General features: G+C 39.2%; 25 protein-coding genes, 5 long non-coding RNA genes and 1 pseudogene across 56 annotated transcripts; 13 read left to right on the plus strand and 18 right to left on the minus strand.

Annotated features, from left to right (window-relative positions):
* Window positions 1–1,971: 1,971 nt before the first annotated feature.
* lck (LCK proto-oncogene, Src family tyrosine kinase) lies at window positions 1,972–22,475 on the minus strand. 2 transcript variants are annotated; one of them, XM_042500168.2, is made up of 13 exons: window positions 22,343–22,475; window positions 18,228–18,340; window positions 17,541–17,607; window positions 16,602–16,692; window positions 14,816–14,914; window positions 14,565–14,668; window positions 13,839–13,988; window positions 12,586–12,738; window positions 9,241–9,420; window positions 6,282–6,358; window positions 3,349–3,502; window positions 2,638–2,769; window positions 1,972–2,523 (listed from the first exon to the last, which is right to left on the minus strand). In XM_042500168.2, the coding sequence occupies exons 2-13, from the start codon at window positions 18,333–18,335 to the stop codon at window positions 2,327–2,329; spliced, it is 1,512 nt and encodes a 503-aa protein (XP_042356102.1). In that variant the 5' UTR covers window positions 18,336–18,340; window positions 22,343–22,475; the 3' UTR covers window positions 1,972–2,326. The 2 variants fall into 2 exon arrangements, with proteins under 2 accessions (XP_042356102.1, XP_042356101.1); XM_042500167.2 differs by lacking the exon at window positions 22,343–22,475 and adding an exon at window positions 20,105–20,314.
* Window positions 22,476–23,967: 1,492 nt separating this feature from the next.
* fam167b (family with sequence similarity 167 member B) lies at window positions 23,968–27,040 on the minus strand. Its single transcript, XM_042500844.2, has 2 exons — window positions 26,664–27,040; window positions 23,968–25,132 (listed from the first exon to the last, which is right to left on the minus strand). Exons 1-2 carry the CDS (start codon window positions 26,961–26,963, stop codon window positions 24,869–24,871), a joined length of 564 nt encoding a protein of 187 aa, XP_042356778.1. The 5' UTR covers window positions 26,964–27,040; the 3' UTR covers window positions 23,968–24,868.
* A 2,261-nt stretch (window positions 27,041–29,301) lies between these two features.
* On the plus strand, window positions 29,302–39,822 carry LOC121953376 (myotubularin-related protein 9). Of its 2 annotated transcripts, XM_042500426.2 has the most exons (11): window positions 29,302–29,722; window positions 31,007–31,063; window positions 31,434–31,542; window positions 31,715–31,840; window positions 33,774–33,947; window positions 34,026–34,243; window positions 34,343–34,504; window positions 35,346–35,487; window positions 37,527–37,747; window positions 37,859–38,010; window positions 39,476–39,822. In XM_042500426.2, exons 1-11 carry the CDS (start codon window positions 29,538–29,540, stop codon window positions 39,592–39,594), a joined length of 1,665 nt encoding a protein of 554 aa, XP_042356360.1. In that variant the 5' UTR covers window positions 29,302–29,537; the 3' UTR covers window positions 39,595–39,822. The 2 variants fall into 2 exon arrangements, with proteins under 2 accessions (XP_042356360.1, XP_042356361.1); XM_042500427.2 differs by lacking the exon at window positions 31,007–31,063.
* A 347-nt stretch (window positions 39,823–40,169) lies between these two features.
* On the plus strand, window positions 40,170–44,988 carry tdh2 (L-threonine dehydrogenase 2). The gene is made up of 9 exons (XM_042500428.2): window positions 40,170–40,309; window positions 40,450–40,650; window positions 41,252–41,294; window positions 41,577–41,647; window positions 41,761–41,910; window positions 42,005–42,177; window positions 42,296–42,386; window positions 42,467–42,736; window positions 44,045–44,988. Exons 2-9 carry the CDS (start codon window positions 40,464–40,466, stop codon window positions 44,188–44,190), a joined length of 1,131 nt encoding a protein of 376 aa, XP_042356362.1. The 5' UTR covers window positions 40,170–40,309; window positions 40,450–40,463; the 3' UTR covers window positions 44,191–44,988.
* A 1,584-nt stretch (window positions 44,989–46,572) lies between these two features.
* srrm1 (serine/arginine repetitive matrix 1) lies at window positions 46,573–59,546 on the plus strand. Of its 3 annotated transcripts, XM_042500425.2 has the most exons (17): window positions 46,573–46,717; window positions 47,671–47,760; window positions 49,003–49,125; window positions 52,000–52,170; window positions 52,845–52,945; window positions 53,049–53,273; window positions 53,566–53,754; window positions 53,914–54,033; window positions 54,207–54,415; window positions 55,122–55,202; window positions 55,967–56,053; window positions 56,272–56,407; window positions 56,524–56,610; window positions 56,705–57,181; window positions 57,308–57,494; window positions 58,365–58,538; window positions 58,695–59,546. In XM_042500425.2, the coding sequence occupies exons 1-17, from the start codon at window positions 46,697–46,699 to the stop codon at window positions 58,803–58,805; spliced, it is 2,589 nt and encodes an 862-aa protein (XP_042356359.2). In that variant the 5' UTR covers window positions 46,573–46,696; the 3' UTR covers window positions 58,806–59,546. The 3 variants fall into 3 exon arrangements, with proteins under 3 accessions (XP_042356359.2, XP_087943534.1, XP_087943535.1); XM_088087408.1 differs by lacking the exon at window positions 55,967–56,053; XM_088087409.1 differs by lacking the exons at window positions 46,573–46,717; window positions 47,671–47,760; window positions 49,003–49,125 and adding an exon at window positions 49,196–49,485.
* Window positions 59,547–62,314: 2,768 nt separating this feature from the next.
* On the minus strand, window positions 62,315–95,336 carry LOC121953273 (zinc finger MYM-type protein 4-like). Of its 5 annotated transcripts, XM_088087340.1 has the most exons (30): window positions 94,797–94,894; window positions 92,953–93,134; window positions 91,912–92,485; window positions 89,943–89,995; window positions 89,716–89,856; window positions 89,405–89,468; window positions 87,738–87,934; window positions 87,362–87,486; window positions 86,170–86,404; window positions 85,848–86,063; window positions 85,438–85,588; window positions 83,960–84,075; window positions 83,487–83,849; window positions 83,191–83,341; window positions 82,676–82,851; window positions 82,336–82,513; window positions 80,878–80,991; window positions 80,728–80,768; window positions 80,477–80,615; window positions 73,398–73,543; window positions 73,167–73,284; window positions 72,778–73,032; window positions 69,514–69,590; window positions 69,051–69,180; window positions 68,773–68,924; window positions 68,545–68,659; window positions 66,784–67,032; window positions 66,420–66,531; window positions 66,259–66,327; window positions 62,315–65,251 (listed from the first exon to the last, which is right to left on the minus strand). In XM_088087340.1, exons 3-30 carry the CDS (start codon window positions 92,447–92,449, stop codon window positions 65,107–65,109), a joined length of 4,566 nt encoding a protein of 1,521 aa, XP_087943466.1. In that variant the 5' UTR covers window positions 92,450–92,485; window positions 92,953–93,134; window positions 94,797–94,894; the 3' UTR covers window positions 62,315–65,106. The 5 variants fall into 5 exon arrangements, with proteins under 5 accessions (XP_087943466.1, XP_042356198.2, XP_087943464.1 ...); XM_042500264.2 differs by lacking the exons at window positions 92,953–93,134; window positions 94,797–94,894 and adding an exon at window positions 95,131–95,336 and having other exon boundaries at window positions 85,848–86,060; XM_088087338.1 differs by lacking the exons at window positions 92,953–93,134; window positions 94,797–94,894 and adding an exon at window positions 95,131–95,336 and having other exon boundaries at window positions 82,366–82,513.
* On the minus strand, window positions 69,865–72,692 carry LOC148187482 (uncharacterized). Of its 2 annotated transcripts, none has more exons than XM_088087341.1 (2): window positions 70,530–72,692; window positions 69,865–70,383 (listed from the first exon to the last, which is right to left on the minus strand). In XM_088087341.1, exons 1-2 carry the CDS (start codon window positions 70,785–70,787, stop codon window positions 70,369–70,371), a joined length of 273 nt encoding a protein of 90 aa, XP_087943467.1. In that variant the 5' UTR covers window positions 70,788–72,692; the 3' UTR covers window positions 69,865–70,368. Both variants share the same exon structure in this region; 1 of them encodes a protein (XP_087943467.1).
* Window positions 95,337–97,359: 2,023 nt separating the features above from the next.
* On the plus strand, window positions 97,360–102,620 carry adprs (ADP-ribosylserine hydrolase). Its single transcript, XM_042500969.2, has 6 exons — window positions 97,360–97,886; window positions 99,106–99,202; window positions 99,293–99,500; window positions 100,148–100,335; window positions 100,507–100,607; window positions 101,761–102,620. Exons 1-6 carry the CDS (start codon window positions 97,700–97,702, stop codon window positions 102,147–102,149), a joined length of 1,170 nt encoding a protein of 389 aa, XP_042356903.1. The 5' UTR covers window positions 97,360–97,699; the 3' UTR covers window positions 102,150–102,620.
* A 2,595-nt stretch (window positions 102,621–105,215) lies between these two features.
* LOC121954104 (b(0,+)-type amino acid transporter 1) lies at window positions 105,216–117,259 on the minus strand. Of its 2 annotated transcripts, none has more exons than XM_088087941.1 (6): window positions 116,523–117,259; window positions 109,025–109,158; window positions 107,532–107,661; window positions 107,321–107,445; window positions 106,680–106,767; window positions 105,216–106,581 (listed from the first exon to the last, which is right to left on the minus strand). In XM_088087941.1, exons 1-6 carry the CDS (start codon window positions 117,219–117,221, stop codon window positions 106,351–106,353), a joined length of 1,407 nt encoding a protein of 468 aa, XP_087944067.1. In that variant the 5' UTR covers window positions 117,222–117,259; the 3' UTR covers window positions 105,216–106,350. The 2 variants fall into 2 exon arrangements, with proteins under 2 accessions (XP_087944067.1, XP_042357370.2); XM_042501436.2 differs by lacking the exon at window positions 116,523–117,259 and adding an exon at window positions 111,711–112,475.
* Window positions 112,626–114,524, minus strand: LOC148187483 (b(0,+)-type amino acid transporter 1 pseudogene; annotated as a pseudogene).
* Window positions 117,260–117,818: 559 nt separating the features above from the next.
* Window positions 117,819–140,654, minus strand: utp25 (UTP25 small subunit processor component). The gene is made up of 14 exons (XM_042500753.2): window positions 140,616–140,654; window positions 140,144–140,227; window positions 127,099–127,305; window positions 126,068–126,107; window positions 125,371–125,551; window positions 125,044–125,292; window positions 124,239–124,327; window positions 123,713–124,123; window positions 122,795–123,011; window positions 122,503–122,705; window positions 121,438–121,620; window positions 121,014–121,123; window positions 119,848–120,093; window positions 117,819–118,625 (listed from the first exon to the last, which is right to left on the minus strand). Exons 3-14 carry the CDS (start codon window positions 127,197–127,199, stop codon window positions 118,370–118,372), a joined length of 2,286 nt encoding a protein of 761 aa, XP_042356687.2. The 5' UTR covers window positions 127,200–127,305; window positions 140,144–140,227; window positions 140,616–140,654; the 3' UTR covers window positions 117,819–118,369.
* grxcr1b (glutaredoxin and cysteine rich domain containing 1 b) lies at window positions 128,809–129,355 on the plus strand. Its single transcript, XM_088087943.1, has one exon. The coding sequence runs from the start codon at window positions 128,809–128,811 to the stop codon at window positions 129,301–129,303; it is 495 nt and encodes a 164-aa protein (XP_087944069.1). The 3' UTR covers window positions 129,304–129,355.
* LOC121954150 (transmembrane protein 151B) lies at window positions 132,094–140,125 on the plus strand. Its single transcript, XM_042501491.2, has 2 exons — window positions 132,094–132,576; window positions 133,696–140,125. Exons 1-2 carry the CDS (start codon window positions 132,499–132,501, stop codon window positions 135,103–135,105), a joined length of 1,488 nt encoding a protein of 495 aa, XP_042357425.1. The 5' UTR covers window positions 132,094–132,498; the 3' UTR covers window positions 135,106–140,125.
* mtres1 (mitochondrial transcription rescue factor 1) lies at window positions 140,151–142,778 on the plus strand. Of its 2 annotated transcripts, none has more exons than XM_042501493.2 (4): window positions 140,151–140,298; window positions 141,421–141,883; window positions 142,163–142,235; window positions 142,334–142,778. In XM_042501493.2, exons 1-4 carry the CDS (start codon window positions 140,280–140,282, stop codon window positions 142,514–142,516), a joined length of 738 nt encoding a protein of 245 aa, XP_042357427.1. In that variant the 5' UTR covers window positions 140,151–140,279; the 3' UTR covers window positions 142,517–142,778. The 2 variants fall into 2 exon arrangements, with proteins under 2 accessions (XP_042357427.1, XP_087944068.1); XM_088087942.1 differs by lacking the exon at window positions 140,151–140,298 and adding an exon at window positions 140,314–140,551.
* Window positions 142,779–143,405: 627 nt separating this feature from the next.
* Window positions 143,406–148,922, minus strand: bend3 (BEN domain containing 3). Its single transcript, XM_042500797.2, has 4 exons — window positions 148,741–148,922; window positions 147,209–147,263; window positions 146,325–146,503; window positions 143,406–146,186 (listed from the first exon to the last, which is right to left on the minus strand). Exons 2-4 carry the CDS (start codon window positions 147,258–147,260, stop codon window positions 143,955–143,957), a joined length of 2,463 nt encoding a protein of 820 aa, XP_042356731.1. The 5' UTR covers window positions 147,261–147,263; window positions 148,741–148,922; the 3' UTR covers window positions 143,406–143,954.
* Window positions 148,923–159,679: 10,757 nt separating this feature from the next.
* Window positions 159,680–195,568, minus strand: pdss2 (prenyl (decaprenyl) diphosphate synthase, subunit 2). The gene is made up of 8 exons (XM_042500997.2): window positions 195,063–195,568; window positions 187,056–187,190; window positions 178,303–178,501; window positions 171,068–171,142; window positions 168,483–168,656; window positions 166,210–166,341; window positions 163,091–163,126; window positions 159,680–160,120 (listed from the first exon to the last, which is right to left on the minus strand). The coding sequence occupies exons 1-8, from the start codon at window positions 195,308–195,310 to the stop codon at window positions 159,965–159,967; spliced, it is 1,155 nt and encodes a 384-aa protein (XP_042356931.2). The 5' UTR covers window positions 195,311–195,568; the 3' UTR covers window positions 159,680–159,964.
* A 4,096-nt stretch (window positions 195,569–199,664) lies between these two features.
* Window positions 199,665–257,864, plus strand: sobpa (sine oculis binding protein homolog (Drosophila) a). Of its 5 annotated transcripts, XM_088087654.1 has the most exons (9): window positions 199,665–199,750; window positions 202,384–202,701; window positions 219,659–219,779; window positions 220,472–220,681; window positions 225,471–225,622; window positions 227,664–227,687; window positions 239,847–239,942; window positions 247,980–250,035; window positions 252,127–257,864. In XM_088087654.1, exons 2-8 carry the CDS (start codon window positions 202,606–202,608, stop codon window positions 250,032–250,034), a joined length of 2,754 nt encoding a protein of 917 aa, XP_087943780.1. In that variant the 5' UTR covers window positions 199,665–199,750; window positions 202,384–202,605; the 3' UTR covers window position 250,035; window positions 252,127–257,864. The 5 variants fall into 5 exon arrangements, with proteins under 5 accessions (XP_087943780.1, XP_087943781.1, XP_042357153.1 ...); XM_088087655.1 differs by lacking the exon at window positions 239,847–239,942; XM_042501219.2 differs by lacking the exon at window positions 227,664–227,687.
* Window positions 257,865–262,193: 4,329 nt separating this feature from the next.
* On the plus strand, window positions 262,194–309,381 carry rock2a (rho-associated, coiled-coil containing protein kinase 2a). 6 transcript variants are annotated; one of them, XR_015778599.1, is made up of 33 exons: window positions 262,194–263,062; window positions 282,532–282,613; window positions 282,719–282,819; window positions 283,605–283,742; window positions 284,128–284,388; window positions 285,622–285,766; window positions 285,945–286,083; window positions 287,051–287,142; window positions 287,365–287,524; window positions 287,634–287,688; window positions 289,425–289,513; window positions 289,605–289,653; window positions 290,078–290,213; window positions 291,402–291,493; window positions 292,741–292,987; window positions 294,764–294,870; window positions 296,127–296,286; window positions 296,541–296,701; window positions 298,005–298,189; window positions 298,299–298,368; window positions 298,850–298,953; window positions 299,167–299,353; window positions 299,977–300,070; window positions 300,173–300,267; window positions 300,509–300,700; window positions 300,905–301,073; window positions 301,936–302,006; window positions 303,428–303,516; window positions 303,676–303,754; window positions 303,875–304,142; window positions 304,304–304,517; window positions 305,954–306,080; window positions 307,686–309,381. XR_015778599.1 is itself a non-coding variant. In XM_088087145.1 (33 exons), exons 1-32 carry the CDS (start codon window positions 262,964–262,966, stop codon window positions 306,009–306,011), a joined length of 4,188 nt encoding a protein of 1,395 aa, XP_087943271.1. In that variant the 5' UTR covers window positions 262,194–262,963; the 3' UTR covers window positions 306,012–306,054; window positions 307,686–309,381. The 6 variants fall into 6 exon arrangements, 4 of the variants coding, with proteins under 4 accessions (XP_087943271.1, XP_087943272.1, XP_087943273.1 ...); XR_015778600.1 differs by having other exon boundaries at window positions 305,954–306,076; XM_088087145.1 differs by having other exon boundaries at window positions 305,954–306,054.
* A 98-nt stretch (window positions 309,382–309,479) lies between these two features.
* Window positions 309,480–318,065, minus strand: slc66a3 (solute carrier family 66 member 3). Its single transcript, XM_042501399.2, has 7 exons — window positions 317,812–318,065; window positions 314,959–315,041; window positions 313,794–313,863; window positions 313,599–313,656; window positions 313,070–313,190; window positions 310,845–310,886; window positions 309,480–309,981 (listed from the first exon to the last, which is right to left on the minus strand). Exons 1-7 carry the CDS (start codon window positions 317,955–317,957, stop codon window positions 309,881–309,883), a joined length of 621 nt encoding a protein of 206 aa, XP_042357333.1. The 5' UTR covers window positions 317,958–318,065; the 3' UTR covers window positions 309,480–309,880.
* Window positions 318,066–319,130: 1,065 nt separating this feature from the next.
* Window positions 319,131–321,905, minus strand: cimip5 (ciliary microtubule inner protein 5). The gene is made up of 3 exons (XM_042500211.2): window positions 321,602–321,905; window positions 321,404–321,443; window positions 319,131–320,323 (listed from the first exon to the last, which is right to left on the minus strand). Exons 1-3 carry the CDS (start codon window positions 321,826–321,828, stop codon window positions 320,126–320,128), a joined length of 465 nt encoding a protein of 154 aa, XP_042356145.1. The 5' UTR covers window positions 321,829–321,905; the 3' UTR covers window positions 319,131–320,125.
* Window positions 321,906–324,011: 2,106 nt separating this feature from the next.
* Window positions 324,012–375,547, plus strand: LOC121953616 (CAP-Gly domain-containing linker protein 4). Of its 3 annotated transcripts, none has more exons than XM_088087301.1 (16): window positions 324,012–324,140; window positions 331,192–331,323; window positions 333,710–333,849; window positions 334,369–334,462; window positions 335,365–335,526; window positions 337,724–337,842; window positions 344,208–344,456; window positions 352,205–352,340; window positions 353,783–353,914; window positions 359,027–359,122; window positions 360,425–360,619; window positions 361,459–361,593; window positions 364,598–364,721; window positions 371,370–371,434; window positions 371,570–371,648; window positions 371,981–375,547. In XM_088087301.1, exons 2-16 carry the CDS (start codon window positions 331,206–331,208, stop codon window positions 372,333–372,335), a joined length of 2,199 nt encoding a protein of 732 aa, XP_087943427.1. In that variant the 5' UTR covers window positions 324,012–324,140; window positions 331,192–331,205; the 3' UTR covers window positions 372,336–375,547. The 3 variants fall into 3 exon arrangements, with proteins under 3 accessions (XP_087943427.1, XP_087943426.1, XP_087943428.1); XM_088087300.1 differs by lacking the exon at window positions 324,012–324,140 and adding an exon at window positions 329,465–329,623; XM_088087302.1 differs by lacking the exons at window positions 324,012–324,140; window positions 359,027–359,122 and adding an exon at window positions 329,465–329,623.
* A 57-nt stretch (window positions 375,548–375,604) lies between these two features.
* LOC148187485 (uncharacterized) lies at window positions 375,605–443,986 on the minus strand. The gene is made up of 3 exons (XR_015778762.1): window positions 443,862–443,986; window positions 441,647–441,772; window positions 375,605–375,813 (listed from the first exon to the last, which is right to left on the minus strand). It is a non-coding gene; the product is annotated as an uncharacterized LOC148187485 (long non-coding RNA).
* Window positions 443,987–450,199: 6,213 nt separating this feature from the next.
* Window positions 450,200–909,668, minus strand: alk (ALK receptor tyrosine kinase). Its single transcript, XM_042500800.2, has 29 exons — window positions 908,113–909,668; window positions 721,842–721,952; window positions 697,148–697,300; window positions 624,449–624,653; window positions 555,451–555,584; window positions 529,612–529,743; window positions 520,933–521,067; window positions 520,133–520,236; window positions 516,868–517,040; window positions 513,537–513,631; window positions 505,305–505,424; window positions 491,392–491,557; window positions 489,776–489,923; window positions 484,281–484,391; window positions 482,701–482,842; window positions 481,377–481,544; window positions 479,437–479,535; window positions 474,641–474,796; window positions 473,445–473,558; window positions 470,618–470,804; window positions 469,700–469,790; window positions 468,063–468,127; window positions 467,836–467,965; window positions 467,020–467,117; window positions 464,183–464,275; window positions 455,836–455,937; window positions 454,042–454,176; window positions 452,986–453,076; window positions 450,200–452,103 (listed from the first exon to the last, which is right to left on the minus strand). The coding sequence occupies exons 1-29, from the start codon at window positions 908,882–908,884 to the stop codon at window positions 450,994–450,996; spliced, it is 5,340 nt and encodes a 1,779-aa protein (XP_042356734.2). The 5' UTR covers window positions 908,885–909,668; the 3' UTR covers window positions 450,200–450,993.
* LOC148187486 (uncharacterized) lies at window positions 540,452–571,006 on the plus strand. 2 transcript variants are annotated; one of them, XR_015778612.1, is made up of 4 exons: window positions 540,452–540,747; window positions 540,907–540,985; window positions 542,575–542,659; window positions 570,433–571,006. It is a non-coding gene; the product is annotated as an uncharacterized LOC148187486 (long non-coding RNA). The 2 variants fall into 2 exon arrangements; XR_015778611.1 differs by lacking the exon at window positions 570,433–571,006 and adding an exon at window positions 556,193–556,626.
* On the minus strand, window positions 735,718–766,803 carry LOC148187487 (uncharacterized). The gene is made up of 4 exons (XR_015778613.1): window positions 766,732–766,803; window positions 766,338–766,411; window positions 766,138–766,218; window positions 735,718–735,961 (listed from the first exon to the last, which is right to left on the minus strand). It is a non-coding gene; the product is annotated as an uncharacterized LOC148187487 (long non-coding RNA).
* Window positions 909,669–913,771: 4,103 nt separating the features above from the next.
* LOC148187488 (uncharacterized) lies at window positions 913,772–948,588 on the minus strand. The gene is made up of 4 exons (XR_015778761.1): window positions 948,513–948,588; window positions 948,367–948,429; window positions 917,577–917,680; window positions 913,772–914,785 (listed from the first exon to the last, which is right to left on the minus strand). It is a non-coding gene; the product is annotated as an uncharacterized LOC148187488 (long non-coding RNA).
* An 8,707-nt stretch (window positions 948,589–957,295) lies between these two features.
* On the minus strand, window positions 957,296–996,528 carry LOC121953280 (uncharacterized). 2 transcript variants are annotated; one of them, XR_015778769.1, is made up of 4 exons: window positions 996,334–996,528; window positions 994,744–994,866; window positions 960,888–961,040; window positions 957,296–958,716 (listed from the first exon to the last, which is right to left on the minus strand). It is a non-coding gene; the product is annotated as an uncharacterized LOC121953280 (long non-coding RNA). The 2 variants fall into 2 exon arrangements; XR_015778768.1 differs by having other exon boundaries at window positions 957,296–958,774; window positions 996,334–996,486.
* Window positions 996,529–1,001,125: 4,597 nt separating this feature from the next.
* wdr43 (WD repeat domain 43) lies at window positions 1,001,126–1,020,896 on the minus strand. Its single transcript, XM_042500920.2, has 18 exons — window positions 1,020,616–1,020,896; window positions 1,019,574–1,019,708; window positions 1,019,213–1,019,334; window positions 1,015,867–1,015,987; window positions 1,015,157–1,015,275; window positions 1,014,921–1,015,023; window positions 1,014,635–1,014,699; window positions 1,014,004–1,014,163; window positions 1,013,021–1,013,107; window positions 1,012,723–1,012,848; window positions 1,012,039–1,012,188; window positions 1,011,601–1,011,687; window positions 1,010,913–1,010,944; window positions 1,010,644–1,010,707; window positions 1,008,192–1,008,305; window positions 1,005,773–1,005,842; window positions 1,002,434–1,002,495; window positions 1,001,126–1,002,013 (listed from the first exon to the last, which is right to left on the minus strand). The coding sequence occupies exons 1-18, from the start codon at window positions 1,020,820–1,020,822 to the stop codon at window positions 1,001,879–1,001,881; spliced, it is 1,959 nt and encodes a 652-aa protein (XP_042356854.1). The 5' UTR covers window positions 1,020,823–1,020,896; the 3' UTR covers window positions 1,001,126–1,001,878.
* Window positions 1,020,897–1,022,243: 1,347 nt separating this feature from the next.
* Window positions 1,022,244–1,025,279, plus strand: trmt61b (tRNA methyltransferase 61B). Its single transcript, XM_042500083.2, has 7 exons — window positions 1,022,244–1,023,274; window positions 1,023,351–1,023,453; window positions 1,023,605–1,023,795; window positions 1,023,932–1,024,023; window positions 1,024,696–1,024,898; window positions 1,024,981–1,025,064; window positions 1,025,149–1,025,279. Exons 1-7 carry the CDS (start codon window positions 1,022,567–1,022,569, stop codon window positions 1,025,181–1,025,183), a joined length of 1,416 nt encoding a protein of 471 aa, XP_042356017.2. The 5' UTR covers window positions 1,022,244–1,022,566; the 3' UTR covers window positions 1,025,184–1,025,279.
* Window positions 1,025,280–1,025,561: 282 nt separating this feature from the next.
* spdya (speedy/RINGO cell cycle regulator family member A) lies at window positions 1,025,562–1,030,200 on the minus strand. Of its 3 annotated transcripts, none has more exons than XM_042500085.2 (7): window positions 1,030,046–1,030,200; window positions 1,028,609–1,028,905; window positions 1,028,423–1,028,481; window positions 1,028,252–1,028,337; window positions 1,027,952–1,028,123; window positions 1,027,411–1,027,768; window positions 1,025,562–1,026,157 (listed from the first exon to the last, which is right to left on the minus strand). In XM_042500085.2, the coding sequence occupies exons 2-7, from the start codon at window positions 1,028,859–1,028,861 to the stop codon at window positions 1,026,096–1,026,098; spliced, it is 990 nt and encodes a 329-aa protein (XP_042356019.2). In that variant the 5' UTR covers window positions 1,028,862–1,028,905; window positions 1,030,046–1,030,200; the 3' UTR covers window positions 1,025,562–1,026,095. The 3 variants fall into 3 exon arrangements, with proteins under 3 accessions (XP_042356019.2, XP_042356018.2, XP_042356021.2); XM_042500084.2 differs by having other exon boundaries at window positions 1,029,787–1,030,091; XM_042500087.2 differs by having other exon boundaries at window positions 1,027,407–1,027,768; window positions 1,029,787–1,030,091.
* Window positions 1,030,201–1,030,962: 762 nt separating this feature from the next.
* Window positions 1,030,963–1,036,371, plus strand: pcare1 (photoreceptor cilium actin regulator 1). Its single transcript, XM_042500329.2, has 2 exons — window positions 1,030,963–1,034,705; window positions 1,035,366–1,036,371. The coding sequence occupies exons 1-2, from the start codon at window positions 1,031,326–1,031,328 to the stop codon at window positions 1,035,487–1,035,489; spliced, it is 3,504 nt and encodes a 1,167-aa protein (XP_042356263.2). The 5' UTR covers window positions 1,030,963–1,031,325; the 3' UTR covers window positions 1,035,490–1,036,371.
* The last annotated feature ends 105,212 nt before the right edge of the window (window positions 1,036,372–1,141,583 follow it).

Here is a 1,141,583-nt window from a genome sequence, read left to right on the forward strand (position 1 = left end):
CCCTTTGAAACCCGGGCAAATTTGATTTTTATATTTATTAAAAAACATGGGAAGACTGTAAGGAGCAAGAGAAGAAATCACCCAAATACAAGTAAATTTCCTAAAAATAAAAAAAAACCCTTTTTTTATACAGGCCTATTTGCTTTCATATTTTTGTTATTCCCTCTTCCATTTTCCCCCAACCCCCCTCTTTTTATGAAATATTTATTTTGCAAATTTTGTAATATATGCTATATTTGATTTTATATAAATGCTTATTTTAGCACTACAACTTGATGTACCCAAACAATGTTAAACCATAGGAGCTACATAACTGTTCCTGTCTCTGCTCCTCCAGAGCATGTGGATCAAACCCTTTTTTTACTGAGTAATTTTAGATATTTTTTAGTCACCTAGTCCTTGTGCACCAATGCCCCTACCAAACCTTACCACTGAGGCGGGAACTATGCATTAACAAGTGGAAACACTATGGGGGAGCACACTTTGATACAACACTGACACAAGTACCCCATGTCTTAATAAGAAGTAGCAATGCCTTAATATAAATACTTCAATACAAGTACAGAAGTACAATCAAAATGTAAAATTGTGAAAATTTTAATTAATGGTTCCTTTAGTATTAAATTATTAGGCCTATATGATATTTTATTAAAATGGATGCATTAATGCACATTTTGCAATTTACAAATACAGCTGGTAAAGACGGAGCTATTTTTAACAAACTTTATGTAGGGTTTGTTTGTTTAATCTTTGGCAGTGTATCATATCTTATCATGGGTGGATCATGAGACAATGGGCCCTTGGGTACAGATATGCAAAGGGCCCGCCACTTCTCCCACACATGAGCAAGGTACACACAGAATTTTAAGTAGTTCTGCTTCCTTTCTGTTGTTTTGCATGTCTTTGTAGGTGTTAGGCATCTTTTTGTGGTTTTGTGTCTCTGGGGTCATTTTGTGTGTTAATTTTGTTTTTCCTGGTGTTAGTTTTGCATCTATTTGTAGTAGAGGTGGAAATCACCCAAGACCCCCAATATGATAATATTGCAATATTTAGGTCACAATACAATGTAATTGCAATTTTAAATGTTTGCCAGTATGCTAACTATAGGAATAACAACACCTTTATTGTAGCAATATGTAACTTGTAGATTAAAAAAGTGATCGCTTTTATAGTTTTACGGCAGTATAGACTACCAAAAGTTTAATTAATATTTGTAACATTAATCATAAAAATATCAATGCTTGGAGTCTGTGTATCGATGCAGTTTTGACATGCAAAATATCATGATAGTATGCTGAATCGATGTTCCCCCCACCCTGAATCTGTAGTTGTTTTGCGTCTCTTTTAGGTTTTGTTTTTTTTTTGCCCTTTCTTGTCATTTTATGTTTGTTTGGGGTTGTTTTGTAGTTATTTGCTGTCTCTTTGAACTTCGTTTGCAATTCCTTATTATCTTTTTGTATCTCTGTGGTCATTTTGAGTCTCTTACTGGCTGGTACACATTTATTTGATTGACATTATGTATGTGACACTTTTGGCCCCTCCTAAACCTGTTCAGTAATCCATTCATGTGTTTAATAACTTTATAAATATCTCTAAAATGTAGTCCTGAAAACGTATGTGGAAGAATGAAAAAGTACAATAGAAGCACAAAAGTACAGGCACCTCAAACTGGTACATAAGTACAGTCATGGAGCAACTGAGTATTACATTTCACCACTGATGCTCACTATCATTGAAATCAAAATAAATCTGCAGAATATGTTGTCAATGGCACACAAATCAAAAAGTACAGCGCTCTGAATGCAACATGAATTCATTTGATAAATTCAGCTTGAGGCATAAATAAAACATTTTTTTTTTGTTTTGTTATAAAACATATCACCAAATACACAGAAAAAGTACAATGGCTGACGGTGGGTCATTTAGGTGCAGTCGGTTGCGATGCTTTACTCAATGCAATAACAAACAACATCCATGTAAAACATTTATTAAACTGCAGAGGTAAAACATTGCTTAAGCATTTTAATAGTATTTACATTTTAATGATGAGCACCAAGAGAGCAGCGACTTATTCAGCTACATCAGACAGTCCCAGTCTGTTCAAGCAGCATAGCGATCACTCTCCTTCCTGCTGTTGGCTCTGCAGTGATCCAACAGTTCCACACATCTAAGAGGCCACTTTAGAATAAGTCTGGGGCAGAAACTTATAGATATAAAAGCATCTTCAAAAACAAATACAAAATAATCCAGCATCCATCTTCATAGACTGAGCCTTTAGTTTGAGTATATTTATTGTAAGTCTGTATGTCTCTCTGCCCCATCAGGGCTATTCCTGATACTGCCTCTCTGTGGCAGTGAAGAAATCCTCCAGGACGCTCCTCAGGTACTCGAAGGTGGGCCTGTCCTCTGGGTTTTCCCTCCAGCACAGACACATGATGTTATGCAGCCCATCTGAACAGTTTTCTGGCTTTGGCATTCTGTAGCCTCGCTCCAGGTTCTGGATCACCTCTGGGTTGGACATACCTGAAAGAGTAAAGCGATAAGTATGTTTTCAGCAGCTCTTATCTATGCTCTTTGTAACTGGATGACTTCATGAAATAATATTCGAATGGGCAAGAACAGTGAATAAGTATTTACCAGGGTAAGGAATGCGTCCATACGTCACTATTTCTGTCAGGAGGATCCCGAATGACCACACATCCGATTTGATGGAAAAGGTGCCATAGTTAATCGCCTCGGGGGCCGTCCATTTGATGGGAAACTTTGCACCTTTGAACAGGAGAGGAGGAATGGCACACTCTTTAATTTTTGTGATTACATTCAAAATCCTTCCACGAGAAATACACCAACAAAAACCTACAATGTGTTGGGAAGGTTACTGAAATTGAATAAGTTACTACTTATCTTGTTAAAAATGTAATAAGTTAAATAACTATTTTAATTAATTCATCAAAGCAATATAATGTATTACATTTGGATTATCTTTCTAACAAATATTTGAAACAGAGCAATAGAGCTAAAAACATGCAACAACATAAGTGCATAACTGTTGCACTCAAATTTGTCTCAGCAGCTTTGCTGACCTGCATTGTCCAAAAATATGCCAAAAGAAGACATTCCTGCATGGCAAAAAGATGTAAAGCAACACAATATGTAACCCCTTTCTAATCACCAACATTTTGGTTAGTATTTAATTTAATAACAGATTTCCTCTCAGTAACTGTATCAGAACTACATTTATTTTATAATTTAATCACTGTAACTAGTTACTTCCCAACACTGTCTATACGACATTATTTATGGGCTCAAAAGAACATGTGCTATAAGATTTTTAGGAGGTGGTGTTACCCTCTCTTGCTGTGTATTCATTGTCCTCAATCAGCCTCGCCAGTCCAAAGTCAGCAATCTTACAGATGAGCTCACTGGACACCAGGATATTGGCGGCTCTCAGGTCTCGATGGATGTAATTTTTCTCCTCAATGAAAGCCATGCCATCAGCCACCTGCAGGGGGCATCACATCATCAGACAAGCCCCATACAACTGTGAGCTCAAGCATGACCTGAGTTTGATAGATCTGTGTTATGCCTTTAAAACCTGAGTAAATTGACTCTATTTCTGTCACAAACATGGGAAGAAAGCAATGAGCAACCTAATAAAAAATGGCCCAAAAATGAGCAAAAAATTAATAAAACGTTACAAACAAATGACCTGAAAAAATTATTTAAAAAAAGAGAGAAAGGTTAAAAAAAGGGGTGAAAAAAAGAGGAAAAAGTGAGTTCTGATTTTTCTTTTCTTTTCTTTTTTTTTTTTTAAACAAATCAAGCCAATTTTGTCTGGTTTCAAAGGTTTAATGATTGTGAAAGGCATCTGAACGCAACACAAGAAAACTGATTTGGATCCAGGTGTTACAGGGTTAATATTGTGTAATATTTGCGTGTCAGACAAATGAGCAGGTTTGGTGAACTCCCAAATCAGGGAGTTTACCACTTCCCCAGGTCAGTTTCTTATATCCTTTACCTCTGTACTCCACCCAGGTACACACAGCTGCTCTACTTCCTGATACTAAAAGCTTCAGTCCCGTCTTTACCGTCCTGCAGACTGTCTGATTGTTCCAGTGATTGTGTTTCTGATTCAGTGAAATACTACATGAGTCATTTCTACAGAGGCAAACCTCAAATTGATACTAGTGATACCCTAATGCATGAAGCAACTGGTGATTGAGGTATCTAAAGGAAGAAGAGTCAAGATTTCCGCAGAAGTCACCACCCACAGTTAATAAGCATTTGTTTCACTTGTACGCCGACACTTTCTACTTTTTGCTGGGTCACTGTGGTGTACTTTTCAGACATAAGAATCTATCACACAGGTGCGATTGGCCCTGAGGGTCCTGTCAGAAGCGTGAGATGTACGTATGTCTGTGTTTTTAATAAACTTCCACCATAGGTTATGACTTCCCCACCAGACATCTTGACACCTCTTTACCCTCCATTCATTTGATTTTGGTATAATTCAGTCTGAAACCATTATTTTGCATTCATTTAATTAGGTTACCCAGGCTCCCTGTACATGTACACACATCTTAAGCACAAGTCATAAGGACGTGGACAGAGTGTCCAATACTGCGGCAAAGCAATGTCATTAATCACTTAAGTTTTTATGGTCTGTCACATGATGGTTAGAGTTACCCGCTTAGCGCTTTTACCGCAAATGCTATTGGTGCATGACGACTGACTTGAAAGCATCTTTCTGTAAAATATGTTCACCACAAAGTTCTGTGTTAACTCTACCTCTCTGCGCCAAGCTCTAAGGCGTCGGAGACATTGCCTACTCCAGATGAAGACTCGCTTGTCTTGTTAGACTTTGAAATTTAAGTCTGTCTTCCTGTGGTTGAGTTTTCCATTCCCACACCCACAACGTGCTGACATGGGAGTCAAAAGTTCCTTTACTAACATGTAACATTTAAAGGATGTAGATGTGGGCGTGATCAGATTTAGGCATTTTTGGAAATACTCTCATTCACTTTGTGCTCTTAGCTAGATAAGAAAATTGATGCCACTCTCATGTCTGCATGTTAAAAATGAATCCAGAGCCAGTAGCCTATCTTAGCTTAGTTTACGGGGTTCTCACAGCTTAAGACAAGTTATATTTAGGACTTTTTAAGATGTTTTTTTATGTCATCAGATATTAAATTTAAGACAAATTTTACTGTGACTAAAATTGAAAAAAAGATTGAAAATCGAAAAAGCAGTTTTAGTTAACATAAAGGACAATTTTGTCCAAATGTTTATTGTAACATAAAACATTTAAGCACCTTTTGGATAGACACAGACTAGCTCTTTCCCCTTATTTCCAGTCTTTGTGCTGCCAAGCCAAGTTAGCTGTCTCTTGTCTGTACCTTCATATTTAACACACTAATACCAGACTGGTATGAATCTTTTTAAATGCCTCTCAGCAAGAAATAAAGTAAGTGTATAACTCACAATGTCTAAGTATCCCTTTAACTTACAAAACAAAATGCAGAGGTGGACAATTTAGGTAGACTAAAAACTTTACTGTCCTCTAAAACAAGCACTCCCAGGATTCAGTGGTAAAAAAAAATCACTAATACATTGTATTTACTGTAGTCTATGTTATCTGTCTTTTTATATACTTAACATGCTTATTTGTAAGCTAAAACTAATGTCTAATAAGACTAATGTCATAACGAGGAGGGCCACAAATCAAATCCTGTTTAAGGCCCCCAAAACATGACTGCCAGCCTTTGTATTTACAAAAATAACTTTCATATTGGTGACAGTACACAATGTTTGTCACCATGCCAGAGATGTGACAGAGCATCTTACCTTATGTCGATGAAAGGCAGCGAGACAAAGTCAGATAAATAAGCGGAAAATCTGCATCCCACATTCAGTTTCAGGTTTTGTCACCGTGCTCTTATTAAGACATTTTAGCTGAGTTGGCACTGTGGCGAGCAGATAAACAATGTAAAACAAACAAAAAAATGTTGGTGAATTTGTCCCCTATTTAGGCTGCCTGCCTGACAGTAGCACAGTTCATCATGATACACATGTACACCTGCAAACACACCCAGACAGCTCTGTTGTTATTGCATGATCAGTGTTGAGTGTAAGCCTCATTACATCTGTGGCCAGTTTCCTTTCTGTGAGGATCATGCTGAGAGATCAGGAAGTCAAAGAATAAATGAAAGGGAATCTGGTAAATGGAGTATGGAGAAAAGAGCAGAGACACATATAGTAAAAAACAAAAAAAGATGCCTTGCCTGAGATGCCATATCGATCAGAGTATTCATGGGTAAACTGCTTCCCTCCGTTGTTTTCAGGTAATCCACGAGGCTACCTGGAAAAAAAATGACATTCAGGTCTTCATAAAAGTTCTTAATCATGTTTTTATTCACTTAAATGCTAACCGAGTTATATATTATTTATCTCTCAAACAATGTCAACCTCAACAGGGGCAAGCTATTTCTGCAAATAATAAACTAGGTTACTACCACCAGTACATCCTAAATAGGACAGATACATACATTTGTTCTCTGTATTGTTTTTGAAGGAATTTAGAATTTAGGATGATAAATAGGCAGAAATTGAATATATAATAAGTATGTTTTCTTAGTGTGTAGTCACCTTAAAATAAGAATCCTTTTGTTTTTGTTACCTTAAAATGAGTCGACTATATTTACACAGGGAGCAGGTTCTCGTCTACAGAGACTGCCTTGTTGCATCTCTACTTTTGTACAGTAGCCCATTATAGAAAAACCAACCACTGGATCCAGTTGAGGCCATTCACTTGGTCAAGTTTTGACATTTTTTTCACTTTTTTTTCATTGGCTAGTGTAATTAGAATTTGTTTAGGAGAGTAAGAGACCTCTGCAGATAATTTGACTCGTAAAAACTTACCGTCTGGATTTTAAGTTGTCAAAAAAAAAAGGTGAGCACACATAAGCAGGTGCTGTGCTTACAGCAGTCTCTGGCATGCTAAATAGCATCAGTGATTTATGACGTGAAACTGCTTGAAGGTCTGGATAAAAAAAAGGTGGGCAGACATTTGGTAATTAGGGAGAATAAGTGAGTACACAATGCACTGGGCTAGCGACCCACTTCTGACATGCCAAGCAACCTAGGAGAAACACTGATTTGTTACATGACACTGCTTTATTCATTTTTTTTACTGGTTTTAATCCCCCATGCCTTTATTTTTTAGAGGACGAGACCTCTGCGGATAATCCTAGTAATAACCTCGTGAACAACAAACACTGAAGAAATTCTGACTGGGAGATGTTTGGGCTGGTTTTAATCTGCAATCCTTACTGCTATATCCCACGAAATCCCCCAAAAACCTAACACACTGCTCCTTTAAGCCATACGTCGAGAAGACTGAGGATATTTTCCATGGTCAAAAACATCATGACTGACACTGACAAAAATAGACACTTGGACCAGAATAGCAGCTCAAATCAGGGAACATAACACCGTGAGGAAGTACACAGAGCATCAGTCAAGTTGATTCATAGCTTGTGACAGCAGACTTTGTGTTGAGTTTGATTAAGACAGAACAATACGTCTGCACACCAGCCAACCAAGTCAAACCAAAGGAAATACTTTGCGAGGAATGACCGTGCCAGGAAAGAGGAGGCCTTTGCTCCTCCACTTAAGTCCGGAAGACTGCTTTTTGAAGTTTGAGAGCCAGAGAAGCGCTCTTTGTCAAGGTCACAAAGGAAAGCTGGGATGACACGCCTGTTATTTTCCATCATTGTTGACTTCGGTAATAATTATACAAAAAAAAAAAAAAAAAAGCGAGGGGCACAAACTGAAAAGATGGGAACTCCGAGCCATCCTTTCTCTTGACAACAGAGGCAACAATTGTGTCCTGTCCACACGTGGATCCCAGACAAAGAGGCAGCCTCATGTAGAGCCACTGCTGGTGGTTTACAGGCCACTCATACAAGACCATACAAAGGCACTCCATTCAATACAGCTGGAAGGCTGTTGCTGTGTTTGTGACTGCATCTCTATGCATTTTGTTATTCTTCCTCCCAGTGAAAAAGAATCGCAAAGATACTGGATCACCTCCATATGCATGCTACATTTTGGCGCAATAAACCATAACAAGGCATATAGAAAGATGTTTGCAGCTGTCGCCATGACCCCGTTTTATCCCTCGCGGTAATTTCACAAATACTTTGTTTTGTGAGAGGATCCAGTGGCAAGATGCTGAAAAAACTGCCATTGTTACAATATGTTTACAACCACATGTGTCTGTGTTTTTGTCTGTGGATGCAAGTACGCAATACAGACTATGGGAAGTAGCCAAGTATCACCAAGGGGTCTTGATGAACAATAACCTGGTGAATCACCCTCTCCTATTTTAACACCCCTCTCGTCTCAGACCTGCCAAGAGACACTTCCCCTCGGTGAGTAAACACCAGTAACCTGTCTGGAAGGGGCCCTGAAAAGAAGTGAAAGTTCATGTTTGCTTGGAAACATTTTCGCACAGAGCGGCGAATACAGGGGAGTTATGAGGAGAAGCTGAAAATAGCCTATCAGAAGCCAGGCCACTTCAGTAGAGCAGCATGCTTTGGAAGGCAAGACTCATGACTTAGCTCCCTTATTTAGGTTTGCTCTCACAGCTGCATTCATGTCCAATAAACCAGGGATGATTACCAGGTGTTGTTCCAGTAATGTGCAGATCATATCATATCGTTTATCAAGTGCTGCTGTGGTTGTGTGATTAGAAGGTGTACAGCTAATTCAACAGAGTTGCTGGAGTCTGAAAAAACTATGACTCATGACAGTGAAACACCCGCGGCAGGCTAGTCTTTTGTTCAAGCATGTGCTCTGGCAGCCAGAGTCCAATACCAGATCAACATGTTTGATCCTGACCATCTACGACATGCCAATGCCTATAAAACACTCCAGGCGCAGATCTTACCCTGATGCCTTTGGTGTTCAGGGTAACAATGCAGGAGATTAAGAAAACCCAAGTTTTGGACAGGCTTAGACATATTCAAGGTACCTGAACTGAACTGAAAGGAGCTGGTATAATTACAGAACGATTTCTTTTTAGTTTACTTTTCAAGGAGTACTCATTTCATGGAAATACCCTGGGACCAGGTTTTTCTTTTCTTTTGATGCGTTCATTGATATCTGGAATTCCCTCTCGATCGTTGGTGTTATTAGTAAAATGCCTCAGGCTGTGACACATAAAGGAAATCTGCCCACCATTTTCCATGTACTCTGTGACGATATAGATTGGCTCCTGGGTAACAACAGCAAAGAGGCGGACGAGGCGTGGATGCTGCAAGTTCTTCATCATGTTGGCCTCTGCCAGGAAGGCCTCCACCGACATTGTGCCGATCTTCAGGTTCTTAATCGCCACTTTCCTGTCATTATTGTAGACACCTGAAAATATACATTTAGACATCAGTGGGTTTCTGAAAGGCACATAGACTCTAAAGCCATGAGCAGCACAAGCAGCTTTGGTGCAGTGGTGCTTTGAGCTAAATGCTAACATCAGTACACTAACTGCTGCTGCAGGCTGATGAAGACGTTAGCATGGTCCTGGTTCCCTCAAAAAAAGACTGGGATTTTTACATTGAATTTTGCATGATTATTCTGTGGTAAACAAAACTTCATGATACTTGCACGTATTCTTTAGCAAGAAAATCTTCTCAAAAACACCACTTTTATGATACTTGAAGTGTAACTGCATCGACAGAAGTAAAAAGCTAACGTCAGACTAGAAACAAACTCCACCGCGGTCACATGACTTTAACGTAGTCAACACCACAAGTATGTAAGCCGCGTGCAGCAGGTGACACTCTGTAGTCTCATTCAGTCACCCGTTAGCAACCACATTTTTAAGACATTTAAAGGCTACAAATTACTGATGTAATTCATGTCACAGAACAAAACATGAAAGTCATTTAAACTTGTGTTAACAGACCTAAAAAAAAACCTAAAAAAAAAACACTGACTTGAGTGAGTGCTTAAATGTAAATTCATCTCCAGGGTTTTAGGACTCATTCCTGCACAATTCTATAGTTATAGTTTAGTGTGTTAGCATGCTAAATTTAGCTAATTAGCACTAAACACAAAGTAGGCCTACAGAGGGGAGGATGATGTGATTGTCATTTTTCAGGTATTTGGGCACAGTAAACAAAGGCATTGGAATTTTAATCAGATTTTGAAGTTAAATGGAAGAAAAGTTAAGAAATCACCTTGACGGGAAATAAGTTGAGAGTTGTCAAGACATTTAATTTAAAACCACAGAGTCAACGACACAATGGTGCTAAAAGAAAAGGGGACCGCCAAAGTTAGTAAGATTCATTTTTTGGGAACCATGAAAGTCCAAATACCAAATATTGTGCCAATCCATCAAGTAGATGTTGAAATACCAAAACTGAAAAAATGACCTTCATGCTGTATTGAAGAAGACTTGAGAGACCATAAATTTTTTTTTTACCTAGGTAACAAATCAAGTGAGAAGTCCAGTTTTTTTATAAAAAAAAAAATCAGACTTTTCTGGTGGCCTTCTGTATTTATTTACTTAGTTATTTATTCATTTTCATTAAAATCTCTCTCCTCTATTCATTTTGCTGCTGTTACTCTATTTATCTGTACCGTATCCTTCTTGTGTCCTGTCCTTACCATCTTTTAATGTTTTGATCTTTTCATTTGTTCATCTATCTCTTATTCATGTTTTTATCTTCTTGTCTTTGTTTTATCCTCACTGACGTGACGTCTTCTTCTTGTATTATGTCCTATATTATTTTATCATCTTTTATTGCATTTATTCTTATATTTTCTAAAACTTTATTAATTTAGTACTTTAACTGACTTTTGAGATCTGTCTGTTTTATCACTTTTTTTGCTTCATTCTTGCTGACCTTTTGTAAACACATTTTGTTCTTGCCTTTCTGTTTGACTGTTCTAGACCTTTCACTGTTTGTTCATTTTCTTATATATTTATATTATGTATTTATTATTTATTATTATGAGTTCCTGCCTTTGCTTTGTCTGTCAAAACACTAATTATTATTATTATTATTATTATTATTATTATTTATTTTTTACTATTATTATTATTATTATTATTATTATTATTATTATTATTATTATTATTATTATTATTATTATTATTGTTAATATTATTATCGTTGTTATTATTATTATGTGGAAAAATGCATGTTTAAGGCAGCTTTTACACAGTCTAGAATAAAAGTGAACCAGGAGAGTTTTCATCTCACCTTGAATTAGTCATAAACACAGTGATTGTGTCATGTGATCAAATTTGTGGTAAACTAACAACAGTTCCACATTACTCGCGTGCAAACAGCATCTCATTCCAGATCTGGTACACTAACACTCCCCTATATCCTGTCAGTGAAACCCACAGCCAACCAGTTCCATCTTCAGTCATGTGACGCACTGAGCACCTTACACCTCAGACCGTGCATGAAGCGTAACAATGGGAACAAATTATACTCACTACTCAAAGCAGTCCTCCACATCTTTTATCTACAGCTCAAATCTTCTCTCCAGTGTCGCACATTTTCATTTTCACTAACAAGAATAAACACTTTATAGCGGGTGACAGTCACTCCCATTATTCAACCTTGAGCCAATGTTTGGATGAGGATAGAGAAACAAATGTAGTGCCAAGACTGCATGGAAGAAGCTTCTGTAAATACAAAGTGGCTGTGAAATGACTCCCATGGTTGGCAGTGTTTATCTCTAATACAGTGGTTTGTTTGGGAGGCTGAATTGTGCTGGCAATAAATACTGGAAAATGGAGGGGAAATACTTGTCTGATTGAATAATAAGAGGGTAGTGGCACAGATTATTTCAGCTGATACCCTTATGATCAAAACATTTTGCCTTGTTGTTTGACTTATTACTAAACAATGACAATAGAGATTCATGGAAGTATTCTTAAGAGGCCTTTCCTCCAATCCATGAGCTCTTTGGGTATTTAGATTTATGTTGTTTGAGTGATGTTGCGTAACAGGGATAATACTTCTCATCATTCTCCAGTTAACCAGCTCATACAAGCCTACAATTAAGACTGCATTGAGGAAACTGTTCTGCATACGCTGCAGAAAAAAAAACCTGGCTTAAGACTTTCTAGCAGCCCACAGCTTGATTGAGCAACTGGCATTTGTACATGTGGTGTATTGGTGCAAAATGGTGCAAACCCCTAAAAATGAAACTAAAATGTCCAGTGTGCAGGAGCTAGTTGCATCTAGCAGTGAGGCTGCAAGGCAGAAACTACCCCAATGTGCCAAACATTTAGGAGAAACATTGAGGCCGACACAAAAACATGCAAACCTGGACTCTGTGGAATGGACCTGCTCAGTATATTGATATAAACCGTTCATTCTAAAGTAACAAGAACACATAATTTCTCATTTTCAGGTGATTTTAAACTAATGGGGAAAAGGTTTTGAATATTATTGTAGATTTCTGCCAATAGATTGCCCTAAATCCTGCACACCAGACCTTAAAATGATTGAATTTGACTTAAGAAATCAATAATATCCCCATATCGTTGTCTCTGTCACTCACCCATCCAGACTTCTCCAAACTGTCCTGCTCCAAGCCTGCGCTGCAGCTTCAGCGACTCACGTGGAATCTCCCACTCATCCTGCCACCAGGGCTTCTGCGGTGCCTTTGACTGACACGGCTTCATGAGCTTTGTGCACAACCCATCTGCATCACCTGGAAGTCAAAGAGATCTTAGGTTTAGAATTCTGAGATGACGAGCCAACGGCAATCAGCTATCTTGACTGACAGAATAATTAGGATTTTTTAAAGTGTGGTTGTGTGAGATACTTTTACAAAGTCAATGCATTATCTACATGGATGTCGGCACACCCCCAGTTTGGAGAAGCAGGTTGGAGTCACATACAGAAGCTAAGCAATGCACTGCTTTGAATGGGGTCAGCAATTCACCTATTTTAGCCACCTAAAAAAGCAATCAATACCAGTTTAAGTGTATGCTATACTCAAAGTATATTCACTGCTTTACCTATGTGAGGCCTTTATATCACTCTCTTCAAAGCCAGACTCCACTGAGAAAAACAGTGATTTCATGTCGCTGAACAAGGGAGCTGCAGTTAGTTAGTTTGTGTTATGGTACTTTTTAACAGCAGACATTTTGACTTGTTTCAGCAGGAAAAGCACGGTGAAGTTGATAAAATTAACAGTGGCTTATTTCCATTCAGTTTGCAGTAAGCTATTCTTGTGAGCCAGCATATACAATGCCAGGACCTCGCCTAAATGGAATGCGGCTATTATTAATGTTATTAAATACACCTGTGCTTTCGTACTATGACATGTCAAAATGTCTGCTGTGAAAAAAAGGTTAGCTGTATGAATTTGGTGTTTAAAGTGGTAAGTTCGGATTCACCAAAGTCACAGAATAATACAAACCTACTAACTGATCAAGGCAGCAGTACAGCAGCTCCCCTGTTCACTGAGCTCAAATTACCGTTCTTCTCAAAGGAGTCAGGTGGGTTTGAAAAGAGCTTAGATGTTGAACTGAAGCCGTTAACAGCTTCCCTGTTAGAAGGGGTTGTCTGATGAAAAGATAAAGAGGTGAAAATACTTCCAGTGTAGTCTACACTTAAACTGTTACTGATATTTTTAAGTGAGCCTTTTGCAGGTGACTAAGATACATTATGCTGTTGACTCCATCCACAGCAGTGCATTGCATTAATTCTGTGTCAGAATCAGATGACTATGGATAAGAACCTCATACAACCCCACTTCAAAAAATCTGAACTACCCCTTTAATCTCCTCATGAGGCGGCACGCACGTGAGTGATGCTGGACAAGCTCCTTCAGAGAGTTAAAGGATATCTTGGCCGTGATGTAGAAGCCGCCGTTGTCCATGTTGCGTATTCTGTAGTGCTTGACTCCTTCTCCAGAGTTGTGGTCCAAGTCCCTGATTGATAAGGAGAATGATCCTGGAACAAAGAGAAAGCGTGATCTATCATGAAATTATGCAGAGGTCAACTAAAATATCTGAAAATCGAGTTGTTTAAACATGGGTTTGAAGGGCTTATGTGTAGCATTTATCATTTAATCAATACTGTATTCATTTCGGTGACTGGTCTAAGTATAGATTTTTTTTGCTATACAGTACAAAAAAATGTTGATTTATGACACATCAAGTGCAGTTAACAGTCTTTGTTTTACTGCATTTGCAACAGAATGGAATGAACTGAATGTGAATTACAGCAGTAAGGAAACTGAAAAGAAATAGATGATGTGAGTTGGGAAGTAGAAGGGGGTTTGTGTCAAATGGGATTTACTCCAGGAACACTGCCAGTAATAACAAGACTGAGTGATGTAGAGGATGTCAGTCATTCTATGCATTGTCTCACTTGTATAACTTTTTTTTAATGTCTAAAAATGCTACATGTATCACATTTAAGCAAATGTAACAGTGGGAGGTCACACTCACACACACAGGAACTTTCAAGAAGTGGTTTCTTTCAGAAAGTGTTTATGAGTCAGTGCCATGATGACAAAAAGATCACCTGGGGTTGTCTCGCTCTCTCGAATCAAGAAGGAGCCCTGCGTATTCCCAGGAGCGAGGAGCAGCCTCATGGCTTCGTTTCTAGATATGTTCTTAAAGAACCACCTGCAGCACAAACACACAGTATGCTTCACACATTGAGCTAACCACTTCCCTTCCCTCTGGGACACAGAACACATGATATAAGATGGGTGTTGCGGTTGAGTAACATGGTGATGAGAACAGTGTCGTTATGTTTCCTGTATGACATACGGTTCAGTCTCCATTGTGGTCATTGCAACAAAGTTGAATGGGATGTAGCCCTGCTGGCCTGTGGTGAGAGACTCGGCCAGATACCACTCTGGATCATCCCTAGATGTCGAAACAGAAAGCAGTGAGTGTGTTTACAGATCTGTGACGGCTCACAGCAGTCTAGACTTTCAGAATGGCCGAGTATACCTTCAGAAAGCAGTTTCAGCAAGCCCCCTGCAAGCAAAAGGGTTCTTTGCAATGTATGTGATCACTGCATGAAATAAACCGCAAGAGACAGGAGAGGCGCTCTCTACAAGCTACATACAATATTCAACACATTGAACATAAGAAGGTAAAGCACAGCTTTACAAGATATTACCCCCAAATATTAGCAAGAAATTAGCAGAAGTTAAAAGAAAAGCTTCTGAAAATGAGCAAAAAAGAAAAGTAACAAAAAAAAACCAAACAACTAAATGATCTGAAAAAGCACTTAAATAATATCTAAATAGATTTCTGTAACATAATTTTAAATATATAATTATAATAAATATATATGTAATTCTCTTTTTCAAAAATTGTGTTGGTTTGTTTTTTTTTAAAACAATTTTTCTAATAATTTTCTCACTCTGTCTTTCAGGTAATTTTTCTTTCAGAAAGTGTGTTTATGAGTCAGTGCCATGATGACAAAAAGATCACCTGGGGTTGTCTCGCTCTCTCGAATCAAGAAGGAGCCCTGCGTATTCCCAGGAGCGAGGAGCAGCCTTATGCAGGTAATGTCCTGCAATTTGCAGGACATTTCTTGCCAAGTTGCTCACTGCCCTCTTTCCATGTTTTTGAAAGAAATTTGTTCAGGTTTCAAAGGTTTAAACCTCTGAAATTTATTGGAGGAACAGTTCTCCCTAAAATTAGAATTATTAATCCAATTTCCATATTGACTTTTTTTTCAAGGACCCTCCAACCAAACTTTTAAAAAAAATTCAAATTCAATTTATCTATTATTTTAACTGTTCCATTAAATTGTCAAGTTTGTCTTCTTATATCATGATATTTTGCCAAAAGAACACTAAATTTCTGTCACTTTATAAGTAAATATTTTTAAGGTAGTTTTATAACAAAAAAGATACATTTAGTAAAAAAAAAATATATACACCTTAGAAACCCCCCCTCAAAAAACCCCCAAAAACCTTGTGTAATCGTAACGCCTCAATATGTCATTTTAGCCTCCTCAAAATTTCCAGACATATTACAGAGGACATGACCTTTATCTCCTCAGAGGTAACTTTGACCCTAACTGAAAGAAAAGAAACTCCATTTGGTGGACCACCAAATAAAACCAAATAAACCAGTACCCTTAAGATTTTCACAAATGCCATCTTCAAAAATAAAATAAAAAAATTACATTTTTCCAATAGCTAGTTACCCGAACATTTTATAGCTAAACAATTACATTGCAGTTCTGTAAGAACAACATTGATATGTTTGTTTTTATTCAATAGTTGACAGTAGAGAGAGACAGGAAACATCGGGGACATGCAACAAGTCCCCGCTCAGAGGAGTGAATGCATGTTATGTACCTTAGATCATGAGGCCACCGGGAAGTACCAGATTTGATTTTTGGGGCTTTGAATGATAGTTGATAATATGCTCAGGCATTATCTTGATGCATAGATACTGTGGTGGTCCAACACAGTCACATGAGGTTTCAGGTGCCGTAACAGTGAGTAGATAGTATATGAATCGCTCTCTGAAATATTATCAATATTATGAAATATTATCTTTTTATCAAGCTTTGCAATATGCAGCTTACTTGTTGAGGATCTTGAGTTTGTCTCCCTTCTCAAAGCCGAGGTCGCCGTCGTGGTTGGGTTCATAACTGTATATGGCCACCACAAGGTTGTCTGCAAGAGGAATATTGTATGTTTTTGTCAAATGAAATATATCTGAAATACATGGGATTCACTTTTAACTCACAAATATGAGAATAAAAGCTAATATGTGCTAGGTTTGGTGTGTATTTTTGACGTATGGCTGCTGCTAAATGCTCAGTGGAAATGGTGAGTGAAGAGAGTGAGCGTTCTTGCTAAGTCTTCCACGCAGCATGAAATTTGTGATGGTCACCCATTATCGATACTATGGCTGAAGGTGATGTTTACATCCAAAAACAGGAAGAAAACATGGGGCATGGGGGGCTAAACTAATATGGCTAAATTGGCTTTCTAATGTTTGTAATATAACTGTTATTTTATCCAGAAATAAACAATGATACAACGAGGTAAACAACTTGGATTTCTGCATGTTATACACATGCACACTATTGTGTAAACAATAGGGGAAATAGGAAATATTCCATATTGGTAAGGAAAATGCAAAATGTGGTAAAAAATAAAATGCAGATATCAGAATAATTTAAGGAGTAAGTAATGAAAAAAGTGAGAAGTTAAAGGATGTATAAGATACAATACATATACTTGTGACATAAACATCTGAACATAAATCTATTTAAATTTTTGGGGGTCAAATGAAAAAAAAAAAGTATTTTTAATGTATTTCACATATATTTTCACTATGGTTTACCCACAATACACTTAATACTTATATCTTATGTTTGTACTACATTAACCTAATACTGCAATCTTGTTTTTCCACATTTTACTACCACTTAACGTTACTTTGCTTTATTACTACTAGCACCTGTCAATACTGAGACACACACAGACGCACAGAGAAAAACATGCTGTATCGTTACCTGGTAAAGGCGATGTAGGAGGTGAATGCTGTGATGGGTAGTTATATGGAATCAGCTGATCTGTGTACTGTTGAGGGAAAAACAAGATTAGATCCCATGTTATATTTAGGTTTCCAAAGAACAACAGAGGATTCACGCAGTATAACAGTGAACTACTGCATGTCAACATTCGCAGTAAAATATGTGCACATTTCTGGTTCATAATGCACGATGTCATCGATAAAAGTTTGGGTTATTATCCCAGACAACACGTCTCCGCTCACACAGGTGGTTTTCTCCTTTATTTCTAATCTAACGGGGCATCTAACTCACGTGGAGGAAATAAACAACATTGATGGAATAATTAGTCTCCCATTTAATCACACACACAAAAGACAACTTCCCTCGAAGTTATGGAAGTTAATCAACTTTTCTGAAAACATACAATAGCAGATTGTACTTTTCTTAGTAATGGTTATGTAACTAACACAACATGAGGTGAACTGTGGGAGCCGTGTAATGTTCACACCTCCTGCAGTATGTGTGTGTCCTCCAGGTGGTCACTCAAATTCAACGACAATGAAAACCAAAACTCATTCATGTCAAACTTACTTACACACACTCATTCATACATGTATTGATTCATATGCAAATAAAAAAAAAACACAAATACGTGCCTTCACGTACAAAATGTTCTTTGACACTTACTGGATTGCATGACTGTGGAGGTATGGGACAGTTGCAGTGTTCACAGATTTCATCCAGATTCTCAATCCAGTCGTTGTCTGAATAGTCCGAACTGCAGTTACATCCCATCTTTTCTGCAATTTAGAGGTTGAAGTTGTTATTCAAAATTTTTTTAAAGGCATTAATGTTTTTACAAAATAATATATACTCATTTTTCTAATGGCTGATAAAAGTATTGTCTTTCTGCCGACATCTTTGATAGCTATAGTGTCCCCAAGTAAATATGGCACATCAATATGGGACAGTTTTCAGGTATCATGTGCTGCATTTTGTAATACGGAAATGACACTGTTGGCAAGAAAAAGAAGGGAAAAAAACGGCGCTTAAACGCGATGTAAACAGGAAAAAGATATGTTTGAAAAACAATTTTGGCTGCATTGAAACTTTTTTAGGTAGAGGACAATAACAACAACGTAAAAATGTTTGGGTTTCGGAAAACTGCTTCAATCGGATGTGACTGAGGGCCTCGCCTCAAAATGGAGTCTCAGCAGTGAATCACTAAAAACTAAACGCCTATCACCTGTAACAAAGTTTTCAATTTTGGCACTGTTTTGACACTGTAGAATTCTGTCAAATAAAATCGCCTCCAGAACTGTGACAAACAACCACATTGTTACTGCCACTTTCAGCAAATCACATGCGTTTCAATGATCTAATTCTGCCTCAGACTTGAACAGTAGGCTCTATAAAATACTAATCTGGCATAATCCAACGTCTGCACGTGTTCTGTATTGTGTTTTACTGCACGAACCGGCTTTCTCAAGCTCACTCGGCTCCCATTGGGCCGCTCATTGAACAGGGTCAGTGGGCTAATCGCAGCAGCCGTGTGTCCCAGAGGCTCGGAGCCGTGAGAAGAATCTGGAGAGGCCTGACCCGGCAATAACAACCTCACCACTGTACTACTGAGACCCCGAGGAACGAATCACAGGAGGATCACCAGAGTTTTCTTGAATTATCAGCACTCCTACGCTTCTTGGCCGGCAGTCAGGGAGTCACACAAACAAAGTCAGCATTTTCCATTGAGGGGCTACCCTCGTCTTTTTATGACCTGCAGCTGAAGGCCTTTTCAAACAAATACTGACGGTTGTTATTGTTTGCAAAGTGTTATGAGTATGACGCTTATGTGAGGTCTGTAAGAATGACCGAAGCTAGGGCCTTGGCTAATAAATTAGACCTGTCATAAACAAAGACATAACATTTACATGTTAAAAAAAGACGTTTTTTTAGATGTTGCACCAATTTTGTTCCAGTTTTGAAGTTTTACATTCAGATTGTTTTTTGTGCTTCGCATCCGGTCACCATCATTCACAGATATAATCTGTCTAAAATAGACATGTTTGTGTGACAGCTATGAATTTACAAACATATAAATGTCTGCTTTGATCATTTTAAAAATGAATTAATAAGTCACATGTATTCTTTATTACAATGAGAGAGCATTGTATTGTTTCTATATTTAGTCCAATCTTTTTGTCATTTTTTTCATTACATTTTTGACTTTGACTTTTCTTTTTTTCAACTGTGATGATAACACAACCAGTAAATAAATATGTCTTGTTACTACCCTTTATGTTAGAATTATGCAGCAAAAAAAAAAAAAAATAGCTAACTGGCCATTACTTCTTGACCAGTTTTCAAAGTACAATATATTATAATATAAAAAAGCCAAAAGATCAAATCATCTACCAAATTCAAACAACTTCTCTGATTAAAGCAGAATAGTTTATATATCATTTTCGATACTGACAGGGAGATTTTAATTTTGATATCTTAGTCACACCTCTTTTCTTTCTCTATATTCAATGTCACACTGACAGAATCACAAGTTGGAAACTTACCTCTTGATATGAAATGTCTCTTAAAGCATCCAATGTCAGATTTCACATCTCGCCATGGAGATATTCTTTCATGAAGGGTTATCTTTTTAAAAAAGGAGCTATTTAATAATAAGAGAGTTTTTCACCACTTGAGCCACAGTGCGAAGATGTCATCATCCGCTTCTCTTATTATAACTAACTCAGCGCTAGAAGTGCTGATGTGTGTGTGTGTGTGCGCAACACTTTGGAGGAGTGGAGGAGAGCGACCCAGAGAGTTTCCTGTCGTTGAAAGGTTGAGGGTTGCTCTGCAAGGCTTCTAGCAGGTGCCTCACCATGCAGCTGTGTGTGTGAGCAGGGGGAACGTTACAGGCTCCATGGTAAAGGGGTCAGAGGACGGCAGCCTTCCCAAAACAAGTTTCCAATACAGTCTAAAAAAAGGGGGTGATGGTAGGCTGCCAGACAGTGTTGCTGTTATTTTTATGTATTTTACTTTTGTGTGTGACATCTGTGTGACCTTTAAGGTGAGGAGCACAAACGCAGGGTTGAGGTGGAGGTCCAGGGTTGTTAAAAAAAACAAAACCCTGTACGATAGATTATTTAAAACAGCATCAGATTGATCTTAACAATATAATTATTATTTGTGATTTATAATATTTACAGTGGTGCCACACATAAGGCCATTTTGGCGATTTGGGACAGTTGTGTTTCCCTTGTCATGGGTTCAGGCCTCAGATTTAGATAACAGGGATTGTTTAGTCAGTTACACATGTGGTTTGTGTCTTTGTGGCCAGCGAATTCAAAAATAGCCTCTGGCCTTTGTTTTCTCAAGTTAAATGCAAAAAAAAAAAGTTAAAATCAGTGCATGACACCCTCACACATCATCATTTTAAACAGACTCTTTGTTGGAGGGTCACATTTATTCCTGAGAGGAGACGGGAATTTAGCAAGCCTCTCAATTCGCAATGTCGCATTTGTCGCATTTGTCGCACTACTTCTCAGACAACTCTGCTGTGGGCCACAGCTCATCTCTTGTGGTGAACGGCTGCTGCTACAGAGCGCGCACCGGCAGGAAGTCGGTCCAAACATTACAGGAAGTGCACAGACATGTGTGCTCAGAAGACTGCCACACAGCATAGATTAAAGTCTCACTTGATGAAACCACCTGAGCTCACTCTTTTTCCGTTAAAGCACATAACTGTGAGAGTGTACATTTAAGAGGGTGGGTGAGGTAGTTTCACTTTTTTTTGACAGTGATACATGTTAAAGTAGTTGAATGAGCCCATTTCAGTACGATAACACTCATTCTATCCAGAGTTGGAACGTAACTAAGTACAGTTACTCAAGACTACTAAATTATAACTTTGAGGTCATTTACTTGAGTATTTTAATCTCATGCTACTTCCTACTTTTACTCCACTACACTTCAGAGGGGTATTAAAAAAAAAAAATATTGTAGCTTTTTCTCTGCTGCAATTATTTGGTCATTTTATTACTCTACAAAGTAAGATTTTTGCGCTCAAACCATGTTAAAATATACAATTAGAAAATTAATCAGCAACTAATCTTTTAAGTCATTTTTAAGGCAAAAACTTTTCATTGTTCCTGCATCTCAAACATGGGAACTTGTTTATTTTCTGTTTGGTTATTTTCATTAAAGGCATCATGTTTTTGGGGCGTCCATCTGTATGCCCATCCCATTCTTGTGAACGCAATATCTCAATAACAGCTCGAGTAGATTTTTTCAAATTTGGCACAAATGTCCACTCGGGCTCAATGATGAAGCAATTACATTTTGGTGGTCAAAGTTCACTGTAACCTTGCCGGCATCTCATTCTCTTCAACGTGACATCTCAAGAGGGCCCTCAGAGAATATCCTCAAATTCGGCACAAACGTCCACTTAAGACCATGACAGGCCAACCCCACATCAGAGAACTAGCAGGATGAAAGCCCCTTACTGTGTTGCCCTCACATTGCCATGTCTCTGCCAAAAAGTTGCAGAGAAACATACCAAACCAACAGCCAACAAGCACAAGTGTGAGAGGAAATAACTTTCTATGCCAGCAGACGGCGGTCAACTGCAGCAGTCATTCAAACCGGAAACCGAAGGATTGTCATGGTGCTAGCTAGCCAGCTAGCACATTAACAACACAATATTAAAAAGAAAAAAAAAGACATATTTACCGTGCGGCTGTAAACAACACGAACTATCAAGGAACAATCCTGTTAAGACCTCAATGGCTAAAGAAAAACTAACTTACCTCATATGAAAAGTTTGATACGGCCAAGCTCCCTCTTAATTTAAGCTTTTTGTTTATACTTTTCACTTCCGTAAGTCTGCTCGTTCGCTGCGCCGAACAGCCAATCAGAGTAGACGGGCTCCACTGTTGATTTAACATGATGAGTTTGCGGGAAAAAAGCCCACGAGCGTCCACGAGAGATAACGGTGCAGGAGACCGTGTGGCGACTTACCGTCAGCTTGTTGTGTTACAACCTTTCGACTCAAGGATGAACTGACTTAAATTTGGTGATCAAAAGTCACTGTGACCCGAAAAAATGTTTTCCCCACAACTCAAGATTTCATGCGCAAATTAGGACATACAACCCAGAGGCAGTAATTCAAGCTGAAATACTAAATTGATTTTTTTTTTAAAAAATGCACTGACCGAGTACTTTTTTCTGTAATATTTAAATGCATTTTCTTAATTGTACTTAAATACTTTTGCTTAAGTAACATTTTCACTGCAAGACTTTTAATTGTGTTTTATGGTGTGGTATTAATACTTTTACTTAAGTAAAGGATTTAAATACTTCCTGTGACAAATGACAACATTTTATCAGATGCAAATTCCTTGTTAATATGATAGAATAATACCATGGATCAGCTGGCACATATAATTTAGAGATAAGCTTTTGGCAGGCATTGTGAGCCTTTAAGGGTATTCCTAGTTTCCCCTCTACCACAGCTGTCACTGCTTCAGAAATGTGGTTGGAAATCACATTCTCTTACGCAATCAAACTGAGATATCATCAATATGCAAAAAGTTTTCCAACTCTCCTCCCACCCACTTCACAATGCAGGTGCTGGTCTCTTTTATGTGAGCGGATGCAGGTTTTGTTTTACAGCTAATGCTTACTCGTATACTCTTTAGCACAGTCTCTAACCGATTCAAATATCACACACTTTTAAGCTTGTTAAGTTTCACAACAAACTGTCTAGTACCAGTTCCTGCTCACTGGTTGATGTGGTATGATATGGGGAAAAGGTCAAGTGAAACTATCTGCAGGGCACAGCTGAGTGGCATGAGAAACACAAGTCTTCAGAGCTTTATTATGAAAGCATTCACTGGAGAATGAGGCCTCAAGGTACAATACCTCTGTGCATTTTCCATATGATATTCATTTCCAATGTTCAGGTCTAGCGTCATATATGAGGTCATCCGTGTCCTGAAGTATGCCACATTAGGATCATGTCAGCAGCCCTATGCTATGCTCTCATTTCACACAGTGGCCGCACTCTGCCAAGGCATATTTGGTTTCTTGTTCAACTAATTATGTCCAACAATGTCTGTGGTTCTGCACATCCCTCTGGGGCCCCATTCTCATGCTTGGATATTACACCAGGTCGTGAATGTCTCGTGGCAGGAAAGAAGAGACTATTGTGCAAGATGGCTTTAAGACTGAGGATGGATGTGATGTGAGCGCGTGGTGACATGACCAAGATAAGATTAATAGTAGATTGTGCAAAGACACATGCACAGAAGCAGTCCAAAGCACATGTTCCAACCACATTAAAATTCATATTTTAAATGCTGAAAAACACAATTTACAAGCGACATAGATAAGGTAAAGTCTCTTTAACACTGTGTTGAATTTGGAAGAAAAAAACATTTAAGGCATTTTTATTTCATAATCGTTAGTCAAACAGGTACATTCATATTACAGGAGCATGGTTATAATATATTTTTTTTATATTTAACAGAATCAATGCCAAATATCACTTAACAAAAATATCTCAGCTGTTACTAATAATAATAAGCTATATAATAAACCCATTAAAGTTACAATTGGTCACTGTCCAGCCATATATAGTTTCCAATCTGTGCTCTGCAGCGTCTGGATATGGTAATGGAAAACAAAATGCTTTAGGCACAGCCCCCTGGGTCCTGTCACTGCAGCGGTGAGGTTATGAAGATATATTTGGTTTGTGAAGAACAGGAGGAAAAATGCTGGAGGGTGACCTCCCACTTTCTTTGAACATATAGACGGGACGGTATCCTGATGAAAGCTCCAACAACTGGAATATGTTGCTGTATTAAAGGGTATTAGTGTTGGTAATTATTTCCTTTATCTGACGAGATATACCACCGTCTCACTTTTTTATTTCAGTCAACTGTTTGGCGCTTCTTTGGCACAAGTGAATCTGTGTTAAAAACATAATTGAATATAAGATATTGAACATAATGCCCGTTTTACATTTCAGTCTATCTCTAAGCCTTCATCTATCTGCTCCAGTTACAGTAACATGACTGAGTCAACAGCAGAGCAGGCCGGGCTGCGTCCAGCAGGAAGGTGTGTCTGTGTTAAGGGTGTGTGCCCCTACAGGTCTGCACACTGAGGCTTCCTCATGCATGTCAAGCAAAGGTGCACAGTCATTTTCCTGGGCACCAATAGCTGGCATCCACCCTTCACTCTATCAACAGCTCCCAAGGAGGAAGTAAGACTACCAAGCCAACACAAACACAGACAAGGCCATGGGAACATCCTCAGTAACATGAACACGGGCTTTAACACAGTGAGAAACGTCTGGAGTTGATATTCATCTTAGTGAGGCCCAGGTGTTTGAGTGGCGTGGACAGAGCGAAGGCCGCCTTCATGGGGATGTCGCACAGCAGGTCCGACTCCTCGCCACACTCCTCCAGCTCGTATGTCGCATCGTCCAGCATCTCCTTGTGGCGGTCGCACACCTGCTCCACTTTCAGCCTGTGGATTTCCCCACGCAGATGGATCAGCTGACGGGCCAGACGGTTGTCCTGAACCTGCATCTCCCTCTGAGGAGCCAGCAGGTGAGGGGTTTTTTTTGTGGGGGGGTTTAAAAAAAGAAAGTGAGCGTCAGTGAGACACCAGAAAGTATGTGAAGGTTGGATTCATGAGTCTTATCATAGTTTTTAATCCTCTTATCAAAGTGTGTAAATCCCTGGCATGTGGATTATGAGGGCTGCAAACTGTGAGAAAACACACATCATGTTGTTGCACAGACTATTTCTTTGAGCTGTCAGGACTGCGTGAAGTCAGACGTGCTATCTTCTCATTTAGGTCAGGCATTCATGCAGAGCAGCTCACTGACACCTGAGAGGTGACTTAGCGGTATAGTAGGGAAATATGCATCTATTTCACACAAACGCACAATGTCGCCCCCAAGAGAAGGGGACATGCCGAAAATAATGGAGGGTGATATTACCGTCTTTGAAAGACTGTGGTCTGCTCATTTTTTAAGCTAGTGCAAAGGTATCTTGTAAAACTAGACATCCTAAAACTAGAGGGCCAAACACACATACATGAACCAGAACAGGCTCACCAAAGGGTTAAATCTGAGAATAGGTTCTGTGGGTGCCCACCACTCTCCCCTAAATTTGAGATGGCTTGTTCCCAATAAATGTTTTGTTCCTTTCAATCAATGTTCCCCTTCAAATTAAAGCTGAATATCTGTCTTTTTAAAGGTTAAGTGTGTTTGCAGTGTAATTGCAGCCTTCTACAGAGAGTCACATTATCCGCAAAGGTCTCTTTCTCTCCAAAACACACAGATCAGGCGATTTAAACCTGTAAAAACACGGAATTAAGCATTTCCATTTTACAAATCAGTGTTTCTCCAGTGCTGCTTGTTGCAGATGAGTTTCTAACTATGGTGGCTGATGCAAAAAATGCAAAAATGACAAATGAAAAAGTCAAATGGCCCTATATGGAGCCAGTATGTGGTTTGTCCATTCTGGGCAACTGCAGCAACATGCAACATGACATCCATAACTGAAGACCTGCTCCATATGTAGATATAAACTGCTCATTCTCAGGTAACAAAAACATGATTCTTAATTTCAGGTGAATATACACTAAAGAAAACATCTGTAATTTTAAATTATATTATATTTTATCATATTTTTGCCAATATTTCCCCTAAATCCTATACATTGGACCCAGAAGAAAAATGACAACCAGCCTATTAGAAGGGCAATAAATCGCCTAACATGTACAGATAGATAACACATTAAAGCAGGATTGTTGTGGAACTCAAAATATTAACTGTGCCCCTACAAGTATAAACACGTCAGATAATTAGTACTGACACAGTTTTCATCTACATCAGGAAGTTCCTGAAATTCAGTTATGGCTTGTGGTTTGAGTGTACTACCCCAAGATTGTCAGTGCCACCCCTAAGACAAATTTCTGTGGGCGCCGCTGCATATGCATAAAGCAGATTTTGCAAATAACTTTGGTTTGACAGGCTCTTTGCAACATTTTCTATGCAAAGATGAATCATAATTTTTCAGTGTATTAGATCTTGCGTAAAATTAAAAACTTACTCACCAGCTCTTTCCTCAGAAACTCCAAAGCATCATCAATAGTATCAAACCCGCAGATGTTGCGCACAGACACCTCCGAGTTCTCATTTCTCAGAAGAGCAGGCATGGACACGACCTGTCCTCCAGATCCCGGGCTGTCTGCAGGGCAAGTCTCCCTCCACGGCCGGCTCTGCACGCGCTCCTGCCACTCCAGATAGGACGGTCTGCGAGTCTGCAGCTTCAGCTTCTCTGTGAGTGCTTTCACGCTGTCCAGGTCCTCCGTGTCCCCCTCAGAGGACTCTCCTCCAAACTCTTTGAAATCCATCTGCGCAGAGATGAACGCGGTGTTCAGGGATGTGGGGCTCGCTCTCAGCTGGGCGACTGGAGCGCAACAGGTCCTCACCTCCTTTATAGGGAGATAAGAAGCAGTGACCGCCCATCCCGCAGAGGACGGAGAGGCCGGATCATTTAGAGGATCAGTTTTTTTTCTTTTTTTTAATATAAGGAAGTTAAATTTTCTCCAACTTCCTTAACACGTCATAACAAAGTTTGTCACTTGTTGATTGAAAATACAAAGTAAAAGTAACTATGCATTAATAAAGCAGCAGCAGCAGCAGCAGCAGCAGCAAATAAGCTACTGGACAATTATTTTTGGAATTTGGAGGTTTTTCTACATGCAGTTGGTTACTCTCTTTCCACTACATCTATTAGACTACTTGATAATAATAATAATAATAATAATAATAATAATACGTTTAATCATAGCTTAAGTGGTAAAGTAACTTTATGCATTTATGTATAATATGTTACTTTTAACCTCACCAGTGATTGACAAAGTCTTCACATGCTTTACTTTAGAAAAGGTAATATTGAAACAATATAGAAATACTCCATTACAGTTAAAAGATGTGCATTAAAAAGGTATGGGAATATGTGTAATGGAAGTTAAAGAAAGACCCACGGGGAAGGGGCAGGTTAGGGTTGGGGAGCTTTGAATAGATGCAGGTGTATTTTCTTTCTTTTTTTTTTTTGTTTCTCTGTATCTATTGTTGGGCTGTTTAATATGATACAAAAAGTTATTTATTTATTCTATTTGTAAAGGGGATGTAAAATATGTATTTCATTTGTTATTATTGATATTTATGTCTGTCATATTGACAGCAATTATTGTTTGATTTATACCCGCAAGTTGTGTGGAAAATAAATAAAAACAATTGGTCACAAAAAAGACATGACTAGGGTTGACTAGTACACTTCTCACTCTCTGCCATATTTCTCAAATTTATGTTAGAATATTCTAATCAGCAGCAAACCACAGGTTATGTTTCTGTTATGATTAGATGTGCCCCCCTCAGCTGTGCCCTATGAAACAAAAAAGTGCATCATGCTAATGGATAATGTGAGTGGTGCATTATTGCCTAACCTATATTAATTAACAGTCTTATTATTACTGATGCATTAATGTGTAAAGAGCACTTTAAGATTGTAGTAGGGTTTGGGTCTCTGGCACAGCGTCACCTACCTCCAAACACATTTAAGAGAAAAGATTTCTAAAGTAGTCAAAACTCCAGTGACACTTGTAACATGTTCTTACAATGACGTTATTCTATAGCCTATAATACAAGACGTGTTTTGTATTTGAAAACTTCTGCAAAAAGTTAAGTGACTACAGGTAATCAAACTAGTGAGTAAAAGAATATTTCCCCCTGAAAACTAACAAAAAAGAATCTACATAACATAGGAGGACTGAGGTCATATTGAAAAATAAATATAAAAAAACTTGAATTTTGAGAATAAAGTCATAATATTACAAGAATAGCTGTAATTTTGAGAAAAAAAGACCTAATATTTCATGAGAATTGAATGCGAATAAAATTATACAATTTAAGAGAAAAAAAGATGAAGGACAGAATGTCAGGTGAGATTTTTTCCATAAATATACAAGTTATATCACCCAACTTTATGAATTTTTCTTAACTTTTTCTAAAATTGTGACTTTGTCCTTGTAACATTAGGATTTTTTTCTTGAAATAGTATGACATTATTCTCCTTAAATTGGGACATTAGTTAAGCAATGTGACTTTTTTCTTTGGAATTGTGACTTTATTCTTAAAATCTTTTTTTTTCCTTCAGTGTGGCACTAATACTAATACAACTTTCTAAACTATAATGTATCAAATAAACAAACGGTATAAAAATGGTGAAATGTACAAAAACTGAAATGGTGCTTGCACTCAGTAATACTAACACAATAACATATATAGGCTACCTTACTCCTTTGATTTTTTTTTTTTTTTAAACTTCTAATCTTCTTCTTTGGTATGTAGGGTGCATTCATAAGTAGGCTACGTGATTGAATGTAGAGCCTTTAGTTGTAATTAGGGTGTTACTGTTAGCCTAATTCGGCTAAAGTAAAAGACTAAAATACTTTATCCATTCCTGCACTTGGTAAACTAACTAGATTTCAACGTTTGGCTATGCTGCCATCTAGTGGCAATTTATCATATAGCTAACAATCAGATCACTGCAGCCTCTCTCTCTCTCGCCCACAACGTGCAAAAACTTTTACCAGCAATATGTCACACATCTCAGCGCTGCTTTTTCTCAGGAAACGTGCACTTCCGTCTTTTGTCGCCTCAAGCAGCACATTTCCATTACAGCCTCGCGCTCAGGCCCAGCCACCTGTGTGAGGGAGCTTGCAGCAACATTAAGGCCTGGCTATGATCACACAAAAACAATCTATTTATAGGCTCCTTATCATTAAACAAACAGAGCACAACTGCTGTGCTACCCGGACAGAGGAGAGGACGGAGCTCCCGTTTTCTCACAGCGGAGGCGAGGAAGTCATTTGGCCACTTGAGCAGTGAGAAGTTCAGCAGCAGCAGCGGAGAGTTTTCTGATGGAGTTTTCTGAGCACATCAAGACCGCTAATGTGGAGGATGTTGTGCTTCGACAGCCGCTGCACCCGCCGAGCAGAGGCACCCTGTGCATCACCGGACACCACCTGCTGTTCTCGGACAGAGAGGAGGGCAGCTGCCGGCAGGTTTTACTGCTCCTCAGGAACATCGATGCTATTGAGAAAAGGTGATCAATGCAGCAATATACATCTAATCAACAAGTCTGGAGTTGAATCATAAATGAATTTATAAAACATACGTATACAGTTATTTGCCCCCCATTTGCTTCTAAAAAAACCGAATGAATTTAACACGAACAGTAATTAGTGTCTAATAAGTGTGTAATCTGATAATCTATCTATCTATGCCTATATATAAGCAGTGTAATGTAAGGAAGTAATAATTATAAAAGTTTTTATATTTCTGTCAACTTTAACTCTAACTTCACTAGATTTCTCAAATAAGACATATACATTTACTTCAACACATTTCCTCTAAGCATTTTAATAACTTACTACAAAATAGGGAAGGAAAGGAAGAACAGAGAGAGGGACAGACAGATAAATAAAGGGATGGGAGGAAAGGAAAAGATGGATTTTGTTTAATTTGTTAAAAAAAAAAAAGACCTTGTTTTTTGTAATATAAGCTCCATTTCTAACGTGGTGTACGTGTTATGAAGAAAATAAACCACTTGCTTTTTCATCACCAGCATTTAATTGTACTTTTACTTTTAATACTTTATATCATAACATTTCTTTTGATGGTTACATACAGTAAATATCAGATACTGTATGACTTTTACTCAAGTAATATTTTAATTACTTTAAAGTAAGTAAGTAATTTTCTGGTAAGAAATTTGTACTTTTACTCAAGTATGGCTTTTATCCACCACTGATATATACAGCATAGTATTGCACATTTTTGTGTGCACATCAATGAACGGAAGTCAAGTATCAATTAAAAAAAAATGTTATTAAAAAATGATTATAAATTCAAATACAATTTAAAATTTTAGTAGCCTACATAATCATAATAAAATCAACTGCTTTTTCAGTCCAACAGATACATTTTGTCGCAATAAATATGATAAAAGTGAGATGAACAGCCTGAGTACTTCTATCTACTTTTATTTACTTCTTCTATCTTATCTGATAACATAAATCTTTGCAAAGTTTTGCTTTTGGCAAAATGCAATTGAAAATGGCAAGAAAAAAAAGCAATTCATCGCAATATGTTATTTCAGTACTCAGCAAATCACAATAATATGGTATTGCGACTTAAGCATAGAGATAATATTGTATTATGGGATGGGGCCTCTGGTGACTTCTACCTTTATTGATAAGGGTTTATACATTTCTTTTTATTCTCAGGATTATAGTCCCAACAAATAATCTCACTAATCAACACCAAAACTGTCAGTGAATGCCTAATTAATGTCTAATTCCATTATTCCTCAAATCTTTTTAACCAGTGTGGAAAACCTTTTGGCCTACTCCGGCCTCTTCTCTAACACAGGCCGCAGTCAAAGGTTGGACATTATCTGTGTTGCCATGTGTCCGCTGCTCTTATTGCCTGCAGTGCTGCAGGAGGAAATTTGCTAACTACATTACAGCAACTCTTTTTTCTCATCACCCGCCACACATGCCATTTTTTGTGTCGCTTGCTACTAACAGCTTTCTCTTAGCTTCCTGAAACAACTAAATATATTTCAGGGGTTACACATCCATTTTTCAGGCAGGAGAAAGCCACCCTCCCACACACAGCCAGGCTTCGTTTTCTGCTGCGAGTCAAACTGTCTGCGCTGCTTGAGTCATAACACAAGACGTTGAGGGGGGAAGTGGACACAAGTGGTATTGTTTCCAAGAATCATAGCAACATTTGTGTTAATGTGTGTGTAGGATGTCTGGATCCTCAGGGACAATTACCATCAAGTGTAAAGACCTGCGTGTGCTCCAGCTGGACATCCCAGGCATGGAGCAGTGTCTCAACATCGCGCACTCCATCGAGGTATCCCTGAAACACACATGGAGAAAGAAATCAGTTTTTTTCTGGCTTACGATAGGATCTTACATCCTGTCTTTGAATTCAGCACTGTTTCCTCCTTGCCCTTTTCTGTGCTCTCTATCTGATAAGATTGTCTTTTGAAGTCTTATGACAATCTCTCTCTCACTTTCTCCAGACCCTGTCCTGTCTGGACCGTGTGTCGGAGATGTATCCTTTCTTTTACAGACCCGCTGATGTCAGCCTGCAGGACCAGTGGGGTCTCTCGTCCCCTGAAAAGCACTACAACCAAATGAAAGAACTTGTAGGCAACATATAAATCTTTGTATCTTACACATTTGTTTCTGCTGCACAGGAATGTAACCACACATGCATAAACACACACACACACACACACACACACAGTGACACAGGCAGCTCGTCCCAACAGTGATCCAACAACCGCATGACAGGAAAATGCCAAGGAAACTGAATGCAGGGGTCAGGATTCAGGATATCCCCGTTGCTTAGCTTTCATTTGTTTTCTCTTAACTTCAGAATGTTATGTACGCAGCATGAATTCGTTTTTTATTGACAGACACCTTCCTCTGGGAATAGCATGTTGCCATGGTGATGGGAAGACCTCAAGGGCAGCATTGTTGCATATGTTTTATTGGCACAATGTTCCCAGAACATGTAGCATATCTTTAAATTTGTCAAATGGTGTTTTTAAAGGAATAGTTTGACATTCGGGGAAATATGCTTTTTTTACTGTCTTCCGGAGAGTTAGATGAGAGGATACCAAATTCCATAATACCATAAATTCAACTAAAGTTATATTTGAAGCCACAGCCAGTTATCTTAACATAGCATAATGATTGTAAGTTTCATGTAATGTAGAGCAGATGGACCCAAATGCTGGAGGCAAAAGGTTAGGGGATGAGGTGCAGATGGAGAAAAAGGGCGGAGAAGCTCAGGTGAAGGGAATAAGTTGATGAGGCAGTAGAGGTTGCAGGAAGCTGATTGGCTGGCTAATGAGGCTGATGTAAGACAGGTGTGACAAAAAACAGGTGGGAAACAGACAAAGCAGGAAGTAACACAAGACATGACAGGAGATAACCTACAAAATAAAACAGGACACAGGCTGACCATGATGAATACATGAAACTAGGAGAAACACAAACAGAAAACCCTAAAACAAAGACAAAAAGACAACAGAATATGGACAAAAATCCAGGATCATGACAGTAAGCAGGTGAAAACTGCTAGCCGGGCTCTGTCCAAAGTTTTAGAAAAAATGTCTACATTACATTATATCCCGTTTGTTCAATCCGTACAAAAGCCAAAATGTAGAACCAAAAGGTTTTGATTTTTATGGCATTTTATTTGCCGGACTATTTCTTGACTGACAGCAGTGTCCTCCTGAAGTCTTGACGTTATTGAGTCTCCAGAAAACCACTACCTGTAATTTTTACAGTTTTATATGGATTAAACAAACACAATTATCATATGTTCGTTAGTGAGATTTAGCTTTATTTTATTTTGCTTGTGAGCAGATGATTATGATTATTATTTTGCCTTTTTTAGCCAATTTTGTTACATTTTGGACAGAGCCCCGTTTGCTGTTTTCTTCTGTTTTTAGTCTTTATGCTAAACCCTGTTAACCTCCTCTTGGCTGTAGTGTACTTTTGAAGCTCAAAAAACAATCCAGATACAACATGTTAAATAGTGAGCTTTAGAGATGCTGGTCAGTGGATTTTGTCACGTTTCAGAAAGAGCCAGGCTAACTGTTTCCCTCTGCTTCCAGTCTTTATGCTAAGCTAAGCTAAAGATAACGCCCTCCTATCAGTAGCTTTATATTGATTGTAGAGGTTAAAGAGTGCTGCACTTATTAATTTTGTGTAAAATATATGAAGTGACGAATGGAAAATCAAGAGTAAAAGTAAACAAACTTCATTTGCCCTCTTGGATTTTAAGAGAGAACAATTTAGTGAGCAAGTGTAATAGGCAGAGGACGGTGGACCCACCCATGTTAGAGCTGTTTCCCGTAACTTTGGTATTCTTTGATATAAAGCTGTTACAGATCTAAAAATAGAGAACACGAGTGTACTGTGTGTAGTTCGCTGACAAAAGTTTACTCAGGTTTATTAAAAAAACATAAATTCTCAAAATAATGGGCACTTTTGTTTTTTTCATTCATTTTGTCATCATTAGTTACTGTGACAAGCCCACATCTCCTTTCCCTCCTCTGTTTGCAGCATGATCGATGGAGACTGAGCACTGTAAACAGAGGCTACTCAGTGTGTCCCTCTTACCCTCCAGCTGTCATCGTCCCCAAGAACATACCCGATGCCACTCTGGAGAAGGTGGCCAAATTCAGACAGGGAGGGCGCTTCCCAGTCCTCTGCTACTACCACAGGAAGAACGGCATGGTGAGGGGCTCTAATGTGTCTCCACTGCAAGCCTTCAATTCAGACAGGCTGCTAAATAATTCCAATGTAACTTTCCAGGTGATCATGCGCAGCAGTCAGCCGCTGACGGGGGCCAACAGGAAGCGCTGCAAAGAAGACGAGCAGCTCCTCCAGGCTGTGATTGATGGCTCAGACAAAGGTTACATTATTGACACGCGCTCCAGTCAGCAGGCGCTGCAGGCCCGGATGACGGGCGGAGGGTTTGAGTCCAAATCGAGTTATAACAGCTGGAAGAGGCTGCACAGGCAGATGGAGAGGTGTGTATGTGTATGTGAGAAGTGTTCACCTTTTTATGATACTGATCTCTCCTATCAAACTAATCCTCTTTACCTTGTTGTCTTCATATGTGTGTGCAGGGGTAAAGCATTGCAGGAGAGTCTTATTAAACTGGTGGAGGCCTGTGGTGACGAGTCCCATAATATGGACCGTTGGCTCAGCAAGCTTGAAAATTCAAAGTGGCTGTCTCACGTCCAAACTGCTCTGTCGACAGCCGGCCTGCTGGCGGAGTGTGTTGAGAGGTAACAACTACACCCACAGTGTCTGTGATTGAATAAGAGTTGAGGTGCACTCACTTCTTGTCAAAAGTATATTCTAGTCCATAGCGACAGTCTATTGCAAGACTTGTTACCTCTTACTGTGAAATTAAGGGGAAAGTAAAGTTAAGTATCACAGGAAGTAAAAAAGACACAGACATTGGGTGGACATGTATACAGATGTGCGGACATCATAATCAATAATGCACCAATAAAGACAACCTTTATTCAGGTAACCCTTTCAAAAACTGAATTGACATCAGTTTTTTGTGCTACTTTCACATAATTTTCACATGCTATTTGACCCTTTGATATCTGAGCAAAATGGTTTAAATTCTTTTGAAAAACATGGGGAAAAAAGGCAATGACCAACTGGCAAGAAATGTATCACAAATTGCAAGACATTAGTAAAAAGTGATAATTTAAAAAATACCTTTAAAATAAAGGGGAGTATTATTAGAAAACTATTCAAAAATAGAAAAAAAAGACCAGAAAGCTTTAATTATGACTATAATATTTTTATATTTAAAATTATGTTACAGAAAAATCATAAAATAACTACATTGTTATTTTCAGCACCTTTTAAGGTCATTTTCTTTTTGTTTTTACTTTTTTTTGCTTGCTTTCAGGCAATTTTCTCTTAACTTTTTACTATTTCTTTGCAAATTTTTGTGCCATGTCTTTTTAAATTACCCATTGCATTTTCCACATGTTTTTGAAACCCTGTCAGCAGCTAAAATAGAAGAGTTTCTCTAATTGTTGCATGCATTTCCCTTTACCTGTAGAGGAACAAAGATGTACTGTAGTATCTACTGCTTTTGTTCAGGGATGGTCATTCAGTTCTGGTTCACGGCTCTGAAGGGACAGACTCCACTTTGCTCATCAGCACTCTGGCTCAGCTCATTATGGACCCATGCTGCCGCACACTGGAGGGCTTCCTGGCTCTGCTGGAGAGGGAGTGGGTACAGGTGAGCGTGTGTTAAATGACATTAAAATGTCTAATTTGCAAAGACCTGTGGGAAAAAATCTTGGACATTCTGTATGTTATAGGAAAACTAGAATTACAGCCGAGCAGTTGTGTGACGCATCAAACCAGTAATGTTGCAGTTATAGTTTACATCCATGTCTGCCCAGACTCATATGTAGCCATGACAGTAGACAATATTTCAATTATGGCTATTGCTGAAAAGAAGCCACAAATTCTAAAACATGGATGCTTCACTGTATCTTCTAACCCACTACACAGAAGTATCTAGACATTCATAATGATAATGATCAAGGCCAGACAGGTGTTTTTGCAGAATATTATGATGTCAAAGTGAAGCTGACCTTTAAACCTTTTAGATATAAAATGTCATCACTTAATTTTATCCTATTAGACATATTTGTCAAATGTTGCCATAATTTGCGTATGAACTCTTTTCACAATTATGGCTAAAAACATGTTTATGAGGTCACAGTGACCTTGTCTTTTGAACACCAAATTTCAATCAGTTCATTCTTGAGTCACATTGGACATTTGTGCAAAATTTGAGAAAAAATCCCTAAGGCGTTCTTGAGATATTGCTTTTATGAGAATAAGATGGACGCAATATCACCTTGACCTTTTTACCACCATATTCTCATCAGTTCATCTTTGAATTCAAGTAGACGTTTGTGCCAAATTTAAAGTACGTTCCTCAAGGTGTCCTTGAGATATCACATTTACGGCTGGTAGACAACCAAAAAACATTATGCCCTGCATAGAGTAAACAAATCTTCAAATAGTTAGAGGCACACGAACATAGTATGGTGTGATATCACCAAAAACATAATTATTTAGTTTTTGAATTATTATTTTTCAGATACAGAATGGCCTATCTATGATCATTTTTGCAAAGCTCTGTGCTTACAAATAAGTGAAATTCTGAGGGGAAACTAAAATACTTGAACACTATCAATGTGTTCAATTTGTGAAGACAATACACACTGTAATGTTGCTACATATTCATTTTCAGTGTTCCAACTTATTAAAAGCGGCTCATATGGGACACAGTTGAAATTTTATCACTACCTTGTCATTTACCTCGTAGTCCTTGGTTTGTCAATGTACTTCAGTCTTGGCTACATGAAATACTACTTCATGACTTTGTCATCTGTTTTACTGATCATGAGATGTCATTTCCAGTAAAATCAAGAATGAAGGAAGCATTCAAAAAAAACCAACAGTCAAAAGAAACGGTCCAAAGTGAGAGCATATTGAATCTTTGTTACTTTTAACATTTGCGGTTTTCCTACAGAGCTGTCCACCAATTATCAGGCGGATCTCACATGTGGTTATGGCCAAACCTCTTGCTAAGAGGATATTGCTCCACATTCTACCCCAAACAGGAAATGTCTTTCAAAAAGTCATATTCAGTCTGCTGCATGTTGCAGACATAATTTAACAGCCCTGGTGTCTCTGTTTCCAAATGTTTCCCTTTTCCAATAATTCTACCTCCAGTGCAGCATTTCTCAAAATTTTAGGAGAATAACATTACAAGACATGTCAAAGATTATGATTTTTAACTTTTTCTGTCATCATCCTCTTAATATTTATATATTTTTGGGACCCTTCAAAAATTGAACTCAATATTTAACTTAATATTTCATTTTATAACCCCCAAGTGCTCAGTGCTTTTTATCTTTCTTAGCTAAAAAAAATTCTGTGTCAACACAAGGACAATGAAACAGTATTTTGAAAACTGACCAAATAAAAAACATTATTTTATTAATACTAAAATGTATGTTTAATTAAAAACAGATTATAAAATCATAAAGTAGTTGTTCATGCTTTAGAGTTAACTAACTAGACAAGACCGAAGAACAGCGACCAGCCATGTTGCACAAATTAATCAAGAAGGTAAGTAGTAATATTTCAGCTGAGCTTTATTAATTACCTTTTTAATAAACTAGAATTAACACAGAAAATGATTATGCAACAACAGTGCACTGTATTGTACTGCCTGTCTCTTTTTGGATAAATAAGGCAGGACACCCGTTCCAGCAGCGATGTGCCCACTCAGCGTACTCCCATGCCCGTCTCCAGCAGGAGGCCCCTGTCTTCCTGCTGCTGCTGGACTGTGTGTGGCAGCTGTGGCGTCAGTTCCCCCTCGCACTGGGCTTCTCTGAGGCGCTGCTCCTGAGGCTGGCAACTGAGGCCTACGCCTCTGACTACGGCACCTTCCTGTGTAATAGCTATCAGGAGAGGTCGGTCATATTTTTTAAGCCTGATGGGGTGTTGGGAAATCAATGGCTGACTCAAAACAATCTTTACATCTAAGGTGTTAGTGACCTTCCTGTTGATCTCTTCCCTCTAAGGTGTGCTCTCGGAGTGAAGGAGAACACTCACTGTTTGTTCTGGGCCCTGCTGAGCTCCAGGGAGAGGGATTACTACTCTAACCCCCTGTACGAGCCCACTGAGCTGGCTATCTGGCCCTCAGTGCACCCTCAGTCCCTGCAGCTTTGGAGAGGTTAGCTGTTATGTATTCAAACACTTTTCCTTTTTGACCTTTTTGACCATCAGCAGATGCTCATTCAATATTTTAGCCTTTAATATAATCATATTTTTAAATGATTTGGTGTTATTAGCTTACAGTGTTGTTAAGTTTGATGTTTCCAGGAGTTTTATTTATTGAGTGTTTATTTGCACCTTGATGAGAATAGTCACACTGCGGCTATTTGGCTATTTACACCCATCCTTATGACAAATTATAATGGATGCCACTTTGGCTCTACCTGGCTCAGAATTATGTCGAATCAGATCAGAATCAAAAGTATTTGACTATTTATTCCCTTTTCCATACAAAGTTTGAGAGTTTGAATGAGGTTTGGCAGGATGTTCAGGGTGATGGTGACTTCACGTAATACAGTAAACAAGCGAAGTTAGCCCTCAGAGCTAATGCATGCTAACTACGCTAACTACAGACAGGAAATGTGCAAAATGTGAGCATTTTTTGTTGAGTCTAGATATAAAACAAAAGCCAGAAATGGTATTGTATTAAGTTGTTGTGAGCTGTAAATTCACCACTTTTAAGCAGAAAATGACATTATCGCTGCTCTCTGGTACTAGCTCTCTGCCGGTACCAGAAAGCAGCGTGAAAGCATGGAGCGCTCTCTCTGCAGCTTCTTCTGTGGACAGAAACCTCCCCAGAAGTGGACTGCATATTGACATTAAAAACACTGCTCGACTTAAAGAATCTCAGTCGACTGAGGGGACCGGTGATTCAAATTTTCAGCTTTCAGGGGACAGCCCTAGATCCCAATGTATGCTGTGAATGGCTAGTTGGCATCACATTGGATTTTGGATATTTTTTTAGATTAAAGTCATAAATTTCAGAGAAAGAAACTCACAAATGCGCTGCCAGAAAGTCAGGTGAAATAGTATAAAGAGCAACGCAGTCGACAAAAAGTAAGATGTGTTGGGTGAGTTGGTCAAGCGCAGGACTTTTTCATGGAAGACTGGAGTTTGTGTCCTGTGTGAGTCAACATTGGCTTATTACTTTTAGACTCAGTTGACTTATTAGTTTCAGATTTTTGGGTTAATAAAGCTGCTGAATGCACATTGTGTATATAGGTATTAGCAGTATAGCTACATACCTTTTTCCTCTATGTACATACTTATTTTATTACTTATTTATTGTTATTTGTTATTGTATAATTGTGTTATTGTTATTTTCTTTGTTACATTTCACTTTTCTTTTTCATGCTGCTGTAACATTTGAAATTTCCCCCAATGGGGGATCAATAAAGGAATATTCTATTCTATTCTATTCTATTCTAGACTGGTTGGTATCAACATATATTTTGACATTGCTATAGGATGCCCATGAACATACACCTAGGTGCATGAAGCATAGTTGGCTCGGGACGCCTGGGTGCAAATAACATCTACATTTTATTTATTGGCACTGACTCAAGCTCATTTCTCATCCTAAGGTTTTTTTCTGAGGTGGACCCCACAGGCTCGTCACCTCGAAGAGGCTCAGGAGGAAATAAGGAACATGGTCATTGAGTGGGGGAAGCTGGCACTGAGCGGATGCCCTGTCAGTACTTAAAGATGTGAGCCTTGTTTTAAGGAGGAATTTTAAAAATATGCAGTGCCTTTTGACTGTGGAAATGTTAATTCAAAATTCAACCCACTATGTTTTAATATACAGTATTTTTTTTATTCTTTCATAAAACTTGTACAGGAAAAAACACACAAAATTGTCTGTCATTTGAGGCTATTTAACCCTATATATGTTGACACCATGTTTTAGTTTTTAAAAACTGATGGAGTGTTATGTGTTTCTTATTTGCCTATTTTTAATTATTTTCTGACATATATTCACTCGTAGATTTTATCAATAGAAGAAGGCTGTATAACTGACACACCTCCCAGTCCTGTTAAGCTCAGCTAAACACTCATCACAATACAAATCCCTGCGCACTGCAAGTCAGCATGTTTGCACCATCAGAGCTTTGCAAGCTGGAGACTGTAGTCCTGTACAGTCAAGAGCCACGAGCCCTGGTGATTACACGAAGTGGACAAGAACCACATAGCCCAGCATGACTTTCTACACCTGCTTACATATCCAGTGGTTACTGGGTGAACTGAAATGGTGACCAGTTGGATGGTAATCTTTTAATTCTGACATTTAAATGCCTTGACAACCGTCTTATCAGCTTTTATTTTGTAGTTTAGTTCAGAGGAATAGTTTTGGGTTTACTGAGTTGCATCGGCTGGTTTTGGACCAAAACTCATCTGTCTGGGATTTCTGATTTTGTCAGGTAAAAAATGGTTTTCTGTTTCCTTTTTAAGTTTAATTTGTGTGGGAAATATTATTTTACAGCTTGTTTATATCCCAATGATAACTACCAAGATGTAGAAGCTTTGTGTCATCATTATGGTTCAATTTAACTCTCCTAAGGACTGCCACTGGACATGCAATCGGGGGTCTGTGTGCCCACTGCGTCTGCACTGGGCCTGTTTTGCCGAGGTTGTCTCAGCAGGGCGCGGAGTTTGCCCGGTCGCAGCCTCAGCTGTTTGCCCAGACAGATGAGCAGGTGGAACAGCCTGGAGACATGCAGCCCCCAACCTCCTCAGCAAAACCCCCGTGTCCTCATCACGGGTAATGCTTTTTTTTTGTCATGAATTCATAAAAGATGGAAAGAAAGATGGACTTTTCCACAGCTACACAAACACTGAACCTGTGAAGCTGCCATTGTTTTCTACCACGTTCACTGCGCAGCCTGTTTTGTACCGTGGATCACAGAGCAGTTACAATAGGGGTTGAGTGCCTTGCTCAAGGGCACTTTTTGAGGCAGCTGAGAGAGTTATTTACTTATGCTTAAATTAAATCAAATGCAAGAGAGTCTCCCAAGAGAGGATTCATACTGTGGCATCAACGGCATGAATGGAATACTAGACACATGTGCTGTCGTTTTTTTTCTTTGAGTTGTTTTCACTGTACACCAGTGGCGGCAGGAACCCATTTTGACTCATCACAATAGAGTGCGTACAGACAGTGCTGGTGACATAAAAGAGCTAATGAGTGACTGTGGGGAGAATAATAGCCCACTGTCACTTTTTGTCCCAGGATAAAGCTTTTGAGCAAACAAAAGCTGGAGCGTGGCGCACCGAAAACATTGGTTGAATTTTCACACCAAACTCTAAACATTGTCTCGTCTTCTCTGGACGGATAAAATATTCAACTTTGTTTCTGTGCACAGGTGGTCTTGGGCAGTTAGGTGTTGGACTGGCTCAGATGCTAAGGTGAGATTTATAGAATTTACTGAGATACATAGAACCCCAGTAATTAGTCTTTAAACTTGGAAATGCGTTAGCATTTCAGGACCTCCAAGTAATTTGTTTACCACAGAGCTTATTTTCTTCCATAATCCAATTGAAAAATCCCATAGGCTTTTTGATGAGGGAACCAGGGCGATGTTAGCTTCTGGGTTGGTGTGCAGAAAAACTTCCTCCCTGGGGCACTCTATTAAAGCTTGTCAAAATGCATTACACTTGAATTTAATCATTATCTATATTTTCATCTAGAAAACAGTATGGAACAGAGAATGTAATCCTGTCAGACATTAAGAAGCCTCCACCTCATGTTTTCAGCAGTGGTATGCAAAACCAGATTTTTTTCCACTCTCTAAGTTGTTGTTTTGCACACATAAATGCAAACCCTCACTTTACAGAAAGTTACATCCTTTTCACATTGTTTTTTCCGCATCAGGTCCATTTGTATACGCTGATGTGTTGGACTATAAACATCTCCGAGAACTGATTGTAAACTATCGTGTCACCTGGCTGGTCCACTACAGTGCTCTGCTTAGTGCTGTGGGCGAGGCTAATGTGGCTTTGGCACGCAAGATCAACATCACAGGTCTGCTGAATACAAACATCATTTATATAATGAAAACCATTTTTAGGGATTATAATGTTTAAATTTCACTTTGGGTGTTGTGCTGTCCACCTAGGCCTTCATAATGTGCTGGACTTGGCCCTAGAGAACTGCCTGCGCCTCTTTGTCCCCAGCACCATTGGAGCGTTTGGTCCCTCTTCTCCCCGTGACCCGGCCCCTGACCTCTGTGTCCAAAGACCTAGAACTATCTACGGAGTGTCCAAAGTGCATGGAGAACTGATGGGGGAGGTGTGTCAATCTTAGAGCTAACTTACAAAAACTACATAAATACACATGCACAGCTAAAATCTGGTATATCAGTCTGCAAAATTTTGTGACAAGTCAATATTTGTTGTATTTTCTTTAGTATCTCCATCATAAATATGGTCTGGACTTCCGCTGCCTACGTTACCCAGGTGTGATATCAGTTAACACACCACCCGGAGGAGGAACAACAGGTATTGCCTCATTTCCACATGTATTTAGTGCAATCAGCTTGACATAATAGACTAAGCAATCCGGACCTCTGTCTTCACAGACTATGCTGTTCAAATCTTCCACGATGCTCTCAGCACAGGTCACCACGAGTGCTACCTGCGTCCCGACACACGCCTTCCCATGATGCATATCTCGGACTGCCACCGTGCCACCGTGGAGTTCATGCAGGCACCAGAGTGCCAGCTGTCCCTGCGTACCTACAACATCGCTGCCATGAGCTTCACTCCGGAAGAGGTGGCCCAAGAAATCCGCAAGCATCTGCCTCACCTTAAGGTCACCTACAATCCCGACTCTGTCCGTCAGACCATCGGTACGACATGAGTCATACATATCTACATGCAAAACCTGTATGGGACTATACATCTTTGTAATGGTTTCAGTTGGTTAAAACATTATACTGGTTGGCAAAATGGGGTCCAACCAACACTACACTTGCGTAACGACGCCTTCCTGATATCAGCCGACCATCTATGATACGATACAATACAATATGCTAAGACTTGATTGTCAGTTTACACTGACATTCATTTTGCATCCTCAGACATCTCTGCACAAGACGTTCACACACTAATTAGGCATACATTACACAAGCAGCACATACCCATAAAAGCACATCAAACAACCATGACCATGGAATATGTAACATAATATCCTCAGATGCAGATCTTAATTAGCAGCACACTGATTTTGGTTGAGCAACAGGATAGACTGATGTATAAACATTTTTTCAGCCTGTTGTATTTAAATGGAGAGACTCTAAACTGCCTATTTGCTCATGATTACCCACTGAGAAGCTCAGATTACAGCCAGTAATTGCATATAAAGATGAACGATTCATCTCCACCTCCTCCTACTGTACCAAAATGAAGTCAAAATAACCCTGACACGGCCACTGCCATCTTGCGCTGGTGATGTCATCTGGAGCCAGTCTGCACTGTAGCAATCTCCACTGCAGCAGCACCACAAAATCAATCACGAGCAGCACCACTAATCACATGCACATGGATTGGCATACACAGCTGTCAATCATGATGTCAAATACCCTTTTTATAGCATAAAATAACTAATTAAAACCAAACTTATCATCAAAAAGGAAGTGCTGAACATACATCAGTGTGATGAAGACTACCTAAAATGACAGAAATAATATTTGGGACAGATTTATTTGACTTCTACTTCGATATTTCCAGTTTGACTCATGTGTCTCCTGCTAACATAAAGGGGAGCAAGGTATATGACCTATACTGCAGCCAGCCACTAGGGGGCAATTAAGATGTTTTGACTTCACCTTTGGGGAACTGTTACATGGTCCACCTTTGTATACAGTCTATGATTACAACATAGACAGAGGTAGTGACTTCATTCTCTGCTCAGGACGCCAGTACTCCACATAGCAAAATGTGGTTTGCTAATATATTAATGTTTTGAATGTTGCATACAGCTCTTTCAAATTGTTTTAGAAAAGGCTACATCTGTGAGTTTTTTTTTTAAGTCTGATGGTATTTTCTTGTAAAACGGTTTTACTTACCTTGTTTTATTTTGAAATTATTCGTGGAATAGTTGTTGCCATCTATGATGGGATGAAATTAATGTGGTCATCTTGCTTGTCACTTTGCAGCAGACAGCTGGCCTGTGAGGTTTGATGACTCCAATGCCAGGAGAGATTGGGGCTGGGCACCAGCCTACGGGCTTGAGGAGCTGGTTTCGGACATGCTGCGTTCTATTCGAGACAAGAGGACAAACGAGGGTTTACCAGTCAGCTAGCGAAACCTACTCAATAAAGACTGACCAATGCCCCATCCCTGACTTTTCTTCAGCCTGCATTTACCAACGACACATTTCCTCTCTTTTCACTTTCACATGTTGTCAACCAATATCCTCCGTTACTCTGGAGCATTACAGCAATGAGCCGGGGACTGTTTGTAAAGTAGGAATTCTCAGTCAGATACTCTCAATATACAGTGGACAGTGAGACGTCATACATGCACTCAGACACACACATTTCAGTCTTTTTCAGGGAATCATATTCTGTCAAATCTGTTTTTAATTGTTATCATGGTATAAGCATCACTTTACACACGTTGCCTCAGACAGAACAGAAAAGCTTTAGAGATTTCCAAATGTCATGTTAATCGCATTGATGGGCACAACAGTCTGTTACAATGTCTATGAAAATGTTTAATACAGTATGGACCAGTTGCACATTTAGAGTAACAAATCTGTTGTACACTTTGACTCCAGGATCATCTGGAATGGCTGGCTCAGTCACCTCTGAACTGTAATGACTCACCATGTAATCTGGCTGTTTTAAAAGGCAGTCTTTTATAATATAGTCTATTAAGTGAATATTGCACACTGTATACAACCCGACTACCCTTGCTGTGGCATCTATCAGGAAGCCTTTATTTTTGCCTTTTTGCCAGCAGTGTGATTTTGGTTATGAATGAGTACCGATAACAAATGAGGCCTTATTAACTGTAGATTACTTTGGAAAGCAATGTATAAAAAAATGCAGTGTACTTTGAATCAGATCTTGAATAATAAAATTTTTGTTTACCCCAACAGCAGTGATTATTGCATATTGTTGAACTCCATTGTACATATTGTATTTCATATCTACATTTTGGCATTTGGAGAAAAACATACAAACTGTTTTCAAAACATTCAATTCCAGACATTTGTTAGCTTGGCTACAACCTCTTCTGCAGTTTTAATGCAAGTAAAAATAACTGTATCACCAGCATACATTAAGATATCGCATTTTCCATACAAAGAAGGTAGGTCATGAATGTACATGCTGAACAGGATTGGGCCCAATATAGAACCCTGTGGGACACCAGTTCATAGACATTGGTGCATTTATAATTGTCAAATTCTGACCTAACCTACCAAACACATGATCAGCAAATAAAATGATTCATATATAGATTCAACTAGACAGAAGTTTATGAAGTTGTCAAAATTGGCCTTTAAAAAAAACTGATATAAGTGGATGAAGTTAGGTAATTTGAGACACTTTTTGGTAGTTTACAGAGAAAACCACCTAAATTCTAAAGATGACCTTAAGAGTTACTTTTACAATTTATTTTGCATCTCTGTTATATTACTATTAAAAGTATGCTGCCAGGTAAAAAACTTCAGAAACTTTAAACACATCAGGTATGCCTACCTCATTCCAGTGACATGTTCAGTTAAAATGGAACAACCATGTTTGCATGTTTTTAAGTGGTTAAATCCATTTATCAATTCAGTCATGAAATAATTCAATCATTGATGTTAAATAGATATTAATTTAAAAAGACTGACCAACTTTCCTGCCATGCTTTTGTATGATTATGTTTTAGGTCCTTTTTTTTTAGCTTTATTACACTGTTTAGAACATGTTAAAAAAGAATTAATTGTAATATGTTACTTAACTTTGATGAAGTAATTAAAATAGTTAAACAACTTATTACATTTTTACCATGGTAACTAGTAATGTGTAACCTGTAACATTTCCAAAGTGACCTTCTCAACACTGCTGGCTGCTTCTCGTTAGCCCTTTGAAACCTGAGAAACTTGATGTCTTTTAAAAAACATGGGAAGAAGGCAATGAGCAATTTGGGATGAAATGAGCCAGAAATTAGCAAGAAATTAGTAAAAAAACAAACAAAAACAAAAAAAACCAAAAACACCTCAAAACACAAATATGACTAAATGACCTGAACTGCTTAAAATAATATTTTCATTTTTAAAAAATCAATATGGAAGTTATGATAATTTTAATTTTCTAAATCTACTAATTTGTTGCAATTTACGGGATGTTTCTTGCTGAGTTGCTTACAGCTTCTTTTTTAACCATGTTTTTGAAAGAAATAAAACCAAAGGTTAACATACTTGTATAAGATGTTTGATATTAGCTCAAGAAAAGTGATGTAAGTCCATATTACAAAGTGTTAAGGAGCCCAATATGTAAAACCCTATTTGTCCCATTTGACAAGAAGTACCTCTTTACCTGACTTCACTTCTATTAAACTAGGGGAGCGGTCACTCTGGATATGAGTACATTTTGCTGAAAGTCGGCTACTTACTTACTTAAGGTAAAATTTTCCTTCCCTTCATAAGTAGGAGAGGATGCACCCCTCTCCTCTCCGGTCATTACAGTAAGATAGATGTAGTGCTTGTTCCTCTCTGTAGAGGCGCACCCTTCATCCGGTTCGCCGCTCAGAATTTCACCGGAGCCACGCACGTCTTTCTTTACAGCGCCTGCTAATATCCATTTTCTCCGAATATGGACGCGGGATTCTTCCGCGTAAGTGATTGAAAATTATTTCTGATTTGCTTGTGTCTCACTACTAAGATGCATAGCGTTATATTCCTTGATTAAGAGGTTAACATGCTGTGGTTAGATGGAGGGCCATTCAGTCAGACAGTAACGTGATGGCCAGGGCTTCGTCTATCAACTGATGACAGTCTTGGATTTCGACAAGAGCCTTGTGGACTATTTTCAGGGCTTGTACATTTTTACAAAATAAATCTGTCATCCCATTGCTACGTGTAACGACGTATTGCCTACACGCCATAGCCTGTCCACAGTATAGTAGAGATCGACATATTTGCAGGAAATAGACGAGCCGGCAAAGCTAGCAAGCTACTGCTAGCCTTGGCTAAAGATGGCGTCCGGGCGGTTCATCGTTTCTGTCTCTGTGCGGCAGTCACGACCACCGCTACGCTTACATTGGCGAGAATAAGTAGACGTGAATATGCATTGATTACTGTGACTTTTGGTGTTGTGTTAAGCGCCATGCCAGCACTGTCACTAGCCAAGATAGCCTCTAGACGGTGGCTAATATTAGCCCGTTAGTGTCCCATGGAGGATTAAGCAGGCTAGCTTAGCTAATGTTAGCTTGTTGGTATCAATGTCATATCTGACTCAGTTTGACGGTTTAGACTTCACATGGTACCGTAGTCACGTGAACAAATGTTAACTGATGTTTAAGTTTTAAATGTGACGTCTTATGTTAATACACGTGTTATAAGGTTTGCTGACATAACTTTTACCCAGTGTTTTGGTTTCGATGTCAGTATCGCCGGTGTTTTAGAGTGCAGCCATGTTTACGTCACGGTAGACAAATACTAAGCAAACTGTTGTGCAACTGAATGTCTAATGTACGACACATGTTTCAAGCATGTGTTGGTATGCGTGCAGATGCCATTGTCAACTTAAATTAGCCAACTAAAACTGGATTGTTTATTTTTCTTTAGGGAACAAGTGCGGAGCAAGACAACCGTTTCAGCAACAAGCAGAAGAAACTGCTGAAGCAGCTGAAGTTTGCAGAATGTCTGGACAAGAAGGTATACGATCATTCACATTGCGATTATGTGTATTTCCAGTGTTAGTACTGTTTTCTTCCCACACAAATTGTTTGCTTGAAAAATGTAATGACTGGGTACAGAGTTGGAAATTGTGCCAATGTAGTTAGTGGATTCCACCAGCCACTCAATTGTTAACAGTTGTTTTTTGGTTGGTCAATGAGGCAAATCTAGTAGCCAACTGCATATTTTACCAGCATTTGTCTGGTGCCAATTACAGCCCTGACTGGGTAGGTTTGTGATGTGCTAGTCACCGATGTCTCTGTATAGAGATTTGCTTTCGATTGCATGAAACTGAAATGTCTAGACACTGACTACGTTCACACACACACACAAATATTCCACTGTTATTCTGATTCTACCAATATTCTGAATCTGATATGGGTCATGCAAACAGTATATTCCATCTAGGTATTCTGTATAAGGCCTTTTCCCAAATTTAGCATTTTCCAATTAAGATGTGGGATATGCTGGTATTGTTGGATTTTGAAAGCATTCTGTGGAAATGTATACAGCACATTTAGAATATGCATCTCACCTGGGGATTTTGCCGGGGTTTGGGACACACAGCCTCTTGCCTGGTTACGGTCAGCTCTGTGCGTTGTCATGGACGCGTTGTAAACAAACCTGACTCGTAAACAGTTTGCAAGGCTGGTGTAGAGACACATGCCCCAAGAGGAAGGCTTGCATTTCTGGTTGGAAGGAGAGACATATCTACTTTAAACATAATGAAAAACTTGGATAAATCTTTAAGTCATTCCACAACCAGAAACTATAAATCGCCAGAACCATCAAGGAAACATGGACAATTATAAAGTAGCAGCCAACAATGTAAGAAGATGCATAAAAGGACTAGATTACAGTGCACAAGTATTAGGAGTTGATGGGATCACATTTCACTGGAGTTGTACATTTTTTTAATTCTATCTGATGGATTGATGGATGGATTGATATGAACGGTTTTTACATATATGGAAATATAGCAACGCTTACCTTCTTTAGAAGGGCACGTTATTAGGAGTGTGCATGGCTTCATGTAAATGGGAATATTAGCAGGATATTCATTTTCATTAAGCATATAAATATTGTAATAGGAATATTATCTTTTTCGGAATAAGGGCAAAATGAGATTATCTATGTATGTAAACAGAAACTGTAGTCTCAAGTCATTTAATCATTGTCTTTACTAACTGGGTGCTCTCGGTTTCTTTGTTTCACCCATAGGTGGACATGACCAAAGTGAACCTGGAAGTCATCAAACCTTGGATTACTCAGCGAGTGACAGAGATTCTGGGGTTCGAGGATGACGTCGTCATAGAGTTCATATTTAACCAGCTTGAGGAGAAGGTAATGTCTTTGTGTTTATTTTTTGTTTTTTTCAAAACTGTCATAAATTTGAAGACTTTGTTTAGTTAGTAAGGAGGGATATAAGCAAATAATTGCACATCCTAGTCAAATTGAATGGGTAAAGTAACAATTGGTGTAAGACTAATTTATAATGACATAACTATGTTTTGCTGTTATGTGACAAAGTGCCTTTATTCAGCAGTCTTCTAATGATGATGTGATTTATGATTTAAAAGGCCTGAACCAATATGGATGTTATACCTTGCATCAGAAGTATAGCACCAACACCTAATTAGCTCTCTCCTGAGCCCAAAGTCACTGAGCCCAACTCTCCCTTCATGATGCAGTGTGTGGTTTGAGGTGAGTTATATGCAGGGATTACCAATATCATGTCAGTGAAAGACACACCTGAACAATGCCATAATCATGTTCTCCGTAGGTATTTGCAGTGCATCATTTAACTGCCCAGATCCCTTTAAATGTAAATGTAATGGCAGGCTGAAATCAGGGAGGCTTTAAACAATTTGCCACAGCCTATTGTTAAAGAGTAATGGATCCTCCTTCTTTTACATTTCTTTAAAGAGTAACTTGACACCAAGCTGAAACATATTGTCTCCTTGGCCCCCTGTGATTGAAAGTTTCATGTCTTTTGTACCTCTGTAAGGTGTGGTCAGACAAGTTTTCTGTTACCCTTCTAACCACACCTTACAGTGATGTGAGGGTGCCATTAACACACCCAGGTGTTATCTTTACATCACTGTGAACTTCAACCTCTGGGGGTCAACAAAAACAAGATTTTCACCTGATTTGAGTTAAGGGCCGTGTCCACCACAGTGTTTTTTTTTTGTTTTTTTTGTGAGGCTAGCATAATTTTTGTAATGATTTGCCACAGGAGCACTGCAAATATATGGTTTTTCTTTCTTTTCTTTTTTTTCTTCTTCAGAGCACCAGTTGAAAAATGTTTAAATTTGTGCAAAAACACTGTGCTTGTCACTGTCACTTCAGCTGTAATTGCGGTGGAAGAGAGACAATCAGCCTATCGCGTGTTAAACAACAACAGAAATCTCTTCATTTAAAGTATATAGCCTTCTACTATGTCTCATCTTATAACCCACGCAGACCGGCAGGTCCGTCCGCTCTCCCTGCATGCTTCAGCCTCCCCTTCATCCAAAGCAAGAATACTACCCTCTGACACCATGTTTACTTCCACGGATCATAGCAACTACAAGCAGTGAAAGCTTCTCAGCTGAAAAAATGCTGTGCTTCCAAAGTGCTCTCAAACGCTCCTGGCTGGGCATTTCCCGAAAATTCGCGTTCTCAGCAGGGGGAAAAAAACAAACAAACAAAAACGCTATGGTGGACACGCCCCCTTATTCTGTAGGGAGTCTGTTAGATCTCTGACAGCATCCAACATCTCAGTTGAGTGTGATCAGATGTGAAACAACCCACCCAGAAGAAACAATACTCTAATAAACTTCTGTTTGGCGTTAAGTTACTCTTTAAACTGGAAGGCCATTCAAATATCTGTAGTGGTCATGTTTTTGACCTTTGAGTTGTAATACCCCACTGATGTTATGCATTAAGTTTTTTAATATTAAATTGTGCATGTTTTTCATCCCATAGGACATTTGCTACTTTATTTAACAAGACTAATTATGTCCAAGAGTTGCCTTTATTTAATTATGTGTACCCCACTGATATGTCCAACCACTTGGATGTCTGGATAATGGGTAACTTCCATTGCACAGGCTTACATTTTGAAATAGGAAAACAGGTTAATGGAGGGAAATAGCACACGTAACTTACGCATAGTATCCTTCATTAGACACTACTAGGATTCCATCCATTAGTGTACTTCAGTTTAAGTTTTGGCAGATATACCCTCGTAAATGAATTTTATTCTCCCAAGATGCTAAAAAACACATGTATTTGTTTGATAATAGTATATGTGAAACCAGCACTGCACAGAAATATATATCTATTTTTTAATCTTTTCATTTGATCTTTTGCTTGCCATAGCTTTTGGGGTGGGTGGGTGGGTTGGGTTGTTAAAGCTAAGTTTAAAGGGAACTGTTGCATAATGGTAAGAAAGGGTAATTGATTCGAGATTACGCTATCTCACTAATTCTATCAGTTGTTGAAATAAAACTCCTTTTTTTGTGTAACTGTGTACTCATTATTGCTTGTTCGTCTCTTGCAATTTAGATAAATGATATAACATTAAGCTCAAGGTGGTTGAGTCTCAAGCAGTAGGGAGGCGGAAGCAAGCCAAGGGAGCTCCGTGCCCACTGATCCCACGGGACTCACTGAAGACACCGGAACTGTACTTGCAGTGTTGGGTTTTAATGCACTCTGTATTGTGGCTATTTGTTTACCTGCTGAAGTGTAGACTGTGGGGAGACTGGAGATCAAGGGGTGGGCAGGGACACAGAAATGTAAAGTATTTTGGCATAGTAGGGAAGTCAAATAATGGCAAAAATATTTTTTGTGTTATTGATTGTATATTGGGGGGAATAACAATCAGAAATGGGTGTAACAGCAATATTGCATGCAGTTTTTATAGAAATGTCTCCCCTCAGCTAGCTCGCATTCTCAGTCTGATGAGTTTGTGAGTACAATTTAAATCAATCACACATTTATTTTGATAGGTTATTGAGTCACGTATTGGACCCAGGTATGTTAAGTATTCTAGCCAGTGTCTTATATGTTTTGAGTATGGTTAATTGCATAGTCACAGGTATAGTTTAGTGAGGACTAGAAGGTAGGCAGTCCCATATGTGGGATCCTACCCCCCCTCTGATATTTTGCCTTCCATTATTTCAACGGCCATATGGTCTTTTTTTTTTTCCTCCCCCCTTCGTGTGTGTGTTACAGCACCCAGATAGCAAGATGATGCAGATTAACCTGACAGGCTTCCTGAATGGGAAAAACGCCCGGGAGTTCATGAGGGACCTGTGGCCCCTGCTGCTGAGTGCCCAGGAGAACATTGCTGGCATCCCCTCTGCTTTTCTGGAACAGAAGAAAGAGGAAATTAAACAGAGACAGGTGAGCTTTTCCCCAAAGTGAATTTGCCAAAATGTCTGTAAGCTTCAGGAAGGTCACTGGGCTACGGTGTCTGACAATGAGTGGAAAGTTCTGGTAGTCCAGGCAGCAAAATACCGGTGTAAATAATGCTGCATTCACATGGAATCAGGTAGACAGACGGACAACACTGTCTCGACGGCGCAGGAAAAACAGATGGAATAGCGATGTTGTGCTGTTTCGAAAGAATGGAATAAAATATCTCAAAGGATTTTGTCTGTATTATCTTATTCAATAATTATTGTAATTGTCCAAATTGCCCATGTTTACATTACAAGAATAAAAACGAGATGATAGAATAAAAAATTTGTCCCAGAGGGCAGCAAAAAGTGAAAATATTTCTACTTCTGTCCTGCTCTCATCCACTAAAATGACATCTGCTTTGTCATCTGCCTGATTCGATCTAAATACAGCATAAGTCTGACGATGTTTTGGGTCGAAATAGCATACACAATTTCTTAAACAACTTTTTGTAAAATGCTGTAATCACTGGGGTGGATAAAGTTTCCTACGAGAACCATAGGGACGATAACATGAGCAGAGTATTTGGCATGTCAGGTGACAGTATATTAACAGTGCAGACTGAACATGTATTGTTGGTTAAAGTGATTGTTCCCTCATTGTTTGATTTCTTGTAGATTGAACAGGAGAAACTAGCGTCTCTGAAGAAGGCTGATGATGATAAGAAGGAAAAGGACAAGGACATCAGAGAGAGGGCTCAGTCTAAAAGCCCAAGGAGGTAAGAAAAACATTTTTAATGTTGAGATCAGTGGACAGACGATGGATTTGTTGATGTATCCATGAACATCTGAACTAATTCTGTTCACTTTATCTCTGCTCAGGCGGAAGACAAGGTCACCATCACCACGGCGAAGGTCGCCAGTGAAGAGGGAAAGGAAACGTAGTGCCTCGCGTTCCCCAAGGCGTAAACCCAGTCCAGTTGGTAGCAGTTCACCCCCTCCACCTCTGATGCAGCTGCCCACGAAACCTTTGGAGCAGCTTGTGGAGCCAGATACATTAGCAAGAGCCCTGCCAGAACCAGTCATCCAAGAAACTCCTGCCACCTGGTTTGTCGAATACTTTCCTTGCTCAAAATTTACTATTTTGTCTTTGTCTCAAAGTCAGTAGTTGTTTGTGCTTAGTGTTTGGTTTAGTTTTGATTCCACTTTTAATTTTAGGCATAGTATCTGTTTTTTTGTAGTAGTAGTGCATTGGATCTAAAACAAAATAAATATTTATTCATAATTATTTAAATTTAGTTTGGAAACATGTATAGTACTGTAGCTTTGCCTTTAGATTAAAAAAAAAAAACCCACTGAAGGGTAACACGTAAAATTTAAAGTTCTGTCTCTCGTGCAGTGACACAGTTGTGGAGGTGGTGAAAGCAGACACAGTGACTGAAGTCAAAGAGCCTTCGCCAGAGAAGATTCATAAGAAGGAGGAAAGGCCCAGGTCCCGGGAAAGGGAAAAGGACAGCAGGAGGGAAAGACCTCACCACCGTTCTCGTTCTCATTCCCCCCGCACTCGCAGACGACGCTCCCGATCTAGGTAATTACGGACATTTGGGATTATTAAGTTATTGTGGCGCCCTCTGGTTCTTCAAATTTCTCTTGTCTAAAGTATCTTGTGTAAAATCATTAGCTTCAGAGTTCTAAGATGTGAAAAAAAAAAAGTTAAAAGCTTCTCTCCTTCTCTACCCTATTTCAGATCCTACTCTCCTCGTAGAAGACCGAGTCCTAGAAGGAGGATGTCTCCTCGTCGAAGGAGCCCCCCCAGACGCGGCCCCGCCAGCTCCAGACACAGACATAGACGCTCCCCTGTCCGCAGGTCAGTGAGCGCAGCGGAGTTATTACAGGAACAATCATTTCGTTTCACAGCCATATTTCTCTACAACATCTTCCTAATTTGATTAGTAGATCTGGGCCTCACAGAAGATATGAGACCAGCCTTTTCTGTTTTAGAATAAAACACAACGTTTTTAATGTGTTTGTGTCCTGCAGGAGGCGCTCTCGTTCTGCTTCATCTTCTGGCAGCAGCTCCTCCGGCTCTCGCTCACCCAAAAAAGCAATGAAAAGAATATCTAACACACCACCCCGAAAACAGGTCCATCATTCTGACCACCCCACCAGCCCCACAGGGAAGGACAGACGATCACCATCACCACGGGCCAGAAGGGGCAGAGGCTCTGCATCACCAGCCAGGTCATCTGGTACGACCTTTATCATTCTTTACTTGCCCACCATAATTATCACATCTTTGTCTCATACTGACAACCACGAATGCGTTCAGCTCCTCCTCAGCTGTGCTTTAGAATTTAGATTTTATTGTTCGAAATCGTTTGATGCTTTAATTCCTCTGTTAAAGAGCCAAATAAGTCTTGTGCATTTAAAGCCTTTTTTTAAGAGCTATACAGGGTTCCCACAATCATGGAAAACCTGGACAAGTCTTCAAATTTCCCAATCTTATTTTCAAGGTCTGGAAAAGTTGTGAAATTAGTAAAAATAATTGAAAGTTTTGCAAAAGTCATGAAATTTTGTTGATTGTCATGAAAGTGTTACAGTAATCTTCTGGGAATAACCTCCCACATAATAGAACACGACGGCAAATTTATTTTCAGTAGTGTGTCGACGTAGGGTAGCTCTCGTGTTGATTTGTGCCGTTTTCTCTACCACGATGCACGTTTCTTCGTCTTCTCCCTGCATCCCCTATATGTATACATGCTAATGGAAATTATGATTGAATAAAATTTTAATTCAGTGTGTTTAAAGTTGCCAAAAAAAAAGAAAAAAATTCTTATGGGTCCTTGAAAACTCATGGAAAAGTTTTGAAATTTTGTCCATGAAAATGTGTGGGAACCCTGGCTATAATAAAGGAGAAGGATTGTTATAATACATCCTTGATTCTTTCTTTTTCAGGTTTAAAGCGAAAACAAGGTGGAAGGGGTGATTCTCCATCTGATAATGCTAAACCCAGACCGTCTGAAGGGTCTGATTCAGGTAAGCATCAATTCTATACATTTAAAGAATTCAAATGGCCTTTCACCTCACAGCTCACAAAATGTGATGAGCGGTTGTACGGAGTTCCCAGCCATTTCTGCTTGTCAGAAAATTACACATTTTTTTTTTTGCACAGTCCATCTGTTTACAGCAGGAAGGTGCACAGTGGTGGATGTAAATTTAATATACACGGTGTTCATGTCACATTACAAATTGCACAATTTTATTTTTTGTGCCAATGACATGAAAAAATTGTGAAAATGCACTACAAGCAAAGTTTGCTAAGCCAATAGTAGAAGCTTGAGCAGCTGTGCAGAAAAAAATAGAATCCATAGGCTTGTGTGAAAGTCCTTCATTTTAACCTCACGCCAAAAATTATATTCTGACTTTAGCTCCGTTCCTTTTTTTTTTTAGACCATAGCAGATGGATATTTTGTTGCGTTGCCTAAGTTTGAGTTAATCTCTCCCCAATGACCTCTTTACGGTGATCCCATTTCTCAAGCTGCTTTGAAAATTGTGTGTGATAATCTTTACTGATCCCACTTACAGTGTCAAAACAAACAGTAAATAAAACCTCAATGAAACACCTTACTTACACAAGGGAATAAAAATATATAATTAATCACACTATGCCATGAAGACATCTAATGAAAACTCAAGCCACAGGGATATAAATCTTTATCTGTTTTATCTAACTTTGCCATGGCATTCTGTTTCATTGGTTTTTCTAACACTGACGAGACAATCGATGCTCTACATTTCAGAGGAGGATAAAAATGAGAAAGGGGCAACAGCAGATTCGGTGCAGCAGCGACGTCAGTATCGCAGGCAGAATCGACAGTCGTCTTCAGGTTATAAGCGTTTTTATCCCCGTTCTGTCCTCTCCCATACCCCAACCCCCCCCCCCCTCTCTTTCTAACCAAGTCTCTGTCCATGTCACCTTGCACTCATCGTCTTATGGATTTTTGAAGCTGTGCCCTAACCCCAACCTTGGTGTTTATTCCCTCAGCACATACAGTTAAGACTACAATTAAACAGCTGTTGATGTCCTCTGTGTGTTTGATTTCAGATACGGGCTCTTCGTCGTCAGAAGACGAAGCACCCAAGAGGCCAACAGCTGGGCCAGGCGCCAGAAATGGGGAAGTCCGGAGGAGACGCACTCGTACGCCCTCCCCACGGAGGCGACACAGGGACGCCTCTCCAAGGTTAGACACTTACAGAGTACTTGCACATTTTTATCCAAACAGTTTAACTAGATGCTAATTTGAACCTTGTTCTGTGATGTTCATGTGTATTATTTTTCGTGTTTGTACCTCTTTAGGAAAAGACGTTCTCCATCTCCTGGACGCAGACGTCGCACTCCGTCTCCCCCACGACGCCGCAGATCTCCCTCTCCTCCTAGACGAAGGTACAGGCATGTTCATTTTATCTCGAGAGTTATCATTTAAATATACACTGAATATTCAAGACGTTTTTTGACAATTCAATGTGGTGCTTCCCAGGTCTCCCTCTCCACCTCCCCGTCGTCGTTCTCCATCCCCCAGACGATATTCTCCCCCTATCCAGCGTCGCTACAGCCCCTCACCTTTGCCTCCACAGAAGAGGAAGATGTCCAGCTCTCCCACAAAACGTTCTTCCCCAGGGGTCAAGCGACGCCCCTCCAGGTCCCCCAAACGCAGAAGCTCTCCAGCTCAAAGGAGACGCATGTCTCCATCATCCTCTCCACCCAGACACAGAAGGAGCCCCATGTTGCCTGTCAGGCACAGCAGGGATACAAGATCTCCTGTCGCAGCCGCCAGCCGCCTCTCCCCGTCCCCTGCAAACCGCAGTCGCACTGTTAGGGGTTCCACCAGTCCTCAGGGACGTTTTGAAACCTCGAGTGCATCTCCATCTAACCAGCGAAGACAGCAGTCCCCTTCACATAGTGGCAAACCCATTCGCAGAGTGTCCCGCACCCCAGAGCCACGCAACAACCAGAGGTAAGCAAGGCAGATAGCTTTCATCTCCATTATGATTGTGTCTGACCAATCCAGTTTTACCTGTTTCTAATCTTTTTTGCACACTTCTCATCACCCCTTTGAATGCCACCTTTGTCTTTTCTTCAGACCGTCTCCAAGTCCCCAGCCTATGAGGAGAGCATCCTCCAGATCAAGATCTGTTTCCCCTCAACCAGCAGCTCAGAAACGTCCAGCGCCAGCGTCCGCCTCCCCGTCACCGTCACGCTCAGTCAGTGGGTCTCCACCACCAGCCAAAAAAGCCAGCAGTGGTTCTGGCAGTCAGTCCCCAAGCAAGGTACGATATCTCAGCATATTGACTAAATACTAGTGCAATGCTCAGTCGAAACGGCTGCAGAGCCTCTTGGCTTGTTTATCCTACGTTTAATAATATTGAACTTGCTCACATCAAAGCACACTGAATTCAACGGTGCACATTACTGCAATACATCTACTAAATGTAAAGTAGTTCGGATAAACGGTTCTCGATATGCGAAGAATACGCATACATACACAGACAGAAATGCCATGCTTTGCAGTTATATAACTGTGCATGGCATTGTTCACAACATATTATATGATGACGTAGTATATCATAACTTTGTATGACTTTTATGACATTTCATTTGTAAATACTATAATATGACTTATGGCATTTTTTCTTTTAATCCTTTACCATAACTTTTTTCATTGCATTTTTTTTAAACATCAACACTATGGCTTTCTATGAATTCTATTTTTGACACACTACACTGTCTTTTTATTACATTTTTTTTCCCCAACATACTATACTATGACTTTATATAGCACTGTTTTGCCATACTATACTATGACATATTTCATGGCGTTTTTCCAAACCTACTGTACGACTACGACTTTTTTTTTCGACCTATGTCGACCTTATGACATTTTTTTGACATAGTATAGTCAATAGACATAGCGACTTAAATTCAGACCCCTTTTTGCGATTTAGAGTTTAATACTGAAAGTCTTTTAATGTCCTGTGAGCCATAAAAAGATTGTTAAAGATATCCTGGAGATTATGTTTTGAAATAATCTGGAATCCTGATATGGCACAACGCCTCATTGGCACAGTAATATTTTAAATGTTCCTGTAATGTTTATGTATATTCTCGTAAAATATCTTTTTTTTGGTTTTAAATTGCAGAATTCAGATGTTGACAGCAGTGCAAAGAAGAAGAAAAAGAAGAAGGAAAAGAAACATAAGAAAGACAAGAAACATAAGAAGCACAAGAAGCATAAGAAGGAGAAGAGTGGCGGCACGGTGACCGCAGACGGTCAAGAAAACCAGGCTGTGGAGGAGGACGGAGAGTCAAGAAAGGTGATGTCTAGTTTCTGTATGACTTGAAGCTACCAAGGCCTTGTACTTTCTGCTCAAGAGGGAATATAAAAAAAGTAGAAATAAATATATTGTCATGCACCAATCTTACATGTCTGAGTTGAGATGCGTGTATTTCATGCTATTTTTTTGGTTTAGGAATCAGACAGTGAAGTAGAGGACAGCTTGGACGACCTGGAAAAGCATCTGAGGGAAAAGGCCCTGCGTTCCATGAGGAAGGCCCAGATGTCTCCATCACAGATGTCCTGAAAATGAGGGGCTTTCTCACGTTTGAATTTTCCACTCACTATTGATGTTCGTCATCAACCTGGTTCAGCTTTAGAATGTACAAAATGTTAAATCTTGAGTCTTTTTTTGTTTTCTTTTTACTGGTTTGGTACATTCTGAAGAGTGTCTTTCATTAAGAGCTTGATTTGTCAGTTAGTGTACTATCAACTGTAAAGAGGCTTATGTTGTCCATAATTTTAAATTGTTGAGCAGGGAAATGGTTTAAGCTCAGAGGTTTGAGTTTGGCAGGTTTAAGATATTTTCCACAGCCTACAATAGATTCCATTGAGAAATGATTGCATGTGCAGTGATTGTCTCTGATGTGCATGAACCACTGACCTTTTGGAGTGTAGAAGACAACCATACAATAACGTACAGTAACAGACTGTTACTATTGCCTTTCATTAATGGAAACAGTTGCACAGCTATGTGAACTGTCGGAGGCCGTAACAGAATGTCTTGTCCCATATCGTAACTTAAGAGAGGTGTTTAGTGTCGTTTAACCTGCTGTTTTTTCTGACTTTAAATTGTCTTGGTTTAAGACTAAAACAATCTGATGTGAAACAGAGTACGCTTTAATTTTTCCAAAAGGATTGATATGCAATTTTACGTTGACACCCTTGCACCAAGCTAATCTCTGTGGGACTGTTGTATGATTTGTATTTAGTATTCCTGGCTCTTGTCATCTTGTCATCCTTTCAGAATTAAAACCTTTTTATAGGATGTGTGCTTTTGTTAATGTTTAACCTTTTAAAACCTGGAGAGGCATCACTTTTCTTGTGCTACTTTGATAAGTATTTAAACTTTTGGTACAGTTTCTGTCTAAAACATGGCAAAAAAATTGCAATGAGCAACTTGGTATGAAATGCTCTACAAACTGCAAGAAATTTGTAGATTTAGAAAATTATTTTTTAAAAAGCTAGGGAAAAAACTAATCAATTAAATATTTAAAATCTGTTACAAAATGATTGTGATTTTTTTGAAAGCACTTTCCCCAGGTCATTTTTGAGAGGAGAAATACTGTAGTTTTTACACTATTACATGTTATTTCACAGCTACAGTTACTTATCAGATTAATATATTTTATTTAAAAAATTCAATAATCTTTGACATACCTATAAAACAGCATTTTTATAGATTAGAGTACCCAAAATAGAGCTACATTGTTATGATTAGTAGTTGTCCATTGCAATGGACAACTTGTCCAGATCTATCAATCCAAATGCACCATGGATGTATTATAGTAAAGAACACAGAGCTATTTGCTGGGATGTCTGTAAGTAATCACAATGTCTTACATCATCTAAAGAGGACTGCAGTGGACCCACACCTTTTTTTAAATATGCACTGCCAACTCAGAAGGAGGAAGCACAAAGCACATTTCAGTCTGTTATTCATAGTTAATATAGATAATTTGTGTTTTAACAGCTTTTAAACATAAGATGTTACATTACTTATACATGTCAAAAAATCATATAAAAAATTTACAGCTTTTAGTTAGGATTTTGTCTTAAAAATATTTGACGGCACAGTGGACGGTGGATCTGAGTGTCACGATAAAGGTCTGGAGTTTTTCGACTTACTATTTTCAGGAGATACTTAAGAAATTAATAATATTTTTCACATATGTAATGTGTTTTAAAGCACCACTATTCACTGATATTAGTCAGTTATTAATGGAAAATAAATAATCTTCCATTTCATTTTTGTGGAAAAAAAAAAGTCTGTTAAGACTATTATTTGTCATTTTAACTTTTAGGAGACTTTTGTGTTGAGATTATTTGTCCATTGGAATGGACAGAAAACCCCCCGACAAAAACTTTTTATACCTTTGTTTTCTAAAATGCTAATGATTTATGAAGGCATTTACTTTAATAAATTCATCATTATATTTGTGTATGTGTGTGTTTTGAACATAATTGGGTTCTGAAAGGGTTAAAATGTTGCTTGCATGTAAAGGTCAACACACACACACACACACACACACACACACACACACACACACACACACACACACACACACACACACACACACACACACACACACACACACACACACACACACACACACACACACACACACACACACACACACACACACACACACACCTCGACCGACCAGGTAACTTTCAAAATAACGTTATTTACGCGTCGCGTGCATTCGCTTTCTTTCTTGTCTCGTGCCATGATGTGCTCCCTCATTAAGGTTACGGGTTTGACTATAATAATATTAAAGGTAACATTTCACAATCTGCCAAATAATGACAATATCACTCAAAGTCACTTTGCCAATTTAAACGCCGGTGGACGTTTAAACGGTGAACCAGCATGCTAGCTAGCAAATTAGGTGACGTTAAGCTAACGCCATTACCACTAAATACCTAACCAACTGGCATTTTTAACATTTCACATCCACCCCAGTCCGCTTACCTTTGCAGAGGATACGAAGAACCGTCCTCACATGAAGAAAACGCCAGCTGAAGCGAGGAGGTGGCAGAAAATCAGTGCTGCTGTTTGCGTGAAGTCACTGAAAATGACATTACGCATTTGTCAGTCGGCGGGGGTCTAATCAGGTGCTGTGATTGGTCGGCTTCTTCTTCTACTTTTCCTTTTCAGTCATTGATAGTCTACTGCACGTGCACAATTCAATTCAGAGGCATCGCCGGCTTTTTGCGTAGCTGTAACCTATTACTTCCTATAGGTGAGCCTGGGAGACCACATAAGAATAAAACTTAAAACAATCAATTAATAATGTCCTGATCCCCCTGTTAGTTATAGACTTAACTAATATACTCATGTAGGGCGAAAATCCTGCCAACGCTAACAAAATACACATGTTTTACACATGCCCTGCGAGTTACAAACAAAGACAATGTAGTTTGCAAATGAAAAACACAAATAACAAATGAATGCAATTGTTTTACAAATACAAAATCAAACAAATGCACAAATACCATAAAACTTCAATTAATACCCAGGGCCATTACTTGCTTAAATCACTGAACTCAACAATTGAATTCCATTAAATAATTTTAAATATGTAGTTGTGATAAATGGGAAAAAATATTGATGTATGGCTGCTTAGGGCTTCCGTAGTTCTTTCTAGAACATATTTGTTGTACTTGTAAGAGGTGTTTGTTTCTGAAGCATCATGTAGTAGAAATATGTTGTGTATTTGTTTGATAGGTACATTTTGTATTTGTAAAACAAATATATTAGTTTATGTTTTTCACTTGCAAATTACATTGTGAATTATTAAAACATGTTTTGTTTGTTACGTTTGGCAGGATATTAACCTCATATATTTCCTTGTTAATTATGATTTTGCCAAACTGAATCAAAATAAGACAAATGTCTCAGTGAGAAAGTGGGGCAGATCTTAAACACACACACACACACACACACACACACACACACACACAACTTTACACATTCTATGCATCAGTGTTTCAGAACGGCACAGTGCTTTGCTAGCAATAAAAGAAAGGAAGAAATAAGATGAATTTTTAATAATTAATGGCAGTGCAAAATTTTGTAAATGACAACAAAACATCTGACTGTCTTTGGACCTGTTCTTTCCTATTAATCTTTAAATGGGAGCTTCAGAAAGCAGCAATGATATTCAGACAGTAATATTTAATTGGAACCAGCAGCTGACAGTGTGTTACAGTATGTTGTCCAAAGAAATTCACATTTACAGAAGTGTTTGTTTGGATTATGCTAATGCATTGCCATCGGCGAGTGCTTAATGTCAGGAAAGAGCATTGAAAAGATCCATCAACTTCAGATTTGGGTTGGTCTGATTTGTCGTGCTTGTAACTCATTTACACTGTAACAAAGACGTGATTTAAAACAGGATCATGGGGAAAAAGTAATGACGAAATATCATAAGAGTTAAAACAACAAAATAGACCCAATAGCAATGGGCACATTACAACATGTTACCATGTTACCACATGGTATTCTGGGAAGTGGAGTCCTTTTTAATCTCCAAAAACAACTGGTAATATTTTCTTTAAATCTCTACTTGACAACTTATATTTTTAAGTATATTTAATAATCCGGTCCACCGCCTATACGGAGGATAAAAAAAATCCAAATTATGATCCAAATGTTATGAAATGACAGTCACTGATTTCAAATAGACATAAGAGGCATTAATGTTCCGTATGTTCAGATGTGTTTGTGCAAGTTTAACATCTCTTTGACAAGCAGTATGTGGTTGAGCAGCAATGTGTTCCATATTTTGTCAAAGTTTTGAGTCACTATGACTATCTTTATGCCAGTTTACAAAGTTCAGATTCCATTCAGCACGGATGGTCTATTACAGCTTTTATCTGCAACACCTTTGACTTCGAATGAATAGATGGATGAATAAAAACATATTTACCACTGCTTACACTGTGGTAAGTATCTTAGGCACATTGTCATAATACTTGTTGATTGTATGTATGGCCAACAAAAAAAATCACACTATACCATAAACCATACACACCATTAGTTATAATACAGGAAACCCTGGAGACAGAACAGTGACAGTCAAGGGTTCGCATTTAAATTTTTGAAAAAAGGAAACACTGAAAAATAAAAGACAAACATTTAAAAAATATTGTATTTTAGTGTAGTTTTTAAAAAAAATTTTTTTTATGTCTTTCAATAACAAGCTCCTAATTTTTTTTTCTTCAAGTGATTTTTCTTTGTTTTAATGTTCTGTCACTGAGAGCCTGATTTACATGTAATCTGCATACTGAGGAGAGAGCTTCTCTTGTAGAATCATTTCTTCAAGAGTGACATGAAAAAAGTCATTCATAAGACTCACATTAAAAAAACTCATGACAATGCAAAATAATGATAATATATCAAGTTAAAAATGTGTTTTGAATTCCTGTGTTTTACTTTTCTGTGGAACTTTTTTCAGTCCTAATGTTTCCCTTTTCAATGCCAAAACTTACTGTCACTGTCCAAGCAACATATAATTGTGTTAGGTAAAGTATTGTGGTGGCACTCTGAGCTGTCTGCTGCTCATCATAATTTTCACAATTTTTCAAATTAGGGAACAAAGTAACGTGGAAGACAAAAATGAAAAGAGGAGAAAAGATATTGGCACGGTCAGAAAAACGACTTTAGGAGAACTCGATTCCTCTAGAGGGAAGAAGTGAAGGTATATAAGGGAACCCTGGAGGGGGGAAAAAGGTTGTTGGGCAAAAAATAAGGCCACACAGGATGAAGAAAATAAAAAGGGAACAACGTAATATCAGATAACTAGATAATATAAAACAAAAGATGAGAGGCACAGTTTGTCTCCTCTGTTATCACAAGAAGGGTTACACTGATATAAGGTATACTGATTTAACAGCAAATTAAATCAGATATTGGCTTTTGCTCAAGTATCAACCAGCCAATGTCATCCACCTCCCATGTGATGAAGATGCTGCAGTTTGTTAAACTACATATTTCATGTTTCATTCATCAAAACAACACCGGATGTTTGTGGTAAGTGCTTCACTGGAACACTTTTACTAAGTTTTGTGTAGCTCTGCATTAAATCGCCACACTTTCAAATGACAAAACCTGCTCAAAATGCATTGTTTTAGATTGTGGTGAAATTAATCTTTAAATACCAGTATCAGTCTTTAAAACACATACTGTACAGGTAAATTCTCTCCATGTTAAAATGTGCTGATGGAGAGAGGGGCAACAACGATAAAACTGCACATTTAAACCCCTAAATGAACATATGTGACAGCGCCTAATGCATGTAAACTCTCGTTGTCTGCGTCTGAACTGCCTCTCATGCAGTTTGCTGCTCACACCAGTCTATTACTGCAGAAGTGTGTTTTTGAATAAAAAAGTTCATCTGACAGGCTCGGCATGGATCATTATTGATAGTAAATAAACCTACCACATGTGGTAAATGATGGGCATAAATATCACTCTGTTGTGACATGATGAGAAAAAAAAGACTTCATTTACAATGTTCTCTTTAACACTCCCTTTGTCATATTTTAGAGCATCAGATGTTTTATGAACTCATTGTGCATTTATGAGGGGAGGAGATGGCCACTGAGGTTACTAAATACAACTATCCCACGCCATGAATGTTCTTTAAAATTGTCTCTCTGTAACAAACTGTCCTTTCATTGTGTCTTTGTTCTGTCTCCCTGTTTCAATTACCTGTCGGCGTCTGTCTGAATGACTGATGGGCGTACGTACAGCTGTAATTCACTGCGAACTGTCCACATCGGAGGAGATTTCTGTTGCAGAGCAGATCACGAGCGGAGCATCACTGTAAACTGTTGTCGGCGGAGGCTGAGGGCTGATGTTGGACCGCTTTGAGTTCCTGGTGAACCTCTCTGACGGCCATGATGCGTGTGAGCATGCTCTGTAAAGTGGTGCTCTCTAGTGGTTGAGAGGTGTACCAGTGGGAACTGTTGAGGTCAGAAATAGAAATGTTAAAAAAATTGGAAAAATATTTCTCCTTACAGTGCAAACACAAAAACATACCTTTGTGTGCTGTTGTCCAAAAATAGCACATAATAAAATAACATCTTTATTCTATTCAATTTGGATATGAATCAATTATCTTAAACCCAACACCACTGTATTTGAGCAAATACAGTGAATCTGCATGTCAGTAATGATGGAAAGGAAGCCGAATGTAATCTGGATCACTATGATCCCGATCAGGGAATCTTATGTTTTGCTATCCAGTATCAGCTGATCAATTTTACTTTTGTGTTGGTTTTTCAAAGCAACATTGGATTGGATCACCTTTATCTAGATACAAATTTTCCAAGATTACCAAATCCAGATAACCAGTACTCTAAATGGAACTATATACCACAATATAGGGTACTTACTATGTAAAGAAACTACTTTTGACTGTGACACTGTAGTTAATATAAAGTAATAAAAGGAAGTTAAGATTTAATACATTTTCTTTGATATTGACAGATTTTATGGGGAAGTTTTTTTATTGCACTGAAAGGCTTAATATGTAGCCTAATGTGTGCCTTATCTTGATACTGATAATACTTTATTTATCAATGCAGAGGTTGAACAAGTCAAGTGTAAAATATAAATAAATGTATATATATATATATATATATATATCAATTTAAATGTTTTATTGCATTTTGGTCCTGAATCCACACTTCTGCTGGGATCAGGATAATCCTGATTTTTTTGGATCAAAGGTTTTCCAATCCTACGAAAAAGTTCTGAACAACTCAAACGTCAGGGTTTTATCCAGATCAAAACAAAGACAGGATTACAGGTAATCCAATTACAAAATCCTTTTTTCTTTTTAACGATCCCTTTCAAAGGTTTGATCCAGTCTGATGGCTAAAATTCAGTCAGATTACTACTTAACAACCAGGCCGTGGTAAAAAGTGACACATTCTTCTGCGGGTCTGTGAAATGTTGTGGCTCTGACCTGTGAGTGTGCACATTCTGTTCAGGCTGCAGGAAAAACAGGTCAGTTCTGCTCTTCACTGACTCCGGGCTGTTAGAGAGAAAGAGGGATGACAGTATGAGGTGTTTGTTCAGTTTTTACTGTAAGTGCTGTTGTCCTCCTGTTGTTTGTGTGCATCTCACCATCTAGAGAGGTAGAACTCGTAGAGTCTGACAGGACAGTGTAGAGGGTCGGCGACATTTTCAAGCATCTCCAGGTCTCCCTCCTCATCCCCCTGCCTTTTTCTGATTCGCTCTAAAAATTGAAAATGAGTTACTTAATCACTATTTTCACACACATAGTGCTTTTCCAGACAATTAATGAATCTGGTTTTGATGTTTAGATTTACGATGAACATAGAAAGACATTCTTAAGCTGATGTGAGTGCTAAATATGGTCAGTTAGAAATTTTAAAACGCTCCTTAATAGCACAACTGCATAGAAAAAAATACTATTACTGCTAATTTAATGTTTAAAAATTCACATATGGATTACTACAACAGCCACCTGAATGAGGCGTGGCAGTGCTGCTTCTTTGATATCGGAGGTAGTGGACTTTGCCGGCGCGGCTGCAGGGTTTGGAGTGTAGAGTGAAGTTGGTGAAGGAGAGGCTTTGGTGCTGCGCCAGCGTGGTGAAGCCAAAGTTCTTGGTACAGAAGAAGAGCAGTGTGTTGAGTAACACTATGGGGGAGTAGGCACCCAGCTGCTTACACTCCCACAGGTACGATTCAACAACACGAGAGGAAACAGCGCCACCTTGCAGAGGAAAGAGGACATGTATACTGGTAGTTAAATATCTTAAAATCCTAATTATAAATTTAAAGGAGTTTTTGGTATTATCAAATTCAGGTTTATAAGGTCAACCTGGCATAAAAACATTTTAAATTAACTTTTAAAATCACAATATGGTTTGAGACACCCTGTTTTATTAAAGAAGCATTAGTTGATTTTTTTGACCACTTGGGAGCAGTGTAACAAGCTGTGAACACTACAATGAAACGTTATCAACTGACGAGGTTGATATGGTGAACGTGTTGGCAAAGTGTTGCCTAATTACACGTCTATTTAGTCTTTTGACCCAATGCTAATATAAAAATATTCATGTGCAACTTTAAAGTAAATGTAAATAAAGTAATCTGAATCCATAACAGTAATGACAGACTGCAATGAAAACATCTACATAGGAAGGTAATCACTTAAAGGAACTCTTAACAACATTCAGAGCATTAATAGAGCAGCAAACTACTTTTTCCTTGTAAAGATATAGTGGAGTAATGGCGTCCTGACCACAAAATAAAGTCACACAACCACTATGTGTGTTCTAATCCGAGCCTCTCTGTTTATTGTTGTGCTCGCTGGTCTGGACGTACGTGCATGTTATTGCATAAGAGTCCCTGTGAATCCCTGTGTGTGCATCCCACTGGCAAACGAATCACCACCCACTGAACTGTGCCAATACCGTGGTTACCCCTAAAATGCAGTTCTGACCAACGGTGGTGGAACTGCGTCACTGCAGAAGCGTAGCACTCACCCTTCGGTTAACCCAAATGCTAACACAGTAGCTCTGTCAGTACTGTTGCCGTTGTTAGCACCATTAGCTGCTAGCCTCCAGCTTGGTCACATCCATTTTGAGAGCCATGTGCAGCCAGTCACGGCTCAGAATCATAGCTATGCTCTGAATGTTACATACAGCTTCTTTGCTACAAATACTTGAATGGCTATTGCAGAAAACCTTCAAACATAAACAGTATCAAATCACGAGAGGTGATTTTTACGGAAATTAGGAGTTGACAGATTATTAACCTGGCTGATTATTGAGCCGATATTTGGTATTTTGCCGATTATCTGTATCAGCGTTTTATTTTAATGATTGCCAAAAAAATTAATTACAAAGTGCAAAGAAAGTGTCAGCATGAGAGGAACTTTTACGTTGTAAAACCTCAGGAAGCTATTTTTATGTATTCATTTTTTATTTAAACTTTTTAAAAAATGTTGCTGGGAACTTGCTGTATATAATTCTGAATGTTTCAGTTTTGATAAAACATTTGTTAAAGGCATTTAACAAAGTTTGGTGTTGGAGTTTTGTTATATACCAAATTCTACATATTGACAGAAAGATTTTTGTTTTTATTGTAAATGCATATTGGTTTCAAATATCAGTTATCAGTCTCATTAACTACTTATAAACGCTATCAGTATCAGCCCTGAAAAAACAATATCGGGCGACCCCTAATGGAAATCTTAAGGACTTTATGTCAGTGATCATACCACTAGGTAGTAGTTTAGGTTTCCACAGTTGCAGCATCTCACTGATATTGGCGGCAAACTGACTGTACAGAGCATCAGTAAAGATGTTCTCTATACGGCCCTTCATGAACAGAAACTGTGCAAAGACAGGAGAAAAGAGGAAATTAAAAAAACACACAAACAGTATCTGGATGAACCACAGTGACACTCTGTATGTATGTGTGTGTGTGTGTGTGTGTGTGTGTGTACCTGCTGTATCCCCAGACAGAGGTAGAAGATGCTGTCTGGGCTATAGGGCTCTCCATTGGGCCGCCTCACTTCTCTAATGAAGCAGGACAGAGCATAGCTCAGCTCAGCGGAGTCACACTGAAGGACGTCTTCTTTAATATCCACTATATTGGCTGCAGAGGAAGAGACCATGAAACCCAGTTAGTACAGAATAACATGGGTTTTCACAGAATCAATCAATGATGAGAGGTAGAGGTATGCCGAAATAAAACTGGAATATAAAGAGAACTGAGGCTCACTTTCTCCCTGGTGTTTGTTTCGTTGTTGGACCCAGCTCCTCCAGGCTTTAACCCCGTACAGGTGGTTCAGTTTGGAGGCGGCTGGAGTCACCCCTGCAGACCGGTTCAGGGGAGCAGTTCGCCTTCGACTCTGGATGGATTGAAATGCAATGAATTCTGGGTGATGTGGAAAACGGTTGACACAGCTAAAAGGTTGACTGTAAGCTGAAAAATAGCCGTGTTTGAAAACCTTTCGGTATATAAATACATGTAAAACAAAGGTTTTGTGGAACAGTATTTCCCACTGTCAGCATTCACAGATTCCTACAGCACTTGAATGCATCATATCACATCAACAAAGGTCAGCCTGAAAGAAAACTGCCTATAATCTAAAACCAGTGAAGTAAAAGTTTTTAAATCAGAGGCTGATCAAATTCATCTGTGTTTACCAAAAATTTTACAGGTTTTAACAGGGGAATCATACCCGTTTACGGCTGGAAAAAACGTCTCTGGGTCTCTTCACTCCTCGCTGTGGAGCATGCGATTTTTGAGCCAACGGTTCTGCAAAAACAAACCAAAAAAAATTGGAGTCAAACTGTGGAATTCTCAGGATAATGACTTCAGATGCAGCTCAAATATTATTCAAACCCTTTGATGCACCTTCGAAATTGTTAAGCATGCTGTGCACAAAAATGTGCTCATCAAAATCAAGCTGTACAATCGATTTTCTGCTTTCTTTAAATTTTATATTTTAAACCTGCATCAGTCCTAATCATAGATACCAAATATTCATTATTTGTTGTGCTGTAACAAAGAACCTCACCTATTGCCCACGTAACATTTCCACTTATTTATTATAACATCGTCAAACAGAGCAAGAACAAGATCTATAAATGAACATAACCTGAATAACAATTAATAACAACAACAACAACATAAAAAAATATAACATAACATAACAACGGCATACAGAACAGTTCAGGGGAGGCAGTAGCTGCAAATGGTGCTGTAATGCTCCTTGCAAACATGGTTTCCACATTTTTTGCAGGTGCAGAACACAACTCTCCATGTAGGGCAGAGCGTACACTGCCTCCTCACGGGCCGTGGGTATGTGGCTGGCGGTGGTGGTGGTGGTGATGGTGGGGTGGGCTGAGTCTGTGGTGGGGTTGGCTGAGCCAGCCTGAGCTTCTAAGACAAGGCTCCTGCGGCCCCTGGTGGACTTTCCCTGATGCCATGCTGGATCGATGGCCGTCCACACAATGTAGGCATTGAGGGCACTAATGTCCAGCATGTTAAAAAAAAGGGCCAAGGGCCACTGTCTGGTCTTCTTCCTGCAGCTCTATGTAGAGCTCATCTGCAAAACAAAACCGGACCAGAGACTAAGATGATGAAAAATGTTTTTATATAAAAGAAATGCTGAATAGTAAACATCTTAGACAAGCACATAAATTCTGGGGGAAAAAAAGTGTACGTATATGTTTATGGATTGCGCCAACATACCTCACCCATAGTATCCACTCCTCCTTTGCAGCGGTTATAATCAAGTATGATCTGGGGCTTCCTTTTCTCCCCGCTGCTGATCTCCGGCACCCGGTGTTTGGTGCTGAGGAGGACAAAGTTTTTGCCCCGCTTTGGGATGTAGGAAACCAGGGTGTGAGTTGGAGTGAATGCAAAGATGGAGGAAAGGGCCTCTCTTTCCCGTACCCTCAGGAGCTGAGGGGGAAGCTCTGGTCGTTTTTTGCGCATTGTGTCAACCATGGTTATCTTCCTTCGGAGCAGCTCCTCTGCCAGACCGCAGGAGGAAAAAAAACATGTTGCACGTCACAGTCACCCCTCTCAGCCCCTCCATCATGTCCAACATGACCCTTCGTCCTTGGTTTCGTTCAAACAGAAACCCTCCATGCATATGACGTTTGCACGTCACATGTGACCCACATTTTTAAGCCATACCTGGCCGGCTTCATGGACATGTATTGCCGGAATTCGCAGCGTCCCTGGTATGGCACGAGTTGCTCGTACACACAAATGTCCACAGCTGGATTGAACATCAGAGGAAGCTGGGTAGTCCACAGATCCCAGATTTCCCGGACCGCAGCCAGCTTGTCCGCTCCCTGGCGTCAAGGTCTGGACAGCTGGTCGTGGTGGTGGCATCGAGGTCCTTCCACTCGGGACCGTCCTTCTCCCATGCAGTTGGTATATTCAGTGACAAGTTTCGTGATCTCCGTGGTGAAAAATAAATCAAAACTGTCCATTAGCTCACCAACACTGGCCATGGCATAGCAGTTGGGTCCTGGGTTAGTCCTGTGCCTGGAGGGTTAAACTGGAGTGTCACGGAATTTGTGGGTGCCCAGTGGATCTCTCCGTTTTTGGACCTCCATGACAGGTCCAGTGTTGTCTCCCCTTCCCAAACGTCAGATGAGTCGGTGGAGCTGGTGGTGGATGAGCCAGCCCCCGGAAGGTACTCCTCATCGGCTACAGAGTCGAGCTCCATGAACTCGGGATCGGGATCGGGATTGGGCTCGGGCTCCATGATCATGTCGAGCGCCTTCCCAGTGGTGTAGTTCCTCTCCATCGTTCCAGGTAAAAAAATGAGAAGCTCTCCTCCTCTTTACTCCTGTGTACCTTGCTCTAGCTGCAGCTGTGTGAACAAAGTCGGGGTCTGTTTTGGTTCTTGCAGTAGCTGTTGCTTTCACGTGCTGGGAAATGTCTTGTATATGGTTTATTTAAAAGCTGTGCAGGGGCCGCTGTATAGATGTGTGTTTTATGTATTTTACACTGAAAAATGTCGTGGTGCTTTGAACGTTTGCATAAAAATTACACATGAAACGGAGCATATGGAAAAGGTGCCACTTGAAAGCTACCTGCACTTTTAAGCATTCAGTCATACGGTAATGCAATGTGCACGCTGTAGACACGTGCGCGTGCACACATGCACACTCACATACATACAAAAACCTTACACAAATCTAACCAGCATGCACTGCTCTTCAGTCGCCAGTGATCGGTTCTACGCAGAACTGGGAAGGCTCGAATGAACCTATTGCCTCAGACCTTGTGTGGAGAGAGGAGGGGGAGGATACAGTGCGAGTGTGCTCTATCAGAAAAAGTAGGTATTTTCTCCATTTGCCATATATGTTGAAATGACGTCATCCGGGAGAGAAGCCCTCAGAGCACACACTTAAAGCCACAGGCCTCAAATGAAGTAGAGAAATGAGAAGATGCATGTTCTATACTTTTCGAGCAGGATGAAAATTAGTGATTTAAATGGGTTTCAATCTGCACATTTTTGTGCGTAGGGACATTAAGGCTTATTTCAGGCCACGTTGTTTACAATAGGCTAAAAATAAAAAATACAGGAAAAACTTGAGAACACTCAAAAATGCACAACCTTGCATAAATCATCAACAATATGGATAAAATATGGTAGAAATTAAAAGCCAAAAACACAAAAATGTGCGTGGGTGCATCAAAGAGAAGAAGGCATAAAGTAAATAAACTGCTATTGATTATTTCTGCTGATACTGCTATAATATGATTTGTGAAAAAAGAAAGATAAGTGTAAAAAAGTTAGTTTTTCTTCTTCCTGCTCCTGTTTGCTCATGGAATGTGTCGAATATTATGAGTAAAATTGTATTAGGGGTTTTTGTTATTGTTTTGGAAATTCACACTGAAATGGGCAAATAAACCAAATATGAATGAAAGAATGAATGAATTAGTGAATGAGTGAATGAATGAATAGATGTCTCACCAGATGGGAAGTCAGTCTCCAGGTCCATCATCGGAGAGGAGGGAGGTTGATCCTCAGCACTGGTGGTAGGTGGCTCGCTTGTCGACGTGGTCTCCTCTTGCTCAGTATGAAGCTGGAGATCAGTTGACTCTGTGCTTCTTTCTGACTTGACAGTAAATGGCAGGTCGGCTTGTATGGCTTTCTGAGTCTCATCTTCACCGATTATGGGAGCGACCAACTCTGACTTCACGTCTACACCGTAAGAACTACTCTGGTCTGTAGCAAACACACGAAAGTAAATACAAATGAGATCAAATGTGTGTAATAAGTGGATCGATTAATGTAGGAAACATATCTGAAGCTTTATATGATTAAAATATGTAAACAATCAGGACAAAAGCCTCCCTCACCTGAGCTGGAAACAGGCCCGTCTTTCTGTTTTTCCTTCTCCACAGCCAAAGGCTCTGACTGGACTGCTGCATCCTTCATTTCTTTGCTCTGTGGTGGTATCATTATGGGTACTGGAACCTGTAAAAAAACACGAGAAACAAATTCACATTTAATATTTGCTGCAGCAATACTCATTGCAAAGTACATGAATAATTCTGGATTTACAGAATTAGTAATGCAATGGGACGTACGGGCACAGGCATAGCCATCGGAACAGGTGTGTGCTGGGAGTACATGTTCATAGGCACTGGAATGAAGACCGGTACTGGGACTGGAACCATTACAACCTTCACATTCTCCTCTCCTGTTGAGGAGCTGATCGAGGGCAGACACAGAGCTGGAGGAGAGATCATGAAGATGAGACAGAAAGAGAAAGAGACGGGAGAAATATTTAAAATTAAATAATTATATAATAAATAGTCTACAGTCAGACAGTCAGGAAGTTTATCAAGAACTTTTTTTATAATTGAAACATTTAGTTGCAAATTATTTTGAAAAGGAGAAAAAGAAAAATAATTACAAGTTAGACACATAAACATCCTACGTATCACAATAATCCAAATGAAAAAGTAAAAAGAGGAAGATTAATATGTGGCAAATGAGTGCATTTAATGTAATATTTTCACTAAATAAAATATACTATACTCAGTTTTCGAGAATGCAGAAAGAACAGCAAGATGATGATCGAAATGATTCAAAAATACGTTCTTGTTAAAGATGGACACATTTTTTCTTTCACATTTTTTTTCTGTGTTTCTGCTGAAAGGTGCTAACAAAACAAATTTTGGGAGACCAACACATATTTATCATCACCACCATGCTGTGTAAGTCACTCCACACATCATAAAGCACTTCAAATATGAGACCATGGTTAAAAAAACTGGTCACCTCTATGTATAGACTTAAAACTGACAAATGTTACTCATATTGACCCCTCATCTCTTCACCAATGTTTCATATTAAAAGTAGTGTAGCGTAGTGTAGTGTGTCTAAAATATAACACACAGACATGAGTGTAGTGTGTCTAAAATATAACACACAGGCCTTTTGTGTTTTTGAAGTTTCTGGTGATAATTTAAAGACTTATTTTACAGAACAGCTGCAGCACTTCTCTAAAAACTGAACCTGTTAAAAATAGCGTGCATTCAGATGCATCAACAGTTTCACGTTTCAAGGCATCTTTTCTTTGTGGACAACATGACATCAGAGTTAAAATTTAAAACTCTTACATGATACAGATATACAGACAGCAGGGACGGTTATACTGTCCTCAGACAGACAGCAGAGCTTTATGTCTCTGGAAAACACCTTTACTTGAGATTAAACCCTGAACACGTGGAAAACTCACATTTATTTGCCCATCATATGCCCTGACACAGCATATTGTTTTAGACACCTGTGGAACAGTTCCACCCACAATAATAAATAATTTTACCTGTGTTTAACTTTTTTGTCCATGTACTGAATTTTAATTTGTAAAAATGAAGCCTGACCGGTTTCCTCTACTGTCTACATTGACTCAGTGTCTGCTTGAAGAGTTATTTACTGCAGTAAGCATCTTTAAATGACTGTAGCCTTTTTTAAAAATACAGGAACAAATGTACTTGGCTACTTGGATAGTTTTGTTTCGACGGATGTGTATAAACTTCACGTATGTGCTTGTGATAACAGTTTTATATTCACAGTCATGAACATTTTTGAGGTCTAGAAAAAACATCACACCAACAGAATTTTATTTACAAATTAAATTTATTGACATGTTTTGTTTTGTTTTTTTTGCATTTGACAAAACTGAGACAATATACTTTTAAAAACAAAAAAAAGGGTCGTAATACAACAATCTGATCCATGTCAGTGTTATCATAGAAATAAGAAAAAAAAACATGAAAACATGCAGTTACAATGTAGAATTTACAAAAACTTTACAACAGATAATAGGTTGTAAAGGAAGTAAAAAGTAAACCATTCATAAACATGTAATACAGGGCTGGAATCAACTTAAATGTCAACAAAGACAGCAGATGGATGAACTGAAGTCAGGTCTGCATCAGTAGTGAGGTACAGTAAGTTTGTTTACCACCACACATTCATAACAAACATTAAAGTGTAACGCACCAGCACAAATAACAAAACTAGACATCCAGATAAATTCTATTTTCTCCACTCACACACTTAAAAAAATTCAAGTGATTGCAGATTTTTGCCTTATGAATACCTGACAGGTGCATCATAGATGTCAGACTTTATTTCCTACTTTGGTTAACTCATCCTCTGTGAACCTAAACTAAAGGGCATCCACCTAAGATCATCCATGAGGTCTGACTACTCTTCTTGTCATTTCCCGTGACATCCCCCTGAAGTCCATCTCCTTTAACACTTTACATTACAGAAAAATAGCTGAATTTATTGAATCAACAAACATCTTTAATTCTCGCTGAGTTATGATGAAGCACTGTGATAGTCTGGCGACCTGTTCAAGGTGTACCCTGCCTTTCACCCAAATGTCAGCTTGGATAGGTTCATTTTCTGAGAAAATGAGATAATTCACTCTAGTTTGGTGCCTGTCTAGACATTAGTGTCGTAGCTTATCTACGCCGAGGGGAAAATCCTGTAAAAACGAGCCACTGCTTTACAAGAAAATCCAATAACACAAAAAATCTTATCACTGTCTAGTGTGTAGCATTTGGTGGCATCTGAGGCTACAGATTGCAACCTACTGAAATTTCTCCCATGTGCCAAGCATGTAGGAGACCTACGGTGGCTGACACGTAAACCCAAATGACCATGTCTAGAACCAGTATTTGGTTTGTCTGTTCTGGGCTACTGTAGAAACAACATGAAAGAGAACCTGCTCTGTATGTAGGTATAAGCAGCTCATTCTAAGATAATGAAAAACAACAATTATTATTAGGTGATTATAAACTAAATAAAACAAGCTTATTGTATCATACTCAATTTCTGCCAATAGATGCCTGTAAAACCTAAACACTGGACCTGTAACATTAATTCAGTGCTCAAGTGATTTGAAGCTGAAGCACATTAAGCTGCACAGTTGCCTGAATCCAGCTCCACAAAACTGCATTTCCATATTGAGCACATTTTCAGTTTGATTTTCACGGGTTTGCCCTGCTGTATATGGCACGTTTTGAATCTAACGTCAAAACATCAGAATCAATTTGGCTTTGTAAGAAACAAGTACTGGAGTGATTAACAGTGGCATTTTTTTTTCCATAGGCTCCATCTGGGCAAGCAGGTAGGCACAAGTGACCTTAATCAATGTAAAAATTAGGTTACAAACGGTTTAACAGGTGTCATTACTGGTTAGTGATACTGATTGACTTTTCACCGTGTAATGTAAACTGGTATCACATCAACCCCCCCCCAGAAATAAAGTGGCAGCACAGTCCATTCACACAAACAAATCAGGTGAATAACGTAAAAGAAACATTATATTAATACGTTTTAAGACACTTGACAATGTACCTTGATCGGGATCAGCTTTAATCACGTGTCAATATATTGTGACAAATATTAATTAATGAGGTAAAATCTTTTATTTTTTACTAACATGTTACAGTATGGTCTTGTAGGTCAGTGAAGCACTTGAGGAAGTATTTCAGCCTTGTGTAGACTGTTGGCCCATCAGTTACAGACCACGCACAATATCCCCACATAAAATAAATATGCTTTATGGGAAGATACAGAGACACGTCTGTATAAATACTGCTGTCTTATGGTAATTATAGAAAAACAAAACAAAACACCCCTTTGAGTGCATTATTTCACTGCACTACCAGTTTGCAAGTACATATTCATGCAATCACTGTAAACTAATGGGTACTATGCCTTTGCTGTCAATAAGGTTTGTGGTTAAACTCCAACCGACAGCCAGACAAAAAGGAAGTTAAGGTCAGTCAAGTAGTGTAGGTGTGACTAGGACCGGCTAACCCTGTAGCTGATTGATCTTTGTCCAGGGTCAGCGTAGAAGACAACTTCTCATGGCAGCAGGTCAGGAGGCTGTGGAGAGAAAAACTCGGGTGATACACTCGACCCTCTTAAGAAGTCAGTGGAATTGACTTGGAAAAAGAACATTATTGTCTGTTAATGTTATAATAACATTAACAGAGTTGCAGCCATTGCAATTAAAACACTGCACTCAAACAAAAAATGGGTTTCTTTAAAAACTTTTTTTTTTTTTTACTATTTAATGGCAAAATTGATGGATGTCCAATAAAGGTTTGATGGTAAATGCAGTCCCAATAAAGACATTAAATCCTCCATCTTGCAAAATCATTTGTTTTATCACCATCCAGTTTTACTCCTCACATGGACAGAGGAGAACTGGAGAACTGTTTCAGGATTCCCAAGATAAACTGGGAAAGAAAACCAGGACCAGCAGAAGCGAGATGACCACTAAGGGAATATTCTTGTTACCTAACACTATTTTACGTTATTTTGTTGTGTTGCCTCTTAGAGAAATGCTGAGTAAATTCAAGTTGGGCATTTATTGTGAAAGGTAAAAGCTAAAGGAGTGAAGCTGTAGTGCGCTGTTATTGAATATGTGGAGATATGGTTGGTTTATGCTGGTTCAGACTGTTGAGACTGTGTTTTTACTTTGTTACCTGCATAAGCTCATTACACTATGTTTTGGCTGGGCCTTAGCTTGTACACAATGCATCCTGTGCATGTAGGCTCTAACAACAGGGCTATGTGTAACGTGAAATGAGGAATTTATTACTTCAGTTGACTACATTTACCATCAATACTGATTGGACATTCCTGGTGTTATTATATATTTAAAGTGTAACTGAGTAATGTGTGTGTGTTGCAAAGGAGGCTCACCTTATGTGTCCAGTTCAGGAGCAGTTTTGTAGATCAGTCTGGTGTGGTAGAGTTCAAAACAGGGCACAGGACAGAGACTGGGCTCTCCTGAACACGTCTTACAGTAATACGACGTCTGCCTCCTCAATGTCTCACTCTTCTGCACACAATGCTTTGTTTCCGAGTGTTCCCCCTCTTTTCTCTCCGCATCAGTCTCATCATGCAAGTTTACTTCCTTTACTTCCTCCGCCTCTTCTTCTGTTTTCCTCTCTGGCTCCTTGTCCTCGCCCTTCTTCTGCTTCTTCCTCTTCTTCTCCTGCTCTTCTTCCTCCTCCACCCTCTTCCTCTTGTGTTGTGAGCAGACCTTGCAGTCAGAGTCAAAGTCTCTCTTACCCAGGAAATGGCGTCCAGTTAGTCGTGCTGGCACGCCATTACACGGCTGAATTTCTCCCTGAGGTTCCGGTGACGGCGGCGGAGATGTGGAAGCATCTGCAGATGGCCGGCCAGGTTGTGAGGAACTATCTAGCAGAGCTGGTGCAATTATTGAAACAGCTAGTTGTGAAAAATGAATTATTAAATGAGCAAAAATAATTAATGAAAGTGAATTAGATGGTGTGTAGTGTTGTGACAAACAACGTCACAACTACCATTTCCTGAAGGTGAATATCGCCTTCAATCAGTGATACTAAAACTGCATATTACGTACATTATTGTTATTACATGACTTGAGTATTAGCATAGCATGTTTACCAATCATTACTGACTGAAACAGCCAAACTTTAGTATTATTAGACTTGGCCACTTCATTTTTAAAGCATTATTCCATGAGTAAAGTGCAAGTGTTTGCTTCAGAATAGGGCTGGGCGATAAATTGAATTTTATTTTTAGTTGATTTTGGGTTTTAACAATCATGAACAAGATTTTGTTTTTATTATTTTATAATTACCATTTCACTTGGCTTATATGTAGATTTCAAATAAATCCTCTGTTATAAAGGCAGGTTTTTAAAAGTTAAATGAATGCATAATGTTTCCACAGTCAATGAGTAATCATGTTAAATCAATAATCATCATATTATTGACTAAAACAGTGATTTTGATTTTTGCCATAATCCCTCAGCCCCACTGCAGAATGTCACCTTTGTCTTGGCAGAAAACCTGTTATTCTATATTAAATAGAAAATCAATATTAGCCCAGTGTATCACTGTCCACCCTGTGTGGCATGTGAGAATAAGAGCCTGAGCAAGCTCAATATTACATTCTGAAAAGTATGAAATCAAAAGTTGTTTTTGACTTTTCAACATTCTAGGGTTCTAATTTGCTTCTCTGATTTGTGTCATAGGAAAATATGTAGTAGTGTAGCAGCTGTCTCATAGTGAAATCTAAACCTCCACTAGCTGTTTGATTAAGACACTAGGGTTGCAACAATGAATCCATGAAATCGATTATTAAATGTGCTGGCAACGAATAAAATTATCGCTTCGTTGTGTCGCGCGATTATTACGTCAGTCGCTGTGTCGCAGGACTGTTTATATCACATTCAGACAGGAGAAGCCAAGAGGCATGGCGGAGGCAGAGAGTAACTTTTGTACGAAAACTTCAAAGGTTTGGGAGCACTTCAGGTTATGCAAAACAAGGATGTGTGTTAGCTGCAAAATATGCAAAAGTGACACAGCACGGCACGGCACGGCACGCGAGCATGACGTTTATGATGCAGCATCTAAAACGAAAACGAAAGTGAGGAGGAGAGCTCAAAAGCAGGGTAAGAAAAACACGTATGTTCAGTTTTAAAGTAAGGAAACATAACGGTATGTTTTAAAAGCAGTCAACATTTAGTTTTTGAATTGTTTCATATTTGATTTTGTAGTTATTTATAATTTAACATTATTTTGACAGTTCAGGGATGTTCAAGCAACCACCTGTTCATGCACTTTTTGCACTGTTGTCAATGATAGTCTGTTTTTGAACGAAGTGATGGGAGAAAAAAAAAGCTTATTTTATTATTATTTCTATTCTATTTTTTTTAAATCCAATTAATCGAAAAAATAATCAACCTATTAATCAATTATCAAAATAATCATTAGTTGCAGCCCTACAAGACACACAAGGAAAAGTTTGAGAATGATTTTTTACCAAGCAGGACTGAGAATACAACACCGTCACAGTGTGTCTAAGAATAACCAATATAATGTTAATGTTTATGGTGAAAAATCAAGACAGATTTTAAATATAATGTTTCAAATGTCTGTATAAACAGTGAGCAGCAAGTGCACTTAATATCCACCTGGTATTAGGACACTCTGTAATGACTTTCCTGTCAGGAAGTTGCTGGATGTCACATAGTTACATAGGTGAAACTTGTGTACTTAAATCCTGCTGTGCAGCTGTTCTGTGTCCTGTGTAACAAAGCTAAACTACCCGAACTTGTGTTCGTGTTTTTTGTAGTTACCTGCTGATTCGGTGGAAGCTGTGGGCATCTGGCACATGCTTTCTTGGTCCATGGTGAAGGGACGACACAGAACCGACTTGTTCTTCATTTGACGTCGACGGGGGACAGGCACTCGCATGGCATCAGTCTGAGTACTGGCCTGCAGATAAATATTAAAACAAAACAGCAGAAAATAAACAAAGTACAAAAGATCTGATCTAGTTCCTAATCATAAATTTATCTGCAGTGGATTGTGTGTTGCGAGTACATACATGGTCAAGGTTTTTGCCGTCAGCAGAGGTCGGAAGTGCTCCTACAAAAGAGGTATTGAAGTATGACAGCACTGCATTAAGCCCCACTGCAAATCATACATGTCTACAAACAATTAACTGATACGACAATTATCTTCTGATACAACTGACCAGTAAAAGCAGTATCTGCTGACACACTGGGCTGAGTGGCAGAGCCATTGGCCAGTGACACGACATCAGCTATGACAGGATTCATCTTTGAGGAGTGGTGGGGCTGGGTTGGAGCTGGAAGAAGAGAGAAACAAAGCAGAAGGGTTAACTTCACATGTGAGATTACTGATTTTATTTTTCCCTCCATCCATTGCTCACTGGGTGCACTCCAAAACCTGACTGACACAGTGCCATATTGTGCTGATTGGATGTGGTTTTCACTCCACCTGAACTTGACACACAGAACGGCACATGCTGGTCATGCTGACCTGAAACAAAGCTCTGCAGCACAAAAACTAAACACCACCTGAACCAACAGCTTAGTGAATAAAATACACCACTAGAAACATTTTCTGGACTTCTGAATATAAATACAAAAGGTTCTCTGTTGCTGTGAAACAGTTAATTACAGTGTATCTACCACATGCTTCTGTTAAGATTGCTGTTTGAAGCTGACAGAGCTTCAATGCCATACTTTCTGCCTCATATGCTTCCTACACTTTAACTGTTTCCCTGCCCTATGTAAAAAAAAAGCAAAAAAAAAAGCATGTCAACACAGCAGGTGGACTCAGTATGAAAAAGGTGACATCCTGTACTTCTGTATATTAATTTGGATTTAGCAACATTTAAATCTGAATCTGATGGCAGTTGGTGGGTTGTTTGGTTGCTGTCAATCAAGTCAAACTACACCCACACAGTCCTGATGACGCAGATTAGCTGAGTTTGTTAAATTGTTTAAGGTATACTTCGCAAGATTCTCCACATTAGACTAACACAAAAGTATCCCTCTTAATTATCATTTATGACTGAAATGTGCGGCGGTGTATTTATCTGCAGAGACTCTGACCTCTGCCTTCATTTCTTCTTGTTTTGCTATGGTTGTGATGTTCTTGGGCACAGCACACAGGTGATGTCAGGATTTTACAAAAGGGGGTGACCAGGTTTTAGACCGTAAACAGCACACATCTGAGTGGAAGGACTCAGCACAGACAAACACTAACATAGTGTACGGGAGTGAATCTGAGGTTGGCTTTTAGTTTCACTGGTGATACTGTTAGAAACAGTAACCAACAATCCCTGCACTGTGAACCTTTAATCAAGAATATCACATAATTTAAAAATGAGTAATGATTTGCTTAGTTAATCATTAACATTTAATATTTTGCAGGAATACTTTGAGCCAAGACTTAAATGATCAGCCAAAGAAATCTCTTCTAACAGACAAACTTAAAAACCAACTATGACGTGTCCTTGCAACAGATCAGCTCCCACATGCCATGGGAACTAGCCTCGTCTACTTTTCAGTTAGCTGGAACTTGTGATAAACACCATTTTAGGTGTTTTACTTTAACTAGCACATGCTTGTCAGCATGTAGACTCAACATCATCTTGTATAACACTGATGATGACACAATTTACCATATGGTGTTTGTGGGGCCGTTCCAGTACCGTTACTGCTGCTGTGTTGGCTCATCTCAAAATGCATGTTGCAGTACTGCAGCAGGCAGGTCATGTTGCAGAAATTACGGACGGAACCCAAACACTGCAGCTTCTCGGTCATGTAGCCCTGTTTCCTACAACTGTCACATCGACCCATCTGCAGAGGAGGAGACGGAGGGATGAAAAGACAGGAGAAGAGAGAGGATGGAGAAAGATTTAAAAAAAAGAAACAAACGCACACTAAGAAAAAAACCAAAAACATAGTAAGACACTCTTTAATTCAATGGCATGAAATGTACAGTGTCATTTGTCTCCTTACCCCATAGTAAAGTACAGTGTACTGGGACATGCAGTGGGGTCTGCAGAACTCCTCCATCCTGCCTCCATAGTGACTGTGCAGCATCTTCTGCCCGATGCCGGAGCAGTAGGTGCAGGGACGCCAGGGATGATCCTTGTTGCGAGATGTTAGGTCATGTTTGAAAAGTAGTTTACAGCCTGGAACACAGAATGGGTATTTAAACTACTATAAACATACATCTCAGCCCACAAGTCCAATCACACTGATTAAATTTGGCTTTTAGACTCATGTTGACTATTAATACAAAAGCAGGGAAGGCCAAAGCTGTACTTTGTCATAATTTTGGGTCTGATCTTGTCATAATTGTGACTGAAAAACCTGGTCAACAAGCATTAGTGAGACTTCCCGCATTTGCAATTTCGTACTTTTATAATTATCTTTAAGGCTATAATTATTTCCCATTGAGTCACAAAAATACCTGAAAACATTGTAAAGGAGAGGGTAAAAAGAAAAAGGCAATTTCTAGGTTTACTCACTTTCACTGCAGAAGACCAGGTCCTGTTGGTTATAACTGATGGTATCAAAATGCACTTTCTCCTGTTTACAGCACTCACACACAATCAGGATATTCTTCTGGGTTTTATACTGCTCACAGCACTTTCTACTGCAGAACATGGAAATACGACCCTGTGGGAAAAACAAAAACACAGTAATGTCATCATTATTGTTAGTTCATGAGGGTTAAACTTGTCATGCGGCTTGCTTTAAGGGTTAAAGTTGAGTATTTGTATATAGTGAGGGTCTATATGTGCATGTGAGCTGTGCTTCTTACCTGGTGACTGAATAGCAGCGGCTTTATGTTGATCTGATTGCTGCACTGATGGCAGGTCAGCTTGGAGGAGTCACTGGGTCCGCCCTCTGCTGGTTTCAGGGGCTTATCAGCAGGTGCTCTGGCCTGGACTTGACCTGGGACAGAGGGGGAGGACATGGCTGGGTAGGGAGGCACCAGTGGGGGCACTGAGCTGTGACTGTGATGGTGGCCGGGGTAGGGCACTGAAGATGGGTAGTCCTGAGGGATGGGGGGGACTGAGCTGGCTCCAGCAGACGGCCCCGGTTTGGGGGCATCTCTGAGGGAGGAGTCCTTGTGAACGGAGGTTCCATTGGTCAGGTCCGGCTGCGAGGTGTTCCCGGTCTTCTGTAAAGACACGGGGGGATATTGACAGCAATGTAAATCTAATTTTAGAAATCTTTTTAAAAAATCTTTTTTTAGATACAAAAAAGCTTCTTTGCTCCTGTTGCATTTACCCTGTATATAGAAACACAGTCATAGGAGCAGAAGTTACGAATGGTGCCGTCCACCATGGCCAGATGATACTGAGGAACAGCTGACACCTTGCACTGACAGCAGGGGAACGCAGCACCTAAAGGAAAAAGGTAACATTTAAAAAAAACACAAAAAAAACAACTGCTAGTATGTGAGCATGCATGATGTGTATTTATTAATAATGAAACAGCTTTTATTGACTTTAGGTGTAATAAAAGCTGCAGTGATGCAAAGTAGGGTGCCATTTGTAATGTTTTAAATTCAATGATGACTTTTCATTGGTATGTTTCCACAAATCAGTGTGAAGATTATTACAGTCACTGGTTATGCCAATTGACTATTTGATTCTATTTGATTTTATGATTGAAGGATAATCAATGATTTTTTTATATTTTATAACACAGATATTAAGGCAATTTTAACTAAATAACTATTAGAAATAAGATGATGGAAAAACAATCTGTAGAATCTACACCTTACTGTGTATTTAGAGATATTTATCAGCAGGAGTGACAATGAGAATTTTGAATCTTTAATTACAAAGCAGTTTTTTTATTGTCTCTTTTCTGAAACTTGTCATCTCCCTTCTCCATATGTCTGTGTACCATAAGAGTAGTTAAGGTTCTGGACATGATTTGGATTGTGATGTTAAATACAAAATAATTATGTTAAATGGAACATGTTGCTGTAATGTCACACCAACCACAGACACACATTTTAAAAAGAGAGACAATTTTTGTATAGAGGGACATTGCTTTTAAATAATTTTTCATATGTTTAAATATTGAAATAAAATGGTAACACTCTTTTGTAAAATGTTTATTCATGTAACTTAAACTGTATTGCTCTCAGAGAGCTGCAAGGTTTAATTATTCCAAGCTATTTCACGTTGAGCCACACTCCAGATGATTATTTGTGATTGTAATCCAAAATAAACTTTAAATGTTAATAATGATATTAAAAAAGGATAAACAGAAAATATTTTTTTAATAAAAACAAATAAATGTTCTACTATCACTACTAAGAATTTTATTATAAGGGTAAAAAAGACAGTAGAAATGGGTTTATGCACCCATTAACAGTTCAATAATGGAAATTTGAATAACCATGACATTTCTCTTAGAAATCCAAAACATACTTAAAATAGAAAACTGTACGTGTAAATCAAGAGGTAAGTGCTTTAAAGTAAAGTTGCTTAAATCCAAAAAAGCAAATAGTGCAAATCTATTCAGACTCTGGCACACACTGGCATGCTGTTGCATAACCTCCTTCCCCCTGGCGACTGAATCATCAATCATCAATCATCATCTCCAGTAACCACGATTGGCCGATATGAAATTAGAAAGATAATCCAACCATACACTGAAAAGATCTGAAACCTCTTGCAAGTTCCGTATTTAAGACCTCATATACCAGCTAATCTAGGCACATGAGTGCGTGTTTCGGGGGTGCGTCCTACCAGTGAGAACGTGTCGGGGTGGTCGACTCTGTTCCACACATGTAGCTGAACAGTAAAGCTGTATTTTGCCCCTTTGGTCTCGTTCCATGATGGTGGAGGACACTATTGCCATTTTGTGACAGCAGGCACAGGAAACCAGCTTTCTGCAGGTCTGTGGGAAAACACAATTCATACTGAAAAGGATTTGCTACATTTACCTGATGAACATGAGGGTGTTCTAGGTGATGGTCTGATGTTATATGATTTCTGAAACCTCAGTCTCATTATATTACCATTTGGAGCCACTAATTTACAAAAATGGCTAGTGCAGTGTTAATCCTACATGCCCCTGTCATAAATAATGACAATCATTGCTTTAAAAGGAACCAAAGTTTTTAAAAAAAAACCCAATCTTTTACACAAACACATACCTGTCTGTAGGTGCTAATACAGGTGGGTCCGCAGAAGTTGAGCTGAGACCTTTCTATTGTGAGCGTGTGACAGGAGCCTGAGTTGCTATTACAGTAAAGTCCGCAGCCTTCACAGCAGTTCATGGCTAACTGCCGCATCTTTCGCCATGTTACAAAACAAGCATTACTACAGAGTCTGTGCAGACGACCTTGATGGGTGACCTCATGCTCAATCTGCTGTTAAGATGAAACAATTGAAAACAAGAGAGAGAATTAAGACTGTAGCGTTACGACGCAAAATTTTACAAATTCACTGTAAAAGCTAGCCTTTTGTTTTTCTTACCCTATTAGAGACTTTGCAGACACTGCAAAAGGGCTTTTCAGGCTGTCGCTCCACTTGTTTCTCAGGTGGCTTCTCTGGTTTCTTCTCCGGCCGTTTGTCAGTCCACTTATCAGGACCCTTATCAGGCTGTTTCTTCTTGTGTCTAAAGACAGACAGACAGAACTGTCCACAGAAGTTAATGTAGTTGCCGTCGTCTCCTGGAATCGTGATCATGTCCCTGGGCTGCAGAATCTCTCTGCAGACAGAACAGCACAAGGAATAAAGAGAGTCGTCAAAAACTCAGGATGAAAGCAGGATTGGGGTGGCGGTGGAGGGGGGTGGGCAAAGTGGCGAAGAGGACGAAAAATTCTTATTGACAGACATTATTTTTTATTATGAAATCAAGCTTAAATGTTTCAAGGGAACAGTGTGTGGACATAGTGTAAGAAGCCATTGTCATGAAGAGGAGTGTAATAATACATCAAGGAGGAGGTTTCACAGGAGGTTATTTAACATGGGAACCAGACAAATATAAGAGCTCATGTTTTATTTGCCTTTTTTAACACATTTCTAGTCTCCCTGATGTTCAGGCAGATTTCTAGCAACTTGAGATTTGGCAGGCCAATCCTAACCATGTCGAATGTAGAGCATGTTGAAGACAAAAGCCTCATTTTTACTGTACAAAAGACCGCAACCACCTGCTAACATCTGGCTTTTTAAAGCAATGGGAAAGTGTATGATGAGCATTCACACCCAGGTCAAATGACTGCAGTAGTCACAGGTTTTTATCGCCTACAGCGCCTGAATGGTCGAAAACATATGCCTATGGCCTCTGCCATCGCCAACATGGAGACCACTGAGCAGGCAATTCACCAATTATGCCACAAAAGAATTAAATGGCCATACAGTATATTACAACATAACAAATGCAATGATCCAGAGAGGCATTAGAAATATCAATATGGTGGAAATGCCTTGCTCCCTTGAGGCACCCTTTCCACTCCCATTTCTCCAACGGACAATAAGGTCAGAAAAAGCGAAGTACCTTTAAGCAAACACATTTTTGCTTTAAACAAGAACACCCATCATTCTAACTATGAACATTTTTATGTGGTAACAAATAAAACTTATGCAAGCCAACGGCCAGTTTATGGCAGTGAAACGAAACCCTGATTTAAGTTCATAACGATGTGAAGTGGAAACAAAGATGTACCTGTTGCACTGGAAACACGATCGGTTCTTGTTGGCTGGAGGCAGATGGCCAGTCAGACAGACTGTGGAGCAGAACAGCTGCGTCGAACCTTTTCTCTGGAATGCTGTTTGGCCTTTCAGCAGAACCTACAAACATTTACAAAACATGACAAGAGTTAAAAAAAAAAAGAAAAAAAACACATTTCTGCCCAAAGTCCTGACACATTAAAAATGATAATTTCTGCTTCTCATGTCATCAATATAACTCAACAATGTAACAAATATTTATTTCTCTGTCAATGTTATGTTAATTACAATTCATTATTCAAAATACCATTGAAACATTCCATGTTTCCATTCCATGTGCACATCTAATGTAGCAGGTCTTACAATAGTACCTTAGAGCAGCCACTGCAGCGAACACTACCAGGAACAGCGGGCGGAGGTGGGCGTGGAGGTGCTGGAATCAGAGCTGGAAGTGAACTTGGGATTGGAACTGGTGGTCTGAGAGGGAGGGGAGCCATGGCCTGTAGGACAGCACCTCTGCCTGGGATAAAAATGGCTGCCGGAGGGGGAGCTGGGACTGCTGGAGGCACTGGAACGGATAAGAGGATAAAGGTTGGTAAAGTAGGAGAAATTATTTTTTTTTGGATCACTTTTAATGATAACAAACATGCATGGAAAATGTGCAGTTTTTAACCACGGGCTGCTGACACAGATGCAGCTGATAATATTAAACGGACTATGTTCCTTTTTAGTGCCTGAATAAACTATTCTGGTCAACTAGCATGCACAATACCACTGCTCCAGATCCAGAATATCTTAATTGAGTGCAGTCGCTGTTAAATTGTGTTTTTCCAGCTATTATTTGTCTTAGTTTCAGACATTAAAGGGTCTTCTGCTTAAAGGACCATAACAGAGGTTTCCCAATGTATGCAAATGGCATTTTAAATTTAACCCACATAGCCCTAAAGTTTGCTTAAATTAGTTAAATCGTCATAATGGAACAAGTCTTTACTGGTTTCCATTAAAGTTACTTAATTTTAGAGTTTCAACAATGTGAAAACGGTGGAGTGATCTGTGAATCCATCCTGATGGTGCATAAACATGCTTAAGTAAAAGTCTGACGGCAGACCTTTGTCATTCAGCTGTTAAGTTGCTATAAGGTCTGGAAATTCAACAGGGAATGCAAATAATTTCGAGACATGGATGTAAAAAAAAAAAAAAACTGTCAGAAATTTGACAGTTAGTAGTATTGAACAGGCCAGGAAAATTATTTTGATGATTTTAGACTGGAGGACAGTTTTAGCTCCACTATAGCACATTACCATTCTGCTACATGGACCTGCATACTGAGTGGGACTTTTTGGAAGCGCTATTCGGGTTCGTAAAGTTCACAAAGTTGTTCATCCCTCCTAGTAGGATATTTGTCCTGCTAACTGATCCAACTACACAGAAGCAATGTTATTGCCAGGATCATTGGTGCGCCTGCACCGATCATGCATGCAGCCTGTTGCAGTGTCTCCTGCTTACCCATCTCCCCCTTGGTTATCAATAAAGTATTTCTGATCATGATGAAAATTGTTTTATAAGCAAATAAATACATACTGTGAGTTAAAAATGTGTATGTGTGCTTTCTGCCAGGTGATGCACTGAATTTTTAAGTTGGACGTAACACATTTATACTTTATTTTGAAATTTTAATTTTAATTGATAAAATTTTTTTGCCAAAATATGTTTTAAAAGAGCTAAATTATGGCTTGCTATGAATGCTTTGAGACATTTTTCTTTCACCTTCTTTTAGTGCCAGATAGTCATTTGGTCAGCATGGCCAAACTAACCCATTAACTCTTGCGAGCAGGAACTAGACTGCCCACAATATTAACGGGGCACCCTGCTTTGAAGCCTCAGACTTTAAATAACTGCCCCCAGTAGCTTCCTGCCAAATTCTTCTTATTATATAACTTTTAAACATGAACAGGACTCAATATGACCACTACAAAATGCCACCTTTGATGTTAAATTGAGAAAAAACATGTCAAAATTAACAAATAAATAAACTCACTGGTAGGGGGTGCGAAAGTGTTGGCTCCACCTACGGAGTAGACAGAGCTGATCCTCAGCTCTTCCTGAAATGAACACACATGGAAAAAGTGGTTAATTATGCTCTTTCAGAAGAAAGAAAATGTGTAGAGTTTCTGTATAACTCTGAAATACTCCCCTATTATTACGCACACACAGTTTGGGGTGTCTGCCAAACTGGGCTTCAATCCAAATATATCATTACTTTCTGGGTGAATCTTCTCCTATTGTTCAATATGAAAATTAGAAAGCTACACTTGAACATAAACAGCAGACGCATACTGATAACTTTACCTCTTGATGCTCCAGCTCTTCTTTGATCTGTCTGATGGAGCTCTGAGGCAGTAAAGCAGCGTCGTAGCCCTCATCAATGGGCTCATCTTTAATATTCACACTTGGAGGATTGCTGTCCTCCATTGGTGCTGCCTCTGACCTCTGAAATAATAAAGAGAATTCTTAATTACCTGCTTCAAGTTCAAAGATATTATAACTGCAGTTACTTAATCTTTCCAGATCCATACCTCTCCCTGCTGGCTGTCTTCTGTCTCCTCTGTCTGGGTCAGGACACCTCCATCTGAAAGACAGGTAGAGAAGAAAACGTTCAATTAAAACAGTGCAGACTTCATCTAAACAATTCCAGTGCACATATAAAACAAATTTTTAGAGCATTTTAGACTACCTTTCCTTTTCTTGCTATGGAACAACAGTCCTGGCATGTTCATCTCGTGTTTTGTTTTGATAAATTAAAGCTGCCCAATTCCCAAGCATATGCAAATTGAGGCAGCACATATCTAACCCTGACACACCCGGCCGACCTAAAATAAAAAAAAAAAAAAAGTATTGCCTAATGTCTTTCGGTAAAAGTTGCACTTGAACGTGGCACAAAAAAATACACGATAAATAAAGATAAAATATCATAAAATAGAAAAACTAGATAAACAAGGCTACAATTTTCATGTGACGACACAATGTTGTTGAACAGTCTTGTCCTAAACTAAGAATGATAATTGGTACCCGTAACGGTTCACAAAATCCACAGTTCGGTTCGATATGTCACAGTGGTGTCATGGTTCGGTTTTCAATTTAGCAAAAAGTATTAGTTTCCTTGATTTTTAACATTTTTAAATTATTAAAACTAAAATGATAATGTATGATCTTTTATGACCTTGAACAATGGTGGAGCTATACCTGAGTGACCCATCTTCTAAGCAGCATATAAAACAAAAGCCACTCCTTTTAAAATATAAAATGTTTTTTTGTATTATTGTGGAAGCAGTTCTGAAGTTTCTGAAATGCCAAAGAAATATCCTTGTTTTGTTAAAAAAAAAAATAAAATAACTTTTGTATTTTTGTACAAAGCAGGAGTAACGGTCTGGCTGAAATGGGCTCGTGAAGGAATATTGTTGAGTGGCTTAGTTTTTTAAAGCCTGTGTTTTCCACGACAGATTACCACCACAATCAGCTGGGTAAACCTGCCTAAATGCTGCAGAGATAACATTAACGTGTAGTTTGTTATTTCTACTGATCATGTAACCGACTATCATGTAGCAGACCCGTAGGTTATCGGAGGATCTTCTATTTCTGGTCTGGTAATGGCACCACTAACCATATTCCAGCGAGCTAGCTCAATGTGGCGTGCCTCCCAGCGTGTCTCTTAAGTTCCCCATAATTTAAGCTTTATATTTTATATTCCAAATGTAATAGAATTAGTTCAAAGAATCGTTTGTAATGTGTAGCAGACCAAAAGCCCCGTACCAAACGGTTCAGTACAAATGCATTTATTGTTACTCCCCTACTAACTGGGTCACTCATTGCCAATAGACCCAGAATTCAGCACTCCTCCCAGCACATGTTGTGGATTTTCACTGGGGAAAAAAATCATTAACAAACTTCTATTAAATTTGGGTAACTTTTGCTCTACTCCATATATTTTTTAGTCGTGAATTTTTGAAGTTTGGTGAACAATGGTGCACAAACTACAAGCGATGACTAGTCACAGTTGCTTAAAAAGGACAAAGCAGCCTTACAGTATTGCACTTCCAGAGGGCTGATATATTCAAAAGAGGCAGAAAAAAAACTGGTTAACCTCAAAGCAGCAGAGGCCAAAATATCCGGACTTTTTGTCTCAAGTGTAGGCCAACGCCCAAAAATAGTGGATTATACATTTCGCATACTGCGCTCATAACTGTGAAATCACTGTGACATCATCTGGGATATTTTTAAAGACTTCTGGACGCCTGTAAAAGCCCTTCAAAGCCACAGAGAACATTATGCAGCTGTTTTCACAGCCGGAATAGTACTCGCTATGACAAAATAAACTAAATTTGATATGTTAATTGTTGTTCTGTCCTGTTAATGATAACCCCCCCCCCAAAAAAAATATGTTCAGGTGAAGATGTTGTGATACACTAGATAGACACTTACAATATGGCATTGGAGATCAGTTGTTGTTACAGCTCTCTAAACCTTCATATGTGCGTGGAGCTTTACCTCGGCTGTTATCAGGTGTGTGGTCCTGGGAGGAATGGGAGGTGTTGGCAGACCCACTGCTCGCTTCCCTCTCTTCCTCTTGAGCAAAAGATTCGCCTCGAGTTACGTTGTTCCCCACTCCTTGCTGGCCTGTTTTCCTGTTTGTCTTACTCACGTTAACATCCTCCAGGGTGCCCATTGGCAGGGCAAAGTGCCAGTCTTCATCATCTTCTTCCTCTGGTCCATACGAAGGAAGGCCATCCAGTGCATCATCAAATGCTGCCCCTCCACTTCCTCCCCCCCCTCCTCCTTCGGTGGTTCCCATGCTAAACGAGGAGCGTCGCACTGAGGGAGGGGAGGATATGGGTGGAAAGGATGACTCTCCCATCCCCTCATCCATCTTTTCTTCTTGTCTGCTGCCGTTGCTGTCCTCTTCTTCTGCTTGTTGGTGTTCCCCTTGTCCTGAAGTTTCGTCTACTCCCTTAGTCTCATCCTGACCACCACTCCTGGATGAGCTGGCAGATCCCCTGGAGGAGTCAGCAAATTCTCCAAGCCCCATCACTTCATCAAATACTCTGGACAGTTGCTGCTCATGCTGTAGGGGAGAAAAGGGTAAAACTAAGGGAGCATGAACTTTTATCTTCTATTTTTCAGTGTCAGACCTAATAACTGTTCATACCCTTATAATGTAAAATGTAACAACATGTCCATTACTGTTGCCATTTTTTACACTGCCTGTTCAAGGTGGAAATACAGCGTTGTTATGCCACCTCGCTGTTCTGTATATAAGACACTATTGCAGAATGGGGAAACCAAGTTGTCTAGTCTTTAAGCCACAGGAGGTAGTACCAGAGCCATAATGGTGTCTGTTTAAACAGGACAGCCAGAAAGACGGAACCATAGGGAGGACAGGTGTGACGTTTTGACAACATGTTATATACACGACCCACTGCAGGTGATTTAAAAAGCAGCTAAAAGCCATTAGCTGCGAACTCAAAAGAGGAAGAAGAGTGGCTGTAAATGTCTGCACATTGGGAAAAATGACATTTGGGAACGCCTTACCCTCCCAGCAGAGGACGAGATCAGCCGCCGTACAACAGGGACTTTAAATGATCGTTATTGTCATCTTATGCCACTGATGCATATGTTATATTTCACATGAGAAGCAACGCTGTTGTGTTAAAAGTCATGCCCGTCACACCTCTTTTGGTTCTGGAGCAGGATGATGCCACCATTGTTTGGTTCTGTGTAAAAATGCAAAGGAGGCATAAAGAACAGACTTGGTAGTGGTCCTATAGTGCAATCTCTATGTAAAAACAGCTTGGGAAACTTTCAACCTTACTATAAATACCATATAGATATAGCTTAAGCTTTCTATAAAACTTAAACAATTCTTTACTCAGATTTATTCAGAAAAATAAGGACACAGACAACCTCTGACAAAGTTAGGAAACCCAGAGAAGCTGCTATGGATACCAAAGAGTTAACTCAAACAGTATTGTATACAATATTCCTCCTTATTTCCTTATTTATCTAATCAAACCTCCAGCTGATATCACCTCAGACAACAATGCAATGGTGTTTAAGTATTCCTCACAAACCTGATTTGAGCTGCACAGAGGGAGGGCCATTTGTACATCACAACTGTATTTTTCAGATCAATTAAGTCTCACATTAAGCACTAAAAGACAGAAAGGCAGGCATTCATGTATCTATAGTTAACCATAACATCGGAGGTTACACTCAAAGTCATAAGATTCACCTATGCTTTCATGGGAGGGAAAGCAAAGGTGAATCTAATTACATACATTATGTCTCTTCACCAACTAAAAGCCATGTCAGTGAGACAGCATGCAGACAGGTATTGGTTGGGTCACCTTAATGCAATGCAGCCACCTTTAAAGTGGTAAAATATATTTTTGCTCTTCTTGTTATCACATGTCTAAATGCCTGCAGCAAGAAAAGGGTATAACAGTCCGACTACTACACATTGCAGCTCTGTCTTCACCCACTATAGCCATGACTTGCCCAGCAGGTGCCCACACACAGTCTGCCTCCAGCAGCAAACCCATATTTGATGCAACTGGGTGGAAAGCCAACTTCTCCATCTTTTACAGATGGTAACAAGCACAACAATCTCCTAAATTGTGACAGTAGGTAGTGTAAATCACTTTGGTTAGATGGGAGGACAAACATTTATCCCTGAAGTCCAACCTTCACTGAATTTATCCTATTAATGTCCACGTTTTTAAGGAACTGGCTAAGTGTAGTCAGTGTCTGGCTATTATTGATTATAATGGCTACAGGCCTCATGCATCAGTGGTAAAGAGGGGGTGTCCCACCAAACTCCTTTAAAAAAAAAACACCAGTTATCGCGTAATGGCACGTTTGTAAACTTAAACAAGCACACCAAACAATCCAGTTAGACATAGCAGTACTTGATACAGCCGTCGATAAAAATGCAGTTTCAGAGACTTGCATGTTAAATCCAATAAAATCTCCACTTTTCATTGTTCGCAGCAGCAGCAGCAGCAGCAGCAGCCCTCCGCGATGCAAAGGCTCAGTGAAACCAGCAACCAACAACAACACACAGCTGCAGTGCTGGATGAATTAAGGCTCCTGAGTTTCACAAAAAGACCTGCGTCATTTTCTGTTAAACATGTTTTTTTTTGCTAATTATCACATTGCCATGCGGTTAGTCGGAGCTTGGCGTGGTGGCATGCATCAGTGCTGAATAGCAACAAGCTACAGGGTCGTATGCTAACTAGCTCATGTTAGCTTAAATGTGCACATCTCGACCGGAAGCTAGCCTACAATAAGTTAGTGTCTTATTATGTAGCTATAGGAGCTAAACCATTTAGCTTATCGTCTGAGTGCTGTTGATATTCTAGGTTAGGATTTCCTACCTTTAATCGTTTAAGTCTAAATTCCTCCGAGTCCGCCATGTTTTAATTATGCTGCAGACGCCGCGCTTCCAAACATCCACCCACCACTGAGGGTTATGGGTTATGTATGCAAGCAGTACTAACAAAAAGGATGCAGCTGTAAACTAAATTAAAAACCAAGCTAAGTGACTCCGGCAGTGTATGTTCTTACAAATAGAGACATACGGCAACAACCTATTGTTTTTGTATATACTTTTTAAAAATAAGAAACAACGTTACATATTAAGCGGCGTTAAAAAAATAAAGACGACGACGAAGAAGAAGAAACACTTTGGTGTAAAAGCTACAACGTTACCGTAAATTTGGCTGGCTTTTCTTCATCTTTCACACCTGACATTGTTGGTAGTTGTCAGTGAAGGTATCTTGCTCCAGTTAATTGTGTTGTGCAAGCGTAGTCTGCTGTTGTAAATGCGTAACTACACTTTTTTAGTCCTCACATGCAGACCACATACCTAACGCAGCTTTTCCTAATGCCCTCTCCCGCATCATAGCGCTATACTTGTGTCAATACGGTAATTCCAGTTGTAGCCTGACGCACATGATCTATGCGCACAGCAAAAAAAAAAAAAAAAAAATCCATATCCGCCATATTTTCCACCCACAATTCTGTTTAAATCAGTTACATCCATGGTTAACGCCATACATTATTGACATCACAACATAAACAGTATAAAAATATTTTTATTTCAATGTAGCAAATGATTTAGGTCTCTGCACATGTATTTGATCACCCATTGAAACATCATTACAATAAACCTTTTTTCCACAGCAGACAATTTGACTCGGGAAAAGCACCGTTTTTTACGCGAATAATGGCTCAGTTGCTCTTTGTGTCCCAGTAAGCTATTCCAGTGGACCAGCATGCGCAAGACCAGGGCTTCCACTAAATGGAATGCTGCCATCATTAATGTTATTGAATATATATAATGCTTTCCCTACTATGTCTGTCAAAATATCTGCTGTAAAAAAAGGCCAATATGTGGTTATTCAAAATTACATATGTATAGGCCATAATTATGTTAAGTTTTTTAAATCAATATATTACCTGCAAAAAGTCAAAGCCCTCACACTGCATGCCAAAAACATATAGGCCTCCCAAATTAGCCTACTTTTATTTGAAGGTAGGTATTACCTTATTATTTAGACAACTATAGTGAGCAACTGACATTTTTTAAAATATAAATTCAAATTGGAAGTGATTAGAAAAGGCCTGAAGTTACATTCATTAGTTACATCATTTGTGAGCAGTCAGGTAGCTTAACTTGTGTGGTCTGACTATTAGTTGTCACATTTAAAAATAAATAATAATAGTAATAAAAAAGTGTCATGCAGGTTTTCACATAAAATGAATTTGATTTGGTGTTTTTGTGCATAGAAAAATTACAATAAAAATATTAAGAAATACAATTTAAAAATATGTACAATCTAACTGTATAAAATTAAAGAGCTACACAGCAAAATACAAAATTTTTTTTTTTTTTGGGGGGGCTGTCTGCAAAGATTAACAATATTGTGGACTAAAAGAAAAAATGCAATGTACAGAGATTAAGGTCCAAATAGCTATGTTAATGCTCCACCTGTAAGCAGATGTGAAGACATCAGACAGTGGAGGACATAATGACAATGGGGGAGGCAGATGGCAGTCAATCATCTTTTCTGCAGAGCAGTGGCAGCAGCGTACCAGATGGTGATGGAGGAGGAGAAGATGGACTCAATAATGTCCATTGTATGAGTACGCCATCATTATTTTTGGCAGGTTGAATTTCTTCAGCTGCCTGGGATGAACATCCTTTCCTGAGCCTTTTTGATGAAAGATGTTTCAAAGCTAGCTCATTTACACTAGAATGTTTAGACTGATGTTACAGACTTTCTAAAAAAAGACACTTAACTGTTGAAATAAATGTTATACTATAGGCGAAATAAGCAAAAAATAATATTATTTTTGAAAATGTTAATATTCATGAGAAAAAATGGCCAGTCGCTAAACCAACTTTTCTGCACTTTATTAATGACTTTCAACAAAACCCGAAAGGCTAATAAGACATTAAAGTTATTAAATGATTATAATATAATGTAACCTGGCATTATGAAATGTGTATATAATATTTTTTGGTTTGCGTTTTAATTTTTGTCTTTTCATTTTAATGTTTTTATTTATGGATTTATTTGTGTATTTTTCGTTTGTTTTGTTCCTCTGTATATCTATATGCATTTTTGTAATGATCTTGTATTTAATAAAGAACGTTAAAAAAAGTTACAAAGCCCGCTCAAACGTGATTGGTTAATACTGAGTTGGACTACAAATGAGTCCAACTTAGTATTGTTTGGATTGGTTAGGTTTAGCGATGAAGAATGTGATTGGTTAGGGTTAAACTATAAATCCTAAGTAAACCAATCAGAGACGTAGTAAGGCAAAGTAGGGCGGGTCCTACCTTCGCTATCCTAGAAAAATAAACCTAGTGTTGTTGCCCCCAGATTCTACTTTCTTTAGCAGATATCTGTTCATAGAGATAAAAAAAAAAATCTCAACACTTGGGCACCAAAAATAAGCTTTTTTTTAATCCAGAAAGGTACTCGCATTTTTTTATCCACTGCGATATCAAAAGTTATCGCATGTTAATGATATAGATGGACAGCAGACAGTCCACTCTATGTAGGACTATTTCTATGTGCGCTGTGCTGAATCTGTCATCGGGGTCAAACAGGCATCAAAACGTTTTCAGGAAGCAGCAGAGAGGAGGAGTAGAGCCGACATTTGTTGTTGTTGTCGCCCGTGCTGTCTCTCCTCCCTGCCTGACAGTCTGGCTGGCCGACTAGCGGAGTGTTTTCCCAGTGTAGGTCAAAGTCTCTCCCCCGGCGGATGAATGGCAATGACGGCGGTGAGAGCGGTGGCATCGGGGGGCCCGGCGTCTTTGTCCCGGTTTCGGGGGGCGCTGGTGGCGGCTGTGCTGGGAGATTGTGTCGGCGGAGAGTTTGAAGGAGCAGAGGAGGTGCCCATGGAGAGTGTGCTGCAGCATCTGAGCAGCCTGGACGACGAGACCAAGGGGAATGGTGAGTGGAAGGATGAGATTTCATTTTAGTCCGTAATAAATGAAACACCATATTGCAGGATGCAGTGACAGCAGTGGGGGAGACACATGGCTGCTCGCTAACCCCGGAACCTACTGCCGTCTTTACCTGTGCTGCAGAAGAGCTTCAAGTCTCAACTTTAGCTATACTGACCTGCCATTGCTTACAATAAACTGGGGCACTAGTCAGGGTCAATAAAGCATTAACACAAGAGGGTTACACACACTTAAATGTGATGTATTAATTCTGGATGACTCAAATGTATTTATATACCACAATTTACAGCAAAACGTAATAATACAAACAAACAAACAAAAACAGTTGGAAATGGTCACCATTCATGGAATTGCGAGAAGTTTACCCTCAGGGCTTTCTGTAAGAATGCCCTTTCTGGCAGAAATCTTAGCATTTTAACAAGGGATGATTAATCACCAGAAGCCTCGCTACACAATGACACCTAAGTCACGATACAGTGTTATTGCGATCTTAAACATGTTGCTATGCGCTGAGTATTGCAACAACATACTGCAATATATTGCAGCTTATTACGATTCATGCAATTTTTTTTTTTTTTTGCAAATTATGTCCCCGAAGGGTTTCAACATCGGTTTTATCTTAAAAGATATTCAGTCTGTTCATCTCACTGTAGTCATTTTATTGCAGCAAAATGTATCCAGTGTATTGAAAAAGCTTTTTATTTTATTACTCTAGCAGGCTACCAAAAGTTACATTTGTATTTAAGAATTGTTTTTAAAAAATAAAATATGAATTATTTGGCATCCATTAATCCACGATAAATTGCTGATGCAATTATTTTGTGACACAATATGCTACCCCCTAATCCCAGTTTTAATCAAAACCATGACTTTTTCCTGAACCTAACCAAGAAAGGGCCCTCTGACAGAAGACCCTGAAAGCAAACTTCTCCCAACAGCATCAGTACCCAAAATGTTGTCCACACACTCAAAGTATTCAGTTTACAACTGAGAAAATCAAGTTTCACTTCACAGTAGAGAAAATGTGTCCAACACACTTGATATGACAAGACAGAAAAAATGTGTGGATGGATTTCAATTTACAGACATGCTAAAACGCTTGTAATGCTGACATGTGATGCAAGGTGTTCTTATGTATCATGCAGTGTTTATATGTATGTGTGTGTGCTTATGTGTGTGTGTGTGTGTGTGTGTGTGTGTGTTAGGTATCCTCGAGTACAGTGATGACACGGCAATGGCACGCTGTGTAGTCCAGTCTCTCCTCACCCGTACCGGCTTTGATGAGCAGGACATGGCTCGCAGGTATATGACGGCACACTGCTGACACTAACAGCTTCTCTGCAGAGTTTGATTGTCTTTCACGTGCTACGCTCTGGTGTCTCCCCCCTCTAGGTTTGCTAAAGAGTACAGCGCGTCCCCTGGCCGTGGTTATGGTTCTGGAGTGATCCAGGTGTTGAAGAAGCTGTCCTCCCCTCAGCTCAGTGATGTGTACCAGCCGGCCAGGGACCAGTTTAATGGTAGAGGCTCTTTTGGGAACGGAGGAGCCATGAGGGCGGCCCCCTTCGCACTGGCTTTCCCAGATCCTGTTGATGTTAAAAGGGTGAGCAGTGGGCAACCTTTTCATCAAAAACCACACCCTTAGTGACATGCACATTGAAACTATGTACATTTTAGGAATTGACTTGTTTTAAACCTAAGTAATTATGTAGCGTGTTTGCGCTAGCTTCATTTAGGTTTGAGTTGTCAAGTCTTGGAGAATTCGGCCGTAGAGATGTCCACCTTCTCTCCAATATAATGGAACTAGATGGCACTCGGCTTGTGGTGCTCAAAGCGCCTAAAAAAAGAAATTTGAAAAACTCAACAGCAATGTCTCTTTCCAGAAATCGCAACTCGGTAACCCAAGATAATCCACAAACCTTGTTGTGAGCTATGTCGGAACTATTTTCTTTCTACGTAACTACAGCCTCAAACCAAATCACAGTACATAAGGAGGTGTGCAACTACTCACGGACGAGAAGCTCGTTCTCGTAACAGCGTGAGATGTAAAAACTAATGGTGTCCTCCACAGCTGAGCTTTAACGTTAACTGTGCTTAGTTATTTGGCCAGAAACCATGTTTACCTTCACTTTCGGTGTATTTTGTCTTAATTATGACTGACAATAAAACACAAATGTTTGCATTGCAATATCCACTAACTTGTTGGTGCAGAGTGGTTTGACTTCTTTTTCTTTTTTTTTCTCATTGCAGTTTGCCCGTCTTGGCGCCATGCTGACTCACTCCTGCTCTTTGGGTTATAACGGGGCCATCCTGCAGGCGTTGGCTGTCCACCTCTCTCTGCAGGGGGCGCTAGACCTGCCCCAGCAGTTTATCAGCAGGCTAATCACAGAGATGGAGGAAGTGGAGGGCGACGAGGCGGCACGGAATGATGCCAGAATGTGAGCACTACGTGATTAAATCCTTTTCCTTTATGGCTGCTTTAGCACAGATGAGCACCAGTTGTGTCAGTCTGCGGGGGTCAGAGGTGTAAATCGGATGTTTGGGGTTCACTGGCAGGAAACATGGAGGAATTTGTAAAGGTAAACCTCTAACATGTCGTTCCTGTCCAGTCTAAAGGAAGCAGAGAAGCCATTCTGTGAGCGCCTCCACAGAGTCAGAGACCTGATGGACAGGAGCAAGGTCAGCATAGAGGAGGTCATCTCTGAGCTGGGTCAGTATTTGTTGATTTTTGACTTTATCTCGCTCTTTCATTGAGGTTTTATAGAAGGTTTTTATCATCCGTCCATCCTTTTCACATTCTCCGAGGACTGTTTCCAACATTTATATTTTTACACGTAGCTTATTCTGTTTTTATTGTTACTATCTACGACCCAATGACAATATTTACTTTTAATCTGCCAATTTTTTCTCCATTAACTGTTTTTCCACTTTTACTTTTTTTCCAAGTTTACTCACTGAGATTGCTTGTTTTTTCTAAGCAGCCATTTAAAACCTTAAGATATTCAGTCAATGAGTAAAGAGGGTGACTTAAACTATCACATTTTCATACCTGAGAAGTTAGAACTAGTAAATTAGTGCTTAGAACTCACTGAAATTGTAATCTGATTGCTAAAATAGTTGCTCATTAATTTTCTGTTCTTGAAGGGATCTTGAACATTTTGGAGATGAAAAAGGATTCTGTTGCTTTTTATTTTGACAGAGCACCTTAAAGGAGTAATGGAACTATCTTTTGTGTTGTAGCGTTACTAAATCCAACTGATTCGTTTATCATTTTAGTACAGTGGCCCTGAGAGCTCAACACACTGCAAAGACAGAAAACACATGTAAATAGACTCATCACAAGCAAATAAAGAAGCTCCCAACACAATGGAGGCTGTGTCCAGGGGACACTAAAAAGTTATGGACATGCTGGTTGTTGGCTTGTAAAGTTATTGAAGTAAGCTATCTGTCATTGTGATGATTCAGAGATTGTAATAATACACAAAAGGCTTACAGTGAATTTTTCATCCCCAATGATAGATAACTGACTTCAATAACGGTAATAACAAGAACAAGAGCTGCGTGCCTCAGCCTTGTGCATCATTTTTTAGTGTCCCCTGGACACAGTTTTGTTTTGAGCCTCTTGCAGCGCTTTTTTCTAAATGCTGCGAATGTGTTGCGAAATTGATGTTTTTGTGTGTCAAGTTGGTGAAGATGTTTCTTCATTTGCTTGTGTGTATTTGCATGTTTTTTGAAGTTAACTGAGCTTTCAGGGCCACTGTATTTTTGCTTTTTCAGCAGCTAATATTCTAATCTGCTAGATTACACTCTAGTTTGTTTTCCTGTCTTCTTTATCACTCAACTTCTCCTGTTTTACCTTTCAGGTAACGGCATCGCAGCACTCCACTCAGTCCCTACTGCCATCTTCTGTGTCCTCCACTGCCTGCAGCCCAGAGAATGCCTTCCAGAGAACTACGGCGGCCTGGAGAGAACAATAGCGTACAGCCTGGCCCTGGGAGGGGACACAGACACCATAGCGTGCATGGCAGGGGCAATCGCCGGGGCCCACTATGGCATCGAGGCTATCCCTCAGTCATGGATAAAGTGCTGCGAGGGGGCGGAAGACGCAGACATGAACGCAGAGCGTCTTCACATGCTGTACCACCAGTCATCACAGGGAGGCGGCAGCGGGACAGGAGAGCAGAGCACTGAGGACGCATCTGAAAGTCGGTCAAATGCATCTAACGGCACAGAGAAGAAACCTGGAGATTAGTGAGTCTTCAACTGGAGTTTGACAAAAGGACTCTCAAATACACACACACACACACACACAAACACACAAATTACACACTTACACTCGGACTGTGTTGGTTAACTGAGAACTTGTGATTAAGGACTAGCTATTTCAACATCCCAACATTATTTTACGTGTCAAAACAGTTTGTTATTTTCTGAGACCTTCAAGATTGCAACAATAAAAAAACAGAATTTGTCAGGTAACAGGAAAGTGAAGCTGAACAAACAAGAAACATCAAGTGTCATCAGTCAAATTAGCTTGACTGTGTGATACATTTGTGCATTCATACACACGCACACACACACACCTCTTTCCCTTCCCTGCTCTCTCCTCTTTAGTGTTGAACAATCTTTTGTCATGTGAAAGTTGCACTATGAATTGGCCGTTTCTTGTTTTATCCTTTTGGTGGATAACAATTATTTAATAAACTTTTTTTTCTTAAATTCACATACTCTGCACTGGTGTTTATTTTGAATATAAGACTCAAAAAGTAAATTTGTTTTCGGAAGGTCAGCAATATAAAGATCCCTAATTACTTATCTTGTAGCCCAATACAATTCCTAATGCACAGACAGCAAGAGACTAGTTTTTTTCTCTCTCTCTCTCTCTTAAAGACACTGGCAGAGGCAGATGGCTGCAATAGTCAGTTCTGCTCGAGGTCTCTGCATGTTAAAAAGGAAGTTTTCCTTGCCGCTGGTGCACAACAGCGAGAAGTTACAAAACACAACTCGGTAGGAATTCACTTAAATTGTTGCGTTTCTGTAAATCAAAAGAGCGTGATCTAGACCTGCCCTTTTAAAGTGTCCTGAGGTAATGCTACTTTTGTTGTAATTTGGTCACATAAGATAAAAATGTCTTGACTTGACCATTTAAAAGAAAAAAAAAGTGAACATGCTATAAAATGTTATAAAAGATCCACACAAAACTTTTACGGTTTTCCTGTGGGGCGGCGTAGAACTTTGATGTTTCGCCATAAAACAGGAAATTGTTGTAACTTTGTGTACACATTTTTCGATCTTCCTGAAACTTCATAGGTTTGATAAGTGTCTTGCTTTGAACACATCTGAATGACAACATTCACTAGTCGTAATAGCGCCACCTAGTGGCAACTGGAAATCTTTTTTTCTTTTTTTTTTAAAATAATTTTAAGAACTTGTTCTACACAATTAAACTCATACAGTTGAAATTCTGTATGTATGATTGTAAGACCTTGGTTGGTTGAAAGTTCTCAAAGGTCAGTTTAAACTTATAGCGTTAGTAAGTGGCTTTGCATTGAATGCTGATGTTTTGCTTTAGAAGGGGAAATTATTATAACTTTACTGTACATGCTCAAATGTTCTCCAAATTTGGCGTGGTGAACAACAGTCTAGCCCTGAGCAGGTAAATATGCTAATTTTCTGCCTGTGCTAACATGCCTGAGTACCACCCCTTACAAATTTACATATCACATATAATAACGTAATGAGGTGCTGTAATGTACTTTACTAGCTAACGTTAGCTAGCACAGTAAGTTAATAAAGAGTTGAATTTAATCATTACTAACCTGTGGAGGACATGTTGGTCCTTTGCAGGGATGCTGTGCAGACTGTATGGCCCAGACCGTGGCACAAGTAAAGGTGTATGTACTTTACATTCACTTTTTTTTTTCTTAAGTTGAAGTTTGCCACTACTTTTAGAGCAGCTGTGAGCTACACAGGTTCTTCACCAACTCCAAACCCCATATTCGATTGGCTCCTCCTGGGTATGCCTGCTTAGCCATACCTATTTATAGATCTATGTTTATGCAAATTTGAATGTGCCGTCCCCCATGTTTGATTGGCTGACTACACTTTCTGAGGAGTAGCCAATCAAACACGGGGGACAGCACATTCCAATTAGCATAAAGCTACAGTTATATTCTAGTACGGCTGACCATGTCTTGTGAGAAAGAACCAATCAAACATGGGAGGTAGCACATTGGCTGACCATGTCTTCTGGGAATGAGCCAATCAAACAGTGGGGTGCCCGAAAACTCATGAAATGTGGTACGCACTTCCACCTGGCCTTACGGTTTTCCTGTGGTACAGCGTCTATTATGATGTCTCGCCATAAATCAGGAAATTGTTGCAAGTTTGGTGTACATTGCCATCTGCCTGAAAATTCATAGGATTGATGAGGGTCCAACCCTGAACACATCTGTATGACAATATTCACTTGTCGTATTTGTGCCACCTACTGGCAACAGGAAGTAACATATGTTACATTTTGACTTGCACCTCCTAACAGGTTGACCACATTCAGCTCAGAGTTGTTAGTTGAAAAAGCCTTAAGACCTTGATGATTTTCCTTGAATGCCAAGGATGCCAAGGATGATTTTCCTTGAATGCGCACCAAACAATGTTGTTGTAACTTCACTTTGCATCGACCCATTGGCCCCAAATTTCATAGGTGTGATCAGGCTGCAGACCTGAAGACATCAGCATGAATTGCTTGTCATACCTACTGGCAACAGAAAGTAAGCCTTGCCAGACCAGTATTTTTTCATTTACATGAAATTTTCATGGTTTGGTCTACAAATACTGTACACAATGATGACATGGCATTTACGTGCCCTCCAGTGCCACCCAGTGGTCGCTGGAAGTACTACATTCTGTGAAATATCTCACTCCAGGGTCCAAACTCTCTGGGTGAATTATCCAACTTTCACAGAAATGAATGACTGCTTTAGCTGGAGTCCCAACTGTACCTCCGATGTACAAAGGGATGCGAGGGCGCTTTCTTGCTGCCTGCAGCTTTGATTTTTTTCTTTAAGATACTTTTTTGGCTTTTATTGCCTTTATTAGATAGGATGGATATAGTGTGAAAGGGGGAGAGAGAGAGAGAGAGAGAGAGGGGCTAACATGCAGCAAAGGGCAGAGGCTGGACCCGAACCCGCGGCCGCTGCAACGAGGATACAGCCTCAACACACTGGGCATCAGTTCTACCAACTGAGCCAGAGGGCGCCCCGCACCTTTGATTAAAACTGATCTGCTAATCAGTACAAAAGACAAAAAACAGCAGAGGCTGATGGGAATGCCATTAGTTTTGCAGGTATTTGGGCAAAAATACAATATTCCGATAATAAAAATTCTGACCTGATGACGGCCCTAGATGAACAGTTGATTTTCTCACTGAATTATTACAATAGGCCTTTCTTACAGTAGACATTTTGATGAGTCACAGTAGGAAAAGCACAGGTGTTACTAAAGACACTTACAATGGCTCTGTTGACTTAAAATGTTTTAGTTGCCATCAGCCAGCATGCTCAATACAAGGTTCCTGTAATTAAAACAGCTAAACAGAATGAAGCCATAATGTAACAGTGGTGAAGGGACTCTTAATGACAAAGAATGTTGCAATTTATAGTTTGCAACACTCTTTCATAGTTTTTTTCGTACACGTCGGAGCTGCAATGTTGTAACTAACATTGGTACTGCAGCATTTAGTTATGTGCTGTTTTTTTTTTATCAGTTTGTTAAGACAACAGCATGAGCTTTCTCCAGTGTTCCAGTATCCCTGTCAGTGAGAACTCTAAATGCTCCCCCAAAATCAATATGTTGCATCACTCATGCAAACACATTAAAGTGGAAAATTGTTAGACAAATTTTTTTTTTCCTTCTTGCAAAATTTGTGCAAAAACAATTTTTTATGTATCTTTGATCTGCAAAATTTTGAATAAATTTGAAATGAATATTTATAATAAAGTAATAAACTGAAATGGACATGACAAAAACAATCAATAACAGAAATCTTCCGCTGTTTAAGTCCATATTCTGTCAAGCCACCTACACACCTTGCAAAGGAAAACATATATTAGGATTTTAAAAAAATCACTTAAACATCTTTTGGTAATAGATTAACATCACAGATTTACTTCTGAATCATTTTCATGTGTTCTCTTCATCGACTACGAACATCAGCAAATACAGCCGTGCAAAATGCACTTGTGCAAAAAGACAATACATATCAGTTTGCTAAAAGTCAAAGACAGTAAAAAGTGCAACCAAGCATATTAATGAGAAATAAAGGTAAAACCAACTGGTGACTGAATGTAAACTGCAATGTTTCATGTGTGTTGTTGCAAAAACAGGTGGAGTTAAAAAGCACAAGCAATAAAACATGGAAAAACAACTTTCCTTCTATAATCCCTCTGCTGAAATCACAGGTTTTTCTCTGCTGGGGCGACCTCTAAGAAGAGCTGCAGGAACACTGTTAACTTGCTCAGCAGCCCGGGGCAGAGCTTGTAATGGATGAAGGGTATGTAAACGATAGCTCCACTTAAGACAAATATAGTCACATAGAGGTATTCAATCTGAGGGTTGTCAATGATGGGTGCCAGCACAAGGAATATGGCCACAATGATGACCAGTATGGGGAGTATAATGGGAACCTGTGGAGAGAAAAAAAGGCACGATATGATTCTCACCATGTGTTAGCAAAAAGGCAAATGAGTGTATGATGAGGGTATTTTGAGGGTATATGACTGACCCTGTACGGCCTGGGGAGCTCCGGCTTCTTAATTTTGAGATAGAGAAGTCCAGACAAGGTGATGCCATAGAAAAACCAGGCAGTGAAACTGACAACAGAAATAATGAGAAATGTCAGACAAATACAAACATTATTTATTGAGGCTTCCTGCACAAGCACTATTCAACAAAGCAGACCAGCAACAAGCAATCTAAGTCTTGCACATCAGTCGGGTTTTTTTTTCCTCTATTAAAACCGTTAAACCTTGTGCATCCTCTGGTACATTTTTGGCTTCATTTTTATTATTTCAATTATTTTGGCTGTGTTAATGCATAAGGCATACACTTTGGCAAGGTTGTGAGTTTGTTGTTTTTTTTTTCAAAAATCTTTAAAGTTCCACCTCAGCTCTTATAATACATTTAAAATAAACTGTGTAGCTATAAAACACCCTCTTATACCCTAAGGACAAAAATGTTCCAATTGAAAACCCATTAAAAAGACAACTTTAAATAAATATATATTATTTTAGTGGCATTTTTTTAATGGCACGTACATCTGTGTTTTCTGATGACACCGGGGGAGTTTTTTTGCACATGGGTTAAAGGCATGTTGTTGACGTTGACATCAACATTAAATACACATAAAGCAGACCCAGTCATCACCTGAAAAAGTTGACAATACTCTGGAAGTCTCCAGGGATCAGCACCAGAAGAGAGACAACAGTGGTGAAGATCAGAGCTGGAGATGGAGTCAATCTGTGGACGTGAGCCATGGCCAGAATATCTGGCTGCAAAAAGGAAAAACAAATCTGGATGAAACTGGATACAAAGTATAGTCTGTATAGTCTGTATAGTCATAAGTAGAGATTCTCACCATGTGTCCTTCTCTGGCAGCAACAAAGCACACACGGCCACCGCTGAAGAACGTCCCGTTCAGTGAACCAAAAGCAGACAATGCTGCAGCCACAGACATGATCCAGCCCCAGCTTCCGAACACTTTATTTCTGTGGGAAAAGGGTCGATGTTCTCACAAAAGCTGTAACAGCATCCCTCCCAACTGTCAAAACCCACCTGCTCCACATAGAAAGTACATCTTTAAAAGGGTTATTAATAATCTTTAAACTCTTAGGATCTCTGTCATTTAACTGTGTACGTATTAAGTATATAATTATTTTTTTCTAATAAATGCACAGTAAGCGCTACCAGTTGGCTTTCCCCCTAGGTTTATGACAAGAGTTAAATAAGGAGGTGAGGTATTAAAGGGGAACTTAAGCCTGTTTACAGGTCTTGGGAAGTGCTACTGTATATGTGGTAGAGGTTGTATGAAGATTTTTGTGGCTCCAGAAGCATCTGTGCGAAATCTGATAGCATCATTTGGCCGTGAAGACCATAGATTTAACGATGAAAGAATCTGGAGGTGTGGAGTTAGAAAATGTTATCTTAAGAGACCTCTGGAGCCTGCTTCTAATCTCTGCTGCAGGCAAGAAGCTACATTATTCACTTCGAACATAACACTTGATTCTCTGGCATAACTGTCAATGATCATGTTGTATGGTGGGTAATATAGGCACCAGGTTTTGAGAAAGAGAAATAATGTGTGAAATATAAAAAGACTATCTTTGGTTTAGGTAAATTGATTTATATGTATATTTATTTATTTATTTTTTTCAAACAAAGCTGTCCATGTGAGTCTGATTGTCAGAGGAGTGCAGTGCTGAATCCCTGTTCTCCTTTTATGCTCCTTAAATACGAGTAGTTTTAACACCAGAAACAACAAGTTAAACTATCAGCCTGAACTACAGACTGTATGATAAGATGCAAGATATGCCAGCTCCCCAAAACTGAAGCCAAAACATTTGGATCGCCCCCTGGTGGCTGGCTGCAGTACAGGTCATAATCCCCGCCCCCTCCATGTTAGTGAATGGGACATGGGCCAAACTAAAAATTCAAGAGAACACATCAAATAAATTTTCCAAGACATTGTCATTTTAGATACTTCTTATTGTCCTGATGTTTATTAACGTGTTTTTCGTTTTAGTTTAGTTTTAATTAGTAGTTTGATGAGAAAAAAAAGGGGGGGTTGACGTCATGATTAACAGCTATGTGAGTCAATCAGTGTGCTCGCCATCAGTGGTACTTCTTGTAATTCAGACAGGTGTTTGGAGAGCAGCATGACATTGTGGATATTGCTACTGCGCAGACTCTTGCTCCAAATGACGTCACCAGCACAAGAAGGTAGCGGCCGTATCCTGGATATTTTGGCTTAATTTTGTTCTCTTCATCTAAGTGGATAAGCATCGTCCATCTTAGCACAAAAGTTAAAGTTTGGCTCTGTCTATCTGAATTTGTGATCAGGTGCTGTCTTACCCCCACGTTACTGCCACTGCACTGGAAGACATGAGCTCTTTAGGCGTCATTACAGTCAGGTAGCTCACATTCACCATCAGATATAAGCCAGTCACCAGAGAAATGGCTATCACAACTGCCCTGGGAAGATTCACCTGGATAAAAAAGCAGAATTTTCAAGTGCTGGTCAATGTGTACAAGCTTGCATAAGAGGTAGTTGTAACACTGATGCTGGAAGAATAGATTGAGCCAGGAGTTAGGCTCCAACGTAAAATAAAATTATGAAAAACACTAAGCACAATCCAATGACACAGTCCAAACATTAGTAAATGCATATTTTTCATCTGTCACATAACAAGAAAACCAGTGTTTGTGGACCAGAAAAGCCCATATGCTATAGAAAATTAATTTTCTATCAAAAAACACTACGCAAAACTGCTAAACAGTGACAGTGACATTAAAATAGTTGATTAGTGTGCCTACATATTTTAAAAAATGTACAAAGTACATACAGTGAAATTTATTAAAATATGCTCAAGCCATATTCTAGTTTCTTTAAAAACAAAATTCTCAGACCCATTTAAAAGTGGGTAGTGGGTCACAGTTGGCCCATGGGCCATAGTTTGGCCATCTCTGCCATACATGAAGTGTTCTGGAGATCATCTGGAGAGCTACACTTACAGGTTGACAATAGTTATAGACACTGACGCTATTTTTATGCTTTCCCCAGCAACATTTTTGATTTTTTTTTTTACCTCCAAACATTTCCAGTGAAGTAACAGTATAAGAAAGTCCGTAAAGCAATGACAAATGTGATTTAAATGAGCTCTATTAAGGTTCTGAAGCCTCTCAGTAACCATCTGCACAAGCCTGTGGCTCTTCTTTTCTCCTTTCGTTGACTTCACCCTCGTAATGTCTTCCCTATTGCCATACACATTTTGTTCTCTGGGGTCATTCTGATCCTGCCCTGTTTTGACTGTTATTTAAAGCATATTGTATAAACTGTTGAATTTAGGGCCAATAGACCTTGTTTACAAAAATATAAAAAAAAGTTTTGATGGGAAAAGATTTCATTTGGGGTCAGACTGATGCCAAAGGACAACACAACTTTGGAAATGATTTACATAACATTTCTTTTAACAGCCAAAATTCATGACTTCACAAAACTGGTTAAAGGCAATGCTGCAAGTTGATGCATAAGCATTTTCATGTCCTGTAACCCTCAACAATCATTCTTGTATTACATTATCCATTAGAAGTTGCAGTCCTAAAAAATACAGCTTAATCTACAAACAATTACTGAAAAAAACCACCAAACATTTCTGTTATCACATGATAACAATGGCAGGCACACACCTTTATCACAATTAGATAAGAACACCATTGTAGCAAACAATCGCACCTTGAGGCAGTTTGGCCCCACATAAATCTTTAACAAGCTATCACTGATCCGATGACTCAAAGGACTGTTGCATTTGGCAAAGAAAAGAAGACAACACCATTATTTATGCACTTACGCGCACATGCATAATCCAAATCTTTACAGTTTCAGCTCTGGTGTTTACAGCTCCTCTGTAGTTCAAATTGTACCAGCCAGTGTGAAGTTTTCGAAAAAAGTTTTTTCCTAAAAGTACAGAGTAAATTTAAGTGCAATCTCAGCTTTCAAATCAAATCAAATGACTTTCATAAGCTTTGGATCAAACAGCACTGTAAACATAGCAACAACCACAAAGAGTGCACTGATAAACCATACTTGCTTCATGGCTTTCCACCTTTGCCAGGGTCAAATCTAAGGACATGAATATACCGGATCAGAGTGGACTGGTAGCTGGAGAGGTGCCAGTTCACTTCCTGGGCATTGCCAAGGCACTGAACCGCTAATGTTGACCTGCACTTGTATAGCACTTTTCTAGTTGTTCAACCATTCACACACACACATTCATATACTGCTGGACGAGCCTACCGTACAAGGTAGTACAACATGCGTACACATTCACACACCAACAGCCCAGACATCAGGAGTAATTTAGGGTTCAGTATCTTGCTGACTTGAGAGCTGGGAATTGAACCACCAACCTTCCGATCAGTGGGCGACCCACTCTATCTCCTGAGCCGCAATAAAATATGATATATTTTTCTGCTTCTCCTTGGTGCTATACTGCTAATCAACCCAATTTCCCACTTCATTTTCAGGGTATCAGCCTCAGTGAGAGAGATGATGATGAAAATACAGTAGTTGTTATTCACCATTAAAGAGGAAACACATTAATAAAGTGAGAGTTACACACCTAAAGACTTTAATCTACACATCTCAGAGAGCTTGCATGTCCGGTAAAGACACAGTAAATACTGTTTAATGTGTTACTTAAATTTAATAGCTCCACTGTAGTTGTAAACAGTATTATCCTTATCTTGATATCATCAAACAACAGCAGCAGCATTGTGTAACTTACTGTAAAGATCTGTTTATTTGTGTGACTTTTAAAGCAGTAAAATAACAGGTTAACCTAAAATGTATGACCTCATAAAAGTGTAAAGGGTGTACTTCCCTCAAAACAATGCTGTGTTTTATCTAATCTAAATGAAAATATGATCTTCACTGTAGATCGACAGTCTAAGTAGATTGCATACTTGACTACATAATATCTCAGTTTATTACATGCTTACAGCACAACTTTATTTTCAATATAAATGATTAAACTCTTACTTCTGGATGTTTCAACTCCTCAGTTAGATGATTCAAAGTGTTCCAACCATCATAGGACCACAAGCCCTGGTAGAAAGCAAAGCCAATGGAGCTGACACCAACATTTGTTCCCACAAAGGAGTTATCAAAGTTCTCAGTGTGTCCCTGGAAAAGCATCACAACACCTCCCAATATGATCACAGCCATTGCCAGCAATTTGACTGCCATGGAGAGAATCTGGATGGCAGTGGCCAAGCGTACGCTCAGACAGTTAACTATAGTCAGCACAATGATAGACCCTGCAGCCACCAACTTCACCACCAGTTGTGGAGGCGTGCAGCCGCTGTAAAAAGGGGCAACAACGTATTCAGCAAAACTCAGAGCAATTCCTGTGGCACTGGCAGACCTGATGACAATGACAAAGCTGAAGACAAACATGAAGGCCACCACTTTTCCTGCTGTCCGAAGAATGTAGATATATTCTGCTCCAGACTCTGGTATGACTGTGCCCAGTTCAGCATAGCAGAGCCCCCCCAGCATGGCTATCAACCCACAGCAAGTCCATATAACAAAGCTGGCCCCTGGGCTGCCGATGGTGGACAGCACAAACTGGGGGGATATGAAGATCCCAGATCCGATCATGGTTCCGGCAATGAATGACACAGCTCCTATAATCCCCACTTCCCTCTTCAGATTGAGTCTCTGTGTGTCACCCTCCATTGTTTGACAGCTACTGCTGCTCTCTCAAAAGCATGCACAGAGGACACTGGACATGCACATGCCCAGAACTGGCTGTAGATTAACTGAAATGGTCAAAAGGGGGAAATAAAAGCACCCTGGCCTTCAATAGACACTAAACCAAGGTGTGGTGTGGCGGTTTGTCTTCGACTTTGCTCATTACTGCCAGTTACAAGGGAACCATGTTTTCCCTTTATACAGCAAAGACTGTCTGATATTTTGGAGTCTGTGTCCAAACCAGTGGTGCAATTTTAGGGGTCTGTGTAAATAAGTGCACTGGGTTTGCAATCCTAAGGAAAAATAATCTCTAAAATACTGCTTTCTCCCGCTCTGAAATTGTTCTATTGAATGCACATATAGGTGTTTAAGTCCTGTTTGTGCACATGCGCATATTTCAAGCTTGTGTGTATGTAATATGTACATTACAACAGATTAAACAAAAACTATAGGACCTTGATCTGCACTTGTATAGTGCTTTTCGTTTGCTCAACCATTCACACACACACATTCATATACTACTGTACGAGACTACCGTACAAGGTGCCACCTGCTACAAAGATTCTTTTTTTTTTTTAAACATTCGTACACATTCACACACGGACGGCCAAGACATCAGGAGTAATTTAGGGTTCAGTATCTTGCTGACTTGAGAGCTGGGAATTGAACCACCAATCTTCCGATCAGTGGGCGACCCACTCTATCTCCTGAGCCGCAATAAAATATGATATATTTTTCTGCTTCTCCTTGGTGCTATACTGCTAATCAACCCAATTTCCCACTTCATTTTCAGGGTATCAGCCTCAATGAGAGAGATGATGATGAAAATACTGTAGTTGTTATTCACCATTAAAGAGGAAACACATTAATAAAGTGAGAGTTACACACCTAAAGACTTTAATCTACACATCTCAGAGAGCTTGCATGTCCGGTAAAGACACAGTAAATACTGTTTAATGTGTTACTTAAATTTAATAGCTCCACTGTAGTTGTAAACAGTATTATCCTTATCTGGATATCATCAAACAACAGCAGCAGCATTGTGTAACTTACTGCAAAGATCTGTTTATTTGTGTGACTTTTAAAGCAGTAAAATAACAGGTTAACCTAAAATGTATGACCTCATAAAAGTGTAAAGGGTGTACTTCCCTCAAAACAATGCCGTGTTTTATCTAATCTAAATGAAAATATGATCTTCATTGTAGATCGACAGTCTAAGTAGATTGCATACTTGACTACATAATATCTCAGTTTATTACATGCTTACAGCACAACTTTATTTTCAATATAAATGGTTAAACTCTTACTTCTGGATGTCTCAACTCCTCAGTTAGATGATTCAAAGTGTTCCAACCATCATAGGACCACAAGCCCTGGTAGAAAGCAAAGCCAATGGAGCTGACACCAACATTTGTTCCCACAAAGGAGTTATCAAAGTTCTCAGTGTGTCCCTGGAAAAGCATCACAACACCTCCCAATATGATCACAGCCATTGCCAGCAATTTGACTGCCATGGAGAGAATCTGGATGGCAGTGGCCAAGCGTACGCTCAGACAGTTAACTATAGTCAGCACAATGATAGACCCTGCAGCCACCAACTTCACCGCCAGTTGTGGAGGCGTGCAGCCGCTGTAAAAAGGGGCAACAACGTATTCAGCGAAACTCAGAGCAATTCCTGTGGCACTGGCAGACCTGATGACAATGACAAAGCTGAAGACAAACGTGAAGGCCACCACTTTTCCTGCTGTCCGAAGAATGTAGATATATTCTGCTCCAGACTCTGGTATGACTGTGCCCAGTTCAGCATAGCAGAGGCCCCCCAGCATGGCTATCAACCCACAGCAAGTCCATATAACAAAGCTGGCCCCTGGGCTGCCGATGGTGGACAGCACAAACTGGGGGGATATGAAGATCCCAGATCCGATCATGGTTCCGGCAATGAATGACACAGCTCCTATAATCCCCACTTCCTTCTTCAGATTGAGTCTCTGTGTGTCACCCTCCATCGTTTGACTGCTACTGTCTCCTCAAAGGTAATTAAAGTAGATACTAGAAATGCACTTTGCTATATTGAACTTTTTGTACAGTAAGAACTTACTGGGCACCAGAATTACCATTTCACACTGGATCAAGGTGTGGTATACCTTTTTGTCCAATATGACGTGGCTTAGTAGGTAGAACCCATTACAGGAGGCAGGGCCAAGACATTATGATGAATGTCAGGACAACAAATAAAAAGGTTTGTATGCTCTGCAGACCACAGTAAATCTTTTTAAAAATATTTTGCAAAGAATGTCCCAGACATGCTTTCAGTAATTTACTCTTTTCACATTTTCATCTGCTATAGTCATTTGGATTATCTGCTGGGGTTGGTGTTGGTAAAGGTCTTCTCCATTCTTTGGGATAGATGACACAGCTACAGTAAGTACAATGCATACAACAGATTGTTTGGGTTGAAAACAGTAATTCTGTCACTTCTTGTGTGGCTTAAATAAGCCCTTCCTCCCAATCATGGTTGAATTGCGTCCATTAAGAGTGTATGAGCAGATTTTAGGGTTTGACAGAAATTCTCAGTAGCTCTCTGACTTTTGGAATGGAAAGGCAAAGATTTTGCTCGTAAGACATTCAACATTCAAAATTTCTGGAAATCAAGTGAAATGTGTTCCTTGATCACAGTAACAACTCCTGAAGCAGAAGACAGGAATGGTTGCTATCAGAGCTTTCACAGCAGACATTGTCGCTCTTTCAGAAGGAAATCTGCAGGGTTGCATCACAAGAAAAGGAGGCAAGTCAGACCAAATACAACCACCAACAAAATCCCTACTCCTTGTTACCTCAACTCTCTAAACCCATTGAGAGGGATGCACTACAATAGTGAAGTTATACTTGCAACAGATTTGAAGTTTCACAAAGTTATGCAGAGGGACAGGACGCTTCGCCGAACTAGTGCACAACCTCCAGTGTTACAGACCATGAGATAAAATAGTCCAAACAACACTGACTGGTCCCTTACAGGGATGACTAGTTATATAACTGGTCATACAGGTCAAGCACTTTCATGCTGGTCTTAACTGATACCTTGAAAGAAACCAACAAGCTCCAAAGGATGGTAAACTTGGTGGAATTGATTCACCAATATCGGCATTGACCCTCTTTTCTCCAAAATAGCATCATCCTTGGCAGTAATTAGACTAATCTACTTGTCCATCTCAACAAAATTCTTGTTTTGTGTCAATGCTTTGGCAAATGGAAATATTTGTTTCTGAAAGCGGCTCCTTACTTTAGGCCTTTATCAATTAGAGAGCTACAGTCTACCGAGCCACACCTGAAGCTTACTCATCTTTTTTCAAGGGTTGTGGATAAATTTAAACTTGGTAAAACAAGAGTAGACTATGACCTATAACATTACCAGGGAAACCCAGAATAATACTATTTATTTTGTATTTTTCCAAAATAAGGCTTAAATACAACACTGGCAACACTAGCCAGTAATTAGACTAGTCTACTTGTCCATCTCAACCAATAACTCTTCTTCTCTAAAACAATTTAGCTACAAGTAACCTAGCTCTACCTGAGGCTGACTCAGCATTTTTGCAAGGTTTTTGGATAAATCTAAACACAGACTGCTATGACTTGGTTTGCCAACAACACACTGACGACCCAAATGACGTTACCAGGGAAACACAGAACAGATCATTTTTCTTTCTAATTGCTCCATGTTCAATAAGAGGCACGTTATCCAGTTTATGATGGATCTAAAGAGTGTCTCCGGGGGACAAAAAGGGCTTTGATGTGTTATTTAGTGTGCGATTGTTGAAGTTGATAAAATTTTTTAAAAAGAACATTAATTGAATGGTATCATCCAAGTTCTAGCTTCAGTAGTGCTTTGGATTTAATGACAGGGTAATAAACATATATCCCTCATAAGCATTCACTGTTGACCTCTGAGAAACATTTATGACTTAATTTTCCTAGGACAATGCTGTGGAGGACTACCAGTGTCACAGTCACTGTGATACTGTGAATGCTTATTGGCCCAATTAAATAAGTCCTTCAGTGTGATAACTCAAATGAAACCATATATATCCTTTCACTTACCTCTGGACGTTTCAGCTCTTCAGTAACATAATTCAGATTGTTCCAGCCATCATAGGACCACAGTCCCTGGTAGAAAGCAATACCAATTGGATTGATGCCCAAATTTGTGTTCTCAAAAGAGTCTTTGAAGTTTTCCGTGTGTCCTCTGATAAGCATCACCAGACCTCCTATTATGATGACTGCCAGGGCAAGAACCTTGGCCACCATAAAAAACACTTGGACTGACATTGAAAAACGAACATTAAGGCAGTTCACAGTGGCAAGCACTATAATTGCAGCTGCAGCCACGCACTTCACCAGCAGCACCGGAGGGGGGCAGTCTGAGTAAAAAGGAGCCACAACATACTGAGCAAAACTCAGTGCAATGCCAGCAACACCGGCAGGTCTCACAAACAACACAGAGCTGAAGATTAACATGAAGGCGACAACTGGACCTGACGTCCTGAGGATGTAGATGTACTCCCCCCCTGATTCTCTTATGACAGTTCCCAGCTCAGCGTAGCAGAAAGACGCAAGTATCACCAGTAAACCACAGCACGCCCACACTACCAAACTGGCTCCAGGGCTGCCGATGGTGGAAAGCACCGTCTGTGGGGACATGAAGATCCCAGATCCAATCATTGTCCCTCCAATGAGGGACACAGCGCCTACCAGCCCTACTTCCCGCTTTAGGTTGAGTTTCTGTGCCTTGGCGTCCATAATCACAGCAGTCCTAGACGATCTGTTGTCAGATACACCAACGGAGAAACGACTATAATTACTTGGCCAAAGTCACTCTTGCAGCAACTCTGGGAGTTAATAATTACGTGGGTGGGTTTAAAGAAGCCTGTTTTGCTCTGTACATTTTCTTTTAAATGGGTTTTGAAGTGTATGCTGTGATGACCCCAGAATTGGTCATGTCTTTGTTGGTTCTGCTCCTTTCATTTCAGGGGGTTAGATTTACTTGACTCTGATGCAGTACAACCAAAGTGTACAGCCAAGTCAACATATGTAATAGTAAATCTACATTTGTAAAATGTTCTCACTCTCTTTGTGTGGTCTACCAAATGACACTGCTTGTGCTTTGTAAGTTTGTGCTTCACATCCACACTGCTCAGACATTATAAATCACTGACCTGCTTACACACATACCTTCATGTTTTTGCATTTCATGGTCAATTTGCAGAAAATGTTTGTGGCATTGTTTGCCAGAGCATTAGTATTTCAAGTTCTACTTAAAACTCTTCTGGATTAAAATTCCTTAAATATTTACCAAGCAGCCAGCTATATCGCACTAATGACAAAAGGCAACATATCCGTGTTTAACTTGAAACACTTTATATTGTTTATGCCACCATAATAACAGACATAAAAACTGACATTGATCTTTTTTTTTAGCACTTTCAGAACAGGTATTGCTACAAATATGAACTCTTGTAGATGTGGTTAGATATTCAACATAATAAAATACGTCTACTGTATGCTGAATCTGGAAACGTATGGAATTTTTATGCATCTTATCAGTTATCACCAACAAGCTTTATAATGCAATATACCGTTTTATGATCTCTTCACTTAGTGGCTTGATGTTTCTGGACAGCTTCCATCTACAACACATCTAACATGATGTGAGGTAGATGGAATGAGGGTAATTGTTACACTGTCCATATATGAAGGAAAACATTCTCAACATCTCCACCTTCAAGTGGTAAACTTTTCTGATGTCAAACCAGGTACTCCATGATAACGGATCTGCATTCAACATCTTTTTAGCTGGTCTCAATCCGGGGTCATCCTACTGTAATAATGTACAGTAGATATTTGGCATAGTTTTAATAAGTGGTCCATATTTAATCTGTCCAGCTCCATCAGGAAGCTTTATCTTCCCCTCCTGTAACAAAGAGGTGAACAGTCTTATTGGAGTTCAGCATCTGTCCGGCTCGCTGAGCTCCGGTGATGGCAGCTAACTTGTGGACATCGTAGCGGGAGTAAAGGGCAGTGCAGGTGTAGCTGGCCTCCTCCCCTTGACCCCCCGCTGCCAGCATGTTACACACCTCGCTGTAGAAGTGCGGGAAGGAGGGCAATCCATAAAATATCAGGTTCTGGATCCCTTTAATGGTGTATCTAAATAACAGAAGTGAGAGTTACTAAGTTAAATTCAAGATTTTAAAGACGATTCTTGTACCACACAGAAGGGGATTTAACACTTGTTACACAAATAAAGAAGAGTATGAAAGAATAATGGAAATGATATGGCCTAGACTTATAATCTTATAACATGTTTTCTGCACTTTCCAGAACAATAGAGCAATCATTTCTGATGATTGCTTTACACTGACTATTACTGAAATACAAAGATTTAACAGCTTCCTGCAGGCACAACACACAGCCAAAACAATGTTACTGCCTACGGTAATAATGATTTTTAAGACTTATAAAAATGTTTAAAAATATGGTGTTAAAGAGGTATAAAACTTGGTATAGTATTATTTAGTGCCATATGTTTTGGAATTTTGTCATTGTTTCTGTTTTTTTGACTATGCTAAGTAAGAAGGGTATTTATAATAAGCTTAAGCTTCAGCTTACATCTTTTCTGTGTTTTTTTGTTTCCCTGTTAATTTAATGCCTTGATTTAATTTCTTCTTTATTATGTGCATTTGAATTTGAATTTGAATGCCTTTATTGTCATTGCATGTCCACATACGAGATTTACTGTAAAAAAAAAAAAAAAAAAATGTTTCCATTCACTCTGCTCAAACACACTCACATATTAAAATAGATTAATAGATAGAACTGAGAAAACTGTTAACTTGGACTTTAAACAAATTACCACTAACTACTGACAGATATAGTTGTAATTAGGCTCAAATTGTAGTCTATTGATAATACAAACATACAGATTTGTTTTTTTATTACCAATAGACTACAATAAAAAAGCTACAGTGTATGACTGCCATCATGTGACTCAAACCTGATTTCTTTGACTCTGCACAAATACACAACTGACGTAAGGCATTTAACTTTTGATCTCTGAAGATAGGACTGCATATCAGTCTTGTTCACATTATCAGAATTGGTGATGTGTTAACTCTTAAAACAGTAAGAAAGAGCACTGTCTTTAACCCCTTTACTACTGATGGCCTAGGAACAGGGTCGTCCAGTTTGATCCAGTGAATAACCAATGACTTTCAGCAGGGAAACTCTACAGCTACCTGGTAAAGGAGAGCTTGACTAGCTAAGTGACCCCGCACTCCAGTTTCTGGGAGGAAGAACAAAACCCCACCCAACTCAAATACAGAACCCTTCAAATGCTGGGCTACCTGATGAAACATTAAAAATAACTGACCTTTTGTAGAAGTGGAAGCGTTCAGTGAAGAGGAGGAACTGTTTATCCCCTTTCTGGAAGAAGTGTCTGGCTCGGGACACCTCGGACTTGCTGGAATATTCGCAGATGCTGGTGAAGTTTATTTCCTCTTTCTTCATGTAGTTTCGCAACCGGACGTAGTCGAAGTAAGACGGGATGTAGATCAGAGTGTGGGACATGACCGAGTCCCTGTACTGCGGCAGCACTTTATCTAAAAAGAACTGAAACCTACAGGCAGGATTGGGAACAGCAGATATAAAAAAAGCTTTGCGTTTTGTTTGGATCTACTAAGCTTTTGTCTAGATCTGTTGAGCTGTTGCATTTATTAAGATTTTTTTAAATTTAAGAGAAGAGAAGACGTGCTAATGACATAAAAACAAGAAAGACACAAAAGAAATGCCCATTTGACAATTCATATAAATGATTTGTAAAACAGGTGAAAGGACCAACATAACCTAATAAACTGAGAAGGGGAAAAATGCAGTGAGAGAGATATATGTAAAGAATGAGTTCAGGATGATATGTGACACATGTATATGTGTAGATGTTCTGTAGAAAAACAAAAATAGCAGTGCGCTCAATTTCAAAAGTATTTTTGCTTGCGTCAAAGGGGCACAGTAGAGGTGAAAGTCAAATACCACTTGCACTCATAAGACTTCATTTTTTTATCAGTTAGCTAACAAGCTGTCTTCAGCATGACAAAACAGGTTTTGTTATTGACATGTTATGTCATTGTCATTGTTTAGAAAGTGTGCTGATGCATTTGCTTTATGTTATACGAGAGGCTGAAGCTGTGGTGGTAAACGTCATGCCCCTTTTGGGTCCACAAAAGCAGATGCTATTTAAAACCACACACAGGAGCCGAGTGTTGCAGCTGTTTGGTTCATTATTTGGCAGCTTCTTGCTTCTTTATTCGGAGGAATAAAGAAGGGTCTTTAGTCTTTTGGGACTCAGTAGGGGCTGTATAGCACAATCTCTGTGTAAAAAGGGCTATAAGCTAAAAGCTGCAGCCTACAGTGAAGCTCATTGAATCAATGGCAACAAAGCATTTCCCCCGCAGCTTTTAAAACCACCTGTGCTATCTTATAGAGTCAACAAGTTGTCTGACTGTGATGGCAGGACATGGTTCACCTGTGGGAGGACCTTACCGAGCATCATGGTCCATGAAGCTGTCAGAAGAGAACATCTGGAACACATGAGGGAGCTGAACCAGCACCTGGCAGATGGAACCTGTTTTTGGCATGTTTTTTGTGGCAATCTGAGACAAAAAAAACAAACAGGAAGTTAACTTTTAAAAACCTACATCACAACAGCAACGATGATGATGGAAATTATTTATTTGTTTTCAGTCTTGATCACAAAAAGTTAGCTGGATCAGGGCTTTCCTCAGATATCCAACTGACTACAGCAAAAAAAAAAAAACTTAGTGTGTCTGCTGCTCCAACCACTGAGGATTAACTCAGCCTATGAGATCATGTCTGCCTCAGAGTAATGTGTTCAACTAGATTACAGTCTGTACTGAATGTTCAGTCCCAGCAGCAGGTGTAATGTTAACTTTAGTGTATAAAGTACCTGTCCACGGTAGTTGGCGCAGTGCTTGGTGAGGATGTTGTTGATCTGTGGGTCCTGGATGGAGCTGAACACCAGCGTCTGCCTGTAGTGTCTGGCCCAGTTGTTCAGGTTCCACATCCTCACCCTGGAGAAGTCCACTCCATGGGAGTCCAGTGGCTGCAGGTTCATGTGCTTCATCGTGTGCTGCAGAGGAGAGGATGGTGTGATTTTTTTTTATGACATCAACTTATATACCAACTTTTGAAAGGCTTGGTTTGGTAAAGATAATTATTTTTTCTGATGATAAAAAGTGAATATGGTTGGAAGAATTGTATTGTTTATGTTTTTTCTAAAATGCAAAGTCTGTTGCTAACTGTTGCCACTGGACTGGTTAATCTAGAGGAGGAAAAGTGGATCTGTCCAATGTGCTTGCTAAACAAAGTTTGATTTATTTATTAGAATAAACATTCATATTAATTTTGTAAATATGGAAAATGCACATAGACTGGGTTGGCTGTTCAAACACATAAATTATAAATTAGCCTGAAGAAAGCCTGGGAGAAGAGAGAAAAGCGCTCTATTGAGATAATCTGTAAATCTTCAGTAGTTTCTGTTGTGAACAGTATATTTTGGATATTATTTTTTGTTTTGCTTTTAGTTTATTTGGGTTTCTTTTCTTTTTCCACGTTTTGTACATGCAAGACTGGAAGATGTTTGCAAAATGATTGTTTCTTGTAATCCCATGTGGGACGGGCCAAACAATTTGATGTGACACAAAAAAATAAAAAAGCAATTAATGTATGATGAAAATAAAGCACTTTTTACAACTGAGTTTTAAATGTGACTCTCTTAACCAATCAGGATCCAAAAATAGTATCCCTTCAAAAACACAAAGTCAAATCTGAAATGTAAAAATAGTGTTTACTTACTTAATTGCCTAATTTTAACATGTTGTGATTTATCAAATTCTACAATGGCTATTGAACAGCAGATGGCGCCACATCCTCCCTAACCGTAAAAACAAAACACTGCTGAACAGATGCCATTCACAATAATGTGTCGTTTTGAACAGATGTGTATTCTTACCAGGACGTGCTCCCAGTTCTGCATGAGTAAGACATCTGCCTGGTCCACCACCAGCAGCTCGATGGAGGAGAGGAAGTCAAAGTCTCTCTTACTTTCTCCTTCTGCTCCCAGCACCGTGCGAAGGCCCAGTGGAGACGCAATGATGATGTCTGATGAATAAAAGGGGGAGTAAAGACGTATGCTGCTCCTCACGATGGAGACGCCTGATGAGGAGAGATGACAGCGGCAAGACTTCAGACATGGAGATCTAGATTATCAAAAAGAGGGCTGACTTCTGATTGTGAAACTGTACCTATCCTGAAGTGATCGTCCACGTTGCCCGAGAAGATGGCCCTGTAATCGTCTGGTCTCTGCAGATTGGGTGGTTTGTCATCTTCTTCCTCTCCAAACTCTTCTTTGAACCTCTTCTTGTTGTTGACCACGATCTTCTTCCCTTTGGTCTCCAGGAGGCTGATGAGCGTCTGGACGACACGCAGAGCTCGGCCTCGGAATGGAACGAGAATCACGACCTGAAACATTCATAGCAATAATTACAACACGGCAGAAAAAAAAATAAAAATTGAGTTTTTGAAAACTTGTGGCCAACTGGAGATGTTTAGAAAAGTGATAGCGGGTAGCATTAATGTACTGAACGACTATATGATTAATTCCACTCACACAAAGGCAAGGAGTCTTCTAAACAACAGGTAAAACTAATGATTGTCCCAATTTTTGGTAAGGTACTTGGAATTATTTTGTGACAAAGGCATTTTAATAGTAAAACAAAATTTCAATGAAATCTTAACCTGTACAATGTTTATCTTGATCATCAGCCATGCAGGTGAGGCACAGGACCCTTAAACAGAAATGTGCACAGATCTCCAGCAAATTATATGTATTAAGTAAGAATATAATAACAATACCTTTTATTTTTTACAGCACCTTTAAAAGTGTGATCCAGACCAAGATCTAATTCTTATTATAAATTAATTAAATTAAAATTGGCGATGTTTAGAAACATTAAAGGTTTAGTATGCATTTCTGAAGATAGACTATTGCTGATTGAGCGTCATTCCCTGGACGACCTGGAGTTGTTAGTAGGACCGAACCATCAACCCAAAGTGTCAGTATTTAAATGAGACTGAACTCATTAACTATCTTTCTCCAGAATTTCACACACTTTTAAATATAGCTCTTTAAAAGGCTGATTATAACGTGTCCCACACTTTACCTTCGGCCGCGTTAGTCCTTGGTCTCTGGGTTCGTCCTGTGGTTCAGCTCCAGCTTTGGCCTGAGTTTTCTGCTCCCTCAGCAGTGCGTTGTTGGCCAGGACCCCAGAGTTGGCTTTCAGTACGTGGTTGAGCACGTGGAGGCAGTATGCACTGCAAACCTGTGGGCCCTGGTTCAGAGGACAGGTCTCTGGGTAGTAGAGGTCCTTGTAGGAGCCCATAAGAGCCAGCAGCTCGAGCTGCAGTGGGCTGATCTCCTCAGCCACTCCTTTAGGGTCAGGGATCTGGTTCAGATCCTTCCAGCGGGTCTCCAAAACTTTGTGGAAAACTGGGAGGTTTGTGTCTTTCTGTGAGCCGATGGTTCCAAACTTTTCCAGGGGACTGGTACAGAGTAGATTGCCCAATTTTGGCCACTAAATGCGTGGAAAATCAAACATAGTAAAGCACATAAACTGCAGACTTCTTATAATTTATTCTAATAAAATTTTAAAAAAGCAGTTCCATTTTGTCAAATTGTGCACTAATTACCGTGATCTGAGCCTTGGCTTTGCTGCCAGATGTTATCTTCTGCACATCGTCGTCACTAAGTTCTGTGTTCAAATGCTGCACAAACATGTCTGCATACACAGAATAAAAACTGTAACACATGCTTCAATCAAAAATATATTCCAACTTTCAAGTTCACTTATTTTGAAAATATTTAAATAAAAGTACCATTATTTTTATTATTTGTTTTCTATTTTGTTTTTTCAAAAGTATCTTTTATTCCATATTTCAAATCTAACTAAATTCTTCTACAACAATCAGAAATTACATGAATCTACACCACAGTAACTCCAGGATGGAGTTTCTTTTGATTCTTTTACTTTGCTTTCTTTGACCCTTTGAAACCCGAGCAAGAAATATACCACAAATTGCAAGAAATTAGTAAAAGGTGACAAGAATTTACTTATAAATAGTTTTAATAAAAAAGGGGAGATGTATTAGAAAATCAAATTTAAAAAATGAAGAAAAATGTCCAGGGAAATATTTTTTTATAATTATTATATTTAAAATTCTGTTACAAAAATAAAATTATATATATTATTTTTATTTTCAGCATTTTTAGGGCATTTTCTTGTTTGTTTTGAATTTTTTTTCTTTTAGGTAATTTTTTGGAAACATTTTTACAATTTTCTTTGCAAACTTTTGGCCCATATCCCAATAATGTGCCTGTTGCATTATCCCCGTGTTGAAAGAATTAGAACCAATCTGTTTAGGTTTCAAGGGTTTAAAAGTTACCTGGCAGGGAATGTGGGGATATATTTGACAGAACTGTAATCAATTATCTTACCATTGTTATCTTTCTGCTCTGCAGTGCTTTCAGTGTCGTCTTGTCCGCCTTCATCCATGAAGTTGGTCTCCAGACAGAACTGGGACTCATGCTCCTTATCTTCAAACTCCTCAGCTTCTGCATCTTTCTTTGTTATCTCTTCCCCTTCTATCGCCTCAGTCAATGCCTCGTCGGCATCATCAGGTTCTTCTTCTCCTCCTTCATCTCCATCACCTTCCTCGCTTTCATCACCAATTCCATCGCTGTCCCCTACGATAAAAAGCACAACAATATTCAGTCGCCTGCAATATGTTGGCTGATACTGTGTGCTGGAACTAAACAACTCACCTTCAACAAGCAGCTCCTCTTCGTCCTCTTCATCATCAGTGCTCTCCTCTTCACTCTGGTCATTATTGGTGGGTTGGCTGAGAGTTGAAAGGAGCTTCTGGTAGGCTGTTTTCTGCTCTGGCTCCTCCTCCTCATCCTCCAGCTCATCAGGCTCAATGTCAGAATGTTCTGGGCTTGCTGGCTTTAACAGAGGTGAGGACAGAGAGACAATTATTCATTTGCAATGTTAGGATATTGTTAAAGGTAAAACATGACAAAGCTGTCTGGAGTACATCAATGACTGGATAGTTTAAAATGTATTTTATGTACATCTGATCAGACAGGAGGTCCTTGTTGCTGTCACTGATAAAACGTATTCATCTTTATCCAGATTCAGATTCAGACAACTTAATGTATCCCAGAAGGGCTATTCAGCTTTACAATCTACCCAGACCAAACACAAACTGACAGACAGGAACAAGCAGCTCTCAGCGGTTGTAGTAATACATCAGAGACATCAATACATGGGCAAAGATACACACTGGACGTGTGGTCCTGTGCATACTGACTCACACGAGGACCGATGTCCATGCTGCAATGCATAAGTTTGTAAATATAAATGAGACTTTCTAATGAAGTGACAGTTGCTAAAACCATCAGTCTCACATCACATAAACTGCATGACTAATATTATCATGAGTTGTGCAAAAATACTCACCAGTTCCAGTATCTCAGTTCTTTCAGGTCTTGCACTGACTCTGTGGAAAACAGAGAGAGAAATGTTGTCACTTTGACAACCAATGTCTTTGTAAGACCACAAACCTGACTAATTAACAAAATCCATGGTCTCTGTCACTTGTTGATATTATGATATAAAATTACAAAGAGAAAGAAATACACAACATAAGCCTGAGAACAAGGCAGTAAGTCTGAGAGCAGGTTAAGAGATAAGTGCATGCCCATGGGAGCGTTGATGAAGGCCTGAAAGACTCATCTATCTGAAGTTTTTTTTCCTAAAAACATATTTATTAAGTTTATGACTATATTTTTTAGATGCTCGTGTAGTGGAAGATTCATGTTCAACAGAGCAGACAGATCAGAGGTCATATGACACAACCGTCAGACATTACAGTAAAAAAAAAAAAAAGCATACCTGCATCAACTATTGTAACTGCACAGCTGTAAACCCAATCTATTTCCATTATACAATGTGTGCAAAGAGAGTTTCATTCATCTGGTAAAAAAAAAAGCATGTTTCTTTTCATTAAGGCAGCTTGCAGTCAGGGTAGGCAATGAATAGTGCCCGCGTGAAACTAACATTTACCCTAAGCAACTCATATTCCTGTACTTTTCTGCATTTAGAAATGTTTCTTATGAATAAGCCATTATCTACAGTAAAGAAACACACTGAGCACCTTTAAGTGATTATTTAATTTTGTGGTGTCTATCTTCTCAGCTGTGAGGTAACGTTATTGTTTGCACTTTATCGAGACGAAATGAACAGAGCTATCATGGGAAGAACCACAAACTGCATATCATATAACATTTTTGGTAAGTGTATGAAGTTCGGTTTTCGTGAATGGTCTCCCTCGAACAATATTTGTTATATATTTTTTTACCACCACATGTAGCTAGCATTACCCATTATATCTGGCTAAACTTTATCTGAATGAAACTTAGCTAGTTGGCTAACATAAAAGTGGCTTCATTAATCTTTAAGAACAGGACGGAGTTTCCTGTACTGCTTACACATCATGAAATGGATGCTCCTCTCCGAATTCCTTCAAGTGTTTCTTCTGTTTTTTGGATAAATTTGAGAAAAGTTGCTTATTCTGCCTCTTTTTCCCCATGTTGACACTGTGCTGCACGTGCGGTCCTCCGGCTTCTTCGGTGGTGGTGAATCAATAGCGGTATTGCTGCCATCTGCAGGTGTGGAGTGGTATTACAGGTTTGCTCCTATTGAGCGAAATACAGGAATTGTTAATCAGTTTATGTAAAGTTGCAAATTGTACAAAATAATTATGCACTATCAAAACACTAAATCCGCTTATAGAGACCAATCTACTGATCTACTGTCTGATAACTGACAAGCTATATTTTTCAGTATGACTGATTATTAGTTTTAGGTCATCAGCTTTAGAGGCAGTATTATTGTTGAATGGTCTTTGAGGCAGTATTTGCATGCTCTTTGTAGCTATTGCATTATAATAGGCTAAAAACAAAACACAAATACATGCAGAATACCACTGCAATAGACGGCATGCCTTAAATACAAATACAGACACATATCTCTGACATATGACATACACACAACATATCATTAATTGTTTGTGTGCGGATTTTTTTCTGAACTTTTTTTTTTACATGAATCAACATTCAAACAAATGTGAGTTAGTTTTCAAATTTATACAATATGTACAACAAATATAGTTAAACCTACTGCACTTTTATTTTGATTGAATAGCAACAATCATACATAAAAAGAAAATTATAAACACAAAGATTGCATAATTGATCAAAGTTTCAAGACTACGCAAAAATAATTAATTAATTACAAAGTTTGAATCTACAAGTTGAGATAAATCAATCAAGCGTTTTGAATCTTTGCAAATCTGAGTTCTTTTTTAGATGTTTGTTGAATAACAACACATTTGCTGTTAAAATAAAATAGATTTTAAATGCTGGGAAAGACTTTTAATTTCTCAAGAAAGCAAAACACATAGGCCTACTCCATGTCTGCTGTGATGCAGGAGCAGTTCAAGAGTTTGTTGTGGCCTCAGACAGAAAAACCTTGTGCGTCCCTTTGCAGGGTGACAAATGAATGGATTTGGGTGTTGGATTTGTCAGTCATACAATATGAGGGAATGCACTGACGTTTTTTGGAGTAATGTTGACAATAGGAAATTAAAGTCGTTATGATTATGAGGATTTTATGGATTTCATACTTTTGTGCCGAAATACATTTCTTAAAACACAACATCAGTGCCATTTATGACACTAACAAAAAGAGTGTGTAGCTATAGTCCTATCATGTCATCTTTACAGCAAATTGGTAGATATTTGATAAATAACTCTTACTTCGGGCACAGACAGGGGTAATGAAGGTTGCAGCAGAGTGCACATAAGGTTATCAGTGCTGCTTTAAGGGCACTTGTTCAAAGGAAAGACTAGTCGGAGGTCTGCAGACTATCTGCTGTTTGAAAACTAACCTTAATCAATTATTGATCATGGTTATCTCAATTTACTGTTTGCCTGTTTTAGCTGTTACCATGGCAGACGCTCATGTATTATTAACCATTTGGGTGTCTAGTTTTTGTACTCGGGGTATTTTCAACCCATTTTGACACGTCAATGGGGATATTATTGTTTGATAATTGCACGCCACTATGGCTTAGCCTGAAAGAGCATGTCTGGCTTTTCTGAATGGGATGTGAACATGTGAGACAGTCTTGTCTTTCAATGGAGGGGCCAAAAGTGAAACAGGAGAAAGAAAAGGCTGGGAAAACAGTTAGGTTTAGAGTAGCATCTGCCAACAGCGGCCGGGTCTTGGCGGAGGTGTTCAAGGATGAAACGGCCTGGAGCGGCTCAGTGTCGGACTCAGTGGACTCTGACTGCACCAGCAGCCCAGAGACAGAGCAGGGGAGCTCGCCTGCCACCTCCAGCGAGGCCAACAGTCACCTGAATGGTCTGGTGGTGGAAACCACTCTGGATGACAACGGCTGTGAACCTGATGACCTGCTTTTGTACGCCAGTGCCAAGAGAGAGAGGCTCTTCAGCAACAAACGGATCAATATCTGCAGCAAGAATGGGACCATACGTGGAGTGAGGAACAAAGTGAGCGCAGGTCAAGAACTTTTCAACACCCTCTCCAACATGTACTCTGTAAGTAGCTCTGGTACAGGTGGACCTGAGTTGTTATTCTGTTACTACCATTGTTCTGATTGGGTTATTTGAGCCTAAAAAAGCAATTCATTGGTGTTTCTTTATGCATGTGGCCATCTCAGAATTAAAGATGATCAAAAACTATGAATCCCTAATAGAAGTATAAAACTTAGTGAGGTGCTTGTTCAATCATAACCTTTATTTTTCTTCCCTTTAAGGGTTCCCTTCGTCATCAGAAAAGGAGACCCTGGGAAAAGCAGTAACCAGTATGGAAGTAGCAGTTTCACGTGATGTGGTTAACAGGAAGAAACAGACCTGTGGCTGAAAACTGTCCGACAATTTTGTCGACACCAGGACTCCTCACTTAATTTACAAGGGTCTGGTTAAAGTAAATTCACTTTGCTGTCTTCTTTTAATCGATACTATTATTTTATAAGGAGTAGAGCTGTATGGTCCAGTATGTCTAAGTTCCTTTAGTCATATTCATCCACCCAATATGGACAAAAACAATGCAGTAAATAACTATAATTTAGTTGTATGAACATATAGTGTCTTTAAAGTTCATACATTTATAATAGTTTGAACATTTGTTTGTACTCTTATACATGTAAAACATCAACAAAATATATGTAACAGATTTTATACTGCTAAATGGTGCTTGATTATCACAAAGGGCAAGTAACCTGTAGCTTAAACAACGAAACAAATTACCTAAACATGTAAGTTCATTTGACCCTCTGAGACTTCAACTGGGTTTCTGAAAATATTTTTTGTATTTTTTTTTAAAGATATTGTATGTATAACTGATCCAGCATTTCATATGATTTTGATATTTGGTGGAGGCTCTTTCATGGCATAAAGCTGAGTTATATGAGCATGCATGCATTTTTTAAAGTATTTTTTAATAATGTGATTGGATGTGCTTCATGTTATTTTCCATAACTCCATAAACTGTAAGAAACCTTCCTTTGTTTTAAGGGGTAGATGTATACTCATTTTTCATTGCTGTATTGCTGTAGATTTTATGTTTGGTACACACCTTGTTTGTTACATTTATTAAATACTTACAAAAGTTTTTGAGAATATCTTACATTCTGTATAACACAGAAGAGCATTACTGATGTAACAGCCGAACTGCAACTGCATAAGGAGATGCTGCAGTTTTTAACTTTTCTCCTAGTTGGCTCTATAAAAATACTACAGTCCACAGTGGCAATGAATCACATATATTTTCCATATGAAAATGTAAAAATGAAATCGTGAATTCACAGTAATGTAGATCACTGCTGTTATGTGTTTTGCTCCACTGTTGTTTTATCAGACACCTAACATTAAAAGTGATAACCTACGTTCAGCGTAATGAGATAAAGCAGCATTTAAGACGCTTTCTAGTACTTTCATGAGGCTTCATTTAGGCCCCAACACTTTGCAAAGTAGTCTATGGTATTCTCCAAAGCTTTACAGAAAAACATCAAAACTGAAAAAAGTGATAATAAGCTGGATGATACAGAAGGTTAAATAAGCACTACTGAAGCTCACAAAATTAGAATCTGGAATGCTGGCAACAGAGCAGCTATTTGTACTTTAAGGATTTGCATTTTACTGATACTTAATAATTGAGAGGTAAATGTACATTTTACACCAGTATTTTAGTTATTTGCAGATACAAAACATATTTTTTATATATACATATGTATTTTTTTTAGCTCCCCAAGCTAAAACATTTAAATGGTGAGTTTTGTTTTTTATTAATATGCCAACTGTATCCTTGATTACTTGTCATGTAAAATCTTAGAAAATAGGAAAAAAAAAGTTGATCACAATATCTTAATGTACAAGGTGAATTCTTTAAATGTCTTGATATGTCCAACCGTTCCATTTACTATCATATATGACAGTTTAAAAGCTGGAACAAGGTCAATTTTCATTTAAAATATACTTTATAGATTATCAAAATAGCTGTTGATTAGGATTTTATATTGATTAGTAGCTTATAATATTTGTGTACATTTACTTAAGTGACATGTTGAATGTGATGCTTTTACTGCATGTTGTGGAGTATTTTTACATTCTGCTATTACTTGTATTCAAGTAATGGATCTGAGTACTTCATTCACCACTGCTCTTTACCAAACCACAAGACATCCAATGCATCTAACGCCATTTAATTTTTTTTTTTTTTTTTTACACATATAGTGGAGCAATGATTAATAAATGACCTCATTAATTATTTAAGTATTTAAGTTACCACCAAATCAGAGTATGATCCTACATGATTGTATAGTTTGTGATTTTTGTATTGCATTCTAAGCCTAACATTATACTGCTTGTGGTAATTTTATTTTGTAAGGTTTAAAATAGAAAATCCACCCCAAAATCGAAACATTTTTTATTCTGAAGTAGCTATTGAAGCTTCTTTAGACCGTCTTGATTTTATTAAGATATACAGCGACATTTTTTGACTCACAACTCATTAGTTAAACATTTTAAATAAAACTCCTTTGTATGCAATATCGTAAAACGTCAATGAGCAGACAGATGCAGTCGTGATCATGTATAGGCCTATATCACTGTAATGGACCACCTTCAAAATAAAGTCACCTGATCTGCAATTCAAATCTTGATGCTCCGATGTTCATCTTAGCAAAAACTGTCATCTTTAAGATAATGTCTTCACCGCCTCCTCATCACTTTCACTGCACACTTTAAGACTCTATTTTAGGGTGGACTTCCCCTTTAAGTGACAGATTCACGCAACAACATCTCACCGTTCACCTGCCTCAGTCAGCACCACGGACAGCGAACCTGCCAGCTCTGCACACACCGCTAACGGCGCCGTCACCTGCACACACTGATGCACACACACACACACACACACACACACACACAGAGAGAGAGAGAGAGAGAGAGAGAGGGCCCCGAGGGGCAGGGCATGTTCATTTTGTAATGACTACCAGCTAATAGGCTACAGCATAATCTACGATCATGTTTCTGCGGCACTGACAGCTAAACAGCAGAGGGCAGGATGCGGGCTTTCCTATAGACACCTCATCGTTGTTTTTTTTTTTTAGTTTCTCATCCGCCGGAACAACATGCCTCCGTCGACTCGTCTTTTCTTAGGGCGGAGAGCCTCTAAATGATAACAGATGTGATGCACGTCTGGCAAGTAGCTCGTCTCTGCTGAGGGTTTCTGCAGAGCAAGGTAGTGAAATCTCTTCCTCTTCCTACTCCACGCCCTGTCATTATTATCAATAGCTTCCCAGCACCATGTCCCCTCCAGCATCGGCTGCGACAGCGAGTGAGAGCAGTACGACCACCGTGTTCGAGGAGGACACCAGGGAGGAGGTATGATATCCTAACATCTCTTATATGAGAAAATGTCTGTTGTTATGTTTGTTAGATCCTGGCGCAGGGCTTTCATGGATCCATGTGTGCAGAATGTTACACACACCGCAGGTGAATTATTTACCAGGAATCTGGGGTTACGAATAATATCATTGGTTAGTTTGCCAAAGGAACATGTTTATGATCTTGTAGCCTACATTAGAGTAAAATGGTTGGGACACGTGATAGGTAATCCCAGCATCTTTACCTGTCTTCCATCTATCATCTGCTCTTGAGAGCAGGTGGCTCTGATTTCAGGATAACTCATCTCCAGCACTTAAAATGGCATGAAATGTCCACAGAGCTGAAATAACTTTGTATTATCCACTGTCTTTACAAGAGATTTTCAACTGCTAGACTGTTAATATTATGGCTTCATTACCAATCCATGAAATTGAAGTCCAAATCTGTCAATCGTTGTTGTGCTACAGATGTTGCAAGCAAAACGACATTTCAAGTAGGTAGGCAGGTGCACAAATGGGGGGGGGGTCATGCCCCTTAATATTTAGAACATGTGCATTTCTCCCCAGCATTCAAGTAGCAGAGGACTTTTATTCATTGGTGGAATATAATTAAGTACATTCACCTCTGTAATTAAGTAGATTTACTGAAGTGGTATAAATGAAGTACTTTTACTCTACTTGAATATTTTAATCTCATGACACTTTCTACTACTCCACTATAATCACCCGATTCCCCTTAATTAGTAATTACTTTAGAAACTAGGACTTTTGCCCACAAGCCAAATGAAATCATACAAGTGCAGTTGAAATTATTTGTTGATTGATTAGAAAATGGATGCAGGACTTTTGATTGCGACTGTGTATTTTTAGATTGTAAATACTGCCTTCACTATTGCCTTGATTTTGACAAAATAAACTACATTTACACCATAAATTGATGCAAAAAATGCTCAAACTGGTCCATTAAAATTCACCAGAATGCAAGAAATTAGGTGATTGATGGTCAAAATTTTCCAAACTACCGTTTGCCCCCTCAATGTTAAAGCCAAAAGTCCGCCCATGTCATACATTTATATGCTAATAGTTTTTATCACTTCCTCTTTTGTTTTGTCAACAGCAAAGACCCCTGAAGCAATCTCTGAGCAAGTCCCTCTGCCGGGAGAGTTTCTGGAAATGCCTCCTCCTGTCTGTTCTTATGTACGGCTGCATGGGAGCGATGGTTTGGTGTCATGTCACCAAGGTGACCCGTCTCACCTTTGACAGTGCCTTCAAAGGGAAATCCATGATGTACCATGACAGTCCCTGCTCTGACGGCTACATCTACATCCCTCTGGCTCTGCTGGGCATGCTCTACTTAGTCTATCTGGTGGAGTGCTGGCACTGTCACGTGAAGAATGAGCTGCAGCACAAAGTAGATGTGGAGGGCATCTACGAGCGCATCCAAAGAATGCAGCAAGCCAAACCCTGCATCTGGTGGAAGGCCATCAGCTATCACTATGTTCGCAGGACACGACAAGTCACACGCTACCGCAATGGGGACGCCTACACTAGTACCCAGGTTTACCATGAACGTGTCAACACTCATGTGGCAGAGGCTGAATTTGACTACAGTCACTGCGGCGTTAAAGATGTTTCAAAGCAGCTGCTGGGCTTGGAGAAGTCCGCTCTTACTAAGATGCGGTTCACCAAGTGCTTTAGTTTTGCCAATGTAGAGTCCGAGAACTCCTACCTGACGCAACGAGCGAGGTTTTTCACCGACAATGAGGGTCTTGATGACTACATGGAAGCCAGGGAGGGCATGCACCTGAAGAACATTGACCTGAAGGAGTACGTCATGGTGCTGTCGGACCCGGACCACCACCCCTGGTATTTGTCCCACTATGTCTTCTGGTTTGCCTCATTCCTCACGTTCTCCTGGCCTCTTAGAGTCTTCACAGAGTATCACACTGCATACGTCCACTATCGTGTCGAGAAGCTCTTTGGGCATGATTACCTCCCTGTGACCCCATGTGATGATCGACCATATTGGCGTCGTATCCCTCGCGTTAACACCATTGACAGCACAGAACTGGAATGGCATATCCGGTCCAACCAGCAACTGGTGCCCAGTTACTCAGAGGCTGGCCTGATGGACCTGGCTCAATGCCCGTCCAGTTTCAGCGGGATACGTCAGAATTGTGAACGCTGCCACAGAGCTATCAGCTGCTCCTCAGTGTTCTCCAGGAGCGCCCTCAGCATCTGTACTGGTGCCAGCTCCCGCATCCCCTTCAGCGGCAGCCGCTTCTCGTTGGCGCGGCGCTACGGCTCCCAGCGCAGCTGCTTCTGGAGGAGCGGCAGCTTGGATGACCAGGAGAGTCCCAGCGAAAACACCCGCTGCCTCTCAGAGCGCCTCACCACAGACGACGAGGAACCCCCAGACTATGAGGACGCACTTTGCTACCCCGTGCTCATTGTTCACTGTAGCGAGAACTGCCACAACCACAGGTCTTTCCATAGAAATGGCTCCTGCGTGGAGACTTCCTTATGACTATGCAGTCACTGACGGTGGCATTTCTGTAGCATCCAAACACTTTGCAACAAGAGTGTGCAAACAAGTCTTCATGTGAGATACACAGATTTGTGCTGTATTGTCATAATATCTGAATCAAATGCCTGAATCCTGAATGTGTGAATCACCAAAGCAATAACAGTGATTTATGTGTGGAGAACAAAGCGATGGTGGTATGTGAACCTACAAGGATACATGGAAAAATTTCATCTGCCTGGCTTCAAAGCAGACACAGACTGTTACACTGTACATCATTGCCATACCTTTTAAGGTCTCATATGGACCGTACATGTGAAACTGAAGCTGCAGTTACCTCATAAGACCCTTTCAGAGGCCACGGACAAGATGGGCAGGTCGAAACACCTCATTCATTCTCTGAAATCTCAGAAACACAACTGAGCCAACAAGTCATATAATTTCAGCAATAACTGTGAAATTAAATACCATCTTCTCAAGAGTTAAAAGGAGGAATATCAGTGAAATGTGTCAAGTTTATGCATGTCACAAAGAGACATCAGTCAACATGGAAACCTCCGATCCAAAAGAGACAAAGGAACTCTGGATTCTCTCACTCACTGTTATACCAATCTATGATGTTTGAAAACTTGCATTACTTGTGCAAAGCATTGTAATCTGATTTTTTTTAAAATTGTGAATCTACTTTTTTTTCTTTTATCAATATGCCTCATCTACTTTAGTTTGGACTTTCTGCATTCCCCAGAATGCCTTGTGACAAGTGAAGAAAACAGGTATAAGCTTATTTACAGCTGTGTTTTTTTGTTTTGTTTTGTTTTTTATTTTTTATTTTTGGCTTATATTGCCTTTAATTGATAGGACAATGTGAACCCGAAAGCAGGAGAGAGAGAGGGGGAGACATTCAGCAAAGGGCAGAGGCCAGATTCAAACTTGCGGTGGTGCGGCGATGAAGACACAGCCTCTGTACATGGGGCACTGCTCTATCCACTGAACCACCAGGTGCCCCACAGCTGTGGGTTTTATGTGTAGGTGAACAGTGACATAGAGATACTAATAACAGCTGTTCTAATTGAGAGAAATATGACTTGTGTCTCTTACTCAGAGCAAACCTGGTTTGTGGTTGCATCCCATTCTGGTTTATTGAGACGACTGTGGGATGAAGAGTTTGATATGATATGCTTCTTCAACAATGGATTTGACTGCTGACTGTTGATGCTACTGTATATGGCAGCTTTTGGATGATGATGGACTTACACCTAAACTTAATGTTTACAGTTGATGTTTTTGAAAGATTTTGTTCTACAAAGCGTCCGCAGTGGATGTTGAAATTATCTTAATGTGATGACACAATTACAAAGTTTTAATATCTGCAAGGGCACAAAAAAACAGAGTCTGAAAAGCGTTTATTGTTAAGGGAGCAGTGTGTAAGATTTAGAAGTATTTAGTGACATCTGGCGGTGAGGACTTCAGATTGCAACCAGCTGAAACTTCTCCCTGTTAAAATTCCCTCAGGTTTCATTGTTCAGGAGGTTTTTACCAGGAGCCGAAAAATCCTACAAATCAGTGTTTCCCAGATGCTGTTTGACGTACTGCAAGCCCAACACCTAATGTGTGCTCACCTTTTTTCTCGAATAACGTAATATCCAGACTTTCAGGAGGTTTTTACAAAGAGCCCAATTATCTGCAGAGGTCTTCTACTCCTCTCAAAACATTCGTATAAGGTGATTTAAAGCAGCTAAAACACTGAATAAAGCATTTTCATGATAAAAAAAAAAATGGCTGCTAACCTCGAATGGTCCTGTCTGGAGCCAGTGTGTGGTTGTCCATTCTGGGTTACTGTAAAAACATGGCGGTGTAAACAGCGTCCACGGAGAAGGACCCGCTACTTATGTATATATTTAAACGACTCATTCTAACGTAACAAAACACAACAATTCTTTTGTTTCTGTTGATTATCCTTTAAAGACAACATTTATTATGTTATTATATATTTATTATATTCCATTTCTGCCAATAATATCCCCCTAAATTCTACACAGTGGACCTTGAATTCTTGCTTTGACATTTGACACATGATTTGTCTTGACTGACCCAGAAACATGAAAACTGTTTGAGTTCTAACACTGTATGAGCCCTCAGCTTAGCAGACTACAAGTGATAAATAAGAGAGTACATTTTTAGACTTTTTTTTCTGAATCTACTGCCACGATAAAACCTGCCGGAAACTGTGGTTCAAGCACATAAACACGTCATCACATTAATCTTGTGAAGTCTACAATACAATGGAACAGGTGAATCATTATCATTCGTTAAACAACAAACCACAGTGTGAATTAACTGCAAAAAGATCATAAGGTCATTAAATCCATGCTGAAATTTGCATGCTAAGACAATTTGTTAATAACCATAAAATATGAATGTAAACCACCAGCATATGATACATTGTAGTATGAACCCATTTGTGTCTATAGTAAAGGAATAATGCTCCATTTTGTATCTGTGAAACAGTGATTTCACTCTCCAGTGTATATTGAATGTGTTCAGACAAAGAGCACAGCACACCTACATGTCACAATGTTCCCTGAAGAGACTTTGGATGCTAATAATTGATTTATCTGAGGGATCCCTGACTGTTTTAAGATGAGTTTGCAGACAGTATATGCAAAGATGTAAATGCACTTATGTTTACACATGGACATTGTACAAACTTTATAATACTGACTTTTTTTTTACAACATTTAACAGAAACATACTGTATACATCCTAGCAAATAACATGTTGTTCTTACATTGTTTTCAATAATGTGGTTACACAGTATTATGCACTTGAAGTGACACTAGACATTATGAATTGTAGTGAAGCTGAATGTTAATGTAAATTACCTTGAAAATAATAAAGTATTAAAGCTGATATATTGAAAAATGCATAAGATATTGAACAATACACGACCACTTAAAGCTTTGTGTAAAATGTTAAAAATGTTCTCATTGTAATTATAATCAAAGGGGCTGTATAAATAACTTGATTACCTTTTAAAATATGTATTCAAATTCATCTTATGCTGGAAAAATAAAAGTTGCAATAAATGTTTGGGGAAAACCCATGTATATTTAAAAATGTTGCTTGCTTGGATTCTCAGACATGTTTTATGGATATTTACGGGTGTAAATACTCAAATTAATGATGGCTAAATTATTTTTGAAGCTTTTGTTTCAGGGTTCTTGTATATAACTTTTTCACAGCAGACATTTTGATGTTGCATAGTAGGAAAAAAACATGAAAATTGATAACATTAATGATGGCTCTGTTCCATTAAGAGTACATGTAAGCTATTCCAGTGAGCCTGCATGCACAATACCAAGATCTCAAATGGAATGCAGCCATTGTTAATGTTAATGCTGTTAATACACCTGTTCATTTCCTAATTTGAAAAGTTAACATATCTGCAGTGAAAAAGGTCTATGGTACATGCTAGCTCACTGTGGCACTGTCATACTGGGACACCTGAGCAGAACAAAGCCACCGTTAAAGTTCTTAGTAACACCTGTGCTTTTCCTTCTATGACAAGTCAAAATCTACAGTGTGGGAAAGGATTATTAAAAATGTTTCAGGTTTAAATACTGTATGTAAATACAAGGCAGAGCATGTTTGCTCTTTCTGTTACAATTTGAGTTTATATGAATGTACATTACACTTTGAATTGATTTTGCTGTCTAGGGAGTTTCAATTTTACTTTTAAATCCTAAAAAACATGGCATATAAATAATAAAAAATATTGGATAAAATATATTTGAAAATTAGATGAGCACACACTTTCAAAACAATAAACTTGTGTACTCCTCCAACAAAAAAAACAAGATTAACTATTAACCTTGATCATTGCTAAGGGACTGTTCATTATTTATGAGAGGGGAGGGGGTGGTGAAAAATGGGGGGAGGTACTTCAAATCAAGTATGTGTCTCAATTTGCCTTAAGGGGAGTGACATTAAACTTTAAATGATCATATTTTGTATTCCTTTAAGTATCTTCTCACAAGAAGGGTTGAAAGGCATGTTTTCTTTAAAAATCTCGAAAATGACACAATTTATCATTGCCAGAAACTGAAACATGGTTATTATGAAGTTATGTATGAAGGGAAGGTCATGCATTTTCCCAAGTCACTAAGAGAAACTTAAAGTAAAATATCTGTAGCTCCAGAAAGGGTCATGATTTAAAAAAAAAAAAAAAAAAACAACGTAAGTTGCACACCAGTCACTCCCTACTCTGAAAAATAAAGTACAGTCCCTCATCAAAAGAAAATAAGCTATAAAACTATCTATTACGTTGCATGAAAATAAATAAGGCTAAAGGTTGATAATGATAATGTTTCTTTGTATGGACCTTTTCACAGCAAACATTTTGACCTGTCATAGAAGGAAAAGCACAGATAAAACTGATAACATCAATGATGGCTCAGTTTCATTAAGTTTCCCAATAAGCTATTCCAGTGAGCCAGCATGCACAATATCAGGATCTCAAGTGAAATGCAGCCATCATCAGTGTTGATAAATACACCTGTTCATTTCACAATATGAAAAGTTAACATACATGCAGTGAAAAAGGTCTATTGTACATGCTGGCTCACTGTGGCACTGTCATGACCTACCGGGACATCTGAATAGAGTAAAGCCATCGTTAATAATACCAGCGATTTTCCTTCTATGACAAGTCATGTTGTTATTAATGTTTACACCTGTCCTTTTTCCTGTCAAAATGTCTGCTGTGAAAAACTTCTATTTACTTGCTAGTTTGACTTTGGTATCCTGTATTATTTATTTATTTATTAATTCTGGCTCAATTACTATCAAGATTTAAGTAATGGCTGCTCTAACGTTGTTGCTGGTAAAGAGATAGACAAAGAAAGGCTGACATAGTGTGACGGATTGCTCTGCCATTTGTGATAAACATATAACTAGTACTGAATTTGGAAAGTGTCATGCTACAATAAAAAGAAATGCTGATAAAGTCTAACTGTTATGTATAAAAAACATTAAAACTCACAGTGTTGTTTGACGTCCTCTGAACAGCTGGGTCCGGTAATGTCGTCCTCCTCCGGTGCTGTAGGTGGCAGCACATTTATAGCAGCTGGTGAACAAATAACCCGGTCAGAAGTACCGACGAAGAACTGTAGCAGGCTATGAAAGGTTACTCTATAGGTGAGTGGACTATAACTCTGAATGCGCGTTAACAACTCCATGTTTAACTTTTGGCGACCAAGTGAAACAGGCGATACTTTCTTTTAGTTAGCAAGCTCGCGGTGTGTTGCACGTGGACGGAAATAATGACTCCACGAGCTCCCTGAAGGAAAGTAAAGCTAGCTAGCTAGCAGCCGTATCTGCTTCAGCTCGGTTTAAACTTCAGCCTGAAAAATGTCCAACCCAATCAAGCAGAGACACCATTTGCATAAAGGTACAAAAACAGCAACTAATGTTAAAAGCCAGAATAATATACTCAATAACTATTGTAGCGCTACCTTTCAAATCTTTGTTGTTGGCTGAAGACGAGTAGAAATAACTGTCAACACAAAAACATCACTTCCGGAAGGGGAAAAAAAAACAATTTAATATAAATAGTTAACCCAGCTTTGTGCATTTCATGTGATCATTGTTTACACAATAATTATCACAAAATTGGAAAATTAAAAAAAATTATTGAATGTAAATAAATGTATTATTACATGACAAACTGGGGCTAGAAACAACATGAGGCTTTTACTTTGAAGGGTTTTGATTTTGTTGGATAGTGTTGCAGACTATAATCCAAAGAGTTTTAACTTTCTCTTTACAAAGGTGCTTGAACAATCGAACAATAAAGTAATATAATATAATATAATATAATATAATATAATAAAAAAAGAGTCTTAACTTGTTCTTTACAAAGGTGCTTGGACAGTCAAACAAGAAAATTTCATGTGTATCAAATTTAATTACACTTTTTTGTATGAATAGTTAAATTATATATTAAAATAGAACATTATAAGAAAGCAAGTCTAAAATATTAATCTTAATAATTTATTCTTGACCTTGTAAACTAGCAGTTAACATATTATTTTAAGAGGAAATTTACAACATAGACTCCTGGTGGCAATAGCTCACTCAATTATTGTGAAGCCTTGACTCTTGATGCTGAGTGTATATTTTTTATTTTAATAATTCAGTCTGTTAGCAGATATTGTTGATACCACAAACATTTTGATATATATTGACTTGTATACTTAAATTTTCATAGAAAGCTCAGTAATTGAGCACAATTCTTCCTAACCGTCTATGTCTTTCTAGTGACTGGGTGGAGTGCCAACATGCAGAGTTTGGTGGTGCGGGCACTTGCCATGAGGCAGCTAGGACAGCTGAACCCCCGCCACCTGCTGGCTGCAGGATACGGATTGAGGCAGGCTGAATGGTGTCCCAGGACCATCCACACTCGCCAGCTGTGGGGCTGCTCGGCTTTCCCAGCACTTGGCTGTCACAGGCCGGCTCTCCGTGGCAGAGACATTGTCAGGAGTTGGTCTGTCCAACATCTGAGGTTTAAAGGCAACAAGAAGAAAGGTGCTGCTAGGAAAGCACAGGAGGACGAGGAGGAGGATGAGGAAGATAAGGATACAAAAGACCCCGAGGACAGTGATTATGAAGATGAGGTGGATGAGGACCCAAATCTACCAAAAGACTATAAAGACATGGAAAAATATGTGCAGTCCTTTCGTTATGATGTCATCATGAAAGCCGGCCTAGACTTGGCACGCAAGTAAGTTACTGCCTGCTGGCTGCCCTCACAGCTTTGCATGCCATTTTTTTCCAAACAAACAAATATTAATGCTGTCCTAGCTAAATAGATTGCAGTTTTTGTACGACATATTGGTTGACAGTCATAGTTTTACTAACTATAATACTATCAGTGTCATGTTAGTATTTGGGGAAGTTTTATTGCATAAACATGTTGAAATGTAACTTCTTATCAGTAGGGATTTTAAATCCCTCTCCTTTTTTGAACTCAAGTGCAAACTATTTTTTTATCCTTCAACAGTAAAATTGAGGATGCCTTCTATAGTAACAAGCTCAGGCTAAATGGACACAAACTCATCAAGAAAAGTAAATCGGTGAGTGATGCTACATGTTACACATACCTACCCTAAATTTTTAAGTCTTTCCACTTGTGTATTTTCCCCTCATTTGTCATATTTCTGTTTTTATTTAGGTGAAAGTTGGGGACGCCTTGGACCTGGTACTGTCGGAGAACCAAGAAACAAACACTGTTACTCTTATGAGAGTCATCCTCCGGAAGGTTTTGGGAGAATCTAGTGACAAAGAAAAATACAAAGTTGCCGTCAGGCGTTGGAAATTTTTAGAGCTTCCCAAAAGTGAGGCCTTCAAGCAATGAACAATAGGACAGTTTTGACGACCACTTTTCAGGGAAGGCAACAACTCCTGCAGAAATGAATTTCATCAAAAGAGTGACATTTGAATATGGTCTCCAAACAAGTCGGATCTAGAATGGATTACTGATAAACGGTTTTATGTAAAGGTTAACAGTTCTCAGCGGTTGTAGATATTAAAGAGTTGGTTGTGAGAAAATGTTTATCTTTCCCCAGCTATACTGTGAGACTCCTCCAATAAAGGCGCACTTTGGCATTTTGAGATCATCCTGTCTGAATGGCCTGGCCGAATAAGAGCAAATGATGATGATGATTTCTTAAAGGTTAATGAGGTTTCATCAGAATCATTAACTTTGTGGTATGTTTGGCAATTCCTAATATCTTTTTCATTAGCATATTTTTATTGGGGCAAAAATATAAAATTAGCTCTAGTTCTTAAATCAGTTTGGTTCAGAACTCTTGGTGCAGGTGTGGCTCAGAGGTAGAGCGGCTCATCCTCTAATTGGAAGGTCAGCACTTCGATTCCCGGCTCCCCCGGGCAACATGTCTAAGTATCCTTGGGCAAGATACTGAAACCCAAATTGCTCCTGATGTCACGTCATCGGAGTGTGAATGCGTGTGAATGGTTACTGAGTCCATTTGGATCTGCGGTGCTATCTAGGGAACCAGCCCACATCTCCACCAGTTTCTAACAGAGCCACCAACTTTTTGAGTTCTGAACCAAGTTACTTTTGGTTGCAATGTGGGTCAAAATTAGGTGAGGGGAACCAGAACAGAACCTGTTCCATGTTCGTGGAACAATGGTATGTGTGTAAAACTAAAGTCAATATCCAATAAGTCCAGGTTAGATACGTCAACAGAAACAGTTTAGTGCCATAATGTAAAACAGTCCAATTATATGTTGTATTTATAATTGTGATTTTATTAGAAATAGGTTATCATGATCCATTGTCATGTTAAATTGTCTTTATAATATAAACTTCTATAAGAAGGCTTAACATAAGCACATTGTTATTAAAACAGTGGTGGCACAATGCTACATCAGTAACTGCAACGGAAATATATCACATCATTGTGATTCATTTCTATCCATAGAGCAAATTTGTGATCTATGCTATTAGCTACTATCGTTGTTATTGTTTTTAAGGCTACAACATTTATCAACAAAGTATGTTAGGTAAGCTATGACAGTTTTGGCTTATAAATAGAAGCAGTTTTAACTCTTTCTCCATCGATAATAAGACTACATAAGCTACAACATCTACTGCTGTAGTCAAAAGGTAAAATATGACTAAGAGAATAGTACTGAAGAAACTCATAACAGCTTGGCTTCATCCTACATAGGACAGATTGAAAAAGTTCAACAATGCGGTTTCAGCTTATATACTGTGCAATTATTTTTTTAATTCAACAGAGGTGTATTGTAACTAAAAAGTACTGTAACTAGGACACAGTGCTTGACCTCTTGGCCTTCTTAAGAATGTCACACTTCTTTCGATTGGGGCGCCGGCAGCGTTCGTCGATGCTTGGCACACATTCATAGTGCCACACTTCCTCCATCTTATCCACAGGATACACTGCTTCCACGTAGTGACGAATCAATCGCAGGCGGACAGGATCAAGCTGCTTCTTGTTGCAAGCCCCTGAATGGTTGTACTGCAGCCGCAGGTTCTCCTGGGTGAAGAGCTCAGGGAAGAGTCGCACCAACAGGCGGGCAGCAAAGTTCCCAACAGAGAGACTCTGCTGGACGATTTCCCGTACCTCAGTGTCTGAGAGCAGGTAGATGGAAGGTACAGGGAATTCGGGCTTGGATACAGTCAGTTCGTCCAGGGGAATTTTACAAAAGTCTTTGCTACTTTTCTCAGGAGGTAAGGAGGGAACATCTGGGTCCTCCCTAATGCTATCTGGATTGAACTGGTTCAGCTGGCAAAGAAAGTCCTGCTCTGACTCTTGACCGTACACTTTGCGCTGCTGCAGGTAGGATCGCCTCTGCTCTGTGTCACGTCTCCTGCACCTCTCATCAAGCTTACCCACAAATTCCAACATCCACACTCTGTCATTCTTGGCTCGAGAGTAGACCAACTGCACATAGTGACGGATCAGATTTACACGAATGGGGTCGAGCTGTTTCTTACCAAGAGAACCGCTGCAGTTGTACTGCTTCCGTGTGTTCTCATGGGTAAAGAGCTCTGGGAACATGAGCACCAGCAGCCGAGATGCAAAATTCCCAATGGACAAGCTACATTCATAGTTGCTCTTCAGCTGCTCCCTGGACAAGAGGTACTCCTGGGGAACAGTAAAGTCAGGAAGAGGAATCTCTAGATTGTCAAAATCCACAGGTGTAAGCAGCGACTTTTTGGACTTGCGACTTGGCTTTTCGTAATCACCCACCTCTGGAACCTTAATAATAGAAACTTCTTCAGGAAGGCTGGCCAGGTCATAGCTCTCGTCGTTGATATTGTCAGGTTCACTCCCATTCCCGTTACTGTGAGGACCCTCAAGAGCATCCTCCATGTGCTGAATGCACACCTGAAGCCAGCTGTCCTCAGGCACATCGGGAAAATTAGCTTCCATATACTTTCTTATTATTTCCACCTTGTCTGAGTCCAGAATTAGCTGTCCCACGCTACTGTAACTGCTGGAGCCTTCTGGCAATTTCCCCTCCTCAAAAACCTCAGGGAAGAGACGATGCATAAGAAAAATGACAAAGTCCTCAGGTGATGAAAACTCATCCAGCTCCTCTGTGGCTTGTGTATTAAGAGCAAGGTCTGACACAGCCAGGCTGTTCTGCTGGTTATCTAAAGAGACGTGCTCCTCCTGGCCCTGCTCGTTAATGAAATGATAGGTTTGAGGATGCTCAGCCTTTATCCCAGCACCTGCGATTGTCTGCTTCCTGAGCAGCCGAGCGCTCTCCATGTCCCTCTGCGCCCAAAAGCGATTGAACAAGTCATTAATCTGAAGGAGACATTCTTCCTGCCAGACGCTGTTGTTCTTGACCGAAGGGTAGCATACCTCAACATAGTTACGGATCAGCTGCAGATGTAGAGACTCCAGCGTTCTCTTGCTTGCCATGCATTCGTGAGAGCACTCCCTGGCTTTGAACAGCTCCGGGAAGAGATGCACAAGCAGACGACACCCAAGCTCCCCTGCACTGGATGTCTGCTCCATCAGCTGATTCAATTCTTCACTCGTTAGCAGATATTCAGGAGGCGGCTGGAACTCTGTCACCATCTCTGCTGGTTTGATCTGCTTCTTTATTCGCATGACTTCAAGGGTCAACAAGTCCACTTTGCTATGCAGTTGTGTCATGCTTGAATTGAGGGTATTGAGGATGAGAAACATTTTCTCAATCAGTGGATAAAGGCTAGAATCTGTCGAGGAAGCTTGACCTAAAGGGTCTATGGTGGCAAGGGTCTCCAATGGGCCATTTTCCTCCGAACTTTGGAGCTTGGATGAGAGGATACTGCTGTAGTTGAGCTGATTCGCTGCACCATGACTGGCCTGCTGCTCCAGACTTGGGGTATTCCTCTTCTCTGAGATCCTGTGGGAGATGCTGAAGAGAGGCTTTCTGTAGGAGACTCTGGGTTTCTGCTGGACGTAACTTCTTTTCTCTCCAGTTGTGGTGAGGCAAAGAGGCTCATGTCTGCTGCTCTCATCTATCAGGTGCCGCCTCATCTAAACAGAGCAAATGACATTTAAAACACATATAGACTGTAAGAGACACATAAATGTATGCAACAAGTAGAAACTGCACTTTGATTGTGTTGTACACTAATGTTTAAAGTTACATAAAAGAGTCTGAGGTCAGCTTACCTCACCAGAGACTCTGGCTCTCTTGCTGCTGGTGGACTGGTTTGTGTAAGGGCCCATCTCTGCAGATGACCGTTTCCCAGCCTCAGTGGCTCTGGGAGATCCTTCTCCGAGTCCTTCAGGTCGCTCACAAATGGCAAAGTCTTCTGATTCCTCCTTGACATCCTGGACATGCTTGTGTTCTGCAAAAAAAAGAGATTCACGTTTTCTTTGTAAATGTTTTCTGTTTCACATTTAACAATACATTTGAATGACAACAGTGAAAATATTGAAATGGACATCACATAATCAGACATCTTTATTTCTTCACCACATCACGATTGGTATGTCTCTTACAAAGATGCAGTTGACTCACATATATTTAATGATTATAATTTAATTCTGGTGTCTGAATATTTGTTTGTGGTTTTTAAGCTTGAAAACATTTAGTAATTGTTGGTAGAAACATGTCTTGCTATGCTATACTCAAAACATTTTTTAAAGCTTTTGTTTGTAGGATTTGGTGGCATCTAGCAGTGAGGATGAAAAACTAAAACTTCATCCATGTGCCAAGCACTTAGCAGAACTATGATGGCCAGTGCAAAAATGTGAATGGCCCTGTCTAGAGCCAGTGTCTGATTTGACTGTTCCGGGCTACCGTAGAAACAACACAGCAAACTCTGTGAAAGAGGACCCATTTCATATGTAGATATAACTGGTCCATTTTAAGATAACAAAAGCACAACAATTCAAATTTTCAGGTGATTATAAACTACTGAAAAAAAAAACAGTTCTGAATGTTATAAACCATTTCTGCCAACAGATCCTGATAAATTCTACACACTGGAACTTCAAATTAAAAAGTTAGTTACTGTTGCAGGTACACAGATACAGGTTGCAGATGTTACCTTTTTCAAGCATCGCTTCATCTGAAACTTCTCCATGCTCAGAGGAATTCATAGCCTAGAAAAATAAATCACAAACATATGAAGTTGCTGAAAAAATCTACATACAAAATCTACATCGAAAAAATATACATTGCGTACTGTTAAGTCAACATACATGATATGACAGCAGAACTATATTATGAACATACTGTATTTGTTTGTTATTGTGATTTCTACTTATGTATATATTGTGTTGAACATTGTAACAATGCAGTTTTATCTTACATACTAGTTTTGTACATGTACATGTAATGTAGCATGAGGCTCATATTTTTAGATTTTAACACACTTTACATACTCAAGATATTATACATATTTTACTTTTTAATATTTTGCATACTAATTGAAAGGTAATGCTGTACATATTTTTATTGTTCAATTTTACTTATTTCTTATTTTCATACTTATTTATACTTTCTACAGTTCTCTACACTTAACATCAGAGCAGCTTTCCCTCTGGATCAATACGGAAAAAATATTTGTGATTATTAAACAATTAGTCGACTAATTGAGTCCTTTGACAAAAAGTAACTAAAAAACAGTTTTGATAACCAATTAATCACTGAAGTATTTTTATAGCAAAAATAACCAGTTCCAAATGTCAATATTTTCCTGCTTTCTGTTATTGTCAGTAGGTAGGGATTTGGACTATTGGTCTTGACAAAACAAGACATTTAAAGACATTACAATGTAGTCTGGGATCTTGTGATCTGTGCTTTTGACTATTTGTTCAAGACTACATGCTTCATCAAGAAATAAACTGAAATGATATTGAAAGTAACTTCTTATTAGTTGCAGCCCGAGGTGACAGACTGAAGCACCAGACTAACCCTTAACAATCAATAAGTTCTAATTATAATACCAAAAATGTTTTTTAATGCTTAACGGATACACAAATAGCACATAGTTATATACTGTATGTATAAAAGTACACTCTGTGAAGGCATTTATAAATTCTAAACTATTCATTTCAGATGTGGTAGCTGGTATGCTACCATTATGACAAAAAGCATGTGACCAGCTGCAGCCAGGCACATTAACTCATGTTCTGCTAAAGCTCGCGCACTGCCAGGAAGGTTAGACTGATGAAATCGATTGTAATGCCAACTATTTTTTTAAAAAACTAGGTACAATGTCTCTTCCAGAGGCTCTGCTGTGCATGCCACCATACTTGAGTTGCCTCCTGGCTCTCCCCCAGCCTTTATTAACCAGCCACTTCCTCATTCTTCCGCCCATGAACCCTTGAACCAAAACACAACACAAATCAGCTGTGTGACGCGAACTCCTCACAAAGCCCCGCCACAAACTTGTCATTTCAACAATAGCACCGCTCATTAGGAATATTAACGCGCGGGGTTGTTTCAGCTGTGCAACATTTTGTTTGTGAATTTTAATGACGCGGCAATGTTTGCGTGGACCGAGTCCCCCCCTCCTGCTGCTCTGACTCTTGTTAAATTAACGGTAAACACACGCGACCGGCGATTTGAGCTCACCTTTACGAGTCCATGCAATCCTTTAGGACTGTTGACGGCGTGTTGGACATGTCTGCGGACTATCACGACGGTGTATTTGCAGGTAATTGTTGTTCTTGTTGTTGATATTTTTTTTCTCGCTCGGCTTCTGTGCTTTCTCGCGTGACGTGACGGGGCGCGCGCCTGCTGTGTCACTTCCGCACAGCTGTGGAGAGAGAGGAGAAAAATAAACCAAGAATGCAACAGTTATAATACCATTTAAATAAAAAATGTTGTCGTCGAAGTCACGTTATAATGTCATAAATCTTGTAAAAAAAAAATTTTTTTTAAAGTATTTAATTAGAGCTGTCTTTATGTTGAGCCTCACGTGAGAGGCTGGAGTGGTGCAGCTGGGTCTGTTTACATAAAGTGTTGAATTTTATTAGCTTAGCTGCATACCGTTTTTGTCCCAGTGCTAATGTCCTCCTTTGATTGTCTTGAAATATAAACGCTACACCCGTTTATTGCGTACACACATAAAATCAATGGTGGATGCATTTTTATAGGGTACAGTTAGTTAAATCGCCTACATCTTATAAAATAGCTAGAATCAGCTTCTCCTTGGCCAACAACATTAAAATGTTGGCACGTTAATTCACCACTAATAACTATATGTTTGTCCACAATATCAAAAATATAACTCTGACAAAGGACATTTTATCTAAATAATGGGTACTTTTATATTTCCGTCTACTTTAATTAATACCCGGATGTTTTGAGTGCAAACTCTTTACTTGCAAAAGGTATTTTTATTTATTTATTTTATAAGACATAAGCTTTGATGTTTTCTTATACTACTACTACTGATTGCTTGGGAGGTTTGTTGACATTGTTAAATATCATATGAGTGACATATTAATTAATTAGTTATCATATGAGTTCCTGTATGTTGTGATTTCACCATAATAATCATGTAGTAACTTTATTTGAAAATACAACATAGTTAAAATTTCTGTGCCATACCTTATCATAAGTGTTGCTATTATGGTGTATTTATTATCTTGAGTTATAGTAATTGGTGCTGAGTAGAGAAGCAAAACAGCCAAGCCCTTTTTTGCATTGTGGTTTTTAGGTCTGTGAAACCAACATGCATTAACAGGAGAATAAACTCTTCAGGTTACTCAAGACTCATCGTCAGTAGTCATTATTGGACATCAGTGTACTTCACACGTAGCTACAAAATATGAGCTTTGCAAAAAAAAAAAACTTTTACACAGTCTCCAGTCTTAGAAGTTGTTTAGTAAACCAAAACCAGAAGTAGGTAGGAGTGACACCTCTTGTTGCATTCATAATCTCTGTTCACCTTGAACTACAGAGCCCTCATTGTATGGGCAACATCGCCCTCAAGTGGAAAGAAACTGGAACAATAATTTTCTCTGAGCATCTGATCAACCTTGAGCTCCTGGACTGTAGGTAAACAAAGAGGACATCAACAGTTTAAATAGCACAGACTCTACATACACGTCACATGAGGACGTGGCAGCATTTCTCAAACAACACACTTCCTCCATCATAATTAGATTTATATTGTGTTTTTGATGACACATTGGATGTTGATTGTCTCCTCTAAATATACCTTGGGACTGATTTTTAGAGATGACCCTGTCATGTACATAGTTTCTCAAAACTATGTATTTTTGAAGGTAGTGGTCTGTAAATGATATATCAATTCCTGTCCTGTTGTACTGCAGATTCAAACACAATTTGAGAGTTTTGATTTTAAAACCTTATGCTTTTTCAAAAAATAGATTAAAAAAAAATCAGTAAAAAAGCTCTAATGGACACTGGGTTTGGCGACTTCTGTGGGATGCATACTTATGTTGTGGAAAGGCCACACAATATATTGCGAAATGCGTTGTGAAAGGAGACACTATTGCACCAAGCAGTAACCTCTGAGGCAGAAAAACGAAGCCAATGCGGTAATGCCTAAAATTGCACTTCTTCTAATGGCCACTTGAGGCTGGCTCAAAAAACAACTTTTCCATGTGAAAATGTCCAACTTTACAGCAGAAATATGTTGACAGCCTGGTACAAAAAAAAAAATACTTTGTCTATATAGCTAATTTAAACATCCATGACAACTGTACATGGAACATTTTTTTATATGTCACCATTTACATTTTATTATGGCCCAAAGTTACAGATATTTAAGAGCGGGGCCACTTGAGTGACAAGCTGTCTGCCAATAGCAGCCTTAGCTTCCAGGCATATCCAGTCCTCGCCCCTCCACAGCTCCAGACTCTCGTCCAAATGTGGTCCCTTCTGGCTTCAAAAAAAACAAAACAAGATGGCCACAGATTCAAAACAGCAGTCCACAAGCCAATGGGCGACGTCAAGGTACCTACGTCCATAAATTATACAGTCTATGTATTGCACTCTGTGATTTTTTGTGTCAGCTGATTGAGTTTCAGTGAAAAAAATGCACTTTAAAATGAAACTATCATTTTTAAAAATTTTATCATAGCCTTTTGTGTTAAGTTTAGTGTTCAATTTGTTGAATAAAAGAATGTAGGATCTTATTTCCTTTTGTTATTCATTCAACAAATAATTTGTTGTATGTCAGCAATAAACTGAAAGCAGCAATAAAGTGAAAAAAAACCTGTTAATTTATTACAAGTTGTTGTGGTATTCAACAACATCATTGCATATTTTCCTCATATCAGCCCTGAAAAGACAACCGTCAGAACTATACTGGTGTGCGTGCACCACATATTGGAGTGTGCACAAAAAGCTCTGATGTTAGGGATTTTGACTTTTCATCCTCTCTGGCAACACATATCCTCAAATTACAGCTGACAGTCTGTACATCAATAATCACAGTATCATATGACGTGAAGTTCAAACAATACAGAGTCAAAACTTTAGAAATTGCATCTCTGTGATATGAACTTGGCCGCTTGAAAGCGACTCAGTGAAAGGATGAATAACAGAGGAAAATTATTTGGAGTTATACCATACTGTTGCAATCAAGGGGAAATTCTAATTTGCCATGAAGCAGAGCTGGTTACTCGAGCTGGTTAACTGTTTTCCTCTGGTTAACAGGAACTTCAGTCAGTGAGAGATGAACGTAAGACCTCACTGCTATAATTCTGTCTTAATCATTGGCCATTTCATGCACTCACTAGCACCCAATGTTCTGTTCCCAGCCGCAAATATGTCAATACGGAGATGATATAACAAGACAATGTGTGGCTGGTGTGGTTCTCATTATTCGACTAATGAGCTGTCTCCATGGCAGTCTGATCTGTCAGCCAATGAAGCGAGCAGGCCCAGTGCAGGGGGAAGCACGGCCCAGGGTCAGCCAGGCGACGGCTCGCGACGAGGGGCCGGCGTGCGGCACTTAACACCGGGAAGAGCTCGTTAAAGTGTCATTTTTGGCCAATATGCTCGTCTGTGTCGAGGAGGCCAATCAGCCATACTGTTCCCATCGCAGCAGAATGACTTTAATCCATCACCGTCAGCTATATGATGATATTAGCAGGTGTTTACTGAGAGGCCATTCAGGAGAAGACGAATGGAGGCTCTAATATCACTTCACAGTCAGATTCACTCAGTCATTTTACATACTGGCTTATTCCTAATAGGGTCACGGGGGCTGCGAGGAAGCTTCCCAGCATGCACGGAGGCAGGGAAACACCATGGCCAAGGCATCAGTCCATCACTGGGTTTAAACTGACATACAATCACAGTTATACACATACTATATATAAGACTCTGACCTTTATGTCTCTATGGTAATTTGAAATTTAGCTGTATTTCCTTAATTTTGTGAATTTGTTGCAACTTAAAAATGACAACTTGAATCATGTTTGTTCTAAGTGTTAGAAACTTCAGTAAACCAATTTAGTCTGATTAACTTGGTCATGGCAAAAAGGATTTTGCCAGTGATTAAGTTAGGAGATCTGTTTTATTGATATAGTATGCAATCTTCAGAACAAAGATGAACTGACCAGGGACAAAGGGAAACACACAGATGTATATACACAGGGAACTAATCAGGAGAACGAGACACAGCTGGGGTAGGTGGACACAGGGAAAAGGAGAGAAATACAGGGACTGGTTAACAGTCGAAGTTGTGGCAGGGAATACAAGGGTGGAGCAGACTAAAACAGAACAGGTGTGCAGGGAAGACTGGTAACAGGGGAGGGAAAACGAGACTGATAAAAGACAGGTGTGATAGAAAACAGGAAGGAAACAGACAAAGGCGGGGAGAACTAATGCTTTGCTCATTCAAAGTGAAGTTGGAATTTCCCAGTTGAAATTTCTGAGTTCCAAGCGTTCAGGCACACGACACCAAACATAAAGAAAAAACAGGGCCGCCTCCTTATATTTTAATGATATATTAATATTTAATACTATTATAAATAAATGGGCTAATAATAAATACTAATAATATGATACTAAATACTAATATTGTGACATCAATTTACATGCAGAACAAGTTTTACTATATGATAGTAGATGTATTATTTTAATTGAATACATGCAAGTCTACTTCATGTTGCCTTTTAGTTGATTTTCTACCATTGTATTATCATGGCCTCCATGGATGCTACCATTGTTATGTGACGTCAGACCGCTGAAGTCGGGGTACATGGATTCGCCCCAAGTCCACAAGTAGGAGCTCCGACTTTGAGTGGCGTTCCATTGTACTTTTTCTTGCAGGAGATTGGAATATCTTGAATTTCAACTTTGAATGGAACACAGCATTAGGAAACAGGAAAACCATAAGCAGGAAGTAAGAACAGATGAGAACTGTACAACTAGTGGGGGCCAGGTGAAATAATCAGGGAAACACTAAGGTGGGAAAACACACAAAGACAGGAAGTCAAACCGTACATGACACATGAGGAGTGATAGAACAGGAAACAGGAAGACATAACAGAAATTCCCAAAACAATGTCCACAATATAACACAAAACCTAGAATCTTGGTCTCAAGACCACCTTTAAAAGGTCTTCCCTCAGACTCAGCTACTGTTTCACTCAGTCAAATCTCAGTCTCAGACAAAGAGGACTCAGAAATATACTACAAAAATCGGTCAAGCCCTGAATTGCCAAGATGTAACACAATAATCTCTGCAAATAATCTGAATAAAAATGGTTAGGTAAATTTCAGCTCCATTTTGTTTATATTTAATATAATAGAAAACAAAGGACAGTTCCCACCCAAAAACTCACCTCTGCAATGCCTTTTGAGTATTTTATCAACACATTTCTCATTGTACACTTGTACATACACACACATGCAGTGCATGGCCATAAAATAGATAAATAAAGAGGAATTGTCATTTGTTTTCTGTGGGTGTTTTAATGGAAATGCAGATCTTTCAGATCAATTTGAGGAGTGCCTATGGTTTACATGTGCCACACTTTATCATAAGTGTGTCATGTGGTGTGGAACTCGTACTGGTCTCATCTTGGTCTTAAATTGTACTCGCCCTGGCTTGGTTTTGATTTTTTTCAGTCCCTATAATCTTCGGTCTTGGTCATGACTTGGTCGCTATGGATGTAGGTGGTCTTGACTGACTACACTGTCATATTTTCGACTTATGTCATCCATTGTGAACCTGATGATTTTCTTAAAATTTCAAGCATAAATTTGCTTATTTCTGCACCCTTTTCTATCAAGCAGTTTGTAAGGTGTTAATATTTAGTAACTAATGGCTTTATTATTGGGTCAATAAAAAATGAAATGCTTTATTAATCAGTTAGAATTCATTAGTAAGAACAAGTATTGCAAGCATTTTGTTTTTTTTAAACCCTCTTTGTCGTATTTGTGAAACTATCTCTGAATTTAGACAGTAGTATGAGGCAGATTTATTTCGATTTCTATAAATGAGAAAGTTTGCTCTGGCAGTGCTTCGTTTTGGCTTGACTGTTACCAACTTGGTGGCAGGCTAACAATCTTTCTGATTTTACACTCTAACAGTACACTAAAACATGTTTCAGGTGAGAAATAGGCAATTCAGTAACAAAATCTTGATTCATATTTGATCGACGCTGCCTATAGTTTGACCACAGTTCACGAGTAGTAAATGGCAGCTGCCTTAGGGGCTCCTCGGCTCTGATTGGATGTTTTTGGTGCGCTGTGGGAGATTCAAGCAAATTCAATTACCAGCACTAAGAGGAGGCAGAGGAACAGGATATTTTTCACAGCGTATCCATCTCAGGAATTCAGTCACAGTTTCAGCAATATGACAAAATATAATTTTCATAAAAATAACCTACTGTAGGTTTTATACTAATTTATCCAATTTAAAGTGTGAAGTATTTTTTTTTCTTTACGACTTCTTAGCACAAAGTTTTTTCTCATAAATTATCTTTAAACATCCTAAAATTATTAAAATAGGCATTTATACAAGGTCTTTTATGAACTATTTGAAAAGCTTTATCAGAAAGTGGCACCGTTTTGAGAGTATGCGAAGAACTTCTTTTATATTTTTTTAATTAATAGTTTTTTAGTGTGTGCTCCAATCCTTTCTCCTCCCTTGTAAAGTCTCTGTCCTTGACCTTAGCAGTGGTGTGTCTAGACTTTTTCTTTTACTTTTACCCAAGTGGAGCACTGACTCACTGCAGGGGTGGCATGAAGTACCAGCATTACTGTGGGCACACACATCGGCAAAGGTCTAATTTACTTTATTTTTCTTCACCATCCAAACCTAATTTAATCAATGTCTTACAGTGTGTTACATTCCTGTTTGTAGTTTTTTTTAGAAAGATAAATAGACCTTCCAATCACAACACAGCAAAGTGACGCCACACAAATGTAAAATAAAGCTCCTATACCTTATGAAAGAAATTCCTCCAGAAGTAAACAGTACAATAGCAAATATACAATTAAAAAAAATGTGTAAACAAACTTTTTAACAGTTGTATCTATTTATTTGAAGTCAGCATATCAGTTTAAGCCTGAATTGCACCTATAGAGGAAAATTCGGTTTATTTGTCAAAAGTTCAAACTGACTGGGCAGATAGCCAGTCAGAGTGGGGTCGCAACTTGGATGGCCAATCAGATTTCAGGGGTGGCCCATGTTACCCAAGGCCACTCCCTAGACATGTCCCTGAGAGGCGCCTGATTTGGTGCATGCTGATTATTTGCTGGGAACCCTGTTTAAAGTAATATTTTTTGGCTCTCTTGCCTTTCTTTGATAGGGCAGTTGAATATAGACAGGAAAGGGGGGAGGGAGAAAGAGAGAGGGGAGGACGTGCAGCGTGCAGCACAGGGCAAGAGGTTGGAACTAAATCCAGACCACTGCAGTAAGGACTCAGCCTTTTGTATGTGGGACGAATACTCTGTCAAGTGGAACTCCAAGAAATTCTTATGTTAAAGGCTCATTTTTAAATGTTGAGGGTCGTGAGTGCTGTTAAATGTTATAGATTTGTGTTTCACCAGAGAGTTGTAGCATCCCATGATAGCACAAATGTTGTTACATAGCCTCTTTCATCCTGACAAGAATAACCCGCTGAATAGAAACAGCAGAATATTGTAATTCTCCACATCAAAATGATCAAATATACAAAATATCCATCCATCCATCCATCCATTGTCTACCGCTTATACATAAAAAAACTGTTTTAAATGTTTAGTTTGGTAATTTACAGTTTTCTTTGCAAGTTTCCAAAACGCTGTATCTTTCGTGTCAAACTCATGAGCTGACAGTCGTTCTGTCCGCAGCATCCACAGCTGTGTTTGCAAGTGTGTGTGTTTTTATGTATGTATGTGTGAGTGTGTAATGGAATCTGTGCTGACCGACTCTCTCCACTGGACCCTGCTGTAATTACACCACTCATCGTCTGGGGCCGGGCACACTAGGGCCGCTGTTACCCACTTCATGTTTTGCATGTAAACTTATAGTCTTGCCAACTCTTGCTTTCATGATACTCAAGACTCTCGAACTGGGAACTGTAAGCAAACACAGAGTCAGGTTTCTGCTGCGCAGGACATAACGCTGACAAACCACTCTCCTTCCTCGGTCTGTTCTTCATTTGGGCTGCGCAGGAGATATCAAAAAGATTAATGCTGGCGATGTTGTCAGGGAAGAAAAAAGGCTACAATTTCTGTTCTACATTAAACATTTAGCTTCAAGAACTGTTTTTCCTCTTGAAGTCGAAAACAAAAAGCTCATCCCATCAAATCCTCTTCTGCAGTGCCTGGTTGATTTCTACTGGGAGCGTCTGTGCAACAGTTTCATTGCTTCGGCCAGACCTCATCTCTTGAAAAAGTCCTGTTTAGTAACTATATTTGTCATTCTGGCAGTGCCCCAGCCTTCTTCCTTGTTTGGTCCTTTTAACTTTCCATGTAACTTTCCTCATGTCTCCTCACGGCGAGGATAAATATTTCATAAAGAGCCGGAGGCTTTCCCTGGCACATGCTGTACCTCGCTGTACCCAGGAAGCCTGAGCAGCGGAAACCAAAACAGTAGAGGAAGTGGACAGACAACCCAGCAACAGACAGCAGCTTGTTTTTGAAATAGTTCACGCCACCATCATCTTTTGCCCTTCAGCCCATCACCCCCCGCCCCTGCACCCTCATCCAACTCTGTTTATTCTACATCCACTATTCATCCTCTGACTCCATTTCACCAACACAAGGCTACTCTTTCCAAAATGTTACTGAGGTATCTGATTGGATGATTATGACTGACATTTAAACAAGAGACTTGTGTTACAAACCGCTTCAGTGAATGTGACAAGGGAGTCCACACAAGAGATTTAGTAAAAACATTTCTAATTTATTTAACTACAAAAAGGAACCCAACCAAACCCAACAATGCAGGGTGGATGTCTGCTGGAGGAAGGGAGAGAACAAGTCAACACCTGGACCAGCTTTTATATCCTGAGAAGGCCCAGATGAGCCCAATGAAGCCCAAGACCCTCCCACGTCAGCAAGCTTCCTGATGTTATGAGGCTGGCCATGTCAGCCTCATTACATCAGGCAGTAGGTGAGGCGTAACACTTGAAAAACAGCAATACTTTCAGTGAATTGCTGCAGATAATGCTTGAATGTTCTTTTGTTTAGTTTAGTTTTTTTTTCAACCCGGTCACCAGAATAAATGTTGGCATTGTACATTTCTGCAAACCACGGATATGTTACATTTGTTCGTTTCATATGAAACTGATATGTTGAAGACTTGAACATGACGAAACGTCTAGTTTCAGTTTCATGATGTGAATGCTGGTTAAAGGGAGGTTAGGTTTAGGCAAAACCACTTGGTTAGGGTTAGGAAAACATCAAGTTTTTGTCTTTAAATATCCCGTTTGGTTCCTGCAAACATGGCTGAAATGTCCCGAACTGTTATTAAAAAATACCAGTATTTGTTGGTCTTGAATAGTGGTCAACTGCTCTCTGCTGCTTGGCCGCTGTTTTGCTTAGGAGTCACAGCATCCACCATCCCTCCCTGCTGATGAGAAATTCAGATCATTTACATGTAATCTGAACTATGTATGAAAAGTACAAATGTAACATATCCATGGTTTGCAGAAATGTACAATGCCAACATTTTTTCCTGGCAACTGGGCTTAAAATTTCAGCTGTAACCTGCAACTAATTGTAACATTATCAACAGGACCAACTCCTGAACTGAAACTCTTTCCAAGGCATTGCTCTTTTTCGAAGTTAAATGTTTAACCATTACCTGCAGTTCTAGCTCATGGCCTTTGCTTGCACCAACTTTCTTTGTGCAAACTCAAAAGCTGTGTTTGAAACAGTATTAAACAGTGAACTATATACGGGAATAACCAAACGAGACTTTGGACACTGCACTGGAATTTTCTTCCTCCGGAAACACACGACCCAATGCATTTTGGTATACGGGAGTAAAATGTAGGGTACATTGTATGTGCACTCAAATTTGCTGTCCATCGTGGTATTTTATAGTGCACTATATAGTGGATGAAATTAAACGCTGAGAATTCGAAGTGCACTATTTACACGACAGGGAACAGTTTCGAACACAGCTATCGTGCCACAGACATGTTCTGATGTGGTACCAACATGTGCTGCTGTTCTCTCCAGCTACACTGAATCCTCTTTGTCAACCATGCAACCTCAGTCCACTCTATTTTCCCCATCCTGTCTCCTGTGCTCTGTCCTTCAGGTGTGGCCTGGATGTGACAGACAGCTGCCAGCGGTGGCCTGGTTTCACACCTTGGCTGTCCCCCCCTCCGCAGACAGCAGCCTGGGAAACCACAGGCCACCAGGCTGGCGCCAGCCTGTACGGCTTAGAGCAGGGCAGCCGGCCCAATCAATACCTCTGCATTTCCTGTCCATTTGCTCAGGTCTCTTCATTAATAATTACTGCTTGGCGGAGCTTCAATGCGCTCGCTGGCTGGGCCAAGGGGAGAGGCTGTGTGACCTTTCCCCGCCCCTGGGTTGACTTGGATCACATACACAGGCATGGGGACAAACATAATAAGGAAACATAGACGACATTACTCCTGATTCATGCCATTTCCCCCTCTGTGGAGAGAGTGTCACGCCAAACTCCTTTTTTTTGCAGCTGTGCTTATCAGTAGAGGTACATACCCGGTAGAACATGACTTTGAGACATTTTTACAACTGGATTGGAGCTGCTCTTCAATTTGGCAAACACCCACTACAACCAGCAGCTATGATTTCAGCATCATCTGAGGTGTGGAGTAATGAGCAGGGTGAACCAGGGTGATTCTAAAAAAAAAAAATGAAATTTTGTTAGGACAAGTGCTGCTTGGTGCATCATTTGCCGTTCATGGCGCATTTTCCAGACGACAATAACAATCCCTCAAAACATCTTAAATTACGTTCTGCCTCATATGTGCTTTTGCTGATAAGCAAGGTGGTAATAAACTGCCAGATTTTGAAATGCAGCTTGGCGTGATATTTTCTCCACATGGGGAGAGGAACGGTATGTATTAGAGCCAACACAATGCATGACATGATGCTGAAGTAATGTGTTTTTATTCTTTTTTTAATGACGACCATTTATGGATACAGCCATTGCATTTCTGATGCACACTGTCATCCTCAGTAGAGCAGAACAGTCTCTCCACACGTGGGCCAGCACCTGGCTCCAAAGAAGTTCATTTGTCTCAAAAGTGTCAACCGTTCAGTGGTTGTGGTCCTGTTGCCTCTGCAGACAAAGGAACTCTGTGTATGTGTGTGTGTGTGTGTGTGTGTGTGTGTGTGTGTGTGTGTGCGTGTGTGTGCGTGCGAATGAGAGTCCAGGTCAAAATTTGGTGATGGCGGAGGCGATGTTCTCCAAGGCGGATCGAGCCTCGGAGGAGGGGAAAGCCTGGATGGCCTCCAGAGCCTTGTTGCCATGGTAACAGCATAAGTCCACCGCTGAGCTCACGCCTTTCTCCGACTTAACTGCTGCCAAAAGCTGTCGAGGGATAAAAACACACGTTAGTTTGATACGTTTGTCACTCCCAGCTGTCAACATGACAAACTGTTGAGAGCTGGGCAAAAGTTAATGTACTCTTAAAGTAAGGAACTCTTAAAGTAACTGTTTTTTTCAGAAGCAAAGCATTTCTTTTATTGACAGAAAAGCCTTTGTATAACACAATCATGAATTTGCAAGCTCCCCCTGGCAACGCTGGAGGCAGCTTACTACATTTAACTACAAGGTAAAAATTTCAGACTCATCACTGTGAGTTGTTTTTTAAAAACTGGCAGGCCATGAGAAGGCGATGAGAAGGGAAATGCACTTCTGTTTCTGTAGGTTTTATCCAGCATCTCACAGCTCTCCTGTCTTTCAGTTTACTAATAATGGCATCAGATCATAGCACTGGTGCACAGCCAGTTTTTTCTACAGTCCAGGTAATTGAATTGAACAAAGTGCGAAGCGCCGAATTTTAAATTTCTTGCACACCCAGTAATGTCAGAATTGTTCGTGATGACTTGTGCTTTCTTTATGCCTCAGTTTTACTGCTTCAATTTGTGCATGACTTGAATTCCAGTATGATCTTTGTTATTTTATCTAGGTTAAAATAAAATTTGATATCATTAAGACTACTTGATAATTTGGAAAAAGTGTGCATTTCTTTCTCTACAAGGCCTGCGACTTACACACCCAACATATACATTTCATACACGAAGAAGTAGAAAACATCAAGTCAGATCAGCCCCGACCAACAGCTTAAGTATTCAGACTGAGTGAATTTGGGCGTCTCCTTGTGTCTTACTGCTGGTGTGTTGGGACATCTTTTTGCTGTGGGCGTTTTACCTCATGAATTCTGGAGGTGGAAATCCCCGTAGGCCTTTCTTCTTTTAAAAAAAACCTGCAGGTGTCGAACTCGGCATCATCCCGGCTGCTTATTTAATTTTAAAAATATTCTTTTTCACTCTCATTTCAAACCATCCTTAACCTTGTTTTGTTCTGCATGAACTTAATGTTCCCTCACCTCTTTCTACCCTCTGTTCTGCATATTAGGTAACCTCACAAGTTAATAAGACATCCTGTTCTTTCTACATGTACTTTCACCTGATTCTTTTTCTTTCCAGCTTCCAAATGCATTTTGTGCATCTTTGACCTTTAGTAAGTATTCTAGCTGTGACATTTTTTAATAAAACAGAATCTGAATCATTAAAATCTATAACTAGAATTACCACCTTGCTGTTTTACGCCTCTGCCAAATGTCTGTCCAAATGTCTCTCCCTTTTGTTCCCCAAGTAATGCCCAGAAAAGGCTTTTTTGCAGAACATTATGATGTCGCTGTAAGGGCGAACTTTGACCTTTTGAATATAGATTGTCACCACTTCATCATAACATATATATAATATATATATATCTTAGACAATTGTGTGAGCGCTTGTGATAATTAGTGTATGAATACTTGAGTCATGGCCAAAAACATGTTTTATGAGGTCATGGTGACCTTGACCTTTGACAACCAAGTTCCAATCAGCTCATTGTTTAGTCAAAGTGGGTGTCTGTGCCAAATTTGAAGAAATTCCTACAAGGTGTTCTTGAGATGCAGAGTTTACGAGAATAAGACAAACGAGGTCACAGTGACCTTGACCTTTGACCACCAAAATCCAATCTGTTCATCCCTGAGCCAAGTGGATGTTGGATGTTGTGCAAAGTTTGAAGAAATTCCCTGAAGCTGTTAGGCTGAGGTATCACATTCGCAAGAATAGGATGGACAGTTTCAATGTAAGATCAAATATCTATTTGTACAATAAAAAAGTTTAATCACAAAGGCAATTTTTTAATCATTGTTTTAGCATGAAAATGAGTCCTGTTTCATGCAGCAGGTTTTTCTTCTTTTCCTTTTTTAGTTTAAGCCAGTTTCACTTACTGACTTATCATAAGGTATCAGTGAAGGGTCGAAGCTGCTGTACAACAGATGCCGACTTCAAGCAACAGTTTGTCATCCTCACTTCTTACATGTACTCAGTTTTTTTATATTATTTGTGCAAGATATGAATGTCTTCAAATAATATTCACTTTCACCCAATCTGGCCTCTCCTTCTCCCCAAATGATCAATTATACAGCTGGCAAATTTGTTTGCTAAAAAGTTTCTTTTTGGGGATGCATTCTAATTGGGACTAAAAGACTAGCAGACTGAATGCAAAACAGTATAAAATGGGAGTTTCTGCAAACATTTATGGTTATTTATCAGAGTTAATGAGATGAAAGCACATGCTAAATCATGTAGACAATTTCTAGATGCCAAAAATGTACACAAAGTTTTTCTAATTATGCGTTTCCATCTTTGTGCTGAATCAAAGCAAAGTTTTAAGCTCGTGGGCCCAAGGTCTTTCTGTTTCCTCCCCAAAATTTCATCCCTCCCTCTGTCCTGCTCTCAGCTTTCCTCCTCGTGTCCCCTCATCTCTCCTTCCCTTCAAACTTCTCCCCGTGTCCCCTTTTCTCGACAGGTCTGCTGAAGGAGATTCTCTCACAATGCCACTGTCTCAGAGCCTCAGTGTCTCCTCCGCAAATAGGCCCCGGTAACTAATCCTTCCTGCTCTGGTTTCAGACGGGACTAGATAACCCCCACAACACCATCAGACCCCTCCTCTGTAGCTTCAGTCTCTTCTTGCACCCCGATCTGCCCCGCTCTTCCCTCACATGTTGACTTTGGAAAGCTCATTTCTCAACTTTGATATAGGTTACAGTGAGAATACGTCCTGTTTCTCTTTGATGGCTCCGACAGATGCAGTGCCAGTGAGTAAACAGGTGAAAACATTAAGATAAAACAATGAAAAACGGAGCTATCTTACTGAAATGGTACACAAAGGCAACAGTGGGTGCTGTGTTGGCATTAGCATTTGTGAAACACTGAGAAGTTCATAGCTCAATGAAGAGGCAGATTCTTTATAGAGGAATAAATAATCCAGTGGTCTTACCTTTGAGTAATCCAGCTGGTTTCTCAGTGTTTTTGCCTTGCAGAGAAGAGAGAGTAATTATCAGTTATATTACCAAGGTTTCCAAAGTTTAAAAAGGTACGGTTTGATGAAACTTAACAATTTACAGGAACTGTATATGATATTTAAAACATTATTCTTACAGCAAACAAATATTTGCAATGTACAGATACAGTTGGGTAAAGGGTTCCCGAGCAGAGCATGATGTCATGCTACCTTTTAGGGTTAACCGATATTGGTTTTTCAGGGCCGATACCTATACAGATTATTAGTACTAAATGAGGCCGATAACTGATATTTGGAACCGACATGCATTTACAAAAAAAATGAAAACCTTTCTGTCAATATTTAGAATTTGGAATATAACAAACTCCAACACAAAACTTTGTTTAAATGACTTTAGCAAGTGTTTAATCAAAACTGAAACTTTCAACATCATATCATAACAACTGAAAGTTCCCAGCAACTTTTTTTATAAAGTCAAGTCAAAATTTAAATAAAAATGAATAAATTAAAATCGCTTCCTGAGGTTTTACAAAATAAAAGTTCCTCCCATGCTGACACTTTCTTTGCACTTTTTAATTAATTAATTTTATCAACAATCTTTAAAATGAAATTGGCAAAGTGCCAAATATTGGCCCTGACAATCGGCCAGGCCGATAATCAATTGACCCCTACTACCTTTTGTGTGTTGTAATCTGAGCTACTCTGTAGTTAGTTGTTGTAGACAGTCCGGCTGCTTGTGCATTTTAGTGCATGTGAGTCCTTGAGTGTCCACTCCATGGGTTAGTTCCTCGCCACCGCTCTTCACTGTGCAAAAGTAGGATGGGGGCCACGCTTCTCTTTTATGGAACCATCTTCCAGTTTCGATCAGGGTGGCAGACACCGTTTTCACTTTTAAGGGTAGACTTAAGACCTTCCTCTTTGATAAAGCTTATAATTAGGGCTGGCTCAGGTTACCTGGACCAGCCCCTAGTTAGGCTGACATAGGTTAATCTGCTGGGGGACTTTCTATGATACACTGAGCTCCTTTTTCCTTCTCTTGCTCCCTCAATCATAAAACGCTCATGTGTGTTTACTGTATTACGCTAACTCCGTTGTCTCTCCGGAGCATTCCTGTTCCCTTGTTTCCTAGTTTTCCTGGATCCTGGCTGCAATCTTAGCTGCGCCTGATGGTGGTGATAGCTGTGCTGGTGCTGTGACCCTGCCCTTGGTCATGCTTGTGCTGTGGCTGCACTGATACTGTAACCTTTGGCTCCTCCTGATTGTGGTCTTGGTTTTGCCATTGCTGAGGTCCTGTCTGAAGTTACGCCTGTGTTCGTGCTTGACGCAACCTTCTACTGCCATTGTTATGAGCCATGCCTCCACTATCAGTATACGCATGGAACTCTTATCAACACCCACAATATTATCATAAAATGCGTTTAGTAATTTTACACCCATCATTATTGCAATATGACATGCGTCTGTTTCCATTATTGCTGTGCATCCTTCCCCCTATCTCTCTGTCCCCTCTCTCTTTCTCTTTCCTTAATTGTAATTCAGTTGTTATTTATAACATCTTTTGCACGTCTGTCCATCCTGGAAGAGGGATCCCTCATCATCCTCTAACCACTCTTCCTGAGCCCCCCCCCCCCAAATACAAGGGTTCTTTTTCAGGAGTTTTTCCTTTGGTGATGTGTCTAAGGACAGAGGGATGTCGTATGCTGTAAAGCCCTCTGAGGCAAACCGTGTTTTGTGATAATGGGCTCTATAAATAAAATTGGCTTGACTTGGCTTTACTTGCTCATACCATTTACCACTAATATTGTGACAGCGTCATCGCGGATGCATAGCACCCACTTTCCCTCCCAGGTTAACACCGATAGCTCAGCACTGTTCATGCTGTTAGCACTGTTTGATGCCAGCTTCCATCTCAGTCACCTCCACATTAAGAGCTGTGTGGAAACAACCTCTGAATCTTACGTTCTGAAAATAGTAAAGAGCTCCTCTAAAACCATAACATTTTTGGGTAAATCAGACATTTAAACTGGTCTAAGCAGAACTCGTAAAGGCCTCATTGCTTTCTTCTCCTAGTCCTAACAAAATTCTTCATTTTAAATCTTACTATAGCACATCCCAAAAAAAACTTCAAGGTGAAAAGCTTTATTAAATGAAGAATGGAGACAAGCTCAGGGCAGATCAAATAAATAAATATATAAATTCCATGATTTTGTGGTTAACTATTCATTCACTTCAAACCAACTAGAGCATAATTTAATTTTCCACATTTTCAAGGCCAAGGTGTCTCAAAAATCCAGCTTGCTTGCATTGAATAAACTTGGTGCAGCGTCTTGGTGTTGGTACACTCATAATTCTAACTATGCCTTTGACTAAAAGGCTTTTTACTTTTTAAATTTTTATATTTTACTTCGAAACTCTGCACTGCAACTCTTATTTCAATATATGTGTTTTTATATTTTTGGGTTTTATCTGCTGTTTTCCCACTTGCTTTTTTTTAATCACCTTTTACATGCTTCTTTTATAATGTTTTAAATGTGTTTCCTCTCCCCCTGTTGTTGTATTTCAATGTTCTGTGTGAAGCACCTTGAATTGCCTTGTTGCTGAAACGTGCTATACAAATAAACTTGCCTTGCCTTGTCTATTCTCTCACAGGTTATTACTAGAAAAATGGCATCCTGGAGAATGGCTGCCAAGAAGTAGTAGTACTGTAGTAGTACTGCTGCTATAAGAAAAGTCAGCAGTAAGCAGGTAACATCCTCTGGAAAGTAATGAATGTTTGCACCAAATTTTACCAACATCTGTCTGACAGTTGTTGAGATATTTCAGTCTGGACCAAACTGGTGGACAGACTGGCATTACCATAACTGGAGCCATGCCACCAACATGGCAAAAACAAACAAACAAACACACAAAAAAACACAATCCAAACCAAAAGTATTTAAGAAACCCTGACTTTGTCTATGAGATTGTACAAGTTCAGCTAAGACGTGCTCATTTCATGCACGTAATATGGCCACCTGTGACTGAAAGACTCAACGTAAATTAACAAAACATAAAAGCCTAGCTGCTGCAGTGATAGTCATAGATCACATTCGTACCTGCTGCAGCTGCTGACGCCATCTCTCCTGGCCAACGATCTGACGATGGAAAACCACCGGGGCGGCGTTCAAACTGAACGACAAGGGCTCTCCCACGCTGCTCTTCACAAATGGCTGCAGGTCGGAGTTCAGCTACAGAAGACAAAGCACATTTGTCAATCAGGCTGAAATTCTACTTTGTAACTTCCAGGCACCAATTAAACCGACCCAGCGGTGAAAGTGTGAACAGGTGAGCGTGCGCTTTGCCTAGCTACACTCTGAGTGACCCTGTTAATAAGCAGCATGATGAACAGTCTGGTGGAAGACACAGCTAGCCTGATAAAATGGTTGTCCTTCAAAGACCTCATTTCTGTTCGCTCACATGCTGAGACTCCCTGCAGCCGCTGAGGCCTGCAGACAGGCAGCTACAGGGAGCCACAGCAGGAGAGGACGTACTAACACAGCAGCGCGAGTGGCACTAATACATCAAATTTGGTCTACTACAAGAAGATTCAGCCTCTGAACCTTGAAATATGTCTGAGCATTTGCAGAATCTTGTGCAACATTACATGTGTATATTTGTCTCTGATGTAGGAATAATCAGACTCTTCAGTCTATACTGGCAGGACAGCATCAAAATACTGCTTCATTTACAAAGGAATAATTATTTTTACAGGAGCTGTTGGTTTTTACCAGTCAGCATTTTCATCCGCATTTTCTGAGTGCAAATATATTCTCCCTGTCCCCTTTTGGCATTATTTTGTATCAAGTAACTAGCGGTGTAAAGCAGCTAATCAAAAGACAACTAATATTATTAAACTAAAATAAGACTTTTTGTCCTCAGGAGAGACAAAGATTACATTTAAGCCCATGAAACCTTGTTATGAAACACAGACTGTAAAAAAGATGCTTGAAACATTTCCACTTACTCCCACTGTTCAAAAATATAGCCAAAAAATCCTGGATACTGCTGCTGTCAACTTGAACTGCAGACATCATTTAGAACCAGAGTCACTCAGGAAGACACCTGTAAGACTCGATTGTGAGCAGCACCATTGACTGCGATCACATAGACTGAAAATCTCTGAGACTTTCAGAAAGACGCTAGTGTAATAACTGCCGTTCCAGTATTTCCTATCCTGAGCTGTATGATTTGTCAGTCAGAAACTACCACAAGTAAGACAGTAAAGCCCATTTGTGGGAGAAGATCAGTCGGACAATGACTGTTGATGGTGAGTGTTGTGCTTTTATTACTGTACGCAGTGAGCACAGTGAGCTTGTTGTTAGCTGTGTAGTCATTCCTGTGTTAACATAGTGTTACAATAGCTGTCTATGTCAAGATAATGTTGTCATATATCCCTTTCCCACCATTTTAACACCTGCACACAGGTTGTTTAAACACAAGTAAACTTGCTAAAAATTTGCCTATAGTCTGCTTTTCTTTTGCCAGTTGAGCATAGCTGTGTACACAGGTCTGCAGCAGATGAGCATGTGTGTGTGGGTTGTTTTGGTGTGTCTGTTCGATGTCACAGACTAAGCGGAGGTAGAAAGCAGCATGGAAAGAGGTCTGTGATTACTTTACAATTTATATCTCTTATTAATTCAGTCTCTCTTTCAAAGCTGAAATTGGCGCGTCTACCTGGATGTTGTGTTTCCATCTATGCCGATCGGAGCTGGAGGCGATAAATACCTATAACTACTGCAGAGTCATTTGACTCAAAAAGACAGAAGTTAGTGAGTGTTACCAAGTTTATTTGCAGTGAAAATTAGGCTATAGAAACAAACCCATGACCTAGAACACTTTTTTTTATAACACAGCGAGATGAAATGCACCAAAGGGCCAGCCACAACTTCCTGCCCTGTTTGGGAAAACAAGATTTTTAGTTTGATCCATGACCCATCCGCTAATGTGGAGGGGGGGTTGTTTATGAGCTATACAGCAGCCGTCACCAGGGGGCAATCAAGACCTTTTGGCTTTACTTTTGGGGAGCAATCCATCTTTATATACAGTCATTGGTTTCAAATCTTCAGTTCCATATTCACCCAAATAAAGATTTTCTCACTGTATGGCAGAATATTGTGTGTTCCCGAAGGTCCTCATAACTCACAGTGAGAAGCTAACCAAAAAAAATATGTTTTCAGGTCCTTTAACCCAAGACATTCAACTGTGATTATATCAAAAAGTAGCCCACTGGTGTGACAGTTGACTGTTACTGATTTATTGTACACAGACGATAAATGGTATTTACTGGTATTTGCCGTGCAGTGGATGGGATACTCAGATTCAGACTTACCTTGTGGCCCAGTGAAAGGTGCTTGCCGTACTTGTAAGCCCATCTTTGCGAGTCCTTGTCATGTTTGGCAAGCTCCATCGCAGCTTGACAGCTCTTGGCCAGCAGTGACCCATGGGACAGGAAGGTGTGCTCCTCCCACGCCACCACATCGATGCCATCAGTGAGACTATTCTCCTGCAGAGCAAATAGAGGCAGAGACATGGTGGTCCTGAGCGCTCACTGCTTCGGCTGTACAACTTCAAAGTTCCCACAGAGCACATCAAAACTCCTCAGTCAATATAACCCCTCCTCGCTCTATGATTTTAGGTTTCAGTATGGAACTGGAGAGTAACAGAGATTTCACACAGTATTTCACATGAGTTCTTCAGTTATTCATATATGAAAGACCTGATAATAGAAAAACATATAACACTGTAAAATGATCATTAATCATTAATCCTGAAGCATTTTTCAGAATAAACAGGCAACAAAAGATGTATGAAACAAGATTTTGTCTGCAGCACACGGTGACATCACCCATCACTAAAATTGAACTTGCTTTAAACTGCTGTAGAACCCAGCAAGCACAGTAAAATTAAGGGAAACTCTTGCTCACTGGTACCTGACAGCACTGTGGTCAGTCTCAGAAAGACTCTCTTTACTTCATTATTTCACAAGATGTGTCTTTTTCTTCCTATAAATAGAAGCTTGTTACGCCTGGATTCAGAGCCATTCACAAAGCAGTACTTAACTTCTCTGCTGTACACAGCCGGAAAAAAAACTTCCTGATTATCTAATTGCATGCCAAACTGACTCACTTAAATAAACACTGAAAACTGAACCTCTGAGCACTATTTTCTTCTCCTGTTAAAGGGTAATGTTGGCATTATTGTGTATTTTTGTTATTGTGAATGAAAGACCAAAACCAACAATAAATTGCCCGTCCCAAACCTGTCTCTGCTTCTCAGCCCCAAGCCCAATAATTCCTACCGAAGATGTAAATCTTTGTAACAAGACCGCAGATGTATATATGTATATATATGTATATATATAGATGATATAGGGCTATATCATATTTTTATGCTATTTAAAGGGTGCCTTATTCAAATAATAAGATGCGCCTTTATTGGCAGGTTTTACAGTGAGCATAGACTGCTTGTAACACACACAGGGACATGCAGATGGGTTGCAGCTGTGTGAAATAATACATCATTAATGAGAAAAAAATGTAATTACGTTCTCTAAAATGAGAACATAGCAGAGAGCAGAGCAGAGCTCCTGTCTGATTCCACATTAAAAGAGACACTAAGCACATTTACACCATAGACTGTAAAAATAATGGACGTAGCCACCATGACGTTCATTGGTTTGTGGATTCCTGTTTCGAAGCCTCAAGTTTGGCATTTCGGATGTTTCCATCTTAGTTTTTTGGAGCCGGAAGTGACCATATTTGGACAGGAGATTGGAGCTGTGAGAGAGGGGTTGATCTGACTGAAAAGTCAAGGACACTATTGGCAGACAGCCTGTCAATCAAAGCAGACCCGCCTTTAATTATGCATAGCTTTATAGCCTTAATGTAATTAAGGATTAGTTACTTAAAAATGAACCCCTCATACAGTTGTCATGATGAGGGAATTGGCTTCAGAGACCAAAATATATATTTTTTGTACCAGACTGTTAACATTTTTATTTCTATATTATAACATGGAGGTCTACGGGGACTTACTCTGTTTTGGAGCCAGCCTCAAGTGGAGATTCAAAGAGCTGCAGTTTTCGGCAGTTAGTGTCAACTTAATTTGCCTTTAGGTTGCCACTTGATTTACACATAAGGAGCAATGTAACTTCATTGATTATTTCAGAAAGTTAAGTTCTGTCTCGAGTTTATAACTACGGTTTTTAGTTTTGCTGCCTAATTGTCCCATGATATTTGCTGCAGTGACATTACTGCTCTTAGTGCTTTACTCTCAGCAGAAAAACGTTCGCTTCTCCAATTTGGCGAATCCACCATGTAAAAAGCAGTGCACCAGGTGCAGGCACACCTGGCTTTTAAAGGGAATAGGAGATGACACTCTGGTTGAATTCATGTCACACCCAGAACACACCTTCAATTAATTAAGGGACTAAATACAACCCCTTTGCCTCGTGCCTCTTACTTTGCACACAGATTTGTGTTCAGCTAGAAAAAAAGTGGAGAAAGTTGGACATGCCCTAAATGAACTTGTGCCATGCACTTTGCACTTACAGATCCTTTAAACAGGGCCCTGAGGGTCATTTTTAAAAAGGCTCAGCAATTTTCGAAAACAGCTGGTAGTTTCTAGCAAAAGTTATTTTAGCTGAGGAAAAAAGGTGCATTTGTCAGGAGACTGTTTTCATCTGTAGGTAAAGTGCTTTGAAATAATATGTATGAAATGTAAAATGAATTTGCTCTGCCTTTAGTCTCAAGTTGCTGTATTCAAATCGACTTGCGGATATTAAGGGACAATTTCATGTTATTTTGCCATGTATGATGGATTTATGCTTTTCTTTACATGAAAGTGTATCACAGATTATGTATCTCTACCTCCCGACAACAGAGTCGGACTATAAAAAGAAAATTGGTGCTTTACCTCGGTATTAGTGTAATTCTCATGGTAGATTCCTTGAACCACATCACCGATTGCGCTTGAGATCAGTTCAACAACCTGTCAAACAGATAGAAAACATTTGGATTCAAATTTCAATCTTAAGGCATGATCAGATCATCAAACTCCATTTACACACCATCCTCTGTTATCTGTAAGACAAAGTTAAATAATGGGTTTGATCTGCACCACAGTCAACATGTCCATCAACAGCCAAGTGTCCTTGGACTCGAGCACTGAACCGATAACCTACTCCCTCATTATAAATCACTCTGGCTAACAGCTTCGATTAAACCCCTAAAATGTACATGTAAATGAGGTCGATCAAAACTGACACGCTACTCGGTTCATCCGTGACATTTGTAATTAAAAACCACAATTTTCCCCTGATTGAAGCGCGAGCTAACAGCGCTCTCGTCTCAACAGCTGCTTCGGTGAATAAATCAGAGGTGAGACGAGGGTTGGAAACCAGGTGAACTGCTGCAAACTCAGCTGCTCATTATCGGGCCATAGGGGAGCGCCTGTTGATTTTCATAAAGCAGAACTGGGCTCGCCTTCGTTCATTATACTCTGTATTTCGGGAGAAGTCGATGGAGACGGATCAAGTGTCTGTCCAGTCTGAGGGGCTGAAATGGAGCTAAAAGGCAGATGGTGAGACCAAATAAGACTGTGTCCGGAGAGCGGAGGGGTTAATGAGGTTTTGGAGGGATGATCTGACTTCAGGGTCCTTTTTGCTTTCCATTTTCTGCACAAATTATATGAAGATTTATTTCGCTTTTTGCCTTTGAGCATTGCAGATCTATATCTACACTTACAGCATCTATGCATTGGTATTTTTCAGCAAAAGTGGCACAGAGAACTCAATCACCTGGCTATAGACTGCTTCCAGTACAAGTTAATCAATATAACGCACAAGGAAAAAGTGCTGCTTTGGGAGACTGACATTTAAGAACCTTAAAAAACATTTTAAAAAAGGGCCAACAACTTCAAAAAAGGTTAAAAATGGTCACATATTGTCTTGGCCAGGTCAGTGCAGTTTGTTTAAGACTGCAGTTGCCCATTTCCTCTTACAGGGGGCATGCATGACTACATTTTAGCTTACAGAAACACTACCGGCCCTTTATCAACCACCAGATGAGAGGCTGCATCTTTTCAAATGACTCCTTAAAATCTGGATCTAATGAATGTGTAAAAATCTGAACTCTGTCCTTCATTCACAGCCACAGGACAACATGGACAGAGGAGGCCACGCCTGTACAGTTCAGATGAATGAGGTTAAATTTAGAGCTCCTTCAGCTCATCCCAGACATCCTTGGTTCATCACAAAAGTCTGGTGACGCTGGCTTGCTCCGTCAGCCTCGCAGCGCCCTTTGGGTAACCGAATCCGCCGGGGGAAAATATTGAGGAAACCCGAGCTTCGCCCACAGACCTGGAAGGACAATGTGCCTACAGTATTACCAGATGTGGTGTCTCTGCCTGCCTTGGGAAGTGGGGGCCAGTGGGGGTCTTTTTTTGGAAAGTATCAGATAAGCTTTCTGCCTGCCTCCCCCTTACTCCATTCCCAAATCCAGCCAGATCGTGTTTTGCCGACAGGTCTGCGAGGGGGGGAAACCGGAGCCTCACGGTGAGATTGCTTTACAGTTTATACAAGTAGCAGCATAGGTTTCCTCTCAAGGCCACGACACATAATCTCCATTGCTCTCACTGCCTTAAAAGAAAGAAAAAAAAGGCTGGTTTATGAGAAAAACTTCGAAAGCTGCAAAAACTACTCATCTGTCACCCTGTGTATTAAACGGATGTGGGGTTATGACCACACGCGAGCTGCAAGAAAACACACAATCTGTTTAGCAGAAAGTCAGTTTAGCACAGTTTGGAGCAGATACAGAGTTATAAATATCAGACTATTAGCAGATTCTAATGAGTGAAATGGAAATCATTTACAGCCTTTATTGCAGGCATGTCAAACTGGTCCACAGGGGAGCCGGTGTGGCTGCAGATTTTTGTGCCAACCAACCAAGAGCACACAGTTTGACCAATCAACTGTCTGAAGACGGAGATCAGTTGATTAAATGAGTCAAGTCTGGTGTGCTGCTACTTGGTTGGAAACAAAACCTGCAGCCACACCGGCCCCCCTGTGGACCGGTTTGACATGTCTGCTTTATTGCCTTCGGTTAATTCTAAGTTTCTAAATGCTATTTGTATGTCTTGTAAAAAAAAAAAAAGTTACACAATGTTGAATTTTTTTTTCTGTAGCTCTGAGACTAAATGAAATATAATCCCGATGATGTAATCTGGGTTATTTTTATTACCTGGAGGTGTGGAATTTGAAATAAGTGGGCATTTAGGACTTAATCAATCAGTCATGTTAAGATATTATTTCAGTGCAATGTAATCCTATCCTTCAGTTCCCTCAGTTTGTGCATTAAAATAGACTATAATACTGAATATATGAGTATGATTGGAAAGTCTCATGCTCGTCATGGAATCAGGTAGATGGTACACGGCAAACTGGATATCATATTAGTGTATAAGAGCAGGACTGTAATAGTAACAGTACTGTTTAAAGTTAAAATATTTTTACTTTTTGAAGTCCTCCACAACAGAATTTACAAATTTTTTAAACACCTTTACATGAGGAAAACGTGCAGACAATCTGTAGAATTACTGACATAATTATATTAAATAATAATTGCATTTAATATATGTTATTCTCTTCTTTGTAAATAATACAACATCACCATTGCAACATACTGTATCATCATGCGTGTTTTGTTTTACCGTCCTGCCATTCCGTGGGACTGTTCGTTTTTTCCGTGCCATCCAGAAGGTGTTTTCCATCTGCCGTCTACCGTTTGCCTGATTCCATGTGAATGCATCTCAGGCAGTGTCTTCATTTAGGGATCCTGGTAAAAGTTCCTTCTGGGCATTTCAGTATCTGAAACCTTCTTCCCGACCAGGAGAAAAGGCCTTTATCTGGGTGGTTGGGATCCTCAATGATTCCCCTGGCTTTTTTGCAGTGTCTGGTGTAAACATCTTTGATGCAGGGTAGAACAGCGCTGCTTTGTATGTTCAGCTGAGCAAACCACTCTTTGCAGAATTTTGGGGTCCTGTTCGGTGCTGTTTCCATACCACGCAGTGATGTTCCCCATCATGACACTCTCAGTGATGCAGGAGTGGAAATTCCTCAGTATTTGAGAGGCTATGAATTTCCTAAAGTGTTTCTTCCTTGCATTTTTCACCACCAACATGTCCAGGTCAGGCCCTCAGTGATGTGGACAGAAAGGTACTTGAAGCTGTCCACACTCACCACCCATTGATACTGAGGGGGGTTTATTTCCTTTGCTGCTTCTTCCCAAAATCCACTATCATCTCCTTAATTTTGCAGACGTTCAGGAGTGGATTATTGTCCTGACATCAGCAAGTAAGGTCCTCTACTTCCTTCAGGTAGGTCTTTCAAATAAAGATGATTTCCATTTGCATCATGATAGATGTAGTATTCAGGGTTTTTGGAGCTTGACCAATACTAAAGAGACGGCTCAGGAGGAAGAACAGTTGTCTACCAAAGTGAAGGGTTGGTGGTTCGAATCTTTGCCCCTTAAAGGGTCCTTGGGCAAAGATACTAAACCCTGAACTGCTGTGACTGTGCCTGAATAGTTATCTGTGAGCAGGTGGCACCTTGTATGGTAGCCTCAGTCATCAGTAAATGAGTAAATGAGGTGGATTGGTTCCCCCAAGAGCTTTGAGTGGTTACTAAGACTTGAAAAGCACTATTATCACCATTATGCAGTTAACCATTAAGATGAAGAATCAGGATGGCTCGGTCTCTGCTGTTTCAAGTTTGACCATTCTTTTTAAAAAATTATTTAACTTACAACTTGATGGCTCTCAGCAGAGTATTGTCTTAATTCCCATGCTAGTTACAACATGTGTGATCTCTCCAATGATTCATTTTCATTGAATGTGCCAATAATGGAGAGTTAGTGTCTTTGATTTCACAAATAGACACAAAGGTTGATGATTTTATGATTGAAAAAGTTAGAATCTTTCAAGATCCACATTTTCAGGACTTTCATGTTTCTTCAGGAAAAAAAAACTCAACATGAACTCACAAACAGGAGGTGAAGTGAACAGGAATTTGGTAATATATCATCCCACCAAACTTTGGTCAAAACAAATTCCATTCCTGTAAGTGAAGCTCAGATGGACTGATGGACTTTTCATTCCTGTTTACTGTAATCTAATTTCCAGTCTGTTCATGAATCAGTGAAATAGCTTCACAAAAACACAGCTAAATATGAGCATCAGTGCATACCGTGGTTTGCCCTCGGTTCATTTTGTTTTGCTAACCTTTTCAAACACGAGTAACTGCTGGCTATCGGATGTCCATCTCCTTATTACCCTTAAAAACTTCCACTTTGGGGACGTTTCCTGTGGTTGCTTCGGGTTACAGTCACACTCCTTATAAAACGACACTGCGGGATTGTTCAGTTTCAAGCATCACTGTGTGTTAATTTGGTGCCACCTGAGTTTGGATGGCATTGCTCTCACCTTGACACTGAACAACACTACAGGGACAGATGCTCCGAAGCTTCAATTCAACGGATGCCAACTTGCTTGGTGTAAATTCCCACTTAATGTGATTAAATCATCATTAGCTCAAGTCATCAGCGGATCTGCTATCATATCATTCTCAGTGTGTTTTCCCATCTTCCAGGGAAACAACAATATCAGTACCATTACTGTAATCTGTATCTTAGCCAAAGAGTGATAATTATCTCCAATAGTTCTGTTGCAAAGAAAGATCCCAGTGAAATTAGGACCTTAAAGGAAATGACACACCTTTAAAATTAGCGTTAATTTATAAAGTTCCTTCTTATAACTCCTGCTGTGTTTCCCAAACAAGACGCACCATGGATACCTCTTGCATCATATTTTGGGAAGGTGTCTCTTCGCTGCCATAGAGCAGACATAAACCCAGACTATGTTTGCTGAATAAGAGGCAGCAGGGAAGGCGATAAGGGCTGGTCTGGCTGATGGCACATGAGGTGGGGAGAGAGACGGTTATTTTGATCCACCCAGGCAACCGCATTCTGACAGAGCGGCGTGGTGACAGCATCTGTCAGCGAGAGGTTACCAGGCTACGCGGCAGATATGATCTGTGGTGCACTTACAAGACCACCACCACACAGACGCCCAAAACTGAAAATTCAATAAGAAGGATTCCCATGGTGTACATCTCTATGGTGTCTCCCGACTGTTTTCTGTACCTGTATCTGAGTGTTTGGAGGAGTGATGTGTTTTAGATTGCCAGTGTGAACCCACAGTAAAGGTTAGTGAGAAGCAGAATGATATTCACAATGGCTGAACAGAACAAAGAGGGTCGCCTAAAAAGGTCCAAGTACCATAACATGACATCCAAATAAAAGGACCTCACAGTGCGTCCGACAACACTGGTTACAAAATTTTCTGACTTCTGACTGAAGTTGTGACTACGAGTGAAACATTACGAAAATCCCTTGTCATGATTATTCTGGCCAAAATAATTTGGACACATGACAACATCAAAATATGCTTAAAACTATAAAACTATAAAACAATCTTAAAAAATCCAAGCTTTTCAGCTATATGAAATAGCTTCATATCTTTTGCTTGATTACGATGTTTTGTGTTTTTTTCAGGATGGTGTGTATGCAGTGTGTACACAATATTCCTGATTATGATTATGCCAATAATGGAAATTCACCACCATCAACTTGCTGTATCTTTCATTATTATCTTCAATAAAATCGTATATCGTCCCTAATTGTGAACTAAAAGAATGATGTCAATCGTTTTAGAAACCAAAAGAGGTAACAGCCAAGTGTTTCACAAGAAAAAAAAGATAAGAGAAAAAGATGTTGTTTGTATTAGATTAGTTCCTCAGGTCAGGAGGGAGGTTATTTTGTTTTATGTTGTCCTGACCAATCAGTAGAGTGATCTTTTAATCCTGCTGTTGTGTCCGTTGACTTGGATGCTGTGGTCGCGACTGCTTGGAGCAGTTAACGAACAGGTGTTTTGATTCAAAGTTACTCACCAAAACTCACTGTGTCTACGGTTGAGGTCTGAGAATTGTGTTCAAAACATTTCCATCCTCATAAAATGTATGCAAAGCACATTTTACAATACTTCATACTGTGTATTGATAACACTTATGTTTGCTCTCTTGCAATCTTCTTTTTTCCTGCTTTTGTCTGTGCATTGCTAAATTGAATGGCTCATTGGAAGAGCATCAAATGTTCATAACACGAGCCAAGTAAGTACACAATATAAACAAAAATGAAAAAAAAAAGCACCACCAGTGGTCAAAAAACTCCACTCATCAAAGAATTATGTGGAATTCAGAGTTTGTATTTCTGTAGTTCATCTTAACTTGTCATTTTTCTGTTTGTATTTTTCATGACTTAAGCAAGTTAGCTGGCAGGAAAATAATGTCCCCTTTCTTAATCCCACCTTCTGATCTCTGATTGTTCAGTTGTTTCTCTGACACTAATCAGTGCAGCTAAGTAGCCATCTTGCTGTATAGAAAGACAATATCACCATTATGAATTTGACCTGCTAAACTATTATTGGTCAACTGTTTCCCTAACCAGGAGAAAAAGCAGTCAGTAGGGAGAGCAACATTATCTGAGCTGCTGAACAAATCTGATATGTGGGCGGCAATTCAAGGTCTTAAACCAGGCTAATCTTGTTGATTATCTCGCAGGCCCTCAGATTTATCTTGTTCCCATGTGGGGCCCCACTAGGTTGGGAATCACAGGGTTGCATTGTTTGAATGAAAAGGGATCTCTGGCAAGTGTTGTGTAAAAACATCACACATACTCGGCACTTGTGATTTAGGCAAAATAAAAACACAAAGATACCACTATTTTATGTTGTTCTAAGAAACGGACGAATGGGATGCTTTCACCACTTTTTCTTTGAAAATACCTCCCAAAAAGTGTGTGAAATATTGCATTAATTGAAGATCAGTGGGATCTCTGCAACATAAAATCAGTGCAGGCACGAGATGCTGAGTTTGGCTATGGTTTGACTGAGAGAAAAGCTGTAGGGATGAAGGCAGACACTGATGTGTGGAGCTGTAAGTGGTGCTGAGAGCTCATATTAAGACAGCAGTGCTCCTCATTAATATCACTGATGTCAGGTCAGATATTTCACAGAGCTGCGACTGACACACAGGGTACCTCAGTGTTATTCAGCTGGGCGAGGCCAGTGCAAGCGTTTGCTAGCAGGAAGTCTCCGCTTAGGACGGCCATCTTATTCCCAAACTCCATGTCCTTCAGCGGCCCGTCTGACACTGTCCACCCCTTCAGATCGACTATCCCACGATGCACCAGGAATGCCGTGTGAATCAACTCAGTGATTTCTGCCAGGTTCCTTTGGCTATAAAACAGAAAGAAAAAAAAGAGAAGTCATTTAAAAATCTTTTTCTGTGAACAACTTTTAAGAGAGGCGTTCCAGGGGCCTGACAGTTAGAGAGCTTTTTGACAGAAACCTTTTCATTGTCTTTATGCTGGTGAAATATGACAAGTTGGAAACTCATTCACAGCGTCACGTACAGGTGTGCCCAAAGAAATCAATCAAAACAAAAGAATTTGTGGGTTTCATTTCATCCTTCTCGCAAAAGGAGAAAACATCTATTGAGTCAATAAAAAGGCAAAAATGACAATGTGAAGGTTTTTTTTTTTTTTATATTTGACTAAAATATAAAGTACTGCTTCAAATAAAGACAGTTAGCCCTTTGAAACCCAGAACTGCATCAGTTTTCTTGTCCTGCGTTCGAGACTTCTTTCACATGCTTTAAAGCTTTGAAATCTAAGCAAAGTGGTGTGATTTCTTTAAACTTGGTTAAAAAGACAATGAGCAACTCAAGAGATGTCCCACGAATTGCAAGAAATTAGCAATAGGTGACAAGAAAATGACCTGAAAGTTGGTTTTAAAAAATAGAGAGAAAGTATTATGTAAAATGTAAAAAAACAAACAAACTATATTCATATAATTCTAAATATACTTTTCTGGACATCTTCCCTATATTTTAAAAGTATTATAATTACTTATTGACTATTTTATTTTATTTATTTTCATAAATATAATATAAATCGGTATAACTATTTTTTATTTTTTAAATATTTTTATTTTTTATTAACTGAAAATTTCACCAATGTGGAACTAATAAAGGATTATCTTATCCTAAATATATTTTGTTTCTTTTCTTTCTTTCTTTTTTAAAAAAAAAACATTTTTTAAACCTTTGTTTTCTTCTTTTAATGGTAAATTTCAGGTAATTTTCAAGTTACACTGAATTTCTTCCTGTGGTTCTGCATGAAATAAAGCCAATTTGCTCAGGTTTCAAGGGGTTAAGATTGTCGCAGCTCATTCAACCACCATCTGAAACACTTCACGACAAGACAATTCAAAAGATGAAACCACTGTGTATCTTAAAAAAAAAGTGATTTCTCTACAACTACAATTTAAAAACCTTTCAAGTCAGAATCAGCATACTCGAGGGCATAAACCAGCGCATATGTCAGACATCTTACTGCACAGTGTGTCGGGGGGGTTGTGTTAAAAAAAGAAATTAAACTTATCATTAGCAAATAACAGCCATTCTTGATTATGAGAGAAAAGACATAAAAGTGGTCTTTGAATAGCGCCTTTCAGAGCAGCCTTAGGGAGGATATAATCAAATGTTGATTCAGCCATTGGTGGGGGATAATTAGGCCCCTCTCCATATGGAAGGAGCTCGCCACGCTGCGACAGGAGGGATCCATCCAGACAGGGTTGGGTGCGCTGATAGCCACTTACGACCTTCTTTCAGCCGCTTTGAGAACCTGATGAGCCAGTCGTCTGCCTTGCGCTCCAACCCCTTCCCTGTACACACACACAAGCCACCACACACACACATCTTGTAGCCAGGTAATTGCCGTGTTCGACGTCGGCGTGGAAAAGATGTGATTAAAATTCAATAATGTCATCTATTTCGCTTCTCAATCACATCCATTGTCTGGTTGGTTTCTCAGCTCGGTGACGCAGAGCAACAACACAGGCGCCCCGAATGAGAGTTAATAAGTTCAGGGTTTAAATAAGAGGAAATTAACAGATTGACAGTCGCCGTGTTCTCAAGGTGCCTCGGCGTGATGGCTACGCTCGACGGCTTTCAAGAGGAGAACTCATTGTTACAACAAGAGGAGGACGATAGAGAGCGGCGCCTGATCTCAGGTCATGAAAATAACATTTTGAATTGTATTCCAAGGTCAGCCTTACAGTGAAAATTCTTAGTTGTTTCATTTTATCCACTAAAAAAGAATATATAATCTGTGGTAAACCTGTTATCTACTCATGCTTCACATCAATACTTCATTGTGACGGTCCATCAAGGCGAAAAGGCACTTAATGCAGGTCTGACAAGTTGAATTCTCAAAGGAGCAAAGACCACTTGTCATACATAGATCAATCAGCAATGATATGCTGAAGCTCGTCTTTATTCTTCCTCATTAAATATTCTACGATGAAATATAGACATAGTTTTCTTTAGCAAATTCAGTATTACAAAATATCAATTAAAAAGCACTCCTCTGATTCAGTATTGCATTCCTATAACATTGTAGGACTCACGATGGAGACATGGGTCGAAGTCAATGTGGCAGAACCAGTATAATGACTGCTTTCAATAAAAAAGCTGCTGAGAGGTTAAGCAGGCTTGTAACTGTGGCTCGTTCAAAGGAAATCACACTGAAGTCCAGAGATGTGTTTTATTGTGATTTACTAACAAAAGACTGGCAAATGAAATAACTGAAGCAAATACGAAGAAATGTGACATTTGTCAACAGAAAATATCTGAGTCAAAGTCAAAATCACCCTCTTTGTCTAAGTGTCACCACGCCGGTGTTTGAACAGGTACATAATGAGAAACCACAACCCCCCCATGTGTCAGTTACTACCACCGGAAGTGAAAGTAACCAAAGGGAAGTGAGCAGCCTTAACAAATAATAAACAACAGAGGGTAAATACACTATATGGCTCCCACAAACAGAGATAACCTTGTTTATTCAGCGCACCTCTTCCTCGTCAGATCCTGGCGTCTCCATCACCCACAACTCGCTCACGAAAAATGTGGTGTGATTGACCGCGTTCTGGTACAAGCTGGAAAACTGAGACATTACCAGTTCTCACCATGTTAGCTACTGTTGGCAATACCAGTTGATTACAACACATGACCCTTTATTTCACGTAACACCGAAGCTACATGTCCACAGATAGACGTTGGACACCACCGTGTGTATGACTGTTTCAATGGGACACAAATGAAACAAAAGTACCAATAAGGAGTAAATTATTTATCCGATAATTATAAATCCAAGGTGGCAACTCTGCACATCAACAGTAACAAAAGCTGCTGTTGATGTGCAGCCATTTTGGATTTTGTGGTGAGGGTTGGTGAAGTTCCTCTGACACTCCTGGCTTGAAATCTGACTTCAGGGGACATTTTATTATGAATTTTCTACTGGGATAAATACTCACTTTCCTTCTTGCAAATAGAACACACCATGAAGAGACTAGCGAGCTATTATTAGCCAATAGCTAATTTCCACTACTATCCACTATCCTCAAGGGTAGACACAACTGTATGGGTGGAGGGTTATTCTTTTTATATAATTTTGAATTTTTATTAGAATTGTCAGCGTTGATGCATTAATCGCAATGCGATGCAAGTCCACAAACCAACGTGTGACGTTACTGTGACTATGTTCATTCGTTAAATCCAAAACCTACCCTGACTCAGGTGACATCATTCAGGAAAGTTATCAGATTTCGTACAGCTCCCTCATGAGTAGCAAAAGCTTTTATAGAAACTTTTTGCACACCTGTAAGCAGACATTCATGTGTAAAAACAACGGAATTCCCCTTTATTACTAAATATAAAGTATTTTCTTTTGTCAGTCTTTTCTTGTTTTCACAGAAGAGGTTGCTGATATTGACGTAATCCTCTGTCAACTGCAATACCAATATTATCTTGTGATGAAGTTAGTTTTATAGGAAAAGCAACTAAGAGTGTTTATGGAAAATTAAAGGACCAAATGGAAATTGCTGGTTTTGGCGAATCCACCAAATGACAAATCAGGGTATTTTCCTAATACTGCTGACAAAATACTAACAATTAATTTTGCCACAGAGTAACATTCTTCAGAGTGGCCAAATACACACAAAGATATTAAAAGGAATGGGAGAAAAAAAAAGGAATTCAGAAATGGAAGACAAATTTATACCGTCTTGCGGTGCATATAACATCAAATCGCATAACTCTAATTCATGGGGTGAATGGAGTGATCAGAATTCTATCGATCTGGCTTCTATGTCACATGATGATAAACATGTATAAGAACCCCACCCTCGCAGGAATTAACTAACATGAGGAAACACACAACCCTTGACATTGCTTCGATTTTTAGATTTGAAGGTGCTGAACAATGACACCAAGTACCCTCCTCCACAAAACCCAAATCAGTTGAACCCCGGTGCATCCACATCCCAGAGCTGTGCCTCCAATCTAGCACTTCTGATCGGTAGCAGTGGAGCTTGGGGAGGAAAAAGGGGGACAAGGGGGCCGGTGTATAAATAGCTTTGGTGCCCAGTTGCATAGCAACCGATGCCATCTTGCCGAGGTGTAACGCCCCTCACCACGCCCCTTGTCCTGACTGTTCTGTTCCATTTTTCCTCCCTCTGCAGTCTGCCTCGGCATCAAACACAGCCTTGCAGATGTGAGTGCATCCCTGTGTGTGATTTAAAGAGGTGGCCTGTCCATCAGCCGGGCTGCGTGATGTGCTCAGTGGCATGGCTTTCATTTGTCACAAAAAATTAAGAGGTGTGTTGGGTACAAGTTGGACTATCTGCGAATGCCTGCCTGCCTATCTATCTATCTATCTAGATATCTATCTATCTATCTATCTATCTATCTATCTATCTATCTATCTATGTATCTATCTATCTATCTATATATCCATCCATCCATCCATCCATCCATCCAGCCATCCATCTATCCATCCATCCATCCATCCATCCATCCATCTATCATGGTGGTGCTTTGGTGAATCATCAGTGTCAGGCAGCAGAGTGGGAAATGTTTTACAAATGCTGCCTGTCAGGAGGGAGGAGACCGTCCCCCGGAGGTTTCAATCACCCCCCCCCAAACCCGCCCCACCCCGACTCCCTCCATCCTACCATCTCTTCCATCAGAGGTGCTAATGAGCCCAGGAGAGGTGGGGGGATTGCTGGGGGGAGAGAAAGAGAGAGCAAGATAGTGCAAATGAGGTGATCAAGTCATGCTGTGTGTGTGTGTGTGTGTGTGTGTGTGTGTGTGTGAGTTTGGACTATCCATCACACACACGAGCGAGGGAATGCTGCATGTTGGATTTGGTGTGATCCAGTGTCACAGTGATGCGAGTGCCAGGCTGTGTGACACGAGGTGCGTGCGTAATCACTTGTCCTGGAGTGAGACACACAACCTGCACACGCGGCTTGGCCTCACAGCCTGACAACGGCCGGACTCAAGCGCTTCCATGGCGCCCGGGTTATTCCAATTAGTTCTAATATTAGGATGTTTCTGCGCAGACACGGCTCCACTACACACATGTGCCTTGTGCCAGCCAGCAGTAAGAAAGAAGCCTTTCAGGCACCCAGCGCGCAGCCACGCCAAACACAGCAGTCACTTCTGGAAACCACTTGGCACACACCCACAGCCCTGTTCTGAGCTGCGTGCTGGTAGTCAGAGTGTGTGTGTGTGTGTGTGTGTGTGTGTGTGTGTGTGTGTGTGTGTGTGTGTGTGTGCGAGAAAGCCAGGGAGGACCTCGGGTGCTACTTGAAGCATTTTACAGCAGAACATTAATGCCACATTTAACACTTTACATTTAAATGTGTATAAATAAATCTTTATAATGTAGTTTGTCTAATCAAGATATTCCATTAAGCAATTTTCTTTGATTTTTGCAACAAAAATAAAGAATCTACAGCCAGCTAACCACCCTATGAGGCTGTAATGCAAAAGCTGACAACCAAAAAGAGTTTTTTTTTTTAAGGTTACAGTGAAGTAAATGAAACAATAGGAGGTCACGTGACAGCGCAAAGGAAGATGGCCGCTCAGGGTGGAGGCTCCTGCACCATCGCCATTTATTTTGCCTCATTATGTCGATACTCATGATTCTGTTATTTTATTAACGAGTTACCAGACCCAACATCCCCAAACGACTCGGAGGCCTCTGCTTTTTAACCAGAATCTAAAGCTGCGACTCTTGAGCTCCTCCAAAAGCTGTCTGAAGACCAAACAAGACATTTCACGTACATTTGGAAAGATCTGTCTGAAACAGGGAGAGCAGTTCTCTACCAATGAGGAGAAATCAGCTGATGTTTTCCCTGAGACCGCCTGGGGGAGTGTGCTGGTCCTTTAAGTGGGACAATTGTTTTATTTTGTTTTTAATGTCATCTTATTTCTGCACTCTTGTCTTTTAGACATTAATTGTATGTGTTGTTGTCACTCATCTGAAGAATGACCTGCTCATTGTTATGTGCTGTGTAATGAATGACAATAAAAGAAAAATTTGATCACCAAAAAGTAAATGAAACAATTAGCCAAGGAATAGTGTCAGAATAACTAAAAAAAAAAAAAGTCACACAAAATAATTGCAAATGCCAAATGTTTTGCTGCCCACAGTAATTGTCATGCAAATGAGGCCAGCATGTTACATTATTACAAACCAACACTAAACACAAAGTACAGCTGAGGCTGACGGGAATGTCATTCGTTTTGAAACAGTTTAGTCATGAATTAAAGTATGGGACAAATTTACGACGGGCCCCAGCGCACGCTCTTGTGGCGGTCCCTGGTGCATTCTATTGTACATCGTCTCATCACATGGTCAAACAGAGACCTGACACTGGACAACATCAATGTATTTATGACCCATCATTGAATACCTGACAAAAAATATCATAGAAAGAAATTAAATCATTAAACTGAATAGTTTTTCTAGTTCATTTATAAATTTTACTTTTTTTGTAGAAAAGCATATCATTTTGTCATAGACGGCTACTGACTGTAAATATTTATGTCCTTTTTAAGGACCTTTTAATTTATGCTTTATTCTTTTTATAATCATTCCTTTTGAACATTGGTATAACTCTGAAGTGGCAATCTGAATCACTCGCAAGGGCCTCTCTATGGGCCCCCACCCAATGGGCCCCAGTGCAACTGCCTGCACTGTCTATATTTACGCTCATCTATACAATAGCTGCTGATTCATTTCACTCAAACTAAAAAAATGCTGCTGGTGGCACCAGAGAAAAGGGATACTTTGTCGATTTTTAACCATGTGTGTGTCACTGAGGTTTGAGGAGTGTGTGCAGATGAATGGTGTAATGGCGCCCTCCGTGCGGCCAGCTCCCAGAGCCTGTCCAACAGCCGAAATTCGGTGCTGGCATCGGTGTTGCCTTGACACCAACCATCTACACACATTTCCCACACCTCAGTGAAAGTGACCTGGTTGAAAATCTGCAAAACAACCCTTTAAGTCATAAGTATTTATCCTCTGTGGAACACGAATGTCCATACAAAATTTTGTGGCAATCCATGTATGTGTATGTGTAGAGATACTTCATTGGATTAGTGAAAAGTACTATCTGTTGGTGGTATGAGATGAACTGTTAGTAGGATTCACCCTCTGGGGACCATGAATGTCAATACAAAATCCATTTAATAGTTGCTGATATATTTCTATCTGACCTAGAGTGATCAAATCAAGAATATAACATGAGACGACTTTTCTTTTGTTGGTTAATAGCGGCCAACAGCAGAATGACTGTAGTTAACATTAACAATAAGAGAGGGTGAGAGAGCACAGCTTGTATTCTTGTATCGATACTGTAGAAAACAAGATTGAAACTGTTTCAAATATTCAGAATCCATATGCCATATTTTTTGGCCAAAAAGGGTGCAAATATAGGACTTTTTTCAATTAACTACAATCTAAATAAAACCAAATACAATAAAACCCACCCCCCCATCTTGCAACGGTGTCTGTATTGCCCCCACATTCCGTCATATTTGCAAGATGATGTAGTGCTTCATTTACAGGAATTGATATGGACGATAACCACAGAGGACAGGATAGAATTACCTGACACAAGGATTTTATTTCACTATTTATCCTTCAGCAGCCATGTAACAGGGACAAAAGAGGCATCGCCTTTCTTGGTCTGCTTGCCATGCACATTTATGGCCCTACAACGCAATGATACACATGTTTACTGCCCACTGTTTTCCTCCCAAGCAGCACATACATGGGAATGGAAATACATGAAAGCCAGAAAGATTGCCTGTTGGTGTTTGAATTTGAATTACTAGCTTGGTTGCCAATATACTGAACTAACTTGGTGGAAACTAGCTGCGGTGTGATATGAGCGTAATTCCTATGATGCTCTATGAGTGTGATTAAGGTTGGTACACACCATTTATCATTTGAAAATCCTCAAGGGCAAAGTGTTTTTATGTAATGTTTCTTTATGCAATAGCAACCAATTACATTTTTCACAGTCAGTCAGGCTTTGGGAAATTTCCTGCATAGCAGGAAGATTCATCAGTGCATCCTGCTGGTGTTGATATTTGCACCGTTTAGAGCTGCAAAGTTAAACACGCAGAAGGGTTCATGGAGTGTCACAGATGTCAGGAAGTATGAGAAACATCAACAAACCAAAACCAAAGCCAGAGGAACAGCTTCCTGGATAACTGAAGCTTTGATAGACATTTAATGGATCTTATTAGTGTTGGGTAAGATGCAGTGAAAAGGTTGTAGTCTCTAACTTGCTGTATTGTTACTCTAATCAATTCAATGTCAAATAACTGTTTTCCTGAACACCCAGCCTGGTGTGAGTAACTTTCAGTTATTACCTCGGGTAGATGCCGCTGACCATGTCCTGAGCCAGGAGATCGGAGACGGCGTGGCCCGGCCCTGCGGCTTTTGACAACAGCAGTACGACCAGTCCTCTCATCTGAAGGTTGTTCTTGCTGTCGTAGATGAAGCCCCTAAAAGAAAAACCATCAGTAGATCAAAACACAAGAAGACAAACATCAAAAAATTGTCATTTTATCCAACTCTTTATTTTAGGTAATACGGAAAAACAGTTTGTTAGCTGTGTAGGAAAGGCGTTCTACTTAAACATTATGCCTTGGGCCACAGCTATCATCAGCGCTGAGGCAAAATAAGGAAATAAAGGGCAGGGTCTCTGCAGATTAATACACTGCTACGCACTTCTTGTGGGTCAGAAGTGATGACTGAGAGGGATCTTTTTTAGCAGCTCAAGAGGTGTTTGTACTTCTGTTTCAATAACTGTGTTTGAAAGGAATATGACACAATGGGGGAAAAAAGAAAATGCTTATTCACACAGGGCAATTTAAAATATGTGACAGGGGCGTTTCTAGGATATTTAGGGCTTAATCCCCACCTCAGAAGGGGGGTCTGGTCTATTTCAAAAGAAAAGAAAAGAAAAGCTCTGTTTTGATGCTTTTTGTACACTTTGGCACCTTATTTACCCTTGTTTTTTTACTTTCCAGTTTAATTATGAATTGTGAAGAGAAAAATATTAGCAGTTTTTAGCAATTGGTGCTGAGTACAGAATACTTTACAACTGCTATCATGAATGTATTGACTAAAGTTGAAAAAATAGTTAAATGTATTTATGTAAAAAGCAGTAAAATGTAACTAGATAGACTACAGTTATTCAAGGCCAGCAATGACTGATTATTAGATTTGGGGCTTAATGTTTTATTATTAGGCCTATTCTTAATTTATGAAAAACAAAAAAATAAATAAAATAAAATACAATAAATAAATAAATATCATCATGTTATTTCTTTGATTTTTATATACACGTCCAGGCCTCACGACACCACTGTTATATGGGCTATGGTATATAAACAGTATTTGTATTATCAGTACTTGTCCTTCACATTAGTTTGATGGGAAAATGGACTTAATGTCTTGGCCATTCATTAAAGACCAGTTCCATTGTATCGGACAAAGAATGAGAGAAAGAAGCAGAAACACTGTTGCAACCTGATGGCATGATGCAAAGTGAGCAACATAGTGTTATAGGATATTTGAACTGAATTTCGTGCATGATAGAAAAAAATAACGGCAATATAATTGATCAGTTTTGCTGCAGGACTGTATATTTCTTTTCAGCTTGAGGGGGGGGCGGGGCACACACACACACACACACACACACACACACACACACACACACACACACACACACACACACAGAGCCCAGAGGTAGCTGCCTGCGTGGTGGGCAGATTAAATATCTTTTTACTCTCTCTGGGGAGCGGTTAGACAGAGCACCTCTAATCCTGTCCCTATGGGAGCCCCTTGTGCCATGAATCACGCTCTCGTTAGGGGCTCCGAGGCAGACAAGCGACCACGCCCCCCTCCGCTCGATGCCCAGACACCGGCCTCACCAACCCCACCACCGGCCCTGAGCCCCCACCTCCTCTCTGACCCACCCCTGCACCACAGGGGGAGGTGGAGGAACCCGAGACAGAGTGGATGTGGGAGATAAAGCATGAAGAGAGGGAGGGGACGGAGAGAGATGGAGGGAATAGAGGCCAGACAGAAATGAGAATGCCAGAAAAGATGACAGAAGAAATACACTGGTGATTCACAGCGTTCTGGTGCTGAAAGGGGGAAAAAAAACGCAAACACTCTGAAGCTTTGTTCCTTCCCAAAAAAACATAAAACACCTCGCAGCCCCCCCTCCCCAAAAAAATTTACGATACAGCTGACATTATGGAGGGCTGTCTTTCATCGCAGCTCGTGAGATTTATTTATGATCACTGTAAATTTTTACTCAATTGGAAAACAGGGACCAGCCCGGCACACTGATGAATGCAGAAGCATCACAACAGAAAAGAGCAAAAATTATGAAGCTGCTCTCCTCTTTGGGGAGTCCGGTTAAACCAGTGGCCTGAGGGTGGCTGATGATTAATATTTATGTCACTATCCACACCAGCATACATCAATCAATCACAAACGCCCTCCCGCAAAGGGGTGGGGCGAGGATGATGTGGAAAACGAGAGATAGTGAGCGCTACGGAGAGGCAGAGAGGGAGTGGAAAGAGAGAAATGGGCTGCTGTCATTTTAAAGGGTTGTGAACAGGTCACCACGCCTTCTGCTCTGCAATGCCAGCGCAGGAATTCGGGGAACTTTAGCCGCCGTATGCAGGGGCTGGAATTAATGCATGCAAATGTATGACCTCACGTGTGTGGTGGGATATTGATCCTCTGTCTGCTTTTTTTTTTTTTACCTCTAAGTATTGGAAGAATGAATGAATGTTCATGCACTTTTCCTAGGGACAGAATTTATGCAATAGATCCGTCTTTACTGTGCACAGCAGATGCTTTTATAGATTATGCTCATGATATGTTTAGAAAATATCCTTAGAGAGATTTACATGAATTCCAAAAAGCCTGATCTATGGCAGGTGTTTTTTTTTTTTTTGTATGGGAATGTGACTTGAAAACACATGCAAAGAACCTGATAACACTTCTGACTGTGAGCAAAAGGAACACAAAACATATTCTGCAAAAGTTACAGTTTCACTTATGCATCTTCACTTTTCTCCATGCTCTCCTCACCGGTTTGAGGTGGGCAGAGTTCAGCTGGAAAGGAGTGATTTCACTTCCATGCACCAATCGTGGTTTAGCAACATTTTAACAGTCTGATGGCAGTTGTGGGGGTGTTTGCTTGTTAGCAGACCGCTGTCATTTAAATCCAATCAAACAACACCCACTGAGCTCTGATGAAGCAGATTAGCTGATTTGTTCATGAATGGTAAACTCTCCATAAATAATAATTAAAGGTGCCCTGTGGAGTTTTCTTGTAAACAAATACAAGTTTGTTTATGTGCAGTATTACTCAGCAAAATGCATTGTGTGCATTACATCCATTATAATATTTTAAACCTGCGCCATCCAGGCTTAATACTAGAAGTCTTATCACTCCCTGATCCATTGCCACATTTTGTGGCGCATTACCGCCTGTCAATCAGTAAAATAATGTGAAACCATTGGAGGAAATGTGGATGACATCACACACATTTGCACGCACATGAACCGCTCAAACTTAAAGAGTCAGTCATTGAAGTTATTGTTGCAGCTTTGAAATCACATTTTCAAAGGCTTTAAATCTAAAAGTTGATGGTGAAGCAAAGGGATGGTATGCTTTTGCAAAGACCTGTCAAGGCTGTCCATCGGCAGCAATTACTTCGAATATCTTGACAAAGCTTAGTGTCAAGAATGCTTCAGTCTCCTCAGCAAATAATATTTCTTGACATGGATTGGCATCAATTAAAGCACAAATTCAGTCACAAATTCAGATGACATCTTCCAATGAAGAACATCGGTTTTACTGTCAATAACAAGCAAAGAAACCAGAAAAGAATTAAATTAACAAAGCTGAATTTGACTGTTTTTCCTCAAAAATTACTAAAACCAATCCATTTATTATCAAACTAGGTGCCTATTAATGCAGTGATTTATCAATTAGTTGTCAACTAACTGATTAATCACTGCATTTCTAATACAATGTTGCAACAACATTAGCAATGTCACATAGGTATAGCTGGAAGTGTACTCTGATATGGAACAATATTACTAATGTGAAAGCTGAGCAGCGGGGGAGGAGAGACGGGGGGAGATCATACTCGGGCATGAATCTTACCAACTAGAAAATGCCTTGAGAATGGGTGATGTCATTTTAAGGAATTTTAATGGGATAATTCAGTTTTCTTTTTGAGGAGAAACCATATATGACACAGAGTATGGTTCCACGCAGAATACTTTCAAGTGTCTTCAAAGAGACTGGATCTTGGATCTTTGATTTCAACAGTCATTCGTGCCCACGATGTAGCTGAAATACGCAGGCTAGTAAGACACCATTTAAACTAATCTTAATGACATCGTATTTATCAAGATATTGAGGACCGAGCTTGAGATTGCAAATGAAAAGGTGAGAAACTGGTGGAAGGAAACACTAGTCGAAGTCAAACTCTCAAGGACTGTCCTTAAAACAAGTTAAGTTTCTTCTCCCCGGGCCGCAGTCCCCTCGTTGTAACTCCACACTTTGGGGCAAAGTTAGCTGAGCTGCAGTTTTTGAGAATGAAAGGAAAGGAAAAACCGAAACCCAACTCCACGAGGGTCTGCCTGTCTGCTATTGTGGATATTTTTATCTGCTGTGCGTCTAAGGCGGAGACACAGTGGGAAATACGAACCAGCCAACCCAAGCTGACAGTGAGGAGTCAGACTGTCAAGAGGTCTGCCCCCCCACCCCAAACCACCCCGCCCCCTGCTACAACACCCAAATGGATTGTCATATCAGATTTAGGTGTATAGGTTATTACACCCTTGGGCTCCTGTTTCCAACACACCCGTCTGCATGGCGGGATTGAGTTTGAGGACTCTCTCTTCTCGCTCTCCTTCCTTGGTTCTCGAACTTCCTGATTTCTTTGATAAAACATACGAAAGCTGGTGGGATAATATTTGGACAGTGTGGCCTGTTCTAGCTCCTCCTTCATCGATACTCAGTTGTGACTTTGCAGCTGCATCACAATTTAGCTCTATTGGCTTTGTGCAAATATATCTCAGTACTGGATATGAAAACAAACACCTAGTATGTCCATAGTTCTGTTTAGGAACATCTAATCAAGTTGACTTATACCCCAAAAGAGGAGACCATGATGCAGCAAACTGTCTTTGTCTTTTACCCTCATTTGCAGGAGAAATCATGCAGAGAAAAACAAGATTTATTGACAAAACTGGGACTGGTGGCTGGCTTATTCCTGCATATTTTAAGCTTAGTCGTGACACTTTGGTCAATCCTCCTTTGATTTTGTCTCTGAAAGGGAAGCCTTCATGCAAGGACAAAACCAATTCATAACTTTGCTTTTGCCAGCTCTATTTAAAAAATTTTAACCAAATTCTGAATAAAGACACTTTTACAATTTTAGTAATAGTCTGGTGCACCTATTCTCCTGTTAGTATGAACTGTATGTAGTTTCCTGTACGTTATAAACAGAAATGTTACCGACTCTACTTTGGTTTTGGTACTATACTTGAATATTTCCATACTCTGCCATAATAAAAAATGCAAGTTTTACAAAAAAGCAAATATCACAGAAAAGTAAAAATACAAAGAATAAAAAACTGTATATCAGAACTTCTTTTATCTCCAATAAACTTTTGAGTCCTCGGATTTATCTTAAACTAAAATACAGAGGTCAGAGTCTCTGCAGATAAATACTCCACCACACACTTCTAGAGGGTCATAAGTGATGACTGAGAGGGATTACTTGCTTGCTGGCACAGTAAAAATAGTTCAAACACACTCAGTATAAGAATACAATGTGATGTATAACAGCAAATCAATAACTTTGATACTTTAAGCATAATGTAATGCTTACTTTGCGTCTTAAGTAAAAGATCATAATACTTCTTCCACACACACGAACACACACCTGCAATTGCTTCCAAACTACATTATCCAAGATATGCAGCAATGGTAATGATACACACTGTGTTTTGGTGACAAATACTTAATATGAACACAACTTTGTGTTTGTTTAAAGGAAAACTCCACAAGTCAGCTTTAGTAGTTTATATAGGATTGTAACGTATCTTTTCCATCATCTAACTGTGAAATATTAAATGTTCATTATTGCTGTTGGACCAACACATGCCATTGTTACATCATTCTATGAAACAAAATGAAAAGAGAACCACATGCACAGCAGCTGGAGTTACACATCTGGTGCATTCAGTTTGGATATAAACTGCTTAGATTTTGTGTATCCCCTTTGAGGGAAAGACGCCAAAATGCTTTTTTAATCCCGTAACTCTGTTCTGAGTAATTAAAGGTGCCATCCACAATTCTAACGAAATACACATTTTGTTAGCAAATCTCTCCCCACAGTCCACTAACTGTCTGTTCTGTGTGTGTGCAGGTATAAATATAGACCAGAGAGATTCTGAAAGAGCTCTGACGGCTGAGGTTTATATGTTTTGGGTGTTACGTTTAAATATCAACCAACTTTAAACCTTAAGTGCTCCACCAGTCTACACTATGAGGCCTGATCATGCATGTGATGCACAGACAAAAGACTATTTATTTATTTAGCTAAGACAGGGGCTCTGTTTGCACTTTATTCTGTTAATTCAGGTTGCGCACACTGTGCAACAGTAATATATTATTATCATTTATTTATTTTTTCACACTTTTTTTTATTCTGCACTTTAAAACTCATTTAATTGCTTTTTTATTCTTGGGTTTTTTACATATATATTTATATCCTTTTTAACCTAAAGAAGCAACAGGCTAATATCTAACGCTACAAAGGACAAATGATAAGAGGAATTTTTTTTTCTGAACTCAGCAGCACCTCTACCTCTACTGCATCATATTTTCGATGATGAAGTTTGTTGTGATGAGAACTGAGCAAGATTCAAACAAACAAGGTAGCCTATCATCATTTTTGTTAGATGTATACAGCAATAGCCGTTTGAGTCATACGTTTGTTGTGAGGAAACATTTTAGATGGCTGCAATTCATCTGATAGCATCATAAGAGACATTCAACCACTGACAATGCTGCTTGACTGAAAAGAATTGATTTATTGACGACAAACAATTGTTGTTTACCCACATGCTGATGGGATGTTGAAAGGGGATACTAATGCATCTGCAGGTGGGGTCAAGTGTGTTTGGGTCTTGAAAGACGCAACATAAATATAAACCCACAATCACATGACTGCTACCAGATAACCTGCTGAGTTTCACATTTAAGTTTGGCTTGTGATTGTTTTTGAATAAAACAGTGGCTTTTCAAGGATTTGTTTGCAATCATCAGTGCAAAATTAAAGTAAAGATGATGATTAGATGCGAGGGACAAATTAGAGTAATAATGCCACACTCGTGAACTTTGATACTAGTTTGAATCCTCAGGCAAAATCTCCCTCTAGATTCAAAAGTAATATTAACCCCTTGAAGCGACATTGATTTTCTTGTGCTGCTTTCAGATGCCTTTCACACCTTTCCAATTTCTTTCAAAAATATGAGGAAAAAGGCAATGGGCAACTTGGTAAGAAATGTCTCACAAATTGCAAGAAATTAGTATACTTTTTCATTTATTTATTTTTTTTTTTTAACTTTTTGCCTTTATTTGATAGGACAGCTTTCAGTGTGAAATTGGGAGAGAGGAGATGACGTAGCAAGGGGGCGGGGTTGGAATCAAACCTGGAGCCGGGATACAGCCCTTATACATGTAGCGCCCACTATACAAGGTGAGCTACTGGACGGCCCCAGAAATCAGTATATTTTGAAAAAAATGTTTTAAAGTTCAGAGAAAAAAAAATATAATTCTAATAATTACATATTTAAATTGTTCCAGAATTTTTTTCCCCACTTTTTCCAAGTCCTCTTTGCTGTATTTTTTAAAAAACTTTTTTTTTGGCTTTGTTGTGTGGTTTTTGTTTGTTTTTACTAATTACCAGGTAACTTTCCTGTACTGCTTAATAATTTCTTGCCAATTTTGGGGCCATTTCCTCATTTGTTATTGATTACCTTCTCCTCCTGTTTTTTTTTTTTAAAGAAATGAAGCCAATTTGCTCTGGTCTTAAAGAGTTAACTGATAATTGGTATACATTCATGCCGAAATAGAGGGATTCAAACAATAACATATGCCCTTTATTAACAATCCATGATCTTTTTTTTAAATTTTGCTGACAGACAGAGTTTATAAATTTTGCCAGATTTTTGAATGGAGTTTGGTTTGACGTTTCCTCCATGCAGGAGATCTCACTCAGGCCGGAGCTCAGGGGAAAGCGGGATAGTGTGAGCAGTGTTACCTTGCAGTGTTGAGCAGAGGGTGCTGAGTCCCGACCAGCTTCCGGACGTGCATGGCGACATTACTGAGCTCATCGCTGAGCAGGCAGCGGAGGCTCATAAAGGAGGTCGGATATCCGACGATCTTCTCCGCGTCTGAGACCACTTTACTCCAGTTTGACGGTCCTGAGCTGGAGAACAGACTCAGTGTCCTCTGTCCTCGGCTGGACAAAGCCCTGCAGGTCAGTCGCGACCAGGTAGCTGCAAACATTTTCTCTCTGAGTGTAATGTTTGTCACAGTTGTTTAAAGTGCCATTCAGGTACCTGCCACCATCTTTAAACTGTATCTCCAGATTCAGCCGCTGACGTTGTTCCCAAACGACGCCGCATTTGTATTAATTATTAAATTAATTTAATTTGTTGTTCTAATACATCTAATATATTAACATTTTGGGAAGAACTAGCCAAGTTTCACAACACACGACCTGTCACTGCGGGCTGCCATCTTTGACTACGTAATACGTTACGTCGTCGTAAAAACGTAATGACGCACAGTTGTAAATCCAGATACGCCCCGTGTTCTAAAGAGAGGAAAAGTATTTGTCATGTATTTATTTATTTTTGAATGACTTTGCGTTAAATTGTTATGGATGGACATAGAACTTAAAAACAACAACAATGGAAAAAAAAGTTCTACGAGAAAAAAGACAGATGATATTGTGGTATGATAAAAATGGATTTGATAGCCAGAAATAAAATATTTCTAATTTGTTTTTGTTTAGTTTTTTTATTTTAATGGGAATTATTATATTCATAAATGTCAATGGACTCAAAAGAAACCCAAAATACAAGAATTCAAAACAGAAACAGAACATTACATCCAGACAATAAATGGACTGAAAGATAGCAAAGCTGGGAAACATTAGACATTTGTAATTCATTAAATATTTTTGTTTGATACTTTGGTCGATGCCCATATTTAAATACAAATACCCCTATGTAAATAGTTGTACATAGTTTGTCCTGCATGGTTTTTGTCTTTGTTTTTTGTTGTTTTTTTCTTTTATGTTCTGTTTGCAGTGTCCTATAGTTACATGACTGAATTTGTAAATATGCAATATCCATGTATAGAGTAAATGAAAAAAAGCAAATAAAAAAACAACAACATTTTTTTATAAAGACAGCACTTCTGACTAAGGTCAAACCCCTGTGGAAAACTAGCTGCTCTTCAAATTCATAAACTTTTAAAAACAGGCAGTTCAGACTCATTCTAAAAGATACATTTCTGGCCAACAATATCATCATTGTAACAAAGTTCTATATTGACTACACAAAAGTCAGTATGCCAAAATTATTTGTTATATTTATAATTATCATAAAATGATCATAACATTTTATTTAAAATTAATTTTCTAAATTACTAGCATTTTAAGCAGTTTTTGATGTCATTTCCTTAATGTTGTTGTTTTTTTAACTTTTCCCTACTTGTACTTTTTACTAATTTCATGATAATTTTTGGATCATTTATTCTTAAATTGCTTATTGCATTCTTCTCATGTTTTTGAAAAAAAAAAAAAAAAGCAAGCCAATTTGCCCAGGTTTCAAAGGTTTAGTTCTGAAATTATGTGTGACGGTCAAACCCAAAGCTTTGACTACATTTATGTTGTTTTGCCTTAAAAGCAAAACTCTATAGGCTATAACAATTCAAATAAAAGCTGTCCTTATTTTGGGGGCTGGCATAAGGATTATTGCTTGAGTTATTAGCCTATTGATATAGAAGTTTACTTCAAGCAATACCAGGGGTCTTACACCATCAAAGTTAAGTAATCTGAGGGCCCATCTGCTTTCAAGTTGCACTGATGTTATTATTTTTTTACATACCTTATGCTTTGCTTCAGTTATTGTAGGACACCCCATGATATTATATTATTATTTTATTTTAATATCTTCCTCCTATTGATAGATTAAGAGCTCGTAGTGTTGCATAGTTCAGTTAACTGACACTGACACATCAGTGACATTTTGTCACTGCTTGTGTAACATAATTGTATTTTTCATGGAAAGCTGCATGTTTCATATTAAATCTGATTACTGTAAATCATAAGCATGCTTAGTGAGATTTTTGCCAAAATGGAAACACTCTTGTTCAAAATTTGCCTTAGCTCTGTCCTGTCTCATTATGTGTTAATATTAAGGCCAATGTCATAACAAACCACAAATTTGAACTTCTTGTAACTTGGATGCCAAGGTCAAAAGGATTAGAGTACCAGATGAAAAAAAAACATTAAACTATCTATATTAAATTGTGGAAAGAAACCCCTCATGTTTCGGTTCATGCAACACAATCCTTGGGACAATATGACAGTTCCACAGTATTAAAGGGAAGTGCCCCAGCAGCATTTGGTTTAACAATGCTTTCATTGAATCCAACTCTATCTGCTTATTACTGGACTGGAGAGAAAGTCTGTCAAGGACAACTTACATGACATGGAGCTATGGTCTCTATTATGGAATAGTCTTACAAAACAAACACACATAAGCTATTGTATGTTCATGTATTACACGCTAGGAAAACTGTATTTTCACCAATTCATTCTCAGCATCATACCGTCCTAATGGGGAAATAGCTACAGCCACTTTTTTGTGTCTTTCAAAACACATTTTGCTATAGCAAAAATTGCACCAAAATCCACACTTATAATTGCCATTAACAATTTTAAAAATAGCAGTTTTCTTCACATATTCATATTCACAACACCTACTGCTTTTAATAAATAGTCACCCCCTGTGTTTCTCTACAGTGTATAATCAGAAGCATTACAGTTAACAGTATGAAGGAAGAATTTTGTGATGCAGGTGAGCTGCTGTGTTAGCACGGCATGTCAAGTGCTGCACTGTAACACACAAGTCATCTCCCCCTGACCTCGCATCACGGTTCACAGCTCCTGTTTCCCCTGATTTTCCGGCTCAAATGGGTGTCACAATGCCATGAGCAGCATCCCCTGGCACTCTCAGTGGCTCTCCACCTGCCAACTCATTGTAATTCCAGCTAAAGTCGGAGGACAGCATGTAGCTCGCACAGATGAAACAGGTAAATTCATGCCCAAAGCAAAAATAATTTATTATGGATCTGTAACTATTTCATATGCCAGTAATGACCCTATTTTGCATTAAGTGAGTGGCCCCTAGCTGAGGAAACCCGCTGTAAAACATCACGCTGTGACACTGTCACAACATTGTCAAAACATGTCATTTCAACATTTTTAATGAGCTCTGCAGGAGCAAAAGCAAATTAAAACAACTGTACTAACACATACGTCTATGTGTTACATGTGGAGATGTATATACCCAAATATATACTATGTGCATATGCGATCAGTATATTATGAGTGTAGAACCTTTTTCACAGCAGGAAAAGCACTGGTGAAACAAATTTCATTGACCATGGTTAGGTCCCTTTAAGTGCCCTAGTTAACCGTGACAGTGAGTCAGCAAGCACAACACGAGTTCCCTTGAACCAGCTCACCTTAATGGAATGTTTTTGATGTTATCAATTACAGCTGTGCTTTTCTTCTTTTCAGTCTGAAAAAAAAGCAACCCAAAAACTATATAAGCATGCATCTGTGTGTGAGACGTACAGGGTGTGCGAATAAATTTGCCCTGGGACGATACAGACTACGTAATATATCTATGTAAATTACCTACAGCCATGAACACAGGCAGAGGGCCAGAGGGGCCCAAAGTGTCATGGGGGCCCCTGACCTTCACTTGTAAAATATTAAATTCCAAATTAACACTTACTGACCAGGTAGACACTCAAAATGGGGTCGATTAAATTACCTCAAATTACTCAAAGAGACACAAACAAATACAAGGAGACACAAAATGAGCACAAAGAGACACAGTCTGACCATTAAGAGAAACAAAATTATTAAAAAAGACAAAAAAAATAACCACAAACAGACTCAAAGTGACCACAAAGAGACACAAGACAACAAAAAAGCAAGAGATACCTTGGAGAGACATTAAACAGCCATTAAGAGATGCAAAATAACCACAAAGAGGCTCAAAATGACCACAGAGTGACATGAAACAAAAAAAAGACAAATAAGTACCTTGAAGAGGCAGAAAACAAACACAAGGGCACACAAAACGACCACAGGAGACTCAAAAGGACCACAAAGAGACAAAAATAACCATGCAGGATAGGTGGTGGGGACCTTTGCATGTCTGTGTCCAGAGGCCCACTGTTTTATAATCCATCCATAGCGACAGTTATTTATTGAAATAAATATTCAAAAAAGAGTAGATGGCTGACTGTTATGGTAAAACTGCAGTTTTTGTGTTTTAACCTTAGACTGAAAGTTATAATTGACCCATCCGATAATGGGAAAGCCTTTACTAATCAGTTTTAAACCACTGGATTTGAGCTCTCAGATATTTGGAAATGCACTGAAAGTAAGATTAAAAAAAAAAAAGAAAAACTTTCCATTAGCCATGAAAGGCAGGGCACACAAACTAAAAAAAATTTAAATTCAAGTGCAAAGTGTGATGTTTTGTTTTTTAATATAACTTAAATGAGACCTTTGTTCCATCTTTGTCCTCAATCCTCCCCGTCTTCCACAAGTCCAATAACTGAACTCCAAGATTCCTGTAACATTGGAGGGGACACATATGAAACAGGGGGTTTAGCCGTCCTCTGCTGGAATTTGTGAGTATAAATCACTTAATTTCCTGCATTCTTGTGATTTTTTTAATGCACTAATTTATTATTATTTATTATGTCAAGTTATTTGATTTTGTCAAAATAAAAGTGCTACTTACATGTTTTTACTAGGGGGAAACAAATGTTCATGTTGTAAATATTGAGGAGAAATGAATATTTCTGGTGGTTACATGCATACAGTCTTTTTCAGAATAAACTTACAATGTAAGTAGAACACAAATACAAATGTTATGTTTAGGAAAAAAACATCATGATTTGGCTTAAAATTCACACAGGAACTGAACAGCCCCCCCGATGAAAGTCCGGAGTTTGTTTGACCCATTCACCTCCACTCCAGCCTGCTCTATACATACTTTATCACTCTTTATATTACGGTAGTTGGGCGGCATGGTGGCGTCGTGGTTCGAACCTGGGTTGGAACAGGGTTCGATCTATGGGCGGGGGCCCTTCTGTGCGGAGCTTGCATGTTCTCCTCGTCTCTGCATGGGTTCTCTCCAGGGTTGCGGAAAATGAAAAGAATTAATGAATATTACGGTAGTTGCTGGTGGCATCACAAACTGCCGCCAACCAGGGCATATCATACTGCCGCTAAGTGTGTCTCTCTTGCCCCTTTTCCACCAAATCAGTTCCAGTTCTTTAACTCTTTCCAGTCAGGATTCTTGGCACCTTGGTGCTATCTTTTTTTTTTTGTAAAGTGACCTTGAGTTCAAGAAAGGCGCTATATAAAGTCAATGTATTATTCTTATTATAGTTGCTATAATCTGATGAACCAGCCTGTGTTTCCACCAGTTTTGCATGGAACCATTGTAAACATGAGTTGTAATCACCGGAAGGGGTTGCACAGTGGGGGTCAACAGTTGTAGCAAAATTGCAGATCACATTGATTGGGCTCAATTCCACCCCTGGCCCTTTGCTGCATGTCTTCCCCTTTCTCTGTCCCCCTTTCGCACTATAGCTGTCTTGACTAATAAAAGCCAACCCCCCCCCCAAAAAATGATTAAAAAAACACCACTGCATGTTCTTCTTTGTCTGACAATTTCTCCATTGTTGCCTTCTTCAGCCTCTCTTTCAAACCTCTAGAATATGAGACATCGACCATTAATTTTGTCACGGTTCATGCTTCCAGTCAAGGAAATCCTGCTGCGAACCAACTTTTCAGTTTCTAAACCAATCTATTTTTAGTCAAAATGCTCTAAATGGTTTAAAATCACAGGCGAGAACCAGAGCTGAACTGGTTTTAAGGCAGCAGTGTTTGATCACTTGGGTTGTTGCCCACTGCCTCTAAAAGTGAGAAGCTATGTGCGTATCATACTGCCACGAAAGGTGCCTCTCTGTGTGTCTCTGACGCTGAAATCACTGACTAAGTGGCTTTACTTTTTGAGTTGGGAGTGAGTTGGCTATACATCCCTGCAAACAGTATTAATCAGCACATAAACGCTGAAAACCTATGTATGCATAGTACCCAAATGAAAACTGAGACACCCACCATACTTATTTTTGCCGTGCATGTTGTTGTCGGGAGAATAACCAGAATGAGGAAAAAGCAACATTCTGAAGGCCAAATGGAAACTTCATCTCAACCCTTGAAACCTGAGCAAATTGGCTTGATTTCCTTCATAAAACATGAAGGCAACAAGCAATGAAAGAAGAAATGATACAAAAATTTGTGAGAAATTATCAAAAAGTACAAGAACATTGGTAAAAAAAAACAAACAAACAAACAAAAAAGTAATCAAGTGCTAAAAAAAAGAACATCATTTTTATTTTGTAATTATGATACTTATAAATATCATTTTTCCCTGGCTTTATTCTTTTTTTTGTCCAGACATTTTCCCCTAGCTTTTTAAAAATTAATTTTCTAAATCTACTAACTTTTTGCAGTTTGTGGAACATTTCTTACCAAGTTCCTCATTGCTTTTTTCCATGTTTTTGAAAGAAATCCAGCCAGTTTTCATTGGTTTCAGCACAAGACAAGTGATGTCACTCCAGGTTTTAAAGCTCATCACCACACCTAAAAAAGTTTCCTTTGGCCTTGAGAGTGATGAACCTTTTCCAGCCCTGTGATAAATGATATGCTTTTGGCTGCAATTCTATTCTGATTGCAAAGACACAATTTCTTCTTTCTCAGCTGAGAGGACTGCCGTCATCGTGCACCTGCTCCAGATGCTCCTGACTTTCCACTATCATGTTTCTCTCTTAATCTCTGCAACATCCACTTAAGTGTCTTTAAGCAAGGCACTACACCTGCACAGCTGACAGCAAACTGTTTTTTTCTGCACATGGAACTAAACGCACTTGAACTTCCAGACTTTTGAATTTATGGTGTTGAATGACAGAAAAAGTGAAGTGAAAAAAAAAAAGCAAATCTCATTGTAAGACTCCCCTAAAGAACAATGTGGGACTGGATGTCTGTGTGTGTGTGGCACCTGTTTGCTGCTTGCACACTGTCACCATGAGGGAGCGGCGTTAAGTGGATGTGACTGCTCTGATTGCACTCCATGGGAAAGCGAGAAGAAATAGCCTACCTCTGATCATCAACGCGTCATATAATGTTTCAGCGGACGCCCCTCCCCCTGTCTCGTTTTTTCCCCTCACTCAACCTCTCCTTTGACTCACAGAGGCGGCTCACCACTGGGTGCACGGACCGTGGAGGATACGGGCAGAAGATGGCTGACTTAGCCGGGCACCGCGAGCCCTCGGCGGCATCACCAGCGTCACACGGGCCGCTGAAAAGCTACAAGACATCCGCCGTCTGGCGACTGTAAACAGCTGCCTCTTTCTCTCCCCCCTCCTCACCCCTTCCTCACCGCAAATATTGACAGAAGTATCTCAGAGAAAACATGGCAGAGATGGAAAAAGAGGGCAGACCTCCGGAAAATAAAAGAAGCCGAAAGCCAGCTCACCCGGTGAAAAGGGAGATAAATGAAGAGATGAAGGTAAAAAAAAAAGGGAGCCCAGTTTGCATGTGAATACGCGTGGAGTGCTTGTGAGGAGCATGCATGTCTGTGGAAGCACTAGACGTCCTTAGTGGAAATATACGATACACTCAAGTGCAATTGGCTGCTCGATAGTCAAACTTTGATTTATCATTTTTTTCGCACCCAAGTTCTATTGTCATATATCCAGTAGCCTGGGCAGCGCACCCTGCCCGCCTTGCACAATGGATGCGGCACCCATTCACTGCCACTGTAGTAAGTTTTGAATCAATGAGGGAATACAGTGTTCGTTCCTGTCGCTTCATGTCATAATTTCGCCGTTTGTGTGCCCTGCCTTTCATGGCTAATGGAAAATCCAGTGCGTCAGTGAAGGCGTCAACAGTGCCTCTACTATTACTATTAATACTGTTTCACTACGGCGCAACGGAGGGCAGCCAATGTGCATAATTAGTAGAAATCAATGGGGGAACACTCGCCTATCCGCGTTGCTTTTGCGGGTCCGACGTGCGTGGGTTCGCCTCTGTGTGTTTGTGTTTATGTGTGTGTGTTGCCCAGCTGCCCAGAGGCGTGTGATCCAGATGTGCGTCTGTGAGCTTTACGCACTCGACAAGAGCACATTGTCTCCACTGCTCGGCCTGCACGCTTCTATCCCAAATATTCACCCACACGTTGTTTCTATTTTATTTAGGTGATATTTGAGCTCCGCGCGGTTCATTGTGGAGAAAGAAAGTGTTCCTGGCATTTGTGTGTGTGTGTGCGTGTGTGAGGCAGAGCTGTGTGTCCGCTTTGTCTTCATCTCTCTCATTGTTTGTACACATTTGGCTGGAGACACATTTGCACTCTGCTGTTCTGGGTGGATATGCAGGTGATCACATTGTGGAAATTGTGATATTTTTTTTAGGCTGTCAGAGGGAGAAGCGAGGGTTCTGGCTTTGAGCGAGTCCTGAAACAACCCTGGAATAAAGCCTTTTTGTATTTAGACTTCTCCAAAAAAGCAGCCGCGTTCACGTGTCACCGCTGATTCCCTCTTACTGTAAAACAGCAAAAAGATAATATGCATTTAATGGGTGTACATTTTGATGCTTGATTGGTGATTATCACAGAGAATAGCAGTAAAGTACACTATTGCATGATAATGTGGCCCATTAAAATCTATTTTTAGCAGTGCAATCTTCTGTCTTTTAGGTTATTTTCCTTTAGTGTTCCATTCATTTGCAGCTGCATTCAGAGTTGTGCTCGCTCTTTACCCTGAAATGCATCAGAGGTGTAGAGAAAGGGAATTTCTTTCAGCTTGTTAAACTGGGAATTTTTCATTCCCAGTTTTAGAAGACTCCATCCTCCTGTTGTCTGCTCCTGATGACAGGAGGAGGGGGATGCAGGGTGTCAGGCAGAAGAAATTTCCTTATTTCTTATCAGGGGAGCACTTGAGGTAGTCTCAGTGGAGCATTTAGACTGGATGAAATCTTTATGAGCATCATTTAGGCACAATAAATTGCTGTCTGTCCAGGGTTTTATTTGACCGTTTTTATCTTTACAGCCGAGAGCAAATATTACCATAAATCTATTTGGACTGTGAAAAAAAAATCTCCTCTAATAATTTATCAGATTGACCAAGTAATTATATGATGTCAGTCATCAGTCAGAAATGATGTTTTATTTGCAGGTGAGTTTTGCTGTTAGATGATAGATGCTGTGACGCGGGTCATCATTCAAGGTTCAGTGAATCGACTGCTCTTATACGATATGTTTTGCAGAGCAGATGTGTCAGTTAAACATCTTATTTGATGAAATCAGCTTCATTTGTCATTTGATTTGTGAGCACAGAGTGGTAACTGTGATCAGTCAAATTGTGGATCAGAGTTTTAAATGTGAAGATGTACCAGACCACAGGGCCGTAATCATCCATTTAACATTGGAGGGGGACCATTTTTAATTGCCACCCTCTGTGACACCACCCTGACACCCCCGCATTTTTATAAACAGCTAATCTGACCATTTTAGAGCATTTTGAAACAAAAATCTTAGATTAGAGGTTCTCAAATGTTTTGATGACTGAGTGACATTTTAGGGAGTGACGATGACAGCAAAGTTTTTATCCCTTTGTAAATACATGCGTGTCCTTTTGTGTAATTTTGTGTCCCCTCTCTAAATTTAGAGGTTTTTGCGGGCCTGTGAACACACAACAGGCGGAGCTCTCTGAGCTCTTGTTTTCTTCAGCAGTAGGTTGTGATTAGGGAGATTATAATTGATCTGTCGGTCCATTCAGAGCTGATTTGATCAGATTGATGGATAAGAGAAGCAGCGGCTGCGAGTTAATGCTTTGGACCCAGCAGAATGAATAGTTAAGTTTCACTTTTAATGTGCCTGATTTTCTGCGGCTCCATCTGTGCCCAAATTATGCACAGTGCTCCGAGAGTGTGGTGCAATGAATAACTGAATGTTATGTATATTTTTTAACTTCCAGTGAACGGTCCAACTCCAAAGATAGAAAATCAATTTGTGGCAGCAGATGTTTTAATCGTGCCGGGTCGCCACAATTAAATTATTTTGTTTGAAACCCTGCGATTACTTTTTTTTCTAACATACAAATACAGTTGACAGTAACATCGGCTATATACCACTCATATTACATTCTAGTTTTTCTCTTTTTTATATATTTTAAAGAGAGACATTAGTTGTGCCTGCCCATAGCAGTCAAACAACTCCTGCTAGGGTAACACTGCTTGGACAAACCACATGCAGAAATGCAGTACACTGTAATACTAGAACTAGTATAAATAATGATAATAACAATAATTTGTTAAGGGTCCCATATTATGCTAATTTTCTGGGTCATACTTGTATTTGGGATTTCTTCCAGCTTTTTTATGCTTTAATGATCAGAAACACTTGATTGTCATCATACTGTCTGCCTGAATATATCTGTTTTCATTCTTTGCCTGAAATGCTCCGTTTTAGCACCGGTGTCTCTAGCCGAAAAAGTACAGTCTGCTCTGATTGGTCAGTTTTTGCATGTCTTCACATCTATGCTCCTGGCATCTCTCTGCACTATCATTTTAGCCGGCACATGACACTAACAGCACTGTAACAGGAGTTTCTATAGTGTACTTGTGACATCACAACTTCACTGAAGTCCTAACGGCTTGTTTAAAGGCAAAGATTGTCAATTCAGATTGTGTGCATTTCTCTGTGGAGCATTTTTGTACTTACACAGTATTTATATTGCACATATACCTGCATATAATTGAAAAGATATGGAAGTAAGACCTTTTGAAATATGGGACCTTTAAATTTATTTGCTAATGGTTATTTTGGGTGACAGTGTGTAGTTGCCTGTCAATGCATAGCAATTTTTTCCTTCTATATTTTTTATCCATATATGTGGGGTGGGTTGACAAAAATGAAAATGTCAGTAGTAGTAGGGAACTTTTTATAGATATGTCAGTGCAAAAAACAGTAGATATGTTTTTGTATTGTTGGTGCTTTGGGGGAAAAACACGGCTCTCCTATGACAACTCCGGTATCGCCGTCAATACCAAGGGAAGCTACTGAATGGAGCAGCAGATGTGGTTAAGGTGTCAAAACACTTTCAAAGGCTAAACAAGTTCGATTGTAGCTCATTACGCAACCTTGAATTTCATCTCCTCTTGCAAACACACACACACACACACACACACACACACACACACACACACAACTCACATAAGCGGCTGTCTACAGATTTAATTTAGGAAAACACTGATCCACAGATAGAAGTGGGGGACTAGAAAATAGCTGCAGCCTCTCTTTCAATACCCTTGTTGTTATTATGATATCATGGCATTTAATACGTTGAATGGATGTATCTGATATGATATAACATGAGGTTATGGGTTGGTTATGAGAGCATTACATCTAGATACAAATCAGAGTGTAAACCCGAACCCAGCGTGATGTTGTGCAGAGCTGCAGCTAATTAACACTAAAGCATGGTTGCATGATAATAGCCTGACAGTGGAGCCATGTAAGTGAAGTTTAATGTATTAAATAGAAAACTCTCAGATTCTTCTATTTAAAGTGTTCAGTACCTAGTTTGCTCCCTTCTCTCATCTTTAATATTTCAGACTAAAAAGAAACACACATACACACACACACACACACACACACACACACACACACACACACACACACACACACACACAATGTGCCCTTGTGAGGGATCATACTCTAAAAAACCAAACAGTCTGACAGTGTTTCCCTCATCTGGCTGCTTAATGTGTGCCACGGTAAAATAAGCCACGGTGAGTAATCAAGGACAAGGAGGAGTGGGCATGGAGGGGATATGAACGGCTGGAGAGTGGGGCAAGAAACAGCGGAGAAAGGAATGTATACAGCGCTGGGCTGGCTAAGCTGTAAAAACTGTAACCTGAGTGTCTCTACTGGATCAGATATCAAGGAAAGTAGAGGGAAATGAAAGCAGAGGAGAGGGAGAGGCAGAGGAGGAGAGAGGGAGCAGGGGAGTGGAAAAGTGGAGAAGTGGAGGAGGAGGAGGCTAAGGGAAACTTGGCGTGTTGATTCGGGAATTTTATCACGGTGTACAGTGACCTGCTCTGGTTTCTACCCACAAGGTATCCAGTTCCCACCATCATCATTACCACAAGCCCTACTGGCCACGATTTACTGGAGGGAAACAAGGGGGAAGACTGTGGAGGTTTTAAGTGTATTTTTATCATTATCCATGGCTCAATTTATGGCTGAGAAATGCCAGCTTGTGAATATGTACTCAAAGTATCATGACTACATCAAAAACTGTCCTACAAAAGCTCTATAAAACCACCATTTTGTCTTTAGCTGTGTTTCTGGCCGCATTTCTTTTTCTTGACAGTGTAGATAAATACAACATAATATCATCAGCATATTAGAAGTTTTATCCACTTTGCACAATAAATGCATCAGCAGAGACGGGGCAGTTTAAAAGCTGATGGTGCAAATAGCCTTAATTGTACACGATAACGACAACCATAACAGATTCACGTACACATTGAGATGCAAGTTTATAAGGTGCACTAAGCTCATGCAATCTAATACGGACATGTATGGGTGGTTGAAATTTTAGAAACTTCTGTCAATATAGTATAATTCAAAAACACCGGCATTAAAATTAGCAGTGACTCAAAATCTCTCTGACATAGTGGCAACTGAATATGATGCTGCTCTGGTGATCATTAGTCCTCCATCCACCAATAATTTTAAGCTTCAGACTTTTTTTTCCATTTTTATGTTTAGAATGTACATTTTAGGCATCTCATATACATGGATACATTAGCAGACACAACCGTATTAGAAGAACAATAATAGTGGACATATATACTGTAAATATGTAGGACGAGTGCACTATTTCTTCTTTCAGAAGTTACATAGTCTAGTTTAAAAACAGCATTTAATAATGTCTTGGGCCATCGCTTGGCTTTTTGCAATGCAAATGCGTTGATTAACAAGTTATCAGTTTCTGCTCTCAAGATGATTTATTCAGTTATAAAACCAATTCATTTACATTTCTACCTCTTTGCTGACAATATAGTATTTACTTTATTACTTTATGTGTAATGCTATCATGGCCCCTGAAGGCTGCAACATTTATTACACCCCACAGTACCAGTGGATGAATCAGTATACTCAGTAGTGGAGTGGAAGTTGATGAAGTGGGTGTACTACTAGGTAGATGGGTAGGTTACCTAGAAGGAAGTAGGTTTACTCTTCTGTATGTTCCAATGGCTATATGGCTAATGGGTGGGTATGCTGCATTTACCATCCATTACACCACTGAATATAGTGATGATTTTTGCTATTCTTTGAGCTTTAATATCAGAGGGGTTAAAGACTGTAAAGTTTATTCCAAGGTGGATGTCAGAGGAAAGACCACACTCTCATTGACATTTAAAGGGTTTATTCACTTGGGGGAAAGGATGTGCTCAGTAAATTTCATAGATTGGTATTTTAGACTGATGGTGGCAATCCAGGAAAGCCCACAGAGTTTCCTAAATGGAAAGGGTTTGTTCTCTTGGCAGCATGAATGAGCAAAGTAAACTTCAGGGCAATTTGTAGCTTTGACTTGTGTATTTACTGTATATTGGTCTGATGGTTTTATAGAAAATATTTGTGGCATCATCAAATATTTAAATTTATATAAATTCTCTTGGAACAGTGACTCCAGCATGGGGTGGCCGGGGGGGCAATGTGAGGCCACCTTGAAATATCACCACCCCCGCTATCGAAAACAATAACAAAATAATTGGAGGCCCCTGTGTTTAGTGTTTTTAAACTTGAGAGGGCTTGCTCCCCTTAAATGTTTCGTTCCATACAATCGTTGAACTTCAAATTAAAGCTTTTCTTCCTGTGTTTTTGGGGAAAGGGACATCCAGCCTATTATATGAATAATGAATCACCTAATATTTACATACAGATACATAACACATTAAAACAGGATTTCTGTGATACTCAAAATGTTAACTGTTCTTGTATTGATTGATTTTTTTATTTATTTCAAAAATATTATACAGAAACAGGCCGACAAAAAACTAAGTAAGAATTACAACGACAGACATGAAGCAAAATATTTCTTAGTTTATGCAAATCAAATATTTAGTTACATTAACTATAAAATATGAAACTAAAGTTTGTCTGTTTGGGATTCCTTAACTCTCCATATTGACATAGTTTTCATTTAGCCGATTGCTTCAATAGCATTTTCAAATTTCTGACATTCAGCTATGGTTTTTGGTTTTGGTGTGCCACCCCAACATTTTCGTCTGGTCAACCCTATGAAAAAATTCAATGGCACCACTGTCCGGGAATCATAAATGCCTACAACCAATCTTGTAGAGTTCCTGCCTTCAGTTTTGAAGAGATAACCCTGTTATGGACCAAATCTTTGATCAAGGGGAGATTTTGACCCTTTGGTGCCAGTAAACAAAAGGTCAGGGGGTCAACAACCTAATTAGGAATCATCCTTTGGGGAATGTGGATATTGTTCTGTGGTTCAAAGTCTTGCACAGACAGATAGTCAGCACATCTGAAGTCGCCATCCCAGTAATAGTTAATGTTGCCTTTTTTGCCCTTTTCAAACTTGATACATAAAAATCTTAATGTGGTAGCTTGAAAGATAAAATGCACTTCTAATAGACCTCTTTTCTATTGGAGGCTCTCAGAAGACTTTTGAATGAATAAAAGCTGCCAAAAAGAGATTTTGTCTGTGTTAAACCAGATAAAAAGCCTAAACATCCTGTGTAACATATAGACATCTGTAGCTGCCTCTGTGCCTCTACAGCCTCTTCCTCCCAGCTCACCAAGAGCCAAAGTTGGTGCCGATGCTTTGATGAGCCGCCAACCAGGATTAGATTCCACTCTTAATATTACTCCCACTTTCTCAAAGTAGTAGGGTGACACAGAGGACAGGATGGTAGAAAGAAAGGGGAGACACAGAGAGATGCAGTGTTTTTGTCTCGGTGATGTGGTTATTTTACAGCTACATCCGTTTTACTCAGAAGTACATTCAGGTTGGGTTATGCTCCAACTCATTTGTTTAAAAGGAGGATTTTCTTCTTGGATATTTTTTCTTTTCAAGGTTTAAACCTTGTAGTTGGGCTAATTGCTGCAGTTGTGCTTGCCAGTGTTTGCACTTGGAGTCTGTCAGAGCACTGTCACTTTTTGGTTAATTGTCCAAGTATTGGTGTTGTTGCCAATAAATGCAACAGTAACAGTACAAGTAAACTTTTAGTGAATTTTCTGTTTTTCACTTTAGATATACATTTTTGTGCCTCTGTGCTGACTGTGTTTTTGGGTTGTCTGTACCATTCTCATAAACATGATGTCTCAAGAATGCCTCAAGGTAATTTCTTCAAATTTGGCACAAACATCCGCGGACTCAACAATGAATTGATTAGATTTTGGGGGTCTGAGGCCAAAGTTCAAGATCTCTGTGACCTCGTCTGGATCATTCTTGTGAACGTGATTTCTCAAGACAACCTTTAGCCAATTGTTTTCAAATTTGGTGAAAATGTTTACTTAGACACAAAAATGAACTGATAAGATTTTGCTCAAAAGTCTGCTACATGAGCAAGAAAATGTCTAGGTCACTGTGACCTTGCATCTGTCTCATTGTCATGAATGCAATATCTCAAAAATACCTAGAAGGAATTTCTTCAAATTGGCACAAACGTCCACTTAGCCTCAACATTAAACTGATTAGAATTTAATGGTTGAAGGTCAAAGGGCAAGGTCACTGTGACCTTACAAAAAGTTTTTTTTTGGCCATAACTCAAAAATTCATACACTACTGATGACACCAATAACTAATAGCAAAAAATGATGACGTGATGACATTTTATATCCAGGCGGTCTAAGGTCATCTTCACTGTGACATCATAAAGTTCTGCAAAAACACTTTTCTGGCCATTACTCAGCGTCATATCTCAGGAACAGAAGGGGAGACATTTGGTGACACTAATCTTGGGTGCCCATCTTGAAACTGTGCTGGTTGTATAGATCTTTTGTGCTGCCGGGGAGAAGATGTTTGTGAAGCATCCATGTTTTCACAGACATAGATGTAAACTGACAGCGCAACTTGACTATTGAAGTTATTTTAAGAATCATGTGGGACAGAAATACAGTGTGTATAACGCTTGGAAACACCCCACTCGGGCCACATGCATTCACACCTGTAGACTATTTACTGTATCCACTTCGTCTGACCTGCATATGTGAAATTTGGAAGGAAACCTTGGTGAATACACAGAAAGCAGGCAAATACCACACAGAAAGGACAGAATATAAACTATCCCCATGGTTTGGATAAAGAAATTTATTGCCCAGTTAAAACTTAAGGTGGTGAAAATACCATGGAAACATGGAGTGTCTCATTGGATGAAAACACGATTGTGTATAAAGCTGTCAGGACCTAACTTTAGCTCAGCTCGGGAAGTGGTACTAAATCTGACTTCCAGGAACCTTCAGGCGGAGTGAGCACTGCTGTCACTCATCATTGTTCAAGCAGAAGTGCTGTTACATGAGCAAACATGAGCTGTCCTCATTAACAGCCTTCACTGCTTTAACCACCATCTTTTAAAACCTCTGTGGCAAAAAAAAGTCGCAATCTTGAAGTGTTTGGATTAGACTTTAATTACTGTAAATAATCACTACAAATCCTTTCATTGTTGGATGGTGACGCTGAGAGCTCCAGATGTTCAAACACGTGTTTTCCACAGAAACGTTCCTGCAGAAACAGTAATTGGATGCATGGTGTTTTTTGTCACAACAAAAACTTTGACTTCACCTGTAATTGACTTGAACCGTGCCCTGCACCTTTGTGCCACGTCGACCCATTGACCACCCCACCACAGCGGTATTTCATAACAGGCAGATCAATAGCTCCTGTCATTCTTCATTAATAATGCCTCCCCAGCATTTAGTCCAAGCCCGTCTGTGGCAACTCCACTTCTGCACCGAATAGCAGAAACTACATGTTCTGTATGAACAAAGTAAAACTGGCCCTGGAGCATTGCCAGCGCTCTGAGATACAAATACAGCACATCATGAATTTCTCTCTAAAATGCTTAGAAACAGAGTGAATGTGCTGATGAGACAGTAGGAAATCTGCCCCTGTCACTTCTATACTGTGCCACAGTGTCTCAAATATGCAAACAGATACTTCTACCTCAGTCTAAACAAGTGTGTGTCGGTGTGTGTGTGTGGGCTCATTCCCATTTTTATCTCCCTTACTATAATACCACTGTAAGCAATATCCAAACTGCGCTTTGCGTTGGTGTGCTGCTAATTGAATTTGTATCAAGTTATTGAGTCAGTGGACCAACCTGTTGTCTTCAGACTGCGGACTCAGACAGCAAAGTGTGTATCAGCCAGGCCATGCTGTGTCAGCGTGCATGATGAGCCATTCCAGACAGTGGCTCTTCTTCCTCCATCAGCTGAGAAGGTTCACCATGACACTCTGAAAGTTCGTGTTCAAGAGGTGGGAATAGGTTGCACATGTGCAAGTCTCAAGTTACCATTTAAGATTCAGGCAGGTCAATTCAAGGTCTAACTATAAGTCAAGTAAGACAAGTCGAGTCATTGCTCAAGTCAAGCAAGTCACAAGTTGTATGATACTCTCATGACCAGCTTAAATAACAGATAATAGATAACATAACAACTTATCAATCTTTATTATTTTGACTAGCCCCCCTCATGATAGCTGCCTTGTGCCTTGACCTCTGCTGGTCTGCCGAGGTTTGTGCGTTGCACTAGAAATCACCTGATCACGTTACAAAAAGAAAGCGTAACTTCTCAAAATGTATAAAAAATATTTAATATTAAGTCAAAAAGTCAAGTCATTTTGACTAATATGTCTCAAGTCTAAGTCAAGTCAAGTCAAGCAAGTCTCAAGTCCTGAAATTTATGAGTCTGACTCAAATTAAGCCATACAATTTGTGTCGCCCACCTTTGCAATGTGGAGTTATTTAGTCACATCACTCGTTAGTCATTCATTAGTCAGAAAAGAGTCGACTTACGTGACTAACATCAGCCATGATCTCTCATTTCCTAACCCTAACCAAGTAGTTTGTTGCCTAAACCAAACCGCAGCCTCCCCCTGTGTCAAAATAGAACACAAAAGGCTATGCATCAAATCATGACCATGAGGATCATGTTGGCCAAGCACATCACTCGGACGGAGCTGTCAGGGACCCAAATACACCTCAGTCACAAACTGTTCTGCCTGCTGCTGTCTAGCAAACGCCACCTCGGCATCGGGTCCCGCACCTCCCAGCTCAGGAACAGCTTCATCCCAGAGAATATAAGACTGTTGAAGTCCTGAGATCATGGCTTTGGTCACTGTCACTTTACATTATATTGTCACTTTAACTTCTGTATACTCAACTATTTACGCCCCTGTATAAACGTATGAATCCATACTACTTGTTATGCATAAATACTTAACTTCAACATTCCTATTTACATTATGTTTATTCATTGCAGCTACTGCCTACCACATATTTATATCTCTTTATTTCATAATTCTGTTTTTTATATTTTATCCCCATATTTTAACCTGCCCTACTTTATGTCATAGATTCTCTTATTGTTTTTACTTGTGTGATTTTCTTTTTTCTTTATAGCTACATATTTAACTGCATTGTTAGGGGGAGCTTGCATCCCAAGATTTCTAATGGCAACAACTACTCTTGTAATTATTCCACACAATAAATAACTTTGAGGACATTTCTTTCGTTTGCTGCATAGGGTATTTTATTGTGAAAATACACCAGACCTCGTAGTTTCACTTTATTTGCTCAAATTAAATTCTGATTTCAGACACGGTCACCTTTCCACCCACAGGAAATCATGAATCAATACTTCAGTCCTGCCTCCAGCAGTGAGTGAACTGCACTCAAGTTAGAACTTTCCTCTCTCTCTCTCTTCCTCTCTGTGTAAAACATTGTAGGTTGTTCTGGTTGATGGACATGAACTCACTGTGTGTGCAATGTGCTCAAGTCACTTTACGCCTAGTTTGTACTGCCAACTTGTGAAGTTGCCCAGTGCACCTTTGAAGTTGATATGGACGCTAAGTAAAAAGTGTTTTCCGACTTCATTCTTGTTAAATCCCTCTTAGATAGTGATCATCTTTTGCATTTATTTTGTTCATTTGTGCTTTATTCGAGATAAACACAAACAACGAAGGCACAAACACAAACATCTTTATGTTAACCCCAATGGAGGCATGTGTGCAGCACAGCTGGCAACAATGTTGGGCAGACGGTGAGCGTCCGTGACCCTCGTTGCTGCAGTGTGTCCTGCACTGTTTCCTGCACTGGGGGCCTTTGTCAACGCTAGTCTTTTTTTCCACCAATTCAGCACATTGAATCGGCGCCGGCAACAGTGGAGCGTGTCGGCGAATGAAATCATTCTGAATGGCAGTTCAGCCATAGACTTAAAAATATCTAGACAGACCAAAGATGGTACCTATTCAAGTCTATGGAGTCGCTTGCCAGAGACATATGGCAAAAAAGTTTTCTAGCTTCCAGGTTTTCTTATGTGGTATGTGCAAGGAGGCTGGAAAGAGGAGGCGTCACAGCCTCAAATGACATCATACAATTCAGGTACTGCATAGTGAAATCTGGTCTGCAGTTGCCAGGTGATCAACCAATAAGGCCAGGCGGTTGCAGATCAGATTTCACTGCCCTTGTGCTGTACCCCACCCCTTTTTTTAAATTCATTTTTTCCCCTGTGATTCAATACATAGCTCAAGCATGAATACAAATTCAGTTAGTTAACACAAAGGAATTAGGACACTGAAAACAAAACAAGAAAAACAAAAATGACAAAACAAGGACAAAACCATGCAGGACAAGCTATATGCAGCTATTTACATATATACATATACAATATATGTATATACAATTGTGTGACGACATTTGACACGTGACTTCTCTTTCCACCCTCCTTGGATTTGCAGCCCACTGAGTAATAATGTTTCTCCCTCTCACCTCATAGACTTTAGATTGTGATGAGAAATTTTTAAATTGCTTTTCTTGTCTCTTGAAATTTAAAAAAAAATGCTTCCTGGGCCACAGGGGATTTTTTCACTGCAACGCTGTGAGTAGCCACTGGGGACGGAAGGGAAAAATCTAAATAAACAGCTAAAGTCAAGAGGGACGGAGGTCGAAACAAACTTGTTATATGAGTTAAGGTTATTTAAATTAAGACATTAAACTTAGAAATATTTTGTGATAGTTTTTGTTCACTGGTGCACGGTAAATATGGTTTGTTCTTTTCATATTGTGTTGTTAATGTGCTAACTGGCTAACTAGCATCATGGCGGTTTTCCGGTTTCCCGTTTTGAATGATGATGACAGACGACCGCCGTCTGCTGTTATGGAGGGGTATCTCCTCTCATGCAGGTGCAAAACACAAGTGTTTGTTGGCTTTCTTTTTGGTGTGTTTATATGCAACTTTTTGGCTGAGACACAATTTGGAGAAGCAGGCTAAAGTCCAAAATGGAAGCTAAGCAAACTACTGTTGTGAAGGGGTCAGTAACAAAATGTATTTTAGCAACCTAAAAAACGTAAAAAAAAAAAAAAAATCAATGTCTTTTTTAAGTGTATGTATGTATATGTAGCTATATAGAAATAATTTTCACTGCTTTACCTTAATGTCAGACTGTGATTTTTAACAGGAAAATGAAACAGTTATAGTACTCTCTTTAAAACCAGACTTCATTGAGAAAAACAGCAATTTAACATCACTGAACACAGGAGCTGTGGTTCTAACGCTGCCTGGGACAATAACATTGTTTGTATTATTGAGTGACTTTGCAGTCTAAAATGATTGTTCAGATTCACTAAAATCCCACAATAACACAAACTAACTAATTGGTCGGGGCAACTTTAGACCAGCAGCTTCCTTGGTCAGTGTGCTAAAATTGCTGTTTTTGTCAATGGAGTTTGGTGGTTTTGGCGAGAGCACAGAACATAGGCAGTTAATAGCTTTCCCATCTGAACGGGCTGTCGGACGGAAAGATAAAGCTGTGAAAATACTCTCAATAAAGCATACACCTAAACTGATATTGATATCTTTGGGTGGGAATTTTTTGGGAGGCTAAAATATGTGTGGTTGCTGACCCCCACAGATGTAAATTGCAGGGCTACTGTGTCAGACTCCAGCCTGCTTCTCCTAACTGAGGGTATGCTGACTGACATGATACTGTATTGATACAGTATTCACACAATCTATTGCCACAATCTGAATACGCTTTTTGGACTTTTTTTCTCTCATAGTGTAGCACTGGTTTGAAGACAACTTCAGACAACAGATGCACACACTCTCTTCTCTTCTGTATTTTGCAGTTAAATTTAGATCTGCTAAGAGTCTGATGTACTGGGTGGCACTGAACCACTTTGGCATGATCACTTCAGCTCTGACATATCGACAGGAGCTGTTTGTAATTGACATTTAACTACTTGATGCAATGACTGATGACTGTTGGAGCCCTGCTGCCACGATGAGATAATGTACAGAGTTAAATGGGATTGGCTGTAAAATAATGAACTGACTCCAGTCTTGTCAAGTTGATCTGGAGCATACCCACCAAGGGCAAGACAAGGCGGGTCATCTCTGTGGCAACATAATGTAGAGTACATGGCTGCATGGCGAGTGCCCTTGCAGACTGGTAATACGATCCTACAAGCTGTTGTTGTGCGCTAATTGACAGGCACATCTTGTACCTGGGGCTAATTTTGTAAAAATTTGAGCCTGCTGTGTTTATCATTATAAGAAAATTTACAGAAATACATTCAGCAGCAATATGCTGAAAACATTACTTACAGCGCCAAGGACCAATGTTCCCTCTGAGTTGATAGTTTACTGACCTGTTACTAATATTGTATCACGCAGACAAAATAATTACAGCAGATTCATACTCAGTCCCTGCAGTAGTTTGTTTCCAGAAAGTACATTTTCCTCTATGTTTTGGTGTCAAATGATAGCTGAACCATTTACCATAGTTAAGGGTTCAGTGAATAGACGCTTCTGGGAATATTCCAGCTGAGAGGTGTATGGTGATAATGGACTGTGTGCATTAGCAGGGTTATGGTTTTGTTTGGAGTACAGTGTTTATTGACTGTGTTGTGAGAGGCTTTTATGGAGGAAATACTTTTATGTTCCACCTGCATAAAGTTGTATTTATGTGTGCATACCTGCATAAACAATCTCTATAGCACTCTGTAGTGTTGTACTGCTGGAGAATGTTGATATCTTAACTACTCAGCAGCAGCTGTTTAACTATTTGACTCTGTATTAGTGTTCATAATGTGTTGTGAGTGGTTGTTCAGCATGATGGATTAGTGAACTGAAATGCATTGTTGTTGCTGCTGCATAGTGTGTCTACCTATACTTTAATATTTACCCAATTTAAAGTTGGCAAACACTTAAGAGGAATAATGCAGCATTTTGGGAAGTAAGCTTATTTGCTTTCTTGCCAGAGAGTCAGGTGAGAACATCGATACCAATCTTGTGTTTGTGCGCAAATATGAAGATGAAGCTAGCAGCCAATTAGCTTTGCTTGGCTTAGCATCAAGACTGGAAACTGGGGCAGACAGCACATACAGTTTCAAAAATGCAGCTCATCATTTCAATACTTTGCCTTTGTACAGAATCAACAAACAAGATGTAGTGTATTATATGGTGACCTCTGCACTGGTGATGGCTGTGGGCAGAGGCATTATGCTGTCAGGTTGTACATATATATATGTTAGTCCGTCCCACTCTCATAAACGCAATATCTCAAGAACGCCTTAAGGAAACTTTCTCAAATTTGGCACAAACGTCCACTATGACTTAAAAATGAACTTGTTAGAATTTTGTGGGTGAAGTTGAAAGCTCAAGGTCACTGTGACATCACATAAAACATGTTTTTGGCCTTAACCCAAGAATGCATACACTAATTATGACTTGGAGAGACATTTGGTCAGATACTGAATTGGTGACACTTATCTTGGGTGTCCTCCTTAAAACTGTGCTGATTGTATAGATTTTCTGTGCCGGCGGAGGGAAGATCTTTGTGAAGCATCCATGTTTTCGCAGACATGGACAAAAATTTGATTTGCAACTTGACTGGTTCACTGAAGGTTCTAGTTTTACCTTCAGACAAACCAAGGCTAGCTGCTTCCCTGTACTTCCACTCTTTATGCTCAGCTAATATAATCAGCTGCTGGCTGTAGCTTTGAATGAAAGTGGTATTGAGGAATGATTGGTGCCCAAGGGGTTATTCTCTGGAGCTGAAAAGTAAAATCAATGCGGAATGCCTTAAACTTGCATTATTTCAGTTGACCAGCAGGGGGGACTCCCCCTGTTGCAAAGAAAAGAAGCCCTAATGTATAAAAGTCAGTGAGAAAATTATTGATCATTTGACTCTCTGCCAGAAATCAAATAAGTATATATCCCAGTGTATATTGGTCAGTCTTTACAAACCTTTTCTGCACAAACTTAACTCTACTTAAGGTAAAAATGAATGGAAAGAATTGTACTGCATGTGAAGGGGTTTTAAGATATTGTTGTTTACGTTGGCTTTTGTTATGGATTGAGGCCAACTGAAAACAAACAAATCAGTCATTAAATTAGTAAGTACAATTTCTCTGTTCACACTAAACAACAGTATCATATAACTCAACAGCAACCATGATTCTAAAAAATATGTACAGTCTTTAGCATGTTGTTGTTGGGTTACGAGGTTTCGGGTCCCATGAATCAGTGGCCCATTTAACCACTGTGCCATTTTTGGATGCAGAGAAAACATTTTCAACCAATAAGATAAGCTGTAAGAAAGAGGAGGGAGCTGTATAAACTCAAGCCCTTATCTCGGCTGTCACTGTGTCTTTGCTTTCTATTTTACTGGGTTGTGATAAGTTCTCTATGCTGTTAAGCGTGCTGTGATAGGGCTCTTATCAGAGTCTTTATTACATTCTCCGCCTATTTTATTGTGTCGTGATAGGGGCCATTAGTTGAGCTGGATTCTCAGAATGCAGCGCTGCTTAGTCAGAGTTAACCCCAATTAGGGTTGACCTGTACTTATGAAGAAGACCTGGAGGAAAAACCCTGCATTGTCTCGGGGCACAGTTTTAAATGAAGTGCACGATCTGAGTATCTCTGCCTAATTAGTTGATGAACTGTGGTATTGTGGACAAATCTAAGGAGCTAAACTTAAAGTCAAGGACTTGGGAGAAGAAAAGCAAATGCAAAAAAGAAACAGATTGTTGCATTTGCTTTCATAACAGCTGACCTTAAATCTCATTTAGATGATTGTTTGGGTAACATTTATGTTTCACGTCTATAAAGAAATTCAGAAGTTACTCACCTTTAACTTATTACTTAGATATTAGTTCGAAGCTCATCAGAATGATTCCTGTATGAATGCCTTCTGTTTGTATTGCAGAGTTTTGCAGAGAACACCATGAATGAGCTGCTGGGCTGGTACGGCTATGACAAGGTGGAGCTGAGAGACTCCGACAACCTGGAGATTGGGGAGACGCCACAGCACATCTCTGTCCTCAAAGGTAGGCAACTCTAACAAAGAGTGCAACATTTTAGTAGTATATTTTAGTATAATAGCGTACTGTTTTTTGCCTGGCTAATCAGTCAACATTCTCAACTGCTTCATTATCCACCATGAGATTTACGTGTGTGCACTGCACACTAAAAGATAATGAAATTAGTGAACATATTAAGTGCTCATGAGTGGATCGTGAAACATGTTGTACTATGGTAGCCTATGTTGAGCATGACTGTTCTTTGCAGTTGCATAAAAAGCTCTTAAAGGGACCTTACACACCAAAATCAAAAGCACATATTTTTTTTCTTCCTCTTCCTCTTGTATTGCTACTTATTAGTCTAGATTTTTTTCTAGACTATTTCTCCCTCCTGAACTACACCTGCCAAATAAAACAAACTAGATTGAAAGATAGCTCTGCAGGTATGAGGAAAAATATTTATTTTGATTTTGGAGTTGTTCCTTTAACCCTAATTGTTGCCCATTCAGTCTGTATGTTTTTGTGGCTTTAAATATATTTTTTTCCAAACCTACGCTAAAAAAACAGACATGCTTCATCAATCTAATGTCCTTTAGTCTGGTGAAAAGTAATTTTAGGCTCTCTAGTCTCTTACATTATGGCAGGATTTGCAGCGAGTGCAACTGCATCTCATCAGTTGTTCAGTAACTCTTTATTTTGCTCAATTTCCCCCTGTCTAGAAAACTTGTTGCCAAAAATCCCAGCTTCAACAGAGAGCAGCGAAGGCTCTCCGGATCGAGCCAACAGCTCCCAGTCTTTGCCAACCTCCAGGAACGGAGTCACAGAGTCCTCCACCACGCCGTCCACCTCTATGCCCAGCACCAAGGAACATGGCAACCTGCCCATCATAGTCCCCATGATCCCCCCGCCGCTGATCAAGCCCCCTGCAGGTAGGTAGTATTGACACCTGTTTGGAAAGGCAGGAGACAAATTGAAAAGTAGCTTATACAAATGTTTTTTTTTTGTCAGGAATACACTTAATCATGATGAGTGCAAGTAAAAAACTGTAACAAAATCTACTCAAATCCAGAGTTGATACAAAGTTTCAACTGCTTGATGTGTGTTTTTTGAACAAGGCTACACTTTGAGTTTCCAAAAAGATCAAGGTCATTTTCAGCCCACTGTGGATTGTGGATGTAATCGCCCAAATGCCCAAACTCAAAGCACACACAGTCATTTCTACAGGCAAAACACCTAACTAGAAAAACTGACATCCACAGCGGTTCTCCAGGCAGATTACATTGTATTGAAAGGCTAAAGCTACTTGCTGATTCTTCAGCACTTTGCACGGAGTATTTATGCAACGTGCAAACTTTCTCTCTTTGCAACGGCCGAAAACCTCCAAATCAGGCGACTAATGAGCTAGCTACCTGCTGTACACCTTGTTTTCCTCCACCTGCCCAAGTGTCAATATAACCCTATCAACTCTCCGAGGAAATGTCCGGGTTCCTCGGCCAGACAGAGGGCTTCATTATCCCCTGCGTCTGCTGTGGCACAGGAGGTTGGTACGCCCCGGCGGAGGGAGCGTTCGCCTTGGCATCGCCCAAGAGGAGTCCCCGCTGGCCCTGCCTAGGCGGGGAAACAGATGGTGTGGTCCCAGTTAAAGCCCAGCACCAACCCACCACCCGGCCGACACCCCCTTCAACTCGCCCCCCTCCCTCCTGCCTCACACATATGCTGAATTATTCATGTGCCCCGCAAAATCCGACAAAGGACCTTTTGAGGTGCAGGTACGGCGGATGATGGTGGCATTTAGTATGGAGGCTGCATAATTACTGGCAGGTTTTTTCCCCCCTCGTGCAGATGTGAGTGTTTTGAGATGGGCTTGTTACGAGGTGCCAGGATGTGGGGAAAACAACTCAAGATGTCTCTTTGTATGAAAATGTTGAGATTTTGTGAGAGATGTGATTTTTATGTTGGCCTTCGATCTTGTTCATTACGCTGACATTATTCCAAGCAATGTACAATCCCTGATCCACCCACCCAGTCGGCCCAGAATGTCTTGTTTTTCTGTTATCGCTGCATTGGGCAGCAATCCAGATAGACACAAAAAGGCAGAGAGTCTATGAGCAAAGAGGAGAGGAAAGACATAAAATATGCATGTTAGGTCCTCTGTGCTATCTTTAGGGCCTCTGGGAGTTATTCCCTTAATTGTGAGTTAGTCTTTACTTAAAATCTGATGGCCCCGTCGATCCATTAAGCTCAACAAGAGGTGAAAAGCCTGGCCGGCGTGCGATAAGGAGGTGAGCGGGGGTGAAAGACTAATGGGCCTGCGTCTATTCGCCCTCACACCCGCGTAGTCATAATGTGATAATTGGGAGATACTGGAGGGAATCTCAGAGGATCTCTCTCATTGCAAAAGCGGCGGCACTAAAAGCCCGCAGCTCATCACCGGCAGTCACAGTTTACCACAGAAGAGGCATTTCGCTGTCGCTGAGGGTCTGTTAAAATAATTTGTTGCCCACACTGACCACAGCTCCATAACTTTAATTCAAAGGTTAAAACAAGGAGCTGGTTTTGAAGTTTTTTCAGCAGATTACATTATTTGTTGTTTTCAAAAAATGTTTTGAGGACAAAATGAATTTCATTTAAAGGAGAGATGTGTTGATGTCCTGGGTGTATTCTTTTTGACCTTCAAATACACAATTTGAAAGCCTTGTCTTTGTCTTTGTAGGAGAACTTAAAAGAATGCTTCACCTTCAAAATGGCTAATATCATTTACTCATCACATTACCTTGAGTTTATGAAGAAAACTTTCTTGCATGCTTCGACCGTGATTGGAAAATCCAAAAAAGGAGATCACTCCTCAAGAATTAAAGTAAATGGGGTCCACATTTAATGACAGCAAAACTATATCAAACATTGTTTTCAAACTCTCACACAACTTGTGCAGTATAATCCAAGTGATCAATCATTTCTATAGTGGTATGTTCAGTGCTTTCCAAACACATGCATTTTCCTGAAAAACATTACCACATAAAGAACGTCCTGCCCACAAATAAAGTGCCCAGAGTATGAGCTCCTCTTGAGCAGTCTTCAAACGCATGTGTGTACAGGGACACTATTGCTGAGAGATTATTTTAACTCACTTGTTTTCAATCAAAAATTGTGTAAATGCATGTGTTTGGCAAGAACTGAGCATACCAATTGAGAAATGAAACTTGGATTATATTGCACAAATTTTGTGAGAGTTTGTAAATGGGTGTTTTGATATAGTTTTACTGTTGTTAAATGTGGTACCCTATTACTTCAATACATGAAGAATGTTTGCTTTTTATGTATTCTTTGTTCATGGTGGCATGTGAGAAAAATTTTCCTAACAAAACCAAGGGAACACGTGGCAAGTAACTGGTTTACACATGGTCATTTTGGAGGTAGTGTAATCTGTTTTCTAACTGTGTCAGTGACGGAAAGTGTGTCTGCACATGTACTCTCCATGCCACGAACTTTTCGATTCTAGTCGGATCTTTTTCAAGTCAAAATGTTTGAGAATTGGAAACCACGCCTATATTTTCACATAATTCACACCAGGCGGCTGACAAGCTCAATGATGCAAGGTGTTATCTTCTCCTCATTTACACTGTTTTTTGATAGCCTTGCAACAACATGATGTACTGTATATAATTACTTCTCCCCAGATCAGCTGACCTCTGACCCCAGATCAGCCTGATGTCACCTGATAAAAAAAATGTAAAAACGGCTCACCAACTTTTAATGATTGATGAAATGTTTTATTTTTTGTCACATAAATTAATGATTTAATCTATTTAACTTCTTACTGTGCGTATGTATTATTTACTCACTTTTTGTACTTGGTCTGTACCAGACCACCCAATACAATAACTGTCTACAATCACTATGCAGTTTGTTTTATCATTCCATAACCCTGACCTTATAGACCTTTTCATAGCTACTCTGTTTCTAGGGCTTTGACCCCTGTTTATTTCCTTTCAGCTACTGCATTAACAAACAGTACAAAAGGAATAACAAAAAAAACATGTTATCAAGTTAGAAAAGGTCTTTATGACCTTAAGAATGCAATGTCTATTTGATGTGAAATCAATTTATGTCCAACCTTGTCTATATGATATGCAGTATTTGTTTGTTACTGTTATTTCTGGTTCTTTTTCCTCTGGATTTTTTTCATTCTCATTTTGCCCTCCATGTGCCCTCATCATAAGTAATTTGGGACTAAGCAAAGAAAAGAAATAAAGACTGTTGTGTGTAGTAGAGTGTATGGTAGATGGATGGTGGGTTTTTCTTCAGATCAGCTCAGATCAGAGTTTTGTAACTTGTCAGTCAGGAAAAATTGCTCCAAATTGTCTCACAAACATCTTTTCGGATTTACTTGTTTTTAACTCAGATGTATTGTTCTGTGAAACAAGTAAAGTTCATTTACAGAGCACGTTTGAAAACAACAAACATTGTCCAAAGTGCTTTAACAAGAGATTTAATACAACAGAGGAAAGTAATGGGCAAATAAAAACAGTCATAAATAAGATAATATATAAGAAAAAAAAGCAAACAATATCTTAATAAATTGTGGCACAAAACAGCAAAAACAACAGAGTGAAATAGAAGCAAATAAAAACCAGTGTGGTTTTGGTGAGACATGTCATCGTGCAGATTATTAAAAGGCTTAACTAAAAAGATTGGTCATAAGACAGGGTTTAAAGGTGTCAGTGGAGGAGGGAAGGTCTAACTCTTTGTGGCAAAGTATTCCACAATCTAGTGCCAACAACTGAAAAAGCTCGATCGCTCGGTTGTTTTTTAACTGGGTGTGTGGAATAGAGAGCATTGAGTGGTCCCCAGATCTGAGGGGTCAGGAGGTTGAATAGTGAACAAACTTCACCCCTCTGACATTTACAACACAATGATAATAATTTAAATATTTTCTGTGATGCTGATGTAATAAACACACACACACACACACACACACACACACACACACACACACACACACACACACACACAGCAGCATGCATATCAGCACAGAGATCCAACCCTCCGTCTCAGTCTCCTGTGTGAACGCCCATCGTCTCCAGCATCATCAAAGCACATCCTTGTGTCCACCTCAGGTTCTCTAATAGCCACGGAGCACAGCCACAAATAGGCATCTTCCCATGTCCCCGGCTCATCCGGTCCTACATTTACACATGGCAGGCCTTCATTATAAATCCTGCAGTGGTTTTGTGGCTTGAATCTTGAGCGGTTTTTGCCAGCTGGACTGAGTCAGTGGAGTAAATGTTTTTTGGTCCCTGTGTTAAATACATCTAGTTGTTGTATGCTAGGACTTACACTTAAAAAATAATCAATGTCACTCTTGCTTAAGCATATTTTGTGATCAGAATCAGACTACTCTGATCAAAGTTTAAGTCTTGTACCACAAGGTCAATATTTGCTTTAATGGAAGACATTTTACGTGTTAAATAACAGCTCTAGTCATTCTAGTGATTATGTGAAAGCTATAATAAAGCAAAAAGGCTTTTCTGTAAGAACTCGCAAAGGGCAAAGTTGAAGAAGTTTTAGAATGATCCTTTGTGGCGCCTCAATGTTCAGGGTAATGGTACATCTGTATTTTTTATTTTTTAAAGATAATTTAGGAAAGACTAGAAGTTTGTCATCACTAAATAATACAATGAGCTCAATCCACTGCCACTGTTGTTTTTTTCTTTCTAGATGAAGATGCATCCAATGTGCAGATCATGTGCGCCTGGTGTCAGAAGGTCGGCGTTAAACGCTATTCTCTGAGCATGGGGAGTGAGCTGAAGAGCTTCTGCAGTGAGAAGTGCTTCGCTGCCTGCCGCAGAGCCTATTTTAAGAGGAACAAGGTAAAATTCCTTCCTTCTCATCCGCTGGACGTTTAAATATCATGTCCTTCAGAGGCTTTGCAGATACAATGTCACAAATCTGTTGGCAAATACATGTGATCATCATTTGTGAGTCCTAGAGGGTAATATAAGATCAACAGCATGGTTCCAAAATCACATAAACGGCATGAAATAAATGCGTATATTGTGATATATATACCTGTAAGAGTGAATTGTATTATTATCATATGGTGAACAATCTTCGAGGGTAGCATGAATTGGACAGGGTGATGTTCTCATCCTGTTCATCAGCAAAACAGATTTTAACATTTAAAGAAATAGTTGGACAGTTTGGGAAATTCACTGATTTGCTTTACTCTACTTTACTCTCAAGAATTACATAAAACATTGATACTATTCTTATGTCTATGTCTTAAGTAGGGAGCTTCAGGTCGGAGGCCATTAGCATAGCTTAGCATAAAAACTGGTAGTGGGAAATGGCTAGCCTAGCACACTTCAAAGTTCAAAAATCCAGCTTCTTAAACCTTTAAAGCTCACTATCAACACTTTGTATGTAATTTACCACAAAAGGAACAGTGACGTCAATGATTTATTTTTTTTCTCAAAGTCACTTTAGCTATTTCTTAATGAATAAGCGTATTTCCCAAAATGGCGCAGAATTTCTAAAGTCAGTTTTAAGTTAGGTAGCCATGAGAACTTGGGTCTGAGTTAATCCAATTATAACAGTTTGGTTAATTTGTCCTCATGACTGTACTGTATATGAGAACTTAACACTTGGTATATATTGCATTATATGATCCCGACAGCACTCCTTTTCACTTTTTCACCATTTCTTATAGTCACACCTTCATCATTTACTGTAGTCTTTTTGTGGAGAAAACAATTGTCCTACTTGCTTTCATATTACCAAAATGTCACAATACTAAGTTAAAAACACAACAACACACATTACATTATTTCAAAATTTAAGTTACACAGTAAATTGTGTAAAGTCATATTAGTTCATCTCAGGCAGAAAAAAAGCTGTTTTTGTTATTTCTGGCCAACTGACCTAACAAGCCAGTCGCCAGAATTTTTTTTTGCATTGTACATTTCTGCAAACCACATTACACATTAGCTTGCCAGGCATCTCACCTAGGTGACATACCATCTAACATCACCTCCACACCTTGATGACAAAGTCAGCTTTTATACCGCGTCATTTAAGAAACACTGATATAATTCATGTGAAACATGTAAATGTAACATATTTGTGGTTTGCCAAACTGTGCAATGCCAATATTGTTGTCCGGCAACAGGGTTAGACCTAGCAGATCAACAAATCTTAATGTTAACAGACAGCTACTAAAAATGCAAACTTTCACCAATACCCATCTTTACTGGGGGTGAACAAGATTTGCTAGGCTGACGGTTAGCTAACATGATACTATGGCTTATGAGCTAAAATATTCGCTCACAAAACTTGTCTTGCTGTGCTCATGATTTGTGTGTAAAAAGAGTAAAAATAAACTATGTCTAATCGGTTCTGTTGGGATAGCAAAGTTCAGAAGTTCAGTGACTGTATCTGTATGAGAGCAAGTGCAGAGAGACTCTAATATGGCTGCCAGAAAATGTTACATCATCTGCTAAGCTCTTTATAAACATGCACTATATTCTGCTTCTGACAGCCAAATGAAGTTTTCATGACATTTTGATAGTCTGGGAGCAGCAGCTTTATCGGTTGCAGCTTCAGCAATTATTACGCTTAAGTCTGACTCAAGACACCAAAAGGTCATTTTAACTAAAAAATCTTGTTTAGAGCTTAAAAACCCTCTCATTACTTTTTCAGATTTGGCTTGAATACAAAATGCATAATACATTCAGCCAGAAACCGCTGAGAATAAATCATGGATTTTTACTACAGTACAAAAACACCTTCAGGCGATCAAAATGACTTGGTCACCGTGGTGCATCAGACGCAAGATATCAAAGTTGTTATTGTGTACTCATTTTCCCCACGATGACTGTAGTTAAACAATCTCCTTTCTCTCTTGTACCAAAGCTGGGATATATAAGGAATTACGCTGTGAGTATGACGTGTTTTACTCTCCTGCTTGTCTGTCCTAAAGTCAGTTATTCATCTAAACATAATCACTTTCCAAACACTGCACTGGAGCAGGAATACGTAGGGGTGCACTTAGTCTGTTCATCTCAGTTAGTGCAGTTTCTTTTCTTTTCTGACACTTTTTCCCAAAGCATGAGAATCAAGTTGAGCCTTGCCTCTACTGTACTGTTGCTCATACTGTGTGTTTTTCATTTTCTACCTGAACATTTTAGCTCATTTACTTTTATAGAAAGTTTGTAGTTTTTTTGCATTGTACTAAATGTTGAAATGGTGACAAATGATCTGTCTTGTCCTGGTGATGACAAGAAGAGTCTGACACGCTGAAGCCTCGTGGGAGAACGTTTGACAGTTGCAAGAGCTATAGATCTTCATATATCAGATCGGCTTTTGAACTGCTTTTATTTCGTTCCAAGAGCTTCAGAGGAGGTCAGAAAAAAAGCAGATACAAGTCGATCATTTGACACGCACAAAAAGTTGACAAGGCAGCTACGTATCAATCAAAGATCAATCAGGGAGGCTGTTAACATTACATCAAGAGTAAAGCTGATGTGAAGAAAGATCCCTGCTTTAAGTCTATGAATCTTGTCGACAGTTAAATATGTTTATGTTAAGTTTATATATAAGAACAGTAAGAAACACTTAAAGGTTTATCTATTTTCCATACTCTTACCTTATGTTTACCCTTTATAGTGTATTTGTAGTTCGTTAAGTTCCAATATGTCATTGTCTAATTAACTTTGCATTATCTTCTGACTTATCTGACAATATTTAAGGCATTTAAGGCACATGGTTTGAGGTATGGTGAGAAAAGTGTGTGAAAAAGACAAAGATGCAACAATATTCTCTCCCATTCTCTCTGCTCTCCCTTTAATCAGCCTCAGACTTTTGACAGACATTTCAAAGCATGTCCTCTTATGGCAGTGACAGCTCTTCATGCAATTGATAGTTGAAGAAAAGTCTGAATTTCAAAGTGACAGGCTAGATCATATCATGCTTAGAGAAAATCTTAAACCTTATGAGCTCTTGTAGTCAGCCAGTCAACCTATGTTTTTACTGGTGTCTTACAAAATCTTTACTACAAAATTAACTGTTTCAAAATTCCTTAAAAATGCATGGTTTTTACTGTTTAATTCTGATTCAATTAGCAATCAGTCACGGTAGTTTAAACACACTGTTGATTATAGTAACTGTGATGCAATAATGTTTGATTGTTCCACTTCATTTCCCTAACAAAGAATCTTAACCACTGTAAAAAAAAAAATAACAAAAAACCCCTACCTCTCAGACACCATAACTGAATGTGATACTTTGGAATTATTCCTGTAAAAAAATTAAATTAGGATGATTCATAGCCTTTTGAAACTGTAGAACTTATTTTGTATTGAAGCACATATCTGCCAATGAAGGAAATCCATCACATCAGTTTATTTTTCATAATCATGGTTTGCTTTTTCCCCTCATAATTTTGGCATATTATCTCAGAAATATTAAGTTATGAGTATGAGAAAAAAAATAACATATGGTAGAATTTTCTTTGAAGTGGTGTAAATGGGCTTCTAAAATTTTGAGCTGGAAAGCTATCAACTGTTGAGTTTTGGATGTGACCCAGGATCATAGATTTGAAGGCAAGTGTACAATATTTAGCCACCACTCTGACATAAGCACTTTTTCCTCTCATTGTGTAATTGTAGTCACTTGTTATGCTTTAATTTATGTTTTTCTTTTAAATTTATTTATGCCTTAATCTTCATTTCTGGAGAGGAATTGATCTTTCCTGTTCTGTTGGGCTACAGAAAATGCTGTACTCAGGAAAACATTTTATTAACATTTTTGTTTTTTATTTATTTTTTGGTATTTTTAAACAACAGGATATCCACGCCAAAGGCACCCTTTGGCATCTTTATGTGACGTACCTGGCTTTCAACCAACTCTAAACCCATTTGTGGCAATATTTGATGTCCAAAGCAACTGATGTATTATAAAGAGCGATAAGGTCAGTGTTGGGCGGTTGGGTCAAACAAAACAAGTCTTTTACCCAGAACACCTCAGCTGGTGTCCTGTATGAAAAAAAAACGTTTTAACATGACGATATGTAATTTACGCACGGTTGTTTTGCACTGACGTCAGTCACAGGACATATTTACATTGCGTCACCATATTGTTACATAATAAATGTACTTATTTTAACCAAAAACATAATATTTTTGTCAACCTAACCAAGTAATTTTTATTACCTAAACCTAACCATGAGTGTTTTCCACGTGTTACAATGTATGTCAGCTGTGCGCCACATAGAGTCAACAAAGGGTTCCCTCTATGTTGCTCTCATACTCCGAGGGGCATTATAAAGTTTTTTGGTATTTGACAACGTGGGAATGACAATGGCCATATGTCAATACTTTTTCTGTGAAAATTATGCAGAACTAAACTAAGTCTATCTCTGTTGGGATGTCCAAGTTAAAAGGTTGGCAAGTTAGTACGTGCAATTAATAACATTTCGCAATCCAGCAGATGTCAGTAGGTTTATGGTCTTTTTTGTTTATTCTAATTACAATAATGTCTAAACACTGATGTTATTAATAGGTGTTAAATGTGTTGTGAGGCAGCTATAATATTTGAATAAGTGGTGCGCTCTTAATGTATTTAAGCATCTGCAGAGCAGAAACGTACAAGTATAGTCAATCAATTTCATCGATGTTTATTGCTCAAATTTCGAGTACATCACGCACAGTTTATAGCGTTAATATCATTTACATCCACACATTCCTGTTCGCAGCCAGTCAGCCATATTGGATGTTTCCTTCATCCATCAGCAGAATGCACATGTTGAAACATCACAAACACAGGAAAGGCCTGCTCTGCCACAGCGGCTCAGATTCTATATTTTGTCTGGCTCTCTCACATTCATGCAGGCCATTTGTGTAAGCGATACCCACATGTTTCTTTTCTCATGCACCCACAAGGTTGGCCACAACAACACGGCCTGCAGGCTTTCTTTTTTTTTTCCAACTGAAAAAAAAAAAAAAAATTGTCATGGCTGAAAAGAAGTATCTCGTGTCTGCGTGTGCTTTGGATAGGGTAGAGGAGACGTGGGGGTGTAGGGGGCGGGCAACGACTCTGGCATTATGTTGCGTGAAATATCTTCAGCTGCCTCATCCATGAAACCCAATCCCCTCCTAGGGTGACTACGGTTGCTACTTTCTCACATCTCTGCATAACTCTATATAATGCAGTGTTTGAGTGTGTGCTGCGAAAAGATGATTGATAGTTTAACTGGGGCTAATCACTTATGTGCCTGTTTACTGTATGCCTTAAGCTGCTGGATTAGTTTGTATGGAAGGTGCTGCTTCCTTGCCGCTCGCACCACTCAATTATTCTGTCTGTCATCTCACTCTGCCTGCTCACTTTCATTTACTTTTTGACTGTCCACTATTGATCCAGACACATAGCTTGGCTCTTTTTCCACATTTTGTAGAGTGTGTGTTTTTTGCTGGTTTGCATGGTGTGCTCTGCAAAAGCCAGTTTCAGTGGAAAAATACCACCTGAAGGGAAATTTAACAGAAGACTGACAGGTACAACAGCTATGATATTAGACAGTTTTGGTGGGATTAAAGACATTAATTTGAAATGCAGGGTGGAGTTTTGCTTTCAGCTGTAGGTAGAAGCTGCTCAACTGTCACGCTTTTACACGCAGCCGTACGTTTTCTCCTGCTATCTTACACCCACACATACACTGATAAACATGCTTGCTCATTGGACACAGTGCCAAGATTAAGTTAGGCAATTAGCAGTGATGAATTACCTTCTGTGAGGGTGTGAAGCATGGCGACAAAAAAAGGGTTTAGGTTAGAGGATGCTTTGCTTTCTCATTGTCAGTCAGTCAGCCTTATTCCACAGGGATTCATATCATCCACATGTATCATTACAGGGATAGTTCAGATTTTTTGAAGTGGGGTTGTATGGGTTACTTCTCCATAGTTAGTGTATTACATACAGGAGATGGCAGTCGGCACGCCCCCCAGTTTGGAGGAGCAGGCTGGAGTCTGACATGGAATTTAGGCTATGAACTGCTGTGGATTTGGATCACAACAAAACATATTTTAGCCACCTGAAAAAGCCCACCTAAAAAAAAGATCAACATCAGTTTACGTGTTTAGTATTATTTTCACAGCTGTACCTTATTGTCAAACAGTAACTTCCAACATGACAATAAAGGCATTTTATTGCTCTCTTCAAAGCCAGACTCCATTTTGAAAAACAATGATTTGACATTGCTGAACATAGGAGCTGCTGGTCTACCGCTGCCTCCATCTGTGTTATTGTGTGCTACTGTTTTTTAAATGGGTTAGTCCAGATTCAACAAAGTCACACAATAATGCAAACTACATAATTTACTGAGGCAGCGGTTGACCAGCAGCTCCCATGTTTAGCAAGCTAAAAATACTATTTTTCTTAATGGAATTAAGGCTCAAAAAGAAACCCCCTCAAAACAGGCTGTCTGACAGAAGGGTTAAGGGACAAAATACTGTGATTTTTTTTAGCTGAGACTTTTTTAGGTGGCCAAAATTATTTTGCTGGCCCCCATACACATTAGTACATTGCTTAGCTTTCATGTCGGACTTCAGCCTGCTTCTCCAAATTGAGGGCGTGCTGACTGACATCTACTGTTTGTAATACACTGTCTATGGGTTAAGCACCCCAAACAACCCCACTTTAAAAAATCAGTACTATCCCTTTAAGGGATCTGTTCTAAATGCTGCATGCAGGAGTTGCTATGACATCAATTGTGATGAAATGTTGTTTGTTGCTGTTGCAATAGCTCCAACAATCTGCTTTTCTCTGCAGTTTGGTTTGGGTTCAGGAGTTTTTTGGGCTTGGGCCTCAGAAAAAAAAGAAAAAAAAGCTTGCTGGTTGATTGTAGACTGGGGTGTTGTGGCTGAAAAACAGTTAGGGGGAGGACTGATTCTAAATCCTGGTGGAAAGAAGTTAAGAGTGGCTTATCATGTGTCATCTGTAGGGTAATTTATCATATTTTGTCATGAAGAATTAAAAACAATATACACAAGGATCATGCTGATGTAGCATATAGTTATATTTCTATATCTTTCTACATCATACAAACACATGTCTTCTGCTTCCACAATATTAAAAAAAAAAAGCAGACAGCGAGGAGACTCCAGGTTGTGTTTTACAGGTCGTTTCTGCCGCAGCGCAGGGCTTTTTGTTCACACCATGAAATTCCCCCCTGGAGACCCCAGACCTCCATCAGTGTCTTTCCCCGGGAGCTCCCTCCAGGCGCGAGGGGGCAGAGTGCCGCTTCATGTCAGCCCAGAAATGTCACATCACCTCAAACACACACACATACACACACACCCAAATGCCTCCTTCATACACAGCCCCGTGGTTTCCTCCCTGCTCCTGAACACACAGTTTTGCATCTCCATCGGCTGCCAAGGAAGGCACGCACTAAAAATGAATAAGAGAGAAGAGGGTGACTGGGCGTGTATATGTGTGTGTGTAACTGTGTCTTGTATATGTATGAATGTGCTTGTGGAAATTTTGTGTGTGTGATGAAGTGTGTAATGTGTCTGCATATTGCAGCTCAGGCTAGGAAGCCTTGAGGCCTGCCTGACACAGCTTCAGGGCACAGAGAGGAAGGTGATTATCTCGTAGCTGCCAGCCATTCAGCGCAAATAAAGATAAAAAGTAACTCCGGCTAACTAGGCGTTGAGATTGTAAAAGTGGAGCCACGCACGTGAACATGCATGCTTTTGTTTCTTTTCTTAAAGTTGTAGGTGTGATAAACTAGACTCACACAAAAAGGTGCAGTACAGAATGTAGTTTATTTTAGAATTTGCATGCATGCCAAATATTGCACATTTCAGGTATGATGTTATGATGACCTTAAGCAAGTACAGTTTTCCAGTAAAAAATCAGTCACTATGCCAAGAATCTGTTTTTCCAGAATGACTTATATTGAGAATAGCCTTTGCTACACCTTTCAAAAGAGGTATTTGGTACAAGGAAATTGGCCTTACTGCAATAAAGAAAACATTAACAGATGATAGTCAGAGTAATATCTTCAAATATTTATATATTGTTGTAAAAGCTCAAATATGCTCTAAACAAGCAAAATGTGCTTCAAGAGTTGTCATGCTTACCTTGTTGTGAATTGCCAGTTTGTATGCCTCTGCTCCGGTGATAATTGTGGCTGAAGGCATTATGCTTTTGGGTTATCTGTATGCCTGTCTCATTCTCGTAAATGCAATACCTCAAAAACGCTGTAAGGAATTTTTTTTTTTTTTATTTGGCAAAAATGTTCTAGTGGACCCAGTGACTCCTGAGATTTTGGTGGTCAAAAGTCAAGGTGACCTCTGTAAATACAATATCTCAAGAACACCTTGAGGGAATTTCTTCAGTTTGGCATAAACATCCACTTTAAATCAAAGTTGAACTGATTAGAATATTTTGTTCAAAGGTCAAGATCACTGTCTGTGTCATTAACGTTTTGAGAGAATTTCTTTCAAATTTGGCACAATTACCCACTATGGACTCAGCAATGAAATGTTTAGAATTTGGTGGTCAAAGGTCAAGGTGATTGTTACCTCATAAATGCAGGAATTCGTACGCTAATTGTGATCAAATTTCACAAAAATGTCTGATAGGATATAAAGGTAAAGTGATGACATTTTATAACCAAAAGGTCAAAGGACATCTCCATTGTGACATCCTAATGTTTGGCAAAAACACTTTTCTGGCCATGATTCAACAATATATCACAGGAACAGGGAAGACATTTGGTCACATACTGATTTGGTGACACTAACCATGGGTGTTCATTTTGAAACTGTGCTGATTGTATGGATCGTCTTTGCTGCCTGAGGGAAGATGTGAGGGAAACATCCATGTTTACACAGATATGGATGTAAACTGTAACTGCAATTGAGACTGATGTGTGAAGGCATACAACCTTGAGGAGGTAATAACAGTTTTACTTTGAAAAATTAAACTTATTACAATATAAAGTACACTGTGGTTGTTATAGGGCCATAAAGTACCCTTACCCCTAACAAATTAAACCTTTAAAAATTGAAATTTTTGTGGCCCTGATCATGATCTTAGTGATCTTAGATTTTTCCTGTACATCTGTGTAAAGGTCTCCATGGTGCACTGCAGTCAGACTTGAACTGGTGTACTGATAGCTTTTCAAAACATGAAAAGGGGAGACAAACTTGTCTTTTTTTGGGAGTGTGTTTTTTCACATGTCACAAGCGTATAGTGCCAGGACTGCACCTTCATTTCAGGATTTGGGATGAGCCTGGCTGCACTCGGCTGTGTTTGCCTTTGGATTTGGAAAGCTTGCCTACGAGCGCCTTTCTTTGGGAAATGCAGCTCTTTTGGCAGGTGACGGGCACACACACCTGGACATGTATCCGTGCCCAGATGGAAGCTTGTGCGGTGGCAGCTGGTGTGACGTCCCCCTCAGGACGACGGAGTCGCCAGAGGGGAGCTGGGCGGCCGATGTCCTGCTCTGTCGTTCTTATAAGGAACTTCAGCTGGGTGGCAGCTGCAGTTTGCTGGCATGATGGATCAGCAATAAGGAAAGAAAACACACCTTTAAATAGAATAACACAACTGGCACTGAATTTACTCAGTGTTCTAAAGCAAAGATTGACTCTATCTATCTTATCTATCTTATCTATCTATCTATCTATCTATCTATCTATCTATCTATCTATCTATCTATCTATCTTAATCCCCAACCTCCTTTATCTGTGTGTGGCTCCCTGTGTGCACCTCACGCCTCGTTCACAGTGCCAACACCTCATTAGTACAATATGCAAATGAACTGGCGCAGGGCCAGAGGGTCAGAGCACAAACTGGAGACAGAATAATAGCACAATGGTGCATCTTTGTGTGTGTGTGTGTGTGTGTGTGTGTGTGTGTGTGTGTGTGTCTGTGTGCGTGCGTGCGTGCGTACGTGTGTGTGCGTGCGTGCATGTGCATGCATGTGTCCTCAAACACTCGTGTCTGTAAAAATGCGTTACCTGCCTTTGAGTGTGTCCATGGGATGCGTCTGTGCTCACACGGTGAAGACATGGTGCATATGTGTGTTTTTGTGTGTGACAGGGCAAAGCAAATGGGTCAGCCTACACCTACTGTTCATTTAGTGCACTGACAGCTTCTAAATAACCATGACCCCATAGTCTTTGGTTTGGTTTTCTCCAACCTTTTTGCAACAAAGTTAAAAATCTTCCCTGTAACACTGTGAAATGTCAGTGGCAAATAGTGTTTTTGTCAGATTCTTACACTGTATCCTTTCCTGAGACACAAGACGGCATTATTTGATTTATGTCATGCATGGAATGGGAAACCCTACCTGGAGGTGAGGGAAACAGATGGAAGCAGATGCAAACTCAATCAGTCTTTGGACAAAAAGTGTAGAATATACACCAGAGTCGCCCTTTGGTATCATTGAGAGATGAGCAGAGCTGAAGGCCAAATTACCCACGACAAATCAAAGGTTGCAACCAGCAATTTAAGGGAACTTGATAGCTGCTCAGACCAGTGCACTTACCTGTCAATGTTATAGGCTCAGTATGATATGTCTTCTTGGCTGCTGCAAACTGCATGGTGAACGTGTATAATTGAGGTTAAATCTCCATGCCTGATAAGGGTGGTTCAGTGCCCCGTGGCTGTAAAATATAAACCAATTATATCACACTGAGGTCTATATTATATAAAAGTGCATTTCATTTAATGAAACACAATGGAGCAATTTGGCATTGTGCCAGACAAAGCATCTCCAGTAACTGCTTCCTAACAAAAATTGCCCACACCTGGCACAACAGCACTGACTGCCTCAGTTTTCATACTGCGTATAATGACTGACTCAGAGAGTGCAGGAGAAGGTGGCTCCTTTTCAGGTGGCATAAATGTTTTGTATTGTATTATTATAGCATGGGAAATTAAACCCAATACAGCTAAATTTTGAGCAAATGAAAATGTTATCGTAGTTTACCTAAATTCATTGCCATTCCTAAAAAACATTGAGTTACTGTAAAATTTTGTCAAATAATTACCATGAACATGCAACACATTTCTGGCAAGGGTCACTAAAGTCAGGTATTCCCCTTTTCTCCCCTAAACTGTCAAATAACTAATTTTAGTAGTCAACCACAGTATTTTATGTATTTACAGCAATGTTCCAAAACCAACCGGCTTTAACCCACCAAACATTTGTATTTGGGTCCCATGTGGGTACTAAATGGGCTGAAAATGGGCCCTATATGGGCTTGTCCATGGGTTCCATAATGGCACCATGCCAAATGTCCACATGGGTGGGTTTACATGAGTTGGCCCCATGTGGATTCTGCCAGGGCTAACTGCTAATGGACCCAAAATGAGGCTGTTATCTGGGGCCAACTTGGGTAAACCCACCCATGTAAACAATACGCATGGGGCCATTACTGAACCCTGTCGACAATCCCATGTAGGGCCCATTTTCAGCCCATTTGCTCTCCACATGGGCTCCACATACCAATGTTGGCTGTGAAGTTGGGGAGACCAGGGACGGTTGTGACACCTTGAATTACTCCAATCAGAGACAAGCTAAGGTGATTACACTCACTCTGCACATGCTCAGTTAGATTGTCTTGCTTACAAAAAGTGGCCACATTTGAAATTCCCAGAGTAAGTTACCAGCAAAAGTCGTTTTGTTTTTTTAAGTTGTTACTTTTTGTAACTTTTCTATCAGTGATTTACAAGCTAAAAACAGACATAGCTAACATGTGTCAAGCTAGCAGTCAGGCTAGTTGTATATGTGGTGAAAACATGGTTGGTGGGGCGCCCGGTGGCTCAGTTGGTAGAGCAGGCGCCCCATGTACAGAGGCTGTGTCCTCACCGCAGCAGCTGCGGGTGGGATTCCGGCCTTGACCCTTTCGTGCATATTATCTCCTCTTCTCTTCCTTCCACACTTACCTGTCCTGTCAATAAAGGCAAAAAAGCCAGTGGGGGAAAAAAAAGAAAACATGGTTGGTGATACTGGGATGGTTGTAGCATCTTCTTACATTTATATTAAAAAACCAAGAAAAGTAAATGCTAAGTTAATGATAATCAGTCTGGTTAGACTTTTACCCAAGAATGGCTAAGTGTGGAATGTACTTGATTTACATCTCATAACTTAGCACCACCTGTCAGATTGGGACAAACTTCACCGGTGCACGTCTTGTTCAGATTTTAAGTAGGAGCAGCCAGGTGGAAGAAACCATGCTTGTCTGCCTCTTAGTCATTCTGAGTCAGAGATATAGGGAAATTCTGACAGCTAATATTTGCTGCTTACCAAAAAGAATCCCAGAAGTATCTGTGAACCAGTATTAAAATGGCTGCCATCATTGCTGGTCTGTTTGCAACAGCAAAATAAAGTCTGATACTGATTTGAATTTAGCTGATTTAGCACATTTTAAAAAAGCTGTACATCATTTGATTGCATCTGGTTTTAATTGTGAACACACTACATACTGTAGCCTAAACACAATAAGAATAGATCATTTAGGCTATTTATATGGTGTGACTCAAAGACTGACAAATATCTTGGAATAATGGGTACCCTGTTGGAATAGCAGGAGGGTTTCCTATTGTTTTCTCCTTTTCAGCCTTTTTCCTGGAAGACATTTTGACATGTCACAGTAGGAAAAGCAAAAAAATCACTTCAATGTAATGCTGCATTCATGTCATAGCATTTAGACTGTAATTATGAGCAGCAGGGAAAAAGACGATGACTTGCAATAAGGAATAGGTGATTAGGCCTATTGGGAATATCTCACTCCACATGGTGAAAAGAACTATGAATGTGACAACAAACTATTGGCAAAATGGTTACAAATGCACCTCTGCTGGCATTTACATCAAAATAAAATGTTATATCACCACTAGCACAACAGATTCAGATAACAAAGTAGATTAACACAACAAAAAAAAAGATAATTAAGGCTGTTTAACCTTATTCAGTGTGGCAACAAGATTAGCAGTGGGACTAACCATCTTGGAATGATGCGTGCCGTGCCGGACCTTGAACATTCAATGCCATCAGCAAGCTTCCCCTGCAAACAAAAATATGGTATACGCAAATTTGCCAATATTGTCTTTATTGTTTTTTAGCACTGCACCCCAGATGGCTTTTGCCATTTAATTTTCTCTTACCCCAATGCTTTCCATGTACACTCCTCTCCATCCATATGTTACATTTTTTAGAATGTTAAAAAAAACAAAACTAAGAAACAAACAAACAAAAGAAAGGAGAGGGGGTTGCCTATGTCATGAATCAGAATATCCACCACTGTCTGTTGGCACTGTTAGAATACAGCATAATGGAGCCATGGTTAATATTATCAGTAGCACCTGTACTGTTCCTACATTGAGTATATGTCCCATGCGTATATGTCACACGAGAGGCAAATGTTGCTGTATTAATCGTCATGCCCTTCACGCCTCTTTTGTTTCCGCAATGCCGGCATGCTGTTTATAATAACATACTAGAGCTGAATGATGCTGCCGTCATTTGCTTATGTGTAAAATGCAAAGAAGGCAAAAAGAAGAGAGGTGGCAGCCTTCTAGCTGATTCTCTGCATCTGAAGGGCTACTATCTTACTTGCTAATGGCTCCTGCTCTCTGCGCCACACAAAATTTCTTGATTAAAAGCGATGTGATACATATTTCAGAACCTTATATATAGTTCAACGTCTTAATGCTAGTGTAGCGTGGTAACTAAATTTGCTTTTTATTTGAAATGTGTTAATATTTGCTTTTCATCTTAAAGAAATGGTTGTTTGATTGAACACAAACACTTCTTTGGGCAGCACTTTGAATGCCTAAACTAAATATCTCGCAGAGTCCTCACCCATGCACATGCATGCACACGTATTCACACACACGCAGTTTTGTTTCAGATAATCCTGCTTATTGGTTTGTCCACAAACCAATGACTGTTCACCCATTTTACAGTCACCATTTCTGTTCATCTTTCTCAGTGTTGTTTTCCATTTCTGAGTTTCCTTGTTGCCTCTGTTCACCTGTTTATTTTGTCCATTCGTAAAAAGAAGCCATTATTTCTCCCCCCAGGCGAGAGACGACGATGGCCTCGGTGGGAAATTACCCCAGCACAGCTTTACTCAGGACACGCCCAGGCTTGTCTTCAAGACAAACAGCGATGTGCTTGTAAGGACCATAACCATTTAACACCAGATAGAGTTTAAGCTTGATGGCTACTGCACAAATATGTTTTGATGTTGTTCTTTGTTCAAAGTGTATAATTTTCAAGTCATTTCTTCTTGACATGTCAATGGACTGGCTTATATTTGGGCATTACAGTAAAAGTAGACATCAGACAAAAGACTCAGCCCAAAAATTAAGACACAGAACACAAGCAGCACTCATGTTTTACATAAAGTTTGCACACATTTAAGTTTGAGCTTTTCATAACTTTTTTCATGCACAGTCATTTGCTTTGGTCATTTTCATTATACTTTGTACATCATATTCAGTGACTTGTGTGGTGATTTTGTAGGAACTCTCAGACAAGAAAATCAAGGGGAATTGTGCAGATTTACTTGTTTCATTCTAATATGTTTCGAGTATTGGGACATGTACGTTTTGAATTAATCAATGTGAAGTTAGAGAACACTATGGTGGACCCAAAACACAATGGAGTACACGCCACTAACATGCCATTTATATGTTGCTATTGTATATTTAAGCAACATTCAAGTTTATTACAGCTTTGCTCTTATTTCCATAGTTTTAACCATCTTTTCTATGACTGACTTGTTTTTTATATCTAATAATAACATTGTACTCGCCAAGGTAATTGCTGAGATTGGATTATGGACTGTGTCAATGTCACAAACAAGAAGTAAGATGGGGCAAGACACAAGCAGCCAGCTGTGCAGGTTTAAACACAGACAGGATAGCAATATGTGAACCATGAAATTATAACGTTTTAATCATTCATCACAGATTACATACACACATGTTTCTGTTGCAGTTTTACCTCTCAGTAATGTCCTAAAGATAATCTGGCTTAACTATTGGCTCATTTACAACCTGTTCGATCGTCTGACTGCTGGTGTCTTGTGGCATTGGACTTTCTTTTAGCATTGTCTCTCTGTTTCCCAATCTCAGAAATGACTTTGCAAGTCGGCTACAATGTTATTGCAACATTAATGGTAGTGAAAAAAACCCAAAACAGAACAAACACCAACCAACCAAAGTTGTCCTTATTAAGACTTATTTCAACATTTTGGGAATTATGTTCATTTGCCTTTTTGCTGAAAGTTAGATGAGAAAACTGATACAGCTTGTAAGTCTGCAGAGTTTTAAAAGACAACAGAAACAATTTTGACTTCCTCAGTCTGTCAACTGAGATCAACTTAGATCAGAATATGGCTTCTAGTATAGCCTCAATATATCTTTTCATAATGTCTGCGGTAATTTGTAACATTTGCACTATGTTTTTTTATTTGTTTGTTTGGTTAAATGTTGTTTTGTAGGCTATTTTCCTATTTATATATAGACCTTTTTATGTAAAACAGTTGACATCCTGGGATGCAAGAGAAATTTCTAAATTTTAATAAAATCAAAAACAATAAAATCAAATCAATTCAAATCAAAGCTTTATATGATACTACAGCCAGCAACTGGTTAGCTTAGCTTAGCACAAGGACTGAAAATGCTTGGATGCAGCTAGCCAGGGATTGCAGATGGAAATTAGCCAGTAGCTAAATCTGGTTTAATACATCTCTTCTCTTTGGATGAGATTTTTGTTTTTTGCACATGGCCCTTGACAAATAACTGTAATAAACTAAACTAAACAGGCTTAAACCTAAAAACAGAAATGATAATAAAATTGAACTTTTTTGGGGGGATTTGATTTATCCATATAAAAACAGAGAGTGAAAATTACACAGCCTTGACAACTCTGTGCCGATGTCAAACAACCAGCTAGTGAGTTTTATAGGTGCTGGAAAGCAGATTTGTTATGTTTGGACATGCTAACTTCTTCAGTCTTTACACTAAATATGCTAAAATTATCTAATTGGCTGCAGGCTGTATAGCTTCATAATTAGAAAGGAGTTTATTTTCTCATCTAAGTCTCAGCAAAAAAAGAGAATAAACATAAATAAAAAAAATAAACTTTTTCCAAAGTGACAAACTTTTGCCTCAAGTAAAGATGTCCCATGTGAAAAACATCTGACAGCCACATGCCAACAGAAGCATTTTCTCACAGAGAGACAATCCACCAGGTTTGTCTCATCACTCTTATTGCTGGAGTTATTTTAGCCTACGCACACTGTGTGTGCTGTTAAATATAGTGCGGTTAGAGGTTCACCTGGCCAAGTGAGAATGGCCTTTGTATGTCTCATCTATAATGACTGATGGTGACTAGCTGTGATAAAAGCAGCCTTACAGGAGGTGTAGCTCTGGTCTTTGCTTTACAGTTTAAAATTTTCATGCTCCATTCAGGTTTTAATAAAGACATCAGTGTAGCCAGTCTATGACACTGGGAAAGGATAAGAACCAGATATGTTTCCCCTTTTGTAAGCCAGGTAATTATAACCACCATGATAGATATTCCAATAAATGAGGCTGCTGTAAACTGATATTTTGGCTAATCATAGTTACAGGTCCACATGTTGCAGATGTTGTGTTAAGTGCTGCCAAAGTTTAATTTTCTTGTGTAAACTTTAGTTGAAGCTTTACTCTGTCTTTTTCCAGTGGACCAGGTGCTTTAAGATGCTGAATAATCTTGGAATGAACTCAAAGTGCAACACGCACAGTGTTTCTGTTTGCCATCATTGATGGACTTGAGTTGTCAAGAGTGGACACTTTGCTGTAGATTGTTTGGAGTGTGAGACAACCAAGCGACTGGCTCGCTTCAAGCACCTGGTTCATTTCCACAGGTTTAATCCTTGTGTTTTTCACTACGTGATTATAGCGGCAATCTGAGAAGTGTCAAAAGAATCACATATCGACCTTAACAGGGAGGATATACAAGCCTTTCCCTTTATGCACTTTTACTGCTTAAACCTCTTCATTCTACATATAAAACCACTTCAGGCACTACAGCCTCTTATGAAACCTTACAATCTCTGCACCGTCTGAAACCCTCCAGCCTCTTAACCCTCTGCAACCGCCTCCTCTTCGTCCTCTTCATTATCTAAATCCTCCACATCCTCTGCAATCTCTTTAACATCTGCAACCTCTTCCTCTTCTTCACCGCCTTCTTCTTCTTCATCCTGCTCAGCAACCTGTTGGTCCACAACCTACTCCTTCATCTCTGTGACTGAAGCAATTTGATACTCCTTATCTGATCCTTCAACCCCTGAGAATGTCCTCCAATCATGGCCTCACCTAATTTGTTCATTTAAAAAGGTTATATGCTAAAACCAGCTGTTGACCAATTTTGGGATTCTTAAAAGGTAACTTTGATATTTTTTAATCTGGGCCCTAGTTTTGAGTGTTTATAACTAATGCAGACAACCTTTTTTGAAATTGGTCCAGTACGGACCGAGACCACAGCAGCTACAAGCAGTAGAACAGACTGCAGTGTAACCACTTTGGGCAATTGTGCATTGTCAATTTACATCCACTAAAAGAAGTTGTTTTTGCCAATGACAGGCTCAGATTATTATAATTGACAACATTATGGAAAGGACTCCTACAGAGATAGACCTTTTTGTTTAATAATTAAATCCTTTTTGTTTGACCAGAAACTGCCCTGAAATCCTTATCACCAGACCTATCAGACTCCAGTCAAATAAACAGAATTTTTTTGTCATAAAGCATACTTCATTCACAGTTGACCGAAGAAAAATAAATAGGGCTGGAAAATGATTCATTTTTTCAATCGGGATTAATAACAGTTTTTGTAATCATGTTTTTAATAAATTATTTTGCATCACAAAACATTGATATAGACCATTTTGAGAAGGTAAATCAGCTAAGAGACTAATATAAAGTGGCATGTCTTTAAAGGGGAGACTGATGGGTACCCATAGGACCCAGTTTTTCAGATATCTTGGGGTGAAAGGTCAAGGGATCCCTGTGACATGATCATGCTGTGATTCCATCGCCAAATTGTATTCTAACCTTGGAGCGTTATTAAGTGTTTCACATGATACCAGTGTCATCACTCTAGTATTAAAACTCTGCCTGGGACAGTCTTTTAAAGACAGAAATGTCACCGGCTATTAAAACATTTTAAAAAACAGCAACACGTTACATATGAACCTAAAATCATATCGTGTTTAACACATTACGCTGACAGCCCTAAAATTAAATCTCACAAAAACTGTCTTGGTTCATCTTTCTAGTGTTCCACCAGGTCTTATTTGGTTGAAATAACCCCTGAATTCATCCAATTAGGTGTGAAAATACACTGGCTCTGTATACGCAAAAATTTGTTTATTGAATGGAGTCTTGTAGGTTTGACAATACTGTTTTCAGGTCTATTTTTGTTCAAACAAAAAGGATGTTAATCTTTAGCAATAATGTCTATCTCTGTAGGGGTCATTTTCATATATCGTCTGACAGTTACAATAATAGTCTGAGCCTGCTGGTGGCAAAAAAAAAAAGGATCTACATCGGCAGTGCTGAGTTTCCCCTAGTGGTTACATTGCAACCTGTTTCGCCGCTGCCGGCTGCAGCCCTCTTTGTCAATACTGGACCAATTTTGAAAAAATGGTTTTCATTTGTCACTAAGACACAAACCATGGGGAAACAGGACTGCTAAAATACCAGTTACCCTTTAAATGTCATCGGCCTCGTCACTGGGTTGGAGGGTGAAAGGAAGGAAGAATACGATGACTGCTGAGGTGGTTGCACTGGCTTGGAGGCACGATAATTGTTGCAACGCAAACGATTAAACGGCACCGCCAATGCTGGTTCGTTGGCCACGATGGAAATAAATGACCATAATTACATTCAACTGCAAACATCTGTGTAGTGGGGAGAGAGCGAGCGAGAGCGAGAGAGAGAGAAAGCACAACTCCATTAGCGTAATGCGCAGTGAAATTTCACTCACAGTGCAGAAAGTCGTTAAGTGCTCTCCATCTGTCTTTCTGAGTCGAGGAAAATTTCAGCACATTTATTATTTAAAATATCCTGGGCCTACCATTATCAAACTCAACTTGCGAGAGCACCTTTTTGACTTTTACTCAGTCATGGCTCATTGAATTAGCCAGGACTAAATGGGCAGTTAAAACGTGTCGGATTCAAGGGACTGACATCTGAGCACCGCCAACGTACTGTTTAAACAGTTGCTATCTAGTCCGGTCTCTGATCTGTTTTTGCTGTGGTTCGTTATGTTCTCCAGCTGCTTGTCCCGAGTGTGTTAGTGTCAGAATTTCCCTATGAATTGCATTTGTGCAAGTTATTCCTCCTGACTGACACCACAAAATGACTTACTACAAATGCGGAACTGTCTTAAAATGTTCGTCCTTAAAAGATGTCCTCCTTGGCCACTCTGTGGCAGACAATCTGATGTAAAACACAGGATATGCGCAGTACCTGATGTTTTACACATGTAGCAGCTGCAGGTCAGCATGCTATGTATTCTTTTGAAATCCCGGCCAGTGCTACGCTGCGTCTGCCCAAACAGCCCATGTGAGTCCGCTGTCCTTTAGCTGCTGCCAGACAGGATCCTGCCAAATAAACCAATGTTGCCGTGCAGCGTGCAAAAAGAGTTTATCCACCTTCCGGTTGCATCCCTCAACTTATTAACATTCAGCAGGGGGGCTTAAGGGTCTGTGTGATGGATGGATGTCGTTGAGGGGTCTGACAACTGATTAATGCCTTAATTATCTCCAGCGAGGACCTGCCACTCCTCCCAGAGCTGACAGAGTGAGCTGTGTGTGGCCTGACGAGTAACGCCGTGTTCGGGGCTCGCCCACTGCTATCTGCTCTACCAGGGTCACATTCATTTTCCTCCCAAAGAAAAATTTGCACTTTTTGTGCTGGAAAAGGTGTATAACAGTGATGGAACAGTGCAGCACGGTGTTTTGGGATCTCTGCCACTGCAGTGAGCAAGAAAGACAACTTTTCAATTTAGCCTCCTCATGTTTGCTCTGAATACAGAACTGAGCCTGCCCTAAAACAGAACTTATGATTATACGATTTTATTATCCTTTTATAGATGAAAATACTGGCTCTTAACACATTTTACAAATCCCACTGTGAGTCTAAAAAGTTGATCTTAAAGCAGTCTTGTAATTCTTATAGCTACAGTAAAACATAAAGAAGAATAACAAAGATAGCAAGAATTGATTTGGATTTGTTTCAAAAAGAACTTGCTTTTACAGAATTTCATGAATATGACATAGTAAGTGCCAAGAAGACGCATGCTGCTGTCTCTAGTAACGAATAAATTCTAAACAAGAAGAATGACAATTTATTGTCACATAATTGGATATCAGTGAACATTAGGAACACAAGGGAGTAGTGAAAATGAATGCATTCACAACCTACTCACACCATTTTCAGGGATGAAGTTAAAATGTGAAGTCCACTCCTGTGAAACATCACGTACACTGACATCAAGCTGTAGTTTTTCCATATTGAAAAGTTAGTGGAGAGAGAACAATGCTATGTTGGGGTTCCCAACTGTTAAAATTACAGAAACAGGCAGTTGTATTTCACAAAACGATGCACTGCTTTTTGGTCTTTTATGTCTACTTAAAGTGGATTAATACATTTGCCACTGTAACATTTTTTAATGTTGATCTGAGATGGTAGCACAATGCTTGGAAAAGAATGCTGTTGTAAAAACAATATAGTATATTTATAGAGTATACTCTTAAAGACAGTGCATTTATGTTGCTTTTTGTGCATGCCATGCATGCTTTAAAACATGCATAAGAGGCTTGTCATTTTGTGTAGAGAATATAACACATAATCAGCAGTGGTTACTGAAAATGTCACATTATGTTTATTCATCCAGAATAAGAAAATTACTAACAACAAGGTAAATACATTGTCAGTTTTTAGGTACACTTACTCTTTTTTTGTGAAGTTAAAGGTTCTGTATGCAACCTTCAGAGCATTTATATAGCAGCAAAGAACGTAGAATGTAATTGTGTCCTGAGCAGAGAATGAAGTCACACTGTGTGTGTGTTAATCTAAGCTTCTCTGTGGTTTGTTGTGGTGGCTGGTTCCGCCATGCGTGCATGTTAGTGCATGTGCGTACACCATTTTCTAGCTCATCACTACTGCTTTGCACTGCTCTCTTATAGCTGTTACTGCTGATATCCAGAGGGCATCATCGTAGAAGTGTAGTGCCCACCCTTCAGTTCCCTCCTGGATAACATCATTAGCTTTGTCAGAACTGCTGCCATTGTTTAGCTTTGTTTATACAGTTAGCACCATTAGTTGCTAGCACTAGCTGCTTACTCAGCTACTTCCGTGTTGGGAACCGTGTCCAGACAAACTCATACAATGTTAATTTTGCATGGAGCCCCTTTATTAGCTTAAATGACGAAATTTGAAAGTTCTGCATTAAGCTATTGCATCAATCACTTGAAAAATATAAAGAGATTTTAAGTCATCAAGTGAATGCCTCTCAGATCATTTCAGGTTTTGGTTGCAGCCTGATGTGCAAAATAGCTGAAATCTAAAAATTGCAGCAGCAGTTTTGTACTGCTCAAGCGTTCAAACTGACTTAACTTAAATATCTGCTTTCTACTGTAGTTGGCACACACTTCAATACCGAGTGTGGCCATCAGTCTCCAAGGGATCTGTGGTTAAATGAGACTTTATTGCAAACAGAAGGTGTAAATGGGCATTTCTTGTTAGCACAAAAAGTCAAAGACAAAGTCACTTTAATAGCACTTAGCAGCAGAATCATACCACATGCACGTTTACCTCTCTGTAAGAAAACAACATTGGTTTAGACACGTGCACAAACACACACCTAAATTACATCAATCAAATACATGCAGGCATGCACATAAACTAATTTCAAGGTTAAGCGTTTCCTCTTGACAGATTTGTAATAGTAATCAGAAACAGCATCAGCTTTCTTAAAAACAATCTTGTTTTAAATGTGTTTATCTCCAGATGGCTTGGAGGCTGAGCTTCTGCTTACCAGGATACTTCAGAGGAGATTATTTTGTAATTCATCAAAAACAAATTACAAGTCTTTTGTATGCAGAGTGACAGGTGCTGATGCAGTGTGTGTACTGTGTGTGCTTTTTGTTCCAGGTGTGTGACTGGTGCAAACATATTCGCCACACTAAGGAGTACCTGGACTTTGGAGCTGGTGAGCGGAGGCTGCAGTTCTGCAGTGCCAAATGCCTGAACCAATATAAGATGGACATTTTCTACAAGGAGACCCAGGCTGCACTGCCTGGAGCATTATGTAACCCTGGACACGGCACTGGTGGAGAGAGTAAGATGGAGTGTAGTGGAGGGGTACAGCTTCTCACTCCTGAGTCCTGGGGAACGCCATTAACGGACCTTAGGCGTAAAGCTCCCTCACCAGGAGGTCCTTCCACCAACTCTGCAATGGCCCCTTCCACTTCCTCTGCCACCTCACCTTCAGACACTGCTGCTGTCTGCTCCCCATCCTCCTGCTCCTCAGCCAAGATCCCCACACCCAGACCCCACGAGAGCCCCACACTTCCCCCTCCGCCTGTTCCAACTTTGCACCCACCTGTTGGGGTTCCACCTGGTAGCCCTCCCATGGTGATGACACCCCGGGGACCCATGCCCCTACCGCTGTTCATGGAGCATCAAATGATGCAGCAGATGCGTCCACCATTTCTTCGGCCCTCTGCCCACCCAGGTGGGCCCAATAGTCCCCTGTCAAACCCTATCATCCCTGGCATTGGTCCACCACCTCCCTCTAGGTCCATGGGTTCAGCATCAAGCCCCATGCATAGACCCCTGCTGTCTCCACATGTCCACCCCTCATCCAATCCCAACCCAGGCATGATGCCCCCTCACCCTGGTCTCCCCATGCCAGGCCTGCCCCCTTTCCCCCCAGTCAACATGATGCCCAATGGACGCATTCCTCTGCCCCCAATGATGAACTTTGGCATGCCATCCTTGGCTCCATTGGTACCTCCACCAACTCTCTTGGTTCCTTATCCTGTCATTGTACCTCTGCCAGTCCCGATCCCTATTCCAATCCCGATTCCCTTCAGCCCCAAAAATTCCAGGGACCAGCCAGAGAGCAGTGGTACCTTCCGCAGTGCTCCAGAGTCCTCTGAGGCTTCGGGATCTGGGCCCCACTCTCCAGGGTCCTCTGGAGGTGACAGAGGGGAGCAGAAAGTAGAGCCAGCTGGCATGGAGCGTCTCTCTCCTGTACGCTCAGATAGGAGCAGGACGGCATTGGTTGACTTGACTGTGAAGGCAGAGGACAATTCAGGCAATCTGTGTCTAAGCAGCGGCCCTGTATCAGTGGAGGGGGTGATTGATCTAACTATAGGCCAGAGGCCATGCCAACAGCAGGTAATTCAGAGGATGCTACCAGGGGTCCAGGTCAAGGTAGAGGCAGAGGCAGAGACAAGATCTCCACCAGCTGCAGGGTTGGGTTGGGAAGGGAAGGGCTGTCGTGATGGGGTGGACGGTGCCCTCTCACAGGGCCTCCTCAATGCTGCAGAGCTGGAAGGGGCCACACACCCAAACACACTGGAATCACCAGGCCCTCCCTCAAGCAACAGCAGCCCTTATTGCCACGCTGATCCTCCAATGAGCCAGCTGAACCCCTGTAACTCTAACCGTACCCCACCACCCTTACCCAGCACAACACGGACCCACCCACAACCCCTGCCCCAGCTCCAAACCAACCCTGCTGCCCCATGTAATGTCATAGTCAATGGTACGGGATGGCATTCGCTTCTCACCCCTGCCTTTGAGTCTTACCCTGACCGAAGAGATGGTGTTGTAGGAGAAGGCACAGCAGAGGAACAGTCAGCCAACGGTGAGCTGGAGCATGAGGCACTGAAAGAGAACAATTGCGCAGCTGGAGAGTGGGAGCCAGGGAAGCGGGGCTCAGCGCAAGATGAGATGGCGGACACAGTGGATGGTAAGCCAGACCCTGACTCCAACTTAGAGGAGGGTGAGCATGCCTATGCCCTGCCACTGCTGTCTACCGGAGGCTGTGTGGTCATCCAGCCTGTGCCAAAGCCCGGTGCTGACAAAACGGCCATCCTGTCCTGCTCCATCAGTGCCCCTTTGTCAGCAGACGGGAGCCCCGAGCTGGAGCCACCGCTGAAGAGGAGGTGTCTGCGAATCCGCAATCAAAATAAATGAGGTGGGTTTACCCCAGTGGGCTGCCACAAACACTTCTATGCAGTTGTGCAGACTCTGTATTTAAGTATGAATTTACACAGATTTATTCATTGACATTTTGTAATTCACAGTGGGGTACCCATCAAATAATCAGTTGCTTTTGATGCTTCAAATGTCTCTTACTCCCCAGTGTGAATCCTTGAACCATTTGAAATTATCTCCTTTACTTCCAAAATGTTCTTTAACAAGTTCTTTACTTTCATATTTAGCCGCATTGTAAAATTTAGGAAATTCTGGCAAAAGGGTTATTTTATCTTTTGTCCAATGTAGCAAATAGTAAGGCTGATCACTTCATCATAAAATCACATTATGATGCTTGATTGAAGGGAAAACACTGTGTGCATCAAATAGAGACAGTAGTCAAACAAGCAAGTGAAAAATGTCATGTGAGTGCATGTTGAAAATGTCACAACTCCACTGTGCAGGTAAGGTATTTGAATGTTACTTGTGATGACTTACTTGAGCAAACCAGAAGGTATCATACAATATCTGCTGATTCCAACTCGTCAAATACCGCGACTTTGTCGGTGGACCTCCATTTAATGTGACGCTCAAGGTACCCTCCCGTATCTGTTTTGGATGTTCCGGGAGGGAGTGTCAATTAAAGCTTGTTACATGCATTGTGTCTTTTCAAAGTACACTATTGCTTTTGCAGAAAATGCACACTGTCTGCCCATAAATGCATAGTCTTTTTCAAAATACATGTGCAACATAGTCAAAATGTTGTTTTTATATTTATTTCTTTGGTTTAGGCAGCAAAAGCACATGGTCCATTTAGAAAAAAAACATTATGCTTTGGCTTAATTTCACATGGGAAGCAAACAGGGAGCTCCCGAGTTTGTTTGACCCATCTACCACCCCTTCCGCCCACCCTATAAAAACTTTCCTGCTCTTTGTATAATGGTAGTTGCCGGTGGCATCACAAACTTCCGCCACCCAATGTATATCATACTGCTGGAAAAGGTGCCTCGGTGCATCTTAGCCAAAGCCAACACCAATTCTTACTGGGGGAGACAAATGATAATGTTATATCATCTGAAATCTGCGCATATGTATGAAGCCATATTAGTAGAAATGACATTATACAAAAATTTCAGGTGTGTGCGTCTTTTTAGTTTGTTTTGCTGATTTGATTCATTCATGCATTTCTTGCTGGAGCATGTTCATCCAACACATTAATTTTCTAATTTTTTACATATTTCCTCATGAGCCGGCACATTGCTCCCATTTTACAGCAAGATTACTTGTTGCTTCACTTTGACTGGCAGATTACCTCGATGAGCTTCAGAATGGAAATGGGAAGTCTGTCATGTCAAAGGATTTATTCAACACATTAATACCAAATTTAATGATGCACTCCTCGAGTTGTTAATTAAATGAAACTGTATTCAAGAGCAATTGAAGACCAATTCAAGTTGTGGTAACACGAGGCGAGCACTCTGAATTAGAGTAATTAATAACGACAAAAGATGGAAATCAAGCCCCATGCGCCGTTAGTGCTGCTAAAAGCAAACCGGCAGCTGAAGTGAATCATAGAAGTCATGGAGAAACTGTACCATAACCTTCAGATACCTAAAGATACACCATTTTTGATTATTGATAAGGGAGAATGCTAAATCAGTTTGCTGTATCTTACCTTTCCCACTTGTCTGCCATATCACAAGGCATTTATTATGAATTATCTGAAACATGATGTAAAATTTATGCCTCCAGAGAAGCACGCGCTGAATATTTCATTCTTTATTTGCCCAAAAGTGTCCTCAAGCCGATACTGATCACTTGTACCGAAGAGAATAAACTCAAAATAGGAAACACTGCTGACAGTCTGCATTTACTTCTGTTTGATCCTCAGTGTCTCCAGCACCAAAACTGTTATTGTGTGGGTCTTCTATGCACCCTGATGCTCTAAACTGAACCTTTTCTGTTCCCCACTTACCTTGACATGAAAGTTGGGGCTGCCTGCTTGGATTCATGCATCACATTCACCAAAAACAGGCTTGGGTGGTGGTGGGGGGGTAACTCTGTCTAATTCTCCTCCCACTCTGTTTCACAGATGGACGCTCTGAGGACCACAGTGCCATCAACGACACTCACTTGTCCACCCCCCACCTCCAAATCCCACCCCTCCAAACTACACCACCACACACATGAACACTCAGATTTTTCTCGTCCTCACTCATCGTCCAGTCTACCAGCACCACAAATCGCCTTCGACGACTGATGAGAGTCCAACCAAACATGTTGTATCATAGCAGAGTGGACAAGACTCCTTTTGTCCGTCTGACAGACACACTGATGGACTGAACTTCTAAAGAGTTGATGTCGTGGCCAGCAGGATCGCTTGACCTTTGAACTGCAGACAGTATATCCCCGCAACTGGAGGACTTTTACCCTGCTGCTTCACTCCTCATTTAGAGACTCTCAGCCCACACTGCCCCTTACCCACACTCCCTCTAACAAGTGCTCTCCATATTGTCCGTTACAATGAGACGCTGCTGCTGGGAATTTAGTGAAAGGAGCCCCAAAGAGAGATTTCCATCCCCTGTTTCGGTTCAACCTGGTGCCACACCACAGGTACAAAATCTCCAGTAAGTGTTTTTTTTTCTTGTCACTAAGGTATAGACAGATTTCACAAAGAGCCAGAGAGCTGGCAAAAATCTAACCAGCAAAAACAGTGTTTGCCAACCTGACACAAAGTGTTCTGATGGGTGAAGCGAAGAGAGAAGCATAATAAGCATGAATATGTGACTAAGAGTTATTTCAATAAGAGGCTGGAGAACTGTCCTTGGACATAAAAACACAGATTGTTTTTGGATTTACTGAATCAGCAATCTGGAGGATAAAATATTAACCTTCACCAGCAACTAATGGTGTGTGGGTGGAATCATGCAATCTCTGCCATTTTCCTGTAGCACTATTTGCTTGCTCTCAAACTTCACTGATTTGAAATATTTTGTTACACAAGAATGGGACGGAGTTGACATGATAATCATTCCGACTACTGACATTTTCACATCCTGTGTTTAAACAGTAAGCACCAGTACAAGTAATAGGCTGCTGTTTGAGAACATTACGAGGCTTACTGCACCTCCAGAAGAACTGGGATGGCATGACAATGTAGAAAGTCTGCCAAACTGCAGTGGGTACTTGCTACTGCAGGCTAGTACTTAATCTTTTCTATAATACATTACCAGTGGTGTTTCTGTAATGGGCTAGTTTGAGACCGACTGCACTGAATTTAGACGGGGCAGAGGCAAGCCAGCTCTTTCATAAATAATTCTTTTGGGACCTGGAGGAACACTGTTGAAGTAACACAACAGATTTTTTCTACAATAAACACACTGAAGACAAATTCATTTTGGAAATAATTTGAAAAATGTTTAGAACATTGCCTCTTGCTTCTCCACCAGTCCTGCCAAGTTGCTGATTTTTTTTGCCAGTTATTATTTGTTTCAAGCCAAATTTAAAGGAGCAGTGTCTGTAGGTTTTAGTGGCATCTAGTGATGAAGATTGCAGATTGCATCCAACTGAAACTTCTTCCATGTGCCAAGCGTGAACTTCCTTTAGGTTTTTCACCAGGAGCCTAATTATCCGCTGAGGTTTCTTCCTCTACAAAAAAAAAACTGACCTGGTGATTTAAACCAGTAAAAACACTGAAAAAAGCAGTTTCATGCTACAGATCAGTGTTTCTCAGATGTTGTTCGCCATATAGCTGATGGGCTTACCTTTTTTCTTGGTAACTCAAAATCCAGACATTCAGGCGGTTTATACCAGGAGACAAATTATTCACAGGGATCTCTTCCTCAGCAAAACAAACATACTTGGGGATTTAAACTAGTAAAAACACTGTAAAAAACAGTTTTATGTTACAAATCACTGTTTCTGTGGTGTTTTTTGGCACCTGACAGTTGGGCCACTTGCCCAGCATCTTCTAATGTGTACTCACTTTTTTTTCCATCTAATAACTTAAGATCCAGACGTTCATGAGGTTTTTTTTCTGGAGCTGAATTATCTGCAGAGGTCTCCTCCTCCACAAAACAAACTAACCAGGTGATTTAAATCAGTAAAAACACTATCTGATAACTTTAGATCTAGATGTTCATGGATTATTTAAAGCATTAAAAACACTGAATAAAGACGTTTCATGGAAGCAAAAAGTTTTCCAACACTGGGGGAGAGGCTGCTAGCTACATTGGCAACAACAGGAAAACACAAAAAACTAAACTAAAATAAAATAAATAAATAAATAAAAATTAAAAAGCACAAAAATAGTTAATAGCCCTATCTAGAGCCAGTGTTTGATTTGTCTTTTCTGGGCTGCTAGAAACATTGCGGTGCAACATGGCAGACTCCGTGGATAAAACAGCGTGGATATGCTGATATAAACAGCCCATTCTAAGGAAACGAAAACACAAAGATTTTTACTTCCAGGTGATTATACATTAAAAGAAACATACATATTATATTATATTCCATATCTGCCAATATGTCCCCCTAAATCCTACACACTGGACCTTTAAACCCAGCTTTGTTCTTGATTCAGTAGCATGCTCTATGTACAGCATTTTGGCCAGTGTAAGTGAACACAACCGTCGCCCATCCAGTTTGATCTGATCCAGTTACAGCGCAGCTTAAGCCTGCGAGCTGGGACATCAAACAAAGACAGCATTTAGTTTACACTCCTATGGAGGAGGTACATTGTACCAGTGCGAGACAAGGTATTATCATATGCCAAAGGCCTCTGGTGTGTTGAAACAAAACATGTCACCTAGTTTTCAGTGGAAATGGGATTTCAAACTGAAGATCTGACCAGATAATTTATAGTTGCCAAAAAACACAAGCACTTATTTTTTTAAAAAGAGAGGAAGATACAGAACAGAAGTGGATGTCAAAAACAGTATTGCCCTGTTGTCTCTCTTTATGGTTTAAAGGCCTATGATACTGCAAGGAAGGTGAAATACAAATCTGGATTCAAAAGATAAAGGAGTTGCATTAGATGTGTACATTGCTTTGCAGCCCCATCATATCACAGTTTTTTCTGCTGCCTTTGATTTATTTCAGTCATGGTGTGATTCATTCTGTGTCCAAATGAGGCCCAACATTTACTACACATATCCACATATCACAAATATGGCTACACTACCCATACTGATGTCATACACACAACGCAAATAGTTAATGTTAGTGTATGTGTGTGTATGTGTGTGTGTGTGTGTGTGTGTTTGTGTGTGAGAGAGGCAGGTGCAAGCAGAGAGCCCAGTTGAGATTACAGAGTGTTGACTCAGAGTAAGTAGTGTGCAACTCTATCTGTTGCCTGTTAGTCAGGCATTTAGGCTTAGCTTGCCGCTTGCCAAGGCCCAGCTTTGGTGTCACTTTAAGCATTTCCTTGCCCCCGCTTCATTTCTCTGCAAGCAAAGGCAGTGAAAATGCTCTTTTTAAGCTGCCCATTTCTGTCTTGTCTACCTTGTGTTGAATTGCATTCATCCATAGGTAGAGAGCAATTGCACCCCTACTCCAAAATTGAGGTTTCCTTGTCGAGTCGTCAGTCCAGAATCTAGCTAGAGAAAGAACAGAAACCAAGCACTGATGTAATCAAGACACTGGGCACTGTGATGTCTGTAATATAGGGGTCATACAAAACCAAGGCCACAACCAGGATTTTAAAGGTCACACCCCTCACCAAAAAGAAAGTCTTTTCATATGTTATTTTTTCAGTTACGTGTTTGTGTATACTTTAAATGTTATATCTTATAAAACACACATTGTGTGTAGGTTTTTAGAATGTAAAGACCCCCCAGGTTGCAAAAACATACAAAGGACACGACCTCAGTATCCTAAATGTTTGCTGCAATCCTGCTATGACAAAACTGAGCCACTGATACAGCTCTGTCTGTTTGTCTTAAGCAGGACAGGTTCAAAATTATGCTTTGTTTACTGCTCAAAGCTAACACTTTAGCACCCACTGCAATGAGCTAACAGGCTGCTAGCATTCCCAAAACAGGAAGTCAGACCTTGTAACGGTGAAGAAAGGTGTCAGTGTTTTAATTATGTAACATTTGGACATTTTTGTCCTGCTTGCAGTGGCTATTTTTGTGCAGCTATGTGATCATATTTAATGCCACAAAACATACTGAGCACCTTGACATAATTTAGAGGATGAACTCCAAACAGGGCTCCCCATGAGCTTTCCTCTGGTGCCACCCTCAGGACAAAATATCCACTTTGTGCACAAAATATTAAGAGGTAATGGCTGAATGTGGAAAATACACTTAATTACTTTTTCGATGTGAGTTAAATGAAAAAATTGTTTCCACTTTCATCTCTGTCCGATAGGCCTAAATATGAAGCTAAAGCAAGCTACCTGTTGGTCAGCTTAGCATAGCATAAAGACAGGAAACGTGGGAAAAAGCTAACCTGACTCTTATGAACTGACTCTATTAAATAATAATAATAATAATAATAATAAAGTTAAAAAAAACAAAACAAAAAAAAAATTCTACCAGCATCTCTAAACTTCACTTATTAGCACATTTTGTATAATCTTTTTCCAGTCTTAGTTTTTAGCTAAGCTAATTGCCTGCTGGTTGTAGCTTCAGAGGTGAATTCTCCCAAAACACTAGCCTTTTTCATTGAATTTGCTTCACAAAAAGACTAACACAAATTGTTTTGGTGAGATTTTCTAAATTTTAGTCTGATTACTGGCAGATTTCCCAGAATTGTTCTAAGATATTATCTTAAGGCCTACCTGAAATTTCATAGCCTACTGATTAAAAAAGGTGAGTTGGGCTTGAATTACGATCAGGGACTCACCAAAATCATTTATGTATGCATTTTCTCCTGCTTGGCACCATTACACACACACATTCAGACACACACAGACAAAACCACATGCATGTTATGTGTGACCGTAACCTGCACCATGCTGTGTTGACATTGCAAACAGTGTACTGTCCACGTCCAAGACAGATATTGAAGATATTAGAGCCTAACTCTCACGTGGAAATCCTGGACCACTGAATCAGTCTTTGTGATGGCAAACAGACTCGTGACAAATCTCCAGCATTCCTTTTTTGATGGACTACAGGCCTAGTCAACAGCCTGAATTATGCAATGACATCTAACTCTAACCTGAATATAGACGAGTGGTCCACAGACAAAATAAAACATGACATGACTTCATGTTACTTTTCAAAAACAACAGAGAAGTTGCCTTAACTCTTGCTTGTATAATCTCTCCAGTTAAGACAATGATGCTCGCTTGTAAAGAAGACTCTCCCTTCTTTGTACAAAATGAAATATACCAGAAACAATGACTTTGTTATCTTGCTAGTGTCAATGTATAGATGATCAGCTTTTTTCTGTAACTTGTATGGACCGTCACATTTTTGCTAAGAAGAAACCCTCCTCCCAACTTCCTTTTTCCTAAACATCCAATCTGTTCAACGTTTTAACTTGTGGTGGACTGTCGATCTTTTTGTGTACATTTTATAGTATTATTTATTGTTGACAAGTTTTGCATTTGCAAATAATAAAATAAGTGAAGGTGGTTTGACCTGAGCATTCTATTCCAATGTAAATGCCTGGTGAACAGTGAAAAGCTTTTTTAATTATTAAAACGGAGAAAACAGTGATATGAGGAGATGATCTTCTGTCTTTTTCTTATGACGTTGTAACATGTACATAACATGTGGCCAAAATTGCTTTGGAAAATAATCATTTTTTGTGTTGTAACAGTATTTGTTTTATCCAGTGAATTGCTCATGAAGACAAATAAATAAGAAGCACACACAACTCTGTTTCAGATGGGTCATATCTGCTCATTCTATGTATGAGGAAACTGCACACCAACTGCATTATATTGTGAGAAAAACTGGAAGAACTATCATCTTTCTTTAAACATCATTTATTGGGAGATTTTGAGCTGATAATTCACTTCATCACATCATTGACAACGTGGCAGAGATCCACCCAAAACCTGTAAAAACTTGTGAAAATCATAATTAATAACTGTGAATTTCAGCTGTGTCACATCTCAAAAAAAGTCAACATATTCTATATTAAAACCTTTAATAAAAACACTGAGAAAAAGCTGTGCATCTCAATGGAAATATGTAAAGTAAAAATAATTAAAAGCACTTACAGTTATCGTTTACTGTATGCAAACAACAGCATTATAAAAAGCTAGATATGAACCATTCAGTGTGTGACAAAAACATTTAATGACTGAGAATCTACAGTATAATCCTTTAGGTGTGGTAAAAATCTGAGGTGAAGAGCTAAAAAATACCAGCTACTTTTGATTTTTTTAGTGATGCAAAGAAAAAAGAGCGCCGGAAAAACAAAAATGCCATAGCATCTACCAGCCAAATACATTTATGCTAACAACTCTAAAATGTCATTAATAATTAATGCACATGTGATTACTTGTTTAAACACGTTTTAGAATATGAATCATTCATAACTTGTTGAATTTTCGTTATACTGTTTAAATATTGATGTCCAACATGGAGTGAATTGGAAATAATAAAAAAAACAGTAAATAATGAGTGCAGTAATTACTAGTTATCTCTACTGATAATTAACCCACCAGTTAGTAACTAAGCTCTGATTTATATATATATAAAAAAATCAAATTTCTAACAATTTTAATTACCAGCAGAGGCTGATGTAGTGACAACTGGAAATATACTCACCGTCACTGAAGCGACGAACAGTTTTAAAGAAATCCAGTTTTTAAGATCTCAACATAAGCCTACAGTCAAGGGAATATCTGACTTGAGGTGGCAGCGCTGCAGATGAGAAATGTGGATTTAATGGTCTCTGGCTCTATCTTGTGGCTGCTGAAAGTATTGGCTCACTCCTCAGAGGGGAGATAATGGGAAAACGTGTTCTCACAAGGGAGACATTAACTAGAAGTGGACACAATTTAATGAACACACAATATAATGCATCCAATACAACAGCTGTGGGTGAAGCCTACAATGATTGTTTTTTGTTGAGACTGTCAGACAGAGACTGTGTTGGGCTGATTAAACTCATAATATTTTACTACCCTGACTGCTTAGGTAGAATATTTTCTATTAGAGGAAGCAAGCAGGACTGGAATGCATTATATTGTAAAGTGTCACTTATATTTCACGAATCACTTTTATGACACACATCGGCCAAAATATGAGGAGTTTTTTCCCCCCTTGCTATCTATATATCTTTTTATAGATCTATTGACAACATTACAACATATTTTTTTCACAAAAAAACAACATATCAGACTGGGAATATCGATATATCTATACATACATACACACGCACACATATATATATGTATGTGTGTGTGTGTGTGTGTGTATATATATATATATGTATATATGTATATATATGTATATATGTGTGTGTATGTATATATATATATATATATATATATATACACACACATATTTATGGATTTATTTCAGTCATTTTCTTGGGTGTTTTCTTTCATAGTCAAGAAAATGTAATTCAAATGTCATATTGATGAAAAAAACATGTGATTTAGTGCAAACATTATTAATGTTATCTTATTGTTTAGTTTTGAATAATGTAAATGATACATTGCTGTTAGCATTAATACTATTTTTTAAAATTATCAGTCAATAATAAAATTTCTATTTTTATCTTAAAGAAAAGAGATACAACAATATGTCATAATGCTTTTTGTTCATAGAAGACATTTGACATGCCACAGTTGGAAAAGTACAGAGGGATCAAATTAATAATGGCTGATTTCCATTGAGCTGCTTCAGTTTCAGGGTCCTCATATTATTTATCCTGACTCACTGTCACACTGTCATGTCTTGCTTGGACACTTGAATAGAACAGAGCTCTTGTTAATGTTATTAGTAACTCCTGTGCTTTTCCTGCTATGACAGATGTCATGTTGTGAAATAGGTCTACAAAACATGCAGATACTTCCCCTGTGTATGAGAAACATTATCCGTCAGCACAAACTGGGAAATGAGCAATTTAAACCCATAATTTTTAACCTGTTTGAATTCAAACCAATATATTCACTCGACTGATGTAACAAATAAACAAATATTGTGCAAGAGATCTTTGCCAGTGTGAAGAATAATGAGAATTTTCTCAGGCATGAGCACAGTCAGCAGGAGCGCTTTTTGTTTCTCTCTCTCACCTCTGATTGCTGCTTTGGGAATCAAAGGCTGTGTTAAAAATGAGCACATTTGAACAGTTCAATTTACCTGGTGCTGGCATCATTTCAAACAGAAATGTAACCTCTTGTGTGGTCAATCATATCCTCTTTGATCACCAAGTTATCAGTAAGTAGTGTATTTTTCTTATTAAATTGGTGGCTACCACTTTCTGAGTATCATCCCTGTTTCTCATTTTTGACATACTTAAGGAAAATAAGGATAGCTAAATACCACACAAAACTGCTTATTGCATGAAACTGGTATTTTCTGCAGAATGGAAACTGATGTGTCAAAATTTGCATTTAATATTTAACTGTTGAAGTGGTACAGATGACCAAAGCTGATACGATTGCAAGATTGTAGGTCATAGACCACACTAAAATATCACATGATTTTTTTACCACTAAAAATTATTAGATATAAAAATTTAGGTTAGATTGGAATTAATTAGTACCCTTATATAATGAGAGTCATATTTAAATCAGACTCACTAAATGAGTTCAATGTGGTAGTCTATTATGCTGCAAAATTGCAGTTTGTTTGAGTCTCACGCACTTCCTCACTGTGTAGTTTAACACTACATTTCCCAGATATCACCTCTACCCACCTGCTGGATTTTCTGTTTATTACTTTGTATTTCTGTAGGTGGCGCTCATGTTTTTGTTCCGCTACTCTGCCTGCTGCTCATCATTTAATTAACTGTTCCAAATAAAGAAAATGTAAAATGCACTTTCTGTTGGTGATTCAGGATTTTTCCCAGGAAAAAAACGAGCGCACATCAGCTTCATATGCCAAAATTTAATATAATAAAACAACCATTAAATTGGAGCAAGGTGAAAGGATGCATCTATGGTCCAACTGCTCCCTCTGCTGAATGAAACAGAATACATCCCATTTTCTGAGTGCAACACCACCAAACTTCCGCACTTCGTAATTATTCAATCATTGAAAACAGTTATTAGTCAAGGAAAAAACTTTGCTCAGCTCTTCAATATTAGTCTCATACCTTTTGTTACTGAGATCGCTAAAATAATTTCAATTCTGCTTATTTTTGCTTAATTAATTCTGGTGAAATCAACTATTTGTAATTATGTCAGAGACCTCTGAGGGTGCATGTGATCCTGGGCGGATTATCAGACAGTGAGCTCCTGGGCAGATATATACAAAATGCACCCTCACCCACCTCTGTGGTGCAAGACACACTTTATAGTTCATTAGTCTGTTTTCGTGTTGTCATTTTGTCTTTTTGAGTCTTTTGTGTCTCTTTGTGGTTGTTTGGTCTTTTTTGTCTCAAAAATCCCTTAATTTTACATGTCTCATTTAAAATTTTGCCAAAAAATAAACTTTTTGCACCAACTAGACCAGATTTAAAAAACAAAACAAAAGACAAACATTAAATTTATAAATGCATGATAATATTAAAAAAAAACAAACAAAAAACAAACAAAACAAAAAAAAACAAGGCTATTTTCAATTTCAGGATTTAAACTTAAAATGTTTAAAAAATAAAATCAGAGGTTTTAAAATCTAATAATCTAATCTGATATTGTCATTGTTGTGTACACTTTTTCACTCCTGTAATGTTTGATAATTTCATTGGCTTCAACACCGACAACAGGTTATAAGATAAAAAGAAAATAGCCTATATGGTCATTTATAGTGGAGGTAGGCTTATGAATATCTCCCAATTAATAAAAATATGTGTTGCTTTGAAGAAGGTAAATATATATTAAAAAAGAGAAAAGCAAAGTCACACCCGAGCCATCCTCCTCCTCTGATAAATAAAGTACAGTCCCTTACCATCTTAGTATTTGTTCAGTAATAAGCTGGTTTTAATTTTGTTTATAGTTGAATATATAAACAAGTAGAGGTAGGGGTGCAGGAGGAGAGGCCAGGCGGCTTCTGGGTAACTGAGTCCTCCATGTGTTGATGTCAGGGGGAGGAGAGAGACTCCAGACTCAGTCAGTGTGTGTTGGTGTGTAGATGTGAGTGTACGGCGAAAAATTCAACCGCCGGAGGACTTTTCCCAACGAGTCAAACTACTTATTTTGGGGCAATAAAGCCAATAAGAAGGAAAAGCCGAGGAAGACACATGCGAAAATGCGAGAAGAAATCCAGGAAGAGAGTGTGTGCTTATTAAAAATTCAGCGCGGGAGAGCAGACATTATCACCCCCTCGGATGACTTGTGGCAGCACTGAGGATAAACTACAACACTAACGGGCTCCAAACATCATTGAATGGGGTGAAAGGAAGCGGAATTTTCTCCTAAAGGCGAGTCCAAAGCATTTCCAAGCGGCCAAAAACCAAAGGGAAGGGGAGGAGAGGGGGGCAAAGAAAACGCCCTGCTGCCTGTTGCTGGTATCTCCACATTCAAACTTTTATCGCCGAGTTGTAAAAATGCATCTTTCACTTAACGGGAGGTGATAATTCAAGCGTGACGTTATCTGAATTAGCTCAAACGGCTAGCTTACTGCGCTTACTTGGCAAGTTTTTGGGGACATCTCAGCTTTTTGGGGATATTTTCTCTTCATTGTGCACACTATTCCTGTTGGAGGCGATTTGGGTGGGCTGAGTGCCCAAGGCTGCTCCGCTAGGCCCACGGCCATTAGCCAGGAACAAAGAGGTTTCACATGTAAACTCAAACAGTTTGGGAAAGCTCTTCATATTTTGCTCAACTTTTTTTGACCGCCGACGCTGCAGCCATGTCTTTGGGCGCGGAGAGGAGGATGGAAACCCGGCTGAAGAAGCTGGAGGACATGATCAGAGAGCCCAGATCTGCCATAAACCTGGAAAGTTTGCTGGTGAGTCAAGTGGGATACACCTCATAGATTATTAATGATGCCATGTTGTCTGTTCGCTGAAACGTTAGACACGTATGCACACACACTTGGGTAACGTTATGCTATTGACAAATATCTCCCCAGTTATTCATTTCATTGTCAAAAAGTAACCTGCTGCTTTAAGCATTGTTTTTACATCAGGCAGACTGTGATGCTCTATAGGACTATTCTTTATTATTTTTTCTTATCGCAACCATTTGTTACACAGTTCATTTTCTGTCCTGAAATCAAATGTCATTATACTATTTTCTATTTAGAAAAAGCTGCCAAAATAAGAGCCTCATGGTGGACATACTGTAGGCCTGATTAATAGTTAAGACTGAGTGCAGACAGGGCAGTTTGGGACTCTGTGAAGCGTGTCTGCAGATTAGGATTAACTCATGGAGAATGTCTCTCTCCGTGTGTTTATGGAGACTAATATTTCCGGCTAAAACTCCCTCCTGAGTAACATTTTGGGTTCTCCAGACTGGGATTGTCCCACTACCCACAAGATCTACAGAGCTATTTTGGTCTCACTGATAGGTGATCACAAAGATGTTGGCCCAGTATTTTTATTTATTTATTTTTTTAAACTTTTGACTACTGTAACTTATTTACCACAGTAGGGGTGGCTGTGGTGCAACTTTAAAAAAATAAAATAAAAATCATGATCCTCCCCAGAGCTACAAATATTTTTGATGAGCCTCCCTGAGTGATGTGGGAAAATGCATGACCCTCCTTCCACCATAAATAACCATAATTCAGAGTTTCTAGCTGCGATAAATGCCGTGATTTGGGTGATTTTTTAAAGAAAACGTGCCTTTCAAACTAGAGCCAGACTCATACTGTTTTTTTGGGGTCCAATACTGATATAGGGGAGTAACAAATTCCAAAATTGACATACTGGCTAATGTTATAGCCTATATATATGCAATTATCCCCCAGATAAGGTTATCAAATACTTGTGATTAATTCAGGATATTTTACAGCTTAACAATAAGCTTTATTGTAAAAAATGACATCAATGCACTGAAAGAGTGAATTTCATTGGATTGCATTATGTCTTCTTTAAACTTTTAATATCATGTGTTTTGGAATGCATATAAACTGATACAGATATATCAGCCCTTAAAATCATTTGACTGATATATCGGTCAAGCTTTATTTCAAACCTGCGTAAAGGATTTGGGGCTCTGTGGATATTTAAAATGAATACAAAGCACAACCATTTAAAGTTGAATTAAGCCAAATCAGAAAACTCTATTCCCTCCCCAGCGCTTAAAAAAATGATGTGAAGTGCCTCCCCTGTTTACACCACCTCCTCCGATCTTAGAAATTATGAACAGTCCCGAAGACAAAACTCATGAATCTTAAAATGTTTGTATTTATATACCACTTTCTGGTCAGAGGGTTGTCTGAAAACCAGTGTGATACAAATCAGGCTACAGATATGCAATGTATTCAAAAAAACAAAAATACAGGACTGGCTATCTTTGGCATAATGAATTGATAACAGGAAAATGCTCAACCAGAATTCCCCTAAATTCATACATATTTGCAAAACTAAACATTGTCACTGCAAGCCCTGAACTGTCAGCTCAGTAAATTGCCCTTTTATTCATCTCAAACTGTAACACTAAAGCCCATGTAAGTGCAGAGTAATTACAATCTGCACGCTTCATGTGAATTATACTGATTCCACTCTAATATGATTCTGTTTTGCTTCCCACATATATTTCTGGGAAGTGAGCTGGTACATTTCCATCAGTTTGCTCTGAGTTGACGTGGTCAGAAGTTGTGAGATTTATCATTGATTTTTTAGTTGTTGAGCAGCAAACTCGTGCCCTCGTGTTTGCACTTGTAAGACTGAATCGCATTGGTTTATACAGCATTTGTCATGATTGAGAACTGAAATTTTTGACCAATTAATTGTCTACTGATTTAAAAATCAGTTACTTGGTTTGGGTATTTTTTACTCCTCTTTAGACAGTACACTGAATATCTGGATGTCATCTTGGGTTTCGGGAAACAGTTACTACATTTTTTAACCATTTTGTGATATTTCATAGACCAAACAATTCATCAATTTATTGAGAAAATAAAATTGCAGATTACTTGACAAATAATTGAAAATAATTGCAGCCCTAGTGCAATTATCAAGCTATGGATAGACCAGTACCGCTCATGGATTTTTTGCATTATACAATAGGTTATCAGGATTTAGAATTCCCTCTACTGATATGATCTGATCATGTCATACTGATACAAAGGGAAATTCTTCATTCTGCAAACTGCAAAAGTTAGTGCTTTCTTTTGGAGAGTAAAGTTTGATTTTTTGGCAAAAGATACTTTGCAATGGAGACAAGTCTTAAATTGCGGTGCTCTAAAGTGGTTCTGGTGGAAAAGTATAAGGGGTGTACCTCTTGATAGATGCTTTTGGCAAGTTTTGTAATGACCTAAAGTTGCATAAAGCAGTGGAAAAATACATTATACCAATATACATCATGACATTAGGCTGAAATAGGAAAGAAAAAATAGAATAAAATCTGGTGTGTTTTTATAGTCCACAGGAACAATCTCAGCTTGAGTGAAAGAGGTTTGATTGCTCGGAGCAGAGAAAATTGGAGTCATAGATGTTAGTTCTTGTGCCTGATGTCACTGTGTAATAATACTAATTTATGAACATGAGGACATTTTTTTCAGACTCACGACTTTATTTCAGAGCCAGCTCTGTGTCACCACAGCACCTGCGATAACTGTGGAGTGACATCCGTTTTAGTGTTGGTGTTTAAATTTCTGGGCCCCCTAACTGGACCTGACAGAGGGCAAACACACTGTCGGGCCTATCTTAAAAAGCATCACCTCACCCCTTTAAACGGGCCCCATCCAGTTTGGGGCCCTCTGTACACCCCCACCCCTGTCCCCCCTTCCACACTACTTGAACCACTCCTGGTGTGTTCCCTCTTCCCTTAAAACATTGAGCAGAATACTTGCATGAACACTGGTGGTGTTTACTTCCTGCACGCGAGCCGGAGAGATAGAGGTGTTGAGTGTTTGAGACAAAAGTTGAGTGGGAAGCATGCGTAGGAGAGAGCAGGCTGCAGTTTTCCATTTTTAGCAGCCTTGGAGCTGTCGCAGGGATCAAGAAGTTTTGGTGCTCACGGTGGGATTCAAACGAAGACTCATGCACAAACACAAACACTAAGGGCTCAGAAATGTCCTTTTTTGCAGGTGGGATAAAAACATGAATACTCTAAGTGCCGTAATAATTGCTCACAGGCTCATATTCAGTAAACAATGAATCACACATCCCCTGCTATTGTGGCATAGCAACAGCAAAAGAAAAAAGCATCCGAAGAAGCCGCTTTGTTGACTCCCCTAAATTACAGCTTTGTGAAAGAAACTCAATAATTAAATCTGCTTTTTAGTTGACTTGAAATTAGATGTATTAAGGACTTGCCAGGGAGCCGTGGGCTGAGTACCCTGAGGATACGGAAAGCTGACAGTGAGGAATCCGCAGCATCTGTCAAGTAAACTCGGTGACCTTCCTGTAAAGAAATCTGACCCTTTATATGCCGGGACACACAGTATTGTACACTAATATCCCAATAAGGCAGCAGAGATTCCTCTGTAAACCGTTTTGTCATCTGTACTGGACTCTCAAGTCACACCTGCCACCAAAAAGAACCAAATACTAAGCAAAAATCACATGAATAGTGCTTAAATCCTTTGAAATTTAAGCAAATTGTCTTGATTTCTTTCGAAAACATGGAAAGAAGGCACTGAGCAATGACTGAAGGCATAACCCAAAGATTAGCAAGAAATTATAAAAAAATACAAGAAAATTACCTGTAAAATTATTAATTAAAAAACAAAACAAACAGAAGAAAAATAAATTTTAAAAAACTAAAAAAAAAAAAACAAGGAAATGTCCTGGAAAAAAATACTATAAAAAATATAGTAATTCTGTGACACAATTTGAAAAATATCATTAAAAATACATTTCTTTCCTGGCTTTTTTTCCCCTAGTCATTTCCCCCTAGCTTTTATAGAAATAATTTTCTAAATCTACTCATTTCTAGCAATTTGTGTAGCTTTTTCCTTTGTTTTTTAACCAAGTTGCTCATTGCCTTTTTAACTATTGTTTTTGAAAGAAATCAAATCTCTGTGCTCAGGGTTCAAAGGGTTACTGGCACCATGCACTGTTGTGGTATAAACTGTAAATCGCTGTAATGCCTCTATCAGCATTGGATTAAATGTAACCTGAAGTCTCAGCAACCTTCCCCTTGTGCAAACTGTGGTGATCATTATTTGGCAGCAAACCACTGCTGACTGAAGTGTTGGACTAAAGGGCAAGCAAAAGAAAGGGCATTTCTTGAGATAAAGAAAAAAAACTTGATTGCAAGTCACATAAGTTGCCTTTCTGCTGTCCTGAAGGAAATGACCTCACTGAGTAAATAGTTGGCAGCTATATATGGGACTCAAAGTCCCTGCGAATGACTGCACTTTCCCCTTTCACTTTTCAGCCTTATCTCTTTTTCTCTGGCTCTGCTTCGCTCTCAGCCTGCAGCTCTGCCCCTCCTCTCAGGCTTGTTAAACACACTGCAGGTATTTTAACTGTAGCTCCAGTCCAAAGCCCTTTGATACAGCTGCAGACCTGGTACCGCCTGATAACTTAGTGCCCAGCACTTAAGTGTGAACGATACGAGATATGGATAGCTAAGAGCATGTCTGAAATCTTCCAGATCATCTCTGTGAGGCAGTCATTTAACATCATAATGCTCTTGTTTTGCGCATAATGTTGATTAATCACTCCAGTTTTTATTTTCACACATAGCCTCAGTTTGTTCATTTCCCACCTATTTTTTCATCACCCTTCTTCTCATCCAGCATCTCCTGTCTCCCTTCTTTTTTACCTCTGCGCTTTTCCATTTCTTTGCCCACACTTTTTTCTTTACTTTGTAGCTTTTTTTCGGGATGTGGGGAAAACCCCTGTGTGTCTTTTTCTCTGTCCTTTACAGTGATAGTCAACCTGAGTGTTGGCTCTGTCTCTGGTGTGCAGTTGAGTTGCTCTCAGGCAAGCAGCAGCAGCAGTCCCGGCTTCAATGTGCTAGCTGGATAGAAACACTGCCTTATAAGGCACTGGGGACGGTGGCCCCGGCCAATTTTTTTTTCCTGCAAAACAAGCCAGTCTCTCTGCTCCACACCTCCTCTTGGTGAGACAGCCGGGCCTCTCTCTGCAGTCTTTTTTTGGTTTTTGCTCCACTCCAGTGAAGAAGACCCAGTGTCTTCCGGGTGTGCAAGCCCTCAGCAGTCTTAAAATGTCACACTTCAGTTCAGCTATGTATCATCTGGTCTTCGTTAGTGATCACAACTAAGTAACTTTACCGGGGTTTTCCCTGTTTATTAAAGCTATAGATGGTCCATTAGATGTTTTTCTACATATATCTATGATTCGTTTTGTGTCAGGGCTTTAATTTGAACTTCCAATACATACTCCTCTGTACAAAGTAATTTAAAAGTTGTAGTTTGACATTTTTGAAAATTTGCTTTCATGCCAGGAGTTTAATGGAAAGCTTGATACCACTCTCAATATATACATATCTACTAGCAGCCTGTTAGCTTAGTTTAGCACAAAGACTGGAAATGGGGGGGGGGGCTCTGTGTGGCTCTGTCTGAAGGTAACAAAATCTACCTGTCAGCCCCTCTAATGCTCACTAATTTAAAATGTTATATATAGGAATGCGTGATAATATAGGTACATCATCGTATCAGCCGATATTGCCTTTAAAATGAAATATTGGAATCAGCCAAAATGCTCATTTTTCAAAAAATATTCTTTTTATTGATTTTAACAGATAACATGTACACAACAAAACAAAACAAATACACCCCCCTCAAGGCTTCTTCTAGGCCTTTATCCCAGTCTGTTATATGTTTCAAATTCTGGAAGTTAAAAACATGCTCATTTGTGCAGATATGACAAACCAACTTTTTTGTTTTAATAGCGACAAAGTAATCATGTAAAAAACATCAGATAAATGATGTAGCACAGGTAACAAAACAACATATCTGAAATATATACAAGTATGATATTAAGTTTGATACAAGTATGTATGAAGAATATAAATAACAAAAACTAAACAGATGATAAAACAGATATGTAAATAAAGTACATGAAAATAACGATAAATAGGGTCAAAGGCGTACAAATAAAGAGGTAAATTTGGTCAGAGGATTTGGGAAAGAAAGATGCATTATTTTCCATATCATTTATTGGCGGTATGAGTTGTTGTATTATGGAAAATCAGATAATGGCAAAAAAAAATCCAATATCGTGCATCCCTAGTTATAAATCGTTTTTTTTTAAATCCATACAAAAGACAAAGTGTTTTGTTTAGGGTTATGTGTGAATATTATTTGGCCATATGGCTTCATGGAGTCTCTACTGGTTGCCTGTCAACCTCACTGTAATGATAAGGAAAGTAGCTGATTTTAACATGGATCGTTAGTGGATTGTAGTGGATGTAGCATTTTCAGGGCAGCGTGAGTGCCTCCTCTGACATGATCATCGTGAGTTTACTGCATCTGTTCATCCTAAAGTCTTCCTGGAGAACATCTGTTTGTTTCAAACATGTTTTCTATTGTTGACGGGACGCCGGATAAAACTAGCTAATCTGTCACACAACAGTGAGATCACATCGCCTATTTGTCAAACAGTCATTGTATTCTCCTTGTACCTGCTCATTAATTCAAGTTATTGGCTGCCATTGTTGAGCCCTGCTTTTTAGCCTGCGCAAAGCAAAACATCAGCCCTTCCCATCGGTCAGTGTCATCTAATAGGCCGATGACAGCCAACAAGGCAAATATCGGCTGATAGCAGTGTTAACCAGGTGCATCCCTAGTTTTATCTCTAAATTAACACAGGATGCCTCAACATAGACATTACTTGCTAATATATATATCCTTTATTTAACCAGGTAAAAGACTATTTGAGATTTAAAATCTCTTTTCCAAGAGTGACCTGGCCAAGAGGGCAGCTTAAAACAAAGATACAACAATAAATACAGACAAACAAATATAACGATCACACAATACAAAGAGCGAGCACAATCTCCAGTTCAAATTTCAGTTATTGGAGTAGCAGTCACACTGGCCAATAGCGCTATTTTCTCGACCTTTTAAAAGTGACTTAAAATACCGCTAGCTAAACAAAGTTACAATGCTAACTTAGTTCACCGACAAACAAAAAAGAAAGTACCACTGAGTGATAAAGTCCAGATTTCTAAAGTATTATTAAATGTCATTGACAGTGTGATGGTTAGTCGTTGATAATCACACACAAGCACAGACCTACCTGCTGTCAGGACAAAACGAGTTTTCATCCCTGGCACCAGTGTGCGTTCACACGCTACACAGTGATGTAATGATCCTTCTTTTATGGTTTCCATGCAAGACTTCAGGAAGTTACTGCGTCTGACCTAGAAACTGTCTGATGTGTCATTCCTTGTAAAACCACAACATGTCTTTATTTATTAGCAACATCATACTGAGTTAGTAAGAGGTCTTTCTAAAATGTTGTGCTCTGGTTTGACCTTTGCTCAAGATGTTGTATGTTACATTTTAATGTTAGTACTTTTCTGTTAGTGTTGATGTTAATTTTTTGGGCCCCAAAATCATCTCTTAACATCACTATTCCCACATTTTTCTGATGGAGAGTCACATTTTAAAAACAAAATCTGTGGGAAAATAGCTATACTTAAGTTAAATGGGCTGGATTGTTGTTGATCTCCCAGCTGCTGTGCTACATCAGACGGCTGCTGTTTACTGTTTACCTAAAATTTATTTCTGACTGGCATGAACATTATGTCAAATGACTTTAAAAGCAATGTATTTGAAACAAAAAAGTAAAGTTACTGATAGATCTTGAGCATTTTGCTTTTACAGGGTAAAAGGCTTTCCCCAGCCTTCTGTAAAACATTCATTACAAACTGAGCAAAAATCAAAGTCCAGCTCACAGAGGCACATAGATAAATATACACATACTTAACAGCATATTATATAATACTTCGGACAAATAGAACAAGATGTGAGAAGGTCCAAGATCCACCTTACAGGGATGTGAGGAGGAATTCAGAAAATGAGGAAGAAGTGAATGGCTATGCTGTATGTCCAGAAAAAAATCAAATATTCCATCTATTCAAAGTGTTATTAATACTGCGACTATGCTACAGCTGAATTCCCCATCTGGTTTTGTGATAAACTGCTGTAAATCTCATCTATTCTCATAATCTGACATTTGGACTTGATGCAGAGCTGGAATGGGATGTCTTGATGTGTTTACAGTTGAATGCTTCTCATGTGAAAGGAAATGCATACACCCTGAGATTTGTCATAATCTGCTGGATCTTCTTGTCTAGACATAAAGACCGTGGCTGAGATATTGTGGTCGTGCACACAACGGTGCATTCAGAAACGACGCAGCTTGTGAATATAAATAAATCAAACAGCACTCAGTCTAATCTTTGTGCATACTTTTGGATATCGCAGCTCTGATAGAAGATTTAGACTTTTGAAGAACTTCAGTTTCCACACTGATCAAAATGACAAGTGAACCGAGTTATGCAAAGCACACACGCAGTGCACACCTCTTGTTGTTAAATTCTGTTGTCGGCTTGTGCAAAATCTTCATCCAGTTGTGTGAATGTTAAGGAGTTTGTTACCTGAGTCTTGGTGTATTTTTAGTTTTAAATGAGGGTGTGAGTGTGCAGAGAGGAGAAGAGAACAGGAGTCTCCCACGCACAATACATAACCCATCCATCTGGCCACAGCGTTATCATTCCATCACAACGCGCTGCTGAAACACTGCCTCCCACACACATACACGCACTTTCTCTCACGCATACATATGCACAGGCTTGGATATTCATGGACACACATTTGCTTTCATTTTCACAAACACGTTATTCACTTGATCTTAGCAACACACAAGGTGCATTGTGTGAAACCAGCAGCAACGATAGAACAATACGACACATGAGCAAACGGCCGTGGATTCCCGGTGATTTCGTGCAGCTTGTATTTCCTTTAACAAACCCAAACATGAGTGTTTGAATGTGTGTGGTATTAGTCTGGTGGTGTTTCAGTGTTGAAGCTGGCAGTTATATTTCAAATAGTTTGTGCTGATACTCAAAATATTTATACACAAATTTAACCATGTTCATGCCAGAGGGCTGAAACTGAAACCCTCAATTGAAACCCAGCCTAATAACGTCATAATAATGTTACTGGCTTTTAATGGCAAATTGGTCCACTCTATTCATTCAAAGGCAGGGAAACTGAAGTCATTTGCTGCATTAGATAAGGAATTATGTCACAAAAAATAAACTAATTAAAGTGTTTCCTGCTTCTCAAATATGAATATTTCATTTTTATTTACCCTTATGGACCAAATCCACAGGGCTGTACACTACATTATTTCAGTTGAATCAGATGTGGCTATTCAATATGAATATATGACATTTCAGGTTGTTTTTCCATATCAAGTTTTAAAGTTTAAATGAGTTCAGTGGGATGTTCAACAACATTTTTTGCAGGTATTAAACAAAAGCCAGAGACTGTGTTGTAGTAACTTGCTGTGTGCAGAAAATTCACATCTTCTAATCAGACGAGAGAGGATGGTGTTATCTCACAGTCATACAGTGCAATCTCTTCTTCCTCTGTGCTGCCGTATTATGTCTGCTGCAGCCTCTACCAAAGAGTAATTTGACAGTCAAGAGCACTCACTCTACAGCAAAATCTGGGGACCAAAATGTCTCTAAAGTTTGCTGCACAGCACACTGACTACCGCAACAAACCAAAAGTTCTTGACTTGAAGCAATCTCAGTCAACTGAGGGGTCTCCGACTGATAATTCGAATCCCCGATTTTTGGGGAGCAGCCCTACAAACCACAGCGATGTTGCACTAACACTTCCATGTAGATAACCGGTTTTTGATTTCAATTGGGTAGACTGTGTTTATGTCAGCCATAGCTGTAACTTTTAAAGTTGGTCTTTTTTATCTGACGTTTCTGCTGTGCTTATTTTATGTACTTTCTTGCTTTGCCATCATCTTTTATAAACCCAAATCTACCAGCATGGAAGCTAAGCCATGTACTGCTGTGGACAGGGGCTGCAGAAAAACTTATTTCAGTCACCTACAAAGACCCACCAATAACAAATCAGTATTACTTCAAACATGCGCTATATTTGGAATAATTTCATCATTTTATCTTACACCCTAACTGATGAAGGCAGCAGTAGGCCAGCAGCTTCTGTGCTCTAAAACGATTGTTTTTGTCACTAGAGTCTGGTGGCTTTGTCATTACGGTTTCAGTTCTTTTTTTTAGTTGAAAAACAAAATGAACCAATTGAGGCCATGTCTGCTCAGTGCCGTTTCATTTGTCCTAAGTAAGTGACGCAGTGCGGTTTTCTACACACAAATTGTTGTGGACAGACATTGTGTTTCGGCTTGTATGATAGTGAACTGTCTCTTTCTGTTTGGACTGATAATCAGAAAAAAGAAGACATTTTAAGACCTTATCCTGAGCTTTGGGAACTTGTGATTGGCAATTTTTGCTAGCTGCTAACACTTTATAGATTCATTTAGAAGATGATCACCTGGCTCCTTACCTCTTGAAACAAGGCAATGTCTACCTGTGACCCTTTACCAGGGGTTATGGCCTTAGTATCAACATGAATCATGAGCACCTCAAGAATAAAGAAAAAAACTGCAAATTTTTCTTTTTCACGTTGTCTCCTTTAATGGATTTTTTTCAGAGGCTAAATGAGGTGAAAGTATTCATTATTTTGCAACTAAAAAATAAAATTTTGAGATTTTTTTGTTTTCTTTCTTACTCCTCAGATATATCTTGGCACCCCTTCTGGGGTTTCTGACTCTTAAATAGAGAACCTCTAGGTTAATCAGTGATGAAAACAATTGTTACAGTTGATATTTCACACAAATCCTGGCTTATATATGTATTGATTTAAAAGAACAAGGACATAAATGTTGGAGTACAATGTAGTTGGTTTGTATTTAGAAACATAACCCCCCCCCCTTTATCTTTTTTCCTTTTTTGTAAGTGGAACATTATGAGCATTTAGAGAGCCGAGTTTAAGGCAAACACACAGCAGGACGTTACGTACATACAGTTCTTTCTTTGCTATGTATTTTTCCAGGCACATTTTTCAGTATACTTTATAATAAAGCACGGGTGCCAAAACTGCACAGGGCACAGGAGCATGGGACAGAAATCTGTCAAATGCTAGAGTAAGACATACTCTTGTTATTCCCTGTGGAGACATTAGCTGTGCTATTTGTGAGCCTCAGCAGGATTCCTGCCGTTGTGTCTTTCTTGGAGGGTTTACGGGCCATGCCTGGCACGGTCCCCTCACTCTGCCCGGCCCACCGTTTATCCCCACAACTATTTTTAAAACGGCTGGAATTCAATCAAAACATTAACTTTCTGCTCAATCCTTTTAAAGCCGCAGCAGTGCTGCTTGTTTTCTGTTCCACATGCCTAGTGATGAGATGGGTATGAGGGGAGGAAGAGGGATTTTTTTTGAAGAGAAATAATTGCATATTGAGCTGGGACAGTTTGTTAGAGGCTTTGACTAGTTAGTAGTGTTACTCCTCTCTGTGTTTAGCGCCTTTCAGGTGAAACATCATCACATTCCTGACTGGTGGATCCACGTGGCTTTTTATAGGGTGATAAAGAGCGGAGGCAGGCGAAGGGAGAGCGACAGCTCCATAATGTCAACAGCAGGTTGGGTAAATAAAATGGAAAAGAATAGAAAGTGCTGAAACAGGGTGCTTATAAAACTCTTGCCTGCTGCTTCTCTGCAGCTTCAACTCTTTGTATTTTGCAGGAGTTGCTAAGCAACCAGCCATAACCCATTGGCTGGAGTACAGTATAGCAGAGATAAAATGCTCAAGTGCTATCTAATAGATACATAACAACCCTACTGATAAGACTAACTGTACGGATAATGCTCCTATCAGCTCAGGAAGACATTACTGTAAGCCTGTCACTGTGAGTTGTACTGGGAAGTGTCCTGTATATCAAGCCCGAGTATAGGAGCTGACATCATCGTTTGTAATTATTTAGATCTATTGTTCCAAAAAAAAGGAAAAAAAAGAAAGCCTTTCTTGCAGATGTAAGTGAAGCCAGCTTAACTGTGGACGAGGACAGGAGGATATGTCTTTGTCTGGAACAGGTCCAGATCAGTCAGATGCATGAAAGTTTAAATTGTTGATCCAGCTTTACACTTCCCCAGACACTTGTCAGTTTTTTAATATTTATAAATAACCACTTCAGCTGAGTAGCCGAGAAATGTTCTCCAGAGTCTTGTTGGCATTTTTTTTACAGTAACTCTAATGGAAGCAAATTGGAAGAGCTGTGTGCAGCCATTTCTCTTGTGGTACTCCAATGCACTAAACAGCTTATTATGTATGACCTGCAGGGTCTCTGTGAATCATGATGTCTTGAAATATCTGCTAATGCAGTGAAATAAAGCATTTTAAAGGGTAATGCACCAATTTTCAAGAGCAAAATATTACAGAAAGGCCTAGCTGATGCTTCTCAGCCTTTTTTGTGTAGTAAGCCAGCCAAGCAATTGTAACAATGTTCCTGCATATCCTTAAAATGTTTTTTAAACTGTGTAATTCTAAAAAAGGGCTTAATTGGTAATAAAAAAATATCTTAAATCATTCTTTAAAAAAAAAAAAAGCAAAGACATTCATTGTTTCCCATAGAATCTGTGTGTTGCGGTAGCTGAAGATGATGGAGGTGGGGTTGGGGAGAAATTGATTAGTTGATTCAGTGAGAGCTGATCAGATCAATGGATGAGAGGAGAAGCAGAGTGCAGATTGAGTGAATGCAAACTTTTAGACCGAGCACAATGCTAACCATATGCTAGTATTGTGCAATGAATAACCGCACGGAATATATATTTCAATAGCAATGGATGTTATAATTATGGCCCCCTGCCACAAATAAATGAATCTGTGGAAAACCCTGACATTGAAAGTAGGACTTTTTGAATCATTTTGTTTCTGACTTTGCGTCATAAAATCTCAAAATGATTGGTATCGTCTATTTTATCAAATGCTAAATTATCAAACGCCTCTTTGTGACTGACGTCACATAAATCAGTATAGCACATAGACCCAACAACACTTATTTTGTTCCAGCAGAGTATCAACTGTCCCGGAGTTAGCTGTCACTGTACCCCGGACGACATTGGGAAGTGCAAATTTCACAAAAATTGTCTGTTTAACCAGTATTCCCTGGCATGACTGCAACACAAGGCAAAACAAGGTTCAAGGCAATGCATACGAGGGTTCGTGTATTTTAATGCAAAAAAAAAAAAAAAATTCAAGCTTGGCACAATAGAAACAAGGCAGTTAGAGCGAAATTGTCCATAACCCTAAGTAGTTGTCTGTTTATGTTTATTTTTCTTTGGTTATCGCAAAATCAATCCTAAATTTCATTCCATGGGGCATTTAAAAGTCTTAAATCTAACTTGCCTTAGTGTGTAAGAACTCTGTTTAAAATGCAGTCTGATTTGCAAAAGAAAAAAACATTTTTTTCTCATAAAGACCCACAGGCGCCTCTCATCATCACCAGGGCAACATGTATTTATTTATCCTTCCTCCAGACTTGATTCATCTTGTTTAACGGGGAGATGTAGAATTGACAGAGAAAAGCAATAATATGTCAACAAGAGGTCCAGTTTGTAGATATGGAATGTTTTCTACATGCCTGTAGCGAGTCCAAGTATTGCAACAGAGTGTTTACTTTGTATTTCGTGTGGCAACTGTTGACAATCAACGTTTGTCGACTTTATCATGTCCAAAGTTGGAAATTTGTAAAACTGAATCCCCTCTGCCTGCCATGCTGCTTTATTGTGCTTTTTGGGATGGTATCACTTCCAACAGCACAGTGTAACAGAACAGTATGTACATGATTGATTATTAATGGAAGTTTGTGATAAGCAGTGACCTTTTCCTCACAAAACACTTAAAGCTTCTGAACTATTCAGTGTCACTTGATCTCTTTTTGCTGCATTGTTTCCGTGCATTGCCTTGGACGGAAAAGTGGACAGCACCTCAGGTGCATAAGCTCCACATGTGACCTTTTCCAGCTGTGTCCGGCTGTCTGCCTCTGCAAACCATCAACATTTTTGATCGCAGAGCTGAGGGACCGATAGACATGTTGTACTACTGAAAAAAGGCAGTTTGTTTGCTTCAAGAGGCCTGAAAAATGTGGTGGTTTCATGGTGTACTTATTTGCTCCTGAGAAATCAGCAGCTCAGCTATGCAGATTATGATAGTATTCATTTTTGGAGATTGCCAAACTGATTATATTTGATTTTCACCAGCATCTAACAGAGTTCAGCCCGCAACCTAAGGCTGCTGTGGTTTGCATTGGCTCGAAAGTTGCTAGGAAACCAAGTGTTTAAATGACAACAGCAATAAATCAATAACTTAATAAATACACCAGCATTCATTTGTCATAAAAGCACAGACTTACATGAAGATTAAATGTTTGAAATTAAACGTTGGAAACTGCATGATTTATTTGAGGCCTGTAGCATTATGGGAATTATATCTGAGCTATATCATTGCTGCTGAATGCACAGTGACCAGTTGCCCTCCTGCTCTTCAGATACTGTAAACCAGCAAACCAAGATTTCATTTTAACTTATTTTATTTATAAAAAGTAATGTCGTGACATGTTTAAAGGGATACTTTGCCAGCTTATCTTAGGTTTGTATCATAACAGTGCGGGTTGTATGTGTCAGTGCATTGTGGTAAACTTCCCTCCATCTAACCAGTGCCTAGGTCTCTGGCGCGTTTTTGCTGGCTCTCAGGGCGGTTGCTGCTACAGGCATTACTTTTGCATTTTTGTGTTGTCTGCCACCCATGCTGCCACCGCAGACACAGAGAGTACGGAAGCAGATCAAGCATAGGATCCGCTTCTCTCTCAAACTCGGACCAAAATCACATCAAATAAAACTAGACAGTGCTGACTGAATAGAAATCGAAATTATTTTACTGCATCGCCTATTTCTCACCTAAAATGTTTTCAGAAACATGTTCTAGTTTACAGTTTAACTGCAATATGAGATCATTTGTTACCAGCAGGCCACCATTGTGCCAAACGTACAAGTTATGTCACCCACCAGCGGAAGCATTTATTTGTCTGTTGTGGTGCAGTGCCTTCTAGTAGTTAAAGGGTTTTTTTTTTAACCTCTTGAGCAAGAGCAAATGCCACACTCCTTCCTCTCTGTTTTCTGTGATCATGTAGTAACAATTTCAAACTATTCGTGTCTCTCTACTGCATAGCCTTCTTTTAAGAAAAGGCCATTTTTCTAGCAGTGAAATATGAAATCACACAACAAAATCTTACACTCAAAAAAAAGGATAAAGTAAATTAACAATAAAATAAAGAAGAATAGGACATGTATATCATCTGTGGTTTGTGCAGCTGTTGGTTAGTTTCTTCACATCTTGACACAACCATTGTTTTCTGTAATGTAGATACCACAGCAGCTCCATCTTTAAAACAGGCCACAGTCAACTATGAAGACATCTTTGAACATGTAATGTGTGAGCATTACACAGTGAGCAGGTGTCAAGAAGTGACCGGGTGTTGATTTCCAATGTTGCAGATATTTTGGCAAGGTGTACGACAGATAATGTATTGGATGCATTGTTTACACGGTCATACCTGTACTGCAATGCATGTGTAGATTGAATTTTTGGCTGCAGACGAATGCAGAGCAGCAGTAGCATAGAATGCTGCCTTGGAGGAAATGACTTGCACACAGGGACTGGCTTCATGACATAGTGAAATTATCTGTCAGCCTTGGGGTGGGGTGGATCATTTCCTGTATTGCTCGTAGGGAGATCCTCGTGCGTGTATGTACGTGCACACGCACTCGGCAAACCCCACTCCACCCCCCGGCGTTTGTATTTTTTTTCCCTTAAATAGTAGTTTTGTGTGAGGTCAGTCCTTTAATGGGGAAGTGAAATAGAGATGATGAAACAGAGTGTGCAGCTCGCTGCAGACGGACTGCAGCCGAGCGGAGAGCGATGGAGAGAGCAGGAGGATAGGCTGATAAGACGGAGGGAGAGCGGCAGAAAAAGGGCAAAAGAGAAAAGTGGAGGAGAAATGAGTACAGAGGGAGCGAGGGTAACATGAAACAGATTGTGCCATCCTGTCTAGTACAGTGATGATGTGAATGATGGAAGAACAAGACGAAAAAGGAACAAGACATGTTTGAAAGAAACCAGTTAGACCAATGGGTCAAAGTGGGGTTCCTGTGTTCTCTGTTATAACATTTGGCTTGGTCCAGTGTTTCAAACAGCTCCTCATTGACCGTTCAGGAATGCGTAGCTGACAAAAGTTGATAGATGACTTCCTCATTGTAACACACTGTAACAATTATGGCTTTGCATCAGTCTGTCTTTTGCTTATTTAACAGTTTCCCTGCATTGCCCTGGGTCAAACTGTATCCATTAAAAAATGACTGAATGTTACACATAGTCAGCTTGTGTTCAGTGGACCAAACCTGCTGCAGTTGCCAGCTTCTGTTCCTGTTCAGGCTGCTGCAACGCTGCTCACAGAGTGGAGAATAAAGCCACCTATAAAGACACTGAAAAGATTTAGATTTTTAAAATGATATGGAGCCCCGAAACTGCCAAAATGTAGTAATAGTGTATCAGACAAGTCAAAAATCCAACTAAATTCATCAGTGAATAATATTGTTGGTTACATGATTACATGAGTCTCATTTGTCCAGTTGTATGCTCAATGCTTCCTCAACAGATTTTCGCTAAAACCTTGGTATTTAATACAACATTAAAATGACACTTATCCATGCTCTCCTCAAAGCCAGAATCCAATAGTGAAGATTTTTTTTGTGAAAATGCATGTGTTTGGGACGTATTGAGCATACAACTTGATAAATGTGTCTGAGAGTTCATAAACTGACGTTTTGATGTAGTTTTTCCCAATGTTTAAGTGGTCCCCAATCAATAAAACAATTTGTTCACCGTTTTCAGTGGAGAAATGCAAGAAACAAGTTTTTCTTCACAAATTCAGAGTAACATGGCTTCATTTGTTAGTTTAGAAATGGTCATATTGTGGATGAAATATTCCTTTAAGCTGACTTTGTGTACTACAGTACATACTGCTGTAGCATCACTGCCTGCAAACTGACATCAATAGTGTAACATTATCTTCATCCTAAAGTCTCTTGTGTTCATCAAGGACCTCAATCAACATGGCTTGGAGTTACTCAACAATCATTTAACAATATTTATTGATGAGTTCATTTATATTTTCTCTGTGCTGGGGAACTATGATGTGATATCTGAGAACCTTATGAAAATATTAACATCAGGCAAAAGTTACCTGTGCAGTCTGCATGGATCAGGATTTCCTTTAAGGATCGGTCTTGATTGGGTGGTATAGTTCAAAGAATACTGGATTTTTGAGGGTGATCCAGAATGTTTTTCAGTACTTTTTATTTCTTGAGGTGAACAAATGAGTCAACAAACAGCCTTTGCAATAAATAACCCATTTATTACAGGCTTAATTTAAACTTTTGCGGTTTTTCATGATAGTCACTCATGTTGTCAAGAATATTGATTAATTGACACATTAATTCTGAATATTTGAAACAGTTTGAATACTCATCTTCTGCAGTATCAATACTCTGGTACTAGGGCTGTCCGACTCTCTAATTGTTAATGTTTACTGTAATTTAGCTTTTTTTTTTGCGACTAACTAAGAAACAAAAAGTCATTGCTGTGTTTTAGTATTTTTCTATTTATGTTTTAACAAAAAAAATTAAATGCTATACTCTATGTCAATTTTCCCCTGTGGTACTGAAAATTATATTGAGTATTGATATTTTTCAAGGTATTGTATCAAAGTCAGAAAAAATTTCCTATTGTGATAACACTTATAGTCACCACTTACAAATGCTCTACTCATGTGTGAAGCATTATTTTGCTGTTCATGTTCCGTAAGCTGGTTGTCATATCCACGAGACACAGTTTATGTGTTCAGGCAAAATATGTCGAAAGTACCAATGAGTACTTTGAGTACCATGATGAGTGTGGTGAATGCAGTTCATAAACAGTGACGTCAAACTGTGCGGAGGTGAGCTCATCTCTCGTAGACAGACACAGAAACAGTGTGGTCATCATTTGTCGGCAGATAAATAACACAGACATTGAAAGAATCAAGTAGGTCACTGCTGATGGTGAAATGAATCATCCTGCGTCTCTCTCTCTCTCTCTCTTCCTCTCTCGGAACAAAGCCTTCATTTAAAACCATTTGCTTTGCATGTAGTTGCTGTTTACATATCCAAACCATCACGCTGATCACTGTTAAATGAAAAGCTGTGGCAAAGCTGTTATTTTATTTTTACTTTTATTCAGACTCGCTAGGTCTGTAGCAATGATGTGTAACCATTTTTGTTCTGTGCGGTGGTAAGAAAATATACAGAAAATAAACTCTCCTTAGAAATACACCCAGTGGTCAGTAATGTTAAGTTTGAATGCAGCTCTGCTGCTGTATAAAGCCCTGTGGGACTCACACTCCACTGCCTTTATTGGGTTGATTATTTTCACCAGGGACGCCCAATAGCTCACCTGATAGAGCGAGTGCCCACTTACTAAGAGTGTGTCCTTTCCCACACTTAAGCTGTCCTATCAAATGAAAAATAAATAAATAAAGAATGTATTCACCAGTTAGTTTCTTTTCATGTTTTGTAAAGTACAGTCTTTCCTTTTTTTGTAGTGGCACTGTTGCTACCGTGTCACAACATTAAGAGTCAAAGTTACGTAAGATATGACACATTTCCTCTGTATTCGGGCGGCAGCAGATGTTCATTCTGCAAAGTCATTAATGCATTATGTCCAACATTAACCTAAATGACTGGAAACTAACAGTATATATTTGACAGTCAAGGTGTGAATTTTCACATAAATCTGCCCGTTTTGTGATTAAATTTATAAATGGAAAGAAAAAAACAAAACACTTCCTGGTTTGTCACTAAGTAGTTGTCGTGTTTTAGTTGCAACACAGTGACTTGCAGTATGACGTAACCTTCTATGATCAACACACTCATGTTTGCGAAGAATGTGTTGTAACTTGTGCTTGGTACTTGGGTTTTTAAAATGCTGCGTGATAACACACAATCTGTACAAATTTCCTTCTGAGTTTAGCACCACATAGTTTTATTCCTCATCTCATGTCAGTGACATGGGAAAGATGGACACACAATAACAACAATACATACATGCTCGACAGTGATCTGATTTATCTGAACTACTTCATCAGTGTTGTTTTTTTCATGACTGATGATTATTGTTCTGTCTCTCTGTGTAGGACTCCATAAACGCCCTGGTCTTAGACTTGGACTACCCTGCACTACGCAAGAACAAAAACATTGAAACCTTCTTGAACAGATGTAAGTAGTTTTGTGTTCCAGTGATAATGTGACACAGGAAGATGGAGAACAGTTTTTGTTGTAGTAAACTTACAACATGGGAATCTTTTTTCTCTCTTTACTCAGATGAGAAAGTTGTGGGACAGACTCGAGACCTCCAGATGAAGTCTGAAGACTTTGACAGAGTTAAAGTCATTGGTCGAGGGGCATTTGGTGAAGTCCAACTTGTGAGTATTTATAATAATCTCTGCCATGGTTTTCTGAAAGACTACTCATAATTGCAGTGCAGTTCCAACACTGTTGTTCTAGTCAAAGCCTCTGAGGTGAATACCATTTGTAAATCAGCCTAAAGCTGCTCATAATCTGGAAACATCGGTTATGATGGAACTAACTGATATTTCGAGGCAGTCAATGATTATATGCAGTTTACAGTTTTGTGTAACCTGTAAGTCACCATTTGGCCAAAATGTGGCTCAAAATTAGTGTGACAGTGTCCTTAAAAGGTCTCTCAGAATGAAGTTTATAAATTTAGGTCCTTTAAAGGCGTTAAATAGTCCTAAATATGAATTTGTGGGGTCTTAATTGACAGAAAACATTTAATCTAATTTTATTTTTAAATCTTTTCATTTCTTTTTGTGAAAATAAGTCAAAGACCACATTTCTGGTGTTACAAATCTCTAAAGCTACTATTTAACATAATACTGTCTTCTTACTTTATACGTGACTTGCATTTAACTGCTGGCAAAATGTAAATTAACCCAACTCACTCTAATGACCATGCCCCTAGATAAAACCTACCTCTGCACATAAAACTTACAATATTTAAAAAAGAAAACGATGATTTGTCCAAAAATCAGTCTAAAATTTGGCCCTCAAATATCTTGAAAAGGTCTTGTGAAAAGCATTAAAGTGTCTGATACCTGTAGACACCCCGAGAATAAAGTTTAGACTCAAGCTCATATTCTCTGCTCTGTCTTTCAACTGTGATTAACTGGTTATCGCTGCCATGCAGGTTCGGCACAAAGCCTCTCAGAAGGTCTACGCCATGAAGCTACTGAGCAAGTTTGAGATGATCAAGCGTTCAGACTCAGCTTTCTTCTGGGAAGAGAGGGACATCATGGCCTTTGCCAACAGTCCCTGGGTTGTGCAGGTATGACATTTAGTTCACTGCTCAGCGCCTGATTATTATTACTAGTGCTTTTACAGTTATATTCAAAGTTCAAAAGACAGAAGACAGCTTAGTTTTTTACTAGAAGTGTTTCTGCATTGTTCCCTCTTTGGTGATAATGCTATATAATGCCATTTTTTTTATTCTTTTTTTAAAATTTTTAAAACAAAGTATAAATTTTTTTTTTGTGCATACTGTTACATTTTACAAGACATTCTTCATTCTCAGTTATTCAGACAATGTAGTAGTGTTACAGAAATACACACAGCTGTGGCAAACAGATTGGTGCTGGTTTTCATCTCTTGGTGTGTCACCTATACCAGTATAGCTACCTCTAGTAATGTTAGCTTGTGTTTGGGTCGTTCAGTTATGCTGTGCTTTCCAAGATGAGCACTACCTCTACATGGTGATGGAGTACATGCCAGGAGGTGACCTGGTCAACCTCACCAGCACCTACGATGTGCCGGAGAAATGGGCCAAGTTCTACACAGCAGAAGTGGTGATGGCCCTGGACGCCATTCACTCCATGGGCTTCATCCATCGGGACGTCAAGCCCGACAACATGCTGCTGGACAGACTCGGACACCTCAAGCTGGCCGACTTTGGCACATGCATGAAGATGGACTCTGTGAGTTGAATCCCATCAATGAAACCACTGATACTATAAGAAAAAATGCAGATAACACAGTGCTGTTGAGATGTGATCCACAGTTTATAGACACCAATATAAATCACAATTCGTTAGTCCCACAAATTCCGGTAAACTTAACAGTGTGTAGGCGATAAAGCTGTAAAGACTGAAAGCATCTTGATGGTAAAGCTGTACTGTAACGTTTTTGAATTCTCATCGTGAGCATGACAAACTTGTATCAAGTTCATTATTGCTCAGGACTTAAATCAGCTCTTCTAGAACTTAGATGCATTTGAGATTTTAGACCGTTGGATTATTCAGTCAGAGAGCAAACTTTAGTTTCTTCTGACACATCTCATAAACTGGTGTATTTAAATTAATATGTTGCAATTGACTTAAAGGGACAGTTCGCTATTTATCAGTAGAGATTGTATTGGTCTGAGTTGCCGAGTATTGGAGATATCTGCTGTGGAGATGTCTGCTTTCTCTGCAATATGATGGAACTAGATGGCACTCAGCTTTTGGTGCTCAAAGTGCCAAAAAACATTTGAAAAACTCAACATCACTGTTCCTTTCCAAAAATCAAGACCCGGTTACTCAAGATAATCCACAGATATTGTCATGAGCAGTTTCATGTAGTTTTTTTTTGTTTGTTTCAACTTCTACCATATCATCAAATAGAAGGAGGCGTGCATCTCCTCATGAACGACAGGCTTGTGACAGCTTGCGATATAAACATTAATGGCACCTTCCTCGGCTGAGCTGTGACATTAGCTAGCTCACTGGTGCTAGGTGAGCTAGCAGTAGATGTACGCTTCCCTCTGCGCAGTGATATGGTTGATGGGTGTAGTTTGATAGAAAGAAAATGATTCCTACACAGGAAGTGCTCATAACAAGGTCTGTGGATTATCTTGAGTAATCAGGTCATGATTTCTGGAAAAGAGACATTGCTGTTGAGTTTTTCAGATGTATTTTTTTGGTGCTTTGAGCACTACAAGCCGAGTGCCATCTAGTTCCTTTATTTAGGAGAGAATGCAGACATCTGTACGACCAATATTTCCTACACAATGCAGCTCAAACCAGAACACTTTAAAATGATAATTAGCACTACAGGTAAGAGAAAAAATATGTATTTTTGATTTGGGGTTAAACTGTCCCTTTAAAGTTGTCCACAAAAATGCTATAATGTCAAGATTTTAAAGGATATTGATTCCTAGATTTCTGTTGCAGACCGGCATGGTGCACTGTGATACAGCTGTTGGGACTCCAGACTACATCTCGCCGGAGGTGCTGAAGTCCCAGGGAGGAGACGGGTATTATGGGAGAGAGTGTGACTGGTGGTCTGTAGGGGTCTTCATCTTCGAGATGCTTGTTGGTCAGTGAACATATAATGACGTTTACAAAACAAGTGATATATTTGCATAGTAAGAGATTTTATTTCTAGTCTTGCACTTTAAATGCTATGTTAAAATCATCTCAGTACAAGAAACAACTGCTGATTCCAATATTCAAGTGCGGTTTATTGACGCTAACTTACTCTTAATTTCTGTTAGGTGACACACCGTTCTATGCCGACTCTCTGGTTGGTACCTACAGTAAAATCATGGACCACAAAAACTCCCTCAACTTCCCTGATGATGTTGAGATCTCAAAAGATGCCAAGAATATCATCTGTGCCTTCCTGACTGACAGGTAGGAAGAGATATAGTCTCACACATAATTAAAGTGTTGCTGGTGATGACGCCAGACTGGGGCACAGGGTTACTTTTATGTGGAGCAGTACTCAGATGTTATATAACATGTTGATGCTGCACACTTTTGTTTAGCACTGGTTTACTTTCTGATGCTTTAAAGCTGGCTTTAAAGGGATAGTTCAGATTTTTAGAAGTGGGGTTGTATGGTGTCACAGTCCATCGTGTAGAGATGCCTGCTGGAGTCAGACGCGGAAGCTAAGCAATTTACTGCTGCGGAGGGGTCAGCAACAAAACATATTTTAGCCACCTAAAAAAAGTCCCACCTAAAAACGCTATATTGACAATATTTTCACTGCTTCACCTTAATGTCAGAGAGTGATTTGCAGCAACAAAATGATCTTCGGTCTACTTCTGCCTCTAAAAGTTATTTTATTTGTATATTGTGTGACTTTGGTATTTTAAAGAGTTGGTTCAGATTGGCCAGAGTCAAACAATGACACAAACAAACTAACTGATCAGGCAGCAGTAGACCAGCAGCTCCTGTGTTCAGCGATGTAAAATTACTGTTTTTGTCAGTGGAGTCTGGTGGCTTTGACGAGAGCGCAGATGGGGAAATTGCTCTAAATATAGTGTACACTTAAATTGATGAATATTTTTTTCTGGTTGTACTTTTTTTGGTGCCTAAAATAACTTTTCTTGCAGTGCATTTCTTTGCATTCATGTTGGACTCAAGCCTGCTTCTCCAAATTGGGTGTGTGCAGACTGTCATCTACAGAATGTAATACACTGACTATGGACAACAACCACATACTACTTGAAAAAATGCAAACTATCCCTTTCCTGTTTTCACTTCTAATGACTCTCACAGAAGAATATGTATCAATAGGTCATGTTTGCCTCTTGAACTAAGATAAAGTAAGCATTTAGTCATTGCTCCACAACTCATTCACGCTCTTTGTTTTGAGGGAGGTGCGATTGGGCAGAAACGGCGTTGAGGAAATCAAGCGGCATCCTTTCTTCAAGAACGACCAGTGGACATTCGACACCATCAGAGACAGTTAGTATCTCTACAGTTCAACAAGCAGCTTCACCTGGGCATATCAAATGCACCTTTTACGCAACTCAAACTCAGAAGTAGAGTTGTTTAGAACTGCAGCAGGATCAGAGTACAAGACAGAATGATTTATTAGACTGAAACCCAAAGTTTTGTTTACACAGCACTTCCTTTTTCCAGCAATTCACACCTTTTTCCTTTCTCTCCCTCTTACTCCTTCCTCAGCGGTTGCCCCTGTGGTCCCAGAGCTGAGCAGTGACATAGACACCAGTAACTTTGATGAGATTGAAGATGACAAAGGCGATGTAGAAACTTTCCCCACACCTAAGGCCTTTGTTGGAAACCAGTTACCCTTTGTTGGATTTACTTATTTCAAAGAAGACCAGTAAGTCATCTGTTTTTCTAGCTGTATCTTATAATTTCAGCACTCAGAGAGATTTGTTCTTGGCTGTGATCTCAACTTTGTGTTGATTTTGTCCGTTTCCTCTCTTCAGGTTACTAAATGCTTCCAACAATACCTCAGTGGCTCACGATAATTTAAAAGGAGAGGTGGGTTCTTTCACTTCTGCACAAACAACTGCACCTTGAGTAACTCCACTATTACTGTCCACCCAACACGTCACAAGAAATGAATAAGTCAGTCGTAATTTTACATGAGCACACAGGCCTGTTGACATTGTGATCAATCCAGCTTCACACTGTAAGATGTTAAGGATTATGATGGAAATGACTCAGAAAAGGATTTATTTCTCTGATCCCATGATTTATGTGGACTTTGTTGGAATTTCAATGTTCTTAGTCACACAGAAATACTTAAGCAGCTATTAGTGTAAGTGGCTGACCTAAAAGCTAATCTCTTATTGACTTTAGTCCTAATTGAGCCGCCTAATCAATCAACTTGGAGGAAGACAACAAAGGCCCAATTTAACACTCCCTGTTGATACACTGCCACTGGATAACTGGCTTTGTTAATAGTATGAGGTATGGGGTCTTTAACATTTATATTCTTTCTTAAAGCTCTGAGCTCTGCAAAAAATCAGCAATAAGTAAGTGCAAAAAAAACATTATAGTTATTTTGTGGGTTAAAGCTCCAGTTTGTATGATTTAGGGGGATGTATTGGCAGAAATTGGATATAATGAATATAATAGTATGTTTACCTTGGTGTAAAATCACCTGAAGATAAGAATCATTTTGTTTTTGGTACCTTGGAACAATCTGTTTATGTCTACATAGGAAGCGGGTCGTCGTCTATGGAGATCACAGTGATGCACTGCCATGTTTCTACAGTAGCCCAGAACAGACAAACCAAACACTGGCTCTAGATTGGGCCATTTTGCATTTTAGCATAGTTAGCAGCCTCTCTTCAACGGGCAGCGTCGGAAAGTGAAACTGCTTCATTTATAATTTTTACAGGTTTTACTCATTTGCTCTATTTGTTTTGGAGAAAACCTAGTCTGTTTGTTTTGGAGAGGAAAAGACCTCTGCAGATAATTTGGCTTCTGGTAAAAACTACCTGAACAATAAATATTGAAGGAATTCTAACCAGTAGAAGTTTCAGCTAGTTGGGATCTGCAGTCCTCCCTGACAGATGCCACTTAATCCTACACATTGCTCCCATAGTAGTTTTCTTTTGTCATGTCTAGAATCCTTTTTATTATGGGATGTTTGGAAGAGCGTATCTTTATTGTTCAAGTCAAAACAGAAGTACAGTTACATGTGAAGGGGTCAGTCGTAGTGGCAAACACCCAAAGAATTCGATCCCATTTCTGGTTGTCTTCTCAGCTGCACAGTGTCTCAGCATCTTTCTTTTGGTTTACAGTCCGCAAATTAAGTCTTTCAGATAACTCCCACAGCTCTCATCAGTGGTTACATCAACAACAACAACCTGGTGACCATATTGAAATATTTAGCAACTAAAGAGACAAAAGTTTCACTCAGGAGTTAGTGGAGACCAAAACAGACCTAAAAGGAATATTGGACTTATATTCAGTATCTTATTTTAAATAAATAATTATTCAAGAACAAGTACTCTGTATCAACTTAAAAAGTGATGATATATCAATGTTGTGTTTACAGCTTGTTATGTTGCCCCCACGTTGCCAAAACTTTGAGTTGATGCAGATTTACAGTCACACAGTCCTGAGAGTGTCAGTTGTGTTAATTGCTTCATTGCATGACACAGTAGAGTCACAGGAAAGATGGATGACATGCAGTAAGGGTCACTAAACTTGAGCATTTTGATTCGTCACTGGGACATGTTTGATTGGTTGTTTTCTCTCCACAGTCAGCAGCACAACAGAAGAAACTACGTCAGCTGGAGATTCAGCTGAATAACGAGAAGCAGGCCAAAAGTGATCTAGAGCACAAACACAGGTACAGGAGCTGTGCAAATATGACTTAACAACAGTAGCTTGATCATCACCGTTACAACTCGTGCAAACATTGTCCTGTTTTCTTTTTGCAGAGCTGCCACAAGCCGTCTAGACAAAATCTCCAAAGAACTTGAGGAAGAGGTAAGCTAATCTCCCTGAAACAACAGTGAAAACACAGTCAGACACCTGTTAGTGTTGGAGATCACTTGCATATTTTTGGCTCTGTCCTACTTTTAATATTTGCTGGTGCAATGACCCGGTTTCCCCCTCTGGGCTCACTCTAGTTCCATCTTTTTCACCCTTTTTTATGGCCTTTTTCAAAAACTATTCAAGTCAGAATAATAATTTCTCACTTTTCACTTGACCATGTTTCGGTTGAATGCCAATGTGTCGCCGTTAGCCGAATTCTAATAGCTGCATTAAACGTCTATTGGGATCGGATTTGTGTCGAGCCCCGATTGAATTCTCAGGAATCATTTCTCATAAAGCGAGTTATAGAATCGCAGCCCCGTGAAACCAGCCCTATAGGAGATGTTGAACAAAGTATTTAATGATTGGTTTTTAGGTGAGCAGCAGAAAGAATCTGGAGTCGAGTCTGAGGCAGCTGGAGAGAGAGAAAGCGCTGCTGCAGCACAAGAGCCTGGAGAGCCTCCGCAAGGCCGAGAGCGAGGCCGACAGGAAGCGCTGCCTGGAGAACGAAGGTGACATGAGACACGTATACATTTTATCACACACATATTAGATATTAGGGCTGTAACTAATGATTATTTTAGTTACATTTTTGTTAATTAATCTGTCCATTATTTTCTTGATTAATTGATCAGTCGTTTGGTCTGTAAAATGGTAGAAAATGGTAAAAAAAAAAGTTGTCGATCTTTATTTCCAAAAGCCCATGATGACGTCCTCAAATGTCTCGTTTTATCCACAACCCAAAGATATTCAGTTTACTGTTATAGAGAAGTAAAGAAGCCAGAAAATATATACATTCAAGATGATGAAATCAGAGAATTTTGACTTTTTTCTCTTTAAAAAACTACTCAAAACCAATTAAGCTATTATTAAATTAGTTGGCAATCTATTTAACAGTTGACAACTATTATATTTTTTACTTATTTCATTTAATTTGTTCAAAGTTCATAAAAGGGGCTTCAGGTGCTAGAAGAGCTTGAATTTGACATTCAGAAATATAAGTCCAAGAATACCTTGAAAATCTGACATTTTTTGACTTGGTCCTTGAAAAGGACTTAAATATAACGGAGGGGAGAACAGAATGATAAATTCAATCAATATTTTATTGATTTAAATGTTTTAAACTAGGAAGCCAAGAACAGCCATTCTTGCAGTTATTTTCAAATGAGTATGAGAATTTTATGACATAATATTTATTTAAATTCCCTTTTACTTGCAATAAGTTTATTTAAGAAATAGCAAGTATGTGCTATCACAATTTTCAAAAGCTATCAAGTCAACACACACAGTGGCACTAATTCTTTTTGGTGTCAAGTTTTCATAGAGTTTGTTTGTTTAATGCAGTTATGGAATCCAATAAAATCTTATGTTTGACAGCTTCCTGTATGCATTTACTAAATCTCTTGAGGAGTTTTGATGGAAAGTTTACAGACAGACTGATATAATGTGGACATTACTGCCATCACCTGGTCAAACAGACTTTTTAAGCAGTGTGGAAACACAAGTCTGTAGGCCTGTTCTCTTGCCTTGCTTTGTGCATGTTGTATAATTTGCACAATAGTACTCATCACATTTTTACGTAACTGTTGCTCTGTTCTGTGACACCCAAATTCTTCAGTGAGTAAAAAAGGATTAATACTTGAGTATTGTTGTCAAGTATTTTGAAATTCACCATGAAACATTGGTCTGTGTCCTTGCAGTCAACAGCCTTCGAGACCAGCTGGATGACATGAAGAGGAGAAACCAGAATTCCCACATTTCAAATGAGAAGAACATTCACCTGCAGAAACAGGTCGGTCACTGAGCGTTACATCTCGTCTGTGGCCACTGAAGTGTAATGTCTGAAAAACCATCTGCTCAACCGATAAGAAAAGCTAATGACTGTTATAAGCCACCGTCATCCAATGTATTAACAAATGTCAAATATTATAAAACTGAGAGGTTAAATTCATTTTACGTATTATCAAAAGTTGTGAAATTACAACCACTGTGTTGCAGTACACTATAGTTCTCAAAACAAAGGGGGCACTATGGAACCAGAAGAGCTGTCGGAGAGTGCAGATTTCTGCCGAGGCCAACAGTCCAGTTTACAATTATATGCAAATCTGCAAGCGCAACACTTTGCACTGTATGTAAAGATATATTTTAAAACTATGAGAACAAGTGCTCCATAATGACTGCCTTCTGTATAAAGTTTGAGCATCTACTTGTTTAGGCTGCCCCAGAGCATTATTGTAACCTGCGAATGAGGATTGTGAAATAGAATCAAAACAAAAACTTACTGTATTTCTACAATGGCCATGTAATTTTTTGTCACTATTGATCTTTAATACCATCTACTGGATTTTAAGATATATTTAATTTATTCCAACAAGACCAAATGCCCTATTTTGCAAGTTAACGAACTTGAAAAATTATTTTTGTATTTCCCCTGTAATTTGGATCCTCTCCAAAATTTAATACATTCTTCCTCGGTCCACACTACACCTTTTTTAGTTTCATGCAAATCAGGCCTGTAGTTTTTCTGTAATCATGCTGATAAACCAACAAACAAACAAACCGAACCAAACTGAAAACATGACCTCCTTGGGAGATTTAATTAAAGCCTTGATATGGACAGAAATATATTTTAGGAATATCGCCACCTAAAAAAATGTAAGGTTCTATCTGTTCTATCTGAACCTCTATGTTTCCAAAATAAAAAAGTCAAAACCTTAAAAAAACAACAACAAAACCTCACCTCACATAATGTTAATAAATTGTCACAGAAAAAGAATATATGATTAACTCAGTTTTGACAAACATGTCAGATGTAACCTTATAATTCTAAGGTGATGAAATGTCTCTAAGTCGAGAAAACTAAATTGTGTATTATAAACAACACTAAGCCTGTATGTCTTTTTTTCAAAATAGTGTATTCAGATATTAAGTTTATATGTAACTAGACGCAGGAGGAAATACTGTAACAGTTAATAAATAAGAAAAGAGATAAATAACCAAATGAAAGTTCTGAAACTTTTCTGCTGTTGTCTCCATCAGCTGGAAGAAGCCAACACGTTGCTGCGGGCCGAGTCAGAGGCGGCGACGAGGCTCCGCAAAGCCCAGACGGAGAACAGCAAGCAGCTGCAGCAGCTCGAGGCCAATGTGCGCGAGCTGCAGGACAAATGCTGCCTGCTGGAGCGTAGCAAGCTGAGCCTGGAGAAGGAGTGTATCGGCCTGCAAGCCACGCTGGAGGCGGAAAGGAGGGAGCACAGCCAGGGCTCGGAGACCATCAGCGACCTGATGGGTGGGTAACACACACACATTGTAAACAATTTAAGATTGGACTAAGTTTAGTTTTGTGTAGATCTATTTATAAACAATGTGGTGTGATAGTAGTGAGTGAAATGCAATTTTGGTCTACCTTAAGGAGTTACTGATAGCCAGTAGTAACCTGTATTTTTATGAGTCGGAAATCCAATTACACGCCTTGGATAAAAATGTGGTATTTCAGCCACTTGTGTCTGCCCAGCAGCTTACATGGCAGATTTACCGGGGCAGCAAGGCAGGCAAGAGTAATGCGACACTCCCATATAGAGAGCAGCAAAGAGGATTTTCAGGCATTAATAAGGAGTTTGCAGTGCAACATGATTGTAGTCAGAATCCATTAAGCAAACAACACGTTCACTATCTGTGTTTGTGTGTGTGAGAGAGGTTGATTTGAATGTATTTGCAAGAGTTTTTATCAGGGCAGCTTTGTCTGGAGGTGCTTTGCAGAGCCACAGTGGCCTTGATCCAAACAAGAACAAATACATCTGATATTTAGAGATACAAGGCTTAAGCCCTGTTTGTCACACTGGTTGAACAAATCTCAGTATTGAAAGTAAGAAAATAATCTCACCTCTCTCTGTCCTTGAATAAAACAACAGCCAGTGTCAACTTAGCAGCCGGTCAGTGTGCAGCAGCAGCAAACTGCGTTTGTCTAACTGTACAAGGCACTTTGTTAACATCAGGGCTGATAATTTAACCTTAATCTGATTGAGGCAGAACTCAGGCTGTTTTAAACCGTCATATAAAAGCTTATATCTGATTGCGCTAATTGAGGTGAGGTCATACTCTGAGCAAACACAGCGCAGTTCACACACCCAGCTTTCTGCTCAGTCTCTCTATTTGTATCAACATATGAACGTGTCAGCTTACTTCCTTTATGGCTTTTTTGACATGCAGTGACCACATGTGCGCTTACAAATTAATCAGTGTAGCACAACATGAATGAATCTGCAGTATTTTCTCCAGTTAACTGGGATATTTGAGGAATAGCATTCACTTAAATATTCATAAGTAAAATATTGCTTTCTGCTGATTCCTTTCTTTAAGCATGGTGTTGTGTTTATGCATATTAACAAATTGTGGCACATGGTGTTGCTGATAAAAAGCAACACCCATTACTGTTCCAGTCTTGCTGGCCACAGATCAATGTATGCATTTAATCTTGCTGGTTTGTGTTTGGCTTAACAGTAGCAGCTGCCAAGCTACAGCTGGCAACCATTTTGAGCAACTGGCAAACAATTGGCCCTCGGCTGGCTCATATGCAACCACCTTTAAACAAATAAAAGTGGCAGGGTTCCCTCAGTCATGGAAAACCTGGAAAAGTAATTGAATTAGTAAAAATTATTGAAAGTTTTGGTTAAGTCATGGAATTTTGTTGTGTGTTATGATATTGTTCACGTAATCTGTAGATAACTCTCCATGAAATGAAGTGTGACAGCATATTTAATTTCTGTAGCTTTCGACAGAAGCTTCAGTGAAGTAAAGCTTTTAAACTTTCTTTTATGTCACATTTTTGGTATTAAGCTGACGTGTAACTGCATAGTTCCTTATTTACTTAAAATATAAGGTGATTAAAAATGGTACCTATATTCTGGCTTTTGGCAGCCAAAGGCTGATACCTGGTTGTCAGCCTGGCAGCCACCTTCAAAGCATACACAGTATGTTGTATGTTATGAACATATTTTGGGGGTAGTTTTATATTCCCTTTGAAACATGCTTCTTCTTTGAGGAATCTCTCTGTTTTTTCTTGCAGGACGAATCTCTGGCCTGGAGGAGGAGGCACGTCAGCAGAGACAGACTCTGTCCAAAACTGAGACTGAGAAGAGACAGCTTCAAGAAAAACACACCGATTTGGAGAAGGTAAACCAGGAAATCAGACTCAAGATGACTTTTTTTCTTTTAAACCTCTATGAACTATGTTCTTTATGAGCACAGGGTTTAACAATAAGGATTGCCTGATTTCCTGGTGCAAGTAAAACGCCACATCTACGTAGTAAATCTAACAACCTACTTGCTTGATCTGGTAAGTGGTGAAAAGAATTGAAAAAATTGTTTTTTCCTGGTGCTGATGATGGAAGGTGCTCAGGAGTGAGCCATACTGCTTCCCTCTCATCTCTGTTAAGAGTTGCACATGCGCAAGCAGTACTGGTTTGGCATCAGCAGGTAAAAGTTTATGAGCTGAGGTGATAACAAGCATTTAAATTTTACTGGAAACAGGATTTTAGCTAGGTGGTGTTGGAGGATGTATGTTTTTCATGACAATTAACTTAACTTATTTGATTATTATTATTATTATTTGATAACCACTAATAAATAAAACATGATAATGGCTATTATATAGGCAAGTAGAAATTGACTACTGCAAAGAGACTTCTGTCCCACTTGCCCAAGAAGTCAAGTGAAACGCTGGAACATACATTTCAAATACTAATACTAACCTTTTAGTATTTACAACCTTCCTCAGTATTTGGTATTGAGAAGCTCTGTTGTCATATGAATACCTGGGGTTTATTTCAGATATCTTGAACTGCAACATTGAAATCAACATAATGTGTATGAGTTAACCAGTGTCAATGTTAAACACTTACATGACATAGTTTTTCTGCAGTGGGAGCAACGCAACAGAGGACAGATAAATAATCTACTAACTGTTCTAAGAGGCGGCCAGTATGACAGGTTTAAAGACAGATTATTATACAACAGATAATAGCACAACTGACTATTACAAATAAGTTTCTGATTACAGGTAACTTAATGGCCTCAATCTTTATAAAATTGTTTATTTCCAAGTACTTACACAGATCAACTGGTGAGGTCAATTTGCTTGATGAAATAATTCAAAGGGCATATTGATCATGAAGCTTTAAGGACTTTAGAGAAGAAGATTGACTATACGGATGGTTAGTTTCACTCAGCGCTTTAATTCGTTGATAATGATTTCAGATTATGTTGATTAAGTGTGCCTCCTCAGAGCTGTATTCTGCTGCAGGAAGTCTGAAGTTGAGAGAGTGCAGCATTTAGCATCAAACTGTTATGTTATTGTGTGTGTGGTTGGTAGCTAGGTTTTGCTCTCAGGGTTTCATTGTGTTTATCTTTTGTTTTTTTTTTTTGCACAGGAGAAGAGTAACAAGGAGATTGATTTGACCTACAAGCTGAAGGTGCTGCAGCAGGAGCTGGAGCAGGAGGAGGCCTCGCATAAGGCCACCAAGGCGCTGCTGGCTGACAAGAGCAAGATCAAAGTTACCATCGAGGGCGCCAAGTCAGAGTCCATGAAGGGTGAGGTCACTAAGCTTTTCTGTCAGACTCATTTCCCACATACCTCCTTTGTTTACTTCACCTGCCTGCTCATCCTAGTTCCTATCGTCACACATTAAATGTTTCAAGATTTGAACTTTGTGAAATAATTTGGCACCAGTGGACGTTGCCATCAGCATTTAATACATTGTTATTAGTTTTACAGTTTTGCATACTTGTCACTGTTTAAGAACATGGCTGTAACATGCAAATACAATTAAACAACTCACACACAGAGATGGAGCAGAAGCTGGCGGAGGAGCGAGCAGCCAAACTTCGGCTGGAGAACCGAATCCTGGATCTGGAGAAGCACAGCAGCATGATGGACTGTGACTATAAACAAGCTCTGCAGAAACTAGATGAGCTGCGTAGACACAAGGATCGACTGACTGAGGAGGTGAGTGTTTACTCTCTGTGGGGGAACGGCGAGGTGTATGTTTACATATTAATAGCCACCTACGGAAACAAATCTTATAGCTTATGTAACAGTGTGTTGGAGATGCAGAGAAATAACTGTGATTCGGTTGAAACAAAAACAGTAAATAAAGAGAAAACAATTACAATAGCAAATAGGTTCAGGGATATATCAAATAGATCTGATATACCTGAGTATCATTTTTACATGCGATGTGGCGCATGACCATGTTGTCATATGAGAATACTCTTTATGCATTCTAGTAATTTATTAATGATTTAAAAGCAGCCTGTGTTTACGTGCAGGTGAATCGCTCTCACACTCAGACACCCAAAACTGATCAACCCCATCCACCAGTTAAATGTCAATCCATATTTCAGTTCACGTCAATTCAAAATCTAGGAGGATCCCAGAGTGTGTCTTCATCTGGTGGTGGTTCGGTTTGGGGAGGGCAGATGCGGAAAAGACTATCCTCTGCATAATATGCCACAAAACGGTTGCTGCTAAATGTAGCAGCACCGCTAATCTGGTACATCACTCACAACACTGCAGTCAAGCCAGCCTCCACTTTGAAAAAGAAAGAAAACTCGCCCTCACGGTGTTTTGCGGTGTGTGTATATTTGTGTATATATGTGTATATTCTTGGCATTACGGTAAGAACGTGTAAGAACTTACTCCAAAATAAAAGCAACCTTCTGTTGAATGTTATTGCCAATTTCCCTTTCATTCAATATGTCAGTTATTCTGTCAATAATGAAAAAAACATAATTAAATCAAACTAAACGAATACATTAAATAATGATATTTTAAAAAAAAACTACAGCCTGCAAATTTTATTTCAGTGAAAAATTCAATTCCAGTAGTGTGAATAGTTAATCAAACATATCAACAAGGAAAACATTTCCAGAGACCAATTTCAGGTTAAAATGAACGCAGACCAACTCAGAGTGGCACTCAGACAACATCAGGTATTAAAATTAAAGCGCTCTCAAATGTCATATATGAGCTGTGTTCCCTCTAAATCTAGATTAGTTTCAACTCAGTTTTATTTAGGAAGCACAATATCACAAATCACAATTTTACTCAGAGGGCTTGCAACTGAAGAGGCATCCCTTCTCCAGCACGGACACACGTGCAATAGATTCTACAGTTTTGCAATTCTACAGAAAATCTGAAAATATTGTGATACTTATTGTGTAGAAATCTTGAGATATTATCCATCAGCTGTATCGCCCAGCCCTAATTCTAATCAATAAATTGTGCCATATTTGTGTCATTCTTTCAGGTGAAGAACCTGACGCTGAAGATCGAGCAGGAGACCCAGAAACGTAACCTGACTCAGAACGATCTGAAGGCCCAGAACCAGCAGCTCAATTCTCTGCGAACCTCCGAGAAGCAACTCAAGCAGGAAACAAATCATCTGCTGGACATCAAACGTAGCCTGGAGAAACAGAACCAGGAGCTGCGCAAGTCCGTTAACGATTAATAAAAAAAAACCTTTCTAGCATTCATACTCATGGCTTGACATTTTGACACAAAGAGGATGATGAGTAACAGGATGTTTTAATTTTGACTGTAGAGAAAGACAGGACACAGATGGGCAACTGAAGGAATTACAGGACCAGTTGGAAGCTGAGCAGTACTTCTCTGTAAGTCTTTACGCTGCTCTGTAATTACATATGTGGATGGAAAATGACTAAGCGTAACACATTATGGTTCTGGATCTTGCCTGCTGTGTGTGTGGGCTGTAATATGCCATCACAACAACAATACTTTTTTAATTCAGTAGCTAACACAGGTTTTGTCTGTATTAAATAGACGATCATTTTTCATGTATTTCTATAATAAGATAAACATTACTTGAACTGTGTGGAGTAATATAATAGAACTCAAATGATATGTTTCCCTTTATTGTAGTTTCAGTTATTTGGTTTGTACATATTCATTACTACTTAGGAAACTATTTCCCTTTGTGGGACTTTTTGACTTCTCTGTATTTCCAGTGGACATGCACAGCAGCAGGCTGCTGAATTCATAAGTTGCATGGAGGCAAAGATGAGCATCCCACTGTATGTTAATGTTTTACCTCTTACTGCGAGGTGCTTTTGACCTATTTGCTGTGTTTTCCAGACGCTGTATAAGACCCAGGTTCGTGAACTAAAAGAGGAGTGTGAGGAGAGGAACAAGCTCTACAAAGATGCACAGCAGTCTCTGCAGGAGCTACAGGAGGAGAGGTGCTTTGGCTGTTTGAATATGTGATATTTTCCTTTTAATCCACTTTAAAAATCAATGACACATTTGACAGTTCTTTTTCGAAACATGGCGAAAAGCAAGACAAAATAAGGAAGAAGCAGTCAGTTCATTTGTATCTCTGAATAAGACATTTATATTCTGGGTTTGTGATTAATAGTTTCAGCCCTTAATTTGTTTTTTACATTTTTTTCCAGGGATTCATTGGCAGCTCAGCTTGAGATCACACTAACAAAGGCTGACTCAGAGCAGCTGGCGCGCTCCATCGCCGAAGAGCAGTACTCAGACCTGGAGAAGGAGAAGATAATGAAGGAGCTGGAACTGAAGGAGATGATGGCCCGCCATCGTCAGGAGCTATCAGAGAAGGACATCACCATCAGTTCGGTGAGTGGCCTTTACAGTCATATGCTAAATCTGTATCAGGGTTTGAAATGCCACGTGCAAGTCAGCTTTACATGCACCAATGCAACTTAGAACAGCTGCCAACTCATACACTGTCCCTAAGACTCATGCACTTTACACACTCTCTTGCTACAGTCTATGCACACAGCGCCATTTTCTCACACATTGAAAATCACATTTATAACTGATAATGTTACTGAGCTGAAAGAGGGAACTGACAGCACATGAAAAAACAGAGCAGCACAACACACTGTGCAAACAACAACAACAACACTCAGCCGTGGTTGACGCACTGTGTTACAGTTACATTTGTTGACAATAACTAGTGGAGATAATAAAATTTAAAAAAAAAAAAAAAAAAGGTGTATGTAACTTAAAGTAATATGCACAAGCGCATACACACAGAAAAATGTATTTCGAGCCCTATGTATGATTTCAAAGGGTCTGATTTGTAAATCCAATGCATTCTCAAGCTGTTTAAAGACAACAATGTAACAGGCTTTAGAGTTCAAGTTGGACAACAAGTGGCAGCGGTAGACAGCTTAGACACTGCTCAGAATTACCCGTAACACAGTGAATCTGACTGTATTTCCTGCCCCATGCAGCTGGAAGAAGCCAACAGGACCCTGACCAGTGATGTTGCAAACCTGGCCAATGAGAAGGAGGAGCTGAACAACAAACTAAGGGAGGCAATAGAAGGTAACTAAGAAGTTTAAACTTCAACTTCAAATTATATTATAAGCCAAATATTATCATGATTGATGTTTATCTTTTCTGTGTGGCTTTTTTAAAAAAAATCAGAATCAGAAAAGTCGAAGGATTGGGAGCAGCAGATCAACCAAATGAAGCAGGCGTTTGAGAAGCAGCTGCAGTCAGAGAGGACGCTGAAAACTCAGGCACGTCTGCTTTAAACTTCACTACTAATCACACCGTGCATGTGCTTCGTTTTTGCCACTTAAGTACACTTAAACACAACTTAAGAGGTTTTGATTCAAAATTAGAACAGCTAAACTTTCAAGAGGTCCACAAACATTTTGGGTTTAGGCTATTTCTCCAAGAAGCACCTCATCAGATCTACAGCTCTGTAAAAAAAAAAAAAGCTAAAGCATGATCTGTGTTACTTATGTCTGTGTACAGGCTGTCAACAAGCTGGCAGAGATCATGAACCGCAAGGAGGTACGTGGCGGAGGCAGTCGCCGTGGTAACGACACGGACATGCGGCGGAAGGAGAAGGAGAACAGGAAGCTGCAGTTGGAGCTGAGGTCGGAGAAGGAAAAACTCAACAGCAGCATCATCAAATACCAGAGAGAGATCAACGAAATGCAGGCGGTCAGTAGAACAATCACAGTTAACTTTGTACAGTGACTGTGAACTTCTCTTGTCTCTGATGTCCTAAATATAGTTTTCCCTGTCTCACCAAATCCTCTTGATTATCAACTGTTTCTGTAGGCTGGATTAGCAGGTGCATCTTTTCCCCTCTTTCAATATTTTTGACTTCATTTTGTTTCGTGTGATGTTTCATTTAATTTGCAGCAACTGGCAGATGAGAGCCAGATGCGTATTGAGCTGCAGATGGCTCTGGACAGTAAGGACAGTGACATCGAGCAGCTGAGGAACCTCCTGCAGACGCTCAGTGTTCAGTCTATGGACTCTGCCAGCGTCTGCAGTGGGCCGGAGTTTGATGCTGATGATGCATACACAGGTGAGAGCTCTACCACTTAGTAAACCTTCTCCAAATATGTTAATATAACTAACAACAAACCATATTCAGCCATTATATTATAACATTGGTCCTGTTTTTTGTTTTCACCACACCTTTTTTTTTTTTGCCTTTTTTTCCCAGCCAAGATTTATGGAGGCTGAGTTGGCAATTACAAATGAAAGATTTGACAGCCTTTTGGGTGCAAATTCACCCCACACAGCAATTAAACAGAGCGTCCAATCTGTGTTTTTCTTCTCAGCAGCCATTGCTCTTGTCATTCAGGAACTGGGTGTTACGCAGAGGTTTGACATAATATTTTGGGGAAAAGTCAGTAAATTTGATTAAATATAGACTTTGCTTATTCTGTGCCACACAAAACACTGACATGGGGGGTAATTTCTAAGTTACATTAATTCCATTGATAATGGTCTAATGTGAGTGGGGATAAAAAGGCAAGTTAGATGAGGATTTGGGTTTTAAAGGAAATGAATCAAAGTAATTCTGAAAGCATTTTTTATATTGGTGGCTGAGAGTCAGAGTCATCTTTTATTTTCACTACATCACTGTTGCTGCTGTACAGCTCAGCATTTTGTATGTGCAAATGTTTTTTCCTGAAAATGCACTTCTATTCATTGAAGGCCGTTATAGTTTATAAAAAGAATTGGATAATACCTGAAACAATTAGTGAAAATATACAGCTGGTGGAGGTGGAACGATATTGGCTTTATTTCACTGGCAAAAATACTAGCAGCTTAAACCAGAATCAAGGCAGCTACCCTGTTTTAGCTAGTTGGAAAATACTAAAAGATTATCAGTAGAGTGTCCTTACACACACTTTTTCTGTGTTTTTTTTCCCACTCAGAAACAAGGTTGGAGGGCTGGCTGTCTCTTCCTGTCAGAAACAATACCAAGAAGTTTGGATGGGAGAAGAAGGTACAGCAATTGAAGCATAGCAATAAAATGAGTAGAAAGAATGGAATTATGGAATGGAATTGATGGAATTACTTCAAATTTGGCACAAGCATTAACTTGGACTCAACAATAAGCTGATTGTAATTTTGTGTTAAAAGGTCAAGGTCACTATGACCTTGCATCTGCCTCATATATGTGAATGCAATATTTGGTTTCCTCAAATTTGGAACAAACATCCACTTGGACTTAAGAATGAACTTATTAGAATCCGGTGGTCAAGGGGCAAGGTGACTGATTGTATATATCTGTGTGAGAAGCATCCATGTTTCCATCAACATGGATGTAAACTTTAAATGCAACTTGATTGGCGTGTGGAGGCATACAATTGTGTGGCGGTGCATTGAGTCAAACAGAAAAACACAATCGTACACCAGTACAAGTTTCTTTCTTTCACTACACTTAGACTGACGTTTGCTTGATTGCCACACACCTCATTCAAACTTGAGAGAAACGGAGCAAAACTCACTGAAACAGTCTTAATTTCGTTAGTTATTCTGTACGTTTTTCTGTGTTCCAGCAATCACCAACTCTAGTTTGGTTGAGATAAGTCCTTAATTCACCAAGTTAAAATAATGTTGTCTCTACAGGCAGTGAATCTGCGGTCGCTCTTATGCCTCTCAGCTGCTGGCTAAATAGTGGCTCTCATGCCAACCAATGAAAATGAGATAAAATAGTGCAAAAGACCAAAAACAGAGGCAACAGATGATGAGGCAAGATTAAATAAAAGCCAGGCTTAAGAAGATATGTCTTGATTTTCCTAAAAAATGTCCACAGAGGTGGAGTCCCTCAAATGCTTAGGCAAACTGTCTCATAAAGTTGGGCCACAGTGGCTAAACGCTGATTCCCCATGGATTTTTGTTGAAATCTTTGTGATGACCAGGAGGCCATCAGTAGAGGATCTTAGGGACCAGCTAAGTACATATTTAAGAAGCATATCTGAGTAAAAAAGCTGGTGCCAGGCCATTTAGTGATTTAAAAAGTAATAAGAGGATCTTAAAATCAGTTCTAAAACTGGCAGGCAACCAGTGCAGTGAATTTGATCTCTTTGTCTGGTCTCAGTCAGTATTCTGGCTGCTGCATTCTGAGTGAGTTGTGGGCGGCCAACAGCTCTTTTAAGAAGACCAAACAAGATGGCATTACGCTAGTCAAGCCTCAAGGTGCATTCGCTTTTCAGTGTCAGCCTGTGAGAGAAATGGTCTGACCTTAGCAATATTTCTAAGGTGGTAAAATGACAGTTTGGTGGTGTTTTTGATGTGTGGTTCCAAACTGAATGCAAATGTCTATTCTGATCTCATTGTGTTTCTATGGAATGAAGCTGCTTCGATAATGATGAGAGAACAGTCCCTCCTTCATTTAACCTCACCATGTGTGTTCTGCTGTAGTATGTTGTAGTGAGCAGCAAGAAGATTCTCTTCTACAACAACGAGCAAGACAAAGAGCAGTCCATTCCCTACATGGTGCTTGATATAGAGTGAGTATAACACCTAATCCACATCTGCTGAGAAGACAAACCAGGACTCAAGTCAGATTTAGTTTGTTTCACTATTTCCTAGTAGGGGCATTTGTTGTTGAACTGAGATACGGCTGACTTGTTGTGATGAGGAGACATTAACGTATTCTCCTCACACAGCAAACTCTTCCATGTGAGGCCCGTCACTCAAACAGATGTGTACCGAGCTGACGCCAAAGAGATTCCCAGGATATTCCAGGTCTGTCTCTGTTTAATAGTTTCATTTCTAAAAATTTGAAATGTCAACTTCTGGATGATCAAAAGCACAAATTTAGACAAAAATCATCATAATATCTTAATTCTCTTTCAATTTTTACAGATTCTTTATGCCAATGAAGGTGAGAGCAAAAAGGAGCCAGAGTTCCCGGTGGATCCGCTGCCCATCGGAGAGAAGTCCAGCTACATCTGCCACAAGGGCCACGAGTTCATCCCCACGCTCTACCATTTCCCCACCAACTGTGAGGCATGCACCAAGCCGCTGTGGAACATGTTCAAGCCGCCGCCTGCACTCGAGTGCCGGCGCTGCCACATCAAGTGCCATAAGGACCACATGGACAAAAAGGAGGAGATCATTGCTCCGTGCAAAGGTAAGATGCCTCCGATAGAAACTGATCTATGAACAAATAGATTTTTTTCATGCATCTTTAGGATTTGAAAAAGAAATTGTGAATTTCTTTGCAAAACTAATGTTGCTAATAAAGCTAACTAAAGACTATAACTGAAAATTGCTCGTCTCTTCTACCCCCAGTGAACTACGACGTGTCTTCGGCCAAGAATCTTTTGCTGCTGGCCGTGTCCCAGGAGGAGCAGCAGAAGTGGGTCAGCCGACTGGTCAAGAAGATTCCCAAGAAGCCTCCACCACCAGAGCACTTTGCACGCTCCTCGCCACGCGCCTCCATGAAGGTTCAACCAAGCCAGTCCATGAGGAGGCCCAGTCGACAACTCCCCACCAGCAAGAGCAGGTAGAAGAGAGATGATCGTGTCAGAAGGTTTTGCTTTGTGAAAAAGCTTCAAAACAAAAATCTTTCAGTAACTGACAGTCAAAAGTTTTGCTGTGTTCCAGTTTGTTTGAAATATTGGGATATGCAGGAGGTCTTCAGTTAAGCAGAGTTTTTCAGGTTTTCATACACACTATTGACAAGGTTTCCACCGATCTTAAAAAAGTCTTCAAAGGCATCTAAAAATATGGACTTAACGGCTATTAAAATGTCTTAAATTAACATTTCAAAAGTTTTAATAGTGCTGAGACATGGGAAATATAATTTTATGGATCCTGAAAATAATTGGTAACAATTGGTTAAATGGCATTAAAAAAAGTCTTAAAAAGTCTTAAATCTAACTTACCTATAGGTATAGCTTAGCTTCAGGAACCCTGATTGAGAAAGTGACCTTTATTAAAGTCATTGAGAGGAAAAGCAGAAGTAGTGGAGAGTTGTGTCCCATGTTCTAGTTGTTGTTTCAAAGGCTTTCCACCCTGACGAGTTCGAGTAAAAGTATTATACTCGAGTTTTCTGAATCTTTTGGCTCAAAAATGGTCCAAATTAAACATGCTGAAAATATTACCTATTTTATTACCTGTTATCTCCTTGCCACTGCAGTCTTAAAATGATGTGTTGGTTTCATGTATCGTGCATTCAGAGCCACCAAATGTAACAAAAGCAAAGTTGATGTTTCCATACTCAACCCGTGTGAGAGCTAATGGTGTGAACCCCAAAGACTGTTATTTTTATGCAGTGGAGCCGTTCTTGTAGAGGAGTATAAAACCTGCCATCTAGAGTTCAGTGAGAGGTGTTTTTGTGTGAGAAAGTTAGCGAGTGCAGAGAATGACTCAGCCTGTCTCACCATAGCAATACACAACACCGCAGTCTCTTTAAATGAGAACAATGGCAATCCCTACACTCAACATGAATGTACTGTTTTTATGGATACCGGCTTGTATGTGCAGTAATTGTTACCTGGCCATCAAAAATAATCTCCCCTTACAGATTGGAGGACTTCGGTCTTCAGGACTGGCACTGGGCTTTGGATGATATCGATGATGATTGTTCCTCTATTCATTTCTGATGAGCACATATGGTAACACTGTGTGCAGTGTGTGCTGTGCTGTGCAGTGCGTTGATTTCAGTGGCAGTGGAATGCCGTTTCCATGAGGCATCAATTTAAGATTTTAAGGAGAGTGAAACACTGGTTGAGTGTTTTAGGACCCTCTGGTGTTTATTCTCTGCTATCTTTAAAAATGTGAGTTGACCTTTAGTAGCTGAGCACAAGGTCTACATAAGAGTAGACTTTAAAGCTACTGAGGATAAAGGTGCTTTTCTGCAGTCATATAATCCTGCTGATGTCCTTAAACATGTCCCATCTTTTGTGACCTCATGTCCTCTGACCTCAACCCTCACAGGTCAAATGGCTTCAGAATGAGCGAATCCCAAAGTGGCCTCACACAGTGGTACAAATGACGACTTCTCCCACAATGTTCTTCCTTTACGCAGACATTATTCTGTAATCACCTCAATCTCCTAATGTGTGTATGTGTTTATAACCAAAACATGTCTTTTTGCACTAAATGTCCAGACACAGTCCTGGTTTTCAGTTCATGGTGGTACTGGTGGTGGGCTATGTCCACATATGTTGGTCATGGTGCATGTGCTTGTTGGGGCTCCTCAGTTGCTTACTGGAAAGCTTAAATCAGCTTGCCACTGGGTGTTTTAAATGAAAGCAGATGCACTGTCTCCTGGGTTAAAACAGAAACTTGCTCACTTTTAGGATTTTTCATAATTAATTTATTTAGTGGCTGAACTCAATGCAAATGCCTGGTTACGTCACTCTTTCTCATACACTCTTTTGCAAGTGAAAGTATTGGCTTTGTGTGTTTAAAATTAAATTATTTTATCATTGTTTGCGATAAAATATCTAAGGGTAATATAAAATGGTATTACACATATATTTTTCTCTTTAAAACTAGAGCCCTGTGTGTCTGGGGTTTTGGCTTAGTGCAGATATATTGTGTTGGTATACATATATTGCTCTATCCTTGCAGCATTTAAGGATATTTTTACAGCAATTTAATGTCTTCATAATGTAGTCTGTCCACCAGAGAGCACTGACAAGTTAACTTTTTCTGCTGTAAATTGCCCCTTTCTGTATATATCCCAGCCACGGTTCTTTAAAAAAAAAAAAAGTATTTAATTGGTATTTATGAAAAATGGACTTGTATTATTACATATTATTACATAGTACCATAAAGTCTTATTGACAGATGTGTATATGCAGTAGGGTCTTGACTGCAAAGGAACCAAACATGAAATAAGTGAGTTGAACTCATAGATTGGAGAAAAGAAGTGGACTTAGCTGCCGTAGCATCACCCATTGGTTTGTGGACTCCAGTTCTGAAGCCTTGAATTTGGCATTTTGGCTGTCGCTGTGTTGGTGTTTTTTAGAGCCAGACGTGATCATATTTGGATGAGAGGTTAAAGCTGCCATGGATATATATTGCTATGCTTTTATCCTGATTGACATGGCACAGTGGTGGCAGCTGGTAAATTACAAAGTAGCCACACCCTAAAACGTACCCTGCCTTATCATCTATTTTACTCTAAATGGGACCAGAACTTACAAAATACAATCAAAAGGTATTGAAGAAGACTTGGAACTGCTGACTGAGACCATAAAGTTATTGGCAAAATGTTTACTGAGGTGATAAATAAAGGGAGAAATAGCATCATTGTGAAAGCAAGACTCAGCGCATTGAATGGTTAAGTTTCAATTTCATTATGCCTGCTGCTGTGCTGCTCCGTCTGTGCCCAGAGTACACTCTGCGCGCCTAGAGTGTGGTGCTATCAATAACTGAACAGTAATCATTACAGCGGAGCTCCTAATGAACACTCCAGTTTTGAACTTGATGAACAGATGTTGATATTGTGTCATGCCACCACAAATAAATGAATGTGGAAACCCTGGCTTTAAGGCACTTTAGCATTGGCTTCACTTTTCAAACTCGGAGGCTACGTCCACTTTTTTTTCTACAGTTAATGGTTGTGGTTATATTTATATCCAATCTGGACATTCCTTCTTGCAATCCTCTGAACATTTTTGCTGAGACTAATTTTAAATCTGTTTCTTTTCCCCTCCAGTTAACCTTGCTTGGGAGTGTGTCACCTCGTCGGGGTGGTGGGGTGCGTGTTCTCCTATATCAAAGACTTTACAAAGCTCCGTTTGCAGATCAGCACACTGAACTCCACATCACTTCTCCACAACCCACCCTGTCGTGCTTCAGCCTGTGAGAGTTACAAAGTCTGTTTCTCCCCTTTTGTTGAACTCCTTTCCCAGGCTCTCGAAGCGGTAACGACTACCAAAACTCACCTGAACACCTGTGATCTTTTCACCAAGCTGGATTGCTTGTAAGCACATTAGCTGAAGTCTTGTCTCGGGCCCTTAACTAGAGCAGTTAAGTGTCTCTGGGGGCTGGAGTAGCTCGTTCAGCTCCCACAGAACAGAAGAGAGCTCTTATTAGCGCCCGACCAGGGCCGGCAAGAGGGGGATACACTTACCTCAACACTTCTCACCAGGACACACTGTCTGATTGAAGGACCCAACAGGAAAACTCTAAACTCCTCACCACCTTTTGGGGATTCTTGTGGCCAAATGAAAAGACTTTCTTGCGTTTAATGATTGTGAACAATATGAAGGGTTTAATGGGGAACACTACACTCAGATAGAAGATAGTAAATTCTGTAATTTGTTGGCTGAATACAGCTGAGATTGTTGAACTTGATCCCAGATACAGTATCTGTACTTTTATTCAGACTCTTTAACATACTGATTGTAGCTTCTCGCTTCACACGATTCTGCTTTCAGGTGCGCGTCCACACAGGTCACAGAAACTTGAATAAGGTACTTAAGCAAACCAGCTGTGGGGAAAGAGTGTCATATTGCTCCTGGATTTGAGCAAATAATTCCTCGAGTGGCTCTTATTCAGATTTCTGACTCAGGCACGCTCTAAATCACCAGTCTGTATGACTGCATTAATGGTTTTAACAGAATCCTGCTCTGAATGGCATTAGATGAAGACCCTGACATGAGATCCTCACAGTCCTATAATCTTTCAAACCTGCACTGTCAGTTATGAGGGTTAATGTTTACTGAACTCAAGGGGTGCACCGTTAATGCTTTCCTGATCCGAGCTCGGCTCCTTTTGTTGTTTGAATGTACATCTGGGCTTTACCAGAGATGACACGCAGGCATTGTATTACTTCTATCCAAATATACTTGACTAAAGCCCCATTTCATCACCAACTGCTCTGAGTGAACTTGCATGTGTTTGCCTTTTCAGGCCACACACTTAAGTGCTGTCACCCGCAGGCCTCTGATAGAAATGTAGTTTTTTAGTCATTCCTAGCAATCAAAATGACCAATATGAAGCAGAAAAAAATGAAGGTATGCAATCATGTCCCATGAGTCAACATACTGAGCAGCACTATTCCATTGAAAGTTTTTCTAAGTGTTTTGTCCTGATATTTTTGTATTAAAAGTAACCAAACTCTGAGTTTGGGCACATTGTTGTGTATGTGGCTTACATAGCAGGTGGAGAGTAACTATGTGTGTGTGTGCGTGTGTGTGCGTGTGTACCGAGTGCTCTCCTTTAACCAAGAAGCATGTTTTATACATATAAATATACACAGTATATATTTTACATGCCATACAGTGCACATTATATTATTTATACAGCCTTGTCCACTTTGTATTTAAGGGCTCTACATCCAGATTGCATGTTTGCTACCAAACAGCTCTATAATAATAACAACTTCAACAATAAAGACATGGATGTGCCTTTTGGTTTTGAATTATTTTTCTGTCTTAAAAAGGCAAATACAAGAAGTTTTCTGGGTGAGTTTTTAGTGCATTTGACTGAAATTATGACAATGTAAGAAGCTGGAATGTTTACTTTATTAAAATAGTTCGGAAACTCTTTTCAAAATACAGTATTTCATATCCTGAGTAGGAAGATTTAAGTTTTACATGGCTTATGCTGTCATATCTAATAATACTACATTTTATCACATGCATTATGAAAAAGCACTGTTCTCTGCTCTCACAACACGTAATAGATTTTCAGTAACTGGAATGTAATAAAAAGCTGTGTGGGTTCAATACTGAGGTAAAAACAATTTTAAAAAAGCACATTTTACGGGTCAGTACTACGAAAGCCGCTTACATAACCGTTGTTACTCGTCAGTTTTGTTTTGGGTCCTGGCTGTGTCCAGAGTAACTCAGTAATCCCTGCTGAAACAAAGCTGGAAGACATGGCAGTGAATTGCAGGTTTAAAGCTTATTCCTGCTTCTTGGCACTGCTGCTGCGTCTCTGGTAGTAGAGCACAGTGAGCAGCACCCACATGTTGAGGGAAGTCATGACGATGAACCGCACCAGAACTGAGACAAAGAGGGACATTTTATTTAACACACTTATGCTTCAAAACTTACTAAGAATTCAGACACACTAACAAGAAGAAACTGTTTTTGACATCACAAACTAATGAGCAGAAGACATAGGTGCTAAAGTGAATGTCCTTTGGTGTGCTAAGAGTTGACAATGGCCCCAAAGACAAAATGACAAAAACTGACAAAATGGCCACATACGGATTAAAACTGAGTAAAGCAGTTACAAAGAGACAAAATTACAAAAAAGAGAAAAAAAAAAAAAATAGGACCAAATGACGAGACACAAAACGACTACAAAGAGGCACACAGAGAAACGCAAAATGGCCACAATGACAACAGGGACATAAAACAGCTACAAAGGACACAGAATAGCTACAAAGAAACACAAAGCAAACACAAAGAGACATAGAAGCTCCAGAGAGACAAAAACGTCCAAAATGGCTACAAAACAGGTAGAAAGAGACACAAAAAACCCACAAACAAAAAACGGCTACAGAAAGACACAAAATGGACACAAAAAGCTACAGAGACAAAAAAGACCACGGTTGGCTGCACAAAGCATATAAAGAGACACAATAAATGACAACAAAGAGACAAACAAAACAAAAAAATAGCTTAAAAGAGACACAAAATGGGCACAAAACAGCTACAGAGAGACAAAAAAATGACCACAAATGACTGCAAAACACCCACAGAGACACAAACACTGCCTCAAAAAGGCAATGGTCACAAAGGACACAAAATGCTTCAAATAAATCTTTTTAAATAGTTTTTTCAGATGTTTATTGAGATCGTAAAATTCCTATGTGGGATACCACACATCCCACAGTCATTTCTAATTCAGTTTAACTTACCCTGCATGTCTCCAGTTGTCACTGCGGTGGTGTAAATTCGCGCTGAAACAAAGAGGAAGCCGAGTTAATGACATCCTCATTATCAAAGGGAGCATCTAATATTTAATTAATGAAGCGTGGAATTTTCTAATTTATTAAATAAGGAGCAGAGTAAATAGTATTATACATATTCATGAACAGAAACATTACAGTAACAGCTCTTTGGGGAGAAGTAGAAGTCAGAAATTGGTTAGGCGTGTCTAAATGTATTAGGAATGCCAAACTTTGAGGAAAAGACACCCGGGAAGATGATGTTCATTTAAAAAGTGGAGATCGCCTTTTTTGATACGTATTTATTGTATCCCAGACTAAACTGGGTGTTTATAGGACTTTGTTTACCTGAATTAATTGATTCTAATGAGACATTTCCCAAAGGTTTGCGATCCATACATGACTTTGTTATTATCAATATAGAATTTCATGACAGTGTTCACCGGCTTTTCAAACCTGCCGATAATTAAATGCCATAGCCTTTACAATCAAAATTGTTTTTGTTTTTTTTATTATAACAAATTGACCCTTCCTAAGTCATGCCTCCCTTGATTACTGTTGCTTGGTCAGAGAAGCTTAACAAACAGAAACATGGTGATGTTGGTTCCCTTTAGCCAGGTGCTGCAGTATTTACTCGATAGTTTTGGGGTGTCAGGCAATATGGTTTCAAGAAGCCAACAGCAATTACTACAGTATGCAACGGAGAGATATATTCCTAAAGTTAACCGTGGTGAACAACACAAAACAACGGCATTTGAGGCTTCTGATAAACAAAAGAGGAGATGTAGAGATCAAGGATGACAAGACTATCAGTCAATACTGCTTTTGCACTGCCGGGTATGTGTCCTCTTTTGTCCTTCTGGGGTTCAGAAAAGTACTGTACTGTACTGTATTTGTTCCTGAATACCGACAAACCATGGTGACCTTAGCTGAGTCTCTTTACTGCAGAAAGTTATGTTAGTTACTTTGAGGCACTTTGGAGCCTTCTGTCCCTACTCTTATATTTATTTCATCTGTATTTGTGGCATTTTCCAAAAGCTTACAGTTACAGACTAAACTGAGCAATGCCACCAGAGATCATAGCAAAGTTAAAGCGAGATTTGCCGTAGGGGACAACAAAGACATTTAAAAAACGGCCAAATGGAATGAATCAATGGCCTCATAGATGACCGCCACCTACAATGCTGCCGCGGTTAAAAGGAACATTATTAAGACCTCATCCATCGCTAAGTTTTTTCTTGTCTTTAGCTTTTGAGTCTGCCCTTTAGTCCTGTCTGTTGGCTGTATGTATGCCAACATAAAGGACACATGGAAGTGAGAGGGCTCACAAGATTTGAAACGAACAAATCTATTTTCGTCAAGAAAGTATGAACGCGCCCTTATAGAGGTAATAGATGGGCGCAGGGATGCTTTTTTGTAGACTGACATGGAAGTTAACATCGCCTTGGTTCTCTCTTCAAAAATCCAATGGGATTTTCCCTTTGAAAAGCTCAAGTTAGGCTACAGCTATGAGCATATGACTAACGTTGCCACCAAGAGGCTGTAAAGCCCAGTTTGGCGTGTTGATGGTCTTTAGTCTCATTTAGCCATTTACTAGCAACCGCTTCACATAAAAGCGTCAAAAATACATGTAGCGTATTTACTGCGATATTTTAAATTGAAGAACAAACCTGAAAGCCTCTTAAGCTTGCGTTAACCACAGACCTTATATCAGGCATTTCACCAAATACCCATAAAAAAAAAACAAAACATTGACTTTGAGATGAGGGAACCGCGAGTGCTAAAATGCTAACTCATTTACAGGCTCTGGGACTCATTCCTGGAGCACTCTGTTAAGTAGCTTTTCAACATCTTTTAAGTCATTGGTTCTACAGCCCAAAACTACTATTTTGTTTCACTCTCAGGGCTCCTATTAGCAATTTTTCCTTTGCTGTTTTCAATGTTAAATCTCACAGGTATTGCTACCTGTCCACTTACAAACAGCAAGACATACTGGCACATTTAGTAGCTGGAGAGGCAGATATTTTCCTAGGAGCTGGTGGACAGCAAAACAGCTAAAATGTCTGTCAATTTGGACATTAGTTTTAAAAAACAAAAAAAAACGTTATTCCTGCTCTAAAGTTTTCATGTTGAGAAACCAGGAAAGGTGAAAGTCCAGCACCAGTGTGCTTTCATGCCCACACTGTAATACTCACCTATACATGTGTAGGTAGCCATAGCCCAGGAGAGCCCGCTAACCTGGTCAGCGTCCTTTGACCTCCACAGGCATTGCAGTTGGGCAAATTTACTCGCTGCACTGATGAATGTGCACAAGCTCTGAGAAGAGAGTGGTCAGAGAGAGGTCAGACTGAATATAAATGCGTTCTCCATTGTTTCTGCTAGTTTATATAACCTCATGACCCGTGTAACTCTACAACTCAGCTTGAAAGTTTCAAACATTTTCGTTAGCCTGCACAAACTTTTAGGTGGAAAGCAGTTGCAGGTTCACTGCTCTCACCTATTTATATGCAAATACACATTCAGACACATTCATCTCATTAACCAACAAGACCATTTGGCATTTATAAAGTCTGGGTTTCTTCTTGAGATGCACCAGGTGCAATGAGGTCTGGATAACTCTCTGTTCAGATCTCCACCTCATTACTCCTGACTGATGACTTGCCATCTCTTTGCTTTTTTTGTGACATATTGTGACTTATGATTGATGTTGAAGTTGTCTATTACCATAGCCAAATCGATGATCCACTTCTCCACAGTGAGGAGCCTCCAACCACCGACAAACCTGAACACATTAGGTTAAGGCAGTAACACGAGACGTACTGTAAAATGTATCAACAAAGACCGATGGGTCATTGATCGTCTTGACTGCTGAACGAACACTTTCACATCCTGTGCTGTTTGAAAGTGATGAAAGGATACAGCACAGTGTAGATGAGGCTCTGCCGCAGGCATCCATTGTAGTGAAAGATCAGGAGCAGAAGAAAGGCATCTGAGGACAGAGGGCAAATTATAACACACGTGATCAATGGACTGCACTTTTCACAGAACAAGGGGCACTGATATTAGTTCTTACTGTCTCATTAACTCACCCAGGATCTAAAATCTCTGGTCACAAACTTGTTTCTAAAGATGCAAAAAATATCAGAGTCCTGCATTGTTAAGATGTCAGTAACGGGGCTCTTGGGGTGAATACGGGCAGCTGTAGAAGCTTGAGTACAGTAGTAATGGTTACAAATAGAGATCAATAAAGGTCGTATTCGATTGAATGCCCCTCTCAATGAGACCCATGTCAAGTCATTTGTTAGGACACTAAACCTGATTACTGTGACACTAGAACATTTTCATATGACATCAGCTGCTGCCCACGTCAACCATGAGGGTGATCTATTGATTTTCTGTCAGACCCTTGTGTGTGATATTAAACAACAGCGACATAATCATCAAATTGATGGTCTGCTTTGCTATGATAAGATTAGTTACCACATTTGAGGTCTGTCTCCTTTTAATTATTTCACCATACAGGGACTAATCTAGATCCAACAAGAGACATATGATAGATAATTTTAAAATGTAATATTTGGGATATATGTAATATTATATATTAGGCCTGTATCAAATGTCTTTTTTCATTTTTTCATCATATTTTATATTACCCTGTTGTTGTTTTTTGAAATACAAAATTCTAGAATTGATTAATTGGATTAAATGAACTAGTCTATTTTATGAGATCTACTTCCTGTAACAAAGAAATGTAATGTATGATGCCCTGTTTGTCCGCGAAAAGTGGGAATGCAAAAAGTTTTTGACTGTATCAGAAATGTGTTTGAAAGGCTAAACACCAACAAATATGGATCGAAGTAGACTATTAATAATACATATTTTGCAAATTTTCAAATCAATTGTTTTTTGGAATTCTGCAAATAATAACATATATTGTTGTTCTATTGTTTTTTTTTATTTGGTATGGCCCTATAATATATATTTATCACACAGATTTATGATATTTGCCTACAAAGTTATAACCACACCAAAATTTAAACACGACACATTTTAAAAGGATATCATGTAACTTCAGACAACTCACCTTGTGCAATGAGGATAGGATATTCCAGGTATGTTGGAGGAGGGTAGTCATAGTACATCTGATATGTTACAAAAACAATGTACCTGTAAAGTAGATTGTGTCTGGTTATTACTGTGTCATATCATAATCACTACTAACTAAGCTGAAACATAGAAGCAATGTTCAAGAGCAAACAAGGCAGAGACTGGGTGAGTGGCAAATAAAAAAACAAATCACTCAAAGCCTGATGTGAAGGGATTTAAGAAACTCAGCCTTTAATTAAATGTAGTCGACAGCAGAAGATCCAGCTTACCACACTAAAATGTAGCTGGATGCATCTTAGGGGTGTAAGAGATGTCAATAGACTTGAGTATCACAGTATTATAATTTGTGATACTATATTGATTCTCCTAAACACTATCAATTATTAATGTTAAATTTTTTCACCTTAAGAATCCTGCAATCACTTTTATTTATTTTTTATTACTGATATAAGCAAATGTGAATTGCTCTGATGGTCAGATTGTACAAAAAGTAGTGCTGTGCTGTTCTACTATCATGTGGTTGTATATTCTTGATACTATGATAGTATTCCTATTTTTTAAAGTCACAATATATTGCCTTGCTTACAGTATTACAATATACTGAATTGCGACCCATAATGATATGTCTCCTGTATTGTATCGTATCGTATCGTATCGTATCGTATCGTATCGTATCGTATCGTCACGTCACATTCTTGCATAAACACAGCCCTAATTAATTTGTTGTCAGGCTGCTGGTTTGTGGATGTTTCTCTCTGTAGGTACAGTGATGGCTGAGAAATTGATGTGAGGTGAAGTTGCCATAACGATAAACAATCAACGAAATTCAAGTTAAAGCTGCACAAGGCTTTTTCACACAGAAAAAAAAGAGCTCTCACTGACAGTAGTGGTTGAGAGAGATTTGAATTTTGCACTTACATTCAGTTCCAGTGAGTAATTCTATTAATGTCTATCTGAACAAGACTATGGCACATCATCAGAAGCACAACTTACAGTGGCTTGTAATTTACATAAAGAGCAAATTCATTTTACACTCTGATAGGTTGTGTGGTTGTGTTTGTTCTGACTGGAAAGTGAGTTTAAAAAGACAAAGCCACTCAAGTGCCTGCAGACACAGTATAAGTTAAGTCTACCATGGAGCAAAAAGATATTAATTGCACTTTGAGATGTGGTCATGTGTTGTGTGAATGTTGATTTTTCCCACCAGTGACAATGGCAACAGTAAAGTTTGATTACCATAAGGGATGCCAATGTAATATTTTACTAAATGGCTTTTACTTTTAGATAAACATTATACCTAATGCAGCTTTAAGGCTTGGCTATTTCACTGTAGCATGCACAATGACAGCAGGCTATCGCTCACCAGCACAGTAGAGACATTTAGGAGAGTGCAGCTACTGCCAGGCACCGGGGAGAGACAAGACACTGAGAAATTATACAGCCATTGAGACAGAAACTTAATACAATCCTAGTAGAACTTTTATAAAACCCACAAAAATAAAAGTTTGGCCAAGTCTCATTACCCCAACAGGCAATTCTAACTGCAGGTTTGAAGACAGATTTATAGCTTTTTTTGTGTCAATACTTCCTGTTCCAGACTCAAGAACCGACCCACTGCACTGATTTAGCCTCAGGCTTCACACTGCTTCACACAGATGTTAGAATACACAGGCCTAACTGCGGCTACATTTCCTCGCCCTCATTAATTCAACCAAAATCCTCAGCTCTCTAAACAACACGCAGCTGGGGAGTGTAAAGCCCTTGCAGGAGGATTAATTTTTTTTTCAAAGCTTTTCAGTTGCGGACCTCAAAACTCAGTTAGGGATCCTCCAGGAGACAATCTCTACTGTACATGTCCTATTTCACACCTTGTGTAAGAAAAAAAAGGCTTTACATCCTCGTCCTAATCACTATGTATGAGGATGAGAATTTCCTTCATTTCCCCTGCAGACAGTGGCACACTAATACAGGTTTTATAACGTTTTATTTTGTGTATGTTATTAATTGGTAGTAATTAACATTATATATTAGGGATTCAGCAGCAGCAGTTTTAAATAATGTTTACCTCTCTAAAACCTAAGCAAAGTGGTTTGATTCTGTTAAAAAAAAAACATGGGGAGAAGAAGGTGACCACCTTAACAAGACACGGCCCAAAAATTAGTGAAAAAATAGAAAAAAGTTAAAAGAAAGTCACCTGAAAATAAGCACACACAAAAAAGAAGGAAAGAAAGGAAGTAACTTTTAAAACAAATTGCTAAAATAAAAATAAATAATGTTATATATTTTACTATAACCTAATGTTAAATATATAATTACAATAAATGTAGTTTTCTTGCCATTTCTATTTGATAATTTTCCACTGATTCTACTGAAATTTTTGTAACTAATTTTAAAGTCATTTTAAGGTAATTTTCTTATCCCTTTTTTTTATTATTTTGTTTTTCAATTCGCGGGACATTTAAGGCTAAGCTGCTGATTGCCCTTTTCCCATGTTTTCAAAAGAAGTTCAAGCAAAATTTGCTCATGTTTCAGAGATTTAAATGCTTATAAAAGGCGTCTGAAAGAAGAACGAGAAAACTGATGTTGATCCAGAGTTTAAAGGGTTAAAGAAAAATAAATTACAAACATTTCAAAAGGAGTTCGGAGGTGGGATTCGCTCTACATGAGGTATAACCAGTACGGAACAGGAAGTCATTTCATCAGAATTACATCAGAGTTAAATGAAAGTAAGTATTGCACAGAAAACTTTAGCATATGTTTACAATTTCACTCCTTTCCCCAAAAGTTGCATTGTTCATCATCATCATTAACAGCATTCACACTCACATACCCGATCAACTCGAGGAGCAGACTGTTGAGGCTGACTCCACTCGTGGATTTCGCTCTCATCAGTACAAAAATCTGCGGGAATTTCAGCACCATACACACAAACAGTGTGCTGAAATTGGCAGCATGCAACAACATATCGTCCGCCATTGTCTGGGGATGGAATAACAAAATGTGAGCTTTGGATTATCAGATCTCACAGGATTTTGCTAAAAGTGGCACCCAGATGCTGCTGCTGCGCCGAAACCAGTGTCAAGGTAGATCAATTAAGAAAACCTTTAAGTTTTGAACTTTCAAAATAAAAGAAAGTATAGGTTATTTTGAAATCGCGCCGATTTTAAAGTGGTAAAAATCCAAAAGCAAAACATAAAATACGATTGTGGTTTTATTGAAAGTCTGAAAATAGCTACTTTGTCTATACTCTTCAAACAGAAAAATAAATAAACTTTTATTTTGAAGATAAAGTTGTTTTATTTCTTTTACAATTCTGCTAACTTGACAGTTTCCCGTCTGCCGGCATCTTTTTTCACTTCCGCATACATCCTCTGAAACCTGATTGGCCTGTCGTGCTCACAAGTTAAAAAAAATGAACCAAAGCATTTGAAGTCTTCATTTCGGAACTTGCAGTGATTCCCCTCTTCCTTTTTTCTCGTTTAAATCAGTATGCATTTCAACAGTCTGGAAATTACATAAAAGTCCCGAGTCTACTCTGCATGCACATGATGGAAAGCATCCACGCACCATGACTCAAAACAAACTGTCCATCTTTACATGTAATATCTTCCAATAACATCAGTTTCGTTTTGAGTAAGGTCTATTGAGGCCTACAATTTTATGAAAGTGAAAGTTCTCATCTACTTAGTTTTTAGTGGGGGAGACAATACACATCGAAACAAATTCATTTATTTGTTCAGACGCCTCAATTAAAACATGTGCGCCACAAATTGATTTTATATATTGAGGTGGACCGTATGTATATATATATATATATATATATATATACTATGCTTATTCCTTGCAACACAATCTAGTAATGCAGAGCTACTATTGACATAAATGGAGCAGCAGACACCAGGCATACTGAAAGTCTAACTTTATTTTATTGTGTTCGGTATAAAAGATTGCTTTCAGATGCCTTGTTGCAGATGCTCCTCTCAGCCATTGATCTGACCGGATTGGCAGATCATTTATCACAACCAGTTCTACCTGCGCTGTGTTCATGGCACCGCAAAAAAACGTCACATTTAGAGAGAGGACACAGAATGATAAAAACAGCACCATGACAAAATCAGTTCAGACTTTAAAATCTTTATTGTAATGAAACTGACTTTGACTCAGATCATACAAGTTTTTCAAATTAATTGGGGGCCAACATTTTTATTCAAATTAAGGCAAAGAGGCAGTGATTTATAATGACATAACAATATACACAATGGCCTTTTAAAGCTGCTACAGTAGGCTACAACAACCTGAGTCATGCTGCTGCTCAAATAAAGTGCCGATGCATGTACATCATTATGAAAATCACGAACAATTGATGTAATTCCATGCCTCCGTCATGGAACAATGGCTTAGAGGTCCTGGTAAACATATAACAATATGTAGCAGCTATTTTAAGCATTTGATATAAAAAAATATAACCAATTTAAGACCAAAATAAGATATATTCCTATAGCATAAGCAGAAAAGGAGCTATTTTTAAACCCTACTTACTTTTTTTTGCATGTCCCTGCAGCGCTATTTGAGTGCACAGAGAAAAGTAGTGGTGTTACAACCTTTCACTCATCCAAATTTGATCAGGTATCTTGTTAGATTATCAAGTATCCGATTAAACACCTGATGGAGCTCAGATGACTTGAATCTGATCTGCAGGTGTCCCTGTCCATCTCACCTGTCTGTATCAGTGAACAAATGCCTTTGTACTCTGTGCATGTACATTTTTTGTTGCAAAAAAATATCCAACCTGTGGATAAATGAAGACATTTCTGCACATTAAGTACAATATGAAATTGATTGTATATCTAGCAAATTAGCGCATGCAGGAGAGCAAACATCATTTTCTTATTAGTCCTGACTCCCTCCCTGATATGGCTTAATGTTTGTATTGTCATTAAATGACCAAAATAACAAAAGGAAACATGAAATCTAAACTCAGTTAGGCTGAGCTATGGTGAGTGCCACACCATGCCAAACTAGAAAAAACTAGGAAAATCTAAGCTCCACATAAGGACAGCAGTCCCCGCTTTTTAGCGTCCATGTTAAAAAAGACCTAATGTGCAGAGGTCCAGATGATGAGGTTAATCTGTCTTCAGAGCGGTCTAGCAGGGCAGCATCTCTGGATCCTGCTTGCGCTTGTGATTGCCTGCAGACCAGAGTAGCAGCCTGTCCAGTCTGACCAGATCGCTCCCCAGCGGAGTGGACAGCCTGCTGCCAAACATCTGATTGGTGGTGTTGGGGACGCGATCGGAGAAGAGTGACACGTAGCTGGGTAAAGTCTCCTCTGGCTTCAGCTGCCCCTATATACGCACACAGGTAGACTTTTGGACTTTTCATTCAGAAAACAAAAGGGGACATACCAATTTTGCTATTTGGAATGGAAAAACATGCTCAAAAGCTCAACATCTCAAAACTGTTCAGAATGTAAACAGAACCTTATAATTCTAAAATGGAAAATTTGGGCCTTTTCTGCACAGGTTTAAGGTGAAAATGTCCCTAAGTTTGTCAGAATAAAAGTCCTCTGCCATTTTCAGACCACCTTAGAATTTTAAGCTTACTGAATTTGAGAAGACAAGTTGAGGTAATTTTGAAATGTTTCAATCTGTCTTTTTTAAATTTAGTCAAATTTAAGGCAGCTTGGACATTAACTTTTCTTTTTCTCTAAAACAAACAGTTTATTTGTACATGGTGTTGTAAATATTGAGGGGGGCTCGCCCAATGCATCCTCTCTTTAAATTTACATCTATGCAACAATGCAGAATGTTGTTCCCATGCACATTTTAGTGTAATTAAGTGCCATGCTATTTGTGAAAATTCATGAAAAATTCTTATACCATATTTGTATATATTCAGAGGTTATTTGATTGTTTTCTGCACAATTTTCTCCATTGTCTGCATCAGGTTGAGATGAAAATTCCCCTAATTTTGTCAGAATAAAACTCCTCTCCTACTCTCAGGCTGCCTTAAAATTACTGTTGACTTAATTTGAAAAGACAAGTTGAAGTAATTTTGATATGATCCAACTTGTCTTCTCAAATTCAGACAACTTAAAAATTTAAGGCAGACTGGACACTAACTTTTTTTTATTTAAAACAAGAAGTTTATCTTTGCAGTGTGTCCTAAATATTGAGGAGGACTTTCTCCCTGCCCCCACCCTGAAATCTATGCATATGCAACAATGGGCAATATTACTCATGGTTTCCATGCACATCATAATATTACTGAGTGCAAGGATGTTTACCAAAAAAAAAAAACCCTTGAGAAATATAAGACCATATTTGAATATAATCAGAAGTTTTGTGCCAGGAAATATTTCTTGATGAGAGGAGGAGGAATCTCAACATTTGAGAAAGCCAGTTTATATACACATTTAGTCTTACCAGCTGATCATAGTTCCTGAGAAAGTTCCAGTTCTTCTCCCTGTGGACCACAAAGGAGATTGGTGACCTTTGAATTAATATGAACTGCCACAGGTGGTTTGTAATCAATATTGTGGAAAAGTCCTGACATCCCAAACTTGATTTTCACATGTTTTGAGGCAGATGCCAGAACAGTTTGATTACCAGAGTCCCCCTCACCATTCCCGCACTCCTCTCCTCTCACTCCACACCATCTCTTTCCACACCCGGTCCTGTTTGACGGGGTCGCTTCTGTCTGGATTCTGTTTCGCGGACACCGCGTCTCCTTTCGCGGAGCGCGTCCTGTCCGCTGCTGGCTGCCGGGTCGTTGTCGGCCTGGTCTCGTTGGCTGGTTCCGGTAACCGGTACCCAGCTGAGGACACGCGTCTGACATTGTTCAAGTCCATTTTGAAAGGCAGATCAAAATCGTGGCTTGTGCGCAGGTGAGCAGAGTGAGTGTAGAGAAATCACTGCCAGTGCTGAAGCCGGTTTGTTTGCGTTTCCATGGAAACAGTGATCCGAGCACAAATAACAATACTTTCACAATAAAATGCACCTGAGCCATAATTAACACACTTGATGGCTACATCACCACCCACGATCATGATCAAATAAGACTTTATACTGGAGAAATTCACGTGTTACAACAGCTCAAGAGTCAGAGGCAAGGGGAAAATGTGAAATAGCTGACTGAGTGATATAATGACAAAATAAATAAGATAATATAAAAATAATATAATATGAAAATCTATATACACTTTGTACACCTATCACTTTTGGCATAATGCTACAGATGCAATAGAAAACGCCTACTTAATAATATTGCACTGTAAGTCCTAAAATGTTAAACAATAGGAAACTGAATAGAAATGTTACACAGTAACAGCATAAAGAATATGTATAATTATATATAGACTATATGTACATTATGAAGGCTGATATCCTTATACATTTCCTTATATTTATACTGTGGAACATTCCTGGGCAATTTCCTACGGTGCCGTCTTACCACTAAATGTTGCCAATAAAAATTCATTCACATACATGCATATTTTTAACCCACATTTACAGCAAGTGAGAAATTGATTTAGTCATAACATGCACCATTAATTTAGGCTGTGTTCAGTGAGATAAAGTCAACATAAATTTAATTAAGACCATATAAAAAGATACACTTCAGCTTAGCAACACAGCGAATCATAATGGAAGGCTTTGTTAGACTAAATGCATTTATAAGCAGCCTATGACTTGTGATATTATTCGTGTCAGTGTTTGTGACATTGTGCATGCTACCAACTTTTTTTCTTTTCAAAGCTGTAGATTCTTTATTTCATAACTCTAGGAGCTATTTTCACCACCTAACTAAAAACATTGAGGCCTAAGGGCTTTTTTCCTCCCTCCATCACTCATGCTGACACACACACACACACACACACACACACACACACACACACACACACACACACACACACTTGCAGAAGATAACCACAAGGTGATGGGTGTTGGTGAAAGGATGAATGACTCTGAGCTGACCTAAACTTGAACCAGTGGGACTTATGTGAACCAGTAAAGGGCAAGGTCTTTGACGGAGGTAGCTGGATATGCTGAGGGCTCTTCAGGTTGATGAAACCACACTGAGTGTCCACTGTCCAGCCTCCTACACCACTGACTCTGCATGACATCTGCTGAATGGGAAGATTGATTATGTCCCAGTATGTGTATGTAGCTCCCAGACTTTTGCAGAAATAATAAAAGAAGCATTGAACTAAAAAAGTATTTCCATGTACAGTCCACCTCTGTTCCACAGTGCTACTTGCAAATATGGTGTAGTATTTTCTATTTCAGAGTAGTTTCCATTGGTTATTTGGGTGCTCTAGAAGAGATCAATGTATCATCAAAGTGAGTTTCCCAGTCATATTCAGTGAAATAGTTCATATAAAAATTAAAACAATTAAGTATAGATATAGGCTAAATGTGCAGATATTCTCTCCTTGAAAAGACAACCCAAGACAGCTGACCGGGGCCTATTGGTTGTCTCCCACACCAGGCTCAAAACTAAAGGTGATAGAGCCTTTGAGTCTGTTGCACAGAGATGGTGGAACGCTCTTCCACAGGACTTGAGAGCTGTGCCCACTGTGGACATTTCTAAAAAGCAGTTAAAAATGCTTCTGTTCAGACAGGCGTTTGCCGAACATTTTTGACTATATGTCTATCTTTATTTTTATGACTGTAATTGATTGCATTCCTGTTTTCTGTGTTTAAATTGTTATCTTATTGATTGCATACTATATTCTATTGTATTTTGTATTTCCTTTATCCTTTGTAAAGCACTTTGTGAGTCCTCTCTATGAGAGGTGCCTACTTACTTACTTACACATAGACCTACCGATATTTCAGTATTTGGATTTAGCCTATTTTTGCATCCTCAAAATTTTTTACCCTCCCCCCCTCCCCGAAATCTGAATTATTTTCATCAGTACTATACCATGCCGTTGAATCCAATCTCTATTGCATGAAGTTTGCGCCTTTTTTAATCGGACATTTATTTTGAAGACCGGAAACGTACAATAAACGCCTTTACTCTGAAACCCGAATGCCAAAACCGGATGTACCCTAGCCATGGACAACATAGTGGGAATTGACGGAAATTAAATCCGCTAACTTATTGACTATCTAGTCATTTCCCCATGAGCGAATTGAAACGAGCAGCAAGGCCAAGGTAATGTAAATGTTTTATTGTGTACCGTTAGTTGAACAAGGTACGCTGTTTTTACTATTTCTGGTCGTGAAGTGCATTTTAAGCTGTCAGTGTGCTCGGCCCAGTATTTGTGCTGGATAACATTACCTCTGAGGAGCTAACATGAGTGAACATGAGAGAGAAGGCACTCCGTCTCACTCGGTAACTTTTTCCACAATGCATTAGCATAGAATATGTGGCTGCTAACTGCTTATATTTACCAGTTATGGACTGAAATAAATACGATGTAACGTTAGTGTAACGCGAGCCGGTTTGACAAAATATGCTAGCCGGCTAACAGTTTGATGTCGGTTGTCTTATGTTGGGATAAAAAACAGATGTGTCATGCGAGAAAGTTGATTGAATAATCAGTTAAAGAAGTGTTATTAACATTTGATAAGCTAACATAGCTTCAGTTGCCTTCAACGCTTCAAACCTGAGAGATGAGGGAGTGGTCACTGCTGAGTAAGTTAGCATGATGTCTTCATCAGTAAACAAAACATGACTTAACCCTAGCTAAATCTAAGCTGATAAAGGGAATATCCTGCCCAACTGTGGAACAATATCTGTGTATTCATTTGCAAATAACTTGGAAGAGTTTTGTGGTAACGTTGTAAATGAGTGGGATTCACACAAGTGTTTTGAATTGGTCAGAGTGATTAGACCTTATCTAATGATAGAAATAATAAAACTGAAGAGGATGCACGATATTGGATTTATTTTCCGATATGCTGATATATAATAACTCATTTGGCTGATAAGCGATATCAATATTTCCACTTTCCCTTCACCTCATTGTAGTGATCATCAAGTCTCTTCTGTAGTGGAATTAACATCAGATTACGCATACCAGCTGATGGAGACATAAAATACAGTGCTATTCAATGTGTATGATATTCATTCATTGCTCAAAGTACAAAAAAATCCTCCAATTTAGCATTGATGTTTTGTACATGTACACTTTGTCAATTACAAAAAACCAAGAGGAAGAAATTGGTTTGTCATAATTGCAGAAATCAGCATGTTGGCGGATTCCGATATTTCATTTTAATGCTGATATCTGCCAATATTGATGACGTGCTGATATTATCATGCATCCCTAATGATAGACATGACATTTTGTCACTATTATGGTAATGTTATGCTGGGAATAGTCACCAAGTGCATGTGCAAATAAAAATATTTGAGGAGTCTCATTAGGCCAAGTGAAAAACACCTGTGCTAGTGGACCATTTGTGTGTAGAGGCTTTGAAGTTATTATATTTAATGTGATATTCTTTTTCACTGCAGACATTTTGTCTCATCACAGCAAGTAGTGCTTGTAACTGATAACGTTAAAACTGACTGCATTATTATTTTGCATGCTGGCTCACTGTCATGGCTTACAGGGACACGTGAACTAAGCAAACTAGTTAACAACATTTGTTTGTAACATAAAAATGTCAGTGTCCGGGCTGCCTTAACTTAACTTTTTAAGTTGAGTGAAGTAGAGACGGTAAGTTGAATCATTAAAAAAATGACCTCAACATGTCCTCTGACATTCAGTCACTTGAAAAGGTAAAACAGTTTGTTTCTTTTCACAGTGTGAGCATCTCCTGCTATGTTCAGTGAATCATTTCTGCTTGAGGATTTCTTATTAAAGTTGGGTTTTGACCATAGGGTTGCACAGGGCGATGATAACCGTCTCAGAAAATATCACGAGTTCGTCACATAATTATTATCACTTACAATGAACCTGAAAGGAATCAAAACACAAGGTTTGCTTCTGGTAGAACAATCGATTTGTTACTATAATTAAAACTTGAAATAGTTTTTTTAAAATGGAAGTATAAGTAATAAGTCTCCCTTTTGAAAATAGCTAAAATAAAGGTGAGCTTCTCTTTCCAGTCGCATTCTTTTTCAATACGATACATAATGTACATGGTATGATAACTGTTGATTTTCATACCACGGTATGCTTTCAAACCGCTATACTGCTGCAACCCCATGACATCAGCATAGCCCCTTATGAGTTTAACAGATATTTTAAAATGATTGTCTTACTAACTTTAAAGCTTCATGTGCAGGACACATGGGGCTACCAAGTCTGTATTAATTTAATTGGTATTCATGAAAAGTAGTGCTGTTATTATCTATATCTCTCAGCACTAAAGCTAGCACTCCCTCAGCAATTGAACTTGGAAATTAGATTATATTGCTCTCAAAGGCAATCCTAACTCTGGTATTACACTGAACATTAAAACTGAGAAATGCAAACATTTTCACATTGAGATTTTGACTGCACATAAAACTACAATGTATGATATATTTAGTACAGACTGCATTCCATTTAGGTGAGCTAGATACAGGGTCCTGTTATTGTGCAAGCTGGCTCGCTGTCATGGTTTACATGGCCACTTGGAGCTAAGCAATCTATTAAAAATTTGTTTTCTATCAGCTTTTCCTGCTATGACAAGTCAAAATATCTGCTGTGAAAAATGCCAGCTTACTAAGACAGCTACAAAATGCTGAAACAAAGTCAAGACTCCGCAGTGCAACATATACTGTATTTTAGTGACTTGATTTCACATTTGATTTTATATTTTATCTAGGTATTATGGTTCTAGCATGTTTTTATGTCCTGCCAAAGTCCTGCAACAAATGTTGTAACAATTTATGGCATTACATTGTAATGATTGTAGTGTTCAAGGTGGCATTTAAATGATTCGTATACACTGCGCACAGACAAATAGTTTGCATGTCTGAATAAGTAGTCACAAAGCAATGGGTGCCGAAATATTTGAGTTATCACTTTGAAACATGTCACAGTATTGTCTCTCCATTAGCTGCGAGGATGAAAGTAGCGTGACATAATGAGTCTGACGAACAAGGAGAGGCTTATTGCAAAAGTGGGCCATTGTCCCCGGTCACACTGCAAAGTGCTAATCTCCAGACAGACAGACAGACAGACAGACAGTGACCTCAGAGAGTTATCACGAATATCTCCTCTCACTCTTCAATGACACAAAAGTTGGTACTAAACTGACTAAAATGACCCTTTGCAATCTTTTGTCTTTCACATGCCTCCAGTAAATGAAGAATAAAAAAAAAAACCAGAGCCAGTTCATAAAGTTAATTAATTCATATTGTCTCAGGTATTAGAAATAATGAAATTTAGTTTATGCTTGGGTTTTCTTTGTCTTAGCTTGTGGTGTGATTTTATGTTTTAAGAAATAACCATTTGTAAATAGTACATGCTTAAGTGACCATTTACCAGCATGTTCAAGTTTTTCATAGTTGAAGAAACACTATCTGAACACCAATTCTAACATCTTCCACTAGTCTTTTTTGCATGTGATGCTGCATGTTATGTTCAATGAATCATTTCCACTTGAGGCTTTCATTTTAGAGGATTGTAATCGAATACTGTAACAGACATTTTTTTTCTCTATACCGCCATGTGCAGGACACATGAGACCATGGTAGTTGAAAGCTATCATATACAGTGTATTGGTTTAATTGGTATTCCTGGGAAGTTCTGGTGTTGTTATCTATATTTTATACTGCAAAAGCTAGTCCTCCCTCAGCAATTGTGCTTAGAAAATTAGATTATATAGCCCTCAAGGGCAATCTTTACTCTGGTATTGCATTGATTGAGCGTTAAAGCTGGGCGATGTAAACGTTTCCACACTGGGATTTGGACTCCGCATAAAACTGCAATGTGTTATATAATCATTCCTATTGGCTAAAATAAATTAATTACGAAACCATGTCATAATAATCCTGATTTCAGTGTATTTTTTCAAGATATAATCTTGAAGTTGCGTGAATTTTTTAACATGAAAGTTTCCTCTTTAACATTCCTAAAAAAATCTATCATGATATGAATCAAACTACTCAGAATAAAAGCTTAAATCTTTAGCATTGCTGACACCGTATTGTTAGATTATTAGACCGTTATGGATTCAATCAAATGGTAAAATATGAGGTGAGAAGTTCTGTAGGCGCTTGCTTAGAAGATATATTGACATGTCATAGTGGGAAAAGTGCGGGTGTAAATGGTTGAATGACTGATGGCAGAGTTACATTTAGCTGCTTCAGTTTCACAGTCATGGGTGTACATGCTGGCTCGCTGTCAAACTGGTGTGGCTCTCTGGGTCAACTGAGTAGAATCGAGGCATCATTATTGTTATTAGTAACACTTGTGCTTTTTCTACTGTGTGCTGTAGAAATGACTACCAGCATCCCTATTGCTCTTCTCTTATTGCAGTATTTTCTACAATATGATGCATTGTTCTGTAGGCGGATGCAACTTACTTTTTAGCCTACAGCTTCGTTTATGTTATATTGAAACCCCATTATAGATTGCTTTAGGGATGATGTTTTACTGTAGGCTGATGTGGAGGATTGCATCGCCCTGGATCCCTTGTCAAAAACAGAATTTTTCCATTAGGTTTTGGATTAGTGCAGAAAATAAGCTATGTGGTAAACAAATGTGTGTGATACTTGCAGGTTTTGCTCAGCAAGATAATCTTAAACAAATGAACATAACTTTTCTGATTTTTGAAGCTCGAATGCAATTTCCAGAAGTAAAAAGGAAACAAACTAAACCACCACATTACCCACCACAACAAGGCTGTAAAAGCCAAGTTTGGAGTGATGATGTTCTGTAGTCTTATTCAGCCACTTTTTCTTTAGACATATAAAAGCTTCAAAATTAGTTTGTGGGTAACTTAATGAGGCATTTTATGTCATAACACAACACGTAAAAGTCCCTTAAGCTTATGTTAACCATGGATGTTATTTCAGTCAACCAAAAAGCCATTCAAAGTGCCCATTCAAAGGAACCGGGAGATATAAAATGACTCTTTTCTGGGTTTTAGGACTCATTCCACTGGCACTCTATACTGGTACAGTGAATGGAGAAAATGCATTTTTTTTTTTTTAGAAATCTCACAGGTGAAGTTCAGCTTCACCTCTGTCTTCTGAAGCTGGTAGGGAGTCAGTCTTTTTTCCAGTGGGTGCTCCAGCGGGGTGGATGCCTGCTGTCAAGGGGAATTGGACACTGGCCTTTATGGTGAAGGACAGTCGCTCTAATCACAGCCACCACTTTGCTGCCCTTATACTCTGTGTTTGTTTGCACTGTCACCCCACAGACACATTCTCTGCATCGTGGGCCTCATGGTTGACTAGTCAGATGAGGTGGCAGCGGGGTCAGCCGTCCACACGACTGAAAAATGAGAGTGACATTCCAGCAGGGGCGAGTCAGAAGTGAGAACTGGCTGTAAATAGCTCACTGGACCTGGGAGTGAGGGGATCACAGGGTATAATCAGAGCGAAGGGACTGTCGATGTTCTTGGGAGTTATTTTGGGAAGCAGCTTGGTTAGATGTTGTACTGGAACCAGTCTGTGTCTCTTGATTTTAGCTTAGCTGGACTGGGAAACTCTCATGGAGACCAACAAGAAAGAGGATGAAGAAGATGACAGTGAGTGTTGGTTGGTTTGGAAGCTTTTAGGTTCAGTGTTGCCTTTCCAGGCTTAGGCCTGTGTCTGTGTTTGTGCTGGTAGTTCAGCCTGTTAAGGTTTCTGTCCTCCCCCAGCCTCCTGTTTTCCTTTTTAAAATGTCCTAAGAGTAATGTATAAAGTGCTTCAAGATTAGACTAGTTAAGCATATGCTCACAAAGTCTTTAGAAACTCTTAAGAACATCACTGAAGTTTTTTTAAGTACAGACCTTCTTTGTCTCTTACCCTTAGGCCCGAAATATCAGATGATCTTGTTGGTTTTACAGTTCAGATCAGTGGTTCTTAAGCTTTATTCAATAACAAACCCCCTTTAAAGTTTTTTTTTCAACCATTAACCCTCAGACCAACACAAAACATTTTTGGTAGAAACTAGGGCTAGGTATTATTTAAGAAATTACAATACCAGTACCAATATCAGTATCCTTAAAGTGATATCAATACCATTTCAAATCTTCTTTTGATACCTTTTTTTTCTACTTCTTTGGCACCAGACTTCTGTGGATTTTGGTGGCATATTGGCTAGCTGAACTGCTAATGCCATCAAATATATCCAGTCATATGTTGTGTTACATGGAAGAATGCATGCAGAAATTGGCTGTGAGGAAAACCATACAAATAGTCATTTTTTCTAGATGTGAGTGCAGAAAGAATGGAATGCAGATATTTTTTGATGGGAGAAGTTTTGATACCACTTGGTACTTTGTTAAGGATGCACTATATTGCATTTTTTTTTGGTGATAACCAGCTCTGTTAGAAACCCAAAAATGTGAACGTGAATGTTACTGCATTTGTTTCGGCAGTTAAAATTTTTGGCAGTTAATAAAATATAAACATTGAATATGAAATTAAAAGCTCACATTTAAATTTTTATTGAAATAATTATAGTGTAATTCTTATAGGAAGTATGGGTGACTAATAGTTTTCAATTAAGATTTAAAAAAAATCTTAAGGTAAAGAAATACTAGACAAAGAACGTACAACCAGACAAAGAAATACTAGTTTAGATGTATAGCCTAATCCTCATGCATTTACCATACTGCACATGATCACACTATATCTCAGTATGCAGGTGATATCACTCCCCCTTTTGTATAAAATGCTAGAGAGAACACAAATCATATTATGATAATATTGCAATTGTAATTGTCCCATACTGTGTGTACTAACTTTTCGTGTTGCACTTGGAAGCTGCAGTATACAACAGCATCATGGGAGGATGAAAGGCCTATCACAGGAGTGTAAACAGTATTAAGGCTGGTGGCTCTGTGATATATTACTGCATATATATTTCTGTCTAACCAGCATAATTCACCTTGAGATTCATTCAGACCCAATTTTCAGTGTAATACACAGTTACATAAGCCTCCTTTAGAGGAAAATTGAGAAGCTCAATGTTTTAGTAGGATGGTGCCAAATCAACCGTCAGTTGAGTCATGTCTCCTCATAAAATAAGTGGAGTTCTCACTGCTTTGTTGAAATGAGACCTACTTGTGTGCTCAGAATAGGTCTTCTAATATTGTTCTTGCCACAGGCCCTGAGGGGGAGATGACAAAGGAGGATGTTTCAGAGCCTGTTGAGGGACGAACTGTGCTGGGCTGGGCCTCTACTCATCAGCGGCCGGTTATCCACCAGGTGGCCTCTGCACCCATGCCCAGTGACTGTGGTGAGGACCCACACACATGCACACATTCAGTACATACGTGCAGTGGAGCTTTGTGACATTCTCACTGCACCAGTGAACAGACTGTGAAAAACGTACACGCAGCAGCTCTATGAATGGAATCTGAAAAATGTTCACGACCTTGCATTTAAGATGATGATCAGCTGACAACGTGCTAAAAACCTGATCAGTAAGTTGTGATTGCTGAGTGTTTTGATTAGTGTACCACTTGGCCAGACTAATCAAGATTCATGTGGTAATAATCAATGATGATGATGATGATTATGCTGACGGGATGAGATATAAAAGTTCTGAAACTGCACTCAATAACTATTCTGACCAATGATTCCAGTTTTAGGATGGCAGATATCTATTTCTTGCTCCTCATTTAGTATTATTATCATATCAGGGCATCATTTTCAATATAGTGAATAGTTAGACGCAGTTTTGATGGTGGATGAAGTGACGATGCATTTCTTACAGATTGATCTTTGAAATATCAGCTTTTTTTAAAATAGTAAACATGGTGGTTTTAGTTTTTTATTTTCTTATTTTTTAATCTTGTGCATTCCAGTGTGTTTGACAAAGTATACAACTTAAATCCTAGGTCTTCAATAGGTGGTCCGTGACCCCTATGGGGTCCTCAGAGTTACTGTAGGGGGGCTGCCACATTATTGTTAGATGATGATGATAATAATAATAATAATAATATTAATAATAATGAAGTCAGAAAATAAATCCTGAAAATACACATTATCCGAAACCCAACATATTAGCAAAGATAAATTGTCGTTTTAATAAACCCCATTTAATTTACAGTACACAACATGCATACACACAACATTAATGAAACACACAGCATAAACCCTTTGAATTCTGGATCGACATCATTTTTCTAGTGCTGCATTCAGATGCCTTTCACAAGTGTTTAAACCTTTGAACCCTGAGCAAATTGGTTTGATTTCTCTCAAAAACATAGGTAAAAGGCAAACTTAGCGAGAAATATCTTGCAAATTGTAAGAAATTGGTAGATTTAGAAAATAACTTCTTAAATAAAACTAGGGAAAAATGTCCAGAACACTAACTTTTCAGCAGCGTTTTCAGGTCATTTCTTCTTTTTTTCCACTTATTTTCAGTTCATTTTCTGTAAATTTTTTTTACAGATTTCTTGCTGATTTATGGGTAATTTTTTCTTAAGTTGCTTATTGCCTTTAAAAATATATATATATATTTTTTTGGACTCTTTGCCTTTTTTTGAAAGGACAGTGAGAGAGAGAGGGGATAACATGCAGCAAAGGGCCGAGGCCGGAGTCAAACCTGCGGCAACAAGGACGCGGCCTGTCCTTGTTCTTGAAATAAATCAAGCCAATTTGACCAGGTTTCAAAGGGTTAACTGTTCGGCCTAAATCCTTGTGCAATTTTGTGAGCTAGCTAATGCTAAGTCACTGTGCAGCACTTCTCCATAACAGCTAGATGAATTGATTAGGAAACATTTACGTACTATTGAAACACATTTAGCTGTGTTATTATGTTGAGAATAAGAATATTCTTGTGAGCCACAATAGGGCGTTTTATAACTTTTTGAGCAAGAGACTCTATCACACCATCCACCTCAGAAACCAGTGGTGAAGGAGCAGAGGGTGAGGCTGGTGCATCCAGCCATGCTACAACTGCTGCTGACTTAGCAGCTAAAGGCAATTGCAAATGAGAAAAGACCTGAAAATAGTCAGAGAATTGTCTCAAGTACAAGTCAGTTTTATCCATGTAGGAGGTCCCTGCTCCGTCTCTCTTTGAGCTAAGGCGTCCTTTATCTGAAAAACACTGAAGACCCCTGACCTCAGTGATTTATCTATTCCTAAACAGGCAATCGGTATATCAGCTGTAATGGAGTGCAGTGCTGACATACAATCAGTTTTTCATCTCTGAACAAAATGAATGAAATCATGTGGTTATTAGTCACACAAATGGCTCTTAAATTGACCCCCTCTTAAATGTAATGCAGTCGGTAAAGCAAAAGCAAAAGGTTGGACGCTGGTTAAATTATAAGCGTTGGTATTCACTGTGAAAGGCCAAGCCTATTTGTTTTCAGCCTCAGTCGAGCTCTCTAATGCTTCATTTGGTTCGCGGCATGCCATCCGCTGTCACATCTGATTTCATTCGCCTCTGCAAGCACAGCAAGGGCATTTCCCAAGATTACTAATTTGATTGAATCGATTGAGCAGTGTGTTGCAGAAAGTTAATGTATGTCTGTGCTGCAGAGTTTCACTTGTGCTCTCCTCACATGCATATACTGGTGAAAAAGAACATGAGGCTTTGGATTCCCAGGTTTAAGGTGAATTGCATAACAGTTAAAGCGTATCTGTCATTTTTGTCATCTCGCCACCTCCAGAGTTCTCCTTTTTCGACCCCAGTGAGCCGCAGTGCAAAGAGGTTCTTCTGGATCCCAGCACCACCATACCGGAGCTGTTTGCCGTCCTCAGGCAGTGGGTGCCCCAGGTTCAGAAGAACATCGACCTCATCGGCAATGAGGTGACGCCATCCATCATTTTTAACAGTCTGTATGCTCCGATACAAACTCTTCTCTGTTTGTACAAGTCACATTTCACAGCTCTGCTAATTGAATTATTCACAAGTCAATACAAAATGCATCACACAGAATGTGATAACTGAAAACACTCGAATACTTAAGAATAAAATAAACCTCTGCCAACCCACCCCCAAACCTCCACGCAGTGTTACACAAAATAGCTGCAATGCAGTAAGTTGTGCAGGGAAGCACTTGTCTCAAGGGTAAAAGCAGGAGATTATTTTCTCTCACTCTCACTTAATAACTGCTACCCTTGAGAAATAAATGCCTCGTTTCCATGTCAGTTTGCGCAACAATCCTGGTCCAAATGTAAAGATGAGTGGAGTTATGAGAGGCCCAGCTTGCTTGTCATTCATCAGATCAGTGCCCTGCCGTTTCACTTTATCGCCTATTATGTAATACTTCTGCACAGTGACACTGGTGGTCCTTAGTGACACACTGCAGATCTTGTCTTTGCACAGATCCTAAAGAGAGGCTGCGGTGTAAACGATCGAGACGGTCTGACGGATATGAGCCTCCTGCACTACTGCTGCAAAGCCGGGGCCCCGGGCATCGGTTAGTATCACCAAGGGTGTTGAATAAACACTCTCGGCTGGACTGTAAAAGTGCATACACATGTTCTCTGTCTCGTCTGTGTGTTAGTTATCTTGCTACTCTGACCACTGAACACGATCCTGTATGAGCAGCAATTCATTAGCACTTCTTAAAGGAATACTTTACCCCCTAGGTGACCGTTTGTATATAATTTACTCACCCAATGTTGCATTAAATTTGTGTTGAAAACATTAGCTTCACTTTCAGTTTAGCTCGCTGTCAGAAAGGGCTGTACGTTTGGGAAGTACTGAGCGTATGACTGAATGATAAATGAGACTTGGATTATGCTGCACAAGTTGCACGAAACTTTGTAAGCAGGTGGTTTGATAAAGTTTTGCTGTTATTAAACTAAGAATTTCCACAGTTTTTTGAAACAACTTAGCAATATATTTGACAGTGCTGTACACAGGAAGGCCAAACATAAATGGAGATGCCTGACATCCATTACTCAGAGTCTGAGCTGCTCCCATCTGGCTGTCGATTTTTAGGGTCCTAAGAAACAGTCGGAACATTTACAGTCGGTCCTTTATTCCCTGTGCCATAAAGACCATGAACACAGAATGACTGTATCAGGGAACACAGCTATTTTGTAAAATGTGCTCTCTTTCATTATTTCTATAGCTTATTGCTCCTACCTGCGTGTTGCACAATTGTATTGTTTGAGCAAAGACAATCTAATCTAATCTAAATTCTTCTTTCACTAGAGGAATACAAGAAAAACATGTTGTACTTATAAATTCAATAGGGAAACACGTGATACGTAATTATCATACAAATGAGGGGTGAAGGATTGCTTGAAAACATCATCTGCAGAGATGACATATTGTCTGTTGACATACCTGTTTCCCTCCTGTGTTCCTCAGGTGATGCAGAGACAGCAGCCGGCTTTGCTCGGCAGCTCCTCGCCCTGGGTGCTGATCCCAACCTTCGCTCACGCTGGACTAACATGAGGGCTCTGCACTATGCTGCTTACTTCGATGTGCCCCAGCTTCTCCGGGTGGTGTTGCACGCCTCCCAGCCTGGAGGTGAGTGCAGAGCGCCAACCAGAGGAGAGGGGGAGAAGGTCACCCCGATAGACAGTACAGGGCAAACATTTCTATTTTCATACCCAGCTGCAGTGGCAATTAAGACTGCAGTAATGTATCTTTTTCCTGTGGTACACATACTGAGTTGCCAGCTTATTAGGTGCACCCACTGTAGTTTCATTCAATCCATTCTTACATCCCTGCAATGCAGCCGGACTTTATGATTCTCACAGTCAGTTCTGGTTGTACGTGTCACAGAGAAGTTTCATTATGTGATAAGGGTTTCTACATTGCAGTGGATACTCTGGTGTGTACCTGCTGGCATTGTATACAGGCGATGATGTTGCAGTGTGGAAAGACTTGGACACTAGCAGCAGTAGTTTACTGCAGATTGATTACATTTCTTTTAATTATCACTCATTTCACACGAGTATTGAGTCCAATTTGGAAAAATCAGCGCTCAGCAGATAAGGCTTTGTTGATGGTGCTGGAGCTTTGGCGAAACAAAGAATAACAGGAGAAGCATTGTGCACTGCAGTCTGTCTGAAAAAGGTTCCTGACCCCAAAGCTTGCCTCAGTAAATGAATACTGCACAGACAGGAGTGTGTGAATTTCTTTTCTGACATTACACACATATATTTAGACAAGTTACTGCAGAGCATACATTGCTGTTAAGATATCTTTGTTAACTCATGGGCCTAATGATGAATTTTTATTTTATGTTATTATTAGTAGCCATTTATCCATTTAGTATATCAGTCACATTTTGCCAGGGTGCTAAGGTCCTTTTTTGTAATAGATTATATTTTGTATAACTGTGTGCACTATATTTGTTTTCAATCTAGTTTATTTGTCAAGCATAAAAACACTGGCTGTCCAGCTTTCTTTGTATAGAAGTCCATGGTGTAAGTTGCTAGTCTGAAAAAAAAATGAGGCTCTCTGATTGTAGTTAAAAAACTTTTATTAATACATAGATGGACCAATATGTTTCAACTTGAGCAGTTTCCTTCACGGTACAAAAATGCATTGGAGACAGCTTTTCAGTTTAAAAGTCACCAAGAGTCATAGTTGCACTGATTTTGTGTTCAGTTTAGCATTACTGTGCCTGTGATAGAGCACATGATGATTATCACCTCTGGCCAAACAGCTGGTCAAGCTGTGCTCTGTCTAAATGAACATGTGGTTATGATGCCTCAAATACAGGATTTACTGAGCAAATTCAGTAATATATGCATTTATACATGTGTTATATGTTATACATGTGTGGAAATATGAAATAATTACATAAACCCCATTCATTTCACCACAATTTTCATTGCATATCAGAAATCTGATTTTATAACAATGTAACGTGTCATTAGTGAGATCAGTTGTTTTGCTTGTGGTTATATAACAGTGGTTATTGGTTACTGGCCATGAACTGTGAAAAATTTGATTTTAACTATACATATACAGTACATATATTGTACAAAAAAATAAGTGTGGCTACTGAACAGGAGCTGATTAATTTGTGGTTGAATATTGTAGCAACATTTTAGATAGGGCAACATCACAGACCCTGAATGCTCACAGCATGCATATCCAAACACCTGAGAGACCAGAACGATAGTAAGGCCCACTTCACTTCAGCTAAAGTAAGGACCTCCTTTGGCCCTGATAACAGATACTGTAGCAATGACTCAACCAGGGACCTGGAGCCTGTTTACTGATGCAGGTTTGCTGGCATATTGGAATAACTGATGTGTTTTTTTTCCTATCAGCCCAGTTTTTAGGTTTTGAGGTTCTGGGTTTTACTCAGCAAATCTAAGATAACTAAGTAAATCTGATTCATAGACAAAAACTCTATTGTCACAAGTTCTTTCACATTAATTTACTATGGTACTTTGTCTTCTGGTCTATTCATTATGCACCTTTAAGTTTCCGATGTTAAAAAAAAAAACAAAAAAAAACTGCTGTCCCAGCACTGATGATCATGTCAAATTAAGTCTGGCATGTCTTGCTTTGAATCTCCTCTCAGTAATTTGTTTGAATACAACATGTGATGGAGGTGATGTTAATGAAGCAATATTTACTTCATCTCTACTTGGGAAGGATTTAATTTTTTCTTGTTCAGTTTCTAAATGTGAGGTAACTGCAAGAAAATTGTCTATCCCATCAATCATTTTGAAAATCCTCCTGATTGCCCTTTTTTTTGTAGAGGTAGATGCCACCTGCAGTGACTTTGACTTTGGCACCGCCCTGCACATCGCTGCGTCCAACCTGTGCATCTCAGCTGTCAAATGTCTCCTGGAGCTCGGAGCCAACCCTGCTTTTAGAGTAAGTAACATTGTTCTCTCTCTTACATAAAATCGTGCAGTTTTGACCAAACTGATCCTTTCATCCAAACAATTATTACATGTAATCCTGTTCTCCTTTTTAGTATTGTAGTTGTCTACAGAAAGGCAGGCATTTAGCTTCAATATGAGATACTGAACAATCCTAATTAATTTCTGTACTTAACCATCATGACAGCAGGCCTTTCTCCTGACACCCTCTTACATTACAAGCCTGCAGTGCTGCCGCACGAAAAGGTTCTGCTGTCTTTATCACAGATTTTCATAACTTAGAAAAGGGTACAGTATAGTAAAAATTCTAGGAGGGTATCACGACACACAATTACTTGTAATGACTTCATATTTCTCTTTCTCAAATGGAAAAACATTTTTTTTTCTTGAGCAGCTTTATCAGTTCATTTCAGTTCAATTAAAATGTTTTTTTTTTAAGTTTCATTATTTATACAGTATATTTTAGTGTGGCAAGTTGTTCATATTTGTCTGTCCCCTACCTATATCTTTAAAGGGTAACCAAATACAGTACTAAGATTACTGACTGCTAACGATTATTTGTATTATTGGCTATACACTTAAAAAAATAAACTGATTAATTTGATTAGAAATAAATGTACTGTGTATCTGAAGGTGACATCATTAGTTTGCTTAGTTTGTCTAGCCATCCCAAACCTCACAGTATCAAACAAGTGCCTTCTTAAAATTGTATATAAAACAATAAGTTGGCCTATTAACTTATTACTATAAAGTCACCTCATATAATGCAGTCCTAAAAATGAAAAGCTGTTATGTTATTGAACTTTTTCACAGCGTTTTAACAAAAACTGAACGTCATAAACTGAAGTTGTTTGTTTTGCAGCTATTGTATTGGATTTCATTAGACTGTGGGTGTTCGTGATACTGCTCCCGCCCCCTGTATTTACTCACAGATGTCATCTATCAGGACGCACTGGAAATAGAAAACTCACTCCCACAATTTTCCCACCATCAAATTTTCAAAGCCTCTCTTATGCGATGTAATCCGAGCTCCTTTACAGATTTGAATTGATTTGGTGGAGACCTTTGCAAAAGAAACTCCTTATGCTCAGTTAAAAAACATAACAGATTGCAGTTTTTTTATTTACTCTCTCAGGCCTCACATTTATACCATTTCAAATATTCAGTCTTTCTTTGCGTATATTTACTAAATCAGCTGACAGATAACACCTAAAAGGCAACTGCTTGCTATACAAATTTCCCAGACATTTTTTGCACAGATTGCCACTGGAACATCTCTCAGTGCTCAGTCTGTGTGCCTTGTGCCTCTCAGTCATTTAAAGCCTCGGTTGAGGGGTTTGCTGGCAGCCCTGATCAACTGTTACCTTGAACTGAAGGTTGTTCAGCAGATTCCCAGTAGATGGTGATGTGGCATCAAGACTCTACGCTCTGTTGTAGCGCATATATCAAAAATTTCTACCCATACTAGAATGTGCATGTCTCAATGTGCCATTATTATCTTTATATTAACAAAAGGATTTTTCCGATGCAGTAAAGCTGTGTCTGAACAGAAATCGGTGCCTGTGCTTTGTATGCGCTAATTTTCCCACTGGAGGTCACCACAGCACTGCACACCATAATCCAATAATGTCCTTGCTTAAAGAGGAGTGCAGAGGCTCTGTATCTTTTAATGTGTGATTGTAAAACTTAGGCAGCATGTAAAATGCTGGTGCATATGAACCCACTGTCTTTTTAACCCTTCATTTAGAGATCTTCCATGTTATAAGAATTGATACTTGTTCCTAACCATGCCAAGCAATAGTGAAAACTCCATTTAGGAGAGATTATTTTTCTGGCTGCTTTGTTATTTAAGGTTTATCAAGTCTTTCCTGCTTCCAATTAGCCCCAGTGAAATGTTGCTTCTGCTACACAAGTGCTGATATTGCCATTTCTTTTTATTCCCCCAGTAGTCCTCTTGATCATTTTGAAAGGACCAGTATGTTTACTGTGACCTAAGCCAGTAGTTTAGGTACAGATCACTCATGTGGGTGTGTGAAGTCATAACATTGAGTAAACTAATTTGATCATTACCCAAGAGAGTACACTGCAAAATGCACAGACACACAAAGAAAAGCGGCTTGTGTGCAGTACTTTTATATATAAATGAACATCTGTTACATTCAAGCCAAACAAGATCACACAAAGCTGATTAATCCTGTCACAGCCAGGGAAAGCTCTCAGTATACCAGAGGTTTGGTGTTGGATGTTTGTAGCGACTTTTTCATGCAGGCACACTAGCAGGGATGCATTTTCAGCCAAACAGCTAGTACTAAAAGAGATTAATTTTGTTTTCATTTTATGTTTGATTTGTCAGTTTTTGTTATCTTTTCTGTTTGGCACTGCGCTGCTTTCTGTACCTGCGCATGATTCTGATGTTGTTGACAGTTAGAAAGGCAGCTAGGAGTATGTCTGAAGCTGTCACCCAAAATCCTGAGAATCGTCCAAGAAAGGTTTCTTGAAAGGATGCTCCAGATAAAGAAAGAAACTCTGCATTCAGAGGAAGGATTAAAGTCAAAAAGACTTGAAGAGAGTGCTCCTGGGGGTTGGGGAGATGTGGCAACTCACCTGCAGGCATACATTATAAGCATGCGTCCACAGTGTCTATGTTTACATGCATACTAATTATTCCAAATTGACAATATTCTGAATTTGATGCAGGTTAAGTAAAAAGCATTTTCCATTTAGATATTCCAAATAAGGTCTTTTTCCAAATTCAGCATTTTTCGATCAAGAGATGTGGGAAGTTATGTTATTATTCATGTTCAAGTAGCTTTATAGGGCATGTATACAAGTGCATTCAGAATATACTCCTCAGCTGGGTTTTTACTGCAGTTTGTGGCACATGTCTCTTGCCTGTTAATGGTCATGGATAAGTTGTACACAAACCAACTGGTTAACAATTTGCAAGGTCATGGGAGAGATACATGTGCAAAAGTAAAGCCAACATTTCTGGTCAGAAACATACCTTCTTTTTTGTCATTGTCTGCATGCTGTGCTATGTAACCTTCATATCTTGTCCTTTTTTCTTTTTCTTTACTAAAAGCCTAACTAGGGACAGGAGGTAAAAACTAGTAATAGCTATAATCTCTATATGTGAAACATCAGTTACTACAGCATGCTTGTAACAGGCAGAAGCTCCACTATGTTAATTAGCATTGTCCCTATTAAATAACCTATTAAAAATAACATTATGAAAGACTTGCATATCACAGGTTTCTAGATTTGTGCAAATATTGCAGCACTGACCTTTTCAAGAAGAAAGTTGAGGGAGTAAAAGGGGGAGAATGTGTTTGTATGGTCCAACAAATCAACCACTGGTAGAAACTTAAAAAAAAAAGTCCTATTTTGATGCAAAGAAGCAAAATGACAAGCGGCTTCAGCCGTTCCACTTTTCCATCTTTTGACATGATTAACAACATGTCAGTTCATGTTATTCGGTGAATGCACGGCTGCATGTAAACGCAATAGTAGAGGGATATTCTTTTTCATTGGCCATTTAAACATCTTAGTAGAAAGGTTGTCTTTTTTTGGATTAAGGGCAAAAACCAGACTTTTTTGTGCATTTAAATGTATGTATTTATGTATTTACTCACTGCCAGAGGGGGAGACAAAAGTTCCACAATCCAGCTTTAAAGATAAACTATGCAGAAATTGTCTACTACTTTTTTATAAACAGTATCGCCAGTATAAATGAAAGCTAACTACATATTCACTCCACTTGCCATTTTGCCTCCTTGTATTAGCTTTATTTTTGTTGCATCTTCATGGATGTATGCTGCTTACTATGAGGCTACTACTTTGTCCTCACCTGCACTCTGTGTGCCCAGGACCGTCGCGAACATGGCAAAATAGGAAGAAAATAAGAGAATACAGTCAGAGGGCAGGTTCTGTGCAGATATATACACCACCACACACTTCTCGAGGGTCATAAGTGATGAGTGAGAGGGATTACTTTTGTATGAGTGTATACTTTTTTTTTAAATCCTGCATAGTTTATCTTTTAAATCTATTTTCCTTTGGAGTAAAGGTCAGACTTGGAGATGGTTTATTTTGATATTTCTCTTCTCCTGTTCAGGAGAGCTTCGTCACAACTAACCTTGAATTTGAGCAGTGGAAAGTTTGTTTTTTTTATAAGGATGGAAAAGTAATAAAATACTGCTTCTCTTACCACAAATCTTGTGCCATAATAGTTGTGGCAACTCATCCTACTTTAATTTAGTGGCAGGTTGCTGTAGTGGATTGCTTACTTGACTGTTTCACTTTTAGATTTGAAGTGAGACACTGGTACAAGTCTGTTAGTGTGTGCTGGATTTTTGGTGGGTAGAGTAAAGTTGTCTCCATCATGTTTTGCCAGCAGGTACAGCTCCCATGAGGTTTATACAGATGCTGCAGGCGTTGTCGTTGACTTACGATGTCTTATGACTTTGTAAGTAAATAGTTCAATAAAAGTTCATTCCTAACAGCCATGCATTTTGGGAGGAAATCCTTCTTTTACTTAAACTAGATGCCTCTTTATTCCATAGCTGTGTTTGAGGTGAACTAAGATAGGTAAAGCTTACTGCTTGGTATACAACTATACATCATGTGGATGAAGACATGTGGTTTGTAATTTTAAAATTGTAAAATTTCCTAACTGTCAGATTACTTACATGACAGACTGGGTTGACTGGGTTCAGAATATACCATAATATCATTTTCAATCATCCTATCTTTTGACAGTGGACAATACAGTAGCAGATAAGTAGAGCCTCAACAGTGTTGACAAAAACTGAACATTATCTCCATAAAGATAGGATTTATCCCAGGGCTGCATAATTGTATTTTTTGTAATTGTCCAACTATAACTCATAACTTGGCTTAAATATATTATAATATATAATGTCTTTCTATTTACCCTATTATTGTACTGAGTCGATGCCAAGTGTATATTAAGAGTGTAATATTGCAAATACCATATGACTATTTTCTTTAGGGTAGATTTCAAGAAAATGAAACATATGCTCTAACTACCATTGTCGGTATGACTGTAGATTTAATATTGGAAAGGACATGCAGGAGAGTTTGGGGTCCTCTGCACTAATTTGTGCCTTTGCTGCATTAATTCATGGTGTTAATGTCTTTACTTTTTTCAAAGTAAAAGTCCTCCTCTACTGTAGCATCTGTGGTTCAGAGGGAGAGCAGGTTGTCCACTAATCGTAAGGTTGGTAGTTCAAACCCAGGCTCCTCCAGTCAATATTTTGAAGTATCCCTGAGCAAGATACTGAACCTCAAATTGCTCCTGATGGCTGTTCCATCAGTGTGTAAGTGCGTGTGAATGTATAAAACAGTAAGTAACAGGTGGCACCATGTACGGTAGCCTCAATCACCAGTGTATGAATGACTTGAAAAGCAGTATACAAGTGCAGGTCCATTTGCCATCACTTTAATATTTATTCGGGGGTACAAATCTAAACCCATAAACCCCATGTATGGCTGTTATGTAACAAAGGCATTTGTCTCATATCTGCAAGGCTGATGAATAGGTTAAATATTGTAAAAAAATAAATAAATAGGAAGAATTAGAATGATTTCAATACTCACTCAAAAAAAAGAAAAATAAGGAAAATCCACATTTTACTAAACATTTCTTTCTGTGAACATCCCTGTGAAATTGTGCCTCAAAAGACTACACACAGAGCGGCACACATTTATTGAAGCCACTGTTGCAGATTATGTGGTTTGTACATTGGCTCGGTGTTACATGTGAACAACAGGCCTTGGTAATCAAAGACAAGCTCCTTTTTGATGTTTATCAAAGACCAGTTTTATTATTGCTGGAGGGAATGGCTAATGCGAGTGCGCCCCAGTTACTCCAGCACAGTAGAGCAGACAGAGGTTCCCTCGTCTGTCACACGGCTTCCTTCTACCATCACTTCCCCTCGGGTTTGCTGACTCAGTCTGTCTCACCTCTCACTGACTTTACTCTCTTTGATTCACTTGACTAAACTTCCATGTTGTGTGCCTGCAGATCAGCTGCTTTGAAACACACAGAGGGGGGTTTTAGTTCTGGGAGCAGAGATGAGATTAAAGATTCTGTTAAGCCCAGTGTCCTCATTATAGAAACGATAACTAAACTTTTCCAAAATGGCAGCAAAAATAAAAGTTTTTCTTTTTGATGTCCTAGCAGCCTGTCATGAGGTTGATACCACACTTGATATTTATCAATATTGATCATTTATATTACGTTTAGGAAAAAAAAGAGAAAGTTGGATGGATTTCACTTCTTGTTCATCATTGTATCATTGATCTTATGTGCTTTTTCCTTGTCTCTTCTCACAGAATGAAAAAGGGCAGTGCCCAGCAGACGTGGTGCCTGACCCCCTCGACATGCCCTTGGAGATGGCAGATGCAGCCGCCGTGGCCAAAGAGCTGCGGACTTTGCTGAGACAGGCTTTACCCAGACCCAGCTCCCCTCTGCCCCTCACACTGCCAGCCCAGTCCCTTCCTGTTCTCTCGGATAAGGCCAGGATACAGCTCGCCAGCATGGGGATCCGACTAGGTGACCGTGTGGTGATCGCTGGACAGAAGGTGTGTGGTAGGTCACTATCAAAAGGCAAGAATTATCATTAATAATACCTTCATTAATCCTTCAGTGGTTGTATTTAAGTCCTCCTCAAAGCTGTGCCAATATTTTAAATCTATTATATTTTAAATCCTGTCCTTTTTCTTTTGCCATATAATAAAGTGATACTATAGAGGAATGTTTCCCAACCTAATGATTAGCTGATTCAAAAGAGCGCACACATCTGTAGTTACAGGGGGAATGTCTGTGAAAAAAAACTAATGTCCAGCAGCAGTGAGAGAGGGCTGCCATTATTACATTCTACTCACTGTGAAAATGTGTCGCTCATCTTACAGAGCTCTCTCATTTCCACTGCACAAAAACCCGCTAACACCTTCTAACATTTGGCTTTTTAATCCAATGGAAGAGTGTACAATTGGCATTCACACCCGGGTCAAATGGCTCTGCAGTAGTCATGAGTTTTTATCGCCTCCGGCTCTGATCAGCATTGATCGAAACACAACACCCTGGTGAACATGTAAATTTAAGCTCCTTAACTGGCGAGATGCAATGACCTGCCACCACTAATTACTATCCATCTTCACCTAAGCAGCGCAACATCAATTCAAAACATCAATTCAAATCAGTCTACGCCAAGTTTGAAGAAGAGACTGAATAAGTAAGAGAAAAGTAAAGAGAAGTAACTATCATAAAGTTTTCACAGGCCTCTATCCATGCTGTTCTCTACTGTTTACCTGTTGGCCGTTCGTCTGTGATATCGAACGTTACACACCAAAAAAAATAACACACACATGCATACTCATCAGCTGCAGAGCCATCTACACAGCTCTGCTCTACTGGCAATGAGAAAGCAGTCAAAAGCCTATTTTTAGTGGGTCTGTCTGTGTTTAAAAAACCTGCGTGCATGCGCTAATTTTAATGGGAAAAGCAGTTAACAGTGAAAATGTATTGCTCATCTAACAGAGCTCCACACTCCATTTGAAGCAGTGATATCAGATACTTAAGCAAAGTAAGACTCTGATCAGACAGGCCATGTTTAGCAGCTTGCCCTGTCTTTCTTTAAAAATATTTTAAAATTATTGTCGTAACCACCAATAACCACCAGGTAACCACCTAATTGTGTCCTTAGCTTAAATGCTATTTTGCTGTGAAATAATTAGATAGTTAACACTAACCATGTACAGTGTTCCATCATCTGGTTGTTATTACCACCACAGAAGGTCCACCTTTCAATTCATCTGACTGGACAATGGGGAAAAAACAGTGATGATGCTGGTCCCCTTCTCGCTCTTAGTTAAGTTTTCCCAAATTGAGGCGTCGAGGGTGCTCCTAAAAACACAAGGTAGAGGAGCTACATGCCTATAAACATCCCAACCACAGCAAAAATGCAAGAGATAACAGGCGGGGGGCAATAAATACACTGCCATCCACTTTTAGGGGGGCATAAGTGGGTGATTTAGAGAGATTACTGTTGTATGAATCTGCTCTACACATTGTTTTATTCTTAGGAAAATCCTGCACAGTATATCTGCAAATGTGGAGAGGTTCCTACAATTGACTGTTTGCTAAGTGCTGCCCTTCAAACGCAGATTAGCCATTCATAGCATAGCATTGGCCAGCTCTGAAAAGGGTCGGATAAGTACAGGGCTTTGCTCCAGAGACTCTGCCGCAATAGTTTCAGATTTCTTTCATTTTCAGGCTGGTTTTGTGGAATTCAAGCTAAATGTTATAATAATACTTGTTAACTGAAGATTGGAAGGAGATATACATTTCACCCACATTCCAAAACCAAAATCCAACCCTGGAAAGTGAAGGGTTAGATAGCTAGCAAGGTAGTAATGTTACACATGATTTGGCTTCTTTTTTAATGATTTCAACAGTGAATAAAGAGCTACTCTGCTGCTTTTATATTGGAACAGTGAAGGGAAACAACCAGCTGTGTGTCATCGCAGTGAGTGCAGATTAACAGTGTTTGGCCTCCCCCAGAGCTTCCCACTCATCCGTTGATAGAGGTCCAAGAGCTGGCGGCATGGGCGGAAGACAAACATTTGTGATCTGGAGGCCTTCGCTTCTAACTGTCTTCGTCTCTCTAACCTGCTTTCACCACTGAGTGAAAGACACAGAGCACTGGGCTAAACTGGAAGCACACAGGCTGACTGAACCACTGGTCCTGCAGTTATACAAATGTTCAAATTAACAATGTTTTTCTCTGTGTATTACTACAGAGGCAGTACAGGAGGGGGAGCAGACACACTAATGCACACACAGCACAAATGTGCACTCAGAGGCACAGAGCAGATTTGTGCATCAAATGGCTGTGGTTGAATTCCCGCCCTTTTTTCAGAACTGGAAGAGAATGCACTGATCTTTCTTTCCATGGGATTATTGATTGAATTGACATATCTTACAAACACCTACTGTAGTCTACTAACAGTAGCACATGAATTTAAAGTGCGCTGCATAAATATCACGGAAAGCAATGACATAGAAAGATACACAAACGGTGTCATGTCAGTAGCCACATCACACAAGTGGCATGCAGCTGTGCAGTGGTTTATCCTTAAAAAAATTAGGCTTTGGCTAATGTTTTTTTTACAATTATTTCAGCCTTTGACCAAGAAAAATAGTTTCCAGTTGCTAAGCAACACCCTGCTGGCATCCTTCCAGCGTTCAGGGTTATGTCTGACAGATAGAAGTTGATGATATGCCAGAATGAACTGAGCATGTTCAAGTTCATCCAACTCAAAACTGTGATTCTGATAAATGTTTGGTAAGAGTGTTAGTTGTTTTAAAATGCTCAAACTCTTCCTCTTTGCCTGCTGATCATCCTCTTCTCTTTGCTGTGATGGTTCGTTCTCTGTAACGGTGAAAAGTGCAATTAGCTCAAGTGTTGGAAAACTGATAATGTATAAACAAAAGGGTACACTGAAGTAATCACATTAGTAGTGTTATTCTACTCTTGACCAATCACCCTGTAATCACCCTATATGTTTTAACAATTTCTGTAAAGCCTTTGAAACCTGCAGAGATATCACTTTTCTTAAGCTGCTTAAACATGCCTTTCACAATTATTTAAAACTTTGAACCCTGAGGAAATTGGTGTGATTTCCTCCTTAAAAAGAAAAAAGGAAATGAGCAACTTGGCAAGAAATGTTCCACAACTGCAAGAAATTTGTGGATTTACACAATTATTTTTAATAAGCCAGGGAAAGAAAATTTACCCATGAATTTAGGCAAAGAAATTCATCAAACAACCAATTTATTTTTGCCCAATTCCTTCCTGTGATGCAAAGAAATACTTTATTGTAGCTGCTCATCCTCACCACCCAACTTCGGTGTGGTGGTGTAAGCCATGTGTAATCCCTTTGACAATAAGCGCTCTTTGAAAGCGTTGGAGATTTAGCCCCATAGGTCAAATAATTTACAGTTTTGTAACTATGTCGACGGCACAGTTGGACTTTGACAATTTGCTACGCAGTGCTCTTGCTTCAAAATGCAATGAAAACCCCAGAAATCCGTGCAAAATTTCACAAAAACTGGCTTTTTTTCCCCCAATGACTGATGTGTGCCTTTAGCCATCAGGCTGACCGCGCAGGCTCAGTCCATCCTGAATTCACTGAATGATCCAACAAAGCAGGTGAAAGAGACATCCACTGTTGTGCCATTGGCACAAAATCACCAGACACCACTGTTGCAGCCGTTTGTGCTTCAAATTAATGAGTACGTGCTCAGGTGCTCAGTTAAGCAATATCCGTGACATCCTTTCTCTCATCACTTGCAGCTGACTTTGCACTTAACGCTGACATTTCCAGTCTCTGCCAGAAACCCCAGATACATGAGATTAATGTGACCAAAAGTCTGGAACTATTTGGACAGATGAGCTCAGCAAAGTCTGAGGTTACTCCAATCCTCAGTGTGACTAATTATAGCGCTCATCTTTGCAGCTGCATCACTCATACTAAACACCGACCCCTGTGTCCATTACACTGCCTGCAGACACCATCTCTGTCTCTGCCTGTATGTTGTGTCCTGGTAGTGGCTTCAAATATTATCATTTGTGCACCAACATAGGTGAGGAAAAAAACGTGACCGTGGTTTTCCATCATTTCTGTGAAAAAATGAGGAATTCTCTGCTCTTTTTGGAAACGGCTTTTTCCACATTCCTTCTTCAAACCTTGACACATAGAAGTTTCCCTATGTTAGGCTCTACTCTGTGCTTTTGGCCCTGGCAACAGTTGTCGTACACTTTCATTGTGCCTGTGCTGTAAGTGTGTAGCAAGATAACTACCAGAGTAATGAAAAAAAAGGCTAGATAATGATATTGGTAATAGTACTTAAGGGAAATGAGTTAAGTTTCATGTCAGCTCATAGACTATAGACCCCAATAATACAGTGACCACAAACCATCCACATTTTTAAACATGAGCTTGTTGGCGACATTGTTCATGATTCATGATTTTCGGGACTTATGTTCAAATGATGAATGTGTCCAATTGCCTTTGCGAGTCCTTTGGCACAGCTGCTACCCATTGCTCTTTATTCAAGCTGCTTTTTATGCCTCTGTGCCAGCGATAACTGTGGCTTGAGGCATTATGTTTTCAATTTTTTTCAAATTTGCCACAAACGTCCACTTGGACTCAATGATGAACTAATTAGATTTTGGTGGTAAAAGGTAAAGGTCTCTGTGACTTCACTTTCTCATTCTCATAAACACGATATCTCATGAAGGTCTGAGGGTGTCTCCTCATATTTGGCACAAACGTCCACTTGGACTTAATTAACGGATTAGAGCTCGATGATCAAGGGTCACTGTGACCACACAAAACAAGTTTTTAGCCATAACTTAGGAATTCATACATTAATTATAACACAATTTCACACCAGTGTTGAATAGGATATTATGATGAGGTTCTACAAGACATTTCATATTCAAAAGGTCAAAGGTCAACTTCACTGCAACATAATAATGTTTTCAGGTCATTACTCAAGGAAATGGTTTTGAATTAACAGCATTTTTTTTTTTTTTTTAAAGTTTTGAATATTCATTGTTTTGGCTTTTTTAAAAAAAATTTAAAAAAAAATATATTCAGAAAAAGACCAAAACATGTCAAACATGCAACAAACTTTGCTCAAAATATTTATTGAAAATCTAGTGCTGCACTGCATTACTGTTGACAGTCATTTGAAAGTTGAAAGTCAATATGTTAATGTCATTGATTATTGTGATAACAATATTACTTGCAATTGATAGATATATATTTAAGTGTACTCAGTTTTCTGCTGCTTTCAGTATACTGTTAAAATACAACAAATTGCTAGTTGGATTAAAACACTGACAGAAAAAAACATTTCCAGTCAATTCTTTTATTAAACCAACTGAACATTAAACTTAACAATAAAAAACTATAATAAAAACAAATTATATTTAATAAAGTTTAATAAAGTGTGTTTTCTACTGATAGTCTCCTACAACTAACTAACTCAAAAAATACCTGAACACAATTTTTCGCAATGTGTTTATCATGCAAGATAACATCACAATAACGCTAGCAACACGATATTGTGAAGTCCTAGTATTGAACTAGTTGGCCGTGTGATTATTGAGTGAGTAAATGTAGCAAGCCCTTGCAGTTTAGTCATTCGCCAATGCCTGGGAAATGCATGTTTAATAATGTATGGCTTTCAAATGTTAAATAAGCATTTTTTTTTAATAATGCCTGTCTTAGCACAGTGGAGTCAGAGCCTTAGTATTGTGTCCTGTGATTGCCTTATACGTTTACCTTTTTTAAACTAAAAAAAAAAAAATTATGAGAAAGTTTTGAAAATTCATTGGTAAAAATGTGTGCAAACCCTGACTGTTAGAACACAGTGTTCTGATTTTCAGTCTTGTGGCATAAAACAATTATAATCATTCTACAATTTTTGACAGAGAGCCTGACAAATGATGCGTATTAGATCAGAGTGGCTTTTTGTACTCTAGGGGCTGAGGAGTTTATTAAATTTGAATGGAGCCCTAAAAATGAGATAAGAGATGACAAGGTGAAATGGTCAGTGTAAGCCACCTTTTAACGTGTATAATGCAGTGTGAATTATAGAAAAAGTTGAAAATACCCAAACAAGTGAGTCGTCCTAGGCTCAGAGATAGTTGTATGAATTAACTCCACCTGTCTGTCAAGGTAAACACTGGCTTTAAGGATTTTCAAATTTACTATGAAGATGCTGTGCATGTACCTTTCAGACAACTGCACTTTGCTGCACATATTTTGAAGAAAATGCTTAATGGTAAAAATAGGACAAGTAAGGATAAATGGAGAGCAGCAAGCTTTAAAAGCTACAAGAATCTTCAGACACATCTGCCTTCATATTGCAAGCTCTAACTAGCATTACCAACATGAGCTTTAAAGGAGCACGGTGCACTATAACACACGTTTTTCATAGCCAGTCTCTCTGTGAAGAGCCATATTCAGGGTTCCCATGCTCATGAAATTCCTTGAAAATTTTAAGATCACTGTTTTGCTTTGGAATTAATAAAAAGCTTTGGAAAGGTTTTAAATATGCTTTATTTTGGCCGTCTTTTAAACTAATCCATAAAACTCCCGAAACTTGTCGAACATTGTGCAAAATCCGTTATTTAAAATCTGTGATGCCTGACTGTTGATTGGATCTGTGTTTTTTTTACCCCCTTAAAAGTAGCGCAGCCTTGATATTTTGTGAAATAGCCATACATACCAGTATGGTCTATTATGCAGCTGGTTGGTGGCAGGAATGTCTAACTTGCAAGTTAAGATAGTAAGTGCTAGCAGTTTGCTTATCTGTAAATTACCAGGAAGTGTGTGTTTATACACCTACTCATTTGTAGAACTTAAATAAAGTCATGGAAACAAGGTTAAAAATTAAATAATGGAACATTTCTGGAAGAGTTTTGAAAATTTAGGAGTAAAAATGTGTGGGAACCTTGTATATTAAAGAGTGCCAAGTCCATGATTATGTACTGTGTGACACGTCCATCTGCACATTAGCAGTCAAGTGGTCCATTACCCTCCATTTAGTGTCAAAGGAAAGCTTACTGACTTGCTGCCAGCCATCAGGAGCTTAAACATGAACCCAGGAAAAGAGTGATTGTGATGATTGCTTGTCTGACAAAAATAACCTCTCATTATAGCAGCAGCTTTTGTTAACAGCCTGACTTTCATTGATTGCACAGAAATGGTGACTACAAGAAAACCACTAACAACCATTATCAGTCCCAGTTATCTCCATTTAATCAGGGCTCTTAAATCCCTGTATACCTTAGTAATTTTTTTGTTTGTGGTGGTAGTCTGTGCTGTGTCCAAACTGAACTCACGTAGATGCAGACATGTAGATGATAAGATACTTATTTTTGGCCAGTCGGACGTTTGCGCTGAAAGAATGAGCCGTTAATAGATTTTTGTTGTACGCTGAGAGCAGAATCAGAGTGTGCCAAGTTGTAGAGATTGGCTAATCAAAACTCTTATTATCTTCTCTGCTCTTTCTGGCACAGTCTCATGCTTTGATCTCTGTTTTCCCTTTTAATTGTTTGTCTCTTCTGCTGCTTTAGTTAACACGGGCACATCAAAATGTTTTTGAGGCTCTGCCCTTGACATAATGCATGGATAAAGATGTAATGATTTCACACACACTGTTCTGTGCACCGTCCAGGTCTTGTTTTTGTTTTGCACACCGTGTTTATATTTGCCTTGACTTTCTTTGGTATATAATTATGTGTTTTCAGGTTGGGAGCCTGAGATTCTGTGGCAGCACTGAGTTCTCTGGAGGCCTCTGGGCCGGAGTGGAGCTCGACAAACCAGAGGGGAAGAACGATGGCTCGGTAGCAGGGGTTCAGTATTTCACCTGTCGTCTCAAACATGGTAGGTCGTGCCACAGCCGAGCACATTGACTCACCCACTCGCTCTATCAATTACCTCGACCATCATTGACTTTATAGGACTTAATTGGTCCAAACAGGTTTTGGTGGTATCTAATCTCACCCCATAAAATTAGATGTGCACCTTTTGTCAATTGTCAGTAAATTAAAACTGTTCAACTTAATATATGCAGTGTTACTTTTGCTGTTGTTTATCCATTCGTCTTATCATCACTCTGTTTATCTTGACTGTGTGTGTAGAAGTAAAGAAGTAAAAAAATAGAGTATATATAGCTTTTTTTATGTAGCACTTTTTAAAAACACAGTCAGCAAGTTAACAGGTTGTTAGAAAAAGTAAACGTTAGTCTGTCTGACATTGTACTGAATTGAATTTCTTGTAGTCGGACTGACACCTAGATATTTCGGTTCAGAATCGAGCTTTGATGTATACACCTCAGTCAGACCCAAACTGGTCTAGGCATTCCGCGCATGCTCTGATTTGCTGTGTACAACATATTTTAGCCACTTAAAAAAATCTGTGTCACTTTAGGTTCACACTATATTTGAATATTTGCTCTGCTTAACCTCACACAAAGGCTGATGGAGGCAGCGGTAGAGCAGCAGCTCTGCTGTTTGGTGGAGTAAAATCCCCATCAGAAAGTACTGTCTTTTGGCATGGTAAAGCAGTAAAAACATTCTAAATATAGCAAATACTTAAACTAATATTGACTTTTTTAGGTGGGCCTTTTATAGGTGGCCTAAAACCAATCAATATAAGAAGGGTCTGCTCAGTGCCGTAGGATCATATGTACGGGACGCAGCGGTTTTCCAACCCAAAGTTATGGTAAATAAACATTGTGATTTGGTCTATAGCTGAAAGGGGGCATATCTCAACCTTAATCTCCTCTTAATCTCAAAATGTAAATGCATAAATAGATCTTACAAAAATATGGACATTATGGAACACAGCACAATGAGAGACAGACAAAACTACAACAAAAACTTAATAGACAAAGAAGCTCATAGAAAGGCTCTCCTGTAAAGGTGGGTTTTTAGTAGCCACTTAAAACAGTTCAATGATTTAGCAAGTGTGACGGATCAGGAAAATTGCTCCAAAGTGTTGGGGCAAGCACAGTAAATGCATATCACCTTTTGTTTTGCATTTAGAGTGGGGGATTGATAAAATTCTGACACTTGAGGATTGGAGTGGTCGAGAAGTAGAATGAGGAACAAGGAGATCAAAGATGTAACCGGGGGCAAGATCATGCAGTGCCTCAAATAGGGTCTTGCAGTTTATTCTAAATTTTACAGGAAGTCAAAGGAGGGAATCAAGAATGGGCGTAATGTGGGACCGACGGCAAGTTCTTGTTAAAAAAGCCTGGCAGCTGCATTTTGAACCAAACCATTTAGAGTAGCTTGACTGAAAATCCAATTTTTCTTTCTCAGGAATCTTTGCTCCCCTGTCCAAGATAAGCAAACCTTTGGAAAGACATAAAATCAGCACCAGGAAGGCGTCTACGCCCATACGCCCCCCTCGTCGCATTGACGTGTCTTGCATCACCTCCAAGATAAATACAGGTAAAGAACAACAACACTTCACATTGCTGCTCTATTAAAATCTGCATCTGATATGTTGGGTATTCAGTCAAGACATATACTGTAAATTTAAATGTAATACTTTGGTTTTTGCTCTTTTTCTTTTTACAGATTTAAGTTACAGATATTTTTTTCATGTATATGCACACAACAGAGCTGTTGCCCTTGAACTGAATTTTCATTTCAGTTTCTGTTAACTTGGCTGTACATCCAACCATTCTTAAGACCACAAACCACATGAAGCCAGTCCAGGCAAAGACTCCTGCATCCAGCATTTACACTCACAAGACATTCCAAATTGCTGACGCATCAGGTGGTTTGCATAACTGAAGAATATCTGCACAGTCAGAAATTGTCTCAGGGAAGCTCATCTGCATGCTTGGCGTCGTCACCAGGGTCTTGACCTGATTGTGGTTTGTCATCATAACTGACTTGTGTGTGTGTGAGTCTGGTTGGATGTGCTGCCAAATTCAGGGAATGGACATTGGAGACATCATGTGGTGTTGAAATAAGCATGCAGTTCAGGGCAGCAGCTCTGGTGGACAAATTTTAGAAAGATATTTCTTTTGAGTGCATTAAAAGTCTTAGATCTTTACTTAAAGTCTGTGTAAAGTGAATTTGTTTCAAAACACATTATAAATGTTGGAAAATGATTGTTGAAAATATGTTACAAAGACCCTTTCCTATATAGTACTAAATTGTGAAAATTAGATGGTTGACTGTCTTTTCACCATTTTCCAGTTTTAAGATTTTTTGGGTGGGCCTAAAACCGTAGCTCGATGAAACACTGGAGCTATACTCAGCATAACTGCCCCTGACAATGTAGCAGTATAAAAACGAGAAGCATCATTTGCATAGTCCTGCTATTGGCCGTGGCCTACACTCCTCCAGCAGACACGCCCCCAGCGTTTCAGATCAGAGAATACTGAATACTGATTTTGAGACCTTCTTTTACATACCTGGCGATTTCGTTGGTGATTCAAATATGGTCAGGTGTTTAATAACACCTCTCAGAACGCATTTTAATTATCACTTTGCACTGACTTTGAATGAAGACGAATGTGTTTAAATGTTTGTTGGGTATAAAGAGGATACATATGATACATTATACAGGAATTGTAAGGTCTACTTGATGAGAGAGCTACGGATGGTTGAGCACTGCACCTTCTTCGCGAGGCTCACAAGTTTTCGGAAGAATAAGTTTGCCTGCGGTGTTCTGGCACACAATGCCGTAAATTAAAAAAGACTTGAAATTATCAAGTCACGGCATAAACTACAAAGGCTGTTGAGCTGAATAGCCTGTAGGACGCCGGGGGCGAAGAAATGTGTGAACCTTTGTGAACACAGGTGAAAAAATGTTACAGTGGCAACTGTTTCCTTCTGTCACAGGTAATCTCATGTACAGTCCCCTGGATGAGACCACTGGATACATTATTAGAGGCCACATATCACATAAAAAAGAAGAATTGCAAAAGCTCATAGAAACACAAACATTTTGGAAATAACAGTATTAGTCTGATGAATGGCTTTCTTATATTGTTAGTAGAAAAATAATCCTTCCAGTGTGCTCACTTAGGGGAGTTTGGGACTTAGAGTAAGAGCATCAATAGAAACAGCGGCTTGTGGTTGGTTGTCCATTTTTTCATTACCTCTGAGATGCTGTCCTTAAAAATTGTTGGTGGTAATGGTCCCTCATTCTGCACTAACTGGATTACAACAGTGTCCGCACTGTTTGTGACATTCTGATGATCCTAAAACACCTGTCTCTCTCTCTCTGCTGTATAACTCAATGTAGTCAACATGTACAGTAAATATATTATTAGCAAAAAATCCTCTAAATTATAGGGGCAAAAGTGCTGAACAAAATGTCCAGAGAATATTCCTGGGATTGATTCTACATTTTTCTTGGCACGGTTTGAAGTATGGAGGATCCACTGGGAGACACGCTCTCCTGAAAGCAATAAAGATAAACAATTGAGGAGAGTCTCAAAAATTGCATTTCCAATCCTCTAAATATCTCCTAATGTAATTTCTGCTCTGTGATTCATTGAACTAAATGTGTTACGGGTTTATGACAAATTCATCTGTGCTTGTGAAACCAGACCTTTGCAGGTTGTTACAGCAAGCCACTGGACTACTTTACCAAACCAAATAAGTTTTTTTTTTTGTTTCAAAGCGAGATGAGAGCGTTGTCATTGTCTGTACACAATGACTGACAACTTCAGGGGGCATCCAGTGACAGCAGTCATAATCAGTAATATAAAGGTAATGCTATGTGATAGTCTGTAATTGAGATTTGTAAGTCGCTTTGCTTTAACTTTACATTTTCGTCTCCTAATCAGGCAGATAAACAAGAAAATCTCTTAGGGATAATTGGAATGATACAACAGTAAGTACATCAGTAAGCAACTGAATCTTAAATATGCATGAACTATGAATTTTTTCAACAAAAGGAGTATTAAGTTCAGGAAATTAAATGTGTTTGATGTGATTAAAAAAGTTTTTGTAGCTGTATTGATAGTAGTAGAACATTTAAGATACCATGTGGGTCATTGCACTGACAGTTCTCATGCTGACACAGTGGGCTTTTAGCCTACTGCTGAGAGACTGGCCCCCACAGTGTCCAGATGAGGCCACTTGCTGGAGTTTTGTGCCAAAATGGAGGCTTTCGTAACTTTCCTATGAGCTAAGTCACTGCATGGCTGGATTTCCGGGCTTTCATATTAATCTTCCTTGAATACTTTGAAAAGTGGATTCTTAAACAGTGCCAAAGGACAATGCATAAATTCTCTGACTGGACCTTGCTCTCACAGTCCTTGGATGCCCATTTCCTTCACTCCTGACTAATGTCCTCTCATAATATAGTCCAGTCACCTCAGAACATTGTCTTGGTAGATTTCTGTGGTTCTTGCGCCCTCTTTGGTTCACAGCTGTATTATATTGAAGTAATATTCAAAGGGTTTGAAGGCCAGTTGATCTGGACGTGAGTGGAATAGCATACCTCAGAGAGGTCTGTGGAATTCTGTGATTGATAGTCCAATTAAGCAAGGTTTAATAACTAGGCCATAGACAGGCTGAAATACCTGGCAGCCATTCATCACAAGGCGCATGTGAATGTGTATGTGCGGCATGCAATGCATGTGAGGGCGTGTGTGTCAGCACCTCCATGCTACCCAGGAACCAGCCTAATTTATGGCCAAACACTTTCAGAGAGCCTTTGTCAGCCATTTATAGCCCAAACAGTGGGAGCCACCTGTGTTTTAGTGTCCCATTGGATCGGCAGTGCAGACAGTCCGCTCGTGTGTATCTATAGATTGGAAGGGTCATTGTGGAAGTGTCTCGCCTGGCTAACCAGCAGAGACCCACACAGCAGAATGCCAGGCTGGCCCCTATTAGAGTGTGTCAACTGTAGCTCAGACCTCAAAGGGCGGTGGGAACATAGACAACGCTCACAAAGCATCACTGCTTGATTCATAAAGCCTCCGTTTGTGCTGCAGTCTGTCACTTGAAGCGAATGTCACTATGTGGACGGGATAGATAGAGCCAGGAGGTCCCTGCAAGCTAAAGGTCAAGTGACAAGAAATGTTTGGTATTCTGAGTTGAAATGTAGTCTTTGGAGTTCAAAGGAGAGACACAACTCTGCCTCTAAGGGGAACGTTTCCTAGCTCCCTCTAAATGTGAACTGAAATGGCAATCCATAAATCCCAGGCTGATTTCAGATTTTTCCAATGCCATTTTCAAAGTGCAATATAAAGTTCAAACTTGGGTGATATGTTAATTACTTCAGAGCGATGTGAAACAGTTAATGTGGGCAGATTAATGTGTAACTTAAATGCTCATTAGAGGTGATTACTTTTGCCTTAAATCTGTCTAGATACGTGCATGTTGATCTTTATTGCCTCTAATAGAACAGAGTCTAAAAGGCTTTTTCTCAGTTAAACTGAAAATTTAATTCAAGTCAACAAACAATATAAAAAGATTGAGGTTTTTAAGTTTTGGTGCTATAGTTAAGAACATAATTATGTTTACTTCTGCAAGAAATGCTAGTCTCAATGTATGCTATTTGAGTCGGTACCAAGACTCCTTTTGAAGAGTTTTTTTTTTCTTTTTTATTCGTTGTCATTTGGGCTTTTGTGTGGGTGTAAAGGCTTGTCTCAGCATATTTAAGTGTTTTTATTGTGTGTTGGAGTTAAAGAAACAGTCTTAGTTCAATCAAGAAAAATTGCCTTTGAGTAATTCCTGTTTCATCGCTACTCAACAATGTCATGCTGTCCTTTATTTGCATTTCATCACTCTCCTGCTCTTGGTGTTTTATCTTGTCATTGTAGCCTTTTTTGTCTCTGCCTTTAACTCTGCCACTCATGGAGTGCTTCACTGTGTTTTCTTAGTTCCTCGTTTGTGATTCTCTTTAATTCCCCAAACTTTGCCTGCTGCCTCTCTGTATTAGTTGGGTATCAGTACTCAATACGTCTCAAGATATCAATGGAAATAACCCGATACCAAGTAGTAAACTTCTCCGGTCAAACCATACCGACATTCAGTCCTTTTTGTGCCACAAGGGCTGATTTCGAACAATGCGCCAAAAAGTTATCCATGTTGTCACAGTTCGACATGCAACCTGTTTGCCGCTTGCTGACTCGTTTGGTACATGATCTAATAGGTCAACTGGAGGAACGTTCATTAGCAACTATATATATTATATGGCCTTTATATCATTCATAACAGACTCTCAGTATTTTCTTGCTAGAATTGCTTGCGGCTCATGTAAAAATAGATCAGACGCTGAAACTAGTGCTGCAGATCGCTGGCGGACAGCAGTGTTTGGTTCTGCAACATCTCCACTGTGGACAGCCCACTTGGTTAACATGGGCGCTGTAAGGAAGCAGGCAGCACTCCACAGAAAATCAGCGTATGTGTTCAGAGTGAATCCTGCGTAAGATCCTAGTTCAGCTTATTCCAGATGTAAAATTTAAGAATATAAATGCACATTTTCATAATTTCAGTCATCCAGACCTTACTGTGATGAATATTGATGTCTATGTTGAAACTTAGTCACTGTGTCTCTTTTGTCTGTGTGTGTGTGTGGGTGGAAAGGTTTGTCTCCATCTGTCAAAAAAACCCTTGATAATCAAAAAAGTCCACCTGGTCCCCATCAGGGCACAGAGGGAGACGCCTCAGTGACAAAGACAGGTACTGCAGTTACAGCTGAGTGGCCTTTAACGCACTATATATCAGAGAACGAGGTGTGGGAGTGAGTTACTATAATCTCTCTTTGGTTAAAACGATGGAAACTGTCAAACTCTACTTCCACACATCGACTGTCTCTGATCATAAGTGCGCCTTAATACATGAATCCAACATCATAATCCATTCATGGGTAGTCGAACAGTAACATCAGTGGCTTTAGAAAAAAAGTACTGTATTTCATTTCATTTGTCACTATAACACAATTTATGATAAATGCAGAAAATCCTATTTTATTGAGTGCTGTGAAACACAAATAATCTGAATTGCTGATATTTTCCACAACCTGAAAACACAACATACTTGCAGCTATTCGGCTTTAGTTTCATGCACAGTGAACACAGTCCCAGTAATCAGTTAAGGCAATGAGGGACTGATTAACTCAGAAGCAATGACACAATCAGCTGCTTCAAATGGGATTTCTGTGTATTGTTGCCCAATCATGGAGGCCCTTTGGCTAAGGCTTACTGTCGGAAACAAGTTTTACCAAAGGTTACAAAGTTTTTTCCCCGTCACTCTCTGGTTTCCAATTTGTTTGTAGCTGAATCTTCTCTCTAACTTAAATCAGTTTGGCACAGATTTAATCAATTAGCCTCTAAGAGTTGGGCATTTAATGAACTTATGGCCTGTGAAGGTCTGTGAAAGTTAAAAGCTTAATGAGGTCCTGTGTCCAAATGGCTTCTTTAGAATGAAATTGGGCACCCCCCCCTCCTCTATCTCATTCTCTCCAATTTGAAGTGGTTTAGCATGTTGGCCGGTAATTGGACCTTGATAACAGGACAAGCAACTTGAACAGACTGTGCTCCGTTGATTTGTGCTGCCATAGAATCATGTGACACAGCTGCTTGGATTTCTGAAGAAACTACAGTGGTAATTGTCTGGATCTGAGTGCTGTTGGCGCTGTCACATTCAGAAGAGGAAAATGGAAAAAATGAATAATGGGCTGAGATTCATTATTTCAATGGAATTACAAAAGTCCCCGAAAAAAGCATGAATGGATGGATGATGGGTTCAGCATTAAGAGGGGAGGCACACAGTTTGTGCCGTGTGATTTTAGGCGACAAAATTGATATCAACATTTACAGCTAGTGTCCCAAAAGTGGGGCCCACAAGTAGATGCAGTGGTTAGGTTTTATTAGTTCACTTTTGATTGTGTGTTCTGTTTCAGTCACTTGTTTTGGGTTCTTTCCTTAAATTGCTTTTCTGTGTTTCTTGCCACTTACTTCCTCTGTGTCAATTTCACCACAGGTGTTCTCTCCCGCTCTCTCTCCTCCTCCTCCTCTTCACTGGACTCTCGGCATGGGCCAGGTGCCCGGCCTCGTCCACTGCCAAGGCAACGTCTTCCTCCCAGACAGCGACGGGAGCGTGCTTCCTTGAGTCCAAGAACCACGCCGTCACCGGCGCTCCGCTCTTCACCTGACACCAATGCACTTACTACTACAGGTCTGTATTGTTAGACTTTATACACCGATAATCCAAAACACAAAAACTACCAGTTGGTGAAGTGAATATCATTGATCATTTCATTACTACTGGGAAACCTTGGGTGCTGGCATTCATATGGATGCCATCTGACACAAATTTCCACCCAAAAACTGTTACAGACCAATACCCTCTCTCTTGGCAATTGCATTCCTCAACGGTAGTGCCCCCCCCACCAGCATGACAGTGCATGTTTCTAAAAATGTTTGAGGCAAGAAATGGGCAATGCAGTAAACTTGTTTTTTGTTTGTTAAGCACTGCCTAGTTTGACTGTTTGATCGTATTACATTTCAAGTTTGATATAGAGGTAGAGAGAAGGATGGGTGTACCTTTGGATGAACTCCTAGCATAGTCTGTGGTGGTGGTGGAGCCATGGTTGGTGGGCACTATGAAAATGGGGAAGACCAGCTGTAGTTCAAGCAACAGCGCCAAGAGCCAGCAAAACATTGCCAAATTACGTAAATTACATTTTTTATGTGCAGTAATATGGGATGCCATGAGGGGTGAACTGGGTCTGCAGCATTATTTGGGTGGATGGAGCACATAGATGGCATCCACATAAAAGCCAGGACCAAAGGTTTCCCAATAGAAAATTGCATTGTTACTAGATGATTAATGTTAATCGCTTTACCTGTCAGTGGTTTTTAATTTTTTGGTGATTGGTGTATACTGTATTGTGTAAACACTTAAATACAGATCTGCATTATTTCGGATTTTTTTCATGTTCATACAGATCCAGTGGAATCAAATTCAGGGCAGTAATGATCACATGAGTAACACTCTTTGTTCATCTCTCCCAGGTCTTCGAAGTCGAACCCCCTCAGCTAGTAGCTCTGTGTGTGGAGGCCCTGAGTTGCGCCTTGGGGAGAGGGTACTGGTGGTAGGCCAGAGAACTGGTGTAGTCCAGTTCTATGGAAAGACCAGCTTTGCTCCAGGTCAGTTGTTAAAAGTTGTTGCCCTCTCTGCAAAGATTTGAAAGTTGAAATCTCTTTGATATTTCACCATTAATCCACTCTTTATTTGGTAGATGCTTTGCAGCGATGCTTTTCATCTGTGTAATCAGGATGGCACTTCAATCATTTGCCTGAATCATTAGCACAAAGATGTTATCCAGTCTAATTTCCATAAAAAACATCAACTTATCTCTAATGTGAATTGTAAATTGTGGTAAATTGCATTATTTGAAAGGTGAAAGATGCACAGTCACATTGAAATGCTCTCTGAGGTTTAATTTGCCAGGAATATTCCGTCAATTATGCACAATGAATGTATATCAACATCATTTTGTCTCATAACTTTAGTTGTGTTGTTCAGATGTATGATTAAACCCCACATTCTTAAAAAAATGAAATCATTATTTTATAATTACCAACAAGTTACAATACTGAAACAGTAGACTGCACAGTTCTTATATAATGAACTATATGAATAATTTGACCTCTGTTTACTTGCATACACTAAATGTGTTGAATCTTACGTGAAGCTCCAAGAGGGCTAAACTGTACTCTCTGGAAAAGTTTCAGCTTTATTAGTGGTGGTTATATGGCATTTAAGAGTATTGCAAATATCTAAAATAAGGCCTTTAAGGACTAAAATATTAAGTGTCCCTTTTAATAAATCATGTCTGTTCAGATGTGAAGAATTGGAATTGCGGTAGTTTTCTTCAATGCTTCTCTAAATGCATCCTGGAAGCAAACTGGTGAGCTTGTGACTTTAATGAATTAAATCCTGGTGATTGCACAGCTTAAGGTAACCTTGTTGTCATCACAAGGTTAAAAATGAATTGAGTTTTCTTTTTAATTTTTTTGTATTAAAAGAATCAGATTTAGTCAGGTTTCTCCAGAAACATGAACACAGAAAGTTAATATGGCTGACTATTTGTGTACATATTGCTTATATTCAATGTTTTTTTTATATTTTCACAAGTTTCTGGATAAATGAATAATCAGGATCAAGGATTTTGTCTTCAAATGTAAAGTTTTCCTTGGTTTCCATGGATTGAAAATTTAAGTTTAATCTCTATTCTTTTTGTAGTAAGAAATATCAATTGTTTGCATGATTATTAAAACATCTGTGCAGTGTCGTTATTTCAAAGTTATGTTGGGAGAAATATCTCCTCACAAGTCATTGCAGCGGCCAGCCTTGAGTTGGACTGAAGATACTTTTGAAAAATAAGAACTGAGATAGTTGCTGTTGAGCAAAAGCCATTAAAACCCAGACAGAAGGCAGCTCACAGTACATTAACATTTTGACAGTAGTTCTGCCCAGTCATGGTTCATGTATGAATAAGTACTTACATATCTCACACCGCTGAGGATCATGTTTGAGGGGATTTCAGCCTTAAGTTCCCTTTGATGCTCTTAAATCAGTGCTAGCTATGCCTTGTTATCTCAGCCTGAGAGCAATGAGGCCTTCGTGTTTACACCAAAAGCAGCTCTTCTTTCTGAAATCTTCTCACTAAATTGACTTTTTTTAACATTGTGTCTATTTCTTTATGTGGCACACACATCTTATGATGTAACACCCTTTGGATTCTGTATTGTCAGTCAACAGCTAATAGCTCTGCTGTGTACAGTAACAAACATAATGCAAACATAATTGTCTTGCTGTGTTAACACATCAGATATTTACAATTGCTAACATTAAATGACTAGTACACTACTTTCTTTGTTCATGACTCAAACATTTTTTAAATACCTCACCTGCCAATACCATGTGTATACCAATGCGTAAACCCCATGTTATGTGGAATTTGTTGAAAACAAACAAACAAAAAAAAAACTTTTCAAATTATCCTTTTACAAATTTTCACACAGCTCATGCAGTATAATTCAAGTCTCATGTATCCAATCATATGCTCAGTGCTTTCCAAACACGCTGCATTGCCTTGCCATCAGCGCTTTCTGACTGGGACTGGAAGTGAAAGCATAGACAAGTTTAACTTTTAGTCCCGGTTAAAAAGAGCTGACGGCAAGGTAATACAGTGTGTTTGGGAAGCACTGAGCAAAAGACTCGATACATGGACCTGGATTTTGTTACAAAATGTGTTTAATATAGTCTTACTGTTGTTAAATGTGGTCATCAGTGATTTTAATTCATCAATAAGCATTGCTGTTTTTGGTTTCATGGTTCACTGGGAGCACGAGAAAAAATGTTTTCTTCGCAAATCCAGCGTAACACGGTGTGAGTAATTGATAAACAAATGGTAATTTGGGAGGTGAAGTATTCCTTTAAGGTGGATCTCTCTTCTTAGGCCATTTGATGTGTAATCAGTGGTGTAATGTAACTAATTAATATACTTTGTTGCAGTACGTAAGTATTGTTTGGGAGTATTTGTGTTACTTGAGTTTTTATTTCTCTGTCAACGTTTGCTTTTACTCCACTGCATTTCCTAAATTAAATAGATATTTTTACTCCAATACATTTCCCTTAGCATCTTAGTTACTTACTATAAAATAGGAAGGAAGGAAGGAACAAATAGACAAATGAAGGAATGGGAGTGAAGAAAAAAATGAATTTTGTCCTTTAAATCCTGAGTTGTAAAAAAGACTTTGTTTTTCTTCAAGTGTAATGTACACTCCCTTTTTAAAATGGTGTATGTTACAAAGAAATCAACTTAAAAATTAGCAAAGTTCTGACTGTTTTTTTATTAACAGTATTTACTTGTACTTTTATTTCAATACTTAAGTACATTTAATATCATAAAATTGCTCTTCTCACGTAAGTACAGTAAATATCAGATACTTTTAGACTTTTACTGAAGTAATATTCCAATTTACGACTTTAACTTCTACCAAAGTCATTTTCTGGTAAGATATCTGTACATTTTACTCAAGTATCACTTTCAGGTACTTCATTCACCACTGTCTGCATTTATCTTTCAATGGTTGCTTGACAGAATGTTTTATTTCTGGTTTGTCTGTCTTTCTGTCCTTGCAGGACTCTGGTTGGGCATTGAACTGGACAAGCCAAGTGGTAAGAACGATGGATCAGTGGGAGGAGTGAGGTACTTCACCTGCCCACCAAAACATGGTGTTTTTGCTCCTCCGTCTCGTGTTCAAAGGTGAGTGCAGGCCCTTTATATAGAGTTTTTTTCACTGATGACTGATGGTCCCCGTTGATTCGTGCCAGTGGTCACCCATAGAAGCAAAAACAGATCTGTCAGCTCAGAGCAGATTTTTTTGAGGAATTTGACAATATGTCCCGAAAACCCGGAGGTTGTGTTTTATTGGCCTCATCGATACATCTGATGACACTAATGAGTTCCTTTTGACAGTGGCATTTGTGCTAGTGTTGACACATTTGAGCAGTCCTCTGTACTTGTGATTAAAGGGAGTCTGAGTTGTCAAACGTGAAGCCTGGGGCCATCGCCCTGCATGACTCCTCACATCAATGTGCCATGTGGTTATATGAGCCAGGTGCCATCATCCCTGCCTTTAAATACATAAATAATAAGAATGCGTTTTTCATTTGTTTTGGTCAGCGATGTAAAGATGTTCTATTTTCACAACAAGGTATGAAAACTGTAAGAGAATACTTAATCTTGTTGCTTACATTTGCCTTTTAAGTTGGTGGTAGTGTTTGTGGTAGGGTTTTTAATGACACAAATACATTGATGTTTGGATAGTATTATTTACTGAATGACTTTAGGAGGAGAACGTTTTAATCAAATGAGAAAAAGAGTTAGGGCTCAATATGTGATTGAAAATTGGCCTCTTTGTGTGAGATGTTTTGGAGGACAGCAGTCCAGTTGAGCAAGAGTGAGAGAGAGAGAGAGAGAGAGAAAGACTTTTAGAAAAGGGGTTGAAGTGATGGAGAATATTTCCATCCATAAATTGTTATTTGTTGAAAATGTTACTATCATATATTGTTAGAAGTTGAGTTTCTTGGAATGGAGAAGCCAGTGGGGAGAAAACATTTAAATGGGTTGCAATTCTGACAAAAAACATTTTGCAAAGAGTGGTGGGAAATATACTTGCCCTGACTGTATTGCAATATGAGAAGGATAGAATAAAGGATAGCAAAGGGTGTTAAGGCATTACTTGTCTACAAAATAACTTCATTTCACAATTGTACAAATGCATGTTGTTACTTTTTTACATGCATAATTATATTCTCAAGGAATTTAGTTGGACGGAATTGAGGCATATCATTATTCTCAAGTGAGATCCTTGATTTTTTTTTTTTCTACAATATGTCTTTTTGCTACTGAAAATAATGAAGTTATATTCTGTAATATTCAGAGACTGTTTATTTAGTTTGAACCATTCTGCATTCATATAAACCAGAGTTAACTACTTTACTTAATACAAGGGCTCAATAATGAGGAACAATAGAGGCCCAAGACTGGACCCCTGGGGGTCACCACACTGTAACTGCCCTTTGTGAGAATGACAAGCCAATATTTTCTTTCACAAACATATACTTCAGCAATACAATTTCTGTGTCAAGAGAATCTTATTTCTGCTCTTTACAGAATAATAACAACTATTTGATTTCATGTATCAAATACTTTTGATTGATCCAGAAATATGGTACAAATAAATTCATCATTATCAAGTGCTGTTGAGATTTTATCCGTCAGGTGAAGCAAAATATGCAAGTGGAGTGGTCTTCAGGAAAGTCACGTTGATTCAACAAAAGGCTTGTCTACACAGACAGTGTTACAGCTTCCTTTATTAGTTGTCCTTCTAACGCGTGTCTGACACATTGCATTTTACTCAATACAGCTGTCTACACAGTCTGGATAACAAAACATGTTTTTAAGCTTCAAGACTTATTTACTATATACTTCCTTTTTACACCCATAAATAAAATGGTTGTGTGTTCAGCTCTGAGCACTGCCAAGACACAAGTGACCTATATGGCAGTGCTGTTGCTGAATGCATCTTGTAAAGACTGCAATGGAGGACTGAAGCTGCTGCTCTGCTAATGTGCTGCTTTCATTTTGCAACCTGTGTTGAAATTGTGTTGGTTAGTGTAAGGCCTCAGCCGCATCGTTCAAAGATCTGACGTTACCTTAACCATGATGTGTCATCTGTTGAAAATACTGTCACAACAGTGTTACACCTACAGTGTTATACTCTGTGGCGTGCATTATCTGTCAGATAAGCTAAGGTGAATTCTCTACCCTGTCTCATACCATTGTTTTGTTTTTGAATTTCTTTTAACACCATATTTCTCTTTCCAGAAATGTCTAATATAGCATAAGTCAGCAGTATGCCATGCATTTTATTTTCACTTTAAAGTCAATGGTTCAGTGACAATTCGTTTTTGTCCTGTTATTTTAATAGCTTCTGGAGTGCTTTGTTCACGCATCACTTAAATGACTGGTCTTGTATACTTGTAGTGAATAGTTGATTGATTGATTGAATAGATGATTTTTTAGCACTAGAATAAAATGAGCAATATGTATGTTAGTAACTTAGGTTACAGTAGGAACCCATTTTTAGGGATGTCGTCTAATCTTTAAGAGGAGCATTTTTTAAGAATGTTTCCAGGATGTTGTACCTGCAACATCAGATTTTTTTTTTTTTAATTTTTTGTTTAATCAGTGCAACCTCAATTCAAGCAAAGTCTTTGAAATTCTGATAAATAACCTTCTCTTTGAGAAAGTGATACTGAAACAGTGTTTTGTGTTTTCAACATCTGCTGGAGACTTAAGATAGGGACCAGTCAATTTTGGACTGGCTCCATTGAAAAAATCCTCTTAGCTTAAATACACTCGTCTCTTGAGGTGTCTAATCAGCCTCTTATAAGGCTCTCTGGTGTGTGCAATCTGCTCTGGACATGCATTCAAGCCTGTATATCTTGGCTGAACATACAATTACAGTAAACCTATCAGCATGCAGACCCACAAAGCAGGAAAACTTGAATTATACACATTTCGTTGGGATGAGTTTTTGAAGCCGAGATGTTTGCAATAATGATGTGTGTCAGTAAATAATAATCTGTCTCAGCCGTGACTTGAGTTTTAGAGGAATGTGATGCTTTAGAGTGATATGAAAATATTTATGGATTTGTGAGGACATTTCCTGTCATCATATACTGCTGATGCCTTGTAGTTTCAATTCATGGGTGAAAACAAAAACGTTTTTGATATCCAAGGTAACAAGACTGTTGATGTATGTTTAGTACTCTGAATTAATTCTAGCTCCAGGGTATGGGTGTATGTGTGTATGTATGTACTGTGCAGTCCATTCTTAATAACAAACAAAAAAAATGCTGCAGTGAGCTTTATTGAAGCGCTATTATAGAAATGTAAAACAGATAATAAAATAAATCCGCAGTTGGTACTTTTCCTGCTTTCCTTTCCTTTTAATCACACCGTTCCAGGAATGTTAGCCACTGTTAGCTGTTATCAGCTGGAATGGTTGTGTCTGAAATACAGATGGAGGAAACATGAAAGGAAAAGCCAACATAAACAGTCCTGACAGAAGGCCTCAACACTTTATGGTACAGAACTCAACTGGAGCGGTGAACACTATTCTTTTAAAAGATATGTGGGAAGAGAGCACTTGATAACACTTAAAACATATCTAAGCTCAGCTGATAGTTTGATACTCTTTAAGATTAACAGCAAAATAATACGGATGTGAATGGGTTGCCACATACAGACTTGGTACCCGTTGTAGTACAATCTCTGTTAATCCAGTTTGTACAGTATAATGATACATTACAGAAAAAAACAACATTCATTTCACATTTCTTTCCTTTCCCACTGGGAAAAAAAAATATTTACACCCATCAACATTTGCCCTTTGTATTTAAAAGAAAAGCTCACAATCAGAATTTACTCCAGGGAACGGTTATTTATCAGCTCCAGCTGCGGCCAGTGATGACGTGATGCAATGACAAGCCGCGGCACAATAACGTAGGTCTCTGTCATAGCAACACTCAAACATTGTTCAAAATTTAGTGTGCACTGAGTTTGAGAGAGAGACCAAATAAGTAAGACAGACAAAAAGAAGATACAACTGTAACATTCTCACTGGCCTCCATACTGCTTTATGTCTTACTAAAATGCTTTCCGGCCTGTCCGTGTTGTCAAATGTGACACAACAGAAAAAAAACAGAAAGGGATGATCATCTGCTGGGAGTGGGAAAGGAGTCTAGGCCTATTTCTAACGGGTTTCCCCACATTAAAAAAATATAAAATAAAATAAAAATACACACACACACACACACTAACTCTGAAGGAAAAAGAGTATTACTCCTGTGTGGCATTACTGTTCAGAGGCAGTGTTAGGACACAAGAACGCAGAAGTAGAAGAAGCAGAGTTCAGAGTTGAGAGAAGGGGCCTGAGCCTCTATTGTTACTGATTAAACAGTGAGTTTACACAGACTGAACTCAGTCTCTCCATCTTGTCTTTTCTGCACTCCCACAGTTGCATATTTAGTATGACAAGTTTCTTCAGGTTTCATTCAGGTTTCAGAAGTGCTGTACACTTTACTTACCATAAATTTGGAGAGTAGCCTTAGATTGGATTTACACACTACACAGACAGTGTTAACTCAACATATGTGTCAAATCCCAAGGTGGCTTTTATGGAGATTATGTAATCCTGGGGGTATGGATACCAGTGTTTGACATGCATATTTACAAGCCATGTTTTTTACCGCAAGGCATTGTTTTGTTTTTGCTTCACATTTTCTGCAAAAATGTTGACCTTTTTCATTGGATGGCACATTAACAGCACAATACCTCAGGTGTATAATGTGTGTTATAGCTGAATGAAAGCCATTACATTTTAATAAGCAGTTGACATCTGAAATACTGACTGTGTTTATTCTAAAGGAGAGCAAGGTTCTTTAGATGTGAGGAATTGCTGGTTAAATTAACACATTCTACCTTTATACCCAGGCGTAATTAGTCTCTTCACCTTCCTTTGCTGATTAGGCTTCATCTTTGTGCGCCCCCCCCCCCATTCTCTTCATCGTTCTCCCTACTTTCTTAACCTTACGTTTGTCTTCTCTGAGATAAAAGCTGCTTTTTCAAAAGTCAGCGCCTGTGTTTTTTTTCCTTCTATGTAGTATATGTCCTTTTCCTCTTTCCTTTTTTTTCTTAATTAACCCCGAGGCTCATAGCATGCTCAACTGAGTACATGGTATCCCTCAGAGAATCTCTCATTCTCTCCATCCAGCAACTTGTTTCTCCCTCTCTTCTTCTGTCAGCAGCTATCTAAACCCATTAGGAAAATGCTGCTTTCATACCCCCCCCACCCACACCCTGTTATTTTTTTTCTCTATTCCTCCGCTCACATCCTTTTGAAAAAAAGGAAACAACTTTTTCCTATTTTGCTCATGTCTCGACATCGGCACTCTCCTTTCTCTCCCTCTTAATGGCTTTCAGAACTCCAACGTTATTATAGTCACATAGCGGCTTAAGAAAACATCAATAAGTAGGACAGGCACTCTTGTGCAAACAGCGGAAATGGTCTCTCTTTCCTTGTTTCGGCTGTCAGAGAGGGGACCATCACCAGATGCAGGCCCAGTCAGCTCATTCATCTTTTAACTCTAAAATGTTATGCATGTATAGGTGTAGATTTTAGAGGGTTGCGGAGGTGACATGTCACCCTCAATATTTTTCATTTTCCCCATGTCAGCAGGGGTTCTCTCCTGTTTTCCAGCTTTCCCCCACAGTCCAAAGACATGCAGGTTAATTGGCGACTCTTATGGGCTGTAGTTGTGAATGTGAGCATCAATGGTTGTCCATCTCTGTGTGCCTGTGAAGGTCTGGCAACCTGTCCAGGGTGGATGCCATCTCATTCCCCAAACAGGATAAGTAGTTACAGATAATGAATGAATGAAAAAACTAATCTAATTATGAAACTAACTGTCATATAGGACGTTTATATTGACAAAGTAAGACATTTCAACCTTAAATTGATGCAGAAAAGGAGCAAACTATGGCACAACGATTAATGGTAAATGTGGCACTTGTCATTTTGACCACTCAAAGCCGTTTTACACTACAAGTCACATTAATCCATTGACACACACACATTCAAACACTGGTAGCTAAAGTGATCGTTCAAGGCGCCACCATTCACATGCATGCACACAGTGGATAGAATAGCCATCAGGAGCATTTTGGGGTTCAGTATCTTGCCAGAGGATACCTGGGCAAGACCCACTCTACCTCTGAGCCACAGCCGTGTTGAAAGTGTTTGATGCTCAAATTTCTGGCAGAGGATCCCCAAACCCTCTGTACGTGTCCTGAATAACTGTTATATGCACTAGAACAAAATTTCACTACTTAGGAGAAAAGTGAAAAGCATTTTGTAACCTTGTTAAGAAAAGTTTTACTATTATTATTATTATTATTATTATAAATAATGTGTTTTTCCTGCAGGACGGGAGAAGACACAATCTATTGATAACTAATCTATTGTGCTGGGCATGTATGGTTAGAATGGTCTCAGGTGCAGGTGGGACCTGACACACACCTTGCAGGAATAGGCAGGAAAAGATAACAGGCGCAGGTGGTAATGGTTAAAAATTGAGCAGAGGTGGGCATGAGCGAGATTAGGACAACAGTCCGGTGTAGGGCTGTATAGTAAAGTTTGATTGAGATAAAGCGAGTCAGTGTCAGTGGAGGTTTTGCACAGCAGGTTGAAAAGTCAATAAAGATATCTAAATGTTACTAAATGTTCCTACAGATATATCATCCAGTCATTTACATATTTCTTTTTTCTTTTTCCACTCTCAGGATCCACGGATCTGTTGACTGCCTGTCAGAGCTCTCCTCCTCACGCCTCAGTCATCCTTTCAGCGGTGAGAGTTCTGCCTTCTTTCGATTGAGATAAATTTGAAATGTGCCGTTGCATTTATTATGCTGTGAGTGCTTGTGAAGTCATTCTTTTACAAGAATGTGTGTGGGAGAGCTTGACTCTTGTGATTGCCATGCAGGGACAATGCGTCGCAGTTTCAGCACATCATCGGCCATCGCCACCCCGAAGGAGACAAGCAGAAGAAGCCCTGCTACCAGGTATGGTTTCTTTTCTCTCTCTTTCTGCAGAGCAGTAACATTTCACCCTTCCAAAGCTTTTCAACTTCATCCTAAGCAGCGGCAGAATCAATACTGATAAGTAGCAGTGGTATTAGTCAGCAAAGGTTCCTTTTTTAAATGGCCAATGCATGATCATGGTTAGAATGAGAAAGAACAGGGAACTGAAGATCAATCTCTCAAACATCAAGCTGCCATCAATCTCCCACTTACTTGTGTGATATCCTTTCACACTGCATACTTTTTCTCATAAATCTCTCTTTTGCTCTATTTTTTTCCCCTGTGCTTCAACAATTCATCTTAAAACCAAAAAGAAGTCGCTCCAATCCTCACCGTCGGCGCTGGAGCACTCTCAGCGGAGTTTCCGGGAGCACGGCAGGATCCAACCCCTCAACTGGCTCTGATGGACAGGTCAGCCTCCACGTGGGCATGCAGGTGCTGCTCAGCAGTGCCAATGAGATGGCGTTTATCCGTTACTTGGGCACAGCAGACTTTGCCCCAGGCCTTTGGCTGGGTCTGGAGCTCCGAAGCCCAAAGGGCAAGAATGACGGCTCTGTAGGCGGCCGCCGTTACTTCACCTGTCGATCTGGCCATGGCGTACTGGTCCGTCCCAGCCGTGTCACCTACCGCGGCATCAACGGGTCACGCTTGGTGAATGAAAACAGCTAAGGACTGTTTGAGCTGGGTTGGGGTGGATTGGGAAGAAAATTTGTGATGTTATGACTTTCTGTTTCTGATCTATTCAAAGCAAAAGTTTTAGGTTTTCTTGTTCTTTTTTGCATTGCGCAGTATTTCTCATTCATATAGTTAGTCCTCTAGACTCTTCCAGAGGTTACAGTAATAAAACCACGTATTAATAGTTCAAATTTAAACTACTAGATTTACTTTTAGGAAAAATATAGGAGGCAAAGACAGCACTTTATGAAATAAACTTTTAATTCTTATTAGAATTTGTCTCGGCAGGATACAGGGAGGGAAAAAAGTCTTAAGACATAAAACACTGCACTACTTTTAATCTAATTGCACTGAGAAACTATATCAATCAATACGATAGATCAGAATAAGATAAAATGGATGGTATGGATGTGCACACATGAAAAACTATTTCTAATACCAAAAGCTAATTTTGATCACATCAAGAAAAGATTTTTATCAGATAATTTAGGTGGTTATGTAGCCTACTCTCTTAACCAAAAGTGTGCATGTGTTGGTGATAATGTGCGCGTCTGCGTGTGCATGTGTGTATTAATTAAGAGCACTTTGAAATAAGAGAGAGATTGATCGTTTCAGGGTCGTCATACGGCTCACAGATAAATGATGGAAGTTGAGTCTAAACTGGATTTTCACTTTATGAATCAGCGTGAATTAAAAACGATTTAATTAAGCAGAGACCTCTGTGAACCTCCATCAGAATACAACTGCATCAACAGAAGTAGTTTCCTCCTCTTACGTCCATCAGTCTCCGCCACAGAGTGTCCATTAACCCTACACAGATGAATAATGGTTATATTGTGCTTTGGACAGCAAAAAAATTACCTATTGCTCATTTGGCTATGATTCTGTTACCGAAAGCAGCAGATTGTTAATGTCGTTTAGGCAGTGATGTCAGTTAGGAATAACTCCTATTCCAAAAAAATTAGAACGCTGTATAAAACGTAAATAGAAACAGAATTCAATGATTGGCAAATCTGTTTTGGCCTATATTTAATCAAAGAAAGTATAATGACAAGATCTTAAATATTCAAACTGATGAACTGATTTATTTTTTTTGTAAATATACAGTCATTCTTACGGAGCCCCTAAAGGGACATGGGGAGAAAAAGAAAGACAGGAAAAAAAAAAAAACCTGGAAGGGAAAGAAAACCCCATTTGGTTTGTAGTTACCATGACAACGGATCACATGCACAACAGAAAGTATCACATGCGCACCAGAAACGTATTACGTGCGCTGATACTGTTTCTGGTGCGCACCTAATACTTAATGGTGCGCACATTATCTGTTGTCATGGTAACCACAAACCAAATGTTATTTTTTTCCCCTACATATTTTTTTTTCTGTCTGTTTTTTCTCCCTACATATTTTTTTTTCTGTCTGTTTTTTCTCCCCATGTTTAAACCAGCAACCCGTTCCAAAAATAAATTTTAAATGTGGACTCGTCAGACCCACAGCACACTTCGTATCAGTCCATCTCAGTGAAGTCGGCGATGTCTCCAGATGTTATTTAAATATTACTTTCACTTTGGAAAACTATTATTAATAAATACAGTTTGTTGCTGCATCTACAAATGCAAGTTGAGATGCACAAAGTGTTCCTGTGCCAATGTAGTGGTGTGTTGTATACAGTCTTGGCGGTTATTAAAGCAGTGCGACCTAAAGGATCAAAGGTCACAGGCATTGGTTTTCAACCTTGCCCCTAATGTGCAGAGATTTCTCCAGATTCTCTGAATATATTGATGATTTTATGGATTTTGGATGGTAAATTTATTAAATTCTTAGCAATGGTGGTTTAAGAAGCATTGGTTAAACTGTTGGACTACTTCCTCGGGCAGTTTTTCACAAAGTAAGGAGACCCCTTTTATACAAAATCCTAACCAGTCTTTTGTTGCCTTTGTCCTAAAGTTTTTTGGAACATGTTTCGAGCATCAAATTTAAAATGAGTGCATATTTACAAAAAAAACCCAAAAAACAAACAACAACAAGGTTTAACATTATATATCTTGTCTTTGTACTCTTTCCAACTCAATATAGGTCAAAACTCATTTGCAAACCAATGCATTCTGTTTTTATTTATGTTTTACACAGCATCCCAACAGTTTTTGTTACACTGACTATTAAATAACACATTAATGGTTCTGCTTATACATGTAATCCAGCTGGGAACACACATGAGGATTGAAAGCCAGAGTATAAACCTGATTTGTGTCTGGGGTTGAGGATTCAAACTTCTTTCCTTATCACTGAGCATCAGAGCTGTCAGAGCTGTCACAATAATGTCACATTTTCAGTTTTTACAACCTGAATTTGGAAATATCTGAATGTGACCCTGTAGTTTGAAATGGCAACTGTGATATGAGACCTGACAGCTTTTCAGTACAGTTTGGTATCATTACATTTTTTTAAGACCCGATTGCGGAGTGGTGGATGTGGCATAAAATGCATTTGACGCTTATTTAAGCAGCTTGACACAGAAAATATGCACTCATCCAGAAGTTTCAAGGATAGAGTTTGCTATTTGATTAAAGCCGTCTGGGCAACTCGGCAGAGAACAAGCTATCGATTTTGCATGTGGAAAACAGGTCCACTATTCAGCAAAACACTCATGTACCATCCAATTAAGGTGTGTAGGCTACAACAAGAGCCGTAGAATCTCCAATGGCCTCCTCTCATTGATCCGTCTGCCCCCTGTGATTGAAAAGCAGCGGTATTCAGAGCCCAAGGTTGTCTGAAATATCTGCCACAGATCCAACAAATGAAATGAGTGAGACTTTTTAAAAGAGCAGTCTCTCCAAATTCCTACTGAAACATTTGATCCACACTTTCTTTAGAAATAGCTTCTCATTTGCATTAAGGCGATCTCTGTGATCATTTCTGTGGCATTTGTTAGTGTTCCTCATTCAGATCTCATCTTTGGATAACTCACATTTTGGTGTATCCGCAGTCCCAGATGTATTACAGCATGAGTGATTTTTAAATTCCACTGATGGGTATGAAAGTGTTTTGGCGCTCTGTTCTTGTGGGTAATGGATTGTTTTCCCATAAAATTCCTGATATGTATTTGAAGTGTGAATGGGTGAGAAAGGGATTTGGTCAGATGCATTTACATGTTGTGAAAAATAACAGTTATTTGTAAAGAAAAATAAAAGATTCTATTCTAATTTGACTTCTTGTGTCCATGACTCTATTTCTTTTTTGGCTCTGTGCCGTTATCGAGTGTGGTTGTACTGAAGAAAAAGAGGTTTGCTTGACTTTCTTGGACTGTTCATAAAGTGCTGAGGAGTGTTTCCCTTAGGGAATGAAAATGAAAAGGCACAAGCACTTTGAAATGGTTACACGTCTGTTCACTTACCATCTGATTCCACTGGGGCTCATCTCAGCCAAAGCTGAAAAAGCCTGCTGCTGGAGTGGCATTGTTTGCTTACAGCCAGCCTGGGCACACAAATTCAAGTGTTAGTGTGGGTGACATATTCTATTATGCCATGATTGTAGAATAAATAGATGTTTGAGTTGCTGCTATAAATTTTTCTCTCCGCTTAGTGCTACGTATTTTCGTAGTCCAAGCAGGAGAATCAAAACCAAAGGAAAGGATCCAGGGAAGCAGTCTTCGTCCAAACTTCTGAACAAGAGACTGATTCCAAGATGAAAAAGTAATGTCCGGCATAAAATAAGTAACCAAGATGGAGCAGCACCGCGCCAATCACTAATCTCAAAAACACCAATGATCGCAAACTTAACACCATGAGCATCCTATGGAAAAACAAACAACCACACAAACAAACAAACTGAAAAAAAAAACCCCAATCTTTATTGTAGCACAACCTCATCCCTGAAAACAAAAGATAAGATACATGACAAACTTGTACATTATCACATTCTTTATTCTTATGTATCACTGTTTTTTCTGAGTTTAAAGTATTATCTCCCCTGTCTGATAAGAATCAGATGGTGAAGTTGAGCCAATACGTTACATCAGATAATATAGCTGAAGGACAGGGTGGAGACTTGAGAGCATTCTCCAAACTACATTTACTCAAACTTAAGTAAAGTTTGCCTGCACACTGTTGTACAAAAATTGTCCAATACTGGTTTGTCAAAAGAGGAACTGGAGAGAGACGGAGAAAAAAGCTGTACTGTGATGTGTCTCTACAAGCGAAAATATGTCAGTTTCAGTTGTTGCCATACTATAGCCTTGCCTTCTTGGTAATTTTTTCAACATGCATTATTATGGTGTTTTTGGCCTTTTCTTCAAAATTCTATGCTATGGCGTGACTTTACTAACTCTTTTATGCTGTTTAGAGGTGTTTTCAGCTGTTTTTGGGACATGTCATATTTTGACATTTTTGCCATACTATAGCCTTGCCTTCGTGGTCATTTTTTCAACATGCACTATTATGGTGTTTTTTGGCCATTTTTGAAAAACTCTATGCTATGGCATGTCCTGACTGGCTCTTTTATTATGTTTTGAGGTGTTTTCAGCTGTTTTTGGGACATGTCATATTTTGACATTTTTGCCATACTATAGCCTTGCCTTTTCGGTCATTTTTTCAACATGCATTATTCTGGTGATTTTGATAGTTTTTGCAACATTCTATGCTATGGCGTGTCTTGGCACGCTCTTTTATGGTGTTTTGAGGTGTTTCCAGCTGTTTTTGGGACATGTCATATTTTGACATTTTTGCCATACTATAGCCTTGCCTTTTCGGTCATTTTTTCAACATGCATTTTTAAGGTGATTTAGGTTGTTTTTGCAAAAATCTTTGCATTGGCATGTCTTGGCACGCTATTTTCTGCTGTTTTAAGGTGTTTTCAAGTGTTTTTAGGACATGTCATATTTTGACATTTTTGCCATACTATAGCCTTGCCTTTTCGGTCATTTTTTCAACATGCATTTTTAAGGTGATTTAGGTGTTTTTTGCAAAAATCTTTGCATTGGCATGTCTTGGCACGCTCTTTTATGTTGTTTTGAGTTTTTTTCAGCTGTTTTTGGGACCTGTCATATTTTGACATTTTTGCCATACTATAGCCTTGCCTTTTCGGTCATTTTTTCAATATGCATTATTCTGGTGATTTTGATAGTTTTTGCAACATTCAATGCTATGGCGTGTCTTAGCACGCTCTTTTATGCTGTTTTGAGGTGTTTCCAGCTGTTTTTGGGACGTGATATTTTGACATTTTTGCCATTCTATAGCCTTGTCTTTTCAGACATTTTTTCAACATGCATTATTATGGTGTTTTTGGCTGTTTTTGCAACATTCTATGCCATGGCATGTCTTGGCACGCTCTTTTATGATGGTTTTAGGTGTTTTCAGCAGTTTTTGGGACATGTCATATTTTGACATTTTTGCCATACTATAGCCTTGCCTTTTCAGTCATTTTTTAAACATGCATTATTCTGGTGATTTTGATAGTTTTTGCAACATTCTATGCAATGGTGTGTCTTGGCACGCCATTTTATGCTGTTTTGAGGTGTTTCCAGCTGTTTTTGGGACATGTCATATTTTGACATTTTTGCCATACTATAGCCTTGCCTTTTCGGTCAGTTTTTCAACATGCATTTTTAAGGTGATTTAGGTTGTTTTTGCAAAAATCTTTCAATTGGCATGTCTTGGCATGCTCTTTTATCCTGTTTTGAGGTGTTTTCAGCTGTTTTTGGGACATGTCATATTTTGACATTTTTGCCATACTATAGCCTTGCCTTTTCGGTCATTTTTTCAACATGCATTATTCTGGTGATTTTGATAGTTTTTGCAACATTCTATGCTATGGCGTGTCTTGGCACGCTCTTTTATGCTGTTTTGAGGTGTTTCCAGCTGTTTTTGGGACATGTCATATTTTGACATTTTTGCCATACTATAGCCTTGCCTTTTCGGTCATTTTTTCAACATGCATTTTTAAGGTGATTTAGGTGGTTTTTGCAAAAATCTTTGCATTGGCATGTCTTGGCACGCTTTTTTATGCTGTTTTGAGGTGTTTCCAGCCGTTTTTTGGGATATGTCATATTTTGACATTTTTGCCATACTATAGCCTTGCCTTTTCGGTCATTTTTTCAACATGCATTTTTAAGGTGATTTAGGTGGTTTTTGCAACATTCGATGCTATGGTGTGCCTTGGCATGCTTTTTTATGCTGTTTTGAGGTGTTTCCAGCTGTTTTTGGGACATGTCATATTTTGACATTTTTGCCATACTATAGCCTTGCCTTTTCGGTCATTTTTTCAACATGCATTTTTAAGGTGATTTAGGTTGTTTTTGCAAAAATCTTTCAATTGGCATGTCTTGGCATGCTCTTTTATCCTGTTTTGAGGTGTTTTCAGCTGTTTTTGGGACATGTCATATTTTGACATTTTTGCCATACTATAGCCTTGCCTTTTCGGTCATTTTTTCAACATGCATTATTCTGGTGATTTTGATAGTTTTTGCAACATTCTATGCTATGGCGTGTCTTGGCACGCTCTTTTATGCTGTTTTGAGGTGTTTCCAGCTGTTTTTGGGACATGTCATATTTTGACATTTTTGCCATACTATAGCCTTGCCTTTTCGGTCATTTTTTCAACATGCATTTTTAAGGTGATTTAGGTTGTTTTTGCAAAAATCTTTCAATTGGCATGTCTTGGCACGCTCTTTTATGATGTTTTGAGGTGTTTCCAGCTGTTTTTGGGACATGTCATATTTTGACATTTTTGCCATACTATAGCCTTGCCTTTTCGGTCATTTTTTCAACATGCATTTTTAAGGTGATTTAGGTGGTCTTTGCAAAAATCTTTGCATTGGCATGTCTTGGCACGCTCTTTTATGGTGTTTTGAGGTGTTTCCAGCTGTTTTTGGGACATGTCATATTTTGACATTTTTGCCATACTATAGCCTTGCCTTTTCGGTCATTTTTTCAACATGCATTTTTAAGGTGATTTAGGTTGTTTTTGCAACATTCTATGCTATGGCGTGTCTTGGCACGCTCTTTTATGATGTTTTGAGGTGTTTCCAGCTGTTTTTGGGACATGTCATATTTTGACATTTTTGCCATACTATAGCCTTGCCTTTTCGGTCATTTTTTCAACATGCATTTTTAAGGTGATTTAGGTTGTTTTTGCAAAAATCTTTCAATTGGCATGTCTTGGCATGCTCTTTTATCCTGTTTTGAGGTGTTTTCAGCTGTTTTTGGGACATGTCATATTTTGACATTTTTGCCATACTATAGCCTTGCCTTTTCGGTCATTTTTTCAACATGCATTTTTAAGGTGATTTAGGTGGTTTTTGCAACATCCTATGCTATGGCGTGCCTTGGTATGCTCTTTTATCCTGTTTTGAGGTGTTTCCAGCCGTTTTTTGGGACATGTCATATTTTGACATTTTTGCCATACTATAGCCTTGCCTTTTCGGTCATTTTTTCAACATGCATTATTCTGGTGATTTTGATAGTTTTTGCAACATTCTATGCTATGGCGTGTCTTGGCACGCTCTTTTATGATGTTTTGAGGTGTTTCCAGCTGTTTTTGGGACATGTCATATTTTGACATTTTTGCCATACTATAGCCTTGCCTTTTCGGTCATTTTTTCAACATGCATTATTCTGGTGATTTTGATAGTTTTTGCAACATTCTATGCTATGGCGTGTCTTGGCACGCTCTTTTATGCTGTTTTGAGGTGTTTCCAGCTGTTTTTGGGACATGTCATATTTTGACATTTTTGCCATACTATAGCCTTGCCTTTTCGGTCATTTTTTCAACATGCATTATTCTGGTGATTTAGGTGGTTTTTGCAACATTCTATGCTATGGTGTGCCTTGGCACGCTTTTTTATGCTGTTTTGAGGTGTTTCCAGCTGTTTTTGGGACATGTCATATTTTGACATTTTTGCCATACTATAGCCTTGCCTTTTCGGTCATTATTTCAACATGCATTATTCTGGTGATTTTGATAGTTTTTGCAACATTCTATGCTATGGCGTGTCTTGGCACGCTCTTTTATGCTGTTTTGAGGTGTTTCCAGCTGTTTTTGGGACATGTCATATTTTGACATTTTTGCCATACTATAGCCTTGCCTTTTCGGTCATTTTTTCAACATGCATTTTTAAGGTGATTTAGGTGGTTTTTGCAACATTCTATGCTATGGTGTGCCTTGGCACGCTCTTTTATGCTGTTTTGAGGTGTTTCCAGCTGTTTTTGGGACATGTCATATTTTGACATTTTTGCCATACTATAGCCTTGCCTTTTCGGTCATTTTTTCAACATGCATTTTTAAGGTGATTTAGGTGGTTTTTGCAAAAATCTTTCAATTGGCATGTCTTGGCATGCTCTTTTATCCTGTTTTGAGGTGTTTCCAGCTGTTTTTGGGACATGTCATATTTTGACATTTTTGCCATACTATAGCCTTGCCTTTTCGGTCATTTTTTCAACATGCATTTTTAAGGTGATATAGGTGGTTTTTGCAAAAATCTTTGCATTGGCATGTCTTGGCACGCTATTTTATGCTGTTTTGAGGTGTTTCCAGCTGTTTTTGGGACATGTCATATTTTGACATTTTTGCCATACTATAGCCTTGCCTTTTCGGTCATTTTTTCAACATGCATTTTTAAGGTGATTTAGGTGGTTTTTGCAAAAATCTTTGCATTGGCATGTCTTGGCACGCTCTTTTATGGTGTTTTGAGGTGTTTCCAGCTGTTTTTGGGACATGTCATATTTTGACATTTTTGCCATACTATAGCCTTGCCTTTTCGGTCATTTTTTCAACATGCATTTTTAAGGTGATTTAGGTGGTTTTTGCAACATTCTATGCTATGGTGTGCCTTGGCACGCTTTTTTATGCTGTTTTGAGGTGTTTCCAGCTGTTTTTGGGACATGTCATATTTTGACATTTTTGCCATACTATAGCCTTGCCTTTTCGGTCATTTTTTCAACATGCATTATTCTGGTGATTTTGATAGTTTTTGCAACATTCTATGCTATGGCGTGTCTTGGCACGCTCTTTTATGGTGTTTTGAGGTGTTTCCAGCTGTTTTTGGGACATGTCATATTTTGACATTTCTGCCATACTATAGCCTTGCCTTTTCGGTCATTTTTTCAACATGCCTTTTTAAGGTGATTTAGGTGGTTTTTGCAAAAATCTTTGCATTGGCATGTCTTGGCACGCTATTTTATGCTGTTTTGAGGTGTTTCCAGCTGTTTTTGGGACATGTCATATTTTGACATTTTTGCCATACTATAGCCTTGCCTTTTCGGTCATTATTTCAACATGCATTATTCTGGTGATTTTGATAGTTTTTGCAACATTCTATGCTATGGCGTGTCTTGGCACGCTCTTTTATGCTGTTTTGAGGTGTTTCCAGCTGTTTTTGGGACATGTCATATTTTGACATTTTTGCCATACTATAGCCTTGCCTTTTCGGTCATTTTTTCAACATGCATTTTTAAGGTGATTTAGGTGGTTTTTGCAACATTCTATGCTATGGCGTGTCTTGGCACGCTCTTTTATGCTGTTTTGAGGTGTTTCCAGCTGTTTTTGGGACATGTCATATTTTGACATTTTTGCCATACTATAGCCTTGCCTTTTCGGTCATTTTTTCAACATGCATTTTTAAGGTGATTTAGGTGGTTTTGCAACATTCTTTGCATTGGCATGTCTTGGCACGCTCTTTTATGCTGTTTTGAGGTGTTTTCCAGCTGTTTTTGGGACATGTCATATTTTGACATTTTGCCATACTATAGCCTTGCCTTTTCGGTCATTTTTCAACATGCATTTTTAAGGTGATTTAGGTGGTTTTTGCAACATTCTATGCTATGGCGTGTCTTGGCACGCTCTTTTATGCTGTTTTGAGGTGTTTCCAGCTGTTTTTGGGACATGTCATATTTTGACATTTTTGCCATACTATAGCCTTGCCTTTTCGGTCATTTTTTCAACATGCATTTTTAAGGTGATTTAGGTGGTTTTTGCAAAAATCTTTCAATTGGCATGTCTTGGCATGCTCTTTTATCCTGTTTTGAGGTGTTTTCAGCTGTTTTTGGGACATGTCATATTTTGACATTTTTGCCATACTATAGCCTTGCCTTTTCGGTCATTTTTTCAACATGCATTTTTAAGGTGATTTAGGTGGTTTTTGCAAAATCTTTGCTATTGGCATGTCTTGGCACGCTCTTTTATGCTGTTTTGAGGTGTTTCCAGCTGTTTTTGGGACATGTCATATTTTGACATTTTGCCATACTATAGCCTTGCCTTTTCGGTCATTTTTTCAACATGCATTTTTAAGGTGATTTAGGTGGTTTTGCAAAAATCTTTGCATTGGCATGTCTTGGCACGCTCTTTTATGCTGTTTTGAGGTGTTTCCAGCTGTTTTTGGGACATGTCATATTTTGACATTTTTGCCATACTATAGCCTTGCCTTTTCGGTCATTTTTTCAACATGCATTTTTAAGGTGATTTAGGTGGTTTTTGCAAAAATCTTTGCATTGGCATGTCTTGGCACGCTCTTTTATGCTGTTTTGAGGTGTTTCCAGCTGTTTTTGGGACATGTCATATTTTGACATTTTTGCCATACTATAGCCTTGCCTTTTCGGTCATTTTTTCAACATGCATTATTCTGGTGATTTTGATAGTTTTTGCAACATTCTATGCTATGGCGTGTCTTGGCACGCTCTTTTATGCTGTTTTGAGGTGTTTCCAGCTGTTTTTGGGACATGTCATATTTTGACATTTTTGCCATACTATAGCCTTGCCTTTTCGGTCATTTTTTCAACATGCATTTTTAAGGTGATTTAGGTGGTTTTTGCAAAAATCTTTCAATTGGCATGTCTTGGCACGCTCTTTTATGCTGTTTTGAGGTGTTTCCAGCTGTTTTTGGGACATGTCATATTTTGACATTTTTGCCATACTATAGCCTTGCCTTTTCGGTCATTTTTCAACATGCATTTTTAAGGTGATTTAGGTGGTTTTTGCAAAAATCTTTGCATTGGCATGTCTTGGCACGCTCTTTTATGCTTTTTTGAGGTGTTTCCAGCTGTTTTTGGGACATGTCATATTTTGACATTTTTGCCATACTATAGCCTTGCCTTTTCGGTCATTTTTTCAACATGCATTTTTAAGGTGATTTAGGTGGTTTTTGCAACATTCTATGCTATGGCGTGTCTTGGCACGCTCTTTTATGATGTTTTGAGGTGTTTCCAGCTGTTTTTGGGACATGTCATATTTTGACATTTTTGCCATACTATAGCCTTGCCTTTTCGGTCATCTTTTCAACATGCTATATTTATGTGTTTTTGGATGTTTTTGCAAAATTCTATGCTATGGCATGACTTGGCACGCTATTTTATGCTTCTTTGGGGTGTTTTCAGCTGTTTTTTGGACATGTCATATTTTGACATTTTTGCCATACTATAGCCTTGCCTTTTCGGTCATTTTTTCAACATGCATTTTTAAGGTGATTTAGGTGGTTTTTGCAAAAATCTATGCTATGGCGTGTCTTGGCACGCTCTTTTATGATGTTTTGAGGTGTTTCCAGCTGTTTTTGGGACATGTCATATTTTGACATTTTTGCCATACTATAGCCTTGCCTTTTCGGTCATTTTTTCAACATGCATTTTTAAGGTGATTTAGATAGTTTTGCAAAAATCTTTGCATTGGGATGTCTTGGCACGCTCTTTTATGCTGTTTTGAGGTGTTTCCAGCTGTTTTTGGGACATGTCATATTTTGACATTTTTGCCATACTATAGCCTTGCCTTTTCGGTCATTTTTTCAACATGCATTATTCTGGTGATTTAGGTGGTTTTTGCAACATTCTATGCTATGGCGTGTCTTGGCACGCTCTTTTATGCTGTTTTGAGGTGTTTCCAGCTGTTTTTGGGACATGTCATATTTTGACATTTTTGCCATACTATAGCCTTGCCTTTTCATTCATTTTCAACATGCATTTTTAAGGTGATTTAGGTGGTTTTGCAAAAATCTTTCAATTGGCATGTCTTGGCATGCTCTTTTATGCTGTTTTGAGGTGTTTTCAGCTGTTTTTGGGACATGTCATATTTTGACATTTTTGCCATACTATAGCCTTGCCTTTTCGGTCATTTTTTCAACATGCATTTTTAAGGTGATTTAGGTGGTTTTTGCAAAAATCTTTGCATTGGCATGTCTTGGCACGCTCTTTTATGCTGTTTTGAGGTGTTTCCAGCTGTTTTTGGGACATGTCATATTTTGACATTTTTGCCATACTATAGCCTTGCCTTTTCGGTCATTTTTCAACATGCATTTTAAGGTGATTTAGGTGGTTTTGCAAAAATCTTTGCATTGGCATGTCTTGGCACGCTCTTTTATGCTGTTTTGAGGTGTTTCCAGCTGTTTTTGGGACATGTCATATTTTGACATTTTTGCCATACTATAGCCTTGCCTTTTTGGTCATTTTTTCAACATGCATTTTTAAGGTGATTTAGGTGGTTTTTGCAAAAATCTTTGCATTGGCATGTCTTGGCACGCTATTTTATGCTGTTTTGAGGTGTTTCCAGCCGTTTTTGGGACATGTCATATTTTGACATTTTTGCCATACTATAGCCTTGCCTTTTCGGTCATTTTTTCAACATGCATTATTAAGGTGATTTTGATAGTTTTTGCAACATTCTATGCTATGGTGTGTCTTGGCACGCTATTTTATGCTGTTTTGAGGTGTTTCCAGCTGTTTTTGGGACATGTCATATTTTGACATTTTTGCCATACTATAGCCTTGCCTTTTCGGTCATTTTTTCAACATGCATGTTTAAGGTGATTTAGGTGGTTTTGCAACATTCTATGCTATGGCATGTCTTGGCACGCTCTTTTATGCTGTTTTGAGGTGTTTCCAGCTGTTTTTGGGACATGTCATATTTTGACATTTTTGCCATACTATAGCCTTGCCTTTTCGGTCATTTTTTCAACATGCATTTTTAAGGTGATTTAGGTGGTTTTTGCAACATTCTATGCTATGGCATGTCTTGGCATGCTCTTTTATGCTGTTTTGAGGTGTTGCCAGCTGTTTTTGGGACATGTCATATTTTGACATTTTTGCCATACTATAGCCTTGCCTTTTCGGTCATTTTTTCAACATGCATTTTTAAGGTGATTTAGGTGGTTTTTGCAAAAATCTTTCAATTGGCATGTCTTGGCATGCTCTTTTATGCTGTTTTGAGGTGTTTCCAGCTGTTTTTGGGACATGTCATATTTTGACATTTTTGCCATACTATAGCCTTGCCTTTTCGGTCATTTTTTCAACATGCATTTTTAAGGTGATTTAGGTGGTTTTTGCAAAAATCTTTGCATTGGCATGTCTTGGCACGCTCTTTTATGGTGTTTTGAGGTGTTTCGAGCTGTTTTTGGGACATGTCATATTTTGACATTTTGCCATACTATAGCCTTGCCTTTTCGGTCATTTTTTCAACATGCATTTTTAAGGTGATTTAGGTGGTTTTTGCAAAAATCTTTGCATTGGTATGTCTTGGCACGCTATTTTATGGTGTTTTGAGGTGTTTTCAGCTGTTTTTGGCACATGTCATATTTTGACATTTTTGCCATACTATAGCCTTGCCTTTTCGTTCATTTTTTCAACATGCATTTTTAAGGTGATTTAGGTGGTTTTGCAACATTCTATGCTATGTCGTGTCTTGGCACGCTCTTTTATGCTGTTTTGAGGTGTTTCCAGCTGTTTTTGGGACATGTCATATTTTGACATTTTTGCCATACTATAGCCTTGCCTTTTCGGTCATTTTTTCAACATGCATTTTTAAGGTGATTTAGGTGGTTTTGCAAAAATCTATGCTATTGGCATGTCTTGGCACGCTCTTTTCTCCTGTTTTGAGGTGTTTCCAGCTGTTTTTGGGACATGTCATATTTTGACATTTTTGCCATACTATAGCCTTGCCTTTTCGGTCATTTTTTCAACATGCATTTTAAGGTGATTTAGGTGGTTTTTGCAAAATCTTTGCATTGGCATGTCTTGGCACGCTCTTTTATCCTGTTTTGAGGTGTTTCCAGCTGTTTTTGGGACATGTCATATTTTGACATTTTTGCCATACTATAGCCTTGCCTTTTCGGTCATTTTTTCAACATGCATTATTCTGGTGATTTTGATAGTTTTTGCAACATTCTATGCTATGGCGTGTCTTGGCACGCTCTTTTATGATGTTTTGAGGTGTTTCCAGCTGTTTTTGGGACATGTCATATTTTGACATTTTGCCATACTATAGCCTTGCCTTTTCGGTCATTTTTTCAACATGCATTTTTAAGGTGATTTAGGTGGTTTTTGCAAAAATCTTTCAATTGGCATGTCTTGGCATGCTCTTTTATGATGTTTTGAGGTGTTTCCAGCTGTTTTTGGGACATGTCATATTTTGACATTTTTGCCATACTATAGCCTTGCCTTTTCGGTCATTTTTTCAACATGCATTTTTAAGGTGATTTAGGTGGTTTTGCAACATTCTATGCTATGGCATGTCTTGGCACGCTCTTTTATGCTGTTTTGAGGTGTTTCCAGCTGTTTTTGGGACATGTCATATTTTGACATTTTTGCCATACTATAGCCTTGCCTTTTCGGTCATTTTTCAACATGCATGTTTAAGGTGATTTAGGTGGTTTTTGCAAAAATCTTTGCATTGGCATGTCTTGGCACGCTCTTTTATGCTGTTTTGAGGTGTTTCCAGCTGTTTTTGGGACATGTCATATTTTGACATTTTTGCCATACTATAGCCTTGCCTTTTCGGTCATTTTTTCAACATGCATTTTTAAGGTGATTTAGGTTGTTTTTGCAAAAATCTTTCAATTGGCATGTCTTGGCATGCTCTTTTATGCTGTTTTGAGGTGTTTCCAGCCGTTTTTTGGGATATGTCATATTTTGACATTTTTGCCATACTATAGCCTTGCCTTTTCGGTCATTTTTTCAACATGCATTATTCTGGTGATTTTGATAGTTTTTGCAACATTCTATGCTATGGTGTGTCTTGGCACGCTATTTTATGCTGTTTTGAGGTGTTTCCAGCTGTTTTTGGGACATGTCATATTTTGTCAGTTTTTCCATACTATAGCCTTGCCTTTTCGGTCATTTTTTCGACATGCATTTTAAGGTGATTTAGGTGGTTTTTGCAAAAATCTTTCAATTGGCATGTCTTGGCACGCTCTTTTATGCTGTTTTGAGGTGTTTCCAGCTGTTTTTGGGACATGTCATATTTTGACATTTTTGCCATACTATAGCCTTGCCTTTTCGGTCATTTTTTCAACATGCATGTTTAAGGTGATTTAGGTGGTTTTTGCAAAAATCTTTGCATTGGCATGTCTTGGCACGCTCTTTTATGATGTTTTGAGGTGTTTCCAGCTGTTTTTGGGACATGTCATATTTTGACATTTTTGCCATACTATAGCCTTGCCTTTTCGGTCATTTTTTCAACATGCATTTTTAAGGTGATTTAGGTGGTTTTTGCAAAAATCTTTGCATTGGCATGTCTTGGCACGCTCTTTTATGCTGTTTTGAGGTGTTTCCAGCTGTTTTTGGGACATGTCATATTTTGACATTTTTGCCATACTATAGCCTTGCCTTTTCGGTCATTTTTTCAACATGCATTATTCTGGTGATTTTGATAGTTTTTGCAACATTCTATGCTATGGCGTGTCTTGGCACGCTCTTTTATGATGTTTTGAGGTGTTTCCAGCTGTTTTTGGGACATGTCATATTTTGACATTTTGCCATACTATAGCCTTGCCTTTTTCGGTCATTTTTTCAACATGCATTTTTAAGGTGATTTAGGTGGTTTTGCAAAATCTATGCTATGGCGTGTCTTGGCACGCTCTTTTATGCTGTTTTGAGGTGTTTCCAGCTGTTTTTGGGACATGTCATATTTTGACATTTTTGCCATACTATAGCCTTGCCTTTTCGGTCATTTTTTCAACATGCATTTTTAAGGTGATTTAGGTGGTTTTTGCAAAAATCTTTCAATTGGCATGTCTTGGCATGCTCTTTTATGCTGTTTTGAGGTGTTTTCAGCTGTTTTTGGGACATGTCATATTTTGACATTTTTGCCATACTATAGCCTTGCCTTTTCGGTCATTTTTTCAACATGCATTTTTAAGGTGATTTAGGTGGTTTTTGCAAAAATCTTTCAATTGGCATGTCTTGGCACGCTCTTTTATGATGTTTTGAGGTGTTTCCAGCTGTTTTTGGGACATGTCATATTTTGACATTTTTGCCATACTATAGCCTTGCCTTTTCGGTCATTTTTTCAACATGCATTTTTATGGTGATTTAGGTTGTTTTTGCAAAAATCTTTGCATTGGCATGTCTTGGCACGCTCTTTTATGATGTTTTGAGGTGTTTTCTGCTGTTTTTGTGTTTTGTCATATTTTGATATTTTTGCTATACTATAGCCTTGCCTTTTCGGTCATTTTTTCAACATGCATTTTTAAGGTGATTTAGGTGGTTTTTGCAAAATCTGTGCTTTGGCATGTCTTGGCACGCTCTTTTATGCTGTTTTGAGGTGTTTCCAGCTGTTTTTGGGACATGTCATATTTTGACATTTTTGCCATACTATAGCCTTGCCTTTTCGGTCATTTTTTCAACATGCATGTTTAAGGTGATTTAGGTGGTTTTGCAAAAATCTATTCTATGGCATGTCTTGGCACGCTTTTTTATGCTGTTTTGAGGTGTTTCCAGCTGTTTTTGGGACATGTCATATTTTGACATTTTTGCCATACTATAGCCTTGCCTTTTCGGTCATTTTTTCAACATGCATTATTCTGGTGATTTTGATAGTTTTTGCAACATTCTATGCTATGTCGTGTCTTGGCACGCTCTTTTATGCTGTTTTGAGGTGTTTCCAGCTGTTTTTGGGACATGTCATATTTTGACATTTTTGCCATACTATAGCCTTGCCTTTTCGGTCATTTTTTCAACATGCATTTTTAAGGTGATTTAGGTGGTTTTTGCAACATTCTATGCTATGGCGTGTCTTGGCACGCTGTTTTATGATGTTTTGAGGTGTTTCCAGCTGTTTTTGGGACATGTCATATTTTGACATTTTGCCATACTATAGCCTTGCCTTTTCGGTCATTTTTTCAACATGCATTTTAAGGTGATTTAGGTGGTTTTGCAAAATCTTTCACTTGGCATGTCTTGGCACGCTCTTTTATGGTGTTTTGAGGTGTTTCCAGCTGTTTTTGGGACATGTCATATTTTGACATTTTTGCCATACTATAGCCTTGCCTTTTTGGGTATTTTTTCAACATGCATTTTTAAGGTGATTTAGGTGGTTTTTGCAAAAATCTTTCAATTGGCATGTCTTGGCACGCTCTTTTATGCTGTTTTGAGGTGTTTCCAGCTGTTTTTGGGACATGTCATATTTTGACATTTTTGCCATACTATAGCCTTGCCTTTTCGGTCATTTTTTCAACATGCATTTTTAAGGTGATTTAGGTGGTTTTGCAAAAATCTTTCAATTGGCATGTCTTGGCACGTTCTTTTATGATGTTTTGAGGTGTTTCCAGCTGTTTTTGGGACATGTCATATTTTGACATTTTTGCCATACTATAGCCTTGCCTTTTCGGTCATTTTTTCAACATGCATTTTTAAGGTGATTTAGGTTGTTTTTGCAAAAATCTATGCTATGGCGTGTCTTGGCACGCTCTTTTATGCTGTTTTGAGGTGTTTCCAGCTGTTTTTGGGACATGTCATATTTTGACATTTTGCCATACTATAGCCTTGCCTTTTCGGTCATTTTTTCAACATGCATTTTAAGGTGATTTAGGTGGTTTTTGCAAAATCTTTGCATTGGCATGTCTTGGCACGCTCTTTTATGCTGTTTTGAGGTGTTTCCAGCTGTTTTTGGGACATGTCATATTTTGACATTTTTGCCATACTATAGCCTTGCCTTTTCGGTCATTTTTCAACATGCATTTTTAAGGTGATTTAGGTGGTTTTTGCAAAAATCTTTGCATTGGCATGTCTTGGCACGCTATTTTATGCTGTTTTGAGGTGTTTCCAGCTGTTTTTGGGACATGTCATATTTTGACATTTTTGCCATACTATAGCCTTGCCTTTTCGGTCATTTTTTCAACATGCATTTTTAAGGTGATTTAGGTGGTTTTTGCAACATTCTATGCTATGGCGTGTGTTGGCACGCTCTTTTATGATGTTTTGAGGTGTTTCCAGCTGTTTTTGGGACATGTCATATTTTGACATTTTTGCCATACTATAGCCTTGCCTTTTCGGTCATTTTTTCAACATGCATTTTTAAGGTGATTTAGGTGGTTTTTGCAAAAATCTTTCAATTGGCATGTCTTGGCACGCTCTTTTATCCTGTTTTGAGGTGTTTCCAGCTGTTTTTGGGACATGTCATATTTTGACATTTTTGCCATACTATAGCCTTGCCTTTTCGGTCATTTTTTCAACATGCATTTTAAGGTGATTTAGGTGGTTTTTGCAAAAATCTATTCAATTGGCATGACTTGGCACGCTATTTTATGCTTCTTTGGGGTGTTTTCAGCTGTTTTTTGGACATGTCATATTTTGACATTTTTGCCATACTATAGCCTTGCCTTTTTCGGTCATTTTTTCAACATGCATTTTTAAGGTGATTTAGGTGGTTTTGCAACATTCTATGCTATGGCATGTCTTGGCACGCTATTTTATGCTGTTTTGAGGTGTTTCCAGCTGTTTTTGGGACATGTCATATTTTGACATTTTTGCCATACTATAGCCTTGCCTTTTCGGTCATTTTTTCAACATGCATTTTTAAGGTGATTTAGGTGGTTTTTGCAAAAATCTTTGCATTGGCATGTCTTGGCACGCTCTTTTATGCTGTTTTGAGGTGTTTTCAGCTGTTTTTGGGACATGTCATATTTTGACATTTTTGCCATACTATAGCCTTGCCTTTTCGGTCATTTTTTCAACATGCATTTTAAGGTGATTTAGGTGGTTTTGCAAAAATCTTTGCATTGGCATGTCTTGGCACGCTATTTTATGCTGTTTTGAGGTGTTTCCAGCCGTTTTTTGGGACATGTCCTATTTTGACATTTTTGCCATACTATAGCCTTGCCTTTTTGGTCTTTTTTTCAACATGCATTTTAAGGTGATTTAGGTGGTTTTTGCAAAAATCTTTGCTATGGCATGTCTTGGCACGCTCTTTTATGCTGTTTTGAGGTGTTTCCAGCTGTTTTTGGGACATGTCATATTTTGACATTTTTGCCATACTATAGCCTTGCCTTTTCGGTCATTTTTTCAACATGCATTTTTAAGGAGATTTTGATAGTTTTTGCAACATTCTATGCTATGGCGTGTCTTGGCACGCTCTTTTATGCTGTTTTGAGGTGTTTCCAGCTGTTTTTGGGACATGTCATATTTTGACATTTTTGCCATACTATAGCCTTGCCTTTTCGGTCATTTTTCAACATGCATTTTTAAGGTGATTTAGGTGGTTTTTGCAACATTCTATGCTATGGCATGTCTTGGCACGCTCTTTTATGCTGTTCTGAGGTGTTTCCAGCTGTTTTTGGGACATGTCATATTTTGACATTTTTGCCATACTATAGCCTTGCCTTTTCGGTCATTTTTTCAACATGCATTTTTAAGGTGATTTAGGTGGTTTTTGCAACAATCTTTGCATTGGCATGTCTTGGCACGCTCTTTTATCCTGTTTTGAGGTGTTTCCAGCTGTTTTTGGGACATGTCATATTTTGACATTTTGCCATACTATAGCCTTGCCTTTTCGGTCATTTTTCAACATGCATTTTAAGGTGATTTAGGTGGTTTTGCAAAAATCTTTGCTATGGCATGTCTTGGCACGCTCTTTTATGCTGTTTTGAGGTGTTTCCAGCTGTTTTTGGGACATGTCATATTTTGACATTTTTGCCATACTATAGCCTTGCCTTTTCGGTCATTTTTTCAACATGCATTTTTAAGGTGATTTAGGTGGTTTTGCAAAAATCTTTGCATTGGCATGTCTTGGCACGCTCTTTTATGCTGTTTTGAGGTGTTTCCAGCTGTTTTTGGGACATGTCATATTTTGACATTTTTGCCATACTATAGCCTTGCCTTTTCGGTCATTTTTTCAACATGCATTTTAAGGTGATTTAGGTGGTTTTGCAACAATCTTTGCATTGGCATGTCTTGGCACGCTCTTTTATGCTGTTTTGAGGTGTTTCCAGCTGTTTTTGGGACATGTCATATTTTGACATTTTTGCCATACTATAGCCTTGCCTTTTCGGTCATTTTTTCAACATGCATTTTTAAGGTGATTTAGGTGGTTTTGCAACATTCTTTGCTATGGCATGTCTTGGCACGCTTTTTTATGCTGTTTTGAGGTGTTTTTAGCTGTTTTTTGGAACTGTCATATTTTGACATTTTTGCCATACTATAGCCTTGCCTTTTCGGTCATTTTTTCAACATGCATTTTAAGGTGATTTAGGTGGTTTTGCAACATTCTATGCTATGGCATGTCTTGGCACGCTCTTTTATGCTGTTTTGAGGTGTTTCCAGCTGTTTTTGGGACATGTCATATTTTGACATTTTTGCCATACTATAGCCTTGCCTTTTCGGTCATTTTTCAACATGCATTTTTAAGGTGATTTAGGTGGTTTTGCAAAAATCTTTCAATTGGCATGTCTTGGCACGCTCTTTTATTATGTTTTGAGGTGTTTTCAGCTGTTTTTGGGACATGTCATATTTTGACATTTTTGCCATACTATAGCCTTGCCTTTTCGGTCATTTTTTCAACATGCATTTTTAAGGTGATTTAGGTGGTTTTTGCAAAAATCTTTGCATTGGCATGTCTTGGCACGCTCTTTTATGCTGTTTTGAGGTGTTTCCAGCTGTTTTTGGGACATGTCATATTTTGACATTTTGCCATACTATAGCCTTGCCTTTTCGGTCATTTTTTCAACATGCATTTTTAAGGTGATTTAGGTGGTTTTGCAACATTCTATGCTATGGCATGTCTTGGCACGCTCTTTTATGCTGTTTTGAGGTGTTTCCAGCTGTTTTTGGGACATGTCATATTTTGACATTTTTGCCATACTATAGCCTTGCCTTTTCGGTCATTTTTCAACATGCATTTTTAAGGTGATTTAGGTGGTTTTGCAACATTCTATGCTATGGCATGTCTTGGCACGCTCTTTTATGCTGTTTTGAGGTGTTTCCAGCTGTTTTTGGGACATGTCATATTTTGACATTTTTGCCATGCTATAGCCTTGCCTTTTCGGTCATTTTTTCAACATGCATTTTAAGGTGATTTAGGTGGTTTTGCAACAATCTTTCCTTTGGCATGTCTTGGCACGCTCTTTTATGCTGTTTTGAGGTGTTTCCAGCTGTTTTTGGGACATGTCATATTTTGACATTTTTGCCATACTATAGCCTTGCCTTTTCGGTCATTTTTTCAACATGCATTTTTAAGGTGATTTAGGTGGTTTTTGCAAAAATCTTTGCATTGGCATGACTTGGCACGCTCTTTTATGCTGTTTTGAGGTGTTTCCAGCTGTTTTTGGGACATGTCATATTTTGACATTTTTGCCATACTATAGCCTTGCCTTTTCGGTCATTTTTTCAACATGCATGTTTATGGTGATTTAGGTGGTTTTGCAACATTCTATGCTATGGCATGTCTTGGCACGCTCTTTTATGCTGTTTTGAGGTGTTTCCAACTGTTTTTGGGACATGTCATATTTTGACATTTTTGCCATACTATAGCCTTGCCTTTTCGGTCATTTTTTCAACATGCATTTTTAAGGTGATTTAGGTGGTTTTTGCAAAAATCTTTGCATTGGCATGTCTTGGCACGCTATTTTATGCTGTTTTGAGGTGTTTCCAGCTGTTTTTGGGACATGTCATATTTTGACATTTTGCCATACTATAGCCTTGCCTTTTCGGTCATTTTTTCAACATGCATGTTTAAGGTGATTTAGGTGGTTTTTGCAAAAATCTTTGCATTGGCATGTCTTGGCACGCTATTTTATGCTGTTTTGAGGTGTTTCCAGCTGTTTTTGGGACATGTCATATTTTGACATTTTTGCCATACTATAGCCTTGCCTTTTCGGTCATTTTTCAACATGCATTTTTAAGGTGATTTAGGTGGTTTTGCAAAAATCTTTGCATTGGCATGTCTTGGCATGCTCTTTTATGCTGTTTTGAGGTGTTTCCAGCTGTTTTTGGGACATGTCATATTTTGACATTTTTGCCATACTATAGCCTTGCCTTTTCGGTCATTTTTTCAACATGCATTTTTAAGGTGATTTAGGTGGTTTTTGCAAAAATCTTTGCATTGGCATGTCTTGGCACGCTCTTTTATGCTGTTTTGAGGTGTTTCCAGCTGTTTTTGGGACATGTCATATTTTGACATTTTTGCCATACTATAGCCTTGCCTTTTCGGTCATTTTTTCAACATGCATTATTCTGGTGATTTTGATAGTTTTTGCAACATTCTATGCTATGGCGTGTCTTGGCACGCTCTTTTATGCTGTTTTGAGGTGTTTCCAGCTGTTTTTGGGACATGTCATATTTTGACATTTTTGCCATACTATAGCCTTGCCTTTTCGGTCATTTTTCAACATGCATTTTTAAGGTGATTTAGGTGGTTTTTGCAACATTCTATGCTATTGGCATGTCTTGGCACGCTCTTTTATGCTGTTTTGAGGTGTTTTCCAGCTGTTTTTGGGACATGTCATATTTTGACATTTTTGCCATACTATAGCCTTGCCTTTTCGGTCATTTTTTCAACATGCATTTTTAAGGTGATTTAGGTGGTTTTGCAAAAATCTTTGCATTGGCATGTCTTGGCACGCTATTTTATGCTGTTTTGAGGTGTTTCCAGCTGTTTTTGGGACATGTCATATTTTGACATTTTTGCCATACTATAGCCTTGCCTTTTCGGTCATTTTTTCAACATGCATTTTTAAGGTGATTTAGGTGGTTTTTGCAAAAATCTTTGCATTGGCATGTCTTGGCACGCTCTTTTATGCTGTTTTGAGGTGTTTCCAGCTGTTTTTGGGACATGTCATATTTTGACATTTTTGCCATACTATAGCCTTGCCTTTTCGGTCATTTTTTCAACATGCATTTTTAAGGTGATTTAGGTGGTTTTTGCAAAAATCTTTGCATTGGCATGTCTTGGCACGCTATTTTATGCTGTTTTGAGGTGTTTCCAGCTGTTTTTGGGACATGTCATATTTTGACATTTTGCCATACTATAGCCTTGCCTTTTCGGTCATTTTTTCAACATGCATTTTTAAGGTGATTTAGGTGGTTTTTGCAAAATCTTTGCATTGGCATGTCTTGGCACGCTCTTTTATGCTGTTTTGAGGTGTTTCCAGCTGTTTTTGGGACATGTCATATTTTGACATTTTTGCCATACTATAGCCTTGCCTTTTCGGTCATTTTTTCAACATGCATTATTCTGGTGATTTTGATAGTTTTTGCAACATTCTATGCTATGGCGTGTCTTGGCACGCTCTTTTATGCTGTTTTGAGGTGTTTCCAGCTGTTTTTGGGACATGTCATATTTTGACATTTTTGCCATACTATAGCCTTGCCTTTTCGGTCATTTTTCAACATGCATTTTAAGGTGATTTAGGTGGTTTTTGCAAAAATCTTTCAATTGGCATGTCTTGGCACGCTCTTTTATGCTGTTTTGAGGTGTTTCCAGCTGTTTTTGGGACATGTCATATTTTGACATTTTTGCCATACTATAGCCTTGCCTTTTCGGTCATTTTTTCAACATGCATTTTTAAGGTGATTTAGGTGGTTTTTGCAAAAATCTTTCAATTGGCATGTCTTGGCATGCTCTTTTATGCTGTTTTGAGGTGTTTCCAGCTGTTTTTGGGACATGTCATATTTTGACATTTTGCCATACTATAGCCTTGCCTTTTCGGTCATTTTTTCAACATGCATTTTTAAGGTGATTTAGGTGGTTTTTGCAAAAATCTTTGCATTGGCATGTCTTGGCACGCTATTTTATGCTGTTTTGAGGTGTTTCCAGCTGTTTTTGGGACATGTCATATTTTGACATTTTTGCCATACTATAGCCTTGCCTTTTCGGTCATTTTTTCAACATGCATTTTTAAGGTGATTTAGGTGGTTTTTGCAAAAATCTTTCAATTGGCATGTCTTGGCACGCTTTTATCCTGTTTTGATGTGTTTCCAGCTGTTTTTGGGACATGTCATATTTTGACATTTTTGCCATACTATAGCCTTGCCTTTTCGGTCATTTTTCAACATGCATTTTTAAGGTGATTTAGGTGGTTTTGCAACAATCTATTCAATTGGCATGTCTTGGCATGCTCTTTTATGCTGTTTTGAGGTGTTTCCAGCTGTTTTTGGGACATGTCATATTTTGACATTTTTGCCATACTATAGCCTTGCCTTTTCGGTCATTTTTTCAACATGCATTTTTAAGGTGATTTAGGTGGTTTTTGCAAAAATCTTTGCATTGGCATGTCTTGGCACGCTCTTTTATGCTGTTTTGAGGTGTTTCCAGCTGTTTTTGGGACATGTCATATTTTGACATTTTGCCATACTATAGCCTTGCCTTTTCGGTCATTTTTTCAACATGCATTATTCTGGTGATTTTGATAGTTTTTGCAACATTCTATGCTATGGCGTGTCTTGGCACGCTCTTTTATGCTGTTTTGAGGTGTTTCCAGCTGTTTTTGGGACATGTCATATTTTGACATTTTTGCCATACTATAGCCTTGCCTTTTCGGTCATTTTTTCAACATGCATTTTTAAGGTGATTTAGGTGGTTTTGCAAAAATCTTTCAATTGGCATGTCTTGGCACGCTCTTTTATGCTGTTTTGAGGTGTTTCCAGCTGTTTTTGGGACATGTCATATTTTGACATTTTGCCATACTATAGCCTTGCCTTTTCGGTCATTTTTTCAACATGCATTTTTAAGGTGATTTAGGTGGTTTTTGCAAAAATCTTTGCATTGGCATGTCTTGGCACGCTCTTTTATGCTGTTTTGAGGTGTTTCCAGCTGTTTTTGGGACATGTCATATTTTGACATTTTTGCCATACTATAGCCTTGCCTTTTCGGTCATTTTTTCAACATGCATTTTTAAGGTGATTTAGGTGGTTTTTGCAACATTCTATGCTATGGCGTGTCTTGGCACGCTCTTTTATGATGTTTTGAGGTGTTTCCAGCTGTTTTTGGGACATGTCATATTTTGACATTTTTGCCATACTATAGCCTTGCCTTTTCGGTCATTTTTCAACATGCATTTTTAAGGTGATTTAGGTGGTTTTGCAACATTCTATGCTATGGCATGTCTTGGCACGCTCTTTTATGCTGTTTTGAGGTGTTTCCAGCTGTTTTTGGGACATGTCATATTTTGACATTTTTGCCATACTATAGCCTTGCCTTTTCGGTCATTTTTTCAACATGCATTTTTAAGGTGATTTAGGTGGTTTTTGCAAAAATCTTTGCTTTGGCATGTCTTGGCACGTTATTTTATTCTTTTTTGAGGTGTTTCAAGATGTTTTTGGGACATGTCATATTTTGACATTTTTGCCATACTATAGCCTTGCCTTTTCGGTCATTTTTTCAACATGCATTTTTAAGGTGATTTAGGTGGTTTTTGCAAAAATCTTTCAATTGGCATGTCTTGGCATGCTCTTTTATCCTGTTTTGAGGTGTTTCCAGCTGTTTTTGGGACATGTCATATTTTGACATTTTTGCCATACTATAGCCTTGCCTTTTCGGTCATTTTTTCAACATGCATTTTTAAGGTGATATAGGTGGTTTTTGCAAAAATCTTTGCATTGGCATGTCTTGGCACGCTATTTTATGCTGTTTTGAGGTGTTTCCAGCTGTTTTTGGGACATGTCATATTTTGACATTTTTGCCATACTATAGCCTTGCCTTTTCGGTCATTTTTTCAACATGCATTTTTAAGGTGATTTAGGTGGTTTTTGCAAAATTCTTTGCATTGGCATGTCTTGGCACGCTCTTTTATGCTGTTTTGAGGTGTTTCCAGCTGTTTTTGGGACATGTCATATTTTGACATTTTTGCCATACTATAGCCTTGCCTTTTCGGTCATTTTTTCAACATGCATTTTTAAGGTGATTTAGGTGGTTTTTGCAACATTCTATGCTATGGCGTGTCTTGGCACGCTCTTTTATGATGTTTTGAGGTGTTTCCAGCTGTTTTTGGGACATGTCATATTTTGACATTTTTGCCATACTATAGCCTTGCCTTTTCGGTCATTTTTTCAACATGCATTTTTAAGGTGATTTAGGTGGTTTTTGCAAAAATCTTTCAATTGGCATGTCTTGGCACGCTCTTTTATGCTGTTTTGAGGTGTTTCCAGCTGTTTTTGGGACATGTCATATTTTGACATTTTTGCCATACTATAGCCTTGCCTTTTCGGTCATTTTTTCAACATGCATTTTTAAGGTGATTTAGGTGGTTTTTGCAACATTCTATGCTATGGCGTGTCTTGGCACGCTCTTTTATGATGTTTTGAGGTGTTTCCAGCTGTTTTTGGGACATGTCATATTTTGACATTTTTGCCATACTATAGCCTTGCCTTTTCGGTCATTTTTTCAACATGCATTTTTAAGGTGATTTAGGTGGTTTTTGCAACATTCTATGCTATGGCGTGTCTTGGCACGCTCTTTTATGCTGTTTTGAGGTGTTTCCAGCTGTTTTTGGGACATGTCATATTTTGACATTTTTGCCATACTATAGCCTTGCCTTTTCGGTCATTTTTTCAACATGCATTTTTAAGGTGATTTAGGTGGTTTTTGCAACATTCTATGCTATGGCGTGTCTTGGCACGCTTTTTTATGCTGTTTTGAGGTGTTTCCAGCTGTTTTTGGGACATGTCATATTTTGACATTTTTGCCATACTATAGCCTTGCCTTTTCGGTCATTTTTTCAACATGCATTTTTAAGGTGATTTAGGTGGTTTTGCAAAAATCTTTGCTTTGGCATGTCTTGGCACGCTCTTTTATGCTGTTTTGAGGTGTTTCCAGCTGTTTTTGGGACATGTCATATTTTGACATTTTTGCCATACTATAGCCTTGCCTTTTCGGTCATTTTTTCAACATGCATTTTTAAGGTGATTTAGGTTGTTTTTGCAAAAATCTATGCTATGGCGTGTCTTGGCACGCTCTTTTATGATGTTTTGAGGTGTTTCCAGCTGTTTTTGGGACATGTCATATTTTGACATTTTTGCCATACTATAGCCTTGCCTTTTCGGTCATTTTTTCAACATGCATTTTAAGGTGATTTAGGTGGTTTTGCAAAATCTTTCAATTGGCATGTCTTGGCACGCTATTTTATGCTGTTTTGAGGTGTTTCCAGCTGTTTTTGGGACATGTCATATTTTGACATTTTTGCCATACTATAGCCTTGCCTTTTCGGTCATTTTTTCAACATGCATTTTTAAGGTGATTTAGGTTGTTTTTGCAAAAATCTTTCAATTGGCATGTCTTGGCACGCTCTTTTATGATGTTTTGAGGTGTTTCCAGCTGTTTTTGGGACATGTCATATTTTGACATTTTTGCCATACTATAGCCTTGCCTTTTCGGTCATTTTTTCAACATGCATTTTTAAGGTGATTTAGGTGGTTTTTGCAAAAATCTTTGCATTGGCATGTCTTGGCACGCTATTTTATGCTGTTTTGAGGTGTTTCCAGCTGTTTTTGGGACATGTCATATTTTGACATTTTTGCCATACTATAGCCTTGCCTTTTCGGTCATTTTTTCAACATGCATTTTTAAGGTGATTTAGGTGGTTTTTGCAACATTCTATGCTTTTGCATGTCTTGGCACGCTGTTTTATGATGTTTTGAGGTGTTTCCAGCTGTTTTTGGGACATGTCATATTTTGACATTTTGCCATACTATAGCCTTGCCTTTTCGGTCATTTTTTCAACATGCATTTTTAAGGTGATTTTGATAGTTTTTGCAACATTCTATGCTATGTCGTGTCTTGGCACGCTCTTTTATGCTGTTTTGAGGTGTTTCCAGCTGTTTTTGGGACATGTCATATTTTGACATTTTTGCCATACTATAGCCTTGCCTTTTCGGTCATTTTTTCAACATGCATTTTTAAGGTGATTTAGGTGGTTTTTGCAAAAATCTTTGCATTGGCATGTCTTGGCACGCTCTTTTATGCTGTTTTGAGGTGTTTCCAGCTGTTTTTGGGACATGTCATATTTTGACATTTTTGCCATACTATAGCCTTGCCTTTTCGGTCATTATTTCAACATGCATTATTTTAAGGTGATTTAGGTGGTTTTGCAACAGTCTATGCTATGTCATGTCTTGGCACGCTCTTTTATGATGTTTTGAGGTGTTTCCAGCTGTTTTTGGGACATGTCATATTTTGACATTTTTGCCATACTATAGCCTTGCCTTTTCGGTCATTTTTTCAACATGCATTTTTAAGGTGATTTAGGTGGTTTTTGCAAAAATCTTTGCTATGGCATGTCTTGGCACGCTCTTTTATGCTGTTTTGAGGTGTTTCCAGCTGTTTTTGGGACATGTCATATTTTGACATTTTTGCCATACTATAGCCTTGCCTTTTCGGTCATTTTTCAACATGCATTTTTAAGGTGATTTAGGTGGTTTTTGCAAAAATCTTTGCATTGGCATGTCTTGGCACGCTCTTTTATGCTGTTTTGAGGTGTTTCCAGCTGTTTTTGGGACATGTCATATTTTGACATTTTTGCCATACTATAGCCTTGCCTTTTCGGTCATTTTTTCAACATGCATTTTTAAGGTGATTTAGGTGGTTTTTGCAAAAATCTTTGCATTGGCATGTCTTGTACGCTCTTTTATGCTGTTTTGAGGTGTTTCCAGCTGTTTTTGGGACATGTCATATTTTGACATTTTGCCATACTATAGCCTTGCCTTTTCGGTCATTTTTCAACATGCATGTTTAAGGTGATTTAGGTGGTTTTTGCAAAAATCTTTGCATTGGCATGTCTTGGCACGCTCTTTTATGATGTTTTGAGGTGTTTCCAGCTGTTTTTGGGACATGTCATATTTTGACATTTTTGCCATACTATAGCCTTGCCTTTTCGGTCATTTTTCAACATGCATTTTTAAGGTGATTTAGGTGGTTTTGCAACATTCTTTGCTATGGCATGTCTTGGCACGCTATTTTATGATGTTTTGAGGTGTTTCAGCTATTTTTGGGACATGTCATATTTTGACATTTTTCGCCATACTATAGCCATGCCTTTTTTGTCATTTTTTCAACATGCATTTTTAAGGTGATTTAGGTGGTTTTGCAACATTCTTTGCTATTGGCATGTCTTGGCACGCTCTTTTATGCTGTTTTGAGGTGTTTCCAGCTGTTTTTAGGACATGTCATATTTTGACATTTTTGCCATACTATAGCCTTGCCTTTTCGGTCATTTTTTCAACATGCATTTTTAAGGTGATTTAGGTGGTTTTTGCAAAATCTTTGCTATTGGCATGTCTTGGCACGCTCTTTTATGCTGTTTTGAGGTGTTTCCAGCTGTTTTTGGGACATGTCATATTTTGACATTTTTGCCATACTATAGCCTTGCCTTTTCGGTCATTTTTCAACATGCATTTTTAAGGTGATTTAGGTGGTTTTGCAAAATTCTATGCTATGGCATGTCTTGGCACGCTCTTTTATGCTGTTTTGAGGTGTTTCCAGCTGTTTTTGGGACATGTCATATTTTGACATTTTTGCCATACTATAGCCTTGCCTTTTCGGTCATTTTTTCAACATGCATGTTTAAGGTGATTTAGGTGGTTTTTGCAAAAATCTTTGCATTGGCATGTCTTGGCACGCTCTTTTATGATGTTTTGAGGTGTTTCCAGCTGTTTTTGGGACATGTCATATTTTGACATTTTTGCCATACTATAGCCTTGCCTTTTCGGTCATTTTTTCAACATGCATTTTAAGGTGATTTAGGTGGTTTTGCAACATTCTATGCTATGGCATGTCTTGGCACGCTCTTTTATGCTGTTTTGAGGTGTTTCCAGCTGTTTTTGGGACATGTCATATTTTGACATTTTGCCATACTATAGCCTTGCCTTTTCGGTCATTTTTCAACATGCATTATTAAGGTGATTTAGGTGGTTTTTGCAACATTCTATGCTATGGCATGTCTTGGCACGCTCTTTTATGCTGTTTTGAGGTGTTTCCAGCTGTTTTTGGGACATGTCATATTTTGACATTTTTGCCATACTATAGCCTTGCCTTTTCGGTCATTTTTTCAACATGCATTTTTAAGGTGATTTAGGTGGTTTTTGCAACATTCTATGCTATGGCGTGTCTTGGCACGCTCTTTTATGCTGTTTTGAGGTGTTTCCAGCTGTTTTTGGGGCATGTCATATTTTGACATTTTGCCATACTATAGCCTTGCCTTTTCGGTCATTTTTTCAACATGCATTTTTAAGGTGATTTAGGTGGTTTTTGCAAAAATCTTTCAATTGGCATGTCTTGGCATGCTCTTTTATCCTGTTTTGAGGTGTTTTCAGCTGTTTTTGGGACATGTCATATTTTGACATTTTGCCATACTATAGCCTTGCCTTTTCGGTCATTTTTCAACATGCATTTTTAAGGTGATTTAGGTGGTTTTTGCAAAAATCTTTGCATTGGCATGTCTTGGCACGCTCTTTTATGCTGTTTTGAGGTGTTTCCAGCTGTTTTTGGGACATGTCATATTTTGACATTTTTGCCATACTATAGCCTTGCCTTTTCGGTCATTTTTCAACATGCATTTTTAAGGTGATTTAGGTGGTTTTTGCAAAAATCTTTGCATTGGCATGTCTTGGCACGCTCTTTTATGCTGTTTTGAGGTGTTTCCAGCTGTTTTTGGGACATGTCATATTTTGACATTTTTGCCATACTATAGCCTTGCCTTTTCGGTCATTTTTTCAACATGCATTTTTAAGGTGATTTAGGTGGTTTTTGCAACATTCTATGCTATGGCGTGTCTTGGCACGCTCTTTTATGCTGTTTTGAGGTGTTTCCAGCTGTTTTTGGGACATGTCATATTTTGACATTTTTGCCATACTATAGCCTTGCCTTTTCGGTCATTTTTTCAACATGCATTTTTAAGGTGATTTAGGTTGTTTTTGCAAAAATCTATGCTATGGCATGTCTTGGCACGCTCTTTTATGCTGTTTTGAGGTGTTTCCAGCTGTTTTTGGGACATGTCATATTTTGACATTTTTGCCATACTATAGCCTTGCCTTTTTCGGTCATTTTTCAACATGCATTTTTAAGGTGATTTAGGTGGTTTTGCAAAATTCTATGCTTTGGCACATCTTTGCACGCTCTTTTATGTTGTTTTTTGGTGTTTTCAGCTGTTTTGGTACATGTCATATTTTGACATTTTTGCCATACTATAGCCTTGCCTTTTTGGTCATTTTTTCAACATGTATTATTATGGTGATTTAGGTTGTTTTTGCAAAAATCTTTCAATTGGCATGTCTTGGCACGCTCTTTTATGATGTTTTGAGGTGTTTCCAGCTGTTTTTGGGACATGTCATATTTTGACATTTTTGCCATACTATAGCCTTGCCTTTTCGGTCATTTTTTCAACATGCATTTTTAAGGTGATTTAGGTTGTTTTTGCAAAAATCTTTCAATTGGCATGTCTTGGCATGCTCTTTTATGCTGTTTTGAGGTGTTTTCAGCTGTTTTTGGGACATGTTATATTTTGACATTTTTGCCATACTATAGCCTTGCCTTTTCGGTCATTTTTTCAACATGCATTTTTAAGGTGATTTTGGTTGTTTTGCAAAAATCTTTGCATTGGCATGTCTTGGCACGCTCTTTTATGCTGTTTTGAGGTGTTTCCAGCTGTTTTTGGGACATGTCATATTTTGACATTTTTGCCATACTATAGCCTTGCCTTTTCGGTCATTTTTCAACATGCATTTTTAAGGTGATATAGGTGGTTTTTGCAAAAATCTTTGCATTGGCATGTCTTGGCACGCTATTTTATGCTGTTTTGAGGTGTTGTCAGCTGTTTTTGGGACATGTCATATTTTGACATTTTTGCCATACTATAGCCTTGCCTTTTCGGTCATTTTTTCAACATGCATTTTTAAGGTGATTTAGGTGGTTTTTGCAAAATTCTTTGCATTGGCATGTCTTGGCACGCTATTTTATGCTGTTTTGAGGTGTTTCCAGCTGTTTTTGGGACATGTCATATTTTGACATTTTTGCCATACTATAGCCTTGCCTTTTCGGTCATTTTTTCAACATGCACTATTCTGGTGATTTAGGTGGTTTTTGCAAAATCTTTCTATGCTATGGCATGTCTTGGCACGCTCTTTTATGCTGTTTTGAGGTGTTTCCAGCTGTTTTTGGGACATGTCATATTTTGACATTTTGCCATACTATAGCCTTGCCTTTTCGGTCATTTTTTCAACATGCATTTTTAAGGTGATTTAGGTGGTTTTGCAACAATCTATGCTATGGCATGTCTTGGCACGCTATTTTATGCTTTTTTGAGGTGTTTCCAGCTGTTTTTGGGACATGTCATATTTTGACATTTTTGCCATACTATAGCCTTGCCTTTTCGGTCATTTTTTCAACATGCATTTTTAAGGTGATTTAGGTGGTTTTTGCAAAAATCTTTCAATTGGCATGTCTTGGCACGCTCTTTTATGATGTTTTGAGGTGTTTCCAGCTGTTTTTGGGACATGTCATATTTTGACATTTTTGCCATACTATAGCCTTGCCTTTTCGGTCATTTTTCAACATGCATTTTAAGGTGATTTAGGTGGTTTTTGCAAAATCTTTCAATTGGCATGTCTTGGCACGCTCTTTTATGCTGTTTTGAGGTGTTTCCAGCTGTTTTTGGGACATGTCATATTTTGACATTTTTGCCATACTATAGCCTTGCCTTTTCGGTCATTTTTTCAACATGCATTATTCTGGTGATTTTGATAGTTTTTGCAACATTCTATGCTATGTCGTGTCTTGGCACGCTCTTTTATGCTGTTTTGAGGTGTTTCCAGCTGTTTTTGGGACATGTCATATTTTGACATTTTTGCAATATTATAGCCTTGCCTTTTCGGTCATTTTTTCAACATGCATTTTTAAGGTGATTTAGGTGGTTTTTGCAAAAATCTTTGCATTGGCATGTCTTGGCACGCTATTTTATGCTTTTTTGAGGTGTTTCCAGCTGTTTTTGGGACATGTCATATTTTGACATTTTTGCCATACTATAGCCTTGCCTTTTCGGTCATATTTTCAACATGCATGTTTAAGGTGATTTAGGTGGTTTTTGCAAAAATCTTTGCATTGGCATGTCTTGGCACGCTCTTTTATGATGGTTTGAGGTGTTTCCAGCTGTTTTTGGGACATGTCATATTTTGACATTTTTGCCATACTATAGCCTTGCCTTTTCGGTCATTTTTCAACTTGCTTTTTTATGGTGATTTTGGTGGTTTTTGCAACATTCTTTGCTTTGGCATGTCTTGGCACGCTCTTTTATGCTGTTTTGAGGTGTTTCCAGCTGTTTTTGGGACATGTCATATTTTGACATTTTTGCCATACTATAGCCTTGCCTTTTCGGTCATTTTTTCAACATGCATTTTTAAGGTGATTTAGGTTGTTTTTGCAAAAATCTTTGCTATGGCGTGTCTTGGCACGCTCTTTTATGCTGTTTTGAGGTGTTTTCAGCTGTTTTTGGGACATGTCATATTTTGACATTTTTGCCATACTATAGCCTTGCCTTTTCGGTCATTTTTTCAACATGCATTTTTAAGGTGATTTAGGTTGTTTTTGCAAAAATCTATGCTATGGCGTGTCTTGGCACGCTCTTTTATGATGTTTTGAGGTGTTTCCAGCTGTTTTTGGGACATGTCATATTTTGACATTTTTGCCATACTATAGCCTTGCCTTTTCGGTCATTTTTCAACATGCATTTTTAAGGTGATTTAGGTTGGTTTTGCAACATTCTATGCTATGGCATGTCTTGGCACGCTCTTTTATGCTGTTTTGAGGTGTTTCCAGCTGTTTTTGGGACATGTCATATTTTGACATTTTGCCATACTATAGCCTTGCCTTTTCGGTCATTTTTCAACATGCATTTTTAAGGTGATTTAGGTGGTTTTGCAAAAATCTTTCAATTGGCATGTCTTGGCATGCTCTTTTATGCTGTTTTGAGGTGTTTCCAGCTGTTTTTGGGACATGTCATATTTTGACATTTTTGCCATACTATAGCCTTGCCTTTTCGGTCATTTTTCAACATGCATTTTTAAGGTGATTTAGGTGGTTTTGCAAAAATCTTTGCATTGGCATGTCTTGGCACGCTCTTTTATGCTGTTTTGAGGTGTTTCCAGCTGTTTTTGGGACATGTGATATTTTGACATTTTTGCCATACTATAGCCTTGGCTTTTCGGTCATTTTTTCAACATGCATTTTTAAGGTGATTTAGGTGGTTTTTGCAAAATTTTTGCATTGGCATGTCTTGGCACGCTCTTTTATGGTGTTTTGAGGTGTTTCCAGCTGTTTTTGGGACATGTCATATTTTGACATTTTTGCCATACTATAGCCTTGCCTTTTCGGTCATTTTTCAACATGCATTTTTAAGGTGATTTAGGTGGTTTTTGCAACATTCTATGCTATGGCATGTCTTGGCACGCTCTTTTATGCTGTTTTGAGGTGTTTCCAGCTGTTTTTGGGACATGTCATATTTTGACATTTTGCCATACTATAGCCTTGCCTTTTCGGTCATTTTTCAACATGCATTATTCTGGTGATTTTGATAGTTTTTGCAACATTCTATGCTATGGCGTGTCTTGCTTGGCATGCTCTTTTATGCTGTTTTGAGGTGTTTTCAGCTGTTTTTGGGACATGTCATATTTTGACATTTTTGCCATACTATAGCCTTGCCTTTTCGGTCATTTTTTCAACATGCATTTTTAAGGTGGTTTAGGTGGTTTTTGCAAAATTTTTTCCATTGGCATGCCTTGGCATGCTCTTTTATGTTGTTTTGAGGTGTTTCCAGCTGTTTTTGGGACATGTCATATTTTGACATTTTTGCCATACTATAGCCTTGCCTTTTCGGTCATTTTTCAACATGCATTTTTAAGGTGATTTAGGTGGTTTTGCAACAATCTTTGCTATGGCATGTCTTGGCACGCTCTTTTATCCTGTTTTGAGGTGTTTTCAGCTGTTTTTGGGAAATGTCATATTTTGACATTTTTGCCATACTATAGCCTTGCCTTTTCGGTCATTTTTTCAACATGCATTTTTTAAGGTGATTTAGGTGGTTTTTGCAACATTCTATGCTATGGCATGTCTTGGCACGCTCTTTTATGCTGTTTTGAGGTGTTTCCAGCTGTTTTTGGGACATGTCATATTTTGACATTTTTGCCATACTATAGCCTTGCCTTTTTGGTCATTTTCTCAACATGCATTTTTAAGGTGATTTAGGTGGTTTTTGCAAAAATCTTTGCATTGGCATGTCTTGGCACGCTATTTTATCCTGTTTTGAGGTGTTGTCAGCTGTTTTTGGGACATGTCATATTTTGACATTTTTGCCATACTATAGCCTTGCCTTTTCGGTCATTTTTTCAACATGCATTTTTAAGGTGATTTAGGTGGTTTTGCAAAAATCTTTGCATTGGCATGTCTTGGCACGCTCTTTTATGCTGTTTTGAGGTGTTTCCAGCTGTTTTTGGGACATGTCATATTTTGACATTTTTGCCATACTATAGCCTTGCCTTTTCGGTCATTTTTTCAACATGCATTTTTAAGGTGATTTAGGTTGTTTTTGCAAAAATCTTTCAATTGGCATGTCTTGGCACGCTCTTTTATGATGTTTTGAGGTGTTTCCAGCTGTTTTTGGGACATGTCATATTTTGACATTTTTGCCATACTATAGCCTTGCCTTTTCGGTCATTTTTTCAACATGCATTTTTAAGGTGATTTAGGTGGTTTTGCAAAAATCTTTGCTATGGCATGTCTTGGCACGCTCTTTTATGCTGTTTTGAGGTGTTTCCAGCTGTTTTTGGGACATGTCATATTTTGACATTTTGCCATACTATAGCCTTGCCTTTTCGGTCATTTTTTCAACATGCATTTTTAAGGTGATTTAGGTGGTTTTTGCAAAAATCTTTGCATTGGCATGTCTTGGCACGCTATTTTATGCTGTTTTGAGGTGTTTCCAGCTGTTTTTGGGACATGTCATATTTTGACATTTTTGCCATACTATAGCCTTGCCTTTTCGGTCATTTTTCAACATGCATTTTTAAGGTGATTTAGGTGGTTTTGCAAAAATCTTTGCTATTGGCATGTCTTGGCACGTTCTTTTATGATGTTTTGAGGTGTTTCCAGCTGTTTTTGGGACATGTCATATTTTGACATTTTTGCCATACTATAGCCTTGCCTTTTCGGTCATTTTTTCAACATGCATTTTTAAGGTGATTTAGGTGGTTTTTGCAAAATCTTTGCATTGGCATGTCTTGGCACGCTCTTTTATGATGTTTTGAGGTGTTTTCAGCTGTTTTTGGGACATGTCATATTTTGCCATTTTTGCCATACTATAGCCTTGCCTTTTCGGTAATTTTTTCAACATGCATTTTTAAGGTGATTTAGGTTGTTTTTGCAAAAATCTATGCTATGGCGTGTCTTGGCACGCTCTTTTATGCTGTTTTGAGGTGTTTCCAGCTGTTTTTGGGACATGTCATATTTTGACATTTTTGCCATACTATAGCCTTGCCTTTTCGGTCATTTTTCAACATGCATTTTTAAGGTGATTTAGGTGGTTTTGCAACATTCTATGCTATGGCATGTCTTGGTGCGCTCTTCTATGCTGTTTTGAGGTGTTTCCAGCTGTTTTTGGGACATGTCATATTTTGACATTTCTGCCATACTATAGCCTTGCCTTTTCGGTCGTTTTTTCAACATGCGTGTATAGGGTGAGTTAGGTGGTTTTGCAACATTCTATGCTATGGCATGTCTTGGCACGCTCTTTTATGCTGTTTTGAGGTGTTTCCAGCTGTTTTTGGGACATGTCATATTTTGACATTTTGCCATACTATAGCCTTGCCTTTTCGGTCATTTTTTCAACATGCATTTTTAAGGTGATTTAGGTGGTTTTTGCAAAAATCTTTGCATTGGCATGTCTTGGCACGCTATTTTATGCTTTTTTGAGGTGTTTCCAGCTGTTTTTGGGACATGTCATATTTTGACATTTTTGCCATACTATAGCCTTGCCTTTTCGGTCATTTTTTCAACATGCATTTTTAAGGTGATTTAGGTTGTTTTTGCAAAAATTCTATGCTATGGCATGTCTTGGCACGCTCTTTTATGCTGTTTTGAGGTGTTTCCAGCTGTTTTTGGGACATGTCATATTTTGACATTTTTGCCATACTATAGCCTTGCCTTTTCGGTCATTTTTCAACATGCATTTTTAAGGTGATTTAGGTGGTTTTTGCAAAAATCTTTGCATTGGCATGTCTTGGCACGCTATTTTATGCTGTTTTGAGGTGTTTCCAGCTGTTTTTGGGACATGTCATATTTTGACATTTTTGCCATACTATAGCCTTGCCTTTTCGGTCATTTTTTCAACATGCATTTTTAAGGTGATTTTGGTGGTTTTTGCAAAATCTTTGCATTGGCATGTCTTGGCACGCTCTTTTATGATGTTTTGAGGTGTTTCCAGCTGTTTTTGGGACATGTCATATTTTGACATTTTTGCCATACTATAGCCTTGCCTTTTCGGTCATTTTTTCAACATGCATTTTTAAGGTGATTTAGGTGGTTTTTGCAAAAATCTTTGCATTGGCATGTCTTGGCACGCTATTTTATGCTGTTTTGAGGTGTTTTCAGCTGTTTTTGGGACATGTCATATTTTGACATTTTTGCCATACTATAGCCTTGCCTTTTCGGTCATTTTTTCAACATGCATTTTTAAGGTGATTTAGGTGGTTTTTGCAACATTCTATGCTATGGCGTGTGTTGGCACGCTCTTTTATGCTGTTTTGAGGTGTTTCCAGCCGTTTTTTGGGATATGTCATATTTTGACATTTTTGCCATACTATAGCCTTGCCTTTTCGGTCATTTTTTCAACATGCATTATTCTGGTGATTTAGGTGGTTTTTGCAACATTCTATGCTATGGTGTGCCTTGGCACGCTTTTTTATCCTGTTTTGAGGTGTTTCCAGCTGTTTTTGGGACATGTCATATTTTGACATTTTTGCCATACTATAGCTTTTCCTTTTCGGTCATTTTTCAACATGCATTTTTAAGGTGATTTAGGTGGTTTTTGCAAAAATCTTTGCATTGGCATGTCTTGGCACGCTTTTTTATGCTGTTTTGAGGTGTTTCCAGCTGTTTTTGGGACATGTCATATTTTGACATTTTTGCCATACTATAGCCTTGCCTTTTCGGTCATTTTTTCAACATGCATTTTTAAGGTGATTTAGGTTGTTTTTGCAAAAATCTTTCAATTGGCATGTCTTGGCACGCTCTTTTATGATGTTTTGAGGTGTTTCCAGCTGTTTTTGGGACATGTCATATTTTGACATTTTTGCCATACTATAGCCTTGCCTTTTCGGTCATTTTTTCAACATGCATTTTTAAGGTGATTTAGGTTGTTTTTGCAAAAATCTATGCTATGGCGTGTCTTGGCACGCTCTTTTATGCTGTTTTGAGGTGTTTCCAGCTGTTTTTGGGACATGTCATATTTTGACATTTTTGCCATACTATAGCCTTGCCTTTTCGGTCATTTTTTCAACATGCATTTTTAAGGTGATTTAGGTGGTTTTTGCAAAAATCTTTGCATTGGCATGTCTTGGCACGCTATTTTATGCTGTTTTGAGGTGTTTCCAGCTGTTTTTGGGACATGTCATATTTTGACATTTTTGCCATACTATAGCCTTGCCTTTTCGGTCATTTTTTCAACATGCATTTTTAAGGTGATTTAGGTGGTTTTTGCAAAAATCTTTCAATTGGCATGTCTTGGCACGCTCTTTTATGCTGTTTTGAGGTGTTTCCAGCTGTTTTTGGGACATGTCATATTTTGACATTTTTGCCATACTATAGCCTTGCCTTTTCGGTCATATTTTCAACATGCATTTTTAAGGTGATTTAGGTTGTTTTTGCAAAAATCTTTCAATTGGCATGTCTTGGCACGCTCTTTTATGATGTTTTGAGGTGTTTCCAGCTGTTTTTGGGACATGTCATATTTTGACATTTTTGCCATACTATAGCCTTGCCTTTTCGGTCATTTTTTCAACATGCATTTTTAAGGTGATTTAGGTGGTTTTTGCAAAAATCTTTGCATTGGCATGTCTTGGCACGCTCTTTTATGCTGTTTTGAGGTGTTTCCAGCTGTTTTTGGGACATGTCATATTTTGACATTTTTGCCATACTATAGCCTTGCCTTTTCGGTCATTTTTTCAACATGCATTTTTAAGGTGATTTAGGTGGTTTTTGCAACATTCTATGCATTGGCATGTCTTGGCACGCTCTTTTATGCTGTTTTGAGGTGTTTCCAGCTGTTTTTGGGACATGTCATATTTTGACATTTTTGCCATACTATAGCCTTGCCTTTTCGGTCATTTTTTCAACATGCATTTTTAAGGTGATTTAGGTGGTTTTTGCAAAAATCTTTCAATTGGCATGTCTTGGCACGCTCTTTTATCCTGTTTTGAGGTGTTTTCAGCTGTTTTTGGGACATGTCATATTTTGCCATTTTTGCCATACTATAGCCTTGCCTTTTCGGTAATTTTTTCAACATGCATTTTTAAGGTGATTTAGGTTGTTTTTGCAAAAATCTATGCTATGGCGTGTCTTGGCACGCTCTTTTATGCTGTTTTGAGGTGTTTCCAGCTGTTTTTGGGACATGTCATATTTTGACATTTTTGCCATACTATAGCCTTGCCTTTTCGGTCATTTTTTCAACATGCATTTTTAAGGTGATTTAGGTGGTTTTTGCAAAAATCTTTCAATTGGCATGTCTTGGCACGCTCTTTTATGCTGTTTTGAGGTGTTTCCAGCTGTTTTTGGGACATGTCATATTTTGACATTTTTGCCATACTATAGCCTTGCCTTTTCGGTCATTTTTTCAACATGCATTTTTAAGGTGATTTAGGTGGTTTTGCAAAAATCTTTGCATTGGCATGTCTTGGCACGCTCTTTTATGCTGTTTTGAGGTGTTTTCCAGCTGTTTTTGGGATATGTCATATTTTGACATTTTTGCCATACTATAGCCTTGCCTTTTCGGTCATTTTTTCAACATGCATCTTTAAGGTGATTTAGGTGGTTTTTGCAACATCCTATGCTATGGCATGTCTTGGCACGCTCTTTTATGATGTTTTGAGGTGTTTCCAGCTGTTTTTGGGACATGTCATATTTTGACATTTTTGCCATACTATAGCCTTGCCTTTTCGGTCATTTTTTCAACATGCATTTTAAGGTGATTTAGGTGGTTTTTGCAAAAATCTTTCTATGCTATGGCATGTCTTGGCACGCTCTTTTATGCTGTTTTGAGGTGTTTCCAGCTGTTTTTGGGACATGTCATATTTTGACATTTTGCCATACTATAGCCTTGCCTTTTCGGTCATTTTTTCAACATGCATTTTAAGGTGATTTAGGTGGTTTTGCAAAAATCTTTGCATTGGCATGTCTTGGCACGCTCTTTTATGCTGTTTTGAGGTGTTTCCAGCTGTTTTTGGGACATGTCATATTTTGACATTTTGCCATACTATAGCCTTGCCTTTTCGGTCATTTTTTCAACATGCATTTTTAAGGTGATTTAGGTGGTTTTGCAAAAATCTATGCTATGGCATGTCTTGGCACGCTCTTTTATGCTGTTTTGAGGTGTTTCCAGCTGTTTTTGGGACATGTCATATTTTGACATTTTTGCCATACTATAGCCTTGCCTTTTCGGTCATTTTTCAACATGCATTTTTAAGGTGATTTAGGTGGTTTTGCAAAAATCTTTCAATTGGCATGTCTTGGCACGCTCTTTTATGCTGTTTTGAGGTGTTTCCAGCTGTTTTTGGGACATGTCATATTTTGACATTTTTGCCATACTATAGCCTTGCCTTTTCGGTCATTTTTTCAACATGCATTTTAAAGTGATTTAGGTGGTTTTTGCAACATTCTATGCTATAGTGAGCCTTGGCACGCTTTTTTATGCTGTTTTGAGGTGTTTCCAGCTGTTTTTGGGACATGTCATATTTTGACATTTTTGCCATACTATAGCCTTGCCTTTTCGGTCATTTTTTCAACATGCATTTTTAAGGTGATATAGGTGGTTATTGCAAAAGTCTATGCATTGGCATGTCTTGGCACGCTCTTTTATGCTGTTTTGAGGTGTTTCCAGCTGTTTTTGGGACATGTCATATTTTGACATTTTGCCATACTATAGCCTTGCCTTTTCGGTCATTTTTTCAACATGCATTTTTAAGGTGATTTAGGTGGTTTTGCAAAAATCTTTGCATTGGCATGTCTTGTACGCTCTTTTATGCTGTTTTGAGGTGTTTTCCAGCTGTTTTTGGGACATGTCATATTTTGACATTTTTGCCATACTATAGCCTTGCCTTTTCGGTCATTTTTTCAACATGCATTTTTATGGTGATTTAGGTGGTTTTGCAACATTCTATGCTATGGCGTGTCTTGGCACGCTCTTTTATGCTGTTTTGAGGTGTTTCCAGCTGTTTTTGGGACATGTCATATTTTGACATTTTTGCCATACTATAGCCTTGCCTTTTCGGTCATTTTTTCAACATGCATTTTAAGGTGATTTAGGTGGTTTTTGCAACATTCTATGCTATGGCATGTCTTGGCACGCTTTTTTATGCTGTTTTGAGGTGTTTCCAGCTGTTTTTGGGACATGTCATATTTTGACATTTTTGCCATACTCTAGCCTTGCCTTTTCGGTCATTTTTTCAACATGCATTTTAAGGTGATTTAGGTGGTTTTTGCAAAATCTTTTGCATTGGCATGTCTTGGCACGCTCTTTTATGCTGTTTTGAGGTGTTTCCAGCTGTTTTTGGGACATGTCATATTTTGACATTTTTGCCATACTATAGCCTTGCCTTTTCGGTCATTTTTTCAACATGCATTTTTAAGGTGATTTAGGTGGTTTTGCAAAAATCTTTGCATTGGCATGTCTTTGGCATGCTCTTTTATGCTGTTTTGAGGTGTTTTCAGCTGTTTTTGGGACATGTCATATTTTGACATTTTTGCCATACTATAGCCTTGCCTTTTCGGTCATTTTTTCAACATGCATTTTTAAGGTGATTTAGGTGGTTTTTGCAAAAATCTTTCAATTGGCATGTCTTGGCACGCTCTTTTATGCTGTTTTGAGGTGTTTCCAGCTGTTTTTGGGACATGTCATATTTTGACATTTTGCCATACTATAGCCTTGCCTTTTCGGTCATATTTTCAACATGCATTTTTATGGTGATTTAGGTGGTTTTTGCAACAATCTTTCAATTGGCATGTCTTGGCACGCTCTTTTATGGTGTTTTGAGGTGTTTCCAGCTGTTTTTGGGACATGTCATATTTTGACATTTTTGCCATACTATAGCCTTGCCTTTTCTGTCATTTTTTCAACATGCATTTTTAATGTGATTTAGGTGGATTTTGCAAAATCTTTGCATTGGCATGTCTTGGCACGCTCTTTTATGCTGTTTTGAGGTGTTTCCAGCTGTTTTTGGGACATGTCATATTTTGACATTTTGCCATACTATAGCCTTGCCTTTTCGGTCATTTTTCAACATGCATTTTAAGGTGATTTAGGTGGTTTTTGCAAAAATCTTTCAATTGGCATGTCTTGGCATGCTCTTTTATGCTGTTTTGAGGTGTTTCCAGCTGTTTTTGGGACATGTCATATTTTGACATTTTTGCCATACTATAGCCTTGCCTTTTCGGTCATTTTTTCAACATGCATTTTTTCAGGTGATTTAGGTGGTTTTGCAAAAATCTTTGCATTGGCATGTCTTGGCACGCTCTTTTATGCTGTTTTGAGGTGTTTCCAGCTGTTTTTGGGACATGTCATATTTTGACATTTTTGCCATACTATAGCCTTGCCTTTTCGGTCATTTTTTCAACATGCATTTTTAAGGTGATTTAGGTTGTTTTTGCAAAAATCTTTCAATTGGCATGTCTTGGCACGCTCTTTTATGATGTTTTGAGGTGTTTCCAGCTGTTTTTGGGACATGTCATATTTTGACATTTTGCCATACTATAGCCTTGCCTTTTCGGTCATTTTTTCAACATGCATTTTTAAGGTGATTTAGATGGTTTTTGCAACATTCTATGCTATGGCGTGTCTTGGCACGCTCTTTTATGCTGTTTTGAGGTGTTTCCAGCTGTTTTTGGGACATGTCATATTTTGACATTTTTGCCATACTATAGCCTTGCCTTTTCGGTCATTTTTTCAACATGCATTTTTAAGGTGATTTAGGTGGTTTTTGCAAAAATCTTTGCATTGGCATGTCTTGGCACGCTCTTTTATGCTGTTTTGAGGTGTTTCCAGCTGTTTTTGGGACATGTCATATTTTGACATTTTTGCCATACTATAGCCTTGCCTTTTCGGTCATTTTTTCAACATGCATTTTTAAGGTGATTTAGGTGGTTTTGCAAAATTCTTTCAATTGGCATGTCTTGGCACGCTCTTTTATGATGTTTTGAGGTGTTTCCAGCTGTTTTTGGGACATGTCATATTTTGACATTTTTGCCATACTATAGCCTTGCCTTTTCGGTCATTTTTTCAACATGCATTTTTAAGGTGATTTAGGTGGTTTTTGCAAAAATCTATGCTTTGGCGTGTCTTGGAACGCTTTTTTATGTTGTTTTGAGGTGTTTTTAGCTGTTTTTGGGACATGTCATATTTTGACATTTTTGCCATACTATAGCCTTGCCTTTTCGGTCATGTTTTCAACATGCATTATTCTGGTGATTTTGATAGTTTTTGCAACATTCTATGCTATGGCGTGTCTTGGCACGCTCTTTTATGGTGTTTTGAGGTGTTTCCAGCTGTTTTTGGGACATGTCATATTTTGACATTTTTGCCATACTATAGCCTTGCCTTTTCGGTCATTTTTCAACATGCATTTTTAAGGTGATTTAGGTGGTTTTGCAAAAATCTTTGCTATTGGCATGTCTTGGCACGCTCTTTTATGCTGTTTTGAGGTGTTTCCAGCTGTTTTTGGGACATGTCATATTTTGACATTTTTGCCATACTATAGCCTTGCCTTTTCGGTCATTTTTTCAACATGCATTTTTAAGGTGATTTAGGTGGTTTTGCAAAAATCTATGCTATGGCATGTCTTGGCACGCTCTTTTATGCTGTTTTGAGGTGTTTCCAGCTGTTTTTGGGACATGTCATATTTTGACATTTTTGCCATACTATAGCCTTGCCTTTTCGGTCATTTTTTCAACATGCATTTTTAAGGTGATTTAGGTTGTTTTTGCAAAAATCTTTCAATTGGCATGTCTTGGCACGTTCTTTTATGATGTTTTGAGGTGTTTCCAGCTGTTTTTGGGACATGTCATATTTTGACATTTTTGCCATACTATAGCCTTGCCTTTTCGGTCATTTTTTCAACATGCATTTTTAAGGTGATTTAGGTGGTTTTTGCAAAAATCTTTGCATTGGCATGTCTTGGCACGCTCTTTTATGCTGTTTTGAGGTGTTTCCAGCTGTTTTTGGGACATGTCATATTTTGACATTTTTGCCATACTATAGCCTTGCCTTTTCGGTCATTTTTTCAACATGCATTTTAAGGTGATTTAGGTTGGTTTTGCAAAAATCTTTCAATTGGCATGTCTTGGCACGCTCTTTTATGCTGTTTTGAGGTGTTTTCCAGCTGTTTTTGGGACATGTCATATTTTGACATTTTGCCATACTATAGCCTTGCCTTTTCGGTCATTTTTTCAACATGCATTTTTAAGGTGATTTAGGTGGTTTTTGCAAAATCTTTCAATTGGCATGTCTTGGCACGCTCTTTTATGCTGTTTTGAGGTGTTTCCAGCTGTTTTTGGGACATGTCATATTTTGACATTTTTGCCATACTATAGCCTTGCCTTTTCGGTCATTTTTTCAACATGCATTTTTAAGGTGATTTAGGTGGTTTTTGCAACATTCTATGCTATGGCGTGTCTTGGCACGCTCTTTTATGATGTTTTGAGGTGTTTCCAGCTGTTTTTGGGACATGTCATATTTTGACATTTTTGCCATACTATAGCCTTGCCTTTTCGGTCATTTTTCAACATGCATTTTTAAGGTGATTTAGGTGGTTTTGCAAAATCTTGCTATTGGCATGTCTTGGCACGCTCTTTTATGCTGTTTTGAGGTGTTTCCAGCTGTTTTTGGGACATGTCATATTTTGACATTTTGCCATACTATAGCCTTGCCTTTTCGGTCATTTTTCAACATGCATTTTTAAGGTGATTTAGGTGGTTTTGCAAAAATCTTTGCATTGGCATGTCTTGGCACGCTCTTTTATGCTGTTTTGAGGTGTTTCCAGCTGTTTTTGGGACATGTCATATTTTGACATTTTGCCATACTATAGCCTTGCCTTTTCGGTCATTTTTTCAACATGCATTTTTAAGGTGATTTAGGTGGTTTTTGCAAAAATCTTTCAATTGGCATGTCTTGGCACGCTATTTTATGCTTTTTTGAGGTGTTTCCAGCTGTTTTTGGGACATGTCATATTTTGACATTTTTGCCATACTATAGCCTTGCCTTTTCGGTCATATTTTCAACATGCATTTTTAAGGTGATTTAGGTGGTTTTGCAAAAATCTTTGCATTGGCATGTCTTGGCACGCTCTTTTATGCTGTTTTGAGGTGTTTCCAGCTGTTTTTGGGACATGTCATATTTTGACATTTTGCCATACTATAGCCTTGCCTTTTCGGTCATTTTTTCAACATGCATTTTTAAGGTGATTTAGGTGGTTTTGCAAAAATCTTTGCATTGGCATGTCTTGGCACGCTCTTTTATGCTGTTTTGAGGTGTTTCCAGCTGTTTTTGGGACATGTCATATTTTGACATTTTGCCATACTATAGCCTTGCCTTTTCGGTCATTTTTTCAACATGCATTTTTAAGGTGATTTAGGTTGTTTTTTGCAAAAATCTATGCTATTGGCATGTCTTGGCACGCTCTTTTATGATGTTTTGAGGTGTTTCCAGCTGTTTTTGGGACATGTCATATTTTGACATTTTTGCCATACTATAGCCTTGCCTTTTCGGTCATATTTTCAACATGCTTTTTTAAGGTGTTTTAGGTTGGTTTTGCAAAAGTCTTTCACTTGGCATGTCTTGGCACGCTCTTTTATGCTGTTTTGAGGTGTTTCCAGCTGTTTTTGGGACATGTCATATTTTGACATTTTTGCCATACTATAGCCTTGCCTTTTCGGTCATTTTTCAACATGCATTTTAAGGTGATTTAGGTGGTTTTGCAAAAATCTATTCAATTGGCATGTCTTGGCACGCTCTTTTATGCTGTTTTGAGGTGTTTCCAGCTGTTTTTGGGACATGTCATATTTTGACATTTTTGCCATACTATAGCCTTGCCTTTTCGGTCATATTTTCAACATGCATTTTTAAGGTGATTTAGGTGGTTTTGCAACATTCTATGCTATGGCATGTCTTGGCACGCTCTTTTATGCTGTTTTGAGGTGTTTCCAGCTGTTTTTGGGACATGTCATATTTTGACATTTTTGCCATACTATAGCCTTGCCTTTTCGGTCATTTTTCAACATGCATTTTTAAGGTGATTTAGGTGGTTTTTGCAAAAATCTTTGCATTGGCATGTCTTGGCACGCTCTTTTATGCTGTTTTGAGGTGTTTCCAGCTGTTTTTGGGACATGTCATATTTTGACATTTTTGCCATACTATAGCCTTGCCTTTTCGGTCATTTTTTCAACATGCATTTTTAAGGTGATTTAGGTGGTTTTGCAAAAATCTTTGCATTGGCATGTCTTGGCACGCTCTTTTATGCTGTTTTGAGGTGTTTCCAGCTGTTTTTGGGACATGTCATATTTTGACATTTTGCCATACTATAGCCTTGCCTTTTCGGTCATTTTTTCAACATGCATTATTCTAAGGTGATTTAGGTGGTTTTGCAACAATCTATGCTATGGCGTGTCTTGGCACGCTGTTTTATGATGTTTTGAGGTGTTTCCAGCTGTTTTTGGGACATGTCATATTTTGACATTTTTGCCATACTATAGCCTTGCCTTTTCGGTCATTTTTTCAACATGCATTTTTAAGGTGATTTAGGTGGTTTTTGCAAAAATCTTTGCATTGGCATGTCTTGGCACGCTATTTTATGCTGTTTTGAGGTGTTTCCAGCTGCTTTTGGGACATGTCATATTTTGACATTTTTGCCATACTATAGCCTTGCCTTTTCGGTCATTTTTTCAACATGCATTTTAAGGTGATTTAGGTTGGTTTTTGCAAAAATCTATTCAATTGGCATGTCTTGGCACGCTCTTTTATGATGTTTTGAGGTGTTTCCAGCTGTTTTTGGGACATGTCATATTTTGACATTTTGCCATACTATAGCCTTGCCTTTTCGGTCATTTTTCAACATGCATTTTTAAGGTGATTTAGGTTGTTTTGCAAAAATCTATGCTATGGCATGTCTTGGCACGCTCTTTTATGCTGTTTTGAGGTGTTTTCAGCTGTTTTTGGGACATGTCATATTTTGACATTTTTGCCATACTATAGCCTTGCCTTTTCGGTCATTTTTTCAACATGCATTTTTAAGGTGATTTAGGTGGTTTTTGCAAAAATCTTTCAATTGGCATGTCTTGGCACGCTCTTTTATCCTGTTTTGAGGTGTTTTCAGCTGTTTTTGGGACATGTCATATTTTGACATTTTTGCCATACTATAGCCTTGCCTTTTCGGTCATTTTTTCAACATGCATTTTTAAGGTGATTTAGGTGGTTTTTGCAAAAATCTTTCAATTGGCATGTCTTGGCACGCTATTTTATGGTGTTTTGAGGTGTTTCCAGCTGTTTTTGGGACATGTCATATTTTGACATTTTTGCCATACTATAGCCTTGCCTTTTCGGTCATTTTTTCAACATGCATTTTAAGGTGATTTAGGTGGTTTTGCAAAAATCTTTGCATTGGCATGTCTTGGCACGCTCTTTTATGCTGTTTTGAGGTGTTTCCAGCTGTTTTTGGGACATGTCATATTTTGACATTTTTGCCATACTATAGCCTTGCCTTTTCGGTAATTTTTTCAACATGCATTATTTTAAGGTGATTTAGATCGTTTTTGCAACACTCTCTGCATTGGCATGTCTTGGCACGCTCTTTTATGCTGTTTTGAGGTGTTTCCAGCTGTTTTTGGGACATGTCATATTTTGACATTTTTGCCATACTATAGCCTTGCCTTTTCGGTCATTTTTTCAACATGCATTTTTAAGGTGATTTAGGTGGTTTTTGCAACATTCTATGCTATGGCGTGTCTTGGCACGCTGTTTTATGATGTTTTGAGGTGTTTCCAGCTGTTTTTGGGACATGTCATATTTTGACATTTTTGCCATACTATAGCCTTGCCTTTTCGGTCATTTTTTCAACATGCATTTTTAAGGTGATTTAGGTGGTTTTTGCAAAAATCTTTCAATTGGCATGTCTTGGCACGCTCTTTTATGATGTTTTGAGGTGTTTCCAGCTGTTTTTGGGACATGTCATATTTTGACATTTTTGCCATACTATAGCCTTGCCTTTTCGGTCATATTTTCAACATGCATTTTTAAGGTGATTTAGGTTGTTTTTGCAAAAATCTTTCAATTGGCATGTCTTGGCACGCTCTTTTATGATGTTTTGAGGTGTTTCCAGCTGTTTTTGGGACATGTCATATTTTGACATTTTGCCATACTATAGCCTTGCCTTTTCGGTCATTTTTTCAACATGCATTTTTAAGGTGATTTAGGTGGTTTTGCAAAAATCTATTCAATTGGCATGTCTTGGCACGCTCTTTTATGATGTTTTGAGGTGTTTCCAGCTGTTTTTGGGACATGTCATATTTTGACATTTTTGCCATACTATAGCCTTGCCTTTTCGGTCATTTTTTCAACATGCATTTTTAAGGTGATTTAGGTGGTTTTTGCAACATTCTTTGCATTGGCATGTCTTGGCACGCTCTTTTATGCTGTTTTGAGGTGTTTCCAGCTGTTTTTGGGACATGTCATATTTTGACATTTTTGCCATACTATAGCCTTGCCTTTTCGGTCATTTTTCAACATGCATTTTTAAGGTGATTTAGGTGGTTTTGCAAAAATCTTTGCATTGGCATGTCTTGGCACGCTCTTTTATGCTGTTTTGAGGTGTTTCCAGCTGTTTTTGGGACATGTCATATTTTGACATTTTTGCCATACTATAGCCTTGCCTTTTCGGTCATTTTTTCAACATGCATTTTTAAGGTGATTTAGGTTGTTTTTGCAAAAATCTATGCTATGGCGTGTCTTGGCACGCTCTTTTATGCTGTTTTGAGGTGTTTCCAGCTGTTTTTGGGACATGTCATATTTTGACATTTTTGCCATACTATAGCCTTGCCTTTTCGGTCATTTTTTCAACATGCATTTTTAAGGTGATTTAGGTGGTTTTTGCAACATTCTATGCTATGGCGTGTCTTGGCACGCTCTTTTATGCTGTTTTGAGGTGTTTCCAGCTGTTTTTGGGACATGTCATATTTTGACATTTTTGCCATACTATAGCCTTGCCTTTTCGGTCATTTTTTCAACATGCCTTTTTAAGGTGATTTAGGTGGTTTTTGCAAAAATCTTTGCAATGGCATGTCTTGGCACGATCTTTTATGCTGTTTTGAGGTGTTTCCAGCTGTTTTTGGGACATGTCATATTTTGACATTTTTGCCATACTATAGCCTTGCCTTTTCGGTCATTTTTCAACATGCATTTTTAAGGTGATTTAGGTTGTTTTTGCAAAAATCTTTCAATTGGCATGTCTTGGCACGCTCTTTTATGCTGTTTTGAGGTGTTTCCAGCTGTTTTTGGGACATGTCATATTTTGACATTTTTGCCATACTATAGCCTTGCCTTTTCGGTCATGTTTTCAACATGCATTATTCTGGTGATTTTGATAGTTTTTGCAACATTCTATGCTATGGCGTGTCTTGGCACGCTCTTTTATGATGTTTTGAGGTGTTTCCAGCTGTTTTTGGGACATGTCATATTTTGACATTTTTGCCATACTATAGCCTTGCCTTTTCGGTCATTTTTTCAACATGCATTTTAAGGTGATTTAGGTGGTTTTTGCAAAATCTTTGCATTGGCCTGTCTTGGCATGTTCTTTTATGCTGTTTTGAGGTGTTTCCAGCTGTTTTTGGGACATGTCATATTTTGACATTTTTGCCATACTATAGCCTTGCCTTTTCGGTCATTTTTCAACATGCATTTTTAAGGTGATTTAGGTGGTTTTGCAACATTCTTTGCTATGGCATGTCTTGGCACGCTCTTTTATGCTGTTTTGAGGTGTTTCCAGCTGTTTTTGGGACATGTCATATTTTGACATTTTTGCCATACTATAGCCTTGCCTTTTCGGTCATTTTTTCAACATGCATTTTTAAGGTGATTTAGGTGGTTTTTGCAAAAATCTTTGCATTGGCATGTCTTGGCATGCTCTTTTATGCTGTTTTGAGGTGTTTTCAGCTGTTTTTGGGACATGTCATATTTTGACATTTTTGCCATACTATAGCCTTGCCTTTTCGGTCATTTTTTCAACATGCATTTTTAAGGTGATTTAGGTGGTTTTTGCAACAATCTATGCTATGGTGTGCCTTGGCACGCTCTTTTATGCTGTTTTGAGGTGTTTCCAGCTGTTTTTGGGACATGTCATATTTTGACATTTTGCCATACTATAGCCTTGCCTTTTCGGTCATTTTTTCAACATGCATTTTTAAGGTGATTTAGGTGGTTTTTGCAACATTCTATGCTATGGCATGTCTTGGCACGCTCTTTTATGCTGTTTTGAGGTGTTTCCAGCTGTTTTTGGGACATGTCATATTTTGACATTTTGCCATACTATAGCCTTGCCTTTTCGGTCATTTTTTCAACATGCATTTTTAAGGTGATTTAGGTGGTTTTGCAAAATCTTTCAATTGGCATGTCTTGGCACGCTCTTTTATGCTGTTTTGAGGTGTTTCCAGCTGTTTTTGGGACATGTCATATTTTGACATTTTTGCCATACTATAGCCTTGCCTTTTCGGTCATTTTTCAACATGCATTTTTAAGGTGATTTAGGTGGTTTTGCAAAAATCTTTGCATTGGCATGTCTTGGCACGCTCTTTTATGCTGTTTTGAGGTGTTTCCAGCTGTTTTTGGGACATGTCATATTTTGACATTTTTGCCATACTATAGCCTTGCCTTTTTCGGTCATTTTTCAACATGCATTTTAAGGTGATTTAGGTGGTTTTTGCAACATTCTATGCTATGGCATGTCTTGGCACGCTCTTTTATGATGGTTTGAGGTGTTTCCAGCTGTTTTTGGGACATGTCATATTTTGACATTTTTGCCATACTATAGCCTTGCCTTTTCGGTCATTTTTTCAACATGCATGTTTAAGGTGATTTAGGTGGTTTTTGCAAAAATCTTTGCATTGGCATGTCTTGGCACGCTCTTTTATGATGTTTTGAGGTGTTTCCAGCTGTTTTTGGGACATGTCATATTTTGACATTTTTGCCATACTATAGCCTTGCCTTTTCGGTCATTTTTTCAACATGCATTTTTAAGGTGATTTAGGTGGTTTTGCAAAATCTTTGCATTGGCATGTCTTGGCACGCTCTTTTATGCTGTTTTGAGGTGTTTCCAGCTGTTTTTGGGACATGTCATATTTTGACATTTTGCCATACTATAGCCTTGCCTTTTCGGTCATTTTTCAACATGCATTTTTAAGGTGATTTAGGTGGTTTTGAAACATTCTAAGCTATGGCGTGTCTTGGCACGCTATTTTATGCTTTTTTGAGGTGTTTCCAGCTGTTTTTGGGACATGTCATATTTTGACATTTTTGCCATACTATAGCCTTGCCTTTTCGGTCATATTTTCAACATGCATTTTTAAGGTGATTTAGGTGGTTCTTGCAACATTCTATGCTATGGTGTGTCTTGGCACGCTCTTTTATGCTGTTTTGAGGTGTTTCCAGCTGTTTTTGGGACATGTCATATTTTGACATTTTTGCCATACTATAGCCTTGCCTTTTCGGTCATGTTTTCATCATGCATTTTTAAGGTGATTTAGGTGGTTTTGCAACATTCTTTCAATTGGCATGTCTTGGCATGCTCTTTTATGCTGTTTTGAGGTGTTTTCAGCTGTTTTTGGGACATGTCATATTTTGACATTTTGCCATACTATAGCCTTGCCTTTTCGGTCATTTTTCAACATGCATTTTTAAGGTGATTTAGGTGGTTTTGCAAAAATCTTTGCATTGGCATGTCTTGGCACGCTCTTTTATGCTGTTTTGAGGTGTTTCCAGCTGTTTTTGGGACATGTCATATTTTGACATTTTGCCATACTATAGCCTTGCCTTTTCGGTCATTTTTTCAACATGCATTTTTAAGGTGATTTAGGTGGTTTTTGCAACATTATATGCTATGGCATGTCTTGGCACGCTCTTTTATCCTGTTTTGAGGTGTTTTCAGCTGTTTTTGGGAAATGTCATATTTTGACATTTTTGCCATACTATAGCCTTGCCTTTTCGGTCATTTTTTCAACATGCATTTTTTAAGGTGATTTAGGTGGTTTTTGCAACATTCTATGGTATGGCGTGTCTTGGCACGCTCTTTTATGATGTTTTGAGGTGTTTCCAGCTGTTTTTGGGACATGTCATATTTTGACATTTTGCCATACTATAGCCTTGCCTTTTCGGTCATTTTTTCAACATGCATTTTTAAGGTGATTTAGGTGGTTTTTGCAAAAATCTTTCAATTGGCATGTCTTGGCATGCTCTTTTATCCTGTTTTGAGGTGTTTCCAGCTGTTTTTGGGACATGTCATATTTTGACATTTTTGCCATACTATAGCCTTGCCTTTTCGGTCATTTTTTCAACCTGCATTTTTAAGGTGATTTAGGTGGTTTTTGCAAAAATCTTTGCTATGGCGTGTCTTGGCACGCTCTTTTATGCTGTTTTGAGGTGTTTCCAGCTGTTTTTGGGACATGTCATATTTTGACATTTTTGGCATACTATAGCCTTGCCTTTTCGGTCATTTTTCAACATGCATTTTTAAGGTGATTTAGGTTGTTTTTGCAAAAATCTTTCAATTGGCATGTCTTGGCACGCTCTTTTATGATGTTTTGAGGTGTTTCCAGCTGTTTTTGGGACATGTCATATTTTGACATTTTTGCCATACTATAGCCTTGCCTTTTCGGTCATTTTTTCAACATGCATTTTTAAGGTGATTTAGGTGGTTTTGCAAAATCTTTCAATTGGCATGTCTTGGCACGCTCTTTTATGCTGTTTTGAGGTGTTTCCAGCTGTTTTTGGGACATGTCATATTTTGACATTTTTGCCATACTATAGCCTTGCCTTTTCGGTCATTTTTTCAACATGCATGTTTAAGGTGATTTAGGTGGTTTTTGCAAAAATCTTTGCATTGGCATGTCTTGGCACGCTCTTTTATGATGTTTTGAGGTGTTTCCAGCTGTTTTTGGGACATGTCATATTTTGACATTTTTGCCATACTATAGCCTTGCCTTTTCGGTCATTTTTCAACATGCATTTTTAAGGTGATTTAGGTGGTTTTGCAACATTCTATGCTATGGCGTGTCTTGGCACGCTCTTTTATGCTGTTTTGAGGTGTTTCCAGCTGTTTTTGGGACATGTCATATTTTGACATTTTTGCCATACTATAGCCTTGCCTTTTCGGTCATTTTTCAACATGCATTTTTAAGGTGATTTAGGTGGTTTTGCAACATTCTATGCTATGGCATGTCTTGGCACGCTCTTTTATGCTGTTTTGAGGTGTTTCCAGCTGTTTTTGGGACATGTCATATTTTGACATTTTTGCCATACTATAGCCTTGCCTTTTCGGTCATTTTTTCAACATGCATTTTTAAGGTGATTTAGGTGGTTTTGCAAAAATCTTTCAATTGGCATGTCTTGGCACGCTCTTTTATGCTGTTTTGAGGTGTTTCCAGCTGTTTTTGGGACATGTCATATTTTGACATTTTTGCCATACTATAGCCTTGCCTTTTCGGTCATTTTTTCAACATGCATTTTTAAGGTGATTTAGGTGGTTTTTGCAACATTCTATGCATTGGCATGTCTTGGCACGCTCTTTTATGCTGTTTTGAGGTGTTTCCAGCTGTTTTTGGGACATGTCATATTTTGACATTTTTGCCATACTATAGCCTTGCCTTTTCGGTCATTTTTTCAACATGCATTTTTAAGGTGATTTAGGTGGTTTTGCAAAAATCTTTGCATTGGCATGTCTTGGCACGCTCTTTTATGCTGTTTTGAGGTGTTTCCAGCTGTTTTTGGGACATGTCATATTTTGACATTTTTGCCATACTATAGCCTTGCCTTTTCGGTCATTTTTTCAACATGCATTATTAAGGTGATTTAGGTAGTTTTTGCAACATTCTATGCTATGGCATGTCTTGGCACGCTCTTTTATGATGTTTTGAGGTGTTTCCAGCTGTTTTTGGGACATGTCATATTTTGACATTTTTGCCATACTATAGCCTTGCCTTTTCGGTCATTTTTTCAACATGCATTTTTAAGGTGATTTAGGTGGTTTTGCAACATTCTATGCTATGGCATGTCTCGGCACGCTCTTTTATGCTGTTTTGAGGTGTTTCCAGCTGTTTTTGGGACATGTCATATTTTGACATTTTTGCCATACTATAGCCTTGCCTTTTCGGTCATTTTTTCAACATGCATTTTTTAGGGTGATTTAGGTGGTTTTTGCAACATTCTATGCTATTGGCATGTCTTGGCACGCTCTTTTATGCTGTTTTGAGGTGTTTCCAGCTGTTTTTGGGACATGTCATATTTTGACATTTTTGCCATACTATAGCCTTGCCTTTTTCGGTCATTTTTCAACATGCATTTTAAGGTGATTTAGGTGGTTTTTGCAACATTCTATGCTATGGCATGTCTTGGCACGCTCTTTTATGCTGTTTTGAGGTGTTTCCAGCTGTTTTTGGGACATGTCATATTTTGACATTTTTGCCATACTATAGCCTTGCCTTTTTGGTCATTTTTTCAACATGCATTTTTAAGGTGATTTAGGTGGTTTTTGCAACATCCTATGCTATGGCGTGCCTTGGCATGCTCTTTTATCCTGTTTTGAGGTGATTTCAGCTGTTTTTGGGACATGTCATATTTTGAAATTTTTGCCATACTATAGCCTTGCCTTTTCGGTCATTTTTCAACATGCATTTTTAAGGTGATTTAGGTGGTTTTGCAAAAATCTTTGCATTGGCATGTCTTGGCACGCTTTTTTATGCTGTTTTGAGGTGTTTCCAGCCGTTTTTTGGGACATGTCATATTTTGACATTTTTGCCATACTATAGCCTTGCCTTTTCGGTCATTTTTTCAACATGCATTTTTAAGGTGATTTAGGTTGTTTTTGCAACATTCTATGCTATGGCGTGTCTTGGCACGCTCTTTTATCCTGTTTTGAGGTGTTTCCAGCTGTTTTTGGGACATGTCATATTTTGACATTTTTGCCATACTATAGCCTTGCCTTTTCGGTCATTTTTTCAACATGCATTTTTAAGGTGATTTAGGTGGTTTTTGCAACATTCTATGCTATGGCGTGTCTTGGCACGCTCTTTTATGATGTTTTGAGGTGTTTCCAGCTGTTTTTGGGACATGTCATATTTTGACATTTTTGCCATACTATAGCCTTGCCTTTTCGGTCATTTTTTCAACATGCATTTTTAAGGTGATTTAGGTGGTTTTTGCAAAAATCTTTGCATTGGCATGTCTTGGCACGCTATTTTATGCTGTTTTGAGGTGTTTCCAGCTGTTTTTGGGACATGTCATATTTTGACATTTTTGCCATACTATAGCCTTGCCTTTTCGGTCATTTTTTCAACATGCATTTTTAAGGTGATTTAGGTGGTTTTTGCAAAAATCTTTGCATTGGCATGTCTTGGCACGCTCTTTTATGCTGTTTTGAGGTGTTTCCAGCTGTTTTTGGGACATGTCATATTTTGACATTTTTGCCATACTATAGCCTTGCCTTTTCGGTCATTTTTTCAACATGCATTTTTAAGGTGATTTAGGTGGTTTTTGCAAAAATCTTTGCATTGGCATGTCTTGGCACGCTCTTTTATGCTGTTTTGAGGTGTTTCCAGCTGTTTTTGGGACATGTCATATTTTGACATTTTTGCCATACTATAGCCTTGCCTTTTCGGTCATTTTTTCAACATGCATTTTTAAGGTGATTTAGGTGGTTTTTGCAACATTCTATGCTATGGCGTGTCTTGGCACGCTCTTTTATGCTGTTTTGAGGTGTTTCCAGCTGTTTTTGGGACATGTCATATTTTGACATTTTTGCCATACTATAGCCTTGCCTTTTCGGTCATTTTTTCAACATGCATTTTTAAGGTGATTTAGGTGGTTTTTGCAAAAATCTTTGCATTGGCATGTCTTGGCACGCTCTTTTATGCTGTTTTGAGGTGTTTCCAGCCGTTTTTTGGGATATGTCATATTTTGACATTTTTGCCATACTATAGCCTTGCCTTTTCGGTCATTTTTTCAACATGCATTATTCTGGTGATTTTGATAGTTTTTGCAACATTCTATGCTATGGCGTGTCTTGGCACGCTCTTTTATGGTGTTTTGAGGTGTTTCCAGCTGTTTTTGGGACATGTCATATTTTGACATTTTTGCCATACTATAGCCTTGCCTTTTTCGGTCATTTTTCAACATGCATTTTTAAGGTGATTTAGGTGGTTTTTGCAACATTCTATGCTATGGTGTGCCTTGGCACGCTCTTTTATGCTGTTTTGAGGTGTTTCCAGCTGTTTTTGGGACATGTCATATTTTGACATTTTTGCCATACTATAGCCTTGCCTTTTCGGTCATTTTTTCAACATGCATTTTTAAGGTGATTTAGGTGGTTTTTGCAAAAATCTTTGCATTGGCATGTCTTGGCACGCTATTTTATGCTGTTTTGAGGTGTTTCCAGCTGTTTTTGGGACATGTCATATTTTGACATTTTTGCCATACTATAGCCTTGCCTTTTCGGTCATTTTTTCAACATGCATTTTTAAGGTGATTTAGGTGGTTTTTGCAAAAATCTTTGCATTGGCATGTCTTGGCACGCTCTTTTATGCTGTTTTGAGGTGTTTCCAGCCACTTTTTTTGGGATATGTCATATTTTGACATTTTTGCCATACTATAGCCTTGCCTTTTCGGTCATTTTTTCAACATGCATTATTCTGGTGATTTTGATAGTTTTTGCAACATTCTATGCTATGGCGTGTCTTGGCACGCTCTTTTATGGTGTTTTGAGGTGTTTCCAGCTGTTTTTGGGACATGTCATATTTTGACATTTTTGCCATACTATAGCCTTGCCTTTTCGGTCATTTTTTCAACATGCATTTTTAAGGTGATTTAGGTGGTTTTTGCAACATTCTATGCTATGGTGTGCCTTGGCACGCTTTTTTATGCTGTTTTGAGGTGTTTCCAGCTGTTTTTGGGACATGTCATATTTTGACATTTTTGCCATACTATAGCCTTGCCTTTTCGGTCATTTTTTCAACATGCATTTTTCTGGTGATTTTGATAGTTTTTGCAACATTCTATGCTATGGCGTGTCTTGGCATGCTCTTTTATGCTGTTCTGAGGTGTTTCCAGCTGTTTTTGGGACATGTCATATTTTGACATTTTTGCCATACTATAGCCTTGCCTTTTCGGTCATTTTTTCAACATGCATTTTTAAGGTGATTTAGGTGGTTTTTGCAAAAATCTTTGCATTGGCATGTCTTGGCACGCTCTTTTATGCTGTTTTGAGGTGTTTCCAGCCGTTTTTTGGGATATGTCATATTTTGACATTTTTGCCATACTATAGCCTTGCCTTTTCGGTCATTTTTTCAACATGCATTATTCTGGTGATTTTGATAGTTTTTGCAACATTCTATGCTATGGCGTGTCTTGGCACGCTCTTTTATGGTGTTTTGAGGTGTTTCCAGCTGTTTTTGGGACATGTCATATTTTGACATTTCTGCCATACTATAGCCTTGCCTTTTCGGTCATTTTTTCAACATGCATTTTTAAGGTGATTTAGGTGGTTTTTGCAACATTCTATGCTATGGTGTGCCTTGGCACGCTCTTTTATGCTGTTTTGAGGTGTTTCCAGCTGTTTTTGGGACATGTCATATTTTGACATTTTTGCCATACTATAGCCTTGCCTTTTCGGTCATTTTTTCAACATGCATGTTTAAGGTGATTTAGGTGGTTTTTGCAAAAATCTTTGCATTGGCATGTCTTGGCACGCTCTTTTATGCTGTTTTGAGGTGTTTCCAGCTGTTTTTGGGACATGTCATATTTTGACATTTTTGCCATACTATAGCCTTGCCTTTTCGGTCATTTTTTCAACATGCATTTTTAAGGTGATTTAGGTGGTTTTTGCAAAAATCTTTGCATTGGCATGTCTTGGCACGCTCTTTTATGCTGTTTTGAGGTGTTTCCAGCCGTTTTTTGGGATATGTCATATTTTGACATTTTTGCCATACTATAGCCTTGCCTTTTCGGTCATTTTTTCAACATGCATTTTTAAGGTGATTTAGGTGGTTTTTGCAAAAATCTTTGCATTGGCATGTCTTGGCACGCTCTTTTATGCTGTTTTGAGGTGTTTCCAGCCGTTTTTTGGGATATGTCATATTTTGACATTTTTGCCATACTATAGCCTTGCCTTTTCGGTCATTTTTTCAACATGCATTATTCTGGTGATTTTGATAGTTTTTGCAACATTCTATGCTATGGCGTGTCTTGGCACGCTCTTTTATGCTGTTTTGAGGTGTTTCCAGCTGTTTTTGGGACATGTCATATTTTGACATTTTTGCCATACTATAGCCTTGCCTTTTCGGTCATTTTTTCAACATGCATTTTTAAGGTGATTTAGGTGGTTTTTGCAACATTCTATGCTATGGTGTGCCTTGGCACGCTCTTTTATGCTGTTTTGAGGTGTTTCCAGCTGTTTTTGGGACATGTCATATTTTGACATTTTTGCCATACTATAGCCTTGCCTTTTCGGTCATTTTTTCAACATGCATTTTTAAGGTGATTTAGGTGGTTTTTGCAAAAATCTTTCAATTGGCATGTCTTGGCATGCTCTTTTATCCTGTTTTGAGGTGTTTCCAGCTGTTTTTGGGACATGTCATATTTTGACATTTTTGCCATACTATAGCCTTGCCTTTTCGGTCATTTTTTCAACATGCATTTTTAAGGTGATTTAGGTGGTTTTTGCAAAAATCTTTGCATTGGCATGTCTTGGCACGCTATTTTATGCTGTTTTGAGGTGTTTCCAGCTGTTTTTGGGACATGTCATATTTTGACATTTTTGCCATACTATAGCCTTGCCTTTTCGGTCATTTTTTCAACATGCATTTTTAAGGTGATTTAGGTGGTTTTTGCAAAAATCTTTGCATTGGCATGTCTTGGCACGCTCTTTTATGCTGTTTTGAGGTGTTTCCAGCTGTTTTTGGGACATGTCATATTTTGACATTTTTGCCATACTATAGCCTTGCCTTTTCGGTCATTTTTTCAACATGCATTTTTAAGGTGATTTAGGTGGTTTTTGCAAAAATCTTTGCATTGGCATGTCTTGGCACGCTCTTTTATGCTGTTTTGAGGTGTTTCCAGCCGTTTTTTGGGATATGTCATATTTTGACATTTTTGCCATACTATAGCCTTGCCTTTTCGGTCATTTTTTCAACATGCATTATTCTGGTGATTTTGATAGTTTTTGCAACATTCTATGCTATGGCGTGTCTTGGCACGCTCTTTTATGGTGTTTTGAGGTGTTTCCAGCTGTTTTTGGGACATGTCATATTTTGACATTTTTGCCATACTATAGCCTTGCCTTTTCGGTCATTTTTTCAACATGCATTTTTAAGGTGATTTAGGTGGTTTTTGCAACATTCTATGCTATGGTGTGCCTTGGCACGCTCTTTTATGCTGTTTTGAGGTGTTTCCAGCTGTTTTTGGGACATGTCATATTTTGACATTTTTGCCATACTATAGCCTTGCCTTTTCGGTCATTTTTCAACATGCATTTTTAAGGTGATTTAGGTGGTTTTTGCAAAAATCTTTGCATTGGCATGTCTTGGCACGCTATTTTATGGTGTTTTGAGGTGTTTCCAGCTGTTTTTGGGACATGTCATATTTTGACATTTTTGCCATACTATAGCCTTGCCTTTTCGGTCATTTTTTCAACATGCATTTTTAAGGTGATTTAGGTGGTTTTTGCAAAAATCTTTGCATTGGCATGTCTTGGCACGCTCTTTTATGCTGTTTTGAGGTGTTTCCAGCCACTTTTTTTGGGATATGTCATATTTTGACATTTTTGCCATACTATAGCCTTGCCTTTTCGGTCATTTTTTCAACATGCATTATTCTGGTGATTTTGATAGTTTTTGCAACATTCTATGCTATGGCGTGTCTTGGCACGCTCTTTTATGGTGTTTTGAGGTGTTTCCAGCTGTTTTTGGGACATGTCATATTTTGACATTTTTGCCATACTATAGCCTTGCCTTTTCGGTCATTTTTTCAACATGCATTTTTAAGGTGATTTAGGTGGTTTTTGCAAAAATCTTTGCATTGGCATGTCTTGGCACGCTCTTTTATGCTGTTTTGAGGTGTTTCCAGCTGTTTTTGGGACATGTCATATTTTGACATTTTTGCCTAACTATAGCCTTGCCTTTTCGGTCATTTTTTCAACATGCATTATTCTGGTGATTTTGATAGTTTTTGCAACATTCTATGCTATGGCGTGTCTTGGCACGCTCTTTTATGGTGTTTTGAGGTGTTTCCAGCTGTTTTTGGGACATGTCATATTTTGACATTTTTGCCATACTATAGCCTTGCCTTTTCGGTCATTTTTTCAACATGCATTTTTAAGGTGATTTAGGTGGTTTTTGCAACATTCTATGCTATGGTGTGCCTTGGCACGCTCTTTTATGCTGTTTTGAGGTGTTTCCAGCTGTTTTTGGGACATGTCATATTTTGACATTTTTGCCATACTATAGCCTTGCCTTTTCGGTCATTTTTTCAACATGCATTTTTAAGGTGATTTAGGTGGTTTTTGCAAAAATCTTTGCATTGGCATGTCTTGGCACGCTATTTTATGCTGTTTTGAGGTGTTTCCAGCTGTTTTTGGGACATGTCATATTTTGACATTTTTGCCATACTATAGCCTTGCCTTTTCGGTCATTTTTTCAACATGCATTTTTAAGGTGATTTAGGTGGTTTTTGCAACATTCTATGCTATGGTGTGTCTTGGCACGCTCTTTTATGCTGTTTTGAGGTGTTTCCAGCTGTTTTTGGGACATGTCATATTTTGACATTTTTGCCATACTATAGCCTTGCCTTTTCGGTCATCATTTCAACATGCATTTTTCAGGTGATTTAGGTGGTTTTTGCAACATTCTATGCTATGGTGTGTCTTGGCACGCTCTTTTATGCTGTTTTGAGGTGTTTCCAGCTGTTTTTGGGACATGTCATATTTTGACATTTTTGCCATACTATAGCCTTGCCTTTTCGGTCATTTTTTCAACATGCATTTTTAAGGTGATTTAGGTTGTTTTTGCAAAAATCTTTCAATTGGCATGTCTTGGCATGCTCTTTTATCCTGTTTTGAGGTGTTTTCAGCTGTTTTTGGGACATGTCATATTTTGACATTTTTGCCATACTATAGCCTTGCCTTTTCGGTCATTTTTTCAACATGCATTTTTAAGGTGATTTAGGTGGTTTTTGCAAAAATCTTTGCATTGGCATATCTTGGCATGCTCCTTTATCCTGTTTTGAGGTGTTTTCAGCTGTTTTTGGGACATGTCATATTTTGACATTTTTGCCATACTATAGCCTTGCCTTTTCGGTCATTTTTTCAACATGCATTATTCTGGTGATTTTGATAGTTTTTGCAACATTCTATGCTATGGCGTGTCTTGGCACGCTCTTTTATGCTGTTTTGAGGTGTTTCCAGCTGTTTTTGGGACATGTCATATTTTGACATTTTTGCCATACTATAGCCTTGCCTTTTCGGTCATTTTTTCAACATGCATTTTTAAGGTGATTTAGGTTGTTTTTGCAAAAATCTTTGCATTGGCATGTCTTGGCATGCTCTTTTATCCTGTTTTGAGGTGTTTCCAGCTGTTTTTGGGACATGTCATATTTTGACATTTTTGCCATACTATAGCCTTGCCTTTTCGGTCATTTTTTCAACATGCATTTTTAAGGTGATTTGGGTGGTTTTTGCAACATTCTATGCTATGGTGTGCCTTGGCACGCTTTTTTATCCTGTTTTGAGGTGTTTCCAGCTGTTTTTGGGACATGTCATATTTTGACATTTTTGCCATACTATAGCCTTGCCTTTTCGGTCATTTTTTCAACATGCATTTTTAAGGTGATTTAGGTGGTTTTTGCAAAAATCTTTGCATTGGCATGTCTTGGCATGCTCTTTTATCCTGTTTTGAGGTGTTTTCAGCTGTTTTTGGGACATGTCATATTTTGACATTTTTGCCCTACTATAGCCTTGCCGTTTCGGTCATTTTTTCAACATGCATTTTTAAGGTGATTTAGGTGGTTCTTGCAACATTCTATGCAATGGTGTGTCTTGGCACGCTCTTTTATGATGATTTGAGGTGTTTCCAGCTGTTTTTGGGACATGTCATATTTTGACATTTTTGCCATACTATAGCCTTGCCTTTTCAGTCATTTTTTCAACATGCATTATTCTGGTGATTTTGATAGTTTTTGCAACATTCTATGCAATGGTGTGTCTTGGCACGCTATTTTATGCTGTTTTGAGGTGTTTCCAGCTGTTTTTGGGACATGTCATATTTTGACATTTTTGCCATACTATAGCCTTGCCTTTTCGGTCATTTTTTCAACATGCATTTTTAAGGTGATTTAGGTTGTTTTTGCAAAAATCTTTCAATTGGCATGTCTTGGCATGCTCTTTTATCCTGTTTTGAGGTGTTTTCAGCTGTTTTTGGGACATGTCATATTTTGACATTTTTGCCATACTATAGCCTTGCCTTTTCGGTCATTTTTTCAACATGCATTATTCTGGTGATTTTGATAGTTTTTGCAACATTCTATGCTATGGCGTGTCTTGGCACGCTCTTTTATGGTGTTTTGAGGTGTTTCCAGCTGTTTTTGGGACATGTCATATTTTGACATTTTTGCCATACTATAGCCTTGCCTTTTCGGTCATTTTTTCAACATGCATTTTTAAGGTGATTTAGGTGGTTTTTGCAACATTCTATGCTATGGCATGTCTTGGCACGCTCTTTTATGCTGTTTTGAGGTGTTTCCAGCTGTTTTTGGGACATGTCATATTTTGACATTTTTGCCATACTATAGCCTTGCCTTTTCGGTCATTTTTTCAACATGCATTTTTAAGGTGATTTAGGTGGTTTTTGCAAAAATCTTTCAATTGGCATGTCTTGGCATGCTCTTTTATCCTGTTTTGAGGTGTTTTCAGCTGTTTTTGGGACATGTCATATTTTGACATTTTTGCCATACTATAGCCTTGCCTTTTCGGTCATTTTTTCAACATGCATTTTTAAGGTGATTTAGGTGGTTTTTGCAAAAATCTTTGCATTGGCATGTCTTGGCACGCTATTTTATGCTGTTTTGAGGTGTTTCCAGCTGTTTTTGGGACATGTCATATTTTGACATTTTTGCCATACTATAGCCTTGCCTTTTCGGTCATTTTTTCAACATGCATTTTTAAGGTGATTTAGGTGGTTTTTGCAAAAATCTTTGCATTGGCATGTCTTGTCACGCTCTTTTATCCTGTTTTGAGGTGTTTTCAGCTGTTTTTGGGACATGTCATATTTTGACATTTTTGCCATACTATAGCCTTGCCTTTTCGGTCATTTTTTCAACATGCATTATTCTGGTGATTTTGATAGTTTTTGCAACATTCTATGCTATGGCGTGTCTTGGCACGCTCTTTTATGCTGTTTTGAGGTGTTTCCAGCTGTTTTTGGGACATGTCATATTTTGATATTTTTGCCATACTATAGCCTTGCCTTTTCAGTCATTTTTTCAACATGCATTATTCTGGTGATTTTGATAGTTTTTGCAACATTCTATGCAATGGTGTGTCTTGGCACGCTCTTTTATGGTGTTTTGAGGTGTTTCCAGCTGTTTTTGGGACATGTCATATTTTGACATTTTTGCCATACTGTAGACTTGCCTTTTCGGACATTTTTTCAACATGCATTATTCTAGTGATTTTGATAGTTTTTGCAACATTCTATGCTATGGCGTGTCTTGGCATGCTCTTGTATGCTGTTTAGAGGTGTTTTCAGCTGTTTTTGGGACATGTCATATTTTGACATTTTTGCCATACTATAGCCTTGCCTTCGTGGTCATTTTTTCAACATGCATTATTTTGGTGTTTTTGGCCATTTTTGCAAAAATCTATGCTATGGCATGTCCTGACTGGCTCTTTTATTATGTTTTGAGGTGTTGTCAGTTGTTTTTGGGACATGTCATATTTTGATATTTTTGCCATACCATAGCCTTGCCTTCTTGGTCATTTTTTCAACATGCATTATTATGGTGTTTTTGGCCAGTTTTGCAAAAATCTATGCTATGGCATGTCCTGATTGGCTCTTTTATTATGTTTTGAGGTGTTTTCAGCTGTTTTTGCGACATGTCATATTTTGACATTTTTGCCATTGCCTTGCCTTCTCGGTCATTTTTTCAACATGCATTATTTTGGTGTTTTGGGCCATTTTTGCAAAAATCTATGCTATGGCGTGTCTTGGCACGCTATTTCATGCTGTTTAGAGGTATTTTCAGCTCTTTTTGGGACATGTCATATTTTGACATTTTTGCCATACTATAGCCTTGCTGTTTCGGTCGTTGTGTCAACATGCATTATTCTGGTGTTTTTGGCTGTTTTTACAAAAATCTATGCCATGGTGTGTCTTGGCATGCTATTTAATACTGTCTTGAGGTGTTTTCAGCTCTTTTTGTGACATGTCATATTTTGACATTTTTGCCATACTATAGCCTTGCCATTTCTGTCAATCCAACATGCATTATTATAGTGTTTTTTTTTGTTTTTGTTTTACCATTTTTGCAATATTCTATGGTATGGCGTGTTTCGGCACACTCTTTTGTTTTGAGGTGTTTTCAGTTGTTTTTTGGACATGTCATTTTTTGACATTCTTGCCATACTATAGCCTTGCCTCATTTTTTCGACATGCATTTTCCTGGTGATTTTGGCCGTTTTTGCAAAAATCTTTGCGTTGGAATGGCTATGTGTTTTAAACTGTTTTTGGGACATGCTATATTTTGACATTTTTTGCCATACTATAGTATGGCATCTTTGGTTGTTTCTTTTTATTACATGTCTTGGCACGTTATCCTATTTGGTTAACAGCTGTTTTGGGGACATGTCATATTTTGATATGTTTTGAAATACTATACTATGACGTTTTCTGTAAGTTTTTCACAATGCCATACTATGATGTTTTTGCACAACATTCTACGGTAACGTGTCTTTACATGCTATACTATGTTTTTTTCAAGTGTTTTTTTTTTTAAATTTCATATTTCTACATCGTTTTCAGTCGTTTTTTCAACATGACATTTTATCATGTTTATGGATCTTTTTTTACAATATACTACACTTTTTGTGATTGTGGATGGCATTCAATGCTTTGATATTTTTTCATTGTTTTTGACGAAATACTATATTATGTTTATTAATGATTTTTTGTGACAAACTAGTGCATGAGGTTTTTTCATATTTTTGAGGACATGCTTCACTATAACGTTCTTTTGTGATATTGGAAGATGTACTATTTTATGATATTCTATCATGATTTTTGATAACATACTTCACTATGAATTTATTTCATTACTTTGGTAGACATACTATACTATTACACTTAATCAAATTTTTTGAACCACTATAGATTGCGGTCACACAATATTGTGTCATTCAAAAATTTGTTAAAACATCATTTTAAAGCTCGTTGTTCAAAAATTGGTTAAAACGTCATACTATAGCACGTCTTTCAAAAATCTTTAAAAATGTCATACTATAGCATGTCATTAAAATATAGATCAAAATGTCATACTATAGCATGTTTGTGTGAAAACTGATCAAAACGTCATATTTTAACAATTGATCAAAATGTCATATCATTCTTTGTCATTCAAAAATTGGTCAAAATGTCACACTACAGCACTCCCTTCAAAAAATGGTGATAACGTTACACTACAGCATTTATTCAAAAATTGATCACACTGCATATTTCAGCATGTCATTAAAAAATTATCAAAATGTCATACCGTACCATTTTGTTCAAAAATTGGTGAAAATGTCATATTTTAGCATGAAATGTTTTTCTATAGTATGTCATTTAAAAAATTCTTAAAAAGGGTCATACGCATGTTGTTAAGGATATCACAAAAAAAATGTTGTATAGTATGATACTGATAATAACTTGAAAAAAAAATAGTATGTAGTATGTCAAAAAAAAACAGTGTGGAATCACTGTAAATAGTACATCATTACAATTGTTAAAAAAAAAGTTAGTACTCCATTTTGGAAATCACTCACAACATTAAAACTCATAACACATTACTATGTCATAAAAAAAGTTATGAAGTAATATGTTAAAAAAAATCAGTATATCACACCATATTTTTATAGTATAGTGTGTACCAAATAAGTCATCATATAGACATTGAGAAAAAAGTTATTTCACTGTAGACAGTAAATATCACAATTATATAGTATGAAAAAAAAAATCTTTTTTATAATTTGCCATATAAACAAATAGTAGTAATAGATTTGAAAACACCATTAAATAGTCACACATCACAGAAAACGTGACAGTAGAGACCCCTTTAACCCAGACAGTGCGCAGACATAAACAGAGTGATGAAAACCACCGATGATAGTTAGAATTGTTAAAATATGTCTATTTAAACAAGTGGATTTCAATTTATCTGCAAGAACAAATTCAATGGCTCGGTATTTGCAAGCTTGGTTCTTTTAGTTACTTAGACCTGTACACTTTCTGTTCTGTGTATATTTATTCATAGAAATGTTTCTTTTAGAACCTTATCAAGACTTCATACAGAATTAAAAACCTAGCAGTAGGACCAAACCGTCTATAGCCACTTTATTTGTCACACTTTGACAATATATCAATTCAATACAAAAGCTCGACAGTAGCGTCTACCATGTTCAGATTGTGTTGTTAAATCCAGATATGTTTTATACTGAGATCATAGTTAAAGGTGTTGAACTGGACAATGTTAAATCAGGCATTTCTATTCTCTCCCCCTCTATTTACAGTCATGAGGAGGTTAAATTAGAAAGACCTTTGAAAAACATTCAGTATCAGTACCATCCCCAACTATGACCTCAATGCTAAAACATACAGTTTAATTAACAGCATTGACCGTAAAGTAAAGTAGTCATACTTTACTCTATTTTCTGAGTCATTCTAGAGACTTTTATTACACTGAATGCCTTTATTATTATTATTATTATTATTATTATTTGAGAAAGCAGCTCTGAAAATAAAAAGGTTTATATACTGTGTTACATTACTGTTGCTAATAGTGTGTCTGCTTATGCCAATGACCTGTAGATGTCAATGGTGACGGTGAGAGCAGCTTGCAGACAGCAAAGTTGTACAAAACACGCCGATGCTCCTGAATTCAGCGTCTCTGCATGAGGACGTTTTTGTTGTCCGAAAATCATAGCAGGACAAATGCCACGTTTTTGTTGTTTTGTTTTTTTTTCAGATTGAATAAAGCTTTTTGAACAATGGACAGGCTCTCCTGTGACACTGTTTTGCTGTTTGACTCTCAAACCCCTGTACGTTGCAATACAACAGCTTGTTATCGGGTGTTTAAAACAGGATGAAGGGAGAAGTTGAAACAAAGCTCAGACATATTGTAGCACAGTGTGGTGAGTGCTTAGCTGCACCATCAGCACTATGTACCAAGTGCAGAGCTGATCCCTGATGGGAGAAAAATGATCCCAGTAAGGCCATAAAGAAAGACTCCAGTCTGCTTTTTAACATGATGGAGAGCAGCACCAGCACAGCTGGCACCCGAGGAATATAGTTTGCTGTCACTAGCAAATACATACTGGCAGCTGCTCAAGCCTCTACATGTAGACATATTTACAATGCAGGGATAATCCTGCTGGGGTCTCCATTCACCCTGTCAGAGCTTATGTGCAATAATGACCAGCTCACTGTACATAATCCTCCTTATTACACTACTACTTTACCAAAGTAAGCTGTATTGGTTTGACACAAAATATTTATTTAAAATGATTTTATTTTTTTTAAACCGGCACTCTTCAAGGCTTCTTACACTTATAAGCAAGACCCAAAAACATAAAAGTACCTGTAACAGAGTCCCTCAAATTGAAGCAAACGCTGCCTGTTAAAATGCAGCCTCTAATCCAGGGGTCTCAACCTCACATTACCACTGACAAGGTTGTTCTCTTCTATAATGAGAACTCCAGCTTTTTATCTTTCTCCACCTCTTCCACATCCCCACTGATCTGTATGTTTAATAGATTCATGCAGCTTGACATAACTTTCAGTGATTGGCAGATCAGAGCGAAAGCAATTGCATTAAATACCATACAAAAATGACTGTCCTCCTCTCTTAAAACCTCCTGTCTGCCCTAGCAGCCTGGTGGTTAACCCTTTGAGAGCTGAGAAAATTCCCTTAATTTCTTTCAAAAACAGTGGAAGAAGGGAATGAGCAACAAAAGCAGAAATTACCCCTAAAAATGCAAAAAAAATACTAAAAAAGTGAGAAATAATTAAATACATTACAATACAATTATTATTGAAAATAAAATAATTAAAATAAAAATGAAAATGGAGGGGGGAAAAATCAACAAGGCAAACAAGACGTTGAAAAAGTGCTTTAAAATGTATAATTCTGTAACATAATTTAAAATATGTAATTATATGGTTTTCCCTAGCTTTTGAGGTTTTTTTAAACCTTAAATTTTTCCTTAGCTTTTTTGAAAATAAATGTTATAAATCTACTAATTTCTTGCAGTTTGTGGAACATTTCTTACCCAGTTGCTTATTGCCTTTTCCCCCATGTATTTTTAAAAAGAAATGCACAGAAGTTAAGAGGTTTAAATACCTGTGAAAGGCATCTGAAAGCAGCAAAAGAAAAGGGATGTCACTCCAGGTTTCAAAAGGGTTAAAGCACACCACATAACCGTCAAGTCTCCGATTCTCTCTTGCCATCTTTTTCTGCCATTGTTGCCTGTCAAATAAATACAAATATTTTAAAAAAATGGCACAAACTGTCCTCCAGGTCAGCCTGTTCTTTTGGTTTAGAAAGGCACTTTGGTTCGAGTGTGCTTTGGGCTGTGTGACCATAGAAACCATGGGTCATTGTAACTGTGAACTCACCAACTCCATTGTAGAAGGTCAGGGAAACACAACCTTGACAAAACAATATGTTCTGGGGCAAATAATATCATACTCTTGTCTCTGAGTCATTCTGGTGTACTGCATTAGGATTATCTTTTACATTGCTGTGCAGGAGTCTGTGTTTCTAAAATCTCTACAACTGAGGTGCAAACCACTGGCTGCATGCAGGGGCGTAGCCATCATCTCAGCAGACTGTTCAGGAATAAGCCGACTTTTACTGAGTGATTTATCAGCCTCTCACATTCAATTGCGCCTCTCCTTAGCGGCTAAAGAACCAAATAACCACAAACAGCCACAACACAGCACCCGGGGACCCACTCAAGTTCTTTAAAATTTTCAAAATCAAATGTTTAAGCTGCCTAGTTCTGGTTGAGTGACACAGAATGACCCTCAAGCATCTGCAGGGTAAGCAGCCAGATGATTAAGTGCCCAGTGGAAATTAATCTCAGAGTCGTCTTTATCCAGTTATAACCTGTCCTCACCTGTGAAGCCTCAGGCTGATGGTCAGTGCTGCAGACTGCTCTCTGTCCTGACCGCTGTGTGCTGCTTTCTCCCTGCTCTGTCTATTGCAATAATACAGATAATTAAGAATAGTAGTTGTGAAATAGCTGTGGAAATTAATCTCAAAGTCACTTTTATGCCATAGATATGTTTTCTCAGCCAATTATAATTTCTCCTCACCTGTGAACAGGGCTGTGGGAAGACGTTTCTATTTGGGGGTGCTGAGTTTTTTTCTAAAGGCATATAACCCCTTTATATTGTAACATTCAATTATAACATGCGCCACTGCAATATGGATCAGAAATATGTCACCACACACACTCACAAGAACAGCTTACTCATAGTTTACTCGTAGTTTTAGAGGTTAAGTCAATCACAGCACTGCACACAAATCCAAAACACAGTATTTTAACCTCAAAAGGTTCCCTCGCGCAGACACACACAAACACGCACGCGTCCGCGCATATACGCAGACACAAACAAAAAGTGCCTAGTAAAAAAAAGTGTGCTAGTCTTTAAACTATTATGCGCCTGTTTTGTAAAAAAACAAAACAAAACAAAACAAAACGGGACCATCAACACACTGCGCACAGCAGACAAGAACATACCCAAATTCGCAGTTTCAAGCGATCCTAAAAGGCCAACTTGCACAGTATAAAACAACAGCCAAACACATTTTTGCAGCGCAATTATCCGCGTAAAATAACTGCGCAATAATGGTGTTAAACTGCACGGCGGCAGCTCATAACAGAGCAGACACTGCACCATGGCTGGATTTATGCTTCACTTATGTTATTCCAAAAGTGGCTTAGAGCTCAGAGGTTGATGAGAGAAAGTCACTCATAAGTACAATAATGTCCAAACTGTCCAAGCTGTCTGTGTGCACACTCATCAGCGACACGTGAGTGAGTCTACAGCAAGCCGACCTACAGTAGCCTACGGAATACCCGTTGACCATAATACGTAGCCTTATTTTAATAACTAGTGATTATTAAGTGTTTCTAATTAATTTTAAAAACTCCCTTAAGTCCTATGTCTTTGAAAAAAAAATCCTTTATTTTTTCATTTTAAAGAGTGTTGTGATGTTAGCCTTCTCCAGCAGAGGATGCTGCACCCCTATGTCCCACGGCCATGCCTGTGAAGCCCTTGCATGACCACCAGTGTTGCCTTCTGGTCCACCTTCTCCTCCCTGCTTTTTCTATTGTAGTATTAAAGAATAAAATATGCGTGCAAAGCAACAGTGAGCGCACATTTTGCGCAGAAATTAAGGAGGAGTGGGTCTATCCCTAGCATGAAGCTAGCTAGCCAGCCATGGGTAACAATAACAGCATTCATGCTCACAGAGCTATATTGACCTCTAATTAATTTGACATCACTTAGCTGACATTATCAACAGGCAACAGCATGAGTCAACTTACACGGTTTGTTTAGAAGGAGTGCGAGTTTTTTGCCTTTCGCTGGTAGGTTTGCTGCGCGTTATTTGTGGTATTTTAGTCAAAACCGACAGTTCAGAGCACAGCTGCCAGCGCACGTCTCAACTGCGTCACGTGATCACAACAACACAGCGCGTGTACTCCGCTGCCCAATCATGGTGCGTTTCAAGACCGCTCGGAAAAACGAGGTACGACATGTTACAAATTAATTGAACGGTTGTAAAAAGTGCGAAGGACAGAGGACACAGATACAGGAAGTGCGGGGGACATGTCCCACGCGTACCCCGCTTCCGTTAAGCGCCTGACTGTATGAATAATGGATGAAGCTACCGTGATGTCACCCACTGGTTTTGGGTGACACCAGGGTAGCTTGGACTGCCATATCAAAGCTTTTAGCTCGGCATTTCAGCTGTCTCCAACGAGGTTTTATGAAGCCAGAAATCCACATTTGGCTGGAGCTTATGAGGAGCCAGAGGTGGATCTGACTGAGGGGTCAAGGACACTATCAGCAAACAGCCTGTCATTCAAAGCAGCCTTTAAAGTTATGCATGGCTTTTAGCCTTAGAACAATGAAAACCAGTAAGCTATTAAAATAATAATAATAATTATAAAAAAAAAAATACAATTGTCATGAATGGAGAAAAGGAGAAAATAGCTAGCCAGAGAAATTAGCTGTAGAGACCAAAATAATTTTTGTAGCAGCCTGTAAACATGTTCATTTCTGCAGTATTTTTATTTGACTCGCTTCCGGAGCCAGCCTCAAGTGGCCGCTAAAAGAACTGCAGTTTTTGGCGCTTCCCACTTTGGCCTCATTTTTCAGCTTGGAGATTGGTGCTTGGTGCAAAGATGTGATGTGGTCAGATGTAACAATAAATCTTAAAGATTTTGGCGCCATCCTAGTTTAAGTTTGCTCTTGTCTAGTAATGACAAATTTAAGCTTAAAGACTGAATTAAAAGTAGGCTAACCGATATTGTTTTACAGCCTGTAGTATAGTACATTGAGAGCCAAAGAATATCATCTCTTTGCCATTTAATTTAATGCATGTTATCAACTTAACCTCAAAATACATCAGCAAATACTGTTTGCAATATGTCAAATGATCATCCTCCTCACTTGTCATCAAGTGTAATAAGTGAGGACACATAAAGTGAGGAACTAAAGGAAATTGTATTTATTTTGTTAAATAATTGTTGGGTTTAGCTTCTCTCTTAAGTTGCCTGTCGTTGCTTTAAAAAGCTGTTGCAACATTAAATACTGTTTAAAGAACAATTACTATCGGCATAAAAGCAACAGAAATTCCACCGTTAACAGAACAGCTACAGCTAGGACACAGTGACACCTTTTCACAGGTGTCATTGCAGGTTTTAGTGTGATGCCTCATGTACGGGTTTATGCCAGCGTGTGGAAATGGGCTCTTTTATCTCGAAACATAATTCTTGGATTGCAACACTTCTTGAAACTGAGGTCAGACTGAATGTCAGTGAAAACTAGTCCAGCATCTTTATAAGCACTGTTTGATTTCCTCATGAATGTCTAGAGACTTGTACTCTCCTTGCCCTTTTGTTTCCTTGTTTTGCAGCTCTTCCATACTCTCTTAAGGAAGTCAGGCTCCTCACTGAGCCATGGCACTGCTTTTATCTCTATAAAATGTATCGATCACAACACAAAATTAATTTGATATTTTTTCTTTTGTCATGATTGTTTGCTCTGCCTGTTTTTAGCTGGATTTATGTCTAGTGTGTGTTTTTTCTTATTCCTGTAAGGGGCAATAGAGTCAAGGGTAGTGAAATACATACAATTAAAAAGACTCCTCAGCTTGCGTCAAATCTGCAGTTAAGCACAGCAGGGATTCTAACACGAGAGTCTCAGACACCTTTTAATCTACCTCCTACAGCTTGCTACACCATAAAGACTGACGTCCTAAATAGAAGTAAAGGCAATGCATTAAAAAAACACCTTTTTAGAGAGACTGCAATTCTTCGTCTTAATGCTGTTTAATATGTACAGAGAAAAATAACAGGCTTCTTTGAATGAATGTTGATCTTTAAATTATGAAAGCAGCAGGCTGCTTTGACCCTGTAAGAACTGGATGGGAGGTTTTCTGCATCGGGCTGAGGACATGAGGTCAACAGCTGAGGTCAGTAGTAATGTGTAAAATAAGGAGGACTACAATCACGCTGATTACAGAGTCTGTGGTGTGTAGTGCGGTGGAAAAACCTCTGTAATAACAGCATAAATCCTGCCTCTGACAAACTCAATCGGTAGGATTAGTTAATCTGGTAAATGTTTTTTCCCACTTTGAGAATCTCTGTTTTTTTATTGTGCATAATCCAATCACAAGAACAGATAGAAGTTGTCCAGGACACTAATGTTGGGGTGGGTAAAGGTACTTTGTCACGCAGCCCTGCTGTATGATAGAACATTTCCTGCCTCATTTGTAACACAAATACAGTCTACAAATTGGCCCTTAATTATTGCTCTTTTCGCCACAAGGAGATTAAATTTGTCAAATAATACACTTTAGAGACTTAATAGTTTAAATGAGGCAATTTGAGGATGTCAGGGAGACCATTGTTTCCTCTTAAATTATCTGTCTGCTGAGCTTTAATAGGGTTTGGTGGGAAGGGTGATGGATCGTTGATTAATTGACTGTCGAGACTTTTAATATATGAAATTAAATCAATCAAATAAAGATTTGACTTTTAAGTTTAAACAATGTTTTGTTTCCTATTGCATTATAGTTGTCAGTATAATGGTGTATTTTGAAACACGGTTCAATAAATAGCATTAGCAAATAAAGCAAACAATATGACTTCTTTAAGACAAGGTAGCCATCTCATCTGCCTCTCGTGTCTTTAAGAGGATTGTGGTGGGGACACGGGAAAATGAAGCAGACAGTGTGAAGCATAAGTCAGTTATGTGTTTTTTATATGACTAGGCCTCTACATCTTTAAATATTCCATAGGCTATGCAATGCAGTCAAATAATATGCAATGTGTTGCTGTGAGCTTTAAGTAAAAAAAAAAGTCTTTGTAATTGCTTGGTATAAAGTTTTTACATTAAAAAAAAAATCACAATTAATCAATTATTTGATCAGTAATGTTAACAATGATCTTTGACGAAAGGCCTTAGAACTTATAACCCTAGCCAAGACACACTTAACTGAAATAAAAAAAACTAGTGGTGACGAGGGCCAAATGTCGCATCACCTCGTTTCCTTTGTCGCAGACGGAAAGTTCGACTTGAGCACGTTGCAGGGACTACAACTGATGGCCAACAAAAAGAGGTAATTACTCTTCATACCAGCAGGTGGTGGTAGTCTGTATTTGTCATTTAAAAAGGGAAACAGGAAGACAAGATTATTTCAAGATGTCAGACAGCCAGTTTAGCACATTAAAAACACAGCCCAGTGTTGAAAGAACAAATCATATTTACTGTCCACTGTCAAACAATAACACAAACTGTTTCAAACTCTTTCTACTAAAGTGCGTAATGGCTAAAAATGATTCTAAATTATATGACAAGTTTATCTCGATCTCAAGAATTTTGTCATTTGTGTGTGCTTTCCTCAAAAATCATGTCAACACGGCAAACTAGTGCTAACAGTGTGGGGCACTGCAAAAACTGGGGCAACAGAAGTTCACTGGCAGCTCCGCTTTGACCAACAGCTGATTGTCGGCTTGGTGTGTCAGGGCCTTCAGGGGGTAATAGCGCACCGTTGATGCACTAAAAGTGCTTGTTTTTGCCACTGACAGGTTCAGATTGTTATTTTAAGTGTCTGACAACATTTTGAAAAGGACTCTACAGAGAAATAAATAATTAATTGTTTTTCTTTTCAACGACTTAACATGCAAGACCTCAAAACGAGACTCCTCCCTGGACAATAAACTAGATACACAGTCACATGGTTTTATGCCTCAGTCAAGTTGCACTTACAGTTTACATCCATGTCTGAACACAGGATACTTCACACCCCTGGCAGCACAGAAGGTTTATCCGATCAGCACAGTTTCAAGGTGGGCACCCATGGTTCTTGAGTTATGGCCAAAAACATTTTTAATGAAGTCACTATGACCTCATTAAACCTGACCTTTAAACTGAATCAGTTCATTCTTGAGTCCAAGTGGATATTTGTACCAAATTTGGCACAAACCTCAAGGCCATCTTCAGATATTACATTCACAAGAATGAGAAGGATGCAAGATCTCAGTGACCTTGACCTTTGAACACTAAATTCTAGTCAGCTCATCATTGAGTCTACTCTGTTTGTGACAAATTTGAACAAATTCCTTCAAGGCATGGCATTCACAATGTCACCAAAATCTAATCAGCTCATCGTTGAGTCCAAGTGAATGTTTATGCAAAATTTGCAGAAATTCTCTCAAGGGGTTCTTGAGATATCACATTCACAAAAGGTTTCTAAGGACGGACAACCTGAAAACATTATGCCTCCGGCCTCAGCTATTGCCGACGCAGAGGTGTAAATACAGACCTGATCAAGCTTAAGGCAAAGAAAATTTTACTTATTTATCAGTCACTTGCAATAACAATCTGAGCCTATCAATGGCAAAAACAAGGACTTTTTGTGGACGTACATTGACGATAAATAGAAGCGTGGTTATGTTGCGGCCTGTTTCCCGACTGCTGGCTGCAGCCCTTTGCTTAATATGTCCAATTTATAGGGTCCAAGTTAGAAAAATAACCAGAGTTGCCCTTTGAATCACTCTAAGCTTAACGCCGAGGTTTAACACGAAATGGGGTCCATTATACCAGTTTCTTAAATAGCTGGTGCACAGACGACTCATTTGTTTTAATGAGCTCCACCACTCTAATCCATTACTGCCAGCTTTTACCAATACCACTTTGTGTCAATGTCTGCACTGCCAATAACTTTTAAAGCTACAAACTAGAATTCTAAAAGTAATAGAGATGTGGCAAATAAAGATTTAATCCTGCATTTTTAAGCCCTTTTCGGTTTTTAAGCATCAAATTATAATGTGATTATCTATTTTAGTAAATCGAATTAACTCGGCCCCTATTCAGTGCAGTAGACGGACAAATGCAAAAACAGTTATTATATAGTAATTTATTAATTTTGGAGAATGTCTTCTGAAGGGCAATTTACAGCTTTTACCAGAGCCATAGTACAATACTTTATAATTACAACATTTACAGGTGCAGTTCAGTTTGTCCTTTTACATCAAACAATGGACATGAGCTGTGAGGGGAACACAGAATTAATGCATTTACTGTAACACAGGTGCTGAAGACATAGCAAAATACTTTTCATTGGCCAATATTTACCTTGCTTGTTGACTTGGCCCACAGGAATGCATTAGTCTTCATCAGTCGCTGGGCGCCGTGACACACACGTCAACTCGTCATTGTGTTACAGCAGAAGGACTGACAGGATTGCCAAATACAGTCAAGCAAAAGCATCAAACAGTGACACATATTGTTGTCATTCACCAAATTATCAACACCACCACGTCTGTGTCGTGGTGTCGTAGATATACTGTTTATAACTGTCCCGGAACAGAAAAAAAGCAGACTTTAAACACAGACAGTGAAACACCATGTGTGTGAAAATGAGAAGACCCCAAACTGGTCTCAGCTTCCATTCACATGTGGAGCAAAAAGCAGTTTGTATTCAAACTTTCCTCTCAGACTCATTTGTATTCTGCAACAGTCACCCTATAATAGAAAAGATAAAATATGCAAATTTAGGAACGTAGAGTGCTTCGAGATGGCAATTTGAAGGTTAAGATTGATTCAGCAATATCCACTATGTTTCTACATCCAGACAAAAAAAAAAGGAAAAACATTTTTTTAACAAGAAATGAATTGATAAAAGGTTACTGAAAAAGCCATAAGAAAAGAAAAGCCTCAACTTCACTGTCTCAAAGCGCTCTTTTAACAGAATGGAGTTGTGAACAAAAGGAGAGTCCGCAGAGCAGCGATTTCAATAGTTCCCGGGGCAACGGCTTATTACAAATCTTCAGCAATAGTAAAGAGTTGAACCTTTGAATGTTGCTGAGGGTGGCTTGTCTTTAATCTGGTATATTCTTCTGTCAAATAATCTCCCCAACCTGCGTCACGGCTCTATTTACCCATCTGCTACTCCACATTAAAGGCCACGGCAAAGGCCACATCTGATTTCCTGCATTGTGTTGCCACAAACTGCACAGAATAATTAATGTCATTAATTTTTGGGGTTGTTCAGTGTCTCCTTTCTTTCTTCTTGTAATTAGCAAAAATAAAGTTAAAACCAGCTGATGTAAAATGAATTTGTTCTGGGTTTGAAGAAGCATGTTCATGAATAATTTATAGAGCCACTTCCAAATAATAAATAAACAAATGAATAAATAAACAAGCAGGCAAGCAAACATCAACAAACACATTTTCCCAGTAATTTTTTTTCTCGTATAAATGTCTCTGATGTCCAGTTCTGTGATATTTTTTAAAAATAGTCAGGTTCTTTACCACACTGTTGTTGTCAAAAGGATGTGGAGAAGGAACAGTGTGAGGGTTCTGCGATAGAACAAACACATGTGGCTCTCAGCTGTAGACACCTTTGCTACAGTCAAACTGGTCACCAAAGTTTGTGACGTTAAGTCTTAAGTTTGGCAAAATATAGAGATTTGAATCCTCCTTATCATCCATCGTCATAGACAAGAGACATCCTCATCTGTCTATGAAGACATGGCACATGTGCACGCTGGAAAGTTGTCCTCCTGTGCCATGAACTCTATCTGATTCCTTCTCAGTATTCTCACTCCGTCATGATCCCTCCAGTGTAGAAAAAATACATTTTTTAAACTCTTAAAACTAGCCTTTACTCTTCATTTTGCCTCCGGAAGCTTTTTTAGTTCTCTGATGTGCTTAAGCATCCGTTGGGGATTTCAACACACCTCCGGGGTTCTCATGGGAAAAGCCTGATGGACTCATCCAGCTCTGTTTCAGGGAGAACTGGAGGACAAAACCAAAATGGTGGGATGGTAGGGGTGGTGTAAAAACGGTCTCTGTCCTGACACAGTGTTTCCTGCTATGTGTCCTGAACACACAGTCTCCAAAGACAGGGCCTGGGAAAAAAGACCAGCGACGCAGGCATTTGGGCTAAAGCACGGTGGCATTGTGGCCCTCCATCCTGGGCAGCCTGGGGTCCTGTACTGTCCCCATGGTGACTAGAAGTGGACGGCTGTCCTCAGACATACCTGACCGACTTAGGGACACTGAGGTGGGAATGGGGGCCCCTCTCTGGTGGGCTGCTGAGGAGGACATGGAGATGCCCTGCTGGGGTGTAGGGGGTGGAGGAGGGGGGTTGGGGTTACCGTGGGTGGCCTCCATTGGCAGACCCTGCTCCTGGTAGCCATAGCCGATGTTCCCACAGGGGAACCGTCTCAGTCTATAGAGGGGAACCGGGGGCAGGGCGGCTGAATCTAAAAGCAGAGGTGACTGGGCAGCCGGAGGTGGCGGTGGGGGTAACAGAGGTCTGCAGAGACCCTGCTGCTGCTGCTGATGGTGCAGCAGCTGGAGTTGGTGCTGCTGTTGAAGCTGATGCTGCTGCTGGAGCTGATGCTGGAACTGCTTGTGCTGATGCTGGAGACCCAGCGCCCCCGCCACCTCAGCTACAGTCCGGCCAACATGCTCCTGCCCCTCGCCGGGCACCCTGCCGCTGCTCCCTCCCGCTCCCCCCACCCCTGTCTGCCTCTGCTGCTGCTGCTTCCTCTGCTGCAGGAACCACGAGCCGTACGTTGGGTTCCACAGGCTGGTGCTCTTCCCGTTGTGTCCCTCCTTTTCCGGCGGGTGGCCCTGGGTGAATGCAAGGTTAATGTGGCCCCCTTCTGGGCCTGGCTGGGTGGTGACATGAGGTCCCTTGGCAGTGAGTGTAGAGGTGGCTGTGGAGGTGACTGTGTTGGTGGTTGTCATGGAGATGGAGGTCTGTGTGTGAGGCTGCTGGTGCTGGTGGAGGCATGGCGGAGGCTGGGACGATATCTGTGCTTTGGCCTCCGATGCTGTGCTGGTCACCACAGCGTGCTCCCCACCTCTCCGGATCTCCTCTGTAGGATATGATGGAGGCGGCTGTGGAACCTCCCCATCAGGCACCTGGGCATTCACTAACACAGTTGGGGCTGAAGGGTCATCAGAGTGTGTGGGCACACGCTCCTCCTCTTCAGGGATGGGTCCATACTCTACAGGCAGGGGCATAGTCACCACATCTGGGTCCTAAAAAGGGGTTAGACCATCAAGGAATCACAGCTTTTTCAGTTTAACCACTTCCACAATCATAATTTGAATGAGACACATTAAAAAAAGAGGTGAGAAAATTCAGTCAACAGTTCCTTCTGCTAAAATGAAAACTGTCAAGTTTTCTCAACTGTACCTCATTAAATTCATTCTATAAGTTAACCACAATATTACATGAAAGTACATTTCTTTATTTCTTTGTCTGTTGTATTTCCGCTTGAGCACAAATAGTTTCTTTGAGCAAAAACCACCACTGTATAATTTGGATGTTTGAAAGGAGAAACTGAACTGTGTATTTTCATTGCTCTAAAAGACCAACAGAGATCTAGCATTAGCTGACTGCCTGACATATTTACAGATTGTTAGGCATAATTCTCAGTCAGGTACAGGCCTCAGACCCACTTCCTTTTTGGTTACCTACCCATCTAGCAAGTAATACACTCACCTCATCAACACCAACAACAAATGGTTAACTGAGCAAGTGCTTAGCATATCTGAATGGGACATTACTTCAAGTAAAATGGAGTGACAGCAAAACTGTGTGTTAAATCACGGGTCAGGTTGCAGGACTTGCATCATCCAAGTCTATTATATTAGTCTTGGCGATAACTAGGGGTAAGGGGGTGTTTTGGTACTGAGCTTCTGCAGGTTTGCAATACTGGACCTGCAGAACTCTGCTCTGGAGAGATAACAACAGGCAAGCAACTAATACACGCTTGGAGTTGAATTTTTGGAAAATAAACACAAATTTAAACCAAGCAGTATTGCAAAATCATATTGAGTTATTTCCTTCAAATCTCTGAGCCCTAATTTGTTTGTTTGCATGGCAGCAGAATCCAACAGAGTGCTTTGTTCAGTTACCTGTAAGCAGTAGTCAATTCTCTCCAGGATGGTCGAAAAGTTAGGCCTGTCTTCAGGCTGATGCTGCCAACTCTGAGTCATTATGCGATACCTAACGACACACATGAATGAGTAGACACACAAAAAATACTTAATGAAAACATTTTCTCCCGCTCCATGCAGATGTAGAGAAAACAAAAGGAAAACAGGCTGACCGGCACCATCTCTCCTGCTGATTTTACAAATGCCAAATTGATCTCTTTTGACTAAATATCCTTAATAGCGGCCCCCTACCGGTTTGAGTGATTGTGTTAAATAGGCAATGCAAAGAGGAGGAGACAATAACAGTGAAGTTAAATCCTGAGATCTGGTTATAATTGTTGAGATGATTTCAACTGTAGCTGCTGCTTTCTGTAATCAGTATGTCCTGTTGTGAGACTGTTTCACAACTTCATATTAACAGAACCAACAGAGGCATGCTTGGTTTTTTAAAGAAAAGAAAAACCCACATTGACATAGAACATGTGAGGCAGGTTGCAAAATGATGAGGCATAATCTGCAAAGCTGAGGCCAACAGGTGTGAAGAAAAAAAGCTGTGAAATCACAGAAAGGCCAAAGTGTGTGTGTATGACTGAGACAGAAAATGTGAAAATCTGCCCATATATATGTTTTAAAATAGAGTAGGCGTGAGAGGCGGCATCTGAAAAGCGAGTGAAAATACAGTGTGATATGGAAATGGTTTTTGAAGCTCTCTATCAGCAACCCATGACTTCCCTCAAATTGGGAGGCAAACATGAAAGAAAATTGTTAATGTGGTTTTCATACTGAAAGCACAGAGCGCCATCTCCAATAAAATGTTCTGATGCCTTCTAAGTCATGACTCGTTTACGTGTCAATATCAGCAGAATCAGAGCCTTTCATGTTCTCCTATGCTGCCTGTATATACACTATCTATGCATCCTTTTGTGTTGTTTATGCTACGGAGAAGCTTAATTGAACCTCATGGGATCACCCTTTTCTTGCAGTCATGTGAAGCACATGAATACATGCAGCATCTGTGTGTGGATCTGCACTTACACCGGCCCAGGGCAATTTTTCGGTGGATCCATTCTCCCACCATTGGTAACAAACTCCAGCACTTCCTGGTTGCTGCGACTTGGATATGGCATGTAGCCCAACGAGAAGATCTCCCACAGCAAAACCCCAAACGACCTGCAGATGATGCGAGGACAGATTAGTTCCAGCAGGAGGAAGACAGAGGGTGAGACTAAGGACAATCAAGTCATAAATTATCAGCATCATCGGAGCTGAAGCTGTAAAGGATGAGAACAGAGGACAAGAGCAAGATAGAGACAAACATATGGCTCAGGATCAAAGGCGTTGAAGGGCAGAGGAAGGTGAAAAGCAGAACAGGAGAAAGAGGGCAGGTTGGGACAGCAGACGTCTGAATGTGAAAAATAGGCGGTGACATCACAGTGAGGGCGAGCTTTAAGCCTCGTTTCCACCAAGCAGTCTGGTTCAGTTCAATTTGGTACACATTTGAACATTTTTTTTTTGGTTTCCAGTGTGAAAAGTTGTGAATATTTTTTTTTACCATCCACGTTTTTGGTCACCCCTGTCTTGGTGTACTTAGCACACAGATCCGGTACTAAAAGGTGGCGCTAGAAACGCAGCAGTCTGTTTTATTGCTCATTAAAGAATCAAAATTTTTGCTCAGGGCTGTTGTTGTGGCTGTTTTGAAACTGATGTAACCACTACTAACTACCCTGACAAGTTTTTCATACATTAGACAACTATAACTATAAAATGAAATGTTTTGCTGCATCTTCATCTTTACTAGTTAAATAGATAGCAGCTTTAGACTAAGAAAAAAATAAATTATTGTGCCAACTGCTAGCAGGTATCAACAACTTTTAAAGTTAACGTGCATAACATTACAAAATTCAGGCACATCCTGTTTAAAAAGGTGCAGAAAAACTAGTCCATGCATTTGTTCATTCTAGGCCGGACTACTGTAACTCCTTAGCATCTCCATATTTAAAAGTAGGTATAAGACTTTCTTCTTTAATAAATCTTATAGTTAGGGCTGGTGCAGGCTTGCCATGAACCAGCCCCTAGTTAGGTTGCTGTTCAGACCTGGACTGCCATGAAGACCTCCTTAACACACTGAGCTCTCCTTTCCTCCTCTCTCTCTCTCTCTCTCCATCTGTATGCACTCGAGTCAGGGTCATTTTTTCTCAGATGTTTCTCAGTGCACACGTTGATGACTTGAAACCACCAACAAACCTTAAATGTCAATACAACAGCTTTGACAGCTCCGTCTGTTTTAATTGTCTCTCTTGGATGACATACACTTTTATGAATGAGTGGATCTTCAAGCCTTAAAAAAAATAAATATTGATTTTGACCAAATTATGTAAACTGCATTTACTCTGTTTTCTCACTTGAAGAAAAGACATGCCAGTGCTTTGTTAGGTTATGTTATGTTACACTCCAGCAGCACTACAATACTGCAGGAGAAAGTCCCATTATTTTATGGATTTCATTTAGAGACTCTCACTCCAACATATTCTTGTTTGCTCTGAAAATGTTGGCATGTAACCCTGATCTGTGGCCAATATATGACGTGTACATGTCTGTATCACCTGTGAAAACAAAGAACAGCCAGAGCTGGATGCAGTAGGTGACAACAACCCCGACTATATTTAAGAGTACTGTCTGCTGTGGAAACACTGAATGGATCTAGGGTCTAGGTACATGTCCGTAGGGGTTACTTTTGATTCTAAAGGTACTATGCCAAAAGTTTTTGGTGGAAACACTGCTTTAGTTTTCACTGAGGTCAGTTAAAGAGAAGTGTAAAGAGGTTCTCACCATGTGTCTGTTTTGGATGTAAAGATGCCCTCCATGAAGGCCTCAGGTGGCATCCACTTCACTGGCAGCATGGCACGCCCACCCTTCCTGTAATAGCTTGCTCTAAACACACAAACACAAACACAAACACACACACACACACACACACACACACACACACACACACACACACATTTTGAATGGTAAAATGCTTGATGACTAACCATGGGGCAAATAATCTTAATATAGTTTATTTGTTTGCCCACGCATAATAAAAAAGGGAACAATTGTAAAATGAAAACCAGCATCTGTATTTTGCAGCACCATCACCATGGCAACAGCACTGCCCTCAAAAGCAGAGTAAAAAAAAAAGGAAAAAAATCTAACATCCAGCAATTAATTCACTGTTTGTCAGCGGCTGTATCAGCACTCTGATCCAATCGCATTTTCAGCTCCCGAACACGTTGGTGCGAGAGACCCTCTACGAACTCCTTATCTCACTGAGAGGGAAGAGGGAATTTTTTTTGCAGGGCCAAGCCCCGTCTCAAACATTTTTAATGCCATCTTGTGCATGCTGATGGTATGGTTGATTTGTGCTCTATCTGATTGTTGGTGCTGATAGAGGTCACTGCTTGGTTCATCTCGCTCTGCTCGAGGCACACAGCGGGGACAGACATGAACTGGCTGCCGCTTGGCCTGCCATCCATCAAGGTGTCCACAAGGAAAAAACGGACACACATCAACATCCCAGTTAAGTGGTGTCAGCTGTGTTTGGCTCGGAAAAGCATCGTTTGGCATCGTTGCAGTTGCAGAGGAGTGAATCTGTTTGCCCCAACTGATTTTGTCAGAAAAATTACACTTTTTTTCCCTAAGCAGTCGTTTGTAAACATGACAAGTGCTTCATAATAAATAGGACCGTTCTAGCCTATCGACAGGTTTGTGACTGGAAGGTTGCCAGTTCCAGTCCCTGAGCCTTCTGGGGGAAGTAATGGAGTAGCAGTAACAGTCTCTTTCTCTTCGCCTTCAAAAACTAGACAAGTGAAGCACCAACTGCTCTGTTGGAGCTGCACATGGCTGTGCAGAGAAAGACTGTAATTATAGTGGGCAGCTCCCAGGTGTGAATGTGAAGCAGGATGAGAAAAGAGCATCTTGCTCAGTTTGTGTTCCCTAGATGAATAAAAGCTTAAAAAAATAAATAAATAAATAAATAAAAAATAATAAAGAAAAGAAAAGAATGGCAGACACATCAAAAACAGGGTGGCAAAGAATAAAACAGCCTGAATAAAATATGGTACAGCAACTAAAATAAGATTGCAGTTTTGGCAGCTTGAGCTCCTCAGATATGGCATCCGAAGCCTATGGGCATGGGCTGCATGACCCATCACATTTTGTCTTTAGTTTGTCTTCAGTTTAGGAGGATTTCAAGCTGATTTCATGCTGTGCTCTTGCTCTCCGGGGGCAAAAATGTCAGAACTACTGTTAAAAGCCAAAGCTATGCATGTCTTAAAAGTAATCTGTAAAATTCAATCCAAAAATTATATGCACCTAGTGCCAGGAAGCTAAAAAAAGATGTAGCCAAGCCTCTGCTTCTTAAGGGAACATGGTGAGGCAAGTCAACACCATCCAAAGACAAAAAATATTTTTTTCTTACCTTCTGAGTATCAAGCTTTTGTTTGGCACGTATTCTTAATTTCTCCTTGCTGTTTGGGATAAGTAGGACCTGGTAAGTTTAAAAAAACTAAGCATTGTCTTTGAAAGGTAAGTACTTTTTGAAAAAAAAAAAAAAAGTTTTCATATTCACAAGTGCACAATAAAGTCGAAAACTGTTCATTTCAATGCCTGAGCTTAAACTAGGAAGGGACTAGGAATTCGAAACTATGCAGCATTTGTTCAGTATTTTGTCACTGTATGGGTTAGTGGTCACTGTTTAAGTCTCAAACTGTTAGAAACTGTTCATTTAAATGCCTGCGGCCGCAGTAGTTCAGTCTATAAGGACATGGCTTGGGAGCCAGAGGGTCACAAGTTCAAGTTAGAGACCCAGTATGGAGCATGGACTAGTAGCTGGATATGCTCCAGTTCACCTTCTGGGCACTGCTCATGTTCCATTGAGCAAGGCACAGAACCACCAACTGCTCGGAGCGCATGTCCATGAGCAGCCCTCTCGCTCAAACATCTCCATTTAATGCATTTGTATAGGTCCTGTTTGTGCATGTGTGTGTATTCCAAGCCTGTGTACGTAACATGTAAATGACAACAGAGTGAAAAAAATTGAATTTCCTCTCGGGGATCGATAAATTGCGTCTTCGTCTTGTGAACATGGCATAGCAAATAATGCAACATATCTAAAATTCTTCTGATTTGTGCATTTGGTAACTCTGAAAAAGTTTTCCTTGCTCCATACTCCAATCAAGGAATGTCCATTTTGTATGTGGAAACAGTTTGTAAGAACTAACTGGTGTGTGTGAAATGCTGCAATAATACAATAATAAAGTTCCAGTGTCCTCAAACGAGTACTCCCTGATTAAGAGCAATTCCGCGTGTTACTTTTGCTACAGCTGGTCAAATTTGTATGCCATATCAAACTACAAGCATCATTAAGCATAAATAAACAAGTTTCAACTATGAAATCTAAATAGATTTTGTGACTTGTCCACTTTTGTGTCGTCTTTGGCTTTGGACTGACTTGGCAGAGATGGCAACCATGTTGTTTTTACTGGATTAGTGTATTGTGCTGTCCACAAATGAGGATAACAGGTCTAAGTTAAGCAGAATAAAGTACAAGGTGCTGCAAACCCAAAATGTAACGTCCTCAAATGAGGATGCAGGGTCACAGGAGGTTTTAAGGGTATACAAAGCAGGAATTTCCAGTAAAAAGTAATGTATAGACACATTTAAAAGTAATTCCTCAAAATCATCACTTAAGACCCACTAGAAGTGTGTGGTGGTGTATTTATCTGCAGAGACTCTGCCCTCTGCCTGTATTTTCTTATTTTGCTGTGTATGGCATGAGCACAGCACATAGCTGAGGTCAGGACATGAAAATGTAGCAGCCAGATGCTAAACCTGGAGCAGCACACATCCAAGACAAGGCTGAGAGAGTCATGGACACAACATCCAAAAAAATACAACAAAGTGAAACGCCAAGTGGACAAAGCTGGGGTTGGCTTTCACTTTTAGTGTTGATGCGGTTTACAAACAGTTGCCAACATTTTCTACATAGTTTACCTTGAGGTTTGTTACTTGCTTAAATAAGCTTTTTGTGTGATATTTACTATAATGGAAATTCTAGTTGAACAGTTCAAAGAATAAGAAACAACTGCATTTTCAAACAGTATCGACTTAAAGCACACAACAGGAGCCAGCACCAATCATTTCGTTTAGCCAAGAGCTACAGTTGTGTGTCTTCAGGGGGGCAGTAAGTAGAGATGAATATAGATGATATGCTGTCAAACAGTATGGCTAAAGGGGAAGTATTTACTTAGCAAACTATTGGCATTAGAAGTTAGCCTTGAAGAAAATTACACATAATCAATAAGGCAGAGAAAACAATCACTAGTTGAGTTTGTTTGCTTGACAGATTAGCTACGAACCACCGCAGGGCAGTCACACAGATTCAAAATCTGTCACTTAGAATTACACAATCAATTCAGTGACAGGAATCAGTTACATCCTCCACTTTTAGGTCTACAATTACTAGACTGAATCCTTGCACCTTCCTCTCTATCCCAGCCCCCTTCCCAGTATACCTCCTGTCTGTCCCAACAAAAAAGTAGGGAGGAAAGCGATTAGACTGAAGAGTTGAGGCAGTGGGCGCTCAGGGGATCCTCTGTTTGTTGCTATGAAAAGGCTGATTTCAGGGATGAAGTCAAAAACCAAGTGGCCACAATCTCCTAAATTCTTTGTTGTTATATAGTTATAGCCAGGGGTGTCATGATCCATCTATCTGGATCAATGTATCGATGTAATGACCAGCGATGCAAAAAGTAATGCGAAGTAAAAACATTGACCCATATCACGTCTTAAGGATATGCCTGTATTTTGAAATTCTGTGCCCCACAGGAGGATAATGCTATTTACCTGGGATTAAATCAGCAATTTGGAAAATTTGGGCATTTTGGAGAAAATAAGGGTCGACAGACAAAGCAAATGTTGTTTGTTTGTCAGTGATGATGGGATTAACAATGACATACCTGCCTGGACTGGCATATAAAACCTCAAACTTCAGGCTACAGCGACATTAGACGTTCTATTTCAACAATGTCAGACTGTAAAAACGTGACTCAAAGTCAACCGTGCTGTTTTGTCGAGAAATGCAGTGACTAACAAGCGGTGAGTAAGAAAAAGTAAAAATATGTGTAAATTGTTGATCTAAACTCTGCTAGCTACAAGGCTAATTTATACAATGTAAATGCGCTTGAGATAATACTCTGTGACTAGAAAAACAAACAAACAAACAAAGGTTTTGTTGCTGAACCTTACTGGAATGAATTCTATACTTTTGTTAAATGGTCTTGTTGTTATCTATGTTTTATGTCTGTTGGGAGAAGGTTGCCTTCAGGGCTTTAAGCCAGATACCTCTAAAGTTTTAGGGTAAAGATCATAATTTTAAAATAAAGAAGTTAACTCATCCCATGTGCTGTCTGATATCTATTAGTGGAGTCAGGTTAAAGTAAACTATGCTGCACTTCACCGGTTATAATTATTTATATTATTGATGGGATGTTTTATTCTTTATGGCCAAAAGGTAGAGTGAAAGGGGGTGACGGCTTCTTCTGTAACAGTTTGTGTTTAATGATCATATGTTATCGTTTTTATATCGATCGCAGGCCTCTGAAGTTTTTATATCGATCGCAGGCCTCTGAAGTGAATCAAATCGAAATTGTATCGTCCAAAAAATGGACATAATATCGTATCGTAATGAAACTGATAACGTACACCCCTAGTTAAAGCCACCACTTTTCTGTGACCTCTGCAGTGTTCAAAAACATCACCAGAACACATGAAACTTTTACATATCGCTATTCTCTGCCCATTTGAAAATGCTGGAATAATTTAAAAAGATTGAGGGGAGTAAAATTGAGAGCTGAACAGTAGATCGACCTCTTTTTTTTTTTTAAAGTATGGGGTTTATGGTCATATTTATTACCACTGCTAACACTACCAACACAGACTGAAAGCTGAGCTGCAGATTAGGATGACTTAAATATAGTCCCGGGAAATCTATGGCACAAATGGAGATGTTTTTATATGTGTGCATATTTCGTGTGTGAGCCGTTCAGTGTGCAGTAGGGAAGCTAGAAGATAGAGAAGCATTAGAGGCAAAAAACTAACACTAAGAGACAGAGGCGCCGAGCAGACTGTGTTGAATGGAGAGTAAGATAGAAGAACATGCACCCGAGGACACAATGTGGAGCCTAATACTTGTCTGTCTGTTCACTGAGTTGGATGTCTTTGTTCCCTTACTGTGCATGGGTGTGCGTGTGTGTGAATGTGTGTGTGTGTGTGTGTTTGTGTTCACCAGGCTGACATCAATAAATACAATCTTAAGTCATACTACACACGGCTGTTAATAGTGGTCATTTAAGGCAAAATAGCAATTCTACTCAGAGCACAGTGAATTTCTCGTCATAGCAGTGGCTGTTTACCCCTGGATAATATCTGACAGTTTTTGTTTACCCAGCTTTTTATTTACCACTGCATCGCCGGTGTGCAAGCACGTATGTGAGACTGCAAGGGAATTTGTGCGTGAGAGAGGAAGTCCATGGAACACCACGTGCGAGCACGCCTGTGGCTCTGCTCCCAGAATATAAAAAGCTGACATTAAGCCTCGTCCTGGTCCCTCACTGTGACGCCTGTCCCCTGGGACAGCCACAAAAGGACTCCCATGTCCCTCCGTCACATAGCAGGAGGGCCACATCATGAAACAGCAAAAATAACACACCAACGGCGTAGCGCGCAACACTGCCATCCCTCCCTCTCCAAATAATAATGATAAAAAAATAAAAATTAAAAAATGTCCCAGCACCACAGCTCCAGGCAGAGAGATAAAAACAAAATCGCATCGCGGCACCTGAAAAACTGACATCAGCAATTAAATCAAGCGCTCCTAATGTGGCTCCCCAGGGGTGTTGTGCAACAGTCTTTTCCGGATGCTCTGAGAGTGACTTTGCTCTCGTGTGACTTAGCATCAGATGATTCGAAAGTGCTGCGTTGATATAGCTGAATGTTGTGACATATTTCCCCTGCTCTAATTTCTTACCAGATGAAAGGCTTGGGAGATTTCCCTACTGGATTGTGCATTCATTTAAATGGTGTCACGTGAAAATGTGGTAGCTATATTAAAAGTTTGAGCTAAGAGTAATGAGACGCTGTAGGGACTACAGATGAGCTGATGTGGATTAAAAGAAGGCATCAGTATGACAGTGTGATAGAGAATAAAAACACTTGCACAGCTGTGATTCAAAATTTACCAGTTTAAAAGTCTCCATGATAAGTGCCATGGCCTTTATCAGTTGCAAAGAAAAAAAAACTTTTCTTGGCACTTTACTGTAATCAGATTTTATATGTATATGTATATATTCAGAGTTTACAGGTTACAATTTTAGAAAATTTCCATGATTTTTAAAGGACCCATGATGCATTAGTGCTGCATTTTTCAAGATGATCAAATTGAAACTCTATTCAAATAGAATTTCAGCTAGCTGGCATACATGAAGAGAGAGCCAGAGCACTGAGAGAAAATGAAGAAACGTGTGATCTAAAACAAAACGTAAAACACTGACGCATATAAAAGCTATGTTTCTCCGTCAGCTACAGAATGGAGGGTTATCTACGCAAGATTACTGTAACAATTTCACTAACACAACAAAATTCTAGGATTTTACCAAAACCTTTAATAATTTTCACAAATTCCAGGACCTTTCCAGGTCTGAAAATATGACTGAGAAATTGCATGACTTTTCCAGGTTTTCCATAAACATGAAAACTCTTTATTGTATGTTTTATATGCAGTTACAATGCGGTTAAAAATAACTTCTGCACACAGCATGCTCATGCCTATCTGGCTAACCAATTGTCTTTATACCAAATGATACTAAAGGGGATAAAGAGGAAAAAGATCCAACATTGTTTCTCTCACTGAGTCCAGATTTCACTGGATTGTGTTCACTCACTGCTGTTTTGGGAAACAGTTCAGGTTTCACTTTCAAGCCCTGTGGTTAAGGAATTGTCCACATCCAGAATTTTACTTTACTTTACAGTTAATAAAATGAAAAAACTATTGAAGTTAGCCATAGGACTAGTCCACACATACATGTGGGATTTCTCTCCTTTGCTAAAAAGAAAAAAAACAGAATAAATTGATGTCCACACAAGTGCTGTTTTCACTTATAAAAGTTAGTGGTCAGGCTGCCTTGAAATTTTAAGTTGACTGAATTTAAGAAGACAAATGGAGGTCAATTGTAATGATTCAGCCTGCCTTCTCAAATTCAATCAACTTAAAAATTTAAGGCAGCCTGGACACTGACTTTTTTAGTTAAAGTCTGGGTAAAGTGGTAATTAAACAACATTCAGAAGTAATGCTGGGTGTTCTTAAAGATGCAACAGACTTGAAACTAACCCAGAGAGGGCAGTGAAAGCCTGCCATTAAGTTACACTAACCATAAGATTATAGATAATACTCGTAGGTGTTGTTGTTTTAATATTCATATCGGTGTTAATTTTATGCAGTAATTAATACGCAACACAATAAAGGTCATACTATTCCTGGGTTTTCAGTGTAAAATGCTAAATAAATGTGATTTGATTTTGAAACGTAATAAGTTACAGAATTCCAATTACCCTCTTAAAAAAGAAATAAGTAATGTTACTATTTTAAGTACTTTATCAATGTAATACAGCTTAATACTTTTGATTACTTTTCTAATAAATGCTTTAAAACTGGGCAATAAAGCTGAAAAATGTCAGCAAATAGGTTATGCTAAAAGTAGGCTTTCCCCACAGGGGTAAAAGATACAGAGAAACAGAATGAATGTTATCTTCTACATGAACTTTTTTTCCTGAAAATAAATAAATAAATAAATAATAATAATTTTAAAAAAATAATGTATTGTAATTTAATGTGTAAATTCAGATGCAATCCTGTTGTAATCCCCAACATTTTGATTGGTAACTGTAATTTAATTACATATTTGTTCTCATTAACTTTAATTGATTACAGTTGCATATATGTTCTTATTTAACTAAGCATATTACATGAGAGGGAGTGCTTTAACATTATTTGTAACTCAAAATCAACTGAACCTGGTCTTGGCTTTGAGCCAGCCAAGGTGGCCTTGCCTGTTGTTTTACATCAGTGAGTCAATAGTACCTGTAAATGTCTCGAGCCATCCCAAAATCTCCAATCTTGGCTACGCGGCCCGATCCTTTGCAGGTCAGTAGGCAATTTCGAGCAGCAATGTCCCTGAAAGATGAAAAAAAACACATGCAGACTGTCAGGTCGCTGCATGTACTTGCTGCTGGATTGATGGAGATCGGTCACATTATTCGAGCTTCACAGCTTTCAGTGATGTAATTTTCGATATATGGGAGTTCTATATCAGTCAATATTGACATTAACACAGCATTGCTGATGCCTCGTCTTTTCACTATTTTAACAAAGTTCTTCATATATTTGCATGTATATGAGAGTTCCATGTATGAACACCTACAGATGCCTTCCTGTTGGATCTGAAGTTGAGTTTAACTACCAAGTTGCCCTGGGCAAGCTGGTAAAGTGTATAGTTTCCTACATTGCCTTTATAGCTCTGCCCACATGGTGCATCCAGAGAAAAAGATTGAAATGTTCCACTGTATTTGCAGGCAGAGTAGGTTAGAAGAGAAAATTCATAAAATTCATATTTGCACTGTACTGGGTTGGTTAGTCTTTGAGAAAATACAGTAGTTCACACAGCATGCTCTGCTCCTGTCTGGGGAAAAGAAAATAGAGCTCACACACTGTATTCCGCTCCCCAGGCGTCTAACTTTCTTATCATCTTTGAAATGACATCGTGAGCGCACTGCTCCTCATCACACTAAAGACAAGTGTGCACTAGGGACAATAAATACCCAGAATTTAACATCAAAATAACGTCATGTGACACTGTGCTCACACAAGATCATGACATGGGGCACGGCTGGCAATGAAAAACTAGCATTGATGCAAGCCGCAGCATCGAGCTCTGTGAGCGCACAGACAGCGAGACATTGATGTTTAGCCTCCACACTCTGATCAACTTGGATGTGAAATGACACAATGAGGATGAAGTAATAGTTCAGACTGATTTAAACTGAGGGCTTTTTCAGACAGTGACTACACTATGCATGGCTGACCCAAGAGCTATTCAACTTGTAGTACTACTTCAAGTTTGATATTAAATAATTGAGTATGAAATAAAAAAACATTGTGTCTCGGGCATCCATTTGCTTCTCATTTCAAGTCCAATTTAGACTGAAGCAGCTAAATGACTGTTGGTAAACTGAGTTATGAAAGCAGCTACAGAGAATTTTCTAAATTGTGTTATTGCTGCACAACATTTCCTATTTAAGAAGTGAATGAATCAATCCATTTAGCAGTGTGTTAGGAAACTGAATCATTTCTATCATAGCATGACAACAATCAGCATATGGGAGTGCACACACAAACAATTTAACATGTTCCCTTCTCACGAGGTGCTATCGCTGAATCCAAGTAGTCCTTGTTTAATGGCTTGGAAGAATTCATGCAAATGATTTGCTTTTGCTTGTAGGCAAGGACGAGCCTTGAAATGCAGCAGTAGCTGTCACAGACTGCTAGCTGAGGGCTTCAGGGAAGGACACAGTGCTGTTATACATGCAGCACAGTGATGTGAGCGCATGCTGTTATAAAAACAATGTTAACTGGCTTCATACTGTCGACTTTATTTACTGCACATTTTAACTGCAGCTTAAAGACCCATTTCAGTGCAGCATTAAAGAACACCCGCCTTTTTTTTCATCTGTTTTAACACCTGAGATTGCATCAAACTACCCGACTCTCCTCAGCACAGTGCTTCTTTTCAGGGGGCTATCATTTCCAATGTGAGTAACAAGCCTGCTGTAAAATAAAGAGAGAGTAACGTAACGTGAGAGTAACATTAAATTATCCACAGGCCAAAAATGCATAGAAACATCAGGTAGCCAGAGTGCGTTATCCTCAGGCAGCATTCAACCTTTGATTTAACCTGTTGGAGCACACCACAGCTCATCATCCAACCCTGTAATCCCTGTAAGAGCAGCATTTTCTGAGTAGCGGGCCGTCTACTCCTCCACCCTACCTCATTCACCTGCCCTTTACTCAACCCCGAGTAAACACACCTCCATAAAAATTGAAATTAGCTTCAAGGACAGCGTTAGGATGAATTTTAATACGAGTTTGAAGGCAGAAAAACGGGCTGTATAGAAGCTCACGAGCCTCCGGAGAAGACTCAGCCATTAGGTGGATTGATGGGGCTTTACTGTGCCACGTTGGGGCAAACAAGGTTTAATAGGCCTTGTTTGTCATTGGCCAATTCCTGGGGAGTCAAAGAGAGACGTGAAGGAAGAGGGATGCGCTTTAATTGTCTTGATGCGATTGTAGGAGCAATTTTGACCTTTTCCCTTTTTGACATGACTTTCCTCACAGAAGGAGATCTTTGCGAGACAGACTCAAGAGGAGGATTTATGAATTCTTTGGTCACGTCCTCTGGCTCACCAACCGCTGTGAATATGGATATAGAAGGGGACTTGTGCGTTGGATACAGACCGTAAAAAGGCAAGCCGGCTACCCCATCTGGCTGCTCTGATGCTAAACTCATCACTTGTCCTTTCTGCTATCGTACGAAAGGCAAAAGGCATGCAGAGTCCATATGCTATGCTTGGATGGAAGTGGTCTACGCATAATTCAGACTAGAAGTCAACAAATGAATGTGAGCAAGTCTGTGTCTGTTGAGTTTTGCGTTGCACATTAGCATTCCATATGTATATGCATACCCATATGTGCCGTATATTGTTTGTTTTCCTTTGTGTCTTGCTAATCTCTTTAGGTAGGAGGAATACAGGCCCACAGAATACAACACATCCTTTTATAATCAGGTGCTGTATTTGTTTATGCTAACTCGCTGTTAGTTTTGCATATCTGTATGCTAAATATGTGGTTATCTGATTAAGTACCTGTGTATAAACTGGTTCTCCTCCAAATATTGGCAACCCTTAGCGATGTCTCTGGCCACATTGAGAAGGTCCACCATAGTCAGGCTGGAAGGGTGCTCCTGATCACAAAGAGAAGAGACGGGAAAATATCCACGATGCAATGTTAGTGAATACATTAGAGGCAGATTTGGCAAATTGGAGGTGACTACAGTTACACTTAGTATGTTTACATACACAAAATATTCCAGATTTTGTCCTTTCTCCAAAATAGACAATATTCCTACTAAGCTGTCTACATGTCTAATGAAAGTGAATATTCCACTAATATTCCGGTTTACATACAGCTGTGCATACTGTGAAAACAATATTAAGGGATTGTGGACTGTATTAAATAGTCTTATTAAAAATGGATCCACACACACAAGTTATCCTCCTATATGTTACTGATGATGGAAAAACTGTAAACAATATGTATGATGTGGTTACTGGATTTAAGAACTTTTATTAAGTGTAGGACCAAAACTAGCAATGAAATCGACAATGACCCACAGCCAAAACAGGGAGGACTGTAACAGAATTATGCTGAAATATTCTTTGTCAATAGCCATATACACAGCTTAGCAGTTTTTTTATAGGGGCAAAACTGGAATATTTTGTACATGTACATGTCAGTATGGGTTTTAAAGAAAACATGTTTTTGAATCTGACTTATCTAACATGGATCATACTGCGCTCAATTCTGGGGCTCAGTGGGGACACAGAAGTTGCAGCTCTAGGTGGTAAAAAAAACAAAGAAATGCACGATTCAATGACAATGTGCACAGCAGCGTGTCTCACCAGCCGAGGTCTGGTCTCCCTCAGGAAAGATTTGAGATCTCCTCCGGCCATCAGCTCCAGCAGGATAAACCTGGGCATGGCCTGCAGACTGACTCCTATACAACGCACAATGTTCTGGTGGCTAAACTTACTGCAGGAACAGAAACACAGCAGGGAGAAGTGGATCAGAAATGCTTTTGTTGGCACTTTTTTTTAAAGACAGAATTTTGTTATTTTGTGGCTCTCACCTGATAATTAGAGCCTCCATGAGGAAGTCCAATTCATCTTGCTCAGAGCAAACTTCAGGAAGGGTCTAGTGTAAATAGCAATGAATGGTTATAAGTTTGATTTACAGAAGTTATTGTAATGTGTGTGCAGTGCCTTTTTTTTAATGGCATACAGTTGTGTTGTAAGGCCTTTCAAGAAGTATATCAGTGCTGGACATATGATCTTTTCATAACACTAGGCTGTAATAGAAAAACGCAAATACTTTTGACATTGGTGCTACGTGACCAGAGAAAACAGAGGAAAAAAGCTGTGCCAATTGCTTTTTGATCAAGAGGCACAGAGCCTACAGCAACCAGAATGCACAGTGCCGCAAAAGACCAGGTAACCCCCTCGCTCTCAGGTGACATAACGCAAACTTGTCCGTTTGACACAATAGCAACTGGCTGGTAACAAATAATATCATATTACAGGTAAACCAAAAGCTAAAATATGTTTCTGAAACTATGAGGTGAGACCAGAAATAGGCAATGCAAGAAAAGAATTGTGGTTTATATTTGATCAGCACTGCCTAGTTTCACTGTTTGATCTCAGTTTTTTTAGCCTCTGTTTTGACAATAAAGGAAACAGTATGGTACCCACTTCTTGTTCACAATCTCTCGCTAATACAACTAAACACAGTGCTAAAGATGTTTCTAAAAACCTTTTAGACAAAAAATAGGCAGTGCAGTATAATTTATATTTGATTAGCACTGCTAAATTTTACAGTTTGATCAGAGTTTGGTCTGAGTTTGAGAGAGAGAGAGAGAGAGAGAGAGAGAGAGAGAGAGAGACATATTAATTTTTCAAAACTGATCCAACTCTGAAAAACAAATTCAAATTAGAAAATAACAAACCTGAACATACAAAACAATACACATATTTAGGTCTGAACATCACTGCCACTGGAAACATTAGAATGGCTATGAATGAGCTGAAAGAGAAGGGAAGAAGAGCTTTCTACACCATCAAAAGAAAAATTCCTTTTATCATCCCCATTAAGACCTGTTTCAAAAGTAGAAGATTGTCATAAACGAAGACAAACAAGCTCTACACTACTACACTAAATGTTTCGATGCAACTAAAACAACATGTATATAATATGTGTCTAAAATATATTTCTGTTATGTATGTAATAATTTAATAATCTGTTCTTTTGCTTTGGCAACAATGTAACAAACATTTATGCCAATAAAGCTGATTTGAATTTGAGAGCAAGACAGAGGGAGAGTGAGAGAAGAAGAGAGACAAAGAGCATGCCTGTCTCTAGATGCACCTTCATACTATTTTTTGTCAGTGGTTGCGGGTAATATGAAAATGCAGAAGTAAAGCTTGTAGTTCGAGCAGCGGCCCTTAGAGCCAGCAAAAATCTGCCAAATGACATCTTTTTTTGTGTCATCCGGCATAGTTTTGCTTTGACAAAGGAGAGCTCGGCACTGGTTAGATGGAGGGAAGTTCAGCACAGTTCACTTACTCATACTGCCCAACATTGTTTTCAAACAAAGCTGGGTATCAACAAAGTGTCCCTGTGGATTTAATTTGATTCAATTAAAGTCTGACCTTTGAAAAACAGAAAAAGAAAAAAATAATTTTTAGTTCCAGAAACTAGGTGACAACTCACTTTGACTGCCACTTGCAGTGGACTTGGTTCACCTGGTATCCCCACTGCCAGCCCTTCATAGACTTCACCGAAAGCACCATGACCCAGACCCCTGGAGATACGCATTTATTATTTACAATTATATTAATATTTTACACATTAAGCTGAAACATTTACACAAGAGGGAAAACATACAAGAGCTGAGATTCCTAGATTGACTACAGCAGTAAGACGTATCCTAAATACACCTGTGTCCAACGAATGGGAGCTAATGGAGCTAAGTATTATGTAAAGATGCTAAGCAGAGGTTTCTAAAGTAGTTGTTCACCAGCTTTTTAGCCTCAAAAGGCAAATTACTGTCTCCGTGTGACATCCTGCCACAGATGTCAAAATGCAGAACGGTGAACTCTGACACCAAATTATACTTTTGATTTCCCCCTTTGCAGCCTTTTCACTTGATTCATGACTTAAATAAATCTAGATGCTGGGAAAATATTCATGAGTCCACAAGAAAAAAGAATTACTCACAAAGATTAAGAACCAGAATGATAAACTGGTGAACTCCAAACACATGAAAGACACATTAAAAATTGAAAGAGCTGTGCAAAAGATTATTTCCCAGCTGCTTGGATCACTGCATTAGACCCATGCACTGAGACTCCACACTTTAATATTTCAGCCTTTGTTTAAACTGCTTCTTCTCACACCATGCTGTATTTATGACTCCACACTACTTAAATAGAGACTTTTACATTTTTATTACAATTAGAACTGCCCATTTTGTCATGCAAATACTGTTATCCTTGAGTCAGAAATTCCACCTTTGATGCAAAGAGGTTATTTAACTCATATTGAATTTGTTCTTTTCTACTGATGGGATCATAATGTCTTCAAGTAACGAGAAAGTTGGTCGCAGACTTTTAATCTCTGCTCTTTTACCTGGTGAGGGAGATGTTACGCCGCGGCACTTCCTTCAGGTCGTTGACCGACGCTGTCTTTCCAGCGAAGCAGTAGTTGGGGTTGTAGTCGGTCATGATGGTGGACGCCCGCAGCTTACTGAGCTTGCAGTCTGGACTCTGCAACTCCAACTGAATAGACTGCAGCTCTGTGTGTTTACGTCTGTACACTGTAGACATGAAAATGAAGGAGTTTCATTCCAGTGCTGAGATATCCGCAATTTAGAAAGCAAACAAAACCTTGAACCTGTCTTCTTGTAGAAAATTATTGCTGGCAGCTAAAGCACACAAAGTGGAAAGCTTTTACAGTTATTATTTCTCTAAAGACCTTTTGCTTGTACAACAGCAATTTTTCATGAAATAGAATATTCCTTTGTGTCTGTGAAATATTGATTCCTTTCTATCTGATGCCAGATTTGCCTTTCTGAAATATTCACACACATAATGGTTCAGAATTGAACCCAAAATGTATAAATATATCACATGTGTGTTATCAGTATGCACTGAACCAACTTACACCTCCGTCATTGATATTGCAAATAAATGCACATCATGTAGAAAAGCCTGCTGGATAGTGACCCCCCATTTTTCTCCCTCTCTTTCTCTCTCTTACACATATACTCTTTATAATGCTAAAAGCCTCAACCTAAGCTGGGAACACATTAGTGGCAGGCCGAATTGTTTATGTGTGTATGCTTAGGTGTGTGTGTAGGGGAGTTATTTATTTACCAAGTGCTTTCTAATGTACGAGCGCTGTCAGCCGCCGGCTAAGCAGCCATCCATCATTAGCACATTTCATTCATCACAGAGGTAGTCCCACACCTCTACGACTCCCGCCTCGTCTACTGATGTGTGTGCAAGAGTGTAGGTGGGAGTTTGGATGTCTGTGAGTGTGAGAGTAAGCGTGGGTGTGTGTGTTTGTCTGTGTAGAGGGGATGATGGCTCAATGAGTGCATATGTCTGGCTGTAATAGCCTGTAAGCAGTCGAGCAGACGGATGTCTACGCTGGCCGCAAGGTTCACTTCCCGTTCTGACAACAACCTGCTAAGGGCCGTCTGAGAGACACCAGGACAGACACTGGAGATCTGTGTGTGTGTGTGTGTGTGTGTGAGAGAGAGAGAAAATCTGTGTGTAATGTGCAAACAGAAGACAGAAACAGAAAAAACAAAGCTCATGTGAGCTTCTCGGGCATTTAGCAGCACAGCTCTGCTCTGTGGTCACTTTCTCCATTGTTATTTTGGTGGTTGTCAAGTTAATTGTGTTAAAGTGACAGTTCATACTAAAATCAATATATATATTTTTTTTCCTCGTACCTGTAGTGCTATTTATCAGTCTGGATTGTTGTGTGAGTTGTGTGAGATGTGCACTCCCCTCTGAGTGGTGATTTGGTTTGCGGGTGTAGTTCATTAGATACAAAATAGTTCCTACATTAAAAACTGCTAACAACAAGGTATGTGGATTATCTTGAGTAACAGGGTCATGATTTCTGGAAATAGACATTGCTGTTGAGTTTTTCAAAAATGTATTTTTTTTTTTTGGGCATTTTGAGCATCACAAGCCAAATGCTATCTTGTTTCACTACATTGGAGAGAAGGCAGACATCTCTCATCTCATCTCAAATTGCATATGTATTTGAGCTGTAAATTTTATACCAAAAAGTAACATTTCCCATCCAATCTCAGATTGTTTGTTAGTTTTACAGTTTCATAAGAAAAAGAAAATATTAGAAAAAACATACATTAATTTCTTCGACAGAGCACGTTTTTCTCTTTTTTTCTGTTCCCTAACCCCTAAGATTAGACCTTCAACCACAGACCAGGCTACCTTGTTTGGATCCACTTCTTCAAACTAAGACACATTAAATGCACTAATCCAATAGTGGCTGATAACCTCCACCAGCCATGTCAAAGGGTTTAATACTTTTCTAATCTACAACAACACCCTGTTGGTCTGCTTAACGAATTGTGGGCCTCAACAGACAAAGTATCTCACCCTTCTTGATTGACACTTTGTATATTCTTTTCCTGTGTAAAATAACTCTAGCTGTTGAGTGCAGTCGCTGGTGGAAATATTGCCTTACAAAGACTGTGCCAGGAAAGAAATTGCTTTTCCAGCACCTTCAACTGTTACAATATTAACTGACATCCAATGACATATCTGGGCGAGGAACGACTTAAGTCTATCAAAGAAGCACCCAGTGTAGCTTTCCAAAGTTTTACTTAGAAATGTTGATATACTGTGAACATGACATGAACGCTTCAGAGTATTACCTTGTGTATAGCATTGTTCCTGTAGGGTTTAAAAGGTCATTTGCACAACAAACTATGTGCAATCTTAAGGCACTATTGTATATATAACTGTAACCCATTTTGTTCCTCCCAACATTTATACAACATTCAGAGCATATCCATGATTCAGTCTGATTCAGGGTGTCTGCACAGGATTCTCAATAGGGGTTTGCTTGAAGCTAATGGTCCCTATATCTGTATTATTATAAATCAAAGCCTCACATGCACATGCTGCCAGACCAGCTACCACAACAAACAGGGAAACTCAGATTACGACACACACAGAGATAGCTTGACTTAATTCTTTACTGAAGAAGTGATAAGTCCACTATATTGTTATATGTCAACTTTAGAAACAGTGTTGCTGTATTAATGTCTAAATGTCGGATACAGCTCCTTTAAATCATGAAATCGCTCATGCTCTAGAATCATATCTGCAGACTGATATATAGTTTTTTTGAAACCTGTTACATTAATTTCTAAGTACCACATATTGTCTATTTATTTTCCTTACTGACTTACTTATCATGACTCCAGACACAGCCAGCAGCAGGGCGGCGATGAGGGCCGAAGTGCCCACAGACAGACCCAGCGCCAGGTGGGACAGAGATGGCTGGGGCGGCAGCAGGGACACCTCTGCGAGACAAGAGGAAACAACAGCGTTCCACAGTTGTTATCTCCCCCAGAGGAGTATTAACATTCACTTCGCCACTCTGATCCCCCACTTAATTAATGATGTGAAAGTGATGACACAACAGAGCTTAGGAGCAGCGACGGCCGCTGCATGTCAATTCCCTTTTCAGTAGCACGGGGAGATCTCATTTCACTTGTCTAAGCTGAGGAACAAATCTGCACACCGAGAGACACCATATTGAGATTGTGACCTTTTATGACCTGGCATCACAGAATTATCTGCTACTTGTCATTTACTGAGAAACAGATTTGCAAATCATAGGGCAAGGAGACACTCTTAGGTCATTAAGATATCATTGAAATGGTAATAGCCTGGTTATTTTGCTTCAAATTATAAAGTGACAATACACCATATCAATTCATTTCAGATATACAGTTACTCATGATTCATCTCAGATTACAAATAATAATTAAAGAGGCAAGTCAAGGTCCACAGGGGTTTGTCTGCATTCCTTTGTTCCTTTGACAGAGAATGTTTGAAAATGTTTCAGTCAAGGTTGACATGTTTCAGTGGGCAGAGCCAGTCGCATGAACTTAGGCCCATTAAGCCCATTATGAATATCATTCAAAATCCATTTTATAATATCACTACGCAAGTATCCAGGTGAAGCCTTTTAGCCTAAATCCTTGACATGATAAGATAAAGAGCTTTTATCTGACTGCAGCACAAAGATAAATCACAGAGCAGGACTCCACCAGCTAATACCACCATAGCTATATCCATTTCCATTAACAGGTTATCTTATCCTACGGATTGATTATTATTATGAATGATTAAGGCACTATTAAAAAAACATTTCCTCAGATAAAGATTCAATAAAGTACAGAGCCTCCCAGGCTTAATTACTTCTGCAGATTAATTCATTATCTGTTCACTGAGTCACAGTCTATTACAGGTACAATTTCATTCAGCTTAACTGGTTTCCACGTTTGGATTCATTTCACATACTTGACTGTGAGATAGAAATAGACCATGGTTCTTTCTTACAAATAGTAAAGTATGTGGGTAGTACTTTATGCCAGACCTGTAGCGTTGATGCAGGACACCTGGTCTGGTGCCAGGATAAGGTCATCATCACAGTAGCAGACAATACCATCCCCTGTCTCGTGGCATTCACCGCTCTCACAGTGACTGCAGTTCTGCACTGGGCTGATGATCACCTCGCCATCCCCCTCCATAGCTTCAGAGACACACAGACACAGACACAGACACAGACACAGACAGACAGACAGACAGACAGACAGACAGACAGACAGACAGACAGACAGACAGACAGACAGACAGACAGACAGACACACACAGAGTGCAGAGCAGAGTTTTCAAGAATAATCAGGGTTTGATTAGACATCTCCAGGTTGTCTCCTGGTGAAATGAGCAAAAGTTCAATAACACTGTAATGTAATTTACTGGAAAATGATCCTAATTACAGAGTGTATGAGAATGGCTTTTTCTAAGTTTTATTCTCACCACCATTATTACCCAGCATACAGCCTACCCAGTTACACAAAACATAGAATAGATTATAGCATCAATTATAACAATTTAATCAACAAACATCCTTCCATGACCCGTAAGCTTCCCACTTCTAATATTGTTCACTGATTCAAATCTTGAAAACAAAACCGCAAATCAGTCTGATTGTCAGATGTGTGTCCTGAATAAATCTGATCAAACAGAGGTTTGTTGTCAAATGGATGGGTTGTTTAAAAGCCCTTAGTTAACAGCACAGTCAAGAAAATACTGAGCTTTACATGAACGGAAAATGTGGTGAATACTGAAGATGTGATGTCTAAACATAATTCCATCTGTTAAAGGTCCAGTGTGTAGGATTCAATGGCATCGACTGGCAGAAATGGTATATAATATATATCATTATGTTTTCAATTGTTCAACATCACCTGAAAATAAGAATCAACAGGCGGGTTACCATTTACCCTCAAACTGCCCAAATTAAAATTGCTTATATAAAGTATAAGCCATATTTTGCAGAACTGCAATGGAAACACCTATTTTCGCTTTTACAGGTCACATGGTGCTATGGCTATGCACTTGTTGGTTGGAACTGGCTCCCTCAGGCATGATGCAGCAGGTGCTACAACACTTTTTAAAGGATCTGTGGGAACCCTGACTTGCACCCATGAAGTTAAGGTTAACTTATTTTGAATTAGATATGCAAGTTTACTGCATCACATTGTTAACTTATGTTACGTGCATAACATCAGTTAACTTTCCGACATAAGTTATGTAACAAGCTTGCTTACGTTAACCCAAAATACGTTCAGTGCCTAAAGCTAACCAAGTAGTTTGGGGAGTTATTAGCAAATGACCAGTTCTATTGCTTGATCTCCTGCCACCACTGTACTAATTTGGGAAATGTTCTTGTGGCTTGTATTAAAAAGTGGGACCAAACGACCTACATAATCATATGGGTTGGAGAACTTGTTTCAGCCAGTACAAACTACATGAGGTGAATCAAGCCTCAGTGTTTAATCGTGTTGTGTGGAGGGCTGAGAGCTTGCAGATTTTCATTCCAGCCTTCTCTAACCCCAAACTAAATGACTTCACTGATTCTAACTGAAGGTATGTTCATCAGTGAAACAATCTGCTGTGGTCTTGGCTGGAAGAAAACCCACAGACTCACTGCCCTCCACCACACAAGCACTCATACCTCCATAAATTGTTTTACAAACATTTTTACAATGCCCATTACTTAATTTAGATTTAAAAAGAACCAATTCTCTTAATTGTAATCTACAGGCAGCGAATCAGTCTTACATGAATTCGTTACAGGGCTGCTCTGTGAGAGCTTGTACTGTTTAGTAAGCAAAGCAAATGCACTCATCTGTGGAATCTATTTTCTCTCATCATTCTGTTATCAGCTTTATAAGTACGAATACATAAATCTAACCTAGAAACAGTTGAAAGGTTTTGAAGGAGGAATACAAATGTCTCCAGTAGAGACATTGACTGCATACTAATGTGTGGGTGTGATTCTCTGTATTGTGGATATTTATACATGTTAAATACTCCATGTTACTGAAGTAAGGAAGGTGATAATGTCTTCTTTACTGAATTTTACAAATATTTCTTAATGGTAAAATTGCAACAGTGAAACAGTTGCTCCACTATCAAAGCTAGTATCACTGCACAGATAAATATTTCTCCTCCCCTTAAGCTTTTTCAGTAATGATTTGCTGAAATTACCATGCACATGAAAAATTGTATTGTCTCTTTTAGACAGGTGGAGTGAGATTCATTGAAGCTCTCTTGGCCTCTAATAACATGAATGTTTTCTTCTGCGCCTACCAGCATCAAGTGACGGTTTTATGATTATTTGACTGTGCAGCCCTATCTCTTTTCTTCCTTCTTCCTTTGAAGCTGCCTGTATTCAGTGGATTAGGGCACTGCATTGCAATCCAATTGCCACTGTCAACATTATTGGTATGATTTTTGATCCTCTTTTGTGTCTGTCAATGCACACAGCAGGTTTGTCCAGCATCACCTGCTGTTTTTATTTGAGCCAGAGAAACCTGCCTGTGCAGTTCCAGCTGAGGAGGAAATTACTGGCATAGCCGTTTGTGATTACAACTTCAATGTAAAAATGCCCTTAGATGTGACCTTTACACAGATAATATTCTTTTATGTTATCAAATTACAGATATTACTACCTGATATTCCTGCCTGGGTGCTATGATAATGATTCTGGCCTTGTGGTAATTCATTGGTTATAAATCATGTCATTCTCTTGCTCCTTTCATGCACAAAACTCATATTTCTCAAACTCTAGTTTCAGGAAATGAACAGTTTCTTTTTGGCAGAAATATAAAGCCTTTTTTCATAAAACTATAAAACCACGTATAGACCATTTCAAGTTGTCAACTTCCTGTCCAGCCACTACTGCATGAAAATAGCACATAAACACTACACTTAGGACCTCTACTGAAATGCATACTGTGGAGAATGGTTATATTAGTTCGAGGACCTTGCTTCTCAATGGTAGGTTGCGACCGGGCACAAACTTGATGTCAGAAACAAAAGCCTACAATTTTGCTAAAGAAACAAACCAGGACAAAGCACGGATTGCATGGTACAAAGAAGGAACTGGTCTGTAGAACTCATTTCATTACCAGTAAGTTTTACAATTTTTAGGATAATGAAAATGACAAGACAGACACAAAACACACACAATAACAAATACTCCTATCTCATTCTGTAGACTCTTAGCCAACAATTGTTAGCTTGAACATGCTGAAAATAGAGGCAAGTAATGCTCCTCTGCAAGGCATGTGTTAGTTTGTTTGTTTAGGGAAGTGGTGGACTTTAATATCTGAAAAGAAGTTTGTACCTGTAGAAGTTCAGTGTCTCATATGCTGCTTTCATGCAGTAGTAGCTGGAACAGAAGGCTTACTGGATTAACAGAGTTGTCTTTCTAATGTGTAAATTTCTTTTTCAAAATTTTATGAAAATGGGTGCAATAGGTATTTGTATGTTTTTTGCCTGGCCAGCACTATATGAAGACAAAGTCTTAAGATTTGTGATCTTTTTATTAACTTTTGCTGGTAAAATACCCACAATAGAGGATGCAATTTCCTTCTTTAAAGGTCCAGTGTGCAGGATTTAGTGGCATCTAGCTGTGAGGTTGCAGATTGCATATACAAGAATTACAGCAGCTGACATGAAAATGTTAACGTGCAAAAAGTGAAGGCCCTATCTAAAGCCAGTGTTTGGTTTGTCTGTTCTACTCTGCAGTAGAACAGCAAGGCAAACCCCATGGTAGAAGGCATGCCTGTTATGTAGGTATAAATGGCTGATTTTAAGGTAACAAAAACACAACGATATTTATCTTCAGGTGATAGACTAATAAAACATAGTTCTAAATATTATATTCCAACACATGTCCTTAAACCCAAAATACCTTTATTAACAACATAGTCCAGTGAAGCTAAAAACCAGCTGGGGCCACAATAGACAGGAATGACAAAAATGTGTAGTTCAATAAAGAGCAAATTCAGTGTAGTTTGGAATATTACACTTTTAGCTTCATTTGAAGCTGAAATTCACTGTGGTCTTTTTCCTCCAGAGGAAATGAAGAGAGGTCGATGACAAATTGAGGACTGTGGCTGTTGAAAGCGACACTGCCGCACCAGACAGCATCATCCCTATTAAAGCTCAATGGGAAAAAGATATCAGTGCGTACTTTACTATGGCTCAATGGAAGACATTTTTAAAACCACTTCAACTTCTGCTTCCCATTTTCCCTTTTTTCTACTTCTCTATATAGCTGAGTGAAGAGGAAATCTTACATGATGTATGGATAGGCCATCACTGCAGCCGAACATTTCAGTCAGACTCTGCTTTAGTACCTGTCATGTTCGAATGTAGATGTAAATGTAAATAGAGCAAAGAAGGGTCAACAGGTCTATACTGGATGGATTTATTGAGCAGTTCTTCCTCTCTATCTGGAAGCATTTTAATCAAATAATCTAGGTGTATCCTCTGCCATCTCTCCATGGCTGCCCATATCTGCTGCACATTTTTACAGTTTCCTTTTTTATGTGATGGAGTTAGAAACTTATTCTCACCGTGTTGTACAAATCTATATTAGTTATGTGTTGCGAAAGCTTCCACTGTACCGCGACAAAAATTCATTTAAAAATGTCAATAGCAGAAACAGTTTTTCTCATCATTTCTGTGAAGTACAAACACATTAACTCTCACCTACAAACACCACAAAGGTATCGCACATTGAATACAAATACTTGGCCTGCGGGCGCTGACTGCTTACAAGTTTTTCTGTCTCTTCTTTCACATTAACATTACCTTTCAGAGGGTAGAGGAAGGGATCTCCCTCTGGGCCGAGGAAAGATGTGCCATCGTCACCATCGTGTTTGGGGTTGTTATCTATGGACGTGTTGCCACCTAGAAACCAGGAGGACAGTGACAAAACCTCAGCACCATCCTTATATTAATTAACATGCTATAATTTATGAAAACATTTAGCACATTGTCACATATCACGCACACAGAAACACATTTTATGTCATTTCATCTGTAATCTAATCCTTAGTGACACTTGCTTTGACTGTCCTCCCCTTCTACCCATACTTCAACTTACATATTTCATCCTTGTGCGTCCCAATGCATTCTAATGTTAGTTATTTGCATTTTGCTTACCACCCACTTTCCTTTTTGCTTTATTATTTATATTTCTTATTATTTATATTTCTTTCTTTTCATGCATTATGCTGCATATTTCTCCCTGCTGTTATGACCTAGTTATGTACTGAGGATCATTAAAGTTTATCTCACTCAACACTGCTTAATGATATGCACTCAGCGCAAGGAGATACACAACCTGTTCTCATTCCACCACATAAAATTTGTCAGTGGACCTTAATGTCGAAATGTGATGCGCTAGGTATCTTCATACTTCTATTTTGGATGTCCAGGGATGGCATGTCAATTTATGCTTGTGATATGCATTGTGTCTTTACAAAACACAATTCAGTTTTCTACGTACAGTATTTTTCAATATACACTTACGCACGAACCATACTGCCATGTGAGCAGCACTGCTCAGACAAGGCTGCTGCTCAGCTGCGGCAAATCTAGGTTCAATAAGAGTCTTGCCAATTTTTACCACCTGACACACCTGGTTTCCAGCAAAAATAGACAGTGAAAAGGTGTATTAATGGTCATACTGATTTAATTCCACCTTTCACAACAGTTTCAATCTCTGTCTGTCACAGACATGAAAACATTTATGAACTCAACCTTTCCCCTTTCTGTTTCAAAATTAAAGCCTTTTGATAATGCTTCTGTGGAATGGCTTCTGTGGAAAGAAGGTGGCTTTTTATTGTGAAATCTTTGCCAATTTGTTGAAAATACAGTGGCTTACATGACCTCATAAATTCGTGAAGTGTCATCTTTTAATCGTGTAAGTACAGTAGTTACAGCAGCAGACAGCTCTGCAGCAGTGCCACAGCAACAGCACTGCCAGTGTGAACACTGCAATCGTATGGGTCGCAGCCGTTCAGCAGGGTAGCTGTCAAGAGCTGCTCAGGCATGCAACGTGGCCCCGGCATAATAAAAGCAAATTAAAAAAAAAACAAAAAAACAACACATCATGGTTTTGCACACATATGAAGCGAACAGCGGGCTCCTGGGTGAAAGTCCAGGATTTGTTGGACCCAACCACCTTGCAGCCCTTCCAATAAGGACTGTCTTTTGCTCTCAAGGAAGTTGCAGGCAGCATTATGAGTTGGTGCTGCCCAGTGCAAGTCATACCAATGCAAAAGAAGCCTAAGTCTGCGTCTCATGCTGACGTCCACTGACAATGCAGCAGTATTTGGCGAGTTGGTTGATGCCCGCTGCCTCTAAAACACCTCATGTGTATCATACCGTTGTAAAAGAAGCCTCTTTACGTCGATGTCTGACGCCAACGTCACTGACAAAGGGGCGAGTTAGAGTGAGAACAGGCTGAGATACATAGTGTCATACTTTGACAAGGTGTTTAAAAGATCTAATCCAGAGTGATTACAGTTGAATGAGTGGTTAAAGGGACAGGAAATGCAGCTGTTTCTGTAATTCAATCTGATCCTTGATCTCTATAAACCCTGTCACCCTGCCACATTCAGGATAAAACACATACTACACTGAGGGCCTGTCTGTGGGTCACATCTGACAGCTCAACACATTTTATTTATTCAACTTTTTTCCTGGACGTTCCAGAAAAAAACTTGCAAATCTCTTGGACTAACCTCTGTAGCCTCCACCGGCGCCCCCGGACATGCAGCCACCCCCGCCGCCCCCGAAGCCACCGCGGGTCTGCCAGAACTTTTGACAGGCCTGCCCTCCCTGGCCTCCGAGCACCAGCGGCCTGCCACCCTGACTGACAGGCATGCTGTCGTTCCAACCTCCGCCTCCACCTGTCACCAAACACAACGCACCTTTGATATGATGTGGAGTAATATGCTGTGTAGCGAATCAGTGTGTGTGTGACAAAAAGGGATAGAAAGGTAGACAGTGAGCTCGTAAATGGGTCAGTGTGGTGGGAGAATGATGCTAAACTGCAGAAAAGCATGTGGCATGTCTATAGAAACACACACAGTATCACATATATTCACATACACATCCACAGCACCCCCCTATTAGTGATAACAGCACTGGTTAAAGCAGAGACCACAAAAACATAAAATCCTTTAAAAGAGACCTGGTAACACAAGATTAAAGTTATAGCTAATAAAGTTAAATCTAATCCCTCCCATATTCCCTAACAGTAGCCAATTTAATTTTCCCCTTTCATTCCTATGCCTCTCTGAAGCCTGAGAGATACAAACAAATGAAAAAAAAAAAACAAAAACACTCTCCACGCTGGCAACAAAAGCCCCCAGACACGCTGAATATTTCATTTTTCATTCACCGAGTTTCCTCAAAAGTAAACCTTGGGCTCTGTAAAGATGTAAAAATCAATATCTTATGTTTTCTGGGCTGTTCGTCAACTCTGAGCACATGAATAATGCAACCTGCAATGTGCATGGATGTTACATTACACTGGGAGTATGGAGCATGTAGCTCTGCCCAGCAATGACGGGGGACAAAGTGCTGGATATGAATAATCATGAGTGGGGCCATGCTGTGTTTTGTTTTTTGCCAAAACACAAACACTGGCGCATGGAGGTCTGTGAAATGTATGCGTTAAGACAGAGGTAAACACCTTTAGGATAAATGAATGTGTTTACAAGTGCAGGTAGACATGCAAATAAACACTTCCACTTCGGGCTATCTGTAAACTCAGCTTATTAGTTTGTGTGCATGAGGCAGAAGCGAACACAATACACAGCGCCTTTCTCATCAGAAAATGGGGAAAGATAAGCCATATACACAACAGTTCTGTAATAGGGTATTAGTCATCTGCTCATCTTATACACACTCGCTACACTGACTCTCCCTGGACTGCGCTGTCTTACTAACTCTCACATAACTGCAGCCAAAAACAATGCACTCAGTATAGTGTATTTCCCTACGCATGCACAACACATACAAATGGCAACAACATGCATATCAAAGCTGTGTGAGGCGTACCTGCAGCATTTGACTTCCCGCTGCGTCCCTGTTGGCTGGGGTCATAGTCCATCTGTTCCAGCTGGGTCTCTGATAGACTGCTGTAGCCCCGGCCGCCTCCCCCAGCAGCGATGATGAGGGGGATATACACCTCTTTTTCCACCTGGGTAATTATTGCTAACACTTAGATTTATGTAGTGGTATCTGCTCTTCAACGGAATAGTTCAACATTTTGGGAATATGCTTCTTTGCTTTCTTGCTGGGAGTTAAAAGATTAATACCAGTTGATGTTGTTTGGTAATAATATCACTGGAGCCACCAGTTGGTTAGCTTAGCCTTTACCTTGGAGAATTCTGGACTTATGCGATCACATAGTACCTGTAAAGCTCATTAGATAATATACTATATCTTGTTTGGTCTATTTGTTAGAACAATTAAAGCTAGCTATCTGGCTGCTTGTTGAAGTTTCATATTTAATGGACAGGTGTGAAAGTTTTAACTGACATAATTATTATCTGTCGTCATTTGATGTTTATTTTCACATATTATGTATGTGATTTATTTAATGAATACTGATTTGACACTGGAATTATGTCTTTGTTTTAGCACTACGCCAAAACCATGTTTACGTTCTATGTTGCAGGGACATATTTAGTTGAAACAAGTTTTGCACTCCCCTTAAAGGCTTATGAAATTGAAAGCAATTTTGCATTGCCCACTTTGAAGGTTGGCTTTTTTTGTAATAAGTGGACTGCTTTCCTCTCAGTTTTGTACAGCCAGCAAGGTATGATGTACATATTAATGGTCAGATTGCAAAGGTTTATATGCGATGCAAATGCATGCTTATTCCGTACATTGATTGAAACAGTCAGATGGTGGATTTTATGAAGGTAATGTTGACTGAAGTGCGATTGAGACAAAAAAATCCATCAGTAACGAAGAAACATGGTGTCGCGTATTTCCTGATGTGAGTGATGTAAGTGGTTATCAGTCTTCTCATCTGACTCTAACTCAGCTAATCCGTATATTTCCCAAAATGTGAAACTATACCTGTAAATGAATACTTTGGGTTATTAAGATTGTCAGCTTATCATAAATCATCTTATCTGTTCAGTTATGAGAGTAGAGTGCAGAGGTAATTGATGAGGTGGGTGTACTAAGGTAGATGGATAGGTTACATCAGAGGAATTGGATATACTGTCCTATAGACTCTAATGGCTTTTTCGTTGATAGGTGGGAAAACGTCCAGAAAAGATTTGGGTGTACCCTGTGTACTTGGATATTCCCTCCACTACACCACTGAAAGTGTGTCACTGGTGAACTCTTGGCTCCAGTGCTTAATGATCATTGACATAATGAGTGACAGCAGGCACCTAATGTCATCAGCTAACAACATGTTAATATCCCCCAAAACTGCATTAAAATGTGTGTCCTACATCTAGCAACATAGAAACTGGGCTGATTTTATTTATACAACACATACTTTTTTCACTGGAATATCACATCACACAAAATTATACAAATTATGTGTAGTTCTGAAATGCAAAGTTCAAAAATATCTTCCTGTCCCTGAGTGCGTCATTCCCTCAGCAGCTCCTTACCTTGAACACATATGTAGCCCCGCCACCTCCTCCTCCGCCCCCTTTCACTTGGGTTTTGTTCACCATCGGGCCGCTCTGTTCCAGGCAGATCTTATTCAGCATGCCGTTGGACTGCAGGGAGGGAGAGAGAGAGATGTCAGCTCACCAAAGAATTGCTTTCATGCATGTCAGTTGTGAGAAGGCTGAGCAGTTGCCAAACCCCAGCTGCTGGGAGTCTTGGCTTTAGCATTATAATGGTGAGTAAATACCATGCAGGAATATCCAGATGCACCCAGGAACTGAGAGGCGAGGACCAATATTGCCTTTATAAGACAATTCAAGTGAGATTTGAGCATTTACTGATTTCCTGTTTACATGAGTGTACATCTGTCTGACTATTGTAGAACAGCTTCCTGTTCACAGTGACGGGTTCATGTTTGTGACTGAATAAGACATCTCTGGGGCTGATTTCTATCCTGTTTAAAACCTAATTGGAGTTAATGAAGCTGATAGGTTTGACAAAAACTAATTCAATATGTACTCTGTATAGTTAATTATGTTGCAAAGATGTGACATAAAAAATGAATTAACTTGATGTTATAGGCACTGAATTCCCATCATGGGAACTCAAAAGTCTGCTATTAAGGGAGGCTTGTTTTTGCCACACCTGCCTTTTTTTTAACAGAGCATAATCAATTATGTAACATTGAGGGGGACCATTTTTAATAGACATCTTTTGCAACCAAATCCCCAAGGCAGATCTGGGGGGGAATATCTCCTATGCAATTTTTTTGGAAGCATAATGCCTAAACTGACTATTTTACAGGATTTTGTAACCAAAATAATGGATCAAAGTTTTGATGACTGGTACCCCATTTCCACCAAAATTAGCTTTGGTTCTCAAACTGTTTGTTTTTAGGATTCTTGGAGCCTTGATGCAGCTTGATACCAGTTTTAGGCGGAACCAATGTAATCAAGTATGTGTCATCAATGAAAGGCATTGCACAATGAACTGCAACAGTAACCAGTAGTAGCAAAATCAAGATTTAAATTGATAACCAGTACACTTTTGTCAATACATTCATTTATTTTCTGGTGGCCCGCTACGATAAAAAATCTGCAGCCACAAATTGATTTTGTATTTTTGGAGCTGGACCTTTCATTAGGGGTACTACTAGAAAACAATACCATTCACAAAGTATAATATGAACAGAAGTGTATGTTATATTTTGCCCCACATGATAATTACTGTATGAAGATTAAACAGCAACCCTTTTTAATTTCTAATATTTGGTTATTTTTGTTAAATCACATGGATGGTTATATAGGGAAGACTGCAGTGACAATTAATGCATACACAAACAAATTGTGAAATTCCATGACTAGGCCAGGTTTTGCATGACCATAGGACCCCAGAATAGCATTCAGTTTTTCATTGCACCACACTCCTGGAGCGCAGAGCATAGACAGAGCAGCAGTACCCCAGGTGCAGTGAAAGTGAGACTTAACCGTAAATTGCTGGTTTTAAAAGTTTGCTTTCACTCACAGCAGCTCCTCCTTTCATCAGTCTAGTGTGATCATCTCTGAGCAATCCATAAATCAATTATTCACCTGGCAACTTAAACTCCTTGAAACTGCTGCTGAGGGAAAATGGCGAGTTTCGCCTCAGCTGCATTCACAGACCAACAAAAAATATGTATGTTTTTACTAAAAACAAGCATGGACCAACTATTAATGAGAATACTGAACACTCTTTTCTCTTTTTTCCCCAGACGATTACTTGCTGACTTTTTCATTGCTGCCTTCTCCTTCAACCTTTAGAATGTGACACGCCCACTGACATCACATTTTGCTTTTCAGGTCAAAGAAAACATGCCTTCTTTTGGTTCCAGCTGAGAAACAACTTTTTTCAGTTTCTGAACTAATTTCTTTTAGTTGAAATGCTTTAATTCAAAATTAGGTGCAGGTAGCAGAGCGGAACAGGTTCCCTGTCGGTGGAAATGGGGTATGAGTGCCACTTGTCATGTCATACTATATTATACTACTTTTTATGACCTTTTTTTGACATAGTAACAATTTACAAAAACATAACAATTCACAGTGATGTAACCAACATAACTCTCATATTGCATTCTAGTTGTCCATTTTCTAATACATTTTAAAATTATAAAATAGAGACACAGCACAAGGATTGACATTTATTGTAACTACCCACAGCAGTCCAGCAATTGCTTCCGTCGGGGTATGGCAACACCACTTGGACAAACCAAGGACAGAGCTGCAGTAGACCTTGATATAAGAATCAGTAATAATAATAGTAGTATAGTGTTTTTTCCATATAATTTTAATATATATATATATATATATATATATATATATACATATATATGTGTGTGTGTGTGTGTGTGTGTGTGTGTATGTATACATATATATGTTGCCTAGTTCATATATTTAATACATGCATTTTCACGTTTCTCAGTCGATCATTGGCATCTCTACTTCATCCCAATAACAAAAGTCATGTTTGTCATCTTAAATGTATGCCAAAAGAATGAAAAATGACTATACTATCATTGTGTGTTTGTGCGTGTGTGTGTGTGTGTGTGTGTGTGTGTTTTTGTTTGTTTGTTTGTTGTCTCAGAAACACAGCCTCTATATAAAAATGAAACTGGACATTTTATTGACAATTGATGTTAGATGCAGGGCCTTTGCCATAGCTGAGGTTCTGTGAATTGATGTGTCTGCCTTGTGTGTGCTATCATGCTGAACTGCCTGGAGCCAATCCAACTCTGAGAGAGAGAGGGCTTAAGTTCCCCCCGTCCCACCCCTCCCCACACACATACTCTGTCTGAACCTCACTCATACACACACAAACACACGCCACAAGTCGCTCATCTCTCCCTCACCTCCCTCATCTGTCTGAACTGAGCTCTGTGGGGCTGGGAGGGAGGCGGGAGACAGGGGCGGGGCTTTAGTGACTGTGATTGACAGGTAGAGGGGATAAAAGGCAGTGCATTCATATGTTCTGAGAGTCTTCCTCACTCTCTCTCCCTCTCTGTTCTGTCATTGCAGCTTCTAACTCAAAGGTTGAGTTTGTGTCTAAGAGAGAAAAAAAAACAATACAAAGGTGTGTGTGTGTGTGTGTGTGTTTGTGTGTGTGTTTGTGTGCGCTTGACAACCTGCGTATGTATGTGTGTGTGCATGGCAGAAAGAGAAAGACACAAACGGAAAGAGAGGGTGTTTGTAAGGACAAGGGGGGTATCATTTCCCCCACCGGAGGGAAGGCTAGGTGTGAGAAAACACTGTTCTACAGCACAAATCACTTTCAGAGCGACCCTTTGGAGAGAGTCGCTGCCTCTTGCTGTCAGAACTGGGGGGAAATAAGAGGAACCTTAAACGACTTCAGACTCACTTTGGAACAGCCCAGTCCCTCTCTGCTGTCTGCACTGAGCACTTGAAGACACACTGTGTTAAAAACTAATAACCGAATGACAGTGGTGCGGACCCCTGCCTGCTAAGCTACTCATTCTGCCTCTTGAACAAAGACACAAAACACAACAGGCACTTGAGCTGCCTCGTGTCACGCTATAAGTTGAGTTTGATTCCCCCAGTGACAACGCACTATCCCAAGGACACAAAAATGCCCACGCAACACACAAACTAACAATGCATGAATTACACAAAAAGCATTTTATGACTAAATTTAACCACTGAGTTTTTATTAAACATTAGGTCCTTTCCTCATCTTCAAAAGAAAAAAAACATTAATACACAGCAATGATGAGTGCCAAACTTTGACAACTAACCCCCTTTTCTCTCTATTTTCAGTGGCGGGACAAGTCTTAGTTTAAATAGCGGATGATGGATGGTTTCATTGGCGGACCAGAGGGATTGTGAGGGTTTTAGTCTCAGTGTTGTGAACTGTGAGGGGAAGCATGCTGCGCTGCTGCCAGTGAACTACAGCATAATGGATGACAGCCACCCCTGGCAAAAGAACACAAGTAATCTTTAGAGAGACGGCAGAGAGATCACTGTGAGCTTCCAACGCAGATTTAAACAGTCGTTGGTGGCCGTAAAATGTTAAGATTTAGAGCATGGATATCCAAAATGAGGTCAAGGTCCATGGGGAGGATTATTGGATTCCTCGAATTTCAGAATGTCAGAGTTATCTTATTATGGTTCGACTAACATTAAACAGCATTGTATGTCTGCTCCAGCATATCTAATCTGAAAGGACAGGGAGATATTTCTGAATTTTTTTATGATTGCGTTCCCTGATTTTGCATAAATTTGATGTAATAATGGAAATTAATTCATGTATACGCATCTTTTTGAATACAGCTCAAATTTTGCTACAGTAACATCAGTGTTGTGGTAGTCACGCTAAGCCAGACAACAACCTGCCACACAACACAAGAGCCACAGACAGCGAACTTAACAGCATGAACACACGTGCATCTTAGCTTGTTGAATCAGCCATCAACCAAGCATTCACCAGCAAACAGTGCACTGCTAACATCAGTTTGCAGGCTGGATAGCTGCAGCACATTACAGTAGAGCTGCCTGTGTATGTCACTTGGGTTCAATTAGAGGCTGTTGTAGTCCCATAGCTCTAACAAAAACACTGCAAGATAGTTTACAGTGTCCCGTTCCTATAGTGAAGTCTAACACCAGCATTGTATTTTCCCCTAGAATTTTCACACCCTTTTATTAGGGATGCACAATGTTATTGGCATGACATCAGTATCGGAAGATAAGCGCCTCAAAATGAAATACTACAGCAACCCGGAAATGAACATTTCTGCAATTACATCGACACGTCACCCCAGCCCTAGTCACAGCTATTGCAGGGAGAGCATCATCTAAGTTGTTAAAGTGTGACTAATTTTACAGTTTTCTTTAAAAATGCTACACTTAACAATTATGTTTTATGTGTAACCTTAGTTCAAAGTTCAGAGTTGTACTTTTTGTCTGCATTTCCAAAATTTACTCATACATCAGCAATTGACCAAAATTAGTTGAAAAATATTGGCATGTTACATATAGGGACAAATCCAATACCGTCAATCCCTACTTTAATTTATTAACACGTCTAAGTTACACTAACATTATTGTTGATAAAAAAAAAGGGATGACTAAATGAGATTTCAGCTGAGCTGAAAGTTTGAACATGACAAAGAATGCAGACTAAAAATTTCTCTTCCACTGCTTTTTAGTCATACAGTGTCATCATAGTATAATTCTGTTCAATTTAAAAGCAACTTTAATCTTCAAACACTGCAATCATTTCAAGAAAACAAGATTTAAGACAACGCTTGCATCCCCGCATGGGTCTATAAAGGAGAAATATGTTTGTCTCCTAATTCAGAAAGTTGAGGCACTGCCGGTTTTACAGCTAATTCAAAGTAGATCCATAAATCGAATGAGATTCATTCCTCATGTTTATCTTGCATTTATGACATACTATAAACTGTATGCTCTCATATGCTACTGAACAAATTTACTGCATGACTTACATTGGGGCATGCGTCCTCTCCTTTCTGTCCCACCAGGACGTAGAGAAGCTCACCCTTCCTCAGCGGGAAGTCTCCTGTGATGTAAACACCATGTGACCTACTCATGGCCAACACGCTTCGACCTCCGGCTGCACCGTAGGCTGTGATCCTGGGGTTGAATAGAAACAGATGACACACAGAGCAACTAAAAGCACACAAATGAACTCATTAGCAGGATAATTATCCTAATGATACAGTAAATGAATGGCTGATATTTTTTTTCAGTGTTTCTATGAGGTTTTGAGGAGTTTTTATTATGTGAGAAGGTGATGTATACTGTAACCTGTACAGCAGGTGTTTATCAGAAATAACCAGAGGTGGTTTTATGAGTGGAAACACTTTCACTGTCTCAATAAAAGCAGTTTGATCTAGCATGGTACACATACACAAAACCCGGCACAGAATGCAGAGAGCATGGCCACACAAACACACAGAGACAGATGCACGCACACGCACACACACACACACACACACACACACACACACACACACACACACACCTTCACAGCAGAAGACACTAATTTCAAATGCTCCACTTTTCTTGCCAGGAAAAAAAAAAAACAACTTGATTGGTTTTTGGTAGCGCTTCGATATTTCTCTTCCCCCGGTGGTCGTGCTTGGTGGGGAGAGAGAGGGAGAGCGCTGCCCGGTGCTCAGTAGCTACCTCAGCTGTTTGCCTAATGACTTTTGGGAGATGCAGAGCGCATATTCATCTCTGTGACCGTCTGTCAGCTTCATTTACAGGCTCCGCCAGCTCAAACGGGCCACATCAACACTACAATTCTGCTTTTTGTGCAGAGACAGAAGGTGTTTTTCTAAAACTGCGGGACATGTGTTAAGACAGAGCTGTCCATGCTGTTGTTAGTCGGGTATTTTAAGACTCAAGAGTTTTGGCTGAGCGTAGCACTATGTGTGTGTTTTTGTTTTTCTGTTGATGTGGGAGGCTCGGAGCTTTCAGAGACGTTTTTTTTTTTTTGTTTGAAACACCCAAGTCAAATCCAAGTCAAACGCCTCATGTTGTCATCAATGCCCACAGGAGGCATATTGATCCCTGCAGTGGATTTTACAGCATTAATCCAAGAGCAGTGCACAGTTTGAGGTGTTGAGGCTGATTCTTGAGGTGTTTCGAAGCCTTAAAGACCACCAACGTAGATGTGGAGGTGGTTGGTTTTCAGGTGTGGAGTGAATCACGTTATTTAGCTGCCATTACACCTGCCTCTGCTCCCTCCTGCAAGAATCTGATAGTAGCACTTCTCTGTTTGCATGTGGAAGCCTGACGTGCTGCTGATGCACAGAGGAGTAGCGGTGGGCACGAGGAAGAGTCTGTATTGTTGCGAAAAATGTGTTGCGCAGCACTGATATCTAAGAAAGACAGTGCGTATTGTGTTGTGTTTGCATGTTAAGTGCCCATGAGTTAAGTGAACACTGCTAATGATTGGCCCTACAAAGCACTGAGGCCCTTAAGAAAGAGATATAATTGTTAGAGAGTGGGTGTTGTATGGAAATGAGTTGTACAAATAATGGTGTGGTCTGATGTTTGCATGCTCTGAGGCTTCATACTCTGGCAACAGCCCTACCTGTATGTGCCAGTTTCCGGGACCCGCCACATCTGAATGCCTTTGAAGGGCCCTCGGGTGCCGACTGTCACGTTGACATTGCTGTTCCTGTAGGAGTTGAGGCACTGAGTGGGAGTTGGGCCTTCAGGGCCCGCAGCCCCACAGGTATGAAAAATCCATTTCTTGGCTGCACATGAAGATGGGAAAAAAAAAAAACCAAAAACATTTAGCGCTTCATAGCGCGCACAGCTGCATATTCTTTATTCAGTCACACACGCACTTAAGCAGACTTAAAGATGACAGAGAGGCTTAAATCCGGACCGCACCACAGGCTTATTACAGTCCAATTTGTCCCACATTCATTCCACTTCAACATTCCCCATCGCAACACTTTCACATCAATAAAACTCATATGTGCAAAAATAAAAAACAATTATTACATATTGGGAAGGCAAGCTCCAAAGTGGGAGCTCCTCATATGAGCTGCGACTATCATCACATTCGAAACTGCAGCAGGGGACGCAGTGACAGGATCACAGGTGACAAACATTTCTCCTCATTTTCTGTGTAATCCCATGTGTCGGCGCTAATTGGAGTTCTTTTCACTGTAATTAGCACGAGATTAGTCTTGTCAGATGGACGTGGAAGGACTTAACGCTGCAGTACTAAATCCTGATTTAAGGCTTGTGAACACAGAGCAGCGAGGAAGACACCAGACGGTGAAGCACCTCTCCCTCTCTCTCTTCTTTCTCCCTCTGCCCGGTTACGAACACTCTGAGACTATTTATCATTAATTTAAGAGAGGGGCTGCAATCTGACGCGAGCTAAAGTCAAAGTCATTCCTGCAACAGAACAACTCACATGAGCCTCTGAGTCGCAATGCGATTGTAAAATTGTTTGTAATTAGATGCTTAAAGAACTAGGTTTTTATTTCTATTTTTGTCGACAGATACAGTAGCAAACCAATTAAATGGTGAATGAACAAAAAGGAAGAAGAGAAGGTAACATGAGACTAGTCTCTGGAGTGCAACTTGAACCTATGATGCTCCCACCACAACATCTTTTGCTGCTAGAGTTGCCTGCTATGTAGTGCCTATTAGAGTAAAAGCCCAGGAACTGAGATCCCAGTATTTACAAGGATCTCTTGCCAAAATCCACTCGCTCTGACTGAGCAAAATAACCGCAGGAAGCTGGTATTTTTAGTGAGTGCTTCTGTGTGTGGCAATGAGCAACAAAATGAGAATATAAGCCATTTTCTTATTAATTATCTACAGTTGAATTATGAAGAGAAATTGTGCTTTCGCTGGGAAAGAAGTAATGAGTTTTCGGGAATGTAATAATTTCAAAGCCAGGAGAAAAAGCATCCATCCCTGGTGCCTGTTTCTGTCGCTGCCAGTCCGAATGATGACTAGCATTACCGCTGAAACCTGGATGGACTGCATGTCGAGCATCCTATTTGTCAGTCTGATCCTTGCGATTGGTTTGGGTCCAAGGGCACCCGGTAAGTGATCCAACATCAGTGGCTTCACACCGAGCTCCACTCTGTCTCTCCACAAACATCTCCTCTGAGTTTGGTAAATTGTTGCCAGCAGAGACAATTTCAAGCAGGCCAATACTTTGAAAAACACTTTAAAACACCACTATGGTAAGAAAACGATTTGGAGTTCAGTCTGGTTGTAGCAAATGCACTCCTACTGTACGGAAATAAATAAATAAAACAGCGTTGTGGGGTTACTGGGGCTCTGTCTGGCTCCGATCCAGTAGGAGTAAATTGATCCCTCAAGTCAGTATTTTCAACACCCAACAAGGTAAAAAAGAGTTAAGACTGCTAGGAATAAATCCATCACTGGAGCAGAAAATCCTCCAAAGCCAAATGGTGCTTTAGACGTAAATCTTCCTGTACTTAATGGGTTACACTGAGATGGCAATCAGTTAATGCCAAAGACAAAAAAGCAAAGGTAAGATAAAAGTTTGAATGACTTAACTTGGTTTTTCTTATTTGGAGAAGTGAGTTCTTGGCAATCTGACATGAATTAGATCCCTGATATGTAAAGTGAGCTGCACTGTAATATCCGACAAATTTATTTCAATTAAAATCTAGGCAACTGGTTGCCTTGAAAAATGCAAGTACATCTAACTGTTAATCTTAATTTGTGTTTACGGTATATCTAATAGTTAAGTTTACTTAAAATTTTGCTATATTTACTTGATTTTGTGAAGTTGTTGCAACTTAAAAACGAGACGTTTGATCAAATCATCTTTCTAAATTTTAGCAACTTGACTAAACCAAGGTTATATTTCTGTAATCTGCTGTTTGCACACTAGTCAATCACATTTGTATTTTCTTAAATATGTTAACAAAACAGAACTTGCAGATTTCTTAACTTTATCATTGGTGAAATCCTTTGTGATGATCAAGTTAAATCAGACTAACTTGGTTTACTGAAGCTACTATCACTTAGAAAGAACAAGATGATTGGTTTTTTTTGCAAATATAACAATTACATATAAAGTATACATGGATTAAGATTAAGTTATATTTACTTTGCTTTTTCAAGGCAATCAGTTTCCAAGATTATTTTGAGTAAGATCAACCTCAGATTTCAGTGTGGACAGTAGCAGCCGCTGGTGTCAAAAATAGCAGAGCATTCCATTCGATTTCTTTTTGCCATCTCCCTAGGGTGCAGTTGGTTTCACACTTCAACCCAGCTGATCGATCTTGTTGGTCCATCAATATGATTGAGTTCTTACGCACGCACACAAGAACACACCACCCAACTGGCGTAATGAGCCATCTTGTGATAGGCACTTGGCAGAACAAACAAAAACAAGATGAGCTCTCACAGATGATAGTCTTCTCTAATAACTGGTGTGCACACTCATCAGCCTCTCTGTCCAGCAAAACACACACACACACACACACACACACACACACACACACACACACGCTCACAAACATCCCTGGGGAGACTCGGACTCTGCCTGACTATTATATGAATCTCCTTGTCTGTGAACTTTGCCACTGGTGGTATGCCATCATCATAACAAACACTGGCCTCCATCAAAGAGAGGGGCAACTCTGTACGCTGTCATCAGTGAGGCATTGAGACTCGCAGTGTAGAAAAATGTCTCTGATTGGATTGAAATACTGACAGCAATGTTCCAGCAGTCTTTATCTCCTTTGAACATTATTAAAGTGAAACAACAGTAAACATGTCATTCATTATGAATGACAAAGGCAGTCCTCCGGCCAATCAGTAACAAGTAAACAAGCATTTCATCACCCTGTTAAGCTTCTGAATGGTTTTTGCATTGCCAGAATGAAGCAATGAGACTTTCAGTTTTTGTGAAAAATGATTATCACTTGGGACAGAAAGGCATGTTGGGTCAAACTGACATTTTGACTGAGAATGAACTTGAGGCATGACTTCTTAAATACAAATGTTTTGACTTTATGGTTTCTGTTCTGTTCTTTTTACTGGGAATGTAACGATGCATCACAAGGCAGTTAAAAATCGATAAATAGTAAGTGAGATTAAAATCGGTAAAATGAAAATTTAACAGCAATAATCTTTTGCACAGCATAGGGCATAATCTACGTGCTACGTCACTACGTGGTCAACGTCCTACGTGGTCAACGTCCTACGTGGTCAACGTCCTACGTGGTCAACGTCCTACATCATGTCTGAGACAAGAGACGCTCGCCAACGTAAATAAGACAAACCAAAGGCCCTGCAACATGCGATATTGAAATAGAAGATGCACCCTCCAAAGTAATAAAGGCGAGAAGAAAACAGAAAAGACAAAATTGCAAACATTGCAAAAGGGTGTTGAACTACACAAATAGTACAACTAACACGATGCAGCATGTGAGCTGGCATCACGAGCTCCGGTCAGTCCCACCTATGCACGTAACTCCATAACGACAACTACACCGCCAAACCACACCGCCAAGATTGTGAATGTTCAGACATGTATCTATTGCATAGTTTGTTTTGCATTTATACCCTACCTCAGAAATAAAAAGGGATACTTTAGTTTGATATAGAAAAGAAGAGAAAATGCAGTATTTTGTATATTTTTTGTTTAGATGTTTAGTATTTGTTTAGTATCATGAATCATATTGAATCATGAGTTGAGTGAATCGTTACACCTCTATTCTTTCCCCAAATGAAAAACAACTCGGAATATCAGAACTTTAAAGACTGCACTAGGGTCTTGTTCAGACCCACAGCCTCCCTGCATGAAAAAATGCAGTACTCTCTTTTATTTAAATGGAGTCTGTCAACACAGCATGGGTACCATACAAGTGTCAACTGCCGGGGCTCAAAAATGAAGCGCCAAGTGCCAAAAACTGCAGTTCCTTGAATGGCCACTTGAAGCTGGCTTCATAAGCGAGTCAGTTGCCATAAACCTCCTTATTAAAATGAACAAATTGACACCAGAAATAAACATGTTCACAACCTGGTACAAAAAACAGGCGTGGACTCTATAACAAAATTTCCCCCCTTACCTTACTTATCAATTTAAATTTCATTAAGGCTTAAAGTTACGCACAATTAAGGGTGTGGTCAGCTAGCATTACCTTGCATCACCTCAGCTAATTCAAGCCATTCAACCGGACTTCCTCTACAGCTGCAAGGGTCCTGACAAAAACTAGGAAATATGACCACATTACTTCAGTTCTAATATCCTTGCACTGGCTAACTGTCACTCAGAGAATTGATTTCAAAATCTCGCTGCTCGTCTATAAATCACTCTGTGGCTCAGCACCCAAATGTATCTCTGACATGCCGGTAACGTATGAACCTTCTAGGACATCAGGGGCTGGCCTACTGACTGTCCCAAGAGTTAGAGCAAAACATGGTGAAGCAGCTTTTTGTTATGATGCAGCACAACCCTGGAATAACCTCCCAGATGATGTCGGATAAGCCCTGACTCTGACCACCTTAAGTCAAAGCTAAACCCCCCCATTATCCATTATTTTTATACAGCCTATGGTTAGCATCATAGGGTGTATAAAAATAATGGACAATGCCACTTAGCCCCGCTGTAAAAAAAATGAAAACAAAATATCCTGGCTGCTGCTACCTTTGGAGCCAGAGTTTGTGCAGTAATGATCCTAAGTTCCTGCCCATACATTCATTCGACCAATTTCGAACAGCGCCGTTGACTGTAAGCTCACAGAATGGCACACACAATTCTATGCATCAAATAACTAATTAAAACCAAACTAATCGCAAAAATCAACACTAAAACCTTCCTTATGTTGCTAACAGCAACCTAAAATGAAATAATCATCTTTGGGAAAATATTATTCCAGGTGTAACTTTGAATTTTTGTTTTTTTCATTCACTGACATGGAGGGGGCGGGATTAGTGAACTATATTGCAACCATCCACCAAGGTGCGATCAAGATGCTTTGGCTTCACTTTAGAGGAGCACTCATGTCATCCATCTTTAAATACATATTATGGTGCAGACGCATTGGGGCACATGAAAAACAATGCAGGGCCACATAGCAAACACAGATAAAATGGGCTGGCCTTTGGTGCAGTGCAACATGATGTCATTCAGCAAGGTGCTGCACTGGCAAATCAGGTACATGCAGGGCCACATTCCTGGTGGAAAACTTTGTATATGACTGTCATGTTTCTGCTATTTACCTTGCAAGTGTTGTGACAAAAGATGAAAATTGCAACTAAAATAACTTTCCAGAGTTTACAGAGTTAATTCCTGTCTTTAATCATTATAAGCTGCTGTACAGTGTTTTGGTGTATGATAAATTGACAACTTTGGAGATTTGTTGCTCACACTGGACTTCCGGGGTCGAATTTCATTATCTCACTGGTGCCTGAGGCAACATGCCCCCATCAGCCAAGCCCCCTGCATTTTTTAAACACAGGGCAGATTTTGATCTAAATGCCTGCTAAGACTTATTTTCCTACAGGTATGCCAGAGAAAAATCTTTGGGGTTTGCATTAAACCCCAAAACAAAACAATTTGTTAGTTTAGTATTATCTACATAATTTATATCCACATGAAAAATGTTTGTCACAGATCAAATAGGGCGAAATAATCCTGCCACTCAAGGAGAACACTAAAAGACAATTATTATTATCAGACTATGATTTAGCCTTAATTTGACATAATGTTTGGGTAGTTCATGTCAGTTTTTAACAATCACAGTCAAACACTCTCACTCAACATCTTCTGCTTGTTTCTAATCCTAGTGTCAAGTGCAATACTCTTCATACATTTAATTATTTCTTTTAACATTGTATCACGTCATCTGGCATGTATTACTAAACAAAATTCAATTTCTAAACATACGGTAAGTTAAAAAACAACAATGCAAAGACTTTTCATTCTTTGCTGCTTTCCTCTTATCATGTATCCTTCTTATCCAGTGACAGTTGTCCTCCTCGGGCCGACCATTAGAAAGATGGATCAAGGCTGGCACGCCATGAATGGATCTGAATGCTAAGTACAAAGCTTATGAGGCACCCGAGTCCAATTAATTACCAAAGCCTGTTTTGTGTGGCACTGCTCGTTATCATTCTCATATCTGTCTTTGTGACTAATGTCCCCCCCCTCCAAAACCCAAAGTAACAACAACTAGCTAACTGAGTGCCACAGGCCAGTGTTTATGAACAAGTAAAAAACGGAGCAACAGACTCACATCTCCGCTCTGCAACTAATAAGCGGGCGCGTTATGGCCAATACTCCTTTTCTGCATGGAGTGTTTAGGGAGCAACATCTGCTGTCAGTAACTTTCAAGAGCCAATCAGAGTGCTTCAATCACCATCCCTGCTGTCTATGATTTGCTGCCAGTTTTTATCTGCTCCCTAGAACTCGTGTTTTTGGTGTTGTCTCCTGTTGCACGAACAGAAGTTGATCACCTTGATATGAAAATGTTTTTTTTTTTTTCAAAGAGGCTAATCAGTAAGCGATATGTGGGGGGGCACACCATCCCCTTTTATAACTAAATAACCAAAATGCATCCCCCTTGTTAACCTGCCATCCCTCTCAGTGTCACTAATAGCATGACCATGATCCAGATGCCATCCTATCAGGATCCAGACATATAACTGATAAATTATTGACATTATTAAGTTTTGATAGTCTTTCAATTTTAACCTGCACAGCATTTCTAGCCTTTACGGCACTGGTTTAGCCACCCAGGAAACACAGACCCACTGCATGCATTGCCAATCACATCTGTCCATTCCGATATTCATTGCAACTTGAGTCAGTGACAAGAAGAGACGAGAGGAAAAAAGTTGGAGGAAAGAAGCGAGGAATAGGCAAGTCTGAGAAGTAGTTTCACACGTCACCCATTGGTTTGTGGAATCCAGTTTTGGAGTTTGGTATTACGGCCAGCACGATTTTTGGAGCTAAAATTGACAAAATTTGGACATAAGGGTGGAGCTGTTTGGAGGTGAGAGGTGGATCTGACTGAGAGCCTAGGAAAACATCTCGCAGACAGCCGTTAATTATGTGTAACTGTAAGCCTTAATAGAAATTTAAACAGGTGAGATCTAAAAAAAAATACAGCCTGTACTACTGTCATGTAGGGGAAAAATAGCTATAGACATCAAAACCATTTTTTACCAGGCTGTAAACATGCTTATTTCAGCTGTAAAATTGGGCATTTTAATATGAAGGTCTGTGGGGATTGACTCACTTTGGAGCTGGCCTCAAGTGGCCATTTCAAAAAACTGCAGTTTTTGGCAATTCTGCATAGGCTTAATTTCTCCTGATGGTTGTCTCAAAAAACAGAAAAGTGGCCAGCAAAAGCAGAGCTTTTAATCAAGAATGGAAATAATCACACATCTTCGTTCTTTCCATGGGCACTTCAAAACCAGAATGTCTCATATGAGTAGGCGATATGACACCATCCCCCTTGATAGAAAAACTACCAAAATGTGTGATCCATGTTAATATGCCCCCCCTCTCCATCCCCTTGTATCACAGAGAGTGCAGGGACAAAGGGGTTGTTCAGTTGAATATGTTAGTCTGCCACACTCATTGATCCTTTATCTGAGCAAATTTTAACCGAAGTTCAAATCTGACACTCTGGCCCAGCTAAGACTCTGAAATATAAGTAGCCTAAAGCCCGATTTATGGTAGGGCGCTCATCACTTATGATGAGTGTCGCTGACAGAAATTAAACAGTGACGCCCTGTTTTTTTGTTTTTTTTTTTAATCTAATGCTTTAATAGAAGCTTCTAATTTGTCTCAATAAACAGAGATTTACCCATTCATTTGTATAGTAAAGTGTAATCTGCTCAGAAAGCTGTTCAAATCAAACAAATATGTGTTTTTAGCTTATTAATCATATCGACACTGATTGATCTGCCACTCCCAGTTTGTCTGTGAGCAGCAGTTTCCCCTCACTCAAAATGCTAGGCTGAGAAATAAAGTCTATGAATCAATAAATAAATACTAACACTGTTGATTTTTTCCCTAGGAGCTAACGTAAACTTTTCTGGTTCAGTAAATGTCTGCTGTCAGTAAGCCTGGTGACAAAATATGACGTCCCTGACATAACAAAATTCTCTGGATGCTCAGCATGAAAGGAAAGTTTTGAGCGACACTTTTTACTGTTGAAAATACGTCATTTCTGTGGAGCAACACTCATCAAAAGTGTCGAGCACTCTACCATAAATCAGGCTTTACTGTGCTGTGCATTGCTATATCCATGGTGCTGTCCGTGGTACTGAAGTACTACACAGATCTGTAATTTGAGTCTCACCCATTCTGTCCCTCTTGGATCTATAATCAAGGTGTCTACAGGTATCAAGACATTTGATTTAATGCTTTTTAAGACCTTTTTAAGATATTTAAGACTGATTTTTGGACAAATCCCTTTCTTATTCAGTCATTACAGGTAAGAAGTATATATGTGGTCACCTACAAAGGTAGGTTTTATTTAGGAATATGGATTTTAGAGTGAATTATATATATCTACATTTTGGCAACAGGTAAATTCAATTATAAAGTAAAAAGACAGAATTAGGTCCAGTGGTGGATTTAAAGAATGAATGTGCATTATTAGTTAACTAGCTGATAAAGCTACGCTACCAATATACACCAAAAATACCAGTCTGATGACTAGTGTTATAATTATGAACAGTATTATTTTATTAATGTATACATAACTAATCAGATGCTGGCATAATTTGCAGTGAAATATCATGTCCTATTCAAATGTTTCTTTATAAAAAACAAACACAAAATTAATGTTAACAATAAATGTGCAACGCTCATAATGCATGATAAAAAGTGTTTTGGCTACTGAAAAATGTGTTTAACAATTTCAAATGGCTCTTATAATATCCTGTTTTTGTTAAGTTTTAAATGTTTCTAGTGAGTCAAGTAGTCTAAGTTTAACTTCCTTTTAAACATCAGGGAAATCAGGTATTTGAAAAATCCCTTGTTTAAGGATTTGTAACATCACAAATGTGGACTTTCACACAGAGGAGCTTGACTTATTTTACCAAAAACAAAATTAAAAGATAAATGAATGGCTAATATTGTACATCCTATTTTACTTTTGCTGAAAGGTGTCCATATGATGATGTTTTGTTGCATCGTGACAAAGTACTGTGGATAGTTCTTTTGTCTTAAAAGAACCTGAAAACACTAATCTTCATCAATCACACACCCACACCCACACCCACACCCACACACCCACACACACACACACACACTGTACATAAACACACACAGTGAATGGCCAGAAAAAAATAAGCCTGGAGCTCATTTTGAGGTTAGCGATGCGTTCCTTTCCCATCAGGAGAGGTAATCACAAAAAGAAAGGGAAGCAAGCTCATCTAGGTTGCCTTTTTCACTTCCCCCCAAAGCAAATGATGAGTCAGCAGTGAGAGGCTGGTGCCACACAGTAGGGCAGTGGTGAGAAATGAAAGCGTCTGCTGCCAGAATAGTAAGGGAATCAATGGAGATGAGAGGAAAGAACAAGAAGAAAGAGACAAATGAAGGTGAAATCAGGGTGAAGGGGGGAAAGAAAGAGCAAAGGAAGAAGTGGAACAACAGACTGAGATCAGAGGTAGCGCTGACAGAAAGACGGTGGTAGGTGGTTGGTGGTAGGGCAGTAATGTGAACTAACAGACAGTTAATAACAGCTTTTAAATGGGGAAGATGGGGAGGGGACAAAATGGAGAAACAAAAAGGTACAAACTGCGCTACAGGCCCAGATGAGGGGGCAGAGTGAAGGGAAAGATGAAGGGGAGAGTGAGAGGAGACGAGAGACGTTGATGTTTGGTGGGGTTAATCATCGAGCGTGTCGGGGGAAGAAGAGAGCCTTGTTGGAGTGACAGGTCTGCTGAGCCAAAACCCTCATCAGGCTTGCCGTCCTGCCCTGCAGACGTCAAAGCATCAGCTCCAGAAGGGGAGAAGTGAGACGCCCGGCGAATGTTAACCGCCCGTGGCTGTCTTTGAAATGGCCATTGTGTAACTGCAAGTTCAACTTCTTTCCCCCCGAGTTAATATCTATGATAATCACAAGGGCGAGAGCGGTGTGATCTCACAGTCCCATCTCTCTCTCAGTCTGCAAGCTTTATTGTAACCACACTGAGTCTTACCTGTGTAAGCACATTAAAATAGCCCTTTTGCTGCTGTCCTTGCAGCCAAACCCAGGTAGCAAACTCCCCGACTGCATATGATATACCTTTTATATCAAACTGTATATGAAAAGCTTCCTCAAATGCCACATTCTCTGCTCAGCACAAAGGATTTTCTTGATAAACTAAGTATCCTTTGTTTGCTGACTCCTGTGGCTCCAGTTCAATGCATAATCCTGTAACATTATCAAATAATGTAAGCTGGCCAAACATCAACATCTGATGTTTACTGTCCCCGTTTGAACTCGGAAAGACAAACAGAGCGTTCTATGTTCAAGACTAAAGCGTGACCCACATCATAGGCATTTAATCACACAACTCACTGCACAAACATATTAAGGCCCTGACACAAAGTTAACTGGTGCATGTTAGTCTGCATTATTGCTGTGGTTGACCATTACCCCTACTTTCTGTATGCACTGTTGGCTCTGGTTGGTTATTAGTGTCTGATGAAATGTTACATCAGCAATGCAGGCAGTGAGAGAGAGAGCCATCTGTTTGGCTGTCAAGACTTCAAAGAGTACTCCTATAGCAAGCACTTTTATCATTTTATGTGTAGGGCTGACTTTTGGCCATTTAGTTGGATATGTCAAAATGATATTTTGACTGGTTAAAATGTCAGTTCAAGATACCTGAGATATGACATGTTACAAATTTCACATGTAGAAATTATATTTTGACTTCTCAAAACTTATTTACCGATATCTTTGATTTAATTATAGATATCAGTAATTCCTTATTCACTGGTAAACATGACAATTACAGATATCCATGGCTGAATTTGCTCATGTTGAGAGAAGATTGTGACTAGTGGAACTATAATTACCCATTTCAGATATCAACAATTGCATTTCTGACATGTCCGGCATACCAACAAACCATTTTGGCATCATATTATTAAAGTACCACAAAGCCATACGTTGACTTTTACACTAGCATATTTATTTCAGATATGCACATTCGTCATTGATGATATCTACAGTGACATTTTAATAAGTGGAAATTCCTTTTTTATTATCTAAAACACAATTCTGACTAGTTATAACAGAAATTGTAGATACCTAAAATACAACTGTTTCAATTACAAATACAAATTTCTGTTTTAGGGCGTCTGTGGCTCAAGCAGTCGTTTACCAGTCAGAGAGTTGGTGTTGTTTGACCCTGACCCTTGACCCTGCCGTCTACATGTCAACAACATGTCAACAACATGTCCTTGGGCAAGATATTGAACCCCAAATTGCTCCAGTTGACAATGTTATATACAGCTCCTTAACATTTTGACTGGTGAAAACCAGTTATAAAAACCATAAACAACATTGCAACTTGTAAAAATGACATTGCAGATTAGAACAAACCAATCTATAATTTCATTTGAATAGAAGTAAGTGGTAAAGGAGGATTTTTTTTTATAATTAAGTTAACAATAATTACAATGAACATTCCCACAAGTGAGAAATTAACTGTGGTATATCTTATTTGAATTGCTACTAATCATAAGTCCATTATTGATATGTTGGCTTGGATTTCTAACTAGTCAGAAAGCCATTGTTAATAACCACAACTGATTTTACTGCTACTGGTTAAATGTTTAAAAGGACTTGCCATAGTACTCCACCGATTTAACCTTAGCATTGCCAGGCTAACATCAACAGATGTAAAAAATCAAAATCAATGCAGCACAAGCAGAAATTTTATTTTATTTATTCCACAAATTATTTAAGCCTTGTCAAACCTGGCAACTATTTTACCCACAATGCAACCCAATTGTTGACAAAGAGTTATGTCAGTGGCAGCCAATGTAGCATGGAGCCTTAAGCAGAGTTAGGAGGAGGCTACTGAGTTTCTTTTTTTTTATTTTCAAATTTGTAGGCTTCAGACCCAACTGACGCTGACTCAAGTGACATCACTTGAGGACACTTATCAGACTACATGCATTTTGGAGCTGCTGAAGGCTTTACATAATTGTGGAAGTACTTCCTAAGACCTGTAAATGGAATTTGATGTGTAAAATTGGTAGCTACCCTTTAATCATTCAGTAATTTCTCCCAGTTAGTACAATTGCTTTTCATTAAGACCACATGCCAACACCAGCGCAAAGCTGTAAACTAGTGTAAAACATAACAGTTTTACCAGTTAGACCTCTTTTAAATTGTCCTCTGAGCATATAATAAGACAAAAACAAACTAATGCTGGCATAAAAATGGTCCTCTGGTTTGTTTTGTGCATCGTAGCATCTTGTTCTTTGGATAACCAAATACAGACAACTGAGTAATTACTTTTCCTCGTGTAGGCTCAGGAGCTATTATATTGGCTCTGTGTGCGTTCAAGGACAACATGACAATGCAAAGCAGTGGGTTTTCCAGGCCCTACGGTGTGTGAGTGTGATTCCTCTAACCAGTTTCAAATGGAAGGCGAGCCTCGGCACCCTACAAAATTGATTTGCTGGGCTTTGACAGCGTATGAATGTCATAAAAGCTTTTTATGCCGCCTGGGAGAGAAAACAAGATATAGATGAATGCAATTACAATCCTAGAGTGTGGGAACACTGTCCAGACCAATCATCTGTTTGCACTGGAAAACAAGTCCTCAAAGTCACTGAAACTGAGGCAAAGTTCATATTCATTCAACTTCTAAATGAGTGCTATGTCAACACATGCTTAGTGGCAATTTACTTCTGTGAAAAAGGAGATCCATTTAAAGAAACGTATGCCTCAAAAAAGATTTACTGGACAGTGCTACCCTAAAATGGTAGTGGCTGATATCTCAAAGTCCAGTGTACCCCCACACTTCAAAGCAACTGGCTGAAGAAATGTGTTTCAGAGCAGGTTTGATATGAAAGTAACTCTAACTTATGACTATAAATATAGAAATGAATCGCTGCTTGTCTTTACCCTTTTTGAAGCAGGGAAGTGAGAGAGTGCAAGGTGGAAAATGTCAAGTCTTTGTAAGTGGCTCCATTGACATTCTCAGGAGACAAATTGGAGGATTTTAGACTTCAAAACTGCCCGTCCTGCTCCATTTAATGCCAAAGGAGATCTCTGCAGCACTTGCTCAGATGTGGATGTGGCGCAAACCAGCAGGGGGCACACTTACTTTGTTGCAACCCACATATGGTGCCATGCTCAGTATGTGTAGAGTAACTGTGAATCATTAATGCATGGAAGCATGTGTGTGTGTGTGTGTGTGTGTGTGTGAGCAAAAAAGAGTGCAGGAAAGACAAAAACAGACAGAAGCGTCTGAGCATCACTAACTTTTTCAGTATAAGCAGGTATTCAAGTTCACACTTACAGTAATCAGTGGTGGGGAAGTTCATCAAAGGGCTTCCAATGGACGGGGGTGTAGTCCTGTTGATTGGTGTAAACGGCAGCCTGGTTGAACTGGTGACCACTGGTGGAAACTCACCGTTGGCTGAAAAAAGAAATACAATGCATTTACTGAAAATACACTGCTTTATTCCTTTCATATGCAGCAATGAAATCCTGTTGCTGTTACACTGAAGAACAGTGAAAGCACAGTAGCTGCAGACCGCTCACTGGCACAGAAAATGTGGAACCACCAGCAGGGGTCATTCTTTCATTTGCACCACCAATGGCTATACAGAGTTAGTGAAATGCAGAACATCCAGCTCCTCTCCATCTCTCCCCCGTTTCTAACCGGTCCTACAGCTGATGGGTAAGCACATTCAGTCAGGGGGTTTTGTTGTAATCAATCAAGCCTCCGGCCTCACCGCTTTCCCTGGACTGAGATCATAAGCTCACTGATACCTTGATCTCTTTCCCCCTCAAATCTCACCTGAAATTAAGTCTTCCAGGCAAATAATGGCTGATTGAATACTACCGTTTGAGATAGAGAAACAGTTTTTCTCTAAAGTTGTTGATGTTGGGGAGACTAAGTGTAACTTTTATAATGTTGGATGTAGGGCTGGGTAATAATGACTTTTAAATATTATTGCAGATTTCGCAGGCTGTATCGCCATATACAATTTACAGTATATCTTAGTATTTTTAAATATCTAAACTATTGTAGACTGCTACAGTAGAACATTTTTAAATGAACTACAGTTTCAATAAAGTTAGTTAGTCTGCTGTCATATAATATATTCAAATAAAGTACTGTTAAAATCAAGTCAATAAAGTACTGTTATTATAAAGTTAAATAAGGTACTGATATACAGTTATAACAAAATGAAGTACTGTTAGAGTAAAGTTAAATACAGTACCGAAGTACTGTTATAACAAAGCTACAGTACTGTTGCAACAAAGTTACAATACTGTTATAATAAAGCTAAATAAAGTATTGTATAATTAAGTTAAATAAAGTAGTATAGTATAGTATAAGTACTGTTATTAAATATATCAAAGCAAAAACTACTGGTGCTACTTTTTCAAAGCACCCAGCTCTTCTCAGACAGGAAGTGTTTATGTTGTTGCTGTGAACTCAAAGCTTTTGGTCAACAGTAGTTGTAAGCACTTAGCTGAAAGTTAAACTGTTATGGCTTTGCCTTTAAACATGAGGATTTATTCACTGTGAGCTGAAAACAAACTAACAGCTCTCCAGTTCATATATTAATAGCATTCGGAAGTCGCACTGGTGATCCATGATGGTTAAATGTGATCGCTGAAAATGATGTGACATGTTATACTTTTCGCAATATTGCCATTTAATATATCCCATTTGTAACAAGCAGCAATACATTGAGTATATTAGACATAACGCCCATCGCTAGTTGGATGCTGACGTGGAAAAAGTCAACTGTTCAATCTATTTTTTAGAAAACAGAAGCAGGAATTCCCTGTTTCTTGGGTGAACCACTGAAGAAATTGCAGAGAATGTACAATTCCTTGTAACTATGTGTGTAAAAGGGGCACCCAGTAGCTCACTTGGTAGAGCTGGCGCCTCTCTATGTCCTTGCCGTAGTGGCCGCGGGTTCAAATCCATCCTTTGCTTCATGTCATCCCCTCTCTCCACCCTTTCACTCCAAAAACTGTTCTGTCCAATAAAGCTATAAAGCCCAAAAATAATCTATAATGAAAAACTATACAACTATGAGCACTTTTGTTTTTTCTGCTCTGCAAAGATTTCACTCAGAATCCAAATATGTTAAACAAAGCTGCTATGAAATGTTTCTGCAACTCTAACTTTGTTTGCAAAGAAAGGCCATGTTTTGCTCAAGAGTTCTTGCCAGCGTCTTGCGTTTTTGATGTAATGTTCTGAGGAAAAAGCCCTCTGTAGCTCTGCTGCCAGATGACCCTTGTTGTTTGCTATGAGAGCAGAAGATGTGAGATTATTTCAGAGAAGTCAGATAAGGTTCACTGTGGTTTACTGAGCTGATACTGCTGCCAACATGTGATACTATGACACTAAACAAGGGCAGGAGCTCAGATCTTGACCAGCTGCTATTCTGCAAGTCCTGCCTGATTTATAACTTTATAACAAAGCTGGATAAAGTATTTGCCGCCAAAAGGGGCCACACAGGAGAGCTGCCTTTAGAACAATAGAAATCACTAGATATGCATTACAATGTTTCGGTCTATCCACACCAATGAGGGTCTCCTTTTAAAATCTTTTCATTAAACACTTTCAATGTGCTCAGTGTCGATACTTGAGGCATGCAAACAATGCACTTTAAATGAGATGTGTGTATGACCCTCATATTAAACATTATATCTGTTCTGCATATGGAATAGACTGTTGAGGGGAACATGGTTTCAGGGCCTATTTGCATTTCATACAGCAAAAGAAAAAAGCTTTCTAGTTGTACACAAGTCTTATAGAGCAGCAGAATAGCATGCGGTTTGTTTACACTGTGGCTGCCTGCTATTCTCCATAGGGTTGCCCTGGATGGCAAACAGCAGTAAAGGATGATTTAAGGGCTTCACAAGAGTGTTGTTTCTCACTTCCTTTGCTCTTCGAAGCCTCAAGTACTCATGGACTAAAAAGTTGCGGCTTCAGATAGCAGCAACGACTCACTGATGAGCAGGTGGTGCTTCCAAAACTTGGGAAAACAGTGAGCTGAATGTCAAGCAGAAATCCAAGTTTCCTAATTGTGATGAGCCAATGTGTTGCCCACACAGTCTTGTTTGCCACCTTGGTGAAAACAAATCATGCCCGCTCTTCCCCGTCATCATTCTGAAGGTGTCAAGGGACAGACACGAGACTTTTCATCTTTATCTCTGTAATCATTTTACCGCAAAAACATTCCCTCTTCTCCGTCCCGGTTCCCTTGTCACCTCAGGCTGAAGGCTCACCGTTTATGACAATATGGCAGGGGGCTCCCTCAACAGCTGAAAGGTTTAGAAAAGCAACTGTGTGGCACTGTTCCATTTGGTCAGAGAAAACCTGTTTTGACTTAGAGCAAACAAGTTGACATTAATATTATTTTGGCTTGAGCTGAAAATATACCTTTGGTCCACTGGGTGATATATATCATTAAAAGGCTGTCTTAATCAAACTTTCTAAGCTTGTGGTCTCTACTGCAACTTTCTCGGAGTAGAGAAATCTTGTAATCGTCCTCAAAAGCTTAAAAAAACCCTTCAGCACTGCTTACTTAAAATCTGCCAGCTAGAAAATCAATAGCTCATTCCCTAGCCCTGTAATCCTCAAATAAATATGATCGTCTAAGTCTCCATTGCTTGGGCGCTTTGATACAGATAGAGTTTATGTGCAGATTTGATGGATCACATACAGCACACGGATGACCGCAATGTGTTTGATTGCTTGGGCGGGCAGCCTGTCTCTTTAAGTGAGACCCTTCAGATGTGCTCACACAACAAGTTCAGCAACTTTTTTATGTCTTCAACAAAGTTGCTAATAAGGCTCACCCCATTGTTATTCTGAGCATGGGGAAACGCTTTACAGCAGGGCTATGGAACAGACAGAGCTGGAGCACACAGCATTGGTATGCTGCTGCTGCAGCAGGAGAGGGGCTCAGCAGGTCCACCACAGAGCAGCGTGAACCAGAGGGCAGGGCAACAGCCGGCGCGGCTGTCACCGTTCATTAGCGGGGCGCCGTAAGCTGCCTGAAGCCCACCAGAGGCCAGTCAGAAAAATAGAAGAGAAATATCCACCGCACAGACGTATCATGCTAACAGTCAGTATTATTCATTGTGAGAATGTGGGATTCAAAAGCTGGTCTGCATACAGCAAAAAAATGTTGTCTGTGTTTGGGAGGATCGACCATGCTGCCATTATGTTGGGGTCAGGATGTGTGGACACTTAAACCATTCCACAACGAGAAATCATGGATTACCAAAACAGACAGTTGACATGGACAGTTATTAAGCAGCAGCCATCAATGTAAGAAGATGCGAAGGAAAAAAAAAAGGGCTGACGGGATCACATTTGATGTACAGTTGATGTATTTGCATTTTGGGCTACTGTAGAAATAACACGGTGGACTCCTTGGAAAAGGACCAGCTTTGTATGTAGATATAAACGGCTTATTCTAAAGTAACAAAAAAATCCTATTTTCGGCTAATTATACACTAAGGAGGAATTACAAAAATAGAATATTATATATATATATATATATATATATATATATATATATATGATATATATGTGTGTGTGTGTGTGTGTGTATATATATATATATATATATATATATATATATATATATATGTGTGTAAATATATATTAAATACAATATTATCCTTGTGCTTTTATATCCTGAAAGCTTGTAATAGCTTGTGGGCAATCCATGCTGCACCCAAACGTGGTTCAATGTTGCTCACCTCATGCAACGGTATGTGGTAACTGCTGTGTAGCCTTCAGTCAAAAATACCAAATTCAAATTAAGAAAAAAAAAACTGATAAAAAATATATCAAATATATGTTAAATATATCAACTTCCTGTTTTAAGCTTAAGTTTGTACATGTTTCAGCTCAGCAAATACAAATGAAGTTCATTGCTAATGTTTGCCTGACCTTTGGTATAGCCCCCCTTTGGAGAAAAAAAAAAAATGCACCAGCCGCCACTATGTGTATGCTTCTGCGTGAAATCTAAATCTAAAAGCAGCTGATAAATCTGGGAGAGACTAAATTCGAATAAACTGCTTTAATTAGAGCTACTACTATACAGTATGCCATCACTGTGAATACACTGAAGACTGTACAGCATCTGTGCTTACTGGTCCATGGTTTGTCTCCGTTTCTTAACACTCGGAGGTGCGGGGTATTATTACTGAAACAAACACATTTCAGTAATGTGTCGCTGTATTACACACGTTACAATGACAGATAACAAAGCCAACCAACCCATCAACGCTGGAATAAAGAACTAACTGGACTTTCAATTGTAAACGAATAAAACTCTTTGTGTATGGCTACGTATGGGTAACACACACAAAGAAATCTTACTATATCCATTCAAATCTCCCAATCTAAATTTCGAGGAGCGTTGCATTGAGTATCCAGTGCTGTCAAGAACCAGCTACTGTGGGAGCACAGTAACAACATTCTGCTGGTGAGTCTCTACCGACGCAGCTCAATGCGTGGGAAAAGAAGTGACAGCGCAGGGCAGAGACAAGAGAATGAACCTGTGGTGCTGTCTAACACATAAACTAATTTATTGTTGCTGGTGAAGATAAAATGATAAAACTGACAGCCAGGTCCAACACCTGAAGGGCAATGGATGCATCATCAAACACATGTGCGTGCCAAAACTATACATCAGACTAAAGCCCGGAGAAAATGCTACGGATGGCTGGTCCTCTGCATAATGTGTTCACAGTATGTTTTCCCACTGAATCATATTACAGGCCTGTGTAATGATGCTCAGGGATCCATCATGCTAATCACTCACAGTGATCACTCTTGGAAATGACGTGTTTTGCTGAGCTTCAGCATCTCCCATCAGCTAGTTCTGATTGATCGGCGATAAAAAGTGACTGTGTCAAGTGTGGCTGTATGTAATGGATACCTGGCCAAGATTAAGAACTTGCCATCTGGAGAGTGAGCGAAACGGGGGGATAGATGATCCTTCAGAGCTGCCATACCAGTGCCGCCGCTGCTCCGGAGGACATAAAACATAAATTGGTGTGCAAATATCTCTTGGAAAATGTCATCTCTTTAAGTGAAGAGGCTCTGACTCAATAAGCCAGTGTTGATGCAGGGCGATCTGCTCCAGCCTCGACCGACAATTTCTAATATGATATTCGGTTGATGAACTCACGTTATCTGATTGTATTTTACAGTTCAGGCAATAGTGTTGAGATTATATCAGTAGTTGATGAATAAATTCATCAAAAACATCATCTGAAAGTTAATACAGAATAGCTTATGTGTGCCGGTCACATTCGCCATATCATTTTTTCAATTTGAACGAAAACTGCCACCTAAACAATTTGCTATAATAACTAATTAATCCCAATGGAACATTTTCAACATTTTATTTTTGAAGAAGTATTTCACTTCTAGAAAGATGGTCTTTTTAGAAAACTAGACTGTCTATACAGTAGAATGACACAAATACTTGATGTACTACATAGTACATACTATCAAATAATACAAATTTGGTTAAAAATCTGCAAAGCATCCCTTTAATATAGTCCTTGCAGTGACGATCAGGAATGTGTACGATGAGCTGACTAATCGATTCAACGTCCGACTGTCTTTAGCACCAGAGATATTAGCCGATACCCAGAGGAAAGTGGGAGGAGTTTGGATTGGCTTGTGAGATTAACCAGTGGCTCTAATCATCAACAGCTCTCCATTGCTCTTTTACACACATGCACAGCACACGTGTGCTCTCAGATACAATGGATGGAACCACACGTGTGTTACGTGAGCAGTACAAATTTGCAGCTGTCCACAGACATCAGCGCTGTAAGTATGTCCAAGCTTCACACTCACTGGACGTCTTCTTGCTTGGCTGAATAAGAAAGGTGCTTTTTGGTCGCCAGCTATCTGCCTGGACATATGTGAGCATGCGAGACAAGTCAGGACATTAAATATTCAGTAAACAAATGTTTATAATGTACAAAGAGCTGCGCACTTAAGCGACATTTAAATAAAATTTGCAGGGTTTCCAACACATTTCTTTTTGGTGACTGCAACAACGAAATCATCCGCAGTGACAAACAGACTTTTGGACCTTGACTGGTTATTAGGAGCAACTGCTGTGGAGGGAAAAAAAAAGGAACTCATGGAGAGCTCCGCCTGCTGTGCTGCGTTCAAAGATCTGCAAAAACCTCTGAATTTAGAGAAAGATGATACACAGGCATTAAAAAGATGCCAAAAAAAATAAATCAAGAAACCCAGATTGCCCCCCACATAAACTGTCATTCTGTGGGACAGGATGATTTGGTTATTGAAAAACATGAACGATAATTTTAAATGGCTCTGATAATATATGCAATATTTTTACAGACAATGTTTAATTTCATTGGTTAAATAATGTTCAATTTCAACTGTTTTCTGACTTTTTTCTCACTTTCAGACAAGCCAACTGGTCAAATTTTAAACTTCCATTAAAATGTCAGCAAAATTAGATGTTAAGAATATCCCTAATGACGACACCCAACCAAGACCTCTCACCTTCGACAAAAAACAGTTAAATAATCAAGCCAGCATCTCAAAGCATGAAATGAAAGCAAGAAAAAGTTAGACTGCATCAGAGTGTGACCCCTTGCCCCTGCCTCTTGAGTTTAAAGCTTGGCCAGGGTGAAGTCAGTTTAACAATGCTTCATTTTAACACTGCTCCCACTGTCAGAGTTATACTCAGGTATGACATTATTATTCCTGTCACAGCTCAAACAGGTTCCTCCAGATGAGCAGAGATGGAGGGAGGCCATGAACTCCTAACCTTTCATTCTCCTGATGCCAGACTTGGTTGTCATCTTACTCCTGTTTTGTTCTCATAAACCATCTGAATTATAACATAAAAATATGTGGAAAGGTGATGTGAGGCTTGACCTTTAAAAACCTGCAATACACTCAAACATACTGTAAATGCTTATCAATCAGTAAGCTATGTTGTGGCAGATTTGAAGTGTTCTGAAATTTCAAGAAAGTAATAATATATCATTGCTGTAAAGTTTTGTCAATGCATCTTCAAGAAATGCTGCATGACACTTAATAAATATATAATTTCTAAGAGAATAGAAGATGTGAAAAGGACTTGCTAGAATTTTTATTTTATTCATTTTTATTGAGAATTGCAAAAAGTTCTGTATAATGGCTATGCCAAGGGAATTTAAAATGAATAAATGATGGAAAAGTGAGACCTTGATGAATAATCCAAAGTGTAAAAACTGCCACTCAGTCAAATCTTATGTCTGTTAGCATGAACATAGGCCAGACCTGCATTGATTATTACTTCAATTGCTTAGGTCACATTGAATGTTTACTGAAGTCTCTCTAAAGTCCATAAAAAGAGTTTACACCTTTCAGAATGATTCCCCCATTGTGCTTGTCATAGTCAATCATTCAGGCTATCAGTCACACAATTCCATTAACTCAACCAAGGTCTGATGGAGTAAGAGCGGGAAAAAAGAGACTCAACATTTTTGCAGTACTCACATGCCAGGAAGCAGTCCATACTGAAAGAGATGTTGTCAATAGAGATGGCTGAACCGGGTCCAGGTCCATCTTCTGTGCTGAACTGCAGCCAAAACCTACGGAGGGACAGAGCTGTTTTAACTACCTCGAAAGCTGTGAATGGTTGGATGGCTTCTGACGGAAAGGATGTGAAGAAGAATTTATAGTGCTTTAAGAAAAATGTCATTGAGCTTTGGCTTTGGAGGGTGTGCATTGTACGCCTTATGACAGCTCAGTCTGTACTGTTAAGAAATGTTGGCTCTTTCAGCAGATACAGAAAAACTATTCAACTTTTCAAGGGATGAAATATATTTTTGGGTTTCAAATGCATATGCACAAAATGATGATAATCAGGCATAACTATATAAATATGGAGGGACCTATATGTCTAAACTCTTAATGAATAGTCTGGCATTCTGGGAAAGGTGTGCTTTCTTGCGGACAGTTAGATGAGAGGATTAACCTTACTCTAATGTCTGTAAAACAAATATGAAGCTACAGCCATCAGCACCCCAGCTTGACTTAGCACACAGACTAAAAAGTGGAGGTAACAGTAAGCCTGGCTCTGTCCGCAGATAACGAAATCCACCTACCACCCCCTTCATGGTTCACTAGTTAACATGTCATATTCTGTTGGATTAGCTATACAAAGACCAAGAGAAAAAACACTAATTTCCTTTTTTTTTAACATTGTATTGTAGCATAATGCATATAGTTCCATATTTTTACACACTTTACACACTCAGCACATCATACATATATATAGTTTCAAATATTTTCACATGCTGGTGCTAAGTGTTCTTATTATGACTGTATTTCTCTTTCATATTTTATATTTTTACCTACTTTGTGCTTGTACTTCAATCAGTGAAGTATTTCTGATTCTGATTCTCCAGTCTATATCCTAAGCTACCAAGCTGCTCACTCTGAGCTCATATTCAGCTTTCTGACGTTAAAGTGGTGTTGATCTCCTCATCTAACTCTCAAGGCAAGAAAGTGAAAGAGGGTATCTCCTAAATTGTTGAACTATTTCTTTAATGGTGACCTAATAGGCTTCTCCTTATTTTAGCTCATAATGTTACAATGTCGATGTTCATAAGAAATACAGCCAAAATTTCAAATAATGAACTAAACAAATGTAAAAGTTATCCCTGTGGGCAAAAACCTCAGGTTTAAGACTGTTTTGAATACTCTGTTTCCAACATTTTTTCTACTTTGGCTACAGTATGACATTAGATCATGAAGGATTTCATTTTTTGGTCATCTGCTCCAGGCACACAGTGTTTACATCACACAGCCTTCACTGCTACATGAAGCTACATGCTAATATCAGGGAAATACGTAATCTTGGTTAATGACGGTGTTAATTTCCCCTTGATTTCTGGTTATATTGCTGCCAGAACATGTCTGCTTATATTTAGAAGCTTTGATTTTTTTTATTTTTAGGGGAATAGAATGCTGCTACACACAGATATTAGCTGGTACACTGCTACATGTAGCTACATGCTAACTCCAGGTCAGTGGTGTAATGTCATAAAGCATAAATAACACTTTTTTACAGTACTTGAGTACTTTTTGGGAGTATCTGTACTTTAGTTAAGTTTTTACGCCTGTCAACTTTCACTTGTAATCCACTATATTTCCTGAATAAAATATATATACTTACCACTAAATTTATATTTAGTAGAGTAAAATTATTTTTCTCCAGTACCTAAGTATTGCTATTTACTAAGGATTCCGGTTACTATGTTACAACAAAATACAATTGGGAGGTGTGGCAAATCAGTGGGCCTAGTTTTCAAAGTAGATAAGAGGTTATTCACGAAAGGACAAGTGCTAACAAGTGCACTCAAAGCCGCAGTTACGCTTTCATTTCCAACGAAGCCCCGGCTGAATGTCAGATCAGATGCTTCATGCTAGCGGCTACATTCCACTCGACGATGAGACAGAGTTCATCATGGAAGAAGAAAATAGTGTCCCACAGTCGTGAAGAAAATCTCGTTTTTCTTCAGTTGTAATGTCCCAGAAGTGTTGATGAGTTAACACACACACTGGGCTTTTTTGTAAGGGTGGTTTAAAGAAAGAGGTGCCAAATGGAAAGAAGGCGAATACAACTTTTTAAGCACAGACATATGAGTAAAATAAAGTTGAGGTTTTTTTTTTTTTGTTTTGTTTTGTTTTTTTAATTGAAGCATGTTCTAGTCAAAACCTTAAATGCAAGTATGAAGCTAATAGTGTGGAGTTACACATTTTGTCAAAAGTATAAATGGCTTTATGATTGCAGAGTGCTCTTAGTATCTCATGATGTTGTTGTTAAATCATTACATTTTTGGGGGTCGGGGGGGCTTTAGGACCAGGCTGCTGTCTCTAGCAACTGTCAGTAACATAACCTCAAGTAAATATGAGTTCTAAATCCAACACCATCAGTCCTTCAAATACGAACGTGTATTTGTCAATTTTAACATTTAACAGGTGGATTTGTTGGAAAGACTTGATGGCAGTAATACTAACGCTCCATTCGTGCTGTCAGCCCACAGGTTCTCCTTACAAAAACACTGACATTCACAGTCTACATATACTGTCTGTTATGTCCTGACTTTTGTCAGCACTTCAGGCTGCATTTCTGATTATATTTAAGCTCTACAAAGGTCAACACGCAGAGACTGGCAGGTTCACCTTGTGGTTACGGACATGACATTCTAATTAAGAGCACAAGCACAGCTGACTACATAACCCAGGAATCAAAAATTAATCACTCTCGGGGGAACAGGATTATCCAACCTCGAATGGCAAAAAAACCCCAGTCAGGCATATAGAGATGAAATGCCTTATCTGGGGGTGCTCTTTTTTTTCTTGCTTCACTCTATTTTGTTTTAACTTCTTTTTTTTTAAGGGAAAATCAAGGCCGTAGCTAATTGGGAGGCAAATAGGGTGGGTCAAACCCTGTGTATTGATTACCATTCTCTTTATCACAGGAATAAAAAGAATATTTTGTGCAACTGTACACATGGCAGGTCCATAGTACAAGTCCCTGTGGGATTCATTAATTTTTCAGAGATATTACGTTTCCCAGAAAACAGTATGTAAATGTTATAAATCTGCAATTATGAGAGGGGAAAAGAAGGAGGAAGAGCTTCTCGGTTCTGTTCTTTAGACTTCCTTTCCTGACGGAGCACTTTGTGTGAGTGTGTTGGGAAATCACTTCTGTGCTCTTAAACACATCAAAGGCAAACGCTTTCAGAGAGTCCAAACATGAAGCTTGATATAATTAAACTGCCTCTTATATGTTGAAACAGGTGAGTGTTTTTCATACCAGTCTGCCAGCCCATAAAGAGGAAGTATGACGAGTTTCCAGCCTCTTTCAAATTTGGGTTCGCTGGCTGAATGCCACAGTCTGCGCTGCTCCTCAGGGCCTGTGCTGTTCTCGGCTATCCACACAGACAGCGACCCCCGCTGTAAGCCTCCAGAACACAGCCAGAACCGCACCTGTTGAAATAAGGTGAAATTCTGAACGAACAATGTGATTAAATCAACGTGTAATATGCTGTAAAAACAAATAAACAAATCATATCAAGAGTGCTCATTTTCAAAAACAGTATAGAAACATGACAGCAACTTTAACTTCTTTTAAATATGTTTGAATTGAAGATAACCATCCGGGAGTTTCATCAGTGAGGGATGCACTTAAAACTGCATTGAGCTCAATCAGCAAGAGCCATCTGTTCAGTTCTAATTATTCGAAGATTAATAGAATTCAGCCAAGATCATGATTTGGGTTATTTTGCTATCTGCACTGCTCCTGCATGCTTCAGCACAAATCAATCTCATTTCGCTGTTTCCAGGAGGGACATGGTGGGTGTAAACCTGCCTCAAATTAAACAACACACAGGCCATAGCAAGAATTAAATAGTAAAAAGAAGTCTGACTTTAAAGCCTGCTAACAAGCAAGGGGATATGACCATGTCCCTCTACAGCGTTTCACTGGAGCCAAGAACATAATTCTTGCTTCAGCGTTTAAGTGGAACAGATGCTGTCTTAAGCCTGATGAAAAGTACACGTGGAGGCGACACTAGCCCAGACAACTGAATTCGATGCTTCATGTCGAGTGCTTGCATTGTGCTTGTCGACGGCAGGTTGTGGTCCTTATCGCAAACCGTGGACCACATGGTGACCATTTAAACATCAAGATTACAGCAGGCGCCGCACAGTGCACGCTGGGCACGACATGAAAGTGAACGTGGGCTGTAGCTAATACCCAAAACTAATATCCTCAACATAGTTGTCCAAGAGCAGACAGGCTAGATTGAACAGCAGCGGTTCAGTGTAGGGAGAAGGATTTAGAGTGTTAATCTGGAATCATGGCTAATCTTTGGCAGCGTGCCAGGAAGCTGGAGGCAAAGTCTGCGATGGTGCAGTGCTGCCGCCACTGCTGTCCACAAATATCAGACACTTAAATTCACACCTGAGAAGCTCCTACATTTTTGTTTTCTGGTGTTTCTCTCTGTCTTCCTCTGAGCCAGTTTCCTCTGCGTGTTTCTCTTGTCGAGACTAACTTTATTTCCCCCTTCAGTCCCTCGCATTATCTTGTTTTTTGACCTCTCAACCTTTCCTTCACCTTCTCACCTCCATCCCTCACTTGTGTGTCAGCTTCTCTCACCTCAAATACCGCCCTGCCTCTGAGTGCGCGAGGTACACATGCAGAGGGCCAAAGGTTGCTGTGCTGAGTCATATTAAAATAACTAACATAACTCTGAATGCTAGCTGCAACAGCATCAATCAAAACTTCAAGTACACAACACTTCCTCCCACCGGAGACGTGCTCTATGAGCTTCATGATGTAAATAATGCATGACTTCTAATATTTTCACAACTAGGTCAGCAGATACAATGCATGATTGACGAGGTCAGCCTCCCTGTCTGTAAGGATCTCTCAGGGAATGCAGCTGACAGTGTTAACCTGCTGTCTCGGCACATTAGCGTTTGATATTTGAGCTGTTTTCAGAGAGCAATTAACATATCAAATGAATCAGTAAGTAATTCATTAGGATTTCTACTCCTACAGCAACAGCAACCAAAACTTGTAGTGGAAAACGCTGCCGAAAAATGCAACTAAATGGTGCGCTATGCAAACTCTTTTGTTTTTTACCCTCTAAATGTCAACACATAGCCTACGGTACATTTCAAATGTGATAATGATCTTACCATTTTTTGTAATGTTAGCTGTTGTATAGTAAGTGACCAATTAATCTGAGCGAGTGGCTGTGTTGATTTCCTGTTGACAAGTGGAGCACACAGCAGAGAAATTTAAAGCTCGGCAGGCCCTGTCGTGTCTAGTTGCGGACGACAGTCGCTATTGGAGGGTAAGTTTTACCCAAAAGTCAACTGGGCACACACACACACACAGACATTCACAGTTTTATGTGACACTATTTACAGTTTAATTAGTGTGCACAGGACTATAGCAAGAGTGATAATTTGTATCTAAAGGTCTTGGAGGGTGCTGCTTTTATTTTTTTTTTACATCACCTTTTCAAAACCAAAAACTACACATGCTAATGTAACAATGCCATTGGACATTACACATTTAACAAGTGCAATTGTTTTAAAAAATAGGTTAAAGAAATACCTGATGGCACAGAACATCAGCCCCTCTGAAACAGAACATGTTTTGTTACATAATATCATGATATAATAATTAATGAGGAACTCTCCTTTTTACTTTTGTTGCTAACCAGGTAGTAGCTAATGGGGATCCAAATAAACAAATCAATAAATAAATAGATTAGGGATGCATGCCGCACCGAGCTCTACTTCCAGCTTGCAATCTGCAGCATTAAGTTTGGCATCTGGTTTTATTTTTTCCATGAACCGTGTGCAAATCTGGCAAGAAAAACACTGATAATCTATTAATCCTAATCTAATAATATATAATAAATAATAATCTAAGTATAAAATATGCATCTCATGCTTACACATTCCATATATTTGTCACAGTTGTGTTGAAAAAGAGAGCGAGAAAGACTAGCAGACACACACGCGCAGACAGAGACAGAGCTCCCTGTGCAATTAGAAAATAGCAGAGGAGCAGAGTCACTTGTTGACTGGCGCTGAGAAATGGCTTCTTGTGTGAACGGCAAGGCAACTGCTCATGCAATAATTGACATATTGGGGTGCTCACACATCCAGTGTGAACCTGGCATAGGGAACTGATTAAACAGTGTGTCTTCCTGCTCTAATGCAAGCTTCAAATGTTAGCATGCCTGGCTTACTAACTTACTGTCAGCATTATTCCAAAAGCAAGGGGCACGTCATCAGCAATCAATGTTATTATCTTAGGGTTACAGATTAGTAAGATGACTGTTCAGGACTGGAACATTCACTGCGTGGAAGCCCAGGTGGTAATAATCAGGGTGGCAAATTTGGCACGTTATCACTGAAAGCCGCATATGTGCTGCAGTGTGAGAACAGAGAGCTTGACAGATGTAGCAACAGGAAGAGGGTTGGGCCTGAGATCTGATGGTGTTTGTGTGTCCTACAGAGTGAAGATTATATTTACAGCGTGGGGAAAACACACTCACCGTGCATGGGGAGTTTCTTAGAGGAGGAGGGAAAAGAGGACTCCTCAGAATCGCTGAACTACGTTGTCCTTTGGGCTGGCCCCCTTCCACACTGAATGTTGCACCTTCAATACACAAATTTAACACACAGAAGAAGAAAAACAATGTCAGAATAAAAGAAAACCGAATGTAAAATTGAAGTCTTACGATACATATGGAAGTTTGACATGTGATTGTAGCCTTAGGAAGCTGTGACATATTTGATTTCTCCCACTGCTCTTTTTGATGCATAACTTCAGTTACGTCAAAATAATTCTCAAAGAGCAATGTCTGAAACAATAATCCTACATAAAAACACCAAATATGCTATAAAACTGGAGTTTACCATTTATAGTTTCCCCACACTACCTCTGAGACTTCTGTAAATAGTTGAGAACAAAAACAAGCCTCAGCAAACCAAGGCTTTAAATTCTCATGGAGAGACACACTCGAGTCACTGCACTGACGATGAACTGCAGATGTAGGACTCAGAGTCTACATGCTGGAGCTTTTACACCCAGTGGGATTCTGTTTGTAGCAGCGCACTGAGCTCCAAACAAGACAACACGCCTGTGTCTGACACATCAGAGCTTTTGGTTATGTTTCCACATTTACAAACTGTTAGACTCAAATTTTCAAAATCATGGTTTCAAAAGTTGCCCCTTTGTAGTCCATTTTAATGAAGCATTAACACTACTGAAAACACACTTAAGAGGGCATGCACGTGTCAAAACTTGATCATAACAGTGTCCATGATGTCACAAGTGATGTGCATGAGCCACCTGATGATGGGCAGATCTGTCTGGTAGCCTTGGCTGGCGACTGGAGTCTTCTCCAGGAGAGACCACGGCTGGTTATAGACTGCCAGCTGCATTCGCCCTCCTCAAAAGAGCAGTAGCTGCCATTGAGAAAGTGGCCTGGAGAGAGACAGGAGAGAGGATACATCAGGGGAGGGGAAGAGGAGATGAAAAGGAGGGGTGGGGGTGGTATATAATGAGTGGACAGGCCCGGCAGGTGGGTGAAAGAAGAGAGAATGGAGCGAATGCTGACAGCCAAAGTGCCAAGGAGAAAAAGGACAGGGGTGGGGTGGCGGGGACTGGGGGATCAAGGAGTTGAGCGACAGTGAAGGCGAAGAGGTTGAGAGGAGAGAGGCACGCGGGGGGTGCAGACTAATGGCTCACGGGGCTCAGTGTGTTGGTGGAAATAAGGGTAGAGGTGCAGTAGGTAGGGGGAGGCGGGGCGGGGGGGTGGTTCAGAGTGACTATAAACAGAAGCAGGAAATGGAAAAGGCCTGAAGAGTCCAGAGGGAGAGATAGGAAAGAGTAGAGGAAGAGGGAAGAGGATCTGAAGGGGAAATGAGAAAGCTGAGGTGGTGACATGATGTGTTTTATGGGGTGGCAATCAACTTGAATCACTTCACAGAACAGTATGACTCTCGGAAGCATTTCCGGCACTGCCTACAATTTACAAAGTTAAGTCTCTGCAGCCGCAATACAGCGAAAATAGTTAATTGGATTGTCTAGTGGATAAAACTCATGCTTGTCTAACCACGAAGAGATGTCTCTGACTCTTTAATTCCATACTGTCTTCATGCAAACAAGGTCTCTCCTTTAATGTTTGATTTAGTAACTGACAGAAAAAAAACCAAATTCAACTTAAGTAGTGCAAATATTGAAACACCCACTTTTTTACCAAAGGCACATTTTCGATTGAATTTTTCACCTTCAAAACTATTTTCCGGTCCATCTGCTCTTACAGATAACAGAGCTCTATATATGTACAGGACTCCACATCAGTTTTTAAACTAATATCACTAAATCCGAGGTGCTGAAATGACAACACTGGAAATACCTGCCATATAAATAAATCAAATATTTTGGATTACTTCCAAGTGCTACTTTATTTTTAAGTGTTAAAATTCGACTGAGAGAAACATACTATAGGTTCTATAGATCACATTGTATTTGACAAAAATTTGACTAAAAGTAAAGATGCAGCAATCGATCAGCTGGTACCAGGAATGATTTAACTTGATCAACCATGATTAGTGATGGTCATTCTAAGATATATCCAATCAAATTTACACACATTTACATGGATTACCTTGCAAACAGCAGCAAAGACAGTAACAATAACAGTCAAAGCTGTGGCAACTCCTTCTCAAAAGTTATTATTCATTACCATGCATGCTGTGTGTGGTTTGAAAGCTAACATTACTGTGTTATGCTAACTAGCAGACTGGGGTATACCACCCAGATCGGCATTAATCACAGAGGTAACAAGTAGCTCAAAGGGTGTAGCATAGCTAAAAGATACTAAAACACACAACGCTGAAGTTGGCTTCCAATTTAGCAGTTCAGGGGAGAGTGAAGGGAAATGTAACTTTCATTGCTTAATGACCAATTCTTGGCTTTTTTGCACATTTTACTGTTGCAAAAACATTTTAGACATCAACGCTTAGCCTCAACGCTGTCTGAAACCTTTTATGTTTGCCAAACCCTTGCTCTATTTGTGAAAATGCAAAAAAAAAAAAGTAAGATTTCACTGCATTTTACACATGTGAACCACTTTGAACCTGGTCCAGATCGAAAACCATTATACTTATTAGGGATGTCCCATTTGGATCGGAATCAGGCCAATCAGTGCAGTTTTTGATTGATCAGCATCAGTGATTTTGAACATGCACCCCACTCAAACCTTTGTTTATGTCTGCTACACACAGTTGTATTGAAGAGCAGTATTTGCAGAAAAAATTCAGATTAAATTTCAATGCTGCTACTCCAATAAGTAGAAACAGTTTTTTTCCATGTTCAACTTCAGCTGCTACAACACTAAAAGTGGAATTAAAATGTTTGTTGTTCATTTTACTAGAACTAGTTTCACTATAATATTGTCATAAGGAGAATTATAATCATTTTTTATTTGTTGTGACTGGGAGTGTTAAAGTTCAGCTATAACACTACATTGAAGTGGAATTGTTATTATAATGCTCGTTTATAATGTTCTGTACTTTTATTACAATGCTACACTAAGTGGATTTGAAAGGCAATTTCTGAAGACAGATTTCAGTTCATTTACTCTTTTTGTTTAAAGTAAACCCTTAAGGAACTGTTTGGATGCAGACATTTCTTTTTCTTGTATTGCAGTGAGGAGCAATTCATCTTTCAAGCATCATTGGATTGATTTTAAAAAATTTAAAGTACTTTCAGTATGCATTGTGCAGCTGTATTATCCAGATAAATGCAAGTATTGCATTGGGATTCAGTAATGGCAAATACTCAATATCTAATAACTCGGATCAGGGGCAAAAAAAAAACAAAAACAACTTGATCATTCATGCCTAACACTTACTTGTCAAATCAGGAATAGATTTTCTAAGAGGCTGATAAATTGATTAAAAAAAAAAAAACACAGTTTCAGATTTGTGAAACCTTTATTCTCTCTGTGAGGATTTCTGAAACAGATCGAGATCACATACCACCTTATTTAGACGTGTCACAACAACAGGGAAATATCCTCTGTTTGTCTGTTTTTGTTGTTGTTTTGCATTTTCAAAAACAGAATAAAGGTTTCACAAATCTAAATCTGTATTTTAATTAATCTTTGGCCTCACTGGGAAAATCTAGTCCTGATTTGACAGTTCTAATTATAGCGTTTTTGGATCTGAATCTGGTTCAACATGTGACATTTGAAATGTGATTTTTTTTCTTTCTCTAGATTTTCACAAACAGAAGATGGGCTTTACAAATATCAAAGTGTGTTTCAGGCAGCGCTGAGGCTTTACCCTAAATGTACAACATGTTTTCGCAACAGTAATATGTGCAATAAACAAATGATCGGTCGCTCAGAAATTAGGATATATTTCCCATAACTGCCAAAAGCTCAAAATCTACCATTTACAACTACTTGCAACAATTTGCAACCAACTTCAGCGTCGTCTAAAACACTTCGCTTCTTAGTTGGGGAAGTATAACACAATAAAAACACAAATATGGGTGGTCTACTCTAGCATACTGCTGTCTGTTAGTCGATATGTCAAGATAACTAACAGATGCAGAGGTGACGCGGTTGATGCAAAGTTCAAAATATACATGTTAAACAGCTAATGCTAACATATCAAGTAGCTAAATGGAAAATGCTAAAACGCTTAGCTTGTTAGTCTGGGAGGTATTATTCAACAAAAATCGAGTATGGGTGGTCTACCTCAGGCTGTTAGTTAGCCAACTAGTCAAAGTAACTAGCAGACTACCGGAGTTAGCTGATAATAAACTCAAACATTTAACGTGGGAAAGCTAATCCTAACCGTTTCATGTAAGTGAATTGAAAATGCTAAAACGGTTCGCGTCATATTCCGGGAGACATAACTTAATAAAAACACAGAAGAGGTTGGTCTTACTTAGTTTTCCAGTTAGTCTTTTTAGTGTTCTTACCAGGTGTGGTCCATTTGATAGACTTTGTGGTGTGTGTCGCTAAAGCAAAACATTTTAATGCAAGTGATTCAAATCGGTTACACAACATCACGTGACAGGGAGCTGTCAATCAAGCGTGACATGACCACGCCCCCACAATCCTGAGAGATGGTTTGAGCTAGAAGCATACACTTTTACAATCTGTGGCCAGAACTAGGTTTTCTGTAAGTCATAAACATTTATTTTCACTCTGATTTTTGCAGATGCTTAATGAAACTCTCATTTTTAATATCATATGTTTCATTTTCACTTATTCAAGTTTCCTTTGATTTTAAAGAAAGTTCCAAATATGTTTCTTTATACTTCTTAATAAGAATGAAAATTGGAATCAGCCAAAATCTGAATCTGCATGTCATATTTAAAACACCGACAACAGCCAAGAAAATTGCAGTCAGTTCATTTCTGAAAAAATAGGCATAAACTTGACTTTAATTCAAAGGCAAGGAAAGGCAAATTTATTTATACAGCACATGTAATCTCTAAAGCAACCCAAAGTGCTTTACAGATTAGTCAAGTCAAAATTCATTGAAGCCCATCATAAAGCATGCCGCAAAGGGCTAGACAAATAGTAATTTTAATTCAATTTCAATTTGATCTATAAAGTCAAATATCACAAATCACAATTAGCTTCGGAGGCTTTACAACAAACCAAACCTTGCTAAATATATTGATAACATAAATGTAGGTGTTGCTGAATGCTTAAAAGTCATATCAGACCTCAGCTGATAGTGAGAACACTGAGGTGGGTTTCATTCAGTGTATGAAAGTTTTTACCTTAAGTTTGCTTTATGTTCCTTTTATCCCGAGCTACTGTCTGTGAGTGCCCATTATCTATAAGATTCTCTAAGTGCCCTGATAACAGTGTGCTTTTTGGAAATGGCACCATCAGGATAATGGAACTGAAACTGGCCTGAACAGAGATCATAAAGCAGGTATTCTTCAGGAAGAAAAGGAGGAAAATGCCTCCTTTATCAATGACACTAGTTTTAGAATGATTTTTTCTCACTATACAAAAGGCTTTTAACAGGTTTCAAGGACCCAATATCATGAAACTGACATCATTTCATTTTTATTTTAAAGTTATACAAAGAAAAACAACATAAAATTACATTTTTCTGGTGATGTTTTTCTCAAGCAAATGCTAGCTTCTCTGGACATTTTGGATGATTAGTAAATTTCATGTTCTAATGTGTCTTGTGATATTATGGGTCATTCTTCTTGTTACATAAACCAGTTGGTGCCACTTTGATGTTCTTCATCCAAATCACACAGATTCAAATTTACATCATATGATAGCTGCTCATGACATGAATAAAGAAGTGATGATGTCCCTTCAGACACATCTGCACACACACACACAGCTGTACCACTGTACCACTTTGGGCCTTTTACTAGCCAGGCTATCTTTTACCATCCATCCAATTTAGCCACTTTCAAATGGAGTCAACCTAAAACACTTTGATTAAATGAGGTGTGAGTAAGGTCGACATAACAGTGTCATTACTATTTTATAAAAACCGACATGAGGATTACTCAGTCTTTATGAATGTTAAGTAGAGTGTCATTCAGTTAATAATGTCACTTCAGTACAGTGTGGACACTTCTCTACCAGTGTCTGTCATGACAACTTGAAAACAGCCTTTAACTAGAATTACTCCTGTGCTGTTGCTTGCCTCTGCAAACCAGTCAAGTTGCACTTACAGTTTACATGCACGTCTGTGAAAACATGGATGTTTTACACAAATCTTCAGCCTGGCAGCACAGAACAACAATCAGAATAGTTTCAAGGTGGGTACTGAAGGTTAGTGCCAATTCAATATCTGACCAAACGTCAATGAGAGAAATAATGACATTCATGTTGTTGGTTTAAAAATACTTAGAGTTAAACAGCTAAACATTAACATGATATTTATAGCACTACCATTAAATATAGGTAAAAACAAATGGTTTATTTGATGATTATATTTCAGTATCACAACTTTAAACAGAAAATGCTTTATTTTGAAGTGCAAGATGTGACCCGTTGAACTTTATTGTTTCCACCACAAAGCCAGATGCAGGAGTCCATTTGTTTACTCTTTCTTCTTTGTAAAACGGCAGCATATTGGTCAGTAAAATGTTTTTTGTAGAACATTAAGATGTCATAGTAAGATTGGCCTTTAACCATTTGACATGAAATGTCATCACTTCAACGTTCTATACCGTTCGACATTTGTGTGATGTCTGCTAGAAATTTTGTCATGTTTTTCAAGTGAATGCCTGAGTTACAGCCAAAAACATGTTGTGCAAGGTCACATTGACCTTTGACCAGCAAAATAAAACCAGTTTATCCGCAAGTTAAGGTGGACATTTGTGCCGAATTTGAAGAAATTCCCTCAGAGTCTTCTTGAGATATTGCATTCACGAGAATGAAACAGATGCCAGGTCACAGTGACCCTGATCTTTGCTCACCAATATCTTACAATTTTATCTTTGAGTCCAAGTCGCTGTTGGTGCCAAATTTGCAGAAATTCCCTAAAGGAGATATCATGTTCACGAGAATGAGACAGACACGGTTACAGTGACCTTGACCTTTGACCACCAAAATCGAATAAGTTCATTGCTGAGTCCAAGTGTTTGTGCCAAATTTGAAGAAATTTCCTCTAAGCATTTGTTAGACAGATATACAAATCGACAGACAGACACAATGCCTTCGGCCATGGCTATCGCCACTGCAGAGGCACAAAAATATGTCATGGCAGACTCCATATAAAAAAGTATGATTACAGTGGTAAATTATGGTGTGTTATGACTAATTACCTGGTGAAAAGTGTTAAAATGCGTAAACATATAATTCAGTATTATTACAATGTCAAAAGTGTGTTTTGACACTAAAAATAGTACAGGCACCATTGTTGGCCTGTCTTGAGAAAAATACTCTGGTTCGAATGTGATGTATGTATGCTAAATCAGTCAAAGAAGGACTGGGCAGTCAGCATAAGCAATATTAGCCTCCATAGATATATGGGGGAAAAAAGACATCACAGCGCTTGTCCTACTGTGCAGAGATCTTTGGTAGGAGCGGTGATCACTGATGGCACTCCAAGAAAAACAAAAGAATCCTGAACATTGCTACTTTAAATTTCTGCATGCATCCACCTTTGATGCAAGCAGCATTCCTCTGTTGTTGCAGGGAAACTGTAGCGTCGGTGCGCAGCGGGGTGTCTGCAGAATGGAGACCGGCAAAGATCAACCGGAGGAAGCTGTGACTCTCAAAGAGTGGAGGATGTGTTTGTGCATAATGATGCAGGGGGTAGGATGGCGAGAAGGGAAATCCTTGGGGACCTGATTTTCCTTATATGTCGGGAATCTTTGTGATTGACACAAGCAAAGTTTGTTCCTCCTGCCTCTCTTTGCTTTTTTTCCCTGTTAATGAGCCTTGGCACATCTTATGAAGTATTTAAATAGATCAAGATAACATGTGAATAGATCATAGAGAATATCAGAGAGGGAACACTTTGTGATTTGTAAGGGAGGGGTTAATTGTGACAAGTGATGGAGATGTAAACGAACAAACAAATACAATTAGCCCAAGGTGTCAAGGGGGGTGGAAAAGGGACACGTGGATTTATCCACCAAGGATGTAATGAGAACAATAAGATACAACATTGGAGGCAGGGGAATTTACTGGGGTTTGTATTATTAATAATAAAATTATTTTTGTCTTTCTACCGCATAGACAACTTCGCTTTATTAAAAGGTCGCCTTTCCAGCAGTGAAATACTTCTCTTATCAAAAAGGATAAAGGTTATTTCGAATTTAAGAACAGATTGAGAGACGGGAAGTAATTCAAAGCAAATGACAGCTGGCCTTCATGCATCTGTGCACTCTCAGCTTGATGACGGCCCTCAGCGGAAAAGGTGTGTGTGGAGATGTGGAGAAAAGAACTTAAACATTTCCCAGCTGACTCACAGCAGTACGGCTTTACACACAAGACCCATCAGTCTGTGCAGCTAGATTTTCCCTCCTCTGTTTGTTACTACTATAAATAAACGATTATCAGTCGTATTATGGTCTTATTATTGATGTAATATGTAATCCTTTGCTGTAAATTGTTGAAGAATGGAAAGCCGTCTCTGTGTTTTATTGATTATTATTTGTGCTCAAATGTCCGAACCTGGCTCCTACAATCAAAACATTACACACGCAGTACATTCAAATGCAGATTATCCCCCTGGGTTTGCCTCTCAGGCCAATTAGCACTGATAAGTCCTCCTTCAGTAGGGAAGAGAAACTGCGCCTGGCTGGGAATTTCACCCTCTCGTTACCCTCTTATCTCTCAGCTACCATAGTTAGCCAACCTATAAGCACAAGGGAGCAGCCATCATTTTAATAAGCACCACAAGGGAGGCTGACCTGCACTGTGGGCAGGAGCAAATTAATTTTGGGTCTGGCTAATATGGGTGAAAAACTCTGAAATAAAACTACAACATTACGGGGTAAAAGTTTTGAACTGTGTATCTATTTATCTTGAAGACAGTGTAGAAAAATAAATAAAAATACATGCATGCAGGTTGGACTAAAAAAAGATCCTTGCCACTCTCACACACACACGCACTCACACTCACACTCACACACACATAAACAGCAGGGCCTCGGGGACTTCACTTGTGAATAAGATGTCAGCATACTTGGCTAGTGTTCCTCCTAGGCCTCGAGAACAGCACAAAACAAATGTGCAAAGAGATAGAAATAACAACCATGGAATATGTCAAGGGTGAGAAATGCTAGCCAAGCATAGCTACGCTGCCTTTTTTTCTTTTTACCCCCTCGCCTCTCTGTCGGGAAAGCTCGTGCAGACGTTCAGTTGTTGCTCTGTTGGGCAGGATGAAATGGTTTCATTAAAGACGACTCACTACGGCTGACCAAACACACACAGCTTTGTTCCAGAAATGGATGAGAGGACACGTGAGCTTTGTCAACAGATGTGCTCCTGTATCACTTTGTACTCACGACATAGGTCGCCTTCGTCGTCGCCAAGCGGGCAGTCTGTACTGAAGTCGCAGAGTTTGTCCAGCGGGATCCCAGGTCCCTGGTGACAGTGGTATTGGCCCTCCAGTGTGACGTTAGGGCCCGGGGACGAAGCTGGAAAAAAGAGGGGAAGAGGAAAGACAACTCAAATTAACCTTTTGATACCTGGCAACATCACTTTCTGGTTTTGCTTTCAGCAGCCTGGGTAAATTGGTGCAATTTTTTTTTCAAAAACAAGGGAAAAAAGGCAATGAGCAACTTGGTAAGAAATGTTCCACAAACTACAAGGAATTAGAGGATTTAGATTTTTTTTTTTTTTTTTAAAGCTAGGGGAAAAAAGAAAAATCTATGGGAAAAATACATTTAGAACCATCATGATTACATATTTAACATTATGTTACAGAATTATTATATAAATTTAATAATTTGTAAAATTCCCTCTTTTTTAACATTTGTTTTCTTTTTTTTGTTTTACAGATAATTTTCTTGTATATTTCTTTAACTAATTTCTTGGATTAGGTTGCTTTCTTTCAAAAACACTGGAAGAAGGCAATGAGCTACAAAAGAAAAAATGACCCCCCGAAATTGCAAAACATAGTACAACGAAAAGTATAAGAAAATGTTTCTAAAAAAATTAAATGACCTGGAAGAAAGTGCTTAAAATATATAATTTTGTAAAATAATTTAAAATACCTATTTATGATTATTATAAAACATAGTTTTCTCTAGCCTTTCTCTTTTTCCCTAGACCTTTTCCCCTGCTTCTAAATTCACCAATTTCTTGCAATTTGTGTAATTAGTGGAATATTTCTTAACAAGTTGCTCATTGCTTTTATTCCCATGTTTTTGGAAGAAATTACACCAATTTGTTCATGGTTAAAAACGTTTATATACAAACAGTATATAGTATACAGTATACAGTTGTGAAAGGTACATGAAAGCAGCCAAAGAAAGGGGATGACACTCAAGGTTTCAAAGGGTTAAACATTCCCCCACACAGACATAGTCACTCTTGTAAACCAAAATATTTCCACAGCAGTCGGAAAATTTGCTTGTTGGGAAATAAAGCAACAGAAAAATAGCACTAGATTATGTTTTGAGTTAACTTATAGAGCATCACTGCTAGATTTATATGTTAGACACAAAACACAAATCAGTTGCTCGGGGGAAATATTACTTACAAACAGTAGAAAATATACAGTTCCTGCATAAAAGTACATCAGTCAGTGACACTGGCTAATATAACCCCTGACTGTAAACCCTGTATGACATGCGCAGACTGCCTGTACCATCATAAATAACTTGGCCCTGGCTGTATAAGCATCTGGCTGTGAATCCAGTACACATCCATCAGACAGGGGAGCACAAGCAGCAAAAACAATGACCTAGATTCTGTAGCAGGTAGCACATGGGGAGGGAGTGCACACACACACACCCACACGCTCACACCGATACCAATTGATATCAGCCGTCTCGACAACTCAACTGTAACCCGGGTACATTTGCATATCTATGCAAATCAGAGAGGTGATATCTCCGGGTTGTGGAAACTGACTGCTCACCTCCATCAGAAGCTGATCACAGTAAAGAGAACAAAAAAAAAAAAAAAACTGTCCGCTGATGGAGATCTCAGCCCTCTCCCTCTCTCATAAGGAAAAAAAAAAAAAAAGAGAAGTGATTCTTATCATGAGTGACTGGCTCCGCTTACTGTAGCTTGCCCTTGATCCATATTATGTAGATTTGTTCTCTATTCAGAAGAACTTGGAGTCAGAAGTGTGATAACGTTGGGGACCATGACAGGACAGGCAGCGTGTAGAGCAAATGCTGTTAGCTGAGCTGACAAGATAGACAGTAATGCTCCACTAATTTGAACACAAAGTTCCTAATGAAAGTACTCTTAGTTTCTCAGTTTGCATTTCCGTGTGATGTGTTGATACACCTTTAATACTGTATGTGCAGGCCGAAATGTCGAGGGGTTGACAAATGGGACGTGTTCCCCTCAATCTTTAGGAACATGTGCATTTGCTCCTGCCAATAAAAACATGCAAATGACTTTTATTTTGACAAAATTGAAGACATTTACACCATGAATTGATGCAGACAAGGCACAAATTAGCAGAAGTGGGACCAAGTCATTGCTTTGCAAGTCTCAAGAAGGTCTTTGCATACAAGTCCTAAGTCAAGATAGGCTGTACAAATAATGGCCTTAGCTACCATGACATCACCCACTGGTTTGTGGACAGACGTTTTAAAGCCTAGAGTTTCGCTTTCGGCCATCGCCTTGGTTTTTTTGAGCCAGATGTGACCCTATCTGAGCATGAGGTTGGAGTTGTGGAGGAGCGAGGCCTGGATCTGACTCTCAGACTGTGGTGAAACCTTGCAGACAGCCTGTCACTAAACAAAGCAGATCATTTGGGAAATTTAGTGTCAACATGCTGGGAATGAATAGCGTTAATGTTTGTTGATTCTGGAAATTAATTAATGCATGCCACAAATTTTTTTCAACATACTTTTTTACCTGGGCTTGGGAGGTATGAAGAATTTTCAAGTCAAAGGCTCAAGTCCAAATGAAGTCATGAGTTATTGGTGTTAAAGTCCAAGTCAAGATGTAAACACTTTATGATTTTGTCAAGACGAGTTTAAAGCCATAAAAGTTGAGACTTGAGTCTGACTTGAGTCCAAGTCACGTAACTCAATTCCACACCTCTGCAAATTGGTGGGAAAAAAAAAATCACCCGAATGCAGGTAAATAAAATGTTTGATGCTCAAACTTTTCTGGCAGAGGACTTGTAAGACCTAAATTTCAAACCCCCAATGTGGAAACAAAACCCACTCCCTTATTCAGCACCAACACTTCTCTCCATCTCAGACTTCTATTAGTGACAAGCTCAAAGACACGTGGCAGGACAAGACAAAGTACAGCATAAATCAACGCTCAAACATTTATGATGTCATTTGTCAGGTGGAAATAAACAAAACAACAAACAATAAAAACATCAAACCCCATTAATCAGCGATATTGGTTCTTGATTTTTCATTTAGTTGTGTACCTATCTTGCAACAATCAAGACAAGAAAAAAGATATTACTTTATGATATAAGTAATTATGGTTGATTAAAATAGAGTTAGCGTATGGATAAATTAAAGTAGTTAATTATACAATTTAATATGTTGCGGTGTACTTTAGCAGGTTTGATGCAGTTACAATTTAAGATCAGCCGAATCCATTTCACAGGGCCAAACGTGTAGGAGCACTAAATGTAATTTATTGTGTCACATAATATGTGTCAGCTCAAACTAAAGCAAATGTCAACTTAATCACTAGCTCAGGAAAGGTGAAATATAAAAAGTTTAAGCACACACATAAAATAGTAGGTTTCAGTAATCACTACAGTAGTTAGTGCCACTCTAGTTGCACAGAAATTACTGTCTTGTTATACTGCAGTAGAGGGCAGAGATTTCACAGCTATGCCTGATTCACAGCACACTTCCCTCCTTTCTGTCACCGCAGCTGAGAAACCTTGGGGCCCAGTGGGAAACTGGCACAGTCAACTCAATGGATTAGAAAGAGGGGGTGGCATTTTTTATTGGACAAAAACACATTAGTCAGGGGCCTCCCACAGTCCACTATAGTGGCAGGGCCTTAATGGCTGCAGAGAGACACATTAACATGTCAGTGAATAATCCGGTTCAAGTTCTTTGAAAACATATTAGTCTGAGTAAATGACTTTGATAATGAATGCCCTTTTTCATCAGTGCCATGGCACACACTATGAATCCTCTTTTTACAAACTAAAGACTGTGAACAGCGCATATGCTCTCACGTGCCGAAATACAGCCTCGCAGACACGTGGCATTTACAGAAGAGCACAGAAGGAGGCAAATATGCCATTTTTATTCAGATGAGGTGAGGCGGAGGCTTGTTTGTTTATGACCAACTGTGGGGGTATAGATGCGGTCTTGCCATGCGTATTGAGTCATGTTCGGCACATGTATTATGCATTCCTTGCGCTCAGTGGCTTCCTCTCTGTATAATGTTGACACCGCAAGCACAATGATTTATCAAGAGGGGGAAAAAAGTTAGCTAGAGTACGCTGGAACCTTTGGGCAAGGTATGCAAATTCGACCATTTATCTTGGTTTGATGACACTGGAGTAAAAAAAGTATCACATTCACGATGTCGATGAACTTTAAGCTCCTGGAGCAGGTAAGTGCAGCCAGACATGGCCGCTGCACTTCTGGCCTACTGCAGTTCTTAAATCACACTTGTCAGATTGTGTAAACAAGTGGGTCAGTGGGGGATGAATTGCCTGTGGGAGTAAGTGAGTTTTGTTATCCGTGCGCTCAGGGGGTTGGTTTGGCTTTGTGAGGGGAATGATGTATGAGTGGCGAGGAGCTGGAGAGGTGACTGGAGAGGGCACGACGGCTGCTGATAAATGACAAAACAGATAGGCAAACATGGAAATCTAGGAACTTGTTGGATGCAGCTAAATGGCTAACAACTCTCTGTGCATGGCTGTTTTACATTACAAAACTGAAAACACTGACAAAGACAGGCTGAGGTTACTTTTCCTCAACATGTTAATGGCTTTGTTTCATCTTACGCCGGTATAAGACGTTCATGAAGATAATGTAAACAGCTGTGCCGACGGTGCACAGTTCACTTAAGATGAGCTCATTTAGATCAAGTATCAAGGTATTGTACCTGATACACTACTGACAACTTAAAAAGGAATATTGTTTCAAGTGTATACGACAAATGTTCAAAGGTGTAAGAAAAGAAAACAAATCCAGAAGACAAGACAGTAAAAGAAACCTTTCATCCAGCAACAAAGCGAACCGATCCAGAGATCAACACCGAAGCTGTATTTCAGTCACAAGGAAATAAATGCTGTAGGACAGAAAGCTTTCATATATTGATTCATAACAGTCTCTTAACCCTTTGAAGCCTGCAAGTTGGCTTGATTTTTTTTTTTTTTTTTTAAATGAGCAAGAAATGAGCAAGAAATTAGTGAAACGTATAAAAAAATTACATGAGAAGTAGTTACAAATAAATAAATAAGTAAATGATTGAAAAGGAAAGTTTAAAAAACAAGGAAAGACCTGGCGGAAGTGCTCATGCTATTTTTTCTCTCTAGCCTTTTTTTATTTTGTTTTATCTTTTGTCCCCAGACATTTTCCCCTAGCTTTTTAAAAATAATTTTCTTAATCTATTAATTTCTTGGAATATTTCTTAACAAGTTGCTCATTGCTTTTATTCCCATTTTTCTGAAAGAAATCAAACCATTTTGCTCAGGGTTCAAAAGTTTTAAGTGCTTGTGATAAGCGTCTGAAAGCAGCACGAGACAAGTGATGTCGCTCCTGGTTTCAAAGGGTTAAGCAAACACAATCTATTTTCAGTTCGCACGCTCTTGTGTTTTCTTTCCATAACTGCACATTATATTTGTGATCAAAATCTGCACACAATAACGGCAGTATCTCATTCCGATTACCGCCTGTCTGCTTTGCAAGGTTTCATAACAAAATACGCTGCATTCCAAAATAATGTCAGCTGCATCGCTGTCTTCTTCAAGGTCCGCTGGGTTTTAGAGTCAGATTTTCAGGTCTACGCTGACATTGATCTTCTGTAGAGACGATGAGACAGACATCCTGCTGTTTACTGCACGTCTCAGCCTTGTTGCTTTTGTCTAAATGTCAGGAAGGAGTGAAGAGAGCCAGAGCCATCAGTCACCATCTGCAATGTTTAGGTTGCCAGGACTGATTGTTAACAACTCCCAGTGGGTAATTGCTGAACAATTAACAAGTAACCGGATAAGAGGTAATTAGAGCATGTAAATGCTATCACTATGTGCTGTAAAAGCTGCTTTCTCCTGTTTTTACATGTCTATCATTGGTAATGGCTACTCTCATTAGAGAGTGTTCTGGCAACTGGTTTTATTCCCTACATGCATTCCTTTGACATGACATGGAGAATTAAGTGTCCATTTGCAGTCGCCTTTAAAAAAGCTACATACCCTGTACTTGGTAGCAATTATGTAACTCGCGACAATTATTAAAGGATAACTATTGTTCAGCTTCGGCCCTATTTATCCATGTTTTTGTGTCTAAGTGACTCATGGAAACTATTTTTCAAACGGTGCAGTGTGAACCGAGACAGCCATGAAACAGGCTGCAATGTAACCACTCGGCACAACACCATCAATTTACGTTCATGAAAACTATTTGTTTTTTCCACCGGCAGGATCAGATTGTTATTGTAAGTTTGTTAAAGAGTGAGATCCTCTTCATTTACGTCAGTATTTTTCAACCTGAACAATATTTTCCCATGATTTTGTGTGTAATGGAAGCAACAATTTTTGAAATCGGTCCAGTATTGAGCTAGCGCACAGTAGCTGCAAACCAGGCTGCAATATAACCATTTGTGCAACATCACTTTGCATCAACCAAAAGTTACAACATTATTTTGAAACATGGGAAGAGGGCAACAACAAAAAAGAAAGAAAATGACCCAAGACAGTGCTAAGAAATGCTATACTCTTTTTTTCTTTGACATAACTCCCCTAACTCCCCGTTTTTATCTCTTTATCCACGCCCCCCCTGGCAATTTTCAGATTATTTCCTTGGCACCTTTTAATTATTTTTTGTAGTTTGCTGGACACGTCTTGCCAAGTTGCTCATTGTGTTTTTTACATGTTTCTGAAAGAAATTAAAAAAAAAAATCTCTCATTTCAGAGGTTTCAATGCATGTGAAAGGCATCTGATTGTAGCTCAAGAAAACTTATGTGGATCCACTTGTTAAAGAGTTAACAGATACAGCTAGCATAATATTATGGCCCAAATATTTTAAAATATACTTATATAGGATGTTATTGAATGTGCAGCAGTTTAATCATTTACACCTTATTACCTTATGCAGGCCCAATTATGCAAAAGGACAGAGCTATTTTTAACTTAAATATATTCTTCTCAAGTTTTTCAATGTCAGCTGAGCATATTTTGAGTAAGTTTTGTTTTTTTTCTTTCTCTTTAGAAAATCCCTTTTATTAGATTACCAGCCAAGTCGCCCTAATTTTTCGAGTTTCATTAATGCCATCTGCTGCTTACAGGATAAAAATCAGGAAACGCTTTACTTACAAGATCAACAGCAAAACAGGAATCAAATGACAGGCTGAAAATAGACAAGATGCCCAAAGTTTCTTTCCAACTGTAGTGTCTGGAATGCTGTCAAGACTGTTAAAACAATACTGTAAAATCTGATGAATCTCATTAATAATTAAATTCATGAGCAAAATCAATATGGAGGGTGGTGAGCGCTGGCTCTTTACAGTCAGGGAAAGAGGCTCAGAGGTACATAGAGTGGTTGTCATTGAAACAAAGTCGTTGTATACTGGTTTGGAGTTAGTTCCCTTTTCCACACAAGCTGAAATCAATTCAACAAATAACATTTTTGCATAACCGCATCATGCAGGTCACGTTTTTAAGATTCTACTGATAGAGATGCCTCACTCGGTGCAATATCACAAGATCATGCAAAGCAACGTTCCCATTTGAATAAAACTTTTGCTATGGCCTGGTGGACATTGCATGTAGATTTGAATACAGACAGACGTGTCCTTGTTGGAGTGGAGCTGCAGCCCTGATTCATGGAGAGGGTAGACGCGTACTGAAATTAATATGGCTTTTGTTTTCCTACAGATGAGCAAGCAAGTCAGTCATATTTTTAAATCCCTCTGTGTGCTTTGAAACAACAACAAAATAAACTGAAGAGTCTGAAGAATTGCCTGGATTGAAAATCTGACTGTGTGCTTTGTGTGTATAGAATGGAAATAAGCACACAAAAAGAAAAAAGACCTTCACAGACTTGATTGAGTCCAGCATACAAACCAGCGGTACTTAGAACTCATGTAACCTTTTCTGCCCAGTCATTACCATGTATTGTTTAATCTCACTTGCCGAGAATGGACGACTGTTCTCTTGCCACCACACAGAAGGCAGAATCTGGAGATATTTGTGTAGATATACAGTGGTTGGGGTGCTGAAGATGGATGCGGCTGAGTTTCCCATTGGACAGTCGACAGGACAAGAAGTATTCGCTCATGAATTCAATTAACTGCACACAGCCACGCTCGATTGGTCAGAGCTCAGCCCAATCACTATCACTATCTGTCATGGTCCCTGTTGGAAAGACAATGGCACACACAAGAGCAGACTGCTGCAGATAGAAAATGAAAATAATACCTGTAATGTCTCTTTTATACTGCAGAGATGTAATGTGCTATTTTTGCAGGTTGAACAGGTTCATTGTTCATGCGATGTACTCATTGGTATAGTACATGAAATTAAATCTGAATATTTAAAATTGTTCACTTACATGCCTTAAAACCTGACTCATGCATTGTGTATCCTTTGCATTGTATTCAGGCAATTAACTTGAAGACCAGAGATAAGTATCTTCTCCTCCTGCCTTTTTAAGTTATGTAAGCTCATGTCTTTTTGGTGTTGAGGGCTATGATTGTGGCATTAAAATACACTAAGGAAACTGATATTAAAGCTAGTGGCCAGTTGCACAAAACACCATAAGTAGAGGTTGTCATTAAAGTTAGAGTTAAGATTTCCTTAAAATAAAATCAGTTGCTCTTATGTATTTGCATTTTATCTCTTATCTTGTTATTTTACTTAAGACTATACTTCTTTTATCCCTTAAAGTTGCACCAAAGCCTCAGCAACCAGAGTCAGAAGAAAGCTGATTTTAAAGGCAGTGGCCAGTTGCAAAAAACACCTTAAGTAGAGGTTAAACACCTTAACTTGAGGTAAGTCCGAGTTAAGGTTTCCCTAAAATAAAATTGTTTGCACTCAACAACCTTAAGGTTACCTTAATTTTTTTCATTTATGGTTATTACTTTTTTCTTATCATGGTCTTAAAATTAAGGCATCCCTTAAAGTTAGCGTAACAGCTGAACAAAATACTTCAGCAACCAAAGTAAGGATCTGTAAGCAAGGATCTATCTTAATTATGTATAGTTTTTTATCTTATCTTGCTCATACACTTTAAGGCATCCCTTAAAGTTAGATAAAACATTGCACAAAAGACCCCAACAACCACAGTAATGAAAAAAAGTTAAGGTACTCTATCATAACAGCAATATGGCAGAATTTCTGGTGATGAATGAAGAAAATTAATGCATCCCAAGAAGAGCGTTCTGTGACTGGGAGTACCTGATCAATACACTTCACTGAGCAGTTCATTTTATACTATAGATTTTACCAGCAGTCAAAACACAATTTATTTGACCATCTTGCCATTCTTTTTCTATTTATGGTCCAAACTCTGAGACAATAACAGGTGTTACAAGTGTGACTGCAAACAAAGTGTCTCCATGGAAACTGCAGAATTTTACTGTTGTAAAATTGCTGTCAATGCCATGAATGCCTAAACAATTTAACTCAACTAAGGTGTTTTGTGCAAGTGACCACAGGTGTCTCATCAGAGGCCATAACATCCCTTTTTGTAATCAAACACATCCATTTTGTGCATCCATATTGAAGTTAAAACAAAAAAAAAGAATAAAAACAGGTTATACTGAGCTGTTTAAAAACCCTTGCCTACCTAGAGACAGTAATACAGGTTATTGATTTAAGTGCTATGGTGGCCCTGTTAAAGAGTAGAAACAGCTCCACAGATTGGATATTTCTTCGATCCAGCACCTACACTATTGGACACTGGCATGTGCATGTCTTTTTTCCCCTTACCACTGTTTTTTATGTGGTCCTATTACAGTAGATACTCAACAAAGAATTTGAATTTCTTTTTATGTGGGGATGGACAGTGGACAGCCAATCAACATATAACTTGGTATTTCTATTGATTCCTAACAATAACAGAATTGATTTTTTCAACATGGGAATATTTTATAACCACAAATTCAACATCTAATTGTAGTGAAAAGAAATGCACAAAACAAATAAACTACATCTGTACCCGCCCTGATACTAACCTCATTAAAGTAAAAAATGCCATTATAAAATGTAAACATAACTGTTTTACAAACCTTCTCATTAAAATTTGTGTAAGCCTCGAAAAAAGCATGACCCCAAGTGCTTTCCCACAATGAGGTACTCAGACTTTAAATAAAAAAAGAACACAGCTGTTTGATAGGGAGCTTGTGCCCTGAATTCAATTAAAGGTTTTATTTTAATTAATGTTTTTTTTTTATGTGCAGCAAATATTTTCTCTGTTTCTGTTTTAGGAACCAGTGTTGTAGTACTTGAAAATCGGCCTCAGCCTTGAAGGTTTCTGTCTTATCTCCATCTCAACAACATTTTTATTCAGTCTTGTCTTTGTCTCAGATAAAGAAGTCTCAAGAGTTTATGTCAGGACTGGTCTGTAGGGACAATCGCTAAATAGCCTGTGCAAAAAAAGAGAGAGTTCCAGCTCTTTGTTGTTTGCATTTGTCTGTTTATAAAAAACAAACAACAAAAAAAAAACAAAAAAAAAAAACAAAGGAAAATTCCATATAAACCTTTACAATACCTTTTAATTATTTAGCCAAGAAATGTCTTCATTTGTTTTCTGTGGGTGTTTTTATGGGAATGTGGATGTTTCAGATCAATTAGAGGAGTGCCTATGGTTTATGTGTTTCAAATTTTATCGTGTGTCGTGCAGTTCAGTGTCACAGTCTGCTCTGCCTCTCTCCTGCTGCTGTGAGATATTTTTCCACTTACTCCACCCCCACCTCTCTCTTCACCCGGCCCCTCCCCCTCATCAACCTCATCACCTCCACCTGGTGCTCCCAGCTGCTCTTCATCTCCAATCAAGCCAGTATTTAAGCAGCAAGCCTCACTCCTTGCCCTCTTTTCCAGATTGTCTTCGCTTCCATACTGGACCTTCCAGCACTCACTCTCGGACTGTTTTCCTGGTTTCGACCCGGCTTGCCTCTGACCACCTCTCCTCGTCTCTGCCCCAATAAACCAAACACGTCTCCAATCACGAGTTTTGCCTGTGCACTTCCTGGTGCTTGTCTGCCTGTGGCTGTGTGGTGTTCAACTACTCCGTCAAGAGAGATCGCTTTTCTTCCTGCTGTCTTCAAACCCTCCCGCCAAGCAAAACAACTCCTCTGTGTGAGTGCTCTCCTGTTTATTGTTTTGAGAATGCTTCACTTGTCATTGTAAGCAGAGCATACAGAATACATTGATGGTACATTGATTCCCCGCCTGTCCTTGTTGTTCTGCTGCTTGCTCCTACTGGATTTGTCTGCTCCGCTGCCTGCCTGCCTGAAGCCGGCCCCTGCTTCTTCCTTGACCACAAGCCCTACCTGCCCCTCTCTGGAGTTCCCGCTTTTCCTACAAGATCCCTGCGGTAATTGTTCCCTCAACTTACCTGATACATTCACCTGCTAGTCCGCTCCACGTTCACCATTTCCCCTCCCGAACTTTGAAATACAACCTGTGAACGTGAGCTCAGTCCCTCTACGAACTCTGCTCGACCCCAACATTGATAACTGTCCCTACTTACCTGCAGTCTGATTATACTCGCCTTTGCTCCATTAAACCTGCCAAAAGATTAAATAAAAGTCATTACCAACTACTCTCCTGCTCTGATGTGCTGCAATTGGGTCCCACCACACCCTGTTAGTTTATGACTGTCCTTGACTGGCCTTGGCCTTGACCTAGTCTCAACTCCTTAAAGTCTTGGTCTTATCTCAGTTTATTACAAACAGGTCTTGGTCATAACTTGGTCTTGGTTTAGGTGGTCTTAATAACAGCACTATTAGCAACACTTTTATTTTGTTTCCTAACTAATCATACTGACCAAACATTTGTAGAGTACTTCCTTGTACAGTGGAAACCATATGTAGCCTGCAGGCATCGAGGTACACGGTTGTCATTTTTCTCAAATGTGGTTTAAGAAATGAAATTCAAGTTGACCCTAAATCCTGCTACATCTTTTTGGCGTAGAAGCGGGAGTTGAGTCTCTCAGCTTGGGGAAAGAAGGTGCTCTGTAGTGTTATGTACAGAACTACCACCGTTTTGTTTTCTTTGAGGCATTCCCTGACCTCCATACCTCCAAATGTGTTTCTGTGTGGCACTGCCTGACCTCCATACAGTCATCAGACTCTGATCACCTGCACCTGAGGGTTGTCTACAAGAGCTTGAGCCAAGCCTCTCCCTCTCTCTCTGGCTTCAGCCACCATTCCCTTTGTTTAGACCTAGTTTATAGTTAACTTGTAAAATTAAGATTATTGTGAGTGATTTGACGCCTCTGACTGCTATATTGCTTCCCCTGTGTGAGGGATGTAACATACCTATATATTTTGGCTTGATTTAGTGGTGTGCTGTTGAAGCTATGGACCTGAGCTGCTTTGTTTCTCCATGACGAGCAGGTGGGGAGTATAGTTTTCTGAGTGTATTACAATAAGTACCAGGAATACTCCTTGGTTTGGTCAGGAGAGTGGGCCAGCTGGGCTGATTTTAATCATCCTCCCATCGGTCCACTAATTTGTTTTTTTGGCTTATTTTGGGGTGGTAATCCTGAGGGGATGCTCCAGACTTTTAACTGTCTGGTGACGCCTCGAGCTTGGCAAGCCACTAAAGATAGTTGCGGACCTACTGTAGAGTTTGAGACTGGGATGATGGAACTCCATTACTCCTCTTTGCAGCTGGGGAAGTGACCCAAGAATCCCTTGGTTTCATCCCAGCAGAACTAATGTTCGGCCATACAGTTTGTGGCCCTTTGAAACTTTTGAAAGAGAAATGGATAGACAGCCAGCCCTCTCTTACCAACCTTAGATTTTGTGTGTAACTTTAGGTCTAAGCTTAGCAAGGCCTGTGCAACAGCCATGCAAAACTTGGGAGAGGCCCAAACCAGAATGAAGGGATGGTATGATAAGGCTAAACACCGGTTGTTTTCTCCAGGTGATAAAGTGCTTGTTTTTTTGCCACTTCCAGGGTCTTTTATTTGGGTCTGCCAACTTGTGAGGATGAGGATGAAGATGACGAAGCTGTTGCCGTTGTCAACTAAAGAAGTCTCAGGGTAGGCTGCCAAATTCTACAATACTGGCCAATTTAGATGTCCATCTTTCCTATCTAGATTCTCCAAAATGCTGACATCATTGTGGTAATAGTCTTTTTTTCTGATGTACCTACATGCACTAGTGTCCTTATGCATGGCATTGATGTTGGTGATGCTGCCCCTATTAAGCAGCATCCTTAGAGTAAATCTTGAAGCGTGAGATTTTGTGGAAAGATGTAGATTACATGCTAAAACATGGCATTGCTGAACCTAGTGCTAGCTCATGGAGCTCCCCTTGCCTCCTTGTTGACAAGTCCTATCAGACACCTAGGTTTTGCACTGATCCTCATAAGGTAAACTCTGTAACCAAGCCTGACTGTTTTCCACTGCCTTGTTTAGAGGCTTGTATTGATAAGCAATGGATCAGCATCTTGTGTTACCAAGTTAGACCTCCTAAAGGGTTACTGGCCCTTAAGTCCCCCTCACTGAGAGGGCATGATAAATCTCTCCTTTTGTGACCCCAGATGATTTTTGTCAATACACTGTTATAGCATTTGGAATGCGAAATGCACCAGACACTTTTCAGTGTCTGGTAAATTGTGTTGAGAGGTGTTGCAAACTGTGAGGCTTACCTCAGTGATGTAATCATTTACAGTTCTCTGGTCTCAACATGTAGCTCAGCTTGAGAAAGTGTTTGAGCTACATCTCACTTTGCTGAGGTCACTGATGCTCTGTAGATGGGAACCAGTGAGGTTCTAAGCAGTTTTAATTACTCGCCTTCCTGTCCTGGGACACGCACGAACCATGCCAGTTTATGTTTCCAGTTAGTATACTTTCTATTGCTCCTTTGCAGAAGTTAACCAGGAATCTTGCTCTGGAATTTAGTCTTTCTAAGGAGCGAAGAGCCTTCCTCTCTTGGTGATGACCAAGAGAGGTTCTCAGTGATGGTAATTCCAAGGAACCTATAGCTGTTCCCCTGCTTCACCTCAGCTCCACTGATGTAGACAGGGTGAGTGTGTGTGTGTGTGTGTGTGTGTGTGTGTGTGTGTGTGTGTGTGTGTGTGTGTGTGTGTGTGTGTGTGTGTGTGTGTGTGTGTGTGTGTGTGTGTGTGTGTGTGTGTGTGTGTGTGTGTGTGTGTGTGTGTGTGTGTGTGTGTGTGTGTGTGTGTGTGTGTGTGTGTGTGTGTGTGTGTGTGTGTGCGCGCGCGTCTGCCTCCTTTCTAAAATCAGTCAACTCAACTCTTAGTTTAGAGTGTTAGCAAGCTAACATTTGCTAATTAATACTAAAAGTATGATCCACACTGGAGTTTTAGCATGTATTTAGACATATACCAAAGAATTCAAGAGAAAAAAATGCAGTTTTGAGCAGATTGTGGAGCTACACAAAGTCGGATGATTATCAAAGTTATTACAATTCATCCTGGATGTCTGCAGTAGATTTCATGGCAATTCAATTGCTGTTGAGACATTTTACTCAAAACTGCAAATGTGAACATCATGGTGGCCCAAAAGGAAAAGTCGGGGGATGGCCAAAGCCATTTGGATTCATCCTTGCGAGTAGTAATGTCTAAAATAAAAAATTATGTCAATCCATTCTCTAGTTGCTAATATACATAGAAGTAAAGACCAAACTGGTGGACAATCTGACTGATCTAAACACTGCCATTTCTAGAACCACACTGTTAGAATGGCTAAAAATAAATGAGACTATGATACCAAAGCCTTCACTGTGACTGAACAACTACCTTGCAGTTATAATAGTTCACTTGATACACTTTCTTGCTTACACATTTTGTACGCTGCGGGCTGGTGGTCTGACTTCATACAACACTTTATATCGCCACATACTCAAGTTCCAGGACAGTAAGTCCAAGACTGACTGCTGGGGATGATCCTTTATGCTACTATTACTTTCATCTGCACTTCGTGTAGTCACTTCCTTGAAATATACAAAAATCTGACTTTCACATGGTGCATTATCATTTCTCTTTATGAATCACAAAAGCATTACATGCTGGCTTTTCTCACCTTTGAGGCTTCATGTGTAACTACCCCTACTAGTCTATGAAGTAAACATTATTATCGACACAACATGTGGAGTGGCTTTGACATCAAAGCCTCTGTCCCACAGACAGGGTAGTCGTAGTGAGATTGTAGCCTTTGTTTGGTTCCATCAGAATCCTACCGGAGGGCTTTGATTCCTCAGTGTAAACTTGTCCTTGATGTTCCAGTTTTTTTTTTTGGTTTGATTACAGGGGAGCAGGTTTGGATCAATTTCAAACAGGAAATCATTTCACTGCACTAAATTTGAGGTTTGAAATATAAAGGCTGCATACGTTTAATAGATTTTTTTCACCTCAGATGGATGACTTTTGCTCCTCCATTACAAAAATGACAAGGTTTGTCAATGATGGGTTTTATTGAGAGGTAATTTCAGTATTTTTCCAACCTGAACCATATTATCCTGTTTCTTTGTCTAAGTGACTACAGGAGACAGACATTTTAAAAACTGAAATGGTATTGAAGGAAACCACTGCATATGGCAGTTGTGAAACAGGCTGCTATGTACTGTAAAGTAATTAGCAAATGCACACAGTCAATGTATACCACTAAAAGTGCTTGGTTTTACTACTGACCGAATCAGATATTTATTATAAGTGCCAGAGAGACTTCTTTGTTGAAGAGTAAGATCTTCTTGGTTTAATTACCAAACCCACCAGACTCCATTAAAACAAACTAATTTCATCATAGCAAAACACACTTCATTCAGAGTTAACAATAACAAGATAAAACTGAACCCCCCTATCTTGGTTCATCTTGCCACTGTTCCAACAATCACCAAATCTGGTTTGGTTGAAATAAACTAATTCACCCAGTTAGATGTGAAAATATGTGGCTTTGTACGCGCTAAAATTGTTTTATTGTAATTCTTTAATCTTTGTAAAGTGTCCTTGAGTGCTGAGAAAGGCACTTATAAATAAAATATATTATTAAAATTGCTGTTTATATAAATGAAGTCTGGTGGGTCTCAGGGGAATGGTGATTTTGAGATAGTTACGATGGTATGACATTTTCATGGTACAATAAACATCTAAAAAATCAGTTTCATGCTAGGCAGCATAACAGCATAAAACTTATCAATTAGAATGACTATATATACACACACACACACACACACACACACACACACATATATATATATATATATATACATATATATATATATATATATATATATATATATATATATTATATAATATATATATATATATATATATATATATATATATATATATATATATATATATATATATATATATATATATATATATATATATATATATATATAGGTCTCTGTACAGTTGCATTCCATTTGATACCAATTCATGCTAATATCATGATATACCTCGAACCAGTGAACTGCTGAAACCCTATTTCGGGGCTGTTTCTATTGGCTCTCACTCCTTAACAAAAAGGACTGTGTCTGTAGGGGTCTTTTCCGTAATGTAGTCAGACACCTAGAATAACAACCTGAGCCTTTCAGTGGCAAAAACAAGCACTTTTAGTGGTTGTACAATGACATTGCACTACTGGATCAATTACATTGTTCTCATTAGTCACTTGGACACAAAAACATGGAAAATAGGATACCTAGTTACCCTAAAACATCACTGATTAAATGATTACTTGCTTAACTGGCATATGTCAGTGGACACTTTCTAAGAACATAGATTCTGCCAATGTTGAAGTTTGTACTAGCTGGAAGTCAGTAAAGGTCATAGAAAAGTTAGCTAGTCTTCTTAAGAGCTCCCAACAGAGCCCATGGAATATTTCTGTTGAACAGACTTCAGTGTACAACACAGTAAGCCTGTCATTTGAAGTGAAAAGGATGGAAGTGAGTCAACGGCCAGAAGTACTATTTCATGCCAGCGTTCTACGCACAACTATCCCCACTACAGAATGAAATGAGACGGCTGCATCTTAATGACTGACTTTTCCTCAATGATGCTTAGTCCATAACACCCAGAAATTTCCACCTCTGTGCCAGGTCAGGGTTGATTCAGACATCTGTTCCATTTGGCATATGTATACTGGGAACACTCTACTTGGTGCCCTGGGCCATTTAACACTTGCTCAATATCTTAAAATGAAACTGCCTGTGTAGATTGCCTTGGAAAGGTGCCTGCAACAGAAACCGGGTTTGTGTTGAGAGGGTGCTGCTCGCGGAAAGGCCTCAGGCAAGAGATTAGAGGTAGAATGTGATGAAGCTTAGTACTGCTGGAGAGGGTCTTGTCTCAGCAGGTTGTATCTTCGGTTAATTGATGAGCTATGTTTTTGTTTTTTGTTGTTGTTTTCTACTTGCTCCTACTTTTTCTATTATTGGACAATGTCTTTGGGCTAATGGCGTTTGACCTGCAGCAAATTTTCAAAGGACTAAACAGCATCCAGAGCAATCTAAAGACCCACAGATCCAACAAGAAGAAGTAACAAATATCCATCAAATTAACTCAAAGTAAAGCTGTGAGGTAGATGAACTGCTAATTGCCCTCAGGGCTCCAATAGTGCCTCATTTTTATAATGTTCTTATTTTAATGTACTTGTGAAACAGAGATGCCACAATCCTGTGATCAAAAATAATATTTTAGTTTTTTTTTTGTTTTTTTTTTAATTTTAACATAGGCCCACAGGCAGATGGTAAAATCCATATTGAAGTGAATGACACAAAAATAAAGAATGAATGAAAACAGGTATATTGAACTATGTAGAAAACATTGCCTATACTTAGAAATGGCAACACGGGTTGTGGATTGTAGCACATGTGGTGGCCCTGTTACAGTAAATGCTCAGCAACAGTGATTTGAATTTCCATTTATGTTTGAATGGATAGTCGGTCGCCAATCAGCACATAATTTGGTATTTCTATTGATTCCAAACAATAAGAGAATTGATTTTTCAACACAGGCATGTTTTATAACTGCAAATTCATGGAGTGTAGTCAAAGTGGTGCACCAGTCAAACATATTACATCTGTATCTGCTCTGGCACTATCCTCATTAAACATAATTAGAAAATGTAAACATCACTGTTTTACAAACCTCATTAAATCTGGGAGAAGCCTAAAAAAACATGACCCCAAGCACTTCTACACAATAAGCTAAGCAGACTTTAACTAAAAAAAGAACACTACTGTTTGATGGGGAGCTTGTGCCCTGGTTTTAATTAAAGGTTAAGTTTAATAATGTTAATATTTTACATGTGCAGCAGACATTTTATCTCTGTTTCATTTTTAGGAACACTGATTCTATATTCAAACATTTAACCTGTGCTACAGTGGGGAAATCAAGTGCCAGTGAAGCATAAGCTGTAAGAAATACAGTGGTGGGCTGTTACAAAAGCAAAGGGGGGACAGAGCTCTCCCTTAAGGTCTCTCTTTATTAAGAGCTTTACAGTGTACTGAAGTAACGATATGACGGAAATATGGACAGTGTGCCATGTACGCCCTCATGTGTGCTGCTACCCAGGAAACCAAAATTTTGCCTTTTAAGTCATTTGACAGGAAAACTAAATATCCACCAGTTGAACTACCTTTAAGAACAAGGGTTAGGATAAGGGTTAAGTTATATACAGTCGACTAAATGCTGCACACCTGCATCCAATAATCAGCAATACATCTTAACCCAGTAGGTCCTTCGATTTGAATAAACAAATGCATTTGGAATACAAACGCATGTACAAAAGCAGCACCCTATCATGATTGGCTATCTGCCCAATCAGTTTGATCTGTCTGACAAGTAAACTGAATTTTTGTTTATTGGTGCAATTCAGTCTTAAACCTGAGAGGCATGAATGTGCCAGATAGTGTCTAGCCTGACTAAGTTTAGTCACAAATAAACTGATATAACTGATAAAAACTTTGTTTACACAGGCTTATTTATTTAAATTTTTTGGCAATTCAATTCTGTTGGCAGTTTATAGTTGCTATTGTACTATTTACTTTTGGAGGAGGAATTTCTATAGTAAAGAATGAGAGCGTTTTTTTTTGTTTGTTTGTTTTTTTGGTGTCACACTGCTATGTTTTGATTGGTACATCCATTTATGTTTTCAATTAACTTTAAACAGGAATACAAAAAACACTGCAATGTTAGCAATTAAAGTAGGCATGGGTAGTTAGACAAAAATGGTAAATTAAAGCTATGCTGATGCATGTGCATTAGAACTCACACTTCATGTCACCCCTGCAGAAGTCAACCCGGTAAAAAAAAAGTCTGGACACACCACTGTTGGAATAACAACATGGACACAATTATGGGGCCACACATACTAACAGAAAAATAAAAAATAAAATAATGCAGGTTGAGGATTCAGTAACTTCACTTTAGCACCAAGGACAGCGCACATTCCACATCAGACCATGTTTCCTGACTGATCATTGAACTGTTCAATATTAGCACTCAGCTTGTGGTGCTCAAAGCACAAAAAAATATGTTAAAAAAACTCAACAGCAATGTCTCTTTAAAGAAATATGACCGGTTACTCAAGATAAACCACAGACCTTGTTGTGAGAAGTTTTATGTTTTAACTATTTTCTCTCTCCTGAACTACACTTGCCAAGTGTTTCACTGATTGGAAGGAAGCCCACATCTACTCATGGATGAGAGGCTTGTGCTCATGAAAGAGCAATTTTTAACATTGAATGGCATCCTCTTGAGCTGAGCTACAATGATTGCTTGCTCCGAGGTGCTAGGTGAGCAGTAGATGCAGTAGATGCATGCTTTATTCTGCTCGATGATAGTTGGAGGGTGAAACTGCTAACAATAAGGTCTGTGGATTATCTTGAGTAACTGGGTCATGACTTCTGAAAAGAGACATCGATGTTGAGTTTTTCAAATGTAAATATTTTTGGCACTTTCAAGCACCACAAGCTGAATGTCATCTAGTTTTTTTTGTATTGGAGAAATATGCAGCAAATATTGCCAACACTCTGCAACTCACACCAAAACAATCTAGACTGATAAACAGTACCACAGGCAAGAAGAAAAATATGTATTTTTTACTCTGGGGTGAACTGTCCCTTTAAGATTAGACAGAATGGTTTACCAACCAGAGACAGGCAGTACAGACATCAATCTACAGCTTCAAATTCAAAAGATTTTGGGAAAATCCTGGCATCTTCACAGAGTAGCCTAGTGTATTTAACTTTATAGCCAATATACAGTATATTGTAAAATTTACCAGTAGCTCTCAGACTATATGCAATATGTAACTATATACACTATATTTCTATATGATTTCTGTATAAGGTTTTTAGAAAAGCTATAAAAATAAAATAAAATAAAAAATAAGTTTGCATGCACTTACCATGTTTTGAATATTTAATTCTAAATTTAGGATTTAAATCTCTCTTGCACACAAATGAAGAAACAGCGCAAAACGCCAGCTGCAACTTAAACGTGAAAGGTTTCAATAATTTACGCCAAAGGCCTAACAGTAAATATTTCAATAATCACTTAGTTTATTCAGCAAATTTAATTTAGTACTGACGACTCAAACAGACTATAATCAAAAGTGCTGCTTCAGTATGGACACTGCCAAGGATAAATTCTGTTAGTTCATAAGATCAATTGCACAGGCTGTTTTGTGTGTCAGAGGAAAATTACACCTTGAGCTCACAAGGATGAATGTAACATTCCCATTATTTTCCACACCTGCTTGACATTATTGAGTCTGCACACGTGTGCGCCCGTAGAGCTGATGAGTCTTTTAAAGATTGAAAATGAAACAATGAAATCAGTTATCACTCATCCTTATGGGCCACTGCGTCACTGCATGACATCCCTCAGAAAAATTTTCCAATTTTGACATTCTCTTGATCTCATAAACACACACACTGTTGTGACAGTATGGGGTTTTTAAATATATATTATCAGCCTGTGCTTGTTACCCGATAACAAAAGAACTCCAAGGATGAGTTTATTTTATTCATGCAGTCAAAGTGAAATTGAAAACTCAATTAAAGGCTTATGCTGGAGATGTTCTGCGTATTTAAAGGCGAGTCTCAGTGCCATGCTATGACACTAAATGATCTTTTTTTTCTTCCTGGACTAAACCCCCCCACCCCCCCACCCCACGGTCCATCCATCCATCCACATGTGTAACACGCTGTCCACTCCAGCGGCTCTCTCCAAACCCATTTCCCTCATTGCCTCAACAGGGCTGTGTGTGATTGATGGGCCTAGGGACACCCTCACGCTGCTGTGTACCTAATCGCAGAGTATAGACTCGCTGTAACGCTCCATTAAGGGCCTGCAGCAGCAAGGTGTAATGGTTAGGGAAATGGGCCAGGGAAGGGAAGGTCACCGGTTCAAATTCCCACGGGGTTCGCCGCTGCCTTGTCTCGTCTGCACGTCCAATTGGAAAAATGAATTGTGACACTTTGCAGGGTAATGCACGAGCACAAATAGGAATTTGCTCTTCAGTGGACAAACATAGTTATGAGTGTAAAGGCAAATGTGACCTTCCGCCTTGCCACAATGCTATGACAGAGGCAAAGTCAAACCTGCTATTGACACAATCTGGTAATGAGCTTGTCAGTCATCACAGTCGTCTCTGTTTACTTGCAGGATGAGAAACTGTAGGAGGTTAAGAGTGTCATTGACAGGTTTGTCGCGCTTGAATAATTACGTTCTCTGTACGGCTACGGCGCGACCATCAGAGAAATACCGGCAGAAGGCGGGATTCTAACTTCCTGTCAGGAGGATGAGCTGCAGAGATAGGCATATAACCACACAAGTCACTTTAGGGGCAACAAATTGGATTGCTTGTTGGCCCTGTGACTGATGAGTTAATTAAAGTGGAAGGGTATGGAGAAAGAAGTCAGACACTGCTCCATTTATTTATCCCGTATTGACTATATCTCCGCGCACTTCACTGGCTTGAGTAATCGCCGCCTTTCTGCTCAAGAAAACAACTAAGAGGGAGGAAATGGACATTGTCAAATTTCCAATTCGGATTCAACGGATCACATTTAGAGTTGATTAAGGCTGAATTTATGTGCACGGATTTAGATACATATAAATCAGCCAAAAGTAAAAAGGGGAATATTACGACTTCTGACTGTTAATATTGTATATCTCAAGGCGGACATGCTCAAAAGACAACAAGTAATAACACACTGCAAGGTTGGGAATGACATTAATCATTGGCATGTTTTTCTCTCTCTCTGATTTGAAAATCCTCCGTGCTTTTCTTACTAATTCTTACTTACTTGCTGCAGGAAAATGTTATGCAACCGTACCATTGAGAAAATACAGAACATTTTGTGTCTGCAGACTTCTGTTGGAGTTAAAACTTCACACATTTGGGACTCAATCGAACACAAGTTTGGATCAGACTTTATGCCGCCCACCCCGAAAAACCCGACAACACAGGTCGTTAATAGCAGTAATTAGCCAATTTTGAGTGCAGGGGCCTGGAACAGATAAAGCAAACAACGATCTTTGCCAGGAACTGAGTGTGAGAGTCTTAATCGAGCACCCTGGCTTCATGTTCTTTTGCTAGGTAGCTTGGAAGGTAATTTGAGCCCAGGTCTGTGACAGGTGCTGGAGGGGAAAGTGGGGGAGGTTTAGAACACTGCAAAATGTGGTGAGGCCACACGGCGAGCGTGCCGAGACGGATTAGGGCTTAGTTTGGGAGTGGGATGTGTATAGAGGGTGTTGTGCTGGGGACCCAGGTGGTGCCTGAGGAGAGTACAACAAGTCTGCGTACTTTTTCTCTCTGCTAGCCACGGCTTATGTGCTGCCTGGCAAGAGGAACACAGTGAACCCAGAGCTGAGAACAATTAGACACTGTTCAAGTGAAGCTGGATTTGCATGAGCAACAGCTCGGATCTGTCCTTACAGTGACAACATAGACAGTTAGACAAAGAGTCACTGGAGAGCACGGTATCGATTTGTTTGTAGTTTCTTTTGTGTTTCTCTTTGTTTTGCACTTCTAGCAAAGGCTTTTCTCTTCCAAAGTGACTCTGGGGACAATTTGGGAACCTTTTCTCACATGTTTGACAACCAAATCCAGATAATTTAATGGGGGAGTCAGGTGTTGCTGATTTGTTGCTGATTTGTTGCTAGGGTTGGCCAGCTGTGAGAAACTCAGCTGCATCAATTGTTCCCTGGAACTCAGTCCTCTGACCTGACCTCAAGTCCAAACATCCCATCTGAACCGAGTTTGAAGAATTAGAGCTAAGCAAATCTTTCCCGTCGGACGATGATCCTCATTCATCCGCAGCTAAATATTGACCGAGCGTAAAAGCTATTTCATTGTTGCAGAACTCAAAGAGACTCTGCCTCTGTAAAAGCAGAGGAGATTACATTTGCTGGAATGTGCATCTCTCTGAATACACAAAGAGGCCTTTGGGGACAACTACCTTTTTTAAGATGATCTGTGCAGTTCTATAGAAAAATAAAAAGCCTTTCTGTGTGTGGCATAACAAGCAGTGGAACAGAGCGGAGGATGTGCACAATGCTCATCCGTCTGTCAGTGTTTTGTCCTAATGATCCACCCAGAATCTCTGGCGATAAACAAAGGCAACTGAGAGTGATGATAGGAGACAGGTAGGGGGACAATTATGTCCAGGTGTCCAGTTGCACCATCTATGTCCCTGTCCTACAAACAGGAAGAAACACACAAAGCCAATCTTCTCTCTTGGTTTCATGTTCTGTTATTTGATTGAAACCATTTTTAGGACACCGCAATTAATGAATGCATAATAATAGGACCCATTTGACAGAATGTGTGGGTTTCCATTATAATCTCTGTTAATCTACAAATCTGGTATTCCTGGTTTTTGTTTTAATATAATTCAGTTTGCAGCGGGACTGGGGATTATTTTTTAATGTCAAAGACAAGTTTGATAGTTCATTCAGCATTTTCCCTGTATTGCAGACACAATTTAGCAGAGTACAATATCGACGACTCCCCAAGGACCCCTGGGAGTCCCCAGACCCTTGGTTGTGATCTGGACACATGGTCTAATTAATATATTTACTGAAGATATATAGTGTTGATATGAATACAAAGAAGTACTCTGCCAGCAAGCCATTATAAATTATATATTATAAGACATATTTGCCAGTGCTGGAATATAACTACCTGTAAGTACATTTCCTTAAATACTGTACTTAAGTACACTTACGAGGTACCTGTAGCCTACATTTCAGTAAAGTATTTCCACTTTATGCTTCTCCATTCCTCTACCCCACTACAGTTTGGCTGTCAATATTGTACTTTTTACTCCACTACATTGATATGACATTAGTTATTATTACTATTACTGTGGTAATGCTGCTTTTACTTAAGTAAAAGATTTACAGTACATCTTCCACCACTGGCTTTTGCAAATAGTTTCAGAAGACGTAGTTTTATAAGGACAGGGTTGCGTAAGCTACATTATATCAATGTAGGGATCTCTTTTGAGTGCTGCTGCCAATTTTCAGATTTAATTTAGTCTGCTACTGGAGGAGCGCCTCTCTAACTCATCCTTTACTTTTTAATTCCTTTTTATGTGAGTTCAGCAGACTCTAACATGGTCTGGTAAACAAGTTGGGTAACTTTTCTTACACAAGCCTGAAATGGAGCATCTTCAAAACTGCACTCACTCATTCAGAAAATCATGACTATTTCACTGTGTAGCTGCTTGAAAAATACTGATATACTATATCAAATAAACCCGGATATTTTTACACATGTACAGAACAGCAATCCGTTCTATTAAAACAGCTCCGGCTCGATGTGACATTTGTCTACAAAACATCTGTCAGAGGAAACAAGGAGTTTTATCTATATTTCCTCAGTAAAGCACACTTGAAATGTTTAAACAGGGGTTGCTGTGCTTCTGCATGGAGCTCAGAGGAAATTGAATCAGTTGCATTAATCCAATTTTAGGAGCTTTCGAGGTTGACAGAGAAGGATATTATTTCAGTCTAGCAGTCTACGCATTTCATTGCACAACATGGCATAATGAAGTTAAAAATCACAGAATGTAGCAGTGCAGTTCTCAGTTTGGTGTGTTAGAGCTGCTTTGGGAACTCGGTCACTCTGCAGACATGTGAGACACATTTAGTCCACATGCATAGTGCAGAAAGTGTGACAGGAAACACAAAGAAAACAAATAGAAGGATCACCTAATATAGGTGTGTTTCAACCACGTCACATTTGATTTTTGATTCAAACAATATTTTTCATAATTGCTAAAAAATAAAGATACTTTTAACAGATGAGTGACTGATTTAGTCTTTGAAATGGCAAAAAATGAAAAACAAAAAATCCAGAGATGACAAATACTAATTTTTAGCTTTGACTGACAGTCAATGCAAACTCTAACCCTAACCCTTACCCTAATCCAATGATGTAAAAAAGATCAAATCATGGAAAAAAGTTTAAGCAGCATGCACATCCAAGAGTGATGAAAACGAGTTGCTGGACTACAGAACAGCCCGAAACGTCACGTGTGGAGGTAATCAAATAAAGTTTTATGGGAGCATGCACTAGTGTGCAGACTTTATTTGTTCTTTCACAAAATGATCAAATCAATCAAAAGTTTACATTTTTGAAGCTGTAACTGGCGAATGTAGGAAATGATCACTTGATAAAATACTTATTTATATTTTTTAAGAGGTCATTTTACACAGGTCCCTCCAAAATGTTAACCTTAATGAGCTCATACTGCTCAAACATAAAAGTAATAACAAAAAAAGCGCAGGATCGCCATTACCTTGAAATCATTTTTTTAAACGAATGACAAGGATGTTCCAACTTACCCATGGTGCAGTTGGTGGTGAAGTGGGGCTCGATTGTGGCCATGTCATCCTGTGGAATCCGCTGATCGTAGCTGGCTGAGACCCGAAAAGGTGATCCTCCGTGGGTCCCCAGGGTGAGGTGAACCACTGCCCAGCTGCCGAGGAGAGAAAGCAGGAGTAGGGTCAGTGTGAGGAGCATACACCACGGCTGACAGAAAAACCCACACCCGCTGCGGGGGTTTGGGGTTAGAGTAGCTCGGGCCTGCTCCGCCTGAGCTCCTAAAGTCTCAGAGGAGGGACTGTCCAGAGCTTCAGCGGAAGCCGACATGTGGGTCTCCTCACTCCCTTCCCCTTTGGGAGGGTCCCCTTCTTCTTTTGTCTGTTGATGCATGCGCCCCCTATGAGCCCAGACCGCCTTGGTGCAGTGGAGGTTTAGAGGTGGCCAGGTGCGATGTGGTGAGAGTGGCTGCTGTGGAGTCAGACTACAAGTTAAAGCCCCTTCTGCAGCAGGTGTGTGGTCAGGAGACAACAAAACACTCAGGTCAACTTCTTGTGTGTAAGCGAACTGGAGTCACGCGCTGAATGCTGTTCTTCCTCTACCAGCCACTGGCTTCATGTAGTTTAACTGTCTCTAATTTTATTAGGCAAATTGTGCTGATTTCTCTTTGGCTCCGAGCTCATCAACAATCTCTCTCTCTCCCTCCCTCCCTCCCTCTCTCTCCCCTCCCCCTGTCTCTTGCCCATCCCGTATCTCTACACACAGCCATGAAACCACATACAGTGAATGCACTGTAAATACCTACTTCTCTAATGACATACACACACTGCCAGCACATGGCCACAATAGCCACTGATTACAGCACACACCCACTTGGATACATGACATCACAATAACACAAGCTTCATCGACACTTCAACAGAACTGTGTTTTGCCTTGTTAGATTTGTCACTTTTTTTTGTTGCTATCCATATTATCACGCTGCTGCACCACTGTTTTCATAACCTGTAACATCAACACCTCAGATATAAAACAGAACATATTTTGACAGTTTTGATGTTACAGTGTATCCTGATGCTTCCGCTCTTGCTCAACAGATGATGTCCTCCTACTTCACCACCTTTAAAGGTGTACTATGCTGGACTGTTGGTTATTGTTTGTGAACACACTCGCCAGCGAACGTAAAAATTAAAAGCCAATCCAAGATTCCCTCTGGTTTGCAATTATCACCATTTTTATTTTGTTTCAGTGAAAATAAAATCACCATTCCTACTAAATTTCCACTAATTTTGCAAAATCGATATCTGACCAAATAATTATTATTTCATTTATTCATTCATTTTGCATATCCTGCAGCCATAGCCCATTTGTTTTAAACAGCTAAGGTTGTAGTAGAGTATTGTCCTGTGGGTATTTCAAATTGACAAATAATGTCCTAATTTAAACCTTTGCTAATCTGAAGATTTTCTGAGGTCATGCTATGATGCAGAATGTACTGCAAAATCAATGTAACCAATATAAACCGGATATATTCACCACAATTGGAATATAGCAAGAAAATAAAAATAAATAAAAGTTTATTTCTCTCCCAAGACACATGTTTTCTCTCCTGGAAGTGACATAATTATTTTTTAGTTTTCAGCCAGCCACAGACCCCCAGTGACAACCTAATTCTCCCAGATCTCAACAGGTCCCTACCTTCGATTATGACAAGTGCGCTGGGGAATAGAAAACTGTCTGCACCACCATGTTATTTTGGGGTTTATTTTTTGCTTTGTTTGGGTAGAATTTTGTTCGTAAAAGTACAGCAAACGTTAATGCACACATGCACACACACAAGCCTCCACTGCACAAACAGGCTCTGAGCTTTTCTGATTTCCCCAATGTCTGTGCTCTGACTCAACAGGCTTTGCATTACTACCTTTGCCAGCTTCCCATCTTATGTTTTTTTTCCTTCTATCTTTTAATGTTGCACTGCTTTCCTCTTTTCCTCACCCTCCCTCAACTGCTCTCACCTCTTTGCAGTCCCTTCTTCACTAAACCCTCCTGGCTCCCTCTCTCCCTCTCTCCACCCAGACAGACTGGAGAGGAGGTATGGACCAGATGGGAAGTGATGTTATAGCACCACGGTACACCGTTAGAGAACAGCTTTGCAGTGTGAGCCCTGCTCCCTGCCATACACTATAATAGAAAGGAAATGAAGCCCCAGATAAGGGCTGCCACTGTCTCCTTGATAACCTTGAAATGATTTGCAGACTGAGTCATATACATATGGTCTCGCTGAATTCACTGCCGGCTGAGCTGAAGGGTCACATTTAGACATGGCCTTTCTGTCGAATGAGTACTCAGCGTGATGATAATGGGACTGTTACTGTACTGGAATGTTTGTCTCCTTGTGCATAAATAATGCAGGCATATGCATTGTAGCACCATGTAGCCCTAAACCCAAATACACACAGATGAAAGTGAGCTGTATTTAAAGGTTCCATATTGTGAAAAGTCAGATGTCTTGAAAAATAAAGCAAGCACAGGTGCTATATAAACACTGTGAAAGTATAAAAATGCTTAGGCCACAGAGATGTGCAAACAGTTTACAATCAGACACTGTTTCTCTAAATGAGCCATCAGGATTTCTATAAATTTGTGATGTCACAAGTATACTTTATTGATCGTCTGCAACATAAACATTGTAAATACGTCCTTTTGTATTTTTTGCAGGCTGTTCTTACACACTGTTCCTACATTTTCCTATGAAAAGTAGTAAACCCAAATTCATATATAACTTTCGTATTTTGAAAGGCTGTGATCACATGACTATTACACTGTTGCCTTACAATGTAATTCCAGTGAAACAGAATTCAAGCAGACAGCATGAGAAAAGTAATGTGTTTTTTGAACATTAAAGCATGTACACATATTGTAGTGGAAACCCAATACACATTTATGAACCTGAATATGAGCATAATGTGGGACCTTTAATATGAAACACACAGGGGAATTTATGAGGTGTAAGAGTGTAAATAAAGAAAGTCGTGCTTGGCATTGAATATGCTTAATCTTCTGATAATAAAAGGACAGCGCTGTATATGGCGCCCAATCTAAAATAATAAATGTAAACCTGATCTCTATCTACTCACGGTGTAAAATTGAACACAACTCTCCCGGACTACTGAATTATTTTCATGTCTTATCACGCTATGTCTGCGCTGGCGCTCACAGCACTGATTAACTGAGCAGCGGATCAGAGCGGAGCTGCCAGAGCACATCACTCAAACATTTAAACCTAATTAGTAGTATACCATGCACGGCACAGTGGTGCTAAATATAAATAAATAAAATGGAAATGAATGATAAAGACTCCTCATGCGGGGATTAGATATTCATGACTAATCTGAATGCGGATGCTAATAATTCTCATTATGTGCCTTTGTGTCCTAACGGCCGGTTGGTTGTTGAAAATCACCTGACCTTTTGTTCAGACTGCTGTTTGGTGAAAACATCTCCTTCAATGATGGGAACATTTTTTTCCCACCATAGAAAAACAAAACAGCTCAGGCCAACTAATCTTTGCTGCCAGTTGACAATTCTCATTTCATAATGCTATTCATTTATGCTCCCATAGTGCTCTGCTCTGGCTAATGTAGCTCCTTTAATTTTCAATTGGTGTGTGTGTGTGTGTGTGTGTTAGTGAGGAGGTAGGGTGCGTATGTCTTAACCACGTTAAGGCTGATTTGTCTTGTGGGTTCTGGTTTGCATTAGCTTTGAGTCTCATCCATCAGGACAAACAATGCATGAGGAAGTGTGTTGCATATTCTTTTCAAAGTGGTCCCTAATGCTGCGAGTCCCGGTTGGTGTCAGACTGAGGCTACAGCAGACACAACTTTACACCTGCCTAAGTGTCTGTTTATTCTTCTTTATTCTTTTTACTCATGTCCTCAGGTTAGAATTAAGAATTAGGTTAGGGATGAGCATGTGTATTTTTGTTTCTTCCCCGGTGTGATAAGGCCTTTATAAGAGGAACCAAATTGATTAAAGGTCCTCACAAGTGCAGAAATAAAAGGATATGTGTCAAGTAAACTGTCTTGAAACAGTTTGAAAATGATTCATAGGTGACTGTTATTTTCCTTCTGACTTGCTTGTGCTGCTGAGGACAAATTACACTTATTAAAGGAGTAATCAACCACCTTGAAAAAAAACCCAAACACTTTTTCCCTGGAATAAAGCGTGAATTGTCTTAGAGCTGCTGAGCTTCGTGAACATGTGCTTTCTAGCTTACCAGGGCTTAATTGCATGCTGAAGAAGGATGTGGGGTTAAACAGGAACCATCTCTAATTTCAAAATTCATACATAATATTCCGATTGTTTGGGACAGTCAAAAAATATAAGCAAACCCAAACAACTCTCCCATATCCAAACATGGAGTGCTAAAACTCAAATTTGTGATTTCATAGAGTATAAAGTGTTGAGCTGCTCACGTCATAGATGACATTGAGGGGAAGGTTCTAAGTACATGAATATATTTTTTTATTTTAGAACTGAAAAAACGATATAATAAAACTCATTTGGGTATAAAAAGAAAACAAACATCCTGTCCATCCGAAAAATCAGGTTCCTATTCATTGTCTATGGCGCTCCAGATTTTATACCTAATGACATCACAAGTTTGAGACTTGTTGGGTTTGGCTTCAAGCAAGAGTAGCTCACATTCACAAATTAGATTAAATTTTCTGAGGCCATGGAAATTACATTTTGGAATTCTTAATTTAGGAGGTATTCCCCTTTGCCCAGCCAACATTTGCATGTGGAGCCAATGTGGGTAGTAATTGGGCTGAAAATGGGATTGTCCTCGGGTTTCATAATGGCCCCATGCCAACTGCCCACATGGATAGATTTACTCAAGTGGGCCCCACATGGGTTACACAAGGGCAACCTGGGTACCAAGTGGGTATGGGCTCAAAATGGGCATCTTAAATATGCAAATCCACCCATGTGGACAGTTGGCATGGGGCCATTATGGAACCTGTGGACAATCTCATTTAGGATCTATTTTCCAGCCTTTTTACGACTTACAATGGCCTCACCTTCAAATGTTGGCTGGGTAAGACAGAAACTGGGTCTTTATTTTCCAATTGGTTTGTATATTAGTAGAGGATGTATTTTCATTTTTAAGGGCTCTGTACACCTATGGTACACATCCTCCAGTGATTCCCCTTACTTTGGCTGATTAGACGTCTTTTCAGCTCTGTGTGGGTTCACAGACGGTTTGATTGACATCTCCTAGACTTCTCTGTTGGCTTTGTTAATAAATGAACACCTGTGGAGTTGTGCAGGGACTGAAATCACCCCCTTCCAAAGCTAAGTTTGTGTTTATATGGAAAACTAACATGGAACCAAAAGCCAGTGCTGAGTCAGTCACATAAGTGTATTCATTGTGTGTTCACTGGCTGTGCTTCATTGATTCCCATCACATGTTGTTTTGGTTGGTTAATTTTAAGTCACTGTTCAGAAGTCCGTAAACAATTACAGATGGCAAATTTAATCAGGAGATGAATATGAAGAAAAAAACATGTAAACAGAAGTTTTAAGTAAAGTTCAGCCTTATGGGGGCGCTGTAACTGCAATGAAGCCAGTCCTGCAGTCAGCTCAGCAGGCCAAAGGTTACAGCAACTTCAATAGTGTTTTGCTGAGACTGTTTATGTTGTTTGTCCTTACAAAGCTGTCATCGGGCGTCTAAGATTAATCTCGACGTAACTTGATTAAATATTTAACATCACTCATGACATTTTCCTGGGGATTCACCCTGAATGACTGTACTGCTGAACTACTGAACTGCCACAATGCTCCCAGCGATATCAAACATGGGGAGACAGAACTGCAAATGTGTCAGCAATTAGTTAAAATCAAAACAAATTTGTAAAATGCCAAAGCTAATTAGTTTGAGATGCGGTTGCCTGATTGTGCCAAAAATGATCAAATACCGCAAATAGACACAGAGGGGTCACAAAGCTGAGGGAATTACAACAAACAGTCTAGGAAATGTAAAATCTACACAGTCTCATCCAAATGGCCCTCCACAAAAACAAAACAATTGCCAAAATAAATGTTGGCATTATACATTTCTGCAAACTGCAGATATGTTACATTTGTATGTTTGAGCTATGTTTTAGTGTTGAGCTATGTTTTGTCACCACAAATTCCTCTGTTCTTGAATAGTGGTCTCACACCATCCACCATACCTTCCACCTCCTGATAAGAAACTCTGCTCATATTTAATCTGAATCACTTTAGAAATGTTATGATTTGATACAGGGGCGTAGCACCAAAGTCTGGGCCCTATGCATGAGCAGTCTCTGTGGACCCATGTGCTTACTCTCTTGACCCATGTCTCCTTCATGCACCCTGAAGTCACTTTGTTTTTTTCCCCGTCTCCTTTCTTTCTGCTCTTTTTCCCACCAAAATGAACATGACAGTGTCGGTGAGTAACTAGTTCCATGTAACTAGTTACAGTAATTAAATTACAAAATAAATGTAGTTGTAATCAGTTACAGTTACTAAAAAAACATAATTAAATTACAGTTTGTAATCAAAACTGGTTACATATGAAAAACAAACCTTTTAGTAAAAAGTTTATATGTTGAATAAACCATTCACTCTGTTGCTTTACATGTTTTTGCTGTGCAGGAATGCCTTATAGTATATTTTTGGACAACGCATTTAGACCAATTTGACTGCAACATTTATGCACTTTAATTTTTTTTCAGTTTTATTGCCCCGTTTAAAACATTTATCAGAAAAGTCATTAAATATAATAAGTTACATTACTTTGATAAAGTAATGAAAATTTGTATGCAACTTATTACATTTTGAACAGGGTAACTAGTAATCTGTAACTTATTACACTATAAAAATAACCCTCCCAACAATGCAGTTAAACCCATTACCAGTAGAGCAGAGTTGTGTAGATGGTGCTGCAGCAAATGAGTATACCATTCTGAGTATGTTGGGCTTGTTTTAGTGCATCCGTTAAACGATATGGACAGGCTGGAGAAAAGGTAAAAAGTAGACAGCAGCAGAGGAGAGGTCTGTAAAACCAGTGGTTACTTCTCTTTATGTATCTCTTACTTGTCCCTTTATAAAATTGTGTCCAAACTAATTTAGATCAATGTTTTAACGCTGCTTAGGTGGAGATGGACGGTTATTAGTGGTAAGGTGTCATTACAACATGCCAGTTAAGGGACTAAATTTAACGTGTTCACCTGGCTGTTCTGTTTCCATCAATGCTGCTTGGAGCTGGAAAGCATAAAAACCTGTGACCACTGCATTGTCTTTTGATCTGGCTGTGAATGGTGATCATACACTTTCCCATTACATTAAAAAGCCAAATGTGAGTGAGTGTTAACAGTTTTTTTGTGCAATGTAAAACAGGCTTTAGCCTCAGAAAGCTTTTCATGTTTTTTATGCAAAGTTCAGTCTTTCAACCAATTTATTCAGCCAAATTTAATATAACTATTGCACTAATTATTCAGAAATAATTGCAAAAAAACAAAACAAAACAAACAAAAAAAAAAAACCCAACCCCTCTAATTCTTGCTTTACGAAGGCTCCCCTCCAACTGGGGCCCTGGATAACCAGCTCTACTCTCCCCCCACTACAACATCTTTGTTTGTATGAAACATAAAAATGTATTCTTGGTTTGCAAAAGTGTAAAATGGCACCATTTTCTTTTGGTGACTTGGCTGCACAAAATGCAACCTGGTGATTCTATGATAAGATACTTCACATTGTGTGTATGGTATGAACAAAATTCAGAGTATGTTATTGACAAAGCCATTTAACTCTACTCCTTAGGCTCAGGTTGTGCATGAAATGAAAAAGGTTTTCAATCATGCCCAAAGTCCAAGTAACTTGTTGAATGCATTTGCAGTAAAACTAAAGAAAGGGAGGATAGAAATGGAAACTGCTTTAAATGGTAATGGAATTTTTACCCCCTAAGAGACATCGCCATAGGTTTCGATCATCTGCCTGTTTTAAATCGAAGTCGTTTTTTTCAAAGGGGAAAGATGAAATTGATTGAAAATGATGCCGTGTATGACTGGGTGTGCATAGAGGCGACAGGGGTTAAGGACTTTGGAGGCGGGTGCTGCTGGCACTGCCGTGATTGCTGCTGGATCAGGATCTCTACTTAAGCCACATTGATTTTGACTGTCAAATGGTATAATGCACAACAGGCGTAAGCCAATATGTCAAGAGAAGTACAGATTAGATTGAACGGCCTGACATGGCCCGGCTGAATGAGTGCCACTTCCCCAAACTAAGCGGGACACATTTGAATGCTATCTGTTGGGAGCAAAATCAGTTCCGCCATAATGCAACTGGAATGATAGGGTAGACGAGGTAAGCTGGGTTGACTTGTATTGGGGACATGTTTTTGGCAAAATTCAGTGTTTGTTCAGCCAGAGTGGATTAAAAAAAAGCTTGAAAGATCTTTTCTCATACTGGCTCAAACTGTTTTTGAATATTTGTTACTGGAAAAAAACACGGAATGCCACTTTCTCAGAAAACTACACAGTTTGGTCTCATCAAACATATGCCTCACAGACAATGAATGACAAAACAATTTCATCACAGCAGTTTTTAAACACTCTGAACTGGGAAAGAGTGGTTTAATCGACAGTAATCGTGAGGCTTTTACATCATTTTGCAGACTAAAACTTGGAATTGCACTCAAGGCAAGCATTAGCCTTTGTATATTCATATGAGTCACACCTGAAGTACAGCTATCTTGAATTTATGAGCTAAGCAAATTATTCTGTGACTGAAAAATGAACAATCTGCCAAGAGCAAATTACAGAGGATGAAAGCAACCCCAACCAAATAAACAAACCTAGATGAAAAAAAATGGGAGTCCACCAGGGATTCATGTCAGTGTGTCAATTTCACATGCCCTAAAAACATACACATAAAACTGAAAGACAAGTTCAGCATAAACCCAGACCAAGTGGATAATATAACCTGTCCAATTTATAACTTAGGAAATTTACCTCTTGCAGTAATTCTCACACATTTAATTCCAGCAGATGGTTACTTGAACATCTTCACAGAGGCAGGTATATATTAAAAGGTCTAATGTTAATAGTGTGTTGAATGGACTTGCATTTATATAGCACCTTTCTAGTCTTCCAATCACTCAAAGGGCATTCCACTTTATACCACATTTAGCCCACTCACACATGGCAGAGGCAGAGACAACCATGCAAAGTGCCAATCTGCTCATCAGGATCTAATCTAATCTAACACACATATTCGCAGAGCAATTTGGGGTTTAGCATCTTGCCAAGGACACCTGACATGCAGACTCGAGCCACAGCCAACCACTGTGTTTCTGATGTAACTTCAAACAACTGGTGTTTTTGCCATAGACGGTGTAAAAACAATGGATGGCTTTTAGAGCTAGCCTCAAGTGGCCATGAGAGGAACTGCAGGTTTTGGGACATCTGCGTTGGCTTCATTATTACCCCCTAAAGGTTTGCCCTTGGTTTTTGCATATGGGCAGCATAATAATCTGGACTTCACTCACTCAATCACTTTCCATTTGCACACTAAGTCTGTTGCTGACTTGCCACTAAACTATATCAACCTGTGTAACCATGTTTTCCGATGTGAAACTGATTATCAAAACAACGATGTGCTCACCAGTGGCACTTGCAGCCCATTAAAATACAAAACAAAAATATATAGGCTACACACACACACACACACACACACACAAAGGACAGAAAAAGAAAACAATGTGACATACATAACTTGACATGATATATACTGTAAATAAAACGTAGCAAACTAGAATTTTGCAGCTACTGTCACTTCAATGAATATAATTAACACGTGTTGTGGAGAAAATCTACCTTCTGTTTGCTTATACATAACCTAGATGATGATGTAGTATGACGAGGGAAAATAAGGAAAATTTGCAGCGTCCAGATGTACAACATGTGCAACATTAAATCTACTCTGACTCATTTATATGCGGCAATAAAACATTAACACTTTGAAGGGAGGTGAACACATTTGTAAGCCCTGCATAGAGTAATCTGTCTATAGAGAGTAATGAAAACATTAAGAAGAAGCTGTAGGAAGGGTATGAAGCAAAAGCATTTTTTTTTCTAATTGAAACCCTACCAAAGCAGAAGAAAATCTAACACTGATGAGTACATATTTCTATCTTCACTATATTTCTCATATACATCATCTAATGCTAAGAATGTGTTTTGTACTTTAGCAACAGGGTCAACATATCCTTTTGCAGCAAGTCATGAAATTGGAATGCTAAACTTTTCTATCAAAACTAAATGAAATTCTGCTGCAAATTAATGGAGGTCAAACGGATATTATATTGGCTGGCTTTAAAGGCTTAGATCAGGAGCTCTGGAATAATTTACATGAGAAATTACGAAAGATACAGTGAGGGCTATGCCAAAACTAATGGAAATAGAAGACTAAGATGTGCATAATGGCAGTCCATCAAAAGAATGACAGCTCTACAATAAAAACACCAGTTTCCACTTTGTGAGCTTTCGTCTACAGCCCTGTAGGTTTTGCTAATAGATTTTGCTAATGTCTTGAGTCAGTCCTGTATCAGGTTCGATGATTGCTTGAGAAGAACGTCTACTGTTGGACATTCCATCATGAATAAAATTGAGCACAGCGTTAGCTCAGGCAGGCCACGGTTTCAAGCACTGCTACTGCCGATATCAGCTGATATCATGCAAGCATCATCAGCTGAGGGCCAGCTGATTCGCCTCTAAGCATCTTATTCGCTGAACTCGCTTGCGACGCCTTATTTAAGCTGCTCTAGCCCGCCTGCTGTTCCTTGTTCCCTCTGCATGCCACTTTTGCGCCCTCCTCCTCCCCGCCTCCGGCTTTGTGCCATTCTGACTTGATCTATGATGTTGTGTCATTGACGCCTGCTTTATGGAGGGTTTTGTTCTTTTCTTTTTGCTGCTCCTGCAGCTCTTCCTGCCTCAAGAACGTGTGCTGTTCTGGCTTAGTGCTTTCCACGTAAGCACGTGGAACGGCAGGGGGTCCCCAGAACAGAGCGATATCGCCAAATACTAATAACTGCAATAAGCTAAATCTAAAAGCTGCTAAGAAGTGTTTTTCTTGAGTGGTCCTGACTGCACTGTCTGAGTGGAGCACATTACAATGGGTAGGGGTTAACAGGAAGCACTGACACGACTTTGAGAATTAGAATAGTCCTAAATGAAATGAGTCCAATCTGCAGGGCCAATTTAAAAAAAAAAAAAAAAAAATCAGTGCATCAGTAACTATACAGACTCAGTAATGCTCATGCGGTGTCTGGAAACCAATCAAAACTAGAGGGGCAGTGAAGCAGAAGACCCCAAAAAGGCTAATGGAACAGGATCCCGCATCTTGCTGTTCACTGCTGACTGGCAGGTTGCTTCAGTTGGCTGCACATCTGCACCCTGACATCGTTTGTAGAATTCAGTAACTTAAAAAAAAGTATCTGAAGTTTAGAGAAAAAAAGGCAGCATTTAATCTAAAACAGAAGAACCCCAAGAACCAGGGTAAGTCTGGCCATCTGGATGAGCAAGAGTTTTAACGTTGGCCCAAAGATGTGTGGGCCGGCAACACTGATACAACAAAATAAACAAATGTCACATTCTGTTTGATTCCGCATTACACTGGCCAGCTGGCTGTATACAAGTGTGTTGATCTGTGTTTGTGTGTGGTGCAGCTATAAATGCATGGGATCTTATAAAAACCTTCCTCAGTCGCTAACTTCACTTTGGTACATTTTGAGCTCACACACTAAAACTGATTTAGGTTACATCCACACAAATACATCTTCATTTTAAGACAGTGTTTTAAAATGACAACGATCTTTGTACACACATTTAAGCATTGTTTTTTGGAGGTAATCCTGTCCATGCTATTTATAAAGTCTCGGCATGCACATGCCAGTGCAGACAGTAAGCAGATTGTTTTTAGGTGGTTAATTATTTACAGGATATAACACAAAGAAAAACAGCAAAGTAGAATCAAATATTTCTTTGCTTGGACAAACAACAAGGTGGAATGGTTACTGAAAGTAATACAGGACTATACACTGGTCAAGGCAGCTGAAAGCATAGATTGGAAGTTGCCCCAAAGCAAATACAGCCAAATATTAGCATTATCCATGACCAGAGAAAATCATTATTATGGGGAAGGGGTACCCACACAAGAAGGATTAAATCTTTAAAGGTATGAGAGTTTTAGCTATGATGTTTTGCCTTGACACATCCTGAATGACAAGACCCGACCGGATTGGGACGTAAATGTAGTCCTCTGCATCATCATTGTTTTAAAAAGTCTCCATTTCTATCCATTCCAACTAAGACACAACCCTGGGGTCTTCAAAATAAAACAGGGCCGGGGGCATTTCAAAGGTGTCTGCTTTAGGGGTTCAAATACGCCATAGTAGTGTTAATGCTAAGCATTAAAGGTAGCCATAGCATACATTGTAGCATACAAATGCACTGTTGTTGTTTTACAACAACAATGTATTTGTGTGGATGTAGCCTAGATGGTACATTGTTTTACATATTTTGGTCGTGAGTAGCTGCAGCTCTATCATGACTGGCCAGTCTTGGTCATTTTTCTCTCCTAAAGTAAACTCAGAGAGAAAGCATAAGGTTACTTATTCTGTAACCCCTGTTCTCTGATAACACCAGTTAGGTGTCTCACTATGGGGAATGCTCTCTTGGCATTATCCTCAGAAGCCTCTGTATCTTTACCCAGTAAGCCATCAAGACAGAGCCCCTTGCCTCCAATAAGAAAGGTGATTGAAGCAGGGTCAGTCATCATTCAAGATAAGCCCACTTCTTTTTCAGTTTATGCAAGTTGGGTTCTTCTCGTAGACACCCCGTTCTTATTATCTGAGAACAGGGGTTACAGGATAACTAACCTTAAGTTCTGTAAAACACTCCTTTCAGCTCTCACAATGGGGCTATACTGACGACTCTATTGCCAGATAAGCTTATCTGAACAACTGCCAACCCAGGTGGTTCAATTTTTTCCACAGAGCCCACACTCAGGACAGTACACTGGGGAGGGCACACTGACATACAGTTTAAAAAACTTTACAAAGGCCATGGTGAAGTAGTGTAGTGACTAAACTGAGCTGGGGGTTAAGAGAAAGAGATCAGAAGTTAGTGATCCCCAAATAAGAAGCAGACTTGAGTCTGAACAGACAAAGAAAAGACTGTTGTGAGCAGCAAATTTTTCCTCTGAAGCACAGGAAAACCACGTGGCTTTATTTTGATGAGTGCATCTTAGCAGCCATGACAGTCTTGAATGATTTCACTCTAGTAATCTTGTGTTCCTCATTGTGGGGCACCAAAATTAATGTTTGATGAAACCAGATCACAAGATCAATGGTCAGTGGCTGGAACCGCCACAGTTTCCAAACAGGGGAAACGTGACATCAAGCATGAACTGTGCCAAACCTATGACTTGTAAAATAGTAGATTACAGTTGGGTCATTGGCTTGACACACAAAAATGGTACTAATGACAACAAGAAATACAAATAAAGCTAAAAGCAGTAGCTCATTTGACTCACCATTTCCACATCTGCTGACACTGTCATTTGCAGCAACTTGCACTGAGTAGCTTCGCTCACAATTAACATTGCTAGAATCAAACAAAAGCATTGTACTCGCATAATCCCTGTGACTAATAATCCTGTCTTCACTAGGAACATCACGTGTGATAGGGAAGTTCAACACATCCACAGCTATGCTATTCATCACTGTAGCTGCTTGCTCTCTGTCTTTCCCCCCTTTGTCATCCAATTTCATTTCCTATAGTTTCCTCCATTATCTTCGCCACAATCTGTTATATTACTTCATACACTCTGTCATGGTTAGTATCTCCCAGTGACTCTTTGGGTCTGTGTTATCCCCCCTACACCGCTACTGTACTGAATAATTCAGAGGTTACAACCCCACAGTTGCAGTGATCTCTAATGATATGGTGCTGATTGAAATATCACTGCAATTGTGAGGTTGGAAATATCAGGACTTGAGGCTTCAAGGAACCATGGAAAATGCTTATGTAGAGGAACGGAAACATGCCTTCTCTTGTCTTCATACAAAAACTGAAAGGTACCATTTTGTTCACATTTAGAAAACTGGCTTGGATACTATAACAAGTCTGCACATTAAATGCATATTACTTCTATTAAATCCTGTCACTAATGCAGTTTTTGCTGTCCATCCTCCTGGCAGGCTCTCTCCATGACTGACCCTCAACTCATTTGTGTTTCCTTTGCGTCAATGTCAAATTAAACTACATATCCGATTTAATAAGGCTTCAGCTGTACCTTACATGGCACATAAAGCATGGAAGACCACTATAAATTACTCATTTCAGTGATGAAAACTTTGCCTCTCAGACGTAAACGGCTATGCTATTACAAAGATGAAAGGCATCGGGGGGGGGAGAGATCACATGGCTCCTTGCACTTTTTAATTATGGCCCAAATTCAATTACTTTGCAACCTCATACTTTACAGAGCCACAGGAAATTGCTCCAATCTAGTGACAGCACTTGTGATTAAAACATGTTCACTTTGTAACATAAAAATGCTCCTGTTAGAGCTTTGGACTCACAGGAAACGGAGGGTGGCTCAAGACAACAGGATACAGTTACCCTCTGACTAATCTATCATCTGTCAAAAGAGCACATTATTTTTAAGATGTTTGATTTGTATGCTACAAAAACCAAAAAAAAAAACAAAACAATGCTCTGTTAGTGTCACTGCAGCCAGCACAGGGGACACACTGAGTACTGGGCAATGCACTGCGGAGAATGTTAATAATAGAAAAGCAAAGCTTTAAGATTGCTTGCAACTGGTCAACAATCACTCTATGGAAAATATTGTTTTGTAAGGAAGAAAGTGCGGAAGGCAGTGTTTGAATCTGTCTTCTGTTTTTGATGTAGACAACAGACCAGTGTAGGAGGATGAATGCTACAGTGCTTGCAGCACAAAGGACTAATCTAGACTGCTGCAGCTGAAGCTGAAGAAAACAAAGGCCTTTATGAAACAAGACAGCACAAAAATTGACCAAGAAAACACAAATCCTATATCATCAGATCAAGATGAAGACCCTTTCAAACTTACATTTCAAAATAAACTGTTCTCAACCTTTTTGGTTTGCGATCTGTTAAAGTGGAAATAGACAAGCCTTTTGCTTTTACTTATCATTATGAAATAACTGTTGATTGTACAATGTAAAGGCTATACAGCAATGACATAATCTGTGTTAAATTTGGTTCACTATATAACGCTTTCACTATGCATCTCTCTCTGCTACTGGGTATGATCTCCCGGGAAAATCAAGGCTTGATTTAAGGTTCGAAGGAAGTGTGTCGACCATTATGCAACCAAAACAGTAAGATGATGGTGTTTTTGTTTTCCCCGGTAGCTACTGGTATCTATACCCAGTTATCAAATAGTATTAACGTAAGTTCTTTCTAGATACTATCCTCAGAAGCAGTACTGGCAGACGTTCGAACAACCAAAGTAACACTGGAAACTCTTGATAGCTTTCGGCTTGTCTTGGCAACAGTGGCTCAAAATATGGCCCCTTATTACAGCGCTTGTTCCAAGGCGGGAACATTATGCCATTATGTCACCACGCTATTCTGTATAAAAGGTATTATCATGGAATGGGGGCAACAAGGTTTTAAACTGGTGCAGGAGGTAGCAATAGTGCCACATCAAGGTCTGTATGAAAGGGACAGTCGGCAGAATGGTTGAGACGTTGTGTTATACATGCTACCCACCGCAAGAGATTTAAAAAGCAGCTAGCAGCAGTTAGCAGCTAACTCAAAGACGAAGAACAGCGACTGTAAATGTCCACAACTTGGGAAAACAATAAGATACCCTCCGAGCAGAGGATGTGATCAGCTGTCATATATAAGAAAAAGTAAATGATTATGGTTGCCGTGGTATGCCATTGTTATTGTTTAGAAAGTGACGCCTGTACAAAGTCACGCCTCTTTTGCCTCTGATGCCAGCATGCTGTCTAAAATTACACACTGGAGCAGCATGATGCTGTTGTTCTTTGGCTTGGTGTTAAATTGCAAAGTTGACGTAGAAAAAGAAACTGTGTAGGGGACCCAGCAATGTGTAAAAAGGTCTTCTAATATTACTTGGAAACATATTAACCTGTCTCAACCAATTCAACCAAAAAGTACATACTTGGGAACCTGGGAATGTAAAATTATCTTGTAACTGCTAGAAAAATACCAAAGATTAGAGGGAAAATTTACTTTTTTTTTAACAGGTTTCTCTTCAGTTAATCATCACCTCAGATTTATCTCGCAACTACTTGCTGTGAGCCACTGAGCTAAAATGTTGGATAGACTTGGATACATAGATATTAGTCATGCTGTGAAAAAATATCTATTCATTTGGCTGAATAACATTTTTTTCCTTTTTCTAACTTCTTTTTGCTGTGAAATCAAAATGCATGGTGTGTGCCTTAGATTTGTATTTCACAAGGTGACATCAAATTTATACAAATTCAGTATTTCTTTGGAGATGTTAGTCTCTATGAAATGTGTTAATTACCAGGATATGGGTGTTGCACTGACCTCTGTGTATAATGTTAATGCATGAACATTTCATGGAAAGAAAACAAAGGAGTGAATTTTAAATAGGCTGAATGCTTTGAGCTATAAAGTAATAACTGCACTGCATTTCCATGTATGATCATGATTTCCTTTTTACTGAGGCTCGAATTATTCTGCCCTTTTTCACTTAACTTCAAATGTGTATTAAAAGGGAATATGTGAGCAGTATTTATTTGAAGACCTTAGGCCAGGGGTTGTGTAAAAGGAATGTTTTCCATGTTTACATAGAAACACAAGGGAATGGGTGTTTGGGTGGAAGCTTGGAAAGCAAAAATCAATGTGAATGCAGTATGATCTGGTTTTAGTGAGGATGGGCGGCAAAATGAAATATTAGTTGCAGTAGCGACTTGAAGTAAGTGCATCTTCTTTCATGTTACATGTAGCCTCAGATTACTTGAAGTACAAAGATGTCATGCCTCATCTGAAAGGCATGGAAGGGTTTTTAATTAGCTGAACAAAATGTAGCCACAATGTGCTTCAAAGAAGCAATAACCTTCCCTTAAGATAATGTGCCTTGTTTTCCCAACACATGTAACAGGGCACGAAAATTTTTTTTTTCTTTTTTTAAAAGGTCCTATAAGTCAGACTTCCATGTCTTTGTATTATACAAGCAGGTGTAGTTGTTATATTAATGCTGTAAAGACATCAAAACAATCAATCCACAGAGAATTGCACCCAGTCCGTATTCAGAAATGATGCCTTTAAATGAGTCATCAGTATTTCCTCGAAGTAGTGAAGTCACAACTATACTATCTTTGTTGCTACAGTGCTGTTATAGTCATACCCCCAGCTGACAAGAATGAAAGATGTCAGGAGCAGTAATGCAGACAACTTGCAATCACTGACCAATCAGAGCAGATTGGGGTTTTTTTGGGGGGGAGGGGCCTAAAAGGGACAGGTGCTAAAACGAAGCGTTAATATATAAAATGTGAATATCTTGTATTCATAGAGGGTGAATACGATATCTTCAGGAAGGCAGTATGAGAAAAATAATGTGTCCTTTGAACATTAAAATGTGAACATATTTTACTAGAAACTCAAAACACAAGTATGAACCTGAAAATAATCATAATAGTGGGCCTTTAAATTACTTTAAGTTAGAACATTTACATACTGTGAATTTAAACAGGTTTTAGTGTGTAACTGTTCTCTGTTGCCCATCTATGTTTATGTTGTATATGCAGGGTAAGTAGTGTAAAGTCAAGAATAGTGTTGCAAAGTGATGGTGACAGCATGCAGTATGTACAACATCGACATGGCTGGAATATCAATGTAGGATCTGTATTCCTGAATGGGTCATGCAGCTGTGTCGAAGCTGTTATGCATGGATGAAAAACATGTTATTAGTGCAATTACCAGTTATTATATAAGTCCACGCTACTCTGAATGTTTTCTGGTTTCTAATTTCAAGTTCAAGTAAAAAAGGCAATTGGCTCCAACTAAAAATGGGATGAAAAAAAAAAAAAAAACTGAAGCAAAAACCTTACAAAATGGTGATAAAATGGTGGTCTGGAGTATTGGACCCTTGGATGCAGCTTAATTGAGCATTATTTGATGGAAATATGATGGTATTCTGCATGAATAATCACATAAACTGCAATCATGGACAAATAGGTGATTGAAATTCTCCTTGCTCCTATGAGTGCAACTTAATGTTTTATGTACAAAACTTATTAGCGTTTACATTTTTCATAGGATAATGACTTGGCGGCTCCACCGAGATCCTTTTGTGCATTTCATGAAAAATACAATTAATCAAAGCGAGTTAAGGGCGACTCCCAGAACTCAACTACTTTGCACTTATTAATAAATAACGGTAATTTAGAGCTGAAATTTTGGGTTGCACAAATAAAACTAATTGAAGTTGTGCCAGTGTAGTTGACACACTGTGCCTGTGACCATCCGAGCCTGCCATGGCAGGGAGTGCCTATTTAATTCGGACAGCAAAGTGCAATTTAAGTGTCCAAAACTATGTTTGCATCACTGCCTACAAAGATTACATCTTAGCACAGATACTAGGTCTACTGGAGGAAGTGAATACACACACTGCTCCAAAATCCCTTTAATAAATAAAATGTTCAACGTTCTTCAACCATTAGACATTTAACATGCATATTAAAATGTGTTTATATGTAGCTTTGCCAGTAATACTAGTATAGCAGAGTCTCAAAGTTATATTCTTCTGTCATGGGTTACTCGTCTGTGATCAAAACTGTCTTGCAAAATGGATAAAGCAGGATATTTTGCTTGATTAAATCTCTGCAGCCAATCTGAAGGCAGCAGGGCCTGTATGTTTGTTCCAATTATAGCTTCTAATTTGAGGGATGTGCAGCATATTACCAAAACAGTTCCCAATTACGTTCACCTCGTGTGGGTACTGTGATTAAATTTGGTGCAAATATGGGCTGCTGCTTGATGACGCATTCAGCGCCTGCATGAATCATCTCCCTCTTTCCAAGAAATGTTTCCAAAAGTGGATTCTGAAGTATCTTTCAGCAGAGCTAGACCTGTGGCTGAGATGAAAAACTGGCAGAGCGCCCGACTGACACGGTGCAGCTTTTATGATATTACTGTACAGACACTATATTGGGTGTCTAAGCTGTGACCTTGTTGCTCCCTGCAGCATACAGTAATGCTCAGCACAGTGGTCACAGAGTGTCAGTCTGTCACAGAATGACATTACCCAACCCTACCCCGAGGGGAAACTCTGAATCAGAGCCTGGAGTTGGATGGTAGGTAGCTGGTTGGAGGTGGAATGACACAGAGCAACGATCAATAAAAGGTGGTGGAGGATGGTTTCACATCAGAATCCCAATTCTTATCTCCTAAGATTCAAAAATCGATTAGCATATTCCTAAAAGTCGATCCATTTTTTTTTAGTTTTGTTAGAAAGGCTGGATTAACAAACCAAGAGACAAAACTCTGTGCTATAAACACATTGTGCAGTCATCATATTAGAGGTCTCCATGGGTCTACTCAAAATCTAGGACTCGAGACCTGTTCAGGTTTGGGTCCACGTTTAATTCTTGTCAGTTGGGATGATTGTATTACCGCCAGTCTTAGTTCTGTTTATGATTACGTGTAATATCCAAATGGATCTGACAAGACCTGTGATCAGCACTGATCACCAGACAAATATATGAGCACTGTGTGCAACTTAATTAGGCTGATTTAAAATCAGATTACAAGAGTGAAAGAAAGGTGAAAAAAAACAAAACATTAAGCAGCAGTGACAGCGAGTTAGAGGTGGAGCAGGGTAAAGATGGATAGTGAGCTTGACAATATTTACAACTTGGCTAAATTTAATGAAAAAAAGAAAAATGTTTTTGATTGTTTTGGTCAGTGGATCCTTCAGATTAAAGGCATACAGTATAAAAATTGAGAATTGTACATGTTCAGACTTTTTAACCATTTTCAATGTAGGGAGTCTCTTGTTTACTTGTGAATCTGAGGGAATTGTGAGGGAATTATAATATTATAATTATATTATATTATAATTATATTTGTATGGATAATTATATTTGTATATAATTGTATTTGTATGGATGATCTAAGCAGCATAAAACTATCAAACACTGGTCGCTGGTTGATGTTAGAGCAGCTTTCAATACAACAATATTAACGACAGAAACTATGAGAATAAAAATAGACAACTGAAACATTATCAAATTTTATACACAGTAAGATGGATAAAACCATTATGTTGTATCTGACATGAAAAATATTTTGTCAGTGCAGAAAAGGATTTTACTAACAATGTTCATTATCAGATTGTTGGGTTTGCAAATTGTGAGCTAAGCAAAGTGTTATTCCTAGATAGCAAAGGAATGACCTGTCCTACTCTTCCTATGGCTAGTACTTGTTGCCTTTGTTGGCTGGATTGGTTAGGTAAGAGAGGGATTTTTTAGGGTAAGAATGTCAGGGTAAGCCAATCAGAGGCAGAGTAAGGCAGGCCATTTCTTCGCCATACTAGGATTTGCATATTCACGCCGGGTCCACACACTCTGGACAAGTTTCTGGTCTGTCCTTTTGGACATGCACTGGGTCAGTTCTGCAATATCTTGGGTAGAAACATGTTGAAACATCAGAATTAATTTCCCAGTTACATCAGAGCTCTGGCCCCTCATTTTGGATGTGTGACAAACTCTGGATCACACATTATGGTGTACTCTGCTACACACACAGCTAATAATGATGTCAAGAGGAGGAACAATCGACAGTATGTAACCTACATTAGGACTCATTGTGGACTTCCCAATGTCACTCATACTGTGGTCCCCAGTTGATGACTTCTAATAAAACTGATGTGAGTTTTCCTCAACTGTCATCACAAGGTAAAATGTAAAGGTAAAATGTAAAAAAAAAAAAAAAAAAAAGAGTTTCTATGAGACTCAATGTACACAATGATGCTTGAGGACTTGAGGATTAATTTCCACAGCAACTTATATGAAAACCAGCAGCACAGGCACAGGAGTGCATGCTTTTTATTTGACCTCTTAAACTCTGTAGTAGCTCGGTCGACCTAAGACTTCCATTTATATTGAATAACTTTACATGACTCACTTACAGGAAGTGCTAATATAAAATGTCGCCCTGAGCAAAAAGAAAAGGTCTGGGTGGCCAATTGGCAAACAGAGGATTCCACAGTCTGTCAACAGTCAACATAACCTTTACTAAGCACAATTACAATGTTCTAGGAGCCTTATTAAACTAAGCTGTATATGTTTTTTTGCAGCAACATCCTTCAAGGGGGTTTGGTTGTTGACTTCTATGTGCATGGAAACAGACAAATATAATTGCTAGAATGTAACTTTATCGAATGACTTCCAGACAACCAATACAGTAATTATTCATACATACATGATATATTCTTATCTATTACTCAGCTACAAAGTTGGTTGTAACTGCACATATGATTATTCTGTGCATCTTTATCTTCTAAATTAAAACTGTTGGTGCACATCACTGCACACAGAAAATGTGTTGACAGGGCTGCAGAAATTTGAATTCATTAAAAAAAAGGCCTATCACCTGCTGTTGGACACATATTTGGTTTGCCATGTATTTATTTTTAGGGATCAGGCACTTCCACACACTTTGGTTTCATCTTGGGGGAAGCTGCAAGACTACAAAACTGACAGTGCAACATGCAGTTCCATTAATCCTGCAAAAGTATAATCTAGAAAAAACTTACAACTACACAAATTAGGAAACTTGTGGGGAACTTGTTTCTTCTGTGACTGAAAACTGAAGAAAACCATGGAAGATTGTAATGAAATGGGGTGTATTACAGATTTCATCAAAGCAAGCTCTAAAAGATAATTACATGTGTTGTTCATTGTATGTATAGTTTTTTGTTTTTTTTTTCTACCAGCAATTTTACGGAGCGCTAAAAAAAAATGTGGTCGGTAATGACATCGGAATGAAACATACTGTGCAGAATAAACAGACTAGGGATTGGGTTTTATTTCATTAACCTCCTCCAGAAGGTTCTGTGTGGTAAAACAAATTTAATTACTGCCTTCATTGGGATTGTTCAGTCCCATAGACATGTTCTGGTATGTGCAGAGCGGAGTCCCATAATAGTCTCAGCTCAGTCTCATTTTCATGTTGGAGTTAAGGGAGGAAAAAGGGCATTTGAATTTCAGCATTAAGGGGTAAAATAGTTCAGATTCTATCAACTTTTGAAACAATTAAAGCTTGGGACAGTTTCATTTTGTAGTTAACTTCCACATCTATATATTATGTCCCTAAAACCACTCTTGCTCTCCTTATATTATGTTTGTGGCAGCATTTCAACCTGAAGCCGTCCTGCTGCGTATCACGCAGACACACCAGGTTCCATACAGACATTCACCAGCTTAAAATAACATCATGACCGGTACTGTTCTCAGCTGACGCCATCCAACGGCGTATCATAAAAACACAAAAGGTGGCTTTTGGCTTGGATCTTACTGACAAAGCAGTGGTAATTGATGACTTAAAACGGGGTGGCATTCATATATATTTTGCCTTTTCCAGATTTCTGACTACCCCAGCTTTGAGTAACAGAGTATAAAGTTTGCAAAACGCACAAAAAAGTTATTAGTTGTAACAATAATTACTTTTGGGAGGAAGAGCACGACAATTATTTGGTTAATTTGTCTGAATGTTCTGGAGAAGAGCACTTTTTTTGTCTGGCATAATCTCTTCTGCAAATAGCTATCACGAACGCTACCTCTGCCGTGCTCTATCAAATCAGCCCGTGTGTCTGAACCCCTTTTACACTGAAACCAAATGAAACCTCTGTCATTCAAATACAATGAAACTGGGCCAGGGTGACTGACATGTAGCACAGTAAAAGAGAAAGCCTTGCTGTGAATAGGCAGGGAGAACACTTTGCCATGAAAACTTTATGTAACTAGGGGGAAGATGAAAGGAATAACAACTCTATTTTGCCATAGCCTTTGTCATTACAAACAACGGTTCGGCAGTTTTCTGTCTCCCTAATTTGCCCGGTGTGTTTGGAAGACTAGAGAGAAGCTAAGTTTAACCCCTGCTTCTCAGAAAGGCCAAAATGAAGACCTTGTTGTCTTTTCTGATCATTAAAGTATGAAGTGCGTGCATGTGTATCGGCCCACGTACACGCACGCATATGCTTTGCAATGACTGCATAGAATTTAATGAGACACGTAAACCTCTTCAGGGCTTACAAGGTTTAAAACATCACCCTTACAAAAAGACAATTTATCTTTCTCTTTTTGAAACATCTCCCATATTTGAGGCTTGTGTAAATCCAAGATATGCTGTTGGTAAAAGGATTGTTCATGCAAGAGAGGGAACACTAGGAGCAGGCTGCTGAAATGTTTCCATTGTTAAAATGCACATGAAAGACAGTGGTCTAACCTTCCCGCTGAGTGCAAAACTGATCCTGCACAGTTTTAATTAATTCTTTCGGCTGCTGAAATTGTGTTGATTGCTCACTTCCTCAAACTTTTTTTTACACCCGACTCTTCTTTCTGCTTCTCTTTCAAAGAGTAAAATCCCCTGTGAAAAAGCATATAGGATGTCACATTTATCAGATGCATATTCTGTATCTACTGTATATGGCTGTGTTTGGTGTGCACAGTTGTACAGTAGTTTTATTAGAGAACTTCTGGTTGAGTATCTGTTTTTTTAATAGACTCATGGATAATAGTGCTATTTATGGGGCAGTATGTAAGACTTCCCATCTGTCCTTAATATGACACAAGCAAACATCAGCATTAACAAATACAGTTTGATTGTATTGTTTTCTATTGAAATGTCCTGGCTGGCTAAAAGCATGCTTTGCAACGTGTCATTCTGAACTGAATGTTTATCCTGTGCCCTCACTAAATCTATTCCTGTTGCTGGCTTTGAAAGCTCCGTAATGGATGAGAAAACTTGATTCATGAAGGTGAAATTAGGAATGATCTAAAAGATATCTTCTTATTTCAGTATAAAAACCTAAAAAAAAAAAAAAAAAATGCGGCAGCTGGCAATAGGGAGATTGCCAGGGGGCTAAAAATTTCTGGTAATGACCATCAATAAAAACAACGTATACTGTATTTGCTGTTGGCAAAATTTTATGTAATTTGCATGAAATATCACAATGTAAAACACATTTTCTGTTAAGCTGTCTTAAAAATGGTTACCTCTAAATATGATCTTGAGTGCACAGATAGATAGATACATATATATATAATATACGTTTGATGATAAAATAGATATATTTAATGGATTTAGTGTGGACAGAGAGTGACCCTTTCTGTTAGGCCTACATATGTACAGAGGGAATTAATGTCAATGGACATTATGACAGGGCAGATTTAAATATGTTGGACTTGAAAAGATTTTCCTTGTCCAAAAAATTAATTACTGAATAATGGATAACCTGGTTACTAGTTAAGGCAAGTAACACTAGCAAAAATAGCTCTATAATCAGTCGATTCTCATTACTAACCCATCAAATTACATTTCTTGTAAATGTTTTTTCAGACACCGGAGCAACAAGGCACCCTTTCACTGTGCTTTGATATGCTGCCAGACAGTGTCCGTTTATAATGATACCACAGGGTGTGAGTTTGAAACGCTGCTGGTTGACAGTGCAGGGCAGTATGACATGCTGCTGGAGGGTGCCAATTTATAAGAGGCTGGATGGTGCCAGTTTGAACGCTGCCGGTAACAACATGATATAGAGCTGGAAATTCCCTATAGGACAGGTGGAAGGGGTGGTGGATGGGTCCAACAGACCCTGGACTCTCACCCAGGAGCTTGCTGTTTGCTTCTCCTATGGATGTTTAGCCAAACCATGATGTTATTTTCTAAACATAACTAGGTGCTTGTGATGCACAAGGAAATTAACGTAAATATGAGGTGTTTAACTTAAATTAGTTTATTTTGAAAAATACTATACATCTAACGGGCAGAAACTGTCCATTTCCTGTGAAAATGCAAGTGTATTTTGGAAAGACACAATGCTTGTAATGAACATGGCATTCTGAAATAACAGCAAGAGATGCAGGAGGATACCAAGCGCATCACATACAGACATGAGAGTCCACTAACCAAGCAGCTACATTTGATGAGTAGGGTTGAGAATGTGTTGGTATAATGTACTCTGTGGCTCTGAAAGAGCTTTGTCAAGTCAGAGGCATAACCCTGTTGTCAGCTGGGGTCATCAGATCGGCTTGGCTTTGAGGACTACAAATTTTAATGAAACCTGTGTTAATGATAGAAGGTATAGATTTGTTTAAGACATGATTATTCACAAGACAGTAGTAAGGGTGTAGAATCTATTGTTTTTGGAGTTTGAGCTTGATACTAAAAGTGATAAAACAATACTATAGAAATGCAATGCTTAATCATTGAAGTGTCCCTTACATCACACACAGCAAGTCCAACATATTTCTTAAAAATATTAACCACTGCTATAGAACAGATGGTAAATACATTCAAAAACCATGTAAGTGGTATGTAATTATAAACTACCATGACTCTTTCTTCTGGGGTTCAGAACTATCTTTAACTTATGTCCTGGCATAAGCTGCAGTGATGCTTTCCCCTGCTGGGTTCAATAGACTTCATGGTTAAATCAAATGGTGGGCACCAGAAAAAAAACACATGGCTCCTCTCAGAGGACTGCCCTCCATGCCGGGCTGCTTTACATTCAACCCCAGTGGTGAGGGAACACTCAAGCATAGTTTAGCGGTAAGGACGTGATACCCATAAAATATGCTCGGTCCCAGAGAAGATTTATCAACAGCCTCCCTCTCTGCTGCTGCCAGCAGTAGATTACATGTCAAAAGTGGCACAGTGAGCAGATATTTCAGCCAATAAGTACGGGTGGAGGGAGAGCGGGGCTCGTCTCGGGAGTGACATTCCTCGGTCTCGCTGAGAGAAGGGCTCGGGCTGACCCCTGATCCTATTGTTCTTAAGAGTGATGGCTGACCATAAACCTGCCTGACACCATTGAGATGAAATGTAGCAACAGGGAAGGCAAAACAGATTACAAGCTGGAGGGCTAAAATACTCAGAATGGAATCTTCTCGCACATAACTGCAGTGATGGACTCCATCTTGTTGAACAGAAGGAACGAGCCAATAGCAAAAAAAAAAAAAAAAAAAAGAAAAAAATCTCAATGTCATTTGAAGTAAAAGCATCTTTTTTCTTCTCCAGGCTCACTTTCAGTATTCACATTGGATATGAAGACTAATGCAGACTATTTGGTTATGATTAAAAAAAAAAAAAGACCTACTCAGTTAGCCTGAGTCCAACACACTCATTTAAAGGCATTGATCAAATCATGTCAGGACTGCAGCTAAATTGCTCTTTCACCTGGATCAAAAGAAATCTCATAGCGTGCCAGCTCTAATATCAACTGAACACAAATGCCTCTCTCTGCAGCATGTTAATATTAAGCATTACAAGATTATTTAATTGAAAAATGCTCTTTACCAGAGTTAGGCATGCCTTAGACCAATCATCTGATGTGGTGCTACAACCCAATTATTGGAATAAATGGTGGCATTGTACATTTCTGCACACAATGGGTATCAGTTTTATATGTAGCGTATGGGTTGAAACTTTAAGTTGCAATTTTTGTTGAAACAATGCTGGGGTTAAAGCATGTTTAGATTTTACCACCATGTTAGGGTTAGACAAAATATGGCTGCTTTTATTGCTACAAACATGGCTGGAAATGTCCCTAACTCTGGTTAAAAATTACTTGCATTTCTTGCAACAAATTTGGCTGGAAATGTCCTGAACTCTTGTTAAAAATTACTTGCTTTTTTTGTACTACAAACACAACTGGAAATGTCCTAACCAAAAAAAAAAAAAAACGTGTGCTTTTGTTGGTCCTTAATAGTGGTCTGCTGCTATCTTTTGCTTGGCAGCTGTCTCTTATTTTTGTCACGCCATCTACCACATCCACCTTCTGATGAGAAACTCAGCTCATCTGACTACGTCACTGAAGAAATGTTGATACGTAGAAAATATACAAATGCAATGTAAATCAGTTGTTTGCAGAACGCTCAGTGCAAACATTTTTTCTGGCAGCCTTGCAGAATAATATGCAAGCTGTTGCATTTGTCCTGAAAAATACTTCAGAACATCAAAATCAAACACAGAGTAGCCTTCTTTCATCAGACATTCAGCAAAGAGCAGTCAACATATTAAACATTCTCATAGTAGCTTTATCTTAATATCAAACTGAATATTATGCAGGACATTAAAAAAAAAAAGGTCCCAAAGGCCAAAATACTCCCAGTATATTATGCATTGAATGATTTAACATTCAAGACTATGTGTCCTCCATGCTTGGGCATGTTTCAGTCAAAGCTGAAGAAAATGTTAATTGTTGCAAACAGCACTTTAGGGAGATAAAATCTCCTTCATGCACGAACAGCCTGCTTCTTCCACGGACCCTGTCTCATGACCCTAGTGGGGGCAGACCCTACAGTGCTTTACTTAGCTCTGCTTGGGGAGCAGTGACAAGTCTGCAGTTGTTTATTCTGTTCTCCTGTGGAAATCTCTTGGCTTGTCACTTACCATCAAAGGAAGAGGGTTCCTTGCACAAATGATCTCAGAAAAACCAGCACTGACTCATGCATTTGATGTGTAGTGACAAGGCTGCAGTTACAGTATTTCTTCTGCTCCCTGAAGCCCTCATGGATATCTTCAGCCTGTCACTTCACATTGAGGGAGGCGGGACCTATGGCCATGTGATCTTTATGAACCACTGCTGACACCACTGTAACTGTATCAGAAATGCTTCAGATGGAGCCGTTCAACAGGTGTCACATTTTGAATTGCCTTCAATTGTATTAGGTGTGTCCTCATTCGAAATGATTGTTATGCCAACATCACTGTGCTGTCACTTTTTAAAATGTCCTGTTTTTACGACTGATGAACCTCCAAGAAAATTAGTATAATGGATTCATTATCTTTCACGAGGTATCTTAGAAATGTTTGACGAGACACTGCACAGAAATATAAAAATATGCTGCCCCGACCACGTGAAGCACTTTTCAAAACAGCAAAAGAAAAACAAAAGGTGAAAGGTTCCAAATGTGATGCAGGCGCTCGATGCAATTCAAACTAAAAAAGAGACAATAGTTCAAACTTCTTTGTACTTGCAGAAAGATAAGAATCAAAGGGATCAACTCAAGCCCACGGGGAAAAGCGTGCACTCATAACACACTTCAGGAGCTAAAACCAAGAATTGTTGGAACACAGAAACACTGTTTGAGAATAACTTCTATGTGTTGCTTAACACTTCATTTAGTTCAGCGATTCAGTATCTTAATTAAAATACACAGAGAGGGATGGAAGCTTTGAAAAACACGTTGTTAGGGAGGGAAGCTTTTAGGATTTATTACCACAATACTTTGAAACCTTTGGTCTAAATGTGGGTCTTGATAAGCCAAGAGCTTTTCCTGATTGTCGGTTGCACGCTGACACGGTATAATGTACACTATAATAACTTACTGCCTCTTTTTCACAGAATATAATTGGCCCTTTCTTCAGTACTTAATATGTTATAAAGCTAACGTTGGTAGCTTTAATAAAACATAGCTTTTTTTCTTATTTGTTGAATAGTTAATATATCAAGACAGTAGTACATAAGATAGATAGTTTGTAAAGAAAAATCACATTCCTCCGGCTCCTTCTATTGCTCCTAATAGCATTTGAAAGAATTCACCACATCTGAAGGAAAACAACCAATCAGAGCAGGAAGGAGTGTCTCACCCAGCTGTCACTGCTCACGACTACACTCCAATGTCAACAAGGGCATGCACGGCAAAGAAAAGTAAACAAGACCAAACTGACGACGAAAGAGAAGACCCCCCACACACCACTGAAAAAGCAAGAGTTTACCTGAAAAACATCTAAGCAGCTTTAGGGAGCTATGGGATCTGGAAGGACTGAAAACAGATGCCAGCTTGTAATTACTTGTATTTGCTGTATACACTGTACACTTGCAAATGCCATTAGAGGAACTTGGCAAACTTCCGGTTTTTTCACTTTGTTTATGTGTGTCCCTTTTTCAATCATTCCGCGCCCTTCCTCTAAATTTAGATGTTTTTGCTGGTCCGTGAACACAGCGCAGATAAAACTCATCATGAGTTATTTTTATCCCTTAGCAGCAGTTTGAGGCATAGATAACAGATCAGTTGATCTTGTCAGAGCTGATCATATCAATGGATGAGAGTTGAAGCACAGTGCTGAGTGAGTGAAAGCAAACTTAAATGAATGGTTGAGTTTAACTTTCACTGCGCCTGGTGTTCTGCTGCTCCGTCTGTGAAAACAGTATTCTCGGTGCTCCGATAGTGTGGTGCAATGAATAACAGCATTACATAAATATTCAAATATTGCTCCTAATTAATGGTCCAGTTCTAAAAATATACAATATATTTGTACTAGCAGATGTTTTAATTGTGGGGGTCCATCACAAATAAATAAATGTGTGGGAAATCCAAGGATTATCTGTCCCATGTACCACAGTGTGCATGTAGTTTCATCGAATATGACAATTTTTTTTTTCTCAAATAGTCACCTACTGTAGCTTTAATTCATAGTTTGTAATATAATACTACCAACATGTCTAGCGTTTGAATTAAATAAAAATGTTATCATTCAGCAGCAGCACCAGTTAGTTCTAGTGATCTGACATTGACGTGTTCTTGAGAATCACCACATAAAATTTTATAGTGTCCATTAATCTGCAGATTGATTGCATCTTTGCTTGCAACCCATAATTTGACTGTATCCAACACTTTTAATCTTTTTGCGCTTTTACACGACACCCGCAACATCTGAAATATCGTCTCAAAAAAAAATCTAAATATGTAATTTGCATGTTCCTCAAAACAACCGTTTAAAACCACAACATTAATGGCACTTCAAACGACCTGAAAAATAAGGTAATAATTTGTCACATTCATACCACATATTTATGGGCCCATCAGACTAATGTGTTTCAGCATAAGCCTTCAGTCAGACTGCTAATGGAAGCCGTTTGTTGTTTTTGGCAGAGCACCAGGCCGCAAGGTCACCCAGAGGGGCCTGCCCACCATGAATCCTTCATCTCATTTATGTGGAGGATCCCTCTCTCTCTCAGCGTTATAAATAATAAACTCTGATTTAACTTCATGCGGTTATTGTTGACAACAGGAACAATTTGTCTTTTTCAATCACACCACAACAGGTCTCAGGTATTAGTTTATCAATGACACCAGGGAAAACTCTGATAATGACAGTCTCTTCCTCTGAAGTAATTCCATTGTCTGGCATTCAACCAAACATCCCAGGATTAATATTGTGTGAAAGTGTGCATATTAAAAGCTATGTTTCATGTCACTTTAAATTTGATGTCAATCCCTAGACAAGATTTGATTAGATTGCTGTCTGAAGGTTCTGTCGCAGCTCTTGAAAACTCATTTTTCTGTGACAATCTTGCATATTTTATGAAAAATAATCCTTGGATGTGAAACTCTCATTGAAAGATTTCAAAAGAGCCTCTTAAGAGTGCATGGTGCCTTCACACAGCATTGAGATGGATACCATAAACAGAGCACACATCACATTTCTCATCTCTCCCACCTATGCAATAAAGCTAAGCTGTTGTTTTCTCCTCAAGGGCATCCGGCAACTTAATGTTTGTCATACACATAACTTCTGCTACAAGTTACACAAACCTTACACACACTAAAGGTTTTCTGTAAGTGAGTTCAGGTATCATTTTATTCTTCTGCCATCAACATTTACCCTCAGTCATCATTCTCGAAACACTGACAATCACTTGCCTCTGTCCTCACACACGTTCCTCATCAATGCACCAGATCGGCTGCTCCCAGCCCGTCACAGCCGACTGATCCGCCGGGATCCATCACTGACCATCAGCCTCTCTCCTCATTCTTTCTATTGCTCAGCACCGTTCCACACATCTCTCTGTCTCTCTTACCACCTTACCATCTGTCTTTCCATCTTTTGCACACCACATCCATGTCTTTCTCTTCACGAAAATACCCAGAATTCTGTGCTGCTATATAGCTGCAGCGGTGTAATCCAGTCCAGGTTACATCAGTACTGCAATCAATCACGCTCCCTGTCCTGCTGCCTCTCACTCTCCTGAAGAAGGACTGACATGTGAGCTTGTCAGCTTACTGTCGTTCACCCTAACTCTTACAGAAATGAGGTCTACACTCTAAAAACTGAGATTTTTTTCTAATGCTGAGATTAAAAATTATTTAACTAGATTTATTTCCTCAAGCTAATAAAGGCACAGATAACCTAGAATCAAAAATACATATTTTTCCTCTTACCTGTTGCGCTATTTATCAGTCTAGATTGTTTTGGGATGAGTTGTCAAGTGTTGGAGATATTGGCTATAGAGATGTCTGACCTCTCTCCAATATAATGGAACTAGATGGCACTCAGCTGGTGGTGTTCAGAGCGCCTAAGAAATATATTGCAAAAAATCAACAGCAATGTCTCTTTTCTGGAAATCAAAACCCAGTTACTCAAGTTTTATGTAGGAACTATTTTCTGTCTCCTGAACTACACCCATCAACTGTCCAGATGGAAGCGTGTATCTTTGGCTAGCTCACCTAGCACCTCTGGGCGGAAGTCAAATTCAGTGTAGAAATAATACTTTGTTGCGGTACTTAGGTATCTTTTGGGAGAATCTATACTTGAGTTTTTATATTTCTGCCAACTTTCACTTTTACTCCACTACACTTCCCCCTGAGCATTTTAGTTACTTACTCCAAAATGAAAAAGGAAGGGAGGAGGGGGTGGATGTATGTATGAAGAAATAGGAGGGAAGAAGAAACTGGATTTTGTTCTTCCAATTCTTTAAGTTAAGATAAAATTCATAATTCTAAGAATTCTGACTGCTTGCTTTTTATTACCAGCATTTACTTGTACTTTTACTTTTAATAGTTAAGTACAGTGAACATCATGAAATTACTTCTGATACTTAAGCTAAGTACAGTAAATATCAGATACCCAAAGACTTTTACTCAAGTAATATTATAGCCTAATAGGTGACTTAAACTTTGACCAAAGTTATTTTCTTGTAAGACATCTGTACTTTTACTCAAATGTGGCTTTTTCATCATCCAGCACTGCCAGTGATCTTGCTAACATTACAGATCAGCTGAGGAGGATGCATTTATTTTTCACAAGCTTGCCCTTCCACAAGCACGAGCTTTTCATCAATGACCACATCTTTCTGCACTGTGATAAAGTTGGTGGGTGAATTTCTGTAGCTCATAGATGAAACTGCTCACAACAAGGTCTGGATTATCTTGACTAATGGGGTTATGATTTCTGGAAAAGAGAAATTGCTGTTGAGTTTTTCAAATGTTTTTCAGCGCTTTGAGTACCATGAGCTGAGTACCATCTAGATCCATTATATTGGAGAGAAGTGATACATCTCCAAAACTCTGCAACTCACATTGAAACAATTTGAATTGGTAAATAGCACAACAGCTAAGAGGTTTTCATTTTAGGGGGGTGAGGGCTGTCCCTTTAAGAAGCCTTGCTACAAGTTTATGAATGTGAATATTGATGAAAAACAATGTCAAAGTGAGCTAATAATGCACCACAAATGCTGATGTTTTTTGAATAGCCCTCTGGCATTTACAGCATCTCTAAACCTTCGATTGTCTAGTCAGTCAGAATCCAAAAACCAAGCTTCATAATGATACCCCAATGAAGAGTTATCAGGACGGTGCATGAGCCAATGTTCTGTTTTCTGAGCTCAGCTGCCGCATTATTGATTGGAGAGGCTGACTGTCTAAATCGAAGACAAACAGCTTTGTAACTAAGTCTGAGAGGAAACATTATCAGACTCTGAACGCTCATTCTTAACAGAAATAATGCATAATTCATAGAATTTATACATTGCGTGCATATCAATGAGAAATCAGAGTAGATAAGATTTTCATTGAACACGAGAGTGCCCCAGCTGCTCATGAATCATATGATGCTGTGGGCCTTGGCAAAGGTTTATATATACATTAAAAGGTTTGTGATGAAACAAAGTGCCAACACAAGTCAACTGTCACCGACTGTCACTAACATTTTAAAGGCAGTTTGCTGGGGTGAGACGGGCAAGTTGCATTGCCACATTGCAAACAAAGACAGAAAACTGACATACTTCTTTCCAGCTGTGAGCAAGCATGAAACTAAAGCTCCATAAAGCAAACCTGTGCTCTGTGCATGATAATTTTAAACTTCAAATGAAGGTATCTGTTTGTGCTCTCATATGCTGCTTGTAATGCCAGCTGCTGAAATCTACACATATAGTAATTAATGAAGAATATTTCAAGGCTTTAGAACAACAGTGTCTCCTGGATGATTACAGTTAATTTACCTAAATGTGCATCCAACAGTGACAAACAGAACAAGACATTTTCTATCTCACCTACAGTGGCAGTGCCTAATTGAATTGTTGGAGTTACCATTTCTCATAGTATTGTTTACAGGAATTTAAAAAGCACAACTGGTGGACAGACATCGTGTTAAGTGGTATTTTACCATCAGCTATGGATGAAATAACTTAGTTGAGCTCATTAAATTTTTGACCATGCTGACTGCTGATGCGACTGGCAGCCTTGTGACATTTTGTGATGTCTACATACTTGACCATCCAATTCTGTTAATTGTGGCCACAAAAGTTAAGTTCTCTCCTTCACTTCAAGTGGTAATTAACATGTGTTGCAGAGGTTACAGTGAGGAAGGAACAGAAACCTCCCCAAATTTAAATTATTGTGGCAAACACTGAGGCTGAAAAATGAACCCAACACATAAATGCTAAAAGCTGCAGTTCTTTAAATGTCCACTAGAGGCTTGCCCCAGAAGTGAGTCAATCCCCAAGGACCCCGATGTTAAAATGTGCTGCCTTACAGCAGAAATAAGGAACTCCTGACTGATATTGTTTCCCCAATTTTAGGGCCAGAACTAGCCACCAATTTGTTAACAGCTACTTTTTAAACCTCTTGCGCAGAACATGCTGTCAAAACATCACATCCGTCCTGCCAATACAAACACTGTTCTTGTGCCGTGTCTACCTCTCAAGGAGGCTTAAAGGTGAGATTACTCTGAAATCCACGATCATGCCTCATATACAGAATGGCAAGGTGGCAGAACAGCACGATGTTCCCACTCTGAACTGGCAGTGTAAAAGTGGTTATAGTGTCCTCAGCCTCTCAGTCAGATCCACTGCTCAGTCATCCACAGTGCCAGTCTCTCGCCCAAATATGGTAACTTCTGGCTCCAGAAAACATGACGGCAACAGTGGTGATGCCCAACTAGAGGCTTCAAAACAGGAGTCCACAAACCAACGGGTGACATCACAGTAGCTACAACCCTAATTTTTACAGTCTATTGTTATGATGTGCTTAAGTATATCAGTTATATTCTCCTGATCAAACTTAGTTTGACAAACAGAGAGCATGCTTTAGGGAGCAAATCAGCCAAATACCATGCATAGTACACACAAGACTGCACTGTGCCTTTAACTAGTAATACTGTATGCCTACTTTGGTACTTACTTTGAATAAACCCAATCTGGTTATATATAGATACATACTCCTGACCTTACTCCGTCAATAAACACAGAATTGTTGTTGTGTACTGACCCAAAGGTTTTGCAATTCAGCATTCAGGACCAATATCTGCCCCACACCTCTCTCGGGCACACACAGCTCTTCAAAGCTGATTCACAGGAAAAAAAAAAAAGGAAAAAAAATGCCTGCAGTGTGCCTGTTGAATCATGCTATAAAGCACAGCTATTTTACAAATGTGGCAGACAGCTGAAAAAAGGCAGATCAGAAAAAAGAAAATGTTTCTAACTTATTTTTCTTACCCTTAACTCCCACCTTGTGACCCCACAACTGTTACTGTGAAAATTACACGTGAAGTGGCATAAAAGACATTTCGCTCTAAGTTTTGTGTTTTTACATGTTGCTAAAAATATGCTTGATGACCCATCATGTTGCAGCTACAGGGGAGAAGCTCAGAGCAAGGTAAAGGCGCGATGATAGCTCTGCACTGATGTACAATGGCCTCGAAATAACAGGTTATTTTAAAGCAACAGTTGCCCCCTGTGGTTCTGTTCCAACAGGGAGTTCTCTGGAGATGTTAAAGAGTGACTAAGCCTCTGCTAAACAAACCAGAGAGCTCTTGACTGGTGTGGTGAGAAAGGAATTATTTTGTTCTTGGAGCTATAAGGAGCTATAGTGTTCATTAAACAAGCACTGCTACGTTTGATTATGTTTTTCCATCACTCTTTAGTTCAGCTGATTAATAACAAAAATGTGCACAGAAACTAACTCATATGCTTCATTGTCATCTAACTTGATTGGATATTTTGGTTTATTTATATCTTGTGGATGTTTGATGTCATTATAGTATATTTATGTAAGGTGATGATGAGTGGGGAAGGCTGGTCATGCCGTGTGCTCTACTACCACTAGCAGGCGCCCAAGTCAGAAATTTGACACTTTTAAATCCACATTGAGGTTTTAAGAATGGCAAGCAGCTAAGAAAAGCAATAGTAAAATGGGGAATTGGTTCCTTTCCAATTATTCCTCTTTCTCTGAGTGTTAAAATGGAAGTAATACATTATTGAATGCAGGGTGTAATAGTTAAGCTCAGTCGGGGCTGCTCACTCTAAAATGAATTGGGAAACAGACAGTAACATTTTAGCTTAATTTCAATATATCAGAGCCTGTCATGGTGAGAGCCTGTGGTGAATAGGTGCAATATGCAGCTGTAGAACACTCGTGTTAACTTATTCATTTTACAAAGGTAAAACATGCAGCACAGCCCTTCTGCAGTGCACCAACATGATGAATGGTGATAGAATAATGAAAAAGACTGCTTGTAGTGCATTGGTGGTTATAGATATTTCTAAGTGTTTCTGTATTCAGTAAGGATAAAAAGTAAATCAAATATTGATCAATACGTTGTGTACATATAACAGCCTTAGGCACCACCCTATGCATGATGGCTGAAAACATTTGGTGAATAAAGCATGGTCTACTGGAGAGGGGTTGTGCAGCATTATCATATACATTTATATTTATAATTATTTATATATTTTGATTGATGTGCACAATGGTTTGCATCTATAGTTATCTTACACATTTTCACATATCTAAGAGTAAAGACAAAACATAAGCCTTATTTACGCGGGACTATTATACTTGGGAATCTCTATTAATTTGCAATCATTAAGGAGGTTATCTGTGATCTAAATCCTGTGCGAATCTGCCATGTCCTGCCATATGTCACAAAACACAGATGTCGTGGAAATAAAAGTCCCAAGTGAATTGCCAACTCTGTAACTTGAAGTCCTATATATATAATATTTCTCCATACATATCTTTTTCTTGGCTCTTTCTTGGTCAAAGTATGTGGAGGCTCTTGGGGCAGTTATCAATGACAGCATTTTGGGTATATATATACCAGATTCTAGTAGATCTTTACTTATTGTACATACAGTTTTTGTTTTTAATCCACACTTTCTTTGGCGATGAAAATATATGTTCCCCATGCCAATAAAGCCCATTTGAATTGAATTGAATCAAACCACGTTACATTAAAATATAGTGCAGCTGCATAACACAACAGGATGTTCAAGGCACTGCGGTTTTAGTTTTAACATTTTGCTACTTTTTATTTGAACAGAACACAGCCCAGCTCTAGTTGTGTAGTGTGTCTGTGTTGTGTGTGCAGTGGAGCTACAGACATCATATCCAGGGAATAATGTCAACTCGCATGAATGCTCACTCATAATGTCTTGCAGTCATTGTCTGGGCCTGACAATTGAGACATCAGCAATTCTATCACTTGATCACATTTGACCAATTGCACAGCAACACACCTGCATCGTTCGCCTGTCATCTCCCCCCTATCATTAACACATGATTCCCTTTCTGGCTTAAGTACATTCATGCTGCAGTCACTGCCTATAGTCTTCGCACATGCCTCTTCTTCATCAGCCTATCAGTGTCAGCAGAGTCACCAGCCACCACCACTACTAGTGTCTGGACTCCATGGGGGTTATTTATAGTGACTGTCTTTTAAAACATGATTCACTTTCTGCACGTAGTATGTTCATGCTGCAGTGCTGCTCGGCCCTTCAATAAGGTTTTTGTCAAAGCAAACTAAAGACCTACCCTAATACTACTTTACCTATTCATTGACTATGTATCTATACATTTGAGTCTGTTTTACTAGCTGGTATAATTTTATTAATTTTACCATATTTATTTATTATTCAACTTTGTTTCTATTATTGTCATCAATGTATTAATTTATCTTTTATTTATTTAGATATTTTATGGATTTATATCTTTTTCTCTTTAGATTTTAACCTGCTTCCGGCATTTCGTCTGCTCAGAAATTTACTTAATTACAAAGTCTTGCTTCGGTCCATGTGCTTGTGTGCTTTTGGAGTGTGTGGGGGGGATTTGGTTTTATTGTATGAAACACTTATAGGTTTCTTTGTATAAAAAGTGCTGTACAAATAAAGTCTGACTGATTGATTGATTGATCAGCCTCATAAGCCTATCAGCCTCAGCAGAGTCATCAGCCACCACCATCACTAGTATCTGGACTCCATGGGAGCATTTATCTTGCTCCTTTATTACAAACCCTCTCGTAGAGTCTAAGCATTAAAGTACTTCTGTCTAATTTAAATCATCACATGTAATCTGCTTATCTGTACACCTGCAATCTATATCAAACAATATCTTGACCTCACTGATCTGTCTCACTAGATTGAAATACTAGTGCCGTGCGGCTGCAGTCAAGTAACTGCGTGGCATACAAAGTGCTAGATTGGAGCAGATTGTCAAAATTAGATTTCACTGGACAGAAATCTTTACTCAAAGATTGAAAAGTTGTTATTGAGACAGCGATCTTCCAGGTGGGCTTAGATGAAGCCTCTGTATAGGGTTCGCTGAGTCATATGATTGTTTTTGCAAGCCAGAGAAATAACAAGATTCTTGTAAATCTTGAATAGTGTAGCGCTTCTAAATTTCTCATGACAAACTGGCCCTCCTTGTATAATTTACCTATCTTTGAACTTACAACGGTTGGACACACTGCATACAGAACATCTTGAAAGCAAGGTAAAAAAACTAAGCAACTTCTTACTTTTTGAAACTGCACAAGCAAGACAGGAGCGAGAGTTGTTGCCGTTAGAGACTCACCTTGACAAGAAAGTAATCCCTCCACACAGGGACACGCACGGCCAACACACAAAACCAGTTCCTGTGAGTGTGGGAGTCTCAAGTGAGGGAATACAGCTGGAAGATGCTAATAATGGTTGACATCAAAGGCCCGTTCGTCCTCATACACATTTTACAAAATCCGGTGAAGGTTGTGAGTCATTCAGACCTCGGAGAATGTTGAAACAAGTGCTGCAGATTGCCAGAGGTCAGGAGAGTACAAATCAGTGCATTGAAAATTCATCCAGTGTGATGTTATTGAATATATATGATAATGGCCAGGCTGACCCATGGCTGACCTGTTAGGGAGGGGACATGAGTTCACAGTATCTGGAGAAGACATTTCTATACAATACTTGACTCTGCAAAGATGTTCAGGATCTTTTTTTATGAAAGCATTTGTGTTGTCTGTTTCAGGCTATGTGGTGGAGACACCTGAAAGCTGCTTGACATCCTCTCTGATTCGTTTTCTTCATATATGTTCACATGCTATGTATAATTTAGATTGTTTGTACTTTAATTATATTCTGTCAGTTATTCGGCCTACTCTGAACACATACTGCACATCTCTCCATGCACCCCTCCTCAGTTGCTCGACCTGAGGTTTCTTCCATTTCTTTCCTCTGTTAAAGCTTTTATTTTGGAAGGGAGTTTTTCTTTTTCTGAAGCAAGGGTCAAAGACAGCGGCGCCCCCAGAAATTATTCATTAGAGTGGCCAGATGGGGCCACTGGAAATTTTGGGGTGGCACACCAAACCATAATTCATGATTCATTTCAGTAATTCTATCATGCTGTTTTAAGTATAAAGGCTAGTTTAAAACTATGCCAATACGAGAGGTATGAAATTGCATACTAATATTCTCTGGTTCTTTATTTCACCGTTAATGTCACAAATTATTTGATGTGCACAGACTTATACTGGTACATTTAACATTTAGAGTTCCACAACAATCCTGTGTTTATGTGTTATGTATTTATACACACACGCTTCAATGTTCAAATTAGACTGAGTCCTTTTCTTTAAAAAGAGCTCTAATTTGAGAGAGTTTGGTGATTAAAAGGAACACAAAATGTACAGGGAATTAGCCTACTCAAGTTTAAAAACACCACACAGAGACCTCTAATTATTTGATTTGGTTATTTTTGTCCAGGGGGGCGGGGTTGGGGTGGCAATGGAGAGGGCCTGGCAAGCCCTTGGCAGCACCACTGGTCAAAGAACAGAGAGTATTGTATGCTGCACAGATTGTAAAACCCCTAAGGCTAATTTGTTATATTGGGCTATATAAATGAAACAGACTTGACTGGAAATTGTTGCTATAAATGGCTTTCATCAAGAAGAAAAACGGTCTGTAATAAAGCAAATTTAATAAAAAGTTGGATTCCTCTTTTTCTCCCCCCCTTCCCTTCACTTTTCTGCTAAAGCCTCTGTCTTAAATCCTTTGTGTACGAGAACTCCCATTCTGCTGAGGTACACTTCTCCACATGCACATAATACAGGGTCTGTTTAAGAATTTTCCTCAACACCTGTTTGTTTTTTCCATTTTGTTCACACCACTAAAACTTTTCTTCAACACCTGTTTGCTTTTCCACTTTTGTTTACATCACTAAAACTTCCAACTGTGAGGAAATTCATTTTATTCGCTCCGCTACAACCTGATAAGGTGTGACTTAACAATCCCATGGCATAGCTTCTAACTCACATCAAATACGTAGTTCTGATAATATTGCCTCATAGGGACAATCCCAGAATCATTTGAAAAGTGATCCCTTTCTCCTCTCTTACCAATCAGTCAAAGTGATAAGACATGTTTCATGAAGAATAGAAAGTCAACATTGATGTGAGGAAGGTAAAATCTGCAAAGATCTGTCTGTCAGGATCTGCGCTGATGAATATAAGCATGAAAACTCCTGGAGCGATAATACTGATGGACTGCCAGTCAATAGCGATATTGATGTGTTACTACTGCAATGTCAGTTTGACTTTCCAAAAGACAATTCTGAATAAAGAACAAGGGATTGCATAAAAAAATACTTCATATACTTTCAAATGATGGAAATGTACAAACTGAATAATTGTACTTCAGTCATTTTGCTGTTCTTTTACATACTGTATGTAGTTGATTTAGCATTTGAGGTATTTTCTGTATTTTTGTTGCATTCACTTACATCTTTAAGATGAAACCAACACCAATCCAATTTTCCTGCTACAGAAGAGAGTTTTTAGAATTGCAAGTTGATCAGATTATCAAAAGCCAATAAAAAACACATTATTTATTAACTTACATGCTTTTAATTTGATCTAAAACCTGCACAGATAATGTACAAAGCACAAAATTACTTGCTTCCAAAACTGTAGTTAGAAGCTGTTTGAAATTAGAGAGAGCCAGCATGAACTCAAGGGAATTAGTATGTTTTTTAAAAAAAAACAAACATTAAAAAAATAAGAGTAGGGACAAAGTGTAGTTCACTATGCAATTTTTTAAAAAAAAGTTCAAAAATAAGTTGGTGAACATTTTGCATTGGTATTTTTTGTCTTTGTGTAAACATATAAAACTGAGGTGTGATTGTTATTGTCCATAGTATGTTTTAGAATCTTGTTTTTGTATTTGTTCTTTTTTTTTTTTTTGTAGAGTCTGGACCACATACTGAAAGGGCAACCTAATATGTATGACTATGATGTATAAAAGAGACAGTTATAATAAGCTTAAGCTTCAGCATTCACCTTTCCAAATATGATATATATATATATATGATATAGTCCTTTGTAATTTGCAATTTGCTTTTCCTTTTTCATTGTTTTGTATTCTTTTTTGTGTGCCTTCTATTTGGAGAAATGGACCAAAAAATAAATAAGTATATAAGTATATAATAAGTACTTCTACCGCTTCTATTACTACTACTACTACTACTACTACTACTACCACTAAAGGTAGTAGTGAATACAAGGTAAAGACAGCACAGCATTGTTAACATTTAGTAATGAAGCATTTTAATTTTTCTGTTAAAGTTGCATGCACACAGTATAATTATAATGTGTGAGACATTACAGTAATTTAGAGTTATGTTTTAGTCTCAGTTCACTGTAGGTAGCTAAAGTCTGACTCTGATGTGGTTGGGAAAGTGGTCTGGTTTATTGTCAATAATTGCAACTGAACACCATTTTAATTTAAACAGTAAACTAGTTGCTAAATGATTTATAATTGACATGAAACAAACAATAAAAGGAATCAGCCATTAAATTTCGGATTCAATATGAATGTTTTACTTTCTGCTCGTGTCAGCTGTATCAGATTTTATATGTGATGCAAATGGGCTTTTTATTCCTACTCGTTTCTGATTTGCAGCCTCAAGGCATATTGAAAAATTTGCTGATGGCCAATGTTAGGCCTATAACCATATCCATTTGTATGAAGGATAACAATATGAGTGTGTGTAAAACCATGAATGTGGTTTATGAATGAAAGAGGCTAGCTGTGTGAATGCAGGGTGCATCAGATGCAATCAGTGGGAAGCTGATAAGGCTATTGTTCTTGCAGATGCTATTTCACTTCAAATAATTAGTGAGAATGCAGTAGCAAAGTGTTCAATGTAACCAGACACATCAAATTCACACAATGAACAATCCAACAGCAAAGGCTTCCATCTGCTGCCTGATATACAGAGACTGAGGATGGACTGTTTTTCGGTTTAAGGATGGTTAACTAGCAAAAGTGCTTGTGGCAGCTTGACCTTTTGAATCAGACCGAAGCTTAGAACAGTTTCACCTCTGATGATCGTCGGCACGCCTCGCTGCCTGAATACTGAGCGAGCTTCAAAAGAACTTTTGATGAGTTACAAAGACATCCGCCAAGGGAGACATGCAGTTGCCAAATATCGCTTAGAGGACAGGTGCATCTGCTTCGCCGAAGCTCTGTGTAAGTAAACAAAGCAATGACAAAGAGAGTGGGAGGAGGCACGAAACGCCGGGAATGAACACGGCGGGTAGAAAAAGGGGATGGAAGAACAGCGGGGCTGTGCGTGTGGCGTCCTGTGGCTCTGTAAAATGAAAGGATCACCGGGAAAAGAAAAACGTATGTTCACTGAGGTGCAGCTGTTGCTAAGGTTTTAACAGTTAGAGAGACAGGTCCCCGGCCATTTCACACAACACTGGATTTTCTTTAGTGTGCCTTGACAATTGAGCAACGGCTGAAATGCAGGGAGCAGTGCTGCTTTAAAAGAGGTTAGCATGTGAGGACTCCAACAAGACAAGTGTAAGATGGCAGGCCACCGGGGTTCGTATATGAAATTCGGTCGAAACAGGTATTTGAATGGTGCATTATTTGTGATCCAAAAGGAATCTCAAGACTCCCTTGGACTACATAAATGAATAGTGAAAGGTCTCTTGGTTCGAGTAATGAATGTGGAGAGGAAGATTCAGATTCCCTAGCGGGGATCTGGCGGCTGAGGATTTTTGGCTGACCAGACCTGTCGGCTCCTAATGATGAAAAAGGTGGCAAGTGTGTGTTTGCAAATTGCACATGATGAGGTTCCCTTCTCTTGAAACATCTTCGTCAGATGAATTACACATCCCGGCAATCTAATTGAGGTAGCCACAAAGGCAACTCTGACAAAAAACAGTATTTACCACGCAAGTCGTTACATGTCAGAGGCTGCAGAAAGGTCCATTTATCCTGTGTTAGGCAGGATCTTGCACTGATATTTAGACTCCTGCTGCTTGGAATCAACTTAATCTTGTTCCAGATCCTATAATTGCAAACAAAGCTGATTATTCCACTGTTGATGCTCATCTGCTAAATAGAAAGAAGAAGAAGCTTGCTGTGAGGTTGCATGCCATACTCGCATTGATTCACACCTCCGACCCACAAACAAAAAAAAAAAAAAAAAAAGAGTTCAAGCTCCCTCTTAAGGATTGATCCTGGGGCACACTGTGTTGTGAGACCAGTCTTTTTATAGGTGGTATATTCTCCAACAGTCAAAGCTAAACACCAGTGTGACTGAAGTACTTTCAGGACAAGAGCCGATGAATTCATGATGAAAATGTGTTTTTTTATCAGTTTTGCTTTATTCACAGCAACTCTGCCTCAAGGCCTACTCAACTCCTTCTGTTTCTTTTGGGAAGAAATTAGTCTGAATTCATGTTTTCATTTAAATATTTACTTTTGGTATTGCTCTAAAATTGTCTTTGCAAAATGTGATTTTGTTTTATCTGCCATAATGCCTTCAAACAAACATATAGTACTAAAAAAATATGACTCATACAATCCATTAAAATAAATTCTAGATTGTGAACAAGCTAGTCTTTAATTCAGTGTAATAAACAACGTGCAACCCCAATTTTAAAGGGATGCTGGGCAAAATGTAAACAAAAACAGATAACAATCATTTGCAAACCTTGAATACGGTGAGAAGATAAGATATTTGATGTTTAAACTGATGGACTTTATTGGTTTGTTTCTGTAAATATACTCATTCTAAATGTTATGCCTGCAACACATAACAAAAACTTGAGACAAGAAAAACAAAAGACTGGAAAAGTTGTGAAATGCTAAAAGAAGAAAAAAGAAGAAGAAAAAAACAGGTAACCAGGTTAGCTGGTAATTAATGACAGTATCATGATAAGGTATGAAAGGGGCAAACTCAGAGGGCTCAATTATTCAAAAGACAAAAGCATTTGCACAATTGCAAGAAATTTAAGATTTTAACATCTACAATCCAGATTATAACCAAGATATTCAGAGAATCTGGAGATATTGCATTGATTTCCTGTGACCTCTCAGGCTGTACTGCATTACAAACTGACATGACTGTAATAATATTACAACATGAGCTCAGGGACACTTTGAAAACCATTGCGGGTGGACACGGTTTGTTGCTGTATCTACAAATGTACTGTAGTGTAAAGTCATATATCAACAACATACAGAAATGCCGTTGATTTCTCTGAACTGGGATCATCTAAAATGGACTGACAAAATGCAGAAGTGTGTTGTGGTATGACGAGTCCACATTTGAAACTGTTTTTGTAAATGATGGATGTCCTGTCCTCTGGGCTATCGAGAAAAAGGACCATCCAGATTGTTACCAGCACAAAAGTCAGAGCCATTATCTGTGATTGTATGGGGGTGGGGTTAATGCCCACGGCATCATGGATAATATGCACGCACCATGACAGCTGAAAGGTACATACAGGTTTTAGAGCATCATATACTGCCATCCAGATAAGGTATTTTCAAGACATGTCCTGCTTATTTCAGCAAGACAATGCCAAGCCAATAAAACTTCAAAAATCAGTGCCCTAAGTTCCCTAACATTTACTGAGTGTTTTTTTTTTGTTTTTTTTGAGTAAATGTGATGTAGCACAGTGGTACTTATGTCCCTGTCCCTACTTTATTTAAAAAAAAAATGTTGCAATAACAATACAGTTTATCAGTTTGATCATTCAGTATCTTGTCTTTGTACTGTATTTAACTGAATATAGGTCAGAAAGGATTTACGAATTATTGCATTCTGTTTTTATTTTTGTTTTACACAGCATCTTAACTTTTTTTGAAATTGGGGTTATAATACAGTATAAAGTATAAAGACCAGTCTCGTATTTTGCTACCGCCACTTTCAAAAACAGGCTTTAAAGATTAATTTGGCTTCATCGGAATGTGTCTGCTCACGTGTTCTCTCTTCATAAATTATTTTCCATGCTTACTTTGTTATTGTTTTTTATTTGATTTGACAGTGCAAGTAAAAGCAGCTGTTTCCTAGGAGAAGTTGTCAGATACCAGTGGCCGGTACACAAACACAAAGAAAATTGAGTTCAGCATTGGCAGTGGGTGATATTTTCAGATTTAACAAGGTGAATGCAGTCCTGTTTTCCTTCCACACCTTTCCCTGTAGTTATCAGGGGGAATTCATGTAATAAATTGTGCTATCAAAGGAGTTGCCATGCTTTCATCTTTGCTAAAACAGGCCCCTGGGGCTGATAGGTGATGCAGGGTTAACATGAATAGAGGGGGAGGTCTGCGAGTGCGCATAGTGGGGGTGCATAATTGTGTCGGAGAGGGCAATAGGATACTGAGGAGACGATACAGCAGGACGGGAGGGAAGGCTTATGTAAGGCCCACGTGGGAAGAAGGAGCAGCATGGTTCTTCCTGAAAACGCTGTGAGCCTCTCCTGTTATCTTTACTTTTACAGACTTTTCTATTGATGATTACTCTGCAAACACAGAAATAAGCCACTGGTTTCCTAAAAAAAATAAATAAAAATAAACAGAAGTTGTTCAGCAGACCTTTCAATCCATAATCCTCAAAGACATATTCCCTGCGTGTACAAAAATATTCCCTGTGGTGTACAGATAATCAGAGAGTTCACCCACCTCACGAGATTTTTCTTCACACCTTGACCCAAACAATGATAGGAATAATAGCTGCTTACTTGTTGGGTTAATGGAAATAGTGGTTTATCTGCAGTCCAGTCTCCAGAATAAGAGTTGGTATTGTACATCCTTTAAAACTAAGAATATGTTAAATACATACATTTTTTTTTTTTTTTATGTAGCAGATATGTTTTGTTACATTTCGATTTTCAGTTTTATGTTGTGAGAAGTAAAGTTAGGTTTTAGGCACCACAATCACTTGATTAGGGGTTAGGAAAAGGTCATGTTTTGGCTTCAAATACCCAGTTTGTCGTGATATCTCATTTAAAAAGACCCAGTTTGGTCACATCAAACTCAGCTAGAAATGTCCCGCTTTCTCATAAAAAATACCCAGTTTGGTCAAAACAAACAAACATCCTGAATCTTGTTAAAAAGACCAAGTTTGATAGCGACACACATGGCTGGGGATGTCATCAATGTCAATATGTCAATATCTTTTTTAGAAAGATCTGCTTTGGCTGCACCAAACATGCCTGGAAATGTCCCATTGTTTCATTTGAAGAGCCTCTATTGGCCAAAGCAAACATAGCTGAAAATGTCCCGATATCTTGTTCAAAAGACACGTTTGGTTGCATTCCATAAAGCTGGCAGCCTAAAGATTTCATACCATCCATTCATATACATGTAATTATTATACGTATCACATTTACAAATGTACCATGTCTAGGGTTTGCAGAGATGCACAGTACCAACATTTCACTCTAGTGACTGGACTGTTATCAGTGATTAAAATGTAATCATCAATACAATCACCTGAAATTGCACCAAAGAAATAAACTAGTTGTAGTTTACTTTTGGCTTTGTAGTGGGGCATCAGCAGACTCTCTGGTTTGTACTCGTGGCCAACATTGAATGGCCTTGAAGTCTCACTCACCATCTGTCTGTGAGCATCGTTCATGCGACAGTTTGCTTTTATTGAGCAATCAACATCAAAGAGACACAAAAGTGGGATGATATTTCCTTATTTTTAATGGTTCCTTTGAACCCATGCTGAAAGGTGCCACGATAATACAGCACTTGGTGCTGGAAAGCTGCTGAAATTATTGGGAAATGACACTAAAGCACAAAGTCCTTTGTTGTTAAGGGGAACAACACAGATTTTCAAAATTCACACGTATTATTCCTTGGGTCTAAGACAGCCCAAAAATATTAATGAACATGGACAACTCTTTCTGAAATTACATTAAAAGTCAAATTTGCAATGTCATAAACAGACATAAAGTATATAGTCTGGAGCTGCTCCATGGACAGTGAATGGTCAGAGATGTTCTGGAGGACACTGAGAGCAGGCAGGGGAGTGCTCTGAGTTTATTGGTATATTTTCTGTCTAAGAACTTGGGACATTAATAAAGATCATTTGTGTGTAACGAAAGAAAACAAACATTTTGCAAGGCACTAAATTCAGGCTTCCATTCATTGATAATGGAACAGCTCCAGACTTTTTACTTGATAACATCACACGTTTTTTGACTTAATTGTCTGGTTTTAGCTTTAAGTGAAAGCTCATGTTCACGAATATTAACTCAACTTTATTAGGCCATGGAAATAATGTATTGGTATTGGTATTCTTAATGATGTTCACTGTAGTGTGGAGGAAAGAGACTGGGAGGAGGGGAAGTTGAGGGTATCTTTTACTTTCTTGAGGAGACAAGGCCTGGCTGTACGTTTATATATATATATATATATATAAACGTACAGCCAGGCCTTGTATACCTTATATATATATATATATACTAATATTTCATGACAGTATGTAGTATTATTTAATAATAGCATTGACTAGACTTCAACAGGAGCACTATAAAACATTCAAAGCATTAATATAGCATCAAACTACTATTGGTATGTAAAGATATAGTGGAGTAATAGCAATCTGTGCAGAAAATGAATTCATGCTACCTGTGTAATGTTGTGATCTGAGCCTCTATTCTTTGTTGTGTTCGCTGGTCCGGCCACGTGTACATGTTAGTTACATGTGAGTCCCTGTGTGTGTATCCCACCGGTGTTTCCCCAGGTGCGCTCTGCCTAGTTTGAAAAACACTTGTGAAAAAAGTGCATCCCACTGACCAGCCAGTCATGTCTTTATGCTTATAATACAATATTGCTGTGTACACCTAGCACCTACCCTAAAGCCCCCTTCAGCTCCTTTAAGTGTTGTTTCTAGTGTTCAAGAAGACTCATAATGTTTTTTTTTTTTTTATTTAAATGATGAAAAATTACTATCACCTAATGTCAATCCTGCACTTGAAAGGCAGCCTATTTTGTACAGTGAACAACAGTAGTAATAATTACCCTGATCAGATTTGGATTTAGAGTTGTGTTTGATCTGAAGCATTTTTGCAAACAAGGTAACGTTGTCATTTTGATGAGTGCCACCAATACAGCCCAAAACACTGCGCTCTTATTCTGAAGCATGTTGTCAATCAGCCTTTGTGTGATTTTGTCTGCTCTAGCTTCTAAAAACACTCAGATTTTGAGCATCTCACTCCTGTTTATATTGTTTGCTAAAGTGCCTCATTGAATAACAAAATGTAGTTTCTCCCACATAGGGGTGATTGTTGTATAGACTTTGCAATCTCATTTTTCATCTGGAAAAAAAGTAGAATTACTTCCACATGGTTGTATGCATCTGCCAACCAGTCAATTTGCATTTAACTTCATATCTTTTCAGACTCATATGTAGCATCAAATTCTTAGTCTCACACTAAACAGTTCATTCTTCAGTTGAAGTGGACAATTGTGCCAGATTTGTGGAAACTTCATTAAGGCTCTCTTTAGATATTTCATTTACAAGAATGAGATGGACCCAAGGTCATATTGACCTTGACCTCAGACCAACAAAATCTATTCAATGCATTGTTGAGTCCAAGTGGGTGTTTGTTTTAAATTAGAGAAACTTCATTCAGGGTGCTCTTGAGATATCACATTCATGACAGACAAGGTCACACTAACTATGAACTTTGACCACCAAAATCAAAATAGTTCATTCTTGAGGCCAGGTGGACGATTGTGTCAAATTTGAGAAAACTAAGGATTTTCTTGAGACATCATGTTCATAAGAATGGGATATATGAACATACAGAGGGAGGGATTACCCACAAGTATATGCCTTCAACCACAGCTGTCACCAGTACAGAGACATACCAATGCCTGTGTTAGCTGTGTGGTATATCCCATGCAGTGACATGTCCTGTATATGTATGCATCATTATTAACCACACGTCGTATCATATAGCCCCAGAGTCAGAGAAGCAAAACCATCAAAGCGCCCCAGCATGTCACCCAATTGCATCACTTCATCCTTTGCTTCCTTCCATCTGGTCTCCCTCTGAAACTAAATCTAGTTTCTTCTCGTCATGCCTGTGTGCCATTATCAGCATTGTGTCTGAAAATGTGCCACGGCGACACAGCATGCGTAGCTTTCAAACTAAATACTGTTTCTGCCACTTTCAGGTAGTCAAACTGCGCCATGTCCTATCATGTCAAAGAGGAGCTACAGAGTGCTTGGCACTGATTGAGGCTAATTCTCGTAATGGAGTACTGATGAGCAGCTGGATATTTTTATGCACTATTAATTACTGAAAGGTTATTATGTATCAGGGCCTGGTCTCCAATTGCCGATTTCAAGTACTCATTAAAAAAGCTGTGATTGTAAAATCCTCAAACTGTAGATAATACGTCCCTTCAACTGGGAGTTGTTTATTCCCAAGCAGTATCCATACATCTGAGGAGACCAGTAAAAAATGTTAAGTTTTTACTAATTACGGCCATGTCAGTTGGGTGGTAGACATGGCGCCAAGGCAAGTAATTACATAAGTGCGTAGGAAGATGTTTCAGCAGCCTATTACAGTAACACTGGAGAATTGCTAAACTGGTATTATTATCCCATACCTGTTTCTTTTGCATAAAAAACTGACTTTGATAGGAAAAAAGGGTCAAATCTGTCTTACAAAACCAAAGCAGCCATCTAAAGGGGATGGAAGTAAACAGGCAGTCATTATTTGAACCACAAAGCCAAAACTACCAATTCCCTATGCCAAGCATTAAAACAGCCTCAACAGCCTCTGGGCATAAAGCAACAACCTCATACTTTAAGTAAAAAATAAAGCAGGAAGTGCTTAAGTGCAATAGACTTTTATACGGTTTGTATCAATTACCATTTCTAATTAAACATGGATTCATTATCTACTGTTAAGGGAATTATTTATTGGAAGTTAGAGGCTGGCAGTAATTGCATCCCCTTGTTTTATCCCTGACCCTGGTGGTAGGGGAAATAAAGCAATTTAAAGTGAAAGACCACAGAGACACATTATCATTATTACAGTATATTATATATAGAGACACTGTTCTAACATTATACATTTAAAGCTCTTAACTTATAGAGACATGGGGGCAAAATAACAAGGTGTTTTCTCCACAGTGTTCACACATGCTACAGTAAAGCCCTCTTTGAATAACTGTGCATTTTGGACAATAACAGCTCAAAGAGAAGACTGACTGCCAGTTTATATGGGCTTCAGAGAAAAAGCTCATTAAAGTCGCAAAGCCTCCGTGAGGATGAGTTGTCTGAACTTTGCTTTGATTCTGTGAACACCACCAGCTCTGAAACCATGTTTCATAATCGCAAGTCCCCTTTCAGATTTGGTGCCTGTGAAATATTTAAACAGGATGTGCTGCTCAAGTTTATGCCCTTGCCACATTTCCTCTTCTTGTATGTTTGTACAGTGCGTCACTTTGTCTACATGGCTTAAGAGGCAATCAGAGAAACATGATTTCTGTTGTCTGGTGGCATCATTTTCCACAGAAATGCTCCCCATTCTTTTAAAAAACAAAGGATGGCCATTGTAATTCTAGATGAAAACTGTCCAAAGCGAGGACTCTGGAGTATCTAGGACATTGTTTTTGAGAAGACAAGTTGCTTTTTCATGCTTTGATCAACACAAACCAAAGTTACCACCATGTAATTGAGGCTGTGTGAGGCTGATTCGTATCACTTTGACACTTAAAAACTCTGCACCACGTCTTCAGAGAGACTAACTTTTAGGTTCATAGGTTATTTTTTAAGCTATGCATGAAAGAGAATCATGCACTGACAATAATAACGACATATGTTACATTTGCAGTACCACCCCTCGTCCCTTCTACCCCCCATCTTCTCATAAAGTCATCTATAATGAATGAGTTTGACTGTCAATGAATGTTGTAACCAAATCTATTCTCTCCCCGTTTGAGACTGTGTGATTCCATTTACACACTAACTGGGGCATTTCATCAACACGTCAAAAGAAGAACTACTTCATGCTCAAAGAATAATTAGTTGGCACTTATCACTTTGATCCATTTGTACAGATCTAATCTGGCACAGAAATGAATGACACCCTCGTCGAAGGGTGGCTGGTGTCTTTATCGCTTGCATCTACTGTAATAACCTGAGGTGCTGGAATATCAGATTAAACCGCTCTTTGATCCCGTCACTTTGTTCAAAGTCAGTTGGAGGGAAACTGAGCTAGTGTGCACAGATTTGCAGAACTACAGAATTAGTTTCATCGAGGATCAAAACCCAAATCAGCACTGCTGAAGAAAAAAACGAAGTTGGAGCCGGTTAAAAAACCAAAGCTTTCCGCACTCAAGCAGACAATGTATTCAGTGTAAGACATCAGCACTCTTTGGAAAGAGTCCTTGCAAAGAAAACAGGAAAGCAGTGATTTTTTTTCATGAAGTTACATCTTGCCATATCCTTGCATGTTTTGAATAATCATGAATTAAACAAATAAACCATGATTTGGATCAGTGGATTTAAGTCTTCATCACATCTTTGTGGCAGGGCTTTACTGCACCATAGCGGAGAGTATTAGATGGTTAGATAGTTTAAATCACCTTAAAAGCAGTGGTGCCTCCAAGGGGGCAGAAATGGGGGGCCCCTCTTAAACAATTTATAACTGTAATTTAACGCCAACGTTGTCTTTATGAGGCTGTGTCAGGCTCATTTCTTAAGTCTGATGGTAGTGGTTTCCTGTGAAACTAGACAACTTAAGGCATCAATTCAAACCTACTAGGGCTGCCCCTTAAAAGTCAGAGGCTCGACTCATCAGTTGGAGACCCTCAGTCAACTGTGATTGCTTCAAGTTGAGCAGTCTTTCTTTTATCGTGCGTTTTTTTGTACTTCATTTGGTTCATTTATTTTGGACTTTTACTCTACTCTTTGCAGTTGCAGACATGCAGGCAGCAGCACAGAGGGGGACTGCATTGTCAGGTGAAGAAGTGGTGAATTTACAGCTCACAGCAAGTTAATATGATACATTCTTTGACTTTTGTTGACAATACATTCTCTGGCTTTTTGAGTACCTTAAACTCTCATCTCAAGATATCTGAACAAAAAAATGGGTTCTCTGAGTACCCACAAATCTCCCCTAAACTTGAGAAGGCTTGTTCCCTGTAAATGTTTTGTTCCTTACAATCAACATACCTTACATCAATCTTTCAAATTAAAGCTGTATATTTGTCTTTTTAAGGAAAAGGACAGCCAGCCTGAATAACAATGAATAGGCTAACATGTACAGATACATAAACACAGTAAAACAGGATTGTTGCAGAACTCAAAATCTTAACTGTACAAGGATTACTGCAACAAATCAGATTATTAATAACATTAACTGTAAAATAAGAAACCAGAGTTTATTAGAATGCAATTCCTTAATTTTCCACACTGACTACAGCTAGATTCTAGAAACTTCAGTTATGGCTTTTGGTTTTGGTGTGCCACCCCAAGATTTTTAGTGGCCCCATCTGGTCACCCCTATGAAATATTTCTGGGGATTATTTAGCTTAATTATGCCAGGAATAGAGCATAACTCACTCCATGAAATAGATTAATCCATACTGGTTTCTACTTTTTCATTCAAGGTCAAAGATCAGCAAGATATGGGCTGAATTTAAAAAGAAAAAAAACATTGACCAAAAAACCCCCAAACTAACATAAAAAACAAAACACTGTGGTCTCAACAAACATGGTCTCAAACATTGCCACTTTTTAATGCCCTCACTTTTAAACCCATATTTCCTTTTATTTCCTACTAAATGGACATGGCTGTTTACCACATTCCCTAATTACACAGCAATCGCTCCACACTTTTTTAAGCAAGTGCACTGATGCTTTTTTTGTACTTAAAAATATAAATAACCCATGACAGCCCATATGATCATGATGACCAATGTGGCTGAGACACATACAAAATTTACAGCGTTCAACAGTGCTTCTATTTTAATACAGGCATTTGGCCTCAGCTTATCTATTAGAATTACTGGGTGTGATCAATTTAAAAATAAAACACAGATCATTTAAGAAAAAAAAAAATTCTTAAATGATCTGTGTTTTATTTTTAAATTGATTTGTATGTCCAGCACACTAAAATTTTGATTAATTCAAAAATGATCAGCTGAAATAAAAAGAAAAGTTCAAATCTATTTGTTGTTCAACTTGTGTTACTCTTTTATAAAGTGAGCTACTGGTGTTATATCTGGCAGCATGATACATTTGTGATATTAGCCAGAATCAGAATTTGAAACCATTTTGTTTGTACTTCTTTTATACAGATATGTCTGAATGGAGCACAGAGTACTGGAAATTGCTATTCAGCTCTGACAAGCAGCAAGCTTGCTGAGAATTCTGTGTAGATCCAGCTGATGCCCAGCCTACGCACATGGTCCTCACAGCTAAGTCATAACCCCCTAATGCACTTTGAGAGTTTAGAATGGGCTCCGTTTACTTCATCATCTGGGCAAGGACCAAGCACAAACCTCAAGACCTCCACCACTCAGCAGCAGGAGAGGTGCAGCACCTCGGAGAGCAACAATAGCCACATGAGCTCAACACCTCGTCCAGCAAGCTACTGCTGCAACATAAGCACACTCAACATACTCTCTTCTACACAATAACCTACACACTCCTTAACCTGCCTCCACTTTGTCACAGTGGACTCGCAGATCCTTGCAATGTAGTTTTTATCATCATCACCTCTTTGTGCATCCTTTGCCATGCTGGCACTCACTCAAGCATGGCCAGTTTCCATTTTCATCCTATGAAAATTCACAGCCAATTTGCAAGCAATGTAATACCAGGTTACTTGCTCCTAAATAACAGGGTCAGCATTTCACCTCCAAGTCAACTACCTACTAACAGCAGGGCCAAACTGATGAAACTCAGAGAGGCGGTCAAAACAATACTGCTATTTTATAAGCTTTGGTTTGCAGCGTCTGCCTGTAGTTTATTTTAAAACTGGATCAGCTCAGTAGTAGCAGGAAAACAGCCACTTCGAAACTATTTGTAATGTTTTTATTTGGAGAGACTAGGGGTGATTCTTATCATTTTTAGTTTTGATATCATGACCAAAAACCTCTCAAAATATATGCATGAAATTTCTGAGTGTGTTACTAGTATCTGTGTTTTACTTGTTGACAGAATCAAGAGTGAGATTTAAAATGTTGATTGAAACAATAAAAGTCAAATGTTTCATCTGCTACCATATGAAGGAATGATTGTTACAGCAATTCAAAGCTATGTCTCTTTTTTTTTTCTTTTTTTTTCGCAGTTTCAGATTTTCACAATTGCTCCTTGCTGCAAAGCCCCTGGTCTCACCTACAATTGGCATTGTCACTAGTTGCACTGTCTGTGTTTCATGTGTCTCTCAGCTTTTTGACTATGCTTAACTAAAAAAAACAAAAGTTTTTGGGAGGTTTTGGACCTCAGGTTATCTGTGCATATTGTGTGTTTGACCAATGCCTGGATTGAAACAATAAAAGAATAGAGACTTGATTGAGTGACATACAAGAGGCTTGCAAGCTATCTTAGCAGAGCTAAATCGGCTTGGCTGTATACCAGCCTGAAGTGGCTGTCCTTACAACACTAGAATCATGGATTTTGGATTCTAGATTGTCTGAACTGTTACAAATTCTTGGAGTTGGCGAGATCATGAGCACAGACATTGATTAAAGAGGTGGGGCATGCTGGTTTGGCTGAACCTGGCATGTTGGCACAACTACAAAATCTGAACTTTGTTTGTACTTTTACGTTGACACTGTTTGGTCAAATAAATATACATTGCACTGAGCAAGCAAGATTGGGCCAAAGAAGGCTTTTTCATTTATGGAAGAGGAAGAAAAGGACATAAAAAAGATTGCTGAACTGATCGCAGGAATCTCAAAACAACAGAGACTAATACTGGAATAACTTCTTGTTCCCTTTTGTTGGCATCCCAGCATTGGTTTCCATTTACTATTGTTGCCTAAACATAACCAGGTGCAGCGTAAACCCACCAGAAGATGATGACTTGAGATGAGATTGTGTTGGACAGGCTGGGGATATCTGCTCAGCATGCCAATGTCAATAGATATCTCTGTAATGCAATAAATGGACGTCTTTGACATTAAGTCAAAAGTGTTACGTCTTCACATTCTGTTGGTAATGTTCATATTTGAATGTTTAAAATGTAAATTTTGGCCATATCTTACATATTGCTCCTTACAGCTTGACAAATTCATCACATCGTTTGTTTTTTTTCCCGCTGATGTGGGAGTCTAAAAGCGGAAATCATTATATGCACATGTGCTTTTCCAGCTGCTGGAGAGGAGCGGGTAGCATGGATGCCAGGGGCCATGTAGTGGAGGAGCAATTGAGTGCTTGGAGATAATGAACATATGTGTGAGTGCAACTCAAGTGGCAACTACTTGTGGGGAAGTAACCCTCAGGAAGAGGGGACCATAACGACCATCTGTTTCTCTTCCAGATATGAGCTGGTGTGAGAATATCAATGGAAATATCGCTAAATTGTGAACAGTGACAGCTGGACATTTAGTTTGGTCATGGAAGATCAACAATAAGTAGAGGAAATTTACCCGAAAATATTAACCTCATTGAGCAGAAGCTTTCCGTGAAAATTACATATTCACCGACACTTTGTTTGCCAGAGACTGTGTGTACTAGGAAAGTCAACAGGCTGGGCAGGATAATTAAAGGCTATTTTTTTTAAACTAGATTTTGACAACCTCACAGCATTATTTATTCAGTGGGTCCAGTAAAAGTCAAGAAGAAAACATGAAAAGTTTTGATCATGTTTTCAACAAACCTTGTATGACTGAAGTTCCAGGCTTTCTGTTGTTAACTGTGGTGGAAGTTTCAAGTTCAACAGAGGGATTGTTTTGCTAATTAGGACGAATGTTAAGAGAAGAAAACAAAATGAAGCTACTTAATTGATGGGGATGAATTTTGCTCAATGACTGGTTGAAAAATCTGATAAGACATAGCAGATCATTATTGTACAAGAAATTGTGAGCAATTAAAAAAACCTTACGATGCCGCAATACTGTATTGCTACAATGTAAGCAATACAGATCAACACCAACACTATGCAAACCATTATTATAGTTGCAATACTGCTGTTAGATCTGGTGACTTTATTGTTCTGCAAAGACTCTTTGTGTTCAGAGATGCAGGTTTTCAAGGTTTTGGAAGAGCGACCCCTCATCTCCCCTGTAGCAGCCCTCTGAGGCACCTCAATAACCAAAGTGCCACTCTAGCAGATGGTAATGCTGACTGGAGGACAGCCTGATTGGAGGTGATTATACATCTGGAATGGTCCAACAAACCTGGGAATCAGACTCCCTGCAGACAGCTGCAGAAAGAGTCTTTTTTTGAATTGCAAAACAAAAACCTGGATGATGTAACATGCCCCTCCCCCAGGCCCCCTCTCCTGTCTTCTGAACTATAATGGCCTGTGCATTTATGAGTACCAACCCGCTCATCCTGAAGCAGCATAACCGATTTTACAGGTGCCAAGGGAGAGGACAACGAGAGAAGTGAAAGTTCCCATTTCATTCACCCCCTCACTGTATGTAAAATATGGAGTTTTGGGCTAAAGGTTGGCTCACTGGTGTTCAGGCGGTTGCACAGGACATCTGTTCTCTGGCTGTCAGCCAAAACCAGTGTGTTTCACAGTTTGGTGCATGTGGGAATGACAGCTGATTTTCACTGCTGTGCTTCAATGCATACAGATTTTAACTCAGCTGATTGTTTTTCCTTTGCATGTACTCTATGTTGTGTTTATAATGAATGAATGATGAATAATTGACTGTCCCTGAGTGAATAAACACATAGTGGATTGATATCACCAACTAAATACATTCTTAATGCATCATTGTTGGACTAGCTGATTCAAAAAAAACAAAACAATTTTTCTCCTCCAGTAGTCCCTCTACGGATGAATAATCATGTAGGGTTCCTTAAAACCTAAAGGCCAAGAGCCAGTTGCACAGAATGCCTGAAGTTAAAATGTTCCTCAAAGTCTGATATTAGGTTTACTTAAAATGAAATTGGCTTCACAAAATACCTTTAAGGTTTCCTTACAATGTTGACTTAAATATTAAAGTTTTTCTCCTAATCTTGATCTTATCCCTTGAAGTTAGATAAGCCGCTGAACAAAAGACCTTCAGTGTCACAAGTGCAACAAACAAATGTTCACTATCGAAATTGTAGAAAATCTCAGTCAATGCAGTAAGTGCCTCAACAGTTTTCCTTACATAAAGCAACCTTTTATGTGATTCTGTGCAAAACCCTTTATGCAAGTCCTTCAACTAAGGAGATATTAAGTCTCAAGTGTTGTACTGAAATTGTGTAGGATTCTATGTGTAACAGGCACCAGATATTTGTGAATGTTAACGTCATACACGTCACGACTCTTCTGAAGTGAAAAATTAGCTAAAGAACAAAGGGGAAAATCTGATCTATTGGGTTTCACATGCTACGTAAAGCCGACATATACCCAGTTAGCAAGGTGACCGAACTATGGCATGACCTGCAGACACAAGTCTATTCTGAGCACAAACAATATGACTGTTGGGAAATTAAGTTTAAAGTAAAGTGACCACGTTTTCGATAGCTTCTTATTTGGACATAGTTGTGCTGTGCACACTAAATCTGCCACTGATGAGTCACACATAAAAAACTATGTTCATCCAATTTGGGCTGAGATCACAACATACAGTTCTTCCCAAAAAACACCAGTACCACACAACTATATTTGTCACTGGATTTTGCCAAATGAGGGCTCAAGAAAGAAGACTAGCTTGAGGCAATGTTTCTGTGTGCATTCATTTGTGCCTTCAAAGAAAATAAAACTGTGAAGAAGGAGAAAGATGATCAGGTTAACTTAAATGCACAAATAATAACATCCAGTTAATATATATGGAGCTCGTTTTCATCATCTGAGAAATATTTGATGTCTTGTCTTCACATCTCCTATCTAAAGACAGCTGCAGATAATGTGATGGGAAAGTCAAACAGCATTTAAAATCTCTGGGGTATCTGTAATGGCTCAAAGACTGGGTCACACTGCCTCTTTGACCAGGTCAAGCTTATTGAGCTACTTAAAGAGCTGTGGTTTAAATTGGCCCTAATACAGGCATTTGGCCTCAGATCTCCAATCGTCTGGGACACTTAAATTGGGCCTAAAGCTGCATTACAAGAACAGACATGGTTCACCTCTATGATCTGAAAGAAAGTGAGCATCTCTTCACAGATGCATGGAGTGTGCTTGTTGGCTAGTAGCTGGCTACAATAACTAATACATTTGAGCTGTTACAGTTGCTACCAGACATTAGTCTTACACACTAACCAAACACTGCCTTTGTAATTTTGACATTTTACATTCAAATGAATGCCCAGTTTCATCTGACCTGCATGACGGCACCCGAGTGATTGCAAGAATGTTGGTGACATAAGTGTAACACTGGTGTTGAGTTTCATATTTCCACTTCAGTTTGACACTTGACTAATGGCTGCCTGGTGTGATGCCTCGGAGCTACAGCTAAACTATTCAATATTTCTAAAGCAAAAATGCCATTGAAAATGCTGAACATTTAGTCAGTGTCAAAAGAGTGTCAACAAGTTAAATTTACATTCTATACTGGAATATTGACCTGAGTCTCTACAGTCTCAAGTCTGCAGGCTACAGGGCAGTTTGTCAGGTAACAAATAAAATATGGTCTTTGAATAGAAAAATACCCTCCCTTTTACTGAAGCTGTTCAACAATGAATCAAGCTATTTCTTTCCACATAAAACAAATATTGTTTTAAGTTACACAAGCAGTGTGGCTTTGGGGAGAGCAGCATGTTATTTGGTGCATTGCTTTGGTCCAGACTGAAATATCACAGCAAATACTGGTTGGATTGTCATGGAATTGTGTACAGGCATTCATATTCCCCGGAGGATGAATCCTAATGACTTTTGTTGACCCTGACTCTTTTCCTCTTATGTCATCATAATGTTGATATTTTTGTTATTCACAACATGTCTATACAATTATTGGATTGACTACATTTACATTTTGGTATACTGTAAGCATTCATGTCCCCCATGTTCCCCCAGCATTTTTGATGCCCTGACTTTTCCTCTTACAGCATCATAATGTTGACATTTCTATTATTTATAAACACAATTATTGGATGAACCATCACCAGATTTTGGTAACCTCTAGGCAATTATGTTCCCCAGGGAGTATATCCTAATGACTTTTGTGATCCCCTGACTTTTTCCTCTTATGCCATCATGAGGTGGACATTTTTGTTGTGAAGAAAATGTGTACACAATTACTGGATGGACTGCCATGATATTTTGATATATTGCATGTATTCATTTTCCCAAGACGGTGTATCCTGATGACTTTCAAGATCATCTGACGTTCCTTTTAATGCAACAGTAAATTGATATTTTTTGTGATTTGTGAAATGTTTTCACAATTATTGAATGGACACATTTTGGAATAGCCAGTCATGACGTCAATTTGGAGGAGATGTTCATGATCATTGTCAGCTCTTTTGTACCCCCGAGTTATCATCAAGTGCCACCATCAGGTTAAAATTAATGATTGTCTAATATTTTGATTCACCTTTCCATCAGGGTTTTCTCTACTAGAGCATAGCCTCTCAGAGCCAAGTGTGGCAGTAGAGATCATCTTATTAATTTATAGCACTGCTTTGCTGCAATGTGAGAAATAAATTCTAAATTTTGACTTCAACCATTTGATTTTATTAAGTTTAATGTAACTTTACTTTACCACAGGACAGACAGCACACTTTCATACAAAAGATATGATAAACTGGCCTTTCATCATGCTGGAGTTCTTAAGGTTACAATAAATGTCAATATCTAACAAAGACAAAATGCACTTTTATATTTCAATCAATAGTGAGATTTTTTTTCTTTGACAGCACAGTTAAAAGAGTGAGAGGAGATGAGCATTGTCTGCAAATGACAAAGGACACTGAACAAAAGGCTGGAAGGACCAAGTCTGCAAAAGTTCTGAAATTGTTTGCGTCGGCATGTATACACTTTTTATTGTAGTTTATAGGTATTTATTCTAAACAAATCTGCTCTAGCGGATTCCACTGATTAGTTCCCTCAGCGCTCCATGACACATAGCTGCCTATCTCTTGCCTGTATTGATTTTTATAGAGGGTAATAAATGTTGTCTGACTTAGCCAAACTCCAGGTCACTACATTAAGCTATAAAAAGCTTACAACTATCCTGCTGTGGGATGGGAAAACACATAAAAAGACACAAGAGGATCTGCAATGAAATCTGTCTACATATTAAATCCAGAATAAAAACGTCATGGTGAGTGGACAAAGCTCTTGTCCTCGCGGTTTATGTTTAAATAAGACCCCTTAAAAGATGGGAAACCACTGTAAGAGGAACTGGTGCTCTTTTGTGTTGTACTTAAAATCTTTTTACCTTCATGTCGTGGAGAAATGAAATACATTTCCTGTGAAAAGCCATTTGCCAGTGGCTTTATTTACAGTAATTACAGCAATATGAAATATTCATTGATCTTAATTTTCTTTATTTTTAAATATGCTCATGCATGTGACAAATTTTTGTCTGAGCAACTGTGATTTCTTTGATGACAAGGTAATACCATATACCTGAGATATATAACACTATTGAGATGAGGGCAAATAGGAGAAAAAAAATGTTATTTCCGTCTCAGTATTTGCTTTGGTGCAAAATGTGCACCACAGCAATAAGCTTTTTTTGATTAAGGTGCTAAGCTTTTAATGTCTGGGCTTGAATTTTCCTAGTCCTTTTGCCATAGGTGAAAACTCTTGTCATAAAAAACTAGGCCACTGTTGCTCTCCCCAAATTTCAACCTCCTCTACTCTTGTATAAAAAACTTTCAGGAACGCACAATGCAACTTTGGGGAAATATGATTAGAGATTCTGAGATGAGACGGAAGGCCTATGAACACAGGGGGAAGGGTGGGAATAAAAACCATATCCTTATGTAACCTGTCTGCAGAGAAGAAGGGGGAAAGATGAAGAGAGTGTGCATGAGAGGCAGAGGACTGTGGAGTATGCAAGCTGAGGATGACAAGACATAACTCATCTGTGGATAGAATGTTTTTTTTTTCCGCCAAGTGCCTATATGAGGCTCAAATGTTTCATTTCTGAAGGTTTTTTCTTCTGAAGTACCATCGAGAGCTGCCACCAAAACCCCACAGAGACGCCGTCATAATATTCTCTTGAGAACATTGTGTTTGTCGTGTATCAGAGGAGAGCTGAATGAGATAAATAGGTAAAAATGATGTAGCATAATGTTTGAAATGTGGCTGTAGGTAAATACATACTGCATAATCAGATTTTAATGTAAAACGTATGTAATGTCTGCATGTGATAACAAGATTTCTTTTTTTTCCCTTTTTCTTGCCCTGTAGTCATGGCTGGTTCTTTTTTCTGTGCCAATGTGCCTGTCATCTTTTATCATGGAATGTTGACTAATGTGCAGAAAATAGCAGGCTTAGAGAGGGAGAACGTATTAGTCAATGAAAATAACGCTGCCGCCTCCTTTCTCTGGAAGCTGGTATAAAAGGAAGCGGGAACAGTGGCGTGGCAGTGGTGGCCGATGCTATAACGAGTCTCATTTACATTTGAAACAGCGGAAAAAGCCAAAGAATGCAACTGGGGAGACAGAGGAAGGCGAGACAGAGAATATGTCAAGAAGTAAAAATGTATCCTCTTAGATCCCCTCTCAACCACTGTGCGTGAGCAATCACCCAGCAGCATGCACAACGTCCCCTCTTTCCTTTGCTGTGGCTGAAAAAAAAAAAAAAAAAAAAAAAAGAAACATCATAGTGTTTTGTTTCTTACAGGTCCCATAACTGATAATTATAATTAGTAAAAAGTGTCTTTTTACTTTTTACTTAGTGTCTTAGTGTCTTAGTGTCTTTTGTCTTTTTTTTTTTTAAATGCCCCTTTAGAGCATTCTGTGTCCCCTCTCTAAATTCTGATGTTTCTGTAGTTATAAATCTCCTTCTGGAATCCAAGTGCCGAAAAACTTTCTTGAAAATGTGTGAAGAGTCTACTTGCATACTTAATCATAAATTTAAGCAGTATGCCATACATACTCATTAGTATGTAGGGTGCGGTATGTCAGTATGCTATTTCAAACATGTGTAGGTGGAATGGATTACTGTATAAGCTGTCTGATAAATGTAAATCTATAACACAGATGATCCCTTGTTTTAAGTTACAGAATAAAGCGTTTAAAGAGGTTTTGCTGAGAAAAGTCCTTAGCAAAAGCCTGCTGAGTTTTGGTTGGAATAAAAACCTGTGGAGATTTGTGTGAAAGTGTTGCGTCTGTCAGCATACCACATACCATATGGCAAATAATAGCTCCTTCTCTGTCCTTGAGTACTTATGTACAACACCATTGGCAAAAGAAGCAGTAAATCCAATTTCTAAACTGCCTTTGTCTTTTTTAAAAAATAATCTCCAACAATGGTCGCCCTCCCGCTGGCAGCAGTCCCAGATCCAGAGCTATAAGGGTGCCATCAGCCCTGGTTGTGTGGTGACCATAGTGCCGAGAGCTGGAGGTCAGCTCTGGCGAGCACTAAGTGTAGGAGCGGAGGATTTGTAAAGGCCTGCCAGGGATGAACGCGCCGCTTTTGCCAATGAGAGGGTCCTGAGGTGACCCGTCTCTGTAGTTTTGCTTCAGTGATTGAAGGACCCAAAAAACATGGCTGTAAGAGTCTCTCAGAGGGGTACGTGTACTCCTGTTTTATGGATTCATTTTACTGTGTGCTGTCAGAGAGAAAAAAAAAATGGCACTGAAAAGATATGAAGTGGCACTTGGATCACTGCATAAAAAGCAGTATTATACCTAAATTAGATGACCCTGTGGCAATCCATGATTAAAGAAGCATTTGACCTGAAGTAGACCTCAGCTACAGTGAGTTAACAACGGTAAAGATGACCTTATTATTTTTACATTTTGTAACTTTGTTTGGAAGCTGCCGACTGTAAACAGGCAAAAGTAAACCAATAGCATGAGAGGAAAAGTATTTCAACTGGAAATAAGGTATTATTTAAGTGGTTAATGTCACTTCAAAAGCATATTTATCCAACGAACAAGACTGAAAGGACTCCGCCCCTCTGCCTACTATTTCCATTAACAGATGCGACCAGAGCATACTTCAGAGAACAGCTCTTTGATGGAAATAAAGGTTATTTTGGTTTGAAAGGAATTGAAACATGTGTAATTGAATGATCAAACAAATAAATTCACCTGGTTTGCACCCGTGAAAGCACCCCAGCACATGCTGCCAGACAGTGATCAAAACCATGTATTTACTGATATAGCAAACAGGTCATGGACAGGCGGCTAGTGTGAGTTAATAGCATCTTTCTTCATTGGTCCCTGCCTCATACACACTCCATATTGATTTCTTTATTCAAATTCACAAGCAAAGTAATGCAGCAGTTGGCGATTATTCAACTTGCTTAGTGTATCTGCTGCAAATACACAGTCGCATATGATGTCATTGTTGAGGCTGCTTTATATTTCATTCATGGGACTGTAAATTGAATAATTAGGTTGGAGGAAAGGATAATCCTTTTTACTTACACGGATTACAGCTGTTTCAATTAGAAATAAAAAAATGCCGCTGTGCTTTTGTCTCCAGCCAACTGTCTCCATTGTGTGGGACAACTTTCATCATGACCGTGACAGTTACAATGAAGACTCCTAATTGTTTGTGTGCATGCAGATTGTACCTAATGTTAAGCCTTGTTTTGGTTTATGTATTTGTGTTTTTTAGACAAAGGCTAGATTTTATCCTGCAATCTGTAACATCCAGTAAATCATGTTCAGTTCATTTTTTTTTCATGCTTCAGTGATGCTCCAATAATTCTTTTTCTCATACACTTTTACTCATGCTTCTTTAAAGAGGACCCATTATGCTCAGTTTCAGGTTTAAACTTGTATTATGGGTTTTGACTTGATCGTGTTTTCCTGTGCCTTAACACCTGTATTCACCTTCTGTCTGAGACACTCCATCTTAGTGCCTGCCCTAAGCCTCCTTCCTGAAAACCCTGATTGGTCAGCATTTTAGGGTCTTTTAAGTTGCCTCTGCCCCTTCATTGCAGCCTGGAAATGAGTGAAATGGGGTATAGCAGCACTTTCTACCATGAAAAATCACAAATAAAGCTTCTAAACCAGACATGTTCCAGCTGGAATATAATCAGACACAAAGGAAAAATTTGCAACATCGACAATCAAGATTATGTGATTACCTGATGTTAGCAAGTAGCAACATGTTGCAGTATTGTAAACACTTGCAGTAGGCTAACATGCCTAAGGCATATAAACAAATCTGTCAAGACTGATGTCACCTTGTCTTTGGCGTAGAAAAAAGCATTGGAAAAAAAGTATTTAGAATTGTATGAAGCCTAAGCTTTTTGCTCAGGGATTACTTTTACCATACATTAATGTCACTATTGGAAAATTTCACCATGTATAATATGAACATCCAACATTGTAACATTAAATATACGACAGAAAATAAGGAAAAGCACAAGCCCCCTTTAATATCCAGGCTTATATAGGGGAGACTGTGCAGTGCGGTTGAAATTACACTATATATCACTTGCCATAATGCTCCGACTGTATGTCAGATTTGAGCGTGAACATTTCCCACCTTCGAAGCTCTGTTCCTGGCATTACACAAGCTATGGATCAGTTTTAAGATGATGCTGCTCCAACGCCGTGCTTTAAATGACATCCAACACTTTCCACACAAACGCATGGCTGAATTTTGTCACACTGGGTGTTTCTGATACTTACACTCATTGCGTTGAGCATTACATTAATGCACTTTGCAACTGAGACAATTTGGTGCATAGAGTGTTAATGTAAAGTAAATGAATTCATACAGTATATGTGTAAGTGCACATCCTCCTCTCCGTGCATGTGGATATGTGTGTAATGGACAGAGTGTGAGGTAATCTTATGAGAGCATATAAGAAAATATGGCGAGTCCTGTGATAAGATCTAGCAGTGGTATAATGCATTACATGTGACTGCTTCAGCCACCTCGCTTGCAAAACAAAACCACCCTGATAATTTACCACAGCCAGATACAGTACACAGAAAGACCTCATACATACACACATCTCGCAGCGCTCCCCCACCTCTCCTCCTGTCTCTCTCTTTCACTGCTGACTGAGACACTTGGGGATGCTGACATTCACTGTGAGAGCTGACACTGTTTGATGAGTCAAGTCCTTCGCAGCCTGTGTTCAGAGGTCCTAAATATGCTTCCCTCAGGTATCGTTATACACTGTATGATGAAATCTGAGATGGGGTTTGAGGGAAGGAGTAATAAAAGGCCAACAGTAAAATCTAGTTGCATAGTGGTAGTCAAGAAGATTCTCCTCGCTATACTGGAGCTTTAATCAGGGACATTATCTGGTTCAAACCAGTTTGACTTGTTCTCTTAAAAGTAAGGTTCAAATGAATTAATGTTTAATGTGTTTAAAGGGATACTTTTCTGATTTTCAACCAGCTTTTTATCAAAACAACGGGGTAGTATGTGTAGATGAACTGTGGTAGACTTGTCAAGATATCCCTCATCCCCCGTCTAAACACTGGTGTTTTACTGGCTCTTGCTGCTGTTGCTCGAACTACAGGCTATACTTTCACATTTTCGCATCGCCTGCCACCCATGTCGCTGCCACCATGTATAAAAAAAGTCCACAGCTGATCAATAGACACACCTGCCCTGTCTCTCAAACTCGGACCAAAATCTGATCAGTCAAACTAGGCAGTGCTGATTGAAAATAAATCAAGAATCTGTTACTGCACTGCTTAATTCATGCCTGTACTGTTTCAGAAACATATCTTATTGCCCTTTTTGCTGAAATAGTAAGAGTTTATGAATAGGAAGTGAGCACAAACTCCTTCCTGCACAGTGAAAACTGCGGCTGAAAAAAAACTGAGTAGCGTTGATCAAATATGAACCAGGATTACTGAGTTGCAAATTTCTCGCCTCAAATGTTTTCAGAAACATGTTTTAGGTGACTGGCCGCCGTCAAATGAACGGGCTCACATTACATCACTCACCACTGGGAGCGTTTATTGGTAAGACGCATTCTAGTAGCTTTTCTACCTTTTGAGCAAAAGCGAATGCCTCCGTGCATTTTCTCTGTTTTCTCACCTCATGTAGCACCACTTTCCAAAAGTATTTGGACCTTTCTATTGCATTACACAGCCTAGTTTTCTGTGAGGACTCTCTTCATATTGGTGAAATACTTCTTTAATGGACCAAACCTGAGCTCCATTGGCACTCTGTCAATGTGGCATTCTTCTTCAGACTTCTTGTTTGAAGTTATTTGGTTTTAAAAGAAGACCAGAGCATTCGTTTTATATTCACATTTCTCCAGCACAGTTTTGGTTCTTGACCTGTCTAAAATATTTTTCTCACTCTAAAAAACTGTCTAGGTCTTTTAACTTTCAATTCACCCTCTTTCAATACAGCACAGAAAAGCAAACACAGTTTTCTATTTTTCAAAGCACTTGCAGAGGATGAAGCATTAGCCATTGAGAATTGGCTCACAAAGGTTTTTTTGAGCTTGGACAATTCCATCAGACGTGTTGCAACGTTGACGCAACGGAGCGACTTTCAGGGGTTTCAAAGCGAGCGCTCCCTCTGTGGCTGATGGCTGAAGTGGAGCTAGAGTTTGAACGCTTAATCAGACATCTCTTGATTGGAAATTAGCTGTAGGAACAGTATTTACTGGGGCATTCCTAATTTATTTATCCATTTTTTCCCCATTAATAATGCCACTGTTAGGAAGACTCAACAGAGATAATGAATAGTTCTGCTACTGCAGGATTGTGTGGGCAGCTCCCAAACAGTGCCTATTATTCCAACTCCAGTGGGAACATACTTGTGATATGGATATTTTTGTTTTATTTTGACATGGCTGCTGCAACCAGTTTATCTACAAATGAATGAAATGGAGCCTTGCAAGCTTTAATCTATCTTCAAGTAAAGAGGACCTTGTTAAATCACCACAGTGTACAAGGATGTTTTGTTTTTGCTCTTGGCTAACCCTGTGCTAAATGTCCTGACTACTGAGTCGGGCAAACATGTCAAGACAGAGGATTAAAATTCAAAGGCAAGGTTAAGGGTTGGCGATTAGTAAGTGAACTTATTTTCCCAAATGTCCGCGGGTGGTTTTTCTCGCTTTTGTTATTGCCTCCTCTTTTTATTATACCAGCATCCTCCGTCGGAGTAGAAAAAAAAACATGCAGGGAGTATGTCTGAGTGAGTCTCCAAACGGTGGAGATGGCGTGGGTGGATGGCAGCCTCTGACTACAAATGAGAGCACACAAACGCACAGTCTAATCCGTCACACATGTAATGAGCGCGTCCCTGCTATGCTCACTTAAGAAGATTGGCATAAACACACACACACACGCACACAGACGCACATTCACTCCCACACAGAGATGGCAATAGAGACGAGAGATGTATAAAGCATGTCATCCATATGATTCCAATGCCCATAAGATATTACACACACAAGTAGCATGAAACATGTCCGAAGCGTACTGAGAGTTGATCTCTGTAGTCTGGCTTCCTGCACATTAAAATCAGAGTACATCTGTGCTAATAATGACAGGCCACACATGGATGTGACCTTTCATATTCAGCATTCAAAGCAGAAACTTTTAAACTAAGTAATGCCTTGGCTTCTGTCTCCCTGTTGCTCTCAGCGTGAGACACAGATCTCTGCAAAGCCACACTGAGAGGACCACAGACCTGGTGTTAATGAAGGATTAGTAACACACGAAGGTTACGGGATTGAATGAATTGTTACCGAGCCGTGTTTTAAACAACCTACCCTCCCCTCTTACCCAGCAATTTCCCTCTTTTTCTCCCTCTCTTACACAATCTCCATATAAAAAGGCTTTCAATGAGGGCGGCGTCATTCGATCCCGCTGAATGTTTTCTATATCTGCCTCTAATGGAACACAGTTACCCAGGCTTGAGAACAGAGCATTCACGATAAAGCTCTTGGCTGGCACTCAAGTATGCACGTATACAGGACTGCAACCCAGGGAACCTAAGCATTATGCTTTAAGATGCCATAAACAAAGCTGATGCTAGGGGAAACTTTACATTAAGATAGTTAAGAACATCATGCATGAATAGACAGGGACATTTATATGGTGCTTGCTTATCTGTTTTGTCAGCTTTGGTTAATTTTGCTTTTGATAGGCCGACACCCATTAACCTGTAACTACGAGGTTAATTATTATGGAGGAAAACGTGAAATACATAAACTTGTCTTTTATTCCAGTGGTCCATAGAGCGCCCCAAGATTGCGTCCTAAAACCGGGAAATGAGTTAGCATGTCAGCACCTCGGCTAGAAGTCAATGGGTTTTTTGAATGTGTTTTTGGTAAGATGCTGTGGTTAACACAAGCTAGGAGAGTTTTTGTTCTACGACATAAAATACATCAGTTAATATCCCACTGATGAAAGCTGATGCTTTTATGTGTGTTAAAGAAGGTGGTTGCGAACAAAAAGCTTAACAGTACTATAGAATGTTATCAAGTCAAACCACGCTGAACACGGCTTTACAGCCTCAGAGTGGTGGCAACGTAACCAAAGTGTACTTCATATATAGCCTAACGTTAGCTTTTTACTTCTGCCGATTGCATTTTGGTCAAGCGTATTTACATTTTAACCAAATAACAACTAACCACTGACAAACCAAATACACAGATAAAATAAGTGCTTACCCTGTGATGCGAGGCAGCGTGTCAGTGGAGAAAAGGGCAAGTGGTGCTTTGTCCCTCTCTATGAGCCATGTGGTGTATTGTCCACTTTGCTTTGGGTGGAGGAACACAGCCATGTCCAGACTGCAGGGACCCTGCCCCCCCCACAGCCAGGGACTCAGCACCCAGGGGCCGCCATAAGCTGAACTGTTCACCCAAAGGAACTGACCTGAGAGAGAGAGAAAAACAAAGAACTGTATATCAAACAGAGCCTTGCCACAGAAATATATAAAGACATTGGGTGTGACACTTATCGATGTTGCTAAACGCAGATCTGAAGTAATAAGAAAGCCTGAAAATGATCAGCAATTATAATCTCATGAACATGACATGGTATTACAGTATGTACAGAATCCAGATGAGTGATGGGCTATGATTTCAAACAGTTTGAGGCAACGGCTGAGAATATCATTTGATGAAAATGTATGAAATAAAGCTGCTTTGGAAAAAGAGCAGTCAATGACATCCCTTGCACAAAAAAAGAGGGGGTAGCGGGTGAAAAATCAAAGCAGAGTTTTTTTCTGGCTTTGATATGAAGTCCCATTTCACTTTCAAACTTATTGCGCTCATTCAAGCAGGAAGTTCATCAGAAGCTCAAAGTTGTGCGTGTGTGTGTGTGTGGGTGGTGAGGAAGCACAGAGAATCTCAACTTGAAAGGAGGAAAAATTCATTTTTAATATGCCCAGTTAAGAAAAGTAGTGTTGATGAGGGAAAGCTAAGAAACGCAAAGCAAAAAGAAGGAAGAACAGCTGATTCTTTTTTTTTTATTTCAAATCATTCTCTGGATGCACTCAAAGTGAGCTTGCCCTGTTGTTACGGTTTATTTCGTTTGTCTGTGTAGGGATAGTGAGGTGCGCTTGCTGCAGCAGTTAATGTTGTAGAAATAAATCTGGACATCTTTTTTAAACACGGCATTGGTGTTTTTTCTTTTCTTCCCTTTTTTAGTTGGTATCCATTACCAGGCTGCATGCTTGCCTCTGGATAACAGTAAAACCAGCCTCCCAGGGGTCAGATTAAAGAGTACTTCTCTAACTGGGACATGCGTGTCTCCTTGTGTATGTCAGCTGCTGCACTCAAACAGCCTTTTGCCATTAGTTGTGTATGTGCAATCTAAATACTGGTACTTGAATCAGACAGAGGAAGGAAGGATAGGGAAATAGCACTGTACGAAATCAAAAAAAAGAATATCATAGAATCTGGGTCTCATAGTCAGTTTGGAAAAACACAAATTAATGTCATGTGTACTGTATGCAACTGTACTGTCATTATGCATGCTTGCATGTACAAAGTGCAGGGTTACAACATCTTTCTAAACATTAAATTCAAGTACTATTTTTGAGGACTCTCTAGGCCCAATTCCCTCAAATTTAATGAGCCAACACGGCTTAGTTTGAGACACCGATAAAGGTTAATTAGCTGTTACAAAACTAAGTATTTAATAATGAGAATTAGACAGCAGTTAGTTCTGACCAAGGAATCTGACTTTTGCAATTTTTGCGACCTGAAATGCTTGATTTCACAGCAGCTTTAGTAAAAAAAAAAGCAATCCAAGTTGTTTTATATTTATTATATATATATATATATATATATATATATATATATATATATATATATATATATATATATATATATATATATATATATATATATATATATATATATATATATATATTTATCATACCAAGTTATTTTTTTTTTAAATTACAATTACATAGGATGCACATCATGATATGATGTATTTTCTGAGCCAATATTGGTATTAAAAAAACCCAAATATTTTAAAAAGTTTCATGGTTCAAAGTTTTCTTTGTTGTCTACATCAGAGTCAAAAAAATTAAGAAGGCAACAGAGAGTTCCAACAAGGATGAAACAGATTCATGTGATTGTAAACACAGCAATCTACAGGAAGAATGCAAAACACACCAGCAGATTTAGCATCAGATTAAAGCGAGACCACTGTATTCCTCCAAGCTTTGTCTGTTAGCAGCTCAATAAACTCTACTGAAAAGAGATTTTACCAATTTTAAATAGTCAAATTTGCCTTAAAGTTGTGGTTATTGGGAGAAATTACATGGTTGAGTAGAATTAATGGGGGTTGGCTGAATTTAAGTTAATTTTTGCAATGGCAACACTGCAAAATCCTGGAGGTACTGTAGAGAGTGTAACAGCACTGGGACTTTTACTATTGATGTATCACTCCACTTTACAGGTATACTGAGCTGATAGTTACGTTAACTGGTATTTACCCCACATTAAAGGTCGTCCTAACAACTTTTGCATCCCAGAAAGGAACACCTTTCCACAAATAACATTTGGCTTAAATCACAAACGGTCATTGGAAAGGAAAATGGGAAGAAAAGAAGCCGAAGATCTCCCCACATACTGACTAAGCTGTTAACTCATCGGCATAACACGTATGCTGCCAAAGCGGCTGTCAACAGACTCTTATTTTACCGGTCGCATAATAAGTGAAAACATACATTTAAATGCATAAAATATTTGTGTCACTGGAGCCAAATAAAGCATTAAATAAACAAACAAATCATAATCTGTTGGCACTTTAACTTATTAACGGCACTTGTACAACTAGTGTATAATGGCAATATCACACTTGAGGTTGGTGTGTGATTATCTTTGGCTGTGATTCTATGACCGAATCACAGCCATGCTGATATTTAGCACAAAGGCACTCCCTATCGTGTGAGACTGCCTAAATAGCAGGCTTTACAGAAGCTCACAGACAGCAATTAAAAAAAAAAAAAAAAAGATTTGAATGTGTGAACACTTCTCAATTGTGCTGCGTAGGTGGTGGCAGGTGGTGTGCGAACAACAATAGAACTGTGGGAAAAACACAAGCAGAAACCAAAACTCGGCTTATTTACAAGAAAAAAACCAACATAAATTTCTATTGCTGCACACAACATATAAATTCAAGTACTTTCAAAATTTTTTGAGACCTTGATTATTATTAGTACTTTTCTAGGAATCCTAGAACGTGAAATCTGATATAATTAAGAGACTATATTTCCAAAAATTCTTAATTGCCTATATTGTCAAAATAGCTGTAAAGGTAAAAATAAAGACAAAGTCAGCGTTGAATGTGAAAAAAGTCAACAGAGGACTTGTAAACATGGGAAGAAGAAATCATTACTCCTTCCTTTTGTCCGCCCCTGATATCCAATGCTTTCCCTTATCCCCCGAGGTGGCTGAAAAACTAGTGAATTTGGAGGCCTTTCAATTTGGAGTGCTCCAGTTAAGCCTCATTTGCTTTTGCTCTCCCGTCCACATTTGCATGCTCCTTCCGAAAAGGGTCCAGACAATTTGGCAAGGACAGTCCGAGTGCTTACAGCAAGTTTGCCGGCAATGTGGACTGCATGCATTTACCACGCGCCCGGCAGCGATTTAATATAAAGGCTTTAAGGCTCAGTCTGGAAGAGCTTCAAGCCCGGAGGCATAAACCTATTAACTCTTGTTTCCAGGTCCAAATAACATGAAGAAATACCTGTTTAGAAGCAATTATCGACAGGGGTGCAAATTATAACGGCAAACTGGAAAGGAGAGACTGTAATTCCATTAGTAAGTTTCTGCCTTGGCTTCACCTGTGAAAACTGCTGACTAACGGAGCTTGATGCCCTCATTTACTGCATCACGAGTCCTGGTTCAACTGACTGTCTGCCCCAATCTGCATGGTGCAACATGATCATTGGTCAAGGTTTAGCAGTATGGAGAGACAGAGGTGATCATTCAACAGCTGATTTAAAACCAGCTTTTCATTAAAAAAAAAAAAAGGAATTTTTTGCTAGATTATCTTCCTCGAGCCTTTAATGACAACCTTTGGGGATTCGCTGAAAGTATGCCCATCCAGTAATTTATTCTGCATCAAGATTGAAACTATGAAAATTACATCTTTCCTTAAAAAGTATTCTTAATGCAACTCTGTTGCAAGAAAACTGTCAATAACGACTAACCCACTCCAGCACTTGTATTCTAGCAGGCCTGTTCTGCTACACTTAATGGACTTTGTTGAAGGCAATTTGTCATTTATCTGTGAAGTTTAGACTCCATCAACAGTGCTTATAAAATGCCACTTGATTATTGCTTCTACGAGCAAGAAGACAAGCCTGGAAAAAAAAAAAAAAAAAAAAAAAGAAGCAGAAACATTTCAATCCAAACTGATAGTTGTATTCTGTATCATTGAATCAAGCTGGTAAACACTTTTCTTGCTCTCTGTGCGGTTACAGATTCAATCAAGTCGGGCTCTTGTTGACATAGCATACCAAATCAGGCCAACTGTTGGTGAGAGCAGAATTCCCTCAGATAATAAAATTGCAGCGGAAGGCCTGAGAGAAGGAGAAAAACAAACCATTCAAATTGTATTCTCTGCCAAATCCTCTTATAACATTATGAATTTACCCAAGGCCAGTGCAAGCTTTTTGGGGTCCCAACAATTTGACTGCCTCGCATGTTAATTTACAAGCCATTCACTGGCGCAACAGAGTGACAGCCTCCACTACGAGACATGGTGTAAAAGTATGTCCGTCATGATGAGAAAGCAGCCCTCCTGTGAGGGTACACTGCTGTTGGTTTCTTCTTCTTTAAAAGAATTTTCTGCTACAGTGATTTTACTTTTAAACCTGCAACTGATTTTTTTTTACCACTTGGAGGTGATGGAAACAAGTTGTGTCAAAAACACTGACACCTCGTCACCTTTTAGGTTTAAATGGTGAACTTCTTAGCAAATAGTATCTCTACACATCTAGCAGTTACGCTGTAAGAGCACCAGCTCTCTGAGCTCATGTTTCTCCAGTATTAACTCATTTTTAGCTCAGGTTTTGGTCTCTAGAGCTGTGGAGGAGCAAGGGATGGATGTGGATTATTCAATGTGACCACAAGTCTCAGCAAAATGTAAACGGGTAAGGTATATAAAAATGTACCCCTGTACAGTTGTCAAGAATTAAGAAATTATCCTCAGAAACCAAAAAGTTCTTTGTACCAGGCTGTAAACATGTTGTATATTTGGGCACATTAACATGGGAATCTTTGGAAAATGACTCACTTGTGGAGCCAGTCTCAAGCAGCCATTTGAGGATGTGCAGTTTTTAGCAACCAGTTACATATTTACACAACTAGCAATCATCTGGAGGCCTCTTTTGGTCTAATGTCCAGTTTCTTTTAGCTGTGATTTTAGTCTCTACCAAAAGTGTCAAAATAATCAACCATGTCCACTAACTAGTCTCTACCTCTGTCTGTGTTTGGTGGTGAGCAGGTAGTGTATAGAGGCTTTTTAGGGCTTTGTTTGACAAAAATGATGCTATGAGAGCAGGGAGAGTGAACCAGACCTTTAAAGGTAAACAGCGAGCTGATACTCTCCATAAAACTCCATAAACCTGAGGGCAGCTTCAGAATCAGCTAATAATTCTCTGTAAGTTCATCAGTACAAGTGATCCCTTTTAAATTGCCCACATTGATTTCACTTTGCCATTTGATGCATTGATACATCTTGATTATGCATGCTTTGAATTGTTGAGGGGGTGTTTTAATGGTGAAAGGAAGACAGTAAGTATAACTGCCTTTTTCGTCAGATTTAAAACTATTTTAATTCATCAGTTTATTTAAGGATAGTAAGAGTAAAATATAGAAATCATACTGAAACATATTGCCTTCAACATTCTTTGGCATAAGAAGCAAAATCATCAAGATGATGGCTTAGTGGATCCAATCCAGTCCTTTGGGGACAAAGCCTGTATAACAATTTCTGTTGAAGTCAAATTCAGCGATCATAGAAAAATCAACTGAAAGAATATGAAATAATGAAAATAGTGCAAGGCATGTCTCCTTCCCATGGTTATTTTCAATGCCAGTGACTAGATAGTTGCAGGAGCATACCAGTTACTTATGTTGCAATATCTGTAAAATCAATCACTGAAAAATTAGTTAGATTATCCACCAGCTAAAGCCCTTAAAATCCATACAAAGTTTAATATAGTACAGTATAGTGGTATGATGTGCTTCACTTCAGATTTAGACTGTTTAGTGTTTGGTGAATGACCAGAAGAGCAGGTATAATGTACAATTAACAGCTGCAATGCAAAGTGTTTTTGTTCTTGTAATAACCAGCTCTCACTGCAGCACTGATCATTAGATAAGCAATTAGCGAAGTTAAAGCAAATTGTGCATAATTACTGAAAAATATCAGATTATGTCAAAAAAGAAAAACAACAACACTAATTTGAAAAACAAAAGAACATGGGCCAGTGTTTACCGACAGATTACCCAATATGAATGCAGCTCCCTCTCAGAAACAGCACAGAAACCATGATATGGAACAGTGCTTAAAAGCATAGTAAACATCTGGAATGGGAGGTACAAAACACTGCACAATTTATCTCTGATTCATATGAGTGATTTCAAATGCTTTTATTGTGTGTTGTGCTTTGTTTTAAAAAGGGAATACACTATTGTAAAAAAATATTGCGGTACAAAGGGAGAGGAGTGTAAATAGTGAATACTTCAAAATTGCATGCACATGTGAAGACAGACAATTAGCCTTAATTTACACCCTTTCTTCACATAACAAAAAATACAAGTTGGAACTTATTGAAATTCTTTTGAACAAAAGAGTAAAAAAAAGGCCAAGAAATGAAATCAGCGAATGTAAAAAGACTTAATCAAACTGTCTGGGAATAGACCAGCCATTCTGGACCATCCTAATGTGGTCAATTAAATGTGTATTCAGACTTCAGTCTCATTTCATTGTTCAGAGCTTCATAAGTAGAGGAAAGCTTTGGTAACCACTGCAGACATGAATACTATTGTCTTATCTTCATGGCTTCGCTCTTCTGTCACGAGGAGAGCAACTTATTTGTTCCAAGGTTTGTTTTTCTATTTATTTATATATCATTACCAAATGAATCAACATGAAAATTGAATGTAGACTGGAATGTGAGCTGGGAATGTCAAGATTTGACTTCTTTCTTCTTTCTTCCATAAATGAATCTCTTTAAATGATTCATTATTTATGTATTCATTTATTTTTTGTTCTGTACAGCAAGTCCTCCAACCCATACGACCAATTAGGTCATTTTTTCCTAAACAGCAGGAGCGAATGTTTAAATAAGCACCCCTATCGGTGGCAGGGGATCGACACAAAAGTGAACTACATGACATTTAACGTTCAGATTTTGAAACAAAAAGAAAAGTTTACTTAAAATAACTTTAGAAAAAAGATAATGGTTTAGGTTAAAATAAGCATGTATTTTATGTGACTAAGAAAAAAAAGTTGGCATTGTATGTTTCAGCAAATCACCGATGGGTGAGACACTTGCCAAGCTGCAGACTCCTGTTCAAGAACAACAAATATAACTGGTTTTGTTTTACAAGGAGCTTTTTTGGCACCATATATTTTAGTGAACCATTGCTTTTTTTGCTTTTGAAAAGCAATTGTTTTTTACAGGAGACAACACTGCATATCCTGAAGGACAGTGCCATTAAAAGCTGGTATATTTAAGCCAAAACATGATTTTCTCCCAACCATATCCAAGTGTTTTTTTCATGCATAAACCTAACAATACGTTAACCACAGTGTTGCTAAAACATAAAGAAAAGTAAAGTTCCAACGTAAGTTCCAATGTATAAACTACATAATAGTGCATAAAATTAATGCATCCGAGGTTTGCAGAATCATACAATGCTAACAATTTCCTCCAGCAACTGCACTGGTACATGTCATGTACATAACGTTATGTGTATTATTTCAGTTACATAAAGACGGTTCTTAATTAAACCAAAACCATGCCAGTTTTTTTTCGGTGATTAGGTGCAATGTATGCAATGCTGAGTACAGTTATAAAACAACAATTACATCATGTCAGGTAACGTAACTTAAAATAACTTCATGTTGAGTTTTTGTTTCATATGGAACACAAACAGCTGTCTCCTGGGTCAAAGTCCTGTGTTTGTCTGACCTATGCATCCACCCTGACCTCCTTATGGAGATGTTTTCGCTCTTCACACTATGCCACCTGAATTCCTCCTTTGCTTCCGTCAGAATTACTACAGCCACAGGGTAAAGGGTAAATGTAAGTAAATCTAAATACGGGTTGTAACAAGCTGCTTGTACAACCTATTCTGTCATTTCTGGGGGGAGAACTGTCTCATGTTGCATAAATAGCAGTACAGATGAGACACTGAGCATTACAGTACTCTGTATTGACTTTGCCTTCAGTATACAATAACAATACAGTATTTTCTATATAATACATTTCTATGTTTCTGTTCCCTCTCACCTAATCACATTTGCATGATGGTGTTTATCATCTTTGATTTGATACAATAAGTTGATTTGTGTCAGGATTTCCACAGCCTTCCAACATGATATATTACTTATGCTGGAGTTATTAGGCTGCAGTGTTTGTTTGTTGAGCAGTTGTTAGTCCCAGGAACTCTGCCAAATGTGCCAATCATGTTCATTTTAGTCGTTTCTGCTGGTGTGATTTTTTATTTTTCATTCCAAGGCACTCAGCCATATCAGGACCACCAGTCTGAGTGATTTACTTCTGTTTTTTTATTTGTTGTCCCTGACTGAACAGCTGGAGGAGCTGATGTGTTAGTGGCCTTGCTTAGCACTGACAAAAAGATCTTGATGTCAACAGCAACATTGCCACAGAGCAGGAGAGTAGACGGCACTGAGCACCGAAGTTCAGCAGGGTGCTCGCTGAAAAGAAAAAAAAGAAAAAAACAGGAAGTTTTTGCTTTATATGACTCAGGAGCAAGGCTATTATGAGGGCACTAGTCCAACACCTCAGCCCACAAAACCCATGCATAATACACAAATATCAGTACTCCAGAGAACAAAATTGTTGAATATTCAAAAACAGCCTTTCTTAACAATCTGTCCTTGGGAGTAATTTGTTGCTCAGTCAACAAGGTAACTACCAGTAATTTCTTTGGTCAGCCAAAATATGCTAATAATAGTAAAGTAGCAGCAAATCCTGAAATCTGAGTTTCATTTCGGAAAATCAACAATAACCCAGCACAGGTTGGAGTTGTGTTGTTCTGTAGCAGCACCTCCTCATAGCTAAACAACAGAATGGGTCATTTGCCAATGACAACATATATGACCACTGGAGAATACCAGCAACAGCTGCAGGTTGCCTTCTAGTGGTCACACTCTTAAACACGTGCTTAACATTGTACAACTATAGCAGTTGGGAACTGAAGCTATCCGATCACTGATCTAATTTCATTGCTACCGAGTGAAAACATCATATCATCATCATGAGAATACACCCTTGTTTTCAAATTCCCATTGCACATCTTTGTCATCATTTCTTCCACAGCACCATCCTAATCATTTAAACAGTGGGCAGCCTTGTGCCAGGCAGACAATGGCAAGCTGCAAAGAAAAAAACAATGAGGATATTTACTAATATCATTTTATATCAATCACAGGCCCCTGAATCAAATCAAAACTGTATCTTCGCTGACATTGTGATATCAGCAAATATAGCACCGTTGTCCAAAGAATTGGACAATGATAAAACTTGCTATTTGCACACCTGCTATGTGATTAGGTTAAAGCAACAAAAGTATTTGGTTAGGTTTAGAAAAAGGATCATGGTTTGCATTAAAATAAGTATGTTTGTTGCAGAATTAAATTATGCACATGAGATAAGTGTTTTATGTACAAAACATAAGTATTTTATGCAAATTAACTTACATTTGTAAGTTAAAATAACTCAAAGTTGACTTTTGGCTTCACATGCAACACAAACAGCAGTCTCCTGGGTCAAAGTCCTTGTTTGTTTGACCCATCCATCCATCCCAACCTTCTCCATAAGTGGACTTTGTTGCTCTTCATACTTCGTCACTGAGTTCCTCCTTTGCTCCTGTCATAATTACTGCAGCCATCAGAGGTCACCGACTAACAATAAACCGAACTATGAGTCGTATAAGCTGCTTACACTGATGACCCATGCGCCCATTTTTCTGGGGAGGACCAATAGGGTTACTATTTTCCGATGAATTACAAAAGTATTTAGCTTCCTATTAACAGCTTACTGTGCTAACACCACAAAAAGTGCTAAGCATGGGTAACAGTGCTGACAGAGCAAATGGCATTAACCAGGGGGGAAACCAAAGAGCGGATGCAACAGTTCAGGGATGCAGTGCATAGCAGCGACAGTGAGCTAGCTGGTAGGATATACCCTAGCACTAACATGCACGCATGGACAAATAGCTTACAGAAACAAACCACAGAGACATTCATATTACAGCACTCAGAAGGAGACTTTCTCTGTTCAGGACACCAACACTTATCTGTATTTTTACAGAGCAAATAGTGGTTTTCTGCTATATTAATACTCTGAATGTCACATACAGAACCATTAATGCCAATTCAACTAGTAATGAGACTCAACACTATGAGCAAACCATCACTTAGCAGCCTAAAAGTGGTGTGTGAGATAAAACATGACGTTTGTTTGTTAGCTTTTTGTTTGTTTGTTGTTATGACATGTCTGTGCTCCAATATGACATCCCGTTTATACTGCACTCATATTTTAGCCACTTTAGCCATTTAATGAGATGTCTGAATGGCTATGTTTGCAGTACTTTCCCCTCTGTGATCCCATTATTACAGTCCAAGAAGTCAGCATCTGGTTTAATGACACTAATGAATTAGACTGCACAATAAAACTAGAATGTAAACCTCTGCCACTTCACATGTCAGACAGGCCACTGTCCTCTGCTAATTACTCCAGTCATAATTAACCAAATATTCAAGCTGTCCAACAGTTTCTGTGCTTCTATGCTCTCATAATTCCATTTGTCATTTTCATGAGCCATTAAAACTGTTACTGTAGCATGCGTAGTGGCTATTTTCTAATTTTCATACACACTTGTCAATTAAATTTGTAAAGGTGGGAAAAAAAAGAAAAACAAAAAACACTGAGAAAGTGTAGTCCCTGCAGGCAATACTCATGGTATAATATACTTAATGAATATTTTTTTAATGCAATGGGAATGATAACCAATGTGGATATCATTTAACAAAATTGTCAACCAGGTGTGAGATAACAGACATAAAACTGTGAAATGGAGTTCATCTTCAAAGGCACAGGTGTCTGACAGTGATTTTGACAGCATCTAAAAATTGTCTCATCAATTCAGATATGAACAGAATCCATAAACAGTTGTAATATTGCTTTTGGCTTGGCATAATGTCAACTAATTGTTTGCTCATGAAAACATTAATATTGCTGTTTGAAAGGATTCAAAGATATAGCTTAAACATCAGTTTGAAACAAAACACAAATAGGAAAACTCCAAAATAGTTGAGATTTCAGTGTTTCCTACAGACGACGACAATGATAGTAAACTTGCGTTTTGTTTTGTTTTTGCAGGTCAGTAAAACAGAACAGGCAGAGCTGTCCATTACATTTTTTTCCTCAGCAGCAGTTTGTCACTCACAGGGTGGATATTTGATATGCTGATCACTTTACAGCTGATCAGATCGATGGATGACAGGGGCAGCTGCTGGGAGTGAATGCAAATGTTTAAACCCAGCAGACTGAGTTAAACTTCCCATGCACCTGCTATTCTACTGGTCCATCTGTGCCCAGAATATGCTCTGTGGTCCAAGAGTGTGATGCATGAACAACAGAACTGTATATTTCAAAAGAGCTCCAAATGAACTTTCCAGCTCAACATACAGAACATTTGTTTGTGACGGCAGAATCTTTAATCATAGCAGGCTGCAATAGTTACATGAATGTGGGGGAAACCATGGATTTATATAACTTTTGTTTAAAAAATTCTATTACTGACATATATATCTATTGCTGTAATCTGGGCTGGAACAACAATGTTATCTTGAACATCTGTTCCATAATTCAAGTCAAATAGGCTTATTAATTTTTAAACAAATTCCTCAAAGAAAAAAAGAACACAAATGCAATACACTGATGAGAAATAGAAGTGTCAGGTGCCATATGTTGATTAGAAGTATTCTAACATAATAGTAAATGTGAATATTAAGATTATAATCTATGTGCATTGCATCAAGCAATATACTGCCTGTACTTTTTTCAGTGTTTTTAAAACAACAAATCATGACTCTGTGTATGAAATATAAATTATTTGACTCTCAAAATCAAAGACACAGATCCCCGATGCAGTTCAATAATACTTCAATAGACAGCAGTTCTACCGCCCAACCACCAAAATTTGTTTCACAGCAGCCGCATCAATTCTTGTGTTGATGATGCCTCGAGCAGATTTCAACCAGTCTGTGCACGATTCATTAATCACTTCCCTTGAAATATACTGCAAACAAACAACAGATCAAAAGAACTGTTCGACCGTGGTTTTTATCCTTTAAATGCAACTTATCTTTAGAATGGAGTCATTTTGTCTCTGTCAGAAGATTTAACAATTACTGTGTTGGCCAAATACATATAAAAACAAATTTAATTGTTGATTTCCCATCTCGGTATTTAATGACTGCACTATTATAAATTGATTAAATCCCAAACTGTTTCTTTCTTAAAGACATGTCCTACTGTGATGCCACTGCTGGTACAAAGTGTTTATAATTTATTGCGTATTTTACGGGAGTTAACACAAATGTTTTGCCTGCAATACACTGTTTTCTTTTGTTTGTTTTTTTTCCCTGACAGTCAGAAAACTATCGATCATCCTATTGAAGGTACTTGTAATTGGTTAGTTAAACATATTCTAACAAAAAAAGGTATTGTTCTTTGTAGGTTATTTCAGCATAAAAGTTCTCATCTATTGCTTATTGACTTGACTACTTAAAATAAAAGCGATAGTTTTGATCTTTTGAAGTGGGGTCATATGAGGTACATACTCTGAGTCACTGTATTACACACAGTGAATGTCATTCTGCTCACCCTTAGATTGAAATAGCAGGTTGGATCCAAACATGAAGGCTAAGCAATCTACTACTATGGAGGGGTCAGCAACAAAACATATTTTAGCCTCCTAAAAAATCCTACCAAAAAAAAATCAACATCAGTAAAAGTGCATGCTAAATTGAGAGTATTTCCACTACTTACAGTTTCTTTCAGGCAGCCTTTAACAGCTTTAGTTCCACATCTATGCTCTCATCAAAGCCACCAGACTCTATTTAGAAAAACATTAATTTTAGCTTGCTGAACATTGTAGTTTCTGGCCTACTGCTGCTGCAATGATCAGTTAGTTAGTTTGTGTTATTGCGTGACTTTGATGACTCCAAACTTACCCTTTTAAATGCCAGAGTCACAAAATAATACAAACAGAATAACCGAGGCAGAAGCCCCTGTGTTCAGCGATGTTAAATCACTGTTTTTCTCAATGGCATCTGGCTTTGAAGAAATAATATAATGGCTTAATTTTTCTGTTGGAAATCGTTGTCTGATAGCAAGTTAAAGCAGTGAAAGTATTATTAATTTGGCATTAACTTAAATGGATTTTTTTTTTTTTTTTTACAGTTGGGAGATTGTTTTTTTAGTTAAAATATGTTTTGCTGCTGCTCTCCATCCATAGCAGTACATTGCTTAGCTTTAATGTCAGACTCCAGCCTTCTTCTCCAAACTGCCCACAATTTAATGTTGAAAGGTGTCTATAAATGTCTATTATACATTTATTTGTCTATAGATGTTATTTCAGTTATTCAAGGTTGAAAAGTGAAAATTTAGTGGTAGTCTAGCATAGATGAAAGAGTAAACATGTATATGCAACAAAAAAACAAACAAAAAACATTCATAATGTAAATGTGGGGGTATGCTGTATTTTTTTCATTTACAGGTTGTTATATGTTTTTAATGTATTTAATTATTATTTTTAAATGTGGTCTACAATCGGGATATATGTAGTTGATAAATCTTGGTCTATAAAGCTTGGAGATGATGTTTACATGATGTCTATTGCTCATTGGGTAGAGGTGTGCCGACTGACATCTCCTGTTTGTAATATAATGTCTATGGATAAAAAATTCTGAACTATCCCTTTAATGTCAAAATGGCTCTGACAACAAAGAAATCATGCACGGTGTGGAGAAAGTGGTCAGTATCACCCGAAAACATGGAAACTGCAGTTTCCAAAATAATACATCCACAGAGAAGGTGAAATGAAATGCAAGATCTAACAAACTTTGGCAAAAAAGTTATTTACCCCATAGCGAAAATGAAAGACTACTTGGACCCTCACTCAAGTTGGTAATGTGGGCGGAATTTGTTATAGTTTAAAACTCAGGATAACCCAGAGACCTAAATCTTTCCACTTTCTTTCACTCATCTTTGTTTTTAGCAGAGAAGAATTCCCAATACAAACTGCCCACAGCAACAACTACTTTTTTTTCCCAAATAGAGGACATATTTCTAACAATGCATTGCAATTTAATAACCAAGAACTTTTGTAATGATTCAGAAAGTTGGCAGAGAGTCTTGTAGATTGCATTGTCCCTCCCGTGGCTGCCTTCATACACAGTTAGTGCTAATGTTTTTATTCATGTGGATCGGAGAGAGGGAGAGTAAGATGGACACAGGGAATTGAGACAGTAGACTGTTTGCACTGTGTTGTGTTGCCAGTGCCAAGTAAAGTAAACAAGCAAGTAAACAGAGAGCCTGAGCAGTGATTTAAAGAGGGTTAGTGGTGGCTTCAGCCTGAGGGACAAAGTGTCTGGGTCCGGCAAGCGGACTGATTAAGTGGCCTTGTTTATAGATAGAGCTGATACAAACGCTGCCAAAGGGTCTCTCCCAAATGAGTGAATGATGCCACGGGCCATCCGCTGGGCTGTCAGCCACCACTGAGCTGTGTTGCAACAGGTGCACAGAAGAGCTAAACACAAACGTGGATTACTGTAAATGGATGATTATGTAATTTAAGTTTTTTCTTGCATGTATATTTACCACAGTCAGAAGCCACTACTGTCAGTTACATTGCAGCTCCCACTGTTTTGTAACTTCCATAAACAGTCAGCGCAGACATCTTTTGATTCAAAGCATGTGCTGCGTGTTTTTACTAACAATTGTATCAGGCGCCCAAGCATGCAGTTACCTGGGAATATCTGCTTTCTTTCTCTGCACTACCAATATCTTCATATTATATTCTCACTGAACTGAATTTCCATTGCAATGCAACAGCAAAGCTTGTGATATTATAAAGTTACAAATTCTGCCAAAAGGCAAAACACTCGCCCGCCATCGCACAGCCCTGGGTTGAATTCCCCGCAGTGGCTTATTTGAGCATTCAAACTGACACAATTGGCAGTCTTCGCAGGTGGGAAGCTGCTAAAGCTCCTCACTGGCGTTGAAAATAAATGGCTAGTGACACCATGTGTTTGTATATAAAGACCAGGGTCCTTTCAGCCTCTGAGCCAAGAACTGCAGCACGGACCTCTCACACACTCATGTGGGCAGTTGCACACTGTGGTTTGCTGCTTGGAAATTACAAAATAAATAAATAAATAAATAAAATAATCCTTCATACTTTTTTATCTGGCGTCGGAACCACCAACCACCCCTGAAATAAGCCCACTCCTCCAGCGTCTATGCTCTGAGCTGATTGAGCTTCTGATTCATTAACACTGAATTAATCTTGAGCCGTGTTATCAGTCCAGTTTAATTAATAGTAAGTAATCAGAGGAGCTCCATTGTCCCTAACAAAGCAAAGGAAATTTGTCTTTGACATGGCTCACAAGTAAATAACAAAACTCAGCTTGCTATTGTTTTCCCATTACAACTTTGTGAGACTGCAACACACACACGTCTGTACTTCTATACCTGTCAAAACACTCACTGACATCTGTGGCAGAACTTGGGTGCACCCAAAACACCCTTTAAAACACATTTTCATAAAACTGAACACAAGGTAAAAAATCTTCCAAAAATCTAATGATAAAGGTTGGTCTATAGTAGGGGTTAGCCTATTGTCATTCCGAACTTTTCCAAACACCTTTTGCATGTGCACGCGCAGGTGGACAGAACTGGTCACAGTGTTATTATATGCTGGACTGCACCTGCTGCATCTGCCCAAAATGCACCACATGAGAATGTTGAAGGAAGGAACGAACCTGTCACATGTGCATGATATACGGCAGGATGGTGGCAGGTTGAAATGGTGCATTTAAAGACGTAATATAAGGAGCCCATGGGTAACTAGTAGGGTAGATGGGAGTGGAAGTGGATGGATCGAACAAACCCGCACTTTGATGCAGGAGTTCAACATTCGCTTTCCATTTGAATGTGATAGGTTTTTTTCTTCACCTACCCACGTGCCTCGTTACCCTAATCCTACCCACACGTGTCAGCATGGGTGTTTCTTGACGTCTTGGTAGTAGTTGCCATGTGTGTCACCCCACAATGTGCATTTGTTGACATAACTGTATCGGCATCCAGAAACTTAAACAGTAGATGCAGAAGGACACCTAAAATGTCATATTTAGATGTGAAAGTCCACTGACAAAGCTGCAATATGTGACAATCTGGGATGAGAAAGTGCTGTAGAGGTACATCATCAGTGACCAGAGTTACTCTTGCAGTGCAGAGCGTACTCTGGTCACAGACGCGCAGCAGAAAGCCAGGTGCAGTGAAAGTGAATCTAAACCATTCATTGCACTGGGTCTAAAAGTTTGCTTTCACTTACAAACAGCTGGTTCTTATATCCAGTGATCTGATCAGCTCTAATTGTATCCACTTGTCGACTATCGACTCAAAACTCCACAAACTGTAAATACAAAAGTGCTATGTCCAGCATTAACTGCTATTATGCATTTCCTAGTCCACTAACTTCAATTTAACTATCACACCAAGCCTAACCCCAGCTCTTACCCAATTTCAATAAAATTTCAATCAGTTTTTTCTGTCACATGTTAACATAAGGCACATTTCTGGTGATATGCAATTCCACCGGTTCTTTCTATCTGTGCATTATAAAACTTTAAGAGATGGATATGCATGATTGGAGTGGGTAAGCATCCTTGTGGCCCAGAGATAAATGCTCTTCCTGAGCCTCTCAGTCTTGGCCTGGTGTATCTTGTATCCTCTTCCTGACCTCAGCAGGGAGAAAATGCCATCATTCAGGTGACTGGGATCATTAATAATTCCTTTGGCCTTATTTTTCAGCATTTGGTATAATCATACTTTAGGAAGGGTAAAGCAGTGCCTATAGTATATGCAGCTGAGTGAATCACAGTTTACAGGGCCTTGCAGTACTATGTGGTTTCCATACCAGGCAGTGATGTTCTCTGTCAGGTTGTCTTAGTGGTGCAGGAGTAGAAATGCCTCAGTATTTGAGGGGATACCTTGAATTACCTCAAGGATCTAAGATAAAACAGTCTTTGCTTTGCCTTTTTCACCACTGAGTCAGTATGCAGCACCCAAGTCAGAGTACTTATCCGTTGATACTAAGGCAAACGCAGTTCCTTTCCTGTTTCTTTCCAAAGTCCACCAGTATCTCTTCAGTCTTGCTGACAATCAGGAGTTGGTTCTCGTCCTGACACTAACCAGTTAGGTCCTCCACTTCCTCCAGGTAGGCCTTTCAATATCATCCCTTACCTTGAAGCCTTAAACTAATTCTAACGTAAACCTTAAGACCTAGACTGAACTCCCAAACAGGGCTTTGAAGGTCTGTTCAAAGGTGAGGAACTGAACTTCAGAGGAATTGATCTAGAAGGAAGGGGTACAAAGACACTGAAAAAAAAACAATTGTTGCAGCCGAAGGGATTTTGTTGGACAAATAAAATTCTGTTAATGTCTTGAGTATTAACACTGAGTGCTCCGTGTCAGTAGTCTATTATTGCTGATTATTCAGAAAAAATCTTCAATAGCAGTTAGGGCAATGATTGCCACCAATAATCTACTCTCACGTAGCAAAGAGTACATAAGATTTTTTAAAACACAACAAACTCAACCAAAATAATTTAGATTTTCTACTTCTAAATCACAACAAACTTATATCCCCATTACATATCTCCAAGCTTAATTTGAGCAGTTTATTTGGCAAGCCAATCACGGCTTAGCACCAGCCGCTCCCTGAATATGGATAACCTCAGTCCATAAACACTGGTAACATTTCCAGGCATCAAACAGCCTTGTCAGAGAGCTTTCTTTGTCACACCACTGCATTGTTTTGATAGGGTGAAGTTGGTATTTTAGAGCTGCCAGAGGCCACCTTTTCACAGTCAAAGGTCCTGCAAGATTATTGCTACTTGTTGGGTCTACCATGCACTCATGTTTGTGTCAGAGAATTTCAGTGCAGTGTGTTCTGAGAGAAAGTCAAACAGTAAACATTTCATTTCAGCAGGAAGGTCATCAAAGCGCACAGAATAACCCCTCGCTCGCTCAGAAAATGACTCAGAACAAAGTCTGAGAGCGTGCTCAAATAGTGTGGCCAAAAAAACTCATTAAAAGGAATGTACTAAAAGGTTCCCATACTGACTGGACACTGACAAAAGAGAAAGGGAAACTTCAGAGGCATATGAGGGTATGGGCGGGATCGGTTTGCACGAGTTACACGATCTTGCCTGGCAAGCAGGCTCAAGATCCAACAGCTGAGGGAAATATATAAAGAACTGGGACACGTAATGCCTTTGTAGTCGAGACAAAAAGGAATGAATACATAAATTAGTAGATCCTCTGAGCGGAAAAAGCACCCAAGTGCTTATGAAAAAAAAAACCCTTTCGGCAACAGATATCCACCCAGCAAAACTAGTAATCATGAAGTCTGCGGGAAGGTAGATAAGATAGCTTGTTGATTACTCCCCAAGTGAACGCCGATAGTATCTCCTGGAGTGAATTCCTTAGGGCTAGGATATTATCTGATTATGGAACATTAGAGGGAGATGAATGTAATAACTCCATTAAGGACTTTTGCCATTTTTCTTCCGCCTTTGTCTTTCTTATCCCTCTTTCTGTTTCCGTAGAAATGGGAAAAAATCCCTAATGTGCATGTGTATGTGCAAATGTGGAAAAAAAAGAGCGTGCAGTCTGCATTTTGTGTGCATGTTTAATTAATTTACCCAGATTAGAATTAATGTGTTTGCATGAGCGCGAGTGCATGAGAGCACCACTGTTCCACCTGAAGGCGGTTTTGTTCCTTGGTGTTGGTTTATGCGTATGTGTTATTATGGTCTGGGATGGCTGGCAAGGGACTGGCAATAGACTGAAGGCCAGCCAGCCAGGCAGCTAGCAGCCTCTCAGCTATGTAAGGGGAGTTGATGGATCACAATCCACTGGGGAAAGTCAACACTTCCTTCCCTTGCCAACACCTCCTGCCTGGCCTGCTTGCAGGGAGAACTCCCTAAGCTGCTCTCAACAAGAGGCCTGGAAGCTCTACGCCAGGGCCGCAGCCAAGAACCACACACGGGGCCAACCAGGTAGAGTATCTGAGCGCTTGCATTGCAGCAGGCTGTATGGTATCTGTTCAAATGATAGAGTGTGTGTCTGCTACCTGCGTGCCTGGGTGGAGATATGGAGTGTGATGAGATAAAAAAAGAAGAAGAAACAGAAGCTTGAAATAATTATGTATGAGACCCTAAAAGTTTAGCATATTATTTGATTAAATACTTTAAAAAATAAGAAGCATGTGACACATGACCTCTTGTATGTTTATGTTAAGCTCTGTACATTTTCATGGATACATTGTGCACAAAACACCTTGGCAAGGTGGTGTAGAGAGGCATGCCCAAAAGAAGGGCCCACATTTACCAAAAAAATTTAAAATAACAAATTTGAAAAATAATGTGTGTGCAGTGCAACCTGACATACGATAATGGCAGGGCACTGTCCTGTGTTTTTGGCATGGAAATTGACACCCAGACAAATGAGCTCAGCAAGACGATTTTGAAGTTTTCCAAAAGTCATCCAAGGTATTTAAAATAGTTTGAGTAATCTTATGGAATATAATGCAAATTAAATTTAAGGGCATGCATTAAGTAATGTGTAGATGATTATAGTTCAAAAGTAACCCTCCTAATAGATGACTTTTGTGGGGTTTAGTGATGCCACAAAACTGAAATTTTTCAACAGCAAAAAAAAAAAAAAAAAAAGAGGCACAAAGTTTAGCCATACCTTTAATTTTCGACAGAAGTTTGCCTTGTCTGATTGATACTATGTGGAGAAGGGCTGGGGCGACGCATCGATGTAATCGATTACGTGAATACGTCGATTCACATAATGTGCGTCGACGCGTTGGACTGTTTTACACAGCGCGTGTAATGAGAGCATGAGCAGCGCCGGGCGAGCTGTTTTCTCTTTCGCCGCTCATGTTATCAAGTTAGACGTGCACATTGCTCGCCCGGGCAGCGCTTGTCAGGTGCGTCTGCAGCACATCTAGAGAAATGATAGCTCGCCGTTTGTTGACTCTGTACCACTGCAGTTTAAAGTCTCTCTTTGTCACAGAGATGAGGAAATACAAAGATGTTTGGTTTACCTCAACTTCCTTGCTTTCCTTTCAAAACAAAAGCTATCTGACTGTGTCTCTGTGGACAGAATGCCATCAGCTGCTGATACAATGCATTTTATTTTGAAACATTTACAGGATGGGGTTCTCAGCTGTGGAAGAGCTTGCACAACTTTATAAATGAGTGGAATATGTGCTTATAAATATGAAAATACAGTAGCAATATGCCTTAAGGCCCAGTTAAGGCTGGACTTTCGGTCAGGGAGGCAGACACCGTTTCAACTTTTAAGGGTAGACTTAAGACCTTCCTCTTTGATAAAGCTTATAATTAGGGCTGGCTCAGGTTGCCTGGACCAGCCCATGGTTAGGCTGACATAGGTTTAACCTGCCGGGGGACTTCCCCTGATACGCTGAGCTTCTTTTCCTTCTCTCAATGCCACCATCGGAAAATCATGCATGTCTGTTAACTGCATTGCCGTTTGCAAGCTTAGCTTAGCCTCAGTAGTTTAGTTTAGCCTTACATCTGTGATAGCCATGTGGTACTGTCACTACCTGGGGCTCGCGATAACAGAGCCTTGAACTGCATTGCGCTAATCCCGTTGCCTCTCAGGAGCATTCCTGCTCCCTTTTTTCCTAGTTTTCCCAGATCCTAGCCGTAACCTTGACTGTGCCTGACCATGGTGATAGCTGTGCTGATGCTGTGATCCTTCCTTTGGTTGTGCTCGTGCTGTGGCTGTACTGATACTGCACCCCCCGCTCGCCCTGATCGTGGTCTGGTCCTGGTTGCGCCGATGCAGTGTTAATGCCTTTGGACACCTCCCTATCAACATATGCATGAGACTCCTATCATCACCCTCAACATCATCATAGAGCAATTAATAATTTCACACCTATCGTTATTGTAATATGACATGCATCTGTTTCTATTATTGCTGTGCCTCTCTCCCCCTCTCCTCCCCTCTCTCTTTCTCTTTCCTTTTTGTCATGATTGTATTTCATTTGTAATTTATGACATCTATGACACGTCTGTCCGTCCTGGAAGAGGGATCCCTCATCATCCTCTACCGCTCTTCCTGAGGTTTCTTCCTTTTTTTTTTCCCCCCCGTTACAGGGGTTCTTTTTCGGGAGTTTTTCATTGGGTTATGTGAAGGTCTAACGACAGAGGGATGTCGTATGCTGTAAAGCCCTCTCAGGCAAACCATGTTTTGTGATAATGGACTCTATAAATAAACTTGACTTGACTATTTTGATGCAGAAAGAATGAACTAGTTATAATTATTTCTGTTAGAGAAAACTTATAGTGTTATTCAAATTGCACTAATTTTACTGTAAAATGTTTTGTTGAACTGCTGGATTTGAGGTTTGTTACTGTAACAAAGAGTAACTGATTTGTTACTCCACCTGAAAGTGACTTGAATTTTACACTGTTATACTTATTTTGCTGTTGGATTGCTAAACGAAGATTGAACTACATTCCTTTTACTTGAGTGGAACAAGGTCTTGCATTAATTTTATTTGGAGAGACTTTATATCAGACTCTAAAACACAGATTACTAGTTAAGACTGGGCCATTTTTTGTTGGTGAATAATGGCCTGCAGTGTATGGCAAGTTTTAATATGTTATTTTCAGTAAATTTGTTGTTATATTTATTGAGTAATAAAAAAAAAAAAGTAGGTAAATCAATTTAAAAAATAATCGATAGATTAAATGATAAAAAAATAATCGTTAGGTTCAGCCCTAATATGGAGAAAAACAACATGGAGATGTGAGCATTTCTTTCACACATCCGTATGTCATGTTTTCTGTGGCTAAATGCTCAATTTTGTAGGTGTTTTGCTGTTTTTTACAAGAACAGACTGGGTACTCATTAAAGAATGAAGCTACACTTTCTTTCCCTGCCTTGTTGTTCTTGTTAAATTACACATTATGGAGCGAAAGGACAAAAAAACATTCATACAAACAAAATGATTTGTCTGTGAACGGCATTATCAGTTCAAACTGAAATGATGAAAGTCAGGCGGTTACATTCTGTGCCAACCAATTATAGTTTGGAAGCAGCATTTGCCTTATCATTGACATTCTGACTACTCTCTTGCTCTGTTGCTCAGGCCTCATTATTGCTCCTGAGCCACAACATTAACTTCAAGTTCCACAAAAACAGACTCTGGTGAAACCACCAGAGGTTGCAGTTGTTACATGCTGGTACATGCTAGGCAAGTGTTGGTCAGAGGCCTCTTTACTCTGCGCGTGCGGCCAACGACTGGCCTCAGAAACAAGAAAGCACAAAAGTGCAAACAGAATACTTCAGAAGTGCTTACAAGTCATGAGCACTAATCAGCAATTCTTGTTCCATATGTAGACTGTGAAAGTTAAAAGAGTGGAGGCAAAACATTAAAGAGCAGAAGCCTGGTCTGTGACTGTGGACCGCGAGTGCAAAATTTCACAGTAAAACAGCTGAAAGCGTGACAAGAAATTCTTACATCTTGTGTCTCCTAAAAAACTGGTGCCAGGAGAGTGGGAGTGAGCAAATGATAAATCCACGAACAGGCCCTCTGTAACACATCCTCACAATTCCTTTTTTTGTAGTTGTGATGCCACAGTAATATTTAATTTGTAGATTAAAGTCGTAACTAGTTGGCATTCATTGGAGTGCATACCTCTGCCAGTGCAGTGCAACTGAAATGTTATGCCAACTGCTGGATTTTCACCAAAGGTTTATAGTTTCTGTCATGCCCCATTACAGACTTGTTCAGATTAGTACATGAAAACATGATGACCTCAGGCATGAATGCTCAAAATATAGCCAAGCATTTTAACTGAATGAAGTGAAACTACATGGCCAACAGTAGGCACAATTTTATCAATTACCTTGTTTTTTACATAAATTTGATACATTAACTCAGGAAGAAAAATCTCTATTTTCCGGAATAAATGCTATTATTATCTCAGAATTCTGAGAAAGATTTTGAAGGGGAAAATTATGGTCTTGTTTTTTCTGAGATAATAATCTATTTAACAGGAAAACAAAAGCATTTTTTCCCCACACAATGTCTTCTGAGAAACTAATTGTGTTACTAAAAGTACCCCCCACCCCCCACCCACGCAGTGAACACATTATGGTTTAGTAGCTTTTGCCAGTGTTACCAATATTTTCATCCTTTAATTCTGGGTAAAAAAAAAAATCAATGGTTTCTTTCAAAGTACATTATAAATGTTATAAAATACTGGTTTAAAACATGTGAAAAGACTGGGAACTGTAGTAAATACTGAATTGTGGATTTTGACTGTTAAACAGCTTTTCACCATTTCTGTGTCCAGGATTTTTTGGGCAGGCCTAAACGCCTGCTCCACGATGCACTGGAGCAATCATTGACATTATTCCTCCCCAGCTCTATAAAAACGAAGAACGAGCCACTGCAAAGCAACAGACTCTCATTAGCAGCTAGAAACATACACACCCCGAGACAAAGAATGAGAAAGCAGCAAGTGATTTTTGTTCAGCAGCTACTAGTGGCTAACATTAGCACAAATCACACACCTAAAGCAGCCCAACGTGAGTAGTTAATGCTGGAGGCCAGGTAGCCAATTTGGGCTAAAACAGCAGAGAGGTCCATTTGTGATGGATACCCTGCTTGTGTTTATATGATAGTGGCATTTGACACAGATTTATGTATGTTTTAGACTGAAAGAGCTAAGAGAGCTTGAAGAACATTTGAATGACACTAATATGCAATAAATGCAATGCTATGAGCTCGAACATTGGTGGCAACCGTAAAGGATATAAGGGAAAAAAAGAACCACGCTTTGGCTCTACATTCATATGGAAGGCAAACACCATGCTCCAGGGTATGTTGGACTCATCCACCCCTAGTGCCCAACCAGCAGGGACTTTCAACTCATTATATTATGTTGTTATCTGTATTGTTTCTTACTGATGCCGTCTGGTGACGTAACATACTGCTGCAAAAGCTTCTGTCTGTCCGCATCAACAACTGACACAGCCTGTCTGCGTATCATACTGCTGCGCCAGGTGCCGTCTGGACAACTTGTGGCATATCACATCACAGCAAAAGGTTCCCTCCAGGCGCTTTACAAACTGACGCCATCCGGCAGCATATCATACTGCTCCTGGCGTTGCTATTCTATGCCAAAATCACTGACGAAGTGCAAATATTTGACGACTTCAGAGTAAGAACGGCCTAGACAACATTTTCTTCTTCTGTTTTAATGAATCAGCTTACAAATCTCTATTATGAAAGAAGTGATTTCATCTCGTCCAGCCCAGTTACTACTGTATCAGTGTTCAAAAAGAGTTATTTGTGCTGATGGTGATGTAATAGAGGTCTACGTCACAGAGTCTTACTTTATATGAGCCTGGTATTCAGGTAAAAAATGTGGTTTCCTGGCACCCGTGCTTGTAATGGTATCAATGCTTTCCCTACACACCTAGCAGTTTGAAGAAATCCCGCCAACACCAATTCCAGGGGGTGTCATACTGCCAATGCCACACGCACTCCTGCAGGCACCTGCTGGTGCCGAGGAAAAAAGCGAGGGGACTGCAGTAATTTAAAGCCATTCTTCTTCACAGAGCAAAACCAAAGTGCAAGAGCGCTCAGTCATGCTCAACAAGTCCCTCTGTTTGTTATCAGATGGCAGCCATCACTACGGGTGACAAATTTGCCGCCACATATAAACACATGGGGTGGTGCTGAGAGAGGCACGTGGGTGTGTGCTATGCATGAAAAGACATGCATTACCATAAAACACCCTGTTCTTCTAAACACCTGATTTACACACACATGCAATCAGACCTATTGGGGGAGTAAATCGGAAACACACAGCTCACGTCCTCAGCTCCTAAGTGAGTGGCAGATTGTTTGGGAGGTCATTTAGCAGTGCTTGTGGTTGCACACACAGACTGGTGCGGTGAAATCTTTTGGGCATACTGTGACTGTATTGTCCAACAAATACGTACAGGTAAACACATCCATGATCATGCCAATTCAGAGACAGCTTTCAATAAAAATAAAATACACACACAAATGTGTTCACTTCAAAACGCTCACCCGCCCATTTGCGCATGCAAGAAGCTCAAAGCACCCTCACACACACACACACACACACACACACACACACACACACACACACACACACACACACGCACACACACTCGCACACACAGCAAAAGCTAATTTAATTAGCTATCCCGCCAAACAGGCGCTTCTTTTAATTACTTGTGGCTGCACCCAGCAAAGTCTCCCACAGCTTGCAGAATAAGAAACCCACCATGGATTTCCTTAACTAATGACTGTGGCATATATGTTGACTATAATGGAACATTGTTGAAGAATAGGACAAGTCAAAAGCTGCAACATCCTTCCAAACAATTTGGTCCAAGAAGATATATGGAGTCAGAAATACACAGGCACACAAAATCTGCCATTTCTTTCAAGTGAAGCCAAATTCGAACATACCTTGTGGCTGTGCTGGAGAGGACAGGGTCTTTAGTGAGTGGGCTTTTGCGTTAATAGATCACAGAAACGAGCAGATATGAAATCAAAAGGAAGGGGTAAGGGCAAGCAGAAATAGAAAAAAATCTATCAGTTTTGTCATCAAGCCTTGTAGCACAAGGCGGCCCAATTACAGACCCAAACAGGTTCCACATGATATGCCAGAGTGAACAATGATTACAGCTTGACTGTAGCGGTGATGGGTATACTGGTGGAGTATCGATCCCCTCCCTTTTTCTTGTCCAGGCCAGCCACTGCTGCATTTAGTGCGTCTGAGTAGCTGCAGCTTGCACACACAAAAAAAACAACTGTATACAGCTTTTATGAAAGTTGAGAGGCTGTTAACTGAAATTAACCCAATACTTGAGCAAGCAATGTTCAGCACAACTTGGCATGATGAAAAAAACACCTTTTTTAAGACACAGACAAGCTTAAAAGTTCACAATTGAGATAATAACTGACACAACCTAAATGTCTCTGAAGTTTGAATTAACCACAGGCCTTATATCAGGCATCTAACCAAAAAAACAATCAAAGAATCCATTGACTTTGAGACTGGGGAAACATGAGTGCGGATATACTAGCTAATCTCTGGGTTCTATGACTCAGTCCTGGGGCATGCGATTTCAAATATAGCATACACTTAAACTGATATTAATAGGATTTTGGGTAGATCTCTTTAGCTAAGTTTTGCTACAACACTTTCCACATCAGTACAGGCTCAGCTTACATACTGGTAGATTTGGTTTATCAAAGACTCTGTCAAAGCAACACAGTACACAAAATAAACACTACAGAACTGTCAGATAGGTCTTACCACCGTGTTTAACTATTTATTCTTAAACATTATAGTTACAGCTAAAAATGAAGACAAAAATAAACAAGTTAATTTATTTCATAAAACACAGTTGTTAGCACCACATCATGTTGATTTGGTTTGTAAAAATACATTTTTTAACCCCCTCTGTTTAAACATCATTAATTAAAATAGATGTGTAAATATGCAACCTGTACTGAATATGGCATGTGTCTCTGATATAGGACAAGGGAGGAGAAGCATGGCCCAGAGCTACAAAGAGTTCATCAACATGGCTCATAAACAAGGCACTGGCCTGTTTTGTAATATATTCTGTCTTTACAGGAGGCTATATATTTCTTTATACACTAGCAGTGAGCCAAGCCTAACCCTGGAGGCCTAAATCCATCTGTGTTGCTCTCTGTTTTAATGTGCTCCTCTGAGAGCCACTCATCCCTCTCCCTCTCTCCTCTCTGCATCTTTGCTGCCGTTGGTCCATTTCTGTTTGTGGGAAAGAGAAACTGTAATTGCCATGGCAACCAAGCCTACTTCCACTGACGTGGATACTGCTGGGTTGCAACCAGCAATAACAATCCAGGGCATCCACAGAGCCCAGAGTGTACTGAAGGGCAAAGGTCAGATGGAGTGAAGAAGCTGGACAAGCTCTCCACTGATAATGTCCTAAATCTTTGCTGTGGTGGAATCTCATTGTGATTTCTATTCCATAAATGTTCTCTACACTCCAAGTCCCTATGCAAAACAGCCTGGGCTAAAGTAATTTACCAGTACAAATACTGAAAAAAACATAAAGCTGTTTATAAATATCAGGAAATGCAAAGTATTATTTTCCCCAGAGGTTAAAGTGCTGCATTTGATTGGTGAGCCACTTTTTGTTCTGTTGCTGTGTTTGCCAGTCATGCAGAACAATTCCTCTACCGAGTGATTTTGTACAAATAGAGAAAGATGTTAATTTATATGGATTACCCAAGCCCAGCAACAGTCAGAGCAGGAGTGGTTTTCAATGTCTGTTCATAACCTGTCGAAGACAAATGCAGCTTTCCGACATGAGAGATCTGTTCAAATAGGATTCTCTGTTTCTTCTGTTTTCTACATATACAAGGTCTTGTCTTGTTGCATCTCACAGCTTTTACGTCTTTTTTGCCAGCTGGCGCAACATTTGTCGGTAATATAATCAATTAATTCCACCACAGTGACTAAGGGTGGGAAGTTTTTATGGCTTCACTTGGTTTTGAGGAATTAAAACTGAGGTTTTTGGTCAGTTATTGCTCTAGCCCAACACTGTGTACCCATCAGGACCCCAAGAAGTAGCTGTAGTTCAAGTACCATGGATATTAAAAGCCAATCCCTTCGAACCACTTCTTTTCAAACACCTGTTGCGTCAGATCCTGATGCATCCTTTAGCTTCTTTAAGAGATAATTTGGGCCACATCATAATTTGAGTCTGTGCAATGGCCATATTTTAAAAGGCAATAAAGTCTGAGAAATGAGACTGTATGTACTGGTAAGTGGAAACTACCATTCTGTGTCCCCTCTCTAAATTCTGACCTTTTTCCAGGTCATGTATACAGCGCAGGCAGAGCTCTACAAAAGTTCATTTTTTGTTTCTTCAACAGCAGTTTTTGACTAATTGATTTGTTGATAAATTCACAGCTAATCAGATAAGATTGATGGATGAGAGAAGTAGCTGTTTGTGAGTGAACGTAAACTTTTGACCCAGCATAATGAACAGTTAAGTTTCACTGTCAATGTGCCTGATGTTTTGCTGTTCTGTGTCTCGCCCCTAGTTTGCTCTGAGCCTTGACAGTGTGGTGCTATAAATGACAAAACATTATATATCATAGACGAGTGCTCCTAATGAATGGTCCAGTTCCAAGAAAAGAAAATCTGATTGTAGTGGCAGGTGAGACAATGTGCATGTAATTAACAGAAACTAACACCAGTCCAAAGTGACACGTGAGGAGCCTCTAGAGTATCTAACATTTTACTTTTTACATTTTATGTATAAGGCTGCTGACTGAGTGTTGCCATTTAACAAATTGGAAGTGAGAATAACTTGCAAAAACTCATTTTCAGCATTGGACAAAGGTATGCATTTAGATTGGAGGTACTACTACTTCCACTGAGGAAAACTGCAATTTAGCTAATTTTTTTTTCATCAGATCGTCTCTTCTGCCTGCCATTTTGAAGTGATACTGTACTCTTGATTGCAGGCGCTATAACACCTTTGGCTTGGGGCAACAGCTCAGCTTGGCTTCAGACATAGACTGGCAGCAGAGACGCAGCTAGCAGGGCATAGATCTATCCTCTCCGTTTGGCATCCAAATCTGTGGTATTTCCAAACAGTTACACTGTCAGTCTGGCATTTAGCACAGCAGTTGATGGACACTAATAGGGGCTTGGCTGCTCCACTATTACCCTAAGAGAACTCTTGTCAGCAACTATGTGATCAGTTGCCCGATCGAGGGTGTCTAACTACATGCTTGATTGATCCAAGAGGTCTTAAGGCAGATCTGTTACACAGCTGTTTTATCTCATTTGGAAGCCAAGGTTTAGATCAGCATGAAATTTAAAAAAATAACTATAACCAGTCCTTTGTCCGTAGTCAATATGGATTTATGCAGATTGTTTATGAACATATATGATGCAGTATTGCACTATTTGACATTTGTTTTGGTCTCAAGATTAGTCTCATGATCACTTTATAAAGGTCTTGTCTAGGACACATTTTGTTCAGTCTTGTCTTCGTCTCAGCCAAAGATGACTTCGGATTTTATTTCAAGACCACAACTGCCAGGATATTACTTAATAGTCTGTGCAGAATAAGGAGTGTTGAATAATGATGATTAAGTTGATTTGGGTGTTTTTATGAAAATATGAATCTTTCATGTCAATCAGAGCAGTGCCTACAGTTTGCATGTTCCAAATTAAATTCTTTACAGTGTGGGACTCACACTGGTCCCATCTTGACCTCCAAGGCTGAAAATTTAAGCTAATACTTTAGCGCCATAAATTGCAGTTCATGGATTGGCCAATTTGGGCAAAGATAGAGTAAGAAAAAAAAGGTTGAAATGTCCAGCTTTTACTGCAATAAAATAGTCACAGGGATATCTTTATAACTCATCCATTTCCATGTTATGAAGACCCAAAGTAACAAATATTTATGGTCCAGACTAATTGAGTGACAGGCTATCTGTAAGGCCTCGCTTACAGTCCATAGTCCATCCCTTGCTCCTCCACAGCTCCTACCTCTCATCCAAATATGGTCACTTCTGGCTCCAGAACACCAAGTTGGCGACAGCTAAAATGTCGAATTGAGGCTTCAGAACTGCAGTCCACAAATCAATGGGGAACATCACGGTAGCTACGTCCATTAGTTATGCATTCTATTGTCTTGACTTGGTCTGGCCCTGCTTTCGTCTTCGTCTTGGCTTGTTCTTAACTCCTCAATGTCTTGGTCTTGTCATGGTCTATATACAAAACTCGATCTTCATTAAGGTGGCCTTGACTACAATACTGATGTGCTCTATGCTGTATATTACAGAGGTCCTGCATTGTTGTTATCATCAAGCAGCATATTGAACAATCGGTGGCAATGTGACTGCATCCACAAACACTGACCATGTTGTTTTACTTTCATGGCAACCTAAATGAGTGGGTTGCTTTTCTATTTGTAAGGCCCAACAGCAGAAATTTCCAAGTTTGGGTAACTAAAACTACTTGGCCATGGTAAGAGAAAGTTTGTCCTCACAGTTCAAGAAACAGATAGTAACTGTTCTTAGGAGATGTGGCCATGTGTCTGTGGCCTATTTTAAAGAAGAGACATGGTAGTGTAGTTTTTGTATTAAAGTTTAAGAATTAATAGATAGACTATAACATTATGTCATCAGTAAGAAAAAAATAGAATATTGCCAGCCTTATCATCATTAAACATGGTCATATGATGGCACAAACAAAACTCATAATTATACTGCAGCAGCATTGGAGCAGATAATACATATGGAAAAATATGCATCACATATTTGAATGGAACTGCCAAGGATTAGGAACTGAGACTTCTGGCAAAGAAGACTTTTGCCTCACCAGCTTAACTAAAAGGTGTTGCAGTAATCAGGCTGATACCAACTTCATTGCTGTTCTGCAATATCACCTGCAGAGCACCTTTTTGAAGTTGATGGAACCAACCGCAACTACCTCACTGACAGATTGATTTTTAGTAGCTTCTGGCTGCAGCTAAAAATTGACAAACCCACACTACCTCACATGGCCTCAGATTGTTCAGTGACTTCAGCAACTTCACATTTTCCTGATCGCTTACAGTGTTCCTGTGAGATACCTCATTGTGTAAAATGGTCATAATGTTTTTGCAGGAGGCTGATAGGGTTGCTGATCAATAAAAGTGGCTCACTGATTACTTGGTCATTTGCTGAGGTGAGTGGTTTACAACCTTCATCTCCCATCAACACAACTTTGCCACCAAATGAAACTTTAAAATGGAAGATTGCTTCATGGTAAACTTAAATAAACAATCCAAGATCAAGAGTATAAAGTTTTCTAATCAATCACAACACCAGTCAGAATGACATCACTTCAAATGGAAAGGAGGGTCTAATCCGTGAAATCAGCTGCCGTTTGGCTCGAATAAAATCCTGAAGATGGCTGTGAGTCAGTGCCCTTTTGCTGGAGGGACACCAGGCTATGTCAGCCTGCAAGATCCAGCTGTGCATTGATTCTGTGTGCTGTGACTCAGTAGTGGAGTTAAACAGACAGGGTTGGAGTGACAAAATGTATAACTTATTTACATATAGTATGTGCTCCGCATGCTCTGCTCTCTGCTCATATCTGCTTGGGATGATGAGATGGAGATGATCATTTACACATTTTATCGTCTGTAGATCATAAATGTCTTTTCTCTTGGCTGTAAGCATAAACAATTACTTTCAAGTGGTCCATAATGCCGCTGCAAACACTTCTTACTAGGTCTTCTAAAGGTCTCACATGAAACCAATCTTAACATATTTATACTGGCTTCCCCTCAAATTCAGAATCCTATTTAAAATCTGTGTGATCACAGATGTCTTCTGATCAGGTCCTCTTGGTAGTTCCTCAGTCTGTGCTTAAAATTACCAGAGACTGCGCCTTTGAGGTTGTGGCTCCTAAAATTCTCAAAGAGCAATTCAAAGTCTGTTCTTATAAGCAGGGCAGTGCGATATGGAGAATATCAAACATCACAATATTTTGGACCAAATACCCAGAAATTGTGATAATACTGTATGGCTGACTACTGGTGCTTTCACAAAAATATTTACACAATGGCACTTTTAATAAATATTCAATGGTCTAGTGGAGGGTATACACAGGTATATGTTGTATTCCCAACTATTTTTCTGTCTGTTTACAGTTTACCCACCTATCAGTCAAAAAGCTATCGGAACATGGAGGTAAGTATACCCACCCCCTCCTCAGTAACCTACCCATCCGCCTAGGTTTACACCTACCTCTTTAAATACTACTACACAACCATAAATAATCACCAGTAATGTGGATATAATGGAAAAAGTGGGTAAAGGCAAATGATTAAACAGTTAGAACAGTCTGGTAAGTTCAGAAAATTAAAACCGGGTAGATGTAACACATACAATTATACAATAATCAAAATCTAGATATTTGCCAGCCCTACTTAAAAGTTTATTGCTCGGATCTGTTATTAAGTTGTAGCAATTGAAAGGTCTCATATAAATAAACAATACAAAGTAGGCAAAAACATTCAGTGCTCCACGCATGAAATGGAGTGATTTAAGTGGAATATTAAGTCAATTTTATCATTAAACTGTGATTTTTAAGGGGAAGGTACTTCATTCTTGTCACCTTAAAGTATATTGCTGTTCATTAACAAATCTGAATGAAGAGGCTTTTACTTTTAGTCTGGTGTTCCACAAAGTCAGTGAGCTTTGGCGTCACATTTCAAATTGCAATCCATTTAGAGGTGGTGAAATTTTAATGTTTAGTAATGTAAATGTCTTGCCTTTTATTTAATTTACTATTGGCTTTGCTGATAGACAGCCAGGCAGCCAAGTTAACATGTGGAAACATAGTGGCAACACTGCTGGCAAACTGGTATCAGCTGGTTAGCTAATGTTAGCCTTGGCTATTGTGTACTGGTCCAGGTGTGAGTTAGCTATTGGCGTTGCTCATTTGGCAATTACCCTATTCAACACTGTCTATTGTGGCAGGATGGCATTGCTGCTGAAACTTGGTAGTTACCCTCAGATTCCCCTTCATGTAGCCCCAGTGAGTAAGCAGCTTTTTTTGTTTGTTTTTGAGCCGAAAAACCCCTTTAGTATTGTCAACTATGTTAGCAGCAATGGTATACCATTGATATCCCTAGCTGAAAGTGCGAGATTCATGCCAACATTTCTAAGTGGGGTCCAAGTGGGTAGTAAATGGGCCAAAAAATGGGACTGTCCACGGGTTTTGCCCACATGAGAGAGTTTACTCAAATGGGCCCAGATAATAAGCCCATTTTGGGCTCATACCCACTTGGTATCCAGGTAGCCCTAGCATAACCCATGTGAGGCCCACTTGGGTAAAACCACACATGTGAGCAATTAGTACTGGATCATTATGGAACCCGTTGACAATCCCATATTTGACCCATTTTTAGGCCCATTTACTACCCACATGGGCCCCACATACAAATGTTGGCTGGGTAGTGTTTTCAGTGAGCTCTCTGGCATTGAAGGACATTTTTCCTCCTACTGAACGTCACTGCCTGACCACCATCTCCTGGTGACTCCATAAAAAGCACTGCTAAATATTGCCCGAGATAGGAGCCATGTCGTGAGTAAATTAAGTTCATAAAATGCTTTTACTCCCAAAAGTAGGACCAGAAATGTGTCACTGATTTCCTATTCTGAGATGCTCGATAAACACTATCAGAACTGATTTGAGACATGCAAAATATATGGCTTGACAAATTAATCCATCTATTTTTGGTTTAATGTTCTTTTCTTTATATTCTTCTTTGTGTACTTGGTGTTCTTGGGATCCTCTCTATTTTCCTCAAATGTCAGATGTAAGTAGGGCACCCACTGTTATCTGCCAAAGATGTCTTCACTCTCCATCACTGTCTTATATACTCTATCCCCCTCTTATTTCTGGCATCCATCTTTCTCCCTGCCACATATTATCTTCAAATCTCTCCCCTTCTAATCTCTTTTTACTCCATCAGTGCCTGTGACAATTTTTCCTACTCTCTTTTCTCATCTTGTGTCTATGTGTCTCATTTGTCTCCCACTCCCTCCCCTATTTCAACGCCTGCTATTTCACTCCATCTCCCAGAGAACTCCAATCTCTGTTTGTGTCCAATCTCTTTTTGCGTCATTACCAGCTCCACTCCTCTCCCTGTCCGTCTCCCTGTCCCACACAACTTCTGTTTCTGTCACCGCTGGCCATCTTGTCGATCTCTCCTTCTCTTCCCACCCTCTCACTTCCATTTCCCTCTCTTCCCTACTGTTAACCAACCCAGCACCGGGGACGGCGTCTTGCTGTGTCTCTGCCTTTGAAGACCGTGAAAAAAAGGGAGCCCTCACTGGTATCGAAGAGATTTCTGTTTTCTGTCAAGACTGGCCATACACGCCGGAGGCACTTCATAGTATTTCAAAGAGTGAAGCAATACAATGATAAGCAGAATAAGAAAGCAGCACAGCAGACACAATTCATGCAGACAGCGTTGCATGGGGGAAAAAGGTGCTCATGGCTAGAACAGTTTGACATCTCTGCAGGATTGCCCATTAGACTGGTTGAAAACACTTTTAAATTGGAGTTTGCTGTTCTCACAGGCTGATACCTCAAAGATTGTTGTGCTGGTTTTGGCTTGCATCCCATCGACAATCCTAACTTAGGGACAAGAAAAAAATATCTGCATAGCTTTTTGGCTAACTCACAATGCTTTCCTGCTGTTTAGTAAAGGGCCCTCAGTTCATTTCAACATCAGGTACACACCTGTTTTAACAAATACTTCGTCATGCTCTGCTGCCTTAAGGCATGCACCTCGAGGATAGGCAACAACTGCTCGTACTTCATCAACATCCTCGCGCCCGGGGCTAGCAGACATGTACCTCTCACCCTCTGTATGCTCTCCACGCTGTGTGTACTACATCACCTCTGAGCCGTTATTCCCACCAGATGCATTCATCACGTGGCCTACAACTTTGAACTCGCCCGGTGCTTGTGCCTTCAGCTTTCCAACCTGCATCCTCGCTACCAACAATTCACTTTGACAATACTGCCTGTAGTGTTGAGAAGCAGACTTTTTTTTCTCCCCACTTGCTCTCCATCTAATTAGTGTCAATGCTCAATTCCTCTTCTCCTCAACACGGCACTCGCTCTCTTCCCACCCACCATCAAAGCTCTCAGCACAATTAAGCGTGTAAAGCGAGGCGAGGAGGAAAGAGAAAAGGAAAAAAAAAATAAAAGGCAGACGTGCCATCTTTGAAGTGCAAAGTGAGATGGGGCAGGTAACCCTTGTGTGGGAGATTTGTCAGGTTTGCAGCACTGCTGGCGAGTTGTGAATATGTACTCCACAGCCTTAGCGCATTTATTCTGATGTTTTATGCTCAGCCTTATGTGTGAGTTGAAGTTAGGCAAAACCAGTGCAGAAGTTTGCATCTGTGTTGCGCTGGGTTGTCGACACAATTTATGTTTGAAGCGTCATCTGTAGATGCAGATAAGTGGGGATAATGACTGCAAAGAGTATCAGGGGATGGCAGGATTGTACACTTGTTGAAAGCTCAAGTACTCAAATGGTCTATCAACTGACAGACTTAATTTGAACTCCCCCTAGTTGAAAACAACTTGTTTTTCGACAGACACGCCACCGTCAGAAAGAACAAACTGTACAGGCATTTCCTTTCTGCTTGGCTCAGAATTTATAGGCCATCTGGAGGTGTACCTTCTGTCTCTCTACGTGAGGGCGACGGAGATGTTATAGGAGAAGAAATTAAAAAACAAAAGTACAGCCTAACTTGGCGAGCCGACCAAGAAGAGCTGAGTGAACTGAGGCCTTTTAGACGGTCATGTAAAATGCAAGAATGAACTTGGGATCATGACTCGGGTGAAAGTAACAGAAAGAAAAGGAGCAGGGGAGTGACAGAGGAGAGAAACAAGGGGAGGAGGGCAGCCAGACAAATAACAGGGGAAAGGGAGGTCGAGGACTTACCCAGCAATCTTGGAAATCACTCACACACTTCCCCACACACTCACACGGGATAAAGCACTGGCTTTGGAGCGCTGGCATCAAAGTGGACGATAAACTGATATCCTGTATGCTCAACCTAGGAGATAATCTGGTGGGAATCGCTGCTAAATAATGGACTCTAGTGGACCAATGGAGATTTTATGTGTGTGTGTCTTCTTAATTGCAACACTGCTTCACACCCACGTTTATTGCAAGAGGCAGATGGGTAGAAAAAGAATGTGGGCTATATAGAGTACATGAAGACCCTAATCAGGATTAATGTACAGCATTTAGTGTGCACAAGCAAACCGGAGGGTTCATGTAATTACTGGACTCTCTCTCAGGCTGAGGTGGACACAAATCAGCTTTAAAAGGTCCAGTGTGTAGGATTTAGGGGCATCTACTGGCAGAAATGGATTATAATATTCAGAACCATGTTCCCACCAGCTTGTATTCATCTGAAATATTTTTTTGGGGAGGGTTTTGCTCTATGAGGAGCCATTTTTGAATCAATATACAGAGCTGTTCCTCTTCCACAAACTCAGCAATTTTGTTCTACAACGGGTTGTTTGTGTTTTTGCGACAGCACCCCTAGTTTTCCTACATGCTTAGCGTAAGGGAGACATTTTCATGTCAGCCTCCGTAGTTCTCCTGCATGCTTGGCACATGGTACAAGTTTTCATGGTGACTACTGTGAGTCTCCTACATAGTGGCACGAGGTAAATGTTTTTGTTGCTGCTATAGCTTTCTCCTATAAGTTTGACATAAGATACAAGTTTTTGTGTTCGTCACAGTGGTTTTCCTATGATTGGCCCAAAGCCGAGGTCTCAGTTCTGCAACCGCACCACTGGATGCCACCAGCTCCTACAAACTAGACCTGTAAATGTGTGATTTCACATGCCTTTATTTTCTAAAGATAATTCTGGTAAATCAAATAAAGGTGTGCTTCTGTGTGCTACTGAGTGCTTCAATCATTACAGTGGAATTGCAGAGAGTCAATGATCCTGCAAGACTGAGAGATGGAGAAGACTACTAGTCTCAGCCAAGCTGTGTGATGAGTGTGTGGGAGGCAAAAGTGTAAATAGGGGTTACACATGGGTCTGTGATTAAGAGAACTCTTCAAATCTTCAGATCACTTTTAATGTGTTGTTTTCATTATTTCTGCTTCTTCTGGACTTAAATTGCTCACATGTGATGGAAAAAGAAAATGGCCTCCTCCGCCAACCATTTGACTCTCGACAGGATTGCTAAACTGAGAATACTGCCAATTTATGAAAAAATGAACACCAGCAACTCTTTGGATGTCTGGAACTGAAGCATGGTTAGTGATCCATAAAATCAATCCTTGGGAGAGGCAGGCTCGGTATCAAAGCAGCACCTACTGACACAGTGAATTGGCCACAATACAAAAGACTGACTCTAAGCCAAGAGGTTGCACCACGAGGAATCAAACACTTGTTGCAACATTTAACAACAATGGAGCTCTTTTTTACCGACTGTACAGACACAAAAACATCCAAATAGTTGTTAGTTTATTCAGTATTAGAGCAGCTAAGTGGATAATAGTCTTACTGTGTATAACGGCCTTGATTATGAGAAACTAATTAGCTTAAATGGGCCAAATTGCTCACTAACAGGTGAGCACATACACCCTGTGTTATTAAAGCATGCTTCACAGCATTGATTTTAATAGCAGCTCTTTTTTTCACAGCACCAATAAATGCACACACACTGCAAGCTTGGTGCCAGTACACAATATTTTTCTCACATCAAGCCATGAAGACATGCATTTTCTGTGCTTGGTCACACATTAGGCATCATTTAAAAATCTTGGCACACAGTAGCTCAGTTGGTAGAGCGGGTGCCCCATGTGCAGAGGCTGTGTCCTCGCCGCAGCATCCGCGGGTTCGAATCCGGCCTCGGCCCTTTGCTGCATGTCATCCCCACTCTCTCTCCCTTTCACAATATATCTGTCCTGTCTCAAATAAAGACAAAAAGTGCCACCCCCCCAAAAAAAAAACTTATTACAAATCAAATAAAAAATCTTGATACCAGTGCAATGACAGTAGCCTTAAAGCCTTAAAGTTATATGGATACGGTTTAGTAGGGCTGGGTAAAAAAATCGATTCATCAATGCATTGCAATATGTTTTTTGCCGAATCCTGCATAAATATTTATTACTTTTGTTAAGTTCAGCTCAGGCAGAATGTGCCCTTTTCTTTACTTTTTAGTACTTAATTTATTTTAGTTTTATTTTTATATAATTAAGAATAATGTAATGGTAAAAAAAAAAAAAAAAGAAAGAATTGGTGTCAGTTTGTTCTAAATCAATACAGATAATGCAAACGCTACTGAACACATATCAGAAGGTATTTGAATTAATTATCTGGGTATTTCTGACATTAACACACATTACTGAATTGATATCGAAGCAACTGGATCAATATCAAATCGAATCAAAATCAAATCGAAACGTGAACCAAAGAATCAATATTAAATTGAATTGTGAGGTTCTTTACAATACCCAGCCCTACAGTTAAGCCATATTTTCAAATGCTTTGAAAGGGTTGAGGCTTTTTGATGCTAAACTGCCAACTCAGTCAATCAGAGAACCCCAGTGTTGAGTCCTAAAACCCAGAAATACATTTGCATATCCAGCATATCCAGCCCCACTATGCACCAAGATACACTGACTGGCCTTGGGACAGTCTCCTTCCTAAAACAAAGCTATGTCTTGCACTCAAGTGAATGGCTCTACACTTGTGACTGCTTTCCAATGCCTCACTTAGCTACTTGCTTAGACTTGAACTTAGAGGTGAATGTATGTGGTTTGTACTATAGTCTCACCCCTACTATTGACATATCAGCCTTATTTTATTGTTTACTTACTGTTTCACAGGCGCATTGAAGCTGAGTTAAGTTACTGCTTACATAGACTGAGCTTCCCTGCTGCTTCCCGTTAAAAGCTTTCCACTCGTGAACCAGTGGGAGAGGCTTTTATTAAGAAGAAGCTATAGAATTAACAGAGCTTTGTTAGCAGTGCTATTCTTTAATAAGCAACTAGTCTACACAATAGGATACATGCATATTTGGTCAAAAGACTAGTTAAAAATAAAGTAGAGTCACAGCTACAGTGAGCTTGTCTTTCCTGCCTCTTGTGCAGACCAACACTCCACAGCAAGTCCCAATACACAATATACATGTTTTTGGACTGTTTAAGAAAAAAAGCACCCACACAGACACAAGGAGAACATATGAACTCTAACAGAGCAGCACAAGCCAGCTGGTGGATTTCACCATTGGATATATGTCAGAGCACTGTAATGTTGCAGCTCCCCCGTGTGAAGCCAGTTTTTTATACTTTGTATAATACTCAGTAAAGATGAGTTAAAAAAAAAATGCATCATTTTATTTAAGTGTATCATATATATTTATATTCAAAAGTACAAGTGTGAAATGTAGTTGAGTAAAAACTACAATATTTCTCTCTGAAATGCAGTGATACAAGTATTTAGTCGCGTAACATCAAAATACTCTTGTTAAGCACAACAGTACTTAAGGAGAAGCTATTATCCTTTTTTTTTCTTATTAAAAAGTGTAGACACAGTGCAGAGACGCCAAGATACAGAAGACCCGGAAACACTGACCAATCAGAGCACACTAGGCTTTTACTGAAGAGGAGCTTAAAAAGCTCAAAAAGGACGAAAATTAAGTGTTTTTTGAACACAAAGGATCAAACATGTTCGCCTAAAAACCCAAAATACAACCTGAAAATGAGCATCATAGGTCCTCTTTAAGTGCAATACTTAAGTAAATGTAGCTTTTTAGTTACATTTAACCACCCACAATATTGTCAGAAAATACCCTAGAGTCCTACATTTGTAGTCATATTGTCCTTTATCACTAAACTTCCATATCAAAATAATGATAAAACCAGCAGGTCATAAAATACCTTATGAGTTACTATAAATGCCCAGGGCAAGATATGCATAGCATATGCACAACATGAATGCAAACTGCACTTAATAGGCACAATCATGATGGTATATGATAAGTTACACTGATATTCATTACAAAAAAAGAGAAAAAAGTGCTTTGCATCATATTTATAAAGAATCAACTGGGACTTCCTATAAAATTAAAAAACAGAGGGGATTTGGATTCAACATTTTAAACTAATTTTATATACGTTTTCTGTTTAGTTTCACATAGACAACATGTGTTGCATGATTAAAGTTCTTATTCTAAAAAAACATGTTTTGCCAGTTATCATCAAATCATACCCAGTGTAGCAGTATGAACTGAGTTGTCAAAGATTTGGATGAAAAAAGTTTGTGAATTTTCAACCATTGGCCTGTTGCTGCTCTTAATTCTGCAATGGCCGCTTTGTCATCGGTACACAGCCGAAGCTTACGGAGGTCTGTATCTTTGGTAGTGATTTTTTGGTTTACTGTCATGAGTAGTAGTTCTATACAAACTGAATTAGATGTGAGTGTTTCATAATCAATCATACACCTGTGCACAGCTTCACAACGACCGATAATGTGGGATGATGCAACATAAAATAGCAAGGGCACAATAACACAAGAACATAATGTTTGTAAATCAAAGTAGAAATCAAATCAGACATGTATGAAAGCTCCGAAGAACACAGACTGCCCAACTTAAATCAACAGATATTTACACACCTGCTGCCTGGATCACTTCAAAGAAAAAGAAAAACTGAAGAAGTGATGCATTTTATGTTTTTGGCAGAGGAAGACGAGGTAAACAGTTACAGTTTGGGGAAAGGACAAAGTCACAAAGAAACAACCTTCTACAACAGAAAATCCAAGAACGCAGATGATAAGAGTACAGGCCTCTCTGCACAGAGATGTTTTTATCTTGTTTTAGGATAAAAAATCACTCATTTTATACAAACTTTATAACTGTGCATAGTTGAATTGGTAAAATTAAAGCAAAATGGAAAAGCAATAAAGCGCTATATATTTCAGATTGATGAAAGTAGAGGTATAGAATTTTGATGTTGTAAACTAGCAATATACAGACAGTGACAATGTGGTTATAGCATAGTAATAACAATTTGAATGCTTCAAAAGCCAATAACTATGAAGGTCAAAGCACTAAAATATGGCATTTTACTGTGGCATTTGACTACAGTTGCCTCTTATGGTGTCTTTCTTTCTCTCTTCCTCTGCACCAGGTCATTTCAGTCTTCCTGTCCTTTCACACGAGCATCATTATGTTCATTACATCTCAGCGGGTGGGGTAGAGTCTGTGTGTGTGTGTGTGTGTGTGTGTGTGTGTGTGTGTGTGTGTGTGGTAGAGTAACCGTTAGAGCTAATCAAGTAGGAGGCTACCCGTCTTTATCAAACCATTTGACACTAATGCCATTAGGTGAGATGCATAGCTATGTGAGTTCATAAAATTAGGGACAGGGCCAGGGGCTGAGCTAGCACAGACGCTAAGACTCTCATCCACAAGCAGCGTGATGAGATTAGCATGGTGCGCTAAGCGCTGACAGGCCTCATCAGTTCACATCAGGAGCAGCAGGATGAGCCCACTGTGAGAGAAACCATACCACCCTCGCTGGGCTTACTGTGGGGGGGGGGTTACTGTGTATGTGTGTGTGTGTTTGTGTGTGTGTGTGTGTGTGTGTGTGTGTGTGTGTTGGTGAGCAAGAAAGAGAGAGTCTGAGCAATGGTGAGCAGGGTCAGTCGCTGTACGTGTGCAGAACTATAAAACCTATCAACAATCAACGTGTCCCAACCTCTGCATGGGAAGGCCAGATGTTCCACAGGCCCCTGTGCCAATGCCATTAAAAGCCGAGCCAAACACACTCGCAGATCCATGTTACTGATGGCGATGCTGATGGGTCAAATTGAGTGTTACAAGTTCCAGCAACAAACGGACGACCTGCCTCGAACACTGATTACAGCGGACAGGCACTGGAACATGTTCTGAGGAGAGCAGACGCTTGGACTGAGCTCTGTGCTCAGGCCAGTTCTGTCACTCTGGGACAATGTGACCTTGTATAAGCAAAGTACATTAGCAGTTGTCAAGGCCAGGAAAAGAGCTGCTGCTGCTCGCTAAAGCCAAAGAAAGGCCCCGCTGCTTCCTGTTGAAGGCTGACGTCGAAGGCTGCACCACAGCAGCAGTCAAAAACAACCACAGCTCCAGGGACTCCTACCACTGCTCTCTCTACTACCATTCCAGTACCTCAGCATGAAGTTTAGGAAATTTTATTATACACAGAAAAGTGTAAGAAAAGAAAAGTATACCCCCAAAGCATACATTCCACTACGATCCATTAATACCCCTGACAAACAAACTTTATAAAAGTTCATAGGATGCTACAAATCGCAGCATATTGTGTCAGTCCAACTTTGCTGTAAGGGTGTAAACACAGAAAGAAAAACGCACCAATGTATGTCCAAATACTTGGTGTATTAATAAGTGCAACACACGTTTAAAAGTGCATTAAAGGTCCAGTATGCAGGACTTAGTGGCATCTAGTGGTGAGCTTGCAGAACTGGAACTTCTTCTGTGTGCCAAGTGTGCAGGAGAACTGCGGTGGCTGATGCAAACAAATTTAAATGGTTCTATTTAGAGCTAGTGTTTGGTTTATCCTCTCTAGACAGCTATTAGGGTTTGGTACCATTCACATTTGAACCAATGGTGCTGGTACCTCAAATCTGATATAAGTATCAAGCAGTACTTTATATAGAACTTTACTCTGTAGGCTAAAAAAAAAAAAAAAGTAAATTTTAAACAAGCTCAGTCAACAATTGTGTTCCTCTGCTGTTTTCTAATCACAAATATAGCATTCTCCGTTTTTTTCTTTTTGGGTGTGTATATGTGTGAGTCTGCGCAGTAGCAATATCCACAGTGGAGGAGACACAGCTGTCAATCATGGTGGAAAATCTCATTTTTGTAGAATTAAATAAATAATTAAAACCGAATCAGCAAAACTATCGCTTGAGCATACATCAGCGTGATGAGAACTACCTTAAATTACCATCTTTAGGAAAAATTTAGATACAACTGACAAATAAGTGGAATAGGTATGTATTTCAAAACACAATCGGACTCAGCAGTGACACTAGTCTTTTACTTTAGATAAAATAGAAAAGAAAACAGATCAAACAGACCTGCATTGTCTTAGCCCCAAAGCACCCTGAGGCCAGGAAGCCAGCCACAGAATGCTGTGGGTGGTTTCCATGCTTTGGTGCTTTTCACAGCGTTCTCACCTTAGGTGCAAAAATTTGGCAGCGCTTGAAAAGGTATTCAGTAGTACTGCCATAACTCAGTCAGTACCCTAGCTACTGTACATTTTAAAAATAAACTATTTGTTTTAACTCGTTAGTGTCTGGGCTGCCTTAAATACTTAAGATTGAATTTTGAAAGATAAATTAAATAAATACAAAACCCCCTCAACTTGTCTTTTCAAATTCAGTCAACTTAAAATCTTAAGGCAGCCTGGACACTAACTTTTTTAAGTCAGAGCAAACAGTTTATTTTTTACAGTGTAGAACAACATGACAGACTCTTTGGAAAATGGGCGGCTTTGTATGTAGATTTAAAAAATAAATTTGCAAGTAACAAAAACAAAATGATTCCTATATCCAGGTGATATATATACACTAATTAATATGTATTTATTAATATTATATACCATTTCTGCCAATCGATGCCCCTAAATCCTACACACTGGACCCTATAGAAACAATGTAGACTGAGAAATGAAACAGGTGGTGGGGAGACATAAAAAACGTTATTGTTAATAAGCACAATAAGCACTGCACCAACTCTGACTTATCTAGATAAATATGCACAACAATCTTGAGCTAGAAAGCCCCTGGTGCGCTGTGGTGAATCTTCCATCCCCTAAAAAGAGACTTTGCCCAAGACTGAATCTTATTACAATTTCACCGTGTAAATCCCTGAAAGATCCGTGGGATTGCTGTTTAAGTTAAAAAGCAGCCGCGAGAACATTTGTATTCCTCGACAAAACTCCCCGTAGGTTTCACTTCATTTGGACTACCTCTACAACCAGAACAGAGAGAGCAAGAAGATTTTAACCCCGACCGCACATGTCAGTACCTGCTGCATCAAACACATCTAGGGAATTTAGACTGATAACTTTTTAATTGCAGGTTTATTAATGCTTAATCACTGGACAGGTAAACTGTAATGAAACATCCATCCTGAGATGGGATATGCAAATGAACTTCACATAACACAAGCTCAAATGATTGGGACCTTGCTCCCTGCTTCAACAGAAAATGGACAAAAGACGGTTGCCGAGAGGAGTGTTTTCCCGCCTCAGCTACTAATCAAAGGACATCAACTGATAAAGAACAAGGACTGACTACACTGGTTATGTTATGTTTGAAATGTGTGATATTTCTGGATTAAGCGCACAAACAGAATAAAGAACTATTATTGTTGGTTTGATTTGAAGAACGACTGACACTTTGACAACACTCAACGTCTATTAACTCAGTAGTTTGACAGGCTGTGCTTTCAGTTATGAGACGGCGGAGCGAAAAGCTTTTGTTTGCAAAGGGCTCATTAGCTCAGTAACCTTCGACACAGATGTTTGTGAAGCATTAGTTCTTTCAGCCAATCTGAAGACTGACTGAACTCCCCAAATTATGTGCCACCGTCTCTTTATCTCACTGTCAGCTGATGTCTGGTTGTTTCGGTAAACATGCAAACAAAAGCACCCCAATTCTGCCTTCTCAAAGAACAACTGCATACTCATTTATTTTCTGCATCGCTCTAAACCGATATAGTTGACTGTCGAGCCGGTGCTGCTTTCTTTTCCCGGCAAAATACACGCTGTTTGTCAGTCCTATCCGAGCCCTCTGTCTTGAATCCATTTGTTCTTTGCCTCATAAATTTCTCTCAGTGTCTGAAATCGACTTCCTGGATGTGGAAATTCCATCTGGAGAACAGTAAGTCACATTATTTTAAAGGCAGAAAGATGTCATTAAGCTTTACTCGGAAGGAAAAAGGCCACCATTATCCATCTTTCTTAGTATTCCTCTCCAGCGACAAAACTTAGTTATCTACATGTCCTCTCTATATTTACTCATCTCCTGCATGTACATACAGTGTATGATCTTCACAAAAAGAGGGAGGGCAAACTAAATGGAGCTCCTCTGCACAGCTAATGACTTGAGCAAGAGAAATGGATCCCTCCTCACTCTCATGACTAACGGAACATATGGAACAAGCACAGATAGACCTGATGCCTACCATCGAAAACTGAGAGAGAAACTTTGAAGAGACTTTTAAAAGATTAAAGTCTGGAACCCTCTCAAATCTAAAGATGGAGGCAGAGTTTAGGTCACAGACTATAGACTGGGGATCGGTTCTCTTGGACTGTTGAAGAGGAGGAGAAACTGGTGAAGTACCACGATATAGTAGAGAAGGGAAGAAAAGTGCACAGAAGTCGCTGTTGCCGTCAAAATTCCTGGTGAATACGCTATACGCTATAGCTAGCTAACTAACCACGGTCCCAAACACAGTTTCTTTCTTTCTAGGGTAGAGAAGGCCCACCTCGGAAGAAGAAAAAGAACTCCTGTAACGGAACAAAGGAAGGAGGAAGAAACCTCATCAGAGGATGATGAGGGATCCCTCTTCCAGGATGGACAGACTACATGTATGCTAATATTTGCTTTGTATGTTTTAACTGAAGAGTGCTAGCTTCAAACATATGCATCTGGCTGCAGCAAGGGGGCACATCAAAGAGGCACACTTGTTAACTCTATAATTTCACCAGTTTTTCCTCCTATTCCACATATCAAGAGATCCAAGACTTGCTCACATTCTTGCGTCTCTCCGGAGTCCATGTTTACTGTCTTACCGGTTTGCTGCTTCCTGTTCAATGCTGGACAGAGCACACTTGGCTGATCTATCTAAACATTTAGACAAGATAAGGACCAACTTAAAGTGTGTGTCAGAATGAGATTTATGTCTACGTTACACCAAACAATCCAGTTCACAGCTATACACAGAGTGGGTGACTTTAGGGTGGATAAGGAGTAACACCTTCCCCCTTGTTCCAAAAAAGAACCAAAATGCATCCACCTTGTTAACGTGTGCTTATTCTAGAGCTGAGTTCAGACCCAGGCACTACTAGCTTTAGACTCTCTTAGCTTTCTTATATCAATATTGTTTTTAAACTCCAAACATTAACCAAAATACATCACATTACAGGGTGAAGGTCACTAAGCCATGGTTTAAAGAAAACTCCTTCAAATTTTGTAGTATGGTGGCTACAAAGATGCATGCTTGGTCTCAGGGGGCTGTCCCGGGTTGAGAAATGCATAAAAAAGCTGGAGGACACTTTATTATTATGTAGTGAATTAGGGAACAAAACTAAGCATCCCCAACAACACAACAACACAACAACATGGTGCAGGAAGACAGTGAAATATGTCAGAAGAACTGAGGTCCTTTGACACACAAAGGTACCATACAGTTAGCAATGGACTTCACATGAAAACATCACAACTTGGATTCATTTTATGAAAACCTGTTTTGACTGTTGCTTGTGGTTTCGGAAAATCAAACTCAATTGAATAGTGAAGACTCTAACCAAACTACTGATGTGTAACACTGTCGTCTTCAGTGGGTTTTAAGATTCTGGGGGGGAGGGGGTTGTTTAATGGGGTCTGTCCCCCGTTTAAACCAAACAAATCGAAAAGCCATTTGGTGTAAGGCCGGAATAAGTGGAAGGAATTCGGGATCCTGCTTGGGTTATGAGTGATGTTTCAGCCTACATGTTTTGTCAGGTCAGCAGCTTGTTTTGGAATGAAGAGCACTGCAGAACAAACCCCTTGTGTTTAACTGGATTTAGACCTGCAAGACAGGTGTGGAGCTGGTCGATAAGCTTGTAACGGGTTGACTTGTTCTTGTAATTGGAAGAGCTGAAAGTAGAACCGAATTACTGGGGATATAAGTGAAGCTTATCAAATGCCAGGCACAATTTTCTGTCATCTCCTCTGTCTATCGGTATCAGAGACATCTCTTTCATCTCAGATTCTTTTCTGCATCCCATCTGGTCTAGTTGGTCCTTCTGAAGCCGACTCAGACGCATCATATCTCTTTGCTTTTCCTTGAATACTCCCCCCGACTCCCCCTAATCCTTCTTCCAGACTTATCTCACTCAGTCTTTGACAGCGTCTCTTATTTTAATATCATTTCATTATCTTTTTAGCATTCTTGCTCCTCCACCTCCTTCAGAGTGCCCTTTTCTGATCCATCATTTCCCATCACTATGCTGGCAGTGCTATCATGAATAATGAGGAAAAAAACAAGGAGAAAAAACAGAACAGTGAAAAAGAGATGGTTTTCGAGCCGAGTCAGCTCTCATAGCACTGATGGTATTGCCTCTTGGTGGATGTGGAGCTTTGGAGGAATGAGCGTGTACATTCTCTACAACACTACAAGGGAGGATGCTTGGTGGTAGAGATGGGAATACAATAAAGTAAATCAACTAATTTCACTGTATGAATATTTGCAATTCGTGTCCTTATAGAATTAATATCTGCGTGTCTTGTCTATGTGCATGCGCCATGGATGTATTGAGAGAACTGGATACAGCATTATATGCGGGACCCTATTCATTCCTATGAGAATTGCTCAGTGGCACATGAAACCAAAATGGTTCAAATGGCGCATGTAGGGGTCATTGGCACTGCTTGCTTACTGTTCAGCCCATAAAGCACGTGCAATAAAGACTTACCGCAGCTAAGCGCGGCCGAGTGGCTAACTCTTGTGGACAAATGGCTAACTTCAGGTTTGCCGCCTTTAACTTCAATGGCAATACAATTTTGGGTGGGAGTGGGCCACTGGGTTTGCCTACCTACTTTTGAGACATTTCACACTCCAAGGAGGACACACTTGAGCCAAAAGTGGTGGGTTTAGTTGTCCCCCTTATCGTGCAGTTCTTTGAGACTTTTGAAATGTTGTTTGATCAAATGGATTTAATTTTGATGAGAAACTCAGGGCACATAACATGAAGGTGTAATTACACTGTTTGGCTACTACCTGGAGCGTATATGGTATTTCCCTTGTGCCGAAGCATGTAGCGTAAATGTGTACTGTATGTCTGCATGAGTAAACAAAACCAAACAAAAACCTGCAGCTGAATCAAACAACACTGCTTTCTGGTTTTAAATATTAGCCTAATCCAAACACAAATACGCATTAATATCTTTGTGAGCTTGTCTGTGTGAGTCACACTCACCAGCACACGGGTATGCTGACTGCCTGCTATCAGAGCTCTGTGTCACTGTGGAGCGTGGTAAACCGGCTTTTCTGATCTAGCCAGATTAGCTGTGATCTTAGCAGATCCCATCTGATCTGCGCTGCACAGTGGTCTCTAAACATGCTCCTATCTCCTTTTAAACACCAATTCAAAGAGTGGCTTAGACTACGGCTGACAAGCTCTTCATAAATAATGCAGCATACAGCGCATGGAGGAATATTAACATAGTATAATATTTAGGATATATAATGTACCAGATCTTCTCCTGTATTATTTTGTTCAACCTGGCATTGTTTTTAAGTGTCTGGTTATTTTATATACATATACATATAGTAGTAGTGTCAAATTTCGGTTAACCAGAACCACCACTGACTTTTTTCCTTGTAAAGTTGTCATACTATCATCCTTTAGAGTCCATGATATTACAGTAATATATAATTTAGGCTGGTTAGGTTCAGTCATATTTCATAGAGAGGGCGCACATTTGGTGTGACAGGTGGTGGAAACAAACATTGGGAGTTGGTCAGCCCTTTCCTGGAAAAAAAAGGGGCTACACAAACACACACATGCATACACAGACATAGAGTTGGCCTACCTTCGACTGAACTGACACATAAGTAATCATTGTGACATGAGCCGTGCACTCCAGAAAAAAAAGTGCACTAATTTCTATCTGAGTTCTTGAATCGAAATTTTTCCCAACTGAAAAATTCAATTTCAACACCAATTTAAAGTCCACATTCCAAGACTCAATACATCATCAGGGTCCAGCCAAGTCCATTCAGTGTCAAAGGCTGTATTTTTCAGCCTGCTCGTCCACATGCAGGCTGAAAAATACAGCCTTCTTTTGACATAAGCAGAGTGTCCTTCTCAAGTCTCAGTATCCCAGATTCCATAGCATGCCAGTCAGTTGTTTATTGGAGCATTCAGGAGATGCACATCAACTTGTCAAGTCAAAAATCATCCCATGACCATGTGGTATTTACTGGACATTTGTGCTCCAGTGGACAGAGATGAAATTTGAACCATTACAAAAAACTGTAAACAATATATCTGAGGCAAAAACCACTGAGTCTTCTTGTTTTTTCAATATATTGGTAATCACCAGGTATTACAGATACATAGAGGCTCTATGTATGTATTTATCATTAATAAATACACTGCCAGCTGTCCATCAAACGTCAAATGTATTTTTGACGTTTGAAGATGTTTACATTCTTTACTGCACAAAAACATTCCATTTCCCTCATTGTGCATATGTGAACGCCACAAGCATGAAACATGCTGCTGCTCTGCGAGACTGCCGTCACCTAAGTGATCGAAAGCGGGTGAATACCAACCCAAGGTTCACCCTTGTTTTGGAACGAGCTTTATCCGCTTGGCGTTTCACCTCAGTTTGGTTTAATTTTTTTCTTTTTCGCCGCTACATCTGCTATGTTTGGTAGTCTGAACGGCATCTGAGCTCTGAATTTTATTAGCTGACGCCCATTCTCATCCTGAGAATACCAAAACATTAAAATACATGCAGAGGGCTGAGTCTCTGTAGACACAGTCAGCACCACACATGAACAAGAGCCCATACGTGATGATTGAGCAGGATTACTTTTGTAAAGGTCGCTATTATGTTTTGAAGGAAAAAGTTTCTGACTATACCTTTACTTTCAAAGGCTGACTAATTCAACCAGTAATTCTGGTTCATGTGAAGTTATTCTCTCATTTGGCAAGACGGAGAGGGTTCAACCTTGCCTTCAGGTCCTCTCAGGGACCAACCTTTATGTGTTACATCCTTCAGAGAACTCTGTAACGGGAAAGAGCAGCTGTCTCTTTTTATCTCTAGATGTCTTTCACTCAGCTGAACTCTCATTTTCATTCGGTGTCTGTTTTTCTTACTCTGGTTGTCTTCATCTCTGTGTTTGCTGGTTTCTCTTTCCTTCTCTCTCTCAGACACACACAAACACACACATACGCACACACGCGCGCACACACACACACACACACACACACACACACACACACACACACACACACACACACACACAAGCAGCAGGATGTGTAAATATAATACAGATTTAGCTTTTAGTGTGTAAACACAAAACCTATTTAGGATGCCATCATTATTATCAAAAGGATCATGATGTTCAAAGATGTTCATACCAAATTACACATTCACTGCGTTGTACCAGAACACTAAGCGATTACCAAGCTGGTGGCATTTTCAGATTTACTTGGGGACAAGTACCGAACATGACTCAAACAACCTAGCAACAAATGATGTGTATAAATTATTAGAATGACTGTACATTTTAAAGGAATTAATGTTTCCCAAATATCTGATGGCCAGCACTAATGCTGACTTAAACTGCTTTACATCCAGGCTGCTCTACTTTCTACTAAACTGAAAAATAATGTTGTTTTTTGTGCCTGGTTGCATGAAGCATTAAGAAAATATTCTTATCGGTCATGTTGTTTCAAAATGCCCATGCATATGTCAAGGCGCAAAGGTGTTCCTTTTCTCTTGCACAAACAACAGAAAACAATATTAGGTACAAAGGAATATGTTAAAACAAATCTGATATGTGAATGATTTCAAGTCATTGCTTCAGACTGGAAGATCATTTGACTTTGTGTTATAAGTTTGGCTTACTTTTTCTCAATTCTTTTCCCCACATGCTTCTATAAACACAAAACAATAGTGAGGTTTTTAAACAAAATTTGACTTGAGAAGAGTGTACGTTGCCATGGCAACTTTACAAAATTCTTGGTAGATTTACAAATCACTCACTATTTTACATTATCTTACAGGTAGTGCAGGAAATATCCAGCCTATTGTCATCTGAAGTCGTCAAATACATACCGCCGCTTTTGCAGTGATTTCGTTACATGATCCTGACACCAAAAGCCACCTTTCACGTCCACATGATATGCCGCTGGATGGCATCAGCTGAGAATGCGGGTGGATAGGACTGTTAATGGTGTTATTATGTGCTGCTGGATGGCCAAACAGCACCTGCCGTGATAGCCTGATACATGAACGAGTGGTGTCAAGTGAAAACGTGGCCAAATGGAACCACATGATACGTGGCTAGACGGCAACAGGTTAAAACACTTCCAGTAATGATATAATATAAGGAGCAAGAGGGTGCCTATAGGGCAGGCAGGAGGGGCAATGGATGGATCAAACACACATAGAATTCCATGTGGGTGTCCAGTGTTGGTTGCCATGTGCTTTTTTTTTTTTCTAAACATAACCACATGCAACATAATCCCAACATATGCTTGTGTTGACACAGTAACGGCAACGTAAACAGCAGACAGAAAAGGATACCTGGAGCATAACGTGTCGATGTGGAAGTCCTCTGCAAAGCAGTAATATATGCTGACTTGGGATGACAATGTGTTGAAATATATTGCATGTGTATTTGTACATCTCTTACTCGAATTCTAGCATACTGATGACAGTTAGCCAAACGCACCTGACAGACTGACTATAATCTCAATCTGAGCCTGTGTACGGAAACCATTGTTCTCAGAGCTGTACTAGGCAGAGTGAAAACACATCACAATTATCTTTAATTTCTTGTAAGACAGTGACATACAAAAAAGGCTGTTAAGGACCTGTCGACTCATATTTACTTTTTAAAATGGATATTTTCCTCGACATTTTGGCCTCTTGTCCACACACAAACTGAGTTTTGGTCACTAAAACAGAATTTTCTGAAAGCGCTTTTTACGATTGGATTAGATGCATTTGTATGAGCATGTGAGTCTTCTCAATTTGTGCATGGCCATTGTGGCTTTTTGTAATAAGAAAAAGCAAGATCAGACTACTGGTTTATTTACGTTTTATGAGCACTGCTTGGTCCAATGACTGCTTTGCACTTGCTGCATCACTTCATGGACAAACTGAGCCATCTGCTACATCCGCCGTTATTTGTGCATTTGTGCAATGTTGCCGGAAATATTGTAAAATGAAGGTTGTGTGGACTGAATTAAAAAGAAAGTCTCTCAAGTCTCTATTGTGCTAAAACTTTCCCTTTGCTTTTGACAAAGTACTGTATTTAAAATAGACACAACGCAACATAATCACACAGATGACATACAGTTATCTGTGTTTGTTCGCAGAAGAATTTCTGTGCTAATTTAAACAAGCAAAAACAGTGTTATTCTTCAAAAAAAGCATGTGTTCTTTATTTACTTTTAGTTCACTTCCTTCTGTTCCCTGCCAACAAATTGGCAACAACGTATCAGACCCTTAGAGTCAACATGGTTAGAAAACAAGCTATGTGTTTGAGCCTTTCATTTGGCATAAGATCTCTGGAAGTTGTGCTTCAAAGCTCCTTTTCAAATAGAAGAGGGAGAAGAAGAAGAATATAAACATGGATGCATGATTAAATCCTGAAATGCATTGGTGAAGTACAGCAAAAGACAGGAAGTGATTTTTTGAGCCCAAGGCTGAATTTAAGCAAAAGGCGATAGAACCACGCTGCCTTCCTTGCAGTTGAATAAGCACTGTGAGTCCACAGGAGTGTAAATGTAATGCGAAACTTGTACAATACAGGGGTTGGTGAAGAAGTCATACTGGGATGGTGGACAAATTTAAAAACTGCAGCAGAAAAACAAAATGTAACCTTTGGCTACTGGTGAAAAGCCTGTTGCTCTCTTTTACAGGTGTGTTCATTATGGGAAGGGGTGGAGTGGAGTGTGAGTAGTACAATACATCTTACATGTACAAAGTTTCTGTCAGAGCACAGTAAGCTTCAGTTGGGAACATTGGCTTAAGGTCAGAACATAAGAGCTCTTTTTACACTTTGCTTACACCCACATGTTTAACACTATGTACATACTGTATGTTCTTTGTCAAGATGGTTAACTGCATTTGCATTCTTTCATTATGAAAATGGTGTAATTTAAGTAAAAAACATTTACTGAAATGCCATACTCAAAGACCCCCTCCAGGCAAGTATACTTATATTAATACTTATATTTTGTTAAACATGATTTTCCCACTTATTAGTTAAATAAAAAAGAAAAATTTAAAAAAATAAAAAAACTGGAAAGAAACCAGAAGCTCTTTCTGACTCATTGAAAAATTGTGATCTGGCCTTTACCTCGGCAGGTTTTGCTTTTCATTTTCTCCAAGAAAGAGCAGTGCGCATCAAGAAAGCTAGCATAAGCGTACCTACTCAGATATAGAGTCTGCTGTGCACCAAAAATGGCAACTAACTAGACGTATCAGAATGGTAAGTAGGCTATAGTTAGTGCCTTTTATTTGTTTATGCCGTTTTTAGCTTGTTAGCTTGCAGGCTAACTGGCAGTGGCTGACACAGCAATAGAGGTTGTGAAACATACAATATCTGCTACAATGGTTTTTTGGTAGATAGTGAGGGAAAGCTTGAGGGATTGGTTAACATAAAAAAACTGCACACTCTTAACATGTCTGCTGTCAAAACTTTTCCTATGCTAATGCTAACTCTGCTCCCTGTACTTACAAGTCTGCCCAGTGCTGAGTTTTAGGCATTCTATAGTGTTTCTATTTTCTGCTACATTTTATCCTGCTTATAAATCAAGGTCATTTAGAGATTTAGTACTTACTTTTCACATCAGGATTTTTAAAAATGTTTTTAAAATCAAAACATTACAACTCTCTGTAATACAAACTAATAATATCTTTAGTTCAGGGAACATTGTGCTGCATATTAAGTACATTTCTTTTTATACTAAATGTACGTTTGGTGATTATATCTAACTCTGTGTAAGATTTCTGACTACTTACTGAGATTTGCTCTTCACACAAGGTTCAGGCTGCTCTCAGTCAGTGGTCGCACTTAAACTTACAAAAAGTAATGCACTATAAATTGTATCTAACCAATGTAATCATGAGCTAGGTGGCTGTGATCACGTTATCAATACTCTGCAGGCCGTTGTCTGTCACGTTACACCCAGCCATGATTCCTTTCCAAGCTTAACATTACCAGTAATGGCCCTAATCCATTAAGATACCATACAAACTGTTGTAAGACAATGCATAGGAACCTCAACATGCAACTGGCTTGTTGGAGTCATATCTAACAGTTTGCAGTTAAACTTACACAGTGTATTTTGGAGCAAACTGTGAGTAAGTTTTAAATTTGGATATTTTTCTCCAACCCAAACTCTAATGTGCTTGTCATGCTTGTCCAGCATCAGTGACGTGGCCTTGTGGGTAAATCTCAAAGGAGTCAAAGACACTCACTGTCGCAGCTGCAAGCCAGAATCTGAAGCATCTGACAGAGGCCCTGTGGGCACTGTGACTGTATTATGACCACCAGTGTGGTCAGTGTTCATTGTTGTCTTATGACCAGCAGAGGACAGAGTGTCCTCTCCTCCTTTGGCTTTTTTAAAAACAGTATACAAGACAACAAGATTCACTGTGAAGAAAAATACCATGAAGATTTAATCCAATGTTATCTCAGAGACAGAGGTTTACCATGCTTTTTCAATGTTTAGAAATAAACAACTATTTATCACAGACTTTACCCAAATATTTTCTACAATCCTTGACCAATACTACATGGCACCCTGATATGTCTCTTTGCACTGAATCCCAGCACATGTCAACATACAGGCTTAAGAATCCAGCTGGACTTTTCCATGCATAACAAATAATTCTTATTCACTGGACAGGAGCCCAACACAAGAGAGGATGGTCTCTTCCACACGGAAAAGTGCATCATCCAAAAAAGCATTGTTTTGATTCAGGTATTTAATAAATAATCTGCAAAGGTGTTCTGAGGGAAGAAAAACTGTCTCTAAGCAGCATTTGACTTTTTTTTTTGGTGAAGTTGATGACAATGAATAACAAAACCAGCCAAGTATGACAAATGAATTGTGTGCCTGTACACACACACAATCAAAGGCACATACACGCAAACCCGTGTTTTTAATTAATTCAACCATGACCATGTAATTCAGCAATGAAGAGAAGCGCAGTGTTAATGCATTTTTAAAGTCAAGAGTTGCTCCTTTCTCTGTTAACTAGTTTTAAACCCTTCCTTTGCTATGCCAAACACAAACAACTCTCCAGAAGTTTCCATTATAATAGTCATTTTCAATTACTTACACCAACTTTTAGAAAGTAGAAAGTTACAGTTCCCCTGCTTCCTATCACAATTCAACATAATTACAATCCCCAACAACATGTTGCCAGCAATAAATTAGTATTAAGAAACTGTTGAATTAAATGTGCACGGAGTCATTCTGCAGTTAAAAAAAGAAAATTAAACTATTTCCAATGTCTTTCAGAATACATTATTTTTAATTAAGTAAATTCTTATTGATTACTAAGTAAGGTTAGGTAAGGTTCAGAGAGAAAAAAAATCTTACACAGAAAGACACAATGACTTCTGGTGCTTTGTTATTGTTTGAATTATTTGTGTAGTCTATAATAGTACATGTGTATGTAAAGTAATCTTTTGGCATTGAAAAATGTCTTAAGCTGACAAAATGAATCATTTTTATTCGCAAAATTTATCAGATGAATGAGAGAATTTCACTAGCAAAAAGGTGCTACCAGTGTGTCAATGATTTATCCTATAAAAATGTTGACGATCCCATGACTATTCCTCCAGCTTCACTATGAGGTTAAGATTAAAAGTACTGGATAGCTATTAAATTTGATGCACACATTCGTGTCCACTGTACTAAACTTTGCGCATCAAAAACTTAACACTGCGCCATTGTGAGATTTTAGTGCCTAGTTTGTGCCCTTTATACATTCATTTATGTAAGAGTTGCCCCCCACCCCCCTCAAATTTATTTTTTGAAATTTTTCATGCTTTATTGATAGACAGAAACAGATACAAAAGGGAAGCGAGAGCACAGGACCTGCAACAAGGGGTCTTTAATTTGTCTTTAATTTCAAAATAAAAGTTTTGTGCTGTTTTCATGTTTTATGAAAAGGAATAAATGCTAATGGTCTAAATATTGAGGGGGCATGTTTCCTGTGGTCTACGACATTTTAAATATTGGTATTGTCTCTTCACATGCCTATTTACCATACACAATAAACCTACTGCAAGCCTAAACCTTCTCCTCTACTCTTTGCATTTCAGCTTACCTTCTTTATAGGCTGGATCACATATGAAATCTACTCTCCTTTCTTTTGATATTTGTCTGTGGTGTCTTTGGAGCCGCTATCTCCCTACCACTGCATCTCTTATCAGTGTTGTTATTATACTGCTTTATGTGCCGAACAGACCAGAAGGGAAGCCGTGTGTTTTTGGAACCATTCCAAACCATACTGCCATACAGCTTGAAAACCCTCCATAATGTTCATCTTAAAAATCACTGTGTCAAACATTAAGTTTGCATTCTGTTGGATATGATGAAACAATGGTGTCTGAATAGAGCAGCTTGTTTTCTTCCTCCCCCATCTTTTCTCATGCATTTAGTGTGCTTGGCTTTCTGTCTGCAGCCATCAAGAATTACCGCCTCAGGGTTGTATGTCTCTGCAAACTGATCAAGTTGCAATTACAGTTTACATTCATGTCTGTCCAGACTTATATGTAGCCATGACAGTAGAAGATGCTTCAAACATGGATATCACTGCAAGAAAGCTACACATTCTGAAACATGGATGCTTCACACACATCTTTTACTCACCAGCACAAAAGATCCATACAATCAACACACTTTCGTAGTGGGCACCCTAAATAAGTGTCACCAATTCAGTATCCAACCAAATCTCCCACCTTCTGTTCCTGAGGTACAACATTGAATAATTGCCAAAAGGTGTTTTTGCAGAACATTATGATGTCACAGTGTAAATGTCATCACTTCATAATTTTAATCTTATTAGACTTTTGTGTGAAATTACTAGCATATGAAACCTTAATATATGGCCCAAAACCTGTTTTGTGAGGGCACAGTGACCTTTTACCAACAAAATTTAATCAATTCATTCTTGAGTCTAATTGGACGTTTGAGCCAAATATGAGGAAATTCCCTCAAGGCCTTGTTGAGATATTGTGATCACAAGAATGAAACAGATTTGAGGTCACAGTGACCCTGACCTGACTGTGACCCTGACCACCAAAATCTAATCAATTTATCCTTGAGTCCAAGAGAGTGTTTGTGCCAAATTTTGTTGAGATTTTGTAGTTTTGAGAATGAGACGCACTCAAGGTCAAAGTGACCTTGAAATTTGATCACCACAATCTAATACGTTAATCATTAGGTCAAAGTGGATGTTTGTGCCAAATTAGAAGAAATTCTCTGAAGGTGTTCTTAAGATATCGCATTCACAAGAATGGGATAGACTGACGGCTGGATGAACGGACAGACCACCCTAAAACATAATGCCTGGGGACACAGCTGTCACCAGCATGGAGGCATAAAAAGCTCAAATGTTACCTTGAAGTTTCACTGGAAGGACTTCATATAATGCTGTAGATCTATAGTGCAAAATAAGCCTTCAAAAGAGGTGAGAGGTTTAAAAATGTAGAGCTATATCTTTATCTGGGTTTCATTTATCAAAGAGGATGGCACTTCAGCAGCTTTGCTTTGAAAATGATACTAAACTGGCAAAGAATGGGCTAGGCTAAGGGGTAACATTTGTCACTGGGCTTATGTGCCTTAATCTTAGCTTCGAATGCCTGATGTGAAAAACTGAGGAAGGAAAAAGTGCGAGAACTGCAAGCTCAGAAACACACAAGGGTCTCTGATGTGAGATGCTTCAAAGACCAGCAGGGGAACTGGAGCAAAGGTAGAACCCTGTCCAAGATGGAGGATGAATCAGACCCTCCACTCACCTCAGCAAGTTCCCAATGAAGGCAGAAATGCGTCTGATCACAGCCACGGGGAGCCGCACACTGCCACACATAACGTTTTAGGGTGTGTGTGTGTGTGTGTGTGTGTGTGTGTGTGTGTGGGACTACATGCATGCTGGGTGTGTGATCTTGTGCATGCTCTCTCACCAACTGAGGAGCCTTCAAGGATACACCATCAAAAGAATCTAATTAATCAAACCTAACAGCTGCGGCAGAGGTGGAGCACCAAACAGGAATTCTAAGAAGACCCCCCCCGAACACGCTGACGCTCCACCCAACATCATTTCCCCTCTTGACCTCTAGGAATTCAGTCCTCTGAACTGCTGCTGGCTCCAGTTTGCTTCAATCGTACAAATGGGTTAAGCTCCTGTGCACAATTTAGCCAAGCCCAGGTAATTCTGTGGATGGATGTGGGTCTGAGCCCACTTACTTCAACATTACACACACACATCCTCTTGCCCTCATGTTCAGGTCGGGATCAATATGCTGATTGATTGAGTAAGGACAGATATCTTGGCAGCAGGCGGGATATGGGTATGGGATTGAGTATGGAGGACACTGGCCCTCAAGAAACCCATCGATCTGACCTTTAAGGATCGATGATCCACTCGAGACTAAGTGAGAAGCATCTGGCACTTAAAATAGGTTCACCTAATATCCGAGTAAAGAAATGCATTTCCGTAGCCTTATGGCAAATAAATGCAGGAGTAATTGACTGACAGGGTTCTGCTTACTTTTACGGTGCTTGGCAATGAAAACTTCTGTAGTACTTATTCAACATGCTACCGCCAAGTGGCCTGCAATGCCTAGAAATCAAGTTAACTGTCACAATGTGCTGGATTTTCTGACAAAGCAGTCATTTTATTGTGACTTAATAATGCATATCACTTGGGGAAGCAAAGTCAGATTTGCTGGATAATTCTATGTTCCTTCCCCCTTAAGGTATTTAAAACAAGCGGAACCACAGGAGGTAGGCTCAGTCACAAAACGATGCACACATACATACTGTACATACTTACACACACAACATCCACGCTTTGGGAGAGATGTCAACAACGCAGCAAAGGAATACTAATTGGACAGTCTACAGTATCCTAATTACATCAGAATGAACAAGAAGATAATGAGTTTTTTTCACCCCGTCTTTGAAAGGTATGCTGTACTTGTAATTGCTTCCTTCTGTTTTATTTGTCTTTCAACTGTAGTTCATTAAACATGAGCGAGAGTGAGACAATAGAGAATGACAGCGTCTCCATAGTGAACTCAGGTAATTATTATCCCTGGGGATAGCTTACCCAGAATAGTGTCAGCCTCTGATGGAGTCGAGAGCTGATCAGTCTACGGAGGTCAGGGAAGGATACGAGAGGGCAAGGCTGGGCAATATGGAGAAAATGAAAAATCGCAATGTTTTTACCAGATACCTTGATATCAGTATTATAAGGCTGATTATTGGTGCTTTCACACAATGAGATTTTTGATTAATAATTAACAGTTATGTGGATACAATGAGCTGGTTCAGGCAAATAATAGTACTGGAAAAGTCTGGTAAGTTCAGAAAATTACACCACTTTACTGTAAAGCAGCCTGTAAAACCAGGAAAATACAACACCAGTGATATTATGTTACCCAAAATCTAAAGCACTTTTCTAACATGTACTGCAAACCTGATATTATCTAGGCATTACCCACAAAACCTATATGTAAGAACACAAATGTCCAGATCAGTTGGATTGGACATTAAAAAGACCAAACCCTGCCTTGTACAAAGTCTGTGTAATGTCTGATTGAGACCATGTGTGACTAGTGCATGTAATTGTCTGAAGAATTTACAGTGAGTTGGTGGGTGTTTTTATGACATTTCTGTCGTCCAGTTCACGCAAGGCCAAAGGAATACAAATATCCACGGGGCAAAAGAAGGGTAATTTACACAAAGATGGCGATGACAATGTCTAACTGGTGAAATGCCGATATTTGGGAACTTCTATCGGTCAAGGCAGAAGCTACACAAATTCAAAGAATGGCAAGAGACTCAGTTGTTTATGACCAAACTAAAAATCAGCTATGTGACTGCAGTGTAATTCACATTTTGTCCTGCCTCCTGTTAGTTGTACCCAGGCATCAACTCTTGCTTAAAGCAAATTTTTCTTTTGTTTGTTTTTTTTAAAGATTTTTTTTTTTTTTTTTCTCTTGCCTTGTGTTCTACATATGTAAAAGGGTAACTCCAGATAATGTCCAGACCTGATTCTCCGGACATTGTCTGGAGTTTATATGAGAAAACGGCCTAATTTGATAGATCTGTAGTCTCATATTACAATGTCTGTAAAACATCGATATACCACCCCAACCCGTATTAAGGTTTCCATACAAAATGATGCATTATCTTAGCCTACTACTGCAAAAATCTACAACTCTACAAAGAATATCAGTTTCAAATGAGGCAGACACAAATTTCTTGTTGTTTCCTCATAGCCATATAACGGTGACAAGGTCATTGTGATATTATCGAGTGCCAGGGTGATTAAGTTGCAACATCAGACAGTCAGTGTAGTAATGTATTACTGGGACTACACAGCATGTTAAAAGTGAGGGGCTCAATGTGGTGGCGGTGCACTGCTGACCTTGCTTTATAGTGCAGGGCAGTTCATTAAAGAAGCAGGGTCGAACACAGGCCATTTGTTGGATTATTGACAATTGTCAAGTCCGCTGACGAGATACTTGATAACAAAGACGGAGGGGATGCAGCAAGCTCACCGGGGCCGGGGCTTCAAGGTTAGTGGGTGCATTAAAAACTGGTCTTGCAACACCTCTTCTCCATGATGCAGTAACCTCTAGGCTCAGAAAAGCCCTTAAGGTTTCATCATTGATTAAAAGAGAAAAGCAACCTTGGCTAATCTATATCAACTCATTAGCAGTGAGTTATCAAGTGGGCTGAGGCTTCTGAGAAATGAAGGTTGAAAGCGAAGGGCTGGTGGGAGCCCTGAGGTTCGACTTCAGACACAGAACATGCCATTCATCTTGGTATGTCTTAGCGAGGTACATTTCACATGCTGTGTTTCACATGTTGCTCCGCTAGTCCTTTTTTAGCTTGTCTATACTGCTGAATGATTATACTGACCTGAAGTAGGAGGAGCGAGTGTGAGGGGGCGATATGCAACAAAGGTCATGAGCTGGATTTAAACCTCTAATGACAAAATGTGGGCTGTGTTTAGTGTTAAGTATCATACAGTCTCCACACCGTTCCGTTCGTAACTTCTCAACAGACTATTATGTAATGTTATAGCACGGATAGATTTAGAGCCCTATGACTTTGAAGAAGTTCAAAACCTGAAAAGAATCAAAGACTGATATAAAAAATGAAATAAGCAGTAAAACGTAATATCATGGAAAATGCCAACCATTATAAGCATTTTTTTCATGATTTGTTATTATTTACAGACACACTGCTTCTTTTTCCTTTGCTTCACCGGTTGGTGGACCTTTGTCTCCAGTGTTAGCCTTGGCTGGTTTGACCACGGTGACGCAAGTGACGGTGCGCTTGACCGCAGTCTTTTTCTCTTTTTCTCGGTCAGCTAAGCTTGAACAAGTAGCGTCCTCCTTTGTTGCTCTGGTGGTCTTGAGGCAGCAACTGATGTTTTTGCATCAAGCTAGCCGTCACTTGCATCTTTGTTGTCAAAAAAGCTGCTGCTAAAGTTGAAGTGCCCCTGATTCTAACTTTAAAATGCATTGAAACAGCCCAGGATACATATATTACTATGTCAGCGTTTTAAAATAAAGTGGTAACACAGTATAAATACCTATATGAAAGTAAGACTAATTGGATTATATTCACAGGAAATATAAAAGATGTTCTCATTTCCGTATAAATAAAAAAGGAGGGAATGTCTTGTTTAATCAGTCTATGGTTACACAGACTTAAATTCAGAATATATTATTTTTAAAATGTTAAAATTGCATTTACAGACCACATAATTAGAAACTCTTCCTGATAACAAAATGTGCTTAAATAGTGAAACACAGAATTCAGAATAATTCAAATGGAAAATACAAAATTGAGAAAAAAATAAAATGTAATCTGGACAATATTTAAACAGATTTCAAAGGATCGTAAAGACCTGGCTGACCATGCCTGAAGAACTGGTCAGAAGTGCAAAAGACTTTACATTTTAACCCGCAGAGGTCAGTGCTTTTACTCCATGCATGAATTAGTTTTAACGCAGTGATCCATCTAGTTACCTGGCCCTTAACCTTCAACACTAGCTGCGCTGTTCTCTTGTTACCACGCTAATCGGAGCATCACCTCTCTTAGAATAGCTTCCTCTGTACAAACCACATTTCCCTAAGGTATTCTCCGAAGAAGAGGCTTTCAAGTGTAAAGTGCATTCCTCTCATTAACCCTTAATCTGCAAAAGGTGCTCTGGCCTTCTTGGCATCAAACTGCTACATTGCGCTGTACGTTAGAGTCCATTATCTCCTCTTAATCTCCTTATAATGACTATCTGACTCCCTACTGTTAAAATGTGTGCACACACTCAAGGCTCACAGTGAACTGGAGGCAACAAATTGTCCTTACGGAAAAGAGTAAGTGGCCTCATTATACATTTAACTTAAACAGTTTATATCTGTATGTACATTTTTCAGTGACATCATTCAGAGCACCTTTGGTTCCCTGGGTATGAGCTGCACTTTTAATAGCGTGTCCTGGTTACACAAGAAGACGAGATGGGATTTGGAGCTGTTGTTGTGGGGATATTTGGAGTGGCTACAGAGCGTAAGCCTGAACACATCAACGAAACAGGAGATATATATTCCTGACTTGTTTTAATGAAAACATTTTTCTACACCCAACACTACTGAAATCATAGCAAAACCGAATAAGATGGGAAAAGAAAAAAAAGGTAGAGATAAAGAGGTAAGATGAGTTGCCAGGTTTTCTGATGTGCAATCACAAACATTTAGCTCCCTTATGTTTGTGGTTAGTGTTTTTCCTTCGATTTTCTTGCAAATAACTTGGATTTTTTTTCTCACAGTGCATTGAGATCTGATGTCTGTGCTGTCTCCGGAATTCTACATAGTTCTGTTTAAATGTGTTGGAGCTGGAATTGCTACCTTTTTTTGTAAAACTACAAAAAACCAATATTTTATGCAGTAGTGAATAGAGTGTGTATATATTACCGCATTTCTTTACTTCAGCCGTTCTTCTATCTCCATATGGACCAGATTGTCTAGGATGGTGCATTAAGAGTCAGAGCACATTTCAGGCATCTTCCTGCCACACTATATGCATTATAGTACAGAGCATTTTACAGAACACTAAAAATCATGCCCTGCTTATTTTTTTACTTTCACAAGGGAGGATGTGTCCTCGCAAACACTGGCTTGTTATGGACAAAAGGTCATGGGTCAAAAGTTTTCCTCCACTGGTCCAATCTGTGGTCTGAGTGTACCGAGATTTGTTTCAGACTTGTAAGACAACTTGTCAATTCTTAATGCCTTGCTGTTCTTTTTTCAGTCTCACACATACACAGGTCCAACAGGCCAAGTGTTGCCATGGCGGTAGCCATTTTATCCCGTGTCCTGTTTTTTGCCATTCTTAACAGGTCAGGTTTGTGGATAGCAGGGCCAATCCCAAAGCACAGTTTCGCTTTAAATGCCAGGGCTATTATTTCCCGGGTCCAAAACATATAAGTAGAAAAAGAAAGTAATAATTCATCATTATTTGCTCAGATAAAAAGGGTTATGGGTGCAAAAAAGGCAGTGGATGGCATTGCTGTCTGTGTGGCAAGTGGACCATTGATCTGTCCAGATGTAATCATACTGTGCAGAGGTGAAAGCAACTATACTGTCACAAGTTTTCTTCTGGCTCACAAACTTTGAGAATCTTTTTGTAGAGATTCTAATAAATACCGATCACCCGCAGTGTTCTTTACCAATTTATATCTCCTGGACTGTGCAAGGACAAAGTAAACCCAGGCCTTTATGAAAGGACTTGGGAAGGTATTCCCAAAAGGCCTCACTGTGGCACTGAAAAAGGCACTTTAAAGTTTGTGGGCAGCTATGCTCAAGTGCCCACCCGCTGCAGCCTTCATTTGCTCCATGTTGCTGTTTGCTCTTTCTTACCAAAGAGCAGATATGTTGTGACTGAGCCAAAACAATGGCTCCACTTCACAGTTGGCTGAAAAGGGAAATGGTGAAGAATCGTCAGCAAGTCGTGCATGCAAAGACTGCCAAAGTAAACCTTACGCCAGCCAGCTGAATTCAGTGACTACATCTTTTCTTCTATGTGTGGGTGTTTTTCTATGCATGTATGCCTAGGCCTGGTCAACCACTGAAAGATCTATATATCTTCACCAAATTTAGCACCTGAAGGCTGCAGATGGGACACGAGGTACTCAATACCATCCTGGCATGGAAATACAGGCAGTTATAAAAAGGAAATGGAGCGTGGATAACACTGCATTTTATGGTGTATTGAAATAATGGGTGCTGAAATCTAACTCTGTAAATTGTTAACAGTTCTGGTTCAAAAACTATTTAGGTGTGATGCATGCTGAATTATGTCACGAAAGTCCCAGGAAGCCCAGTTCTTGACTTATTCCTAAACTGGTGTGAGAGGTCAAATCTTCTTTAAAGCACCTCCATCTATTGTAGAAGGCTGAAATCCTCTTACCCTACTTTAATCAATGAGGATCCAATACAGTCTGATAAAGATTACAAGCACCTTGGCATTGTGCTCCACCATAAGCCTAAATAGGATCTGTGAACTGACCCATAAGCACTAAGATATAACAAAGAATGTACTTTTTCAAGAAATTGCTATCTTTGAATGTCTACAACAAAATGCTCCAAATGTTTTGTTGTGCTTTGTGTTTTATCCTTCCACTTCATCTGCAAGTTTGGCAAGGCTACTGAGGCCCAGAAAAGGGCAGTCAGTTGCCAGTGAACTTTTAGGGATTACTTTACCAAGTATGAAACATATACAGACAGAATGATGAAGGTAAACATTGTGATTAAAATCTTTTATTTGTTCCAGAAGCCTTTCAAGCTCTGCAATGTACTGTACTGACAAGTACTGCATTAGCTGGCACATTATCCACCATCTCTCACTATTTCACCCTATCTCCTGACTTTCAAAATTCATATGTCACCCCCAAGATCACTGAGGTCTGCTGACCAGTTTCTTCCTGATGTCCCAAGATCAAGGTTTAAGTACAGAGGAGACTGCGCCTTTTCAGTGGTAGCCCCCAAACTCTGGAACAAGTTCCCTCTACATGTTAGGCTGGTCCCTAAGCTCGAAACCCATTTTTATTCGCTGGCTCTTACTTCACTATGAGTGTTAACCTTCCTATTTTATTGTCTTTTTGGGTTTTAAACTGTTGCTTTTATCGGTTTTGCTATTTTTTTTCATTGTACAGAACTTTGATCAACTGTTAATTTTATATTTGCTTTATGAATATATTTGATTTGAATGCACTGTGGCCACTTCTTCCTAGACACATAAGATGTCCCCCTCGTCCTGGTAAAAATTTATGAGAATGTCTATTTTGTCAACAAGTATGTCTATTGACATTGAAGTATCTGATATTTACTGTAATTTGGAATTAAGGGAAATTGTGTGATATTAAATGCAATTAACAATAGAAACTAAAAGTACAAGTAAATGCTGTTGGAAAAAAAAAGGAAGCAGTCAGAAATTTGAGAATTATGATTTTTTCTTCTTAACCTTTACACCCATATTAACGATGGCCACGCACAATTGGTTTGAATAAAAATGAGGTCTTTTTCACAACATAACGGATTAAAAGAACAAAATCCAGTTTTTCCTTCCCTCTTTCTCTTCTGTCTTTTTCCCTCTCATTCTTGTATTTATCTGCCCCATATTTTGTAGTAAGTAACTCAAATGCAGTAGAAGTGAAAGTTGAGAGAAATATAAAAACTCAAGTAAAGATAGCCCCAAAAAATACTTTCATCTTGTGGCAATCCCCCCCCCCCACCACCACATACACATGGGCATGTATATGTCTATGATGACTTTGTGATGCTGCTGCAAACCAATTTCCCCACAAGGACAAATGCAAGTAGTTTTCAATCTATGCAAACATCTATCTGTATGGCATGTTATCAACAGTTAAATTCACGCACTCATTCACATTTTTTATATATCAATATACTACAGCCCAGCCTGTGAAATACGTTATTATTAGACAATTTTCCCATTTAGACAATTTCCAGTGTTCAGCGCTTTTGTTTGCCTTCATCATAGATTAGGACAGTGGTTCCTAACCAGTGGATCGTGGTCTAAAAGTGGGACACAGGTCCATTTTGAATGAACCGCAAGTGACTCAGAAATATATTGTTTGTAAAAAAAAATACTATATTTTGAAGTGCAGTGAATCTTCAGCACAGAGCTTTTATTTTTAAGTGCAGTTTGTATTTATTACTGCAATAAGTTTTATTTCTTTGTGTCTTAAGCCAATACATCATTTATATTTTTTTTTTAAAGAAAATTAGATATGTGGTAATTTATCTAATGTGTGGACCTTGAATTATTGACTAAGGAGAAATCTGGACCCTATTGCTGGACCAGTTGGGAACAACTGGTTTAATAGCTTGTACTAAACCGCCCATTCAAAACCTGCAGTTTAACTACAATGTTGGCAGAATTATTTTTCATATATACATGATAGTTGCAGACATTTTGTTGGAGAGGGGAGTTATGATTCTAGTTTAGAGTCACAGCTCAAAGTACCGTAATTCACAACTTTATTTTTTATGTGTATGCTATAGTTTTTCAGATGTTCATTCCAGATGCCTACTTTGCCCCTTCGAAGCCTACAACAACTGGTAAAGCTACTGTTTTAATGCGTAGAATGAATTCTATCCTGCCAGTGTTTGCCTTAACATTACAACCACTGTAGAATAAGAACATTAGCCTCTGTAAGCCGAAGCTCCCTCTACATTTTGCTTTTTGTTATCCGGAATCCTATAATGCTCAGCCCAGCTAAGAAAATCCAGATGACTCCCTGAGTTGGCAGATGACAGACAGCCCCGGGGCCACTCCATTACAAACAAACAAATCAACGGCTGCAGCAAACGGCATTCTACTGGATATCTCCCCCTGCCAGTCAGCTCCGAGCTCCAACTCTCTATGCTTCGCTATTCTGTGTGTGAGAGCGAGAAATCAATGTGTAATCATATTCACACTCCTTTCTGGCAGCAGACATTGGGGGCAGACATGGAATTGAGATGACCCACTCTGTGCAGAGAGGACACAGGAGAAGCCAAACACATTCACATCATTTTCTGTCTTTGTCTCGCCTCTTCCACAGCGTCCTGATTCTAAAACCTCTAGATTGTACTCGTCAGAGGTGACTCATTTTCAATCAACTCGATTAGTGTCACAGAAGACGCATTTGGCGCTGAGCTAGTTATTGCATGGTTTGACTGAGTGGATATGTATTCCTTGAGCATTACTTCCCTCCCCAGTCACTGCTGCATGTCACCACCTGTTAGCCAGCCACTATAGTAAAACACCAACGCAAATGTGTCAAACCATCTAGTGATTACTGTTCTGATTTTTCTTGATCCAAATGTTAAGCATTGTCTTTTATGTTAAGTGCCTTGCCAAGGGCACCGTTGCCTTATGCTGCTCTCATTACTTACTTTACCAAGAGCACTAATGTGGCTAACCACCCCCATGTATCAGCCTGAAGGGAGGAGGCCAGGGACATCATGATAATGACTGACAATGATTGCACTGAACTGAAGCCACATTTCATTTCATACATTCATCAAAAAAAAAAGAAGAAAAAATAGGTCATTTAATCACAGCCAGAGCGTAATGGGATCTACAGGAGAAAGAAAATCCTCAGTGGGAATGGAACCTTTGTTCCAGGAGTGGTATTCTATACAAAAAAATGTATTAATTATCCACTGGTGGGCATCACTATATATATTAGTGATGGAAGAAGTTCTCAGATCTTTTATTTAAGTAAAAGTAGCAATACTACTTTGAAAAAATACATTGTTATGAGTAAGTAACAGCAAAAATAGTAAAAATTTATTAATGCCTCACTCTGTTTTTTTATCAAACCAAATATGAGACAGGAAGTAGCTAGCTAGCCACCCCATGGTCCCTCTACCTCACTCAGCGCCACCTTGGACTGCTTCCAAAGGAGCAGAGCGGACAGCAGCTCAGGAGACAAACCGTGGGACAGCGACTATAGCAGCTCAGATTTGGTGTATGCAACCCCCCCCCCCAGCGCTGGGTTTAACAGTGGGTTGTTGGCCAGCTGCAATGCCAGGTCTAACTTGTGTATAGGCAGCAACAGAAAGTTTGCTGATATGATGAGGAGCTGAGACTGTCCTGTCCCAATGCCCTAGGGTTTACACTGGTTGGGGCTGCTGCCAACTCCCCTCCTGGCAAGTTGGTCTGTAGTGGCGGTGAGTAAGGGGGAGGTCACAGTGATTCTAAGTTCTCGCTAACGTTAGCTACATGAACACAAACTTGAAGCTGCATCTGTGAACCTTTGCCTCCAGTTAGCAAAAGATGAAAATATAAGCAACATTTTATTTTTTTTATTATGATAAGGTCATTTTCCTTTTTTGGGTTGCTTTGCAGTGTAGGCAGTTGTAGCTAATGCTGAAATAGCAGTTTTCTAGTGTAATGTAATGTAGTTTTATTTAGGCAGAGACATTAAAACATAAACCTTATTTAGAACAAGGAGAGATGCATTGTACCCGATTTTCTCTGTAGAATTCTCCACCACTGAATGAGGGTATTACTTTCAATAATAACTTTAAAGCTGCAGCTGCTTATTGTGCTGATAATAACTTAATATACCACAGGGTAGCTTAATCTATAACAATACATCATTGTTGATTAATATTTTGTATTAATAATCTTAACCTGCAAAGAAACTAGTGGCTAATGGTGTCATATAAGTATAGGAGTAAAAAATATAACGATTGCCTCTCAAAAAGAAATGCTCAAATAACAAAAGTAACTCAAATAGTACTAAAGTATAGAACTTGTGTGAATGTACTTAATTACATTTGATCTCTGCTCTACACAGCATAGAGCTATTAATACAAAGCCTTGATCAGGCTTCGTTTTTGGTAGCTGTACTTGTACTTGATCTAGGTAACCTCTGTGATTTGTCAGTTTGTGTCTTCAGTGCCTCACGCTAATGACCAGCATCTCTGGATAAAAGAAACACTGTCCATATAAGCTTCAGAGTAGAACATTTTACAAAGGCTGATGAGTCAGATACTGTAGAAAACAGCTCTGGCAATTCCACACATCATAGACATTAAGTATTCATCCCTTATTTCCATGCCTTTTAAACTGCAAGCACCAGTGAAATGTGTGGAGACAGCAGCTCGCCCAGCTCAATTATTCAGAACACGCCAACTGTATTGTGGCTAACTGAGGGCTTGAACATGATTATGCACATATATTTCCTTTGTACTCCACATTGCCAGCCTTCAGTCATGATCAGCTTCATTTTCTCTTTTTGTCTTTTGTACATATGCGTGTGACTTTAGCCATGGCTGTTACAGGGTCAGGGAGAAGGCTGCAAAGACTCGATGTCCCCTTTAATCACATTGCTTCACAGATAATCTCTTTAACATGTGTGGAATCATATGCATCTTTAGTAGAATCCTTCCATACTTGGGGATTTAGCATCCCTTCAGACTAACTCATAATCATTTTAGGTTGTGTTAATGATTTTGTTTTTTCAACTGTGGAGTATTCTTGGTTGCTGGAACATTACATTTGCTCTTATTATAATTTAAGAGTTAACAAATCCATATCAAAAGCATGTATGGGAATAGAATGAGATAGTCAACATTGTTGGTAAGACCAAAAATCAAAGATTAAATCTGGCAGGGACAATTACTACTGAAAACTAGCATTCCTCGCTTGGTCAAAATGCCTTATTGTGGTTATATTAGGCTGTGGAAATGGAGACTGTACTTTGTACCAACGGCTCAAAACCCTGAAGCCCTGTTAGTCTCAAGAAAAATGCCCCATTGGACCGACAAAACATTTTTCCGACTGCCTGTTATACCAAAACAAACTGCAGTTGCTCTCAAGTCCCATTTCTCCAAAATTACACACTCAGTTAGATTAGTTAGACAACTAGGGATGGGGAATGAAACCTGGTTCTATTGAGTAAATGATTCTGCTTTTTTCAAAACTCGTAAATCAATAACGTTTGAGCTTATTGATACGACTATTGAGTCCCGTGGGTCCTAAAACGTAACAATACATCTTGAGTCGAGTCATGTCATTTAAATTCAATCACTGATCCGCATACATTGAATGTCTAATATATTTTTTGAATACAATTGAATTACCAGCAAACAGGTATTAAACCAAGCAAGAACACAACCTCCATGGCCAAGCACAGCAACATTGTGCATCAAATTAAACTTGATGCAGTAGGACTACCTTTGGCAGTCTTTGGGTAAAAAAAAAAAACAAAAAAAAAATGATGATGTTTATGGTTTCATTGTGATGGCTCAAGGTTGGCTCAGTAAAATGACTAATAGGCAAAGGTAAAGAACACATCATCATTATGTGTTCAAATGTAACATCAAGAGAAAGAAAGTTTAGTTTTTGTAGAGAAACTTGAATAATACAGTTGTTTGGGTGATAAATATGTTTTTTCCAGCAAGATAAAATGGATAGTAGAGATGGAATTCCAACCTGTATAATGTTATATCATGAGCTGAAATCTTCTAATAATACATAATTAAAACTGCTGATGCCAAGATTTTTCAAAATAAATATTTAAATCAAAAAATTAAAAATTTAAATTAAAGAAGTCGCTTCACCGCACTAAATAATAGAATAGTATCAATAGTGGTATCCATAAGGACTCAAATTGTTAAGGAGCCTCGATAATGGTATCAAAATTAATGATCCCCATCCCTATAGAAGACCCGATTGGTTTAAAAATGTACATTTTTGTAAATCACAGAATTGTTGCATTTGTCAATAATACTGTGGTGAATGTGTGGTTAGGTTATAGCACAAAAACCATTTGGTTATGATGAGGAAAACATTATAAACCATTTGCAAATAAAGGTAAAACACAGTTTGTGCCATGAAAGCTGCAAGACAAGCAGACATGGGTTCGGGAAAAACACCCACATACGTTGGCTCAGACGCTGCTGGGAAATGCCGTAAAGGGTTGGTAAAAACACCCAGGATCGGTGGCTCAAATGCTCCTGGGAAATGCTGCAAAGGGTTGATAAGTACACCCGGGACTGGTGGCTTACACGTGGTTGGGAAATGCAGTGAAGGGTTGGTAAAACACCGGGAATTAGTGGCTAAAACTCTGCAGGGAAATGCCACATAGGGTTGTGAAAAACTCCCAGGCTCGGTGGCTTAAATGCAGCTGGGAAACACCATGAAGGGTTGGTAAAAAAAAAAACAACACAGATTTGATGGCTAAAATGCTGAGAAACACTGGAAAGGATCAGCGAAAACACCTGGGATTGGTGGCTCAAATGCAGCTGACAAACACCAAGAGGGTTGGTAAAAACACTTGGGATCAGCGGCTCAAACACTGCTGGGAAACTGAAACACACTGCAGGGGGTATGTATTTGGAATACATGGAAAATACTGTACACACACACAAAAATACATTAAATTCATTGCCAGTCAATGATTTTTCTTGATTTAACATGACAACTGAGAGAAATAAAGAGACTTGTATTTTTTGTGCTGCTGGGTGTTAAACTGTTGCTTTTTTTAACACTAAATCATGAAGCCTGTTGGTGATGCCTTAGCCACAGAGCTGAGCCAACACACGCACGCATGCACGCACGCACGCACGCACGCACGCACGCACGCACGCACACACGCACGCGTCCTCTGACCTCATTTACAACTTAAAGTAGATACACAGGACAGACATCAATCATTTATCCAGTCCATTCACACCAACTACTTTTTCTAACCAGTCAATATATTTCACTTTTCCAATTTCATCCAGCACTCCACCCATCTGGTCTCAGACTCATGATAGGGAAAAAAAAACATTTAAGAAAATAAATAGACCCCTCTGTCTCCCTCCATTTCACCATCACCTCAGGAGATAAGACGACAGAAACTGTTTTCTCATCTCAAGGTATGAAAATGAATGATGCCGGAGGATATGGGAGATTTGAAGGCGAGAGCCTATACAAGATGTTGCAGACTACTGGCTCAGTAAACTATATTCAGCTCTTTACCTGAGAAAACTTCATGAAAAGTAATATCTCAATAGCACTTTAAAAAAACATGTCACAATGCTTTATTCTTGTGGTATTCAAATTAAAGGTTGGCTTAGAGCAAGGTTGTTTTAGTGCCTGTTTAAGTGCCTGTTTCAATATAATTAAGCAGGCAGCTTAAAGTAAATAGAGAAGTACCCCATAATGTACCACCGCCAAAACAGCTTACCACTACAAAACTGACAAAGGTGCCAAAAGAGCGATGGATGATGCATTTCTCACCAAGTTCAACATGAGCAGAGATTATCAAAGTATGAGAAGACTGAGAGAGTTTGTTGAAAAATGAAATTCCCCTGCAATGGGGGAACGTGATACCTTCGGTCTTACCTTCCTCCCACCCCTGGGGGCTTCCTGCCTTCTTTTCGCTTTTCTCACTCCTTCCCTCCCGCAGGTCCCCAGCAGCCACTATGCTCCATGTGAACTCTGGGACACCCTCCAGGTGCTGGTCACATGATCTGCTATTGCTAGGGCAGCGGTGATCTGAAAAAAAAAAAAAGGATGCATGAGGATGCATCTTTTTAAGACGGTTATTTTAACATATATTCTGGGAAACACATCCCTCAAAATATTCTAAATTCCTATCAGATATTTAGCAAGCTATCATACAATGCATGCATTAGCTAGCAAACATCTCATATATTCAGACTATATTCCACTAGCCTTACATAAAGTTAGGATCCATTAATGTTCCCATCAGCTGCTGCTGCATAAACATATTATTGTAAAACTATAACAATAATAGTTCAACAACAACACAACACTTCACTTGTAAGTCAGGACATACACGATAAAGTAATGTTAATTTCAATATTCCAATTTGCACTGGGTCTGTGATTGTGCAAATGAATAATATATTGCTAAAAAGAGAGAAATAAGGCTAATTTGGGAGTGCTAATTGATCAACCATCACTCATGTCAGCTATCATGGCTAAGTTATGTGCAATCAATTAGCTCATTATTAGTTCATTATTCACCCACTGACCAATGACGGTGTGCACAGGTGTTTTCAACGAACATAAATGTCCTTGGCCTATTACATTATTGTTCTGACAGCCCATGTGAAGTCTGATTAAAGTGTTTATTATGTTGTGCTACATTATTTAGACAGCAGATGCTTACATTTATTGCATATTCAAATAGTATACTTTATAGCTGTACTTGCATATAATAAATACTATGATAAACTAGGAAATGAGCTTTCAAATGTTAATATTTTTTGTAAGGGGGGGAGGGGCCCTGGGGAAACAAAACTGATGGCACCAGCAAAATATTTGTATGAGCGCTTAAATAATACCAGGCAAAGATGATTGGAAATATATAACATAGCACAAGCATTTCAAAATACTTTTTTACTCTAATTAACAAATGAAACTTTTAATTACATATACTGCCAGGGGGAAAGAGGTGTTCATCTGAATAAACATAATGTTGCCGCAGTTGTATTTTTGGTCTTCTTTGATTCAAAGTCATTTTTTTAAGAAGCTGGGTGCTGCTTCTGTAACTAGACAGTCAAAAACTTTTCAAACTGTTGAAAAATCTGTTTAAAAAAATACAGCTTTATTCAGGATTTGACCAAAACTTTAAAAGATAGTAGAGGTAACAACATGATCTAGGAGGGAGATGTTTTGTATTTTCAGATTAAATTGCCCCATACTTTTGGCTGCACAACATCATTTTGTGTCAGCACACCAAATAGAAGCAGGAGTAAGAGCTTTAATAGCAGCATCACTCTTGGTGCATACGGTGCATACTTTTTCAATGGGAGGAGTGGAGGGGGGTTATACAAATGCAGTGTTCATTTAAAAATTGCTGCTGTCAAGGCTAGGCCTGGGTGTAATAGGAGTTAAGGTATTACTGCTGTAATACCCTCCCTAAAAATTTGCTCAGGGAGAAAATTAAGGGTCAGCTCTCCTCCCACTCATCCTCTATCTGTCTCCATCTCTATCTTTGCCTCCATCTGTCCTTCCCTCCCTGTGGACAGACCTCATGTAGACTCATCCCTATAGCTCAGTAAATCGCTGTTTGAGGGGGCTTGGTCACTTTCAAATGACTTCTCACTCTGGCTCTGGAGGAGAGGAGCCAGAGTGTTTTATAATCATCTTTCTATGTTTACCAGTTTCTTTCACAGTTTTACTTTTCTACAGTAAAATGGTCAGAGACAGGCTGGGTTGGTTGGTATATTCATTATACAGTACACACACACACACACACACACACACACACACACATATCTATATCTATATCTATATATATATATATATATATATATATAAAAACAGTGGGATAGCATTGATCTCACAATAAGTCATAGTGAATTCCTAAGTGCTCTGTGTATTTTCAAAAACAAAAATACATAACAGCATTATAACATGCTGTGATTGTGAGGTGTATATTGTTTGTATATTAAATTACATTAGGAAAAAAAATCAATTTCTAATATAAGAGAGGACTGATAAACACAGTCGCCATTTAACACAGTGCAAATACTCATCATGTGGCTAATTAGCATACTGCTACTCTCCACTACAAGCTAGTCAAAACCAGCGCAGCTGCTCAATGATAATAAAAGGACAGCTCGCGCTAATAAACAGACTAAGATTATGCATTTACGTGTCATAAAAGCAAAGAGAGAAATGCATAAATATTACCTGTAAACACAGTAAGACAGTGGGGTGACGATGGGAATTAGCATTAGTCACAGGATAAGTCTGGATAACTTGAATAATTAAGCTAGTTTTAAACCAAAAGTGAACATTTAAGTCTCTGAAAGAATCATTGCAAAATGAAATTGATAGTAACTTGGCTTAAAACAGATAGCTAAAGTTGTTTTGGTTTGTATATGAGCTATCAGAATTCCCCCATGCAGTCCATTTTTCATGGCCAAGGATATGATGTTAGCTGTTAGTCCCTCAGGCTGTGGCAGGCAGGTACATACTTAACTGTCAAAGGAGCTGCTGTCCCTTCACCTATTAGAACTGCCAGTTTCTCTTGTTAGGTTAATGTGAGGACATTTCGAATTTTCTTGGCTATTTCTCTAAAAAAAACTCTCAAAAAAATCTGTTACTGAGAGGAACTTGTTACAGTGGGAAGGAAGTGCATTTCAGTTTTAACCTCTCCTGCAGAGCAGTTACTACATACACGCTCCTCTCTGGACAGCCATGTCTGCACTGTGGCTCCCTGTTTCTACTGCCAGGTGATTTTCACTCAGCCTGTATTTGGTCAGAATCAGTGTTTGTTTCCTGTCTGATAAACTCACAAATATTCAGCCATTTTATAGTCTCTGGTTAGGGTCAAATGACAATTTAATTTACTTTGTGTTTTAATCTCTACATGTATTTCTTTTGTTATCTCTCTTGCTTTCTACCTATATGTATCCATCAATATTTATCTCTTAGGCTATCTCTATATTGATATCTTTAGAAATAGCTATCTATATCTCCACAATATTTATCTATATTTATTTCTATAAATACCTCACTTTATATTTCTATTTTACCTTTCTATGTCTCTAACTCTAAATGTATCTATATTTCTATCGCTACATATCTATTTATATCTATACGATTATCTGTCTATATCTCTATATCTCTATCAATATTTATCTTTATCAATATCTTTTTAGTTATGTTTTAAGCTATCTCTCACTATCTCTATCTATATTTTGCAATATCTACCTCTTTACCTATCCATCTGTCTCTTTCTGTTTCTCTAGCTACATATTTCTGTCCCTCTAACTAATATTCAGTAATAATTACATTAAAGCTATGATCAGCATGTTATGACATTTTTGCAGGTTTTGTATGTCCAAGTAAACGAATAGTGCAGTTTAATTCAACAACCGTGCACCAGAAAGGTGACAGAACCACGTAAATGCAACGTTTTTCAGAGCAGTGTGACTTTAACTAATCATGTTATGGTCCATAAATGAGACCATGTGCATAAATCAGTGCAAAGAACAATAAACCTGACCTATGCCTCCTTCAGCTTTTCCAATTTTCCCCTAGGATTACCTAAAAAGGCGATTCAAAGATTGCACATAGCATTTGGACTACAAATAAAGCATGCACCACAGGGACATTTATAACATTTGGAGATGATATTGATTTGACATGGCAGTATGGTTCATCTGTTGAGGATGCTTGATGCGGCTGCATGGACTGCATGTCTACATGTTAAATAACATATACTACGCAGGCTTTTGGAAAGTGTCAAAATGAAAAATCAGTACAGCAAATGGTAGTTATTGTAATGGAGATAATTCATTAATTAACTAATTAAAGTACAATTGTTTTGATTATAATAGTATAAGCACAGCTTGCTGGTATTCTATCTGTCAACTGCACCAAGGGTCTGAAAAATGGGGAAGCTACAGGAAGCCCGGCTCCCCTGAAAGAGACATGAGCTCCCCAGAAAGCCTCATTTGAGAAATTTAGGGTGAGCTCTGAAATATCGTTATTTTTGGTGCCACTGGTGTTTTTTTTTGTAAATATATATTTATTTTTCTGTAAAGCCAATTTAGGTTCATGAAATAAGTAGTATGCTAATAGTAAAGCACTTGTTTTGCAGGCGTGTTTATTCATGCATAATAAAATATAATAGTTTGTGTCTAATAAATACAATGCAGCCTATTCCTGCACACACCGTGCACTGTCGACATTTGAAGCTGTGGGTTCAGAACTGTCCTGGAATGCAAACCTAGGTTTGATGTGTTTAACAAAGTAACAGAAACCATTGCCTGTCCACTGTGCATAATATTTTTCATTGTTTCTTGGCAGAAGGTGATAAAAATACAGCAAAGGTGAATATTTTTTTTTCCATTTCATTGTTGTCCATGATTGAATACCCTCTTTATGAATTAAAATGGTCTGAGGGTACATTTTTGAACGGAGGCAGAGGCATTCATGTATGTGTTTCCATGTGCATCCATGTGTACCCACCGATGAACAGATCAACCCACAGCCTGCAGTTCCTGCAGGTTGACCACATCTGGTGGTTCAGCCCAGCCACCTTTTGCATGTGGGGCCCAAGTGGGTAGTATATGGGCTGAAAGACTAGCCCTTTTTGGGATGTCCATGGGTTCCCTCATGGCTCCATGTCAATTGCCCACATTTGTGGGCTCACCAAAGTGGGCCCCAGATAAGAGACCAATTTTGGGCACAAAACCACCAGGTAACCCCAGCATAACCCATGTGAGGCTCACTCTGGTAAACCCATCCATGTGGACCATGATGGAACCTGTGGACTATCTTATAAAGGTCCAATTTTTAGCCCATTTACTATCCAGTGGGACCCCACACACAAATGTTGGCTGGGGGTAAGCTTTTTAGAAAATATTGCGGTTTTCAGGCAGGTGGGTCAAACAGTAACAAAGCAGCATTCAGAGTAATTATAAATAAGTGTCAGACAAATTGCACAATAATCCACCTTACACCTTCTCTTCCCCTCTCTCCTTCTCTCACACTGCACTCTGCTTTTTGAAGAGGACAATCTGTTGAAGTCAGACAAATTTAAATCTTTCCACTGCAATATAAGTAAGCCTTACACTGTGCCTAAACAGCAAGCAAGTGCCTCTCTGTCAACACTGAATCCATAACATATGTATTTCTGTAACATCATGAAACAAACCACATAGGTTATCAACTGTGTGCTCAAGATTGTAGGCTTAAGACATAACCACTTAAAAGCTAGGTAAGTACTTGCTATCAATTGTACTTCTTAAAATGGAAAACACACATTTTACATTGTTTTATTTTCTTGAATTGACATCTAATATAGCCAACAGCAAGTAGGTTGTAACCAGAACGATACCCACAGTTCTAGACTGGGGATACATACACATGATATTTTGTCTAATATTTAGAAAAAAAATTGTGTTCACTTCCATGAGCAGTAGTGTTGAGGGAGGCACTTCTATCATACTTAAAGTGGTCAAGATTAAAAGACTGGTCTCATCAGATCAATATAGTGCTCAGGTCTGCAGTGCTCCAGCTACAGTCTATGTATAGGCACCATAACTGGGAAAACTTACTTCCTCAGCATTTGTTGGACAGTCACACTGTGCTAAGGTGTTGGAAACGTTCCCATATTGTTCCTGTCTAAGAAATCACAAGCAATTTCACGTATTGATTTCAGAGCAAGAGCACTCACCTCCTCTGTTTGTAAAAGTTTTGTTTTTAAATTTTTTTAGTTTAGCCTGTAAAACCCTGATACTACTCCTCTTACTACAAAGCCTGCACTATCTCAGTGTTAACAGTGCTGCTGTTCTTCAGATAAAAGGATTTCTAATAGACCACAGAGAGCATGTACCAGTGTCACGCAGGGTGGCTGCGGTCCATCTTGTGTTTGAGTTGCATTAATAAACTAATGTTAGAATAGTGCTCTGCAGAAGACACTGCTTGGGCTGACAATCTCTTAAGTTTGAAAGTTTGAGTGCAGTGTTGACTGTTAATAGAGCAGCATGGTGAGCTTTGGCTGTAAATACACTAACAAGGAACTAAAAAAAACCTAAAAAAAATCTACACCAGAGAGAGAACTTTACTCGATCAATCAGTAGTAAGTCAATAACGCCCTATAGCAGATCTGTCAATGCACACAAAAAGTTCTGTTGCCCTACTGCAGTCTACCTGCTGAGTGCATAGTGTTGTGCTGAACATGTAGTTTGACTCTTATTTTAGCATCTTGTTTCAACCTTTTGATTCTTTTTGTACTGGTTTTGCCAATCGTTATCTAATTATTACAATTACCAAAAGTTGATTTTATCATTTCAGGTAAAGTGCCATACAAATTCTGTACTTTGTGTGAATAGTAACATTCCTGTCCAATAGTCTATTCCACTACATCCCTAGTACCATCAAATATTTCTCTCCATTAACACAGATCTCCTTAATCTCCTTAAATATTCATATATACAATATTTAACATGTATTATTAGACTAAGAACATGGTTTGAGCAAGTTATTAGCGAATTAAGACGCAGGACTGAATGCTTAAAAGGAGCTTTACCTAATGAGGTGGCATCAAGGCTGCATTAGGCTACCCTTAAATTTCATGACTGTCCACTTGAGAAGGCAGCTGCTTTTAGAGGAATCGCAGTGGCAGTCATTCCCAGCCACTTAGTGCCAGTAAGGGTAATGGTTTCCATGCTTAAAACTTGTCATTTGGCAAAAAAATATTGATTCCTTTATCTCATCGCCACTGGGGACCTTGAGGGGCTGATGAGATGTGGAGAAACTGGAGAGTCCAAGGTTGCAGTGAAAGCTCATTTCCTTTGGTAGAAATGAGCTTTCCTTGGGTAGAATGATGCAGTGTGTTCACTTTAACCTGAACTGAGGCTTTAGGCTGCACTGAGCTGACATCAGCACGGTTATTCTCATATATGACTTATATTAACCCAATCAGCACAATAAATGGCGATCATACCTTTCTGCAAACCAATATGTAACATTTGTACATTTTATATGTAGCAGATGTGTTAAAACTCTGCAAAAAGGGTGAGGAAAATATCTTGTTTTGTCTTAAAATACCAGCTTTGTCTTGGGCTCTGACATTATTATCAGAAATACCTCCTGTACTCCCTAAGCTTAATTTATTGATAAACTTTGAATTTGTTTCAAACAGCACTTCACCTGGAAGTCAATTCTGCAACACAGCAGCCTACACAGCAAGCTGTGCTGTGCATCTACTGGCAACTACTGATTTAGAGTGGAGAAGAAGATTTGCTTTGTGGTAAACAGTGCAACATAAGTCATAAGCAAAATGTCAGCCATTTGGCAATATTTTACACTGGAAAGTCCCACTATTAGTCACATATTTTTTTTAGACTTACCATAGACTATTTATAAAGATGGACAACATGACATCTTCCCAAGAGTGAAGCCAAAACTTCTCGATCGCCCCAAGGTGGCTGGCTGCAGAATAAGCTTTAAACCCCAGCCACTCCATGTTAGCAGATGGGACATCGGCCAAACTAGACTTCAAACTAAACATCAAATACAGTTTTCCCAAAGATGGCTTCTGTAATTTTAGATAGATCTTATTGCATGTATGTTAAATTTTCTATTGAGTTTGGTTTTAATTGGTTATTTTAAGCTATAAAAAGGGGGTTTGATGTCATGATTGATGGCCGCATGTGCCAAGTGGTGTGCTGAGTATCACTGATGCGACTGGTGTATAGGCGGTGACTTAATACCGCAGATACTGCATACACTCTGGCTCCAAATGAAATCACCAGCACAAGATGGCCATGGCTATATTGGGGATATTTTGGCTTCATTTTTAAATAGCAGGAGTGAGTGGTGACATCCATGGTTTTGTCCATCTTTATATAAAGTCTATGTGACTGACAGTCATACTAAATAATAAAGACACTTTTTGGCATTCATTGTCTAGATTTAATGCATTAGTAATGGATTGGTAGCAGGTATTGGCTGATATGCAACTTCAGGCATCAGAATCTATGAAAATGAAAAAAAATGATTTTGGAACATCTTTGTCCCCACAACCACCGCAGGATTCAAGATGGGGCATATAAACAACCGGTTTTGGTGTCACAATAGCGGGTGGGAATGCCCTAAAGTTTCGCAAAAGAACACCAAACTCTGGTCTGCAGTGGTCTGCTGCGGGCAGCCATCTCTTCTAGGTTCCACAACTTTACAGCATTCCCTCCATCTCCTGATGCCAAAATAAGTTCATATATAATCTATAATGTGAGCTACGTCACTGTAGAAATGCTGATGTGCTACATATAAAATGTACATATTTTACATATTCATCCATATTGCAGAAATGCACAATGCCAACATTTTCTTCTGGCTACTGGGCTGCTCACATTCATGCAAACAAATACACTTTTAATTCAAATTTGTGGTGACTGCACCATCCCCCCAGAGGTACTACATATATTCATATAGCTTTTAATAACATATCAATCTATCTTGTGCTGAGAATCAAAATATAAGTCATAGGCTTTCATTAATTTGTGTGTTGTTGGTTGTTGTGTAATGGCTACCAAAAATAGTAGAATATTTACAAAAAACGGGTGACATTCATACATTTGCATACTTTCCACACTCAAAGAAACTTGCATTGGCATAAGTTTCTGAGCTGTCTCCTCACATTTTTCCTTCCTGAGATATCATACCAATTTTCATGCATGCAGAAACGCACTTGGCACTAGAGCTAAGCACTTGTGTGCGCTGCCAAATGGGAATGAGAGATATGATTCAACTGTGATGAGCAAGATCTGGGTCCGTCACCCAGTTTCGCCCACCTTATGCATGTGCCTGAGAGCTGATGCTTTGCCAAATGACCAGGGACACAGCTTTTACGGCCCGTTCACTCACAATCACGCCTTTGATTTCTTTCAATATCCTCTGAATATGTAATCACATCTTTCTTTTTTTTGGCATCACTGAGCATGGGTTCCTTCACCTTTTGATTACACCATTGCACATTTTAATCAAAGCAACTAGAGGAGCTATTTGAAGACATGGCAGGTACCATAAAATAAATAAATAAATTAAAAAAAAACATTTCCCCACATGGTTTGAGTTTTCTCCCTTTTTGTGTGAGCCAAAAGGTATCCTTGGTTGCCCCCTAATGTTTTTGGCAGACTGCTGTTAATTAGGAGCGGGTCACGACAAACATTCTTCCATTCTCCAAAGTTTGTTTTAATATTTGATTTGTCCCCGAGCACAGAGTAATTACTGGAAACACTGTTTGAAACTGAACCAGGTGCTCACTGTGAAACTGTAATATCTCTGAGAAGAATTTATATGCTCTCATTTTAGAAAACCTACTTGTGTCATGAAGATATCTTCTGATAATAATTCTTAAATGTTGATGATACCTCAGCTGGTATATGTATAACAGGACTATAATATATAATATGGTAAAAGTATATACGTTTGCTGCGCCTAAATATATATTTCTTTAATATATATACAATTATATGACAATTCAGAAGCCCAGATAGCTTTAGAAAAATGAAATACCAAATACATACTGTCACACTATAAAGGGTACCTGAATCCAAATATGTTATTTCGGGAAAGCACAGATAATGCGGCGGAAACAGAAAGTAATTCTATCCTAAGTAAAAATAAATTCATAGGTGTGTGTCATCTGTGTTTCAGCCATTATGTTTCTTCAGATCTATTCATATCATTGTGAATGACCACAAGACAAAAATGCCCATTATGTTTGCAACACAGGAATTTGATTTCACTAACTAAGAGGTTTCAATTACTACACATTATTGAAAAGTGATCACTATTCTGTGGTCACCCCACACAGCAGTAAGTGAGCTGGGAACTAACGGCTAGGGATGTGTGGGTCAGGTTTTTTTAAAAAATACTGACTCAATGAGAGCCAACTTTATCTATTATAGCAGCAAATTTATCAGCACTGAAGCCTGAGAAAAGGACAGAGACCTGACTGCACGCTATAGCACTCTCCAATGTGTGTGTCTGAAAAAGGGAGAGAGGGAAAGAGAGAGAGACAAAGAGAATTGGGTAGAGAAGGTGGACTATCGCATGCAATGTTTTTAGAAATAATTAATAACTACAAACGCTGCTTTGTCCCTTTTTAACCTGTGCGCCTGGATTCTATTTAACCATTAAACTTCACCAAATTTGTCAGTGACATAGTCCCTGACAAAGGGTCATAGGGTCATAGGTCATAGGGTCATAGTTATAAAATGTAGCCCTAAGTATAGAATGTCCCAGGAACCAAGTCCTAAAACCCAGAAATGAGTAAGCATTTTCGCATTCCCAATTCCCTAATTTCAAAGGTTATTCAGTGTTTTTTTGAATGGGTTTTTGGTTAGATGTCTGAAATGCAGTATGTGTTTAAAACAAGCTTAAGACACTTTCATATTTTTTTTTTTATTCTATGACATAAAATATGTTGGTAAATACCCCACTTGTGAATTTGAAGTTTTTATGTGTCTTAAAAAGGTGGTTGCTTTCAGCCTTGTTGTGGTGAAAAGGTTAAGTCAGTGTTGTTTGTTTATAGCCTAATGCTAGCTTTTTACTTCTGGCGTTTGCACTTACGCTTCAAAATTGCTAAAAGTGATTTTTATTTGTGAACATTATCTTGTTGAACAAAATGTGTAGCATATTTTTTTTTGTTTGCCACAGAGCAAATTTTCTACAATAATCCAAAATTCAAAAAGCTTTTTGACAAGAGAACCAGGGTGATGCTAACTACTACTTGGGCCTCCATGAAAACGTCATCCCTGGAGCATGAGGACATGGAAATATTTTTTTCTAATTACCTTATATGCCAATATTAAATCAATTTGATGATTTCAATGCACAACACCAGGGTTTGATGGTAATTAAAGACAATCTTGAATTCTAGTGACACTCAGTTGAGACCACAGAGCATCATGATCTTTACAGATGCAGATCTACAGAGAACGTTCGAAGATTGCAAACTGTGAGGCTCCAATTGGCCAATTACTGCCTCCTACATGTTTTTTCTTATAAAGAGGGCGGATGATTGATAAGTTACTTTAAAGCTGGAACCAACTGAACGTGACCTGGCCTCCATGTGAAAGAAACCAGTTTACAAAAGAGAAAAAATGAGAAAAACATATCGAAATAATTGCCTGTAACTCGTCTTTTTACACACATAAAGTTCAGGGTAAATATTGTTAATATAGGCATCTGTGAACGTGCTGTGTGCAGTTTGATGGATTATTCGTATGTGCTTGTGATTTTAATATTTCCACTTGAATGCAGTTGAGGTCATTAACAGAGCAGCCTCCCCTTTGTGAACAGTGCTACATAGTAATGTAACATTAAAAAAAAAAAAAAAAAAATCTGTGTGAACAAGGCCTGTGGATAGTGACCCTGAACCCTGGTGAATTAATAAAAAGTTGATAATTACATTATCAACTTATGGTTAGATATATGGACATGACCTTGATCATTTTGCTGAACTCAATATTGCCTGTCGTTTTTGCATGAGTGTTTGTTTGCAAGAAAATGTCACCAAAAGTTAAGCCAACATGATGCCTGGAAAAAAAACTGTGTTTTTTCCGACCATTATTAGACTTGGGCTCAGCGATTCTCTTTTCTTTTTTTCAAAGAAAAATAATAGAGCATAGTTTATCGGTAGCCTGCAGCTGCACTTCCCTGGTGGCCGACTGCAGCACACCGACAAGATTATGGCGGTAAATGCAGTGTTCTTGCAGCTTTGCTAAACCTTGTTTATATAGTCACAAGAGGCATCATTGGGTTATGTTTTTGTTGGCTAAATTGTGTATTGAAGGAATACTCATAAAATGACCAATTGTACATTAGTGCATTTGTTAGTCATTAGCCATAGAACTAGTGATTACAACGTTGTGTTTCTTGCATGCCTCTACAGAAAATAGCAAGCATATTTATTTATTTACTGATTGATTGGGAACACATTTAACAACAGCACAACTCTATCTATAAATTATACAAATAAATTCATGTTTGTAATTTTCAGTGGAGGTATACAATAAAAACAAAGTTTCCTCTTATGGATTCAAGGAAACGGCATTGGCATGACTAACTAATATTCAAATGGTAATTTTGTAGGTGAAGTCTCAAACTCTGACTCTTTGGTCTACTCCTATTAAAGGTACTATATTGAAACTGTCTTATATACATTAACAGTTGTTAATTACTTTTTTTAAATGTATTTTACTTTTTTCATATTACAATTCCAAAGTCTAAATATCTTTCAAATTAAAGGTTCATTGCTCTTTAACAGGGTGCACTAGCATTGTTATGCAATCTTATTAATACTATATCAGTCATAAAATGGTCTTAAAACAACAATATTGTTTATCGCAATTGAATCTTGGACAATATATCATTCCAAAAAGTTGTTATTGTGACAGCAGTAATTATGCAGAACCTTTCCAGAGTTGCCAGTGGTTGTGTCAACAGGGGTGTGTGATTGGTTAATGAGCCTTTCACGACTATACAACACTGACCTCATTTAACAGAGCAGTGATGGAGCGATGTGCCATGTGACACAGCCAAAGGTCACTGAAATGCTGCAGCCATCTTAATTGTGTATATAAATGGACTAGTCAGCTCCCCATAGTGCACAACTGTGTGATTACATGGTTTTAAAAAAATGAGAAACTAAATTTGCACGGGAGTGCTTTTGACATCAAGTAAATTACATCTAACGATGTATGCCTTTTGTGGAACTGTGTTGACAAATTCCCCTATGAAAGCCTTAACTGAGATGATGAATATGTTTATATCCTGATTACAATGAGATTGTGTCTGACTGGGTTTATTTGTGTATCCATTCAACTCTTTATGGCCTAGGCATTTCAGGCAAATTCATTTCCTCTCAAGGGAGATGGAGCTGTCCTGTCAAACACATACAGATGAATAGATGAGTGGCAGGTGGGTTTTTTTTTTTTTTTTTACAAACACTATAGTATGACAAAAACTCACTGCACAAATTCATAAAAAACTGCTTGTTTTTTTAGCTTCTTTTTCTTTTGTGAGTTGATATTAATCAGCTGTGCTCCTCTTTTGCAAATCATTTAAACTTGCTATCCACTCCCTGCTTTTGTGATAAAGAATGGGTTTGGACATGATCCAATGCAAAAAAAAGGAGAGACGTCTAGAAGTATTATGGTAGATGAAGTGGTGGCTCAAGTGCACGTGACAGTGTCTGATTCAAGATCACAGGGGATCAAAGCCAAATGTCAGGCTTCCCATTCCCTGTGAACTCGCGCCTTCACCTTATCCTTAGCATCTCCAAAACTACAAAGGCGGCACACGCTGGCAGGGGGTCAAGAGAAATCCTTCACAACAGATCCTCTGTGGCCTTGAAGATATCTAAGAAAGTACTGACAAAACCCACAAACCATGAAAAAAAGTCTCTAGCCTTACAGAATGTTCCAAACCATTACCAATTTGATGGTTTCCCATTGTTCCAGTCAATAGCAACTCCGAGCCATTGTAAGCAGCAGCAGTATAAATTCCTGTCAGAAAATTCTGCTAATGTGGTCACTGAGTCTCCATTTAAGACAGACGTCTCTTTTTCAAATTTATCCTACACGCTAAATTATCTAAGCACATGCGCAAGTACACTCTTAGAAATAAAGATGCTCACTGGAACTGTACAGGGTTCTCTGGCTTGTCCCGATAGGAAAAACCCTTTTTTAGTTACTGGTAGAATCACCCAGAACTCTTTTAGAGGTTTCCACTGAGATCCCAACATAAAGGGTTATATTACTTAAGTTTGAAGTGTGACCACATCCTACTGATTGGAAAAAATGCAACAAGTCAAGTGAAAAATCATCAGGCAATAAAGAGCATGCAGTGGTTTCAGTCATAGTTGGTTCTTGGTATAGGTGGTTTTGGGTAAAAATAACATAATCAATGTTGTGTAAAGCCCTTCATTGATGACACATCCTTAATTTCAATAGTTCCACGCAAAAACAATTTGGTTGATTGCACCAATGTTTCAAGAACTCTGAATGGAACCAGTTCAATAACCGGAGATAATTTGGTGGAAACAGGACATCTGGTGGTTCTATCAAGAACCTTTTAACCTTCTAATGGTGTTAACAGGAACCCACCCAGGGAGCTCTACAGAAAACACTTTTATATTCCAAAGGTTTCATCCATGGACTGTATGTAAAGATGGACAACATGACAGTTCCCCAAAAGTGTAACTTTTCAATCTTGATCGCCCCCCGGAGTCTGTCTGCAGTATCACTCATAAAGCCCGCCCCTCCATGTTAGTGAATGGGACAAAGGCTAAACTAAAAACTGCACAACAAATACATTTTTCTCAAAGAAGAGTTTCTGTCACTGAAGGTAGGTCTCATTGCCCTGATGTTTGTTCAATAGTTTGTTTTTATGATAAGTCAGGTTTAAATGAGTTATTAAATTCTATAAAAAGGGGATTTTCCACCATGATTGACAGCTATGACAGCCAACCCATAAGTTCACATTCAATAGAGCTACTCTCAATGGCATCACCAGTACAAGATGGCAGCAATGGTATCCAGTATATTTAAGCCTCACTTAAGCATAGCATGGGTAAGATGGGGTGCATGGTCCATCTCTATATGCAGTTTATGGTTTCATCTAGAACCCGCCCAGAGTGGATCTAAAAATTAACCACATTATCTATAGATATCTCTCCCAATAATCATGGTTTTGGATTAACACGTAAGCCTGGGGCCAAAAGGAACCAAGTCCAGCAACTTCATGCTTCATGAGGCTCCTAAAGGGTTGGAGCAGTTCTGGTCCCGCATAACCCACAATAGACACAGTAACATTTTTAGTGGATGGAGATTTGAAATCACTAATATAAAAGCCATTACTATTTCAATGGTGCAGAAGAGCTGGGAACTGAAATTTAGTTTCAAATTATAACCAAGTAAGAAATGTCAAGCACTAGGTAACCGTAAAACAGAAATAAATAAATAAATAATTATAATATTGACAGACCAGGTGGTATTTTATGGCATGAAGTTATAGTAAATATATAAACTATGGCAGAACAAATGAATTGATTAGGGATGTCAGATACAGCTACAGTTAAAAGTATACTTTGTAACAAGGGTAAACATTTGAATAATTTAGAGTAAAGATCTTTTAACAGCATTCTTAAATAACTCTTTCTTCCAAAAAGGGTTATTGGCGTAAAAGAAAGTTCTAAATAGAAACCTTAATGCTAACTAGAAACCTTAGTTCTAAATAGAAACCTTAGTCTTACAAATGACCCTTTCTTTGAAAAGGATTCTGGGTAAATGGTTCTGGGTAATACCTCAGCCCTTCAGGAAGAACCCTTTCAGAACCCTTATTTCTAAGAGTGTAGAAAAGCATCTGTGGCTAGAGTGACTTCAGCAGTGTAGACAGCAATCAGCTGCTACCCATGAAACACAGCGAGAGGGTGTGCTGGATCTTGTTAGAAAACTTTTTCCCTCCGTGACTTTGTTTGCTGCTTGTCTTGTTAACATTAACTGTGCATGTTAGATTCCAAAAAGAGCAGATGTTTCCATTAATTTCATTATTTTGCATTTTTTATCATTGCATTCCTGATACATTTAAAGTAGCTGTCAGACATAATCTCTCAGTTAGTGGAAACTATGTGAGACTAATGCTGTAATATTAATGAGACCTTCGTGTTTGAAGAATGCAAGCAAGACACAGAGGATTGGTGTTAAAGATTTGCTGTCTTCTCTGTTCTATTAATGCTGCGGTATTTGAATTTCTAATGGCCCTTGGATATGACATTAAACAATGGCATTAAATCTGTGCTCCCTGTCTTCCCAGTACATGAATATTATCAAAAGGTTAAGAACCTAAAGGTATAATATAATATAATATAACAGCAGGATTTTCCCGAAAAAAAAAAAAACAATGTCCCAGCCCCCCAATGTATCATTTCATACAAAAATAATCCCTCTCAATCATCATTAATAACCCACTACAAGTGTGTGTTGGTGTATTTATCTGCAGAGACCCTGCTTTCGGTCTGTTTTTTCTTATGTTCTCCTATCTCTTGCTTTGTTCAGGACGTTCATGGGTAAAGCGTGCAGGGGAGGTCGGGAATTTATAAAAAGGTAACAATCAGGTGCCAGATCATAAGAAGCTTGCATCCAAAAGAAAGTGGACACAGCAATGAAAACATGCAAATATGGAGAGTGAATCTGAGGTTAACTTTTATTTTACTTTATTTTTTTTTTACTTTCTCTGGCAGTATAGTTTACAAAGAGTAGCGAATAATTCCTGCTCCCTATACCAGGGCTTTACATTGACCCATGGCCAAAAGTTACTCTTTGGCCAGGAGATATGGCGGGTAGGTGGACCCCCGTGGCTTCTAAGTGTTATCAGGTCTCTCCTGAGAATGAGACTGCATGTCTCCATTATGCCACCATGTCGCTTGTCGCTCTGTATTTAAGGTATGATTGTAGAATGGGGGGACAGAGTAACCTGGCTTTAAGCTATGCCTGGAGACAGTAACAGCACCGAAAATATTCTAACTTATGACCTACTAGGTTATACATTGCGTTGTAGCATAAAGCACAAAGTTTTATATATTTATACTTTACACAATCAGCTCATTATACATATTTATAATTCTAATATTTAACATACTAGTGCAATTTGTTTTATTATTACTGTATTTCTAGTTTATGTTTGTAACTTTGTGCTGGTGCTTTTTTTCTACTTTCTATAATTCTCTATGTCTGGCATCACAGTGACTGCAATAAACAACTAAATCCCCCCTGGGGATCAATGAAGTATTTTTGATTCTGATTGTGATTATCTTTTAGTTTCACCTTTTCCCCACAGAGCTAGCAAAATAAATATAATTTTTACACATTTTATATACATATTTATATATTTTAATGATGTTTTTATTCTCCCTCTATCAACTATATATGAAAATAAAAAAGTAAAGACAGATTCTGAACTTAATGTATTTAAAAGATATTTCCTTTTATTCATTTAATTTATTTTTTTATTCAGATACACTTAAGGAGGACTGTGTTAAGTTGTGTGAAATTGTCTCCTCTGTAGGCTATTGTTTTTACATAAGTGTTTATTGGAGCCATCAAAAATGTTCTTCAGCCACCAAATACTGTACAATGGTTAGGGGCCAGTGCCTCGATATAGGCTACCTTTAAAAAGATGACCCTTTTTTTTCTTATTTGTTTAAACTCACACATGCAAACAAATGCTCATGGGCACTTGAGTCAAGCCGTCCTGGCTGCACAACATGAAAATGCTGCGCAAATGAAACAATGTGCGCTCTGGCAGGGGTTGGAAGTGCTGAATGATGCGACTCCAGGAGGATGCCATATTTAAGCACCTGCACCACTGCTCTATCTTTTATACCTCCCCCCACCTTTGCAAATGTGTTTTATTCCACTGCTGTGTCTCATTACACAAGAACAGCACTACCAGCTGAGTGAGGCAGATGTTCTATTGTAGAGCACGGCAACTCCTCAAGTGGCTAGCATCCATCTGAGTGCCTCTGTTACAGCTGGCAGCCACAGCTGAACCAGGACAATCTATCTCGATGAGGAGAATGGGTCTGGAGCGAGAGAGGTGGCGTATGGAGGGGTTATGCTAAACAGAATATGGCAACGGGCTACAGTGCTGATAATCCCCAAGGGGGATACACACTGTAGATGGGAGGCAGGTCAGAGGGCTCTGACATGACTGACACACAGCGGCAATGCAGCTTACCCGCACTGAAATGCAAATATGGACGATGGCTTACCCTCTAGCCCCTGTAGCTAAAGGCTGTTAATGGAAGCGGTAGGGTGGGAGGGAGCGAGGGGGAGTATGGTGGCGTGTGTCCAGTCGGTCTGTGTTGGCTTTTGAGGTAGGAAATGATGCCAGGGGACAGCAGATGCTGTAGGGACAGCTGAGATCTATCACCGCAGCCTAAAGCCACGTTCACTGTGCCATGTTGCTAAGACCCGTCCTCTCAAAAACTTTTTTTTCTCAGCGTCCTCTAAAGCTGGAACACAATGTAAAACCACCAAATCTGGGTTTCTTTCAAAACTACTGGAAGAAAGCGAAGATTAATAAAAGAACTGACCCAAAAATTAGAAAATTACCTGAAAATTGGTTAAAAAAATCTAAAACCTAAATAATAATAATAATATCATAAATAAATAATAAATAAATGACCCAGAAAGTGTGTTTTTTTTAAATAATTCAGTTTAACTAATTTTAAATATGTATATGTGTATATGTATTAAATATGCTATTAATGTTTTTTTCTTAGACATTTTCCCCTAGCTTTTTTTTAAATACTCTATTTTTTCAAATAATCTAAATAATCTAATTTCTAAATCTACCATTTCTTTTGCAATTTGTAGAACATTTCTAGTTGTTAATTGTGCTTTCCCCCATGTTTTTGAAAACAGAAGTGTCTATGAGCACCACAACAAAAGTCACGTTGCTTCAGGTTTCACAGGGTTAAAAGCTCCTTCAAGAAGTATGAAGCATCAAAATGTTCTCACTATGATGAGCTTGTTTTACTTTGGCTTGAGGAAACATTTGGTCCACATATGTAAAGAAATACAAGGCACAAATATGCCCACACGTATGTTAGAATGCAATGACATATAAAATATTGTACATGGAAAACATTCAATTTTTTTCTTATGTTCAGTCAACATTCTGGGAAATTGCACATTTGTGGTAATGGCCATTTAATTTGTTTCTCTGCACTGTGCCATTATTCATCTGGAGTGTTTGCAGTCATCTGGCTTTTACTGCCCAGATGTGATCCTTCCTGCTCCAGCCACCCACATCACACTCACTTCACTAATCACCATACTGGAAAAAAACAAAAAAAACCTCAAATCTTCTCTTCTGGTTCGCTAACATTCTAGAGATGACAGGTCAGAGCTGTCGTCATATGAAATTACAGAAAATGTACTCAGCTGACGGATTGATTGATTGAAAAATCGTGGGGTGATCCGTTGTCTAACTGACACCAATTACAGTGAGGTCCACTGCAGGCTGTCACAGCCACAGGCAGCTGAAGCAAGGTCCCAGGGTTCCACATTCAAGGATGTGTTTCATAAACAGTTGGGTGACAGTTTGGTGCTGGCGGGACTGAATCATCACTTACAGGGTGACCTCCCACCCTGCAAGAGGGTGCAAAAGGGCAAAAAAAATCACGCTGGAGCTGTCGCCACCAAGTGATGGGAATGGGCTTGGAGAGCCTGACATGACACGGATGCACACATGCGCCTCTGGGCTCACTGACTGCGATGCTCGTACCCTGGGCTGGAACGCTGGGCTATCACTTTTCTTTTTTCTTTATTACCCACTTAGACTGCTTTTCTTTTAATGTCAATAATATAATATTGTAATATATCAATCTCAACCATATATCAACCATACACATGTTGTATGCAATATATATATATATATATATTAGGGCCGGGACTCGATTAAAAAAATTAATCTAATTAATCAGAGGCTTTGTAATTAATTAATCGAAATTAATCGCATTTTAATCGCATATAAATATTTGGCCAGAGAACAGTGAGGAGCAATTTATTTTTCCAAATGAATTTGAGTATACCATTGAATAATGACTGAATACATAAGCTTAAGCAACAAAACATTGTTTTTTTTTTTTTTCTAGGCCAACAGACCAGTGCAATTTTTCTAAACACAATACTTAAGTTTCAAGTATATTCAGAACCCTGACTATTAGAGGCCGTAACACACTTTTAACAGCTACAGCAACACTTTTGATCTAATCAAATTCAATTTCAGTCCTCTCCAAGTACTCTCTCAGTACTCTTTCTAAATAACCTTGGACAAAACAATAAGTTAAACAGTTCAACAAAAAGTGCAAGTTGCAACAACAACATAATAAATAGTTCAACATAAAGTGTACCAGTTAAAATAAAATAAAGTGCCAGTGATTGATCCCTCCTATTCTTCCAGTATCCTGATGAAAAATAAAATCTCTAAGATACCTCTAAGATTATCCACCTCTAAGATTATCCACCACCTACCGTCATGAACGGTAGGTGGTGCGCTAGTATAATCGGTCCCCCGGAAACTCATCAAGTGAGAAAGGTTCCGCGGTGCAAAAATTGGTGTGATTAAAATGCGTTAATTTTTTTAACGCATTAATTTTTGTGTAATTAATTAATCGTGATTAACGTGTTAAAGTCCCGGCCCTAATATATATAGCACTAATATATTATATATAATATATAATATATTAGTGCTGGGCCGTTAACGGCGTTAACGTGCTGCGTTAACGTGGGATTCTTATCGCGCGATAAGCAAATTATCGCGCGATAAACTATTCACTAAGTTGGGTCTATACAGTGAGCAAGGCACCAATTTCACTTTGTTGTTTAAGCGCGGATGTATACCTGGTCGAATTACGCGGAGGGGGCGTGAACAAGGTGGAAGCTGGTCTGCCTGAGTGACTGGTGGAAAAAGGAGAAGCAGAGACTGGAGCCGTGTCACAAAGCTACTGACTGTTAATGATCTTCTTCATGACCTCTAATGTAGGCCCACAGTTCAATTAGGGTCATGTTATCAGAGGCTGCGCCCTCTGCTGTTCATTCCAGTTAGCAGGAAAAAGCTTTTTCCACATGGAGACAGAACCTGTGTTCCTAAATGTCTGTGTTTAACAAAATAAAAAAAAGTTAAACACCAAAGTAAATCTTATGGAACATTATTTTTCTTTACCAAGTATTATAGTAGAACAGCTTTCTCAAGCAGTTTGTGATGCATTTTCATCATTTAGATAGATAGATATTATTTTGAATGTCTTTGGCAAAATTCAAATCTACAATTTTAATCTAGATTAATCTAGATTAACTACAGGATTGCAGTGAGATTAATCTAGATTAAAAAAATTAATCTATGCCCAGCACTAATATATACATATATACATATACATATATACATATATACATATATACATATATATATATATATATATATATATATAATATGCAACAAAATATGAAAAACAAATATCTTGCCTCTGTCACAAGTGTTTAATAACCATATTTGAGGGATCATTGCATTTTATAGATGTACAGATAGATGTATATATGTATAGATAGACAGATGCATAGATGCAAATATATCTAAACATACATAGATGGATAGAATATTGGCAGATCAATATCTTGACTTTTAACTCCCTAATATTGGTATTGGCATGAGAGCCCCAAGAGCCCAGTAGTGGTCAAATCTACTGTTAATCCTTCAACATTATATTTACATTAAGAAAGACACATGGAATCTTAATGCTAGTCATGGAAAGTAACCAAGAGCATTTACTTAAGTACAATTAGTTACTTGTACTTGAGTATTTCAGTTTTTTACTACTATACTTCTACTTCACAAGATACTAAAGTGAAATATAGTATTTTTTTCCGTCATTACAATTATCTGACAGTCAAAGTTACTAGTTAGTTTGTTACTAGTTACACTGTTTCAACACGAGAGCCATTAACGGCTTCAGTTATCTATCTATGCTGTCGTCAAAGCATCAGACTACATGCAGAAAAACATAGACCTCACTAAAGACAGGAGCTGCTGGTCTACCTCTGCCTTGATCAGTTAGTTTGTTTGTATTAATGTACAACTTTGGTGAATCATAACTAACTCTTTTAAATGCCAAAGTCTTTAATAACACAAATAAACTAGATAACAGAGGCAGAAGTAGACCAGCAGCTCCTGTCTTTCGTGAGGTAAAACTACTGTTTTTCTTAATGTAGTCTCGCTTTGAAGAGAGCTACATAACGGCTTCATTTTTCTGTAGGAAATCGCTGTCTGGTGTACACTTTAAGTGATGCTGTTTTTTTTAGGTGGCTACATTATATTTTGTTGCCGACCCCATCCACAGCTTAGCTTCTTTGTCAGACTCCAGCCTGCTTCTCCAAACTGGGGGCGTAACAACGTACATGTACTGTTTGTAATACACTGAAAAGTACCCTGTACAACTCTTCTTCAGAAAATCTGAAGTAACCCTTCAAAGTAAAAGATCCGAGCAATTCTTCCATCGCTGGTCAATACAAACTACCCACTTAAATGCGTCTTGCAAAATATGGCTGATTAATGCAGGTACCGGAGACACTGATCCTCACCAATGAGATGCATGAAAAACCTCAGAATCCTTAACCAGAATCCTAATTCCAAAGTTAAAATTATTACTAATATCAATTCTGTGCACACAACACTAAACTGAATGTGCAACTGGTAATAGAGGAAGCGGCAGCTTGTTATTATGCAAAGATAATTATATTTAGTACGTTTTAGAAGCTGAGCAAAAGCACTAACACAAATGTTTAATAGTTTTACAAACTTTAGTAAAGTGCTTGTGATTGTATCCGTGACATATGGCTGCATCAGCGGCTAAAAGTCAAGTCAGATTAGTAAACTGTGAGCGAACATTCAGTGTAATCCCACAGCAACCGCCCACTTGAGTACATCTTTTCTTAGCATGAACGTGGCTTTAAAACTTAGTATTCTGTTAAAAATGTATATGGCACACATCAGAGGGACGGCTCTCCGATGCTCTCAGGGGTTTTATAAGTCAGGATCCATATTAGAAGCAAATAAATGATGAATATTGTAATTTCAAAAAAAAAACAGCAGATCCTCAACGATATCATCTGCTGTTTTTCACACCTCACTCTAGTTTTAGTTATAGAGGATTAACGTATTATCTCTCCCACTCTCCCACTTTGTTTGGCTTTTAAAGTTGATTGAATATGCAATATCTGTTCTTGTTTTTCATTCAGCTTCAGAGGACTAAATGTTTTTTTTTCAACAATTGAAAAAATTGTTTTTAATGCCTGAAATTATACGAAAGAAAAACTTTTATTATTTGACATGACTATCTAATATTTTAGCCAAACTTTGCCACAATTTTAAATTGCATTTTTAAAAGACTCTTTTTTTGTTAAATAAAAGTTTTATATATTTATATTTTATATTTAAATTCATCTAAATGGAGTCTGCCTCAAAGACCTGACTTGACTTTGTTGTTGGAGTGTTTCTTCCATTTGTTACCGTCATATTTTTGCATCTGAGGTTCAGTTTTGTTTTGTTTTACAACTGTATTACCTTTATTTACAACATGAAAAGGGAACACTGTGGGAATTTCAGACGTAACGTGGACAAAAAAGAATTTTAAGCAAGTCATCAGCAGGAATGCCTGATAACTTTTTTCCATTGACCATTCAAAATAATAATATTGATTAGTTAAAATAAAACTATCAAAATGAAAGTTATTTTTAAAATTTCAAAATATTATTCTTATTCTATAAAAATACTGTTGCATTTCTTAATGTCACAACTGACTGACAAATGTGCCAACAAGCCCCACTCACATTTGACCCAACTTTATGATCAAATTCTGCCAGCTACCATCACTCGTCACAGACTTTCAGATCTCATATCAAAGTGTAGCTGATACCTTTGTCTATTAACTAGAAGCAACACATTTCCAACATCTATCTAACAGTGTTATAAATCAGTTAGTCCACAAACCACTTTTTTTCTTACTTTTTATACTATAAAAGTGAAATGGTACCCTCATCAAAATGTTAGTGACTTTAGATGTTTTAACATAATAGGTGAGTGCAGGTGAAAAAAACAAACATTTTAAAATTACATTTTTGCTTCCGTGACTTTCAAAGGACGAGAAAAAAGCTGCGTGCCAACCAAACCCAGTCTCCCTGTACTTTATATCTGAACTTGTTAATTTGACTGAATAGATTGGAGACTGAAGGCAGCAATTCAAAAACAACAAACAAAATTGATTTTTATGTAGAATTAATGATTTTATAATTGGATTAATCATAGTTGTATTTTTGTGCGGAATTACCCAATCCTGTTTTCTTTTTTGCCCTCATTGTGATTATTTTATCTTTTTCTTTGCTTTCAGTTTTTTATCATTACTTTTAAAATTTGCATAGCTCTACATTAAAATAACTTTGAATATTCTCATAAACACAGTGTTTTATTAACTACAATAAATCTGTTTTTTTTAGCTTTCCAACAACTATAGCAGAATATACTGGATCATTTCATGACACACTGGATGTAGGCCTACAATATACACTATTTTCACATGCTTATTTTAGAGGGGGCCAGTAAAGAAAAAGAAAAGTCATAATGTATTCCTGATGTAGTTTATTACTTTTACCACTGTAATCGACCTGATTCCCCACAGAGAGTCCTTCTGACCAATGCTTTAAGCTCTGTTGCGGTTTCCAGATGTGTGTGTAATGGAAACTAGAATTTGTATTTATCTGGGTCCTTGACTGGTTCACAAAAAGGCTGACCAACAGAAACCCAGTTTTGTGACGGTGCCAGTGCTGATGGTAGAGGGCAGGCGGGACAGAGACATTTATGTGTGCTGATGGAGAGCTGATGCCAGGTGTCACGGCCAATTGGGAGCAAAGGATCTTTGGAGGACAGAGGCGCCTTAGCCTGTCCGTCTGTGTGAGGAGAGCCGACAATGTCTGACTTACCTGACATGGGCACAGAGTTGTTGGGAAAGCTCAGGTCGTCCTCGGCTACCCAGGAGAAGCTCCAGTACCCTCTAGGAATGCCAGCAGCAGCTCTACCAGCCAACGGCTCACCTGCAAAAGCAGCAAATCCACATCTTACTTTCAGAGCACACGTTGCAGTGACCTGAAGAGACCTGAAAAGAACTATTAAAATGTTAAGGCATTCAATGAAATAACGATTACTCCTTGCTGGGTTTATTTGGGCTGAATGGGTACCATTGATTTGGCTTCCATGCTGAGGTCCCATTAATTTGATAGTCAAACTCACTCATGGCTTCACGAGCCTTATCGTCCAGCCCAATCGCCAGAAGCAAATGTTGGCATTGTGCTTTTCTGAAAACCACTAATTTTGCACATTTCATATGTATCATATTAATGTTTCTAAAGTGAGGAAGTGAATAAGCTGGCCATGTTACACCTTGGTAAGATGCCCGCCAAGCTGCCAAGCATCGCAAAGCACTGTTTGAGACCAACAAACCACACAGCCTTTTGATTTTCAATGACCTGTTGCTGTGTTTCCAGCTGCTTTTTGCCACCAAATGTGGGTGTGTTTTAGCGAAGAGTTTTTCTGTTTCCCATAGCTTTCTTTTTCACCTAGTGTGGGTGTTTTTTAGCCACCTGTTGCTAACTAGTTGCTGCACTTTTTTAATGACCCATTGCTGCGTCTCCAGCAGCTATTTTGCTACTAAACATGGGTGTTTGCTTTTTTTTTTTGTTGTTGTTTTTTTTTTTAGCATACCACTGTTGTCTTTCCAGCAGTGACAGTGCCACAAAAGGCAGCTGTTTTTACCAACATCACTGCATTCCTAGCTGTGATGTTGAAATGTAAAGAAATCACAAGTTTCATCCTATCCACTAGGGGTGAGGGGGAAAATTGCTACATTGTAGTATTGCGATATTTTGCTTTTGCAATACAGAAGTGAAGCATCTATTTTTAAAAATCATATAAATAATTGCTTTTGGAAATACAAATTAAACTTTTTGTAGCCTAATAGAAAAACTAAACAGAAGCATCTTGCTGCAATAAAAATAACTGAAGTGAGATGAACAGCCTGAAAATGTTATCTTATTGGATAAAACATATTGAGAAAGGTTTAGATGGAGACATCTATTGCAATTGCAATAATACTGTATCATAACTTAAGCATCATGATATATTCACACACCGTGGAGCCTCTGGTGATTCCCACCCCCCAGTATATGCTATATGATAACATACAAATTGATTCTGATGATTGGGTTTTATCACCTGTAAATGTTATGTGATGTCAGAGTAATGTATGTTCTGTACTATTTAGTGCTGTCCAGAAAAATAAAGAATTGCAAAAAAAAAATAAATAAATAATTGAGAACAACATCAACTTCAGCATTTCCAAGTCAATGTAACACAGCGATGGCACTGAAGATTAATAGCTGAAAAACTTGAGCAGTGACATCGTGAACTTGAGTTATGGTTTTAAAAAAAGTCCCAGGGCCTGTATGAATTGGTTATTGGATATCGATAGACTGCATAATTACCCGAGGACAAGTTTGCCCAATTTTGTTTGACTCTGGCCTCACCTTCTAAACTCAAGACTAATTGTCACAAGATTGAACAGAAGTCTGTTACTGTAAAGCAGATGCAACAACTTTCTCTTAAACTTCTGTACCCCCACACTGCCATCACACACACACACACACACACACACACACACACACACACACACACACACACACACACACACACCATCTTTCTTACTTTGTCCTTAGTCCATGGATAATTGCTACAGTCACAGACCAATACACCACTGCTTAGGAAGGAGGCTTCTACATAAATCCTGCAGTCATTTTAAATGAGCCTTAAAGAGCAATTAATTGCAAACGCTGCCTTTCATGGTATTGACCAGAGCACATTGTGGTTTTGGCAAAAGAAGGCACACGCCATTCATACTTTGTTGTTCATTGGTATGACTTCCACTCATACACAGCAGATGACCTGAAAATGGTTCTTGTTTTTATTTAACAGCCCTTTCCATTAATCAGTGTCAGAATTATTTTAGATAAAATTCAGCATTTTTCACACTAGGTATTGGCATACTGTTTCAAAAAAGATATAGTTTTATGGGGTTATTATCCAAGGACTTAAACTTTATTTTCCACCCTCTGCTAGCAATTAATTTCTTAGTCTCTTATGTCTGCTTTACCAAAGCGGAGCAGAGATCTATGCCGACTTTTCCGCTGAGATATGCAAATGCTCCAAGCAAGCCTATATGCATGCTAAAGCGTCGACTTGCACAACTGATACATGTCAATTCTACAATGCTTAAAATATTCATACAGTGGTTGTTTTGATGTAGGTACCAACACCTAGATCCTTCTAGGTGTGAAGAAGAATGTGAGTTAATTAGCATGTAAGTAAGTAAGCCCGGTATGAGAAAGAACTCTTTAACCTTTTCTAAAGGGTGGCTGTCTGCTTTGGGCATTAAACAAACTGTGATGTGAAATGACATCTCAATGTTTACAGCTTTGAGCTGTATATGACATTCAAAGCATAACTATAGCGCTATATGCTATGTAGAGATTCAATGGAGTGACGTCATCCTGTGCAGAGAATGAAGTCACGCTACCTTTATGTATGCCGTTATAAGAGCTTCTCCTTTTTTATCTTTTTGGGAGCCAGTCAGGTGGCGCATGCATAACTGATACAATTCCAGGTGTGCGTATCCCCCAGGTTAGCTTATTGCAGCCACTCTGCACCCATACTGCAGTTAATGCTGATAACTCCGTCCACTATTACCTCTGTCAGCACCGCTGTTGTTAGCCCCATTTGCTCTGCCGACATTATCACCTTTATGTTGAGAACCCTGTGCAGACTCTAAAATATGCCCTGCATTCATGTGATACTGAGAATAGGAAATGAATTGGAAAAATGAGTGCTGGACTAAGACCATTCGAAGAGTTGGGAAAAAGTTTCACACAGGAGTTGCCAAGTTGATGTGATATATGTGATATACATTAGTTGCTAGCCTTGATTAGTTAGGAAAGTTATTTAATTAGCATTAGTAATCTATAGTAATGTTTTATTAGTTTTAGGGGATGTCATGGTGCAGAAACAAGTCTGGGAAAAAAACACTTAGTTTAATACTTTTCATACTTAAAGGCTTTAAAGTTAAGTCAGTTCAATTCAACTTCGCTTCGGTCTTTAAAGCCCAATATCACAAATCCCAATTTGCCTCAGAGTTCTTTACAGCATAAAACTTCAAACTCTTGTCAACATCTTGCTTAAATAATCTGAGCAATAAAATACAACACAACCTCTTTGTAGCGTCCTTTTTGTTTCACATTATGACTTGAAGCTTATGAACACACAAAAGTCAGAAGAAGGACCTCCCAACTCAGGAAATGGGACCATCGGAGAAGCATGTGAATATATGCTCTGAATGACGCTAGAAACAAAGCAATGTGTTAACAAGATCACAGAAGTGTCAAGCAAAAATATTACTCTAATTTGCCAATAAGAGTGGATAATGCAACAGCAAATTGTCATGACTGTGCCGATGTATCACGGCTATAAAAAAAGATCTTAACCAAAAGAGAAGGGAACAAAATAAAGGACTTATTACAGTGTCAAGAGACCGGTATCAATAATTGCCAACTGGTACAACCAAAGCATAAGAAAAGGAATTAACTGTGCAATAGTACTTAGTAGCCCCTTCCTCAGTCTAAAAATGAGCTGTTTCAGTTCGTGAAAGCAGGCTATAAGTCATAGGCCTGGACGAGCCTTCAAAAGGTAGACATCACCTCATGCTTGTTTCCTCACTGATGGCCCGGAGAGAGGAACAGAGTCTGGCTCGTACAGAGGGCCTGGATTAGGGGTCAACAGCTGTTGCTGCAGGGGTAACTGGCCGGCTGGTGGGATACTGCATGAGTTGGCAGGCTGTTGAGAGAGCTGGCTGGCTGGTCAGCTGCCTGGGAGCTCTACCTGCTGATTGGTTGAAGAGCTTTCAAACTTGGAAAGCCTCTGAGGGAGCTGACTGGATGTTGTGAGATCTGGCTAGCTTTCTGAATGACTGACAGCTGGGTCTGGAAAAGCTGGCTGGCTGAGTGGCTTTCACAGTAGAGGATATCACAGGAGCGGCATCTGATATAACCAGGTCGAAAAGGCCTGAGGCAAACATGAGCCTCAACATGAAGCGCTTTATTTCGGCTACCGGTCAATCAGTCTATGTAGCAAACCTCCCCTACTAAATAAAATAATTAAACTGTCAATGCAAGCAGTCAAAAATGAGTCTAACAAGGTCACTAGCGCACCCTCAAATGGTGAGGACATCATACATCTTAAGGGAGTTCAGTGAAGAACCATCTTTGCATTACAAAGGAGTGGGTAGGGGTGTTTAAGGTGTCTGAGCAGGATGTGTCTCCTGGTGATGCTATTTTTGGACATCCGCAACTGGGAGGAGACACCAGGGCAGACCCAGAACATGCTGGAGGGAAGTCAGAGCCTACTGTATCTTGGGCGGCCTGGAAACACAACAGAAGACCCCAGAAAGAGCTGGAGGAGGATGCTAGAAAGGACGACTTCCACGTTACCTGGCTTTGCCCACTACCGATTTAATGTAAACACAGAGCGGAAGAGAGATTTGCATTTAAATTGGATTTGTCATTTTGTTATGAAGTCTCACTGTTGACAAACAGTCAAACAAAACTAGAATTATCGCCTTGCAGTTGTATTCCTCCGCCAACCAGTTAAGTCGCAGTTCACATCCATGTCTGTCCAGATTCATCTGTAGCCATGACAGTAGACAATAATTCAGATATGGATGTTGTTGAAAAGAAGCCGCAAATTCTTGATGCGTCACACACATCTTCTACCCAACAGCATAGAAGATCAATACAATCAACACAGTTTCAAGATGGATATCCAAGATTAGTGTCACATTTTCAGTATCTGACCAAATGTCTCCTCTTCTGTTACTGATTAATGACGTTGAGAAATGGTGTGTTTTTGCAGAACATTATAGTGTTGTAGTGAAGATGACCTTTCAAATTAGGGATATGAAATGTCATCAGTTATCATTTTATCCAAGTAGACATTTTTCTAAAATGTGTCATAATTAGCGTATTAATTCTTGACTTATGGTCAAAAATGTGTTTTATGAGTACAGATGGACCTTTAACCACCAACAACAAATCAGTTCATTCTTTAGTCCAAGTGGACGTTTGTGCCAAATTTAAAGAAATCCCCTCAAGATGATCTTGAGACATAGAATTCATGCGAATGAGTCAGATGCACTGTCACAGTGACCTTTACCTTTAATCACCAAAATCTATTTCATTTAATCGCTGAGTCCAAGTGGAAGTTTGTGCCAAATTTGAGGGACTTCCTTAAATGTGTTCTTGAGATACTGAGTTCATGAGAATTAGAAATAATTAGAAAGACCTTAGAAAGGTCCCAGTGACTTTGACCTTTGACTAACATAATCTAATCAGTTCATTGAGTTTGAGTGGAAATTTGTGTCAAATTTGAGTAAATTCCCTTACTCATGTTCACAAGAAGAGAAGACACACAGAGAGACATACTGAAAAGCTAAAAGCATAATACCTCTGGACATGGATGTCTCCAGGCAGAGGCATGAAAGACAATTGGCAAGTAACTGCAGTTTAATTTTTGCCAGAACTTATACATGAGCTGTGCAGGTAAGTAAATGGACATAGCGAGTTACCTTTAAACCAAAACAACCTTAATGTTCACCAGAGTGATATAAACTTTACATATAACAAACCCTGGGAGAGTGAATTTGATGAATCTCACTGCTGAGTTAGTTTTTGAAAGTCTGTTGATGTCTTCAGCTCTTACTTGGTGCTGCCAACACTACAGGCCATCAGGAACGAAATATGTAGAAAACAGCCAACACAGCTTTACATCAATTCATACAATGATGATTGAACAAATGACTTGCAGGCAGTGATTCACTTTCATATATGACATATCAGCACTACTGTGCAGCCTGCCATTAGAATAACGCTATAAACGCTATTTAATTTAATGTTCTGCATATAAAAGTGAATGTAAAATGTGCAAATGAGAAGATTCTTCTTATTGGGCTGAATTTCCTTTGACGGTCTTTGATAACAGTGGGAATAATTGTGACGTAAAATAAAGCCCTTCTCTGATCCAAGTTTTCTTTCACAAACTGATTCCAAATGTGGCAAAATTCCAATCAGAATATTCAAAGCTAAGCCAGACCTGAAATCTCAGTTGTGGCCAAGTGATACAATTTGAGCTCCAGCTAACTACAAAATAGTAATAATGGAATTTTCTTTTATTGGGGTATCATTTTTAAATAATAAAGAAATTGGTGTGGTGGATTTTTGTTTCTACAGCTGAAACTTATTTATTCATCAAATCACAGCTCTGAATCTGAAGCTGAGCTCATTTTTTGGGAAAGCTTCATAAATCAGGGCAGGTGCAACTTTAATTAAGCTTTCTTTTCCATGCTTAATCTAAAAAGATAGCATGCCAACACAACTTTATACAGAGATTTGTTTTCCCTTGTGCCTTTAATAATTTATTGGTTTGGTTTTTGCTGTTGGGTACCAATGAAAATCCTTTTGCTGTGATAATGTTGTTTAAAATGTAGTCATGGAAAGCACTACATTTGACAACCTGGTCCTCCACGCAAGTATGTGCATAACAAACACACATACTCCTGTGCACATAGTCAGTCGCCCATGTGCAATTCGCCACAACAGCGGAGAGTTAACTCAGCTCAGTGAACAGTCTAATTCTGTCCCACCCACACTCTGAAATCCTTCAAATGCTTAGTGGATTAATCAATGAGGCTTGACTCAACCTGTCACTTAAACATGACTGTGCACGGACATGCTGTACATCTCTCTCAGTCTGTTTCTGTCTCTCAATCACTCTCAATCACTCAAATGTCAACAAATTTTGTTTTAGTAAAAGTAGAGTGGATAGTTCCTGCAAAAATCCTTAGAAATATAGGACACTGAAGCACAAGGGGGAGACATATAGGACAATGTGCAAGGCAGGGGAACCTTTCAGAAGGGACAGTACTATACATGATGTATGTGGTGCTTGTGGGCTTTGTTTCACACTGGTGCAATGATCCAGAAATGAGCCAATTACCCATGAAAAGATGTGGGAGGGTGAATGTACAGGTAGGGGATCTGTAGGTCTCAGTAAGACCAGGCAACTGGTGTGGTCGTCTGGACTCGGATGGATTCCGACATAATTGCAGTTTGAACAGGTGTTTTTTTAATATGTATGTCTTGCTGGGTTAGAAGATAAAGCTTAAAGGGGTAGCTCAGATTTTTTGAAGCGGGGTTGTTGGGGGTAATTACCCATAGACAGAACATTAGTTGTCAGTTGACACATCCCCAGTTTGGAGAGGCAGGCTTGAGTCTAACATGGAAGTTACTGCTGTGGATGGGGCCCAGCAACAAAATGTATTTTAACCACCTTAAGCAAAAAGTCCTACCTAAAATAAAAAAAGAATATCCGTTTAAGTGAACCCTTTATGTAGGGTAATTTTGCTGCTTTACCTTAATGTCAGATAGTAATTTCCGCTCTCTTCAAAGCCAGACTACATCCCTGAACACTGGCTCCCACTGCATTCATCAGTTCATTTTTCTGTGTTATTGTGTGACTGTGGTGTCACGAAAGTCACAAAATAGCACAAACTAATCAATTCATCAAGGCAGCAATACCAGAAACTCTGATGTTAAGTGTGGTAAAATGTTGAGAGCACACATCTGAAGCAGTTAAGGGCTTCCCTGTTGAAACGTACTGTGTGATATAAAGGAGGTGAAAATACTCTTAACATGCCACACAATCAAACTGATACTGATCTCTTTTTTAGGTGCGACTGTTTTTAGGTGGCTAAAAAAGTTTTGCTGCAGAGCAGTACATTGCTTACCTTCCATGTGTGACTCAGTCCTGCTTATACAAACTGGTTGCGTGCAGTCTGACATCTGCACTATACAATAAACCGAATATGGATAGATACCTCAATCAAAGACAATCCCAAAAAATCCAAACTATCCCTTTAACAAAAGGCGTTAGGAAATGTGACAAAGCACAGTTGGAGTATCAAGCCATTACAGCTAATTAAAAGGGAAATGAGAAAGCCGCCCATTAACGCTTTTGCATTTTCATACTCCTCGGCCTCCTGCATCACAGTTGTCCTCTTCCTCTTGCCCCTTAATTAAAGATTTATCTTGGGATACATACATTACTGCCTAAATAAATCGATTACCTGTCCAGCTCAGTGACGCGTCATTAAATGCTCGTCAAAGTCTGCCAGCACCACATCAGGTAGCTGAGGCCAGGGATTGGCTGCTCTCTCTCTGCCACAAAAGACTGCATTGATTTCCATCAGAGGAGCCCTCATGTCCACTAAGCACTCTGACTTTCATTAAGACCTTCACAGAATTCCACACACGTTGTCAACCCCCCAAAACCTGCGTGTGTGTGTGTGTGTACACAGTCACACATCCACTTTTCTCCTGATCACACTTCTCACTGGAGACCCCCACCAACAGAGCGGTAACCAGTTCTCCAATTAAACAGTCTTTAAACAAGAGTGTGATGACAGTAAATAATTCATAAATGTCTCATCTGCATTAATAGAGGTGTCAAGTATTTCTAATTCCCAAAGTCTCATTCTAACAGCTAGCGTCCGAGGTTAAACAGGGTTAAATAGAGGAGGCAGATTTAAAGTGTTCCTGTTAATATGCCACCATCCACGCTTGTTGTTAGCTTTAAGAGGGGGATAAGTTGATTCTAAGAGGCTTTCTGCATTTGTCATAAGATGTTGCTACATGAATTTTTTTTTTTGGCATAAACCCCGACTTGTAAACAAGCGGGGATTTTGATTCAACTGTAGGTTGCAGCTTATTAACGGCAGTGCTGCCCGTAAACCCTGACTTAAGGCCTCCTATAGTGCAACATCCTCTCTGCGGGAAGAGGCTGCTGTATCTCCAAAAACCTCACCTCTGCTGTCACTGAGTTTTAAAAGCAAGTCAACAGCATGGATTAAAACCTGAAGAAAGCAGAAATGACTGACTGGATGAGCAATAATGGGGAAATTTTAGAACTTTTAAAAACAAATTTGATTCAGTCTAACACAATAGTTTAACATTTAAAGGGACGGTTCATCCCAAACTGAAAGCCTTAATATTTCTCTTTTTATCTGTAGATGGCACTCGGCTTGTGGTGTTCAAAGGGCAAAAAAATGCATTTGAAAACTTCAACAGCAATGTCTTTTTCCAGATATCATGACCCGGTTATTCAAGATAATCAGACCTTGTTGTGAGCAGTTTCATGGAGGAACTATTTTCTTTCTACCGAACTACAGCCATCAACTGTATCACTACACAGAAAGTGTCTGCATCTAGTCATGACAGAGAGGCTCATGCTAGTGACAGTGCAAAGTGTAAACATTAATGCCAATCCTTCTTGGCTGAGCTGTAAAGTTAGCTAGCTGTAGGCGAGCTAGCAGTAGACACATGCTTCTTTTCGCGTGGCGGGTGTAGTTCTCGATTTTCATGCCATCAAAAGTACAAATGCTCTTCTGTTAATAAAACTCATATGGAATGGCTGTATTAAGAGTGTTTTATACATAGTGGACAGCATGTACTGTCAAAGACCTGTTCAAGTGGTGAGGATAACATTACAGGACTGTAAACAGTAGCAATGGCAGAGAGAGACAGCAGGGAGAAAATAGAGTATTTCCACTAAGTGAATTCAGGGTGAATTTCCAGCAAGCCAGAATTGGTAATTGTTCCAACAGTGGACTAACTTACTAAATGACTAACGAGACTACGATGGTTTTGGTGAGTTTTATTTTGTTTCTGTTGAGTTTGAATGAAGAGTGTTTTTGGATAAGTTAACACAGCAATTAAGGTAATCTTAGGTGAGAGAGAGACTTGAACTCAGAAGGTGCATGGTTATTTTTCTCTATTTAGAGAAAATAAAATGAAGAAGAAAATGGTACAAAAATATGACCTTTATGATATTCTATTAATATTTTGTTTATTTTTTAGAGCCAATAGAGCTTGTGCAAGGGAGTGATCTCGCCAGTCGGGGAGAGTAGCTCTGCATACCATTATGCTCAAATACCGTATTGCTCGCTAAAGGGTCAGCGAGATATTAACCCTAGAAAGAAAGAAACTGTGTTTGGGACCGTGGTTAGTTAGCTAGCTATAGCAAACAATAGATACCATCCAAGCTTGGGTCCGACATAAAACTGCTCAGCATCTGTGAATTATCTTGAGTAAGCGGGTCATGATTTCTGGAAGGAAACATTGCTGTTGAGTTTTTCTTTTTTAAAGATTTTGGGGGCTTTTATGGCTTTAATTTACAGAAAAGCCTCAGCATGAAAGGAGCAGAAAGAGAGAGGGGATGACATGCAGCAAAGGGGCAAAGCCGGAATTGAATCCACGGCCTCTGCGGCGAGGACACAATCTCTGTACATGGGGTGCCTGCTGTATCCACTGAGCCACCAGGAGCCCCTGCTGTGGAGTTTTTCAAATGTATTCTTTTGGTGCTGTAAGCACTACAAGTTGAGTCCCATCTAGATCCATTATACTTGAGTGAAGGCAAACATTTCTACAGCTGATATCCCCAAGACTCAGCAACTCACACCAGAACAATTCAGACTGATAAACAGCACTACAGATAAGAGGAAAAATATGTAATTTTGAAATTAGGATAAACTATCCCTTTAAAAGTTCCCCTCTTGCTGAATAGAGGTCATGAATAGTGGCATATGAACTGTTTGCTTTAGATGTTAAACATGCAGCTCCTGTAAATGAGCCGCTAATGCAGTATACTTCGCAACGAGCCGACAGTTTCACAACATATGATGAAATACCAACTATGCCAAACACCATGCGCTGAGGCAGCATCACAGGAATGCCTTCTGACAGCACTTAAGATGCTCCCCTAAGTAATGCATGTTCATTTGACATGTGTACCCGGAACTCAGAGCAAGATCAAGCACTGTTTTGTCTCTCTAGGCGAACACCAAATAATTTTATCAAAGAAATGGATCATAAGGCTTCAGTCTGAAAGCATTATCTAGGGGAAGAAAGGGCTGCACGGTGACAATGAAGATGTCAACTGGGCTTCACTGATGCTCATTAAAGAAAATGATTTTGCTGTTGTACACTGATGCCTCTTTTTTTTCTTTGAGGCTTTGCTACGGCAGTCCGCTTTCAAACAAACAGCAACACCTATTAACGTCGCAGGCAGCCCAGCATTCACAAATAATGCATAAAAATGTCTTGTTCGCAGATACAGAGGGGCATCTAAAGTTGCAGAAAAACTTTCACGGCCTCATTTGCTATGCTCGGTAAAATAGTTTGTGGCCACAGGGTGTCTGATTTAATGATGGAAGCACTAATTTAATTAATTATGTAAGATGCTTACCCCTTTTATGTATATGTTTATTGTACACGGCCCACTGTGAGCTCCTGCATTTCCTGCTGCAGCAATGCAAGATGAGACCCCTCATATTAGTTTAGGCTCTAGCAGCACCACAGAGGCAAGATGGCTTTTGATGCACTGAGTCATACTCACAGTATGCTCAGAATTCTGTTTTCAGCCATCATGTAATGATGGTGGCTTCTAGCAGACCACTTATCCTTGTAAAGGCCAATGTGAAACTACAGCTGCTTTAACAAAGCCAACAGTTACCAAAGAGAGAGACAAACTGTCCAAAGGTACCGCATGAAGGGAGAGACACAGGTGCATGCCTGAGTTGTGAAAACAATAGAAAGTTTTAGCCGTTATAAAAGCCTGTGGATATTGAAGTCCTCTATTCTCAATCAGGGACAAGACAATTTCCCTCCAACTACGTGTAACTCTGACTATAGCTCACACAGGGTCTACATACAGTAAAGTTTCCTATGTAATGGCCGGTAAACAAAGTGCCTTTGGGGAAACTTTACTTCTTGAACCTGCTGTTTGAGCTAACACATAACAGAGCTCATCAAATCTTCCCTGACTTCAAAGTGTTTTGACCATGATGTACGGGTGTTTGTTTCATTACATCATCAAAGAGCCCACGGAGCAAGATCTGAGTTGGCCTTACTCAATGACTGAGGCATTGATTAGAAGCTCCTCTACTACCCACAAGACAACTAACACGATAGCGTGTGTGAGTATAATGAACTGGCTAGTTTGATATTTCATGCACATAAAGTATGAATCATTTATCAAAGAGCAAGTTTCAAAGCCCACTCTGTGCACAAGAGGTGATCATCATAAAGGTGAAATTCCTGCAGTTTTACCGACTGAGCTATTACCAATCTCTGGGGCACCGGATCACAAACACTTACACTATGAGAGTGAAAACAATATGGGGGTGAAATAACACAGACACCAGAACTTTTTTTTTAGCTATTGTTTTATGCATGCTAGAGTAAATATAGCAGCACTGCAGAACAATGCACCACTGCTCCGCTCTTTGCTCTGAGCTAGCTTTGGCCCATGCAGTGCTCATCACTACACAGTTTGTTTTTTGTGCAAATCTCCAAGCAACCAAATGTAGGATGAACTATGAACAAAACACACAGAATTATTCTCCTGGATGAGAAATGTTCAAGTCTATATTTCTTATTCAGTGCTCTGTCACTGTAAACTATATACATGAAACAGCTGAAGTGTCCCCAGTCTGACAGCCAAAGACAAACTCCATGATCTCTAATGTAACGCAATGAAACAAGTGATAAATATTTCCCTCAGTATGGGAATGGATGCTTCTAAAAGAATTCTTGATCATGATCACTGAAAATTTCACATCCTCAAACACATCACATGGGTTCAAAATCTAGCAGTCACACCATGCTGACCAAAAAAATATCCAAACACAACGGCAGCCTCCAGAAGTTTTCTCAGTGCTCATTATGTGACTAATTAAATCCAAATAATCATGAAAAATTCATTCAGCTGTGATCTGAACTGGGGTGATATATGAAGTGAGAGGCTGGTGCAGGGTGAGAAGGTGGGAGGGAAGGGTCAGGTAGCTGCAGGGCTGGAGTGGAAACGTGAGTAGATGGGTGCAGCAGCCCAGTCACCAGAACAGAAATTTAGGGATGTGTTGCATTTGTCCATTTCATTTTTGTCATATCGCATTTCTAAGTTGATATAGTTCCCATTACAAATACATGAGCTGATTTTGTCATTGGGAGGTGGAAGGTGTGAATCCTGAAACCAGATGTTTGTTTTTCAGAGGCAATGCACCATCTCCAGCTGATTGCGGCACCAAAATCCAGTATTTTAAGCTAAAACATGATCTTTTCAAACCACAACCAAGTGATTTTTGCATCTGACACAAACCACACGCTAACTAAAGTGTTGTTGAAATGTAAAGAAATATTAAGATATAAAGTTTGAACATATTCACATCATGGGTCTTCAACAAGGAATCCCCACTGTTTAATCTGTTTTGATTTTTTTTTTCATAAAATAAAAGAAACCCATTGATTTACTGCTCCATCTCTCTTTCAGCAAACACCCCTCTACCAAATAACGTACACTATTATCTGTGTCTGTTCGACTGATTAAGTCTTCATCTAGATCTGTCTTGGAATGGGTGGGATTTAAACCAGAAGTGGGTGGGGCTTAATCAGAAGTTAAAATTTTAAGTCTGAAATTTTTATGGGTTGCAACACTTTTTTTAACTATTCTAAGAAAAACCTTTGAATAAAGCCTCAGATCATTTTTTAACTCGAGGAAAATAACTATTTTGTTATCCAATTGAGGAGTTCGCTTCATCACGTGTAAAGATATTAACACATTTTACTCACATGATCCTTGTGTTTATATAAAGTTCACATCTGTACTAGTTTCATCCGAGTATTCAGCTTGACCCTGGCACAAATGTAACATTTCTATGGTTTGCAGAAACATACAATGCCAATATTTATTCTGACAATTGGGTTGAGGCTGTCAGGTGATATGGATAGAAGGGGATGTCCAAGGGCATCTGGTGAATGGACGGAAAATGGCATAAAAGGGCCCCGGGGGGGAATGGGAACGTGGCTGAAGAGATGCGTCTGATAGACAGTGACACCTATATAAAAGAAAAAGAAAAAGGTTCATGTTCAGTCATGCACAAAGAAGAAAGGTGTCAAGGGCAAAAGTGCAAAGAAAGTACCTCTAAAGATTGTGACATCCTGACAGGCTTTCTCACACTAACGAATATTAGAATACAAGTAAACAATAGCACCGTTAAGTATAATCATTGTTTATTTGCACCAGAGGGGCAAAGACATCAAGGGGGCAGCGGCTCGACTCTTTGAAGCCACTGCGTCCCGCTTATCCCCGGCTGCTCACCAATCAATCACCTGCAGCTACAACAGCTGATGCGACGCCCACGTCACATCAGAGTGAGCGAGCCCACAGAAGAGAGAGAGAGAGCTGCCAGTCTTACTCAAGTAAGAACAGGTGGAACAAGCCGCTTACTGTCCAGATTAAACTGTACGAGACGGGCAGGTGGACCTCAAACTAAAAATGAAAATCATTTCTGGAAATAAATTCAGTTCAAAACAAAACAGAATTCAGCAAATAAGTGTTAAGGCTCACTTTAGTGTAGGAATCAACCCTAATGAGTAAAGCCAGCTGTGTGCGGCAGACTATAAAGATATCATTTTCATATTTTCATAATGACAGACAGACATCAAAAATCCTGCTTTGTGCTCATAAATATTTAAAATGTCATTCCAGTGCATATCATCAAGGCAATGCCTGTTGTGTTAAAAATGATTATATATCTGTGTGTGTGTCTCTGTTCCTTTGCCTATTGATTTGTTCCCAAAACAGTACACTTTGCAAGGCTTCTTTCTGACTCTTTCAGGACACGGATACTCAGTTTCAAGCTCAACATTTTTGCAGTCTGTTGCATTTGATAGGAGCTGAAGATCAGGAAGAGGTCATTTTTAAATTTCACTTTGATTTCCAGCATCCTCCTGCTCTCTCTGCTCTGTAACCAGGCAACAACATTAGAGGGAGACACACCGTCACACCCAGGAAGCGAGCACACGGTGGCAAAAAAAACAGCATATTTCATGTCTCATGTTTCCCATGTTGCAATGGTCGTATTTACATGGCTGCAAGGACAACGTGATTGGAACATTCTCACTCATTCTATGTGCCAGTGCCACAGTGTCAGCCTAATGAAAGGAAAACAAGCGTGTGTCATTTTTTTTTTTTTTTTTGTCAAACCAGTTATGAAACCAACTTATAATGCCAGTGTTCATATTGCAGAAGATGCATTTGACATCTGATGGGGATGTGATTTCTATCTTGGAGCAGCTTTTTTCTACCTGCAGTATCAGTGCACTTTCTTCCAAACCACTGATTGTACATCATCACTGTCGTACATCGTCGTCTACACAATCCTCTGCTTAGTGTTGTCAGGTACTATTTAGAGAATGAGAAATCACCCAGTCAACTTCCCCTCTCTTTTTCCTTGGGGCATGCAGTAAATCATTTCAAACAATCAACCGTTTCATCAAACTTCTCCTCCATCATTGTGAAACAAAAGAAGCCCACAAGCCAAAGAGTGGCAGCTTCATGTCTCCAGCACGACAGTGTGCATCAGAGAGATCAGGGGGACTCACTTCTTGATTTTTGGCAGTTAGTTGCAACAGCGAGAGCAGTGAACACAGTGGGAGTTGTAATAATGGTTACACTGATGAAGCTGAGTGCTGTGAAAAGACATATGTCAGTATCATATGACTCGCACAATGGACAATAGGGCTGGGTATTCAATCATCCTGAAAAAAATAGTACTAATTTGTAACCTTACTTCTTCTGTCAAACCACTGGATCTATTTTGTATCAAGATCTAGAAAAAACAGTCTTCCTATGGTTTTGTTTGCAGTGAATCAGCACAAGATCTTTTCGATTTAATGCGACGTGTGATTGTTCCACTACCGCTGCAGCTATAAATCCATACAGGCTGTGGTGTGCAGATGTCCAGTGTGGTGTATTTGTTACATAATGTACACAATAATATACATAACTAATTGAAGTACATAAAGAAAGGTATCAAATGATGTGCTCTTCTGTAATTGGTACTACTGTAAGGGCACTAGATACACTAGACTGGTACTAGAGTTGTAATTCTTTAAATGATACCCAGCAGCACTTGACTTCCCTGTTCAAAAAAGGACAACCAATTTGAATATTATCAACAGATAGCCTATGGTTAAAGGGGCCTGGTGCACCTGATAGTAGGCTCAGAGGGCTGTTATAAATCCATTAAATGGCTGTTATCAGTTGCTGTCAGCGGCGGTTTCGTTTGTTTTCATTTTCAGTCTGGCTAGGTTTTGGCATTGATATAATGTGGTAAGATATATTTTAAGAAATGACCATGGTTTGGTTTAAAATAAATATATTTGCTACATAAAGTGACGTGGTGTGACGTGGTGTGACGTGGCGTGACGTGAACAACAAAAGCACAAACACCAGTCATCTGGATGAAAGTCCTGTGCTTGTTTGACCATTCCTCCACCTCTACCCTCTCCCCACATTGGCTTTCTTGTTCTTTATAATAACTGACTTCCTATAATCACCTGACTTCCTCCTTTGCCTCCGGTCACAATCACGATAGCCACTAGAGGTTGCAGCTTAACAATAAACACAGCCACTTAATGGGATGATAAGGACCTCCTGAACCAGAAGATGTCCCTTTTCACCCTGATATATGAGGCTGATAATCACTGACAACACCCATTTAATAGAGTGATAACCTACCAAGCAGGTGAAGAAAGAAAAAAATGAATTGAAGTTTTGACTAATATATGGCACTAGACTGCAAATAGCAGAGGCTTATTCTAAGCACATTCTTTCAAACTAATTGAGTATAATTTTCCCTTGTAAAGGTTCAAGAAGTGAAATGTGCTGAGCTTGGTATAATCATTACACACTTGAATATGCTTTGCATATTCTGCTTTGTGCATAGAGGAATCTTATCTCATCAAAATAAGGAAACTGTAAATCAAGTAGTCAGTAAAATTGCAGCTTTCTGCTCTTAGAAAACAAGTGAGCTATTTTGGTATTTGTGTTGGAGAAGTAATGTGCCAAATGTTAAATTCACTCCCTGGAACACCTACACATTTCCTCTCTCATGTCCCCCCATTAATTTAGAATATTCACTTTCACTTCTAGCGGAAGCGTTGTGTGTGTGTGTGTGTGTGTGTGTGTGTGTTTGTGTGTGTGTGTGTGTGTGTGTGTGTGCGTGTGTCAGTGAAACTGCATTACAGAACAGTGAAAACATTTGTAACATGCTGGCAAACACATTCTTAGACAGCTTTGACAGTTTTGACATCTTTGCTGCAAAGTCACAGATCAAGAGAGAAAACATTATTTAAGAGGAGACACTCAGCTGCCTGTCCTGACAGTCTCTCAGAAATACAGTGATGTGAAGCCACAAATCAAATACTGCCACACAATATCCACAGACATTAAAGCCTCTCCCCTCTTTTGCCCCCTGAAATTTTGCAATATCTTGGCCATGTCGCATGCGTTCTGCACGAGGCTCCACTAACAAACACAATCCATCAAGAAAGAGCTGCCGCTGTATGAAAGTGGACATGATTTACCGCAACGCCTCCCCACTCCCCCTATAATCACTTGAGTTAATGTAATGCGGGCAGGCTTTTAAAAACTGGAATGGTACTCTATAAATCTGGTCCGTCTCTTGACCTGCCATCTTTCCTTCCTCTCTTGTTTTCACCCGTTTCTGCTTGTTTGCCCTTTCTATTTCCCGCACACACACATAATATCCTTTTTTTGTTGCAGTCAGTCCTTCCAACTGCCTCTTCACACCAGCAGTCTCTTTCTTTCGCCATGAAATCTGACTCTTACCTGCTCCTTATTCTGTGTGATTCCCCTCCACTACAGAGAGGACAGCCACTAGTAGTAAATCATCTCTGTTGCCTCTCAACAGTTTGCCCCTTGATGTCTCTTCAGTGGAGCTTTGTGTAAGTGGGTGTCCCACACTGCCCTCTGCCTACTTTAAACATGCCTACTCTGTGCTGATTTTCATGTCTGATGTGAATATATATTCACTCAATGCAGCAAAAACGTGCACTCATGATGCAACATTTTCCTGCTGAATTACAGCAACTATAGACTATTGTGTTGCAGTATTGTAATAAAATCCAAATATTAATGATGGAATAGTAATTTGTAAAGACTATTAAAAGGAAGTCTCGTAGATGAATCTGTTAGCTGACTCTTTAAGGAATGAGCATTTTAAAAAATCCAATCATTCCCTGCAGATTATTCACTACCCTTCTCCATGCTGACATGAGAAAAATGACCTTTTATTGTAGGAATATAAATATATATTTGGTTACAGAATAGTGGGTGGATTAAAATGGAGTAATTACTCATAACTCAATACAATTGGTGTAGGCAGGTTTCCTTTCACAAGTACAGCACAGATGAGTAATGTATTCTGGAGCTGTGCAGTGGTTTTAGTTCCACACAGTCTCTTATTGCCTTGGCTTGCTGCTGAAAGGAAGAAGGGACACACATATCTTTCATGTTTTGTGTATATTCAGCCCAGTCACCAGAAAAAAAATGTTGGCATCATATGCTTCTGGAAAGCACAAATACATTACATTTTCCCTTTTGATACATATCATTTCAGCGTTTCTAAAGTGACATAATATATGAGCTGACTTTGTCCCCAAGACATGGAGTGGATGGCGTATCACCATAGGTGGCTGCCCAGCTGCTGACCGCTGTTCAAGACCAACAAACAAGAAAACTGGTTTTGATGAGTCTTTGTTTTGTTCTCATCAGCTTGTTAGGCTCCAAGTGTGGATGTTTTAGCAACCTGTCTATGTGTTTCCATCAGCTTTTTATGCTCCAAACGTGTGTATATTGTAGCAATTGTCAGTGTTTGTCTTATTAGGCTCAAAATGTGGATATTAGTGTCGCAATCTTTCGTTTTTTCCAGCAGCTCTTAAGGCTCTGAAAGTGGTGGTTTTGTAGCGACTCAGCGGTATTTTAATATCAGCTTTTTAGGCTCCAAAGTTGAATGTTGTACCGACTTGTCAGTGTTTTTCCATCTAATATTTAGGTTTCAAACATGGGTGTTTTGTATCAATCTGTCTGTGTTTTTTCCACTGGCTTTCTGGGCTCCAAATGTGGCTGTTTTGCAGCAAACTGTAAGTGTTTTTCTATCAGCTTTTTAAGCTCCAAATTTTGGAGTTTTGTAGCAATCTGTCAGTGTTTTTTCAGTGGCTTTTTAAGGCTTCAAACATGGGTTTTTGTTGCAACTCCTTGGTGTTCATCCATCGACTTTCTAAGCTCCAAACGTGGCTGTTTTGAAGTGATTAGTCTGTATTTCCATCAGCTTTTCAGGCTCCAAATGTGTTTTTTTGTAGAAACTTGTTGGAAACAAGTGGTTTTTGAGCCAAAATCTGACCGACATGACCATTGTATCAAGCTGTAATGACCTGCAAACGTGTCTGGTTTGCAGAAATGTATGATGCCAACACCTTTTCTAGCTACTGGGTTGGAATGTTTGATACATCGTCACTACAAAACTGCAATTTTTTGACGGATGGATCAGTCTCTCAAAAACTCTTACTTTCTCCACAATGCGATTGTCCTCCTGCTGCACCTGGTTAAGCTTTCAGGATGCCTCCACTCTGCATTAACAATTGATGCAAACATCAATTTCACATGAAAACACGACAGTTGAATTTGCCCACAGTCCCGGTCTGTCGTTAGGCCTACTTTGTGCTACATTCTTGCTGATCTGAGTGGAAGTGTGTCTGTGATGTGTGTTAGGAGAGAGGTGGTTCAGCAGCTGGAGGATTTGGAAAAGAGTGTTTTTGTGTGTAGACATGTGCCCTGATGTCTTTATATTTGTGTGCAGAAAAGTTGTTTTTGGAATTTCTTTGGTAACAAGTTCACGTAAGTATGCAAGTCTTTCAAACTAGCCCCTAAAATATGATTCTACAACCCTAACAAGCTTAGTTTAGCATGTAATGTCTTTCTCTCCTTGTCTGAATGTTTTTAGCTGATCTCTGCAAGATTTAAAATGGTAAAAAAATAAATAAATCTGAATGCAATTCTGCTTTTGCAAATGGTCACTAGCAATAAAAAAGTCACAGGAAATGACAGGGACAGCTTAGTGCTGCAGTAAGCGGAACAATGTCACGTCTGCCGAGAGTAAAAAGCATGACCAGGCTCTTCAAATCCAAATGTTAAGCTTGGCAACTCCATTTCTATAGACTGACTGTTGCTGACAGCCTGTGCTGAAACCAAATATCTTCATAATATAATTACAACAACCATAGAAACCAGAGCAGCACAATGCTCATTCCATTTAACAAAAAACACCAGGCTATGGAGGGGGAGTACAGCATATACCCACCTCTGAGGGGGATTTACGATGGACTATATCTGCCTTATAATAAGAAAAGATACCTCCATGCAGATCAAAGCATTATGTTACAATCTTTCATGTAATCTATGGCATTAACTGTGCAGGGAAGACTTTTGTTCCTCGAATTTAGCCTTCAGGCAGTGCCTCCTCCCTGATGCTGGGTGGGTAGGAGCGCTGTCTCCAAGGCAGCCATACCCGCCTGCCAACATGGTAACACATGACAGCTACAAACTCAGACTACATTACACCACTGTTGCAGTAAAGACCCAATGAAAGTGGCATCATGCACCCCCCATTTAACATGGGACATGAGTGAATCACTTTGCAAGGCATTGTGGGATTCCAGGTTATTTTGTGCCAGTTGTCGGAGCAAGTGGTGAATTCTTTATTCACACACTGCCAACTGATATGCTAATAATACTAGTAAATGCAGAATTGATTTCCTAAGTTGTACATTTTCATACATCATTTGCATTCAGACCTAATTTGTGATCCAACCAACTTATATAAATAAGCTAGTCACAAGATACATGTTAAAGGAGACCTGTATGTATGCTAACCCAAAATACAGGTATGAACCTTAACATACCTGTATTTTGGGTTTCTGATAGAACATGTGCCCAGTCTGCTCTGAATGATATGTGTTTCAGGGTCTTTTGTATATCAGTGTCTCTGCACCATCATTGCAGCTGGTAGAATAACTATAAGGGAGTATCGTGGCACCTACCACAGGAAAATCACCAATAAAAACCTCTAAACTAATATTGTCACAACAGAATATGATCCAGCAGGAATGTGATCTGAAATGAGGAGAAATATACAATATCAGCAGCTAAGATTACATATTCCCCTGACTTTAGCATATAGCTATATATAGCACTGTACTAGATGGGGATTGACTGTGCATGGTGGCTCTTCCTCCCATAAAAATCACAGTATAAGCTTCTAAACACAATCAGACATGTGGGGAGAAACACACATTTTCAGCAAGCAAGCTTACATGTTTCCCTAACTTGAGCATGTAGCTACATGTAGCAGTGTAGCAGCAAGGAATGTCTGTGTGAAGCGGCACTTTCTCCCATAAAAATCACAATAAAAGCCTTTAAACACAAGTAGGCACATTTCCACAGGAATATGATCCAAAATCAGGGAGAAAGTAACAAATCTGTGACCAAGATTTCAAGTTTTTAATGACCTAAGCATGTAGCTGCATGTAGCAGTGAATGTAATGTAAACATTTGCAGTGGCATGGCTGGAGTAGATGACCATATGAAGAAATCCATACAAGCTGATACCAGCTTCTCTCAAAAGCAAGAGGAAAAACCCAGTCTGCAGCCTGAGGTATTTTCTCACAGGGAGCACCTCACTATGTGAAACTTTGGTCATGTTATATGTACACATCTATAATTGTAACATATGTGACAGAAAATAAGGAAAAGCATATAGCTGTTCATTTGCACGTCTCACTCACAAAAACACAAAGAAATGTCCCCATACCCATTTCACAGCTTACATTCTAGCTACACAGTTGTTTAAGCCTAAAGGATAATAAACTCTGTCAAACTGTCAGTCATGGTGCAACCGCCTACTGCTATGAATTAAACTCTACAGAAATAATGTTTCACCTGACTTACAGACAACCATACCGTACAATTTTTCACACAAATTTGTCTTTAAAGCTCTCCTGACAACAACACACAAATACCCCCACCCTACACAAAAAAACTTTGCAAGAAAATAAGTGCAATGTCCACTTAAATGACCACAAGGTTTGACCAACTCAAAAATGGCCTCCCCATAGAGATGGCATACTACAAGAAAAATACATATCAGAAAAAGCAATTCCTTGCAAAAAAAAGAAAAAAAGAATCAAACTCACCAGATGTAGTACTGGGAATTGACAATCTGGCCTAGTTTTGACTTCCAGTTTTGACTTCCAGTCCTCTGCTCAATGTATTGGTCCTAAAATAGTCACACTGATTCCCTTGTTCACTTTAGATCGGCTAGATGAGGTAAATTCATCAAAAGGATCTTAATGCTCCCACCTAACTCCTCAGTCTACCTTCCCAAACATTTCCTTGTTCTTCCCTCCCCAAACAATTGAAATCTGTGTTCCCAGGCCACGCCCCCTTTCACCTGTGATCCTGAAACAGCTGACCTGGAACAGGTCACATGACCAGTGACATCACCCGAGGTTTAACTTTTTGAAACTTGAGCAAAATAATTTCTTTCATGAAGATGGGAAAAATGCATTGAGCAACCTAAGAAGAAATGAATGAAAATGACCAACAAATTTGTAAAAAGTAAAAGAAAATCACCTGAAAATTGCCACAAAAAAGTAAAAAAAAAAACAAAACAGGAAATTACCGGGAAAAAAGTGTCTAAAAATCTAATCATTCTGTAACATCTCTTTAAATTTGTAATTATGACAATTGTATATTTTAACCTAGTTTTTTTTCCCCCAAAGTCATTTTTTTCTCTTAATAAAAAAAATCTAAATCTAAAATTTTGTTGGACATTTCTTAGCAAGTTGCTTATTGCCCTTTCCCCATGTTTTTGAAATGCATCTAAAAGCAGCGCAATAAAAGTGATGCCAATCCAGGTTTCAATCTGTGGTGTTTTGTTGCAGTCATGGGTTTATTTGTTGAATACCAAACGACATGCGCCGACAGTAGGCCAGCAACCATCCATCCAGCGTCATCTTCAGATAATGACCAGCCAGTCTCCAAATAAGGGCTTTCCCCAAATAACAACAGAGGGTCTCCTGATAGGTATGAGGATGAAGAGGAAAGACTAACTGCAAAGTAAGGGCCCCACCAAGTGCCCTTTGACCCCCTTTGGAAAGAACGGTGCCACGGTTCTTACTGCTTCACAATTAAAGAAAGTTGATCTTGAGCATATTATCATGTTTAAAATCTCATCGGCTGATATTTGAGGCAGGAAACGGTGTAATGGCTGTTTATTTTAACTTCAGTGATACACTGAAGTTTGTTATTTATGTTGTCTGAGCTGAACAGCTGGACTGAAAATGAAACTAAATTTTTTTCTATTGAAGTTATGCATTTTGTTCAGTTTCCAGTAAACAATTTGCATTTTGCTCCTGCAATAAAAACCCAGACTTAATTTATGACGCCGTATTTCTAAGCTGTTTTATTAAAATGTATTCACTCTCACAGAAGGTGTTTTGTTGAACTGAATTATGGTTGTTTTTTATGTACAGACATACAGTTTTTACACATTGGTGTTATACAGGGTTTCTATGGAGTTCACCAATCAAGCAATTTAAGTACCTTCAGGCATAAAATGTCACTCAACTGCAATTCAAGGTTTTGTTGTTTTTTCTGTTTGTTTTTTTAAAACAGTGTACTCTCCACTGTGAAATGCATTTTTAAAAATGATTACATTTATAAAGAATGAATGCACGGGTGTAGTGCTGCCGATGTACACCGCAGTCACTCTGTCTCTTTCCTTTACTTCAGATGAGGAAAAAAATATTTGCAGTTTGCAGCATAATGTGCAATAAAATCAGCCAATCCATCGTTAGCGCCATTAGCTTGTTTGCTCTATTACATGGATTCTGCTGTCATGCTTAATCTTCCACTTAACCCCATTACAACCTTAAAACCTTATATGTAAAAAAAAACAAAAAAACAAACTAGTATAGTATTTAATGGCCAGTGGACATAATTCTGAGTTGGGTACAGTCCTGATGAAAACTGCACCTGGACTGTGGGCTTATTTGCTACATGATAGTTGTCAGGGAATACAGAGCTCACATTCTGACAGCTTGTGTGAGGGCTATCTGGTAACCTTCATGATGTTTTCTCTTCATCGGGGCCATCCATTATTCTAACCAGCACTATGACAGAGATGAAACATTAATGCCACATTAAAATGCAAAATGCATAAATTCAAGCGTGCACACACACCAAACACGCACAAACACTGAAAACATATTATATAAAAGGCCATAAATTGATTTTGACATGGCTTTGACACAACCACGTTTTTAGACGCACGCTCACGGAATTGGATTTACTCTGTAAAGACAATATGGATGGCTCTTAAACAAGCCTGTTTTCTCAGTGATAACATGGGACTGTACTACACTGTGCTGCCATGGAACAACGGCCTCTTGACTGTAATAGAATGGGTAGGCTTATCTCAGTCTCAAAAAATCACCTAGTGACGCTGTTGCTGCCCTTCTGACCGATGTCCCTCAGGGCAGGTGCACAGCAATCTGGCGGCACACTTTCTCCAAATCAAGATAAATGATACATCCTCCACTCTGACAACAAAATACCAAAACTGCACTCAGCTGCTGACCTGGCGTGACTCAGGCGTGACTCAGGCGGTAGTTGAAAATCAAACACCTACTCAACGGGAAAATCTCATCACCTGCCAGAATATAGAGGGCTTTCCCTTGATACACAGCTCCTGGGATTGTTTCATTGTCAGGGTTGTCAACGTTGCCAACTAGAAGATCCTCATCAAACCTGGATTTGGATGGAATCCCACCATTAATGGATCTTCCATATCCCCCCTGTGTTGATAACCTTGGAACAGATAGTGCGTGTCCACAACCGAGGACAATTGAAAAAGGTCCCCTCATAATCTTTGGAACCACAAGACAGAATTAGGAGGAGCTTGGATGACCGTGTTTCTCATCAATGGACCCAAGGCAATTTTCTCTGCAGAAGAAAGCATTCATCAATGGCTTGCTTGGTGGTTTAAAGCAAGATCTTCTCCACCACGTATTCAAAGATGTCCTCAGCCGCAGAAACAATCAGGACAACGGTGGGTTGACCCACCAACTTGATAGCAATGTGTCTATTGAGGGATTTAAAGAATCGGTCGTATTCAAGACCTGAATTCCAAATAAACTATGGGTTTTCAAGTGACACAACTACATCACTGGTTGTTGGTTTCAATGGATTATTTTACTGCAGTTGCCATCAGTTTTAGGTTTCATTATCATGATTTTGTGGTATGCAGTAATCCAGCAAATCTGTCCATGAAGCACTAGTGAGAAAACATGTTAACCCTTCAAAACCCGATTTGATCAGTTTTCTTGTGCTTCAAACACCTCTTGCAAGCTACCTGACCCTTGACACTAAGCAAATTGGGTTTTTTTTTTTTTTTTTTAAAAAACATGGAAAAAAAAAAAGGCAATGACCAACTTGGCATGACATGTCTCACAAATTGCAAAATGATAATCAAATTATCAAACTCTGGGATAAAATGTCCAATATATATATAATCATTCTAATTGTACATTTAAAATCATGCAACAGAAAAAGAATACATACATATTTTTATTAATTTCATGCACTTTTTGGGATAATTTTCTTGTGTGTTGGGTTTTTTTGTTTCAGGGGTTTCTTTGTGCTTATTTTCAAGTAATGTTTCTGTGACTTTTTACTAATTCCTTGCTTTATTGCGGCCATGTGTTGTTAAATTGCTCATAGCAAAGAAATCAAACCAATTTACTCAGATTTCAAATGGTTAACTACCAGTATGGACTTTAAATTGGGATAAAATATTACATTTGAGCCTACTTTCCCATAAAAGCTAAATTGCAGAAAACTAGATAGGTTACATTTTTCATTTCACACATATAAACTAAACCAAGGACTTGAGTGGGACAGAAAAAATACATACTAGCCACTGTGCAAGGTTAAAGTGTTAAATATCAAATGATAAGACGTTGATAGTTTGTCTGTATAACCAAACAGTATGATAGTTGCGTACCAGAGGCAGATAGCCAGACATTCTGTGAAATCAATTGACTCTAGAAAATTGCTGCTCTTCTTTTCAAATCGACGACAAAAGCTCCTCAATGTGAGCTGCATCAAGTCTGAAGTACTGGCTGGAATATTGCTTAGTCCAGTCAGAGCTCGATGACAAGAAGTAGTGCTCTCCCTGTTCCTTGTCGGGTTTAAGGATGAGGTGAATCCACTACTGAGAGTGTCAGTGGTACTAACAATGGAAAAAAAAGAACAGCTAAGAACTTTTCCTTATCAGTGGTGATATAGTTAAACATGATTGATTCCAAATATATAAAAGCTGTGTAATACTGCCAATTATAAAATATTACTCGAAAACACACATGGTGGCCCTTTATGGTTTTCACTGTGACATTGCGCTCCTGTGGCTGGTGTCCACAAGCTCATTGCAACGGGCAAAAGACGGCACAGTAGGATTTATTCACCCTCCTGATGACAGAGAAGTGGTCTTCGCTGTTATGCAATGCGAACAAGCAAAACAAGCATCTGCCTCCTGTTTAAAAAACACTCATCTTGCTCTTTCTCCCACTTTCACCTCTAACCTGTTTCCAATAGTCATCGCCTGTGCATCAAAATAAACAGAAACAAGTTAGACAGTTTGTGCAGTCAAAATCTTTACTGTTGGCCTGAAGTCCTTGACATTTTTATTTCTGTGTTCCCTCCATCTAACATGAATGGCAAAAGACGTTTTAAGAGGTTGAGGAAAATTATATCAATTATGAATACATAACTTTGACACTCATTTGTGATGGGAGAAATCACAACGGTTAGAAAAAAAAGAAGAAAAAGCTCATCCCCTCTGTTGCAATATTGCTCATATTATATCTGGACTTTTTTGTGTGTTTTATCTGACAGAGTTTGCTAGCTGTATGTTAGAAAGAGGTGAAGAGAGACTGTCTGAAACAATATGCTCTCAATTTATGCTATGGACACCACACCTGTCACTGCCTAAATGTAATTGGCTTGTTGTATTGGGAATTATCATGCCATTTACACATATACTGCATAAAAAGCAAGTGCAGCCAACAAACAAATCAATTTTAGCCACAATGCATTTGCAGTGTATGCCAGTCAATAAAGAGGCTGTTTAATTTGGGTCAAGTGCTGGATGGCATGGCCTTGGTCAAATGGACTTGCACTTGCATCAATTGCGAAGCGCTTTTCTCGCCATCACTACTTGTCACACTCACTCATTCATTCATACTTTATAAACTCTGGCCAAGGCTACCAAACAACATGCCCCCTACTAATCAGTTGAAAAAAAAATTATACATAATTGCACACCATCAAGAACAATTGAGCAATTTGGTTTGCAGGAGCTGAGGATCAAACCGCTAACTATCCACCCAGTGGACAACCCACTCTACCTCCTGAGCCACAGCTGCCTACGTCAGTCATTTTAAAAAAAAAAAAAGTTACGAAAGATGCGATGAGTTAAAAATTCTCATTATTATATTATTATGAAATTGTTTATTCTTTTGTCTACATTTAATTATTTATTTATTTTCATTTCAATGATCTGATCACATTTTAAATTTTCTTTGTAAAAATATTTGTTCAACATTTGTTGCTGTTGCTATTCCATATGCTGTATTTTGCACTTTTGTAATCATGTAATTGCATTTTAAATTTCTCTGTGAAGACCCTCTGTCAACATTTGTTGTTTTTTTCTCTCTCAATAAACTCTTCCTGTCTGCATGGGCATTCAGTGAAAACCAGAATGGCATAACAGAATGTACACAGCATGTTCCCTCTGGGAAAACAGCACACTTAACATAGCATGACTAATGCAGTTATTATGTCACAGCGCACAGATATATCACTACTGCCACGTATTAGGAAATACAGTCTATGTCAGATCAGAGGGTTATTTCGGCCTTTTCAATTCTGCATTGATCCATAATCCCATTACCTGCCCCACAAATTCTTGAAGAGTTGTGTGTGTAGCGAGTGTCAGTGGGGTATTTCATATGTATGTGTTTGTCAGTCTCTCCTTGCAACCTTCCCAATATTGATCAGTCCTACTGCACCATGCCTCTCGCATTAACACAGACCGAATACACAGCTAAAAAGATAGGTCCTCCATGGCTGGCCCTGTGCAACATCCCCCATTAGTGTCAAGTGTCATCAAACACATATGATGCAATCCATTTTCCCTGGCAGAGTCCTGACAACACCTGAGGAGAAAAATGTAAAAAAAAAAAAAAAAATTTAAAAAAAAGATTCATTTGCCAATAAAAATAAGAGAATTATTTGTTATTGCACTTAAGTGATTGATGTGGTTCTGTATTGGCATTGCAAAGCCAAATTGACTTTTATTGGATCTAGAGGGAACTGAATTTTGACGTAGTAGTCACCAACTCATTGAGCCAAAGATCGACATTAAACTGGAATCAGCCTATTCTCAAATACTGCCGCTTTGTCAGTGCTTTTGGCATAAGATCTCGACACCCAAAGCCACCTTTCACGTCCACATGAAACGCAGCTGGATGGCATAAGCTGAGGAAAAACTGCCCATGTTGTTATTATTTACCTGTGAACAGCAGCATGATACACAGACAGGGCGCCATCATGTGAGAACGCAGCTGTACAGAACCTGTTGTGTCCACGAAGACCACAACACCAAAAACGACCTTTCATGTGTGCATGAAACACAGAACATAAGGAGCGCAAGGGTGCCTTTATGATGGGCAGGAGGGGTCCAATAAACCCCAGGCCCTCATGTGGGAGTTCGGTGTTCGCTTCCTGTCTGAATGTAATGTTTTTATCTACACCTTGTCATGTGCCTTCTTCCCCTAATCATAACTATCAATGCCAGCATGTTCATTAGTTGATGTCCCAGTGTTGGTTGCTATGGACTTGTGTTGTCTAAACATAACCACGTGCCACAGCATCCCATCATGTGCATTTGTTGACATCATGATAGCACCATCCTGGAACATACGCAGTAGATGCAGAAAGATACCTAAAATGTAATATGTAGACGCAAATATCCCCTGCAAAGTGGCAATATGTGACGACATAGGATGAGAGCATGTTTCCATGTAGAAATCCGCCTTTTTTAGATGTGCTTTTGTTGCCTAAACATAACCATGTGCACCCTGAATGAAATATGTCGGAAGTACACTGCAGAGCGGCAATATGGGACAGGATGAGAACGTGTTGGAATTAGGCTGTGTTGCACCTTAAGTCGTGGTTACTATTGTTGAACAACATGCACTTGTATGTACACAAAGGAATGACTCACACTGTGCCTGCAAAATGGCAAAATGAGGCCTAACAGGCCACAACAACAACAGGAGGCTTAAACCACTCCCGTCCTTTCCAGACACACTGTGATGTTTAAATGGTATCCTGCTACTTCTCTAATTCCAATGGTTCCCTCCACACACCCGCTGGTCAGACATCGTGTGTAGTAACTCATCAGAGAAGAGACTAGGCAGGGTGAAACACAATTACCTTGCCTCCATCTGTCTGCATGTGAGCTCTCTGCCTCTACATTTGCACACATCAGCACACACACACGCTCGCACACACACACACACACACACACACACACACACAAACACAACGCATTATCACCCATGCACAAGCCACAAACTTCCAATGTTTGCCTCTTCTCTCTCCACGCCGTCACCCTCCAGATTTAGAGCCTCCCACTGTCATTACCGTCATGCTGACCCCACTCCAAGCAATCTACACCACCCCTCATGTCCCTCTCAACAACCCCATCATCAACATCACACAAATCACTGCACCTGGCTGCTGCCACTGTAGGCTGTAATCCAGTGTATCCAGCAATAAACATATTTGTTTAACCCAGTTTGAGTGGAATTTGGGTGACCACTATCATCATACAAGAAATGCAGCCCAACGTGCTTTACAAGAGAAAAATTATAAGCACCAAGTGCTTCACATCAAAACACATCGACAAAAAGACATAATAAAACCTCCATGTAAAAATAAAATAAGATCAGAATATCATCATATCATGATAAGTATCATACATTTCTGAAACAATCCAAAATCTAATGGAAAAATCCCACAGGCTTTTTGATGAGGGAACCAGAAACCAGGATTCACCTAACATCCGCTTTGGCCTAAAGAAAAACATCATCCATAGGGCACTCTTATGGGGACTGACTGGCTCCTGGAGCCAGCCTCAAATGGCTATTAGAGGAACTGGAATTTCTGACACTTCCGTGCTGGCCTAATGTTTTCAATCCAAGAGGTTGCTGCTTGAAAATAGTAAAGAGTAAAATATGTTCCTTATACAATCCCTTTTGTGTCCAAAAAAATCAACAACATTAATTACAACAGACATACAGTTTTTATGGCTATGCTTACAGCAGTTATCACTCCATTAGGCAGGCTGGAGTGCTTGCTTTTTTTTTTGCTTGGAGTGCAACACATTAAGAACAATACTCCTTTCCTCATAAGAGGCTTATATGATTTAGGCAACAGAATAGTAAAAGTCTTTGTATGGAGAGCGGTGTGAGATCCAGACATCACTTCAATTCAGCATGCATCTAAAATACTGCCATTAAATTCTTTCTTTCTCTTTCATTCATGCCTACTTGTTAATACTTTACAGGTCATTAAAAGAAGCAGATGGTGCATAGTGTGTAAGTGGTTTATCTCAAATAAAAAGTCATCCGAAAGCGGGATATAAAGCCTTTGATAACCTAACTTTTGGAAGTTGCCCCCCGAGCTGTTGTTTGATGATTTATTTGTTGCACTCATACAGGCTGCTATTATCAAATGAGTCAGCATATTAGCTCACAAGATCCTTATTTATAACTTCACATTTCCTGCTTCTTGGTGTAGCTCATACATCAGACGTGCATTTAGTTCCTGAAGTCTTTCTGAAGTGTTTCTCAACATGATAATTGGTGCGCGATGCACCCGCACTTCACGGTGCTGCAAAAAATTCTTCTTTTCACAGCTACGTAGAAAAGGTGCCATTTCAGACAGAATGAGACTAATTTAAGTGTGATTTTACATTATGTATCAAAAGTCAGACAATATATTCAGGTGTTAGGATATGACTGTTTTGGATACAGGATAAATGTCTGCTCTAACAAAATATTTTTTCTTTCCTTTTTAAGATGCAAGAATGAGACTAATTCTATCACGACATGTTAGCGAAGTAAAAGGAGGTTATCAGGTGCTTTGTGGGGTGTCTAATCAATAGTTTGTTTTTTATCCCTTGTGAACAGTAGCTGTTGAGCTGTTGATATGGCAAAGGGTTAAATGATGTTTTAATAAAATGTCTCCACACACACAGGGACATAAAGTGTCCCCCCTGAGGATCCCTTAAACCAGGCGTTAGTGAAGGAAACTGACGAGAAGGCATGGCAGCAATCCTTTGATCAATATGTTCACATGAGCCATGATTAGGGTTATTTTCAGTGGAAAATTGCCCATGATTGAACGCGTATGCACATGTCTACACTTGTGTGTGAGAGAGAGATTAGGCCCGTGTATGTGTGTCTCCTATGTGTATGCACAAGTGACCTAATACATCAATCACGCACTGGCAATAGCAATACTGACAAGCAGTCAAAGACAAATCCAGCGGGATTCCTCCTCACCCCCAAAGCACAGTGAATGTGACACTGGGCTGTGATTGGGGAGCTGGAGAAGTGTGTGTGTGTGTGTGTGTGTGTGTGTGTGTGTGTGTGTGTGTGTGTGTGTGTGTGTGTGCGTGCGTGTTGGGGGGGGGGTTGAAATCACCTTGCCCAAGGGTACGGCCTGCACAGATCAATATCTGGGAGAATTGATGCCAAACAGTAGCAAGGCGGTACATGTATAGCGTGTGTGTGAGTGCAGTGGCCCCAAGATGTCAGAAAAGGCTGAGGATGAGCAGCAGCTCCCCCTGTTGGATGGAGATGACTGCTGAAGTGAGTCATATCATGGCCTCAAACCGGGATGCTGGTTTAGGATGAAAGACAAGGCTGTGACCAGATAAATTACACCAAAATGTCCAGCAAACCTGAGCAGATAACCCACTTTAAAATATAGTAATTCAAAATATATATAATTTCAAGAAAAAACTTTTTCTTTTTTAAAAATATATATAATAATTTATTCTCTGACTAATGCATTTACTGAATAATCATTGTATTTGGATTTTTTGGGGTTTTTTTTTTACTTGTAAACATATTATAGAGATACAGTTTGTACAATATAGGCTGAATTACTAACCCCTAATACTAAACTTAAGTACAGAAATATCAGCAACATTTTAAGTATCAAACTTTAAGTATCAAAAGTGAAAGTACTGATTTTACAGAATGGTTATAGGACTTTTATGACTGATGCATTAATGTGTGAGTGGCAGTTTTGTTGGTGGAGGTGTCAACGAAGCATTATGTTGTGTTGGGCAATTTAATTTACAAAGTCCTCAAACTTATGGAGATATTTTCTGTCAATAGTTGAGTTCTGAAAACCGAAATTTGTGGCAAAGTAAGAATATTTCAAAATCAGCTTCTTAAAATTGGGTCAGAAATGCTTATCTGTCTCTTGAAACAAGGGGGATTAAATGAGGTTGCTGCACTAGAATGATTAAAAAGTGTATTTTAGAAAACAGTTGAAATTAATTAATTTGCACTGAAAGCAGGGTGAAATATTGTCATTATTGTGGCAGATTTTTATTTATTCTTAAACCTAAAATAAAACTTAGAGATCTCAATTACTTCACTGTTCGGTGAACTGTGTTTTAGAAGCAGATCACATTATTGTTGTCACTGCAGGAGGAGAAAAAAAAATGCTTTCAATTGTTTCTATAAATTAATCTTTAAAGCAAAAAACATTTAGTTTTCAAGACATTGTTATTATATTTCTGCTTGTTAATTGATAGATCATCATGCTGCTGCCGGTGCTGGTGTTCTCTCAGTATTTGGTTTGTATTGACAGCATTTTGGATCAGGACTAATTTTCCTTGGGCCCATTCAGAGGAGGTCTGATTATACTTGGCTCTCCTACAGATTTGGCCTCTCTTTTAAAAAAGAAATTAATTCATGTACACGACTCATGTAGACCTCTAGTGCCTGTGTCAACATCTGAGGGATTAAAGGAGCTGTATAAAGCATATCTACGATTCAGAGTCTGAGGCAGCATTGTCTGCACATGGTTCTCGACATGGAGGTGGCTGAGCTGGCAGCCAGCAGCTAACGATGCTGAACCCAATGAACAGCTCTAACAAAGGCAACAGTGCTGACAGTGCTCACTTGGGAGTGAACTAGAGACTGGGCGCCACGCTTCTGCAATGACGCTGTCACATTAGCAGCAACTGCCGTATAAGCGAAGTGCAGATAAGTTGCGATTAGGATTCACATGCACTAACATGCAGCCAGATTGTCTACCACAACAACTAAGCGATCTGAAACACCAAGCAGATGGTCGTCCATCGCTCATGTCAGGTTGTTGGTGAGCGTCTGTCACCCAGGTTTTTAGGGTGCTACTCACACAGTTGGTACTGGTCAACTCTCGTCTGCTTTTTTCTAACAATTCAACATGTTGAATCAGCATCAGAGCAGGCGGAGCCCGTCCGTGAATGAAATCATTCTGATTGGCAGTTGGGCTTTTTGCACAAAAAGGGAAATAGAGGTGAGGAAGGAAAACAAAAACTGCATTTACACTTCCTGTTCAAGGCAGGAATATCATGGCATTTTGCCTCCTTGCCTTCTGTTGACAACTTCCGATTGCGGAAAGGGGCGATTGATTGTTCTCACCTCTGAGCCTGAAATGGAGGTAGTAACAGCCCCAAAATGAGGTCTGTGAAAAACATAAAGCCAAAGAGACTTGACCATGCTCGGGAGTTTCAAAAAGCAGCTGTTAGCATAATGGCTAATTCAAAGTAGAATGGCGGCCATAAATGTCCACAAACTGCGAAAAAAATGGGGTTCAGGAGTTCCTTACTGTCCAAGCAGAGGACAAGATCAGCTGCCATAAAATAGAGAAGGTAAATGATTGGGATTTAGGTGTTATACCTTTGTTATTGTTCATAGAGTGCTGCCAACGTATATGATTTTATGCCATGGCAGAGTGGCCACTTGTGTTAAACCTCATGACCGCCATGCCCCTTTTGATCACAAGAATGACACCGCCATTGGTTGGCTCTGTATAAAAGTTCAGGGGGGTTATGAAGGGGGGACTTCATTGCAGCCCTATAGCATGATCTCTGTGTGAAAGCGGCCAAAGTCAAAAGGGCATGAAATCGAAACAGACTTATTGTGTTTGGTATAGTTACTATTTTAGCCACTGAGCTCTTTGGCAGAGAGTCAGTGATTGTTTGTATAATTGTTCACTAACACATGGTACACAACGTCAGGTTGTGTTGTTAACTTGCTAACTAATGTCTCTAATCTGTCCTACCAGTCTTCCAATTTCTTTTCTTGAATGACAAATACAGACTTCTGCCCCCTGCTGGTTTGGAAGGTTATTTCCTCTCACACAGGCGCAGAGCATACTTGCTAGTTTGCTATTGGCTGTAATCTTTGTGGCGTATTCAAGAGCAACCTTTTGGCAAAGACACAGACGACAGGAGCAAACGCACCAGTTGGCCTTTGTTGCCACTAGCTCTTTGATGTCTGCTTGGTGAATCTGGGTCTTAACAAAAAAAGCTCAGATTACAACACACAGAGAGGGAACATGACTTCATCCTCCTCTCAGAATGTCATTACTCCACTGTATTTATACATAGCATAGCTCTGAATGTTGCACACAGAACCGTTAGACCTCCATTGTTTCTTATATTTTGCATAATCCTGAATAAATGTGGTAAATCAAATGACCACAGGTAATATTCCAGCAAAGAAAGCCTGCACACATTGCAAAGATAGTGAGAATAGTAGGGGGTCTTCCTGGAAGGAACCAGAAGCTCAGTGGGGTACCCCAGCAGGTTAACCCAGCAATGTGTGTATGTCATGTTTGGTTTGTGTGTACAGCATGTTCACAGATGGATACCGCTTTAAAAGAGGATGATTCAGTGAGAGCTTTCAATGCAGATAAAAACCTGATAGAACCCGAATTGGGCTTCGGAGCATTTACATTTATTTTCTGCAAAATGTGCGTTTCTTTGCCCCGCAGAGATCTCCCCGCCACAGACATCCAGCTAGTATTTATGTTCGGCAGCAGTCATAAAACCTCCAGCCCGTCCTTGCACACCTTGGACCCATTGATGCATTTGATAGGTGCTGCCTTCGGTCTAACATTATTTGGCTCATTTTTCATCTTTTTTTGCTCTCTCTCTCCTCATAGCAAACACAGCCTGAGAGCCAGTGTGTGTGGATATTTGAGAGAGTGAGCAAGAGTAAGAAAGGTGGAGTAAAGGAGTGTGTGTGTGTGTGTGTGTGTGTGTGTGTGTGTGTGTGTGTGTAAGCCTGGGTGTGTGAATGTCAGTCAATGTCAGCGAGAGTTGAAGTATCTGGGCGTGTGTGTGCATACTTGTACATTTATCTATGTGTAAGCAAGGTAGCAGAGCAATATTTCACCCGGCGTAAACTGTCTTATAGCACGACAAGTGTCCTTCCCTGCCTTCCCTGCTGTGTTGTGATTGAGGGGACTGTTAAAATAACCATGCTACACTAAGGCAGCACACATAAAGTGTCCACGAAACAAGACAAAGCTGCAAGCCCTTCCACACCAGTGAATTTAACACTGAACGGCACTCCCCAATCGAGTGCCACATCCTTAGCTCTTCTCTTCAGGTGGCAATTTTCATCGGGTTGCAGTCAACAAAAGACAAGGTCCTCTGCAATCCCATGTGTGTTTGACTCATGCAGCTTCAGCACAATGGGGAGCAGAGCAAATTGAAAGCAGGTAATCAGGGGACATTGGTAGTCTATTCTGCAAGACTCGCACCCCAAGAGACGCAAGTGGACAAATGGAGTGTAGGGCAGAGGAAATAATAATCAGAGTTGTTGTCTCTCTCTTTGCCATTAATCTGATATGGGCCTGTCCCAGAGTGGAAGCTATCAGCTGAACTACTTTATTTGTGGCGGTGGGTCACCATTTTCAACCCCTTTATTCACAAAGTAATCACTTTGAGGTCTTCCCCAAGCATTCAGCGTGCATCCTCCGTCTGTCCTCATTGCTCTGTCGATGCTGAAATAAAATCCCTTTCTCTAAAATGATATGCTGAGACCCATTCCTTGGGTTCATTTGTAATTTTGGCGTTTCAGGAAGAGAAATGCGACACAGGCCCCGCTGAAGTGATTAAAGCCATATTGACAACTGAATTAATTCCTGATTGGCTGGCACACAAGGGTTGGCCTCGGTTATCCTGCCTCTCAGAGAGAAAGCAATTCCCCTTAAAGATTTTTCTGCCCATTATTTCCCCACTTCGTCTCTCTCACCTATGTATTCCAGCTTTTTGTCTCCCCTTTTTTTTTTTTTTTGGCGCTAAAATCCGTCTACAGGCATGAGCTCATTTCCCCAACCAAAGGGCATCGAAGGTTGAGTCATATAATTCTACATTTATCTTAGAAACAGAGGGAGACAGCGTATGAATCACTTTTATGGCCCCTGGTGTGCATGAACCATTGTCGCTACAGCTGCTATAATATCTTGTCATTCACACAACGCTGAATGCCACTGCACTGCTGCCACTTTCGCTGTGAGTGCTTCCATGTTCCAAGGCAAGAAAATGATGACATCCCTCCTTGCGGTAATGATAACATTTGGAACCCAGGCCATGGGGAAAGATGGATAAGAGACTGTCAGGCTGGCAGCCATTGTCAGTCAGCTGCTGTCACAGAGAGAGGGCAAATGCCAGGACGCCTGATGCCTCGCTGCATGCCACTCTGTATCTGACAGCTGCCAGCGCTGCCCAAGAGCAGGGGAGGAGTCAGGAGGGAGAAGTGATGGGAAAGTGTTTGAGGTGAGCTGCCATGTCAAGGCCCGGGGGATGGAGATGAGGTGGCTGACGGAGACACATGCTTGTTAACCACTGGAAACATGTGCGAATTGGGACAAACGGCCAATAGCCGCCTGAGACCCCAGCATTTGTTTGATATGCATTTCTCCAAGCTATTTGGAATAAAAAGGACCACATAAGTATGAAAACCAAGCATTGTCTTGAAATAGTTTCAGAAAAAAATGATGTCCTCACAAAGCAAAACATTCTCATCCCAAGTCTTCTTATATCGACAGTCTGTCAGCGGGCTTTTGCCTTTACATATTACGCTCTAGGTATCCTCCTGCATCTGCTGTGGACATTGTGGGATGCCAGGACCAACACCAGGATGTCACCAAAAGCACATGGTTAAGATTAGGCAACAAAGGCAAGGCAAATTTATTTATAGCACATTTCATACCCAAAGGCAACCCAAAGTGCTTTACAGATTAATCAAGACAAAGTTCATTGTAGTCCAATCACAAAGCATGCCCCAAAGGGCTGTACAAATAGTAATTTCAAATCAGTTTCAATTTCAATTGATCAAAGGCACAGGTGTTCAGGTTTAGAGGAAAAAAAACATCCTGGTTTGGCTCTACATTCATATGAGAAATGATCATCGGGCTCTTCCTCACTGGGATGAAAGTCTGAGCCTTGTTGGACCCATTAACTGCCCCTTTTGCCTGGATTACAGGGACCCTGCAGCAGTTTCTACTACGTTGTTACTGGCCTCGTTTAAGCCTGATACCGTTCAGTGGTGTATCATATTGCCACGACAGGTTCTGTCTGGCTGTGTTATCATCCGATGCCACCAATCCATGTAACACACTGCCGTGCCAAGTGCCATCCGGCAGACCGGCAGCTTATCATAACACCACAAAAGGTTCTATCTGGCTATTACAAACTGACTGCTGGTGACGTTTGGTTTTGGTATCTTTCACCGAAATTCTCGACAAAGCCCTGGTATTCACTGACGTCAGAATGAGAATGGGCTGCATATGGGGACAAAGGGTTTATTTTTAACAGTCACAAGTGTGGAATAATGTATAAGACTGATTATTATTTTAGTGCCTAAACTCTTTTGTGTAAAAGCAAAATTTCACATGGTTTTGTGTGTGCTATGTGTTAGTGGTCACTGTGCAGGCCTAGAACTGTCCAAAACTGGTCATTTCGACATCTGAACATTGCATAGCAAATAATGCAACATGCGTAAAAGTATCATTCATTTTGTTACTCTGAATGAATTTGCTTGCCTTATACTCCAGTGTAAGACTGTCCTTTTTGTCCGTTGGAAGTCTGTCACACCTAACTAGCCTGTGTGAAACTGCACGATACAATAAGTCCCATTGTCCTGTAATGAATACTTCCTAATTAACAGCATTTGAGCTTGTTACTTTTCCTAAAATTGTTCACATTTGTGTGCCATATCACACTACAAACAATATTAAACATAAACAAACAAATTTCAACCGTAAAATTTGACCAGATTTCATACCCGGTCCACTTTAGTGTCAAAATTGTCTGTTTACTGACTTGGCAGATTTAGCTACTCTTGTTTTTTTACATAGCTAAGTGTGTTGTGCTTTTGCTGCCACTAGATGGCACATAAATGTGTCCATCAACAACAACGATGACAACAGGTCTAAGTTAAGCAGAAAATAGTACAAAGTGCAGCAAACCCAAAATGCAATGTCCTCATATGAGGACACAGGTCACAGGATGATACAAAACACTCAGGAAATGTAGTCACTGAATGTCGTACTATATGTTGGTACTACTGAGGAATACACATGTGCAAATCAAAAGCACTCCATAAAAGCATGATCACTCGTCTGTCATAACACAACTCAGCATGCCTGGCTGCAGAACAAAGCGTTTTCCCTTTAACCTGCTTCAATTACCTTGCTGACAGAGGATAAATGGCTCCCCTATTACTGCTGTGGGAACATTGAACCTTCTAATACCCTGAATGGGAAGGGGTAAAGCATTGGACCTGGGTGTCAAAGAGTCTCTCAGGGATCCTTTCAGACTCGCTAGACCATCTTTGAAACCAATCAAAATCAATATCACCTCAAAAGGTCCTCTGAACCTGCAGGCAGGATGCTAAGGGGGAAGAAAATGCATTAAAAAAAAAAAAAAAAAGCTAAATCAGGAAATTCACCGCTTCTCTGAGCAAGTTCACACAATAAAAATATCTCTTAAAGCCCTGATAAACAGTGCTGACTATCAACAGCACTTCACAAAACCTTTTGTGATTTATTTTCATAATTTCTCAAGAGTGATCTCCGAGGCTAAAGCACACATTTCTCTACGTTGTTGATGAGGGACTATTGGATTCTTTATTCCTGTGAGTGGCCTGAAGAGAGATGCATTATGGCAAATGAAAGAAACCAACAGCTACACACCTTGTGATTGTCAACAACACATAATACAGAAAACTCGGAACATAAATTGCCATGCTGACTCCCATTTTCCTCATTTACTACCCTATTCACCATTTAACTCCTCAACACTTTTATCCAGTGGCAACTGTGCACCGATTTGGAGCTGCACTTTGTGCTAACTTTGCATACAAAAGTACAGCTCAGTCAGGTCAGCCGAGGCATAATAAAAACACCCAGATGTCCTTCTGTGAGGCTATGCTTATTTTTTACTCCCTTCGGTCACTCCATCATTTTATCTCACTGTGTTTTGCGGGTGCAGCACAGCCTCTCTGAAATCTGTGCATGTCAAGCTTTCACTGCAAAGTCAGCATGGGAATATGTGAGTGTATTATAGTGAGGTGTAGAGAACAGGCAAAAACACTTTTTTTTTGTTTAAGAGCATTGTGAGTGTGTAATTTTCAAATCACTGCTTTTAATAGAGTGAATCCAACCTCCCAGTGGCTCCCCTAGATTTTTTTTCTAATTTTATACTATCAATACTAATTATCTTAAGTACATAGACTAATTTAGGTACAGTTAACATTTTGAGTTCTATGGCAATCCAGTTTTAACGTGTTATGTATCTATAAATGTTAGGCAAATCCTTGTTCATCAAATATACTGCTTGGCTTTTTTCATATACAAATATATAGCTTTAATTCGTCCATGGATTGTAAGGAACAAAAATCAGGAAAATGTACTTAAAGTATAAAAAGTAAAAGTACACAATGCAGAAAAATCTAAAACAAAGGATTAATAAAAATATTCCCCCCCAAAACTCAAAAATTATTTTAAATAAATTACAAAAAAAGACAAATGTTTAGCAGATTAATTGGCAACTAATTTTCTGTCAACTGGCTGATTGATTAATCAACTAGTCATTTCAGCTGTACTTGCATAAATGATTTGGTTACTTAATTTATCACAAAATATCATTTCATCATTTATTTTGTACAAAAATCTGAATTTGTAAAATGCAGAGAAACTAAAGCTGTCAGATAAAGGCAGTTTAGTAAAAAGTGCAATATTTCCTTATGAAGTGGTGGAAAAGTATACAGTTGCTTGAAAAAATACTCACTCACAGTACAAGTACCTCAAAAAACAAGTACCTAACCCCTTTGGAAATGGCCAGTTGTTCCCTTGCCGAATTTAAATTTGAATTCTGAGTGTAGTTTAGTCTGTTTCTGAGCGTGCTGCAGCCTCTAAAAGACAGTAATTTAGACCTTGATTGTCCATGGGCCCCCTGACTCCCCCCTTAGAGACACCACTGCTCCATTAACCATAAAACAAACTTTCACTACTAAGTGGCGCTTTTAGGGTGACTCATCACAATTAGATCACAATATGAGCATTTAAAAAAAAAACAAAAAAAAAACAAACACTCAATTGCGTTTAAAGATAATTTGCATAAATCTTTTTTAAATTGAATAGCTTAAGTCATCTATCTATTTTGACACAAGTCACTGGAAGCACAGACAGAAAAATGCATATTAATTTTTAATTTTGGAAAAGCAGTGATTCTAAACTGTGGAAATGAGGCAGATATCAGCAGTCAACTATAAGTTTCTGGCAACAGCAAAGCAATATGTGTTGTGCATGTTGGAATCTAGCGAAATGAAAGGAATTAATCACCCGCATTTGTTCCAAAATGTTTTTGGGTGCATGATTTATATTCCGAATCCGTTATGGGAGGGAAACAAGCGCATCTTGGAGTTGTGCGTGTTTGCAAAGCTGGCTGTTTACTCAGCATCAGCAAGAAGTTGAGAGTAAACAACGTGCAGATGTAAGGCTTTAGAAATGAAACTGATTCGTTACACAATCGCATGTCTGCTCACCAACCAGCTATCTTCTGTAATTTAGCAGTGCAACACATACATGGCACGGACTCTGAAGTGCCAAATGCTTACCCAGCATCCAACACAGCTAATAAAAGAGAGAGAACATTCATCCCACCAGTGACACATTAAAACAATCACAGATTCTGTTTGAAGAAAGATCCTCCAGGACAACACACAACGCTCCTCCCTTTGTGCATCTGAATCAAGCTGGCTGTTTACTGAAGCATGCCCAACTGACTTTCCCCTGCTCTTGGCACCAACAGTGGGCATCCCTTGGTGGGAAGTGAACACAGTCCAGCACCCGTGATGCTGCCGCGCCACATCCCCAGCTGCCAGCCTCTCGCTAGGCCTAACCGCCACCATCTGACTGCCTTTTGAGTCCAGCGGCTCTGCGGCGGAGAGACTGAATCCTCAGCGAGAGTCAGTAGGTACAGCGGTCCCGTTGCCCTTCTCGCCAGAGCTCGACAGTCTGACTTGTCTAACAAATTGCTCTTAGCAGCTGTTCCCCAATCTGCCTGCTGAGCTGAGTGTTGCACGCCACCGTGCCCCACTTCCCCCCACTGCTGTGTTTCAGCTCAGACACCATAAGCGCGGACATACGTGTAGCACCCGCCAGCCACGAGTCACACAGACACCAGTTCGCCATGTTCGGAGAGTGTATAGTTTCCAAACAAGGGAGACATGTGACACAATCTGCTGCTATTCATCTGAATGCAAGTATCTGTACTGTAATCTATGTCAGAAAATGATACACTTGAGCTGCTGCAATTTGCGTAAATTGTACACACTCACACACTGCTTTGTTTCGCGTCTTTACCACAAATTGCCTGCTGCAAAACAAATGAGGGGTTGTTGTCAAGAACGGAAATTGTGTTTTTCAGAGGACTCACAGACAGGATGGAAAATAGGAGTTAAAAGACAAATGACTATACGGCTGCTTCACCCTGCAGATCAAAAATGTTTAAACGGGGTCACATAATAATGACAGCTCACACGCTGAAAAACCAATATTTAGTCAAGCTATGGCGCCACGTTGTCAACAACAATGTTTTTCTCACTTCAATTCATGGATCGGGCATAAATAATGAGACGGAGGACCTCAAAGCAAGACAGCTGCCGGTTCTCACTCTATCCCGCCATGATGAATTTAATGTATGGTCCAAATGAGTCCCAGCCTGCATCCACTGATACATTTTAATGAGATCCCTGAAGGATGGTATAGATGGATGGCATTCCATTATACTGTACCACTCTAAGACCCTAAAGCAAGTCTCCTTCTGAGCACTTCCTGTAGTGTTTTCCAGCTGTACCCCATTTTACTCGCTCTATCTTATCCCACATGATCTCCAACCCTCTATCTCCTGTTTGTGTCCATTCCTCACTGACCTCTTCTTTCCCACAATCCCATTTCTTCCTCCACCTCATTCCACTATCTATTTCTCCTCCTCACTAACAAACCATCCCTTTTGTCCGATCCCATCTCTCTCTGCTTCCTTGTCTCTCTCTTTCTTTTTTTTTTTTTTCCCCCAAGAAGGTGACGGTTAAAGTACTTTGGTCTTAACTGCGATGGCTTTTGGCGTAAACTGGTTACTGCAAGAAACAGGTGTTTAATGCTCAGTGGTGTTTCACATGGCAGCCTGTGGACAGAGGGGAGATCCCACCCAGCTGATTTAATGGGCCTCTGCCCGGGCTGAGTGATGATGCCTTAAAGATTTTCTGGCAAGGTGATCGACTCAGCAGTGGCCCTATTTTTCAACAGAATACTTTAACTGAGGCACTCTTGTTTGCATTGGTTTTTATTTCTATTATTTATATACCACAGTATCATTAGTAAGCTGTGATCCCTGTTCTGGGATTAACAACTTTTTTTTTCACTGGGCTCAATAACAACCCTAATACCATTTTTTTTTTTTCATATCTCAGTCAGTCTATTAATATAACACTCATTTGTTTTGCTTGCACAGTACATTTAAAGTACAGTACTTACAAAACAATACATTCAAATGCCTTTTACTAGCATTTAAACCTCTAAAACCTGAAAAAATGTTTTTATTTGTTTTTTTTCCAAAAATATGGAAATAAACATAATGAGAAACTTAGCAAGAAATGTCCTGCAAACTGCAAAAAAAACTGAAAAGGTGACAAGGGAAATAATCTGACAACTAGCTGAGGGGATTATATATTACCAAAAAATGAGTGAAAAATGTCCAAAAAATATATTTATAATTATGTTATATATTGAAAATTATGTCACAGAAAAAAAGACTAGAAAATATTTAGAAATGATTTCTTGCTGTTCTTGTTAAATTGCTCATCAGCATCTTCCCATGATTTTGAAAGAAGTCAGGCCAGTTTGCTCAGGTATCAAAGGGTTAATTAGTTACATGTTTTCCAATTAATATTTCTATTCCACTACACTACAATTTTGGTTATGTATTTAATTTATTTATTTTTTACAGTAAGACTGGGCTGATTTTCTGAGCTTGTGAAAAGTTGACCTCTTTTTCAGATACATGGTTCTCACAGACTGGCCAAGATACAAATATGATGATTTTATAGATTTGATGCATTGCGATAGATGAAACTACCCCAGAGGGAGGAGTTGAATTTAGCACATTTACAGCAGTAAAACACAACATACACGAAGACTGTCACGATGGTTGGGATTAGGCACCAAAGTCAAATTCTTTCAAATTATCAAAATCATACACTATCATAATCAAAAGTTTGAGCTGCCAAGCTCTGGTTGAGTGACACAGAATGACCCCCAAGCATCTGCAGGGTAAGCAGCCAGATAATTAAGTGCCAAGTGACAACAGCTGTGGAAATTAATCTCAGAGTCACTCTTATCCTATAGACAACGTGACCAGTTATAATCTGTCCTCACCTGTGAAGCCTCAGGCTGATGGTCAGTGCTGCAGACTGCTCTCTGTCCTGACCGCTGTGTGCTGCTTTCTCCCTGCTCTGTCTATTGCAATAATACAGATGTATAAGGGGAAAAAAAAGGTCAGTAATTGTGAAATAGCTGTGTAAATTAATCTCAAAGTCACTTTTATGCTATATATAGATTTCTAGATTTCTCCTCACCCGTGAATGAGCCCTGCATCCCCTGCACGACCACCAGTGTCGCCTTCTGGTCCACCTTGTCCTCCCTACTTTCTCTATTGTAGTATATTGTAGTATTAAAGATTAAAAAATATGTGAAAAGCAATAGTGAGCACAAATTCTGTGCAGAAATTAAGGAGGAGTGGGTTTATTCCTAGCATTAAGCTAGCTAGCCAGCAACAGTTAATAACTTTTAGCTAACGTTATCAACAGGCAACAGCGTTACTCAAGTTACATGGTATTGTTTGAAGAAGGAGTGCAAGGTTTTTTGCCTCTTGCTGGTTGCTTTTCCGTACATTATTTGTGGTTTTTGAATTAAAACCGACAGTTCAGAGCATAGACTGTAAATAAAGATGGACGGCGCGCCCCCACTTACCCCCGCTATGCTGAACTGAGGTTAAAATATGCCGGGCACGAGCGTTGCCATCTTGCCAGGGTGATGTCATTGGGAGAACTGCATCGGTGCGGTTAGGGAGTTCCCGCCCAAACACCCGTCTGACCAATCGTGAACAGCTCTATTGAATGTGAGCGCACGGATTGGCTGTCACAGCTGTCAATCCCTTTTATATAATTTAATAACTCATTGAAAACAAAGACTTGAACAAACACCAGGGTGATGAGAGCTACCTTCAGTGACAGAATCCACCTTAAGTTAAAATGTATTTGGCGTGTACTTTGAGTTTTTAATTCAGCCTATGATCATTCACTAACACAGAGGAGCGGGTCTTAGGACCAGTATGGCAGTCAGACCATAGTCAGACACCAGGGGGAGATCAAGATTGAATAAATTCACTTTGGAGGCGCTGTCATGTCGTCCATCTTTATTTACAATCTATCACGTCGCAATTGCGTCATGTGATCACAACAAGACAGCGTGTGCTTGCCGCCCATTCGTGGTGCGTTTCATAACCGCTCGGAAAAACGAGGTAGGACATGTTACAACTGAATTGAACGGTTATAAAATAAAGTGTGGGGGGGAGGGGGCAGATGAAACAGATATGGTAAGTGCGGTGGACATGTCCCATGCGTATCCTGCGTACGCTACCGCTTACTGACAGTCACCATGTGATAATTTCGGAGTGTTCGTTCACACTGGAGGCATGCAAGAAAAAGACAAGCTTTATTCATGAACTGAATGTAACATGGGGTGAGTAATTGATAGAGAAACATTCATTCGGAGGTGAAGTTTCCTTGAAGTAAGTTTTTGAATGTAGAACTTTTATAATGGCTATACTTTTACTTTATTCTTTTGTACTGGAGTACTGTGGTATGAATACTTGTTCTACCACTATTTGTTTGTGACAGTGGGTTTAGCAGAGCTTCTTGGCTGCTCCCTGCTGTGGCTGCTTTGCTGTGAACTAAAACAGTAAAGCTGCGGGGCACAAAAACTAGGGGGAACAGAGTTATTAAAACCCACAGGTAATAGATAATTCTCTTTGTTTCGCTTGTCGCTACAAGCTTTCATATTACACATGGTCATTTAAGCCATTGTTTTGAAAAAAAAAAAAATATTGATTAGTGAAGCTTAAAAGATGGATTTCCTAATTTTGTTGGAGCCCAAATTACTCTGCAGCTCATTGTTTTGAAGCTCAAAATGATTGAAGACAGTTTCAAAGCATCAAAAGCAAGTTGGGGGGAAATTTGGGGATTTGGCAGTGCTATCAGACACTGCAACAAAATACGAGCAGAGACATCAGGAGAACTGCATTTGAAGTTGAGGGGTTTGTTACTGAGTACTACTTGGGGCCAGATATACATGTCAGGGGTGGAGAAATTCTCATTTTTGGAGAAGAAATATTGAGCAGGAGCCCTTTGGTGTAAACAACTTCTATACTTGTGAGAAACTTTACAAACTTTAAGCCTCCCCCAGTGCTCGATGCCAACCGTGTAAGCACAAATTTGTGTCTTGATGCTTTCTTGAGCCCTGGCCAACTCTGCACAGACATGGGTCAGCAAGCCTTAAAGTGATTTTTCACTTTTATGTACATATGAAAAGACAACTTGCGGTGACCTGGCATGTAGTACAAACTCTGATCTCTAATTGGTTGTTCCTGGTATCTGTAATGATGTTGTTCCCTTGGCCCCGGTCTAATGCTGAAAGCTCGTCAGTTTCCCCTGGAAATATGAAAAATAAAGTTGCCTGGCCAAACACATTTTAGACTTCCTTGGAAGCAATTTGCCCATTTTCAGTAATGGACACAGAGAGCCGAAAAAAGACAGAACGTTAATTATGACTCAACACATCAGTGGCAGTTTACAGCCCATGAAGGCCCACCACATTAAGTGGTTTAAAAGATCAAATTGTTGTACTGAAGCAGAATACCACTTAAAAGTCTTTATGGAGCTGCTGTGCAAGAAAAAGACAGTCTTTTTTAATCTAACAAACTTCCCCTTCTGTCATGTTTTCTTTGCAGATTTTTGAGCTGGAAAACATTCCTGTCACCTTTAGCTTCACAATGTTGAAAAATGAAATATTTGAAGTGACAGTAGGGGAGCGCTCGTCGACACCTATTCACTTGGAAATGCTGCTGTCCCGTTGTGAGAAAGGAGCTTATTTCATTGAATTCCTCCCATCATTTCTCTTAGACGCAGGGGTCAAACCTGTCCCAGCCTGTCATTAGTATCCTCTCCCAAATGTTCTCTGTCAGCGCTGTTTTCTGTCATCACTATGCAGAGAAAAATATGGCAATGCTTTGTAACAAAAGTGAAGGGCCCTGTCTAAAAGCATAGCCTTTAAAAAAAAGAAAAAAGCATTTTTCTTGGCCATTACGTTTCTCATCATTCCTTTCTTCATGCTTGTCATACCTAACTTACCAGTGGACTATTTACTATGATCTCCTGTTTCCTTTTTAACTACGTTCCACCACGATTTAATATCTTCTATCTTTTATTTAAAATTGGGACTGACAACCACAAACTGGGCCAAAGGAAAACAGATTAGATTAAAGACTGACAAGACAAGTTCAAACATGCCACTGAGAAACCACTGCGGACCTGAACTGCGCCTGTCTAATAGCTGAATCCCAGCAGGAACAGCCCGTCTATTACATCCATTTGTTTTTATTTGACTGCATCAAGCTCTTTTAAGGTCTCTGTTAGTTTCTATATATGGGTGTGTGAACTGTCAGGCTTTGATGTAAGCCGTCCCGGGAATGAGTAGTTACCGCTGTCATTCATGAGTTTTTATAGAGCCGCTGTAAACAGGAGGAATTCACTGATGGAAATTACAACCAAACAGTGGAGACATCAGCGGAGTTAGTGCTGTTGTTATTTCTCTGGATTGTAAAAATGCTTTCAGAATATGAATGACGCTGTGATGTTGAATGATGGCTGAGCACACATAACTTTTAAAGTCCAGTCAGACTTACTAACTCTTGACAATGGGTCGTGAAAAATTTCAATGAGCAGTGGTGGATCTTCCTATTTGGGGTGTAGGCAGCTGTCCAGGGCACCACCCAGAGGAGGAGCACCAAGCCCTTTTTTGTTTGTTTTTTCAAATTCGATAAGGGAAAATTATCCAACGAGCTAATGGTAACAAACAGTGTGGTCAGGGTGCCACGTCTAGTCCTGTTAATGCACTTCACCTTAATTTGTCAAAGATGCTAATGTTGTAATATTTATCTACAGTATAATCTAAAATACAAGGTTACATGTCCCATACCCCAAAAATCTTACAAAGACAAAGGAGCTTACAGCTACCCTGAAATATTCAGTGGTATACAATTTTATCTTTCTCATATCCATAGATATCTGAAAAATATCTGTTGCAGGAGCTTCTGGGTATTGTCAGTATACTGTACATATCCTATAAGATACCATTCATACTGTATATATATTTCATGAATATTGCATGAATAGATGTCATGATTCTGTATTTTTGAGGGTCCAATCCTGTTTACGGACGTGTGTGTGTGTGTGTGTGTGTGTGTGTGTGTGTGTGTGCGTGCGTGCGTGCGTGCGTGCGTGCGTGCGTGCGTGTGTCAAGGAGGTGATCTGGCAGCTCTCCAGCTACCAGTCCACAGTCTGCAATGTGGTCTATGCTGGACTATGTTATCAACTAGTTAGTGATACACAATGCTGGATAATAATTAAATATTTTCTCCATATTTTACTATGCAAGTATATTATGCTAGTTTGCTACATAAGCAAAATGTAGCTACTTTATATCTTTTCAGCTAAGGGGAAGCTAATATTTGAGCATAAACACTAAACTGTTGAGTTCAGGGCTCACAGTTTGGTACAACCTACAACCAAACACATTTAGAAAAGTTAAAATTTAATTGTCTGGTTTTTCACTAAAAATGAATTGTTATTTATTATTTAAAAAAAATATAATCTTAAATTTACAAGAAGTTATTTTCATCTATAACCTACAGATGGCTAAAAAGTGAGCTGGCAGATTCCACGCTACGACAGCTGAGCTACTGCCGTCCAGTAAGATTTACAAAGAGTAAGTGTCATTTTTATTTTCTCTAAAGCTCTATACTACCCATTGAGCGCCAGATGCCATTTAGATTTATTTTTTTTTAGCTACATCTGGTCGGCTTCATTTAGCCCCAAAAGTACTTTAATAATGGACTTTGACAGTCGGGCTGTGTTTAGACCATCCGACTTTTATTTTATTTTCAGTTTTATTTTTTCAGTCGCACCATTAAAAAAAAGAAACTCTACAGAAACTCTACTGGGTGTATAGAAATACCTCACAAAAGGAAATACAATAAATTACAAGTAATACAATAAATTACAATACATTGATATGTGGCCCTAATTTAGCCCAGAAAAAGAAGCTAAAATTTGTCTTTGTGTAGACTTTCTGTTTTTGTCCTAATTCAGCCCACAAAAAGACCTTGAAAATTGGTCTATGTTAAGACTGTCTGACTTGTCCAGTCCTTGTGTAGCCCAAAAATAGACATTAAAAATTGGGCTGTGTTTAAACTTTATGTTTTTGTCCTAATTTAGATGCAGCAATGAAAAATGATGGAGTTTTCTGAACATTTTGATTTCTATTTAAACATTTAAATATACAATATAAATATACATGCTGCTTATGGACATTGTTTGAATGACCACTATAGCTCCTTTTAGGTCAATTCCAATGTTATACATTTATATCCTGATGCTACGGACCAGCAGATTTTGAACATTCCAACCGTTAACTTTCTGGAACTTTCTGGACCGTTAGTTCGGCAGACCTTTAACTTTCTGGACATTAGCTGAGTGGACGTCACCTCCACTGTCAAAACAGGAAACACAAAAAGTACGAAATTAATGCACAGAAAAAATCTAAGTAAAATTGTATAGTCAGTTATGGTGAAAGCAGTTTCTTTGATTAATCTTAACTTAATTAGTCAACCATGTAACATGGAAACCATTATTCCTCAAGTGTAGATATTGATTTTACATTTTGATTTTGCCTATTCTGTTTGCGTAGAACGTAACATGGGTATTTACGCCAGTGTAGCAACATATAGTAGATTCAACAATTTTAAAAGTAACGTTATATTATTTACCTGGGCTATTGATTTATTTGGTCAAAATGGGACATAAACTCCGTCCATATAGCCTAGCGACATCAGTTCATTAAAAAAAACAAAAAAAAAACATGAACATCTCTCACACACACTACCCATTCATAAGTTCCATTCGAAGAATAGACGATAGCATTTTACTGCAGTCAGTTTAATTTAATATGAATTAACAGCTGTGGGTATTTTATATGACTGAAAGAATGAGTTTTCTATTATGACTCTTAATCAGCAATGAGACAGTGGTTGACGCTTCAATCTGGAAACATTTAATACGTGCGCTGGGGTCAGCACAGCAGCATGGACAGGAGTGTGAGACCAACAAACCTAAAGCGATGGCCTATAAATGCTTCTCACGGTTAACACATCTGGTACCTATCAGTCATTAATAAGTCACAAATATGTCCACAGGGATATGTCCAGAAAATATTGTCATAGACATTGAAGTGTCATACCTCGAGTGCACATGAGACATTAAGTGTAATCCCTTCACAATTGTTGCCATATGTCTAACATAACTTGCAAGGTCAAACACTTGACTATAAGTAGGTTAAAGTTCACATAAGATAGATAAATATATAAAATAATTATAAAACACGCATGATTATAAAAACTCTTACTCTTACTGTGTCAGTTTTTTTAAAAAGACATCTTTGACCAATGTTTTTTCTTCCACTCTCAAGATGGCATCCATTATTGCAATCTAAGCTGTAACTACTAAAATTTGACCTTCAGAGTAAGTGAGGATGCAAGCTGCATGGTCACTTAATTAGCTACACCTACAATCTAATGCTATTAAATAAAACAACAGCTCTGCATAAATTCTACCTTAAAGGGGAACAGCCATTAAAAAAAATAAGAAGAAAAAAAAGATATTATTCAGGAGGCTATATAACATGATGGAAGAAATACTAGAACCTGCTCATGAATGCGCATATTGCCACAGCGTGCCAGGAAAGAAAAGCCTTGAAAGGCGTTGTATTAATTAATCTAAAAATAAAGCCTTAATTGGTATTAAAATGTCTTAAATAAATCTTTCCCATACAGTGGCAGCTCACCTGTAACCTGCTTGTTGGTGGTCTGGCAGTGGAGGCTACTACCCAAAAAAAATCTTTTTTAGATATTTATTTAGTTTATATTCCCCCTTTTTTGTTTTTGTGTTCAGCTGATGGGGTGGGGGATACATAAAGTTTTATTTTTCTTCAAATTGTACATAATTTTAAATAGACACATTCTCTTTGTTATATCAATAAATTTTTTAGAAGTACTTCTTTATCAGTTGTCTCATTTGAGAGAAAAAAACAACCTCATTATCAACCATGAATTTATGATTACACATTCACTGTTTTAGAAATTTTATATTATATTGTCAGTAAATTTGGGTAAAACACAGCCATTGCTTATCCTGTACAAATGCTCTCCATGAAACACAGGTGTAGGGGGGGTAATTTTAAAATAATATGAGGTCCCTCAGTAATAAAAGTCCTGTGTGAACGGGCCCTATTGCTGTGTTGTGTTTTTGGCCGCTGTGTCATGACTATCCCTTTATATCTCTTTATTCTTTGTCTTACTACCAGTCCACACTCCGAACATGGTCCACACTGGACTTCTGGACTCCAACCCAGCACCCTCTGGTTCCCGCACCAGACTAAGCTACTGCCGCCAAACTAGATCTATGAATAGTAAGGGCCATTTTTATTTTCTTTAAGTCTGTGTTGTGTTTTTGGTTGGCTGCCGTGCCGACCGATCTGTTTGATTATTGACCGTGGCCGCTAATCCAAGACTATCCGTCTCTCATCTCTGTAACTATCCCCTATCTGTGGTTTTACCTTTCTATCTGTCTATCTCTATTCCTCATCCCTCTTTATCTATATATGGCAGCCATGCCCTGACTATTTCTCTAGATCTCCTCTCTATCTCTCGATCTGCTGTGAGATGGAAGTGTCATTTAAATTTTACCACCATAGAATTCTGAGTTTCTATCTGCGTTCTGGACAGTTTTGAGATATTGAGCTTCAAAGGTTTTTGTTTTCTAAATAAAAAGTCCAAAAATACATATAACTTTTATGAAATACATCACATAATGTTAAGTTGTCACAGAAGAAGAAGAATAACAGTGCTTTGTGTTGTGTTTGAATGGTCTGATTATCTGTCACGGCCGCCATGCCATGACTATCTGGTGTCTATTGTGTGTCATTTTTATTTTTCATGTTTGTGTTGTGTTTTTGGTTGGCCGCCGTGCCGACCAATCTGTTTGATTATCTGTCATGGCCGCCATGCTGACATGGCTGTTTGGTTGTCTTTAATTGCTGCTGTGCCATGACTATCCCTCCATATATCACCCTACAGTGTATTTCCCTCGTCTTTCCAACTATATCTCTTATTATCTCTATCTCTGGCTCATCTCTCTTGCCTCTTACATAAGATATATAATGTTTTATTTTCTTAAACTCCGTCAAGTGTTTTTGGTTGGCCGCTGTGCCGACTTATCTCTTGGAATGATCTTGTATGGCTGCCGTGCCATGACTGTCTGTTATGCTTCTATATTTTTTTTTAGCTTAAATCAATATTGATACAATAATATCTTTTAATATTTAATCCCTCAATGGGGAAATTCATTTTTTCACTCATGTAATCCTTACATACACAGATACACCAAAAATACACACATTGAGATAGAGCTGCTACATAGTGAGCGTTTCAAGCAATTAGGGCTTCTGCTCTTCTTAGTTTTCACCATTTCCAAAACCCATACTACCACGACAAGCTGTTGGACCCCTAAAGTTATGAATTTTACACATTACTTCTGACAGTGTAAAGATATAATTTGTCAAAGATACAGTGCGTATTCTTCTGGATACTGCATCCCTGACAAATATAAACATATCCGTCCTTGGATAGCTCCGTATTTCGTATGTCTGATATATTAAAAAGGATACATCAAAGATGCATTTGATATATAAAGCTCATTAACAGATTAAATTGCAGGATATTACATGTATATCAGGATATCAGAGATTCATTATACATATGAAATTACATCTGTCGAGTATCAGATCCATTTATATCTGATATCTTTAAGATGATACGTCAAAGATGCAGTTAATTTTTTTATGAAAAATGCGCAAAAGATCTATACAAACATATCCAACCTTGGATAGCTCCGTATTTTCCTTTAATTTTTTTCCCAATATTGTAAATTTCTTCCGGATTTCAGATCAGATTCCTGCTGTTACATGTTTGGTTGTATTTAGAAGCTTTTATTGGGGATTTTTCATCGTAGAAAGTACCACAATTGCACGTTACAGTCATTTCCCAGCTGCAAGGACACTGCTACACGTAGCTTCAAGCTGACATCCGGGACACATGTAATCATGGTTGCAGATTTTGCTATTTCTTTCCGATTTCAGATTATATTCCTGCAGGAATGTGTCTAATTGTTACAATTTTTGGTTTAGGAGCTTTTAGTTGGTGATTGAATGCTGCAATGCTCTGTTATAATCATTCCGTGGCTCCAATGATGATGCAGAGAGGCTGAAATAAAGAAGACTTAGAAATGCCAACCAATCAAAGCAGGCTAGGCTTTTTTAGGAGGGGGCTTAAAGTGACAGGCGCTAAAACAGTGTTTGAGGCAGAGGGTGAATACAGGTAGGTCAACACAGATAGAATGTGAAAAATAAAGTGTTTTATGAACATTAAAGCATGTAAACATGTTCTAGTAGAAACTGAGAATATGAGTATGAAGCTGAAAATAAGCATAATAGGTCTTCTTTAAGCTGTCATATAAATGTACTGGAGTAAAAAGTACAATATTTGTCTCTAAAATGTAGCAGAATAGAAGTATGAAGGAGCAACAAATACTCAAACAAAGTACAAAACTGTACTCAAACATTATATTCCATCACTGATTAAAACATTTTTAACATTTCAGGTCAGCTGTATCAAAGTGCCATCTGTTTCTATTACAAATGAGAGGGGGTGAATTTATAAAACTGAGATCTTTGTAGAGTTGCCAGTTAAGAAAAAGTCAGAGTTAAACATTTGTAGGAATGAGAACTCTCTAACAGTCGTGTGCTGTAACGCCCAATTATCACCGTGAGCAAAGTCACCCATGAACGGTTTTGTAGTTTAATTGTATCCAATGGGAATGAAGACAGTTCTGATTCTGATGTTTTCACTTTTTATTTTTATGACTTACTCCCCGTGGGTAGAGAACACACACATAAACAGGGTGAGGCTATTTGTGTCTCACATTCTCCTCTCTGCCGTAGCATCTGTTCTATTGCAGCTTTAAATATTGTTTAATCACTATGTCTCACAAGCCATGGAGCATCATTGTAAGGGTAACACATTACCAGAAGAATGCTGTTTCTACTGCTTTCCTTGAATTAACACTGCGTTTTACCTGAGAATTACCCTTGCGAACAAACACATCATACTATGAAACTCCTGAACTATGCATCAGAGACAATACAGCCATTCTGAATCCATTGTATAAGCAATGCATTGAACCTGGAAAAAAAAAAAAAAAACTTGACTAGATTGCTCCTTTGTCCTTTGTGTTCACACCATCCTCCGTACCTAGACAAGACTGGTCATGATTCCTGAGCTATTTTAGTCCCTGGCAAAAAGACAAGGTTATGCAGAATGTACAGTATGTAATGTGTCATGTGCAAACCAGATGAAGGTTGACCACTGCCACCTTCCATACCTGTCGAGGAGGGCGACAGGGGTTAATAGGAAACTAACCTGTAGTGCCAGGGAACTTCTTGTCCAGGTTTCTGGGCGAGATAATAAGGCTGCCTGTCACAGGTAATTACTGTCATCAAATCTGTGAATAAGTTTTTTTCACACAGTAATGATGTATTATTCCAGAGTCCTCCGCATATGTCACACACACACACACACACACATACATGCGAACGTGAATAATAGGGGACTATCTAAGTGTACTATCCAAGAGGGAACCTTTATTAGCAGTCATTTTAAAAATACAAAACTAGAATTGAAAATTTACTTTTGAGGTCTTCTTTCACAATATTACTGCAAATGTGATTTTTACAATTTTTTAAAGAAATTGCCAAGAGGGGACCTGAAGCCTTGAGACGCCTGCCTATCAAAGGGGGGGACATCCATATACTGCAGTCAAACTGGTTTATCCTGGTTCTCTCACCTATAGAGTGCTTCTTTTTCACTAAAACTTCATTTGTATCTTTAAAAATGGGTATGTAAACTTTATTGCTTGCAATATATCAACATTTTTTGTGATAATAAATATTACAGAAATAATACTTGCCAAAGCAAAGTATATCTTTTAAAGAAGGCTCCCATAATCCTGTGAATTCAGTTTTATCTTACTATTTACTGTTAATAACTTTATTGTTGTCTTTGTTTTATATATGTATATATATATATATATATATACATATATATATATGTATATTTAGACCAGACCAATTGTAACTACCAATGTATCACCAAAAATTCAGAAAAATAAATCTATAAACGAGTAACATTATACATAAAATGATCAGCAATATAATTACTTATTTTAATAAATAATATATTTATTTTAATTAATTAATCACTATAAAATGATTTAACACAAGTCTGTGACTAGACCTTAAAAGCTGTTTGCTTCCAAAAGAAAGAAATCACACTGTGACATGACAGTTGAGCTCAGGTCCAGAGAAGTCAGTGGCGTTTCTGGATTTTGTTGAATCTGGCTTTCACTTAGCATAGTAGAGTCTTAAATTGCATTTATAGATGCAGTGATGAACTGTGTTCACTGTCAGTGGTTTTCAGTGTCCCCAGGCTCATTTGTGATATCATGTTGGTATTTAATGCAGTGCAGCTTTATGGGTCAAAGGTCATGGCCATTCATTTTTGGTTTTTAGCCTTGTCCCTTTTATGCAGAGATTTCTCAAGGTTCTCTAAATCTTTTCATGCTATTATGGCAGATAGTTAATGGATTTGAACAGCAAATATCTTGTTTTGTAATGTATTCCTTTGTGTTCACAATAGTTTTTCAGTGATGGATGAAACACCTGTGTTTGTTAGTGTATTTTAGCATTATCTAATCTAGACCCCATTCAAAGATGTTTGTTTTTTTAATGACTACAGTCTGTAACACATACTACACACACTGGCATGCAGCATTGTCACAGTGCACAGAGAGTGTGCGTGAAGTGAAAGGCACATAATAAATGTTACGATAAGTTCACAATGACACTCAGCTTTACAGGACTTTACATTCTAGTATTGTAAACTGAAACTTTTCTTTAGCACTTAAAGTTTAACTGGTATGTTAGTGTTTTTGATGGGCATTGAAATGGTGATGAGCCACCAACAACTCATCCCAAAACCATCACAACAGGATACACATCTATGAATGGGCCTTCATAAGTCGACTTCTGTTTGTACTCTTTGAACTTTGCACTCTAAAAAGAAAAAAAAAAATGTCCACACTCCATTTCCTTTTGTAAGAAAACTAAAAAAGGAGTTTTAAATTAAAATTATGTAACATCAAACTTTGACTTGACCTTTAAAATTGTTCAATTTCCAAAATACTTACCTGACCAGTTTTCACAAGTAGTGAATGTCAATCAAGTTTTCAATATACTTGTGTTCTCAGTCTGTACTTAAAGAAATGCAACTTGTTTGTTGGTGCACATTACAGAAGAAGGTCCACCCTTGAGTAGGATATAATGACATGAGTCCACTGTTGGCTGGTACATAATGTCACAAGTTCCTTCTTAGATAGCACGGAGTGACGTTCACACTCAACCATGTAAAGCACATACAAACATATTTAATAATACTTGTGAAAAAAAATCTCATCTGAATAATGTTACATTTCTTCTTCAAATATGATTTGTTAGTATGTTTGTGTAACAGAATATAAAGGCTCAACTTTAGTGGCTGGCTTAACCTTTTTATGGCTTGATACTGTATTAATGGGAAATTATGCCCATTTCTAAAATACATACATATTACTTCTATGATCTAAGGCAGTCTAAAAACATTAGTAAACATGGGCAACTCGCTCCCATATCCAAAAACTGGAGTGCTTGTGATGTCATGTGATATAAAGTGTAGAGTTGCTCCATTGATATGAAATTGTGAAAGATTTTCTAGATGACACTGAGAACAGCCAGAACAATGTTATAAGTATATGGGAACATTTTCTGTTACAGAACTGACAACACCAATATAATAAAGTTCATTTGGGTTTAAGGGATAACAAACATTCTGTTGGTCCCCAAAATTAGGCTCTCGATGAGCAGAAGGAGCAGCTCCAGACTTTATACTTCATGACATTACAAGTCTGAGACTTCTTTCTCTAGTGTCTAGATCAGAGATATCACACATACTGGCTGATCCCTTGGCCATGGAAAAAACATACTGGAATTCCTACTTTAGATGTTCACCTTTACAATGAAGGGTTTCCCAGAAAGGACCAAAACGATATAAAGGTCAGCAACAGTATTTGCTGATTAATCATAAAATAGATTTATTATCAGACTTTACTGAAATTCCCATTAAGAGTTATTACAAAGCACAGGATCTCTTTTACAATGTATAAAGGCGTGCTTTCAATGTATATGCATAAGAATGCATTTTCTTTGTTGATCAACATTACAGAAAAAAGGGCCACACATATAGAATAAAAGTTTAATGTATCCCAAGTTGGCTGGTACATAATGACACAAGTTCCCTTTGGATAGGACAGAGTGATATTCACACTCCACCATAGATTAATGAAAAAGAAATAGAAAGGTGCATTTTTGTAAAGAGAAAAATATCTAATACAAAAATGTATCTATTCAGTAAAGCTTCTCATTGTTTAGTAAATTGGCACCAGAAATGTTGCCATTGTAGCTATTTAAAATAAAGGCTATAATGTGAACACAATTATAACTTGTCTTAGTATTCACTGTGACGTGACAGATGAGCTCAGGTCCGAGGGAAGTTGGCAGTGTTTCTGGATTTTGTTGATATTCTGGCTTTCACTTTGCATAGTTAAGTCTTAATTTGCATTTATAGATACAGTGATAAACTGTGTCCACTGTCAGTGGTTTTAGTGTCCCCGAGCTCATTTTGTGATATCCTTCAGTCATGTTGGTATTTAATGCAGTGCAGCTTTATGGGTCAAAGGTCATGGCCATTCATTTTGGTTTTTAGCCTTGTCTCTTTTATGTATTTCTCAAGGTTCTCTGAATCTTTTCATGCTATTATGATAGGTAATGGATTTGAACACCAAATATCTTGTTTTGTAATGTGTTCCATTGTGTTCAAAATGAATAGTTTTTAGTGATGGATGAAACACCTGTGTTTGTAAGTGTATTTTAGCATTATCTAATCTAGACCCATTCAAAGATGTTTGTTTTTTAATGACTACAGTCTATAACATATACTACACACACTGGCATGCAGCATTGTCACAGTGCACAAAGAGTGTGCATGAAGTGAAAGGCATAATAAATAATATAATAATAATGATAAGTTCACAATGTCACTCAGCTTTACAGGACTTTAAATTCCAGTATTGTGAACTAAAACCTTTCTTTAGCACTTAAAGTTTAACTGGTATGTTAGTGTTTTTGATGGGCATTGAAATGGTGATGAGCCACCAACACCTCATCTCAAAACCATCACAGCAGGATACACATCTATGAATGGGCCTTCACTAGTTATATTCTGTTGACCCCATTCAAAGAGGTTTGTGCAACCCAGAACTAAGTTTTTATTATTGTTATATCTATTTTTTGGTTGTTTTTGATAACTATAGCTGGTAACACAGAGTTGTAAATTGGTTGGCAAATACAGGGCTGGTATACAGCATTGTCACTATGCGGCACAGAGAGTGTGCATGAAGGCATGTGAGATTGCTAAAATAAGTTTACATTGACACTCAGCTTTACAGGTCTTTACATTCCAGTGTTGTCAACTGAAACAACTCTCTTTAGCACTTAAAGTTTAACTAATGTTAATGTGTTTCTGATGGCCATTGCGTTAAAAATTCAGACAAACAGAGCCACTGAGAGCCAAGATGCCCTACTGCTTTGAGGGCCACTTAATAAATAATTACCTTTCAATTATTTCAGTGATATTACATCCATGTGGTTCTCATGTCACTTCCCCTCAGATGTTTCTTCATGTGAAAAACATGTATAACTCCTTTTTGAATAGCTTGTAGTCAATTGTGCAATTGGCGACAAATGTGGAATTCTGCTTGTATTTCTACTCTTTTACAGTTTAACATTATCTTTACCCAACATCCACTTGTTTAACACAGGAAAGAGGAAAAAGCCATGTTTCAGTCAGATACAACATCTAGGATATGAGAAGTAAGCAACCCTGAAGCCCAATGTGTAATGTCCTCACGGCCATAACGACCATCGTCAGCTAGAAGAAACCATCCCCCGCACTGCAGGGAATCAAGGCCTGACAGATTTTCACAGGCTGACTTGCAGAGAATCAAACCCTCACCCACTGCAGGTCACTCACTTCTCAGTGGCAGCAGTCTCACTGTTCAACACTCAAAGTTAGGATCTGAGAATCATATGGGTGCTGGTCACTCCACCTCTTCAGTGTAGAAGAAATTACATATTTTTGTCCACTTCATCAACTGAAGGCCAAGTAAATATAAAAATATATCTATAAAACTGTGTGTGAATGTAATAAAGACATTGCTTTCTAAAGAATGCACAAAGCCACTGAATCAAATGTACATAGATCATACAGAGATGAATAACATTTTTTTCACACATATGAATAATCGGCCTCTTTTAGGGATGCATCTTACTCTCCATAAATGTGGTAATTTTACATGTCGGTATCATCTTTCTGAAGCTGGCAATACTGTATTATAGGCATCATTAATAACTTGTTAACTGACTGTTAATTATACTTTTGTCAATACTCCTTGATAACCAATGAAGAAATGATAACTAATTAACTTTACCCATTATAAGTAATGTTATAGATTGTTATTTTATTAGTCAAATACCAAGACTTATACAGTCTTGTATAAATACATAAACTAAGTATTAATGGTTTCCAACTAATTTGTAAACCTTTGTAAAAACAAAAAAGTAGAATTATACAATATAAATATCTCTTGGATAGATAGACCAAATATTTATAACACTTTTGTTAACTATTAATAGTTGGTTTGAAAACTGTTTATAAACATTGTTTGGATGGTTTCTATAGTTGCAACTGCTAATGGTAATAAACTGTTAAACTGTTAACAAATACCATGTAGCAGATCTTGAAATACTATTTGGAAGACCATTATAAAGTTGCAGTTGCTATTTAAATCTTTTGAGTCACTTAATAAATAATGTCTTTCTAAGCACTTTGTAAAGTATACATACACGTTTGCCCTTCATTAAATTTTTAATAGGTTTCAAAAGTTGCAAAACAACAATAACCCACTACATTTATCTTTGGCTCAAAGTTGCATGTCAACATTGACTTTCTGTTCATATATGTGTTTAAAATGATAATCACACAATCAGGACACAAATATGTACTCTTTATGTAGCCTCACCTATAAAAACATTTAAAAGGGCCAAATTAGTTTTACTCCATACAATCAATAACCATTGACAACATTTTAACTATCTAAATAATGTTTGTAGATGCTTTACAGAGTATCTAATTCTGTAGTATTGTTTTACCTCTTTAGTTAAAACAGAACCTTTTATTATAATTAGAATAATGAAATGTAAACTTGAGGCAATAACCTGTGCAACATCAAAATGGTATGTCATGAAATAACAGATGTAATCATTAGGTAACTGAATATGTTCAACTACATAAATATCCATAATAGTACAAGTTTTGAAAAAAAAAAACCAGTATTTAAAAATGGGAATTAAAGTGAGAATTGTATGCCTACTCCGTACAATTTCAGGGTGTTCTTCCCAATAATCCAGGGATGTTGTACTAACCAAGATAAGCAGTGTGTGCTACTTGTTAAACCCAGGATGGGGGAATAAGCCACGTTTCAGTCAGTCTAAATCAGATACAGCATCTTGGATATGAGAAGTTAGCAACCCCTTAGCTCAATGTGTCATGTGCTAACGACCATCGTCAGCTAGAAGAAACCATCCCCGCACTGCAGGGAATCAAGGCCTGACAGATTTTCACAGACTCACTTGCACAGAGTCAAACCCTCACTCACTGCAGGTCACTCACTTCTCAGTGGCAGCAGTCTCCACTGTTCAACATTCAAAGTTAGGATCTGAGAATCATATGGGTGCTGGTCACTCCACCTATTCAGTGTAGAGGAAATTACATATTTTGTCAGCTTCATCAACTGAAGGCTCATAAATCTAACAATATATCTATAACACCATGTGATTGCTTACTTAATAATGCAGAGCACCACTGAATCAAATGTTTAACATCTTAGAGAGATGAACAACAATTTTTTTCACAAACAAATGAATATTTAACCTCCTTTAGGGATGCATTTCACTCCATAAATGTGCTGGTAATTTTACATGTCAGTGTCATCTTTCCTAAGCTGGCTGTTAACAGACTGTTAATTTCACTTTTGTCAATACTACTTGATAACTAATAAATAAATTGCAACTACTGATGGTACGCTGATACACTGATACACTACTGATGGTATATTGTTAAACTGTTAAAAAAATACCATGTAGTGGATCTTGACATATTATTTGGGAGGCCATTTTAAAGTTGCATTTGCTGCTTTAAATCTTACAGTCACTTAAAAATGCTTTGTTTCTCAGCGCAGTGTTAAGCATGCATACACGCTTGCCCCATTAAATGTTTTATAGGTTAGAAAACTATTTATTTTCATATATAAGTTCAAACTGATTTATGACCAAACCTTTTAAATTTATATCACTGCAGCTCAAATGAAAAGGGTTCAGGAGGTGAAAAATGGACTACATAAATTCAACATTACAGATCAATAACAAAACCTATGTTACAAAACTACAATAATCCACCATGTTTTTCTTTTGGCTCAATGTTGCATTCTGACATTTTATTTCTGTTTCCTGAATATGTTTAACATGATGATCAGACGATCACTCTTACTCTTTAGTTTTGTTTTACTCCTATAGTTGAAACCAAACCTTTTATTATGATTAGAACAATTAAATGTTAACTTGGCACAATAAACTATGTAACATCACAATGGTTTGCCATGAAATTCATGTAATTATTAGTGATTAAATATGTTCAAATATTTAACTATCCAGTAAAAAAAGTACAACTTTTTGTATCAGTATTCAAGCTAGTGGGAATTTGGTGGAGAATTATATGCAATCTGTAAACTTTTAGGATGTTCTTCCCAATAATCCAGAGATGTTGTAAACCAGCTAAAATAAGCACTGTGTGCCACTTGCTTAACCCAGGACAGGGGACAGACCCATGTCTCCAGGCAGTCAGAGTTGGATGTAACATTCTAGCTAATATAAATTAGCATCTCTGAAGCTTAATGTGGAATGGCCTATTGACCATCGTCAACAACAAAGAAACCAACCCCCACACTGCAGAGAATCAAGGCCTGGCACAGAGCTGCACACACTGACCCCTCACTCTCTCCAAGTCACTCATTTCTCAGAGGCAACCTTAAAGGCACATGGGTGCTGGACACTCCACTCAGTCAATGTGGAGGATTGTTTAATGCTTACATCATAAACTAAAACCCTTTAAGGAATTTGAAATTCTTCATATAAACCAAAACTGTGTTGAATAATAATAAGTCCCTCTGGTCACTGCAGCATGCACACAGAGAGATGGCAAATCATTTAATCCAATACAAAATGAGTAGTCAGCCTCTGTTAAAGACAATCCATAAATGTGCTGGTAATTTTGCATGCCAGTACACCCATTTAAAAACTCTCAGTTCCCTCTCCTACAACAGAAGACTTTAAAAGGTCGTACACAGCAGACAATCCAATCCAAATCTCTCAGCGTTATTTTTTTATTTTACTTGAAAGTGAATCCTATTTTGATCCTAGTTCTGCAGTTTTGTATTGTTGGCTGTTTTATATTTCTTTAGTTGTTTTAGTAGTTGTAGTTGTTTTGGTTTTCTTGAGATCTAGTAATGTGTATATACAATTTTGTCTGTCTAATGCAGATTTAAGATTAATTTAAAACATTGGAGAAAATATAAAACAAAACAAAACAAAACAAAACAAGAAGTGTCATTTTGTACAGGCCAAGAGGGGACAAAGTGTGGACTGACTTTCCTTTTTTAGAATTTAAAGTTAAAGTACAGCCAAAAGTACAGCCAAAAACCTATAGAATTTGAAATAGTTCATCTCAGCAGTTGAACAGAGGGTTTCAGAGGTTAATCATTCCTCTAACTGACTTATCCCTGTAACTGAGACAAACTGATTGCTCTAAAACCTCCCATATTATAAATACCATTAAAGATTGCTCTAGTCATTTTATATCATGGTGGGTTGTCAATGTGTTTTCAACACAAGGTAAAAAGGAGCACACTCTTAAACAGCAACTCAAAAACTTATTCAGGTGCACGATTAAAAAGCAATGTACTGAAAAAACTAAAATGATATTTCTATCTCCAATTCCTAAAAAATAAATAATTTTATTATTACATTTTGTAAGATTATTTTCTTTGAACAATAATGGATCTAACTTCTTTTTTTGCTATTCTTTGTCATTTATCCATGTTGAAATGGGAATGTCACTTCTATACTATATATCTAAGATGGAACTTGTGTCATTATATACCAGCCAACAGTGGACTCATGTCAATTTATACAACTCAAGTGTGGACCTCTTTTTCTGTAATGTGGAGCGACAAATAAAATGGATTCCTATAGATGGGCACACATACATTGGATTTCAAACTATAACAATAAATGCCAAATTCAGTTGATTCCTGTGAATTCTGGGAGACCCTGCAATTTTGTCAAATCACTGCAACTATACAGAATTCTTAACTATTTAAACCGGTTAAAATCTGATTTTCACTGTTTGTCTGCCCACAACTAATCCACTCAGTTCCTCAGTTGCCCTCTAAGTATTTCTGAGTGGCTCTGATGTTTTACAAAGAAGACTTTGGACCAGCAAAGCTATTTTTAAATTATTTGCTTCATTTTATGCAAATATTGGCTCTGAAAAGGCATCATTCAATGATGATGAAACTTTATTCCTTTTTTAAAAAAAAAATAACATTTTTGTTTTAATATTCTTTTCCCAATAGAAAAAAAAAACTTCAAATCCTCAAAAAATAAAACCTAAAACTTGCATGGCATTTTTTTGCTTGTAAAAACTGTTAAATGGAAGTTTTGAGTACGTCCATCCATATTCTCAAGTGATGCTAGCCACGCAAGATGTATGCAGATGTGCCTCGTGCTGTCTGGCTGTCTACTGACGTATAATAACAATGCCGCTGGCTCTGTCCGGCTATGTTCTCATCTCACATCATCCTGCCATGATCCAGATTGATGCAGGTATGCCAAAAGCACTGACAGAGGGAATGTATTTGAAAAGTTAACAATGAGAATGGACTGGGGTAGCCCCTTTTAAACACAGTGTCAAGCTATAAAAATGGTAAGACATCCACAACGGCTGAGCCTTTATATTCAGTTACAAAATACATACTTACAGATCCTTTTAGAAGCAAAAAAAAATTACATGATTTAGTTTAGATATATTTACAAGTAACTTGTGTCATTATGTACCAGCCAACTGTGGACCCCTGTTGCTTTATACTACACAAGTGTGGACCTCTATTGCCTGTAGAGTAGATCAGCAAATAAATGCATTCCTGTGATTATAGAGAAACAAAACATATGTACATTGTAAGATTGACAGAAATCTAGTGCTTCTAGTGCATCTAAAACTCAAAGGAGTTTTGGAGGATTGAGCTAATCTCAAGGTTAAGTTAAATTCTGATAATAAACTAATTTAAGCAATTCATTAAAATTAGTAAAGATCTTGCTGGTATTTTCTCTCCACATTTTCTTCCTACCATTATTATTATTATTATTATTATTATTATTGTTGTTATTGTTATTTCTCCTTTCTTTAGATTTTAAAATATTTCCTTGCCCTCTGGGGAAGCCGTAGTAAAACAGTGTCAAGCTAGATGGTTAAGCCATCCACTAAAACTGAGCCTTTATAGTTTGTTATAAAATATTAGTTATAATTATAATAATCACAGTCATTGTAATCATAATTGAGGAATAATTTTTGAATTATTTAGGTGAGATTCTTTTTGTGTAAGTCTTATCTATCTCATTTTTTATTTATTCTTTACATGGTGGAGTGTGAACGCCACTCCATGCTATCCAAGAGGAACTAATTGTCATTATGTACCAGCCAACAGTGGACTCATGTTGCATTATCCTATGTTTGACATGTTTTCTATAATGTGCACCCACAAACAAATTACATTTCTATGAGTACAGACTGAGAGTGTATATATTGAAGTATATTGAAAAACTGATTGACATTCAGTGCTCGTGAAAACTGGTCAGGTCAGTATTGTCAGGGACTGAACAACTTTAAAGGTCTAGTCAAGGTCTGATGTTACATCATTTTACATAATTAAACCTAAAAAGAAAAAATCTTACTGCTGATCATTTTATGTAAAGGTTTATTCTGCTTGGATTATAGTTTTCTTGCTTTTTTTAAGGCTCTAAAATACTGATTTCTCTCCTGCCTTCTGGGGAGCCCTTTATTTTAATACAGTATAGAGCTTAAAACTTATGAAATCACCTAAAGCCAAGCCTTGAATTTTAATGCAAAGACTAATAACAAATCACGTTTCAGGAGACTGGTGTCTTTATTAACCCTATCATGCTATTTGTATCATATTTGATACATTACATTCTGTGGCCTTCATGTCACCCACATTAACATTACTAAAGCCTGTTTAACGGCCCATCTGCAGTCTGAAAGGCTGCTGTGGAGAGGAGTGTTAAAAGCGACGTGTGTGAATGGGTCGTTCAAATACCAGCTCCAACCAGGAGGGAGAGCTCTGAATATGGATATAAACACTCACACACACTTTGGTCCCCTCTTGGCAAAATCTGAAAAATTTCACCAGAGGCCATAACACATGATTTTATGATGATTTAGAGCATGTCCAAGTGGGGACTTAAAAAATGTCCCCTGTTAGTTTTGCCGTTCCCTGTTGGTGACTGTGTAACGATGAGTATGTTCCCTGTTATATATATGCGCGAGTGCACACACACACACACACACATACACCACACACACACACACACACACACACACACACAGTGTGTGTGTGTGTGTGTGTGTGTGTGTGTGTGTGTTTTTTACTTACGGTTAAGTAAAAAAATGTACGGTTAAGTAAAAAAATGTCATTTTTTGTTTTTGCTCTTGCTTTTTTCAAGACAAAGTCACCAGCAGGCCATAATAACCAATCACACCTGCTATCAAAGGTAGTTTTAATACCCTGCTGTCATTTTATCCATCCATGTGTCTCATCGCTATAGGCTGCATGGATATTTACATCTATCTTAAGCAGCAAGGGTATATCCGCCATCATCCTTACGCATGTATGTGAAATGGAGACAGGTGTTATCATCCATAAAGGTTTTATAACAAGACAGAATGCTGTCATATTCTCAAGGCTTTATGCAAGATAATAATGAGTCTGCATAATGCAGAAGTCCATCAAAAGTAGATCTTATTGTCCATATGTGGTTATGCGTTATATGGGAGTCTGAATGGTGGTTGTAGCAGAGAATCTGTTTTTTTCTTTTTCTGTGGGGAGGGTACTCTTTGTTTACTTCAAGGTAGTTGGAACAGCATCTGTTTATTCCAGTGCAGATTTTAGCACTTAAAGCTGCAATAATAAATGTAAAATGGATAAAAAAATGTGTATGCGAAAGGCTGGTGAGCATAATAACAACCTCACAGAGAGAACTGTGACCTGACTCTAAAACTCCTGTCAGCTCTATGGAGCATTTCAGCTTTTTTTTTTTTTTTTTGTGGGGTGGGGGGGGGTTTGGTTTTGCTACTGTATTCACTCATACTCAGGCAGAAAGACAAAGGCAGATACATCAGATAGGTGAAGATTTTTTGAGCTAAAAACAAGTACAGAGCTAGATAAATCCATCGGTAGTTGGCGGAGAGCAAATCAGAGATAAAAGGAAGGGAAATATTGCACTCACATCATGGCAAAAAAAACAAAAAACAGACTTCAAATAAATGCTGTACATGTGAATTAATTCAGTTTACTTACTAGTTCATAATGTCAGTTTAAAGGAATGCTTCATCCCCCGAATGCTTCAACCCCAACATGATGACAACATGTTGAATTCAGGAAGTAAATATTTTTATCCAGTGCCTCCACAGTGAACAAAGAATGCAAAAATGGAGAAATTTCTTAATGAATTGGAGTAAAATGGTTAAACAATAGCAAAACTATATCATATCATCTGTTTGCAGACTCACAAACAATTCATGCAGTGTAATCTTCAAGAACAAATGCATTTTCATTAGCATCTATAATTTTCTGATTTCGATCTCGTTGCTCACCAGAGGTGTGAGAGAAAAAAATCTGTATAAATTCAACAAACACAGGGTGAGTTATTGATATACAAATGATCATTTTGGGGTTGGAGTATTCCTCTAATTAGTGAGCACTTGTCAGTGTTGTTATTTAACTTGTCTTCATTGACTTGTTATGCAGTGAATAGTTGGAAGCATGTCTGTAACAATATGATCTTTGGAAAAAAAAATGCATTGATAGCAAAATAGGCTTAATCACAATATTACCTCCTTTTTAAAACATTCAAATACAAGGCTGGTATTTTTCCTCAATTTTTCCTATTGTCAATACATTAAGTAAGAAGACCAACCCCAAAAATGCATCTCTCAATACATTCCAACTTTATTACCTTGTTTTTAGAATAGACCTAAAAACAGGTCACAATTATATGATCTCCCTTTTAAATGAGGTGAAGTCATTTTATAAAACAGCAGGTTATATCAGTTAACATTACAAACAGGAGTAACTAGTGAATTTGTTGGGGATTCTTCTTTAGTCTTGGAATATTACACATTTGGTGTGTTTGCGGCTATTTATAGGAGCAGGACGGTGTGATTTGTATTGAAAGAAATGGGTTCATGGTCATGAATCCAGGGCAACATTGTAGCTCAATGATGTGACTCTGATACTTTTTAGACAACAATGAAGCTCTGTGGCACAATGGAATGAGCAATATTAAAATGCACTGGCTGCAAAAATAGTCCATTGTTGATTAAAATTAAATTTAAGATATATTTAAATATTTTAGAAAAAGTAAATTAAGTATAAAAAATGATACTTAATTTACTTCCAAAGCAATGCATTATAAAAAAGACAAAGAATAAACAGTGGCCATCTTTTTTTTGTCCCTGTCATTTCATAATTGATCATAGTGTCTGCATTCGGGTTTATTTGTGTTTAACCTACAGCGCTTTGACCCAGAGGACAGTGTAATAAATCCACTGATTGGTGCCACTCAGCAATGCCCTTAACATACCCTGCCTCTGTTATGACAGCCCTGTCGGTAAAGCATTGCACAATTTCCTTTACTGTCATCTGGAGGGGTGTCCTTGTAAATTGTCTAGTTTCTTTCACTATTTCTCTCTTTCTGACCCTTGGATCCTGTGTGTATGTTCATGCATTCACACATGACGCAAGTTTGCACGTACAGTATACACACATATGCATTATTTACCATTTTGAAAATCTCCTCCCCCTCTCTGCTAGTGCACCCTGATGGTTTTCTTTTTTCTCCCGTAACATCCTCCATACTTTTTCTTTCGTCAGCAGAGATTTTGTCTCCCCCTGCTCTCTGTTTTAACTCAGAAAAACAAGCTCCCACTCATTTGTCAGTGTTTCCTTATCTGCAGCCACACTGTGTTCTGCAGGACCTCTCTACAACTCAGGTTACTTGGATGGGTGGGGTAGAAGTTTGTGGCGGTGGTGGTGCGGCAGGAGGGGGGCTCATGAGCTAGTACTCCAGTATCAATGACCTCCACATCATCCCAATGAATCTCTCACAAACAGAGACTCTGCTTTATATATATATGTATATATATATATATATATATATATATATATATATTCCTGCTAAATGCATATACATATTCTACGCTTCAATGATGGAAAACAATTAGGCCCAAGAACCAAGCAGGCGCTTTCACATTACACACACTTACAATCACTCACGCTGTCTTTACAGCACTGCATCTTGCACTTATACACTATCAAACAATAGAATGTCCTGGAGGTATCTTCCTAAGCATGAATCACGCATATCAAAGACAGTAAGTTTATCCAGATGCAATGACAGCTCAAGGGTTGAGTTACATGAATGAAATCTCCACTCTATACAAAAAATGGTTTGAAGGTGATTGCCTTCAGCAACCATGTAATCGCTTCCTGCTTAGCACCTCTGTGTGGGAGGTGATTTTTGACTTCTCATCAGCCTTTAATCATAGCTGCCGATTGTTGCCTATAGATATTTATAGAGCCAAAGACTTCCAGTGCAGGCATGCCGGTATTAGCATCTGCACATTTACAATAATGTACACAGAGAGACATGTAGGTGACTGTGGGGTGCAAGATGCCCAAGAATGTACAGTAAGGGCATGAAATGCAGTGATATAGGGCTTGTTTACTACCTCTGTTTTCTGTTTGCTTGGCATTTACAGGTGTCATGTTTGCTGAGTGCAGAAAATTAATGGGTAAAGCTCTCCCCTCCATCAGCAATGTCATTCTTGGCACTGGCTCAAACAGCACTACTCAGTGGCCGGTGCTAGAAGAATGGAGATGAAGCAGACAGAGGAAAGGTGCCCCGGGAAAACACATTTTTAAGCCATGCTAGAGGCATTCTCGGACTGTCAGTGTCAACAGTTAGGTGAAACATCTCAACTAACTGTTGGATGGATTGTCATGAAATGTTGTTGTTCGGACAATTGTGGTGTCTAGTGGATCAAACCTAGACTCCTACCTACTTTTTGAGCTATTGCAACAACTGTTTCCTGTCCTCTACTCTGCTTCTTATTGGCTTACCCTAATATTCTTACCTAACCAATCTCACTTGTCATGCCTAAACTTAACAAACCAAACCAACAAGGGCAAAGAATCTTTGTCAATTGGAGGCAGAGTAAGAAGGTCAAGCCTTCACCGTAGAAGGTAAAAAAAACAAACTTTCCTGTAGTAAACCCAATTGCCAAAATAAATATTGGCATTGTACATTTCTTCAAACCACAGGCATATAGCATAAGTACATTATTTTGTAGTGGACACATTGTAACTTTACATTTCTTTGCATTCCAACAGTCCTGTGATAAAGGTGCTTATGTTGGGGCGCAAAACCCACTTGGTTATAGATGGAAAAACATCACAATTTTAGCTTATAATACCCAGTTTTGGTGGCATCATCCCAGCTGAAAACCGAGCAATATTTTGGCGAAAAAAACAATAATTTTTTGTGGCACTATGCCTGGTGAGCACACCACCAGAAGTTGCTGAAAAACACCAATGTTTGGTGGCTAAAAAAGACATTCGAATGGGTGAGTGGCTAAAAAAACAACCAGTCTTGTCAGTGTCACTGGTCTGCATCTTGGCAGACGTCTTGCCTAGTTGTCACATCATCCATCATCCACCTCCACCTCCTGATGACCCAGTCGGCTCATTAACTATATCACATTAGAAACATGGATATCATACATAATGTATCCATGTTCTACAAATTTGTACAATACCAACATTTTCTTCCAGTGACTGGGCTGCATATTTTATACTGTAGCACAACATGAGGTTGATTTTTGTGAAATATTTCCCAACTGTTGGATGGACTGCTATGAAACATTCAGACATTCATGGTCTATACAGCTACAGAGCTAAACTGCTCATTTTAATGCGACATACTGCAAACAATTAAGCTAGTCTTAAGATGAAGTAAGCTGTGGATCTTTTATAGTGTGCTAGGACTAAGCAAAGCAGGAACCAAGTCTGAAAAATGACACCATCATGAAGTGCCAAAAACTGTATATTCTAATATGGCTACTTTAGGCTGGCTCCAGTTGCTAGTCAGCTGCCAAAGATGTCAAAACGCCCAACAGCACACTGTTTGCAGCAGAAATGAATATTTTTACATCATTGTGGTAAACTGTTTTAGTCTCTACATCTAATTTCCCCATTCATGACAACTGTGTGGGGGTTTAATTTTTATACAACTCACTTGTTATGCACAATCAAGGGCAGAGCCGCTTTGAATGAAAGGCTGCCTGTGAGGCGTAGCTACAGTCTATAACTCAGATCCTCCCTGCGCTCCTCCACAGTGCCAACCTCTTGACCAAATATGGTCAATTCTGGCTCCAAAAACCAAGAGGGCAATGGCCAAAATGCCAAACTCAAGGCTTCATAACAGAAGTCAACATACCAATGGATCACGCCTCAGTGGCTACATATTTTATATTATTTTTACACAGCTACGATGGTGACTCACCAGCACATAGAGTATATTACCTTTAAATCCACACAGTAAATAGCCGCACAGAAATAGCCTTCCTCTCTATCAATCAACCACTTTCCACACACACACACACACACACACACTGCATATATATATATCGTTTATTAAACCAGGTAAAATACTCATTGAGATTTAAAATGCCTTTTTCAAGAGTGACCTGGCCAAGAGGGCAGCTTAAAACAAGGTTACAACAATAAATACACACAGACAAATACAACTATCACGCAATACAAAGAGGGAGCACAACCTCCAGTTAAAATGCAAAACAGAACAATCAGAAACAAAGACTGCAGTATTTCGAGGTAGCTTAACCTTCCAGTTTAAGTGGTGTCTGGCTGAGCTCACTCACATCATGTTACACATGCTAAAGATTACCTGATTAACATCAGCATCGTGTTAGCATTCAGCAGAAGGCACAGCTGTGCCTAAGTAAATGGTAAATGGACTGTACTTGTATAGCGCTTTTCTAGTCTTTTTGACCACTCAAAGCACTTTCACACTACATGTCACATTCACCCACTCACACACACATTCACACACTGGTGGTCGAGGCTACCATACAAGGTGCCACGTGCTACTCAGTAATCATTCATATGCACTTACACTCCGATGCAATTCAGGGTTCAGTATCTTGCCCAAGGATACTTCGGCATGTTACATGGAGGAGCCAGGGATCGAACAGCTGACCTTCCAATTAAAAGATGACCCGCTCTACCTCTAAGTCACAGCCGCCCTAAATGCAGCCTCGCAGAGCTGCTGGCATGCCGATAAACTCTGTCTTTTTTTTTAAAAAATAAACCTAACATACAAAATATAATACTGATATTTAATGTAATTAGAAATATAGATACTTAATATAATTCTGAATATTATGTCATTTCTGCCAAGAGATCCCCCTAAATCTTACACTCTGCTACTTAAAAAAAAACAAAACTTCGATTTTATGTTGCCTTTTAGTAATAACTATTCTGAAACTTATAGCAAAGTTGATACCAAAGGTATTAAAATATTAACCAAATGTTGACACACAAGTGTGACAGCTTCTTATCCCAGAGTGAACTTCCTCTGGCTCCTCATTTGAGTTGAGTTTCAGTTCAGTTTTACTCTCACGCTGAATTTTCTAGGCTTTTTGTATGAACCAGCCAGAAAGCTCCTCTGGTCCAAACGTTAATTAGCCCTGATAGGCATAATAGACTCGTGGGCATCACAGAGTCTTGCTGATATGAAGCTGAAATCCTTTCCAGCAGGACTGACACCTTACATACATGGCAGAACAAAAAAAAAAAAAAAAAGAAAGAGGAAAAAGAGAGACGGCACAAAAGCTTTGACAAAAAGGAGAGCCTGGATTGTGAAATGTCTCATTTGCGCTTGCAGCATGTTGTATACAGGCCAAGCTTATAGGTACAATCATGATCAGATGCTGAGGGAGTGAGAGACAGAGTGGGAGAAATATGATGAAAAGCTCTCATCACAGTCTTCACCCAGTCAATGCAAGACCGTCATCCAGCAGCCAGAGTATTATCTGTATAATCCAGCTATCATTTACACCCACACATTCACGGCTGGCCAGTGGACACATCATGGATTTACATGGATTAGGTGATGATAATTTCTGGGAGATGATGATGGCGATGGAAATAATGACAAATGAGGTGACTGTGGTTATGATATATTAATGCTGATAAGGAGTGTGTGCAATATGCATACGTACAGGTTGTGTGCTGATGCATGCCAGTCTTCACCTTGTGAAATGGAGCTAAAAGTCACTGTAATTGGAATCTTAGGACTTGTTTCTTTAAAGATTTAGACCACCATTTAAAGCTGCTATTTACTAAATTATTTGTGAGGCATAATTATTTTACAGCAAAAAAAAAAAAGTAGACCACTTGGCAAACTATACCGGTGTATTTTACATTGTATATTCCCATTTGGGGTTATAAAGAATCTGTTACACATCCTTTATTGATGTAAATAGAAAAAAAAAAAGTAATTTATTCACCATGTTGCTCAAAGAGCATCACAGGCAGCAAGTGGCTACTATGACGGCAGAATGTTTTCTTGCATGTCAATCAGTCCATTAGTTAAGGTTGTGGTTGGTAATTATATAAAAAAAAGATTTTTTTTCTTATCTGATGAAACTGTCACTGTATTCACATAGCACTAAGGGACTGTGCGTCATTTAATAGACTAGGGGGTTGGCTGGGGTGTGACTACATTGTTTTTTGTAAATAAATGGTGTGATATACTCAAAAATAAAAGTATGCATTTGGAAATACAAGGCAAAAACACGTTTTTCTACTTCATACACAGATGCAGCCTGCAATGCCCACACACACACCCACACACACACAAACACAATTGGCCCCAGCTGTTTAAGCGTGCAGCCATTCTCACTTGCCCTCCCTTTAATAATTCATTTGATCCAGAGGGGAGTTTTGCGGCATATTCCAGCCTGATATGTTCTGCAGCCGCCTGCAGGGAAACATCGCCCGTGAACACAACATATATACGTGTATGTGTACATACAGTATGTTGTAATGTGCATGCAAGTGTGGCTCTGCAAGTGAAAGCCAGAGAGAGAGAGAGAGGCGAGGGGGCACAGAGGATAACGAGTGTGGGGAGGAGAGGTGGAGAGGACAGCGTGCGGTGGATGTGGAGCGGCATGCTGCGCCACGGTGCCATACCAAGAGTGATTAAAACAACGCCTCAGGTCAGTAGTGGATCGGGACGACAGGGAAGAATGGAGACAGCCAATCACCATCTGCTAACAGTGTGCTGACTTTGCCCGCCCCAGCAGTTAAAGAGACACTCCTACAGTCCCCCGGGGCATGTGGCGACATGTGGCCTACTTTTTTAGTCACTTGACTGACACACATGTCCACGTGCACATCTTTAGGTACACACCTCATCAGGCATGAGTGTTACTGTTGCTATTGCAAGAGTGAGCATCTCAGCTAATCAGAGGTGTTTATGAGGGGGTAATTATATGTGTGTGAATGTATGTGTGTTTTCTGTGTAGTCCTATACTGATTTCGGTCATGAAGAGGACAGTGAAAACATGTTGCTAACTCTAACTCATTATAGAGTTTTAAGGTTCAGAAATCAATCCAGTTGAGTTAATGGAAATGATGAAAGGGTCCTTGCATGTACATTTGCATGTACTTAACAAGAAATGGCCCACAAAGCAGCAAAAAAATAGTAAGAAGTTAAAATAAAATTACTGGGAAAAAAAGTGGAAAAAAGTGCTAAAACTAAATAATTTCCTTTCTTTTTCTGTAACACAATTTTCCGTGTATATTTAATTAACCTTATAATACATATGGACATATAATATTATCTAAATAATTTTTATCTAGTTTAATTTTTTCATTTGCTTGTCACAACAGATTTATTTTATTGTATTTGTTATTTTTTTATTTATTTAATTTTAATTTAATTTTATTTTATTTTATTTTTTGCAGTTTGCTGGACATTTCTTGCCAAGTTACTCGTTAAGTTTTTCCTTTCTTTTTGAAAGAAATCAAAACAATTTCACAGATTTCAGGTTAAAATGATTGTGAAATGTGTCTGAATGCAACACAAGAAACCTGATGTAGATCCAGGTGTTAATGGGTTAAATTAATGTGTGCGTGTTGTACATGCAGAATGTGGGTCTAGTTGCAGAATAATGCAGAGTGTGACGCCAGCATTGCCGACCAACTACATTTGACGCCCTCAGCAAGCTTATTACTATCAAGAACAAGAGCCAATGAGAAATCAACGCAAATAAACACATCCATCCATCTATCCATCCATCCATCCCTCCATCCATCCATTCATCCATCCATCCATCCATCCATCCATCCATCCACTCTTTCGGGGCACAGATCCCATGCCCCAGCAACACTTTCCAGGTCCTCCCAGGGGATACCGAGTTGTTCTCAGGCCAGATGAGATATATATTCTCTCCAGTGTGTTCTGGGTTTGCCCCGGGCTTCCTACCTGTTGGACTTACCCGGAACACCTTTATCAGGAGGTGCACAAGAGACCTCCTGACTAGATACCCAAACCACCTCAACTGGCCGCCTTTTGATGTGAAGGAGCAACGGCTCTACTCCAAGCTCCCTCTAGATGTCTGAGCTCCTCACGCTATCTCTAAGGCAGAGCCTAGCCACCCCTCAGAGGAAACACATTTTGACCCCTTGTATCTGCGATCTCATTCTTTGGGTCACTATCCATGACCATAGGTGAGGGTTAGGGACGTAGATCGGCCGTTAAATCAAGAGGTTTTCTTTCCAGTTCAACTCCCTCTTCATCATGATGGTGCGGCGCAACGTGTACGTCACTCCTGACTCTGTGCCAAACCGCCTGTCGATCTCATGCTCTATTTTACCCTCACTTGTGAACAAAACCCTACTGGGCCTTCTCAGCTTGAGGCACTCTTTCCCAGCCCAGAGGGGACAATCAACTATTCTCAGCAGAGAACTATGATTTCAGGCTTGGAGATAGCTGACAATAATAACAAAAAAAAAAAAAAGAATACAGTATTTGCAAATTTTTTTTGCTTTTTCATTTTATCACACTCCAATGCTCTCCACATACCATCCGCTTCACTTTTTTGACAACTGAATGTCAAAAAAAAAAAAAGGGCGCCCCCTTTCTTGGTAGCACCCTGTGCCGCCTTTAGAAAGATCCACCACTGGATGCCAGCACTGTGCTGTACACAGCTTTTTTGTGAACATATGCAAATATCTTTCACACTGTTAACATGGGAGATGGCAGCACTTCACTTGAGGCAAAAGAGGAAGACAGCAAAGCACATTGTCTTAGCACATTCAGGCAATTGTGCCGAATACTCTTATACACAGTGTCACTCTCTAAGTGTAGTGCGCACCTTGAGAATGTCACATTTGCTGACTCACGTCAAAGCAGGCATTCTCCCTGCGTGCACTGAGTGACCCTGAGAGCACAATGGGAGTTTTGTCTGAAATGTTGTTTCAGATGAAGCAAAATGTGATTAATAATCCATTAGCAGAAGACGTGCCAGCTTTGCAAAGTGGAGGCAAACAGCAGATGAGCTGCAACAGTACAATAAGGTTAGGCCGAACATACTGAGGGTAGAATAGGCTGCATGCATGATGTGTTTGTTCCAACAGACTTGATCTTAGTTGGTTCCTCAGTGGAAAGATATTTATAAAACATAAGAAAATACACTTTTTTCTTGCCCAAAAAATGTCTCCATTGCATGTGTACAAAAAGTCTCCACTCAAACTGCCAGTGGAACTTTCTGCTCAACTGGCGGACTGATTGATAACCTTTATTAAAGACTTGGAAATAATCCGGTGGAGAGATTCAACTCTGAGAAACAAAAAACAAAGCAATGACAACTAAATAATAACTTAGAAACATTTTGTGTAATAGCAGTAGATAGATGGTAGTCTTTACTGTAAGTAGGACTTTGTAAATAAATAAATACCCTTGTTGTTCCATGAGGACCAGCCAACCTTTTCATACAGGACAGTGAAATGCAGTTATCACCTGCAATAAAGTGCTGTGCAGAGTGAGCTGGGGCCAATCCCAGCATGCACCAGGCAAGAGGCGGGGGCAGATTTACAGGCCATCACTGGCCACCCAAAAGTAAACAACCAATAATTTGCTTATACATTATTAATGTCTTCAAAATTTAACAGCTCCAGTTAACCTGGCATTAGCTGAAAAGCCTTAATGTGGGAGCAGGACAATAATAAAATGCAACATACCTCAATACCTGATATTAATTATGAAACTTTGCTGAATTTGAATTGAGAGAATTAAAGCTAATGACGGAGGCAAACTTTTAGAGAAGGCGAATTTCAGTACCTTGGACAGTTACCCAACCTGGACAGCTGTTAGTTGGCCCAGGCCCTGTTTCAGCACCATGGACAGCTGCACTGCCCAGTGGTGCCTTCAGCACCACAGGACACAGTGCACACACATCAGACACAACACCACAGCTATCCTCCTGATTCCAGGTTCATTACCACATCCAGTCAGCATAAAATTCACTATCAATCCCTGTATCACAGACAACAACAAAAACATTGACTACTGGCTATTTCTTCACCAGATAAATAGCTCCTTTTGGCCCGATCTCATCTCAGATAAAACTTAAGGTTCTCTATTCTCCCACTGCTTTGCAAATCACATGCCTTTCTCAGAAAAATATGAATTTCATACAGTTAGATCAGGTGAATTGGTAAAATGATAAAGATAGTCCATTGTACAAATTGGCCTGAAAACAAAGCTAAATAGTGTTTCGCAGCACTTTGGTGTCCTAATGGACCATTTACCTGTGCCCTATTATAGTCTTCTACAAAGGACCACCATTAAAGGCAGACAATACATCTAGGTGGGAAATAGATTTCAGATCAGCTTAGTTTAATATTCCACTGTTCAGTCTGCTTGTCAAAAGAAAGGTGTGTGCGTGTGTGTGTGTAGTATTACATTGCGTGAACCTGTTAACATGTGAACTACATGCATGTAGTATTGGGAAGACAACCCAGGTTTTACTGACAAGGTAGAGGAATATGGCCACAGTTGCTCTCTCTTTTAAATCAGGCTTCTGTCTGATCTGTGGAGAGCATGGGCTGCAGTATTTCGGGGGGCAGAGTACAAGGCGGGTCTGAATTCTGTCCACAAAGCAGCACAGGTCTGCGAGACCTGGCTGCACTATTGATTGAACTTCTGAGACGGCACTTCCAAACGTGAGGGACATGCCAAGAGCTGCTAGGTAAGCAGGAGAGGAGATTTGTGTGTGGAAAAGAAACAAAAGGATACACAGGGTACTGGATGAGACGTCGCCGTGGATACATGTTGTTCAATTGAGAGTGAGGCAGATTCAGAAAGTGGGAGATGGATTGGGGAAAATGCATGTGTGTGCGGGTGTGAAAAACAAATGGGTGTGGTTCAGGGAAAATGAAACTTCCCTCAATAAGGTTGTATAAAGGAGACCATATAATACATCACACATACCAGTGGTCCATGAAATCTCATTTCATTTTGAGCTACGATTCACATGCATGTAAACAGAGCGAAGGTCGGCTTGAAAATGAGAAAAGCACCACGCAACAACAGAAGACAATTCCACACTTAAAATCCTCCACAGTGTTCTCAAGGTCTGCCAAAGGCAAAATCTAATCTGACAATTGGAGGAGGCAACATTAAAGGGCTGAGGTAAACAGATCTTTTACTTTAAAGGCAAAGAAAAGGTAACAGAGATTCTTCTACTTTTTAACATTTTGCCTTATCAAGTGAAAATAGGGAGGAAAGGGCAAGGCACAGGAGAAAAGGTGAGTCAATGAGCGATAAAATGTAGAAGAAAAGACCGGAGTCTTAGCAGCGGAAAAAATATGAAAGTGTACTTGCCTGGGAAATCAATTTAGCTACATTGATTTTGTTCCTTTTATTTTTATTTTTTTACTGTCTTTCCGTCAATGATCTCCACCCCTTACCGAGAACAAGAAAGCCTTTACCCCTGGGGTATATTTTATTCTTGAAGATGGAAACTGTGCAGGCTCCAAAAGGGAGCACAGGTGGATAGAAGATTTATACATCAAGAAAGTAATCCATGCTGTGAGAGTGGGAGCGCCAATACAATGTTTTCTAATTATGATACCGTTAACTATTGATTTCAAAGTTGATGTCTTTCCATGTTTGTGCTCTGCTGCCTGTTTCTCCCACTCATCACATGTATTATGTGCCCACAGATTTAATGTGCAATGTGAACAACTAAGACAAGCCTTTGCCCGTTTTTTTGAAGGATGGTTTTGCTTGAGCCCTCAGTCAGTCAAATGCAACAGAGAGCAAGAGGAGAGTGACCTAGAGGTGATGCCTTCTCCTCACAACTTCCTGTACTATTTATAACTCTGCACTAGTCTTTAACCTTTTGGGGTCACATATACACACACTACAAAGCAATACTAGCTAAGATGGTGTCTTTAAATATACAAACACAGTTTTCAGAACGTCATACACTTGTATCATGATCATTAGTATCCCTAATTTTATACTAGCTGTCTTATGACTATCAGTTAGAATATACAAGCTACAATATATCTGAAAGGGGCTTTTTTCCTGGTGTTTTCAGATTAGAGATTATGTTATATGAGAAAACTTTGTTGTTTACTGATATAAAGTTGTCACTCTCGAGATTTGGTGACACCAGTGGTTACCAAACAAACTCATGTTGTTGTAATGAAGAATTCAGTCAGTAATAATTACAGTCGCAGTCTAATTTCATGCTGCACGGAGCACAAGTAGTTTTCCAAACAACAGCAGGACACAATGGTTAGTTAGTTACCTTGCTGAGGAGTTGGAGGCCTGCAGCTCTTTATCTAACAGCTCACTGTGGCGGCTCCAGACTGTTTCATTACTCCCCGCAATACTTCAGACTAAATGACAAAAATGACTGTTGTCTTGTTTTGTCGACACATTTTTGATGAATGATTACCACATTGCGGTTTCCTGTGGCTGCATCACGATTTATATTGGTATAGCTGGCAAAATGTTGGTTTTGAGTTAAAAAGGAATTGATACAGCTCTGATGTAGCTATAGGGAAGACAACGTTAACAGTGAGGCTGGTATCAGTGATATTAACAGAAAAGGTTATGTTGGATTATAGGGATCAGTTCCTGTGAATCCCTTGTGCACGTGAAGGCAATCAAAATTCAGTGCAAGAATGGCGGAGACCGCCACTATCAATAAAGATTACCACATGGAGATAATTACTGAATATAAATCTGTTAAACAGCTATTGCTGACCATAAATTGTATCAAAAATAGGGTTTGATTATATTGTAAATGTTTCTAGTATAGAGAGGCAGGTCTAATGCACAGTGGGTGACACTCCAATGATTGTCATATACAACTCTCTGAGGGGCCAGGGCTGGGATACTCATATTGCTTTGCCTGGGGGCCACTTTTGCAAAATAACAGGGGGCCAGATTAATAAACGGACACTAATAAAATCTATCAGATAAAATGAATAAATTAGGCAAATCCAGTCACAGCAGCCTTGCACAGGTCAGGTGTATGCAGTGGTGTTTCTAGGATTTAGGGATGTTCAAGGTTTGGGTCAAGGGGATCAACCCCTGGCAATTTTTCTAGTATGAATTAGCTCTATTTTGGTGCACTTAATTTACATTCAAAGTACAAAAAAAGAAAGAAATTCCAGTGTGAATCATTTTTATTTTAATTTTGAAATAGAAAACCATTAGCTGGCCACCCAACACCCTGGCCAGATTTGGCCTGCAGGCCAAAAGTAGAGTATCACTGGGCTTGGGGCTATCTGAAGTGGTAGGTGTGGAGATTACAGAAGATAAGAAATTTGAAACTAGAGCTAGACAATACATAGAAAAACAAATATCACCATACTTCTGACCAAATACCTCTACATCGATATTGTGATAAAATGAAGGGTTGACTTTTGGTGCTTTTACAAAACATGACATTTTATGAATGAAAATTACATCGTTAAACTGTATTGTAGCCTTTACAACTGGTATTTAAATTGTACAGCCTTAATTAAAATGATGCAAAAAAGCTGGCACCTTTCCATTGAGTAAAGGCTGTGTCTATGACTGTGCCCCAAGATACAAAAATACTGGAAAAATGTCTCTATAAACCTCAGAACATGTTGGGAACTTGTACTCAATCCAGTACATCTTCTTTTTGGTCTTCCCAGCATGCAAATCAATAATGCACATAGCAAATTGTTTAAAATTCTATGCAAGGAGGAAAAAATTACTTCAATGGATCCCTTTTGAGGCTCTAACAATCTCAGGTTGGCACAGGAAAAGATAATAGTGGAGCACTGGACCTTCTGGCTTATACTCATAACAAGATGTGGCAGCCCTTTCTCAAATATGTAAATGTGAATGTATCTGCCATTTCACTTTTTGTATGAAATGAGATGCTAGGGCCCATATGGGGGCTGCTGCTGTGTGGTGATAACTGACTCTCAGAATGATATACAGTGTTGACAGATAGGGGCTGTAGAGAGTGGTGTTATTTATTGTCTATGTGCTGAGCTGAATAGTACTGAGTTTTATTATTTCTTTCTGTATGTTGGTGGTAAATGTAAATTGCACTGTGCTTTTTTTCTTTATCTGTCTTGTCAATATATGTATTTTAGAACATGAATGAAATTAAAACATTTTTTAAAATTATTTTCTACATTTTCCTTATTGAACTGAATCATAGGCCCACATCTACAATTTTTAAAATGGCAGGCAGGCAGATTTGACTGGTATTTTTGGATTATAACATCACATAAATCTATTAAGGCAGAAATTGAAAGTAAAGGCATTAGTTTAGTTTACAAAACTCAATTAACAAAGTCAAGACATTCTTTGGAAAGTTTAAATCGCTTTTTTTTCGAAGATTATATTACCTTTTTATGTCTGGGAAAAGTCAGAAATTGAAAAGGTGAGCGTCTTTTGCATTTTTATAACACTGTCTCTTTGACTTGACTTGATGTTTTTTGTTGCCTCGGGTATAAAGTATTGCAGGGCTTACTGGAATTAATAATTGTACTGTCTTTGATTTTTTTTCCTCTCTCTCAATATTGTTATAGTGCCATGTTTTATTCTTTTCTCTTCTCCCTCCCAAAGGTCCTTGAATTGGACATCCTGCAGCCTTATAAGCTGCTCCACTTGGGTTCAGTTCTCATCCCTCTCCCCATTCCTACTGCGGTTCTCCTTAATAGCATGTGCTTAACATGAGGGTGGGAGATATATGGAAATTAAAGGTACCCAAAGTGGGTCATTAATTTCCCTTGAGCTCCACTGACTTATTTACATCGCTGAAATATGTCATTAAAGAAACATCCATACATGGAGGCTGGCTCAGACACGCCTGAGGGATTGACGAGGCATCAGCCAACGGGGAGGCGCGTCTCTTTGATTGATCAGTTAATTTGTCCTGCACTAAGATTCCTTGCATGGTTTGACCCACATTGATATATGTAGCCTTTTGAATCTGCAGGATATTTATACGAGGAGGGAGCTGCCAGAGAGAAAGGGTGCCCTGCTGGCTTGATTTCCAGGCCTTCAGATTTCATTCTCAAGGATCGATTAAGCTTTCCTTTCGACTCCCTCCACTGCTTTGGCACCTCTAAGCGCCCGATGGGAAGCTCTGAGCGAACGCTTGGCTTTTCATCCTCGGTTTTCCGAGCCAATCCCTGGCTTGGAAGCTCTGAAGGTTCTGGTTCGTATCCTGACTGAGGTAAATATGCAGGTCGCTGTGTTTTGACTCGAATTTCTGGTTTCCTCAGGAGGGAACTGCCAACCCCCCAGCTTGCTCTCACAGTGATGAAAGGGAAACAAATTCAGAATGAGGAGTCTGGGTTGCGGGAGTTGTTCAGATCAGCTTGCCCTGGGTGGATGTTTGTGTGTGACAGGGAACAAAGAGAGAGAGAGAAGAGTAGAGCATAGAGATGTGATGTAATTAGGGCAATAAAGACTCATTTACATTCCCTATACCCATCAGAGCTGGCTTTTTAACCATGCCAGCATCACGGCTCGAGGGTTGGCGATGTGGGTCCACCATTGTGGTCCAGGCAGAAATATTTAGACAGCCATTGGATGGATTGCTATGAAATTTTGTGCAGGTATCCATGGCGCACTGATGATGAATCCTAATGACTTGGTGGTGATTCACTGACTTTTTAGCACCCCCAGCAGGTAAACATTTTCACTAATCAGTGAAATATTTCAACATCTACAACATACCTGTGTTGCAGAGCTGGCTTTATGCTCTTTGTCATATATATTATTGTTGAGTGAGGATCTTGTCATTAACTGGAGAAGAAGGAGACTGACATTTTCAGCATTTTTTTTTTTTTTAAATGACTGTTCAAAAGAAATAAGACAATGGGTCTACCACCAAACTCGAAGCATAGTCAGTCTAAGCTAACATCCTAATATGCTCAGTGCTAGCAAAAAAAACAAACAAAACAAAACTAACACAATAACTTGCTGATATTACGTACTTATAATGTTTACGCAGTTGTATCAGGGTGGCCACACCATCAACATTTTAGATTTTTTTTTTTTTATACTATGGATTTCTCTGTTTCCTTGGCACAGAAGGAGAATAAATAACAACAAAGAACAACATAAATAACAGTATTAAAACATTAGTATTGAGCATTGGCCAAATTGTTTTTTTAAACAATGGGATTGGGAATCATCCCAAAATTTGCATCCCTAGCTCAGTTAGAGATCGAATTTACACTTTTAGTAATTATTTTACAGGATCACATATTCTTTCATTGTTAAGACCACTGCTCAAGTTGTTCTGCTTTAGATATATAATTTATTGATTGTTTAATAATTAAAGATTTATTTGATTGTTTTAACACATGTACAGCAAGTTACTCAAATCAAATTAGTGCATATTCTTATCTCATTTTTTTATCTAGGTTGTTCATTTGCATTTTTTTTGTAAATGCATTACTTTGACTGCAAAGCTGCAGCAAACAACTTGTTTTTTTTTCTTTTTGTGGGTGTGGGCACAGGGGAGCCAGGGGGGAGGTGCTCGCCTAGCCTACCAAATGTGCCAGAACTGCCACTGATGACAATGATGCATTAGTATCTGAAATCTTAAATCACTACTCACCATAATGTAACCTATTGACTATTTATCAGACAGGAAGTAATGAATGAGTGAGTGATTTAGGATACATCCGTCGTCTTGTTTTCATATGAATATGAATAAGATCTTTTTACAAAGAGATATCGATCCCACTGGCACATTCAGCTAATGCACAACCTAGTAACTGACTGAGTGGGTTCCAATGCGTTTCTGTTATGACTGTCATAATAAATACTTAAGTACCCTCCCACAAATATTTTTCTCCAGGGCGGCACTCTGATTATGATTACTGCATAAAACCTGGCGGTAAAATAAATCAATCGAACATATAATCCTATCCTCAATCTAGAAATTACACAAAGCACAACATTAAAAACACAAGGGTCACACTCTGTCACCACCACAATCTGGAAACAACAGCCAGCTCTGTTTCAAAAGCCACCCAGCTTCCTCTTTTAAATTTCAATTAACATTTGTAAAACTGGGTCAAACAAATGGCTCACGCATCAGACACTTTGAAGAAAAAAATCTAATTTGCGTAGACCTCCTAGTGTCAGTATGTGCTGTAACACTGTCAAAGTGCCAATATCACCGTATGCTTGCAGTAGTGCTACAGAGAAGAAAACACATGCAAGCACAGTTGGTGGAGGCATGCCTATTGAATTAAACCCGACATCTTCCTATACTGACTTCCCTGTCTAAAGGAGCAGCCAGACAGAGGAAAGGCGTGATGGGAGGACAGGGCTCCCTGAGGTAGCTCTTGGCTAAGTTCATTATGGCACATAGTTTGGGCCCTACAACGATAGGCCAAAATTGTTCACGTGTAATGAAACCATAGCAGAATCCATTTCTGGAGACAAATAATCCGGGGGCAGCCCCTCTTCACCCGTCGCTAGCTCTTCCTGGTGGATAACATCTTGACTTGTTTGCCAACAGAGACAGATGGACGAGGAAAGAGAGGACGATGCATAGAGGAAAAAGATAGAGTGAAGGAAACAGAGAGAAAGAGAGCGAGCACTCGTAGGAGGCTAGCTCATGGGGTTACTGCTGTCTGTCTTTGCTGGCACACACATTTGTCCTGACGGGGAGGTGAAAGTCTGGCAAGGGTCTGTAGAGTGAATGCCTGTTGGATGCAGTTAGCAGGCGGCAGCGACTTGATTTCATGGGAGTTCAACAAATGGTTAGAGATCAGTTTTTACAGGCTGTGGAGAACACAGGAAGAATTGTTTCCCAAAAATGCTCATAAGAGAAGCACAAACACATTTTAAACCCAACAATTTAGGAGCCATTTGTAGCAGCACAAGAAAAAGAAGGTGAGCCATAAAATGTTTCATTTATGCACCTTTGCAGACAGCACCTGTTACCATTCTGTTCATGTAATTGCTTGCTGCAATCAATCCTGGAGAAACAAGCGAATGATTTGTTGCCTTTTATTGTGCAGTGATAATACAATAATAGAAGTATTACTTGTGTAAAATGATGCACTTAAACAATAAATTTCTTGCTGTCACAATATGTTAAAATACTGATCAATGCAGACAGGAACGTAGTCATAATTCTGTTTTCATTGTTGATCTTCTTTCCTAAAGTTTAAAATCTTGCTACATAGTCATGTACTTGCAAGGATCAATAGAGGCGATCCTAGACATTGGGCGGCCTCTTGGCAAAGGGCCCCACTAAGGCCCCATGCTTTTTGCTTAGACATCATATTCTCAGTCAACTCTCCTGCTGCTCATTGGGCAAGTAATGTAATCAGTGTGTGCCCAAACTCCAGGTAACATCAGTGACATCAACTAAAAATCTATTAATATTATGTGATAGAGTCCCCCCCCTTTTTTGTGGTTCCCTTGTCAAAAACCTTTGGGATTTTTCCATTGGGTTTTGGATCGTGAAAAACAATATCGGTGGCAAACCATCAAGACACTTACACATTTTGATAAGCAAGCTAATCTTCACAAAGAACACGACTATTAGGATTTTGAGGCCTAAATGCAATCACCCTGAGTTAAAAGCTAATATTAGGCTATCACATTTGCATGACTTAGCGTTACCATCAAAACAAGGCTAAAATAATGTTTGGCACTGTGTGATGGTGTTTTGTAGTCTCATTTAGCCACCTGTTAGCTTCCGCCTTTTTTTAAGATGCATAAAAGCTTCAGCGTTCACTAATGGGGTATTTTCTTATGTATTTTATTTTGTAGAACAAAATGTGAAAGTCTCTTAGGCTTGTGTTAAGCACAGACCTTATTTGGGCTTCTAACCAAAAACTTACTGGCTTAGAGACAAGAGAACTGAGGTGCTGAAATGGAAACTAATTTCTGGCTTTTAGGATTCATTACTGGGGCACTTTTGGGGGGCACAAACATTTGCCTGGTGTGCCCGTCCTTATGGTGTGGCAATAAAGTCCACCAAGGCCCTGGACTTTTCGCTTTGACACGAAATTCTCTACCACGATCTGGTTGGTCAACTCTTGCTATTCTCTACATTGCAGAGACTTATAGTTTACAAATGTAGTGACCATCGTCTGACTGAGTATGGATTAAAAAAATAGATAAATAGATTAAAAAATTAAAAAGTGTAATTGGTGTATGGCTGAATCTAGGGTAACACAAGTGAAACCATCTAGCGTGGCAAGCCTAGTTTATCATTGTCATTGCAAAATGAGCCAATATCATGTATTTTCATACATTTCTTTTGTCCCAGGAGGCATAAACATTTGCCTGATTTGCCTCTCCAGACAGTGCATCCCTGCTTATCAAGAAACACTAAATATATGCATCATACTTTTGTAGATTTTCAAGGCAAAAAATGAGAAACACTGCAGTCTAGAAGACATTTCCTCTTAGATAAAGTGTATGTGGTCCCACAGTGAGCTACAGCAACTTCTTCACCTTTGACACAGTGGATGGGCATACTGGTTAGACACATCAAACAATCTAATTACTCCAACAGCTTTATCAGGGCTGAACACCACTGCAATATGTTCGCTGAGCTTCTCACTTGTCCATATCTCATGTTAAATTATCTCCGATTGAGATGAAGTATTTCCCTGACAGATGTCTGTCTAATTGAGTGTTGCAGCTCCAGTTGGTGTGGTTGTTGCTTGGCTCTATGCCTCTTTCTGCCTCCATGGCTTGCATGACGCTGCAAAAAATGTAACGACAGAGTGTTTGACTCAAACAGGAGCACAAATACACACTGCTTTTTCCCCCTTTGTTTGCTTTGCCTCTTCTACGGGAGACGCAGCACCCTCTATAATATGATGCAAATTATCCCTCCGACTGGTTAATGCTGTGGTATCTCCTATAGTGCACGCTCACGTATGGCAGGAATTTTGTACGAATATGAGTCCAGTGGATGCTTTTTGCCATTACCACGCTCATCACTCGTCCACTGATCCAATTACTGTGCATCGCCCCACAAATAAGTATCAGTAAGCCTGGTGTATCTATTAGATTCCATCAGACCCCATTTTCATTATATACGGTATGCTGCAGTATTCGTACACATTGGGTTTACATTGTTATTCAAAAAATATGTAAAAATGCACATTTGCCAGCAATCTACCATCTCGACTGTCCCTCAATGAGTGGATGTCACTCAGTTACCTGCAACTGAATTATTGAAAACCTGACATTGATTTGAACTGAGAATTTTTAATAACAAATAAAACATAATATATATGTGTAGACACGAAACAGATATGCATTTCTGTCTCTAAGCCAGTTTTTGCACAACGTGGTGATTACAAGGATACGTCTGGTTCATCGTAAACTTGGTTTTACTGCCAAAGTTATGTCCATTCTTACTTACAGATTATTAAAGTGCTGAGAATCTTTAGATATTCCATATTTTTCTTGCTATCAACAAATCCCATGAAAAGACCAAACCAAAAATGAACTGATCCTTCTAACAATTCCGACTGTTTATCCAAAAACCTGTTATGTCTTATTCCTCTGTGCTGGAGAGCTCCATTGTTGTCCAAAAGCTATTAAAACACATCAATGAGCCACACTGTTGCACCGGGTGTCATGTTCCTGCATTACAATGAACACACACACAGTGTAGTTTATTTTTAATCAACCATACTCACAAACCGATCTCCCGTTGCAATTATTCACTAGTGCACCAAATCCAGCTCCGAAATAGTCCTCAACAAAAGCACAATTTACTCCTGCTTGAGTAACTATCCTGTCAAAGGCAGTCCAGGAAAGTCAGTAAGTACTGAGAGATGGACTAAAGCATTATCCTTTAACTGCCGAGGCCTGAGAGCATAGCAATGACCCGAAAAAGACATCAGACAAGGCAAGAAACATGACCAGTCAGACAGCCCATAACAACTCCCTGAAATAATCAAATTTATGTGGAAGAGAGAGAGCAAAAGCGGAGGGTAAAATTACTACCCAAATGTAACAACTTACAGATCCATATCCCTGTTCAACTTTGACCTACAGTACTTGCTGTAGTTTTGCACACACATTTCAGCAAAGGATTTTTCAATACTTTCTCATCCTAAGTCGTCACATGCCATGGCTTTGTCAGTGGACTTCCACGTCTACTGATTAAACTCTAGGTATCTGTCTGTGTCTGCTGCTAATGTCAACAAAAGCCAATGCTAGCACAAATGGTTAGGATTAGGTAAAAGAGGCACTATACTTATATATTATATAACAGCAGTGTCTTTTCCCACAAATCAAGACCCTGTTACTCGAGATAATCCACAGACCTTGTTGTGAGCAGTTTCATGCAGGAACTATTTTTCTTTCTCACTAACTACATCCACCAACCAAGTCACCATGCAGAGGGAAGTGTGCATCTACTGCTAACTTAACTAACACCACTGAGCAAGCAAATGTTACGGCTCAGCCAAGGAGTTGATGCACGCTTCCTTCTGTGCAGTGACAGAGAGAAGATAGAGAGAAAATAGTCCTTTCATGAAAATGCTCACAAAAACATCTGTGGATTATTTTAAGTTACCGGGTCATGAATTCTGGAAAGAGACATTTCTATTGAGTTTTTTAAATGTACTTTTTTTGGCCCTTTGAGAACCACAAGCCGAGTCCCATCTAATTCCATTATATTGGAGAGAAGGCAGACATCTTTACTACGGATATCTCCAACACTTTGCAACTCACACCAAAACAATCTAGATTGATAAGTAATACAGGTAAAAGAAAATTATGTATCATTAATTTTGTGGTGAACTGTACCCTAAACTGTCAGTGTTAACAACCTGCGTGATTGCCTTGACCTCTTATGTTGTATGCAAATGTTGTTGAAGCAGTGTCTGAACTCCAAAATTGCAGCCATCACTTTGGTGGGTATAATGCTTCCATAATGGATATAGGTAATGGGGAAAACTGCAAAAATAACACCCAAGCTGAATAAGCCTTTAAATATCAGTATTTATTTCAGTCTATTTCACACTGCCACAATGCCAAATTGGCTTCCACTTCAATGCATCAAAGCTGACTTTACCACCACAGTTGGAACTAAATAAAAAAAGTGTATGTGTGACTGCAGATTGGGGTTCACAGTTAGAGGTCTGGCGATCACCTCAAGAACTGGCATAGCACACTATTTGGGGATTTATCTCCCCTGTTCCCTGTCATGCACTACTGGATATTGTCAACAATAACAAACTGGGATGACTCACACTGACTGATTCCATCTGAGTATCTGATCTCAGCCATCTATGATCTTTAGCTTCCATGTCAGCAGTCTGATCAGCATCTGTAGAAACCTCTCACGAGCATCTGTCACTCACATACATAATATCATTTGGTTGTTCCTGGGTATCTCTAGCTTCAGGTGGAAAAAAATAAGAGAAAAAGTCTGGTTACATTTGGGTAAGAGCCTGAGGTGACACATCACATTATGTCTAAATGTGACAGGCTAGGCCTGGGATGAAAGGCAATGAAAGGTGAATGTTTCTTTTCTCCTGTGGACATCTGGCCATCACACGTCTGACAGGTAGCAAAAAGCTCTCATTATTTTTGGCTTAGTAATTTTGCCCGCTGCTCAGCTACGAATACAAATCTACCATTTATGACAGGAAAGTAAAACTACAGCTGCATTGGACTTACACTTGAAGATATCCTCTGTTTGGAATACTAAGATATGACTGCATTTTTAAGGTTCAGAAACAGGTGAACCATGTCAATTTGTTTGGTAGATAAGTATAACCTTTACGATTGAATAAAAACTATCATCTTGGCTTGTAATAGTGACTGATTTGATGTGAGCAGTGTGTTCACCTTTTCCACTCCATGAGCAAAATAGTAAATCATCCATTCTTTCACTAAACTTCTAACAGAATGATGATTTCTTATTGATTTCATTTCTTGACTTCAATTCTACTGTGGACAGAGGAAAGAAGAGTCTAACTTTTTGTGTAAGGAATTATAAACTGCAGTGTTACTGCAGCTATTGTGCAGATTTTTAAAAAAGGATAAACCTTCAGGTGGAGATTTCCCTGGGCAGAGGGTGACTGACAGAAAATAATCGCCCATTTCTCCAAAGTCCACCAAATTAGCTATAATTTCACCATTCAATATAATAATTAAAATTAATCCGCTCTGAGGCAGTTTAATCTTTTGATTAGTCAATTCAGTTCAGTGCAATTCAACTCAATTCAGCTCAATTCAATTCAATTCAATTCAATTAATTCAATTCATTTCAATTCAATTCAATTTAATTCAATTCAATTCAATTCAATTCAATTCAATTCAATTCAATTCAATTCAATTCAGTTCAATTCAATTCAATTCAATTCAATTCAATTCAATTCAAACAACTTAATCAGTCCCACAAGAGGCAATTAGTTGCATGCTAAAACTACAAAGCAAATACACATACAAAACACACATAGCAGCATTCACAGTATACAACTAGACGTAAGTATAAGCAAGTATACCAGGAGCCAAGGAACAGGGATAAGAATAAAGTGCATACAGTAGAATATAAACGACACCATAAACAAGGGAATTTAAAAGTCTAACTGACGAAGGGATAAAAGAATTTGAAAACTGACCTGCAGAGACATGCCCTGGGGAGGTCAGGATACTTAGTGCCTTCCGTAAGATTTGTTTGTTACAGTAAGCGGCAGTAAGGTCTCTCTGTTTCACTCCAATGATTTTAGAACAGATTTTTACAATACTGGTCACAACAAACAAAGGCACATAGCTAATTATTATGCAGAATGATGTAATCAGACCTTCCCACGTGCAACAAAAGGAAGCTAGGCTGTCAAACCTCGCAGTCGGATATTTATCTAACAGTTGTTTTTTTTTGGCATTATAGGTATTCCATACGGCATTGATATTACAATGGCAGTGCAGGCCTAATCCCCTAAGAAGAACAAACTACTCACATTTCTTAATGGACACCAATGTTGACTGTCAGATCAGAGGTTTGATATTTGAAGCAGGCAGGTGGCGTAGTTGTTAAGTTACTGGAAGTCAGTTCAGATGTCCCCAGTCAACAAGAGGAAACACAGAGTGAAATATTCGAGGCAAACTGATTGAAGGGATGTACATTTTTCCAGCTTCAGGGAATGTGTTTTGTTTTCGGGAAAACACTATGGGCTTTCGATCCAATGGGACATATTATGGACTGTTGGGATTTGGGAATATAGGCTGTCAAAGCAATAACATGGCATCAAAAAAATTAGATAGCAAGCCTAAATTTCTTATTTGATAAAGTTAGCACTAAAACCCACTAGATATGTCCTCCTGTTCATGTATTTTCATCATCTACTGAGTCTTTGGCAGGTCCCATACAAAGAGGGTTTATCCCACATTATGGGACGGCAAAAGACCAGACTGTGAAAACTCAAAGCAACAAGTTGGTCTTGTGGGCACTCTATAAGTTAATTATAACATGGTTCAAATTACAACATAAAGTAACATACTAAGTCACTGAGTAATGTATCGATGTAATGGAGCAATGCAGGAGAGAATGCTCAAATCACTTATAGTACTGGTACTAACATTGGTCAGGTTTCCTAGAAATGATGTGCAAAGTCTGACCCAGTTTCAAGAAAATCAGCAAAAGAAAATACTAATTAATTTACGTCTCAATTGATATACGTGGTGTAAATATATGAGAAGTTTTTTATGTGCAGATTGTAACTGTGCATAAAAATAAGTGGCACATAATGGCATTGGGTCCAAGCTGTTTTATTGTGTTGTTGTTGGAATTAAAGTGATCCATTTCTTTAACTGCTTTTCCTCTTAAGGGTAGTGGAGGGGCTGGAGCCAATCCCAGCTGACTCTGAGCGAGAGGCGGGGTACACCCTGGACAGATTATCACAGGGCTGACGCATAGAGCCTGTTTAGACCTCCTATTAACATGTGTCTTGAGTGATCAGATCACAAGTTGACAGCGCTACGTACAGGTGTAAAAGACCATTAAGGACACATTGTGATCAGATCACTCAAACCACTTGCTGGAGTGGTCTGAGACACGTTTGACCACATCTTCTTTGATGTAAATGCTAATACATCTTGATGCGTCCCTGACAACAACTGTGTCATTAATGCAAGGTAGTTGTTTAGGTGACAAGGGGCTAATGCTCTATAACTTGCCCTTTTTACAACTTGTTGGTCAGAGTTTTGCATGACAATCCATTGTTTTGCTCTATAGAAGGAGACATGTTGATTTCTGCTGCGAACTGCTAACATGACCAGTTAGCATGTTAGTGAGACTGTGGATGTCATAATTGTGCTCGTTGACTTTTAAAGGCAAGTGAAATAGGCAGTGATGAAATCTGAACAAAAGTGGTCTGCTGGAGACACAAAAAACAATTCAGGCACAAAATGCGTATTCAGTTTTCACAAAAAAAGCAAACAGACATGCACCGGGGATTTATATAAGCTAAATTACAGGGGGAAAAAAACACCTTAAACTTCAGTATAACCCAAAGATGGACTGAAAAATGTGACGATAGGCTAATTTAAGGTTTTGATAGTCGCTGTGTTTTACATCTGACCTCTTGTCACAGTAAGTTCTTGTTTCAATCATTGCAATTATGCTTTCCAGTCCACCTCAATTATGATATATATCCCAACTTCACTAGATACTTTGCTCCATAGCAAATGACATAAACGACCTACTGAGGCCACAGTATGTTAAGCTACAAAACAGTCCATTGGGATATAAAAGTAATACAATCATGTAGTTGGTTACACAGCACTCACAGTCTTATCTACAATGCTGAGAATCCATTTGCTATATGGCCCCCTCCTTCCCTCCTCCGCCCTGTTTCTGACCTTGTCATATAATGGAGTTGTGCCGCCTTGTCAATTGGGCAACATTCGTCCTTTATGGTGCCACCGCCTGCCTTTTGTGGGTAATCTCTTGTCTCTCCATGTTCATCTCATCTACCTGACTGGCTTTGGCAATATCACAGTGGGACTGTGGAAACTGATCTAGCAGCACCTATACTCCCACTCTGTGGCACGGAAACAACACATCGCCCTCCCTCCAAGTCAGCTGTGGAGGAGGAAACGTACTTCAGATATTATTGAGTAATTGTTATTTAAAGGCATTAGGAGCACTGGTGTTAACTGAGCCCATTCTAGACATAACTGCTTTGAGAATGAGGCGAAAATTAACCATCCATGCTACTAATGATAATAACACAGTGAGTAATTTGCAACCAAAAAGACAGTGCAAGTCTTCTATTTTGCTGCAGATTTTTTACATGATGATTCCATTTTTGCAGAGCCTGTAAGATGTCTGAGTAACCGTTCACACTTTTTGGAAAGCTGGCAAGTCAATTGTGCAATGACTCAGAGCTTGCAGGCTCAAGAGGCCAGGGTGAGAGAAAAAGAAATCCTCCAAACAACTTACTTCCAACAGCCTGTTCCTCGCCAAGAAAATCTGGTTTTGCCCTCGACTTATACACAACAATTAGTCATTAATAAATATAAATGGCCGTGTCTTGCCTCAGGAAATAACCGCCCCTAACATTAACCCCAATGTAATAAAATCAGGCCCAGCCAGCCTCTCACGTCTTAGCTTGATTGTTGAACTTAAGAGTCAAATTCTCTGATGGATTTTTAGTCTGCAGCCTTGAGCTGAATATGTTTGACTTTGGAAACAAGCTTGTAACTGTGTGTTGTATGTAGGCCGCCTAACCCTGAATTATAAAATATGTAGCTCAAGATTTAAAGTGTGTGTGATTGTCTTTCAAGTTTGTAATAGGCTGTGGTGTGAGGAAAGAGGAGGCTATTCTATTAAATGAATCATCTCAGTAGTCATAGTACTGAAGCAGCTTATCTAAAAGTCCCAAAATATTTTCATACTAACAATTAACAGCGAACAAGAGACCTTGTTTGTCTTTAGTTTGTTTGCGACAGTGGATGCCTATGTGATCTGCATGTAAGTGCAGAGCATGGGACATGAAAAGGAAACAATAAAGATGTTTTTTTCTTGTTTAAAAAAAATCCTGCACATTGTTCTTTTTCCCAGGCCTGGAGAGACACTCCACATCTCGGGCTCAATTTCTTGTCGACTCCCTTCTCTGGAGCAGAAAAAGTAATTTTCTCAATCATAGAATGAGTTCTATCCTGACTGTCAAATTTTTCTATTGCACAGTTTCTTCTTTGAGTTTAGGCATTATATTAATACACGCTCTTTTAGGCAGGACAAAAGAGTTGGATGATTGCTAAAAGTGGGGCAATTAGACTGATGTTGTGCAATGGCCCATGCTACGGGACGTCAGCCGTTGCGGGATCATTCCTGATTTTGACAGCCAATACTGAATGCTTTGGGATTTTGAGGCTTGTCAAGTAAAGTACAGCTGCATTATGGTATGCCCAGTTCTTAAAGAATATTGTTATATTGCTTCACAAGGACCACAAAAAATGTCAGAAAATTATGGAATTATACATTTACCTCGAAATGCTGATACACCAAAGATACATAGTAATTTTTTTAATTTGATGCTAATAGCAGAATAAGCACTGAATGGCTAACGCAATCTTTACGTTTTGATAGTCAGAAGAATTGGATGGCATAACAGAAGGATATCAACAGAGAGAGTAAGCTATACATGCAAGTCTAAAGATTTAACCTTCAAGTGTAAAGCAAGTCCCAAGTTACTGTGGAGCGAATCAGGAAAGTCAAGATCCTGCTTTAAGTCAAGCAAGAAAAGTCAAGCCATATGAAATCCTGATGTTCTGGACAAACTTTAGCTTTCTAGCCAACATCAGCCTTCAATCTAACCCACCAATAAGCTAATAAGTTAGTTAAAAACACAAATATTATTGTCTATGAGGTTAAATTTTCCTTATTGGCCACATAAAAGCGGAAATATTAAATGCTATAAAAAGTCTTGGCACTACATATTAATTAAAACTACAACTCACACTATGAAAGTTAGTAATCAACAATATACAAATGTCCATGAAATGAAATGGACCTGCTATGCAAAGAGCTGCAGCAAAGTATTGGGAGCATCAACCGATATGTAATTTTCCTATGTGCAGATTGTGGTTTCATTAATTGCCTTGAATACACTTTGGACAAAGGACAAAGACACATTCCTGTATCTTTCTGTTTGGGTTTTGTGGTGATGGATGAAGTTGAGTGTTGTGGTGGACGTGCCACTGATTTTTGAGCTGCAGATATTGCAAACAACTGTTGTGTTTTTATACAACCACCATCAAAAACAAAATCAAAAAAATGTTTTTGGATTAGCCCCTCCATGATAGCTATCTCATGCCTTAACCTTTGCTGGTCTGCCGGATCCTATGAGGTTGACATCAGGTTAATCCGAACCCTTACCCAATCATGTTTCAGAATAAAAAACTTCACAATATCTAGAAAAAATAAATACTGAAATAAAGTCTTTCGTTAAATGAGTCTCAAGACCTCAAATTTGCGATTTGAGTCTGACTTGAGTCCCTCCATTCTAAATATCAACTTTATGAACTTGGCCCTTTGTACAGCTTAGATTCATATAGCAAAATAATACAATATGTTTATCACAAGTTCAGTAATTCTACATTAACAGTATTGATTTCAATGCAATATAGTGACCCAAACGGCACTCTTGACACTTTTTGAAGTGGGCCATATTTACCCAATAACACTTTCCCCTTAATGAAAGCAATGTCTTTGTGGTTGACAGTCACACCAATTACTAAATGCAAAGCTTCCCTAATCAAACTGATCATTAAGCCTGGTTCCATTCACCAAGACCTTTTTAATGACTCAAGCGCAAAGATGCAGGAACAAGAAATTCTGAAACAGCTACTGTTTTCTTGGCATCCCTGTAAATACTGAGGAAGTTATCTGATAAAACAGCAACTGCTCTGCAGTATGTGCGCTCCAAACTCCAAAATGAAAATATGCAGCAGGTTTATTATTTTTGGCCTTATTGTTTCTCTGTAAGTGGTGCTTTTACATGTTTAACATCTCCCTTCAAAGGCACAAAATTCCTCCAAAAGCATCCTCCTGCTCACTGTGTAAATCTTGTAATTGGCCATTATTTCTGGGCAAAAAGGAATACGGCAGTCTAAATAAATTTTGCATACAGCTGAGCCACCTAAGATTTTGATTAAAAGACAGCCGGACATGGAAATCGATAAATTAATGAAGTACCACTTAACATGGTGGGCTGAAAAGATATTCAGTTTCTGCTTAACGTATGGAAATCAACTAGTTATAACACGGAAAGTACATCTTTGGCTTGCTTGTAATGAGCACTGGAGTGAGTAACTTAACACCTTAGAGATTTTACCAGTTACGTTGTGTGGGCACACATTTGGCTAGGGAAGAGATCCTTCTTGGCACAAAAATAATTAGTCAGGCCTCACATGTAACAATGTTACAGGAGAGAAACGTGAGCATAGTATTCACATGAGAATCTAAATGAGACTCACACATACAGGTGTACCAACATTCATTACACATCCAGTGTTTCTGCATGGTTTTAAATGCATTAGTGTTCATGCTACTGCTAGAAGTTACTGATGATTCTCTGCCATAAGAAACAACCAAACACTAGGCATTTAAAGCAACAAATGTCAAACCTTCTCTTAAGAAACAATGTGTAAGATTTAGGTGGATTTATTAGCAGTGAGGATTGTACTCCAACCACTTGAAATTCTCCCGGTTCATTCAGTGTTTTCATTAGGAGCCGAATTGTTTACAGAGGTCTCTTTTTTTCACAACAAATTGACCATGTGATCAAAACTGGTAAAAACCTTAAATAAAGCAATTTCACGTTATAAATCAGTGTTTCGCCGATGCTGTTTGGCATGTTGGAGACAGGCTGCCTGTCTGTGCTCACATTTTTTCTATGGTGACTTAAAATCCAAACGTTCAGGAGGTTTTTACCTAATTCTCTGCAGTGGTCTCCTCATCTCCATAACAAGCAGACCCAATGATTTTAAACCAATAAAAACACAGAATAAAGCAGTTTCACGTTCAGAGTGACTGTTTCCACAAAGCTATTTGGTAGAGCCTAGCACCTGCTCATCACCTTTTTCTCTTATCCAGATGTTCAGAATGTTTGAACCAAGAGCCAAATTATCCACAGCGGTCTCCTCCTTGCCAAAACAAACGGACTAGTGATTTAAAACACACGAAAAAGCAGTTTCACATAAAAAGAAAATCTGTGTTTTTTTTGTGTTTTTTTTCCTTACACTCTTATAGTGGAGGGGCTGCTTACTTCCATAGTTGACACAAAAACACACAAAAAAGCAAATGGTCCTATCTAGACCCAGTGTTTGGTTTGTCTGTTCTGTCCTACTGTCAAAACATAGCAGTGCAACACGGCAATATCCACAGACAAGGCCAAGCTCCCACCCAAGGAAAACACACCTATTCTTATTTTCAGTAAATTATACACTAAAAAAAACACAATTATTTTATTATCTTCCATTTTTGCCAATATATCCCTCTAAAACTTACACCCTGGACCTTCAAGTGGGTACCAAGTGATTCACTATGTGTTATAAAGCTAGAGCACAACATAAAGCTAATTTATTGGTTATACACACCTTTGAATTTCAACCAGATAAACCCAAATAGTTGTTACCTGGTTTGATTTAAGCTTTCTATTGGAGCTTTTACTGTCCTTTGTTTCCTTTCTGAAATAGTCCATTATTTGTGAAAAGCTGCAGTTGACACTGCTAGCAGCCTGTCCATCCTCAACTGGAAATATCCCACAAGTCCCCAAGCACTCAGAAGTGTCACAGCCACAGTCTGATGTAAAAAAAGAAAAAGGCGAACAAAAAAATCGAAGAGCAGTTGGTCAGAACGCCTTGAATCTGCTCAGACACTAGCAATAGCCGGTAACCAATTACAGCCCAGTGTAATTCAGCCCTCTTCGCAGACAGTGTGGAGCCCTTAGCGATAAAATATGCATCATCTTCCCACGGCCCAGTCTCTCGGACAGCCAGCAGAAGGGTCGGGTAACCTCCATACATCTGCGTGTGACAGCAGGCAGAGTCTGACTCGGTGCCAGAACCACAACTCTCCGGGGAAATCATTAAGTCGAGAACTTGGGCCCAGTCACAGCCTGTTCACTGCTGATAAAGGGGTCATCCCGTGCCCGGGTCCTGTCCTGCACCCTCTCCACATGCCGTTTCAAAAACCCATCAGGCATACGATGATTAACTTAGACGAAGAAAAAAAAAAGATTAAAGGAGAAGAATATCATGAAAGAAAGAGAAGCAGGGCTGTGCGGTGTCTATATAATCACACAAAGTGCTACAGTTTTACTGACTGGGATATAATGGCTGCCTTTGAAGGAATAGCAACAGGCCGTCGCTTTGATGTAGGACTTTCATACACATCACTTTTTCAGTTATTTTCCTCAGAGTCACAGTGACACCTATCACAAGCCATTTCTGACTCGGACAGATTACATTCATTATGGCATTTATTCTGGCTGATGGAATTAATAAGCCCATCCTGTTAAAGCGTACGATGCCAGGCAGCATGTCAATTTGCACCGTGTTGAAACAAATTAAGCTTTCAACATTGTCATGCCAAAGATAGCCTTCTCCATTTGGTCATTCAATAAAAATATGTTGCAATTAAAATGATCCATTATGAGCGTAATTACGTCGTTAATGCTGACAAATCCGCACACTGCAGCGGGATAAAAAAAAAAAAAAAGGAGCCTCCTAAGAAAATCAGGGGGATCAAATCAGGGGAAAAACTGGATCTGCGCCCGACTTGACTTGAGAAAACTGATTATTAGCTAGATAGGTGTCACGCTCTTGTTGAAGTGTGTATGCATGAGATACTCAAAGTTTCCATGATATGATGACAAATAGATAATCACAGGGAGGGGGTGAAACAGCAACAGTTTGCAGCATCATTTATCCTGCAGCCACTGACAGTACGTTGATAATCTGCCATTATCTGTGTGGTAGGCCTGAAATAAAATCTGTACATGTAGGAGGAGGAACCGATTCTGTTCAATGACCTGATTTCCCAAAGGTGTGGCGATGGATGGATGGGAAGAGAGGGATGTGCAGACACACAGCCAATTAATAAGGAGCCATTTAACCTTCCTACTGAGGGAGAAAAGATGGGTTAAACGCAGGAGAGGCACAGAGTGGTGAAGTGATTAAACAGAGTGTTTGGTGCCTATTACTGTATGCACTCCCATTTGCAGCCATCTCTACTCCCCCCTACTGATAACCCCACAAAGAAATAATGAGCCTCGGTGACTTTATGCTATGGCACGGTTTTGTTCTAGTGACAGAGGAGTCATTTCTGTCCACAAGTTTGTTTGGTTTGTTTCAGGGAGAAAAACCTCGACAGCACAAAGGAGGAAAAAACATAATTAAGCACAAGTGGAGAAATCGGTTTGATGGTGGTTTATCTCTCCTTTAAAGAAAGATTAAAATTATGTTAAGAGTGTGCGCGCAATAAGTGCCCAGCCAGTGAACAGCATTTAATGGGAGCAAAATAAGTGTTTGGCTTTTGGAGCCGTTCTGTCTCAAGAGAGGAGACACTAACATGTTGGACATGCTGAGGCCCTCGGCTAAAACTACCAGATACAAGCATTTAGCATAATTTTCCAGCCATTGAGACTCTTGTGAGGTCTAGTGTGGTCATTATGTTTGAATGCAGTCACATTAACCATTTGACCCTTGTATAACTGCACACTATGACATTAATGTCCAAGGTAAAAAATAATATCTTATGTTTTTTTCATTTAATCTTAGTCTTTTTCTATCTTCCTTTTGCAAATGAAAAGCTAAATTCATAAGCAATAAAACACTTGACTTGTATCACCAGGAGCTAATATGGGCATATGTTAGCAAACTTACACTAAGTATTGCTGTGTAACTGACATTGCTAAATCAGTTCACTGACTTTTTGAATCATCTTTACATGTGCTACCATTCAGGCAGCTCTCATGCACACGTCATATGTATGCCTACGAAAAGTAATGAACCAGAATTTGTATACAGCTCACATCATGAGACATTCATTTGTATATAAACCACTGTACTGGGAAGGCTGCAATCATGTGACCAATGCACTCACTCAGTAAACACACAAGTAACGAGCAAAGGTCCACGTAAGGGGGCAGTTTGTAATGGTGGATAGGTCAAACAAACACAGGATTTTCCCCCAGGAAACTGGTGTTTGTGACCACATGACTACAGGATAAATACAGGTGTTCTGGCAAAAACAATATTACAACAATGCTTTCTAAACAATAAAGCATGGTTACTTGTTCATAACCAAACATACAGATATCAAGCTGAAAATTACCATTATAATTACCCTTTAAATATACTTTTGAAGGGCAACAAGTTATTCCCAGCACGTAAAGTATTGTAGTGTGGTATGAGGCTAAAACCTGATTAAAGCACATCCTCATAAACATCTCTTAAAGTAGCTGTGACTGAATAATTGTCAGTGTCACAGTTAGAACAGTGTTATGTTGCATTAATGTGAATATTACTTCCAATCAATTATTCCCTACTTAATTAAAATAATTGAATACCATGGACTATTGACAAGAGGATTAGCTGCTGTGTTTATTGCTTGTGTTGTCACGCTGCCTGAATTCCTTACCCAGGTGGCAAATATCAGAGTTTGCAAAACCATCCTCTGCTTGTTATTACCTCGCAGCCCATCCCACCCCCCAGTCAGCAGCTTGTATTTATGGAATATAAAGCATGCAGCGAACGCAGCATTATGGGACTTGAGCGGTTCAGCTTGTGCTTGTTGAAATAACATATCCAATACTGCAATGTGCTACAGCTTCAGGCAATGGATAATTGAAAATCGGTTGAAGCCAGGTCTTATTCTTCCGTGATTGTTGTTTTGTTGGAAAGACGTGTTTTAATCCCTTCTCAGGTCCAACTGCTGAAAAGGCAAGCTCGGCAGTCATCTACTGAATTTTTTAACAGAATCAATCGCAATGATGGCAAACGGTAGGGAGAAAAAAATCCAGGTTGAAAATAACTAGGATTATCGCTCAAGAGTCTGTGTACAGAAAGATAGATAAGAAAAATTGCTACAGCTTTTGGTGCTCGTGTTCCTTTTGGATTGAGTATGCACTCAGCGTGTAGTTTACTCTCAACTTTTCTTCATATTTAGTTGTTTAATTAACTCCACACCGCCTACAGGAACAGCAAATATGTAAGGTTACACAGTTCAGCATTCAACTACATGAAAAACATTTTCCACGGATGCTCTCATGTATAATAAAATGCATCGCTAATGAAGTAAGTGATTTCTCCTCACACCTCCTTGTGATGTACACTTAGGTTTTGCCCTCATTGCTCTTTGCAGTGCATGCCTGGAGAGCTTTGTGCACCTCATGCTTGGCTTCATTGGGGGCCGGTGAAGCAGTAAGTTGGAAAGAGTAGAGGAAAGTCTTGTTTACAGGATCTTCCTCTTGGCTGTTGGGGTGCCTGTGTGCCTGGGGGCAGGGCAGACGTCCTAATCATGGCAGCCTGGGAACTTGTTGATCCCACTTGTAATAGTGTGACCAATTCACAGAAAGCGAAGAATGGGAAGATTTAGTAAGAAGAGGTGGAGCGCCAAACATTTTCACATGGCAGCCCAAGCAAGATGCCTGACAAAGCCTCCTTTTTTAGTCTGCTGGCAGTCAAGTTTTCACTATTATCACACACTTCTTATGTGTTTGTGTGTACAAAAAGAAGTAGTTATTTGAGGAGGAGAACAGGAAGATGAGACAGGGAAACACATTACAGCAGATGGCGTGATGAGGCAGGACTTATTCATTCTGGAGTGCACTGGGATAACTAACGGCAAAGAACACAACTCTCTATTTTCAGCTGCTTGTTTCTGCTCTCATGCTTTAACAGCCCCTCTCTCTTCTCCTCGTCCCTATTTTCCTCATATTTTCTTTATCACACACAGGCAATTCTCTGCTTTCATGTCGTCCATCTCATTTTCTTGGCAACTCTTGTGCTCCATCTTGAAGGGCGCATTTAGATCTGCGCAAAATTAAGTCCCTCCACCACAGATTGATCCTCTCTGAGATTGTCCCATTTCTGACCTGATAGCTTTCAGTGTGCTTGAGGAGGATTTAGTGTCTGTGGATGTTAAGGGGTTGTATTCAGTGTTCAGGCTAAGTTGGCTTCTCACACCATTCTTTTCAATCTCATGAGCTGATAGGGAAAATAACTAAAATTATAATTGCAAAAAAGATTTTAGTATTCAGAAATGTGGTGTGTAAAGGCATTTATGACCTCTGTAAGACCAGCAGGAACTCCAACAGTGTTACAAGAACTTAAAGGGTAGGTTCACAATTTTTCCAAACTCTGTTAGAACTCAGTAGTCAGGTGCCCATAGGAACGCCGAAACCGTTTTTGCTTGTTGTAATCATTCCCTCTGTTTAAAGAAGCCATTTAGAGCAATTTGATTAATCCCTGTTTATTTGAAGCTCATATGGAATCTGGTAATTGCTTTCTCTTGCACTCCTTTATTCGTCTTGGATGAATTTCTAAACAGGCTTATCAAGAAAAGGCCAAAAGTGTCAAGCAGCCCTCCTGGCCTTTACTTACAAAATGTTACTCAAACTAACACATTCTTACCAGAAAGAGATGCAAAGGACCTCAAAGAGATGTAAAGGAATGGCAAATAGACACAAAATAATGAATGAAACAGGCAAAACAACTTCATAGGGACACAAAATGACCAAAATAGACAAAAATACCTCAATAATACACAAAATGACATCAAGAGACCCAATTGATTACAAAAAGACACAAACCACACAGAGACCTAAAACCACCACAAATTCTGTGTGTCTTGCTCCTGTGTATAGGAAAGGGGTGGGGCCCTTTGCATAGCGGTGCCTAGGGACCCACTTTTTCATGATGTGCCCATGTTTATCTTAGCCACGTCAGCACAACACACTCCCTATGCTTTCGTCTCTAAAAAGACCATGATTTGGGTTGAAATAAGTATTTTTTTTATGTAACTTTATTTACGGAAGTAAGTTAACAAGTATGACATGTGACACATATGTCCTCAACTACATTGTTGATAAAAACTCAACCTTTACTTATGATTTCACACAGGACACAAACAGCCATCTTGTGGGTGAAAATCCTGAGTTTGTCTGACCAATCCACCATCATTTCCTCCCCTGTCTATACGTAAACTTTCTACCTTTTTATACCTTGTCATTGCTATGGATGGGTTTACATTGGCGTTAGTGAGAGCCCATTGTGTTAAAAAAGATGCTAAAAAAGTCTCTTTTTTTTGGGAATCAGAAGCCAGCAGCCCCTGACCAAGCTGCCATATTGGATGCACTGAATAAGAAGATATATGCTTGCACTTTGATGGATTTGTCCAGATTGTAGCTCTGTCTTCTGCCAAATGCATGCTGGGAGTCTTCCATGGCCTCAGAAAAGAAAAAGGTAATGGGCAATGACAGTGCCATCAATGAACACTCTCTTTGAAAATAACCACTTAAGAGCAAAGCTTGTGTCCCTGTTGTTGCAGAGCTGTGCCACATAAACATTTTTACTCATAGTCTTTATTATATCTGACATCTGACACCTTCTGTCCTTCAGAGATCAAGATTGTGCTTATTTTCTTTTTTCTTTTTAAAGATTAATTTTCCAGCTTTTTGCCTTTATTAGATATTACAGCTGAAGACAGACAGGAGAGAGAGGGAGAGAGGGAGAGGAGGGATTGTAGGATTTGGCCCAGTGGTGGGAGAAGGAGACATGGACTTAAAAATCTTCACCTGGTGCTTTGCTTTACTGCTGTCACCAGCCAAGTGCAAAGTGCAGTCGTTCAAAAATGAGTCATAGGAAAAATATGACAAAAATGGAAATCTTCAAATTATCATAAGGAAACTTATGTCAATCACGTAAAAGCAGAAATGTTTATTGATAGCTTGTATTATTATTGGCTAGTGTACAGTAAATATTTGTTCTTTCAACACTGGAATGTCCTCCAGTTTCCCTTTTTGAGAGATGATTACAGGCTGCCGCTGTCTACTGGTAATGAGAGTTATGTCCTCTCAAACAGGCGTAGAACCTACGTGCTGGTGGACAGTCGGTTCTAGACTTTGTGGTGTGTTACATGTGCAACTTTTTGGCCAGGCAACTTGAGGCAATGCAACCATCGGTTTTCAATGCCGCTAGTTCTTGTGTCGGCTTGGTGTGTCTGGGCCTTTAACTAACACTAGCTGAGCATACTAACAAATTTGCTAATGCTAAAGCTAAAGCTACCCTTTGTGACTCACAATGACACATCATCAGTGGTGAAGAATTGCAACAGTTTTGTTGGCATAGCACAACATAAGTAGCAACAATGCCACAGCTGGCAAGATGGAATTAAAAATAGCACATTATGTTCTCTGGATGCATTTAAGAGTTATATGAAACCTACTTATTAAAAGGCATGAGGTAACCCCATAACAGGGATGACACACAACAAAAGGCCCAGGGTAACAATCACACCTGTGCTGCTGCTAAGTTGCATGCTCAACCAGTTGAGCTACCGAGCGCCCTTAGTGCTTATTTTAAAGGTGAATTCCTCCAGGGTCCCTGACAGTTTTATATGTTCACACATTCAGTGTTTCAGCTAGAAATTATTGCAGCCTAGTCTATTATTCAATCACTTTTTATGTTTATTATATTGAGCGAAGAAGTTACACAATCAATCATTCATGTAGGCTGCTGAATAAATCCTGTGTCTGGACTGCAATCTGGCAATGCTGGTAAGTCCAATGGCTGTAATGCTGTTTCAGGTTATTTTATTTTATTTTATAGAATAATTCAATTTACCTCATAGATTATCTAATACTGAAATTTGTAAGGACAGAATGTTAAATATATTCCACAATTTGGGTAATTTGCATAAATGCTAAACCAAAAAGCCAATTCCCCTTAAAGTACTTTCTCATGAGATTGACGTTGATTAAAGAAGCAAGAACAATATTTAATGGTCATACGGCTATATGAAAACTGCGCTTGCACATAACTGGATATTAAATAATGTTAATAAAACAGACAGACAGCTGCTGTAAAATATGATCACAGTAGTCAGAGAGCGGAGATGATTCAGGGGAGGCTGCATAAAAATGACTACTGCACCTCCGGTTGTAGGCCTGTCCATGTGTGATTTAACGAGATAGAAAATACAAAATACAAAGAATGGCGAGGAGACATCTAGTGAAAAACGGAGAAAAAAATGAAAGGTCTGGTGCAGCAGCAATTAGTATCAGCCGGCAGAGTCATGCATCTTCGTATAAGGAAAAGCTGACACATGGCTCAAAATCTAAATGACATACCCTCGCTGATTTCAATGCATAATTAACATTTAACATTTACAAGGCTTCCTTATTTGGTGTTAAAAGATTTATGACTAGATTTACACTTAAGTGAGACAAGCAAGTCCAGAAGGTACTTAAACAGGCACGCAGCCCATCTACCTCTTAAAATCACAGAATACAATCATCTTTTGACAGCAACATCAGCTGCTTAGTGCTCTTCACTGAGGACACGTCTGTGCCATGGGCAGATTAAGAGACAATGGCCCCTGGGCACAGATATGCAAAAGGCCCCACCAACTCCTCCATAGGTGCAAGACACAAAGACTTTGTGGCGGTTTTGCCTCTTCTTTGGTTCTTTTGCTTCTCTTTGTAGTCATTTTATGTCTCTGAGGTAATTTTATGTATTTATAATCATTTGTGTCTTTTTGTAGTCATTTTGTGTCCATTTATAGATGTTTTTCCCCTTTTTGAAGTTATTTTGTGTCTTTTTGGACATCCTTTGCATTTTTTTGAGTCTCTTTCTGGTTGGTATGTGTTGCGGTTCATTTATACTCCCTAAATAAATGAAAAAAGATAAGTCCGGATCAAATGCAAACATCACTGCCTTCATACTTTGATGTGTGTCTTATGATAGCATAGAAAAAGCCAACAGATAGCATCAGAGTGCAGAGTCAAAAGTTTCACACAACAAACAAGGCAACAGTGGAGGAAGTCATAATAACGTACCATTTAACAGAGGCAGCATAGTAGATGGTGGCAGTCTGTGAAGCCATTAAATACATCGCGCCATGTGGTCGCAGAATTCTTTTCACTATATTACCAATTAATTTTGTTCTGTTTGGCATTTTTCAAATGTCTTCATCATCTCTTACGGTCTTATCTTGCCCAAAATACTTTACACTGCCCACATGATCTCAGTTGGTTCTGCTGTGTTTTATCCATAGCCATAAGCTTTCAAAAAATTTGCACAAATGCAAATAAACTTCACATACCGAAGGCTCCATCTGTGTCTGTATACGTATCTAACACTGAGCATGAATGGGCCCTTAGTTTGAATAACATTTTGCAATTGACCCCTTTGTAAACTCAAGCGAAACCCTTTGGGTCCATTGGCTTTTGCCTGGTAGGCACGTTCAATGATCCATCTGTGGTCCATGCTAATACCAGGACAATAGTTTAGAGGTTGTATTTATCAAGTTAGGAATTTAGTATTTCACAAACACAGCACACCTACAGACAGTTTAGCCCACCTGACCTGCACGTTTTTGGAATAATGCCCAAAACTCAGCCTAAGAAAATATGCAACATACAAACCACAAACACAAAAAGAAGGTTCAGCTGCAAGAATTTAACCTGAGTCCTTCATGCTTGAAGCCAACACAGCTATGCGCCAAACCACTGCCAAGCGTTAATGATTCAGTTTACCGATTTTCCCAGCTGGTCCAGGGTTTAAAGTTTGACTGATTTGTGTTTCATGCCAAAAAAAGAATTCAGTGTGTCTCCCACATATTATTTTTACTCAAGGTAAAAAGGTCTCATTTTGAGACTTTTCAACCAGGTGACTAAAACTCCACTGAAGGCCAGTCTGATGAAACCCTTGAGCAGATTTGTGCTGCATACTCTGCTCCATCTATGAGACAGAAATAGGAATTCTGGGAAACATTGGCCCTTAAAATGAAGAACTGAGGTGCTACACATTACTGATCACAAGTTGAAGTGAATAAATCAAAAGTGCAATCAAAGCGGGTACAGTTTTCCTGGCTGTGTTAAAAGAGGAAGCCCTGACTGGACAATTAAACACATCAATAATCAATAACAGACCTGATCAAGGAATCACACCAGTGACATTTAAGCCACAAGTCTGCTATGCTAACCTTTAGACTACAGCCAACCCCCTTAGCAAAGCACAAATTGTGTTGGCTACCGTCCTGCACGACACAAAGAAATGGTGCAATGCATTTAATCAAAATGCCATGTCAATAAATAAATAAATAAATAAATAAATAAATATAAAAGATGCATTGTGCTTGACTTCCATTAAGTGATGCTGTTATTCTGTTACATATTGAGCCGATTCAAAGGTCAACTTAATTTCACATCTATGGATGATGAAGAGATGGACATTTGTAGAAATCATCATAACCTCATGAATATTATTAATGCCATTTTTGTATCATTTTGCATAATCAGATCTGGGATGGTGTTGTATTTTTACGGGAGCAGATATTTATTTGACCCCGGAGAAATTGATAAAAATCAAATATGGACTTATGCAATTGTGCCCCCTCCCTTTTTTTTCCTGGACAGCCAATTCTGCATCACACACACACACACACACACACACACACACACACACACACACACTGCTGCACCAAAGCAATGATGAGCTCCAGTCGCACTAAACATGAAATGAATCCCTGCTAATATCCCACACGGGAGTGATAATTAGACATTTTATGGAAATTTTCAGGATGTTGCTTATTGTGCAGCACTAATGAAACTAAATAACCTTAGTGAGGTGAGCGGCAGAAACTCACACAAGGAGCGTATGGCATTATTAAATGATAGCGAGGTATAGAATCCCTTATGTCTGCAGCTTCATTGAAAATAATGTTCATGGAGCAATGAGTATGATGGGTTTTTAATGCCGCTAGGTATTTGCGTGTCTCTACTTTCTGCTGACTTAATGCTCTATATTTATGAATCTCTGATTACAGCTACACCATGCCATAATGTAAAATATAACACATTATTCTGTCAGTCTGATGCATGTACAGTATTACGGTGAAGTCTCTGGATAATTACCAGCACTGTAAAGGGTTAAGAATCAGCCTACCTGTTAGGCATGTTTGTCAAAGCACTCTTGAGCCATAAGTACACTGAAGCTGCTTAACTTTGTCGCTTAGCACTCTCAAAGTGTGATTAATGACACTTGATGAGGAAACATTAGCAGCCTATCGGAGCCCTAGTAGTTGTTTTTTTCCCCCCGTTGAGCACACTGCAATTTAATGAGCAGCGAGGAAGGAACACAACAAGAGAGAGATGATCGAGATGGCGCCAATTTGCACGTCAATGGTGGCGAGCTCAGTGCTGTAACGAGGACAAAAACAGACATAGATGAAGAGTCAGAGAGGAGCAGGAAGCTGTTGCAATTTCCATGTTTAATTAAAGTGACCCTTGTGTTTGTGATTGGAGCCAGTACAGTATTTGACAGGCCACAGTATGCACGAGCAAATAGTAATTCATGGATAAGTTGACTAATTGACTGACTTATTGATTGGCAAATTAAACCAGCAGTAGCTGGTGAAAACACAGAGCCCACTGCTCATTATTTTTGCTCGGGCTGCCTGTTCCGGACTCACTGAACGCTGGGGTCCCAGATTCATTTTGACAGGGATTTCAGGGCTCCTCTCAAAGGGGCTAGTGCATATCTATGCAGCATGTGGCTACCTGCGCTCTCATGCTTCAGTAACACAGTTAATGGGAGCTTTAGCCTTGCCAGATGAGAAGTGATGTGTAAAAGGGAGTGTGGTCATGGTAATGCAAACAGGCCCTACTCATCACTGGACTGACTGCTGAGCATGTCCCTCTGCTGTCGATTTCTCCGACTTTCACTTTGGGAGAAAATGTATCACTGTTATGCTAACACCATGTGGTGCCTGTGCAAGGACTAAATGGGTAGTCTTTGCATTTTCATTATCTTATCAACTGCACGATGTATGGCAAAGCAACCAAAAGACACCGCAGTTTAAATAATGCTGCAATAAATGCTGCTGTGGGGATAAAAACAGTACATAATGTCTTCGGAAGTTATTTTCACTCCTTTTGTTATGTCTTTTTCCTCCAAATGTCAGAAGAAAATGATGCATGATTGCCTTTTTAACTGCCGAAATACACAAAATTGTATAACAGCTCATAACACTTCTGTTGTAATTCATTTTCACTATCAGGAAAACGCTCAGCACCCATGAGCTGACATGAGCTGCATACACGTTCTTATGGTTACCAAATAAACTTGTTTAAATATAGACTTAAACACCACTTACAGTTGCTTTTTTTGTGTGATCACTTACAGCAGTACAAACCCTTATTTACCTCACCCACTATCTTTTCAGGTGGTCTCAGTTCACTTTAGTTCAACCGACAGCTTCCACTCCAGCTTAAATGAACCAAACCAAATGTGTAAACGCATCACAGGTTGCTTGAACCACACCAGACAGGTTACATGTGGAAGCACCTTTGGATTTGCTGGACCATCAAGCAGCCCAGTTGACTCCAACTACTATCCTACTGTCAATGTGGTGATAATATGTTACATTTTCAGTTGATTCCCACCATTATCCTACTATCAAGGTAGTGGTATATGTTAAAATGTATCAAACTTTCACGTACCCTAACATTTTGCAGAAATATTTGAACTTCTCTTTTTCATTTTTTTACAATTACTTCAGTCAGTTTTCCTGTTTACATCCAAGTGCAGAATCATAGACAACGATACAATTGTCCAAACGTGTTGTTATCCCAATATCAGTTAATGTAAAGATTACGCTGTTTCCCTCCCAAGCCAGTGTGACTGTTCAGAACAGCTATTAACACTCAAGGTGGTTGAACATCATGTCTTACAACTTGGTTGGTTTTGACCATATTGACACCTTTACTGAGGGTTGGAAACGAACAGTTTTTTTTTTGTCCACCTGACACGGTGGCTGGTGGATTCCAAAAATCTAACCACTCAGTAGATCAACATTGGGTTTTTTTTGGCTTGTGAGTAAAACAAATGTAGCAGCCACCTGCAAATTTTAACAACATTTGACTGGTGCCAATTTCCAACCTTGCCTTTATGTGTTGCAAAATACGCAGAAAAACACACATTAAAAGCTTTTTCATACCAAAGGCTTTCGTCCGAAAAATGTGTACGTAAATATGTAAAAACTGATTTTCTGGATTCTTATGAATGCTTGCACACCCCTGCAGAACACTTGTGGCTGGGAAAAAACATCTGGACGGACCTCTGCCTGTGAAAATATGTTTTACCAATACAATTCCTTTTATACCTCGGGGTTATACTTGCTGCCCCCGCTTGATGGCAGCATAGCTTATTACGAAAGAGGCTAAATAATAGAAGAATAAATTTCTGAGGGGAACGGCTTCAAAATTAGGTTTCTCAACACTCAATATTGCATGACAAATGCCGCAACAACCACCTCACCAACCACGTAAAGGACAATACATGACTTGAGATCAGCCAGCAGCTGCTAATGTTATATACTGGTCAGTGCTAGCCACAGCAGTGAGCATTAGCACCAAATTTGGGTACAGATTTGTTTATATATTGTGTGGTTATTGCAAGAGCATCAGACATTTTCTTTTGAATATGTTGCAGTTAAGTGGAGTGGATACTCGTTCATGAAACATGCGTAATACAGAATATGAGGATAATTTTGACCTTGTGTGTATAGTAGTCCTATGAAAAATTGCTATAGAGGGCTTATTTCTTAGGAATTAGAGATGTAGGATACTACTGTTGAAGTTGCAAGTCGAGTCCAATCCAAAAAAAGAATTCAAGCCTTCACAGAATTAATTAAGGCTATCTGCCTTTAAAGTTGTTTTTCACGAGTGCAACGAAAAAATGCGGTGTGGTAATATGAAAAATTCTCATGCGGATTTCAAGTATTACTGCACCACATTTTCACATCACACTGGTGAGAAACGGCTCTCAGGCATGCAGCTTTACAAAATTGTGTGGAAGCCAAAATTCTTGTTTGGTCTTGGTTGGCTTGAAAGGTAGCATCCTACCACCGTGATGCCCAAGAAATAATCTTCGCTCTGGGGTTTCATCGCCCTTGGCAATCTAATGTGACCGCGTCTTCTGGGTCCCTTGTGAAATGTGAAGTAAGTACCATTACAGTCAGTACCAGTACCAAGATTTCATTCCCTGACAGACAGTCACAGTCCAGCTGAAGATACCTTGTATTGTCAGTTTCTCCTCACCTCTCACATTTTTCTCTCTACCTTGTTACTAAACTCCAACTGGCACATGATGAGCCCCGTCAGTGATAACCTCAGTGCTGAGGATGCTATCAAGAGACGGGAGTATTAAGAATGAAAGACAGCACAGAGAAGGAGAACAGTGAAGGATGCTGAGCTGAGCCAATGTTGTTCATAACTCCTCAGAATCTCACCTCAAATGAGCTCACTGGGGAGAAATGGAAGAAATCCTACAACAACCCGCTGGGACATGTTTCTAACACCCTTCACTTCACTGGCACAACCTTCTGGATGGTGAACACACATGGCACTCAAACCGCCAAAAGACCAAAGTGTCGGGGAGGAGTGAAAGAGGGGTAAAGGGAATCCAATGAGGACAGGAAATGCTGCAAGCAGTCTATCTGTCATCAGAGATGTTAGAGATAGCAAGGAGATGATTGCGTGGAGCAGTGAGGAAGAGAGAAGGCAAACTAATCGGCCTCTGTCTATTCATTCCTGACACATTGCTTAACCAGAGTTGACAAGCTTGGAAAAGGAGAGGGAGAGTTTGATGGGAGAGATAGCTGAGAATGCCTCAAAAAACATGAGCGGTTTAAATAATCGGACGGAAAGCCCTATTCTATTATTTTTCTCAATAAACAATGCATAAGTTAGAAAAAATCTGCTTGGCTGCGTCTGTACTTGTGTATTCCAAGTTAAGGTGTGTTGTAGTTCCTTTTCTGCCCCGAGGCCGTTAGCCACACTGCAAAACCAGGAGCTCATAAATGAATGGCTTTAACAAGACTGGCGGCTAATGAAAAAAGCAGCGCCTCCACAAACCAGAGCGCCGTTTCCACCACTCAGGAAACAGTTGCATTTAGGAGTGCTGGCTGCGTTAACATCCAATTGCAGCTTAATCCGTCTGCCTCAGAGTTGTATTTTTTATTCATTCATTCAATCTACTGCAAAGATGTCCAGGACTAGGTTTTTGTTTTGTTTTTTCACCGTAAAGGACAAAAGTAAAAAAAAAAAAGAGCAAGGCTGCTGCCACCTCAAAGGACCAGTACACACACAGATGGTTATTACAACGTATGGCAGGACGGGTCTGCCAGACAGCAGATAGATGCGTCGGCAGGAAAGCAGCAAGAAAATAGCAAGTCTACGACACGAAGCCTAGTACCTTAAATGGAGATCAGGCTGCTTTGAATTCTGAAACAATCTGGATGCGCTCTGTGGGTTTCCAGCATCCATCAGATGGAAAAGTTTTTGCCTATGATTGATTGGCAAGCATTTCAGATAAGGGCTGTACTTGGCATGGAGTGTTGGCTGGCAGTGATGAGGCAATCAGGGCTCTCGCCTTGAAGCAGACAGAAAATGCTTTGGCATAATTTAGCTGCTGGACTGACTCAGGATGAAAAGAGCTTCACAGGCCAAAAGGTTGGCTCTTTTTATTGACACGAGTGACAGTCAGCACAAATGAACAGGGAGAGCTTATCTGATGCCGTCGTCCTGTACTTTTAGAAACACTGTCATCAAGTTTATCGAGGAAAATACTTAGTTTAATTCAGAAAAAACAGTAGTAGCAGTTTTTAGATCATTATTATGATTTTTTGAGACTCCCCTGCAGTTGCTTAATTTACAAATGTACTCTTTTTTCTTAAAACAGGAAATTATTGTAGCCAGATTTCTCCTTCTGTTTCAGCAAATCACACAAGCACAGACTCAAGGGTGCAACTTAATGTGATCACATAGTATTACATGTGCAATCTGCAATCATGAACAGGAAAAAAACGGAAAAATGACAACATAGGTCAACTAAACAGCGTGTTAGGACCCATACTTATGGTTATTGTAAGGTTGTACTATTTTGTCGCTGTTTTAATTAGTACAGGAGCTAAGAGGAAATTAATGTGATGTAGCGAAAAAATGCCAAAGTTTTTGTGATGAACTTTTCGAAGAAGTCCCTATATGGTGGGCAGGTCAAACGAACACAGGACTCTTAACCAGGAGACCAGTGTTAATGTCCCTACATCAATGGTAGCTACTTTTCAATAATAAGGTAGCCTAGTATGCCGGTATGTATAGCAAACTATGCTGGTGATGTCTTTAATGTGCAGTATGTGACAGCACATGATCACATGACATGACATTTGTTGTTGAACATTTCTCCTAAAAATTACCACATCATTTTGTTGTCTAAACCCAAACAGGTAGTTTTGGAGCCAAACTGCAATTGTTTAAGGATTTGATTTGTGTTTAAATGGTACTATATGGCATTTTTGGGTCAGCCATAAACATCTTTTGGAAGTCAGCATAAACCAGCCTGTTTTGTTGTTTAGATATGACAGAGCATTGGCATTGCTCCACTTGCTTGTCAGAGATCAAGTTTACTGTTAAAACCTGGATTTTCTTTCTTTACATTTATATTCAACAATAACTATTTTTAAGTGCATTGAAAAAAAACTATGCTGGGAAAGTCATTTAAATATAAATCACAAAAATACATTTGTGAATCCATTTGTGTGCATTCATTAGTTTCAGGACTAATCTGACACCATACAGCTGAGGTATGTTCACTTTCTTTAAAAAAAAAAAACGTACTTACTCTTGAACTATTCTAGTCAAATTGAGAGCCAGCTGTTCTGCGTTGTGAGATAAAAGCAAATATGTGATTGCACCACATAAAATGATGAAAATAATTTATTCCTGCCACAATCACGGTGAAGGAGACATAAATATTTCATTGGATTTTTCTTCTTTAACCTTGACTGAAGCCTTTTTAAACTTTAATCAAGGTGTTTTCGTTCTCCTCAAACTTATAACTGCCAAAACCTCACCCCTAACATTAATCAATGTAATTTAATTGCCTAAACTTAACCATTAATGGCTTTTGGAAATTAATGTATAATTCATGCTATTGTCACCCAATTCAATTTGTGGGAGGAACATAAACAACACTGAACTGCATTTGATTTTGCGTTCATTTAATGAAACTTAATGGGCTGTGTTCAGTCTTCAGAAAGCAACATCAGCAGCATGTTGAAAAGATCGTAATTGGCCTCTGCTTTCTGACACTGTGTGTGTGTGTGTGTGTCTGTGTGTGTGCGTGCGTGTGCATGTGCATGTGCAAGTGAGACTGTTGCAAAACTTGGATGGTCGTGATGTTTTTTCATAATGCATACAAAAAAAGAAGTTAAATTAAGGGCTTTTGTGTGTTGTTCAAATAACAGAGGAGAACTTAAAAATAGATTTCTCTATGGATATTTATTCCTCAAAGGGGAGACAAAACAACTAGTGATCTGAGGTGTTACTACCCAATGCTAGAAGTGTTTGAACTTAAGTCTTTTTTCTCTCTCTCTCTCTGGAATTGTGCTTTGAATTTAGGTCACAGATGTCTTTATAGCCTAAACCAGTCCAGTTAATCTGCATGGGCACAGGGGAGTTAAATCCACAAAAAAAGAAGGGTTACGGCTATGCACAGGATTCGATTTGGGCTCCCTCTCTCGCCGACTGTAGACCGGATGCCATGCTGCTTTTTATAACTCCGACTCATGTTGAGCCAATGTTCAAATAGCCTTTTTGTCAGCGATTCCCGGCATTTGAGCATTCAAACCTGAGCGGTCACAACATGAGCGTGACTGCGGGGCTGATCTGCAAAGACATCAGTTCGTGTCAGTGACAGCAACATGTCAGCTTCCACTTCCCCTGTACATCTTTCAAAGCGAGCTACAACAGCGGGGATGGCATATTTCTTGTGCTCCTTGTCCTATTCTGCCATCATCAGGGTTTCCAGGAAGCAGCTGGAAAGAGTAAACACATGCCAGCCGAACCCATGACATTTGAAAGTCAAAATCATATGAACAGAAACAGATAGATGAGAGCATGTCAGGGTAGTGTTTATTTAAATATACCTCGAGGAAGAGGAGGGAGATGCTTGGAATGTACCAGGTTGTATACGTAAAGGATTCGGCAAGCTACCTGGGCGCTCGTCATTAAAAATATACAGTAGACGCCTTTGCAGCCTAATTCTGCAAACCAGGCTGCACCTTTGCTCAGAATGACAGACAAAACAAGAAGAGGGTAAAAAGTGAGAGTGAAGAACCAGCAGAGGCAAGCTGGAATTTAATTGGCTGTTTGTTTTTCATCAGTCTCAGAAGAGACAATATTTATGAGTTTGATCTTTCTTCCCGCTGCAAAGTAACAAGACTGCCCGGTCGAATGCAACGTGCAATGAATTGTCCTCTCTTTTTCCTTTGCAGTAGCTTGACATTTGCACACTCTGCCGAATTTGTCCCAGAGCTTCTTAAGGTTACCCCAGAGGTGAGGTGGGTGCAAGCCTCACCTGTTGCAGTGACAGTTACAGTACACCAACGCAGATGGCAGCACCTTTTAGAGAAACCGGCTGTTGTCAAAAAATGTGAGAAAACCTTTAATAATGTGTGCGGGAAAGTGTGGTGTCACGACTCGCCGCTATTTGCTACGTTTTGATCTCAAATACTGAAGCACTCAGACACAGTTGTTTGGAATTGTACAAAAAAGGGAACGACTATCATGCCTAAACTAGCATCATTTGCATTCATTTAACTGTATAATGAGCCGGAGGGCCAGGTGGAGACAGAAAAGAAGAATGTTTAACCAAACCAAATGCTGGGAATCAGATTAAGATATCCGAGGAAAAAGGCTTGCATAATAGAATACCCAGGCAGATAAGCAGTGCTATGGAATTATTGATGAGGTTTTGCAGTGTTGATGCAAATGTTTGGCTAACCTGACCTTGGGTTAATCAGAATTTGAGAGATGCTGCTGTGAGGGATAAGTCCCTGTCCCTACGTCTCAATGTAGAGCTGATGATTCACACATACCTGAAAGACTTCCAATGCCGCTTTATTACCATGGATATGTGCCGATGCTATTTAAATACAAATAAAAGCCAGCTTTCTGTCTGAGGCGATGGAGGAATGCCATCCGTTTATTCAGTAGACATAATATCTTTTGGTTTGAGATGATTGAAAATATAAAGCTTGTGTTTTAGAAAGACGCTTGATCACATTTTCACATTTGTGCAAAAGTATTAGTCTAGTTGTTGAGGATCTTTGACAAAAACGTCTGTCTCGAGTCTCCTGATCAGCAGGGACCTTTGGGCCTTTTTAACTTGAAGTAATACTTCATACTTTTGCTAGTGAGAAACAAAGAATAAGCCAGAGTAAAGCACAAACTGGCAAATGCACTCCCACACATCCGCCCACTCGCACCCAAGTGCACCTTCAGACGCCCACGGACGCTGTGTGACGCACAGTCTTCAGGTTGACTCGTGCAAGCTCTCTGATTTAACTCAGTAACACTTGACCTACTGTGCAGTCCAAACAAAAGTGCTGCGAGGGTTCAGCACACAAGTCAGAAACCAAAAAATGTGAACATCCTGTCAGCATGGAGACAGTGGGCATTGGGAGGTGTACTGGCAATAACACAAAGACTGCAGGACATTAGGGAGAAAGACAGGGTTGCATATACACCTAGACACGACACCGACATACATATGCACCTGTCAGCACCTAGGTTGTCTAAAAAAGGTTTTAATGAAGTAACAGCTGTTCCTCACACTGTCCAACAGAAGGGCCTTGATGGCAGCCTTGAGGAAGCGTGGATAGAGTTAATCTTGCATGCTCCCACTCGGCCAAACACAAAAGACTTTTCCACAGGGCAACTTTACCTGAATTGCCCCATCCCACACACCGCGGCAGCAGCAGCCCCTCAGGTGCCTCATATTTCCACTATACCTCTCTATGAACCGGGCATAACTTCAGGCAGGACTCTCGCTTTGGCTCAAAGTTTATATGTATGTCTGTCTCACAAAAGTTTGATTCCTGTTACCTGAGGCAGCGTGAGAGTGAATGTGATGTGCTAAAAAAAATAAAAAAAATTAGGCCACACACTGCGAGAGACCAGACAGAGTGAGTCGCACTCTGCATGTGAAGCGCTCGGAGCAGTTTATGTGATTCAGCTGAAAGAAACAACAGTCAGGAGTTTTAAAAGATAGCAAATCTGTAAAACGGCAGGCCTGTACTGAAAAGAAAATCTCTTGATCACTGGCTCCTAACTTCGTCAACTTGTGTATTGTAAAAACACATGCAGTTACCTTTCAGCAGTTTTTTTTTGATATAATGAGAAGTCTGATGTCTGACGGGTTACTGCGAACCCGCAGATAATCGCCAAATCTCAGGTAAAAGCCAGACTCACTCTGGTACTCTTTTGCTGGGCTATCCAGCATATTAAAAAATGTGAGAAAATCTAACAGTCTAAGACAGTGGTTCTCAACTTTTTTTTGTCAAGGAACCCTAAATTGATACACATCAGGTCAAGGACTTTAATTTGATAAGATTTTACTTCTGGGAAAGATTTTGATTGTTAGATATGATTAAAACCAGAATTTTATAGTTGTAAACAATGCCGGATCTTCCTATAGGCAACACAGGTGCCATGTGGGGCACACTTACTGTACAGTGTTTCCCACAGCATGATAGTGTGTGTGTGTGTGGCAATAGCTCCCTTTCCTTGTGTGTCCCTATACACTTTGCCCTTTGCAGCAGGTGGAGCTTTCTATGAGTTCCTTTTTCTTCAGTTTGTCACTCGTGGGTTTGATAACTGATCTGTTAAAATGTTCACAGCTAATCTTATCAAATCAATGGATGACAGAAGCAGCTGTTGGTAAGTGATGCAAACTTTTAGACCCAGCAGAATGAAACATTAAGTTTCACTTTTGATGCACATGAAATTCTGCTGCACTGTCTCCACCACAAGTGCACTATAATTAACCGAATTTATATGTCTTCCAGTACTAGTGACACTAATAATTCCTAATGAACAGTCCAGCTCAAAAAATCTATTTGGTGGCAGTAAGAGAAAAGGAAAGGGCAAAAGCCATCTGGTGCACAGTACTAACAGAAAAGACAAAAAAGAAAATGAAGTTTGCAAATTTGCACATATCTTATTCTTGTATTGTTTGTTATGTATTGTTTTTGTTGTTAGCCAAGTTGTGTATTTGTATTGATTTCTTATTAGATCTTGAAATGCAAAATAGCAGAGTTGAGAACCCGATTAAAAAATGCAATTAATCGTGATTAACAGTTGAATGTTTGCAATTAATTGTGATTTTAGAAAATTAATCGTTTGATAACTCGACAAAAAATATTTAAAAAATGGGGGTGGGGATCAAAATAGTGAGTCTTATGACTCACATTACTAAAGGAATGACCGGCAGAGTGAGCAGAGCAAGGTGTGCCATTCCTGCACTTTTCGAGGGAAGCACAAAGTTCCTTCCCTGACCTCTAATTGAGAACCACTGACATGTACATTAGAAGTAACTTCTTGGAGGAGTTCTCAGAGGCTGTAACTGATTTTTAAAATGTTATTATCATATCCCTCAAAAGCTACAAATAGTCTTGCCAGCAAGGCCAACAGTTAGTAACCTTTGGCTGCCTTCATTTGTCAGAGGACCAGCACCTTCCACACTGTACACGTCCCAGTAACTGGCACCTTTGGCAAGCTAGCTAGCAAGCTAGGTGAGGCTGGTGCTTCAGTGGTGGGGGAGCAGTGTGTGTGTGTGTGTGTGTGTGTGTGGCTTCTTCGGGAGGAGCAGAAAAGCAAATCTGATATGGTACGGTTTCCAGTTTTTATATAGATATGTATCAATAAACTTTTTAAACACTTGTGCTTGATTTTACTTTCGCCATCAAAACGTTTTATCGTTCTCCATCAAAATGTGTATGTTCTCTGGCTTTTATCTAATGACAGATACTCCTCAATAAAAACCAATATAATAAAATCCAACTACATAATGAGCTCCAAGATTGGAACTGTTATAAACTTTGCATCAGGTAGAAGCATACAAAAATGCCTGGGGGAATATATCCAGATAATTCGTCACTCGTACAAAGCTAATTACTATTCTGACAATAAATCTTGATAAACATGAAACGTGTCAGCAATTCTGTGTATTTTGCAAGGACATAAAAACAGAGGCAGAATGAGAGATGTCTGGGCAACTCGTCTGTTAAAACATCAATGAAGTCCCAGTCTTCAGCACGGCCTTGAATACTCAGAGATGTGTCGGTCGTACTGCAGAGTGCAGCCAGAGATCAACACTGAGCTTGTTGCACTCCCGGAGAGCTCCGGGGCACCTGCGCTCTGTCCTGCTCTCCTTCAGGTGTGATCACACACTGGTATCTTCTACCACAGCCTGCTGGGAGCATGAGAGCAGGGCACGCAGGGGTGATTGTGGCAGAAAAAAGAGACTCACATTGAGGCCTCTGTGTGCACTGCCTCTGTAAGCCGCTTTGGTCTGCAGCTTTGCACTTTTTCAAAGTGCTGGCTTGCGCCATGGATGCTAAGCTTGCCACTCCGGGGCCAGCAGGCAGTCTAGGGATATACAGTATACAGTGACAGAGAGAGAGAGACAGACAGACACACAGACATACAGAGAGAAGGTATGAAGGGAATGAAAGAAAAAAGATCACAAGTACCTCTATTAGCCGAGGGGCATCGGTGCGTCTATGAAACACTGAGCTCCACATACATACAGAACGCAGACACACACATACACATGCTCCTCATCTCCCAGAATCCCCTCTGGCGAAATCTCCCTAGTGTTCATAATTTGATTTCAGATCCGTGCCTCAGCATTCACTGTGCATATGGGTGAGCAAAAACGAGAAGCAGCGCTGGCTCTCTTTTCCTGTGTTCCGTCTGTCCACATCACTCACATTCTCCCAACTTCGCACCCCATATCTCCGCTCGCTCCTGATGCTGATGAGATTGAAAACGAAACGGGCCTATTCTTATTTTGTCAGGGAGCCACTCAGTTCTTCCTCTTTATCTTTCTGTTTGCAGCGTACAAGGCCACGCTCTCACCCTCTTTTCTCAAAGGATTAGACATGCCGAGTGTTGAGGGCCTTTGCATACAAAACGGCAGGGGATAAGAAGAAAGAGACCTTAGTCTGGACTCCAGGGCAGTGATTGGGTACCAAGTTTAACAGAAAGTCAAAAACAACAAATAGGAGACGGTTATTTGTGACAGCTGCTCATTGACAGAACACGGCTGAAGGACACTGTTCATATCTGGAGGCGTCATTACAGGCAGATAATTAACTGTTTGGATTTTTCAATGTCAAAATTCACTCATTAATGTTCTGTTTTTTTTTTTGTTTTGTTTTTCAGAAATGATCAAAGCGCTTGAAGCTGCAGTATTGCCAATGACTTAAGTTGTTGCTGAAAAGATGTTAGAAAATGTGTCAGTACATTTTTTTAAATCAGAAAATTATTTAAAAATTGTTTGTTTTTTTTTTAAAAAAAGGTTTTCCTGTATCAAACCTCTCATCAGTTTATTGATTTAATTAAATTACATATACCACATCCATTTTTGGGGCTATTTTAAAATATCACTCATATGACTGTATTCATTTTCTATTTTTGATACCTAATATGTGAATACATTTGCATGGACTGATGTGAAATTTATGCAATTTGCCCGTGAACATTCTTTTTAGTGGGGCTTTATGCTAAATTAATAGAGTTGTGTGTTGCACATGGTTCTCAACATGGAGGTAGTGGTAAGGCGTCTGCAAGAAGGCCATCCTAGTATTAGCAGTAATGGCCATATGAGTGCAGTTCAAAGTGGTGGCAATAAACTCGCCACTGGGGTATGCACATGCACTATCATGCACTCGCAGCCACACCAGCTTACATGACTAATCACAGAGAAACTCAGATTACAACATTCACAGAGGTAGCCTGACTCATTATTTGCTCAGGGTTTCCATTACCCCACTATATCTTTCCTATCAAATAGCTGTTGCTGCTATATTAACCCTTTGAAACCTGGAGCAACATCACTTTTGTTGTACTGCTTTCAGATGCCTTTGAACTCTGAGTCAATTAGTGCAATATATTTTAAAAAAAATGTAAAAATGTCTAGGAAATGAAAAAAATCTCGGAAAAAAAACAATATTTATAATTATCACATTTAAAACGTTTCTTTTTTTAACTTTCACTTTCACTTTTAACTTTAAAATGATAAATTTTAAGCACTTTTTCCAGGTCACATCCATGGTTGTTTTTTTTTTTCCTTTTTAAACTTTTTTTTTTACTTTTTTGGGGGGGGGGACAAATTTTCAGCTAATTTTCTTGTACTTTTAACTAATTTCAGGGTCATTTCTCCTTTCGTTTCATTGCCATCTTCCCATGTTTTTGAAAGAAGGTAATAAAGGTTTAATGCTCTGAATATTGCATACAGAACATTTAAAAACTAAAATCCAGCATTTACCAGGAAAAAGTTCAAAGTAATGCTCAAACAGCTGAGTGAGACCTAGACATAAACATTAATCTTGTCCAGTGCAGGGTAGTGTACTGAGCCTCCGCAGCAATGCTGAATCATCTGAAAGCCTCCAGCTGTCCTGAGCTTGAGCACATCAATCCTGGGAAAAAAAGGCAGCGACCTGACAAAATCAGAGGCAAGATATTGAGATCCTGTGCACACCGCTTAATTCCTCCCTCCATCTTCACAATGTTGCTCGAGTAGCATGGCGGAAAATGTGAAAAAAGCCACTTCAGTTATTCCGGTTGCCAGGAGTAGTTGCCCAAAGGTGTTGAATGACTCCCACCCAATGGCCTTAACATCCTCAGTAATGAAAGTATTTGAGAAAACAATTTAAAAAGCCATTCTCCACGACACTGAAAACACCTCGGCTTCCCTGCTGTTTGCATTCAGGCACTTGAGCCCTTTTGAACCACAACTACAAACAACCAGAGGGACCCAAGACACATGCGAGGCCACTGTTGGTATTCTTTTATCACCTTTCAGTGTCCTGCAACCTTGTACACTGACACAGAATTACTCTTTCTCTGGATGTCAAGCTGGATGTCAGCTCCACCAGATGTCTGTGGGGCTTTGCAGCATCTTCCTTACTGTAAAGCTGATATATGAAAGGCAATTACAAGGGCAGACATATTGTTAAGATCACAGATGACACTTTGATGTTTTGTCTCCAGTGGGATGTAGACACAGGCCTTGTTGAGCAGTGTGGAGATTGTTTTCTCCGACTTAATGCCTTAAAAACCAATGATGAAGCAAAAGACTTTAAGAGGACTTGACCTCCCTTTTGCTGTCTCTGCAGTCGATGGAAATCAGTCAGTAACAATATTCACTATACCCTGGGGATACTGTTGCCTACAAATTCACCTTTGAAGCCAACACTGAAGCCTCACTGAGCTGAGAAAAACAGACCTGATGGTACATTGAGGTATGTAGTTACAATGGACTGAACAGAGTATATGATCATTATGTGTAGTGTGCATTTAATGACTTAAATTGTCTTCTACAGTCGATTTCTAGGCTCTTATACGCGGTGAATGTTTTAGAAAGAGCTGGCACGGGTCTAGTTGGTTTGCTTAGCACTCAGTAATCATTCAAATATTTGAAGTTCCTCAGTGGAGACCCCCTGCTGCTTCCACACTGGATTTTAAAGCTACACCCATTCCAGCAATGAAAACATGATTATTTTTCACATACTTCAAAGTCTTAACTATGTGCAAACGGGGACTGTGGAACTGTGGAATTACTGCTTAATGAGTTAATGGTTAGACTGTCAGGTACAGGGCATCACTAATGTGACTTTGAGTGAGTATGCAAAGTGACAGAGGAAGAGCTGATGGCGGCATTAGAAATCTGACGTGCAAATGAATTCATTTTCTATTTGAGGTACAGGAAGTTACATCTTTTCTGACAGCGAGTTTGATTTAGAAAATAACAAGAAAAATATCCACTACTCTTGAACAGTGGGCTTTGGCAGGCTCAGTTTTCTTCCAAGCCAGCCCAAAGTTTGCATCTTGTAAACTTCAACAACATGTCAAACACCGTTTCAGGATGGGAGCTAAACAATGAACTGGCATGTCCATTTCAAAAAAGGTCCCTTGAACTCCTGCAATATATCTGAATTAAAGTAGCCCAGTGGAAAAATTGTGCTGGTCACAATAGTCCTTTCTTTGTCTTCTTTTTATTTGGTGTTTTCTAAATTCTGATCTGTTTATCCTAACGCCCCAGACCAGGAGAAAAAAAAAGAGTAAAAGAATATAACTGCAGGAGTTATTTTGCTGTGCTCATAGGCTTCTCAACTCTGAGAACAAATATAATACACAGAGTTGTGACTTGAATATGATCACTAAGACAACTTTCTTTAATTATGCAGGCTCATTCAAAAGTCAGTCAAGATTCTTTTGTATCTTACTGTCATCTCAAGAAGGGATTCATTCAGACAAATAAAGATCTGTGCAGTGAGAGAGGAAAAAGGAGCATTTAAAGATCTTGAATTAGGTTTCTGGCTGAGACAAGATGAAGGCTATTTCTCAGGAGCTGAATTTAAAAACCATGAGAAAATGCTTTAAACCTCATATTGATGTTAAATTGAGCTCAGTTCTGTTTAGGAAAAAAGGGCTGGACAAAGAAAAGATCTTAATTTGAATTTTCCCTCAGTCTGGGAGGTTCTACAGGTACCCACAGGTCTCCCCATAACTTGAGAAGGCTAGCTCTCAGTCAATGTTTTGTTCCTCACAATCAATGTGCTCTTTCAGATTAAAGCTGCATATTTGGGCCTGTTTAAAGAGCAATCAATCTCCTAAAATATGTATAGATACACAACACATTTAACAAGATCATTGTGCAAGCTGCACTGGTATCAGTCTTTGCACATCTGACAAACTGTAAAATAACAAACCAAATTATTTCAGTATGCAATTCCTTAACTCACTATATTGACATGGTTTTCAACTAGCCTATGCACTTAAACAGCATAACAGAATTAGTGAGGATTTTTAGTGGCGCTCTCTGGCCACCCCTATGAAACATACATAAGGGCGCCACTGCTCCCGAACAGCTAGAAATTGCACCACCTACAGAACATACTTTTTTGTCTTGGTTGTGTTAAAAAAAAACACACACACAAAAAAAACACATAGCCATAAGTGCTTCACACCATTAACAGCCAAAAGAAGTGACTGTATGGGCATCAAGTCTGCATTTGGCTTTTTTTGCATCTACTAGCACTTTCTGCTATTTTAAATGCAGTAACACCCAGTATGTGTTAGTATGGAGCCAGATCACATGCATGTTGTATACTGTCATTTGAAGCTTTGGCGCATTTCAGTGCCTCATGAGCTTCATTTAAAAATGTAGTAAAACTGTGAAACTAGGCTGTAAAATACTTTTATATCCATTCATAAAGAGAGCTGATCCTTAGTGCACAACTATTTTACATAGCATACACCCTGAAACTGTTGGTGTGTGTCTGGGGCTAAGGCTTAAGGCTGGGACACGCTTCTCTAAGCTGAGCATATTGTGCACGACTGTCAGAGGTGTATAAATGGCTTTTTCTTCCACACTTGTACATATGTGAGCATATTTTTTCTTTTGCATTTTAAAAAGCAGCTCCCAATGTCACCCGATCAGCTTGCCTGATGTGCAGGGGTGCAGCATATGTTGTTTGGAGGTGTCTACTCTGCGCTGCACTTCTACATGTAGACAGTAATTCTAGTTTGTACCCTGGAACATGTTTTTATGCAGGTAGCATATGAGCAAACCTGCCCCAAGTGCTTTCAACCAGCCTTTGGGACTTATGGTTACCGATAACTTTGTGCAGACCCACAAAGATGTATCTCCGGAGAACCATATTCTCAGCCTTATTCCTACTACAGCTCCACCACTGGGATTTTGTGAATTGAAATTCTGTCTCTTGAAGGATTTTTCCACATACAGTGCCACCCGTACGCTGTTTCTTCAAATCAACCCTCGCTGAGACGTGCACCTGCAAATCTTTTTTTTTTCTTTTCTTCACCAGGTGCAACTGAACACCTGTAACAGCAGCTTCTACAGGTTCATATCTGAAGCCAATTGGATTACCATGAATAAGTAGGCAACATTTATTGAAAAAATGTTTTGTCATGGTACCTAACAGTAGCAGCTGGAGTGACAAAGATAGAAAGAGCATGTCCTACGCTGGAGGATCTTTGCTCATAGATCAGCATACTGTGATCCACATAGACAGTGTTTATATGAATGAAGAGGTTTGTGACACATGCATGATTTTGCACAAATCTGATACCCTAATTTCATCATGCTCCACTTTTGTCCCATGTGTGGTAAGCATTCAGTTATTTAAAGTACATGCTACATATATTGGGACATTAATGGCTCTCAAAATGCCAAAGTGAATTAGCTTCTTTGTATAAATGTACAGTACATTTTTCACATATCCATCTGTTTTTTCCACACTATGTCCAATTATCTCTACTTAATGCGTCAAAACAGCTTTCTATTGATTGGTACTCCAACCCCCATGCTTAATTCATTCCATTCAGCTCTGGTCTCAGTTTTTAAATAATAGCACTCCTCTCTTCAGTTATTAAAAAAAAATCTAAATGGGCAAAAGGGTAGGTGGGGAAAATGCTATTTTGTCTATTTTTAGCCTCATTGGTGTGCTGTTTGCATCACATAATGCAATGCTATGGCCAAATACTTCCTCTGTGCTGCACCTCATGTACCGCTGTTTTTTTGTGTGTAAAGATTCTTGGCCCAGTATCTTGTGTGTCAAAGGCTTTAAAGCAGCTAAAGAGATTATAGAGCACGCCGCCTTGAGCCTCCAGTCTAAACCTCAGTCTGTATCCAGCAAAAGCATTCAGACAAAGACGCTGCCGTTCTAATGATATCACAGCTCTGAGGGATATGATAGATCTGTATCAACAGACAAGACAAAACAGCAATACAGCAAACACTTTCCATGTCTTATACGTACAGAATAGCCTTAATTAACATACTAATGCTGGCCTAAAACAGCAAAAAAGACCTTCAAAGATTCAACACAGTGGCAGATCTGCCTTTAGGCCACAAAGGTGACTGCCTAGGGCTTCACCCAGAGGCCGGGGGGTGGGGATCCGAGTTTGTCCAGACTCATACATAGCCTTGACAGTTGATAGGGCTTCAATTGTATGCAACAAATCCTAAAATTTGGATGCTTCACACACACCTTTCCCCCAGCAGCCCAGAAGATCAATGCAATCAGCAGTTTCAAGATTAGTGTCACCAATTCAGTATCTGACCAAATGTCTTCCCTTCTGCTCCGGACTTATGACATAGAATAATGGCGAGACAAGCTGTTTTTGCAGAGAATTTTGATGTTATAGTGAAGGTCAACTGTAACATTTTGGTTGTTAGATGTCATCACTTCTTTATTATATCCTGTTTGACATTTGTGTAATATTTTGTCATTAATAGTATACATTTTTTTAGTTATGGCTAAAAACATGTTTTTTAAGGTAACCGTGACTGCTGACCTCCAAATTTTAAACAGTTCATTCCAAGTGGTTGTTTGTGCCGAGTCGGCGGAAATTCCCCCCAAGGTGCTCTTAAGATGGACAAGGTCACAGTGACCTTTGACCACCAAATTCTGATCTGAGTTTTTGCCAAATTCGAAGAGATTCCCTTCAAGGTGTTCTTGAGATATCACATCCGTAAGAATGGGACAGAGGAGGTCGAAGTGTCGTTGACTTTTGACCTTTGACCACCAAAAGTTCTATCATTTTGAGTGTATGTTTATGCCAATTTCCTTCAAGATGTTCTGGAGATACTGCATTCAAGAGAATAGGACTGACGTACAGGCAGCCAATCTGAAAACACAATGCCTCCGGCCACAACTCTCACAGACACATGAAAATGACAAGGCAATGTGCACTTCCCCAAAAAAATGAACATACTATTCTTTTTTTCCCCATTTATTTATTACTGTTGTTTGTGAACTAGGTTGTTTATTTGTGTTTTCTCATATGCTCTTTTTTCCTTTTTTTTCATTTGTATAATTACATCAATAATTATAACATATATCTTTTTGGGGGTCTGTATTGATGTCAGGGGAAGCTGCCTAGGGTGCTGAATATACTAGGTCCTGCACTGATTCCACATATAAATAAAATAGCGGCCATAAACATGGTAATAAATTTGCTAATGTGGACAATCTCATAACACTGAGGTCATCATGTGCCCTTCGCCATTTTCCAATCAGCAGTGTCTATGATATTACATGTGACATGTGCAGGAATAAATATATGATGAAGCACCTTACTTAGCTTGATCAGTGTAATTTTGAAGACATAATAATGATTCATCACCAGATTGGATGAATAATTGAGCAAACTGACAGAAAAGTGGTCCAGGGCCCCCATAGCAGTGAAATTAGACCTCAACTCCACGATGACACATACCTCACAGCAAATTATACAAATGCTTTACTTTCCTCCCTGCAGAGTCTGAAGCAAAACTGAAGAGCTCATGCATGGTTTTTCAAAAAGATTGCCATACATCATCACAGAAAGATAAATCAGTAACTGCTCCAACAAGAATATTTATGGGCATCTATATAAGCAATCATGAATTTATTGAGTATAAAAGCCTTTTCACTGTGTCCCTGAAATGTCCGACTGCTGCCAGAGAATTCCACCTTGACCTTTTGATTCCCATCTCCGAGCTGCTGCTGGTGGACAGTAAGTGCTCCATCAGTCTGTAGTAACAGTGAGCAGCAATGCGCTGCTCCTGCTCAAAGTCATATTCATACCAACCATGCATTTCAGAGGTTGTGGAAACTAGCGAGAGCTTTTTATTAGCCATTCCTATGGGCACAATTTACAGGCTATCCAGCAAGTCTAAAACAAAGTCCTATAATGAGCTCATAGAGAACAAATGGGAGGAGGTAATGGCTGTGTGGGTAGATGGCATACATTTAAAAATCATCCCGTTTAATGGGAGATGAATTGTTATTTTTATGGAATCTAGAAAGTAATGTTGTTTGTAATTGAAGCACACAGTGTAAACAAAGGGTTGCACCATTGGTTCAGGTCAAGAAAAGTAGTTTTAAAACTGGCAGACATTTGCTGTTAAATTTTAAACAATTTTTAACAACCATCAGGTCAAAAAAGCTTGTGGCAAATTAAAAAAAAAAGCTCCATTTTATGATTAAATGTGGCTAAGTATTACTAGATCAGCTGTCTCTTACCCTAGAAGCCAGTTATTTCCAGCCACACTTTTACCTTTCCTCTGCCCCTTAAAACCATTGATCCGCTGACCATCACCCATAATGCAATTGGGGGAAGAGATTTCCCACACAGCCAGATCATAATACTACCATAATAACGTCTGGTTCTCTAGATGTCTTAACTGTGTCTGTGACAAGGTCTTCAGAGACACAAGACTGAATAATGTGTTTAAATACTGCTGTCACATTAGGTGCAGCCATATATTCCAACACTGGCACATCCCCCATCTATCTCCCATAAAACATGGCATTTATGAAGGTAATGCGATGCCACTTTGTTTAGCCATTGGAAAAAAAAGAGTTTTTATGGTTTGCAGGGGAATCACGGATTGTTAGCTTTGTAGGTTTTGCAGTTAATTCCCAAGTGGCAGGTGTGGGAAATTAGCAAGCCTGATACAAATCAGCTCCTGGGCTTTTATGGAAAATGGAAGTGTAATGGAGTTAGATTTAGTGTTGCATGTACTTGGTCATAATGAAATACACCTGATTGTAATATATTCCCTGAACATGTAATTCATTATTTGTTGCACCTTGAACCATCGCTGCTGAGAATTTCTTTTCCCCGTCGTTTCTACACGGCAGAGAACAGGTTTAAAAGAGGTCCAATCTGATTACTAATGGGTTTAACACTGGTATTTCTCCTCGCATTGTGGTTCATTTAAAGGGACAGTTCAGATTTTTTTTGTAGTGGCACTGTATAGAGGACTCATTCATAGTCAATGTATTATCTACAGTAGATGTCATCTGGGATTGCCCAGTTTGGAAAAGCAGGCTGGAGTTTGACACAGAAGCTAAGCAACTTACTGCTGTGGATGGAGGCCAGCAATAAAACATACTTAAGACACATAAAAAAAAGTCCAACCCAAAAAAAATCTGTATTATTTTAAGTGAATGCTATATTTACCACTTACCACTTTACCTTTTAAACGGGTATAGCTGTTAAAGGCTTCAGTTCCCCATCATGGTCTCATCAAAGCCACCACAAAACAAACAAAAAACAGTTAGTTAGTTAGTTTGTGTTGCTGTGTGATTTGGTTGAATCCAAACTAACCCTTTTAAATGCCGAAGTCACACAATAGCACAAACAAAATAATTGATTGAGGCAGCAGTAGACCAGCAGCTCCTGTGCTCCTGTTTTTCTCAGTGGAATCTGGCTTTGAAGAGAGTCATTTAATGGCTTTATTTTACAATTGGAAATCATTGTCTGACATTAAGGTAAAGCAGTGAAAACAATCTCATTATAGGGTAGACTGATATTAACTACTTTTACTAATATTAACTACTTTTAAGTGGCTAAAATACATTTTTTAAGCTGGCCCCCAACCACAGCAGTGGGTAGCTTAGCTTCCAAATTGGACTCCAGCCTGCTTCTCCAAATTGGAGACTGTCTGTAACATGCTATTTTCAAAAAATCATAACTATGCCTTTAAGCACTGAATGCATGCGGCGGAGACTAGTCATAAGAAATGATGCATGTTCAAACTGAAGTCAAAGAGTGTCCATCCAAGGTGTTTCTTAACAACTCCAAATTGCAATCAGACAGATGTCAAAATCAACTTTCAGCATCAAACGCTTGGCACTCAGCATCATCTGAAGCTTAGCTGGCACCCACAACAAAGTGTCTTTTTATGTTGAAAGAATACAAATGCTTTGTCGCTCTATGATTATCTCCCTCACACCGCCAATCACTGTGTTTTTATTCTCACCTCGCGGCTCTGCGGAATGCAAATCACTCAGGACTTTTTGAGACTGATTTGTTTACTGTGAATAAGTAAAAGGACAACATCTGCAAAGCAGGATCATTATAATCTTAGAGGTTCGTCAGTACACAAGGTCCCTTTCAGATTTAGGATCTTTCAAAGAGCTGTTTTTTTTTTTTACTTGTGTGCAATGCTAATCAGAATTGTTTGTGTTCGTTTGTACTGCCAATCATCTGTCAAGATCATCTGTATTATCCTTTACTTAAGTGTATCTGCCTGTTTGACTTTTGGCATTTTGTCTAAACTCAAATAAGTACCACAATACTGTCGCCATGTGCTTTTTAATCTTTTTGTTTTCACCTCCACTATATCTCAACAAAGATACAGTAGATAGCATTACTGCGCCTCTTGTCTTTGTGTTTGATGAATCAAAAGTAACTCTTTAATGAATGTAAAACAGAACCCAGTGTGCAAACAGTATTGGACATTGATTGGCAGATAGCACCTTACTTGGCTCTTACACTGAAGCTGATGAAAGCGTGATTCGTTTGGATGACATTCAGCTTGTTGAGCTGAACACCTCGACAGAATTAGATCTGACAGTTGCATTTCTGTAAGACTGCAGAAACGGGCTAATTTAATCCCATCCTGTTGTCGACACAAGCTGTCCCAAACTAAGTGATTGATCCGGGGGAAATTTCGAAGGGTAATTAATTTTTCTCAAAGATTCCAGATAAATTCTGTGACAACACATACCCAGCTCTAAAGCCAAACTCATGGCTATTTCCTCGAAAGAATAAAATTTTTACTGTCTTTATGCTATTTTACTCAGACAAAGCCCAGCCGTGAGATTATGTGTGAATGAGAAAGGCTATAATTGAGGCCACGATGGCTGAGTGTGAAACCCAGTCAGACTCCAAATGACTTCCAGAGGCTTTTGTGCTCATGGGAATGTGGCAGTGTTCGGAAACAAAGTAAGAGCCTTCATTGTCTGTTGACTGCTGGACAGGAAATTAGGCTGGGCATCAAAATCTGCATGCCGGGATGTTAATTGTCTCTCCCAACACTCAAACACACAAGCTGATTTTCAGAGGATTAGTAGCCTTGTTACAGATCATATATCCAACCTCTTATTAAAAGCGGATTGGCCGCTGTGGCAGTGTTCCCAGCCCGCTCGGAACAGGACAGGGTTGCCTCGGCACCGAGCCAGCAGAGTAATATTGTTTGGTACGGGGACGTAGGGAGGGCATGTCTTACCTGTAACATTCAATTTAATTAAATCATCACCCTGGATTCTGTTGGACAAACTGGTGTTTATTAGTATTGTTGCACTTGCTCTCACACTTTATGGAGCAGATAAGTCAAAATGAGGTTGCTGTAGTTGCCAAGACATTCCCCAAAGGTGTACACGCTGCTCTCTTATCGAGGCTGTGCAATCTGTTCAATTTGCTGTGGGACTGAAAGTTAAAGCTGAGATGTTTGTTGGTTTTTATTTTGAATGTGAAGGCACGTACACTGGGCAGTTTTGGACAGTGTAGTCTTATTTTTGCTATTTAAAGCATTTTTGGGTGTCAGCTTGGCTTATGATTTGGTCCTTCACAGCAAAATGCACTATGGGTCCGTCTCGATACCCGCACTTGTAGCATGTTTGAGTAGTCAAGTGCAGAGTTGGAGTGGACCGGGCTTCTGGGGCTCCAGTTCCAAATGTTTTCTCAAAAGTGCCAATTTTGTTTTGTTTTTTCTTCTAGGATTTATAGAATGTCTTCAATTTTAAGAAATATAGTTACTTTTGCATACAACTCTGGAGAAAGACAGTTGATTGTTGAGTGTCAATCCCAGGTCGTCAGATACTGAAACTTTGGTTTGGTGGTTTAATCCAATCACCCACCCTAAGTGTCTTTTGGCATTTATTTATTTATTACAACCTTTGTATGACACTCAACAATCAACCTTATATGGAAGTAATGTAATGTTAAAGAAATCTTACATAGCTGAGTAAATGTTTTTCTGTTGGCTCAATATTCTTTTCATAGTTTTGAAGACCACATTAACTTGGCACTGTTGAGGATACTTGATTTAAAACCAGAGCAGCCCAGATTATTATGGCATGGATTCAAAAATAACAGAAGGTTCTTTCTGTTAACTCTACTCCAGCATAGTATAACAGAAAAATTGTTTTTTAAGATTTGTAATGCTGTTTATGTGAAATTCTATACCTACCTGATGATTTTAGCACCCTTTTAGGTGGCAGGAGTGAATGTTATTCGTCCTTAACATTTGTTGTGTTCTGGTTTCGGAAATTATAAGGACTGTCGGAGAAACATTAGATACAGAACAAGGGAATTGTAAAAGGAGGAAAGGTCATGACATCAGTCACAGAGTTCTATTTTGGCATTGGTGTCAGACTTTGGTGTCACTTCTATTAAAGTCAATCGGGTGGGCACCGCACATCACACAATAAACGTTCATATCTGAGTTGTTTCATCTTTGACTGAAAAAACACACCTTAAACACATTTGGGCACACATTTAGGTAAAACGTGTCAGTCAGAACACGGAATGCGTGATTTTTAATCTTGTGGGAAGATTTTTCTGTCAAATTGAAGATATGATGGCTTACATGGTGGGTTGCCTTGCCCACCCCATTGCTTTAATTAAAATAGCACCAAACTCTGGCTCCAATGCAAAATTCGAACACTGTCTGAAGACCTTTTCCTCTTTCATAGTTTCCTTGATACAAAATAGGACGCAGGCTCTGTAGGATGATTTTGTTTGGGCAACTATCATGTTTTGTTTTTTTTTTCAAATTATGCACTGATTTTTAGGCATTCTGTTATCTCGAATGGCTTTTGAAAAATATGCATATAGCTACCATAAATGGGAAAAAACAACCACAGGGAAGCGTGCCCCCAGACCCCCCTAGGTTTGGGCTGAGCACCGAATGTTTATAACATCTGACTCCACCCGGGGTCAAGTGCCAGCATGTCTTTCCGGTAATTGCTGTGTTGTCCAAGTGTCTGTTTAAGCTACAAACGCACAGTAGTTTACTGCACTATTCTGTATTAGTTAATCCTTTACCCATGGCCTCACATTTCAAATCAATGCGGTAGTTTTTAACATATTCTTCCCTTAACATATTGACGACAAACTTTATCACCTTGCTGGCAGAGGTAATAAAGAATCCTTTAAATCTGATTTTGGAGTCTCTCCAACAAAGGTAACTGTGCCCTCCTCATGTGCTGTAAAGCAAACTGCTGTTGTGCTGTACATAAATAAGTCTATGATGCCCTATGTGTTGATAGTATCCAATGCCATGTAGGGACATCGGACTTGTTCATGATAACATACTTCAATAATTGTGGAAAAAATGAATGTGTTTATAGTGTGTAGTGGGTGTTTGGTTCTGGATGACTACGGACACACGCACACACATGCGTACAAACACACACACACACACACACACACACACACACACACACAGACACACACACACACGCTTTTCCTTTAATGGAAAGTACAGCCATGATCAAATTGAGAAACTCTCCTAACTTCACTTAGTGGCTATTGTATAGTAATTGTATAGTAATTGGATGCATTCTTCTGTGTAATAACAGTGGGGAATAAATACCAGTGTGTAAAATCACCTGCAACACAGGTTTCGGGAGTGTGTGCACACGTGCCTGTGATGTTTGTGTATCTGAACCATTTGTAAGCGTTTGTTTGCACACATGTGTGTCCAAGCCTTACAGAGGAAGGAGAAGTGTCCTCCTCTCCAGAGTGTCAGACTGACATCAAAGCCATGCAAATAGAATCGATGCAGTGTGTTTGGTATTGATTCGACTCCTCGCTGGGAAAAAGATTTGTGTGTCTCAGCGTGCGCATGTAGATGCAGTTGTTTGTACACCTTGTCCCCCACTTCCATGTCTTTTGCACAGCATTACGGTGAGCCTGTGTGAATGCATGTGCAGTGGGGCCCGAGCTAACTTAATGATGTTTAAAGGTCATGTAAGCTTTAGCAAGCACAGAGCAGAGACTCCAGAGATTGCACAAAGCCCCACGCAGGCACACAGCATGCTGTTCAGCATGTTGTCCCTCCTCATGTTTCAGTCTTTTCAGGTGACTTGAACAACAAGAAAATAATTGTAATCTCTGTAAAGATTTTGGATGCTGCAGAAGAATAGAAGCTCTCCTGTTGGCTGTTTTCATTCACCGGTCACATGTTGCAAATAAAGAAAATGGAAATGAGGTGCAACTTCACCCCAATGTAAAAAAAACAAAAAAAAAACAACCCCGAAATAAAGTCTCTGATAAAAACAAAAGCAACATTTTAATGTAGTCTGGGTAAACGCTCAGCTGATTTCAAAGCTTCCTCAAACACACTCAGACACTGCATATTTGATCAGCGCTCCCAGCGATGTGGTAATATTTATATACAAATCAGATGTACAGTTCTTATATCGATTGCTGTGGGTGAAAACGTTCTCTTTTTGCCAAAGAAAGAAAAAAAAATTGGGATCAGAGAGTGAGCACAGAGTTGTTCAGCGGTGTGGAGAGGAAACAATGAGCAGGCGTGATGATTTTATTTTTTGACAGCCTCTAACTGTGTAGGCGGGAGCGGCTTAGGTGAGCAGCTGATGTGTTTCTGTGGGGGGGGGGGTATGCTGAGATGAATGAAAGCTCAGGAGACCTCAGCAGCTTGAGCTCAGGGAATCTCATCTATTTTTGCTGCTTAGGTCTACATTAATCGATAAAGGGTTAAAAAAAAGATGGCTTTGTTCCGTTTAAGTTTATTTTCTTCTCCATTCGCGATGTTGAATGCATAACTTGCCCCGAAAAGTCAGTCCAAAGATAATTTCCCTTTGAAGTAACTTCACATTGGCTATAATTGTAATAGAAAACCATCATTTCTAGCATCAATACCCGCCAGCACGCCACTTCTCAAGTAACAAGCTCTCTCAACAGCTCTGGATAACTTTTGCTATTTTGATCAATTTGACCTTTTGGAGGATTCAAACACCATTTGAACACAGATTAGCAGCAAGGCGGGGTTATTAAATGTGTTATCAGCGCTTGCACAGGTTGAGCACATCCTGTGCATATCCAGCGAGGTAGGAAATAATCACTCTTGGTGGAATTTATCTTCAATTTCCTCATTTCCTGCTCTGTCTGACTGGAGGGGGGAGTGAAAAAGAACCTGGCGTGACGTTTGATCCCGCGCAACATGGGGAAATTGAGATGACAAAAAGTGGCATCGGCACTCAGAAAACACAATAAGCGTGGGTTTCTCAGGCTGGCATTTACTCCGCATTGTTCTTGGAGGCACATTAAGAGGACATATGGGTGTTTATGGCTGCTCTGAACCCCTAATGTTACAGTGAGAGGATGTGACATGGTATTTGAAACAGAATAGTGCAGAATCCCTGAAGCCGATGAAATGCACACAAGGCCGTACAAATGACTCATGGTTCTTCACAGCACCGCGGGGGATAGCTGGCGGAGAGTTAAGTGTCCTTAAAGGGACATGTTAGGTTTTTGGCAGTTGCCTTTTGGCCAGCTCACCTGTTAAATTACCCACACCGCAGGAATAAAACAGGTGCAGTATTTTAGCTTCATGTGTCATAGAAATACATGCCACTGAGATTTCTACCTCCACTTCAACACTACTGATGTGAACGTCATTTTATTTCTGAAGGCTGAGGCACTAAAAAAATGCATGAAAAACTATTTCAGTGAACAATATGGCTGTTACTCTAAATAACCCCCACACCTCACTGTCAACAGTTTTCATTTTAACTGTTTCTTTAGTAAATAATAGTTCCATCAGGGATATCTACTGATCAGCAGTAAGTGAAATCAAATGGATTTTGGGAACCTCCCCTTTAAAGGTCCATTGTGTAGGATTTAGAGGGATATATTGGCAGAAATGAAGCGAAATATAGTAAGTATGTTTTCTTTAGTGTATAATTGCCTAAAATAAGAATTGTTGTGTTTTAGTTATGTTAGAATGAGCTCTTTATACAAACATAGGGACCGGTCCAGTATGTGGGGATGGCTGTGTTGCACCGCCATGTTTCTACAGTGGACAGTGGACAAACCAAGGTTATTAGCCCCTTTGCAATTAGCAGTGTCAGAAAAACACTGACTTTTAACGTGAAATCGCTATATATATATATATATATATATATATACGTGTGTGTGTGTGTGTGTGTGTGTGTGTTTTTAGAAAGGAGGAGGCCTCTGCAAATAATTTGGCTCCCCGTATAAATCTCCTGAACATCTGCATTTTAAATTATCAGAGAAAAAAAGGTGAGCAATGAGCAGTGAGCAGTTGCTAGGTTAGCGCCGCATATCCAAAATGCCAAACAGCATAGGAGAAACATTGATTTGTAATGTTAAACTGTTTTATTCAGTGTTTTTACCAGTTCAAATCACCTGGTCCATTTGTTTAGGAGATGAATACATCCCTGTTCAGAATTTGTTCCAGTAAAAATCTCCTGAACAATGAATACTGAAGGATTTCTAATTCTGAGAAGAGCTGGTGGCAGTCTCCAATTCTCACTGCTTGATTCCACTAAATCCCCCTAAATCTTACACACTTAACCTTTAAATGATGAAAACATAGATGTATTTGCTGATTATCTAGAGGCTCATATGTAGGTATTGTAGCATATTATTAGCATATTATTAGCTTCTGTTCTTCAGCCCTTTACATTCTATAAAATACAGGGAAACAGTCCAGTCATCTTTCACGTGAATTTTACCTCCCACACAAAAACTGCCAGACTTGGCAATACATCATTTACAATGACTTGCCATTTAGCATTAGAGCTGCAACAAATTGCATTTTCTCAGTTCCTAGATTATGCCCACAATCACTCAACATAGTGTATGGTACAGTCTTTTCAAGGTGGTGTGTACTATGAATTATTATTACTTAATAACTGCCAATGCATTTTACTGTAAGCAATATCATCAAGTTCCTTGCAGCCTATTCATTTCCTTTACAGCAGAGCGGTGAGCTAACCTCAGCTGATGTGGGAACAGCCAATAAGCTTAATAAATGATCAAAGTTTAAAGCTGCGCTAATCAATATTTTTATGTTAACAATACATCAAATATGTGTAAAATGAGAGTTGCTGCTTTTAGTGACAACCCCACAAAGAATTATCACTCTACTCTGCAGTTCCCCTCAACTCTATATGGAGCTTTTTAGCATTTTTCAACTCATTGTTTGGATTTACAGTCAGCATCTTTACTGTTCTGGCTCAGTCTCATCGGTCATGCCAACCTTTTTGCAGCAGGGAGCCATTTCCAGCGAAAATGCTCTGATAAACTTACAGTACACAACCTGTCCAGCATCAAACAACAAACAGACAAAGTTTGCAACCATCTGGTGAACATAGAAGATTTTAGCAGCAAAAGAGCCAGACATTTTTTTTTCTTAGGAGGTGATTAAGACTAACACAGAGAAGACAGACTAAAAAGAAGAAAGAATATTACATATCACTAGAAACATTATACTTCGTGATTTCTGTACTTCCTTCGCATCTGCTTCTTGTGTAGACTGTAAGTAGGCAACTTTTGCCTAATATGCTGGCTAACATTTCTATAAGTCTACATTAGCTATATCAAAATGTGTGATGTGCAGCTTTTTGTAATGTTAACAATCATTATACTGCTGTAAAATTAGCGTCTAATAAACTTTTTGTAGATGTGAGCAGTAACAGAAGAGGATTTCAGATTCTAAACTAAGTAAGATTCCAATCAAACAGTAAAACTAAGTATTGCTGTTTAAATAGACCAAGATTCTGTTTTGCTTATTTCTCTACTAAAATGTCTTGCTAGTGCACTATTGGACTGTAACATGAGAATTTGCAAACAGAAAGTTGTGCCATTCTATTGTAAAACGGGTGCTGAAAATCAAATGATTAAACTTAGCAGTGCTGATCAAATATGAACCAAGATTCTGTTAGTGTCTTGCTTATTTCTTGCTAAATGTTTTCAGAAACACATGTTAGTGTACCGTTTAAATGTAATTCAAGATCATTTGTTACCAGCCAGCTGCCATATTGTTTCGCGTGTCAAACAGCCAAGCTCGTATTAGATAACCCACCAGGGGAGGGTTTATTTGTCCAGTGCAGTGCAGTGCATTTTGGTAGTTAGACATTTTGGGATAGAAAATGCCACAGCCTCTTTTCTCCAGTCACATAGTACCAATTTCAAAAGTAATTGCATCTTTGTACAGCACAGAGAGCCTGGTTTTATGAAAAGACCATCTCTCCACAAGTCAAATACTTGTGTAACAGCGAAATACAATTTTAGAGAAGTAGGTGGTCCTGGTAGTCCTAACTTTAACTATTTTATATTCACAGTATATATATAAATATATACGTAGAAAAGTTAGTCCATCACTTGTATGAGCCTATGAAATCCTTTGTGTCTTAAGTCGTTATTTGCAAAGTAACTCCAACTATTATTTAGGTGTAATCAGTCAAGCAGTCAAATGTTTATGTTTACCTTTGTTAAGCTTTGTCACTGTCATGTCATGTTTAACTGTATGTCTATTTCTGTGTATGCACATCAAGAGCACAAAATTGGTGTCATGTGTTAATTATTTACTTGGCCATAAAGCTGATTTTAGAAATACCTTCAGAGTTTCATTAGTACAGAACTACTTTTTTGACCCTGTTCACCCTTTGCCAACATCAGAAAGGCAATATGCTTACCACTTTACCAAACAGATGTGTTTTTATGTTGTTAAAAGCTTTCCACTGATCTGCAAGATGTACTGGAAAGACTTTGGGAACAAACATTTTAAAAAGCAGTCGCATAAATTCTTTGTATCAACGACAGTGCAGTCTGAAGTATTTCATGTTTGTTGTTGGATAATGCTGCCTAATTAGTGCTTGTCAGACATAGAAGCTGTGCTAACTCATTAAGTTGATGTAATGTTATGATTTTAAAAGCAGCTAGTACAAAAAAATATTCTACCTACATAAGATCAGTGCACAGATGTAAAGGCATCCAGTTGATAAGAGGTTGAATGCCATCAAAGCTGACCTGCATTTCAATCTCCCCAGTCTGATTGATCCTTCAATCCAATTGCCATATAAAATCAGTTTATATAGTGTGAAATAACTCAGTCTCATGTATGAGCTGAGGTTGTGAGAATACATTAACTCAGTTATATCATTAAAATGAAGACCATGGTAAGTCTGTTATTGCTGCCATTACAGCACGCAGAGCATCCTGACATTACTTTGTTTACATCCAGTCTTCAGGTCTTGAGTCTCGCCTCTAGACGCATTGTTAGAAAATGAGATCTGAATAAGAGAAATACACCAGAGAGAAATCTGACCGCAACCGCTGATAGACGAGAAATGATTTATGTTGCTTGTAGCTGGTGGTAAAGAAGAATCATGACAATCTGCTCTATCAGTAATCACTGTGGCGAGATTGCGTGGAAGTGTGATGCATGTAAGTGGCTTAATAAAATTATTCTGATAATCATAATCAGTGTGAAAATGCGGTTGTTGGGTTGCCTATTGTCTCTCTCTAGAGAGGCTAATATACCCCCTCTATCAGACACACACACATGAAAACACACACACACACACTAATACACTTAGACTTTTTTTGGACTGTTAGCTGGGGCCATACATCACTGGATTGCACAGCTGTCCTCTGCCGCACCAGTAAATTGATGCTAATGCAATTAGCTCTGTTGCCTTCATCTCAACTCCACTCCGAATCTACCGGGAGTGAGAGGAGGTGTGTGTATGTATGTGTGTGTGTGTGTGTGTGTGGGCGGAGAAAAGATCTAGAGGAAAAGAACAGACCTCCGGATCTAATTAGGGGAAAGGCGTTAGCGGGAAATGGGTTCGGAACACAGTCAAACGGCCCATATTTCAGGAGCGAGCCATACATTTCACGGACATGAATATTGCAACGGCGAGGTCAATAATCAAAGTAGTCTTGATTCTAAGAGCTGTGTAAATACCATCAGGTGAATATACGGCGACAATGAGTCACTGATGCAAGCTCACCAAATATTACATGGAGGATTAGCATGTGAGTGTGTATTTTAGGCCCGTTGGTTGGCAGCTTTCGTGCCCTGCAGCGTCACACCATTTCCACCCTCAAAACATGAATTATGATTAGCATATATGGAAACTATGGATTATTATGACTGTCTTGCGGATGAAAACAAGACCATTCATCATGGCGTTGATACAGGAAATGTGAATATGAACGTGTCAGAGGGCTGAGGGAATGGCGAGCGTGCACAATGAATGAAAGCAGTGGCTTTGTGGTCGCAGAACAGAAAAAAGTGAAAAATGAGAAAACAAAAGAGAATAGAGGTAAGAAGAATGTTTGAAATGCATTTAAACATTTGTGTTTCCCTCCCAAAGCCTGGGCTAAAAAGGTTAGCTATGCAATTTTGTCAAAGGCCAGATTTTATGAGCTGAAAATTTGCCTGCAGCATGGAGCAGAATGAAATTTTATGATAATGTCATTGACCATCAGAGTCTGTTAATGGTCAAGTATGTGGACACAGGCAAGGAATTTCACTGTTGTTTGTTTTTTTTTTTTGTTGCTCTAACATTCACAGAATAAACATACAGCTAAAAACAAGGGTGACAAGGCTGTGCAGTTAGCATTAGTTGACATTCAGACACAATGGTGCAGAGTGCAAATAGTGCTGAAATAAATATAGAGTGATTATTATAACAGGTTGCTTTATACAAGAGCTGAAAATCAACATAGCTATAAAGTCTCTGTGCAGCACATCAGTGTCATGCTCTGCATTAGAGTGAAGATAAATCGCACTGTCTTTATTAAATATATGTACATGAGCCACTTAGATTTGACAGTATATGCCAGAGATGGGACCAAGTCATCATCTCAAGTCTCAAGCAAGTCTCAAGTCTTTGGACTCAAGTCAGGAGTCAGGTCCCAAGTCAAGACTGACAAATTCAAGTCATAAACTGAGTTTCTAGTCCTAAACAATTCATAATGTGATTAGCGACAGTACAAATATATAAAAATTCACAATCATTAATGCTTTCTAAAATGTACTCTTATTTATTAAAAAAAAAAGTTTGTTTTAAGTTGTTGCAGCCCTGTCTGTAATTTTCGGCCAGCATGTTTTTTTTGTTGACTGCTGCAATTTTTGTATTTAAATTAAATTGTCTTTGAGATCATTTTTTTCCCCAACTGCCGCTCAGTAACATTTTTAATATAAAGGGAAAGGTTGCAATCTGCATTCACACCCAGGTTAAATGACTCTGCAGTAGTCACAGGTATTTCTTGGCTGTGGCTCCATTTGGCAGAGATGGAAATACAACACATGGGTGAACGGGCTAATTTTTGCCCCATTACAGGTGAGGTGAAATGACACGCCACCAAGAAATACCATCCATCTCCACCAAAGCAGCGCTCATACATCATAAAAGAGAGACCAATTAATTAAGACGTGTAAAAGAGAAGTAATGATCGTAACATTTTCATCGGTCTCCATGCTGCTTTCTACTTTTTATTAACCTGTTTTCTTGCCAGCCATGACATCAATTATGACACATCAGTTAAAAAAAAATCCTGACACCAGTTAAAAAACAAACAAACAAAAATGCATGCTCATCTGCTGCAGAGTCGAGTACAGCCCTCTAGTCTACTGGCAATGTGAAAGAAGGCTATAGCCTGTTTTTCGCAAGCTTTCCCAAGACAAGTCTACAAATGTTGATTTTGGTGGAAAAAGGGTATAACATAATGTTCATTGAATCAAACAAAGTGGAATTAAGTGTCAACTTACTGGGGGTAAATAACATTAATATTGGTTGAGACAGGAAATTGATTTATTAATGGCACACTTTTCAAATAACATACTTTATAATCTTTGTGTTTTCGGAAAGGTATCAGTATTTTCAGTCAAGTCAAATGGCTCAAGTCCAAGTGGAGTAACAATTCATTGGTGTTAAGGTCCAAGTCAAATTGAAAGCCTTTTTTGAGTTTGTCAAGTTGGGTCTAAAGTCATCAAATTTTTGACTAGCCCACGCTTCCAGACTATGCTGTATATACAGCATGCTTGGATTATGCTTGGCAGATATTTAAATGTATACAGTTAGTATTTACACGATAAAAATTATATATTTACTGGTAAATAGAGTTGCTGGTGTTATTGGATTTTTCTGCAAGCATTGTTTCGAGGTATTTAGCATCCAACTGTTTTTGATTCTGGTTGTTTTGGTGTACAATGTTTTGTAGCACCTACCAGAGGTGAGAATTTGGAGCAAGTTGTGTCCAGGGTATAAAGGGTCTGCAGTGATTTTATAAAAAATCAGCTGAGGAATGTGGTTGCGGCTGTTTGCTCCACCGTACATTTCAGTCAACGCTGCAGCTTTTTCTGTCCCTGCTGATGCCACAGCAGTCCAACGATGCCTCATGATATGATCTGAAGTTGGCTTAATTCAATTAAATGCGGTATTACGGGCCAGTAATGCTCAACCAGGAAACCACTCATAAATTAAACAGCCTAATTCATCTCCTCTTTTCCACATGCTAAATTTAATTTATTCAAAATATTCTCTGCAGTGGCAGCCAGAGCCCCTGAACAGTAAAGAAATGGCAGCTCAGTCATCCAAAATATTAGGCGTCTTGGCTGCTCGTGATGGATTTTTTTTTACACTTAGTAATTACATTTTTAACACAACTTCTTCCCAAAAACACATCAGTTTTGTTGCAAGTTTACGCTAAACGTGTCCTTCTTATCACTGTGCCACCTTCTCTCATTTGCCTCCCAACTGGCTTAAAAAAAATCCCTCTCACAAACACTTGCACAGCCATGCAAACCTACCCCCCCCACCCTTATCTCAGAAAATTGTGATTGCCAAAACCCAGAAATCTATTTGAAACGTGGGTTTAAGAAAAATAAATAACACCTGTCATCTTCGCCGGCTCCCTCCTCCTTCAGAAAGTGGGGCATCTGTTGAGGTGATGTCTTTATAGTGGAGCTGCGTGTCTGATTAAAACGGATGGCACTCTGTCAGGCGCTCTCTGTGTCCTGAGCAAGTTTTTAATTAGTTTACGATAAGAGACCTTTTCCTTTATTCCCTCCAGTTATTGAGCTAGATCATATCAACAGCAACAAAAAGGAGGCAAGCGCATTTGGGAGGATGCCCGGCTTTCTTCGAGAAGAGTTTTTGAGGTGTAAAGGGAAAGAAGTAAACCCCAGCTGTAGGCCCGTGATAAATCCATTATGTTGCTGCTGTGAGCGCTTTGACAGTCACGCGCAGGTTTCATCACTTCATCACCCTGTCTTCACCTGCTATCAAGAGACACACTAATCCTGACAACAGATGTACCGTCTCATTTACGCTCTGTCATTCATATGTAATATCAGGGGCAACTAACGAGTATGATAAGCTTATGAATCTGTGCTGCATCATAATTGGGTGTGTTAAAGCATGTTTTTAAGTGTGAGGGAGGTTAATCTCGATGGTGAACTGGTCAGTTGACATGCAGCTACCCATAGTTGTAGATCTGCTTGGTTCCAAATCTTTACGCTCATATTCAGGTGCCTTCATCTGTGCTGACTTAGTAACAGCTATTCACAAGAGCAGGGAAGAAGTAAAAGTGCTGCTCTGAAATATCATCCCTCAGAATATTCCAAAGGGACATGATATCGATCAGTTAAATGTGAGCAATCATAGTTGGAAATTGCACTTATTTTCTCTGGATCACTTTGGCGGACTTTGACTACCTATAGAGAAAATGAATACCCTTTGCTTAGCCAGAAAAAAAACCTGTAGTTGTGCCTGTCAAGCTTTCAAATATAGCACTACACCTGTGCAATTTACAGTGATAATAGTGGCAAATTCACCACTTAAAATTTGTAGTAATTTCGAAATACATTTTTGGGTGACAACTGTCAATTACACTGTCTGAAGCGACAACTGTTGCTGGTAAATTTTAGCTTTATTCAACTAGCAACTGAGCATTAATTCTGTGAGTTGATTGAAAACTCCATTTCAAGCTGACTTATCAATGCTCCAGGGTTTCCATATTCTTGGGTGTGTCAATTATGAATGGGTACCTCTAATGTCCCCAGTAAAACAATATAATGTTGTCCTTGGAAGTAATGATGGTCATGATATTCTAACCTTCTATTTCTACTAGCACATGCAAAGCCCTTTATTGGACTCTATGGGTAATCCTGCATGCATCTGCCCAGAGTAATTGGATAGAAGTAATCAATCAATCAGGACATGCCTAACTGAATATGTGCAAAGCCTACGGTATATAAGGCTGCACATGACGCTGTTCGCCATCTTACACCCTCTTCGCCTGTGCTAACAGAATGACGGTTACAATATTGTAACCCCAGCTTTATCAGCACAGGTAGAGCCCTCTACTAGACTCTAAGGGTAATACTCTCCTCCAATTTCAAGCATGTATTTACACATTGAGATTTGCATAATTATAGCTTGCCAATCATGACATGCCCTACTTGAACATGTGCAGTATATATAGGAGCCGTATGAAGGTACCCTCTATCCTACGGCCTCTAAAGCAAACAGCATTGAAGCAACAGGGCACCCAAGGAAGTTAAAAAAAAAGAGAAATCACAGTCTCAAATAAAATCACACCATTGGGGTACAACACACTGCCAAAAGGCTCAATAGCTGGTGCATGTTATAGAACCAAAAAGTCTGTAATAGAAGACCATAAACAAATGCTTTCTATATGCAAATGTTTTATTACGTATCAGTAACCACCAATGTGAGTGTACCTAGAAGTTTTGTCAGGCTTGGCACACCTAAGGAGGCTGAAAAAAAAAAAGCATCCAAAGAGAATGGACATCGGCCCTTTATTTCCCTTTATAGGTACATTTCACATGTGTCATACCCCATAGCTTCTTGGGATTGAAGAGCAGGCCCCAGCCTTTGAATAGCCTTGAGGGCACTTAGTTAGGGTGCCTAGTTAGGGTGTTCTCCTTATGCTAATAGAATTAGGGTTACAATATCATAACCTAACCTTTCTACCTCACACGTTTCGCCTTCTGCTATACTCAGTGGGTACAGTGGGTGGAGTCTGATGAATGAACACCCTGTCATGACATAGCATTACCCAAGCCACACTTATCCTGACTGGTTAAAGGTTAGTTATTGCAGCCTGGCTACTTCTCTTATCATAACCTGGGAGTCTGGTGTGATACAACTGACACAACCATTTTCACCTGTCCTGTGTTGTTTCAGTTAGCACTGACCCAGGAAAGAAGTACAACAGTGGGCAAATTCGCCATTCACTTAAGATAAAAAGCACAGCAGACAGCATAGGGGTCTGCATGTATCAGGTTTCAAGCAATTCCTGTTTGGCTGGAAAGTTTTATCCAAATTTCAGTGGGCAAATGCATGCTGATTAGAGGAGAGTATTACCCATAGAGTCCAGTAAAGATAGGAGCCTGTCAGATACACTAGGTTACTATTGTACATAGTCAGAAAGTCAGGTACAAATGCTAACATTAACAGATTATGTTAAAGCTGAAAAATACCGTTTAATACACTCCTTAAATTTTCACTCCTGCCCCATGCACACCACTTTAGCAGGAAGAGGAGTCCAAGGTTTTCACAGACCCACCATGTCTTCTTATTGTTGCTATGATTGGATAATCACAGTCATAAATGTCGCACTTTTGTCCATGACACTTTACACTTTTCCTTTCTTTCACCAATTTAACACACACTTGCACACCATGGCAGCAGGGTACCTAAAAGATGCTTGCCTAACCACTGGGAGCAATTAGAAGTTCATCTCGCCGAAGGACACTTGTGACATGTGGACAAGAGGGAGCTGGGGATCAAACTGCCAACTCTGTGATGAGTGGATAACCCGCTCTACCTGCTGAGGTTCAGGACATGGACATGGAGATTAGAGTTTTGGCTCTCTGAGTTTACACATAACAGGAGAGGGAAACATGTTCACACATTGTTGTGAGCCAGAACAGTATAGGCTCATACTGTATGTGTAATATACATACACTTTTTATGCTAGACTCAAATGCAGAGTTACAAGATCAAGAAGTAGATGCAGATTTCAGAAGATTACTTTAAAAGCCTTTGTAATTACAATAAAAAAAACATCAGACAATAGAGCCTGGGAATAAAAAAAGAACACTAATTAAAAACAATAATCACTCTTTGGGAAGAGATCTAGACAGACTATAATAGCTCACAACAGTTGGAAGAGGACTGATCTGATGGAAAGACAAGATGGGAGGTTTCTGCAGTTTGCAGGTTCCACAACTCAGCAAATACTGCAACAGTAAGCGTAGGCCATAAAGTCAACTCAGCAGGTGCAAGCAATGTCTCTGTGATTGCTTACAGACTTTCATTGGCTGGCCAGCACTGCATTCGCACATGTAAATTGCTGCAGCTCATCTCTGAGAGGTGTATAAACTCTTAAAACAATTTTTTTTTACCACTGTAATGAGCGTATGTTTGAGCTTGTCTTTCAGCTAAATTGTAAATTACTGCCAAACAAATTCTCCGAATACTCTGTTCTGTGTGAGGCCAGCTGTGGGCAGAGCATGAATAATTGACAGACTTGGATGTTTAGTGGCCTCTGCTTGATTAGCATTCATAAATGTAAGGCGCTAAAATATTTCTGTGACCTATGAAGTAAGTCAGATACCTGGCCATGCACAGAATACCCAGGCTTACTTAACATTTTATCTCCAGAAGCTGAGAATGAGTCGATAGCACAAAGCAAATACAGTTTTATTATGTGTACGGTGCTAAAGTGGGGGTAGGTGTGTATCAGGAATTAGTATTTAAGAAAGCGTCACACACATCTGATTATTGATTCCCAAATGCACGTGTTCAGTTAATTAAGAAATATATGTAAATTGGCTTTTGGCAGGCACACATTGCTCTGCAGCTTGGAACAGTCAGTCTCCTTGTGTCGCAGGTAAGGAGATGCATTGGAAGGATTACCAGACAGACACCCTGGGGGAGAGATATGGTGTTCGCAGCGGCCTGCCAATAGCTGTAAATAGTCTCGCTCTGCCAGAACGTCACAGTTGTCTCCTGTTCCACCGACAAATGGCTCCAACAAATGAGCGCCTCATGCAACATTTATCCCACACTCCCCCCTCTCCCCATTTTGACCCTGAATCTAGCAGCTCAGAGGCTTTGACTCACAAATCATACATTTTCCTCAAAATACCGTTAGGAGGTTAGGGCCGCCTTTTTTATTTGAGATATTCGACCCTAGAGTGATCCTACAGAGTGGAATGACCCACTTGTTGCCTAGTTACCAATTAAAGAGTGTGCATACCAACCTGTACTCACTAGGTATGTCACAATACCAGAAATCCAGCAGTCAATAACAATACAAATAAAATTCCACAATCCTTGCAACCCATTGCGATGCCATGGTAAAAAAGAAAAACAGAACTATAAATCTCACGTACTTAAACAGACACTGCTCTATAAAATAGAGGCTATTTATCCTGCCCTTCCACCACCACTGTGATTGGATGGCTTGGTAAAAAGTGACAGTGATGTGCGCATCTGAAGTGGAACATTTTTCAACTCACAGCAACCATGAAAAAACAACAACCATAAACCAACCAAATTCAAACACTTTGGTCAGTGACTTTTGGCATCAGATATCGACACATGCTTTAGTGGTGGAATGAGCCGCACCGGGCCTTGGCATGTTTTGATGCTCCAAACCACTGCAGAAGTAAAAACTGTGGAAAAGTCTCCATTGTGTTTGTGGGAGCTGAGGTGGACGGTTCAATAAAAACAAACTCCCAACTTCGGGAGTTTAGTTTCCCATGTGAAAACAAAATGCTAGAGTTATTTTAACAACAACATAGTCTGCTACTATGTATCGCATGCTATACTAGTGACACATATGTCATGTGACATTACATTACATAAGTAACAGCCGTACATTTTTTAAGCCAAATCATGTTTTTTTTTCTAAACCTAATGTGTTTTTGTTGCTATACCTTAGGAAATTAACCTAAAAATGAATTGTTTTGAAAAAAGGTTGAATGCATTTAACATGGAAACTGCCCGTGAAAACTCAAAGTTTACTTTAACATACACAAGGCAGGTGACAAGAGTGATTGCCATGCTGTCCCTGAACATCCAAAACTGACTCATGAGGGGTACCTAGAGTGTATTAATTTGACTCTTAGGGCCACTTATTAAGCGTTGGTATTTGACAAGTTGGGAATGAGAATATGTTGGCCAAATGTGCAGCACTCAGTGCCCCATCAGGCTACTACCATTTGTAGCAGAGTGTAAATACATGGTACTCTCATTAAAAAAAGTCAACAAAATACGCTGTCCTCAAGAAAACACTTTTCTTTTTGATGAGTCAAGGCAGAGGTCTTGCTGCAGCTGCACTTATCGCTGTTTTCCATGTGTTGTTGTTCTTTCATGCTAGTAAGCATTCTTCTTCCTTTGGCATATAATGGTACACAAGAACACGTAGCTTGTAGCTATTTGTAGCAGCAAAAATGGCATCCCAGGTATCTAAGGTACAAGAGAAAAATGAGCATTGTCACGTTTCCACAATTTTATCATGAACTTGGTATCATTCTTGTGGTATCCCTAGTATTCATTAACAATTCTGTTGAGCTTTCAATTACATGTCTTGGTCTTCATCAGCATGTGGTGCTTGCACAATTGTCATGACTGAAGTATGGTAGTTTGGTTATTTGATAACAGTTAAAAGAAAAGCTCTGGAAAGAGACTGTAAATAGATCTTGATTGAGGAAAAATGTTTGGAAAATACTTTATTGATACTATAAATTCTAATTTGTGCTTTTAATACTTGGTGTTTTATTTACTATACTTATATAGTTTAATCTGTTTTATTATGTGTGCAGTGGTGCAGTATCTAAAATGAAAACATAACAGAAGTAATATTTTTTAATGCATATCCTTAATGCAAAATGCCACATTGACATTTACATGAATATATTCAAGAAAAATACACTATGGTAAACTCTCTTCTCCAGTACTTCAAATACTGTGACTTTAAATGAGATTTGGCTTGTTTACGCTGGTGACAGTCACCCTATGAGCCCCTTCTTTGTCTTTCATGACTGTATCTCTCTCAAAAGGCAATAAAATGACAGAGGAGGAGGTGACTGCCCATTCTCTTTAATGTTATTTCCCCTGGTTTCCCCGTCTATGTATCACCGCCTCAAAAGCAGATGATTTCAGTCGATTTCAAACTAAATGCAGTGTCTTTTATTGGCGTCTGGGGTGTGTGGTGATTGCAGCGTTAAATGGCTGTTAAACCAGCCATTGTACCGGTGCCGTCTGGAGATCTCCAGATAGACAGGTGCTCACAGAATACCCCAAACATCAGCAGCCCCTCACTTATCTGTCTCCTAATTAGGAAAGCAAATGCATTCACAGTTTTCCACGGGCTTTATTCACAGTGGGGAATTAGTTGTCAGTGCCGCACTGGAGAAACCAGGGAAACAATACATATCAATAAGCCCTACTTGGGTTGAAATGGCTCCTGTTGGTCGCTCTCTCAGATGCTCTGTCTTACTTACAGCCAGTGAAGGAGGGTTAAAGATTTTTTAATGTGTGATACCTCAAGCTGGAAGCTGGTGATAAACAGCCAACTAAAAAGCCAACTGTTGCAGCAAGTGCTGGAGCATCATTTGTCATGCAGAATGATGTAAGTTCTCTGGTATCTGGGTCACTATTTTTTGTTAGCACTGGGTGAAAATCCAGAATATTCTTGAAAGAACAGGATTATGGTGTATTTTTATCAATTAGCGTGGAATATGCCCTGAAATGCAGTGGGAGAAGTGTTTATTTGTGCCTGGTAAGGCCAGAGGAGTACATGTGATGCATTTCCAGCCTGTTTTCATTCCGAACTCGTAAAATAGAGCTGTTTGTCAGTGTTTTTGGCGAAAGAGTACCACACCAAAAGGCAAATTTTGTGGAAAAACACTGGATGGCGTCAGGCGCGAATATGAACGGACAGAACTGGCTGCAGTGTTATTATACATTGGCGGATGGCCAGATGGCACCTGCAGTGTCCACCCAATACGTGCATGGGCAGAGTCACTTGAGAATGTGGCAGGATGGAAGCTGTCATGTGTGCATAGAATGCTGCAGATTAATATAAGTTGGGCAGGCGGTGAGGTTGGTATGGGTTTAACAAACCTGGACTGTGATGCGAGAGTCCAGTGTTTGCTTCCTGTTTAATTGTAATGTTTTTTCTTCACCTTACCCTGTCTCCTTCCCCTAAACCTATCCATGCAAGCATGTGTGTTTGTTGACATCCAGACATTAGTTGCCATGTGCTGTTGTCACCTAAACATAACCACGAGTAGCCTCATCTTACCATGTGCACTTGTTGACAGCACCGTAGCGGCATCCCAGAACATAAACAGCAGACACAGAAGGATACCTACAACGTAATATGTAAACGTGGATGCGGACGTATGAGAACATGTTGACATTTCTCACAAACAATTTACTGCCAGGTGTGTTAGATTTACCATCCTCCATGTGCTAAAAAACACTGCAATTTTGTTGTGACAGGTTGTTTCAAAAGCAACCAACAATCACTCTATTTGCCAAAGGCAAGGCCACTCGGCTGACCTGCTTTGTACTGCACTGCTCGTCTCTCGAAACTCCTCCAGACGAACCCTTCTGTTTATCTCCACCTCTGTGCTGAGTCACAGGGGACCACAAAGTGATCACACTGTGTTCCTTCCATATGCATCGCTGTAAGCTTAAGGAACCATTCCCACTGGGGCGTGAAATCCCAGCGCAAAATCCCAGCACACCCCTCATCCCTTGAAGAAGCACTTTGAGTGTATTTGGTCAGGGTCATCTGGAAACTCGGGGCAAAACACAACTGTTTCTTCTTAAAAGCCATCTGGCAGATGCACAACATTCGGCGGCAGACCTCAGTAATATTTCATGCTACCTGGACAGCAGCAGCATCACTTGACTTGGGCTTAGAATAGATCAAAACTCCGACGGGCCCAGATGTGTGTAACATTTTACACGGTTGGGAAAAGTCATGTAAAATTCAAATCTCAAGGTACCCCCAGGTAAAATTTGAATAATTCTGACAGACGTTTGTAATGATGGCTATCATGAAATATCTATTACTTTCCTCATGTTTCCAAGGTGGGGTTTCAAAGTTAATGAAGCCCAGTGGGAATATGTCAGTGGGACCAATGTGCATCATATGTGCATCACCACTGCAGTAATTTCAGCCACAGCTTGAATGAGGAAGCATAGCCTCTTGCGATTCAGTGTGTTTTACCCATGTGGGAGCATGTCTTCACTGTGCTGTTATAATATCATGCCATGTTATGCTCCCTTAATCAGACTTTGAATCTTTGGGAGTCACTGACTGTGCCTTCAATGACAGCACGCAGAAGAACGACCTGGGACAGAACCTTAAGACAGTGAAACGGAAATTTGTTCACGTTTGTTATTTCCTGTCCTCCTCAGCACGTTTCCTGCTCTGCCAGTATGACTATTGTCCCCTCCTTGGTGAATGGAGATATGACAGGTATTGTGGGGACACCATCTTAGTTTCCAGTAGTCACTGAAGAATTTACTCACAGCAATAAGACACCCTGAGCAAACAACCCCTTTTTTTTATTGTTGGGCAGGAATAGACAAAATGAGTGCAGCCACTGACTTAGGGCTGAGACACACGGCACTTTTGTGCACCCTCAAATCCATTGTTGTCGATGTAGACGTGTGGATGTCACACTCAAAAGCCATAGCAACACAGCTTTGGCAAGCAAATGTTATAAAATGCCTGTTTTCAGGGCTCAACAGCTGAGCCCTGAGTAATGCAGTAGCGTGCACCTAGTGTTTTACTTGTGGCAACTTGCCATGATTAAATCATCTGCCACCACATATTGATGTTATTTTTTTGGAGCTGGATCATTCATAAGAAGCACAATTGGAACATAAATACCATTCAGTTACTCTGAGAGCGCAGAGTGTAATCTAGACACAAACGGAGCAGCAGAATGCCAGGTGGGGTGAAAGGGAAACTTAACTGTTCATTGCACTGTTCATTACTCATTGTGAAAACACTGTGCACTTTATGTTATGTGACAAGGAACAAGCGATCATAGCTGACAGATATCTTTCCTTTCTTCCATAAATATCATATGGTAAATATGGAGGAGAGGTTGATTAGTATAATGTAGGGCTACCCAGAGCTTTAATTATTATAAAATAAAATAAAATAAATAAAATATAACACCTGGAAGATGAGTCCCAAACCTAGGATTTTTGGTAAGTAGGCTATAATAAGGTGCTGGTTATGGTCACATATCAACATCAGGCGCAACCTGCCTTCAGAGCCTTAAAAGTTCGCACAAGAGTAGCACCCAGTGCCCGAGCATACGATTTTCAGGCGATAAAAGAAGAAACATGTCAGTGAGCCCTTAACCAGTGCGCATATTTAAAGGACATTGAGCACATTTTCAAAAGCACCAAAGTCGTATTACCTGTGAATATCTTACATTTTTTCCTTCATTGTTTATTTTACATTAGAACATGTATTCCAAAAGAAAAGTGTGAGTGCCTTTACTCTCTTAAGAACTCGTACAACTCAGGGTCAGGTACTGTTACTTCCTTGAACTTAAAGCTAACTTTAACACCTTGGTGACTGGCACAAACAACAGTCATATTAATATTCTGAAAGTCTGTAATAGAGTACATGTTGACATCCACATGGCTGTGGATCAACTATAGTATAGAGCTCATGAAGATGTTACCCCAGTGAAGACAGTATATGCCTTATTGGACCCACTGTAACTGATGAAGGTCTCTTGGTCACTTGAAATATATACATCAAACTGTTGAGCTGTTGTTCAATAAAGAATAAAAAAATCACATATGATGTGGAAGAAAAGACAAGTTCTCAAGGCAGAATTAAGGATCCTGAATAATGGATCTCAAAGCCACAATCATCAAAGTCAAAATCTGTCACGCTGATTGTCAAAGGGGTGAGAATCCCCTTATGAAGTGCAATTAGAGAAGGGAGGAGGAAAGCATTACTTCTGGTGAATGGATTGCACACAAGTAACTTAAAGATGATAGATCTACAGCTGAAGTTTACTCAGTCCCAGGTCCAATCAATCTCCGTCAGCGATACCCCTAGAGTCAGGGCGGTGCACAAGTGCACCAAGGACAGAATTCTTGCTCGCTGCCACCAAAAATGCAGGTTCCTGGGTTTTGAAATCAGTACATGTGCTAAGCAGGCAGGTTAAGGGTGAGAAATTCATGGTCCAGGGTTAGAATGGAAGGTTGCCACAAAAAAATGGACTCAAAATTAACCACTGAAATCCCCATCTACCAAAGCAGAGACTGAGGTGTAATTCCAGACAACAGTATCTCTAACGCATAAGTGACAACACCATTTGCAGTTCAGGTCGATACCCCCTTTCCATCAGCATGCAAAATGTTCCATTTAGGTTCCCCCACCTAATATTGAACCACTCGGAGCATTTTAAGCCTCCCCAATTTTCCGGAACCTGAAAAGTTGGTTCTTAGTTGGAACCAAAATATACCAAGTTTATTCTTAACCTAAAGTGTGGAAACTTGAAGACATCAGTGGACGTGCCATATTTTACAGGTTGGAAAGACAATATGGACAAGGCAAGAAGAGAGAGTTTAAGGGAGAAGTCATCAAAAGAAGAGTGTCCAGTGGTCATATTAAAAGTCAGACTCATGCTGTTCTTAAACTAATTAAACAAGCATGATATATTCAGCTTGAAGTTCAAGTAAAGACACAAATAAGCCATCTAAAAGGTCTTAAACAACACAAAATCATTTTGTAGTTGCCAGCAGATGTTAGCTTATCACAAAGGCATTGGTAGTGGTGTATACCAGCTAATAAGTACAGTGATTGCCAAAAATATGTTTAAAGTAATAGTTTTTAGATAAAACAGATATCTGTAATAACACAACAAATAGTTCATTTCGTTTAATTAGGGAGCCAGTGTTTAGTTTGTCTGTTGTGGGCTACTGTAGAGGACCATTGTGGACACTGTGGGAAAGGATCCACTCTGTATGTAGATATAAACAGCCTATTATCAAGTAACAAAAACACAGTTATTCTTATTTTGAAGTGTTTATACACTCATTTACACTAATGAAAACATGTTATGCATATTTTATTCCATTTCTGCCAATTGATGCCCTAAATCCTACACACTGGACCTTTAAATGATTGCACAGGCACGGGGGAGGCGTGTGCTCGCTGAGTGCTTTCTAGTTATTGTTGAGTTTTAAAGCCGTGCTTGATGCACAAACAAGACACCCCAGGTGTTTTTAAAGCCACTCCTCCCCTCACTCTGCTTATCAAGGCTTTAGAACATAATGGCTTTGTGGAGTTTGCTCGTGTAGTAATGGCAGCTGTAACCTGAAGACAATTTGGCTGTGTAGGGGACATCAGCTTTATGATCATATTTCCAAAGACTGCCGGATGTTATTCTCCGCTTCTTAAATCTTTCCACCAATATGTTCCGTGTCGTAAAGAGGTGCGCCTCCCCACTCCCATGTCATAAAAGCAAAAAGACTTTCCTTTTATGTTACGAAAGGGGACATCATTGGGTAAGGGAAGGTGATGATATAACCATGGCTGGATTACAGACTCTCTTTGAGAATCAGACGGGAAATTTACACAGCATCCTGAGTAACAAACCTCATTCTTACATTTGTATGTCTTGTCAGATTAGTTGCTTGCTCACATTGTACAGGATTCAATAAAATATTGATACAAAAAGATGTCATGTATAGGATTGGTTTTGGAATAAGATGTGTTGGCACAGTCAAACACCACACTGAAAAAAACCCAGATATTGCAAAATACATGCTGATCTGCTTAATGCATTCATTTAGTCCAATTTGAGGACTCTCAAGCATCCTTTTCCATCAAACATCCCCTCCACAAAATGGTAAACAGCCCAGTTATGCATCCAAAGCCGCTGGGAGGCTAACATAATATGCTAACAGAAAGCCGCTCGCAGAGGCTGGCGAATGAACTGATGGATGGTGTGACAATTTATTTCATAATGAGCTACATAGTTGCAGTAAATCCTCAATGGGATGGCTTTGAATCCTTCTGAGTGGCAAAATTGATCTGGACAGGAACATGATTGTGTCCTTTCACACTGCAACCACATTATAACCAATTATATTCTTAAAAATACTGAAAATAGGGGTGTCCCAGTAGCTCAACACAGAGCGTGTCCAATCCTGACAGTCTCTCCTCTCTCTCACTATCACAATAAAGCAGAATGCCAAAAATAAATAAATAAATAAATACATGTTAAAACATTCTGCTCAGCAATTTGGTAGAGCACACATTGAGTCACTGTATCTTCATAAAAAATGTGTTAACTCAGTTTAGCTATCTCTACCATTTGGTTTGGGTATGTTACGCTAAAAAAAAATCAACTAGATGTCGCTGCAGTCTGCCTTTTCAGTTGCTTCCTACACAAAGTTAGAAACAAAAAAAGTCACTCCAGACATGAGGGCTCTGTGCAGTGGGATTATCAAAGGTAGGCATATTTTTTCAACATGTTAGATTCAGAGGTCGTAGTAAACAGATAATAAAAACCTAATAAGGGTCAATAAGGGTGTTTCCTTTTATGGTAAAATGCAGTTAAAATTGACTATTTGCTACAACTTAAATAAAACAAAATTCATTCTTCTTCTTATTATTATTATTATTATTGCTGTTGTTGTTGTTGTTGTTGTTGTTGTCTTACAAATACCATGCAGTTACATTGTAATCCTTTGGTTGAGGCCTATATTTAAAAAAGGAGCTTTTATTTAAAAAAGAAAAAAAGAAAAAGAAATAGTTATTATAAACCCAAGGATATGACAATCTCAAAGAAAATATTTTTCCACTAAAAAATACAGATTTTGAATTTGTAATATTCAAATACAACCATCACCTTCATTATCTTTGGCAAACATGTATCTACCCTCTGGATTGCTTCTTGCTTCCTAAAATATCTCTCAAAATTGTTTCTTTTGAGTTCCTCCTGACTCTGAAATAAGCTGGTTGCTAATGTTACATTATTTGGATTCTTCTTTGCTCCAGCAAAAACAGTTCTTATTATTTTAAGTGTCACTTTCCATCTTAAATGTAAGCAATCTTAAATGGTTTTTTTTTAAGGTGTAGTAATGTCCTTTAAATTCCACCAGCTGAATGAATTTTTCCCTGCTTGTCATTTTTTTTCTTTTTCTTCGACAACGCCTTCAGCTTCGGAGAGTACACAAAGAATGTGAGCGTGTGGGATGATTTCAAAGACCACAGTATGTAATCAACATAACTGGTAAAAGTGTTCCATGAAAGTAGTTCAGAGTTGAAAACCACTAAATATGCTAATGATGTTTTTTTTTCATTCTGTCTAGCTTTGCTTTTAATCGATTGATTAATTAGGCATAAAAGGAGGCTCCCCACATGCACAATATCTGACCATAAACACTTTTTTTAAAATTATGCACCTGTATATGTTAATGTCTGCTTGCACACAGAGTGCACCATTACTTCCCCTCTCTGCTGTGCCCGTGTATCTGCCCAGCCACAAGAGAGGGGCGTGCACGCGCCAGAGTGTGTGTGAGTGCATTAGTGTGTGTCGCTAAGCATGTACCGCCTCTGCCTGAGATCAATTAGACCTGTGCGCCGGCCAGCAGAGGAAATTTTAATTATGCCTGCAGATGTCGGCGGAGTGGCACAGAGGCTGTCAGCTGGCTGAGAAAGCCTCAGAGGCACGTACTGTATTTAAGGAGACTCTCTCAGCCCATGATACAGCCATTAGGCTCTGCAGCGTCAGAGCAGGAGAGAGAGAGGCTGGAGCTGTTTCCGTGATCCAGAGATGTTCTCCGTCATCAGTGGGAACATCTCGTTGACGCGGGACGGGTTGAAGATCATGTCACACTTTTATTCTGACAGATGTAAGTCAGGATGAAAAAACAGCTCGCATCATGGCGATTAAACATTAGTATTGACTCTGTACTCTGATTAGTATAATGGTCCTCATTAGTCACTCATTAGCACAGAGTCCCCATTTTACATTGGTAAATAGCAAAGATTGGAAATTTCAAAGCAAAGTCACGTTCTCTGCCTCTGCCATGTACAGAATCTTATCTGCTAATAATAATATATAAAAATCTTTTCTAATTGTCCCGTTCGATATTTAAAAAAAAAAACAACTAGAAAAGAAACTAAAATATTTTTAGGGTCATGATAGATGTAGATGTTTTAAGTGTTAAAGGAACAGTTCACCACTAAATCACAAATCTATCATTTGCATCTTACCCTATCAGTCGTAATAGTTTTGGTGTGGTGTTGGAAATGGCAGGTGTAGTCCTGCAGAAAGATAATAGTTACTATAGGCTTAGGTGGTATCATGGTATGGCGGTATATCAAGGTATTTAGAAATCACAACAGTATGATTTTCAGTACTGTCAAAAATACAGACACAAATCTTTATGTTAACCTATATTAGGAGGGGCTGTGTTGAGGATATATTTTATGTAGTGCACATTTCGGTCTCTGGTGGAACAGGCAGCTGAGCTAACAAACACAGCAGCTGTGAGTAGTGGGGATAACATTACAGGATTGTAAACAGCTGGCCCACAGCAGGGGAATACAGCATATTTTTACATTAGATGTAGATAATTAAGAGGATTGAAGGGTTTATTTAGGCTTAAAAGAGCTGGTGATTGTTCAACACAATGGACAAACTTACTTAACAACTAATTATTGGCTTTGATGAGTTTTTTTTGTCACTGTCTAGTTTCAGCAAAGTGTGTTTGAAGATGACTCAACAAGACAAGCAATATTTTGTCCAGTTAGAAAAAATTTAAATTCAGTTTGTATGGTTTTCTCTGTATAATTTTTTTTCTTTTTCTTTCCTCTTCTTTTTTTGGTCCTTTGAGCACCACAAACGGAGTGCCATCTAATTCTATTATATTGGTGGTAGACATCTCTACGGCCAGTATTTCCAACACTCTGCAACTCACGTTAAAACAGTTTAGACTGATATAAAGCACTATGGGAAAGGAGAAAAATCCTGTGTTTTTGTTTTTGGGGAGAACTGTCCCTTTAAGTGAAATGTCTGAAATGATGGCACAAGAACATTTTGGTTGGATACGCTCTTTCCCTTTTGAGGCAGTGTTTACAGATTCACAGCTGCCCTATTTGGATGGAGGATCTCCCCCGAGAAAGGCAAAATTAGCAAAATAGCACTCTCCTTATTATCATCTCTGGATACAAGGTAGGCTGAAGTGGCTGCCAAGAATGTCTGGCAAGCATCGTTGTGCAAAGATATAAAAGCGTACACATAAAGACAAGGGATGCGTAAGTGGCTGGAAAGTTTTAATTCCACCAGCCTGTGGAGAATTGCAATGCCTGTGCCTTTTGTTGATGAGGGCCAGGGGGAATAAGGCTAGCTTAGCTTATACGCCACCTTGTTTTCTGTCACACACACTCACACAGTGACTGCACGCAGCCCGACTCTGCAAAAGCAATCTAGGTCATCTTTCATCATCTGGTTCTCCTGCTCAGGCAGAGGGATGAGATCGGAGTTAAGTGGACACCAAGTGTGTGCCGAAAGTCAGTGTGCAGAGACTGAAAGAGTGAAATCCAACTAGTGGCTACAGCTAATGACAGTGCGATGTCATCCCATGCAAGATGTGTCCATGTTTAGCATGAAAAAAGAAACACTGCGGGCTCTGAAATGGTGTTTCTGTGCAAGCTGTGCGTGATGTATTTTCCATCATACTTTTAATACCATATCAAATTGGCTGAAATTATGTAGGGACACAAGCTACAGTAATGCATTACAATGGCACACTACAATGTGTCAATCAAAAGTCTACACAATGTATACATCTGAACCATCTACCTCATTATCTGTCATCATAAAGTTTCCGACATGCTTTAATGAAGAGCATCTCGTATAATGAACATATCATGCGGCATGTTCTATTCTTTTCTTTGCTGCATGTTTGATTTTCACATATATAAAGAGGAGCCGAGCACCATCTGTACGTTTGTAAGTGCCAACACAATAATCCAATAATGTGAAAGTAAATTAAAGATTTGACGCACAATTTCACCGTGTAAATAAGTTTTGAGGAGTAATGGAAATCTGCTGGCATCTACACGTTTCTGATGAAATCTGCAGTTATAAAGATATTCACACTTTAATACATTTCACTGCCATCACCAGGGTGGAAAATTGGAGAATTTATGTAAGCTAAATTAGAGTGGCACATTAGATTTTTTTTTCATTTAGTATAAAGTCATGAATTAATGAAGCACAAGGAATGGCTGAGAAATATGTTTCACAACTAAGGTGAATATATACATTACATAAATACATACACATTATGGCAAGCTTTTTTCCCAATTATGCAAGTCAATTGTGTAAGAACTTTAAAAAAGTGACTTTTCTTGATAATAACTACATAGGATAAATACATAGGATAGACAAACATAATTAAAGTAGGCAGTGGGGTAAGCAGTTTTGGGAGAAAAAAACAACAACAACAGCAGCAGAATTTGAAAATACCAGCCCCTCCAAAAGAGCTCCTGGCTTTGAGGCCTATATTAATAGTGGACATACATGGCACCACAACTTTAGGGTCCGTCCATGATGCCGTTCGGCCCCAAAACACTTTTCCTCATAAACCTACACTGGGAAAAAGAGTCGTCTGTAAATCAATGGGTACAATTTTTTGTGTGTCAGGACCCCTGCAAAATAATATCAAGATTTGATCCCTTCAGTCCATTAACATCTGGAAAGTCTAGAAGAGCAACAAGACATATATTTTTTCATCCCTATTCAAGTTAGTGGTGTGCTAAAACAGTTTGTCATCTGACTGGCGTAAGTTGGCAGCTTGGCTGCAGTTGGCCATGCTCGCCGGCCGTAAGTCTCTAGTGCGCCTCCTCTATTGGCCCTAGTACACCGTAGATCTGAGTACTTGCCGCTTTCTACTACCGCAGAAATTGAGCATTTTTGGCTTCCTGTGCCACTGAGCTATACTTTTATAGAAATAAACAAGGTCCCAACTTCAATGGTGTATCCATGTCTCTTCATACATCCATGGAAAATAAACCCTCCTCCTGCAGCTCTTCTCTCTCTGTTCTAAGCCCCTCCCACCAGAAAGCCATAGATGTTTGCACATGCTACATACAGTAACCAAGTGTTTCCAATACACTGATTTATTTAGTAGTTTCAATGTGCAATTTTCTCAGCCTCTCATTGCCCTTCTCTTTTTATTTTTCTATCATACCCCATGAGACAAGAATTAGCTAGCTAGCCCTCTGCTTCGCTCTCCACTGTCTTCTGTCCATCTCTGAAAAGCTTTGCAGATATTGACACATTTTGTTTTGTGCTATCAAATCAGGCTTTTACCATCAGAAGGTATGTGCATGCACATAATGGGATAATAATAATAATGGGAGCGCCCTCTCTCTGAAACAACCTGTAATTAGCCAAAGTCTTTCATACGGGCTTGATTTTCTAAAGCCTGAAAACAGAGCCAAGTGGTGCTGAAGTCTAGTAAACTAATTAAAATACACTGAAAAGTTATCATGGAATGTATGCTCAATAATGCCAAAGTAAAACTGCCTTCCCCAGCTTTAACACTTGAAATGAAAAAAAGGACTTTGATGTAAATTACTCACCATAGCAACAAGGCAGAGTTATATTTTAACCCATGCCATTTATTAGTACAAGTCACTTCCACTGTGTGTGCTACTTGTCCCTTTTTATTTTGCCTGCTGTTCCTCTTTGTCGGTACAGTTTGTCTGTGTTTATGCATTTTTCATTTTTTTCCAGACTGCTCCACTTGACATGTTATACAATTCAGCTGCTTTATTTTTGATTTTTGCACCTGCAGTTTGGGCGCAGGTGATGTGGCCTCTTTGATGCTGTTGAGTTCTCTCATGTTTCAACACTTTCATATCAAACTTATTTTTAAATATGACAGAAATGTGGTAAATTGCTATCCACCCAAATCTGACCCACCTTTAGAGCTTTTTATAAACCCTGCAAAGTTCAGAAAAAAAGGGATTTGTAATATATTGTCTACCTTTTTTTTTGTTATTGTAATAAACTACATTATTGAACATCACAATGAATGTTTCCTTAAGTTACCAAGTGTTTTATCCACAGAGACAGACACTTTGATGCTACAGTGTGTATAAACTCTCTCTAAGAAAGCAGCGTGGTCACCACATGTTCGGTTTGCAGTTGAATTACGGCTATTACATGAACGCCGTTCTCTCCTGGGTGCAAACAGATGAAGGTCCAGGGAGCGTCTGGGGGGAAATTACATATTGGTTTTTCTGTGCTATGGTGCCTCATTGATTCAATATTCACAGACACATTGAGGCGAGCAACGAGCTATATCAAAGCCTGGACACTTTTGTGCCTTGCCTCCCCAGACGTTATGGCTCCGGCATGTTACTCTAAAGTTCTGGCTTTCTCTCAGAGCCAAGACACGTATTGCTTCAAAACTAGAGGTTATATAGGGAGAGCAAGCAACCTTGATCTTTTTTCTATGTGTGAGATGTGCTTGCTGAATTTTTCTTCAGTCATGTCTGCTGTGATATCCCTCCGAGGTTACGTTTTTGATCCCATTTGTTTTTATGTTCATTAGCAGGATAATGGAACTCAATAAATGCAATTTCTGGATATTTGGTGAAACATTAAAATGTGGTTCAAGGAAATGTCTGGACCTATGAATTACCTGTGGACACTCTAGTTTATCTAATTAACTGTTTGAGTACTGGAATAACAAGACTGTATTCCCATGTGCTGCAGAGAAAGACAAATCAACAAAAAATAGTTTCTAACAATAGTAGCCACACAGTCCTCTAAGTAAAAAAGTACACTTTTTTTCTGGCTTTGCTAAAAAAACACAACAAACGGTTATAAAATAAAAGCTTGCAAACTTTGTAGCGGATTATAGAACATAAAAGTGCCATCCAGTTGCTGCTTTTGATGTTTTAATAACTTCGACGACAATAAACGAAACCTCCATGCTCCATATCTCATTTTCTCTTTATGCCATTTGCCACAATCATTAAGTTTACCGGCTATGTTGTTCATAACCCACAATCTTCATCTAATTACTTCATTTACGTCATTTTAAGTGTGATTGCTAAGCAGGACTGAAAATAATCAAATGAAATTCTGAGAAAAACTTCTGCCTTTCCAAAATGTGACCATTGACATATCTCCGTTATTTAAGCATTTTGACCGATTCAAGGAAAAGTCTGACATTTCAGGACAGATTGCAATTGTGAGATGAATGGATTGATGCCAACAAGTGTATCAGTTTTGTTTCATTATCAGGGGCACACATCAAACAGGAAGATTGGGAGTCTCCCGCCAGAAAATTTAAGCACTAAATCCTTAATTTTCTGCATTCTGGTGTATTTTAATGCACCTATCCCACCCATCAATTTACAATGTAAATGTTGCAAATTTTGTCAGAATAATATTCAGTCTGCTACTGTCATGTTTTTGTTGGGGGTAAAAAATGCAAATCTTAATATTGAGAAGGACATGTCCCTCGATCCTCATGAATCCTACATCTATGGATGCTACTCTCATTCCAGTACAGTAAATATAAAGCTGACTTAGCTTAACTTAATTTATCACAAATATAATCTATATTTTATTTATTCATTTATAGGTTTATTTTATTTTATTATTTTTATTTTATTTTATTTTTTTAAAAGCTCAGTAACCTCCTTGGGTCTTGTCAATACTTAAGTTACTGCACCTGTTGTAGTCATCCAGCACATAACCCTCCATAAAACCACAATGCACACACGTTTGGAATTTTTGTTTTCTGTATGGATTACACCAAATAGGCATAACACGTTAACCAGTGAACTTTAGGGGTGTTGGTGCAGAGATTTCCTTTTTTTTTTTTTTTTTTAATCGAGCCAAGCTATTTATTGTAGAGACGTTAGAATGGATAAAATAACAGGCAGATAAAACTGTTTAAATGTTTTTCAAGACTACAAAGTTAAGAGGACAGTGCAACCTTGACTGAGGTATGCACTCATGCAGTGCTTTTTCATTTTCAGTAAGCGCAAAACCAAAGATCAAAATTCTGAAATTTGCTGAAATAGCGGCCTGGTAGACAAATCACTAATGCTCAGAATCCAACCACTCTCTTGCTGAAATGTTTTTCTCTCACAAACTCAAAGGGTGTCTCAAAAGACAAAAAAATATAGGAAAAGAAGCCTATTCTCCCTTCAAGTGGAGGAAGCAAATGTCAGATAATTAATGAACCTGGGAACTTGTGTATTCTTTAAACTACTACAGTAGTACCTCAGCAGTGTATGGGCCTCAGATTTACATGCTGCCTTTATCTCAGAAAAAAACAAAGGAAAAGAAAGATGAGAGATCTACAATGTTTTCTGCTGTTTTTGAAGTTTTACTTTGAGACCGCATGAATAACTCAACAGTGTTCATTCCAATAAGGATCACTTTTTTCTTTCCCCCTCTTTTCTTATCTCACCCTCCAATCTCAAGACTGCCTTACCTTTCATCTCTCTCTTCTTCAGCACCTGTTTATTTGACTATCTGTCTATAGCTCCCTGCTTGCCCAGAGTTTTGTCTCACTGTTCATCATACCAGACTGCATAGGCAGGCTCATATATAGCATACACACTGAGACTGAGGCCAGTCGGACACAAGTAGGATTTTACTGAGCCACAAAACGCATAGGAGCAGATTATTTCATCTGACATACAGCTACAATCTGTCACACGAAAGATAATGTGAGGTCAGTCAGTGTATCACAAAGGACACCATGAATGCCCTCATAATACATTATAGATGTGGTCTTCGTAGAAAGTGTTAACGTTATTGAGTTTACTAGATTTATGAGCTTTATTTGTATTTGTGTTACTGTTACACTACATTCCTGCATGTCAAAAATAAACATTTGAATGAACTTATCAAAAAAGTAAATGGAGAAGTAAATATGGGCATTAACCTTTATTTACATGAGCTAATATTAGCTTACTTAGGATCTAGCTAACATTTAAATGAAGGGCCCAATATGCGTGGTAAATGGGCTGAAAAATGGGCCCTACATGGGATCGTCCAGGGGTTCCAGAATGGCCCCGTGCCAATTGTACACATGGGTGGGTTTACCCAAGTGGATAAGATGACAATTTTAGGCCCATACCCACTTGGTACCCAGGTAGCCTTAGCATAACCCATGTGAGGTCTCCTTGAGTAAACTCGTGGGCAATCAGAATGGGGCCATTTTGGAACCCACGGACAACCCCATGGAGCGCCCATCTTTGAGTCTATCTACTACCCACATGGGCCCCACATATAAGTGTTTGCTGGGAGAGATAGTATTGAACTGATATTACTGTCTCACTTCACTGACTCTTTACTCATCCTGCTGTTACACAATGTTGTAACCCTAACCCCTAACCCACTTTTCCATTATTAAGTAATTGCTTGTGGTCAGACTCATAAAGTCACCAGAGTACCACGTCAGATGCACAGAATGTTTAGTTATACTTAGCTACATTAGCAGATCAACAGAGGCTTCAGCAGCAAACCCCCTGATCATACTGAACTAGGCTAAACATGTGTTTTTTTGCTTGTGAATTCAACTTTGCATTTCGAAGGATGTGTGAATTTGTTCTTTAAAAGTTACAGCGCTTCACTTTGATACCATGTTTTACAGTAGACTTCAAACCTCCAACCATTTTCTCCATAAACAGTTTGTCTTAACTTAAATTCAGAACACCCTGTGGTCTAACAGCTGTAATATCTATGCATATCATGAAACTTACTGCTAATGTACATGTTAATATGAAAATCATTTCAATTACTGCAGAAAATGGTTCATTTGTAGGCAAATTATTACCACTTTTAGTGGTGAAAAGACCCAACTGCAGATGAAACGGTAGCAGTTTAAGCAGTCATTCATCCTGGGGAGATAAGTAACCCTGCCAGATGGAAGACAATGCAAGAAGATGTAATTAATCACTGTGTTCCCGCTGGGTCAAAAGAAGGGAAAAAAAGGACTGGATTTGCAGTTTTACTACTCAGTGTTAAAAAAGGGTCGACTAAGACACTGGACGTGAGGCTGTAACTCATTTAAACGAGGCTGTGAAGTGTTTGAATCTTCCTACACATCGATTTCTCATCATTTCGCCTCAGATGTGCTTTGACCATTGTACGTCGCTAAAGATTTTTTCTTTGCGATTCAAGTTTTGTCCTCATTAGCAGCATTCGGACCCGAGCCTGCTTCCTTCGAAGTGGCTGCGTTCCAAAACCGCTGATGGAACAAGTGGGTGCCTATGATTTGAGCTATTTTCCTATTCTGGCACGACAATGAGATCGGAGAGAGAGAGAGCTAGAGGACACGCTTAACGGCCCCCTCGAGCGAGTTTATGACCTTTTAGTGATAAGAGGCTTGTCTTTGTGCCCAGCAAATTTATGAGAGGAAAGAATTAGTGCTTTCTAATGTTACCTGGCTTCTGTTTTTTTTTTTTTTTTAATCCACAAGATTTCTGCAATAAAGGCGGCATATGCACAGGAGACGGTTTGCATGTTAATTAAAACACAACTCATTTGACTTATTTGAACTATGATCAGTCCGCCTTATATGATAATTAAGCCTATGAGATTACACAGAGTGCTTGATGCTGAAAATATTCACACTAAAACAACATAACCAATCTAAAATTAAGCTACGCTCACTGCTTAATAGTTCCAGCTGGGGTCGAGTTTTTAAAAGGACTCGTACAAGAAACGAAGGAATTGCTTTAAATAACTCATCTTAATGACACTGGACTGTAATGCTGTATGTGTCGTGTCCTTTACCTCTCAATTCATCTCCTGTGTCTTGTAGAATGAGACTATTAGTATGTCATTCAAGGCAAAAAATTACATCTCTTTCTCTCCAGTTAGCTCTTGATTACTTCCCATTTCCTTCCTTCCAATCATCTTCCCCGCACATCGCCCTCTCCCTCATTAGTTATTCACACCGTCCCCTCATTCTCCTCGAGACGTCCCCTGCGGATCATGACCCTCAGTCCATTCTTCATGGAGACATATTGACTCTTTTGATGGTCTCGCGCGCCGCTCTACAAAAATATTCCCCCCTTTTTATTCAAATGAGCGAGCCTGTGGAGAGGGCCAGTGTGCGGATCAATGCACAAATCTCAACAATCTCTCCCTAGCTGCACATGTGTCAAACACCGTGTCGTGGGGGAGATTACTCCGTAGCACAGAAGCCCGGTGTCTCTCCTCTTTCCGGCCTGCCAAGGCTGTGGGACACGTGGTGAAAATCGATCATTACACTTGGGTTGGTGGCAGGAACCTCAGCGCCCCGCCTTTGGCTTACAACTTGCTGGCATGCACGGGGATGAACCAGATGGCGGGTACCCAGGGCAGTGAGCTTTGAAACCGAACATGCATGGCATACACTTTAGAGTGAGCAGCGAAATCTCTCAAAGTGTCACAACTGCTTGCATTAATGCTGAATAAATGATGTTGCGTGGCAGCGGTTGGCAATGTTTGCAATTACACTAATGACAGTAATATTCCGTGGACTCTCAGGGCATTTTAGATTTAAACTTTTTGTGCAACTAGATCCTCATTCACACTACTTTGTCATTGCAAAACATGGTCACCAATAATGGATTTTCCAGGAGCGATTGTACTGTGGCATGTTTTTTTTTTCCTTTCGCCTTGAGCTGTTTGTGCGCAGCTTCACCCACAACAGCTCTTCTTTTGTCCTGAATGAATGGAAACTCAATATATATTTTAGAGCTATTCTCCTTTCTCTCAGCCTGACCAAACACATCCTTGGTGTGGGGCGAGAGACCTCTCTCTGCTGACATGTCTTTCTTGAAAACAGAAGCACAGATCGCTACAAAGCCAATACAATCTATCTCTAATGGCTTCCTCCCCTTTGATGGCCCTGATGTTTAATCAGAGTAAGAGCTGGGTCTCGCTTCTGCTGGCATCCATTAATTTGGCCTCTCTTTTTCATTTGTTTGGGTTTTTTTCTTTTACTGCCCTAAAAGCCAGCTGGCATTCAGCGTCGGCCTGATTGAGTCCTGTTCAATACGAAAGCAGCAACCGGGTTGGAGATAAATGACTCACAGCCACAACTGGTCAATGCCTACACTCACAGGCCCAAACACACAGGCGGGGTTTCACTATCTTAGTCCCGACTGTCTCATCAAAAAGATGATCCTGCTCCTCCTACTTTTTTCATTTTTTAATTAACTATCATCATTTGTTACTTGGAGTTGGCGTGCATTTGTCTTTATCTCCAGAATTATCAATCATGGCTGTCACAGCCATCACAACACATTCACAGTGGACCAATTTCAACAGAAAGACCAGATTAGTTTCAACAAATACTGTGAAAAAAGTTAAAAACTGGACATTACATGAGCTTTTGTACCCCAGAGAGGGTGTACATTCATTTAACAAGTGAACTAAAATTTGTCATTGTCATGTTTGGCACAGTTCTAAAGGGGCTTGTCACAAGTGTTGCCAAGAAGCTATCCAAAATTCACTTGTTTACTAGCAGATACAACAGCAGATGGAACATAAATCATTGTTTAAAAAAATGCGTGTAGTGCTATAAGAGATCCAGAAGGAGAGAGATCAATCTTGTGTGAGTGGGCCAGCAAAGATTAGGTAAGACGACATCGAAATTATTGAAGCTACATTCTTTAATTCAGCAGTGGCTGTATACAATATGGTGCGGCTTATGAAATGTACCTCAGCTTTGTGATCGCAGCGCTGACAGCCATCAGTCATGAAAGATGAATGCACTGACAGCTGTACAGTACAATACAAACTGAAGGAGGAGACGGAGGAGAGTCACTTACACTCACAGCAGCCTCTCATATTTAGTGTGATTAGATTATTTAATTATTAATAATATTCATCGAATGGGACGCCTTTTTTTTTTTTAAATCAAAGCTAAAGCTGTTGTTTGGTGCCATATGTAAACATTTTTGGACATATGCTTTTTTTTCCTTTGTTGCCAAGAGTTAGTTGACAGGATCTGTACCACTTTTTTGTTTGTTATATATGAAGTTGGAGATAGGTAGTTTTTTGTTTTTTTTTCACGAGGTTATGCGTCAGACTATTTCTTGGATGGCAAATCACAGTTTTTCCAATTTCTAATGATTTCTTTAAATATGGATCTGAAGAGGATTTGATTAGCTTGGCTTAGCATAAAGACTGAAGCCAAGGGAGAACACTTAGCCTGGCTCTGTCTGAGAGTTATATGGTGTAATTATTGTTATTATTATCATATTTTATTTTGGCAAAAAGGTGGCCATAAAGACTTACAGGTTATTTATTTATTTTTTATACACTTTGAGAAAGCCAATCCCATTCTCATTCCCAGGTCGGCAAATATCAATGCTTTGTCCTGCCCCTCAGTGTGTGATAGTGACGCATGGGGCTCTTTGGCATATCTACACATTGTAACATGTGGTTTATGCTGTCAAAGGATCTTTTTCAAAAGTTGTGTTGTCAAAAGATCATGTTTTTCGGACAGTTCAGTATCAATGTCAAACTCGTGTCTACACTGCTGAAAAGCTGCTGAGAGGAGTCATGTAGGAGAGGAGAAAAATATTCCAAAGCATGGTATGCTTGTAAAGTATGTAAAATTATAATTTCAATAAGGTTGAAAACACAAGCAATGTGCTTAAACATCTTTATTTATCAACACAAGCTTAAATTCTAGAAGCACCATGTATTTGACACTACACACAAGTGTCACTGCTACCCAACCAAACAGCACCTCCGTTACTGAGGGGAAATATCCTATGTTATGCTAACAGAATCGAGCAGGCAGTCTTAGATTTTATCTCCAGTCATTTCATCAGTTTAAAATAATGACTCACATGCTTTTTTTTTTCTCTCTGTTTCTACACTGCATTCAGAGATAATGAAACCTCTGCATTTTCCGCACAGAAAATTGATAGGAATTAATCCAGGAATCGATAAAAAATGGGTATACGAAAAACAGAATCGATAATGACACTGGTATCAATAAAATCTTATTAATTCCCATCCCTAGCTGGCAGTAACTGTAACATCACTCTAACAGATACTCAAGGTAGCATGAGTCATACTGCAATATGTAACACTGCACAAATTCCCATTAACATGAATCAAACCTGTTCAGACCCTCCACCTTGAATGAGTCTACCGTGTCTGAAAGTAAATCCATGCCCTCAACCAAAGATCAGAACACACACACACACACACACACACACACACACACACACACACACACAGTGGCACTTTAGAGAAACTGTTTTTCATCATCATTTCAACTCTTTTTAGTTGCAAATATGTTTGCTACTTCAGAGTCATTAATGAGCACTCTGCAGTAAATATTGCACAGCTAAATGAGGATGGCTCCTCATCAGTGGAAAAAAAAGTGTCTGGGGCAAAAGGGAAAGGAGCTAGACTGTGTTCCAAGATACATCAAGTCAAGAACCTGTCAACCTCTACTTGCTGAGGAAAAACACTCCTCCTGTGTCATTAGCTCGAGCCGGTCTTCCCACCATGCCAGGCTTTTTCTAAATGGGCCGCTGCCCTGACCACATGAGCGCTGCTCTGGGACCATGTCAAAGCCGTCACACTACATAGAGCCACGCCATCAGTTCCAAGGCTGAGTCACCGGAGCTAGTCCATTACGTGACTTGTCATTGCTGTGTGAAGATGGACCCAGTCACTCGTGTCATTTAATGACGCCCTGTGGTATTTTGGCACAGAGCAGAAGAAGAAGAAGAAGAAGAAGAAGAAGAAGAAGAAGAAGAAGAAGAGTTGCTGGACGCCTTTGTACAAAGCCAAATCTCCCGTGCCCCGTTTTATCTTTTTGTGATACGTCGGAGCTCGATCCATGTCACATTAGGCTTACACAATCCACAATACAGAATGATAAAGGAGAAACAAAACTGACTATGTCCAAGTTCACTTTGTAACCTTTACATAATCTGTCCTTAAAGCCTGTCTCTTTTTTTACACAGCCTGCCTCAAGGCAGCCGCATTCACCATCTTTTCCTGTGATAGTGCAGTAGCCAAGCATTTTTATAATGAAATGCCTGTGAGGTGACAGATAAGGCCCCTCTCATACTTGTCAGTCAGCGGCTTTGCCCCGTGGAAACTTGAAGCGTGAATCCAGAGTACATGACAGTTGAGTCAGGCTTTTCTTTAGAACGGCAGGCGGGAATGAAAGATCGAATCGTATGTTTCTCAAAGTGCTTGTGTCACCACAGTGAGATTACATATTGGCCCATTCACTAACCCTGACACCCACTCACCGCAGTATCTGATATCACCTCATGATGCATTTGACATTAGCATTCAGACGGTCTAGTTTGGAAGGGCTGTAAAAGGAAATAAGGGGGGCTAACTTGAAACATCTGACCTTTTTGCTTATACAAGATGTTACCTAACTTACTGCATGTAGCTTAAAAACATACCTTAGCATCTGGCTAATCACAGCTAGTTTGTGTCTATTTCAGAGATGCACATAACCAAAAGGCAGACAACAGAAGGGGCATTTTGGACATAATTGGACTGACAAACCAGTGCTAGTTTAGCTGGTGATTTACTGTGGCACCTTGCTGATGAGCTTCCCTGCAGTGCTTCTGCAGCTGCAGCATCCACCCATAGCTTGCTTTCTGGCAAATTTCTTCTGAGGAAAAGATGGTTCTTATCTTCAATGTATTTTCAGGTCAGCAAAACCTTCACATTTATGATAAGCAAAAGTCTGCAGTGCAATCAACAGCAGCATCACCCAGTGTTTGAACCATTCCCCTCACCTGGCCCCGACTGCCCGCAGCATTGCTTTGTTTTGACCCTGTGTTCTTTTTCTACTTAGCGCCACAAGAACAACCACCAAGGTCAGGGTGTAGTAGGAGAAAAGGTGTGTGTGTTGCAAGAGAATATGTGTGTTGGAGTTTAAGGGGTGCTGAGGCCAGGGTCGTGGCTTGATTTCATGGACTCGGCAAGGTCAACTTGATGTCGTCCAGCTGGCACTGAGCAAAAAAATCAGAGGTGGTGATTTTTTTTCTTTTTTTTCCCATGTTGCACTGCTTATGTGGCTGCTAGCTGCTGGCTCCAGCTCGCTGTTCCAGCAAGATCAGACAGAGGAGGAGGAGGCTTTGTGTTGCCTGAAAGCACCCCAGTGCTCCCTAGTGGACATGCGCACATGAATGAACACACACACTCTGACACACACTCACTCACAAGCATGGACATGAGCGCACACTGGGGCACACATTGACACGAGCTCATGCACAAAGGGTCCTCTCTCGCATTTAAATTTGTATCCACGCTTACACACACACACACACGCACAGACTGTATGCAAGCATAGTCGAGCTCTTGCACAAACACAAACACAATTGAAATGCTGATGTCTGAAGACAAGAGAGATGGGAAATGTGCCAGACCTTTCAACTCTGCACAATTCACACACAAAGGAAAAATACACTGCAAACCTCAGTGCCAGTTTATCAAGAATTGCAAACTTAGAACATGCAAGTAAAGAAAAGACACGCTATCGGTTTTATGAGGTTAGATGGCAGTGGACTTTTGCAGAAAGGCAGGATATGTGACTACCGTTAGGCTTTGCAGGAAGGTCAAGGGTCCCTTTAGATAACAAAAGTCCCCTGACAAGCAATATATCTAAGGAAATGAGGAAGGAATGGATTGAAACGAGCCTGCTAAAGGTCCTTGAATGTCCAAGGCCAGAGAAGGCAAAGCAAGTAGTAACTTTCAACTGCAAGGCAATTCAAAGGGCTTTACATAAGACATAAATGTATTAATAGTATTTAGTATAAATACAGAAAATAAACACATGATAACATAAAAAGACAATTCAAAAGACACAAACACAGAGAGAACTGATAAAAACAAGATAAAGCAGAATAAGACTAAAAGTGACAGTGCAGCAATAGAGAACAAAAGAGCCAGTGGCTTATACAGTGAAGGTTAACAGAGAGGTGTGGGGGATGATAAAAGCAGCTGGAAAGACAAATAATACTAAACCCACAACCAATTGTTATAATGGAGTCCCATTCCAAGGAAAAGCAGTAAACTTTGATTTTGAAATTTAAAAAAACAGGATCTATTAAAAACGTTATGACAGGGGAGGTTTGGCTTTTTTTTGAAGAGTATCATACACTCACATGTGCCACATGTACAGATATTGATTGCTGTAATTGTGATGTAATGAAATCTAAAATCTCTTAAAACTTGATTTTAAATTATTTTAATAATCTTTTTACCTTTGTACCTCTTGTCTGCACTTTTGCTATTTTTAATGATTTTTGTTTAAAAAATTGTAAATCATTTAGTAATTAATTTTTGTATTTCCCATCTTTACATCTCTATTTCTTTTATCACACAGCTGTATCATCTATTATGTTTTACACTTAATCGCTCTGTAAAGCACTTTTATTTGCCCTGTTGCATTAAATGTGCTACACAAATAAAGCTGCCTTGCCTTGCCTAATTGTTGCTCAGTTCCATACTGTGGCCATGAACAGGTTTCCCTTGGACTGCAACTACATTACCACTGTAAGAAATGGGTGACAAAAAATAAAGCCCTCACTCTCTGCAAATTGTATTCTAAAGTTCAGCCAAAGCATATATGAGACGACAAACTGACTGGGTATCTGAGTTTGTCTCTTTAATATTGCCTATTTATATTTCCTGGACAGTGTTTTCTCACTGAGCCTTGGAGGAGCAATCAATCCTGTTATTTGCATGGCCGGGAACACCAGCAATAAACCTACACATGCCCTCCAGGATGGGGACATCAACTTGATTTAGCCAACGCAGACTACTGGAGCCTTATGTTAGCTTTGGCTGAGTTGAATGTGTTCTTACACAGAATGAGGACTATGAATTTTACCCCACATTGGAGTTGTTCTTCAAAGGAATCTTTGACAACCTGTATGCCTACAGTGACAAATAAAGTACATAAGGCAAGTAACACCCCTTTAAAGTTCTACCAACCTGGGACCAAACTATTGAATGCTTTCAATCAAGGATGCCTCTGATGGTTTCTATTGACAAATTAGAAACAAACAGCTACAGTTAAAATAATTAAAAGTTAGCTAAAATTAATATAGTTAAAAGTACATTAGTAAAGAATGTTCAGAATCAATGCGGCAGAGAATCAGACATCCTAACTTTAAGCCGACAAATGCTCCAAAAAACACAATCCTACATCTCCCATAATGCAGCTTTTCTTTTGTTAGATCTCCACTTTTAGGTAAACACCCACAGTTTTAAACACATACACACTATTACACAGCCCGTCTGGTAAAAATCGCCACGTCACCGTGACAAGTTGGTAACCCTCATGACATCATCAGGGTATTTTCTCAGACAAAGCTCATCCAGAGCTAAAGAGGACATGTTAAACTGGTGGACAGTCCCTTTATAACCTTTTTTAGTAGTGACTTTGTTCACTTTCTAAAAACAAAAGTTTCAACCCTACCTTCTTTAATCTTGCCTCAGCTGATATGGTTGGATGGCTGGGTTGTGTGACTATTACTTGACAAAGCTTGACCGAAACTATTTGTAACCCTGCAAGCAAAACCCAGCTAAAAATGACTGAGTCAAAGTCGAGACTTCATCAAACTTTTTCCTCACTGCACTCCTCTCTGCTCCAGCTGAGAAGATAAGCCGTCTCGAGGCATTGGTGAGTTCAAAACAGCTGCGGCAATGCTCGGGATTCACTTCCAGCGATCTCAGCAGCTGAACAAGTTGCGCTTCCATCCCTTGAGCCTGTCAGGGCCGCTGAGCATGCTGGAGCTTGTGCTCCGATAAGCCACAAACAGCGTCTCTCATGGCACTGCTGCTCTGCCTCCACATCTTTGTCTGCGCACCCTCTCCCCAACTCACACAAACACACAGCCAGTCACGCCATAGGAATGGTAGTGATGATACTGAATCAACATGCCAGCCTCCACTAGGTGAATGGGCGGAGCAGGGATGTGGGGGTTTGGAGGTTTCAAGGGATAAGTGGGTTCAGTGAGAAGCTGCTCTTCCTTGCCCTTTCATGGCGAATCATATCCCATTAGGTGGTTTTGTCCTGTGATGAGGATGCTGCTGGCGCTCCTCAACAATCCCATTACAGATCATAAAGGGAGCTGGGGATGTGGCCTGAGAGCACTCAGGCTGCTCCTTTAAGGCAGCCAGGCTTTGTGTGTATGGCAACTGCACCACATCTGTTAATGTCTTTTTAACTCCAGGTGAATGAGCTTTTCTTCAGACTGTGCGTTCCTGTCTGATGCTTCGTGCTCAGTGGTTAGCGTCACAGGGGCCAGTTTGATTTTGCTCAAATGTGAGTTTGGCTTAAGATGTGTGAAAACCGAGGGCAGCTTGACAACAGAGAAAGGCTTAGCGGTAGTGCTTCACTGGACTGGAAAGACAATTCATGTGTTATGCTATCCTTAAAATGCTTCCTTCTTTCCTTCTCCACACATAGTGTTTTAATGAGTAGTGTAATGAATTACTAATGAAAATTCAGTTACCCATGAAAACAACTAGTTTTAACCTTACTTTTGTCGCCACCCACCACTGGTTTCACGAGCAACAACCAATCATATCCCAAAGCAGAGAGCTTGCTTGGAAGATGGAAGCAAAAAAACAATTTAATCTTCATTTTTCAGGTCAGAAACAATAGAAATGACTGTTGACAGGGATTAATAAATAATGGTAATACTTTTAAAAAGAGTAACGAATCATGAGTAATTACTTAGCGGGACAGCTTGGAAGTCTTCCTGAAGGACCTTTGAGGAAATACAACGCACTCCTATCTAAATGTATATTTTTAATAGCACACTCATTAAAGCGGCACTAATCAATATTTTTATATTATACTCCATTAAATTGTGAAAGGGGTCACTTGTAGTGAAGAACCCAGAAAGAATTACCATTCAACTCTGCAGCTCCTCATCCACTCTATGGAGCCTTTGAGATTTTTAGTTTTGGATCATTGTTTTGGGGGGTATCTGGCCAAAAAACTCTGATCTTATTTACCTTGTTAGATGTTGTAGCAGCTATCTACTAGCTACAGAACCAAACAGGAGACAGAGAATGGTAGCAACTAGTTGGTAAACCATTTAGCAGCTAAGGAGACAGATATTTCCCTTGAAAGTGTGTGGAGAGGAGAATATATTTAAAAGGGAGTAAATGGACTAAAATTCCTCAGGTGTCAGGAAAAACACAAGTTATCATAAATAAAATTAATAGCTACAGCTTTAAAAACCAAAGAAACATTGCTCCAAACTATGTCTAAGATTCATATTTACATTGTTCAGCAGCATCCGATAAGAACAAGATAAAAGTTATATATATAATAAGGTTATAAAGTCTTAGAGTTCACAGCCAACATATGCCCACAGCTTCACATATTATCTGTTTCCTCAGCTGCTACATTTGCTGTGCCTTATGTTTTGCTAGTTTAAATTCAGATACAAATCTAGAAGTTGAGACTATTTGAGACCTCAGGCGAATTATTGTCACAAGAGTATTTACTTCTGTCTGCTTTCAGTCACCTTCCTCCCCTCTCTTCGTCAATTCCTCTGAATTGCTTACTGACAGGAAACAAGTGAAGGACAAGAGACACAAGCAGCAGGAAACTACAGATGGCTACAGAAAGACCTCATTTAGCAAAGACGATCACACATTTTTTTCTTTTTCTTTGGAATATATAAAAATATGAAAAAGATGATTTATTTCCTCTTCTCCTAATGTATCGTCTTATATGTTGTACGTTTCTTTGTTGTTCCCTGTTTGAATAATACACTGGCAGTAAATATATCCAAAAATGGCAATTAGTTTCTCAGTTTTTCTGAGCTGTTTGAAATATGGCTGAGAAGTGAAACAATACTGAGCTTTGAGCAAACAAGCATATGGGATTTAAGGTCAATGTGCAATCATGTTATTTTATAATACTTAGTACATATGTGGGTGGACCTAGTATCATGTAGAACATCTGTTAAATGCATGGCAATACAATAGCCCTTTCACAGTTAGAGTTGGTGGATTTTAATTAAGACTGGACTGGTGAGGATTTGATTCAACTTTAAAAGCTGTATTTGTGGCACGGCCCCTATAAAGAAATAAACATTTGAAAATAATTTCCTATTATATTAAAGTATTTATCATAACCCTATATAGCTTTACAGTATATACTATTTAAATAAAGCCTATAACGAATGGTAGCTACTTCTGCATAAATTACACATGTAACACAAAATAATTAATATAAGCTTTGATACTCATATTACCTTCAAGTTTTTCACTTTTTTATACATTTGAAAGTATTGGAATAGAGAGACAGCGCAGCATTTAACATTGATGTACCCAGATGTGGAATGTATATTTAATCATGCACTGTGGTTAAGTACAAATTTGACGTAGTTGTACTATTTTTTTCTTCATACCACTTTATACTTTCACTCCCTTACATTGCAGAGGGAAATATTGTGGGCTACTTTTTTATTTACTACGTTTATCTGGCATCTTTAGCTATTAGTGTTTTTAAGCATTTTTTCTGCGTAAAAATAAACAAAAAGCCTTTAAAAAGTATGACTTTTTTTCTTTTTCTTTTTTTATATAATATAAATATTTATACAGATTAAAATATTAAGTACAGCTGAAAAACAAGTAGATTCATCAATCAGTTGACAGGGAATTAATTGAGAGCAATTTTATCAAACATTTAGTCAGTTTAGATTTTTTGGGGGTGTTTTTTGCCAGTTTTTTCTTTCTTTCTTTCTTTCTTTCTCTTTCTTTCTTTCTTTCTTTCTGTGTCTGGTACTTTCAATACTTCAACCACATTTTCCTGATGATCTACTTTTACTTAACTTTTTCAATGTGGTATTTTTATTTGTAGTATTTTCACAGTGTGGTATTGGTAATTTTAAAACTTAAGTAAAGGAAGGGAATACTTGCTCCACCACTGATTGTACCTTTCTGCAACAGCTTCTGTTGGGGTATGGCAACACCACTTGGACAAGCCACATGCAGAGCTACAGTACACCTTAACACTAGAACCAGTGCCATAATAATGGCAATTTGTTTAGTTTTAGTTGAATATTTGTTCATATTGTGTACCCCCATCATATATCATAATTATTGCCTTGGTATGTGGCGTACAGATATATCTTCCCACAAGTTTCATCCTTATATACATAGGGCTAAAAAGTGCATCTTGTATATAACTTTGCTCAACAAAAGGTGACACAGCATGCTTGCAAAGGTAGAAAATAGCTAAATTGGGCCTATGTGGCATCCTGGCATTTAAATTGGCAAACACACAAAAATAGATATCTACCCAGCGTACAGTGTGTAACTTCCAGAAAAGTATGTCCACTCACTTATGCACATTATTTATTTCTCTCATTATGGAAGTGGAGCATCTTGGGGTGTGAGCTTCACAGTCTGCTCCTGTACTGTATGCATTCCTCACCACACCTAGCTCTAAGCTAAACTCCTGCGTCGAGGCCTCTTGCAAGTATTGCCATTAATCAAACAGGCAGCTTGCGGGTTTTTTGAAAGAACAAGAAATTGGCATAAATAACTAAAACATCAGAGGAAAGAGGGGAGAAAAGACAGTGCTGAATAAGAAGCGAAAAGGGAAAATCGAAGCCAAAGTCACCTTGAGTCCCTGCTAATTTACAAAACAGTGACACAGGCATTAACTACAATGAGGGTGATTAATATCTCAAAAGGCATTAGCTGCTGTTTACATTGTCACAGTGTTTATCTGTAGCTCCCAATTTGGCATGCTTCACATTTTCATATTTTATTTTAAGTGTGGCCGGCTACAGAATGCCTAACAGCTTGTCTTTTTGGGCAACAGTTGCGCTCCCCGAGCTCTTGAGATGGAGCCAACTGGTGTGAGGGCCGGTGCACACACAGGCCGTGCATTTCACCAGCAGCTCAGGCAGCCAAATAAATGATTTCTTCATTTCCTTTAAGTCATGAAGAATCAGCCGTCTCATTACGCCGACAGCAACCCTGCTCAATGTGACCATCGTGAATGAATTTGAGCAGGTTAAGGGGCCATCTCATTAAAAGGCATTCATTTTCATGCATCCACATTGGGCATGGCGACACTGAGAATTGCTGTTTTGTGGACTCGGGGGCCATTGGAATGGAAAGTGCTACAGTTGCAAAGCTTCATGGGGGCCTACATGTAAGTGGGAATGTGGTAACTGTGCAGGGCAGTAATGATATCATTGCACTGCACTCAATCAAGCAGCACTGACTTTTGAGCACTGCTTCAAGGTGTTTGTATTCCAGATGGTGTGAATGTCTCATTATTCAGGTTTGTAAGAAGGAATGAATCAAGAAATCTGGCTACATCCAATGAAAGATGTGACGCACTCTCAACACTGCTACAGTACTTATCACAGATTGACAAAGACTTAAGAGCTGCCACAGAGCAGGTTCTTCCTTTAATTTTGAATTCCTCTCTCTCACCTAAACATTTCATCTTCAACTTCTCTGTCACGAATAAAACCTAGTTAGCAGCAAACACCGAGACCTCTGCACTTGATCATGCTCAATATCGACTGGTCTGCTGGGGTGTCGCGACACGCCACAGACTCCTTGAGTGAACTGATCATATAAATGCATAAATAATAAAGTGGCATGTCGTTCTGACTTCCTATCGATTTCCCCATTAGCAGCTGATTGATACAAGCTTTAAATGTCAGGAGTCTCATTGATTACCACAAGTCCAAGCGCTCAATCGCAATGTCATGTCACTTTTCCTGTGGCTCTGCAGCCTCCCACCTGGATGGGCTAAATTAAAGGTCAACAGGTGCTCAGTGTCATCGAGCTGCATTTAAGCTGTGTTATCAACAAAGTGTTTACACACACACTGCAATGTTTGCTGCTCTGGTTAACTGCATTAGAGAAAGACACCACTCTAACCTCTCCACACTAAATGCCTGAAATGTTCCATTTTGATCCAAGAAAGTCTAATTCTACAAATGACAACACTAAGAAAGCATGCAAGCTGCCAAGAGATCAAACCATAGTCTGAACTGATGTTCAGATAGCACTAAAATGTACTGATAAACATCAATTTTGGTAATTAATCTTTGGGGTTTTTTTGTACTTTTAGTTGGAAATAACAAAATATTTAAAGATGTTACACTGGCCTCTAGGAGTTACTAACATTTCTAGCATTTTAACTCTACATGTATAACTATTAATTCAATAAATGAAGCTACAAATTATTTGAGAATGAAAATAATCATTAGCTGCGACCCTAAATTCAAATTCCATGTTTTCACAGGTTAGTTCCAAATTATGATCAGATTATATTCAGTGCAACTGGACTGAGTAGGGTCATGTATTTCCATTGGTCTCAGGGCTGTGTGTCAAAAACTGCTGTGTGGTACAGCAAGATGATTTTTCTTCTTTCTTCTTGAGCTGGTGAAGATAGCCTTTCAGCAGTTTAATATCAATGATTGATTGTCAAAAACTATTTTAGTCTGACTGTTGTTGGGTCCCTTTTGGATTGGGTATGTTATTTTCAAGTGTTTTTCACTGGCATGAACACAAACAATTATCACAGCAAAAACTGCCTCTACTAACTGAGTAATTAGAATAATATTAATAACTAAAAAGTAATGATGAATAATTAGAAGATAACTTGAAATTAATCCCATGTGTATTAATTTACAAGTTTCTATAATTCTATACTGTGAACATTAAAGATATAAATACAAAAAAATGCAATTATTTGGTTAAAAAAAAAAAACCAAGGCAGCTCTCACTCTTTGACATCCTTAGTAACACTACTGTAACTAATCTTGAGGCTATTATGCTGTGCAGCAGCAGCTACTGTCAGGAGAAAAGGGGAAAGCATTTGGGATGTGGAAAACTAAAAATGTACTGATCTCTCAAAGAGGAACCTCTTCCAAAAAAGGGCCACAAGCAACACAGGGTAAACAAAGTACCAAGCGTGTAATCTAACTTTATAAATTTACTGTTGACTTTTTTTTATGAATCAGAAGAAATTGCAATATCTTCCTAATGGCTAAAACATCTTTAAGCTGGGATTGTGTTTGAAGCCTCTCTAAGGAAATGGCAGAGCGGGAACGCTCAATGGGAGTGTGTGTTTGTGTTTGAGCTGAGGGGAGACAAGCTTCAACACAGTTGCTCCTCTTAAGCATGATGGTAGCAGTCTTTCACTTCAGGGCTTCAATCACATCCCGTTAGGCATGTTTATGAAGACGGTCTTTGCTAATGGTGTGCCGAAGCACATGGATGTGTTAAAGAGCTCAGTGGCAGGTATGTGCAAGTTAATGAAGCAGGGGTCCCCACTTCCTCCCACCCGTAACGCCGAGATCGTTTAATGATTCTCTTGCAACCTATTTATGGCATCGCTTGGTGAACATAACAGAGGTTAATAAAGTAGAGGTCAACTCTTTATCACACCTGCCCAGCACTGTTTTCCCCTCTCCTACACTATAACTCATAGAAAGCATTTCTCATTAATGATCTCCCCCATAGGGCCCATAGGGCGAGTAAGTATAAATGTACTGTGCAGAGTTTAATGCCTTGATTCCCGTAGGCATGTTTGCTTGATTGTCAAATTATTCCGGGTGCCATGGCTGGTATTTATTTCATGCTAATAGCCAGCATCTTACCGGAGGCTGGAAAAATAAGTGTAAAATGCACATTATACAGAAAAGAACGCCGAACACTGGCCAATCAGGGGTGTAAAAAGCTGATAGAGCAAGACAATACACACCAGAGCCTTGAGTTGAGTCATTTTATATGGAGGAGGGAGTGTGTGACATTGGCAGAAGGGAGTATGTACTACAAGCAGGGGGAAAAAATGGAGGGACAACAGATAAGTGTGCGTGTGTGGGAGCGCATTCTTGTAGTTGCCACATAGTGAGGACTGTAACACATTCTTAATCAACTGAGTGAGGACATTTTTGGGAAGTGAGGGTATTAAATTTCTTTAAAGGCCTTTTTGAGGTTTTTAAGACCTCGTTTTAAGGTTCATGTTAGGGTTAGGGTAAGGATTGGGGTCAGGCATTTAGATGTGATGGTTAAGGCTGGGGTAAGGGGCTAAGAGATGAAGTACATCTTTAAGTGTCCCCACAAAGATACAAGTACAGGGATGTGTGTATGTGAGTTGTTGAGGTTTGTTTCTGTCTGTGCATCAGCAGAGTGTAAACACAGTCGTGCCTTGTAGAAAACTCATAATGTAATAACCGCTTATGATAATAACTGCAACTCTGCAAACACGCAGCACAGTAATCTAGTAGGGAAGCAGTGGGAATACAGTGTGAGGCTTATGAAGTCAGTGGAGTCCACCTGCGGTGTGCAGACTTCTGTCTGTCTCTGTTACTCACGACAACTGTCACTTTCTTTCCCTCTGAACATCGAATCAAAGGAGGCAAAAGCTACTACATCTTGACAGCTTGAAAAGGGAATGTTATTTGGATAATCCTATTAGGTATAAGGCATTTACCTGTATTTCACATTCACTACACCACTGGTCATTTCCCACTTTTAACCATCCATTTTCTGTATCCTGCTAAGAGTTTCAAGGACTGGAGCTAGGATTTAGCATTATAGCTGAAATAATGATCACAATATTAATGACCGTATCTTCCAGTTTTTATATATATCCTGATAGCATGATACAGTACATTAATGCAAAATCACATAAAATTAAAAAACTGACTGACAGTCTTCGACGACCTGTTCCACACCTATTCCAAAGTCAAGAAAGTCAAATAGGTATTTAAAGCCATTATGTGCTTTAAGGTTTAATTACAGCTTGCTTGGACGTCATAAATATGTAGAGTGATAACATGATGTGATATTATCACAATAAATATTCTGCTAACGGTCAGTGAAGTATGATATTAAATTATCCTAACCTAGCTGACACTGGGTAATCAATCCAATTATACAGGCTTGACCTGACCTGCATGTTGATGTTATGGGTGAGGTAAGGTGATAATCACCCCATGTCTACCTTCTCATGTTATTTTCACACAAAACCAAAAAAAGCATTTTTTTCATTTTCAATCCTCAGTTTCTCCCAAATTACTAATGACACAAATATCTTTTTTCACAATAAAAGCTGTACAACAAATAAAAGAACACATTGTCTGTGCCTACTGTTATGAAGTGTCCACAAAATGTCAGGTGATTGTTACACAACTGGAAATTTACCCATGGCCACGAATAAAGAAGCCTCAAACCTTGAAACTTACTTTGATGTAAAATGCTGGTCTCCATGTACATTTGAGCATTTTAATCACACTTCTAAGCCATGGCAAATGATGATTACAGCTAGGCAGTGATGTAATGTCACAAAGTAATATTACTTAGTCACAGTACCTAAGGATTTCTTTTAGTTTTTACATTTCTGTCAACTTTCACTTTTACTCCATTACATTTCCCCTAAGCACCTCAGTTACAAAACAGGGAAGGGAGGAAGGAGGGTAAGTCAGATGGATGAAAGAAGGAGGGAAGAAAAAAATGGATTTTGTTCTTGAAGATATCTGCACTTTTTCTCCAGGTGCTTCATCCAACACTTCAGTTAGGCATGAAAAAAATTTCATGTCTATCCTGGCCAAAATGACTGTGATTCATGATATTATCCAAATAATCATCGAAATATGCTTAAAACTCTTAAAATGAAAATATTCTGCAATCACTTTACCTTACATTTTGAATTAAATATTTTTTACTACACCAAAGACAGGACACACTATTTTTTTCTTCCAGTGAACATCCTTTTTAATGAAAAACAAGCAATCTAACAATCTTAAAAAGACAGATTTTTCATCTATTTGAAAAGGCATCCTTCTTTACAAAATATGCCAATGCTTGATTAGAATCTTTTGTATTTTTTAAGGTTGATATGTATGCAGCCTGTTTCTGCAGTCTCTTTTAGTGTTGATTGTCCAGCAGTCTCTTTGGATGCTGCTGGACGTGATATTCACAAATATCCCCATAATGGAAACTCACCACAACCAACTTATTGTTAGGTTAGTTTTTTAGAAGACTTTTAACACTTGCGTCACCTGATAGCTGTAATTATCATGTTATAACCTACAAAGATAATACTGATACACATAAAACAAATATGACAGAGACAAATAGAGAGACCAAGTTTGTCACATTTATAGATAATTATTAATAAAGCATGTCTCCACTATGCACAGATATCGTGTGCAGTAGAAGGCAATGCTGGTTTTACTATCCAATCAGAAGATACAGAAAGCGTATTTTCTGAGTTATGTTTTTATTTGTACAAATAATGCAGTTATGTGTCTGTCGTCTGAAAAAACATCAATAGATAGATGGATAGATAGACAGGTAGATCGATAGATATTTTTGGCTTCTCTCATAAAACAGCAAAGACACATAACATAACAAAATACCCCAATGAAAACTGACAAATGCACAGTGGTGGTTTCAACACTACCCTCCATCATACCACCGGGTCCAGTTCACCCACTGATGCATCACAACTATCTTGACCCACACTGAATCCATTTTTAATGCAAAAGTAACAAATCCAGCAGAGGTCCCGATCAAAAACACATCCCCTACTGGCCTCCTGCTGCTAACACCAGCAGCTGTGTTGGTTGGAATGCCTGCTGGGAGCTGCAGCGGACATGTTACGTCCCTCTTGAGTAAAAGAAGAACTACATGTAGGAAGAAGACAGCAGTGCGTGGGTTATTTTTTTCTGTTTCTGCTTAGATTTGGCCACAAAAACAACTTGTTTAGGGAAAGAATGTGCTGAAGCGACAGATGATGTAATATTTCTCAGGAGGACAGTCTTGCAGAACAACATTGAGATTTGGGAGCTGTGCATGTCTCAGCTTTAACCCAGCCAAAGCTTTTTGTACTTCCAAACCTTTGTTTGCAAAGAGGGGGCCTGCTGAGCACAAAATTTTCCAGTCAGTCATACAGTTACACACATGCATTGCTACACACTACCCAGTACACCCAGTTACTGGTCACTGAGCCACTCCACTGGAACAGTTTGAGGGTTCAGTGCTTTGCGGAAGATCATCTCAGTGGTTTTGATGGGAGCAGGTTGCTCTAAAAAGACAGCTACTGTAAAAGGCATGACTTGGTTCGCACCTGCAGACACCACCAGCTGTGCTGTTGGAGCGCCTGCTGGGAGCTGCACGGGTGGTCCACTCAGATGCTTCTCCAGCACAGTTTCCGGTGTATAAACCATGTTTTGCATACCTTCATCTTTGCATTAACAGCCACAGCTGGCATGAGGCATGTGATCTGTATCTCATTTTTAAAGAAAAATGCACAATAGTAGCGTAGCAACCAACACAAAATGTAAAAACTCACTACATTAGCTGCAGTTATTGCATTCTGAGTTTGTGCATGTGCTTCTATGTGCACACGCACCTGCAGGGGGGCTTCTTCCATACTAGATCAGCTTCCAGCTGCTGCAGCCTCTGCTTTGCTTTTGTCTGATAGGTTCCGTTGCATTTTTCTGGGCCAGCCTCCCTCATCAAAGTGATTAAGCAATTACACTGATTGTGCCGATGCTCAGAAGAACGAGGGAAGGACCCTCGAGTATTGAGTGCTAAAGCTTTCTTCGAGATAACGGCTTAATTTGTGCCTAATCAAAATAAAGCCTGTTCTTTTAAATCTCCAACCTTCCTTCAGCTATGGGTGGCTCGGGGAATTGAGAAGGTAAAGAGAAACCAAGGAAGATGGGAGCCCTGCTGGGGCCGTTTTTTTTCCCCAGCTTGAGTATCATTTGGGCTTTATGTAATGTACAGGCATGTTATTATCAGGCAGTGAGGCCTCTCTCTTTCCCTCCAAATGAAATAATAATTAACTTTTCAGAACTGATAAGTGTAGAAGCCTTTAAAGATGGAGCATATGCCCAGCATGGAGCACAACTGGATTTTATCAAAGAGTTTGGGAATTAAATCAACATGCGGCGCCTTTCTCTGTGCTGTTGTGGGCATCAATAATGAAACAGGAGTCTGGAGAGTCCCCTGGATCACAGCAACAGACCTAAATGCATGGATTCTCTTGGTGTTGTGTTCTCCTGACACACACACACACACACACACACACACACACACACACACACACACAGTCATAATTTTCCCATCAGCCCATTACAAATATCTGGTCTTCCCCCATGTGCTGACACTTCTTTACCCGCTCATTTCACCATGAAAGCCAACCACAGCATCTTTAGACACACTGGATTCAACATCAAAAATTAATCACAGCAGAACTCAAATCACAAGCGTGACGGAGCAACAAGAATTAGGCCCGCTGAGTCGTGCATGTGTGCGCGCGAGGGAACAACATAGGAAGAAGTGAGAGAGGGAGGGGAGAGAGTTTCTAAAAAAAAAAAAAGAGCTCACCCCTGGAGGATATCTGGAGGAATAGGCGGGGGTCTGCAGCGCGTATGGCAGCGGTGTACCGGTCCTCTATGCCGGGCACCTGCGCCTTTTTCTCGGGCATGAGCCGGACCCTGAGCCGCCCCCCCTCTGCGCCGAGCCACCACTCCAGAATAGTTGTGAGGTCCATTTCCAAGGTGAGCACCGGGGCCTCCTCGTACACAGACAGCCCCCCGCATCCCGTCCTCACTATATCCTCTCCTATTTCCACCACAACTTGGTTTGACTTCCTGCTCGCTTTCGTCAAGCCCAATTTCAGAACTTTGGACAGCGGTCGCTTGTAGAAGAAGGGGAGCTGTCCATCAGCGGACGCGTTCCTCAGCGCGGAGTCCGCAGCGGATTTGGGGTCCACAAAAGTAGATATTGTTTTCTGCAAAGGTATGCAGTGCATTTTCAAGTTTGCGCGCACCGTGTAACATCCGCTAAAAGTCTGGCAGTCGCCATTCAGGGGTCTTTTTATGAACTCCGCCAGGTAATAGCGCAACAGAGAAGGGACCGCAAAATCCACAGCGAGGGTTTTCCTCTTGAGCCTGGAGTTTAAGGTTTGGTTCAAGTCTCTTTTGCCGCCTGTTTCGCCGCTGCTGCCGCCACCGCTGGTGCCTCCACCGCCGCTGCTGCTGTTGCTGAAGCCGGCGGTGGGTAGATCCATCCCCGCTGTGGTCCTCGGCGAGGCGCACTGCAGCCCAGCGAAAAATGCCGCAGAACAAACAAGCAAAAACAATATCCTGGTGTCCATGGTTAAATAATTTGAGTGTCTCGTTTTAGGAGAAGCGCCCCTTAATCCCACCGTTCACCGCTTCCTCTCTCTGCTCCTGTCACATACGCAGCGCAAGATCACAAAGTGCGAATCGATGATCCTGCGGGTCCTGCGCCTCTTCGCCGGTGCGCACCAGGCAAGACGTAGAGAAATGGCTTTTTTTTTCTTTTTTTTTTTACATTTGTTTCCCGCTGACTGTTGCTGTCCTCCCTTCTTCAAAAAAAAGTGCCATGTCCCCGTCTTCAGATCTCCGCACACGCACGCACACACACGCGCACCTTTAAGACAATGGCTTTTATCGGTGCGAACCGAGCGGAGTGGCTCTCCGGGACGCTGATTGATATGCCGGTCGGGTCCGCTCCGGTGGCTTTGAAAGACTCCCTGTCTCTTGGCACAGTTGTGACGGCGGTACAAGTGGTCTCTCTGTCAGCAGCGGGATGCAGCGTCGCGCTCTCTCCCCCTCACTCAGGAATGCACAACGAGTTTGGAGACGCCGAGCAGCAATAAAAGTTGAAAATAAAAAAAAGAAAAAATCTTGGCTAATTGAAAAAAGCCCGGCGGCTGTGTCTTATCTGCTGAGGATTTCGGTGCTCCTTTGGTCAGCTCCGATCGCCTCGGCCATGCCAGCACATGCGGTAAAGTCACTCACACATCCATTTGACGTCAATATAAGCCGTTTTTCTCTGACTCCCTTGCGTAAAAAAAAGCCCCTCAGCAGTCAGCGCAGGAGCCTCCGCCGTTTCTGGACGCGTCTGAAGCGCCCTCAGCGCAGCCGTGATGGTGCCCGTGTCTTTATTGAAAGTAGAAACGGCAGGAGGTACAGCGGCACAGCTCCACAGTTTGTCTCTCATGATTTTTTTTTTTTTTTAATGAATCACTGAGTCTTTGTGTGTCCGGAAATTGAACTGGATTATGCGCACTCTCCCCGGTTGTGTGCAAAATCAAATAGTTTCAGAGGGAGGCCGTTTGGGTTGGAGCCCATTTGGCTTTGTTGTGTGTTGTGTGCAGGGGGCCAATATGTCCTTAAAACATCAGGGAGCTCTCGTGCCATCTTGCCAGTTCATTTACTGCGTGTACTACTTCCTTAATTGGGAATCAAGGGGTCAGTGTTTGGGGCAGGAGGGGACAAATGCCAGAAAGTACTCCTCTCACCCCCCCCCCCACACACACACCTAAACTGTCTCTCTCTACCCCCTCCCCTCTCTTTCTCGTTCTCCAAAAGTTGTGCGGATGAGACACCCGCTAGATGGCGTCAGCACATACTTATGGTAATTCACACTCTCCAATTTCACTGACAAATCCATTAATGCTCTAATTGCTCTGGATTTTTTACACTGTCTCATTAGAGCCTTATCTATAGAGGAGGATAAGGGCCTTATGTGGAACTTCTATACGAGTAGAAAACTCATAGAATCCAGGGAATAAAGTCTGAACTGCCAGACGAAAGTGAGATTGCAGGGAATAAAATCAGATGTCTGGATTTAATGTTTAGAGCAGCAAAGTTGGAGATAAGGCTAAACCATTTCCTGGTTAATGGGGAGATGTAGCTCTCTATTTTGGCTGAACTCAGGTGTGGAAATATGAATTTATATTTGGATATGTGGTTCTTCTGCTCCAATAGCTTGATCCTGAAACGTGTATTGCCTTATATAATCTTTTTTTTTTTTTTTCGGTAACCACAGATGCCACATGGCTTAATACTGACCTTATTAATCAGATCAGCAGTTTGAACAATCCACAACAACTACAGTTTCCAGTGTTATTCTGAAATTTTATGTTTCAGTGAGATCCATCCAGTCAAAGTGGGCTGCTGACTCAGTTTTTTTTTCTCGGCTGCATGTTATGCAACTTAAAAATGAGCTTCGCACAGTGAGGGTTACAGATTTGACATTTTAGAAAAGGATCGGTACTCGTTGTCAGCAGATACGCTGAGTTAGGATATGAGAATCAGCAGAGAAAAAATTAAATCAGTGCAATGCTAAGTGTCACCATCAAATTTATGTGCTTTCCATTATTCTATGGTCAATTGTTACACTAAACAAATCAGTTATTATTATACACTTTACAATGCATCTTTAAGGAATTCTAATACTTTTTATATCAGTTACTCATTCCGTGTTATGTTGAATTGAATTTCTAAAGAAAACAGTTTTCTCGCATGCCTCCATGATAAACAAAGAATCCCAACACTTTTTGATGATAGGGGGTCTGCATTTAACAAAAGAAAAAAAAACCATCTGTTTGGGGCAGCTAAATCAAAGATAAGGCTAACCATTTCACTCTATATTTTGGCTGAACTCAGGTTTGGAAATACAAACTTAGAAATGTGGTTTTTCAGCTCCAAAATGCTTGATCCTATGTCGTGTTTTGTCTTATATAATCATGTTTAGTCTTGTTTTTTGTTTTGGTTTTTTTGGGGGGGGATTGCTGTCAAAAAAAGTAGTGACCACAGATGCCACATGACATAATACTAATATATTACTCATATCAGCAATTGCTCTAATAATCCACAATAGCTAGTTTCTTCTGAAATTTTTTTGTTTCAGTAACATTCACTCAGTCAAAGTGGGCTGCTGACTCAGTTTTCAGCACCACAGAAATCCTCGGCTGCATGTTATGCAACATAAAAATGAGCTTCACACAGTGAGGGTTACAGATTTGACATTTTGGAAAAGGATTGGAACTAGTTGTCAGCAGATACTCTGAGTTAGGATGTGAGAATCAGCAGAGAAAAAGTTGAATCAGTGCAATGCATCCATCACATTTGTTTAAAGATATGTGCTTTTTATTATTCTATGGTCAAATTTACATTCAAAATAAATATGCACTTTTATATGTGTCTTAAAGGAACACTTCACCCGCAAAATGATCATTCCTAAATCTATTTCTCACCCTGCGTGATGTTGAATTTGTGAAGAAAATGTTTTTCTTGTATATCTCTGGTGAATGTAGAATCCAAAATCTTTTTAAAAAACTCGAATAATAGGGGTCCGTGTTGAACAACAGAGAAACTACATAAAAACATTTGTTAACAAACCCTCACACAACTTGTGCAGTATAATCGGAGTCTAATTTTTCAGTCGAATGCTCAGTACTTTCCAAATGCATGCATTTTCACTCATGCATTCCACTGCCCAGGCGTGCTTCCTGTCTGTACGTGAGACTGTTTATGCAGAGGTCTTTTAGAGGGTGAACATTTTAATGTGGAGCCTCATGCACACCTTCAAAAAAATTCTGGACAGGTGCATAGGAGGAAATTGTCTACAGATGAGAAAAAAGTCCATAAGCCTTTTTTCCATAGCGTTATCTATATCAGTTTTCAAATCTTTTTTTTAAATTCAACTTGATGAAGGCCTGATGACTGAAACTCTGTTGACTTAATTAAAAAAAAAGTGTTTTGCAAGCTATAGGACAGTGTGTCAGAATTCTCTCTTTTTCTAAACAGTAAAGTTGAACAAAATGCATGCGTTTGGAAAGGACCGTTGTACGGACCGTACAAGTGAATACATGAGACTTGGGTTATACTGTATGAGTTGTGCAAGAGTTTGCAAACTTATGTTTTGATAAAGTATTGCCGCTATTAAATGTGGCCTCATTTGCTCCAATTCATCAAGAATTTTCTCTGTTATTGGATTATTCGTTCACCTTGGAGACATGTGAGAAAAAAAACGATTTTTTCATGAATTCGCATAATTTGAGGCGAGTTGCTCATTTTTAAATGATAATATTTTGGGTGGAGTATTCCTTTAAACTATAGTAAATAACCAGAAGACCACCATATACCCAAATGTATGACCAAGAAGGCCTTGGTTGAAGCTGATGAAGTCATTATTTGGTAATGATCAAATAAAAAAGTAAATAAAAAAAGGGGGAAAAAGAGAAAAAAGGATGGTTGCTGTCACTGCATATGCTGACATACTCCCTCCACTTATCTCCAGCAAACAACTGATTCCACTTTTGTAAATGTTAAAGTGCTCTGCACAATATATACAGTGCATTTAATTGACATAATCCCATATTCATTGTTATGGCTACTTTCACTGCTTGCAGCGTTAGCGTCATGCTGATTGCACAACATTCGTTCTTGTTAATGCCACAAGAAATATACCTGTGATTGTGATTAATTATTAACAATGAACAACTGAATTGTTATAGCTCTGCACAATATTCCCCCATTCTTTCTCACTAATCAAGCACCATTAATTTGCTTTTTCTTTTCAAATGCATTACCTATAACCACTTTCTTCTCCCCTGATTGAGGAACAACCTGTTCTGTTTTTTAAGGCTTAATTGAGATGCACCGGCAGTAAGTGAATTATTAATATATTTATTATTGATTGATAACTGCCTTGTTCCTGTATAATTACTTCCCAATAATGGAACTGTCCTTTGCAGGGGCTATTCTTCGTCCCTATTCTTCTTTGTGCTTGCTTCGTTAATTTGCACTCTATCGCCATGATTGGACAAGGTGGTATTGGTTTACTTGTGACAGGATTGTACAAACACACACTTGTGCGTTTCTGCTCAACATAATGCTGAAGTGTTTGAAATTCAAGGTTTGTGCGCCAAACTTGAAGCTGCAGCTGCATTATCATCGATCCCTTGTCTTGTTTTCTCCATTTTCATTTTCCCCTGATGCACATGTCTGTCCCTCATGCAAATTCCTTTACTGTAGGCACAAGATGAAAAACAGTCCAACAGATGAGCGCAATCTTCAGTCAGTTTGCATCTTTGCCCTCTGCTACTGTTCTAACACAGGTTAGTGCGAAGAATTCAACCCAGAAGCACATCAGTGAAAAACTTTTTTCTCTTTATTCATCATGCATTCTACCCAATATCTGAACAAATTATTCAGAACAAGTTGTTTTATTCATAGTTGGAGAAGGTGAGGAATCATAAATGGTGTGGGTGGGACTGAAAAAGGCCAGAAAGGGGCAGGAGAGGGGAGGGAGAGACAATAACACAGACACTATGAACTCCATTCAACAATCCAATCTCCAATACTCAAGAGTGCCGCATGATATGCGTGATATCGTACATCAATACTGCAGGTTCTCCAAGGTAACTGCTTGAGTGGAGGTGAGCCAGGAGTTTCCCAGCTAGCGTGTGGCTAAACGCAGGTTTGATTATTTGGGCGAGGTGGCAAATGAACTGTGGAAATGGTGTAACTATTCACTGAAACAAGACAATATCTAGAGTTATTAATAATAGATTACACACATCGGTAATGTTGGCCAAATTGATTTTTAACTAGCAGGAGCCAAAGTAAAGCATTATAGCTCGGGTTCCATTTTTCACACTAAATTGATTTTGATGAACAGATATTTATGTGCATAATTGTGACCCAGATGAATTCATTTGGAGCACTTCAGGCTAAAGAGAAAGAGATGGCTGGAGTATGCACGCGAACCAGATGAACGGCACTTTGTTAACAGCTATTGCTGTATTCTTGGTAATAGGCATGCACTTTGAAAGCCATTTACCAGACCGCCAAGGCAAACTTAATTACTTTCTGATTGATCACTCATTTCCACTTTCCAGTCCTTACGCAGTAAAATGAAGCCTTGGATATCCGTTACCCTCAGTGCAGCTAGCTTCGAGCACAAGCTACAGTATAGTGTCCATTTCATGTGAAACATGTTTGGTATCCAGCTCACAGGTCAGCGAGTGGAAAAAGGTCGGTGGGGGAGTGGTGGCGTGATAAATTACACACAGATAAGTTCTTACAAAGACCCTTCCCCCCTCGAGGACCACTTTTCATGGCGCACGGTAAAGCTCATAAATCAGCAGCTGAGTCCCCACAAATAGCGACCCTTTCAGCCAGCATCATCGTACTTCACAGCCCCGTCTGTCCACCTGCATGTCTCATCAGTGTTGCAGCTGCACAAGCAAAGATGGATGCTTTATCATAAAAAAATAAAATCAAATCCCAAAGTTCTGCCAGAGTTGTCAATCTGCCTCTCTTCCTCCTTTCTCACAGCTTCAAAGCCATTTTTATCTTTTGTCTGTTTTTTTTTGCTTTCATGCATGCACAACACGCGTCTGCAGTGATTGAGGAAGGAGCCGCTGGAGTCTCGCGTACCCGAGCCATGCATTTTACAACTCGAGGCCGACAGTCCCGCTTCCTTTAGCATTCCCCACCTCATGACATTTTTCTCTTAGTTCCATAAATCAAACCCCCAGACCTGCCGAGTTGAAGAATAGAAATAAGGCTTTTTTTGAAGAAAATAGGGTGGAAAAAATGAGGCTTTTGCACTGAAAGTGTTCAAGATTTGGAGAGTTTCCTGTTGACAGCTGTAATAAGAGTTTGGGGCGGTCATCTCTTACTGGTGCACGCTCACAGGTGCAGGGGGTAAACTTTTGATAAGTAGCAATTCCCTGGCTAGTGGACTTGAAAAATGTCAGCCTTTTAGTTTCGGTCCACTGAGCCTTCTGCATGACCAGGCCTCGCATTAATCATTGCACCGCGAGGGGTGAGCCAGACTTTAGCCAGGTAGTTAGCATGTCATGAGCAAGGCTGATTTACAGAGGTGCTTCCCAAAAGCATAACTCTAACTCTGATTTGGTCGATAAAAAAAATAAACAGAGAAACACATCTAAAACATTTTACGACAACAGAATAAATTAGAGTAAGGGGACAAAACTACAGCAGAGATACTCAACCTGCCTTGTTTGGGAGCCACTTTTGCAAAATGACAGGAAGCCAGGGGCCAGTCACAGCAGCCCCATATATGTTTCTTGGATTTTAGGATATTTGTAGGACTTGATATTTGTAGGATGTTTCAAGAATTCTAGGACGTTTCTCTGATTTTAGGACGTTTATGGGATTTTGGGACATTTTGTCAGATTTAATAATGTTTCTAGGCTATTAGGACATTTTTAGAAATTAGGTAATTTCTCGCAGTTTGGAACGTTTCTAGGATTTAAGGATGTTTCTAGGACTTTAAGACTTTCTAGGATTCTAGAACGTTTTTTAGGATTTTAGGATGTTTCAAACATTTCAGGACATTTTGAAGATTTTAGGACGTTCTTAGGGGTTGAGAATGTTTCTAGCATTTCAATACATTTTTGAAATTTTAGGATGTTTGTAGGATTTTAGCATGTTTCAAGAATTTAAGGACATTTTTTGGATTTTAGGACATTTCAGGATTTTCGTATGTTTCAAAGATTTTCGGACATTTCAAGATTGTAGGACTTTTTTTTAGGATTTTAGGACATTTCTCAGATTTGAGATCATTAATGGGATTTTAGGACATTTCAAGGATTTTAGGATGTAATTAGAATTTCAGGACATTTCTAGGACTTAAAATTTTAGGACATTGGGGTCTGTTAAATGTGCAGGGAATCCTCCACTGGCACTTTTTTTGATAAATTAGTTGTATTTTGATGCTGTTTTATGCACGCTGGCACCTTATGTATACTGAAAGCACAAAGACAATTCCCAGTGTGAGTCATTTCATTTCTGTTGGGAATGAGAAAATGGTTGGGGAGCCCTCAAGCACCCTGTCGGGGGCTAGATTTGGCCCGCAGGCCGTAATTTGATTATCACTGGTCTGCAGTCTTCCTGCCTTATGCAGCCACACAGTGGGAACAGTTTGACCTGCCAAATGATTACAACTTCAGCAATTCCATGCATAACAGAAAATATGATCCAGACAGCTATGAAAAGTGGCTACAGTTAGTTAGACTAATGGCACACATTAGTCTTTATAAAGGTTGAGTTCATATGCCAGCTTCTCCTCAGCAAGGTGTGAAAAGGCGCCATGAATTTTTAGATTCATGCAAAGTGGATAATCCATAAAGGGGTTGCAGGAGTATGTACAAGTTCTGCTTCAAGACTTTTCTGAACCGACTCAGCCCTTTGAAAATTCCCTTTTTACTCCTGCACAGAGTGCTCGTGTTTGCCAAACTTCATCTTCTAAACCACACAGAAGACAGGCCGCTCCTCTGTCTGCCTCTAACCATATGGTAATGCATACCTGCTGGTCCCCTGGTTATTTCTAAACACAGCTCATAAAATGGAAATACAGTGTTTCAAAACTTGAATTGCATAAATGGAAAAAGGTGTTTTACATGTCAAAGTCAATTTAAAAGTCATTGGGAGTACTCCAAAGCACGTGTAAACAGTTGAATGAATCTTCAGTGTCTCTGTAGGATGTTCTTGAAGTCAGAGAGAATTACACATCACTTAAATAACCTTGTTCTGGGATTGGAAACTCGATTTTTTTAAGCATAAGTTATGTACACCTGCTTTAAGTTGCCAGTTTTTAAGGTGCACCTAGCTTAAAGTAATACAGCCTGATGGAAAAGTCCTGACTTATTGCACAGTGTAGATATATATATCCTACCTTCATAAAGCTTATAATAAAGTTCAGTTTGTGTTGAAACTGAATTCAACACAAACCGTTGAATTCAGCCTATTCAAGAATTGTTAATGATGTAGTTAAATTTAAATTTTCTCTGTATGCATGAAATTATTATTAAAAGTTTGTTTTTCTTTATATTTCAGTATTATTCAGTTGTTCAGGTAGGGCTTTTAATAATAGGATCTCAGAACAGCTAAATGAGGGCAGGCCTATTTGTCTATGTCCTTGTAGCTTCAAGCATTTAGAGTAGACAGTTATCTTTAAAGTAATACTAACAAATCACCACTTGTATAATAATTACTTACCCCACGTCATTTGTGAAGAACACTTTTACTCTATGCCTCCAAGGTAAACAAAGAATCCAAAGAGGGAGAACATTCTTGATTGATGTCAATGAAGTTACCAGGGTCTGTGTTGAACAAAAGAAAAAACCACATATAAACAGTTGTACACAAACTTATGTATGTTATGTATTATCTATAATCCAAGTCTCATTTAATCAGTCATATGCTCAGTACTTCCCGAACACTTGCATTTCAGCTCAAAACAGTACTTAAACTTATAATGAAAGCAAAACTTATGTATGCTTTCTTTAAAGCGGGACAAAAACAGTCATTTTACCTCGCTAAACAGTGGAGTTACTGGTTTACTGCTGCCTCAATCAGTTAGTTTGCTTGTGATATTGGGTTACTTTGGTTTTTAAATGGTTAAGATGTTTTATTGTTTCATTTGGACAATTTTCAAGGTTTCATTATCAAATTGCCTAAAAATATGAATGTATAAAATAAAAATTGAACTCATGTTGAAAAAGACCAGGTATGGCCAAACCAAAATTGGTACAATAACATTGTTTGAGTTTCAGGATAGTGGGTGGTTTTCACTGTTCTTGTTGAATATATATAGTTTTTTCAACCTGGGAGGCTTCAGCACCGCCCCACCCCCCAAACTTTTGGTCCCGGCAGCGTTTAGAAGGATTTGAAACTGCACTACGACCATTATGTTGGGAAATTACATTTACATAAAGTGTCATATAAATTAAATTTACAGAAAGTGTCATGAAATAAAATAAGAAAATGAATGCACTGGAAACATCATCATTTAAAACAGTGGACACCTTTTACTTAGTTTGGTAAATGGACTTGCACATGTATAGCCCTTTTCTAGTCATTCGGCCACTCAGAGCCTTTTCACACTACCTGCAAAATTCACACTGTTAGCCTAAACTACCGTGCAAGGTGCACCTGCGCTTCAGTTTTAAACACTCAAACACCAGTGGAACAGCCATCGGAAGCAATTTGAGGCTCATACTTTCAAACGGGTACTTGGACATGCGGACTGGAGAAGCCGGGTATCGAAACCACGAACCTTCCAATTAGAGAACAATCCTACTCTACCTCCTCAGCCACAGCCATCCTTTTCTGGTTTATGAAAACAAATTTAGTGAAGTCGTATTGGGGAGATCTTCTGAAATCTGTTTGAAAGACTTGAGCCTTTACCAGAATGGTAGGCCAGGTAGGGTCAATTCAAGGGCAGATAATGGGCCCCTGGGCACAGACATGTAGAAGGCCCCTAACACATCTCCTACATAGGAGCACAACACATGGACTTCACAGTTGTTTAGCCTCTTTTAATTTGTGTCTCTTTGTATTCATTTCACATCTGTTTGTGAATTTGGGTTTCTTTGTGGTTGTTCTGTCTTTTTGTAGTGGTCTTGAGTCTCTTTATGTCTCTTTGCAGCTGTTTTTCATCTCTTTTTCAGCAGTTTTGCATCTGTTTTTGTTCTTTTGTGTCTCTTTCTGGTCCTTCTATAGTCATGTTTTAAGGTCATTTTGAGTCTTTTTCGGTTGGCACGTATCTCTTCAAGTGGTATTTGCAGGTGAAGGTCAGGGGGGCCCCCTGACACATTTGGCCTGTTCAGAAATCCATCTATGCATCAACTGAACACAAGAGTAGTGTAGGATTCACAATTCTTAGAGCAAACCAGGGACAGAAAGTTGGGCTTTCTGAGTTTCTGTTGCATCAGTTTTAACCTCGCCTATTTTTAATTGCCTGCAAGTCCCCCCGCTTTACAAAAGTACAATACTTAATTGCTGGAGTCCCATGATACTTCCGTCTTACACTGCAGAGTGGCTCGTGACCCATGCTTACCGAAATGCATTTAATCAAATGTATTACGCTTCTCTAGATAATTTCATTTAAACGTGAAATTTTTAATCAGAAGTTTGGTGCAATCGCTATACTTCTGCCGCAACACAATTCCATTAATCTCCATCACTGCAAATTAGGAGATTATTCACTAAATTGATTGGAAATGATATGGTGGAGCTTTTCATCATTTCAGCTTTATCCCCTATTTCTTTACACAAATCATCTTCCCCCTTAAGGCTCAGAAGTAGGAGAAGACGCTGGAATCCGTTTGTGTTTTCCTTATCACTTTATCCTTTTGGCTGGGCACCTCATAATGAATTCATTGCCTACGTTCGTTTCACTGCTTTCGGGCTTTATAGAAAATGTTTAAAAATTGACAAGCTGACCACTTCCATAGAAATCCATCTTTCCCCCGAAAATGAATTTCTACAACCACAGGCCTCTGAAATAATGAAAAGGATGTAGGTTAAAATGGGAAGCAGTCCGGGCACTCGGAGGGTCTTACAAAAGGGAACTCTCACACACACACACACACACACACACACACACACACACACACACACACACACACAAACAATACCTCGGGTGCTTATCACCAGCCATGGGATTAGATCTCTACGGTTTTATATGCTTAAAGCTTCCAAATGCTGCTTTCTTCATGTCAAGGCTTATCCCTCCATCTACAAAAACACATTTTTCAAAGGCTGGCTGGCGTTTCCTTTATTCCTATATCAATAAGCACAGTCCTGCCTTTGTATACCGGAATGCGTTTAACTCAAGGATCATTCATCACCCGTCTGGAAACACACTGCTGATCTGAGGCAGTGCACGCCTGGAGCTCACCTGAAATCCTCTGAGTTATATTGCAAGACAAGTGTTTCCTTTACTCATCCTTATCCTGCATTAATGAATATGCAAAGACGCATCCAAGTGATTCATTATATCAGCATCTGATCCAGTCAATGCATCAGTCATCCAGGCCAATCAAGGTAGTTCAAGTAGACTCCGGGATTCTGGCCGGCCATTCAATCACATCACTGGATGGATTGGGAAAGAAGTCACTGTTGGAGCTCTCCTCAATTAGTTAACCATCGACCTGCCGGACCCTAATGGGTCCTTGGCGGTCGTCTTCCGCGCCATATTTGATGAATTCCAATTCCGGAATCAGAGACGGAGCAATTGGGTGGGTGGATGGCGAGCACCAATTCAATCTCCTTCACGGATCAAGCTGTTGGGGAAAAGGATGGTAGAGGAGAGGGCGCCATCGGGGCCGAAGGGCGATTTTTCACCGGCCCCTTGTCAATAGGATCCAGCACTGTGCTGCAGGATGTCAGCATTGAGAATGATATATTGGCCGAATGGAGCATGATACAGGGCGCGCCCAGCATTTGACTCTGTGACATACATCACCCGGGGAGAGGTTAGAGGTGAATTAATAGTGAATTATCTGGTGTCAAGGGAGCAGTGGGAGGGTCAGTGTGGAGGATGGATACAGTTCGGAGGAGGTGAGCGCGGGACAAAATCTGCACATTTGTTATGCCTTTGGAAAGAGCAAACCTTATATCAATGACTGGAGTTGTAAAAAAAGAAAATCACAGAGCACGGTGGCATTTGGGGGTACAGCGTGGGGGGAAGCAAGTGCCAAAAATAGACTGCAGCAATGCTACTCGACTGTGTATCTTCAATGCACAGTCTTCTTTCTCTTCTTGGGAGACGCATCACTTTATTTTCTCTCGCTCCCCCTTCTTCTCCTGTTTCCTGGGAACAGACGTGTGATGCGCCGTGTTCGTCCATAGGAATATAAATCACAGTGTTTGTTTAGTATTCATATCTGAGAGTTTTCATTACTCCCTCCTCCCCTCAAAAAACAACTGCAGAAGCACAGCTGCAGGAATGTATCTCCAATAAGCGGCATATTCCAAATGCAGTTGCAGTTACTTTCATGCAGAAAAAGAAGGGACAGGCAGGCTGGTCAGGAGTTACAGCATGTGTTGACCATCGTGAGCTGGCAGAAAAGAAATTGCCCTCATTTCAGTATCTTGTTTTCTCCAAATTGCTACTAGTAAAGGCAGATGCGGCCCCCAAATCAACTGGCCTTGTGTCCCAATGTTTCAATTTCTTATAGGTTTGTTTATTGCTGTCTTGGCTCCTGCTACTTTCTCTGCCTCCCTGCTTTCCTCACTGAGTGCAAGCGTCCGTGTGTGTGTGTGTGTGTGTGTGTGTGTGTGCGTGCGTGTCTTCAGCCTGCTCTGTACAGCATGCATTCAGCTTACTGTTCAAACTCTGACCTACATGCAGAAGCTGGCCTCAGATGAGCAATGTTACTTTTTTCTCCTACATTTGGGAGAGAACAATGTAGGAGACATCAGCCATCTCTCTTTCATCCTACATTTTCACATTTTCAATACAAGATTAGTCCGCTATATAAACATCGATTCAAATTACTGTTAAAACTCTGACCTACATGCAGGAGCTGGGCCCAGATGAGCACAAGATGTTGACAATTTAACTTTTTTCTTTCCTATATTAGGGAGAAAACAATGTAGGAGACATCAGCCATCTCTCTTTCATTCTATATTTTCTACACAAGATTGGTCAGCAATAAAAACATAGATTCAGTGTTAAGCTGCCTGCTCAGAAATCTGTACAGTGAGAGAGCATCAGTGCTCCAAAACAAGCCACATATTGCAAAGCAGTTCTCCATACATTGTCATCAGAGAATAAACAGTTGCAGTCAGACACAGCTGCAGGAATTGTAATTGAAAGCCATTTAAATGTGCCTCTGCCTGAAGTCTGAATGAGGGATTGTTCTGACAGGGAGAACCTTTTCCTCAGTTTTGCCTCAAGCTGACCACCTGGCTGGCATTTAGCATTACTTATCAATCCTTTCACTTGTGTGTGCATTTGTGTGTGTGAGAGTCCTTGCAAAAATGTCCTATGCATTTTGAGGGAATGCACAGCAATTCCTATACATCTAGTATGTCACGAGATTAATAACTGTTATCTGATAAGAGCAAAGGTGGAAATAGTCTGACATTATTATGTGCTGAAGAAAGTCTTCGGAAAGAGGTCTGGGAGGACAGAAGGGTCAATGAAGTATGTGACTAAAATTTTTAAGAGCACTTTAAACTGGCTATAATCAATATTTTTGAATTAACAATGGATCAGGACTACTTGTGTCTAACGCATAGAAATGAAACCACACTTGACTCTGCAAGTCCTTCTAGCTCTGAAGAGTGATGTGGCCCTACCCCTTTTTCACATGCACCATTTCCTGTTTTTATTTCTCTTCACTTCCACAGTGGTTGCTGTTTATAGAGAACCCCAGGAATGAGCACTAAAACCCAAGAAAACAGCACCTCCAGTTCCCACATCTCGAAGTCAATGGGTTTTTTGAATTGTTTTTTTCTTAGAAGCCTGATATAAGGTCTGTGGTTAACACTAGCTTAAGAGACTTTCACATTTTCTTTTACATCATAAAATACGTAAGTAAATACCCACAAACATTGAAGTTTTTATGTGTCTTCAAAAGGTGGTTGAAAATAAGTGGCTAAAGGAGACTATAGAATGTAATCACGCTAAGCTGCGCCAAACACAGCTTACAGCGTTAATGTGGTGGCGACGTTAAGGCATATGACCATATATTAGCTTTTTGGTGATTGCATTTAGGTCTCAAAATCCTAAAAGTGGTGTTCTTTTGTTCATCTTGCTGAACAAAACATGTAAGTATCATAAATGTTTGTTTGCCACAAAGCTTATTTTCTATAGTAATTGAAAATCCAATGGAAAAATCCCACAGGTTTTTTGACAAGGGTACCAGGGTGAAGCTAACTTCACCACTGGCCTACAGAAAAATGTAATTCCTGCAGCACTCTATTATAATTACAAGTTACAAGTATTACAAGTCACAACATGCTACACCAGATTAAGAAGACAATCTTTGGCATTAGTTACGTTCAGCATTAACAAGCTTACAACAAGTTCAACTAGCTTACTTTGTGTTGTATTGTAGCACACCTGAATGTTTCTGTTGTGAAAAGTATAAAGACCTCTGATGCCATGAAGCAGATAATGAAGTTATTATTATTATATGCATTAGTAAGAAATAAATACCCATAGCCTGGATGTCACCATCATGGCTTTTTGGGGCCAGAGGTTACCATAATTGGAAGAGAGGGTGGAGCTGTGGAACCCGCTGTGTAAACAACTTGCCAATAACAAGGCAGCCATGCGCTAAAGCATATCCTGCAGTTTAGTCAATTTTACTCTAATTTGGATTTTTGTTTCTTCATCTGGAATCTGATTTATCAGCATGAATTACACATCTTTTCACCAAACTATGCATTATATAAAGTTTGTTATACTTAAATGAGATAATTTAGAATAAGTGGACTACTTCTAATAGTAAGTAAAATCAAATAAGTCTCAGTTAGACACATTTTATGAACACATACCTCTGTTTTGTCATAAAACACGAATTCCAAAAATTCTGACCTGCTACTATGACTATTGTATCAGTCACATGACCATCTGATCCCAGAGCTGTGTGGGAGAACTGATCTAAATCAACAATGCTATGTAAATAGTATTCAGTGGTTGTCAGTCTGCTTTAGATGAAAGTCTTTTCTTTTCTTCCAGTTCTACTATTCCGTCAAGCTCTATGTTACAAAACTGGTCACATATTTACTCAAATATAGATACAAGGTGATCAGCAGCAGAACACTTCCCTGTTGCTAAAGCACATGAGGCGGAGAGCAACTTCTAACTTATTGTTTTGTTTTCTGCAGTTTTACTATCACTGCTCGCAAAGTGTGGCTTTTGGATGCAGCAGTTAACAGTTTTCAGTAAAAAGCTCCAGAAACCAACTGTACACCACCTGCTCAGCATCAAACAGCACACACAAAGTAAGAGACGAGCTGGTGAACACAGTGGAGCATTTAGCTGCTAAAGAGCCAGATATTTCCCTCTGGAGTTGGTGGAAATATTGGACTTACATTAGTCAGGTGGCCAGAAACACAACTCTAAATAAATAAAGCTATCTGCTGGATGTGTAAATAGGCAACTGTTCACATAGCTTGATTACACTTGTCCTGTGTGGCCAAAAAATGTCAGTTATTAAGGGGTTTAAGGACTCTTCCTTTATGTTGACTTAAAAGTTAAGTTTATGATGTTCATTCTTGGCTTTGGAAACAGCAGCTAGAAAACACTCTTAACACTATAAAGTAGTTTTAAATGCCCCAAATTAACTAAACCTTCTCCACAGTGGTCGTAACGACAGACAACCTTTTTATGGAGAAGAAACACAAGACGTAGTGGCAAAGAACATATATGCAGATAGAAGACAAGCCCCCTTCCTGTTCCCTAGGTTACAAGAGAAAGGTTACACAATGGTACCTACAGTATATTCACACTCAAACACACAGACATGTAGGCCTACTGTATATACATACATAAATATCTATTACTTTCCTCAAAATGTGCAATTACATTTCCACCTCTTTTGACAAAATTTCAACATTTTCTGCCTTTGCCCCCTATTTTCTGGCACCATATTGTCTGGCTGTTATTTGGTCTGAATAAATAATAGCTATCCAATCATGAAAATACCCAATGTCTTTGATATAACACATGAGCAAACAGCAAGCAGGTTTTTGCTGCTGTCAGGCATGTAAGATACCCTATTCATGACAGCCACGATACATTAAGCAGACAGTGTAGTTTGTTTTTAAGGCTGAACGACTTGTGGTTGGGATGGAAAAGCCCAGCAGCAGTTATACCATCGTAAGACATTAAACCTTTATGTTGAAATGACTAAGCAGCAAGAATAGCAACCATGAAAGGTCAAGGTTTTCCAAAGGAAAACTTGGATTTTTTCCATCCATTCAACCATTCATTTTCTATTATATTAAGGGTGTGCAGATAGCCAACAACAGAGGCTGACATACTGTGGTCACCAACTTTTCACAGGGTCAGCCATTCACACTCAGTCATACCTACAGGTGCTTAAGACAATGCTTACTACTGCGTCATGGACAATACATTAATAGTCACTCTATGTCTTCAGCAAAAGAGATATTTCAGTACATAAACTGCACATTGTTCTGTATTAGTGTTTATTTACAAGCTTAGGAGGACATTGGCCCAGTCTGAATGGAGAACAATTACAACAGCAGCCAACAAGAAAGCTTGTATTCATCCAAGACTGTTCTTTTGTTGGCACCCTGAATGGACGATGTCCTCATTCAGCTTGTGATAGAACTATGAATTATTATTATGTCTGCAACAATGGCAGTGCTGGAAAGTAACCAAGTGCATTTAACCAAGAACAAGTACCGTACTGAAGTACTATTTCGAGGTACTTCTGCCTTGCTTAAGTAATTTTATGTTACTTTGTATTTCTACTCTAATACATTTCAAATGCACATACTTTTACTTGTTACATTACTATCTTCATTTGATAAGTAAAGTTACTTTACAGCATTATACACAAAACATATGATCAGTGTATAACATTGTGCATTGTTAGAGATTAAAACACCCAACAGTAGCCTGTATAAAGTAGAAAAATTAGCATTAAAGTAATGCTTACATATTCCTGCATCAGTAACAATTATCCAATTATGTAATAATCTAACACTGACACGGGCCTCTGAGCATGATGAGTACATTTACTTGATACTTTCAGTACATTTTGTCACTCACACTTAAATAAAATTTGGAATGAAAGTTTATGACCTGCCACCCATGTAAAAAAAAGTTGAGCCAAAACAAAGCATTGCCAACTGGCCGGAGCAAACATTCTCATTTTAGAGCTAAACAGAAGACTAGTATGTCTCTGAAAACAAAACAGAGAAATATGCAACCAAGTTGGACAGTGGGTCAGTCAGTCGTATTTGATTGGCACTGCCTAGTTTGTCTTTTTGACTGCAGTTTATGAGCAGTGATTGAAAAGACTGACAATTGTGTTAGAGACTCCTCTCTTCTGATTGGTTGTTTTTCTTTTGCCATGCTGGATTGCAAAAGAATCCCCCTCTCCTGGTAGTGCTTGCTATTGTTGTTAGTCAGAACTATCTGACTAACTATGAGTCTACCTGTCTCATGTATTTCTCTCTGGATGTAGTTACAATTTGAACATATATGCAAAAAAGTTGTTTTTATAAAGGTTGCCAACTGTAGCTCTAACACCATACTTCCCACAAAGCTTTTCACAAAGCTTTAATGCAACACTGTGCATGCAAATCCTTGAATTTCCAATGGGCAAACCCCTGGTGTTGATGGTTGGTGGACACAGCTCTTCCACCTTTATCCTTACCACTGTAGCACCCCAGGGCTGTGTTTTGGGTCCCCTGTTGAACTTTCTGTTCACACAAGACTGTAACTACTTTCAACTCCAATAACATCATCAAGTTTGCTGATAACTCAGCTGTGGTGGACCTAATCACGGATATCAATAAAAAGGCCAGCCTGGAGGAAATAGAGGACCTGACCCGCTGGTGCTAGGACAACAACCCACTCCTGAACATCAGCAAGACTAAGGAGATGATAATGGACTTTGGGAGGAAGGAGGGAAGGGAAGTTTTAAGTACCTTGACATCCACATCACCGAGGGCCTGACCTGGACGCTTCACACTGACTCAGTGGTGAGAAAGTCAAGCAGAGACCGTTTCACTTCAGACACCTAAGGAAACTGAATGTATCCCGTGAGGAATTTGTATTTATGCACCATCAAGAGCATCCGACGGGAAACATCACTGTCTGGTACGGAAACTGCATCCTCCCTCGAAAAAAGGGGACTATAGCAACTCCACTTTTGGAATTAGTTTTGCTGTTATTTGAGCTCTTGATAGTGAAGCGAGAAGGATGTAATGCAACAGAGGTCCAAAGCCAGATTCAAGGGCATTGTGCTTACATGGCGTATATACAGTATCTAACCTGGACATGGTGCTCCCATCCTACCACCAACCCAACCTTACACCCACGCATTCACACATCCTGAGAAAAATTGCCTCATAAAGCTGCTGCGACATGTACCACAGCAAAACTGCAGCACAAATACAACCACAACAATTTCTACAGCACGGAAATCTGTAGCTCTAAATCTGTATTGTTTGTGAGCTTTACCAAAGATGCACCCGGCTGTGTTTACTAATAGCCCTCTTCTGCTTGCCTGTCGCTCCAATCCTTTTTTTGCTCTCTTACTGTCCTCAGCTCACCTCCCCTGGTCAACCCTAATGAAGCTATCCAGTCGGGAGATAAAGTGGTTAAAATGTCCTGCGCTCCTTGTTAGTTCCTGCGAATCAGGCACTCGCACATCAGGAGGGGAGTAAATGGGGGAAACGCTACCCTCCTTAACCCTCTCCCACTGTCGCCCCTCCTTTGTGCAGTTTGAAGTCACCAACAGAAGTAAATCACAAGGGGGCCAGCAGGAGATTTAAATGAGTCGATTAATCCCTGTGCTAATAATCACTTTATTAGGAATGGTGGAGTGATGATTAGAGCTCATGGAGGGCGCCGTGTTTTTACCATGCTGTTTTTCACTTTAGATAAAAAACAGTGGCGGCATGTAACTAAGTACATTGACTCAAGTACTGCACTTAAGCGTGAATTCAAGGTACTTTTACTTTACTTGAGTATTTTATTTTCATGCTAATTAATACTTTTATTCCATTCAACTACATTTCAGAGGGAAGTATTGTATTTTTTTTACTTCACTACATTTAAAACATGACGGCTTTATCTACTTTTGAAATTTAAATGTTCAGATAAGTGTATAGAATAGTTTTTTTATATGCAAAATTAAAGTACTAAACAGTTTATACAGGTACAGCTACAATGATTAGTTGATTAACTGATCGGTGAATTCACAGAAAATTAATTGGCAAGTATCTGATAAACTTTTGTGGGGTGTTATTTTCAATTTTGTTGATAATTTTGAGTTTTTTGGATGTTTATTTTTCTTCTTTTTAGGCAATTTTTAGATTTTTTATAAATATTTTTAAATTTAGATTTTTGAAGTTTTGGGTGATTTTGCTACCGTCTTTCTTATTTTGCCCCCGCCCCCCAATATTTTAGGGTGGTTTGGGTTTTTTATGTATTTCTTTTTTAGTTTACTTTTCATACTTTTTCGTACATTTCTCGTACATTTTCCTGATTATACTTATTTACTTTTACATATACCATTTTCAGTACAGGAGTTTTACTTGTAGCAGTATTTTTGCAGGGTTGTATTAGTGCTTTTACATAAGTAAATCTGGATCTGAATACTTTTTCTACCACTGGATAAAACACCCATGGGAGCATGCGATATAGATCGAAGGAGTAATGCAATCAGTGGTGGTTCATACCGTAGAAGCAAAAGAAATAATGCAGAGGATACGATGGCCATTTTTTCCTCAACACAAAAAAGTAAGTAAGGAGGTTCTGTTCCTTGTTTTTCTTGGTTGTGGGACAAGTTTTTCACCCAGAGGGAGTTGATTCATCTTTGTTGGCAGTGATATACCTCTCAATGATATTCATTTGCCTCAGGGTTTGTTTCATAATCCTGTTTACTTGTGTTCCCCTCTCAGCACCCCATCTTTCTCCCACTAATGTGACTCATGGTTTTATTTGTTCCGTGTTACTCTCACTCTGCCTCTCTCTGTGCGCCTGTCCCACCACTGTCATACTCACTTTGTCTAGCCCAGCATGGAAAATCAGTTCATTCATACGGTCAGGTTTTATTTCCTTTAATACCCCCTTAAACCAAGGGGAAGGTCAGCGCTCCCTATAATATTGCATTTATTCCTGCTCTATTCCCCATTAATTCTTCAGCTGTGGTCCACCTCTTCTGAAGCTGTCTGACACAACAATGTTCATGTGGAGAACTGAAAGAGGTTACAGACTCCATTAGAGGCTCTTACATAATTTGGTTATGTCATCATTTAATTATATTTACATGCTACTTTGCAAAGTGACGGCAGAGCATTTGGCAGACATCTCGCCCGTGTCGTTCATTATAAATCGCAAACGTGGAAAGTTGCCATCGCAAGTAGCGCTCGACCGCAGCATCGCCGTGTTGTTCGCTTTATAATTGAAATGATTCATACACAAAGAAGCGGAGCAGACTGGGCGGAGGCCGTTGCGTGCCTCTCGCAATATGTTGTAGATTTATTGGGGCTTTAAATCTCTAATAGTGACTTAGAGCATGTCCTTGGATGCACATTGAATCCAAGTGAATTATTAATGGCTTGCTAATAAATATGTTCACCTCTTCCTTACAAACTGTCTTGTGAATTAGGTTTGAGTGAGGGCAGACGGGGGGTAAGGAGTGAGTCGGCGCAACAGGAGTTTATCCGGCAGTAGTTAAGAGTTCACGCAGGTCAAGTGGACGGCGCTTAATGGAGCATCGAGACTCTGACACTGTTTGTAATTTACGGGGTGGGACAAGTATTTGGATGCTTTAATTAAAGGGGCACTCACCAGATTTTACACATGAGTTTACTTGTCTCGAGGAGAACTACTCAGGCTTTGAAATGTCCTCTGTGGCCCTAGAGGAGGAGAAAATAATACTGTTGATGTCATCAGGTGATTGGGTGAGGATGCTATTGAGGGGCATTACAGAAGTCCAGTGTTTTGGAAGATTGACTCATATGACTCAACTTTTTTGGGGATGGCGGTGTTTGTTATCAACCCTCTGTTCCATCGCCATGGTCCAGACTAAAAAATCGAAACAACTATTGGATGGAATGACATTAAATTTTGTGCAGATATTCATGATCCCCAGAGAATGGACCCTAATGACTTTGGTGATCCATTCACTTTTCCTCTCAGGCCACGATAAGGTTGAAGTCCTTTGGTTCAGAGTGAAATGGATGGATTTCCATGATTTGAGCTAGACATTGAAGTTCCTCACAAGATAATTTGTCATTCCTTCAGATCCCCTGACTTTTCACCTGGCATCATTGTGAGGTACAAAACTATTCCTATGGAAAATTGCTCAGTGGCACATGAAGCCAAAAAGTTTGTCTTCCTTCTGTAAAATTACACAGATCTTCCATTCCGTTTTTGCATTGCTGGTCCTGTAGATCAAAGTGCACTATTCATCAGCCATGTGGCTAACTAAATAATAATAATAAATCAAATCCCAATGGTAAAATAAGTCATTTTCTGGGAGTTGCTGACACGCAAAAAAATGTATCCAATGATTAACAAATGTCTCTTTTACAATGCAAGTGCATGGGACAACGCTTTTTAAAGTCACATCATGATAACCCTGGAAGTTGTAATTCCGCTGTTTACCACTATGTCAGACTGGCTTCAAGACACGGCACTCCTGGGGGGCTTAGTCTACACAGGAGGCGTTGAATGAGCACCAGAGGTAGATTGACAATAATACTTAGATACCAGAAGCCAAGATGGTGCCAATTCATTCTGATGCAGCTGCTCATCTAGCGCATACGCCAAAATAAAGTTTTCCTGGTTTATTTCCTTGGTATGTGTGCCACTAAATGAGCACAGTAGTGTTTCATAGCCCTGCTGTTGAGTTCCCACTCGGCTCATAGACTTCACATGGTGATGATATCGCAGAATTTTCTCAGCACAATGGAAGTTTTACAAATATAATATAAAAAAAAATTTTCCTGCAATATCGCGAGTTGCCACTGGAAAAAATTAGAGGCAAGGCTGGGCGCCTTTCCTGGGGTCCTCTTTCATGATGTAATTCTATGATAGAAAGTCTTTTTGGAGCCCAAAGCCACCATATACATTCCCAGTACAACCACTATGTCAAACTGTCTTCAAAGCCCAGCGCTGCTCCTGGGGCCTTGTACTACACAGGAGCTTGAACAGTAGTTTAGCAGAGAAGCAGCTTCAGTGCTCTGCAGGGTACGTTCAAGCACAGTTTAGAGAGTACGTCACCTGCACTTTGGCAACACTCAGAGGCCAATACAAAAGTGCTGTAGTTGTTCACGCACAACAGAAGAAAATAGATTTAAAGCGAAAAAATATAGGGTTGCGTTTAAGCGTGTCTAGCAAAAATAAAATGCAAGCCATTAAGCAGCCTCGTCCGTAGACAGCTGTATCAATTATAATAGAAGTGCGTCTGTTGTAGGGAAAAAAAGAGTGAAGTACTTTACCCTGTACTAATATACAGTGCTTACAGTACTAAATATGGGAGGCTTTCATTTAATGTCCAGATGCGTCTGCCAGCTTTCCTGTCATAAGTAATGATTCTGTTCACAAATATCTGTATTCTCTGGTGTATTGAGAATAAAGAAATAATGTGTCTCCATTTATGCAATTTTTGAAGCAATTACCAGAAGCCCAGCTAATGTAAATGGGTTTAATATTTAGGGGAGCAATGTTTTTAACAACAGCCATTACAGAATGCCATTTGTCGGTTTGATTAATTGCTTAAATAGAGCCAAAGCAGAAGCTCCCACGCCAGTGAAGCTGCACATCCTGAGTGCCCTCCTGCTCGCAGCACAAGAATCCATGTCGTATATATTTTCCCCTGCTGAAAGTAGGCGTCATACATTCAGAACATTAAGCTGTCCTTTTCGGTATTGGTATGAGGAAGAAACTTTAATAAATGTAAAATGTTTCCATCAAAAACACAAGGTTACCAGTTAAATCAAACGCTTCAATGGTACAAAAGTGCTGGGAGGCAAGTTAACTGAGCAAGTATAAAAGCTTTTGTGTGATACTGTGAGGTCATGGTGGTGTACATTTTCTTTACTCAGACATTTTATTATGTCTGTGTGTGCCGGATTGTCCCTGATGCATTCAGTATGACCCTCATACTTGTATTTATTTCTGTAATTTAGGGCCACTCATCACAAAGGCTTTCAAGACATTGCAGAACAATACATACAGCTTTTATAGAAAAAAAAAAATAAATTAAATAAATTAAAAACATTCTGGTCTTTCACTCTTGGTCTTTTTTTACAGATACTTCATATTAACCCTATGACACCTAAGCAAATTGGCTAGATTTCTTTTAAAACCATGGGAAACAGTTATAGTTAGTTAAAAAGTTAGTTAAGAAAAAGGAAAGGAAAAGAAAAGGTTAATGAACAGAAAAGGTAACAAAACAAAATGACAAAAAATAAGTAAATATATAGAATACATAGTTAATAATAATAATACTTTATTGTTTTATTTTTTTCACTCTTTAAAGAAATTATTTACTTCTAATAATATCTCCCTCAATCTCAATCTCTTTAAAACACCACAAAACATAACAAAAAAAAACTCATTTCAGGTCACATTCTTGTCACCTTTTCCTAATTTCTTTCTAATTTCATTTGTGGCACATGCTTAGGTTTCAAAGGTTTTAATGCACGTGAAAGGCGTCTCGTTGCAGCACAAGACGACTGATGTCATTCCAGGTTTGGAAGGGTTACAGTGCAATTGTATTATTTTTGTGCAGGACATCTTCAAAGACATTTGTGGATGCCATGAAAAACAAAAAGTCCTCGGTTTGTACGTCTACGTCAGGAGATCCATTCCAAAACGAAACACTGAATGAGTGTCTAGACTTAATTTGACCCCCTTGTCGTCCTGCTGTCCTCTGACTTCCTCTCAGTGGCTGCCTTCCAGGGCTAAAGAGGTTTTATGGCTGGACAGAAAGGAGATCTTTTCATGTTAACCGACTCTGATGGAGGTCGACTGCAACAATATCATTACTGCACAATGAAGTCAGATTGCGGGCGGGCTGTTTTCACTGGATACAGTTACTCACTTGGCTGTAAACCTTTTGTTGTCCCCTGAGGAGTCCCGCACTTAAGCTTTTACCAGAGTTGCATTAGGCCACTGTGTTCCTACAAGCAGACTTTGCATTGCAAGAGCAAGACCTGCAGACTTTACAAGGCTGACTCTGCACTTCTCCCCGGGGATTTAAGGGTTTTAAACTATAGCGCAGTCACATTCAAGCGTGATCCCTCCTTAGCCCCTGTAACAGCTCAGCCGCCTCTTATTTCACATCACGTTCCCCCCACGGGGGCGACTGTAAACAAGCCTTTCGGCATCACTCCACCCCAACACGAGCTTCCTGACAGAGAGGAAGACAGCCGCTAGACAGACAGCGTTCTCCACTGGGGGAAAAGGGAAAACAGCAGAGACCCGGGGAAGTACACCACCACCAGCATCCCTTCAGAAGCAACCCTTTGTGCACAGATGATAAGAGGTTTTTCATGCACGGGGTTGACACACGCATAGAACCTACACGGAGGCAATGAAGGCATGCCTCTTGCGGTTTGAAGATGCAACAGAAAACAGAAGAGTCGTTTGATCCGATTCATTTAACATCCCCATTTTGAAGACAGTCTCTCACATGTTTGCAGAGGAGTCTGTGTTGAAAGTGTCAAGTCGGCCTATTCCCACAGAGCATGTGTATAAAAATGGTAAAATAAAGTCAGTGGCCGCAGAATTCCTTCATACCTGCCTAAAAGACAGGTTCTTACCCAAAGTTTATACTTTTACAGCTTTGGAGAGATGACGATAGAGTACTTTTGGGAGTATTTTGACTTGATCCATGTAATCTCAGTCTCTCTATCTCACCCACATAAACTCCTTTAAAACCGCACTACGACAAGTCCATTCAGACCACTTTTCCCGAGCTATATCAACTTTCTTTCTATCACTTGCTTGTATTTTATAAAGTGTGAGACACTCTAAAAGCTCTGCTTGTTCCTCAAGAAGTCCAGAGAGCCTTTTTGGCACATTTTCAGCCTGTTTTCCCCTTCTATATATTTTTTTTTGTCCAATCACACTCGGCTATTTTTCTTATTTACTTTGAAATATTGCTGTCACCGTTTAAATTGAGCTATATCAACAAATCATTACCACATAAAAAAAAAGTTCCAAAAACTCATTTAGTTTCATATTCAGCCTTTTTAAGACTTACTTTAATTAAAACACAGCGGGATATTCCATGTGTTTGCGGTGCAGTTTCTCGTGAGTCTTTTAGAAATGACAATCAAAAGCTTGAAACAAGATAGAAAAGGAAGATGACTGCACCGGTATCAAGAAAACAACACTTGATTTGACAGAAGTAATATAACTTAATTTCTTCTGAAATACAAAGGAAGTTATTTCAGTCTCTGCAGATATTAAGCACTTGTTTTTAAGTACAAGGCCTCAATAGATTAGACTTCTGGGAAATTTTTGCATTAAAGTTGACACACTTGTGTGCCGCACATCATTTGTGATATTTTATAAACAAAGCGACACTTTGTATGATAATGTCGGCCCAGCCTTCTTTCGAAGGAATCCTTTATACATTTCTGATGCAGCTGAAGTGTTTACATTCATCCATTCAGGCAGAAATACAGAGAGTCGACTGAAAACATGAATAATTACCCAATCCAATAGTCCTGCAGTCAATTGGAGTTTGTAGTTGTTGCATTGGATTGCGTTTTACTGCAGACTGTTTGTTTTTTTTGTCCATCCCTGTCTCTCACGCTTTATAGTTTAAAAGAAAAGAAAACAGTTTTGTCTCAGCAAGGCTTTATGTTTTTCCTATGACTTTAAAATGATTACTGTTTGGGAGTATCTTTTTTCTGGGATTTCTCACCACAACTGCAGACAGGTGATCATAAAATAGCATTTAGTTTATATTTCTTGGGGATCATTCTTTCATATTTGTTAGATTATGTCGTGATACTTTTATGAAAACAACACCTTTTTTTAGTATACTTTGATGTGAATGCCAACCGTACAGAAGAACTGTTTTATTCTCTTTTTTCACTGCATATAATTTATTTTTCTAAGTCTGGCTACTTTTATTTTTCTGCCCTAAGGTTATTACTGCTGCAGTGGTATCCATGCAGCCTTTTTGAAATCATTTTATTCTTTCCCTGCTGAAAAAACCCATCTTAACCAGCTTAAGATGGCTGGTTCTGCTATACTTCCACATGGACTCATAATTTATTCTATTACATATGGTGGGAGTAACTTGAATAAATGATTGCAGATAGGCTACATCACCAGCGTTGATGTTCCAGTGATGTTCCCATAGGGTTAAGGATGAAATGCATGATACAATTTAACAATTAACATCCCATCATGCTCTGTGGCACGTATAAAAGGACTGAGTAGACCCAACTGACCTCAATTTTCTATCAAGATGGCAAGAGAAAGGGTCGCTGAACGGTGAGACGAGTGTGACAATTAATGGAATCGTGTGCTATGGCCTTCACAGTCACCACATCTCAACCTGACTGAACACCTACGGGAGACTTCAAGGTGCTTTCACACCGGTAACCTGTTCACTGTAGTTCTGAAAACATTTATTCTGAAAAATCTTATTTTATTGTCACAAACAAATTTCCAGTGTCGGAATAAAATCATGAGAGTTTTGCTACAGCTGTGGTGCACTCCTGTGATCTTGATCAGAAGGCGGTCGTAAAACTCAGTCTGTGCTTCCTTAAATCAGTCTTTTTTTGTCTTGATGTTTCAAAAAAAATCCAAAAAGTTATCATCGCGTTTTTAGTTTTGGCTCATGTATTGTATATAGTTATAGTTAGTTAAATTTCAACAACAAATTGAGAATATTTTTTAAAAAAAGTCTGGGTGAGGAGTGCTACTTCACACTTGTGGGTTTCAAAAACAGGTGTTCATTTGATTCAAGGGCATTACTGACCAAAAAAAGAGGGAGAGGTTAGACTTGTTTTGATAACAGAGCTTTTGTAAAATAGTGTGCCTTAGAAGTTTTTGATTTTGACTTGACAAAAGAAAAAACAACTCTAACCTCTCCCTCCTTTTTAGTACAAATTTATGCACTACAGAGTGCAAGAACATGGAGTCTTGGTTCTCTTGGACTACTGAAAGGAGAAGAAACTGGAGGACCTGTGGAGTGAACAAGAGCTGCTTTTTAGCATGCCCTTTCACTAAAGATATATATATATATATATATATATATATATATATATATACATATATACATATATATATATATATGCACAAACTAATGTTGCCTTCATTTGTTGGGTTGGCTAGGTTTCGGCATGAGGAGTGAGATTGGTTAGCGTTAGGGTGAGAATATCTGGATAAGCCAATCAAAGGCAGAGTAAGGCGGGACAGTTAATGTATTTACCCTAATAAAACTTCTGCATTCAGGACTCTGGGTAGCTAATTAGGGTTAGCCACTTTGTCAGTGGACTTTTGCATCTATATATTATGCTCTAGGTATCTTCCTGCATCTGCTGTAGATGTTTCAGGATGCCGCAACCAATAGAGATGTCAACAAAAGCACATGTTAAGGTTTAGAAAAAAACCCCAAAAAACATCATGGTTTGACTCTACATTCATACGGGCAGCAATTACCAGGCTTCAAGGTGAAAGTCGAAGGTTTTTTGGAATGATCCACCACCACTCCTACCCGACCTAAGGGTACCTTACTGCTTCTTACATTATGTTGTTACTGGCAACCTGATGTCGTTCAGCGGCATATCATATGGCCACATCAGCTTCCATCCGGCAACATTATCAATTCAACAACACTATTTGTCATTGTATCATACTTCTATGCCAGGTACCATCCGGCTGAATGGCAGCATATCTTAACACAGAAAAAGGTTCTGTCCACCCTCATTACAAACTGACACCACCCGTCAGCATACCATGCTGCGGCAAAAGGTGTCTTTTGGCATCAAAATCGTTGATAAAGTGGTGGTAATTGATGACTTTGGATGGACAGTGGGTTGGCATACCCAAAGGCTGTAGCAATTTCTAGCCACTGTTTTCCTATTCCACTCCATCGGGTACCAATGGAAGGACAGGTCAAAGAGGCACTCTTCACTCCATGACTCCATCAGTTTCTCCTGCTTTTCTACAGTCCAACAGAACCGAGATCTCAGTCTTTGCAGTATCTTATAGCCTATGACTTAACACTCTGCGACTTATGGCACATTGTCATTTGATGTGAGAGGGTGTCAGACTTCAGTCTTTTAAAAGTCTTTTCAAAGTCATCCAGTGTATGGTAGGCATTACAGGGACATTAAATATTGCTTTGTCCCCAAAGCTGTCACTCGTGTGTATTCCAGGTCTGTTGCACAGTAATTAACCTGTCTGTTTTATGTTTTATACAGCTGATTATTCTCACAAGTGTGTCATTGGGAGACAGGTATTAGTGTCTTTGGGACGAGGTCTGAGAATATGCATCATCATCATCAACATTTCTGTCCTGTGCTAACTCTGTGAAACAGCAGCTGCTCCGTGTTGTCTGACAGGCAGACAACTGATTAGCATTTACATCAGCTGTTTATTGCTCGAACAGCTAGATGATAGCTATTTAACTCCGATCTGTTTCTCTACCTTTGTAGTGCGGCAGCTGCTGGAGTTCACTGGCTGAGGGATGGTCGGAGAATGTGTGGTTGGAGTTCTATTTAGATATCTTTATTGCTAAAGGCGGTTGTCTTTTGGGTTTTAGTAACTTAACTCTGAATTATCACCTTAATTATTACCTGTAATCATAGCACACCCCCAGTTCCACTATCTTATTCTATCTGTAGACTAGAAAAATGAGGTTGTGTATCTGGTACAAAATTGTTCCCGGTCAGATGGCAAAAGTTGAAACATGCCCCAAAAAATGGACTCATGAAAATCAAGAAAGATGCATTTTAAACGCTTTCAAACCTGGATCGATATCAGTTTTCTAGAGCTGCATTTAGAAATCTTTCAAATGGTAATTAACCCTTTAAAACAGAGCAAATTAGTTTGATTCCTTTCAAAAACATGGAGAGAAAAAGGCAATGACCAACTTGACAAGAAATGTCCCACAAATTGCAATACATTAGTGAAAGGTGACAAGAAAATGAAAATGTGAAAATTATATATATATATGTGTGTGTTGGGGTTTTTTCAGGTCATTTTCTTGTTAGATTTTGGTTCATACTTTTATTTATTTATTTATTTATTTATGGGTTATTTACACTGCTCACTGCAGAAGTTGCCCATTGCCTTTCCCCATGTTTTTGAAAGAAATCAGTCCAATTTAATTAATGAATGTGTGCAAACTATTGGTTGTTGTATTTGGACTGATTGTTTTTGTAGAGTGGTTTTAAAATATATCTCAGTTTTTCTGAAGAATACCTATATGCATATCTAGTTGGATTTTTTCATACGAGAGGCAAGCAGAACGATTATATTTAATTATTTACTTTAACAGTTTTATTAAGACTGTTTGATTTATTTTAGGGAAACTTTAAAGCACTTTAGTTTTACACTGTTGTGAGATTTATCTGGGTTAATAAGAGGCTTGAATATTGAATCTCATAACTGGACTCCATTATTTTCTCATTGATGTTTGACTTCAACCGCCCTCACGAGAATGCGTTGCAGAGAGGAGAGTTGTGCCTTCACATAGTTGCATCAGCTTAGAGTTTGAAATGGGAAAGCAATAATATTGTTTGGTGGATGCGTTTTTATGTATTCTGTAATTAAGTTGAGTAATTTTAGAGCCTCTGTTTTCCCAACTAAGTTACAATGAGGACTGTTAGCAGCTGTTTGCTCCAGTTTCCATTGAGTCTCTGCAGCAACTCCAGCATAGTAAAGTACATCAGATTTAATTACGAGTGTTGGGATTGACAGGCATTGCTCTGTCTTAGAATATCTAAAAGCAACTGAACCTCTTTTATGATATTTTTAAAAGATTCAGTGAAATATTGTTAGTTGTGACTGGCTGTTTCTATAAGGATGATTGTGTATGTCTTATATTTCCAGAAATCACATGGGTGTGTGTATATATATCATAGATAGATTTTCATTATCTTACAAGGGGCATCTTGTTAAAAACACCTTCCAGATGTCTGAGTTAGACCAATTGGAAGACTCTAGAATAGGAATGGGCATTATATCAAATATACTTGATGTATAGCAACTCAAATAGTTACATAAAATAATATAAAATGGTAACAGTTTTAACTAATGCGTTCAACAATAGCATGAGCAGGTGAGGCATGTGTTGTATCAGCAGAGCTCCGATTGCGACTATTTAGTCAGATTATATGACCACGGAGTGCCAGTGCGACTCGCAAATCTTTGTAATATATAAGCAGCTCACAGTGGCTCTGCTGTCATGGTTTAACTTTCTGCTAACTGCTAAACTCTAACTGCTGACTGGAAGTTTCAGGTCCACAGCAAAAACATCGAAACATCTGGTCCTGGTAAAGCCTGGCGCTTCAAAATATAAGCATAATGGGTTATGCTTTGATTTATTAAACAATTTTTCTATTTAACAGTACTTTATTTCACTTTATTATAACAGTACTCTATTTAAGTTCATTATACAAGTACTTATAACAGTAATTTAAATTTATTATAATAGTACTCCATTTTACTTCATTATAATGGTACTTTATTATATCAGTACTTTATATAACTTTATTATAACAGTACTTAACTGTAGTATAATGATACTTTATTTAACTTTATTAAAACAGGTCTTTATTTAACTTCATTATAATGGTATTTTATTTAACTTTATTATATCAGTACTTCATTTAACTTTAACTTTTTTAAACGGCCCTTTACTGCATGTCATTCCCTCTCTCTCCCCCTTTCACACTTACTAATGTCATATCTAATAAAGGCAAAAGCCAAAATAATAATCTTTAAAAAACAAACTAAAATCCAAACTACTTTAGTCACTACTTTATTATTGTAACTGTAATGCATTTAAGAGTTTTGCATTTTAGTCATCTACTATAGTTTAGAGGAGTTCCAAAATTGAGATATAAATCATTCATCGCAATACAGCCTAAAAGTATCTCAATATTGTGTTTAAGGTATATCATCCAGCCCTATTATACATATTGCATATTAACTACTTAAAATGAATTTTATTTCTTCATAGTTTTCAATCCATTCATAATTGTGTCATACTGAAGTTTCAGTGTTAGACTGGACTGTTGCCTAATCGCTTCCTCCCTCTACACAAAAACCATGGCAGGAAAGAGATATACAGGCAGCTGCACGGTGACTAAAGGTTTTCTATTCCGCTGCCACATTAACCTCTAATCTATATAGCTCTCTCTATTTTTCAAGGCAGTCATGTAAACATGTAAACTGTCTTATTATCCTAGCCTCTATAAGTGTAAGTGCTTTACCTTCTAACACAGACTGGTATGGGCACTTGCAATTTAAAGTGAGGTAGAAAAAAGTGTATGTTCACATGTTATTTCCTGATTGAACACACCAGTAATCCATCTATTGTTTAAATGCACAAAAGAGGAAAAACACATGCTTAAGTTAAGCCTATCTGTGCACCCAGCTGTTGCATATGTATTACATGCCTTAACACTGGCTCACATTATGCCTGTCTTTCATTTAAATGTAAGCTGCAGTATCCTAGCTGAGATATATTCTCATTATTAAGCAGGGAGGGCTGACAATAAAGACCCCCTCCCTAATTTCCAGAGGCTTATACCTGGGATTGCAGGTTGAACCTGATTGAACCAGCTGAACCTATCCTGATCCTTCACTCTTCCTCCTACAGTGGCATTCAAGGTTCAGCACTGCCTTGTCTGCGCTACCCAAGCTGTAAATTGTTTGCACTTTCTACTTCCATTAATCGATGCCTCCATCTCCACAGACTGACATGCCCACCCACGAGAGCCCCACTGTCAGGATTCCACCACTCCTCTGTAGTACCATACACTGCATATGAAAAATTCATTACCTCCTGGCAACCAGCAAGGTTAGCCTATAGTGCATGTTGTTACTAAGACAGACACAAAACGTGGAGAGTGAGAGCGAAAAGATGACAATGGCGAGATCTGGATTATTGAAGATGTGTAGTGGACATAAATTCATAGTTAATCATCTTATTATGTTTTCCTGTCCAGTCCTGTTGAACTAAATATGCAGAGATTTGCCAAGATTGGAGATTCGTATTGACTGTCAGACAAAAAACTTGCAAGACCACAGGGACTGTCCTTTCTCTTTTTCCATAAAAAGTGAACATAGTGGGCCTTGGGAGGATGTTTGCAACCATAAATCACTGCAAACTGGACCAATGCACAGTTTCTCCGCTACAATAACTCAAAAAAACCCAATCTGCCTGTAAAATCTACTTTGACTTTATTATGTGTCGTTTTTAAAGCTGCGATTTAATGGGATACACTGTAATGAGTTGCTGTAAAAATGACATCATGATTTTACAGTAAGCTGGCTGCTTATCAAAAATACAGTAAATTGTTGTGAGCGGCAATGCAATGCATTCTAGACAATAATTCTAATACTTTTTTTAGCAATATCCAAGGCATATAAAACTAAACAGAAATATGCCATGTGCTTTTAAGTGAGGATTGGCCAAATGCAATATTGTGTCCAAAAATTCCCACTCAAACTGGTTTTATAATGAGTGACAATCTGGAGCTTTGTCACAACTCTGCAGTGCTGATTTGACGATACCATAAAGAAAAGACTAAGCACAGTCTAACTGTTCAGGGAACAAGTGAGATTACACTTGTTACTTGAATACACACATACACACCGATATGTTGCCTGAAAATGCAGATGAAGATGTGTTTCCAAAAAATTCTGGCCCTGTTTTATCTCAAAATATGAGGCAAAATTGTTGCTTTCTTCATCTGTTGTTCAAGCTGTCATTTAAGGATTCCAGGGAAAACACAATATCAGACAGTCAAATTTGCTCAGTGAACTACAGGAAAAAGAATGGTCTTACTTGGAGTTCCTGGGGCAGATATAAAAGCAGTGATAGAAAAGGTTAAAATTGATGTTTTTTTTTTTTTGGGGGTGAAAGACTCATACAAACATATGAGAGAATGAAAACTCTGTGCAAACAAAGCATCAGCTACAATGAGACAGTTCCCCGTTAAGGGAACACTGAAGCAGAGAAGGTGTGCTTTTGCCCATTTCAGTCATTCCAGTGTCTATCAGGGAGCACTACAAATGCACCATGACACAGACATAAATAAGGACACTTGGGAAGGCAAAGTCAAGCAGAAAACACTTTAATTCAGTGTCTTCTAAGCCATTGAGCTTTGGTTGGTTTATCAGGACTCATCTGGGGTAGTTGACCCATTAGGTTAGGAAAGAAAAAAAAGCACTTGCAGTCTACTTAACTTTACAGGACTTTTTTTTTTTGAGTTGATCGATCAAAAACTAAATTGTAAATTATTCTTATTTGCAGAGAGCAAGATTTTCAGTGCTTTGTTCAAGACTTGGGCATAATCCCAATGCAACCCTCACTTGGCCCTTACCTACCCCTTTTGCACATTCATGTCTTGCTTTAAGGTTTCTCAATTCTTGTTGGAGTAGAGGAATAGAGTATAAATGCTACATGGCCCATGGTTTTTCACATGCACACTTAAAACTGAATATTATGAGAAATCATTGGCAAGATTGCTGTGGAACAAGAAAATATCATTTCAATGTGTAATGGTTATTTTCTGATAACAACTATAACAAATGAAATTGCTAGTATTCCAATATCTCTGTAATTAATTAGCTAACTGGTTAGCTAGCAAATGTTAGCCTACAAAGACCCTACTAGTTGTCTGGCAATGAAGCTTTTTTTTTTTTTAATCTGATGACTTTTGTGATCAATTGTGAATGAATCACAAGCATCCTGACATAGTTTTCATACATGAATTGTAACTGGGCCTTGATAATGACACAGTTGGTCAAGGATCTCAAAGACCTTGAGGTCAGTGGCATCCAACTGATTTGGAAACAGACTGTATGTGTCATTGTGGGATATAATTTAGCTTCTATGCCGTTGGGAGTATCAGCATCAGTTTTTTTCTTTGTCAACTTCTGTAAAATATGTGGACCCACATTTGCAGCTGAGCTGCCTTAAAAGGACCCAACCAAACTGATCATTCATACAAAGATAATGTCCAGGAAGATGATGTGCACCAGAGCAGAGGGGAAAATTTGAATTTCTGATTCAGTGAGCTGTCTCACTACCATCTCTGCCAGCCTGGCTTGCCTCCTTGCATTAGGCATGATCTCTTTGAAGGTATTATGTCCTATGTTTTGGCTTCATGCATCAAACATCTAGTCACAGTTGAGAAACAATTCACATATTTAGACCTGCATGGAAGAATAAATCAAATCAAGTACCTTGGCAATGATGCATATGATAAACCACGTGGGGAATCTGCTGGGAATGACACACTGTACAGAACTGGTGTTTCCTAACATTGCTGCCAATTGGGAACAAGATTAGTAACCCAGCTGATAATGATGTGCAGCAACTTGTCTTGCAGCTTCGACAGATGGTGGAGTTCATTTATGCACCCACCAATTCTTCTTGACAGATCTGGACAGATCCCCTGCTTAATGGTAATAACAGAGGACTACTTTTCCTTTCAAAATAAATTATTCCCTGTTCATCCTCTAACGCCAAAGCACCATTACATCACTGAATACCCACAGCAAAAAGTCCAGTTTTAGCCACTTACTCCTCTGTGGACACTCAGGTTTGAGAGCATACACACAAATTTTACAAAGAAAGTGTGCTTTAACTCTTGCTAAAAGGTGTCAGCTACTTCAAAATCAATTGTGTGGTGGCACTCTGGTCCTGGACTGATTTTTTTTAAAGCACATTACAAAGATGGTATCAGAGAAGCTCAATATGCACGAGTGAAAGTGACCAAATAGTCAAGCAAAGTGATGAGTGAATCATGTTTTGAAAAGCTATTCTTACTCAAGGAGATTCTGTCAGCTTCATCATAGAAAGTGCTTTCTCTCAAACGCTCACTGACCAAGGCCTTCATTGCCTTTGCGGGACAACGCAAGGAAAAAAATTGTGTTCTGTTAGTCATTTGACTATCCTTGCCCAAGTTTAAGTTGAGTGGTTGTCAGTACTTGCTCTTCACCACTCTTTTCCTCTCTGTAAAATTATGTCATCAACTTTGGGGGAGGAAGTGAGTAACTTCCAAAGTACTGCCTGGTCTTCTTGGTGTAAAAATGGACCAGTTGCTGCAGAGATTTCTTTGCTAGAATGTGGAAATTATGGGTGATCCTCAGAACTGGCAGGTAGCACCTGGAGTTGACCTGGAGGCAGACTTACTCATGCCCAGATTTGTAACCTGCTCAACAGCAAACAACAAAATGTTGATAAAGTCTGTAGTGTATGATTTCATGAAGTGTTTTAAGTCATTATAGCTTAAATAAGCATTTTGCAGATCTGATTAATAGCAAGGAAACCCATTTCTACAACTTTTTTCATCTCTCTTGGCTGAGGAACAATATGAAACTGGTGTTATTACTCCACAAATGACATCCTCCTCTCCAGTACCTGTCACTTTGGACACCATGAGCCCACCGAGCTTTTCTTCACCTACAGCAATGACTTGGCCTGAGACATTTCATATTCCCTGGGACCGAATGCCAAATGAATTATGCAGTGCAGTAGCAAGTGAAAAAAGACAACTTCTCTCTGATTGCTGCAAAACAATTCTCAACCTCGTTGATGAAACATGAGGAAACATGAAAAGAATTGAAGTAAAGCAGAATGGCTTCACTGTCACTATCAAAACTGTCAAACAGCCACCAAAGAGCTTTTCCAATTACAATTATAAACCTTAAAAAAATTAATGAAATCCAGCACTACTCCCTCTTGAGACAAATCTTGTGTTTGCATTGAGCATGTTAAAAGAGACAACAATCATGAAGGTGACGGACCACAGGAGCAACAGACATACCTTGAACACATGACACAGAGGACCCATTGTACACAATGACATCATGAACCTTAAACATGTTCTCATCCCAAGTCGTCACATATCGCCGCTTTGACTTTTTGTTTACATATTATGCTCTAGGTATCCTTCTGCATCTGCTGTTGAGGCCGCAACCAACAGCTGGATATCAACAAAAGCACAGTTAGGATTAGGCAACAAAAGCACAAGGCAATAAAGGCTGAGGTGGTTGGGTTTAGGCAAGAAAAGCATCTTGGTATAGCTTCTATCACACGGGAAGCAAATAGCAGGCTCCTGGGTGAAAGTTCAAGGTACCTTGGACCCATCCACCACCTTTACCGCTCGTAATATAGGGACCTTCCAGCTCCTCATATCATGTCATTACCAGCAGCATTTCAACCTGACACCATTAAGCGGTGTAATATATAGCCGCGACAGGCTCCGTCTGACCGCGTTACCAATGACACCCGTCCGCATTTCAAACTTTCACACCAGGTGCTGTCTAGCTGACTGGTAGTGTATTATACCACCAAAAAAGGTGGCTTTTGGAGTCAGTACCCGACAGTTTTAAGGAGAGAGACACCTTGCGTCCCAGGGCTTCACTGTCAGTTGAGGGAGAGTCTAAGATCCTGAGCATCAACAGCCCAGCGTCAGGTGAGAGAGAGACCCCTACCTGGAGAATGGGATGATGTGTACTTGCAGAGCAAAGACAAACTTTAGACCAGAGAATGTGCACCAGCAGAATGAAACAAGTGGAGCTAACAGCTTTGTTTGCATGTCGATTATTTGCGAAAACACATGAATGACACAAAGCACCACCCTTCATAGACCTCAAAAACAAATGGCCTATTTGTGCTTAAAACCCCACTGTGCACATTTTGAGAAGCTTATCTTCACTGGTGTAAATAAAATGCTTCACCAATGAAGGAATACAGTAAAGCCCTAATTGATTTATTCAAGAGCAAACCCACTAATGAAGTTGTCAAAATAATCCTGTCACTTGAGTGACCAGAAAATGAGAAACACTTTGTACAATGTAATGCAATTTATTTCAACAGTGTGCGATAAATCCTAATGTTAAAATGATAACATTGCATTTTTGAGATGAGTTGATCACACACATCTCTGGGGTTTGTGGTTGTGTTAGAATGATTCACATTAACAGTGGTTATAATGTTGTGTTCTCCTCCAAATGGGAGTGGTGGTGGACTAAATATTAGAGACACCCATGAGTATAACGCAATGTAAGCTCACCAGCCCTCAAAAGGACAAGAGCTGGATCAATGCCTCTCTGACACAATCACAATGAAAAACTAAATCAAGCTTTATAAAGGGTTATCACTTGAGTATACTGAGGTGTCCGACTAGTATGCACAGGATGGTGAGCATTGAGGGTGAAGTTGTGTATGAGGGCACCCGGCCCACCCTTTTGTCTGGTTTCGCAATGCTTTTCACTGCCTACTCCACACTCAACCCCTGAACACCAGGAGGAAGCTGCATGTGCGGCAGAGTTCATTCAAAGGTAAGCGTTGAACTCTCATACACTGCTCCCTCTTCACTACAAACCATTATCTTTTATAGATGTGGATGTTGAGGTCAGCACTGCACATTCTCTGTACTGTGAACTGTACACATTCCCTGATCAATATTTTGGCACATCCAGCACAAATCACTCATGCACAGCTTTTGCATTCTTAAACAGTTATATCACAGATATTTCTTGGAGTTTTTTTTTTAAATATATTTTTATTGTATCTTTTACACATTTATTTTCTTGACTTTTTTGTATCTCTATTATTTCTTTCTCTCTATCTCTCCATCATCTCTCTATCTGTATTTCTCAGTAGCACTGTACTGGCAAATGTGCCTCAGGTAAATTGCAGTTGCAACCTGGCTGCCAGAATTTTATTGAAAATGTTAGGGGTTTTTTTTGGTTTTTTTTTAACAACAGTGCTGACTTTTTTTTATTATTGATTAAAACTCAGGTTGCTTTTGATAACACAATCATCTAATTTAATGTATTCTAAACTAATGGCCTGAGGCAGTATTTAATATGGCTATGAATAATATTGATGTCTGAATTCTTATCTATTCCGTAAACTAGCCAGCAGGTCAATGCTTTATACTAGCACATTAAATCTTTATATTTAAATGTGACCAAGTAATACTCAGACACAGGAGACCCAGATACAGCTCCTACAAACATACAGATGATATTTTACAATGCATTAAATCAGGGCTCTTTAACATTTTTAAGGTCAATCTCCCTTAGCTGAAAGATGGAGTAGGGACCCCCGACTACATATAATGTATAACACGGAGTTGCATATTAAATAAGCTGTGCCCACAAAAACAGGCAGTGTGACCTCAAGTGCCATGTGCAAACATAACCTTCGATGATGCATACAATACTAAGCTATTGCAAGAATAATTAGCAGCAGATTTATTTATTTATACACCATGTTTGTTTCTAAAGTAGACAGTATTTCAGAGTCTTTTGCTCAAAGAGTTACAAAACACTTAGCTGTGGCTCACAAGAATGTCTTGGAAAACACTTGGAATAATAATAATACAGCTACCTGGCCAATATGTTTTAATAGTATGCAACTGTTAGCTTTGTATACAAGTTAGCCCTGCTGTTATAGTGCCCCAGAGAAATTTAGTGTATGCTTGCTAACATGACTGCACAAGGACTCATGGATAACAGTTAGCTGCAATGTTGTGTATTATAAATCAAAAGTTTTTCTTGTTCTTATTATTATTATCATCATTATTATAATTATTATTATTATTGCATGTTAATCTGTATTTCTGATATATGTTAATTTTTGGAAAAAAACAACCAAACAAAAAAAACGACCACTCAAATTAAATCACCAAAACAATAATTGAATAACAAAATAACACTAGACTGAACCCTCTGGGAAGTCATTATACACATCATCCAATTTGAATCACACCACTCCACACTTACCCACACACAGTTAGCTGTGGTGACTCAAACTGCAAAGTAAGGCAAGCATTCAAAGTGGCTGCTCTATTACTCAGTCCCTCTTTGTCAGAAAGCCCCACAATATAATACACAAAAAAAGCCCATAGTTGAATTTGGAAAAAGGTTCACCATAAACTAAGAAACTTGGGAATAACAGTGGGTGGCTTTTGTAACAGTTTGTCAGCTGTTTTGAATACTTAATGACACACATTAAAAACACATGCCACTGACTGGATTTTTAAAAAAGGACTGTAGGTTAATGACATCACAAACTCAAAACCATCACTGTATGCTAAAACATACTGTGTTTCTTGGCTGATGTGCCTAAAAGCAGTCACTTTTAGTCCCTTACCAAACATGAAGAATCTAAAAAGTACAAAAAATGCATGGATAAGTAAGCCAAATGAAGTCTTAAAGTCATAATCTTAAGGAAAGTTAAAGGAGCCTACCATATCAAACACCAAACAAAGACTGGCCTCAGCTGCTCTCTCTTACATTTGTCACAATGCAGGAAGCAGATCCCAGGTGATACTCTTCCTCTTTATAGACTCCGCCCCTTGTCTGGGTCCTGGTATTGATCTAAGAACCGCCCCCTCCAGTAAAGGACCATTTCATCCAAATTAAAAATTATATATATATGGCATTTTGTCATTGTAAGTGACCTCTGTCACACTGTCAGACACGTAGTAAAGTGACGTTTTGTTAATATAAAAATCAGACAATAGCAGCTTAAGTTGGAATGGAGGAGTACATTGTAGATGTGTTTAGGAGGTTTGATTGTCAATAGATGGACAATACTGAATATTATGCCAAAGTAATCAATCACTCTGCAAAGTAACAGTAGAGAACATAATTGCAGTTGTGTCATAGTGACCCATTGTCCCACTTTAGCAAAAATAGAAAATAAAAAAAAAGAAGAAGAAAACTCAGATGTCAACATATTCACATAATGGCATTCATTCTGTATACTTAAAATTCATTTTCCAGGAGGCCAAGTCAATGGATACATTCATGTCTGTTCTTTATTCCAGGTGACAGACAAATATATATTTATATATTTATCATGCATTTCATCCCATCCCTACTTGAGATAGACAGATGAGAAAAACAATGGTTTAAAGAATTTCTCAGCCATGGCATCAAACACAGCCTGACAGCTCCATAATTAGCAAAATAAATAAATTGATCAGCTTTTTGTGAGTGTACACTGTTAATTCAACCTGTTTGTCAAAATGTTGCAGTTGGTAAGCACAGGTTACAATAATATAACCGTGGTTTGTTAACACAGGCAGAGCCCTCTACTGGACTCACTAGGTAATACTCCTCGAAACATGAGCATTTGCACACTGAGAAAGGTATAACAGTAGCTGGCCAATCAGGATGTGACTACATGAATATGCCCACACTATATAGGGATGCATATGAGTATTACCCAGAGTCCAGTAGAGGTTAGAGCTCACGTGAGATAGAACTACTTAGTTAGGTTTAGAAAAATGATCACGTTGGGGTTCAAGTAATTTATTTATGTAATGTTACAAAAAAAAAAAGTCAGTGTTTGACGACCATGCATAAGATGCGAACATTTCCGTTAAAACAATATTGACTTTTGGTTTCTCACAGGAGAAATCTGGTTTGGTTTGACCCATCCATTTCCCCTCTGGCCCACCCTACATGGATTGTCTTGCTGTTAGAATTAGAGTTAGCTTAGTGCGTCTCACAAAGACAAGACAAAGTGGCGTCAGTGTCATGTACTGAGGGGCATGGCAAAGCAGCAGCATTTGACACCAATGGGATGAGAACAGGCTGACTAATTTTATTTCAAGCAACATGTTGAGACAGAACAAAGAACAGCTCACTTATATTTAATTTCATATTTCATATTTGACATCTTGTGAAGAGAAACTATTTACTCTGATAATATGATTCTTATTTGTCACAGTGAGAAGTTTGATTAAAATGATGTTGAGAGTATTGTTATGTAATAAGACTCCATAGTTGACAGGGCCACAGTTGGTATGGCAACAAGATATCACTAAGGGTGGCAGCTTTTGTGCAATCAATTGGAAATGCCAAATGAAACATCTAATTTGGATTTTACAATATCCTCATCTTTTGGATTTATGATACAAGCCAGTGTCATGATGCTGAAATCCAAGTCTGCATTACTTTCTTTGGCTTTACAATGCTTGTATTCATGTCATGGTCTTTTTCTATCAAAAGATATAAAACTCAGATCACAGAACAACCCCATGACCTCCTCCATATCTGATCTCTGTTAGAGTCCATCCAGATCCATCACCTGATGTGCGTGGATGAGAAGTGCAGCATTGGAGTTGTGACCACAGCATATGAATCAGTCCTTTCAAGAGCTTTTCTCTCTTGTGAAACACAAACATTTAAGGGGGACCTCTAGTGTAGCATGTAGCATGAACAACCTATTATGTGGCAGGTCATCCTCACATATTACCTGTTCACTGAACATATGGTTCCTTTTGAGCATGCAGCTGTGTGAGCTATGGCTGGATTTGAAAGTGTGCGCAGTTTATTGTAGCAACGCGGCTCGGAGCCAAAGGCCAAGTGATTAGGTGTTGCTGTGCTGTCATTGTCATGTTTATAAGTGCATTGCTTTGAGTTTTTATTATTTATTTTCGCGATGCACTTATTGGTGATATTGCGGTGTTATCAAGGCTAAGCTTTTGTTAAGGTTATTTTTAGCGCAGTGCAGTTGGTAGGACGCACAGAAAAAGATTTACTCTATTTTTGTACGTATTTAATGTGCTTGAGATCAGGGGCATCGTCATAGAAACAGTGCTCTAATTTCCTATCTACCAGGGGCTTTAAATGGAATGAAGGAACAGTTAAAAAAAAAAAAAGCAAGGGTCAGTACATGAAGGTACGGAAGCGCTGAGGGGCAATGAAGGGAAATCTGATGTTGTATAAACCTGTAGTTGCCACTTTTGGCCACAGTGGCCGCTGTTTAGCAAAAGTTAGTCTCACTCTTGCATCTGTCGACATACAACGCAATATCTCTGCCTTTGGGAGGTAGTGCACATTAATTATCTGACCTTATCATTTATTATGTTCCTTTCCATGCTCTTAGATCACAGTGTGCTGCATTTTTGCATCATTGTCCTGAATCTAAAGATAAACTTTTGGAATCATCTCTTCCCTACAATCAGTGAGGCAAACTCTGTCACAGTCTTCAAATGAACACTCAAATCCTCTGGCTTGGGAACATTTTGGTCTCTTTTCCCAGATATATGAATCTACATTTGGGAGCCTGGTGGAAACTCATCCTCTATTTGCTGTGAGATCACACTAATCCAAAGTCTGCTATCTGCAATCAGTGTAAGCGTGTGTGTGTCGTGATTTACACACTTACCTGTCCGACTGTCTTTCTTCTGCCTAGACTAAGGACGACTGCTCCTATGTGTGTGGGTGCTGCCTCCTACATAGCAGTTGATATGAATGCAGCCTGTGATTCTGTGTGTGTTGAAAACTATCACCAACACAGTGCCTCTTCTTGACAGTTACATTCACAGAAGCTGGCACTGGCCAATGTCCCATCTGTCCCATTTGAAGCATATGAGACTGGAAAAACATGTCTAACTGGGTTTTTTTCTGCCTCATATGCTTTAACTCACACTTAACGTGTTCATTTAATTTTTTTGCTCTATCGTACACTTATTCATCATGGTAGAGAATCTGTCTTAAACACGTAAATTGCAATGTGTTTAAGCTCCTTAATGCGTTCTTTTTTTTAAAAAACACCAGTCAATGTTCCCTGCACTGAGTTTTAAAGCTAGAGTGATGATATTGTATCATATGAAATGAGAAGAGCCGAGGAATCCAGTGGTATAAAACCATGTCATGCTAGTGTCGTTGTTTCTTAAGTAGCAATGATGTGTAGTTGATGAAGGAACCGCCGCTGACACCAACTTGGTTGCATAAGAATTAATTTATTACAACAAAGTTCAGCGTCCACCAGGCACCATGGTCTGCCTGGGAGAAGATTCGGGACCAATGTGAATCTCTCCCTTACAACTCATGCATGTCTCTTATATAGGTACAAGCATCTACACATTCATCAGTGAACATTCCTCACCTATTGTACCCCCAAGGGCCACAGTCCATGTCATGTAAGCCTAGTATCAATATTCTACTCATCTGACTCCGAGACGTAATCATCCCTAGACCTCTGACCTCAAGATAAGACCCATACAAACAAAGCATAATACACCTCACTAGCTTCTTGGAAAGGAGGGCGAATAACGCTCCAAATTTAGGCTAAAGTTTGGCAATGGAAAAACGGTTCGGCCATTTAATAGGGATCCCTTGACCTCTGACCTCAAGATGTCTGAATGAAATTGGAATCTATGCGTACCCATGAGCCCACTTTAGTCCCATGCAGTTTTTTTTTGCTGTCTTTTCACTTCTAATCAAGAAAATCTAGTAAATATTACTTTACCTTGCCAAAACTGTTTTGTAATGCAATATAATGCATATGATGGAATTCAAAACATGTGATTAAAAAATGTAATTGATAGCAATTAATTATAGAAATTCTGCAATTACTTGCGATAAAAAATGTATTGTTTCCACCATTACTTTTTGCCCTATTATTTTTGTTGTGTATGCTTTATGTCCAAGGCTGGTACTTCTGTTTTTCTTTTTTGTGTGATTTGTTGGATCACATTATCATTTTCTTACTGACATCCTGGTACTTGCTTTTGATAAAAGGCTATATTGAATTATATTTGAACTTGAATTTCTGTAAACTTGGCACCTCCGTCAAGTGCACAATTTGAAGCAGAGCAGGTGGTTAGAAAATTATTTCACAGCTACACCTCCACATAAACTGGAGCTGATCCTAGAGAAACTCAAGCTGAGAGAGCCAAGAAGTTGATAACCAAAAGTTTGATTTATTAGAGCAGACTGAATAGGGTCTAATGGAGAATTCTTGTCAAGGTGTGCATTGTGTAAGCTTTAACACATATTGTGAATGTTGGCATCAGTTGATTATTTCTGGTGGCCCTTGGTCATTAAACAACATGAGTCAAAGTCCCAACTGATTCTTTTGATTGAGAGTTAATGACTTCCTGTGCTACACATGTGCAACTCCACTCTGCATATACATCATGCTCCTTACTCCTGTTGCAGATAATTATATAGCTATTTGTTAGCTGCATGGCTGCACTGCTTATTCTGCCTGACCTAATGTAACATTATGTTGTTATTTGTCAACTGTAGCATGTGTTCAATTATTGTTCTTCAGATTATTAACAATGGAAGGTACCAGTTTGAAGCATTGAAAAGCAAGGGACAGGTTAGTATTTAATCTCGCTGGTTTGTCTGACTAATGACGGCAGCTCATTAGATTAAATTACATCAGCTAGCTGACAAGGATTCCAGCAGCAATTGGCAGTAATGGATCATTACAGTTCCTGAAATTCCTGAGTTGAGCGATCATTAGGCTGGAGAGATGACCATAATAATTACATATTGTACATTATTAGCCATTGGCTGTAGGGATGGCAATGCTGGTCTGTCCAACAGTCCACACTGATGTTATCGTGACAGCTACTAGGCTAATTAAATGACCAACAACATTTTATACAGGAATTAACTGCCCTGAGGATGAATCCCAATTACTTTGGTGATCTCCTGACTTTTCCTAGACTTGCGCGAACATGAAGTTGCCTTTATTGTGGTTTTAAGTGAAATGCATGAACAGCTTTTAGATGGTTTGCCATGTTTTTGTTTGAGCATTGATGTCCCCCTCGGGATGAATTCTAACAACTTTTGTGATCCCTTCTAGCACCATAACCAGGTCAATATATGTTCAATACTTCAGTTTGTCATCATATGCTTGAACTGTTAGCATGCCAACATGTTAAGGTAAGATGCTGACTATGGAGAGAGCCATTACCACGGCTGAAGACTCTTAGTCTTGTTCTCTCGTGGATCAACAAGCTAGTAAAAGGGCTTTTTTATGGCACTTTCGGCTGCGGCTGGTCAGACAATGCCAATGTGTGTTTCCATTGTCAGTTCAAACACGCCAAGCCTGGATGTGCCCAGCTGTATAAATCATGCAACTGTGGTGTAATTCATTTGTAGCCGAACAACGTGTAAGTATCAAACATTTGCCAAAAAGCTTATTTTCTTCAGTAAACTAAAATCAAATAGAAAAATCCCATTGGCTTTTTGACAAGGGAACTGTTGAACAACAGAAAAACAACATCCTTCGGGCACTCTATATGTTACAGTAAACTGACTGCATTGCGAGAGTCACAAAAAATATTCTATGGATGGATACTTGAACAGACCTATAAAGAGGATGAATCTATGTAGATCACAGTTGTTGTAGGTCTCTACCTACCTACCAACCTACCTTTGTATTTCATTATAGTTAATACTGTCATTATATAACAATGCAGACATTTGAAGCAGAATGAGGTAATCATCTGTGGAGAAAGCTTAGTCATAAGATAATGAGACAATCCTGATTAATGCTTTAAAAACCAGTACTTTGTCAACCAGTGTTCCATTTTAAACACCCTCGCATCAGAGCGAAAAGGAGCCTGGACTTATTATGAATAAGAAAAAAAAAAAAACCTCTGGTAATCTCTCACCCCTGATGGATTTTAAGCACTGAAACAGAACCAGAGCAGCACATCTAAATGTGTTATGATAAAATCCCAACCCAGTGTGAACTGCTTTATTGTGTTTCATACAAGCACTGAGTGCTGATAAAATATGCAGGCACTGTCTATTGTCCTTTTGCAAAAGATTTATTAACTCCAACTCTTTATGTAGACTGCAACGGCCGCAGACAATATACCGAACCTATGGATTTTTCACTGTGCCCTTTTCCTTTCCCAGCATCGCTGTGCAGCAGTCCGTTACATTATTAAAACTCACTGCAGATGATAAAAGAAAAGCCACATCAAATGATCACTAATAAAGCGCAGTGCTCTAAATGGCACATAATTTGAGTAGGCAGCAGTTTATCCCTGGAAGCTGTATTAGTGTGTTTCTGCAAACAATGGGAGCTTGAGACTCGTGAGAGGGAAACCTGCAGGAAAACAGTCTGAGTGTGAGATCAGACTTTTCGAGGGCAATGATGGCGAGAAGAATAAAGTAACATTTTTCTGGTGCCGTACTGTGGATAAGTGCAGCTCATAATGCTTCAGAGTAAGGACGGGACCACAGGGGCTAAAGATAACACACTTTCCTGTGTCTACCAACTTAAAATGGAAACCAAACCACCTTATCAGCCCTTCCTTTTTGTCCTGAATGGGCATAAAGCCACAAAACAACATTTTCTATTCAGGTACCTCTCCTCCTTTGGCCCACTTGTTATATATTTAGATATTATTTGCAAATCTCAAGTGGACCTCTGTAATGACACCAGCAGGCATGGCCAAGAGACTCATGACGCAAGCACCGAGCCTCTATTGGTGATGAATGTGGCAGGAGATGCTACTTTGTGTCTTCCAGCCCACTTCTGGCTCTCTGGTGACATAAACGCTTGAAAGATGATGAATATGTCTTTGTATTCAGTGTTTTACTGAGCCGTTACTGCTGAGATTTTTTTTTTAATGACATAGTTTAGTCTAAAATAAAAAGTCGGAATGGTTATATCATGCCTCCAAAATGGCCTACGCTCAGGCAATATTGCATTTCTCAGCGTAATATTTCTTCATTTATCACGCTGAGTGCTCCTCTCTACGGGCAAATCAATGAAGACCTCGTTGTATGCAGATCATCTTTTATTTTTTGCTAATAATGTTCCCCAGGAAGTCCTTACATGACAGAGGGATGCTATTCTATTGACAGCATGACCCAAATACCTCCATTATTCCAGAAATCGAAGGAGAGAGAGAGAGAGAGAGAGAGAGAGACAGAGAGGTGTTAAAATAGAAACAATATTGAGAAAGTCAATTTGACACATTTGGAAAGTCTGGCAAATAACAGCCATGGCACCAGATCAGAGAATTTTTCAGATGAATCAAGCATTAGATAGACAATCACATTACGCTGTACAGCCGTGACATATTTCAGGCTATAATCTATATGCAAATATTCTACATCTTTTTTTCACTGCGCCCTTTATGGGTCAGTGTGAATGTTAGCGAAGGACAGTTCTAACATTTTCCACAGAGGTGACTATACTGACCTTCAAGCCTTTAATACCAGTCTTCTCTCACTATTGACAATGCTGGCCAAGTTTCCATCTGCTGAATCATCACTGCTGCAGTATGTATTTTCATCAATTATATATCATTTTATCTCTGCACTTCTTCACGGCCGCCATAATAAATGTAAATGTCAGAGCGCATGAATAGCTTTCTTTCTCTGAAAAGTTGCTCTGTGAAGCATTAATCCTGTGATGACAAAGACTGAATCGATGTGTCAAATAAAGTTGCCCCTGTTGCCGTGTCTGGGACGACACTATCAGTGTCACATCGGGAATCTCACTGTCGCTAATCCTCTCTTGCAAGTGTAAATGTTTGATGAAAGCCACTTCGCGGGAGGGGGGGGGGGCTTCATTTTCACAGCAATTGCACATTAAACATCCAACTGTTTCCCAGGGTTTTCAGAGTCTCATTTTGAGTGTGTGTGTGTGTGTGTGTGTGTGTGTGTGTGTGTGTGTGTGTGTGTGTGTGTGTGTGTGTCGCTGTGGGTGTATGGAAAGCCAGCCTGTGAGTGAGTGCTGCTCACATTGGCAAGACTCTCCTCATTTGTATGAAATATGGCAGCGTTAATGATTCATAGTTTACAAGTTGGGCTCTTCACCGACACTCCGATCAAAAATTACTATTTTGAAGAACAAGTGCAGCACAAAAACAAGTCTACATGTGTAACTCTTATTCAAAAAGAAAACAATGCAATGCTTAAAAATACTTATAGTAATGATAGGGGATTTGTCAGTATCCCAATAAGTGTAGATACTGTAGAGTAGTGCTGTGTTTACGTGAAGCCTAAGGACAAGTTTGTTTATTCTAATGCATTAAAACCATAGCATATTTTCTGTAAACTCTAATGTTATTGACCCTGTCTTCAGTATGGATGCATGATAATATTGGCACATCAGCGGTATCGGCCAATATTGGCTTTTAAATTAAATATAAGCATCAGCCAACACGCTGATTTAATGCCAGTATGACAAACCAACATTTTATTTTATTTCTTCTTCTTTTTTTTTTTTTAAAGGGAACATGTACAAATATAAAATATAAGTTGAAGATTTTTTCTTATTTGGCACAATGAATGAAAATTACAACATTAAAAAGCATTGTATTTCATGACCCCATCTGGTGGTGAGACATCATCACTAAAAAACAGACTTCATGATTACTAAAATTAGGTGGGAAAAAAGGATATATTGACAGTGGTATTGGTTATCATCCAATGAGTTGTTATGTACATATGCATATTGGATATTGGCAAAAATTCAATATCATGCAGCTTAGTATTCAGAATAACTCATATGTAGCATCTCTGGAATAGCAAACAAATTGCAAGAGCACTGTACATTTCTGCAAACCATAGATAAAAAAAACATTTGTACCTTATAATAAAGCAAATAAGTCAAAACTTGCTTTGTTTCATTGATCAACACTATGGTTAAAGTGTGGTTATGATAAGGCAGGTTAAGAAAATGTAATATTTTGGCTTTAAATGCCCGCTTTTTGTGAAACAATCATGTTGATATGACACAGACAAAATGTACAAATGTATCTGTGGTTTGCAGAAATGTACAACTTCAACATTTTCTTCCAGCAACAGGCTTGACATAGCCTGAAGAATCCTGAAGGCTGTACAATATATTACTGTAAAGTTATTTAATATGATGTTGGCACTATCACAGAATAACATTTTTGCTTGGGCAAGACATTAATGTACGCTACCAATTTGCAGCATCAGGAAATAATGTGGCACCTTCACCTTACCCAAAGCTACTTTATGTTTTTTCTAACAAGTTAGGACCACTGTGGTGTTCAGTTTCTTGCTCTTTAGTACACAAACAGAATGAGCTGTGAGCTGAACTACAAACCCCACAATTAATTAATGAGCAACCTAATCTACCATGATGCCACTGCCAATAAGATGCTCCTGGATGTTCCCAGATCTAGACACAAAAACAGTGGCAACTGAAGCCTTGTGGCAGCATCCCTTAATCTCTGAAACACTGCTCCAGACACCTTTAGGTCATTGCTGAAGACCCAACTCTTCTTGTTGGTGTTCACCTTGACACCTTGACCTCATGTTCTGTTGCACTGCAACACAAATCAAGTTTGACTTGACTGAGATTTAAAAAAAAATCTCCCATGATAATAACCTCAATGCAACAACACCAAAGTGTTTTCATCTTTTGCATCTTAGTTGCTCTTTGCATTGCATTGTGGGTCTTGAATGGTGCATTAGATTACCTTTGGCACTGGCCTCATTGTTGTAAGTTACTGGGTCTGTCCTGATTCCTGCTCATGCAAGAGTACTATTAGTGGAGAAAGGCAAGTGCATCTATGTCTAAAACGTGCCAACGCACAGTCCACTTTTCCTTCATATCCAACGCCAAGTGTATCCCACACTTCACGGATTACAGCACCACACCAGTCTTGTTGTTGGCAGCAGTGAGCCTATTAGCTGCTTTTAGGACCAACAACAGACATGAAGAAGTTAAAGGTTAGGACATGATGGATTCAGCCTGAAAAATATAATACACAAACATTACGCAGTTAATGGCACAAACAGACCTAAAATTAAGTCTTTTTTAGGGTGGTAAAATGATATTGACTCTATGGCAATTTCAAAGCAAATTAGAGTAGTGGTGTGTAAGATTTAGAGGCATTTATTGGCATAGTTAGTATACAAAATTTATAACTGTTTTCATTAGTATATAATCACATAAAATAACAATTGTTGTGTTTTGTTACCTTAGAATGGAGTGTTTATTAATACATATGGAGCAGGTCCTTTTCCATGGATTATACTGTGTTGTTTCTACAGTAGCCCAGAATGGACAAACCAAACACTAGCTCTAGACAGGGCCGTTTGCATTTTTGCATCAGCCACACACAAGACCTTTAAATATTATGTTTTTATTAATAATTTTGAGAAATACATCCCTGCCCTAGAACTTTTATCAGTCTAACATTTGAAACAATATGATGTAATGTCTTTTTGATGCAGAATAGAGAACTTGATTGTACACAAGAGTAGAAGAGGCGTTGTTTGCAGCCGAACGCCGCCAGTAACATTTCCTCTCTCTCTCTCTGTCTCTTCTGTTGGATGATTAGGAGTTCAGATAACTACATAAATATAGTAAATTGACCGCATTACCACTTCACGCACAGATGGCCCTAGCAGGGATAGACACAGAAGTTAAATAGTGGAGACAGATGTTTGGAAATGTAATTTTTTTAAAGGTGGCTAAAATATGTGTTGCTGCAGCCTGGACCACAGCAGTACATTGCTTGGCTTTTGTGCCATTAAATTTGGTTTATTAAAGACGTAAGCAAAGCAACACAGTTCATAAAAAAAAAAAGCCCAACAAGAGACATAACTTTATATCTTCAAATGGTACTGTTATTGCCAACAACAGAAAGTTTGCTGATTTTACATATCTCTATAATTCGAAACAGTAGCCAATTTTATACCCAAAAGTGACTTTTCTTGTCAGCGCAACAACATTTTGGGGTCTACCTGCAACCACATCCTTTCTTTTTGGCTTCAAGTGTATTCTAATCTATATTGAACTGTAGCATACAGTGGCCAGCCCTTAAATGCAAAAGTCTGTCCCTGACTTAGACCCCTAAGACACCTGTGTTAAAATATTCACCTTTGCAACTGAAATAAACATGTTTACAGCCTGGCATTCGGACTTGGTCACTATAGCTAATTTCAACCTCAATGACAACTTTAGTAGGGGTGATTTTTTTTAATACCCATTTACATTTTTTGAGCCCCATATTTATGAACATGTAAGGGGGTGGTCGCTTGGGTGACAGGCCATCTGCAAGGTGTCACGACAGATATAGATATAAATATAAATGAGTTCAATGTGTTGTCTGATAAACAGGCACCTTCGATGTTCTGGCTAGCTGCTTCATCCCTCTGTCGTCACGTGCACATATTCAGAAATACAAACAAATTGGACACAAAACTGATAGACTTAACACTGTTTTGTGAATAAAATAAAATTGCTACTTATCAAATAATTGATAAGATGGAGATGGATAAAGAAAAGAATGGATCCAGGTCAATTGTGCAATTTAGGTGAAATGGCTCCTCCCAAATTCAAAAAATACCGCATGATACTGTTACTTTAGATACCATGAACGTTAGTTTAGCAGTTATGTGCTGTGTTTTAGGAATACATAGCAGTTTTTATAAAAAAAATCATTGGAGCGTAATTTAACAGTTTTTCTTGTATATTAACATTAAACTACTGTATTTTAAAATAACCTAATACCACTGAAAATCTGCTGTAAATTTACAGCAAAGGTTTACAGTGTACAATATGTATCCTGTATTAATGATAATTAAAGAATGTGATGATAATAATAATCATAATAATAATAATCATAATTGATAGAGATGACACAATATTCAATATTCATTTTCAAATATTTGTTAACATAAAAACACGTCACCAGTGCAACAGTCAGTCAGTGAGTGACTCAGTGAATGAGGGAGTTGGTGAGTGCATGTTTGAATGAGTGGCTGAGTGAGATAGTGGTGCATGTGTGTGTGTGTGTGTGTGTGTGTGTGTGTGTGTGTGTGTGTGTGAGTGTGTGTGTAAAAAAAAAAAATCATACAATGTCCCACTTGAAGTCACTGAGCATCTTGTTGAGTGTGAAGATGTGGATTCACTGGCGTTGCCTTCTTTTTGACCATCCCGCCACTCTTCTTGCTTTGTGCTGGGATGGCTTGCTTTAATGGCCCTCTCAGGATTGAAATCAATGCAGGTTCTAGGAGAATGAAGTAGAACACCAAAATACTCTTCTTTTAGGTCACATAACTCTATGAAAATGACATAAGTCAAAAGTCTTGCAAGGCTCTTTTTGTCAATTTGGAAAACACAGAGCTACTTCCAACCACATTACATTACACAGTTAAAATATCTTACGGCAAAAGCAAGTGTTTTAATATTAATGTAGGCTACTGAAACAAAATACCGAAGTGCTAATTTAAGCTAACTAGAATAATGCCTTTAATAAAAAAATAAAACCTTCAATGGCTCTTTTTTACCAGTGTTGAGAACAAAACACAGGTTACTCTCACTATCATATTGTCACTGTATTAGTCAGTGTAGTTGAATTATCTCTCAGCAAAAGTGAGTGTTGTTTTAATTTTAATGTGAACTGAGGCAAAATATTGACATGCATTTATAAGCCAATGTTAGCTTAGGTTAGCTACAGTTTGAACATTGAAAATACGAAGTGTTTCAGCAGCTTTGTACAACACTTATAAATGGCAGATAATTTTAATAGGTATAATGCTATTTCCTAGCAGAATAAAAGTGGTAAAAAAAAAATGCTTTATCAGACATCAGTGATGAAAGGCTGTACGGGCTGATATCTCCTCAGGCAGAAATCCAGTGTTGTGTGACTCCCTTAGCTATGAGATGCGCCCACACTTTACTCCTCACATCAGTTAATTTTTAAATTTCAATTCCCTCCTTTTTTTCTTTCACCTTCTCATAATGCTTAGCTGTTAACTGTAAGTTTAACTATAATACATACATGGTAAGTTTACAGTACATTACTGTAAATAATGGCAGCCTCTTACACTGCTGTAGTTACATAAGAATATGTAACATATAGAACAAATGTGAAAGATAACACAAAGATGAAAAAAGGCGTACGGTGCATTAACAAAAAATACGAATAAAATATGTAAAACAAAGCATGAAACATTTCAAAATTTACTATTGTGGATCAAATAATTTGAGCCCTATTGAGACTTTTATCAAGAGCCACAGGATACCCTCATTAATCAAGAGTGTCCCAGTGAGCTTTGATAAAACATCCTCATGCTTGCAGTCTTACCTGGCACTTGAGCTCCGTGGTGGAAATGTGTCTCGCAAGTAGGCACTTGAACGTTCAAAAATACAAGTATAGTTGTGGGTGGAACTGGAAAATGTAAATGTGGGTGCAGAGGATAAAGTCAGTGTCAAACTGAAGTGAGATGAGCAATTGGAGATCAACACAGCCGAGCGTCATAGCCTGACATACCCGCTATCAATAAACTTTTTTTAAGCCTCAATATTCTCTCATTGAACCCAAGACATATCAGACAAAGTGAAGTTACCTTAAGACTATATTTTTCGGAATGACTGACTTTGTGTACAAAATCCAATCTAGTCTGAATCCAGCATCTTGCGATCATTAAAGAAGACTGCAGCTTTAGGCATTTTAATAATTTCTTCAGCATTCAGCTGTTGTGGATTGTGAATAGAGAAATGTCAGTATTACCTCAGATTTTGTTACTGTGCCCAGGAACCGATTGTCCAATCAAATCCAAACAACAATCGCAACAATTGTAACTTGCTTAAGGATTCCCTTGCCAGAGTGGAAATGTGTTTTTCATTGCAACCCAAGGCAAAGTAATGATAACAATGAGTCAGGGCTCATTTGAAAAGTGGAAATACAATGTAATTTCCTCTGTTGCGTTGAACACGGTGACGTATAACAGTCATCTAATTACCTTCAGCACAATTAGGCCTCAACACTTATACACCGCACTTCTTCATCTTTTAGTTTCTGTAATTGCGTCCTGTGTTGGCTTTCGATGTCATTTATTTGCCTTATGCTTCCCGTCTCTTTGGCCATGGGAGACGCAAATGAAAGCTAGCTGAAGATTAATTGTCAGGTTGTGTTCATTAGTTCCTTAACGATTTTCCAATCATCGCTACGGTGCAGTTTTACGACACTCAAGGCAATTGTGGCAGGATATTAATGTGGCGATGACTCAAATCGGAAGAAGTTGAGTCCTTCTTCTATAGAGCAAGAGTTAAGTTGTTTAAAGAAAGAGGTAGAAAAAGAAGTACAAAGGCCATTTGTATATCTAAAACCTCAAAGGTTTTCCTACCTTGCCTAGAGTAATGTCTGAAATAAGATCTTCTCTTACACGTAGCGCCAACCTGTCACCCCTGGCTGGATGTGACACAGTGTCGGCTCAAATTGCGTTGTCCTTGACTAGAGACAAGTCCATCATGCAGTACGTGAGGAGAGCAACATATTCTGCGTTAGTCCCCTGTCCTGTCTAAGTCTCCGCGGTGCCGCTTGTTCTGATCCCCCTCCTTCATCAAGCCTCTGCTTTGAGCTGTCACTCTCTCACTAAAAGCAGAAATGGGGGAGCTAAGTTGGACCAATCATGGCAGATAATGCGCTTAAATCAGCCAGTGGGTGTGAAAGCCGACCACTTGGGTTTCAGCTCCTCACTTCAAAGCCTCCAAATTTGCCCGACTCTCCTCATTAGCTCTGAAGTATATACTACAAATACTGCTTTCAGTGGTTAATCAATCGCATAATGAAAGCCTTAATGCCTTCTTGTGCCTTTCGGCAGTCTGGTACTTGTTTGTTGTAGGTGCTAGAAAAAAAAGAGGACCAAAACTTCAGTCTGAGTGCAAATGCACAGATTTTTTTCCATTCAGTCTTCATCCTAAATGTATTAATCTTTTAAAATTGACATGTACTATATAATCATACCTTTGTAATAGGACACAGCACAGCACGCAGATAAGATCAGGACTTTATAAAACATAGTGATCAGGTGTCAGACCATACGGCATGCATCCAAGAAGAAGCTTCGAAACTTTGACTTTAGGGACTGTTAACGAACTGTAATTCCTGCCCAGTATAACTTGGAAATTGTTCTGCTTTTACATGTTTAACACGGAACAAGAAAATAAATATTTCAAGTTTCTGAAGAGTGGGTATAAATCAAAATTGATGAATGTACAAAGAATTATGAATCTAAAGCACTGCATATCTTTTACAGAGCTTCACAATGGGATGTTAAGCTGTCTGGCCCGCAACTTCACAGTTCTGAATTCTGACTTCTCTAATAGCAGCTGCAGCAGGTGTCTGTTTTCAGCAAAAAGTTCGAAAACACTGTACATTACACATGTAAATTAACAAGCCAGCAAACTGGAAAGAAACACAACCTCAGCCATTTAAACCAAACTTGACAAAAAGAAAAGAACACACAAACAAACAAACAAAAACACTGCTCGTATTCTCACAGGGACACGCCTTACCATTCCCTATGTCTAGACAGGTTTGCCACTCTCGGCCAACGCGAGCACGAACAGAGCTGCAGAGCAAAACCAATCATATAATCCCAAAACAAAGAAAAGAAACAACAAAAGTAAAACAACTTGCTGTAGTGACAGTGGGGTGTAGCGAGAGATTGAGACAAAAATATATAGAAACAAAACCTTGTAGAATTTAAAATAGCAGTTGCATCGGTGAGTAGGGGCAGAGAAATTCGGAGCGGACCTTCACTGTGATGCACAGCGTGGCCTAACAGTGCCGCAAAATGCACAAAATGCTAAAATTACATGTTTGGTGTAACATTGAAATTAATGCAAAATTGCATACCAGAAAACAGATCATGGTTTAGCAGTTTAGCAGCCAGACTGTGGCTTGACCTCAAGCAAGCAGAATAGAGAACAAGAAAAGAATTATGCATTAAGTGGCTTTAAGCAGACAGTACCACCCCAAATCTGCCAGCAGAAGAGAGTCAGCTCTGCTGCAGGAGTGTATGCAAGTATAACATCAATGACACACAATTTGAAAATACAGTGCAGTAGAACTACAAGCATATGTATCTTTCAATCACTTGGAACTGCGAACTCAAATTGACACAGTGTCAGCAATGTCAGAGTTAGGCATCCTTCTGCATCTGTTGTTTATGCTCCGGGATGCCACTACCATGATGTCAACAAGTGCACATGGTGGGATGATGTGGCAGGTGGAACTACGCATGCAACAACAAGGATGGTTAGATTTAGGCAACAAAGTCATGGATGGTTAGGATTAAGGGAAGGAGGCACATAGTAAGATCTAGAAAAAAATCATCACTTCCATACAGGAAACAAACACCAAACACAAGCGTCAAAGCATGTGTTTATGGGACCAATCTACCTCCCCTCCCGCCCCCCCTATAAATTTATTTGTGGTATATTGCAAACTGAAAAGCTGTATGGAAATGGTATGCAAATAGGGAGTTGGTGGAGACCAAAAGAGAGCTAAAAGAGTGAAAAATGGACCATCAACTGTCAGATGGCCATAAACACAACTTCAGATTAAACCTAATTATGTTGCTCCATGTCTGCTGGATGTGTAAATAGGCCACTGCTTGCTAACATTTCAGCCACAGCAACTTTAAAAGATCTAAAGCTTGTTGACCCCCAAACTGTCATCTCTTTAAATATAGATTAAGGAATTGCTCATTTCCTCTGGTTGTAGCTGAAACACCCTCAAAAGTGAGCAACATTTCAAAAGTCCTTCAACACTCTCTTCCTTTTGCTAGAACTACTAACTGTGGGGATGACTCATTACTTTCACCACTCTTTATTTGGCGTGCATTTTACCTGTCTGAAAGTGATGGTGAGTCAGTAATGTTGTCCACAGACCTTTGTGACAGCATAACTGTCATTTTTTTGGCTGCATGTTCTATAGAAATAGCTAGAGCAAATCATTCAGCAGCAACAACAATTGGGTCTAGTGAGTGTCATCAGTTCTGGACTAGATGAAGAACAAATCGAGCCATGTGGCCTCGGTGAGTGGATGATGAGGACACTCAGTGGCTATCATGGACGCGGAGTGGCACCTGGACGTTTGACTGCACAATTGTGGCGTGGGAGGTGGAGTAGTGGCCTACTGTATAGGCATGATTGTGTGTGTGGGTGTATGTGGGTGGGTGGGTGGCTAGTGAGGTTGATGGCAAATGGCAAAGACATTTATCACTCTAAGCTGGATCTCCGAGGTCACAGTGTAAGAAGGCAACTTGCTGCCCAGAGCTCATGTGCTTGTGTGTGTGTGTGTGTGTGTGTGTGTGTGTGTGTGTGTGTGTGTGTGTGTGTGTGTGTGCATTCATGCTTGTAAGTGTTTTACCCTTGGGTATATTATTTTCATGCTAGGCATTCAAAACACTGTATTTGAGGGACTTCAGTTTTTCTAATTACAATGAGTGTGCAGTTGTTACACACATATTGCATATTGTGGTTTTCATCAGTAAAACATATCAGAACTGTTATCAATTTCAGGGATGATAACTATTAATCTATGTTCAATTAATTGATTATTAAGAATGAAATGGAACATGTGAAATTCAATTCATCAATCAATAAGCTATACAATGCTGTCAGAGTATATGCATTATGTTGCTGTGAGCCTTGATCTGGTAGTGTTTGGAATAAGCATGTTTTTATGTTTTTGTTGGGTTTTTTTTTCAATGAATGATTGACTTATTAATTTTACCAAAAATCAATTAGGAACAGTGCTTACCACCCTATTAACTAGTTTTATCATCAGTTCCAGTTGGATCCAGTATTCACTCTAAATGTCTAAATGGGAAAAACGTCATTCTCCAGTTGCATACTGTGAAATTGAGCAGCAACTGATCTTAGAACCATGATTACTGCTAAATTCTAGTAACTGGCATTGATAGCTGTGTCTTAGGTTTCAATGAACCAACAACCATGGTGCTGAGGGGCATATTATAAAGTATATAGTTTGATATAAGAAAAAAATCAAATATATTGTTTGCCTGTATTTTTAGATCAGTCATGCACACTAAGGTGGGACAGAAAAGGTTACAGCTCTAAAACTGAACTCCTGCAGGGCTGCCTGAAGGCATTTGTCTTGCCATTTCTTCTGTGACCATTCCACTTCAAAATATCTTTCCAGTGAAACTCCATCCTTTCAGTGCAGTACACACTGACCGCTCAGAGCACACACAAAACACACAATACAGACACAGCAAGTACTCAAGATACAGTAGCCAGGACATGCCTATCCAAGAAGCGGATCTGATGCCGAGATACCACTCAGGGGTGCTACACAGTATGAATTTGCACGCAAGACTATACAGGTGCATTTGCTCACAGGAGCTACAGAAAACTGTTCAGACGTACTCGCACTGGGGGAACCATCAGCCGCTAGTCCAAAGAATGTGCTCTCCCCCACCTCAGTTTGTCTCTGGACTACATGTTCCAAAATATCTAATATTTTGTTTGAAATGGTGTCGGACATCAAGTTGTCTATTTGCTGAAACCACTCACGCCCCTTGGGCAAATCACATGTCTGTTCATCATCCGCTCCATTATTATGCCCCTGCAGTGGAAGTCTTTAGTGTCCAAGGAATTATATAAATTTAAAAAGCAGCTCCAAAACTGTCCTGGCAATTTTCTGCTATTTTTCAGCCTGTCATTGCCCTTTGCCCCCAACTATGGCAAATCTCTCCCAAAGTATAGCTCAGATGACCCTGACCTTTGCATTTTGACCTGACCTGTTGAAGTTGTCACTTCATTATAATAGGAATAAAAAATATAGGGCAAAAGGAATATAAAAATAAATTGGCATATTTTAAAGGAACAGTTTGCATGATTTAGGGAGATTAACTAGAAACTATTGGTGAGGATTACAAAATGTAAGCAACTAAAACTTATCCAGGTTAAAATTCTGTTGGTGTTTTACCTCCTGAACAAGGCCAGCCTCTTATAAAAACAACAGACAAGGTTATTAAAACTGGTGAAAAAAACAACAACTCTGAATGCGTGCTTTCCGATGCGCTTGTTGCAGAGGGGCTGCTAACTACTGTTGCTGACAAAAAATGCAAATGGCCCTATCTATATCTAGTGTTTGTTTTGTCCATTCTGGGTTACTGTAGAAACATGGTGATCTCCTAAGACGAGGACCCACTCCCCAGTGTAGGTATAAATGGCCCCTTCTGAGTTAACAAAAACATAATTTGTATTTCCAGACAATTATACGCAAAAGAAAACATATTCATGCACACTGGACCTTTAAACTTTTTTTTGTTGATCTGACTAAAGAAGCCAAGGACACTATTGGAAGACAGTCTGTCACTCAAAGTGACCCACCATTAATTTTGCATAACTGTAAGCCTTAATAAAATGTAAATGGGCAAGTAATCCAAAAATGCATATCCCGTGCAGATGTCATGATAGAGAACATTTGCTACAGAGACTAAAAGCATTTTTGTACCAGACGGTAAACTTGTATTTCCGCTGTAGAGTTTTAACATGGGGTCTATGGGAATTGACTCACTTTTGGAGCCAGCCTCAAGTTGCCATTAGGGAAAGTGAAGTTTTGGGGTTTTGTGTTTTGGCTTAATTTTTCAACCCTTGAGATTACTGCATAGTATTGGCACAAATCATATGCTGTCACATAAAAGAAACAAATCACATACTTCCCATGGAAAATAACTTAATAATGGTATTGCTGCCTTATGTTTTGCAACCCACTCATTGGGTCTACAACTTCAAACAAAGCTGTCGCTGGGCCAAAAAGAGGTAAAGCTGGCTCACTTCAACTTTCCTTTGGCTCGTACACGATAAAATCACTCCAGCTTTGTTAGAAAGCTGAAGTGGCAGCAAACCCAAAACAAGATGAATCAACCTCAGTTTTATCTAACACAGCTAACCCAGCATTCAAACGTCTGGTCTAGCAGGACCCTGGAAAAATAAAGGTGTGACTCTGCTTTGCGGAGACAAAGCATGGAGGGAGATGACTTAACTTGCACTTACATTTAGAGGGGTTTTTTTTGTTTGTTTTTTTTTTTGTTCAGAACTTACAATCAGAATCAGAACTTAACTTTGCCAGTTAGCAGAAGGTGACATCTAATTACTGTCTAGTTTGAGACCTGGCAAACTAGTTGACTGCTGTGAAAAGCTGCGATTGAACCAATGAGATCATCTGTGCCTCCAGAACAGATCTAAAATTTGTTTGTATAACTAAAACTCCAATCTGCTGACACACTGGCATCCCTCCAAATCAAACCAAAACAACACAGCTCCACAGAATGTGTCACAAACAAGACATATTACTAATGGTATGCAAAGAATTCTGCATTGAAAGTTATTTTCCAATTAATATTATTATCGTAACACATTGTGGCAGATGGTGGTTACTCATTATGTTTTATTTCACCAGCACAGAGAAGCCTCATGCAAAATATTTTAAACAATAATGAGAGAATAGTTTTGTATGTTTGGTATAGTGTGTGTTTTCGTGGATATTTCATTTGTTAACTAGGCTCAGTTGACCTGAGGTATAAAATTAAGAGCAAGATGGTGCAATTGCTCTCTTCCTCTTTATGAGTTCTACAATTGTTTGCCTTTTTATGTGCAACACCAAGGGGATTCCCTACTGTTATACAGTAGCCCAATTTGTTAGCATTAAGGATTGTCATTTAAAATGTAAATTGGGATCATAGCTAAGGTTATGCTGCTGTAGGGAATGAATTAAAGATGAGTCTGCATGTTAAAGACGACTCTTGGAGCTTGAACAGAATGTAGTGCGGGAGGCTGTGATATTTTATTACTGTAACAACTGTCTCCTTTGAAACCCATTTAAGTTAAAGGGAGTTTTACCTCCTTTTTTCCCTTCAATTCATGAAATTTTCATGAATAGCAGCAAAATTGAGCTCCTTGCCAACGGAAGAAACGTTTTGGCCCAGAATCAAAAGGTGCCATCTGCCCGAGAGCCTTGTGTCAGCAGTTTAGCCGTATCACACTATCTACCACATCTCTGTGATCAAGACATGGCTGCAGCTAAAAACGCTCGCCCAGAATGACGGCAGGGTACAGAAACAGTGGGTGGAGAGAGATGCAATCTCAGCTCGGCGAGAGCTTTGATGTGAGCCAAGACGTCCGTCGATTACAGCAGCTCCGTCTTTTGTGGTAGAGGATGTTTTGTCCCTTTAGGGATGCACCCTGCAGAAACCAGCCGCTGTAGAAAAATCTGCTTTTTTTTTTGTGACGCAGCACGGCTGGAAAATCTTGATGTATTTGATGGGATGTTTGTGGAGGAGGGGGGCTGGGGGGTCTAAATGCAGAGTGTACACTGTGGCTGCCAGTGTCAATGCATGCTGTCTGATGCTCTAGGCTGTCTGCCATTATCCCTGCCAGTATCATCGCTTTGAGTGGGCGTAATGAGAAATTACCATATGAACACAGACATACACATGATCATTATTTATCATGGTATAAGGAAATGATGCTTTTATTTTTAGCTACTGCTCTCTGGATGCTTCCCTGTCACTTCTTAACAGGACCCCTGCTGACAGATATGTAGGAGACAGTTTCAAAAGGAAACCGTGTAACAGGCAGACTTCATATTTACCACCAGCAGTGACAGCACTGCCCCGGGAGGTATTTGTCCCCGGCCCAAATAGTGTTAGTCGCCTGGAAAAACAACAGCAACACAGAGCATGTTATTACATTTTCGTTCGGGGCCAACACACAATGCTGACAGAGACAGTAGCGCTTTGGCCCGGAGCTAGCAGCACACTCATAAATAACACTTCTGAATCACTGACTTGCTGCTGCATGTTCTCCAGCTTTCACCACCACAACCAAGGCAATTGCGGTCCAATCATGGAGTGTATGAGTGTGTGTGTGTGTGTGTGTGTGTGTGTGTGTGTGTGTGTGTGTGTATGTTAGTGGTGGTGGGTAGAGGGTGTTTCGCGGTAAACTCCCCCGGGGAAAAACCTTAAATCGTTGCGGTTAATCCTGTCTGAGGCATTTAGGATAAGCACATTATATTTCATTTCAATATGTGAAAAGAAATGCCACATTGCCGTTGCATCTTCATATCTGCTTCAGCTCATGTTCAATTCAATTCAACTTTATTAATCCCCGTGGAGGAAATTGATTTAAAGGCAAGAAGAGTGCCTCAGACAACAAGATAAGAGACATAAAAATGGAGTCATGGTGGGTGAAAGAGAGGCGTAGCAAGTGTATTTTACTAAACTAACTTCATGTGAAGACCAGGGTGAAGTGTGCGGCCGCTGTTTTCAAGGATGTTAAAATCTTTTTTTTCCAAGCCAGCTGCCCAAAATAATGGGTTTCAGTCATGCTTTGGCATACGCAGATAGTATGTATGCATGTTTTTACTCGTGTTTGTATTACATCATTAAAACATGGTGAATTCAGGGTATTTTTGGAAAATAGCAGGCAAAACACTTGGTATTAAAGTAGATTTTTTTGCCTCCTGGTAAGTAATCACAGACAGTCTTTGAAATATCCTGTGAGAGACAGTGATTTAGCTTTTCCTGCCCAGCCATCATTGCTGTGAGGAAAGATTGGCTTTAGAAAAAGACATTTTTCTTTTCATGCCACCTCTTTGTGTAAACAGGAAACAAAGACACGGACAATCAGAGAACGCTGCCGTGGAAGTGCAGCGCGCTCTTGCTCGGTGCTTTGAAAGAACACAAAAACGAGTCCAGTTAGAAAGCCAATGGTACTCTTTTGGAATCAATGATACTCCATTTTACCCTAAGCTTTATGTATTTTTTTTTACAATAAAATCAATGTGCTTAAACTGTAATATGAGAGGATTCTTCCTGGTATTGAGCCTCTGTCAGAATTTACGCCTTTTGTGTATTTGTTATCTCAATCATCTCAAAGTTTAGAATCCTTCTGGAACTGATTATTTTAATTATCTACATCTCGTCAGAGATTGACATAACAGGAAAAATCAATAAAAGATAATGATCCGTATAAGCACACTGTACACAACCATGTTTAACGACCCAAGGGGTCAATTAGCCCAAATGATAGACAAAAACAAATGTATTAGGTAGCTAGTGGGATTTTATTTTTCTTAGTCTGTGGAATAAATTTAAAGTCATGTCTCAAAACCTTGGCAAAGGCAAACAAAATTATATACATAGCACCAGTATAGGATGGGATTTCTTAACTGTCATATTGACATAGTTTTCAACTAGCCTATTGCTTCAACTGCATGATAGAATACCTGAAATTTAGCTCCAGCATTTGTTTTTTTGTCTGTCAACCCAAGATTTATGGTGGCCCCACCTGGCCACCCCTATGAAAAATTGCGGGAGATGCTCCTGGAGTTTTTGCTCAGCACACAGGCAGAACATTTTTGCAGCTTATGATGAACGCAGTGAAGCAGTTAGTAATTATAGAGATGGATATTTCCAACAGGTGTTGGTGGAGACCAAAACTGAGCTAAAAGAGAAATTATTATTAGACTTACATTTGTCAGGTGGCCAAAAGTAAGACTCTAAATGAATGCTAATATAGTTTTGTGTTTGCTGGATGTGTCAATAGGCAACTGTCATTAACACATTCATTGATAATATAATACAGTGTTGTGTTTACAGATTGTTTAGAAGCCACCACCTGCCCAAAAATATAAATGCAGCTATAAATTTGGTTATTAGAAAGCTGTAACCAATATATCTAATATGTGATGAGCTAACATTAGACAATAATAATGGTCTTTTCTTTTTAACTGATTTTGTATGTTTTCACTGTTTCCAGTCTCAGGTGAGTGTAATTACTACCTACCAGAACTGTGAAAATACAAGCTATTCAACAGATGTAACCATGTCAACATGTAGGACTAAATGCATCACTGCCTGCTGTGCCTGATCTTTTCTTCTGAACAACTACCCACATGTGATCTCAAGCTGTGAAGTCCCAACACCATCATTAATATTTATGAACATTTCAGTGCACTTTATTTAGACAACACTTGCAAATCCTCAAGGACCCAACTTTAAATGGAATATGTGATTCATCTGCTGACAATGGTAACAGCATGATGCCATGATATATCATTTAAATATAATGTAAAAAGAAACTTTGAACATGCGTGCAATGAGCAGGAGGGAAAGTAAAAGACAAAAGGCATATGTCCTATTTGGTCAATTTTACAAAAGAGCTAAAACTGCCAAAAAGTGTCAATTAAGACAAATTTTCTTTTAATCAGAATTACAAACAGCTTTAGTAAAAGATACCTGGCTTTAATCAATGTATAATTGTGTGTTTTCCTTACACACTGTATACTCTTCTGTAGATGATTGTTGTGACCTCCCACCAACACAGTTTTAACATCCAAATTAGCCGCTTTTCTATATAGGTCACAGAGCTCCTGGGAGCTTTGCTCAACCAGCGCCACCAGCATCGTGACATTTTTCTAAGCCACAAGGGAGCTCCACTGAAGAAAATGGGCTTCATCTCAACCAGTGCTGGACCACAAGGTAACATTAGGATTTACAACAAGGGCCATCAAGAGATCAATGATTCATCACAGTTTATTTCCACATGCATAACTCATGACCCAGGGGCTTCATTAGGCTCTTAGAAACTTTTACATTGTGTGCATAGACGTTCCACAAATAGTTCCTCATAAGAGCATTAAAGACTGTCACATGTGAGTTATCTTTTCTAGTCCTTATGCTTTAATTCACTATTTGTTAGAAGCTGTAACATTTACTCATTTACTGTCGGTGCTGTGGTGTTTTTTTATTTACTGTAAAAAAAAAACAACAACATGTGCTTAAGTCAAGGATTGAAAGCACATTTTAACTTTTAATTAAACAAAGCATTCATTCATCACAACCTTTACCTAATTATATAGGGGAAAACTGCAGACTAATTGTCAAACCCACTGTAATGTCAGTGTAAAGTAATGCTAAACAAGGGAAGAAAGAAAAAGAAGCTGCGAAATAGAGACAGAATCAGATGAGTATTGTGACTGACACAGCGAAGACTTGTTCCTACTATACCTCTGATTTGGAAAAATGCCTTACTGATAAACTGGCAAACCTGCTTCACTGAAAAGAGCTCTGCCAAAACCCACGGTACACTACCTGCCCAGCACCACACAGCAGACGGACACAGTCAGAGACTAGCTAGTGAACATAGTGGAGTATTTAGCAGCTAAAGAGCTGGAGATTTCCCACGGGAGTTGATGGAGAGCAAACAAAAAAGTGAATGTTGGACTTGCATTCAGAACATGGCTAAAAATGATCAATTAAAATGTTGTAATTAACCAGAATCATCCATTTGTCTTTGAGAAAAATAAATACTTTCTTTACTATGTATCCTAATAAAAATAATGGTACTATTCACAAGTTGAAGTACATAAAACATTTGTTACAAACATATATGTTTGTATGTATATCTATGAAAAATGTTGTTGAACATTAATATAGCAGCATTTGCTATGTAGTAATGTAATGACGTCCTTAGCAGAGAAAGAATTCACACAACCTCTCTGTGCTTTGTAATCCGAGCTTTTCTGTTTTTTGTTTTGGTAACTGAGCCAGAGATGCTTGCATGTTAAAGTGCATGTGAGTCCCTCCTTTCATGATCCACTGGCTAGCTAATCGTCCCCATTTTGAACTGCATTCATATAGCAGTTATCACGGATCACACCGCACTGACCCTCGGCGCTCAGAGGACAACCCCCAGGTTAACACTGTAAGCTCTGTTAGCACTTTTGCCATCGTTATCATTGTTCGCACTATTACAGTGGCTAGCACTGCTGGCCGCCACCATTTCAGCTCAGCCACCTCCATGTTCACTTGTGACATCAGAGGTGAGAGCCGTGTGCAGGCAATCCCGGCCCAGACTCTGCATGCCATTTAGCACCTTTAACTGATTTATTAAATGCATTTACAGAAATGTCTGGCCAGTGTCAGACGCCATTGTATGACGTACCAATGGCTGTGAGGTATTTAGACACAGTCCTGTGGAGATCTCTGACCTATGTGCTCCCTCTGGACAGCTGCTGTCTCTCCTTTTATGTGACTTCATCAATCCTTGCACTTAAGTCAGGAGCTGTGGCCACTCTCACGACAAAGGGGAGGTTTTAGTCTGCCCGCCTGGACCTGCAGGATGATTTGTTGATCGTCATCTTGGAGCACATTTGTTCACCCAGAAGGGTACTTCTGAATGTGCTCAGCACAAGATGGACCCATGGCATCGTGTCTGGGATTAAATGGACCAACTTGACCCTTTGCAGTTCTGATGCACTGTGACTCACAGGTTCCTCTTTGTCATCAGCTACAAACGAAGGGTTTCATACTCAGACTATGTGTGTCCATTTTGGAGAAACAACATTGTTGGCTGTTTATTGCAACTTGGAGACACTGCTGTAGATATAAAGTACACAGCACAATTCAGTGACTGACCCTGGATCAGTGTAGAGACTGTAAAATCATCTTATATACCTTCTGGGTGGATATATAAACTGTAGCCGTGTCCAATTTCAGGGAGCTCCTCATTAGACAGACTGACAGTCTGTAGGCTGAACCAGCACTTTGTCTCCAAATTAGTCGGTTTACAGTTTTAAGTGACTCAGCAACTAAATGAATGATCAGGATGATTCTCTGTGTCTAAAATACAAATGTTTACTTTGTTGTGAATTATTTCTATTTTGTAAAAAGTAAAAAAAAAAAAAAAAGCTCCAAAGAACCTCAGTAATTGATAATGACTTGTATCTTAATGCCAAGAGTCATTTTGCAGAGGCAGCCGCCACGGTTTCCACTGCTGCAACCTCAGAATACGACCTACCCAACCACTTAAAATGGATTTGTGATCATTTCATACTGAATTTCAGAGCCTTCAGGTCAGTTAAAGCTGCACAAAAAGAGAGCTACTCTGTGTTCAATTTGTGCACACACACTACCTAATTCTGCTTTTGGGAAAGTAGTGGTGGGAGGATTGTACTGTGTCATGCATATTCAAGAGCACCTGTTTGCATTGCAGCAATACACATTGAGGAAAGTGAGATTATCTGTTATGCCACACTAAAAAGCCAAAACACTGAGTGTAACTGCCTATCAGACTGATAACAGTTTTCCCCTTGAAGGCCATGAAAGAGCAGATTTCTCCATGCAGTTGGTAGAACTTTCACAAAGCTTCAATTCAGCTTAGCCAGCGCAACACAAAGAGATACATACACTTTTCTTTTCATTTAAAAGCCCTTTGACCAGCAGTGATCTGGAGGTGGTTTGTTATCTATTCAATGGTATCACATTGATTCCGCACTCAAGTTTGACAAGCTATACATACAATAGTACAAAGCATCAACACTATGATGCAGGCCATTGAAAAGATACTTGTATAGCAGTAACAGGACTGCATACTAAAGATAAGTGCTGTTAAGTTACTGCTAATAAAACTGTGACTAAGTGGGCGAGACCACCTGACATATTTCTAACCATGCTTGTTTGAACACTAAGTACCATCACAATCTGTAGCATTGCCAGCGCTCCCTAGCCCAGATTTCTTTGTGTTAAGCACTGATCTGGTGGCAGCTTTTGAATCTCTTGTCACACTTTCCCACAGAAACTCAACACGTCTCACAAATATTTCAGGTTAAAAGCTTACCAGTTACAAGAGGGTTCTTATCAACCTGATGTATGTTGTATGTATAATGTTTGTTTGAGTGTTTGTTTTTTTCCTATAAGTTCGGTGTCAGTTATTTGATGCCATAAAAAGGGATGTAACATTATGAATGACAGCTGCGTATGTCAGTCTGTGTGCTCATGATCACTGGTGCTGCATTTGATTGGTCGGGCGGCGGAAGGTCGATATTGTGGAGATCGTTACTGTGCAGACTCTAGCTCCAAATAAGGGCATCAGTGCAAGATGGCAGAAGCTGATAGCAGAAATTCTGGTGTTATTTTTGTACAGTGGGAGGAAGTGGAGACACGTTGTCCAAATTTTTTTAAAAAATCATTGGTTAAAATGACATGTAAGCATGACAGAAACAATGGAAGCTCAATTAGGATCCTTTGTTTTGGTGGACTTACGAATTCTGTGGTTCAGCTACGTCACACAATGAATAATGGTTAATGTTATGACCCCAGAGGTAGTATAAAGAGGACATTGGGGTGGAGGATGGATCAATAAAACTGAAGACTTTCACCTGGAAGACCTGTTTGTGTCCAATGAGAAACCATAAATTAACACTGAGTTATTTTACCTTCACATATCTGTCACATTACATATTTTACTTGTGTACAGTATACAACAAACTTAAATTATATTTAATAAAATTATTATCTCTTTTTCCAAAACTTAACCAAGTAGTTTTGGTATTCATGAAGCTATAGCCATTTCACTACATTAACTATGAGTTTGCGATTGTTCCAGCATGTACCTTGGTCACTTTACGTGCCACCATCACATATAGAAGGTGTGGTCATTTCACTTGTTTCTGCGAAATGAGGTTGGAAAAAAAAAAAGTGTACTGGAAGTATTGAGTTAAATGGACAGCAGCTTTTAGCAATCAAAAAACAAATAAAAAAGCTAAATAAAAGCGATTGGAAATAATTAGCAAATAAAAAGTACTGTTGAAGATTGATGTTTGACATGATTCTGTTGTACTCTTGAAAATACTTTTATTGAAATGTAAACTTAAAAAAAGGAAACCTTACTCTTAAAAAGTACAAATACAGCAGGATGTGTTGAATCAACAAACAGAATTATTAGTAAATGAAAAGTGCCAAGCCATTGCTCAAACAGCCCAAAATTCAGAAGCCACATTAGTCCCATTGGACTAGTTTTTCCCATTGGACCAAAAGCCCATTCCAAAGTCTCATTTTCTACAAAAATACATGCTACATGCATTCAGTTTACCAGCGGCATTTGAGCTTCTGGTGATGTTTTTCACTAACCCATCCCTGCTTTGCTAATGATTTTTGTGCCACATAACATGGGTGTTTTAAGCCAAAACATGATCTTTTATTAACCATAACCAAGTGGGCTTTATGTGTAAACCCAACCACACATTTACTACAGCAATGGGCCTGCAATTTGGGGGTAATGAGGTGTTGGAGAAATGGACTTTTGGTCCAACTGGACATTAATTGGACAAACGGGGATTCAGAATTTTGACCCTTTGGACAAACAGGCATTTCCCAAATGGAAATGGGAACAGATTTACTTTTTTTTAACAGTAAACTCTTAAGAGCTATGTTTTTTGAAGAGACTAAATTATGAGAGTGTTGGACTGGATCACATTACTGGAGTGCTTAATTTAACAAATAGGAGTTTCAGGCCCAGTCTTCTTCCATGTGGTAAGTACTTATATATGCTGTTTATCTTGGAGCACTAAAGCGTACATTTGGAGAATTCATGTCTTCAGTGCATCCAAGTCAGTTTTCTGAGTAAGAGATACATTTATTGATTCCAAACTTGTAGTGTTGCGATTGCTGATATTAAATGAAGCTTATCCTAAGTATACTCACTGCCTCCCTGTCACTGTCAGTTTAGGTTTTGTCTCTTGACACAGCTGTCTGCTTCGTACAATCCTGGGAGACTTGTTCATGTTTTAGAAATCCTGACAAATGCTGACAAAACTTTAAAAGACATTAGAAATAGTATCCTGCAGTTCAGCTTCCACAAGGATTTTTCCCTTCAAAGTAAAAAAATTGGTACCGACCTCCGCAAATGCAGAGCAGTAGATGTGGGTTACCCACCGCTTAACCTCACTGGGAGCTGATCTCCATATCAGCTCCTTCATGTTGTACTTGCTGTTGTTGTGATCCAGAAGGTTCCAGGCAGTAAAGAAGGGATGAGCAGTGAGAGACTTAGTCCCACTCCTGCTGCTGTACATGGGGGCTTGTCAAACTTAGTTTACAGGCTCGCTGCTGACTGAGGTCTAGCCTTAAGCTAATAAAGTAGCTACAAAACCTTCATGAATATATAATTCACCTCCTGACTCCCAGTGCCTAAACCCATCTACGTATTGTGGTTAAATGAGAACTTCTTTCATTGTTCAACAGAGTTTAATTTAATAGTCTCATTTCGCCTGAACTTAAATTAAACATGGCAGTGCTGAGCTGCTCGTTGTCAGGCAAATATGACTTAATTCTGACCCAAAGGTCGCTGCCATCGTATTGAAATGGGATGCATTTTCAAAATGTCCCAGACTGTTTATCTCTTGTTTAAATACAAGAATATCTCATCACTCAGCCCTCACTGTGCATTCAGGCGAGCCTCATACTCCATCATACTGCATCCCAATTACATTAAACTGTAATTAAATGATTGGATGGCTCAGCCTGTAATCCCAGCTAAATGGTAACTTTTATCTTGAACCTGATTTTAATGTACAAAAGAGGCTAATGCTTATGCAACGTACATTTGCTTGGATCTCCAGCTTTTCCTAAATGAAGAAACAGCCTTGTTTTAAAGGGGCACTCTACTAACACCATACATAAAGTTCATTTGAACTGTCATGAACAGTTTAACATATCCTCTGAAAACACAACTTTGGGCCTCATTCACCAACCATCTTAAAGAAGCCATTTCTTCTTAAACCCACTGCTACGGCCACGACAATTCTGACATTCACCAGTGTTTCTGGAATTAGTTTTTTGGGTGAGAAGAGAACCTACTTACACTCGAGCACATTGCGCACATTTTCTGCTGCCATGTTTGTGAAAAATAATTATTTACAGTGATTACAATAATAGATTTTTTAAATAATTCATACTGTTTTTACAGTATTATTTTCATTATTTCACCAAAAGAATTATGCTCTGTTAAAATAAACTCAACAATTCAATTCACATCAGCTAAAGTTAATGAGAATTATGTCATATTATTTAAGAGTATTTTTATACAATGGTTTGTATGGTATCCTACATAAAGGCACACACAATAGTTCATATCATGTCCTACAAATCATGCCCAGCGATGGAGTTACATCTTCAACGCAAAGTTAGGTTATTAACAAAGTTATGGAGGTTAGATTTAGGCAAGTAAAGCTACTTTGGCTAGGTTTATGGGAAAGAAACATGCTGAAGATATTAAAATGACTCAAAGTTCAGACAGTTCTGAACACTGGTCTCCTGGGGAAATTCATGTAATCAAGGATCCATCTACTGCCCCAACCCGACTCCTTACTTGATCCCTTGGGACCGCTTCCTTGTTTACTCCCATCAACACATGCATCATACAGCCTTCCAAAATACATGGCTGACAAACAAATCACTGGCTCATGTTTACATGGGATATGTAGAAATTTGGATCCATTACTGTTCATAATGGAAAGTTTATAAGAACAGCCTGATTAATAAGTGAATGAGCACACTAGAATTGCACGTGGCACAAAAAGTGACCAAGAAATAGTCCACCTTCCACCCACTCTCCCCCGCTCGCTGCCACTCTCTCAAACACATATTTGCACACCTTGAAGAACTCTGTGGTTCTTGTCTCTGTCCTTAGCCCTGACAACTGCACTACATACATAGTTGTTTTGTTTTTTGTTTGTTTTTTATAAATATGACAGTTTATTTGGCATTCACTTCCTGCAGTGGTACCTCCCCTTCAGAACTACTGAAGTGATTCGAAGTGTACATTCTTGACTTCATTCTTTCAACTTTCCTTCTTCAGTTTCCGTGTGCTCACAGCCCTGCTGTCTCATGCCCTTTTATGGGGATTTGCAGGGCATTTAGCTATGCTAATTACGATCATCTGGCACATGCATCCTCTCAAGCTTCGGTAGTTATGGGATTCATCATTATAAAAACACAAGTGCATACAATTCTGTGGTTTAAGAACACACCATGAATATGACACAGAATTTCCTTAGCACCTTTGTTAAGAACAGAAAATTAAGAAAAACTATTAGTCCACATGTCTTAGACTGGACTCGAGACTACAACTTAGGCACTTTGTCAGCTAAGCAATTAGTTGCATAAACTAGTTGCGCAGCATAAGATTCACATCATCTCAAACTCATCAAGCCATTCAGCCCCTCCTTGTGCCCTGTATGCACTTTCATATTTTCTTTCACTATTAAATCTCCGATATCTATCCAAGTCTGTTTTCCTCCTGACCTTCATCACTCATCTGGCTCATTCAGACTGGCAGGATTGAATGGTGACTTTTGTTTGCTTTGAGCCCATAATGAAAAAGATCATAATTATGTCAAACCAGGAGACTACTGTCTTTATGCAATTCATTCATTCATCCCTCGCCCCCTTAAACAAGCAGAGCATGATAGCTGCAAGCAGCTCTCCTCAGAAGTAATTTTGTTTGAACTAATGAGCGGAGAGAGAGGAGCCGCCTCGGCGTCTGCTTTTAAACGCCTTTGATGAATGACTCCTGTCCCAGTGGCTCGTGCTGTCATTAGCTTGACACCAGATAGAAGTGAAGTCCTAAAAGAAAATGGAAAATTGATTTACCTCAATTTTCATCCGGAGCAAATAGTTCATCCCCGTAATCCCACGCGACGGTGCACAGAGCGATTAGAAAACTGCCAGCGTGTGCTTCCTGTCGCGCTCATGTGGAAAGACACCATTCTAATCAGCAGTTATGCCATCGTTTCACCGTGCTGCACCACTATTAATGCGATATGAAAGACAGTCACCAAAGCTGGAGTCTAATTTGGGCAAGGTTTCAATGGGACTTATTTTGAAAGCGAGTTCTATTTTAATTGTATTGGATTTGAACATATGTTCTGAGCTTAGGTGAAAGAAACGATTGGGATTCATGAAAAACCTGAATATTTTATTTCCTGAGCCTGGACAAAGTGCTTGTATGATTCCACGGCTATATTTATCACATATGTGGAAAGAAAGGCCAACTTTCAGGCTCTGCCTCTGTCAGTACTTCCTTCTTTGGGCCTCTATGCACCAATGAAGCAAAATCAGACGGGATTTCAAATATCTCTTACTTAAATATTACATGGTGCAGGTCTGTACAGACTGTAATGAAAATTTGCACATATATATATATGTATAGGTGCACCTGGTCAGTCATCAGCAGCTTGATTCAGTAAACATGAAGTCAACTACTGTCAGGCTAAATCATTATAAGTCCAATAGCAAGCACTACAAAGTATACCCAGCTGGCAGGGAACATCCCTACAACATTGGCTAACATTACCTTCAAGTGGCAATGTTTTAAAGTGAACATCTAATGTTCAAAGAGCTTTTAAAGGGTGCTTATCATTTCAAATAATATTTCTTTAAGGTTAAAAGCTGAATGACTTTTTTTTAAATATATTTATAAAGATTGTTACCCTAACTTTAAGAAGAACATTCACGGAACTTAAAGAAAACTTGTCGATGAAAACGTTACTAAAACATTGCATTGGTTCCATTGTACTGTTCTCAGAACATTTTTAGAACCAAAATTTGCTAGCTGTGTAGTCTCAAACAAAAATGCAAGTATATATTCAAACAATATTGGAATGAAAGGGGGGGGGTCAGATCATATCCAGTTCTTCATTTAAGCTATTAGAATGGAGTGATTTAAGTTTAAAGATATATCTGCACTCACATCAGAGTAGAGTTTGGTCTATATTACCCCCAAAGCGATTAGGTAACATCATGTCAATGCCACAGAATGCCAAATCTGACATAGAATGACTGCCATCTGAAAAGTGTCTGGCAACAGCTGATTTAGGATCAGCATGACGGATGGCACTTTTATGTTCATGCCGTGCCTTATGCCTGTCCAGGTAAAGCCAGACATTATTAAATCTGCGTTTTCCATGCATTGCGCAAACTTAGGCTACATGTCATCAAAGACCACAGTGCAACCCAGGTCGCAGTCTGATGTTACCCCTGCAGAGAACTACATAAAGTTAAGACTGATCTGCCTAACCATTAAAGGGTTCTTTAACCAATATAGATTTTTCTCCGTCGATCTGATCTGAACAGCATATACTATACTATACTATATATTAAACAGGCATTTGTGAGACAAAATTTCATGCTTTCTCCAAAACTTCCTGGGAATATTTATTTGTCCAAAACTTTTCCAGGCCTGGAAATTGCTATTTACAAATTCTATGACTCCTCATTTTGTTTGCATTGTACCGACAGATGAGAAGGGAAGGACCTGCCAACTTTTGCACACCATTTGGCTGATGAAGGCTTTGATGTGCAAAATGTTTATGAGTGACATCCTCAATAGCAACAGTGGTGGAAATAATACAAGCTTAAAGTTTCTATTCACATGTTTCAGTATATTGGGTTATGTGAGTGTGAATGACAGGAATACTTGACCCACAAGATGATTATTTATATATCCATTATTCATGCAATGTTACCTTGAATTTGTAAAGAAAACTTTATTTTTCTCATGTCTGACATTTTTGGACACTTGAGGGATGGCATCGTGGGTAGACAAGATAGTAGACCTTGTTTTGCAACACTTATTAATCCCATTGAGACTCTGCTAAAGGTTTATTTTAGCCTCGCAGGAGACGGCTTGTGAGAGTTTGGTTTACTAAGAAATGTCTTACTCATCTTTTCACATTGGCCATTGCATACATACTGGCTCTCATCCTTAATTGCCCTGGTCCAAAGGTCTAAAAGTATCTACCCTGTTTGCAGCAGAATGTTTTGAGGTTTTACCAGCTTTGAAAGAAAAAAAACTTCACTGCTTGAGTTGCATTTTAACAACCACCTCACTCATTAGGAATAGCTCCATCTGAAACTTTAGGTACAGACAAAAGTTGCATATAGATTTTAAGCATACACACATTTGCCTTAGGTCTGTCCCTAGTCGGAAAGTTCTGGGCTAGAAACCATTTGATGTGGGCGTTAGTAGTGGTGAGCTGGGTTGCATGAGGACAACAGAACAACAATGGAGGAAAACAGCGGCAAACAAAAAGAAGAAAAGAAGAGTGAGGCTAAATGAGCAGAGGATAACATCTACCATACAGCGACAAACACCACAATTGTTTTTTATTGCACATGGGCTGAATTCACCATCTGTTTCTTCTTTTCTGTTCTGACTTTATGGATGCTGGATATCTCTGCCTGAGGCGGGATGCCATTTCAGTGCAGACAGCTCATCAAGACAAGTGACAAGTGTTGAGGTGTGAATGTGACCAATGCAGAAAGCGGGGCTAAAAATATTCTCAAGTGTTACAATGTGAACTTGCACTTTTGCTTTGAAGAGCAAACGAGCGCTTACATAGTATTTGTAGCTCTAAAACAGCAGTGTGGCTTTTAATATCATGTTGATCTAGAAATTTCAACATTTTTTAGAAGTTCACAGTCTTCCATCTGCCTACTGCGGTGCAGTCTTCTCATTCGGCTAAATCAACCACCTTGCAAGATAAATTAGTGATCTCAAGACAGGCGGTTCATTTTTGGCAGCTTGAAAAGCTTTCAGCAAAATACTGTCAAAAGCAAAATGTCTGATCCATTAGCTAAGTCCAGTTCATTCAGTGTTAATGCTTAATATGATGCCTGTGTCTGTCTTGTTACAGAAATAGCCATGATAACTTCTCTAATGGAGCCTTGCTAAGTTTAATTTAACTTCTCACCTTCTTATTCTTTACTCCTTATTACTTTCGCCTCAAGTTCGTTTTTTCCTTCCTGTTTTCTTCTATTATCCAATTAGTCAAACCCATATTGGATTAAATCATCCAACCAATAAACCAACCTCTCTCTAATGTATGAGGGATCCAATAACTAAGCCATGTGTTCTTTATTATAATACAACTAATAAGCTGTTCACATAATCTGCTGCCTCCAGCACACAATGTTGTTATAGCCGCATGTCAATCACTTATTGTTTATAGTCATGCTTGTGTCAAGACTCCAGGAAAGGCACTGTCAGTCAGTCAGTCAGTCGATCCAACACTATCAAAACATATTAATCAGACTGCTATCAATGTCACTTTAAGCTGATAGGCGATTATGTTTAATGCACATAAAATTGCTTAATTAAGCTACTGAAATACAAAGACAAATACAAAAGAAAAGACATAAGTCCATAGTTTCAAGATGATGGTCTCACGTAGTAAATATTTCAGAGATTTCCATATTCTGCAATACTGTGGAGAGGTTCAGACTAATGAAAACATCACATCAGTAGATGAATTGGCTCATAGCAGCACATTTCCTATACAAGTAATTATTTAAAAAAATAATGGCCAACTTTAAAGTGGCTACAACTGTGCAACTTCTCCTATTTTAGATAGGTTAAAGTACCCAAACTTAGCCATACCTGTCCAAATAGGTAAGCTAGTCATTAGCATAGCGTGGTTCCAGCATAGATGTCTTAAGAGACCTGTATACAGCATTGAAGGCAAGGCCCCATTCATTCCTATGAAAGTTGCTCAGTGGCGCATGAAGCATAAAAGCCATTCGCTATTTCCCAAAGGATTGGTGCTTCTTCCACATCTCTGGGCCCATAGAGCAGGTGCTCTAAAGACTTCTCTAAAGTTTCTTTCCTAATATAAGTCTATGGCAAAAAAAATTGGGCCCAGTGGCATGACATGACCGAACCTTAGTACCACTGTTTGACCACTATGAGAACTGGCTACAAAGCTTGGCACACTTCCTGGGGACCTGGATTCCAGACACCTCACAGGTCTATTCTTAGATTTGTTCTGTTGTTCCACCAAAGAAGTGAAATAAAATGTTAATTCAGTCTGATTTTCAGGCTGGCTAGCTTAAAACAGGGTTATTCAAAACAACCCTGGCTGAGGGGCACATCTGTAGTTATATATATATATATATATATATATATATATATTTTTTATTTTTTTTTTTTCAGGTAATTTTTTTGTTTATTTTTGGTTTTTACTTTTATTTCTCTCATTTCTTTAACTTATTGCTTTTTATAAGTTGCTCATTACTGAAGGTGCTAATTGCCTTCTCCCCATGTTTTTTGAAAGGAATCAACCCAATTTGCTGTGTGTGTGTTTTCAGCAAATAGAATTGCAAATGCTGCAATAAGCATATTCAGTCGTAATATTCTGTAGCCATATGCATAGTGCAAAAGTCTCACCTCCAGCCAATCTGAGCTAACTGTCACACCTTAACAAGTTGTGTGTAGTGTGTAGAAGAGTTGTTTTTAGTCTCTACCATCCCAAGTGCTAGCAGTACCATTACAAACTTGACTGAAAATATTATTTCAACATTGGCATTTTTTTTTCTTTTTATCATAAGTAGTGTTAAAAAAACATTCCATATAAAGTTAATTCAAGAGACCAGATTTGGAACATAAGAAGTGGTGCTGACAGTGATAGGACTGAGTGGGTATCTGACAGAATAGGCTGGGAAGCACAGCGATAACCTACTAAGACTGTGGAGGGCTGTGGATGAATGAAAATAAAACGTCACATGTATCTTTTCTGTTTTAGTGTTTCTTTGACATCCTAACTGGCAGACTTAAAAACTGGTTCTCTGCCCAGCGAGGTTTAACTGAACCAATTTCTGACACCCCACAGCTCTGCCTCTGAGAAATGTTTCTGAAAGTAAAAATCCAATTTTCTGTTTTCCTGGATGACAACATCTGCCCATCCTGTCTGTCTGAGAGAGAATTGAGATGACACTTCTAAATGGTATTTTCATAACTCAAGTTCAGCAAACAAAACTCACTGGAACACCACCTATCTAAATAATCTACATCTATATATGAGTCTCTGCGTGATTTATTTACACTCCACCTCTTCGACGTCTCCCCCCTCATCTGTCTTCTGTCTCATCTCCTATGGGAGAGTGAAGGGAACATCAAGCAGACATGACTGAGATGCCATATCTCAGCGGATTACAGAGTTTTGCAACCTGTCCACCCCCCCATCTGCTTCCTTAGTCTTTCATAAAAGATCAGACTAATCTCTTGTTAAGGCCTGGTTTGTACTCATGCATTTGACACAAACCCAGTTGATGACTGACGCTGCTGTCGCTGAGAGTTCCATTTTCTCCTTTGTCCAAAAAGATTTGCTAAGCCCTGTCCCCCTTAGTTACTGTTGCTATGCCTATCAAGCAGGCCTGTTGTTTCACTGCAAATAAGCAGTTTATAATAATAACGGTGATAGATTTACCACTCAAAATTCCACCACCACTCACGACTCATTTTTTAAACAACTGATTTCAGACATCAATTGTATAACAAAAGCTTGTTGCTGGTGGCTGTCGATTTGCCCGCTGGTAGAAGCACACCAGGTTGGGATTTGTAAGAGTAAGATTGTTAGGGTACGACAATCACGGGCAAAGTAAGGCAGCATAAGGCAGGCCATTCCTTTGGATCCTAGAATCTGCAAATTTACACCCTGGACAAGCCATCACACCTGAAGACATACTAGCTAAATGTAATGGATTATATCATGATTTTTTTTTTTTTTTTTTTTTGGTGATAATCTAAAAGAATTGGCTCCATTTCTGATAACAGACTATAGTCCTCACCCTCTGCTGGTGATCCAGCAGACTATTTTTCAGTTATGTGTAGTAACGTGAGTGATGTCAACTTCTCTAGAGTTTTTGTGTGTTTTTAAAAGCAACATGATGCTTCACTTCAGCCAGTGTATGGTTAACATGGTTTAAGCATCGGCATTTCTCTGTAGAAATCAACAGTATTAAGAGATTTACCAACAATGAGCACTCACCTAATTGTTCACTCAGCAGTGCAGCCAAACCACAATAATGAAATACCACTGGCAGTTTTGTAAATTACAGTAATAAAATGGAAACTGGCATTGAGGTTACCAACAAGCTAGAAACACCAGCAAGCACAAGTGCAGCCATTACTGTACCATCTCTCCCGCCATCTGCTTTCTAATCTCCACCACTACCAGGGCCTAGGTCACCATTTTCATCAGTAGAAGCTAACAAGTCGACCTCTAGTGCATGGTACCAAAACAGGCAACGGCTTGAGTATGAAGAAATGCAACATAGGACCGAGGAGATTTCATTCATCTGAGAAACGACGGCTGCAGCTATATTAGGCCTAGCGCGAGCCACCAAATTGTAGTAAATAGGCCACAATAAAATTAGTCATAGAATTTGTAAGTCGTTTTCCTGAATCATTTTAGCTTTCAAGGGGTTAAAAATTATTAGGTGTCTTTCTCAGTATGTTTGACAATAACAGGTAACAGAATAGAAGACAAGAAGACAAAGAAAGTGCAATCTTTTATGCATTGCAGTGTAGAGCTATAGTACTAGAGTTTAAGTAATGAGGAAAAATTTCAGACTATTTCATGTTAACATAACCTCCAAACAGTATCTTTTACTTATAACATTACAAGAGGTAAGATTTTTAGGAAAACAGCCAATCAATGTGTTTGGCCAACATAACTCTACCTCAGGTTAATCTGGCATCAATTTCATAAAGAACAGAACAGATATGCTAATTTTACAGTAAGCTAATGGATTTACCAGACAGCAGATGTGCCAGATTTAAATGCATTTTTTTCTTCTTACGAAATCAGTAACTCCACCAAATGATGTAGTTTGCTAATGATGCACTCCTTGGCCCTTGAGGTAATGCAAGATTGCAGCCAGAATTACAACCCACCAAACCCATGCTCCAGAAGTCACAAACAACTCTCAAGTCTATGTGCTCGAATCCCAGTTCAAGTCCCAAGTCCTAAACTTTGACTTTTGAGTCTTAAAAAAAGTCATAAAGTGCTCTTCCCCCAAAATAATGCCACTTTACAGACAGAGCAATAATATATTCAATTTCCATTGATTTAGTAGGTTTCTGTCCTGTCTTGTATTCAGTTCATCCCATATTAAAAAAAGTTTAAATTTTCTTCCCACATTGGCTTGGTGAAACCTATCAAGTATTTTCAAGTCAAAAGGCTCAAGTCCAAGTAAACTCATTGGTGTTAAAGTCTAAGCCAAGTTGCAAGTCTTTGATTTTGCCATCTCCAGTCCAAAGGAATTACATTTGTGACTCAAGTCTGACTTAAATCCAGGTCATGTGACTCCAGGTCACACCTCTGTCTAGATCCCTTTGTCAATATATGATACTGAATGTCAAGGTGATTTGTTTTTTAAATGTGCAAAACCACACTGAGATAACCAAAGGGCTAAATTTGGTTATCATGGAATTGATGTCATAGATAAGAAAATACATTAAATAGAAAAAAGTAACAAAAAGAAACAGTGAATCCAGATTTCGAGTCACTCATGTTACATATATAATTATTTTATTCATTAGTCTGAAAAAAGTGTTGGAACTGAAATCTCTCATTTAGGTTTTTCACCTCCATCTGTCTGGCTGTGTATATATCACCTAAACATCTGCCCTGATTAGAATAGGAACGGACACGACACTTCAGATTACCATATGAAATACAGTAGATGCGTCGTTTTTGGCGCCCCTGTGACCTTTAATCACCCAGCCAAATGAGTGTTCCTAACACCTTATTCATATGTATGATTCCATCATTATAAATGAACAAAACTCTGTGCACATTTATGGTCCCGAACAAGTAAAAAAAACTGTGGCCTCTCCTTTAGTGCCACCATCAGGACAAACTTTAGCAATCCCTGTATAAATATTGTCCTCTGCTGAGCATAATGTCATCTGTAATAGTAACAACCAGCCGAGATGATTAGACCTTGGTGGAGGTCTGTATTCTATTGAGTGCTTTCTTGCTTAGCTTGTAAATTTCTATCATGCGTCAGTGGTTTATTCTAAAAATGGTGGCAATTGAGGCTTGGTAAAAGTGGTTTCAATCAGCATTACTGCAAGGCACTGATGATCAGAATCAAATTCATGCAGTGATAACCATAGACCTTGTCTCTGGGTGATGAGCAGGACCAATAGAAAGCCACAGCAAGAGCTCACAAGGTTATTGAACCCTCCCCAACACACAAACACACACCGGGAGACACACCCGCACACCCACATGCACATCAATAGAGCGACATGTTGTTGGAGCTGTCCTCAGGCAGCTGGAGGAGAGAATCTTTTCATTCTGGTCACTGTGTAACTTGACCTTCTGCATTGTGGCAGCTGGTCTTTTTTTGGAGGCAGTGGCCTTGGGTATTGTGCTGGGACTGTCTCATAATGTTGTACGCCATTTAAATTAACTGTTAAACATTATTTATTTAAACTCTACTTTGTTCCAATCCAAGGGACATTTTTCCACACAGAAAACCGGAATAATATGGACATCTTCTGGTGTCTAATGAATTAATATACTGTCGAAAAACAGATTTTGACAACATTTATTTCAAGTTTTAGTATCCAGTTAGAAACTAAAATGTTTGGTGAATATAAAATTACACCAAAAAAAAAACCCCAAAACAAAACAAAACAAAACAAAAAAAACAAAACAAAATAATAACATGAGAGCCTTTATCATAGACTGTATTAATAATGGATGGAGCTACTGTGATGTTGCCAGTTGGTTTGTGGACTGCTATGCTGAAGCCTGGAGTTTGGCTGTTGCCATCTTGGGGGTCTGTGGGAACTGACTCTGTTTTTGAGCCAGCCTCAAGTGGCCGTTAGAGGAACTGCAGTTTTTGGCACTTCCACATTTGCTTCATTTTTCAGTCTTGGAGGTTGCTGGTTGGTGCTCATAGTTACAATGCTAATGTTTAGTATACGTGCTTAAAACAAAGTGCGGCATCCTATGTCAGAGGTTGATGGGCACACCATTTGCTCATAAAGCACTAGACAAATTAAACCTACACCTGTGACTGAGCGACATTGTCATCCCTGCTATGCTACTAAATAACAAATGTTAAAAAGAATTTAAAAAGGGCATTTTCTGACAAATTGATTATGGCTTATGTAATTTTTGTTATGTGAAATGTAGCTTAAATGTATATCAGGAAAAAAGTTGGGGTAAGTAGTGATGGCTTCATTTTTAAATGAAGCCATCACTACTTAAAATTTGTTAATGTCATTCTGTGTGACCACCCTTATCTGATAAGCAGCCAAGGCAGCGAGAGCTGCTGTTTGCAGTCTGACAATGAGCTCAGTGTTTGAATAAAATAAACTGGACTAAGTGACGAGAGGGAGGAACGTGTGAGACGGTTTCAATATGAGATAAACACTTTAGAAAAATATAGTCTAGCACCTCACACAATGTGATAGAATGTAGTGTTCAGTAGTGTTCAGTAGTGTTCAAGTAGTGTTCAATTAAGATTAAACAATAAGCTTAATTCAGAGGTATGGAGTAGTTGATATCAGCCAACATTCATGTTTTATTTAATGAAACTTTTCCGATCTTCTCTCAGAGCTTCCAGGCTGATGGTGGTGACAAACACTGAAAAAGAGTGTGTCGTCACAGTTTGAGTTGGGGTGTAAAATCAGTGTAATTTTTGTGTCACCATGATGGTCCAACTTCAAATGTCAAGGGCCATCACTGAAGATTTCACTTTAACTTTGACACGGACAAACTTGCAACGTGTGTGTGTGTGTGTGTGTGTGTGTGTGTGTGTGTGTGTGTGTGCGCGCGCGTACGCACGCAATAAACACTTTTAGAAGTTTTTGGAAGTGTTTGCAGTTGCAGGAAATTACTTTTGGCAACATTTTAGCAGATACAGAAAAAGGGGAAATAAATTGGGTATGGTGTTGGACAGTTTTTGAGTGAAAGCTGAAAGCATGAGGTTAAGTAGGAACTAAGATGTTGAATTAAATGAGTAAAATTATTCACCTCTCTGCTGATGTAGTGTGATACATAATGTTATAAATAATCGGCCTTCAGACTGAAAGTAAATAATGTCAAACCTTTCCTATTTATGACCTTACGTCGGTACTACTCTGCATTACCAGAGAAATGTGATGAAATATGTAAGATACTCTTGTCAAAATGTCTCCGAGCACTAGATGAGATAAATTTCCCAGGTAGCGGGAGGCTGTTCTTTCTCAAGTCATGCATAATTCTCTGTGGACGGCGGGTGGAGTAAGTTTGCTGCAGCCACCATCGCTTGTCAAGACACTCAAGAGGCTATTTGTTATTCCTCGTCTGTGAGAGGGACTGACATTTCCCATTGGCAGTTGAAGCACATCTAGCGGTGCCCTCTGCCCCCTTCATCTCCTGTGGTTTGCTCAGCTGAAATGGGACAAAGCTCGCAGGGGCTTATAGAAATTCACAGGGGAACTCCGGCGGAGCCACATCCAGAGGTTTTCTGACAGATGTGCCATGGTATTGTAGGACTGCGATTGCCTCCGGAGACTGGTGGATCACCTTATTACATACATTTACACAGGAAATGTAAGCATGAAGATAATAATATTTGAAGCCGGCAGGCCAGTTAAAACTTTCCAGGCTTCCATTTGGTGCATGGATTGAGGCTGAAGACATCAAATATTACAGCCATATATACATATGGATTTATGCTTCTATAGGCTTTATTATTGAATAGGATTAAAGTTTTCCCATGACATGATCTGGGTATTGGTGCCAATTTTGAGTTTAATCTATTTTCACATTCACCCTGCTTAGTTCAGTCAGACAACTCATTTTTTAAAAAACTTTTATGGCCTTTATTTGATAGGATAGCTGATGTGTGATGTGTGATGACAGGAAAGAGGAATGAGAGAGTGGGGATGACATGCAGCATAGGACCGCCGGTCGCACTCGACAGGACATATGGTCTCAGATTATGGAGCGTGCGCTCAACTGAGCTACCCAGCGCTCATGTTTGAAATGTTTCTTTCAACAGCAGGGCATACTTATAGTTTGGGCACCAAGACTTTAGCCTCATCACTCCCCGCAGATACAGTACATGGACAAAGGATTGGGCCACCTACACATTACACCTACAGGAGCTTTTATGACATCCCATTCTAAAGCTATAGGTATTAATATGCCATCTAGTAACTAAGTCCACTATTCCAACAATCACCAGTTTGGTGAAATAAATCCTTATTTTACCTAGTATGATATAAAACACATGCAGTTATTCCCCACAGTCTCTCTCTGTCATTGCTGGCCACCAGCTGTTTATTTTTCAATGTATGTAATGTTCATTCATTGTGCAAAATAAGATAAATAGTCTAATTTAGGGTTTATGTTTTTATATTTGTTAATTTTGTCAATTTTAAAAAAAAAAAAAAAAAGCTAACAAAAAATCAGCACGTTGGCCGACTCTGACATTTCGTCTTCAATCAATCAAGACTTAATTTATATAGCACTTTTCATACAAGCAAAACTGTAACACAAAGTGCCTCATACAATAAAACCAAAGAGGTTAGATAAAACCAATTAATAAAAGATAAAATATATACATATAATATTAATCATGAATAAAATAAAAAAAAAAAACACCTAATATTTGATAAAATGTTATTTTAAAATAACTAAATAAAAAAAGGATAACATATTAAAAAATAGATAAGAATGTTAAAATAATAATAATAATAATGAAAAATAATAATAATAATAATATAGTGTCTGGTAAAACAAACTAAAATGTATAAATAGTCAATAAATAAATGGGTAAAATTGAATTAAAAGTAAAAAGGTAGATCTTGAGTTTTCTTCTGAAAATTTCAACGCAATTATCAGCCAATACCAATGATGTGCAGAAATTATTGTGCATTCCTATAAAGGGGACCATATACACACCTTTTTAAATATTTTCTTTATTTAGTTATTTACCTAAAAGCACTGATGTTTCAGCCATGCATTCTCCTGTGCATGCCCCTTTTTTATCTGTTGGACTTTGTGATTTTTCCCTCTACATCAATATTATAAGTTAAGTTGTCCCCTGCCAACAACAGAAGATGAAATTTAAAAGCATAGACACACTGACAGCGGCCATGCAGTCACATAGACTATAGGGGCAGTACAATACCAGGTGCACTTCAGTAGACCACTTCAAGGAGATGGAGGACAGTATTCTCAAAAAGAAAGAGAAAACAGTACAGCTAGAACTTCATACAGCCATGCTAAGTGACAGTAAGCCTCCTAAAGAAGCAGCAAAGTCCTTCGAGATCTGTTGGCCCAAAAGAAATCCCTAATTGGAGGAAATTATGCTGAATTCTGAGTCTGTGTTCAATGGATCTTGTGCTTCTTGTAATAGACAACAATACTGAAAAATGCCATCCTCCCTGACTAGATTGTTGAACACAAAATGCCAAACACGTCAGTAAGACGAGAGCAGATAAACTGAAAAACTGTACATGGTGCACAGAGAGAGTGAGTTACAGAGTTTAACAGGAGCCCAGCAGCTTATTTTTTCCCTGAGGCCACCTATCAGGTAAATGTGGCCAAGTGTATCGGAGTACGCCATGTATTGGAATTGTCATTGGTTTAAGTGTTCTGCACCATATGGTGCCCATGCCTTTATGGTCCCTTAAGACATTTTACAGCAACAACAACCAATATGATCACATGGCAAATTATCATGAACAGATCCACAAAATTCAGAGAGAAAACATTTTAAACACTCTAATTAACATAATAGAAATGTCCTATTGTGAAGGACACAGGGCACTCATTTTCCCACAAAGACAAAACTCTCATTAAATGATCCACTGAAAAATCGTTCCGTTTGTCCATTCAGGGTGTTCGATTTCATTTGACATTTTTAGCTCTCTTTTCTTTTTTATGAAACCCTTTAAGTCCTGTAAGGTGATATTTTTCAGACTATTTTTTAACCTGAGTGTGTGTAATTTCTTGTGCACACAGGGTATTAACTTGTGGAGACAAGATAATGACCTCAAGGTAATAACTCTGACACAAGATGATAACTTTTTCCTGCAAGTTCATAAGTTGTGCACACAGTTACTTGTTCCCTCTAGATAAAATGTTGTTCCCACAAGATAATAAATTGTTTCCTAAATTTACACACACTCACACACAAGAAAAATCATCTTTTTGGACTTTATGGACTCTGTATTTTATAAAAGTACAGTACGTTCTCTTCATACCTGCATGCAATGTATCAACACAAGTGTTTCATTAAGCTCCAAGCTGTTACCTTGTTAGAAGGTCGGCTGATGTAACTCATCCAGATGCTTCACAGTGGCTGGAGTGATACTGTTCCTCCTTGATTAGACTTTTTGCATGCCATCAGCATCATGTCAAGAGGTCCAGGTCAGCTCTGTGACAGCGAGAGAAAAATGTGATGACAAAACAGCCTGCTTTAAAATGTCGTACAGTTAAAAAGTTTGAACTGTTGTAGCCGGGCATTGAATTATGCATGCATTCATTATTCATGCACACTCATAAATGCATTATTCAATGTGGAAAAAGTCTAGTATTCATTCACACAATTATGGCTTTAGTGGAACACTGACATTTTCTATAAGAGTTCATGAATGGTTAACCAATGATATTGGTGGCTGCGGGTAACCAGTCATCTCCAATCATTTGGAAAGCGGCATGGTTTTTTCTTCTCTCAGCTGAACTCGTCTAACCTCAGTTAGAGCAGGAGCTCTGTTAATAGGCCAGCATTTCGTCTCTCCATCATCTCCACACTCTCATGGGCCAAGAGGTGGTCAATAGCATGACAGGAAAACGTCTATCTTGGGGGCTTTAATCAATACATTGTACGGCTCTCCCTCATCATAGAGACCCTCAGGGCAAATCCAAGGTCAAAAAGTATGGAGCTACTACCCAGTAAATCTGACACCAGATGAGTCCCATGGTGATTTGCACCAAGATGAACTTATACAGGCTTGAACAAAGAGTCAAGGGTTTACATATGGATGCTGGCCACGAGAGCATTTCAGAAAGGATACAGAACAATAGCACAGGGCACATAAATTCACAGTGAAAAAAGAGATGTTAATAGCTACAGAAAAGCACATAGTAAAAATACTACCTTGAATAAAATAATAAAATAAATCCCTCCAAAATTACTGCAAAAAAAGCATATTAGAACTGAACAAATTACAGACCAACAGTGTGCTTACACTTTGGCAAAAGTTTGGCACAAATTTGTTTGTTTGTTGCAACACTCTGCTTGCAATCATGTCAAGCCATATATTAGTGGTATAAATAATATGTATAAGTGCTGAAAATTAATGTACACAATGTGCAAGACACAACATGACATTACACAAGTCTGAAATATCAAATAGGACCTCAGCCAGATTATTTGTTTCACAGCAAGAAAATAATTAACATTTTCTAGACACCCAACAGCCTCCATATGGTGGAAATATTGTTTAATTACCTTCACAATGGCTGACTGCCCTACTTGTAATTTTTCTTCCTATCTTTGTGCGTCTGTTTTGTCAATTTTAATTGAGTTGTCTTTATAAAGACAGAGAAAATGGTGAAAATGCACAGACATGAGTTAAAAAAAACATCATCAATAGTTTCATTTTAATTGCTTTTAAAGGCACATGTGTTGAATGGAATACTGTGTAGATAGATACCTTTGAGTGACCAATTAAAGTACACAATAAGTGCAGACCGTGTCAATTTTTTTCAATATGATTTTGCAGTTCAGCAGTAAAGAAGTGTCACAGGTCACGAATAGAGGGTTTGACCTAAAACACAGAATGAATAGATGGGAGCAGCAGGATGATTTGGGTGATTTAATGTTAAAAAATAAACTTACAGCATCCAAAAACAGGCAGGCAACCAATGAAAATTAATAGTAACTTGGAAACAACAGGCAGGACTGACTATGAGCTGACCAAAGAAAATGGGAGCACAAGGACTAAATACACACGGAGCACAGGGTGATTCCACACAGGTGGAGCTAATGACTGATGCAACACAGGTGTGGTAGAAAACGGGAGGGGGGGCACAAAGACAGGAAGTGAAGCGAGACATAACACATGAGGTGAGCAAAACAAAATGAGGCAGGAAGCACTAAACACTAACCATAATGCAACAAGAAAAAAAACCCAAACCTAGAATACAAATTCCTCATGACAAATGAATATGAGAAAACAGAAAACAAATGCAGATACTAATATAACCAACTCAGATATATTGTTGGTCCATGGAGGAAAAGTTTGAAGGACTGTGACAAAAAGAGCTGTCAGAAGGGAGCTTGGAAGGAAACAGTTAACCCTTTTGCATCAAGTTAGCTCTAGTTCTTTTATTATTTTTTATTTTTCTGTTATTATTACTATACTCAAATGTAGGCTATATTTAACATGTTACACATTATATATATACTTATTGTTAGTCTTGTCTATGTATATCTATGTTGTTCATTGTTGTAGCTTTGCATACGTATATTTTTATATTTTTAATTTACAAACTAGTTTTAGAAATTGTATTGTAGCAAATTTGATATTTTACACACTTTACACATAAACACATTATCCATATTAAAATTTAAATATTAACATATTAGTGCTAATTGTCAATTACTGTATTTCTTAGATTCATATTTTTACACACTTACATACTCAGCATACTATACATTGTTTTTAAATATTTTGATAAAAACAGCAAGACATGAACTATTAATGAGAACACCGCATGCTCTCTTTTTTCACAATTTCACTTCTTTATTATCTGTTGTTGATTTACTGAAATAACTGTGGCTCTCTGCGTTTGCTATAGTTGTTTGTTAGAAGTGAGAAGATCATCATTAACTGGCTGTGGCCATAGCTGTGGACCCCTGCCAGGGGAGTAAGAACTCCATGCTCCATCACCTCCATCATGGCTGACTCACTCAACTGTGTGCGCTCAGAGTGTAGAAAGCCTGGATGTGAGTTGCAGTGTAACTGCTGCACTTTCACATATTCTCTGTTGTGCTTATGACTGAAGATGGTTGCTATACAGCCCAGACTCTTTCAGGGAAGTACAGAGATCACCAGGTGAATGCATGATAGATAGTTGTCATATATTGTATGAAATGACCTGGGCCAAAGAGACCATTTGTTTGGCATTCGACACCTTCCGCTTGTCTTGTCAGCCTAAATCAAAAAGCGGTGCTGCATCACCAGAGAGCATCCTCTGATTCATAAATTCAGTCCATTTTCCAAATTAAATTCTGATATTGTATATGACCACTGGCAGGCAGGTACACTTACTAATAATAATGAGGTAAAATTTAGGAGCATACATGACCAGCAAAAACAAAGCCAACAACAACAACAACAAAGATTATTTCAAGGCACTAACTCTTTTTAATATTTTTCTCCCTCTGCACACATTAACCTTAACTTCACTCAACTGCAAACTTTTATTTCCTGTAAAACCTGTGTATGTAATTGTGGATGTTACTGTAAAAACCTGCCAATAATAAACCTTTTTTTCACAGCAGACATTTTGATTTGTCACAGCAGGGAACTCAAAACGAGGAACTAACATAGCACTAATGATGGCTCTGCACCAAACACACAACACAATGAAATGCAGCAGTTATGTCCAGCTGTACTTTTCATGCTATTCAACATGTCAAAATGCCTCCCGTAAAAAATAATAGGTTAAAAAAACTCTCCATCTACAGTAGGTGTCAAATAAATCCTATCCTTAACTCCCAGATGTCTTTTTTAACTTTCTCGTCTAAGTCTTTTGTTCTAGAAACATTGAAAACTGACCCAATTTGGGAAATATCTGAATCAGGTCACGGATTCGCAAATTCTGGGATCGCAAGGTAATTGCCACCTTACTCTGCTTCTGATTGGCTTATCCTGACATTTTTACTTTAAACCTAACCGATCCCACTTCACTCGCCTAAACCTAACCAATCCAACCAACAAAGGCAACGAGTATTAGCCACTCACAGGCAGAGTAGGCAGGGTCAATCTTTTTCTATCCCAGTATTCTGAATTTGCTAACAGGCCTTTAGGTAGTCTTGGTTGCTTGTCTCAACCACCTCTTGGGAGTCAGTCCCGCATGATTTAGCCACATTTCGAAACACTTCCGTTATAGTGCCCTTTACAATGGCTCTATTGGTACCATTCACAACTTCTGACAATGGTAACATGAAATAACAATTTCAGTGTGTCAGGGTGGCTGAAGTAAAGCTCAGGAAAGCAACTGTTTGTTGCGCTTTATCTGAGGTGGGGCTAACCAGATGTACTTCTACCAAACTAACCGGTTAGTGTTTATCTTTGCATCTGTCCCCTCCGAAACCCCCAAAAAACAGTCTTTGAAAGCATTTCTGATAACAAGACTTTTGTGTCGCTTGAACGAGTGCCAAGTACTCCTTACTACAGGGTGCAATTTGCAGCGTTACTCAATATGGATGTAGTCAAACGTTTGACTCTGCAAACGTTCAGTGCCGCCCTTCCTATTTGATTTATTCAATGGCACCACCTGATGGCGGGCAACAATACTGCATTAGGTGCTAAATTAAGAATGCTTCACAATCACTCTAGTACATTTGTAATATAATAATTGCCTATGTATGAAAAATAAGGATGGAATTCCAATTTGACCTCTTGACTCTCTGGGTAAGGAGCAGAGCACAGCTCGACTTGCTGGAGGCCTCTTGGGAAATGCTGGATGGAGCTTGGCAGCTCACAGTCAATCACGGGCCCACAGACCACACTAGAGGGTATACTGGGGCTGGAGAGGTCGTCGTACCAGGTGCAGGGAAAGCTATGGCCCGCAGATCATGCTGAAGGCTTCACCGGGGCTTGAGAGGCAATCATAGCAGGTGTAGAGAGAGCAAGGGCCTGTGGAGCATGTTGGAGGCTCCACACAGGAGGACAGCCAACGGCGGGCACTTGGTTGTAGGCATGGACCTCGTAACCTCCTGCCCTTCTGGTTCTGGCTCTATCCCACAGCCCCTAATCAACCTCCAGTTGGGTTTACTGACCCAGGCTGTGCCCTTTTCCCCAGCCAGAGAACTAGAAGGAAGGCAATAGTGCAGCAGGGTTGTGCCCTTGGCGCAGACTATTGTCAAGTGTGCACATAACCCCTGGACTTGGCTCTTTGGACTTATCTTTTTTTCAGGGATTTCAAAGAGCAGGATTTGGCAAGAAAGGCAGTAAGTCCATAATAATGCATAAATGTAGCTTCCATATTTTGCAGAGATCTACCATACTGCACCCCATGGTCCCCTGCCCCACTTCCCTATTAAACTACTTACCCACGAGGAGATCAGATAGCAGCCATCAAGACACATCCTTGTTTAGTGGCTGTAGCAACTAGAATTCAGCTTGTGCAAACCCAGACTCACCGCCGAATCAGCAAACTTTCTGTTGCCTTAGGTTAGGTCCAGTGTGGCACTGTGACCAGTCCTGGGTAAGTTCTGCCTGACTTTGAATTGCTAAAACAGATCCATTTCTGGAGGTACTGTCCGCGCTCCTCATGGCAAAGTAGTCTCATCGGCAGAGGGGGGATGCGGGGTGCACTCACTAGCACAGGTAGAGATTTTAACGCTGTAGGATCTTGCCAGTCAATGTGACATCAAGGCTTTCGTCAAATAGAAGTGAGTAGGAAGGGTGGCATTCAACATACATTGACTCGACCCATGTTAAGCACCGCCACAAATTGCACAATGCACTACGGTGCTTCTCAGCGACTGTGACAATACAGCCAAAGCTGTAGTGGGCTCGATATTGTTCCTCAAGGCATACACCTGCTGGTACTTGATCGTTTGGAAAATAGCATGGTTCATAGTGGGTGTTCTTCCTCCACCGGCCACAGGGGGAAACAATGAATCTTCTTGTAGTCTGAGAAAGCTAGAACAACATGACGGTACTGGATACTGCAATACAAAATAAATATATCCAGGATTAAGAGATTCTGCCACACCAGTTATGCTGTGATATCTAAAACCTTATAACATACCTAGCTACATTAGCCCTTTGTGAAAAGTACTGCAGAGCCACAAAATATTAGCTTCATGGCAATATTGATTTTTTTAAATCATTTTTTCCCCCAATCCAATTAAGAACCTTTGTTAAGTTTTTATTGGATTAGCCCAAAAACGCATTCTTTGGTAGTTTCTCAATTGATTTTTCAGAAAATAGACCATCTCACACAGTATATCAAAACCACTATTAAATGATAAATGAATTGGGAAACCTCATAGAGAATTGTATCCCTCTCATCCACTCACCATGTAAACACTTTAAACATGTGCATGACCTCAACAAGTTTCCCACAGGATATTGCTATGCCTGTAATGGGCACATTTTTAAAAAGCCTCAGTATATTGGTCCCTTAGAGAGTCTCATTATTCAGCAAGGACCTCTCACCCGTGTGCCCCACTCCCATCAGACACAGCAAAAAAACTTTGAAAACCCATTTATTCACCTATTTGAGCAAAGTTCACATTTTCTTTTTTCTCAGTTGCCCCTGTGACTATGGGTTCAAGGCAGTGGACATTAGGGCATGCCCGGAAATTAAACACACAAAAAGAACAGTTAAAACAAGACGGCTGCAACAAATGTGGAAACAATTAAAAAAAAAAAAAAAAACAGCATTCAAGAGACTTTACAGGAGTTCATTTAATCCCAAGCGTTTCTGGGGGATAGCTGTAGAGGGAAGAGCTCATACAAACACTTCACTGTACATAGAGATTTACATTGTGTGGGGACATGATGTATGGGCTTGGCTGGTAAGCCCGCCTCTGATCGAGCAGTATTCTGTACAAACAGTCGCGGGCTCTGCATCCCAACTCCACACCTGCACCGTGTCTGCACCTGTGGGCTCCTTTAAATAAAAGGTGCGTTCCAGATGGCCTACAGTGTTAGAATAAACCGATCACAGAGTGCTGTCTCATCTACTGTTAAGCTGCTCGTACATTATACTCTAATACTATTCATTACATAACATAAAAATTTGGAATGCAGATAGCTGTGTAGGCAAACTGGAACACCACCAAATGATCTTTGTAGTCATTTTAAATGCAAACTCATCAGGTTGTAGAGTTGGGATGCAGACTGACAGAAAGCAGAAGAGAACTTGCATCAATTTCATTTTGCTGAATGTTTTCCTCAAAATGCTGCCGCTGTTCCTCAGATGGGGAACAGACACGGGCCATGACATCACTGCCGTTGTGGCCGAGCTGAGTTGTGGCGAGGCGAGGGGGGCCGAGCTGCCCACATGTCGACACCATGTGTCCTTTGATTTTGTAAAACCATACTTTGTTCTGATAATAAAATCAAAAGCATGAAAAATAAAATGAAAGTATATATAACTCTTTCAGGTCCATTTTTGTAATGTATGATTGGCATTTGTTCTCACTCCTCTTCGCTCTCGTTTCCGTGATCCATGTCTTCCTCTCCGTTTGCTTTGGAATCTGTTCTGCTGTCGTCTGCTTGTTCCTCTTCGTCCTCATCCATCGCCTGCTCTGTAACCTCCTCCTCTTCCCAGTTCTAAGAAGGACCAAAAACATAACATCTCAGTAGGGGCTGGGCGATATGGCTATAAAATGATATTGCAATATTTTTAGGCTACATTGCGATACAAAATATATATCTAGATATTTTGAGATCCCAAAACTACTGTAGACTTACTAAATACAAAATAAATAAATGACCTTAAGTTAAATGAAGTAACTATATCTCATGTGGAACAAGCTGCGATACACCGAATATATTAGATATATCACCCGCCCTTATTCCCAGTGCCCAACTCAAAAACGGACAGCCTAATAAAATGTCTACAATTTGTAACACAGTGCAAACATTATTGTTTGGCCAGTTCTTCCAAACTGTTGCAGCAGCAGTTTTATAAACTACTTTGATCAGAGCACTTTTAGGATGTGTCTGACCGGCCACTTTCTCAGAACTTACATCAGAGTCTGCATCGTCAGGAAGAGCTTCATCACCAGAGGCCTCTTCTTCATCGGATGATTCTGTAAAGGGCACACAAAGCAAAACAAATCCATCAGTGCATACTGTAGAACTATTTTTACTACATTAAAGCTGGTACAACCCCTCCCACACGAGAACAGAAACAGAGTGAGGAAAAGGAAAAAGCCCTCTATGCTTTCATTTGTGTATAAATATCATGTGAGGCAGTAGATATTTGCATGTAAACACCATAGCAGGGCCATTTGGTTATGACAATACTGACTGTGAAGTGCACGAGAGAAGAATGCCAATTTGCTGAGGGTATTGGCCCCATTAGGTCAGCCACGCATCATCTGCTGCAAACAGGGACTTAAGTACAACTAAATATTCTATTGTATGTCATACCTGTAAATATGCTCATATGCTGTAGAACATAAAAATGAGGCAGAGGTAATTATCAAGAGCAGAAAGACTAAGAATTACATAGTTAAAGTGGATCATGTCATTTTTTGGTATTTCAAACTGCCTCAGGGAGGCGGACACTATGAATTTCTGGGTCACAATGAGAAATTCCATTACGCAGACTAACTAACATGAAAAGGGCAATTCGTGTTGGGAAACATGATTGGTTTGTAAAAGAGATGTACCATAACACAGTAAAGGATAAAACACTTTAAGTTAAACATATTATAGTTATTTTTGACATTTAAAAATCAATTCAATGCTCAACATCAGTTAGATTCAGGGACATAAAAAGAAGTGTTGCAGCATGTTGCAAAAAAGCTTTTTCTGGTACAACATGTACATTATTGTGTCTGGCAGCCTTACTATCTGCAACACCCCTGGGTGCCTACGGTTCATTTACAGAGGCCTAAATCTGATCCTGTGTTCTGAAAAGGGCTGTCGTGATAACCGCAGTATTGCAATACTGCACTTTTGACAAGTCAACCACATGGGGACGTCAAGCAACCGCCACGACTGCTATGTAAAGCTTTTTTTCTTTTTTTCCATCAGAGTGACGCAAATTTACACAGTTACAAATGCCAATGCCAGCAGCATGACAAGGCGCTGAGGGTCTATTCTGCTCCGAGTGCTGCACGTGTGCCGCATTTTTTCCTGGTTACAGAGAGTTGAAAAATATTTAAGTTTGGGTAAAATGCTGCAGCCGCTCATCACTGTCACTTTTTACACAGCTGTCCAAACACAAAGGAGGAGGGCTGGACAAATACCACAGAGCCCAACCGTCACATCGCTGGACAACACCAGCCATGGACAAATTAAATTAATGATGTAGAGAAATTCATACTCAACACACAAACGGTTCTGTCCTCTGTCTCTACATGCTTCAGTCTTCATTTTACTCAGAGCAGGAATTTTTTTCTTTTCTAAAATATTTTCAGAAGCATTTTAGTGTCCGGCTTAGCTGTAATAGCGAGAGTTTATTAATAGGAAGTGGGATCCACACTGTTTCCTGTGAGATCAGTTAAACTGAGCAGCGCTGATGGATTATAAACTCAGATTCGGTTTCTGCATTGCCTATCTCTCACCTCAGTTGTTTACAGAAACATGTTTTAGCTTACTGATTAACTGTCATACAAGGCTGCTACCAGCTGGCCTCCAATGTGTGAAACGGACAAGTCTGCATTGTGGCGTGCATCAGAGGGTGCATTTATTGCATCTGTTACACACTGCGACGCAGCGCATTCTATTAGTTGCAGGTTTTCTACCTGTTGAGCAAAAGCATCCTTTTACTGTTTTCTTTGGTCATGTAGCACTAATACACAAGTATTTGCACACCTCTCTACTGCATTGACAGCCTAGTTTCATAAAAAGACCATTTTTCCAGCAGTGAAACACTTCTTTAACCACTGCAGGGGAATTCTCTCAACCTGACTAATTCTGACTAACATTTCTGCAGCATCTCTTTGTGCCAGTTCATGCTACAGAATTCACAATTTGATAGTCTTCAAGAAATGCATTTGTGTCTGCATCCCCAGTGGTTTGGACCTACCAGTGTCCAGTGACGAGCTGCTGGCAGCGAGAGGTGTGGGTTAGGTGTGTGTGAGGACACCGAGAAGCAACGGTTCAACACAACAATGGCGGCTACTAAGTAGGTAAGATGCTGCAAGAAGCATCAGTTACATCAGAACTGGAGAGTATTTTTCATTGAAAGAAGAGAAAGGAATGACACTGAAGGCTTTTCTCGATGGAAAAGATGTTTTCGCTCCTCTCCCGACAGACTGCTCATCCAATCACCTGCCAAGTATTTTTTCACAATGCCTGGCCTTTTCCAAACAGCTTCCACTGACGGCTTCTCGGATGGTTCTTTGTAACAAACCATCTGGTGCTTCAGGTTACTACAGAACGGTTAATCAGTGTATAATTAAGCTAATTACCTATACGGACACAAAACAGTACAATTAGAGAGTGCAATTGTTTGCAACTGAAAACATCAATTAATCACAGCCACTCTGAGTGTACGAGCCATCCACACAACCTGACCACACTGTGACTCTCTAACTGTCCTGTCACAACTCTGAGGCTTCCTGTCAGATTCCCATGTCAACCCATAATAAGCCCAGTGCACAGCAGCATCCACACAGGACTGTAACAACCTCCTGCTCATCAACTCTCTTTATGAACTTTTTTCCCCCTAAATGATCCTTCATATCCTGGACCACTGACAGGGGTATTGAAACTCAAAGCAGAGCTTAATTATTTCATGAAAGCCAATTTTCTACGTGGTTCAATAAAGCGTCTTATACAGTAAGGTAATGAGAAATGAGAGTGAACAGAGCAGGGCCTTGTTGTTCCGCTCAAAGGGGAGGATCTGAACGCTGCTGGTCAGGTTGCCAGGCAACAGGAGTCATGTTTGCGTGCGGTGCATCGCCAAGAGTGGCTGCATGATGGGCAACATTGGCTTCATAAATCTTAACTGATTCAGCCTGCATGGAGAGGCCTAAATGACTAAATTCGACAGGTTTATGAATGCCAGTCAAAATCATCAGAAAACAGTCTGTCAGGGGCGGTGACTTAAAGAGAGCATCAGTGTGACCTGTTGCTCCACAGTCGCTCCAGTCAATCACACATCTAAAATGTCAGAATGAGCTAGAGACCAAAACAAGATTATGTTTTTATTTCAGTCAGCTGCCACTCACGCTGCTTACCACACTCAATCATCACTGAGACCGATGCATTAACCAACGCTGTGATTCTGCATGAAATTCAATGGGCTTAAGAAACTGCTATGCCACCAAGGAAGAAGGTTTTAAAGAACAAGAGCAGCTGGGAAACAGACTGCACATAAAGAGGGACACAGCAAGAAGAACAAATACTTACCTTCCTCATACACCAGCTTAGCTGTGTGGTCAACATCTGTAACTGCCTTGCTGCTGTCACTTGTCGCCACCTAGTGGTGAAAGGGGAGATGGATATTTGAGATCCCGTGAAGGATCTGAACATTGTTGTTGCATTTTTAGTTCTTTTTGCACAAATCACTTTCTAACTCTTTAACTTGGCAACAGAAATGTTCCACCAGTGCCATCAATGGTATTTTTTGCTTATTATCATGTCATGTCTTGGAGTATCTTTGAATGCTTTACATCCCTAAAATCTGTTAACCTACGTTAAAAGATTATGTAAACCAATAAAACACAATAATTGATAAAAGTATTTAAAGAGTATCATTACAAAAACATTTTTTTTATCAGACTCTACAAAATAAAAACACATATTGCATTTAGATGTCGAAACACACAAACAAAATATTTCTTCACACTTCATAAGTTATTTCAACAATTTACATAATTTAGTTTTTGAGATTTGCTCATTTTTCTGAGCAGAGTGCAAAGCGCTCTGATGGATTTGTTTCTCTAGCACCATTGTGTGGTTTTGCACCACACGTGACGCAGCGCGATGACATCATTGGGATTGTACAACGTGATTCCAGGAAAGACAGAAGCTTTAGCTTTCTGCTGCATGAAGACATTTTCAGCTATTATGCTTTTTCCCCCTTTATTTTAGATTGAAAGAGGATTATGCAAACAAGGATCCCATTCTGGTGTAATTACGGCAAGATACCACATTTTCACTGCACGCAAGGTAAGGTAACATAGGGTGATGACAAAAAAATAAAAATGTTCAAGTTATTATGGTTCTACTTTTAGACCTATTTCAACAGGAACATGCAAACAACAATCTCCATCGGCAGCCCAGGAGATGTTCGTTTTGAAACGTTTTTTACTTGAATGCATCTTCACATAGAAAAACAACCATGTGAAACAATACGGAGACATGTTTAGTTTTTCAAAAGGACATCACCTTGAAACCTCACATTGCTGCATGTTGTGCTATTTAAATGCTCAGCAGCGAGACAAAAACTTGACTGGCCACGTGTCTACACATCAGCCTCAGTCGTCAAAGCCCAGAGGCTCTCATCAGTCCTGCTGTTGCACACCTGATTCAATTCGGGACTCTATCATTTCATGACACCTTTATTTGATTACGTGTGTAAGAGCAGAAGTGGAGCAAAAGCACTGATGTCATTCCTTTGTGAAGGAGGGATAAATAAAGATCTTGTGAATCACTATCTGCCAGAGTTGCCTCCAGCGATGACTTCACTGATGCGAATGGCAATTTCCAAGATTTGTTGTCAGAATGACGCATCGCATTAAAAGGAACGCTGTGCTTTTATGCAGCAGGTTGGGGATTCTGAATTTGCACTCGGGCAATATACATCTGTGCCTGAATTCGCTATGTGGATGCGCAAAGCCGATCTGAACCTACGAGGAAGAGCGTCTGTTCACGAGCCGGCTCACTACCTTCTCCACAAGGTTAGAAGCTGTCAACTTTGCATTTGCCGAACTGATAATCGCCCCTGTAGGTCCTTGTCCTTGTAAAATCTGCAGAGGCATCTTTGTCTGAATTTATTGTGATGCTAATGTCAGACCAGGGACGTAGGTGAAAACCTGTTCAGAAGAATCTCTGTCCACTTTCATAAACAGATCACTCCATCTGAGGCGTAGCGGATTGAACTATCTCTGCAAGGTCACCAGTATAAACTTTGCATTGTTGGAACAGACAATTGCCCTTGTGGGACAGATGTGCCTGAGGACTGGTTTGGAAAACACAAATCGTAACTCAAAGTCAAAATAAATACCTGTAGAAATGTGTTCAGTTTTTCCTAGCTGAATTTAAATAAACCGTGTGCAGCTAGTCAAGAATTGGGGGAAAAAAAAAAAAAAACGTGCCGGAGATACTGTGTAAACTGTCATGTTTTTTAGTCATACATAATACATGGGACAAGGACCCTGTGGATTTTCCTCTCTGGATTCATAGTTGTTTGTATGTACGTATGCAAACACAAAATGATCTGCTCAATTTTCAAACCCCTCTCACGTTTGTCAGCATTTTCAGACTGAAATTTCTGGCAGCAGCAGAAGAGCACAGAGCTACTCACTGCACTCTGCACTGCGCTAGGTGAATGTATACTGAACATAACAAGAGAAAGACATTAATCTCAATCACTAGGTAGCAAAGATTGTTTTGATACGACAGTCCCTGATCTAAATGCCAGCACACAGCTGATGTTTTAGAAGAGTGTTTTGTACTTTCAAGGTGCTACTGGGAACTACATCATGACCAAGGAGGGAATCTAAGCAACCCCTGCCACCCAATCCCTACCTATAGCATCAAAGAGTCCGGTCATTGAAAAAACACTGAGGGGGAGAGACACTGTGCTTATTTGTGTACGTGGTACCTGTGTCATTAGGAGATACAGTTTCCCGTGCAGCTTTGTGAGCTTGTGGAACATCTTCACTCGGCTCTCAATCATGTGATAAAGCACTCCCAGCTGGGTAACCAGGTCTGGCAGCTGTTGGGAAACACAGATGGATCAGCTGGAGGTAAAAACATTTCCACGACAGAAAATACACAAATGAGACAGCACTCGATGATGAGCAGGTTTCCCTCTTTAACCATGGCTTTGTTTTCATGGAAACACAAGGTTAGACAGTAGACTTTACCTCACATTTGGAACTTTTTGCCTGATATCAGACAGAATAGTCAACTCATTTCACTCTCTTTCCACCTTCAGTTTGACATAGGACTGGGCAATATATCGACATGATATTGATATACAAGTCATTTGGCCGATAACCAGTACCAATGTATCCTTTTTTTTTTTTGTTAAACCCACCTAATCTGATCATCAAGTCTCTTCTGTAGCGGAATTAACATCATATTATGCATACTCTTATCATGATGGCCCACCAGCAGATGGAGAGATGTTTTTCAGTGTACCTAATATTCATTCATTTTGCAAACTAAGAAAAACACTTTTAGGGTTGATGTTTTGAACATGCCCACTTTGTCAATTAAATAAATCAACAGTTTGTGATATCAGTAGCAATTATTACTAATATATGAAGTACAATGACATGCCGATATTATTTTGCATCCCTCATTTTGTAAATTTTGTCTTTTCCTGGTTTTAAAGGTTATGTTATTTATTATGCAGTAAAGTGCAGTGAGTTTCTGAAAATCTCTTTGTATCAGTATTTTGTGAAAGCACTAATAGGCAACACCACAACATTGTCACACTGTTAATAGAAGTACTTGGCCAAAAATATTGTTATATTTTATTTTCTCCGTATATCCAGCCCTAGTCCGACACTGCCTCTGCCAATTTCCATTGGGGAGGGAGACACGATTAGAGACCAATGTATCCTTCTGTATACATTGGACGTATGTATCTGACGTCGTTTAAAGTCCATACTGATGCGTAGCCATGTCAAAATATTGATATTACTAGGGTTTTAAGAGGGGCGTGACATCACCTTGACTTTGTGTTGTACACCTAAATGCAAAAAAGGTGATCAGAGATCAGGAAGTATTTCTGTGAGTAGTATCTGAAATATGTATTCCAGGCACTTTTTTCAGTTTTTGTATTAACAAAAATCAAATGTACTTTGAAACAAGAAACTTTCAAAATTCTTCAAATACTTTCTCAATAATCCATAAAACCTAAAATCAGGACATGTTCAAAACAAAGTATAAAGCTGAAATGTGTATTTAACCCTAGAGGGCTTTTATTTTGAATTACAGGTTCTAGGAACTGGCAGCGTTCATTAATCCACTGACTTTCGAGCACTTATTGTGATGGACCCACTGTTGTGGTCCAGGCAAAAAATGTATACATATACATGTTAAAAATACGGAATCAACACAATTACAAACAGCCACACAGCAGATGGGAGGTGCTTTCTCTCGAGCTGAACCCACTCATGAAGCTCTCCTCAACACACGGCCTTCACCCACAACTCCCCTCTTATCAGTGATGTAAGTTATGCGCAGCCATCGGCCACTATCTGATGCAAGTTCTATTGATATCCACAGTTTGTAAAATGTCCTATCGGCACTGACTATTCAGCCATGCAGAGAAGTTTGCCGACCTCTACTTGTAAACAGCTCAAGTCACCCTCTGCGCTCATTGGATCGATTTGTTTTCCACCGACAAATCAGTTGAGTCATGATGCCAGACTGTCAGCTCTGTGGAGTGGGGGATTCAAAGGTCTGGATCCAGAAAATAATACTCAGTCACAGACAATAGTTCATAAAAGGTTAAAGGGGAAATGTGCTGGTGACCAAACAGTTAAGTTTTTCTCTTGTTTAGATCAACTTGAACAACAAATGTTCCGTGTGTATGACCTTACAGGTCAGGGATATCTCACTTGAAAATCAAAATGTTAGCTGACTAACAGTGCCGTGGTAAAAGGTCACAGGGTGCCCAGAAATCAATAGATTTTCTCGTCTTTCCAGCATCAATGTAAATAGTACATGGCAGCTGGTAGCGGAGATATTTTGGTCGTAGTCACACAAACGCACAGACGGTCGGAGGCACTCGCATAATCTCTGCTGTGTGGCAGAGGCAATGGCTGTAGATCTAAATATGATTAAATATGAATGTCGACAAAGGGAGGAGATACGCACAGAAGGATGCCGTGTGTTTGTTTGTATGCTTGTGTTATTTAAACTGCCGTGTGCGGTGCTTAGGGGAATCACATTATGCACTGTTTAGACCGTGGAGAGCTTTAAGTGTGCGTCTGTGCAGAAAGCATTACAGTACAAGTCAAACAAGCACCAGCAAACTGGAGTCTGGTGGCTTCATGTCAGCAACGCAGGCAGAATGAGATGTTGGGTGGTGGACTCACCGATGCCAGGTATGATGTGTGGTGCATGAGTACAGCCTTGAGCCACCGCACCATTAAAACTGCCCTGTAGGGATGGAACAAATGAATATTCTGTCAAGTGGGAACCAGAACTGCATGACTGTATATATCAACATGATAGTGCTCATTGTTTTTATAACAGAATGTAGAAAGCATGAAAAATCAGTGCGTCTATTAGGGACTTTTATCTGACGTGTACAAATTACTGTCAACTGAAGCCAATGAGATGCATGCGTCAAGCTTCAACTTACGAAAAAGGGTGCCCTTGGAGCCTCTTTGTGATCTACAGGAAAGGAGATGAAGGGCTGATTAAAAACTGCAGTTAATCATTAGACAAAGTTAACACAACTTCACTTATAAATCCAGACAGTGGCAAAAGATCTGGGCAGCTTAATGCAGCTTAGAGAGGACAGATATCTTAAGATTAGACAAAACTAGAATTACTGCCTCGTGGTTGTATGCCTCTGGACCAGTCAAGTTTCACTTGCAGTCTAAACTGATGACACTTAATTACAGTCCTCAGCCAAACCTGGCTCCTGATAGGGTGCAGGGTGGCCATCCCAAGCCATTTTATAATTTGCGATAAAAACGTGGTTCACACTAAGAATTGTTTTTGTACTTTTAATATACATAAGGTGCATCCAAGATTAGTGTCACCAATTCAGTGTCCGACCAAATGTCTCCTCTTCAGTTTCTGAGTTATGAAGTTAAAGCAAAAGTGTTTTTGCAACGTAATGATGACACAGTGAAGCTGACCTTTGACTTTTAGATATATAATGTCAATGCTTCGTAAGCGTTTTTGAGATACCGCCTTCATAAGAATGAGACAGACTGACAACCCAAAAACATGATGCCTGTTGTGCTGAGGTATAAAAACTTTTAAAATATTACACATAGGAGCATGCAGTGGTTTGTGCACTGCACGGAAAATTCACCCACCTCTTCCACCAGAGGTAAAACAGCAGGGAGGGGTAACCGAGCAACTGTTTTCTTTATCACCATGTCTTTGCGAGTCTGAAGAACTTTCTGTTGGAGAGAAAGAGAAAAAGCTAAGTTAGGATTTGACAAATTTTAAGTAAAAGCTCGTGTTTACTCTGAGATCCAGGACATTCAGGTCTTGCTTAATTGTAAATGCTTCTACAAGTTTGAGGCTTCTGGAAGTCTAAACATTCAGACTGAAAGATGTCTTAGGGGGAACAAGAGTAAAATTTTCACACACAAATCAATTTAACTCTGCTGGTAAAACTAGTCTTTTTTAAACTTTGAATGGCAAATGAATCTTAGGGCAAAAAAAGCTAGGCTATTCACCTGGGTTTTTCATTTATCAAAACTGAAGGTTTTATTTCAGAGCTCAGACTCTGGAAAGAAAAAACTTACGTTTAGGATGTTGGCATCGTGGCTCTCCAGGCCCTGCACCAGCAGCACTGCAAAATTGTCTGTCTGTAAAGAGGCCTTCTCTTTAGGAGCCCCCTTCTCGCTGGAGACTGTAGACAGATCGATTTCACCGAGTCGCTCCGCTATCGACATCTACAGGAGAGCAGAGGTATTTTATGTTAACAGTAATCTGTTCACACATTAAATGCATCCATCTTGCACAGGTTTAACACTAACAACACATCACAGAGAATGAACCATAAAGCATGAAAAGCCAAACAGCAACATAACACTATGCTTTACGTGTTGTGTTCTCACACTTTAATAAGTCGGTTTTTATTCAGTGTGATCACATTTTGAAAAGGATTTTACACTGGACTTGAGGTTTTCTCAAGAAAATGAACTGTCTCTCAACAAAAACGACAGCAAAGAGGTCTCCAACTCTTGCAAAATAAAAGAAGTAAACTGATACAGCCATATATTGTCTCCAAACACGATGCTCTTTTGTCATTCTTAACACATATCTATTAAGAACATCTACCTACTTATTATGACTGGTGTGTGACTAATCCTTGCACCGACATTGTGGTGCAAACATTTTGTGTTCATTGAGTAGTCTGAGCCAATAACCCAATCCTAGATGTAGTGAGCCACTATTTGGTGCGTCATCATTATCTGTGAACCCACCTCTTTGGTGTCTGTGTCTTTTTTCCTCTTCTCTGATCCCTGTGGGGTTCCCTTGATTGGGGCTTGGTGACCAGGTAGCCCTGGGACCAACACTTTGCTCTTGGTGTTGACAATAGGCGTTTTCACCTGGAAAACAAAAAAGAAATGTCAACTTTTTGATGTTCAGTCACAGCTATAGTTTTAATTTCTCTACAGTGCCAGTGGATTGGCAAATAAGAGCACATATAGTCTGGAGAACTTGCCGAGGCTGCATGTGTCGTGTTGCCTTATATTAGAGAAAGTAAGACTTGATTGTTACCTTGGTAACGGTGGTCTCCATGGAAAGGGATAAGCTGGTCTGAACATCCCGGGTCAAACAGATGTGTCTCTCTGCTGTGTTGATTTCCTGTACAGATAGGTGAAAGCATGGGAGGTAAATCAAGAGTTTGGCAAGCACAGTTTTTTCAAGGCTGACAGCATTATTTCTCTGAAGCTACAAAAGCTGATGGCTTTTAAATTTCTAAATTCACCAATGCAGACTAAAATCAAGAATTAGGATTGTACACTTGTTCGGGGCTACAAACTGAAAGTGCCAAAAACTTCATCCAACAGCTGACACAGACTATTATTATCCAATATGAGGAATACAAGTCACATCCTTATGTCTCCGATTTCCTGGAAAATGCAGGGTGATGTTTTTGTTCTGTTGCTAATAAAGTACAAGAACAAACACCAGGATAATCATGTCTTTAAAGAGGACATGGAGAAGAAGTGCCATCATATAAAGATACTTTCACACTGCCACATGGTAACTCACCACCTCCAGTCACTTCAGTGAGGGAGAGGCAGCAGAGGGGAAGCGGTTTCCAACGAGGTACAGATTTTGTTCTGGCTTTGGCCAATCAAGTAACGGATATGGAATCAGAAAGAAGATGGAGGAGCTGATAACGTTGGTGTCTGAATATGCAGAATTTTGGTGCTCGCAACTTATAAGGACTTGCAGAGGAAAAACTGGCCTCGGAGTAACATGTCCACCAAACTCTAATTAATTTCAGTGATTTCCATTGTCTTGTTACTGTATGCAGCTAAGAGCTACTTTGCACTTCTGCTAGTTTCACTAGAGCAGCTGCCTGTCATCCCCGCCAGCAGCCACTTTTAAAAAACCTTTTGGGGGAATGTTACTGCGCAGTGGTGTAAAAGCAGCTTAAGCTGTAAAAAAAAAAAACCATGGCCGTCCAAGCAAATCTTCGGTGGTCTACTTCTCGTTCTTGTCAAGTCAAGTCATAATCCTAGTATCCTTACCACTTTCTCCATCACAGGTTGCAGATGATTGCCGTAGGCTAGCTGCACAGTCCGCGTATCAGCTCCAAGGGCAGCCGCTAGCAGTGGGATCGGCGCCGGAGAGTCCTTTGTGTCTGACATCTGCACCGTACACGAAGGTGACAACGGCTTCTTACAGGGCCTGCAGGGACACGTGTTTAGACGGGTAATAAAAAACTGAATAAAAAGAGTCAGATGAGATTTCCTATTGAAGACAAAAATTGAGAATTCCTGCAATGAGGAGTGAATGTTCCTTTATCAGTGTCATCTGTTGGCAGTGTAATGTCCCCTAACAGCCATTAGGGGGCAAACACACCAAACATGAACAATCAAAATTGCTTTGGGCCTCCAAGGAGACGCATAAAAAATACATCTGTTTCAAGAATGCAATTAAAAGATGAGCTGTAACAGAGGAGCAGCCCAACAATTTCAGTTATGATGCTTGAGACTGGTTTAGTTATTTACATCAAACTTCAAAACAAAAGAGTGGACTACAAAAAGTTTCCTGAACAAGAGAGCATAATTGTTTTTCCCAAGTGCTCCAGTGTTTCATACAGTCACCTTACACTGCCATATGTTACCTGATACAGCACTTAGTGTTTTAAGGCCTTACCCATTTAAAAAGTGCTCAAAGAGATGCAGCTGCCCGTCCTTACACACCACCGCCAGCCTCACCGCCTGCGCAAATCAAATAACACACACAAACATTTGCATGAGGTAAACAGGTTACATAAAACAAGCAATATGTCAGTATAGCTCAAACATAATTACACCGCAGGGAGGAACATTTTAGCAGGGCTTGAAGCTAGTGCTTAAATCCCACTCTCTCTCAAAGAAATATACTCATTACACTCCCAATGTGCATTAAGACGTCTTAATTTAACATTAGGATATCTGACCTCTTCCTTGCTGCTGGACGTGACAAGATCGATGTGTTGTGGCTCATCCGTCAGAGTGAAGGACACCACTGAGTTCTTGTCCTTTCCGTCTTCTCGTACTTGCCTGCAGTGAGACAGTGTCATGTCAGTTCCGTGACGATAAACATGCAATCAAAGCCGGACATTTCAATTAATGTCCAACCACACAGCACGACTAAAAGAGAAAAACGGCTTCTGGCTGTTATTTTTGCACTCACCAAACACTAAGCAGTCGATCATGTGCGGCACCAGACAGGAAATAAAGACCGTTGCTCTCAGGAGGTCGCAAGGTGGCAAAGCGCAGGGTCGTCACAGCCGTGGAGTGGCCTGTGAACTTCTGCAAAGGGAACAATGACAACAAGGAGCACAGTTGAATTAATTCAACTGGAAACGTAAGTTTGACTTGTTAATAACTTTTAGTAATGGGCGAAGGTTAATTATATCATTTTCATGATGTGTTAAATGTAATCTTGTAAAATGTAGTGTTTGGTGAGAAACTTGAATAAATACAGCTGTTCGCAGGGGAACCTTATTGATGTTTTCAAAGCAATATAAAATAGACATTTAAGAGGGAATTCTGGGATTTTATGTATAGTAAAAAGACTTTTAAAGCAGCTTTTTAAAAAAAATGCTTTTCTTGTGAAAAGTTATTTTAAAGGTTGTTTCACAAATGTGTACGATTGAACTTGTGCTCTTCAATTAAAACAGTTTAACAGTTTTTTTTTTTGTTTCCCCAACACAAAAGGGAAAATAAATAATGACAAAAATAAATAAATAAATAAATAACGACCAAAAAAAACCCCAAACATTTGTGTCAGTAGCAGCTATTGGCTAAATTGTTATTTTAAACAATGGTATCAGCCTAGAATTTTACAACTGGTGTGCCCCTTAAATCTTCATATATAAATGTCAATCAGCCGACACTCACCCTGTAAACCTCCTTGGTGTCCAAGTCCCACATCTTGATCACATGACCGGCTGAGAGCAGCAGTTTTCCATCAGGGCTCACACTCAAACTGGTCACTGCTGCCCGATCCGCCTTCCACTTACTGTGGAAATAAAGAGACAACTATTGGCAAATATGTTTATGCATTTAAGGGAAGCTTTTTCTTCTAACAGCATTTTTATGGGATTCCATTTCTTCCGTTGTTGACATTATAAAACAGGATCAGGAGCATCAAAAGAACCTGCTTTGTCCTCCATAGTCACATCCAAGAAGCACCTCCACTCCTGACTTTTTATTACGGCATTTTGCTCTTTTAGATTTAAGTGAGGAGCCTGAAACTTTACAGCTACAATCAACAGCTTGCTATTTACTATTGCACTCCAACTGATAGCGGTAAGAAACGTACAAAACACTCTGCAAAACCATTTTGTGGACCACAAATGGGCTTTAGTGAGCATCAAGTCAGGATTCATGGTGACATTACGACTCATGATTGTACCCGCCGACTGTGCCGCTACTAAATCACTGGAGAAAAGGCGTTTATGATGAAATACAGTGATACTAAATGCATGATGGTAAAGCCTTCAATGTTAAGGCTTGTTGGTGTATTTCAGTGTGTGAAAGTTAAGTTGTCAGCTCCTGGTGTCTGTGGCAGAGCTGTATTAGGCTGCATCCACATTCTGATCTCTCAAAGTGTGTTTTTTCTACATGAGGGGAAAGCTGAAACAAAGTAAGGAAAAGGGTAGTTAAGAGGTTACAACAGTTCCATATTTAAGAAAGCGACTTTTGAAAACATACACTCTTTTTAAGCCAGCTACAAGCACTTTTTTGTTTGAGAGGTGATGGTTTGACAGTATGAAAGTCGCTGAAAGTTCACAGCGATGATAACAAAAACTGATGGGAGCGCCAGGAGAAAAGTTGGTAGTTATTCATAGTTGAGACATCCTTTGTTTTTTGATCAAAACAGATATCGCTGTGAAAAAGAATAAGTTAACTCAATCAATAACTTATGGCACTCCATTCTGCAGAACTGACTTAATGAGAAATGTCTCCCAAAGCCAGTCTGTTCTTCTCTTTGAAGGATTTTCACCCACTGTCCCTTCCAGTACTTTAGAAACCCTGTGATGTTTTTCTCCTAAACATCAAACGGGTTTTGGACTTTTTAAAACAACTTTTATTAACGCTGAACTTCTACTCAAGCAATCTCTGGAAGATTTGCTTATGTGCTAAGAAGTACTGTCTTGTTTGAGTACAAGCTTATTAGTATGCAGTCCTGTAACCATGTGTCACTAGCCCTTTCTACAGAGATCACACTATAGAGCCAGAACTAAATCCCGTATTTATATTTCCTTTGCATTTTCACACAGAACCACACCACGTCAGCATCATGCCGCTCCAGTGTGTGATCATTGCTCCACTGCAGTATCAAAAGAGGCATGATGGGCATGACATGTAACAACAGCGGCGGCCTCTAGTGTGCATGAATGTTAGCAACGCTTTCTAAACAATACCAATGGCATAACATGGCAATAATTATTGTTTATCTCGATCTCGTCCTCTGCTCCGAACAGCCGTTCTTCCTTTTTAAGTTACGCTAAAGCTATGTTTTAAATCTCCAGCAGTAGGTCGCATGTATAACATGTCATCAAAATCTCTCATCCTAGCCACCCACGATCCTTAATAATGTTACAACCTCTGAGGCAGCTTTAAGGTAAGACTACACCGTCCCCTCATTCTACATTTGTACCTTTTAAACAGAACGGCGAGGCAGCACAATAGTACAATATTCCTGCCCTCAACAGGCTGTGTGTGTATAAAGGGCTACAGAAAGGGTGTCAGTTTTTTGAGAGACGTTTTTTTTTTTTTTTAAACCTGGATGTGCTCAAAAAAAGTCATTTCCATTTGACAGATTTAATGATGAGGACACCTGCCAATCAGTGTGAAACAGGTATTTTGTAAAACATTCTCATAAATACGACAGAACCAAATTGTTACAAATTAGTGAGCTGCAGTTAAGCAGGAAGAAATAAAAACTCAGGGTTAAAATGGCTCACTATACCTCTAAGGTCTCTATTTATTGAAAGCTGCACTTGGATTTTATCTGTTGGTCCATGTTTGGGATGAACAGGGGTCTCACAAATACTGTTCTAAAGCTCTTGACAACAGCTCCAGACTAACATGCCTCCCTCCACAGTTATCTTACACACGTCTGTGACTGGTGAAGTTCAGTGTTTCTTCACTATTTTTTAATTAACTCCACTTGATTGAAGTGGAGTTCATTTTAAAAAAATGCCCAATATATCAAATTATGTTTCAGAATTGTGAAAAAAGTGTTCTCTGCTCTGAAATGCTGGGGACATGAGCACTGAACAAGCTCACATAAAGAACAAGCCGCAGTGCAGCTACAGACTCTCCTTAAACCAAGTCGGTACCGGCGTGTTTAGAAAGATTTTTTTCTCCACCCAGACTTTAACTGTACCATGCAGTGCACATGTGTGGATCTGCATTCATTATGTTTATCCACTCATTTATTCAGGTTGCTCCTTTGATTTGTCAACTGTCAGTACATGGCTCATAAGATGGGATGCATTAGGATCTGTCTGATTTCACACAGCCAGTTGATTGACAGATCAATCACATTGCACGTTTGCTATGCTGTTATTTAAAGCATGTTGTATTGCCGGGTAAAAAAAAAAAAAAAAAAAAAAGTTCTTTCAATTTAATCTGGCACTGTACTACAGACTGCAGCACTCTCTGGATGTGATTTTATTTCTCTCAATAAATCTAACAGCATCTTCTTTAGATTTTAAACTTTAACTTGATTTTTAACTTAAAATATACATCATAAAATAAAAATGTGACTCAAAATAGCAAATGTGCTTTAATTTAGTTGTGTCTGAACAGATCAGGAGAACACCTGCATCATTATTTTGTTATAAATATCTTCAAACCTTTCTAACATTCAACTAGGGTATACAGTATGATGGTAGTGTCAAACGGAGAAACAAATGTAAGTAGTTATTGTTCTCCTCTCTCTGATGTTGCTGACCAGATTTCAACTAGTCCTGTAACTTAACACTTGCCATCTTTCTCAATTTGGCTTCCTGTTCCACCAGTAGCTTCTGACCTCGAGTGCCGTGCAAAACACACCTCAATACAGACTCTCTGTTTCAGTTTCACAGAAAAAACTAAGCATCTGTATTTTTGACTGTATTAAATAACAAACAAACAAAAAAAACTTGCCCATGCTAAATACCCTGGTATTTTATAGTACTTTGATACTGCCCAAGTCTAAAACTATACCTCGTATAAAAAACTAGATACTGACCTTCTCGTCTTTCCCGTCTGCAGGTCCCACTCTATAATGTTTGTATCATCTGAGCCGCTGTATAATAAGCTGTCTTCAGGGTGCCACTGGACACAATTCACTCCTCCACTATGACCTCCATCCTGCAGAGACAGAAAATGATAGTTCAAAACTGGACATTAATGCAGAGCTAATGCTTGTCACACTGGCAAAAACAAATCATATTTACTCAAATTCTAGGTTCAAGATTCTCCACATGCCAGGGAATCCTTTTGGGATATATGACACAACTTTTCCCAGTCTGGAAAGTAGCATCTTATATCTAATTTCCCTTTTGTATGATGCAGGACACAAGCCAGAATGAGAGTATGTTACGACTCACCAGGGTACAATGCAGTGCTCCCTTTGCTGTGCTGTAAATGAGGACGCTGCCTGCGGCTGTGCCCATTGCCAAGAGGTCTGCTTTCTCCTCCACCTGCCCTGCCTCTGATTTCCTCTTCTTCCTCTGTGGCCCCTCCTGAAACACAAATCATATTCAAGTCATGTCTACCCAAACATTATGAGCTAAGTACAAGACTGGATGCACGGTTCATTTGAAGGCCATTTCTCTACTATCTTAATCACTAACCCAATGTCTTTATCACATGAAATTATATAAAGATACAAATCAAGTGATACAAAATAAGTTTGTTACAGTTTGACATTACACACCAACGCATTGACAGCTGATAAGAACAAATGTCTTTCTTATTTATTAACACCTCAAAAAAAAAACGAATTTACTCAACTATTAAGTAATGTGAACTTATAATGTAAAATATGGTCACAAACACATGCCAGGCAACACTAAAATACATAGTTATGATTCAATGCTTAAAATGATTTCATTAACTTTAGAGATTTGTTTGAAACTGTGGTCAAACTGGCAGCAGATACACTGAGGTAAAACTTTTTGAACCGCTCCACCGAGAAGTGTCACGGTGGCACGCGCTTCTAACGCTTTGGTGGGCTAATGCTAAATTAAATAACACGTTTATTCGCTGTCCTAATAGTCCAAACGGAGTGGTAAATAATTAGTCGGATAAATGTAGCTGCTTTGTGTATAGTTTGGAGTTAGTTAACGCTGTAATAGCAAATTTAGACATTGTCCGTGTTTCTTGAACACCATGTGGGGCTAACATGTGCGTCCTGCGCAGCTGTTGGAAGCTAGCTAACTGCTAACGTGGCTAATTACCAAGTCCGTGTCGGATACATGAAAGCGCTGGCACACAGTCTAAGGTATGTAGCTTAATACACACTTTCGTTTGACAAAAGTGAGACTTTTGTGGTTTTATTATCTGCACTTGTACACGAGAGTCCCTCGCGCACAGCTTGCTCGGGCCTCACGAGCCTACTAAAGCTAATGCCAAAGCAGCTTCACGTACCTTGACTGTCCGGCATGGTCCCCAGGCTATGCAGATACAAGTGGCACTCAAATGGGCTGAAGGCACGTATTCTTGGTGAAGTGTTTTGCTATCTGTGTTCCAAATGCGCAGTCTGCCATCCTGGGCACACAGCGCTAAGTACTGTCGTGATTTTGGTGAAAAAACGCAGGGTAGCTGCAGCGAAGAGCTGCCACCATCGGCCGCCATTTCTGAGCCTCTGCTTGCGTCTGCGTGCGTGGTTTACACAAACCACGTGTGGAGCTCTGAGGACGTGCGCGTTAGCGACGTCAGCAGCATTGTCCTCCCATTGGCTGCTGCGAGACAGCTATGGATGTATTGATAAAATCAAGCATCTTGTCAGTTCACAGTCAGGGTTTACTCATTACCCCTGAGGAATAGAAATCATAGTATGTACCCACAATGCTGAGTCTCGACTGGCATATCAAAGGGATACACTGTTGCATTAAAACTAATCTGGATCCTTTCAGGTTCATAAATAATGTTACTTGTTGCAGTCATAGTGTCCCTGCTATAAGAATTTAATGACCTTTATGATAAAGGTCACCAACTTCTTCCACTCGGTCAGATGCAGATACAAACAAGCACATTGCAAGAAATTCCACTTTGGGAGAAATTTTGTGCCATTACTGTTTTAAATATCCTTTGTACACTGTAACTGTGTTTATGGTGATGCTCTTGTCCGTTTATATCTGTGTGTTATATGTTTTGAGTGTACAGACTGTGAAAACAAATTTCCTGTATAAAGGACAAGAAAGTATGAACCTAAATCTGTCCATGCATCTCTCCACTTGCTGCTCTTTTGTTGTAGTTTGAATAGCAAAGCAAGTTTACATCTCACAGAACTCAATATTTACCATTTATGGCTGCTGTAAATATCGCATTTTATGTCACATAGTCTCAATAGAAATAACAAGACTGTCTAAAGAACTGATGCCATTATTCCAATGTGTTTTACAAGAAATAAATACTAAATAATACTATAAATAATAATACTATAAATAAACACTCTACAGGCATACACATCCCTTTGTTGGATGTCCACATTCCTACTTTTCAAAGACTTGCATCAACAACATACATATTATATGTATGTGTTGTACTATAGGTTAGACACCCAAGGTGAAAACATTATTTTATCATGCACTGGTCAATTTTGAGATGAGATCTGTCGGGTGAAAAAAAAGTTCAAACTACACATTAAAGTTTTATTTATGTTCTGGAAATTTATTCAGGAAAAAAGGTGCATATTTAATTAGATCTCATATTTGATAGAAAGACACAATTTCTATTTAAATATCGTGTGGTTTGCTTTCAACCTTGACATTTTTGCAGAGCCATAGCTACATTAGCCCTCTACAACTGGGCAGTTTCATAAGGTGTGTAATATTTATATTTGATCAAATGATCTGAGTTTTTGCTCTGTAGCTTCACTATTTCAAATAGTGGTCCATGTACTGCCGGTTATTGGACAGAAAAATAATAACAAAAGCAACAGAGCGATATGAGTGCTGTTTTTTCCAGTATAATGTCTGTTTGAGTGTGAAATGAGAAATATATCTTTTTAAAAAGCATAGTTACAATGTCGCCCTCTGCTGGTGGACTTTAATTACTACATGTGTCGCTCAGTTATGACGTCGATCACGTGTGTTTTCCAGCATGGTGACCTCCGGCTGAAAATATAGCCCCTATAGCCCGGCTTACTGGAAACGAAGACGAGCGAATTGGAAGTTGTTACTATATGAATGACTGGATGGAGTGACTGGACTCTCATCTAGGTTTGCCTATATGTTCACGTTGACTTGTTTATGTCGCAGAAATTCGTATATAACAACTACAGCTGTTATTTACTGGGTTTCATCTGCTGTTAATTCACTGGAGAGGAGATCAGGACACAGCCCTTATTTTATTTATTACGCTATAGTTTAACAGAATGACTGTGCAAATGCCCTTTGCTGGACTCCTGTTAATGCACAGACTGGTGAGAGTTAGCACACCCGCTCAGAGGCATCTCTGCAGCAGAGACATATTTGCAAAACTCCATAAATGTAGGATGGAGATCAGAGCTCTTTCAACTGCTTCTGTGAAATGTAACGAGAATGAGGGAGACAGCTCCTCACCGCTGACCTCCAGGCAAGGGCTGCTGTCTAGAGGGAGGCGTCCCCTGTCCCCACTGGAGAGGATCAGTAACCTGCTGCCTAAGGAAGCCCTGAGCCCCGAGGTGATGCAGCTCCGAGAGCAGAAGCAGCAAGAAGACGAAGAGGACACAAGCATCCAGCACACACAAGAGGATATTGGACCCCAAAAAGAGGATGATCATGCATCAGATGCAACCAAAAAGACAAAATCCTCAGACACTCAGTTGAACGTTCTTCCAGGGGAGAGCCTCCTTGTGTTCGGGGAGCTGCTTGTCGCTGAGTATCGTAAGAAAGGAGAGGTGGCATTCAGGAAGATGTTTGAACTTAAGATGAAGGCCATTTTGCACAGCAGCTGGGGGGTGATCGAGCACAATGACATAGTTGGAAAGCCTGCAGGTTGCTTCCTGAATACACACAGAAGGGCTCCCATCCTCATACGTCGGGCCACTCTGGAGGATTACGTGCTGTTAATGAAGAGGGGGGCGGCCATCGCCTACCCTAAGGTAGAGTTTGTGCGTCATCATCTTCCAGAGTTTTTGTCCAACACATACTTTGTTATGTCTCTTTCTCTTTTCCCAGGATGCAGCTACTATGCTCCTGATGATGGATGTCACAGAGGGAGACTGTGTGCTAGAGTCAGGATCTGGGTCCGGGGGCTTGTCTCTGTTACTGTCCAGAGCAGGTGTGCACCTTTCATACATCATCATCGTCCTCCGTTATTAAGACTGAGATGGAAGCATAGAGAGTCAGAGTTTAGATCTTGCACGCTATAATGACATGTCTGTTTGAAGGTAACAGAACTGACATCCGCAGCATGTTTTTGTTTCTCCCAGTTGGCTGTAGGGGCAGCGTGCTGAGTGTGGAGGTCAGGCAGGACCACCACAGGAGAGCGGTGCTCAACTACAATCGCTGGAGGTCGTCTTGGAGTCTGCGACGAGGAGAGGAGTGGCCCGACAACGTCCAGTTTCACCATGCCGACCTCAGCACTGCTTCCTCGCTCCTCGCTTCACAGGGATTCCACTCGGTCAGTGTCTGTAAACACAGACTGAGAGTGTTTAAACTAACCACAACACAGAAACACTTGATTATATGCTTTAAGAGTCCAGGAATTAGATTTTGTGTCACTTACTCATTCGTTGGATGGATTCTGTGTGTTGTAGGTTGCTCTCGACATGACCTGCCCACAGCTGGTTTTACCCACTGTGATTCCACATCTGCACCCTGGAGCTGTCTGTGCTGTCTACGTCGCCAAGTGTGTATCTCCAGTGCCTCTCTGTCACCCCTTAAACCAGACCTAAAACAAATATGGGCGCAAACATACTTCAGACTGTTTGTACTCAACAAAACCACATTTCATTTTCACGCTGTATTTTGTACAAATTAAAGGTGATATAATGTGCAAATTAGAGCGCTTTGGAGTTACTGCTAAGTGATTATTTTTCAGCTGCTGGCTTCATATTTACCATTCAGACATGATGTCTCGGCAAGAAAGTATAATAACTGTATTGTTCCCCAAATGTCTTTAAAGTGTGATGTGTTTTTAATTAAAAAAAAAATAATTAAAAAAAAAAAATATATATATATATATATATATATATATATATATATATATATATATAAACAAAATGAGTGAAATACAAAGAAAAAGAAAACAGAAGGTATGACATCCCATAAAACATTTATGGTGTTCAGCTGTGTGCATGCACACTCAGTAAAGTGCTGTCATTAATGGTGCAAGTTGTATTCAGATCATTTACAAGGCGCAAGTTAGATTTGTCATTTTTTAAATGTACGTAAGTAGAATTTGCAAATACTTAACTTAAAAACACTCCTTTATAAATAAAAGTCCAAAATTCTGTTTTAGATTGGGTTGTGATGCTGCAACAGAGCAGACCTAACAGCTCTCTGTATCTCTGTAACACAGTCTAACACAGGTCGTGGACCTGCTGGAAGGGCTTCGATGTACATCGCTCCCTTTGCTGTGTGAACGCGTCATTGAGGTTCCAGTCCGAGATTGGTTGGTGACCCCGGCCCTCCAGAAAAACGGGAGGTACTGCGTCAGGAACACTCCGGTGCAGGATAAAGACCAGAGGGAGAAGGGGGAGACATCGGATAAGTCTGACAAAGGTGATTTAAAGGAACGCGACAGGCCACTGTGCTTGTGTTTAATTCATTGATGTTTAGTTGAAATTTTACCGTCATATTTCAGAGATGATGACCAAAGACAAACACCCAGCCTTTGGGAGTATTCCATATCTTGGCAGACCTCATCATGAACAAAATAGCCACACAGGTCAGATATTAAAGCATTTCCACTCAGTCTAACAGTGTGTATATGATATGAATAAACACTCATTGTCTGCTTTTCCATTTTCAGCATTCCTGGTGAAACTGAGGAAGTTTGTGCCATAGCTGTTCTGCCCATGAGGAAACTTTAACAAAAATATTATGACATAATTAATAATGTCCTCACTGTAGATCATTTAAAAAATAAATGGTCAAAATGTTTACTGTCGTCTTTTTTTATTATTATTTAATGGCTAGATTGTGATTGCAAAGTCAAAATCCCAGACTGTAAATTATCAGTAAAATTAGTTAAATTTGCTCTGTAAATATAAATCAGTATGATCCTGCACACAATAATTGCATGTAAAGAGCAACATATTTGCAAAAAGAAGGTTGTCAAGCCTGAGGCATTCAGGCATATGTTTCCCATTGCTGTAATGAAACTTAGCTGAGTGCATAAAAGCAGATTGTAATAAAGACTCTCAAAAACACAAACTTCAGCTCAAACCTTTATTGAAAACTCTAGAGGCGGTGTTGGATCATTAAACAGGCACATTGGCAACAACACTAAAAACACACCCAGTAGAATCCCAGTTTTTTTAAGGACATGTATCAGAGGCTCAACTTTGATTCAAAATAAACTAATTTCTTGACAGTGTCATTTGTGAATAAGTGTGGAAAGAACCCGGAAGTGCTTCAGTACATAAATATAATAAATAAATATATAAATAAATAGCAAGAACTCAGTGCAGGTTAAACACATCTTTACAAAGGCTTTTTGGTGTTTCACATCAATCTTACTGCATGTTTCTGTCACAGTATAATGCATGAAATGACAATAGCTCATACTTTGATGGTAAACTTTGTTCATACCGCGGTTATGTTGAATCAGTACCACGTTCACATAGAAAGAAGTGAACAAACTAGTGAGTTGCACTTGTGATTTAGACCTTTACTTCACCATGAAAGTGGTGTTAAAGAGGTGAGACAGCGACACACAGAACAGTTAGGTCAGTGCTGCTGAGGTAGTGCGACGCTCTACTCCTCGCAGATCCAGTCCATGGAGGGGTCATATGTGGACCCACAGGGAGACTCATCCCCTGACACAGACAGAGGATAAAAAAAAAGTAGTTTAGCACAGCTGGAAACATGAAATATCTTCTGAAATTATATTATTAAGAGTCATCGCACTAGAATTAATCCTAAACCTCATTTTCAAGTTTCCTTTCAGTTGAAGTCTGTATCACACACACAGCATCATCTTTTCCACTTTCACTCTCTAATCCTGCTTTGTAAAATATCTGGCAGGTGTAATCCAGCTAAATCACATCTGCACATAATCCAGACACAGTAATTTAACAAAGTGACCTCTGATTAATAAAGCTGCTGCTTGAGACAGATGTCTTCATAAAACTACAAATCCATCACTGATGATTTTTTTTTTTTAAGCAAACAACATATGCACCATAAATATAAACTGTATTATGTTTTATGATCAAACATAAAAACGACATAGTTCTTGGCTATTCCTGCAAATTTCAGAGCCTCTTATAACGATTAGTCAAACAAAAGCAGTCATTTTTCAAGCAAAATGATAAACATTTGGCAGCTTAAATGTAGGGCTCTCACGTATTTTCACAGACAAAATTTCAAAACTTTTCCATGACTTCTCAAGGACCCATAGTAAAAATTTTAAAAAGTATTTCAAACATATCAGATTCAAACTCTTTTCAAACATAACTGCAGCTTGCTGGCATGCATGAGAGGACGGCAGGAACTCTGACGCTTGTACGTGATGGCGAACGTCAAAAAAACGTCACACATCGATGCATATTAGAGCTACGTTACGCCGACAGTTACAGAAAATACGTTTGCCGTTACGTTAAATGACGTGGAAGGTTATCCATGGAGGGTTCCTGTAACAATTTCATCACACACAACAAAGTTCAATAACTTTTTCAAAACTTTCACCAATTTCTTTACATTCCATTACTTTACTAGGCCTGGGAAATGTGACTGTGAATTTGCAGGACTTTTCCATGACTGTGGGAGCCCTGTAAATGTAAATGTTTGCTGCCTTTTATTGACATTTATTATTGTAAATGTAAATTATGATGAACATTTTTAACATTTTCACATTTTATAGACTAAATAAATAATAGATTAATCACAAGAATAATCAGGAAAGTAGTTATTTATTGCAGTACTACCCTACTGTACAGGTGTGCAGGAGGTTCTTGTAATTTCTATTCTTTTAGTTATAATGCTTTCAGGAAACACCTCTTAATTTAAAAAGAGTCCTGAGATTTTATGATCATTTCAGCCTTTTGCTTTTGGGAAATATCATACCTACTGGGAACCTCCTCGGCACAGCAGCAGCGGGAATTCTGCGCCTGGCTCTTAGTCTCCATCGCCTTCCTGTGAGGGGCTGCAGCCCTCGGCGGGGTGAACTCCAACCTCAGTGTGGAGGTGAAAGGGTGTGGAAAGGGCGGGTTTGGACTCTGTGCAGAAGAGCGTCTGGAGAGATAAGAAGAGCCCGGGCCATTATCTATCCCGGAGCTGCGGTTACACAGGGAGCAGGAGACCGGAGAGGCCGAGGGCCCGCGGGGAATACGAGTGCAATCTCGGTCCCCGTACTGCCGCTGAGCGCCGCTGTGGTGCTCTGACCTCTCACGCTGCCATATAACATGAGAGGACACAATGGCCATCACCTGGAGGACAGAGATAGGGAGACACAGATCGAGAAATGCATAAATACAGCTCCATCAGACGAAAAAAAAGACAGATGTCACTTCTGGCATTAAGCAGCACAATAAAAACTGCACTGTGCAGCAAAAAGACTCCCAGAGAAACAGCATTTATCAGTCTCCTCAGGCAATTACACTCATGTGTACCTCCTCGCAGCAGCGCCTGCTGACACCAGCTCTGTACTCGACTCGTGCCCACAGCTTGTCTCGCTGCTTGAGGAAGCGGGGAAACTGCTTCCTCCAGTTCGTGCCCAGCGCCCATGGAAATATCTCGTACTTGCTCTCTTCATCATCCTCCTCCATGGTGTTGGCAAGATACCTAGAGATGTAACACAGGAGTCAAATTACAGTTTTTCCCAGCTGTTGTAGTAAAGGCAGTGACACACACTTTTATGAGAATAACAAGAAACAAAAGCAGATTTCTTTTTTTCTTTCTTTGAAACTCACAGTGCAATGAAAAAGTTCTTCCTGGTGTATTCAGCGAGAGTGAAGCGAGCCCTTTTGAAGTACACGAAGGTCATGGCTAAAAGGTACTGATGAAATAGGGAGAAAAGTTGTAGTGAGAAAGCATCTTAAAAATCATCTTACTTTTGCATAATCATTTGCTTAGCATTTTACCTTATCTGTCATTTTACAGCAACGGTCCATCCACAGAAAGTCATGGATCAGCTCATCATCTGTAACCAAACATAATTATTTAATATCAAATGCCACACATTTTCAAATTCTTTTCAAGTTTAAATGTAAAACTGATCATTTTTGTGCTGCTGAATTAATGTTTTTTTACTGAGACTATTTATGTACCCAAAAGGCTGAAGAACGATGCCATTTCCTGCCGCTGGATCACGATTGTTGGGGGTAAGGTCATTTTAGCCAAACATGTCTCATCTCGATGCTGGCACGACTGGCTCTTCCCAGGTGGGCCCCGGGCATCTCGGCCATTGGCTCTTTTGAGCCGCAGACCTCTTCTGTTTGGGAGCGAGTTTGAACCATTGGGCTTGACTCCAGCATTTCTTGAGGGGGAAGGTTGGCACCAGCTATGTGTGTGCTTCATCATGCTTCAGTTTAGATCATCTGCAGTGGACAGGTGTATGGTGTGTTCTGAGGAGGAGAAGGAGGAGAGGCATGAGGTCGAAAAATGTACATCATCTGTGTATTTTATCTGTAATTTTGTTATAGTGCTTATCAGGGTTCTAAAGCTTAAAGACAGTGGGATTTAAGTCACTGAGAATTGAATTTAAGACCAATTTTACAACAGCCAAAACTGAAGGAAAAGAAGAACCAAGAACCAACATTTGAAACCAATAGTTACATAATATAAGGGAGGCTTTTGCCCAAATATTCATTGTAATATAAAACATGACTTTTTGGTGATGTTGGTGAAAAGGCATTCTTTGATATTTTGAAAAAAAATTCAGAAAAAAATGATGTCTTCTATGTCTTCTCCTTTTTAAGACTTTTGAAAGCTCTATTTGAGACACTTTAACACCAATAAGGCCTTATTTTTAGATTTGTGGATTTAATTCCTTGTTAAGATTTAATCTACGGAAACCCAGGGTTGTTCTATATACACCACATATATTGTTCCTGACGTGTCTACTATTTTATTTTATTTTTTGTCTGGGTGGCAGGGGTCCTTATCCAAAGCCAGGGCCAGAGAACAGAGGGTGCCATATGCTGTAAAGATTGTAATGTCCTTTGAATTTTGATATTTAGCTATATAAATAAAATGGGCTTGACTTGCTTAGCTACAAACCCAAAATAAGGTTCCTTCATTTTGCTTGTTCAATATACACACCATCAGGAGGTAATTTACAACTTACATTTACTCAGTACGTCTAAATGACAACCAGTTACTAAGATAGCTGTCAGCCACCAAGCAGAAAAGCTGACAACTCACAGTTCATAGGAAGCAAACTTAACAATAAACTTAGCAATGGGGTCTTAGATTAAAAAAAAACCTGCATCAACTAGGTCCTCACCTCCGCGGTTCTTGACTTCGGCTTCAGTGAATAGCGCAGAGATGAGCAATTAGCTAGCTAACATTACGTTACCTTTAAATGAAATGTCCACAGACTTCAGTTTCACTAACACTTGTATTAGTGACGCGACGGGACCGAAACTAATAACGCTCAGCGCGAAAGTATATATTTTCATTGAGAACAGGGGAGAATGCTAGCTATTACAACGCATTAAAAAAGCTAAAAAGTTATGAGCTATCATTCAGCTTTTCGTACTAACCAGAGAAGAAGGTAGTTTGGGAACGCGCTTCTGGGTCCGCGCCAATCATTCAAAGCAGTCCGCGTGCACGCGGAGGAGGAGACCGTTCACGTTCTTCTTCGTCTTCTTTTGCTTCCTTCTTCGCCCCTCCCTCTCCGGTCAATGTAAATGATGACTTGACAGAGATGATAGAGACAGAGGTACAATAAACACAAAAAAGGAAAATGCAAAACGATCAGTAGTTTCATGATTGTAGTGCAAGAACATGTTGGGGGCAAATGGGTTACACAGGACATGGATGGTGTAAAACTGTCAGTTTCCTGTAACACTTCCTGTAGCACCTTGTTGCCATTCTAATTTAAACCATTTTAATTTTATTATTTCCTTTGACAGAATTATTAATAAAGCCCAGAGGGGAAAGATTGGCTACTAAAATCTTCTTCTTCTTCTTCTTCTTCTTCTTCTTCTTCTTCTTCGTCTTCTTTCATTTTAGTGTGTACTACTAAGAGGCAGGTTATTTTAGATATTGGCTCACTGTTCCAGTGCACTGATGCTAGATATAGAAGTTAAAAGAGGATCAGTAAATCCCCAAAATAACTTACTGTAGAAATGTATGACAAAGGTATTAAAGCCAGTTTTTAGATAATACATTATCAATGTTTATTTACATTAGGGGTATTGCATAGAATATAACTATTAGTAACTGGTATCTGAATAAAACTGTATCTGCATAAAGGCCTTATTTAATTGAAAATATTATTTTTCATTATTATTATTTTTTATTGTCTTTTTGCAATGGGAATGGCTAGGGCTAAATAGGGAGATATTGTTTTGCAGGCTATAAAAAGCCACCTGAGGCCAGCTCTCATTAAGTAAATAAGCTTATAGTCTTACAAGTAGGTGAGTGTTATATGCCTTTGCATGACATATGTGCACGCTGAGGAGTTCACTGAAAGCCTCAGTAATCCTCTCAGCTGCTTGTCCTTTGTAAGGTGGAGGAGGATGTATTTCTGAGCACGCTACAAGGATTTTAATTTTTTTTTTACAAACATGACCATCAATCTGTGGAATTATTTTCTATGACAAGTGGGAGAGATTTGCAAAATGGATGTGTCAGTGTTTTGTTTTGGTTGCATCCTTGTGGAGAGTGATCTTACACATCTCGACAACCTCGGCCATCTGAAAATGACAGATACAGCAGGTGGCTAAGGACCTTGGCTTTTCTTTGCATAATTCACTGCACTGCTGTGTTGGCGTCTTGTAGAAGACACACATATCTGCTTGTATTGAAAGCATTCAAAATGGGGTGCTCACCATCCAGAGGAAACAATTTTGGGACACTTGGTCCCATGAGGAAGGGAAGAATGCTTCCCCATGCACCTCAAGAAAGCCCCAGAGATTCCCACTTTGAAGAGGGAGAGAATCATACTTCAACTGGATCAACAGATGGAGATACAAAGGAGAAAAAGGCAGCTGGACAAAGCCAGGTATTTCAGAAAGAGGCTCATATGACACCGCAAAAAAAGAGATATGTGTCTGACCTAGCTCCTGAGGCAGTAAACATGGATAAAGTTGGGAGTCAAGGAATAGACAACAACACAACTTCACAGAGAAAGGACAAAACTGTTGACAAGCAGGATATAACAGAAAAAAAGCCTGGCAAAAAAACAAAGAAAAATAGCAGAGGTATTAAGGGTCCAAAAAAGAAAGACAAGGACAAACCATTTACAGAACAGAAGGTGGACTTCCCAGAACCTTTGGTAAAAGCTCACCAAGCTGCTTATGCCTTCTTGAATCCCAGCATAAACAAATATGATGATTTACTGGGACTTCTGGAACAGGCAACCCAAACACAGGTTTCTGTGCAAACTATGGTTGCTTTTATGGCTCTACGCTATGAGGAAATGATTCAGGGGCTGGAAGAAATGGCAGATGAGGGAGAAAAAGTTTTAAAAGAAAATGGAGAACATCTTGCATGGCCAAGTCAAATGAAAAACCTCTCATCTTCTCCACCTTTGAAGTCTGGCTGTGCTAATATTGAGCCCCCTCCGGATTTGTTGCAGCAGCTGCTTCAGTACACCACACAGAGAATGCGAAATGTGAGCCAGACGGTTGGTGGAATTGGGGACTCTGCTTTAGAGGAGGCAGTGGAGTACTTTGCCTCTGTCTCTGAGCTTTTAGAGGAGAAACTGAAAGTCAAACGTGCAGTAGAGACTAGGCTAATGCAACTCTTATCTCGCATTGAATTGGCCTCTCTGCGCAAGCCTGGGCCAGAGGATTCGGCTCTCTTTAGCGAGGACAGTGGTATTGGAGCTGAGAATGAATCCCTTGCTGGATCTGAAAGACGCCATAGACGAGAGAGTTGTGCCTCCACTGGGACACATAGAACTACTAGTGCCAGTCCTGTGGGATACACCTCGATGGACATTAGGCAAGAAATATCTACGCAAAAGCTTGCAAGTCAAATAAGTCCAAGTCTTTCCCTAACTTCACTCAACTCATTAGGTTCTGCATGTACCATAATGGCTAATTACCACAGAGACTCATTGCTAGGATCAGTCTCCTTAGATTATGGGGAGGAAGAAGACAATGATGACGATGAGGATATGGATAGAGACATGGAAGATGTGCAAGTAGGGTTTAGAAAGCGATCACATTCTTCACCTGTAGATCATGAACAACAATACCCACGCCGCCTACCCCCAAAGCGAATAGAGAATCCTCAAAATGTGGAAATGACTCTAAGAATGAAAAATGCTATAAGTGGTAGGATACAGTTTGTCCCATCACAGAATGCTAGTGCCAAAACAAAGGCAGTTGGGAGCCCAAAAACCAGTAAACGCCAGTGGACAGATGAGAAACAATCTCCAAAAAGGCCTCAAACAACAGCACCTGTTCGGAGGGCAGTGGTAAAAAAGACCCCAGTTGCTAGAGAGCGACGCTCCCAGTCAGCAGAATCCCTGCGGAGCAAAGGAGAGGATCCAACTCTGCTTGAACTAGAACGGACCCAGAAGGATTTAAACCACAGGTTGCAGAGGATGAGTAAAAGCAAGGCAGGTGGAAACATGAAGATTGCTCCTTCAAAACAAAATCAAGGAGCCTCACCGGCACAATCTCCAGCAATAAACCGCAAAAATTCTTCACCTAAGAAGAACAGCAATCCCAAACCACTTGATGACAAAGCAGCCCTCACAAGGCACAACGGTACAAAACAGGATGTAGTCAGCAATGTGGAAAAAGATAAACTAAATGACAACAAAACATCCAAGGGTCCTATAAAAGCCACCCCACCCCCTAGCCCTCCTTCATCACCACGACCATCTTCGGGCCTTTACAGAGGCAGGAACTCAGTTAAAAGACTGATTGATACCTTCAGTCAAGGAATAGAAGATCTAGAGGGTCCTAAAGTTCTGGGGCCTCTCAAAGGAGTTCGGAAGTGTGGGGTGCCTGTGTTACCTGGTTTAGGGAATGTAGAAGCTGTCCTTAGTACTGGAGTAACCAGCTGTAGAACTGATTCCACTGCTTCTGAGAAAACCAGTGATTTAGATCTGGATAGTCTTCCTCCTCCTCCACTCGAAGTTTTAATGGACAATTCATTTGAAAGTGCCCAGAGTCTTTCAACTGGTGTAGCTGATGAAGGGGCAACAAAAATCGGAAAATCGCCCGTGTTAAAAAGGGCTGCTGTATCACAACGACTCAAGGCTTCAGTTCAGTCAGTGACAGTGCTGCCAAGTAAAGGAGGCCTGCCACAAGTTTCCAAAGTTTCTACCCTTGGTAGAGCAGATCAACAAGGTGCATCTGCTTCACCAAAGGTAAGTCAACCAGACGTCCAAAAGGAGGCAGACCCACCTGGGTCTGAAAAGGATTCCTTGTACCACCAAGACAGAAAAACCATACACCTAAGACACCCTTCAGACTCACAGAAATTGTCAACAAGTAATGTAGTAACAAATCCATCAGTCAGTCAAGAGGAATCAGCAGACATACAAGATGGTGGCAACCTTTCAGTGCCTGGATCTAACACGAAAGTGTCTACAGTGCCTCCTTCTTCAGTGGTCAGGAGTCAACCATCTGTAGCGGCACCTGTGTATAGGGGGCGGATGTTACCATCCACACCCTCTACACCAAGCAGTCTACATCGAAGACTTCCCAGTCCCCACAACTTCAAAAGACAACCTACTCCACCCTCTTCCTCTAGCCCCCCTGTTAACAGGAAACTCCCCACACCACCTGCAGTTCAAGGGAGGCTCCCCAGCCCACCTGTTGCAAAGCAGAATATTTTAAACTCAAATTCACCCTCCTCCTATCCTTTCAAAGCACCGTCTCCACCAGCTTCACCAAAGGTACAAAGATGGTCAAGGGAGAACAGCAGTGAAGACTTATCTAGTGCTAGGATGATTAGGAATGCACGTTCAGTCTTCTGCCCTGCATCCTCATCCCTATTTGAGGCTCAGCCTTGTCCAGTTCCCAGTCCCCCACAAGCATGGACCTCTGCTGGGGTTGCTTTTCTCCCACGTACTTTGGGGAGTCGTGGAAGGTTTCCTGTATCTGTTCAAGGACCTCGACCCTTCATCCGACGTAGCCATTCAGATCGAAGGCCAAGCCTAGGTCTGCCACCAAGATCACCAGGCATCTCAGTGGCTGAGACTTGTGGGAGTGAGCCAGCAATATGCTCACAGGGGTGAGTGTTTACCATGTTTTTAAGTTAAACATCACAAATAAATATGGCTTTTTTTCCCATCTTTGGGAATTATTTGTTCTTTAACTGACTTTTTCTTTCTTTCTTTCTTTCTTTCTTTCTTTCTTTCTTTCTTTCTTTCTTTCTTTCTTTCCTTTAATAGCTGACACACACACATACAGTTAAAATCACCAGAGCAGATAGATTTGACTCTTAATAAACATCAGTATCAGACACGACTGAAATGAGCTCAAAGATGACAGAAAAAGCAACAGTATTATTCCACAAACATGATGGCCCATCTACCTGAAGTACACAACATACTAAATGAATAGACTGTTTTTACTGATTCATGGCTGGGTCAAATGTTGTTGCCTTACTCGGCTGAAGCATATCGAAAGATATAAAGCTAGTCTTTTATATCTTTTATATCTATCTGTGTTTAATTCTCTGCATTTCTGTGTTCAATGCTACATTATTTTAAATGATGAGAATATCAAGGACTACTTGTCAAAATAGTTTGTAGTGACACTCCAGATATCTAATTTTGGGGAGTTTGCACCTATGTGGTCTGACATGACTTCTTCCAGAGTAACTGAGTGAACTCACTTCCTGGCCCACATCCCAGTTGCTAATTACAACATTCTCCATTCATTCTGATAGGTTGGACGATGAACTGACCAGGGAAGAAGAATTATGGGAGAGCCAATCAAACCTTAGACCGACGCTACGCTCTGCATCACACCCTGACCTGTGTGTTGTTGGACAAGCTTTGCAGAGAGACTAACGGCGCCAATGACGGGCTAGTAGGATTATGGATTAGCAGGCCTTACCAAGGACTTAAGAGGACAGTGTTTATTCCAATACGAAGAGAGGAACAGCTAATTCTATCCACTTCGCTCTGGTAACACTGCTCCAAAATGCTAAAGTTTTGGGAAAATGGTGTTTACATTTTCACTTTTGGGGCATAATCAAGCTCCTGAATTTTATTTTTGTATAATATGTATATATTAGAAAGAAATACATATTATGCACAATTTCATGTTTACGGTATGGAACTCATAACCTGGCTTCATAACAAAACTACAGATACAGTTGTTTTGGAAATGAGCCGTGCTCGACATGTTGTATACTGTAAATTTACCTTCAGTTCATTCAGGTCAGAGGTTACATCCTCCATATTTAAAATATACTGTATGTGGTGTCTTGGCACAAAGGTATAAGGTGTCTTTCTTTTATTAATCAAAAAAAAGTCTATAAATACTATAAATATTAAAAGTATTAATAAATAGTTTCGTAGTTTTGCCCCATTACTGACAAATTAGCCATATTTTTGAATGAACTGAAAGTAACTTCATTATAACAGTGCCATGAACCATTTGATGATTCTTATCTTATTACAAATCAAACTTCTGTTTTTTTGTGTTTTTTTTTAAAATTATTAATCTGCGCAATTATATCATCATGTTATTAAATATGATGGTCATTCACCATTTTTTAATTATTTTAGTGAGATGTCATTTCTCTCCATATTGTCATATGCTAAAAAGTAAAATAACACCGCTCTCAACGAGCATTTGAAAGGTATTTTGAGTTTTTCTCAGTTGTTATTTTTCTTTACTCATGTTTTGTTTTTACAGTTTTTTTAAATAAAAAAAAATGCACTCAGTCATAGACACCTTTGCATCTCTTTTATTACTTATTAATATTAATTGTGTCCTTTGTTACTAACTAATAAGCCAATTGTTTAGCTAATACCTATAGTGCTTCACTTTTCCCTAGTACGAGTAAAGCTCCAAATATTGGATACTTCAGCACTCACAATGCAACTCAGCAGTAATAGTCATTATGCTGCATTCCATTTAACTCAGGAGTCGGAGGTCAGAGCTGCGAATGACAGCACACCTGAGTTGACCGTGTTCTAGTACAACAAGCCAGAAACCAAGCTGCTGTTAGCAATACCAGTTACAAGGTTAGTCCTTGTTAGCAACACCAGTTGATAACAACTCATGACACTTTATTATTTTGCGTATTCAAACACCGAAGTAAGATGTCAACAGATAGAAGTTGGACAATTCTGTATGTATGACTCCTTTAATGAGATACATATAAGAAGTGCAAATTAATAGTTTATTGATTTAATGCAGGTTTAACTGTTGATATGTGGATTAACAGTATTTTTAGATTCTGAGGTCAGGGCAGGTGAGGTTTCTCCAATTTTTTTTTATTCTGACTTTAGGGAGAGCTCCAGTTGAAATTTTGAGCTGGGAACTCAACTTAGAGAAAAAAATCCATTAAATCCAATGTTAATGCACCGCTTTGGTATTAGACCCTGATCAGGTAAACCTGGAAATTAGGAAATTCGGACTTCCGAGTGCAAATGTAAAGCACCATTAGACCCTGCTCCTAAATTCTACCTCACCTTTTTAACTCCTGTTTGCATTGCAGGCTTGATAATGACACCATCTGAATTATTTTCTTAAATTTTAGTAAAGCCCTCTACAGAACCTCAAAATGCATTACTGACTAGTAGCTTGCTTTATAGCAAGTCATTTTTTTTTCGTGGGAAAATACTTTTTGGTTTTGAATACCCATTATTTGCTAACATTAGCTATTGAGAAGCAGGTGACAATTTCTAAAAAATATTTATGAACAATTTTATGTGTGAGGATGATTTGCCAACGGTGCAGTAATGTTACTCTCTTGTTCAAGCATATCAAAACATATTTATTCTGCCTGTGTTCCATCAGTCGTATTTGCAAATACCATTTGTTGTCAGCAGAAGCTTATGGAGGCTGAGGCCTTCAAGTGGAACAAATCCATGACGAGACACAGCACAGCCCCCTTTAACAACAACCAGTTAAATTACTGTCAGTGTTCCAGAGAAAAGGTGAATACAAGGGTCACCCTATTGTACAGGGAGAAGCAATGATTGTGATCCAGAAATTCACTGGGCAGTGGTAATTGCAATGCAGACCTTTAGTCCACTGACAAAATCCTCAGCTGAAATCCAGACATGTGGTTGCAGGAGTCTGTAAAGCTGGAGATGGTTTGTTATAAAATGTCTCTTGAGATGTTGTAGGGGAACATATCCAACATTTAAGTATCCAAAACATTTACAATCTCCAGTTATCTTGAAACCAGAAAAAACAACATGCCAAGTTGTTCTAAAAACATAATTGAAAGTGGATTACAATAATGTCAGTACTTTGTTTCAGGCTGATGAAGACACTGGAAGTAGAATTGTTTCCAGTCCAGCACCTCTGACTTTACTGTTTTTGCCTTTGAATAGAAGCATTATAAAGAGGCTGCACTAGAATGCTAACAGATGGAAATCCTTGAAATATAATTGCGTTGTTACACAACAGGAACTCCTCAAAATAATGAGTAAATCCCAAATTAAATAGTAACTGTCAAAGTTTTGAAAGGGAAATTCTCCCTGATTCTTGCTTGATATATGAATTCAGTTGCTCAACAGTCTGCCAGACTTTATCGTTATTTTATGCTTCATAATGTACCACACATTTCTAATGGGTGACATGTCTGTACTGTAGGTGGGTCAATAGTGCTTGCAGTCTTTTACAAGACAACATGCTGTTGTAACACATGCAGAAGATGGCTGGACAGTCTTGCTGGAATGAACAGGGACGTTCCTGAAAAGGATGTTGTCTGGATGTCAGCATATGTTGCTTCAAAACCTGTATTAACCTTTCAGTATTAATTGTGCGTTCACAGATGTGAGTAACACATGATGGTATGGGGACTAACACATCAAATGAGGATGGTCCTTTTCCTCTTTAGCCTGGAGGACACAGCACACTTTTTCACTTTGTGTCAGTCAGTCTCAGATGAGCTTGGGCTCAGAGATGTCGGCAGCATTTCTGGATTTTGTTGATATATGGCTTTGACTTTGCATGGTAGAGCCCTGAGACCATGTTGTAATATCCTTTATACAATCATGATGATTTTTAATGCAGTGGCACCTGAGAGATCAAAGGTCACAAGCATTCAATGCTGGTTGCAATGCAAAGAGAGTACTTTTAAAAACGACATTAAGAACATCCCCCCCCCCCCACACTTTATCTGGACACACTTCTCACCCAATTGCATTTGAAGCACTGTTGTGTGTGTTTGAGCTGACAGTTGCTGAAGAAAGCTGCAAAGATGATAAGCTTAATACAATCCTGTTGATAAGTTCCCATCATGGGAAATAAAGCTGCCAGATGATGAATACTGAGATGAATACAAAGTTACTGCCTGTGCACTGACTTGACCCCGGCAGTCATGATGCTCTCTCTGCCTGCACATGTCAGACACTGGAGCTGTTCCAAGGTGGCTTCTCCTTAGAAAAAGACTTCCCTCGTGCAGCAGAGAGTTTTGTTGCCCTCCTCAATGTGGAAAAAACAACACATTACCTTAAGATCAGCCTCTGTGTTTATATTGAGAGCCAAGTGCAGTGTGATACATGCAAAAACACAAATTCTTTCTTTCTTTAGAATCAATCTTTTCTGTTGATAGTAAATTCTATCTTCATAAATGAAAATTTGAATTCCATAGTACAATTTAAGGTCCACTGTGTCAGATTTAGGGACATCTAGTGGCGAGGTTGCAGATTGCAACCAACAAAACTCACATGTGCCAAGCATGTAGAACTAAGGTGGCTGATGCTTAAATGCAAATGGCCATGAGAGGACCCGCTCTGCATGTAGATCTCATTCTAAGGTTACAAATACACAACATTTTTTTTAGATAGAGGTGATTATACACCAATGAGAATTATAAATTTTAAATTCCATTTCTGCCAGTACTATATCCTCATAAATTCTACACACTGGATCTTTAAGTCTGTACTGTTTAACACATTAGTTTACACATGGAGTTACATACATCCTAAAATTGAATTCAATGTTCTTTTCAGTATTTTAATACCCTAAAATTGTATTTGTTAAACATTTATTCATACAAGATGATAAAACAAGTTAAAAAAAAAACAACAGATAAAAACAACAAACAATTAAAAAACACAAGCCTGGAAAACACTAAAGGACTAAAACCTAAAAATTGATATCAGAGGGCAGAGGGTCAATAGCAGAAAACTCAACAGTAAAACAAAACTGCGGATAAAGTGCATCATAAGTGCATCTATGGAATGGAACACAATTCCTGTGCAAATAAGCCTACTTATGTGCAAGGTGCAAGGAATTAAATAATAATTATTTTTTTTTACTATAAATATAACTTCCACTAAATGTAAAAAGAACTTGTGAAAAAAACGACAAAAAAAAACCCAACAACTCATATTTGTCTTTACCTCAGCTAAAGCAACCCTAAATGAGCTGCAATAATCTGACTGCTTTTCTCAGTGTAATTCAGTAGACATCAGGACAGGCTGCATGCAGCTATGAGGTTTCACTGCATGCAATAGGACCTGTTCTCCACCAGAGGAGTATCTTGCCCCACAATCCATCTCCCATCATCCCTCTGCAGTCATATGAGACCTGGTTAAAATGCACACACACGGATTGAATGCAAATGTAATGCAGCATAATCTCACTTTGTTTGTTATGTGTAGATTATGTGACAACACACCATTATCTGTAAATTATCTAATGTGTCAGACAATACACTGAATTAGATCTGGTGTCTCTGAGGCACAATTCTCAAATGTAAGGATGACGTGGGTAAATAAATCTGCTGGATCTGAATCCTCTCCTGAGGGACAAGAATACAAACGCTGGGATTATACCAAAGGAATTACACAGAATACAACAATCCTTATACTGACCAGGGAATGTTGACATAATTTATTCATAATGGTGTTGGTTATATTATTTGTCTTTTTTCCAACTCTATATCTTTCCATATTTCCTCAGAGAGTCAGAGAGAGGGCTTTTATGATCATGTTGTGTTGCTTTTGATGAAGAATTATGCTTTTACTAGAATATGCACAAAGCTTATTTTCCATTTTATATTTGTTAATGGAGCCTTAGTGGTTCTGTATTTTACTACAGTGTGACAGTAGGTTAATATATATAGGTTATATTCTCGCCTTTGGAATGTCAGTAAAGATATTTCTCTTGAGGACTGATGACACATTAATTCATTTTGTTGGGTATGAATTTATTTATTTAGAATAAAATAATTTATCCACAAATCTCATAGATAAATTATAAATGTGCACACAAAGATCACAATTCCTCTCAAAACATAACGGATTTATAGATTTACTTTCATGCTGCTGTTTTTGACTCTGTGTGAATATGGCCCGCCAGTGTTCACTGGTCCAACTTACATTTATTGTTTCTGGGCTTGCGAGTCTCAGTGCTGTTGTGATAAAAGCACCCCACTGGTCTTCATTTATTGCCTTAAAAAAAATGTAATGCTGAAGGCAAATGAAATAACAAGTGGTGGGAGTTTAACAGCTGCTTTATGTGTGTATTACTCAACCCTTTCTGAATTTAAGCTGTTTTAAGACTGCCACTGGGATCTATTGTTGGTCCTTGTTGGGAAAAATGGGGGGGGGGTAACACATCAGAGTGCAACAAAGATACACTCCTACAGGTAAAAATAACTTTCCACTTATGTGATCTTATCTTATTTATTAATTAATTTATTTAACATGTACCCAGGCTATAGACTATATACTATATACTATAGACTAAGAATCCCAAACTGCGTCAGTAGCTCTGTGAGGCATTGCTAGCTAAATGCTAATGTCAGTGTGCTGACATAATGTTTGCCATGATTTTTGACTATGTTTAGTGTTTTTTTTTTGGTTTTTTTTGTGCGAATCAGCTCAGAGCAGAGCTGAGGCTTATGGAAATGTCATTAGTAGGTATCGGATTTTATTATCTCTTGTTTATGAAGTTTTTAACAGTGTAATTTTTCATGATGGTAGCCTATTACAAGTTATTCATGGCAATCATATTGTTGTTGAAACATATAGTAAATAAATAAATAAAATCACAGATAAAAGTTTAAGAATCCTATCAATTCATTTTCAGTTACGTAAAACAAGGCTTATTAATGCCATGCAAACTGTATTTGTGGCAGAGACCAAAGCAAAAGAAAATACAAGGGTTCTTGCCTAAAGCAAGAATATGTTAATTTTGCCAAACAGCAGCCACTTTTAGTCTGACATCATCATCAAATGCAAATGACTCTGTAACCTCTTAGATTATTTTCAATATCCTTGGGGTGTTATCAGTGACTTACAATGTGACATAGCACTCAGTGACTAGGTCTGCCTGGTATGGGCCCATCACAGCATGTAAGCGTGGAATAAGATAATGCCTCAGTGATGGAAAAAAGTAAATAGACTAGCACGCAGATATGAGCTTGTGTGATCTGGTATATTCAATTTTTGCCAAATCCTGTTGGGAGTGCGGCTAACATATCTTCTCAAGAAAAGCTTTATATGCAGTTTCTATCTTTTATCTTTAAGTGAAAAGATACCGTCCAGTTTGTTTAATACTGATGCGAAAACGACTTCAATAGAAAGTTCCAAATCAGCTGCAACCATCTTGGTTGTTTTCTGAAAATGCCTCAATGGTGCTTTTCTTTACGGTCTTCATCTTAAACATGCTCACGGAAATACTACAATACCCATGAGTCTTGGTCTCTATTGCCATAAAAAAGCCAGTCAGAGCAAATAGTTTCAGAAAGCTGTTAAAATTGAGAATAAAACACAGTATCATCATTGCTCTGTAATCTAGATCTGACCCAGAATTTTAAAATCTCCTAAAATTGTATTATACAGTTGTCTTTTGCACTAATGATTCAACCAAGAGAGTTTCATGACCATCTAAGCTATGGAAGTGTTACCACTATCAGATAACATTGTCCATGGGAAAAATTATTGGGAACTTTATTATTCAAACCACCAAACTTCTATGGTGCATTTAGTGATGCAAGACAGATCCTGAAAGGATCAATGTAAAAATTCAATGTAAAAATTTAATGTCAGTGTAAAAATGTAAAAATTCAGCAATTTCCCTCAAAATGGTTGTACATGCTTGGAACAATAACTTGGAAAAAAAGCCATTGCCAGTGACTGGAGGTGCACTAGTTGTAGTATTCAGTCTTTACTTAATATGGTTTACTGTTTAATACAATATGTGAACTGCAGTTTTTGTCTTCTACTGGGAGATGTAATATTGTACTTGCCCTCTTAATGCATTGCTGAATGGAAACAGTTTTCATTCCATCCAATATAAAATGCAGAATCTGCCACATTATCCATCAGAGGTAACTGATGAGTTAAATTATGTATTAATGCTGTCCATTATTTTGGTTTATTTCTCTGGTAATGAGATGAAGCTAAAGTGATATTTACTGAAGGGGTTCCTCTCATAATTGCCCACTCCACAGTGTTATTGCATGTTTGCACAGCCTGTCAGGAGGTGAAATCAACATTTGTCTTGCTCTCCAGCTCTTCAATGGATGTCACGGTTCCAAAATTTGCATTTGTTGTCTGGATCTGACTGGCTCACATCAGTTCACATAGGACAGCACCCACAATGCAAAAACAAACACAGAGGGTGCACAGACAGTGACTAGACATACAGGAAAAATAAATTGATAATGACATATAACAAGAATATTAATTATAATAATATTCGATTAGTAGAAGTTGGAATTACGCAAAAACATTTCTAAAACGGGCTCACATTGTACAGTGCATGCCCAGATTTACTGTAAATCAGTTGAAGTGTGAAAAAACAATAAAAGCTGTTGTGTTGTGGTGACTAGTCGCCATTTTCAGACCATTTACCTGGATATTAATGAACATCTGTTTCAGATTGGTCTTTTTTAATGTAATATAGCATTTAGCGATGGAAAACAACTGTGCACTCATGCTCCAATGAGTCATCAAAGATGGCATCAGCTATCATTACAGGAGATCTCTGACACAACAGTAAACCAAACAGTCACTTCCTCTACAACTCTCTCCATCTTGCTAAGCTGGCCCAGATTCCATTCATTACACAAAATCCGAGACCAAAGCAAATACATAAGTCGACAGTGTCTCTCTTTATCCCATTTACACAGCCTGAGTCCTCCGGCTGGCTCACAGCTACTGAACCCTCTGGTCCAGCGGGGCTGAGGAAAAACATGACCCACCAGCTGCCATGGATGCCTCTTATCAGGCCCTGTGTGTGCCCAGTGCTGGTCCGAACATGGCAGCTCCCAGATAATACTATCTGATAACTGTCTGTGTCAAATGGCCTTAACCTGAAGGTGAGCTCCAGCTGGGCTGCATGGATGCGGATGCAGAGATGCAGAAAACATGGCCTAATGGGAGGGGTGAGCATGGCGAGCATTCAGAGATTTTTTGGCAAGAGGGCTCGCTCAGACGAATCATCTGCAAGCCTGCATCACTGATTCATATCAGATAAAATAATTTTTGTCTATGCATCTACTTTGGGCAAAAGAAATACATTTTTTACATTTTTGACAAATTGATGCCATTACATATGCTGCAGAAATGCTGTAAAAGCTAAATGTAAACACATGGTCACACACTGGCAGGAAGTCTATCTAAATGTGAATACCTGCAGTACCCGTGTTTGTTGACGAGCAATTTACAGATTCAGCTGTTTATCTGTCAGTATATCAAGATCTCTGAAACTGGAAAAGAATAATTAAGTTACATTTTTGGCTCTGTTAAACAGTTTCACTTTTGCAAATGAAAACTCCCGTTTGGTGCCGTGTACAAAAAGGTAAGGCAATGTAACATAATCCAGTGATATGGATGTGGATGTAAGGGCTCTGACACACCAAGCAGACAGTTGGCCACCGGTCAATTTTAGGCTGTCGGTGAGCATTTGTCACCTTAGTTTTTGCAATGTGTCCTGCCCTGTCAGCCCTTGTAAGCTGTTTTTCGGACAATCAACTGACTGAAGTTAGTAGGTTTCGAGATTGAAACAAACATAGAGAGATCATACTTTTATCCATTGAGCTCTTAAGCAAAAATGTTTGTAATTGTTTGTGTTTTTGTTCATTAGCACACAGTATCCCTTGTTCTTTCAATATTGGGTTGTGTAGTATTTTTTTTTTTTTTTGAATGATGAATACTGCCTCCCGCCACCTGCTGGTATAGAGAGTTATTTCCTCTAACACAGGCACAGAACATACATGCTAGTTAGCTGTTGGCTGTAGTCTTTGTGGTGTGTCCAAGTGCAACTTTTCCGCACAGGCAAAGGTGTATCAATAGTCTTCCTCGCCACTAGTTCTTTAATGTTGGTTTGGTGTATATGGGCCTTAACAGGAATGTAGCTCTTGGTTGGCTATCCTTCATGTTGATATCGGGAGGAATAAGAAAGTTCAAGAATTATTGTTCAAAGTCAACCATCCTAAGCTAGGTTTAGATCAGATATGCCTCTTAGCGGGTGTCCTATGTGTAGGTTTTAACCTAACCCTCCTCCCTCCTTATGTCGTACTCTGCCTCTGTTTGGCTTACCCTGATATTCTTACCCTCACCCTAATTGATCTCACTCCTAATGCTGAAACCAACATTTACTAAGCGGATGGAAGTTTGGGATATTAACAAGTTGTCATTAGGACAAATCTGCATAAAAGACCAAAACATGTCCTTGTTTCAACTGTCTCAGCTCATGTCTGGACAACCATCCCTGCAGAAAGCATAATAACTGTTGCTTTAGTCTTCCTTTAGATGTTTGCTAATAAAACATGACTACATTATCTTATGTTTTAGCTTCAAGCTAAGCTCAGTGGAGCTAAGAGCATGTTTGAATCTGAGGATGGAAGACCCCAATCACTAAATTTATGTAAAACCCACTAAAATCCTAATTCTAACAAAATCACACTAGTAATATTCATCCCCTCAACTGAGCACTAGTGGTTGAAATGTAGGAAGCAGTAGTTGTTTTACATAACAGTGATCCATGAGACTTTTTCATTCACAAATACAAATGAATGGAGGAGGTGAGATGATGCAACATCTTTGAAATATTAATTCTATTATGTAAACCACATAAACAAGAACATCAGTGGCTTTTAAAATCGTAATACATGTCTGTCTTTTCAAAGCATGTCAGTCTCAAGCTTTTATTATATTAATATGCGAAAGCATTCACCAGAGAAATCTTCATACTACTTGCATATACCACAGTCTTTCATCTACTGTATCAGCTGCTTCTTGTTTTGTTATCTGCGCGCCCTCAGGCCCCGACACTCTTTCATCTCTTAACAATGTAGCTCACACTGAGTCTCATCATGTTAATTTTTGCTGATTGCTTGCTTGGGAACATTCAAACTGGTTTGCCCCATGTGTTGATGTTCATGTAAATGACTTGATTATTAGATTATTTTCCTGCAGTATCAGGTAGATGCATGCATTTTAGAGTTGTTAGGGACTGTACAAAATGATAAAGGTTGGAGGGAAAGTAAAAAGAAAAGGAGGGGTTATGTGCTTTTTGTTTACCCAAAATTTACTTTGGTGTGTGCAGTGGATTGGTCAACAGCTAATTAGGACTAATGTGTCAGTTTTGACAAACCCAGGTATTTTGATCTATATGGAAATTTATGATCAAATGCTCTTTTTATCTGTGCATTTGATATGCATAACTTGCTACTATTATAAAATGTATGATTCATTTATTTGAGTTTAAATTAGAGTACGCAATGATAAATATGACTATTTTTGAGAAGTTGCATTTTTTTCAGAGTGAAATAATGATTTAAAAAAGAAATGATAAGTAAAAAAAAAGCATGCTAAATGATATCCAAAGCAGAACTTAAAAAAAAAAGGGGTAATTTTTTGACACTTAGTAAGAAGTCTGGCCTCACTCTCAGAGCATCAAAATACATAATATGCTAGGGCAGTAGTTAAATTAATACATAATTTAACTCATCAGTCACGAGTCTTGATGTCTTTATAATGTCCCCAGTGTTGACGGCGAGGCACCTTAAGCTACTGTGTGAGACGCACTAGGCTTTCCACCAATCTCATTATAAACCCATGTGTTTCAGACAGACTCAGAGCATCAAACATTGTTTCTATATTATAATAGAGTTGCTCAGGGGGGGCGGGAATGAGAGTTGGACAGACATTGACAGAAGAGAGCAGTGTTTGCGACCAACTGTCACAGTTTAAAGACAAGAACCTAAGCAAGGAATATTTACTGGGCAAAAATGCAAGACTTAAAAGAATCCAGGCAGTCAACAAAGTATCAAGGGGTGGCAGGGAGGTGGTGAAAGTGGACCAATATATATACCAGGGGGTAATGGCGGAATGAGGAACAGGTGAGTGATGATGAGCAGTTGAAGTGAATCTACTGATAAGAGGGCCGGCAGTGGGAGTGGCAGGGTCTGAAATGGCAGCAGAGTTAGAAAACAATGTACAAACAAACCAGGTGAATAAATAAATGACAAATAAGAGACGCATAATTCAAAACCATGACACCGACATTTTTGATCTTTTCCGAGCTGAAACCAAATACTTTTGTTGACTTAACCTGACCACTGACCCATACTCAGTGCCACATTTGTGCCACTCACAACCAGTCGGCACTTTTTGTGACATTTGTGATCTTTTCCAAAACATAACCACCAAGTTTTGTTGTCCATACATAACCGCAGACCCCTTCTGTGTCAAGATACGATGCAAAAGGCCACCCTTGTTGTCAGTTTCATAACATCCAGGGCATCTGTCCAAGTGTCAAAATAAAACAAGCAGTGATGAGACCCAGCTGTTATTAAAGGTGCAACTCATTCAGATGATTTGGGATATTAGTTACAGACACTTTTTGTATTTTTCTATCTGATGGTCTTTAGTGTTTCATTTTTCAATTTTAAAAAATTTGTCTGAATCATTACACTCCAGGAGTATGTCTAATAAATACAATGTTTTTTTGTCTTTTTCTTTCCAAATGCCACAAAAATCTCAAAATGCTATACAAACAAACAAACCAAAAAAAAACTGAAAACCTGAAATGACACAATCTTGGGAATCTCTTACTTAAAAAAACATGTATAAATACTATATTTATTGGATTCAGCCCTCCTCCACACTCCGATAATTTTGGTACAGTTCCTTAATCACCCTAAACTGGCTTTAATTAAAGCCTTGGGAAGTCTATATCAAGCCAGAAGACACTCTTGTTAGAAAATTTAAAGCAGACTTTAATATTAAGACCATCATATGACTGTGAGTCTAAAACATTTTTCACTCCTCCGCGCTTGTATAAGTTACATATATGGTCCTGTGATTATTGAACGCTCAAAGCTGGAATTTTAAATTGCATTAAATTTGATTACTATGTTAATGTTACTCATCTCCGTGTGTGAGAGCCAATCACGTGTCACCATCTTGTGGGAGATTTGCAGACTCTGCTTTAATATGTACTGTATATATGCACTCAGATAGCACTGGGAATCATAAAGCTTCTAGTAGAGAAAGCACGGCTGGGCACATTCAGCAGCCAGGCAACTGTAAATACACACACACACACACACACACACAGACACACACACGCGCGCGCTGTGTTGACTAGATTTTGGCTGAATGTTGTTATTACAGTTATGCGAGGCTCCTGCAAATAAATGAAAATCTAACCCCAGAAAGCTTCTTTCTAACTTATGCAATATGTGACTTGTTTTTTTAATAGATGGTGCTGAGTTCCACGGGTTTGTTGGTACAGAGTTCCCAACAAAAAGCCTGCTGTATACCGAGCCAGTGTTGAATTTCGCGGGTCATTTGCATATAGATAGCACAATCAAAGATCCACAATGACATGAGAATCTGAATTTCTAGATTGCTTAAGTGTCAAAGTGATGATTGGATAAAAGCTGATGATTAACAGAAACAGGTTCAATCAGATGGCTGTGCGATAACAAGCAATGATGAACACAAATTTCAGGGAAAGAAAAGGGCAAACAGGTCAGCTTTATTGGTATTCAGAGCAATGAGGAATCGGCACATAAGGAATAGATCTCTAAGCTTTAAGATGCCCTAACATCCTTAAAGACAAATTGTGCGTGTGTGTATGTTGTAGAGGCTATTAGTTCAGAGCGTGTGCATACATCTCTGGGCTTTGTACTCACTCACTGCATGAAGGCTGAGGTCCCAGCACAGTGCTGGCATGCTCTGCATCTCAATAATACCATTAGCATTCAAGGTCTGTAAACTCTGCTGGACTAAAAATACTGGCAGACTAAGAGTGAGCTTGATTAGGTAAGTGCAGTTAAAACAGTTTACTTGCATGCTTCTTTCTTTGGATGAAGCCTCTAGGTGCTTATCTTTACAGACTGAATAAAGCGACTCAGCTTTGGCATTGCAGAGAATCTACATTGTGTTTATTTTACCACTGTGCTATTCAAAGTGGTACCATAACCTTGCAGGAAAATGGGTGTAGTAGTTTTCCTGTGCACCGGGTGGCAGTGTTAGCAAAGTGATTTTTGTCATGGCATCTTACACATCTTTAATGTTGATGATTATTTCCAGGAAATTATTTTCTGCTCCTTTTTGCTGCAAGTCAAGGAACATATTAACCTGCCCCCTTGTAAGGTATAACAAGCAAAGCCAAGATGGAAGTTTTTATCATTAAATAGCCCTTATAACATCTTCACTCATCCATATTATTTTTTACAGACGATGTGCAAGACGGTCAGTAGATGGCAAATGAAAGAAAGTTGCCATTACACCTTCACTCCAGAGCACCAATTGAGTTCTTGTTAGAGACTGCGTCGTCTGCGAATGCAGTTCAGTGCAAATCTGCGGTTCCTCCCAATCCAGTGTTGCGGGAGCCTTTGTGAAAGGTCAGGTAAGCAGCTGTGACATTGTTCTACTCACCAAATGTCACAATGTCCCAGGGGTCGATGTGACTGACAGAGGACCTTATCTAGTGGGATAACACCACTACTGGTGGAGGATCATGTGAGGGTCGCTGGTGGTGGAGTGGGAGATAACAGGTGCTGTGTGAGTGGTGAAGACAAGACCCCCAGGTTTATGATACACTATCATTTGACCAGAGATTTTGTTTGCTAGTAATAGTATAGTATACAATTAGTAGACAATGTTTTTTTTTTCATTAAATTTATCTGAATTTGAATTCTAATCACCTTTTGTGTAAGAAAACATAAGATATAATTTCAATGGAAGATAAAACCATTTTAGGATATATTCAAGCTTTATTCTCTGGGTACTGCCTCTTTTGCCTAAACCTAACCATCCATGACTTTGTTGCTTTATCCTAACCATGGCTACGGTCGGTCAGAGTTGTTTCCCATGTGCTAATGATAGTAAGCATAAGGGCCATGCAGCATCATCCCATCATGTGTATTTGTTGACATCAGGGTGGGCATAAACAGATGATGCAGAAGGATACCTAAGTAGACTCGGAAGGTCGCTGACAGAGCAGCACCATGTGATGAGCTGGGATGAGAATGTGTTGGTATGGCATGACTCTACTGAATTTGATTCACTTCTCTACTGTTTTCCATTCCCAAATGTTGTGGATAGTACTTAGTACTACTTTTTTTGGTATCACCTCTTTTTAGGTTCACCCAAGCAAACAATGCTAATGTCCACATTAAAATGCTCACAACAACATTGCTAAGATTGTTATGTGAAGCTGATACAACATTAACCAAGTTCTACATCCAGTTAAGTGTGTTAGCATGCTTATTGCCAATAAACATGAAGTACTGCTGTGGTTGATGGGAATATAATTTCCATCAGGAGACGTATGTTTTGGACTGAACAATATTTTTTTAGAAAGTGAACAATAAAGAGGAATAGTGGAAAGTTCTTTGGCTATTAGACCCCATCGTAACATGTATGTTTAGGGGCTACAGATGCGATGAGTAGTTTAGGAATAGTCCCTCTGGATTCTAAACACTGGTGGTGGAGGTGAGGAGAGGGATGGCTGAAAGGTGAGGATGATAGGATAGGGAGCTGGACTGGGTGGTGATGTGCTGAAGACCAGAGGTGGAGGAGGGTCACATCTGTTCTTCCTGAAATGACAACTGACAGCAGAGAGGAGAATGGTTGGTGACAAAAAATTGACAGCAAAGATATGATTGGCTATGGAAGATCATGGCAAAATGTGGCTTTGGTTTGCCAAGTCATGTTGTTTAACATAATTAGTTTGTCCAAATGCTGTTGGTTGACATCTGTAGCATGCATAGGTAACATAGTGTGATTCTTGCAAGATGGTGCCCTGTCAAAAGAAAAAAAAACTAACCTAATGTGATACAAACTTCACATTCTCCATTAGTCATAAACCAACATATTAGTATTTCACAAATTCACAAATTAAAATGTTAACCTGATGATGACAGTAAAGTAAGTAAGCAAGTAAGTACATAAGTGAAATTAATTTGTATAGTGCTTTTCACAGACACATGTCACAAAGTGCTTCACAAAGGCAACATACAACATGTAAAAATAAGGCACAGAAGATCAGGTGACTACAAAGCCACATAGTTAAAAGTGCAAAAACTATTTTCATTTTTCAAAAAAAAAACCCCACAAAACCCCACAATACACAACAAGAAACACACAAAAACACCAACAAAGTACAGAGCAAGTGCATACAAGTTCCCCAAACGCCTGTTTAAACAAGTGTGTTTTTAGCTGACTTTTAAAAGACTAAAAGGTTTACCAAAGCTGTTTCGAATTTTTCCCAAAGGTGGAATCTCATAGCAATCCTTGAATTAGTTGTTGAGATATTTCCGTTGTGACCAAAGTGGTGGAATAGCAGACATTGCTGTCCCCAGAGCTATGTAAACAAGCTTACATCTCAACACAAACACCAAGGATATACTGGTTTCATAGCAATAAATAAATGAATAAATATATAGGCTATCATTTTTCAAGTACATTGAATATTGTGCAGTCAGAGTTATGCACCGTTAAAATGAATTTCTCCAGCAACAAGCTCTAAAAGCTGCAATAAAATTTAATTTTGCTCACACATTAACTTTTTATTCAGTGTAATGTTACCCAAAGAGTTAGTCCTTGAGGAACTGCTGCTGCAAGGATTTCATTATTTTGGCTTTGAATAGGGACTCTTAATGGACTCCGGTGTAAAAATTTTTATTCCTAGAAAGTATGGTTCTAGGGGAGCTCTGTACCCTTGAAAGTTTTTGTGCACAAAAATACTGAAATATAGGAAAATATAAGAACTACTGGCAGATGCAGGTGCTAGCCATCATTGTCCTTGATTAAACCCAGTAACACGTTAATGAACAGTGAATCATGCAGAGCTGGATCACCAGCATGTCCTCTTCTTCCTTCAGCTTGTCTCAAGTAGCTGTCGACCCTTTGTGCTTCTTCTGTTTCCGCTCACCTGTACTGTCACCATTAAAACAATGTTCCAGAGCATGTGACTTCCTCCTCTCAGCTGTGTGCATTCTCTCAGTATATTTGCATTTGAATCATGTCTCACCACTGAATACCTCACGAGGAGGTAAAAGGGGAAACAGGAAACTAAAAATTTAACACTCTGGTGGTTTAAAACAAATGATCTCAAGTTCTTCATCCATTTTGTCTTCTTCAAATAATCGGTCTTTAGTTCGAGGCAGTTATTCAACCTTTAGCTGTATGGCTCACCTCTAGCCTCAGGGCATTTAATTCATATATAGCTGCTGGGTGGTACACAGCATTTTATTGTCATTGTGTCCCCTCTGGATACCTGCGAGGCATACAGGGCTTTCGGTTTCTTTGACTCCATCCTGTAAATCTGGACAATATATACTGTGTCAGCATGTTGACTGTTTCTTTTCTGTTTCTTGCCTTATCATGTTCGAATATTAGATTTTAAAGCTGCATTCATGAATTTATTTTGTCCTCGGGGATAGCGCAAAAAGCTTGAAAAAGCTGATTTGGGTGGAAATTCTCGTTGGGTTTGTTACTTTAAGCAAACCTTTTTACATTATTATTTGACCCATTGTTACTATAAAAGTTTTGATTAGTGCAGTTTTGTTTTTTTTTAAATCAACATTACCTAATACCCAGCAGTGCCGTTTATGGAACATCTGATTTGGTGATGATATCACAGTTACAGATCAAGTGATCAGAAAAATGCTCAATTCAGAAGAAGTTCATAAGCAACCAGCTGGTGCTTTGTGACATTACTTTCTGTTAATTATGCTCAGAATCCAAGTATAAGCTAAAATAAACCAAACTAACAAAATGAGCAACTGCTGCCACTCAGTTATCAAAACAATATTATTATACTATAATAGTGCTATTTATTTATTTAGTAATAATGGTACTAAAAATAATGAAAAAAAGAAAAATGAAAAACTAAAAGCTTATATTTTGCATGTTTCTGATTGGACAAATAAGAGCTGTTGCAAATGTCCCAAGTTTCTGTTATCTGTTAGAACTGACTTACTGTGTAGCACTGTTTTCACCATTCATCAATATGGAAAACAACACCTTGACCAATTGTTTCATCTCCCTTTATTTCTCAGATATTATCATGGAATACCGCCATCTCTCCTGAGTGTAATACTTGCTTAAAGAGTGGCCATTTCTTGGTGCTTCACATGCCATTTGAAGCTGAAATAGCCAATCCCTGAGATCTAAAGCGTAGAGAAAATATGGCACTAAAACACATATTTGCAGATGGGCACACATGAAAATGTAGAGTAATTTCTATGATATGCTCTAATATTGTTTACAGGCCAAACATTCCCCCATAGACCAGCCGGTGGGGTTTTCTGTCTGGTAATATCATAGAAACAAACATGAAATATCATTGAATTACAAGAAGGATAAATAGCAAACATCTAAATGAATTAGAATGGTCAGATTGTTACTAATCTTTCATCAAAACCCTTTAGAGTTAAAGTATTTGATAGTGAGTCCTATAAAAATCAGCAGTGTTGTTCCTACACTTGACCCAGCGTGTAAAAGTTAAATATTTTATGTGGACAATGGGGAGATACATCAATGAACTGAATACATTTCTGTTTATAAGGGCTCAAAACAAGTTTGAACTAAACAACTCTCAGACCAAGCTGTAAAAATAAAAAGTTTACCTGAGGTTGAAAACAGGCAAAAGTCAAAAGGCAGGCAGGGGAGGTGAAGCGAACTTATCCAATAGGGATCAGGTTAGAGAGCAGGAGTGCAAAAGGCAGGCAGGGGGTCTAAACAGACAAAACTCAAGCAGCCAGAGGAAATGCCTGGACCACTAAGGCAGAAACACAATAGAATATATGGCAGGGAATGAATGGAAATGGGCTAGTATTTTTGCTACAGGGCTGAACAGATGGGCGGGGGAGGTCAGGTGATGAGGGAGGTGGGAACAAAAGGGGGTAAGTGCAGGGCAAGTGCGAGTGGCAGGATTTGAAATGACAGGAGAGTTAGTACAAGGTGGAAGAAACTAGAATTACTGCCTTGCTGACTTTGCCCACATGTCAAGTCAGTCTTTTTTTGGTGCACAGTGACCTTGACCTTTGACAACCAAATTCTAATCAGGTCATTAGAATGAGATGGATGCAAAGTAACAGTGATCTTGACCTTTAACCTTGAACTACAGAATTTTAATCAGTTAATCCTTGACCCAGAGTGGATGTTTTTGCCAAATTTGAAGAAATGTGTTCATGGTGTTTTTGAGATATAACAATCATGAGAATGAGGTGGATGGAAGGTCATGGTGACATTGACCTTTTACCACCAAAATCTTGTCACTTCATGCTTGACTCAAAGTGATTGTTTGTACCAAATCTGAAAAAAACAACAACAACAAAACAACTCAAGGCCTTCCTGAGATATTATGCTCATAAGAATGAGACAGATGAGGTCACAGTGACCTTGACCTTTGACCAGTGACCACCAAAATCTATTCAGTTGTTTTTAAATCCCAGAGGACAACTGTGCCAAATTTGAAGGTCCAACTAGCAGTTCTTGAGATATCGTGTTCACAAGAATGGGCCGGACGGACTACCCAAAAACATAATGCCTCTAGCCACAGATATCGCTGTCGCTGAGACAAGGAATTGACTGACATTGTGACAGTGTTCAGCAAACAAAATTGCTTCAGAAAACAGGGATGACAACCATGATAAATTTCCCCTGTGACATTTTAAACCCTCCCCTCTGTTTACTGTTAACAGACTTAAAAAATTCTTTAATCACAAATTAACCTCATCAAAGATGATTATTATGTTTACATAATCAGAGTTGTGGTTCCTGTTCAGCATGCGCTTCCTGTGCTCTGTGATCCACCTGTAATCCCTTCGTTTGAGACATTCTCCCCAGACGGTATCGCTAGATACCTTCAAGAAATTAGTACTTGCCACTAAACAAACATGATGACTATTCTACACGCTCAATGCCAAGCTCATTATGGTCCTCCTCTTCTCATTCTCATTAATACTTCTCTCTCCACTGGTATTGTGCCCTCAGACTGTTAAAGGAGCAAAGATTAAAACCCCACTTATCCTTGTTCCTGAAATCCTTAACAATCACAGGCCCATTTCAAATCTCTCTTCATCTCTGCAGTCCTATGAAGACACTCACTTAACTGATGACCTATCCAGCAAACGAGGATCTTCTGCAGATACGATCTTGTGTGCACTCTCCGATTACCACACTAAATTTGCAAGTTTAAAAGTGTGGTTATCTGTAGTCAAACATTGGACAATGCAGAGGGAGAGTAACAGCAGTTATGAGTGGAAAGAACAGCTGCAGCTTATCAAGATAAAGAGAAAGTGACAGAAAGGCAGAGTTCAGATTATCCAACGATGGGCAGTTTTCAAAAGAAAAGGATAAAAAATCTATGCAGCTGAAAGACTTTTTTGTTCCATGCATTACTTGCCCTTGTCAAAACCTGGTGCCTACATTTCCCATGACAGCCAGTTAAATGTGAGATTTGGATGTGTTATGAAACGCTTGCAGTTTTGTAAGGTTTTCATCTCCAAAACTACTTTGTTACGTAGGAAAATATGTTGGTTTGAGTAAAACTAATTACATCTGTTACGTTACATTATGTCAGGTACATGACCGTAGTTAAGTTCATTATGTATGCAACATAAGTTAAGAATGTTTTGAAGTTAAGTTATTAATGCCAACTGAAATAGGTTAATGTTGACTTTTGGTCTCACACTTAACATAAACCTTCTGGGTGAAAGTCTTATGATTGTTTGACCCATTCCTGACATGAATGTACAAAGAGAACTGGATACAGTGTTGGAGGCAGGGCTTCATTTATTCCCATGAAATGTATTCAGTGGCGCATGAAGCCAAAACACTTTCACTTCCGTGGTATGAAATTACAAGAATTGTGAGGCCAATAGAACAAGTGCACTTGAGACCTGTGGTGGCCGAGTTGCTAACTTTGGCCAGTCCAATGGCTGACTTATGCAGCTGAGTGGCCAACTTCTGAAGGCAGAGCATCTGACATCTGGTTTATCGCTTTGCTAACCTGAATGGTAAAAAAACTTTTAGTTGTGCAGACCATGTGCATCAAATCCCAATAGTGAAATTAATCGTTTCATAGGTGTTGTCGCTCCAACACCCATGTCGCACCAGAAAAGTGTATCCACTGATTTAGCAACATCTAATTCACAATGTAAGTCTATGGGAAATAGTCTCTCTGGGCTCAGTGGTTTCTCATGACCAACCAGGAAGTTTGGCTACTGAATCAATTTCACTTTAAAGCCTAGCACTGTTCTTGGGGGCTGGGTGTACTATCCTGACCTCCTTTGTTTGAGGATCTTGTGGCTCTTCATAATGCTTCACCTGACTTCCTCCTTTCACTTATGTTATAATTACTATGGCCAATGGAGGGTGCCCCCTATACCCCCGATGACAACAAATAACAGCCAGTTAATAGACTGATAACATTCAAAGTGGGTGATTCAGTTCAGTTTTGAAACAAATGTGTTTGTATAACTGCTGTTTGCACGAGGTCTAATGTGACAGAGTGGGAACAGAACTGATGTCACCCCACTCTGCCAGAGCCAGTAAACTAAATCATTTTCCCAGATCATGGTACACTTATTTCAGGATGCCATCAAGTCATTAATGCAATCAATAAAATGGCAAATACCGTGGCTGTGATAATTAGTAATGGATCTATTTTTGGGACTGAGCTGTTAATTACACTTTCCAGGATTCAAACATTAGGCTATGTTTCTTTCACAGCACTGACTAAGAGAAAATTTAAAGCATAAGCCTGTGGAAGTTATGAACTTGACCACATTTAGTGTGTTTTCAGCAGCATGTCCTCAGCCCTGGAACAGCAGAGAACAAACAGGAATAACAGAGGATGGCGTAGCCTTCCCCAGGGCACCGCTCTGTACAACACACACAGAAACAAAATGTTAGTTTGGGCGCTCCATTTGACTCCAAGCTTAAACTTAGATGTGTTTTGTAAATAAATTGACACCCACTGATCTGCAGTTTTGTCAACCGCATGCCTGGAAGACATGACTGTTCGATGTTTGTTTTCTGTCTATGGAGATATTGCTTGTGTTGTTGCGTGGCTGACTCTGAGAAAGTGGTGACTCCCGGACAAAAGAATGCTTCAAATTTGCCATGAAAGATGAATTAATTCATGAGTGAGCCTCCGGAGAATTCTGCTTTATATCAAAGAGTAAATGAGAACAAATGTGATTAACATTTCATTTAATCTACAGTATAAACATCAACATGTTAAGTTTGCAGCAAAGTAAAATAAGATTAGGTCACACTATCAAATGCATACTGTCAGAAGCATTACTTTTTCATTTTTCAACATAAAAACCAAACTGGATATTCAGTGATATCTCCAGTTGAGACTGCAGGCGATTCAACATTTCTTGCTTCTCACAAAGAAGCTTAGTGTATTGCAGTGCCAAGCCTTAATCTGTTTATTAAAATATCAGACAGGTTTACAGCTGCTCTGACTGCAGCTGGTTGATCTTTCAGGTAGATCAGCAGCATTTCACACAGTGGAAAGCAGAGAGCCCAGTCTGAGATGTCAGATAATCCCACAGCAGAGATGGACTGTATTAGTTACAGATAACATGCTTCATTTCTCTGTTTGGCACTGTGTTCCAATGGCTGTGAAAAGGACTGGCAAGCTCTGATGGCAGGTGCTGCCAAAATGACTCCCCATGTGACCTCACAATGTGAGAAAGACAACTGCTGCCAAACCCAGAGGTAGGGTCCTCAAGAAGATGAGGGGAGGCAGCAATAGAGGCATCAGCATAAATGGACAAATAACAGGCTTTCGGATATTTCCTGGATACATAGCATATTTTAGAGACTTGCAAACATTTCCTACGGCAGACAAAACAAGACTGAGGGTCTACAGCCACGATGTGAATTATGACTCCTGTCCATCGAGAGCAAAAGAGGAAGTTGGATGATGTTATTATAGAGCCACAGAGGGAGGAAGTCAGGGCAGATGGTCTTGTAAAAAAACAAGGGATTTTATGGCTTAAAAGAGATAATTTTTGGAAATATGATGACAATTCTTCATTTTAATTTTTAGCCAAACCAAGATATTGGTAATCTTAACAAAGTACTTGTTTTAACCCAAATCTCGCTTTTGCCTTAAACACAACCAAAATCTTTTTGTTCTTAAACCTAGCCAAACCTCAGCCATAAGATTGCCAGATCATAAAACAAATGTATTTTTTAAAGGAGATGAAATAGCTTTGAAAGGCACAAACACATTACGTCTTGCCGTAGGCTGTTCTCATTCACTGTGCATAGTCATATCAATAAAAAGTAATTTGTACCCATGAATTGTGAGCCATGAGGCTGTGATCACATGACCTATGCGACTCAGGCTGTCCTATTGGGAGCTAAGAAGGAAGTACATTTATGTAGTAGTAGAAAGAGCAAGAAACTCTTTGAAGGAGGGAAGGTCTGGATGGTGGACTGACAGGTCAAACAAACACAGGACTTTGACCCATGTGACCAGGGTTTATTTCCCATGTGAAACCAAAAGCCAGTGTTAAATTATTTTAGGGTACCAGTACGTATCTAATGGCATGCCAGTGCATCAAATTACGTTATGTTAAGTACTGACCTGATGACACCTAACCATAATTCTTATCCAAAACCTATAGGGCACTAAATCATAAAATATCATTCAAAAGATATGCATAACTTTTCGTAAGACATCATTTGAACCCTTGTATGAGGATATGTTGCCTGCGGAGAAATAATAAAGGTCTGGCACTGGGCATGGGCAGCAACATATTTTGACATGTAATTTAGAGGACTTGTCAAGATCAGAGAAGATTATTGTTGATAGTGTACAGAAAGTACTTTTGGGCCAGTGTGTGTCCATTGATCGTGCAGAGAGCTGACTGAGGCCACTTTTCCAATACTGCCTCACAGTCCAGCACTGTCTCTGGGGGCTTGGTTTTTTACAGTAAACCAAAGCATTGGACAAACTTTAACTATATGGTGGCATTAGATGAAAAGTCAGGTGATCACTAAAGATATTACAATTTATCTTGAGGATGACATGGATATCTGTACCATAATACATTCCATTTAACAGTTGTCAGAAAAAAACAACAACAACTAAAATGCCAACCTTATGTTGGCACAGTAAGAGTCAGCGGATCACTTAAATAAGTAGGATTCATCCTCTGGGGACCAAGCATATCTTCTCCATACAAAATTTCATAGCAAGCTCTTGTATGTACTCATGTAGTAGATAAATTTTTTAAAAAAAGTACAAAGCCAGCAGAAAATGTACAGGTGGCCTGAGGAGTAAGATGAGCTTTGGCTCCTCTTCACTGCACTTCACACAGGACTGCAAACTACCAGAAATGGTGATTTTAGTGCAGTAGATAATGAGGATGCAGATATTATAGCAGAGTTCTATTCAACAGTTTTCTCTGTGCTGCCATTGCAGTCTCAGCTGTCTAGGACAGTGTCTTCCTCCTCCTGCATCTACGCAGCCACAGCTCATGGCCAGCAGCAGACTAATGAAAAGAACGACGCAAGACAGGAGCCCAGAAATTCTCAACGGCTTGACAAGTTAATGCAACTTTGCAGCTGCTTCATAAATGTCCAGGACCCCTACCTGGCATCATCATTGAGGTCTGGGGTAGAAGTGGTTATGTTTAAATCAAAATTAAATAAATCTGGCCTATATATGGTGTATCCCTTCCAATTATGTCCATTCGGAACACTCCACACCTTACATACAGGTTTTTCAAAGACCGGAAAGATAATACTGCTTTCCTATTGCAAGTAGACCAGAGCCCAGTACATGACTCTGCAGCAGATGAGTGTGCCTTTATGTATCATTGTTCTGGTGTGTCACTTTTGACTTAATGTTTTGGCTAGGAAACTGGTTAGTAAATAGTAGAGTTTTTCCACATGACCTACGCTCATGAGCTATGGGTACTGACAGAAAGAATGTGATTGCCGTAGCCAAAATGTATTTCTTTTCCCTGTTAGGGACATCTGATGGGACCCTTGAGTAGAGCCACTGTTCATTTTTAATGGAGCCTGTTGGGGTAGCTCATGCACCTGGAGGTATTCTGAGCATGTCTAACAGACAGGAGAACCAGGGCAAACCCAGACCCTGGAGAGATCACATTTCCCATCTGGCCTGGCACTATGTTACGATCCCTCAAGAGAAGCATTAGGGCGTGGGTGGGGAGAAGGACATTTGGCCTACCTTTCTCCTGCTGCCATAATGACCTCATCTATCAGCTGGGAAAAAGGATTCAAAACAGAATGTAAATTTTCAGCCACTTTCGCCTGAAGAGTTGGACTTCCCAGATAGCGGCCAGGGGGTGTGTAACTACACTTGAATAAGCCCTCTATTTCTTTTACTTATGCACTGTTGCTCTCAGCAGGTTCAGGGACTGAGCCAATGACCTGCCAGAGGCCAAGACACCATCGCCACTGACCTGAACAGCATCTCCTTACACTCTGCCGGAACACGAGAATCAGAGTGATGAAAACATACAATGAAACAGACGTTTTATTAAAAATTACAGGCTGGTGAATGGCTATTTTTTTCATCATAGCTGATTTTGTGCTTTCATATATTTTGTCATGTTCACATAAACCAGACACATTTTCTCTTATCTCCCTCTTTGCCTCAAACACAGGCACATTGCTGATGCATTGCGTGCTTCCAAAGACAACTTGATTGCACTGACTTATTGTGTGCATGTATGTGTATGGCATTCTATTTTAGTATGCGTGTAAGTCAGTGTTGTCAGGGTTTTGCAAGCATGCCATTTTCACTGTGCTTATCCCTTGCCTCATTCGCAGTAAATCAATAAATCCACTCCTATTGTTTGTACAAGTGACCAGATAAATGCGCACCTCAAATGTGGCTGGCTGCTTGGCTGACTGGTGTGTTTATCAGTGTACAAAAAGAAAGAAAGCAGCCCTATTGGAGTCTTTTCAGTGGCCTGTAATAAAGCTGTTCCAAGAATGTGCCAAAATCGTTATAGTGATTGAAGCTTCTGTTAGCTTGAGTGTCCATTCATTCCAGTCTAAGTGTATTAAGAAAATGTACTTCAGTATAATACCCACACTGTATTACTTGGAATATTTGTTAGGAAATTGACATTTTCTGGAGAAAATATATCCTTTCTGTTGAAAAAATTCTAGTTCAAATAATTGAGACTACACAGGGATAATGTGACATCATTCTCTGCTCAGGATGCCATACATCCACTCTATCTTTACATAGCAGTGTTTTGTTGTTAATTTTCTGAATGTTGTATATAGCTGCTCTTGTGTACAGCTTATCTGAAGGAAGTGAAGTCGTGCATGCAATTCAGGCATGGCTGAAGTAGCAGTTGCAACAGAATCAGTGACAGAAGTTAAAGTGGATGGAAACAAAGCAAAGTTGAAAAGAGTTAAGTAGAAGTATTTTGAAGGAGGTTTAAGTATACGTTTACATAAGCACAATTAAGTCTAAGTGCTGGCCCGAGTGGCAGCTGAAAGATAAGCACTTAAATGAGCTGGATGGCAGTTTGTCTTGGTATAAAGGGGAAGCAGCTGATAAAGTATGTGATGATAAAAACACTATTCTGTTGCCAACTGAGGACTATACTTAAGGTTAAAGCGAGGGTAAAAAAGTATGAACACTAATTTTAGAGAAAATTTCATAATAGTTTTCCATTTGACCTCTCAGAGTCAATGGATCACGTGTTGTAAAAATCTATTGACTTCACTCCCTGTTTCTCGAATAGTGGAGTCGTTGACACTTCTCACCTCTAGTTCTCCTTCTGTAAATGTATGCTCTTTCATTCTGAGGTGCCAGCCTCTTGAAGTTTAATTAATTAAGCTAACTCTAAAAGCAGTGATAACAGTGACATTCTGTACAAAGTGTACGTGTGTGTGTTGTGAGAGAGACTGGGGTGAATGTGAAGGAGGCTGTTACAGGGGTGAACCAGAATGATGAGTGTTAAAGTAAAGCATCTTTAATAGAGAAGCACAAGTAGGCGTTCAATTCAATGGAAATGTGTGTGTGCAATGTGTGTACGACACAGAGGACGCCTCCCTCCTTACTCCTGCAAGGTACAATCACACTTGGAATCACACTTCCCCAGGGAGACACGACTTCCAGCAATGCAGGTTACTTAATTGCCCCCTGGATTTATAGTCCTGTCACCTGGTGTGGTAAAGAAAGCTGGAAGCATCTAAATCAGCGGTAGACAAATTGGAGGTTAAGATGCTGAAACGGGGTGTGTATGAACCCAGATGCAGTACGCCAAAACTCAAGTTGAGTTGGTAATAACTTTTATTTATACCAACATAAATGAAAATCAGCTCACAGATATTCAGTTCGTTCTTCAGGTGTTTAACCCAAACAATGTCTCTGGGTATCCCACGAAGCGAAGACACGAAGCAGGAACCTCCTGTGGCTGGAGAGCAGGAAACCCCAGGTCACGAGCCGACAACACGCGGTGGGAATGTTGTCGGGGATTACGCTTGAATCGCGGGTCGGGACAGGCAGAGGATCCATAGCCGGAATACAGTCCGAAATAATCACGGTACCGCTGAGGGGCAGGCAGGAGGATCGTCGTGGTCGAGCGGTGAGGTCTTTGCCAGAGGAGCCGTCAGATTTCCGGAACGCCGAGTCGGAACACGTGGTCGGGGACAGAAGGCAGGTAGGTACACAGGGAAGCAGACGAAGAGAGCTGGTCGAGAACAGGCAGGGTCGGCAACAGGAAATCAGGCAGAGAAACGCTGGAGAGTCATGCATAATCGCAGAGGAACAATCTGGCAGTGAGTGAACGTGTTGGAGTGTCTTAAATACTGGACTGATTGATGATGAGCTGCAGCTGTGGGAGAGCAGGCTGCAGCAGGGCGTGGCTGGCAGGTAGAGAGGTGAATGGAAAAATACTAGCAGTGAAGGGAGGAGGAGAATGCAGGAACTATGACAGAACCCTCAAGGGACGGCCCATGACGTCCCAAACCCAAAAGTCACAGAAGCCGGGTGGGCGGAGGGGGCCGGAAGGAGGGTCAGAACTCCTCGGACCCGGCAGAAGCCACTGCCGTCATAAATGCCGTCAGAGTCGCCGTCGCCGCTCATCATCAGAAGGAGGACCCCTCACCGCGGGCGGCACGGAACCCCTGGAGCAGGACCCCAACCCAGAAGGTCCAGGGACAGGAGGCGGAGAACGGGCAGGAGCGGACGACCTACGACTCAGGGAGCAGCACGGGACGGCTCATCCGGATGAAGACGATGGAATTCCTCGATGAGCTGGTGGTCCAAGACCTGACGAGCCGGAACCCAGGACCGCTCCTCCGGACCATACCCCTCCCAGTCAACAAGGTACTGGAGACCCCTGCCGCGACGCCTGGATCGAAGGAGCCGACGCACCGTGTAAGCTGGAGCTCCCTCGATGATCCGAGGAGGAGGAGGCGGCGGAGAGGCAGGCTGCAGAGGGCTCTCCCGGACCGGCTTGATTTTGGAGACATGGAATGTGGGGTGTATCCTCATGGCACGAGGCAGCTTCAGACGGACCGCCACAGGGTTGACGACCCTCTCAACGGGGAACGGACCGATGAACTTAGGAGCCAGCTTGCGGGAGTCCACCCTCAGCGGAAGATCTCTGGTAGCCAACCAAACCTGTTGACCCACCCGGTAGGGAGGGGCCTGGGAACGGCGCCGATTAGCCGCCGAGGCGTAGCGACCTGCAGTCCGTAGCAGCGTGGCTCTTGCCCGGGTCCAGGTCTGGCGGCAGCGACGGATGAAGTCTTCCACTGAGGGGTAGGCTGTCTCCCTTTCTTGAGCGGGAAACAGAGGAGGCTGGTAACCATAGGCACACTGGAAGGGAGAGAGCCCAGTGGCGGAACTCTGGAGGGTGTTATGGCGCTAACTCCACCCACAGGAGCTGCGATGACCAGGAAGCAGGGTGAGCAGATGTCATGCAGTAGCGTAGCGCTTCCGTCTCCATCTCTTGGTTCATCCGCTCTGTCTGACCATTGGATTGGGGGTGATACCCGGAGGACAGACTGGTGGACGCCCCCAGAAGACGGCAGAACTCCCTCCAGAACGCTGAGGTGAACTGGGGGCCCCGGTCGGAGACCACATCAGAAGGGATGCCATGCAACCTGATAACATGTTGCAGTAGCAACCCCGCTGTCTCCTTGGCAGAAGGGAGCTTTGGTAGGGGCACAAAATGTGCCATCTTGCTGAACCGGTCTACCACTGTCAGGATTGTGGTGTTGCCTCCCGACAGTGGCAGACCGGTGACGAAGTCCAGGGCGATGTGGGACCATGGGCGATGAGGAACAGGAAGTGGGTGCAGATGACCAGCAGGAGCTCGGCGAGGGGTTTTGCACTGATTGCAGACAGGACAGGAATTAACAAAGTCTTTGGTGTCGTCGGCCAATGTGGGCCACCAGAACCGTCTTTGCAGGAGCTCCCTGGTACGAGTGATCCCAGGGTGACAGGTAAGACGGGAAGAGTGGCCCCACTGTAGCACCTCTGATCTGAACCCCTCTGGGACGAACAGGCGGTTCTGAGGACAGGAGCTGGGACCAGGCTGCTGTTCCAAGGCTGACAGGATGCCGTTCTTGATCTCCCAGGTGAGGGATGCCAGGAGTCGGGAGGCAGGAAGAATGCTGTCTGGGAGAGGCGGGTCCTCCTCCTCCTCCAGGAACTGGCGGGACAGGGCGTCGGGTTTGACGTTACGGGAACCTGGCCGGTAGGAGAGGGTGAAAGAGAATCGAGCAAAAAAGAGAGCCCAACGAGCCTGGCGAGAGTTGAGTCTCTTAGCAGTTCGGATGTACTCCAGATTCTTATGATCAGTCCATACGAGAAATGGTACCCTGGCACCCTCCAGCCAGTGTCGCCACTCCTCCAGCGCCAACTTGACCGCCAGGAGCTCACGGTTGCCGATGTCGTCGAAGGCGCTCTGCTGGTGACAGTCGCCGGGAGGAGAAAGCGCATGGATGCAGCTTCCCATCCTCACTCGAGCGTTGTGAGAGGACTGCTCCCACCCCGACATCCGAGGCGTCAACCTCCACCACGAACTGCCCGTCAGGATCGGGGATGAGGAGAATGGGAGCAGAACTGAAGCACCCCTTGAGGTGTTGGAAGGCGTCGTCTGCTTCAGGAGACCAGCGGAATCGAATCTTGGAGGAGGTAAGTGCTGTGAGAGGGGCTGCCACCGTGCTATACCCCCGGATGAATCTTCTGTAGAAGTTGGCTAACCCGAATCTTTGTAGCTGCTTATGGAATCTGGAACAGGCCATGAGGCAACGGGCAGAGACCTTAGCAGGATCCATCTCCATACTATTGTGACCCGGCGATGTAGCCAAGGAAGGAGACAGAGGACGCGTGGAAGTCACATTTCTCCGCCTTTACAAACAGGGAGTTTTTGAGGAGGAGCTGCAAAACAGTCTGTACATGATGGACGTGTTCTTGTCTGGACCGGGAAAATATCAGAATGTCGTCCAGATAGACAAACACGAACTTGTTGAGATAGTCTCTGAGAACGCTGCTAATTAGGGACTGAAGACTGCAGGAGCATTGGTGAGCCCGAAGGCATCACCAAATACTCATAGTGTCCAGTGGGGTATTGAAGGCCGTCTTCCACTCATCCCCCTCACGGATGCGGACCAAGTGGTAGGCGTTACGCAGATCGAGTTTGGTGAAGATGGTTGCCCCCTGTAGTAGCTCGAATGCTGACGCTATGAGAGGGAGGGGGTAACGATTCTTCACAGTGATCTCGTTCAACCCCCTATAGTCAATGCAGGGCCGCAGGGAACCGTCCTTCTTCCCCACAAAGAAGAACCCGGCCCCGGCAGGAGACGAGGATGGTCGGATGATACCGCTAGCCAAGGAGTCTCTGATGTAGGTGTCCATGGCCTCTCTCTCTGGTGCGGATAGAGAGTAGAGCCGACCTCCTTAGGGAGGAGCCGCCCAGGAAGAAGGTCAATGGCACAATCAGAGGATCGGTGGGCGGCAGGGAGGTAGCCCTGGCCTGTTGAACACCTCACCGTAGTCGTGGATACTCTGTGGGCACCCCTGAGATCTGGGGTGACGCCGGAGTGGTTGGCCGACGTAGGAGGCTTGTGCCACTGCAGACAGGTCTGTTGACAGGGAGAACTCCACGCCACAATCGAGCCGGTGGACCAGTCAATGTGGGGATTGTGACGACGGAGCCAAGGGTATCCAAGGATCAATGGCAGCTCAGGAGACCTCAGGACGTGGAACTGGATGGTCTCATAGTGTTCTCCGGACAGGAGCATGGAGACGGGAGCAGTCTGATGAGTTACAGTTCCCAGGAGGTGACCATCCAGAGCGTTCGCTGGGACGGGTCGTGGTAGTGGGACTAGTCTTAGGCCCAGCTGACGAGCGAGTTCCTCGTCAATCAGATTAACATCCGCCCCAGAGTCTATGAAAGTGGCGAGGGTGTGCGGTCTCTCACCCAACAGGAGCTGCACATGGAACAAGGGACGGAGACTGGGGGCAGAGTTCTGGGAACGGCTCAGCAGGATGCCCCTCTCTACTGCTGAGCCTGTCCTTTTTTCTGGACAACAGGAGACGAAGTGTCCAGCTTGCCCACAGTAGAGACAGAGCCGTCCCCGACGCCGTCTTTCACGCTCCTCTGTGGTCAACCTGGTGCGGCCCACCTGCATTGGCTCCGTCCCACCCTGGTTCGGGTCCGCTGGAAGCGCAGTGGTGGGTGGAAAGTCCCGCTGGTGAACAGGAAGCCGGTGAGAACCTCCCTCCAGGCGCTGCTCCCTCCTCCTCGCCTGAATCCGCCTGTCCAGTCTCGTGGTAAGTTCAATGAGACCGTCAAGCGAATGGGGGAGGTCGAACGAAACCAGTTCGTCTTTGATGTATGGCGCTAGCCCATTAAGAAAAGCGTCACACTGGGCTGCAGAATTCCAGTCACTCTGAAGAGCCTGTGTTCGAAAGTCAATAGCGAAATCAGCGACTGTCCGACCTCCCTGTCGCTGATTCGACAGTCCCCCGGTAGCGTCCGGACCCAAAGGCACGGGACCGAACACCCTCCGTAGTTCATCAGCGAAAGCTTGAAACGAAACACAGGCTGGTGTACCTCTCTCCCATTCTGCTGTTCCCCATAGTCGTGCTCGGCCAGTGAGATGATTAACAGCGAAGGCCACTTTGGCTCCCTCAGTGGCGAACGTGTGCGGCTGCAGAGCAAACAGAATGGAGCAGTTCGTCAAAAACGGATTGCAGCCCTCTGGATCTCCAGCGTAGCGTTCGGGTGTCCCAACCCGGGGTTCGGGTGCGGTACTGGGAGGTGGCACCGGGTTGGGAGCCGTCTGAACAGGAATCGAACCAGGGGTGGCGTGCTGGGTCAACGTGGTAGCCATCTGTTGAACCTGGTTCGCCAGCAGGGTTAAAGCTTGCTCCAACGCCGAGGCGGAAAGACGAGCCTCAGCCGCGTTGGAGGAAAGCTGAGCCTCGTGTTGCTGGAGCATTCCCTCAACACGGGCTAAACGAGACTGGAGAGTGTTGGAGTCTGCTGGGTCCATGTTTGGCCAGATTGTACTGAAACGGGGTGTGTATGAACCCAGATGCAGTACGCCAAAACTCAAGTTGAGTTGGTAATAACTTTTATTTATACCAACATAAATGAAAATCAGCTCACAGATATTCAGATTCTCTTCAGGTGTTTAACTCCAAACAATGTCTCTGGGTATCCCACGGTAAGACACGAGGCAGGAACCTCCTGTGGCTGGAGAGCAGGAAACCTCAGAAGTTGCCGACAACACGTGTGGGAATGTTGTCGGGGATTACGCTGAATCGTGGTCGGGGACAGGCAGAGGATCCATAGCCGGGAATACAGTCCGAAATAATCACGGTACCGTTGAGGGGCAGGCAGGAGGATCGTCGTGGTCGAGCGGTGAGGTCTTTGCCAGAGGAGCCGTCAGATTTCCGGAACGCCGAGTCGGAACACGTGGTCGGGGACAGAAGGCAGGTAGGTACACAGGGAAGCAGACGAAGAGAGCTGGTCGAGAACAGGCAGGGTCGGCAACAGGAAATCAGGCAGAGAAACGCTGGAGAGTCATGCATAATCGCAGAGGAACAATCTGGCAGTGAGTGAACGTGTTGGAGTGTCTTAAATACTGGACTGATTGATGATGAGCTGCAGCTGTGGGAGAGAGCAGGCTGCAGCAGTGGGCGTGGCTGGCAGGTAGAGAGGTGAATGGAAAAATACTAGCAGTGAAGGGGAGGAGGAGAATGCAGGAACCATGACAGATGCCCCATAGGGTCACATGATAAGCCAGAGGGGTCATGAGATGAGTAATAACAGAAGAGAAAAGAAAGATCATATTTCTGCTACACTAAATTATCATGTATCAGCTTTTGCTTTTCTCTGGTAAAGTAGTGAATCATTTTCAGCCTCAGGGTCTCCGATAATTAATCAAATGAAACATCTTTAAGAGGGTGAATCATTGCTCACCTCTCATGGGCGTATTAAGCCTGTCATGCGAGGTCGCAAGTGGAGATGGCTTCGTTTCAAGGAGCCAAAAAGGTTGACAGCAACTGTTAAATTACAAAGACACAGCTCATCCAGCCATAGCAGAGAAACTTATTTTGCCGCAGGAAGTTACAGCTCTGTTGTTACTTATGAAACAGGTAACGTCACTTTTTGGTTATTTCTATTTTACAGAACAGCTGAAGTCATAGCTTTACAGAGTTTATGCTTCTCTGTGATTTCTGAATGTTCTCTGATCTCTTGTGCTTTTGAAACACTTTCAAAAACCAAGTCAACCCTTTCAAAACTCAGGATAACTAGGGGGGCAGGGGCAGTTTTTTGTTGTTGTTTTGTTTTTATTCTTTCTTATATTTTTAGTGAACAAACGCAAAGGAACATAGGGCACAGTGGTAGAACATTTACATATGTTTTCCTTTTAAACCAAGTAACAAATAGGCCTCTTTATCCCATCTCCTCAAGACCTCCATATATACTGACAGTGGTGATAACAGGTGATAGCCAATTTAAAAATATATTAACACACTTACGGAGAGAAAAGGAAGAAAATAGAAAGACAACAGTCACAAGGCATTGCAATAAGTAGATGCATAGATAAATTAATCTTCCTCTTGGAGTCCTATGGTCCAATACTTAAATGATATCAATTATCTTACAGACAAAATCAGTTCTTTGTAGAACACAAGTTCTTTTTCTCAGGTGATTTTGATGTGTGATGTGTCCACTTTTGATGTGTATATTCCTACAAGAAATGTTTACCATACTGTAGCCAAGAGGGAAAATAAATAAATGGAAAAGAAGAACAAAGAAAGGTAGCAGCACTATCCCAGAGGCCTGAATTCCAATAAAGAATCCTAAATACAAGAACAGAGACACACCAACATTCTTGGAAAAAGATGCAGAACTCCAAATGCTTTGTTCTTCCAGTGGTATATACCTTCTTCTTCTACTTTATATGCTATACTTCATACTATACATATCACAACTCTGCTTAGAATGTAGAATGATTTAAAGTGGGGAAAAAGTGAAAAGTGTGAACACTGAACACCAGTAAACATAGACCCGAAACCAAGCGCAGTGAGGGCTCTATTTTGAGCCATTATTGAAACAACACAAATGGAGCACCATCTTACTCTGATGTGATGTTGGCAATAGGTCGATAATGAAAAACCAAGCTTTTTGAGGTGACTCAAACAGATATTGCCACTATTATGAGTGGATGATGCCAGGTGCACCTCACAGAACTGTATCTCTATCCTGTGGAGTGCTTGTTTGACATCTTTGAAAGACGTAGCATCACATCTGGGTACTCCCTATAGTACTACATAGTAGGGAATAGTATGGTACTTGACATTATGTTGTCTGGATACTCTTACAGCTCTCTTTCTGTCTTTTTTTCCTCTTGAACCTGACAAATACACACCACAAAGGCTCCTGGCGTAGGGGAGAACCCCTGTCCAGGTTCAGGGCCAGTGGAGGGATGCACACTGTCGATCTCCTGAGACTTACCAAACATGTTCAGACTCATAGTTTTCAAAAATTCCCCAGGATCCTCACCATCCTCAGGCATTTTACAATGTACAGATTTGCCCTTTATTATTAATTTTTCCAGCATTTTCACATGCCTTAGCAGAATTTTGCTTTAAACCTAACATTGTTTGCTGCAGCCTCTGAACATTCATTGTCCCCAGAAGATGAGGCCTATTGCCTTGACCTGCTTGGTGATTCCCAGACTTTTCATCAACCACAACCATGAGGTTGACTTTTTTTTTAATGCCTAAACAACTGTTGGATGGATTTCCAGGCTGGTGCCATTCATGGTGCCCAGAGGATGATATTGAATGACTTTGGAGATATCTTGACTTTTCATGTAACACCAACTCTAGGTCAAAAATGTCCCCTTATCCAGTAACAACCTTGACAACTTCACCATGGATTGCTACAAATTTTGGTACAAATATTAATGGTTTTTAGAGGATGAATCACAAAGACTTTAGTGAACTTCTGACTTTGTGTCTGTCACCACAAGCCTGTCAAATGTTTGACTTGTCTTAAATTCTTTTTTATTTTTTAGATTAGCAACATCGTTTTGTACAAACATTCATGGTCCCCAAAATGCTTGTTCAAAAGACAAAATTTAAAGGATATAAACTTTAGTGATGTCTTGACTATTCATCAAACAACATGGTCAGGTCAAAATTACAGCTTACAATACAGCTTGCATGTCTGTAGACTCTTAGTCTTGTTAAATTAATCTTTTATGTCACAACAGTTCAAGTCACAAAAGAGTCACGCCATTCCAAATTACACACAAAAAGGTCAAAGTTACATTTGAATCTTAACATTTACGAGTACAAAGAAGCACATATAATAATAGTTATGAGTCATACATCTCAAAAAGCTCTTCAGCTTGTGGCAACTGTTGACAGAGTTTAAAATGGGCATGTTATGAAAGCTTGCAACAAGTGATGTGTTTCTTTTGGCTTCACTTAATAAAAATGCAGCAAGAATCCTGACAGTAGCTTTTCCTCGGAGACTCATTGTCAGTTGTTAAATAAGTTGTCATTGTAGCTGTGTATAATTAATATTGATAAAATATGAACAGAAATGTAAAGTCATCAGGGAGTGAATAAGGTGACACGGTTGCAGGGGGCTTTTCAGGCGATATAATTAAGCTTGTGTTAAAGTGTTAAATTTAACTATGTCATAAGCAATGTACTGTTTGAGCTAATTGTCTACACTATGGCTTTGTGAATTAGCCTCATGTTCCAAAACAATCCAGCCAAAAGCCGATTTTTATGCCTTCACTGTGATGATAGCCATGGCCAGAGGCATTATATTTTTGGTTGTCCTTTCATCCGTCCATAGGTATGTCCCATTCTTGTGGACACAATATCTCCAGAACACCTTCACTGATTTCTTCAAAATTGGCATATGCGTTCACTTGGACTCAGTGATTAACAGATTAGATTTTGGTGGTCAAAGGCCAAGGTCTTTGTGACCTTGCATCTGCTCCTTTTCATGAACAAGATATTATCAAGAACACCTTGAGGGAGTTTCTTCAAATCTGACACAAATATCCGCCTGGACCAAACAATGAACTGAAAACCCACAAATGTCGAACAGGATATAATGATGACATTTCATTTCCAAAAAGTCAAAGATCAACTTCACTGTGAGATTAAAAAGTCCTGTAAAAACAATGTTCTGGCCAATATTCAACATTATTATTCAGGAACAGAAGGGGATATATTTGGTTGGATACTGACTTTATGTGTGTGAAGCATTCATATTTTCATAGAAATTGATGTACACTGTAAGTACAACTTCAACTGATGTTGTAATCACTGGTAAAATGGCAACTTGAGTAATAGTAACATTAGAAGCAATAAGGTTAGACTCCATGAAATAATGCAAACACCCAAAGTTAAATCCAAATCATCATGGCTAGCACTGGCTAAATTAAAACAAGTCAAGCTTATCGGGCTAAATTATAGTCAAAGATTTACATATTGTCACATAAGCCAATTAAAGTCATCAGAACACTACTGTAAGAGATTCTTACTTTAAGGCATTTGGGCGGTCAAAAACCGACCCTCCTAATTTCAACAATTCATTGGCTCTACACTGTTTACACAGATTCAAAACAGTAGGTGACAAGGTGACAAGTTTGCACCACAGATGAATGTTATGGCTGGTGGCAGATGACTTCAAATTAAATGTGAAGTCTGGCCAAAAACTTAAGGAAGTGTCTGTTAACAACTTCCAAAAGCAGGTAAGAAGATCAGGAGGCACTGCTATGACTCACCTACAGCACTGCTTCATTATTTTGGAATATTTTTAGAGATAAAGCTTGCATTCTTCTCTTACTTTCATTTGCCGGTGGCTAAGGTCCTAACTTGAAGACTGCATGCAAGGTCTGTGTGCAAGACTATTTTTTGCCCCACTTCTAGTTTTTTAAAAGTCATTTTACATTTTTCTCAGGTATTTCAGGAACGGACGTCTGTCGCACCATTCTCTTTTATTCCTGTGCCATCAAAACGCAACTCGTTTCTCACTGCTTTGCCTCAAAGAAAGGCTTGTAGAAAAAAAAAAATATAATTCAGATCCCGGTCCAAAAAATGGAAAACAGTTGTTTTATCTATAACTGCTTTGAATTCTGTGAAGCTCATGACTCGTTCTCCTCACTATGTCTGTCTGCTGTTATGTGGGAGGAGTACTTTCCCACTTCACAGATTTCAAAACATAGTTTGTTGGTTTTGTTTGTTTTCCCTCAAATAATGTGAAGCACACAGCACCTGTCTGCAAGCAAGTAAATAATGTCTGTCTGGCTAAGTGGATGATGGAACCCACATGCATTGTTAACTGCTGTTTATAGATACCATAATGGATGTCTGAGGCTGATTAAATGCGTGCTATAGGAAATGTGTTGATTTATTAAATTAGTTATATCATATGGCATTGAAAGTATATGTTTTGTGTCATATGATGCAGATTATGCAGTCCAGTCCGTGTTTAAAGTATTGTAAAGTATGGTATTGTAAAGGTGCTTATCGTGGCAACCTTCTGGAAGTGCTTTTGTCTGCCCGATATACCCAGAAATTCAAGGTTCTAAATATACTATCTAAAATCCAAAACAAATGAAAATAATACCTTAAGTTAAGATTTCCTTGCCAAAATAAAGTCCAAAATACATTGCACAAAACTCCCTCAAGTCTTCTCTTGTGTGTTCATTTAAGTATTTAAGGTTTTCTCTTTGTCTGAGGCTTATACTTAAGAAATCCCTTTAAGTTAGTTAAACCATTGCACAAAAGACTTTATGGTGGTAGCATGGTAGTAACGAGCTCCGTGGTAGACTACCTGTTATGTCTGACTGGGGCTTTAGGGTTGGGTAAACCAGTTAAAGCAAAGAAAGCCTGGCACTGTTGAACTGGCTTTGTGGCTCAAGCACAACAACAAGCAAAGTTCCCCATGGAAACTTTAGAATTTTACTGCTGTAAAATCTCTTTCAGTGCTATAAAGGCCCTAATGTTCTGCCTAGCTAAGGTATTCTATGCAACACCTGTAAGTCCCTTAGCAAAAGGGAAAACTTAAGGTATTTCGGGCAAGCATCCCCAGGTTTTCAGTTGTAATGGATAGAAAAAACATAGATATCTCCATTTAAGTATCGCTAATGATCTTAGTCACGCTGCTCGATCTTAACCACAGAAATAGTGATCATGGTCTTTACTTAGCATGTGAGTATATTCACTGAACCAGAACCACACCTTAATCGTAATGTAGTTGCCATGTGAGGATATTATTGGAGTATCCAATTATAAAGTAATGACAGAGAACATTCAGGATGTTCAGTCATGCAAAAATAATTCCATAAAAACATAATTTGTTTGAATTAGGCCATTGCTCACTCTGTCGCCGTTGACTGTTTCTTTTGAATTTGATGGCATTTTCAAGCCTCCTGGTGTCACACAGAGTAGCACTTACTCGTTGCAGTCTGCTCCAGAACCCAGAACAGCCCACGCTATAAAACTCTCTGCCACAGACTGACTTGGTTTCTGTTTCTGTCAGGTAGCATCTGGCTGCTCTGCGCTTCTGCCCGGCCAAAGCAGCCTGTGCATCTGCCTCTCTTTGTTGCATTTCCTCAGCAGTGCACTCTGGCTCATAAAAACGTGCTTTGACTCTGACAACATGTAATAAAATGTGAAATAATTCATAATATCCTCTGAGCACATATACTGGAAAGTCACTTTCAGTGCCCAGAATGCCCCTCTAAACCTTCACAGGGAAGTAGGTAATAACAATGCCCTCTTGCATCACTTTCCCAGCAGTTCCTGCCATCTACCGACATAAAATTCACGATAGAAGTAAACTGGATTTCACATCATATTTTTCTCAACTGAAAAACAATCTGTTTCTGTGTAGTTTTTTTAAGAAACTCTGATCCTTATTTAAATTCTGCTTTTACTCACTGGCCCCCGTGTAAAGCTGTGCATCAGCTTGTCAGTTGGAGTTTACCACTTAAAAACACTGATGACTGTAAATATAGAATGCTGGGATCTCTGCCAGCTCCCAGCAGGGATTTCAGCTTATTGTGGTGCTGCTGGAAGCCTCTAGCTATGTAGGTGCTGCATACCAGAGTGGATGTACCATCTTTATGATGTCTTCTGGGTGCATTTGGTCAGTTAGCGTGAAATACTTGTGGTTGATATTTCTTACTAAACTGACAACAATTTATGTAACCTTGAGCTTTTTTATTATGTTCAATGCACCAGGATGGATTCAGAAATATATAAATAGAAATAGAAAATATAAAAATAATAAAAAAAAGTGCCACAAACTATGCAGAAGACAGAGAATAAGATGATATATGGCTCCTCCTCAGGAATTGAATGAATGTAATTAACTTTTCCTTCAGCCTTATATGACAAGCAAGTGACAATATTCATTACGTTTTTTTTTTTTTTTTTGCTTTCCTTGCTAACTTACCCATGTCACCTCTACTACTACTACTACTCTTGTTATTTCAATGATGCATCTTGAATGACATGACAGGCTTGCAAATCGATTTCTCCACATATCAAAACACTGGAGAGCATTATTTAGCAATTTAAGAGTTTTGAGGGCTTTGTCTATTACATCACCTTATCTACACAAAAAATCTAAGGAGTAAAATTAAACAGAATTGACTACAGAGTATGTTTGACCACTCTAATATAAGCTGCAACAGCTATGGCTTAGCATATCATGAGCTCGCTACGCTTGTTGTTTACAGAGAAACAACTTCAGTTCAGGATTGAAACGGTCACTATGTGGAAGCTCAATATGTACTCATCCTAAGTCATCACACACTGCCACTTTACAATGGACTTCCATGTCTACATATTACTCTTTATGTATCCTTCTGCATTTGCTGTTGACCTTCCGGGATTCTGTAACCGTGATGTCAACACAAGCACATGGTGGGATACGCTGCATGTGTGTGAACACCAGACTTCTGCATGAAAGTTCAGGGTTTGTTTGATCCATCCACCACTGTCCCCGCCTTTGAAGCGCCCTCATTGGTTTGTGTTTGTCCTCAATTTCTTTTCTCACACATTATTGGAAAATTAATTCATTTCCATCTTTTAATCGGGGGTTTAGGGGACAACAGGCTGAGCAATGCTCTCCAGAAATCCTTCTCAACAGCAATATTTTCCAGCACCTCGGGGACCCTAAGGTGTTCCCAGGCCAGATGATGGGTCTACCTCAGGGCCTCTTGCCATCAGGGTCAGGTGCATTGTAGCCATGCAGCAAGCAAGAGCAAGGATGTAGACATGCTGGTCCTTGACATTGCAGAGAGTATTGAAAATGTTCCATAAATCAAACATTTAACCAAATGATACTATGACCCATAGACTAGTGCCTAATTCCCAATTAAAATAACTTGATTCACAATCAGAATTAAATAAGGTGTCAGTGTACATAAAAGGCATCAAAATCGTGCTTGTTTATATCGAAACATGTGCTCCCAACAGAGGTCTTGGCTATTCAATTGTATATTCATTATTAATGTTTGTTTATGAAGTGGCCCCTGGCCTTCTGTCATTTTGCAAAGCTGCCCCCCGGCAAAGGGAGTTGAATATCCCTGATCTAACTTTTGTGTGGAAAGCATTTCTAGAGTAAACATTTTAACAGGGTTTTGTTAGGAAGATTTAGCAGTCTGATATAACATTTTTTGTCATAGTTTTCTATATTGCATTGGATAACTGGTTCTGTATTGCAATAACAACGCCAGTTCTTAATTTTCCAGGTTTTTGTAGATGACATGTAAAACTAGACGAGGATGCTGACTTTTTGCTTAAAACCTGTTGACTTTAGTGTTCTCTGCACAATTATATTGCACCAAATTAGTATCATAAAATGTAAACCAGGGAATCAACATCAAGGGAACGGCTGCAGAGCATGAACTGGGAAACTGAATGAGGGAGAAAAACTGAGCTTTAAATACACAAAGGCTGATTACTGACTTCACACAGCTGAGTGGAACAAGACAGGGGTGAAACACATGAGGTAATTAACAAAGGCGGCAAAACTCAGGAAGTAAAAGTAACACTAAACACAAGGAGAACACATTTCAAAATAAAACAGGAACTAGACACAAACACATGAACATAAACTTGACAGACTATCCTACATTTCAGTTGTGATTGCTAAAAATGAGAGGCCTGTGTATACCTCTTTAGGGATCCATTGTTTTAAACATGAACACACATTACACATGAGCCATAAATCTGCCAAAGTTATTGTTGGAAACTGTGATAGTGCTAGTGCTAGGGGCTTCAAACATAGAAGAACATTAATTCCATAACCACAGTGGCCTTGCTTTTCACAGCTTTACTTCATTGCTGTTCAAAGAGAAACTGCCAGCTGAGGAATATCAATGATAGCTGTTCATCCTCTCCATCATCCAAATGTTATTCTAGTTTTGTTATTCTGGATCATGAAACCTTTAACCCCCAATCACACTTTTCAGTCAAATCCATCAATCAGCTAATTACTTCACAGCCGATCACTATGTCCATTCTTTTTCCAATGTAAATCAGATTGGAACTCTATAGTTCCTGAGGGAGGATGAGCCCTAGCAGCAGACATATTGCTCCACCCATGCCCTCCATTGCAAAGATACCATATTCTGTGTGACAACCACAGCAGCAAGCCATAACAGACACTTGCGTTCATAACTGTAAACAACTGCAAAGCTCCAAGTCACGGTGCCCTTACAATTTTCTGTGAGCACTGAACTGCTGTATAAGTGAAAAAAAGTACCAGGAAAAGAAAATAAGCAACAAGAAGAACAGGAGGGGAGTTTTTTGAGAAGGATTAGAGTGAGCAGAGGTGAAAAGAGGTGACTCAGAGAGACTGACGTATGATACTTGTTGAAAAAAAAAGAATCCTTAACCTACAACAGAGAGGGGGTACAGACACTATACTGTTCTAACTGAAGAGGAAAGGTCAGTCCACCATTGGGGAGCAAATATGTTGCAGAGCGGAGCCTGTTAAGGAGGGAAAGAGGATTTAAGAGTGTCAGAAGCTGCTGCAAAAGTTCATGTTTTGTTTGAATGTAGTGCTGGAGTTATTTTAAAATGAGCTGCTATTCAATTAACTCTATTTTTTTATGCCTCTTCACCAACAATAGCCGTGGCTTGAGGCATTATGTCTTTGAGTTATCCAACTGTCCGTCCGCCCCATTCTCATGAACACAATATCTCAAAAACTCCTTGAGGTAATCAAATCATGATGAACTGATGAGATTGTGGTGGTCAAAGGTCAAGGTCACTGACCTTACATCCATCTCATTCTCTTGAACACAATATCTCAAGAATGCCTTTAAGGGTAAAACAAAATGCCTGTGAAGCCTCCATGTTTTAACAGACATGGATGCGCACTGTAAATTCAGTTTGACTAATGCATGGAGGCATACACCAGCAAGGTGGTAATTCCAGTAAACTTTTACTATGATAATTGTACAGTACAGCTACTATCTTAAGGTCCCCCTACAACATGAAATCTCTGACCTTGTCTATACTGACTTGTCTCGTACAAAGTTTGTCTCTGGAGAAGGTATTTCCCATTTCATCGACTAAAGGGGACAATGTGAGGGCACTTTCCTAAAAATTAATATTCAACAGTATCTCAGATAAGTAAGAAAGTAAGCAAGTAAGTGAGTAAGCAAGCATGTACATAACACATAATGGTGCACACTGCTCTTTTAACAGTGAACTGAGCATGTTAAAAAAAAGCAGAAAGCGAATCAGTAACAAAGTACAGGACAAGCAAATAAGGTTAATAATATCAAATTTATCAAATAGAAGTTGTGTCACAAGTTTATGTTGTGCAAAATGGCTCTTTAGCAGCCATGTTTCACCTGAATAAGTGCCAAAATTGGTGTGAAACTTGTGCAATGTCAGTTTACCCAGACTTTTGATCAGGCTCTAACTTACAGTTAAACTCTAGCGTTACTTCCCTCCAGGCTGACAGACAGAAATGTGAAATCATTTTGCAGGTCGGTACAGCAGCACAGGGGTTTAGAATTTAGCAGCTAGAGGCCATCACTGGAGGAGAGGAGAGTGTGATAAGATAATCTTTAGAGGGAGACAGGAAGGTGGTCTGCAAAGGTCTCAATGAGCTGTGGGTCAGTGTTTCAGGGGGCAGTTGCACTTTAGATTTAAGACGGCTAAAGCTGGAGGTGTGGCGCAGACTGTCTGATGATTAGATTTCGGCTGCACTTTAAGCTCTGTATGGTGGCTATAAGTCATACCATGGAGAAAAAAAAAGAAAAGTGTTTTAAGCATTGTTGCTATAAGTATTGTATGAAAAATTGGGGATGACATTGGAGGGGGATAAATGTTGTGGATTCAGGATCCAATTAAATGAACACAGAGAGGGAGTTTAGCCTGGAGGGCTCCCAGTGAAATAGATGTGGAGACATTTACCACAGCATTTGATGCAACAATGCTTTCCACTGTAAGCTTAGTGAGAATTCACACAGAAGCCTGATTCAGATGTCAATAGGATAATTTACTAACCCACGGTAGTGACAATAGAGAACATCAGGGTTTGCCATCATCAATCTGCAGGCCCATTAAACAGACAGCGCCATTCAGCAGTCACCTAATGTAAATGTTACTAGGTTGAGTGTGTGAATGCAGGTATCACAGATGTTTTATTGAATTAGACCCATGACACCTCCACTATAGGCTCAGCAGTGATTTCTGGCGCTACAGACAGGCAGCGACAGCACAGAGGCTGCTGTGATATTGGCAGGACTGATCAAATGGGGGGGCTTGTGTTGAAGAGAAAAGAAAGGAATGATTTGGAGGTGTAGATCCAAGCTAGGCTGTGAACGGAGTGGAGGTTAAAAATGCAATTCTTCACAGGAGGAGTGGCTGCTTTGAAGCTGTATAGATGTTTGCCCTCGGTCTTAGACCATTGAAGGGATCAACACAGCACTGGTTTGCAGAGGAACAGTGCAGATGGGCCTGCTGGTTCAAGGAATTTATATAAATAATCCCTTAAACCTGCATTAATAGATTTATTTGGGCACTTAGGGACAGCAGATCAAGCTGTAAACACAGCAGTGGCATAATCATTAGTTGCAGCAGCTAACATGTTAGCAAACAGTTGCCCATTTAAACATCCAGCAGTTACAGAGCAACACTATCATTGATTAGAGACGTATTTGTGTCCACCTTGTGAATGTAAGTCCAGTATTCAACCTCTTTTAGCTCTATATGCTTGACGATGTGAGGAGCTGCAGCTCTATCTGGACCATAGACTGTTTATAAAGATGGATGCCACAGCCCCACTTACCTCCGCGATGCTTGAGTGAGGTTAAAACATCCAAGATACGAGCATTGTCATCTTGTGATGATGATGTCACTGAGAGCCGGATACTGCGCAGTACCAATATCTGCAGAGGGGGAGTTCCTGCCAAAGCAACCCCTCGACCAATTGCGAGCAGCCCCATTGAATGTGAGCGCACGGATTGGCTGTCACAACTGTCAATCGTGGCGGAAAATTCCCCTTTTGTATTTCTTGATAAGTCATTAAAACCAAACTTTTCATAAAAACAAACACTTGAACAAACATCAGGGTGATAAGAGCTACCTTTAATGACAGATACCATATTTGGGAAAAAACTTGTTTGGCTTGCGCTTGTTTTTAGTTTAGCCTATGTCCATTCACTTACATGGAAGGGCAGACTTAATGACCTATACTGCAGACAGACACCAGGGGGCGATCGAGACTGAAAGTCACACTTCGGGGGAACTGTCTTGTTGTCTATCTTTACATACAGTCTAAGATCAGGACTTTCAAAACCACCTTGAACTGACAAATAAAAGCTGCTCTGCTCTGTATTTACTGACCTTGAACTCTGGACTTTATAACTTGGTTTTGATTTCATAGGCATTCAACTGTGATGTACTATTGTGTGTAGCTTTTTTATTGTGATTGGTATGTCATGTGCTTTTTGTGTAGTTTCATGTTCGATCTGTCTTGAGTCTTCTTCTTTCTTCTTCTGTATCACTTAAAATGTGCTATTTTGTGTATTATTTGTCTTGTGAAAAATCTGGGGCCAGCCTCAAGTTGACATTCTAAGAACTACAGTTTTTGGCACTGCTGTGTTGGCTTAATTTTTCAGATACAGAGGTTGCGGCTTGGTAACATGACATACTACATTATGAAGTTAAAATAACTCTGTGTTGACTTTTTGTTTCACATGCGGCACGGACAGTAGTCCACCACCACCCTTACCTCCCACCCTATGTGGACTTTCTCACCCTTCAGCTATGTCAGTTGCTCGGTGAATTATGACACGGCCCAGTGTGTCATTAATACGATAAAGAGTGCCTTAGTGTGTCAGTATCAGAAGCTGAGGGCCACTGACCAACCTTGGTATTTGACGATTTGGGTCACCCTGCAAAGGCACCGACAAAACAATGCAAATATTGTAAAAAAAAAAAAAGAAGAAAAAAAAGTTGATCAACCTTTTTCAACAATACAATGCAGCATCAAGTTGTGCTGGCCAGTCAAAAACAGTCGCGGCTCTTTGTGTATTTTATCTCATCCTCTAACTGGTACCGTAGTAACACACACACACACACACACCAACACAGCCTCTTGCATTTTTGAACATCTGCTAAAAAGGATTACATCTCAGCATATTGAGGCAATGCAACATGAAGGAGAAGGTGTGCAGTTAGAAGTTTGAAACTGGAATAAACTTTTGCACTCCCTCTACTTCAGAAAGTTCCTATTATGTATTCTACAGTATGTAAATGCATTGCAGAGGCCGGTAGGAGTAGCCAGTCTATTTGTATTCATAATTAAACATAAGCTCAAATGTGGTAATGATTACTGAATTTGAAATGCTGAGTGCAGCAGCTCTGCGTGAGGTTAGATTTATAAAGAGGCCGAACAAGCCTTCACGGCAGAGCTAGAGGGTAGCTGGGAGAAGCAGCTTTGAATGTCATCAACCTTCTCAAAGTGAATGATAAAGACAAAGTGACAAAGAGGGTAGAAGAGTCAGATGCAGAAGATGGACCAGGAAAAGATTGATAGCTGGAGAGAAAGAAGCGGAGTCGGACAACAGAAGAGACTGAAAAGAGAGAGAGGTCAGTCGACTAGCCACTTTCTTTTAACTGTTTTCAGGGCCGTGAGTTCAGTTCACAAAGCTTCAGACTCGCAGGGCAGGTGGGGGCAGATGGAAAGGTCTAAAGGAACAGACAGAGGAGAGGTAGAAAAGACAGAGACCAAATGTTTTGCCCTGTGGTGATGGTATGAAGGTAGACAGTCAAGAAGGATTATTAGTGATGGGATTGGGGAAGGAAATCAGTTGCTAGTGACAACCTGAAAGGCTTCCAGCTGTAACACCAAGAAGTAACAACACCGATATAAACACTTTCACACATTTTACACACAGACAGAGGAGATACGTAACTGCCTGCCCAGTGCTGAGCACATTTATTATTTTGCTTATTTTGGATTTTATGATGGCAGTGTTTTCAGACATGACATAAATTGGTTTTGCTGGAAAACAAAATAATGAGGTCATTATTAGTTTTTGATTGCTTGCTTCCCGGAGAGGAAAAAAGAAAAAAAAAAATCACATCTCTTTGCGAGCTGCTTCTTGATTGTTCGGGGAATTGTTCATTTGTGCCAGAAATTTGATTTGATAAAGGTTTTTTCTCTCTCCATCTTTCATTTTGACAATGTAAATTAAACCTCAAAGTAAATAAATAACATAATGTTGTTATGAATAACGCCTTTAACGTCAATACAGATCTGGGCACGTGTTTATCAAGCGTCTCACAATCAACTTAAAATAGGATTAAAAAAACTATTGATGAAGCTTCTGAAAGGTGCTGGGCTGCAGTTGTACTGCACTCAAAGAAGAAATTAGAAATTATGATAATGTATTGCAGTTACAGAAATATCTATCTAGAATTTTACTCTTATTCTTTTATTGGTCTAACTGTTTTATTTTATTCTGTCTTTAGCTCTTTTATTTATTTAATTCACATAGATTATTCCCTTTAAATGGTCTATTTGTTTTTTTAGCAGGTCCGACTCATGTCTTTGTATTTATTTATTGATTTATTTTTCATATTGATTATTATTTCATGAGGTTTTATTGTTAGTTGATTCACTTTTATGATTGCTGGCTTTATTGTTTGCCTGCAACTTCTATCTTGCACTTTGTACAAAACATTGTGCTTCAACCTGAAATGATATGTGCTAATTAAAAAAGAGTCACTTAAAGGACTGATTTCCCACTCTGAGAAACTTTATAAATATGGGGCAAGATTAATAATCACTGAACAAATAGTTTCAATCAGGGTGGTTGATCCAGATCTACTTACATTGTGATTGGAAACTGATATATCTTTTTGTGGCATGTATTCAAGTAACACACTCAATCCATACAGGCAAGGCAGCTATATATCTAAGAACCTCCTTTAATCAGAGCTGAAGCCTCTGTACATTAAATTTTCAGCCTGGGAATATTCGGCCGCTACCTTTCTTTCTGCTGGAGCGCTTCCTCATGACGGAAAGTTTTAATAAAAGCACAGGAGAGCTTTCAAGGTTTTGGGACTGAATCACCACAATGACAAGATAAAGAAATCTCACCACAGAAAGTGCTGAATTATGTACATTCTCTGATTTCATTGTCACTGTTCATAACTCTCGAACCCCACCGCAGCACGGGTGGGTTGGGGGGGTGAACAGGGGGGAGCTTACAGGGACAGTTGAGTCATGAGGGACGGCCAATGGGGCGACACACCTGTCTTCCACCAACTATTAGCGCTCAGATGGATTGCTGAGTCGGGGCAAGAGTGCGTGGGTGATGTGGAATGATGTGTGAGCGGATGACAAGGTGTTTAACCCTTTGCCTCAGAAGGATCTGTTCTTTCCCTGACCTGCTGGGCAAACAGGAGGATGTATACATCACAATGTTGCTCTTGGCCCTGTGGGGAATACAGGCGCTTGAAATACTGGCTCACAGCCTGAAACTGTTTGTGTATTACCGGGTGGGTGATTTCTTGTGTCTCTGTGTGTTTGTCCCTTGGTGTGAGTCTACAGTAACATCATGGAATACAAATAGCAGTTATTATTTCCACCTACCTCAGACCCCCCTTCACCAACACACATGCACACACTGGGATTAACCAACACTTTTTCTACCCTGGAGGCCTGAAGAAGTCACCGGAGGGAAACCGTGAGCTGAGTCCCCAATTTTCTTTTTCCCATAGCTGCCACATTCTGTAGCAAATGACCAGGGGAGGTCTTCAAGGAACGAACAGGCGACACAATTCTCATTCCTATTTTTTCCTCACACTGTAAAATCTGTCAAGTTGATTTTACCATAAAATAATACTGGAAAGCAATGGCCTCGAAAAAGGAAACTAAATATAATTATTGTTCCTAATTTATGTTTACTTAATATTAACTTGTTACATTTACTTTAGATTTAGATGCATTTACTTAATTTTGTGAAGTTGTTGCAAGTTAAAAATGACAAATGCAATTATCTTGGTTTTTTCTAAGTTTTGGCAGCTTCAGTAAATTAGTCTGATTTTACCTGATCATGACAAAGAGGATGCTGATGATGAAGTAATGATGAAATTAGGAAATCTGTGAGTTGTATTTTGGGAAGATAATTCAAAAATTCATTTCAAGTCATCATTTTGGTTTTATGGGTGCATGTATATATGTTTTATAAATTTGAGTATAGGTTTAAAATAATAAGGACGCTGGTTAATTAAAATTCAATGACTTATGGAGAAGGGGTGGGATTAAATAAGTTTCTTCTCAGTCATTTTTGAATATGTAAACAAATTATCATGTTTGACCATTTCGTTTGTAAATATGACCGTTTTGTCTGTCTGTAAAATCATTTGTCTATTTTCTTCTTTTACGCATTTGAAATAAATCCGATATATCACAATAACTAATTACTGAAGTTGTTAAAACTTGGAAAGACTAATTTTATCACAAGTGTCATTTTTAAGTTGCAAAAGCTTTACAAAATTGTGTAAATAGCAAAATTTTAAGTAAATATAACAATTTGATATAAGGTACACATACATTTAGACTAATAGTTAAATTCACTTAAAATATTTAAGGTAACCGGTTTCCTGGATTTTTTAAATGTAAAATCAACTTATCAGATTTGATAGTATACCTGAGCATGGACAGTTTTTGTCACATGCACTGCCATCACTCCTTATCTCTTAGTGTCCCTGCGTGTCTTTGTCAGTGTACAGTGTTAGCTCAGTAACAAAGGCAAAATAAACACCTAAGGCTTGTTGAACTGTTTGTAATGCGGCGGCTTGCAGGTGGTGGGAGTCACAGGAGGCAGCAGAGATGGATGGTTGCACAGGTGTGAGACTGGCTTCTGTGAGCACGATAGGAGACCACAGCTTTTTCTTATTTTTCTTTACCAAACCTTCTGTTGTCAAGTATGAAGGATTAGAGCTGTGCAAATGATGCAGAAAAGATGTTAAGAAATAAGCAAGAAAATCTGCCAGCACCTCATATTGTAGATTTTGTTTTTATTTTGAGGAGACAAAGTGGGACCAAACCAAATGCAGAACAAAGTACTTTATTTTAAATCTAAGGCAGCTATTTTTAACCATGGTAGTGGCTTGACTCTAGGAATGGAAGTTCGGTCCAGATCATTTTTGTCCAGAATAAACAATCTCAAAATCAAAAGATGGATCGCTATGATTTTTTGTTTTTGTTCCCAAGAGGATGATGTTGACTGACTTTGTTGATCTCCAGGCGTAAGAGGGAGCAGCAGCAGGTCAAAGTTTCACTTATCCAGGAAGATATTTACCAGATGGATTGGCACAAAACTTTGTACAGACAGTCATGGTTTCCAGACAATTTATTTTAACACCATAATATTGACATTTTTGCAGGTTTAAGTGAAATACCTTGAGTGTTGACCATAATAACATGTGGACCCGAACCCATATGGGTCCTCAGTCAGGTCTCAGGTCCAGGCATTCACCCTTCATGGGTCAACCATGAAAACCTATAGTTATCATGCTGATGTCTGCATATCCTATTTTAAGTCACTTTATGCACTTTATGTGAAAATTACCATAAGTAGCAACAGGCTTAGTGAATATCCTCCTTCATCTTCTTTTTACAACATGTCTTATTTTCTGTTAACTTCACATTTTAAAATAGTACGCAACAACTGATGAACCAAAGAATATCATGTATGAGCATTTTTCTTAAAAGTTCTTGATAAACTTTTGTGGCTCCAATATATGTAAGTAAAACAAGTCAGTGCCCTGTAAAGCTCATTGCTGATATGATATTCAACCAACTAAGTCCATCAGATGCAGATTGACTGTGTTAATGTATCCTAGCAGGTCCTGTATTGAGGATTTTATTCAATTAGAATCAATTTCAGTGCAAGGAAGAATTTGTCAGGTAACCACTGGGGAAATTTATTTTCACAATCTCACCTGGTTGATTCATGCAGCTTCCATAAATCATTCCACATTGGTTATGCCAGGTTGATGTTCATGAACACAAGTGGGGTGAAATTTTTTTTTTGTCAATTCCTGGAGCCCAGACACGGAGGGTGTCCATGAAAACATGCAAAATTTGATGTCAGTATTTCATTTATAAACTTTATTAGTTCAAAGCTTTACATTTCACAAAGATCTCCTTGGGATGAAGAACTACTGTAAAAAAGTAACTTCCTATGCAATAATGTTGATGTATGAGGGCATATAAATCAGTCACACAGTGAAAAATAAACAAATTCTTACAAATCTCAGCCATAACAATTGGAAAAAGATTGCACATTGTGCTTTTCTGGGAATAATTGACAAAGTTAAGATTTCACCTCGGGCATGTGTTTTTCATCAATAACAAGCAGTGTAAATTATAGTCTAAAGGTTGTTGCTATGGTGACAAGAGGAGTCACTTGATGCCATGCTCAGCTAAGCCAGGAAAATCAGTACCAGATATAATTGTGGACTGAAGAGAGTGTGGGACCATACGTTTACCTTAAAATGCTTCATCAATTATCTAAATGCTGCATGAGATAGATTCTTTTTTGGTCATGGCTGCAGGGATAATCCTGGAAAAGAACATCAGGATTTTAAACCCTGTAAATGTCTCAGGGGAAATGAGGTTCCCTCTCAGTAAGCGACTATAAGATTTAGATTGTAGATTGGTATACTATGTAATGTAATTTCCTTTGATTTGGTCCAGATGATTGCCTCTTAAAATGGGAACATTTTTGGCTAGAGGAAGTTTCATTTGATTAAAGTATTTATTCTGAAACAACTCACATAACCTTTGCTAAGCAGACAACCTATATAAAATGAGAATTATAGCAGCCAAGATATGAAATGAAACCATTTCCCAGATGGAAAGAAGATAAACAGCTCTTGCAGAAGACTGAAGGCCATTGAGATCATTATTTCTTTTAAGGACAACAAGTTGTCTCATCAAAGCCATTTTCAATCCAAAAGTGATGAAAAAGCAAGTAATTACAATTATGCTTTCCTCCGAGAGACTTCTGAGACTAATCAGACTGAGAGGAGCCCTGAGTGGACTCCTCAAGTCCATCAACAACAGCAGCTTAATGAGCCAGAGGTTCCACTGAAGGAGCACATCTGCTGGCTTGTTTTGGATACAGTAATGGTCGAGTAGAGAGGAGCTGGCACAGGAGTAAATGCAGACTGGAGTTTTAGTTAAACACAGTTTTGCAGCTGCTGCACAGGCTTAACTAACGTCATTGGTTGTGTTAAATAAACCGGCAGGGCCAGAAACAAACCAAAAAAGGAGCAGAATTTGTCACAAGCATGCACCAACGTCTGAGGCTCAAAAAATGAAGCCAGAGGAGAAGTGTCAAAAACTGCAGTTCATAAACTGCCCACTTGAGGCTGGCTCTAAAACAGAGTAAATCCCAATAGACAGCCATGTTTAAATGCGTGACAGCAGATAAACATGTTTACAGCCTGGTACAAAAAACACTCTTGGTCTTGATAGCTAATTTCAATATTAATGACAACTGCAAGAGGGTTGGCTTTTGTTTTCAGCTCTTCACCTCTGGCTCCAACCCCCCCCCCCAAAAAAAAAAACAAAAATTGCCAAAATTGTGAACTTGAGGCTTTAAACAGAAGTCCACAAGTAAATGAGAGACATTTCGTTTTCTGTGTGCTTGTTGTGCTTATGACAATTAAGCTGTAGACAACTCAGAATTATCACTGTCCAACTAATTTGGCATATTAGTACAAATACTCAAAGATTCATTATTTTTGGCAAACAAAGTTTTAAGATTTTAATGGGACAGATATGGTAAACAAGCTAATGCCGCTAACAATAGATCACACTTGTGCAACATTTTTTGCTGACACTGGATCAAACAAAAGCCAGAGACTGAATCATTTTAAGTTGCTGTGGGCTGTAAATTTACCATTTCTATGCAGAGGAGAGAAGATAATGATATCTCAAAGCCTTATGGTGCAGAGTCTCTCCTCCAAGCTTCTACCTCATATCTGCAGCTGCTTGTAGTAAAGAGTAGCATGAAAGTCACACCATTTAAAAAAAAAAAGAAAAGAAAAAAAATACCTCAACTGAGGGTCTCTGACAGATGATTCAAATCTCCAACTCTCAAGGGGCAGCCCTAATGACAATACATAACAAGAACATTGTTTTTCTTTGTGTATCCAATGTTCTGAAAATTCTAAGAAATACATTCGTTGTTAATTAATTTAATTAAAATATTTGTCTAATTCAAAACAGAAATTGTGAGATTTTGTGTCATTATTTACAAATTCTCTGTGGCAATTTCTCTATTTAAGTGCAGTGTTAAGAGTGAAGTTGTTTGGATGAGCAGCTCTCGGGAAAGGCTGCAAGGAGCTGTAATGCAGGCCAAGCAGTGGCCCCGTTCCTAACTTGAAACTTCAAATTTAAATGGCAATCCATCTCATAGTTGTTGAGATATTTCACTTTGGAGGAAAGTAATGGGACCAACTAACACCCAGATATTGCCATCTGTGAAGTGATGCCCTGGTGTGGCTAAACATATGAAGTTCTCTCAGTTAGTTTAATTAGGGAAAGCCTGGGTAGAGGGGTGGAAGGAGAAAAACGATGAAACTCCAAAAAATGAAGATTTTGCCCAGAAACTGCTGAGGCACACTGCAAGACTGCAAAAATATTCTTCAGCACAGCATAGTACGGGCTGCATTAAGCTGGAAGGATGACACATGTCGTAGTTAGCTCTTTGCCACTGACTGAAATGGAATATGTGGCTGTTCTTTGTTATGTGCGCTTTTGTTCAATACAATTCTTACCTCCTTAATTAATTTGCCCGTTGTGATAGGCTTTGCTCCTAACGTTGGCTAGTTTACTGCAATGGGCAGATCAGTTAAATGACATGCTCTATCATGTATTTAGTAAATGCAGAAAGGGTGTAGGTTTCTGTCTTCCAATTGTGTCCACCCTAACTATTGGAAGGGATATTTTCTATGGATTTTGACTGTGCTTGCTTTAGCTGAAAGTGCATATCATGCAGCCAATACATTTTAAATAGCCAGCTGTTTTGGACAGTGCACTGACAAAAACATGTATATTGAGTAATGTAGGATTTGAACTGCATGGAAGGCATCATGTCAAGTTCATTTATAAAAACTACTCTATTTCCTGTGAAAACAGAAGTTTATTTTGAAAAGATACAATGCATTTAGCAAGCATAAATTTAAATGCCATTCCAAATCGTCAACAGCAGACGCAGGAGGATACCTAGTCTGTCATATGTAGATGTGAACGGCACTGACCAAACAGCTATATTTGATGAGTTGGGATGACAATGTGTTGGATTTCCGTAATGACATCAATTACACCAGATCTGCAGGGTTATGTTCTGTGAAGCAGAATATAGCACACATCTTGATTGTGCTGAGCATACATGCAACTGCAGTCTGCTCATCAATGCCTGTGAAAAGGCAAAATGTCATGTTGCAGGATATTATGAACTTGGCATACTGTACAGTATGATTCAGTGACAGCTACCACCACTACGTAGTGCAGTGGACAGAACCGAAGAACAGAGACTTCAAGGATGACATTAGCAGTGGAAAACCTTAATATAAATACACTTCCTTTCCCTTTTCCAACAATGAGAAAAAGAAAATACCCAGGAGCAAACCATTTTCAGGAAGGGCCTGTGAACTGCAGTGACCCTGAAAAAAAGCTCATTCCTCACACAGCAAACAAGCCACAGATGCTGTTTTCTGAACAGTGCCCACAACATAAGGCCAGCAGTGATTGATCTAGCCATGGAGCGGATAGGAAGTAGCCTGTCGAGCACAGCTAGAAGTGCCAAATGCCACCACACAGTGACCGCGGAAAGAAGAGGAGAGGTTTAAGAGCAAAAATAGTTGTTCTGTGCAGATGATTTACCTCTGAACTGTTTGTGAGCTGGAGTGCCGCATGTCATTCTTCAACAGTGCGACCCTCACTATGATGAAAGTGAAAGGTTAGAGGAGCATCTACTATTCTAACGTTGTTACATGCTGCTTGAGGAGGAAAACATCAGCTGTTTTTAAATTTATTTTTAGGTACACTATTCAATTTGTTGATTGGTCACCGCTTGTTCTGGACTTTTGGATGGACTGTACTTATATAATTCATTGTTTACAGAGGATTACAGACTTCAGGGATCCATTTTCTTTTGTTGACCTTATGGAGGTGCTAGAAAATGTTTTGTTTTTGATGGATGGATTGCCATGAAATTTTGTACAGACATTCCCCTCAGAATGACCTGTAATAACTTTGGTGACCCATTCACCTTTTATCCTGTGAAATGTTGTATTTGTCCAGGTCTTTGGTTTTTGACCAAACCAAACTAATGGCATCAGTCTTAGCTGCACTTTGTTTAATGCTAATTAGCGAATGTAACAATACTCCAGCACATTCTGATTCCGAAGCTGTCACATGTTGCCGCTTGGTCAGTGATTTCATGGTAAGATATGCCTAAAGCCATCTGGCAGGGTATATGATAGGCGTCTGGCTGTCGAAGGTTTGTAACGTGGCTGGATAGAACCTTTTGCAATATATGATATGTCACCGGTCACCTGGACAACATATCCAGGTGACTGGTGATGTGCCATTGAATGGTGTCACGCTAAAATGCTGCCGTGACAACTTAATATAAGGAGCTGGACAGTCCCTATAGGGGGGGCAGGAAGGGTGGTGGATTGGACCAACAAACCCAGGACTTTCACCCAAGCGCCCACTTTTCGCTTGCTGTTTAAATGTAGAGCAAAAACCATGACGACTCATGCCTTTGTCTCCTAATCTAAACTATGTGCTTCAGGTGACATCCAGATGCTGCTTATGGCATCCTGGAACGTCAACAGCAGACACACGAGGATACCTAGTGCACAATATATAGGTGCTAAAGTCCACTGACAAGGAGGCGATATGTAATTACTTGGGATGAGAACTTGTTGAATACTAACATGCTAAACTATGATGGTGAGCATGGTTTCCTTTACCTGATAAACATCAGTATGTTAGCATTGTCACTGGAACTGAAAATCAGGGCTTAAATACAAACTAGACTAATGAGGGGATGAAGTGCAGGTGGAGAGAAAGGGTACAGAAGCTCAGGCAGAGCTGGCTGGGAGAAACTGAGGAGCAGGACGGACTAACAAGGCTGATGAAGGACAGATGTGTAGGAAGTAGGAAAATGGGGGAGAGGCAGCACAGGAACACAGGAAGGGGGAAAAAACAAACCCAGAAACCTAAAAAACACAATCTTTTTCATAATAAACTGACTGAAAACAAAGAGAGAGACTAACTGATATAGGCAACTTAAATGAGTCTTCTACAAATAGTCCAGTCTACCCAAGAACTCATCAGGACACTGACTGTGACAATTTGTGCATCCTCATTGATTTTTTGAATGAGGCCTATACATCATTCTTGTGCTTGCATTTAGTTCATAGAACCAATTTGCCAAATTACACCCTCCATCATCTAACATTATTATAGGCTATTTTACCACTTTGCAGTGTAACAGAAAAGAGGAACACTTTGCAAATTAAATAAAAAGAATAAACCTTTAAATGACATGAATAATATATATACTATTTAACCTTTTGGAAATTGAGAAAATTGGCATTGAGCAACTTAACAAGAAATGACCCTAAAATGAGCAAAAAAATAGTAAAAAGTTACAAGAAAATTACCTAAAAATGGCATAAATGAAAAATAAATAAATAAAAACTATAATATAAAAAATAATAATAGTAATAATAATAGTTTTATACTATACTATACTATACTATTTATACTTTCTATTTTTTTCATTTCATGGGACATTTCTTGCCATATTGCTGAATCCTTTCCCCCCATATTTTTAAAAGAATTCAAACTACTTTGCTCAGGTTTTGAAGGGTTTAGTGGCTTGTGAAAGGCGTCTAAATGCAGCACAAAAAAAACTTATGTTTAACCAGATTTTAAACAGTTAAATAGCACTTTAACTTGTAGAAATATGAGAATAGACGCTGCTTACCATGTTGTAATGCTGCAAACTGTGAGGCTGCTCTTTGCTGTTGCCATGTTATCACTGGTTACCATACTGTATATTGACTTCAGAGGGGATTTGGCTTCAGTTCTGACCTTGGCAATTCCGCTCCACTTCTCAGTTGTTAAAAATTAGTGCAAAACTCTAAAGGCAGTGCTGTGCTCTGGAAATTATGGCTTTTTAAAACTGCCCTTATGAATGGCCATAAACATAACCTCCATCTGAACAAATAAGCCTCGCTGGGGGCCGCAGCAGAGCAGCCATTAAACACGAGTCTTCTTTAGCTCACATCAGTTTTTTTTTTTTTTTTTTGGACTGGTCAGTCTGCCAAGAATAAAACCCAGCAGTCCATATAGCAGGGGACTATAACACCCTGAACAGAACGACTCCCCTCAGTCTTTAATAGAGGCCTCTGCGAATGGAGCATGAATCAGGAGACTAACATGCAAGTCGGGAGGACAGGGATATCACAAGGCCTGGCTCAGACAGCAGCAATAATGCAGCCCTCCAAATCCTATTATCATTGTAATGGAACGGATGGCGTGGGAGGAGAGAAGATGGGTGTGTGGGAAGGGGGGAAGGGGGGCAGAGATGAGGTGGAAGGGTGCTCCTTCTCTCTGTCTCCCTCCCTTTGTCTCAAGAAAAATATGTGTGTGTGCACATACAAACATATATATTCCTCTATCTCATTGCCTCTGTAACAGAAAGCTCTGAGGTGACTCCCCCTTGTCAAATAAACGCCTCGCTAAAGATGAAAAATGCCAGTAGAAGCGAAGATCTCTGATGTAACTCTAAACTTTAACAGAAAACATCTTTCAAGACTCAGATAAGAGCAAGTCAGCAAAAACCCAAAAGAAGACAAGAAATGCATAACACTGTAAAGGAGTGTGAGATACAGCAGCAATATCTTGGGATTCAGAGAAAACGTTATTTCGGAAATGAAATTGTAATGCAAAATTGATGTAAGCATGCTGTCATAGCAGAGTCAGACAGACAACATATACGTATATATAGAAAAAAAAGAGTCTTTATCACATCTGGTAACAGTCAGTCAAATGAGGAATAATAGCCCACTACACAGAATAAGATGTCGAACCTCATAAGAATCTGCAAACAATTCAATCCTCAGAGACTTGACTTAATGGATAAAAGGAAGCGATAAACCTCATCTGCCCGTCTTCCTTATTAAGTCTTCAAATGAAAGCATTACATTTTCCAAAAGTAATTGAGCTGGTCAAGGGGGCAATACATGGCTTGCCAGCATTAGGGTATTATGGATACTTTAACAAGTGTTAAGGAGGTTAATGCATTCTGGTCTAAGTTTATGTAGGTGACACATTATCCTCCCCCCAGTAATACTCACTACTCCATCTTATTACACTGTTCTATATATGTTTTGCAGGATTAGCAAGTATCATATAAATCCCGCTGATGTCCTTTTTTAGTTCACACAGAAGTTTCAGTAGCAGTTGCACACAACAATTGATGTTTTTCACACTGCTAAAAAAAAAAAAAATGTTGATTTAAATGTCTAGTGTTAAGGTTCTGATGAACCGTGGACCCAAGAGCAAACACAGAGCGAGTTAGGTGAACAATGAACAGGATTTTAATGGAGTCAAGGTAGGGAACTGAGGAATAGGTGTCAGGGGAAGGGAGCCAGTGATTTCCCAGGTGGAGGGAGCTGGTGAGGCAGGAGGTGATGATGAGGCTGGTGAAGTGGAGGGTGGTGAGGATCCAAGAGGGTGGTGAGGATCCGGGAGAGTGGTGAAGGTGGATGGCTGAGCACGAAGGCGAGGGGCTGGGTGACGAGGTGCTGGAGCTCAATGGGAGGCACTGGAAGTGAGAAGACAAAAAAAAACCATGATGAGTACGAGAAGCTATAGGCAAAAGAGGTCTCACAAAAACACTAGAAAATCTTATGAGAGAGACGGCCGATATACCATGAGAGTAGTGGAAACAATCTGGCACCAACGTTGAGTGAAGCTGGAGCTTAAATGCCAAGAGGGAGGTGATTACTGATTTAATGGAAGATTGTAACCAACTTAAACTTGGTCAGTTCACTTGTCACTAAAAATGAATTAGACTAATATGTTTACAGCAGAAGTTTAAATATTTCTGTTTAGTCTCTTGTATGGGTTATAATGCAACTTGATAATGTTGATAATATCTACACACTCTTTTGTAAACATCTTTCCTTTGTTTGAAACACAAGTTTTCTATTGAGAATGTGTTGTCTCCAAGCAAACATCATCAGCATTTCACAGACTGAGTAGCACCTCATTACAATTAAAATGATCTTCATGTAGAGAAACAGTGCAGAATACCTTAAGTCTGAAATCATTTATTTGTTTGTTGTCCGTTTCTTTCTAAGGTGTGTAGGTGGCACTGATTGTATCTTAAAGTGCCTTGCTTGTTTTTCTGACCTCCATTATTCTTGTTGCATAAAATGATTTGCAGCTGAAGCAGAGCAGGGAGGAACAAAAAAGTTAACTACTTTACAATTTCTCAATTGTTCACAGATGTTTTCTAAGAGCATACTTCATATTCTCAGAACTCTACACACAAATCCGAAAACACACACAAAAGAAAAATCCCCTTCAAAGTGTATTCAAAACAATGTTACATCTTTTCAAAACATACACAAACAATCACACACACACACACACACACACACACACACACACACACAAGACACTCCTAAGAACCAACTGATGTGCTCAATGTGAAACATGACAATGAATAGAAAACAGTAGGATTTCCTTATCAGAAGACTTATGGAAAAGATTTTGCTCATACCTTTTGCATTTTTGTTGTTACGCTTATGTTGGTATGGTAGTCTGAAGCTTCTACAGCTACATCTGGATATGTCCCTTTCATAGCTTGCAGAAAAGGTTTGAGCACAAAGGAATTGCGGTAAAAGAACTTCCATCTCCAGGCAAAAAAAGTGTTAGACAATGGCTAACAACGTGGTCAGCCAAAATAGCCAAATCTCATCACGAATAAGGCCGTCCTTGGTCTTCCTCTTTCTTGTCCTCCCTGCCCTTTTCTTATTCTCACTCCTTTTGTTGTGCCTCTTTCCTAGGTTGGTATATTTTGTTCCAAAAGAAAAGAGCTCAACCCGTGGCCCTTTTCTTGCTGAAGTTCTGATAAGTGATTGAACAACTGTGCAACATGTCCAATCTGGTCTCACTCCCAACTCGTCAAATACTGACGCTTGGTCAGTGACCCTTATTGTTAGACACCAATGCACTGAGGCACCCTTTCACACACCAGGTGTCAGCAGTTTTTGGTGCTTTGAGCAGTTACCGTAGTATAAAGACCGAGACAGTCTGTAAAGGGCAGGTGGGAGAGGAGGTGGATGAGTCAAACAATCTGCAGATTTCCACCATGGAGCTTGCGGTTTGTTTCCCGTGTTAAACCAAAAGTCAGTGGAGTTGTTTTAATAGCAACAGAATGTGCTTGTTTGAGCAAGTGCTGTACATTCCCTGTGAAAATGGAAGTTTATTGTGAAAAGATTGGTCTCAGACCAAGCGGTGGTACGTAAAGAGTTTGGAGTGAGAATATGTTGACATGTGTTATGCCATGTGAGGAGTCAGAGTGCAAACACTGCAGCACCAACAGCCAAGGACCACTACAATGACTCTAAATACAAGGAAGTAAACAAAACTGGCTCTCAGAGTAACTGTTCAATCAATTCTCCTTTGGTGCAGACATCAATGGACAGTTCTTCCTTTCTGCCCACCTGCGAGGGAATATTCAAGTAAGCCCTAATGTGGCACTTGGTAAAGCTTCTCCAAACAGTTGCAGTCAGGAAAAAAAAAAAAGGAAAGCCCTCGAATGTGGCACACAAAAGAGGAAGAAACAAATAGCTAAAACTCCCAGGAGGCAACATCCTGTTTTCTCTATAAACATGCTGCTAAAGAATAAAGTGTTTCCAGTAAAGTGGTTCCGCTTTGTGCTGCAACATTCTCACTGAAAATGATGGCCATCACAGCAACACCTATTTCCTTTGTGATAATGGTGATGCTTACATAGTTTTTATTCATGAACCTGTAAAGTGCTCTTCTCACATTATAAAACACATTCCAGAAACACCTCATATTTTAACTAAAGTCGGCTGCAGTGAAACTTTCACATAAGCCAAGGATGCAACAATAAATGGATCTCGAAGCTTTGCTGCTAGAATTAAGATTCCACAGTGCATGGTACCTTCATTATGTTGCGTTACCTGAGCTTACACAGTATTTTCTCACAGATGAAATGGAGGATATACAGTGTCTTGGAAACCTTTGCAGCAAACTGTTGGTTTAGCGGTACAGTGAGAAGATGTGATACAAGCAGGTCTGATTGTTAAGACAAATGGGGGTAGAAAAGGGCAAGAATAGAGGGTAAGGGAGAGTGGTGGACTACTCCTCAGGTGAGTGTATAAATAAAGACAGGGCAGAAAGCCCAAAGGTTGGAGATAGAGACTTATTAGTTTCATTTGGCAAAGGACACACTCTGAGAAAGGATCAGATTGGAAAGGTTAGAAATCAACAGCATAGTGTAAGAAAGGACAGAAAATGAAATCTTCTGTTGTTAGCTAAAAAGAGTACGAAGACAAAGGCAGTAATGATGTCTAATCCAGGATCATTTAGGTTAACATCGGTTGATTTCACTAAAAGTAATCAGCACATTACCCTATCAAAGGTGCTAAGATGTTTTGTTTTTGGTTTTTAATTCACAAAAAACGAAGATCCAAAGATCCAGTGCTGCTTGATTAGTCATTTTAGAGTCAGACACGGACGCTAAAAGCCACCTTTCAAGGCAGTATGATTCGCTACCGGTCAGCAGGATGGTACCTGTCATGGCCATTATACGCTACCAATCGGCATCCACTAACAACTTTATGATGTAATATAAGGAGCCGGAAAGACCCTATAAGGCAGGCAGGAGGGGCGGTGAACAGGTACAAAAAAAACCCTGGACTTTCACCCAGGAGCACACCGTTCTTCTCCCATATGATTGTTGAGCAAAACCATTATGTTATTTTCTAAACCTAACCATGTGCTTCGGTGCCTAAACCTAACCATGTGATTGTGATGCACAAAGAAATAAATGTAAATATGATATGTTTTAGAGATCTTGTCAGTTTATTTTGAATAAGATTATGCATCTAATCAGCATTTAACAGGTCTGAATTGACACATCATCCTGGAACATCAACAATAGACACAGGATAACTAGTGCATCATAAGCGGCTATATTTGACAATTTAGGATAAGAATGTGTTGGCTCATACTGTGTCTTTTCATTATTTATTCATTATAATCATTCTTTTGTTATAATATAATTGTTAGGTACGCTGTTCAATTGTGTTGTTTTCCGGCTATTTCTTGTTCTTGTGGGTAATAAATAATAGGATCGACACTGCATATTATTCCTCATTTCTGAGCCAACTTTTGTACATGAATGTGAGAATGAATTTTTGTGTCATCACCAATTGGAGGAAGAGCAAGCTAACCATGTTAGCTTTGGTTTTAAACAAGCTATTCCTCTTACCCATTCAGTGGCATTCACTTATGAGAAGGAACCTTGTAAGGTGAAAGACAATGTACCAGCAACGTGTGTCTTCCCAGAGCACTCATTAAAGCTTTAGCCTGGGATTACAGCAGGCTGTCTTCTCTGTCTCCTCTTACAGTCCTATCATCTTGTGCAGAATAAAGAATCCCGCTGAGAATGTCAAGCCATGTCCTAACCATTAAATACTGTATCACAGTAGTGATTGAAGCGAGCAAGAGAGGGATGCACATAAATGATTAAGGGTGGATTCTGAGAAAGAGGAGTCTCCCATAGGATACACAATGCACAAGACTGTTCCTGCATTCCCTATATCCAGACAACACTTGCTGAATATAGTCAATCTTCTGCGTACAGTTACACTTAGAAAAACCATGCAATAATCATGACTCAAGACAGTTCATACACATCATCAGACCATTTTCTAAAAGCAAATTTTTATTGATAAATGCCTGTCAGGTTCTCCAGTATGATCAAACAAAAAATATAATTCTGTTACTAATTAGACCACAGAGCTATTGTAACCTTCATTGGATAAACAGGTTACTTAACTAACTGTTACGCTAGCTAGTGTTCTTTATCTTCCACCTCTTATTCATTTTGACATCCAGATTCATGTAAATATCATCAATTTATCTATTTCATTTGATTGGTTACATGAATAATTAAAGCAGCAAGCTCTACAGCTAAGCTTAAGTTTAATACCAGCAGATTTATTTAGAATGGCAAACACCTGTGCCATAGCCCATCCTAATGATGGGAGCTGATGGGACATTCTGTTTCGCTGTTTCACTTTAACTTTCAAGAAGTTAAAATGCAATTGGGACCTTTCAGGGATCCACACTATAATTGACAACTTGGCAGCCCATGGGGGCTGCGTTGTAGCTGACAATGTAAAATGCCGGCTGCTGCTTGCAAAACAGTAATGGCAGCTTCCAAAACAACAAGCTCTAACTCAAATGTTAGCGAACACATCAATAAGTTCTTACTTTGCAGAAGAAAGAAACACTTTTGCTGTTCTTCCGACTGAATTTGGCAGCAGCTTGATTTGTCAACTGGCTCCAGTGGTGATGAAGAAAATGTTTCCTGGTACAAATCCAATGTTTATCGTTGTTTTTCCACTGATTGCACTAATGGCGATACAAGAAGATTTAAAGCTGGGGATCATAGCCATGCAGATAGATGTTCACAATGCTTCTGACAGACAACATGAAGGCTGCCAGCTGCTATTCGGCAGTCCAGAAGCAGCTGGATACTGAATGAAAAATGGCAAAATATGCTGGCAATGCCAGTGTACCACCGAAACCTCATGGCGAATTGTTGTCCGTATGGTACATGTCACATACAAACAGTAAATGCAAATAAATAGTATTCTTTTAGATCTACTGTTACTTTCTAACATAACAACAACATTTCTGTTGTTTGGGGCAACAGTGAGTCCAGACTGATAGAAAGAGTAAAACAGAATGTTATATATGTTATACATTATAATGTCATAGATGTCCAGTTATACTGTTTGCTTTCTAAAAGTTGACCCGGTGTTGCCAACGCTTTCCAATATAAGCAGCAAGCACTAAGTCATTAAAAGTCACCAGATAACATCATACACAAATTTGTGTATTGATGACATTAGGAATTTTCGTATAGTATAGTGGTTTTGTTGTATGCAGCAAGGGAGAAATAAAAAAGCCAAATGAAAGGCTCTGCAGTACAATATTATAATGCAAACACTTGCAATCATTTTTTAATGTGCCTTTACATTTCAGCCTAATTTATACAGTGTTTAGACAGAAATATGTAAATTGATATATGTAATTATAGTATTTTTAAATGTTTATTATGCATATTGTAAAACTACAAATTACATATTTACAAGGCATTCAAAAACCTGCCTTCCACTGACTCCAAAGCAATTAGAGACTGGAATTGGCAAACGGTTTATTTAAGGTATGTAATTAGCTGCATACTTTTTTATTGCTGATAAATTACATGCACGAGAAAGCATTTTGTTGAGGCTACGTTTGCTCCCACATTCCAGCGATTAATGAGGAGCGCAGCACCCAGCAGCTCCGCCAACGTGTTGTTCCTCGTTATGTCACCCAAGCAAAACATCTCTCCCATTTGCCCGCATATCTTGTCAAAGCAGTTCAGAAAAGCTAAAACATTGCAGGGGGGGAATTTTCATCAGCTCCAAACAGTGGGCCAAAGGGTCACAATCAAGGACAAATCCAGCAGTGCATGAAATTGCAGTAATACACACGACTAAATTAAAACTGTGTGTTGTCACAATGACAGGTTTAAAGTAGCTCTAGTCAGTTTTATTGAACAGTGAATCAAGCAATGGAGCGTTCATTTTGATATTTCAGAGGACAGGGAATTAGCCTGTTGATGCAGGTGTTAACTCTCACACATTATCAAGGTATTCTAAGTAAATGACAAATGTATATGAAATATTAACCATGTAATAAACAGTAAATATTCACCATCTTTCGAGTGACTTGACTGTCATATGTCATGGGTAGTCTACATAGGCACATCATTTATATTATGAATAAAATCAGTGTAGACCTTGCTTATCTTTTAACATTGCCCAATCATATATTTCCTTTGAGACAGCTGTCTTTATCTATAATCCCTGTACCATATCAAGAAGCACAACTCAAAGGTAGTTAAAGGATTTCAGTCTTACTCCTGCCTTGAAATCTATAATCTTAAGCCTGTCCATTTTGAGAGGTTGTCTATTGATCACTACTCTCCTTGTCGAGTGTGGAGCTGCACTGCGATGCAATCAGTTCTGATATAATGGGCCCATGCATTTAATTGGGCCTGGCCTCAGTGTTCTCCTCAATTGATTAAAATCTCTGGACTAAACCCTTAATCAAGCTCCAGCATCAGTCAGATTGTTGCTTCCTGACAGTACTCTATTTAATAATTTTTCAAAAATTTATATTTTATATGGTCACAGCTTTATTCCTTGGTATACTGATAAACTGTATCTATTGGTGTATGTGGTCAGTCATCCTTAAACATGGGATATAATTGTTTGGGTGTGTCCTGATACCACGCGAGACTGAAGGTTTAATAAGAAAGGACTCAACTACGCCACCTGAAATAGGCTAATACTCAGTAGCAATGGCTGTCAGTACTGTTAGACAGGGCACACAGACTTAACATATGGGCAGAGATGCGATTGAAAAGTGAAGTGAATTGTATTTGTTTAATTAAAGAAAAGGGACTGGACATTGTTTGGGAAGGAATAATACAGGTTGTAAATTAAGATTTTGGAAAGAAAAAAGATTTTGGAAAGAAAAAAAAATTAAAAAAATAAATAGATAAATAAATAAAACTAAAAGAAAATATTATTTTATTATGAAATTACTTGTAAATGTACAACTGTTGTTTTGCAGTTAAATGTTTCCTTCTCTCTAAAGTAAAATAATACAAAAACAACTAGTTGATACAATAATAATTGTCTATTTGAAATAAAAGTATGCCTACAGTACTAAAGGTAAACAAGGGACCATAAACCAAATCCAAGGCCAAACTACAATTAAAGCAGTAACAGGCAAAACTACAGTGACAAAACATGTCTTATGCAGTAGTCAAATCACAAAGTGAAATTTGCTTTTTACATGAACTGTCTGGTTCTGTATGGTTAGTGACAGAGTGACTAGGTACTAGTGATTACCTCTCACAGGATTAGTTGATGAACTGCTGTAGCTGGAAAGTTAACTGTCAAAATAGCTTCTCACGAAAGGATTAATCATTTCACTGTGAATTTTTTCACACATGTCATTACAGAGTAGTGAGTTTGCAATGCAAATTTTTATCCAAGCAGACCTCAACTTGAGTGGACTGATGTACTTCATAGCCTTACACACAGTGCCATACACGCAATTAATCAGGTTTACACCTGCTGAAGTAAGGCATCATTTAGCAACTTCACTGCTAATTGGCTGACAGGCTGATTGCTGGTCATCCATAAAAGCACGCTGTAGCAAAGAAACTCCAGGCAAAGACTTTGTCAGTTTTGCTGACCACAGTAATCTCTCCAGTATCCCATCAGATATAATAACACATAGATATGATTGTTGATCCCTTCCTCTCCCCTGAGATCTAGACAGACAGTTGATAAAATCAGAAACAATTTAGCTGCGACCATTTCCAAAGCCTTTATCTTGATTGTTTTCAAAGAACTCAGTTTAGTACCACATCTCCTCCTCCAGGGAGGCATCATTGTTCAGCACGGACCTCTGAAGAGCAGTACAGATACAACATAATTGCTTGCAGTACACATAATGTGCACTTTAACAAAAATAGGCCAGGTAGTTTACTGGGCATGGAAAACAATTACAGCACCCGTTCCCGCTAGGTTACCATATGCATCAAATATGCTTTGTATTCACCAAAAGTATATCTATTTTTCATTAAGTACAGGCTTTCACTAGTTTATATAGTCATTACTCTGTTTAAGCTTTTTTTTTTGCTTGGAATACACTAATGGAACATTTTAATGGTCTTAGTAAATCACAATGAAATCCTTTCTAAATGTACTGTTTGTTTACTACTGCATTTGCAGTGAATACAGAGTGAACAGGCCTGCTGCCAGAGAAACATCAACCAGAAGTAATGTGAAGAAACATTACACAGACTCAGAATAAACTAGCATAAATATTATTTTACTCCACTGTGGACACACTGTGAATGGAAGACATTGTTACATCAATTATTCATCAGCACATTGAAGTAAATAAACTAAATGACTTCTTTGAAGTGGGATTTGAAGAACATCACATTTATATGCTTGATGAGATGCTCCACAAAGCTCAGCCATGGATCTTCCTTTAGGAAACATAGGCGGACACCTGTGGCACCACCCCTTTTTTTTTATTTGTAAAATGTGTCCGGCGTCCAAAGAGATACATACCGACAACGAAGAGACTCAAAATGACCACAAAATGTCTTCAAACAGATGCAAAACAGCCACAAAAATTTACAAAGTGATTTCAAAGGGGCACAAAAAGATGAAAAACAACTACACAGACACAAAATGACCACAAAGAGACAAATATTGACCACAAAAAGATACAAGCAACTACAAAAAAGTCACATACTGTATTCTTTTGTCATTTGTTATTTGTCATTATTGTTGTTTATTACAATAAACAGAGAAGAAAGATAATAATTGGTTGTTTTTTGGGGGTGGGGGGCTTTTCTAGGGCACTACATCTGGTAGGTCCAGCACTGATAAAGTTAAACATTATTTTTCAGAGATGCCTTAACTTGATCTGGGTACTGCAGAGGACTTAACATGATAAATTAGTGCAGTGTAGCTGTCTGATGACCACACACTGCATGCCTCAGCTCTTCCTCATATTGGCTTCACCCAACACTGATGCAATGAGTAAATCTTGGTTTCTGCTGGTATGTCGGTTTTTATAACATTTATCTTTCATCTGCTGCCCCATATGTCACCACGATCCCATTTTAAAATTGAGTAACAAAATCAATACTTCAATAAATCAAGAGATATTGCTTGGCGCACCTGGTGATTATTTCTTTCATGCAGGTCTCAGGTCAGCATTTTTTCAGTCTGTCACAGACTCCAAGGACGGACTGTGGAGAATCATCCGTTATCAGGGTTGCATTTCAAAAATGTATTAAGGGCGGCATTCTGTCCTCATTAACTATGTTGCCACTTTCCATTAGTCATTTTCAGATAAATTGATTTGGGAAACTGTCATAAGTTGTCAAACTTGTGCAACATTTTGTGTTCTGCAAGGCCCCAAAATCCAAAGTATAAGGCGCTAAAAGCAGCACATTTCTTTTTTTTTCTTCTTCTTCTTTAATCTCAGCATACAATTTACTACAACCAGCAGAAATTAAAAGTCTCAGTGTCCAATTACGTGTAGACCAAGAGCAAAAACTGAAACCCAGAAGGTAATTGTGTGGAGCACAGAAAAAGTCCAATTTCATCAAAGTGTGAGAGATATTACTTTGAAGTCACCCTTGAACTTTTTTAAGGACCTTACTTCTCAGCACAGACCAGTTCTATAGTTTTTGCCAGCAAATGTTCCTGTCAAATCCAATGGGAGCACAAAGGACAAAATAAGCTTTGGTCAAAGTGTGTTTTTCTGTTTGCAGGGAATAAAATGATCTCCCAAGTCTTCACATAGCATCTTTTTAACCGAAGGCAAAGGGGATTTCTATGTTTTTGCAGGACTTCTTGCTGTGGTAAATAATCTAAGACTAAATGTATGTAAGTGGATCATTTTATCTTTTATATTTGTCTTTTTATGTACATAGAATTTGTTTCACCTACCCTTATCCCCTACCCTTGTTGGAGCACATGGGATCTGATATTCGCATGCATCCTCAGCATTCCTGCCCCCCTTGTTGACATACTGAATCTAGATTTACCCAAAATGTACCAATTCGCAAAAGCTTCTCCTCTGACTGATGCATTTGAAACCAGAGACTGAGTTTAGATTAACAGCAGTTTGTTGTGCCACACTTCAGTTGCTTGTTAACCTCATGCTGACCTAAATCATTTAGAAATTACTTAAACTGTTTTCCTATTCAGCAAGAAGAACTATTTAACACTAAATTAGTGGAGATCATTTTTCCAAATTCCAAACCCTGAGTACCAGCAGATGAGACTGTGACTTTGTAGCTCAAACCTTTCAAACAAGAGCTATCAATCAAATTAATTAACAAAAACAGTTGCATGGAATTGAAGTATTGTAGTCACACCCTACTAACCCTTATATGTTTGAAATTTAATAATGACATATCCATATCTTTTACAAATATTGACACTTTTTAAATGAACGTATGATTTTACAGTTGAAAGTACTAATAAAAATGTCAATGTTTTAGTATGTTAATACAAAGAATTTGTTATTTTTGTCTTGGGTGATTGCTTTTTTAGGTCACTTTGTTTGCTGCATATCTCTATCAGAGAGACATCTTTAATAGTGCTTGAATAGGTGAATGCAATGGAAAATGTAATGCTGCTTTAACATGGAACCAGTAAGACAGTTGACAGCAAAACTGGTATCATTTTAGTGGATGAGAGAAGGATGGTAAAATTAGTAGAGGCAGGCAGAGAACTGGGAATGGTTACGATAGACAGAATTACTGTTGAAAGTTAAAACAGGCCTATTTTAACTTTTGCCATCCTCTACGACAGAATTTACAACAGCGTGTTATGTAGCTTTCTCACACAAGCAGAAAACATGGCAATTGAGACATTACTACCAAAAAACAAAAAAGATAAAAAGGTTACCACATTATGTTTTTATTTAGAAATATTTTATTCCATTCTTTGTAAATAATACAACATCACTGTAGCAACATATTCTGTTGGACAGTTTTTTTTTCTTGTGCTGTCCAGAAAGTGTACATTCATCCATGTGAGCCTAGCATTATGCCGGAGACGATGATTTGATAATTATTCATTATTGAAATATAGCACCAAAAAATTAATTTGAATATTCAGATAGCAAAATTTACATTTAAATTTGCAAAAATTTAGTATAATGCAGCCACTAACACTGGGGTCTAGTCCTCTGTGGAAGTCCAAGGCAGCAACTTGGATGTCTTTTTTGAGGCTACTTTTTAGTGAAAAAAAAAAAGAAAAAAAGAAAAATCCCACTCACATCCAGACACTCTAATAAAATGACAGACAGTAAATATAGAGCACTATATAATAATAGAGACTGGTTTTGGACACAGCCAGAGGAAGCAAAAGCACATATTTTGGTCTTAAGAATCTCCTGCATGTCCTCAAACACACAGAAAGCAAGCCTTTTCCAAAGGCTAAAGATCTGTTACTTAAACTGAAATAACTCTGCCAGATTCTTTTTGACAGATTCTTGGCAGAATGTGTTCAGAATGCAAAGAGGCACCTTTCAGTGAAATGCAGCACAGCGCAGACTGACCTGGCATTTGAGTTACTTTTCATTTAGCCACTCAGATTTATGTTAAAGGTTATTTTTAGTAAAACTTTTTAGCTAAACCAAATGGCATCATTCAGAGCTGAAAGATGAAGCAAATGCAAAAGTTTGAAGAACTTCCTCTAATGGCCACTTGAGGCTGACTACTAAAGCGAGTCCCCATAGACCCTTATTTTAAAATATCCAGCTTTGCAACAGAAATAAACATTTTTAAAGCCTGGTACAAAAACGTTTTTTTTCTTTATTTTTTAGATGTAACTCCCCAGATTACATTTAATAAAGGCTTATAGTTATGCATAGCTAAGAGCATGGCTGCTTTGAGTGACAGGCTGTCTGTGAGGTACTGCAGGCTGTCCTAATGCACAGTTTGTACGTAAAGCACTGCCCACAATTCATATGTAATCGACATTATCATGAATCAGAAATTTGTTTATATGCTATCTCAAATAAGTGAGGAGGCAGGTTTTGGTCATGGATTGGACAAACAACACAAGACTTTGTCCCTGGAGACTCAGGTCATTTCCCTTGTGAAACCAAGTGAACTTAGTGCACCTAACCATAAACTGAATACAGCTTTTTATCTTTTTTTACTTTTTAAATTCTTTTTACCCTTTAAAAAACCTTTTGTTTCTAAATATATATTTCTATTTAACCACATAAACCATCCTTCTTGGAGGATGTTTTAACAGAAACTGGTTCTTTAAGGACGTTTTTAACAGTAAATATTCTTCTATCACCCTTGTGGCTGTGCCCCTTGAAGTATTCTGTGGAATGTTGCGTTTAACCCTAACCCTAGCCCTAACCCTCCCTATGTAACTTTACTTGCTTAAATCTAAAGACACCCAACCAATTTCTTATCTTAACCCTAACCAAAGTCACTTTATTTGCCAACTTAACCTACATAAATTTGTTATGTAACTTTAAGTTAAGTATGTAACTTGTGTGTCAGTTTGGCAGAACTTTTGTATGAGGATAAGTTGACCACAGTCTGAGTCAGATCCACCCTTCATTCCTCCACAGCTTCACCCTTTCATCTAAACATGGTCACATCTGGCCCTTAAAATCCAAGATGGCGACTGCCAAAGTCTCAAACTCGAAGCTTTCAAATGGGAGTCCAGAGACCAATGGGTGATGTCATGGGGCCCATGTTTACTTTTTTTTATTGTCTATGTGAAGAAAAGGAAAAATATTAACACTGGAAACAGTGCAGAGTCAAAATCCAAGTCTTAGTGGATCAAATGACAGAGATCCAATAACAATTTAGTAGAATGACTAAACTACTCTTTGTCCTTTTTCACACCGAATATAATGCTTTAAATGGTCCATCAAATGACAGAGTGAAACATCATCACCACTCTTGAAAGTCTTGCCCACAAAGACCAATGTTTAGTTTTCAGTTACTTCAAGGGAGCAAAGTGGGGTAGAAATTCCACAATACTTGAACTAAATGTACATTTCTATAAGGCTCGTCACGCCCCAGCCATTTGTCTTCTAATCTCTTCTTGATGTCTCTCTCCTTCTTTCATGACTGCACTTAATCAGAGGAGACAGGTTAATAGTCAGTGGCCTGTGGTAACAGTAATAGCTTCACATACATGAAGAGCTATTGTAATGACTGCATCTTCATGCCTATTAGGTTTAGACATTGTGCTAATAACCTTCCAGTTGGAGCTGCTTGATCATGCTCGGCGCTTTGAGGGATTTGCAGAGGTTCCACTATCAAAGAGATATGTAAGCAGCAGTGTTAACTTTTTCTTCTTAAATCAAATTAAATTAAATGAGGCCAGGCTTAGTCATTTCAAGCAAGGACTGTGTTCATCTAGCGTGAATAGAGGTGAACCAAATGCTTTTTTGGTGGTGTTATAAAATTGAGGCTTTTATTTTATTGGATCCAAACACACAGAAGGAACAAGATATTAGTTTGTGTTGTCGCTTTCTTTGCTCTTCAGGGGTGTGGATTTTTCACATCTCCGACTATGATCTTTTTCTCCAACAGATGTTTTACAACATACCAGCTGTATGTATTCATACTTCCTAAGATTAAATGTATGCTGTTTGAGCTGTCAGAGTTACAAAATGAGAGTGCATAGTCGGTTCTTTCATGTAGAACATTGGAATGAAAGGCCTGTTACCGCCAATTGCTATGAAATAACACTGTACCCTTCCTCTCACCGCCACTAACTCATGTGAACAACGGGAGTTTGAACTTATTACTTGAAATGAAATGCTTCAAATGCTAAACCGTGTACGAGGAGGGTGTGGAAAATAAGCAGAGGCGAAATCTCATTTTTTCTGTTTTTGTAAAATCCGAACATGAGGCACATCATAGGAATTACACTTGTATGAAGACAAACGACCAGTATATTTATTTCACATCATTACAGATCAGTCCTAACTATGACAGAGGAGGTTTGTGCGGTGGTGCAGGCATTGCAGTGAAACATAGAAGCAATGTTTCACATTTTATTTGTTAACATAAATCCTGGTGCATTTATTTGCATGTATTAGCTGTTCATTGGAGCTAGGTGTGGACCATACAACCATACAACCGTGCCAAGACCGACTCAAAGAACAGTCTCGCCTCACTTTTATATGAAAGCAAACAAGCCAACCACAGGAGTGTTAATAGTAGATATGATTTCAGTAAGAACTCAAAAGTTAAACTACTAATACATCCGTCTGCTGAAAGTGAACTGTTCAGAAAGTGATCTTAAAGGAGCCCCATTTTATTCATTTTGAGATTCAATCTTGTATTTTGGGTTTTTGTTGAACATGTTTATATGTTTTAATGTTCAAAAAACTTTTGTTTTTCTTTTTTTTTTTTTTACAAACTTTCTGCCTTAATATACCTGTTGTCATCGTCTTAGCGCCTGTCCCATGAATCGCCCTTCCTGAAAAAGCCCATTGTTCTCCAAATGATAGTTTTCTGGTCTCTTGCATTAGTGCTATTGGCATCTCTGCATCATCAATGAAGGCAGAGGAATGACTATTACGTGTTGTAAAGCATTACTTTACTTACTCTGAAAATTCACCAATAAAAGCTTTTTGTTTAGTTCAATGTTTGTCTGTTTGTTTCGTAACTTACTCATAAATGGACTTGCAATCGGCAACTCAAAACGGATTGAAATTATATCCCACACATACGTATATTTTGACTGGAAAGGAATTACTCTGAATGTGTGATGTCAGTACTGTGAATGTGTTTTTATGTGTGTTTATTGTTTTTATGCTATTCTGTTGATTGTTAAGAGCTTGAGGATACATGACAAGTTTCCATGAAAACGGACAATTAAGAATCATCCTATCTCATAAACCAAAATCCTCACAACCATGTCCCAGCAAAAATATGCTCTGAAATCAAGGAGAAATTAACAACATCAGCAACCAAGATTACATGTTTCCCTGATGTTAGCATGTAGCTACATGTAGTAGTGTACTTGCAGCCAGGGAAGGACTATAAAAGAGTATAGCAGCACTTTCTAAAGTGAAAAACACCAATAAGAGCTTCTAAATTAAATTTTTTTATAACTGGACGTGTCAACTGGATCTAAAATCAGGGGGAAATAAACAACACTGGCAAACAATATTACAGGTTTCCATGATGTTTGCATGTAGCTACATGTAGCTTGTAACAGAGTATTACAGAACTTTCTTTGGTAAAAATAAAATAATTAAAAAAACACCAATGAAAGCTTCAAAATCAAATTATTCACTATTGGACACCTCCCAGCAGGAATATAATCCAAAAAAGAAATTTGGCATCACATACATGTATGAGTGTAGGTTGGGTAATGTGAACACTTTCAGAAACATGCTTGGAGATGACAGTGAAGAAATCTACCATGAAGTTAAGTCACAAAAACAAAGTATTCCGAACAGTCTGAAGCCTGAGGTATTTGTCACAATTTAGTACGAAACTGGGACTCAATGGAACCAACACAATGAACAGTTATCAGAACCACATCTTTACTTGGGGTAGGATGGAGCACATGAACACACTGTAGCAACAATGACAATCTGGCAACTGAATGGGGGAAACAAGCTTTAAATACACAAGAACTGCTGATTACAAACTACACACAGGTGAATGAAACAAGACACAGGTGAATCACGTGAGGTAATCAACAAAGGTGGGAAAACTCAGGAAGTAAAAGTAACACTAAAAACAAGGAAGACGCATTTCAAAATAAAACAGGAGCTGGACACAAAGACATGAACATAAACTTGACAGAATATCACAGTTCTAGCTAAAGTGTTTACTTTCACCTTGTTTGAATCTTTGGCTGTGTTAAATATGAACATCCATCATTGTAACATCATGTATGATAGAAAATAAGAAAAGCACTAAGCATTAAAGGTCCCCTTTAATCTGTCTGTACAAGTGATGCATACATGTTTATGTAATTTATGTAAATCATTTGGTAAGCATGGTTACACAAATGCATGTCAGCAGATGAGAGTAAGGATTTTCCATGATCAAATCTGACAGTCTAAAGCAGTTTAAACTCTGTTTATGTTGACAGTCCATTGAATTAATTCAAGGGTGTGTGACCCACCGGTATCCCAGCATTCCCCAGCATATTTTTGTACATGTCACCTTTTTTTCATCCTGTCTCTGCCTGTCATTATTCATAAGAAACGGTGGAATTGCAGTCTAATTATACAAATAATGCTTTGATGCATTATTTCCTGGTTAGCTCTTTTACACAAGCAATCAAATATGCTTTTGTGAATAATATAAAAAGAAATATTCCCAGAAGATGCATAAAAGTGGTGTATGACCCACTGTCAGCTGCTGAAAATGTATTTCTCCTCATGGTTCCAGATGATGCACTGATAATGCAGGATGACAGTCACCACAACTGTCCAATCAAGGAGTTTCCTGTCAGTCTGTCTGACTTCATGTATACTCCTGTTGTTCATGAACTAACAGGTGTGAACGTACCCGTAGTGTCTTAAACCCCAGTGATGGAATAAGTGCATTTACTCAAGTACTGCACTTAAGTACAAATTTGAGGTATTTTATTTTAGTGCATTCTTTCAATGGCGCCATGTTCAGTAGTCATAAAATATTACATCATTATTTTGTTTAGCAGTGACACATACATTTTTATATACTTGTATCAGCCTCGTACCCTGTTATCTAGCATCATATGCTACTGTACCCTGTACTCTGGTAGTATGTAATATCACATACAGTGTTATCTTTTATTGCTGCAGCAATGAGGTCACACCAGTAAAAAAAAACAGGAACATATTATTTGTTGAACACAAATAACTCTCAGCGGAGTCATTTATGAATTCACACAGCGTGCAGGTTAAAGGTCTTGCTGGGATGCTGATGGAGGGCACTGCTTGTGCCGGGAGGATCTGAACTGAGAGGAGAGGGAAGGAAACACAATGAGGCAGGTGGTGCAGCCTCCCTGTGGCCTCAGTGTTTCTCAGCATCAGGACCTGTGTATAGATGGAGAAGAGGGTACAGTGCAGACTCACCTCAGAGTGACTTTGCAGACAGGTTCAAAAACATACATTACAAACATTACATACATACACAAACATCAATTTATAGTGTAATAATTAGAGAAATTGGATTGTAATAATAAATGTAAAAAATGTTACAATTTTAATGGCAAATCTGCCATTTATCTCTATGACCTGCCAACACTGCCAACTGTCCCAGCTCATCAGATGTTGCCACTTTATCAGTAGACTTCCACCTCTACATAATACGCTCTAGGTATCCTTCTGCCTCTGCTGCTCATACTCCAGGATGCTGCTAAGATGATGTCAATAAATGAGCATGCTGGACGCGGCATGTGGTTATGTTTAGACGACACAGGCACATAGCAATCAATGCCGGAATGTCAACAAATGCACATGCTGACACGGGTTGTTAGGTTTAGGCAACAAGGGCACTGATGGTTAGGATTAGGGGAAGTAAGCACATGGTTAGGTGTAGACCAAAATAACACATTCAGACCAGAATTGAACAATAGACTCCAGCATGAAATTCGAGGGTTTGTTTGATCTATCCACCACCCCTGCCATCTGCTCTACAGGGACCTTTGTGCTCCTTATATGCAGATACGACAGGTTCTGCATTCTCACACATCAACCGTATACGTATTATGCTGCCATGGAAGGTGTTGTCGGGCAGTGTGTTCTATAAGTAAAAACATTTCTGTCGAGCCGCGCTCTCAGCTGACGCCATCCAGCGGCATAACATGTGGACATATAGGATGGCGTCTGGCGTTGGGATCTTACACCAAAAGCTCTGCAAAAGTGGTTGTATTTGACAACTTCAAAATGAAAATGGCCTGGATCATCAGAGGAAGGTGACATGTCATGTTTTATTTTTAGGAATGTGGTCCTCTAAATATCTTTTTAACATTCAGAAGTGGGCCTTATGGTTCAAAATGTTGAAACCCCCGGTGTGCCCTTTCTTGGACCGGCACCCCACTTTTTCACTGCACTGAAAAGATCTCACAGAGATTTTTCTTAAATATATAAGGCAATACTCATATTCACACAACATGGCACTTACACCGCTTTGGCTCCAAGCCCTCGATGTGTGATGTGTGGGAATATCAAGTTTTACAAGCATGGGAACAGTAACAGGCTGTGTTTAGCAATTTTAGTTGTATATTGCATTATATCTGCTCTTTACTGTGTGATGAAGTTGGTTTTGCTGCTAGAGAAACTAACAATTCATGCTTTTATATCATTTTTGTATGGTTTTATGGTAATTCTTTCCTGTGACAGAGGGAGGTCAAAGAGCTGTGTGGCAAAGGTTTAGCTGAAATAATGCACCAAAGTGGAATACCTCTACCTCTACCAAAAGCATGTGATGATAGCACATGGAAAAACTCATTGCTGCACTGAAATGCATTATGCAAATGTTACCATTTCCACTGCTTAAAGGGTTTGGAGGAAACTGAGACACAGACAGATCAGGCTATGAGCATCACCATTGGCTCCTCAGTGTACAATATCCTCTATCTGGTAGAGAAAAACAAATGAGTCCACATCATGGACAGTGGCAGTTGGCCCGTAAGAGCAGCAGGAGATAAGGAAGATGTTGAGGCTGGATGACTAAGTGGCATTGTCTGAGAAAATAAGCGAGTAACCACTCAATACCCAAAGCTCAGATTCCCTGAGAGCGCCTAATAATGAATATTCTCCTGATAATATTCTGCAGTGCTTACACTCATTTTATGAGAGTGAAGAGGTTTCATCAAATTACACTGGCCTGTATTATGCATGCAAAGCAACTCAGGTCTGATGACTAAACAAATGAACACTGGTGTGGAGTCTGCAGTCTCTCTGTCTCTCTGACCCACCAAGTTTCCCCCATAGAAATACACAGAAATAGACCTCCCCCCGCCCCCTTTCTTTCCTTCTCCTACACTCACTGCACCTGTTCTCTCAGATGCACCTGTGCTCTCTGTCACTTTAACTGTTTTCATTGTTTTTTTTCCCCAGAGCGTAGCCAGGGGACATATTGTCATGCTGCAGCACAGGCCAGTGCACCAGAGGTGTTTTAAAGTGGGCCGCTAACTTAATCAAAGTCAGAGCCTTCTAGTGTACTTGAGTCTGGAAATGATTGGTGGGAAAATGTTTCAAGAGGCGAGAAAGGAACACCTCGACAGTTTGCCAGTCCATCATAAGGCGAGTACAAACACACACACACTCCCATTTACCTCTACGGGCTGTTTAAAGCAGCAATATAAGAGAAATTAAATCAAACTTGTGCCAAGTCAAACTGCTGTCTGTGCTAACAGATAGTATACACACGCCTTTATGGTTTGGCGACTTATCCTGTGAACACTTTAGCAGCTGAAAACTGTGCAATGTATTATTTTGGTTGCCAAGCAGTCATTTTGCAGAGGTAAAACATGCCAGCTTCAGTTTTGGTTGCTAATTCTGTCTTAGCTCAGCCTAGGAGAAAATGTCAGCACTGTCTTTCTGCAAACCACAACTATGTTACATTTGTATTTTTCACAGGTACCATATTAACATTTCTAAAGTGATGTAATACATAACCTGACCTTGTCAATGGGAGGTGGAGGGGATGTTTGATGGTGCATCACCTAGGCCAGATGGCTGCTAAGCTGCAGACTACTGTTTGATACCAACAAACATAAATGCCGGTTGTTTTTGGCCACCTTTGGCTCCACCGATGTTTGCAGCACCCAAATCTGTTTGTTGTTTTTGGGTTTTTTTATCGAATCAGAGTGTTTTTAGCTACACAACATAGTGTTTTCCAGCTGCATTTCTAGCACCAAACCTGGGTGCTGTTTTTTCACTGACACATGGCAGTGTCTCCCAGCAGTATTTGTGGCTCCAATTCCGGGTCTGTTTTTACTGAACGTGTTTTTTTTAGTGACACATTACAGCATCTCCCAGAAGTGTGTGTATCACCAAACCTGGGCAATTTTTAAACCACACATCACAGTATTTCTCAGTGGCATTTGTGGCATTGTACCTGAGTGTTTTTTTAAGGAACCTGGGTGTTTCTTAGTAACATATCACAGCAGTTTCTCTCATCAATATGATTCAGGCATATATTTAGTAGTTGCACATTTGGCAGATGGGGAGTTACATGGAAAAACAAACAATATTCTTATTACCAAGTGAAAAATCAGCTGGCTGATATGTTAGTTTAGTATAGCCTACTTTTGAGCAATTCAACCAAATTTGAAGGATTGATTTCATACCCACTCATTAACCCAGCTCCAATATCCCATACGTCACATCACAGAAGCTGGAGATGCTTTGAATGCCGCTTGAAAAACAGATGAGAGAAATAGTATGGTTTAACTTCTAGTTATCGTTTTTTCTTCTGGGGCAACACTGTCCTTTTTCATTAACAAACACAAGTTAATGTATATGCATATGGTTTCCCCCTGGCCCTCCTCCTGAAATCAACACTTGGCCATCTGCAGCATGTGCTTAATGTAAGTATTGAGTGTATTAGTCAATTTGTAGATGTAATGAAGCTGTCCAATGTAACAGCATGGTGTGTGGGAGCAGTTTTTTAAAATATCTAATTCAATCAATATGTAAATCAACTGAAAACTGTTGACTGGATGTTAAAGAAATAAGAGAAGCAGGACAGCTGAATCATACTGAAATACCTGTTCCATAAACACCTTGCCCGTTGCTGCACTCACCATTCAAAAGCACTACAGTGCACTCATCTACACTACCGTGTATTTACACTTAAGCTTACAGCTAGTTCACAGCCAAATACAAATGGCCGTGAGTCAGAACCTCTCTACAATAACTTAGTCAAAGCACTTTACGCCCCAGGAAGCCCTCTGCATGCATTTGCTAAGAATCACTCCAAAACCAGAAACAGCAACTGCAAATCACGCTCACTGATTGAAAACATTATTACTTTTCTCTCACCGCTGTCCAAAAATATTTCTCTCTGCTCTTCATTTTACTCCATGCGGAGAAGTGGGCAAGGGGCCAGGATGAAATGAAAAGAAAAGGATTCCCACCAACAAAAACCTAAACCTTTGCAAAACATCCAGTGACTTAGAATTGTAATCTTCCTGGCAGAAACACAAACACCTTGCAAACACTTTTAGAAAGCTAGAATATTTATGGATGTATTTTCAAATGCAGAGTCGTATTGACTGTGAGTTGTTATTACAATCACATCACAACCAAAATTAAGACCTCGAATCAAACCTCATTTCTACAAATTATGTTTATATTAAATTTGCAGTTACAGTTTATGATCACATGACAAAGACCTGTTTCAAGCTTTACTAAATAGGCTTCATTTGGGAACCTCTCTCTTACTCACCAAAAGTTCAGCTACAAAAAGCAACCAATTAGCTTAGCTTAGCATAGAGACTGAAACAGTGGGAGACAGCTGTTAGCCTACACATTAAAGAAATGAGATATAGCCTAACTTCTTAATTACTGAGCCACAGAGATTCTGGTAGCCAGATTTGTGTTTCTTTAAGCAGGAGCTGTTTCCTTCTGTTTCCAGTCTTTTTGATAACATAACTGGCTGCTCACTGTGGGGTCACATCTAGCAAATAAACATGAAAGTGGTATCAGTCTTCTTATCTAACTTACCAAAGGTTCCCTTTGTTTAATGTTTTATCAGTGAGATTCAAAGTTTCTGTGATTTCAGTACTGCATATTACATTTTTAGTGTCAAATTCTAATATTTCAGCTGCTCTACATCTCCTTTCCCTCATATCTAGGCTGTTGCATAACAGTCAAACTGCGAATGTTCCTCGAAGTACTTTTTTTGTTCCATTTTTTTCACTTTATACGGCATACAGTATATAAATCTGCTTTAATTTCCTACTCTCCTCTTTAGTTCATAGCCCTTAGCCCCCCGGGAGGCAATTAGGAATTGCAAGACTTCACCTGATTGCTCTTTAATTAGCTCCCCCGAGTCTGTTGCTTGTTAAATGAGCCAATAGCATATATAGTCACCACTTGAGTCTTCAGTGGCCATTCTGAGTGGCTGGACACGACAATAGATGACTGACTCACAAGCTGGCAGCATTTGTTTCTGGTGTGTTACCCATATCACATGGATCTAAGTGGTAGATTTAACCCTTCACTCCTGCTTAAGGGGACTCCTCTTTTGTGCATTTCCATAGTGAATTGATTTAGCTTGAATTGGCATTGAGGGATGAGGAAATATTTAATCGTCCGCTGTGCTGCCATGGAACAATTTTCGGATCCCTTTTACATAGACAAATGTAAATCCTCTCCATAAATCCTTTAGTGGTTGAGCTAAAAGGCTTTCCAACTGATCAAGCAAGACAATTGAGTCAAGTGGTAGAAAGAATAATTGCACAATGCAGGTTAAAGCCAACAGTCTGAAAATGATTGATGATGTTTCTCTTTTATTCCAAATAGCACTAAGAGCCTACGGTTCAGAAATTGCTAATGAACAGTAGGAAAGAGTGAGTGTCGCATCAATCTGCTCTCTACCTCCAACCCTGTCATGTTAATCACTGTACTTGCGGTGACGCTCTCCTCTCGCACCATTCTCCAACTTGCTTGTGAAAGTTTGCAAATCTATTTCTGCTGTGCAATTCAATAGAGCATTGCGTGCCAGCTGATTTAGATAGATGTGGCAAAGGATGAGGGGGAAAACTAATAACCACCTCGACGGGGATGTGCTGAGAGAATTATTGACTATATTATTTTTTTAAAAACTTTTCCAGCAACTTAAATCATGCATGCACTATGTCTGACTTTGAGGCATTGTTTTCATACGTCAAACATTGTCCTCACTGGACAAGACTAATATAGTCTTTTTAAGTTAAAGTAATCTCTCTGGGTTTATTATATCATGCACATGTAGCACATGTGGATAGATGTTTATCATTTCCTGCCTCCTGCCAAGTGTAAAGACACACTAAGGTAACTAAGTTTCTACTTCTCAGCAGCTTTAATCAACAGTTAAATTTCCTCAAGACGTGTGGTCCCTGGGCTGCCTCTACCACCTACATGTGGAAGGCAAAAACAAAATAGAAACAGAACAAAAATCATCATGTTCACTTGGAATAACTGTCTACAGCCACATTAGTGGCCTCTGTTAGACTGCACTTGAGATTGCTGTTTGTTTTGCTGGCATGCAAAACAAACAGCAATGGCATGCTTGCTGAATGAGGAGTTCACCAAAGTTAAAACAATTAATCATGGTGGAAACATGACAACCTTATCCAGATGTAATCCCAATAATTGTGTGGTGCTTGATGTACTGAGTGTTAGTGTAAGTTCTTATGTAAAGATTGGTTGGTACTAAATATTTGTCTACCTATTTGCTGCTGGGTGTAACTAGTTGGTAAAGCCATCTGACTTGACAAAAGCATGCTAATAATATTTGACCCATTATGAGTAGATTGTGACGGTAAAATGGATTATGCGAGACAAATCTGACCTGACACTTGATCAAAATGTTCATCCTTAGGTATCCTCATGTAAATGTTGGATGCATGCACTTAACATACTTGAGCTTTTCGGCCTCAATCAAGAAACAAATTTGCCATGTTTTCTCTAATTTATACTTTTTAAATATTAGACATACCTGTGTTCTTTTGTCTCTGATGTGATTATGTTGCATGGGGCATGGCCTAAGTGGCAGGAGTCTGTAGCCTCATGCTACATGGGAATGTTTTAGAGATGCTGGGTTAACTATAGATTGCAGCCAATCACCTTCTTTGCAGTACAAATGATACACTGCAGTCTGCCTGGTCCTTGGAAGTGGCAGCAGCATACACGATGCCCATGGTGGTGGTGAGGATGGACTCACTAAAGGCATGAGGGTTGAACTTCTTCAAATGCTGCCAGGAGTACAACATCAGCTGTGCTCGATGAAAGAAGTAGCTAAGGTTCAGCTCCCACTTAAGGTCCTAAGTTTTGATGGATGCTGGTGGGCTGCATTCTGCTAGAAATCCAAAACCATGGTTGTCGTTCTGTTGTTCTGTCTGCAACAGGACGCCAGATTCTCAATCTTCCACCTGTAGGTGAACTCATACCCACCTGAGGTAAGTCCAACAAGGGTGATGTCATCTGCAAACATCAGGAGCTTGATAGACTATTGTACATCTGTTCTTATTATAAGGTATGTGTTTTTGTCTTTCCATTGTGTTTTCACTATTACAGGTGACAGATTCATGAGTGTGCTCCAGTCCCTTATCCCCCAAAGGCACTGTTTAATAATGATGTAAAATCAGCAAATACACTCCATAAAAATACATTTTTGTAAATAATCGGATATTTTTGGTTGGCTTGCATTTCAGATATTTTTCTTTCACTTTAAACTGTATGAAACTATTAGTTGTGAAACTGTTTTTTAAAAAACGGTATATTAGTAGTAAAGAACATAATGCATTGTACATCAAAATGTGTACTGGATACGGTGTGATAATTAAAAAATAAAAATAAAAATAGGAAGCCTTAGTAAAACATCACAAATCCTGAAGTCTTCTGTTTTTCATGCTCGACAGTGGTGAGTGATGGAGGATTCCCAGTGACACCATGACCCACATCATGTCAGCCTATCAGCTCCCTGTCGCCTCCAATTAGTTCCCATCACAGTGTCGGACACCCTGTCTGCTCCTCTGCTCACACAATATGTATCCCATCCTCATGTAACTTTTTTATTAAAGTGTAGACAGACTGACACAGGAGCAGCTGGTATTTCGGCCTGTCTCTGGTAGGGGGAAAAATGAGTCTTTAATAAAAGCCCTCCTCCTGTTGAATGTCAGCATACCTGCAGTTGATCAATAACTGGGTCTGTGTGATAATTACATTAGGATTGAAAATTAAATTAGGGAGTTAAGAGAGATGTGGATGCCAGTCGAACTCGTTAAAGCTAATTAACTGCTGGTGTCTGAACCTTCCAATCAGTAAAATAATCCACTAGCATACAGTCTATTATGGGCTAGATTAATTAGTTCTGAGGCATTAAACCCTCAGTGAAATTTGCACACATACACACACACGACTTCTATGTAGGACTTCTGCTGCTCTTGCCTGTCACTTATAATTTGGGATGCATGTGTACACGATTCAAATGCTCCTCACAGGTTTCTATTAAAATTCACTGTGACTGCTGATGAAAATAGCATACGGATATAGTCACTTTATTAACTACCTGTTTGGATAGGCACACGATCAAAATAAGTCCAGAATGTTAAAGTACACGTGAAATGAGTGTTTTTATCCTCAAAATGCAGAGAAATAATTACTTAAATTGTATCATTCACAACCAGGTGTTATCATTTGCTTAATCTCAAGGTACTGTACCTGCCATTCTTCAGAAAGCATTATAATTATCTGTCTAAATGCTGTCAATCATCTTAATCATTTTAATAAAGCTTCTGTTTGCTACATGGTGAATGTCATTGTGAAAGAAAATATATCTCAGTTCTACATTCACAAAATATCACATTTTCTGTTGGTAATGGCTATTGTATCATTCTACTCGCTATTATACAAGTGCGGCTTCGTTTCTTGATGTCTTGGTGAGAGAAGATGGAGGAATGAACAGTTTCATTTTGAAACAAGATTTTCAGAATCCTTTTTCTCACCTGAAATGAGAAAAGAGAACTGCCTGCCTGCTACTGCTGATTGCAAACCAATTTATTGACCTAATAAAGCCAATTTTCCATCATCCATGGTCTCCTTTTGGGTTTGAATTCAGTCCAAGTTTTGTTGCAGTCATTAAACTTTAAAATATGTTGAATAAGATGTGTTCAAGAATAGTGATAGAATCAGGGACATGAATTGTTCCTGTGCATCTAAGGATACAACAAGTCCCTATACCTAAATGGCAAAATATTTTGTTTCTGGGCTCTTCAAAACAAAATACATGCCTGCTATAGAAAGAATTCATTTAAATATAATCACATCTGGACTGCTATTCTCAAGGTCCAGTAGTACAGAGTTTATTACCAAAGGATGCAAACAACAATTTGCTATTTTACTGAAGGTTATAGACTGCCAGACTCTTTTTTTGGTCATGACAAAACTTCCTGGAGTCTGTGCAGGTGACCTGGCAACTATGGTAGTAGACATAGTTTGACATATAACAACAATCAGTTCCTGGTAGCAACAAGTATAGATCTCAATGTAAAACTGGCAAACTTGTTTATTTCTGTTTTCTTTATTAGCCGTCACTGTGACATACATCTATAGTTAAGCACAGTCGTACCTATCAGACGTTTCTGATGTGCTTTCTTCTGTGTATCTTTTTGCCTTGCTGGCAAGGCATGGAAGCTAATCAATGTGCTGCTGTGGATGGGGGCCAGGGCAAAATGTATTTTCACTAAGTTACAAAATATCTATATCAGTGTTAATATACGGTTTAATTAAAAATTTGCTCCACTTTAACCAAATAACTAACCTATTGAGGCTGTGGTAGTCCAGGAACTCCCGTTTTCTGCTAAGTAAATTTTTTGTCAATGAAGTCTGGTGCATTTAATGGAACTGCTTCACTTCCCAGTAAGAAAGGGCTGTCTGCAAGGTAAAGTGGTGAAAATAATGTTGTAAATATAACATAAAACAGTTAAATAATTAATTAAGGCAATGTTTGCTTAACACCATTTGATTTTATGCATGTGATGCAAGGGTTTTCTATGGAGAAGTTTAATTTTTGTAAATAAATATTGCGATTGGGTCTATAGCCCCCTGTAAAACAGCAAAATGTTGTTTTTACACAAATTAACACTTAATTAGTTTGCTTTAGAGGTGCTAGTGGGCAAATTTTGTTACCTTTGACTAGCAGCAGGCTACCGGTCTTTATGCTAAGGTAACAGGCTTCTGGCTGAGATTCACACAATTCACTTTCTGTGGATTTCCAAATAGTCTGTTCCAAATAGTCTGTCTGAGTTGCAGGTTAGTGTTATCTCTTCAAATCAGCTTTAATTTATAGAATTTATATATAAAAAAAAAACCTAAGTATCAAACGACAATGTGAGAACAATATGACAATATGAGAGAGAATTATCACCTGAATCTGCTGCTCCCCTCCGCTTTAAAAAGACTGTTAGAAAATTGTTAAGCTGCTTGGCTCACAACTTCACAGTTTTAGACACCTGCAGTTTTAGACTGCAGTTTTTTTTAGTAAAAACTCAGTGTGCATTAACCCAGCACCAAACTGTAGACACATGCATTTAGTGACTAGCAAGAGATGATAAAGATCAAAAACAGAGCTTAAAAAAGAGTGGATATTGGTATAATATTCATCAGGTGGACACAGATGTAAATCCAAATGAAAAATAATGTTGCTCTGAAACTGGTGAATAACCGTTTGCTAAAAAGTCCACTATATCAACTTAACAGGTGATAATATGTGACTCGCCACCAGAAAACCAGCAACAAATCGGCTCGGCACAAGTCGTGTAAACAAAGAAAAATCCTGTTAATTACTGATTTTTGTTTTTTGCAGAATATGCAAGTTGAAATCACGAAGAAGACATTCCATGCTAACACACACCAACACACCAACCTGATAATGTACTTGAATAATGTGTGAATAACACACTCATGGATACATGAATAAAGTATTGACTGTCCTGTGGGCTAACAGATGTCACTGACAGCTAGACCGGTAGGGGGTTGGATTTATGTAAATGTGATGCAAGTGAGAAGCCACTGTTATCTGGCTCCCCAGGTAGGTGAGAATCTTTCAGAAACTTCGAGGCTGGATTTCTCACAAAACTAGTTTGAGGAGTGTCTACATTCAAATGGCCACATCTTCTTCAAATATTTTCAGATATCCATGTGTTAGACATTGTTGGAAAGCTTAGAAACTACACTTTCAGAATCTGTAAATAACTCAAAATGCCCCTCTGGCAACTTGTTCCTGTTTTTTCCATGGCTGGACACATATATCAATGTTGTGTTCACAACTTGTCTCTGCTAACCCCTAGTGGCCAAAAAGTCAGTTAAATACAGGTTAATAATCACAGCAGTTTATAAAATCTTATGTAAGGGCTACATTTTATTAAGAACTTTGGAGTCATTACATATGTTTCTTTCTTGTCCATTGTTTTAAACTGCATGGATTTAGCTTTTTACAGACAAGGCTAGTTTACTGAGGTGGCCTATCGGGCACAGGCCTAGGGAACAAAGTGCCAAGGGGCCCCTAGGCCTTGACTCGCAGATGGCTGAATGACAAATTAAGATGTACCGACACTCAAAGTTATCTCAGAGAGACACACAACAACCACAAGGAGACCCAAACCCCCCAAAAACCCAAGTATTCCAACAAGATGTAAAACCACAACAAAGTCTATGTTTCTTTCTCATATGTAGCAGAGGTGGCATGACCATTTGCATATCTGTGCCCAGGACCCATTGTCTCATGTACTGCCAATGCATACAAGTTCATTTTTAGCTGTGATAATCTAAAGAGAACAAAATTAATCATAAAAAGAAATTGATTTATTTTCTCATTAGAAGACATGAAGTGCTTTGATTATAAAAACATCGTCATACATATTTATGTTGTACTTTATATAGTGTTTGTCTTTTAATATTATTGTACATAGGTAGATTTCATGTTGCCACATAAAACTCTATTCAGCATTTTTAAAAATTCCCAATGCTGTTTGAAACAGTGTCATTCCAATTCCCAGTGCTTGTTCAGCACAGCAGAGATATTAGAGAAGTGCAAGTCAGAAATGTAATTGTGAACGTAAAGCCCTTTCTGTTCTCTTGTGCTGCATTGTAGAATGAGATTAGGTAAACAAGTCGGCAGTACAGGATGAGATTGGACTGTTAATGACCTGCTGGTAGTGACTGTGGCTAGCAAATGAAAAAGAGCTAATTACATTTCCCTTGGCAACCACATGAAAATGTATTATGATGGAAAAGAGGACGATTGAAAAATTAAGTAATGACACCTCATAACACTGCAAGATTCCATAGCAAACTAATTATGAAAGTGTGTGAGGAGGTCTCAGACTGCTTGGCTTGTCCCACACAAACCCGCCGCACCCTTGCATTGTGTGAAATGTCACGCAGCAAGAAGGGTTTACCCTGGACAAATTGCATTTTTCCAATTCCAACTGTCCTTGTGTGCTCGAGGTCACTTATTGCATTTCTTTCTTTCTTCTGGGAGAATCACAATGAGCCTGCTGTCTTTGTTTGGCCCCTCATAATTTACCCAGACGCACAACTGGGGGTATTACACTTGTGTGTCAGAGTGTGTGTGCTTTTCTGCTGTGCTGAGGTGATTCCTAATAACTGCTCTAATTTCTCATAACCCAGAAAAAGGTCACGGACCAAGATGTCAGCATCATACACAATAACAGGAAGAAGTTTTCGAACCCTAACCCTATTCTCCTGCTCCAATTCCTTTATAATCATTTCACTTGTTGTGGCCCTATATTGCTTTTGTGACAATTTTTAAATAAAAAAAAAGATTGCCATTTATCATTTTTTTGGTTAGATTACTTGAAAGAAACATCCCTGCCTTTCTGTGTACCTTTCAACAATTCTATTAGAATCTATTAGTATGTGTCTGTGTTTGAGTCTCATATTTTTTGCATGTGATTCTATACAATGTAATACTTTTGGTCCATGACCAAGTCCAGAGTTGGTATGTTGGGTTTTTTTTTGCTTCTTGCTCCATCTCTGGGATTTAATCTACTCAAACCACCAAGCTCAGCTCAAGTTCTCTGTGTCACGCTGACCCTACATTCTGTGCCACGGCATCCTTCATCCTTCATCCGACTCTTTAGTCGGAAGCTAAACCTGCAAGCTGGAAAGCCACTTTTGATTGTTCCCCTTAAGGCATAATTACAAAAGAGGAAAAGAAACGTAGCCGTGGGTAGAAGGGCCTTGGGTTGTGCTCAGCTCGGACCATCTGTTCCCTCTACAGGAGCTACTTGATCCATTATATCAGAGGAGGAGGAAAATAATGGAGCCTGAGGGAGGGTTGCTGGCTCCATCGGAGGGCAGGTCTATGAGACGATGAGAAGGGTGCTGGTGTCACACCGCTGTCTCCTGACTCAGCAGGATTCAGTTGACCTCAGCTTGGAGTGGTGTGAGAATGCAGTCTTAAGCAAGGATCGCAAACTCTCAAAAGACTTTCTTGGATAGTACTGAGTGTTGTGGGTGAGATGAAAAATGTGGGCTAAATAAAGTGAGCACATCTCCTCCTTGTGAGGGCAAGTCATGGATCCTCATTTAAAGTGAATTCCCATTAACTGTCACATTTTTAACATATCAAGAGAATGGGACAACAGAATGACTGCAGACCTCCCGTCTTGGGAGTCCAACTCTGCAACTTAAAGAGAAGAGACAAAGGTTCCCAGATCAAATTGTGTCCTCAAAGAAAGCCAAAGCATGACCCATCCCACACTACCGACTGGCTGGAACCCTTCGCCTTCATTAGTTGGATTTGGGCAAGATGAAGAATGTCAGGGTAAAGCAATCAGCGGTAGAGTAAGGCAGAATAGGGCGGATCATGACATTGCTTTTTGTGGAAATGCAAATTTGTGTCCCTAGACCAAAGATGCGTCACTGAGCCCCCCAAACTGAAATGCATAACTTCCTAACCTGTCACAAAAGTATTGAAAGCAAATGGACAACTTTAACAGTGAATTTTAACTATGTTACCTTGGGATGACAGATTACTGTAACTTCTGTGTAGGCTAATCGAGACGGACAAAGCTCTATTTAGGCACAGCAGTGCTTTTACCTAAGTGCTGACATTACCATGATGACAATCTGATGTTCAGCATGTGTGTTTACAATGTTTCAACATGTTCTCATCCCAAGTCATCACATATTACCGCTTTGTAGTGAATGTCTGTGTCAAGGTAACAACAGCACATGGAAACCACCACTAACATCATCCAGGTTGGTGTGTATTGTTTAGGGAAAAGGAGGGAATGTCCAAGGACATGTGGTGGGAGGAAAATGGCAATGGAGAGGCTGTGTGAAAGAGAATGTGGCAAAAGAGGAGGGCCAGAGGAAAAACGATAATACCTCATGCTCAAGGCCAGATCCAGCTTAATTAGCAGTTAACACATATAAAGAATGCATCAGAACAACATATATTTAGTAAGGGACACAAACTAACCCCAACTTTCAGAGAAAGAAAAACCCTGAAATAAAAGAAAACACTAACAACTCTGTGCTTTTTGACTTAACTACAGAAAAAAAGTTGTGGCCCTGTCCAACTTGATTCCCGTCCATATTGGACATGTGTCTGAAGGGAAGGTCACGGTGGGTGTTTTAACTCTGGAGCTGTGCCCGGCTGTAGCGTTCTGGTCACTGGTGTGAGTCAGCACTCGGGCCTGGTGGTCGCTCAGATTATCCTTGTCCTGTAAGAGACAGGAGACTTTGGCCTTGGCCAGTGACTCGGGAGCAGTCAGAGAAGATTTATTAAAGCAGGTTTGATGTAGTGGCTTCACTATGGCCCAGCTTGTAAGGCACGAAATGCTCCAACACTCCCCAAAATTGAAGTTTGTGTGTTATCCTGGCAACAGCCAATGGGAGTTTAGCTTAGAGAGGAGATGCAAGACTTAGCTACTTCAATTCATTTCACATCAGATGACTTGCTTTTGTCTCCTTCACTTGTTTCATAAATTCTGTTTTGGAGAAAATAACCAGATATATTGTACTCTAAGTATTTACATACAGTAAAGTGTGCAATAATGAGAATATGGCTCACTCAGACATGTATAAAAAGTTTAAAACCTGTTTGTCAAGGATTTGTGCATGTATATATATATACTTCATAGATACTTAAAACACACTGTAAGGACTTGGTAATGTGTGTAACCATATCAAATGTGAGGACAGTTTTATTGTACAGTGTTATCTTCTACACAGCATCCAAAAACAGATGAAGTTATAACTGTAATCAGATGTGTTGTTAACATTTAAACATGCCCTCTGCTTCTAAAGACATCATAGCGTGTTGTAGACAGTTATCTATTTATGTAGTGCTATTAAAGTACATGGCTACCAGGAATTCTAGATTATGAACACATTTGTAAATGTCATTTGTCAACCCATGCAATACCTCTTCCTCATGTGTAATACTTGTATTATCACCTTGTGTGAACACATTTTGATAGCAACTATTTTTGTTTAGTCTTGAGATGACCTCACTCTGTTCACCCTGCCCTTGTTAATAGACTGTGATGGAATAGGAATGTGTTTTGTCTCTTCCAAGTCTATTTATGTGGCGATTAAATGATTAACTACTGATTTATTCCTGCAAGAACAAGCTATTGATGAATACAGATCCATTCCATGCTGTCAGCTGCCTCAGTATTGAAGACGGAGAAACACAACATGGTAAAGTTCAGCTGAACTTCTGGTATCGAGCTGATCTTATTTTCCAACCGGCTAGACAGGATTTAGCATTGATGGAATTCTGTTGGAGGCATTAATAAAAATATATTACTGTATGGATTACTGTCCCACCACGCGTCCTGGGGACCTGTGAGGCCAAATGAGTAATGATTTTCTCATACATCCTACAATAGTATTGCTGTGATCACCCAATGTACACTAAAATATTACAATATGCTCTATGTTTATTACTTGGCGCACACAGCAATCTTATCCCAACAACGGCATAAAATAATGCCATCAGGGCTTATGGAAACTCATAACTGGACTGGTGAGCCTCATAAGCAATATAAAGTAATCTTTTTTTTCAAATGCAATAAGGAAATTCTCACAAGTCCTCACACATTTTAATGCGGGACAGGCGTATTGATTTTATGAAGGCTAAGACAAGGTCATTCGAAGTCCAGTATGACTCAAGTATGAATTTAAAACTTTACCTGCTCCTTTTAGACATTAATTTGCTATGGCAGAGCCATGCATACTGATCTACTTACACCGTATACCAGACAAAAACTGTGTCGACCACATTTCGACTATAGTGCAAGTCCTTACCAGGGGAATCCATTTTGTCTGCGTGAACATCATGCACAAGCTCTCAGGGTGAAATTAAGAGATGGCAGCGCAGGAAAATAACGTTTGATTGATGATTAATTGATGTAGTCAAATTTAATCTCCTGAGGTGCACATCACCATGAAGATTTCCACCAGCTGTTTGACTGACAGCATGGGCTTCCATTAGTACACAAGATAAACACATCATACGCAGCCAGCTGCACCCACGTACCATACACCTACACATCTTGCTAACGAAGCATGTTCTGTGTTTTAGGTGAGTATCCTTCAAAGCCTTCTATGGATCCATTGCATCTTGTGCTAAAGCAAATTAAGATGATCCTCTCTTATCCTCAAAGCTTTGTCACCTGGTCTATTCCCCGTCATTATGACAGCTATGAGCTGTGGCCTTCCTTTAATGGGATTATCCCACATGTTCACCATAGGGGGATGTGGAGGCTGCTGGGAATCATCTTGTCTGTGTACTCTGTGACCACATCTGTCTGCATCATCCCTGCATGGGCTTCTGTTGATGATGAATTGCTGTAAAAAAATGAATCCGTCCTCCTACATAACATACCTCCCATATATTCTTACATTTATTTTCCTCAAATGAAGAGAAGACCCAATCTGACACACCAGATGGTTTGTTACACAGAACCATCATACTCAAGGTCCCGTAACAGGAGTCCACAAATCCATGGGTGATGTTACGGTAGCTATGTCCATTATTTTTTACAGTCTATCCTTGTTAAAAAAAACACTCTAAAAAAGCCTGAGAGCAGATCTACCTTTTCTCCCCACAGATGTATAAAGAGAACTAGATACAGCATTGGAGGGCTTCATTTAATTCTATGAAAGTTGCTCAGTGGCACATGAAGCCAAGAGTATGGCCCATAGGCCAAGCCGGGTACTTCTGGTTCAGCACTCTGCTAACTTGAACGGGGATACAATGATTCAATCGTGCAGCTTTTCTAGACTTTTCAAAGTTATCAGGCAGAATGGATCAAAGCAAACACTGACTGACAGATGTCTCTTTCTCTGTGTAAGCTACGTCAGTGGGAAAAAGTGACAGACTGTTTGGCCAACATGAAAACTGGTTTCAAAGCCTGGCACAATTTGGGGGCCTGTATCACCCCAATTGAGCTGTATGCGCTAGGTTGACCAGTGAAAAAGTACTGCGTATCAGGATAGCTAGTGTTAGCATTAGAGAAAACACTGGGGAGATTCAGTCATACATGTTTAAGCCTTGGTCTGACCCAGACTCAGTCAAGGAGTCTCTTGTGCACAAAATTTGGAGGTAATATGTATCAGAATGGTAATTGTAGTTAGCATTCTTTGTTAAAGTTGTTTATTAGCTTGTAGGCTAACTGGAAGTGGCTGACACAAGGTTAGTGGTTGGGAAACATACAGTGATATCTGCTCCAATTGAGGAAGGAAACTCTGGGGTCTGGTTTACATCCTGAAAGTGTGCACTACCATGTTTGCTATCAAAACTTTCACTATGCTAACTCGAAGAAATAAGCTATAACTCAGTCAAGGTAATACATTTTAGGAGACATAAACCTAAGAAAAACTTTGTTTTTTAACTTTTAATTGAATAATTTTTTTTGAAAACTATATTTAAAAATGACATTTTTGAACTTTCCCAGATCCCAGAAAAGATTTTAAGATGACTGAAAAGATTGAAACAATGTGCATGATGTAATCAAAAAGGAAGGTTGCAGAGCAAGAGAAACACTAAAGAAAAACACCAATAACAGGGATTAAATTCTGGATACCTCAGCCTTTGCTACTTTTATCTTGACTTTTTTTTTATGTTTCTCTTATGAGCCCATTAACTTAATGGAAGTGCAATGACGAATCGTCAAGAACTGCTTTAAGTAATAATGCAAGATCCCCCTAAGGTGATTTATGAATAAAATTCTCCAACAAATTTCCAGTTAATCTAATTTCTATGTGTTAATTTTTTAAAAATCAATTAACACATGGCCTCTGGGGCCCCTGGGGCAGTTTCCTACTCTGCCTGGTCAATAATCGACCCCTCTCCTGCTGTCATTGATTTATTTATTGGATAGAAATACTGCTCTCACTCATTAATTTACTGAAGCCTATCCTGCTTTGCCCCTTTTTTCCTTAAAATCTTATCAGCAGCTCAAAGGACATGAGCTGAATTAACCATGTGAGCCATCATACTACAGGTAATCAAACCTTTCCAAACTGTTTCTTGGTTTTTATCAAGGACCAGCCTTTACTGATCTGTCTTCTTCCTGAAAGAACTTCCGCAACACAAACCTGGCCAACCTTGAAACTCCAGGTGAAAGACAAAAACCTCAGCGCCAGTAATTTGCTGTGTCATTAGTATTGATCAACAACCCCATCAACTCCTGCAGATATTTTATGGTAATTTTCTGCTATGAGGCAGGAAAATTTGTACTTACTAACCCTTTAATACACAGTTCACTAAGCTGCTTATCGTGTGAAATTATCTAAACGTCCTGCAGCCCCACATCGGAAAACCACAGGAGGGTTTTCAAAATCTCTAAAGGACCAGATGTGTTGTTTGTATTCTCATCACATGGTGTTGAACCTTGTCTCTCTTGCAAAAAGAAAGTGGCACTGCTGTTTCCATTCACTGTTATTTGGTATTCTAGTGGTCACGCGGGCTTGTCCTCAACTTCTTGTCTTTCGCGGCAAAGAAGGAGGTTTTAATGCCAGGGGATGGAACAGGCAGTGACAGAATCTCCCCGATGACTCTTTATGGAGTCTTCCTGAAAAACAAAGTCAATAAGATTTGGGACGCCGAGCTACGGGTATTGATTATCTGTCTCTGACTATGAGGCAGGGGCGGGGTGGAGGGGAGCGAGGGGAAAGGGGAGCGAGAGTGAAGCATGGTCAGGGATATGAAGCGAGAGTGAGTGGGAAAGGAGAAAACAGAGAGGGAGGGAGGATGTTTTGATGCTTTTGAGATTCACAGACATCAGTGAGATGCAGGTGCTTGAGGGGGAAGCACGCTGCTGTTTTGAGTTATGATCGTGGGAGAGGTTGAGCTGGAGGAGGAGGAGGGCTGGTGCAAACCAGAGCAATGAACAGAAAGTGCAAAACACTGAATTCTAAAAATAATGTGGCAGTAATGCACTGCACCCTTGTATCTTTATAGGATAACCTCACAGCTATAGGATTAGATTAATTAAATGTTCGTGAAGGCCTACATACTGTTGATATTTAAAAACTATGATTCAATCTAGATCTAGTTATCTGTATTATAACAATATGACACATCATTGGCAATTGCTTCTTAGAGTCAACAGTAGTTTTTTCGCATGTCGCCAAGAAGTCCATGTCAGGAAAGAGTAAACAAAGGTTGTTTTCAGCATTTAAACCTATGACCAGTGCTATAGGTTTTCTGGACAGCACTGTCTCCTATAGGCAAAACTGTTTGACTGACAGGTGATCTCATAATATGACAGCAGTGAGAGCAGAGGTTGGCCCTAAACATCACTGCATCTTGACATTCTTCCTAACAAATAAGCCCTGAAGACAAAATAATAATAATTCAAAACAAAAAAATAAGAAAATTATGAAGCCATTCATAGCTTAATTGTTGCATTAAATTGTCAACACTGCAATGGAGAAATAGAGGATCGGGCCCATATTCATAACTTTAGGAGAAACTGTTTGAAAAAACAATTTTTTTTAATGAAATGATTTAAAAAACAGTACAACACTGTAGTTTGACTGTTTGTTGATTACTTTCAAGGGGTTTTGGTGCAAAGTCAGCATCTCACTGGCATTTTCTTTCATTTTCCCTCTTTATTTCCTGTTACTAGAGGCATTTTTTGTGCTGTGCTTACAACAAAAGGTATGATATTTAATTAGTCTCCAAACTTGTAAGCATGTGCACATGGCACAAGCACAGAGAACAGTATCTGCAGGCAGGAAAGCATCCTTGCAAGGGAGGATTTTTTGCTCACATGCAAAAATGTGGTACCGCGGAACTAGTCTGCGATGAACGCAAGCTTGACTTTCTCTGCATGCTCACAATTACTCAACACTCATCTGCTTATCAAGTTGTTTTGTGAGACTCTTGAAACATGGCAGATCTTTCTGCCATTTTGAATAGTCACTTTGAGTACTGACCGTGACCTTTGATCAACAGCTTGGTTTGATCAGTGACTACAAGCACAAAATAGTCCAGCTTTTACCCTTATTCCAAAAAACACAATATTCCTGCATCATTTCACCATGTGCATTTGTTGACATTGCGGTAGCGGCATCCTGGAGCGTAAACAGCAGAGGCAGATTAAATGCTATAAAAACACCCTTTTTACAGTGAACTTTGGTGATCGGCAACTTCTTGCTTGAGGAAAAAAACAACTTTGATGTAAAAATAAAAAAACTCAAAACAGACTGAAAATTTGTTTCAACCAATTTCCTTCCTCTAAGAAATCTTGGGAGTTTTCAATGAACTTGAATAAAAACTACAAACAGAATAAACATATTGCCTTCTTGCTGTTGCAGTTTGTTTGGTATCTGTGCTCTACTGCACAACTTGCTCGCTGTCAATCAGCTGACAACGACAGAAAGAAATGGAAGTGTCAGTGAGAAAATAATCCCTCACAACATGTCACCTTACAGATTTTATTGCCACATGCGTGGCTTATTATTCAGGCTGAGCCGGGGCAGAGGGTAATTTATTTTGGCACTGTAAAATTGTTATCCTTTAAGGGGATGAAATGAATGAATGTCAAGAAGTTTAATTACATACACCGTGCACTGCAAAATGATTGGGGGTGTGAGGTAGACCTAGGAAAAGGAAAATTGGCCAAAATGAGATTCACATTTTTTTTTAAATGCTCGATGCGCTATTGCTGTCTCAGCAAGATGCAACCTCAGCGTACAGCAGGCTTTTATCTAAATCCAGATGACCAGCTGAACCCATTGTCTCTCCACTGTGACAATATCTCACAGTTTGAGTGGCTGCTGGAGAGGTCAGGCTCTGATATCGTAACTCAGAGAAAATCATAGGACCGTCTATGACTTTCAAGCCTCAGCATGGCTCCAATCCACCAGGAGTCTTAGAGGACTCTATTTAAAAAGCACACTTCCTCTCATCCCTGGAAATCTGAAGGAAAAAAACAGCTCCACTGCCCATGGCGTGTGAAATAAGAGCCAGGTGAGATCAAAAAGGTTAGCTGATGTGAAACGAGACAACGGAGCAGAAAGAGGGAGAGGAGGCGTAGGGGCTGGATAAAGCCGTTTCCCTGCCGATCCCCCACATGATTAATCTGTAGCTACTACTCGCCAAGGTCACGTGTCTCAGTGTGACTTAATAAGTGTGAGACGTCTTACACTTAAAGGCAAAACAAAGTGTTCAGATGGAAGATGAATAGTGGATGTTGGCTGCACACTCAAGGACCAAACAATACCTTTTGTGTCTGTTGTGGCACTTTGAGGAATAGCAACTCTTTTTTATTAGCCTACAATATCTCTATCTCTGATGTTATATTAACAGGCTCGGTTATTTGACCCATTTTGGTCTAAAATTATCAACCTGTATAAAGGGGCAACAGGTTTGATTGCTGACCTTTCCATTGATATTATGTCAGTCATGGAGTGTGGATTCTGCTCTAATACAATTTGTTTTAAAAAATATATCAGGAATATCCAACATATGCACAAGACAGAAATCTTGAAGCTACATTTTTGCACAGGGACTCTTTTTAAGACGGTTCAATTTCAGGTAATAAAGTACAACCCATGGCCTTATAATGTTAGTTTGCATTTGATTCAGTGGCACATATTGTGGTACAACAAACCATACGTGAAATGAGCAGACACTAGTCACATCTATACGCAGAATACACACTCTGCATATATGCTACATTAACACGATGATCCATTTTACATGTGCTGGCTGACTGAAATTGGCCATGTTGATGTGGAATTCTATTGGTCACTTGCATTTGCAAAAACAGAGGGAATGATAATGTAATCAATGGCTGTGCTCACAGAGACCCATGTACCTCATAACCAGACTACAACTGCATGGTGTGATGTGGATATTCATCTTTTCTTTGATGCATTTTTTTCACATAAAATAGAACATGAGCTGAAAAGAAAAAGTCAAGCACTACCTATTAAAGTTTTGTTTGACACCTAATTCCGAATGAATACTCTCTGTAACAGATAAAACATTACTCTGGTGAATTAGTCATTGATAGATGTAATTGCTTATGATCTTTTTGGTGTTATTATCCAGACTGATGTGAAAAATGCTGTCAAACTGGTTCCATCTCACACAGGATCATTTCTAAGTTTGCACAAGTAAGCATTTTCTGTTTAAAAACCTCCACTCTTTGTTGTCTTTGCATCTCCACTTCTGGGAGCCCTGACCTTTCCATAATAAGTTAAGTAATACACCCGGGAGTTTCACTATATGTAAAAAGCAATATCCCCCAGCCCACCCCCCATCCTTGTTGCACCATTACTAGGCTTGTCTTATAAAGGGCCTTGGCGTGCAGTTCAATTTATTCTTTTTTTGTAAAGAGAAAGTGGTGGGGAAGTACCTTGGAGATTCAAAAAACATGCATGCTGCTTGATCTGGTGGGTTAGCGCTGCGGGGATCAAAAACAAAGGCATGACGCTTGGGAGGGAAGGTTTCACTCCACTTTTGTTTAATGCCCACTGATACCACTGATTCAACAGCAAGTAGGTCATTTCATAAAAATTCTGTAAACATTAAACCCTGATCACTGATTGCTATGTCCATACTATAGACTGTGTAAATAATGGATGTAACTACTGTGACATCACCCATTGCTTTGTGAACTGCCATTTTGAAGCCTCATGTTCGGCATTAAGGACTTTGCCATCTTGTTTTTTTGGAGTCAAAGGTGACCATATTTGGATGAGAGGTTGGAGCTTTGGAGGAGGAAGGGGTGGATTTGTTTTTTTGTTTGTGTTATAAACATCTTTATTTCTGCTGTCAGAAAGTCAGGCATTTTAACACAGGGGTCAGTTGGGATTTACTCTATTTGGAAGCCAGCCTCAAGTCGACATTCCATGAACTGCAGTTTGTGGCACTTCCGCATTGGCTTCATTTTCAGTGTTGGAGTATGTTGCTTTTGTAAACATCATAATGTGATTATATTTAGGCAACAAAAGCAAATGGCAACCAATATCTGAACGTAAACAAATGCACATGCTGGCATGGATGGATTAGGTTTAGGGGAGGTGGTGGTAAGGTGTAGAAAAAAACATCACATTCAGACAGGAAGCAAACACTGAACTCCCACATTAAAGTACAGGATTTGTTGGACCCATCCACTGCCCATCCTACCCAGCAAATAGGCACTCTTGCTCCATATGTAACATCTTTACTAGCAATGTTTTAACCTGAGTCTTCATGCTGTGTATTATGCAACGCACAGGTTCTGTCTGGCTTCTCTGAATGTAGAGCCAAAGCATGATGTTTTGGGTTTTTTTTATACCTAACCACGCATGTCTTTGGTACCTAATTCTAACCATGTGCTCTTGTTAATGACCTGGCATTGGTTACCATGTGCTTTGTTGGCATCCCGCCATTGGTTGCGGCATCCCACTGACAACTGACAAAGCGGCAGTATGTGATAGAATTAGAACGTGTTGCATTTTCACAATGTAAGTCTATGGAGGGAAAAGTCATTTTTGGGCCTCATGGTATCATATTACCTTTCTGGAAGTTGTAATTTAACATTTTGGCCATGTTGTAAAATGGGCTTCAAAGCCTGGCACTGTTCCTTTAGGCTTGGTCTACACAAGCACCATAACAGCTCACTTACTTACACTGTACACATGTAAATGCAACCCAAAGTGTATTTCTGCGCTTCAAGCCCATTTTCTTCAATATCAGCCATGTAGCTACTGTGTAAACACAGACCGAGGAGCACTCAGGCTCCTGTTGCTATTTTGCTAACATGTTGGTCACACTACACGGGCTGTGTAGACACAGCGTGGCAAATGTAACACTATTTTAGATGACCAATTTGGTCAAAGTTGCTGGAGTGTAAATCTAAATCTAATTAAGACACATAACTGTCACTACTATCTACACTCTGCATACAAAGACTTTAGAGGGTGGTGTCTTTTTGTGTTTTGTTTTTTTTAAATCATAGTGCAAAGTATTGGTCTGCTGCTTTAACGTGTGGTAAAACAGAAAGCAGCACAGGCTTGCCTGACAGTCACTGCTCAGGGCAGCGTTTTGTGAGCAGTCAATTCCATTTTGTGATTTCTGTCAGACATGATGATCTCATTAAACCTTAGAGGCACTACAAAAGATCAAATGAATCCAAATCCATTAGAATAAATTAAATTATGACCAAGATTTTTCTTTATATTCCACCATTCCCACACTGCTATTTAATTACAGGTTAATTCCAGAACACACAGCGACAGACTTAACCCAGTGATAGCTCATTGACTTTTAAATTCGTTGCTCATTAGTGCTTCTTATTTGCCATTTTGAGACTCCTCCAACTGCTTTATTGAGGAATTGATTGTTTTCCTCAACAACCCCAAATATATGCTAATTTATCATTGATTTTCTTAAACAGTCCTCCGATGAATGCCTGGATTGACCTTTTGATAAATGACTTAGCTGGCAGAGCTCAGTAGCATCATCTAGGATATAGATTTGAGCTGATCCTTCCAGGCCTTTTGTCATTCCTTGGGCTGTCTTTAAATAGCACACACTCGCTGTAGCAATAATTTAGTTTCTTGGGTTGCTCACAGTGTGCCAAAATAATACTTTCCTCTACATTTGTCCCAGTTCTGCCAGGAAATGCTGAACTTTACTTGAGAGCATTATGACTGTACAAGATTTTAAAATCTAGAATGTGACCTGCTCTTTTTGGTTTGAAGAAAAGTTGACTCAGTTATCTGAAAAAACCCAATATTTTATGCATCACTGGGAATCGGCGGAAGGAAAAGTTGCTTTGTAGAACACAAAGACACTGCAAGTACATTCGCGAGCTATACTCTCCAGACTGCTGTGGGATAACACTTCACAATAAAGGCACTCGATGTCCCCCGGCCCCCTGTGGTTTCAGAACTGCACAGTTTTCCCAGCATGCACCATTAATGCTCAGTTGCCGGGGACCAGTGTCTGCTGGTTCCAGAGGAAAAAAGAATAAAGGCAGATGTACAATGCATCATGTAATGTGAGCCATTAGCACTGTCAATCAATAATTTAACATCAGACTTTGGAGCACGAAAAATCATGATCAGCTGGATTCCAGAGTTCAAGTGATGGTGATGAAACAGACTGGAGAATAGCTTTCTCTCGCACATACTTGTTATATATTTTTGAACTTTGTGTAGGTATACTGCAAATATTAAATTTTTAAATACTGAATGTTGCTACAAGTGAAAAATTAATGACTGCCACCCCTATGGTAAGGCTTTGATTAGGTTTAGGCACAAAATTACTGGCTTTGGATGGGCAAAAGATTATGGTCATGGTTGAAAGGAACCAGTTGTGGTTATGGAAACAGGTGATATTGTGCATCAGATCCTGTTCACACTGCCATGACAATGTTATGCCTCCTATAGATTCAAACCCAAAATGAGCATTTTAGCACTAATGGTTCTCTTGTCTGGATGTCAGTAGGTTTTTTGTTATGTTTTTGGTTGGATGATAACATCTGTGGTGAACACGAGCTTAAGAAATTTTCACATTTTGTTGTACGACATAAAATATGTAAGTAAATATCCCACTTTACAATCTTGTTGTCGTGATTTTGAAGTCATGTCACCATGGTGTAGTTTGTTTGTATATAGCTTGACATGAACTTTTACTTCTGCCAATTGCATCAGTGCTTCAAACATTATAAGTGGTGTTCATTTGTGGACCTTGATGCACACTGCCTTTGACTGTTCTCACCTCAGAATAACTCCTGTTAAAATTGTTTTAATGTCATAAAAATAAGTTCAAAAACAACTTATGATCAATTATATGAAATCCTATACTCAAGTCACACAAAACACTGCTCCAACCATATCATCAGTTTCTTTCATCCACAAGTCATAAGTCAGCTGGCTGAGACCCTGATGTTGAAAAGATAAGGGGCCTACAGCTAGAAAATGATTCAAACTTGTCCAGGTTGTTTCACTACCTTCTGTCCAGTTCCCTGCTTGAACGCAATCCATCTGTGGTCCTGAACTCTAATTAGTAGGTATTGAAAATTAATAGAAAAGAGCGTCAGGGCGTCAGGTTTGTGAAAGTGCAATTATGTGTCCTTGACGTCAGTAATGATGTAACTGTATTGCAGTAAGCTGAAAAGGTTTCAGCAGACCTGTAATTGCACCTTTTCAGTCCAAGTTTCTCCAACTAATCCTTTGTGTTTGTCAGCAGATTCTACAGGTAGTCCAGAGGGATTTCAGACATGGCCAGAGGGTGTGCTAGCGGGACAGAGGAAGTACAGGCAGCTTTATTCTGACCTGAACTGCATGTCTGTCTGAAAGACACTCTGTTAACCTCTGCTACTGTCTCAGGGGACTGGTAGATCTGACTGCTGCTGGTGGGGCTAATCCTGGATATACACCGACCAGGCAGTTACTGAGTTGGCGGCCATTTTTGTTTTTAAAGTTGTTATTTATAAAATGTTTCCATATTGCTTTATGTAAAACTTTGCAGCTGTTGCTGGAGACATTTGTAGCCCCTGCAAATCTGTGCCATGATTGCTTTAGAAATTCACACCATTTTGTATTCTGAATTCTCTATTTTTGGATTGATTATTTGTGTACACCCCAGTGATATGCTTATTACTGCAAGACTCCTCTAATGTTACCACCTAACTGCTGACAGAGGGAAAAGAAGGGGGCAGGTTTCTGATCTGATTCTTTCATATTTAGACCATTCCATGCAACAAAACATCCTGTAAAGCTCATATGTAGACTGAGATGCACTTGAAGTAAGAAAATATCAGAGCACTAATTAAGCACATGTACGGTATAGATGCCTGCTGTAGCTAAACGCTGCAGGTTAATGATGCGAAAAACAGCACTAAACATCAGCCATATGGAGCTGGAGTGTGTGTGTTAATATCCTTATGTTTTTATTTCTTCGCCACGCCAGAGACAAACCGTGTTATTGCATCTTGTAAGATTTTTCATTAGTGCTCATGTTGCTGCATACAGAGATGGATCATTAGTTATTGTTTAGGTTACTATCATTATCTCTCAGCGCTGTTTGCCTCAGAGAAGCATCTTTGGGAAATTGGGGTACATTACGTCAACATTTTAACTTTGGTTAAAACTTATCTAAATGTTTTCAGGTTTGAAGAAGAAAGGCCGACATTACAACTCTGTAATGTACAAAGAGCAGTAACTACATAATTCAATTTGAGATAAAAGGATTTGGAGTGTACTCACCAAGAAACAGTTGCATAGACGATACACAAAAAAATCTAAAAGATGTAGAGACTGCGACCAGCTTTCTGTTAATCTTTGTACAAAACAAGGGCAGATTATGAGACAATGGGCCTTCGGGCACATATATTTTAAACCATCACAGAAGAAAGGCTCAAGAAAGGTGATGGTTCTGCCTCTTTTTTGTGGTTTTGTGTATTTTTAAGATCATTTTGTTTGTCTGTAGTTATTTTGCATCTTTTTTTGAATTCCCTTGCATCTCTGTGCTGTCTCTATGTCTTTCTATGTGGTCATTTTGAGTCTCTCCCTGGCTTCCTGGTTATTATGAGTGGGCCCCTGGGCCCGTACCTAGTAGGCGCTTTCAGTATGATATCCATGGCAGTGTTTCCCACTGATAGTGGGTGTGGAGGTGGGCCACAGTCACGGATGGCATCTTTTGTACCATTATGTGTCCTCTCTCTCTAAAATCAGAGGTATTTGCAGGGCCGTGAATACAGCGCAGGCAGGGCTCTCCATGAGTTCTTTTTTTCCTCAGCAGCGGTTTGTCACTCTTCAGATCACAACAATGAATGACAGCAGTGGCTGTTTGTAAGTGAAAGTAACCTTTTGGACACAGCAGAATGTATAATTAAGTTTCACTTTCAATGCCACGGTTGTTCTGCTGCTCCATCTGCTCGGAGTGCGCTATAAATAACCAAACACACACACACACACACACACACACACATACACACATATATATATATATATATATATATATATATATTCCAATAGCACTTCTAATTAGCAGCCCAGGTCCAAAAAATCTTTCTGTGGAGGCAGATCTGGGAGTTGTGACTGCCCGTCACAAATAAATGAATATGTGGGAAACCCTGCATCGCAAAAGGCTAAGACAGCACTTACTGCTACTGTGCTTAGCTCTGTAGCTACTCTTGTTGGGCTGATTTTTTCTTTCATGAGTGGATTTAAGTACTTCCTCATTTAGTCATATTTGATAACTGAATTATAAAGACATTGAGAAGAAAAAATTTGATTCGAATTCGAGCGGGACAAGCTGGGGAGCCCAGAAACATTTAGTAAATCTTAACTTTAGCAATTAGGAAACCAGCTATTTTTACTGCTAGCTTTCAATGGATATAATATAAAATCTGTTTTAGCTGATTAGTTGGCTAATTTATATATATATATATATATAGTTCTGGGAGTGCAATGGCTTGTTTTTTTGTTTAGCTTTGCAGGTCAAGTCATTAATTTGTGCATGTGCAAAAATATGTGATTTAGTGGGATTGTGTAATTTAGAAATTAATTTAACTCTAGATTAATGCATGGATTAACATTTCCACAGTTGCTGTAGTTCATTATATGCCCAAAGCCTGTGTTGCAAATTGTCTGATGCCCACTGGTTTGATTGGCTATTTGACAAGTTCTGTTGTCGCCATTAGCTCATAGTTGTCAGAAGACATTATTTCAGAAAATAGTAACTAAGGTCATCATGAATAATGTGGATTGTCTTCTACAGCACATATTTGGAGGTTTGCCTTTTGTGATATATTTTCATGAATCAAATTGTTGGTAAAACATAATCAAATTTAACATGGAGTGACTCTCCAGGAAAAAAAAAACAAAGACGACTGCAAAAAAAGACGGCATGTCAGGGGGTCATTTTTGTAAAAGTACAATTGTCCAATTATGTACCCTTGACATCAATAATAGCAAAACTAACATCCAGTAGGTGTTCCACTGTCTCTGTAGACCTGTAATTCCACCTTTCTAGTTCAAGTCAAGTCATGTCCTGTTTCTCTAACTTATAATTTGTATTTGTCAGGAGATTTCACAGGAAGTCCAGAGGGATTTCAGACATGGCCGGAGGGTGAGCTTCCAGGACACAGGAAGTACAGGCAGCTTTATTCTGACCCAAGCGGCATATCTGTCTGAGAGAAACTGTCTTAACCTCTGCTGCCGTCTCAGGGGACTGATAGATCTGACTTCTGCTGGTGAGGCTGATACTGGATATACACTGACCAGGCAGTTACAGAAGTAGCATCCATTTTTCTTTCAAAAGTTATCTTGTTTTATGTAAAACTTTGTAGCTGTTGCAGAAAATTTGTCCCATGAGTGCTCTAGAAAATCACACAATTTTGTCTGCTAAATGCTGTATTTTTGCTGTGATTATTCATGTGCAACCTAGTGATATGATTATTACTGCATGCATGGTCAACAATAGGCTTTCAGGATCTCGAGCATCTTTCTGAGAGATTTACCAAGCATGAAAGCAGCAGGAAAACACAGTAAAATAGGTCTTGCACGGTAGATTGCCCTAATCGACAGCGCATACAAAGGGGAAAAGAGCAGTGTAACAGAAAGTTGAGAAGAACGGGTATGTGCCCAGTTGGATTATTAACTGAAAAGGAAATATAGCTGTTGCCTTGCCATTCCACCTAAAAACAACATTGCAAATTTCACAGAAATGCTACATTTCTATAGCCCCTTTCACACTGACTGTTCAAGATGGTAATATTGCACCTTTATGCCGTCTCACTGTTCTGCATAAAAGGTACGATCCCTGAATGAGGGGACAGAGTGTTCTCATCTGTAAGATGGCGAGGGAGGCAGTAACCATGCAGGAGACAGTTACCATGCAGGATGGGACTCTGGTTGTGATAGGTGTGACGTTTTCATGGCGTGTTATACTTGCGACCCACTGTGGGAAAGATAAGAGGCAGCTGATAGCAGGTAGCAGCTAACTTAGAGAAGAAGAATGGTAGCAAAAAAAAAAATGTCTGTTGATCGGGAAGTCAGCTGGATACAGGAGCTCTTTACCCTCCAAGCAGAGGAAGAGATATATAGCCAACATATAACATATGGTGCAAGTGTGGGTGCAGCAAAGTCCAAAGGCTATGTCTAGACTTCCAAGTTCAAAAGGTCAAGTCACATAATACATGTAATGTCAAAAGGTTAGCTCATAAGAACTTTTCCATAACAGTGACATGCTATTTAAAATCACACACTGAAGGGGCGTGATGCCGCCATTGTTTGGTT

The sequence above is a fragment of the Plectropomus leopardus genome, chromosome 14 (genome assembly GCF_026936395.1).
Source record: "Plectropomus leopardus strain MGB_pleo_1.0 chromosome 14, ASM2693639v1, whole genome shotgun sequence".
Taxonomy (NCBI): domain Eukaryota; kingdom Metazoa; phylum Chordata; class Actinopteri; order Perciformes; family Serranidae; genus Plectropomus; species Plectropomus leopardus.

Bases quoted from the DNA above. Each gene is read 5' to 3' on its own strand.
- pcare1 (XM_042500329.2), top strand. From the start codon at position 1,031,326: ATGGGGTGCTCACCATCCAGAGGAAACAATTTTGGGACACTTGGTCCC. The intron at 1,034,706-1,035,365 runs GTGAGTGTTTAC...TCATTCTGATAG, and splicing joins CCAGCAATATGCTCACAGGG to GTTGGACGATGAACTGACCA.
- LOC121954104 (XM_088087941.1), bottom strand. From the start codon at position 117,221: ATGGACGCCAAGGCACAGAAACTCAACCTAAAGCGGGAAGTAGGGCTG. The intron at 109,159-116,522 runs GTAAGTGAAAGG...TTTTTTATCCAG, and splicing joins AAGAGCTGAAACGTCCAGAG to GTGAATCTTCCCAGGGCAGT. The intron at 106,582-106,679 runs GTCAGTCATATA...TTCTCTCCACAG, and splicing joins AGCTCCCCAGGCCGTACAGG to GTTCCCATTATACTCCCCAT.
- bend3 (XM_042500797.2), bottom strand. From the start codon at position 147,260: ATGAATTCCTCTGAGCATGGAGAAGTTTCAGATGAAGCGATGCTTGAA. The intron at 146,504-147,208 runs GTAACATCTGCA...TTTTTTTTGCAG, and splicing joins TGAAGCGATGCTTGAAAAAG to AACACAAGCATGTCCAGGAT. The intron at 146,187-146,324 runs GTAAGCTGACCT...TGCTCTGTTTAG, and splicing joins GAGCCAGAGTCTCTGGTGAG to ATGAGGCGGCACCTGATAGA.
- alk (XM_042500800.2), bottom strand. From the start codon at position 908,884: ATGGACACCAGGATATTGTTTTTGCTTGTTTGTTCTGCGGCATTTTTC. The intron at 470,805-473,444 runs GTAAGTCAGTAA...TCATGTCTACAG, and splicing joins TGTGTCTGGAGTCATGATAA to TGTACAGACGTAAACACACA. The intron at 455,938-464,182 runs GTACTATTGACT...TTGTGTGTTTAG, and splicing joins ATGGCTCGAGACATTTACAG to AGCAAGCTATTACAGGAAGG.
- tdh2 (XM_042500428.2), top strand. From the start codon at position 40,464: ATGCAATCGGGGGTCTGTGTGCCCACTGCGTCTGCACTGGGCCTGTTT. The intron at 40,651-41,251 runs GTAATGCTTTTT...TTCTGTGCACAG, and splicing joins CCCCCGTGTCCTCATCACGG to GTGGTCTTGGGCAGTTAGGT. The intron at 41,648-41,760 runs GTATGCAAAACC...TTTCCGCATCAG, and splicing joins ACCTCATGTTTTCAGCAGTG to GTCCATTTGTATACGCTGAT.
- pdss2 (XM_042500997.2), bottom strand. From the start codon at position 195,310: ATGTTTGCAGCTACCTGGTCGCGACTGACCTGCAGGGCTTTGTCCAGC. The intron at 178,502-187,055 runs GTAATAACTGAA...TCTGTTTTATAG, and splicing joins GTCAGCGGCATCTACCCGAG to CCAAAGGAACCTGGCAGAAA. The intron at 166,342-168,482 runs GTAAGTCTGAAT...TGTCTTCTGTAG, and splicing joins ACCTTTCACTGGGCCACAAG to CTGAACTCCGACCTGCAGCC.
- fam167b (XM_042500844.2), bottom strand. From the start codon at position 26,963: ATGGATTTCAAAGAGTTTGGAGGAGAGTCCTCTGAGGGGGACACGGAG. The intron at 25,133-26,663 runs GTGAGTAAGTTT...CTGGCTCCTCAG, and splicing joins AGTTTCTGAGGAAAGAGCTG to AGGGAGATGCAGGTTCAGGA.
- grxcr1b (XM_088087943.1), top strand. From the start codon at position 128,809: ATGGAGGGGCCAAAAGTGAAACAGGAGAAAGAAAAGGCTGGGAAAACA.
- LOC121953616 (XM_088087300.1), top strand. From the start codon at position 329,587: ATGGAGACCAACAAGAAAGAGGATGAAGAAGATGACA. The intron at 333,850-334,368 runs GTGACGCCATCC...GTCTTTGCACAG, and splicing joins TCGACCTCATCGGCAATGAG to ATCCTAAAGAGAGGCTGCGG. The intron at 334,463-335,364 runs GTTAGTATCACC...TGTGTTCCTCAG, and splicing joins AGCCGGGGCCCCGGGCATCG to GTGATGCAGAGACAGCAGCC.
- spdya (XM_042500085.2), bottom strand. From the start codon at position 1,028,861: ATGATGAAGCACACACATAGCTGGTGCCAACCTTCCCCCTCAAGAAAT. The intron at 1,028,338-1,028,422 runs GTAAAATGCTAA...CTATTTCATCAG, and splicing joins GCTGTAAAATGACAGATAAG to TACCTTTTAGCCATGACCTT. The intron at 1,026,158-1,027,410 runs GTAGGTATGATA...TGTCTGTGTCAG, and splicing joins CTGTGCCGAGGAGGTTCCCA to GGGATGAGTCTCCCTGTGGG.
- LOC121954150 (XM_042501491.2), top strand. From the start codon at position 132,499: ATGTCCCCTCCAGCATCGGCTGCGACAGCGAGTGAGAGCAGTACGACC. The intron at 132,577-133,695 runs GTATGATATCCT...TTTTGTCAACAG, and splicing joins AGGAGGACACCAGGGAGGAG to CAAAGACCCCTGAAGCAATC.
- cimip5 (XM_042500211.2), bottom strand. From the start codon at position 321,828: ATGGACTTGAACAATGTCAGACGCGTGTCCTCAGCTGGGTACCGGTTA. The intron at 321,444-321,601 runs GTGAGGGGGACT...TGTGGTCCACAG, and splicing joins AGGAGAGGAGTGCGGGAATG to GGAGAAGAACTGGAACTTTC. The intron at 320,324-321,403 runs GTAAGACTAAAT...GTGCGTATATAG, and splicing joins TCAGGAACTATGATCAGCTG to GGGCAGCTGAAGCCAGAGGA.
- lck (XM_042500168.2), bottom strand. From the start codon at position 18,335: ATGGGATGTAACTGCAGTTCGGACTATTCAGACAACGACTGGATTGAG. The intron at 2,770-3,348 runs GTAACACCACCT...TCCTGTTCAAAG, and splicing joins TGAATACACAGCAAGAGAGG to GTGCAAAGTTTCCCATCAAA. The intron at 2,524-2,637 runs GTAAATACTTAT...TTACTCTTTCAG, and splicing joins TGGACGCATTCCTTACCCTG to GTATGTCCAACCCAGAGGTG.
- sobpa (XM_088087654.1), top strand. From the start codon at position 202,606: ATGGCAGAGATGGAAAAAGAGGGCAGACCTCCGGAAAATAAAAGAAGC. The intron at 202,702-219,658 runs GTAAAAAAAAAA...TTTGTATTGCAG, and splicing joins AGATAAATGAAGAGATGAAG to AGTTTTGCAGAGAACACCAT. The intron at 220,682-225,470 runs GTAGGTAGTATT...TTTTCTTTCTAG, and splicing joins GCTGATCAAGCCCCCTGCAG to ATGAAGATGCATCCAATGTG.
- trmt61b (XM_042500083.2), top strand. From the start codon at position 1,022,567: ATGACTGTGCAAATGCCCTTTGCTGGACTCCTGTTAATGCACAGACTG. The intron at 1,024,024-1,024,695 runs GTGTGTATCTCC...TCTGTAACACAG, and splicing joins TGTGCTGTCTACGTCGCCAA to TCTAACACAGGTCGTGGACC. The intron at 1,024,899-1,024,980 runs GTGATTTAAAGG...GTCATATTTCAG, and splicing joins ATCGGATAAGTCTGACAAAG to AGATGATGACCAAAGACAAA.
- wdr43 (XM_042500920.2), bottom strand. From the start codon at position 1,020,822: ATGGCGGCCGATGGTGGCAGCTCTTCGCTGCAGCTACCCTGCGTTTTT. The intron at 1,013,108-1,014,003 runs GTAAGGATACTA...CTATCTGTACAG, and splicing joins AACCTGTGATGGAGAAAGTG to GAAATCAACACAGCAGAGAG. The intron at 1,012,849-1,013,020 runs GTAACAATCAAG...TTTGTTTTCCAG, and splicing joins TGGAGACCACCGTTACCAAG to GTGAAAACGCCTATTGTCAA.
- LOC148187482 (XM_088087341.1), bottom strand. From the start codon at position 70,787: ATGGTTGACACAATGCGCAAAAAACGACCAGAGCTTCCCCCTCAGCTC.
- LOC121953376 (XM_042500426.2), top strand. From the start codon at position 29,538: ATGGAGTTTTCTGAGCACATCAAGACCGCTAATGTGGAGGATGTTGTG. The intron at 31,543-31,714 runs GTATCCCTGAAA...CACTTTCTCCAG, and splicing joins ACATCGCGCACTCCATCGAG to ACCCTGTCCTGTCTGGACCG. The intron at 34,505-35,345 runs GTAACAACTACA...GCTTTTGTTCAG, and splicing joins CTGGCGGAGTGTGTTGAGAG to GGATGGTCATTCAGTTCTGG.
- rock2a (XM_088087147.1), top strand. From the start codon at position 262,964: ATGTCTTTGGGCGCGGAGAGGAGGATGGAAACCCGGCTGAAGAAGCTG. The intron at 284,389-285,621 runs GTGAGTTGAATC...TTTCTGTTGCAG, and splicing joins CATGCATGAAGATGGACTCT to ACCGGCATGGTGCACTGTGA. The intron at 289,654-290,077 runs GTAAGCTAATCT...ATTGGTTTTTAG, and splicing joins CCAAAGAACTTGAGGAAGAG to GTGAGCAGCAGAAAGAATCT.
- adprs (XM_042500969.2), top strand. From the start codon at position 97,700: ATGGCAATGACGGCGGTGAGAGCGGTGGCATCGGGGGGCCCGGCGTCT. The intron at 99,501-100,147 runs GTGAGCAGTGGG...TTCTCATTGCAG, and splicing joins ATCCTGTTGATGTTAAAAGG to TTTGCCCGTCTTGGCGCCAT. The intron at 100,336-100,506 runs GTGAGCACTACG...GTTCCTGTCCAG, and splicing joins GCACGGAATGATGCCAGAAT to TCTAAAGGAAGCAGAGAAGC.
- mtres1 (XM_088087942.1), top strand. From the start codon at position 140,512: ATGTCCAACCCAATCAAGCAGAGACACCATTTGCATAAAG. The intron at 141,884-142,162 runs GTAAGTTACTGC...ATCCTTCAACAG, and splicing joins GGCCTAGACTTGGCACGCAA to TAAAATTGAGGATGCCTTCT. The intron at 142,236-142,333 runs GTGAGTGATGCT...GTTTTTATTTAG, and splicing joins TCATCAAGAAAAGTAAATCG to GTGAAAGTTGGGGACGCCTT.
- slc66a3 (XM_042501399.2), bottom strand. From the start codon at position 317,957: ATGGCGGACGATATGTTGTTGCATGCTGCCAATTTCAGCACACTGTTT. The intron at 315,042-317,811 runs GTATGTGAGTGT...TCTACTTTACAG, and splicing joins CTGCTCCTCGAGTTGATCGG to GTACATTGTTTTTGTAACAT. The intron at 309,982-310,844 runs GTAAGTTAAACT...TCTTTGTCTCAG, and splicing joins GACAACTGGAGACATGCAGG to TTCTGGTGCGGTTCATCGTC.
- utp25 (XM_042500753.2), bottom strand. From the start codon at position 127,199: ATGGGGAAAAAGAGGCAGAATAAGCAACTTTTCTCAAATTTATCCAAA. The intron at 126,108-127,098 runs GTAAGCAGTACA...TGTTTTCCACAG, and splicing joins GAGCATCCATTTCATGATGT to AGTCAGTGCAAGACCTGAAA. The intron at 121,124-121,437 runs GTACTTTATACA...TTTTTGTCTCAG, and splicing joins GCGCCAACTACCGTGGACAG to ATTGCCACAAAAAACATGCC.
- srrm1 (XM_042500425.2), top strand. From the start codon at position 46,697: ATGGACGCGGGATTCTTCCGC. The intron at 47,761-49,002 runs GTATACGATCAT...TTTCACCCATAG, and splicing joins CAGAATGTCTGGACAAGAAG to GTGGACATGACCAAAGTGAA. The intron at 57,182-57,307 runs GTAAGCAAGGCA...TCTTTTCTTCAG, and splicing joins GAGCCACGCAACAACCAGAG to ACCGTCTCCAAGTCCCCAGC.
- LOC121953273 (XM_042500263.2), bottom strand. From the start codon at position 95,172: ATGTCAGGTGTGAAAGATGAAGAAAAGCCAGCCAAATTTACG. The intron at 82,514-82,675 runs GTAAGGAGACAA...CCTCCTCTGCAG, and splicing joins ACACTGTACTTTACTATGGG to ATGGGTCGATGTGACAGTTG. The intron at 73,285-73,397 runs GTACGTCCCATT...GTTTTTTTACAG, and splicing joins CGATGGCTATGCCTGTGCCC to GTTCCAGTACCCATAATGAT.